This window comes from Gopherus flavomarginatus, chromosome 5, assembly GCF_025201925.1.
Source record: "Gopherus flavomarginatus isolate rGopFla2 chromosome 5, rGopFla2.mat.asm, whole genome shotgun sequence".
In the NCBI taxonomy this organism is placed as follows: domain Eukaryota; kingdom Metazoa; phylum Chordata; order Testudines; family Testudinidae; genus Gopherus; species Gopherus flavomarginatus.
Genome location: NC_066621.1, coordinates 12,804,949 through 13,828,176, shown reverse-complemented (window position 1 = coordinate 13,828,176; position 1,023,228 = coordinate 12,804,949). Strand labels below are relative to the sequence as shown.

Here is a 1,023,228-nt window from a genome sequence, read left to right as displayed (position 1 = left end):
ATACAGATAGCCCCTAACCCAAAGACTGACAAAGGGAGGATAGTCTTACAGATGGGGAACTGAGGACCAGAAAGATGAAGTGACTTGACCAAGCTCACAGAGGGAGTCAGTGGAAAATCTGGGAAATGAACCTAAATCTGTGGAGTCCCAGTCCAGTGCCTAAACCATAAAGCCATCTTTGCTCTCATTCCTAAGTAGCGTCATTCCTAATAGCAGAGCTGTCAGAGGCAGCACTTTCCCAAGGGAAGATCTGCTTTGCTGTGTAGTGTTCTTACCAGTGCCTTCATCAGGGAAGAGTCGTAATAGCCAACCTGTGTATATGTGGCCTTCCACCACACTGATCCCGACTTCTTGTGGTCATTAAGGATCAAATGTCACTTGTTGCAGGAGTTAAGAGTTGCCTGGCCCAAATCTAATTTAGATAATCAAATATGCCTAACAAGTTCCCCCTGCAGTTGTTGGATAATTGGCTGCTACACCCTTGCCATCTTGCAGCAGGGGCTGCGTAGAGTGGGTACATAATCTTTCTTGCTGTGGTGTGTTCAGGGTGAAAGGAGCTATATAGAGATTACAGGACAGAACACTCTGCAGCCTCACAGGTGTTGGGAGGATGAATACATTGAAGATGGTAAAGTGCTCAGATATTACAGAGAGGGGGACTATTTAGTATGCTGCAGAACAGTAATTAAACATTCCTTAGGTTCCTAAAATCCTGGGCAATGTTGGCCTTCCCCCTATGTAGTAAAAATATCACCCTACTGCCTTATTCTGCTTCAGGGTCAGCCCCTGTTGGCTAAGGCAGGAGTTGTAGTTTCATCGTTATACAAGAAATGTTCACTGGTGCATACACAAGGTCTAATTTCCAGCACCCCAAGTAGCTCCAGCTTGAGTTACAGGGTCTTGGGTCAGAGCAGAGATGCCAATATGGCCACCTTTGTGGAATGCAAGCTGTTGTAACCAAAGCTAGGAGATGCTGCTTACTGAGTGGCATGAGGGCCTGGGTGTACCTCATAGACTTTAGGGTCAGAAGGGACCAATGTGATCTAGTCTGACCTCCTGCACAAAGCAGGCCACAGAACCCTACCCATCCACTTCTATAACAAACCCCTAACCTATGTCCAAGTTATTGAAGTCTTCAAATTGTGCTTTGAAGACCTCAAGCTGCAGAGAATCCACCAGCAAGTGAGCCCCCCTATAGACTGAGCCAAATTGAGTTGTTGCCATAGGTGGAGACAACTTCACTAGAAGTCAATGGAAGTTAGTCGTTTAAAACACGATCCTTTCAGTTCAGTTATAGCAGACCGCTTTGTGCTTTAAAAACATCATGTACTAAATTTTGATACTGTGGAGGCACAAAACTGTCTCAGGATGACTCAGCCCTTTGAGATGGACACTCACCTGCATGGAATTCAGTCTTTCCCATGTGGTCCTGTCTCCTGTGCATGAATAGCAGAGTGTGTATACCCTAGTGTTCCTGGCCAGAATTTCCCCTCTCATTTATTTAGCTTCTGTGTATCAACACTGATCTTTATATAGTGCCTAATGTTTGGTACTTGAAAAAATATTATTGGCATTCTAATTGACTCAGACTTCTGGAGTTTTAACCTTAGGAGAATCATCATTGCCCACTCACCCTTATAAACAAGATATGTGCATTAAAAATGTATTTCTAAATTGGCAAGGAGTGCAGCTGCTCTGAATGGACTTGTCTGGCTTTCTCTTTTCCTCTAGTCCCATGCTTGTCATCTGCCTCTCCCCTGTCCAATTCCCACTACCCTAACCTCCCACCCCCCACAAAAAAAATCCACCATGAGTGATCCAACAGAACCATTGTCACAGGAAGCTGAAGTACTTTGGCACTATAAACTGTCCTGGCAAGACAGTCTTGGTGCAAAACAGTGTAGGAGACTGTGGGTGGGAATTTCAAAAGCATGTGAGGGAGTTAGGTGCCCTGTTCCCACTGAAATTCCAGGGGATTTGGGTGTATTGCTGCCTCTTTGTCTGTTAAAATCTCCCCCCCCCCCACCTCCCCAAAGGGAGGGCTAAACAGCATAATTTCAAGGTGGGACAGATTGGAAGGTGGGTTTGGGATGGGGGCCAACTCAATGAATTTATGTACATCACACTAAGCAACTTCCAATCTACCTGTGCCTGGTTGTGTTGGCCAGGGGAGTGGGCTCTTCCCTGCTGATGATTTACGTTTATATAGATCCTTTCACTGAAGGCTCTCTCAGCCCTTGGGCCAAGACTTTCTAAAGAGGGTGCATAATATTAAGCTTCTAAATCCTAATGTAGGAACCTAAACATGTAGCCTGATTTTTTTTCAAAAGGGCTGCAGTTCCTGTTGATGTTGATAGGAACTGCAGGATCTTCAGTCCTTTAGAAAATGAGGCCACACGCCTAGGCACCTAAATTGGGCTTTTGGGGCCTCACTTCAGATACCCAGTGCTGAGTGTGTTGCCCATGAAGAGTGTTAATTAAGCCTCACAGCACATTCAGCTTGAAGCAGAGGGAGTGGAGGGGGGCGGGGCTTAGACCAGTACAGCTAACCTGGATGTGTGACCAGATTCAGCTGCCCTGGTCAACTCTGTTCCTGGCAGGTGTCTGTCTGTATCTACACTGATTGTAATTTCCTTAATCTGGACAGAACCTTTCTCAACCTCACATAGCTAATCAGCAGTAGACATATTGTCTAGATATTGCAACTTTCAATCATTTGCTTTAACCACTAGTCTGCACAGCCTTACCCTTACCATCTCCAGCAAAGGTGTTGCTTTCTTAGAACCTATGCTATGTTTGCTCAGTAACTTCTTGAGCATCTTTCTGCCTTTGATCCTAAGAATCTCTCTCTTTTTCCCCCCTGCAGTTCTCTTCCAGAAGCTCTCTCTAACAGAATACCCCTTGTATCTCCGGCTGCTGGCTGGCCCTGACACAGATGTCCTCAGTTTTGTGCTGAAGGAAAATGAAACAGGGGAAGTTGAGGTATGTCTGGGAGTCTTTCCCTTGGCTCTCACACCAATGTTAATAGCTTTACAAAAACACATGGCCTTGTTAAACAAACCTGTGAGACTTACCTGCAGGAAAAACACAACTTGATTGATCGATTGATTTTTGGCCAGGGGACATGAGGAAGCAAGTTTACTTTTCTTGTGTTATGGTTTGAACATCCAAACACTGAATTAGACACCAACCTTCCACTTAAGGAATCCTTTGAGATGCTTTAATATTTATTCTTAAATTTAGCCTGTATTTTTCAGAACCTTTTAGCTAATCAGTTTAATGCAGAAAACTGTTTTTAAAAACCTGATCTGTTTAAAAAAAAAAAATGCCCTGGCCTGTTTGATGTTTAGACCATAATTCATTTGTTTTTGTTTCTTTATAGAACTATGCAATGCAGTTCTACAGTTAATCCTCAGAGTAGATTAGCTAAATGGAGCTATAGCTAATCCACTGATTTTAAAACAGAGGCCAATGCTATGCTGTATAATAAATCCAGAGCCTCCTACAGCTTCATATGCCACACAGTATGGCAATGTAGAACTTCAGACAGTGTTTAGCTAAACCTCAGGACTAGCACCTGTGCTGAAGATGAATCTGTCAGCTGCTAAGGAGTATAGGGCATTGACACATAGTCAAGGAGTTCAGATTCTAACCACTAGAGAGCACTCCTGCCCAAAGGAGAGATCAAAAAAGCAGGATTAAGTGTATTTAAATTCCAAAATTATGGCCCAGATGTCAGTATTTCTCAGGGATACCGCCTGACATGCATTACTTGCAATATCGCTGAGTAGAAGCTAGCCTCTCATAACTTTAACAGGTTTCCGTCCCAGCATATCTAAATCTTTTGTTGACTTCTCAATAAATTTAAAGTAATCCAAGTAGAACTATCCCTGCTGGTTACAACATGGCTTGCTGGGGCTTTCAGACCCCCACCCTTTGTGACAGAAAGCACAGGTGATTGCATTAGCTTCTGCATGCCACAGCTCGGTTACTTGTCTGTTTTTTCAGTCCCTTAGGAAACTTTTGTGGACCAAATATTGCGGTGGAAAATTTTAAGTCCACCCAGGCTCAAGTCAGGTTTTGCTTTGGGTTCATAGTCCCAGATGGCTCAAACTTAGGCTTGTGTGTTGGATCATAGATTGTGGACTCCATCTCAGAGCATTAAGCTGGGACATGTGCATATCTGAACAGCTAAGTGGGAAATTGTTCCCCTATCCTATGAAAAATTGTGTTTTTGAAAACTTTCCTATCCTGACTTGGCCCAAAAAGTCTACCTTAAATTTTCTAACCAAACCCACTCCCCAACCTCCCTGCTTTAGGTCAATGGACACATTTCAATTTTTTATGAAACAAAGCATCTTGTACAGTACTTATTTCTGAACAGTCATTGCAAACTGGAATTTTTCATTTTGTCTAAACTGCCCCTTTGCCACAGTTTTTTGGTTTTGATGAATCAGCGTTTATTTAAAATGTTTGGTTTGAAAAATTCCCGACCCACTCTCTCAGGGGAAAGATACTTTGTGTCTAGTTGCAAGGCTAGTTAACTAGATCTTTCTGTATATATAAATCTAACTAACTGACCTTGCTAGGCAGCATGCGTCTTTTCTTCTGATTTTCAAGATGAGCACTCAGCTGCACAATACACCAGCACGCTGTGTACGTTACAGGCAAGCAGAGGTGGTATTCTGTCTGCTCATCTCACCTCTGTTTTTGCTTTCTTTGCAGTGGGATGCATTCTCTATCCCAGAGCTACAAAATTTCTTAATGATACTGGACAGAGAAGAAAAAGACAAAATTCAGCAAGTACAAAAGAAGTACAGCAAGTTTAAACAAAGACTGGAGGAGACTTTGAAAGAAGCAGGAGGAAAACCTGGATAACCAAACACAAAGCATGTATAGTATCAGACTAAACGAGATGATATTTTTTAAAAGAAGAGACGTCTCAGGACACCTCAGATTTGTCTGACCCTTTCTCCCTCTTCCTCTGTCTGAGGAATGATGCACCCCACAAAGAGACAAGTGTTGCATTTCTTTTCCCTCAGACATTATCGCTGGATCACAGCCAGTCAGTAAGAATGGAAACCCTCGATTTAAATCTGCAGGTCTTCGATAAACCAAATAGAGCTGCTGCGTAGCTTTCAGTTGTTGCATTGAGTCACCAAGCAGGGAAACTTCATGGCAACAGCTGAATGTTAAATAGGAATATCTACTGGGTAATTGTGTTGGGCAGGACAGAACTGCATTTTTTTCACCCTCTCCTGCCAGCTTGCCTATTGGCTTTGTTTTAAGATGCTGCAGCTGCCTTGTGTGTGGTTGTTGTGTTGTGTCGTTCCGTCATTTCATAAGTTAGGTGGCATCACAGGAAGCAGCAGATAAAGCAACGGGACTTGGTTGCACCAGATCATGTGCATGTTGCAGCTGTCGATGATGCCAAAACAGATTGTTGCACAATTTAAAGATATCTACTGAAACATAAATCAGATGCCAAGGAGGCTCCAAGTCCACCGTAGTCTTTCCAGTAGGTTTTACTGGTATTTTAGATAACCTTCATTCTAGAGAATTTTTTTTAAAAAAGGTAAAGTAGGATAAGAGTGAAATTTGGATTGTTTGGTCAGCCAGTCTGCACCTGGGAGCAAATGTTCCCTACTGCTGAGTGTGGCTATTCTGTGTATTGCCCGTTTCCCACTCAGGGACCAATGTTTTACAGATTTACTCTTTTTACATGCAAGATGGTTGAGGTGGGAACAGGGATGATGGTTCAGTTCAGAACCCTTCAAAACTGGAGCACAATCTCCAGCCAGGAAGAAGAACAGCAACTGCCTAGCCTCCTGCAGCTTGTCTCCCATTACCCTCTCACCTCCTGTCCTTGCACCCTCACCCAAGCACCCACAGAGCCTCCCCATCCTCCCACTGTCTTCCTTCTGCATGTAGACAAGAGGCTGCTAGGTTCCCTGTATGACTACCACCCTGCCATGTGTGGTGCTTAGAGCTGGAAGAATGCAACAACAATGTCCTTACTCACCATTCTTTCTCAGAGCAACAGCTTAGCCTTTTACAGATAGATATTGTTGCAGTTGGAGACAACCCAGTTATTGCTATTAATCCAGTCCTAGCTCTTGGTTACACACACCTCCATGTGGCTGGTGTAGGGGTTCCTCATGTTAAGGACTCCAACTTAAAAATCATACTTCTGTCTGGAAAGCTTTAAGGTGTTATTTTTAACAGGTTATTTTTCCAGTGTTTCCTCTTAATGCATTGGATTAAGCACTTTGTGTGTAGTCGGTTTCACTCTTTCCCTTATCTGCATGGATCCTTCGCACCGCAGCAAAGGGATGTGTGGAAAGGAATGGTGATGGTAAAGCCATGAAAAGGGGTAGGTGCAGCTGGAACACCTGAAATGACTTAACTGACTACCTGAGTTGAAAGCATCCCTTGAAACTTGTTATATGGTGAAATGATTCCACTTCAGCGGTCCGGGTCCACTTGATGCAAAGTGATGACAGAAGGCAATTTTAAGAGTCTCAGATTTACCTCAGTGCCTTTTTTTAAGTGTAAAATCTTTACTGTAAAGCTAATGAGGATCATTGGTTGGGAAGGGCTTTTCTGAAAGGCCTCAGTCACTTTTTCCCTCTGCCTGTTCTCTGAAGTACTGTAGGGATGAAGCTGATTTTGTGTGGGGAGGAGGAAGGAATTGTCAGTTCCCTCCAACCCAAGGTGACTATATGCTTGTTTTTGGTTTTTTCCAGTTTTATATCTAAGCATGTTTAAAATGGGAGAAAGTGACTGCAACGCTTAGCAAGCCCACCACCGTCTAGAGACGCCACTTTGTGTCACAGCTGGTAGCTTACATTTTAACTAGTAGCATAGACAGACTTGATAGTAGGGCTGCAGGGCAGGGAAAGGTACCTTGCTGTACTGTATTCCTTTCCCAGGTGACCTTTAATAACCATGAAGTAGCAGCGCAGGCTTTGAGGGTGTTTGCCCACTTGTAAGATGAGGAGAATACTTCCTGACTTCACAAGTACACGGTGAGGTCAGTAAGTAGCACTTAGTCAATATTTGTACATAGTGCTTCAGACCTTGAAAGCACTGAGCAGAAAGAAGCACACTGTACAATGTCATTGCTTCTGAAAAGCAAGATCCAGATTGTTTGTTTTTAAATTTCATCTCATCTTGCTAGCTATAAGTTTTGAGTGTTTTTACTGATTTCCCCCCCCCCCCCCATGACCATCCCACACTCTGGACCCCTAGCATGTCTTTAACGTTTTGTAGAAGGCATGGCTTCTTATGCAATTATGGTGAATGCTGCTGAAAACCTCCTGCAAAGAGGGAGGGCTATTTTTGTTGGTGTGGGGCATTTAAAAAAGAAAAACCTTGAAACTCTGATGCAAAGCACAGTTAAGTGCCCTGTGCCAAAGGCACAAGCTTTAGACATTAGCAGAGGCCCCCTTCCCTTCTGATGCGCAAAATACTGCTGGTAGTGCCTTTGGTTAGTATTGTGTTGCCTAGTGTATGTGTGAAATTTGTCAACAGTACAACATGTAAAAACTATGTATAGAATGGAATAGTAAAGCTTCTGTGGCACAGTGAAATGCATTTTTGCAATGCTGTAATTTATTTTTACTACTCCCTCTTAATTCTGTGGTATTTTTAAAAGTCACTCAGCTTTTATGAAAGTTCTGAAACTTGGTTCAGATGCAAACAGTGCAAGAGAGATAATAAAACAGTCAATGATAAAGAAGAATTGTGTCTGTTCCATTTAAAGTTGTCTGGTGCCCTCATGTGGTGTTCAGTGTTTAAAGGTGATTGAGTGTAAGGTCATGAGTGTTTATAAAACACAAAGCTTTTCCCTTATTGAAGTTAGGCAGCAGTTTATGAAAGACTGTATGAAGCTCATTGCAAGAGCAGAGCCTTAAAATAAACAGTTCCCTTTTGTATTTACAGCAGATTCTGCAATTAGTTGCAGGAGTGGGGTCCAATGTGGTTTATGACACTGTCAAAGCTCAATAAAGGGGGCAGGAAAACCTAGTTTATTTTTCACAGCTAGTGTGTGGTATTAATAATCCCTGGAAAGATTAATTTCAAAGGGATCCTGACAACTGAAAATTTGTTTTTAAACTACAAGAGGTATAAATTCTAGGCCATGATGTGCTGGAATAGGCTTTGTTTAGTTGTTAGAATGCTTTCATTAACCAAAAAGAAGCATATGTAATCATGCAAATTCAGCATGTTCAAGATGACATTTGAGAGTTTTATTTTAAAAAATTTGAACAGCTGAAGCAATTACATTCTTTGGATGAAATCTTGGTCACGTGAAAGTCAACAGCAAAATTCCTATCGACTGAAATGAGGCCAGGCTTTCACCCTTCAGCCAGAGGCAGAACTGGTTATAAATAATGAGATTTGAATACTTCTTACACTAGACATATTTATTTCTTCCGGTTAAGCTTTGGAGCCTTCTCCAGCCCTTGAATATATTTCCGTTGTAGCTGGTATTCCTCTGCAATATAACCAAGAGTCCAACTTAAGTACATCCCAGAGCTAGGTTTTATTAATCAAAACATTTACCTTTTATAACTGACACCATCCATGTCAGCTCAAACTTACCGAGCAGCAGCTTGGCAAGATGGTTGATTTGGTTGCCTTGGATCTGGACCTGGACTCTGTCCTTTGCCCCAGGTAATGTGTTAATAGTGGCGCTGGCCTGTACTCTTTGCTGGAGAGTGTTGGCAACTAATTGCGGGTCTAGGCCATACAGTTCAAGATTCTTAATAATGGTCACCTGTGGATTTTAGCCATTGTCACAAGATTTTCATTTCATGAAAATTACCACCACCTACATAGCAGCAGTCATGACCCTGTCCTGCTTTTCTGATTAGAACTGGGCATTAAGGGTTTCCCCATTAGTGTCATGTTGTAGGCTCATGTACAAAATCTCGGATTGATTCAGTACAATCTGTTCTAATTTATAACCGCTCTCCACACACACGAAAAGCATAGCTGCAGGCAAAATATCAAAAGAATTTCCCTCAAACACAATGTGATGTGCTTGAAATTCCAGGGTCTTTAGAAAACATGCTTGATGATTTCTGTGCCAGGGCTAGGTTAACATTTTTAATGCACTCTAATCCTTAGAGTTCTAACCTGCAGGATTGAGTGACAGCCGGTTCTTGTTAGCACAGAACTACACCAGAGTCCTGGGCCAAGTTGTAGCAGTTTCCCAGCTGACCAGGCTACTATGACACCCCCCCCCCCCACACACACACTTCTCCTCCACAAAGGGCAAGACTGGCTATGCAGAAGCCCCAAACTCCAGCAAGGTCTGTCCTAGAAGTGCTGAACAGCTCCAGCATGGACTAAGAGGGGTTAATTGTCCACACCTCTTCCCTGGCTTTACCTTTTTATTCGATGATCTCTGTGCTACGGTTATGTCAATGGGATCAAGGTTTCCTTTCCTCACAATGGGTTCATGTCCAAAAAATGTCACCTGGTGGTAAGGCTGCAGTTGTTCCAGACACCTGAGAAAGGTAATGGCTTGAGTTTAGTTTGTCAGATACAGCAGGATGGACAAGATCTTTTTATTAAATCTGGGATCCCACAGATATGTAGACCATAGGATTAATTTCAAAGGGATCCTGACAACTGAAAATTTGGAGTGAAAATAGGAGTGATCATGGGTCTCAAAGTTCTGAGCACATGTTTAAGGCCATTTTAATGTAAGGATGTGTTGGAGGACAAATGTCGTGTGTGTGTGTGTGTACATAGATTGCATGTACAGAACTAGGTTCTGGTAGACTTGCCTTGTGAATGCTTATCAGAAAAGTTATCCATTTTTAAATATTACATTTTTAGGTTACTAGTTATTTGCAAGGTGGCAAAAAGAAAGAAAGAATGGAATTTACACTCTTAGCAATATCTGCTAAACTCATTACAAATTAAGGTTTATTTGTAGATATTTTTATGTTGACAATAAGGAAGCCACTGCCTGCTTCAGGGCTTAGAGTTAGACAAGACTACTACATGATGCAAAGCCATAAGTGCTAACTCTGAATCTTTGCAAATGTTAAAGCAGAGCCATGAAACAGGAATCACCTGCTCAGGAGATCATCCCATTTGAGCTTCAAGATCTCCTCTTGCTCCCATTTATCCAACAGGCAGTCACACAAGATTGGATTCACCTTTACAAAGCTGTAATAAAACAAGCTGATTAGATGCAAGCCTGCCCCATCTCTTCCCAGTGATGTGAAAATACAGCCTATGTTCTCTGCCAAGCATGCCCCCATTTGTCATCATTTCCATGACCTGCTTGTGAGTAATGGTGGATTTAGTTCAGCTCCCTGACAGGTGGTGACTAATTAACTTAAAAGCTCCACTGGCCTCCACACAAGTCCAGTGCATTTGTGCTGTAGTTTGGTTACACTGACCAAATTACATGTAAATTTTTTTGAATATTCCTTGCTACTCAAACAGATTTTCAATAAATTAACCTTTTGCACTGCACTCAGCTTGACTAGTGAAAATAAATGCACAAATAAGATTCACTTCTACTCACTTCTTGTTTGTTTCATCAACCAACTCATTCGTCTTTACATAGCTGATGATGATATTTCTCACATCGCTGCTGGAGAGGATGCTCCCTTTCCTATAGAAGGAGGAAATCATTACTATGTTGCATTAAGAAATCAGATGTTCATATTAACATTTGGTATTTCTAGAGTAGCTTGCATTCTGAGTATCGCAGGCTGCCACCATGGGCTATTTAAATTACAGCATGCTGCTCCAGCCCTGAATCAGGGCCACAACCGTATCTTAAGTCACCTCCATCCCCACCTTGGGCTGCAAGTTGTGCAGCATAGAATCTCACCCCAGAAGGCAGTTGTTTAACAGTACATGACAATTCTTCTCCTAAACTGCTGTGTAGTCAGGTAGAACACACTGTATCCTCTTGAAAATTCAAAGGGAGCTGAAATAAGTAGACTGTAAATACCTGATCTGGAATTTGGCCAGCTCACCTGAGTTATCACACCTATACTAGTCAACAGTGCTAAGGGATTCTCTGGTGACTAGGCATCAGGGCCTCAATTGTTCTTCTCATCCCAGCTATGTCACCAGCAATAGCCAAGTGCTCCTAGCAGCATGCTCTGACATTGTTTCAATACTGAGCAATGGAAGGTGCTGACAACTTAACTGTCACCATTCCCTTTAGCACCTGGCATAGGTCTTCCCTCTACATCTATCTGAATGCTGGCTTAGCAGGACAATTATGGTTTTATCCTATCTTCCTAGCACTTACTTGTGTCCCGACTCTTGGAAAAGTGGAGCCATTTTGGCTGAGACACCATAGAGTGGTATGATTTCAGGAGCATGGTACAGCTGCTCTCCGTCTCCACATTTACTCTCTGGGGCAGTTGACACAGCAGAGAACACTTCGGGGACAACAAATGACCTAATGCTGAAATGCAATAGGGAAAAACAACAGGGAGCTCAGTTTCACAATTGTTTCCTGGGTGAGAAAGTATTGGTGACTGTTTAGCTCTTACATTAACCTCCAGCTTCCCAGCAGTGTAATAGTCCTCACACAACTGACGCTCTGGTCTACACACTACAACTGGCTACAGGTGCAGGCCTGGCTGATGCACCTGACCCTAGCATCCTCTGTAGGGTGCCCGATTTTAAGAACTAGCAGCAAGGGGCAGGATTTTAAATCAGGAGGTAAAAAAATGGTTTGGATTGCACAAGTATCCTGACTTGCCTTGCTAATACCCAGCACAGCTCCTCAGCCCATGCTTGGGTCCTAGACTCCAGAACAGTTTCCCAGTTACTTGAAACAGACAGTTTTAAAGAGAGAGCCAAAGTGGCTTCAGGTACTAACCTTCCCCTTAATTCCAATGCCAGTTTTATGATGTTTACAACTGTATTTTCCTTATTCCTTTTTCAAATTTCTCCCCCTTTTTCTGTATGAAAAATACACACACACACACGTGAAAGTGACTGTACATGAATTGCTACCAAATACCCAAAGCGTACTAAAGAGGTAGAAACTTTTTCCTCTAATCTCTTGCTGTAAAAGGTTGGGGGGGGGCAATCATAGCAACATCTGTCCATGTGATTAAGAATATCCATATTGACAAGAATACCATCATAGCTGAAGTGCTGCAATCCCTACTAGGTAACAGTAAAACCTCAGACACACAAGTGTGGCACTTTAAAGTAGATGGAGTTCAGACAGACAACTGGGAAATGACCACTTTTGAAAGAGGAGGACACAACAAGAGAGACCAGGAAACATCAGGGGCAAGTGCTGAATAAATATGCCAAGTCTCAGCTAATCAGAGCTCTGTTCTTGCTTCCCAGCATCTGAGACTGCAGCCCTGGATCCTGTGCTTGGAGGTAAAGAGATTTGGTGAGTTGCAGGTTTGGTCTGTCAGCAGGTCACATGTCTGGGGTTTCAGACTCCTGAACAGAGCAGGTGAGACACCCTGTTTGTTAGCATCTGTGGGAGGAGCATAAGGCTTGAACCCCTAGGTCTTCAATCAGACCCAATGTTTCAAGTCTGAGTAATGCAAAGGGGTGGACATAAGCAATGACAATTAGTATTTAAATCAGTTGCCAGGTGAACTCCAGAGCAGCAACAGTGAGGGAGAGGGGGTCCTCCTCCTTTAGGGATGGTGCTACACTACAAGGAAACAACTGTGGTGACTGCCTTGGATGCGCTATGTTTTCCTTTCTGCCACACACACACACACACACACACACACACACACACGAGATTTCTGATGCATGAAGTACAAGCCAGTGAACATGCTGGAGAAGAGACATGGCCTGGAAGTGCAACTTTCAACACTGCATCGCATTCAATAAAACATTTTAGACAACCTGCATGCAGGGTGTGCAAGTCTGATGTCCACAACTTAATGAGGATGTTGAAAAACTGGAGAAGGTGCAGAAAAGAGCCATAAAAATTATTCAAGAGCTGCAGAAAATACCTGACAGTGAGAGACTGAGCTCAGTCTGTTTAGCTAATCCAAAAGACTAAGAGGGGACTTGATGAGCATATCTGCTTTCATGGGGAGAAAATACCAGGTACTAAAAGACTTTTTAGTCTTGGTGGAGAAAGGCAGAACAAAAGTCAATGGCTGCCAGCTGAAGCCAGACAAATTGAAACTGGAAATAAGGCACAAGTGTTTACCAGGGCATTGTGATTAGCCACTGGAACAAACTACAAAGGGAAGTAGTGGATTCTCCATCTCTTGAGGTCCTCAAATTAAGACTGGATGAATGCCCTTCTGGAAAATAGGCTTTAGCCAGACAAGTTATGAAATTTAATAGCTTGTATTATGCAGGGGGTCAGAAAGAAAGCGTTAATGGTCCCTTCTGGCCTTAAACTATCAAAAATCTATAGTAATAGCACTTGGTGTGGCTCTTTCATCTAAATGTGTCACTTTACAATCCAATCTCACCCTCATGAAGCAGATGTTAGATGAGGCTCTGTGCCTCAGTTCCCCCATTTGTAAATTGGGGATGATGTTACTTATCTCCTGTGTAAAGTGCTTCATAGGAGCTTGGATAGACCAGTTCACCTACCTCTTGGGTGGACTATTTTACACTGTACAAGACCCCTACATAACAGTTTAGTGCAAGTAAAGAATATAAGGGCCATTTAAATGGGGAATTGAGGTAGACAGACTAACTACCTGAGGTGAAATTTGGTTGCCATCCCTAACTCATATGAAAAAAGCAGCGAGATCACAACATTTTACATCGTTAACAACTTCAGTGCCATTTATAACAACTTACTCGGCGTGTTTCCAGTCTATATGCACTATACTCTCCACCCCTTTGTTCAGCTCCTTCACTTGTACAATCTTCTGCTGCTGCATGTACTGCAGGAACTTGGAGAGCTGAAGGGGAAACATCAGGCACATTGAAACTTTTGTTCCTGCTGCCAGTGAGCCCAAGCCATCCAGTCTCTGCTTTGGGAGCTGCACAATCATCTCAGTAAGTGAGTCACAAAACCGACTTACCATAAATGTAAGTCCTCAACTCCATAAATGAAACAACCCCATGGAAGTATTTTGCATGCTCAGTGCAGTCTAGCATTGAGAGCAAGACACCAAGGGTTCCATTACTGGCTCTGCAACTGATTTGTTGTGTGACCTTCTTAGGGCCACCTGCTCTCCCAGCTGACATTTTAATTCCTTGCTCTAGTCTATGAGAGATCAGCTGCTAAGATCATGTTAGCACTGAAGAGGAAAATAGGATCAGCTTGCAGTTAAGGCACTGAAAAGGGACTCAAGGTGATCTGGGTTCAAATTCCCACCTCTGTGACAGACAGTGTGTGACCGTGGGCCAATCACTGCTTTTCTTTGTGGCTCAGTTTCCTGTCTGTAAAACAGGAATAATCAGACTTTCTAAGGGCTTGTCTACACTTGAAATGCTATAGCAGGACAGCTGCAGCATTTCAGTGTAAACACTGCCTACACCAACTGGCGGGGTTGTCGCACAGGTAATCCCACTCCCCGAGAGGCAGTAGCTACATCTAAGAATAATTCTTCCATCAACCTAGTGCTATCTATGCTGGGAATTAGGTCAGTTTAACTACACCACTCAAGTGTGGATTTTTCATACTTCTGAGCAACATAGTCAAGCTGACTTAATTTTCTAGTGTAGACCAAGCCTAAATTCCTTGGGGACGATCTCCTAATCTGTGTATGGACAGTACCTAGCAAAATGGATCCCCAGTTTTGATTGGTGTTCCCCCTAACACAAAATAGTATAGACAGAGCTAGCAATATTTGATTGACCCATACAAATGATTTCAGGACAAGTTAGTCTACCAAGGTGATACTGAACAAGTGATGAGAGAAAATAATACAATCCATGTCTTTGGGAAGGGCTTCTTTACAAGGGGGCCTAAGAACTTTACCAGGTTTTTTTTTTAAATATATAAACGTAAATATCAAGAAATCTCACCTTCTTGTAGCTTGATTTCTTTATGTCTAATTGTTGTCCTTCTGGGCTACAAACAGATTAAACAATTAAACCTTTAAGATACAACAAATAGCGGGAACCAAGGAAAAATATTTGATGTTTGGCAAGATTAACAATAAATGCAGTTTTCAAGAGGCTCTGTGCTAAAAGCTTCTTAGTGGTGTTAATATAAATTGCACATGGGAAAGTAGATTTAAATGTTGTATTTGAGATAATGGAGTCTGTTTTGTAATCGGCAGAGGCAATGCTGACATTCCAATGTGTTAGGTGTAACACCATCAAGGGCATGTCTGTAATATACAGTCGTTTCCTAACTTTTTTCTGCCAAGGATCCGTTGGCATCTGACTAACCTTCCCAAACCCCTTTCAGGTGTTAGGCATAAGTTTCATGATCTTATTTTTTTCTATTAGGTTAGTTTATTATTTATTTTAAAAATAGTCTCACAAAGGAACCAGAAGTAAACAGTTTGCAGTTATTACATCCCCCTTATTTTCACATAAACTACGATTTGTGGTGTAGTCCTGAATGGGCACTACCAGAACGCCCCCACTGGCATGATCTCTCACACATGGTGTGTGCAAGATCATGATGCACAGACGATGCTATGTTGAGAACAAAATAGCATCCTCCATGGAGAAGTGTTGGAATGCTGTTCTGACCCCACTGCAGTACTCCTCAAAGGACATACTCACCCCCCATAACCCATGGCAGAACCCCAGCGGGCCAGGAACCCTACTTTGGGAACCACTGGTAGTGTTTTTAAACTTGCACTAATTGCCAATGGCTATTTGAAGAGGGAAATTGAGGGAGACAATCCTGGAATAAACACTTGCAGAGTCCAGGGTAGGATGTATAAACTTGTTAGCCAACTTGAGTTGATTGGCAATCAAATGACTTGAACTCTAGGGTAAACATTCACCATAAACACCTGAATTACATGAAAGGCAGCAGCTTCATCGTAAATATCTCACTGTCCCACAGCAATTTCATTTAAACCCACGGATGGTCGTCTTACCACATACCAGCATGAGAACATATGGTTGCGCAGGAAGGTGCTGGTCAGTAGAGGGAGCTCTGACTTCTTCACTTTACATTTTAAGGCATGAAAAAAACATTGATGCAGTAACTCATCCATTCGCTCTGTAGAAACACAAACATTTCTCACGGGCCTCTGTGCAGAAAGGGAAATCGTGCTCACAAGAATGATTTCTCATTCATCTAGACCTTTATATTTGTATTGATTCCTCTGAGTTTGCATCTTACAATGTTAAATCATTTTGATTTACACCAGGGGCGGCTCTAGGTATTTTGCCACCCCAAGCACAGCAGGCAGGCTGCTTTTGGCGGCTTGCCTGCGGGAGGTCCCCAGTCCCGCGGGACCAGTGGACCCTCCGCAGGCATGCCGCTGAAGGCAACCTGCCTGCCGCCCTCGCAACGACCAGCAGAGCCCCCCCCTCCGTGACTTGCCGCCCCAGGCACGTGCTTGGAGCCACCCCTGATTTACACACTACGTTCACCACATCTAAACAGCAAGACTGGGAGCCAGGATCTTGTGCATTCTAATCCTAGTGCTGATACCAACTCTCCGCTGTGGGCTTGGGATAGTCATTTAACCTCCCTTGTGCCCAAGGTTTCCCCATCTCTAAAATAAGGATAATAGTGTTCACCTCCTACTCTCCCCCTCTCCAGGGTTTTATCTAGATTAAAGTAGGAAGATCAAAGGTCTAAGAGTTATTATGAAGTGGAACTGAGTCTAATGATATAAATTTGTTTTAAATACAATTTCCTTTAAGATATCATAGGCCGAATTCTGACTTTCACCCTGCTTATTGCCTAGCTCTACTGCAGCCTATTAAACAGGGAGCCACTTCTCATACTTCACTCAGGTGAGTTGTTTTCCCTCTGTGAACTTGGGCACACAGAGCCTGCAATCCTTCGAAAAGCACTTTCCCAAAGTGGTTTGTTTGCAGTGCACTGTCGGTGTGGCATTTACATAGATCATTTCTACAGAGTGCTGCTTCTAGTTTAAGATTCCAAAAATGGCACTCCCGACTGACAAGGAATTAATGTTTTGAGCCCAGAAAGGGACACTTATTGTAAGTCGTGCTCCAGAAAAGCCTCACACCAGGCAACTTTTGCTCAGGGGAAGCAGCTTTTACAAATATGGACCTTTTGGCTGAAATTCTCAGTTTAAAAAGTGTCCAGTCCCAGAGAAGTTTTTCCTTCCTAATGGGATACTGGAATCGCTTACATCTGAAACCAGCTTGGCTGCAAAATTATTAGCAGCTCCCCCTGTAGGCCCATCTTGGGCTCACCTTATCTACTCAAGAGGTAAGTGTCTCTTTCTTTAAGCACTGGAATGGGTTATCCAGGGAGGTGGTAGAATCTCCATCCTTAGAGGTTTTTAAGGTCAGGCTTGACAAAGCCCTGACTGGGATGATTTAGTTGGGGATTGGTCCTGCTTTGAGCGGAGGGCTGGACTAGATGACCTCCTGAGGTCCCTTCCAACCCTGATAATTCTATATTCTTTTTATCACCCACTTTGGCAACATTTGTGAAGCTTGTCATGCCAAAAAACCTCACTGAATTGATTATCATCATCTACACCATGTCATGAAATACAATATTTGAACACTAAGTTTTCTGCAGTATGCCAGAGGGTGCTTTCTAAAGCACACCATCACCCAGGGTATCCTTTGAGCATGGAACCTTCAGCACTGCTCCCACAACAATTACATTTTGCTTAATTCATATATCTCTCAAAGCACTTTAACAAAGATAAGTATAATTATCCCCATTATACAGATGGGGAAATGGAGGTGTAAGGAGAAGTGAATTGCCCACAGTCACGTGTTAGGTGAGTGGCAGAGCCAGGAACAGAATCCACATCTCTCTCAATTCAATGCTCTAATCACTTAAACGCAACTCATAACACAAGCGGAACCAAAAGAGGGAAGTTTTGGTACTACACTGAAAGACTGTCACGTTGTCAGCTCCAGCAGCTTCAGGCAAACCAGTTCCCTAGAGCCCAGACCACACAGCTTGCTGAGAACCTTCACCTCACTGAAGCCAAGGAGAATTCAGCCCACCGAGACACATGCTCAGCAGCTAAGGCATGAGGCTGCTGCTGAATTGCTGCCTGTCCATCAACTAACAGGCAAATCCCTGGGACAGCCAAGAGACTGAACATAAGAACAGCCACACTGGGTCAGACCAGAGGTCCATCTAGCCCAGTGTCCATCTTCTGATAGTGGCTTCAGAGGGAATGAGCAGAACAGGTAATAATCAAGCGATCTATCCCATCACCCATTCCCAGCTTCTGGAAAACAGGCCAGGGATACCATCCCAACTAATAGCCATTAATGGACCTATTCTCCATGAATTTATCTAATTCTTTTTTGAACCTGGTTATAGTCTTGGCCTTCACAACATCCTCTGGCAAAGAGTTTCATGGCTGACTGGGCGTTGTGTGAAAAAAAAAAAACAACACTTCCTTTTGTTTGCTTTAAACCTGCTGCCTATTAATTTCATTTGGTGACCGCTAGTTCTTGCATTATGAGAGTAAATAACACTTCCTTATTTACTTTCTCCACACCGGTCATGATTTTATAGACCTCTATCATCTCCTCCCTTAATCATTTCTTTTCCAAGCTGAAAAGTCTCAGTCTTATTAATCTCTCCTCATACAGAAGCTGTTCCATACCTCTAATCATTTTTGTTACCCTTTTCTGAACCTTTTCCAGTTCTAATGTATCTTTTTGGAGATGGAGTGACCACATCTGCACGCAATATTCATGGAATACTCAGTGAGGAAAGGGAGGTGTTTATAGGTCAGCATGATACCCAAGGAGCCACATTATGCGCACAATGATTTCTGTATGAGGGCCCTGGCTCACAGCAGTCACTACAGGACTTTTCAAAGGATTGCAGGCTCCGTGTCCCTCCACAGTTCAAGAACTGGGCAGCCACTCTCAGTACAAGCTGACGTATACGTAAGGCTTGCTACAGCTATTCAAGCAACAGGAACACATGGGAATCTAATACAGAAGTGACAGCTACATAAGATCACAGACACACAACTTGGTTTCATGTTCATGCTGTAGTACCTTGTGGAGTTCTGCCATCTTCCATTTCCGGCTGAAACTCGGCGATATCTTCAGCCATTTCTACAGCTCCAGTCTCACTGGGTTCCTCCTCCTCCTCCATCAGCCTTGCACAACCATCTCCCTCCTGCAGGCTCAAATTGCCAATGTTCATTTGTAGCGATGGGGCAATGCAGAGATCGCTGTCAGGCTCCAGTCCCTTCTCGTCTTTGTCATCGTCATCAGTGCTTTCCAACTCCGCAGGCTCTGCTACCAAGGGAGCTATTACGGGTGGGTAAGACTTGTCTCCAAATCCCCTTTAAAAATAACAAAAAGCGTAACGCCGCTTTATTGATGGTTCTTTACTCTCTTGATACAGGAGGGTTCCCAATATAGCTGTGAAGCATCCTGTGCTGAAAAGCCTGGCCAGTCCCAGCTAACTGTTACAAAATCATGGAGGTAGAAAAATACAGATCCATCAAGTGATGAAGAACCCACCCCATGCCTAGGTAAGTAAGTTGTTCCCCTGGTTAATTACCCTTGCTGCGAGAAGTCTGTACCTTATTTCTAGTCTGAATTTGGCTTCTAGCCATTGGGACTCATTCATTTAGCAGACAAAGGCATAGAGTCCTCTGGTTTCAGAAATCTCCTCCCCAGATAGGTACTTCTAGGCTCATCAAGCCACTTCTTATCCTTCTTTTCCATAAGCTAAGTAGGCTGAATTTCTGAAGGTGGGTTTTTCAGCTGATGGTGTTTTTGGTGTTTTGCAGCTACTAGCCAGCCCAAAAGCAGGCCAGTCAGGATCCCAGGTCCACTGAGAGGCAACTTGTCACTGCCAAGCCTACAGCAGTCATGCTTTTGCTGTCCCCAAATACTCGTTTTGATTTTTAAAACCCCTTGTGGTGAAACTGGTGCACATGATAAGCACCAGACTGTTAGTCCAGGAGGCTCAAATCCTTTGTTTATCCACACAACAGGAATAACACAATCAGCAGCAGTGCAAACTTCTCTCACACCATGCCTTAACTCTAATCGGTGGCTTTGGCCTACCAGAGCTGAGAGGGCAGTGGAGTCTCCATGGCTCATTCAGGTCTGGGCCTCCCACCTGTAACTCGGAACAAGGAGGACGGCTAGTGCCAGGTGGGATGGCAGTTTTGTGACATGCGTACTTGAATGTCAGGGACTGGACTGAGACACACCCATGTCCAGTTCATTTCATGTAGGCCGAACAGCCATCCAATGGCATTACATTTTGACCCCAGCTGACCTCAGACCATGGAGCTCTGAAAACAAGCTAGTGGGACACAGACAGGCTCTTGCAGGGTTCTAACCAGGTAACACACCCAAAGTACCTCTCTGTGGATACCAGTAAGAGTGAAAGTTATAGTAATCTCCTTCTGCAGAACACACATTTTATAAGAGAACAGGCGGGGGTGGTGGTTACTTAAAGTCCCAGCAGAGACTGTTGTCTAGGGAAAATGGGAATCAAGATTTGGCTATACTTTTTCTTTAAAAGAAAATCAGTGCACAGTTAATGCAGAGCAAAAAAGTACTAAATTAAGGCAGAGTAACAATGGGCCAAATTGTTCATGATGCAGCTCCATTAAGCTCAAAGTAGTTTCATTAGAGATTAACTTCCAATATCCTGCGTTTATGTGCACATGCACATAAAAGGACATCAGGGCAAACCCCTACTCCTGCTAGAAGTAGATGTTAAAATTCCCACAGAGCATGGAGTAGACCAAACATATATTGTTAAAGGGTCATCCAAAATCTACCCCTAAACAGTATCCAACTATGTATCTACTCTGCCTCTGCTGGGAGCTAAACCTTTGGTCTCTTATACTAACTTAAATGGAACAAAGGGGCCCAAAGAGTCAAAGATGTTAACATGACCCAGTCACTAACATTAAGCCCTGTTAAATGAGGTTCAGGATTTGGTATATGGAAACCTCAGATTGGTTAGTACCACGACAAACACACCATTAAGAATTCTTTTACTCAAGATAGAGAAAATAAAGGAAAACTAGTTAAAGTATTTGAAATGTTAAGTACTAAATAAGGCTTTCATTTTAACAACATCCCTTGTTCCCTTTCCCTGGACAGAGCTTTTAAGGGGGGGTAGAGGGGGAAATCCCCTCTGTTTGATGGTCTTTTAAATGGATTCAAGATGGTAGCAACTGTCCCTCTGGGGAAATGAGAAGTTAGTTGAGATGGGTTGTTGCTGCTAGGGTGACCAGATGTCCTGATTTTATAGCGACAGTCCCAATTTTTGGATCTTTTTCTTATATAGACTCCTGTTACACCCCACTCCCTGTCCCAGTTTTTCACATTTGCTGTCTGGTCACCCTAGTTGCTACTAGTAAAGCCAACTCTTCTTCCTACAAGACAAAACAACACAAACACACAAAAGGGCAGAGAAAACAACAGCACAGATAGAAAATGCAGCTTCTGTCTCTGGTGTTGACTCTCACTTGCAACCTCGCTACTGGAAAAACACAGGTCCATCACCTGGTCTTAGCAGCTACTCCAAATCCTGGCAAACCTGTACCAGTATTGGGCTATTTAAGGCATTGCTTTTAGCTGTCTCTTTTTGGTCATAAGCTTACAGCAATGTTGCAAAATATGCAGCCTTGGCTGGCTAAGCCAGACTCTTATTAGATAGAAGGAAAAAAGTGGGATAGAAAAGAGAAGGAATACAGTAGGGAAGGAAAAGGACACATTTTGCAACCCAAGTGGTATTCAGGAATTAGCTGGAGCCAGTGGAAGTGGCAGTGGTCACCTGGCTCCCTCTGAGCCAGTCTGGTTAGAACATCTCTCAGGATTAGAAATCAGATGGTCTGAGGTCCCAGGAGATGGTGAAGCTTGCTCCAGTAGCCAATTTATTCTATGCCACATCTATCTCTTTAAAGACCCAAAAAAGGAGTGGGGGGTCGAATAGCCCATCTCCTCATTATGACATTCATGAATTATGCTTAGTTTCTGACACCCCAATTTTGGCTCATTGATTTTTTTGATTTTAGCTTTTCTTGTTTACCAGGCATGATCTTAACACTGTCCTGATTTACAGCAGTAGTCCTTTTGTCTGGACTAATTCAGCCTGCCTGCCTTGCTTTTGTACCTTTTCCTGACAACATGTGTGGTTAGAGGTTATTGTGGCATTCCATGAACTCTCTCACCTCTCACAGCTGAGCTCACAGTTAGGGTAAATTTGTAGGGCCTATTACAACAACAGGTTCCAGGTAGTACTCACTCACCTCATTTTCTAAGACACACTGTACTCTTGTCTGCACACTCACCATAAGTGGTCTGTATAAGCATGCAGCACGGTGAAGCCCTTCCCCTTCATTCCGGCAGCCAGCATCTCTGCAGTGGACATGGTAGCGACTCCTACTGCTACCGGGGCTCTGAGAACACAGTATCAGAACGGGAAATAGCTAAATTTTCATGCTACCTGGAACATATGACTCCTAAGCTACCGCAGCACATTAGCTTTCTTTTGCAATGTCCTTGCTAAGGGAGGCTAATTACTATTCTCTGACAGTTTTACACTGAATCTATTCTTTACACAATGCAATTTCAAGGCATCAGGATACCTTCTATTTTCACCCACTCCTCTCTACTATGCAAGGTCTTCTCCCAATACCGCCCGACATGAATTGTCTCTGGACAGCCACCCTTTCTTAACATAATTTTCTTTCTGCTAGAACAGGGGTTGGCAACCTTTCAGAAGTGGTGTGCCGAGTGTTCATTTATTCACTCCAATTTAAGGTTTTGCGTGCCGGTAATACATTAAGGTTTTTAGAAGGTCCTTCTCTCTAAGTCTATAATATATTACTAAACTATTGCTGTATGTAAAACATTCAAAAAAATTATTTGCTTAGGAAGCATCATTTAAAAATTAAATTAAAATGCAGAGCCCCCCGGACCCAGGCAGCGTGAGTGCCACTGAAAATCAGCTTGTGTGCCAACTTTGGCACGCATGCCATAGGTTGCCTACCTCTGTGCTAGAAGCTGGGATGGGACTACAGGGGATGTATCACTCAAAAGTTGCCCTGATCTATTCATTCCCTCTGAAGCATCTGGTACGAGACACTGTCAGAAGCAGAGTGGATAAAAATCAGATTGTTTTGATAAAATGCTTTTTGAGGAAAAAAACCTATCTAAAGATACTTTTCATTAAGATACATTATAGCTCAAAGATATCTCATCACGGAATAGGGATTATAAATTCTAATTCTATAGCATGAGACAATATATTCATGTAATGTTTAAGAAAAGTTTTGTAAATGAGTTCCAATAGTTCATGGATTAGGGACCCAGTTTTATGGGATTCCAGGGGCTTCTGTATAGATTATTTAGGTTAATCCTACCTACCCAATGGGTCTCAGTGCTCAGTCTAGAAGATACCATCCGAGATGGTTAGTTTTGCGGTTCTCAAACTGTGGATTTGTGTCTCCAGGGATAACACGCTTGTTAACAGCAAAAATGTTTTTTGTTTTTTTAAAAAAGTTTGTTGTTGTTTTTAATTTCATTTAACTATTTTAGTTTAAAAACAATTTTAACAAAAATAAACCTGATTTTCAAAAAACTTGACTGTTTAAATTCAAACATTAATATGCTTGTTTTGTTAAAATATTATGTTTGCTATTGAAGAAAAAAAATCCAGAATACATAACGTTGTTGTTTTAGTTAAATAAAACAATGTAAAATGTCTATCTGGTGATGTTCTCCTCCTAATACAGCATGGCAAGAAAATCCTCCAAATATTAATGATTAGTCTATTGAACTGGAGACAGTTCACCTCCCAATGACTTCATAAATATCAGCTACAATTACCTTTGGTAAATGAAATAACCGAACAATCGTTCATTTTCTTATATAGCTGTAAAACGAATCTGAAAAGTTTTCAAAATAAATCACTTTCAAAATGTATAGCGTGTACCTTCTAAAAAGGAAAACTACATCTCTGAGTTCTGAAGAATATGTATTAAGACTATAACCACCACCAAGAATTCACTTTTATGTAGAAATCCATGATTAAATCGAGTCTTCCTGACTAGTGATTTAAATCATGATTTAAATCAAATCCACCCTGGTCAGAAGACAGGATACCAGGTTAAATAGACCATTGGTCTGACTCAGAATGGCCATTCGTAGGTACTGCATGAGCCAGCTATCTACCTGCCTTTCTCCTTAGGAGGAGACTAATTTACAGGGTTGCGAAGAGCACTCAAAACAATATTTGGAAAAAAGCTTTGAATTTACAGGGTTTAAGCACTCTTTTAAATTTGTAAAAGTGTTCTGCTTTCACAAAACAAAAACCAACCAACCCACCCCAACAACACTGGTAAATTCTGTGGTCCCTGCCCCCCATACTTCAGAGGAGAAATTAGCCCATTTCCAAGAGAAAAACTGAACAGAATTTCATTTTTATTAAAAATGCTCCTATTTCAAAACACAACTCTTAACATTGAAGAAAAATCTTATATTTATTTGAACATTGTGCATTTTATGATTCAAAACCATTCAATTTGCAAAATTCTTCACCAAAAGCGAAATCTGGAGGACACTAATGATTATGCCACAGCAAAATTGCGAATATTTTTTGCAGAATTTCCCAAAAATCAGAGTCTGCCTTCCTATTTTGTTTCTCCTAATCCCTCTCAAAATCCTCACATAAAAATGCTACTTTTCTTCCCTCACTGTAAGAGAAACTATAGATAAATTGTACCTGTTTCCCACCAGGGTGATGGCACAGAGAGTGCCCTGCTGTACCTGAGGAAGACCACAAGATGGCACCATAACTCCTGGCAGCATTAGATCTAAGATAAAACAGTAAAGAGCTATTAGCATCTGCTCTGCTTTAAAGAAGGGTTGCAAGCCAGTGACCACCCAGCCACCTCTTCTGCCCTCAGCCCTTTTGTTATTCAGCAGAAATACAACCCTGGTAACAGCTAAGCACATGCCAGGTAAAACACAATCTCCTGTGTGCCTGCTATCAAGTTAAGAACACTTTCCAGTTTCCTTCCAGAATTGGGTGGGATAACCGGCCTGATTCAGGGGGGTACTGAGCCACCCTCATGTCCCAAAGGGCACGAGACACAGCTGAGTGTCTGCTCAGCAACTGATAATGTCAAGGTCAAAGGGACCATTAGGAGGAAGAGGTGAACTCTATGTAAAGGACCAATTGAGTAACTTGGCAGTAAGTTTGTTTGCTACCACAAGGGAACCTAGTCCTGTCCCACCTCCTCCCCCCCAGAGGAGCCTGGTTTCTAGCAGAAGACAATGGCTTCCTTCCAGCCATTTTTCTGGTCTCAGACTCAGAATGACATTTTCTAGGCTGACTCGTAACATTTCAGTGCAGTGTGGAAATCAAGTATTTTCCTTAAAATACAGTCCTAACATATCTGTGGTATTTATTTGCACTAAAGCAGGTTGATTTTTCATTTTGCTATAAATAGCATCACTTCCCTTTTGTGACACATAGGAAAACAGGATTTTCAGAGAACTATAAGGTAAATGATTTGCCCAGGTTCTCGAAGCACATCAGTGGATGAGCATGGAATTAAAACCCAGGAGTCCTGACGCTCAGACCTTCCTTTTCTATCTCACTAGACCAAACTCCTCAAGAGTCCAGGAGGCTCCTGCCCTAAAACCCTTAGAATGCACCAAACAATTCAGCAAAGCAATGGCAGAGGCTGTTAGAAAATCTGCCATGTGCCACTTAGCTTTAAGGCTCAGAACCAAGGCAAATTTTCACTGAGGTGCTTTAAAAATTGACTGTCAGGATCAATTTAAACCTAAACTAAACAAGCAATCCAGAAGCCAGTAGCATAAAACAAGAACTGCTAATGAATGAGCTGCAGCCACCACTTAGGTTACTTACACTTGAAAATACTTCACCCTTCTATACACAATCTAAAGAGTATGGATGGGGAAGGAGCACCTACAAAACCATCTTACCATCCTATTAAAATAGAAACAACACACAGATCCAGAAGAGGCCCATAGGCCCAAATCTAGAAGAGATATTTAAGTTCTAAACTTCTGTTGAAATCAATGGAAGTCAAGAGCCTAAATACCTTTGTGGATCTGGATCACAGGCTCTTATATAAAACAATCCTGCTGACAAAGGCAAAGCTACTTTGAATCATGCGCACCGTACAAAGTATTTTCCATATGGAAGAAGATTCCCTTCCCCTAATACCTCTGAGCTGGCCCCTCATCATGGATTCAAAGGTAAAGCCCTCCACCAAAAGCTTCTAATTCTGCACACCGACACTGCAAATGCTGCAAGAAAACAGGGCTCCAACACTCTGCCAGGAGCTCATCCAGTACATTACTGTTAAAAGGCTTCATTCAGCCTGGTTGTTAAATTAAATTACAAAGGAGGGAAGCTTTGGGCAGCTAAACTGAGCCCATATATTTAAAATAAGGGTATAGGAAAAGGAGTGTTACCAACTAACCTTTTTCTCTTTCAGCCTCCTAGTAGGTTCTAGCTTCTTCTACAAGCCAGTGCAAGCCCCTTAATGTACTGCCCTCAGAGTGCAGAGGTGATTACCTAATTAGCTCCAGCTGGGCAAGCCCTCCTAACCTGACAGTGCCTGCACTGAGGGCAGCCGTGATCTTTCCTCTGCACAGGGACACAGTGTTAACCCTCTCCTTGCCAAATACAGCATTGTAACATCCCCCTCATAGGTTACACGGGTTGCGTGCCTAAGGGTATGTCTACATCTACAATTTTGCAGCGCTGGTTGTTAGAGCTGTATTAGTACAGCTGTACAGGGCCAGCGCTGCAGAGTGGCCACACTTACAGCAACCAGCGCTGCAAGTGGTGTTAGACGTGGCCACACTGCAGCGCTGTTGGGCAGCTTGCAGGGGTGTTCGGGGAACGCGAGAGCAAACCGCGGGGAAGGAGACCTGCTTGCAGGGGGGTTCGGGGAACGCGAGAGCCAACCGCGGGGAAGCAGGTCTCCTTCCCCGCGGTTTGCTCTCGCGTTCCCCGAACCCCCCTGCAAACCGCGGGGAAGGAGACCTGCTTGCGGGGGGGTTCGGGGAACACGAGAGCAAACTGCGGGGAAGGAGACCTGCTTGCAGGGGGGTTCGGGGAACGCGAGAGCAAACCGCGGGGAAGGAGACCTGCTTGATTACCAGAGAGGCTTCCTCAGGTATGCTGGGATACCTGCTTATTCCACGGAGGTCAAGAAAAAACGCTGGTGAGTGTCTACACCTGATGACCAGCGCTGGATCACCAGCGCTGGATCCTCTACACCAGAGGTTCGACCGGGTGTAGGGCCAGCGCTGCAAACAGGGAGTTACAGCGCTGGTAATGCCCTGCAGATGTGTACACCTCCTAAGTTGCAGCGCTGTAACTCCCTCACCAGCGCTGCAACTTTGTGGTGTAGACAAGGCCTCAGATATTGATCACGGATGGAAGCAAGGAGCAGAGCTCGACAGCTGAGTGGTCTGATCTGAGTAGACCAGTGGTCCCCAACCTTTTTGTGGCCAGCAGCACATTCATGTTTTCAGAAGAGTGTGGCAGGCGCCAACAATTTTTCAAGGCTTATTTTGTATTTGTACAGTAAATAATACAAAAAAATCATATTTAATATTACACAATATATGAATCCAGAGAGAAGCCACAAGGACAGAGAACACTGGAGCCCACAGCCCCAGAGTTCTCTTTCTCCGGCAGGCGGGAGGCCGCAGCTTCTCTCTCTGGCTGGGCAGTAGGTGGATGCACATAAATGCCCCGGCGGGCACCATGGCGCCCACGGGCACCGCATTGGGGACCACTGGAGTAGACACTTCGGAGTACTGCAGGCCCCTCACTCCCCAGCATCATGAATTTTTACACACACACACACACACACACACACACACACACACACACAGAAGCAAACACTTTTTCCCTCTCATTTGTGCTACAACAGCTTTCATCCAATCTAACACTGCAATATGCATCCAACTCTGGCTCCCACACTGGGATTGATTTGTGAAGTTCCTGGGCAAGGGAAGGAGCCGCACAAAGGTCTCAGCACCGCAGGATGAAGCAAGTAACATGTCAGAACAGATCTAGCAAATGATAAAGGCAAAAAACACCTGGCTGGATGCTTAGAGCCAAATGAAGAGATAACACAGAGTGGCCCTGCCTTGGCTTTACCATGACAGTTGGCTCCCTGCTCCCAAACTCCAGGCTGCTGCAAAGTCTCACCCCCTTTCCAGAGGCTTCTGCATCATTGTCTCTCTGCCCCTCCCCTCTGCTATGATGGCTACTGTCTCCAGGGTCACCCTCTCATCTTGGGCTCTGGCTCAGAGGTCAGTTGAGGCCACCTGGTTGCCAAGGGACACCAGAGACCTGAACCCCACTTTAATCAGCCTCCCTCTCCTACCAACAGGACCTTCTCCATGCAAACTAGGTCACTGCGAGTCAGAGGCTAGGCCCACTCCTCAGCTGTTTATCTCTGTGCCAGGCCACAGGACCAAGGGCTGCTTTCCACACAGGCCCCTCGGCTAGAAAGCAGCAGGCGGCCAAAGCACAGGGCCTCAGGTGCCACTGCAGCCCTGCCTCCACTTGAGGCAGGCTATGTGGCGGGAGAAAGGCATCCCCCTTCTAGACGCACATCCCCACACACGCTGAGAAGAAAGCGTTCAGATTCTGATCGGGTTTAGCTTTGAGGTCAAGCCAGGAGTAAGGTTTGAGGTCACACAGCTCTCATGAGCAGTTATGAGATTTCAGCTCAGAACGACAGGACTCATGATTCCGAATGGCATCTACAGCGGATTCTGGAAAACCAGACACCCTTCCTGTTCTGGAGCTGACCCACAGCCAAATCACAGGGCTGAGTTCAGAGCCAAGGGTTTGAACATAGCCCCCCATGTGACATGCACAATCCAAAATGTAGGAGGTGGGGGATCAGCTCTGAGACTGCAGCCGGGGCCCATCTCTAACACATGCACACACAGTGGCATCTGCTTATACTGAATTTGGATAGAGATGCCCCTAAAGCAAAGCAAAATGAAAGCAGCTAAATTGAGTTGCCCTGTGAAAGTTAATCACAACAAATGCTACAGAATGAGGAAACAAGTACTTCTAGAGTCCCAGTTAATGGCTGTTAAATCAATACCTTTCTAACCAATGCATGAGGAGCAACAACAGGCAAAATTCCAACTCTAGCACCATCAAATGGGAAGGGTCAATGCATTTGAACAGATTGACCTATATATATTTAGTTCACATACTGTACTTGTGGCTAATCGGTTTTCCTTTTTAAGGAGACAAAAAAAACACCACACTTTCAGTGCATCCTTGTGAACAGTGAGTTTCTGCCTTTTTTTTTTTTAAATCTTAAAATCTTGTCCTGCACTAGAAAAATTAGCTTAAAAAGGTACAGATCCAGAAGAATTAATTTCCGAAGGCAACTGACGCATGTATCACAAAGTAATGAGTTTTGATTCGCTTACCTGCTCCTCCTGCTAGTCTCTGTAGCACAGGGGGCCATGTTGAGAATGCCGGAAGAAGATCTGGATAGGACCACAGAGTATAAACTGTCCAAAAGAAAACCGATTTTAAAAACTTGGCATTACAGATGTCTCTAGCTGTTGCTTCTCCCCATCTTCAAGCCCCTGTAATAAAATTACAGCAGCACACCCTTGACTGTAACTAGCCAGATTCTTCTCTCACATGGTTAACAAATCAGGCTGCACAGCCCAGCAGCATCAAAATAACAAGCCAGTAGCTACTCACAACGAACAAACTAAAATGCCAATGTTTCAGTTTCAAGCTTCCAGTGGATTTTAATAAAGGATAGATAGATGATCTATGGCTATCTTGACACTGCCTTCTTTAAATCAATGATGCTTTGACCTGAATTGTTGTAACAACATGGGAGAGTCACTGAGTGGGACGAGAAAAATGATGGAACAGCATATTGTATCAGGGCAATTCAGTCTTTCATGCACAGAATTCCACATAAAGAAGGTTGAACTTCACACTCATGGCAGTTGTGCCTTACAGTAAGTGGGCCAGAAAGGAAGGATGGTCCGGCAGTAGCTTAGGATCTGGGAGACCTGGGTTTAAGTCCCCGTTCCACCCCAGACTTCCTGTGTGATCCTGGGCAAGTCACCTCTCTGTGCCTCAGTTTCCTATCTGTACAATAGGGGATAATACTGCCCTACATCACAAGGGTATTATAAGGATAAATACATTAAAGCATGTGAGGTGCTCAGATACTACAGTAATGGCGTGTACAAGTACTTTGAATAGATGGGAATGCACAGAACTTGTAGGAGAGTTTTATGTCTGAGAGGCAGGAGGGGTTGGGAAAGATACTCTATTTCATGACTCATACCTGTTGGATAGAAGGTTTTCTCCATTTCAAAAAGGACTGGGTTCCTGTTGTTGGCATAGACCGTGACAGCATCCCCTTTGTGAGCATACAATTTGACTACGTTGAGTTCCTCTCTGTTTGGAACAAGTTCTGACAGCTGTTCACTGCTGAGGGCAGGAAAAGCTGCTGCAACATCAGTCCGCAGTTTCCTCCTGTAAAGACAAATCTGTGCTGAGCAAATGTAAGGTGGGTTTTTTTGTTTCTTTTAATTTTGTAAAAAGACAGGGTACAGGCAGAGATTAGTCATGTCTAAGGAGACATGGGCTCAGGTGGGATCCTAGCTATACAGTGGTTCTCAACCGGGGTATACAGAGGTCTTCCAGGGGGTACATCAACTCATCTAGGTATTTGCCTAGTTTTACAACAGGCTACATAAAAAGCACTAGCAAAGTCCCTACAAACTAAAATTGCATAAAGACAAAATGAGAACATAAGCAATTTTTCAGTAACTTTGCTGTGATACATTTGTTTGTTCATGTCTGGTTTTGTAAGCAAGTAGTTTCTAAGTGAGGTGAAACCTGGGGGTACTCAAGACAAATCAGACTCCTGAAAGGGGTACAGTAGTCTGGAAAGGTTGAGAATGACTGTATTCGAGGCATTTAGCTAACCGTTCATTTCTTATGTCTCACTCATGGCACTGGGCGGCAGCAGCAAGGTGGCAGACACGCAGCAGCACTGCTCTAGTGACTGCAGGATCCACTCCCTCTGCTCACCCCTCAGTTCCATTCACATTTTGCCTCGTGCTCATTCACGTCACACTCCATCTGCTTTGAAGAAGGGCTTCAGCTTGCAACAGTCACGAACAACATACAATTCTACATCAGCAAAGCTGTCAGTGAAAATGCATCTATCTGAAGATGGAGGGCCTGATTCACTGTTGTCATGAACCTTTGTGGGGTCATTCAAACCAGCACAAAGTGGGTGTAAAACGTGAGAAAATCAGACTGGTAGAATTCTACATTCACTTTGCATGGGTGTAGTAACAACACAAATGTACACAACAATAGTGAACTGGGACCCCAAGCCTTCCTTCAGGTAAAGGCCATTGGTTAACTTAGGGTATGTCTACATCTACAATTTTGCAGCGCTGGTTGTTACAGCTGTATTAGTACAGCTGTATAGGGCCAGCGGTGCAGAGTGGTCACACTTACAGCAACCAGCGCTGCAAGTGGTGTTAGATGTGGCCACACTGCAGCGCTGTTGGGCGGCTTCAAGGGGGGTTAGGGGAACGCGAGAGCAAACCGCGGGGAAGCAGGTCTCCTTCCCCGCGGTTTGTTCTCGCGTTCCCCGAACCCCCGTGCAAGCAGGTCTCCTTCCCAGCGGTTTGCTCCGGTGTTTTTTGAACCCCCGTGCAAGCAGATCTCCTTCCCCGCAGTGTGCTGTCGCGTTCCCCGAACCCCCGTGCAAGCAGGTCTCCTTCCCAGCGGTTTGCTCCGGTGTTTTTTGAACCCCCGTGCAAGCAGATCTCCTTCCCTGCGGTGTGCTGTCGCGTTCCCCGAACCCCCCTGCAAACCGCGGGGAAGGAGATCTGCTTGCACGGGGGTTAGGGGAACGGGAGAGCAAACCGCGGGGAAGGAGACCTGCTTCCCCGCGGTTTGTTCTCGCGTTCCCCGAACCCCCGTGCAAGCAGGTCTCCTTCCCAGCGGTTTGCTCCGGTGTTTTTTGAACCCCCCTGCAAGCAGATCTCCTTCCCCGCAGTGTGCTGTCGCGTTCCCCGAACCCCCCTGCAAACCGCAGGGAAGGAGATCTGCTTGCACGGGGGTTAGGGGAACGCGAGAGCAAACCGCGGGGAAGGAGACCTGCTTCCCCGTGGTTTGCTCTCGCGTTCCCTGAACCCCCCTGCAAACCGCGGGGAAGGAGACCTGCTTGATTACCAGAGAGGCTTCCTCTGGTATGCCAGGATACCTGTTTATTCCACGGAGGTTAAGAAAAACGCTGGTGAGTGTTTACACCTGATGACCAGCGCTGGATCACCAGCGCTGGATCCTCTACACCCGAGTTTCAACGGGTGTACGGCCAGCGCTGCAAACAGGGAGTTGCAGCGCTGGTGATGCCCTGCAGATGTGTACACCTCCTAAGTTGCAGCGCTATAACTCCCTCACCAGCGCTGCAACTTTGTGGTGTAGACAAGGCCTTAGACTTAGTCTTCACTGCTAAAAAGGTATGTGTTTACTGTGAGATAGCTAACTAATGCAGCTACCCCTCTGAAACCTGTCTTGAGTCTGTATCAGTAAAGACAACTAGGAGTCCTTACCACACGCAGGGTCAGTGCTAACAAGGCCAATTCTATTAGGGTGGATGTGGCCCATTTCCAACAATTGACAAGTATCAACAGAGTGAAAATTCTTTTTTGTAGTGACCCAGCCCCTCTCAGTCTTTATTCAGGCCTAATTTGATGGTGTCAAGCTTGCAAATTAATTCCAGTTCTGCAGTTTCTCATTTAAGTCTGTTTTTGAAGTTTTTTTTGTTGAAGAATGGCCACTTAAGTTTGTTATTGAATGTCCAGGGAGACTGAAGTGCTCTCCTTCTGGTTTTTGAATGTTACAATTCTTGATGTCATATTTTTATCCATTTATTCTTTTGCATAGCAGCTGTCCAGTTTGGCCAATGTACATGGCAGAGGAGCATTTCTGGCACATGAAGGCATATATCAGATTGGTAGATGTGCATGTAACTGAGCCCCTGATGGTATGGTTGATGGCGTTAGACTCTATGATGGTGTCTAAGGCAACTCCCATCTTTTCATGTGCTGTATATTTATATCTGCCTACTATATTTTCCACTCCATGCATCTGATGAAATGGGTTTTAGCCCACAAAAGCTTATGCCCAAATAAATTTGTTAGTCTCTAAGGTGCTACAAGGACTCCTCGTTGTTTTAACTCAAGACAGTTACCTCAATATAAAATCCTAACAGCGACAAGGCCTGGGTGGTTTTAAACTACAGAGTAGCTACTCTGTCATCCCCATGCCTCCCACTGGATAAGTTATTGATGTAAAAACATTTTTTAAATTTTACTTTAACTGAAGATGCCTTCACAGTAAACACTAGTACTGACTGAACTTTGTGAATGCTAGCTTTGTGCTGCTAGGCCCTTCGTGGACTTGGTTTGTATTATTACAAATATTTAAAGTATGCAGTCCCAGGATAGTACGGGGATGAGGTAATATCTTTAATTGGACCAACTTCTGTAAAGCTCTGTGTAAACTCGAAAGCTTGTCTCTTACCAACAGAAGTTGGTCCAATAAAAGATCTTACCTTACTCACCTTGTGTTTCAAATATTTTTAGTGTTACTATGTTCCCTGCGGCATCATACTAAATATTACAAACAGACTTCCAAAGGCTAGCAGAAATACGGTAAGAGAAGTTTTCCTGTTAAAAGAAAGAAAGCCTTCAAAATTTGCCTTGCAACATGACTCAGAAACTGCCACATTATTTAAAGCCCATCTGTTTCACAGCTACTGTGTAAACCTGTCCTTGGGTGCAGTCCATCTGGCAATGCTTGTATACCAATGCTACAGAAAAAGAATCCACCTCACTTATTTGCAAGGAGATACATTGCAAACTCTCAGGAATGGCATTTAAGAAATAATCATAAAAAAGCCTCCCCCTCTTGTGATGCAGGATATTGCTGTCTCCTCTTCAGCAAGATGTAAAATCTGACTCATGCCTCTCAGAAATAGCTCCTGTTTACGCTTGTAACTGCACCTGACTTGAGGAGGCAGATCATGCTAGCCACCCTAAAAATCTCACCGTGGGCCTGGAGTGAAATTAACATAACTCACTCACCTATCAGACCCTTTGATGGCAGTGTTGGATTTCACCCTGAAGGCCTTGGAAAACATGATCCACTCCAAAGGGGGGCTGGGGGGGGGCTTCACGCCCTTCGTCTCTGCTCCCAAAACCCCGGCAGGCCGAGAGGCGCTGAGCCAGCCGTGCAGGAGGATGCTAGAAAGGCAAAAGCATGAGTTAAGCCCCAGGATTGCAGCGCTCCTGCTTCACTGCATGGAAGCAGCCATGTTACAGTCCTGCAGCGAAAAGAGCCCGTGTGGCAACACGCAGCTGCTTTCTTCTGCTTCCTCTGCAATGGCCAAGCTGTCTAATGCCTGCTGGGCGAGGGAGGCTGATCCTGCCAACGCTTACACACGCGTGAGTAACTTTGCCTACAGGAGTAGTGCTACTGGAGTCCATGGGACCGCTGCCGTGAGTAAATTATTCGTGAGTACAAAGATCATTGCAGCCCGGTTAAGTTTGCAGATACCAAACCATTTGGAAGACGCATCACAGAAAGCCAGGCTACTGCTGGAGTGGCAGGACGAAATCAGCTTCCCCGCGTTCGTTAAACAAATAGTTTCCAGCCCTCGTGGAAAGGGGCTAGGGGGAGGAGCTGCGACATGTGAACGCGTGTCTGAGTCTGGAGACAGCTGGTAACAATATGAGCCTGACGAGGTATCAAGTGCCCCATCCTGGAACACACCCTCAGGAGTTGTGGCTTGTGTTTTAGGGCCCTGATTGCGTTAATGCAGCCCTTCGAGCTAGGCAGCCCTGCCAAAATCTCACTTATTTGGAGGGACAGTGCCTCATTTTAGATTCTTACTTTACAAAGTGTACCAAAGACTTCTTAACCTTTGTTAAAAATAAACCTTACAAAACCACTTAATAATTCTCACCCAGTTTGCATTTTACTTAGCGCAGATAGAGATTTTTTGTACTTGCCTCTTGCAAAGGGTGCGGTCACATAGCTTTCTGTCTCTCACTTTTGATTAATTGCCTGATCTCCTGCCAGAGGTCTCCAAATGCCTTCCCCTGCAATGCTACATGTCCCATCCTGTATACAATAATATTTCATGTATGTGTGTATGCATGTTTTTGATAAAGAGTGTTATTTCCCCCTTTCTTTATAGTGAATATTATTCACAGGTTCTCATGTCCGGAGCTGCACTGATTGTCTTGCAAACACTGCAGAGGGATGTTTAAATCAAACCAAAAATATTTTCATTTAAATCTATATAAACATTTCTAATAGAACAGACAGAGCAAGTACAGCATGAACGTGTGGGAAGCATGTCCTGATGCTGTCATGGCTGTCCCCTTACTCTAATAAACAGAGGACTTCAGAGCAGTCAATTCAGCCCCTGTAAGAAGCACTAAGGCCTCAATCCTGCAATAGGATGCATGCAAGTGGACCTGTGTCAATGAGGATTGACATCAATGAGACGCTGTGCTGGCTTATCTGAATGGATCCAATTGCAGGACCAGGGCCTAAATTAATTTTTAATATCCCTTTTTAAAGCTGTTTTCAACATACGTCTGTGTTCTGAAATCTGGCTAGAAAACAAGAAAAGCAGAGCCCCGGGCATACCAAGCAAGAAGATGCAGCATTTTCAAGACAGAAACTATTTGAGGGAAACCAGAAAATTAGTCACACATTTTGCTCTATGCAAGGTATAATGGGAAATGTCTGATGCATGTTGGAAAGAAATGTGTGAGCAATTTTCTGGTTTTCTTCAAATAATTCCCACTTTGAAATGGGTGCTTTTGTGTTTGGGTGATACTATATTTTGTGCAGGCTGACTGTTTTTCAGATCCTTTACTGTCTTTTAGGAGAAATGTGCAACTTTAAAAAAAAATCTGTGTTTTCAATTCAGACTTCTGTATATCGTTCAGACATAATAAACTTACAGAGGATTCCGAAATTGTGACAGTATACAGACCTGATCCTGCAAACACTTATCCACCTGCTTCACTTTACTCATTGTGAGATGTCCCATTGAAGGGACATCACAGAAACTAGTGGGCTTGAGTGTTGGGCGGACTGAAAACAGACAAAGTTGTTGCACAGTACGGGCTCACAGACGTGACTAGGGGTTGAGGGGGAACTAAGAACAGCCATTCTTGATGCATAGCACAGGAACACAGCATTGAACCTGGGGCCTTTCTTGGAGCATGTGCCAAATATGCCACAGTCACACCACGCTGAGACCAGGGGAATTGAGAATAAGCAGGTTCAGTGCATGCCATTGTTGAGATGCAGGATGAGAACACCCACTGCAATGAATAGGATGGTTCACACCCCTCAGAGCTATTCTTTCAAGCTATTTTAATCTTCATGGGATTTTCTGATTCCACACCTCTGCAAGTCTCCTATGCTACAGAGGAGCATTCAGAGCCCCTTCATCCTACACTGAGGTAGGGTAGGAACTCTGGGGTCCCTTCCCCCTTTCTGCCTCCTTCTAGCAGATACACTCCTCACAGACCCACCCAGGGCCGGTGCAAGGATGTTTCGTGTCCTAGGTGAAACTTCTACCTTGCGCCCTCCCCAGTCCCCGAGCCTCAGCCTGAGCGCCCCCCCCCCGTGGTAGCTCACCCCCTTCGCCCTGAGGCCCCCCCCGTGGCAGCTCCCCACCCCCCACCTTCCGCCCTGAGGCACCCCAGCCCACCCCAGCTCACCTCTGCTCTGCCTCCTCCCCAAGCACGCCATCGCTGCTTCACTTCTCGCGCCTCCCAGCCTGGGAGGTGGGAGAAGTGAAACAGCCATGGTGTGCTTAGGGAAGAGACAGAGCAAGGGTGAGCTGGGGCGGGGAGTTCCCTTGCATGCCGCCCCCTCCCCCTTGCTTGCTGCAGGCGGCCCTCCCCGTGCTCCTCTGCCCCAGCTTCCTCCGCCTAAATGCCGACAGAGATCCGGCCACCGTGGTCACTGCCGAAGAAAATGCCGCCCCCCAAATCCTAGTGCCCTAGGCAATCGCCTAGGTCGCTTAAATGGTTGCACCGGCCCTGGACCCACCTAGAGAACAAGGAAATGCACAGTTAAAGTAACCTAGACCATACACATCACACAACCTTTACTTTGTTGCTGGGGAGATGGCCTTAGTCACAGGGAATATAACAATACTTTATCCATCCTAACAAAAACTGATAATTTCATAGTGTCCACAGTGCTCCATGTCAGCATTCCTGTTATACACTTCTATGTACTCTGTGGCACCATTGATACAAGATGCTGGTAGGGCACTGGCAGACCTCACAGTGGTATATCAAGGCCATTTTCCTGAGGCACTTCTGAGAGCAAGAATCAGAGGGTTTAAAAGATGTAAAATTTCCTCTAATTTAGGATGAAAAAGGGCAGTGTTGGGCTAACTGCTGAACTCCATCCACTTTAGGGAAGGGAAGGCACTGAGATCTCCCTGAGGTACTCTTTATTGTGATGATTAAAGGGGAAGAGTGTTAAGGCAGTGGTGGGAACGGTATGGGAAGCATTATCTTAACTAAAAGCAGCGAAGAATCCTGTGGCACCTTATAGACTAACAGATGTATCGGAGCATGAGCTTTCATGGGTGAATACCCACTTCATCGGATGCATGTAGTGGAAATTTCCAGAGGCAGATATAAATATGCAAGCAAGAATCAGGTTAGAGATAACGAGGTTAGTTCAATCAGGGAGGATGAGGCCCTCTTCTAGCAGTTGAGGTGTGAACACAAGGGAGGAGAAATTGCTTTTGTTGTTGGCTAGCCATTCACAATCTTTGTTTAATCCTGAGCTGATGGTGTCAAATTTGCAGATGAACTGAAGCTCAGCAGTTTCTTTTTAAAGTCTGGTCCTGAAGTTTTTTTGCTGCAGGATGGCTAACTTTTAATCTGCTATTGTGTGTCCAGTGAGATTGAAGTGTTCTCCTACAGGTTTTTGTATATTGCCATTCCTAATATCTAATTTGTGTCCATTTATCCTTTTACGTAGGGACTGTCCAGTTTGGCCGATGTACATAGCAGAGGGGCATTGCTGGCATATGATGGCGTATATTACATTGGTGGATGTACAGGTGAATGAATGGTGATGGTGTGGCTAATCTGGTTAGGTTCTGTGATGGTGTCACTGGTGTAGATATGTGGGCAGAGTTGGCATCGAGGTTTGTTGCATTGATTGGTTCCTGAGTTAGAGTTACTATGATGCGGTGTGTAGTTACTGGTGAGAATATGCTTCAGGTTGGCGGGCTGTCTGTGGGCGAGGACTGGCCTGCCACCCAAGGCCTGTGAAAGTGAGGGATCATTGTCCAGGATGGGTTGTAGATCACTGATGATGCGTTGGAGAAGTTTTAGCTGGGGACTGTATGTGATGGCCAATGGAGTTCTGTGGGTTTCTTTCTTGGGTTTGTCTTGCAGTAGGAGGCTTCTGGGTACGTCTGGCTCTGTTGATCTGTTTCCTTATTTCCTCGTGCGGGTATCGTAATTTTGAGAATGCTTGGTGAAGATTTTGTAGGTGTTGATCTCTGTCTGAGGGGTTGGAGCAGATGCGGTTGTACCTCAGTGCTTGGCTGTAGGCAATGGATCGTGTGGTGTGTCCAGGATGGAAGCTTGGAGGCATGAAGGTAAGCATAGCAGTTGGTGGGCTTCTGGTATAGGGTGGTGTTAACATGACCGTCACTTATTTGCACCGTGGTGTCTAGGAAGTGGACCACCCATGTAGATTGGTCTAGGCTGAGATTGATGGTGGGGTGGAGCTGTTGAAATCGTGGTGGAATTTTTCCAAAGTCTCCTTCCCATGGGTCCAGATGATGAAGATGTCATCAATATAGCGTAGGTAGAGAACGGGCATGAGTGGACGAGAGCTGAGGAAGCATTGTTCCAGGTCAGCCATAAAAATGTTGGCATATTGTGGGGCCATGCGGGTGCCCATAGCGGTGCCACTGGTCTGGAGGTATGTATTGTCATCATTATCTTAACTGTGCATTTCCTTGTTTTCTAATGTTTGTGGGGTTTGTGTGTATGTGCTGATCCTCAGGCATGTGCATTTCAGGTGGCCACTTCTACATTCTGGGAGGGTATGATGAGGCATTGCCAGGCAACCTACCCTCCCTTTAATTGTGTTTTGTTAGTCAGTAAAGGATTCCAGATGGCTTCACACACAGGAACAGTCAGTAGAAAAAGAACAAAAGCCCTTGTACACTTTAAAAGGTTTTAAATAATGATTTATAGAAGTAAATCACAGTTTAGTGTGAATAGAGTCTCCAGTTTCTCTCACATGCATGACATGTGCCTCTGGGAATATGGGCAGGGTTGTGATGCCTGCTGCCAACACTAGATGGCTCTCAGGTTTTCCTTTCAGAAGGGTAGCTGTGTTAGTCTGTATCAGCAAAACAAGGAGGAGTCCTTGTGGCACCTTAGAGACTAACAAATTTATTTGGGCATAAGCTTTTGTGGGCTAAAACCCACTTCCGTGAAAGCTTATGCCCAAATAAATGTGTTAGTCTCTAAGGTGCCACAAGGACTCCTCTGGGTTTTCCTTTGCAACACTATTCATATCTCCCCTCATCAGCAAACCAAGAGTTAGGGACACAGGATGCTCATTAACATCTCCTTTGTTCAATCATGCATTAGAGGACCGTTAACACTTTACATAGAGTAGACATATTCCCTACCCTAAAAAGTTTCTCTCTCTCTCTCAGGTACTTATCTGACCACCATTATTGTAGTAGCTGAGTGCTTTACAATCTTGAATGCATTTATCCTTATAGCACTCCTGTGAGGTAGGAAAGTGCTAGCTATTAGACTCATTTTACTGATGGGAGTTGGACATCTTCACTGACACAAGAGTCTTTTTTGGTTTGGTTTTGTTTTTGTACAAGATCCCTAATACATACTAGTTATCTCACTGTAAAATCCTAAATGGAGACAAGGTTCTGGTAGTTTTTGTAACAAGGTAGCCCTAGCCAGCAGTATAGTGCTGACTTCTCCTAGTTCACCTCACAGTAAAACCACAGTGCCTTGTCTCTGCTCTATTTTTCCCTTGGAGTAGCTAACCTGCATTAATTATCCCACAGTAACAACATGCCTTTTTGGCTAGTGAAGACAGCCGCAGAGAGGCTAAGGCCGAGTCCACGCTACAAACTTCTGTTGGTCAGGGTGTGTTGAAGTGTGATCCTTGACCAAAATAGCTGTGTTGGCAAAAACCCCAGGCAAAATTGTGCTTTTGCTGGTATAGCTTATTTCATTGGTGAGGAGTGTGTGCTAGAATAAACTCCACTGGCAAAAGTGCAGTTTTGGCTGTATGATCTGTGTCCACAGTAGGAGCAGTAATGTACTGGTATAGCTATTCCAGAAAAACCCTTCTAGTGTAGACTTATCCAAGGTCACACAGGGAGTCTATGGTGGAGCTAGAAATTGAACCAGGTCTCTGTCTAGCACCCTAACTGCTCCTATAGTCTTCCTGTTATCTCAGTAGACATCACAGGAGACAAAGGAGGAAATGAACAGGGCTTTGCAGTTAAAAGGGGCTATATGTAAAGGAAGTGTATGTATGTATGTATGTATGTATATATATGGAAGGGGAAAAAGCCAAACCTCATTACACTCCAGAGGCCTAGGGGAGGGCCTCTCCCAGCAACAAACGTGTTTGCTTAGCTGCAGTTATGTCAATGGAATGGAAAACTTTCCATTTCCAATCCCCAGTAGCTTTTAACTGGGTGTGGGTGGCTGGGTGGGGAGAGTTAAGGTTTGTTTGCACCAAGTGAGTCCCAGGCAGCAGCAGCACTGGGACTTGCACACCAGAGTGGGGCGCGGGGGGCACAGGTCCCCCCAGTTTGGGGTACACCTAGATCCCGCCGTGTGCTGGGCTGGGAGCTCTGCGGGAGGAGCAGAGACATTGCTCCCCAGGAGAGTCTCAGAGAAGGGAGCGCACAGGGCAAGGCCAGGCAGGGAGCTTCCCCCGCCCCAATCCCAACCCCGTTCTCCTTCCTCCGCCTCCCCGTTCAGCCTGGGTTATTTTCCCTGCTCTTTCCCTCTCTCTCCTCTCCCCCCCTCAGCGCGCAGACGCGGCCGCTGCCGGGCCGGCCCGGGCGGGGAGGACGTTGCCCTAGCAACCGCCCGGGGTCCCGCCGCTGCTGCGGCCTGGGCCCGAGCGAAGGAGCCGCCCCAGCCGGGGGAGCGGTGTGCGGGGCCGGGAGGGGGATGGGGCCCGCTTCCCCCCCGCCGTGATGCTGCTGAGCAGGAAGCCGGAAGGACCCCTCACCGCAGGTAACGCGGGGACCCGCATCCCGGCCGGGGAAAGGGGGTGGGGGTCCCGGGGCCGCCGCAGCGCAGCCCCGGCTTGGTCCCACGTGCTGGTGCCTGGCATGAGACACAGTCCCCCCCCCCGCCTCCAAGTGCCCGGGGGAGCCGGTGGTCGATGCACTTGGGCTGCGGGGGGGTCGGCCTGGGTCCCCCCCCAGCGGTGCACCCCTCGGGGGAGTGATGCACTTGGGCTGCGGGGGGGTCGGCCTGGGTCCCCCCCCAGCGGTGCACCCCTCGGGGGAGTGATGCACTTGGGCTGCGGGGGGGTCGGCCTGGGTCCCCCCCAGCGGTGCACCCCTCGGGGGAGTGATGCACTTGGGCTGCGGGGGGGTCGGCCTGGGTCCCCCCCCAGCGGTGCACCCCTCGGGGGAGTGATGCACTTGGGCTGCGGGGGGGTCGGCCTGGGTCCCCCCCCAGCGGTGCACCCCTCGGGGGAGTGATGCACTTGGGCTGCGGGGGGGTCGGCCTGGGTCCCCCCCAGCGGTGCACCCCTCGGGGGAGTGATGCACTTGGGCTGCGGGGGGGTCGGCCTGGGCCCCCCCAGTGCACCCCTGAGGGGGGTGATGCACTTGGGCGGGGGAGCTGCCTGCCGGGGGGGACCCGAGGGACGTTGGCAGCATAGGGTGGGGAACCCCTGGAGCTGGGGGAGTAAATAGAGGGATCACAACACCACGGGGCGAGGGGGTTTGATCCCGGGGGTGGGGGCAGCTGGGAGGGTCCGGAATGCAGGGGAAGGCAGGCTTCCCATCCACTCAGACAGATGGAAACCCCCTGGGGGTGGGGGATGAGTGATTAGAGGGATAAAAATAAGGAGGAAAAGTGGTTGGTTCTAAGGGGGGGGGGTAGGACAGCTGGGAGTATAATCAAGGGCAGGGGAGTACTGGGGTGAGATCCCATAGGCGCGGGAATAACTTGGGGGAAACTAAAGTGTGGTGGGAAGTGAAATTGAATGACAGGAGACATAGACTGTCTTGGGAAACATCTCCTAAGGGTGCGAGTTACTCGTTGTCCCAGGAAACCAGTGGAAGCCTAATCATCACATGAGACTTTTGAAACTAGAGTGGACAAAGCACTGGAGAACAGATTGTAACAAACAAGCCAGTTCTGGACAAGGCGTGAAATATGCAAACAATAGAAAACTTCCTTCTGTGGTGATTTCAAATGATGCTGGAGTTTCTTTCAGTGCCTCCTTTTTTCTTTCTTTTTTTTTGGTAACGGTAGCTGTTATGTCTTTGTACATTTCGCTCTGCTAAACCAAAAGGGGAGGATGAATACAGCAAAAACAGCAATTGGTTGTTAAAACAACACATTTTATCTGTGTAGCATCCATCTAAAATATCCTAGGAGTTTTTATGGGAAAACAAATGTGGATTAAATGACTCAAACCAGGCCAGATTTCATCAGGACTTGGGCAGACTCTGCACAAGGAAAGGAACATTCCTGGCATTTTTCCTTTGGCAACTTATTTTGTATGTTTGACTGTGTTTTCAGTTAATGCTTGAAGTGTAGTATTCATTTGTTATTCTTTAAAGTAACCACAGAGTAGAATCAAAAAAGAATCCTGTGGCACCTTATAGACTAACAGACGTTTTGGAGCATGAGCTTTCATGGGTGAATACTCACTTCCTCAGATGCATGTGACATGACATGCATCCGACGAAGTGGGTATTCACTCACGAAAGCTCATGCTCCAAAAGGTCTGTTAGTCTATAAGGTGCCACAGGATTCTTTGCTGCTTTTACAGATCCAGACTAACACGGCTATCCCTCTGATACTTGACACAGAGTAGAGTAGTTTTTCAGAATCCAAGTTTAAAGGAAGCTAGAGAGTTTCCAGAGGTTAAAACAAGAAACACAATTTTCCCACTCTTCTACTTTATACAGTGTCTGCATTTTATAATTCTGTAAATGTGTTCTAGCATTCAGTTCTGTGACTTATACAATGTATTATAAATTTACTATTGAGTGCCTTTCACATATATCAGTATACTGTACAAAACATTCCTAATAATATACAAGTTTACAAAGAAGCTGGTGATACATTGCTGTAAAAAAAATATAGTTCATTCTTCATACACAGCAGTGAATAAGCATATTCTCTGGTGGCAGATGAAATTAGCTGATCACATTCTGCCTTGAATTTATAACTGGGAATTTTTAAATATAATTTTCAACTTCCCAGTTGTGATTGCTTGTTTGGAAGAAGTGATGGAGTGCTGCATTTTGTCAGCAGAACTAAAATGAAAAACCAAGTAGTTAAACTTTTAGAGCATTGTGTTGGTAAAAGAAGGACAGTATTTATAGCAATGAGAGAGGATGTCATATTATTTTGATATAAATATAGTTAGTACTTTTTGTCTAACTCACACTGACATTTTGAGTGCAGATGGTGATCAAAACTCTCGAATTTTAATGTTAATTGCTTAAACCAATTTTATTTTAAGCACAGTCACAGAACTTTGTCTATTACTGTAGAAATCATTTAAAACATTTTTTATTTTGCCAGCCATTGTTAGTAGCAATGAATTTACTGACTTTCGTTCCTTCACATATTTACAGAGAACCTACTTTTTTTACAGGATAGTCTTATCCAGTATTTAAATGCCTGCTCATTTTCCATTGCCACTCTAAATACGGATAATTCGGGATTATCCTTCCTTTTCCTTAAAATAGAATATTGGTTAAAGGTTCTTAAGGATGTTTTTGCACTGCAAAAAAATGACAGATGAGTTTAATTTAAAAGAAGCTCCTAGTTTAAAAAAAAAAAAAAGAACCAGAAAACTAAGGTTTGCACAGTGCTTTCTAAATGCTTAGGATCATTAAAAAAATAAAACTGTTGAGTAGCTCATTAATATTAAGCTATGATGCTCTTGCTGTATCTTATCCAATAAATTAGTGAAAACGGAATGTCTTAGCAAAAACTTTGAAGAATGATTACAAATGAGGTAGTTTTTAGGTGCTGAGACAAATGTCTTTTCCTGTATTAGTGCACATAGTTGTGACTAACTAGCTTCTATATTTGACATCTTTAGCCAGGTTTGGAGATGGATTGTATGATTCCTACATGAGAATAGATCAAATTAGGTACCCAGATCCTACAAATGAAGAACACAGCTCTCCTGGACTTCCTTCACTTGGGAGATCAAATGTGAGTAATTTTCTGGCTTCTTGCACTGGTGATCTGGTTGGTAATGAAATCGTGATATCAACTAAGTAGTCACACAGTAAATTAATAAAGCTAGATATTATAACCTTGTCACAGCTTGTTAACACACTTGCTTTTACTAACTAGCAATGAAAAAGGTAACACGGTATGGTGTTCTGCATGAACTGGCTAAGTAACTCTGAATAAGCTAATTTATAATCCATTGCCCATGCTTTGATCAAGAAAAGTTAGTTTACAACCTGTTTGGGACCCCATGCCATAGCACATCACATACTGATATATATGGTAGTTTATTAATCCACAGCTGTATTCTGCTTTAACTAGTGCACACTTATATTTATTGTCTCACATGAAAGTACTGGAAATAACAGGGGCATAACAGTAGAACAACAACAAGAAGTTCTGTTTTTACAAATGTGTGATTTGTAGATACACCCAACATAATACAAAAAAAAATATTTTTTTTGTGAGGGCACTAGCATTATCTGGCACTTTAATTGATTGCAAAATAGCACTTCACAGACTTCTGATGTTCAATTTGTATTTTTGTAGAAGTTGTACATTTGTTAAACAAGTTTTAAATCATGTGATCCTTTCTTTAATTGTCTCACCTGAACTGTAGCAGTCATATTCAGCTGTGTAGCAGTCATACTGTAAAATGGTCTGGAAATATATTTAGGGTCCAGTTGAATTCTGTCTGAAATCTTGTGCTCCTTGAAAATTTGTGGCTAAAAGCCAGATTGAAGAAATGGGATAGATGAAGGGACAAATTTAAAAATGAACATATTGAGAAGTCAATACAGTTGAGATCACTTATGCCAGCAGTTAATTTGACTGTTTTCTTCCTCAAACACTGAGGTGCCTATGTGTGAGAGAGAGAGATGTGTGAGCATATTGATGCAAAAGAGCTGTAGTGCTGTCTTTAAATAATTCTTTAAATGATTAATGATTGTGCAGTTTTTTTGAGATATAAAGTGCTGTATCTAACTTACAACATATCCAGACATTTTCACAACTGTATTAAAATCAACTCTGGAACTAACAAGACACGTGCCAAAAATAGCCCCTTGATCACTTTGCTTGTGTGTCACATCTCTTCTTTTCTCCTTCATCTGTGTTTTGTCTGTTTAGACTGTCAGTTCTTTGGGACAGGGACTTTGTTTTCTTACTTGTTTGTAAAATGCCAAGCATTGTCTTTGTGCCAAACAAAACAAATACTTAGTAGTGTCCTGATGAGCAGGAATTAGGAATGCATGTGGAAATGAACATTTTAAGCAGTTTTTAATGGGAAAATATTTAGATTGAAGAGATACTTCATTTCCTTTCTTCATCATTTTCTGTTTTGACATATAAAATTGCATTCGTATTGAAAACTCCAGGTACCCTCAACTGTCTCTCCTCTCTGTAAACACACTACAGTAAACTAAACATTTCTGCTTTCAGAGAGAGAGAGTTTTTAATTAGTTTGTAAAAGTAACAGTTTGAGACACTTGGAAGGGCAAAACATATAGCAAACTGGCTAGCCATTTCCTTTTTATTCATAATAAAGTTTTTCTGAGTATGTGAAAACCTTTAAGAAATCTTCAATGGAGTATCATTTGTGTTGTTTATCGAGTTTCTTGGCTGCTGACAGCTAATTTATGGCAAAAGTAAACTGTGCAGTTGCTGGCTTATAAAATGAAGCCATTGGAAGAAGGCTGATGTGTTGATTTCAGACCAATTCACCAATTTGCCAAGGTCATTTTGAATGCTAATCCCATCCTCCAAACTGCTTGCAACCCCTTCCAGCTTGGTGGCGTTCATCCACTTTATAGTAATTTCATCTACCATATTTTCCCCATTTGCTTGTGAGAATGTTGTATGGGACTGTGTCAAAAGCCCTATTAAAGACAAGATTTATCTACTGCTTCCCGTGCATCCACTATGCCCATTATCCTGTTAGAGAAGGAAATTAGTTTGGCTTGGCATGTTTTGTTCCTGACAAATCCATATTGGCTATTACTTATCATCTTATTCTCCAGGTTTGAACAAATTGCTTGTTTAATCCAGGGCTTTGGAGCAGAGCCCAGAGCTGCAGTGCGGAGCAGCTGCAGAGCAGTGGAGCTGCAGGTTTTTACCTGGAGCTGGAGCGGAGCCGGAGCAACGCTCCAAAGCCCTGGTTTAATCATTTGTTCCAGTATCTTTCTGAGTATCAAAGTTAGGCTGACTGGTGTATAATTCTCCATATGTTTGCCCTTCTCCGGCACACTAGGACCTCACCTGTCCTCCATGAGTTCTTGAATATAATCATTAATGGTTTAGAGATTGCTTCAGCTAGTTCCTGAAGTACTCTGTGGTGAATTTTATCAGGTTTTGTTGACATAAATACATCTCTTTTTTATCTTTCTGAAGCCTTAGAGCTTTATTCACCCACCTGGGTACAGAGGGATACAATTTGCTCCCTCTGTACCTATTTCCAGAGGAACCCTGCAAATTGAGGCTGCCATGGAGATGCATTGAATCAGCCCAGATATCTGACGGGCCTTTAACAGCCATTATTCTGCAGTTATAACTTTTGATCAAATACTACAATTTTTTAATACACTAAGTTGAAGCTAGTAGCATGTAACAGAAGTGTGTGTGGTGCTCTAAGGCCCTGTTTGTATTCTAGGATGTCTCGTGAACAGCTCTGGATTACAGGACAACAAAGCAAAGTTGATTCTTTATATTCTAGGGCATCTTGATGAGTTTGTCTAGTGTAGGAATATAAGATACCTGCAGGGCAGTGTATCAATGTGAGATTTAAATGTAAGTTAAAGGGTTCATTAGCCTATTTTAAATGGTGAAACTCTGCCTTAACACCTTCATTCCTGAATTCTTCTCCAGGTATGAATTTTGGGAAGGGGGCAGGGCATGAAAGAGAACAAAAAAATGCATAGAAACTGGCAAAGTAGTTTGTGAGTGGACTTCAGCTGCATGCAGGCAAGCACAGGAAGGAATCCCGAGTAATGCAGGGATGTGAGCAGCAATGGGTCAGGCTCTGTGAAATGCTTTGATTTTTGAGCTGTTCCCAACATGCCACTAAAGAGTTAACCACCAATCTTGCTGCTTTTTAAAAATGTTTTTTGAATTTAGAGAAAGTTCAGTGTTTTGCTTTTCAGCCCAATCTCCTTTTACATCCTGGTGGGAGGAGTGTCAAATGGAGGTCGTGCCGAAAACAAAATACTGAACTTTTTCTAAGCAGTTTTGTGTGTATGTAAAATATATAATATCATATACTCAAATTGACTTCACCTTTAAAACTCAAGTCAAGTTCAGTGGGCTTAAAGACCTTTCCAATAAAGTGTTTCAAACACCTGAAATAAATATTCTGCAATGGACCATTAAATAGCTGAGTGAAAGCTCTGAAAGCCTTCTGTTAAAAGGATATGGTCAGAAGTGCTCCTTCAATGGCTTTTCTTCCCTTGCTGTTATGGGTAATTCATCTGTTCCTGCTGCTTATTTCTCACCTGAAGTTCTAATTCTCTTGCGTAATCATTTCTCTAGGACCATTTATTTAGGATTAATGATGTAGAAAAGGGAGAGGCATCAAAACTTTCAAATGGCACACAATTATTTGTAAAGTCTAAAGAAGACTGAGGAACTTTGCAGGAACCTCATAAAGTTAGATACATAGGCATTACCTGATAGAGGATGAAATTTAGTGAAGTTCACTATAGCACGTACTGTCCTGGCCCTTTAAAATCCTTCCTGCCTGCATGGTGAGTTAATTTAAATAACACAGAGTTCTTGTACAAAGAATATCCTTTCTTATAGTACAGGTAGACTTTTCTAGGACTGGGGCTATGTGCTTAATCAAATTCTGATTGCAGTCAAAGTAAAAAAGACATGGTCACACATAAGATTTCTGCTATGGAAGTAGGAGAGCAGTTTTTCAGACATCTTAACAAAAACAAAACAAAACGCCAAAACAAAACTGAACCTTTTTCCAAGTCTGGATTCTCTGTTCATTTGCAAATTTACAATTTTGATCTATTTGCCCTTCATTCTATTTGCCTTTCATTCAGGATCTTGTAGTATCTCTCACTCTTATCTCAGCAGTTCAGCTACAGGCTGAAAGAATAAAGTGTTTATTGTATGTTTTCAGTGAGTTCCTGGAAAGGTGGGTCTCTTACAACATATTGTCCACATTTCTGGGCAGACATAGCACTGAATAAAAGGGAGATTCCAAAGGCCTAATCATGACTGATCTGAGACAGGCTCCTAGAGGAAGTCTGCATTTTCCAGGCTCCTGTCATGAAGTGCATGCTAACATTTCAATGCAGAGCCAGCAAACTGACTCTTACCCAGGATGGAGGACAGGGGATATTTGCGAAGTTGTTTTTGGCATACGTAATAATTGCTCCTATTTACTGACTGTGTTGAGATGGTGGATTGTATGTAACTAAAAAGTAATTGGATGTTATTGCTCTGGAGTTACAGGTTTATTTATATTTTTGCTTGATTGCTAAGCAGCTATTTTAGTTTCAGGGACTGGGCTTGGCACATGTCTCACATCTTTATTGAGATTAAAGGCCAGAATGGATAACAGATGTTGCTGCACTAGTCCTGACTTTCTTCAGCATTGCATAGGATAGTATCTCATGCGATCTTGCAGTGTAGAATGCTGGGGAAATGAAAGGAGGAATAATCGTGAATGAATGCATTGCCTTTAAAGGAAGGGACAGAATTTCAGGGAGCGCAGCATTGGCTAATTTTAATGCTGTAAAAATGACAAGTCTTAAATATATTCCACAATATTTTCCTACTAGTTGTAATGTTCTGTCTGCAACAAATTAACATCATGATAGATGAAAATATTTATGCCCAAATTAGCTTAGAGCAGTGAGTGGAGAACTCTTGTGTTTTAGAACACTGGAAGGGGAGGAAAAAGGAAAGAAACTTGATGGAAGCTGATATTCTTGGTAATACACACTGTATCCAGTTGTGCGGTCCAGCACAGTAATGGGACCCTCTTTAAAGTCCATTGGAGTTGTGGGTGCATATTTGAGCATAAACACAGCCTATTTTATCTTATTTTGTCATCTTCCTCTTGATTGCTGTTGTCCCTTTTTTCCCCAACCTTTTACCCCATTCATCGTGGATTCTTCAAACCCTATCCCTCATACTGTATATCCCTTGTCTCCCCTATGCTCACTTGTCTATGTAATATTCTCACCCCTCTGCACACATTCATGCTAGGTTGCATATTTCAGACAGGTGCAAGCTGCATCTGCCATTGGGTCATGTTTGCCGCACCCACCTCCAAGACTAAACATAGCAATACTGGGCTGCGCAACCTGCCCTTCGGCTGACTAGATTCATGCTAGTGGGGATAGGCATTTGTGCAAGTCTGCTTAAAGTTTGCCTTTTCTGAACTGGAAGATAGAGTATATTTATACATACTCCATTTTCAAAAAGTTCGTTGCATTTGGTGTGCAATCGTGTATGGCAGTGCATATAACTCAGATTAGAATAAATAACAATATAAATTATGCAGTACATTTAAAATACATCTGCATTGTGAAAATAAATGTAAACATAATGCTGATGTCAAAGCACTTTTTTTAATGTGGTATTTTAATCTTATTCTATCCATTTAAAAAAAAATTAAGATTGGCTTTTTTCGTCTCTATAGGTTACTAGCAACAAACTCACTATGAAAGATCATCCTCTGACTGGAAGTCAGGTCAAAGTTGAGCAACTGTTTGAGGACTCTGGCAATAAGAGGAGCAGTACTCTTCAGTCTGCAGGAATCAGTAGTTCCGAAAGGTCTCTTCCTTCCCTGTCAAAAGATAAAAGTATAGACAGCTTAAGCACAGCCAAATCTTGTGGAAGTTCATCAAAAGTGCGCAAAGCTATCTCTCAGGCTCCAGAGCAAGCAGTGAAGCAATATAAACATCAGTTATCTGCTTACGAGCAGCAAGAAATATGTAACTTTTCTGAAATTTACTTTGTGGGTCCAAATGCAAAAAAAAGGCAAGGAGTAGTTGGTGGCCCCAACAATGGAGGATATGATGATGACCAAGGTGGATACATTCATGTGCCTCATGACCATCTGGCTTACCGATATGAAGTACTTAAAATAATTGGAAAGGGCAGTTTTGGACAAGTAGCTAAAGTTTATGATCATAAACTCCACCAGCATTTGGCCTTAAAGATGGTTCGCAATGAGAAGAGGTTTCACCGTCAAGCAGCAGAAGAAATTCGGATTTTGGAGCATCTCAAGAAACAGGATAAAACTGGCAGCATGAATGTTATTCACATGCTAGAAAGTTTCACCTTTCGGAACCACATATGTATGACCTTTGAGCTCCTGAGCATGAACCTGTATGAGCTGATCAAAAGAAATAAATTTCAAGGGTTCAGTGTACAACTGGTACGCAAGTTTGCCCACTCTATATTACAATGTTTGGAGGCTCTTTATAAAAACAAAATCATACATTGTGACCTGAAGCCAGAAAATATACTTCTAAAACAGCAAGGGCGGAGTGGCATCAAGGTTATTGATTTTGGGTCCAGCTGCTTTGAGCACCAAAGAGTCTACACGTATATTCAGTCTCGATTCTACAGGGCCCCAGAGGTCATTCTTGGAAGTCGGTATGGGATGCCCATAGACATGTGGAGTTTTGGTTGTATTCTGGTGGAACTGTTGACTGGATATCCTCTTTTTCCTGGAGAAGATGAGGGAGACCAACTGGCTTGTATGATGGAGCTTCTTGGAATGCCACCTCAGAAGCTTTTGGATCAATCCAAGCGAGCCAAAAACTTCTTCAACTCCAAGGGTCATCCTCGCTACTGCACTGCAACTACCCATACAGATGGGAAAGTGATCCTCAATGGCAGTCGATCACGCAGGGGTAAAATGCGTGGTGCGCCAGGCAACAAAGACTGGGTGACAGCGTTGAAAGGCTGTGATGACCCCTCATTTATAGAATTCTTAAAAGATTGTCTTAACTGGGATCCTTCTGCGCGCATGACTCCAAGTCAAGCTTTAAGACACCCATGGATTTGTAAGCGAATGCTCAAACCACCCAGTACTGATAAAAGCGTGGGTAAACGGATATCTAACTACACAAGCTCCTTCCCAGGGATAGGTTCTAAGTTGCCTCCAGTCGTTGGAGTGGCAAACAAACTGAGGGCGAATTTAACATCTGAATCAAATGGCAGTATACCGCTATGCACTGTGCTACCAAAACTGGCCAGTTAATAGAAAATGATGTATTCCCAGAATACATACCTTGTATTTTAATTATCTACTAGAAATGTGCCAGGTGATGAAATGCAGAGGTTTTTAATGGATTTACTTTTCATTAAACACTAAATCTTGTATAAAAAAAATGAATCAAAATATAAACATTTCAAGGGCTAATTGTTTTATCAAGTTGTTTCAGTTGCAGTGTGGTGCATGTTACATCACTTGATAGGTCAACACATCTGTTCTGGTCAGTGAAATTACCTGCTTTAACAGTTGAGTTTAATAGCACTGTTTAAAAAAGAATCAAACCAGTTCTTATCAGGACAGTTTTAGATAGCAAATGCTTTGTCACAAGACAGCAAGAAAAAAGCATTTAAAATTGTATTCTGTTGGACAGAATGAGCTCTGCTTTCAATCCCCAGGTGAACTTCTTTAAATTTGGATGAAATTTTACAGATTTACTGTCAAGAGCACAGGTGTTTTATTCAAAAAAGTGAGACTGTTGCTTGCCAATTGCAAATTTAGATTTGAATGATTTGGCTTCCCTGCAGAATGCCTTCCCCTTACACATTTTGGAGGGCTCCTGGCATATAGGGATCCAAGTTGCTGCATTCCTAAATTTCTTAGGCTGAGATTTTCAAAGGACCATACAAGTAGTTAGGGACACATCAGTTGTACGTAGACCTGCTATGATCAACTTCTGTACTGGGAAATGCACTCACTACCCCCACTGAAGTCAATGGGAGTTGCAGAGTGCACAAGAGCAGAACTGGACCATAACATGAAGTATGATTTGTTCAGGGCTATTGAAAACATTGTTTTGACTTAAATTTAATGTACACTTTTGCTAACAATTCTTTCCCCGTCCCTCCCAAAATGAAGATGCCCAGCCAAAATAAAGTACCCTTGTCATTAGAGATGTTTACAGTACTGGCCTTTTAAAATCTTTTTTTCTGTCCTGCAGAGTGAATTCCACTGAATAACATTGAAATCCTTTTAAAAATAGTCACTCCTTTTTGCTAGATAAGTAGAATTTTTAAGGGTCAAGACTGTAACCAGAGGTTATGTGTGAGACTAGAGACTAGTCACTGAAAGAGTGGCCTGAAGTCTTTTTAAACACAAATTGTCAGATTTGGTAAAGAGTAATAAATTTAATATTGAAATGAAAGTTTGTATGGGGGGAGAGTTGCTTTGTTTCTAGCAGTGGCCTAGCAGGTGGCTAAAAGAATGAGATGCCTCAGATGCTGTTTTGAATGCTTCAGATATATTCTCTCTCTCTCTCTCTCTCCTCCTGGCAAGAACGTGAAACGTTGTTATGACCAATAGAGACAGCAGCACAACTTGTCAAGATTGTTACTCCTCAGAGCCCCATAGTCCGGAGGGATTCAGTTACAAAAACATGTGATCCCTTGCCAAGTGTCTGAACAGAGTTTTAAATACAATTTTAAAGCTTTTACAAGCAGAGCATTTTAAATTTAACAAGTTTCTCTAGAGCAGGTTTTATGTTAAAACAGGGAAACGCTTGGTTACATAATCAAAGGAATTACTGGTGTGATTTGCAAGATATATTTACCAAACAGCTAAATCCCAGACTCTTTCTGAGATGATGGAAATGCATTTTTTGCTCTGTTGCATTTAGTTATATTTATCCGTAAAATGTTTGATAAAAGGCCCAGTCCTGCAAGTTTGTCAGTATATCTCAGGGTCAGGACCAAAATTAGGCGAAATGGGGCTTTGGATCAGGCTCAATGGTGGTGGCAAATGCCCTCAAACTGTTTGGTAAATACCATTGTAAACATTCAAGAAGACAGAGCACAAATTGGATATATATCTATTCTAATCTCTATATTCCAAGCTCCCCCCCACCCCAGGAAGTTGGCTATATTAAGGGTTCTACAGTACATGGCCTTTTACATTTTGTTGTAACTTTTCCTCAAGAAACTTAATAATCACATTAACTGAAAGTAATGCAGCTAAGCATTTATCCATACATTGGTTAATATGTCTCAAATACCACTACATGTGGTCCTTATATGGTCATGTTGCACTTTATAGCAATCTTCCTCAAATGGCTGGCTAAAGTAATTTTTTAGTTGAATGGAAAGTCAAGCAAGCACACTTTAATAAGTGCTATAAGATGCCTATGGTTTTAGCTGAATTGAGTACATATGGAGCATCTTCAGAAGCAAGAGTAATTATTTGCGCAATGCAAATGAAATCTTTGGAGAAACAACCACAGGAGCCATGGAAGAATATTCAAGACAAATGAAAAAGAGACTATTACGTTTATGAGGACAAATTATCATTATTACTATTTATATTTTGAAAGCACCTACAAACGCCCTTTAAGGATTAGGGCACCATATACACAATAGAAAACAAGTGTCTGCTCCAGAGAGCGATGAACATGGTCCTGGATGCCAGAGGTTTTTGATCTATTAAAATACTGCATGAAACAAGATTATTTTAGTGTCACTTCTCCTAATAACCAAGAATACCGTAGCTACCAGTTTAGATGGCCTCTAATGTTACACTTCTTGTATAGATACAGTGCTGTCATTTGAAATGTGTGTTATAAAGCAGGAAATATAACAAATGGCAGAAAAAACGCCACTGCTTTTACCAGAAACGTGTTCACCTTGACCCCAGTTATGCCAGGTACCTAATCACATGCCTAACTTTCAGCACGTGAGTAGTCCCATTTAACTAGGACTACTCACATGTTTAAAATCAGGAACATGCTTAGGTACCTTGTTGGATAAGGGTCTTTGTCTGTATAGACATAGCAGATAAGGAAAAATAGATCACCTAGTATGTTAAGTGTGTTTAAAATGGAAAAAAGTAGCTTTTGGTTGGTACTGGTCCATTGTCCTCTGTTGTTTTCTCTATTTTGCAAATCAGCAAGATCCCAGTGAGTCTCCCAGGCATTAGTGAGGTTCTACTGTAATTTAAATCATGTTCACCTCTGACTCTAACACAAAACAAATGTAATTTATTGAGGTTTATAGTAAAACCATAACATCAAATTTCTAAGAATTTTTAATGGATTAGTCCAAACTTCATTTTTAAAACTTCCTTATAATGTTCATTATGTTTTACAACACGTAATGTAGTCTCTGTATTGTAAATAACACGGGCTGTTTATTGTGTGGTTTTTAAATATTCTTTTAAGAAGTGTGGATTGTAGCAATGTAGTTTAGCAATATTTTTAATTTAAATTACTGAATAATAAGACATAAGCATCACATGTGACATACAACTGTTTACTTTTACACTGCGGCAAACTTAATATGACTATCCAAGATGCAAGGATAAACATGGTTCTATTTTAAAAGTCAAGTGGGCAGTGGAGTATTAATCTTCCATTACAGATTAGGATAAAACACATACATTTAAACACAACCTCCATTTAGTACTCAAGGTTATGTTATGTTCCTTAATAGGTTTGTTCTTACTAATACTGATTATTGAAAAAGTGTTATTTTCACATTTATATTGATCATTCCATACAGTTGTCATTTTCACATGCTGCAGTTACTATTAGAATTTTTGTTTTTTCTTCTTACCTAGTTTGAGAGAGACTTCTAGTCTAGTGACAATTTAAGAATCTAAACTAATTGGAAGGCATTTTTAAAGGGGGTTTGCATTCTGAGAGAATTTTTGTGAAACTGTGGGTCTGTTAGTCAAAATCTGGTATAGTTCACTTTGACTGTGATCCCTTTGGACTTGGAGCAGGTAAAAAAAAAAATCTAGTATCTTTTTAATGGTAAACTGACACTACTGGTGCTTCGTTACAGTGATCCACTGAAAACTACCTCTGAATAAATCCTGGGCCCTTTAAAAAGACACGCACTGCAAACCACAACCATCCACCCCCCCCCCCCCCCCCGTTAGTAATGGCTATTTTGGTTGTGAAACACATACATGATGACCTCAGCAGTGTCTTACTAATCCCAGCCATAAAGCAAAAGGCTGATTCTGCACCCAAAGCTCTGTGTCGAAAGAGAGAGATGCCAATTCCCTGCCTGACAAAGTCTTTAATGCGATAGTGGAAGTGAAGAGCCAAAATAATATGGAAATATTTGCAGTACATTAATGCACTATGTAACAAGATTAAAGACAGAGGCTGTGTACCCAAAACTTTTTTTTAATAGACAGACCTGTGGGTCTGATTTTCCCCACTTGCCCTGGCTGAGCTGCTGTGCACCTACAGCTCTCAAACTTCCATACAAATTTTGGGCGCTCTGCAATTGTGAAAATTGGGCTCTGAGTTCTGATACACAAGGTGTACCCCTGCTCTTTTCCATGATATTATCATGCTGCTCTTTTTAATAAGGAGGCAGAGAGATTAAACTTATGTATACGTGTGTGTGTGTGTATATACGTGTGTGTGTGTATATATATCAATCATACTTCCCTTAGAAGAATCCTTATCTAGTCTGGTATAAAACTCTTCTGATGTCCTATTAAATATAGCTTCTAATTACAACTCCCACCATAATATGCAAAACACTTGGCTCCTCAGAACAGTCTTGTGTAGGAGAACATTGTTCTATCTGCATTTAAATGGGGTGCATTTACTTTACACCAAATAACACCCTTATAAATTAGCCACCTAGTTGCAGTCTGTGTTGCTGAAAGAACAAGCCATGTTCCCTGTTCATAGAACTGTGCCTTATTATTTTACAAGCCTACATTTGTCTCAGTGAAATCAAATTACTAATCAGGGTTTCTTTTACATTGCAGCTGTTCATACTAAATGTCTATGTCTAAAGCATTTACAGGTTAGCCTTTTTATTATTGTAAATTGTTCGGAGGTGTAATATGGTGGCGAATGTAGAAAACAGTAAGGTGCATGTGAACTTAACATTTTTTTCTTTGTGAAGGAACACTTTTGAAATAAGCCAGTTTTAAACTTTGTATGTAAATGTAATGAACAAATATTTCCTAAAATTGTACTTCAGTTCATTTTTTAAAATAAATACATAATTTTCTTTAGCAACAGTCTCTGCAAATTCTTAAAATAAATACCTGACTTTTTTTTTTAAATGCATTAATTCTTTCTGGATGGTATCACCTAACTTGCATTGGCCACTATTACCCTCTGTGGTACTTAACTAGAGTGCAATTAAAAAATGTCAGCATTTACAGGAGACATTTCCAATGTGGTAAAATGTGTCGTGTTTTGTGTGCAGAGGGAGGGAATGAAAAGATTAAGTGAGAAGGGAAGCAAGCTATGATTATACTAAAAACCAAACCAACCAACAACAGCCACAAATAAAAATAGCAAGCTGTCATGTAATTGTGAGGGAAAGGAACTAAAATATCAACTACTTGAATCTGAACCTAAAAATCGTTTTTCCAACTGGAAATTTTCACTTTCACTGTATACTTAATCTCCTCTCCTTGAACCAGGGGAAAACTTGCTGTGGACATCTATGATTTCAATATGCTCATGCTAAACATGAATGACCTGACAAATGTTCTTCTCATTAGCAGTGCTGCATTTGAACATCTCAGTTTTGCCATAGCATTCTTGAGTCATCACTTTCTTTTATTTAATCCATTGGAGGTTTTTAGGGTGACCAGTCAGCAAATGTGAAAAATCAGAACAAGGGGTGAGAGGTAATAGGAGCCTATATAAGAAAAAAGACCCAAAAATTGGGACTGTCCCTATAAAATCGGGACATCTGGTCACCCTAGAGGTTTTTGTTGTGGAGGCAGAATCCCTTTAATCCCTAGGCTGGAAGGAAAAATCCAGCAATAGCTACTTAGGAAAGATTTGCTTTTAATAGAAACCTACATTTGTGTACAGTGGGCTACCCGTGAGATACTAGAATAGTTTGAAGCTGAAGTCACACTGCCATAAAAACTACATAGCTACAGCATACAGGATTAAATCCTGCATGTTTCATAAAGAAGCACTTAATTTTCATGAAATCAGTCACTGCCCATTGTTGACCAATTTAACCAACTGAACTAAAGCAGAAAAGTATATTAGTTCTCTAATGATTGATTTAAGGATAGCCTTCAATTAGGAGACTTTTACAACAGGGGAGGGAGTGGATTTTCCTTCACTATATAACTCCATTGAACAACAATTCTGTTTTATTAAAATAAAACGGTTTACAATCCTAGGCCTATTGTAAAATAAATACACATTGAAACTTGAGTATATTTTAGATTTTCTTTTCATAACTAAATAGTTCCTGCTCCACTTGCCTGCCAAGACCATTTATTTTGGTAGGACTTCCACTGTTAACAATGTTTTTCAATGAGTCTATTACATGAGTTTGTAGTATTCTCATACATAGTGTCCTTAAGATATTTTGCATCGCTCTATCGTATTGTGTGTTGACACATATTATTAGACAAATTCTGAAACTGAGCACAATTACAATGTGCAGTACTATGCACTAGTTTAATGCTGCGGTTTAAGGAAGCAAGGAATTAAATACTAAAACTACATTTAAACAGCAGTAGGGGCTTCACTTAAACAGACCTATTAAGGAATGTCGACGTAAGATCTGGATCTGTCTTTGTTAAATTAATTAATTTAGTAGTTACTTGCCAATATAGAGAAGAAATTCACAATCTAGTCTGTAATTTGTAATGTGAGATATGTGCTTCTACTGTGGAAAAACTAGCATTAACTAATTAATCTTAGATTATTAAAGTGAAAAATTACACATTTAAGAAGACAGTCATAGATCACTTGGGCAGGCAGAAGATGGAAAGATTTATTTTTCCATTTAGCAATATTTCTTTGGGTTCCATGGGCTCAGCTTTTCACTCCTTGCATGATAAGAAGGCATTGCTGTTACACATAGTGGGACCATTTAGCACAAAGTGATTTAAAAATGCAACTGCAGTCAATTTGGCAAGTGAGTTATTGCTTAGCACAGCTCTGTCTCGAGTCCCTAGTGTTTAGTCTTTCTTTTTTTAAGCATATAGGTTGAGATTTTTAAAGCAGCCTAGCTGATTTATCTAGATGGACCAAGATTTTCAATGTAACTAGTAAATTTGCATCCTCAATTTTTTGTGGTGTCCAGCTTGACACATTTTTAAAGGAGCTGAATTTTCAGAGTGGATGCTCAGCACTCTCTGAAGGTCAGGCCCCTTTGGGGTGTCTCAAAATAGGCACCCAAAATCCCTTGCCACTTCTTGTGTTGATATTTCTGGCAGATATGTCCAAACCTCAACCAAAAGATTAAGCTGCACTGGTGCTAGTGATATTGGGAGTGCTAGTGTACTGGTGCCACTGGCATTTTAAGGACTGTGCCAGTTAGAGCTGCTCTAAATCAGGTTCAATGACACAGTGCTTAAAAGGCCAAGGGCCACGAGCTCCCAACATTGCTAATGCTGGTAGAGTTGTGTCGGTGTTAGCAATGGTAGGAAATGGTTGCAGACTTTTCCTAGTGGAGACAAGGCTTGTGCATCTCCAGTTACAAGGGGCCTGTGGTGTTTGAAGTGCCCAAACAAAGGTGGACAATACCCCATGTTCCCATTGTCACCGGTGGGCTGCCAGGCAATACCTTCTGCACAGCTCTACCCAGAACTTCGAGTTAGAACATGCTGTAGAAGTGAAAATGGTTCTGGTGTTGCTGCATAGTTCCTACTGTCTAGGTACAGGTCAGCAGTCTCTTATAACAGTGGGTGCTCTTGATTCCTGCACATAGACAGTTCCTACTGGGAGGGAGAGCAGAGTATTTGAGTCAAGATTCTCTGTGGATCTAAAAGGAGAATTTTGCCCATAAGGTGTTTGGCTTTAGGCATCAGCAAATAAATTAGTTCTAGCCATAGTTATAAAAGGTTTAGGTGACTCATGCAAACTTCTTGCTCACAGAAAATGAATGGGTGTTAAGCACTATTTTTACCTTCTGTCATATTAATAAATACAGCTTTATAAACACTTCTGATGAATCCATGAGAAAAGATACCCAAGAATGCTTTTTTTTCTCGGTTGATCGTGCTGTTGTAGTAGCATGAATACATGTTCTTTGGCTTGGCTGAACTTAATATACGCCAAACATTTTCCACCCATACCATCACTGTCTCATGCCAGTGTTTATACCGAGGTAATAAACGTGCATAATTTCTCTACTTGCTATACATAGTTGCGGTCAGTAGCAGACATCCGTGATGCAAGGAATCCATGCAGTCTGAGCTTATAAGGAGTGAGATGCAAGCAAAGGGAGGATTGTGAAACTGAAGTAGGAGTCTTTCACCGATCATGCAAAACTGCAGGAAGGAGTCACTGGTACTTTGACAAAACAAGTTTTCCTCTTTTCCCCTCAAATGAAGCTTCAGATGAATTTTCCCTCGTGCACATTAGCTTGCTTAGTCTGCAAGGACAATGCTTTTCTTGATCAGCAGCCTCTGCATGAGATGCTTGCCAATATAACCCTGCCAATTCCTGGCTGCCGAGAACAGCTCTTAAAGATGACAAAGTGTCAGCCCCTTCCTCTAGCCTGGGAGTGAAACCATGTAAGGAGTTGCATTCCTCCTGCTAGCTCTGAAAACCGTATGTTCTTTGGCTTTGAAAGTGGAGGTTGCAGAGAAGCACATTTTTGTTTTGCTTTTTTTGGGGGGGGAGAGAGGGAAGCAAAGACATGACTCTACTACAGAGGATAAGGAGAATAAAAGCATATCTAAGAGTGAGAAGGAATCAGGGCCAGCGCTACCATTTAGGTGACCTAGGCAATAGCCTAGGGCACCAGAATTTTTGGGGGGCGCTATTTTGCGGGGGAGGGGCGGCACGCGGGTCCGGTGGACCTACCGCAGTTATGCTAGCGGACGGTCCATTGCTGGAAAGGCTTCGGTGGAGCTGCTGCAGTCATGTCGGCGGACGGTGCACTGTCTAAAGGCCCCGGCGGACCTACCGCAGTCATACCTGCGGCAGGTCCACCGGAGCCTTGAGACCAGCGGACTGCCAACCAGCATCACTGCGGCAGCTCCACTGGAACCTTTCCAGGAGCGGACCGTCCGCCGGCACGACTGCGGTACGTCCACCGGACCCGCGGGGGGCGGCGAAATGGCCGTCCGCCTAGGGCATCAGAAACCCTGGCGCCGCTCCTGGAAGGAATTAAAGAAATAATGCATAATGTGTGAGATCTTTTCAAAAATGGGTTAAATCCTGATCTGACGAATGACATCTGCAATTACGCCACCCCTGTTACCAGTCCTCATTCTTCAGTGATAAGCTAACCAGTGGCAGGGGTCAGGAGGAACTCCTCTTCCCCATGGTATGTTATCACACAGCTAGATTTGGTACCCGGGGTTAGACATGTTGCATTTTCTTCTGATGTATCCAGCTGTTAGTGACAGGATATTGGAGCTGTTTAACTTATAATTGATTATTTGTGTTACTGTATCATCTAGGAGACCAAGTCAGGGATCAGGGCCTAGTTGAATTAGGCACTCTGTGGACAATGAGCAAAGAGGACAGTCCTTGTTGCCTTAGAGAGGTCACAGCCTATGAGGCAGGTAGTTTGCAATAGGAGGAGGATGCAGAGAGTTGGGCTAGGTTGGAAGGATGAGGTAACAAACATAGGAGTTACAACTTGCCACTGATGTAGCCAATGCCAGATGGGTGAGGTAGCTGTGTGTTCCAGCTGATGATCCCTAGGGTACTAGTTAGATACAGGATGGGGAAAAAAATGTGCATCTTGAAGAAATATAAAAATAAGATACTGTTACTGATGTGATTCATTGTGGGTGACTGTTCTCATTTGTCTAGTACGGCTCTGGACACATTGTGGACTAACTTAAAATGGTAATATGCTCTAAGCCGTTAAATAAGTATCCATCTTCCACCCAGCAACTCTGCTACAATGTTTGATTACAGTAGCATTAATACTAAAAGCTGTCAGCACCTTTGCAGGATGTTGATGATGGATGACATAAATGAAATTATATTTGAGCTCTGGGTAACTGACATACTGGCTGTAATGTCATCAAACAGGAAAGGTCATGTAAGTAATTTACCACCAGTGGTTTGCTGCACTCGACCTGTCAGTAAATGGACAATCAAAAAGCACAAAATAAATATGTGCAAGCAGAGATGGCTTTCGCCCTCCACCCCACAAATGTAGCTTGTATATTACTCATGAAATCACCTTCGTTACTGTTGTGCTATGCAGGGTTTAATTCATTTTAATGTTGTGCAACTTGCCCGCTCTTATTTGAAATGGGGTAGAAATGGAATGGAGACAGTGTCTGTCTTGAGAGTCAGGGGCTATATTCGAGTACACGTTCTGCAGGTGCGCTCATGAATAGTAAAGATCCCTTCTCTCTCTCTCTCTGCACCTCAGCACTTGTGTACAGCCTGTGCTTCTCTGGGTTCCTTCCTTCACAATCTTATTAATGGTGGTGAGAGCGCCTTTGCCCCTGCAGCTCATGTCATTTCAAACAGCCTCCCTGCATCTCTTGAGCCTTCTTCAAATCTCACTTGAAAACTTTGCCTATACAGCTTGATTTCTTTCCGTATCTTATTCTATAATTGCATTGTGAACTAATGCAGTACATTATATATGTTCTAGTAGAATATTAGCTTGGGCAGCTGTTAGACTTACGAAGCCTAACGAGTATTACATAATTCTGTAAGAATACTCCTAATTTTCTGTTTGGTAGATTCCACACTTTATTCTCAAATGTGTAATATGATCTGTGATGCACTGGTCTGAAAGGTAGCCGATTAAAGGAAGCATAATGCAGTCGTTAGGGCACTAGCCTGGTACTCTGGAGACCTGGGTTAATTCCCGCTCCACCACAGATTCACGTATGACCTTGGGCAAGGCATTTTGGACCCAATTTTTAAAGATATTTAGGTGCCTAGAGATGCAGATAGAAAATGGGGTTTTCCAAAGCACCTTAATTTCAATGGGAGTTCCACAACGAGGCACTTTCTCCTTCTAAGCACCTATCTGCATCTTTAGCTCTTCAAAACCAGAATCAGGGTGGTTCAGATGCAGGTTCCAAAGCACCTGAGCCATCAACATTCAAATGAGGGCAAGAGAAGATGGGCTTGGATAAACGCTTCTTTTTTGTGTTGTTATTTCTAGTGGAAACATACCGTGTAACATTGGCTTGACAAAGATGTCCTATAATTTGGAAAGCAGCAAAAGGAGTTTGATTGGACAGTGTGCACAACAATCACAGTTCGGACTCATTTCTGCACTGAGAGCATTCAGCACCTTGGCTTCAATGAAAGCTGAAGGTGCTCGGGAATTGGCAAAACTGGATCCTTGATCTCTTGAATTCTAGGTTTCTGTTGAGAACAGCCCTATTGATGGTAGGCTCAATGGAGAAGCAGGAGGGTCTATATTCAGCAAGGACCTGATTTTTCAGAAATGCAGCATCACCACAATTTCAGCTGAAGTCATCGGGAGCTAGGGGTGCAAACTAGGAGGTGTGTCTTGGGAAGGAGATAGGGAAAGAGCTCTAAATAAGCTAATGTGACTGTGATGTAGAAAAACATTGATCTGTGCTGTGTATGCTCACCCAGTGCTAATTTTAAGCCGCCATCAGATTTGAAATACTGTATATGGCTGCCAATGGGATTTTTTTAAGCATGCAGGTTTCTGCTACACAGATGCTGGCAATGGCAGCTGAAGTTTCCCATGCAGTCCCGCCACTGACCTCTTCCAGGGCCTAGAAGCAGTAGTGGCACAGCTTGCTCCTGACTGAATCTGTGACTGCTGTGCAGGCTGATAACATTGCTTAGCATGGCTTACTGTCCGCCAGTGAATTAGCTGAGCTTCAAATGCAGCCTGCCTTAGGCATCAAGCATGGACCAAAGGTGGCCGGAATCTCACCAGAGCAGCAGATCTCGTGAGATTGGAGGGGATGTTGGAAGATTTTGGTGCCTTAGAATCTACAGTAGAACCTGAGCCATGATTCAACCTAACCCTCCTCCTAAACCCAACCTAAACCTGACTGGCTCCCAACAAAGCGTGGAACAAAGCCGAGGGTTTCTGCCTGCAGCATCACCTACTTGCCTGTTCCAGAAGTGCCCAGCCTTAGGATCCAGCGCAGGGGGCTTTCACTCCCTGTGTGCTCCAGAGCACAACTCTAGGAGCTCCTTGTGCTGAGGCCTGGGCGGTGTCTAGGTAGCAGGGGCGTAGTGTGAGTCAGGACTGGCCAGGGGCCAGGACATAGCTATCTGGATCCACCAGCTCTTGCCTGGCGTGGGTGGGTCAGAGAAGTCTGAAGCGCTGATCATCTATGCTGCAGCCCTGAAGCTGTGATAGTGGCTGCTGAGTGGTTGAGGGTACTAAGCTCAGCTGTTCACCATAGACGGAGGGATGCAGTTTGCCATAACATTTCAGCACCATCCTGAAAACTCTCCTGATGCTCAGCAGTGTCTGCTATAAATAGACATACCTGGAACGCCACATCAATTTGAGTGGTGCTGGCAATAGCAGCCCCACTGGGGCAGTAGAGACAGCTAGAGCACCAATCCATTAGCGTGCGACCAATCAACTCCTGCTGCATGGCCTGCCCTGACTCGATACACCAACAAGAACTGGGTCTGTTCCAGGCCTTGTTGATTTCCACTTATGAGACTTTAAATCATCTCAGGATGGGCACTACACCCTGACCTTTTAAGAGTTGTGTTTGCAAGGCAGTGTTGCTGAGCAACTGAGGCTGGGGCTGGGGGGAAGGGAGAGGGAGGGACCTTAAACTTGTAGCTATTCTTGTCCTAATTTCCTTAAAGGCTGGGAAAGTGCCCCATTCTGGCTCCGTTGTTCCTCAGAAGGGTGGTTTTCTGTTCTCTTAGGGCTTGCCTACATGGAAGAGTTTTCCAGTTATGCTGGTATCAAAATACCAGTGTGGTTAAATTGCTGTCGTGCAGACACTTCCTACAGCAACAGAAGGGGTTTTTCTGTCTCTGTAGCAAATTCTTCTCTGAGAGGCTAGATCAGTGGAAGAATTTGTCCACCAACCTAATGGCATCCACACCGGGGCTTAGGTCAGCTTAACTATGCCACATGGGGCATGACATTTTTCCCAGACCTGAGCAATGTCATTAAGCTGACCTAAGTCTGAAGTCCGGAATGAGGGGCTTTCTGCAGCTTAACTTCAACTACTTCCAAAAGCCTATGAACTAAACTAGAAGAAGGCACTGTGAAAAGAGAGTCCGCAGGGGGATTTATAGCCAGGTAACTCTAGTGATTTAAATTCACACTCTGCCTTTTACTGGTGTAACTTTCCGGGGTAGACTAGATTCTGAAACTTTTACTGAGGCTGAGTACTAGTATGTTGCTCCCACACAGACCCTTTCATTTCAGTCTGATGACTTGAAAAGTAAGGGTCTACTCAGTGTGAATAAGGGTATCTCAGTCTAGCCCTTCCTTAGGGTTTCATTTGTTGTTTTAGGTGAGGACTCCTTATAGACATAGGGACAGGCCGTCAGCTATGGCTCTGCATAAGAGATCATCTGCATGGCCCAGATTTTGGGATCGGTGGCTGAGCTTGCCAGTTCTTTGGCGTCAGGAAAGTCTTTCTGTTTGCCTTATAAAACACCCAGCACACACTTTGGGTTATCTAAAAGTAACAGTATTGTCAGTACAGAAAAAAACTGCCACAGATTAGGAGAGCTCTGAAGTCAGAAAGGTTATAAAATGACAGAATCATAGAACAGTCTGGCTGAAAGGTCATGAAATCCAGCCCCCTCTGCTGAGGCAGGACCAAGTAAACCTCCTAGACGATCCCTGACAGGTGTTTGTCCAACTTTAAACACTCCTTAAAACCTCCAATGATGGGGATTCTACAACCTTCCTTGGAAGCTTATTCTAGAGCTTGCGGTATGATTGCTACAGAGAGCAAAGGGCATTTTAATTTATTATGTCTTTTAATCTGAGCTGCAGTCTGAGTGTGACTTTCAAAGGAGTTAGGTGCCCAACTCACCTTATATTTCAATGGGATTAGGGTTCCCACCTCCCTCAGTCTCTTCTGAAACTCTCACCCATAATTATTTTTTCTTACATTCCTATCTGCTGGCACCATTTGGCCTGTTCTGGGCATGGCTGCAGCCCTGGTATGTTTCCAATGATTGTTAATTCCCTGCCAGTGGTGAGTAGGGGGATGGGGAAACCTCTAGCTATTTGTGGGGAGGGGGTCAGGGAGAGGAGTGCATAGCACAGCATTCATTTTCCAGCCAGCTGGTGCTGATTCAGGACATTTTCGGCTGTGACAATTGAATGGAGAAAAGCCACTGAGGGATCAGTTACATGTGACTGCTATAGTCACAGCGTATGCAGTTGAGTTCTAGCTCCCTTGTCTTTCTATTTTGCACTGTGAGAGACACAGATGGGTTGTTTGGAGAAGTAACAAGATAGCAAGAAAAGGTGGGGGGAACCAACCCCCCTCAAATTCCTCCCTCTGGATTCCCCTCTTTTCCCTATGGCAATGTGATCATATGGTCTATTGCAACAATTTCCATCCCTCTCTTTAGCCACTGTAGAGGATAGCAGGGGTGAAGCATGAGCCTCTGACACAGCCCAGTGTGATGGGATTTGCGAGAACGACATGGGCCTTTATAAATATCTTTGGGTGATTCATATTTCCTATTACATTGAAACCACAGGATCATGCATCATTTGGACTGTTTGTTAGTTAAACCGTGTCTAATTACACACAGTCAATAAGTCAGCCCCTGTGAGTCCTGACCTTATTTTTTCCCCCAGTGGGTTGATGAAGAATCCAGCATTTTCTGAAAGATGGGTCACTTAATTCCCAAAGAGTCATGACAAATTCAGGGGATGGGGATATCTGTTAAAGAGTGAGTGGTTGCAGGCAGGGACTGAAATCGAGTTCAGGGTCTTCTCCTGGTGCTTTATGCGGGCTCCTTGCCAGGTGGAAAATACTAATCTTTTGGTATGGATAAGAAAGGAGGCGGTGTGGGCCAATCAAAAGAGCTGGAATGGGAGTCAGATGACCTGAGTTCTGTTTCTAGCTCTGCCACTGATCTGCGGTGTGACCTGGGCAAGTCATTCTCTGTGCTTCAGTTCCCAATCTGCTAAACGGGGACAGAGATCCTTACCTTCCTTTGTAAAGTGCTTTGAGATCTCCAGTTGAAAAGCCACTTGTAAGTAGTATCACTATTGTATGTCTTCATATGAACTCAGTTCTGATCCCTTTGCTGTCCCATTTACTCACCTCTCATCCTGCTAGCACAGGGCAGGCTCTTTCACTCTGGACTCACTTTTCTCTGTGATCTTAAAAAATAGCCCCACTTTGCCTTATTTTGACTATGATGAATGCACATGGCATGTTTATTGTTCAAACAATTTTTCAGTATCAAGAACATACTATCAGGAGCACATCTAGCGGTTTTGCCCCAAAGTGGTCAAGCAAAAACCAAACCAACCAACCAATTTCCTTCCCCCCTCCCCCAGCTGGGGAATCAGTGGAGCAGATCCAAAAAAAGAGCCCAGTGGCACAGTGCACATGGCAGGGGCCCTGCGTGCCCAACGCTTGAACTGGCCCTGTGTATTTTATGGGAGTGTGAGTTAGTCTCAGAGCAAGTATTTGAACTCTCTAGTGGTCAGACTGCAAAACTAGCCACTAGGATCACTACTGTTCTAATCCTGGCTTGGCCACTGTGTGACCCTGGCAAGTCACTTAACCTTGCTGACTCCATTTTCCTATCTGTAAAGTGAGAATAAAATCTGCAAGCTATTTGGCGCAGGTACTGTCAGTTATAACATGTCTGTACAGCGCCTAGCACAATGGAGCCCAATTTGGCTGAGGCCTTTAGGTACTACCACACCAGCTGTATCTGTTTTAGGTACTTTTATGGCCTTTGTTACCATAGTCTGAGTGCCGTACATCTTTGACTGTATTTAAATGTTTAATAATAAAACTACTTCTGGCATATATGGGGCAGAACTTGTGAAGGGCTAGGTTGTGTGGCTAACGCTGTTTGCAAAGCCACTCAGATGAGAGTAAAGCATGTGTGAAAGTAGAATGAATTATATTGTGAAAATAGAAAGGATTAAAGAAATGCTGTCTGTACCTTTAAGCAAAATTGTTGGAATGCTGCAATCCAGGTGTCAGGAATACAGACATTAACATAGAACAATTGCACCATTTAAGGGCAATTTTTTTTTTTTTTTTTTTACTTCTTGCTCAACACATTTATTCCTCCTATGTAGTACAGTGGATTATATACAGTTGTAGGATTGTACAATGCTTATGCGGTCCAATTAACTTCCCTATGATGGTAGCTTGCTTCATTTACAGCAGAGATGACAAGTCATGGAATGCATACTCAATGAAGAGCCATTTAATGATGGCCAGAAGCAGAAGATTTGTCTGCCACTGCTTTTTTACGACCAAAGGAAAGTTTGTAATAGGCATAGGAGGTTAAGGCCAACCCAACCCATATTTCCTGGTAAACCGTAGTGTAGTAAATCCTCATGTTGCGCCACGTCTTAGTAAAATATTGTAACATCTTGGAGCCAGTGACACACGGGCCGTTGGCGAAGGTCACGGAATGGAAGTATTAGCCTTAGATCGATAAGAGTTAGTAAGGAAGTAGGATATGCATGCTGTGTCCCAGGTGAATTTTACTGTTTTGCTTTCTTTGTTCCTTTGTCTAATTCCCGCTCTTTTATCTGTATAAATAAGATCGTTTGTGTCTTGCATGGTGCTCATGTTATCTGGGTGTTATTAGCAGAGCGCTGTGCTAATAAAACAGAGTGGTCTGACAAACTGTGAGCCCTGAGTCTAACTTTGACACATGTTTAGGTTCCAGGACACAGCCTGTGAAATTGACATTGCAACCAAAAATCTCTGGAAATGTAAACAAAGCCCTTCAAAAACAAAATAGATTATTTAAAAAAAAAAAAAGAAGATGACACACCTCACTTAGCCTGCTGTTGCTATTTCTCCTGGTTGCTATGTAAACAGTTTTATTTCTGGCTCGCACTGCATACCAGGCCATAGCCTGGTGGGATGTAATCCCACATTATTGGTTAAGCACACCAGGGCGGATGCGTTGGTTTCAGAGCAAAGCTCCTCCAGCGTTTCCCCGGAACAGCTGTTCTGCTTGGCCCATGGCAGTTGCAGACAGGCATTTTCGTCACCTCACTAGCCCAAGTGTTTTTCCACTGTAACTGAGAATAGATAACATTCCATCAGCTGTGCTGCCCCACCTCCTGGGGAGTGGACACCTGCTGAGGAACGCAGATAAGACAGGCCAGGGAAAAGACTGGGTGTGAGTCAGTAAAGCTGTGTAGGGGAGGTGCCCAACCTTTTGGGTGGGAAATGAACTACATCTGCTGCCTTCTCTTTCCCATTTGGGTCCATTAAGCTGGAATCAGGAAAGGAACCTAGTTTGGTCCAATGAATTAGTGACACCCATGGAGGACTTTGAAAGCAAGCTGGTATCCTCTGCCAGCATCAACAAGGTGACAAAGTTACTGTAGTGTCAAGAGACTTGGGTTCCCTTCCCAGCTCTGCCTGATGTATGACCTTAGGCAAATCATTTCCCTTGGTAGTGTTCCGTAGTCACTCATTAAATGTGACCACATACCTCTCACTGTTAGATTATTTGTATTGTGCCAGTGCCTCAGAGACAACGCCAGGAACCAGGACCCCACTGGCACCGTACAAACACAGAACAAAAAGATCAGGGGTGGCCATCTTGAGCCTGAGAAGGAGCCAGAATTTATCAATGTACATTTCCAAAGAGCTGCAGTAATATGTCAGCAGCAATCAGCTCCGCAGCCCGCTTCCCGTGCCTCCCACCCACCGGCAGCCCTGCTGATCAGCACCTCCCCCTCCCTCCCCACACCTCCCGATCAGTTGTTTTGTGGCATGCAGGAGGCTCTGGGTGGGGCAGGGGGAGGAGCAAGGGCACTGCAGGCTCAGGGGGGCAGGGAGGGGTGGAGTGGAGTGTGAACACCCCCTGGCACTTTGGAAAGTTGATGCCTGTAGCTCCAGCCCCAGAGTTGGTGCTTGTACTAGGAGCTGCATATTAACGTCTGAAGAGCCGCAGGTGGCTCCGGAGCCCCAGGCTGGGCACCCCTGAGAAAGATGATCCCTGACTAAGGAATTTACAGTCTGTTTTACAGAATTGATTGTCTCTTTTCCCACTCTTTATATTGTCTGTTTAGACTGCGAACTCTTAGGGGCAGGGATTGTTTCTTAGCATGTGTGTTGTACAACGCGCCACACAATGCGGCTTCGGTCACAAATAATGGAGGCTGCTAACAGTGCAAGTGATCCTGTTGTACACGCGAACCAGGCAGTGTGCATGCAAAACTGCTCTCTTTGTGATGTGCAATTACCCCAGTTGTATGCACAAAGGCAGGATTTGCACCCATATTGTCATGGTGCCGTGACCATGTTTGAGGATGTGGCCTTGAATGTGTAGCGGGTGGCTAAGCATGTGACAAGTCAAGGGAATGAGCTTCCACGCGCAAAGAGGCAGGGCAGTTGTTTCTGCTCACAGTTTGATGTTAGGGGCCACCAGATATGGTTGTGTCTGACCAGCTCTGGACCCATGTGGAGGGTCCAGCATAAGGCCAACACCCCAATTTAAGTCTCACTTAAATCCTATTTTGAGGGATTAAGTGGGACTTAAGTGGTGAATTTCATCCAGGGTGCAAATTCTTGTCACCTATTGCTATCTCCTCTGCAAATAAAAACACTAGCTGCTAGTGGGGAGATGGCAACACCTGTCACTTGGATTAGGAAACAGCTGGAAGGATGTATTCTCAGACCCAGATAAAACATCAGCCCATAGAGCAGGTTAGTTTATGACGTAGGGCTACCTATGCAAAGTAGCAATCCTGACTGGCGAATGCAAATAAAGCCTCCTGTCCCTGATGCTGCCTTTCCCAAATTCCAGTAAGAAGGGGAACTGTTGGGTAGCGTTATGTGTGGTTTTATGATGTCATCTGTAGTTACGCTATAACCTGCCAATTCATTTCCATTCATGACCTGTTTGAACCCTAGTGTCTGTATAGATGAATGAGTAGTGGCTCTAAAAGGCCAAGCACCAGGCCTCACCTTTCCGCTGAATCCATACTGAACCAATGTCACAGGATGGTGTTAGGGGATGCAGTGCTCTGCTGGATGTGAAGGGACATCTCTCTTGTACTCTGAAAAGCTTTTTACACAGGCAAGAGCCCAGGGTTGTGCTGATGGCATCCACGTATAATGTGCTACAGATAAAGGAGTGAACAAACCAAACCAAACTCCATTAGAAATGGGCTGGGGAGGAGGAAATCAATGTCTGACAAATGGAACCAAATCAAATCAATAGAGATGGGCTTTTTATTTTCAGGCTTCTGAGGCATTGGAGATGGGACTGAACCAATACTTTGGCTCCTCACTTTGCGGACATTCGGATCTGGGTTCAAACTTTGAGACTGGCTCATTCATCTGTGACAGGCTGAACTGAACACCCCAAAATTCAAATCTGGACATGAACATCACAGCTGAGGCCCATCTCTGATACATATCAAGTTATAAGTAGGTGAGTTTCATGCTTCAGGGCATAGGGGTCAGGAAGGAATTGCCTGCTGTGCTCCCTTAGTGTACATTAGGGAGCTATGGAAAGCAGAGCATAAACTGAAGCAGCCTTGAGTCTGCTCTAACTGATGTTGGGGACTGCACAGGCTAAGAATATGTGGAACACAAAGGTGGTTTAAAGGTACCCGCTCTAGCCATCTTTATTTCTGCACAAAACACAAGACCAGAGTAAGGAAGACTTGGGATCAAAGTCTTAATTACAAGCAGTTGAAAACATTCTCTTATTTATGTAGCTCCCAACTGGCCTTGCCAAAAGATTTAAAAAGACAGGTCCCTGCCCCAAGAAGCTCCTATTCTGATTACAACAACTGAGGGATTGAAACATTTGAGGAACAATAAATAACAATACGTGGAGAAGAAAAGCCCTTGGGAGAGTGTCCCGTTAATGGGTGGCTGGGCTAATCAGAGGATGATTGCAGATTTCACATGGTTGTTTGTTCCCCGGCCTGACCTACAAACAATGGAAAAAACCTCCTCCAGCCCAACTGTGTCCTGGAGGGCATGTCAATAAAGGCAATAAATGCCGCTGTGTGAGCTGCAACTGCATATGTCTCACTGGATTAGGGCCAGCCTCAGGAGCCGTTTATGCTAATAGAGCTAATCTCTGTAATCTTGTCACACAAATACCTCCTCACTGCTGGCAGAGGGGCAGGGATTTGGGATTATATGCAGATGACATCATATGTGCTCCTCCACCTTTGTGCAATGGGAAAGGGGCAAATGTAAGGGATGGTGGTGATACCCTATGGATTTAGCTCTGGGAAAGGGTTATGTATCATAGTGCGAGCTGAGGAAGAGATTGCCAAGATGATAGGGGAGCTATGGCCAGCAGTGGTTCAAGTTTCAACTGTGCTGACCTGCCCCCACCCTGACCTGAAGGAATTAGCTCGAGGGAGTGAGGGGCAGTTCATGGTCTAGTCAACAATTGTCCTCTTTGCTCAAAGCGCCCGCGGATACCAATTATAGTGCCAGTTGTGATGGACTGTAACAGGCTGGCAGTGTTTGCCTGGAAACCCTATCCTGTTAGCAGAAGTTAATCCTGCTGAAAAAGGGTTAAGCAGGTTCTGCTGACTAACTGAGGCAAGTGGATAGTTATGCACCTGGATATAAAGGCAGTGGAAGTGGCTCTATGGGATCTAGGGTGTGGGCTGACCAGTCTTGAAGAAGGACCCAAGCCTGAGGAGAAGATTTGGACTGAACTTTTCTGATGTTAGTTCTTTGTTAACAAAGCCAGATGCCAGAGGAGGGGGATGGGTTTGGACTCAACACAGTGTGTGGACTTTCTTTCAAAGCACCTGTTCATCTGGAGGTTTTTCTCCCTTGGACAATTGTCTGCTGGGAACAGAATTGCGACACCAACTCATTTCACATAGGGAATGCCAAACAGCAGAACGCACCATAGTAATGTAACTGCACACCGCACCATAGTAACTCTAGTTCAGGAACCAATCCATGCAACAAACCTCGATGCCAACACTGCCCACATATCTACACCAGCGACACCATCACAGGACCTAACCAGATCAGCCACACCATCACCGGTTCATTCACCTGCACGTCCACCAATGTAATATATGCCATCATATGCCAGCAACGCCCCTCTGCTATGTACATTGGCCAAACTGGACAGTGTCTACAGAAAAGGATAAATGGACACAAATCAGACATTAGGAATGGCAATATACAAAAACCTGTAGGACAGCACTTCAACCTCCCTGGCCACACTATATCAGATCTTAAGGTGGCCATCCTGCAGCAAAAAAACTTCAGGACCAGACTTCAAAGAGAAACTGCTGAGCTTCAGTTCATCTGCAAATTTGACACCATCAGCTCAGGATTAAACAAAGACTGTGAATGGCTTGCCAACTACAGAACCAGTTTCTCCTCCCTTGGTTTTCACACCTCAACTGCTAGAACAGGGCCTCATCCTCCCTGATTGAACTACCTCATTATCTCTAGCTTGCCTGCATATATATACCTGCCTCTGGAAATTTCCACTACATGCATCTGACGAAGTGGGTATTCACCCACGAAAGCTCATGCTCCAAAATGTCTGTTAGTCTATAAGGTGCCACAGGATTCTTTGCTGTCCAAACAGCAGGTGGTTGCAGCTTTTGGTTATGCTTGAGCTGAGAAGGATAGAATCAGTCAGCCTTGAGTGGAAAGGTTCTGTCCTGCTACCAATCCCCTCAGACCCCCAGGACTATAATAGTCACAATTACCTGGCCAGATTCACCCCGGGTCAAACTCTACTAGGTGGGAATCACATCAGGGATGAATTTAGGCTGCTGCTAGGAGGTGCAGGTGAAATGTTTGAAAGCAAAAACTATATTCCTTTGATATTTATGGAAGAAGACTCTGCTGCCAGCCCAGAGTAAAGGCCATTCATTTCCCCCCACAGCTGTGTTCTTTGGTGCAGATTCCTCCTTTAATTCCTGGATCTCTTAGCACCATTAAAACAGGCACTTGGCAAGCCCAGAAATGCACTAGCATCAGCTCAGGAGATCTTTGGCTGTGACCCAATGGACAGGTTCCAGCTTTCTGAAAAATGACCTGTTGCTGAGCCATCAGTGCAAACCAGCGAAATGATGCTTGGCGTCATTTAAAACTCAGACTCAATGCACCTGATATTTCTAAGGTAAGAAACAAGCAAAAAAACCCTCTCCCAAAAACCCCCTCTCTGGCATTCTTTAGCCATCAGAACAAAGCAAAAATGAGCACAAGCTCAATATTTAAAAAATCCTTTACAGGTCACCTGAAAGCCGTCTCTCTTCTGAGTCTCCCAGGCTGTTTCCAATCATTCCCACTGAGTGCCCCAGGCCTCCTTTTGCATCAGGATAAAGGCCTCCAACCTGTTCCACCCACATCTATCTTTGCTTTAGGTTGCAGGTCCCAACCCAGTACACAGAGTCTCTTTGTTTCAGGGTGCTAAGAACCAGAGTCCCCGCAGTCTTCAGGATTCTAGGCCTCAAGCACCCATACGGCAGCTCTTTGCTTCAGGTTTCCTTGCTGGCCACAGTCCTCTTTCTCTCTTCTTGCTTCAGATTCGGGCCTCCCCTTCCCACATCCTTTCTCCTGCCCAGCACACTCATCGCTATCTGTCTCTTCCCCTTCACGCACCCTGTTTTTCCAGATACCTTGGTGAGCAGCATAGTATAAAAACCCAGCTAGATTATGACATGGTCCCGCACCCTCTGACTGATGGGCACAGAGGCAGAGGGAGGTTGGAGCTGAGGCTGGGCTAGGGGATTGTCATGCCAACTCCTCCTCACCTCAGAAGTTTCACTTCTGGTTGGGCTATTTCATTTCCATGCTGTTTGAGGGGGTTTGGCTTAAATTCCCCCAAGAGCCTCTCCATCATCAGCCATATGCCCTCTTCCTGAGCATAAATTGACAGCTCATGAGCCTGGCCTTGGGCATAAAACATGCTTTAAGGATTAGCTGGAACACTAATTAGAGTAGGCGTGCCATGATCAGTAAACATAGCACAAGGGGAAAGCAGATGGTGGTGATCGTACAGTCGTCATGGAGAAAGGACTGAAGGATGCTTCACAAGACCCTCTGAGTACAATCCTTTCAGACAACCCCTCATTTTAGTGCCAGACTGTGTCTCAGCAGATGAGTGTAACTCCTACTCCCCAACACACATACACACATACACACACACTCTAGGCCTGTGGTTTGGGTTTTGGGCACATCCCTGTTAGAAAATTCCCCTTAAAGAACCTTTTAACTTACTTTTAGTTGAGGCTTCAGTAAAACACATTGCTCTAGATGTAAAAATCTCATGCCCCAAACTTAGGCACAAGCAATTTTTTTTGTGGCTGAGCTCTATAAATCCCTGAACAGGGGGGTTTATAATGGAACTGCTGACACTAAGCTGAGCAGTAGCACATGAAGAGATCCCTGTTAATACCAGCAATCTGATCACAAATAGAACGCACTTCTGTCATCATTTGGCTTAGTCAATAGGTTGCTTCATTGACTGCTCATTTGATGGCTCAGTTTAGTCTGTTACATTGGAAATATGGAAACCGACATGAGAAAATCTTCGGTGCCTTTTTCCCCCCTCCAACTTTCTTTCTTGGCTTGCTAACAAAGAAGGATTTTCAGAGAGATGATGAGCATGTGAAGAACCCTTAGCTCCGCTCCCTCTGCGTATTTACAGATGGCCAGCTGCCCAAAGGCATTCTCCTGTCTGTGTAGCCTGAACAGTAGATGCTCTGCACTATAAAGCTTCCCACCTCTTTATTATATCCTTTCCCATAAGCGTAGTCAGTTTTAGTGGGTGTGCTGGGCTTGGCTCCCCACTGCCTTAAGTTGCACCTGGTATGGTAATTTACTCCTATGCCAAATGGGCATAAGAACACTGCCAAACCGGTTTGGTGCAGTGTTGTTGTAGCTGTGCCGGTCCCAGGGTATTAGACAGACAAGTTGGGTGAGGTAATATCTTTTATTGGACCAACTTCTCTTGGTGAGAGAGAGACAAGCTTTCAAGCTCACACAGAGCTGAAGCTAAACTGGGTTGGTAGCATTTTCAACTCCCTTTGCACACAGAAGTCTATCAAGTGGAATGCTGTGGAGAATCTCCCTGAAAGCATGGAGAGTGGGGTTCTCCGATCACAAACTGTCTTAGAGAATCATAGAATCATAGACTTTAAGGTCAGACGGGACCATTATGATCATCTAGTCTGACTTCCTGCACATTGCAGGCCACAGAATCTCACCCACCCACTCCTGTATCAAACCCCTAACCTATGTCTGAGTTACTGAAGTCCTCAAATCGTGGTTTAAAGACTTGAGGGTGCAGAGAATCCTCCAGCAAGTGACCTGTGCCCAGGGCCGGCTCAGGGTTTTTGCTGCCCCAAGCAGCAAAAAAAAAAAAAGCCGAGATTGCGATCAGCTCTACCGCCACCGCTTCAGTCTTCGGCGGCAATTTAGCAGCTGGTACTTCCCTCCAACAGGGAGTGAGGGACCTGCTGCCGAAGAGTAGGATGTGCCACCCCTCTCTGTTGGCCGCCCCAAGCACCTGCTTGCTGGCCTGGTGTCTGGAGCTGGCCCTGCCTGTGCCCCACACTGCAGAGAAAGGTGAAAACCTCCCAAGGCCTCTGCCAACCTGCCCTGGAGGAAAATTCCTTCCCGAACCCAAATATGGCCATCAGCTAAACCCTGAGCATGTGGGCAAGACTCACCAGCCAGACACCCAGGAAAGAATTCTCTGTAGTAACTCGGATCCCACCCCATCTAACATCTCATCACAGGCCACGGGGCATATTTACCGCTAATAGTCAAAGATCAATTAATTGCCAAAATTAGGCTATTCCATCATACCATCCCGTCCATAAACTTATCAAGCTCAGTCTTGAAGCTAGATATGTCTTTTGCCCCCACTACTCCCCTTGGAAGGCTGTTCCAGAACTTCACTCCTCTGATGATTAGAAACCTTTGTCTAATTTCAAGTCTAAACTTCCTGATGGCCAGTTTATATTCAATTGTTCTTGTGTCCACATTGGTACTGAGCTTAAATAATTCCTCTCTCTCCCAGGTATTTATCCCTCTGATATATTTATAGAGAGCACTCATATCTCCCCTCAGCTTTCTTTTGGTTAGGCTAAACAAGCCAAGCTCTTTGAGTCTCCTTTCATAAGATAGGTTTTCCATTCCTCGGATCATCCTAGTAGCCCTTCTCTGAACCTGTTCCAGTCTGAATTAATTCTTCTTAAACATGGGAGACCAGAACTACACACAGTATTCCAGAGGAGGTTTCACCAGTTCCTTGTATAAGGGTACTAACACCTCCTTATCTCTACTGGAAATACCTCGCCTGATGCATCCCAAGACCGCATTAGCTTTTTTCACGGCCACATCGCATTGGTGGCTCATAGTCATCCTGTGATCAACCAATACTCCAAGGTCCTTCTCCTCCTTTGTTACTTCCAACTGATGCCTCCCCAGCTTATAACAAAAATTCTTGTTATTAATCCCTAAATGCATGACCTTGCACTTTTCACTATTAAATTTAATCCTATTACTATTATTCCAGTTTACAAGGTCATCCAGATCGTCCTGTATGATATCTCGGTCCTCCTCTGTATTGGCAATACCTCCCAGCTTTGTGTTATCTGCAAGTTTTATTAGAACATTCCCACTTTTTTTGTCTTGCGTGAGTGCGAAGGAGAATAGCAGCATATTTGCAGTAGATTGGGAAACCGGAAGGGTCAGGAGATTAGGGATAGGACATAATCTTTCACACTCCTAGTTCTCCAGTTCCAGGGCAGCTCAGGTTGGTAGGAACCATTTTCATATGAAGACTGTTCATTGGCCACAGGAAATGAGCTAGGGGTGGGGAGGGAGCTTCAGCCTAGAGTTTGGTGAATGGGTGCCCATATTGCAAGAATTCAACAGTGCAGGTGGAACTAACTTCTCCTCCCTTGTTGGCAGCCTCAGCAGAGAAGCCAAGGATTCTTCATAGAGAATGACCCCCACCCCTCCTGCCATTAGAGAAAGTCACTCCAGTTCAGGTTGAGTCATGGTCGTGGGGACCAGGTGCGGACACCTGAATTGTATTTGTACTTGTGCTGTGGCTCAGAAGAGGACTTCAGATGCGAGGGTTGCCAGGGTGGCACCTTTCACTGGTACTACGCTCACTTAATTAGAGACATTGATGGGTTAGGCAGGAAGGAACATTTACAGTAAATAAGTTATGTTGGGATTTTTGGTCATGCCCTATCAGTCCTCAGTTGGATCTGACAGCTTCAGAAATCTGTGGGGAGCAAGGATGGCTCAGTGTTTAGTGCATTTTTACACACCTAAATACCTTTAAAAATCTGGCCCTTCCTCTCTCTGCATCTCAGTTCTCCATCTGCTATGGTTCCCTGTGTTCTGCAGGAGGCCAGGCTAGAGAATCATAATGAGCATCTTCTGAATGGAAAAATCTATGAATTTTACCTGTTCCAACAGTCTTCCCTGGTGACACTGATCTGTATCTATTTGAGTTGTGTCCAAGTTATTTAACACTCAGGGAAGGTACTTTGGACCCACTATCACTGGCCTTGAGCCGCTGCCAAGTTGCATACACAGATAACTGATAAGGGAGTGCAGGTTATCAAGGCAGCGAGGCTTAGGAACTGAAAGCTCTTTAAGGACTCAGACTAGCACGTGTTCATTTGAAGTCCTGTATTAGGATGGTAATTGTTTGCCCTGATAATAAACAATATCCTCAGTAGCATCAACGTAAGAGATGTCAAAACATACTGGTGGGAGCTGGTCTCTTTTAACTGTTAAATAAACTGATTCTTTCTTTGCAGAAAATTCAGCTCATAAATTAATAGGAGCACTGGAGTCGGGGTGGAAAGTAGCCAAACGAGCAAATGCTTCCAAAATCGAAGAGGTCAGTTTTCTACATTTTACAAGCAGCATGAAGGTCTCTGCTCCTTGGTTGTGTTGAACCAGTGCAATCACTTAAAAAATGCTATTGCCAGCGAAAGGGAAGGATGCTGTGAGGCCGGGCTTGCCCTATGTAGCTGGGAGGTGTCACAATGTTTTCCTAAGCGAAGAAGACCAACAGAAACCAGTGTGCCTGGAGAAAGGATGGTCTTGTGGTTAAGGCCTGAGACTTGAAGGTAGGGGAAATCTGTGTTCTATTTGCAGCTCTGCCACTGACTCCCTGTGTGACCTTAATCAAATAACGTCACTGCTCCGTGCCTCGGTTTCCCTGTCTAAAATGATGATAGCAACAACAGTAGAGGATTGTGTGATGCTTAATTTGTCATATTTAAAAACATCTGAGATTATGCCTGGAGAGTGCTGTAGAGGGGTCAGGTGTTATGGGGATGGGCACAGTAGAAAGAAGACAGACAAAAGGACAATGGTCAGATGAGAGAGGCTGAATCTCTGACTGGAAAAAAACTAATTTGATTCCTTGCAGGATAAATCTCCATCTTTCCTGATGGCAGGACAAACACATGAATCTGAGTTCCTGCCAGGAGCTAATTTATATAGACCCTGTCAAGACTGACATATAAATTCAATTCTTTACAGGGATGGGATGCAGGTTGACACACTTTAGGGCTCATTAGAGGTTCCCTCTAACCCAAATGGTCCTAAACTTCTATGGCTACCTCAATTAACCTCCACGGGGTAGTTTTCCAGCCATGTCTGCTCTTCCGTGGATTCAACGTGTTCAGAATGACTGAAACAAGATAAGGTTTAGAAATAAAACATACCTAGAGCAGTCCTGACAGTTTATCAGTAGATCCAAGCTGCTGCTCAGCAGGTGCATGGCATGCTTTTAGTCTTCCTTTTTGGTGTGATTTGGATTTTGGCATGCCAGATAGACCCCCCACCCACAAAAAGTAATGCAACCGAAGAAAGATTGTGACTAATGTTCCTCCTGCGTACATATACATTTTTTCTGGACAGCACCTAAGGAAGCAGAGGTCACGTGGATTATACTGGGGTAGACAAACCCCCACACCAAATAGAACAGAGTTAAAGAGCCCTGGGCCTAGTTAGTCGCCCTCTGCTACACCTGTGCTGAGCATTGGGCTTCAGAGAAGGAAAGCCCAGCAGGGGAGGGTAGTTGTGAAGGAGAGCAGATAGGCTGACCTGGGTGGAGCTGGGAGCCTGGTTTGGACCAGGGATTATAGTAGGACTGTTGGAGACCATGGCTGGAGGGTGGGCCTGGCCTGGATAGTTAATTAGATGGATTGCTAAGTGGAAAGACTGTCTGTTGTAGCTGGACTCACCTGCAAGAAGAGGGCTGAAGGCTCAACCCAGGTGGACTGAGGATTCTCTTGTTGGGTTGGTACGTTTATTAGATTTGGACTAAGTGACTCTGTTCCCCTGGAAGGAGTTGGAATGTATTAAAGTTGTTTGGCCGATCGGCCCAGTCACCATAGTGGCTGAAGCAGGCTGAAGATCATTGCAGGGAAACTGAGGCAGAGCTGCTGCATCACCGTGTTCAGGCCTGAGAGTGTGTGCTGGGATGGCAGCTCCATGCCAGCAATGAATCCGGACACATGTCCATATCACTCGCTGGTACTGGGAGCAGCAGTGCACCCGTTAATAATACTGGGCCCTGGCTCTCTTGTATTTAGTTTTGACTGTGGTAAAGCTCTCCCTGGAGTCAGTGGCAGTTTTGCTTGAGTAAGAAATAAACAAACACTTGAGGATTTGCCCCATGGTCCCTCCTCAGTGGGAATGTTCTGCCTGAGGCCTGGGCTGCACTTAAAACTTAGGCTGATGTAGCTCCAGGCTCTGGAGTGTGAAAAATTCACATCCCTATGCTGCTGTAACCCCAGGAGGATGATGGGTGAATGCGTTTGTCATCCTAGCTGCCATTGCTTAGGGAGCTGGTGTTCTTCTGGGGCCACACTATGGGGTGATGCCAGCCTAGGTACGGTTCCATAGCTATGTTGCCACGGTCCCCGTAGCATACACATGACCTGAATAAGGACTTTAAGAGACTTCCCATTATTAGCAGCATAGTGTGAGTCACCGTCAGTGTAATGTGACCAGCTGGACCAGTTCAAACGCCTTCCCTGTATCCTCTGCACTGCACATTCAGGAGATAAGGGCAGCAAGGGCAACAGCCTCTCCAAGAGGGGATGGAAAGAAGAATTCAGGATGCTGTCACAGTCTCATACCCATTAATCAAATGGATTTAATCCTGAACAATATTCCGTGACATGACATTCACTTATGGGCTCTGCCAGCCAGTTGGAGTATGCTCAGCCTGATGGATCCTGCAAACTATTTTACTCTGACATGTGAGCAATTCTGGACTCTGCCATCTTGCTAATTTACTGGTGAAAAGCCAAACTCTGTTGCTGTTAAAACTGTTCCTGACACAAAACTGAATGCCAGGCATATATTTCTCTTGATCATCCTGTCATGGTAGGATGGTGTTTAAAAAAACAAAAGAGGAGCCTCCTAATAAGTCGGGTTTCCAGCAAGATGCATACAGTACAATAATGCCAGCAAGAAATGTTTTCTGATTCCACAATAGTTGAGTCGGAGGATCTGTTATTATTGTATAGTGCCCGAAAATGTAGTCTGCAGGGTCCAGAAACCATAGAAAGATATTATAACAGGGAATCATGTTTTAGAATCTTCCTAGGGATGCAGGAAGCTCCTGATTCATTCTGATTTCAGGTACTAGGACACTGTATACATACGGGGTGACTTCTGCTCACTCACTCTAGTGTCAGACCATGTGGATCCTGTTTGCTCCAATCCAGGAGCATGAAATGGTGTGAATATCGCTCTATCAGGCAGAGGGAACTGGGGGCAGAGATACAGGAGGTCCTGCAGGGAAATATTCCTTGAAGTAGCCATGCTGAAGAGAAAGCATAGGCTAAAATAATGTCTAAGGCAGTGGCTCTCAACCAGTATTCTGGGGCCCCCTGGGGGGGCCTCAAGCAGGTTTCGGGGGGGTCTGCCAAGCAGGGCCAACATTAGACTCGCTGAGGCTCAGGGGAGAAAGCCGAAGCCCCGCTGCCTGGGGCCCTGAGCCCTGTCACCCAGGGTGGAAGCTGAAACCTGAGCATTGTAGCTTTGCAGGAGAACTTGTGGCTTGGGGCCATGGGCAATTGCCCTGCTTGGTAACCCCTAATGCTGGCCCTGGCATTTATACGCAGAAAAACAGTTGTTGTGGCACAGGTGGGCCATGAAGTTTTTACAGCATGTTATATGTGGGTGTGCCCAAGGGGGGGTGAAGGTCAGAATATAGAAAGGTTGAGATCCCCTGGTCTAAGGTTATAGACTACTTCCAGCAATTAGTAAGCTCCTATTTTGGTACTAGCAGCCAAATAAGATCGTCACAATACTTAACTACTACAGTGGTAGGTGCCAATATATAAGAGTGGGATTTTTCAAAGGATCTTAAGGGAATTAGGCACCCATGTTCCACTGAAATTCAGTGGGATTTGAGTAGCTGAGGGCCAGATTTTTAAAGGTATTTAGTTGCCTAAAGAAGCAGATAAATGTGCCTATCTGGATCTTTAAACTCCTCATACCTATAAAAATCTGGCCCTAAATCCCTTAGACCCTTCTGAAAATCTTAGTCTTAATAAGTTCAGCCCTCCTCATCTGATGCACTGCTGGCAGGACAGGAGCTGAAAGCAAATGTGCTGAGGCTGTTTACTACTGTACTTGCCTTTCTGCAATTCTTGAGATCAAACATAAGCCCCTTTTGTAGAGCACAAACACAATAAAAAAATTATGGTGGAAAAACCCACACAAAAAGGATAAATGGATTTAGGGTTAAGTTGGATGTTATTACGTAATACAGTCAAACCCCGCCATAACGTGAAATCGCATATAACGCAATTGCAGGTTGGCTCCCCTTTAAGGTATGTATAATACAATATGATACAGTACCAATAGTCCCCAACACCATGGCATGGGAGAGAAGCTGCAGCCCCGCAGCTGCTGGGGACAGAGAATTCCGAGGCTGCTGGTGCCAGTGCTCTCTGTCCCCAGCTGGCGGGGAGCCGCGGCTCCTCTTGAAGTGGGAAGGAAGCCTCGGCCCCGCACCTGCCGGGGACAGAGAGCACTGGCGCCAGCAGCCCCGGAGTTCTCTGTCCCCGGCAGGTGGGGAGCCGTGGCTCTTCTTGAAGCTGGAGGGAAGCCGCGTCCCTGCGCCTGCCAGGGACAGAGAGCACCGGTGCCCGCAGCCCCGGAGTTCTCTGTCCCCGGCAGGCGGGGAGCCGCGGCTCCTCTCCCCTGCTGGGCACTAGGCACCAGGGGCACTAGGCGATGCACCTCAATGCACCGCTTTGGGGACCACCTGACTGATTTGAAACCCCGCTATACCGTGACCTTGCATTTAGCGCGATGGGATCTTTTGCACCTCAAAGGTCGCGTTATAGCGGGGTTTCACTGTATTTATACCATGGTAGTGCTGACAGGCCTCGAACTGGCTGAGGCCTTATTTTGCAAGGTGCTGTACAAATATATAGTAAAAAAAACCCAAAGACCTTGAATATGCTTTTTTTATAATAGGAAAAATTTCCTTTGTAAAAAAGATCTCCCTGCTAAGCTGTGGTCTCACGATTCATTTCTTGGTCTGAGGGTGTTTCTATACATCTGTCAGTCTCAATTACTTTCCAGGTAATATGTCCAGGTTATAATAGTATCAGAAGGGTAGCTGTGTTAGCCTGGATCTGTCAATGCATGCGTCCGACGAAGTGGGTATTCACCCACAAAAGCTCAGGCTCCAACATATCTGTTAGTCTATAAGGTGCCACAGGACTCTTTGTTGCTTTTTACAGGTTATAATAGTTCCTTTCATCCCCAAATTCTTTCCAAATGGACATACAAACTATACATGGAGATAATTTCATGCAGCTCTAAAATGCCACCACTTCTGGGGAGGAACACAGCAGCTGTTTAACAGCATGCAGCAACACTCCACAAAAGTTGAGAGTAGGCCATGAAGAGGAATTGCTGTCTGCAATTAAAACAACTTGGGGAATTTAGTTTGGCAGCAAGTAATTAGAATGAAGCTGGCGGGTTTGGTACTGGTTCACCAGTACCGCTTTTTGCAGTGCCTTAAGCGTTCTTTGGCAGCCTCATAGTCAAGGAACAAACCATCTTGACTCTGCTTTGCCTGTGAGATCTGACAAGATGGAAGTGCAGGGCGGCACAGCAGCATCGAGGATGAATACGTTTCTCTCATTTACACAGATAACTCCATGACCCTCTCCAGATTTTACTGAAAAAGAATAACCACAGAGAGTACATTTACCAGCAAGCTTTCCCAGCACTACCTCCTGTGCTTATTGCAGCATTCCAATCCCCTCATTACTCTAAGAAGGACTTTAATAGATTTAATGGGATTTTACAATATTTCTTCAACTCAGTTTGCTCTGTCCTGAAAGCATTTAGGGTTATTTAAATATAGTATCATTTTTTTAAGTGAGAAAGTTTGTCACCCGCTTCATACATGCACAGACGTACCCAAGGATAGGAGCTGAATACATGCAGCCTTAATAATCATCACCCTGAGCCACAAGGGCCTTCCCCCCCTATAACTCTGCTATAATCAGATAATAATCTAGTTTACGGCTTGCCCAGCAAAGTGCTTTAGCAAATCAGCCAGTTGTGTTACGAGGCTATAAAGGCTGAGCTTGCCGCCAGCCATTTCTTTTCCCTGCTGGGGAGTCAAGAGAGGGAGGCGGGAAACGATAGCTTGCTCTCACTGAAATCCACATCCTTATAAATTATTCTAATGGGCATGGAGTGGAAGTCACACTATTCAATTGGTTCCTGTGTTCCTAGGTGTGGCTGGGGTTTTTACTCATCATTGGGGATAAATTGCATTTAGCACAGAACAGACAGCATGGAGTGGGTGTGTGTGGGGGGGGTGGAGGTTGAGATGGGAGTCCAAAAAGCCAAGGGGAAGACACATCAGATAATTAAATTATCGCCCATACAGCCATTTCTCAGGATAAGTATTGACTCTCTATCTCTGGGATCCTAGAAGTTAAGTATCTATATATCTGTCCTCCAGTATGTCAGTCTATCCATGGTATTTCTATATATCTCTATAATAGAATCCTAGTAGTTACCTATCTATCTCCTGGCAGGCTGCTCTGCTTTTGATTTTTCTAATCACAGAAGCCTTGAACCTAGAGATGGGAAAGACCTGTCATATCAGCCAACCCATCCTTCGAGAGCAAATACAGAATTGTCCCTCCCAGGAATAACGCATTAGATGCCACTGATGGATGGAGGTTTGGGGGTTATTTTTACTAGCTAAGGCTGAAATAGCTAGATATTCTGGGGATGAATATGCTGAAAGAAACATTCCTGTAGTAGACTCAGGATGATGGGTCGGATGATCTAACAGCTTTTTTCTATCTCTAACTTCTAGGATTCTCTGATTAGAAATGCCATCGATAGCTAGATTTCAGAGTATCTAGGCATTTCAGCATTTGATAGTAACTGCTTCCACCCTTCTAATACTTCAAAAAGAGCAAATAAAGGGCCACAGAGAGCTTCAAACTCCTTAGGGTGGGGAAGGAGAACACAGCTAAGCAACAGACAGATCCTGATTGTTTTATTTGAGACCTGGAAATAGCTCCCCAAACTTCAGGATTGCCCCATTCTCCAACACATCCGCAGGATTAGGATTACCACAGGGAGCAAACGGCTCTTGACAGAGCTCTGGATGGCTCGAGGGCTTGGCATTAGGAGCCTTTCACCTCCACAGCACTGCTTCCAATCAGGCCCACGTGCTCCCTTCTGAAAGCAGGTTGGTGTGGCCTCTGAGGTAAATCATTCATCGGTTCTAAGGCCAGAAGGGACCACTGGGATCATCTAGTCTGCCCTTCTGTGTAGAGAGCACAGCCATGGAACTTGCCCCAAAATAATGCACTAACTAGAGCATACCTTTCTGACTCCCCCCCTGCCCCCCCACTCGATTTAAAAATTGTCAGAATTTTTAATCCTCCACAGCCCTGGGCCTTGAGCAATTATAATGTTGGGCCAGTTCCCAGTGAATTGGGGACATTTGGGAGGGGAAACTGACACGCAAAGAGATGCTCAGGCCTTATTTATAGCAGCAGGTACAGATTTTACACCAGCTGCTCAACCTGGGAAGCCTGTGCTGTGGCCAGGTATCCAGTGCCATGGAAAACACCCTCACAGCAGGTCCCCTAAGCAAAGAGGCCAAGGCATGTTTGAGGTGGGGAGCCTGAACTCTCCCATCAGCCTGCAGGACTTTTCCCTTTGGAAGTGTGTTAAGGCATAGTGGTGAGAAAGGTTGCCCCTTGTGATCATTTGAATTACAATAGTACCTAGAGGTCCCAACCCCGATCCAGTATCCCAGTGTGCTACACACTGTGCAGACACGTAGTAAGACAAGTCTGGGAGGAAAACTGTGTCCATTCTACAGAGGGGAACAGAGGTGATGAGAGATTAAGGCCAAGCTCCTCAATGGTATAGAAGCACCAAACTCCCTGTGAAATCAATGAGAGATAAGTGCCTAAATACCTCTGAGAATCTGCTCCCAAGTGCATAGGTGCTGACTCTGTGAGTGCTCTGGGGCTGGAGCACCCATGGGGAAAAAATGGTGGGTGCTGGGCACCCATCAGCAGCCCCCCTATCAGCATGTCCCCTTCCCTGAAGCACCTCCTCCCTGTTAGTGGGCCCTGCCCATCAGCACCTTCTCCTCCTTCCCCATGCCGCCTACACACCAAAATCAGCTGTTTTGTGGCATGCGGGAGGCTCTGGGAGAAGGGGGAAAGGAGCGAGGATGCGGGTGGTGCCTTGGGGGGAAGAGGTGGAGTGGGAGCTGGGCCTGGGGCAGAACCAGGGGTTGAGCACCCCCTGGCCCTTTGGAAATTCAGCGCTTGTGCCCAAGTGACTTGCCAAGACCTAGGAAAGGAACCTCTCCAAACCTGCTGCATAATATTGTATCTGCTCTGTGGATCAGCAAAAGGTGAATGTCCCCAGGGCTACAGGTATGGACAGATCTAGGCAAAGGGATAAATTAGTTTAGCATCTAGGTGTGAAGAAAGATCTCCTGTGTGATGCTTGTGACGCACTGTCAAAATGGTTGGGATTGCTTTGTCTACCAGGTGTGAAACTAGAATCCATGAGGAAATTGAAGGCAGCTTCTGAATAATGCAATGATTCCTTAAGCGATTATTAACCTGTTGGTGAAGTCGCCTGGAACCAAATGATCCCACAAGACCATAGGACAGTCTCAGAGCTGAAGTGATATCACCCTCTAGTGGTTAGAGTAAGAGAACAGCAGTCTATTGGGATTCAGGAAGAAACTGAAAACCCTGGTCCCTGATTCCTGTTTGAGTTTTTTTTCTGTAAAGCAGAAACTCAGCCCAGGTTTGCCAAGAGGCTCCCTGAGATTCACCAGTCGTTTGAACTGAGCTGGGGCAATTTTGTGGCAAGAAAAGAGGAAACTCTGAGATTTCTGCTCCGTTTGAATGGGAGGCTTTTGGCTTGTTCGCCCCCTGAATCCTAAAGCAAAGGGCGTGTGAACCCAGCGAGAGTCACAGTTCCCATGGAGCCCTGTCACCAACCCCACCATGTGCTACAGGCACAGTTACTGGGGGACTTTGGGGAGGAAAGAGCAGAGGAAAGATTTCTTCAGGCTCTGCCCCTTATGATGTAGGGATTTGCCCATTGAAATGAGGAGAGGGGCAGACAGCCTAGGAAGCCTGGGGGCTTTATTTCTGTTGGGATCTTATATTGTGACCACATACAGGCTACTACAGTAGCCTATGTAGCCCCTGCATGACCGGACTGTATCTGGGTGACTGTGGGGGGCATTTTCTTCCTATTCAGGGGAATAACTTCATCAAGGGCTAAGGCAGGGAAATACAAGGCATAACTTCCCCCCCCCCTCCCACCGTAGCACAGTCAGCAGACAAGCAGAGGAGCAGTTTCCTAGCACCAGCTGGCCTTTTCCCCGCAAATGCATTGGCCAGTCAATCTTCTCCATGTTTCTGTCCCTGTGGTTCAGGCTGGGTGGTCAGCCACAGGGAACAAGTTCCCTTTAAGAATGAGGCATGTTAAGAGCACTCGCTAGGGTATAGACCCCTCCCTGCCCCTCCAGTCTTTCCAGCAGACACTGGAGGATGGAGGCTGGACCTATAGCAGCTGAGGAAAACTGACTTTGCTCTTTGTGGATTGTTTTTTGTATAATGGTTTGTTAATGAACCAATGAACTGCTTTCAAACTGCAAATGTTAGGTTGGTGCATTTTAACCAGGGACCAAAGGAATATGTATTGTAGTCAGGTTACCAGCAGTCCAACCCTCTGAACTAAATTCTGTTCTTAGATAACCAGCAGCAGAATTTTCCCTTCTATGGCTCTATCACTCTTCCCCCCTTCTCCACTGCCACTAGTTGGCAGCATCTCAACTACCACAGGTTTCATGAGAGTGTAACTCAGTTGTTTAGAATATTGTGAGCTCCCAACACCTTCTGCAGGGTTGTATTCTCTAGTCCAGGGGTCGGCAACCTTTCAGAAGTGCTGTGCGGAGTCATCATTTATTCACTCTAATTTAAGGTGTCGCGTGCCAAAGTAATACATTTTAACATTTTTAGAAGGTCTCTTTCTATAAGTTTATAATATATAACTAAACTATTGTTGCATGTAAAGTAAATAAGGTGTTTAAAATATTTAAGAAGCTTAATTTAAAATTAAATTAAAATGCAGAGCTCCCCGGACCAGTGGCCCAGGACTGAGTATGAGTGTCAAGGAAAATCAACTCACGGGCCGCCTTCCGCACACGTGCCATAGGTTGCCTACCCCTACTGTAGTCTGAGGATAGGAAGCAATATGGGACCCACACCGGCCAGCCCATAAACACTACTTTTTTTCCTGTCTGGCTTCTGAAATTGTAGCACTTTTCATGAAAGTTATCCTGGAATGGTCTATGCAGGCCAATCTGCAGCCTACTGTAAGCGTCTTACTGTGGTGAGCATGGCACATGGCTAGATAGACACACATACAGAATTACGCTCCATATAGACATAGACACATGCATCTCCCAGTATGCATCCTTACTCCCACTTCACAGCCATGCAAACAATTCTCCCCTCCTCCCCATGCCCCCCAGTCACAACTTTGCTGCATCCCATTAGCATCTTGGTCTTTACTGAGAACTGCAGTTAGTCGTGTCCAGTACAAAGGGGAGAAAAAAGAACCCACAAAGAGGAGCTAAAGCAGCTGAGGTGCAGTTTTATTGTCCAAATGAAAATTGTACACTTGGGATGGTTTCCTATTTTTAGGGCTATTTCCCTGCTGTTTGTTCCTGGAGCTGTGACATGCAGTTTGTTTCAGACGCCTGTGGCACATAACTGTGCTGCACACGGCAGACTGTTCCGGGAGCTTGGCCTTTCTAGTTGCACAGCATGACAACCATCCAACAAGGTTTCCTGTGGTCTGCTCACGCTATTTCATGGAGGGCAGAGGCTTGTGATGGAAAGCAGAGGGACTTGTCTGTCATGTGTGCTGCATGGAACACAAATGCACAGTCTGAAAAGTTCACTGCTAGATTCTTTGTGGAGCTAAATCAATGGTATCACTGGGAGAAGGGAGCAAAGGCCACAATCTTTTTATAGAACATATGAATAACGTTTAGATGGATGAGATCTGGATCAGATCACATGATGCCTGTTTTCTACATCTGATTGGAGGCACCAAGGAACAGAACCCTCTGAAACTTTTAGCTGGAAAGTGGGTGAGTTCTGTATTTCTATTAGCACTAGTTATCTGCTTCCTCTCCTTCCTTGCCCTTTCCATCCCTGGAGACAACTGGGCTGTTTCTTGCTAAAGGTCAGTGTGATGCCTGAACTGACTCAAGAAGGAAGAAAAGGAAATTGCTTCTGGTTCATTGTGAAACCAGAATGGGAAGTAAAATGACCTGCCCCTTTTGTCATCAGAGAATCAGATTAATCCAGAAGTTCTTGAAATGCTCATTCTTCCTTGAATTACACAGGGGTTGGGGAGGATTGTGGAGGGTGAAGAAGGTTTGTCAGGTAGCATTACTCTCATGTGATATGGCCAGAGTAGTTGAGTGCTTCATCCAGGACACTGGCTGGCCACAGGTTGAGCCGGGTTGTTCAAGGCCCTTAATAAAATGGAGAGATCCCTTTCCAAGATCACTGTGGATTAGTTATTTCTCCTGATGAGCTGTAATTCCTGAATCCCAGTCCAGTGTTAATAGGGTCACCAGCAACATAGAGTCATGGGAAATGCTGTAGTAATTCTTTTGGGTTAGGATGTCAATGTAATGGGGAAAGGAGAGTCATAGATATAAAGGAGTCTTGTATGTGAGAACAGGAGGTAACTGTCTCACTCTGCTTGGTACTGCTGAGTTCTCAGCTGGAGTACTGTGTCCAACTCTGGGTGCCACACTAAGAAAGGTGGACAAAGTGGAGAAAATCCAAAAGGAACAGCAACAAAAATGATCAAAGGTTTAGAAAACCTGGCCTATGAGAAAAGGTTAAAAAAACTGGGCATGGTTAGTCTTGAGAAACAAAGACTGAGGGGAGACCTGACAACAGTCTTCCACTATGTTAAGGGCTGTTATAAAGAGGAGAGCGAGAAATCATTTTCCATGTTCACTGAAGATAGGACAAGAAGTAATGGGCTTAATATGCAGCAAGGAGATTTAGGCTAGATATTAGGAAATTCTTTTTAACCTAAAGGATAGTTAAGCTCTGGAGGTGTGGAAACCTTGTCACTGGAGTTTTAAAGACCAGGTTAGACAAACACCTGTCAGGGATGGTCTAGGTTTACTTGGTCCTGGTCCTGCCATGGCCTTGGGGGGTGGATTAAGATGAGCTCTGTCCTAGATTTTTAGGATTCTGTGTTGCGGGTAGAGAGACGTTTTACCTTGAGGCACAGGTGATGTCTACATCTAAAATTTTGCAGCGCTGGTTGTTACAGCTGTATTAGTACAGCTGTATAGGGCCAGCGCTGCAGAGTGGCCACACTTACAGCAACCAGCGCTGCAAGTGGTGTTAGATGTGGCCACACTGCAGCGCTGTTGGGCGGCTTCAAGGGAGGTTCCGGGAACGCGAGAGCAAACCGCGGCGAAGCTGGTCTCCTTTCCCGGTTTGCTCTCTCGTTCCCCGAACCCCCGAGCAAGCAGGTCTCCTTCCCTGTGGTTTGCAGGGTGGTTCCGGGAAACGCGAGAGCAAACCGCGGCGAAGCTGGTCTCCTTTGCCGGTTTGCTCTCGCGTTCCCAGAACCACCCAGCAAACCTCAGGGAAGGAGACCTGCTTGCTCGGGGTTCGGGGAACGCGAGAGCAAACCGCGGCGAAGCTGGTCTCCTTTCCCGGTTTGCTCTCGCGTTCCCGGAACCACCCAGCAAACCTCAGGGAAGGAGACCTGCTTGCTCGGGGTTCGGGGAACGCGAGAGCAAACCGCGGCGAAGCTGGTCTCCTTTCCCGGTTTGCTCTCGCGTTCCCGGAACCACCCAGCAAACCTCAGGGAAGGAGACCTGCTTGCTCGGGGTTCGGGGAACGCGAGAGCAAACCGCGGCGAAGCTGGTCTCCTTTCCCGGTTTGCTCTCGCGTTCCCGGAACCACCCAGCAAACCTCAGGGAAGGAGACCTGCTTGCTCGGGGTTCGGGGAACGCGAGAGCAAACCGGGGAAGGAGACCAGCTTGATTACCAGAGGCTTCCTCAGGTATGCTGGGATACCTGCTTATTCCACGGAGGTCAAGAAAAGCGCTGGTAAGTGTCTATATTTGATTACCAGCGCTGGATCACCAGCGCTGGATCCTCTACACCCGAGACAAAACGGGAGTACGGCCAGCGCTGCAAACAGGGAGTTGCATCGCTGGTGGTGCCCTGCAGATGTGTACACCTCCTAAGTTGCAGCGCTGTAACTCCCTCACCAGCGCTGCAACTTTCTGATGTAGACAAGCCCACAGTGATGCTGATGAAGTCCTTCCTGACTCTCTCATGCTGATTGGCACCATTGCTTGCTTTTTGGTGCCACCTGGTGGATAGTTAGTTAACCACTGAAGCCAGAACCGATGTAATGAGATGAAATGTGAATCTGGGGCAACAGCCAGTTGGGATAATTAAATATCCCACGGCACATATTAGTAGAGATATTAACCTGATTCCAACTAAGCTTACTATATCACCCTTGGTTATGGCATTCTTCACTTCTAACCTAAACCACAGTGTAGTGTTGCTTTGTGCTGTTAAACAGCAGCTGTGCTCCATCCAGAGGTGGCTACATTTCAGCAGAGGATGAAGAGTGATCTGTGTATAGTTTGTTTGTAAAGTGCTTTGGGATCCTTTAGGTTCTGTATAATGCAAGATGAAGCATAGCATGACATGTTCTTTATCAGAGGACTAAGTCCTGATCATGCACGGGAATAGACTTAATGGGTCCAATCTCCCTTTAACCACTCTGATATCATTGTCTTTAGATTTTTATACCTAGTGAGTGACATGACTGATTCTTGTGTTTCCCTGGCAGAAAATCTTTCCCAGCTTGTAATCATTGGTGCATAAACTCAGAAGCAAAATTATCTCTTCCTTAAAAGATGCTAGTGCCCCCCCCCATTTGGGGGGGGGGGCGCTAGCAATGGATTCACAAAGGAAAGAGACCATGTGTTTCAGTTCTAAATCTCCATCCACACTGAGATTGCTTGGCAGAGATATAATGAAGACCTTCACCTTCCCTTTATTATGTAGAAATATTTCTGTTAGACCATCCATTTTGTGATGCTGAGAGGCTTTTGCAAGAATCCCCATGGGGAGGGGGAGCAGCCTTTGTCAGACAGTCAAATACTGTGGGTGAATTTTAAAGAAGAGTCTATGATTGTGTCATGCGGTGGATGGATCCCTCATGGGGATTGGCATGTTGGGGATTAATACAACCTCTGGTTCATGCAGCCGGCCATCTCTAGGCTTGCCTGTGGCCCCGTCAGGAAACTCCTGCAGCCTGTAGGCTTATTAAAGTCAGCAGGCACCTGGATCCTGGATGCATTTCCCCTTCCTCAGAAGCATCAGCACAGCCACTGATGGAGGCAAGGTGCTGGATTCAACGGCTCAGTAGCAGAAAGGATAGTCATGTGGTTAAGGCACAGCATTGGGACATAGGAGATGTGGATTCAGTTACTGGCTCTGCAATAGATTCCTTGGGTGACCCTGGGCAAGTCATTTAATCTCCAAGTATCCCCATCCTCCATCTGTAAACTGAGGGAGAAAATATCTCCCATCTCACCCCCTTTGTCTGAATTAAAATAATAAATTATTTAGGCTGGGCCGGCTCCAGCTCTTTTGCCACCTCAAGCAGCGAAGCCAAAAAAAAGAGCGATCGGCAGTACTTCGGTGGCAGCTCTACTGCGCTGCTTCATTCTTCGGCGGCAATTCGGTGGCGGGTCCTTCCCTCCGAGAGGGAGTGAGGGACCCGCCCCCGAATTGCCACCAAAGACCCGGATGTGCCACCCCTTTCCATTGACCTCCCCAGGCACCTGCTTCCTTTGCTGGTGCCTGGAGCCAGCCCTGTGTTTAGGGCAGGAGTGTGCTCTTTCTGTGTGTAAGTACAGCACCCAGCACAACAGGGCCCTGTGCTCAGGCAGAGCCTAGAAATATTAATCAAGGGTCTATCCATTCTGGCAAACACTGCATTCCCGATCTGTATCTTGAATAGTGCTGGATCTTTGGGACAGGCTATTGATTGGAATAAAAGGTAAGCATAGCTGGGGATTGAGGGAGCAGAGGAAGGGAAATGAGTCAATCAGTTTTCTTTGCCCCCAGATACTTTTACTAAGAGAAACTTTGGCTTCGTAGATAACTCCCACAGCATCTAATGAAAGTAGTCTGACTGAAGGGAGGCAAACAGCAGGAAAAACCCAGTGAACTGTCTTTAAAGTGTCTTGAATCTCTAAATTGCATTGCTATAAAGTCAGTTAACATTTAAACGCCTCCCAAAAAACAAAACAAGGCAAAACAATAAAAAAACTTGATAGGGTGAAGGAAGCAGAAAAAAGAATTCTTAATGGAAACGAAGGTTCTGTAAGACAGTTACCAGCTTGGAATTAATCAGGTTTCCCAGGATGAAAATTCACTTAAGTGGTGATATTCTCTTGCTGCTCTGTAGGTTTCAGGCAAACCCCAGATCTCCAAAGCAGAAGACATTGATTCTCTGACAAAGATCTTATTTATAATGCTGCCCAGTGACTGGTGTAGATTTAATCCCTCAGACAGCCCATGGAAGCTGCTGCAATGGAGTGACAGCTGCTTAGTCTGTCATTACTGACATGATGCATTTTGATGAGGTTAGGCCTGTCGTTTGCTTCAGCCAATCATAGATCAGCTTTTCTAGCAAAAGTCAGGCTTTTGTAAAAGCATAATACATCTTTACAAATCAGTGGATTTATTTTATTGGTGTGGTTTTAAAACCTGGAAGGAGTGTATTGTTCATGGAAGGTGCTGAGTTGACAGTAATGGGAAATTAAGTTCTTTGTTTACAGGACAGGTATTGCATAGGCAATGCAAGCTTCTCTTGTTATGAGATAGTGTATGTAGCTGTGTAAGCTTCAGTTTGGTTTCCTGTCTCCTTTAACTTTCTAGATGTCTGTTTTCTGCTGGAAGCAGATGCCATTTTGGGTTCAGTTCAGTTGCAGCATGTTGCAAAGGCGACAGGCACACTGTGCTCTCTCTCATGGAGACTTTACTTCTGTTCTTTCTCATGCTGTTGTTTCCCTCAGTTTAAAATAGAATAAAAGTCACTCAGATTGGAAATATGTGCTCCTTATGTCTGGTTAAATATAGCACCTGGGTTGGAGATATAAGTGCAAAGTTAGGTCTCCATGACCCCATCTGTCCCTGAGAGCTGCCAACTTGGGTGAAACCAGTGACTGGTTTTTGTGATACAGATACATGTCCACATGGAAATGGACCCTCGCGAGGCACTTCTTACAGGCCAGCAAACTGCTATAACTTTTGTGCACTATTGACCAGGATGATAACTGAACAAACCTATGCTCTATAACTAAGGATGAGTGTTTTATTGTTTCATGTTTCAGTGAATAATAGTGATCCTGTGAGATGAGTGGCTGACAGTGGTTCCATCTGCTGGAATCGGATGCAAATCCCATTTACTGATACACCCTTGTTTAGGGATGACAAGTCACTGAGGTTCAAGCTTCCTGTAAAAACAATTTAGCAACATGCATTTTTTTCATGAAGTCTGTGAGCAACTCCGACAGTGTTTAAAAAAATCATTAAACACAGAGGACCAGATCAAGCAAAGCATTGAGTAGTCATGTGTATCTAAACATGGGAGTAATTACAGTGGGTAAAACTCTCAAAAGTGCCAAGTGACTTTGGTTCCTAATGTCCATTTTCATAAGTGAGCTGGGCCTCGATCTTCAGAAGGTATTTATGCTCCTAATTTCCACTGATTTCATAAGCACTTCACTGTCAAGAATTAGGACTGGCCGCTCCACCTGCCCAGTCTCCAGGAAGCCCATGAATGCAGCTGAGTGCCAGCAGGACTGCCTGGTTGACCACTCGGCCTGATTGGCTGAGGAAGTCAGCAAGCCCGCTCTTAAGCCCAGCGTCTGATTTCTGGTAGCTTAATGCATGCCCCTGCAGCTGTGATCTCTCCTGTTTGCCTTGCTCTGTCCCTCAGCCTGCCTTGTTCCCAGCTTTGCTCCAGCCCTGCTTCCCTACTGGCTTCCCGGCTCTGACTGCTGGCTTTGATTCCTGCCTCCAGGTCCACCCCCTTGTTTCTGGTACCAGCTTCCTGAATCCAGTGCTGACTCCTGCTCCACCCACTAGGCATGACTGCCTATGTTGCAGTTTGTGACGCTAAGATCCATTAACTTTCAGTGATGTTTAGGCCCTTAGATGTTGAAAATTTTACCTGACTTCAAAGGGACATAAATATGTGCTTAATTTTAAGCACATGCCTACACACTGTGCTGGATAAAGGCCTTAATAAGGAACATGGCAGCCTATAATGTAGGCAAGAAATGGATGTAAGACAACACTATGATTATCACCTTATTTGAACTTCTGTGCATGTCCAGCTGGTTTTGAACTTTTCTGAGAGGCGTGCTTTGTCACAGCTCTGCTCTTGCTTTCCTAATGCTAATCCTGCCTGTGGGCACAGCTCTTCTTTGAAACCATTAATCTTTTCTGATGCTTCGAGTAATAGAGGGGCCTTGGGCGTAACCTAGCACAGCAGGGATGGGAGATATTAATAATGGCTGATGGTGCATTGAACTAAAATGGAGTCTACAATTCATTTTGGGAAAAGAAAAATGTAATATTAAACAGTGAAATGGAATGTCTGTCTGTTTTGTATAGCCCATCGTAATTTAGGGTGAAATTCTCTGCTGTGCAGAGCCCAGCCCAAAGCCTAAGATCTCAAAACAGGGCTCAAATGGGAGTTAAGTGGTCCGTATAGGCCCTGGGCTGGCTCTCTGCTTTGGGTGACATTCCCTGTCTATGCCAGCCACTTTGGATACTGCAACCATGGGTTCCAGTACCAAAATCCCTGAGCCTTTTCTCTGATTCTCATCCAAAGTATTGCCAGCTTTTATGATTTTACAGCAGATCTTCCAATATTTGGTGTTTTTTTTTTAAAACCCCAGCTGCTGGAAGCAGGTATGTCATGGTATCTTTCCCCAGTCTGAACCTTAGAGTCCAAAAGTTGGGGTACCAGCATGAATTCCTCTAAGCTCAATTACCAGCTTAGAAACTGTAGCACTGCCACCAATCAGGAATTCCAGTGCCTGATACACTCTGGTCCCCCCAAAACCTTCCTGGGGACCCCCAAGACCCAGACCCCCTGGATCTTAACACAAGGAAAGTAAACTCTTTCCTTCACCAGTGCCTTTCCTAGGCTTCCCTCCCTGGGTTACCCTGGAAGAATGTTCCTCCCCCCACCCCCTTCTCCCTCACCCAGAGGCAATACAGATTCAAGCTCCGTGAACCTAAAACAAAGGGATTTCACCCCTCTCCCCTTCCTTCCCTTTCTTCCCTGTTAAGTATAAACTCAACTCCCTTGAGCCTCAACAAGGGGAAAAAATCAGACAGGTCTTAAAAGCAAAACTTTTAATAAAAAGAAAGAACAAAGGGAAAAGTTATTTCTGTAATTTAGATGGCAAAAGTTACAGGGTCTGTCAGCTTACAGAAATTGGAGAAAAAGCCTCCTCCAGCAGAAATACAATTTAAAATACTTCCAGCCAAATACACATTAAAACTCTACCAGCCAGATACACATTTGCAAATAAAGAAAACCAATTAAAAAGACTATAACCACCTGTTCCTTACTAGATACTCACTATTCTGAATATATAAGAGACTGTAGCAGGGAGATTGGCAAGAAACCTGGTTGCACGTCTAGCCCCTTCCAGGACCCAGAGAGAACAAAGCCAAACCCAAAAACCACAAAGGCTTCCCTCCACTGAGATTTGAAAGTATCTTGTTTCCTGATTGGTCCTCTGGTCAGGTGTTGGGTTCCCTGTTTGTTAACCCTTTACAGGTAAAAGAGACATTAACCCTTAACTATCTGTTTATGACAGGGTAATTATGGGAGATTCTCAGCCTTTGTGTAAAAACAAAAATCTCAGTTACTAGCCCTTGTGGTTGCAAATGCGACACCTCCAGGCTCAAACACCAGAAGGGAAATTACCCCACCGAAAGAAAAAAATAAAAAGAAAAAAATATTACTTTTTAAAGCATGATTTTTAATCCAATTTCATGACTTTGGAGGGGGCCTGACTTATGATTCTTGAATGGCTGGGGCTGGCTACACAACATCCATGTTTCTGTACCCATATTAAGTGCCCTTTGCCATGGTCTGGTTCTTAACCTGGGGCTGATATTCACATATTACTGTTATCTTGGAAGGGAAATTTTAAAAAAAATCAGCAAAAAATGTTCTTTTCTCCCATTTAAACCATCCTCTGCAGTGTTTGCGACAAAGACACAGCAGTCTTGAACCCCAAATGTGCTGCTGAGCAGTCTGGTTTCATTGAGGAAGGAGGGCCACCTCCAGAAAATTAAGGGCAGGAGCTTAGCGAGGGAAAGTGGGCCCAGCACCTCTGAATGCCAGTATAAATGGTGGAAAGTAAGTCAGATTTTAAAAATTCTTGGTTCTCACAGTCTCAGGCAGGATGGATGGTCCAGGGGTTGAGGCACTAGCCTGGGACTTAGGAGACCTGGCTTCAGTTCCCTGCTCTGCTACAGACTCCCTGTGTGAACTGGGGCAAGTGCTTTCGGCTACATCTATGCTGCAGCCGGCGGGAGAGGGGTGATTTGCAGCACATGTAGACGTACATGGGCTACCTTTAATCTAGCTGGCTCACTAAAAATAGCACTGAGGATGTGGCAGCACAGGCTGCACAAGTGAGTACGTACCAGGGGGTAAAGTGAGCTTCTGCGGACCACAGTGCTGCATTCTCACTGCTCTTCTTAGGTACATCTACATGAGCTGCAAATCACACTGCCAGCTGCAATGTAAATGTAGGCTTAGTTTCTCTGTGCTGCATGCCTCAGTTACTGATCTGTACTATGGGGATAATAACACTGTCCTGCCTCACAGAGGTGTTGTGAGGATGAAGGCATTAGATTGTGAGGTGCTCAGAGACTATGGCAATGAGGGTCACATAAGGACCATAGATAGTGTTGTGGTTAAGGCACTGGACTGGGACATCTGTATCTATTCTTTGCTCTACCTCTTACTGCATGTGACTTTAGGTAAGTCACCACAATGCCTTCTGTACATGAATGCTTCCCTATGTCACAGTTAGGTACGTTCAGGAATGTTGGTGAGAGCATCAGGCACCACAGTGATGAGTGCCAGAGTAAATCCTATGCATGAATTAATAGATAAATAGAATTAGGTATTATTAGTGATTTAGGTATTTCTTAGATGGAGCTTGACAGTGACTCTTCTATAGCCACCACATATCGAATGCTGCTAATGTACAATCCATTTCACATCCATAAAGGAAAGATCTCTGCTTTCCTTGCCCTTAGCCTCGACTAAAGAGCTCCTCATTGGGCCTTGCCAGATGCCAGGCTGCTGAATGATAAATTGGCTCACAGCAAGGATTCCGTATCTGTTTAGCCCAGTTCTGAGGTGTGTTAGTTTCTTTATTGAATTCTGGACTGAACGTGGAAGCGCAGGTTAATTTGCTATCAGTGGGATGTCCTTTGAAGAACAGTTTTCTTTGCCTTTTGCCCTTTCCCTGACACTCAGTCTGCCTGCTCCATTTTTCATGTCTCTGCTCTTCATGGGAATTGATTATAGATAAACGCTCATCAAAAACCAGGGCGTTTTGGCAAACGCAATTATTTACCCATTGACGTTTTAATTTGTAACGCCGTGGATGCCTCCAGGATCCAGGGAAGAAGCTCCAAATGGTGTGAAGCCTGTTAACTGGCTCCCCGTGGCGAGGATTTGGAAGCCTGCAGTGCACTGAACTCTCACCATGTGTTTTGCTTTTATTGGATAAATAGCAAAATATCCCGATTTCACTATTTCTTGTTTCCCGCTTTATATGTGAAGTAGAAAAACAATGAAAGACCATTCAGGGAGGCAAGATGGCTAATGATGTGCTAGGCAATATGATAGTACAAATAATAAACAATAAGGCCCTCACTGCTGTAGTATCTGACTGCCTCAGAACACCCTCGTGAGGTAGAGAAATACTGTCCCTATTTGACAGCTGGGGAACTGAGACCCAGGGCAGATTAAGTGACTTGTCCACAGGAAAATCTGTGGATGAACTGATAGCTGAACCCTTATTTCCTCAAGTCCAGATTAGTGCTCTGCCCACTAGACCATTCTTCCTACCTAAATGAGATGCAAAGCCTTTCCCCTAAGCACTGTTAGTTTAAGTTTGGACCGGGACCCAAAAAAAGACCTCTAAAGGAGCAACATTTGGTGAGGCTCCCTGCCATCACACCACCACCATGGAATAAGCTGCAGGGCCCTCTCCCAAATCTGGGGGATCCCCAGCGATTGGCAGAAGCTCTCGTCATCTACACAGAAGTCCTGTGCCTCTGTGCTGACTCTCATTAGCAATCATGGGTGCTTGTTTTGGTCTGGTCTCTACAGAAAAGTCTCTCTAGTCTCTTCATGCAGAACCTTTACTCCTGCAGTTGTTCCATCCTGCCAGCTTCCTGTGTGGAATAACAGAGCATCTTCAGCGCTCATGGCTGTTCTTTCCATGTCTGTTGGCAAGCACTCAGCCACAAACTGAAGAACATTGTTTGTGATGGCTGAGCAGAGCTGACAACTACCAATGGCCTCTCCAGTTTCTCCTGTAATAGCATGTGTACAAATATGTGGTATTCTTTCCTCACCTGCTCCAGCCTATTCTAAAAAATGGCCTTTCCAAAATGCAAAAGGCTTGGGGGAAATGGCATAAGAGCTTTTAATATTTGCTTTATGCATTCTTTGTTTCGGCATAAGGGAAGCATCCTTGCACGATGGGCTTTTTCAATATCAAATTTCACTTATTTTTAATCAACACATGCTTATTTTCAGAGGGTCTCCAAAACTCATCCTGATTCAGCCAGCTCTCTGGATTTTGATCGTTCGCTGTGGGGACACTTGAATGAAAGGTTCATGGCACTCATGCATTTTGGGATGAAATTCATCCCTATGGTGGGGCCCAGAGCAAAGTATATGCACCTCTTAAGTCCCTTTTAAGTCCCGTTTTGAGATCAGAAGTGATGCATAGTAGTCAGACAGGCTTTCTGAACGAGGGTCAGTTTTACCCTCTCCTTGTTGTCTATTTAATGGTGAACATCTCTGTATTTGGACGAGGCAGTGTGGGCATATGAGGAAGAGTTCTTATTCTAAGTTCGCTTTTGTGTATTGTTTTAGTACCATACCAAGGAATCCCAGTCATAGCACAGGACCCCACTGTGCTCAGTGCTGTAGCAGACACAGACCAAAAAGTCGGTGCCCGCCCCATACCTTAGCTCTCCCTCCTCCTCTGTCTCCCCTGAGAAACTTTCTCTCCAGTCTTCTTGCTAAAGATTTCCCAAGCTTTCATAGGTGCCCAAATCCCAGCAACTGAGTGATGACCTTGTAACCATCCCCACGGAGCTCAGCACGGGGCCAAGGGGTCTGACCGCATGAAGCTCATTGCAGGATCAGGACCATGGTACAATTCAGATATGGAATGGTTTGATCAGAAGAAGGTCAGTCAGTCTCCAGGAAGCACAGATCTCATTGAAAATGCTTTATTCCTTAGAATGGGCGGGGGGGATCCCAAGGAATCCTGGTGATGTTGGAAAAGGCAGAGAGCCAGAGGAAAGCTGGCAGGTCTGTGTGGGCCTGGGGGAAGGCCCTGAGGGGATCCTCTCCCCAATCTCCTCGCCTGTGGGTGGCAGGATGAGGGTAAACACGCACCCTAACCTCGTCCGACTTTCTCCGTTCCCCTCCATTCTTAAGTTCCTTCTCAAAGTTTAACTTCTCCCCCGCCCACCTTCTCTTCTCCCTTCCTTCCTTCTACCCTCCCTCCTCTGATTCCCTGCCCCTGGGCCCGCCCCTTCAGGGGGAGGCAGCCAATCAAGGCGAGGCTGTGACATCAGTGCCGTGAAACTGACCCGGGGAGGGACCGAGGTTGATACATTGTAGCGATTCCTTTTCCTGTCTTCGCGTTCCAAAGAGCGAACGAGCCAGGCACGGGGACTAGCCTGGGGAGGGGGTGGGGGGTTGAGCGGGGGGCAGCAGCGTCGCCCCTTCGGAGACCTGGGGGGTGAGCAGCAGCAGCCCTCAGGGCTCCGAGCCTTCCCCAGGAGAAGGGGCGATTGTTTCCTCCCCCCGCCTTTCCAAGCTGTGGGGGATTTAGTTCCCCTCCGCCTGTTGAGATCAAACTTCCCACTGTGGGGGGAGGAGGGGACTCGGCGCAAAGGGAAGGAGCCGCTGTGGCTGCCCCGGCTTTGCTACAATGCTGTCCAACTCTCCGAACCCGAATCCCCAGGTGCTGTTCCCCACCCCCCCTCCTCCGCCCCCACCGCCACCCCATCAGCAGCCGCCGCCCCAGCAGCACCCTCCCGTCCAGCAACAGTTCCCCCAGTTCAACGTGAAATCAGGCCTCCAGATCAAGAAAAATGCCATCACGGATGATTACAAGGTCACCACGCAAGTGCTGGGGCTGGGCATCAACGGGAAAGTTTTGGAAATCTTTAACAAGAAGACTGGAGAGAAATTTGCTCTGAAGGTAAGTGTGCAGGGGGAAGGGAGAGGGGTCTGCGAGGGGTTGGTGTGCCCACGCCCATCTTTCCTCTTCTGATTACACATTCCTTATTTCCTTCCCCAAGTTTGGCTCAAACTGTTTTTGTAGGAGTGACAGAGAAGTTATTGTGCTGTTAGAGTAGAGGGGAAGGTACCTGCAGTTATTGGGGAGGTGGGGGTTGAGCCGTGGTTGCCCCGTGTAAAATTACCGGCTGAATTATTTACAGGCTACCTAAAACTGACGGACAGAAAAGAGGGTGCTTTAACTTTGGCCTAGGCAGAGATCGCTGAGTCCAGTTGTGAACCTTTTCCCCCTGCCGCGGTGTGGGCACAAATTCCCCACTTACTCATTGCGATGGGCTAGTTGGGGAAGTTCTGCCTCTGCTGTTTTTTTCCGGAGGGTGGGTGGGTGCGGTGGGTGGAGGGGGTTGTTGGATGATCTAATCTCTCTGCCTTTTAAAAAATGAAACACAGCATTTAATTCCCCTCCCTCCCCCTTGCAAAACAGGACTTCCCAGCGGGAGAGGAGACCCCCTCCCGCGAGTCTCCTAGGCCTGTTCACGTTGGCTGCATTTGATAGGGCCCTTTCTCTCTTTCCCCTCAAATCTGTGTCTGTGTGTTAGTCGTGGTTTCCTTGGATCCACTGATCAAAACAGTTTGTGTTTGCAGAGGGTGGAGAGAGAGCTGTGCTCAGATTTCTTTCCAGATCCATTATTTTGGTAAAAGGGCGGTAGGAAGGGGAGAAGAAAGAGAAAGGAGCTCCGGTAACTTCGCATCGCATCTGCCCCTAAGGCCTGCAGGGAAGAGTATATCTTGTAAGAGAAATAAATTCTATTGTGGTTTTGAGAACACACACACCACCTTCTTTTGTGGTAGTGTCTTTGATTGCACCAGTTTAGGTTCCTTTTCTGTCTCCTTGCCCCCCAAAATCTTTGCTCCAAATCTGGAATTATTAAAACAGTTATTTCCCTGATGTTCTGGTTACTGATTTTTCCTGGTAGAGGTCTGACTTGACGGATATGACTTATAAAGAGAGAACTTGAAATTTACCAGCAACAGTTAGTGCTTGACAAAGCAGGGAATGTTTCTGGTGCTTTGTTACATGTAAATACAACAAGCAGAATCTGTTTTAAAGACATGTGGTCTCCTGGACTGGGGAGGAACCGGTAATTCAGTGCTTTAAAGTGGTGCTGTAGAGAGAAGAAAATCACATTATGGAGTGTAATAATAAAAATAAAGAATTTTTAAAAAATCAAATGGACTTTTAAACAAATATGCGATTTATTTGTTTATTTTTATTGCACTCAGCTGGGACAATGAAACAGGGATAGTCAGTTTCACTTTCTGGCTTCACTGCACTCCATTGTTACTGCTTTGTGTTTCCATCACTTTAGAGGAATATCTAGTTTCCCCTTACGCTACTCTCATTAAGAAAGACAAAATTAGGCTGTGTGGCATTTTAATTTAAAACAAAGCAAAATGACATCGGAAAGGGATGCCTTAGTGGCCCAAGCATCACTTTTGAAATCCATTGAAACCTCCAGACTTGTCGATTTGATCCAGTAAGTTTACTCTCTGTGTTTTCTGGATAAGCCCTTTAAAATTCAAGGTCCTCTGTGTGGGCACTAAAGATCTCACTGCACTTTGTGTAAGCATAGACGTTTATCTGGTTTTCCCTGTTTAATTACCCTCCTTACTCCCCAGTTGTTGTGCAGTGTACTGTACACCAAGCTGCTACTGTTCTCCACCCCAGATATGGCTATGTTTGTGGTGCTGGATCTGTATGCAGTAGTCCATAATATGCCTTTGTTTGAAAGGTTTTCCACTAAATAAGATATTGTACTAAAATATACATTTTGCATCTAAATAACATGACAGTTTCCTTGTTTTCAAATTATTATTTTTTTTGGAGTGGGGGAGAGTATTTCTCTGTTAGAGGGATCCTGTGATAGGTAATGCTAAGTACTAGGAAAGATGAGTACAATTTTTCTCCTCCCACGAAGCTGAACATTCCATATCTTAGGCACAATTTGCTCCCACTCATTAGCTGTTCAGAAACACTGTACGTTATCCTGTTAATTGTGAAGATTAAACCCCCCTCCCCAAACCTTCTGTTTTGACTGCATTTTTTTTTGCTAACACATCTGCTTAAAGCCAACAAGTCACTAATCCTAAAATAATAAAGGAGTAGATTTTTGACAAAAAATTCTTCTGTCAGTTATGAACCCCCTTCAGAAGTGAGGTGCCAGCAGGGGGATAAGTTATTACGACAAATACATTTTCTTGGGGAAAAGAAGTTCTTCAAGTTAATCAACTGAATGGCAGATATTTCACTTTTTTGTCTGGAAATATGGAAGTTTCTCGTTAGTTGCAGTGTTATGTTTGAGGAAGACACAGACACAGTAATTTTTCCTTTATGTTGTAAATGAGTGGGATCAGCCTCTGTTTTGACAGACATGCTTTTTTCCTCCATTAAATTTAAAGTTGACTCAATGACTTAAGTAGCAGTTGCTAATTCTTTCCTGTGTGAAATAACAAAAGAAGAAGAACTACAGGGTAGGGCATACGGAAAGGGACAGCTTGTGTCAGCAGTCTTCCCATATCAAAATATTGGCTAAGATAATAGCATAGCCTCTGTGCATCTTGTCAGTACTGGAGTGTGATACAATAGACATGTTCAGGATCTAGGTTTGATTTACTATTTACGTGGATGTACTTAAAGTGCCTTTTACAACACAGGATTTTTATATATTAAGAATGGAACATAAATCACGGCCTCTCACTTTTTGCACAGATCTTGTCCCCTGCTCAGTTTCACTAGTTCTTTACCATATAATGAGGGACATATTAAGATGGACAGCTGCGAATGTGTGTGGTCAAATCTCCCTGCTTATGAGCTATGTAATAGTGCGTAAGGGGAAGTGCAGAATTAATTCACAGAGTCTGATATGTTCAATTCATCTCTGAATTTTTCCTTTGGGAAGTTTTAAAATTTTTGTTTTCCATTCCCCATGTTCTTATGGCGAGGAAAAAGTTTAGCTGAGCCATTGAACGTGTCAGTGACAGTTCAAAGGGCAGCACAGCTGCTGCTGTAAACAACTCCTTCCATCCCTGTAGAAAGTGCTGTGCTGTTAGCTCAGGGTCTTAGCAGACCAAACGACACTCTGTCGATCTCGCACTGACAACTGTGTGTGACATGCTCTTTGTTTGTCCAATGAGTTTTGGATACTTCCTGTCAAGATATAGGCCTAAAAGGTAAATCTCATTAACAGGATGTTTTGCTCAAAGGTAGTGTGTATAGATCTAAATGCTACTTTCTATTAGTTGGGGATGGATCTGTTTATAAACCTGTAGAGTGTTGTTCAGAAGTTCTGAATGATTCAGAATTATCCGACATACAAACACCATTTGTTGGGGAGCAGTCAACACTGCTTTTGTAAAGGGAAATCATGCCTCACCAATCTATTAGAATTCTTTGAGGAGGATCAACAAGCATGTGTACAGTGGTGATCCAGCCGATAAAGTGTACTTGGACTTTCAGAAAGCCTTTGACAAGGTCCCTCCCCAAAGATTCTTAAGCTAAGTAAGCTGTCATAGGATAAGAGGGTAGGTCCTCTCATGGGTCAGTAGCTGGTTAAGATAGGAAACAAAGGGTAGGAATAAATGGTCAGTTTTCACAGTGGCTAGTTAAATATCGGGGTCTCCCCAAGGATCTGTACTGGGACCTGTGCAGTTCAACATGTTCATAAATGATTGGGAAAAAGGAGTGAACAGTGAGGTGGTGAAGTTTGCAGACAATACAAAATTGCTCCAGATGGTTAAGTCCAAAGTTGTCTGGGAAGAGTTACAAGGGGATCTCACAAAACGGAGTGACTGGGCAACAAAATGGTAGATGAAATTCAATGTTAATAAGTACAAAATAATGCACATTGAAAGACATAATCCCAGCTATACATACAAAATGATTGGGTCTAAATTAGCTGTTACTACTTAACAAAGAGATCTTGGAGTCATTGTGGATCGTTCTCTGAAAACATCCGCTCATTCATTGTGCAGTGTCCATCAAAAAAGCCAACGGTCTGTTAAGAACCATTAGGAAAGGAATAGAGAATAAGAAAGAAAAGATCAGAATGCCACTATATAAATCCGTGGTACACCCGCACCTTGAATACTGTGTGTCATTCTGGTCACCTCATCTCAAAAATGTTATATTAAAATTGGAAAAAGTACAAAGAAGGACAACTGAAATTATTAGGGATATGGAAGAGCTTCTGTATGAGGCAGGATTAAAAAGACTGGAACTATGCATCTTAGAAAAGAGAAAACTAAGGGGGGAAATGATAGAGGTGTACAAAATCACAAATAGTGTGGAGAAAGTGAATTGTTATTTACCCCTTTACATAACACAAGAACCAGGTATTGCCCAATAAAATTAATAGGTAGCAGGAGTAAAACAAACATAACAAAGTACTTGTTCACACAACACATAGTCAACTTATGGAACTTAGTTAAGTTAATGGAAGATAGATCCATCAGTGGCTATTAGGCCACGTCCAGACTAGGGTATTAAAATCGATTTTAGATACGCAACTTCAGCTACGTGAATAACGTAGCTGAAGTCGAATTTCTAAAATTGAGGTACTCACCCGTCCAGACGGTGCGGCATCGATGTCCGCGGCTCTCCATGTCGATTCCGGAACTCCGTTCGGGTTAATGGAGTTCCTGAATCGATGTGAGCGCGCTCGGGGATCGATACATCGCGTCCAGACTAGACGCAATATATCGATCCCCGAGCAATCGATTTTAACCCGCCGATGCCGCGGGTTAGTCTGGACGTGGGCCCAGCCAGGATAGTCAGAGATGTAACCCTATGCTCTGGGTGTCCCTAGACCTCTGACTGTCAGAAGCTGGAAGTGGATGACAGGGGATAGATCACTCAATAATTACTCTGTTCTGTTCAATCCCTCTGAAGCATCTGGTGCTGGCCACTGTTGAAAACAGGATACTGGGCTAGATGGACTAGTGGTCTGATCTTACGTTCTTATGACTCATTATCTGCATCAGAGTAAGAGGAATAACAATAACTTGGATACAAAGAACTGATTGCATCAGGTGTTGCTGTTTCTGGTGACATTAAAAAGAATGCAAGAGGCCCATAGCCAGAAGCCAAAGGTGAAATTGCTTTGTGCTGTGTTAGGTTTTAAGGCGAGCATTTCTGTTCTAAACTTTTCCGTTTATATCTCATGTCCAAAAGGTCATATGTATTAATGCAATCTTACAGTGATGGGAAACAACTCATTAATATTAAAGACTTCTGGTTCTGCGTGCTCAGGAATGTTGTCCCTCAGGAATGTTATAAAATCTCTCTATTCCAAGGTCTTAGATAATTTATGTTAGGATTTCAGTTAGAGATCCATTGCTATAATATGACCATTCATAGTTCAGTGGGAGATATATAAACTCCAGTAACAGAGAAAATGTAATTTGGGCTAATTTCTTCATTTCTCATCTAGTACATGAGGGCTTAGCAGAGGCATTTGATTGCTTAATAAAATATGTTTTTAGCACACGTTTGTAAGTTACTGGACTATAGTCTCGTTTGCCTACACTGTCTAGTTAAAAACAATAGATACTGTTTGACTTCTGACTTATCAGTATTTATTGTCTAATTGATTAGTGTTTCACTGATCGCTGCAGCAGAAAAAACATCTCAAGTGGAATCCATAAATTGACCAGTATTAAATAGGCACAGCATTGTTTAAAATGGTGAATTAGCTTTGATTATTAATAGGATTTTAGGTTTGGATGCTTTCTCCTTTAGGGGCTCAGTCCCATAAGGTGCTGGGTGATCTCAGCCCAGTGGGAAGTGGCAGAGCTCAGCAACTCATGGAAAGCTCTTGTCAGCAAGCAGCATGAGGTCCGTTGTGGATTGTTCAGTGATTTGCTCATCAACATCTGGCAGTCTGAGAGCGAAGCGCAATGCAGCTGTGGTCAGCAGTAGGAAACATGAGGTGGTCTGTATAGGGGTATATATTTTCCCAGCTTGGTGTGATTTCTTATTAGAAGAAAATTAGATTTGGAATTTCTGAAAAACATATTGTATGTAGGTCATTGCTGACTTTACTTGGCTTTGTTGCAGTTGGGCTGTTGGTGTTATGTGAAGCAGATTGCAGAGGTAGGATAGCGGGCAAGACCTTATTCTGTGTTCCATACTGTAAATTCCACTCCTGGATGTACTTTTAAGCCTACTCTTCAGATGAGATCTGGATCAATGGCTAGCTGCCTTAATGCAGCTTTTTACAAATAAATTGCAGGTAATCTGGGTTGCAGGCTCAGTTAATGCTGGATGGACATCAGTGAATAGCTTTCCTTGTGAATCTCTGGCCTGGTCTACACTACGCTTTTAAACTGAATTTAGCAGCGTTAAACCGATTTAACCCTGCACCCGTCCACACAACGAGGCCCTTAATATCGTTATAAAGGGGTCTTTAAACTGGTTTCTGTACTCCTCCCCGACGAGAGGAATAGCGCTGAAATCGGTATTGCCATGTCGGATTAGGGTTAGTGTGGCCGCAGATCGACGGTATTGGCCTCCGGGTGGTATCCCACAGTGCACCATTGTGACCACTCTGGAAAGCAATCTGAACTCGGCTGCACTGGCCAGGTAGACAGGAAAAGCCCCGCAAACTTTTGAATTTCATTTCCTGTTTGCCCAGCGTGGAGCTCTGATCAGCACGGGTGGCGATGCAGTTCCAAATCCAAAAAGAGCTCCAGCATGGACCGTACGGGAGATACTGGATCTGATCGCTGTATGGGGAGACAAATTTGTTCTATCAGAGCTCTGTTACAGAAGACGAAATGCTAAAGCATTTGAAAAAATCTCCAGGCTATGACAGACAGAGGCCACAGCACAGTGCTGTGTGACAAGTGTAACGAAAAGCCAAAGAATCAAATGGACGCTCATAGAGGGAGGGAGGGGGTACCGAGAACTCCAGCTATCCCACAGTCCCTGCAGTCTCCGAAAAGTATTTGCATTCTTGGCTGAGCTCCCAGTGCCTGTAGGGTCAAACACATTGTCCGGGGTGGTTCAGGGTATATCTCGTCAATTTATCCCCCCTGTCCCCTCGTGAAAGAAAAGGGAAAAAATAGTTTCTTGACTTTTTTCAATGTCACCCTATGTCTACTGCATGCTACTGGTAGATGCGGTGCTGCGGCACTGAACAGCAGCATCCTCTCCCCTCCCTTCCCCGGTGGCAGATGATACAGTGCAGAAGGACTGGTAGCCATCCTCATCATCATCCCTTGAGTGCTCCTGGCTGGCCTCGGATGAGGTCGGCCGGGAGCACCTGTGCAAAAATAGTAATGACTTCCGGTCATTCCTGGCAGATGCTACAAAACGGCTGGTAACCGTCTTCATCATAGCAACTGGGGGCTGAGCTCCATTAGCCCCCCTCGCTTTCATGTCTAAAGAAAAGATTCTGTACTGCCTGGACTATCAAAGCAGCGGGATGCTGCCTCCCCCTCATTTTATCTCACTAAGAAGTCAGTGTTTCCTATTCCTGCATTCTTTATTACTTCATCACACAAATGGGGGGACACTGCAATGGTAGCCCAGGAGGGTGGGGGGAGGAGGGAAGCCATGGGTGCAGTTGTTGCAGGGGCACCCCCTAGAATGGCATGCAGTCATCATTTTTGCGGGATCTGACACGGAGTGGCTGTGCTCTCTGGTATACTGGTTCTCTAGTACACTTGCCCTATATTCTAAGCAGGACTGACTCTGTTTTTAGATACAACATAAAGGAGGGAATGACCCAGGGAGCCATTCCCGCTTCTGTCTTTGCGCCCCCGGCTGACCTCAGCGAAGGCCAGCCAGGAGCACCCATGACAGCAGCAGACGGTACAGAACGACTGATAACCATCATCTCATCGCCAATTTACAATGGCGTGGCAGACGGTACAGAACGACTGATAACCATCTCTGTTATCTTGCAAAGGCAAATGAATGCTGCTGTGTAGCGCTACAGTACCGCCTCTGTCAGCGGCATCCAGTACACATATGGTGACAGTGACAAAAGGCTAAACGGGCTCCATGGTTGTCATGCTATGGCGTCTGCCAGGGCAATCCAGGGAAAAAGGGCGAGAAATGATTGTCTGCCCTTGCTTTCATGGAAGAAAGAATGAGTGACGACATTTACCCAGAATCACCCACGACAGTGTTTTTGCATCATCATGCATTGGGATCTCAACCCAGAATTCCAATGGACGGAGGAGACTGCAGGAACTATGGGATAGCTACGGGATAGCTACCCACAGTTTAATGCTCCAGAAATCGACGCTAGCCTTGGTACATGGACGCACGTCTCCGAATAAATGTGCTTTGTGTGGCCGCGTGCACTCAACTTTATACAATCCGTTTTACAAAACCAGTTTATGTAAAATCAGAATAATCCCGTAGTGTAGACATACCCTCTTTCTCTGCCGTGTGTTTCAGTTGGGGCTCTAGGATGCAGAGCAAGATTCTGCTAATGAAACCTAATCTCTAACTTCAACTCTAAGGTAGTTGTCAGCAGGCTGTTGCCATGAAGATTGTGCACAGAACAGCATCTTTGGAAATGTCATGCTTTCAAAGGTAACTCACTAGCATCTGTGGTGCTTTGGAAGTTTCTCCATGGGACTCGTTTCCATGAATGCCTATAGCCACCGAAAACTGGCTGAAGTGGATCATTTCTTCATTAGTAAATTTATGCCAGTAAATGCATCGCCTGTAGTGCTGTTTGATTCCATCAGGTTACATGTGTGGAATGGCTTCTCTGGGAATAAAAAGGGCAAGGTCCAAATCCATGAATGGGATTGCACTTGGGAGATGCCCATCACCATAGTGTCTGGGTATGCTTTACAAAGGCAACCTGGGCTGGGGGGAGGGCAGAAAACTAGGTGATGGAAGACTGGTTTCTAGTCCAGGTTCTGCCACAGACTGTATCATGTTAGGGAAATGACGTCCTCTGTGCTGCTGTTCTCCTTATGTGCTGTGGGGATCATGAAACCCGCCACCCTCTGTCAAGTGTTTGAAGATCTATAGATTTGTCAGTCTTCAGCTCTTGAACTCTTTCTTCTTCTATAGAAAACATGACCAGAAATTTGCAGGATTCTTGGCCTCGTCACGGCTCTTGGGACCCCTGTACAGCCTTCCGCTCCCTAAAGGAACAGCTGTTTATTGCTTAACGTTACCAAATGAATGGAAAAAGCTGCACATTTCCTCTTGTTTCCACTACAGTTCAGCTGAAATGTCCATTAAATTCTTCCCAATCCAAATGCACAAGGGTTTTGATCCTAGTTTCTCATTTCACCTTTCAGGATCCTTAGCAGCTTCTACTGGCCTTCTAGAGCTGCCCTTTATGAGCCGTTCCTCAAAGTGATCATGGATCCAACTCGATTTTTCTTTATCTGCAGTGCAGAGAGGGTTCTATGGATGTTTTCTTTCCCCTTAATCAGGTAGGGAATCTGTCAGTGCTCCCTATGCTGTCATACAATAAACATTATGGAACATGATCCAGTAATTCCCTCGAAGCTATAATTAGCTTCCAGCAGGACTCAGTTCTGTGCAGAATGTTAACAGAAGGGTCTTCTCTAGTAAGGAGCTGCTGGGCCTTGCTTTTGATTGGGAGAACTCTGGAAAATGCTCTGCTGTTCCCTCACTTCATGTTATGCTCATTGAACTTTGTTTTGTAAAGGTTTTATTTTGAAAGCCCTCTCCATCTTTAAAACATAGATAATATACCAGCCCCCCCAGATCTTCTCTTGGTTATTTGCTCTAAGTAGCATGAAGCTGAAAAGTAGAATCCTGGCCTCTTCCGCTGCCTGCAAGACACTGCAAATAATCACATTGTTTCCACGGATGGTCCTGTGAAAGTTCTCCTCCAAGAGTGGGATTTTTCAAAGTTACTGAAAGGAGTAAGGCACATGGTTCCTATCTGAATTTCAGTTGGGATGGGCACCTTACTCCTTTGAAACTTCCAGCCCCCAACTATTAAACCCCTAAGTCTTAGAATATATGAATGTCTGGGGCTAGAGCTCATGGGTGAAGATATCTCCCTTCTGATGGCTTGCTGCAGGGTGGTCTTTTCAGAGCACTTCTGATACTGTGGCCTTGATGGGAATTTTTTTTTTTTTTTGGCCTCACTGTGTAGTTTGGAAAACCAAAAATATCCTCATGTAACTTTCTTTTTTTTAAACGGTGACAAACCCAATGATTAGGTTTTTTTTCCAGGGCAATGGTTTATTACCTCACTGCCTGAAGTTTTCTGCTGATTTGGGTTCTGAGTTCATATCAGTAATGGAGGAGTTGTCATATCCCTTCTAAATTATTATAAATGGCAGCCACTCATCTCCTTGTTTTGAAAATCTCTGAGTTAAACTGACAAGAGCCAGGCCACGAGGGGTTGACTGTTTCTTGGTGCTCAGGAATTGGGATGCTAAAGAAACAGAGGAAACTCAACCTCTTAATTATAATACTTGGTGCTTTTCTAGTGCTTTGTGATGGTAGATTTCAAAGCATTTTACAAAGGACGATCAGTGTGTCTACCTGCCTTTCGCAGATGAAGGAAATTGATGTCCAGAGAGGTGAAATGTCTTTCCCAAGGCTATGCAGGAGTTTGGTAGCAGACTCAGGTTCTGTTCCCATCTCTCCTAGGCCAGTACCCTGTCCACTGGGCTATGTTTGGGAGATCTAAATAGAGTGACTGGGTAGCAAATATGAAAAATCGGGGCAGGATGTGGGGGGTAATAGGTGCCTATATAAGCAAAAGCACCAAATATCGGGACTGTCGCTATAAAATAGGAACATCTGGTCACCCTACGTCTAAACCTAGACTTCACAAAACAGTAGAAAATGCACCATTAAGGAACGCTCCTGCACTGTCTGGGAGAGATGGGCCTTGATAATCTAAGGCCATGTCTACATCTAAAATTTTGCAGTGCTGGTTGTTAAAGCTGTATTAGTACAGCTGTATAGGGCCAGCGCTGCAGAGTGGCCACACTTACAGCAACCAGCGCTGCAAGTGGTGTTAGATGTGGCCACACTGCAGCGCTGTTGGGCGGCTTCAAGGGAGGTTCGGGGAACGCGAGAGCAAACCGCGGCGAAGCTGGTCTCCTTTCCCGGTTTGCTCTCTCGTTCCCCGAACCCCCGAACAAGCAGGTCTCCTTCCCTGCGGTTTGCTGGGTGGTTCGGGGAACGCGAGAGCAAACCCGGGAAAGGAGACCAGCTTCGCCGGGTTTGCTCTCGCGTTCCCCAAACAAGCAGGTCTCCTTCCCTGCGGTTTGCAGGGTGGTTCCGGGAAACGCGAGAGCAAACCGCGGCGAAGCTGGTCTCCTTTGCCGGTTTGCTCTCGCGTTCCCGGAACCACCCAGCAAACCTCAGGGAAGGAGACCTGCTTGCTTGGGGTTCGGGGAACGCGAGAGCAAACCGCGGCGAAGCTGGTCTCCTTTGCCGGTTTGCTCTCGCGTTCCCGGAACCACCCAGCAAACCTCAGGGAAGGAGACCTGCTTGCTCGGGGTTCGGGGAACGCGAGAGCAAACCGCGGCGAAGCTGGTCTCCTTTCCCGGTTTGCTCTCGCGTTCCCGGAACCACCGAGCAAACCTCAGGGAAGGAGACCTGCTTGCTCGGGGTTCGGGGAACGCGAGAGCAAACCGCGGCGAAGCTGGTCTCCTTTCCCGGTTTGCTCTCGCGTTCCCGGAACCACCCAGCAAACCGCAGGGAAGGAGACCTGCTTGCTCAGGGGTTCGGGGAACGCGAGAGCAAACCGCGGCGAAGCTGGTCTCCTTTCCCGGTTTGCTCTCGCGTTCCCGGAACCACCCAGCAAACCTCAGGGAAGGAGACCTGCTTGCTCGGGGTTCGGGGAACGCGAGAGCAAACCGCGGCGAAGCTGGTCTCCTTTCCCGGTTTGCTCTCGCATTCCCGGAACCACCCAGCAAACCGCAAGGAAGGAGACCTGCTTGCTCGGGGTTCGGGGAACGCGAGAGCAAACCGGGGAAGGAGACCAGCTTGATTACCAGAGGCTTCCTCAGGTATGCTGGGATACCTGCTTATTCCACGGAGGTCAAGAAAAGCGCTGGTAAGTGTCTATATTTGATTACCAGCGCTGGATCACCAGCGCTGGATCCTCTACACCCGAGACAAAACGGGAGTACGGCCAGCGCTGGAAACAGGGAGTTGCAGCGCTGGTGGTGCCCTGCAGATGTGTACACCTCCTAAGTTGCAGCGCTGTAACTCCCTCACCAGCGCTGCAACTTTCTGATGTAGACAAGCCCTAATAGACCTTTCCTCTAACTTGTGCAGTACTGAAGGGTCATAGAGCATGTTGTGTTATTACAGATTTTTGTTGCTTCATGTTTACTTTTGTCTGAATTTTCTGGCTTTCTCATCTTCCCTTTTCAAAACTTCCATTAATTTGCAATTCTGATATGGAAGAGAAGATGTGTAATAGCCTACTGATCTCAGGCGATGGCTACACTGGCACTTTACAGCGCTGCAACTTTCGCGCTCAGAGGTGTGAAACAAACACAACCCTGAGCGCTGCAAGATACAGTGCTGTAAAGCCTCAGTGTAAACAGTGCCGCAGCTCTGGGACCGCGGCTCCCAGCGCTGCAAGCTACACCCATAGAGGATGTGGAGTATGTGCAGCGCTGGGAGAGCTCTTTTCCATTGCTGGCGCTGTGACCACACTCGAAACTTCAAAGCGCTGCTGCGGCAGTGTTTTGAAGTGCAAGTGTAGCCATACCCTCAGCCAGTTGTTCTGAATGGGCAGAGTTGGCCCCTCCTCCTTGAAGGGAGCAAATAGCTCAAACTTGACATAGGCTAGGGCACTGTGGACTTGTTTTCACTCTTTCCTCCCTGTTCTTTAGTGGTAAGTGCTAGATTCTGGACTGACTACCCTGAAATCTTCTAGGTCGCTGCAGAATGTGTATGATGCAGTGCAGTGCAAGGATCCCCTAGCCGTGTGCCTGCCTTTGCAAAGGGCCACTCCTGGGAGCTAGGAGGTAGTTCTTTGTGCTCACTCCTTCTTTGGTCTCTTCCTCTGAGTCTGGCAAGAGTGTTAAATCGTGACGGTGATTTTGTGATGTGTATACGTAAGCCTACATGCGGCTTTTGAATGGTGATGACTTCATTTCGACTGGTATGTGCTGGATTTAAACTCTTGTCCAGAATCCCATCGTGTTGGGCTTAATTACAGCTGTTTTTTGTATTCTTCCAACCCTTGCCACTTGGGAAACATCGTGTCATAAACTTATGCAAAGAGGTTGGGAGGCAAAACTTTCTTCTGTGTAAGCTTTGCCAGAGAGGTGTGAACCAGGTGTGCATTTTGCTGGGCTTTCATTAAGCTCATAGTTAATGCCACGGCTGGTGTCTTAACACACCTGAAGCCCAGCCGGACCCTGTTGAGGTGACATGGATGGGCCTCAGCACTGGATCTGGCAACTCATTCTCTTACAGAACTGTGAGTCTCTTGCATTTGTCTCAAAATACAGCTCAGGTCAACAGCTCCAGTAGGGAATGTGGCTGAATGATTCAAATCCAGATCCCCAGCAAGAATAACTATTGTGCACTAACGCAGATTAAACAGCAGGGTCTTCAAACGGCCAGAAGGATGGTCACTTATGCTTCAATACACAACAAAATAGCGAGAGTTCTATGATTATTTTCAAAAGTGCTCAGTGCCCAGCAGCTCGTCTCTTTCGATTACTTGGCCAAGGTCACTGGGAGCCTGTGCAAGAGGTGGATATTGAACCCAGTTCTCTTGGGCCCTAGTCGGTTCCTTTGCCAACAAAACCATTCTAATGTCAGGGGACTGACCAAGGTAAAAAAGGCACGTCCAAGCCCTCAGACAGAGCTTATCCTGGGCAAGTTGGCGAAAGCCCTTCAGAAGGCAGAGCGTAGGGAAGGAGCTTGGCATGCAAAACCACCCAATCTCTCCAGATAAATCCGTTGACATATTGTGTATGCCAGGCCACTACTCTGCCTTCAGCAAGGCTTCTGCCAACACACCTGGTCAGGCAAAAGCTCCGCTTATACTAGAGCGTTGGTTGGTTCTGTGTTGTATTGCGCTGTATTTGTACTGCTCGTGCCTTTCTTGGTTGGGCAAACTTTACCTATTGTAAAATGCGGTGTGTGCTTAAAACACTATATAAGCAATAGTTTAAAGATTTATAGAAGCAGGGCCTCTAAATGCATTGAGGGGTGATGGAGAAGAACCCATGAAAATATTAAAGGAATGTGCAGACAGGAAGCTTGCGGAAGCTAGTGTAGAGAAAGTAGATAAGGAAGTGTTGTTTACTACTTCTCATAGCACAAGAAGTAGGGGTCACCAAATGAAATTAATAGGCAGCAGGTTTAAAACAAACAAAAGGAAGTATTTCTTCACACAGCGCACAGTCAACCTGTGGAACTCCTTGCCGGAGGATGTTGTGAAGGCCAAGACCATAACAGGGTTCAAAAAAGAACTAGATAAATTCATGGAGGATAGGTCCATCAATGGCTATTAGCTAGGATGGGCAGGAATGGTGTCCCGAGCCTCTGTTTGCCAGAAGCTGGGAATGGGCCACAGGGGAGGATCATTTGATTATTACCTGTCCTGTTCATTCCCTCTGGGGCACCGGGCATTGGCCACTGTTGGAAGACAGGATACTGGGCTAAATGGACCTTTGGTCTGACCCAGTAGGGCCATTCTTATGAACTAAGTTAGTGGCTTTGCTACTTTTCAAAAACCGCCAGACCTGCCCTCTGGAATGGAACATAAGCCAGTCCCTGGTGGGAGGGGTAAGAGTGAAGTGGCAGAAGGCATCCATAGGTATACGTGGTTCAAAGTAACCCTTCTGGTGGCACTGCAACAGTGCGAGTATGCATGGCAGTGAGTGAGCTGGTGCTGGAGGTTGGGGAGCTGGAATTCAGGTGGCTGGACTGCTTGCTGTCTGGCACCCCGTGGGGGTTAAAGGGTCAGTGCACTAAGTGTCTCAGGGGTCTAGAAATAGAATGCAACAAAAACTTACCAGCCTGTTTATACGCCTTCCCACCACGGAAACATCCAGACTGCAGCTTTGCTGGTTTATTTATTTAATTTATTTTCAGGCATCAGTGGCTAGCTGCTGCTATGGCCTTGAACTGTATTGTATGAGGGACGTTGATGGGACTGGGACCGGCCAGGAACAGCAGACCTGTGCCTTGTTCGGAAGGAAAGGAGGGTGTTTTGCTAAACCCAATGAGCAAAGCAGATGGGGGCGGGGGCAAGGAGAGGAGAACCCTGCAATAATAGCTAGAGCTTGGGGGCTGCTTTTTTAAGTCCCTATCTGCATTGGGATTTCCCCAGTTACAGCCAGTGGTGCAAATCTCTAGTGTAGACAGACGTGACTGCCACAAGCCAGGGTTAGCACTGCTGCTGCTTAGCCTCTTCTTGACATTTCAGTGAGGTGCCAGTGTGAGGGGCTTGCACTGGTGGCTGATATTCACCCAGTGTTGTTTAGGCCTGAGGCCGCACTCCATGAGGGTCTGTTCCCCCACCCCCCAACCCAAATAGGAAATGCAGATCCTGGCTAGATGCAGTTTCCATGCTGAGTTGCTCTTGGGTGCTATGTTTGCATTAGACCCTGCGGGCTTTCTCTGATCTAGACTCACTCTCTGTGTTAAGGGGATGGTGGGAGAATGAAGTGGGAAGACCTCCCCCCTCTGTCTCTCTCTCTCTCTCTCTCTGAGAAGTGTTTCCCCTGTTGCCAGTGGAATCAGCTGTGAGTCTTTTCTGAGCTGTTGTCTGGCTCTCTCCCTCTTTTAATGCCGGCTTCTCTCCAAGCAGAGCCGGCCCTGTCAGGGGCTTCAGGTTGCGGCATTCAAACTGCATGACATCACCTCCCAGCTTCCAAGAATACTGCGCTGCCTCCCGTTTTGCCTTGCCATAGTTGTCTGCAGAGCAGGAGAGTGCCTTACTGCCGTGTCCATGAGCATCCTTGGCTTGGAGAGGGTAGTGGGCATAGTGTGGTAGCAGTGTCCCCCCCCACCGCCGAATCCCCCCCCCCCCAAGGCAAGAAGTCCTCACCTGATGTGGGATGGGGAGAAAGTGCGACTGCTGACGGGTTGTGTGTCACTTTGTCTTTCTCTCCCGCTTGTGTGGGATGGATTTAGGTAGCAGAATGTGAGGCCGGGCTTCCCAGGGAATGGGGGGAAGTCTCTTCCAGGGCCAGAATGAGCTTGCAGGCTTTTTTCTCTTTGGGGTGATGTGGATCCACTTGGCTCAGCGCTGATAAGGTGGCCCAGCTGCCAGGCTCACCATAGAATTTTTAACATAGCTCAAGGGCTGATCCCTAGAGTGCAAATCTTCTGCTCTCCCCTTGCCCCTAAATTATCTGCTAGCCTAGGGTCTCTTGGAAAGTCTTGTCCCATCTCTCTGGGGTTGTGAATTCTTGTCATCAGACCGTGCATGTGTCTGAGTCAGGTGGTGTTTATAGGATGAGTGAAGCATGCTTGGAATGTGGCTCAGCTGGTGAAGTTCCTTCTAGGGTGAGAGTCCTATCTGCTTCAAGCAGCAGGCCTGGGGAGGTGAGGAGGAGGATGGGCTGCTGAACTGAAAGGCTTGAGGGGTGGTTTCTGGAAGGGAGCAGGAAATCTGGAAGCACCAAAGATGATAAATTATTCCAGATCGGATCACTTGATGTCAGTGAGGTCTGGGCATGTTCCATATGCTCTGAAAATGCTTGGTACTGCTGGTACTGGCTGCAGCCAGCCGTAGTTCAGGAATGCAGTACTGTATGGAGCTCCCTTCCCCTCCCGTCTGCTCTTCTTCTCAGACACGCCCTGCCAGCCATGCTGACTAGCTTTGTGAGGTAACGTTTGTAAAGGTGCCTAAGTGACTTAGGACCCACATTTCCAATGGGACTTAGACCCCTTAAGTGATTTCAAAAGACTATGGATAAAATTGTTTTCTAAACTGGGGGTTCTTGTTCAAACTCCCCAAGTCCTTTTTGCTGGACCTAACTGTGTGGGGACAGAGGTAAATACTGCTATTCAACTGGATTTAACACAGAGAGCTGGCATCCCTGGGAGGATCATAAATCCTGGTGTCTTTGACAGTGATATATCTCTTGCTACAATAGCCCAAGATATCTGAGGCTGGTGAATGTCAAGGGCTGTGCCTAAGAGCTTGTCTACATGGCAACATATTGGGTGTGAATTATAGAGCACTTTATGCTACTGCGCTTTGACTGCCCGGTGTAGACCCTGCTGGCAAGCACTAAGAGGTACCTAGTGCATGTTAGCATAGTTCTGTTTGAAACAAGACTACATCAACCATTGGTGCCGGAATAGGGGGGCCAAGGGAACAGGTGAACAGGCCTGGCCCATCCACTTTTCTCCATGCCCCCCACCCCTGCCAGGCTGGCAGCTGGAGCCCAGCTGGGGAGCCCGGGCAGCAAGGGGCACCACTCCAAGCCCTTCCACCTGCCTGGGGTGGGGGCGAGAGCAGTTCCTGGCCTGTGTTCCCGGCCCTGGCCTCCCTGCCCAGGGCAAGTGGAGGGTCCACAGCTCCTCACAGCTGCCTGACTGCACAACTCTCATCGTGGCCGCCCATGCCAGCAGGACCTGGTTCAACACTGGCTCAGTCCGCATCACCTGGTGAATCCACGTTAGAGCTGGAGCTGTGTTCGAGGCTCAGCTGAAGCTGTGCTTAAACATCATTCTTCACCATGACTGCAGCTTCAGTATGGATGGGGCCAAAAGAATTTCATGTCCTGAGATGCTCCAGCGGTTCCTTTTATGCACAGCTACCCGTAATGAACTCGTTTTCGCTGCTGACATGGGCGACAGATCCGCTCCTGACATGCATGGTGAGAAATTCCTTAGCTTTTCTGTACCCTGAGTCCTAGGTTGGCTTCCTTAATAAGGGCTCTGGCTTGGAGCTTTAACTTACCTAAGGAGTGGCGAGGGAACAGCTTAGGTGGATTAGAGTGGGGTGTGTGCAAAGGGAATCCAAACACATGGAGCATTAGGAGTCTGAAGCTTCTGTTCTCTTATACCTGGTGGCTGAGTCACTCCAAAGGTTTCAACCTTTTGGGGTTAAGGGTTTTAGTAACCAGCAGGGTGGATTTGATTTAAATCACTGGTCAGGAAGACTCGATTTAATCATGGATTTCTACATAAAAGTGCATTCTTGTTGGTTGTTAAAACCTTAATACATATTCTTCACAACTCAGAGATGTAGGTTTCATTTTTAGAAGGTACACACTATACATTTTTAAAGTGATTTATTTTGAAAACTTTTCAGATTAGTTTTACAGCTATATCAGCAAATGAACGATTGTTTGGTTATTTCATTTACCAAAGGTAATTGAAGCAGATATTTATGAAGCCATTGGGAGGTGAACTATCTCTAATTCAACAGGTTAATCATTAATATTTGGAGGATTTTCTTAGCATGCTGTATTAGGAGGAGAACATCACCAGATAGACATTTAAATTGTTTTATTTAAATAAAACAACAATGTTATGTATTCTGGATTTTTTTTCAACAGCAAACATATAATATTTTAACAAAACAAGCATATGAATGTTTGAATTTAGTTAAACATTCAAGTGTTTTAAAATCAGGTTTGTTTTTGTTAAAATTGTTTTTAACTAAAATAGTTAAATGAAATATTTTTAAAAAAATAATTAAATCAACTGTGTCAGCCAGGTCAACATGAGAAACTTAATATTGGCTTCTGCAGCTAACACAGTCGTTTTCACCTTCATTTTCCTGTTTGTTCATAATCTGGAAAAGAAAAACAAGCTTTCCTGCTTTCTCAGGTCCCAAACCATTTCTCAATTTGGAATGAATTAGTCCAAAGAAAGAAAATATTTTCTCTATACTGGCAGAAGAAGCTGCTGCTGTTAAAAGTGAGATTATCACTTCGACAGCCTCTGAATCCAAGTGTTTAAGTGACTTACACCAGTTCACCGGTGTGACTTTCTTTAAAACATTATCCGCAAACATGTATTTCTTGAATGGATCTTATTTCCAAACTGGGTCTCTTTTATGGCCTGCTGCCATTATAGGTTTTCCCTTTTAGTGAGAGAATGGTATGGTGGATCTCAAATCAGTGAAGGCTACACTCAGAAAGACCTCAAGACTTCTGGAAGGTACTGCTCAGACAGTTTCACTTTTGTTTCTACTGCCTATCCCTCCCTTCTCGCATTTATCTCCAGACTTCTTCTCCTTGTCCAGATCTATTCCGCCCCCAACAATCTTCTATTCATTGAACGTTCTGAAACTCTGCACTGTTAGAGAGAGGTACGGGATTGACTCTGTGTACACATATTTGCAAGGGGACAGTAGGGTTGAGGTCTGTTGTGTCTCACCTCTATATAGTATTTATTTAAAAACATTTTTGATATTAACAAGCATATTATCTCTGGAGACACAAATCCACAGTTTGAGAACTGCAAAACTAAGCATCTCTGATGGTATCTTCTAGTCCGAGCACTGAGTCCTATTGGGTAGATGGAAAGATTAACCTAAATAATCTATACAGAAGCCCATGGAACCCCATAAAATTGGATCCCTAATCCCATTGGAACTCATTTACAATATAACATTACATGAATATATTGTTTCATACTATAGAATTAGAATGTAGAATCCCTATTCCATGATGAGATGATGTCTTTGAACTATAATGTATCTTAATCAAACCTATCTTTAGATTGCTTTTTTCTTCGAAAAGCATTTTATCTAAAAAATCTGATTTAAATAAAAAAAATCCAATTTATTTTATTAAAAAAAAATAATAGATTTTTATTCACCCTGGTAACCAGCAGGCTGAGGAATTGCATTAACCCCTGCAGTTCCTTAGTGGCCTCAGGCAGGGACTAAAGACCCACAAGCTGTTAAATCCCGCTGACCTGAGATGGTCTGAAACATACCAGGGCTGAAGCTTGCATGAGGTGCCATGAAACATGAAAATGCCACAGCTGGCAGACTGACTGTCTTGCGTGTGTGGGGTAGCGAGAGTTGCTGCCTGGCTGTTTGTGGTGGGAGAGGGTGATGGGGGAGTGCTGATTTGTGGTGCGGCTTGTGTGTGTGCAGACAGGGATGTGCAATAACTGCACAAGAGCTGTCTGACCTTTATTAGGTTGGGAGCTGTTTGGGGGCAGGCACAGCATCTTCTTCTATTTCTACAGCACCAAGCATGCTGTTGGCACTTAAATCAGTGAGAGTCAGCGTGCAGGTTTCTTGTAGCTGCCTGGGCCCGTTATGTATAATGGGATCTTTTAAGCCTCTGGTGCAGGGGGACGCAGGTGACTCTTGCTCCAAACTGAAATTCCAGATTGGAATGTGCCTGGCCTTTGTGGAAGTTTTTGAGCCAGACTTGTAAATCTGACATCCTTGCCCTGCTTTGTGAGCAAGGCACTGGTTTGAGCATTGGCCTGCTAAACCCAGGGGTGTGAGTTCAATCCTTAAGGGGGCCATTTAGGGATCTGGGGCAAAAATCTGTCTGGGGATTGGGCCTGCTTTGAGCAGGGGGTTGGACTAGATGACCTCCTGAGTTCCCTTCCAACCCTGACATTCTGTGATATTCTATTTCGTGGCTGGGCTTTAGACTTCACCCCCAGACTCTTATGCTGCTCCTCTATCTACCCCTGTAGCTAACACCGTTGTCTCACTCTTGCATGTTCAGCGTATTCCATGGTGTCTCCTTTCCATGCTGCTGCAGACGTAAACGGGGTGTGGGATCATGATAACACGTGCCTTTCCTTGCTGACTCTGCATAGCCCACCAAGTCTGTGCTCTGAGCCTGGTCCAAGTCTGTCCTAATGGAGCAGCAATTGGCCCACAGAAGTCCTTAGCTGCAGGGGTGTTTTGGAGGTTGGGAGAGGTGGTAGGAGCTACTGGCAATGCAGGAGGAGTAGCTGGGGCTAGTGGGATAAATCTGTGTATGGGCTGGAGGATTCTGATCTGTAAGAGGTGTTGTTGAAATGGAAGCCCTGAAGTTGGGGTGGCTTTGTTCCCTATGTTAGAGAAAAAGCTGCATCTTTCTCTGCTCAGGCCTGCTTATATCTGTGCTTCCTTCTTTCCTTTCTCCACGCTCAAGTTCCTATTGAATTGCTGTTTTCTTTCGTGTTTGGTGACCATTGCCCTTCCTGAGGACTTGTACTACCTACTAGAAGCGATCTGAAGAACCCCAAAGCCGTGCATCTGGTGAGGAGGTTGAGGCATTGTGCTGTCTCTTATCTATAGCTCTCTGGCAAGCGACAGTCTCCTGGGGTGTCTGGTGGAGAAGGGTGGGTGGTTAGATCTGGGCAGTCTTAAAAATGAAGCAACAAGCCTCCCAACTCCCACTGCTTTGCAGTGTCCTTCGGTCATGGAGTGACACATCCAGCCATCGTGGTCTCCTGAAAAGCCCCCATAGACTTCCTGCCAAAATGTGTGTGTTCAGGGAAATCCAGTCTGAACTCAAGCTGGGAGCTGCTGTGGAAGTTTGGCAAGGCATCCCGGCAGCCTGGAATTCCTACAGCTGCAGATCATTGTTTCTCAGAATCCAAGAGACTGATGGGGGGGCACCTGTCACAAACTGTGCTGCTCAGAAATGGCTACAGAGCCCCAGGCATGTGGGCCTCATCTTTGCTGCAAAAAAATCCATGTGACCTGAATCGGATTTTAGAAATACTGCTTCAGCGAACACTTTTTTTTGGTAGTAATATGTCTGTCGCATCCTTCATCTGAACAACAAAAACTTCACAGCAATATTAACAAATGAAATTTTTATTCCCCCTTTGCAGGAAGATAAGGATTGCTGCTATTTGCAGAGGGAGAAATTGAGACACAGAAAGATTGAGTGAGTTGTCCAAGTTCGCCCAGCAGGTCAGTGTCAGAGCTCGGAATAGAAGTCTAAACTCATACGCCCATGCCTCAGTGATAAGCCCTTTCAGTAGTAGCATAGCTGGACCAAATGGAGCTTCCTGAGTAACGGTGCCTATTATCCTACTTCTGCCAATAATCCTGGTTACATGCATTAGTGTGACTCCCCCACTTTGCCTCGTTCCATTTCACATATAAACAGCAGGCTGCTAGGAAATACTGACTGGTGTTGCAGAAGTCACTTGGTCTTTGCTGCTTTAGACTGGCCTCCACCAGACCTTTCTTTCTCCTAGCATGAGGATTTGCCAGTAATTTGTAAGGTGGGATGTTTCCTAGAAGTCATCAGAACTGCACTGCCAGCTTTTCAGATGAGTAATTCTTTTGCTGAAGACTCTGTTGTGTGGGTTTGTGGCGGAGCCTGCCAATGTTAACATTTGTATAATTATTCAGACATCATCATCCTAGAGAAATAGTGACTTTGCGGCTTTCAGCAGATGTGTATATACTGCAGTTCATGGCTCACATTTTTGGTTGGGTAGCTTGAGGGCTGCTCGCTGTGCATCTGAGTGGTGCAGTAACCCCTTGGGCAGCCACCCAGTCAGACTTTCTAGGGGAAGCCTGGATGTAAAGTTATAACTGTCTGCCTCCCTGTTTCCTTCCCTCTGTCCAACCTAGTTTCCAGCGTCATCTGCTCTGATGAACTCATGGACTGGTCATTGCAAGGACAGAGATGCTTCTGGAATCCCTTTGTCTTTCCTCAGTGTTGAAGAATGACGGGAGAGTTTTCTGAAAGGGGGACACACATTTCATGGCCAGTGTCACAGTCCTGATCAGGTGCTTTTGAGCTTGAGAATGAAACAGGACCATGCCATAGTGCTGTGCAACAGATCCCATGGCTTCCTAGACTGTTGGAGGGTCAGGGTGGTGAAAGCTAGATTTGCTGTCCTGTCACTAAGACCTTTTAAGTTTTCAAAGAGTAAATTTAATAACCAATAGAACACTTGCCAGTGTTAGACCAATTGTCCAGTACATACACAGGCTTTACCTGTCTCTCCTTGCTATTTGTTGTCACTGCATCAGTAAAATACAGGAATATACCCAAGGAGTAAAAGCACTGCCTATGAAAGGCAGGAAAGCAAACCTTGCCACAAATCCATGGTTATGTATAGCTTCATAGCTCTCAAGCAACATCTTGCCTGTTGCATGTCATAGCTACACAGAACCCCATGGTGACAGTGAGCATAGGAAGCTCCCTGTTCCAAAGTACAGGTCTTTGGGGAGAATCTCCATTAGCGGCACAAGGCCTGGGACACATCGCTGAGCTGCTCTGATTCCCTCCAGTGGGGAGCAGTACTATCTGGAGAACACAAAAGATATGACACTCTTCTGAGATTTATTTTAAAGGAGGCTGGGTTGGTGCTTCCCGTGGATGAAGCTTGTCTGCTAAGTTATATGTACAAATTCAGGCAGGATCCTGATAGGAGCTAAGTTAGTGAGGGTGGGATTCCCAGTTACCGACTGTATGGGCTGCAGCCATCCCAGACATGTGCCTCTCTTGCCAGCACGCTACTATCTTGATATCATCCCCCAGTGAGTTATTCTTCTCCTCTTCCTTCTCCCCCTTCTTCTTGGTCTGCCCTGAGCCCCTTTGTCCCTTCTAATGCATGGCAGCAAGAGGAGAGACGTGATAATGGCAACACATGAGCTTGGTTCCATTGCGCAAGAGTCCGCTTTGCAAAAACCAATGCAGTTGGCACTGAAGGGTCCCTTGCTGACCGCAGCTGACTATGACTATAGAATCAAGCTCTTGCTTCTATTGCGGTTCCCTCCTGTGCAAAGGGGAGAGGGTAGTTTAAGACGTACCATGTTGCTGCCCTGTGACCAAGGGACTTCAGACTCGAGGACTGCCGGCTTATTACCTTTCAAGCCAGCGAAGAAAACAACCCTTCTACTAAGGGCTTTTGGGAGGGTTCCTGGAAGTTTCTCTATGGAAGATGATGGATGCTTCTCTTGTCGTTCTAGTACGTTTGCGTGCGCATGCAGTGCTTTTTGCTGGCTTTCGTGTTTGTCGATTTTACCTTGAGGAGCCGAAGGGCAGAAGAGACTCTGACCTTGTAAAATCCAGCAAGTGAGACTTTGAAAGGTTTCTTGGCTGTTTTCTATGCAGCTGCAAACAATCCTCCTTTCCTGACAAATAATGCCCTTACAGAGTGTTTCATTTCTGATGGTCGACAAATTCGGCTAGGTCACATTAGGATCTTATGTTCAGCAGGTCAGATGCTTGTAGCTCTTTCTACAGACCAAATAGCTAGGGTGAAAAATCAGGATGGGGGTGGGGGTAATTGGTACCTATATAAGGCAAAGCCCCACATATCGGAACTGTCCCTATAAAATTGGGACAGCTGAACACCCTGTTTCTAATACACCCTCTTCTGTATTTGTATCTACCCAGGACTTGATTGAAATGACCAGACTGGTTTCCCTGGTAAGAGAGGTCAGTCAGATGGGTTCCCAGATTTCTACAGTAAAAGATGTGTTATTGGCTGTGAATTGGGTTCATCATCATCAGTGATCCCTCAGGTTGAGGATGATCTTTCACAGGTTTTATTTTCATGGGTCTTTTGGTGACTGAGGAGTCCGATTTAAGCCACAGACTCATTGACAGTTGTTGCAGCTGGTGTTGGAAGACAGGGTTGGGCCATGATTGCTGCGTGACAGTTGTCTTTCTTTTCTGGTGTTTTTCTGCGACCAAGGCAAGGCAATTTTCTTCAAAAATGAATGTTCCTTCTCTTACAAGTCTTTGCGAGTTATCTCTATCCTGGGCTGCTTTCTCCCAGTGTGTGTTGTCAATGCCATATCTCTTGATGTTTATCTTGAGGGGTCTTTAAAGCGTTTCTTTTGGCCTCCCCTTTTCCTTTCTCCTTTGGTGAGTTGGGCATACGGCAGTTGTCTTGGTGGGCGTACATCAGGCATGTGCACACAGTGCCCGCTCCTCCTCAGCTGGTGCTGGATAACCAGGGCCTCAGCACTGAAGATATTAATCTCTATGAGGACACTGACATCAGTGGGACGATCCTCCCACGTTATGTTGAGGCTTTTCCAAAGAAAATGCTGGTACTGGTGTTCCAGGTTTTTCGGGTGTTTTCCATCGGTCACACAAGGCTCACAGCCAGAGAGGCTTTATAAGCGAAAAATGGGTTCTTAGCTGCTTTTATTTGGCATTCAAGCACAGTGATTATCTTCTGCATAAATCCAGCATCTGGAGATGTATTTAAGTGCCTTCTGACTTGGAACACTCACTAGGGTTGTTGACTAAACTATAAAGCTCAGTTCAGGACTGTCCACCAGGGACACAGCAAAATCCTCAAATCATTAGAGAGAGGGAGGGAGAGAGAGATATTGATTGTATAATTCCAGTTCTTTGGCTTTCTTATGGCTTGTCTACACTTGAAAGTTTAATTTGGATGAAGGTAGGGTTTGCATTTAAAGTGCAGTAGCTATTCATGAATATTTCCATGTGCGGACACTCCTAATCCAGAACAAGAGTTCATTAACAGAAACAAGACGTTATTGTTCTGCAATAAGTGTCCACACATGGAATTAATCAGGAAGAGTTCTCTGTAGACAAGCCCAAAGTCTCCCTATTTTGGTGGTGGGAGGAGAGATGCTCTGAGCAGAGGACTAGGAGCAAGGAACTCCTGAATCCTGCTTCTGACACAGACGTCCTCTGTGGCCTTGGGAGAGTCACTTAAAATTCCCTCTGCCTCAGTTTGCCAATGGGGAGAAAAGTGGGAGTAATACTGACCTACCTAGCTACTTGCTGGGGGTGTGTGAGAGTTGTGACTAATAAAGCATTCAAAAAAAGTTTGAAGACTGAGAGCCTGATTGTTTCTTTCTCTCTTATAGACACCTATGTGTAAATCTGGGGTGACTATTTAACTCCATGGAGCTGTTATGATGTGAAGGCAGCATAAGGGAGAGGAGAATCGGGCCCTGGAAGTGTGATAGCTGTGCTAGGTGCTTTTATAAACTAGCCTCTTCTTACTACAGGGAGCTGGCTTTGCATTTGGATAAACCTTTAGACTTCTGGAACTGGGGAGTAGGGAGAGAGGCACAGAGGATGGATTGTCTGAAAGTTGACTGGTCCCACTGTTCCTTGAGCCCTAAGCTCTTTTCATAATGCTGCTTGTATAAGTGGGCTTGAAGAAGCTTAAACTCTTGCAAAGCAAGATCTGGGATTCCTTCTGGCCTGCTTGGTGTGCACTTTCACCTTGCTCAGCCGGTGCCCTGGGGCTGGGTGAAATCCTCCCTTGCTGTCTCTGTCCCCCTGGGAAACTCTAGCAGTTAACCTCTGTTGAACAAAATTAATTGGGAGCTATGAGGAGGTCTGTCAAATGAATTTTATTTTGAAGACTGGCTATTGAAATGTCTGAGGTGAACAGTCCCCAGTGGCTGGAGGGGAGGTGGATTCCAGTCAGGTGGGCTGGGGTGGCAGAGGTAGGGAGGGGTGTGTGTATGTGTGTGTGTGTCTGTCTGTGTGTGTGTTTAAAATCAGAGCCATTGTGCACCCCAAACCCTAGTTATTAAACTTATCTAGTAACCAAGTGGGGAGCCATGTGCTGTGAACTGATTAACAGTGGGCTGCTGGGCATGCTACTTAAAAGGATTAGCAAACCTTTCCTGATGCCTGTGTTTTAATTACAAAAAATGGGGTCTGAGTGTTGACTAGCTCTAACTGTGCTGTTGAGTCCTGGCTGTAGGGCTATTTGTGGCGTGTGGGGAGCTCAGAGTACCTCAATGAAAGCAGGTCTTAAAGTAAGGGGCTAGTGTTTGTGGAGGGGGTGAAAAGCCCCTGTGTTCTGCAGGGAAGGCAGGTGCTTTGTCTCTTTGTTTGCAAAGCACGTGGCAGGCTTCTTGGGTGATATATTTTGAGGCAATATGGTGTATTGGATAGGACACCGGTCTGAGACTCTGGAGATATGGATTCTGTCCCTAGCTATGTCACTGACTGCTGTGTGACCTTGGGCAGGCTGCTTTGCCTCAGTTTCCCCAGGTGTACAGTGCAGATAACAGCCTCAAAGGGGTGTTGAGGCTTAACTGATTAGTGTTAGCATGTTGCTTTAAGGCTCTGGGTGGCACCGGAGTGCGCCATATTAACACCTATCTGAATGCCAGAGTCTGGTTTTAGCAACTGGGTCTGCTGAGTCTTATAGTGAAGTGTAAGCTGAGTGAGAAGAGGTCCTTGATTCCCCTTTTAAATAGGAGCATGGCTATTTTTTCTTGTCTGCAGGACGGGAGGGGAGAGACACCTGCCTGCTCTGTGAATCGGGGCATCTGTAGAAGAACATTGTCACCCTGGAAATGGAGGGAATAGCTGGCATCCAGTGCGTTCCGTGGAAATACGATGCAGATCAATTACAGAGTTTGACTGAGAATAAAATAGGGCTGTCCCAGTTTGCCAGGCTGGTCTCACCTGGGCTGTGTGCACATGTGCATACGGGGTTGGAAGTGTTGATATCATGTTATAGAAGGATCTAGTCTCCCTCTCCTGACCTCGGCCTAGCAACAGACAGGGGGTCTCAAAGCCCTCGTTCAATTTCCAAAGTCATTTTCAGGGATGAGAGAGATCTGTGGGGCTGGAAAATCTTCCAACTATGAGGATTTACAGCCTTTGCAAGTGTTTTTTATTGCGTCCCTTCAGAATCTAAGATTTCATGTAAAATGTGTCTAGCCATTTCAGTTCAATGGAATACACTACCTTAGATTTTGGACTTGAGTCTGGAGCTGGCAGGACTGAAATGTTGGCACAAAGAGGCCTGGTCTTTTGGTTGCTGTTTAACTCTTAACCGTAATAACGACGGCAGACGCACTAACTGTATTAATCACTCTGATGCTGATTTGTACCAAACACTTGAGACTGACAACACTGCTGCAAACTAGGGCATTATTAGAAGCAGTCGGTGAAAAATGATCTTGCCCAAGATAGTATAGCTAGTGGAGTGGGGGCAGCTGGGGATAGAACCCAGGAATCCTGACTCCCAGTTGACTGTTCCACAGCACCTGCCCTGATATGCTGTTCGTAGACAATGGATGCATCTAAGTAATAGACAGCGGTGATGAGGGGTGTGTGCATGGTGATCTGTGTTGATGAGCATCCCCTTAGTCAGGCAGCAGACCCCAGAAATTTATAAGTAATGTTAATCCTCTCCTTTTGTGCAGTGCCCTGCCCCCTCCCCCCCATTAGCGTCTGTTCTAATTGTACTGTATGTGTCTGCTGCAGATCTGCTTCTTTCACAGCCATTTGATCAGGAGCCAGGTGATGGGCACAAAGCGTAAGGTTAGTCTCTCTCACCCAGAGAATTAGGAGCTGTGTTTCTGAAAGGGGCCCCGCAGCAGGGAAAGCCGCGTCAGAGTGAAATGTCTTCGGGGAAACAAAATAGTACTTTGATTTTGCCGCCCCTCCCCCCATTTTTCCCTTGTCAGAGGTAAAGAGAACAAAGCAGAGTAGAACTGGTGATTTTTATCTGTGGAAGTACATTTGTTTGTGTAGCTGGGGGAGGGGAGATATGGGTCAGCCCTGTTTGTCTGAGAGGCCGTGGAGACAAAAGGATGTTATGAAATCTTCATGTTACTCTTATTCCCCCTCCCCAAAACCAAAACCCTCTTTCAGTAAAGCCAGAGGAGCCCCAGGAGCTGTTTATATAGTGCAGCACTCTGAAAAGCACTCAGGTCCCTGCTCTGAGGTTCTGACAATTTCAGGAGCTTTTTACAGTGGTTATCTCTTTCTGGCTTTCTTCGGGGAACAATCCTGCACTGACAAAGGGTGCCTAGATTAGACACTGCAATGATGGATGCTGTAGAAGATGCTGTGATAGATGGGATGTAATAGGTCTCCTTCCATCTTTAATGTCTAGGATTCTTTAATGTCCAACACTCGCTTCCAGGTATCTGTGTAAACAGTATCTAGGAAAGACTTCCCACCTCGTCATCTGCTTCTGCCCAGCTCTCGGTGAAGCCGTAACCCTGGAATGTGCCATTAGAGTGAAAGGATCATCTTGTGACTCAAGCCCAGGGTAAGATGTCAGATCCGGGTCCTATCCCCAGCTCGGCCACTGACTTGCACTGCATCCTTGGGCAAGTCATTCTCCTTTCTGGGCCTCCATTTTCCCATGTGAAAAATTGGGGCAGATGATAGTTCTGTGTTGCACCAGGGTAGAGGGGAGCTCACAATCCCAAGCAGCTCACAGTCTAAATGAATGCAGGTCGGGTAGATGTGATCGCACAGGGTCCTGTCTCATAGTGGTATGTAAATTATTTTTAACTAGAATGCCAACCTAGCTGCTTTGCAGATTGCTGTGAAGGCGAGGGCTCTGCCCTGAAGAGCTTGCAATCTCCTGTCATCTGCTTGGTAGATGAAGTCCACTTTGTGGAATAAGTGTGTGTTTGCTGTTTGCTCTTTGAAGGAGGGATGTGAATGAGTGTGCGGGGGGGGGGGGAGTAGAAGGGGCATTTTTGGCCATCAGTCCATTAGCCCAGACATCAAAATTAATTTCTCTATGGGAAGCAGTCCTGATATCTCCAAGATTATGATGAAATCCAGAGGAGCATGGGTCTTATCATTCTGGGTCACACTGGGGGTCCATTTGGTCCAGTATCCAGGCACTGACAGTGGCCAGTACCAACTGCCTCCAAGGAAAGTGCAGGAAACTCTGCAGTTGTCAGTTATGGGGATCTTCAGTCTCTCAGGCAAAACTATTACCAGATCCAGTGTCTGGAGGCTGAAGATAGACCAATTCAGACTAGAAATCGGGTGCACATTTTTATCAGTGAGGGTAATTAACCATAGGAGCAACTTACCTAGGAACTTGGTGGATTCTCCATCACTGACAGCTTTTAAATCAAGATTAACTGTTTTTCTAAAATCTGTGCTCTTGTTCAAGCACAGTTATTGGACTTGAAACAGGTAATTTAATTTAATTTTTTGGCCTGTGTTTTGCAGCAGGTCTGACCAGGTGATTGCAAAGGTCTTTTCTGGCCTTAAAATCTGTGAAACTCCCCTCAGGAAAAGCTTCTTTCTCCCTCCCCTTCTCCCAGCTAGAGGTTAATTCATGCCCTGAAGCAGTAGGAGAAGAGAGGAGTATCTGACACTTTTATAGCACCTCTCAAGTCCGCCTGTCTCTGGACACCCACATTATGCTGATTGCTGAAGAAATGCAGAGTGCCTGAGTCTAATGGTTCTGGTCAAGTAATATCTAACATGTAGCCTGTCACTTATTTAGTAGATTAATCTGGGGTTCTCTGCACGCAGGCACAAAGTCCAGTGTGTTTCCCTGGACATTTTCAAGGAGGTGTTTACTGGGCCTGTGGAGATGGTAAAATCCTTGTAAACATATCTGAGGAAAGGATGAAATGACAGTAAGAACTCCCCATCTGCTGTACTTCAATGGATGTCAAGGCCGTGTAAATAAAACCCCCTCTCTCAAGCTTGCAATGATGGAATAAAAATCTGCAATGGCTTAAGAGCCACAGGCTGCCAGAGCTGCTGCTTTGCTGTTTATCTCTATTCCTTGGGGGTTTGAAGGTTCCTTTCATGGAAGTGTTAGCAGCATGCATGGGGAAAGGAGGGCTGGGCAGGTGTGTCTGTTCTGTATGTTCTTATTCTAACCTCATCACCAAAGTATCTGAGCACCTTTTAATAGTGCATTGAGCAACGCAGATAACATCTGTCATGTGTGGTTCATTCTCTCCGAGGGGGAGAATTGTGTGTCTATTGTGGTTGGGTTTTTTGTTTTTTTTTAATGGCTGTGCTGTTCTGTGTTTATCATAGAGAAGGCAGGTTAAAGAAGTGTGCTGGGTCCTTGGCGCAGGGGTGGGAAGATTTGTGATGTCCTGGGTTCGTGAGGGAGTTCATTCCAACAGTCTTAGACCAGCCCTCGAGAAAGCTCCATCTCTGGCACAAGTGAGCTTTATCCTTATGGTTCTAAGTTTTGTTGTAGCTGAAGAACAGAGTCATAAACCACAGCTCTCATCCCGGAGCTTTAGGGTCTCTGAGATATGCTGGGTGCAGGCCACTGAGCGCCTTAAAGATAGGGACTGCGACCTTGAGCCTCTATTGTATGGCAAGCCAGTGTGGCGAGCCGGGACTTGTTTTGATGCGCTCACAGTAGCCCACGTTGCTGGAGAGATGTGTTGCAGCATTGTGTGTGCTGAGGGGGAATTTTCTTAGTCTCTGAATTCATTACTCTAGATTCCCTTTCGCCTTAGATAGGATTGGATGCAACTCCTATAGTTTTCTTGTTGAGGGAAACATAAGTACTTCATCTTGGAGCTGCTCCAGAGCCCACTGAAGTCAGTGGGAGTTGTGGAAAGGCTCACACTCTCTTCACTGGGCTTTGGATCAGGTCCATGGAGCAGACAGGAGAGCTTGGGGGATTGGCAGTGGACTGCAGAGTCTTCCACCCAAGAGCCACTGCGGTAAAATCAAATCCAGCCGAGGTTGGTAGTAACCACTGGTCATGACTATCTGCTGGCTGTTTGGCCTGTGTGAAATGAGTTTGCTGGGCCTCAGCCCTGTTCCTAAAGGGCAAGTTATTCACATTTGCAGCCAATTGTCCCACTAGATGGCAGCTCTATTGGAGAGGCCAAATGTTTATTAGATCATGGAGGCTGTGCCTACCTCTCCTGCCCTTAGAGGCAGTTACGGGGGGCACAGGTGGAGTGGGAGAGCTTGCATAGCCACTGTCAGTGCTTCCCCTCTTCGCTGGATAGAGGATTTCGGACTCCAAGGCCGTCAGAGCCTTTTGCCAGTGGTAAATTCACATGTAAATAAAGAAAAGCGATTTTAAAAGAACCATGGTTTCAATTAGAAGCTGCTACTTGGCTTGTGCTTCTGAAACTGCTACCGCCCAAATGAATTATTGATACAGTCTTGGGAAGTGATAAATTGTACCACAAAGGTGTAATGTTGAAATCCCGCCCCCTGCCTTTTCTTTAGCCTTTTGCAAATTGAAAGGTCGAGATACAGGCTGGGATTTTCAAAGAAGCCTGAAGGAGGTCAGTGGGAATTAGGCACTCAACTCCTATAGGCATATGTGAAAACCTGACCCTTAATCCCTGCCCTCTGGTTATAAACCCACCCAAGGTTTGTGCCACGGTGCTGCTTTCACTGAGGGCCAGCTGCACCGCTGGGACTCACTGCAGATTCACCCTATGGCATTCAAAATCATGTAGGGCTATTGGGAGCGAGGCTCCACCTATTGCAGGTGGGGAGTTCAGTCTAACCCTTCCCCCCGCCACATGCTTTATCCTCATTTGCCCTGAACCCTGCAGACGTGGTGCAAGTGTTTGCATTTGACTCTGGCATATCCGGGTACCAAAATGACAAACTTATTGTTAAATGGCTTATGACCATCGCAGCAAACCAGGTGGCCTATCTGGTCACGTCATGGAGACTAAAGCTGCCCAATCTTATCTGATAGGCGAAGGAAATCCTAGAAGCATCTCGCAAAGAAAAACAGGAAATGACACCTGCTTGTTACGCATGTAGCTGGCTCGCAGGTGCCTGAGATGGACTCTTTAAGCAAGGGTTCATTTTAAGCTTATGTATGTATTTTGCGGTAATGTGCAAAGTACGGAGGTCACTGCTGAGTTAATGGTTTACACTGGTGTTTACCCTTAAATTAAATGTCTCTGCCAATATCAACTCATTTCCTATAGTACAAACACATACACATGCTCATTCACAAATCCAGCAGTCCTGATAGGAAATGTAATTAACTACAGAGGCTTAGGGGAATGGGATTTGGAAGGAAGAACTGAAATGAGCCTCAAAGGGACTTGGTTCTGTCATGGATCCAGACTGAGAGAATTGTGTATGAAACAGACTGCTGGCCTCAGCCAACTGTGTGTATTTGGGTTGAAAATATTCACCCCTCCCTTCTCTGGTGATATTGAATTAATTTTCCTTTTACTCTGTGCTGCTGTCGAAAGGGGCCAGAGTGATAGTGCTGGCAATTGAAGCTCAGTCTTTATTCGGATATTGCATAGACCTTATGACTATCCCTGGCTTGGCAAATAGGGGCAGGAGAGCAGTTTGAATCAATGTCCTGTCCATGTGTTGGTGCCTCTGGGTAGTTGTGGTGTTTTTTTTTTTTTTGTGATGTGGGGATCTGTTTGCTAGGAAGTGGATTGAGACCCCGCTGCCAACACAGAGCTACTGTCAGGTAGCATTGATTTTGTACCCTGTCGTCCTGGGCCAGATCTGAGCCAGTGCCCTGGAGGTGAAAGGCTCTGTGTCTGATTACTAACACCTTAGGCCAGCCAGTCCCTTTCAAACTTAAACCTGCCACTTCTGATTCCTGTTTGTTTTCAACAGGAAATTACATCACATATGCCAGAAGGGAGGGATGGGCTCGAGCGGTGCATTTTAGCTGTAGAAACATCTTGTTCATGTCCTCCTGTCTGTTTGGCTTGCATCTCTCTCCCTGAGCCCTGGCTAGCTAGTTCCACTAGGTAACCTGCTAGCTCCATAACGCCTCAGGATCTGCATGGCCAAAACACACTGCCTAAGTGGGAACTGATTTATCCATCGGCCATTCTCTCTCCTGTCCCCATGGAAGAGCCTCCTTGTATCAGATACAGCATCCCTGGAGCATGTCACGTGGCCAGCTGCATGCATCCACTTGTTAAATGCCTGTGCCATGACTCAGTGAAAAGTGTTCGGGGTGTTTTTCTTTCCCAACAGCACAGTGATCCACTTATCCCATCACCTGCATAAAAGAAGCCCTTTTGGATGCCTCATCCAGAGTCACATCTCCCCATATCTCCCTTCTCTCCAAGGTCCAAATTGACGCAAGCAGAACATCAGTTTCAGGAATGAAAAATGACATGAGATTAACAAGACACTGTTTCTAGAGTCCCCATTTCCATCCTCCTGTGTTTGATGTAATTTCACAGTAACAGTTGGGTGGAACTATGGGGGAATGGCCGTGCTTGTGTGGGATGGGCCTAAATCTCAAAGAGATGGCCCTCCTAAAGAAGGAATGCTTGGAAGGTATTAGCCTTTAAGCCTGAGCTGCAAAGATCACACTTGGATTGGAACGATCCCAAAGTTGGACGGTGGATTGGGTGCAAGGAGCCAGGGCAGCAACTACAGAGGGTCCTGTCTTCCATTTCAAATGCGCCGTCCTTCTAATCTGCTGCTCTTTCCCCTGGGGAAATTAGCAAGGATACTGAGTGAGGAAACCTTGCAGCCTTGGAATGGTAACAGCTCTGTGCCAAGGTTAAATTTCATCTTAGGGTTTTAGTAAGGCGTCTCTTTTCTTAACCCTGTCGTGTTCAGTGGTGGGATTTGTCAGTGTGTCCAGTTGGCACTGGACAGTTAATGAATGTCTCTATAGCCCATATAATCCTACATAAAAGGGATTGTGAGGGCTTTGCTAACCATGTGCTGACGCTGTATTTTCTGTGCACCCAGTTGAAACCTCGAGACCCCTTGGAAAGGAAGAGCTGCAAATGGCTTAAGCATGCAGAGTGATGGGAGGTGAAATGCAGTAGACAGCCTGGTGAAAAGGGAACAGAGCTTCATGCACAGAGGAGAATTCTCTTTTCTCTGCTTGCATGGCTGAGTCCTCTTGCAGGAAGAGACCAGCTCCAAACCAACCATATGGAGGCAATTTTGTAGGTTCTTTCCCCCTGGGGGGAGCGGGGACTGACTATGGTTCTTGCAAAAGTTTCTGTCTGAGGAAGGAAATAGAAAGGGGGCTGTGGAAGCAGAGCCAGAGGACACCCATTCCTGATGGTTACAGCTGATGGAGAAAGCTCTCGTCGCTCCTGTTGCTGCACAGCACACAGAGGACCTGGACGCTCCTTTCAGCATCCGTTGGCTCGAGATTTCGTTGCTCAGGTAGTGAGGTTTGGTAGCCCTCCCCCACCTCCCGCATATCCCCAGCAATGTGTCAGCTGTTCTTGTTCTCCTTATTGCTCTATAAATAATTAGCTGACACAACCGGTTGCTTATAGCCCTTCAATCTCCCTCAGAGTCGCCTCGCCCATCCCCCTCTCTTGGGGGGTTAATTAGCTCTGATCTGTGTTCTCGTTTGGTTTTCCTCTGGCCGCTGTGTCCTCCCCGGTTTGGACAGTTTCTCTGAAGAAATTTGTCTCACATCCTCCTGTTTTCATGCCACTTCTGAAACTCCTCTTTCCCATGCGCAGGAACAGCCCACGGCCAGCATTTAGGGCTTGGCCCCAGCGCAGCTATTCCATGTATGGACGAGGGTAAAATGGGGGAGATTATCAGTTTGACCTCGTGTTAGTGGGACCTCCATCAGTGCAAACCCAGCCTTGCCCTTGTCTCCACATAGGGCTCAGCATCACTGCAGCGACACTGATTGCTGACTATCCATAGGGAAAGCTTTACCTTCCCAGCGCTGACCAGCCTCCCCTTGCCACTGCGATCCGTGAGTAGCTGTCACGCTGCAAGCATTTGTCATCCCAGTTGCGCAATGCGATGGGTCAAAGCCCCCTGCCGTGAGCCATTTGGGATCGACAGACTCTGAATGGCTCTGCATATAGGCCTAGGAACATACCTGAATGTTGTCAGCTCTTACTCTCCCAATAATAATCCTATGTAACTCTAGCTATTAATTGTGCTTCTTGTCCATAAATCTCATAGATTCTAGGGCTGGAAAGGACCTTGAGAGGTCATTGAATCCAGTCTCCTGCCCTCATGGCAGGACCAAATACTGTCTCGACCATCCCTGATAGACATTTATCTAACCTACTCTTAAATATCTCCAGAGATGGAGATTCCACAACCTCCCTAGGCAGTTTATTCCAGTGTTTAACCACCCTGACCGTTAGGAACTTTTTCCTAATGTCCATCCTAAACCTCAAAGCACTTTAAATTGGAGGGAAAGTATCCTTATTCCTGTCTTACGGGGGGGAGGCGGGAGAGGGGGAAATTGAGGCACAGAGAGGTGCAGCAGCGTAACCAAAGTCATCCAGCAGGCCCATAGCAGAGCTGAGAATAGAGCCCCGGCCCAATGCCTTACCCTCTGGAATTGCTAGCGGTATGTGAAATGATATTCCAGTAGAGGCCAGTTGGGAACTACTATCTGCCCTTTCTCATAATTCAAAGTCAATAAGTCACTTGAGTGGAGAAGAGGACTCTTCCCTTGCCCCCCAAAAAATCCTGTCTCTCCATCAAATTTAAAAATGATGGAAAGAAATACCTTTTCTTTCATGTAATATAATCAGTGGACCTCCATGCCACATGGTATAATTGAGACAAATAAATTTGGTAAGACAAACAGACTAGGCCTTTTTGAATAGAGTAGTGAATGCAGAATAGCATAGAAGAGAATACAGAACATGGACCACTGTTCCTTAGCATCCTCTTCTTTCTAGCCTGGACCACATAGCAAGGTCAGTTCTACAAGTCCTTACCTTTGCTAGTATTAGTATTGCATTATGGTTAGGGTGACCAGATGTCCCTATTTTATAGAGACAGTCCCGATATTTGGGGCTTTTTCTTCTACAGGTGCATATTACCCCCCACTCCCGTCCCGATTTTTCACACTTGCTGTCTGGTCACCCTAATTATGATGGCGGGCTGGGATAAGGCCTTCCCTTGAAGCAACCACCTGGTATTATTGACTGTTGGAGCCAGATGCTAGTTTGTTCTAATCTCCTGGTGACGCTGTGTTCTCTGAAATCAGCAGCTATTTGTGCACTCTGAAGAGGGGACTCTCCCATGTATAATAAAGAGTAAAGAACTTGACAGATGCAGTGGGAGGTTTCCTTCCTGTAACTGGGGAAAATCCAGGAGTAGTCACTGAGTTTGTTTGACTCTGCAAAAATTGCTTTGTCTTCTGTATGATCAGGACACTTTCACTCGCCTGCTTCACTGCCAGTTTGTAATAGGCAACAGACCAGAGTGGCTTGTTTGCAGTAGAACTAGCTTTATGAAAATCTTGAAATAAGTATATATATGGAGTCTCATTCCTCCTAGCTCAAATGCTACTTAAGAGTGACCGTTTGTATTGTGGTAGTGCCTGGTCATCTTCCAGGACCCCATTGTGCAAGGCACTGTACAGGTGTAGAACAAAGAGATGGTCCTTGCCGCTAAAGAGTTTATAATGTAGTCCTGCAGCCATTTCCAGCGAGTGGTGACAGTGGCTGCTGTGGTTAGCTGGCTAGTTCAAATGGAGAAGATCTGTAACCCTAACCCAGTTTAAAAGTATTTGTCTATAGTAATCTCTCTGTCTCGGCCCAGTATGAACAGGGTGGCATATGGAGTTGAATCTGCTGCTACATTGAACTCTGTCTCTTCAGCCTTTTTTTGAGGTGGGTGAGAGGGGGACAGCAGGAGGATTTTCTAGGGTGGCATGATTTCCAGTTAATCCATTCTCACTGTTTAATACCTCAAAGCATAGAACGGTGACCCCACTATCCAGGAACCACTCCTGTGGAACGTTGATTATGTCAGGTGAAGTGTTAAGGGTGACAGTGTCCGTTTGTCTGTCTTGATCCATGCCATGTTCATCATGTTGCTGGAGCATAGCATGATGAATCTTCTAAAACAACAGAAGTGCTTATCGACTCAGAAGAATGCCCTGACTTGAACACCCAAAGGCTGTGTATTTCCCTGCCTTTCTTTGTCCTCTTAACTCAGGGAGTGTCCGAACAGCAACACCTTTGGCTGTGTTTCAAATGGTATCCTCAGCGGATGTCTGTAGGGAGTCCTTTGTTCTGCTTGGCCAGCAGGATGGTGGCTGTGATGTGAGAGTTGAATGGCAGGGGAAGAGCTTTGTTGTTTGGTCATTGCTTACATTTCTAGAGCACCTCTTATCCCAGAGAGTCCTGAAGCGTTTTCATGGATAGTGCGTATAGAGATGTAGCTCCCACGTGGGTGGAAATGGAATAAGTGTTCTGCTGCAGCAAAGTCTACCCTGGAGGGATTTTTTAGGAGTTGGAGAGGAAGAGGAGTAACTTGCCCAGCTGGAACTGCATGCAGATGGTAGGTTGGCAGGCAGTAATTTCTGGAGTTGGTGGTGTGTGTGAACCTGGGCTTAATTCAAACTGGATTCTTTAAAAGTCACATGTAGTTGATTGGATTGGTTGCAAGTCCTGTTGAATCATTCTGTTCTTGGTCCATGCTGCATTTATTGTGTCATCATTCGGCCTGTGTTCCATCCTAGACTTCAGAAAACCACTCTACAGCAATATACCTCAAACCCACTGCTCGCTTAGGGTTGGATTCTGCCACTCTTCTTATCCTGATTAGTACTATACCTCCCACTGAAATGGGAGGGCCTGTTTGTGAATGAAGCAAGGGACTACTCCATGTAAGAAAGCGTGGCAGAGTCTGGGCTTTCTAATGAGGATATCTGTACCAGTGTGGGAGAGCAGCACTTACTCAAGGAGAAATGCATGGGGCATGCCCTGCATTACACCAGTGCAGGGTATCTGTGCTTGGAGTTTGCACTGCTGTAGCCCTAATGTGACTAGATCAGCCTAGCTACACTTGCACTAATATCTCCAGTATATGGGTTTTTAACCTTCCCTGCACTCTCCCCCTCCCCGCTTCTTTTTTCTTCCTCCCAAGCCATATTCTCTCAAAGTTCTGCAACCCAACCCACCACCTCTTGGGAAGAACAGGAATGGGTCAGCCTCCAAAACCATGGTTGGTAGACTTTTAAGCAGTCAGAATGAGATGATCCCGAACCACATCCCTGAGCCTTGAATAGTCCAGAATTTTTTGTTTAAACGCTTGCAGCTCAGGCCAATCTCCTTCAAAACGACAATCCCTCCTCCTGCAGCCTCCCACAACCCTGCAGTTTGTTTGTCACTGTGAAACAGTGAGTCAGTTGAGACTATTAGTGCTGCCTCCATGTTGCCCTTTACCTGATTTGATCTATTCATTCAGTTTCACAATCCCACCCCCCCAATACTACTTCTCCCTCTCGCTTGCTGCCCCCTCTGATTACGTTTTTTGCATGTTGTTGCTCACACGTTGTGACCTCGCTGGCTTGTGTGCATTTCTTCTGTGTCTCAGGAAAGTACTCTTGATTACCTGGTCAGAAACATGCTGTGCATTTTATTTTTAGCAAGGTAGGGAAAATGAAATGTGCCAGGAATATCGGATGCACTTGGGAGACAGGGCTGGTTTCCCCCTTCTGCCAATGACGTGAGTTCCCTAAGCAAAGGCAGGTTGGGTGGAAGTGATCCCTTGTTGACAGAAACAGTTTCAATGCTCAGGCCCAGGTTTGGCTGTGCAGAGAGGGGGAATGAGGGCCTCTGGCAGGTGGCTCTGCTTTAAGCTCAGGCTTTCTCTCTTGCTGTCTGCCTTTGTGCTTCTGGAGAGGGCTTTTGTTCCTATCTGAAAGGACCAAATAGCTGCTACATCTGTCATTCTAGGAGAGCGGCCGTTTGGGTGTGTTTGAATAAATACTGGGCAGATGCCCTTCTTGGCCAAGGACTGGCTCAGGGATCGCAGAGACAGGCTGTGTCCCATGTGTATCTAAGGGAAGGGCCTGCTTGCATTTTACAGCCTGGCAGCTGCTGGCTGCACGCAGCAGTGTGAAGAGGAGAGCATCCCTGATAGATGTACTGGAGAGAAGATGCTCCTCTCCTGCCTTCACCCAGTGTAAATGCACTGCAGTAAGCTCTTACACTGCCAATCATTTGCAAGATTTAAGAGCTGTTGGGAGGCAGCGTTCATAAGACTGGGTCGCTTGCAATTGCCTTTACTTTCTTATTATGGCAGCACTTAGTGGCCTTGGCTGAAATCCAAGCTCCATTGGGGCAGTCCCTACTCCAGATAGCTTACAGTCTAAACAAACCGGATGGGTGGGGGAACCAGAGGCACGGCGAGGGGAAGTGGCTCACTGGAGGTCAGCTAGACGGTTGATAGCAAAACTAGGAAGAGAACACCAGGGTGGTACCCTATCCATTAGACCGTGCTGCCTCTTAGGCAGGTGCAGCAAGTGGGGTGGGGAGTGCACTTGCTTTCCAGTCAGTGGCAGGTGATACTGACCATGCAGGGATGCCAGGACCCTATGACGTGCTGTGGGGATCCCTTACTAGCACTGTAGGTGTAAGTGGCATTTGAGAGGCCATGTGAAAGGGGGCAAAATTGTCTTGTGGGTGGAACATGGGGTTGGACATTAGGAAGTCTGGGTTCTGCAATGAACTCACCCTGGTTCGCTCATGCTAAGTTTGTGGTAGAGTTCTATCACCTCCGTCGCCCTGTCTCCATCAGTAGAATGGGGATATTTACTTACTGGCTTTACTCACAAGAGCAGTAGATCTGGATAGACTTTAAATCCAATATCTTCCTTTGGAGACTAGTATTGGCCTTATGTGCAGCTAACTCCTTAATGGCCTGTTGAGCACCTCTGTCCATTTGAAGGCTCAAGGCAGGAAACTTTTAATTCCTAGTTTTATTCAAATGTTGCTTTGAATGTATGTCCAGGGTGCTGGAAAGGGCAGAGACTGAATTTCTTATACAGGGCTGAAGAGTCTTCACCAACTATGGGCACAGCCAACTTCTTAAAACAGTTTGTCCTTGGCCCTAAGCTGTCTCCAGCTTTTGCAGGGTACCAGAAGATTGTGCAACCATTGTGACTCAGGGCCGCTTCCTGTTTAAGTGATCATTTAGCTTCCAGGACGCGGACTTCCTTATGAAAGCTTTCTCATGCAACAGCTGCTTTTCTCTCTGTCCACTCTGGGTTTCCGTTCTCCACTGCCTCATTGTGAAATTGTCTACCAGCTCTGCACTGTGCTGACAGGTGGAAAGATTCTTAACTATATGACATTGTGGTCAGTGTCTGGAGCTTTCTGTGGCAGAATTGCTATAAAAATGTAGAACCGCAAACCCCGTTTGCCATATGCAATCAGAGGGACTAGATTTTTTTTTAAAAATAATGGAATAGTGATCTTCAGGATTCCTAGCTCTCTGACAGTGGAATATACAAGATGCTTTGGAGAAAGGTGCAAGAAACTCCACCTTGGACAATGGTGAGATAATTTCCCTGCACGGGAAATGAGTTCTACAGGTTAAGTCTAGAGTGGGTATAAAATACCAACTTGTTATTTCTCAGTTTCACGGAAGGTCTCCTTATTCTTCTGTTTATATGGGAAGGTGAATAGAAGCATCCACATGAGCTCTATCCTGTTAATTATTTTGTATAATTCTGTCACGTCCCCTCCGATTCATCTCCTCACTAAGGGTATGGCTACATTTGGAATTTCAAAGTGCTGCCCCGGCAGCGCTGTGGGAGCGCTGCCGTGGCAGCGCTTTGAAATGTGAGTGTAGTCAGAGCGGCAGCGCTGGGAGAGAGCTCTCCCAGTGCTGCATGTAAACCACATCCCTTACGGGTGTAACGTGCAGCGCTGGGAGCCGCGCTCCCAGCGCTGCTGCCCTGATTACATTGACGCTTTAAAGCGCTGTATCTTGCAGCGCTCAGGGGGGTGTTTTTTCACACCCCAGTTGCAGCGCTGTAAAGTGTGAGTGTAGCCAAGGCCTAAGTTATAAACAATCCCGTTCTTTTCAATCTCTTCTCTTATGGAGATACCACTATGCCTCTAGTCACTTTGAACTACTCTTTCTGTTTCTACTCCATTGAGTGAAAGAGACCAAAGCTGAACAATGTTCCATATCAGGATGTACCTCTGATGTAAATATTATTTATATTACAGTAGGGTAGGGGAGGGTTGTTTTGCCACACACTGTATATTCCTTATGCCAATAGACAAGATAGAGAGAAGGTGGGCAGGAAAACAGAGGATCCAAGAGGTGAAATGACAGCGGGTCAGTGGCAGAGCTGGGAATAGAAACAAGGTGACCTTGTGCCCAGTCAAAAGCATCGAACTGGCATGCCTTTGTGATAGAACGGTATTAACAGTGTTCTTAATCCTGTTCCTCGTGCAAGCTAGCATTTTAGGGCTGGGTTTTTTTGATTGCTGCTGCACATTGAGATGGTTTTCATTAGTCTGTCTATCCACAGTGGCACCCAGGCCTTTCTCTTGAGTGACTACAGTTAATTTAGAACCCAAGAATGTGGCTGAGTGATTCAAATTATTCCTTCCAATGTGTGACAGTTGGCATTTGTCAACACAATGTCATGTGCTGTCGTGCTGCCCAGGGTTTAAGGTAGGCTGTGAATTAGTTGTTCCTGAATAACCTGTGTGTGGACGCTCTTATTCCAGAATAAGAGTGCCTTGTTCCTGCTGCAGTAATTCAGGAGACTAACTCCATGTGTAGATAAACCTTTAGATGCTGCTGAAGATCCTCACAGTCTTGTAACCTAAATAAATTCTTATCATTGGCAAAGTTTGGCCACTTCACCGTTTACCCAGTGATACAAAACAAATGAATACAGTGTGTGACCTTTTCTTTAAAGCAACACCAGAGTGATGAAATTGCTGACTAACTGACTTGGATCTTGCCTCATTCACAATCTGTGAAAACTCAGACAAAGGAATTATCAGTCTTCTTGTCTCAAAACTAAACATGCCCAGTTTTTTTTTAACATTTCCTCATAGGTCACATTTTCTAAGCCTTTTATCATTTTTGTAGCTCTCCCCTGGACTCTCTTCAGTTTGTCCACATCAAAATTCGGGTGTCAAAACCTGGAAACTGTTCTCCAGCTGAGACCTCACCAGTGCTGAGTAGAGCTGCACAATTACCTCCCATGTCTGACATGCATCACATTGTTGAGTCATATTTTGGCTTGGCAGAATTGGATTTATATTTTGTAATTTCAGTGGTTAATATCAATGTTTATTTTTAAAGCCTCTTTAAAATTTTAATTTTTTTAAATTTTCAATTTCGGGAAATTATGAGGGGTCACACTATGGGAGGAGTCAGACAGTTATTATTTAGTGACAGTAGAGGCTGCGATTCAAAAAGTCAAAGCTTTATAACTGTTAGAACACAAATTGTCAACCTCACACATCAAAATACACAAAGTAAATATCGTTAAATGAGACTCTAAATACTCAAGCAGCATTTTTCTTACCTCACCTATCTATAGATTTCAGTGATTACTGATGGAAATATTTTTTGCCACTTTGTGTGTGTACAGTGATATTGACATTTAATGACACTTAACAATACAAATCCTTTCCAGCCCACTCAAATTCAGTTTGTGATCCACTGTAACTCCCAGATCTTTTTCAGCAGTACTACTGCTGAGCCAGTTATTCTGGGCACTGTTGTAGCCGTGTTGGTTCCAGGATATGAGAGAGACAAGGCAGGTAAGAAAATATATAATAAAATATAATATGAATATTCCAGTTATTCACCATTTGGTTGTTATTGTTTGCACTTGTCTTTATTGATTTTCATCTTGTTCATTTCAGACCAATTCTCCAATTTGTCAAGGATATTTTGAATTCTAATCCTGCCCTCCAAAGTGCTGGCAACCACTCCCAACATGGTGTGGGAGTGTCCATATTTTATAAGCGTACTCTCCACTCCACTTTCCAAATCGTTAATGAAAATATTGAATTGTACCAGACCCAGGACTGGCCCTTGTAGAACCCTGCTAGATACATGCTCCCAGTTTGACAGCGAACACTTGATAACTACTCTTTGAGTAGAGTCTTTCACCCAGTACTATGTTTGCCTTTTTCCGGTCCTCTGGGACCTCATCCGTCCTCTGACTTCTCAACAATAATTGCTAAGGTTCAGAGATGCATCAGCTAGTTGTTTAAGTAACACGAATACATCTAACTTATCTAAATATATTTAAACCTGTTTTTTTCCTACTATGGCTTGTGTTCCTTTTTCCCTTGTTAATATTAATTGTGTTGAGTGTCTGGACATCATTAGCTTGAGGTGAAGACTAAAGCAAAATAGGCATTAAACACCTCAGTCTTTTTAATTAGTGTCTGTTATTAGCTCTCCTTGCCTAAGTGGAGGACCTACACTTTCCTTTTGTTTTTCTCTTGCTCCTAATTATTTAAAGAGTCTCTTCTTACTGCCTTTTGTGTTCCTTACTATGTGTAATTCATTTTGTTCCTTAGCCTTTCTAATTTTCTCCCACCTGCTTGCGATAGCCTTTTGTATTCATTCTTTGCAATTTGTCCATGTTTCCACTTTTTGTAGGAATCCTTTTTAATTTTCAGGCCATTAAAGAACTCCTGATGGAGCCATATTGACCTCTTACTATTCTTCCTAGCTGTCCTTCGTATCGGGATAGTTTGCTGTTGTGACTTTAATATTATCTTCTTGAGAAACTCTCAGCTCTCCTGAACTACTTTATCTCTCAGATTTTTCTTCCTCTGGGGCCTTACCTACCAGTTCTCCGAGGCTGTTACTTTGCTTTCCATTTTCCGTAGTTTCCTGCTCTCACGCCTTCCTTTCCACAGAATCACGAAGTCTATGATTTTTGTGATTTGTTTTCAGCGAATTGCCTTCCACCTCAGGATTCACAACCAGTTTCTCCCTGTGGCTCAGAATCGAGTCTAAAATGGCTGTCACCATGGTTACTTTCTAAACTTTCGGAAACAAAAAGTTGATTCCAATACAGTCCAATACTTATCTTGAGATTTGCCATATTACTTTTCCAACAGATGTCTGGGTAGTGCAAGTCCCCCATTATTACCAATGCACGTGTTTTGGATATTTCTGTTATTTGTTCTAGAAATGTCTTGGCCACTTCCTTCCCCTCATTTGTTGGTCTATAGTAGACTCCTACCATGACCTCTCCACTGATTTCCCCCCCCCCCCATTTATTTTCACCCACAGACTTTAAATTGGTTTGCCGCTCATTACCCTTGGACCTCAGAACAAATGGATATATTCTTGATATATAATGCAACACCTCTCTCTTTTTCCTTCCTGTCTTTCGTGAATAAGCCATATCCCTCTATACCAATATTCCAATATCCCCAAGTGTCTGCTACACCAGTTAAGTCATAATTTAGCTTATGTACTAATACTTCCAGTTCTTCCTGGAATACGGTGTGATAGTTGTTTCCAAAGCTGCATACTTAGCCATCAAGCATATGCTTAGGTTTAAATGCATGAGTAGGTCCTTTGACTTTAGTGACTGCATATGCTTCAGTGTTTGCTGGATCAGGTCAGAGTGCTGAGTGCTTGCTCTCTTCATTTCGAACATAGCAGAGCCTAGATCTTAAACCCGGTATTCCAATTGTGGATGTTCTGGAACCATTTGGAGGTGCCCCCTCTACCCTACTGTGCAGTGTAACACTCTGTATATGCATTTCAAAATCCCATGAGCCTGTATTTTTGTGTGTATGTCCATCAATTGCTTTCTGTGTATTTCCCTCCCATGGAATACCTTCACTTCAGAATATTCCCCCTCAGATGTATTCGCTTGGTTTCCCTTTCTCGCCTTCATTTCCTGCCTGTATTTGTAACCTCTCTTGGGCTCCCTTCATGTATTTTTTTCACCATCCTCCCTGACATTTGCATCTCCTCAGTGAATTTCATTAGTGTCCAGTTGACTCTCTCTTCCGGATCATTAATAAAGATGTCCCACATGACCTGTTCTCACATCCATCCCTTTGACTCCCTGCTAGACTCGTTTCTCCCCATCCCTTTCCCTGCGAATCTATGTGCTGCAGTTCGTTGTTGATCACCATCAGCCAGTTTGGAACTCTGCGTAGCAGCACTCAGAGTATGTCCAAGTAATTTGAATACGCTTCTTGATTATCATGATGGAAAATCTTTGATTTCCCCTCTAGGCTGATTCCTCAGCTGAAGAGCAAACATGGGAGTCTTCACACTAGTCTTTACTAATGTTTAAAGTATGTTGAGTTAATTGGCAATTGATTAACTTGAGGTAAAGTCTAGCAAAGGCAAACCTCTGTGGCCCTGTCTTCACTACAAAAAAAGGTGTGTTTCTTTCCTCATTTTAGCAATTTATGAGGTAAAATCCAAGCGAATACAGGCAGTTTGCAGTTCTCAAATGTTAGCAGGTCTAGGTAAACCTTAGTGTCCCTCCCGCCTGTACCTGGATTTGCTAACAGGTGTGAGAACAGACTGCCTTGCCTTTCACTAGGATTTCACTTCATGTTAATTAGCATGAGGTAAGAGCACACCATTTTCCCCTAGTGTGGTCACATTCTGAGGGAAGCTTTTTCTTTCTCCCACCCTGCTCACCAGGCAGAAGGGAGGGTGCCAGTCTCTCTGGCTCCCATTCACAGGGCTGTCATGAGAGACTCATCTTTTTCCAGCAGAAGCTATATTTAGCGTGTGTGCTGCTCCCCTGGGACAGTAAGTGGATCATTTGTGGCAAACATATTGGGTCATCTGAGCTGTAGAGACAACAGAGCATCTGAGATTCAGCAGGAAGCCAGACTGTTAGGCAGGCGACTGGAGCAAGGTAGCAAATCAGAGGCGTGTTTTGCCCCCAGATTGGACAAGAAATGCCTGCCTCTCAGTTGCCAGTGCTGTGAATGGAAGGTGTAAACCCTCCAGAAATCTGGGGATGTCTTAGTGCCCAGAATGTGATTGGCACCTCCCCCCCACCAAATACCAACACCTTTCACTACATCAGCCTTCACAGCCCTCTGCCCCTCAAACCCAATTTGTCCCATGGCCTCAGTTGCAACCTCTATTTGCAGCGGGTCTTAACTTCACACCCAGTCTGCCTCTCGCCTAGCAACATGTTCACAGCGAAATTGTGACTGTCGGTGGCATTTCACTTGTAAACTCTCCAGTCAGAGTCTCTTCGTTCCTGCCTGTGTGCGTGTGTGCGTATAGCAGACCATAGGACAGATTTCCCTTCTGCTTGACTGATCGGCTTCTCTGTACAAATCACGTGTGCCATTCTTGGTGGGAGTGGGAGAGAGAATTCTGGAGCGTTAAAGTTTGTGGAATTGGTGGAAACTTCCTGGGTGAGTCCTGGAGTGATTCATGGCAAATCACAGCCTGAGGAGGAGGTGAGGCTGAGTCAGTGCAGTGGTGTCTGAATACATGCACTTAATTTCCTAATACTGTTGTGTGTTATCCCAGCTGCCTGTCTTCTCTAGTATCCTTCCCGTCTGCCTAGATTTCAATGCAAAGAGAATGGCAAAGGCTTCAGCCTGTGCCTGAAATGCACGGTGGAGGTCTGGTGAGAAGGGGACAGGTGGGATTCGTATTGTTCTTGTAGGGATGCTGGCTTTAAGAACACTGCTCAGAATCTGGCTGTCGGGCAAGTGCCGAGCTAATGCAGGCCACCCCTTCTGGGTGCCATGTTCATAGCTGGAAGTTGGGGAGGGGGCTGATACTTTTCTGTCACAACCATATGAGCAGACCCAGACAGCGTTGCTGTTCTGTGAAGTACAGGAGGGAATGTGACTCTGTCGTTGGCAATAAGTGATGCGGGAGGCACACAGCCAGACTTGCAGGAGAAAAGATCTCCACTGAGCATGCTGAGAGGCCAGGGCTGCATGTGGAGAGGCCTGTATTTTATCTAGTAGCAGCCTGGCCCAGCTTGTGTGCTGAGCTCCGGATGTAACACCAGACAGGATCCCTCCTGGAATCTTACCCTCTAGCTCCAGTCCCACTCATCATACTAAACATGGCCAATTGGAAGGAACTGGAGCCACGGGCAAGGTGTGATGTGTGGGCTTCTCCACTGCCTCTGCAAGAGAGCCAGGGTGAGCCTCTGATTAGACTTTGCAAAGGTGCAGTGAACCAGCAGCTCCTTTTGGAATCACGGGTGCTGCGAGCACTCGGCCCCTTTGGAAACCAGGCTCTGAAGCTCCCATTGCCAAGCGGCCCACTAAATAAATGCAGTTAGGAAGGCTGAGCTATTCAGTGTGTGGTCTCGAAGCTCAGACAATGGCGCTTATTTAAGTGTCCAGCATCTAGCCTGAGGATTTCAGTGAAGCTAGCAAGTATGTTTAGCCTGGTGTGTAACTAATTTCTTTCATGCTGCCTAATGGCTCCTGAGGGATCTAAACTGAGCCAATAGACACAGTGCCAGCAAAAGCCATCTGCTTCACACTGTGGATATGTGTGTGTATGTGTGTGAGAGACAATGACATGATACAGCAGGTAAACCGTTGCTTTACTATACCACCTAATGTTGACAAAGGATGCATTTCCCCATCCCCACCTTTCATTCTTTCCACACATTTTCTAGAGGAGTGGTTAAGGCACTGGACTGAGACTCAGGAGTTGGGGGCTCAGTTCCCAGCTCCGCTACTGATTTCTTGCTTGACCATGGACAAGTTTCTTAAATTCTTTCTGTCTCAAGTTCCTCATCTGTAAAGTGGGGATAATGATAGAGAGGTTGTGAGGATAAATTCATTCATGCCTGGGAGGTACTCAAATGCTGCAGAACTGGGGTCATATACCTAGATAGAAACCAGGAACCTAATTTGATTTTGGTTAAGTGGTGCAGGAATCTGGAGTATATTAGAGATGAACATGGTGAGAAAATTCCTGTAAGTAGGGTGAATTTCAAGGCACTCATCTTTCATTGGGATGATATCTTTCACTGTTCTTTTATCCCACAGACTGCTCGTTTTAAAGAGCACATTTCTTGTCATCCTTCGCTGCTTCTTTTTTCTCCATTGCTGTCCAATATTTCATTCCCCACCCATGTATCTGGCACAATCTTAGCATAATCAAAATAGCTGCATTTTTTTTCTCCTTTGAATGCTGCTGGGATGGGATGCATCTGGTGAGATGGGCTTGAATAATTTTGCGGCCTCTTCCCTCCTCATTGTGTCTAATTAGGAGCCTATTACAGGAAGTCCCTAGTGGAGCTGGAGCAAAATTAGCACAGGGATTTCCCCATTTGCATCCTTTGAGGCTGCTACTTGGCCAAGAAGGTTTATTTGTGCTAGCAGTTATCTGAGGCCAAACTCATGGGAGGGTCTTGCAAATCTCCTAAAATAGAACCATTTTTTGAGGAGGACTGGCTTCCTGGCTTGCTTCTCTTTAAACTAGCTGTGGCCACACTGGTTGACCTACCAGGAAGTCCTTCAAGCTCTCACTCCCCATCTCTCTTCCCACCCCAGATTTGAAGGTGCCTTCAGAGATGATGCTGGATAGCAAACAAAATGAATATTCTTGATGCGAGGAGGGCATGAGTGTCTCTTACGTAGTGTCTTCTGTGCAATGGGTATAAGTTACTGAAACTGTGCCTTTTACTTGAAGAGACCTTTGCAGTTTTCAAGTGTATTTCTGCAAACACCTGTTTATGTCCAGCTGACTCTATTTTCTTTCCTACTTTTGTTTTTAAACTTCCAAAATATTTTGTGTATACATAGAAGTATCTTCACTTTTCTAATCAGCCTCCTCCTCCTTCCCCTCGTTGACTGCTTCAGTGGGGCTACAATCCAGACTATTACAAGGGAGTCTGCTTTCCAGGTGTGACTAAACTGCTGTGTGGAACACTAGCCTTGCATGTCTCTGATGGTATGTGGCAAAGTGACCAGCAAGATATTTGTATGTCTTTTATACCGTAGATGCTTTAGTGTATGGTAGAAAAGGAGAAACAGAGTAAAAAATGAGAATGTTGTCTAACTGGATCTTGTATATGTATGGAGGCTATAGGTTGTAAGGAGTCTCACAAGACACAGCATGGAAGTCCACACATTTAGTTGAAGGCCTTGATTTAAATTTTGGTTGATCCCAAAGTATGACCTGACCATCAGCTTTTATTTTTAAAATGGAGCTTCAGAGGTCAATTGATCATCAGAAGGAGAGTGCTGTGATGTTCCTTTTGAGACAAAGCTGCCAAGAACTGAATGTTGCAAACAGGAACACTAAAAGACAGGTTTACCCCTTTTGACTCCAGTGAGGTTCAATGGGACATGGGGCATTTGGGAGAAGGATGGATCAGGAAAAATGAATACTATGCTAAAAATAAATAAAAATAAAATAACGGTTCTTCCTAAATAGGGACATTCCATACTTATACTGAGGGTATGGCTACATTTGGAATTTCAAAGCGCTGCCGTGGCAGCGCTTTGAAGTGTGAGTGTAGTCAGAGCGACAGCGCTGGGAGAGAGCTCTCCCAGCGCTGCATGTAAACCACATCCCTTACGGGTGTAGCGTGCAGCGCTGGGAGCCGTGCTCCCAGCGCTGCTGCCCTGATTACACTGACGCTTTACAGCGCTGTATCTTGCAGCGCTCAGGGGGGTGTTTTTTCACACCCCAGTTGCAGCGCTGTAAAGTGTGAGTGTAGCCAAGCCCTGAAATAAATCACACCCCTCCTGAAGGAGAAAACACCAGCTGTCCAACACCTCCACTAGCAAACCAGTATGACTTAGGAACTTATTTGTGTATGGCACCAGACTTCCTCCTCAAGGCTTCCAGCCAATGGCTTTCTCTAAAACATGATGTTCATGGAGAAACTGGAGACCTTCTGTCTTTTCTCAGACCATTGTGGCTGCAGAATGATTGTGTTTCAGCCTCTGCTCTGCAGCACTGCCCTTGTCCTCTGTCAAGGGGACGCTTTCATAACTCCAGGATCCAATTACTGCACGTCATGCCTGCCTTTCTGATATGGCTTCAAGGTTGTTCAACAGTAACTTCTTATATCAGAGTTTAGGAAAACTGGTGGTCCGGCTTTGTGCAGCCTGCTCTAAGCGGATGGGAGCAAATGCCTGTTCCAAATCCTATTGCTAGCTTCAGAGGAATGTATGATTGACTTTCATTGTCCAGGTCCGACATTGTAAATGCCTGGCATGGAAGGTGCAGTACTGGTATCTACAGTCCCTTCCTATAAAGAGGATCATGGCTCCTGACCCTGGAATTCACCTATCTTGATAGCAAATGAACATCAAATGCCCCTCTGGATATCTGGACAGTCACCTGCCTTTTTGCCTGTACAGAAGAAACTCCTACAGCTGATAAAGCTCTTGAGTCTCTCGCTGCCAAATTTCCCCATCTGTGAACAAGAAGAATACTTACCCCCCGCCCCCCTTTGAACCTCTAATGAAAGGTCCTGGGTAAGAGCCTATGCAGCTCTGAACCTTGCTCCTCAAGCATTCACTCACTAAGTCTCCTTGTGGAGTAGGCAGCATCCCCATTTTACAGATGAATAAACCAAGGGTTGGAGAGGTGAAGTGACTTATTAAAAGCTATGGTGGGTTTAGAAATCTGGAGCTTGGCACCAAGCCGTGCTACAACCCAGTGGATCGTATGACCTTGTCTCCAGTTATACTGCGGTAGAGAGGTGATGTGGGTGTCTGTGTCTTCATGTTAGAGGCCCCACTCTCTGACTAATTGCCAGAGGATATGAGTAAATTAAAGCTCTAGCCAGGGATGCTCTAGCAGTAGCCGGCTGATGTTTTTAGCTCTGGAGGTCACTAGTTCAGTCCCTCATGTGTCTGCCAAGGTGTCAGCCATCACATTGGCGTTGTGAAGAAAACTTGGATGGGGTGGGGGAGAGAGAGTTTGGGAAGGAAGAGAGGGAAATTGTCTGTTAGTGGTTGGTTGTTTTTTTCATTTTGCCCAGGGTGGGGAGGGTTTAGTTGTCTTCCTGAGACTTATTGTACCTTTCATCTTATCTGATGCCCTTTGATATAGTCTGGCAAGAGTCTCTTGTCAAGTGATTCTAAAAACCTATTGGGGTTTGCTTTGTCATTGCTGCTTCCTGCTTTTGGGGGTTTTGCTCCGCAGGCAGCTCTGTGGGCGGTCGGTTTTCCCCAATAGGTTTGGGAGCTGCAACCAGTCAGGCCTGTCAGCCCATCAATGAGCTTTTACTGCTGTTTTCCACTATAGAGACACTGTGTGTGTGTGTGTGTGTGTGTGTGTGTGTGTGTGTGTGTGTGTGTGTGTGTGTGTGTGTGTGTGTGTGTGTGTGTGTGTGTGTGTGTGTGCGCGCATTGGTGTGTGCAAGAATTTGAATTCCCCAGCTTTTGGAGGAGCACATTCTGTGTCCTCGCCACAGTCCCTGGGCTAGAGGATTTCGCTCTCCCAACCGGGGCCCTGAGGCCAGAGGAGTTCTATGCTCCTGCTGATTATTGGGGAGTCCTGTGCACCTCCTTGCCCTCCTCGAGCATGCCCATGTGTGTGTATCTGATTGTCTGAAGTTGTGTGACTGTGATTGTCTGAAGTTGTGTGACTGTCTTGTTCTCTGATGATTTATAGATTTCTCTGGGGCTATTTGTCAGTGCAGCACTCTGTTTATGGGCTCTTTTCAAACTGGATGTGCCTCTGTTGTAAGCAATAACCATAAAAAATACTTCCTGCACCTAGTTATTGGATCAGTCTTCTGTACCTAGGAGGTCATTTTTGGAACAACTTGTTCTGCGTATTCCAACTACCTTCCTCATTGACTGTTTCCCACTGTTGAATCTCATGCTGATTGGAGCAAAGCAGAAGTGAGTAAAAGCCATTCATACTTGAAAGGCCATTAAACTGAGCTTAGGGAAGGGAATCGGGAGATGGTGGGAGCACTGTAGTAAGGAGGAGAGTGCAGTTTAATTCCTTCCTTCAAACAAAGGTTTGAAATGCAAGAGACGGGAGGTGGTTCTGTGCTGCTGTGGGCATGGGGAGTAAAGACCCACAATATACTTCATGCTGATGCTTGGTGCATGCCATCAATACCAATTCCATGTGCTGTGCTGATTGTCTCTAGCCTATCAGCCTTGGGGAGTCAGCAAATGAGAATGTGTTTCCCATGTGTCTTTAGCCTTGCAGATGTTCAGGTCAGGGCAGGCTGGAGTCCTTGCTAATTTAAATACCATAGGGATATTCTTTTGCTAGCAAGAAATGAAAATGATCGAGATCCCTTTGGATTCCTCTGTTATCACTTCCCACTTGACATATCAGTAGTGTGATCTCAGCAAAGGCCTAGTTTAGAAGGGGAACCAGAGATAACAGAGGTGGAAGAAGCTGAAGTGAAAATAGCTGCTCGCTGTAGGGTTTTTACTGCAAATTGTCAGTCTTCATATTGGTTATCTTCCTCTTTGCTATTCCTCTACCCCTCTTTCCCCAGACTCTGAGTTAGGAAAGTTACTTCTCACACTAGCCGTTCTCTTAAAAAGTTGTATTTAGAAGGCTTGTATCTTGGTAGCAAACCCTCCTGCAACCTAAAGCATTCTAACCCATGATGTGAGCATTTGCTGTGTGAGGCGGTCGGTGTGTGCTGCTGAAACATAGGAGTGGGCAATGATCAGTTAACCCTTTCTGTACCCTGACCCAACACAAAGGTTCTCCCCCCCCCCAATGAGCATGCTCAAGGTAAAACAGGAAGTACAAATCTTGCCCCAGCTGTAGGCTACCCAAGGCATTGGAACTAAATTAGGGACGTGGGGGAGTTCTTCCTTAATCGATACACTTGAACACACTAGACACAGTGTCCAAGTGATCGGAGCAAGCTGTGGACTACAGCAAAATATTTTTGATTTGCACTGATAAAGCAGCATAAACAGTGACTAGGAGCAATGGATAAGGCTCTGGGCCAGAACTTGGGAGACCTGGGTTCATGTCATAGCTCTGCTGATCTGTAGGGTGACCTATGGGAAGCTATTTTATCTAGTGGTATTTTAATAAAATGCGTTGATATAAGTATGTATATATAAAAGCTATGTACCTGCTAGGCGGTGATGGTTTTATTAATTGCACTGAGCCTTGCATCCAAGGATTTCAAAATACTTAAGGTTGTGAATGATTGTAATCTTCTGAGAGTAGGGTGTTATGATCCCTGTTTGTTAATGTGAGGGGGAACCGAGCCACACAGCAATTAGTGGAATTCCTCCTGCCATGTATTGAGCTGGAGATGGAACCTGGTGTGACATGTCATTCTGTATTCTTTATGAAAATATGGACTGGAGAAAAGCTTAGTTTTCCCGTGAACTTGTGGGTCAGCCTGTGAAGAACGGTTACAAGGGCCCCACAGAGTCAGGTGGTCTTGTCACCCGATACTAAAACATTACCTGGGACTCCTTGTAATTTTCTGCTGTAAGGGAAGTGGGGTCAAACTAGGAAACGAAGGACTCTGGCCTTATGCAAATCGTATTTAAGAGTAGGGAGTGAGGTAATCCAGGCCATCACTTCTCCCCTGCTACCCCACCCAAGATGACTGCTGGAAACAACTAAGACTGAACTGGGGGAAAGAACTGAACCCAGGCTGGAAAGGCATCTGATCTGTGAAGAAGATATTAGAACCACATTTAGGGTGAGAAGAACTTGCATGTAACCAGTTTCTTTAGTGTATTAAGCTTAGTTTGCGTGCTGTGTTTTATTTCCTTAGTAACCTGCCTTGTTCTGTCTGCTACCTCCTTAACTACTTAAAATACACCTGTTATAGTTAATACATTTATTTCTGGTTTATAATATAACCCAGTTTGTGATTTCTAATGGGGTGGGGGAGGGAGGGCGAGAAATTGTGCATACACTCTTCTCCATTGAGGGAAGAGGCGAATATACTATAGCTTTGGGCCTGTATTCCAAGGAAGGTGGACGTGCTGGAGCTAGTCCCGTAAACTGAGTCTTCCCAGAGCTGGGTGTGTGTTAGAGAAGGTTTTAAGAGCCTGGCTCAGCAAGACAGGTAAAAGGGGGCCCATGCTGGCAGAACAGGTAGACTCAGTGGTATCTCAGCACATCAAGTGACTCCCCAAGGAGTCCAACCCATCACACCCAGATCTCCTGACTCCCAGCCCTGCCTCTTACGGAAAAATCATCCTGTAGAATTTAACATTTCTAAAGGCTTCTCTGCAGTGTCATTGTAACCATGTTGCTCCCAGGATATTAGAGAGACAAGGTGAGTGAGGGGATATCTTTTATTGAAGCAACTTTTGTTGGTGAAAGAGACAAGCTTTTGAGCTACCCAGAGCTCTTCTTCAGACCTGTGAGCTCAAAAGCTTGTCTCTTTCACCTGCAGAAGTTGGTCCAATTAAAAAATATTCTGTCATCCGCCTTGTGTTCTAAAGGGTTGTTGAAACATCCTATGGAAATTAATCATTGGATCTGCACTATAAAATTTTATAAGATAGCTAAAAATAGAAGGGATTTAAATCTCGATCAAATCCTATAGGTTTGTAACATAATCTCCATAGAAACCCAGTGGCTTCATCCACTTAAATGCCACAGGACTTCATAATAAGATGTGCGTAACTACAAGACTACCCTTCCTTTCTGCACTCAGGTTGCACTCCTACCCGCCAATGCAGAACAAAGACAGAAATGCTTTTATGTCTTCATCCCTGGGTGTTACACTTGCTCTGTCTTTTCCCCTTCATCCAGGCTGTAAAAAACACATCACTGGTAAAAGAAGAAGGGGCAATGGCATAGGGTGCCTCTCTCCTCTTCTCCCATCCCCCTGTCCTCACGATCTATTATTCATTTATCTTTGCATTCTAGTAGAATCTGAAGCCCCGGCTGAGATCAGGCCCTGTTGTGCTAGGGGCTGTGTCCACGCCTGGTGAGATAGTCCCTTCCCTGAAGATCTTACACTATAAATAGACAAGATGGTCACAGATGGTGGCAGGGGCAAATGGGGACACAGACAGGGGAAGCGAATTGCCCATGGTCACACAGTAGGCCACCTCTGGGAGCAGAACGCAGATCTCCTGACTCCTAGTCCAGTGCCCTCCCTACTGGACCAGGGATACTCAGACTGAGGTTCAGGAGCTGCAAGTGGGTTTGTAATGTGTCTCTTGTGGCTCTTTGCAGCACCTGATGTTAAGACAATGTGTGAGTTAATAATTAACCAATCAGGATGTTTTTACTAGGTTATTAACCCATTGTAGAATACTTGAGCAGTCATTTTTGTTGCAAGATATCTATCTATCTGTCTGTCTGTCTTTAAACCCAGGGTTGTGAGTTCAGTCCTTGAGGGGGACACTTAAGGATTTGGGGCAAAATCAGTACTTGGTCCTGCTAGTGAAGGCAGGGGTCTGGACTCGAGGACCTTTCAGGGTCCCTTCCAGTTCTATGAGATAGGTATATCTCCATATAGTATTATATTAAACCATGAGTTCACATTACTGTGGCTCTTTTGGATAATGTCGATCGCTAATTTGGCACGTGGACCCCTGAGGTCTGAGTGTCACTGCACGAGACCCTTCCCTAGTTTCATCAGAATTGTTACTGGTGGGTGGGAGTGTCCTCAGATGGCAGCCTGGAGACTAATGGAAGCTCTCTGCCTGGATTTGCTATTTGTCACCTGACATGCACATTCAGAATGTACTGGGGGTAAATGGCCAGTGGAAGAGGCATGAGAAGTGACACTAAGAATAGGAATGATAACAGCACTGAAACTCATTAGCAAGTTTCCTGCCTTTTCTGAGTCGAGTTATATCCAGAGGCCTCTGGGATAAGGAGGGAATGAGCACCCTGCTGGCACCTTACCCCCACACTCCTGAAGCGTTGAAAGGCTGAGCTGATTCGGAAGGACGATGCGAATGCCAGCTTTGTTAGACTCGTGCTGGAAACTGGGGTGGAGAGGGGAGATCTAATGCTGCGTGCTCTGCTGGAATGAATACAAGTGGGGGTACTGTCTGGGGACTCGTAGTTCTGATGGCGATGGCTCTTAGTGTTGGAGCACGGGGAAGGAGGATGAAGAGGAGACGCTGCCTCCCGAGAGAGGGTGTATGCGGGATGCAAAGGGGGGGGGGCATTATCCTTGTCATTGGCCAAAATTTCCCTCTTTTCCATACTGTTATGTTGCATGCTGCCACGCCTCCACCCCACCCATTACAAAGATGGATGTATTTCGGCAGTGCTGTGCTCACCTCTGGAGCTGTCAAACACATGGGCTGTCTGACGTATTCATGTGACCCACATGAATATTTAGAATCTAAGTTTTCCTTTTTTAAAGTAACCTCATGGTTGCAGAGAGAGGCCTCCAAATGTAACCAATTCAGGGTGGTCTACCTGAGTCTGCACATGGCCCGAAACAAAGACTCTGAGAGGTGTTAACTCTACTGCTTTCTTAGCCTCTTTGACTCCGAAGCCAAAGGACACTTGAAAAGTCAGCATGAACTATTTGGAGGAATGAGTGGGAGTGAAACCTGTGAGTGGGGGGAATTGAGAATTACTATAGGGAAGGAAATGCAGGGAGAGGAGGAAGGGAAACAGAAAGGAGGATGGTGGAGGAAGGAGAACCAAAGGGCAGAAATTATGATGGTCCTGAAGGCGAGGGTATTTTTGCACTGAGTGAAGCTGAATGCAGCAATATGGTACTGAACAAGTGATGATACTCACCAAGTTCATTTACTAAACAAAGAAGTTCCCCTGGAGCTCTGTGCAGACCTTCTACTGGCACCAGCTGAGAATCACTGTGGGTTGGGAGGAGTATGGAGACTGAAGCTTTAATCCCGGACCATAATTAACAATGAATTTGAGCACTCTCCCAGAATGGGTTTTTATCCCCGGTCTATGCAGCAGGTCAAAGGTGCCTGTAGCCCTTTGCAATGCAGTTGTGGTTCGTGTGTATATGTAATATAAGTATCCCTTCTTGATCTCTCTCTCCTGTTTTTCTTCCACCTCCATTTCCAGCTGCTCCGTCTGACCTTCCCTGGACTGCCAAATACTCCTACTCTGCAGGTGTTTCCACTTGGGAATTAGGGACATCTCTAAATGTTGAGATCTTTCAGCCTCAAGGCCAGATGCCATGGAGTGATTTTTGCCTGGCTTCTGCACGGCCTTCTTGTCAATGTCCTGAACCTCAGAACCAGAGCTGTTCGCTTTTCTTTCAGGGCTCCTGCAGTCTGCCTGGCATATTCCCCAGTAATAAAAGCCTGCCTATGAAAGAAACGTGATTAAATCTGGCCTTTGTTAAACATCTCACTGCTGTGACCTTCATTCTGCTATCAGAAAAACCTCCTGAAATGGAACAGATTACCTTTATCAAGAGTTAATCACTCTCCTCTCCCATCCCAAAATGGACTGTTCCCCATTCCCCAGGGAAACAGGAAATCTGTGGTGGTGGTAGTGGGGTCTGAGTATTTATTTAGTTGAATTGCAGATAGGGCGTTTTGAAAGACGGAGCAGCTGTTTACTTGCCCATGTGGGTGTCTGGATATTACAAAGGCAAATGTTACTGTGGTCTTGCTGTACCTGTGCAGGTTATAGGGGCCACGGCTCTGATTTCATTAGTAATACACTGAACTGCTTTAGAAGGATTCTGAGTTACCTCTTAAAAAGTAGGTAGATCTATTTATACCCTCCCCTGTTTGTTATAGTCAGAATAACATGAAATTATTTCCTGCCGTCTAACTTCTTTAGCAGGCGATTGCAGATGATTCTTCTTTTCCTGCCGCTCCTCTGCTCTGCCAGGCTTTTTGGAAACAGCTGTAAATAATAGAGCTTTTAAAAATAAGTCACAGCTTCTGTATTGTGTTGTGATTTTTCCCAGATTATCTTTTGATGCACTAGCATCTCTCACAGTGGCAGTGCTGCTGCAGACAGCACACTGTTTAATTGTGGGTCCTGCAAATAGTGGTTTCTTAAAATATCAGAAGAGACAGGTTTTTATTGAAATAAACTATTGGAAGAGTTCAAAGGGAGATTCCCTTGCTATTCCCCCTCTCTTGTGTGTTGTATGTACTTTTGTCTTTCTCCTGGGCCGCTGCTCATACTTGCCAGGAGCTTCCCATAAACACCCGCAAAACTACTTCATTGTCCTTCAAATCTCCCCTTAAATCTCTCCTTTGCTGTGATGCCTGCAAGAAAAAACACAAGCTTGACTATGGTTAGGCTACTGAGACCACCGCCTGCCATGCTGACCAATGTTGTCTCATTGCTTCTTTGTCCAGTGACACTATGTGCTGTCTGAGGTGAGAAGCAAAGCGGGTCTGCTTAGGCAAAATGTCTTTTGCTGGGAACAACACAGTAAAGGCAGGAAACCGTTCATCCTAGGAATACCCGGTCAGAAGGCAAAGAGATGTTTGTCTCCACCCAAGTGGTGACGGGCAGGGGGGCCAGAATCCTGATTGGTGGTGCCCTTGCTGTACCATAGAGGGGAATACAAGTGCTGTACCCTGGGATCCTTTTTGCAAACGTAGGGTTGTTAAAAACGCTATGTCTTGACAAAATTCCAAGTTTCATTTTGCCTCCTTCAATTCCCCTTGTGTTTCCAGTGTCATACAATGTTGTGCTTCACTTGTGTCCCCGCCTCCTGTGCTGCATTGATATGAAGCGGCTGCCACGTTCTGCCCCAGAGGCAACTGCATTGGATGAAATGAATTTGTATGTGCCCCTGTGAAATATATTGTGAGATACTGTTGGCCACCTGTGTGTGTGTGTGTGAGAGAGAGAGAGAGAGAGAGAGAGTTTATTTAGATGTGTGAGAAACCATAGGCTCAGGGTGCACTTGACAAAACTTCACCAAAAAAATCCCAAGTACGTACAACACAATTTAACACCTCCCTGCCTAGGGTGACCAGAGAGCAAATGTGAAAAATTGGGACAGGGGGTAGGGGGTAATAGGAGCCTATATAAGAAAAAGACCCAAAAATTGGTACTCTCTCTATAAAATTGGGACTGTCCCTCTAAAATCAGGACATCTGGTCACCCTATCCCCGCTCCGTCAGTGAGCCAGGCAACTTAAAAACTCAAATCCTCTTTAGCGTCTCTCCAGCTGTAATACCCCCGTTGCACGTACACAGGCCCACCGTTTTCATATGCTTGGGCCCCGGGAAGAGGGAAGGGTAAGATCAGCTCTGCACTGTAAGCCATTAATAGCAACCTCCGGCAACTCCATCTTCAAAGGTCACAGGCTGGGATGGGTGGGTGGTGGGGACCGATCTATTTCAGACACTGAAAGGAGCCTCTGCAGTGACTTCCTCTTGTCTCTCATGACTCTATTATTTCCTTGCTGTTTACAGTGTTGGTGCTTCCTGTTCTTTTATCGGCCTCAGCAGCACCCCGAGCGAGTGCGCACAATGGGGGAGGGGTGGAAGCGATAACGTTTTTTTGGGGGTGGGCTATTCCCCCCCCCCATTAAATTCTGTGTATTTTAAAACGTCATGGCTGCCGCCTCAGAGGAAGGAGAGCAAAGAAAACAGCATCTGCCCTCCTGTCACATGGGGCTTGTTCGATGCCAGTTGGGTTTTGTTGCAGCATCGGCGCGCTCGTGGGAAACTGACAGTGGTGACGTGAGAACTGGAGGTTCCCAGGCTAGCCCGATATCCCCAGGGTACCAGGTCACCCACAGGGGAAATCTCATGCTCTTTCCAGGCCAGTCCTGCTGGGCTGTGTGAGAGATTTTCTTCTCAATAAAGGGGGTTGGTAGAGAGTGTGCGTGTGAGAGAGGAAATGGACAAATATCAGAGCTGTGTGTATCCTGTCATCGGGGTGGGCTCACTACCCCCACTGATGAGAATTGATCAGGGGCGACCTGTACCCTTCCCAGAGCTTTGCTTTGAGTTTCCAGTTTGGCTGGTGCCAAAAAACTCCTGTCAGAACAGCTGTTTTGCCTAGTGTCTCTCACCCTCTACTGGTTAGAATCAGAGCAGCTGAAGTGAACTCTGGCATGGGCCTCTTACTGCTAACAGAGACTTTCCTTTAACTCAAGAAGGAGGATCAGAATTCTGAACATGCTTGCTGCCGTGATGTCTTCAGTGACCATGGATTTGGTTATGATATCTATATGGATTGTCAGCAAGTGCACTTTTCTTTTTTGATGGTGTGGGAGAACAGGGTGAGGAGCGGGATGAGCAGATATTTTCCCCCAATCCCTACCACAAATACCCAAATTTAATGTCAGAAAGCAGCACACACTGGAGTGCATTTCTGTTCTTTAAAGTGAGATCTACTTAGCACAGGCTGGAGGTGCGTTGGGGGGCATTCCTGTGTTCTGATTCCTAGAGATATAGTATTGAGGCAGTGAACTTTATGGGTGCCAGTTGCTGCTGAAATCCCTCAGCATGCGTGATGGTTTTATACACTCATGAATGAATTAGAGGCAGCCTGGCATATAGAAAGAGCAGCTTTGAACTTTGTTTCAATTTCATTTATTTATTTGGACTAATGCCCTAAAAGGATAAGGTGAGCTTATTGCAAAAATGGGTTATCCTTTCTGTAGTTCACTGGGCTTCTGTACTAAGGGGCTTGTGAATGGTGCGTGTGGTAGAATTGGCCCTGTGGTACAATATGATTTTATTTCTAGGCTAGAAACAGTTCCAGATAGTACCCAGGCTGTTGAAATCCAAAGTGGGACAGAGATGGTCTCTGGCTTGGTCTGCACTTAAAAACTTACACTGGCATGTACAGATCAGTCAGGGGGTGTAAAACCCACACCCCTTAGAATCATACAAGTGTAGGACTGGAAAGGACCTCAAGAGGTCCTCTAGCCCAGTCCCCTGCATTCAAGGTAGGACTAAGTATTATCTATTCTAGGCCATCCCTGACAGGTGTCTGTCTAATCGGAAAAATTGCTACGCTTGTGAAACCCACTGTGTAGACACAGCTATGCTGACAGTAGGCTCCGTGGTATAGACATAACCTTGATGATTTTGTTTGTGCTTGTACAGTACAACAGGGCCCTGAACCACGATGGGGACTCTTAGGCGCTACTGCGATACAAATGATAAATTCAATCCTGTTTCTATGATATGTAGCTGGGAATAACATCTGGACTTCCATACATTGTGCTCTAGAGAGGGCTGCTGTTAAAAGCCCAGGCGGGGAAAGCAAAGATCCCCCCAACTTCCTAGTTTAGCTATTTAGGTCAAGTATCTCAGTGGTGTTACCTCCATGTTCACCATTTCTCATTGCCACATTCTGGCTGAATTGGCCTTGGATACTGAGGTATGAGTGACCAAGTTATAAGTAATCAGGCTAATGGGATTAGGGGCCAGGTAGCCAAAGAGCGGCTCTTGGCTCCTCTCTCCCTGCAGTGAGGTACAGGTTTTTATTGCAGGTTGGGAATGCAAACTTACCAGGCCAGATCTATACTAGGAGCTCTGTGCTGGAGACTGGTACATTACCCTGGCAAAGTGCTCCTAGCGAGGACTCCATTTATACTGACAAAATGGTGCTTTCAGCAGGATAGTTTGTTCCACGTATCCCCTCCCCTCTCGCCTTACCCACCCCGTGAAATAAACGGTAGAGGCAAAGAGTTTGGCTTGTATAACTGCATTTACAGTAGGGGTTTTTGCTGGCACAGCTCTGTCAGTCAGGAATCACACCTTTGCCCACCCTGTCTGACATAGCTATGCCAGCAAACATTTGTAGAGAGGACCCAATCATCTATCAGGGCACGCACAAACACATGCAAATATGGGACGTGTGTGTGTGTGTGAGAGAGAGAGAGAGGTTTAAAAACAAAACCAAAGCATATTCATTTACATGCCCAAGAGTTGCTGCCTTCTCTCTCTGTACAGTAGAGAAGCAATAACTAACTACCTCTTGAGGAAATGTTGTTCAGCAGCTAGTGGAGAATCTTATTCCTGCTCTAGAACTCGGTAAGATGATTTGAAAACTCATAACAAGGATCTCACTCTCGATAGGGCTTCAGGATTCCTATCCTGTTACATTCATGAGGATTTGTCTGTAAGAGGTGGCATTTGTCTGCTCCCTGACTGGGCCTGGGAAATCCGCAGTGATTCTTTTGTTTTCTTAGCTGCTCCCTGGCCTCTAAGCCAGGAATGCACCATGCAGTTCTGTCTAATAGCCAGCCTAGGCTAGTGGCTTTTCCTTTTGTTTCCTCCCCTTCTCCCTTCCCCCTCGGGGAATCTCTTTGAGCCTGGAATGCAGGTTTGACAGTCTGTGGAATGTGCCTAGCCTCAGCTGGGGCCCCTAGCTCTGTGCTGAGTGTGTGTATACACGGTGGCTGGCCGTATCTGGATAGGCTGTGGCTTGGTGCTGCATTCTTTCCAGGAGATGTCATGCTGTTTGCTGCCAGTTGTAGCTTGGGTTTCCTTGAAGCTTTTCTGGCCGGCTTCTGTGCAGAGCCTTTAACTGAAAACTTTTGGCTTGTAACTAGAGCAGTAGGAGGCAGTGACACCTCGTAGTTAGAGCAGGGGTTGGGAGCTGAAACTCCCTGGTTCTATCTCCCACTCCACCACTGACTCACCGTGTCAGCCTTTGAGTAAGTGGCTTAATCGTTGTATTACAGTAAGGTGACCAGATAGCAAGTGTGAAAAATGGAGAGATTTCTTTTTTCGGGGTGATGATGGAATCGTGTGTATATAAGACAAAGCCCCCAATATTGGGATGGTACCAATAATATCAAGACATCTAGTCATCCTAAATGACAGTAACACCTACTGCGCTGTTGTCTTGGATGCTGTACAAATACATAGCAAGGAGCTTGCAATCCAAACAGACAGGACAGACTGAGAGTGGGAGGGGAAACTGCGGAACAGAGAGAGGGTCAGTGGCAGAACTGGGAATAGATTCCCATCTTCAAGTCCAATGCACTGTCCATTAGACCACACTGCCTTATGTGCTGTTGGTATCACCCTCTGTAAAGTGGGGGAAGCTGCTGCTTCTTGTCTGTGTGTGGAGGGGTGATATTTGGCTTTTACCTGGCAAAGGTCTTTTGATTCTTTGGATGAAAGTAGTCACGGGAGTGCATCGTTTCTATTCAAAAAGTGTTGTGAAAAAAATAATTAAGCCCAGGGTGCCATTTTTGCCTTGAGGGTGGCAGGAGTTGGTTATTCTGTTCGTGGTGTGAGTCAGCTGCTCATGACCCAGTCTGTAGGTGAACTTAGCACCAGAAGACCTTTCGGCGGTTCTGACAGGCTTGCTTGAGGAAACCTGGATGAGATTAGAACATCGTTTTTGACCGTGCGTGAGCCGAAGAGTTAGAGACGGTGCAGCTTGGTGAGGCTGGCTCGAGCCTAGGAAACTGATTGGATGCAGGCCCTCTCCCACTGTACCGTATTGGCTGAGAGAGGCAGTGGAGGAGGTGGTTTTATTACTCCTGTTGTAAAATGAAGCCAAAATTGCTTTTTTTTTTCCCCCCGGTAAAAGAAAAGTCCCAGAATATGTCCCTAACCTTGTTCTAATCCCTTCAGGGAGTCTCTTCCCTTAAGGATGTAATACAGTCTGGCTTGCTGTGACACACCTAAGCATACACCAGTACACCATTGATGTTCTAGCTTATGCCTTTCCAAACCACTGTTTGCCTGAAGCTTGTGCTTTTATTCTCAATCTGAGGCTATGTGCTGCCGAAGGACATAAAATTAGATGGGCAATGTGTAAATCTGAACGGAGCTGAGCTAGGCACTTGAGTGTCCACACATGGTGAGTTTCCTAGGAAAGGGTAGGTAGATACCTCTCCACCTGGGTTGCCCAGCTCTGGTGCTAAGCTTTGCCATTAAACTGAACCGCAGACCCCAAGAGCCTGGATGCAGAATCAGCGAGACAAATATCCAGTCTACTTAACAGCATGCATGCAACAATGAGCCTTGAGATACTTGTTGGAGGGAGGATATGTGGCTTTGTGTAAGACACATTTGTTGTCTTGTATTTAGGAGTCTGCTGCATATATTTAAGGCTGTTTGTCTATGCCGACAAACATGGTAATTAATAGACTCTGGCAGACTAGCAAATCTTTCCAGCACCTGAGAGCTGTGAGCAGCCTTTGTGGAAGTTAGGGGACTCCTTAAAGAGCTGTTGACTCCTGCTGGAAAAGCTGAGAAACGTACTATTTAGAGAGAATCTTGCTTATTTATTTTGTCTTCCCAATGCATGGGATAGGGTTTATAAATAATCTCGGGGGGATGTGTAGCTAATGGGCTTTCTGTGTGGTGCTGAGGTGTGAGCTCATGCTGTGTGTGTTCCCCAACCAACATTAATTCTGTATGGTTGAGGTGTCCATAGCACCCAGCTGGGATATTCTTGGGCTCTTAATTGTGGATATTTAATGTTCCACATCCAGCATAGCAATTTTTAAAGGGATCCACAGCAGCTAAATGGACCCTCTCAAACATCCCATCTGTAATGCTAATATTTCCAATAGAAAATGTCTTCAGAAAATTTAAAATTAAATCCTTCCCTCCCCTTCCAAATTTTTTGTTCTTTCTGCCATTCTTTGGCAGCATTTGAACCATAAAGCCCAGGCATTTATCACTTCCACTAGATGATTGTACATGTCATTGCATCTCTCAAAGGGACTTGCCCCAGGTTTCATGGCAACTGAGTCAAGAAGAACCCAGGTTTCCTGACTCCCAATCCAGTGGACCTTGCTATCTCCCACTTAGCTGTGAGAATGTAGCAGGCTGTTACAGTTAATGGGCAGAACTGCTCAAAGCAGGTATGGTCGTATGCCCTGCTCTGCTAATAATCTGAGGTGATGCTAATTACACAGATAAAGAAACTTGTTTTTTAAAAGCATGTTTAACCTGCCTGTGTCCCTCTAAGCTGGGAGATATCAGCAGTAGCACTGAACACACAGGCCCAGGTCCTCAGAGGTCCCATGGGAATTGTAAATTTTAATTTTTAACTAGAACAAACTCCTTGGAAAATGTTGATATGTAAACTTTCATTGGTGTATGTGTGTGTCTGTTTTTTTTTTTTTTAGCCAGTCATAGAGCTGTACATTTTTTCAGAGATCAAAATATTTCATTGCCGTATTTTTGAAACTTTGAAAAATCAATAAAAATAATTTAAATTCACACTAGCATTTTTTGCTGTTTATAACCATCTCTGTTTATTATGTAGAGGCTTGATACTTCTGCCACTGAACTGATGGGGCATTTTGCCTTTGACTTCAGTGGATGCCGGCACAGTTCCCTATGTACCAGAAGCATAGTTCCCCTCCACCACTCTAGGTCCAGCATCATAAATGCTCGAAGAGAAACATTTAGCCAATGTCCTTCAGTAGCCAGTGCTCCAATAACAGTAATTGGATAAGGAAGTTAGTTAATGTGCTCCAGAGAACTATTTTATTAAGAGCAATTATTGGGTAAATTGATGTAATTAAGGAAACCAGACTCGTGCAACTCAGCAAGATCCTAAATGGACCAATCCATGATGACTTTTCAAGTCATTGAGTAGTAATACTGTCCTCTGACCCTCCTCCTATACCCTCCTTCAGTTGTTTAATGGTGTAGTTGATGGATTCAGTATCTATCAATTAGCCTTTACTGTTTATTTTTCTGTAACATTGCTCTAATTTGGATCCAATGGACTGAATAATCACAGCAGAAAAACCTGTTTCATGAGGTCAGAAGTGTGAACCATCCCCCATGTATCACTAACCCACTGTGCGATCTTGGGAAAATCACTTTTCTTATCCATCCCTCAGTTTCCCCAGTTGTAAGATTGGGATGATGATGATGGCATACCTCAAAGGAACGTGATGAGGCTTGAGGGCAGGTCTACACTACAGCGGGGATTGATCCACTGGTGGTTGATTTAGCAGATCTAGTAAAGACCTGCCAAATTGACTGCAGATTGACCTCCAGTTGACCCCTGTACTCCACCCCTGACGAGAAGAGTAAGGTACCCTCACGGTGTAGATTCAATGGTTATTCACGTAGCTGGAGTTGTCGCGTAGGTTGATTTACTCTGGCAGTGTAGACATAACCTTAGCTTGCTCTGGTTTGTATGGCTCTTTGAGCTCCTCAGGGGAAAGGCGCTGCATAAGTGCACAGCGTGACTTAAAAAAAAAAGTCACTAGGATTTTGCAGATGTTTATAATGTGGATTGATTTCTTTGACCAATACAAAGCTCAAGCCGCTGGGAGTGATGTGATGAACAGCTCCTCTACATGTGCTTGTGTGTACTTCAGATCCACAGAATGGCAAGAATTTTTATGCTGCCACTTTTTGCCACTAGATGGCACCGTCTGCCAGAGAATGCAAACAGCTGCTCTCTGCTGGACTCCATTTATGCGACGGGTGCTGCACGGAGGGGATAGGCTCCAAAGGACCATCAGTCCTACGTATGGACAGACCGTAAACCCTGTTAATATGGCAGGTGCTGATGTTATGTGAGTGGTTTTTTAAAGTCTGCTGCTAGCAGGGGCAGAGCTTTTTGCTACCTGAGCAGACAGGCTGGGAATGCTGTGGAGGTAGCTTCCTCTGCCTCCAAAAGGGGAGAGGTGTTGCATACTATGCTCAAGCAAACCTCCTCCTCCCCATTCTTGCATGTATGGGGTCGTTGAAGGGAGCATTGAGCATCCCTCTGCCAAAGCGTGGGTGGTAGACTCTGATGTGGGATCCCAGAGGAGGACCCTTGTGAATTAGCTATTCACATTTTTTTTGCCAGGGAAGCGCTCTCCAAAATGTCACCCCCACCCCCCGTGTGTGAGTTGACTTGTCCTGACCTTTCATCAGGGATGCTCAGTACCAAGGTCCCATTGCACCCATCCTGTGATGCAGCCCAGTGGTGGGCTGAGATGTGGTACTTCTGACCCTGACTTCACAGCTAAGTGCTGGGAGAGAAAGCAGAACGTACCAGGGTAACGTTGTCATCTGCCTTTGTTGAGTGGGAACGGTTGCAGTGTCTATTCCCAGTAAAAATTAAATAACCCCTAAGGCAGAGTCTGGCTTTCCCTGGAGAGTGTCAATTATTATATCCTTGTTGATCTAAAGATGTAGTAAGTGCAGGCCTCCTGCTGCTAGTGTAAACGTCTTTGGTCTTTACTTGCAAGTTCAATTAATTTAAGGGCAGCTATTTCCCAAGTTACGCTCAAGCAGGAATTAATGACACAACTGTACACCTCTAATAGCTGTTGCTTTGTTTTGCGTTGGCTAAGAACTAGATGGCTAGAATTGCTCATATTCTTCACTAGATGGCGCTCCAGGCATTGTATAGGGCTAGACTTAACTCACAGGTTGTTTTCTCATACCAAATAATAATGGACGAGACTGCATCAGTCTCTGTTACTTTGTCCTTCATGCCCCTAGTTGTATCTTTCCCTGATCTATCTGCAGAGGTCTAATAGAGAGCACATGAAAGCTTTATAAGCAGAATGTCATGGTGTTATGGCAACATCTCAGATCTTTTGAATCCAGGACCTTTTGTTCAAGTGTCTTGGACAAAATTGTGATTTTGGAAATTTTGCTGCATGGAGGAGAAAAGACTGAATTTTCCTTCTTTCTTTTAGATGCTGCAGGACTGCCCCAAAGCCCGCAGGGAAGTCGAACTCCACTGGAGGGCATCTCAGTGTGCCCACATTGTAAAGATCATTGATGTCTATGAAAACCTGTACCAGGGGAGGAAATGCCTGCTTATAGTCATGGAGTGGTAAGTGTTGTGTGAGAGGAGAAACAAGTCAAATCCCCCCTCCCACTTGACCACATCACTTCTCTCAGGGGAGGCCATCACTCTAGAGAGCTGTGCAACCTGTGGAAAATGCATGGGAAATCTTAGGATATTGGGGATCATCTAGAAAGAACTGGTGCCCAGGCTCCCAGTATCTCATACCATGTGTGTTCTGAGCATGTGAATGATTGGCTGCCAACATTTCCAAGTATCGGTAGCTGAAGGCTGGGCCATGTGCCTTTTGGAAAGGCTATGTCCCACGGATTCACAGGGTTTACCTCTGACCCTGCCATCACATTAATTCAAACATTTTGAAAGGAGCATGGCGTATTGGTCAGAGAACGTGGCTGAGGGCCAGGAACTCCTGGGCTCTGACACCCCGGGTGGTTCTATGCAAGTCATTTTATCTCTCTGTGCCTCAGTTTCTTCATCTATCATATGGATTTTTTTTATCCATGTTCACATCATGGCGTGAAAATATTGCTTAATGTTTGTAGAATGCTTTATGATCTTTGAACTGAAACAGAATTTGCAATAGAAATGCGCAGGGTTTTTTATTATAGCCCTTGAGAATTGTTTTATATGAGGTGGGAAGGTTTGATTTATAACCTCAATGTATAGAGGGAGTTCTTGTAATGACTGAGGGCGTTGGTAGGGGGGAAATGGCTTTCTATGATCAGGAAAAAACAAAGCCACTGAGAGATGTAGTAGTTTGGCATTCAGGAGCCAGATTTCCCAAGTGCTCGGCACCCAGAACTGGGGCTGGAGTGTGAGCTGTTGGTTGCTGAGTCATTTGGAAAATCTGGAGCTAGGTAAGCAGGCGTATGACCCGTGGATCCTTATTCTTGTTGTAACAGAACCCATCATATTCTCACATGCAAAGAGTTCTTCATAAACCAGACCAGCTTTTGCCATGCAAAAGGTGTTGGTAGCTTTTGAAGTGCCAGCCATGCTGTCATGTGTGGGGCTGGGCTGGTTGTTGGGCAGCAGTGGCTGTCAGACCAGGGGCACACCACCGGCAAGGAGCAGGGAAGAGAGTGACAGGCTGGTGTCACAGCAATGTCTGAGCGAGTCTGGTGCTCTCAGAAGTTTGATACGGGGAAGGAGGAATGAAGGGGAAAGTATTGAAACCACATGCCAACCGCAGCTGTGATTTTTAATGCAGCTTCTTTGCCAAAACGTCTCCGCTGGCACAGGCTCAACAAGTTGTCAGGGGGTGGGGAGGGGGAGACAGAGGAGCAGTTCAGGGTTTGCAAAGGTTAGGCTGCTGATCTGTTGCACAAGAGCCTTCTGAATTCTCTGTGTGGGAAGATGCTTCCAATAGTCTTGTTGAGATCCCAGGCGTCCGCTGCCAGAGAAGGTTTGAGCAGCTCATCTGTGTACGTGGGGAGACAGTGACGCCTGAATGAACAATAGGAAGCAGGTCACTGCTGTCAAATGTGCGTGTGAAACCGGTTGAAGCACTGCTTTAATAGCCACCTGCTATTTTAAAGCTAGCCTGAGCGTGATGGACTGGAATAGGCTTACATACTGCCAGGATGGGCCCTGTATAAGATGGAAAGTAACCAAAGAGGAAACAGACATGGTTGCAGCGTCCCCATACATCCCTGTGACTCAGGTATGTTTGTGTCTCCATTCAGATCCAGGGCGTTTGTAACTCAGTACTTGGCTGTGAAGCTGTTAGCATGGACAGAAATTCTCTGTCCTTTTCTGTACTCTTTATCGCATAGATCGGCTCTGTGTTCGTTATTTGTATTGGGGATAGTGCTGAGAAGCCTGTTTGAGATTTGGGACCCATTGTGCTAGTTGCTGTGTGGACACGTTCCAAGAGACAGTCCCTACCCCAAATCGCTAGACGAGATAAAGAGAGGAAATCTCTTTTCCTGTAGATGGGGAGCGTGGGCACAGAGAGGCTAAGTGACTTGCTCAAGGTCACTCAAGGAGTCTGGTAGAGCTGGGAACTGAGTCCTCAGCCAGTGCTATAGCCTCAAGACCTCTGTATCCATCTGGCTGTCGGAGGAATACGGAAGTTAGCTTTGTAGTCAAATATTTTAGCTGCATCGTTCACTCTGCATAACTTGAGCTAGTGGCTTCAAAAGCCAGAACTCTTCAGGGAGACCAAAGCCACCGGGCTGAGGCCTGAGGTCTGTGAAATCAGTGGGAGCTGCCGGGGGCAGAGCCTCTTTGAGCACCAGGGTGCTGCTGTGTTTTGTCCCATTCGCCCTTGTGCTCAGTCAGTCTGCTGACTGCCGGCCACCCAGCTTGTCAGGTGACTGACTGGCACAGGAGCTTGTGCGGTGGTGTGACCTGAGCACACAGGCTGGGTGAACTCTGAGTTCAATGCCTCCTTACTTGTGTGGTTGAATGTAGCTCCGGTGACTTTTGCTGAAAAGTAGGCTAGCTAGGCTGGAAACTTTTGGTGTTTCTAGCACAATCTGCTCTCTTTATTGTAAAGGTGCCTCCGTATGGTTGCTCTCATGTGGCCAGGAAATCCACAGGTGCTGTCCCCCTGCCTGCCTGCAGCGGAGGGAGTCCTCTGCTGTGCAGTCTCTCTCTGCTGCTTTCTGGAGAGGGGAGAATGGCCTGAAAATGGAGGGGTTGCAAAAGGGGCAAAGTTGGAGGCGGGGTGTGGGAGGAAGGGAGGTTAATCTCCCTGAACTTGGAAACAGCCAGAAATGTTGCAAGATCTCTCACTCCCTGCAATGTGTATTGGGGCTTCTTGCCAAAGCTTGGTGCAGGACTCCTGGCCCTGTTTTTGGCTTGGAATGATCAATTAGGATCTTGAAGGCCCACTGGAGAGGCCTGATGGGTGGGGGAGGTAGCGGCTACACCTTTAACTCCACTTGTTTCTGTATTTCAGCTTGGATGGTGGGGAGCTCTTCAGTCGAATTCAAGATAGGGGAGACCAGGCCTTCACGGAACGGGGTATGGAGGGGATCGAGGGCTTTTTTTAACCCCTTGGCTGTTTTATGTTGGTTGAGTGAAAATGTCTTGCCTTAGAGCTGGTTGGAACTTCTGCACGCGCACACACTCACACACACACACACACACTCACTCACTCTCTCTGTCTGGGCTGGTCCACACTAGGGGGGGGAAATCGATCTTAGATACGGAACTTCAGCTACGTGAATAACGTAGCTGAAGTCGAATATCTAAGATCGGATTACTCACCTGTCCACACCGCGCGGGATCGATGTTCGCGGCTCTCCGTGTCGATTCCGGACCTCCGTTGGGGTCGATGGAGTTCCGGAATCGATATAAGCGCACTCGGGGATCGATATATCGCGTCTAGATTAGACGCGATATATCGATCCCCGAGCAATTGATTTTAACCCGCCGATACGGCGGGTAGTCTGGACGTGGCCTCTCTCTCTCTCTCACACTCTCAAATGTGGGTAATTTTAAGAGAACCTGATTCTTTTCCCCAGAAAAATGTTGAAAAGGAAAAAAATTTCCATTGTCACTGAAATTTTTCCTTGGGAAGGGAGGCAAGATTGTTTTCCAGCCAGGTCTAATCCTGCCTGAATCTCAGATTTGTGTGCACCGGCACTCTCCAGCCACCTTGCAGCTAAGTATGAGAGCTGAGCTTCTGACTATCCAATTCTCTTCCTCTCCCCATTGTCCCAAAGTGGCAGGCAGTGGTCTCTGTTAGCCGTACTGAGCTCAGCCTACTGAACAGTCTAGGGTCAAAGCCAGTGGCTGGTGCGCCCCCAAATCCCTCTTATTGTAAGTGATTGTAGCAGATTTGCTCTCTTCGCGGGCAGGTCCCATGTGAAGAACCCTGCTCGGAAAGGGAGACTTCAGACACAACAGCTTCTTTGCTTTCTGACTCTGTGGGTTTCTCTGTGGCGCTCTCCAGCTCTTGCCTTCAGAGGTGCACATGTATCACCTTGGGGGGTGGCTTTACTTTAAATTGCTGAGTTTTAAACACTCTTACATTTTCTTTAACTCCTCTAGAGGCTTCAGAAATAATGAAGAGCATTGGAGAAGCCATCCAGTACTTGCACTCGATTAACATAGCACACCGGGATGTTAAGGTACTGAGCGCCTAGCGGATGCTAGAGAGTATTTTCAAGGTCTTTGCCCCTAGCGGACGGCCCTCTGCTTGAACGACCCCCATGTCTTGGCCCACATAACATTGTACAATCCAGAGGAGTGCTGCAGCCACTCCCTAGCTTGCGTTTAAGAGGCCCACTGAGGTTAACCGGCCTCAAGTAACTTGTTCTTTTTGAAAGGCAGGAGAGTTTCAGGATGGGGTGGAAGAGCAGTGCGGCTCATGGCTCCTGTTGGCGCCTTTCAAACAAAATCTGACAGCTGTACTCTTGTCCTCCTGCCTCCATCAGTATGGGGACGTGACCCTTCAGATCAGGAGCTGGACCCTTCCAAGGTTGGGGTGTTTGGACCGTAGGTTTTCGGTCTGGGCACTATCTCTCTGTACATGTCTATGGGAGTGGCCTCCGTGAAAGCAGAGGTCAGCTGGGGAAAGTGCTAGCCCAGTTCAGCTCCGGCTGGCCTTTGGGTTTCATTGCAGGCTACCTACAGAGATCAGTCAGAGCCCATAATGGAGACAGTGAGATGGTGGTGGGTTTGGTTGAGGGGGAAGTGGATAACTTGCTGAAATTGAAGTCTCCTCAACTCTGGGGTGTGGACCTGGCCCTTATCATTTCCCCTGCCCTGTAGGGTGAAGTCCATTGAAACAATGAGTCCTTGTAAAAATGGCATTTCCTTTCTGTAAAAGCAGCAGAATTCTTAAAGGGCGAGGTCTGTATTGTTCTAGATTTCACTTTTAAGCAGACAAGACTTCCTTGTTCATATGATCTTAGTATTTTCATATAGCATCTGTCGTCTCAAAGAACTTTGTGTACTGGGGTGTGGTGCCGTTCAGAAACAAAAACCCTCCATCCACTTCTGAAACGCAGCCACCCCACAGCAGCTGTTCTGCAGTCGCACGACACTGCTGCCCAGGGGAGGAAGCAGAGAGGAGTCCCACATCCAAATGAAACCACAGGGAATTTTGCAGAAGCAGAATACAGTTACTTTGATTGGCATTTCCTCAGGGTATTGGGGCTAAACACCCCCAATTGGCAACAGATTTACAAGTTGCAAAGGTGCACGCAGTTCCCTGAGAAATGTAGCTTCCTGGTTGAGGAGATTATGGTGTGGGAGGGGGCGGAGAGAGAGCTGTCAAGAGAAGCACAAAAACTGAAGATCTAAAATTGTGTCGGGAAAATCAGTGCAAGTTGCCTGAATAGTACCAAGCCCCTGAGGCAAGGGATGGGTTCAAGAAGGGCTTTGTGAGACTTTCCCTTCCCTGTTGATTATACAACTCCACACTGCCAGTGTCCGCACCCCTCCTGTTAGCTCTTTGCTGTCAATTAGTGTGGGAAACAGTGCTCTCTGCAGAATATCCCAGGTGTCACTCGCTGGCTTGTAACAAATCTCAGAAGTTGTAGATCCTTACCTGAATGTGTTGGAGTTTATAGAACTGACCTGGAAGTCCCACTAACTGTGCCATATCTTCAAACTTCTGCTTCTGGACCTAGCTAGGACCTGGAAAGCTCAGGGATGCGAGTGCGGAGAGAAGGGGTGATTCTGGGATCTCTGATACGTGACCCACTTCATTTGTTACAAATCAGGTCTTGCCCTAGGGGGGGAAAAATCAGGCAGCAAAGTGCTGAGAGGTGAGCTGCAATGGGGTGGATGGAATCCTCTCTGGCTCACTTCTAACCACATGACTCCCACTGGTAGGTTCATGGTCAAACCTTCAGTGACTCTGACATGCTAGCACTGTTCTAATGCTGCCCCTGGCTGTGCGGGAAGTAGGAGCTCGGAAGACTTGGCCAGCACTTAGTTTGCTTTTTATTCATTGTGTTTTCACAGCCAGAAAACCTCTTGTACACCTCGAAAAGGCCGAACACTGTATTGAAACTCACCGATTTCGGCTTTGCTAAAGAAACCACCACACACAACTCCTTGGCCACGCCGTGCTACACACCTTACTACGTGGGTAAGTCACTGGTGAAGCTGAGATGCCTCGCTCCCTTCCAGGGAATGGGGGTTACAGGCATCCAGACTCTCCCGGTATTGCTGCTGTTTTGTGCTGGGAAGGCCAGTAGCTGTGGATTCAGAGACTGTAAGGCCAGAAGGGGACCACAGTGATCATCTAGTCTGGCTGCCAGTGTATAATACAAGCCAGAGAACCGAAGGGAGTAGTTCCTGCATCAGGCCCATAATTTCAGTTTGAACTATAGCTGTAGCGGGGTGTAGGGTTGGGCCTGAGAAGCAGAACTCTGATCCAGACAGAGTTCTTTGGGGTGTTCAGCTCTGAAGTTCTGGTATGGGCTGCAGAGCTGGAAAGGCTGTGTGTTCCCAGCCCTACTGCCGTGTTAAAATCCAAACTCCTCTGCTGGGCAACCCATGGGCCTGGTTTCGTAGTGGACATGCCCTGGAGATTTGTTCAGCTGTGGTCCCTGCGGTCCCTGCTCAGGAGCTGATGGTGACAATTGCAGCCAGGTATATTGCAAATGCCATCTCAGGTCCTGTGCCAGGCAGGGCCGGCGCTATCATTTAGGCAGCCTAGGCAATCGCCTAGGGCGCCAGGATTATTCGGGGGGTGGCATTTTGCCGGGGGGGCGGCAGGCCACTCTGGTTGACCTGCCGCAGGCATGCCTGCGGAGGATCCGCTGGTCCACAGCTCTGGTGGAGCTGCTGCAGTCATGCCTGCGGACGGTTGGCTGCTCGTGCTGCTCCGGTGGACTGCCCGCAGGCATGCCTGCGGCAGCTCCACCGGAGCCACAGACCAACGGACCCTCCGCAGGAATGACTGCGGCAGCTCCACTGGAGCCGCGGGATCAGTGCGGGGGGGCGGCGAAATGGCCGTGCGCCTAGGGCGCGAGAAACCCTAGCGCCAGTCCTGGTGCCAGGTGTGATAAGCAGGGCAGGGGCATGTGTATCTCCTCTTTCTGCAATGCACCTAGCACACATCAGGGCATTGTATAAGCAATTCACAGTGTGGGCATGTGAGACTCTCCTTGGCACTTGCCCCACATAGCTCTGTGAACTCCCCTCTGGTCTGATGTGTAGCACCCCTTGCTAGTCTACTCCTGGCTCCCCTGGCACAATGTAGCAAGAGGACCTATATAATTAGGTTCTTTCCAAGAGTAGGGCTTCTCTGGAGCACCTCATCAACTGTGCTAAGCTGCATCTACTGTCAAATGGCTCAGGATTGGAGTGATCGGTCCATCAAATCCATGGTCTCAGCCTGCGTTAGCGCTCCTCCCTCCAGAGGCATCACTTCTGTGTTTAACCCCGTAGCCTCCTTGCACAACGTCTCTGACTGCCTTGTAAGTTTTTCTTTCTTTCTTTCTTTCTTTCCCCAGCCCCGGAGGTGCTGGGCCCGGAGAAGTACGATAAGTCCTGTGACATGTGGTCGCTGGGCGTCATCATGTACATTTTGTAAGTAAGCTGTTTCCCCTATACTATCCTGATGAGCATTGCTCATGCATAACCCAGAGGAGCTACAGCTTCCACCCTCTCAATATCTGTCCCCAAGCAGGCTTGCAGGGCGCTCCCTGGGTGAAACATGCAATGTCCTTTCCCTGAGTCTGGCCAAGCAGCATGCCCGGAAGGCTGCACTAGGTGCATGCATGAACATCTGACTTCCTTCTCCTTCTCCACTGCAGAAAGACACCAGTCTGGGATGGTTCCCTGTGGACCCCGCTTTGCCGTTCAGTGTGTGCTGACTGACCCAGACCTACCAGGGACAAATGACTCTCTAGAGCAGTGAAATGATCATGAATATTAGAAATGGGGGCAAACCTATTGTGTCATGTAGGGCACATCTACACTGGAATAAAAGACCTGCAGCACGGCCATGGCTGTCCGGGGACAGCTGGCTTGGGCTGCGGGGCTATCAATTTCTGTGTAGATGTTTGGACTCAGGGTGGAGCCGGGCCCTGGGACCCCTCGCCTCTCTTGGGGTCCCAGAGCTCTGACTTCAGCCCAAGCCCAAACGTCTGCACAGCAATTTTAGAGCCCCATAACCTGAGTCCCGCAAGCCTGAGTCAGCTGAGCTGTGCCAGCCGTGGGTGTTTTAACTGCTGTGTAGACGTACCTTTAGGGCCAGACTTTTAAAGGTATTTGGGCACCTAAAAACAGAGAGGAGCCTAATGGGATTTTCAAACGCACCTGGGCTCCTAATTCCTGTTCAGATCACTGGGAATTAGGTGCCTAGGTGCTTTTGACAATCCCACTAGGTGCCTAGCTGCACCTAAAGACCTTTAAAAATCTGGCCCCTAGTCTCTCTAGTCCAAGCCAGTGCAGGATTGTTCCCTGTCCTACAGTGTCTTTCTAGTGCTCAGCTGGGCCTATTTGCAAAGCAATGGGATTCCCACGCGCCCCTTGCAGAAGTATTCCTGAGACTAACAGATCTCCCTGCTGGTGAGTTTTTCTTGTTTTAGGCCTAAAATTTCCTCTTTCTTAGATTGACCTTGTCAAGGTATGATTCCCCCACTTTGAACCTTAGCATCCAAAAGACGGGGTACCTGCATGAACCCCTCTAAGCTTAATTATTAGCTTAGAAATGATAGAGCTGCCACCACCCAAAAATATAGTGTTTTGGGACACTTCCTGTCCCTCAAACCCTTCGGGGACCCCCAGACCCAAACCCCTTGGATCTCAAAACAAAGGGAAATAAACCATTCCCCTCCTTTCTTCCTCTCAGATTCTCCTCTCCCTGGGTTACACTGGGAGATCACTGTGATTCAAACTCCTTGAATCTTAAAACAGAGAGGAAATTCACCTTTCCCCCCCACCGCCCCCAGACTCTCCCTGAGAGAGAGTGAGTGATCCTAACACAGAGAGAAATCAGGCTTTTCCTCCCCCTCTTCTCTCCTTTCTTCCACCAATTCCCTGGTGAGACCAGACCCCGTCCCCTGGGGTCTCACACAAGAATAAAAAAACAATCAGGTTCTTAAAAAGAAAAAGCTTTTAATTAAAGAAAGGAAAAAAAAGTAAAAATTATCTCTGTAAAATTACGATGGAAAATGTTACAGGGTCTTTCAGCTTATAGACACTAGAGAGAAGCCTCCCCCCCAGCACAAATACAAGTTGCAGCAAACAGAGATACAATCCTTCCAGCAAAATCACATTTGCAAATAAAGAAAACAAACATAAATCTAATCCACTTTCTACCTGTTACTATATGAATAGAAGAGACTTTCTCAGAAGATGGGAGAGTCTGTATACATGTCTGGTCCCTCCCAGACCCCAGAAAGAACAAAGAAAAACCCAACAAGCGCAAACAAAGGCTTCCCTCCACCGTGATTTTAAAGTATCTTGTCTCCTGATTGGTTCTCTGGTCAGGTATTCCAGGTTTACTGAGCTAGTTAACCCTTTACAGGTAAAAGAGACATTAACCCTTAACCATCTGTTTATGACAGACCTGATTACCCTCATAGAGGTAGGGATAACCCACTTCAGCTATCCAAGGATGCTGTCGGGCAAGCTGGCCGGACCTGACCTCAGCTTATAATACAAGCAAGGAAACTTGTTCTAGTAAGTTTCTAATGCAGTCTAAAGATTTCCCCTCTGCAGATCACTTTATTACTTTCTCTCTCTTTGGCTTAGGCTGTGTGGGTATCCCCCTTTCTATTCCAACCATGGTCTGGCCATTTCTCCAGGCATGAAAAAACGGATCCGAATGGGCCAATATGAATTTCCCAACCCTGAGTGGTCAGAAGTGTCTGAAGAAGGTAAAAGCTGTGGCAGAGTGTCTGCTCCATGAACTTGTGTGTCCCTGCTACCCGAACATATTGCAGAAGCTGTGCGTGCACCACCTGTGGTGAAATCCCAAGGGACTGGGTGTTCCGATATTGGCAATGTGGTTTCCCTTTCCTGGGGCGTGTCAGGCTTGTAGCTATAATGCCCAATGGGAAAGCTTAGCCTGTGTGTGCCTGCGATCTCCAGGTGTAGAACAAGGCCTTGCCTAACGTGGGGATTTGCCCTGTTGCAGACAGTAGTATAGCTGTACGGGTGCAGGCCCCTAGTGTAGACAGGTGAAGCTGTGACTTACGCTGGTGCCATATATCCCATTTGAATAGTGGCTTTGCCTGTCTATACTAGGGCTTAGCACCTGTCACAGTTCAGGGCTGCTGCATTAATGTTCCCCCTCTATGTTCGTCCCAGGGCACCCCCTCTCCGGTTCCTGGCTCCCCTTGCCTTCACCTCTCTTGAGGGGACCCGTGTCTCTCTCCCTCCTGACTAGGGCATTTCCAGGCTGTATGACTCCCTGCTTTCATTGTGTTATTTCCAGCAGAGACAGGTTGCCCAAGCATAGCTGCCTGCCGTCTCTCCAGAGACGGTTAACAGTGTGGCTGCCCACAGCTGGAGATACCACACAGCTCTTTTTATGCAAGTCTTTTTTTATTCTTAAGGTAAAAATGTTCCAGAGAAAACATGTTAAAAACAGTCCCTCTCCACACACACTTACTATTGAGCTTAGCGGCATTCACCCCAATCCAAACAGGGGCTCTGGCAGGAACAATCCTTCAGCACCCCAACCAAGTGGTTTCTTTGTGGCTTCAAGTTCATCACAGCTTAGAACAAGCACACAGTCTGATGGGCCCTCAGTGGGCCCAGTCCTTCCTACTCTTCGCTAAGGATTGGGGCCCTCTGTGGACCAGGGGCTGTCTGTTTGCTGGATCAGGAGGAAGGCCCTGAGCCTGGTTAAAATGAAGCTATTCATCCAAAAATCCTTTCTTTGTCTCTTGGTCCCTTGAGAATCCAGTCAGGACTAGTATAGCTGCACCTCTCCAGGGGGGTAGTTTCAAGGGGCTGATAAGGAGAAGTGCACCTATACTAGTCCCAGCTGGAGCATCCCTCTCCTCTTAGAGAAGGTACATACAATTCTACAATAACACTCGCATGATTCCCTGTTTAATAACAGTGGACTCCAAAGGTCCCTTATTTAATAAGGTTTGTCCAGGATGTTACAAGACACTATCAGTCTGTCACAGCACCTGTGGCTTCAACTGGGGCAAATCCCTAGTGTAGACCAGGCCAAAGAGACCAGCGGAGGTTCTGGTGGTTGCTAGGGCATTGTGTACCCTTGGGGAGAATATATATTCTAAGTTCTGCTTTTAATTAAAACCTCCCTCCCCCCCTCCAGTTAAACAGTTGATCCGGAACCTGCTGAAGACGGATCCGACCCAGCGCATGACGATAACAGAGTTCATGAACCACTCCTGGATCATGGTAAGTGCATGGCTTTCTAGAGGCGAGACACGGAGCCCTGGAAATGGGGCAGCTGCTGGAACTGAGAAATGGGATGTCAGGGACTTTTATTGGAGGCTCATCCTTTGTTTCTCTTACCCTCCCCTCTAAAGCAATCAATGCAGGTGCCCCAGACGCCGCTGCACACCAGTCGAGTCTTGAAAGAAGAGAAAGACTTGTGGGAGGACGTCAAGGTAAAAACTCTGAATCGCTTCTGCCCCTGACGCACCTCTGTTCCAGGAGGCACAGCTGGTACAGCCTGCTCTCCAAGTGCCTCAGCTCAGTGGACATAAACATCATGCTTGGCGAGGCTATGGGGAGCCAGGTCACTGCCCCCTGCCAGCTGTACCCTGCGCCCACCTGGAGTAGCTTGCAGGATCAGGGCCTTGATTTGCCCTTTTACTAAATTTAGTGCTACTAAAAAAAGCTTCCTTACACAGAACCTGCATATGAGAGAGTATTGGGAGGGACGAGATGCTTTTCACAGCCCATTTCTATTTGAGTCCTGGAAATAGGAAATTAGTGAAATTAAGAGGCTGGAATAATTTTGTATCCACATGCTAAAAAAAGAAAAAGTGTAAACTCGTGATTAGTGGCCGTGCAAAGCCTTTTCTCCACTCTTTCCCACCAGCAGCCTTGGTGTGGTTTTGGCCGTGGCTGTGCTAGTAATGACTGTGTTGTTACTGTAGCACGTTTTTTGGCTGGGTTTCCAACCCGACCTGCAGGCATGAATGGATGATTGTCTTTGTGGCCTCTTCAATCCTCTGCACATCTGCTGAGGCTAATAATAAAGGTGTTTCTGTCTGTGATATGAGCATGAAGAACTGCATGGAGGCGACCAGCTAATTTCACTTGCTGTGGACCACTAGACCGTTGGTGGATAGTAACAGGGATGAGGCTGGGAACGGCCGGCACTGTGTTGTGCTGGAAAGGGCTACTTGTCCACTACCAACCGAGCCACAGACCACCAAGTTGGAATGCTTAGTGGTGTGTGAAATCATTTGGTCCAAGGAACAAGACCTAGATTATAGGGTGAACAAGGGCCAATGGCTGGATGTTAGGAGCTAGACAAATTAAAGCAGGAAACAAACCACAGATTTGTAACAGTGATGGTAATGAACCACTGGAACAACTTCCCAAGAGACGTGGTGGATTCTCCATCGCTAGACTTAACATCGAACTTGGGATGCCTTTCTAAAATGATGTGTGTGTTCAATGACACGTGAATAGAACCATTGGGTGAAAGTCTCTAACCTGTGCTATGCGGGAAGTCAAATGACCACAGTGGTCTTGTCTGGCCTTAGGATTTATGAATGTCTTGTGTAGGGGTATACGTGTGTATGGGCATGGTCACTGGACATGGGCCTAAGCACAGGGGTTCTAGCATCAATGTCAGATGCCCCCATCGCTAACCAGGCCCTGTATTTTACTTGGTGTTTCTAGGAGGAGATGACAAGTGCCTTGGCCACCATGAGAGTAGATTATGAACAAATTAAGATAAAGAAAATCGAAGACTCCTCCAACCCTTTGCTCATGAAGAGACGAAAGAAAGCGAACCCCTCTGAGCCGACAGCACTCCCCCACTGAGGGCCCCCTCCGAGCCCTGCCTGGCCGTCGAGAAAGCAATAGTATATATATATTTTTTAAGAAAAGGACAAAGACGGACTTCATCAAAATGTGGAATTCCGACATTTATAACAGATGTGTTGTTTTTTAGCTACCCACCCTTGTTTCTGGCCTTTTTGGCGCAGGTGAGGAGATGGCCCCTGTGAGATACACACATCTTTATTTTTGGCCTGAGAGTTGAACAGCTCTGGTAATTTGTTGTTTTTTTGGTTAATATTTTTTTCATTCTTCCTTACAAAGACATGGAAATTCCTGTGGCAACCTTTTTAGGGTATATAATATATAAATATTTTTTAAAACTACTGTAATGCTGAAACCCAGACAGTATGTTTCCCGTGCAAAGCGCTGGCTAGAGATGAAGGCTTCTGACTTTTTTGCCTAGTGCTGATGGATTAGCCCCTCAGGTGAGCCTCTGGTAAACACAGGCTGAAGCAAAGAGGTTCGGGGATAGGAACATTCTATGTGGCTTCTAGTCCCTTCCACGCTCCTTTTCTTAATTTATCTTCAGGGGCTGGTGGTTTGAGGGGGTCTTGGGAGAGCCTGTGGATCTGGAGCACCTTTTCAGGCCTGGAAATTTTCTTTTTAAAGGCATCCTGGTACAAATCCCCACTAAACGGGAAGCCTTGGCTCTAACGGTGCATGCACAGGGTTATTTTCAATTACCATTGTGTGTGTCTGGGCTGTGTGTGTGTACACGTCCGGGGGGCCTGTAGTTTGTAAGTGAGTCCATGCACGCACTGGGGTGTTCTTTCTGGATGAATATATGGGGTCTGTAACATGCCTGGAGTTCAGTTCTGATCTCAGGGGACTTTTTGAGGAAGGGATGACGATGCCTCTAACAAATTCACTACAGCCACCCCAGCCTTCGTGGGATTAGACCAGAAGCACCTAAAGCAGATGCCCCATTGTCCAGTTTTCATTACTGTCCCATGCTGTGAGCGCCGAACCCTTTGCAGGCTCCTGCCTTGTCTTTCTCTGGGCTCCCGTGCCTTTGGCTCGCTGTGCTGAGCATGGCAGTCCAGAACTACCACTTAGCATCAAGTTGCACCTCTGCTTTCACCTCCGCTGCAGGTTTAGAATACAGGGACAAGCCCCCCTGCAAGTCACCCTCTCCTCAGGGGGCCCCAGCACTTACCATTGAGTCTGTGAGAGGCTGAGCCCTTTCATTCACCCCAACTAACCTATTCCTGCCCCACTCTGATGTGGGAAACACACTTACCCTGCATCAGGGAAGCAGGAGTCAAATGGGGCACTTCCTCCCCACTCCTTTCTGAGCCATCGGGCTGGTGACTGCTGTGGATTTCAGTTCCTGCCGTGCTGCAGCATTTGCTTAAGCTCTTCGGCTGTTACTTACCCCAGTGGCAAGAAGTCACTATGGGAAGAAGCCGGTCAAGGTCCCACCAAGAAAACCAGCTGACTCAGGCATGGATGGGAGAAATTGGGAATGTATCTAAAAGATCAGTCGAGCTTCAGTCTTGTTCAAAGCTTCAGCTGGGGCTTGAGCACTGAGCTCTTCCCTTCCTTCTCCTCTCCCCGGCACCCCGGGCTCACGGTGAGCTCCCCTCTTGAATCCCATCCCTATATGCCCAAATGCTACCAAAGGGGAAGGCAGTCCCTGACTTCATCTGCGCCCCCACCACCTCTCCACTGCTGGTGGTGTTTGCAACCAGTCTCTACTCCTAGCAGCAGAATGGCTTCCCTGAACTTTTTAGTCTGATTCCACCCGCCACACACCTTTTGTCACGTTGTTTCACTGCGTTTTAATGTGTTCAAACAAAAAACATTTTTTATGGAAATGTTTAGTTTTTAGGTGACATTTTAGGCACTGTATGGAATTTGAATTTGTTTTAAAGACAAGTTTTTAAAAATTTTTTTTTTTTTTTGGTCTGTTGGCTTATACTAATCCTTCTGGTCTGCTTTTCCCTCTTTCGGATTAAAGACACTTCATGCGTCACGCAGTCTTCCTCCTCCTTGCATGTGTGGTAGAGTGGAAAGCGGCTTGTTACTCCAGATTGGCTTCTGGTGATCTTCACAGTGCAGTACTGAGGGCTTCATTTTTTTCCCAGAGGGGCTTCACCCTGGGTCTGAGCCAAAGCCGAGTAAAGTCCAGGGAAAAACGCACTGACTCTGGCTCCAACTCTCCAGGCACAGGACCTGTGCACCACTTATTTTGACAGCTTGAGTGGGATTGGAGTGTGCATAGACCTTGCTCTAGCTGTTTGCACAAGGGTGGATTTTACTCCATTGATTTCAGTTGGAGCTGTGCGAGTGCTTGGTTTTCCTGCAAATCAATCCCTGATGTGGCCGTTGCCACTGCTCTGTGCAGGTGGATCTCCGGGACCCCATGTGGAGCTCAGAGCAGGTTTCAGGCCAAAGTGTCTTCATTTACCCTGGCTAAACAAATACTAGTTCAAAATTTTTAATTTTTTTTCCTGCATCATAGTGCGCCCCTGTACTCTGATTCCCTCCTCCCCCCCCCCCCCCCCCCGCCCCACCTTGCAGTGGGGATAGATTTTGCTCAGAGGTGAGGACAGTCCTCACGGCTGTGGTCAAAGCAGTAGAATTACAGGGGTGGGTTAGCTCAGGATCATTCCCCTTCCTTGTCATTGTGCATGGCACATTGCGCTGCCAAAACCCTTTGGGTTGAGGGCTGGGTGACTCAGGGCCCAGTGCAAAGTTCTGATCTGATTATTGTGAAATGGTGGGCGTGGGGAGGGGAAAGTTGTATGCACTCACATTCTTACCAAGTGTTTGCAAGTGGCTTCTCCGTTCAGTGGGACAGGGGCTGGACCCGGAATTGTCGGCTTGATGGGACATGGCATCGGCAGTAGTACACAGAAGAGCCAGCAGAGGGGGGAGGTCATCCAACGTTGGCTCAGCTCCCGTAATGGTTTGATTTTCAGCCACATCTGAAGCTGGGATATAGAAAGGGGAAGGAGGACTAACCGTGCACTGGAAGAGGGTCTCAGATGCTCACAGGCAGCTGCAGATCCTGAGCAAAAAAAGCTCCTTTTCTTTTTGGGATTCATTTGCCAGCTCTCTTTGTATTGATTCTTGGAGACGGGACAGCAAAGGCAATTAGCAGTGCAGCTGGTGCTGGTCTTTCCTTCTGCTGGGAGAGGGCTGAGGGGGTCGGAACAAAGCGACCGGCTCTGCTGCCAGGTGAACGTGGCCCCTTGTGCTGTGCAGCTCTTTGGAAACTCTCAAACCTTGGGAGACTGCTACAGCTCAGCTGCTTGGCTCGAAGCTCTCTCTGCTGCTGCAGTGAGGCAAGCACCACCATGCACACAACCCTGGGGCTGCCTCTGCAGCAGCTCTCTCTGCCTTTTTCTTTGGCGGTTGCTGAGTCTTCCTGCTGTGGCCAATGACATGAAGAGGAGAAAGTCCCAGGGTCCCCCTACGCCCTCCTGGGCTTCAGCCAATAAAAGTGTTGTGAGGCTAAACATATGAACGATGGTGAGGCACTCAGAGGCTATGGTAATGGGAGGTACACAAGTACGTAAGAGAGATGTGGGGTGACCTACTTGTGGCATGGTTATTTCTCTCCCAACTGTTGCTTTTTAATCTGAACCTCCTCACTTGAGTTCTTTGCTTCCGTCAGTAAATTCTGAGGAAACTGATGGGACAAAGGTCAGCCTGGCAGTGCTGGGTTTTTATAAGAAGGTACCAAGCAGAAGTTCAGGGCAGGGAGCAGCAGTGGCTGTGGGGTAGGGCAGAGAGCCTTTTGGCACAATGCAGTGGACTATCAGAGGTGCGTGGGTATGAGCTCTGTGGAAGGCTATGGGCGAGAACAGCCCCCCCAACTCCCTCTGACTTTCAGCTTCCCACTGGCTGAAGCATGTTTGGTCGGGCAGGGGGGGTGTTGGTTTTCATTTTTGTAAGGTTTTCCTCATAATGGCCCCCAGCCAGCCCAGTGCAGGACACTGGAGCCTATTTAGGGAGAGCTCCCTACACTGTACGAATCAGACATGGCACTAAACCCAGCCTCCAGATCCGAACACCTTTTGAGAAGGGCCCAGAACATGATCTGGGCTATTCTATGCACCTCTGCCACTGCATCTCGCACCTGACCCAGAGCATGTCCTGCTAATCCAGCCCCGACCACCCCTACAGCTTTTCCATTGCACCTTGATTCTGACATGCAATGCCCCTACAGCTCAGTTAATCCATCTAAATCCTGGACCTGCAACACCCCTTGGCATCCTATGGGTCCTTGCACAGCTGTGATTTAGGCAGCTCTAGTTTGACCAGAGTAACAGAATGCTGTCATCAAGGGACACCTAATGCACCTTAATTCAAGCCTACACATCCTTGCTCTTTTGTTGTTGGGCCCCAGTACAGCTAGCTGCACCAGTACACCTCAGTGCTGACCTGCTATGCTCATGTTAGTTTTCCTCATCCCATAGCTTCTGGAGGTGTTGCCGTCAGTACCTGCCTAATGTGAGTTTTTAGTCTCCACCTCAAATCTTGTAGCTGTGGGTGAGCACTTGCCAGTGAGGGTTCATGAAAGGGCTGCCCATGAGCTTTGCCAAACCACAGAGAGCAGACACGGTGGGAGGAAGCCACGCAAAGGGATTCACGTGATTTGTATGATTTCACTTTTGGAGGCTGGTGACTTTTTTCTTTTCCGTTCCAGCCAGCAGGGATTGACGTATGTTCTGATATCACCTGTTAAATAACTGATGGAATCTGTTTCCTCTAAATCTGATTAGGTCTTTCTATTACACCCATCCGCTACGGTAACGAAACACTTTCCCAACTAAATTAGATCAGCAGCACAAGGTATCTAGTGAACTCCATGGAGTCTCCTGCCATCCCTGGTTATATGGAGCTGTGCTTGGCATATCTAAATATAAATGTTATGGTGGGAAATCTTTCGCAGCCCTGAGAGATGGTGAAGCTCTGGGTTAGTCTGACCTACTCTGAGGTCAGTTCAACTCAGTTTGACCAGCTGGGAATGGTTCCAGTTCTCAAGCTTCCTACTGGGCTTTGTGCTCTGCTTTGACCCAGAAGAGGGCAGGTGTCTTGGTGATTGATGGACTGGGATGCAGCTGGGGCTTGACCCATCAAAGGCTTTGAAGATCAGTTCTCCAAGGCCTTGGACTAGTGATGGATGCCCATCATGGGACTGGAGCACATATGCTGCTGGTGGTCCATCAAGCCGTGCACTGCTTCCACCTTCAGTCTCAGATGCAGCGAGTTGCAATATCTTAGGTTGGAGGTGGTGAGTGCATGAGTCACTGTGCTCAGGTCCTCAACAAGGAGGGAGAGGAGAAGGTTCCTAGCCAGCTGGAGGTAGAAAAACATTTTTGGCTGGGCTTGGTCTTCAGTTGAAAAGGATTCTAAGGGTTCCTGTGACTTGGAGTAAATGGAGTGAGGTTGAGTGGGGGGTTCCCTCTGCACCTTCAATGGAAGTGGGAGGGCTATGGTTCTTCACAGCATTTTTCTCCCTTCTGAGCAATGTCGCTTCATTCTCACACCTAGGTCCAGATGGAGACAGAGGTTTCCCAATCTTGGAATCTACCTGACTTGAGGGACTCGCTGATGTCACTGTTAAGTGCTGCTGATGGCACATACCTGGCCCTCTTAGCCTGTCAATGACCGATCTCGCAATGCTTTGTAGAAACTCGTTAACTGAATACCAGGACACCGCTTTGAAGATGAGCAACGATATTCCTGCTGTGTAAAGAATACGTTGCACATAACACCTTTCCTCTGAGTATCTCCAAATATTAACAAACAAAGCCTCACAACCCGTCTGTGCCATTGTTAAATGTTCCCCAATTTGCATATGAGAAAACAGGGACACAGAGACGGAAAATGGCTTGGCCAATGCTGCTGCGTGAGAACAGAGTCCTGGTCCAAGATTTCCATATGTGGCAGGTGATTTACAGGAGGCCTCAAGTTTTGGGAGTCCAACTTAAAACACCAGAAAGGGGCCAGATTTTCAGAGTGGGAGTTCAGCCATTTCTGGAAGTCAGTCCTCTTTAACATGTCTCAAGTGAAGCTCCCCAAACTACTGATGCCTTCTGAAAACCCCAACAGTCCTGACTGGTCATCTCCTGCTCTAACCATTAGACACACCTCCTCCCTTAGCACTCCTGCCCCATCTTACTCCCATTGACTTCTGAGCCCCTTAAGGACCTGCTCTGTCAATCTCTGGGCATGATGTTTCATGTTAGCATTTCATAGCTTTCTGCTGTGCAAATGATTTCATTAGGCCAAGCAGTGGATGCTGACAGGTGGGGGAGTTGAGGGAATATTAGATATAGCTCACAATGTGCATCTCCTTCTCCCATTCCCAGGCTTATGGTTTCTGCAACCAGATGCTGCATAGATAGCCTTGGGGTGTTTTACCCATGTGCTCATAGTGTGTGATGACAACTCATATTAAAACTGTCAGAAAACATTGTGGTTTAGAGCTGCACTCCCGGAAAGCAAGAAGCTAGCAAAACATTTAAAATTTGCATAATCTCTGTGTGTCAAGTGAGAGGCCATGAGCTTGAACCCCGAGATCTGATGGGGGTGAAAAGCTGAACTCTCTTCTTGGGAGTCAGGCAGCCAGAGAAACCTTGTGTTTGCTGTTGCAAGTGCTCAAACTAATTCTTGAGTCCACTGATCTCCAGCGAAGTGCTTAGCTGCTTTGGTGAGCTATGGAATGTAGAGTGTGCAACCTACCTACTGGGAGCATACACCAGGGCGTGATCGTTACAAAGTAGAGACTGGTGGTCTTCACCTATTTTTTTATGCACATTTTCCATGTGCAAAACCAGGTTATTTGTTGTGCTCGCAGGACTGAATAAATGTCCGTATCTAGTTATGAGCATGTACAATATGCCAACCTGTGCATGCTCAGGTTTCGTGTGTGTGAGAGAGAGGGTGCACTTGTTATTAAAAGATCAGGCCCCAGATAGTGTCAGATTCTGTGGTGGTTTGAGCTTAGAGTCTTGTATCTTCTGCATGTGTTTCACATCCCAGCAGCAAAAGGGGCTAATGAGAGAATTTAGTCAGCCGCTTCTGGCTATATGTCTTACTTTTTCCAGTTTAATGCTTTCCTTGCAGGACTTTCTTTTAGTTACAAGGAAGTTATTTTAGACTGGAGAGAGCAGCGCTAAGCTAGGGCTGTAGAATGGCACGAGGATTTGGCATCCCCCCAAGTCTGAGACCTGGTTTATGCCCATCTGCGATCTTTCTACTTACAATGGTGATGAGTGCTTTATGTATCTGAATCTTAATCAATTTTTTTTCTTACATCTTCCCTTTGACCTAGGGCATTAGTATCACGAGTGGGAAATTGAGGCACAAAGAGATCAAGTGACTTGTCCAAGGAGTTTGTGACAAAACCAGGATCTGAATCCGGGTGTCCTGTGTCCCCGTCCAGTGCTTTAACCACAGGTTTCTTTCGGGTTCTAGGAGGTGGCAGGACATGTTAGATGTCACTTTGTACTATGTGTTACAACGTGAAGGAAATAAAGGCACGATATTAACTTGTGCGGGTTCCTGGAAAGGAGTTGCCAGTACCGCTGTGCTGAACAGAAAGGGAGGGGACCAAAGGGAAGTGCACCAGCAATGTACCCCCTCCAAGCACTCCTCCCAGGAGAGGTGTGAGGAGGAGTCACTTCCTCCAGTTGTTGGCTTCCAAAAGGGCGAGGCCATAGTCAAACCCTAACAGTAAATCATGTCCTTTTTGCATGATGATCTGGTGCTGTGGTTGCTGTACTGAAGCGGAAATGTGGGACTGTACCAACGCACAACACAGAGAGAGGTGTGAAGTGTAGGCAGGTATTTCCAGGGTCTCGGCCCACGGCTGCCGTTAGCATGAAGCGCTCGCGCAAATTGCATTTTGGAAAATTATTTCATATAAACAAATACCAAATGAGCAATAAAAAACCCCACCCTGGGCGGGGGCGGGGTGTAGTCTGAGGTTCATATTTCCTACTGAAAGCCTTCAATTTTTTTAAATCACAGTGCTCATTCGCACAAATCTCAACTCCAGCATGAAGATTTCTGGCCTGGAAATATTTTCCAGTATGTTGGGGGAGGAATGGGCGAGGGGCAAAGAAAAGAAGGGACATAACCGGGGCCTGATTGGCCACGTGAGTCTTGCAGCAAGTGGGGTGGAACTTGGTGCCCGCTGATGGACTGCTCTGAATGCAGGAATAGTCTGGGAGAATCTTGAAGCCGCTTGACAGCAGGGCCACTGGAAGGGGGCCTGATTTAATTCTGCCTGTCCCTACTGCGTCTCCCAGCAATGTCCTGTCGTCCCCACCAGGAAAGGCTCTAGCAGGCTGTATTCGTCTCTTCCTCCTTGCACTTCCAGCCAGGCTCTGTCTGGTCTTATAGCTCCTTCCCCCATCTTTCCACTCCAATGATACATACCCTACTGGGTCTTCACCACTGTCCTCTTCACCCACAGTTTCCCCTCCACCCTACGACTTGGGCTTCTCCTCTCTTCGGCTATGTCTACACTACAGACCTGAACTGCAGTACCTGTGCTGCTGTAAGGTCTCCCGTGTAGCTGCTCTCCTGCCAGCATAATTAAACCACTCACAACAAGCACGTTAGCTATGTTGGCAGGAGAGCCTCTCCCTCCGACACAGTGCTGTCCACACCAGCACTTTTGTCAGTGAAACTTAGGTCAGTCAGGGGGGTGATTTGTTTTTTTTTCACACCCCTGACTGACAAAAGTTTTACCAACAAAAGCGGTGGTGTACACAAAGCCTTAGACATCACTGCAGGAAGGCCGTGCCTTCCTCACACCGGAAAGGCCTCTCTTTTCCTTCTTGCACCTCTCTCTCTCTCACACATATATGTATTGGGGGGGAGGCCCAGAAAAAGAGCACAGATCTGTTTTCTGTAAAGATGCGGCTATTAAAAGGAATTGCTGTGTCAATGTGTGGGTGTTGGTAAAACGGATTCTTACTCATGCAAGACACTGTTGCACTCTCCTCCTGGTTTGAAAGAAGAAAAAATCCCTAGCAAACAAAACCTTTGTAAATAAATAGAATAGGAAAAGAAAAGGCCAGTCTAGGTCTTCAGGGATACCCGTGTCCACATCTTCTGTGGGTGGAAAGGCATGGTATCCCCTCACCCCCTCACTAGTGCACTGGTTTATATGGGGTGAGTGGGTTGGTTTGCGGGAGAGATGAGGCAAAACCTACATAACTGCTTTAGTGAAAATCTGCAGCGGGGATGTGAGGGAAAAGGAGGTCTTGTGGTTAAGTCATTAAACTGGGCATCATAAGGTCTGGCTTTGATTCCCAGTTCCACATGCTACATGTGACCTTGCATGAGTCACTTAATTTGTCCATGTCTCAATGCCTCGTCTGTGAAATGGGGATAATGACTGTCTGTTTAGCATGTTAGTTCTTTGGGGCAGAGACTGACTTTTACTATGTGTTTGTACCATACCTACCACAGTGGGCTCTGTAGGTAATATTATAATACGAACAATAGTAATTGGAGAGTGTTTCAGAGAGGGATGGACAAATGTTTTAGAATGTGGATGCGCTTCTAAACTTTCTCCCATAGATCTCCAAACCAATCCCTTTGAGAATTTGCCCTTTGTTTTCTAGTGTACTGCACTACTATAAATGAGATGGGTTTACACAATATCAGAATGTGGCAGCAGCTGGAGATGGGATCTCCTGGCAAAGACCATCTGTTTCTGTGAATTGAAGTAAACTCCACTGACTACTGTGTTTGGGAGAAGCTCAAATACTTTTGCCAGGTCTAGTTATATGAATTGTTAGGCAACCAGATGGTCGGAAGGCTCCTTAGGCCGTGTCTACACTACACAGTTTTGTCGACATAAGGCAGCTAACGTTGACCTAACTATGGAGGTGTACACACTGCAATGCTCCTCCTGCTGATTTAACTCGCTCGCGATGCTGACATCATAAAACCACCTCAACGAGAGGCGTAGAGCTTAGGACACCGTAGTCAGAGCAACGCAGTGTCAGTGTAAACACAGCATTGTTTACGTTGCCCTAAGTGGCCTATAGGAGGCATCTCACAAATGCCCACAGTGACCGCTCTGGTCATCATTTTGAACTCTGCTGCTCTGCAGCCAGCTACACAGGTGAATTCCCCCGCTCCCCCTCCCCCACCTGTTAAAGCTCTAGGAAGTTTTAAACTTGCTCTCCCTGTTTTCCTCAGTGTGTAGAGCTCACATAGCAACTGCCCAGCTGAACAGGCTGGATCAAGGCGGCAAACGCGCTCCTGCCTGGAGTACACAGGAGGTGGCGACTCTCCTGGGTCTGTGGGGAGAGCAGGCTGTGCAAGCCCAGTTCCGCTCCAGCCTCAAGAACTTGCTTGGGGCCTGGAGGAGAAGGGCTACAATAGGGACATGCAGCTGTGCCGTGTAAAAATCAAATAGCTGTAGCAGGCGGCAAAGGAAGGAAATAGCTGCTTCAGGCGCGGAGCTGCAAACATGCCACTTCTACAAGGAGGGAGCTGGCTCGGGTCAGGGGGGTGGTGAATAGCCCTCCTCCCCCACCATTCAGCTCCTCTTATAGTCTTGTGTTCATAACACACAGCACAGTGCTGAAGAGCAGTGCAGGATCCAGGCTTTCTGACACAATGGTTGGCTGGCAGGTTACTAGGGTAGTTGAAAAGCGTCTGGAAACCTAATATCAGAAGATAGCCGTGTTAGTCTGTATCCACAAAAAACAACAAAGAGTCTGATGGCACCTTAAAGACTAACAGATTTATTTGGGCATAAGCTTTCATGTGTAAAACACTTCATCTGAAGAAGTGAGGTTTTTTACCCACAAAAGCCTATGCCCAAATAAATCTGTTAGTCTTTAAGGTGCCACCGGACTCCTTGTTGTTTTTGTGGAAACCTAGTAGGATGCCCATGGAATGATGAGATTGAGGAACTGGTGTCATGTGACATGGAACCTACCCCCCATGAGGCATTGCAAACTCTGCCCAAAGCACCCTGCGGGCAGCTGCACAGTGGGATAGCTATCCACTGTGCACTGCTTTCTGTGTTGACGCAAGAACTGCTATGGTGGATGCACTCCACTGACACAAGGAGCATAATGTGGACGTGCCACAGCAGTTTAATTACAGTAGTGGCAGTACGTCAATGTAACTTAATTCAGCTTAACTTTGCAATGTAGAGAGCCTAAGCCTGCAAGCAGGGGATATGACTGGAACTACATCAAGTGCGATGAATGCTCACAGTGCTGCTTTAACTGATTAATAGCAATACAGCAAGTTCTAATGATACACCTGTTCCGATATGACCTTGTTTGCTCTAACCTCTGATTGGCCTTACAAGAAGCCATTCTTTTTTGGTTTCAACTGGAAGTTCACAGTCTGAGACAAAGATAAGTGGCGGTAAGATAAGAACATGACAACCTCAGTTGCTAAATTGTTTTTGCAAATGCCTCAAGCATAACTGGAAACCAGGAGTGATTGTACAGATAATTCTGATGAAATGTTTTATCCTACAACTATGACTGGAACAAGATTATCACAGGATAATCTGTGCTTTCACACCCAGATGATTAGCACTGCGGTCTCCAGTACGTTGGCCTCTCTGCAGAGTGGGTGAAAAGTGCTGCTTGTGGGAATGCTGGCTAGTGATATAAAGGATGATTGTAGCATAGCTCTGTAGGCAGGGCACAGCACGTGCACATCCCCCACACGGTAATGTTCACTTTCCTAGCCCCAGTGACTTGGCCAATTTCAATACAATTCTGAAGAATTCAGGGCTTGGCCCAGGAATTAATTAGCCACTGCAAACAAAGCTATTCTCATCCTGACCCCTAGGTAGTGAGACCATCCTCATCTCAGACTCTCTTCGTGCTTAAAAAGGGCATCCTCTATTGCTCCAATCTGAAAGGCTCAACCAAAAACAAAGCAAGACAGGTTCTCGCTACAAAGACACTGACAGTGAACAATGCTGTATGCACTGGTGTTTGTAGCTGTGTTGGTCCAAGGAGAGAGAGAGAAGGTGCTGAGGTAATATCTTTTATTGGACCAACTTCTGTTGGGGAGAGAGAAGCTTTTGAGCTACACAGTGCTCTTCTTCAGGTCTGGGAAAGGTACCCAGCGTACAAGATCAGACAGATAGTTTAGCATAAATAGTTATAATGTATTCGAAGAACCATTCAATCCCATTAATACCCTTTAGTTTTAGGGTGAAAATGGGGGCTAAGGGGTTACAGATTGTTTTAATAAGCCATAAATCCAGTATCTTTATTAAGAATATGATTTTTGGTGTCTAGCAAAGTCACTAATTTACGCTCCCATGCTCGTCTTTTGTAAGCGTTGTGCCGGTTTCCTTTGAGGATGAGGACTGATGGGTCAGACCTGGCGTGATCGCTTTGTGGAAAGTGTTCACCCACAGGTGATAGGGTGTTCTTGTGTTTTATCATTTTCCTGTCTGACTTCATTTGAGAGCGTAGCGATTGTCCGGTTGTAATATAAGGAAGGTATTTGCAGAGTAATGCGATGTAGGTAACTACAGTTAAATGCAGGAATAAGTCTTCCATGCATTGCCAAGTGCCATATGATGAAGACATGGAATACTTGCATATAATTCTAAACCCTGCCTCTCCTGCTGGGAATATTTATGCAAACTGGATGTGACTTTTTCTTTCAACTGTCAACCCCCTACCCAGCAAATATAGCCTCAGTGATGATGCTGTTTGACTGTTGGTTGTTGTAATGTCCATTGGAAGATTCCACTCTGGGTCCAGAACGGAGAGTTTGGACACTGCTCCAGAATGCTCCTTCCCAAGTTTTGCACAAGACTCAGAGCACACAGAGACCAAACCCTCTGAGTTTTTTCTTTAGTTCTAAGGAGAGTTCCAGGTCAGGTGATACTCAATAATGTTACTTGTTTCTAACCTTAATAGTGAACCTTGGTGCTTTGAGTAAAGACTTTCAATGATCCTAGGACCCAGTTACTCAAATAGAGCATCCACGGAAGCAAAAAAGACATAAGTAACTCAGTTGTGTGATACTTTTGGTTATCCCTGAACACTCTCTTGATTTCAGTGTCTATGGCATGCTGTATATGTGAATTGAGAGTGTCTCTTATTGCAGTGAAATGGTCAGCAGTAACTGATTGTAACGTAAGGAGGGTATGTGCAGTGCAGTAGGCTCCAGGTAACCACTGTTAAAGGCAGGAAAACATTTTCCACACATTGTCACAGGCCACATTTAATTACAAACTTGCATTTGGAACCAGATAATTGTGGGTGCTGTTTTGCATTTGCAAATGATGGTTTGAAGATGTCTATCTACCAGTTTCTTTCCTCATAGTTGGTGCATTGTTTAGACAACTGCATGCCATCATTTGGGCCCACAGTGACTTGCAGGCATGGAAATGAAACAGTAGAATGGGAGCCCCTTAAAAACCAGTCCCACCAAATGTAACCAGTGTGTGTTCTGTAAAGGGGCTTGGGGTTGTGTGTGCCTATGCCATGATATGTCTACACGGCAATTCTCAAGTAAACCCCCTGGGACTGTACCTGTGACCTGCTGACTCTAGAGGAATGTATGAAAGATTCACTGCAACATTTAAATTTTTTAATAGTTTGCAGGAAATAAAAAAGCTTCTCCTGTCACCTCACCCATTTATTTTTAGCAGCAAATTTCCTGCGCAGCAAAAATATCTATTTCTCGCTACCAGGTTTACAGTCATAGGTTTGGCCCCAACCCAGGTTGATATCTAGTTTGTTACCATCTGATCCCAGGTTCATAAGATGAATTGGGGGAAACTCTCTGTCTCCTAGTCTTTCACTGCTGGCAGGAATTGCCACTCTTGTTGGCAGAGAAGCCAAGGACCATGAACGGTCCATGGATTTTATTTCCCCACTCATCCTAGGAGCTGAGCACTTAAGTGGAGTTTTAGGGAACACTGGTTGAACAGTGTTGTTACAAGGCTGCTCAACTCTCCCACCACCTCCATTAGAACAGTAGTAAGGCCAGCTGTGGTAAGGAACAATTGCAAACGAGTCCCTGATGGATGTAGATGTAGGGGAGAGTGGTGATGATAGTCAAGGATGTTCACCTACTGGCAACCCTGAGAAGTCGTCAAAGGTGATTTCAGAAAATCTAGCAGGACGGTTATGTTGAAGGCAATCAACCAGAGAAGCAAGGGATTCAAAATAAAACCACACCAAATGGGAGAGTTATCAGGTTGCCTAGTAATTTCAAAGACCATATAGTTAACTGAAATTATTCAGTTTCTATTAGAGGAAGAGTGATGTTATGAGACTGCTCTATGTCTGTATATATGTAAATATTTAATAAAGTACCCGTAGGTGGTGCTCAAAACTATGTAGTATATTGCCATGGTTCTATAGGACCAATACAACTTCCTGAAATTGTGCAATCCAAATAGCTTCCTTTGTGCAGCTATTTACACCAGCTCTTAACAAGTGCGAGGAAGCTTGCTTTGCTCTTGTCAGTGCTACATCTGTCCTGTGCCTAAACAGAGGTCTACAGTCTCTAAAGTGATCAACTCAGCATCTTTTGCCAGCACTAAATTACTCTCCACAATAGAAGTTGTGGTAACTGCTTTCTAGACCAGCTGAAATTTTCTTTAATCAATCTCATTTATTTCTAGATTAAATATAGCTCCTCTGAAAGGAAGAAGTGGTGAAGGATGACTCTGATGAGGCAGCACAGGGTATTTCTTGAAGTCCTCAATGCTATTTGTGGATGAAATCTTATAATCTAGGCTTCTTAATGCTGATTCATCCAGACCGAGCAGAACTTAGGTTTCCAAACCAGAGTTTAAAAGATAGAGAAAAGGGAGGAAAAACCCCATCATGTAGTGTTTCCCCTGGTGCACTCCAATCATATGACTGTGCACTTCTATCCAGCAGGGTTGCCAACTCTGACGGAAGCTATTCCAGGAGGTTTTTTTCCCCAGGGCTGCCCACAAGGGACCCCACAAGAATATAGTATTCTATAGTATTGCAACTTTTTTTTATGGAAGGGGCCCCTGAAATTGCTTTGCCCCAGGCCCTCTAAATCCTCTGGGCAGCCCTGTTTCCTCCTCCCCCAACATGACATAATGCAATTTTCTTAAAATATCCTATTAAAATCTCCCAGTTTGCTAGCAGTAGTCACTGGGAGATCAACGCTAATTCTGGGAGAATCGACCAAACCTGGAGCGGTGGCGACCCTACTATCCAGACAGTCTGAACTGGACCACATCGGGTATTCTCATGGGATTCACCAAGCCTCTAGCTGGGAATCAAATGGGGTCCTACAGATATTCTTATGCATCCTCCCACGTTGATTTCGATTATGTCCTGTTCCCATCTCAGAGCAGCAGCTGTGTCGCAGCCCCTCCGAGGAATTAAACCAGGGCATATGCTAGTGAGTTTGTAGTAAAAAAATCATTTACAACTTTAATGGGACCTAATTCACATTTTGCCCCTGTAAAACCATAGAGGCCAAGGTGTTCACTTCACTGAAAACTGGGTAACCCCAAATGCACCTGCCTAGAATAGATCTTACAATATACCCACTGGAAAACCTATTTCAAAAGTTCTCAGCATCTGTCTCAGGCAAGGAAGACTAAACCTTTCCTCACTGCTTTGAAGAGCAAATCAAAGTACTCCTGAGCATCATTGGCAAGAGAAACTGTGAACGGGCTGGAGTGTCCCAGATGTATCAGCAGCAGGGGTTGGCTGGTGACGGCATCGTAAAAGATTCAGGATATGGAAATCAGAGAGAAAGGAGAATGAGCTTTGATATTACTGCAAGAAAATAAACCTGGTAGCTGGATCTTGGAAATAGCAAACTGTTGAAAGCAAAGAAATACTCTCTTACTGCCGTGAGCGATAAAAGGGTGGGGTTAGACCTCTGAAGGGGAAAAAAGCAGCTCATAGGAGGCGAAGATGGAAAAAACTTATTTGGGTCATCTAATTCATGCCCTTAGCCAATACAGATTTGGTCTCGACAACCTGAGTTAGGTTCTCAGCTGGCATAAATCAGTGTAGCTCCAAAGAAGTCAATGGAGGTGCACTGATTAGATGACCTGCTGAAGACAAGGCAATATGTAATAATATTGTTTGATTAATTAACATATGTAATATGAACAACAAATGTCTCTGGGCTCCTGGATCTCTCCTAGACAGACCTTGACAATCTGCTCCCCATACTTTCCAATCAACACCTTTTGAAAAATGCCGGTTGCCCAGCTTTGATGTCAGGATTTATGTCCTTGGAAAGTCTTGTGCTACGTCTGGATAAAGCTATTTGTAAGAAAAGGAAAAGCAAACAGCTCTTGTTTCTGTGGGATAACAACCTCACAGTGCTACCCTAGGTCCCTTTCGCTGAGGTAACCTTTCCCCAGTCATTGTGAAACCTCCCTTGGCCAGAGGAGAGACACAACATGCTTCTGCTTTCTATTAAGAAGAGTGGAGGACCAAAGCCTCAGGGCTTGATTCCAAGGTCCTGGGAGGGGGCAGGGCTTGCTGCACTGGAAAAGAGCTTCACTGAAATCAGATACCTTCCTGAGAAGCTGCCACTTGCCTCCCAAACGTCTCAGCAGCCCTGTATGGCCTCGCTTCCACAGGCAGCAGGTGCAGCTAGCTGGAGTTGCTTGGCCTTGCAAGATCCACAAACTGTTTGCAATTCATCTTCAGTTCTCATTCTCAACCAGTTCTTAGAGGATCAGTGTGGCTTAGTGGAGTGGAGTGCTTCTCACTATTGTCGTGCCAGGGCCCCTCCACAAGCCCCTTCCCAGTGTGCAAAAATCCCTGTCCCATTTATTATGGGAAGATCAGATGCTGACATCCTCCTGATACCTGTGTCTGACTCAGAGGTTGGGAACACCTGATCTAATGGATACAGCATGGGGCCGCTGCTTCCACTGACTGAACTCACAAAGTAGCAGCTGAGGTTCAGTGTTTGTAAAGTGCTACAAAAGGACCATGCAAGGCTGTTGTTAAACGGTGTCATCAGTAACCCTGAAATGGAATATAAGTGACGTCACAGTATCTGGACAACAATCAGGGTTTTTTCCAGCATACGGCATTTTTTAATCACAGAGACTCCTGATGTGCTTTGTGACACATGGGGTGGGGAGGACAGCAGGAGCTCGCATACCACGGTGATGGGTGTGAGAAAGAACCTGGCTAGATTAGAAAAGAACCAGTGCATAGAACACCGCACAGCATTGGGGGAGAAATGGGAAATTTTTCCGTATGGCACCAGCTCAAATCTGTGTTTGTATCACATGCCTTTGGATATTAAAGTCTGTAAAAAGCTGATTGGATCTAGATTTTTAGACTGTGGTTCTCAAGAGAGTCTAGAGCAAGTTAGGAACCCACCTCTCTTGACTTTCCTATGGGAGTTATGTGCATAATTCCCTTAGGAGCTTTTTGAAATCCCACCCTTAAGATCCCAGCACAAAACCATGTCTGCTGTAAACTGCACTATTCTCTGTTTTGCTATGAGAGGGAAGAAAGGCTAAGTCAATGCTGCTGGAATAAACTTGTTGGGGAGAGGGACTGTCTCTTTGTTCTGTGTTTGTACAGCACCCCATACAGTGGGAGTCCTGATCTATGACTGGACTTCTAGGAGCTATAGTAATACAGATGGTTGGTTGTTTGACCTTCACCCTAGAGTACCATCTATTAGGGCCCAGACAATATTATCACGTCCTTTGAAATGGAGACTGATTATAACCGGTAGTGCAAACACCTCTAGTAATTCTGAGACAGGTAGAGAATTCTGTGATTGGCTGCCCACTCATACCCCACATGCGTCAGAACCCACCTTGTGGCTAAGTACTGCACCTGTGTTACTGTCTCGCTATGAGAGAGCGATGACTACTGCTCCGACACTTTATGGGTAGAGAGGGAGCAAAAATGAAAAAGTGTAGGAACCAGTTTTCATTTGTCAAAATATTGAAAATGAGGCCTGGGGCAGAGGGTGTGGATTGTCTCTAGCCCATAGGAACTGCCAGATGTAAACAGACCAAAGGACTGTCAGAGCTGGTGTCCTGTTTCCTGTGCTGCTGGAACAGAACAGTGGCCATTGTGTCTGGTATCCTGCTTCCTGCAATGCCAGGACAGACTGCCCGGGGACTCTCAGCACCTCTGGGTGTTGGGTATAGGGGTCTCACATCGGGCACCCAGAGCCTCAAATGTATTTAGACTCCCAACTTCCATTGATAATCCAGCCAGGTTCTTTCATTCAGCCATGGACTTCAGTTGATTTCAATGGACATTCAGAGGCTACATACACTTCTGAGGATCTGGGCCTCAGAAATGGAGACTCTTAGAAGTAGCAAACACTTCTGCAAATGTGGTTGTGAGAGTTTAACCGTGGCAACATGAGCACTCTTAGCTTTAGTAATCCTGTTGTTTCCTCACCAACCGATCTTAGTCAGGCTCATCACACTGAGACATAGCTAGAGTAGGAAAGTGGTTGTCTATGAAGCTGTGGCATGGCCTGGGGCCGCCTCCTTCTGTCTCTGTTACCATAATGAATGCACCAAACCCACACCAGGACTGTCTGCTCCATTTTCATTTTTACACTTGACCTCCTTTACCACAAACCCCAGCCTTTTAGAATAGTCGTATCAAAATCTAGGGCATGGAGAGATGTTAACTTGGAGCCAGGGGCACAGACAATTTAAGAGGCAATAATGACCTCAAATGAAACCACTTTGAAATAAATAAGATTTTTTTTAAAATGTGCAATATTAAAACGCTTCATTAGATTTTTAAGAAATGAATACCCCCCCAGCCCCAGCTCTTTGATCCTGCTAGAGACATGGTACCTGATCCTCAGTTGTGTTAGGTCCCCTTTATGCCACTCTGTCAAAGTGAAGGTGATAGAAACGACCCCCAGCAAACACTTGTTGCATATGGGACTCCTCTGCTGGCATGAAGTTGCCAGATCAGCCCTAAACAGGCCAGTTTCCCATTCCCCCAGCATTGAACAGGTGTGTGGGTGGCAGGGAGGAAGAATAGCTGGAGTACTCTGCACTATGGCTATTCTCTGTCCCTGGGGGCCATAGGAAGCAAAGCATAAATTATAGCAGCCATGAGGCTGCTCTATCTTACATTGAGGGCTAGGCAGGCCCCTGCCTAATGCCAGATTTAGAAGAGCACTGCTTAAATTCATTTTTACCCTCCTTCCCTATCCTGTGCCAAGTACAGTCCATTGAGAGTTGGGGCCATTTTTTTATGGGGCCCTGGGATGTTTGTTTGTTAAGGTTTTAGAAGAAAACGAATAATTAATGTAATAATAAAAGCACTGTTTGTTTTAACACTGTAACCTTAAATGAAAGGCACAAATTCCTGATAAATTTGCTGTTTAAGCTGAAAGCAGCAGCTTCCCCTTTTTCTCAGAAGAAGGAAGAAGATGGCGTTTTGAGTCTGATTGTTGAAAAGCCTAGAGATGTCCCCATCCTTCATTTGTGCTGCATTGCCCTCTGCTGCAGCCAGGTTGGTGAGTAACCCCCACCGCCTGTCCCCACTCGTCCATCCTGGCTGCCTTTCCCACATTTGTCAATGGGGCGATGACTAAGATGTTTAATGGCTTCCTTCTCAGAGAGGACAAGTTGTTCAGTACAGGGACATATATTGCTTTCAAGCAAACTTCTGCATGTGCACGCACACAAAAAAAGCAGAAGGCACTGCTCCTACAATCACTGGAATGGTCAGCTGTGACCCCTCTTAACCCATTCCTCATTTGGGGTGAAGCACGCTTCCACGCAGAGGGACAGCACCACATCTAGGTGCTACGTAAGTCCTCAGATGTTCCATCTGCTCTTATTTAAAAAGCAGCTTTGAAACATAGGTTGTTGAATTAGTGCAAATGCCTTGTGCGGCCCCTCTTATTTTAGAGCCTGTGTCCTATTTTCCTACCAAGCTTCAGGTGCTTCTTCAAAGGAAGGACATCTGTGATGTGTCAGTCTCATGCAGGCCCAGTGCACTGGGGTGAATTTCACCGCATCTGAGCAATATGTTGAGAGGGGTGACTGAGTAGGTGACACATTTATCTTTGCAGCAACACCTTGTGAGTGTTTGACTAACAGAGGGCACTTTTCAGCCTGCCCTTGACTTCTACTATGGCCTTCTCTCTAGCATTCCCTTCCAAACAGCTCACACACTCCAGTGATTAATCCGCTGCATGTCAGACACTCGCTTCACCATGGAAGTCCCAGCCTGGTGTGACCACACAATTGTGCAAGTCTGTACTTTGTTGTTGTTGCTTTAGGAGGATTGTCCCCAGATTCTTCCACGTGGTCAGCCCAGTGCTTGCTCCATCACATTCATCTGTAGGAAGTGTGCAGCTTAAACCACAGACCGAGTGTGATATGTGAAATGAGTGTCAGTTGGATGTGCAAGAAAAGAGTGATAACCATCAGTCGTGCCTCAGCATTAATGTCCATTGGGAGGCAGAGCTTGGCACATGGACTTGTGAGTCACACAATTGTCTGAGTCAGAAAGGACTGTTCCTTGGGTTTTCTGTCTGCATTATGGCAGGGTGGATTTTACTACTTAGTTTGTCATTCAGGGGTATGTATTCTAGCCACGTGAGTGAACCTATGCCTTGCTTGGCAGATTGTCCAGGGCCACAGTGTTTTCAGTAGGGACCGATGAACTTGTTGGTGCTCAGTGGCTTCCCAACTGCATGAACTGTGTACTTTTGTTCTAGTTTTGCAAACCTATGTTCAATCCCTTTTTTCCCTAATATTGAAACCCAGTCCCTGCTCCCCGCCCCCCCAAGTGATTCAACTGGGCCCAACTCTGCAATCTTTAGTCCTTGCAGTACTTTAATAGGAGTTTTGTCTGGGTGATAACTGCAGGGTCGGGCTCAGGGTGTACGGAACAGAGGACAGAAGGGGGTTAAGCACTTCAAGTGTGTTTCAGGCCCTTTAGCTGAGCTGCAGTGGCCAAAATGCAGTGAATGAATTGGAGCTAGCTGGCTGTGTAATGGGGGGTAAGTGTCAGGAAGTTGAGCGTGCGCAGGGTTAGCTGTCAGGAAGAAGATACCCAGCAAAGAAACCATATTCTATGTGGGGAAAAAATAAAAAACCACCATTTCTTATTTGTGTAACCCTTGCGAGGTATTACTGTAACAAGGGAAGGCAGGTGAAGATTGTCAGGAACTTAGACTTGCCTGCAGTGATGCAGCACAATAGATGCAATGATTATGACTTTTATTATATCTGTTGCACCAGCACCTATAGGTCCCATCAGGGGTCAGATTGTTGCGCTATGCACTATGCAGAACTAAAAAAAAGACAGGCCCTGCCCCAACGAGAGGTCAGTTTATATATCTAATGAGACAACCACCAGCGATGGATAAAATGATACATGAGGAGCAGGTAAGCTGTGAAAGAAGCCCGCTTAGCTTAATAAGTGGCAATGACAGCACATCCCTTGCCTAACCATTGTACAGGAAGAATGAGCAGTGCATCAGTAAAAGCTGGAGCGGGTGTCACTGCTCACTCAAGCAATACCTGCCCCCTGCCTGAGTCCTGCATCCCCGCTGCATGGGGCTCTCTGCTCCCCCCTCCGGCACACTCCTCTGCTCCCCAATTTTTTGACAAAAGTGGGCATTTCTCTCATGTGCTCCTGCCAACTTAATCAGTTGGCAAGAGCACATGGGACAAATACTTACTTTTGCCAAAACGGTCAGGATGGCAGAGACAGGGCTTAAGAAAGGGACTATCCCAGTCAAAATGGGATGTATGGTCACCCTACTCCTAAATTCACAGTGAGAGTCTTTGACAGAGCCAGGAACTGTGAACCCAGGTCTCCTCCATCCAAGCCTAATGCCTTAACCCCAAGGTCACCCTTTTTGTCTGTGAGGTCATTCCATAGGCTGTCGTTGCAAACTTAACCTAGATAGCATGCTCGCAGCCTGCACTGTAGTTGCAGTTGCATGCCATGCTGGGGAGACGATTTGTTTTCATCTCTAGTGTTCTCGGTGCGTGTGAGCAGGTATATTGTAGGTCAGAGGGCTCAGTCACACTCGGAGCCCGGAAGCGCTGTGGGAACCACGGAACTGTAATCCACATCCAACACGTGAAGCCGCTCTCTGATTGAGACACAGATTAGGCGAGATGAAGGCGAGCCAAAAGGAAGGTTAGAAGACGCTTGTGCTGTGATTCTGGTTTGATGTAGGTGTCGTGAGTCATGGGGATGACTTCTAATGGTGCTCTAAGTGTGTCAGCTTTGCAGCCTGCTCTGTGAGCTGTGCAGCCATGTGAAGAGGGACTGCTGGGGACCTTGCTGTCCCCTCCCATCCTGAATTAGGCTGCCCTAAGGGATAGCCAGAATGGGCACATAGTACCCACCTCCCACCACCCTGCCCAAGCAAAAGCTTCTTTCAGTAGCACCTCCTCTGCCTAGAAAACAGGACAAGGGCTTTTTCTTGTTTTTCAGTAATACCAGTCTGGAAATCTTCTGGAGATAATGTATATGCATATGTATGTGTTTATGCTTACCAAGTGTATGTGTTTAATATATTCCAATCATCCCTGCACCCTGGATCTAAACCCCCCTGCAACTTGGGAACAAGGTTTGCATGCAGATTTAGCTCTCAGCTTCTCCATTTTGTGGCCAAGGCTCATCTCTCATCATCCACCCAGCCAACCGGCTTCCTCGTCCGGGAATCCCACAAGGTAAATGTCTCGGAGTACTTCCACTTCTGGCCCCGGCTCAAACTCAGAGGTGTGTATGTCTGTTTCTCTCTCACAGCTCACCTTACTCTGTTCCCAATCAACAATAATCCGTCTGCTAGCACTGCGAGCAGCCATCCTTCCCAAACAAGGCTCATGGCAATGTCTCCATTTCTTTCTGCAATGAGTTACTCCTGTGGCACCAGGTAACTGGAAATCTTTTTTTATCTGTACAGCAAGAGGCATCCGGTCTGCTTCCTTCCTTTGGTTAATTTAACCATAATGACTGAGTCTTACTGAAAAACTGACCACAGACTAGCAGACAAAAGCGGCGTTCTCTTTGCAGAGGACAGTGAATCCAAGTCAGGTTGCAAAAGTCTTAATGTGCCAATAGGCAAGAGTGGCAAGGAGAACTGAAATCACATTTGGGAGAAGTCAGAATGTATTAGAGACCGAGAGGATTATTTTATGGCTCTGGCTCCAAGTGCAGGCTTTCAGACTCCCTTCAGCTCTAATATACCTCAATACTAATCTCCAGCACCCCACAGTGTCCTAGGAATGTGGTCCCCACCATGGTAGCTCAGTCAGTGCCTCTCAGACTTCAATATCCTTGTAAGATCCCTCGCTATTCAATTACTGAAGCATGCCATACACCCAACTATTCCGTCACTGCTCCTGAAAACTGGTTTGCAAAACCTCTTGGTTTGCCTTAGCACAAGCTGCCCACACTGCCACTTTGTGTAGCGGTTTTGCAGTGCAAAACAATGCCAGCTAGGGATTAAGATGAACACCTGCTGTGCTTGGTGTCAGGGGCTACCTTGTTTGGGATATGAATCCAGATTCCCAGTGGTGAAAAGCTTGTGCACTAACCTACTGCACTCTCTGGTCCCTGAAGAGGGACAAGTTATATAACGGGAATGATGTGTCCAAGAAAGGAAGCACGGTAGCAATATCTGTCAGGAACAAAGCTAAAGGAGTATGAAATAAGGGAGTTGCTTGAAATACAGGAGCTGCAGTCGTACCAGGTGCACTTGTGCTGTACAGGCCATTCCTGTATCTTCACAGTATAAAAATGAGTATCTGACAAAGATGCATTATGCCAAAAATGCAGCTTTGATTCAAAATCTACTTGGCCAAATTCTGTGCAACCACATTGACCTGTAACACTATTGATGCATGGATAGAACACAGCTGATGTTATCTCATTGCCTACAAATATTTGCATGTTGTTTTTTTAAAAAATATGTTCAGAACCAGAGTGCACCTAAAAACAAGACGCCTCATGCCAGTGAAAGTGACTGGAAATTGAGAAGCAGCAAAGAGTTCTGTGGCACCTTATAGACTAACAGACATATTGGAGCATGAGCTTTCGTGAGTGAATACCCACTTCGTCGGATGCATGGAAATTGAGAGTGAAACTGATAAGCTTGTTGACTGAAATCCATAAATAGCTGGGCTTAAATGATGGAATGCAAAATGGACATGTATTGTTCTAATCAGGGTTTATTAGTAACGGGTAAAGAACGCTGACATCTGTATGTGTACATGTATTCTTTATAGCTAGGTTTTGAGAGGCTGTGATGATGGGTGTAGCTTTGTAAAGGAGATAAACAATAAGGGTTGTTAATACTGTTTGTATTGTGCTAGTGCCTAGAGGCTGCAGCTGCGATCAGGACTGCGTTGTGCTGGGTGTTGTACAGACATACTAAGAGACAGCCCCTGCCGCAAAGAGCTTCCAGTCTATTTAGACAAGCAACAAAGGAAGTCCCTGTTTTACAGATGAGGAATAGAGGCACAGTAGATTAGGTCCCAATTGTAGTCACTGGAATTTAATCACACGTCTATAATTCAATGCCTGTTTGAGTGCGGGCCTGAATAGGGATGGTTTAAGCATATGCTTAAAGGGTTTCTTGAATCAGGGCCTAATTGACCTGGCCAAGGTCACACAAGGATCTGTATTTGACCAGTATCAGAGGGGCAGCCATGTTAGTCTGGATCTGTAAAAAGCGACAGAGTCCTGTGGCACCTTATAGACTAACAGACATATTGGAGCATGAGCTTTCGTGGGTGAATACCCACTTCATCAGATGCATGTATGTATTTGACTATGTTCTTTAATCACCATGTTAATTCAGATGTGAGCCCTGTGTGAGCAATGGCTACTAAAAAGGCTCTGCAAAGGGATTCATCCCTTTATGTCCATACTGAGTCCCTCTGATTCAGAGTGCCCTAGCAGATCCCTGTGCATAAGGGGTGACTATCTATGATCATGTTTCCTAATGTGAGCCGCTCAAGGAAGACATAAATTTATTTTGGTATTGTAAATAACAGCCATTCCTCTAGGTGGTGAGCAATATTTCACCTTCATAACCGTGTTAATAAATCGAAAGAATAGAATAGATCAGATTGCTGTTAGAAAACATAAACAGTTTATTTTTACATTCACATAAAAACAGATGAAAATTCTGCAGTCATGCACATGAACACATTAACAGAGCACTTAGCAATAGCACTGCCCTCTAAACAGCAACATGTCTTGCAGAACTGAAATTGCAGCTGGCGAGATGGAACTTTTGAGTCTGGTTGCTGTAGCTGTAACCCATTTGCCCAGTTCACAGCCCTGTGATGTCACTCAAACCAAAGGGAGTTTTGCTGGACTAAGGAGTGCAGAGCTGGCTTGACAGGAGTTTAATGCAAAAAGGGGCAGACTTTTGCGGACGCCTGATTGAATTTTACACCTGTTTACACCAAAGCCTACCCTTACTGTGATTTAGGCACCATCTCTAAGTGAATTTTTGCCCTTTGAGTTGCAGAACCGCGTTGTTGCAGTTGGACTGGTTACTTCTGTTGCACAACCAGCTTCACTGTGATGCATTCCCAGGACGGGGACACAATCCCTGCCCTTGTGGCATTAGCTCTGAAAATACAAGCTAAGTATATATCTGCTTATCTCATTTTGTAATGGTAACTTACAAAGCACAGTAACACGAATGACAAACTGACAGTGTTTCATTACAGTGGAGCCTCCCAGTGCTTCTAAATATTAGAACCCAGCTCCCAAACATCACTGCACTTCACTCTCTGTTATTCTCTGCATATTAAGCCGATGAGCCCATGAAACAAGGGGGAATCAAATGCTGATATACAGAGAATACTGACTCTCTAGGTATATAGAACAGCATTGCTTGTAACATTTCTAGTGTAGCATTTGCCTGTTGCAGCTCCTGGTTCATAATGTAAGAAGTAAAGCAAAACAAACCATTGCCAGCCCTATGTGCAGCTTCATGCATTTGAATGCAAATTACCAAATCCACCTTAAAATGGTGGGTAATAATTTAAATTATCCCCCGCAGCCCTAACCAGTCAGTGAATTAATCCCAGTCATAGACTGAAGGTTAAGGCACTATAGTCTGACTTTCAAAGGTGCGGAGCCCCGCAGCTCCCTTTGGCTTCAAAGACCACTGAGGATGTGCCCAGCAGCTCTGAAAGTCAGGTGATTAAATGGCTTGTAGCAGTTAAAAGTTAAGTTCTATTAGAACCAAAGCATTTCATTCCAAATACTATTTTTTCTTATGATAGTGAGCTAAGATTTAAACTGAAGTCAGGTTGATCAGAGTCTGTTGTTTGTTACATCATCCACTGGTATTTCCTAGAGAATTTAAGGTGTTGAATGTAAACCCTGCACCGCCAAATTTCATTTCATGTAAAAGCTGACCAAAAAGCCTTTTCGGGAAAGAAAATGCCCTCTGTTTTAGCTATGATTAATTGGCTATTTTAAGGCTCGAGAGCTCTGATTCTAGAGAATAGGTTAGTTCCCTTTCTGAATTACAGACCAGAGACAATGCCTACAGAAGTTTAGCTCAGGGAGTAAGGCCCTAATTCAGCAAAGCCCCTAAGCAAGTGCTTTGCTGGATTTGGGACCTAGAACTCTTGTTTAGACAGATCCTGACTTCAGTGGGATTACACCAGGGATGAGTCTGACTCATTATTTCCTCCCTCAAGAGTATTTCCTGAAATATAAGTTTTCGTATTTCCAAGCTAAGTGTAAAAATATCACAATCATACAATATACAAATATCAAACAATAAATAATAGTTTAAAAATGACATTGCTTCTTCCTATTTAAAAAAATAAGACATCTGTAAATGTAAACATTGAGGTACTGGAGGTAATAAATACTTAATATGATAGGCACAATATGTTTTTTTAAAGTACAGTATTAATACTGTTCAGCCACAATCCTTGGCCCAAACCATAAGATAATTCTCATGTGTTTGGAGAGTCTGTTACTTTTATAAAATGGCAGTTTCCTTGTTGTGAAAGATGCAGAACTTTTTGAGGTTTCACTTTCCCATCTTCATCATCAAGTATTCTTCAATGTAGTTAATGAAGATGTCAAATTCTCCCATTGCCTTATAGATTCCTTTCTCTTGTAACTAGGGGGAGGGGAGGAGCAGAGAAAATAAATTACTTAATATCAATTAATCATACCTATTAGTAATTAAGTGTATAATAAATAACAAGATAACTTGAGTTAAAGCATGCTAAGCCTAGATGCACAATTCATAGAGTGCATGGAAATGTTACTCAGATTCTCATTAAACCACAAATGTTGAATCACAGCTAACTAACAGGTGATGGGAGAATTGATATGTAGTTTGCAAGCAGTTCATTAAGTGTATTCTGAATTTGAATTGCTTTGTTTGGAGACATAGCTCTTATGATATATTTCTGTTCTCTGATTGGCTGAATGTAACATTTAGGATCAGTTTCCAATGGGAATGCTTGTGATTAGGAAGTCAAAATTGGCTTCCCACAACGATCCCACTTGACTTGCTTAAAATACTTTCATTTGACAGAATATTCAAGGATAAGAAACAGAAATAATGCAAACACACTCAAAGTAAATGGTGGTTTTGAAAAAAACCCTCAAACCTCTGCAGATTTTTTTAATGCAACATTTGCCCAGCTGCAACAGGACTCGTAATACCAGCTTTTGGACAATGTGAACTGATAGACTCATGACTAACTCATTTGTGGTTGTATAATATATCATATAGATGTTTGTTTAGATCATTGTAAACACTATAATTCCGTCTACAATTTAAACTGCTTTCCTGCAGTTGCTCTGGCTAATGCAGTTACTGTATCTATCTGACCCAGCCCCATTGCATAGTCAGGTACTTACACTAAAGATTATGGAGCACTCAGTATTTATTTTCACAAAATAATGGTGGGGTAGGCATCTGCTCTTATCCCCATTGTTCAGATAGGGAATCAAAGCCCAGAGAATGCCCCAGGTCTTATAGGAGTCTGTGGTAGAGCAGGAACAGGAACAAGTGTCTCCAAAATCCCAGGCTGGGCTATCTTTCCCCTCTAACAGTTAACTGTTCTAGAGTCGACCTGTCCTTTGCTTTGGTTAGTGTTAGCCAAACCTGAGAAGGTTGAGAGTCCGGGTTCAGTTTGGCTCACCAGCCATCACTTTTGATACTTCTCCAACCCTCATCCAAAAAGTCTAACTCTCTGGAACGTGAAAGTGTGTGTGTGTGGTATGAAGCTCGAATGGACCATTGTTATGGTGTTGCAGCATTTCTGGTCCCAATCCAGGCCAGAAAAAGAAAAGCAAATGAACCTTGTAAAAAAAAATCTGGTTTCAGTAGTGGGCCAGGTTTCAGGGGCTACATTATTTATTTATTTATACTTATTTTAGGAGAACCTGCATTTGAATTCCCTCCACCCTCATGCTTTTTTTTTGGCCACTTTCTCATGTTTTCAGTATTGTCAATCCCAGAGTTTTCTTATAAGGGCCTGATGCGGCTCCAACTGGAATCATTGGCCAAACTCCATTGACTTGAATGGGATGATGGATTGCTCCCGAAAGACATGGTTAGCAATTGTACAGAAGAGTTACCTTATCGTAGGTTTCCTTGATCTGCTTTAAGGTTTGGTTCCTCTTCTCACAAGTGAAGAATCTGTGCTGTGGAGGAAAGCAACCAGGGATTTTTAACAAAGCAGCCTTCCTTTACGGTACAGCTCTGGGTGGGTGAGAGAGAGGCTGCCCCAGCCCAGCTGGTGCACAAAGGGGTCTTTCTAGAAATATGGTATGTGCTTGGGAAACTATTATTGAGTCTTTCATTCCTGCCACGGCAGCTCCTCAGCTCCCCAGACCCACTCTCCCACAAGGCTGTGCTCTCCCCTCATCCATTTCCCTTGATTCCTTGAGAATTCCTCTCATCTCCCCCATGTCAGCCACGGGTGCCTTTCAAAATGAAGCCTTTGTGATAGATATAAATGAAATCCATTAATAGATATTCATTCTCAAGGGGACTAGCCCAGTGGCCCCCTTGCTAGGATGTTGTATCCTTTCCCTCTCCCTTCAGCCCTCATTTGTCTTTTAGATTGTGAGCTCTCTGGAGCAGGAACTGTGGTGACTTTGTACCATGCCCTATCCAGAGGTGGCTGGATCCATTCTGGGACCTCCAGATGCTACCCCTATGCAGATACCAATAGCCATTATGTTCGAGGAGTTCTATAACCAGCTCAGCAAACAGCCTGTGTGATGCCCTCTCAGGGAGGGTTCACCCTCCCCTTTGCTGAATTGCTTGCTCGCTGACTGAATCATTTCACTGCCAGATGACAGTGTCAGGGCACCACAGCCAGGCAGTTCCAGGAGCTGAGGCTACATTCAGCTTTAGTTCTGCCGTCCCAGCCTGTGAGAGCAGCTCCTTTCAGGTAAGGGCTTCAGACAAACCCTTTTAAATTCATCTTTGATCAGTGTTTATTACAGGGCTGCAGGCTGGCCTTTAAAAAATAAATAATTATTTCTAAAACTTTACAGCTGAATCTTGATTATAGAAATCATAGATTCCTAGATAGCAAGGGCCTGAAGGGATTGCTTGGGTCACTCAGTCTGACATTCCTCAGCTGCAGTCTCTGTGTGTGTCCATCTATTCTGGTCTATATACGGTGAAACCTTCCCCATGATGAGCAAAATTCTGCCTCCCTTTTACGTCATGACCAGGATGTCAGTCCCAAGAGTCCAGCTGTATTTTTAATGTGCCTGTCACTGTGGTATCTACGCTGACAACAATGGCTAAGCTCTTATCAACCTCAGTGGTACAGGATCAGTCTGAAGGTGGCTTGGCAAAACTTTTGTAGGCCTTCTCCCCTATAACACCATACTTAGCTTCTTATTAAGTTACGGCACCAATGGATTCACAGACCCCTCTCTTCACTATTGATCTGTACTGCAGCCCCTGAGCTTTTGTGGCAAAGAACTTTTAAGAAGCTCTCCATCAGGAAGCTGCAGAGGTTTCATGATGCAGCTTTGCTTGGGATACCAGCTTGTGTTCAGCTCCCTGGGAACTTGACAAGTGACCTGCAAAATGTGACCAATACTCACACAGCGCTTCAGTGTCTGCTGCAGGTCCATCAGCATATGGCCAATATTGACCATGCTCCGCTTGGTGTGTTGGCTGCTGTTGATCGCCTTCGGTAAGACTTCATCCAGGTAAAATCGGATCATGTCTGACACGGACTGGCAGCCCAAATAACCCTGGAGGAAGAGGAGTGAGTTGCGTTAATGATTTGCCACCACAAGTGGAGGAAATGGCATAAACAGCTGTCAGAATCAGTCACTCAGTTGTCATCACTGACCAGAGGTTTGGTTCTATGGGTTATAAAATGCACCTTACAGAGTGCTTTCCACAGTGCTGTACTGCCATCCTGTGAGGCTGGTAAATAAGCATTATTATCGCTGCTTTAAAGATGGAAAAACTGAGGTGTAGAGAGGTGAAGCTATTTGCCCAAGCCCACAGACAGCGTCATCATCCTGGAAATCTGGAGTTCAGACTCCCAGTCCTGTGCTCTGATCACTAGACCCAGCCCCCCGGCATGAAAACAAGCAAAGCAATCTCAAAGGGACTGACTATCTTAGACAGATGTTATACAGGCAAAGATACAATGAAACCAGTTTTCATAGGTAGGATATTCTTATCATACTACCAGTTTTAATAGTACTTCCAGCTGCCTCTGTTAGAATGGCATTACCTTAGAATTAGAGTCAGTGCACAGCAAAGTTCTCACCTTAAAATCTTCCAGTAAATCCTCCTTTAGCAATAAGATGTCAAGTTCATCATCTTTGGCTTGCTGTAAAAGTATGCAATGGAAATGTCAGTTTTACCAAGGTAGGCAGCCTACAATATCTTCATTTCCACATTGTATAAGTACTTCAGTTCATCAAACTGTCTGGTTTACCTGAGTGTGTGTGTTGTCATTTTAAGGCAAACACTGGAAATAAAAGCATCTGAACATACAGAAGTTGTATGTGTTTGTGTGTATGTATGTATACACACACACACATCACACAGTAATAACATTCAGGTGTCAAGTATCAGAGGGGTCGCCGTGTTAGTTTGGATCTGTAAAAGCAGCAAAGAATCCTGTGGCACCTTATAGACTAACAGATGGTTGGGACAGGTGCTGGTACTGTCCCAGATGCCTGTGCAATTAATTTGAAGTTAAAAGGACAGGAAAAATGAAATCACATATGTGGGTGATTTATTCAACATATGTTTAATTTCTTTAGACTGCCTTTCAAACCCTGCTTACTTTCTTTTGACTTCAGATAGTGTGCACATAACAGCACCCAAAATGACTGTGATATATAACAGTCCTATTAAGGAACTACTTGGTCCTGTTACCAGCACTTCACTCAGAGACTTGTAGCAAACTTTGATTTAAAGTCTTAAATCCTATATACCTATCAACTGTCATGTTAATTTGGCTGATAATACAAACACAATGCCATTATTTGGTGATTTAACCTAGAGGGATGACATCTCAATTTTTTATATCATTAGTACCTAATGCCATTGATATTATATTCCAGTTTAGATGCATTTAAGGCAATATTGGTAATAATACAATACAAATCCTACACATCCCTTTTTGCATGATTACTTTGCTCAGCTGTCAGCAAGATCATTCCAATACATCCCTCATCACAAAGGTTTAATGCCACTCTGGCAATCTATCCACAGACAGCATTCCCATGCAGGAAAGAGAAATGGGCATTAAATTCTCTAGACGCAGAATAACCTCTTTCTGGCTTTGGTTGTAGCTTAATGTTTGTTCTTTAACACAACTTGAAAGCTATAGTGAAATATTTCCATCTCATCCATCATTAACGTCAATGGATTTTCACCCACTTACACCAGAGTTGAATTTATCCTTGCCAGTAAAGGAATAATTTTAAATGAAAGGTCAAAAAAATTAAAATGCCTTAAAATTCATTGTGAAAGCTGTAACTGTGACTGGATAACAAAAAATCTTTTGCACATTTTCTCTCCCCTTAGCAAGTGATGAAACTAAACTATTTATTTCACCCGCAGCAATGAACACAAAACAGTGTGCCTGCATCTAAATCTATTCTGCCCAAAGGAGCCTGTCTCCTGTGTGCGGGTATGCTAAATCACTGAAAGTGCAAAAGCAGTAGACAGAAGACAGCAGGCTTTGACAGGTGTCATACTCACAAAATAATCTTTAATTTCATCAAATGCAATCCGCAGGTCTTTGAGCCGAAGGGGCAGGAGATTGACGAGTTTTGTACAGCTTTCTTCAGAGAGCTGGCAGCTGGCCTGTTTGATGCTGGCAGTCAGGGCTAGGAAAATGAGTGCTGTGAGAAGTTTCATTTCTCAGCTGAGTTTCTTTCTTGTGGTCCAGTTATTAGTTCAATTTCACAAGAGGCAAAAAGCCAGATCTGAATGCCTTTACCTTGATGGAGCTCCTGATTTTATACTCTCCAGACATGCTCTCAATTTCCTTTCCCATTTCCTGGGGACTAATATTGGGGTTTTAAGTCATTCATTAAAACCAAAGGTCACAAGAGTTTCCCGTAAGAGGCTTCCTGTGCTCTGGCCCCCCCTCCCCTTTCCACACCCCATCAAATCGTTTGTGTTAGACACTGCATTTTTTTTTTTACATAGCTTGCTTCTTGTAAATTTGAATGTGGCTAAAGAATTTGAACATGAAAAGGTGTGGTATGGAGGACACTTTTGCATTCTCATTGTATTTTCTATTTTTACATAAAAGACCTGTGGTGGGGAGAGGGAAGTGTTTCCATTTTTAAATCTCTGTAATGCATTTACATAATTTAGACTTTTTCTAGGTCACCACAGAGCAAATGTCATTTTAATGGCATTTGAGCCTTTTGAACAGGGAAATATTCATCCCTTATCACCAAGAAGTATGAATTCCCATTTCCGGGTCTTTTCAATGTGAAAATAAACCTTTTACCAATAAACAAATAAAAGTTCTTATGAGGAAATAAATAAAATCTTACCTAGGGTTTATGGAAATCAGTACAGAGCAATTAAAGAAATCCCTTCAGACTTTTCCCATAGGAAAAAGTATGTTAGCACTCATGGTCTGGGTAAATCCCAACATTTGTAGTAATTGCAACCTGCTAAAACTCCCCGTTCAGCATTCAAATACGCTATCCAGTTTGTTTCAACTGAACAGCATATTCTTTATAGACGTTCTTCACTTTGCACCATCTTTTGTGTAGCATTACTGTGCACTGTTAAATAGCTGCCATATTCTTACAGGTTATCGCGTGGCAGGGATGTCTGGAATAACGCTTGTCTTTATTACACACATGCAGACAATACACAACAATATTCTTCTCTTGGATTCAACTAGGCTCTTGATGTGTGCTCAGATACCACAGTGATGTGCACTTTATAAATATGTATAATTTTAGTAGTATTAACATCATGGGAGTTTAGGGTCTGATCCCAGGTCCACTGAAGTCAGTGGAAGTCTTCCTATTGTCTTCAAATCAATAGGCATTGGCTCTGATTCCTAATCTTCAGATCAATTCCAAAATTCTATGTAAGTGCAGCATTTTTAAGGGAGAACTGCAATGTGAGTCACTGAAGAGAATTTGATCAAACTTTAAGAGCTTCTGGGTGAAAGGACCTTTTAAATACCAACTATTCCGATCAATCTTTTTAAAATTTGCAGTTTTCCCTTCTTTGCTCATTTAAAATAAGGATGTTCCTCGTACCTTTAGGCTATTTCATTTTCAGCTACCTCATTTTTAGTTTCTTTATTGCTTTTCGTACAAAGAGTGAAGCCACTGAACCTGTATAAATTTGGCACCTTCCAGACTTTTAAGCAAAAACTGTAGGAGGTCTGTGTGATGGATTGGATCACAGAAACCCCCTTGGGACTGCCACCTGATGTGCTGAGACTACCCCGAGCCCATTTTCCCTGGCAGCTTGGGACTTCAGGACCCTGCCTGGTTGTGCCAGACATGTTAGCCTGCTACAAACACAGACCCAGGTTTGAACTACATGTCCCCAAAGCTGCAGGCTTAACTGAAAAAGAAGTGTTTCTGTCTTCAACATCCAGATACTCTGTTTCCAATGAGGTCCAAACCCCAAATAAATCCGTTTTACCCTGTATAAAGCTTATGCAGGGTAAACTCATAAATTGTTTGCTCTCTATAACACTGATAGAGAGAGATGCACAGTTGTTTGCCCCCTCCCCCCACGTATTAATACATACTCTGGGCCAATTAATAAGTAAAAAGTGATTTTATTAAATACAAAAAGTAGGGCAGTGGTTCCAAGTAACAACAGACCACAAAGTGAACTACTAAGCAAAATAAAATAAAACACACAAGTCTAAACCTAGTACAGTAAGAAAGTAATTACAGATGAAATCTCACCCTCAGAGAAGTTCCAGTAAGCTTCTTTTACAGACTAGCTTCCTTTGAGTCTGGGTCCAGCAATCTCTCTCATTCCTGTGGTTACTGTCCTTTGTTCCAGTTTCTTTCAGGTATCCTTTGGGGTTGAAGAGGCTACCTCTTGAACCAGCCAAAGACAAAATGGAGGGGTTTCCAGGGGCTTAAATAAATTTCCTCTTGTGGGTGGAAACCCCTTCTCCTCTCCAGCTCCAAGGTAGTGTTTTGGAGTCACATGGACAAGTCACATGTCCATGCATGAGTCAGTTCCTTACAGGCCAGGCCATGTTCCCAGGAAAGCTCAGATGTGGATTGGGGTCTCAAAGTTTATCGTTAGCTTAAGTTTTTCTTGACTGGGTACTTATTGAGAATAGCCTTTTCTCGGGAAGCTGACCAACTGCTTCACAGAGGCTACTTAAAATTAAACAAGTACATAGTCAATATTAATAACTTGCATTACAAAAATGATCCATGCAAACAAATAGGATGAATACATGCAGAATAACATAACCTTTGCAAACATATGTTACATGGCATATCTAGCATAAAACCTATTCCAGTTATGTCATATTTACACTCATAAGCATATTTCCCTAAAGCATTATAGGATGCAATGTCACACTATATGCAAGTTATTTGAGATGTGGGTCTGGACCAGAAGCCCAGTTATGACTACCCTTCAACTTTGGAGTTGAGTAAGTCAACCTCTAACTGAGAAAGCTGAGGAAGAAACTTACCCTAACAGCAGGCTATTTCAGAATTATCATCTTCTAGTTTTCTTTTCACCTTCCTCTGAAGTATCTGATTCTGGCCAGTGTCTGAGGTAGGATATCGGATTAGATGGACCATGGGTTTGATCCAGTATGGCAATATTTATGTTCCTATTTTTATAGTGTTGGCTAATCACTAATAGACCATTACACTAGCTGCATTATATCTGTAATATACAGACAGAGGTAGTCAAGTAAATGTGTGATTAGACTGCAGGAAAAACCATGTAGTAGGTCATGCAGGATCTATTGTAGATGCCACCAGACAAATGCCTGCTTTTTTCTACCAGTTAACTTTATTTCTTTGAAGTTTAAAGAGAACTCCTCCTTCACCTTTAAAACAACTGCTCAGTGCTGTTTTAAATTTATCACTCAAAGCATACAGGACTTATGCAAATACGTTCATCTCAGAAGCTTTTAGGAAACTAGTTTAATGAGACAAGAACAAATGAGGGGAACAAACTGGCAAGGACCTATCAGTTTTTGGTCTGTTTTTTTGAGGGATATGTAAATAATGTCTGCAAAGTTCAAGGGAACAGAAGAACAAGTAAAGAGCTGCTCTCTGCTGTGAATGGTTCTGCAGTGGAAGAAGTTGACACGACAGGAACACCTGGCTGCTACAGGAGTTCTTACACCTTCCTCTGAAACATCTGGTGCTGGCCGCTGTCAGAGATGGGATACTGAGCTGGGTGAACCATGGGTCTGACCCAATCTGGCAATTCAAATGCTCTTTCAATCAACATTAAAAAAGAAAGAGAGAAAAGTTGCACAATTAAGAAACATAGGGCCAAACAAATCCCTGCTATAATTCTAGGAAGTCAATGAGATATATTAAGCCTATAGAGTCTCATTTTTCAGGCACTTTTATAGGACATCCAGATTCTGCATTTGGATCATCCTCAGTTTGGTAAGTAATTGTCCAGTTTGTGCACTTATATTTTGATCTAAGAGACCAAACATAGGGTTTGGATATCAGATGGAAGACCATCCTAATGCAATACTACATCCGATTTCTGTACTCTAAGATATGGCTTGACATTCCAGAGAAAATACATTTGAATAAATTCACATGATCAGAATAAATGGAGACTCCGTTGGTTTTATAAAAATGATTTTATTTGGGGGTTAGAATTTTGGCTCATGAGATTTTGTTTTGTTTTAATTCAATAAAGCGTTAGAGCTGTAAAGGACATTTTATGGTAGTCTTGCATTTACTTTTGCTAAGGTGCAACTATTGGACTTCTGGCTAGTTGCCAGTGTGGCTATTCGAGGGTCACAAATTTTGAGCATCCCAGCCACTGGAGATGTGTCTCTCATTTCCACCGATATAACAACAGCAGCACTTACCACTTATGGCACTTTTCACCTGAGTCTCTCAAAGAGCTTTACAAAGGAAGACAAAGTATCATTATTGCCATTTCAAATGGGGAAACCAAGGCACAGATCAAGGCAGTGTCTTGCCTAAGGTCACCCAGACAGTCAGTGGCAGAGCCGAGAATAGAATCAATCCATTGTAGGTAAAGTGCCCAGATTATCTAAATCAGTAGTTCTCAAACTTCTGTACTGGTGACCCCTTTCACATAGGAAGCCTCTGAGTGAGACCCAACCCTCTTATAAATTAAAAACACTTTTTAATATATTTAACATTATTATAAATGCTGGAGGCAAAGCAGGGTTTGGGGTGGAGGCTGACAGTTCGCGACCCCCCATGTAAAAACCTTGCGACCCCCTGAGCAGTCCTGACCCCCAGTTTGAGAACCCCTGATCTAAATCATCATTGTTGTGGTTGCTTCCAAAGGTCGCAGTCACAGGATTCATCTCCCGTTGCACTGTAGGCCATACAGACACAGAGATGAATATGTCTCCTTCCATTGGAAAGCTTCCAATATAAGGCTACAATCCAGCACAGAGAAGAAGTCAAGTTGACTTCAGTGGGGCTCCTGCAGCTACAGAGGACTGCCCACACGGCGTTCATGGCAGGGATAAATATAACCCATTGCTGATTTCATTGCAAACACTCACATACCTACGTGCAAAACAGCTCAGAGACCAGAATTGCCAACACCACTGGGCTCCAGACTAACAGCACTGCAACTGTGTTGCTGCCAACAGGTGGCGCCTTTGGTATTAGAGATTGTGGGGTTGTCTTATTCTAACCTGACCAGCTTCATAGATGGTCTGTAAGGAACAGCATTTGTTTATTATAATTGAGCTGGCGCCCAAGTGTTTTCTCATTAGGCAGCTGCATCTGTGGGACCAACTGGGCATATGCGTCATGGAAGCCTGTGCTTAGCACTAAGGTTTGGGGTTAAAATGCATCAATGAGCTGTGGGTATTTGCATTTCTGGCTTGCTTTAGTCCTGCTTGGCTTCCTGGAAATGGACACCCTTGCAATAACCTTACACCGGTGACTCTGTGCTGGCTGCATGAACTGGAGCGTAATGGTATCACATCGTGAAAATTATCACAGTGGCAGTCAGAAAAATAACCATTTCGGTGCTGAAGATATTTCCTCTGACACTTCTTTCCGTTTCCGCTTTCCTACCAGGACGTCTCTCTTTTTGTTATTGTTTTCTTTTTTTTTGCTGAGTCATTGCAAGAAAGACTCAAAATAGTTGTTAGAACATCTTGTATTCAGGAAAGAGAAAGTAGAAATAACCTTAAAATGTTTTTTGTTTTTTAAGGGCAAGTGTTGTTTTGAAGCAATTTGCTATTTTCAACCTATGGTCCACAGACCCCTGGGGGACTGCAGACTATACCTAAAATTTCCAAAGGGATCTGCACCTCCATTGGAAATTTTTTAGGGGTCCGCAAATGAAAAAAGTTGGAAACCACTGTGCTACTCTGAGCCCTGACTCATCACATGACCTTGGGTAAGTTACTTCGCCTCTCTGTTCTACAGTTCTCTTTGAAGCTCAATTAGTTTGTGCTGGAAAACCCCTTGGAGAGCCTTGAAGCAAAAATGCTAGTGAGGCCCAAATAATTATTAATGAGAAGTATTTTATATTAAGATTAGTATCTTTGCAATTCAGGGAGCTACACATGAAGGAAGCAGATTGATTATTGGCCCCAGGGCATGACTGACTAGGAACAAAGGAATGAAACAGAGAATAGGAAGACTGCAATGGGGCAATTTTCCCTCTGATGGAGAAGATACCTATCTATGCCTGCGGATTTTTTTGAATGGGTGACACACTTTCAAAAGACAAGAGCAGGGACATTTCTAATGAATCATTGCCCTGGACATTGGACATGATCTGAATCATCTCTTATATCAGTCATTTTAGAATCCATTTCTCTTCCCATCCTCTGACGTAGCCAGAGACAGACGGAATGAGGAAGCTGATGAGGACAGAGAAAAGACCAGTATCTAAGATCTTGCCTACAGGAGAGAGCTTTTTGAACTGATTCATTAAACCATGCAGCCCCCCAAGTGGATACTCATATTTGAGTTTAAGAGTAGCTTACTTTGGGATAGTTTAAACATGTTCCCAATCAACTGAAGCTAAACCACACAGGAGTGTGTAGGAATTAGCACCAGTTTATTGAATCAATTTAAATTTACACCTTAAGTTTAAACAGTGCAACTTTCTGATGTAGACAATGTCTCAGGGCTGGTTTATATGTAAAACTTACACTGAAATGAATGGCTGCTTTGGTGCAAGTCTAGGTTTGGGCACTCTTGCAGAATAAGTGTCCACACAGAGACTTGCACCAAAATGACAAAAGGTGTGAATTAAAACTGATTTAGTTATTTCAGTGCAAGCCCTAACTATATGCATCCTCTGTCAAATGAAGGCGTCTCTGCCCCAGAGTGTCTCCTGTATCCAGGTCTCGTTTAGCCTCAGATCATGAGCCCCAGAGGAAGTAGTTGGCCTATTTATTTTTCTTTAGTAGTTTCTTTATGCAGCATTAGCTAGAGATGGGACCTTGAGCAAGTCTGAATCCCAATTCTGCACCATTTAAGCCAACAGAGAGATTTACCTTTGACTTCAATGGAAACAGGATTAAAACTCTTAATGGGCATGTAAAGGACAGAACTCAGCTGATGTAAATTGTTACTGTTCCATTGAAATCAGTGGAGCTATGTTCAATTACACCAGTTGAAGATCTACCCCCAGTTATGGTTGACTTCTAGTTGCTCCAGATTTACACTGTTGTCAGAGGCATAGAGAGCGCCCTCCCTACCCTCCGACCGGAGGGGGCCCCGCAAGGAAGGGGGCCCCTAAAAGTGGCAAAAAAATGTAAGGTATAACTAGGTAAGTGACATTTATTGACACTATTGCACAATCCATGTCGGTTTTACTGACAAAACCGTGAAGTCATTATGATACATCATAATGCTATTGGCTACATCAGTTGTCTGTCGGTCAGTTTCGAATTTTAGTTGGACCCATTCAAAGAATGTGTATTTGCGTTCACAATGGCTGTCGGCGGATAAATGTTATTAATTTAGTTGTTTAGTTTTTTATCGTTTCTGCATTGTAATGGGCCCCAGACATATGTTCGGAGGGGGCCACGTTCTTTGTTGCTACGGCCCTGACTGTTGTAACAAAGAGCAGCATTTGGCCTCTTCCTGTACAAAGACTGTAGGACGAGTCTGTGCTTTGTCCATTCCATAAAGGAAACTAGCACCTCTGTGTGAAATGCTGCTTTGTGTTTACCTGTGTTTCCGTTTTGCAGAGACTTGCATCTGAGATCTTGAGTGTGCAGTTTCACTCTGACTCACTTTTGCCTAGTGCTATGGAAACACATTCACTGTGCACTACTATATGGTGGTTGAATGAATGAATGAATGAATGTCCAGGGATGTGGGTGTATCTCTAAATGTTTAGGAAATAGATTTTACGTTTGCCAACAAGACATTTTCAGGAAGGAAAGAATGTTACTGAAAAGTCATTCATGCACTTCTGCTCCATTTCCCACAATCTTCTAAGAACTTTCCTGTGCATGGGAGATAGGCTACAACTCAGCGATATTGCTCCCTGCAAGATGCATTGCAGTGTGCATTGCAAGATACTGCAGTTAGGGGAATAGTAAACCCCTGCAGTACATCATGTAGGGTCCTGCACACCTGAGGAATGCAGCATGGGGAATAAATGCGGTGGCCTTGCAGTATACAACAGGAGAAATTGCATCCATGTTCAGTACTATCTTGCACCCCTGATATGCAGAGGGGAATAATAGTATTCCCCTACACTAGGCTGTCTGGCAGATATTCCACCTCTGCTGAGCCCAGCATGGATAATATTGCACAATGAATGCCTAAAACACTGATCATATTGCACACCAGCCAGGGTAATATACAGTAATACTGTAAATATACGGATGTTGCAGTATCTTTATTCCATGCTATCATTCCTGAAATGCAATAGCATTGTGTATTTATACAAAGCATTTGCTACAAAGATTTCTAATTGCTTTACAAAGGTGGGTAAGTATCCTTCCATTTTTTATTGATGGGAAAGCTGAGCCAGGTTCAGGTTAAGTGTTTTTGTGCAGGATCACACTGTGAGCCAGGGGCAGAGTAGGGAAATGAATGCAAGTGTCCTGATTCCTGGTACCCTGCTCTAACTACTAAGAAGTGCCATCTCCAAATAAAAATTGCTCCTGTTATTTTGGTGGTTTGAAGCATTCCTGAGCAGAGCCAGGCCAGTTGGAAATTTACTTGGTGCTTCAGAGAGAAACAGCTGACCTTTGCTGGGCTTTGAAAAGTGGCATACTGGTTGCACGCTTGTCACCACTTTGATGTCAAGACTACATGTAAAGCCACAATTCAAGTAACTGCTACAGGTTTTAGAGTAAACGATACTAAAAAAGAAACCAGAGGATTAAAGGAAACGTCTGATGATACAGAGACAAAGTGAAGGTCTCCATCAAGTCTGAACAGAGGGGATATTAGTCTTAGTGATTGCATCACATTGCTGACTCTTCCTCTATCTCTGATCCACTATAACCCTCAGATCTAGCGTGACCAGACGTTCCGATAAAACTGGGACCATCCCTATATTTGTGCGGTTGTCCTGCGTCCCGCAATTTGTGCCGATATTTTGCTCCGCTGGCAACACTGTTTGTTTGTTTGTTTTCCCCCCCTCCACCAGCAGCACTCTGCTTTTTTTTTGTTTTTTTGCTCTGTCGGCAAACCTCTCCACCTCGCCATGTGTCCCGATATTTTCTTCATCTCGTCTGGTCACCCTACTCAGATCCTTTTCAGCAGTACTACTATTTAGGCAGTTATTCCCATTTTGTAGTTGTGCATTTGATTTTTTCCTTCCTAAGTGCAGGACTTTGCACTTGTTTTTATTGATTTTCGTCTTGTTGATTTCAAATCAAAATTTTTCAGTGTCATTTTTAATTCGAATCCTGTCCTCCAAAGAGCTTGCACCCCTCCCGACTTGGTGTCATCTGCACATTCTATAAGCATACTCTCCACTCCATTATCCAAGTCATTAATGAAAATATTGATTAGTACAAGACCCAGAACTGACCCCTTTGGGACTCCACTGCATACATCCTCCCAGTTTGACAATGAACCGTTGATAATTACAATTTACACAGAGTCTTTCAACCAGTTCTGCACCCACCTTAAAGTAATTTAATCTAGACCACATTTCCCTAGTTTGCTTATCAGAAAGTCATGTAGAAATGTGTCAAAAGCCTTACTAAAATCAAGCTATATCCTGTCCACCACTTCTCCCCATCGACTAGGTGAGTAACCTCACCAAAGAAAGAAATTAGGTTAGTTTGGTGTGATTCTTGACAAGTCTGTTGGCTATTCCTTATAACTCTACTATTCTCTAAGTGCTTACAAATTGATCCTTTAATAATTTGCTCCAGTATCCAGATACCAAAGTTAAGCTGATTGTCCTATAATTTCCTGGTTCTTCTCTGTTGCCCCTTTAAAGGTAGTTACTATGTCTGCCCTTTTCTAGTTCTCTGGGCCCTCACTGATCCTCCAGAAATTCTCAAAAATAATTGTTTCTTAGTTATCCTAGGGTGAATTTCATCAGGCTCTGCTGACTTGAATACATCTGACTTATCTAAATATTTTTTTAACCTCGTCTTTCCCTATTTTTGGCTTCTGTTCCTTCTCTCTCATTGATATTATTGGTGTTAAGTGTCTGGTCACTCTTAACTTTTTTAGTAAAGACAGAGGGCAGGTCTACACTACCTGCTGAATTGACGGGTAATGGTTGATCTATCAGGGGTCGATTTAGCGCATCTAGTCTAGACACAATAAATTGATCCCTGAATGCTCTCCTGTCGACTCTGGAGAGGCGCAAGAGCAGTCGATGGGGGAGCAGCAGCAGTTGACTCAGCCCTGTGAAGACACCGCGGTAAGTCAACCTAAACACATCGCCTTCAGCTACGCTATTCTTGTATTCTTGTAGCTGAAGTTGCAATTTCCTCTACCCCGCCTACCCCTAGTGTAGACCAGGGCTAAGCAAAATAGGCATGAAACATCTCAGTCTTTTTGTTGACATCAGTTATTCACTCTCCTTCTCTGCTAAGTGGGGCCTACACTTTCCTTCAGTTTTCGCTTGCTCCTAATGTATTTAAAGAACCTCTCTTTTTGACTTTTATGTCCCTGGCTAGTGTTTCTCATTTTGTGCGGTAGCTCTCCGTTTGTACTTCTCCTTAGCAAATTTGTCCATGTTTCCACTTTTTGTAGGTTTCTTTCTTGATTTTCAGGTCACTAAAGAGCTTTCTGATGGAGCCCTGTTGTCCTCTTACTGTTCTTCCTGTCTTTCCTTCACATCAGGATAGTTTGCAGTTGTGCCTTGAATATTGTTGTCATGAGACACTGCCAGCTCTCCTGAGCTAATTTAGCCTTCAGATTTTTGTCCTATGGGACCTTACCTACCAGTTCTCTGAGTTTGTTAAAATCTGCTTTTTCAAGTCCATTGTCCTTTTTCTGTTGCTCTTACTCTTTCCTTTCCTTCGATTAGTGAAATCTACAATTTCATGTACGCTGTCACCCAGCTGCCTTCTACCTTCAGATTTGCAGACAATTCCTCCCTGTTGCTCGGAATCAGATCTAAAATGGCAGCCTCCCTGTTTTTTTCTCTCGGCTTTCTGAAACAAAGAGTCGGCCTCAGTACATTCCAAGGACTTAGGGCCATTTTATTTTTTGCCATATTACTTTTCCAGTGGATGTCTGGGTAGTTAAAGTCGGCTGTTAGTTCCAGGCCTTGTGTTTTGAATATTTCTATTCATTCTACAAATGTTTTGTCCACCTCCTCTTCCTGATTTGGTGATCTATAGTAGACCCCTGCCATAGCATCACTCCTATTTTCCCCCCTTTTATCTTTACCTAGAGACTTTTTCAACTGGTTTCTCTCTCACCTTCTTCTGGACCTCAGAACAAGTGTATATATTCCCAATGTAGAATGCAATACCTCCTCTGTTTTTTTCCCTGCCTGTCCTTCCTGAACAAGCTCCACTCTTAGGTCTCACTACACATTTCATTGTGCAATGCAAGCAAGTGGTACTCCGACCCAGCTCATAATGAAGTGTACATATACTGTGGCCCTGTAGGAATTTCTGAAGCCCCTGGGCACTTAACTCCCACTGATTTCTAGTTTGCATTGATTTAAATAGGAATTAAGTGCCTGGTGATTTGGAAATCCCATTAGGTGCCTATTTGCGTCTTTAGGTATCTAAATACATTCCAAAATATGGCCCACAGGCACTTAAGAACCTGCCATTGACTTCAGAATTAGGCACCTAAGTCACTTAAGCACTTTTGAAAATTTTACCTCTGAAATTAATTGGAGTTGGGCACTGATTCCTTTAAGAACCTTTGAAAATCCCACCCCAATATATTTTTGAAGCACAGATATTGCTGATCTGTGTTGATTCTATTATTCCTCTAATAATCCATACAATATGGAGGGAACAGGTAATTACCAGGTAATCTCATTGTGCACACACCAGGGAAACTTGTCACGGCATGTCATTTCTAGTGTACTAATTAGTCATCAGACTCTGCAGCATGTTGTATGCGTACTGTTGTTAAACCCCTAGATTTCCAGATTATCAAATCAAGGTATTGCTTCCTTTTCTTTCCCCAAATCCCCCGTTTCACATCTCTGTGTATGTGTGAAATCCCATCCTTGAATTGTGACACTCATGGGGAAACTCACACGGACGCACAATCCTTGTTGTTCATCTGATGTGAATGACATTAATTAAGCAATCTTGCTTGCCCTATCTGCAGCTGTGTTCTGATGACTAACAGTTCCTGGTGGGGCCAAGATAAAGGGGATCTGTTTCTTTCTGTGTTATTCTTAGCAAGCATGACATGGGATTTTTCACTCTGAACACCTGCTTTTTTAGAAGGCTTGCTTTGAATTTAGCATCATGACCAATCTCCTTAACAGGTAGATCCTATGCAACTCTTTAGAAATTTAGCTGATGTTTCTGATTGTTCCTTATGTCACACATTCTTGTTCAGACATAGGTTCATGGATTTTAGGGCCAGGAGGAGCCATTATGATCCTCTTGTATGACCTGCTGCATAACCCAGACCTAACAGAGTACCTCATCCAATAATTTCTGCACCAAGCCCATAACTTCTGTTTGAGTCATAGAATCTCTTTTAGAAAGACAGCCAACAATTTAAAGACTTCAAGCATCCACCACATCCCTAGGTGAGTTATACCAGATGTAAATTACCTTCACTGCGAAAAGTTTAACCCTGATTTCCAGTGTGAATTTGCTTAGCTTCTTCCAAACACTGGATATTGGTGTGCCTTTTTCTGCTAGAGTCTACTATCAGAAATTCCCCATCTAGGTATGAGTAAACTGTGATCAAATCACCTCGTAACCTTTTCTTGGGTAAATGAAATAGATAGAGCTTCTTAAGTCTTTCATTATAACGCAAGTTTTCCACACCTCAAATCATTATTGTGGCTCTTTTCCGAGACCCTTCCAGTTTTTCAACATCCTTTTTTGAAGTGTAGACATCAGATTCACACTATTCCAGCAGTGGTCTCTCAAATGCCATATATAGAGGTAACACTGTGTCCTTTTTCAGACTTAATATACTTTTTCAAAGACAGCACCGTTAGGCCAATGCTGTGTGCATTTTGAAAACCATGTCATTTATATGCTTTGTGTGGCTTTGTGTAAGGGCAGGGTTGAATTTTGCATTTCAACAGGAAAAGGGATCAATCTGAGAAATTTGTGAGCTGTTTGTAAGCAATTTATGAACAGTGAAAAAAAGGCAAAAAAGGTTGAATAAATGATCCATCATGAATTACATAATCAGCGTTACTAATGTATTATGTCTTGTATGGCTATGTCGGGAATTGTAGGAACTTTGGACACTCCTTATAAGAGGGGTCCTTTCATAATTCCTATTTGATGAGCCTCCTTAGTCACACATGTATACTAGTTATATTTGGGGATATGGTAGATTCTCCATCACTTGAAGTATTTAAATCAAGCCTGGATATTCTTCTAAAACCTCTTTTAAGAGGTTATGGGCTTGATGTAGGAACTATTTGGTGAAATTCTGGTGTGTTATGTAGGAGTTCAGACTAAATGATCATAATGGTATCTTATTGCCTTAGAATCTATGAATCTATAGTACTAACCATCTGAATATCAAAATATGCTTCACAGGTGCTAATTAAGCCTGGCCATGACACCCCTGAGATGCAGGTAAGTATTATTCCCATTTGGGGCCAGACTCTGTCACAGATGAAAATTGCTGTGCATATAAGCACAAGGTAAAAAGTGGGGAGCACAGAGGACCTAATCTGACAATAATTTGAGCACTGTTTTCTCATCCCCATCTAGAGGCTGGATTACATGGAGGATAACAACCTACTACTGCTATCCATTACTAGCTGAATATGTAAAGGACTTTACTGTGGATCTCAAGGTCCAAGCCCTGCTGACAACCCATGTGAGGCTCACTATAGTTCCACATGGTAGAATTTAATTTGCTTTTTAAAAACCCTAGGAAATCACACACAAAAATGGATACAGAAAATTGTTAAGGCTGCAAAGTCAAGTACTCAAAGTTAGGGAAAGTCAGAATTAAGTTGCCTGCACAAACTTAATTCAGCCCCCTTGTGCATATGCATTATGATAAACCTTTAATTACATGATCACAAGCTATTTTTTCCACAGGATCCCTGCCTCATTCAGAGTTCTGGGCCAATACTTGCAGAAATGTCTCTTAATTTTGAGTGCCTTGCTTTTCAGGTGCCCAATTTGACATCCTTGGGTCTCAGTTTCAGGGTGTCTACTCTGCTGCTAGGAGTGAGGCTGCCAGCCTGGGTAGACTGTTTTGCACTAAAAAGGCTTAAGCTTGGAGTTTTAAAAATAGCAGGACATTGCTCAGGCTCTCAAGCTGGGAGTCAGGTGAGCTTGAAAGCCCAAGCTGCAAATGTCCACATTGCTATTTTTAGTATACTAGCCTGAGTCCCATTAGCGAGTCTGTCTACTTGGGCTGGGAGGCTCGCTCCTAGTTGCAGTGTAGACACAGCTTCAGAGCTGCTGAGCTTAGTGGGAACTGCAGGTGCTCAGAACTTCTGAAAATCAGGGACTTTAGATAAAGTTGGGCACCCCATAGCAGAGGCACCCAAAGTTGGCAGAAATTTGATCCTCACATGTCTTGATTATAGTGGTACAGCAAGCCAGTGGCAGAGATAACAACACAATGCAGAAGTTCTGACTTTGAGTTCCCTGATCTATCAGATAGGCCACGCAAAGGGTCGGATTTTCAAATGCTCAACACTTGCAAATGGAGCCAGATTTTCCAAAGAGCTCAACTCCCATTTAAACATCTATATCTGGGCTAGACTTTCAGATGTGCTCAGCTCCAGATGTGGGTGTTGAGTTTTTGGGCATCTGGCCCTAAACGGCAGAGCTGATTCTAGGTTTAAAATTAAGCTGGCATAATCAAGGTCAGCTGCAGCTCAAGCAGGTTCATAGAAATAGCTCTGCTAATTGACAAAGGCTTTGCCATTGCCACCTGTGGAAATGCTAAGCTCTTGTTTGATTTGTTCTTGTTTCATTCTTTCAGACCTTTGACGATCACCACTAGTGGGATTATGAAGAGGTTCCTTCTGCGCACACACAAAGTGGCTCACCCTATTGTGTGCTTGAGAAATCTTGGACTTCCTTTTTCATTTTATAACATGACCGTGAGCATGGGCAGCAGTAAGTGACACAGAGGGCACCACAGATGGGGAAGGGTCATCACAGGACTTTACAGGGTAACCCAGGAGGTTAAATATCAGTAATAGTTTTGTAAGAAGGGGTTTTCCCCACTTTTAAAATGATTTATGTGTGTGTTATAATAGTTGCCTCCAAGGGACTCTCCCTCTGCTATTCCCTAGTGAAGAATTCTGTAAAAACTAAACCACCCTGCTGGGTTCAAGTGTTACTCACCCAGATAGAAGAAAATGGATCAGCATGCAAGTGTCTATTCAAATCTGACATTTGAATGTGTCTGTAACACTCCAAACACGGACTATCTGAAAAGCAAAAAGAACATGTTTGTGATATGGATTCCTGGAATAACGGGTTCCTGAAACTCTGCATTTAAAAAAAAAGTGCTTTTATGTATATATTATATATGGCTGACAAAGAGCTGCCATGTTTGCAGCTTAGAACACTTGGGTCAGAAAAGCGTCATGGGCAGCAACTGGCTATTAGTGCTTTAGCACAAAACTGTATTTTCATTTTCCTTGATTTGTGGGGTGGGCAGAAATGGATTTGACCCTTCCTGTACAAATGGAAACTTTCAATAATAAATTACACTTTAAACAAATCTTATACAAAGACATAAATGGTCTTAATCTCTGTGCCTCCATTTTCACAGGTTTGTAAATTTACCCATGTTGGTAAGGCACATGGGGATCGTCAGATTAAAAACATGTATTATTACTGCACTATACCTTAATTAGAGAAGATGTGCTTAAAATTCAGACTTAGTCATTTAAATACTAAATAGAAGGGAGAGGAAAATGAACCTCAGCATGAAGACTAGAGGGTTTAGCAGTTGATCTTGATGACTGAGAATCATATTACACCCTTACTGAAGCAAAATGGCCCTTAGGAGGTATTATCAGCTCCGTCTCTCATTTCAGATACAAAATAAATGTTCAGTGCACTTAATTGTCTGGTCTGCAGCCTGATAGCTTGCTATGTGTGGGGGATGTGTTGCCTAATGCATCAAAGAGTTAAATGTTCTGGTATGGCAGTTCTAGATTTTCAGGTGTAACTTGGTAGCAGGTGTATATAAATAAAGAAGAAGAGAAGGTTTGGGTTTTCCCTGATGCATGGATAGAGTAGACTATGAGGTCTGTTGGAAAGCTAAGCTGCATTTTCTACCCCTGTAGCTTTTGTTGCAGAACAAGTAAATATGTTGCATTGGAAATCCTTCTGCGTGTATAGAATGCCTCATAGATAGAAACTTATTTCCATTCCTTCTTGTAAACTGTTGAGAATTGCCTGCTTTCAACTTAAATTGAATAGTCTCGTTAGCACTGACACCCGACTTGGTAAGGCAATTCCCATCTTTACATATGCTGGGTATTTATACCTCCCTACTGTATGTTCCACTCCATGCATCTGATGAAATGGGATTTAGCCCATGAAAGCTTATGCCCAAATAAATTTGTTAGTCTCTACAGTGCCACAAGGACTCATTGTTTTTTCAAGGAAAGTTGGGATGAATTTGCTGAGCATGTATTTCCTTTTTCCCCAATGGAATTGTGGCTTTGATGTCTCCCTCTCTTTAGGCAATACATTAACAGAGTAACCATGATCCCCACTCTGGCTTGATCTCTGCTATTTTTGTCTTGATTGTACCAATGAAAAAGCAGAGGGCTAGGAGGTGAATCCTGAGGGAGGCGGAGCTTGGATGCAGTGTGAGCTCAATTTTGCTTTCACTGAAGGCAATGGGGATTCTGCTATTGATTTCAGTGGCAGCAGGATCAGGCCCTGTGTTCCTTTATCAGTGTTTTGATGCTGTTTTTGACTTTTGTATGTGGGAAGTGGCAGATGAATATGAAGTCTGGAAAATCCCTCTCACTGAGTTAGGTATAATAATGTGAAAAAAAGAATATTGAAAACCCCCTCACCAAGCTTCCTCTTCCAGGTTTTAAGTCCCTTGAATTGGATCTGCAGTTTACTGCTTCTCTCCCCAGAAAAAGCAGTTCTGACAGGCAGTCCTTTCTGCCCAAAGTGTAACTTTCTCTCTGAATTTTTAGTGCCAAATGTGATAATTCACAATTATTTAATTCTTTCCATTTTTATTTATGTCTAAAACACTTGGGGAAAGGGAATCTTTCCACAATCCTAGCTTGCAGAGTGCAGCAAGGACACCAACCCCAGAACCAGTCTGGGGAAGTTCTGCTCTGAATCCAGCCTAGGTCTCAGCTCTGACACAAACCTTCCAATTTGCTCCCATAGCTCAGATGTGGGAGAGCTGTCAGGTATATGATAAGAATACACATATATGTATCACCAGTCATCTTAAGATAGTTGGCAAAACACCTGGGCCTCTCACTTCATGCATCTCAGAAATGCATCCACTTCTGGGGGTGGGAAGGGGAAGCACACAACACCCTGAAGGGATTCTAGGCAATATAAATCTACTCAAACTGGAATTTAGCCATCCTAGCTTGGACAAATGTCCCATGGGCTCTTTAATGAGCATGAGTGATCAGGGACTTAATTTTACATTTTGTTCAAAAGTTACCTTCATCAGCAGGGTGCCAGCTATCTGCATGAGGGGTATTGGCTTAGGGCAGACTCAGAGGGAAAAGCGCTAGAGAAAGAATCACTAGCACCATTTTCTGCATGACCTGCTCCAGCAGGTGGGAGCAGAAGCAGCCAAAGCAGGGAGTTCTGAATGTTCAGACAACTTTCTACAGTTTTGACTGGGCTTTCTCTGCCCGGTGCTGATTGGCTATTTGCTCCAACCTTCTCCCTCACAGTCTCTTCACCTCAGTTTCACTCCACACTTGCCCTCATAGCATTGAAGGCCAGAAGGAACCACATGCTAATACTATCATCATAAATATGATTGATGATGAGAATGATAAATTTCCCAACCAAATAGCTCACCCAATCCAATTGCGCGAGGCTGACAAAGGATGTCCAACATGATCTTTCATGCCTTGAAGTAGCTTGGTAGAGGGGATATACTGATCTGGAAAAATTAACCCAGCCTGGCAAAAACGTCATAAAATTTACCATCCCTGGCACTAAATCGTAACCTGGTGGTTGATGAAGAGGAAAAGAAGTCATGATATTGTCCTTCTCCAGGAAAAGAAGTGATTATCTCCAAGTGGATGGGCAAGTAGATTCTTGCCAGGCTTTTTTCAAATGCAGGGCTATATTTCAGAGATGAGATGAACCAAAACCCTGAATCCAAATATCTTTGTGCTTTGGGGGAGTTCAAATCAGGATATGAGCTCAGGCCCTTCTCTTTAGTATTTCCTTTTTTCATTAGACTATTTCTCTTTCCCACTCGGATTCCCCTCCCACATAGTTGCTCGGTAACTGTTCGCTAGGTTTGCTCCATATTTTATCCTTGTCTACCGTTTTTGCAAGTCACTTAGTTTTCTATTGCAGTGGTTCTACCTTTCCAGTTAGCCTGAGGTAAATCCTGCAATCACTGAGACAGGGACTCTCCCTTTCATCACAAGCTGATCCTGCTTACATGGAGGGGACTCCTGGCAACTATGGTGTCCCTTGTAGATGCATCTTTTTGGAAAAGTCCTATAGAATTTAGTAGAAAATGATTCTATAGTAGAAATCTTCCTGTAGATTTTCTTGAACCACAATATAGAATTTAAAGGAGAATTCTGCCCCTGCTACAGTCTGGAGAAGAGAAGACTGAGGGGGGACATAATAGTTTTCAAATACATAAAAGATTGTTACAAGGAGGAGAGAGAAAAAATGCTCTCTTTAACATCTGAGGATAGGACAAGAAGCAATGGGCTTAAATTGCAGCAAGGGCAGTTTAGGTTGAACATTAGGAAAAACTTCCTACCTGTCAAGATGGTTAAGCACGGGAATAAATTGCCTAAGGAGGTTGTGGAATCTCCATCACTGGAGATCTTTAAGAGCAGGTTAGACAATCACCTCTCAGGGATGGTGTAGATCAGGGGTCGGCAAACTTTCAGAAGTGGTGTGCCGAGTCTTCATTTATTCACTCTAATTTAAGGTTTCGTGTGCCAGTAATACATTTTAACATTTTTAGAAGGTCTCTTTCTATGTCTATAATATATAACTAAACTATTGTTGTATGTAAAGTAAATAAGATTTTCAAAATGTTTAAGAAGCTTCATTTAAAATTAAATTAAAATGCAGAGCTCCCCAGACTGGTGGCCAGGACCTGGGCAGTGTGAGTGCCACTGAAAATCGGCTTGTGTGCTGCCTTTGGCACACATGCCATAGGTTGCCTATCCCTGGTGTAGATAATACTTACTCATGCCATGAGTGCAGAGGACTGGACTAGAAGACCTCTCGAGGTCCCTTCCAGTCCTATGATTCTATGAATTTTATAGAATGGTTCAGGAAAGAGCTCGTTCTCTATCACATACTAGATACTAATATTTTCAATACATTCCAAGTCAATGGGAATCTTGTCACTTCAGTGTGGCCAGGATTTCACCTTACAGGGTTTTAGCTTGCTTTCTATGGAACCATATGGTTTCATCCCTGTTGAATTCTATAGGACTTTTCCACAGGGAACAGTGTAGGCTGCCTCCAGGTAAGCAAGTCATAACTTGAAATGTTGGCAGGCAAAGGAGTTAATTCCCTAGGGGGAGGAATGTAGCCTTCCAAGTCTGGGATAGAACTGGCTAGACTTTCCAAGGCCTTTCCAAGGCCAAGGCTTTCCAAGTGTAACAGGTGAGAACAGATAAGGCTAATTATCTTCACCTGGCAATTGCCTGCCAGGTATTGAGTTATATAAGAGGAGCAATTGGGAAAGCAGAAGAAGGCATCTTCAAATTATTCTCTGTATGACTCCATTTGACTCTGGGGCGGTTCAGGATTGGGCCCCGAGTTGGCTGCTATCGCAGCATCATTTTCCACAGGAACTGCATCTATCAGATAATACAGGAAGCAGGAAAGCTAAGACTTGCTTGCAAAAAAACAAAACAAAACCCTGTTGCATTCCCTTTCTCACTCCTGTACTGCTCCCAGGTTCCTTGAAGTGAATGAACCATACTCCTCACCCCCATCTTTGAAACCACTTCCGTTTTAATTCTTATCCATCCAGCACCATTGATATTTGTTTTCATCCCCGTCTAGTGAAACTGATCCAAGCAGTTATTCAGATGTGTTCAGGACAATTTCTGTCCTACAAAACTGAAACTTATATTTGAGAGCTGAGTTACATTCTGATTTTGCAGGCAACTTGTTGAATCAGTAGGTTTTGGTTTTGGTGAAAGCTAAATCTATTAGGGCTGTGGCTCGCTATTGGATGATTCATTCACTTCTGAGATATTTCAGAAATTAAGCCAAGACAGCACTGAACAGGCAGTTTCCCCTCTATTAGGCGCCATTTATTGTACGCATCATCAGCATATTTTTTTTTTCAAACCTCTTAAGCAAACGAAAGCTGCATTGTGGAGAGACGGTTGTATTGCTGGTTTTAGTCCTTTACTGGTAGGAGCAGGCTTTGAAGACCCACAGAGATGACTAATGGGGCCCTGAGTGTGTGCTCTTATTCGCCATGGTTAGCCAAGGCCCAGTCATTTTAACACATAACGAGGCTTTCTGCAGCCTCAGACAATATCAGCAGCGTGTGACTGTTGGGATTCCCATCGACTGTGCTAGTCTTCATTTTTGCATTTGGGGATTTAATTTATTTATTTGCTTGTTGTGCACTGTGAGCTAAGGGCTTGAGGACAGTGATTGTTGGGGGACATGTTTAAGAAGGGTCTTATGTGTGGTCTTCCCATGCAGATTTCAATTCCCCTGGGCACGTTTTCTCTTTCAGCCTCTCCTGAGCTCAGACAGCTACTAACTGTGCTGGTCTATGCAGTAATAATGGTATGTTTGGGGCTTGATTCTCTGTTCCTCTGTGCCTTGTGCAATCCCTTGGGACAGTGCAAAGTGAGTGCATCAAGTCAGAATCCTAGGGTTTTACACCTGCTTTGCACTCGTGCCCTGGAGTTATTGATAATATGTATTCATTTTTTAGAATCTCACCATTTTTAAGCCAACCTCAAGATTTTGGGGGGATAACTCATGAGTTTTGAATGTCTGCGGCTGGTAATACTTCATAGTTAAACTGTGGAACTCATTGCCACAAGATATCACAGAGGAAAAGAGTCTAGCAGAATTTGAAAAAGGATTGGACATTTATATGGCCAAGGCATCATGGGAGCTATTCTCTGAGACCAAAGCACAGATACTTTTGAAACAAAAGATAGGAAGCCTCAGGGTCTATCAATGCTGGGATCCAGGGGATGGATCACATAAGAGATGTCAGCTAATCCAAGCAATCCCAGCAATGATCTGTGCTAGGCAATGCACCCAGCAGCACATATGTCCCCCAGAAATTCTGCCCTGACTCCTCTTTTTTGGGCAACTGGGTCAATATACTGCACATGTGAGCAGAAATCACTGAGTCTGAGCCCAGAGTCATGAAACAGAGTCGAAAGGGAATTTTACCAGACTCCTGGGATGAGGCCTATCATGGTGTCATAACTAGTCCCAGGTACAGCATGATGTGATAGCCTAATTTTGAGAATTAATTGATCTTTGACTATTAGCGGTAAATCTGCCCAATGGCCTGTGATGGGACACTATAGAGGGTGAGATCTGAGTTACTACAGAGAATTCTCTCCTGGGTGTCTGGCTGGTGAGTCTTGCCCACATGCTCAGGGTTTAGCTGATTGCCTTATTTGGGGTCGGGAAGGAATTTTCCTCTAGGGCAGATTGGCAGAGGCCGTGGGGGTCTTTAGCCTTCTTCTGCAGTGTGGGGCACTGGTCACTTGCTGGAGGATTCTCTGCACCTTGAAGTCTTTAAACCACAAGTTGAGGACTTCAATAACTCAGACATAGGTCAGGGATTTGTTACAGGAGTGGGTGGGTGAGATTCTGTGGCCTGCATTGTGCAGGAGGTCAGACTAAGGTCAGAAGGGACCATTATGATCGTCTAAAGTCTATAGGTCTACGAGGTATATCCTGAAATAATATTGCTATCCAAGTCATTGTCCTTTTCTTCCCCACCTCTTGAGTCCAAATGATGTGGATTACTTATGTGGTCAGTTCTTCCAGGGGCAGGGACCATCTTTTTGTTCTGTGTTGATATAACACTTAGCACAGCAGGATCCTGGTCTGGGACTGGGGCTCCTAGGCACTACCACAATATGATTTAATAATAATAATAATAATAATAATTAATAAAAAATAAGTCATGATGATTCTATTAATTAAGATGACTGAGGTTGTAGTTCACTGTTGGTGTAAATGGGTACAATTCCATTGAAGCCAATGAGTTTTTCACCTGGAGCTAAAAAATGACATACCTGTTTTTGCCTACTGGGATTTCAAAATGGAAACCACATCAGTGCTTGCAATAGGCTGAACGTTGTTGCAATGTAGAGTATGTCTAGGGAGACTTTAAAGGGCCTGGAGTCTCTGGCTATCAGTTAGATGGTAAATGCAAACTAATTGCAAAGAAAGGCAAAACTTCTCAAAATGCAATTTTCTCCATTTTATTACAGGCTCAGAAATGAGTCTATTCTGCTGAAAAAACATCCAGCTCATGCAAATGTTTTTGGCTTGGAAAATGGTTCCCTTTTAGCAGTGAAAACAAACTGAGTGAAAATGGGCCAATTTGAATGAAATGCAATGTTAAACCTTGCAGATTCTAATTTGACTGACGGGTTGAGGAGTGGTTAGTGCAATGAGTGGATAATTCCACTGGCACTCAGAAATGCATTCGGAGGGAATACCCGCTGTACTGTTTGTCCAATACATAGGACTCTATTTCAGCTAGTGCCTTGAGATTCAACTGACTGGTAGTGTAAAAATATTTAAGATTGTGTCAGATAATCTTGATGAGCTTTCTGCAATTTGCAGCTGCACCCCCAGTGTCTTTACTGAAGCCTGGACTCACTGTAAACCTAATATTCTTTTTCAATATACATCTGTTGCTAAGGATACTTGCTCCTCTACCTGCCATCACGGGAGAACTGTGCTTGCTGTGAATTCTACCCGAATGCACTGTAGTGATTGAGGACTGTTTGAATGGAGTGCCATCGATGTTTATTTATTGCCGATTGTCCTAAGACAAAAACAGTGGCAGAGAATGCAACCGATCACTTTAAAAGACAGGACCTTCAAGGTTATTGCCTGTCTGAAGCATTAGATATTACATGTAATTCACTGTATTTCATAAAGGCACAGCTAATTTTCATGCTCGGTGTGAATGCGGGCCCATCGCCAACCTCTTTGAAAATCCTTGATCCTATTTATTATATATACAGAATAAGATAATTAGTTATAATCATTTTAAATGACTCACTGCAATACAGAATCAGATAATTAGTTATAATCATTTTTAAATGACTCACTGCTTAATTTTTTTTCAATAATACCCCTGTTTGTTGTGGGCAGAGTCGGACAAATGATGTAAAATAAACATTCTGCCAGAATTTGATCAAATGCTGAAATGAATTCCCTTCACATTCTAAACCTCAAATACTTGCAACAAGCTGCTTGCAGATGAACCACAGGCCCAGAGTTATTTGCAAATTGTTGAACAAATAATTGAGAAATAGAGAATAAATTTGAAGATATCACAGTCTGGCTGTGGGTAATATGTGAGTAGTAAAAGTGACAGCATTCTTGGAATAAGTTATTCCCTTTGAATCCTGGCTCTGTCACTGACCTGCTGAAAATAAGTTAACAAATAAATAATTATAATGAATTATACATCTAGCTTTAGTTGTGAGACAGGGACAAAGTTCTGGATTCAGAATTCATGCCTTGGCTAGTAAGCAAATGTAAATCATCCAAGGAAGGATATATGGTATGTAGGTGGCTTTTGTGGGCTTCAAAGAACCTTAAAATTAATCTATGCAAAATGAGCTTCTCACTCATTGACTGCAACATTCTTTCCTAGAAAGGGCTCCCAGGAAAGTTTTTATCCTTTCTACTAAATAGTTGGATCTCTTGCTTAACCAAGATCTGGTACTTTCTGGGACTTATGATACCCTGAGGAACATAAACTTTTTTGAAAATGGTCTGGTTTTCATTTTTCATTCATCACAGCTGCCGTTTGCCTTTAGAAGCCCAAATACCAAAATGTCAGATCCTCACATCAAAAGAATTCCTAAACCTTATGAAAACTGAAACATACTTGTGATTAAACTAGTGTCTAAGATCTTGCCAGTGGAGTAGAGAGACTCTACAGAGCATGTGCATTTGCCGAGTAGTGCAAACCTCAGGGCATCTGAGGTCATTGGGGTTTTTTGCATTTTTTATCAGAAAGCTTTTGGCCATATTCAATTACGAAGCAGTTATTTGTTCACATTTTCTTCCTCATTTTTGCTAAAATGACAAGTTTAATTAAAATGATCAAAAATGACAACAAAATCCATAGCCTATGAAATTACGTGAAAATGATTGCCAAACTGGGAAATTCACCCCAGTCGGGTGAACGTTAAACCCTTTGGAAAATTCACGGAATGTTGCAGTTCTTGTGTGAAAATTTCACAAGACCAAATAATACATTTATGCCTCCAGCTCTTTAAATTAGCAGAAGTTCATTGAACTCCCTCATCTTGGGCCCCAATCCAGCAAAGCACTTAAGCACGTGTTTAACTTGAAGTACCCGGGAAGTCCCATTGACTTCAGTTGGACTATTTGCCTGTTAAAAGTTCAGTGTATGCTTAGGTGCTTTGCTGGATCAGGGCCCTGACAAAGAGAGGGGTCCTTATTCCAGTCCACATGATGTATATTTCAGATGAAATTCCTGAATATGTCCTTTTACAACCTGACGTGATGTAACGTTAAATTGTAAAGACATTCAACATGCATTTCTCTTTGGGGAAGATGCCCACTGTGGTCATCAGAATAATGAGCTCAAGTTTTAACATCACTGTGGAAGCCATTACTTCATCTTCAATTTTATTTTTTCTTCCTGTGTTTATCCACAGAACAGGTACAGCACAAGTAGTGGCAATGGAAGCTTCCCCAAAGGGGAAATCTTCAAGGGGTTGGAATATTTAAACTTGCTGCATAGCGGAAATCTTGACCCAAACGGGAACTTTGCTATTAAGATCAGTGGGTCAGGATTTCACTGCATGTCTCTATTATCTTCTGTGAGGAAGTCAACTGAGTCATCAATTGCGATGGTGATTTTTGTGATGTGGATATCTGGCCGCTTAAGACCTGGACTGAGAGCCACCAAAATTATTTCCTATAGGCCACCGACGGGAACACCTTTTGGGTACCTTGGTGGAAATGGTGACCAGAGACCTTGCACTGAAAGTGCAGTATTCACCCACCAAAGCTCATGCTCCAAAACGTCTGTTAGTCTATAAGGTCTTTGCTCCTTTTACAGATCAAGACTAATACAGCTACCCCTCTGATACTTGCACTGAAAGCCTCTGAATCCCATTACCTATTCTGCAGGCCATCCATTTTCCTCGTTAAGGTAGAATTTGAACGCACACATTCTGCAATGCCTGCTGAGCTGTAATTAGCAGCTGTAGAATAATGTGCCTTAAACACATGTATAACTTTTCCAACAGTGTTTTATTTTGTGCCAAGCTGAGGGGATGGTGCCCTGGACAGATTTGCAGCACTGCTGAACCAGATCACAGCTATTTCAGACTCCTTTTGCCTCTGTTGCTTGTATATGTTGGAAACTAATTATTAGTAATTAGCAGAGATGGATGACCTGTTGTGGATACAAGAAGTAGAGAAGTGATTAAGCCACTGGACTAGAACTCAGGAAATCTGAGTTCAATTTTGAGCTCATTCCAGACTCCACCTCTTTGTGCCTCAGTTTCCAAACTGGAAAATGGGATAATAATGCTTCTTGTCTCCCACTTTTGCTCCATCTTGTTTGTTTATGCCAAAAGCTCTTGGGGGACAGAACTATGGGTTTGTATAGTCCTGTGCACAGTGACATCCTTATCTTGGTTGGGATGTAAGAAATAAAAGAAGCGAACTAAGATTTTGTTCAATATTCAGCTAGAACGTGAAATATTGTTTGATTTTCAAAAGAGTTCTTTTATAAACTTTGCATAAGTCTGAAATAAGCATCTGAATTTTGGCTATAACTAAAGGGCTAATTATCTTTGAGTCTATTGCACAGCAGGGGTGGAGTTCTGGCCCCAGTGAAGACAATGGCAAAGCTCCCAGTAACTTCAGTGAGGCCAGGATTTCATCCCAGCTGACTGTTTTCCTTCTATCAGTCATAAGTATTTATATGCCCCCCATCTCCCTAGTACTCAAGCATGGCACAATCTTTAATGTAATTACCCACACCACACACTTGTGAGGTCGACATTGTTATCCGCATTATACAGATGGGGAATTGAGGCACAGAGACAAAGCACCAGATTTCTAAAGGTATTTAGGCATCTAATGCCCCTGGGTTTACCCAAGGTCTCACACTACATCTGTAGTGGAGCCAGGAATTGAACCCTACTCGCCCAAATCCCAGTGTAGCATTCTCATTTCCGGAGCACCCTTCAGTCTATAGCAGGAGTAGGCAACATGCGGCACGTGTGCCGATTTTCAGTGGCACTCACACTTCCTGGGTCCTGGCCACCGGTCCAGGGGGCTCTGCATTTTAATTTGATTTTAAATGAAGCTTCTTAAACATTTAAAAAACCTTATTTATTTTACATACAACAATAGTTTAGTTATATATTATAGACTTATAGGAAGAGATCTTCTAAAAATGTTAAGATGTATTACCGGCACGCAAAACCTTAAATTAGAGTGAATAAATGAAGACTCGCACACCACTTCTGAAAGGTTGCCGACCCCTGGTCTATAGCATTCTTGTAAATAAGGTCCTAGCTTTCAGGGAACATGTGCTTTTCCATGCTGGGTAGAAAGGCAGTGGGAGAGCTTTTGAGAAAGGACTCCTCCAGCTTTGTAAGCTGGTTCATCTGCTGTTTTTATCTCTTGCTCTTTAGAATATCCGTTCCTGTGCTGAATAAGAGTTGTATTTTGTTAAGGTTAGCCATGAGTGAGCTTTGTGAATCTCCAGAATGCAATGGGTCATGTTTGATTTTCAGAATTAATAAAGCGGTTATGGTCAGAAACGTGACTGCAAAGACGGCACTGTTTGTATCATACCTATCAGCCTATATCAACTCCCAGCATGTCTTCTGAGTCATATCTGCTCAGTTTAGTGAGAAAAACAATTTTCTCCTGTGTCAGCAGCCTTGCAGAGCTGTGGGTATGTGAGCTATATCTTACCTTGAGCTTTAAGATTGGCAACTGTATTCTGACTACAGAATCTTGGGTGCTGTTAATAACGTGCTGTGCCAAGTAAAAGAGAACAGAATGCAGCCAGATTTTTCTGAAGGCCGGAGCGAGCAGAAGAACCAGCAGCCCAAAAATGTTATTCCATCTTGTACATAGAGCAATTTCAGCGTGGAAGTTTATTGATGGAGTAAATGTAAAGTGATTTGATTCTGATCTCATGGACACTAGTATAAATTCATTGCCTTCAGTAGAGTTACTCCTGATTTGTACTGATATAAAGAGAGATCAGAACTGGATCTGATTTTCTTTTATGATTAATTTCTTGACCATTAAACCTCCATTTTTAGGCCGTCATATCTAACAGTTTCAGGCTAAAGTAGTAATTCTGGGAAAGAATGATTAATAGTTAACATAAGGAAGCACCTGTTATAATTATGAGTCTATATAGTTTGATAATTTCTGTGGCAGATTTAAGGAAACAAGTAAGCACTAAAGAATCATGTCATTAATTCTACTTTTAAACCCCGGTGTGTAAGAGCCTGATGGGAGCAGTTCCCATAAGCCCACAGAACTAAAATCTCTTGGCAAATCCAAGAGATTTGTTGCTTGTTACCTGGGAGTCATTGATAATGTTATTAAATATGTGTGGTCGTGAAAAACAAAAAGAAGAAAAACTGGATTAGGGTTATTCCAATACATTTGCATCGTGAAACAGGTAAATTAGATCTAGACTTCCAAACCCCAATGCCTAAAATTAGGCTCCTAAATCCAGGCACCTAAATAACTGAACTGTTTTTTGAAAATGCTGAGTACCCAGCAGTTCCCACTGTCTTCAGTGGAGTTACTTCTGACTTACACTGGAAGATCTGAAATATACCCTATATCTTTTCCCCAGGAGCAGTGTAAATAGATGAAAATTCTGGTTATCTGGTTTAATAGAACATGGTATGTTCTTGAGGCTTGATATCTTTTTCTGCCAGTTTTCCTTAACAGTGTATCTGCACTGGTTCTCATGGATCTTTGCCAGAAGTATTTTGCAAACAATTCCTTAAGATTATTCAATTTGGGTTTTGCTTGTGTCTCACTAAAATTAATGAAAGTATATATATAATAAATGTCTTCTTATCCAGAGATCCCAGTGCAAACCATTACCCAATTTTACATAGGTCTCAGGGAAGGGACACACCTCAATCTTTTCTATAAAGTTGGGGAAACATGAAATAATCTGAAAACCAGAAGTGTTTAGTAAAATGTTTTCATTTCTGTATTTTGGAGTGAAACTGCCATGTAATGCAATTGATATGAGGTGCCAATCAATCAAATATCCCATGAAAGAGTGTACTAATGCAGCTGATGTGTAAAATTTTCAAAAGTATTGAAGTGATTTAAGAGTCAAAGCACTATTTTCAAAAGTGACTTAGGAGCCTGAGTATAACTGAAAGTCTATGGGAGGCTCCCAAATCATGTAGGTGTTTTGCAAAATTTTATCTGAAATCTAAGATTTGCATGAGCTCAGCTATTCCCAGGGAGGTTTTTTGATAAAACAGAGTTTGATTAACTTGGAGTGCGTAGTATGGGGGTTGTAATGACTATACCCCCACTAATGCAAAAGACTCCACATGCATGGATTCCTTATGCAGAGTCTGATTGACATTAATGCCGGATTGGGATCTATGTTAATCTTTATTATTGAATTTCCCTGAACATAGCTGTCTTTCTGTCTTGCTTTCCCACTGTGCTCCTGCGCTCCCCAAGAGAGGGTCGCTTGGTTCTTCATCCTCGACTCATTCAGTCATTCATTATGCATGAATGTAGCCTTTTCTATAATGACTGCAATTATTTCTGTCGACATACCTGTGATGCTGCTTTTGCCATTTTCACAGTGACGTGAATTGAGCAGCCTGTTTTGCTTTGGAGTGCTGATGACACTTAACGATAAACATTTTAGTCACTGCACTAATCGGAGATGACTGTGGAGATGATATCAATAGGTAAGGGAGGTGGGCTGCAGTAACAGGAGGAGTCTTTAAAGGTTGTTTTCCAGAGGGTGACAGCACTTCCCAGTATCATGTAGGGAAGGATATGCTAGCAAGGTGAATGCATTATTTGTGTCATTGGAAAAGAAAGAAACACTGGACGCTTCAAAGGAAACTACACTAAGGAGAGTTTGTGACTGACGCAGCATTAGAAGGGAAACTAAGAGCCCACATTTCAGTGATGACACTCTAGTTTTGCGTGTGCATGTGTAGGCAGCTGAGAGTGCGGTGCAGAATGGGGGAGGAATGAACTCAGGTGCTCTATCATATTCGTGGTTTTATTTTAATCTTTCATTTCAGGTTTCGATGCTTTGCATAGTGCTGTCATGTTGCTGGGCAGCAGGGATGCACTGTAGACCTGCGGACTGAATATGAGGCTCAGATAGGGTGACTAGATGTCCCAATTTTATAGAGACAGTCCTGATATTTGGAGCTTTTTCTTATATACAGGCCTATTACCCCCCACACCCCTCCTGATTTTTTCACATTTGCTGTCTGGTCACCCTAGGCTCAGAGCCAGGGACTCTGGGAGTTGTCTCATGCTCTGGGCACTGTAGAGTAGGATCCCCTGACTTCTAATTCTGTCTGTCACCTATTCTGTGTGCGATTTTGGGCAAGCCACCAAAACCATCTTAGTTATTTAAACTAATACATGGCATGTCTCTTAATTTTAAATGCACTACGTGGATTCTCCCATCCTCCAATCCATGGGGGACTAAGTAAGTGCTAGAGAGATGACGTTAGTCACTGTGGAAGGAAGCTCCTGGCATGGGAGGAGGATTACTCCCCTCCCGCCCCCCACACGCATGCACGCACTGGGCTTGGGAACTAGCCCCTAGGATTTGTCTAGCTTAGGGAATTTGCAGTGGTGTAAGAGCAAACCCCTTTTGGAATTGATGCAGCACATCTGTATTGGAAGCATGCAAATTTCCCTGTGCATGACATGGTCTTAGACAAAACAGAGCCCTAAATTATCAAGCCATGGTTGCTAGTTTATTGCCCTCTACTGCTACCTAGTGGGATTGGATTCAGAAACTATTTTTTGAACAATTTTATTTTAATTCATATGTATCCAGAAAAACTTTGTTCTGTGAAGGACCTCCCCCCCCATTCTAATGAAAGCCCTTAATATTGTAGGCCCTGGTGGAGTCTCACACAGATGGGTATTTATGTTTTGACACCATCTAGCAGTGAGGGATCGTGCCACAGTATTTGCAGTCACCTTTGCAGTCCCCAGGATGCCGAATGAACACTCTCCCTTGACATCTATTTGCAGATCAAATTATTGTTTTTCTCATTAAGATCTTCTCTATTTTTGGTGTGACTCCTGTGAGAACTGTAGAATATTCACTCCCATCTTTTAAGGAGAAATGATTTTTCAGCCAGCCTAGTACATCCTGAAGTCACGATGGGCTCCGGGCTCAATAAACTGCAATCCTGAAATTGCCCATCACATGGCTGAGACACAAATTTTATTATAAAGACTTAATAGAGGAGTTTCCCCAATTAGTTCTGACTAGCCTAATCAGCAGTCATGGGGGAGAGAGAATTTCAACATGATACTGAATGTTGCTGAGGAACATAACTTTTCTTGCTGATTTGCTCCGTTTAGTATACATGAGTGCTTTTATCATTAGCCTCAGTGTGTCAGTTCCCATTTCACCATTCAATGCTCTATATGTATTGTCATTCTAGCATGTTCCAGGAATGCATATTATCTGGGTTGTTTTTTCCCCCTTCCTTCCCAGCCTGTGTAAGAAATGGCTTCATAAGTTTTATTGAGGGTATTTTTTTTATGTTTTTGTGTGTGTGATCAGGAAGTCTTTGTTTTGTGTCTGTATGAGCTTTGAAATCCGGGCCCACTCCAATGCTCTTTGCAATTAATGAGTGCTTTTCCATTTATTTCAGTGGGCATGGGGTCAGACTCTTAGGCCATGTCTACACTACAGAGTTAAGTTAATTTTATGTAAGTTGACATCGAGCCTCCGATTTAAGCAAGTCGATCTTGCATGTCCCCACTATGCTTATTGTGTCGGCGGAGTGGATCCTCGCTAGCAGGGCTTGCACTGATGCATGGAGCGCTGCACTGTGGGTAGCTATGCCACAGTACATGTGTCTGAGTGGAATTTTGGGTTGGGCTTGCAATGCCTTATGGGTCCAAAACATTTGCATGGGTGGTTATGGGAAGATGGCATTAGCCAGCCATGATGCACTTACTTCCCTCCCTGAAAACAATGGCAAACAAACCAAGCCTTTTTCACACCTTTTTTTCATAAGCCTGGGTTACCTGCGCCGATGCCATAGCATGGTAAGCATGGACCCCGCTCAGCGTACACTGGTGTGAACATTACAAACGCCTCGCGCCTTATCCTGTGGTATTCATACAGCCGATACAGGAGTCGCCATGCAGAACAATGTGATGCCACGCAAGCAGCCCTGCTGGAAGACATAGACCAGAGCAATTCGCAGTTGCTGGTGACAGTCACACATCACCTTGACACAGTTGAGTGCTGCTTCTGGGCCCGGGAAACAAGCACTAACTGATGGGACCTCATCATTATGCAGCTATGAGATGATGAGCAGTGGCTGCAGAACTTTCAAATGCATAAGGCCACTTTCCAGGAACTGTGTGAAGAGCTTTCCTCAGCCCTAAAGCTCAGCAATACTAAAACGAGAACTGCTCTGACAGTGGAGAAGCGAGTGGCGATAGCTCTGTGGAAGCTTGCAATGCCAGACTGCTACTGGTCAGGGGGGAATCAATCTGAGTCGGTAAAATTGCCATGGGATCTGCTGTGAGTTTGCAGGGCAATCAACAGACTTCTGCTAAGATGGGCAGTGACTCTGAGCAACATGCAGGACATAATGAATGGTTTTGCCATAATGGGGTTCCCTAACTGCGGTGGGGCTATAGACAGAATGCATATACCTATCATGGCACCAGACCGCCTTGCCAAAGAGTACATAAACTGAAAGAGATACTTTTCAAGAGTGTTGCAAAAGCTGGTGGATCACAGGACTCGTTTCACTGACATCAGTGTGGGATGTTCGGGAAAGGTGCATGAAGTGTGCATCTTTAGGAACTCTGATTTGTTTAGAAATCTGCAAGCGGGGACTTTCTTTCCAGACTACAAACTAACTATTAGTGATGTTGAAATGCCAATTGTGGTTCTGGGAGACCCAGCCTACCCCTTCCTCCCATGCTCATGAAGCCGTACACAGGCAGCCTGGACAACAGTAAGGACAGGTTCAACCATAGGCTGAGCAAGTGCAGAATGGTTATAGAATGTGCCTTTGGACATTTAAAAGGTCACTAGTGTTGTTTGCTTACTACGATAGACCTCAGTGAAAGCAAAATCCCCATTGTTATTGCTGTAAGGAGCTGTATGCTCCATAATACCTGTGAAACAAAGGGAGAAAAGTTTCTAGTGGTGTGGGGAAAGTGATCACGAACAGTCAGCATGGATTCACCAAGGGCAAGTCAAACCTGACTAACCTAATTGCCTTCTATGAAGAGATAACTGGCTCTGTGGATGAGGGGGAAGCAGTGGACATGTTATTCCTTGACTCTAGCAAAGCTTTTGACATGGTCTCCCACAGTATTCTTGCCAGCAAGTTAAAGTAGTATGGGCTGGATGAATGGACTATAAGGTGGATAGAAAGCTGGCTAGATCATCGAGCTCAATGGGTAGTGATCATTGGCTCCATGTCTAGCTGTCAGCCAGTATCAAGCGGAGTGACCCAGGGGTCAGTCCTGGGGCCAGTTTTGTTCAATATCTTCATTAATGATCTGGAGAATGGTGTGGATTGCACCCTCAGCAAGTTGGCAGATGACAGTAAACTGGGAGAAGTGGTAAATATGCTGGAGGTAGGGATAGGATACGGAGGGATCTAGGCAAATTAGAGGACTGGGCCAAACGAAATCTGCTGAGGTTCAACAAGGACATGTGCAGAGTCCTGCACTTAGGACAGAAGAATTCAGTGCACTGCTACAGACTAAGGACTGAGTGGCTAGGCAGCAGTTCTGCAGAAAAGGACCTAGGAGTTACAATGGATGAGAAGCTGGATATGAGCCAACAGTGTGCCCTTGTTGCCAAGAAGGCTAACGGCATTTTGGGCTGTATAAGTAGGAGCATTGCCAGCAGATCGAAGAACGTGATCATTACCCTCTATTCGGCATTGGTGAGGCCTCATCTGGAGTACTGTGTTCAGTTTTGGGCCCCACACTACAAGAAGGATGTGGAAAAATTGAAAAGAGTCCAGCAGAGGGCAACCAAAATGATTAGGGGGCTGGAGCACATGACTTCTGAGGAGAAGCTGAGGGAACTGGGATTATCTAGTCTGCAGAAGAGAAGAATGAGGAGGGATTTGATAGCTGCTTTCAACTACCTGAAAGGAGGTTCCAAAGAGGATGGATCTAAACTGTTCTCAGTGGTAGCAGATGACAGAACAAGGAGTAATGGTCTCAAGTTGCAGTGGGGAAGGTTTAGGTTGGATATTAGGAAAACCTTTTTCACTAGGAAGGTGGTGAAGCACTGGAATGGGTTACCTAGGGAGGTGGTGGAATCTCTTTCCTTAGAGGTTTTTACGGTCAGGCTTGACAAAGCCTGGCTCGAATGATTTAGTTGGGGATTGGTCCTGCTTTGAGCAGGGAGTTGGACAAGATGACCTCCCGAGGTCCCTTCCAACCCAGATACGCTATGAATACAAAGCAGAAGGGTAGCGCTGACAGTGCATGTATTGTTTCTGGTGCAAGGTTAATTCTTTTTATAAAAAACCCCAAAACACCCCCCACTGCATTTCTCTGCAAGCCACAATGTAATCACAACCGCAGGCTGCTGCAAGAGTTGGTTTGCTGCTCTAGCCATGGTGGGTAAGGCCACGAGGCATGGGTGAGAGGTCTTGTGGTGCTGCTTTTGTGAAGACATCCTTGACATCACTGGTTGGAACTTGAGAAAAGACCCCTTTCCTCTGCAATCTAGATGGGTGCTTGAGGACAGGCATCATGGTAAAGCCCCCTAAATAGTTTGATTTTTACAAAAGCAGCATGGGATTGGTGGAGGGATGAGAGAGACAAACAGGAAGCCATCCGTCCCCCTGGTTTAAAAAAAAAAAGCTGTTTGTAATGCTTTGTGATCCCTTCCAACCACAACCACGGCATGTTTGGGAAATCGTGGTTGTGTGTCCCAGATTTCACCAGACAGGGGCGGATTACTTGTTGAATTGTTTGCAGTTTAAGGGCTAGCATTGAAAACTTCCCCCGTTTCCCCTAGGTGGCCATATGCAATATCATTCTCCTGAGGGTAACAGAGGTGGAAAGGGAGCAGATGCTGCAAATGTCTGGGTACAAACCTGGTCTTTATGCTGCAATGCTGTGTGCTGCAATGATGCCAGATGAGTTAATACCGGGGTGGGAAAGTGTCCTACCGTGGTGGATAAAATAAAGCACCCTTCCCAGAAACCTTCTGCAAAGGATTGCAGAGTATCTTCATGAAAGCTTCCTAGAGATCTCCATGGAGGATTCTCAGGCCATACCCGTGCACATAAACAGTCTTTTTCAGAGAGCACCTTCTGCATAGCTGGAGTGGCCACCGATACCCACTACACCTACCTTTTTGTTCAGATTAAACATTAAAAATAATAGCATGTAACCTCTACAGTTTGACTGGAAATGCGTACTCACCAGAGGTGCCTTCCCTGGTAACACACTGCACCAGCAATTGGTCCCGTGAGGGAATGGGCTCCCGAGTAAAAAACAGTTCTTGGCTGTTGAGGAGAATGGATCCTCCGCTTGTCTGCCTCGCATTCTCCTCCTCCTCCCCCTTCTCCTCCTCTTTCTCATCAACAATGTCCTCCTTGTTGTTGCTTGAGGTCACTCGGTGCTCCTGGGAGGTATCCACGGAGCATTTTGGGGTAGTGGTGGGGTCACTGCTGAGAGTTGCATGCAGGTCTTCATAAAAGCGGCATATCTGTGGGGCAGAACTAGAACGACTGTTTTCTTCCCTTGTCTTCTGGTATGCTTGCTGAAGAGCCTTTATTTTCATGCGGCATGAATGTGTGTCCCTGATATAGCCCTTCTCCCCTGTGGCCTGCATGATTTTGGCATAGATGTCAGCATTTCTTCTGCTGGATCGGAGCTTTGCCTGCACAAACTCCCCACATAGCAATAAGATCCAGCACCTCCTGTGTACTCCATGCTGGAATGCATTTGTGGCCTTGAGTCTCCATGATCAGCTGTGCTGGTGAGCTCTCCATGCTGATCAAACAGGAAATGAAAATTCAAAAGTTCCTGGGGCTTTAACAGGGGAGCGGCTGTTTCCTGTGTACCTGGCTTACGTGCAGGGAAGTTGAAAGTACTCTCCGGAGCGGTAACAGCGGAGCACTGTGGGACACCACCTGGAGGCCAATGCATTCGAGCTACAAACACAGTGTCTACATTATCCCCATGTCGACCTGTGGAAGTCAAGTCAAGCACAATGCCTCTCATGAAGGTGGAGTACAGAAGTCGACGGTACAGGCCACTTAGGTCAGCGGAAGGGACTCTGCAGTGTAGATACATTATTAAATTGACCTAATGTGGCTTATGTTGACCTAACTTTGTAGTACTAGGCCTTAGTTCTGAAAATAATGAACATTCCTATCTCTTGCCGAAGAGACTTCCATAGTCAAGGTCCAACACCTGAGAAAGTTCTGTCTCCTGCACTCACCAGCCCTCCCAGCTTGAGTGTTTCTTGTTCCAACAGAATATAGCTGCCATGGGAGGTCATAGCTGTGGAGGAAAGGACATATTTCAGGTAACTAGGGCTTTGAATATCAGGAATGCACCCTAGAAATGGACTCTGCACTCACTGGGGATTGAGGAACCAATGCTGAGAGTAGAGAATGGGAGTTGGAGGGCTGCATTCATAGCAATCTGTGTTGCTGAGCAGATGAGTAGTCTTTTTCTTCAACATTTTTGACAAAAAATGGCTTTCTAAATTATATTTAAAAAAACATTTTTTTCATCAATCTACAACTATTTTTGTTTTGAAATTTTTTGTTTATTTGCAATTACATTTTTGATTTTTAGTCCCCTTTTCCCTCCCCTCCATTTTCCCACCCAAACAAAAGCTTGAACAATTGTAATTTGTTTCAAATTAAATTGAAATTATTTTTTGTTTAATTTAATTTTGATGAAAAATTGAAAATGTCCAGGAAAAACTTCATTCTAAATTTTTCACAGAAAATACTCAGCATCTTGCTGCTGCATTTTCTGCCAACTGAACATTTTTCAGGCAGGCAAGCCTGACTTCTCAATCTGAGGAGTTGCAATAACCATTCCCCCGAATGTCACCAATGCATAGATCACCAAGGCAAGGTGTATCTCTGATACGTTACAGAGCAATTAACCAGCCAGCTGCAGATGAAAGTGGATGATTCTTGCTGCCATGGCTATTGGGGCATTCACTGAGGAGTTTATCAAATGCAGAATAGCAGAGCTGAGTGAAAAATGAAAACCTATTCCTCACAAAAAAGTTGACATTTTGATTTTTTTTCCATTACAAAGTGTTTGAAATGGACCCGTTTTCCAGTTTTTTGACATTGTTTTGAAAATGTTTATATATTCTATATAATGTAATTGAAAATTTTGTACAAAAATTTCATTGGCCCCAAACCTGGTCTTTGGTAAAGGAAAAATCTTCATAACCATTTTTAGAATACTTTCAAGAACGTTTTGTATTAAAATGCTGGAAGAAAGCCGTGACTTTTTTTGCCAAGCTTGAAACTCTGAAAATATTTTTGATACATTTTTTGTTTTTGATTGAAAAAAAAGTTGCATTTGAAAAATTGCTGCCATCTCTACTATGGTGAGACCTCATGGGATAAGCCTGACTCACTTGTCTTTGCTGGTATGTTTCTTACATTTGTATCTGATTTACCCACTCCTAATGAAATATTAGCAATCTTTTTGTATGTCTGTCTGTATTTAAGGTACTTATATGGCCCCCATCACCTCATCATAGTATCTTGTAATGTATTGATGCTGATAACATGTCTGTGAGATAAGATATCTTACAAATGAGGAACTAAGGCAGAGAGAGACTAAGTGACTTGTCCAAGGTCACAAAGGAAGTCTATAGTGGAGCAGGGAATTGGATCAAGATCTCTGGTGTCTCAGGTTAGTGCTCTAATCACTGGACTCTCCTTCCTCTGCCTGCCTGGCCAGTGTTTAGTAGACGCACTAATGCTTTTCTTTTATTAGCACTTAGCCTAATTGCTTTTTGATTAGTCAATTCAGCTTTAACATTTCCCTTCTTCTCATCCTCAATTTACTTAATTATTGAGTAACACTTTCCCTCTTTAGTTCCTTACTGGGATTTGGGAGTGGTTGGGAGAGCTGCGGGGGGCGGGAGAGGAAACTGATTTGGTCAAGTGCACGTAGCAAGTGCCCGTTCCCTTCCTCCAAGAGGAACATATGTTTCCATTGCATTTGCCAGGCAGCAGCCGGGAACCCAGGGAGGAGTGCACTGTGCAACAATGCTGCAGGCTACAGGGAATCTTTCAGCACCTCAGTAAGGGGAAACCACAACCTGCTTCAGATTTATTTCCACTTCTTGTTGTACTAACGGTTTTTCCTTATCATGCAGAATAACAGGGATGGTGAGAGGCACTGATTATATGGATCGGTGGGAATCTCAGCTGTAACTCCTATTCCGCGTTTCCATCTAGATGGTCTTGAGCAGCACTTGGTAGAAGAGTAAGCTAGGCTTGTGCCAGGCACTTGGTGGAAGACTTGGGTGCCTGACATGACAATGGGTGTAAGTCAGCCTAGTACGTTCATCCTGAGAATTTACCAGCCCGGGCACAAAATCTACTTATATAATCCAACCATCTTGATGAACATACTGAAGAGCTTTAACTTGCTCATCAAAAAAAAATTACTCACCCAGGTCCTGTGCCACACTGAAGGTCAGGCTAGACGATCACAACGGCCCCTTCTGGCCTTGGAATCTATGAATCTATAAGCTGAGCCCCAACCCAAGCTGCAATACCAAATAGCAGTCGATACAGCTATGTGTAGAGCTCTAGCCTAAGTCTGTCGACCCGGGCTGGGAGGTTCGCTCTCGCAGGCTGCAAGATGGTATGTAGACCTACCTTTAGAGGAGGCTGGGCATGCCTATGGATAGTGAAAGAGAATTGTCCATTTCCAGTGGTCCTCGTCATAACAATCATCATTCTCGATCATGGATTCCTTGCTTGATTCAGCTCCATGTCACTTGCTCCCTTCCCAAATCCCGAGCTGTCACTACTGAGATCTTTATTGTCTTCCACGTAAGGCAGAAGGAAACGGTCTCAAGTTAGGCAGGTCCCAAACCATTAATGGCTTTATAGGAGGAACCAAATCCTTAATCACCCCTGGAAATTAGTAGTCAGTGGATTAGATATTGTCCTGCCTTGTACAGTATGTTGTTTCCACTTTAATTGCATGACATCTCCCAAGTGAAAAGTCTTCTGAGATGTTTAAAGCTCTGAGTCCTGTAGATTACAGTATAGGGATGAATCGTGAACTGACCCTTAGGGGAACAGCCTGGGTGAGCTAACTGAGCTAACTGCTTCTAACTCCTTTGATTGTGTGAATTTCTGCTTCTTCACAGACATTTGTTCTGTACTGAGTGCCCAGCAAACCCTATGTGAGTCACTGTGTTTCCACATCATGGAATGTTCAATCAGAACCAAATGGATATTTCCAGGTCTGTAACTGTCCTGTGCTTCCTGCATCATGTCTCTCTACTGCTGCATCATGGACCTAAGTCAAATATTCAAATGGCTTACAATAAAGTGATGAATAATTAGATTTCCATAGCTGTTAATAAATTGCCTGATGTAAGGCCACACTCAGAACTGCTTACTCAGTCAAAACTCTTGCTAAATTTAAGGATTGAGTCAAACCTGAGTAAGGAGCTCAAGATTTGGTTCCCAATGAATACAGTGAAACCTGTATTTAGGCTCAATTCCCACAGGACAGCACTCTCTAAAATACAAATAGGGCCCTACTAATTCACGGCCGTGAATAACATGTCACAGACCATGAAATCTGATCTCTCCTGTGAAATCTGGTCTTTTTTGTACTTTTATCCTATACTATACAGATTTCACAGGGGAGACCAGTGTTTCTCAAAATGGGAGTCCTGGTTTGTGGTGGAGGGTTGCAGGGTTATTCTAGGGGGGGTCAGGTTATTGCCACTCATACTTCTGCACTGCTGTCTTCAGAGCTGAGTGGTGAGAGAGCGGTGGCTGCTGGCCAGGAGCCCAGCTCTGAAGGCAGCAGCACAGAAGTAAGGGTGGCATTACCATACCATGCCACCCTTGCTTCTGCACTGCAGCTGGCAGGGTGCTGCCTTCAGAGCTGGGCTCCTGGCCAGCAGCCACTGTTCTCTGCCCTCCCAGCTCTGATGGCACCGCCGCCTCCAGCAGCAATACACAGGTAAGGGTGACAATACCGAGACTCCCTGTTACAATAACCTTGAGGCCAACCCACAGCTCCCTTTGGGGTCAGGACCCCTACAATTACAACATCATAAAATTTCAGATTTAAATAACTAAAATTGTGAAATTTACGATTTTTAAAATCCTATAACCATGAAATTGACCAAAACGGACTGTGAATTTGGTAGGTCTCTAAATATAAAGATCATTCTGTCCTGAAGACAGTACTATTTGCCACTAGGTGGTTGTTTAAGACAGATGTCACCATATTAATCTCTCCTTTTGGCAAAAATTGCATTGACGCTGCTGGGTTGGGAGCTTTTCTAAGAAGTGGGTGGATTTTCTCTTGGCTGATGTGACCAGAACTCTAACTCTGATTCCAGTGAAAAGATGACCCAGGAATAATTATACGTCTGTGGGTAACTTTTTGGTTTGTTCAGAGCGTGCATCCAAAGGGCTGGCTTGCCTGAAAATCGGACCACTTATTCCGGTGCCTAAATGGGATCTGAGTTCTTCTGAAAATTTTGGCCTCACTCTGGATCTGGAAATTTCCCCTCACTGTGTGAGAACAAAATGCAAATGGATCCTAGCGGTGTGTCTATGCTGGAGCTGTCATTTCCAGCTTGAGTAGACATACCTGTGTTGGCTCTGAGTGAGCTAGTTTACTAAAAATAGCAAGGTAGCAGTCCCTAGTGCAATCCAATCCGAGACCCTACGTACATACCTTAGGGACAGCTAGTCCCTCCCATCACCCAGGCAGCTGCAGCCACACTGCTATTTTTAGCACACTAGCTTGATCAGAACTAGTGCAGCTATGTGTACCCAGGCTGGAAATGACACCTTCATCTTCAATGTAGACATCCCCTGAGTGAGGCAAGAAAGTCGCTGTCAGGCATCCCATTGTCTGTCCATTTGGACTGCAAATCTGAGGGCAAGGGCTTCCTTATAGCAGTGAGTGAAGGCCCCTCTGTGCATCATATGACTACCAGAACCTACACAGAAAAACGAACAGTTGCTGGGAGCAGCCTGGCCAGCTCTCATGATTTCCTTATGAGTCACGCAATTTCAGCTGGAGCCAATCTCACCATGACACCAGAAGCTCCAGCCTTCAGCAGTTCCAGCTCTGCTTCATATCTCTGCTGTGAAGCTCCATCCCCCACACAAACTCCTTGTCCCCTAAAGGAGTCCAGGGACAGCCTTTTTCCAGAAAGCCCCTGGCAGCACTATTCCTCCAAGATAGGAGGAAGCCACAGGAAGAGGAAAGGGATGGGTACTGTCAGCCCCCGGACGCCATCAGGTTCCTTATGATCTGCAAGTTAATCGACGTAACACCTATGCAAAGCCCTGCCTCTCCCCTGCAAGGGACAAAGGAAACTCCAATACTTTCCACTCCCATGTACAGGAATAACACCCGTGGGAGAGAAACTTGGCCCCTTTTATTAACCAATTAAGTCATAAAATTAGGAAGGGAAATCAAGTAATGGGAAAAGTGGGAAGAATTCCAAAAGTTGGTCCAGAGGTGTTTCCTCCCTACTCCTGCATAAAAATGATCAGCACTCTCCAGGTGAGATAGCACATCAAGAAGCAAGCAAATACGTATTACAGAATAAGGTAAGACACCAATATATTTGTTTGTCTATGCAGTCAATCCATTTGTTGTACCTGTCTACAATTCATATATTTATATTCACATGCTCTGCATAGGTATATATGTATATCCATGTATATATACATACATGCATATGCCTACATATCTGAGATCGTGTAATAAATAAGCTAATTTTCAGTGGTATCAAAACAACTAGTCAAGGTATCAAAATTATTTTTGTGGTAGCCCATACTTTCAGTTGCTCCTAATTTTTTGAGGGAAAAAACTTTTCTTTTGGATGCAAATATCTACGCTTGGTCTCAGCACGACTATCAGTCTGGGGAAATTTTCTGGCAATTGCCTCCAATCCAACTGCTTTTAAGTTCAAAACAGTTTGAAATATGTAATTAGGGCTACATGAATTTTTCCATGACAAATTTTATTTGAGAAGACACTTTTTTTTCATTTAAAATAAATTATGGATTTTTTTCAATGGTTGGACTGAACAAATCAAAAGGAAAGTTTTTGTTTTGATAAATTTCAAATCAGAATTTGTTTTATCTGAGTTTTGGTTTTCCTTCTTTCCCTTATGGAGGGGAAAAGAGAGAAATGGGGGGAAAACCAAAGAAAAGGGAGGAAGCCCAAACAAACAAAACAAAAACAAAAACCCAAGAACTGCAACAAAACAAAAATTTTAAATTTTGAAATAAATGAAATGAACATTTCAATTTACTTTCATTTAATCAAAGTATTTTAAAAAATTATAGGAATTTTTTTTCACCGAAATGGTCATTGCCTTTGAAAAGCCATTTCTCACAGAAAAGAAATTGTTAATTAAAAACTTTTAACCAGCTCTTAATATAACAGTGTGTATATATGTATGTATATAAAGCATGTGTGTGTGTATGTATGTGTGTATATATATATTGTGTGTGTGTATATATATAGCATTTATAAATATTCACGTCTATACTATATGTAATATACTATATATATTACGCATATATATGCACTCATGTTGTATGATTAATATGTAACATGAATCTATCTAATATACACTTGTATTTCCTTTCCTGTCCACCGAATACATTTTTTTCATAGAGATACTGAAAAAAATGTGAAAACTGGAAGTGTTCACGTGAATATGCCTTCATGAGGACTAGTGTCTTGGCTAACTGTTTTTAGGGGAGTAGATTTTAAAATTAAAAAAACACTCCTAGGCAAGCTCCTGTTCAGGTATTATGCTGAAGGGGGATCAGGGATGCAATCCTGTCCCATAGATGCCAATGGGAGTTTTGCTGTTAACTTGGGGGGTGAGAAGGACAGGAGTTCACCCTAGTACAAAACCCTGAGTCGCAGAGTGTATTTTTTAAATTGTGTAGATGAAGGATAATGAAGAAATATTTTCTCCTCATTGATCAGCTATCCCAGCCAGCCAAAGTTTCTTATTCTGCAGCAATATGAAGATCTCCTGCCTTTCCCTCTACCTCCTTCCTACAATGTGCTGGTTGTATTTGACACCAACAACTGGGAACAAAATCTTCCAATTTGGACCTTGCATGATTTCAATGAATATTAATGAAATTAGAGCCAGCTTCACAGCAATCAAAGCAACCATTGTAAGTATTGCCCCGTGCGCTGTAGCTGTAGAAAGGCCTGGGCAGTTATGGTTTGACCAACCAATATCTCTTTTAAATCGGTTATCTGAGGACCGGGTGGCTCAGAAGATTGCAATATGGAGCTTTAGTAGTGACTCGGGGACAGATTCTTCCTTGCTCCACACTTTGTGCAGTCATTTTCATCACCACGGGAGTGCAAAGTGGGTGTATAATGCTACCTTTCAGCTGTGTTAGCACTTTACACTGGTATAAATGCCAACACGAAGTGCGGGGTAATGGAGAATCAGGCCCCCAAAGTTGCCACCATCTGATGTCTCTTAAGTGACCCATTTGTGAAATGAGTTTTGGTGGTTCTCAGTTCAGTTCCTTGTGAGTTTAAAAAAACAAAAGCAGCCACACTCCACAGACAACAAAACAGTTCATTGGGCAGTCTCAGTAAAGTGGCCAAGGACAGAATGAGTCTTGGAGGCTGAACTTTTTCTCTCCCGCACTGATCCCTCCAAGTCAGAGATGAGATGTGTGGATGAGCATGCTGAACCTGAGTGTCAAGCAGATTTCACTCTCATGAGATCATCAATCACCAACATGTAATTGACTTTCAGTTTTTAAGAAGAAAAGCTCTGTTTATATGCTGTATGAATTAGCTGTCTGAACATCCTGGTAGCTAATATGCATTAACATCACTATATTTTTCTCTTTCTGTTTAGCAAGCCAAAGACGCCGTCCGAACCATAAGCATTTTGTCATACCCATACTCTCTGCACAATTTCACTGTAGGTACCATTATTGCCTTTGCTGAATGTATCCTTTACAGCTGATTTTAAGTGGGCCATTTCTCAAGGCTGACTGTAAGATTCCACAAAGGTGTGCATTAGTGCTGATTGAAAAGTTCCAAGGGAACATCATTCCACCAGAAAATAGTGTTTTGTCAACTCAGACATTTTCCATGGGAATGTGTTGATTTCAACAACATTTGGTATAGAAAAAGAAAAATTAAAACAAAGTGACCTTTTCGGAACAGAACATTTTGATTTTTGTTTGTTTGTTTCAGAACACATTTTTATTTCAAAATTTATATTATTTTATGCGATAAAATATTTTAAAATAGAAAAGCTGAAATTGAAATGAAACATTTTGATTTTATCAAAGTGAAACATTTTGATTGACCTGAAACAGTTTTTTAAATTTTGTTTCACAAGAAATTTAGAAATTGAACATTTTTGTTTTGATTCAGAATGAAAACAAATTTCAAAATAGCAGACTTTACCCTGAAGCAGAAATTCTGGTTCCCGTGCAGCTGCAGTATGAATACATGTACAGTACATAGCTACGTGGACTAATATGGGCTGGTTACATGAATTAAGAGAGTTGACTCCCTGCTTCTGTAGCCAGTTCTTTTGAAAACAAGATTTCATGTTGATAGTATTGGATAATGAACAGGGGACAAAACCATTTTGCTCAGTATATTACTGTAGTTGTATCTCTTTGGGTGTGATTCTCTTCAGCTCTCACAAGTGAAAGAGCCTCAGGCTAGATCAGCCTTTGGGATGGGAGGCTACTCAGAGGTGCTGCAGGAAGGTGTTGGTGCTGATAATTTATAAGTAGCCTCAGATGTATTAGAAGGTGTTGTACAGCTGGAGGTATCATCTTTTGGAAGAGACGCGTAGCCAAGTTCTTGGCTGCTTGTTGATATTAAAATCCTATAGAACTTTTCCTAAGAGGTACGGATGATAACCCTGGCAACTTGATCATATTCCAACTTGAGTAATAACCTTCTTCACACCAACATTTCCCTACCAATTTAAGTTGTTTTCCTCACATGTATTCTTCACTTGCTAGGAGATTTGAAAGTTTGTGTGTTTCCCAAGCTCCAGGCACATTGCAGCAATGAAGGGATGTATTTTCAAAAGGGCTGAGCACCCAACAGCTCTCGCTATTCACTACTGAAAGTCAGGCAACTTGTTTAGGTGCCTTAATGGGTCCTTGTCACAGGGTGGCTATGCCCCCTCCACACCCTCTCCCATGAATGAAGTCAGTCCAGTTCCCTTGTGCCAGGACAAGTGATCCCATTGGCCAATTAGGAGGGCAAGGCAGCACCTGGGGACTATAAAAGACTAGGGCAAATCAGAGACAGGGAGACCCAATAAGTAAGAGAGACCTGTTGAATCAGAGCTGCCTCAGTGGGAGTCAGGGGGCAGGTGAGGTCTGCCACAGACACTGTATGCTTAAGAGCTGGGAGAAAGCTGAAGGCAGGAGACAGCAAGAGGCGTTTGCAGGTTGGTGTCCCCAAGCCAGAGAGGCAGGACTGGAGGAGGCTGAAGGCAGGAGGAACAACAGAGGGAGTTACCTGCTGGCTCTGAGCCAGAACCGAGGAAAGAAGGCAGGGGAGCAGTGGAGGATCTTACCTGCTGATGTCTCCAGGATCATAGAGCTGGACGCAGAAGAGCCATGAGAGGGCTGGGGGAGTGAGGGATGCTCCCCTGGTAAAGACAATCTCCAGCAGAGAGGCTGTGAGGGCTCCCACTGGGAAGAGTAGAAGTTACACTCCAATAGGAAGGGTTGGGGTGGCTGTCCTGGTACAAGGACAGAGGAGGATGGCTGAAGAGACTGGGCATGGTCAAAGGTGCTGGTGTGTGATGTGGGGCATCATGAGACAAGATGTCGGGTGATCTTAATGACTGTTTGCACTGGGGTGAGAAATGAACTACATGTGTTTGGGTCTTTTGTTTGGATGGTGTTCCCAATGTCTGATTATAAACCAGCCCTGAGGAGGGTACATTTGTGTCAAGAGAGCTTGCGTAGAGTTACTGAAGACTCTGAAGGGGAAACTGAGGCAGGCGTGACTATCATGCTGTGGCCTGCTGCAGGAGAGTCACTCCAGGCAGGGGCTGCCCTAGGACAGTCCTCTTGGGAGCTGAGTGCTTTTGAAAATCTATCCTAAATCCATTGTAAACATTGTAGCAAAATGTATCAAACAGAATTTAAAAAAAAATTATCCATTCAACTGCCATGTTTAGCACCAAAGATGGCTGCATTTTAGTGATGGGTGAAGTGGTCACTGATTATAGGTTCTTTTATAGCACTTTCTAAAGCACTTAAAAAGAAAAGATACTATTTCTCTTAAGCCTGCAGATAGATGTTGTGTCATCCATCACCTGTTAAGATTCTACGTGGACAAGGTCTTCAAACACTGTGAGACTGAGGATTCTCATGTCAACCGGAAAATCAGCAGCATAGCCAATTCCTTCCTCAGCATCAAGAAGAAATTCAGACAATGTGTATGTCAGGTTTCAATAAATTCTGGTTATCTCTAAAATGTATGTTAAATCCATTAACATGAGGGATATGAACAAACTTGGTATAGATTAAATAAACCAGCCGGAATGTTTCCCGAGGTTACAAAAAGTTTGCTTAAAAGAGAGAGTTCATACCATTAGGGGCTTCAGCAATGAACAGAAGCATCAAAACACCATGAAAAGAATTGTTCACGTGTACTCATCACTGTGAATCTTTGAGATTTACCCTTGCACCACATAGCTCCTATTTGAATCTGCAAAATAGTATTCAATTGGGATCTTGAGCAAACCCTCGCTACGGGGCAAATTTCATCCTCGGATGAGGCAGTCTGATTTAAGGGAATGCCATATTTTGCACAGTTTAGCAAGAGCTAGCCTATAAAAGAGTCTCCATATTAATCAGAAAGCCACAGCTTATTAAAAGAGAAAAGCCTAATGAATTTGCTTTTATTTTTCTAGAATGAACAAAATGTGTGTGAATGTGGAGAGGAAGCAATAGAGAAATATAAACAAATTCTCACCAATTATGGACAGGTAAATTGATGAGACTTTATCCGCTAATGCAAAGACTCAGGTTCCTTTTCGCTCATTTCAAATTGCCGTCATTATTTACCAAATATTTCTTTCAATCTACTTCCAGCTGAACACTGCTTCTGCAGCAATGAAATCCCTTGGGGAGCTGGATATCCTGCTAGACTGGATGGAGAAGGCTCATTAGAGAACAGAATGCAATAACCAACATGCTATTTTTAAAGGTCCTTTAAAGTTGTTCAGCTGCCATGGTGATGAGTGGGGAATAAGGTCTAAATCCAACTTTCTTTGAGGGTCTTCCTGTTGATTTGAATTGGTAATTTAAATGTTTAGACATCATCTTGCATAAAGAACGAGTTATTTCAAGCTCACATGTGGTTTTTCAAATCACAGTACTTATATTCCTGATAAGCCTTGAAAGACTTTCTCTGCTATTAAGGGTAGTTTTTTTAATTATTCTTTTTAGTTGTGGTTAGATGAGTCTCTTGTAGCAATGCAATGAAATTATTGTTTAGATTGTGCGCTCTTTGGGACAGGGACTGTATCTTCATCTGTGTTTGGAAAGCAAACAGCACATTTTGGGAGCTACTTCAATCTAGATATTAGTCAAGAAGGATGCTTACAACCCTAGGGCTCCACTTACAAGACCCCTTCAGGTAGTGAACTCCCACTGAAGCTAGCAGGAGTACAGCCTGGGGAAGGCTTGCAGGATTGGTCCCTATAACAGGTAATGCTTATCACCATGGCACCTCTTCCTGGTTGTTCTGGGAATTAGCTCTGTCCAGCAGCAGAGCACTCCCCTGGTGGTGTCTCACTTTCCATCAAGACTGTTTGTGGGGACCTGTGTCACCCCCAGACCATGGCGTTCTCTTCAGGGCACAACCCTTCCGAGGCAACCAGCAGTCCTTTGCTCAGCCTTTCACCATAGTAGCGAACTGCAGCCCCTAGTTCAGCCCCTCATTCAGGGGCAAACTGCAGTCCAGGCTGGAGCTCTGCTTGCTCCCCCGGCCCTGCCTAGCACTGCTCTGTCCCAGGTACTTCTCTCTACAGACAACCAGGCCTTCTCCCTCAAGCTCCAGGGAGAGGCTGCCCTGCAGCCCTTCTTATAGGACCCAGCCTGGTCCTGATTGGCTACTTCTAAGCCTTTTTCTGATTGGCTGGGTTCTGCATAGCCTCTCCAAGGGCTGTTATTAACCCTTTCCCAGCCAGTGAGGGGCAGCTGCCCCATCACAGTCCCCTAATTTTTCTTTTTAAACCACAAAAGAATTACTATTATCTCTTGAAATAATGCTTAGTGTCATTGTGTCTCTACATGTGAAACCATTTTCTATGTAAGATAATTTATTCTCAAACAGAAAAAGAACTGTGTTCTTCCCATATGTATTATGTTATCTGCAAGACACTCAATAAATATATATTGTACTGATCAATTGCACTCATCTTAAATAAACATTATTCAAAATTATGCTAATTCTGCCTGGTCTGTGTTTGTGAAACTTCCCAACAATTACGTATCTGATTCTTGTTTGTGACTTATTTGATATGTTTTCTTTGATGATACACATTCAGTATTGCCAGCCCCACATATTCAGAATTCCTGAGTCAGTCTGTGATGGGGTGTCCACCTCACACAAGACTGGAAGAGGGTTAGTTGGCCAAGTAGAGCCAGGGAGCAGGGAATTGATTGACAGCAGGCTCAGCTGGGCAGGAACAGAGGCGGCCTATAAAGCCAGGACGCTAGCAACAGACAGGGGCAACAGTCACTCCCTGGGAGAAGGGTTTGGAGCTGGTACTCCCAGAGAAATTGGGGGAACTAGGAATGGTAGGAAGCAGTCCAGGGAAGGAGAAAAGAGGGCTCGGAGTGTAAAGCCCAGAACTGCTGGGTTAAGGGTCCCTGGACTGGAACCTGGAGCAGAGGGGAGGCCTTGTTTTCTCTACCAGCCACTGAAGGAGTGGCACCTGTGGCCAGGGCCGGTTCCAGGGTTTTTGCTGCCCCAAGTGGCGGGGGTGGGGGAGAAAGCCACATTCACGATCAACGGCACTTCTGCGGCAGCTCCATCGCCGCTGCTTCATTCTTCAGCGGCAATTCGGCAGCAGGTCCATCCCTCCGAGAGGGAATGAGGGACCCGCCGCTGAATTGCTGCTGAAGAGCCAGACGTGGCTCCCCTCTCCGTTGACCGCCCCAAGCACCTGCTTGCTGCACTGGTGCCTGGAGCCGACCCTACCTGGGGCAGTGAATGGGAAGAATGCCTAGGACAGCTCAAGGAAAGACTTTGATATACCCCAGAAGGGGGGAACACTGAGTGAGCTGGCTGGAGGGCTGAGTCATGAAGCAGATGCTGTGGTTCCTGGAGTGAGAGAGGGGCTGCGAACCAGAGAGCGCGATAGAGTGATGGTGTGCAACTGTGGGAATGGGCTTTGACCTGATGAGCTAAGCCAGAGTCACTAGGAGGAGGTGCCATCCTAGCGGTGAGTGGAGTACTCTGTCACACAGTCCCAATGAGATTGCTTTTAAAGCCATGACACTCTGAAAAATAATGAACGCAGGATTCATATTTGCCTTCTCGGTTTTATGCCTTTAGGTGTCACGTTTTTCAAACTTTTGACTCCAGTCATAAGGGCTAGAAACTTTATTTACATGAAAATGGAGAGTCTTGCATAATTATGACTTTAGGAGCTGGAATTAAAAAATCAGCTGCAAGTATCATAAGACTTACTATGAAGTCACAAGAGTTAGCAATGGTGCATATTATAAGGTCCTATGCATTGCATATGGCTTGTTTCTCTGTCAGCTGCATCTGCGAAGGGAACAATACATAAGAGGTAAAATTCAGCTTGTGCAGCTTTGCTGCTCTTGAGTCCCATAGAAGAGCTCAGAGTAGAATTTAGGTGAGACTTAAGTGGTACACAGATGTTTGTTGTGGTTACATGGGGGATTTGTCCGGGGAAAAATTTCACACACTGCAATTTACAGTATATGCATTCAGTATGTTTTCACATGGATTATTCATTGACTTGCAATGGGGGAATTTGTTCCTGAGGGATGCATACCTGGAGGATGGCATTGTCCATTGCAGCCTTATACAATGGCCATGAAATGTTACCTGCCCTGAGAGAAAAAACAGCTCGTAATCCTTTACTGTGATGCTGATCACAATGGAAAAAATGAATATTTCACTCATCCTTACTAGTCCCTAGTCAGGGAGTGGGTGCAATGGTCTGACAGGTAGGGCTATAAAGGTGACTAAAATAACTACCTAGTGATGTCTGTCCTGTGCAGGAGGTATTTATTACACATTTGTAAATGAGCCAGATTCATTCCAACCACACAAAGCCTGAGTATCTGGGGTCTGTGCAGGTAGAGTGCAGAGAGGTCGTGGAGATGGATCTCACCTTGTCCCAGCCTAGGTCCAGTGTACCAGGCTGCCATGCAGTTCCCTTCAGCTGTTATTCCTGCTAGGGGCTGGAATAGTGGCCAGAGCCCATTGGTGCCAGTTGCGTATGATACTGGTGTCGCTGATAGAAGGGAAGAAATAAGCGATTCCAAAGAAGTTAAGGATGTTTAGGTGCACATCACAGGTGCTGCAATCTGGAAACCAAAAGGAGATTTTGATGCATTTGTCTGGAATGTTTAGCTTCGGCTTGCTGCTGTTGATTTGTAGTCTAAGGTTGCCACTGTATCTCAATGTGTTTTTTTTTCCTTCTAAGGGGAACGAGGAAGCAAGTCACTTTAGTCTCCAATGGACAGGACTGCGAAGATGGGCACTCTCAGGAAATGTTTTGCCGGGCATTTCTTAAAGTGCTTGATATCCTTATGCAAAATATATAAACCTTTCCAAGATACTGAATGTAAGCCAAGTGAGGAAATGGATGGTAGACAGCAAAGCAGAAATCCCATGGGGATTCCACCTTTAATTTCATTTCCTTTTTCTCACCTGTATATAAATGGGAAGCAACCTCAGCGTTGGAGAGATGATATATGACAAGACAAGACAGAACACATCTTAAAACAAGGTAACAGATTTTTTTCCTTTATATCCTTTTACAGTACTAGCTCTGTGTAGTTCATGTACATAATTATCCATAAACACATCAGTTAAGTATAAACACGCATTAGACTGATGCACTAGGTCAAATTAAGCCTTGGTGTAACTTCAGTAGAATTAAAACAGATGGATTTGTTCCACTGAATATAGGACTAGACACTGTCTGTCTCTCTATGATACTTATATGGCCCTCTTCACCATAGTATCTAAAAACTTCACAATTTCTGTTATATACTTATGGTCACAATGCCTCTGTGGGGTAGGCTAATGCTGTTGTTCCCATTTTGCAGATGGTGAACAGAGAGACTGAGGGCTTATCTACATCAAGGACTACCCTATGAATGTTTATTGGCATAGCCATCTTGTTCAGGGGTGAGAATAAGCCATGCTCCCAGCCAGCATAGCTATGCTGCAAACTCCCTGGTGTAGGTGCAACTATGCTGACAAACAAATGCTTCCATCAGCATAGTCAACGTCATTTGGGGAAGTGCCATTACTGTGTCAGCAGAAGAACTCCTGCAGGGATAAGCTGCGTCTAGCTGTATTGGCAAAGCCTGTATAGTATAGACCAGTGGTTCTCAATCAGGCTTACATGTACCCCTGGGGATATGCAGAGGTCTTCAAGGGGTACATCAACTCATCTAGATATTTACCTAGTTTTACAACAGGCTCCATAAAAAGCACTACCCAAGTCAATACAAATTAACATTTCATACAGTGACTGGTTTATTCTGCTCTCTGTGTACTATACACTGAAATGTAAGTATAATATTTATATTTCAATTGATTAATTTTATAATTACATGGTAAAAATGAGAAAGTCAGCAATTTTCAGCAGTAGTGTGCTGACACACTTCTGTATTTTTATGTCTGATTTTTTAAGCAAGTAGATTTTAAGCGAAGTGAAACTTGGGGGTACGTAAGACAAATCAGATTCCTGAAAGGGGTACAGTAGTCTGGAAAGGTTGAAAACCACAGGTGTAGCATAGCCCTTAACTAATGGGCTCTGTAATATGGACTCAGCCTTATTTCGGCATCTTGCACCCCCTCCATTCCTTATCTAATCCTTCTCCCCAAGTACCTGCAGAACAAGGCCACCTCACCATTTATTTTTAAAAGTCTTAATGCTTTGTGTAAAATGTCAATAAAATGACTCAGCCGCATGAGAGGCAATGGAATCCTATGAAGAGGGTCCCAGACCAAAAGAGGACAGAAGTGGTGGTAGGCTTTATTCTGGTGTACTCCAGGGGGATGAATTTCAACTTCATTCCACCAACTCATCCACTTGCCTATCTCCATCACACCATTAATCATGGGGCAGTGCCTAACTCACCAAGTTTCTGTTCCTCCCAGGGAGGAGGATGAACTGTGACAATGTCATACAAGGAAATAAAACTTTAAGGTGACAAATTCCCTAATCGCTTTCCGGGGGTTTATGATGTCTCAAAAAAAAGTGGATGCATTCATAGCTTTAAGTGTTTAGCTGTGCCTCATATTCCATTCGGGACCTGCTTCCATTGAAATAGATAGCATGTACAGATGCTTAGAGAATTTGGTTCAATGAGGTTGAATTTCCTTGTGTGACACTGTTATGGGATTCTGAGGTGTTCACTCTCCTTCCTGAGGAGTAACAGAATCTTGGTGCCTCAGCATGGGGGGGATGAACAAGACACCTCTTTAGGTCCCTTCCAGCCCTTTATTTCTATGCAGTCTCCTAATTTCAGATCCCGGTGTGCATATTGAAATACAAGCAAGAAACAGTCAATAAACCAAACATTTCTATCACTCCTTGAAATAATTGGCATGGTTCCTGCATCTGTTTCTCTCTGGCTTTCCTTCCATTCATCCGTCTATTTAAGTTCAGGGTTACAAATGTAGAAGTGACGTCTAAAGGGACATGTCAGTGGCACGTTGGTAAATGGATGAATTGAAGTGAGTCTATGTGAATGTAGAGAATGTCTTAGCAGGTGTAACATTATGTTGGAAGGAAAGGAGGGACGAAGATGGGTTAGCCTACAGTAACTTAATCTCCCTCTAGACACAGGACTCCACTCTGAATTTGAACCCCAGTGTTTACAGCATTAGTTTTCTATGTTGCAAAATAATGATTTGACTATGTAACCCAATGAGCAATGTTTTATTTCCTACTGAACAGTTGTCACAGCTAGAAGAGAGTTTCTGTAACCTGCAGAGAAATGAAAAGTTCTTGCCTCTTCCGTGTCATCTTTGCAACACTTCTGCTGTGTCTGAAACTCAGTGCCAGCCTCAAAAGACTCCACTCGGGCCACTGTGTGATCTCTGTTAATATCCATGAAATAAGGCACAGCTTTGCAGCCATTAAAGAAATGACTGTGAGTATGGACTGTTTGGAAATGCATCTGCAGTGGTAGCTCAGAATCATGCTGAGCAGCGCTATTGAAAGATCACTTGTAAAAGCAAACCTTCCCACAATGACATGTCTATCTGATTATTTTTATTTCTTTCCCCCTCCTGTTCAGCAATCTAAAGATGAACGTACTGGCATCAGAATCTTACACAAATCATATTCTTTGCAAGACACTGAGGTACGTACAACCTCTGTCTACTGGCCAGGTGAATTTGGAGATGGGGAAGATGGAATTTGAGGGATAACAGCCTTTGAAAGAGGGTCTGGCTTGGATTCTTCTCCACACCCTGTTACTTAGTCTTGATTTGTACCTTCTTTGATGCTCAAACCTCCCTATCTCTCCGCACCTCTCCCTTCCCCCCCAAATCGGTCTAGAATTCATTGAGGATCCAGCCCTAGTGACCATAAAGGAGTCAGGTGCATGGATACTATGGTGAAGGGCAGCAGTTTAAAACCCTAAGATACAATACAGAGCACCTGTTGTACATTTTGCTGTACTGTGCTCATTTGCAGTGTAGTGACCTTATTTAGTCCTACTAAAGTCAAAGGACTACTTATGTGAGTAAGAACTACTTGTATGAGTGAGGGTCTAGGACAGGGATTGGCAACCTTTCAGTAGTGGTGTGCCGAGTTTTCATTCATTCACTCTAATTTAAGGTTTCGCGTGCCAGTAATACATTTTAACGTTCTCAGAAGGTCTCTTTCTATAAGTCTATAATATATAACTAAATTATTGTTGTATGTAAAGTAAATAAGGTTTTTTAAAATGTTTAAGAAGCTTCATTTAAAAATAAATAAAATGCAGAGCCCCCCAGACCAGTGGCCAGGACCCAGGCAGTGTGAGTACCACTGAAAATCAGCTCTTGTGCCGCCTTTGGCACCCATGCCATAGGTTGCCTACCCCTGGTCTAGGACTAGATATGTGGATTCTTTGGGGCAGGAAGTTAAGTGGGGCACAGTTTGCTGAGGGCTAAATTTATACATGTGTAGAGGGTTAGCATAAGACCAATGCAACATTTAAGTCCTTGTGTAGCATTCCATCCGTATACTTGGGTGTCATGTAGACAGATGGCTATGTAATACATGACTCCTTGGTTTTAACAAGGATTTTTGCCCTATGTAATGAGATGATTTTCTTTTTAGCCAGTGGACAGGTGTTGTTTCCTTCGTCGCTTGCTAAGATTTTATCTGGCTACCGTTTTCAATCACTGCAAGGCATCCGGTCCCCTCGTCAGCCGGAAGGTCAGCAGCATAGCCAACGCCTTTCTCAGCATCAAGAAGGAGCTGAGGCTCTGTGTAAGTCAGAGGGACTGGGCCAAATTCTGCTCACAGCCATGCCAGTGCAAACTTGGTGTAAAGCCGCTGAAGTGAATAGAATCACTCTGGATTTACAGTGAGGTAGAAAATCTGGCCAATAATATATAGAACAAGTTCTAATTATGGGCCAGATTCCACCCCCGTTACTTGCCCTGAGTAGCTCCTTACTCTAGGAGGAATCCCACGGGATTACTTGAGAAGTATGGTACTACTCAGTGTGAGTAAGGGTAGCAGAACTTGGCTCTACAATGAGGTATTGTTCATGCCTGTGTATCTGTCATTAATTACCTTCCCTTTATCCCTGTCCAGAATGAAGTCAGCATGTACCACTGTGGAGAGGATGTGAAGCATAAATGTGGACAAATCCTGAGCCAGTATGAAAAGGTGAATCACTCTTTGCTTTCTGATATAGCTAATGCATGTGCAGAGAGCTTCTCGTGCTGGAAGCAGGAGTCTGGCTTTATTATATGACAGCTGAAATGCTGCTGACTTGGGATGCTATCTTTCCTCTCTGGATTACCTCTGATGGGAAGTGCCCTGTGAGACTCTTGGGCGTGGTCTACACTAGGGGGGGTGTCGATGTAAGATAGGCAACTTCAGCTATGGGAATACCGTAGCTGAAATCAAAGTATCTTATTCCGACTTACCTCCCGTCCTCACCACGCTGGATCGACGTCCGCGGCTCCCTGTGTTGACTCCGCTACTGCCGCTTGCTCCGGTGGAGTTCCGGAGTCGACAGGAGCGTGTTTGGGGATTGATATATCGCTACTAGATGAGACGCGATATATAGATCCCCCAAAAATCAATCGCTACCCGCTGATACGGTGGGTAGTCTGGACGTACCCTTGCTCTGCAGCTGCCCATGCTGTAACTATTCTGTGTTATGTAAAAAGGCCATTAGTCCTCGGAGATGTCAATGTGTTGAGTTCCTCTAGGTAGCACTCACAGACTCTTCAGAGCAGTGCGTGTTGTTTGGGGTTATCTGCTCAGTGTCCCTTCCTGGATCCCTTGTTCTGATCCTATGACCTTCACTCTCAGCCTTATTTTTTCATTGTTGATTCCCCAGGCTTGGTTGATTTCTGGGTTATGTGGCCTCACCCTCACTGGGTAGGGAAGACCTTTGTTGCTTTGGAGGAGCTCTGCCTCCCAAAGCCAGTCATCAAATAGGCTGACACCTTTCACCAGCACTAAAATTAACTTTAAAATAAAAAAAGAAAAGAAGATGAAACAAGCAGCTGAGGTTCAGTGTGAGGATGGGGAGGGGAGGGAGGGCGTGGGTGAGCGCACGCACGCGCATGAGATCACTTGTGAGAGTTATTTTCATCGTTTGTCAGAGTGGCAACTGAATATTTATTGCTATCTTGGTTGCAGACAGTGATTCTGGGGCCTTGTTGGGAAATCAAATGGCCCTTTAAAAATGAGCCTCTGTTGTTATAACTGCACTAGCTGTTAAGCAAGCAATTCTCTCTGTTCCCTTTCAGATGGACGTAGCCTCTGCAAGTCTGATGGCTCTTGGGGAGCTAGATATCCTATTGGACTGGATGGACAAGGCTGATTAGATGGAAATCTAGAACTGCCATCCTGCAGGGCTCCATCTTGCCACCTTAGGAAAACTCCCATTGAATACAGCATGAGTAAGACATAGGATTGGGTCCTAAATCAGGCTCTCTATAGAGTTCTTTTATGGCCTGAATTCCTGCTTCCGTTGAAATCAATGGGAGAGTAACTGTGAACCTCAGTAGGAATGGGATCAGGCCTTTCAACAGCAGAGCTGAGGGTGCCCAGCACCTCACAGGGAGAAGGCACTCAGCACTCTGCATGATCACACCCAGAACCTCTGTGGCGCCAGTCCAACAAATGCAGCTGTGTAACTTGAAGCATGTGAATAGTCCTCTGTGCTTCTGCTTAAGTGTTCAGCAGGATGAAGGCCTGTGGGCCCAGTTCAGCCCAGGTGTAACTCTCAGGTCTAATTAAGCTATGCGACCCAGTTCTTGTTTTACCTCGTTTTTATCATGCCATGCAATTGGCTTTTATAATTTCTTATGACAGAGAAATATTTTCTGCAGTGCAGACTTTTTTCAGTTTTTATTATTTATTAATTTATTTATTTGTATTAATTTTATTTATTGGTCCTCCAGCTTAGTGTTGTTCTGGGCTAAATTTATATACAATGTACCTTTAACTTACTGGTAAAGCCAGCAAGCATGGTGTGCTCCCCATTTGTGTTATATTTGTGGGGCATCGAACAAGCGCGTATTGTACGAACCCCTCTCACTTTTCCTAAATAAAAAGTACTGGAATGACAATATTGTGCTTAGCCTGCATGCGAAAATGTCCCTTAGTCAAACCCCAAACAATACAGCTGATTAATAACAGCTTGTGATTATACAGAACCATCCATTCAAAGAGGTCAAAGCACTTTACAAACACAAATGAATTAAGCATCCCAAGAGCCCTGTTTAGGCAAGGTAAGATTATCCCCTATTTACAGGCGAGGAAGTAGAGGCAGAGGAGTGAATTGACTGTTTAAAGTCAAAGAAGAAGGTTCTGGCAGTGCTGGAAAAAGAACCAGGTGTCCTAACTTTCATCCATTGTTTTAAACATAAGTTCATCCACTAGTGTCCCCCAAATGTCTCCACTCATGTCTTCATCTAACCAATCAAAAAGTGGCCGCCTAAAGAAGTAGCACTGACATCTCTCATCTGGGTAGGCATTCATACCACTTTCATCACTATGGTATCCGAGTTCCTTCCTTCTATAATGCATTAATAAATGAGTCAAGATGAACCCAGTTTCATTTATTTAGGGCATCCATGAGAGCATGCTTCCTATGCAGCCCATAGGCATTTTGTGGTTTCAAGCCTGTGGTAAGTGTGTGTAACAGATTAGCACAGGCATTTTGCCAGAGCACTCTTGTAATTTGTGTTCCTGGTATCACTGAATGTTTAGGATGCTGAAATTCCCCCTGCTGAACTTGTCCTAGGCTGGAAAGTTCAGTTCAGGGGTGGGAGCAGCATCCAGGGTTTGGGTTTGGCCCATTTAGTTCTGCAAAGGAAAAGCTTCTCTTCAAAAACCGTCTAGAGTAAGACATGCCTCCCATACCAAAAGGCTAGGCTGCTTTTCCTGGGACAAGAAGAGAATGATCTTTCCTTGCCTCTCAGTTTTCAGAGACTGCTCGGATGGCACAGTGACTAGGATGGTTCCAGCAGCTAAACAGACGGTCATCCATCAGATCCACTTCAGCATTGCACATAACCTCATGAGATAGAGACTTGCATTTTGCAGTATCTCCTTTTCTCTGGGTAACTGGCCAGTATACTCCAATGGTCACCAAGCCCTAGAGGAGGGAATTTGAGGGAAAGGACACCATATTTTTATCAGCATAAGAGGACAGTCATAGACATTTGTATAACTGAGTGATTTTATTTGTTTCTGTTCAGTGTGGCCAACTCCTGTGATTTTATTGTGATTCTCATGAGTTTATAGAGATTATCACTTTTTTTAGTGTTTTTCTTAAAACCCCGGCTGCTGGAATCATGCTATTGCATGAGATTCTCAGCTTTAATTTAAAAAAAAAAAAGTTTCTTGCCTGAGTGGATGAAAAAAACCTGGAAAAATAAAGCAAGTGCAACCTCACAGCTGAAAAGTCGGAAGACAAGTAAAAAACCTAATATTTATTTTTAAAAAAACCCTCATTTTTAAACTCACATGATTTGGGGGACTGGACTCAACTGGGATTTTTGAACATTTGGGGTTGGCAACACTGTTAAGAGACCCTACACAACCACCCACAGGAGCACTTAGACAGGACTTTACCAATTAATACTCCCAGACACTGAAGCCTTTGGAAAGGGCTCAGTGCCCCGCACTGGCCTCAGGGACTGCAGTCAGCACCATTAATAACATTGTCAGTTCCTAGCATTAAAGTGTTGAGGTTCATCTGAGCCTCTTTTTCACGCCCTGCCCCTCTCTTCCCACAATGCCTCACTCTTCATAGGCTGATAAAGTATCTTCCAAACCAGAGGACAACCCTGGTCATCAAAGTCTTCCCCACCTCCGCTGCTCCATTGGTTGGCCTGCTGCTGGCAAAGGAAATTTCTAGTGAGGCCATAGAGGTGATTTTCAGTGGCTCTTCCCTGCAGGAGCAGTGAGGAGAACAAGAAACCACTTGGGGAAGACTCTGTTTTACAGAGTTGTGTAATTCTATCCAGGACATATGGAAATAAGCTTCCCATATCATTAAACAGAAGTTGCCTAATGCTTGTGATTTCATCACTGTCAGCCCAATCCCAAGAGAATCCAGCAAAGACCTCATCCATCCTGTGTGCATCTAGGCTGCACTGCCTCTCCACGTACGTGTTGGGTCCTTATAGCAGGTGCAGTTAGATTTTTAACTGGAGCCAACTGAATCGTTTGCTGCAAAGAAGGCTCTTTTTTTTTCTGTTTTCAAACTGACTCCGATTTCTGAGGATGCCTTTGCTACTCACAAGTGTTCGTGTGAACGCGCTTCACGCTACCTGGGCTTTACTCTGATTCGTTTTAAAAAGGAAAAGCTTAAAGCCGAAACATTCCCAAACTCAGACCAAGTCCTTCTGGAAGTTCAGAAAGAAGGAGCAGGAATTGTCTCTTTGTTCTGAGTTTGTACAACATGCCCAGAGCTCCTGCAATATAAACAGCGCAAGCTGTTAAGATGGATAGATAGATGATTATAACTATTAAAATCCTATTTGAAATGTTCTTATATATAAATCAGAAATGAAACACAACATGCAAGATATTTTTAATCATTTTAAGGAAGCCTGTGGTCATAATTTGCCTTGAAAACTCCTCATTCTCTTTTAGATTAAAAGTTCCTGTAATTATTGTGGCTAAGTCAGCATTTCTATCCACCATATCCCAACCCCATTCCCCACTGTGGTATATAGACTCTATACAACCCTGCTGTTCCCACATGGGGTCCAGTCCAACAGCCCTTACTCACACAAAACAATTCTTACTTGTGTAAGTAGCCCCATTGACTTGTGTTGACTTCATTGGGACTATGTAGTTGACTAAAAACTATCCATATGAATAAGGGTTGCAGGATGGACCATTATTCTCTACTAGACATTGCTGGCATTGTGGTCATCTCTGAAGTTAAGGATACGTCTACACTACAGGATAAATTCGAATTAGCTTAAACTGATTTTATAAAACAGATATCATAAAGTCGATTGTGCGCGTCCACACTAGGCACATTAATTCGGTGGTGTGCGTCCGTGGTCTGAGGCTAGTGTCGATTTCTGGAGCGGTGCACTGTGGGTAGCTACTGTAAAATAATGAGGCCAATAACATCTATTTGCATCCACACTAACCCTAAATCGATATAGTAATATTGATTTTAGCGTTACTCCTCTCTTTTTGTAGGAGTACAGAAATCGATTTAAAGAGCCCTTTAAATCGATATAAAGAGCAGTGTAGTGTGGACGGGTGCAGCGTTAAATCAATTTAATGTTGTTAAAATCGGTTTAACAGCGTAGTGTGGACCAGGCCTAAGAGTCAAAAGTTAAAGAAATGATATAAAAATACTTTAAAAAAATCATACAACGTTGCCACCTAATGGCAATCCTGATGTTGCAATAATTCAAATTGAAAAGGTTAGTTGAGGGCAGATTTTGCGCTCAGAAGGGAACATGGGTTCAAACGTTGCTTCCTTTCCCACCATTGTAACTCCATGGATTTTCAGCTTATTGCTGGTGTAATTGAAAACAGGATCTGGCCTGTACACCCTGATCTACAGAGCTTCAGGCTAGATTTGCAAAGATATTTAGGCATTTAAAGATACAGATAAGCATCTATTGGGATTTTCAAAAGCTCCTAACTTGGTTAAATAATATATCTATCTATCTATATATAGAGAGGTATACCTATCTCATAGAACTGGAAGGGACCCCGAAAGGTCATCAAGTCCAGCCCCATGCCTTCACTAGCAGGACCAAGCACTGATTTTGCCCCAGAACCCTAAGTGGCCCCCCTCAAGGACTGAACTCACAGCCCTGGGTTTAGCAGGCCAATGCTCAAACCACTAACACTGTGGCTTTCTCATGGGACATAAAACAGCAGATATAATTTTTGCTGCTCTTCAAATACACTACAATGGTACACTACAAAAAGAGGCCTTATTGAAAACAATTGGAGTTCGGTACCTAAGCTGCTTAGGTGCTTTTGAAAATCCCAGTAGATGCCTCTCTGCATCTTTAGGTGCCCAAGTACCTTTGAAAATCTGGCCCTTACCGTACATCCCATTGGCTTTATCTTGCAGTAATTATGCATTTCTTTTAACTACAGATTTTGTTTGCAATGTGTTGCAGGCCAGAAGGTTTACTTCTGATTCTTTCCCTATTATCACAGAGCATAAAAGTGAACAGAAAAGTGTGTCATGGACCAGAGGATATTAGGTGAGAGCAGGTATGAGATTGTGGATTTGTACAACTAGGGCAGATTTGCGAAACATTGGTTGAGGAGAGTGATGGAAGAAGTTTGCATGGCCACTGCCAATGCTGGTACCACCTGGAGATAAGCAAAAGACTTCACTCTCAGGAGCTAGTCGCCTAGCATTATTTGTCAGCACTAAATTAACACAAAAATTCATTTAATATCTAGCTAGCTAGCTAGATTTCTTCATATGTAAACATTAAATCTGAATTTCTGGTCTCCTAAACTACCCTTTTTCTTCTTCAAATAGTTTCCCATGCCAAACTGGACCCTGCCTGTAGTTATCTCCTCTTATGCTGTGTGTAATCTGTCTTGTCACAATCAGGTCTATGTATTTTTTCCTTCCACTTGTCTCACTGTCAGCGTGCTGTACAATAATATCTCAATCCAGAATGGGAGTGTTCACTCCCATGTGCTTTGAGATCACTTCCCAGAGTCGGTGTTCAGCATTGCGGTGCCTGAGGGCAGCTTAGACGATTATATTCGTGACATGTTTCCTGTTTTCAAGTCAGAGCAACAAAACATGAATGGGGTGGTGACGTAATCACTTCATCTTCAGGTAAAGCTGCTTGTCACAGAATAAATCCAAATCAGATTCTTGATTCCTGAGAACAGTTCCAATGAAAGCAATGGGACTGCTTCTGTATTGGCCTGATCCAATGGAAAGTGAAAGTCTTTCCATTGACTTCAGTGGGCTTTGGATCAGCTAAGCAAGGGCTACAGGATTGGGCCTCACATATTGGCGGGCCACACATTCAAAGTCAGGACTAAATTCCTCTCAGGGTCCAAAACACTTAGTTCCAATGTTTTTGCATTAATATCATTCACCAGATTAAATTGATTTAATCCATAGGGAAGAAGGATGGTCTTGGGGCAAGTATCAGGAGGTAGCCGTGTTAGTCTGTATCCACAAAAATGACAAGGAGTCCGGTGGCACCTTAAAGACTAACAGATTTATTTGGGCATAAACTTTCATGGGTAAAAAAATGCACTTCTTTATACCCATGAAAGCTTATGCCCAAATAAATCTGTTAGTCTTTAAGGTGCCACCGGACTCTTTGTTGGTCTTGGGGCAGACACACAAATCTGGGAGTCAGCAGATCTGGCTTCAATTCTAGGTCTCAGGCTTCCTTGGGACATGTCACCTCCTCCCTCTGTGCCCCAGTTTCTCCCTCTGTGAAATGGGGATTGTATTGCTCCCCAACCATGGATGGGGGAGGGGTTGTGAGGCTTGACCCACTAATGTTGGTAATAGGCCTTGAGAAGTGCAGGTGGGGTTAGAGCTGGTTGGAATATGGTGCTTCAGTGAAGCTGAATCATTTTGTGGAGATGTATTGGTTTCCACAAAAGTTTTGTTGAGAAGGTTTTTAGGTCTAGGTGGAGTGGAGGAGAGGAAGAGTCTCTCTAAGGGTACGTCTACACTTGGAGCTGGGGGTGTGATTCTCAGCTGGAGGAGATGTACTCACACTAGCTCTCATCAAGCTAACAAGTTAAAAATTGTGTATAACCATAGCTGTGCGAACAATGGGAGAATGTGCCCATCTGAGATGCTAGGCATGTGCTTGGGGTAGCTAACCTGTCCAGCCGTTTGTGCTGTCATGGCTACACTCTATTTTTAGCATGCTAACTTGATCACAGCTAGTGCAGGTATATGTCCTTGAGCTGGGAATAATATCCCCAGCTAAAGTGTAGACATACCCTAAAACTGGGCAGTTAGGGTAGTGGCTGGGATGTGGGAGAAACAGGTTCAAATCCCTGTTCTGCGTGGCTCGGAGTGATCTGAGAGGAAAAGCTCTGGTCTGATTCAGGCAGAGCAGGGACCTGGCTCTGCTACAGCCCACGTTGGTACTCTAACCCCATCAGTTTACAGATCACATGTCCTTGTGTTTTCATTCCAATGCAGAACAAAAACAAAGGCCTAGGCTACACTAGCAGAGGGGTTCAAACTAAGATGCGCAACTTCAGCTACACAAATAGCGTAGCTGAAGTCAAAGTATCTTAGTTCTACTTACCTGGCCGTCCTCACGGTGGCGAGTCGACTGGCACGGCTCCCCCATTGAAGCCACTTACTCTTCCTGCCGAGGTGGAGTACAGACATCGATTCACGGATTGATTTATAGTGTCCAGATGAGATGATAAATCAATCCCCGATACATTGAACACTACCCGCTAATCTGGCAGGTAGTATAGAAGTATCCTAAATTAGAAACTTGCCACAAAATAGAACTGTTGTTCCCTGGGCAGCTCTAAGAGTTTTAGAAGCTCTAGGTAGAGACTGAAATGTAAAACTATTGTTTAAAAGATTGTATAGTGTCATATGCCTTTTTATCATCTGTAATGAGATCACACTAAATATATTTGGACACATGCACAATCAGTGAGTGAGTCCAAGTTTTTGATGGAGGGATTTGAAGACAGGATTCCTGGGCTCTGCTGACGAGTTCCTGTGATAATTCGTGGAAATGACTTGCACATTTTCATGTGCATCAGTTTCACCCATCTGAAAAAAAATACTTCCCTGGGAGGCTGGGAAAAGTAATAAACTCCCATTCATAAAGTACATGTGTTAGGTGTTAAAGCAGTGTCAAACAGAGCTGAGTGAATAACTGATTGTTTGATTTGGGAGGGAGAACCCAAATATGTGTTATTTTCATTTCATTTTGAACCTAAGCTGAATTTTTTTTCTTGCTGAAACAAAAAACCAAGGAATTTTCATTAGGGCTGAACGGAACGCATTCAGTGTGGTTTCAAAATGACATTTCAAAATGAAACTGTTTGGAAGTGAAATGTCAAAACAGTTCATTTAGAAAATATAAAAACAAAATGTTTTGGCTTTTTCAAAAAGAAACCTTTTTTATTTGGCTGAAATTATTCACCAAATTTGACCCATATTTGTGAATAGTTTCTATTGCCCCAAATTTGCGTATTTGGGGACTTTACCATTCAACCAAAAAACTTCTCTCGGTTCTCTAGAGAACTGCACTATCTGATACTACAATTCCCCTTTGCTTGCAGTGTAATTGCATGAATTTTATTTGCCTGCAGGTTCTTTGGTGTTCTGTTCCCATTGTACATCAAATGCTAGGCAATAGTTAAGCAAGGTGAGTAATTTAATGGAGACTTACAAGGAAGTTCTGCTAGTGATTCAGAAGCTGTCACTTTCTCTTTTGAGTCCATGCTTAGCCAATGACCAAACTTAGGGCTAGGTAATGGGTCATGCTTCTGATGAGATGGCAAACTGAGATCTCAGTCATTTAATGTGGATTGTTGCATCGGCTGCAAGGCCGGCTCCAGGCATGAGCAAATGAAGCAGGTGCTTGGGGCGGCCAATGGAAAGGGGCGGCACGTCCGAGTCTTTGGTGGCAATTCAGAAGCAGGTCTCTCAGTCTCCCTCTGTGGGAAGGACCCGCCGCTGAATTGCCACCGAAGAATGAAGCGGTGGCGGTAGAGCTACCCGCCAAAGTGCTGCTGATCATGGTTTTATCTTTTTTTTTTTTTCCGCTTTGCCACTTGGGGCAGCAAAAAAGCTGAAGCCGGCCCTGATCGGCTGAGCTGTGTGTTGGAGACTCAGGACTGGACTAGCAGAGCATTATTTGCTTTGAGTGACCAGATGTCTTGATTGTATAGGGACAGTCCCAATATTTGGAGCTTTTTCTTATTTAGGCTCCTATTACCCCTCACCCCCTGTCCTGATTTTTTCACACTTCCTGTCTGGTCACTCTAATGCTGCTTGTCAGAGATGAGGTGTATTGGCAGCGTTCACTCTCTTTTTTGCAGAGTGACACAAGACAGGAATGTGGGCAAGAACAGGGCAGAGAGGAAGATGCTTCCAGGTGGGCTGAGGATGGAGCCGACTCTTTTTTTTCCCTTCTTAAGAAATCCCCAACCTTAAGCACTTCCCTCCAGCTTCCTTGCTTGCCACTCCCCGGGGGACACTTTCCATGTACACACCTTTTTCCGTTGCACCAGAGCCATTTGCTCATTTCCAGCAACTCTGTGCAGGCTTGGGCCTGTCACCCCACTCATTCCTTTCTGTATCTAAGTACACAGTCCATTAGAACCTTTTACAACAAGTGAAAACATAGTGATACGAGAGAAACTGGTCCAAGCAGCAGTCTTCCCTTGTGGAGAAGTATAGGGAATATAGATTTTATATATAATTTTTCTATTGAAAAGATTAAGTATTGTCACTTTTTTTTGCTATGTTCAGGAACAGCAGTATTTAACAGAAATTGAAGAGGTTGGCTTTATGGCAGATCTATAGGATTTTATAGGGTGAAAACAACAGAGTTCTATAGAAATTAGAGCTAATCTAATGTTAATTCTATAGGGATGAAACCAGCAGCATTTTACAGAAATGACTCTAAACTCCTATAGATTTCAATAGAAAATGCTAACCATTCTGTAGGTTTTGGGGAATGTTATAGAAGGGATTTAAGTTTTTGTTAAATTCTATAGGATTTTTCCATAAGGTATGGGACAAATTCATCCCTGTATAATTCTTTTAATCTGTTGGATAAGATAAATAGATTGAGCTCCCTGAGTCTTTCACTGTCAGCATGTTTACAAATCCTTTATTTATTCTTATGGCTCTTCCCTGAACTCTCTCCAATTTTTCAACATCCTTCTTGACGTGTGGACACCAGAACTTAGAGTGACCAGATATCCTGATTTTATAGGGACAGTCCGATTTTGAGGTCTTTTTCTTATATAGGCTCCTATTACCCCCCATCCCTGTACCAATTTTTCACATTTGCTGTCTGGTCACCCTACCAGAACTGGACACAGTATTCCAGTAGAAGTTGCACTAGTGCCAAATAAAGAGGTAATATAATCTCCCTCTTCCTACTTGAGAGTCCCCCGTTCATATTACTGAGGATCGCATTAGCCCTTTTGGCCACAGGATCGCACGGGAGCTCATGTTCAGCAGATTATCCACCAATACTCCAAAAGTCTTTTTTAGAACCACTGCTACCCAGGATAGAGTCCCTCATCCTATAAGTATGGCCTATATTCTTTATTCCTGGATGTTACTAGACCTTACAAATGGCTTTACTGATAAGCTTAGGGGACAGCTAACGCAACTGTGATGTAAAGCTGCCCTGAGGCCACAAGGGAAGGGCTGGTACAGGGAAAACACACAATTAACATTCAAATTATTTTCAAAGAAGAGAGTTTAATCACTACAGTCCTATTCAGTATGGGCCAGACTCCTCTCTGGTGTGAAGCCAGTGGAGTAAACTCAGGAATTAATTTGGCTCTATGACTTCCACTCTCAAGGAAGGCTCTACATCTGGGTCTTAATGCTGAAATCCCAGAACCCTGACTTTAGAAAAAAATATCTTCCATTGTTGTATGCAGTGTTGTTGTAGCTATGTCAGTCCCAGGATATTAGAGAGACAAGGTGGGTGAGGTAACATTTTTTACTGGACCATCTTCTGTTTTCTTACCAAACTCAAGTTGGTCCAGTAAAAGATATTACCTCACCCCGCCCCCCCCCCGACTTTTGGAAGAAAACAGCAGACAAATCATCCGTGGCTTAATTTCTTTCTTTCTTTCTTTCTTTCTTTCTTTCTTTCTTTCTTATTATTTTAATATCTCAATGTGCATGTGCTTATAAGTGTTTGTGTCGATATCTATACACATATTGTATATATACGCATACACATATAGACACGGAATTAAAAGTCACACAGTCTCCATAACATTTTATAATATACTTAGCGAGGGTACCAGTTACGTAAAATGCTTAACAGATTATTTTAAAAAATAATTTCAGAGAATAAGTTCAGATGTACCTATTCTCTTTGGTTTACCCCATCATAGTCTGCCAGATGTATACATTATAAAGACAGAGTGAATCCAGTGGGATATGGGAATATGAATGTCAGTCTATCCTACTGTTCAAACACCTCTGCCCCTTGTTTGACTTCTCCACCAAACTTTTACCAGCAGATCAGCGTCCACAACTTCCCACTTGTCCTAGAAACATAAATTGAAAAACTTGCATCCCAGAGAAACGTATGTCCCAGCTTTGTTGAAACTATTTCATCAGAACTATTTCCTAACTTGCGTTATCTACAGACCATTCTGTCTATCTACCCCACCATCTCATTGACAAGATAATAGTGTAAACACAGTTATTTTTAAACCCAAGCATTGATAAATTGCTTCTTCATAGCTCCCTACTCTTTTTTGATGTAAGGCCAGGGCAGGAGCTATGAGAATCACTTGTATTTTTAATGGTTTTTGGTGTCTCAGAACTTCAGCACCACCTGGGATCAAGAAAAGAGATTAGAATGTGGGTCTACCCTAAATTAGACTGTGGAACTGCACAAAAGCAGGGCTAATCAATTATTGTTTGTCAAGGTCCAAGTTTCTTGGTCAAGGTATTGTCAAGGTCCAGACTCCAGAGAATATAATACAAAAACAATAACAATAATGATAATAATAATAAGTAAATAAAAAGATGTTGCGGTCTGTTCAAAGGCATCTGGTGGTCTGGATTTGACTGTCTGGTGGACAGACTACTGATTGACTACAGGTCAGATTTTTAGAAACACTCAACACCCAAAGTACTGAAGTTGAGCTCTTTCGAAAATCTGGCTGCAAGCGCCACAGGGAAAACTACTGGGTGCTAAGCACATCTGAAAATCTTGCCCTAATATGTAAATAAATATTCCTGAGTAGTATCCCATAATGATAACGGAGTGGAAATGAGTTTCTCTAGGTGTCTAGCTGACTGAGTTACTGGCGGAATGTTTATTTCATTGCTACTGAAATTTCATTATGTAGTATAATTAAGGAGGTGTTCAGGTGCCTAGAGCCTTGGAGAGGCAATTTTTGTTAATCATTTTACATCTAAATAAATAAATGAAGGAGGCTGGGTGCTGGTGGCTGCCCAGCTGCTAATGGAGCTGATTTGTTCCTCCTTGACTAAGTCGCCGGTGCAGCATACTGGGAATCACTCAGAACCTGTAGGAAACTGTTGGAATATATGAAACCTTACAAAAATGTCAGGCTAGCCTGGGGAGCTCTTAAGGGAGGCTTTAGTTAATGAGTCTCATGTAGCGGCTGGGCTCAAGACAAGAACTGGGTGAAAATTTTTGACCACAACTTTTTTCTGTGAAAATTGCAGTTTTAGTCTCACTGAAACAAATTTTGTGAATTTGTGTCAATTTTTGCCAAATTGATCATTTTTGAGGGGAAAATAGGGAAAAATCAAATGTTTCCAATATTTTGATTTGAAACAACTTATTGTTTCAAAATTTAATTGCTTAAGAACATAAGAATGGCTTTACTGGGTACATCTAGCCCAGTGTCCAGTCTTCCGACAGTGTCCATTGCCAAGTTCCCCAGAGGGAATGAACAGAACAGGTAATCATCAAGTGATCCATTCCCTGTCACTCATTCCCAGCTTCTGGCTAACAGAGGCTAAGGACACCATTCCTGCCCATCCTGGCTAATAGCCATTGATAGATAGACCTATCCTCGATGAATTTATCTAGTTCTTTTTTGAACCCTGTTATGGTCTTGGTCTTAACAACATTCTCTGGCAAGAAGTTTCACAGGTTGACTGTACACTGTGTGAAAAAATACTTCCTTTTGTTTGTTTTAAACCTGCTGCCTATTAATTTCATTTGGTGACCTTTAGTTTTTGTGTTATGAGAACTAGTAAACCATACTTCCTTATCTACTTTCTCTACACCAGTCATGATTTTATAGACCTCAATCATAGCTTCCTTTAGCCATCTCTTTTCCAAGCTGAAAAGTCCCAGTCTTATTAATCTCTCCTCATACGGAAGCTGTTCCATACCCCTAATCATTTTTGTTGCCCTTTTCTGAACCTTTTCCAATTCCAATATATCGTTTTTGAGATGGGGTGACCACATCTGCACACAGTATTCAAGATGTGGGCATGCCATAGATTTATATAGAGGCAACATGATATTTTCTGTCCTATTATCTATCCCTTTCTTAATTATTCCCAGCATTCTTTTCTATTTTTTGACTGCCGCTGCACATTGAATGGATGTTTTCACCCACGAAAGCTTATGCTCCAATACGTCTGTTAGATCCAGACTAATGTGGCTACCCCTCTGATACTATCCACAATGACTCCAAGATCTCTTTCTTGAGTGGTAACAGCTAATTTAGACCCCTTCATTTTATATGTATAGTTGGAAATGTTGAAATGTTAAAAACCATTTAAAAATGTTAAAAACTGCTCAAAATTGAAATGAAATATTTTGGTTTGGGTCAAATTAGAAAATAATTTTTGTACATTTTGATTTACTGAAAATGTTGGAAAAATTATTTTTGATTTCACCCAAAACAATTTTTTTTTTTTAGTGTTCAGGATTGCCAGTGAACCAAAAAATCCATTTTTTGTGCAGCTTTACTAAAGCCTTTATGGCAATTTTGGTTATTCTTTTGACTTTTATTGAGGTTCCTTTCTGTGTACTGCACAAGGACTAGTAGGTTATATTACTTTTTTCCCTAGTTTGGGCCCTGGATCAACATTTTCTTCAATATGACTAAAGTACATGCGTGTTTCTCTAATAGGGATGGACTTAAGCATGTTCTTAAGTATGTTTCTGAATCAAGGTCTTGGTCTGCAGACATTTTTAAAAATGAAACAAACCAACTCACCTTCTTGGCCTCTGTGTCATTTAGATAGAGATAATCATCTTATACTTAATCCATTTACACATCTGTATAAATTATATACTATGCTCTTGGAACCTCTTTCTAAGGCAAGTATTTTGTCTTTATCTTTTTTTAACCCTCCTGCATACTCGGGAGTACAGGGCATCCACCAGTTTCCAGCATTTATTTTGGTCATTTGGTGGTCTGTTGAGACTTCTGAGACAAATGTTGACAGATTTGGCTTCTTTCTCTTTAGTTCTGCGTCATGTTTCACTAGGTCACCCTCTTTTCAAGCGGTGTCCATATTATCACTTGCTGTGAAAATGGTGTTGGTGGCATCTTTAAAGTGTGTCCTAAGTATGCCTATTGTTGTCTTCTTACCACTGTGGATGTTTTAGATTGGTTTGCTCACTTTGAATTTCTGATGTTGCAGGAAACTTTCCAATGAACTCTGAAGATCATTTCCAGTTATCTACTCCAGAATAAGTTAATCTTCTTGTCAATTACTGTTGTCCATTTTTATCTCCACCCTCTCTTTCAGCACCCACATAAAAAACTAACTTCTACTGTCAGCAATTCTGTTTATCTTTAATAAAAACTTAGTAAAACATCTGTTTAGTTACAGTCTTTTGTTAAAAGGAGCAATGGCGTGAAATTTAGGCACTGCATTATTGCAAAGGAAGTAGGTCCTGAACCCACCTCCTATTCAATTTCAAAATCATTATAAATCTGCAAGTGCATGAAATCACTTTCTAATTACTCATGACTAGGGTATTTTTTCGGGGGGTGCTTTTGTGAAACTGTTGAAATATGCAAATAAAGCCTAGACAGGAAGGTAGGAGAAGCCACCCCCACGCTAGTGTACCTAACAGCTGAAAGGGTTTGCAGGAAATTTCCTTTCATTTGTATAAAAAGGACCAGAAACCTGTAGTTAGAAGCAGAAATCCATAAACACCAAGCTACAGTCTCCAAGGAATTCAGGTAAGAAATGGAACTGAGTACTCTGCTTTATGCTAACATAAAAATAATGATGCTATATTTTTAATGAACTGTATATTAAAAACCAACATGGTCTAGTGGTTAGAGTATGAGATAAAGATTCAAGAAACCAGGGTTTTATTTCCAACTACTGTTGACTTCCAAGTGATGGTGGGAAAGTGCCTTTCATTTCTCTATGCCTCCATTTCCCCATTCGTGAAATGGTGATGTTACTGATGTATCGTTGTAAAGTGCTTTGAGATATCTGGATGAAAAGAGCTATATAATAGCGGAAGATTTCTTGTTGTTTATTTTAAACGGGTTTAGACATTGAACATGGATTGTCTACAGTCTAGGCTCTAGAGGAGTTAAATCATTTCACTTAAGCCTATGAAATCTTTCTATAGCAACAAAAACAATTTTAAACTATGCTTGAAAAACAGACAAAAAACCCGCCTTCCTGAACATGAAATCAAATTTTGTGACTGAGCGTATTTTTGCCCCAGCACAATCTAGATTCTACAGTTGACCATTTATACACAAGGAAGAATTAGAATGGCATCTAAATATTATTTCCCCATATAAAATCACATACAAAGAGCCTAGAAAGGTTATTTTAAAAAACCTTTAGAATAATTAGTAGGTCATTAATAATGACACTGATTACTTGGAGGGTTTACTATTCAGATGGACTATGCATGAGATCCCATTATTCTCTTATTTTTAATATGAAAGTAGGAAGGATGATCTTGTGGTCAAGTGAAAGGACTGGGAATCAGAACTTCAAGGGGTGACTTGATTACAGTCTGTAAATACCTACATGGGGACAAATATTTAATAACGGTCTCTTCAATCTGGCAGAGAAAAGTCTAACACGATTCAATAGTTGGAAGTTGAAGCTAGACAAACTCAGTCTGGAAATAAGATGTAAGTTTTTAACAGTGAGAATAATTAACCATTGGAACAATTTACCAGACTCAGAGTAGAGTCTTCATCAGTGATAATTTTAAAATCAAGATGGGATGTTTTTCTAAAAGCTCTGCTCTAGGAATTACTTTGGGGAAGTTGTATGGCCTGTGATATACAGGACGATAGACTAGCTGATCCTTTCTGGCCTTGAAATCTATGAAACTTCTGATTCTATTTCCCAGTTCTGCCACAAACAGCCTGTGCGGAAAGTCAGTAAACCTCTGTGCCTCTCTTTCCCCGCATGTAGAATTCTTACATACCTTTCAGAGATGTTTTAAGGGCACATTCATTTATGTTTATAAAGTGCTTTGACATCCTGGTATATAAAGTGCTCAGGAAGGGCTAAGTATTATTACAGAATAAACTCATGTCCCTCTGGACTATAGAAGCTTCAGAACCAAAGTAAAATGGAATGAAAATGGTGGTGTCAATCGTGAATTTAGCCCATTACTCTTAAAATTAAACAAACTCACTTTTGCTGGTAGCATTGTCACTTTTGTTCATGTTTTCCATAAACAACGTACCTGGCATTTAATAACATTTAAGAGTTTTATACTTGGTAAGCAAATTGAATGGCACAGTTGCTCCAGGGAACTGATAGAAGTCCCATCACTTAACTTAAGACTGTGATTCAACAAGGCACATAAGCACATATATTACTCCATCACTATTCAGCCAGGTGTTCAAGTATATTATATATTACTATGCTGACTTCTACTAGATTAGACTCTGTCCCACTGAGTCAATAGGCTGAAGAAACTGTCAAAATAAAGATGAGAAGATGAGGAAAGAAATTGAGAGAGAGGTGGGTGAGGCTACAACAACATTGCATACTTGAAAGAAATTGAGTCATTCATTTCTAATGACAATTGAAAATGGCAAAGTGGGATACATTTGGAAGGTATTACAGAAAGAAAGGATCAAGTGGAGAAAACATTGAATCATACTTGTATAAACAGCTAATTATGCTAACAAAAGACTTGGTTTCAGAGGTGCTAATCACCTGTAACTTCAGTTGAAGTCAATGGGAGCAGCAGGTGCTCAACATCTCTGAAAATCATGGTAACCATGAATGTGAATGTAACATTGCAACCTCCATTTCTTTTTAACAGGGGCAGTTTGGCCTGTCTGTTTTGTAGGATGATGATGACTATGAATCATTTTTGCTGCCTGGTTTTGCTTCCTTTTTTCTTTGGTGAGATTCTAACGGTAGAAGGAGGAAAGCTCCATTTTGGTGACTGTGAACTGAGTGGTGTGTCTTTCCAGGAACTAAGGGACTACTTTGGTGCAATCAGAGGAGCCACTGTAAGTACCACCTGGAAATGCTTGTTGGCTTCAGGAAATCACAAGTGCATATTGAGAATTCTGAATTAAAGAAGACCAATCAGAGCATTGGCTAACATGACATCTAGAAGCAAGTTCAGAGGCAGAATAGCTGCAGACTCAGATGAAATGAACACCACATTGAATTATTTCTATAGAAAGTGAAAGGAATTTGGAGCCAATGTTCTGAGTTCTTTACCATTTATAGCAGTCATTAGGTTGGAACAAATGCCCATAGATACCCAGTTCAATAGCATTTGAAACCAATGTAAAAAAGAAACAGTAGTCCTGAGCAAAACTCTCAGGTGGCTGACTATAATTTTAAGCCCAAAATAATGGAAACTGATTTCCCCTTTTCATCCCTTCATTCAAATGATGTCTCTTCTTTTTGTAATTGCAGCAAACCCAAGACCGCATGACTGACGTTGTATTGCTGAAGAGAGTTGCTCTACAAGGAGTCCCGGTAAATGCTGTCATTTGTCAATAAATCCTGTTGCTCAGAACAGGGGCGGCTCTATGTATTTTTCCTCCCCAAGCATGGCAGTCAGGTGGCTTTTGGCAGCGCACCTGCAGGAGGTCCACTGGTAACTGGATTTGGTGGCAAGTCTGTGGGAGGTCCGCCGGTCCCGCGCCTTCGGCGTACCTGGCGCCAAATTGTTGCCGAAGCCGCAGGACTGGTGGACTTCCCACAGGCATGTTGCCAAAGGCAGCCTAACTTCTGCCCTCATGGCGACTGGCAGGCCGCCCCCTGTGGCTTGCCGCCGCAGACACATGCTTGGTGCAGTGTGCCTGGAGCTGCCCCTGGCTCAGAGTAGGGAAGCTCTCAAATAATTTTCTGCCCTCTCTTCTCCTGGTTTGAATTCATCTTCACACACACAAGCTTTTTTTCATTTCTAGTAGCACTTTTCATATCTTCCTCTTGTCCCTTCCCCAAAGGAGACCTTCAAGGTACCATTACCACTCTATTACTTTCACCACCAGCCTCCTCTCCTTGTCCCATGCCTCTTATTTTGCCCTCAAGACCAGAAATCTTGGAGTTATTTTTCATCCCAAACATCTCCCTTACACCGGTCATGTGTCTAAAAGACACTCCCCCCGCCACCTGCTTTCCCTCTTCCTGCAGAATGTCCTGCCCTGTGCCTGTGACTCTTCACAGCTGAATGTGGTTTTTTCTGCAACTCTGTGTACATCTAAAGCCCTTCTCTCCAAGACCCTGTGTCATTTGAAATTTAAAGATCTCACTCTAAGAGCTGCCTCTGCAGTTTAGCCTTCTGAGTGTTTCCCCTTAATGCATTCTATGAAGGATACAGTATAAAGAGCAGATATCCTCCTCTTCAAGCTGCTCCTGGATCCATTTCTTATTCTGCTCTTCTGCTTTGTACAGAACTTCCATTGGCCTCCATTGGAGTGTCCCATGCCAGACATGCACTACAGATCTGATACCACTGTTGTAACAATAGATCCAAAGCTGAGCTCAGAGAGAAGAATTTTGCCCAGCTTACGTTGCAATGATCTCGTGGACAAAAGCCTGCTGAGAGCTTGCTAGATGAAATACGAGAGTGAATACAATGGAAAATAATCTTGGGAAACAGGCATGGCACCCAGGGCTCAGTGTGGACAGAGAAACCACTTTATGGAGTTAAATTGCTTGAGCATTGTGCTGCATTGCCTATGATTTCAAGATTTACTTTGCAAATATATGTGTGTGTCTTTCATTTAAGTTAATGCATATAACAAGAGACTTTGCATGCACATGAATAAGAGATGCAGGATATTTTGACACTGCAATAAGCCTCATGTCCTCTCCTCTTGCCTTAGATTTCAGAGAGCTGCTGCTTACTCCGCCATTTGTTGAGGTTCTATGTCGAAAGTGTTTTCAAGCACCATGAAGCAACAAGCTCCCTACTTCGCAGAAGAACCAGTAGGCTGTCTAACTCTTTCCTCAGCATTAAGGGGAAACTGAAACACTGTGTAAGCATGGAGCCTATATCAGGTTTCTTTAATGCTATGAAGTAGAGGCCAATAACATTACAAAAAGATGGAGTCTTGGGTCCAATAGTTATAAGAACAGTGTGTGAAATATGTTTAAAAAATAAAACCTTGAATAAAATTAGCTAGCACAGCCTGTGCTGTCTGTTCAAATAACACCTACCTGCTGGGTGACTGAATGACTCCGGAATTAGAAACGAGACATAGGCCCAGATCCTCAAAGGTACTTAGGCACCTAAAGTCTCATTGATTTTAATAGGAGTTAAGTGCCTAAATACCTTTAAGGATCTGGGCCATAAAGCTTTTCACCTCTAGGCGACCTGTTGGTAAACACTGACCATGGGTTTGACAGCTTTTCTAAAACGAGTGGGTGGATCTCTGCCTAGCTCCTAGTGGACATTGCTGGGAAAAACAGCGTCATAACTGGTGCTAGTTCCCATTCTTTTGCAGTCTAAGCAAATTAGGAAAGGACTGACTGGGCAATGGAGATTGAGCAAGCTTTCTCTTCTGCAAGCCAGAGTCAGGGCAATATAGGGTAGCCTGTTTAGCTCCAGAGCGCGGACTTCAGTCTCCAGGGCTGCTGCTAAGCTGTTCCCAAAAATAGGCAATTAGCAAATTTGTTTGCTTTACCCAGTAGTTCTAACAATGTATTTACATTTTCTTTTACACAGCATGAGCAGAGGAGGTGTTCCTGTGGAGAAGAGTCAAACAGTAGATTTCAACTCATCAGAGAGGAATATGAAAAGGTAACTTGGGGGATTCTCCCATCATCCATTTCACAATTGATTTCTATCTCTGGGGGAGAAGACAGGGGAGAGGGAACAAACAGCACACCACCTCATTATTATTAATTTGTATTATAGTAGCACTGGAGGCTGCAACCCAGATCAGGGCCCCATTGTACTTGACATTACACAGACATACAGGGCAAGACAGTCCCTGCCCCAAAGAGCTTAGGCCCAGATTTTGAAAGGTATTCAAGTGGTGTTGTACTCGGTGTTGCAACATCTAACTGGTTTAGGAGCCTAAATCTCTTTTTTAAAAGGATCTAGCCACTTTAGGAGTCTAAATCCCATCAACTGTTGCCCAAGTCATTTTTGAAAATGGGAATTAGGCACTTACAACACTTAGGGTTTTTTTGAAAATTTTGCCCATTGTTTTTAAGAATAAGAATTTTGAAATAGTTGCCACATATTGGTGTCTAAGATACCAGTTTTCCCTCAGATTTTACTTAGAAATTAACTGTTGCAACAGTATGGTACCTATTGGCTAAATCATGAATTTTTACAGTGGCTACCACTTCAGTCTCCATCTTTCAATTTATAAGATTAAGAGAAAATCAGTTCAAAAAATTAAAATAAGCTCCTTTAGTATGGTCCTGTGAGATAACATTGATTACATAAGTAAAATGGGTATATGCAAAACCAAATCACTATGATCAACCTTTAATTTTATCTACAGCTTTTTGTGAAGGCACTAACAGCATGACTTGGTTTTATTTCTTTAGCTGGATAGAAACACTGCAGCAAACAAAGCACTGGGTGAGCTGGACGTTCTCTTCGCCTGGATGGAAAGGATTAAGAACTAAGAACATGGAGAAAATCAAGAACACAGCCTATTTTTTATTTCAATAACTTATTTATTTCAAAATTATTTACAAATCTTCATGTCGTTTTTGTTTTCTGTAATACAGTGTAAACTGATGTAGCTCCATGGAAGCCCAGGGAGGTCTGATAGGGTACACTAGGTAACAATGGCCCTGTGTATGTTAATTGTTTGTTACTGAAAGAGGCAGATGTCTGCATGGCTCAAGGAAAAATTCCTCAATATCCTGATCTTTAGAATCTCAAGGGATCTAGTGATATAGGCTGTGAGCTACTTTCATTTGGTAGAGCTGCACAGCTAAAGCAGATTGCCTGATCCTGGAATTGTGAGCACTCACTGATTCTCAGCCCCAGGCCATGGGAGTGGAGATGTCACATCAGGAACGCACTGATGTTGTTTCCATTTCACAGGGCCCAACAACATTATATCGCTACTTGTTTGGTACTTTCTACTAACGATGGGCCTGAACCAAATGCTGGATCTAAATCAGTTCAGGAGCATCTCCTTCAGCCATATTGTTGTACCAGTTACATTAAGAAGCCAGAATCTTCACCCACAGCTTCAATAGATAATTTATTTAAATTGTTCTTTGCCTCCACTTGGTCCCAATCAGGGCTAGAAATGGAAGCACCTGAATACTGTGAGAAATACTCTTCCAAAAGCATTTTCAGCCTATCTGGAAGGAGGAGGTACTAAAAAACTCACAGAAGCCCTTTTTCTTTCAATCCGAAGGTCATCCTCAAAACTGTATCCCTTACTCCCCTGAATGGTCCTGTTAACTTAAATGAGACTGCTTCTCTGAGTACAAGATCAAGCACCACACTTTCCAGCTCAAGTGGTCTTATTCTCCTTTCACTTACATCCATGTAGGTCAGGAGAAACCCCACAGTAGTAGATGGAGATGTGTAGCTATATATCTGGGGTGAAATCCTGGCTGTACTGAAGTGAAATGGGAGTTTTGCCATTGGCTTTGAAAGGGGCCAGGACTTCTCTTCTGGTGTCAGTGAGATGAGAATCAATCCCAAGAGGTTTAGATAAACTTAGATAAGTATTCACCCAAAGCGGAACCTTTTGAGGTTCCCACATTGCATTAAGCACAGGTATAAGTGACAAGAGCTTATCAGACACTAACCTGGAAAATGTCTTATGATGGAAATGTAGTTTTATTTCTAACACTCATTTGAGATCTCTAATGAAAGGTGCTTTGCAAGTTCCAAATGTTATTTATTCTAAATAAGCTCTATTTAAATAATCTGTTTTATTTAAGATGTATTTATAGTAAAATGTATTTAAGGTGTATCTGTTCTTATATAACTAATATGTCATAATCATATTGTACAAACCACTAGCAGTGAATAATGTCATTGAGAAACTGACATCAGGTGTAATGACAATATTTGTTCTTGCAATATTTTAAATGTCTAACTGTATTTAAGATGTATGGTCAAAATTCTTTACTTTTTTGCAGCTAATAAAAGTTTAATAGTTCATTTCAAAATAGATGTAGATCATTTCTTTCTTACAGATGTTAGGGGAAGGGCAGCATCTGAGAAGGGGTAGAGGGTCTGTATTGTCCTCCTGTCTGCAGAATAGACAGGACTTAGCCATGAGCAATATAAGGAGGATTCCTTATTGAAGCTACTGGACACAGATGGGCCTGTGGTTGTCTTTCACTCCCAGACAAACACAGCCCATTCTGTCCAGTGTACCCACATGGGGGTCATAGTAAGTCCTGGCCAGGAATCCAAAGTCATGGAAGGGAATGGTGATTAAAGAACAGGATCCAGAACCACACTGAAGGTCACTGTGAAGTAATCTGGGATGATACCTTCTGCCTGGACTGTAGCAGTATAAGCTCCCTCACCCCACCTCACTAGTAGGGGTATACACGGAGGGACTAGGCCTCTGATAGTAGTTAAGGGTCTGAATCTGATTTCACTTATACTGCTATAAATTAAAAGTGAGACACCCTGAGTAAGGTAATATCTTCTATTGGACCAATTTCTGCTGGTAGAAGGTACAAGCTACATCAAGTTCTTCTTTAGATCCAAGGAAGGAAGCGGAGTGTTGGAACTGAATCTCAATTGGGACAGATTGTTAAGCAGAAAGGGTAACACGTTGGAATTAAACGTAACTTCACTAATGTCTATGGATTTACATCAGTGTTAAATTGGGATCAGGCCCATAGTCTCAATAACAATAAGCACTCGCCTAAAAATTTCTCCAAAACATTTTTATTTATTTGAATGAAAAACGTGTATAAAGTATTTGGAAAGGGAAAAAAAAACAAACCCTCTGTTTTCCAGCCAGTTTCACAGCTGATCAGAAATTTAGCACAAAAAATGCATTTGATGAAATATGAGAAATTTTTGCAAAACAATTCTCCTTCTTTTTCTGGGCACTGGATTGCCAACTATATTCACCTAGTTCAAGCTGACAATGAAGATGAGCTTTAACGCTATATCAAAATGCCAATGAGCTCATAGGGAGAAATCCATTTGTGTGCAAAAAGCACAAAACCAGGACAACACTCCAGTCTCTTAACCTAATTTGAGGATTTAAGTGGTGTGTAGGTCCTGCACTGGCCCTCTGCATAACAGAAATCATTATCCATAGTCAATAAATATTGAGGGGAAAAGTTTACCTCTGCTTATAATCGTTTACCTGAACCTGTGTGTTTTGGCAACCATCTGTACAGACCAAGCTCTGCAGAACAAGCCCAAGAACTGCAGAGCAAACTAGAAAAAAATCACCTTTAAACAACCACAGCAAATCCACTGTACCTTTGTAAACTCAGCATTAGACCTTTGTGCAGAGAAAGCATGTAGACCAGCTTCTGCAGAGCAGTGTGGTCTCAGCATCAAAGTAATGCTTTGATATGTAGGGTTCAGGTGCTGATTGGTTACGGTTTTGCGTGTGCCTCAAGTCCTTCCTCAACTGTGACTGGTGACCAATGTGCAGTCACAGCAGCTCTTATAAGTCAACTCTGCAGTGATATGCATCACAAGGTACATGAGAACCTAGGAAAAAATCATAGACAGTAGGTGGTAATGAGACAAGTGTCTTCTTATAAAACATTAAATCTAGCAATGGGTCTAGGGTAATGCAGTGATATGAGGCAGGGAGAAATACTGTGACTACCTACACAGCTCCGTTATGACTAGATGGAGTGGAATAGATTCTCAGCCTTTTGCACTGCAGAGTCCTATAAACAGGAAAGGGTTATACTGGTAAAGTTACCTTATACTGAAATAACTGCCCACAAAAGGGGTTGCATGGACAGAAGGGAGAGTGAGGAGAGGTAGTGAGATTCAGCAGGGCAGGGGAGGAGATGATCCAGGATGGGCAGGAGAATCCTGGGGGTTCCTCCCTGGACTGATCCCAAGTGCCAAGGTACCTGCTCCAGCTCCTTTGGATCCCATGCCCTTCGTCCCAGCCCAGTCCCAGTCCCAGTCCCCACGACAGCTGCTCCAGCCCCCTCCAAATCCTACTCTCTGCTCCACAGCTTCTTCCCGGGCCCCAAAGCAGCTGCTCCAGCCCCTCTGGGTCCTGCTCTGATCTCTGTGCCCCACTCTGAGTGTGAGTTTACACAGGAATGGATCTCTGCCAGTTTCCGCTGCCCCTGAGCAGGGTTATGAGATAAAACTATTTTGGCAAAAAAAAAAATCACACCTCTGGTCAATGTAGTTATGTCATAAAAAGTATAAATGTAGCACAGGCCTTAGTACCACAGGCAGAGATGGCCACTGACACTATTTTAAAAGGCATTACTAGGGAGCACAACATCTTACTGCCGTGTGTGGCTTTGAAAAATCTTCCTCACACAATCCCACTGACATCCAGCGGAACCGGTGTACCTAAGTGACCTAGGTGCTTCTGAAAATCCTACCTTTAGGGTTGATGGAGCCTGAGCTTATTCTCTAGTTGTTGTTTTTTAAAGTGGTCTAAGAGAGCCAGAACAACTTTGTATTGTAGCGGGAACACAGTCTAATGAGTTCATCTGAAGCAACTCTTGGCTCTCAGTAAAGATTCCTGGCAGTAGTGTGCCTTGGTGGTTGGAAACACATAATCAGCAGCAGCAGGAGCATCATAACGTTTATACAGTAGAGCTCAAAGCACTTTACAAACGAGGTCACTCAGCCCTATTTTACAGCTGGGGCAACTGAGGTACTGATAGAGGAGGTGACTTGCCCAAGGTCACCCAGTAGACCAGTGACAGAGCTGGGAATAGAACAAAAGTATCCTGCATCCCAATCCAGTGCTCTAACCCACAGGCACGTTGCCTCCCTGCCAAGATGATGTAACTATTACAGGGTTTTGGAAACTTGGAAATATCCTCTGAATAGCCAAGCCTGCAAAGAAAAAAAAATGATGACACAAATTACAACTCCCCAAGAGAATTTTTCTGAAAAGCAGGTCTCTCACCTGGTTAATCGGTGCCTAAAAAGCCTTGTTGAACATCCAGTTATCTGGCACCTTCTTTCAATTATTGCCAACAAAAAAATGCTGAGTCTTGTACGTTATGCAAGGGCTGTGCATTTCCCAAATGAAAGCATTTCCTGCTGTGTCTGCTCATAGCATCACTACCTGAACATGTATCCAGCTTGACTGGGACAAAACAATAAAGGAGTAGGGTGTGTAATACAGAGCCTGCCCTGCTGAGTAGGGACTATTATACCCCTTCCTGTAAACTAACACTGAAAATATCCATGGTCACAAGCTTTATGTTGATCATTATCTAGCCATGCCACTATGTCTTTCGGCGCTAATGTAGCACGCCTATATTTGTGGATCAGTTATATTAATTGAGGTCATTATTTTATTATAATTTTCTAGCTTTGTTATTTAATAGTTAACCACACACGGATGCCTATTTCAGGCATTCCAAGGGGCTATATGAAGAGGATGCCATTTCAAAAGAGAAATTGAGTCTGAGTATTGGGAAAATGGCCTCACTGGGAGATCTAGTAGGCAGTGGAATAGCCTAAGAAAATGTAACATTCTTGTCATTGGGGATATTTAAACAAGACTAGAAAAAATCTTTAAAAATGTACCCTGTGCTAGCCAATATGCAGCCTGTGCCAGAACTAGGTAACCAAGCTATCCCTAATTTCCATGATACAGATCCGTGCCTCAGTTTGCCCACCGAGTTCCTTTGTAAAGTGCATTGAGATCTACAAAGGAAAAGCCCTATGTAAGGGTTAAGTATTATACTCATTCAGACATTGCTCTGACTAGCAGCCTGAAAAATGGCAGCGTTATAAAGGTTAAACCTGTCAGACAAAAATAAACAGTCAGTTAAGTCACATGTCTTGCAAGTTACTTCCTAGTGTTGCTGTTTATTGCGTAAACTGAACTCACCACTGGGAAGCCATATATCATGCCAAAATTATCTCTTTTTTTGTTATTATTGATGCCTGGTGAACTTTTCTCTAGAAGAGGATAATGGAACTAGTCATCCCCTAGAGAGGAAGGAGGTATAAGCATGAAACCTGGCTTCCTTCTGTTCTGTTATTGCCGAGAGATGAGATGTATTAGGTCTTAGATTTGTGGGGCTGGTTGCACAGAGATGACTGGGGAGGGGAAGGTGCAGTTGGAATTACTAATGGGTCGTTTGCAGTAATAAAGGAAAGAAAGAGCCCTTTGAGGGTTTTTGTCTCTCTGTTTCTCCCTCTCTTGAACCCTCTCCATGGGCCTGAAATACAGATTAACCCTAGCACATCAACAAGAGGGAACGTATGTGGTGGTTAGCGCTTGGAACAAAAGATCAGGAATTAGAGCCTGTCTCTCCAGCCCCTTCATGTTAGGTATAATGGAAAGCAGTTCTAAAAGCCTTGATACCCATAGACAGACATAGGCTTGCTCCAGGACAGGCAGCACTGCAAAACATAAGCCTGCCTTCTGAGGACGCTGTCATAAGCACTATTGTAGGGGACATGCAGAGGGCCGGAGGGGTATGTTGCAGTGGGAGATTTGGGGCAGTGCTGTAGCTCATAGGACAGCCTGAGGAGGTTGTAACCTAGACAGGCCTCTCCAGCCCTCAGAGCAGCCTGGGAAGGTACTAAACCTGCCAAAAGCTTCTTTAGCCCCACTCCCTTCCGGCTGGGAGTTCTGTGCTGTGCTTCCTAGCGACACAGCACCAAATGTCACCCCTAGATTCTATTCTGAATGCTGCCATGATCTCTGTGTGATCTTGGGCAAATCATTCCGCCTCTCTGTGCTCCAGTTTCTCCAACTGCACAAAGGGGCTAATAACACACACTGAGAGGGGAGCCTTATGTAACTGGCTTTTATAAAGCACTGTTTCCTGGATATATGAATGCAAAGTGTTATTGTTTATCCCTTTTATTAAGCAGACATGCCTTCAGAAGGATCCGCAGGAGTTAATAATTGTCTGCTGCAGGTGGATGTAATCTTAACATCAGTATTAAAAGGTGAGGTTAATAGGCATGGATTTAAGTTGCATGTACTGTTGGGTGAACCCCCCAAATATCTGCAGATTCTAGTTAGATAAGTGGCCAAACCCTTTGGGTCTGAAGTCAGGGCTAGAAATCTCACAAGAATCTCATGCTGTACTTCAGCTTTTCCAGTTGGAATCAGTGCAGAGGCAGGAGAAGACATGAAAATTAAAGGGAGAGGTGAGGGGGAATAAAATTAACCCAACTTTTTCAACTGATTGTTAATTTAGCATTGTTGGATCAAATTCACCTCTAGTGTAACATAAGTGGAGTTACATCAGGGATGGATTGGGCCCAAAGTATGAACAATGTAATATACATTTTAGCTAACGAGAGGCTGGACGTAGTCAATCGGATGAACTGTATTTTTAGCCCAGTGAATGGTTTGTTGACTCCCAGTTAATTGGATATCTGGGGCCAAATCCAGAGCCAGTATAAGTGGCTATAACATCATTGGAATCAATGGAGTTTCACTTGATTAAGCCAGGACTCTGTTCTCTGTGAATTTGCTGTCTGATTCACCATGCAAAGTCCCATAATGCACAGCAACTTCTGTAGCTCTAATCTCCATCTCCCTGGATGGGATGGAATGGAATAGCTGCTGCAGTGATAGCAGACTGCAGTGTCCTTCATTCCAACCTCTTTTATGTGTGGAAGGGATTGCCAGGTTCCTAACATCTCTGCAGCTTCTGAGCTGCGCGATGAAATGTCATTCTCATCTAGAGGAACAGTGTGGGTGATGCAATGCAGAAACTACTGCATACCTTGTTGGAAAAGCTTCAGACACAGGGATGGCTTTGATGAAAGGCCAAAACATCTGGATATCATCAGGGAGCTGGAACTGACAGCTCAGGTAATTGTGGATGATTTTATCAGCCTAATTATATATCAGAGAGAAATTCCTACTGAGAGGAGAGGGAGTGGCAGAGAGAGCAAGGCCTTAAAATAGACAGCTCACCTATTTATACATCTCCTGCAGTGTCCACTTTATTTCTTTCTTGTGGTGGGTGGATCGGTCAAGAGAAATGGCTTGGTGATCTAAGCTCAGCTATCTAATAACTGAATTTCCTAGCACCCCATGCTCATAGTCTTTGCTTGATAGCTCTCAGTTCAAGTATGAGGCTTAGTACTGAAGTCCTGCTGAACAAAGCAACCCTGTAGTAAGCAGCAACTTGCTATAATGGCTGAGTTGAGAGTCCAACCTGACTGCTAACACATTTCACTCTGTTTCCCTTTTCACCCCCTCCAGCAGCTCTTTCAGTCAACATGAACACCCATGGTTTTTAGTTTGGGCCATCACCAACAAGATTTCTCATCCAGCTTGCTGCCGCAGTAGGGTCACATCAGGAATGTTTTCAGTATTTGATGGTCTCAGGGTTGGCCTTATGGGTGAACGCTGTGGTTAGGGGAATGCCATGGTCAAGAAGCAAGGAGTGAGGCAGGCCTGGGGTGCAAAGTGGCAGAAGGGAGCTTGGAACAATGTGTGAGAGGAGGCAGTTGGGCCTGGGAGCAATGGGTAGGGGGTTAGGGGCACCAAAATACAAGTTTGACCAGGGTGCCGTTTTCCCTAGGGCCGGCCCTGGATGGTCTTTTGCTCACACATGTCTAGCCTGTGCACACAAGCCATAGCTGGTGCAGATCAAGTCTGCCCAGTTCCAGAGTAGTGTGCCATTTGGAACACATTAGCCCAGCTCTACAAAGACTTCACTGGCTTCCTGTGTGTTTCCAACTGCTATAAATGATCTATGAAGATGGTGTGCCTGCCTGCCTAACAGCCTGCCTCCCTGTGCATCATCCAGACAGGTGATATTAGCTGGGCTGCTTTTACTGTCAGCCCCCAGATCTGAAATTCTCAGTTGTGAGTCCTGGAATTTATTCCCTCTGCTGATCAAACAGAGCCTGAGTTTGCTGCCCTTCAGAGTCTGATGCAAGGCTTGACTGTTTGCATAGGGCTTTGCCTAAGGAAGTGATTAGATAATGTAAGAAGGAGCAGAAGACAGTCTGGGTCTGTGCTTGTTAGCATGTGTATTGCTAGTGAACAGTGTATACATGTGCCCCCTAAATTAATTTAAGATCAACATCCTGGGCTGCAGTAGCCTATTGGTTAATCCTCTGCCCTAACATGCAGGAGACCGGGCTTCATTTCCCAGGATTACCCCACAGAGGCTTTTTGGATTTGAGTCTGTTGCAGAGGCTGATCCACTATCTGAATTGTTTGTGCTCTGCGCGGTTACACGGCCTGAGTAAGCTGGGTATGGTATCTAGCCCTTTATAGCCTATCTCAGGGGGTCGCCACGACCCCCTCCTGACAACAAAAATCACTACATGATCCTAAGAGGGGGGACTGAAGCCTGAGCCTGACTGAGCCCTCTGATTCCCTGGAATTGAGCCCCGCGGGTAAGAGGGCCCTGTGCCTTAGGCTCACCCAGCGGCGGCTCACTCCGGTGGCATTTCAGTGGCAGTGGGGGGTTCCGCTCCGGGGTCTTTGGTGGCATTTTGGCGGTGGGGGTTCCTTCAGTGCCACGAAAGATGCGAGCGTACTCCCTGCCACCGAAGTTCCACCGAAGACCTGGACTGTGGAATCGGGCCCCGCAGGTCCTAAAGCTGGCCCTGGGTGGGGAGCCTGTAACCTGAGCCCCGCCACCCAGTGCTGAAGCTGTCATAAACAGATAAGTAAGAGTTAATAGAACAGAAGTACTTCATATCTCTTTTGCCTGTAAAGGGTTAACAAGATCAGTGAGCCTGGATGTCACCTGACCAGAGGACCAATCAGGGGACAGGATACTTTCAAAACTTGAGGGAGGGAAGTTTTTGTGTGTGCTGCTGGTGTTTGGTTGTTGTTCACTCTGGGGGCTCAGAGGGACCAGACGTGCAACCAGGTTTCTCTCCAATCTCTCTGATACAGGCTCTTATATGTCCAGAATAGTGAGTACTAGGTGATAAGGCGAGTTAGGCTTATGTTAGTTTTCTTTATTTGCAAATGTGTATTTGGCTGGAAGGAGTTCAAATGTGTATTTTGCTGAAAGGATTTTACTTTGTACTTGTATACTTCGGCTGGGAGGGTATTCCCAGTGTCTATAGCTGAAAGACCCTGTAACATATTCCATCTTAAATTTACAAAGATAATTGTTACTGTTTTTTCTTTCTTCAATTAAAAGCTTTTCTTGTTTAAGAACCTGATTGTTTTTTCATTCTGGTGAGACCCCAGGGGACTGGGTCTGGATCCACCAGGGAATTGGTGAGGAGAAAGGTTATTTTCTCTCTGTGTTAGGATTACTTTCTCTCTCAGGGAGAGTCTGGGAGGGGGAGAGAGAAGGAGGGGGAAGGTGAATTTTCCTCTCTGTTTTAAGATTCAAGGAGTTTGAATCACAGTGATCTTCCAGGGTAACCCAGGGAGGGGAAGCCTGGGAGAGGCAACAGTGAGGGGAAGGGTTTACTTTCCTTGTGTTAAGATCCAGAGGGACTGGGTCTCGGGGGTCCCCGGGCAAGGTTTTGGGGGGACCAGAGTGTACCAGGCACTGGAATTCCTGGTTGGTGGCAGCGCTACAAGTACTAAGCTGGTAATTGAGCTTAGAGGAATTCATGCTGGTACCCCATCTTTTGGACGCTAAGGTTCAGAGTGGGGAATTATACCATGACAGAAGCGCTTGGGCTTTGGCCCCGGACAGGGAGGCTCAGGCTTTGGCTTTGACTTTGGCTTCATCCCCGGGTCCCAGGAAGTCTAACTTCTGCCCTGGCTACCCCATTAAAACAGGATCCTGACCCACTTCGGGGTCCCGACCCACCGTTTGAGAACCGCTGGATCTGGATGTTCCTACAGTCTGTATAAACACATTGGTATCACTAGACTCGCCACTTTTGTTTTCCTTAGCACTGCACTGAAGCTTATTTGTCCAGCTGTGCAACTTTGTTTCAGCAATTTTTGTAAATCCTGCCTCCTCCAAACAAAAAGCAGGGAAGGAAAGGAGCAAGACAGGATTCACAAGGCTCGTGCTGAACCTGGGAGCAGAGTCGGCTTTTTGACCCACGGGGCCCGATTGGAAGGGGGCCCTACTCCAGGGGTCTTCAGCAGCATTTTGGCGGCTAGGTGATCCACTCCGGGTTTTCCGTGGCACCGAAGGACCCGCCGCTGCTGAAATGCCGCCAAAGACCCCCGGACGGACCCCCCACTGCCAAAATGCTGCCGAAGACCCCCGGAGCAGGGCCCCCTTAGGTGCTGGCGCGGGGACCTCTTCAGCGCGGGACCTGATTCCAGGGAATTGGGTGAATTGGCTTAAAGCCAGCCCTGCCTGGGAGCATCTTGCACTGCAGCCAAGTGCGTTACTAGCACAATGGAGGTGTGTGTTACGTAAAAGGGAATGGGATTGTCAGGGGTGCCTGATGGGCGTGTGGGCTGAGAGCTTTCAGGATATGGTTACGGAACTGTCCTCAGTCAGTGGTGCATGTAACATGATTAACATTAGACATGAGGCCAGTTCTGCTTTCAGCACGATAAGGGTAAAGCTGGGCTGTGTGGGAGATGGAACTTTCTTGGGGACTGGTCCAATACTGTGGAACAAACTCCTCTGGGAACTAAGGGCCATCACAAACCTCATCACTTTTCACTCCAAGTGCAAAGAGTGTTTCTTTGACCTCGCTTTCTCTAACATAAATGCACAGCAATGTGTATATTTAAAAACAAACAACAAACAAACCTAAAACCCTACCAAAACAAGACACTGTGCCGCATAGGCTTCCCCACCTCGGGGAGAGGATGACAGAACAAACAATAGGTGATATGTTGGTCAAGATGTTTAATGCACTACTGGGAGGCACTCAGATATGTTAGCCCAGTATGAGAACCTGCATAGAATAGAATAGTTGCACTGGTAAAAATCCAAAGTAACTCAAGGGACTTCAGTGGGTTTACACTAACATTAGACTATTGTAAATGAGAGTAGAATCTTGCCCTCTGACATTAGTGAGCATCTGCTGTTGATTGGGAAGACCATAGATGGAGAATTAGGGATTGAATCCTTGTGGGTGAACTTACTGTGCCGGTCAGCTCCCTGGAGCCTGTGGGGTAACACGCTGTAGATATTTTCCATTGGAACGTGCCCGTGGCCATGTTCGAGTGCACTCAACCTCAGATTTATTCCATAGGTTTCACTGGAAGCTGCTTCTCCAAAACATCCAAACATGTAGATTGTAATGCCCATAAACCAATGGCAGTCAGCAGGTCTACAGGCTCAGTACATTTAGCATTCATGATTTGTTATAGTCGCCCTGAAATAAACTAACGGCTGGATTTTGAGAGCGTATACACCTCCCACCTGTGGAAACGTGCCATGTTAGCACCTCTGTCAATCAGACTCTAAAGCAGTTATAATAATGGTGCTTCTATAGCAATTTACAGCCAAAGATTCTGCTCATCAGACTTTGCAAAATGGATGACAAGTTGCTTACACTGTCTTCACTGAAATGCAGCCCCTTCTGAGATGGAAGGCAGGTGTATAGCCACATAACACAACGGTTCAGGTGAGCAAATGAAGTAGGTTAAGTAAACGAAAAATTGTGAATTGAAACTATAGGCAGAAAGTAATTAGTCAAATTAAAATTTGGCCGGGACATGGCAAGTAACTCTCAGTCATCAGATATGGATGTTCACAACATAGGTTTTATGTTTCAGCTGAAATTGTTTTATTGCCTATCTAGCTGTTTGGTTTGTATGGTTTTTCCCCTGGAAATGAAGCCAGCTGACTGGTAATTTTTCCCTTCATGTGATAGGTACAAGTGTGGTGAGTATGGTACAAGAACCAAAATAGAATAGAATAAAATATCGGCACAAACATCAGCTATTTTCACGAGTATTTGTGAATTTGATCCATGTTACCGTTTTGCTTTTGCAGCTACCTGCAGTTTTCATAGTGAAAAACAAAAACATAATTTTCTGCAAGAGGCAAGGAATTATGTGAATTTATCCAAAGTAGAAATCAATCCTTTTCGAAGAGAACTTGTAATTCTCCTACTGTGGAAACTGTCTTGTCCTTTCTTTTTACCACAGAGTGGCAGGTACCACAGACTAGTATAAGAAGTATGTGACCTTTCTCTTACCTTTCTTCCCTCGTAGCTGTTTTCTAATAATTATCATAGACGGCACAAGCAGCAGCATTATCAGGAGAACTGGTATCAGGATTTGAAAGACATCATTCCCATAATTGCTTCTCAAGAGTCTGGAAAATATTGAGTCAAAGGGGGAAGTGGTTTTACTGCCAGTTCTGACATGCAGATCCACTCCTCAAACAGCGCGGTTGACCAGGTAATATTTGTAAGCTTGAGAGTAAATGAAATAATCTAGGGGAGAGTTCATGCTGGAAAATCACAGATGAGGGAAAGTGTGGAACTCACCGCTTTGTATGCCTGGGATGTGCATAGCTGATTGTCCTGGAATTCTTGGGAATCCCCTTTATTGTACTTCCAGACACTGCATTGGTAACAGTGCTGCCAATTATGTCTGCAGGTGTGATTATCATACTTTGGGGGAATTTGATGCCAGGCACAGTATATTTTTCCCATGCTCCATTAATCATCTGTGGTTGTGTGACTCCTGGAGGAAAGCATATTAAAATGAACTGTTGCTACATTTCCCATTCTTGAACATCTGTATCTTTTTCAATAAAGCAAGTTTCATAGTCAAAACTAGGGATGAATGCAAGGGGCAAATGCTGATCTCACACCTATATCAATCTGGAGACACTCCATTGACTTCAGTGGAGTTACGTGGATTTACACTATGGGTTCTCAAACTGGGGATTGGGATCCCTCAGGGGGTCATGAGGTGGTTATGTGGGGGGTCACGAGCTGTCACCTTCCACCCAAACCTCTCTGCCTCCAGCATTGATAATGTTGTTAAATATATAAAAAAGTGTTTTTAATTCATAAAGGAGGGTCGCACTCAGAGACTTGCTGTGTGACAGGGGTCACCAGTACAGAAGTTTGAGAATCACTGATTTACACCAATATGAGTGATACCCAAATTTGGCATGGGCTTTTTGTTTTTTAAACTGTAAAGCTCTTGAGCAATATTCTGCTCTCATTTCCTCATACTGTATTCGGTAGGTGGGCATAACTGAGGTTAGGATTTAGTCTTGTTTGTCCTTGAGGATCAAAGATGCTAATTGTAAGACGGGAGCCAGTCACTATCTTTGAAGGATATTACTGATGATCCATGATAAATAGACATTTACTGCAAAAAATCTAGATTCTAGAACACGGCGGACATGGTTCTGCTCTCATATAAGAGTAATTAATCATTCATCATTAATTAATAATATTATAAGCTGGAGACTGGCTGGGAGAGAATATATGGACAGACACAATGACCTTGACAAGTGTCTGCATTGGAGCCTCTGTGGCAAGTACAGATTTAAATGCCCTGTGCAGTATTATGACTACCAAATTGAAAACCCTCTAGAGAATGAAGAGGCTAAGACTTTATGGACTCAGGCCATTGGCACAGACAGAAAAGAGCAGGCAAACGGGTTGAACATAGATGTTGTAGAAAAGAAGACAAATAAGGCGATGATAATTGATATGATCATACCAGCAAAAAAAAAAAACATGCAAAAGAAACAAGAAGAGAAGATAGCGAGGTTTGAAGAACTTTCCCATGAAGTGGAATGATTATGGGAAACTAGAACAAAGAAGCTGTCATGGATTATTGGAGCAATTCCTAAGGGTATGAATGAGCAGCTCCGGAATACATTAGGCGTGCAATACATTCCGATCGGTGACCTCCAGAAGTCAGTGCTCTTAGGCACTGTGAGAATTTTAAGGCAAGTCATAGGAGAACCAGTGCATCTGAGCACCTAAAATACAGGAATTCTGCAGAAAGTTTAACAAAACTCCTGACTACTCAAGCCAACAGAGTCAGTTTGTGGTCAGGATAAATTTTAGACATCAGCTTTCCCCTTTTAAGCTTTAAGATCTTCTATGTTTTTGAACGCTGTTTGTTTAAAAAAAACAACCATCCCCATTGTTAATATGGAGGGATAATTAATAATAATAATAATTAACATACCTACCTCTCATTAAAAATGTACATTCTTTAGAGCTGAGAACATTTTAGAAAAGAAGTCATTATTATCCCCATTTTACAGCTGGGGAAGTTGAGGCACAGATGAAGTGACTTGTCCAAAGTCACCCAGCAAGCCTGTGGTGGAGCTGGGAAGAGAACCAGAGGGGCAGATCCACAGCTGGCATAAATTATTATGCACCAGCTGAAGACCTGCCTCAAGTTTCCAGAGCCCCAATCCAGTGCCCTATTCATTAGGCTGCACGGCCTCTCCTTTACACCCTTTGTCCACAAATATGACTCCATTGATTTTAATGCAGTCACTCCACACTCCAGTCTAACTGAGAGCCAAATCAAGACTCATACTGAATATTAACCATTACAGCACAACCAGGTCCATATTGTCCTAGTTCTGGCAATACAAGCCAACAGCCCCAGGGAAAGGAGTTGAGGAAACAAGCCTCAGTCCTAAAAGAACGAGAAGAAGGGATGTGTGTTACGCAGCTTTGTCTGGCCTTCGTGCCTGTGCACTCATTCAAGGGAAGATATAAAGCCCTATTAACAATGATCCAGGAACCTGGTATTCTGAATATATTAGCAGTGGCAACTGCCACGTGTTTCTAAATTTAGTCAGAGAGAGTAACAAAAAACTACAAACAACTTGTTGAGTCCTAAGAGGCTTAATCTTGATGGGAACATTCAAAAATAAATTCCTCAGTATTTAGGATTTGTTGATGATTTTCTTTTAGAGAGGAAAGAAAATCTCTCAGGGAAATCAGCAGACGGGCTCAGGAGATTTTAGTCTGCTACAGACTTCCTGTGTGAGCGTGGGCAAGTCACTTAGACTACCTTGGGGCTCAGATCCTCATCTGTCAAGTAGGGAGGATACATCCACCTCACAGGGAGGCTGTGAGGATAAAACCCATTAACAATCGTGAGGCGCTCTGATACTGCAATGATGAGGGGGAAGCAGATAAATTCCTAGATTAGATAGACAATTATACATTAGTGAATCCAGTGCTGGTAAAAGGTGCCCTGAAAGCTACCAAACAGGCACAGCCCAGGCAGCTGTGGCATATGATTCCCACATGCATCACCTCATTAGTGTGAACTTGAGAGACCTCCCCTACCCTAAGGGAGAAATGGGGACCAGTTAGTGCCAATTCCCTTCCCTCTCCTCCTCTGGGGCTATAGAGATGGATGCAGCAAACCTCACCTTGAGTGTCAGCACCTTTGTTGCCAGACTCTGCTGGTACCACAATAGGTCTGTCACGTCTCAGAGGTTCAGCAGACAACATGCCCGTTCTGGGTGGAACATTCCCTGCATGGAACAGAACCAGATGTGTTCCTAGAGCTCATGCTAAAAAGTCACAATCCAATTTTCATTACTAAAGCTAGACTGTAAGAGGCACTGCACAGAGTGATGATGCATCACCAATGACACTGTACAACCGGAATGATACTGTACAGAGTGATCACATAGCCTCAGTGGCACTGTGTCTGCAGTGAAACTGTACAGAGTGATATTGGATTAGCAGTGATGCTGTTCCGTCAGAGTGATACTGCAGCATTAGTGACATGGTACCCCTACATGATACTGCACTGTACAAAGTGACTATGGCGTAATCCCGTACCGTTAGAAACATTCAGCTCCACTTGGAGGGTCCTTCCACTGCCTCTGTCATTTAGATATCCTGTCCCACATGTGTACAGCCCAGTGTCATCCTCTTCCAGTCTTGTGATTGTAATTTGAAATATTCCTTCCTGAGGCTCCTCAGTGATGGAGATTCTATTCCTGTAATTCTCACTGATGTATGGCGAGGTGGAGATGATGGTGCTACAGATCCCTGTCTCGAGCTCCCTGCACCAGAATTTTCGACTGGAAATGCCCTTCACAGGACACTTTATGGTGATGGATCCTCCAGCCTCACCAGTCACTTGAATGCGTCGTCTTGCTGCACTTGAAACTGATGACACAGAGAAAGAAGTCACGGGACCTGAGTTGCATTTATTCTAAAGGGGCGTCACACCAAGGCGTTGTCTTCACTAGGCAAAAAGGTGGGTCCTGACCATGTGATAACTTACACAAGGTAAAATGTGAGTGAAGACTAGGCCTTAGGCCCCTTTATAGAATCATAGACGTGTAGGACTGGAAGGGACCTCAGTAGGTCAGTTAGTCTAGTCCCCTGCGCTCAAGGCAGGACTACAAAATAACCAGACCATTCCTGACAAGTGTTTGTCTGATGGCTGTTCTTAAAAAACTCCAATGACAGAGACTCTACAAGAGTGGTGGGCAACCTGCGGCGGGCTGCAAGACGGTTTGTTTACATTGACCATCCGCAGGCATGGTCGCCCACAGCTCTCAGTGGCCGCGGTTTGCAGAATTCACTTGATCAACATTATATGTCTCTGAATGGCTAGGGTCCTGATCCTTCCACTCAGTCACTGCAGCGTCTGAGTTCTGCTAGGGCACTTGTTTGAGTTCTCCTTGTATTTAAACATGAAGGTTCCCAACTCTGGAATTCAATCCCCCTCTAGTGTAACAGTGCCCAGGTCTGTCGACCTTCAGCATATAACGCAGTGTCCTTCAGTTTGATGTTTGCCTGAGGGAGGGTAGATCTGAATGGGCAGAGATTTTCTGGTTTGGTAATGCCCTTTTCTGTTGGCTTTTTGGGAGTAAAGACTGATTTTTCTGGAGCACAAAGTCCCAACAGGCTTCATGTAAGATCAGGCTCCATGTTTTTATTGCATGTTATTCATGTGTTCTGAGCTAAGTAAGGGAGGGCACAGTTTATAAATCAATCAATAGTTCAATAAAGTAAAGCATCTGGATATGGGCAGGGTTTCCTATCCATCTATCTGTGCAGTAATCCCTTGCAGTGATCTATTTTCCTGGGCCTCGCTTGGTAAAAATAGCGGGATAAATTCCATGCATTACTACAGTGAGGAAGCTAATGGCTTGCTAACCACAAAACAACATGCTGTATGATTATGCACAAAATCTAGCAATTTCTGATGCAGTATGGGAAAGAGTTGCTTCCAGATAGAAACTTTGATTGCAGTATGAGTTTTGCTTGAGTAAGTATGGCTGGCTGGACTTGACCCTATGGGTAAAATCCTGGCTTCTTTGACGTCGATGCCAAAACTCTCACTGACTTCAATGGATTCAGGATTTCACCCCTATATCTTTAACATACTGGATTCAATTTACAGACATGAGTTCACTTGAAAGCTTTTAGGTGCCCAGTATCCCAACTTAGCTAACATCAAGTTAACGTTGTGTGCCCAATTTACTAACTTAGGTTTGTAAATCACTCTGCATTAGAAACAAGGCTCACATGATAAACGTCTCTAAAATGAAAATGTTCTTTTGTTCTGCAGAATTAAAGCATCTCCTGCTATTCAATGTTCTTGGAAAGACATAGAAAAATTTCATGGTCCAGCATCAAACAATTCCTGACATTTCAGGTTTACCCACCTGCCAGACCCTTCATTTTTTCCCCTCAAGAAATGTACAAAGTTTTAAAAATCACATTGGATGTTCTTGGAGGGTAAAAACCCTCTGCAATTTATGATAAAAGCAAACAGGCCCAGTAAACTGTTTAACTGTAGATGCCCCAAGTCTAAAAACAAAGCTCAAACATCTTCTTTGTTCTTACCTGCTATTTCCATTTGGACTCCCCGATGTGCTTTTTTTAATCTATACAACTCTTACCTTGTAGCAAGAAAAGTAACATACTGATTAACTCCATCTTCTCCCTTTGTAAAACAGGAGTTAGAGCACACTCAGTGATGGCTGCTTGCTTCCTGTGGCATGTATTTCCAGTAACAGAAAGGAGGAAAGCAACAAAAAGAACTCGCTATGCTTGAGGTCCTCTATCAGATCCTTTCTCGCGCTACAAATGGTATGCAAACCATAGAGGAAGTTTTATTGGAGGCTTCAAAACATATTGGACCAAATTCATCCCAGGTGTAACCCTGTTGTGAGGTTGCACCTGGACTGAATGATTTTCTTTCTTTCTTTAGATTTCTGTCTTATGTGAGCCCCACATCAAAGGGCATCCGCCTTCACCATCCAAAGCTCTGGGTGCTTCAGACATACGGTTAAAAACACAGGAGATGCAAAGTAAAAACCAACCCAAAGCAGCAGCACTTGTTCCACTTAACGTATGTCATCTGATCATCAGTCCTGTGATCAATGCAGCATAAACCTTCCTTTACACTCTGGGCTTGTCTACACGGGGGAAAAGCCCAGAGTAGCTACTATGCACTAGCTAGTGTTCACTAGCTACTCTGTGCTAACTCTGTGTGGATGCTCTACCTGCCTGCTAACAGTGCTGCAAGTAATTTTTGTTTTTACCGCTGCCTTGGGCCAGGCCACGTTACCATGAGCTTGCCCCTGAACCCCAAGCCCTTGCTGAATGGGCTGACGGGGAAGCCGGTGATGGTGAAGCTGAAGTGGGGGATGGATACAAGGGCTACCTGGTGTCTGTCGACGGCTACATGAACATGCAGCTTGTAAACACAGAAGAATACATAGATGGTGCATTGTCAGGACACCTTGGTGAAGTTTTGATAAGATGTAACAACATCCTGTACATCAGAGGAGTAGAAGAAGAAGATGGAAAATTAGAGAATAAGTTTGTATATTTCTGGAAAATAAAGATCAGTTTTTCACAAAAAAAACCAAAACCCAAAAAAACCCAGTGCCCTCAGCACGCCCAAAGTTAAGCTAATGCACAGAAAGGCACTCTGAGTCAAAGGAAGCTGCAGCATGTGTACACATACCTGAGCTAGCTTTGATCTAGCTAGCTCCAGTAACACCCACAAAAGCACAGGTGGCAGCATGGGCTGCGAAAGCCCATCCAGGACTCTGGATATGTATTCGAGTGACTAGCCCAAGCTGCACCCTGTGCTGCCATGACTTCACTGCTATTGTTTTTGGAGCTAGCTAGATATCTACCTCTGCTGTGTAGACATGCCCATAGACTCAGGCCAATTATGCTTAGCATAACCAATATGGCATGAGGTTATTTCAACCCTAGGTGAACTACGGGAGTCCCAGAGTTCAGGCTGACCTTGGATGTTCCTGCTTTCATGTTCTGTGTGAGCAAGAGTGTGGGAAAGGGAGCACCAAGGGGAAGTGAGAGAGACAATCCGGTGGGAAAAAATAATGAGTAAAGCTGGGGAAGGAGCCTAGATACAGAGAGCAAACTCTCCCTTTCCCCTGGTCCTTCAGGCTGAGGTACATACGGCTTGTGGAGGGGGGCAGCCTCACTTTCCTGCTGTCCATCTTGGAACTCTTCCATGGTTCCTGGTCTCCAGGGCTGTCTTTCAGCCACACGTTATTAAAATAAAGACATGTAGCAGCACTGACCTCCAACCAGTGCTTTCACTGAAGGAATTAATAGGGTAGGGTGACCAGATGTCCCGATTTTATAGGGACAGGCCTGATATCTGGGGCTTTGTCTTATATAGGTGCCTATTACCCCCCCAACCCTGTCCCAATTTTTCACCCTTGTTATCTGATAACAGGCACACCCTTCCTTTGGCCAATATGTATTTATATCCCTTTTATAGGTTGTGAGAACCCAGTCAGTATTACTTTAAAAAAACCCAGCCTATTTTTGCTTATAGTGTGTGGTACAGTAATATAGGAAGCGTTCATGCATCTCCGAGCAGGTGGTGTGAGGCAGGGTCTGCCCCTTTTGCTAGCTTCAGTGTTATTGCTACCATCGTCCCCTCCTAGTAGCTGAACAAAGCTCTCATGCTTCCTCCCAGCTCTGATGACAAACCACAATGGCTTTCTTTGAAGTAGGCAGATGGCGAGGTCAGGAAATAACACTGCTTGCACTGCGGGTGTCGTCATGGAACCCTGTGGAACCGAGAACTTGTCAAAACATTTTCTTGAACATAAAGACTATGGGCCTGATTTTCTTCCTGTTTACACCAGTTTCACATCATGGCAATGCCACTGAATTCAGGGCAGTGACGTCCCCTTGTTTATACTGGTGTTGCTGAGAGGAGAGTCAGACCCAATAGACCTGAATCAAAGCCCATCAAAGTCACTGGAAAGACTCCCATTGACTCCAGTGGACTTTGGATCAGGACCCATGTTCTAAACATCTGAGTGGGTTTTAAAACTCTTCACTTCTCCTTTTTCTCCCAATCTCTTATGCCTCCTCTTCTTGAAACAGCCTCCCACTTTCCACGTATCAGGCACCCCCCTTCTGAAAACCCTCCACGAAACTTTCCAACATTTTCCCTTGTACCCTCTCACATGTGAACCACTGTCCCATATTTTGTATTTGTCTATGTTTGGTTGGAACCTTGTTATGGCAAAGGCCCTATCTAATGTCTTCAGCAAAGTGCAATGTGTTTATTCACCGCTCTGCGTAAGGAGAATGCTTAAGCAGTTGATTTGCTGAAACCACCTGCTTTTCACACTGACCAGTTTTGTCTCGTAGTTACTTTGTTCCGCTATCTGTCTCCACCTTCTTGTGTCTCCTCTTATACTCAGACCGTAAGCTCTTTGAGGGACCCATCACTGTGGTCCTTAGGAGTACTGTCATAGAAATAATAGTTAATGTATAAAACTTTTAATAGTTCACAAATAAGGCAGCAAGAGAACAGGTTGGTTATAGAAGTACAAGGATCTGGCACTAACCAAAGGACTCAGCCTTGTTTGTGTGTTGTGCTATTTTTTTATTAATTTCTCCCAGGGCTTTTCAAAGTCTCAGAAGCCTCACAGAAACCAGCAGCCAGGGCCCCAGATGCTGCAGTGAGCATGAAGTAATTCGAAGTGTCTCAAACACAAGGTCTTTTTGCTCTAAACTTGCTGCTGCCCCAGCTGCCCTTCACTGAGATGAGACAGGAGCTTGTGTCAATAGATTGCTGGCTGGTGAGGTGTGTTTTTCTGTACCAGATGCTGTAGCATGAGAAAGGTCAGTATCCCTACCAGATCTTTCGGTTCTGTGGATGAAGGATTCTACTGATAGAGGGTGTGAAGCTGTTTGTTCCCTCTGCTTTAGCCCACCTCCATATCTGAGACAGCCACTGGAGTTCAACTGACAGTGAGTGCTGGTGGCCTGTTACCCTGATGATCTCAGAAGGGAGACATGAAGGCCCAACCAGAGGGGATCCTGGCACCTAGAAGTCAGGATGGCAAGAGATAAGGGTTTAATCTGGGTCAGATTTTCTTCCTCAAACCAGCTCCTTTGCATTGTGTAAGGGGCATAAAGAAGCCAGAACTGGGCCAGATGAGAACCCCTTCGTGAAAAGTCAGGCACCTCCATTTCCTGTGCCAGTAATCACCCATCCCTGGCGTAGGGGAAGTGCTGGGGACAGAAAAGGATGGGCAGCTGAGCACGGTTATGTTCTGCCAATTCTCAGTTGGTGTACGGTTCCTTGAGGACCATAGCCAGCTGGTTTTGAGTTATGTTAGTGCAGCCCCTGGGAGGGACATAGGAGGGCTTGATCTGAGCATTCTTGGTACCTAGAAGACAGGCCAGCAAGATATAAGAGTTAGATGCCAATCTTCCTAATCCCCCTGTGCTGCTGTAATTTACACTGAGATCTTGACTGGCTCCCAGACAACCCGCATCCTTACTCCACTATAATGAGTAGATCCCAGCACAGGAGAGAATCTAGCCCTAACTGTATGTGTTACAATATGGTATAAATGTACCTGATATCTCCAGAGGTTTCTGGTTTTGAGTGACAAAAATTAGGAGATAATCTCAAGTGGCTTTTTTTATCCCTGGCCAGCTCCTTGCAAAAATGTGCCTCTCCCCATGGCATTCACTCCATGTGGTATCAGAAATTGAACAGAATTACTGATTTGCTAAAATACAATCAGATTCTTTATTGTCTGTGAAGAAAAAACAATTTCAGGCTACTTGTCTGCCTTACAGGTACTGCCTTATAGATTAAAAAGGTCACAGGAATCAAAAGAGACACTCACATTGTTCTAAAATATTTCCTGGTGCTTTAAAATCAAATGAGAGGTGAATCTTAAATGATCCTTAGGTAATGGCCATCCTTGGGGCTTGGTGAACTCTAAAAGGTGTGAGCTCAGCCTGCAGGAAAGCAAAGGCATTAGAGTTTTATTGATATTTCACCTCAAATATGCTTGAAATGAGATCCTTTGCCCTAAAAAAAGAAAAAAATCAAACTTCTGAGGGTTCAGCTTCCCCAAGGCAACTTATTTTTGGCCAGAAGATTCTTATTATATCACCACTCACAACCTCATTAAAAATCTTTTGAGGAACTGAAAGATCTAGATGCAGCAAAACGTTTGTTTGACAGTAAGAAATAGTGCAACTTGCAGATCTGTTGTTCACTGATTCAGAACACAGGAGCGTTTTCAATCATTATTGTTTTTTCCTTGTACCATCTTCAGAAGCAATTGTACTGGGACAGTCAAGGAACTTGCTAAGCCTCTCCCTGGGCTACTTTGTTGGCTTGAAGCAGGAATGTGCTGTAAGCAATATCCGCTTCCTCCTTGGAGTCCTGAATAAAAGGAGAGGAATCACATTATTCAGACTTCCCCAGAAGAACCAATGAGGCAGCAGACACTTAGGGTGACCAGATGTCCTGATTTTATAGGGACAGTCCCAATATTTGGGGCCTTTTCTTATCTAGATGTCTATTACCTCCCACTCCCATCCTGATTTTTCACACTTGCTGTCTGCTCACCCTACAGACACTGAAGGTGCTATGCAGAGCTAATGTGTACAGAGACTAGTGTATCCAATGCAAACAAGGTCCCCCACATTGCTACCACTGAGAGCATCCTTTTGTCATACTGTTGCCTACTCAAAAGGTTCAGGTCCTTTGGATCAACTTCAGAGAAGTGTCCCAAGTTTTGGAACCTGGAATTCTTTGCAAGGTGCCCTTCACTGCATCCTTGTTTTAGTTCTGTTGAAACTGGCATAAGATTTGCCTGTTCTAAAGGAAGTGTCATAAGCTGCTGTATTTCCCAAATTGTCTCATATCACAAAGACACTTTGCACTTCCCGAGTGACTTTCAGCTAAGGATCTCAAAGAAACTTACAAACCAGTTCATTCAAAGATACTAGAAGGGCATTCTTCGTGAGAACTTTGGAACTTGTTCCCTATTCTCACCTTCTTGGTCCAAAATAGCCCAAACGTGGCCTTCTGGCAATGCTGCAAAAGCCTATTTATGCTCTAACGATTTGAGGGGCAAGTTCCTAAAGGTATAAGTGGCTTTTCTGATGCTTTGATTTACTGGTTGGGTTCCTGGCACCATTAATTGTTAGGGCACCTAGAACTATTTGTTGTGGACTTTGTTTTAATAGTTGCTGACAGCTTAAGGAACACTAATACATAATGAAGCCTTATAGCACTCCTGCGGGATGTGAGAGTATCTTCATTTCATTTTACAGTTGGTTAAAGTGACTTGCCTGCAATTACACACACAGTCAAGAGTAGACTTTGAATAAAACACAGGAATCCAGGCTTTTAGTTCTCCTACTAAAACCACCATACAGCACTGCTTCCTGGCGTTAGAGAACTACTTGGTTTAACAGGGAAGAACTTGAAAGCAGCAGGATCACCGTGGCAGGCTCACAGCTTCTATTGATCCAGTAAATCTGGCAGTTTTAGATTTCTCAGTCTCCTCACCTAGACTCAGGCTTCCGGAACAATAACACCTGCTAATATTTCCAGCTGAACGGAAACCATAAATCAAAGCTAAGTGACTACTGTTAAGTTCTATGCTCTAATGATGTAGGTGCAGTAATGGGTTAGAAACTCCAGTGGAGAGGCTGCAGGTGTGATTCTTAATAGGCTGCTAATTGAGAAATAGTTGACCATAAATAGGGCATAGAGGGGGAAAGAGGAGCTTTTGCTGCTGAAGCTCTGCTGCCTGAAAGAAAGACTAGGCCGCATGCAGCACCTTGGGTTATATATTCTAGCTGTTCTTACCCTTTTCACCTTCCGTGGTTCTTCTGCACCTTCAGCATTGCCAGGGGTAGTTATAAATTCTGAAAAGCATAGGAGATGTTAGGGTACTGTGCATAGGAGATCATGCAGTGTAGGCCAAATCCCACTTATTCAGTAGTTCCTACATGCACTAAACTGTTGCTGATGTTCAGGGCACAACTTCTTCTCTGGGTTGATGTCAGGCTGAAGCACTGGCACTGTAAAGCTTTTGCAAATGCACCCACGACACCACCTTTCCCATGAACCAACTGTGCTGCATCTGCATTACGTGCTAAGCATCCCTGCGTATTGAGCCAGGGAAGCCTCTAGATTTCTAGGGGAGAACAAACATCTTTGATGTTTCTTTAAAAAGGTTTTATTTTCTGTTTCCAAAGATGACCAGTGACTCTATTGCCCACACACTGAGTTTGATGGTCTAGGTACTGGAGCTTATAGGCTTGTCATTCAAACAATAACCCCAACTACCCAAAAGATAAAAGAGATTTTAACTATTTCCTGTGACTTTAGTACTTGTGAAAGATGCTGAGATCAGAGACCAAGTCTCTATTGTTCCTATTTGTGCTTTTATATAAGAATGTCTATAGGGGGTCAGATCAATGGTCCATCTAGCCCAGTATCCTGTCTTCTGACAGTGGCTGGTGCCAGATGCTTCAGAGTGAACAAACAGAACAGAGTAATTTCAAGTGATGCACTCTGTTATCCAATCCCAACTTCCGGCTGTTGGAGGTTTAGGGACACCTGGAGCATGAGGTTGCATCCCTGACCATCTTGGCTAATAGCCATTGATGGCCCTATCCTCCATGAACTTATTTAATTATCTTTTGAACCTAATTATACTTTTGGCCTTCACCACATCCCATGTCAACAAGTTCGCCCAGTTGACTATGTATTGTGTGACTATGTTGGTCTTTTGGTTTGTTTTAACCCTGCTATTAATTTCTTTGGGTGACCCTTAATTCTAGTGTGTTATGTGAAGGGGTAAATAACACATCCTTATTCAAGCAGAACTGCCCATGATATTCAAGGTGCGGACGTACCAAGCATTTGTATAGTGGCATTATGATATTTTCTTTCTCACTATCTATTCCTTTTCTAATGGTTCCTAGCAGTCTGTTAGCTTTTTTTTGACTGCCACTCCAGTCAAAAAAAAGCAGATGTTTTCAGAGAACTATTCATGATGAATGCAAGATCTTTCTTGAGTATTAGCAGCTAATTTAGCTAGTTTTGTGTGTGTAGTTGAGATTATTTTTTCCAATATGCATTACTTTGCATTTAATATTGTAAGCACTTCTGGGAGAATCTGTTTTATATGTAATACATTTAGTCCATTGTAGAAACCATCCAGTTTGCAGTTGCTTGCTAGATACATTTTTTTAAAAGTTTTGCTTTTGCACAACAAAGTGAGAAAAGATCCCAGTATCTTTTCTGTAGCCAGCAGCCTCAATGCAGAATCCTCTTTATATGTACTATCCCCTAGGCCAGTCATTTATTTACCTCAAGATAAGTTATGGGTGGTTAATATGGAACTTACCATCCACTCCTCCTAGCTGGGTCTCCTGAGCATCATTTATGCCCATGTTGTCCTTTGCTCCATAATCTCTAGAATTCTCAAACTCTGACATGCTAATATTTGTTCTGTAGCTTCCAACCGAAACCAAATCTGTTAAAAGGGAGGCAGGGATCAGACATAGACACACAACATTATTTAATACAATGAGCTCCTTTGTTTTATACTTTCAAGGTAAATGTCTCACTAGTAGCCAGACCCTCTCCCTCCCCAGCCACGCACACATCTATTAGTACTGGATGACCTACAAAAGATTCTGGTGCTAGTAGCACTCAGATATTTATCTGAGTTTCTTTGGTATGGAAACCAGGCTAGATGTCTCAGGAGGACAAGCTTTCTTCAAGTTTCCTACTACTGCCTGATTTTCAGAGAGAGAAGGCAGTAGATCTGAGCACAGGGCTGGTGGAGCGGAAGCTCTAATGCCAGGAAAACACGCCTCCCGTTGCAGCCTCATTTTCCCTGTCTGTAAAATGGGATGGTAGGAGGGTCAATCAGCTAGATGTAAAGTGCTCTGAAGTACAATAATATTATTGAGTCCAGGCCACACATATTGTACTTTGCCAACAATGTTTTATATGGAGTTGCTTTGTTCTGGGGCAAAAGGCTGGGATGCTGTTCCCACCATTCATATACGAGGCTCATAGGCGCAGCCCAAATCAATACAGAGACTGTTGTACATGTCATATACCCTCTACCTCCAAATCTACAGTATTCTCTACGCCTCCTGGGAGGCCAATAAAGAAAGTTAGGACTCACCTGTGCGCTTCAGGAGCCTAAATTTAACAACCACAAAGACTGTAGCTAGGAGCAGACACACAACAGCAATGGGGAGCAGGACTGAGAGAATCACCTTAGAGCTGTCATGTTCCTGAGAGCTGGAAAGGGAGCAATTGAGCAATACACATGTGTGATCCTTGTGACTTTATATTGCTCTATACAGGACTGTATAACACAGATGAACCAGCATAGGCTAGAAGATCTATATAGAAAGCTTGTGCACAGTTATATACACAGAAATGCTTCACAATAGCAAAATCATGGATGGCTGAATTCAAAATTCAGAATCAAGTGAGATTTTTTAGAACAAAATCATCATTGCATTCACATAGTGATATTCATCTACAGATTTCAGAGCTATTAATAAACAATTAATAAAGCATCCTGACATCCCAATGAGGCAGATAAATATCTTTATCCCCATTTTGCAGATGGAATAGCTCAGACACCCATGGGTGAATTGGCTTCTCCTGATCCCAAAGGGAATGAGCATTCCAGGTTCCTGGACCCCAGTGTGCTGTTCTAGCTACTAGAACATGTTGCAACCTTTGTACCAACAGAAGTCTTAGAAGAATGAGTATTTGCCAAATGGCATTATGAGAAATGATGGACAAAAGTCAAAAAATTGGAGTTCAGAGTGGATAAACATTCAGAGTTTGGATGATTACCCAAAGCTGAGCCAAAATTCTGATATGGGCAAAATTTTGCTGGGAAACATGAATGGACAATTTCTGACAGTAATTAGTACCCATTGGAATTGAACATATCAGAATACATGAGAACTATAAAAAAAAGTTTGGTTGTAAAAATGGACAGGTTGGATGGGGCAGGTTAATTCTTATTCTTTTCCAAACCACTTTGGAACAAAGTCTTTGAGGGACTGACCTTGGTGAAGAGTTGTCATCTATGACCCCGTCTTTGTTTCGGGGAACAATACCATTTTCAGATCCTGTGTTGGACATAGAAACATCTTCAGATTTTGCATCGAGAGGGATTGCATCTTTAGTTTCAAACAGTAATAGATTGGAGTGGTGGGATATTTGCATCCAGCATCACCACAAAGAGAGAGAGAGAGAGAGAGAGAGAGAGAGAGACCAATATATTGTCAGCACTTGATTCATAAATAAGACTATTTTCAAAATGTACCCATTGATTTTCAACGAGACTTTGATTCCTAAGTGACTTTTTAAAACAGGAGTCACTTTTACCAAATGACCCCTTAGAAAATCTTGAGTGGTCTTCCTAGCCATGTATTAAAAATATTGTTTTTAATCCCTAGCTGTGTTACTAGTATGCTCCAGAATACGACTCAAATATTTGATATGCGTATCACCATTTATATTGCATGTTACTTTTTGCATTTCACTCAGCAAGGACACTGCTTCCCTTTGGTTTCTAGACAGTTGCTCTTCCTGGTTCTCATGCATGAGTTAACATAAGGATATTTGGTTTGGGTTTCCAACACCACATGGTTGTGTTTGTCCCCAACTTCCTCCAACCCTCTATCCCAAGAAAAAATCATCTTTATTTTAAATGTACTGAGATGGAGTTGAGCAATCGAGTTCCCCATCTATTAAATAGCACAATAGTCCTTATTTTCTTGTTCCCTGTGCTCTTCTCTATGTAAACTGTAAGTTTTGGGGGGCAAGGAGTCTCTCTTATGAGCTCAAAGGGACCCTGGTCTTGGCCAAGCCTTCTCAGTGCTGCTGTAATATAAATAATAATAACAATTAATAAATAATAGGGGCTGAAATATAAAAGTGGTACAGACGCAATTCTTTTTCCAGACTTGTTACAGTGACTGGAAAAAGGAAGAATTCTGTAACCAATGTGTGAATGAGAGTTACAGCGATAAACGTTGTGAATACCATGAGATCCTTAGTGAAACAGAAAGTGGGACCTGTCCTAGACAGAGGAGATTATGATGTTCTGAAATGCCACCACTTGGTTGTTGTTTAGAGATAGTGCCTCTCAGTGGAATGACACCATCATGGCTACAGGAAAAACCTTCCCTGTTTTGTCCTGCAATAAATGCTGAAGCTCACCTCCGTTTACTGTCAGGTACACTGCCATGGTTTCCCCATAGTGACCAGAATGGCTCACTCCACACCAATACCACCCTTGGTCTGTCTGTATTACTTGGTCGAAAGTTAGGTAGAGTGTCCTCTTCTCCTTGTCACAGTTGACAACCAGGCCGGTTTGGTTTTGCTCAGAGGAGATGAGACTTTGGCAGCCAGTGTTATGCCACTTGCACCAATATTTCTGGTAAGAATAATATTTGCATGGATAAGAGCAAGGTATAGTGACCCGTGTACCAATGACTGCATCAATCTCTTTTGCTCCTGTTAAACCAGGTTGCCCTGTTAGAAGGGAAACAAAACAGTGAGGCTGATTTTTATGACTTGAACAATTAATATGCAGAAGTACTGTTATCAACAAGGTGTTAACAGAAATATGTAATTACTATGTAACTACAAGGTACAGAGTACATCTATGAATGTAAATGCACCTTATATTGCTTTCATAACACTTAAATGTACTATATATGTGTATGGATACATATATCCCTATGTACTTCATTGTGTATATATGGCATTTAAATAGCATTTGTGTCAGAAAAGCCTGAAAAATAGTGAAAATGGTTGATGGGAAATTAGTGAAATCTTTGCACAAAAATTTCAAATGTTGTCCAAAAAAAGTTTTTGTTGAAATCTTGTACTTTTTGAAAAATTTCCACCAGCTCTAATTTGTACCTTGAAATGTCAAGCTTTACCAATCAAGATTATGAAGCTAAGAATTAGAAAATAGTTCTCCTCAGGGAAACAAGGCGCTGCTCTTTTATGCTGCTTTGGGAGGAACAACGATCAAATACCCGTATAGCTTGTGCTGGCAGAGACACTAATCACTACATGCGCTTTCATACCATCTATAATCTTCAGCTCCTTCGTAGATTTCCTTTCCGTTTCGCCATCCGTTATACACCAGTAATATCCTGCATCCCCTGCTGTCAGCTGGTTCATTATTACTGTGAATGTTCCGTTTTCTGGGTTATCATGCAGGACTATCCTTCCTTCATATGAATCTATCATAGTCGCAAGGTTGGTTATTAACTGATTGCACCCATTCTTCCTCCATTTGCACCAGTACTTGAGTGTGTAATTCCCTCGTGGATCATAGTGGCATTCGACAGATACCGAACCTCCTATGACACCATTTATTACGTGTGATCCCTGGGGGACAGATGTTTCTGGAGATACAAAATTGAACACTTGCTCTTAGGCTCCTCTCACACATTTCAGGCTGGGCTAACATGCATGCTGCATGTGCCTTGTTTGGTTGGGTCTGTTCCTTACAAAAAACATTTTAAAGTAAAGTTAATTGCAGGGATGAAATAGAACAGACTGACAGAATGGAACAATCACAGCCTGACCAGTGAGAGCTCAAGTTTCCCTCACACACTGCCTCCTGCCAGCCCACAGTGGAATAATGGGAGTCTTTCCCCTGACTTCCACGGATTTTGGATCTGGCCCTTGTGCCTCAATCCTGAACTGGAGGGACCCCCTCTAGAAGCCAGAAAGTAGTTCAGTCCTCCACAGACCTGTCATTCTGTCAAGAAAGCCAGCAAGGACACCAACGATAATGGGCATTTCCCTGTTGATTAAGATTTAGCATGAATGGCGCATGAGAAGTTTTGGTGTCCCCTTCTCTAGGAACCTGTGGAGAAACCTGGGGAACAATGGCTTGGCATCAGGCCAAACAATGTCTTCTCCAAACATCCAGGAATCCAAACACAAGTGGAGCAATCAGAGCCACACATAGCTCAAGAGGAGCAGCAGCCGCTAAAGGCAAGTTTACACAAGCTCTGCATTGGTTTAGCTGTGCCGCCTGTAGCGCGTCAAGTGAAGACAGAAGACGTGCTCTCCCATCGGCATAATTACTCCACCTTGGTGAGTGGCATAAACTATGTCGGCAGGAGAGTGTCTCCTGCAGACATACCTGATGTGAACAGTGCAAAACTAGTGTCACTCGGGGGTGTAGTAAGGTGGGGGGGACTTTCTCACACCTCTGAGTGTCAAAAGTTAGATCGACTTAAACGGTAATGTAGACCTGCCCTAAGACTGTTAGTGCATCCAACTGAGCATAAAAATACCTTTGACTTATTGCCTATAGCATCCACTCTTTGCACTTGTGCTTCGGAAACTAATCCAGAATGAAGCAATGAGGCTAATTCGCAGATTGTGCAAAGGGAGACCTATTCTAACACGCAGGAGTCTCCCAAAGAAAGTGGTGGCAGCCCCATCATGGGAGACGTTTAAAACTAGACTGGAGACTGGATTGTCGGGAGCTATCCTAGGATGGCTGAGGGGCTAAACTGTATGGTCTCTAACAGGCTCTAACCTTTTCTAAATCCTGTAGTTCTTTCTCTTCATATTGGATCAATATTTCTAAAAATTGCTTAGGCAGGCAGCCTAGTGGTCAGGAAAAAGTGTCTGGGTTTTTTTCTTCTATAGTCTGCATTTAAGATAAGCCAGTTAAATGGGTCAAATAGAAGTTTGCCCATCCCAAATTTGTAAAGAGAATTTGCCTTTTGCATGTGTCATCATGATCTTCTCTAAAGGCTGGTTTACAGAGAGGATTACAGCCTATTGCTGCTGCCTACCAGTGGAGTTACTCCTTCAACTCAAGTGATAGCTTTTCTGATGAAGGCTCAGGTTTAAACCCCTGCTGTCAACACACAGTGGAGATTACAACATAGAGTCTTTGGGAAAAGGACTTATGTCTTCTTATTTGTCTGTGATACATATAGGACACCGTTGGTAGCTAAATAGATGAAAACATAAAAGAATAACAAGTACTATTAATTTTATCTAGAGGGAATAAGACTTGTATCAGCAAGATTTTCAAGGGAAACTCAGACCCTTAGGAAATAAAATGTTAATCTCTTCAGACTTGGAATGGCTGAAATCTACACACCCTGCCCGTTGCTCACCTTGGTAGACATGAATATCCAGTTCCTTGGATTCTCCTTTCTCTCCGTAAATCCCAGCCCCACACAAATATACACCTGAATCTTCCTTCCTCAGCTGGGTCATATAGAGGCTGAATGACCCAGCAGGCTCCTGAAGGCTCAGCAAAACTCTCCCTTTGTAGTTTTCGTTAACATTCCCATAGGTGTCGATGACATTAGAGCAGCCTGTTTTCCCCATTCTGCACATGTACTTCCTCTCACTACCATATTCCGTGCCAAACACGCAGTTGATGGTCACAGAATGTCCCAGCTCAATGTAATAGAGTTCAGCTTCTTCGGGCACATTTGGACCTGTGTGAATGATAGTCCAAGTCAGTATCCAGAACTCAGACTGTATTGCAGTTTACAACACTCTTCTATACCATTCCCGATTGCACTGCAGTAATCCTACTCTTCTATACTTCTCTATACTACCTCAGACTGTACCCTTGCTAATCCAGTATAGTATACCTTACTGTACCCTATCTCTATACACATTCCCTTATTTTTCAACCCTGCATCATTTTGGACCAGGCCACCCCATATGCACTGCATTGCAGGATATCTTAATGCACCATTCTACTGTGCACCATATCATATGCTTCTACCCTATGTCATATGGCACTGTTTACTCTCCCATACTACAGTAGACCATACTGTAATGTCCTGTACTATGCTGCACCACATGATCACATATGGTGGTGTAAATTACAAACAACCTTTATTTTTGCTGTTAACACTTTCCACTCAGGAGAGTAGATAAATCAAGGAACGGTGGAGAATTTTGGCTGTCTTGAACAGAATTAGTGTACATCTCCTTTTTTATATGGTACCTTTACATTACAGTGATGGGGGTGCTAGAAATGCAGAGATCGTGGCTATTACTCAAGGTACCAATCACCTTGCTCTCTTGGATATTGTCGATGGATAGATTTCCCAAACACCATTATTACAACAGAAAAATAATAATGTAAGAAGCCTCCAGGCTGAGCTACCCTTTGAAACATCCAGCTTGACTTTGAAGGAAAGTCCTCTGTCATTGAGACCAATGCCACATTTATAAAAGCTGGTGTCCTTTTCCACTAGTTTCGAGATCTCAATGGTGAAGATGCCTTGCTCTGGGAAGTCTGTGATTGTTGCTCTGCCAGAGAAGTCTTGAGCAGTGTAGCCACTGGAAGAAATGACGGTCACACATCGCGATCTTGATTCCTTGCACCAGTACTTTCTGTCATGTCGGTTCACACTGGTGCGAGGGTAATAGCATTTCACAGTAACTGATCCTCCCAGCAAACCGGTCACCTGCCTTGGTCCGAATATGGGGTTTGAACTTGAAACTGGCAAGAGGAAACACGTTTCATGTTATTCACCACAAGTCAAGTCATTATTACACTAGCACCTTCAGGTCCCAGTGGAGATCAGGGCTTCACTGAGCTAGGCACATAGCCACAAACACAAAGTAAGAGACAATCCTTGTCTCAAAGAGTTTTCAGTCAAAATAGCCAGGACAGATAAAAGAAAAATTAAATGACTTGCCCAAGGTCACACAAGGAGTCTATGGCAGAGCCAAAAATTAATCTCCTGTGTTCCAGTCTAGTGCCTTAGCCACAAAGTCCTCTTTGTTTCTGAAAATGCTATGAAATTTCTGTAGCAATATAGAGTGGTAGTTACTTGTGATGGTTAAACTGGTTTGGATGAAGTAAGAACCAGTTCAAACTTTCATGCAAACTTGAAGTGAACCTCACTGTTTTAGCTCACTTGGCTTTTTAACATTCTTTTAATTTTCTTGCAACCTTGGTTTTCAGTCATAGGCAGAAATACTAAGTAGTTGTGAAAATAGTCACTGCTCTGATTATTCCATCCTGGCTCAAAGCAGCCTATATCTGAAATCTTGCAAAGCAGTGGGTCCCTGTCAGAGCTAGGCAACTCTTCCTTAATGATGGTTTCATCTGATAGTTTTGTTGAAACCCAAAACTCAGGTTTTGCCCATAGTTTCGCTGAGGTTCAAGAATCTTTGAGGAGTCAGGGGGGCCCTGAATTTGCAGAGATACCTGGGGCTGATTTTATCTTTTAAGAGAAACAATGCTAAACATGATGGGTATTATATTATTTTGGGCCAAACCATGGCAAATTTATTGGGCTGAGCTTTAAATTGAAATTTTAGGTCCATTTGAATCCCAAACTCAAAATGAAACTCAGGGTGTGGAATCCAAACAACAAAATGGTAGAAAGGTTTCTGTGAGCCCCATGGACAAAAATTGCAGTGCATCACACAGCTCTTGTTCCCAGGAGATTTCAGACCAAATACCACACCAAAGAGAGAAAGACCAAGGAACGGGAAAGCCAGGAAATCCTATATATCAGCTGACTTTCCTCTAATCTGAATGGTCTCAAGAGATCAGCCAGGGCTATAAAGAACATTTATCTATTTGGTCATAACTATGTCTTCACTGATATCTACTATATAAGATTAGCCTTACACTGACTGTGCTAAATGTCGGTAGGCCTCACACTCTTAACTTAGTCACTTTTTGGTTAGGTACTTACTTCTTGCAGACTCAGCTTGGAGGAAGGAGAGCAAGAAGATGAACACCAAGAAAGTCATGTTCCTTTCAAATGCCTGGTTCCCCAACCTCTCCTGAAATCTGTAAAGAACCACATTCAGAAGGTCACATTATTTACTTAGTTGGATATTAAAAAAATTTTAAAACCACCCATTGAACTGATCCATGATACAAACACTTTGAGTCGTGAGTTAAGCCACGTGCATGGAGTGTTACCAGAAATGTAGGCCTATAGCCATTTGTACTAAAGGAAAAACAGTATGATCAAGGGTTCACAGCAGGCAACTGGAACTCAGGGTACTTGTGTTCTTGACTCTACCGTTGACTCATTATGTGACTAGAAATAGGTCACCTAATATTCCTGGACCCTATTTTCCTTCTTAGTAAAATTGGGTGTCAGGTTGTGTGGGGTGCAATCCAGACCAGTGAGGGGTTGAGTCACTACCTGCCCTGTAATCATAGGTGCCTCAAATGCTATGCTACTGTAACTGCCTGCCTGTGATGTTCACAGTCAGCAGTAAGCATGCAGATATCACCCTGAGTGACTCTCTAGCAGCAGCTCTGATCCAGAAACTCTGAACCCAACAGTCTGCCAGCAACACAGCAATCACACTCCTGGTCTCTGTCAGCCTTGCTACTTGTAGAGTGACCCCAGCACACTCCCAGTCCTGAACTGTCCAAAATCATGTGCTCTGTAATGTCCAGTCCTCTCCTGGGCAGCTCAGAAAAAATGTTTATTTTTTCCCTCTAAAGTCACAGAAGAACATCATAGCTTATTAACTTCACTGGGGCAAAGACACCCTTCCATTTAAACACAGCATCGAGTTAGTTTATAGTATAAAAAAACCAACTGTATTAACAATAGGACATAGGTTAAGTGATGCCAAGTAAAAGGAATAAGGTTAGAAAGGGTTACCAACAAACACAAGTGAGAAAATACATATCTAAAAGACAAACTTAATCTATCGAGGTACATGCTTTGTTTAAAATGTTTTGTCTCACCAATCATTCTCCTTCCCAGCCAAGGCTTTTTTTCCCTCTATCAGGACCTTCTACAGAAGTACAAGAGGCTGGCTTCCCTTGTCTTCCTAGGTGAAGGATCTTTGCCTAAGTGGAATTCAGTTCCTGAAGACTTCAACCCTAACCCCCCCTGGTTGAAGGACCCATCCTTCTCAGTTTGCAAGAGCTCTGTTCCCTTTTGTCTGCATATCTCTGCTTATATCTCCCAAAATTTAATGACATGCTTCAAGAGGCAGGATGACTTCATTCTTCCCTTCTTATGGGCTTTCCATCTCTCTGTATGTAAACAGAAGTTCCATTGTCTTGATTCCACCAAGCGTACTTTACATAGGAAACAGGTAAATAGCTATTATGTTCCCTCCTGTCTAGGAGAGACCTGTTTTTCCCTTTGTTTAGACATAGACTGTAAAGCCTTATATCAATGAGTATTCATAATTCCTTATAAAGCAGGGGTCGGCAACCTTTCAGAAGTGCTGTGCCGAGTCTTCATTTATTCACTCTAATTTAAAGTTTCATGTGCCAGTAATACATTTTAATGTTTTTAGAAGGTATCTTTCTATAAGTCTATAATATATAACTAAACTATTGTTGTATGTAAAGTAAATAAGGCTTTTAAAATGTTAAAGAAGCTTAATTTAAAATTAAATTAAAATGCAGAGCCCCCCGGATTGGTGGCCAGGACCTGGGCAGTGTGAGTGCCACTGAAAATCAGCTCGCGTGCCGCCTTCGGCACCTGTGCCATAGTTGCCTACTCCTGTTATATAGTTTTAATACATACATTTTATGACAATATTAAACACCAGTGTGTCATTAGTTTTGATAAACGCCTACTTGATACGCTTTACTAATACAATAATATTGTACACAATCAGTTGATTCAGTTGCTTATCACTTGAGGTTCAGCCCCCCCAGTATAGCCCAGTGAACCTTCACAATGTGGTCTCTGGAAAGTCAAAACCCAGCCCAAGCTTCTCTCTCCTGCTGGGGGTGGGCATAGATGTTCTGCTGTCTCCTTGCCCGCTTGTTAGCTTTGTTTATTTGTGTGATGGGGTGTCCCCCACACACACGTGCCCTGAAGGGGTTAATGGAGGCCAGATAGGCCAATTAACCTATTAGGCTGAAGGCTGAGAGGAAAGTTCTAATTAGAGGATGCTCACCTGTGCGGGAATAGGAGGGGCTTCTATAAAGCCAGGGAGCTGAGAGCAGGCAGGGGACTGTAGGGAGGTGGTCTGCAGTCAGTCCCTTGGATTTGGGGGCTATAGAGACAAGTAGCCAATGGTGACTCCCTTGGAGAAGGGAATAGAGAGGCTGGTAAACCCTAGAGATGGGGGAGTGCTGGGGTAAGAAGCAGCCTAGTGAATAAGCAGCAAGGGGACTGAACTGACCTTGGTTGTGTGTGGTAGGGTCCCTGGGCTGGGACCCGGAGTAGAGGGTGGGCCTGGGTTCCCTTACTAATCACTGGGGAAATGGCACTGGAGGGGCAGTGAATGGAAGACTCCCTGGGTCACTGTGCGAGTGACACAGACTTTGAAGAACTAACTCCTTGAAGGGGCGAACACTGAATGACCTGGCTGGAGGGCCGAGACTGGAGAGCAAGAAAGGGGCTGCAGACCAGACTGAGAGAGGGAGTGATGGCATACAACTGAGGAAGTGGCACTGACCTGGTGTGCTATTCCCCAGAACAGCCAGGACGAGGTGCCAGACCTGCAGTGAGTGGAGTGCCCCATCACAAACTGATATGTAAAAATGGGCCTTCATTGTCTCTGCCTGAAAACAGGGCTGGTCAGAGACTCAAGTGGCCATTCCTTTGTCTAAGGTACACTGTGCTTATGCATTGCTAGCCACACACATTTTAAGAATACAATTTTAGCACATATTCATAACGTTTTGCACAAACCCTGTGTCTACATCAGGCAAGAATATTAATGCTCAGTGAGTTATTGGTTTTCCAATGAGACTTTGCCTGACACCTTTTTAGATATAGATTGTAACCATGGTTGAGTCAGGGTACACTGAATTGATCAGGCCAGCTGAAACATCTAGCTTGATACCATTAGGCCTCTAGCCATCTGGCATCTGGATGTTCTTACAGTCATGTGGGGATAATCATATTTACCTGCCTCCTGTGAGGTATTGCTATGCTAAATGATTTAATGTGTTAAATTCTTTATTATCTTTGCATGAAAGTCACTATAGTTTGTAGACCTGCTACAAGAAAGATTGCTTGCAAAGGTCTGACTTCCATCCATTAGAGGGCAGTGATATCATACAGAAAGTACTGTCTAGTGTATATTCCTATCTACAGTGCAATGGCATGCTAAAACAATCCAGGCTGGGCAGTGTTAGCACATGAATTTCTATGAGAAAAAATGTATTGTAGAGCTCTGCCCAGTTGAAGGTTCCCATGGATAATTTACTCTGGAGGACAAGGCTTGGACCACAGCATTCCACAATGTGATGTAAATTATTTTTGACTCTTGGTACAATATTTGTTTGGAGAATGGATTCATCTGGTGGTGGTTTCTGTTCTGGAGACACTCTCTGTACAGAGAATGAGTGAGACACCTGGATTCTGTAACCCCAAACAGCCTGTAAAAGCCAATACTTTTCTACAACAGTTCAGTATAAGGCATAGTCTTGTATTCAGGATGGCAGCCTGCACTATGGAATTACCTTGCTTCATGTTCCCTTCTGCCCCTCTAGTTCTTTGGTTATGAAAATCACCTCATACCTCCTGTGTGTGTGTGTGTGTGTAGACATTGTTATGCTAAACCATTGCTCAGAGCAAAGAATTAGGGCTTGTCGAACTAACAGAGGTACAGCTGTAGCACTTTGTGAAGAAGATGTTACCTACACCAATGGGAGAGCTTCTCCTATCAGCACAAGTATTCCGCCTCCCTGAGAGGCAGTAGCTATATCAACAGGAGAAGGCCTCCTGTCCACATAGCACTGACCACAGCAGGAGGTGAGTCAGGATAACTGCATTGCTCAGGAATGTCTATTTTCCACACTCCTCACCGATGGGCTTATACTGACAGTGGTTTGTAGGGTATACCAGGGCTCAGTCTTCTCCAAAGGAGAAATGGGCCAGGTCTAACCCCCTCCCCCAAGTTTTAAGTTTTAAAAATCCAAAGCAAAATCTGGACTCACACTTTTCAGATGGCTCCTAGCCTTATTATAGGCTGAACGCAAACCTAGATCCAAACACCTCTGAACTTTGAAGGGGCAGGGGGAGGTGAGAGTAAGGTAGCCAGATTGGGATCTGGATCCAAACTCTTCAACTTGGGCCCATTTTGGAACAAAGCCCCTTTTCAGGAGTTTGGTGCCTCAGTTTCTCCCTTTTGCTTTTTAACATTATTCATCCAGCAGGAAGAAAGATTGTTCACTTGGCATCACATTGGTTGCCAAAACCATGCCTTAAAAACCTTCTTCTCCCATAGGATTATATTAGATTTCTGACCATTGGTCATCTTCATTTTTCAATTACAGGTACAGATCTAAACAAAAAGTGTTTCCTCTTTTTCCCCACCCCTCCTTCCTCAACTTCTGATAAAAGCAGCAAAGAATCCTGTGGCATCTTATAGACTAACAGACGTTTTGGAGCATGAGCTTTGGTGGGTGAATACCCAATTCCTCAGATGCATGTAGTGGAAATTTCCAGGGGCAGGTATATATATGCTAGCAAGCAAGCTAGAGATAACGAGGTCAGTTCAATCAGGGAGGATGAGGCCCTGTTCTAGCAGTTGAGGTGTGAAAACCAAGAGAGGAGAAACTAGTTCCGTAGTTGGCAAGCCATTCACAGTCTTTGTTCAATCCTGAGCTGATGGTGTCAAATTTGCAGATGAACTGAAGCTCAGCAGTTTCTCTTTGAAGTCTGGTCCTGAAGTTTTTTTGCTGCAGGATGGCCACCTTAAGGTCTGCTATAGTGTGGCCAGGGAGGTTGAAGTGCTCTCCTACAGGTTTTTGTATATTGCCATTCCTAATGTCTGATTTGTGTCCATTTATCCTTTTCCATAGAGACTGTCCAGTTTGGCCGATGTACATAGCAGAGGGGCATTGCTGGCATACAATGGCGTATATTACATTGGTGGATGTGCAGGTGAATGAACCAGTGATGGTGTGGCTGATCTGGTTAGGTCCTGTGATGGTGTCGCTGGTGTAGATATGTGAGCAGAGTTGACATCGAAGTTTGTTGCATGGATTGGTTCCTGAGCTAGAGTTATTATGGTGCGGTGTGCAGTTACTGGTGAGAATATGTTTCCGGTTGGCAGGTTGTCTGTGGGCAAGGACTGGCCTGCCACCCAAGGCCTGTGAAAGTGTGGGATCATTGTCCAGGATGGGTTGTAGATCCTTGATGATGTGTTGGAGAGGTTTTAGCTGGGGGCTGTATGTGATGGCCAGTGGAGTCCTGTTGGTTTCTTTCTTGGGTTTGTCTTGCAGTAGGAGGCTTCTGGGTACACGTCTGGCTCTGTTGATCTGTTTCCTTATTTCCTCGTGCGGGTATTGTAGTTTTGAGAATGCTTGGTGGAGGTTTTGTAGGTGTTGGTTTCTGTCTGAGGGGTTAGAGCAGATGCGGTTGTACCTCAGTGCTTGGCTGTAGACAATGGATCGTGTGATGTGTCCGGGATGGAAGCTGGAGGCATGAAGATAGGCATAGCAGTCGGTAGGTTTTCGATATAGGGTGGTGTTAATGTGACCATCACTTATTTGCACCGTGGTGTCAAGAAAGTGGACCTCCCGTGTAGATTGGTCCAGGCTGAAGTTGATGGTGGAGTGGAAGCTGTTGAAATTGTGGTGGAATTTTTCCAGAGTCTCCTTCCCATGGGTCCAGATGATGAAGATGTCATCAATGTAGTGTAGGTAGAGAAGGGGCGTGAGTGGACGAGAGCTGAGGAAGCATTGTTCCAGGTCGGCCATAAAGATATTGGCATATTGTGGAGCCATGCGGGTGCCCATAGCAGTGCCACTGATCTGGAGATATATATTGTCATCAAATTTGAAATAGTTGTGTGTAAATATAAAGGCACAGAGCTCAGCAGCCAGTGGTGCTGTGGCATCATCAGGGATAGTGTTCCTGACAGCTTGTATTCCATCTGTGTGTGGGATGTTTGTGCAGAGAGCCTCTACATCCATGGTGGCTAGGATGGTGTTTTCTGGGAGGTGACCAATGCATTGTAGTTTCCTCAGGAAATCAGTGGTGTCATGGAGATAGCTGGGAGTGCTGGTGGCATAGGGTCTGAGTAGAGAGTCCATATATCCAGACAGTCCTTCAGTGAGAGTGCCAATGCCCGAGATGATGGGGTGTCCAGGATTTCCAATTTGTGGATCTTGGGTAGTAGATAGAATAACCCTGGTCGGGGCTCTAGGAGTATGTTGATTTCTTCTGGTGTTAGTGTAGGGAGTGTCCTGAGTAGATGTTGTAGTTTCTTATTGTGTTCCTCAGTGGGATCTGAGGGAAGTGGCCTGTAGAATTTGGTATTGGAGAGTTGTCTGGCGGCCTCCTTTTGGTAGTCAGACCTGTTCATGATGACAACGGCACCTCCTTTATCAGTCTCTTTCCACTACATGCATCTGAGGAAGTGGGTATTCACCCACGAAAACTCATGCTCCAAAACGTCTGTTAGTCTATAAGGTGCCACAGGATTCTTTGCTGCTTTTACAGATCCAGACTAACACGACTACCCCTCTGATACTTGACACCATGCAAGGCACTGCATTTAGCCGTATGGAGTGGAAATCCATCAACCTCATGAAGAAACTTGCACAAATACAGACAGATATCATCTTCCTTTCCAAATGCAAACGGATGGACATCATACCAAATGGACTAAAGGTAAAAAATCCACTGCTATCTACATACTACACAGACCACAGTGAGAGATTATGCCATACTCTATCAAAAAAACTGAGGAACCATCTGATCAGCATCCTAGACAGCAAACAGGAAAACATCAAAAAAGAGCTCTCCAACCTGGAGACTCTCATTAATAACCAAACTTCTATACAAACGGATTCACTAGAATAAGACAGGAGATCTACATTACTCACTTCACCTCTCTACAAAGGAAAAAGGACTGTAAGCTGTCTAAACTCCTACCTGCCACATGGGGCCACAACTGTGGTACCCCTAACCCACCAAGCAATATCGTCAATCTATCCAACTACACACTCAGCCCAGAAGAAAAGTCTGTCCTATCTCGGGGACTCTCTTTCTGCACTGCCACCCTCACCAACATGATACAGTTCTGTGGCGATCTGGAAGCCTACTTTCGCCGTCTCCGACTCAAAGAATGCTTCCAGGACAACACTGAACAGTGCACTGATACACAGGTGCCCTCCCACCAACAGCACAAGAAGAAGAACTCCACATGGACTCCTCCTGAGGGTCGAAATGACAGTCTGGACCTATACATTGAATGCTTCCGCCGGCGTGCACAGGCAGAAATCGTGGAACAACAACATCGCTTGCCTCACAACCTAAGTCGTGCAGAACGCAATGCCATCCACAGCCTCAGAAACCACCCTGACATTATCATCAAAGAGCCTGATAAAGGAGGTGCCGTTGTCATCATGAACAGGTCTGACTACCAAGAGGAGGCCACCAGACAACTCTCCAATACCAAATTCTACAGGCCACTTACCTCAGATCCCACTGAGGAATACACTAAGAAACTACAACTACTCAGGACACTCCCTACACTAACACCAGAAGAAATCAACATACTCCTAGAGCCTCGACCAGGGTTATTCTATCTACTACCCAAGATCCGCAAACCTGGAAATCCTGGACACCCCATCATCTCGGGCATTGGCACTCTCACTGAAGGACTGTCTGGATATATGGACTCTCTACTCAGACCCTATGCCACCAGCACTCCCAGCTATCTCCGTGACACCACTGATTTCCTGAGGAAACTACAATGCATTGGTCACCTCCCAGAAAACACCATCCTAGCCACCATGGATGTAGAGGCTCTCTGCACAAACATCCCACACACAGATGGAATACAAGCTGTCAGGAACACTATCCCTGATGATGCCACAGCACAACTGGCTGCTGAGCTCTGTGCCTTTATATTTACACACAACTATTTCAAATTTGATGACAATATATATCTCCAGATCAGTGGCACTGCTATGGGCACCCGCATGGCCCCACAATATGCCAATATCTTTATGGCCGACCTGGAACAACACTTCCTCAGCTCTCGTCCACTCACGCCCCTTCTCTACCTACGCTACATTGATGACATCTTCATCATCTGGACCCATGGGAAGGAGACTCTGGAAAAATTCCACCACGATTTCAACAGCTTCCACCCCACCATCAACCTCAGCCTGGACCAATCTACACGGGAGGTCCACTTTCTTGACACCACGGTGCAAATAAGTGATGGTCACATTAACACCACCCTATATCGAAAACCTACCGACCGCTATGCCTATCTTCATGCCTCCAGCTTCCATCCCGGACACATCACACGATCCATTGTCTACAGCCAAGCACTGAGGTACAACCGCATCTGCTCTAACCCCTCAGACAGAAACCAACACCTACAAAATCTCCACCAAGCATTCTCAAAACTACAATACCCGCACGAGGAAATAAGGAAACAGATCAACAGAGCCAGACGTGTACCCAGAAGCCTCCTACTGCAAGACAAACCCAAGAAAGAAACCAACAGGACTCCACTGGCCATCACATACAGCCCCCAGCTAAAACCTCTCCAACGCATCATCAAGGATCTACAACCCATCCTGGACAAAGATCCCACACTTTCACAGGCCTTGGGTGGCAGGCCAGTCCTTGCCCACAGACAACCTGCCAACCTGAAACATATTCTCACCAGTAACTGCACACCGCACCATAATAACTCTAGCTCAGGAACCAATCCATGCAACAAACCTCGATGCCAATTCTGCCCACATATCTACACCAGCAACACCATCACAGGACCTAACCAGATCAGCCACACCATCACTGGTTCATTCACCTGCACATCCACCAATGTAATATACGCCATCATATGCCAGCAATGCCCTTCTGCTATGTACATCGGCCAAACTGGACAGTCTCTACGGAAAAGGATAAATGGACACAAATCAGACATTAGGAATGGCAATATACAAAAAACCTGTAGGAGAGCACTTCAACCTCCCTGGCCACACTATAGCAGACCTTAAGGTGGCCATCCTGCAGCAAAAAAAACTTCAGGACCAGACTTCAAAGACAAACTGCTGAGCTTCAGTTCATCTGCAAATTTGACACCATCAGCTCAGGATTGAACAAAGACTGTGAATGGCTTGCCAACTACAGAACCAGTTTCTCCTCTCTTGGTTTTCACACCTCAACTGCTAGAACAGGGCCTCATCCTCCCTGATTGAACTGACCTCGTTATCTCTAGCTTGCTTGCTAGCATATATATACCTGCCCCTGGAAATTTCCACTACATGCATCTGAGGAAGTGGGTATTCACCCACCAAAGCTCATGCTCCAAAACATCTGTTAGTCTATAAGGTGCCACAGGATTCTTTGCTGGTTTTACAGATCCGGACTAACACGGCTACCCCTCTGATACTTAACTTCTGATAAGTCAATGGGAGATGCAGGTGCTCAGCATTTCTGAGAATTAGGTTTAAACTGCAGAGTACTTGTCATACCCCAACTATAATATTGTGTTCACTGCTACACAGCATCCAGCCAGGAGAAGACAGAGTAGGGCCCCAAAAATGAAACCAGATGTCAAGGATCAAAATTCCAAACCTTAGGACATTAAAATGCTCCTAATCAAACTGTGCACATCTTAATCACATGCATCTGATGAAGTGGGTATTCACCCAAGAAAGCTCATGCTCTAATACGTCTATTAGTCTATAAGGTGCCACAGGACTGTTTGCTGCTTTTACAGATCTAGACTAACACGGCTACTCCTCTGATATCTTAATCTGAGTCTGTCTATAATTCATATGCTTCTCAAACCTTCAGATGTCCCAAGCTTTTAATGGTTTTGAGTGATGGGCTGGAGGGAACTGGGGTTCTTAATATTTCAAACCTGCTTGCCTATCACTGAATTATTGAGTGCACTGGAGAGTGCGTGTGTGCATGCGTGTGTGTGTGTGCGTGCACGCAACGCATGATCAATGACCCATCAACTAATCCAGAGAGCAGTGGTGGTTCCTTGTTCAGTTACCAAGAATATGATGGATGCCAAGAAAAGTTTGTGCAAATAGGCAGACTGGTTTGTTTTCTGGGCACCAGGTTACAGGTTTTATTTTTATAAGGGGTATTTCCCAGCAAAGAGAGGGTTTTATTTCCTCCTTCAGATAAAAGGTGTTCTGTTGTGCTTTCTTTCTCTTGCCTTGATATCTAATTGCTCAATGGCTACTTGTCTGCAGCTAATAATTAACTCCTGGAGCATGAAAAATTCCCTTAACTAGCCACCCCAGAAGAAGTTGGCAAGATAAACATGACCCACTCAGATGCAGAAAACCAAATCAACACAAAAATAGGCCCTGCTTTTTGCAACAGTTGCTGTGTTTAATTGGAGCTGGCCTTTTTGCCTAAGGACGAGCTTGTCTCTGCCTTGCCAGCCTGGGAGAGGTGGGGAAAGGCCAGGACCCCACACCCTTACTCCTCCTCCTTTTACAAGAAGATTAAACAGCCCAAGGGAGAGGTAGTGGGAGAGGTGAAGAACCTCTGTGGAGTCAGCAGTTAGGCTGGCTTCATTGCAAATAGTCAATCATTCTGTGGCTCTTTTTGGTTGATATTTGTTGTTAGGTAATAAATGAACATCAACTGTGGTCTGTGAGCTCCTTGGAACACAGCTGTAGCTTTGTTCAAGGATAGCTAGAATGTAGGAACATGTTCTGGTTTGTGCATGTGTGTTAAATTGCATGTGTGTACATAAGACCATGCAAGCATCCATGCGTCCATATCAACACAAGTGCACGTCTGTGTGTTCATGTATGAGCACAACTGTATTCACATATGTAGGCAAACACATTTGTGATCACTGAAACCATCCAATGGGTTACTGGCAGTCAAATGCTGTCAGAGACTTAGTTCAATTCCTTCACTGCAAACATGGCATTTATGGAGAAAATTTCCCCCAAGTAACAAGCCCAAGCAAGTACAATCAGCTGTTGCGTAAATTGCTCTTTGTCTGGTACCTCCATGGCAAGAGTGAAGATAGGTGTAAGGATTAATCTCACTGGAAAGCCCCTTTTCTCCTGCTGCGTATTATGCACTGCGCCCAGGAAGAATGCCATTGCTCAGGCACAGACAAATGGCACAAACAAGCTTTGCTGCTATGTCTGAAAGACCCAGGCACTATCCAAATGCTGGAAGAGAATTTTATCAACCCTTTGTTGCTGACAGGGCTCTTGCTTCATGTTACTTCCGAAGACCATTTGCTGCTGGATTTGCAGGTACAGTGTGAGACTGAACATCTGGCCACCCGCAGAATGGAAATTAATATAGTACTGGTGTGAAGGAGAATGCAAGTAAGTACCATTAAAATTCATTAAACTTTACTGCTTGTGCAGACAAGAGGCCCTTGAAGGGGAGAGAACGTTGGAAGATGAGGCAATCAGTTACTGTTTACCGGGCAGTGTCAAAGGGACTTAAGAGGACTAAAAGCAAAGTGATATGCCATATTTATTGCATTCTGACCAGTGATGAAGAGGGTTTATAACATTCATGGTGCATGTTTGGTTTAGAACGATGAGTATGCTCTACATTTTCTGCCGCAGCACTTACATACATTTAACGGCTATTGAGAAGTGCACCAACTTGAACACTCGACTAATCCTAATGAACATGGTGATAGAGTATTGAGACTGGTTTCCGTCTAGTGAGGTGTGTTTGAGCCCAGTTTGTGCACTACAGCCTATTTGCATAGGTATCTCGTAAAAGTTTTTATCATAGGTTTTTAGGAGTACAAGAGGAATAAAATAGCCTTTCCTTGTTAGTACATATCAGGATGAAATCTTGGCCCCACTCAAATCAATAGTAAAAAGCCCATTGACTTCATTAGAGCCAGGATTTCAAGTCTCCAAAATAGTGTCATCTGCATCTCTGTTGTGAACATAGGAATTGCCAGACTGGATCAGACCCAGGCCCATCCAATCCAATATCCTGTCTCTGACAGTCACCAGCACCAGCTGCTTCAGAGGCAGGGGCAAGAAACCCTGCAGTAGACAGGGATGGGATCACCTGCCCACAGGGGAAGTTTTAGCTTAACCCCTCATTAGAGGTTGGCCTATATCCTGAAGCATGAGAGCTTATATCCTTTCCAAATGTTTCTGGTGAAAGATGACCTTGATTGTGTTGAGATTTGGAAATGGTTGTACATATAATTAACAACTCTACTTTGCACTCTGATCCAAAGGTCTCAAGGTACTCCGCAAACTTCAGTTATTTCTATTTACATTTTATGTGAGTTTAGTTGCAATAGACTGATGGTTGCCAGCGGTGCTGTGTAATTAAATGAGATATCCCTTTATTTTTCTCATTCTTACCCCAGCTCCTCCTTACAGATAACACCCCTGTCCAGACAGACCACTTCTCCAGAGGGATTCTTCCTTCTCAGATAAGGAAGAGTACCACTTGGCAGACCAGGGTGGCCCAAGGAATTGTGAATGGGATAGTCCCCTTCACCCATGGGTCATCAGGTCAAATACATCTTAGGTTGGGACTGGCCAAAAGTTTGTTGGCTCGTGTGCAATGAGCTGGGGGAGGGGCTCAGTCCATTATTGGTGGAGAAAAGCATGCAGCCCACCTGCCATACCTGCCCCCTTTTGTGGACTGTTTCAGTAAAGAGGCCCAGGATTGAATGGACCCTGGAGGCTGGACTGTGCTGTCACCCACTGATGGGCTCACTCTAGGCCAGGTGTGAGAAATGTCAGGGGGGTGGTATGTTGGGGGGAAGCTTGGACTGCCACTGCTTGTGCTGTATCTATGCATATGGACTGAGGATATCAGTCTCCAGGGCTGCCAATCCAAGAATCTTCCACCAGCATTAAAAATCACTTGTCAAAATGCACTTAAAAATAGAAATATTAAAATCACAGAGAGAATCTGCATGGAGGGAGTGAAAGAGGCTGGTAAGGAAGGGATGAAATGAAAAGATCTTGTATCCCCACTGTGGTGGGAGACAGCAGGGCTGCCACTGTGCAGGGAAATGTGATCAATATATGCACAATGCAGCAGGAGGAAGCTGTGGCATAGAAAGCATCAGCTCCGGGTCCACTCTCCTGCAGGTCTGTCTGCATTCTCTAGTGTTTTCTTCTGGTTTGCACTGCCTGGATGTGCAGCTGATTGAAGCTGCTTTCTTCTCTCTCTCTCTCTCTAAACAGAAAGCAAAATGTTTGAAGAAAAAACAAGCTGTGTCAGTTCCAGCTGATACTCTCTGCCTCTCAGCAAATAACTGGCATGGGAAAACACATATGGGTAGGCTTGTTTTATCTAGCAAGGCACAGGTGTGTGCTGGCCCTGTCTGTAAATTCCCCTCTATAAAATTCAAAGGTCAAAATCCTCAGCTGATCTAAATTGACAAAGCTTCATTGAAGTAAATCATCTACTCATTTACATCAGCTAAAGATGTGGCCCATAATTTTTGTTAAAGGATATAGCTGGTGTTTTGCTATTAAGGTGGAGGAGGGAATCTGATTGCGCTTTTAATGAATTAATTGCATTACAACCATGGCAGCACCTCAGAACTGTGCATGTCCAAGTCCAAAATTCCAAAGCTTTGGATTCTTGCTACAGGATGAGACAGACACCATTTCTGTGTGTGTGTGTGTGTGTGTGTGTGTGTGTGTGTGTGTGTGTGTGTGTGTGAGAGAGAGAGAGAGAGAGAGAGAGAAGCACCCAACACAATGAGGCTCTGATCCTGATTGAAGCTTCTGGACTTTATTGTAATATTAAGAACAAGAACCAGACCCTTGAGTCATCTAGTCCATCCAGCTCATCCTCCTGGCCAGTGCAGGATTGTTCCGGACAGTGTATTTTCTATTGCTTTGACCAATCTAGTTTTAAACACACCAAGCAATGACCTCTCCACTGCCTCCTTTGGAAATAGCTTCTAATATGCCTCTGTTCCACAAGGTAATAGATTTATTCTGATATTCATCCTCCATTATCCCTTTCTTAATGCTCTGGGAGGATTTCTAATTGTCACCATCCTGAGATCTCCAGAGGAAATCAAGCAAAAATCCAAACAAGAATGTTAACAGCTTCACTCCCATGGCCAGCCAATATAGACCTCACCAAGGACGCATAAACACTATCATAAGGAGAATGAGTCACTCTCTTGTTAAACAGACTAGACCATTGGCATGAGCCTTGGTTATAATGGCCTGTAATATACCTCTTTGCACTGTTTTGCTTGGATTAGACTGAAGTTTATTCTACTCTGCAAGAAGGCAAAAAGCCAATTAGATATTTGCATACAAAACTTTCTGATCTCTTCCTGGTTAAGGGCAAGAATTTGGACTCCAGTCCAGATAGTTTCTTAATAGTGAAAAATGCATTATCCATGTACGTGGAGGTACAAGAGCAGTTTTTGTGAAGAATTTTGCTACCTTTCACTGGGTTCTCATGGTGTACATTTGTACCTGCACACTGTGTGCTTCTACCTTCCAGTGATTGTTCACCTGGGAGAATCTGTCACTGAATTCCCCCTTAGGCAAAACAGAATTTACATTTGCATGAAACATATATTAATCATCTGGAAATCTTTGTTTCCGGTTATTGTCCATGTTCTGGTTGTTAATTATTATTTACATTGCATTAGTGCGTCCAAGCCCATTCATGGACCAGCTCCCCATTGTGCTAGGCACTCTACAAATATAGCATAAAAAGAAAATCCCTATGTAGGCCTGGGACCTAATCATGACCCCTCCCCCCATATTAAACCAGCCTTCTGTGAAACTCAGGGATTTCACCACTGCTGCTGACAAAGAATTAATCTATCTAGGCTCTTGTAGGGTGTCCATCCCTGTAGATGCTGATCACCTGTGAGAACAGCCTCTAGATATGTGTTTGCATTAAAACCACTCATTTTTATATTAGCCAAAAAAAGGCTAATTCCCTCATTAAAACATTAGTGGCCCATATAAGCCACTAAAATTATAGGTTCTATCAGCAGCGCTATTAGAAGCACTATCTTCAAGGCTTTTTTAGTACCAGTGGGACATAATATTTACTAGCAACTTGATGTGTGACTCAAGGTCTCCAAGTGTGAGATGTCACTTTTCAGACACCCTCCCCCCACCGAAGTTTGTATCTTTTGAATTGCAGGTGTGTTTAAAGCAACTGAAGATGGTCTACTGCCCACAGTCCAGCTGCATCATTCCTGGAATCTTTGTGGCAAGTGAGGTCTCCATGACCCCAAGAACGCTACAATTGCTTTAGGCCGATGTCCCCTATGTGGCAGATTGTTGGACACGAGAAATAAACGTGTCTGAAACTGGGAATGGGCGACAGGGGGTGGATCACTTGATGATTACCTGTTCTGTTCATTCCCTCTGGGGCACCTGGCATTGGCCACTGTCAGAAGACAGGACACTGGGCTGGATAGATCTTTGGTCTGACCCAGTGTGGCCATTCTTATGTTTTTATGTCACCTCTTCCAGACAATACAATAAATGGAGCCAGTGGAGAAAACTGGATGAAAGAAAAATGTGAAGGCAGCACTTGCAAAGCAGCAGTGCAGCTTTTAACTGGAAAGAAGAGCTGCATGGAAGGTAACCCTGCTCGCTAGATCTGATTAGAGATTTAGGAAGAGTGTGTTTCTGTGCTTAGAGCAAGGGATTGGATGTCAGGAGTCCTGTCTTTTCTCAGCTCTGTCACTGCCTTTGTGTGCAACTGTGGATATATCTGTCCCTCTCAGTTTCCTCATCTGTAACATGGGAACAGTAATGCATACTTGATGTAGGTAGTATAAGAATCTGAAAGGGCTCCTAAGAATAGACTGCCTTCACTCAGGGCATGTAGCAAGTCTGAATTCACTAATATTTTTAAGTGCTTTCAGATTCTCAGTTTAAAAATACTGTAGAAGTGGGAATATGAATCTTTCTTTGATTTTAACTTTGTAGTCCTTTCTAGCTTTGTATTTTTCTTCTTGCTCAAGTAAAACAGTAAGAAACCTTTTTAAAAAAGTTTCTCCCAGGGCCTGATCTCCTGATCTCAATTATACCATTATTACTCTGTTGACGCCATTGGAAAAGCTCAGGATTTGCACTGGTGCAACTGAGATCAAGATCTAGCCCCAGGATTTCATAAGGTTGCTCTTGCTGCAGAGGAAAGTGCCAGAGCTCCCTTACAAATTCCATTGACTCAGCTCTGTGAATGAATCCTAAGGGACTGGTATATGCTAGCAGTACAGATAGCCTGGGGCCAGCAGTCTAATCCATTAGTCATTAATTATTGCTCTTAACAATGGCTAATGTCAAGGGAACATGACTTGATCATTAAAGCATAAAAATCCAGTGTACAGTTTGTAATTTTACCAGATGCACTTTTTTAAAAAAAGAATGCTGCAGTCAAGCTGGTCACATTCACCAGGAACATGACCAGAATTAGTCACCTCCACGCAGAGGAAGGGTTTTCTTTATCGTCCATTTGGAAGGGACTTTTTGTATCTGCTCTAAAGCATTGAGGCGCATGAGTTGGAAGGAGACATTAATGGCTGCAGCAAAGCTTCCTAGCATTGAGTAGCTAATGATGATGGTGGCAACTTCCCTGAGTTTTGTATAATTATTAGTGGGAAAGTTCATCAAGTTTTGCTGAATTTGTTGAGCATTTTCTAAATCAGGCTGTTTCCCTTCCCTCACTTTTGCCTCAGGTGAAAATGGAAGTTGTGCTGTATTGCACCTTGAATAAGTATGAGGAAAAATGAATTTTTGGGTGCATCACAAAATATTAGCATCCCTTGGTCTTTCACTCTTTTTTTCCAAAGCAAGACCTGTACCAGACAAAGTCAGTCTAATGTTATTTTATAAATGTAATGGATAATGCTACTTCTAGACAGTCTTGAGTTTGTAGGCTCCTTCAATGTAACTTAAAATGGTTGAGATAACAGACACAATAGAATATGAATGTCCCGTTCTCCCCTCTCCCTCCCGCCCCACCACCTTTTAAACCAATGTGTACCACAAAGCAATGAGTAAGACACAGCAATGCAGTTACCTGGTACAAACACAGATAGTGACCTCTTTTGCTGAGCCATAGTCTATCTGCATCCTCAGAGGTTAGAACCTGTTCTATCATGAATAAGGCTAAGATTTTGTCATGGGTATTTTTAGGAAAAGTCACGGGCAATAAAGAAAAATTCACAGAAGCCCGTGACCTGTTCCTAACTTTTACTCAAAATATCCAACAGGGAGCCACAGAGGTCTCTGAAAATCACAGATGCCGTGACTTTCACGACCTCTGTGACAAAATCATAACCTTAATCATGAGTAGGGATATTGAGTGGCTATTCCCTACCCTTTTTTTGAAAGTTGCTCTTCGCTTTGCTCATGGAAAGTCACCAGAAGTGGTCAGATCTAGACTTTTCTTCTGTACAGAAGGATTTTGATTACTTAGCTGCCTTGTAGAGTCCTTTCTCTGCAAAAGAGAAAAGGAAGTAGGATAATTAAGGAAGGAAACCCAAGCCGAGGGTCTGACCCCACAAATCTTTACTAGCACAAGTAGATTTTACTTGGGTGGGTAGCCAAATTCAGTGGATACAACTGATCTGTTTGCGAGCAAACTAAAAAGAAGATTGTTTGTTTCCTTATCGCATTTCATTCTTGACCCAAATCAGCCTCCAAGAGAGGCTTTGACTTCACCACAAGTTTAATTTTATATTTAGCAAACAAAATTTTGCCCTTACAATGGATTTATAACAAATAACTGATTATCTAAGAATCACATTTGTCTGCCCTGCAGGAGAATAGGGGCTAAAAACCCAAAACTAAATGCTGAATGCCTTAGTCACACCTTAGCAGAGTTCACTTAGGTAAAATATTCATTGAAGTAAATGGGATTTTGCCTTAGTAACAACTGTAAGATTTAGTGGTTCCCTTGAATTTACTAAGAATTAGAGTATTCCAGCAGAGCCACTTCACAAAAGAGATAATGAGAAAACTGACTAAATAAGAAGGGACCTCAGGGTCAGGAGAATAAGTAATAAGAAGAGGGTAGGAGGGTAAGTTTGCTGATGGTGAGACAGTAAAGCTGTACGCAGAAACAAGACAATGAGAACCCGGTAAAGCAACAGCAGCATTTCATTCTGTCTCTTTTTACAATGTGACTAACATCTAGCACTTCTGTATTTGGTAGTGCCTATTCTTTGGAGGATCTCAACGGGTTTCTTATGCACACATGAAGAATATCTGCACCCCTCTGAAGGTAAATATTACAGCCATTTTACAGATAGGAAAACTGAAGCACAAAGTGGGTAGTAACTTTCTCATGGTCGCATTGGAAGCCACTGGTAGATCACCCAAGAAACTTGACTCCCGTTTCTGGATTATAATTACTAGACCACATCCCATGCAATGTTACATTCTTAGGTTGTGAGAATTCAGCCAATAGGCTGCATTGGCAATATTCAGATATTAATGTAGCAGATATTAGTGTATTAATGTAATGTATTAAAGTAAAACAGATATTAATGTAGCAGATATTTCAGTGGGACAACCACCATGTGCATTTAGAATGATGAACTTTTATTGGCTGGAAAAGGAAATGCAGCAAGTCCACAGGGATAGAACATTTCTAATGCATTTTATGGCACTCTGAGTGAGCAATTCATCACTGCCATCCTGAGCAATCACAGCCATCCTGAGCACCTTTGGAAATGAGGAAATACTTCGGGTTCTGAATATGTCCCTTTATGGTGTTGAATAAGTAGAAAATAATCATCATGACATTGTGATGTGCTAAACAGAAAGTGTTCCAGGATTTATGATAAAATTGACTATTTGCCTATTTTGGAGTTTTTTATAGCACCCAGGACCTTAGTATCTACACACTACATGCTAAAATACACATCTTAATATTTGGAATCATTGTAACATGTATAATCATCATAGCATGTTTTAGGTATTACACTCAGAAGATTTTCACAATAGAATATCAAGTGACTAACGTCAGACAACGACTGAAATTTACAGTATCAGCAGGGCAAGCTCTCAGATGACTTGCTCTCAGGTTTAATCTAAAATGTGTCGCACTGCAATATACCATTTTGCCATGCTTCAGATATTTGGGATTCTTACAGTTCACATATCTCTAGTTTTCTGTTTGTTGTATTTGAGCCACCTTCCTTGCAAAGGGAATAGAATGATAGTTGAATGCCATTAAAATGTCAAGCAAGAAGTTCTTTTAATCCAAAAATACTTGCTTTGTTGCTGCTGATTGCACAATACAAAGATTAACAAAAGTAGATATTGCATCAATGCCTATATTTTAGGATTAAATAAAGATAGACATTGTTTCTACATACTCTACAAGATAACGCAGACTAGTAATTTTATTAGCATATTTACTGGGCAAAGTCAAAATGTTATTGTGCAGAAAAAGCCCTTCTCTGTTGTGGTATAAATGGGATATGTGATGGTAGAGGGTGCAGTAAACTTTCTATTTTAATGGCTTAGGGGTAATAACATATTACCCATTCATTGACTGTTTCCACCACTTCCCATATCTCTGTCTATTGTGCAAACATGGTTGTTTTTTTACAGTCCACCAAGGGAATTAGCTACACAGCTCCCACTGTAATCAGCAAGAGCTGGGTAGCTAAACTCCCTAGTTGGCTTTAAAATCTTGGCCCTTATAAAAAATATACAACAACTTCCTACACTAATGATCCAAAATGCTTTAATAATCTGATAATGATCTGCAGTGGTTTAGATCATTACTGTAGAATACAGTAGCACTTTTTAAATAAAGAAGTATTTTGTACATTTCCCTGCAGACAAGAAACAATAAAAATCTTGGGGCCAATCCTGCTGCCCTGACTTCTATAAAACAAACCAAAAAACCCCATTGAAATCCACAGTGTGTCTGTCTGTCTGTCTAGGTTTATATTTGAATAAGGCTCTCTGAATTTATTCACACTGGAAATCATGCTTTAAATTATTCTGCTTCTCCATGCCCCACATGTAGCTTACAAGGGATTTCATGTTTTAGGGAGACAAACAATAAACATTACTCACACTCACTGTTGGTTCTGCAGACTATTTGGGTGACTTCTTTTCTCTTCTAGTCTGGTCACTTTAACTCTGCTTCCATCTCAGCAACCGAACCTCTGAGGATCCTGTGTGTGTGGGTATGTCCTGCCTCCCTCTGTGCACTCAACAGGACACTGAATTCTGTAAGAATTGAAAGTGATTTAAATACTCCTCTCAACTCTAGCCCTGAACTTCTACCTGTTGAGCCTTCTTAAAGGAATAGCCTCCAAAAATGCAGGCAGGTAGGCATATCCCATGTGACTGTTTGTTCGAGTCTCATTTTAGTTTTGCTGATGTGGTGTTTTGTTTATTTACATTGTCGTTTACTTTTTGATTAAATGGTGCAATAGTACTCTGGTGGCAATGCAGTTATTATTGGACTACGTGATTACTCCAGGTGTGGGAGAGTGCATGTTTGTGACCAGCCCTCTCTTAACACCCATGATTAGGAGAAAGAATCTTGGAGTGGTTTTTGATCCAGACTTAAAGAAATTCCTAGGCCTCTCCTCTTGCTGGCTGCTTGCTGGATAGGTTCCCAAAGCGTGGAGTTAACTGGGCCACCCACACAACATTGTCCAGCCACCTTCTTTCCCCCATAGATTTCCACAGTGCAGGTTTTTCTGGGCCAGCTGCAGGAAAATGGCTTGCCTTCTTTCATCTGCCACTATGGGGGCCCATGGAGCACATGCTGGTGGTCTGCAGAGAGCTGACTGATCACATGGTGTGTGTGGTTCCTCTTTCTCATTTCAAGCTGCTAAACTGGATTAAAAGAAGCTTAAAAATACATTAAGAACATAGCAGGTCAGACCAATGGTCCATCTAACTCAGTATCCTGTGTTCCAACAGTGGCCAATGCCTGGAGCTTCAGAGGGACTGAGCAGAACAGGTCATCATCAGATGATCCATCCCCTGTCGCCCATTCCTAGCTTCTGGCAATAAGGAGCTAGAGATACTCCAAGCATGGGGTTGCATCCCTGACCATCTTGGCTAATAGCCATTGATGGACCTACCTTTCCATCCCCCTTCCATATTCAAAACCTGAGCATCTGAACTTTCCAAGATCCCTTTCCATAGCCCTTAAACCCAGAGAGGTCCCCTGGGGGACGCTGCTGTTTACTTCTCTCCATTTTGAAAACTGGCCATTTATTACTGCCCCCTGTTTTCTGTCTTTTAACCCTTTACTGACCCATGAAAGGACCTTCCTTCCCCAAGCACCCCATGAGTGCTTACTTTTCTTGGTGAGGGACCTTGTCAAAGGCTTTCTGAAAGTCTAAGGGCACTATATCAAATGGATCACCCTTGGCCACATATTTATTGTTCCCCTCAGAGAGTTCTAACAGATTGATGGGACATTTCCCTTTACAAAAGCCATGTTGACTCTTTCCCAACAAATTGTGTGCATCTGTGTCTGAAAATTCTGTTCTTTACTATAGTTTCAACCAATTTGCCTGGTACAGAAATTAGCTTACCATCCTATAATTGCCAGAATCACCTTTGGAGCCTTTTTAAAAAGTACTTAAGTACTTTCCTAATGTTACAGTCACATGTAAGCAACCGCTGAAGTACCCAGGGGCCTGTTAATGGATTAGCCATGAGAAGGCAAGTGGATTCCTCAACATGAATGGGATAGGATGTGTCCAGGGATCCGACTTTCCATAGTGGCCCATGCTGTGAAAAAAGTCTGAGATTCCCTGATCTAAAGATCAGGTCCTAAAAGGCTCAATTGAAATCCTAGGTACAGAGATTCCCAAAGACTTCTATGGGAGTTGGATCAGATCAATGGTATGGTGCTCTTTTATTCCAATTTTGGGAAGCAGCCAGTCCCCTCCTCCTGGTGGGCCTTGGTATTTGCAATGTCACACATCTTCACAACATGGGCCCATCTGGAGATGGGGGAGGTGCAGTCCTGAATTGATGCGCTGCTAGCTGTTCAATCAAATACATTTCGCGCTCTACATCCAGAGAACTTGCACCCTCACACCTCAGCCCTCGTGTACTGCGTGGAAGCTCATAGAGCTGAGATCTTCATGACTCACCTTTGGTGTCATGGTGCTGCAATTCAGCAATGGTGGCACAACAGCATCAAAGAACAACAAGACGAGATGAAAATAGAGGGGAGAGAGACAGGGAAGAAGAGAAGGGGGGAATTAACCTGTGCCAGCAGGTTATTTTTTTCATGAAGACAAGTTACTTGCAGTTTGTATGAAGTGCATTTGATGGAGCTCATACTGCTTAGTCACATTTGGTCATTTCCAGCCCCACTGCTCAGTGCTGAGAAAATTAGGAGATTTAAATTTGCTAGGGATCAAGTTTTTCAGCTCTTCAGAAAACAATGTCTTTCAGTCTTTTCCAAGAAGACCCATGTAGATGGCCCTTCCAAATCAGCAAGGCTCTGCAGGGATACAAGGCTACCCACCCACATAGCCTTGATAGGGCCATGCCATGTAAGCAGGCAGAGATTGTCCTTACTTGCATTGTATACAGTGCTGAGCACCTTGTGAGCTCTTAACAACTGAAAAGAAATAAACAAAAACTCTGCTGCCATCTTAACTATGGAGTCTTTACTGCTCCTCTGTGAGAGGGAGGGATTAGGCAAAGATCTCTTGTTAAGTAAGGTGCTATCGGAAACCCAACCACATGACAAACTAAAATGATAAAGTATCCCTTTGTGAGGAAACAATCATTAATTTGTTCTCGGTATGGACTAATTGTTTTTAAACCATGATTTCATTTAAGCTGAAATGCAACCCTAAACTTTCACTATTCCTTCCCAGAGAGCTATGAGCAGAAAGTTGCCCAGATGTAGCAGAGGAATTGTCACCACACAATGGGAGTGCTGTTTAATTTTTAAACAACATCTAGGCAATCTTGTTTGGTTTCAGTCCTACCAAAATCTGGGTTCATTATTTCTCTGTGGCCATGAACTAGACTGCTGGATTTTTATAGGCTGTGGTCTACAGTGGCACTTTAGTTTCAGTTTTGCAGGCCAAGCTTTCCTGTGGTGTGAAGGCTAATGTACAAGAGGCATAAACAGCTGGCTTCTTATTTTTATCTACAAAGCATAAGGAAATTTCAGGTTTCCAAAGAGCTATCAACAAGAGGTACAAACTGTGCATAAAACCTCCTGAAAAGTGCCAAGCTTAAGAGTATTTGCCCATTGAGGGGACTGGACTAGATGACCTCTCGAGGTCCCTTCCAGTCCCATGATTCTGTGATTTATAGGTAGCTCAAAACAGACTCACCTTAGTAATGTAGCTTATACCCATGCTGCTCTACCAATGTGTCTCAGCTATGAGCTGGAGGGCACCATGTGTAGGGAAGAATTTCAAAACATCTTAATCTATTTATCATGTTCTTTGTGATAGTTAAAGGCCTATCCTTATTTCCACTAAAATACCTGATTTTTAGGTGGTTTTGTCTTTTATGTAAGAATTTGCTGGAGTTGCTATTAGAAAATTTGGGGCTCTTTAAGATAATAAAATAGCTCAGCCCGGCAGTTACAGGCTTGAGGCACGAATCACTGAATGGGATTCTTTGGCCTTTGTTATGCAGGAGGTCAGACGGGGCAGTCATCATGGTCCTTTCTGGTCCCCCAGAAATCAATGAATCTATTAATTCTCTGTGATTGTGAAATGATCTGGAAGTATTAAAGGAGGGCAAAAAACACATGAAGATTTTGCTCCCTGGGCTCTGACTGAACCCCTAACAAAGGCTGGCAGCTGTAAGTGCTGCAGACCGCTTTGGTGACAGTTGGGGAGCAGATGGATTTTGTTCTCCGCTTATAATTTGTTTTCGTAGTATCTCAGCTTCAAGCATGCTTGTCCTGGCAGCAGACATTAGAGTTCTCTGTTGGAGGCAAGAGTTTTGCAGGGGGCGTTAGGTCTCCCAACCCCAAAGAGGTAGGGAAAGGATGAAATTTCTTTTACTGTGGATTGGGTATCAACCCACCTTCCATGCAATAGGGTTGCATCTGCAAGGAACATTCAATCTCTTGTTAAGTAGTTCTACATGGCCTATGCAACAGCTTACACAGGATTAGCAGCTATCCAGACCCAGGGGGGTCTAAATGGGCCAGTTAAGCATAGAAAGGTAAAATGTTCAGGATTTGAGTATCAGAACAGGAACAGATTGGTGACCGTTCACAGCAGCCATCCCATCCCCATGTCACTATTGCCAGGATAGAGGTTGCCTTTAGGTTTATTCTGTTCTGTCTTTGGACAAAAATTGTTAATAATGTTGCAGCTACTTGGCCACAATTTACTTGTTTACATCTGCCCTCATTAGCACCTTCCATTAGCCAATCAATCTCTTTTTGTTTTGAATGTCTACATGCCGCTGCCTTGTGCTGTCTTTCCTTCTTGTCGTTGTTTGCCCTGAAGAATATAGTTTTTAAGAGCCTCTGTGATTGAATAGTTTGTAACTGGCACCAGGTTGGCATTTGAAGAGTGTGCAAAATGAATGCAATGCACACAGCGGGGGGTATTAAAGGGTTGTTGCTGGGAAACCAACCCAGAAACTGGCCTGGTGACTCTAAATGAGCTGGAATTACATGAGCATATTTACATGGCTTTAACTGACAAGGAAGCGTCCTCCTGCCAAGCTACAGGCTTCCAATGCATTCTGGTTTCTCAGACAACAAACCTTAGCTGTTACTTCTCAGTCCCAAGTATGGTGTATAACATAGCACCTGGTTCACCCGTTACAGCCAAGGACATTATTTAGGTCTGAGCTAAAATCAGGCTAAAATGGTTTGATAATGAGTAGCTCTGAGGTGGAGACAGATTAAAACCAGGGCCAGTTATCCAGATCCCCTGCACTTGAGTAGCTTGGATATAATGAATCTCAGGTCTTAACCGCCTTTGGTTTTAGTTTTGCAAAACAAAACCTGACGGGTGAGGATTTTCAAAAGCCAAAACCACTCCTCAGTTTTTGCCCATCTCCAAGATAAATAAACAGTGTTTCGGTCTGTCCTTCGTTCAGGCTAATGTGCCACATGGATGCTTCTGTGTTCCCCTTGCAGTCCCTACAGATAGCCTTCAGTCATTAATGTTTTGCCAGTAGTATACATATAAGAGACACGTTGCTCAATAAGAGTTACATAAATATCTTGGCTGTAAAATAGACATTTTATTCTCTGTTTAGCAAAGGGTCCAACAAAATGTGCAGTCTGTAGTTCTTCTGCACTTTATATAACATGCAGTTAAATGAAATGCATCCTGTTGCGGATGGAAATAAGCTAAAAGTTCAGCTGTGCGATCTGCAATTTATAATGACGTCTATCTTGTAAGTCAGCTACTGAGTTTGTGAACACTCTGATTTGGAAGATAGGGAATCCTGCCTTATTTCCCTTGAGACTTCAGCAACTGGTACTTCATTGTGTGTAGGTGGCAGATGTAAGTGGGAGAGCAACATTTTCCATTGGATCCCTGCAAAAAACAGAGGAAAAAATATTAGCTGCTATTGTCTCTGGCTAATTTTTTCAGAAAAGATTTTGGGTGCTTCTATCTGTGGGTGCCCAACCTGAGAAATCTTTTACAAAGCACTTGTACAAGAGCTGGGTATTATTATTATTATTTATTTTTTATTAATGGGGCCTGATTTTTCAGAAAGTGCTAAGCACCCACCCTATAAAAATCAGACCCTTTTAAGTTATTTTCAAAGCTGTTTAGGGAGTCTGGATACATAATTCCTGTTACTTTCAGTGGGAATTAGCCATTCAAATCCTTTGAAAATTGCTTTGGAAAATGTCAGTCATAATGTCGGAAACCAAAAATCAATGAGAACTTTTGAAATTCTTGGCCTCTGGTCATACTTTTTTTGACTCTCAAACTGTAAAATGTCATCATTGATTTTGCTACTGATTGCTTTCCCGCCTCCCCAAAGCCCTAGATTTGAAGCAAATAAATTCTCTGTCTTGGATATTAGAAACCTCAAACATTAGATTGAATAAAAATCCCTTGTAAAAACTATATCATTCTAAAATAAGGGCCCACAAACTATTGTAATTTGTACATATCTGTACAGGTTTATGTTACCATCTGCAGTATTTTCTAGATTTCCAACATTATGACTGACATTTTCCAAAGCAATTTTCAAAGGATTTGGATGGCTAGTTCCCACTGAAAGTAACAGGAATTATGTATCCAGACTCCCTAAACAGCTTTGAAAATCTCAGCACACATCAATAGAAGATGTGTTACCTACTTCTATTGAAGTCAGTGGAAGTTTTGCTATTGGCTTCATTAGGAGCACAAGCATGAACAGGCCTCTATGGTTTGCCTGAAGTTTCTGGTTGGGTCAATCCAATGACATTTTGCACTCTCTGGGCCAAATTCTCTGCTGGTATAAATGGTACAACTCTTTTGGTGTTTTACCCATTTACAGTAGTATGGAATTGGGCCCTCTATATTTTCACAAAATGTCATCAAAGCACTATAACTTTCTTCCTGTTTTAACCATTCCTCAATGGAGAAGAGTAAATTTTACTGATATCAAATGCCACAAAATAGGGATCTCTTAAGGTTTTTCAATTATCCCAGCTGCTTCTTACAGGAGTCCCTCACCCAAGACCACTAACAATCTTAGAGAACCCCGCTGTTTGTTACCTTGTTAGAAAAACTTAGAGATTTCATCTGGGCCACCCGGATCTTTCAACAGCCGTGAAGAATGTTCTGTGCACACGGAACAGAAGAGTTGCAATGATTGCAACATAATGAACAAAAAGAGTTACTGTGTAGCCCTGTGATAGGTCATGAGCAATCAAATATTTTTAATTGACTGCAAACAGGAAAAGAGGCAACTCGCTGGCTTTGAGTAAGCAATCCAACAATACATTTATAATCTTAACAAGCATCCTGATCCAAAGCCTTTTAAAGTCAATGGCTTAAAGCCATATAATTAGGCAAAGAAATGAGGGAGTCTTTTTTGTTCTATTCAGGATACAAAATTACATTCCTTGACCAGCACTCTACCTGCTGTATGAGGACGAATATAGGATATTCAATTAAGGTCTAATCTGGCAAACCCTCAGCATGGAACTCCCGTTACTCCTATTCTTCCAGGAGAATTTTACTCTTAGATATATTTCTTGTCTATAAACTGGGGAAAACACTCACAATATAGTATGGGACACTACATACATGGTGTTATAGAAAATCCTAAAATAGCTAGACAGATACTAAGGTCGGGGGAAAGAGTTCAGGTGACTTCATTTAGCTCCCACTGAAATTAATGGGATTTGAGTGCCTGTAGGGTCCTTAAAAAAAAAAACCGCAGCCTAACCAGTAAATGTGGGGATAAATTAAAATATATATCAATAATCAGAAGTGGAATCAGGCAAATATGATCAAGTAAAAAGTAGAATAAATTCCAAGATACTCAAAGTGGTAAAAAATGTCAAGCTTTTTATATTTCAATAAAAAATTTTGCAAGAAAAAGTTCATTTTTTTTCCAACTCGCTGTTCTAACTATGGAGTGGTCCACATTTAAAAAAAACCCTGAAATTTCAATGAAAAATTTCCTGAAAAGTTTTGTGGGTGTGTTTGTGGTCTTGTGTTTGTGTACGTGTGCGCATGAGTGTGTGTATGTGACAATGTTTCTACATTTTTTGACCAGCTCTCCGTGGCTCTCGCTGACCGTGCCTTTTGCACAGACTTTAGCTTTGTTTTTCACTGTCCTCTAACCAAGGAGATGCTATTTGAGCACAGAATCCAGAATATGTGTCTACCTTTGTCATGGCCTCGCTCAGGTTCACATTTCTTTGCTGGATCCATGTTTTCCTCCATCATTTGTTCTTCTAAGCACTTTACTGTTGCTTCAAGGTTTCTCACAGCACTTCTGTTCATCTCTAAAAAGAGATACAAAGATGCCTGTTGACTTCAGTAGATGTATGTTCAGAGCTATAGTTTCTTGTTGTTGTGTTCCTTGTGAATGAATAAGATATAGCTGCCAGACACTGCAGTAATTAAAGTTCTCTTTCAGTTTCTAAATTCATCTCTTATAAGACAATATATTCTTCGGTGAGATTTAACAGCATTTTCGTGTCCTGGTGAAGGATACCAACACAGAACATCTGGAGGTAATGATTATTCTAGTAAATCTTTGCACCATTTGGAAAGGAGCTGCTGTGCTGTGGGTTTGAATCAAAGAGCAAGTGGTGTGCCCCTTATCCTGCACCATTAAAGACAATGGGAGCTTTTGTCATTGACTCCTATAAGTGAAGGATCGAGCCCTTGATACTCCTAATTTTCCAGATGACAGTGGAACAATAAAGCTGTGATGTTTGTTCCCTGCATGAAGATCAGGCCAAATTTGCTTCCTGTTTGAATGATTTTTACTTTAGATTAAAAGGAAGAAAGAACAAAAGTGAAGTCTCCTTGGGAGAGTTCACTGTGTATGCGTCTGCTGTGACTGGCTGCATTGAGCTGAATACAAAATGCCTGTTTCTGCAGAGGGCAGTTTTGAGAGATTTAGAGGTGTTGAACACAGAAAACCAAGGCACATGGCTAAACACAACACAAAAACCATCAGCAGAGGGTTGCTGCTTTGACTTACCCTTCTTCTTGTGAAGCTTGACTTTAATAAATATAAGAATAATAATAGCAACAAGAAGCAGCATCACAATGATGGCTGGTATCACAATTGGAAGCAGTTGCAGTTTACTGGTTGATGAGCTGGAAAGATAAAGCACCAGGATTAAATGTGATTTAGTGACAGGGATTGTGTGCATTATGGAGCCTTAACATTGGCTGGGTTTGCATGTAGCATAGTTGCTTGCTGCAGGCTGAAACGTGAACCAAAAAAGTGGTAAATGCTCAACCCGAATCAAAGGAGAACAGTTAACAAGGCCAAGTGGCGAATAAGCCATTAGATCTGGAGTTTGATTCAGAGCAAGCCTATCTGTAGCTACTCGTGGCTGTGCCCCACTCAGTGGAATTTATAGTGCTGGCTGAATTACCCCCTGCAGAATGAAATCTCACTGCTCCCGTTTTGCAAGTTCCCAGGTTTGGTTACAGCTCTCTCTGTATAGGTTCTTACACCATTCCCATCACCATGGTGTCAGAGACCCTCTGACTACTGTCACTGTGAAAAATCTACACAGGTACTGTCAGACTGGAAATCTCAAGAGCGCCATATGCACAGAGTAAATTATGTTTGCCACTAAATAGAAATCTGGGATTTCAATCCATCAGAATGACATCTTGCCTATAGATTATAATGGACAACCCCCAATCACACAGGGGGTGTGGGAATGGCAAGAGTGTTCTTTTGGAAGATGGTGCTGCTTGTATTCAGCTCTAGGGGGAGCAGGAGCTGTGGTGAGAGGCTCTGTCCGTGTTACGTTTTATGGGATTTATTATACAATGTGGCCTTGCCTCAATCCTTTTGGTTACTGCGTACGTAATGCTACCATATATTTTCTCCCTGGCGAATCCTCAAAGCTCCTTACAAACAGGTAAACAAACTACAGAAGGGAAATCCGTTCACCCACCACTGAAATGTAACAGCTGCTCACAGCAACATTACATAAACAGTTTGGGACAGGAAGTGAAGAAAAATATTTACTCCCAGTTAAAATTATTGGGAGGCTATAAGGAAGCAGAAACTTAGCCTGGACACTGGGCTTAGTAACTGCAGAAAAGTGACATGGAATCACTGCTGACCACAGTGGCACCTCCTCCAAAACCAGTGCTTGCCAAAGCACAGCCTCCCCCAGCACCCCAGTGGGGAATTGATTGGCTACTGACTCAAAGGGAGGCGTGGCACCTACTGAATCACCCACATCACTTCCTGCAGCACTGAAGTTTCCCTGCAGATTTCCTCTCCCAGTACTAATCATAGGAACATACGAATGACCAGACTTGATCTGACCCTGTGGTCCATCCAATTCACTCTCCTGTCTATGGTCCTCTGCAGATGTTTCAGAGGAAGATGCAAGAACCTTGCAGTAGGAGGACATGGGATAATCTGCCTCCCATATTAGGTCTCCTCTTAATCCATCACAGAGATTGGCTTAGGCCCTCAAGTATGAGGTTTTATCTCTCTTTTAAAATTAGTTCACATTAATTATTTTATAATTATCTGTATAAATGTCCAATCCCTTTTTTATATCTTGCTAACTTATTTGGCCTTAACAACATCCTGTCTTGAGATGTGCCACAGTCTAATTACTTTTTCACACAATGTGTTTTTCCTTTTATCAATTTTGAATTTGCCACCTTTTAGTTTAATTGAAGGCCCCCTGGTTCCTGTGTTCTGAGACAAGGAGAATAGAAGCTCCCCATCTCTCTCCTCTGAACATTTGTTGTTTTTATAGACTTTTATCATATCCCTTATTAGCCATTTCTTTTCCAGTCCAGCCCGGCTTAGTTTCTTATCTCATCAGATCTCCTAGCACAAGGTGGAATTGCTGCAGGATCAAATATTTTTCTATTTTCTGCATATAAAGTATTTTAAATGAAGTGAATCCAAAGAATCTGAATAGACTTGGTGTAAGTTGACATTGTCAATGGTGATTGGGGTAAGAAACATGTTTGTTAACTTACCTTTCATAGATTGCATTGCTAAAGGTTACAAATCTGTCTTCAGGGGTTGTTTTTTCCAATATTCTCTCCATGACTCTGCTTGTGGGATATGTCTGATTTATGACATTTTCATGAGTGGGGATGCTATGGAGAGCAGATGTTGACAAAAATATTTTAAATGAAGTGAATCCAAAGAATCTGAATAGACTTGGGGTAAGTTGACATTGTCAATGGTGATTGGGGTAAGAAACATGTTTGTTAACTTACCTTTCATAAACTGCATTGCTAAAAGTTACAAATCTGTCTTCAGGGGTTGTTTTTTCCAATATTTCCTCCGTGACTCTGCTGGTGGGATATGTCTGACTTATGACATTTACATGACTGGGGATGCTGTGGAGAGCAGACGTTGGTGATACTGGGCTCACAGATGCAGATGGTATTGGAGCTAGTGAAGAGAATGATTCTAACAAAGAAAATAAATAATTTCAGGGCTTGAATATTTACCCTTTGTGAGTCTAACATTTTTTACCTGTGAAATGCACAGTGCATCCTTCCTGGTAACATTTTCCCACCCCTTTCATTTCACCTTGCAATCTGTTTCATGGACAAACATGCAGCACAAAAGGGACGACGTCTTTTTCACTGTGGCCTTTGGCTGTACAGAATATTATGTATAAGTATTAATGAAATCCATGATCACTTTTGGCAAGTCAGACACTTTTGCTAAAGGTCACTATCTATTATGTAGAAATGTAAAATGGATACAACATCGTTATTGCTGAAGTAGCGACCTCAGTTATTGGTTGTTTGGGATTTTTTTACTGCTGGGAAACGTCCCTATCTTTTTCTACATTAAGGGTCTAAAGACTGAAAAGTGTTTTTCTGACAAAACTTGCGTTATTTTTGCCTTTAACTGGGGGTGTGGAGGTGAAAAAAAACTAACTCACTGACCCAATAGGGGAATTATTAAAAAATTGAGGTTGAGAAATAAATTTGTGAGGTCATCTTGAAAGCAAGAGCTCTATCTATCTCTGTGTTTGTCTGGTACCTACCACAGTGGAACCCTGATCCTGACTGGGCACTACAGTAATATAAGAAGTAAATAATAACAACAATATTTAATATGATTTCTCTTTAGGGAGAGCTTTTCAAAGGCATAAAGTATAAATGAACATCCATCTTCCATTGAAAGCCTGAGGGAACTGGGCATCAAACTCCAGTCTGTGCATTTGAAAATCTCCCCCTTAGTCTTGACTTTACCAAACATTTCCATTTCTGTCCATTAATTGTCTGTTGTTAGGCTGCTATTCTTTGATCAACAACAGGATAAGAATTAAGCTGAGCAAAGCTTATTAATCAGTGTGATGACTTTTCTTATCACCTGTGGCTGGGAGGGACACATGGGCTATGATAGGTGAGAATAAAAGAGAGAGAAAGAAGGAGGTATTAATCCCAATGAGCAAATCCCCTCAAATCACATACCCTTTTGAACGTGTAACTTCATGGAGGATGTTTGCTCTGGGTCTCCATCTTTAGCCCCACACCAGTACCATCCTGCATCCTTTTCTTCCAGATGGCTCATCACTACTATGAAAGTCCCATTTTCCTGGTCATCACTGATTATCCGAATTCTTCCTTCAAATGCATCCTGTACAAATCCAATGGTATCCGACACAAGGGAGCATCCAGCTTCCTTCCAGCTGCACCAGTATTTCATCTCATAATTCCGTTGTGGATCATAGTGGCACTTGGCAAACACCAAGCCTCCCTCACATCCATTCAGGAGCCTGGGTTCCCTGGGAAGAGTTGACTCTACAGGTTAAGAATATACTGGGTTAGCCTTACAGACTCTTTAACTGATACTGCTCTGAATTCCCAACAAACACATGTCAGTTTTTGGGACCATGAATGCAAATACAGTACTGCTAGCAAATCTCTATCTACAGCACCTTCTAAAAATTAATTGATCTTTCTTTCAAGACTTACCTTCAGTCACTTGTAGATCTATGGTTCTTGCACTTCCAGAGTCACCAAGCATGGCCATCCCACACTTGTACAGTCCAGAGTCCTCTTTTTTTAGTCTGTTTATCAAGATTTTGAAAGTACCAGAGCTTTCTTCAGAGGTAATAGAGATCCTTCTCTCATACTTCGTGGCCACATAACCATCTGAGTCCGCTATGATAGAACAGCCAGTTTTTCCCAGTTTGCACCAGAATTTCTTTCCACCGCCTTTGACATTTTCAGGTTGGCATTGTATTGTTACTGACCCTCTGAGCTTCCCAAGCACAAGCTCTGGTGATTCAGATACATTAGAACCTGTTTGAAGAGAACATACCAAAACATCTTAATGCAACTCCTATTTCATGTGGAACCATTTCCCTCTTTCTTCATCTTAAATTTCTTAACAGCTGTTTCAGTAAAATCTGAGTGCTTTACAGAAAAAAAAAGTTCTAATCCTACAGGTAAATAACAAGGTCTTAGCAAGGGGATGGGAAGGTATGAATAAGAAGTCAAAGTTGGTGCAACAACCACTATCTTAGGTTGAAATGCTCATGAGTCAACACTTAGGACAGTGGTTCCAAAGGACTCTGTAAATGTGGCACCAGAATATTTCGAGTCTGGTGTTGCAGACTCAGAAGAGAGATTTGGATCTGTACCTTTTGCAATCAGCCTGTTGTGAAGATCCCCAGCTACTGTACTTTCCAAAACTGTTAGATTCATGCTGAAGAATAAGGCTTTGTTGCTGTTGCCTATGCCACATCTGTACGCCCCAGCATCATTCTGCTCCAACTGTGTTATTTGTATTGTGAACGTGCCATTCTTAGGGAAGTCAGTGATGGATGCTCTGTCTCTGTAGTCTTCAGAGATGAAAAAACTGGTAGAAATGATGGTGTTGCAAACTCTCCTGGCTCTTGATATTTTACACCAATATTTTCTGTCATGTCTGTTGGTTTTAGTCGGTCGATAGAAACATTTGATAGTGACTGATCCTCCAACCTCACCTGTCAAAAGCTTTGGTCCATATAAGGCACTTGAAACTGTTGTAAAAAAATGTAGAACATGCATTAGCCAATTAGAGGGCCAGAGACTCAGCTGGTGTAAGACAGCACGAAAGTCAGTGGAGTCTTACTGATTTTCACCAGGTGAAGATCTGGCCCAGAAAGTGTCATAGTTATTCTGGATAATGTATGTTACTGTAGATGAGATCCAGGTCTCTCAAATCTCCTGTTTATTAAAATTTGCTTTAGAGGATAAAAGATTGGATAAAACCCCTTGTTGGCATTGTGTATCAGCACATAGCCAAAAACTCTGAGCTCCTACTCAAATAATGCACAGTCTTTAGCCAGGTAAAACTATTAATGCCAACAAGAATTTTGCCTGAGTTAAAAGCTGAGTGATGCATGCAGTATTTTGGCCATGCAGATTATGGGCTATATTTAGTGATGAGCAAACCCCAAAATAATCATGAATAGTTAGTATTTACAAGGCCTGTTGTGTCCCTGCTTTGCAGCCTGTGTTGTCATCTACATCTATATAAAATGCTTCCAAATCTGAATTCTCCATTCATGGCAGTAATAACATTTTACACCTACTTTGCAAATGTATCTTTCCATTGGCTTGTGGGCTTTTGATCAGGTCTCAAATGGAGATACAGGGCTTGCTGCCCGGTTACCCCACATCTTGTGTAGTCATTTATACCAGTGTAACATGGGCGGGAAACACTGTCCTCATTTAAAATCTTTTCATACCCCTCTGCACTTACTTGGCACTGATATTAATGGCTGCACAAGGTGCAGGGCAGTGGAGAATCAGGCATTTAATCCTGAAAGCACTTTACAATTCACTAATTTTCACAACACCCCTGTTAGAGAGACAAGGTGGGTGAGGTAATATCTTGTATTGGACCAACTTCTTCTCCAGAGCTCTGTGTAGCTCAAAAGCTTGTCTCTCTCTCTCACCAACAGCAGTTGGTCCAGGAAAAGATATTACCTCACCCACCTTGTCTCCCTAATATCCTGGAACTGACACAGCTACAACAACACTACATACAACACCCCTGTTGGACAGGTAGGTGTGTCTTTTATCCATTGTGCAATGGGGACATATGACTCCAGTAGCCCTGCATAAGGCTTAATGTTCCCTCATTTTAAAGCCAGATTTACCTTTGTCCCCTGCAAGTCTGACATTCTCTCACTTTTATTATGGTGATTTGCAAAAGGAATGTAGTTCCCAGCTACTCACCTTGTAGCAAAGTTAATAAAACAATGAAGACAGCCATGTTTAATCTCCAAAAAGCGTTCACAAGGCAGACATCTGAATTTGACTCTGGTTGTTTAACTCAAAAGATGCCCTTTCAGATTCAGGTGGAAATCTGAAGCTCTGACTTTTTCCTTTTACCTGTCATCAACCATAAGGAAAAACAGATAAGTGTTACTGGGATTTTCTGGAGACTGTATGGAAGTGAGGCACCCAAACTGCACTGAAATTTCAATGGGAGCCAGACATCTAACTCCTTGACAGGGATCTGAAAATCCAAACCAGCATGAAATGTCACCGACCCAATGGGAGGATGTTTATTGAGGATAATACTGCTTTTGCACTTGCATCCAAGGATCTCGGAGCCTTTTTCGCATAGAGAAGCAACTTGCCCAAAGTCACACCATGAGCCAATTGCAGAGCTGGGACTAGAACTTAAGTGTCTTGCATGCCAGTCTCTGAGGTTCCATGGGTCTGCTAGCTCCTGGGCAGCTGAGGCTCCATGAGTCTGCTAGCTCGTGGACAGCTGTGTGTCCACACTGCCACCTGCAGTGAAATAGAGAACAACAGCCTATGAACCCTACAGTTTCAAGCACCACCAGCTATCCCACCCATGGCAGTCATGACTGGTGGAGCCTACTGTGTTCTTTGATTGGCCCAGGCACACTATTTTAGGTTTAGGGAAAACACCTGGAGACTGTCTGTGCAGCTAGCGGGCTTCCTGGCTTGCAGCTGCAACAGACCTTACTGCATGCTCCTGATCCCTTGCCTTGCTCCTGGCTCCTGATACCTAGCCTTGGTCCCCGGTCCCTTGCTCTGCACCTGACCCCTCACCGTCTTCCTGTTCCACTAACACAGCTTCGGCAGGCTCACATGGCTCTGACCCAGCTCATCAACCTCAACTCAGACCTGATTTTATGGCATGAAAGTGATATGTATTGCTGCATCTGGGCTTGAACCTCTAGACTGAATTTGGACCCCATTCTCAAGTCCTCTCCAACCCAGGCCCTAGCCTTGACCTGTCCCCTCGTAGCTGTAATCACTAGACCAGATTCTAAGTCTTATTGCATGCTCAATTCAGAAAATAAACAACTTTTATTATTTGTACAGTGATGGACGTGGACAATATGCAAACAACACCAACCAGGAACTAAACCCATGGCGGAGGATTTACAAAGTGAGGGTACGAGTTGGTACTGCCTTTCACAGTAGCACACATACTGAACAAAGCAGCATAGCGGTATAGAATCAGAGAGCTTTCAGTATTGTTCTGAAGACAAGAGATGAGGCCTGGTGAATATTGAAAGATAATAATACTTAGCTCTTATACAATGCTTTTCATCCAGAGAGTGACCAAAGTATCATTACCCCATTTTCCAGATGGGGATACTGAGGCACAAGGGGGCATTATCCAGCAGATCAGTGGTAGAGCCAGGACTAGCCCCGAGATTTCATGAGTCTCAGTCCAGTGGTGTAACCACTTGACCACCTTGGGATGGGAGGCTGTTTTAGGACAGGAAGAGAGAACAATGAGAGGCAAACAGGTTGAACTTGTATGTTCCTGGCATTGAGTGATGTTCAGTTTCTCAGGGAAGCACAAATCTGCCTAAATAAGGGCTCTAACTGGCCTTTCTGGGTTCGTGACCAGCCAAAGCTGTGGAGAAGAAATTAAAGATTATCAGCTCAGCAAACTCCAGCAGAAACAGCAGGTGGTGCTTTGGGATTCCCCAAAAGTTCCGTACCAAGGGGAGATTGTCTTTTATTTATGATCTGCAAAAAAATAACTCTCTTCCTCCCCTTCACTTCTTGTTGGAATTTTTTGGACAGCTTTGCTGCCACTTTTAGCTCTGAATCAAGGCAAGGTTCATGAATCCAACTCCCCACTTTGGGGCAGACAGCGTTTGGAGTTACTTCCCCATTTTAGTTAAAAATTCACTCTTCGATGTTTCATTCCGAACAGGCTTTGTTACAGTTCTTGGCTCAGGAGTTGCTCAATCAGTGCGGTTAAAAACACTGCTTCCTACAGACACACAATGAAGGTGAACATTTGTAGTTGTGAGGTTAGTTAGGTCACCTCAAAGCATTTCTGGAGGCAAGAAAAGGGAAATGAAAAGGTTGTTAAATCCATAGTTGAAACCAACCATGGGTTTGGGCTACTGCAAGAGTATTTAGCCACTTCTGTAAAGCAGTTGTCATGAAAAGTTCTAAAGGCTCATGGATCTTCTTATTGTTCATGGCAGGTATCTGCTTGTGTTCTAGGCATGTCTCTTTGAAACATGAATGGAATATCAGTGCCATAAAGGAACTCCACCACATGTTCCTGTACAGGACTGGAACACAGCAGTGAAGTGGCTAAGTATTATCGTGCCCCTTAACAAAGGGGGAAACTGAGACACAGAGAAGTAAAATGACTTGCCTAGAGCCTCTTGCAGAATGGAGAATAGAACCCAGGAATTCTGACTCCCAAGTCTATGCTCTAACCATTAGACTTTGCTGCCTCTTTGCCCTTGGAATTTCCTGCAACAACCAATGTTAGGGAGGGTGCAAGTTGTTAGAATGCAGGCAGATTAAAAATATTTATCAGTTAGCGTCACTTAGCTAAAAATTCAGGTATAATACAACAGCAAAATTAACCTCTCCTCTTGTGAGATCCTTAGGCAGGTTCAAAAAGAGAGCAGAACGGGACGTGATGGTGATGATGAAGGGGTATTACAGATAAAGATGGGACTCAGCCAAAACTCTGGGTCTGAACACCACTGAACTTGGAAACCCATATGAGATTTTTATGTCTTGTTCTTTTTTCTTATGATGGTGTGGACTCAGTCCTGCCCTCTGCTGTGCTCGGGCCCAATCCAACTTCCTCCCTATAATGGCAACAAGATATGGGAAGGGACATACTATAGGGAGTCTGACCCCCACACAAAAGCAGCAGAGCAGGGTCCTTGGTCTGTAGGAGAATGCAAAGGGCTGAGCCAGTCTGAGGCACCAGTTACCATAGTCTATGCCACATGGTCTACAGGGTAGGATGCATGTCCCCACCAAGCCAAGCAGTTGCTATACTACCACCAGCAATAAGAGCTGCTTGCCATGCATGTTACTCCTGCTCAGTCATGTGAACTTAGCTCTTGCTACACTGGAATAAACCAATGAACCATGTGCAATGGGGCTGGGGAAATGTGTTCTTCTCTTTTTTAGGCCACATGCTGAATTGGTTGTGACGACGCAGCTGGAACAGGGAGTAGGAATCATCCTCACTTAACCCCTTGTTCGCAGTTCATGGGACAGCAAATACAACTCCACTGGCCACCTACTTCTTCATTTCATTTCATCTCATCTCTCTCTGTTTCTCCCCTGGGCCAATGCTGCCTTCAGTACAAAGGTAAATAGCCCCGGGGAGCTTTCAGTACAAGAGGCAAAAATCAACCTCATTTTCCTCCAAACACAATTGCATGGCTGCCCCAGAGGCTGTCTGAGCTGCCGAGTTATTCAACGGCCTTAAGGTCCAACTTTGTAGTCGCCAGGGGGGGGAAGGGGCACCGATTTTAATAGAAATGAATCCTACTGGGTGAGTTTCTTTGGCCTGCGTTAAGCAGGAAGTCAAAGCAGATGATGATAATGGTGCCTTCTGATATTGAAATCTATGATACCAATCAGCATCAAAAGGCTGTTTTGTGAGTAAGCCAGAGCCATGTATAAAACACCATGGGCCAAATTGTGGTCCAACGGATGTCAGCTCACATTGACTTCAACAGGACCAGGCATTAGTCCTTGGTCCCTAACAATGGACATTGCAAAGCTGGTCTGGCAGCATCGCTGCAGGAGTCACTTGGTAGTTAGCACAAAGCGTATTGCAAATAGAGAGAGACCAAGGACACCCAATTCATATCCAGATTTCAAAGGCACCCAAAGTTCAGCGGCTTCAGGTGCAAGATTCTGGTTTGGGCCCAACTGCAACTGAAGATCTGTTGAGATTTGCTGCAAAATCTCATGAGAGTAGTCACTGGTATGTTGTTCGTGCTGACGAAGCTATTACATACTGGCATCGTCTGTTTGTTAAAGTTCAGATATGGTGCCTATTGCCATGGCAGCTGGGCACCTCACAACTGGCTTATAAATAAACAAGTTTAAACTAGTATGGCTCAGCAAAATGTGTGACTAAGAAAAAATCAACATCGTCGGAAACCCCTTGCTACAGGAGTAGCCGGCTAATTAATTAAAAGTGTTAATTTTATCCCATGCTATGATGATCACCAATTCTGGGGTCCAGAAAGGGGAAGGTCCTTTACCAAGAAAGTAAGAAAAAGGATGAGTTTACAGGTAGAGAGACACACCCTACTCGGTCTTCCTGAAAAATGTGTATCACGTTACCATCCGAAAGAAGCCATTTCTTCTTTTTATTGCACAGCACCAGGGACATTTAGTAACTCAGAATGATGCTTTGCACAAGAACTTCCAGTATCAGGGTAATTTTTAGCAAAATGGAGCAAACAGCATTAAAAATCACAACAGTGCCATTACTAGAGTTTAGAATGATCTATCTGTCTATATATTATACACATCACTGCAGTATCGTCATTAGTTTCATATCCAATTCATATTGTATAACTACAGTTAGTTAGTGATGGCTGGTCAGACCCAAAGGTGTGTAGGTGAAAGTGACATGTGGAGTGCCAATTTATAGTGGTAGCCAGAAATAGTGCATTGAATACAATAGACTGCACCTACCATTCTACCCTAAGGAAACGCTCTTCTGCACAGATTGGCAGTAGATTAACACTTTTCTCCAAGAGCAAAATGATTTTACCTACCTTAAGTTACAGTGAATCTTTACTGTAGACTTTCTTCTAAATCCATTCAAGATGGATTTAGACACCTGAGGGCTCTCCCACCTGGCAGCCTGGTTAGTATGTGTTCAGATCTTGATGTTTATTCCAATTTTTTTATAAATGTCCAAAACTTACACATGGACCTGTTAAACTTTTCTTCTTCTCACATCCAGGCCCCTGGAATAGTTTCCCTTCCAGGCTGCTATCACAGATTTGCCACCAAGAAGGTATCAGAACTGATTGAAGAACTTGACAGGAATGCGAGAAGTTCCATCAGCGCATGGAATATGGAACCCCAAACTTCTTCTTATGTATTTGGCTCCTTTGTTCACAAGTGTTAATGAGGTAATACATTTTTTTTTAAAAAAGAGAAGTTATGATCAGAAACAGCTAGGAAGAAGGAGAGGAATTCCCCTGCTTTCTGGGTGACTAACAGATGTTTTAACACGAAGCAGCCTGTTCTTCTCCATAGCATAGAGTCTAATATCCTTTTACATCTGATCATATATTACCAACCAAGACTCTAATGTGAATTCATTCATTAACTTCTTTTAATGGAACCTTTCAGCATCTTTTCTCTGCTCCCTCCCCCAAATCTGCAGTTCAAATGAAAGAGAACATATTAACTTCTTAAAGTGCACCATTATTATTGTTATTGTGGTAGCATTTAGGAGCCCTAGTCATGAACCAAGATTCCACTGTGCTAGGTGCTGTACAAGCACAGCACAAAAAGATGGTCCCTGCCCCAAAGAGCTCACAATCTAAGTAGAGTGACTGCTACATTAAGAGCACAGCATGAATATTGCCTCTTGATATCACAGATGCTGCATAACAAACACAAGTACCTGGAAACAATCCCTTTTACTGAGCAATATGAGCCTATTTTTAAGCATGTCTAGCATCGAAGTCCAGGTTTCCAATTTAAACCAAATGCAAATGCCCGCAGATCAAAACTGAAATTCCTGGTAAATTCATGTGATCTCCTGGCGAGTAATCTTTAAAGGAATTTTAATGCACACCCAGAAGAATATTGAGTGAAATCTTTAAATTGAAACCAATGAGTGCTTAGGGTTTAACATGTCAGTCTTATCCAACAAGAGGATATCCTCTTGACATTGTAATCCATGCAGTAGTATAAGTATTGACTATTAGATTCATGTGTAACCAGTGTTTGTACTGCTGGTAAAAACCATTCCCCCTCCCCCTGTGCTGCTAGTCCCTCCACAGAGCTGCCATCTGCTCACACGGAGTCAGCAACAGCATTGTCTAAATACCAAGGAGACAAAAATTATTTAGAGAGGTCCAGGGGAATCATAGGATGAAGTCCATGGGACTAACAGTTCCTTATCTGTAAAAATGGAGATACTAGACCTATCTCCCCAGGGTGTTGTGGGGATAAGAACATAAGAATGGCCCTACTGGGTCAGACCAAAGGTCCATCTAGCCCAGTATCCTGTCTGTGCCAGTGGCCAATGCAAGGTGCTTCAGAGGGAATGAACAGAACAGGTAACCATCAAGTGATCCATCCCCTGTCGCTCATTCCCAGCTTCTTGCAAACAGAGGCTAGGGACACCATTCCTGCCCATCCTGGCTAATAGCTATTGATGGACCTTTGATAAATACATTAAAGACTATGAAGTACTTTGAGAGCTAATGACGAAAAGCAAAATAGAAGAGCTAGGTGTTATTTTTTTATTATTGGATGAAATTAAGCAAAGTAAAATTCAGTCAAGATGTCACCACATTTTTTTCTAGCAGCGAGGTCTGTTAGACTGTAGAATAGTGTCCCAAAGCAAGTCCCAGTCTTTAAGTAATTTAAAATAAAATAATTGATCAAATGCTATAAGGAACAATCCTGCAATGTCAGAGGGATGAAAATGATGATGTAGCAAGTCTTTTCCTTCTCATTTCTGTGATTTTTAGTCAGCATTCCAAGGGTATCTCCAGGGAGAAGACAACCCACCTCCAGATTTGTTCAGATATAAATAATAATTTTAAAAGACCTCTATCCAAGGGTCTAGGTATCCTATCACATCATTAATAATACAATAAAATCCTAGCAGTATTAAAATAACCATTTAACTCAGCCAGCCAGCTACCAAAGAAACCCCCAGGAATGTTTGATGATGGACAGAGACTGATGGCGAATCATATCAGATAATCAACGTTCTTCAATCACTTCTATTTATTATGGGAAGTGCAAGCCGCACAATCTCAACAACATGAGACAATTGCCTGCAGCCATCCCATGGCAGGTGGCGAAGACTTGTTCATTCCAAGCTAGTCAGTTACAGACATGCTAATGAAATAAAATCATATTAGAGCATTGCAACATAGCCGAACTGAACCAATCGCCAGAAGACAGGGTTAAGAAATAAGAGAAGCAAAGAGTGTAATCCCAGAGTGCCATGGACTTCATTTGAAAATATCTTTTGCCTGGCTCAGTAACTGGGTTTGAATTATTCATGTAATTTTTATCATGGTGCATTTTATATGTTGCTTGTTTGGTGGTTTTAGTGTTGTTTTGTGAGATGGGTTCACATTGTAAAAAGGTACCATACAAAGAAAATGTATTTAGTTATTTTTAATTAAAAAATTAAAACCAAGGTAACTGTGACTGCTCTGCACTGACAAAGCTCAGACATTTATAATGCCAGGGTTAACATGGTTACTACTGCAATTTGGTTTGGACAGGTACGTTTTAATGTGTGGTTGCAGCTAGAGTAATGATAATACTCATTTCCTACTGGGAATTGGAGAGAGAATTACGATTGAGTCATTCATACGCACATAATTTCTGATTAGCTCTAAATAAATTGCCTTAATTAAGAAGGGAAAAGTAGTTAAGGGGTGTGTGTGTGTGCGCACAGGAGATTCTTTCCCTGGAGATTTTCATCTGTGATTTCTTCAAGGGAAAATGTGGTAATAGAAAAAATTAATCAGATTTATTGTTGAGACTGCTCCAGAGTAAAATGTGGCCCTGACACTTTGTATTTTCATGAGGTTTGTAGCAACAGTTACTTGAGAAATGGCCCAGAATTCATGAGACACATGGAAGAGTTAACATGATCTATCTATTAGAGGGGTTGTTCTATCTTTTTTTTTTTCCCCCAGTGGTAAAAGGGCTTTAAAGGTCCTGATCTTGCATTCCTCATTTTTGAGGCCCTTTTGAACCCTGAGAGATGAAGGCAAATCTTCATTAAGCAGATGTGCATTCTTTATCATGTTATGATTAGTTCTACTACAGCAATAATCTCTATTGCTCTATGCTGGATCTGCGCAGTGAATAGCTTTCAAAATTGATTAAACAGCTCAGCAACTATTCACCCTCAAACAATTTAGTGCTCTATAAATTGTGGAGCAATAAGAGACAAATGTACAGTCTAGGGTTGCCAAGTCCCCAGAAATTAAAGATTAACCTTTAATTAAGAATTATGTCTTGATTAAATCTCCAGGAATATGTCCATCCAAAATTGGTAACCCTAGTACAGTCCTTAGTATGTCATACACACAGAACAAACCATGGGAGTTTGACAGGGCTCTGTAGAACCCACCTAGTCCCTGTATCCATTTTGGGAGCTTCTTCCAACACACCTGTAGGGAACCCAACATGGCAGCTGGATGGGGAACATGCAGGTCTTTGAGTTCCCCAGGCCAACAGCTCTCTTTCTACAGTGATACTTTTCAGTTATAACACTCCACACATACCATTTCATTATGTGCCCGAGGTGCCTTCCACTAGTGTAAATAAGGAGTGTCCCACTAAGGTCACTGGAAGTTAAAGGAATTAAACCTGTGTATCTGAAAGGAGAATCAAGCACAGGCTATTCTCGTCCCAAATTAGTGCTGAGTTGACTACCCTAAAGGGTGAAGTTCCCTATCTCATTCTGCAGCTGTTGCTGTACAGGCAAGTAACCCAGAAGGGAGAGGAAAGCATCTGTGAGGGGAGGGGATTTGCTAAATGATTAATCAAACATTGAACCAAAGGGCCAAATCCTCGGGACATTGCCTCAGTTCTCCCTTGGTCCTGACTGGCAAAGTCCTGAATCTTTAATGGAAGCCTTGGCTGAGCACGTAAGCAGCTGAGCAGTTTGCCCCCACTGAAAGTAGAGATGCAAACAAGAGCTCAGTTCACTTCTTGCCACATTCTGGGCAGTGCAGGATGTGCCTTGAAATAGATATTTTTATTTTTGCTCAATCTGGTTTTAAATTGCTGTTGAGTTGTGGCTTCTATCACTTCCCTTAGGAATATCTTCCCCAGTCTAACAGATCTCTCAGAGTAAGATTCGCCCCATGCAGAAGAACATAAGCAACATTTAAGCCCTATTTTGAGGGTTTAAGTGGGGCCTGTGCTTTGTGCTAGCTCTTTGCATACTGGGGAATTTACTCAAATTCTAGGGATTATGTCCCAGTATGCAGCTTGAATTTTTTTTTCTTAGTTTCACTACATTACTCCTAGCTCTATCCTCTGGGATGATAAGCAGTTCCCTCTCACCTTGGGGTTTATACCTTCGTGTGGAAGCTCTTATCGTATATACAGGCCTAAATTTTAAAATGCGGTCACTGATTCTGAATGTGTCTGTTTCTGGGCCCACTTTAAAGGGGATTGCTTTTCCCCAGTGTGGAGCATCCACCCTCTGAAAATGAAGCTGCTTTAAGGTCTCAAGTTGGGCTACCAAAATTGGTAGTAACTTCCGAAATTTGGAATTCTTGGGTTCTGACTAATCACATGAGATATTGGTGAACTAACTGACAATCTGTGGATGGCTTTCCATGGGCTATCAATGCCCTGAAACAGACACAGAGAGCAGGTGGGAGCTGAATGTAAGATTGGCCATTTTGGTCAGATCAATGGTGCATCTTCCCCATGATCCTGTCTTCTGGCAGTGGCTGATGTCAGATGAACAGAACAGGGCAATTTATTACATGATCCATCCCCTGTCATCCAGTCCCAGCCGCTGGCAGTCAGATGTTTTGGGACACCCAGAGCAAGGGGTTCCTTTCCTGACCATCTTGGCTAATACCCATTGATGGCCCTATCCTCCATGAACTTATCTAATTGTTGTCTGAAATGAGTTATATTTCTGGCCTTCACAACATCCCCTGGCAATGAATTCCACAGGGTAACTCTGCATTGTGTGAAGAGATACTTCCTTTTGTTTGTTTTAAACTTGCTGCCTGTTAATTTAATTGGGTGACCCCTGGTTCTTGTGTTGTGTGAAGGTGTAAATAACACTTCCTCATTCACTTTCTCCACCCCATTCACGATTTGTGATGGGATGTTCACCCCACACCATCCCTGAAGAGGTTAAAATGGAACAGAAAGGGCTACTTGGTAGGATGGGCTGCACCTGGGTGAGGTGAAGGCTAGATCTACAGCCCTAATTGCACTTGAAGCCCAGCTGGGCAGGAGAAGGAAGGGCTTCTACAAAGCCAGGGAGAAAAGAGTAGTAAGGGGGTTCAGGGGGAGGGAGTCTGGGAAAATAAGGAATAGGAAGAAACCTAGAGAAAACAGCAGCAAGGGTGAGACTGTGTGGACCTTAGCTGCTGAGTACAGGGTCTCCAGGCTGGAACCCAGTGTAGAGAATGGGCCCGGGAAAGTGGCACAGACAGGGAAGTGAACTTTGAAGACTGCCTGAAGTGGTTTGTTTAAAGACACTTTGATACCCCCAAAGGAGCAAACTATAGTGAGCTGGTCAAAAGGCCATGCTATGAAGAGGAAGCGCTGCAGCTTGGGGTGTGTGCAAGAGGCTGCCAAGTGAGAGACTGGGACAAGGGGCTGAGAAACCACAAGAGGAGGCATCAAATCAGCACTGAGCTAATCCCCAGGAGGCGACACAACAGTGAGTGGCATGAATCCAGTGATGTGATTTTCTAGATCTCTCATCATATCCCCTCTTATCCATTTCTTTTCTAACCTGAACAGGCCCAGGCTTTTTACTCTCTCCTTATACCGTAGCTGTTCCATACCCCTAATCATTTTTGTTTCCCCCACCCTCCTATTTTTTTTTTTTTGAGATGGAGAGACTTGAACTTCGTGCAGTGTGGGCGTACTATGGATTTATAAAGTGGCCTTATAATATTTTCTGTCTTATTATCTATCCTATTCATAACGGCTCCGAACATTCTGTTAGCTTTTTTGATAGATGCTGCACAATGAGCTGATGTTTTCAATGAACCATCCACAATGACTCCCGGTCTCTTTCTTGAGTGATAACCGCTAATTTAGAGCCCATTACTTTGGGTATAGTTTAGATTATGTTTTCTAATGTGCATTACTGTGTACGTATCAACATTGAATTTCAGCTACCATTTTCTTGCCCAGTCACCCAGTTCTGTGAGATCCCTTTGTAACTGTTTGCAATCAGCTTTGGACTTAACTAGCTTGAGTAATTTTGTATCATCCGCAAACTTTGCCACCTCACTGTTTGCCCCTTTTGCTATAGCACAGGTCCCGGTGCAGATCCTTGGGGGACCCTGCTATTTACCTCTCTCCATTCTGAAAACTGATAATTTATTCCTACCCTTTGTTTCCCATCTTTTAACCAGTTACTGACCCATGAGATAACCTTCCCTCCTATACCGTGCCTACTTTGGTTAAGAGCCTTTGGTGATGGACCTTATCAAAGGCTTACTGAAAGTCCAAGCACAGTATATTCCCTGTTTCACCCTAGTCCACAGGTTGGTTGATCCCCTCAAAGAATTTTAATAGATCAGTGAGACATAATTTCTCTTTAGAAAAGCTACGTTGACTCTTCCCCAACATATTGTGGTTATCTACATCTAATAATTCTGTTCTTTACCATAGTTTTGATTAATTTGCCTGATACTGAAATTAGGCTTACTGGCCTGTAATTGCCAGGAATGCCTTTGGAGACTTTTTTAAAAAATCAGTGTTATATTATCTATATCCACTAGTCAGCTGCTACAGAGGCTGATTTAAGTGATGATAGGTTACATACTACAGTTCTGCAATTTCATATCTGAGTTCCTTCATAACTCTTGAGTGAATACCATCTGATCCTGGTGACTTTTAACTATTAAGTTTATCAGTTTGTTCCCAGACCACGTCTACTGGCACCTCAATCTGGAACAGTTCTTCAGATTTGTCACCTAAAAAAAATGGCTCAGGTGTGGGATTCTCTCTCGTATCCTCTGCAGTGAAGACTGATGCAAAGATTTTATTTATTCTGAGGATGACTTCTGCATTTTGCCATTGGGAGTCATAGTGCTGAGCCTGAAATATTTGATTAAACCTCCTAGTGAAACCCCACAGCAGAATGCAGAAGAGGAAGCTGGGGACAATATATGATTCCTTACTTTAATACGCACAAAGATTCCTTTTCACTTCAGTTTCATGATTTAGCATTTCTGGTGTTAATAACTTACAGATAATACTAGTTCTGGGTAGGGATGTAGGGGAATTTGGGCCTAAAATGAACAATGTGGCCTTGCAATCAGGGAGAGGGGTGGAGTATGATTGTCTTGTGCACCTAGCAATTCTTAACCCAAAGAATGGACTGACAGTCCTGAACCAGAGGCATCCTGGTGTGGGGGTGAAGTTGTTCCTATGCCCTGGCTATTCTGCAGTGGATCAAAATTGTCTTTTTGTTCTGTGTGTACAGCACTGACCACAATGGGATCCTGTTCTATGGCTGGGATTCCTGGGAGCTATGATAATACAAATATGAGGAATAATGATCATGATGGCCCTCAGATGCCATTGCAGCCAGGGTAGAGCACGCTTGAGGACTGCATCTTGCAGCCAAGTGTGGCCCTAGGGTAGTGGAGCCACAGTTTGCTCCTCATCTCTGTGCCTGCACTAATTGTGGTCTTTATCCACCCAAGTGGTGCAGCTGGGGGAGCTTACCTCATGTCTGTTAATGTGCATCAACATAGCCCCTAGGGGAGATAGGCTCCTGTGGTGAGAAGGGAGTAGGTGTCCAAAGGCCCAGTCAGTTGAAAGCTGGCGTTTGGTGTTGCTGAGAGATGTCAGGTTGTAACACCCATTGTTTTGTCCCATTTCCAGCCTTCCCATGGTACCCCTCATATGGCACTGAGCCACTGGTGAAATCTTCCTAATTTCCTTGTCCCACCCTGTTGTTTTCAGCCTGTCCTGCATAGCACATGTGAGTTTGCTCCCTCAACAGACTGTAACTTGTGACCAATTCATTATTCTCACCAGAGCCCCCAATGAGTCACACTAGGGGGGGATGGTGCAGTGAGCTGGGTGTTAGCCAGAGACATGGGTTCAATTCCTTGCTGTCACAGGCTGCCTGCATGATCTTGGACAAGTCACGCAGTGTTTCTGTGCTTCAGTCCCCCTGTGCAAGTGGCCATAATAAACAGCATTCTCCTACCTCACAGGGGTGCTGTGAGGAGGAATACGTTCACCATCATGAAGTGCAAGATATTACAGAAATAGGGGGCGTGGAAGTGTCACAGATAAGTGCCGAGTTACAATAAACAGCTTTCGGCCTCCGTGACACATCATAGAGACCTGCTGTCAAACTGGACTCCTTTGTTCTTTTTCCTTATTATTTACTCCTCTTGGGGAGTATTGGATATGCTCAAAGGTTGCTATTATAATTCTCTTACAGCCTCTGATAAAGCAAAGCCTAATTATGTCTTCGATACTGTTAATAGTTCACTTTCATTGTGATGCCAAACTAGCAGCCAGGCTTCCCATTCCAGTGCTTCTCCATTATTTAATGATTGGACTGAATTTAGAGCTGGAACGCTGCTGGGGTGACATCCTTTAGCCATCCATTGAACAGGTGCAGCATGGGCCAGGGGAAAGCAGGCTGCCTCCACGTGGGCATAAGCTTTTCATTGCAGCTGTGTGAAGCAAATAGGGAAATTTCTGTTCGAAAGATGCAATACCCCCTGCTTCTCCCATCCCCGCACTTAATGGCCTATTGTCCTCATTGCTGGTGTAACTACAGAGGAAATGCCCTCTGCAACATGGTGATAGGGCTGGTATTAGCTTTGTGAGTAATTGAGTGGGTTTGGGTGGTGGTTCTGCTCCTGTGTCTGAGCAGCTGGTGTTAGCGCAGGCAGAGAGTCCTGTTCACATAAGAACGGCTGTACCGGGTCAAAGCAAAGGTCTATCCAGCCCAGTATCCTGTCTATTGACAGTGGCCAATGCCAGGTGCCCCAGAGGGAATGAACCTAACAGGCAATGCTCAAGTGATCTCTCTCCTGCCATCCATCTCCGTCCTCTGAGAAACAGAGGCTAGGGACACGATTCCTTACCCACCCTGGCTAATAGCCATTAATGGACTTAACCTCCATGAATTTACCGAGTTCTCTTTTAAACCCTATTATAGCCCTAGTCTTCACAACCTCCTCAGGCAAGGAGTTCCAAGGGTTGACACTGCCAGTATCCAACTGCCTCTTCCTTTTATCCCCCGGTCACCCTCACTCTGTATGTTTACCTGGAAATGGCCTGCTAGCAACTCCATTTGCAGAACTGACCTCTTCACAGCTAGGGTTTCCAAGCCTCCCGAGTGGCTGACACCCCACAACTCAAGTTGGAGAATATTTAAACATTTAAAGCACCGGATTCTCTCTTCTGTGTGATTCTGCTCCTTGCTGGTCTCTATAGCATCAAGCATCAGTGTAGGTCTGTTGTCAGTCCCTGCTGGCAAGTAAGCCAAAGCCCTATGCATGTTCCACTGGGGATGTGCTCCCTAAGTTAGCCTAGGCCTGTCTGTGTTCCAAGCATGGGCTTTATTATATTCATATAGGACACCATTCTGGGGACCCTTGTGGCCTCAGCCAGCAGGTTACTTTATTTGTCCTGAGCCAAGAAATAGGGTCAAGGCACCATCAATTAGGATCAACAGATGCAAAACAGGACAGGGATCCTGGCTTAAAAAATATCATCCGTCTCATCAGCCTTTATGTCTTAGTTTTCAGGTTAGACAACACCATTTTGTTTAATCAAGTAGCAGTTTCTAAGCAAGAAGTGGTGAAAGCAGACTTGTGTCCTCTGCTGGCTACCTGCTCTTGCTGCGCTTTCCTCTCTAGCTGTAATTATTTTTAGTTGAAGGTTTAGCTGGAAACATCCAGTCAGAAGCCGAACAAGCAGTCTAGAGGACATTCCTAACTAAGATTTACTGCCTGATTCAAAGCTTAAACTATCTGTAACCAATGGCAAAAAATACATAGCAGTAACCCTGGGTCTGAATGAGACAGACCAAAACCAGGAACTTTGAAATTAAGGATCTGTCCTCATAACACAGAATGTGGTCAGTGTAGCCAGCAAATGCAGAAATAAAGGGAACAAAGGCAAATGTAGGCTGAATTGTACTGTGGGCAGAAAAAAATCATATCTATTGGAGTGCAGAATAATCTCCCAAATGAAATGACAAGACCCCAGAATGGCTGTTTGAAGGCCATTTGCCTTCCCTTCCTGTTTCCACAAGGAACCCCCAATACAGCAAGCCAAAGATGCAGCACGTATGTACAGGTCTGCAGGCGCATATAGTAGTCCATCAGTGCAAGCTAGTTCTGCACAGGTCTGTGGGGTTCCAAGTGGCTGGCTGAGCCATGCTCTGAAACATAGCGTTGTCCTTTGGACACTGTTTCAATTGTGGAACAACACTGCCTCCCTCTGGCCCAAGAAAGAGACACGTCTTCCCAGAGCTCTTCACTGCACCATATCTCCTGACCGGTGCCAGTAAACCATCCTCAGACCAAAGGGAATCTGTGCACACCTAAGGGAATGGGAGGATGGATGTTGTTATTATTGATAGTCACCGTTATTTGTCATGCAACAAATGGTGCCTGACATAGCAATCTGGTGCACCAAGAGCTGTGTGTGCCCCAGATCCTCTGCTCATACAAGCAGGGTGCTGCAGCTAAACCAGGGGTCTGCAACCTCTGGCACGTGGATCACCAGGGTAAGCCCCCTAGTGGGCCAGGCCAGTTTGTTTAACTGCTGCTTTGGCAGGTTTGGCGGACTGCGGCTCCCACTGGCCGCAGTTCGCAGCTCCAGGCCAATGGGGGCAGTGGGAAGTGCCGTGGGCCAAGGGATGTGCTGGCCGTGGCTTTCCGCCGCCCCCATTGGCCTGGAGCTGCGAACTGCGGCCAGTGGGAGCCGCAGTCCGCCAAACCTGCCAAAGCAGCAGTTAAACAAACTGGCCTGGCCCACCAGGGTGCTTACCCTGCAAGCCGCGTGCCAGAACTTGCTGACCGCTGAGCTAAACTTTCATGTGATTTTAGGTAACAGGTCCTGCAGTGACAGCTTGGGTACTGGAGTTCCCATGTTTATCTACAGAACAGGTATAACTTGGGTAAAGGCAGGCAAGCTTCCTCCCATGCCGTTACTCCAGTCTGACTCCCGGACACAATGGGGTGACAAGGAAATTTGGTCTCTCTGGTACTTTCAGCCCTTGATCTCTGGGCTGAGGCTGCCAGCCAGTGTGCCCAGAGCAATAGTAACTTCTGGGATGTGGGCCCCTGGCTACTGCGATGGACTGAGACTGACCAAACTCATGACACACAGGCCAGCAAAATAGACCTTGAGTGATGACAAATACTTGCCACTGTTAACCTGGGCTGGATGTGAAACAGCTGCACGGAGAAGAAAATAGTCTATAGAGCCCATTACTGCTCTCCTGAGCCATCTACTCACCACAAGGCTAATCTTGAAGGAAGCAGACCTTAGCACTGGGAATTTCACAAGCAAACCTGGCCTGGTGAAATCTCCAACCTTGTTTTGCAATCTCAAGACACGTGAGCACAGTCTACATCAGAGCCACACCTGGGGCCAACACAGAGCTGGGGTGTAAACTGCTTTACCTAACAAGCGAAGGGGCAAAAGAGAGGAAAGTGGTAGGAAAACAATCATAGGAGAGTATCTTATAAAGTAGAGTCTTTCCCTGTTTTATCACACCCCTTCATGGCTGCTTTTCTTGCTATCCCCTTCCACCACCTGAGCGTACCTTACATCACCATTTGTGATATCTCTGTATTTGGCCTCTTGTGGGGTCCCTCCATCCCATGGAGGATTTGCCCATCACCTGGGTTTCTAAGCACCAAGTATCCATAAGCTGCAAAGATGCAGTTTTCCTTGCAAACTTTTTAGGCTAAGAAAAAGCGGAACTTAACCCAATCTTGCGGCAAATGCCCCCTCTGCATTTCATTACTAATGAGCTGGAAATGCAGCTGGAGGGAGCAGAAGAAAAGCACAGGGTTATTAATGCTGCCTCTTACCCCTAGGCATGTGCAATAAATATGCTTCTTGATGTATGTGACACACTCAGAGCACCCTCGGAGTAAAGACCTAGTGAACAGTAATAGATCCTAGGGTCAGAGTTTGACTCTGACAGGAGGGGCCTGTTAGGGCATTGAAGGAAATGAGCTGCTTTTAAGTAGCAAAGCTGCTATTCCCCCCTCCCCCCTGACTGAATTCTGACTGGGGCAGTGAGATCTCCTCTGCACCTCCTGGCACACTCCAAAGCTGGCAGAACAGAGCTGTGAAAAACTGCAGAGAGGCCGTGTTAATGCTCTGACCAACTTCAGAACAACGAGCGTCCTGGCCCTTGAAAATTCCTTCTGACTGCAAGGGGAATGTCTTTGACTAAGTGGGTTCGTTCCTGTGGTGCTGCATGTTAGACTGCAGTGCAAGCCTTTCGGGGCAGAGGCCATGTTCCTTTATGGACTGAGGAGGTCACACATTGCAGGAGCTCAGTGAATAATAAAAGATTGTAAAGCACTGCAGAGTTCTTCAGGATGAAAGGTCCTTTGGAAAAATAAGAAATAAATTTTAACAAAGGTACACTGGACTGGATTTGGTGTCCCTACCCCTTCCACACACGCACATTGGTGACCTCTGCAGCTGGAGCCAAGTTTTGACTCTTCTCCATCTTGAGCTGTTAATAAACAATTTTGGCCTATGTGGCCTGGAGAAAAGGAGGCTAAGATGCAGTTGTTTACAGTGAATAAGTACACCTGGAGCTCGATTTTTTTTTTCCCCCAAGGATATAGCTCCCATATTGGGGAGCAGATTTTTAAAGGACCAACTTCTTCTTCAGAGCTCTGTGTTTTGAAGTTTGAAAGCTTGCCTCTCTCACCAACAGAAGTTGGTCCAATAAAAGATATTACCTCATCCACCTTGTGTTTCTAATGTCCTGGGACTGACATGGCTACAACAACACTGCATTCTTCATGGCTCAGGTATTTGAGATTCAGTGCTTGTTTCTAGAATATAGTTTCATTGATTTGTATTTACATCTGAGGTTGATGTGCAAAATTCAGAGCCAGATTCCAAACCACTCCAATTCAGGAGAGTTCAGATCAGGGGCATTGGACTTTGCTCTGTCTCTGTGTCTCCTGCACATTGACAATAGAGTGCTTAGTTTGTGGAAGGCAAGAATGATAAAACATCCAAGATATTTCCTATCTGGAACACGCAAGAGATTGAACACCTGCCCTGCTAATGAAAGTTCTATCTATAAAACCTTTGAGTTTTACACTGCTACCCATTACTGTAATATCTGGGTGCCTTCTGTGTAAAATCAATAACAGTAGCAAAGTCCCTAGTGGACTTCATGGAGTGGTGCCAGGTACATCCACTATGTGCTGGCACTTTGAGGAAAGCTGGCAGGCACAGTGCCATCTGCCTTAGCAGGGATGCAATCAATAATTTGCTATAGTCATTTATTTGAATTGCCCTCACAAGATAGACACGACACTGCTTCTCTCAGTGCGTAAAGGTACTGGGTAAGGAAATCAAAATTAATAACATTTCCTGTGCACCAGACACAGAGAGCTGGGTTTCCACTGCAATGTGTGTTTTGAATCACATGATGGTGGAGCAGAGCTTTCTATCTCAAAGAATCGTAACATGCTACGATGGAACACTTCACTGCTGAAACACATCCACTTCCAGCAGCAGCGGCTCCAGGCACCAGCGCTCCAAGCATGTGCCTGGGGTAGCAAGCCGCAGGGGATGCCCTGCCAGTCCCTGCCAGGGCGGCAGTCAGGCTGCCTTCGGCTGCTTGCCTGCGGGAGGTCTGCCGGTCCAGCAGATTCAGCGGCAGGTACGCCAAATCCGCGGGATCGGCCACCCCTGGACCCCAGCAGCAATTCTTCACCATCCTCAGTAAGCAACAGTGTTTAGGAGAAGTGAAGAATAATGTATCTGTCTCAAACTGCACGGGGGAATTAAGAGTAGCAGAATGCTACTGAAAATTGGCCAGGACATAGCGGTGAATGCTCCTATTCCTGCAAATAGTGCAGTGGGAACTTCAGTGACAACATATGGTTTTACATCTCCACAGAAAGGTGGCACTAGCACCATGCTGAAGCACTGGTTAGGTACTGGCTCAGATGCTGTATCATTGTTTACACCTGTACAGTGCCAGCTCAGGGTGACTGCATTTTTATTTTGCACATGTGAATGATCCACACTGGGTGCAAGGAGATAGAGCATCAGGCCCACCAATTCCTGAGTTTCCTCTAGATACTTCCCATTCAGGTAGGGACCTAGTCCAGCTCTGATTTGCGTATGAGATCTGCTGAGAGCACAGTTTGAGGTGCTACGTCCACAGCCAAATATCCTGCCTTCCCAAGCTGGCTGCCTTGAAACTCAGCAGCACCTCTTACCCTCCTCCACCCCCTCTATAGTGAGCACATAGGAGGAGAAGTGCAACTTCATTGGAAAATGAGGGGGAAATCCAGACAGATGGTTCCCTCTGGGATAAGAAGAACAGCTTGTGCTACCCAAAGCCGTGTAATAGCAACAAAAGAAACATGACACAGTCACAGGGATAGGTCTGGATCTAAAGCCAAACTTCCCACAGGTTCAGAGTGTTGGGATCTAGATTCATTTCGCTGCAAAGTATGTACTGTGCAGACCTTTGCACATCCCCTGGTTGTACAATCCCCTCCAGAAGCAGAATCAAATGAAAGCAGTGTTTTGCAACAGGACTTTCTGCCTGTGGGAGAGGACCACAGGTGTTGACAGATTGCAGTTAAGGATTGCTGTCAAACTGGCTTGACTAGCAAAAGTCAGTCGGGCCTGATCATAAAAAGAACACAATGTCAATGCTTGGATATGGCCAGGTCCTTAGGGTGGAGTCAGATTGCTTTTGGAGTAGAAATTAGGATGATCAAATATTTAAAATACTTTAAAAACAACCAGCAGCAGTAGTACTGGGAGGAACATGAGACATACTCCCAGTGATGTTTGTAAAGCCACTCCAGTGCTAACAGGAATGTGGCACAAAGAGACTTGAGCGTATTTATTTGTAGCCAAGAGTTGTCCCTAAAATTAGTATTGGTTCAATGGGCTCTTTCCTTAGTCTTAAAAGTTAGAAATGGGGCCCAGGCAGAAAATTCAAATCAGGACCTGGTTTCCTGTGGGCATTCAGCACTGGGGCTTTGGTTCACCCCATCTCTAATAAAAAGAGAGCAGCTTTCTCTTGCCTTATTTTGATCATTCAGTAGCATATGCCTGTAAACCACAGACAGATTCTATAGTCAACCATACTAGTCACTATTCTGCACACCTGCCCACATGGCATAATATAGTACAACCAGGTATCTTGTGGCAGGGTTACATGTCGCTCTGAAAAATCTGGGACTGACTCCATTGCAGACAGAAAATTAGGCTAGTGGGATGGCAGTTCCTATGTTCTCAAGTACGGCAGGGCAGGCGTAATGTTACATCCTGAATCCTTTATTGTCTGCTCCATCATGCAGTGGGCTGGTGAAAACAGGCAGGTCAGATTCTGAATGGTTGGGGCAACAAAAGCATTACACAGACACAGCGTCACAGAATATTTTCCACCAGGGTTATTAATACAGTAATTGGTTGTGAGACTTCACAAACTGCCTTCAGCATCCTGCAGAGGATGGTGCAACATACATTTTAGAAACACTGATTTTTCCTGAAGATTGAAATTATTAATTAACAAGAGGAGGTCAGACTAGATGATCTAATGGTTTCTTCTGGCCTTAAACTCTTTTCATCTATGTAGCTATTTACAGTGAGAAAGAGCACGAGCGCCTACAGGTTAACCAAATCGGGGCCCTACTGCACCAACATATAGTAAATGACAGTCCCTGGCCCAAATAGTTCAATCTGCAAGATAAGTCGTAACAGGTAGATGAGACACTGGCATGCGACTGCTAGTAGCAAATATCTCCAAAGGCTGGTGATGGGACTCTTGATGAAGATGGCTGCGAATTACTATAGAAAATTATTTCCTGGGTGTCTGGCTGCTGGGTCTTGCCCACATGCTCAGGGTCTAGCTAGTCACCATATTTGGGGGCTGGAAGGAATTTTTCGCTAGTAGAGACCATGGGGATTTTTTTGCCTTCCTCTGCAGCATAGGGTCTGGGTCACTTGCAGGTTTAAGAGAGTGTCAGTGGTTGAATCTGTAATTTGAAGTATTTTAATTGTGATTTAAGGACTTCAGTAACTCACCCAGAGTATATGGGTCTATTACAGGAGTGGGTGGACAAGTTTCTGTGGCCTGATCATGATGGTCTCTTCTGGCCTTCTATGAGACAATCAAATAGGTTGGAGTGCTAGGTGGGGACGACAGGCTAACAACACTCATGGGAGGTGTGCAATGCCTAGAGAGTGAGGAAGTGTGATCACTACTTGGTTGCAGCTTGCTGTGTGCATCATAGAAGAGCAAAGTTATAGGTGAGTCACAATTTGCGCAAACAGGCCTTCCTCATTATGGAAATTACCTTCCTTCATATAATGAGCAGCTGATGAGAAGTAAATCTGTTCTTTTACCAGAAGTGAAACAACAAGGCATAATGTACAATATATGGGGCCTGTAATATCACCATGGGGCATTACACTGAATCTATACCCAACACTTGCTAACGATATGTAGTTGTCAGGGCCATGTTATCAACACATCCCACCTCCGATCTTCAGTGCTCTGCAGTTTTTTAAGCAATCTCCTATCAGTTTTGCAAATCAGTGAGAGTTAAAAATGAAATCCCAGCCAAAGAGGTGCTCTTGCAAAACAACCCAGATAAGTTATCATTCTGCAAAGTCTCCTGCATAACGCACCACAGCTACCCCTCCTGTCTCTATTGAGCTGCAAAGTTACAGGGCATTACAAGCCAAATGCAGCTGCATTTAGTTAACATACACTGACATATATGTGCGTTCTCTGCTTGCCAGAGTTAACTCACAATTTATGCCATAATCCAATTGGATGCCATAATCTAAAAGGGCTGGGCCAGGTCAGAACATGGATTCTGTTACCAGAAATGAGGGCAAAGGAATTCAGTTTGATATTAAGATTCCAGGCTGATAACCCATGGCTTGACTTGTAACCTTGAGTGCCTTTGATCAGGAACAGTCTGTCTTGAAACACACAATGTCCTTCATGGAGCTTGTCATTTACAGTCTAGCCTAACGACAGCTGCTTTTTCCAAGTGCCTCACTGCTAACAGAAAGGGAACTTCAAAGTGACTGTTTTTCTTTAGTACCTTTGAATCTCACTTAGAACAAAGAACAAGAAAAAAAAAGTGTTTGAGAGAAATGTCAAACATTTGCTGAGTTCCACAATGCACTCTCCTGCGCTGAGTTAGCATGTGGAACTCTCTACCATGAGACTTTATCAGGACCAGGAACATAGCTGGATTTAGAAGAGGTGTGGAGACTTGAATGGCTAGAACATCCATGTTTACAATACATTTTTGAAAAGAATGGAAGAAATCAGTCAGCCCCTGAAGAGGAGCATTTAGAAGAGAGATAGGAAAAACTTAGTTTATGAGACGGTCTTCCATACTTGCTCACTTTAGAGTTTGCTGCACCTTCCTCTGAAAAATGCCATAGGGTCCCTAATGACCATAAGTTGTCCCAAACCTTGGTTTATGTTGAATCTAAAACATGGCACCTCTGCCCTAGCACTCTGAAAAGGCATTGGCCCAGCACTGACCCAGACATTGTGAATCACCATCCTACACAGGGCCGGTGCTACCGTTTAGGCAGCCTAGGCAATCGCCTAGGGCGCCAGGATTATTCGGGGGGCGGCATTTTGCAGGGTGGCGGCAGGCGGCTCCGGTTGACCTGCCGCAGTCATTCCTGTGGAGGGTCCGTTGGTCCTCGGCTCCGGTGGAGCTGCCGCTGTCATGCCTGCGGGCGGGCGGAGGGCTGCTCGCTCGGCTCTGGTGGACCGCCCGCAGGCATGCCTGCAGCAGCTCCACCAGAGCCATGGACCAATGGACCCTCCTCAGGAATGACTGCAGCAGCTCCAGCGGAGCTGCGGGATCAGCGTGGGGGGCGGCGAAATGGCCGTGCACCTAGGGTGCGAGAAACCCTAGTGCCGATCCTGATCCTACACCACCTGGGTTTTCCTGGGTGCTCTCTCATTCAAGGGCTGACCCAGCAAAACCTACTTAATGTAAGGAAGCTGACAAGACAGTTGCAGGCTTAAACAGCAACAACATGGATATAATCATTAACCATTTGTATGGCACTACCACACAGATGTTCTGACTGAAATGGTGTTCCCCTGCTGCTAGACGCTGTACAAAGATGATAGCTTGTGCCTTAACCTCTCCTCTGACATTAAACTAGCATCATACTTTTGTCAATCACCCAAAGAATTGGTGGTGAATGTAACCCCAACACCTAGTTACACTTCGACAAATTGCTAGTGGGGCCATCTCACTTTGGGCAGCGAAGTCCTCTGTGTTACCAGCAAGGCCGAAAGGAAATGTAATCTCAGTGTCTCACAGGCACTATCTACTGCTCCATCAGGACTATACTGCCCTAGATGTGTAATTTTTTTATCCATGTGAGTTTACTAGGACTTATCACCCAACAAAATATACCACATTGGCCTCGTATTACCTTGCTCAGATCCAGCACAACTGGCTTATTAGAATCAAACATGAGACCCTGCTGCTTGCTAAGTGAGGAGTAAAGGTCTAATTTCATGTTGGTTCAGAACTGTGTTTATATGCTGGCCACTCAAAGAATCTCATGACTGGTACCTGTTTGCCATACTGGCCAAATACAAAGAAGTCCTAGAATATCCTGAGCTACAATCACAGTGGGAAATGATTATTAATCATCATAATACACTCTAGTTACACAGCGTCTTGCAGCAGAGGATCTCCAAGCTCTTTAAAGGCATTAAGTAAGACTCACAATTATCCCAGGAGGAAGGTATAATTATCCCTGTTTTACAGAGGGGTATGTTAAGGCACAAAGAGTAACTTGCCTAGGGGTGTATAATGAGCAGTACTGGGAAACCGATTCCAGGGGGTCCTGCAATTTAGGAGTGTAATTCAGCAAGGTGCTCAAAGCATGCAAAATGTCACACTGAAGTCACCTCCATTGAAGTAAATGAGACTACACAGGTGCTTAAAGTTCTACATGTGCTTCCTGAATCAGGACTTGGAATCCTAACTATTAGCAAACACTATCAATAGCATGATCTACTCCACAGCTGACATTCCCTCTCTTAAGGCAAGGGTATGGCCGTGTCTTTCTACTCGGGTACAGGGGCTGGCTTCCTTACCAGGGACTATGTCTTTTGCTGAACTCCAGGTCATTTGCAGGCTCAGTCCCTGGCCAGTGAGAGAGAAGAATTTAGTGAAATTAAAAAGTGGCCAAGGTTTGAAATAGATAATCAGTGCTCTAATTCACGTCAGAGGATGGTAGGCGTCTTTCCCTGCTGTGTGAACCTAATGACCCAGCAGGCACTTGGCTCTTAGTGTCTGGGTTGGGACGACATGGCAGATCTGAAAGTGAAGCTAGGGGAGCCTATCTATAATTTCTGCTCAGACCTGCAGTTTTCAGTTTCTGACATGCATGTATATAAAGGGGCAGAACCCCTGCTAGTATATTGTCATGGCTCCAGTGAGGTCAACGGAGCTGCAACAATTCACAACAGCTGATGAACTGCCCCAGGTTGTGATAAACTAACAGCATGTCTAAGCCAGAATATTTCAATACATACTGGAATATATGCCCCATTAAAAAGCCAGAGACATTTATCCCATGTCTCAGATTCAAAGCAAGCAGCTGTAGAGAATCCAGCTAAAACATCTTTCCCACAGGACCGATTTATTACATTGGCTAGTGTCGAGATTGAGAAATGTCTGTTTTCAAATGATTTCATTCATTTAAAAGGTTGACGTTTACTTTTCACCCTGTGGGTGGGCTGTTCTGCTCTTCAGCTTTGGGAATCAGAGATTCCCAGGCCAGACGGGACCAACAGAACATCTAGTCTGACTTCATGTATAGCACAGGGCAAAGAATTCCACTCAGTGATTTCTGCATCTATCCCATATCTTGGGGTTGAGCTACAGTATGTCCTCAGATAAAAGGTGCTATGTATCTGCAAAGTAGTAGAAGTTGTAACAGTTTCCCATTGAGATTGTGGCACATCTAGGTTGTCAAGTATCAGGGAGTAGCTATGTTAGTCTGAATCCACAAAAACAACAAGGAGTTTGGTGGCACTTTAAAGACTAACAGATTTATTTGGGCATAAGTTTCGTGGGTGTAAAACCTCACTTCTTCAGATGGCATTTCACCCTGGAGGATGCCAGCTATGCTGGGATTAAACCCAATGGATGCATCCAAAGAAGTGAGGTTTTTTACCCACGAAAGTTTATGCTGAAATAAATCTGTTAGTCTTTAAGGTGCCACCAGACTCCTTATTACAACTAGGTTGGTGATTTCAATGCATTTTTATTGATGCCAGCTGCTTTATGAGATTCCTTAAGTACTAAGAACACAAGAAAGGCCATACTGGGTCAGACCAAAGGTCCATCTAGTCAGTATCCTGTCTTCTAACAGCAGCCAATGCCAGGTGCCCAGAAGGAATGAACAGAACATGGAATCATCAAGTGATCCATCCCATCTCCCATTCCCAGCTTCTGGCAAACAGAGGCTAGGGACACCATCTCTGCCCATCCTGACTAATAGCCATTAATGCAATCTGGAACCAAGAGGGAATCAGGATTTAACTTCCTTATTAAACAATACAAAGGTATCATCTTTGATGTTATCCAATTTTAATAAACTACTTATCCTGGATTTGAGGTGGGTTGTTCAGTTGGGTGATAAATCTTGGTAAATTCACATAAGAAACAGAAACTACCTGTCTGAGGATATGTCTACACTACGGGATTATTCCGATTTTACATAAACCGGTTTTATAAAACAGATTGTATAAAGTCGAGGGCACGCGGCCACACTAAGCACATTAATTCAGTGGTGTGCGTCCATGGTCCGAGGCTAGCGTCGATTTCCGGAGCGTTGCACTGTGGGTAGCTATTCCATAGCTATCCCATAGTTCCAGCAGTCTCCCCCTCCCCTTAGAATTCTGGGTTGAGAGCCCAGTGGTTGATGGGGCAAAAATCATTGTCGTGGGTGGTTCTGGGTAAATGTCGTCAGTCATTCCTTTCTCTGGGAAAGCAACGGCAAACAATCATTTCGCGCCCTTTTCCCCTGGATTGCCCTGGCAGACGCCATAGCATGGCAACTGTGGAGCCCGTTCAGCTTTTTTTTTTTTTACAGTCACTGTATGTGTACTGGATGCCGCAGACAGAGGCGATACTCCAGCGCTACACAGCAGCATTCATTTGCTTTTGTATGATAGCAGAGATGGCTACCAGTTGTTCTGTACCGTGTACTGCTAGTGTAATTTGGCAATGAGATGACGGTTATCTGTCCTTCTGTGCTGTCTGCTGCTATCATGGGTGCCCCTGGCTGAGATCGGCCATGGGCGCAAAAGCAAAACTGGGAATGACTTCTCTAGTCAATCCCTTCTTTATGGTTTCTAACTATAGTCAGTCCTGCCTAGAATATGGGGCAAATGTACTAGAGAAGCAGTGTATCAGAGAGTACAGCTGCTCTGTGTCAGATCCTGCAAAAATGATGAGCTACATGCCATTCACGGGGGGGGTGCCCCTGCAACAACCTCACCCGTTGCTTCCCTTCTCCCCCAACCTTCCTGGGCTACCGTGGCAGTGTCCCCCCCATCTGTGTTATGAAGTAATAAAGAATGCAGGAATAAGAAACACGGAGTTTTTAGTGACATAAAATGAGGGGGAGGCAGCCTCCCGGTGCTATGATAGTCCAGGCAGGACATTAAGCAGTGTGGTGGAGAGGAGCTCAGCATCACACTGCTATGATAGTCCAGGCAGTACAGAATCTTTTCTTTTCATATGAAAGGGAGGGGGAAGATTGAAGCTCAGCCCCCAGTTCCTATGATGAAGACAGTCACCAGCCGTTCTGTACCATCTACTGGGAATGACCGGGAGTCATTCCTATTTTTACCCAGGCGCCCCTGGCTGACCTCACCTGAGGCAAGCCAGGAGCACTCACGGGCTGATGGTGTTGACAGATATCATTCATATTGTACCATCTGCCACTAGGGAGGGAAGAGAAGCAGATACTTCTCTTCACTGCTGCAGCATCGCGTCTACCAGCAGCATTCAGTAGACCTAGGGTGACATTGAAAGAAGTCAAGAAACGATTTCTTTCTCTTCTCTTTCACGTGGGGGGAGAGGGAGTAAATTGACTAGCTATTCCCTGAACCACGCTGGACAATGTGTTTGATCCTACAGGCAATGGGAGCTCAGACAAGAATGCAAATACTTTTCAGAGACTGCTGGGCACTGTGGGATAGCTGGAGTCCTCAGTACCCCCTCCCTCTCTCCATGAGAGTCCATTTGATTCTTTGGCTTTCCGTTATGCTTGTCAGGCAGCACTGTGTAGCCTGGAGATTTTTTTCAAATGCTTTGGCATTTCGTCTTTTCTAATGGAGCTCTGGTAGAACAGATTTGTTTCCCCATACAGTGATCAGATTCAGTATCTCCCGTACGGTCCATGCTGGAGCTTTTTTTGGATTTGGGACTGCATTGCCACCTGTGCTGATCAGAGCTCCACGCTGGGCAAACAGGAAATGAAAATCAAAATTTCGCGGGGCTTTTCCTGTTTACCTGGTCACTGCATCTGAGTTCAGACTGCTGTCCAGAGTGGTCACAGTGGTGCACTGTGGGATACCACCCGGAGGCCAATACTGTCGATTTGCAGCCACACTAACCCTAATCCGATATGGTAATACCGATTTTAGCGCTACTCCTCTCGTCGGAGAGGAGTACAGAAACTGATTTAAAGAGCCTTTTATATCGATATAAAGGGCCTCGTAGTGTGGACGGGTACAGCGTTAAATCGGTTTAACGCTGTTAAAATAGGTTTAAACGCATAATATAGACCAGACCTGAGCCAATATAGTCCTGATGGGACAGTACACAATCCCTGCAAGGCATTAAAATCAAAACAACCTTTATTCTAATTCGTAGGGAGAACCTTGCTGGCCTCCGTGAGATGTTCATACTTTGCCCAAGTATATTAAAGCTGTTGGGGTTACATTCACCATTTCTTTGGGTGATCCTTCATTACATTCTCCCTTCACGCGGTAACCTGGCCAAATTCCAACTCTGGCTCTGATCATAGTTTTGTCCTTAAGACACAAAACCAGGAATAAGGAGACATTCCTGATTTCTATTCCTGCCACTGCTATCCATTTCATGAGTGTACCTGAGCAAGTCAATTAACCTCTCTGTGACTCAGTTTCCCCATTGATAAAAAGGGGCTAATACTTACCTACCTCACAGAGGTGTTATGAAGCTACTTTCAGAATGTCTGGGAAGGGTTTTGAGATCTCTAAAGGTTCTGTAGAAATGTGAAGTATTGTTCTTATTAGTAGGAAACAGTATCCCTTTTTACTTTCTGTCCTAAGCTGTGGTGCAGTGTTGCTGCATTTCAACACAGAGGTGGTTGCATTTCAGTAATAATAGAGGTGATTCCTGTAGCTTCTAGAAACATTAGTTTGTAAAACACTTTTAGACAGGAATGTCATCTCATTATCTAATCTAATCTGTAATACATAGATAGATATAAAAATATCTCTATGATAGTGTGTAGTTTTTCATACCAGTGGCGCTTTATCCTTTATAACCCTGCAATTTATTTCCTCCTATGGCATCAAACAAGGTTTGAATTAATATTTGATCGGACTATTCTAGTTAAAAATAATTAATTTATGAACTTAGTTAATGAGACTGTCCCAGATAGGTAAATATATAGGTTAGAAGAGTGAAGGCAAATTCATTCTATATATCTAAGGATTATGAGTTGCATAAGGGATATAAAAAAAACTGTTTTGGCTCCCAGCAACTCATCCTGCCAGTGTTTATGGAACAGTTACATCAATAAATGTAAGTGAAAGAATGTCATGACGGATGCTAAATTTCCCAGCCCCTACAGTAAACATCATTGAAAGAATATCTGTTGCTTTGTGTGTAAACTGTCTTTTGACCAGCAGGTTTAAACTAGTCTGGGGCACAAACAGCAGCAAAAGAAGTTTCCACCCAGTTATGAACTCTTTGCACCATATACTTTGAAGTGCAAATGGTTATCTTAAATGAAAAGGAAGCAAGTTAACCGAGAGAGAGGAGAAGAAATTTCAAGATGGTGCAGACTGCGTTTGTCAGTCTGTATTAACACACAGTTATGCTCTGAAATGTGACTCTCTCGAGATGATATTGGGTGGCTCCATCTGTATTGACTCCCCATGTGTCCAGGCAAATTTCCTCACTTTACAAGTCCGAAGATGTTATCTGCTCCCTCCCCACCTGGGATCTGAAAAATCAAGATTGGTCCCGCCTGTCTCTTATGTTATCACCAGTCATAGAGATCCTGCAGGCAGAATTTAGCTGGCATCTTTGGTGATGGAAATATAAGGCAGAATAGAATCCAGCTCTCTATCCCAGAGCTGTGTCCACCTTGATGGGTTGATCACACAAGGGCACTTACCAGGATGGTTCTTTTCGTTTGCCTTTTAAATCCCAGTAAATAAGGGAAATCTGGCAGGTTTAATGTTTTATCATCAGCATGGTGTTCCCTTGGCTACCAGTGGGCTGGGAGAGATCTCATATCCAAAGGTTACACTATTGGGCTGATGCTTCAGTGGCGCCACACCCATTTACACAAGCTGTGGATTTGGCCCAATGGATGTAAACCAGAAAGGGCACCTAAAATTAGACACAGCCCGATAGTGCTTTGCTCCGCCCTCTGGTGACACACAGCAGCAGATTTGTGGGAGAGCGCTGATGGGCTCCAGCAGAAACATTGTCGATACCTCCCCCATGGAGTGAACACACTCGGCATTTCTCCCACATCCTTCCTCCCAGGGTGTCAAATCATTTACTAATATTAATTAGTTCCATCCTACACCAGGTAACCAATAACATATGCCCTTTACTGATGGCCATGCTAAGGTGCACAGAGGTGCTGTGGCTAGATGAAGATTACACAGTGCATGAGTGAAAGAGCAGAAGCTTTAGGTCAGGAATCCCAGGCCCCAGCTCTAACTTATTAAGGAAAAAAGAATTCTCACAGCTCTAAGAGGGGCTCAGAAGATACACACCTCAACTTCCCCTCTTTAATCACTCTGGGCCTAATTCACCACTGCCTTGCACCTTTTCTAGACATTTGCACCTGTGCAAAGAGGACGTAAAAAACCCTTCCACTCAGAAAGGTAGCATCTTACTGCAGCGGTGAAAATGATCGCACAAGGGGCAGGACAATGGAGATTCAGGCCTTGAGCGTTATGCTTCTCCCACTTTGTACTAAAAGAGGCTGACCTGAACTTTTTTCTGGTTAGTCCAGTTCTTATGCAGACTTCCTCCAGCACTGTAAAACAGTTGAATATTGTTTGGGGTTCTGTATAGGAGTGTGTACTCATCCATGACTCGTATGTCATGTATCTTAAAAAGAGTGTTGTTTTATTAGACATATTTTAAGACAGATATGTAGGCAGCTTTAACCTAAAGGCAATTTGATCTTGTTTATCTAAGCAAAAAGGTGGAGTCTGCCAGTATTGCTCAAAGAGCTTTTGTGTCAAACAAAACCTTTGCTTGGTTATCAGCATGATTTTGAAACAGAGGCACCATTCCAAAATGATCTTGGATAAAGGAAAGATCTTAGGTGGAAAATGTTCAGTCTAATCTAACTCCCGGGGGATATTATGGCATCATATCTGTCATGCAGTGTGGCGAAGTAGCAGTTAAGTTTCCAGAGAGAGATTGCACGTCCAAAGTTTACACTACTATGCTGACACTTGAGTGCAGAGATACCCATTTACAACAGATGTGGATCCGGCCCATGGGATGTAAACTGAAAGTGAACTGCATAAAGTAAAAGCATGACAGCTTAACACCAACATAAGGGGTGCCCCAGCTTCTCCTCCGCACTAACTCTAGCTGTCTGTGCTGTCAACAGTCTAAATTAGATCCCGATTCTTATCATGGGGGGGTGGCTGTGGGTGTTCTGTACATCCAGCCTGACAGCAGCTGCTACCTCTATCCTTCAAACAAAGTAGGGCAACTTGGAGGCCAGTTTATTTTATAGAGTCACTAGCAACCAAATTATTTATCTTCACAAGTCGTCCTATTCCAACTGTGCCAGTGCTTCCAGAGCTGGGGCATTGGAACAACAGTCACATATTCTTGCATGGTGCCACCTGGAGTTAAGCCCTCACATGTAATCTGTGTTGATAAGTGAATTCTTCTTTAGCAGGGAGGGTAGAGCTGAGCCACTCCGGTGATGTTACTTCAGCAGCCAGGAAGGGCTCCCCAGGACCAATCTGCCTCCTCTACTTCTAGTTTGATCCAGTGTGACTCCTCCAGAACAGAATACGTGGCTTCTGACCAGCATGACTGGGTGTGATCTGTTCCTAGGAGAGGCACGAGGAGGACGGGTGTGGGGTGGGACTGATGTGAATACAGGGTTTAGAAAAACAGACCACATCCTCCCTTGATCCCTGCTCACGATGAGCCCAGAGGCATGTCCCCAAGCCAAGATCACCAGGCAGTTTAGGAGGTTGCATTGTGGGTCTCTAATACAAATAACTTGTCACATGACCCACTTGTAGTAGGAAAATGGAATCCAAGAACTAAACTCAGCCTGTACTGGTGCAGGGACTGAGAAAGGGATGGGCCAGTTTAGTAGCTTAAAGCAGTCTTAATTTGTGCCCAGTTGCCCAAGTCCCCTACAGGCCTTGTAACCGCTGGAGAATAGCTGTCCCAGCCCTACCACTTAGAATCCATGCCTGCCTCCAATATGCATCTGACACAGAGGGCTACAGCAGGAGGCTCTGTGACTGCTTTGCAGCCCCTGTGGACCAGCATATCACAAGGCAACAGCAATGTGGACCCCTAGACTTGCTAGGCCTGGAATGGGCCCGTAGTAGGTCTGACTCCAGGATCAATATTCAGTAGCAGGATTTTCCCACTGGCAAAAGAGCTTTAGGAAAATTCACAGGCTCCTCCAGTGGGATCCAGTGTGTCTGTAAGATATTTCATACTGGGCAAACCAGAAGGGTTTCTAGCTAGGCACTGTTCAGTATAACTCACCTGCTTCATTTCCTCTCAATGGTGTGTGGGTTTGGATTAATGCTGACCAGCCCACAGCTAATTAAGATAATAGCTTACCTGCAAACAAACTACTGCTTATGAAAACAAAGTTTATCAAGCATCTTTCTCTGACATTGTTTGGATTCTTTCCAAGGGGTGGAACTTTTCATTTATTCATATTGTTTTGTTTGCTTTCTTTTTCTGCTCTATTTTGTGAAGGTTTTAAAGGGGTAGGGAGCTGGACCTGTTGATGAGGTTTGCAGGAAAAACACTTTTAAAAGAAAGATGGTCCCAATTCAAAATCCTAGCTCCTAACACCCCCCTCCAACACACACACACAATTTGGAGTGATTAGAAATCTTGCTCTGAATATTGTAGCCTGCACCCTTCTCTATGTTTTTAAAACACCATGGCCTAGCTGTTTACCAATATTTAAGCATGTTCCAACCAGCAGTGCTTGGTCTGTGACTTAAGACCCTAAGTATCATTTGAAGTAACATCATTTGCAAAACTGACAATGCCTACATACTTTTGAAAAATCTGGGCCTATTTGCATAATATTGACCTTAAAAGGAATGTTGATTGCTTAATTTCACTGCCAGGTTAGCTGTCTTATCTCTGGCCTGTGACTTTCGGTAAATATTGCAAGCAGTTGAAGTAGGTAGTGGTAGGGTGCATGACTTTTAGCTGTTAAATTTCCTGCTGGGAATAGGACACTTGATTTATTCACCTAACTGAACCTTAAAAATGCAAAAACTTGAGAACAAGACTTCCTGTGAGCAAATTGTAATGTGCAGAAAGATACTTGTTTGCTGCTGGGTGGTGTGTCCACAAAACACCACCTTTACTGATGAGGAATGTTGGTCATTTGGGGTCCACTTTTACTTTTGTCAGAAGAAAGGAGACATTTTAACTGACCCCCATGGCACCAATGCCAGGACTCCCACTGGACAAATTTTTGCAAAAGTGGTCATGGATTGTGAGTACCCAACTCTGCCTGATTTTTCAGAGGTGAAGCCAATAAGACATGGAGCAGCTCGCTCCCTTTGAAAATCAGGACCAATGTTTTAAAGGAGAAAATGTTCAAAAGGGGCCATACAATTTAATTCCTTTTCAACAATAGCAGCATGGGCAAAGCAAATGGTAAAATGAGATGAGATACTCTTGCTATCTGTATCTTTTTGGTTCTTCTAGTTCAATACTTATAATAAATTCATTAATTACACTTGCAGACTGAGGCATAAACTCATACAAGAAAGTATGATTGGCAGAGTAGAGGTTGGTGATGGAAGGCTAGCTACAAAAACAGAGCCTGGGTGGCAGAACAAACAGACTCAGATGAAGTTTTAGGAGGGCAGAGCTGTGGACAAAAAGGTTGCAGAGAAAAGCAGAGTTGTTTGAGGGAGCAGAGCACCATAGGAGCAAAAATGTCTGCAGCACTCACAGAACAAAGCATCTGTGGGTGGCTGAAAAGACACAGGAAATGATATGCACATTGAAGACAAGGAGGTGGTATCCGGTATAAAAGGTGCATGCAGGCCTCCTTCCAGCCATCATCATCTTTAACATTGCATTTCTGGCACTAGTAAGGTCACTCATCAGTTACTATGGGAGATGCAATTTTCCCTCAGATGAATGTGGCTGCCTAAGGCTATGGGAAGAGCTTCTCAAGCTTACAAGTGTTCACATTAGGGCAGCGGAAGATCCCAGGAAGCCTAAGGGGATCAGTGTGACAGGTACAGCTTATGACTTTCAGCTCTGAGAGGAAATGTGTATTAGCCTCAGGGGCTTGAAGAATAGTCTGACACCTGTTTACCATGCTCTCCCTGTACCACATTTCTTGAGGGAGGGGAGGATGGCAAGGGAAAGCCAGAAGTAGAGTACATTTATTAAATCCCCCTTTTACATCTGGGAGGTGGAGTCTCAAATTTCCATAACTTGAACGCCATGATAGAAGGATGCTTTTTATGTAATAAAGTTGAAACCTCCATTGATGGTATCAGCTTCACTGAGCCTGTAAATCTGAAGCAATTTTTTTATTGCTGCTACAATCATTTCTGTTTAGTTCTTTTACAGTGAGTTGCAATGTTCTGTACAAAAAGCCAGGCAACAGCAATTGGAAGAGGTTACAATAATAGAGGCAAGCCCGAGGAACATACAGGCACTAGCTAGATACTGTGAGATCAGAGAGAACCCTTCAGGGAAAGAGAACAAACTAACTCAAGGCTGACAAGGGGAGAAAAATCTTCCCCTGGTGACATCATTAAAATGTGGAATAGTTTTCCAAGGAATTGGTTGGCACTAATGACTTATAGAGTGGAAGAGAACTCCTGGGTTAAAGTCCAGCACCCTCCTATTGCAGGCAACCTCCTCAGACAGTCCAGGGTGGTCCTCCTAAATAAAAGTGTACAGAATCATGTTCAATCCTGAATTGGTAAGGGGAGCGGGCAGGGCCCACCAGCTTTTTAAAGGGTCTCATCTCTATGCCACAGTACCTGGATCTTACTATTCTAATAATGTGGGTGATGCATGACTGCCGTCATGGCTCAAAAGTTAAGAGTTAAAATGGTAATGCACTGTAACACCAGAGAATTTAGTTTAGTTGTGTAGAATAAGTGATGAGTAACTGAAGAAGAGCTGGGGGAGGGGGAAATCTGCAGCTGCCTTTTTGTTGAAGTTTCACCTCCACTTTCTAGGAGCAAGAAACTTAAAGGAGATGTGGCATAGCATCCCGCCACTGGCCAGCCACCTCACAGGAGAATGTGGGTTCTGACAGGTCCCCTACCTGTGCTCCTGTCAGTACCTCGAGTCATTTTGGAGTGGCAGACATTGCTCTCGGCTCAGCTGTGACATTGTAACACGTTTCCTCTCTCCAGCACAAAGGTCATCTGAGTGTAACACAAACACACGGTTCTGATCGTATAAAAGGTTCGAGCTGTAGAGTGGAGATCTGAAAGGCCTAAACTGTAATTGTCATGCTCACCAGCTCAGGCCTCAGGATTTTCTGTAGCGTTCATGTGATCACTCAGAAGCATGAGCAACTCCTCGAGCCTCAGGCAGCTACATTCACTGAAGGGAAAATATTGTCTTCCATAGTAACTGATATAAAACCATATGGGACATGGCTGGCAGGATGTTATGTGCCCAATGATTAATTAAAGAGTTGACTATGTTGCTCCTGGATACATGCATCATTGCAAGTTTTGCCAAGTCGGGGCAAGGCTTCATTGCTCAGGCTCATTGCTCATGAATAAATCCAATTAGCCTATACAATTTAAAAAGTCTGTATGTGATGAACTTGGAGAGGAGGCCAAGCCTATAGCAGAGAAAGATTTAGCCTTAGTGGTAGCTACCACTTCTCTAGAGTCTAATGTGCTAGAATAACTAACCGACCATATCAAGGTCAGTTCAGAAGTTGAATCAAGTTTTGCTCTGGTTACCATTCAATGAAACTCTGCTTACTTTAGTGGCTTTCACTTCGTATCACAGCAAGACCAGTAACTGCTGTCATATTATAGAAATGGAAATAAATATCACATTAAAATAGTGCAACTTTTCAGGTTTTGCCACTCAAGTGCAGAGGGAACAGTTTCCTTATTGGTTCACTGCTCCAGGTTGAGAAGATATTTAAGAATAAAACATGTTCTTCCCAGTCTCCCCAACACTTTATTGTTGAAACATACTGTCTTTTAAAGAGGAAATCCACAAATACACAGTCGTCATTTGGCCATTTATAATAGTTTATTACCAAAATAAAAAATCTCTAAGATAAAAGGTGCATAACATAAAACCTGATGACAAGGCATCAGTAGTTTGCTCATACAGCTGGATACAATAAACCAGATGTCAGATAAGAGTTCATGAAAGCAACCAACAAAACAACAACTACCACCAATTTCTACTCACTTGTATTTTTCCTCATATTTGGCAGCAGTTCTGAATCGGATACCTATACAAGTTCTATTGCCAGTCATCTTTCATGCAGAGCAGCATCAGGCACACTTACTCCTCACTTCTATCTAGGCTAAAATATCCAGGTCCTGATCACACTGGCAGTTGCATATGCATCGCTCCCCTTGGCTTCAAGAGGTACGTGCATGTGCCCAATGTGATGATCAGGTCCCAGAAAGCTTTGAATAAATGTTTTCTATTAATAAGACACACACACCTACCTGAGCCAAATCCTGCCATCCTGTCTTTCCCAAATTGGCTCCCCCTACCCTATTCAGCCACCACATGCCAGGAGTTTATGGTTTGCAAACAGTGAACATTTAGGGGAGCAAATGCAATAAACATTTAGGGGAATGTTCCCATCCATATACTTATTCCCATTACATATAAATAATTATATACACTATATACATGTGATGTCTATTTAGCATGACACTTTGAATAATTCTAATGGCTGTATTGATTCAGGTCAGCCCTCCTGAGGCCCTGGAGGGGTAGAAATCAAACTGTGAAGACGCTCATTTTTCATACTGCCAGTTCAGAGTGTGCAGAATTAATTTAAGTGTGCCTAGAACCCTGTTACAAAACTTTGCTGTATTCACCCACACGGTTTTTGTCCCATTTTGCTTAAGAGGAAGGACAGACGTTCCTGCATAGCATAAAAACATAAGTGAATTTGCACAAAGTGTTTGATTGTTTATTCCTTCAGTAGGCCAAGTTTTTTCAGAGCCTCCCGCCGGTTATCATCTGTAGCTCCTTTAGGGGTGATTTTTACACTGACACAAGTAGGCCGGGGAAACTTTAGCAACGGGTAAGATATGCAATTGTCACTTTTCCCCAGCTCCTCGTTATCAGTTTTGGATGCTTTGAGTTCGATAAAGTCTTCCCTTGTGCCGAGGGAAGCTGGGCGTGTTCGGTTATTCCTGATATCACTGGGAGCTGCCATCTTAAGGGCTGATGTTTTGCCAAGTGAGCTGCTGTCCATGTTCTGGTCCTTGCTGCTCAGACCTATGCCTGAACGCTCCAAGGAGTTGGATTTGATTGTCTTCCTCAAGCTAGGAGCAGTGCTCTCTGCTGGATGTAAATCTGAAACATGTTGTTGGTCAGGTTTCCCATTCACAGGAACATCCGTTCCATCATCACTGTTTAAGTTATCCCTACTACCAGCCCTAGGAATGAGGACAGGGTTTGGTTTGGGAGCAGTAGGTGGTCTGACAACATGGACTTTAGATTCCCTTCCTTTATCATGTAGGAGTCCCAACTTCTCCAACGCCTCCCACCTGGCCCTTTCCTGCTTTTCCACAGAAGAGTCACTGGTGTTGGATTTGTGCTTGGGTGAAGATGGAGAAGGCACTTTTCTATTGTGATTGGGGTCTATGAGTGGTGCTGGGCTGATTTTGCTAGGTTTCAGGATAATATTTGGTGGCAGTTTTCTTGGCTTTGGGGCTGTGGGAGGCCCTAGCTTGATGTTTGAATCCAGAGAAGCTTCTTTTGAGGGTGATTTCTCTTGGTTGTCTTGAAGATCAGGGGCTCTCTCTCTTCCCCTCTCACAACGTTTCTTTTCCTCTTTCAGTGGCAGCCTTGCATTCTCTGGAGCAGAATGCTGTGATGCAACTTCAGCTTCATTCCCCATTGCTTCCTCAGCTTTTCCCTTTGTCTCCAAATTATTAGGTAGTAGCTCATCTCCACTGCCATTGCCAGACCCCTTGCTTCTGGGATCCTGGAAGAGTTCAGGGGGGCAGATAATTACAGACTCCAAGTCTGATGGCTTTATCTGAGTACTCATGCTGGGCTGGTGATTTGACTTGTCCTCAACCCCCCTTTTCTTGGGCATCTTCCATGAAGACTTTCCTGGTTCTTGAGCTGTTCGACTTGGACCATTGGTGAAGTCAGCTGCTTTGCTGACAGAAATCTTGGTGGTTGTTTGTGCACTTCCTGCATTCACACTTCTTGGAAGACTGCGGTAGCCTGAGCTTGTAACCCCCACTGGAGCAGAACTTGAGAGAAGAGATCCATGTTTATCACCCTTTTGTTCTACTTCATGTTGCTGACCAAAACTTTCAGTGGGAGACCCACTGTCCAAATCTAGACCAAAAAAAAAAAGTGTTAAGTATGCGGCTATATGCAGAGCAGTGCATCAGGACCACCCACTAGTTACATACAGAGCTAACCTTTTTAAATGGGGCTGCCAATGGAACAGAGCCAAGATACCCAACTGAAGAGACTTACTGGGGCATGTTAGCAATAGGGAGGCTAATATATTTTCTTATTGCAAAGATAGTAAGTTTGCAGTTAGTGACACGCACATTGCCTGATGAGTCCTAGAGATTAACATTCAATATTTTCCAGTGTAATCAGCATATAGATATTTTGTCCTACAGTTTTGCAGACTAGCTGTTTACCTTTACCAGGACAACCAGCAGGCTCTTCTCCAAGGGTAACCTACACTAGGTGCATTGGAGAGAGATAAACCTTTAGTCACTTCTCCCTACCCTAGCACAGATTTTTCTAGTCAATTGTGCACTACCAGGTGTTTACTGTATGAGGGAAGCTGGGATAATGTTCTGTCCCTCCACTAAGATTTCCTGCATCACACGGCTTTCAGTCCTGGCCACAGTCCAGGCCCTGAGTTCTCTGGGGTTCAGAACACAAGTTTTAACCTTACTTTTTGGAACAACATCTCTCTTTGGCCATGTTCTGGGGAGCTTAGAACGTTCAGCATAATCGATCTCATCAGCAGAAACCCCACTGTCTGCTTCCGTATCCAGAGAATCAATAGTTTCTTCTAGGAACATCAAACATTCCTTTTCCTCCACAGATAAGTAGTCATAGCTGTTATTGCTCTTTAAAAAACAAAAACAAACCACAAATGGGGAAATTAGGCATAATGCTACTTACAATAGTATTTATAGTTTAAATGAAGCCAAGGACAGCTCTCTCCTGCTGGATCTAACTGTTGAATATCCAGAAACTGCCAGTCTGCCTAGTGACAACAACTCAGCCACTCACCACCAGAAGCACTACTTAAGGGCAACCCCATTTGGTAGTATAATCAAGCTGCCTCTGAGGATTTGGCATTCCCAATCAAGCAGTTAGAATCATGCCCCTGGCAGCAGCCACTAAGTTTCCTTTGAAGCTAATCCCATAACACATTTGGCTGGCTAGTTGTACTCTGGACAGGTCACATTTGTATGGATCAGCCATATTGAGTTTTGGAAACTTGGCTAAGCATCCAGAAATTCAGAGGTCTTAGGAGTATGATGGCTTCTCTCCATGCTCTGTAACCTCCCACACTCCCTCCCCCCCATTTTAAACAAGCCCTATAGGATCTGGCTCAGTTATCACTGGACTGTAAGCAACTCTTCTTCTGTGTCACATCAAGCCTTAGTGTCAAGGCCAACGTAAGATGCTATTTGACTCTGTAATGCATTGTTAGAGGCCTATAAAATTGAAGGCATGAAAGGGAAAAAACTGCATTAGGCATGACACACAAACCTCCACCTTGGAAAAAACTCCCTTATTTTAGAAAAAGGCATCAAGCTGGATCTGGTATCATACAGCAACTAATTTGCCCATCCCTATTAGTTATAAACAGGTCTATTTCTGGTGTGCAGTAGTATGGAGGGCCTGTTCAGTACAGAACTGCAGTGACTTCATTGGAATATGCTCCAAGTCCAAGAGGAGTAATTAGTCTCCCTAATCCTGGAATGTGTTTGATACAAACTAGCCCTAATGGATGGATGCAAATGCATGATTTTCACCATCTAATGGGCTAAATTAATCACTGGTTTCATTACTGACTTAGTTGGAATTAAATCAAAGTGGAGTGTGGTTTAATACATGTCTCCTTTAGATAAACTTGGCGTCAGTTTGTTATAGTCAGTCACACTTTGGTCCCTCTCAGGAGATCAAGCCTGCTAGACTCCTCCTACCCAATGAACAGGGTGTGCGGGCCCTGACACAACCCAGTCTAGATTCAAGGCTCTAGCAATTCAGAAGAGGCAAAATGATAGTCCCCACTAGCCAAGCCATTCTGTGCTACACAAAGCTCAGCACATTGGCTGTATCTGTGTGTTTGCCAATCTGCGCACCAGTTGGGAGCAGGTGATCAGCTTGTTTTGTAAACTTAAGTTTACCACTGATAGATCTCTCACTACACACTTCCATTGTACTACCATCTAGGAGCTTCATAACATATAGATCTTAAGCAATATCACCACAGTTCAACTGCCACGTGTTAAGATTGCTTTGGAGCCAGAGAAGGAGTTTGGCATTGCAATTCAGCTGTACTGATTCATGCCTGTAGCGATGAGTCTTTTATAGGACTGTGCTTCACTTCCTTTGCTTAGGCTAAGAGATCGCCTGTGTTTGTGCTGCACAATGGTTTGATTGCTGGATTATACAAGAGAGAGAGTCAATGAAAAAAACTGAGTAGTAAAGTGGCACCTTAGACTAAAATGTATTTGGGCATAAGCTTTCGTGTGTTTAAAAAAAAAAAAAACTTCAGATGCATGGAGTGAAAAAAAACTTTACTCTTTGGGGCAGGAACCATCCTTTTGTTCCATGTTTATACATTAACTAATACAATGGGGTCCTGATCCATGACAGGGGCTTCTTCATGTTACTGTAGTACAAATATGTATTTTAAAACTAGAGAGAGAGAGGGAGAGAGAGTGCACATGCGCGCACTTTCTGCCTACCTAGAATCCCTCCTTCAGAACTTATAGGCCACCCAGCTGCTAGCCATGGAGAATAAAGGTTACTTAATGTTTACTTACAAATTCAGAGTGGCTTGAGTTAGTGCTAAACATGCTGTCACAACTGCCAGAATCTTGACCAGCTGTCCCTAGCCACAAATCCTCTTTCGGCATATCACAAATCACTGTGGCAAGAACTTCCAGGAGCAGGTGTAGAGTAGTTCCAACTCAAGCTGCAGAAAGAGCATGACGTGTTAAGTGTTGTATTAGTTATGCCCGGAACTTGCTCACACCAATTCAGACACATCAGCTATATTAGCATTCAACTCTAAGGAAGTAATGAGGACTTCAGATCTGTCTGATTTGGCCATCATTCTGTTCTGAAAGACTGTTCACAAGTTAGTGACTTAAAAAAAAAAATAGAAGTCATCTGGAAGACTTGAAAGCTCAATAGATCTGTAATAAGGTAAATACCACCAATTCAAATCAAGCCCATTTTTGGTAGTGATCACAAGCTATCGCTATCCACTGACAGTCTAGGGGTCTCTGCAACATGAGTAAGGTAGTGATTAATGGGTAAGGGAAAAGAAAGCCAGAAAGCGAAAGTAATGCCATGGTTAGTTCTCAGCTCCGCTAGGCTCAGCCCACATGCTGGGATGGGATGAAGCAATTTCTGAAATTGTGCTGACCACTTTGTCCTTGTCTGCACTTGCTGTTTGAACATTTCAGTGCTGGTTCAACTGCATCCATTGGCAGAAGAGGGTAAAATTTGTAGCATAGACAAAGACTGAAAAAAAAAAAAAAACCCATAGCAAAGGTATTTTGGAGAGTTTAACAGGTGGGGCTAAATCTTACCAGCTTGCTAACTGAACTAGCTAGCACATTGCTTTGCCATGAGCTTCCTCTTTGCAAGGAGCTAGTTTTCTTCCACCCTACACCTCTAAATGATGCAAGTTTGTCAGCTGCCACAGGGAGAGGTGCATGTTTACCTAAGTCATGAGTTTGGGTGGATGTGTTCATAGCATAGCCTGTGTGAAGAAGAGCACCTCACAGAGGTTCCTTGTTCTCACTGTAATGCCAAGAGGAAAGGGTCTTGCTTCAGATAGCGCTAGATTGCCAAGGGTCTCTGTGAAACTGGATTAGGAGGTCCAGATAAGCTGTAGTGACTCATTTAATGGGACTGTGAGAGCTTTGATTTAAAAAAAACAAGTTGGAATTCAGAGACATATGAGATGTACTTTTTTTCTTGAATCAGTGAAATTCCAGTTACGTACAAAACATTGAACTCCTTTCATCCTAGGATTTAAAGCATTGTGCAGAATGGGAGTAAATTATCCCCATTTTCCCACAAAGGATCAGAGGCTAAGCAACTTGCCCAAGTCCCACAGCAAGGCAGTAGCAGAGCTGAGAATGGAACACTGGTTTCTCTCCCTACTCCAGCCACTAGACCATGCTGCCTTTTGACCACACTGTCACAAACTCCATAGTTAAATCTGTGACCAGCCCTGCATCATAAAGCTTATTGTCAGCCCCACCCTCTACACATTCTAAGAGTCATCCAGCCACTGATCAGTATCATTCTCTCCCATCATGGGCAACTGGTCTTGAGACTAAAATCAGATTTCTAATCCACATATGTTAGGACCATGAAAGTCAATGTGGTACAAATATTGCCTATTTTATGAATAATTGTATGACAAGCCCTCAAAGTCCAACATGCCAAAATGACCACTGCAGAGACATTGTTACAGGTAATAGAAATAGCTAGGAAATTGTCACTGATGGATGCAGAGCCCATATGCAATGGCTGCTTTTCTAGAGGTCACTTCTTCCCCTGATACTAGCAGATATTTGAATGTTTCTAGGCTAATATGTTTAAGATAGAGGCTAAACTCAAGTGTATTATTATCAGTAATTAGCTCCCAAGAGACTTCCAGCTCCTTACACCTGGTGGCAAGTTCAGACGAGTGGGTAGTTTTAAACATGTTGCTTTTAGACAAGTTTGTATGTACAGTATCCAGTGACAACCCTTTATGGAGGCAGAGAAAAAACTAAGCATTTCAGCAAAAGTGAAGATATGAAGTTTGAAATGGAGGTCAAATGTTGACTGAGAATGAGAGGGCCTTTCCTAGGCTTAACACTAGAATGCATTGCTAAGGGATTTAGGGGGTGTGATTAACTCAGGTTAACTAAGGCTAAAAGTTTAGCTTAAAAAAGGTGTAGTTATTTATAGTCATAAAATCTGAGACATGAAATATTAACATTCTGAAACACAGCTCAGTGATACTGCATATTTAAAAAAAAAAAAAAAAGAGTGATACATATTTTCCAGATGCGTGCTGCCTATTCTTCAGAGAGGAGAAGGGCAGGGCCATAAATACTTAATCCACTAAACACTGCCAGTATTACCCATCAGAAGGAAAGGTAAAGCAATTCTTTGTAGTGTTACCTGGTGTGGCCTTCAGCAATGTGGCAGCTGGCTTCTTTTAACAGCATCAGGAAGCCACATCTAGTAATACAGGATTAGTCAGACTGAGACTGCTGTATGCATGGAGGGATCATATCTCCTACGGTGTGTATTGGAATTTATTCTCTATCTTTATTCAGGAAATACTTAAAAATTCTCAATTTAATGTTCAATAAAGTATTATTTGAAATAAAATACTACCCTGTGGTCTAGGATAGCAGGTAGTTTTTACAGCCAGCTGTCCAACAGTTTGGCAGTAGGAGGACCAGGTTGAGTGCAAAGAACCCTAGGACATTATGGGATCTATGACTTAATAATGCTAACAATGCAAGAAGCCAGATGCTAACATTAGTTTGAATGAGACCCACAAGTTTGCTTCAATGGTACTCGTAACCTCTTCATTAGTTCCCCACTCATAAACATTTAGGAGTGAATTGGTGTTTGTGGGAAGTCGAAGTCTTACACCTACTTATGTGATGGCTGAAACCTGAAGTGGCTAGTTCAAGCTAGCTTCCTGTTCACAACTATTTGTCATCCACACAACAGAAACAATGGCCTGTGACCAGTTACATATCATAAACAACAAAATACAGGCTCAACAAATTTGAGCACAAGTGTTTAGGTTCTATATAAAGAGGTATAAGTCACTCTTTGTGAAGAGAACTAAATTCATCTAATTATTAGGAACAAAAAGTTCACCTGGATCTGTATCACAGCCTCAAATGTGGCATTTACAAAAATATACAACTAACCACCATGCAGAGTTGCATGATTACTATACACTGTCTCATTTGTTCTTTAGGGCAAAGCTGGGGAAGAAAAGCCTTCTGGACTACCAAGACACACACACACACACACACACACGCTTATGGGGTAGATCAAAGGTGTCAAAAATGGAAAGAACAAAAATTTGAGTTGACCTTCTAGGTTCTCTCCCCACCCACTCCTGATCTTACATCATGAACTTCAACCCACTATATCTGGTCAAAAACTGACAAGAAAAATTGAGTGAAGTTTTTCCCCCTTTGCAAGGTTCAAAATAGTTATTAAAAAAACTTTCCCATTTACCCACCACACCCCCGAAAAAAGCCAGCAAACTACATTTCAGTAACCATTTTGACTTTTAAAAACTGAGAAACTAAATTTCAACAATACCCAGCTTCTCTACTTTTTTGTTTGAGAAAAAAAAGCCATTTTTGCAATAATCAAGTTTAACCAAAAAACCCCAAACAAATAAATGCAGTTATCTGCATTGCTATGACTGCTCTTCAAAGCTTTGACAGCCATCAGCAATGGGCTAGGCAACACTTAATTCTGTATATCAAGGCAGCTTTTAATGCAGCTACTAACACAAGTATTAGTGACACAGCTATTTGAGCAACACATTCATGAAGCCTTTTTTGGCTAGGGCAGAACAAGTACACAAAACACACTTTACACACAGGTGCAAAGGGCACAATCTTGTTCAACAGACCACTTCCACAGGCACAAAAAAGTTCAACTAAAATTCTTGGCAGCTAAAGTTGCAACTCCTTTTAGTTCTACAACAACAGGATCAGAGGTATCAAGGTTCAAGCTGAAAGGAGATGGAAGCTACTGTCATACCAGTTCCTCTTGGTTACATAAGCAGATTTAATTGCTAAGTTTTTCTTGTTAACTTCTAACTAGCATGGGAAACTGTATTAAGAACATCACATGCTTCTAAATCAGAAGAAATTAAAGACTCCCTCTACCCCCCAAACTACTGATCATAAAACCATTTTAATTTTTAGGGTCTAGAAGCTAAAGACCCCGAGTAAAATCCTGATTTAGAGTCATTGGGATTTACATGCCACCCTTGTGAGTTTTATCTCCCACTCTCACTAGTCTTCTCCCTAGAAACCAGGCAAAATAAACTATTACTTGTCACTCATTAGAAGCTTTTAATTTCTGTCACCAAAGCTGGTTGCAGAGGAACCTTTCCTCAGCACTAATAAGGAAGCAGTGAGAAATCTAGAAAGCTTTACCTGAAATTTCATCCACAGCCCCTGCAGAGCAGGCAGATTGCAGCAGCAGATACTGAAATTGCAGGGAGGAAATCTGAGTAAGACTCAAAGGCTGTTTCCCAAACTCCTAGTCCACCACACTCCTCCCCAGCTGTCCCAGAAACTCTCCACTTTATGTTAAACAAATACAGCTCAGTTAGAGATTAACTCACCTTAACTAGAAGGGAGCGAAGGATCAAAAGTCTCTGCTTCTCTAAGCAAGGAACAGAAACCCCTCCTATCCTGTTCTGCTTATGACCTATCACTGACTTACCTGGACAGGTATGCCTCACCCACCCTGCTGTTGACTACCACCCAATCACAAATCCTCTTCCCAACTTCTCACTCCAGCTGTTCTCAAAAGTAACGAGGGAGGGAGGGGCTTGATGTGGGGGTGGGGTGGAACTCTTCTTGACCAATCAAAGCTCTTGGCCTCATACCATGATAGCCAATGAGATCAGAGGGTGGGGTACCCTTTGTGGTAGCCGGAGAGAGGGTGAGTGCAGCAAAAAGGGGTCTGATAGTTAGTTGAGGGAACGCCAAAGAGACAGGTGAACAAATGAAAGTTAAACTAATTTCTCAACTGTCACCAGAAGCTTCTTCGCTGCTCCTAAGTGGGGCCATTTTCTCTCCCTTTTCCTTTGTCAATGGCTTAGTGCAACTGAGGTGTGCAGACTGGCTGACTCAGGATGCTTTAGTCCTCTGTCCACAGAACAGGTACAGGTGGGGCAAGCTCCTCCTCTCTTGATGCTAACAAAATACCTCTTCCTTGGACCTAAGGAGGTCAGTTGCAGGGTGATGTAATCCTTTCAGAATGCTGATACTTTGCATGCCTAGAGCAACTTTCATCTGAGGGAAAGTGTTTTATGAACATTCCCTTATTATTCCTGGGAGAAAGGTACTAACATCACTCTTTTATACCTGGAGAAACTGAAGTCCTGACTCCTTGGCTTCTTGCCCCTTGTCTTTTGTCAATAGACCCATTGCTTTCCAACTTTTGCTGAGACTGAACAGGCATGTCAGTTGCTGTGGTGTTTCTTATTGTAAGATCACCTGTCCTCTCTCAGCTAGACTGAGACAACCAAGTCACTTCTTACAGGTCACTGAGCAGCTCTTTTATTTCTGCTGCCCCCCATCCCTCTAACTTCCTGCCTCTGTCTTAAACATTTTAAATAGGTCTCACAGGAGACACCTTAATCTGGTATCCTGTTCTTCTGCATATTTAGTGACGTTTGGAGGAGTCAAACTCATAGCCTTGACCAAAATGTGTGTGTACATAATAATTAGCTCTCTTATGAGGTGTCTAGTAGTGTGTGGCAGTGAATATATTAGTTCTCAGCAAGTTTATTCTCTTATGTGGTTAAGTAGCTTAGATTTTACAGCTCAGTGCAGAAGAGCTTTAATAGGATGATTTTTTTCCCCTCAGCTATAAAAATGTGCATTGCTAGTAAAGCAAGCTTGTGTCTGTGTATCACTAAAGAGAAGAACGAGGGAGGATTTGATAACTGCTTTCAGCTACCTGAAGGGGGAGGGACCCGCTGTTCCCAGTGGTAACAGATGACAGAACAAGGAGTAATGGTCTCATGTTGCAGTGGGGGAGGTTTAGATTGGATATTAGGGAAAACTTTTTCATTATGAGCGTGGTTAAGCACCGGAATGGGTTACCTAGGGAGGTGGTGGAATCTCCTTCCTTTAGAGGTTTTTAAGGTCAGTCTTGACAAAGCCCTGGCTGGGATGATTTAGTTGGGGATTGGTCCTGCTTTGAGCAGGGGATTGGACTAGATGACCTCCTGAGGTCCCTTCCAATCCGGATATTCTATGAAAGGCTTCCAAGACTGGACCACCCCTACAGATATCCCAATCATATGTATCTCCATTAACAGTCTTTGTAGCAAACCTAGCACCCACAGCAATGAGTTCATGCAATATGCATTCCTGCTTCCTGACTGTTTTGTGAACTTCGACACCAATCAAGCAGGGGAAACTTTTCCCTCAGCCATATAAGCAACTGATTGCTTTTAGACAATAGCACCTTTCTCTCAAGCTATTGTAACAGCTGCTTTCAGCTGCTGCTGGAGTCAAGCAACTCAGGCTGGTAATGCCAGTGAAATCAGTGACTTTAATTTGACCTTGTGTATTGACCCTGTCGTGTGCCTTCAACTCCTAGTGACTGCAGCAGGAACAGGATTAGAGTCTGCCAACTCTTGCTCATGTGAGTAGCCCTAACCTCAGTGGTGTCATTGCTGTGAGTAACAGCTACTCACGTGCATAAGGGCTTGCAGATTCAAGTCTAAGTGCAAGCCATTTATTAACAAAACTCCCGAGTGTAACTTGCAACTGTTAGATCAAGGGAGACCTTGGCCCAGTGAGAATTCACAGGCAGAGCGCATGCAGGATTGAGGCCCAGTGTTAGCCCTGGCATAGTGCATACTGAGAGTTAATGTTTTATTTTTGTGGGAGACGAAATAAGAGTAAGTGTGAGTGCACACACTTTCCATCATGATTCTGCCATTTGCATTAGCACTTGCCACAGACTGCAAAAAGGGGGAAAAAAAACTATTTACAAATGCCATTAAAGCACTCTCGCAGCACTCACAGATGGTGATGAGCATGGAAATATTTTTTCTAACAAGGAAGGTTTGAATGTTGAGCCATAGGTCCTGTGCAAAGCTCAATCCTCCTGGCTCCATCCCCCCATGATACTTTCTCTACTTCCGAGGGTTTCACTCCCTCTCCTGCCTGAACACCTTCCACTTCTCATTCAAAGCCACTCGTCATCTGAAGTGAAAAGACATTTCCTTTGGTAGCATCTTCACCTCCACGAACACGCATGTCACCTCTGCAGTCTGTCTCCATTAGGCAGATAGAGTCCAGATATTATTTTCAGACTGAGCCATCCCTTGAATCACTCAGCTGACTCTGCTGTGCAGTAGGAGCTGTTAAAAGAATGAGTTGTCCTTTTCTGTTTCCCTGACTTTAAGATCTAAGGCTACTATTAAAGTTACACCCCTTCTGGTTGGTGAGCAGTGCAGGGCTTTTTTCTGCTGCTCACATCTGCTCCATGAGGTTTCCCACATCCAGCCACCAAAAAAATCCCAGAATAACACCAGCAGCAAACTCCCATCACTCAAATCCACTAGCTGACAGGCTCACTCAGGGGTACAAGCTTCAGTTATCAAAGAAAGGAGCTGCTCCTATTGCAACATGTATTCCCTTAGCACTGCCTTGAATAGTTAGGTGGAACTGTTGTTTAGCCATACAAAGCCATGTAGAAAAAACTAAGGCAAAGAGGCAGCTGGACCAAAGAGGCACAGAGATTCGCTTCTCAGCATTTCCAGGTCATCCTCCAATCAAATGGCAGAGGGTATGGGGGTCCTAGAACAAGGAAGGGGCGGTCTCCTAAAGCCATGGATCCGAAGAGAAGGGGGACACACACGAACGATACAGCTTGCTGCCACATGCCTGAGACCCCAGGGACAGTTGCAGAGAGTTACCTGCAGGAATTAATGCCATTTCAGCATTAAAACCAGGTGAGCGATCCATGCGGTTATCCCTGGGAAGAGAATCAGGCTGGATGTCAGAGTTGCTGGTCCTCAGTTTTACCCCTAAAACACCACTAGCCTGTATAATTGAGTGGATTTGACATTTATGTTCCTTCCCTGATATATAATTGGCATTTTATGCATCCATGCTCTATAAAGATGATCCATAGAGGAAAGAGTTGTATGGTTGGTTGTATTTAAGAAACCTAAGACTTCACCGATCTACCTACCAATTGCTCAGTTCATAAATATAGTCTTGAAAATTAATATAAATTTAAAAGTATGGGTTGGGATTTTGAAAAATACTCAGCATTGACCTAACACTGCTCCTATTGAAATAAATAAGACTCCATTGCCTTCACTGGGAGCAGAATTAAGCCAACACTGAGTGCTTTTGAAAATGTTTATACATTTTACCATTTCTCTCTTGTCCTAAAACTAAGGGCAATATGTCTCTGTTCAAAATGTCCCAAGCCGTTTATTTTATTTTGCTGTAAAAAAGAATCTTGCTTCATCTGGAGCAGAAGATTGTAGCAGAGTTGATATTTTTCTTACAATTACTACCATGTAACATTTAATGTTAGTGCATAAACAAATTCAGGAGGACACATGCTTGGTGGTATGCAGCACAGCTGTAAATATACATTATGCCCACTCAGGATTCATAGTCTGCAACAGTGTTGTTCCATACACAGGCACTTAAAGGTCACGCTATTCCATATATACCATTACAGCCAAAGGACACTAATTGTGGTCCAATCCTGTAATCCTTGGGTCATGAAACTTCTACTGATATATACAAGTGTTCCATCTGCAATAGCATACTTGTTTTAAAGTCATTTAAAAAAAATCCCTTTACTCTAGGTCTAATATCAGATAGCAAATTATATTTAAAAATTTATTTGCATTTCACTAATGAATGAATTAGATTTATGTCCCTCTTGTTTATATCATTTTCTAGTTAGGAAAATAGGGATTGCCACGCTGGACAAGTGCTCATTTAGTGCAGTTTGCTGTTTCCAAGAGAGGCCAGAACCAAATGCTTTAGAGGAAGATGCAAAAAACTCTGTAGTGATGGTTATGGAATAAGCTGTCCCTGGGTACAGTTTCTTCCTAATCCCGTTAATTAGAACGTGGTTTATGGAAATTCTCTTAAATTTTGGAAAACTTTTTTTCAAATAATTTTACCTTTCAGTAGTTTGGCAGTTTCCTTGTGAGCAAAATAGTATTTGGAAAAAGAAACTGCTTACAATTCTTCTGTCTTTTACTTGATATTTTTCTTCCCATTACTGTGGGTTTGGTAATAAAATAGACTGCACAACAGCTTTCCACAAGCCACACATTCTCTTTGCTTAATAATTAACAACAAGGTTCCTTTTGGAGGAGAGGCACAAACATTGACCGTACTAAATCTATAAATATGTTTGATATTACCTTTGAATAAAAACATGACCTATTTTAACACTTGATATGCACTCCCACAATATAGTCAAAAATATGTGGCTCAACAAGTTAAAGGACATTCCGTTTAGGTGGTTTGCTCTATGACAAGCTTCTGGCTGGTTCTTGCCTATTTTTCCTCTCTATGCAGGCAAGTTAAGTAATCAGAAAAGTGTATTTACTCAAGTGTATTTACACAAGACACGAGCAGTCATTCTTCCGCTTTACTCTGAGCTGGTTAGGCCTCAACTGGAGTATTGCGTCTAGTTCTGGGCACCGCATTTCAAGAAAGATGTGGAGAAATTGGAGAGGGTCCAAAGAAGAGCAACAAGAATGATTAAAGGTCTTGAGAACATGACCTATGAAGGAAGGCTGAAACAATTGGGTTTGTTTAGTTTGGAAAAGAGAAGACTGAGAGGGGACATGATAGCAGTTTTCAGGTAGCTAAAAGGGTGTCATCAGGAGGAGGGAGAAAACTTGTTCACCTTAGCCTCCAATGATAGAACAAGAAGCAATGGGCTTAAACTGCAGCAAGGGAGATTTAGGTTGGACATTAGGAAAAAGTTCCTAACTGCCAGGGTAGTTAAACACTGGAATAGATTGCCTAGGGAAGCTGTGGAATCTCCATCTCTGGAGATATTTAAGAGTAGGTTAGATAAATGTCTATTAGGGATGGTCTAGACAGTATTTGGTCCTGCCATGAGGGCAGGGGACTGGACTCGATGACCTCTCGAGGTCCCTTCCAGTCCTAGAGTCTATTGCAAGTGCAAATAGAATTTTGTTTTGTAGATATTCCAAGCCATGTGTTATGCTATCAGCACCTCTACTGATTTAGCAGGACTCAGAATAGTTCTAACTACTTGAAAATAGAACCCCTCGCAGCCGGATACCCTCTGCGTGAATTAAACATGTCGTAGCATTTATTAATTTAAGTCCTGATCTGCAAGGGGCATAGCACTCTTATCTCCCATTAAAGTATCAAAGGCACAGCACCTCTAAGGAGTCAGCTTATAAAAAGTCCCTGTTTGACTGCACAGAAACTAAAGACCCTATCCATGATATAATGCATCAGTGAGAACCTGCGTTGTTTTTCATGTCCTTCCAACAATATAGGGCAGGAGTAATCTAAACTGTGCGTGATTTTATATATACAGTAGGAAGCACACACAATGATATAGGCAAACACTCCATTCCCAACACAAAAGGACTTTGGACGTGTTAACAAGTTCAATGTACCTCACCCTATTGATAAATACAAATAATTCAGTATAGACACTGAGGGTGTGTTGCGGGGGGCGCGGAAAGGACTAAAATGCGCTTGTGGATAAGATATCTTACCAGGCTGGGCTGGTCACCTGTATGTAGTGCTATTTCCACTTGGCTGTGTAGGACTGTCAGGCACTTTTCTCCTGTCAGCTGTGTACAGTTCAGCACCAAACCAATTAATTAGGCAAAATGCTAATTTACATAGCATGTCACGTTTTCAAAATACGTTATAATATTGAACCTTAACACAGCTGTGAGATAAGTTTCCCCATTTTACAGAAGGAATAAAAGAAGGCAGAGATCTTAAATGATTTGCTCAATGTCAGAAGTAGTGAGTATTAGAGATACAGTTACAACTCAAGAGTTGACTTCCAACACAGTTACAGTATAATCTCTCCCCCTCTTATTTTCCCATAGTACAAAGGACACTGCAGCCATTGTCAGGCTGGGAAGATGTGTTTATTAATTGCTTGGTTGCCAGTCATTCATTACAAATAGCTTCATGGTGCTTGGAATCAGAGTAGCAAAGCAGTGATTTGCCCCACCTCTCCACTGTAGTTTTACTTCACTTGGTCCAAGCCAGAACAGGAAGGTAATAGTGAAAACTGGAGGCCCAATCTCATTTAAAACCGAAAGTATGAAAGATTGCTTACATTTTAGGCGTTACTACAATTTTCAAAACCAGTTATGTCCTGTTACAGGGCAATGCAGCTTTTATTAATATATTGTACAAAAATCAAAGGATATTTCTGAAAACAAACATTTAAGTCACGGAATGACAATTATACTGGAAGTAGCAACTAGCTCCCAATGTTTTGTGGGGCAGCTAACTGCCTAGGATGTTTGTTCAAAAGAGAGACTTAATTTTGGTGGGCAATACAATCCTTGCTGCAAAAACATAGTAATGCATGAGGAAATGTTTTCACCATCACTAGTATTTCACTCCCCCACAGACATCCCATTTTGTCTATGTACTTTGTTTCCAGGACCATGTAGGCAGTCAACTAGAGAAATATAGTAACAGACTCTTGACTAGATTATGGGTTTTAGTGCAAATATCACTTTCAACAAAAGAAAGACTGCACTCAACTGATTTCTGCTCCCAGGAAAATAGGGCTGCTTACAAACCCCCTGGCAACGAGAAATTCCCCCACAGGGTTTACCAAAGCCAGCTGAAATGAGTTAAAACTGCAACTGGCTTGTCTTCACAAGCTTTGTAATATGTGGCTACTTAACATGGGTTAAACATACCTTTTCTCCTACTGAAGACAAGGCCATATAACAACATACGTAGTTTTGGAAGCTCATTAGTGTTAAACCACCTGTGCACCAAGGGGAGAATAGGTGCCCTAATACACACCTCTACAACATGAATTTGGATATAATGCGGTAAAGCAGCGCTCCGAGGGGGTGGGGGTGGGGGCAGGCTGCGCACTCCGGCAGATCAAAGCAAGTTCGATATAACACATTTTCACCTATAAAGTAAGATTTTTTTGGTTCCTGAGGACAGCGTTATATTAGGGTAGAGGTGTAGTTGCAGTTCAAAATTTAATACCTTCTAGTACTTGTTTAGCCTTACAAAATGGCCATGAAAACTAATCCAATTAAGCCCAGTATCTACTCATTCAGATCCTGACTTGGGGGGTGGGGGGGCGGGTTACTTGTCAAACTACAGTACTCAGTTGGGGTAAACCATCTTGCAAACGTATTACTTCAGATAGACTGAGTACAAAGACTATTCATCATTCATATGTATAAAATTCCCAAATTGACTGGGAAGATGTGTTAACACCCCCCTCTGGTGTTAAGAAATGAGAAATACATCAAGTGCATGAGATTTCTAAAGGATCAGCATACTTGGTCAAACAGACCTCAAGTTGAACAGACTACCGTATAGCCCAGAGGTTGGCAACCTTTCAGAAGTGGTGCACCAAGTCTTCATTTATTCACTCTAATTTAAGGTTTCGCGTGCCAGTAATACAATTTAATATTTTTAGAAGGTCTCTTTCTCTAAGTCTATAATATATAACTAAACTATACTATAGTATAGTTATATAACTTAACTATAGTTGTAAGTAAAGTAAATAAGGTTTTTAAAACGTTTAGGAAGCTTCATTTAAAATTAAATTAAAATGCAGAGCCCCCTGGACTGGTGGCCAGGACCCTGGCAGTGTGAGTGCCACTGAAAATCAGCTTGCGCGCTGCCTTCAGCATACGTGCCATAGGTTGCCTACCCCGGTATAACCATTACATGGGTTTTTGTACACCAAGCAACCAGTGAAAATCTTATGCAGAAGACAAATGGTTTAACCGACACATTGTTCACTCCCCCCCCCCCATAAGCAAAGTTAATATACAGCATCACTTAATCGTACAGATTTAAAAGTAAAATGATGCACTGTTCAAAATGGCAAATTCAAAAGGCTTCAGAAGACATACAAGTTGCCTTCTGTATAGTCCTCACAGCAATGCCCCTGAATGAGAATGCTGGAAAATATGATTGGACAAAATATGCCACAAGTAATGACAGGATTCTGATGTGAACTTGTGTGCATAGAAGATAGACTCAAGTTACTAACACTATATTTTGAGACCCCAGAAGCCTCCTTTTCTGTCTTCTGCCATCTTGCACAGGTTTCCTCTCCAACTTCTGACAACCATGTCCTTCTACCTTAACTACATCCTATGCTCCTTTCAGTTCAATATCCTCCTTCTACAGTATTGTGAATTTATTTGCTAAAGGTTACATTGTCTAACTGGGCTGGTAAGATGTATTCTATTTTTTTAATTTAAACTACTGTATATTACTCTTGCAATCAAGAGTGGGAATCAATTATACAACTTTGTCCTTTGTGTACTACTGAAGCTCCAGTGTTGTGCTTCATGCTCATGTACAGTATGCTTCAGACTACTTTGTCTGCAGCATTTACCACTGCACAATATAGCAACTGTAGGTGAAATCACACCTCCATTAAAGTCAAAGACAAAGCTTGCATTGCCTTTGCTGAAGGTATGACCTTACCCCAATGGTTTTTGCACTGTAGCATCAGTTTTTCAGCCTTCTGGAGGAGTCTTCTGTTGTGCATGTCTTTTTTGATTCTTATTGTCCAAAACAACCTCCTTTTGAAGTATCAAAGCTAATAGTTTAACTGGACTGAGACTGAATGCAGTGATTTTGCACAAAGTGCTTTTTGAACTGAAGTGCTTAAAAGAAAACAAACCACCCACCTCTGTTAACTGTGTGCTGACAACTAAGCTACATTGCTCCTTAGTGAATTAGATGCATTTTCAATTTACATTACAAAAAACACAATGCAGTATTTCAAGTTTCAAAAGTTGATCTAATTACACTTCCAACCCCCTGGTTGAGACCATATTAAATGCACTGCCCTTTAGAAGTGATTTTCTTTTTTGTACACTGCAAAGACTATTTTACATTGTGGAATGTCTTATACACTTTAATGGACCTTACAAGAACGCTGTAGTGTTTTGACTCACTTTGTCTCAGAAAACTCTACTTGTCCATGAATTACACAGAATAGCTATATTACAAGTGCTTATTTGCCTTTGAAACTAACTACAAGGGCCAGGTTTTTGTTAGTGGCTTGTGAAGACTAACTGATGCTCCAGTCACTTATTCAGGTATTTCCACCTAAACCCCAAGACTTAAGCCACAAATGAACACTACACCAAAAATATGCATGCATTTTTATTGGTGCAATAATGAGTTTTGCAATATAGGGCACATGTTTAAAGAAATAACCTGTGCTCATAAAACAGGATGTTATGTCACTGGAATACATGGGTATGTTTTTAGTATCAAGATTTTTAGAAATTGTTCACTGTCAGTTATTTTACTGCAACACCACACTTACATCAGGCTAGGTCCCTGCAAAACACTGCTAAACATGTAAACTTTGATAAGCTTTTAAAGTGCTGTGAAAATCATGAGATGTGCATTTCTTCATGCAATATAAAATGTTTGTGAAAGGCCACATGATTAGAGTTTGTTAAGCTTCTTTCCTCCCTTCTTCAGGAAAAGGAATTGAGTGCTGGTGAAAAGGGCCAGACTGGCAATCTGGAAGTTGCAGTCCTATAATTAATCAGAGAACTAGTCCTGCACAGGCCAGCTTCAAAAGGATAGTAGTGTGCTTCAACCTTTACCAAGGAATCTACCTCTAGGGGTAGGAAGTTCAGTCTCCATGGCCCATTCAATCTCTAGTCTCAGCATGGAAATTAGTGCTAATAATATTCAGAGGGAGTTTTAAGGACATCAGTCCATATGATTTTTTTGGGTCATTATTTACAGATATCATCATCAAATCCAGTTACCTGAGCTTAAGGTTCATGCTGTCTTGAACAACTAATTTTAGAAACTGTCCACAATTAGTATTTTGGAGCTACAAGTAGTAATGCTTCAGTGCAAGTCAATTAACAGAGGTGTTGAAAAAAAAAAAAAGTCACAGGTTGATTCCCCTGAGATAAGGAAATCGCTCATGATATTTCCATGTCTGTACTGTAAAGAAAGGGTACACACATGCTAGTAGTAATCAGACAATGAAGCTAGCACAAATTTATAAGATCTTGCCATAAGGAGAAAACATGTGAAGTTGCTGTTTCAAATATATTTTACAATTTAGATTTTCTGCCTGGAGGAAGGTAACTGATCACTCTCCATCTTTTAATTAAATTCTGTAAATTACTCTACTCTGTTAAAATTCAACATCTTAATTTTTCAAAGTTAACTGTTACACTAAAAGAATCTGAATAAGTATTACAGCAGTTCAGTTGTGATTTCAGATCCAAATCCATCTGATTTTCTAGGTAACTAAACGCACATTCAAGCAATGAGAATGACACTTGCATTAAATACAATCTAGCAGATTCAATTAAATAAAGCAGACTTTTTTTTAGTATTAAAACAGGGCAAACAAACACTTGTGACCATGCTATCCACTTTAGAGATCCATTGCAGATAAAGTGTGGACTCTGTTACAACGTATGCAAAGATTTATCAAGTCTTATATTGCAGATTCCAGAGCACAAAACTAAAGGATTTTGCAGTACAGAAGTTATGTTCCCAAAAGCCAAGAATAAGTTTGCTAACTTGGCACACAGTAATTGCACTTTGCACTTATGTAGCACCTTTCATCCAAGCACTTTACAAACATCAATCCATTAGCCTCACAATACCTCTGTGAGGTAGATATTATACCCATTTTATAGCTGAATATACAAACTGAAGTGTAGCAATTTGTCCAGGGTGTCTCACCCATTCACTGACAAAGTTGGGAATACAATGTAGGAGTCTGACAGTCCCTTGGTCTAGTCAGTAACCCAAATTCCATCTCAAGTGTTTATAATACAGTATCTTTCATGTTCCTAGCTTTAAGCATCTGCTTCTAGTCGAGCATGAAAAACAGTTTAAAACAAGTCTAAAAGGTAAGTGGACTTAACACTAGCAGCTAACTTGATTTTTGTAACAAACTCACGAGTGCAATGTAACTTAATACTGAGTAAAAGAATTCTGGTCCATTATACTGTTGGTGATTATACTGTTTTTATACTACTTTGCTGGATTAAGGCCTAAACAAGACAAGCTATACACATGTAACTACAAGCACATTCCTAGTTCCATGGAGGGTCCACAGAACTATCCCTATACTTATAATATGCATGAGGGCTCCAATTAAGGAAATTGCTTAAGCAGGTGCTTAAGGGGGCTTTCCAGAATTAGGGCTTTAGTTAGGCTAGCCTTAGTAAATTGGCTGTCTTTGACTAACTAGAAGTTTCCATTCCTGAAGCCAACACATTACTACTTTATTATGAAGATGTATATCTTTGTTCCCCATTTGCACAAGCATTCAGAAGGCATTTCAGACCTAAAACATGGCTAAAAGAGTTTAAATGCCTTAACACACATGTTAAGGCATTCTAAGAAATAATTTCAGTAATATGCACATCTATAGCATCTTTAATTTAGATGATCTCAAAGCACTCTACATTAAGCCTCACACTCCACCATAAAGATAAGATTTCTTTATTGTACCAGTTTTGACATCCCTGCTTTTGTCATTTCAGAAGTAGAGAATTTTACCTAGCTTATTTTGTTGTGAAAAACTGCTCCATTCCTTATTGGAATAGAGGTCTTGCTACTTAATCACTGGGGAGAAATCAAGCAAGTTAAAGAGCATCTGGCAGCATGCAAACAAAGGAACTTCAAGTTTTTCCTTTTTGGATAAATGCTCTGACTTTCTGAAAAAACAAGCCTTTGACCTGTAAAAGAGCAAGAACCAAAGATTAAAAAAAGTGCTAACACTACCTGGAGCCTGGTACAACTTATTAACACTTTTAGTGGCCACAATATCAGCCACACTTAATCAAAACTATATTTTAATGTTTAACCAATACAATCTGTAATTTGAATCTCAACTACTGTAATTCCTTCTTGCTGGAATTGAGATCATATTGTTACCAAGAATCCAAGTATTTCAAGAAACATGCCAACATCCTGATGCAGTGTAAACAGAGGGGTTGACACAATTTTCAAGCAACTAAACTACATTTCAAGTAGTATCTATGGAAAAATTATTAAATTTATTGGGTACTTAACTCTACTCAATTTAAAAAGGCTCTCAGTACAGCCACTATCAGACTGTACATTCTACTATTGTTCATTGTGACCTAATAGAGGGCAACTTTGGTGTTACCATTTCTATATGAAGTATGCACTATAGGCATCTCTGCTGCAAAAACTGCTTGAATGTATAAGAGTTACTGTGTAACTCTTCGTACAAAATGCTGATAGGCACATGAATATGCCAAACTAAGACCAGTTTACAAGTACTGAAAGATTATAACTAAACCCAATAATTCAGAGTTTAGATTTCAACTGTGATTCTAAGTCTATGTAACTTTAGATACAGTATTGTATGTATGTCCAGCCATGTCACACAGCAGCTTCTCCATCAGAAAATAAGGTTCTTCAGGAGTCAGGACTTTTAGCTGCTAACATACAACAAACAGCTGCCAGTTACTTTAAAATCGGCATGCACGAAGTTACCTATTCAAAAGTAGTTGGGAAGAGTGTGTCACTACTGCATACCTATCTGTAAACCTGCACACTAACCGTAACAAACCTGTGCATCTCAATCATTAAGTTAAGAGGGTTTTTCAAGCTTTGAAGGGAGTTTTTTATGCTTACATATAGCTTATCTGAAAACCCAGAATCTTATTCTGGAGCAGTGAGGTAGTAGATGTAACCATCCTCATGTAGATGTCACACTTCTCCAAAGTTCGCATGCCCAGTCTCCTTGGCATGTTCTCTGGCTTCCACTTGTCCAGTTAACCCCTTCTGGCACACCATGCATCTTAGTGTAAAGCGATTTACATCAGTAAACTGCCTCTTTCGTCTGGCTTCATCTGCCAATTCCAATGCTTGTGCAAGAACAATGTCATCATTTGTTGAGAAAATAGTCAGGGGAGGGATGTCTGAGTCAGGGATTTTACGTTCAAGTGGATCATAATGAATCCCATCATAAATCAGAAGGACCCGCCTAGCATAGCCAGCATCTTCCCCAAAACGGTCAATTCTGACTGTCTGTGTATCCACTACACAGATTTCACACTGATAAAACTTAGACAGAATGGATATTTCAATGGCTCCTCCCCATGTATCTTCTCTTCTGATCCACTCACAATACTCTTCATTGGTTTTCCCTAGTACTGCCTCACAATAGGACTCTGGATCACTTGCCACTATCTGGGCTATAAGACTGCGCATCTCTGGAGCACATGCTGGATCATAAATGCCTCCCTCTACCACATAGAATATGCTTGTGAAGAGACAGGAGTTATCTGCTGGAACAACCCTCCTTGCAAGTACAGGCAGTGCTTCCCTGACCAAAGTAGGGACACTCCTTTTTGCAACCACAGGTGACTCAGTCTTGGGTTTGGTTGTGTCCTCTTCAACAATTAGAGTATCACCTGTCAAAAATAAAGAATCAAGAATGGTGAGGATTAGGTAGATGAAATGCAGAGTTGTTTCACCAAAGTGCTTATAAACAGAAAGGGAAAAACTACAAAAACAGAGAAGCAAATCATTTAAAGCCTCCAGTATATCATGCCTTCTGACACTCAGATCAGCACAACAGAAAGCATTACCAATTAAATAAATTACATAAGAAGCCACAGCATGATACAGCAGATGATTGTAGCTTTGGGCTCTCACTGTATATTGCTAGTTCAGATAAAGACACAGGGTTTGTACTGAAGTCTCCAAATTAGCACAGTAGTTAATGTTTTCAAGTTTACTGTCCAAATCTGGAACAGCAGTGATATGCAGTTCTTTTTGTTTTAGTCTCTCGAAAACCCACTTTAGAGACAGTGAAATAGTTTCTGTAAATGTAAACATCTTCTGATAAACAGGTTGGACAGTCACTGACAGCACTATTTTGCAATCAATTTTTTATTAAAGGGTGGTACCCCCAATGTCCCAACCAAGTTTCAGGTCAGGTAATTATAATCTGCTGAAATGCAGTTTCGATTAGGTATGGCATTCTTTTGCTCTTCCCGTCTTGAGCTGAGGAACAACGCTGTACGCAGCAGAATATTAATGTTGTGCCTTTTACGCCAGAGAGGACTAAAGCTTTTGCTACATGTTCTTTACACTGTGTTGAAGCAGGCCCATAAGGCTTTAATATTTGCAGAGAGAATGAAATAAGCTCCAGAAAGGAAATTCATACTAATCCATAACAATTTCAGTGAGCCATGTGCATGATCAGAGGAATTTATAGGGGCACCCTGAACATATTCTTAACCCAGTAGCCTCTACAACATTCATTCTAGAATTAGTGACAAAAAATGCATATTTCTATGCACGATCCTCTTGCCTCCACTCATTTTGTCCTGTGTCTGTTCTCTCTGCATCTCGAGCACTCCAGGGCAAGTACTAACTTCTTAGACCAGCCTTGCCCAGTGGGGCACCCAGCCACCTCCCTGCACTTTGGATCTCACTGGGGTCAGCGGGATTCCCCTCCCCCCACTGGGTTCAGCCTTTAGACTACACCCCCTGCCCCGCCGCCCTAGGGTGAGGGGAAGAGACGCTGCCCCGCAGCCTGGGCCCCCAGCAAGCGCTGCCCAGGGGAGCTGCCCTGCCCATGATGGAGGCAGCCCAGAGCTCCCCAAGCTCAGGCCTGTCACCTGGGCAAGGGCAGCCCCCCGGGCCCGCCCGCCAGGGAAGGGGGGCGGTGTCCCCACGCTCCTCACCTGAGTGGATGCCGAGTTCCCCCAGCCGCCGCTCCCCGTCGCTCAGGTCCAGGCTCCGCGGGGGGAAGCCGAGCAGGAGGCGCTGGGCCGGGGCCGGCACCCCAGTGAGAGCGGCCAGGGCGGCCTGCAGCTCCCGGAGGCGGGAATGCGCCGTGAGGCCGGGCAGCGGGTGAGAACCGCTCCGGGCCTTGCAGCGCAGCCGCAGCATCCTCCTCCTCCGGGCCGGGGCTCCCAAATCTGCTCCCCCAGCAAAATGGCAGGGGCGACTGCCCCGCCAACTCTCGCGATGCTTCCGCCGTGCCTCACTATTGGCTCGCTGGGCCCACGCCGCAACCCGCATCTCTTCCCGCGTGCCCGCGGCGCAGCCAATCCGCGGCTTGGGGCGGAACGCTCGAGTTGCCCTTGGTGCCGTCACACGCACACGGGGAATCTCACAGCAGAGGGGGGACACGTTACCGCGTTCCACCTCCCCGCGGTCCAGGTGGAATAGGAGTTGGTGGGGGCGGAGCTCTATTATAACCTCATTTGCATAATTTCATCTTATTTGCATAGTCGAACTGCCTGTTCTTTTACTCCTTCGCAGTTCAGTGGAAAATAATTGAGCGTTCTGAGCTCATTTACATGCCATTTATCTATGGACGTATTTGCATCTCAGTTGCACCCTTTGCCAATGGGCGCGTTTACGCCCCGTTTGCATGTCTAGGCCTATTCTAATTGTTCCCGTTCATTTGCCCAGTTTGGTCCCGCTCCTCTGGTTCTACGGGTCTCCTGCCTGCACGGCTGCGTCTTCGTCACGTGGGCGCCATATTAGCATACTATTTGCATCTCGTTCCCGTCCCGCCAGTCTCAGCTGGTGCCACCCGGGCAGCGGGCAGCGGGTGAGCGGGTTCCGCGCCGGCTGATTTGCTGCTGCAGTGCGGGGTCGGCAGAGTGGGCCGGTTCAGCCAAGTCCTGGCTGCTGCGAGAGGCTCCTGGGTGGTGTCTGCTCGCAGCGCTTGACAGGTGCAGCAGCCGCCCGGCTGCCCACCCCTTCCCGGTACGTCTCAGCGCGGAACCCGGTCCCGGGCTCGTGCTGAAGGCTTGGGGGTTCTGCGCCTCAGTTCCCCAGCGGTGTGTCGGGTGGGCGGAGGCGCTCTGCAGGTCGGCACCCGATGGATGGCAGAAATCTTGGAGCGAGGCTTGGGAGTGCCTGGCTGAGAGACCTGCCCAGTCCCCTGCTCAGAGGATGCTGTCAAACCAGCTGGGATTCTTTCCCAGCCTTGGCATCTCGGGGACTGCCCCCCTAAAACAGTGCCTAGCAGCTGCATAATGACTTTGGGAGGTTGGGGAAGGCTGTTCCTTTATATTTTTAGTGACGTACAGGGAAGGGGCAAAAGTAGGTACTCTCCCCCTTAATCCTTCTGTTTCTTGGCTGAGATGTTTCATTAATGTCCCAGGTGAGGGAGGTATTTTTTTCCTCCTCTGCTTCATTTTTCTGTGCTTTGCCTTATCTTGTGCCAGCTACATTTGTTACCACCTACGTATGTTGCGACCTGCTGTTGACCTTGTACTGTGGCTCTGAGACTGTTCTGTGATTTCCTTTCCCTCCCACCCAGAACAGCACAGATAAGTTGCTATGCATCTTATTTTATTCTGCCTACTGGATTTCACAAGGATTTGTTTCATGGTTCTTCTTTTCTTTTCCAAGAGCCTAAAGGTCCAACACTGACCAGGTGTGCGATTAGCAATGTCGGGACATACAGCATTAGTCTCAGAGCAGAACAACAACAGCAACCAGGAAAACAAAACTTCAAATATGCGAGTCTCAGAAAAAAAGTGCTGTAAGTATTTGTGACAGTCTTGGGAAAATAGATGTTGTGTCTTGTAATGAATTTCTCTTTGATTGACTACTTCTTTTTATAAACAGGTAAGTCAGTTGTACTTTATTCTTTCTAGCTCAGTGCAGTAGTACACAAATACAATTTAATCCTTAGTACAATTCTATAGACTTCAGTGGCATTACACCAGGAATGAATTTACGCCTATCTAGAATCCTGAAATGAGCTCCACATGAGTGCAGGATCAGGATCTTTTTAATAAAATCATCCTAGCATGTACAACTTTTGTTCTTAAGTCTTTAACATAAACATCTTGAATTATTTTACTTTTTCTGACTCGATAGCTGAATTATGTCCCCCATGCAATCCTTAGTACAACAGTGGTAGTGCTGGTTTCCCCCATGTCACCTCCCCAAAGTGCTTCAGCTCTGATCTGGAGGGTTGTTCCTTTTGTACGTCTCAATCACTTCTTGACCTCTCTGTTGAGGCTGCCAACAAGGGGAACAATTGTGATGTGTTTTTATGATGTCCGCTTGGAACTGAGATCGCCAGAAATAATTTCATGTAGGCTCCTAAAGTAGTACTCGAGTTTATAGCTGTTTAGAATTCTTGTTTGTATCACTTCTAATTATATTTGTTACATGTTTTGCTCTTCTGGACAAATGTTTACCTTTCAAGTTAATAATGTTTTGCAATTTAGCTGTTTAAAAAGGAACTCTATTTTAATGTAGATTAGAGTTTTAATGTAATCTCTGTTCCTGAAAGCCACCCACATGTACTAGGCAATAAGTAGCACAACTGTACTGAACAATGGTTTAAAATAGCCCATCATGAAATGTTGTTTCATATTTCTGTCTAATGTGCTTCATCAGGCAATGATCTGGGCATGTTACATCTGTGAAAGAATCATAGAATCATAGAAGATTAGGGTTGGAAGAGACCTCAGGTGGTCATCTAGTCCAGTCTCCTGCTCAAAGCAGGACCAACACCAACTAAATCATCCCAGCCAGGGCTTTGTCAAGCCAGGCCTTAAAAACCCCTAAGGATGGAGATTCCACCACCTCCTTAGGTAACCCATTCCAGTGCTTCACCACCCTCCTAGTGAAATAGTGTTTCCTAATATCCAACCTAGACCTCCCTCACAGCAACTTGAGACCATTGCTTCTTGTTCTGTCACCTGCCACCACTGAGAACAGCCGAACTCCATCTTCTTTGGAACCCCACTTCAGGTAGTTGAAGGCTGCTATCAAATCCCCTGTCACTCTTCTCTTCTGCAGCCTAAATAACCCTAGTTCCCTCAGCCTCTCCTCATAAGTCATGTGTCCCAGCCCCTAATAATTTTTATTGCCCTCCGCTGGACTCTCCAGTTTGTCCACATCCCTTCTGTGGTGGGGGACCAAAACTGGATGCAATACTCCAGGTGTGGCCTCACTAGTGCCAAATAGAGGGGAATAATCACTTCCCTTGATCTGCTGGCAATGCTCCTACTAATACAGCCCAATATGCCGTTGTCCTTCTTGGCAACAAGGGCACACTGCTGATTCATATCCAGCTTCTCGTCCACTGTAATCCCCAGGTCCTTTTCTGCAGAACTGCTGCTTATCCAGTCTGTCCCCAGCCTGTAACGGTGAATGGGTTTCTTCCTTCCTAAATGCAGGACTCTGCACTTGTCCTTGTTGAACCTTGCCAGATTTCTTGTGGCCCAGTCCTCCAATTTGTCTAGGTCACTCTGCACCCTATCCCTACCCATTTTCCCGATATGTTGAGCGGATGCCAAACCTAATGTCTACCAATCTCTATTGAAGTCTTTTAACCTAGCTCTTACAATCTTCTGTTGACATAGGCCAGGAACAGATTTCAGCAAAGAATCCCAAAGGTATTTGCTCAGTAGGAAGGATGCACACACACAATACTATGATTAGGGCTGCATGATCGCCGGAGGTCTGTTTTGATTTTTACTGCTTTCCAAGTATCTCTCCCCCATTGAATAGCTTTATTAGGGATTACTTTTTCTCCATATGTACTAGTTTCCCTTATGTAGATTACACTCATTTTGTTATTTCCTGTTTATATATCTAACCATTCTGGATCTCATAACACAGTGTGTTTACAGATTTTTCAAAACCTCTCAATCTAGGTCACTCTGGGAATTAAAAATTAACATCTTGTTTGCCTCTTCCTCCAGATTTTTTATAAAACTATTTAAAGCGACATCATCAGTTTAAAAGTTATGCTTGGGTTTAACAATGTTTTACCTACAATTGTTGCAAATAATCCTTAAAATGACTATGACTGGAAGAGACTGTGGGGAAAAATATTTATTTTTTTCCCATTTGTTTACTTTGTGCATTTGATAGCACTTGGTACAGATGGCTTCTCCAAAGTCAGTTTACCTATTGTTTGTGTGGGGTTTTGTGCACTGCAACATGTGAGAGAACAGTTCTAATAATAGACAAGTATGGCTATAAAACTATAAAAAAAATTGGCATGGTGGTTTGGGGGTACGTGTAGTGCACAGATATACCTTTAACAAAATCTTTGCAACTGATTAGATTTACAGCTGACAAAGCCCTGTCAGTATTCCAGTTAGATTTGCATTTTATCTTGTGTGGCGAAACCATCTCAACTGGCCATATAAACATTTTGTCCATTCCATGTTCCATTCAGTTTATATTCACTTGCTTTGATCAGTTTAATTATGGCAACACATACTCCCATAGCCCTGTCTATAATCAGTGTCTTTCATATACAGTAGTTTTATAAAACTCAGTTTTACTTAATTAGTGGATTAGTTAATCTGTTGCTTTTGGGAAATTATGTAACTTTTTTTTTTTTTTAAAGAAACAAGAAATTTTATGCAAAACCAATAATGGTAAAAAAAAAATCCTACTTCTCAGCAACAGGCTAAACATTACTAATTTAGTTTCTCAGATCATTTATTGAGTATGTTAAGGAAGGAAATTAGATTCCTGTCTGCTGTCAGTAGAGAAATATGATCTCTTTCATTAAAGAATTTTTTCCTATGTCCTTGACAGTTACTGCTTAATAGTTAAATATATTTAACTCTGGCTGACGTATTTTGGCTGACACATTAGTCACACGTTATTATCCCTGTTCCCGGTGGCTGATCAGTCGTTAACCTGCTTCATTAGCTAACCCCCGAGAGAGACATGCTGTTGTCCAGAGATTGCTATTAATGTTTAATTGGATGGAAGAGCATGATAATGAATCACCATTGTGTTTCGTACAGTAAGTAACCTTTTGTGTGGCTGGTAGATGGGCAGAGGCAGTGAATTATGCCAGAGATGAATTTGGCTTCTGACTTGGTTTTTATTCTAAACTGTTTTAATTAGTTTAATGATTTTGCCTCCTCTTTGCAGCATGGGCTTCCTATATGACCAACTCCCCTACTTTGATTGTAATGATTGGCCTTCCTGCCCGGGGCAAGACTTATATGTCCAAGAAATTAACACGCTATCTCAACTGGATTGGTGTGCCTACGAAAGGTCTGTACGGATTTTTGTACATGGTAGCTTAAAGTGATGGATGGGTCATGGAGCTGGCAATGAGACATTTGTTTTAATCCAGCCCAGGTTTATACTCACTGAAAGTTGTCATAACTTGGTAGCTACTTTATGGGGTGCTAGCTTCAGTGTTGTCCCCGGTGAACAAGCGTCTACAGCATAAAACCTTATTGGCAGTGCCAGCAAAGAGCCCTAAGATTCAGTTATCCATAGCAACTGAATTCCACTTGAACCCTTAGAGGTGGTTTCTACAGGCAGGTTGGCAAGGGTCAGTATGTCAGGGAAGCTTAACTAGTGTTACTCAAGCCGTATGTATTGTGTGCTTAGAGAGGGAGCATCATCCCTGCGCAGAGGGCCAGCACAAAATCTGTGCATTACTTAAGTCCTCAAAGGAGGTCTTAAGTGCTTCATAGACCATTGTGCTGGCCCTCTGCACAGGGGTGAATTTCAGTCAGACAGAGGCCTTTGGTTTCCAGGGCTGCCAAATTTGGTGTCTTTTCAGCTTGGAAAAAAGGAGACTAAGGAGGGATATGATAGATGTTTATAAAATCATGAGTCATGTGGAGAAAGTGAATAAAGAAAAGTTATTTACTTGTTCCCATAATATAAGAATTAGGGGCCACCAAATGAAATTAATGGGCAGCAGGTTTAAAACAAATAAAAGGAAGTTCTTCTTCACACAGCGCACAGTCAACCTGTGGAGCTCCTTTTCTGACGAGGTTGTGAAGGCTAGGACTATAACAGTGTCTAAAAGAGAGCTAGATAAATTCATGGAGGTTAAGTCCATTAATGTCTGTTACCTAGGATGGGTAAGGAATGGTTTCCCTAGCCTCTGTTTGTCAGAGGGTGGAGATGGATGGCAGGAGAGAGATCACTTGATCATTATCTGTTAGGTTCACTCCCTGGGCACCTGACATTGGCCACTGTCGGTAGACAGGATACTGGGCTAGATGGACCTTTGGTCTGACCCAGTACAACCATTCTTATGTTCTTATGTTTTCTGAGAACTAAATTCTTCTTTAGCAAAGTGCATGAGATATTATAAAGCCCCTTCTGCTTGATTTGGGCCTCTTCTCCTTTCAGTGAGTGCATATAATCCTGCTTAATGGGCATAGGGATAACTAGGAGGATAGTTATAAAAATGTGGATTAACTTGAGGAGATCTGGGAAAAGGTACACACGGAAAATCAGGGATTCTGAAATTCTATGGTGCAGTTTGTGTTTCAGATTTCAGTCATAAGGAATTCTCGTGATGTTTGCAAAAGTTAATTTGAAGTAAAATTGCTGGAAGATTTTAGTTGGAGAGATAGCTCATAAATTACTGTAATCAAGATAAGGATGTGATTCTCCCCTTGGTTCACAGCCAGGTAACACATATTTGTGAAATGCTGCAAATCACACGTCTTTGTTTTTTGTGAAGTGTTTAATCTAGGAGTATATCGTCGTGAAGCAGTGCAGTCGTACAAGTCCTATGATTTTTTCAGGCATGATAACAAAGAAGCTATGAAGATTCGGAAGTAAGTCTGTGTCAGAGGGTGCAACCCAACTTGAATGGTAGAGGAAAAAGTTCATGTCATTCTAAAGTCTGTGCAGCTGGGTTTAGACTATGCCTCTGATTGTAGGAAGTGACATTTAATATCAATAGACAAATATGGGGTTAAATTCTGCCACCATTCTTTAGGTTGAGGAGGACTTTATTGCATCAGACCTCCCATTGATTTCAACAGAGACTACTCACAGAGTAAGGTGTTAAACTGTGTGTGTAAAGATGGCAGATTTGGGCCTGCAGTGCATGTTTTGTGGAGTGGATTAATAATTTGTTCTACCTGAGGAAATTCCAGATTATTTTACAAATTTTAAAAACTGCATTGGGGGCAGAATTGAATTTTGTGTAGACTAGTGCTCTTCAAAAATATATATTTTTTTCATTAAATCCTCATATTCCCACCTCCATTCTCCTGGTTGCTGGCACTTTGAGAAGGAGGAAAAAAAGGTAGTTGATCCTTGCCCAGTTGATGATACTGCTGTCACTATACAGGTTTTGGGGTACTAGAAACTCCAAGAACATCTTTAAATGAATACCTGGAATTATATAGGGAGAAAGTAAACTAACTCTACCCGGTAATTTAATTTTGCAGACAGTGCAGGGAGAGATTTCCAAGCATGTGAACTTGCTTGTGGCTCTTACAAAAGAGAGAGATGTTGTTAAACTCTCTAGTAATTTGGACTTTTGTATGCTTGACTATACCATTTTATAGCCCCTACAATCTCTGTGTATTTCTCTATACCTTCCAATAGGGTAAAATATTTAGGGCTTCATCCTCCCACGAGTATTTGTGGCAAAACCCCCATTGATTATAATAGCAGCAGGATTATGTTTTTTCTGTAGCTATTGAGATCTAAGTTTAGTGGCTGATAATTTTTCTGAATTCTGCATTGCTCTGGAATTTGCTTCTAAACTCAGGTTACCTCTAGGTCAGTCTAAAAGTCATGCCGTTCCAGGGTTCTGCTTTGTTTTTGCACTTCTCCACCAGAATAAACAGTTGCCAGCTTCAGACTCCAGATCACTTTTCTTATAGACATTTGCACACAGCAGGACACCAGCACTGTAGTATGAATTCAAGGTGACAAGCAGGCTTGTTCCATAAAACTCACATATCAGGGCTGGGGGACACACATATCTGCGTGCTTTGAAGAGTATCCTGTGCACGCCATTAAAACAGCTGCCGTAGAAGCTGGGTCTTCAGGGTGGGCATGAGGCCTCCTGTTCATGAGTAGGTAACAAAATTCAGATCCTCTTTAGCAAGTTGGCAGAGATATAACTATCCCTCCAAGAAAGTGCCCTTTGGTCCTTGTTCAGGCATGTTTACAAGCTGCTGTGCTCTCTCACCCCCTTGACTGGAGCATAGATATGTTCTCTTAAGGAAAGTTTATCCTTACAGATGATTGCCAAGGGTGAAATCCTTGCTCTGATGGAGTCCATGGCAAAACTCCCATTGACTTTCATGGGGTGGAGGGAAGAATTACCCCCCAGGCATACAGTAGTGGCTGTTTAATGACGAGACGTCTTGGGGAGAGATGTCAAATGATACTAAAACAATAAATCTAATAAAGGGGCTAAACCTGCTCCTATTGAAGTCAGAGGGAATCTGGACATTTACTTCCAGGGATGCAGAATGGGGCCCAAGGGTCAAAACTCAGATGATAAGAGAGGTATGTAAAGCAAATAAAAAGCAGATGGATTAAAAAGTCCTTATTGTCCCATTTAGTGACCAGTTAGGAGACCTAGATTCAGCTTCGGCTCCCAGAATCTATCTTCCCTGGTGGGCAGTGCATCTGTCCCCAAAGACTATGACTCCACAGAGACCCATTTGTTCCTTTAAGGAGAGATGGCAACAGACTCCTGAGCTGGAAAGACAGAGTGCTCAGAACAGAGGCATGGAGGTGCAAAAGGGATTTAAACATAGTTGGCTCTGTAACTTATCCCACTGTAAGCTTTGGAGTTGTGATTCATGAGGCTTGGAATCTGAACACTTTGCACTGTCTGCAATGCTACCAATTTCTCTCCTTACAGACAGTGTGCCTTGGTGGCTCTGGAAGATGTGAAAGCTTATGTCACAGAGGATGGCGGGCAGATAGCTGTAAGATAACACTTCATTATACTGAGTTTAAATCAAGAGAGTATTAAATCAAAGCCTGAGATATTCATCCAAACTCTTCTGGCAGCTTTAAAAAACATAGCTAATGTTGTTGGGATTTTTTTTTTTCTGTTAGGTGTTCGATGCAACCAACACGACTCGAGAGAGGAGGGACTTGATCTTAAATTTTGCTAAGGAGAATGCTTATAAGGTGACTTTCATTGATCTGGAATAAGGACTGTAGGAGTGAATGCCTCCTTTGGGTGTGTCCCATTGCCATTAGCGTCAGTGCATTGGATGGCAGATTTGGGCCCTTATCTTTGTACAGTACCGTTGTAGTTTCAGGGTTTGTGTCATCATGTCCACCTCTCCAAAGCTGGTTTGAAATGCCGTTCTGGTGTTGTTTTTTATCCACTTGCTCCGGTGTCAGTGAATATTTAAGGTGCATGGTAGGGGAGAATCAGCACCCTTCCATGCATATGTCTGATTTGGGAAGTACCTTGTTTTAGTGAATTGGCTGTTGGGATATCCCCAAAAAAATATTCTGCCCTCAGCAGCCCTTATCTCTCTGGAGCCCAGAGATCACGAGGATGAGTGTGGCACACATTCCTAAATAGACAGATAATAGGAACCCACTGTGAGGGGCAAGGTTAGTTTCTCACAAAGCATATCTAGCTAAATCTATCCCTGGGGTAACTCTGCTGACTTCATTTGTTGCTATACTGGGAATTAATATGGCCTATTTACATTATTCTAGAGGCTCTTAATTCTACTAAACATGCTTCATTGTCTCCTCTCTAGGTGTTTTTTGTGGAGTCTGTCTGTGATGATCCAGAAGTCATTGCTGCCAATATCCTGGTGGGTGCTGAATGTTCATAGGTGCGGTCTGTAGCAGCCTTCTCTAGAAGACTTGATGTTTGTCAGGGAAGGTCACAGACTATGATAGTGGCTCACAGTAACAGCTGAGATTCATTATTATTAGAGAGCCCTACAGTAAAGTTAAACCTAATCCACAGAACTCAGGGGATTCTGGATTTAAAGGCTTTTACTCTCTCTCATTCTGTTGTACCTGCCTGTGGGCAGGTGATTCTGTGAAGTCGTACTGAGGCCATGGCTACACTGGCACTTTACAGCGCTGCAACTTTCGCCCTCAGGGGTGTGAAAAAAACACTCCCTGAGCGCTGCAAGATACAGCGCTGTAAAGCCTCAGTGTAATCAGTGCCACAGCGCTGAGAGCGCGGCTCCCAGCGCTGCAAGCTACACCTGTAGAGGATGTGGTGTAAGTGCAGCGCTGGGAGAGCTCTCTCCCAGCGCTGGCGCTGCGACCATACACAAAACTTCAAAGCGCTGCCGCGGCAGCACTTTGAAGTGCAAGTGTAGCCATACCCTGAGTGTTCTACACTGAGGTGTCTGTTTAGACCTGGTGTTAATCTCTGTTACACCCATGTAAATTCAGAATAACCCAGTCGGAGTAAGATGAGTCACTCTGGATTTATGCTGTCCTAAGAGAGATCAGAGTCTGGCTCAAAGACTGAATTCTAACTTTCATTCTGATTTTCCTTTCTGCAATCACGAATGGCATCCTTGGTTAAACTCATCCAATATTCTCTTACCCTGCTTTAGTGCAGCTTATGCCAGGATCAGAAAAACTGGGCTTTGTTATCTCACCAGGCGGAAAGAGATTGATGTAAATTCAGAATAACCCAATCGGAGTAAGATGAGTCACTCTGGATTTATGCTGTCCTAAGAGAGATCAGAGTCTGGCTCAAAGACTGAATTCTAACTTTCATTCTGATTTTCCTTTCTGCAATCACGAATGGCATCCTTGGTTAAACTCATCCAATATTCTCTTACCCTGCTTTAGTGCAGCTTATGCCAGGATCAGAAAAACTGGGCTTTGTTATCTCACCAGGCAGAAAGAGATTGAAACTGAACTGCTTCTAATAAGTCTAACTCTGCAGTTCTTATTCTGGTGCAGTGCTATCCCTGTGTAAACTGCCTGGGGTGGGGTGCCCTTTGCAATACTGTATGCAGTTCTGATAGCCTTGTTCTGATGTTTCAATTCTGAAATAAGTGGTTAATATTTGCAGATGCGTGGCAACCAAGACAGATGGGTTATTTATATGGGAACTTGGAAACCAAAGTAAAACCATGAAGCATTTTATCTCAGAGCTTGATTTTATTTTCATGGGAAGATCTTCAGTAAGTGGTTTGTGTGGAGAGGCAAAAGTCAAGCCATCTGTCTCTGTCCCCTGACCAAATGCCACCCTGTGACATTTGGAAGTGTTCTTTGTGTCCTCTCCAGGAGCAGGTTCGTCACAGGGCAGATGGGAAGGGGAAAAGTAAACAGTGTTTGCTTGTTTGTTTGTTTGAAAATTGAAGAATAATGTCACTTATTCTGATTTATAGAAAGTTTGCTTAACTTTTCTAAAATCTCTCTCTCTTGTTCAGGAAGTGAAGGTCTCCAGCCCTGACTACCCAGAGAGAAATCGAGAGTGTGTGATGGATGATTTCCTGAAGAGGATAGAGTGCTATAAAGTCACATATCAGCCCCTTGATCCAGATAATTATGACCAGTAAGAGGCAAGATTAGGAGCATGTTGCATACTGGATATGCTGTGGATTCAGACACATGGGCTGCTTTCTTTTGCCAGTTTTGTTCCCTAACCTCACATGCTGCAGTCCCTATACTGGTGAAACTCTCATTGACTTTGCAATATGGGAGATTTGCTTGTGTGAAGTGTGCAGGATTATGTCCAACATGATTTGCAAGGATTTCTCTCTAGTGTATAAAATGGGAATGTTTAAATAGAAAATTACATTACAATGTAATAGACGTATTGGAGCATGAGCTTTCGTGGGCGAATACCCACTTCGTCGGATGCATCTGACAAAGTGGGTATTCACCCACGAAAGCTCATGCTTCAATACGTCTGTTAGTCTTTAAGGTGCCACAGAACTCTTTGCTGCTTTTACAGATCCAGACTAACACGGCTACCCCTCTGATATATTGTAGTAGTCTGTCTTTTATCTCTAAGCGTTTTCTAAGGCACCTCAATGCCAAGCGGTAGTAGCAGTATTAGTATTACAAGAATACACACATATTTTGCTTTAAAGATGCTGACGAGTGTCCTTGTTTTGTGTTGACCCTAGAGATCTTTCCTTCATTAAAGTGATCAATGTGGGACAGCGGTTCCTGGTAAACCGTGTCCGGGATTACATCCAGAGTAAAATCGTCTATTACCTAATGAACATTCATGTCCAGCCGCGCACCATCTACCTTTGCCGGCATGGCGAGAGTGAGTTTAATCTTGTTGGCAAGATTGGTGGGGATTCTGGCCTGTCGCCACGTGGGAAGCAGGTATGTTCTTGACAATGTCAGGATTGACATCCTTTTAAAGTGTGTCAGTATAATAGGGACCTGGATTTAGGTCAGATTGTCTGCTGGTGTAAATGGGCTCAGTTCCATGGACTTCAACAGAGTTTTGCTCATTTATGCCAGACGAGAAATTGGCCTGCATCTGACTGTCAGGGGTGTGTGATTTCTCTTTGGCCTGGAGTTGAAGTCCCCACATGCATCTTCAGTCGTCTCTCTCCCTGCCCCCATGAAGCAATGCTCCTGGCCAATGAGGGGTGTTCATCCTGCAAAGGATTCATTCTTTACTGCACAAACAAGAATGGGCATACGTTTTTATGGTTTTGCCAAGCTGCCAGTTAGACTGTAAAGCTGACATGTAATAGACTAGATTTGCCAATATGAGAAATGTTACTGCCAACATTGGGATGCAGTTTAATCCGGATAACTCCTCTTTAATGAATCCAGGGAATGCTAGTTTACTAATTTTAATACTAGGTTCTTTGCCGGTCTACTTTTATCTTAGACAGTATTTCTGAGATCAGGACATTTTGTTATTCTTAACCAATCAGCAGTTTATTAATTCACCTAGAACCTCATTCGTATATAAACAACAATTGATTGATCAAGTCAGGGGTGGCTCTAGCTTTTTTGCCACCCCAAGCACAGCAGTCAGGCAGCCTTCAGTGGCTTGCCTGCGAGAGGTCCGCCAGTCCCACGGCTTGCCGCCGAATTCATGGGACTGGCAGACTTCCTGCAGGAGCGCCACCGAAGGCTGCCTGACTGCGGCCCTCGCAGGGTTCAAGTGCAGATACGACAAATCTTCTAGGCTTATGCTGAATGCAAAATACACATGCAGTCTTCTGTGTGAGTAACACAGACCCAGCAACTAGTTGTTGGGATCCAGCAACTATTCCGAGGAACAAAACAAATCACCCTAAATCTTATTACATTTACTGATTGTCACCAGTTTTAAGTTCTTTAGTATCTCTAATGCATTTATCACCCTTCAGGTAATTCTCTCAAGTAATAAGACTGCCCCTGCCTTATGGTACTCTCTCTTATGAATTTGGTCCTTGCTATTTCTTGTGTTTGGTTTGATAGGATCTAGTTTGAAACATCAAAAGCAATTGCTTACATTTCTTTTTTTGAAGTTCTGAGGGCAATGTGCTTGGATTTACAAAGGAGAAACACATATATAGCATTACTTAGTTAAAAGCCACAGTTTGGTTACTTAGCAGTGTGACAGGCTGTCCACCCCTCACAATGTCTGAACAGGTAAAATAGGCCAATTAACCTTATAGGCTACACCTGGAGGAGAGCCAGGGACTGATGAGGCCTAATGGCTGATGAAACCTCATTGGAGGAGAAGCTGGGTAGGGAATCTAAAGAAAGGAAATTTGTATTTGTAGGGGAGAGCCTGCAGTCACTTGTTGGAAGCAGAGAAGTAGGGAGGAGGAAACGGGGGGCGAGAGGGAACTGGACAGTAAGCCTTGGGATGCTAGCCCTGGGAAAAGAGTCAACCCCAAAGGAGTTGTCAAGAAAGAGAGTCCCCCAGCCCAGAACCCTCACCCCCTCCCACATTCCAATTCCCTGCTTCAACCTGCAGCCCCCTCCTGCGCTCTGAATTGCTCATTTCTGGCTCCACCTTGGAGCCTGCATCCCCCAGTTAGAGCCCTCACCCCCTCCCACACCCCTAACCTCCTGTCCCAGCTCAGTGAAAAAGAGTGAGGATGGGTCAGAGCCAGGGCCGGCTCTAGCCATTTCCCCACCCCAAGCACGGCGGCGCGCCGTGGGGGGCACTCTACCGCTTGCTGGTCCCGCGGCTCCGGTGGACCTCCCGCAGGCGTTTCTGCGGGCGGTCAGCCGGTCCCGCGGCTCCGGTGGACCTGCCGCGGGCGTTTCTGCAGGCGGCCAGCCGGTCCCGCGGCTCCGGTGGACCTGCCGCGGGCGTTTCTGCAGGCGGTCCACTGGAGCCGCCTGCTGCCCTCCCGGCAACTGGCAGAGTGCCCCCCGCGGCGTGCCGCCTCAAGCACGCACTTGGCGCGCTGGGGCCTGGAGCTGGCCCTGGTCAGAGCGAGCCACTGAGGGAAAGGGAATATAGTGAGTGGAGGCGGGGCCTCAGGGAAGGGCAAGACTAGGGTGTTCGGTTTTGTGCGACTAGAAAGTTGGCAACCCAAGATGCACGGTGGATGAGGGTGAGCTGAGGGTTTGCACCTGTGGCTGGGGTCCAGGGCCAGAGCTCAAAGCCCCACGACTGGAGTCTGCTACCCACCACTCCAGGGCTGAGGCCTGAAATTTGAGACTCACTGCTCCCAGGAAGATGGGAAACTCACTGGCTGCCTGCTCCTCTGGTGTTTGTGGATCCTCAGGGGGGCAAGGCCCATGCCCTGCTGGTTCCCTCCCCTGGCACCCCCCCAGTCACTGCCCAGGAGGCTGTGGCTGTAAGAAAAGCCTCTGGTGGCCACATTTGAGAAACGCTGCAGTTTTTATTGACCGCTTGAACGAGAGCTGAAAGCCATTCGGCTCCATTGTTTCCATTGATATCCAGTAGATGGTGCTGGCGTATAACAAATTTCTTCAATTCCTAGAAGACTTCAAGGTTTCATTCATTTCAAATACTTTTTTATCTGTTTTTTTTTTCTGCATTATCTATACTGCGAATTGGCATCTCTGCTCAGTTTCAAAGTTATGCCTTCGTTAGCTGCTTATATCTTTCAGTGAGACAAGGTGGGTGAAGTAATATCTCTTATTGGACCAACTTCAGTTGATGAGAGAGACAAGCTTTGAGCTTACTCAGAGCTCTTCTTCAGGTCCTGGCCTGTAGCTCACAGGCTTGTCTCTCTCACCAACAGAAGTTGTTCCAATAAAAAATATTCCCTCACTCACCTTGTCTCTCTAATATCCTTGGACCAGCAACACTGCATTTATCTTTCAGTGTTGTTTTTCCTTTTAGTGTCCTACAGTTCATACCACTTAATGCAGCAATTCTTTAGAAAGGAAGCAAACAAAATCTCTTTACAGCTCATGTAAATTTAGTGGACTTAGTCCATACATTCTTTGATTATATCGAATACCTTTTATTTCACGTCTTTCAGGGCTTGTAGTGGAACAAGAAACATTATTTTGAAAAGACAGACAGGGTAATCAGATCTAGAGAGATGGTACCTTTAATTCATAAAGCAGATAAATGTGCAGTTTCTAATTTGGGATAAAAATTGTTGGTTTGTATTTCTTGGGGTATCAGGAAGCTTGACCTATATATGTTATTCATATTTCTATAGGTCACCTAGCAAACATTCTTAACTGATATAACTCTTTCTCCAAACAGCTCTGGTTCTTTATAGGAAGCAGCAGAGTACTCTGCACAGGAAAACAAGAAATTCTTGTCTGTCATCTGGTAGGGGATCTCTTTAGCTAGACCAAGAGAGATGGAAGTCTCGTCCACAAGTAAATTATGGGAGTCTTTGGTTTGATAATCTAACAATAGCTGGAAGACTCCTTAACAAGCATTGGAGCTTTCCTTTCCTGAGGAAAGTGTATTTCAGCTCTAGGTTAACTGATGCTTTCCAGACAAGATGTCCTATACATTTGGATGTGCAGATTGATTCCCATTGTCTTTAGTCCTGAGAGGAAGCTAAAGCTGGGAGCCCGCATGCAGTGATTACTTGTAATCCTAGTTGCTGTGTTTAGCTTCCGGATTAAAAGGGGCCTGAGAGGGAGCTATGGTAACTTATTGCTAACATGTATTCAAGGCATGTTTGACATTTATACAGTTCACAACTGTGAACATATTAACTCTAGACCCAGAGTGGCAGAAATTGGCTCTGGATGGCATCAGTTAATGCCAGTCTGATGAGAAGTTTATTTAGCATGTTCTTTCATAATGAAGAGTGAATTCGCAATGGTTACTTTTCTCATCTCCCAACTTGCTTCAATTTCTCCAGTTCGCGCAAGCCCTTAAAAAATTCATTGCTGAGCAGGAGATTGTGGATTTGAAGGTTTGGACGAGCCAGCTGAAGAGGACCATCCAGACAGCTGAGTTCTTAGGGGTCCCCTACGAGCAGTGGAAGATTCTGAATGAGCTCGATGCTGTGAGTACAGTGGGGAAATGATCCAAAGCTATACACTGAACTTCTGGGGGCTTGTAAATAAGAACAGTGAACATGAAATAAAGTCTTTCCCCTCCCATCTAAACATTTTCTGAGCATTAATTACGCTTCACAACACTATGTGCTTATATTGCACCCCTCACCTCTGAGCTATGGGACTGGTTGGTGTAAAATTGAAAATGCCGATGGATTTTTACCTGTCTAAGTATCCCAATGCTCTTTACAGCACATACCATTAAAAACTCAATATTCAAGGTCCCATGTACTTTGCAACAACCAGCTACAGCACAACGGGCATATGCTGGACTTTCAGTGGTTCCCACTGTAATTCTTTCATGTAAATACGCTGTAAAGATAATAACATGGAAATAAATATTTGTTTTCATTATTTGCAGATTTAAAAACCAACAAACCAAAACCACAGCCATAGAACATAAAGGTTTGGGTTTAAAATTCAAACTAGAAAACACATTGCAGTTATTGGGGGGCGGGGGAGACTTTTGCTCCTTTTCAGAGGTTGTTTCTGTTGTATTCATAGATTCCAAAGCCAGAAGGGACCATTGTGATCACCTGGTCTGATATCTCACGTAATACAGGCCAAAAAAACCTCTCTCAAGAAACTAGTTTCCACAGTGCAAAGGTTGAGTCTCCTGTACATCCAACTGATCTTGCCTGCCAGCATCTGTGTAATGAGGATGTTAATGCTTGCCTACCTCTCAGGAGGGGTGGGAGGCTTTAGGAATTAATGTTTGCAAGCCCACTCCATGGTTCTCAGGTGTAAAGTGCTGTGTTAGAATTATTCCTGTCTGTTACGAAATGTAAAACACTCACCACGTAGGCATGTAATCTTCTGTGTTCAGTCCTTTCCCCCCCAGTGCTTAAATCTATTGAAATGAATTCCCTCGTAACAAACTCCTCTTCCACCAGGGAGTGTGTGAAGAGATGACATATGAAGAGATTGAAACTCAGTACCCAGATGAGTTTGCTCTGAGGGATCAAGAGAAATATCTTTATCGTTATCCTGGAGGAGAGGTGAGTAGGTTTAAAATAATAACGTAGCTGAGTATGTGTAGGTAGGAAAGAAGGGAATAATTAAAACGAAGTTAGATTTATGTGGGAAATGGCAATAGACCTAATGGTAGTATCCCAAATTTAGCTGTAATACAGTGGGTTACTGATCAGTGACTATTTCCTTTATGGTGCCATGCAAGTGATACATTTTACAGATATGATCAAGTGGTATGAGGGTTATTGTATTAGTTCCTTGGGGTTGTGGGCAGACATTAGGGTCCTTCTGCGTGGAGTTCATTGCAGGGAGTGAGCCATAGACATGATTATTTAATTTAGTTTATTACTTAGTTTTATTTACATCTATTGAAAATGTTGCTCAAAATCTGACTATCTCCACAAATTTAGGGGCCAGTTACCAATCCAAAAATATATCTTGCTTCCCCCCACCAGTGCTATCAGTTCTTCTATATCTTCCATATTTTAAGATTTGTAACCTGTGTTTTGATTCATGTGAAGCAATTTTAAGCCCTGCTCTTGGTTCTGGCATCTCCCCATGCTTGTGAAACCCCTAAACATCCTTATGCTGTTGAATCTTTCCCTTGATTTCTAGTCGTACCAAGACTTGGTCCAGCGTTTGGAGGCTGTGATTATGGAGCTGGAGCGTCAGGGCAGTGTTCTGGTTATTGCTCACCAGGCTGTTATGCGGTGCCTGTTGGCCTACTTCCTTGACAAGAGCGCAGGTGTGAAAGCAAATTCACTGTGTTAGGTTGGAGTTTGCCAGTTACATAACAGAGCTTCTAGAAGGGAGACTTGCATTATTCATTTAATTTAAAAAAAAACAGAACTTTTTGGAAAAAAAAATTTGGTAATATAGTACTTTACAATTCTCAAGCCTCTTTTAGCCCAGAGTATCTGTAAGTGCTTCACCAACAGTTCTCCTTACAGTGCCACTGAAATGCAGCCACTTCAGGTGTGTGAGTTTAGGAAGGTTAGTCTGGATTGGCCCCGTTATTGGGACTTGAGAGATGTGGGTTTCAGTTCCTGTCTCTGCCACAGATACTTCTATGACATTGGGCAAGTCACTTAATCAATTTCATGCTTCAGTTTCCCATCTGGAAATGGGGGGTGATACCACTTTACCTGATGGGTGCGAGGAGGATAAAATCCATTAATGATTGTGAAGTGCTCAGATACAGCTGTGATGAGGGTCATGTAAGTACTTAGAGAGAAAGCATCACCCAGCCAATTTCTGGACAGCAGTGGGGCTAAATGGCACAGAGAAGGGAAATTATGTCCAAGGACACGGAAGTGAACTCTTAAACTCCTGAAGTGTTTGCCACGATCTTTAAGATCCACCAGACAGATACCCTTAGAGACCTGTGGCTGCAAGAAGCTATGTCTACACTGCAATTAGACACCCACGACTGGACCGTGCCAGCTGACTCTGGCTCGCGGGGCTATGGCTAAGAGACTCTTTAACTGCAGTGTAGACGTTGCAGCCCAAGCCCAAACGTCCACACCGCGGTGAAACATCCCCTTAGCCCGAGCCCTGTGAGCCCACGTCAGCTGGCACAGTGTAGACATTGGAGTATAGACATACCCTAATTGGGTGGGTCTCTGAGGAATTTTGCTATAAGCCTCCATTTTCAGGGATGTCTGTATCTGCTATTGAAAGCTACTTCCACTGGGTGGAAGGTTAGGAACAAAACAAAAAAAAATCCCTATCTAAGTACAAAACCTGTCTATTGGGACTGTTGCTGGCCATGTGGGAGGGACCTTGGGAGGAATCCTGGCCCACTGAAATCAGTGGTAAAACTCCCATTGATTTCAGTGGAGCTGGGATTTAAGCCCTTAGGTTCAGCTCCTGGTCTCTTGGTCCCAAAGCTGGCAGGCAGGAACTGATGCTTGCGAAGGCAGTGTGATCAGAACTTGTGGTGGGAGGAACTCTGCTGGCAGACTGAGTAGCAGCAGTAATGTGCCCTTAGATGGAATTACTGGACCTGTGACTTGGTGGCTCAAGGAGGGGAAGAGTTGAAGCAGGAGGGAAGTGCACAAAGTTGATTCTAGGGTATCCCTCAGGACTGCAGCAGTAGACTCCAGGAGAGATAAGGGGATGTAAAATAAATTATGAGGCGATTACCTTCTACATCAGCTTTTCAGAAAACAAAGGCTCTGATCCTTCAAAGACTTACACACACATTTTAACTTTAAACAAGTGAGCCATCCTCTTGAACCCCATGTGCTTAAAGCTAAGCGTGTGTGTAAGTCCTTGCAAGATCCAGGCCAAACTGAGGAACCACAAAATTCCTGCATAGCTCCAAACTGTGCCCAGTACATGCTGTGTTTAACTTCTCCTTGTCTGGTTTCAGACGAGTTGCCATATCTGAAGTGCCCCCTTCACACCATATTCAAGCTCACACCAGTTGCTTACGGTAAATATTTCCCTTTTTCTCACTTAGCTGAATGTTTGTGAATTTGCTGGGCAATTTGATATCAAAATATACATGCAAAATTATGTCCTGTTAAACATTTAAGTGCTATATTTATTATAAAAATTAAAAGAAAATAACACAGCGGCAAAATGAGAGAGAACGTTTTATATATATATAATATATATATATATAAAATATAAAAAATGAGTAACAACCAGTTTCTTCTAAAGGAGACCCATTATCTCTGGATTATATTTATTGACCAGTCCAGACTTTAACTCGTACCTGGGAATGAACTGAACTTGAACTAGTTTTTATGTCAATAAATGTAATCCATACAGCATGTATCTTTGTGTGAAGGCTGCTCTTGTTTACTAGCTCCACTTCTGCAGCAAAATCTACAGAGAAAGTAATTACAATGTTGTATATCACACACACACGTAGAATCAGTGATTAATATTAAATTTAAAGTACTGTATATATACAAGTTCTTTACAAAAAAAGAAACTGAATTATTTATTGTCTCTGCAAACATCTGAGTCCAGTTGCCAGTAATTTAACTGAGAATAATTGATTTTAAAAGAAAATCTAGTTCCTCTTTTGAAGTTTCTCTTTTCATTTGGTGAAGGGTGTAAAGTGGAAACAATTACCTTGAATGTTGAAGCAGTGAATACCCATCGAGACAAGCCTTCTGGGAGTACTGTAAGTCTTTACTGAAAATCCCTGCCCTTGATTCGGAATTGGCAAATTACACAACTAGAGCCTGCATCAAAGATAATATTGCAAATCTGAACAGTCACTATGGAGTGCCTGCTAGAAATTTTCCATTCATTTCAGCCGTCACAAAAACTGCTTTTGAAGTATTGCCCCTATAAGGATAATTAACTTCTTTGAGCACAACTATTGCAGGTTTAAATTTTTCAGATCTTTAGTTTGTTGTTTCCAAACATGAATGGTAGAGAGTTTATTTTAAAAATTATTTCAATAACCCTGTTAGGACAACTGAATGCAAAGTTTATCAATACAGCCTTTTTAAGCTTTAGGGTGATCATCCCGATGTGTAATGATGCATTTCCCCATTGTTATTGCTATGATCTGTCATTTTAAGGTGCTCATTCTATAATTCTTTAACGTGAGCTCTCGCTCATATTTCTAAAGTTATAAATAGCATTGGACAAAAATCATAAATAAACTTCTTGGTTGGCTTTAACTCTGGTTCACAAGATCTAAAAAGTGGTGGAAAGGTCAAGGTCAGTGCTGTAACTGGTCTCCCTGGAAAGCTAAACCTTCAAGGCACCATCAGTGCATTTGTTCTGTTGCTGTTGATCCAGATATATGTAGTTATCTGAGGCAACTAGAAAGGTCTTTTGTACCCTGGTCTCTTCATACTGATACTCTTAAATTTAGTAAAGACACATCTACGTATTCTACGCAGATAAGGACATTCTGACACGGAAATTTAGGCACACATAGTGGGGAATGACTCTCTAGGACTACAAGGTGAATATGAACACCGACCTTGGCCATCAGTATGTTAGGGAACAGAAGATTGTGTCAACGTGAGAGCCAAATTCAGCCCTGGTGTGGGCGATTGCACCTCTGCTGAAATGCAGATGTTGGAACAGCAGTTAATGTGTAATGGACTCTGCTGCTATCCCCAACTCTTCCCTAGGCTTCAGAGCCCAAGCTCTAGCCTCAGCCATAGCTCCAAAGTGCTGTCTATACAGCTATTTTTAGAGTGCTAGCATGAGCCCCGCTATCCCAGTCTGTCGACCTAGGCTGGGAAGCTCCCTTCCACAGGTTATGTAAGCACGCCGCAAGGCCCACATTCAGCATCCTACCCTTGTCCAGCAAAGCACTTAAACATGCGCTTAAATTATCTGCTGAATTGAGGCCTTATGGCCAAGTTTTCAGAGGTTGCATCAGTTATTGAGTGTCCACCTTTACACGCTGACACAGGGCCTGGTAGTTCAGAGGTGCTGATCATTTACAACTGCTAGGGTCCAGGTGTTCGCCATCTTTTAACAATCAGGCTCTGCGTGTTCACGTTGAGCACTCAAAAACGGCAGCACTTATTGTTAAAGGCCATCTGCCAAACCCTGCTGTGTTAGACTGGTGTATATTGCAAGAGATTCCATTACATTTAGACACGCTTTTGAGAACTTGGACCTTTATCTCTCTGTGCTTTGCAAAGTGTATGTAAAGTGCTGTGAAGATGATTGTCATTAATACCTATTTCTAATCGTGCTGAATTTTTTGTGGCATCTAAATTGTCTTATTATTGAACTACAGGATGACAAGAGAATAATAGATTGACAAATTTGGAATTTGTAGACGGGCAGAAAGTTTTGAAGGTGTCTTGCAAAGGCAACACCTGCATTGAAATGGCCACTCTGAGGAGATTCAGCAAAATTTCAGCGGCTAGTTCAATTTTGGTATTTTATAATTTGTACTCAAATTGCACTAGCACTGCCACCTTGTTCCTATGTGATACTAAGCACTGCCTCCATGAAAACAGTAGGAGCTGTTACTATTTGATTCTTTGCTTTCCTGGCAAGATGCAGCAGGTCTGAAAATAAATCCAAGTGCTTGGGGAAATTTTACTATCAATAATTTTTTTATCTGCATCCTGTTTAAAAAAACCTTGAACCCACAGAGATAAGGGAAATAAAGCTGTTACAGTGCAGTGACAAGTGCATTTTAACAGCAGCTTCTGGACAAAAGCAGTATCTCAGCTGTTCTGTGTGCAATGGGTCTAAGGTAAAGGGAATGGTTAGAAATGGATAACTTTGAAGAAGGTGACAGGTGAAATTTGATAGTTGGGGGGCCTGATTCTGTAGCCACCCAGAAGTTTAAATTTACCCCTATGCAGAGCGCTAGCACAAGACCTATGCACCTTGTGAACTCTCAGAATAGGACTTCAGTGGTGCATACAGTTTGTGGTGGTCCTCTGCACAGAGGAATTTTTCCATTGACTTCCATGGGCTTTGCATTAGGCCTCAATTGGTTTGAATAGGAGGTCTGCCTGCAGAGCAGAAGCAGGATTAGGCTTCTGGTTATGGCAAGTGGAAAGTGTGTCTGGCATCAGGAATATCTTGGCATGAACTTTGATTTCAGGGTACGTCTACGTTACAGGATTATTCCGATTTTACATAAACCGGTTTTGTAAAACAGATTGTGTAAAGTCGAGTGCACGCGGCTACACAAAGCACAATAATTCGGCGGTGTGCGTCCATGTACCGAGGCTAATGTCGATTTCTGGAGCGTTGCACTGTGGGTAGCTATTCCATAGCTATCCCATAGTTCCCGCGGTCTCCCCCGCCCCTTGGAATTCTGGGTTGAGATCCCAATGCATGATGGTGCAAAAACAGTGTTGCGGGTGATTCTGGGTAAACGTCGTCACTCATTCCTTCCTCCGTGAAAGCAACGGCAGACAATCATTTCGCACCCTTTTTGCCTGGATTGCCCTGGCAGACACCATAGCATGGCAACCATTGAGCCCGTTTTGCCTTTTGTCACTGTCACCGTATGTGTACTGGATGCTGCTGACAGAGGCGGTACTGCAGTGCTACACAGCGGCATTCATTTGCCGTTGCAAGTTAGCAGAGACAGTTACCATCCCTATTGTAACGTCTGCCATGCCATTGTAAATTGGCGATGAGATGACAGTTATCAGTCATTCTGTACTGTCTGCTGCTGTCGTGGGTGCTCCTGGTTGGCCTTTGCTGAGGTCAGCCGGGGGCGCAAAGACAAAAATGGGAATGACTCCCTGGGTCATTCCCTCCTTTATGTTTTATCTAAAAATACAGTCAGTCCTACCTAGAATATGGGCAAGAGTACTAGAGAACCAGTGTACCAGAAAACCAAGAGCACAGCTGCTCTGTGTCAGATCCCGCAGAAATGATGAGCTGCATGCCATTCTAGGGGGTGCCCCTGCAACAACCCCAGCCGTTGCTTCCCTCCTCCCCCAACCCTCCTGGGCTACCGTTGCAGTGTCCCCCCATTTGTGTGGTGAAGTAATAAAGAATGCAGGAATAAGAAACACTGACTTTTTAGTAAGATTAATTGAGGAGGAGGCAGCCTCCAGCTTCTATGATAGTCAGGCAGGACATTAAACGGTGGCGAGGGAGAGGAGCCCAGCCTCCTGCTGCTATGATAGTCCAGGCAGTACAGAATCTTTTCTTTAGATATGAAGGGGTTGAGGGAGGGGGGGCTGATGGAGCTTAGCCACCAGTTGCTATGATGAAGGCGGTTACCAGCCGTTCTGTACCATCTGCCAGGAATGACCGGGAGTCATTCCTATTTTTACACAGGCGCCCCCAGCCGACCTCACCAAGGCCAGACAGGAGCACTCACAGGATGATGAGGACGGCTATCAGTCATTTTGTACTGTACCATCTGCCATCGGGGAGGGGAGGGGAGAGGATGCTGCTGTTCAGTGCTGCAGCACTGTGTCTACCAGCAGCATGCAGTAGACATAGGGTGACATGGAAAAAAGTCAAGAAACGATTTTTTTTCCTTTTCTTTCACGGAGGGTAAATTGACGAGATATACCCTGAACCACCCTGGACAATGTGTTTGACCCTACAGGCACTGGGAGCTCAGCCAAGAATGCAAATACTTTTCGGAGACTGCGGGGACTGTGGGATAGCTGAAGTCCTCAGTATCCCCTCCCTCCCTCCATGAGCGTCCATTTGATTTTTTGGCTTTCCGTTACTCTTGTCACACAGCACTGTGTTGAATCCCTGCTATGGCCTCTGTCTGTCATAGCCTGGAGATTTTTTCAAATGCTTTGTCATTTCATCTTCTGTAATGGAGCTCTGATAGAACAGATTTATCTCCCCATACAGCGATCAGATCCAGTATCTCCCGTACAGTTCATGCTGGAGCTCTTTTTGGATTTGGGACTGCATCGCCACCTGTGCTGATCAGAGCTCCACGCTGGGCAAACAGGAAATGAAATTCAAAAGTTCACGGGGCTTTTCCTGTCTACCTGGCCAGTGCAGCTGAGTTCAGATTGCTTTCCAGAGCAGTCACAATGATGCACTGTGGGATACCACCCGGAGGCCAATACCGTCGATTTGCGGCCACACTAACTCTAATCCGATATGGCAATACCGATTTCAGTGCTACTCCTCTCGTCAGGGAGGAGTACAGAAACCGGTTTAAAGAGCCCTTTATCTCGATATAAAGGGCCTCGTTGTGTGGACGAGTGCAGGGTTAAGTCAATTTAACGCTACTAAATTCGGTTTAAACGCGTAGTGTAGACCAGGCCTCAGATTGTGGTTCTGCTATTCATTTCTTGTAATATGCTCCATTTTCAATCAGAACAACCTTCCAAAGAGCCAAACCCCTGTAAGGATGAGAAGAAACAGCTTTACGCCTCTGGCCAGTTCGGACACAATAAAGCGCACACGAAATTACAGTGTTGGGAGCAGGCCTCTCAACCCAGTGGGATCTCCGCTATTCCCAGAGACTCGAGATGGGGCTGATAAGCAGAAGCTACAAGTCAGTGTTCAAGTGGTAACTTCTCTATCTTATCCCTCTCTCCCTGGTCAAACACAGAACTAATGGCCAAACAATTACTCCTGTTTTCCAATGGTCCTGAGCAATGCACAAATGAAATGTCTTGAAGTTTAGATGCCTTATCATCATCCCTGCTTTAACATAGCTTCAGATTACAAATTCCTTAAGAGTCAGCAAATTGCGGTGCAACTGCAATCGTGTAAGCATAAAATGCCCTGCTCCCTGCAGAGTGAATGTCATTGACTAACAATGAGTTCCTGGTTTGTGTGTTTTAAAATACGATTCCCCTTTCCAGACAGACAAGTTGATTTTTAAGGGACTCTCTGCTTGCCCGAATGTCATAAGGTATATGCAACAAAGTGATCCTCTGCTACCAGTGAAACTGATCAGCAGCTTTGCACGCATGATTTTGTTGTGGGGAGAAGTCATTCTGCCTCTTTGTAAATTGAAATGGATTAGTCTGTTTTTGTTGTTCCAAGCTGGATGCTTAGTTTTTTGCACTTCGCACTGCATAAATACTGAATTGTAAGTAACACTTTTAAAGCTGAGGTCCTGATTCACCAGTGTATCTCTGCTTTCACACTGGTGTTGCTTCGCTGATTTCCACAAATAAAAAAGAATAGGTAACGTGACAATTTGGGCCCCCGTTCAGTTCTAATAATTCTACTGTGGTAATAGTAAAACACAGGTCTAAATTTTCAAAAGTGGCAGATTTGGGATACCCAATTTTAAGACACTATAAAGGAGCCTGATTTTCAGAGGGCACTTGATGAAAACAGAGACACCCAAAATATCTAGTCACTTTTGAAAATCTGAGCTACAGAGAGTATGTTTCAAAACCTGAAAACGTCCCTTTAAACTTAGTATTTAAAAACCATTTCTCCCTGTACTGACATTAACGTTGCAGCTTATCAATATGGAATACACTGAACTGGGCAGAGCCATTTAAATGAGTGTTCAGCCAAGAAACTGAATGACTGGCTGGACTTCACTGGTGCTTTAGGATGCAGTTTCCCTGGCTTGTATGAGGTAGTTGTTTCTTATACAAGCCTGCAATGGTCCTGCCTTCACATGAGATTCTGGGGGTTGTTTCAATTTTTCCTTGTTTTCTGCTCTGCTTTTATATTATTATTTTTTAGTCTATTTTAAAATGCAATATGAGCTATCTTGTGCTGTTTCTTTTTTCTTTGCAGCTTCAAATGGGAAGTGCTTGCTTGTGAGTATCACTGAGCATAGCTTGTATGCATTCTCTCTGGGCTTGTTTAGTAAGTAGCAATTCTTTTAATTATAATTGCATGGCAATCATTGTGGAGAGAGCGGGGGAACAGTGAATGCTTGGGGCAGAAGGAAATCATTTGTCACATAATAATCCAGCAAATCAAAGAAGGGCCATCGTTGGTGGAGAATCTATTTATCATAGGTGAAATTCATCATCTGCAGAGGCAGGTGCGAGGGTTGAAATGGAATATAATGGTGCATAGACTTCATGCTGGCCATTTGCAGAGGGGTGAATTTCACCCCAGATCAGCAAGATTACTGGGATAGATGAATGGTGTATCAGGCCCCAAATATGTTCTGGGTGTAATTCTGTAGAAATCATTCTGTGGAATTATACCAGGCAAGATTTTGGCCCTAGGTGTCTGTTTACAGCACAGGATGCTAGTAGCTGTAGTTTTGTTGTTGATCCATGCTAGGAATTCCTTACGGAGATGAATAAAGGGTGAGTTATGCACAGAGGTGGATGGCATGATGCAACCCTAGTCTGCAGGACTTCAGAACCATTTACATGAAGACTTCAATAAATTGAAGGAGGGAAAGTTCTGCCAGAGTCTAGTAGCCTGAGCCAGGAACTTCTTGAGCTTTAATTCCTGCTGGGACACCAACTCTCTGAGGGCTTGGGCACGTGTCTTACCTTGTCTGCCTTAGTTCCCCCTATGTGATAGGCAAGTATTATCTCACAGGGTTTTTGTGATGGTTATTTAATTATAGCCTAGTCCCAAATGCTGCTGAAAACCCTCAACATCCATTGACTTCAAGTGGGGGTTGAATTAATTTCCCACCTTACAGGAGCAACTTGGTCCCTCACAGGATTGTGAACTTTGTAAAGTGCTTAGACAGTGAAGAGTGCTGTGTTAGTGTTAAGTATAATTATTAATCTTCACTAACTATCAGATCCCATAATCCTACTGGAGGGGTGAATTGGATGGGGCTGAAGGATACTGTAGCATCTCTTTCTTACATCCAGTGAGAGAGGACATAAATAGTCTATTATCCCTTCTCTCCAGGGAGTCAGCAAACAACATCACCTGTGAGTCCTTGGTTTCTATCTCAGCCACCAAGTGAGGCTGTCGAGTGAGAGGAATTTAGTGTCACACTGTACAGAATGGCCAGGAAATTACCCGTGCTTCCCTTTGTGCCTGTGTTGCTCAGATCCAACCTTGCTGACCACGAGTCCCTTTCTTGTCCCTGCTTTAAATGCCTGAGTGAATGTCACTGCAAATGTTAATACAAATATCTCTTGATGTACTTGCTGTTTCAGTTTACGCCTTGCCTGTGAAATTGACTTCTATAACTTTGACGTTGCATTTTATTTACCTTATTTGTGAAACGGATTGTGCAATGTGAGATTTGTTTTTATTTAATTTAGTTGTGGTTCTTAGTAGGTGTCTCTTTGGGTTTTGTACATGTGTGTTTAATGTTATCACAGCATTTTTGCTTTCTCCTCTGGGGAGTGATATCATTTTCTCCTATGCATTTGTCGTAACTCCATTTAAATGCCCAGTTGCAACCATTTGGCATGAAATCTCTTTCTTTCTCCAGTGATTTTTGACTGTGCCTGGAACGCAGTTCTATACTCAACAATGTTACTGTTGCTATATTGAATAAGTGACTTTGCTTTAAAGGAATATTCTCAAAGAAGCTGAAAAATGTTTGCATTAGAACAAGGCTTTCAAAAACTGTCTCTCCTTGGTGACCACCTTGGCAGCCAGAGGAATGTTTTAGAATTGGGTTCTGGGAGTCTAAAGTTATGGGTTCCATTCCATGGGTTCCATATTGACTAATTTTATGGCATTGACCAAGTCACTTAATCTCCCTGTACCTTGGTTTCCCATCTGGGGATAGTACCCATGTTTCTAAAGCGCTTTGAGATCATCTGATGAAAGGTGCTATGTAAGTGCCAAATATCATTGTCGTGGACTTGAGGGGAGCTCATTTTAACTATTGATTTTAAATTAGAAAACTGATCTTGAAACAGCTTTTTAAAAACTGTGGTTTCCAAGACTTTCTAATGGGGATCGTCTCAATCTGGTGTTGCATGTCAAACTGTTAAGATGACCGTGATGGTCAGTTATTCTTTTTTTAACTTTGTTAAAACACGTCAGGTTTTTTTTTTTCATTTCATGGATCCAGTGGCCAGGAACTACCCCATGCAGAGGGAAGCGCAGACTACACTCTTCCAGACTATTCCTCTTGGGTGTTCAGTCATTACATGGACCTAATGCATTCCCTCCCACACACCCAAGACAGAATTTAACCCTATAGAAATTTGTTTGCAATTCATCAGAGTTGCAAAGACTTCTTGATACTGACAACATTATGCTCTGAGGAACAGATATTCTGTGGCCATCTCCATTTTATAGGCAATGCACTTGTCTTTCAGTTTCACTGGTAGAAAAAAAAATGGGAGGGAGAAATGCATTTTTTCCCTGTGACACTGAAGTTAGATGCCTTATCCTATTTGACAGCTTCATTTTCGAGCTATATTGAAACTGCTTTTTTTAATTGTCATTTGCTGAGCTGCCTTAACTTACAGTTTCCACTTATGAATCGTATGCCAATTCTCTCTTTATGTAGAACTGTGTTCTGCAGATGGAAAGGAAAATGATTGCTGGTTCAATTATTTTCCAGACATCTAACACACATAGTAAGAATGGAAAATTAGGGTTTCATAAAAGAGACTCCATTCATATTTCATTCTCAAAGATAGTACCAAAAAAAGGAATGCTACAGCCAGACATGGGTCTTGCTGTTTTCAGATGTCACTTAAACACCTCTTTCAAGTGGGGAGGGCTGTACTTTGTGTTGAATCAAGACAAGCACAATTTCCGATCAGAATTGAACAACTTCCATTGAATGTCTACAGTCATTGTGAACATGCATCTACAGGCACAATCAGAACTTGTAGTTACCACACAGTGATCTATCCAGGAGCTGCTTGTAACTCATCTGCTAACGAAAGGATTTTAAATTTAATTGCACTTTGTAACGAGAGTGAATCTCTGCAGCACTTTTACTGTGATTACGTAGCCTCCCTGTTCGTAACCAGCATTTTATAGGCATACATTCCTTAGGATAAATGACTATGTTATGGATTTCAGGATAACGTGCCTTGTTTTGTCATTTATTCTCTCTATCTTAACATAGATTTTAAATAACAGGTACAGAAAAGTTTTATTTAAATGATAAAGTGATGTTATGACTGTTTTACTCAAGCTGCAATAACGCACGAAATGTCAATGGATGTTGCTAGATACTGAGTGAATGTTTTGGGTATTATCAGCAAAGGTGTTATGCAGAAATGGCACCTTCTCAGTTCGCTCTGTGTGTGTCTCTGTCTCTGTGTCTCATCTGGGGACTTTACTGACACAAACATATACGCATGGGAGAGCAAGATGGATTTTATTCTCCTCCCCCCTAACCTTCGCTGTGGGGCTGATCCTGTTCCCAGTAAAGTAGGTGAGAGTTTTGCCTTGACACGTCCACAGGAGCAAGCCCCAGTAGAATGGTCAGGCTAAGGTCCAGTTGCAGAGTCTGTTTTGCTGGGAATGAAGTGAGACAGCAGGGTGCCAGCTAGGTCTCCAGGTGGGAGCTTGTGTCACTGGCAACTAGGTAAATTGTCATTTTCACTTGTAAATTGAGCAAATAAGATTTCTGATCAACAAGAGTGAAATTCACCACTGGACTGAGGAACAAGGCCTGCGTGCTGCTTATGCCTGGCCTCTGTGCCGGTACTTTGCACAGAAATTAATTGTACCCTGAAGAAATAAACCTGCAGCCCTCCCCCGCCCCCAAATGCCATTTTAACAATGTTATTTTCTAGCCATAATTGCACTTTAAGCTTGAGTCTCTATATGAAGAAGCTGGTGGAGGGGGTGTGTGTGCAAACAAACTGATGGAACTTAGTCCAGCACTTTGTGGAATTTAGTCTACAACATCCTTTCCCCCCCCCCCAATGGTTTTGTTTTGCATTAAAACTTGGTGTGAATGTGTTGCTATAGACATGTTCGTTATAGAATACTAGCATCTTATGCTGGCATTGGTTTGTTATAAAAAGTTGCTTGTGTTTTCTGTTTGTGATTGCTTGGGGTGGGAGAAGTTTTATTTTTAATCAAATATGACTTGTTTGTAAATCACACATGGAAAAATGTCATGTCTGATTTTCTGAATGTTTTTAAAAGAGTAAATGTGTTTTGGTGATTTTTGTCATTGAGTCAATGACTTAGTTCGTGTCTCTTTACTGCTAAGCACTGATGACTATACCATAAATAAAACGGCACAGACTGATTTACAAGATTGGGCCACAATCTTCAGAAGTGCCCCTTACGTCTGAAGGGAAGTGCTCAGCAATTTCTGCAATTCAGGCCCCTTTAAGGTGACTCATGTTGGGCACCTAAATACATTAGTCACTTTTGAAAATCTTGGCCTTTGTATTTTAGTTTATATAACTGCGTGTCTGTAAAGTTACCTGCTAGTCTTGCTCACATGAATGCATTCTCTTTATAAAATGCATCAGAACGTCATTAGTACATTTCCTGTATGGAAGGAGCATAGTTGTAAAACCAGCAAAGTGTTTCACGTGGTTGATTTTTTTTTTTTTGCAAATATGGGCCTGCAAAATAGATATTGTAATGTTGTTTCTGAATATTTGTGTTGTAAACTTTCTTGTGGATCAGATAAATAAAATGAAGTAACTTTGAACCTCTGGACTGCTTCAGTATTGCTTTTCTTCTCATTGTGTGCTCCAGTAAACTTTTCTACACTTCATGTGTGAAACGCCAATGTTCTGATTTATACCCACTTTGCACAGTGATAAAGAATTATGCGAAGTGTGAGTTAGTGGAGACTTGAGCTGTATATGCCCAAAGTTCACTTCCATCATTTCCCAAGTAAAACTGTGTCCTTTAACTGTAACACTTGAAGGCACCAACTCTATATTTGTGATATCATAGCCTAGAAGAGAATTACATGTCGTAAGTTTAGAGGAAGAACACTATGGGACATGTGCAGAGATGTTATGATTTGAAACTGAGATGTATCTGAAGGAGAGAATTAATGAGCACAAGATTGTGTATGGAAGATATTTGTTCCTAGAAGAGAAAATGGGTTACCTCTGTTGTTGTCATGGGTCATATGCTGCCAGCAAAACTCCCCTCTGAAATCAGTAGGAATGGTCTTAAAAACTACTGGGATGTTATGGCTCTATATTTCATACTATTAAAGTATCATACTTTATACTTAGCAATAGGTAGTCTCAGCTCCATTGTCCAGAGTGATTTCAATGGCTTATCTCCTTTCAGCTTTGCACAGTTATAATTTGCGCCTTTTTGATTTCTCATTTCTAGAGGTAGAGGTAGAGGTCTTGGTTTCATCATGAACTTGGCTGAAAACTTAATGGACACTTGAAAGGACAAATCTCCTTGTGGAACTAGAATGCATCAACAATCCATGTTGGCTGGAGCTGTCACTGCAGACATGGAAGTAGAATGAGCCAATTAACAACACACTATGGCCCAGTAACTTGTTTTCAGCTCTCTTTAAAAATGATAAAAATGGTTCCTTGCTGCGAATGCTAGAACGATTCACAGCTGGGGCAGAAGAAGCCTCACCTTGGGAACTTATCAAGCCTCTTTTAAAGTAACTGTGTGTGCGCGTGTGATGCCTAACATAATCTTACACCTTCTGAATTAAAACAAACACTCCCATTTAGTATTTGACATGGGCTTGACCTTACAGGCTTCTCTCGCTGAAGGGCAGTTTTGCCCTTGACTTCTGTGGGAGCAGGCTCCCCTGTTTTTATTTATGAAAGATATCTAATGAATTAGAGACAAGTAACAAAAATGAGGAAGAGAAAGCATGTTGGAGGAAGAGACTTGTGGGCTGTCGCACATTTGCATCCGTGGTCACTTCCTGTCTAAATACATGCGCTTTCATCCAAATCTACCATTTGCTTACTTGCTTTCCTAGGGTTAAAATAACACTGCAAAGTGAAGGCAAACAGCAATGTATTGTAATTTGACTATGCACAATATGCTGTAATCACTTTGCACAACATTGTGAAGTTAATTATTTTTCTATTATGGGTGAGCTTGTGGTTACATCATTAGATAACTGGTATTTTTTCCCCTGCCAGAATGTATGAATGTTGCTGCTAATATATTGACATTGTAACTTTTTAATCAATACCAGTGATCGGTTCCACAATAGAAATGTGTTTTGGGAAGTTGGGTCTGGTACCCTTACTGTGCCAGTAGTCCCCCTGCTTGCAGGGTAAGGTGCTAACAAGCATGTGTAGAATGTGTCAGAGCGCGGTCCCCTGTGTTTTAGTTAAGTCCGATATCTTTGTCCATCAATGTTTGACCTTAAATTCAGCTTGCAAAAGGGATATGTATAATTTGATAAATATATCAGTACTGGCAACGTTGTACTGAGCTTTCTTCTGCAATGAAAATTCTTATACTTGGCATGTAGATATAGGTGAGTAACAGAATGGGTGATAAAATGTGCTTTTAGATGTAGGAACACTTCTTGGCACAGCTAAACTTACAAATGCATTCTTGCCTCAAGCCATTCCTGATGTATGTATTTGGCTGGTGCCAGAGTTATGCAGATCAAGTTCAGAGTTTTGTCATTATTAACTGAGAGGTGAACCCAACGATATAATTTTTCATGTTGTCTCTTTCACCTCATTCCTAAGTGCTACTCATGTGAGTGAGTGCTCCAACATGAGGACGGGTTGTGCAATCTTAGCTCTACTTAAAGAGTAAGCACAATGGGGTGCACAAACCCCACACTGAGCAACAAGGGCTTGTTTTGGGCTCAGCCAGCTGTCATAAACAAATAGCTAAGGGTTAATGTCTCTTTCACCTGGAAAGGGATAACAAACAACACCTGACCAGAGGACCAATCAGGAAACAAGACTTTTCAAATCTGGGTGGAGGGAAGTTTTGGGTGTGAGTCCTTTGTTCTTGGTCTGTTCTCTTTCTGGGCTCTGAGAGTGACCACAGGAATCTCCAGGCTTTCTAATCTTCTGTTTCCAAGTTGTAAGTACAAGCATAGTAAAACAATAGGTTTATATTGTTTTTTTTGTATTTACATGTGTATAGTTGCTGAAATGTTTTAAATTGTATTCTTTTTGGATAAGACTGTTTATTCATTTTTTCTTTTAAGCAATTGACCCTGTATATTGTCACCTTGATACAGAGACCAATTTTATGTCTTTTTCTTTCTTTTTATATAAAGCTTTCTTTTTAAGACCTGTTTGAGTGTTTTTCACTGGTTAAGGCTATGAAACGAAGGGAGGGGGAAAATCTCTTTGTGTTACATTTACTAAGCCTGACTTTGCATACCCTCTGGGTGAGGGGGGAGAGAGATTAGATCTCTCGGTACTTGTGTTTCAAGGACGTGAAGCAGGGAATCTCCCAGAGTACCCAGGGCGGGGAAATCTGGGAGGAGGTAAAGAGGGTGAAATCCCTTTGTTTAGATTCATGGAGCTTGAATCTGTATATCTCTCCAGGAACCCAGGGAGGGAACACCTGGAGGGGAGGAGGGGGAAGGGAAATGGTTTATTCCCCTTTGTTGTGAGACTCAAGGAATCTGAGTCTTAGGGTCCCCCAGGGAAGGTTTTGGGGAGACCAGAGTGAGCCAGATGCTGGAATCTTCTGGCTGGTGGCAGCGATATCAGATCCAAGCTGGTAATTAAGTTTGGAGGTTTCATGCTAGCTTCTCATGTTCTGAACTCTAAGGTTCAGATCTGAGTAGGAAAGTTATGACACCAGCCTTGCCCCGCCACACCTGCAGCAAATGTTCCATCTGCTGGAGGAATTAATAGGCAACGAATTAGCTCATTTGGCGAGTAGCACTGAAGGTGAGCAGACCTGCATCCCATAGCTCCAGCAGAGCAGAACAGAGGGAAACCTAAAGGCTCTGACCCAGCTGACTAAAGAGGCCCTCCTTGAGGGAAGGGAGGACCCTCCACAGAGACAAACAAAGAGGGAAGTGTCCGGTGGTCCTGGACAGTGGCAGCTCCATCTTGTTTCTGTTGATTTGGATTTCCTCACTAGGCTGACTGGACTGAGCTGGCCCCAGAGGGGGAGACGAGAGGAAGAGGACCAGGGAGGACAGCCGCAAGTAGCTTTGGTTGCCAGGTTACTGGTAGTCCAAAGGGCTCTGGGTTGGAGTCTGGTGGAGTGGGAGGGCCCGGGCTCCCCTCCCCACAGCCCCCTTGGCAGTCTGGGGTTGTGGCCATGACCACTAGCCAACACTTCCCAACCAAACCCAGAGTGGGGACCACTGCACACTGGTTACACCATTTTCAGTCTGAGGTGACTCCATTGTCAGTTGAGCCAGTTGAGTTACTCCACACCGATGTAACAAAGCTGAATCTAGCCTTGGTACGTTCCTAAGGAACAAATTTATTAGTGGTGAAAGTTACATTTTGCAGTGTAAGCCTGTCAGAAAACAAGCAGCAAAGCAGTTACACCATTTTCATGCCAGTGCCTGCGAAATAGGTGTAAGCTACATTTGCACCAGTTTGATATTCTGTCAGGAGTCAGCTTAGCCAGGGACTAAGTGGTTCATTGACTTCCCTGGTATTATCCCAGAGGCTAGACTTTTTCCATCTAATTTTCACTAGCTTTTATGTCCAGTAGCTGTTAATACACAACAAGGCACTGCATCCTGCACTATGAAATAAGCACCGTCTGTCCCTCAGGACATTGCGTTAAGATGCAATTGCTGTCTTCTTTTACATTTGGTGAGCTGCAATTTTTTTTCATGTCTTTCTTTTAATGATAGTTTTCAAAAAAGAAAAATATTTGTTTTCACTTGTGTGAAATCTTTTCAATCTTAGCTATGAGGTGTCAGGGGTAATTAGAATGTTGAAAAAGGCTTATGGAGATAAAAACAAATTAAATCAGGCTAGGCAACTTACATTTGTGTGTGCTTGATGTGGTCTTGGATACTTGCAACAAATACATAAATGGGAGGGAGGGGTTGCACCAAGCTGTGCATCAGAGGTTCCTGTCCTGAATGAAGTCACAGGCATAGTTATTTGGCTTTGAAAGGGTGCTGTGAGGCCCAATTCTGCTGTCCTTGTGCAATCAGAATTTTCATAGAATCATAGGATATCAGGGTTGGAAGAGACCTCAAGAGGTCATCTAGTCCAACCCCCTGCCCAAAGCAGGACCAATGTCCAGACAGATTTTTTCCCCCAGTTCCCTAAATGGCCCCCTCAAGGACTGAACTCACAACTCTGGGTTTAGCAGGCCAATGCTCAAAACACTGAGCTATCCCTCCCAATTGTGTCTGTATCAGAAGTGCAGGATCAGGCAAACAGCATATATGTTGCACTGATGTCCTTTTTCCATATCTTATGAGAAGTTTGTTCCAAGAATACTTGAAATTTTGGCACTTTATTGCTTTTTATTTTTATGTTCAGGTTGAAGAGTACAGTATTTGCAAACCTTCCTGGATATATTTTCTGTGTGCTGGTTGCAATTACACATAGACATTCACAAATGTTTGTTTATGATAAAGGGTCTCTACAACAAATCTTGATTCCTCTGTGATTTTTCCCTCCAGTATTTGCTGTAATGGGCAAAGCCTCCATTGACAGTTTGGGGTTCATATTGTATGCAGGCTTCATAACACTATAATAATGTCTGGGAATATATAAAGTCTGTGGAAACCATTAAGAGAGTAGCAGTTAAAATGTATAAAGGAGACAAGGCTGGGCTAATCAAAGTGAATCAATTATTGGTTAGGTTTGAGAATGACATTAAGTAGTTATTGCATCCACATCTTATACCCTCGCTGCAATAATTCCCCCCAAATGATAATTGTCTTAAAATCATAATTTAAAAAAAATTAACAGTCGGATCTTTTTACTTGCATTCTGGTGTTCGAGCATTTAGGGTTCAGATTTTCAAGCTTTTCTCTACAACTATAAGGATTATAAACTGTTTTTTAGGAAAGCCTAGAATCTCATATAATCACATGATTCCAGGAGAGGGGACTTTAAGAAAAACCACCAGTATCACAAGTCTTGTGATAAAATCATGAGAGTTGACAACACCGAGAATCCCAAGATTTGAACATCTGCAGCTGGCAGCCAGGAGCTCTCAGTGGAGGGTTCTTTGACTCAGAAATTGACTTTCCCCATTAGTTTGACAACCCAAGTCTATTTAATATTCACACACAAGCCAAGGCTCAGATTTCTTCCCAGTATTTGAGTGAGGGTGCTGGTGGGCTGCTAGATAGTTGGCTTAGAGGGAAAGTCAGAGGGGGTTTTCTAATAATGGTTTTGAAAAATATTTGTTTCTTTCAAATGTAAAATCTGACCTTGAGTATTTATATCAAGGTGTATTTTACATTTTAAAAAATAAAAATAAATAAACTTTCATGTGAGCTGTTCTGGCAGTGGGATAGACTGGGAAGACCTGCATGGGCGTGTTTGTGGATGTCATGCTGTGTTTGGTTTGGAAGGGTTATGAAAGTTAAGCAGCATTGCACAGGCAAACTTATTTGGTAGAAGGAGTGACTTGGCATTATAACCCCAAGGAGTATCGCTACTTCCCTGCGTAGTGGGAACACAGATCCTAGGTGTTCTTTACCTCCTCCCTCATGGTGTCAGTTACACAATAACTCTTCAGTGGCAGGGGATCTTTAGAGAACTCTGTTAAGTCCCCTGAAGATGTCTGGTAGCTGCCCAGCTGCAGCGACTTACTTGTGAAATTCCTGGAGAAATGCAAGGGGGCAGCCCTGCACTGGTCTTGAAGCTGTAGGCTGCAGTAAACAGTCCATCATAACATCCAAGAAAAGGTACTCCAAACTGCAGACCAATATGTAAAGAGTCAGGGAAAAACACTAGTTCCCTGGCTGGGAAGCTGTTGAGCTCTAAGAAATGGGACAACGAGGAGTCCGGTGGCATCTTAAAGACTAACAGATTTATTTGGGCATAAGCTTTTGTGGGTAAAAAACACCACCTCTTCAGATGCATGCCCTTCCTGCCAACCCCCCATCCCCTGCACCAGCCACTGTATAAATGCCTGATGCAGAGCTGTGGGTTAAGGAAACTGCACTATGCTTTGTGCCTGCCAAAGTAGGGACATGTTTTTGTCTAGGTGTTTTTGGAACCTACCTTATTCCCTGCTACTGGGCCCTGCAGTAAGTGCATGGAGGCTATTGTTTGTTGGACAGACTCCCAAGAGGTACATGCGGCACAACATAATTCTTCAGCGGTTTATATTCTGTGCTGTCTGAAAATTGAGGGGAACGCCTGTGGTTTGTGCTTGACATGAACCTGGTTCCTGGAGTGGACTAGTGATTAAATATTGACTGAGGTCAATGCCTCTATTGTCCAAAGCAGAGTCTCAGCTTGCCCAAACTTGCTCAGCAAAATAAGCCAATATGCAAAAGGGCATCTACAAAGTGAAAACTAATACAGACTCTCTGCTTATTTTATTTTGTTTTTAACCTGGGCTCAGGTAAAAAATAAATCAATTCCACTTAAAATTATCTCCCTCCTGATTTCTTTAAACCTTTGCTGCTGAGCTCTTTTGCTCCTAGTTTGCTTTGTTTCTGTGCGTAAATATTTCCTTCATCATGAGCCACGATTTCTAAGAACATTTTCTCAGTGGATAGCAGGGGATATGGGAGAAGGATACCTTACCCTGTGTTTTATACCCCATTTCCATGAATTAAACTCTGCTTCTTTCACTGGTTCTTGCTCCTGGTTTTGTCTCCTGTTTCTAGATCTTACAGGATCTTTTCCCTCTGCTGTGTGATACGCTGGGAATCCAGCCTTTGGGACAAGAAGGGAATTAAAAGATGACGATATGGCTAATGTTGTTCAATCTGGTCACCTGGCTTCCTATTCTGTTTGGTAAGTCCATTAAATCTACTTGCTGAGTAATACCAGAAATGTGGAAGAAAACTGTAACGCAGAAGATGGGACTGACAGTGAGGAGCTTTGTAAAGAAGCCTTCAGGGAGCTCAAACTTAGTATTTTTTTTTGGCATTTCAAACCCTATTACAAGTTTTGTTTTTTGCCTTGTTTGCTAAATGTGCCTGCACAATGGATATGATGAACAAAGGGGTGAGAAAAAAACAAGAGCCCCAGTCTGAACCATCCCAATCTCCAAATCAAACAGGACCTAGATCTTATTTTGAGGTCTACAAAAAAATTGATTGTGTAAATGTGGCTCAGGGATTTTGTAATGGGATAGGGAGCTTTTCCTTTATAGGTGGCTGGTTGAAATCCAGATCTGGTTCCAGAGTAGTTACCATGTGATAGATGGTCAGAGTCAAATGGTTGCCTCTGGCTAGTTCTCAGTGGACAGGTGACCATACCATAGTAACCACCATAATTAGTTGTGGCTGGCCTTGGTACAGGAAGTAGCTAAGCAAAGAGGCCAGTGAGATCCTATCTTGCCTATAGGAGTAGGTCTTTTTAGGTTAAGATGCAGCACCTAAGGAGTAAGGGTTTGGTAGGCACAGGCAGCAGCACTGCAGGCTTTTTCTGTTCTTTGGATGAAGAGGAGTTCAGTCCCCAGCCCACCACCCTGCAAGAGCACTTAGCTGACTATAAAGGAACGGCTCCCACAGTGGCAGGCTTAAAAAAAAAAAGGGTGCAACTCACTATAACCAGAGCTAAGCTCATCATTTTGATATACACAAGAACCCTCAAATGGCTAGTTGCCCCGAGCTCGGAGATCTGTGCTCCATCTGCTCTAGTATACGAGTTGAGAAATCCAGTTAAGTAGACGAGCGATATCTCTAATCACTCTGCAGTGTAACTGGGTTACACATAGTGGTGCAGGGGCTAGTGTTAAATATGGATGCTATAGTGAGCAGCCATTCTAACTTCAGCAATAAGTCCTTGGCAGCCTGTCCTTTGGCATGGCTGCTTCTGCAAAGCCTTGAGTTATTCCCACTTGCAAAAGAAACCTGATCGGCACTGCAGAATTATTTTTCTACAGCACAGATCCTATGCTAATATTGCACATTAAAGGGGCATGTTCCTTCTTGCAGGGTGGTATTTTTTTTTTTTTTTTTTTTTTTTTTTTTTTTTGCCAACAATCTCTTCTGTCTCTGCACAGGGGAAAACTGATTGTTTTCCAGTTGTGCTGGGTTTTTGTTTTCTTTTTAAGCTGAAAGCTGTGGAGATAGTCCTAAGGTTGACAACAGCACTGTGTCTAGTTGGGGAGCTGATGAGGGAAAACAAGTCACATACACTTGTGCCAATGGTAACCGACTTTTTGGAGGAAAAAAATCTTTATTGTATGCCTTCCCAGAAGTGGCATACACCTGCACCCGTCTGTAAAGGTAACTCACCATCTCTCCCTCCCTCTTTGTTTTTTTGAGAGTCACATCCAGGTATGTTTAGCCTTTTGAAGGGCTAGGCCTGATCCTGTGACACTTATTACCCAAGCAGTATCATTAGGCAAGAGTTTAAAAAGTGACCAGTGTTTTTAGTGTTTAGTGTTCTCTACCTACGCTACATTGATGACATCTTCATCATCTGGACCCATGGGAAGGAGACTCTGGAAAAATTCCACCACGATTTCAACAGCTTCCACCCCACCATCAACCTCAGCCTGGACCAATCTACACGGGAGCTCCACTTCCTAGACACCACGGTGCAAATAAATGATGGTCACATTAACACCACCCTATACCGAAAACCTACCGACTGCTATGCCTAGCTTCATGCCTCAGCTTTCATCCCGGGCACATCACACGATCCATTATCTACAGGCATGCACTGAGGTACAACCACATCTGCTCTAACCCCTCAGACAGAGACCAACACATACAAAATCTCCACCAAGCATTCTCAGAACTACAATACCCGCACGAGGAAATAAGGAAACAGATCAACAGAGCCAGACGTGTACCCAGAAGCCTCCTACTGCAAGACAAACCTAGGAAAGAAACCAACAGGACTCCACTGGCCATCACATACAGTCCCCAGCTAAAACCCCTCCAACGCGTCATCAGGGATCTACAACCCATCCTGGACAATGATCCCACACTTTCACAGGCCTTGGGTGGCAGGCCAGTCCTCGCCCACAGAGAACCTGCCAACCTGAAACATATTCTCACCAGTAACTGCACACCGCAGCATAGTAACTCTAGCTCAGGAACCAATCCATGCAACAAACCTAGATGCCAACTCTGCCCACATATCTACACCAGCGACACCATCACAGGACCTAACCAGATCAGCCACACCATCACCGGTTCATTCACCTGCACGTCCACCAATGTAATATACGCCATCATATGCCAGCAATGCCCCTCTGCTATGTACATCGGCCAAACTGGACAGTCTCTACGGAAAAGGATAAATGGACACAAATCAGATATTGGGAATGGCAATATACAAAAATCTGTAGGAGAACACTTCAACCTCCCTGTCCACACTATTGCAGACCTTAAGGTGGCCATCCTGCAGCAAAAAAAACTTCAGGACCAGACTTCAAAGAGAAATTGCTGAGCTTCAGTTCATCTGCAAATTTGACACCATCAGCTCAGGATTAAACAAAGACTGTGAATGGCTTGCCAACTACGGAACTAGTTTCTCCTCCCTTGGTTTTTGCACCTCAACTGCTAGAACAGGGCCTCATCCTCCCTGACTGAACTAACCTTGTTATCTCTAGCTTGCTTGCATATATATACCTGCCCCTGGAAATTTCCACTACATGCATCTGACGAAGTGGGTATTCACCCACGAAAGCTCATGCTCCAAAACGTCTGTTAGTCTATAAGGTACCACAGGATTCTTTGCTGCTTTTACAGTGTTTTTAGTGATCCAACTGGAGATGTCTTGGAGAAATCTAATTTTTTTTGAATAAAAGCCAAACCAAACCAGGCCCCTTTTAAAGTTTCACAAGCTGGGCACTGAGTCACTTTGGGACACCTTGGGTGTAGGCCATTATTCAGTTGTATAACCCTGGCACAGTCCTCTTTCTTCAGGGTCTCTTGACAGGAGGTGACCAAAGCTGCATGAGTCACAATCCAGACACCCAATTCACCACAGCACCTGAGTTGTACCTGGAACACTATATACACTTGGGCCTCCTTTGTATCTGTGTCTGTAGGTTGGATGGGAGAAAGAATAGTTTTGTGGAAGATAAAGGGTAGATTTTAAGTCACAGGATTTGAAATCTTCTATTCCCAGTTCTGCTGTAGACTCACTGGGTGCCCTTGGGCAAGTCACTTCATTTCTCTGCACTTCAGTTCCCCCATTCTGTGAAAGGGTCAGCTTAATATTTGCCATAGGGATGTTGCAAGACTTAATTCATGTTTGTAAAACATTGTTTAATTTCTGTCAACACTGTACCTGGTCCTTCCAGCTGAGTTCCAGAGCTTCGGAACCAGACAAAAAAATAAAGAAAGTGAAGCATTAGTAATGGGGAAAATAACACTATTTCTACAGCTGTGGTAAAAGGCAACAAACAATGTCTGTGCTGCTGGAGTTATCAACTGCTTAGTAAGCATATAAGAGAGTGGAGGAGATAAGCAGCAAATTCTGCTGCTGCTGCATCTCCCTCGCCCCAGGTGGGGAAAAAAACAACAGACAAAGTTTTTAACTTTGGTTTGAAAATTCCACATTATTGGCATCACCTAAGGCCCTGAATCAACTGTATGATGCAGTACAAATAGGTTTGTTTCCATTCAAGTATCTAAATCAAGGTAGCTACACCAATGGAAACTTCCCCTGGAGATGTGCTGCACTGGTATAAGATGAAACTTGCACCAGTATGACCATCCCTGGTAAATTGCACTTGTACAAGCCCTATTTTTCCTGATGCATTGTATGAATATTAGGACTTTTCCTCCAGCATAATTGCATTGATGTAGTCCATTGTTGTGTTTGTGTACCGTAAGGGTCAGTGGTTCACAGTAGTTCAATTCCTCACATAGGCTGCAACTTGTAATGTGATGGCCCATATGGGACTATGAGCTACTGTGAACCTTTGATGCTCTGGAGGCGCTTCCCTGGCCAAGGAGAGTATGTACCTACACCAATACAATGTGGTTCTTTGTTCACGCCCCACCCCCATTGGTAGATGTCATGTAGAGGCTCATGGGTCTGCTATACTCTCTGGATTAATGGATCTGGTCCTTCAGCTTTGGCAACAGAGGCTCATGCTCTTAGAGTCAGAGGTCATGGGTTAAAACCCTGCTAGGGGCTTTTTGGCACTTCCATAACATTTAAAAACACAATCAAGTCTGAGTTCTCTCTAGTTTAGTGATGCGCCTTCTGTTGCGTGTCTCTTAGAAAAGTCAAAGCCTGTGTGCTGCTTTCTGTGAGGACATGCGTAAGATGGCAGAGTCCCTGTCATGTGGGACGAACTGGACTGAAACCAAATCTATGATGGAAATGGAGAAACTCTGCTTGGAAAAGCTAAAGTTCCAACTGGAGGGAAGGCAAGGTAACCAACTTATGTATGCAAAAGAGACCTAAATAAATGACTTGCCCCACTTGTTGGTTTGGTTTGTCTCCTTTTTAAGTTTTCATGCAAATTTGGTGCCAGTGAAAGGCACTAGATAAGACAGGACCAGCATGAGCAGCTGCAGAGCAAACTTCTTCAACATGGCCCCAAGGTGCTTCAACCCTTCTTTGCAAGGACCATCTCTAGGTGCAGCAGGGTTGTACTGTCTCTGTGGCCTGTTTTGTCCCTAACATCTTGGCTGATACTGACAAACAAGAGGAAAAGGGGAGTCAGTATCAGTTTGAATTTTGTTTGTATAGTGGTGATCCCGGTCCGCAGGGAACTAGAAAGGCACCCACAACTCAGTTCAGCGAGGCTACCCCAACAGCTATCCTCTGCTAATAACTCTTCATCATGAGTGACATAGTTCCAGTGTGGAACCAGGTGACCTAGTGGTCAGTCTAAGCCCTGCATTGTAAGTGCTGATGGTAGTTGGGTGTTCTGACCCTTTTCCTGAATAGCAGTGAAAGGAACAAGCAGATACCACCATAAAATTATAGGTCCCTTTCAATCCTACACTTCTCAATGGGTCATCTAGTCCAGTCCCCTGCACTCAAGGCAGGACTAAGAAATAACTAGACCATTGCACATGCATATTTTAACAAGTTCTCTGGACCCGCAGAAGCACAACCATGAAGGTGAATCCTTGGCCCCTGTGGTATACCATTGCACTGTGGATGGGTTAATGTCTGCTGGTTAACCTAGCATTGGCTGAATAAACTGTTTCCTTGCTGGAGACAGGATCCAGGGCTATTAGTTATTCAGTTTTGACAATTCTTATGTTGTCTTAAGATGCCAGGATTGAACGGGTAAGAAAATGAACTGCCCATTTAAAAACTCAGCCATGCCCAAAATGAAACTAGTCTGAGGAGGAAGAAACAGGCACAGAAGCACCAAATGCTGGGATGTTACTCAGTCAAAACACCCACGGATGTCAGTGAGCGTTTGCCCAAGTACAGATCAACTAAGAACCAAGTCAGGACTCCGTGATTTGACCTAGAATCAGAGAATCATAGAAATCTTGGGGCTAGAAGACACTTTAGGAGACCACTTAGTCCATCCCACCGTGCTGCGGCAGGATTATGTATACCCGAATCATCCCTGGCAGGGGTGTGCCTAATATATTCTTAAAAACCTCCTATGACAGGGATTCCCCAACCTCACTTAGTAATCTGTTCCAATAATTGCTTTTCCTAATATCTAACCTAATTTTTCTGTTGCTGTAAACTAAGTTGATTTCTTCTTGTCCTATCCTGAGTTGACAATTGATCATCCTCTTATAGCAACCTTTTATATATTTGAAGACTGGTCTCATGTCGTTCCCCCCGCCACCACCAAGCCATCTCTTCTCTACTCTAAGCATGTCCCGTTCTTTCAACTTCCCCTCATAGATGCATGTTTTCTAAACCTCTCATTTTTGTTGCTCTCCCTCTTTCCAACTTGTTCACTTCTTTCTTGGAGCGTGGTGCCCAAAACAGGATCCAGTGCCGAGTAGAGTGGAACAATTCCCTCCTCTATCTTACATAGCAAACTCCTGTTAATACACCACAAAAAGTTGTTTGCCTTTTTTTGCAACAGCATCACACAGTTGATTCAGGAGACAAAATACAGCATTTGACATTGTAGGCAGCATGGCTGGTATTTTCAGAAAGGCCAAAGGGAGGGAGGTGCTCAGCTCCCACTGAAATTCAGTGAGATTTGGGGGCCCATTTCCCCTGCATGCCTTTGAAAATTCCAGCCTGTATTGTTCTTGAATGAGTTCAGAGACACTTGGAAAAACTATCAAAAAACCTCTATCATAAAATACCGTCAGGGTCAGGAGGCATCTACTCATATGATATACACAAACTGTTGTGGGTTTTCCACTGAAACGGTCCCTTTTGTAAATGCAAAATAGATAGCCCTTTGTAGTACAGCAGTTATATCCTAGCTGGTGTGTCCATCAGTCTGTTTGCTCTTGGAACAATGAACTATTCAACCAAATTCCAGAGAACTCTTTATTCATGTCATTTTCAGTAAAGAGTTGGCAGACTAGCGCAGTAAGTAAACAATTTCGACATCTGCCTGCGGTGAAATGAATTATCTAACATTTGATTGCAGGTTGAATAATTTACTTCCTTGTCATTTTAGAGGAGGAGTTAATCATTTATAGATAAGCTGGTGGACCACCCTTCTCCCTGTTGCCCCAGATCGAAACCTTGTCTCAATTTCACCACATCGCAGCACTTCTGTATGTGTAAGCATATTGTGCTAGCTTCTTGTTTAGCATGGTGATCCCTGGGTGCAGGACAGGCTAGACTGGAAAAGTCAGAGATACCATTTCATCCTTCAGTAACCAAATAGACCTGAGCGCACTCTGCCTCCTGCTGACAAACCTACCGGTAAGTTGACTGTGATTGCAGCCAGCTACTTAAGGCAACATTGCTCTGAGAGAAGCCCAGGGGAAATGGGCTGGGGGAAGCAGGAAATCCAGAACCATTTATTAAACCTCAATATAATCGATTCTAGCAAGTATGCCCATGTGCACAGATATTAGTAAACAAAGCCAGCCCTAGCAGAAGAGGGGTAGCTAGCAAAGCAGAACAACAGAAAGAAGTATTAGGTTTAAGGAACCAGGGGAGAGGGAGACAGAGAAAGTGACTTTAGGTGATTTTAAAAAAGAAGTACTGTAGTGGTTGCAAGCTAATAACTTGAACAAGAGTCTCTTGCAGTTGTCTGTATGGGGCACATCTTGTAGTCATGGGGTAAGATTTTTTTCAAAGGCTCCCAAGGGCTAAAGCTAATTTTCAAAAGTGACTTGGGCACTTAGGGTATGATCCTGAATCATTAAAATCAAGTGGAGTTTTGCTGTTGACTTCCAGGGTAGCTGGTTCAAGCCCATAAATGCCTAAGGCACTTTTGAAAACGGGACTCAGGCACTTCTGAAATTTTCACCCCAATCACTACTGACTTGTACAAAACTCCAATTGACTCTACATATTTTTCACACACCTGTACTTACATATGGGTATAATACATTGCGCAGCAGTTGTGCTCACTCCAGTGGGAGCTTCACCTGCCCATGAATGGAAGGTTTGTTCCATAGAGATTTACAAATAGAACAATTGTTTTCTTTCTGTCAGAGTATTCTAATGGACGTAGAGGACTATATAAATTCTCTGGAAAGTGCAGATCAACTTTTGTCCCTGTAGGCATTAATTTGGCTACCTGACTGGAAAGTGCCAATGTCCTGGCAATAACAAAGGTTTTAAAGAGAGCCTGACAAACTGGTAAGCAGTTGGCATGTATTTTGGGGACAAGTTTGTGCTTTGGGCAGTGAATTTGTTACCTTTTATCATGCGGAAAGCTCAGTTGTTATCTGAGGAGTCAAATGGCTTTATGCAAAGAACAAAAAGGGTCTGAAGAGATACAATAAAACTTCCGAACAGACACAGCAAGTCACATTCTTATCAAACAATTTGCAATCGTTCTTAACTCTGAATCCTTATTTCAGGTATGTTTTACCTAATTTTGTTACTGCAGTTATCAGCTATGTGTTGTACAATGGTTATATGTAGCTAGCGAATTTAATTGTTTAATAGGGGAGTAGAAATTAACATAAGTCTTTCCATTAATCACCAATAAGAGACCAATGACATTTAGCTAGCGTTCATGCTCTCGCTCATCTAGTTTGAGTGCTTCATTAGCCCCATCCGGGGGTGAGAGACTGTGGTGTCGCAGTTTCAGAGTTAACTGCCTCTTAAGGTTTCAGGCTCCCTGCCATCACCTCTCTCCTGTGGAGACCTGCATCTCTTTCCCTCCAAGCGAGGAGTTCAGGCTTGCTGTCCCTCTGCACCTTGCTCAGATTGCCTGTAATTAACCTTTTCCCAGGGGCTACTACAGTCTATACCAGCTACCAACCAACCTTCACAAAGCCAAATGCATTTATTCTTAGGGTAAAAGCACTACAGAGTAAACATACAAAAATAAAAGTTCCAATACATATGCTGAAAGGATCCAGAGGTCCATCAATCTTATGAGCCCTTTCATAAGGGTTGAGGTTCCCCCTTGGACAGAGGGTCCTGTCCATTTGGTGACAAAAGGAGGCCACATGAGTCACTTTAAACTCAGCATTTTTATACCAGAATCACTTTGTCTGTGGAAAATCCAGTTTGACCTAGGATATATGAAGCTCTCCAGGGAGGTGTCCTCATCCTGAGTGAGTCACCTGCATCACCTCCCCCCCTCCCCACACATTTTTGGTTCCTGGAGGAGCTATAGTAACTTTCCCCCATACCAAAGTGGCAAACAATCCGTGGCCCAGAGTGATACATAACCCATACATAAAATGAACACTATCTGATCCCCAAAGATCATTCATGCAGTTGCAATATCTGTCACAATACAAATGGCTTTGACGGTTTGTTCTTTATCTATTCATGACTGTTTCAATGGTTACTGATAGGGAAACTGAGGCACAGAGTAGTGATGTTACTTGCTTGAGGTTGTAACATTTGGCCAGCAGCACAGCCAGGAATAGAACCCAAATCTCTTGAGTCCTAGGCTACGGCTAGCTCCTTTAAGCCACCCTGTCCTCCATTATTAGAAGTATTAGGACTTCAGCCATGTTAATCACATAATTTACAAGGTTAATGTGGGGCGTGTTGAACCCTGAAGTGTGCCAAGACTCAGGCATTTCTATTTACCGTGCTATAAATGTGCCCTGGGAAAGTGAGATGTGAGGCAGGTTTCAGTAGATTGAAAAATTAAATAACTTCCTGTTCATTTGGGATTTTAGTTTTCATTTAAAGAAAAAATATGACTTCAAAAAAAGGCAAAGAAATGTGTCTGATTAAAGCCTGTAGGAGTTATGTGAAACTTGCAGTCATAAGAATGGCTATACTGGGTCAGAGCAAAGGTCTATCCAGCCCAGTATCCTTTCTTCCGACAGTGGCCAATGCCAGGTGCCCCAGAGGGAGTGGATCTAACAGGTGATGATCAAGTGATCTCTCTCCTGCCATCCATCCCCACCCTCTGACAAGCAGTTGCTAGGGACACCATTCCTTACCCATCCTGGCTAATAGCCATTAATGCACTTAACCTCCATGAATTTATCTAGTTCTCTTTTAAACCCTATTATAGTCCTAGACTTCACAACCTCCTTGGGCAAGGAGTTCCACAGGTTGACTGTGCACTGTGTGAAGAAGAACTTCCTTTTATTTCTTTTAAACATGCTGCCCATTAATTTCATTTGGTGGCCCCTAGTTCTTGTATTATGGGAACAAGTAAATAACTTTCCGTATTCACTTTCTACACATCACTCATGATTTTATATACCTCTATCATATCCCCCCTTAGTTTCCTCTTTTCCAAGCTGAAAAGTCCTAGCCTCTTTAATCTCTCCTCATACTGGGCCTGTTCCAAACCCCTAATCATTTTAGTTGCCCTTCTCTGAACATTTTCGAGCGCCAGAATACCTTTTTTGAGATGAGGCGACCACATCTGTACACATTATTCAATGTTGGCGTACCATGGATCTATATAAAGGCAGTAATATATTCTCCTTCTTATTCTCTATCCTTTTTTAAAATGATTCCTAATATCCTGTTTGCTTTTTTAACTGCCACTGCACGCTGTGTGGACGTCTTCAGAGAACTATCCACGATGACGCCAAGATCTCTCTCCTGATTAGTTGTAGCTATATTAGCCCCCATTGTGTTGTATGTATAGCTGGGGTTATTTTTTCCAATGTGCATTACTTTACATTTATCCACATTAAATTTCATTTGCCATTTTGTTGCTCGATTACTTAGTTTTGTGAGATCTTTCTGAAGTTCTTCACAGTCTGCTTTGGTCTTAACTATCTCGAGCAGTTTAGTATCATCTGCAAACTTTGCCACCTCACTGTTTACCCCTTTCTCCAGATCATTTAAAACCCTTGTTATTGCAGGTATGTTTGACTTTACCTCTCAACTTTCCCCAACTTGCTTCTGTTTTTAATAGCCTATGGTACACCCTCAGCATGTGTAACTCAAGGTGGCTCCACCGGCTTCGATGGAATGACCCCAACCTACACCTGCTGAGGATGTGGCTCACTGACCTCTGTTGTAAAATGCTTTGAGAGCTACTGATGAACAGCGCTATACAGGAGCTAGGTATTATATGATGTTTATCATTACTTCTATGACCGAGCTCCTAGGAGCCACAGTCATGGACCAGGACCCTAGGGGCTAGCCGTTGTACAAACACAGGACAAAGAGATGGTCCCTGCCCCAAGGAGCTTACAATGTATGTTCATTCTAAATGTAAATGAAACACTTTACTCCCCCCATCTCCATATTTTTACAGATCTTTAGCCTGGAAAGAGATGTGCTAACTTCCTTGTTAGGTCTGCAAGAAGAGCACGTGACATAAAGGAAGATGGTATCTCTAACCTCTGGAAAACAGCGTTCTTACATAGCCACCATTCCACTGTTACTTGCTGCTGCCTTCATTGTTGCTGTACACAGTGAGTAAACATGAGTATCCGGCAAATCCAGCTGGGTAAAATAAGAACCAGCCTGAACATCCAGTGAAATCTCAGTGTGAGGAACCTCTTTTTGGAGGTTCATATAACTTTGTTGTTTCCCTCTGATAGTTTTTCTTGCTGCCTCTGCGCTTCTGGACAGTCTAAAATTCCACTAGACAATTATCAGCAGTCTTGCAAGAGACGAGAATCTGTCTTCCCAATACCCTTAGGGCTTGATGTTTTTTCCACTCCTGACACCTTGTGCATTCATTTACATAAGTGCAAAGTGGGTGTAAAGTGCTTCCAAATGAGAATTGTAGTGCAATACATCCACTTTGCACTGATGTAAATGAGTGCACAAGGTGTAAGGCAACAGTTAACTGGAGACCCTCCTCAAGCTCTTGAGACGTAAGAGGCTAGGATAAATGTGCATATTTTGGGGTGATGAACAATCTGTGCTTAACATCAGGCTGGTGGCTTGACGTTCAGGATTTCTCAGGTTGCATCCAAGATCGCAGGACTCTTGAGGCCTCCCTCACCATGGGTGCTTATAACTGGGGGGATGACTGATGGCAAGAGTAGGCCACAAAGTTTTCCTCATCTTTTAAGGATATAAGCAGGACGACGATAATTTCTTCTTGAGTTGATTCTAGCACTCCCCCCACCCCACACACACACCTTTTGGCCATTCCTTTCCTCTTTGTCCATCAGCTTGTGCCAATAGCATAACATGCACCAGGTCTGCGTCATCTCCAATAACTTACCCTTTCCCAGCTGGTTTCAAAGTGTAGAATAAACTGGGTACAAGGATACTAGCTTTGTTTCTACCTTAGCAGCTCCAGTCCAGCTGCTTATCCATCTTCTAAGACCTAGCCTGCAGTGTTTCGTGTCACAGCTGGAGATGCAACAACCATCACAGTGATGATGAGGAAGGACATATTATGTTCTGTCCAGACAAGCTGCAGAGAAAATAATTTTTGCATCATTATCCTCCCCTTACAGATGGGAAGATTGTTTTCCTGACTTTAAGGAGAACTTAGATTTGTTTGATGCCAAAAAATGTTTTAAGACAAATCTTTGGGAGAACCAGGTGGAGTAGCAGGGGTCAGTTAGGAGGGAGAGCTCAGGTATTTTGTTTACAACCCTTCTGGTATTCCAAGAAAGGACACTTCACTAAATGAGGTCTGGATTATAGCACATTTTCCTAGTTACATATTTTTGACCCCTCTGTTTTGTAACTAGGTGATTGTGATGAGCCACCACGTTTTCATTTTGCTGAGCTAAAGGAAGAGTATAGAAATCGGAGTAAGTTTGCTGTTAATAGCAAAGTGGAGTACAGCTGTCGCTCAGGTTATTCCAAGGTACAGAAGTCCATTCTTCGTTGCACGTCATATTCTCAATGGTCAGACGCCACAGAGTTTTGCAGGGGTGAGTATTTTGTTTTTTTACTTTTCTTTTTTTAAACTAATTTATTTTCATCAACCCTTTTTGATTAAAGAGCATAATGAGAGGGACTGCATGCCTGGAGGGAACGGTTAAGTTCACTGATATGATATGAAGGCTTTCACCACCAAATGACCAGTTCATATGTGAAACCTGCTGCTCCTTGATCTTGGGCAACTCCAAAGATGTCTACAAAGGTTTCCTTCTGCTCTGAAGCTTTAAAACACACGCTAAAAATGGATTTTGAACCTTAAATAGTAGGCTACTCCAGGCTGGAAGACATTCTAACTGTCACAGGTGAAATATTCACATGCACAAAAACATGGTATCATAAACAGATAGTTAAGGGTTAATGTCTCTCTTACCTGTAAAGGGTCAACAAACAGGGACCCAAAACACCTGACCAGAGGACCAATCAAAAGACAAGATACTTTCAAATCTCATGGGAGGGAAGCCTTTTTTTGTGGGTTTTGGGTTTGGCTTTTTTTTCTCTGGGTCCTGGATGGGACTAGAGGTGCAACCAGGTTTCTGCCAATCTCCCTGCTACAATCTCTTATCTATTCAGAATTGTAAGTGAGAAAAGGCGGTCATAGTCTTTTAATTTGTTTTTTTTTCATTTACATATGTGTATTTGCTGGAAGTAGCTTAAATTGTGTTTCTGCTGGAGAAAGTTTCTTTCTATTGTTTATAAGTTGAAAGACCCTGTAACTTTTTACCATCTAAAGTGCAGAGATAAACCTTTTACTTTTTCTTTCTTTTTTATTAAAAGTTTTGCTTTTAAGACCTGTTTAATTTTTTTCTCCTAGTTAAGGTTCAAGGGAATTGGTGGGGAGAAGGGAAGGATAAATTTTCTCTTTGTGTTATATTCACGCAGCTTGTATTGCCTCTGGGTGAGGGGGAAGGTAACACTCCTCTCGGTGTGGTGATTCAAAAAGTTGAATCAGGAGATCTCCTAGTGTTCCCAGGGTGGGAAGGAGCTGGGAGGGAGGGGGGAGGGAATGGCTTATTTCCCTTTGTTGTGAGACTCAAGGAATCTGGGTCTTGGGGTCCCCTGGGAAGGTTTTGGGGGGACCAGAGGGTATCAGGCCCTAAAAATTCCTGATTGGTGGCAGCCTATCAGATCTAAGCTGGTAAGACATGAATTCCCCTAAGCTTAATTACCAGCTTAGATCTGATAGGCTGCCACCAATCAGGAATTTTTAGGGCCTGATACCCTCTGGTCCCCCCAAAACCTTCCCAGGTAAGAGAGACATTAACCCTTAACTATCTGTTTATGACACATGGTAATGGAACAGAGTTTGATTTAAACAAGGACATACACAAATTCCAAGTTAAGACTGGTTCTGTATCCTGAGCTGGCAAAAAGTGAGTAGAGTTTTGATAGAGACAGAATCTTTGGTTCTTTTGACTCAGTAAAATGTAACCATAAGACATGCAAATAAAGACTAATTCCAGTCTTATTTCTTTCTAGCAAAATCATGCCGTCACCCTGGAGAGCCAGAAAATGGCAGACTTGTTATTCTATCAGATCTCACGTTTGGTGCAACAGTAAAGTTCATCTGTGAAGAGGGGTGAGTAATGGGGAGCTTGTGCTGATAGATTTATAGGTTATTAATTTCCAAAGGGACCATTATGATTATCTAGTCCAGGGGTCGGCAACCTTTCAGAAGTGGTGTGTCGAATCTTCATTTATTCACTCTAATTTAAGGTTTTGTGTGCCAGTAATACATTTTAATGTTTTTTAGAAGGTCTCTATCTCTCTACAAGTCTATATATTATATAACTAAACTAGTGTTGTATTGTAAAATAAACAAGGTTTTCAAAATATTTAAGAAGCTTCATTTAAAATTAAATTAAAATGTTGATCTTACGCCACCAGCCCGCTCAGCCCGCTGCTGGTCTGAGGTTCTGTTCATCTAGGCCGGCAGTGGGCTGAGTGGGGCCTGTGGCCAGGACCCAGCTGGGAAGGGTCTGGCAGCCAGAACCCCAGACTGGCAGCGGTTTGTGCTGGGCCAGCAGCCAGGACCGCAGACCGACAGTGGGCTGAGTGGCTCAGCCCACTGCCGCTCAGAGGTTCCATCCGCTGGCTCCTGCCAGCTGGCATCCCGGCTGCCAGATCCGCTCAGCCCGCTGCCAGTCTGGGGTCCTGGCCCTCCCCACATACAATGGGTACCTACCTTCTCCCTGGTTCTGGCCCATTCTCTTCCTCTCTCTGCACTGACCTGAGGGTGGGAGTGGACTGAGCACAGGGCTGGGGATGGAGGGTCTGGCCAGGAGCTAGAATGAGGGAGGGGGCTCAGGGTTGGGGCAGGAGGTTTGAGTGTAGAGGCACTTACCTGGTCAGCTCCCATTTGGTGTGAGGGTGCAGGTGGGAATGTGAGTGGGGGTGCAGGAGCTCCTGTTTGGTCCTCAGGGTGGGGGTGGGGATCTGCAGGGTCCATCGGATGAGGGGGCTGGGGATGTGTGGGGTGCAAGAGTCAGGGGACATGTGAGGGGAGTGCAGATGTCAGGGTAAGGGGGCTGGTATGTGTGGGGGTGCCAGAGTCAGGGCTGGGGTCATGGGGGGGCGGGTGAAGGAGTCAGAGGGCTGTGTGGTACAGGGCTCAGGGCAGAGGCCTGGGGTGTGTGTGGGGGTGCAGGGCTCAGGGCAAAGGGCTGGGTGTATGTGTGTGTGTGTGGGGTGGGTTAGGGCTCAGGTCAGAGGGCTGAGTCACTGCACCCCCTCAGAAGCCCCAATCCCCCCACTCATTGTCCTGACTACCCCCTCCTGGGACCCCACCTCCTATCTAAGCCTCCCTTCCCCTTGTCCCCTGACTGCCCCCCAGGACCCTACCTGTCCCGACTGCTTCAACCCTTATCCACACCCCCGCTCCCAGACAGAACCCCCTGGACTCCCATGCCTATCTAATCGCTCCCTGCCCCCTGACAGGACCCCCAGAACTCTGGACCCATACAACCCCCCCTGCTCCCTGCCTGCCCCAACCCCTCTGCACACCCCTACCTCCTGACAGCCCCCACCAGAATGCCAACTTATCCGACCCCCTCTACAGCTCCTTGTCCCATGACCACCTCCTCCAGAGACCCTCCCCACCCTAACTGCCCCCCAGGACTCTCCTTGCTCCCTGTACCCTGACCTCTATCCACCCCTCACCCCCTAACAGACCCCAGGACTCCCATGCACCCCCGCTGCTCCCTAACTGCCTCCTCCAGAGATCCCCCGCCCCTAATCACCCCCCCATCCAACCCACCCTGCTCCCTGTCCCCTGACTGCCCCCGCCCCTTAACCAACCCCCCCCCCCCCGGCCTCGGACCCCTTACCATGAGGCTCCCCGCTCATCTGGAGTTTTGTGCTGCTATGCACGCATGCAGCCCCACGCCGTGGCGTTGCTCCGGATGAGCGGAGAGTGGTTTTCCCTCCCCAGGGAGCCAAATGTTGCCCTGCGGGAGCGCGCACCCCTGGCCCCCAGAGTGCTGCGTGCGTCGCAGCAGGGCTCCAGGGGAAGGCGGGGGAAGGGTTGGCGGCTTGCTGCGCTGGGCCTGGCGCTCTGGCCAGGCAGCTCGGACCCTGCAGCTTGCTGCATCATCAGGATTTTTAATGGCACACTGGAGTCCCAGAAGGCTCTAGTGTGCCATTAAAAATCGGCTCGGGTGCCATCTTTGGCACGTGTGCCATTGATTGCCAACCCCTGATCTAGTCTGACCTCCTGTATAAGAGAGCCCAGAACATTTCACCTACTGATGATCAAACCTATATTTGTATTTGATCTAGAACATATTTTTAGACAGAATTCCAATCTTGATTTGGAGATTTCACCAGGTTCCTAGGTATGTTGCTCGAATAGTAAATTACCTCCATTGTTAAATTCAGGCTTCATACAAGGCACAAACTGTTATCTCGTTTCAGCTTCCAGCCGTTGGATCTTTTTATACTTTTTTCTGCTAAATTAAAGAGGCCTCTATTTTCAAATCTTCTAGCTGTCCTTACAGGTACTTACAGGCTGTCCATGATCAAGTTACCTCTTAACCTTCTCTTTGAAAAGCTTAAATAGATTGAGTTTCTTCCACCCTAGTGAGGCAGATTTTCCCAGCCTCAAATCATTCTTGTTGCCTTTTTCTGCACTCTTCCCAATTGAATATCTCTTTTTGAAGTGCAGACACCAGAATTGGATTCAGTATTTTTGGGGTAGCTGCATGGCTGCTGTATATAAAGGTAATACCACCTCCCGACTCATACTGAATTGTCCCCTGCTTGCGTATCCATGTATTGCATTAACCCTCTTAGACACAGCATCTCACTAGGAGCTCATGTTCACTTGTTTATCCACCATGACCCCCAAGTCCTTTTTCAGAATGACTGCTTTTCAGGATAGTCTTCCCATTCTGTGTGACTGGCATTTTTTCCCCCTAGACCTATACTTTTGTATTTAGTTATATTAAAATGCATGGTGTTCAGATGAGCCCAGTTTACCAAGCAATCCAGATAACTCTGTAAAACTAAACTGGACGTATCATAATTTACCATTGCACCAATCTGTCATCTGCAGACTTCAATAGCAATGGTTTGATACCTTCTTCCAGATATTGAATGCAAATATTGAATAGCACTGGGCCAAGAACAGATTCCTGGAAGATCCCAGTAGAAATGACCAGTTTAAGGATACTCCCACTCCCACACTCTCTCTTTTTTTGAGATACATCAGTTAAACCAGTTTTAATCTATTTGATTATTTTGCATAGTGCTAGTTTTTTAGTTAGAACAGCATGCAATATTAAATCTAGTGCCTTACCAAAGTCTAAATATATTATTATATCAATGAGTTATCGTCATCAACCAAACTTCTAATCTAATGAAAAAAACCAATATCAAGTTTGTTCCATAAAATTTATTTTCCATGAAACCATGAAAGCTGACATCCTTTCGTTCTTTACTGATCGCATCCCATATCAGCCATTCCATGACCGCCTGCGATCAATGTCAGCCTGACCAGTGAGGGACTCTGGGATGGGGCATACAAACCCCAGGAAAAAGCTAATGACCTGATGTAGGCTCAGTCAGCCCCACCCTGCTACACCTGCTGTAGGCATCAGGTTTGGTGGGAGGAGTTAAAAGTAGAATGCACAGCTCAGCTGGGGGCAGACTGGGAAGGAGAGCAGACCTCCAGCTCTTACTCTGAGAGAGGCCTGGATAAGGCCAGGAATGGCTTGACAGACAGCTGCCTTCCAGGACTTCCCTGAAGGAATGTCGGCGTGACACAGGACTCTGTTTGATTTGTCACCAGTGACCTACATGCTGGTGCTGAGGAAGTCTGCTGCAGCTGGTGGTCTGCCAGAAGGGGGTGACAAATAAATAAAATACCTTCTGTTTCCTTACACCTGACTAGGGACCTGGCAATAGTTTGTCCTGGGCCCAGACGCAACCCAGTCACAGATTCCCATGATCCTACCTCCTCTTGCAAAGGCCACGATGAATCATGGGAGATGTATCCTCACTTGGGAGACCAACCTATATAGGATAATGGGGCGTCCAAGCTACAGCTCGAACGTGGCACCATGGCAGTATTTTGAGATTAAAATATTTCAGTTTGGGGGCATTCTGTTTTTCCATGAAATGTGGAAAATTTCCGCAGAAAGCAGATGCTTTAAAAAAACAAACCATTTAATTGAAAATCCAATTTACTATTGAAAAATAGTTTTGATGAAAAGTTGTTGACCAACCCTACTAATGATGATGTAAGAGAATCAAAGCCTTATTGATGATGAACTAGACAAAACATCCAATCTCAGTTTGTATCATATAAATTCCATTCCCCCCTGTTTTATTCAGGTACAGACTAATTGGACATGCAGAAATAAAATGTGTGCTTGAAGGATCACAGGTTACATGGGACAGAGATATTCCATACTGTCAAGGTGAGTAGAGACTCTTAATAGCTCTATGGGGAAAGTGTAATCAGGGTTAGACAATGAAAAGCGTACTTTCTCCTGCTGGATGGATTCTGAAATACAACTCTTTTTTATCATTTCACTGCATACTAAATTCTTGAACACTTCAGTTTTGTTTTCCTCTTGCACCATGTTGTAGAAAACCTTGTTAGCGTCTGAATCTGTCTGTTTGTGGGGTAGAAGCAGGGCCAGCTCCAGGCACCAGCTTAGTAAGCAGGTGCTTGGTATGGCCACTCCCGAGAGGGGTGGCATGTTCAGGTATTCAGCGGCAAATCGGTGGAGGATCCCTCACTCCCGCTCAGAGCAAAGGACCTCCTGCTGAATTGCCGCAGATCGCGATCGTGGGGTTTTTTTTGTTGTTGTTTTGGCTGCTTGGGATGGCAAAACTCTTGGAGCTGGCCCTGGGTAGAAGCACAAAAGACTCAGATTCTTGGTTGACAGAGCTTGGACCAGATCCCCAGCTGGTGTAAATTGAATCAGACCCTTGCTCTTCAGATATAGTATTAACATGCTTATAGCACAATCTCTAAGCACTTTACAGATATCTTCATATTTAGGGATCACTTTGTCTGTCACTCATACGCAGCTGGCCCTAGGATGGAAAGTGACAGGTGCGTTTCACAGTAAAGAGCAGTAACTGTTTAGGACAGGGAGTGAAGCATTCTGGACTCCGCTGAAATTGCAGGCAGAGTTTAAGGATGCAGAATTAATTACCAAAATAGTTAACTCCTCCCTTTGGAGGAAGTGCCAGAGAATCCTTAATATGCATGAACGGGCAAGACCTCGATTTGATTTCTCTTCCCTTCTTCGGCTTTCATGATGCTTCAGTCTGTGCATCCACATCCCGGCGGCATAACTACTTTAGGAAACGTTCCCCGTTTTCTAGTCTTAAAAATCTTGTCTCCTACAGGGCCAGAGCCCCAGCTGGTGTAAATGGGCATAACCAAGGCTGGTGCTTCCATTTAGGCGACCTAGGCGGTCGCCTAGGGCACCAGGATTTGGGAGGGCGGCAATTCGGCGGTGGGGGGGTCCTTCTGCGCTCTGGGTCGTCGGCAGCAATTCTGCGGCGGGTCCTTCACTCACTCCGGGACCCGCCACTGAAGTGCCCTGAAGATCGGGAGTGCAGAAGGATCCTCCCCGCCGCAGAATTGCCGCCAATGACTGGGAGCGTGGAAGGACCCCCGCCTACGGCGCCAAAAACCCTGGTGCCGCTCCTGGGCATAACTCCATTGTTCTCAACAGGCTCGGTCCTCTGCTGGTGAATCAGTGCTCCTCCCTTGATGTCAATGGCGCTACATTGATTTTAAACAATCTAAGGTTTTGGTCCATTGTGTTTCAGCCTCTTCTTCTCTCATAAGACTTTGGATATGACATACATTAAATTCTCTCTTGCTTCCTTTCTTTCCTTTTTCCCTCTCTTCAGTGATACCTTGCCTGCCTCCTCCAAAAATAGAGCACGGGACACATACTGGGACAACGATGGAGGAATTCAACTATGGGACATCTGTCACTTACCAGTGTGACACTGTAGAAAGGGGACAGGTTCCTTTCTCACTTATTGGAGAACCCTCCATTCACTGTACATCCACGGATAATGTAAATGGAGACTGGAGCGGGCCTGCCCCAGAATGTAAAGGTAACGGAATCCATTTACTGTAAAACAAGTGGTAGTGTGCGCGTACACATTAACCATGTAAGTTGTAACAGTGCCACTGCTTAATAGATTGTCCCCAGGACTCCTAATCTTATTCCCACCCCTCAGCACATGTTCTTAGTAACACCCATGGGAGAATAGAGCCCAGTCTGAGATTTGCAGAGACACTAAGGGGTGCAGGGGATTGCACTTATTGTGTCCAGATTGGCCTCAGTTCCCACACACCCTGCCAAGAATTGCTGCCTGCTTCCTTGGTCTGCCCACACTCTGTGTTCCAGCCCCTCCCTCAGGCAAGGAGCCAGGAAGCTCAAAGAGGCAGTTGGTGTCAGTATAGGAGGAGGAAGTGACATGGAATCCTGGAAAAGCTCCATGTGGGGAGACAGGCTGGCAACATGAGACTGACTACTCACATGGAGGAGAGAGCCGGACAAGGTCTTCTGCTTCTCATAGGAGAAGCTGGGCCAAGACAGGGGATGGAGCAGGGCTTGGAGCTGGGTGGGAAAGGAGAGGAGAAGAAGGGAGTTTATTCAACAACTGTTTTCACTTAAAGTCCTCAGAAGAAGAATACTGGAGCTGGTCGAAATTTTTTCAACAAAGTTTTTATGTCAAAAAAGTCCTTTTTTGAAGAAAAAAAAAAAGCAAATTGTTTTGTGAAAAACTGTCAACTTTACTGAAAATGTTTTATTTTTCATGTTACTGTTTTTCATATCCCCCCCAACTCATATAAAATGTTATTGAAGTGGCCATGAAACTTACTGAAAAACCCATTTTGTCAGTGTTTTTTTTTTTTTTAATTGAGCATATGTTTGATAAGACATATGTGGGAAACGCATCTAATTTTTTGCTCACTCTAGAAACTATTCCTGTTGAGGTTTCTGCAGGTAAGCCAGGAGCATATCTGCCTATCTTCTTCACAGGAGACCAGATCTGAGTGTCTGTCAGCTATAAGCACAGCTGGAACTCTGATTGGAGAAATGACTTTATAATGTTCACAGATGATAAGCAACAAGATGGGGCAGTTCCAACAGCTCCTGCTGCCCAATGAGTCATCTCTTGTCAAAGACTGTAATTATGTGTCTGCATGCTGTCTCCCACCTTCCTTCCAACCTCCCAACCCCAAGTCCCCACAATTGCCTGTGACAGAACTGCCATTGCAGGTGGTCACTAATTCAGCAGGCGTAGTTTGATGCTTTACTTGAGTTAAGAAAAGGCTAGATAAAGACTAAAACTTGCCTACCATGTTCTATCAAAACCTATGCCCCAAGGAATTTGAGAACATGGCATCAGACCCACTGATACTTTTTCTGCTTTTCCTTAACACGATGTTTCAAATAAATAAATAGGTGGTTTCTGGGGTGCATTGGCGGGGCGGGCAGGGGCAGGAGCGTTCAGACATGTCATTATCATCTCTGCAGGGCCCTGTATATGTGCTTTCAAATCTGTTCATATCCTCCTGGTAAATAGATCTGATTCCACTGAAGTGTCTTCACTTTATTTCCCAATTTTTGATTTAACAGTAAACCTCCCAAGCTGACACTGTTTTTCTTATACAGTTGTTCGCTGTTACCCGCCAAAAGTTGCCTATGGAAAACAGATGACTGGATATAGTCCTGTATACACCTACAGAGCCTCCGTTCTGTTTGAGTGTGAACACCGCTACACCCTCAAAGGCAGTAACATACTTCATTGCAATGAAAATGGTGAATGGGATCCTCAGTCACCAGTTTGTGAGCTAAGTAAGTGTCATATGGTGACAACCACTTCCTTCAGACTGACCCTGCAGCCCTTGGTCACCCAAGATTCGGAGACAGCCAGTTTGATGTCCCCTTTGTTTTAAGAGAGGAAATAGTGACTGCTGTGCAAACTTGCATGCCACTGTGCTGAAAAAAGCTCCATGATATTTTGGTTAAATGACTTGTATGCTGAAAACAGGGATTCCAGTTTTATTTTATTGCAGGCAGTGTTGCCGAGTGGATAGAGCACTAAAGTGGGACTCAGGAGGCCTGGGCTTTATCCCTGCTGAGTGACCTTGGGCAAGTCATTTCCTCATTCTGTGGCCCAGTTTCCCCTGTAAAATGAGAATAATGATACTGTGGTTCTTTGTAAAGTGCTTTGAGATCTACTGAAGAAGAGTTATGTATTTATTGTGTAAGTTCTTATACTGCACTCGTCACCATAATATCTCAGTGCCATCCAGTATTGCACTAAATAATGTAACTATGCACCTATTTTTTGTTTTGTTTTGTTTTTCCTCTCATCCTCTCCTTGGGAGAGAAGCATGTGCAGTGGAGTTTCTTATGTTGTGATAGGGTTTTAGGTTTTGGGGTTGTGTTTCTTTTAATATACATGTCTTTCATGTCACATTCTTGTAGAGAAGAATTATTTCTCAATAAGATTTCCTGGATATGTATGTCCTTAAACTTTTATTTTTACTCTTAGGTAGCTGTGATGATCCACCTTACATTAGTAATACTTTTCGAGATCATTCTAACAGCAACTTGTTTCCGGCTGGGACTGTAGTGAAATATAACTGTGTGGGAGGTTATGAGTTAATCCCTGGAATATCCTCTGCAAGTGTTACCTGTCAAAAAGATTTTACATGGTCTGAACAGCAAGAATTTTGTCAAAGTAAGCATATTAGTCTTTGGTTTAGCTTTCTTTGTTTTAATTAAGCTACAAAATTAACACAGATTTAAGAAGCTCCACTCTACAGCCGATATGTGGTTCAAAGTGTGTGTGTGAGAGAGAGTGGGAGTGTGTATCTTCCGGGAATTCTTACTTTAACAGTAGGAAGCAGGGTCATAGTTAATAGTTTACACGTTCATAAACAAATCTGTTGCTCCCACCCATGATCTCCATACTACCTTAGGCAGATTATAACCATGGTGGATTCTACACAAAATTTATTGTAACATAGCAATTGGTGTTGTTTAGATCCCTGCTGAAAATCAAAATTTCCTGCCAACTTCAATTCAAATAGTTACCCAGAAGAAAACTGGAAAGGGTACTCCTCAATCCACGAGGCACACCCACTAACACTCATGGCAAGAAGAAATCATTTGCTGGGTCTGTCGATGATATAAAACTTCCACTGAAAACCAGCCTCTTCAAAAATGTGAAGGAAAAGCTTACTTTCTATAGCTAGCAAAATGTTCAGCTGCTCCTTGTAAATGAATCTGTAGAAATGTTTTTGCTCTGATTTAACGCTGTTGGTGGTGGTGTTTCACAGGAATTAGTTGTCCATCTCCAGACATTCGCAATGGAACAGCGAGACCTAGAAAAGAACTCTATGTGTATGAGGACAAGATTCACATTGAATGTGATCGCGGTTACGCCCTCAAAGACAACTATGGATTGATGAAGTGTGAACGTAATGGTGCATGGCATCCTCCGTTACCAATTTGCGAACCAGGCATGTATGAATGATAAAGAACTTTGACATGGCGACCTGCTATCCCTGACCTACTCCCAAACAATGTAATTGCTGCATAATTATATATTTATATTATGGTAGCACACGGAGGCCCCAGGGGTGAAAGAGGGCCTCTCCCTTCGCTCCCACCCCCACCTCCTCCCTTCTTGCTTTCCCTCTTCTGCCTCTATCACCCTGAACCTCTGTCTTCCACTTCAGTCCTCTCTTGAAAGGTCCTGAGGATCCCGTGTCCTTCTTAGAACACTGACCCTGGATTCCTGGCCAAATTCCAGCTCTGCCATTGCCCTCTGCCTTCTTCTGTTTCTCCTGTGGTTTCAAATGGATGTGGTGTTTTTCTTCACTTAGGCCCTCATTCCACAAAGTCCACGAGCACATGCTTAACTCTAAGCACAGACGTAGTGTTGCTTTCAGTGGAGCCACTTCCATGCTTAACATTAAGCATATGTTTAAGTGCTTTGCTGAATTGGGACCTCGGAGAAGTAGCCGCATTTATCTGGTGGATGAAGTAGCTCTTGGTATAACAGGTTGAACACTGTGATGGAAATGCAGGGTCATTACAATGACTGACAGGCAAGCCAAATGCTACTGGCACAGAGACATTTCACAAACATTCTTTCTGCTCCCTTTCTCTACTGTTCTTCCGTCATGAGGTGAGGACACACAAAGGGAGTCAATGTATGTTGTTAGCTGCACAGAAGGAACAAAGTTAGTGAATGGCACTGCATGAGCTCACTAGAGGGGTGATGGTGGTGTTGTAAGACTTTGGTTCATTCCAGTTCCCCCAGTTCATTCCAGGGTACTCATGGGGGGAGGGATAGTTCAGTGGTTTGAGCATAGGCCTGCTAAACCCAGGGTTGTGAGTTCAGCCCTTGAGGGGGCTACTTAGGGATCTGGGGCAAAATCAGTACTTGGTCCTGCTAGTGAAGGCAGGGGGCTGGACTCGATGACCCTTGGGGTCCCTTCCAGTTCCAGGAGATAGGTGTATCTCCTTTTATTTATAGTGGGGTGTCAGCAGATTTGTGGTAAAAGAGGAGAAAAGGAACTGGTGAAAGTTGGGGTCTGCAGTGGGCAGGCTGAGTTTCTTCTGAAGAAATCTGCAGAGAGAGTAGATGTATGAGTGACCATGACAGACCCCAGTTGTGTTAAGTACACACAGCACTCTGTAAACACGCAGAAAACAAGATCCCTGTACTGGTAGCTGGACTGGCTTTGTGATCCCCTGACTCCATCCCATTTCAAAAAGTGGTTGGAGGATACCACTACACCTCTACCACGACATAACGTGACCCGATATAACACAAATTCGGATATAACGTGGTAAAGCAGCGCTCCAGGGGGGCGGGGCTGTGCACTCCCATGGATCAAAGCAAGTTTGATATAACGCAGTTTCACCTATAACGCAGTAAGATTTTTTGGTTCCCGAGGACAGCGTTATATCGAGGTAGTATTTTCCTTCCACGCAAAGAAGGCATGACCGCACACTGCTATTAGCCAGCTCCAATTTCACACACGCACTTTTTTTTGGTGTCCATCTGATCCATTACTCTTCTTTGAATGACTTTAGTTTTTAATCTGATTGACTGAATCTCACATTATAGGTTCATTTCTATTTTAAGGGGCTGTTGTTACAGTTTGCAAACCAGTTTGTATGAATAGTGAAGAACTCTGATACAGTGACCTCCCATCCCTGATTTTGAAAGGAACATCTAATACTCACAGAGTGTAATTGCTGCATACTTCTATATTTATATTATGGTAGCACACAGAGGACTCAGTCAGGATCCAAGGTCCCATTGTGCTGGGTGTGAAATCTTGGGAGAAGTATTTCTTCTGCTCTATTCCATGCTGATCAGGTCTAAACTGGAGTATTCTGTCCAGTTCTGGGCACCACATTTCAGGAAAGACTAATTGGAGAAAGTCCAGAGAAGATCAACAAAAATGATTAAAGGTCTAGAAAACATGACTTACGGGAAGATTGAAATTATTGGGTTTGTTTAGTCTGGAGAAGAGAAGACTGAGGGGGTACATAACAGTTTTCAAGTACATAAAAGATTGTTACAAGGAGGAAGGAGAAAAAATGTTCTTATTAACCTTTGAGGACAGGACAAGAAGCAATGGGCTTAAATTGCAGCAAGGGCGGTTTAGGTTGGACATGACATTAGGAAAAACTTCCTAACTCTTAGGGTGGTTAAGCACCAGAATAAATTGACTAGAGAGGGTGTGAAATCTCTACTGGAGATTTTTAAGAGCAGTTTGGACAAACACCTCCGAGGGGTTGTCTAGATAATACTTAGTCCTGCCTTGAGTGCAGGGGACTGGACTAGACGATCTCTCAAGGTCCCTTCCAGTCCTACAATTCTATGAGTCTATGTGGGGCACATTCTACCCTACCTAAATGACTGATGTCCTGGCACTTTGATATCTGTGATGGGCAATTTTATCTTCTGTGTCTATCGGCATGCACAAGTAGTGCCAAAAGGTACACATAATAAGCAAGTATTGCCAGTGGGCTTTTACTCCCTAATGAAAGTAGCAAAATTAAGAACATGGTCTGCAGATTGACTTCTAGTTTTATTTCTTCTGCTAGGCACCTCTACAGAACTTCTCTCAGATGTTGTTGATAGAATTAGGCAAATTCATCCCAGCTCCAGTGCTGAGCTCATCTGGTGAATTTCCTGCTGTTTGCTTCTTCACTTTGATCATCATGGAATGAAGTATTCCCCTGCTACAGGATTTAGTTTGATTGTAGAATGGAATCATATGAAGATTCAACTCCTTCTTCAATCTGTACACTTGCATTAGCTACTTTTTAATCAAATTTTCCAGATTACTGGAGTGTCTTCCACAATTCTACCTCCATAGCTTTGGAGGCAGAAATGAATCCACAAGGACAAAGCATATCCCAGTGCAGGGTTGGATGGAACCTTCTCCCAACTGTGCCTGTACCTTGTAGATATGTAATTCACTTTCCAGTTGCTGTGGTACCATATAGACTAATGATAGATTCATAGACTCTAGGACTAGAAGGGACCTCGAGAGATCCTCGAGTCCAGTCCTGAGGGCCATGGACTGGACTCGAGGACCTCTCGAGGTCCCTTCGAGTCCTAGAGTCCATGAATCTATGAAAACAGACTCCCACCTATCTGCAATTTTCTCATTTACTGTGGGACTAAGATTGGGTAATACGTCTCTATCTCCCAGTTCTATAGAAGACATGATTACTTTGGCACACCATCACCACTTGTTTGCCAAATGATTTTTCTCTGTTTTCTTATTAGCTAAATTATATGCACAGCAAAGTCTGCATCTCACGTCCTTCACATGCTGCTGATAGGTTACCACAGCTTGCCTTTGCTGTTGGATTTCAAAGTACAAATCAGTTGAGAGCAAAGGATGCCTGCCAAACATAGAAAATATGGGGTCTCTCCCATTGCATTATTCTTAGCACAATTACATACCAATCCTTTAACTAGCGACTATAGCTGAGGAAGGTCCTTTTGTCTTTCCTGCACATTAGTGTTTACCCCATCAAGAGTATCTGCCTGTCAGCAATTAATTTATTAAACTGTATCGGGAGAATTTTCAGTCTCCCATAAAGTCTCCCAGTACTTTATAACTACAGGTCTGTCGCATCTTACGCGCGTTTAACATGCGTGATTTCAGCTTTGCGCAGTTGGGAGAAGGAAAAAAACAAACAAAAAAACGAGCGATTCCACCAGCGTAAGATGTGAATCTGCTGTTCCCACTAAAGTATTTTGCGGGAAGGGACTTGACAGCAACAGCATGTCTTTAGGCCTGTGATAAGGTTCTCCCCTATAATAACCCTGGAGCGTTAGCAAGGAAAAAAGAGTTTAAATAATGTGTCTGCCCTGGAGTGAGTGTGAGATGGGAGAAGCGAATCTGCTGTTCCCACTACAGTACTCAGTCCCCCTGTGCCTCTCATACTGTGTGCATCTCGCCACGCTGAGTGAGACTCTACTGTGCCTGTACTGTTAAAAGAGACAATACGTATTTTTCATACTGTATAACATGGCCCCTAAACGCAAGGCACCTATTTCATCTGGTGCTCAACCAAAGAAACAGTGATATGTTCCAGCGCTAGAGGAAAAACTGGTTGTGTTGGACTTATTGAGAGACAGTAGGTCCATCGCCAACATGGCGCAAATACGACCGCAACAAATCTAGCATCCATGCCATCAAGATTCGAGAGACAGAAGTTCGTCAAGCCGTGGTATCAAGTGCTCCAGTAGCTGCTAAGGTGACATACCAAGTGTATGATAAGATGTTAGTGAAGACTGAAAAGGCATTAAACTTATGGCTGGAAGACATGAACCGTAAATGTGTGCCTATCAATGGCAACATGTTGCGAGAAAAGGCTCTTAGCATCTATGCACTATTCAAATCTCCTGCCGAAGAGGTACAGCCTTCTGATAAGAAGGAATTCAAAGCCAGCCAAGGTTGGCTTAACAGTTTTAGGAACTGGTTCAACCTCAAAAACGTGCAGACTACTGGGGAAGCTGCATCTGCCAATGAGGACGCAGCAAAAGCCTACCCCGAACAATTAAAGAAAATCATAGAGGAAAGGGGCTATCTTCCAAAACAAGTTTTTAATGCTGACGAGACTGGGCTCTTCTGGAAAAAAAATGCCCACCCATACTTACATTTCGAAATCAGAAAGCCAAGCCCCTGGCTTCAAAGCAGCTAAAGACTGTGTGACTGTGTTGCTTTGTGGCAATGCGGCTGGGCATTTAATAAAGCCAGGCTTGCTCTACAGGGCTGCAAATCCCCGTGCCCTAAAAGGCAAGAACAAAAATCTCCTGCCTGTGTTCTGGCAATCAAATAAAAAGGTTTGAGTGACGGCAGCATTATTTCTGGTTTGGTTCCACAAGTGTTTCATTCTGGAGGTCAAGCAGTACCTTGAAGAAAAAGGACTTGACTTTAAAGTGTTGCTGATCATAGACAATGCTCCTGGCCACCCTGTGACACTCTGGTTTGCGCATAACGACGCTGAAATCGTCCTTCTCCCCCCCAATACCACCTCCATCCTCCAACCTCTTGACCAAGGTGTCATTAGCTGTTTCAAGGCCACGTACACGAGGCTTACATTCTCATGGATCCTTACAGCTATGGATACTGATCCCAATCTTAATGTAATAGAGTTGGAAATCCTTCAACATTGCTGATTGCATCACTTATATTAAACAGGCAATAGATTCAGTCGAGCCTGAAACAGTCAATGCATGTTGGCGAAACCTAAGGGAAGACTGTGTGAGTGATTTTAAGGGTTTCCCGACCATTGATAAAGAAGTGCAACTCATTGTTCAGGTGGCCAGGCAAGTGGGTGGTGATGGCTTTGTTGACATCCTCGAGGAAGAAATTGAGGAATTAATTGAGGGCCATAGAGAAACATTGACTAACGAAGAGTTAGAGGAACTGATAAAATCGTCTACAGAAGATGAAGATGACGACAATGAACAGGAAGAGCCAACAAGTGGGAATCTTCATACATTTGCTGAAGTGTTCCAGGCAGCGAAACATGTGAATGATTTAATTTCTGAATACGATCCCTCTAAGGAATGAAGCCTCAAAATCATACGTAGTGTTACGGATGATTTGAGACCATACCAAGAAATGTTTGAGGAGCTCAAAAGACAACAGTGACAGTTGCCAATCACCATGTTTTTAAAGAAAAAACAACCAGCAGCAGCAGAGCCTGCACAATCAACTTCTCGAGCTGAACCAGAGCCATGCAGTTCCTCTGCGACTCGCTCTCCATCATCCAAGCCTGGCCAATCGTCTCCTGGATCGACATCAAGCCCTGGTGACTCAATAATAGTTTTGTCAGAGGAAGAGGAAGACTAATAATTGGAGTGTGTACAGTACAAGACTAGCAAGAATATCCAGGATGACTGGTGACTGTTCAAGTTTACAGTACTGCACTGTACTGTTTTCATTTTTTATTCTTTCATTCTTCTGTCTCTGTTAAGTTATTAAAAATACTGTAAAATAATATTTTGCATATGTAGTTTATTATATACTGTACTGTACATTGCTGTATACAATACATAGTACTGTACAGGGTTGTATACACAAAATTGTACTTTATGGGTGATTTAAGGGATTTTCAAGGGTCATTTTGACTATACGCGGTTTTCGCTTTACGCGCTGACTGCGGAACATAACCCCAGCGTAAGATGCGACAGACCTATGTTCTTCATTAGCCAGCATTTTAAAAAATGCTGTTTATTGGAGTTAGTGCCTGGACTATATGTCCGTACTAATAAATGCCTTTTGCAGTTAAGATTTCTTGAAGCTAAATATGCTCTATACCTTTAAGGACTAGCCCTGTCTTAAAAAGGCTTCTGCAGAAAAATTGCCCTGGATTAAGGACAGGGCCATCTCCAGGCACCAGCTCAGCAAGCAGGTGCTTGATGTGGCCAAGGGGAAGGGGTGACAAGTCAGGCTCTTTGGCAGCAATTTGGTGGTGGGTCCCTCGGTCCCTCTCGGAGGGAAGGACCTGCCACCAAATTGCCGCCGAAGAAGAAAACGGAGTGATGGAGCTGCTGCTGAACACGATCACGGCTTTTTTTTTTCCCACCGCTTGAGGTGGTAAAAACCCTGGAGCCAGCCCTGATTAAGGGAGCTATGATGGGAGATGGTCTCCACAGTGCCCTGTGCCTCCAGTGGTCCAGAGATCAGACAACATTGTCCCAAGCGTCGATGATGCTGGGTGAAGCAGAAGGTGGCTGGAATGCCCAGAGGATACAATGATTCTGTCTCTCCCTTAGCAGCTAGCTTCACTGTGACCATTATAAAGATCCCGTCACAGATTAAAGTTGCCATCCCCCAACTCAACCATTGAGTGGGAGCAGTGGCACAAATGCTTCTGGCACTCACATCAGTGTTGGGTCAATTCTCAAAACACTGAGCCACATGAAAAGAGAATTTTAAGCATCCATGAATTTTCAAAAATCCAGAGGAGGGATTAGAGAGACCGGGCGATAAGGTAATATCTGTTATTGGAGTTATTAGTTACTCGAGCATTTTCAGAGCTTTAAGCCTATTTCAACAGGCAGCACTGGGACTGCTTTTCACGTCACTCTGGCTACCGTTGGAAAAGTTTGACGATCCCAGAACAGTGTCAGACTAAAAGTAACCACTATGGAAAATTACATAGCCTGCTAGAACCAGCTCTGTCCCCTTCTTTCACCCTAAGCAGTCCTCCTCCTCACCAGTTCGAGAGGGATGGACATATGGGGAAAGTATGGCTCGTTATACTGGGAGGGTGGTGTGGTGGGAAAGTTCAGTAGCTAGTGAGGATTGGTGAGGAACTCGGGGGACTCCAGAAGAGTTTCATAACTTGGAGGAGGCTTGGCATGCTTGTTCAGAGGGTTCTAGCAGAACTCAGTGGCTACAGAAGGGGTTCAGATTTGAAATTTGGTGATGCAGATGTAGCAGGCCAGTTTAATGACTCAGGGAGTCATGCAGAAGGACTCTACTGTTGAAGTCTTTGGGGTCCCTACAGGTCAAAGAGACATTTTAAGAGTGTTCTGCATGTTTCTGTTTTTATCTTTGCTCTCCCAATGTCTTGGGTATGATGCTAATTCACAGCCAGAAACTAACAGAAAGCGCTGGCAGATTGTCAGCGGTATTAGAGACTGGTGCCTCTCCAAGCACCTTTTTTTGGAAATGTATTATCAGGAAACCGCACTGTACTTATGCTGCCTAGCTTCTTTAAGGAGATTTCCTGTTCCGTATCAATGCTGTATTTTTCCCTTTTATTCTAGCTTGTGAGCCACCTGAACGCATCTCTAATGGACGGGACGACCGCGGCTGGAGAAATGTTTTCCTTGTGGGCTCAAGTGTGAGCTACTCCTGTAACCATGGTTGGTCACTTGTTGGAGTATCCTCCATTCGATGTACAGCTGGTGATGGGGGAACTCCGCGCTGGGATGCCCCTGTCCCTGAGTGCAAAGGTGATTCATTTCTTCATCACACTAGAATGACTGAGATTAGAAAAGGGTGGAGGGCACATTGCAGTGACCTGGGGGCTATTAAATATGTTAGCCCTTAAGTATTGATAGTATCACTGGCCAACTCACTGCAGACTCAGTGGCTATAGAAGGGGTTCAGATCCAGAATTTGGTGATGCAGATGTAGCAGGACCATTTAATGACTCAGGGAGCCATGCAGGGGACCCGACTGTTGAAACTGATGGAAGCTGCAGGCCTTCAGGACTTCTCAGTGTCTGGCTGCAATTCTCAGTAATTCAGTGCAGTTATTCAGTGTCATGAGCATGTGAACAGCAATCCCTGGGGTCTCTACAGGTCTCAGAACCATTTTAAGAGTATTTTACATGTCGCTGTTTTTATCTTTGCTCTCCCAAAGCCGTGGGTGTGATGCAAATTCACAGCCAGAAACTAACAGAAAGTGCTGGCAGATTGTCAGCAGTATTAGAGACTGGTGCCTCTCCAAGCACCTTTTTTGGAAATGTATTATCAAGAAACCGCACTGTACTTATGTTGCCTCCCTTCTTTAAGGATATTTCCCGTTCCGTATCAATGCTGTATTTTCCCCTTTTATTACAGCTTGTGAGCCACCTGAACGCATCTCTAATGGATGGGACGACCGCGGCTGGAGAAATGTTTTCCTTGTTGGCTCAAGTGTGAGCTACTCCTGTAACCGTGGTTGGTCACTTGTTGGAGTATCCTCCATTCGATGTACAGCTGGTGATGGGGGAACTCCGCGCTGGGATGCCCCTGCCCCTGAGTGCAAAGGTGATTCATTTCTTCATCGCACTAGAATGACTGAGATTAGAAAAGGGTGGAGGGCACATTGCAGTGACCTGGGGGCTATTAAATATGTTAGCCCTTAAGTATTGATAATATCACTGGCCAACTCACTGCAGACTCAGTGGCTATAGAAGGGGTTCAGATCCAGAATTTGGTGGTGTATATGTAGCAGGGCCAGTTTAATGACTCAGGGAGCCATGCAGGGGATCCGACTGTTGAAGTTGATGGAAGCTGCAGGCCTTCAGGGCTTCTCAGAGTCTAGCTGCAATTCTCAGTAATTCAGTGCAGTTATTCAGTGTCATGAGCATGTGAACAGCAATCCCTGGGGTCTCTACAGGTCTCAGAACCATTTAAAGAGTATTTTACATGTCGCTGTTTTTATCTTTGCTCTCCCAAAGCCATGGATATGATGCAAATTCACAGCCAGAAACTAACAGAAAGTGCTGGCAGATTGTCAGCAGTATTAGAGACTGGTGCCTCTCCAAGCACCTTTTTTGGAAATGTAGTATCAAGAAACCGCACTGTACTTATGCTGCCTCCCTTCTTTAAGGATATTTCCCGTTCCGTATCAATGCTGTATTTTCCCCTTTTATTACAGCTTGTGAGCCACCTGAACGCATCTCTAATGGATGGGACGACCGCGGCTGGAGAAATGTTTTCCTTGTGGGCTCAAGTGTGAGCTACTCCTGTAACCGTGGTTGGTCACTTGTTGGAGTATCCTCCATTCGATGTACAGCTGGTGATGGGGGAACTCCGCGCTGGGATGCCCCTGCCCCTGAGTGCAAAGGTGATTAATTTCTTCATCGCACTAGAATGACTGAGATTAGAAAAGGGTGGAGGGCACATTGCAATGACCTGGGGACTAGTTAACATCTTAGACCTTTAAATACTGAAAATATGTACAGTCATGGGTCAACTCACTGCAGATTCCTCCTTTGCAGCAGACCAAACACTCCCAGCTGAGATGCCCCCTGCCAGCATCCTCTCTGCCCTGGCACTCGTACACATGATCTGCCCTGACCTCTGCCCTAACTTATCCTTGATCCTCCCATTCCAAGCTTACTGAATTCCTCCCTCAGACACACCCCTCACTTGACCCATGTCTTGGTTTGTGGTTCCCAATCCACCTGTTCTGATGGTGGCACTGTTAACATGTGTGTGGTGTCAGTATGTTTGCGGTGACAATTTGAGTCCAAGTTGGAAAGACCCCAGTGACTTGATTTAGCAGCAGGAAGCTGGGGTGAAGGCTGCTAGCAGCATGTTAATGCACTGGCCACTTCATTGCCCCATCTGAAGTATTCCCATAATCCCTGTAATCCCATAATCACTGTGACTCGAGTGCAGGGAGAAATTATTTGCCATATCTGCCTGTGGAAATAGAACTTTCTTGGAATGCAAGGTTGAGAAAATCTGCTGCTTTTCTATAGCCATGGCCATGGGTTCCCCAAGTGTTGGGATTGCAGAGAAAATGGATCAGCAGCCATATAAATGTTGTGGCTTTGAATGTGTTAGACTTAACACTAAAATTTTAGATGTTTGTCATTTCTCCTCATGAGTTTGCTGTCACGGACCTATGGTTTGAAATGGAATAATAACAACTCTGTCAGTGAACAAGTCTCCCCGACGGAAACTGTCTCTACTGTGACTTTGGAAGACAATTTACGTAACTCACAAAAAAACCCTCTTAGTGTGGAGTAAGAGTGTCCATGGGATGAGTTAGTGTGGAGTTAGCTATTGCACTTTCAATTCACAGCCTTGCTATTTCACCCTAATTTTCCCATGAATTTCCCATGCAGACACACCCTTTGTCTGAACAAAAACATTTTAAACCCTTTGTTTATTGGTATTTCTCAGAGATTCCTCGTTGTCCAAACCCAGTGATTGAAAATGGAAAACAGATCTCTATACGTGAAACTGAATATACAGTTGGAAACCAAGTTGAGTTCCAGTGTGAATCTGGCTACATCCTCAAAGGCAGCAAGTCGATCGAATGCCAGACAAATGGGAAGTGGGATCCCCCAGTGCCATCTTGTATTAAGGGTAAATATGAACACAACTAAAGCATCCTGCTGAGAAAAAAATAGACTCCTGTAAAACCTAGAAACGGCATCAGAGAAGATGCAAGCCCATCAGATCTGTTTCTAGGTGGGGTCTGTTAGAAAGATCCCCATGGGGCATTGATTCACAAAGGCCTTTTCCCTCCCTGCCTTCTATCAAATGACCTTGCCCATATCTGAGGGAGATGGATCTGTTGCTTATAGACTAATCCCCAGGGCTTTTTCTAAACAAGGTTTAAATATGTCAATCAATAGAGCTTCACATGCAAGAGTCTCTTAGATCTCACTCTCAAGAAGCTTCTTCCTAGCATTCAGCCTAAAATTTCCTTTTCTTAATCTTCCCCCTATTAGTCCCAGCTCAGCCTCCTTGTAACATCCTCACAATTCTCCCCCTTCTTCACAGGCACAGGTGGGCAGCGGCGGTGGGAGAGCGATTACACTGCGAGGGAGACATTGTGGGATGGTTCAATAGTGGGACTGATGCACTTGTTGTGGGACTCGGGAAGGGTGGGTAGGTTGCAGGAAGGTTGGGCTGTTTGCCTCGGTGATTCTGGAAGGACTAAGCACCAGAGGAGGGTGGTTTGGCTAATTTACTGACATGGGGTTTGATCCATCAGCAGCTTCCCTTAAAGAGAATTTACCTACTACACTTTAAAGAGCAAGTGCTGGATTCTTCTGTAACTTCTCCGGCTTCCCTGAAGCCACTGCTCTCACTTACTCCACTGAGAACCAGGGCAATCAGGCCTTACATTTGTCTGTCTAAGGTGTTGGTACTGTGCCAGTCACTGTGGTATCTTTGGCATCCTGTAGGATGAAAGTCACTGTAGAAGTGTAAGACGCTGTTGAGGACCAAGTTCTGCTCTTGGTTCCACTAGTATAAATTCAAGGTAACTCCACTGACTTCCATGTACTTTTCCCTCACTGCAGAGGAGGCTAATTCTGTAATAGACCAAAGAGGCTATTTTTAAAAAGGCCACAAATGTGCCTGGGAGTGAACTGCACGTTCACAGTTGTCCCAAGACTGCCAATAAGACTCCCTTAAATGAACCAACAGAGGGCCTGTGCTCTGCTGCTCCACATGTGGACTTTCAGCTGCCGATGACTCCAGGAAATGCCCATGATACACAGTACTGGGTGGGATTTGACTCGCGCCCTTTTCTTGTTGAACTCATGATGTTTGTTTCTCCGGAGAGAGAAATGCACTGTGGGTTTGGTGTTACAAGCAGTTTATTTCTCTACAAAACCAAAACAGCTGCAATGAAGTGAACTAAGCTCATGATTTACAAGGCAATAAGCCCCATTCACCATGCGTCTCCCCTTGGCACTGAACTGTCTTCTCTTCTGCCTTTTCCTTTCAGTTGGGTGTCCAAAGCCAGATGTGCAAAATGGAGGAATGGTCGTTGCGTTAGATGAAAAAGAGTGGTACGACATGAATGAAAACATTACTTTCAAATGCTTTCCTGGGTACCAATTTTCAGACCTTTGGTATCAGTCTGCAACAGACAGTTTGGCTATTACATGTTCAACTGATGGCACCTGGACGGTGTTACCCAAGTGTGTAAGCATCACAGTCCATTTGGGTTTCTTGATGCAACCTGTCCAATTTCTAGTGTAAAACATAACACTGTCTGAATGTATCTTTGCTGCTTTAAAATAATCAGGTCTGTTTGGCAAGGGAGATAGATCTGCCATTGACACAACTTCAGTGGAAAAAACAAGTTGACCTGAAAGCAAACAAATCTCATCACTCCCCCACCCCATCTCTTTCTTGTGTTTTAAGGGAGGAGGTTTTCCTCCTTTGCAGTGGCTGCTCCATGCCCAAAATAATATAAAATAGGTAAAATGTGGTGGTTAAAAATCACAACAGGAAGAAAATTTTATGCTCTATTATGAAGTATAGAGAGATGTTTTCGAAGCAGTCAGTGGTGTGATACATGATGTATTTTCTGTTGGTCTGGGGCACAGTATAAAGCAAATACCATGACTGACTGCTTTAGAAAGCAACTGCCAGTGTGTTCAGCATTGTACAAGTGTAAATGGAGGCCTGGTTCCTGTCCCAGGAGTTTACAGTCCAGTGCCTGATGCTGGAAGTTGCTCAGAACTTCCTCAACTTTGCTTAGCAGTATCAGAGCCTCTAGAAGTCAACAATTGAGTGTGCTCAGCATTTATCAGGATCAGACCCTAAGTCAGGCACAGACAGCATGCGACAGACACATGTAATATGTGTATGTGCAGAAACTGTAAATGACCAAAGCCTTCCCAAGATGGCTGCCAAAGCTGAGCGCCCTGTCTCTCTGCCTCTCAGCCATTGTCACCCACGCCTGCTATCCCCAGGGCCAAAGAGGGAGAGAGCCCAGTTGCTCTGTTTCCCTGGCCCCTGGAGTCAGGAGGAGTCTGAGTGGCCAGGCTCTCTAGCTGCTGGAGTTTGGATGGACTCTGTGTGGCTAGGGTCTCTGCCTGCTGGCTGGTGTGATCAGCCATGAAGCCAAAAAAATTCTATTTTGGGATCTCTTAAAGTAGAATTTTTCTTAAAATCCCTTCCCATGAAAAAATTTCAGGGTTGTTTTTGTCTTTGCCCTGGTTCAGGATGAAACTGATTTTAAAAATACAACATATTTCACATGAATTTTTCATTTTCTGGCCAGCTCTATTTGAGAATGTCCAACACCTTTTGGGATCATATAATATATCAGACATAGACTGGATGAGACAGACACATGTAACACACTGGATAATGGTTCAGATAATAAAGGACTAAGCATGCTTGTGAGGATAGGTCCTTATCTTCTTCAACGTAATCACATTCCCTCTGTTTCTGATTTACAGGAGAAACAAATCAATTCTCCTCTGTGTAACATGGTTCGCGAAAGTGTAAAGTTTCTCCACTGCGGTCTATCTCTGGCAGAACTGAGAACCCATCTGGAAGCACAGAAACTGTATCTGGAGATTCAGAAACTTAAGCGAGGCCTACAAAAATACAAGGAATAGCTGAAATCTGTGACCCATTACTGTGACAAACTGTCTCCTTTGGATTCAGTTTGTATAATTACTTTGTACATATGATGATTGTTACTATTTGCAGAGAACTTGCTAGTACGTCTAGTGATCCAGGAAGAGATTAGCCAGTACCTCAGGAATCAGATATTTTTCATGCTGTGTGCCAGTGATTAAGTTTGGGTTTTTTTGTTTTTTCCTTTCAGTCTCTCAAATGTAAGTCCCTACTTGATAAACTAGGGATTTGATCCTCTTATATGTTTGTGGGGGCTATAGTAAAAGGATTGAATTCAGACTCCTTTCGGTTCGGAAAGGGAAAGCAAGTTGGCAGAAACTAGATTAAAATGTACGGAAGTAAATCCTCAGTTGATGCAAGCTTCAGACCCTATGCAGAATACGCCAACAGCCTTGAGCTTTCAGAAATCATCCAACTGTTGCATATATTTAACCTTAATGCATTATAACCCAAACATATTTAAAGTAGCGAATGACTATTTAACTGCCTGATTTCCATGAACCTTAAGGGCATCTCTGTTCAGAAATCCCTCTGCCCCACTGAAGATGTAAAGGTTAAAAAAGCCAATTTCTGCCCTATCCTCTTATTTAAAAAGTCGGCAGTTTTTTCCTTCCCAAACTGAGCAAATCTATTTTTGGTTGACAGTGCTGATCTCATCTGTAGCATTTCTATATCCTCTCACACACTCCCACGAATCAATGGTGAAAATTTAACTGTAGACAGCAACTCACTAAGCATTTCTCCATTGCCCAGTGAATGATAGGGGTGTCCTCTAACCTACGCCTTTGTGATCAAGCAATTATTTCTGCCCTGCAGGGCTACAATAAAGTGCAATGTAAAAACTGCCAATTGTCTTTGTTTTTATAATTTTCTTCCTTTGGCTGTACAACAGGAAGATGGCCAGCATGTTTAAAGGCTCCTTTTCCTGCTGAGGAGTGAAGCACCAATATCTCCCCCAGGCCAGTGAGCCCTCACATCAGGGACTCGAAGGGGCATGGGACGGCCCCTCCTCTCACACCGAGAGATGGTTAGAGTTGAAACTTATTTGGCCAGGTAGCTTAAGAGAAAGCTTGTCCTGCTGCTGCCAGGGTGGTACCTGTTCTGTGGAATTACAGGGGAAGGTCAGTCTCCAGTGTGGTTCAGTTTGCATCTGTAAGCCAGGGGGAGCTTGAGTCAGATAATTCCCCAGTGTAATGACATTAGTGGAGGTGGATGGAGTAACAATAGGGATGAATATGACCCACAGGATGAGTAGAAAGGATTCTTTGGTAACTGGACTGCCTCTTGTGTTTCAGCAATCATCCCTGTTTCGGGGGTGCTGATCAGCACACAGTGGTGTAGTGCTGCTGAATCAGAATAACTTTGTGATTGTCCCCAGACCAGAAAAATAACAGTGCTGCGTTTCCCTTCCACTGAGACACCTTAGCTGTACAGTGCTGCAATGGCAGGTGCTTCTCTCTGCAAACTTTACACCAACCAGCAGCTCCCTCTGTAAAGGAAGAACAATCATGTGCAGCCTGCAGGGGATGCTAGGCATTAATACTCCTCTGTCTCGTTCTTCTTATGCCAACCGGCCTTTGGAAGGAGGCAGGGGGAGGAAATGCTGTCACCCCCAGGTGTTTCCTATGCTGAGGGGGTGACCACAGCCTGCCTCTGTTACGGTACTAACTGCAGCTGTATCCGGCTCTACCACTTGCACTGTGCCATGAGAACAACACTACAGAGGGGGCTGGGCAGCATGTGCACCCTCTGCCCATCCCCTTCCTGGGCCCCTGCTGCAGCAGAGCATGGACTCCCACTTCCCCTTGCCTCATGTACCTAGGGTGGCCATGCCTGGGGTCTGTGTTGCACAGTGTGCAGGGTGAGGAGCAACTGCAGCCCTGCCTGGACTGCGCTGTCACCACCATTTTCTGGGAACTCACCTGGCACCATGATGTCACTTCCCTCTGGCTGGACCCTGCGGCTCCTGGGGACCCTGGTACTCATGCTGCAGCCTGGGGAAGCTCTCAGTGAGTAGGAGAATGAACCTCTCCCTTAAATCCCATCCCCACCTTCTCCCCTCTCCTGGCTTTCCCCTACGCTCGCACCTCTTGACTCTCCCTTTGCTTTTCTCTGGCAAGCTCCTGGGCGCTTGTGGTCGCTGCAGATCCCATGCCGTTCTTACCGCTGGTTTCCTAGCCAAATTCCAGCTCTGCCTTGCTACGTTTCTCCTGCAGTTCCAAATGGAGATGGTGCTTTTCTTTCCTTAAGACCCTGTTCCACAAAGCTCTTGAGCACGTGCTTAACTTTAAGCACACAGGTGATGTTGACTTCCATGGGGCGACTCCCATGTTTCAAGCTGAATGCGCACTGTAAATGCTTGGATGCGACAGGTTGAAAAGAACTGTTTGGCCTGAATGGTTAGCCAGTATGCAGGGTCTTGCAGGCTGTTTCTGTTAGGAGGAGAAATTGATGATGAAGCTCGGTATTTCTCTGATGCAATCCTGTTTATTTAAAGAGAAAGTAGACAAAAGTCCTGATTCCCCGAAACAGTAGGAATCACACCAGAGACAGGTTTCTTGCTCACCGTTCCAAGCCTCATTCCTGCCAGCACACTACTGAAAAGCTCCTGCTCTCTGTTTTCTCTCAGACCACATTACCAGTGCATTTCTTGCCATCTCCTTGGTTTTCCTGCTCCTTCTTTGTCTGCTTCTGGCTGCCTGGGCAGGTTCTCTCTGCCTGTTCCCTGAGTGCCTCTGTTCACGGACATACATGCACAGAGCCTTCATACAAAACTGGCCAGCCTTGCGTGCAGCCTGTGTTTGGGCAGTGACTCCTGCATAGCAGTGGCAAACTGCATAGACACTTTTCAAAGACACCATAATGGCCCAACTTAAATGTGTACCACAAATTAAAAAACACAGTAAAAGAACTAAAAAAGAGCCACTGTGGCTTAACAACCATGTAAAAAAAGCAGCGAGAGATAAAAAAGCATCTTTTAAAAAGTGGAAGTCAAATCCTAGCGAGGTAAATACAAAGGAGCATATACACTGCCCAATTAAGTGTAAAAATATAATAAGAAAAGCCAAAGAGGAGTTTAAAGAATGGCGAGCCAAAAACTCAAAAGATAGTACCAAAATGTTTTTTAAGTACATCAGAAGCGGGAAGCCTGTTAAACAACCAGTGGGGCCCCTTGATGATCAAGACACAAAAGGAGCGCTTAAAGACAATAAAGTCATTGCCAAGAAACGAAATGAATTCTTTGCTTCAGTTTTCATGGCTGAGGATGTTAGGGAGATTCCCAAACCTGAGCCATCCTTTGTAGGTGACAAACCTGAGGAATTGTCACAGATTGAAGTGTCACTAGAGGAGGTTTTGGAATTAATCAATAAATTTTACAGTAACAGGTCACTGGGACCAGATGGCAATCATCCAGGAGTTCTGAAACAACTCAAATGTGAAATTGTGGAACTATTAATTATGGTTTGCAACCTGTCCTTTAAATCAGCTTCTGTACCCAATGACTGGAAAATAGCTAATGTACTGCCAATATTTAAAAAGGGCTCTAGAGGTGATCCCGGCAATTACAGACGGATAAGTCTAACGTCAGTACCGGACAAATTAGTTGAAACAATAGTAAAGAATAAAATTGTCAGACATATAGAAGAACATAAATTGTTGGGCAAAAGTCAACAAGGCTTCTGTAAAGGGAAATCATGTCTTACTGATCTATTAAAGTTCTTTGAAGGGGTCAACAAACACGTGGACAAAGAGGATCCAGTGGACATAATGTACTTAAATTTCCAGAAAGCCTTTGACAAGATTCCTCACCAAAGGCTCTTACGTAAATTAAGTTGTTATGGGATAAGAGGAAAGATCCTTTCATGGATTGAGAACTGGTTAAAAGACAGGGAACAAAGGGTAAGAATAAATGGTAAATTTTCAAAATGGAGAGGGGTAACTAATGGTGCTCCCCAAAGGTCAGTGCTAGGACCAATCCTATTTAATTTATTCATAAATAATCTGGAGAAAGGGGTAAACAGTGAGGTGGCAAAGTTTGCAGATGATACTAAACTGCTCAAGATAGTTAAGACCAAAGCAGACTGTGAAGAACTTCAAAAAGATCTCGCAAAACTAAGTGATTGGGCAATAAAATGGCAAATGAAATGTAATGTGGATAAACGTAAAGTAATACACATTGGAAAAAATAATCCCATCTATACCTACAACACAATGGGGGCTAATTTAGCTACAACTAATCAGGACATTGATCTTGGAATCATCATGCATAATTCTCTGAAGAGGTCCATGCAGTGTGAGGTGGCGGTCAAAAAAGCAAACAGGATGTTAGGAATCATTCAAAAAGGGATAGAGTATAAGACAGAGAATATCTTATTGCCCTTATACAAATACATGCTAGACCCACATCTTGAATACTGTGTACAGATGTGGTCTCCTCATCTCAAAAAAGATATACTGGCATTAGAAAAAGTTCAGAAAAGGGCAACTAATATGACTGGGGGATTGGAACAGGTCCCATATGAGGAGAGATTAAAGAGGCTAGGACTTTTCAGCTTGGAAAAGAGGAGACTAAGAGGGGATATGAATAGGGATTCTAACGTCTAATAGTGATCAGCATTTCCCTGGTGCCTGATCAGTGTGATTGTGACCGGAATAGGACCACTGCTAATGTAATTGCCACTGAGCATAACTGACTTGGTGAGACAATCTCCATGTGGGATCTGCAGTGTGCAGTCTGCCCAGCCTGACTGAGGCTAAGTATACAAGCTGGCTCAGGAACAGGAGTGCTTCTGGTTTGCCTGTGGGGATGTGCACTGAACTGACACCTAGTGCAGTTGTGCAACCAATGTCATGTTTTATTTTTAGAAAAAGAGGAAATTGTCACAGCAGCCTGATTCTCACTGAGCTGAGACAGCCCCATGATGCTGCTGTTAAATGACTTTACCACTGAAAACAGGGATTCTGGTTTAAACCATTCTATAGTTTGAAATTAATTAGAGATTTGGACACTTGGTTATGTCTGTAGGCTGAGCTCATTGCACACACCACTGGGCTTCTTTCGTTCCTCCATTCTCCACCATGAGATCCCTGTGAGCCACCCTCCCACCCCACTCTGTTTCCCACAGGCCGGACTCAAAGCCCTGAAGGGCCGCAGTTTGCCCTCCCCTGTTTTAAATGGTACTGGGAGAACAGGCAGTGTTGAGATGGCAGGTATTATGCTAGAAGGTATTAATGGCTGAGATCAACCTGTTCTTTGATCTATTGACAATTACCAGATGCAAAAGCTCTGTTTGTTCCCCATCCATCTTCCAATTGTCCACATTCCACCAAAACCAATAGGCTTCTGCCTACTGATGCCTAGAAAGCTCCCGGAAATTGTGCAATTGATTGGATGTGGTGTTCAGAAGTTAGCATGTTACCAACATGCAGAAGAGCTCTGTGCAAGCCCTAAGCTTGTGACTTTCACCAATAAAATATTCCCTCACCCACCTGGTCTCTTTCTAATATCCTGGGACCATGACGACTACAACAATGCTGCATGTTACAGACAAACAGAAACACCGTCTGGTTTAGGTCAGGGCTTTGCATTTCCCTTTCTAATTCCAAATGCAGGCTAGAATCATATAGTGACGGCCACCCACATTCCCATTTGTTTTTCTTGTATTTTCCATGCAGTTTCCTTGCAATGACTGAGCTAAATTCTGGGCAATGGGATTGTATGGATCTGAGCTAGGGAGAGTAGAATATGGACCTCTAATTTTCCATAGCTATGTCTCTCACATCACATTCTTGTAGAGGAGATTTCATCTCAATAGGTTTTCCTAGCCAAGTATGTCCTTATATTCTTCATGTTTTATCCTTAGGTTTGTCAAAGTTAGAATCAGGACTCACAATTTGTCAGACCACTCAGTTTTATTAGCGCAGCGCTCTGCCAATAACACCCAGATAATGTGAGTGGCCATGCAAGACCCAAACTGTCTTATTTATACAGATAAAAGAGCAGGAATTAGACAAAGGGACAAAGAAAGCAAAACAGTAAAATTCACCTGGGGCACAGCATGCATATCCTACTTCCTTACTAACTCTTATCGATCTAAGGCTAATACTTCACCAATAGCCCTTAAACGGTACAATTGTTCTATGTTAATGTCTGTATTCCTGACACCTGGATTGCAGCATTCCAACAGTTTTGCTTAAAGGTACAGACAAGATTTCTTTAATCCTTTCTATTTTCACAATGTAATTCATTCTACTTTCACAGGTTATTGTGTTGATCCACCTAACATTCCCAATGCTGTTCGGAAGACTGATGTTGGCACATTGATTCCAGCCGGGATGGTGATTAAATATAGCTGCCGCCCAGGTTATCAGCTGATTGCTGGAATTAGGCAAGGGCATGTTACTTGTCTTCAAAATTCGACCTGGTCTTCAGCTCTGAACTTTTGTCAAAGTAAGTATTTGGCCAAATTATCTTTGTTTTAATTGAGCAAATTTAACACCAATGGGGAGATTGTGTTTATAGCCAGCTTGTGTATGGTTCAAAGTGTAGAGATGGGGGTGAGAGAGAAGGAAGGATAGTCAGGGTCTTCTCTTCCTGTTAACACTGGGGATTGCGGTTAGCAATTTGAAGAGCGATCCTCACTCCCAGTCTGGCCCCTTTATGCCAAGGAAAAGGTCCAAAGTGACAGAACAGGTCTTTAAATGCCCCGGATCCATCCAGAAGAGGACTCCATCCAAAGCCAACAGTAGGGCTGTCTTCCCAGGATCCTCTTTCAAGGCTTGGGGCAAGTGGTGTGCCAGTGGGAGGGATGTGTTGCGGCATTTCACAGCACACAGCACTGTAGAGATTCTGGATAAAGCTGAAGCCAAACCCATAGGCAGCTTGACACAGGTCCCCAGGGCTGTCTGCATGAAGCAGTTCAGTACTGGGAAGGTAAAACGGTAGCTTAAAGTTTGCATCTACCCCTGAGCTATGAATTCCATGTTATACTTCTTAAAATCTGCCACCTTTCTATGCTTAGAGACAGATCTGTTGCCCCCATCCACCATCTCCACCTGCACCTAAAGTAGATAGATCACAGCATTTCATCTGCCTTCTTATACGTAGTATGGTCATAACACAGCAGGTGCTAATCACTGAGGGTTCGTCTACACTACGGGATTATTCCGATTTTACATAAACCGGTTTTATAAAACAGATTGTATAAAGTCGAGTGCACGCGGCCACACTAAGCACATTAATTCGGCGGTGTGCGTCCATAGTCCAAGGCTAGCTTCGATTTCCAGAGCGTTGCACTGTGGGTAGCTATTCCATAGCTATCCCATAGTTCCAGCAGTCTCCCCCACCCCTTAGAATTCTGGGTTGAGAGCCCAGTGGCTGATGGGGCAAAAATCATTGTCACAGGTAGTTCTGGGTAAATGTCATCAGTCATTCCTTTCTCCAGGAAAGCAACGGCAGACAATCATTTCGCGCCCTTTTCCCCTGGATTGCCCTGGCAGACGCCATAGCACGGCAACTGTGGAGCCCGTTCAGCTTTTTATTTTTACAGTCACCGTGTGTGTACTGGATGCCGTGGACAGAGGCAATACTCCAGCGCTACACAGCAGCATTCATTTGGTTTTGCATGATAGCAGAGATGGTTACCAGTTGTTCTGTACCATCTGCTGCTAGTGTAATTTGGCAATGAGATGATGGTTATCTGTCCTTCTGTGCTGTCTGCTGCTATCATGGGAGGCCCTGGCTGAGATTGGCCGGGGGTGCAAAAGCAAAACTGGGAATGACTCTCCGAGTCAATCCCTCCTTTATGGTTTCAAAAAATAGAGCCAGTCCTGCCTAGAATATGGGGCAAATATACTAGAGAAGCAGTGTATTAGAGAATACAGCTGCTCTGTGTCAGATCCTGCAGAAATAATGAGCTACATGCCATTCACGAGGGGGTACCCTTGCAACAACCCCACCGTTGCTTCCCTCTTCCCCCAACCTTCCTGGGCTACTGTGGCAGTGTCCCCCCCCCATTTGTGTCATGAAGTAATAAAGAATGCAGGAATAAGAAACACTGAGTTTTTAGTGACATAAAATGAAGGGGAAGACAGCCTTCTGGTGCTATGATAGTCCAGGCAGGACATTAAGCAGTGTTGGGGAGAGGAGCTGTGATGCAGTAGGGACTGTCTGTGTGGGGAGTGGGAGAGCAGGGGAGGACTTTAGGAGATGGACGATGCCAGAGCCTGTAACCTGAGCTAGGTAAGGGAGGGGAAAGGTCAACACCTTTGCCCGGGAAGGGGAAAAGGAAGGGAGTGGCAGGAGGGAAGCAGTTTGAGTTTGGGCTTGGGGCTGTGTGGGCGGAATTCAGGGTATCCTAGCTAGGATCCAAGCACCCTGAAAGCCCAGAAGGACTCGGTGGAGGGGTCCTGACTGTGCCTGCAAGCTCTGCTGTAACCTGTGTTCCTGTTGTCCAATAAACCTTCTGTTTTACTGGCTGGCCGAGAGTCACTGTGGGTCCCAGGAAGAGGGGTGCAGGGCCGGACTCCCCCACACTCCGTGACAACTGGTGGCAGCGGCGGGAGATACTGCACCCCGTGGACGGCGCTTCCTGCAGTAAGTGACTGGGGAGCAGTAAAACAAAGGGGTGGTTAACCCCTGGGAGTGTGTGCCCAGTGAGAAGGACTTTGCAGTAACAGGGTCCCCCGGGGGATTGCAGCGAGCGGTCCCAGGGGCGGAGGAGTCTGAAGCTCGACCCTGGCAGAGAGGTGGTGACCTCAAGAAGGGCTGGTGCACTAGGGGTCCCCCTGGAAACCGTGGGGAGCGGCGAGCACCCCGGCCTGTGAGTGGCCAGCAGGAAGATGTATGCCAAGCGGCGCAAGTGTGACCTGCTAGAGCTGTGCAAGCAGAGGGGGCTGCACCCAGGGAGACGCACCAAGGACCAGCTGATTGCCCAGCTGGAGCAGGGAGACCGCATGAATGAACGGAGCCCTGTCTCTGAGGGAAGCAGCCGGGTAGATGCAGCGCAGGCACCAGTGTCTGTCCCCGCTGGGAGTGGTCAGCCGGCGGACGAGGGCTTCCCGAGACCCCCCCTTCCTAGGCGTAGAGGAAGGGCAGGGAGGAGCCCAGTGTATACCGAGGGCACCGTGACACCCCCGGCCAGCAGGGGATCCGCCCGGCGAAGCCCACCCCCCAGCAGGGGATCCTCCCGGCAACGCTCGGCATCCGTGGAGCGGATGCGGCTGCAATATGAAAGGGAGCTGAGACGGGAGGAGCTCGAGTTAAAGAGGCGAGAGCTGGAGGAGAAGGCGAAACAGCGTGAACATGAGGAGAACCAGCGCCAGCGTGAGTGGGAGGAGAAGGAGAAACAGCGTAAACATGAGGAGAACCAGCGCCAGCGTGAGTGGGAGGAGAAGGAGAAACAGCGTAAACATGAGCTGGACCTGGCCCGGCTGAGGAGAAGTGAGGCCCCGGCTGCAGTGAGTGAGGGGGGACCCAAGCCTACAAAGAGCTTTGATAAGCACTTGCTGCCCCGGCGTAAGGAGGGGGAGGACATAGATACCTTCCTGACGGCCTTTGAGAATGCCTGCGAGCTGCACAGGGTTGACCCTGCAGACAGGATCGCAGTTCTCACCCCCTTACTGGACTCCACAGCCGTGGAGGTGTACAGCCGACTGAAAGGGGCGGAGGCAGGGGACTACGAACTGTTCAAACAGGCCCTGCTCCGCGAGTTTGGGCTGACTCCTGAGATGTACCGGAAAAAGTTCCGGAGCCAGCGTAAAACCCGTGAGGTCACATACCTACAACTGGTCAACCGGGCGCAGGGGTATGCCCGCAAGTGGACAGCTGGGGCCCAAACTAAAGAGGACCTGCTTGACCTATTCATACTGGAGCACCTGTACGAGCAGTGCCCGTCCGACTTGAGGCTGTGGTTGATGGACCAGAAGCCGGAGAACCCGCAGCATGCAGGCCAGCTGGCCGACCAATTTGTGGACAGTCGGGCAGGGGATGGCAGGGAGGAGTCTCGAAGGAGCAGGCCTGCCTCAACGCAGAGAGAGAGTCAACATGGGACCTCCCAAAGGGGGCCTATGGAGAACCCCCCCAAAAGGGGAACATCCAGCGGCAGGTCCCTCCGACCCACTCAAGGGGACCCACGAGATATGGGCTGCTATCGCTGTGGCCAACGAGGTCACATACGGGCCCAGTGCCCCAAGCTCAGGGACAGACCAAGCAGACCCAACCCGCAGAGGGTGGACTGGGTAAAAACCCAATCGGAGGAGGGGCTACATTCCCAGGAAAGGGGGGTTGGCAACATACCACCTATGGATGCTCCCGGTTCCGGGTTTCTGGTTTACCGGGTGGGCGCGGGGCTGCCCCTCCGGAAAGAGTGCATTGTTTCCCTGGAAGTGGATGGGAGGAAGGTCACTGGGTACTGGGACACGGGCGCAGAGGTGACGCTGGCCCGGCCCGAGGTGGTGGCCTCAGATCGGATGGTGCCCGACACCTACCTGACCCTGATGGGCGTGGGCGGGACCCCATTCAAGGTACCCGTGGCAAGGGTACACCTGAAATGGGGGGCCAAGGAGGGCCCCAAAGATGTGGGGGTACACCAATATTTGCCCACTGACGTGTTAATGGGAGGGGACCTTGAGGACTGGCCTAGTAACACCCAGAGTGCCCTGGTCGTGACTCGTAGTCAGAGTCGGCAAAGGGCACTGCACCCCGAAAACGGGGAAGGTACTCGACCTGAGGTGCAGGACCCTAACTCAGGGAGCGGGGAACGCCCAGGGGCACGGTGCAGAGAGGCTGCGGCCTCAGACCCAGCCAGCAAGAGAGAGCCGGTCCCCATTCCTGTCCCAGCTGCTGAGTTCCAGGCCGAGTTGCAGAAAGATCCCTCCTTGCGGAAGCACAGGGACCGGGCTGACCTTAGTGCGGTACAGACCATGAGGAGAGGTTGCAAGGAGAGGTTCCTGTGGAAGAAGGGGTTCCTGTACCGAGAATGGGCTCCCCCAGGGGAAGTAGAGTCATGGGGGATCAGGAGGCAGCTGGTGGTTCCCCAGAAGTTCCGTCACAAGCTGTTGTACCTGGCCCATGACATCCCTCTCGCAGGGCACCAGGGAATCCGGCGCACCAGGCAGAGGCTGCTACAGAACTTTTACTGGCCTGGGGTCTTTACCCATGTCCGACAGTACTGCCAATCCTGTGACCCCTGCCAGAGGGTGGGGAAGGCCCGGGACAAGGGGAAAGCGGCTTTGAGGCCTTTACCCATCATAGAAGAACCTTTCCAGAAGGTGGCCCTGGACATAGTGGGACCTCTCAGCAAGATGACCCGGTCAGGGAAGAAATACATCCTGGTGGTGGTGGATTTTGCCACTCACTACCCCGAGGCGGTGGCCTTGTCCTCTATCGAAGCAGACACAGTGGCAGATGCGCTGCTGACAATTTTCAGCCGGGTGGGGTTCCCCAAGGAGGTCTTAACGGACCAGGGGTCCAACTTCATGTCGGCCCTGCTCCGGTCCTTATGGCAGAAATGTGGGGTCCAGCACAACTGGGCCTCAGCGTATCACCCCCAGTCCAACGGGCTGGTAGAAAGGTTCAACGGGACGCTGAAGATGATGCTAAAAACATTTATGAACCAGCATCCGCAAGATTGGGACAAGTACTTACCTCACCTGCTGTTTGCGTACAGGGAGGTACCCCAGGAATCTACCGGGTTTTCACCTTTCGAACTGTTGTATGGAAGGCGGGTGAGGGGGCCCCTAGACCTGATGAGGGACGAATGGGAGGGGAAGGCCTCTCCCGAGGGAGAGTCAGTGGTGGAGTATGTCCTGACCTTCCGGGAAAGACTGGCCGAGCTCATGGGCCTGGCCAGGGAGAATCTGGCCCGAGCCCAGAGGAGGCAGAAGGTCTGGTATGACCGCACAGCACGAGCCCGTGCCTTCGCCACCGGGGATCAGGTGATGGTTCTTATCCCCGTGAGGAGAAACAAACTCCAGGCCGCCTGGGAAGGGCCCTTCAAGGTTATCAAGCAACTGAATGAGGTAAACTATGTGGTGGAGCTGTCAAACCGGGCACATCACCGTCGGGTGTACCATGTGAACATGATGAAACCATACTATGACAGGGGGAATGTGGTGTTGGCCGTGTGTGGACATTGGGAGGGGCAGGGAGATGACCCCTTAGTGGATCTATTCCCTGGGACAAAAGCTGGTTCCCCCCTGGAGGCGATTCCCCTCTCTGAGCAACTGACCCCGGGCCAGCACGCTGAGATCAGAGGGGTGCTGCATCTGTACCGACAGCTGTTTTCCAACCAGCCTGGACGCACTAATTTGACTGTCCACCGGGTGGAGACCGGGTCACACCCCCCTATAAGATGCTCCCCTTTTCGGGTCACTGGTAAAACTGCCCAGGATCTTGAAAGAGAGGTCAGGGACATGCTGGCTTTGGGGGTGATCCAGCCGTCTTCCAGCCCTTGGGCCTCGCCAGTAGTGCTGGTTCCCAAGAAGGATGGGTCAATCCGGTTCTGTGTGGACTATCGAAAGCTCAATGCCATCACCGTATCTGATGCCTACCCTATGCCCAGGCCTGACGAGCTCCTAGACAAGCTGGGAGGTGCTCGGTACCTCACCACTATGGATCTTACCAAAGGCTACTGGCAAGTGCCGCTGGACGCAGATGCCAGGCTGAAATCGGCCTTTATCACCCCTCTGGGGCTCTATGAGTTTTTGACCCTGCCCTTCGGCCTCAAGGGAGCGCCGGCCACCTTCCAGCGCCTGGTGGATCAGCTACTGAGGGGGATGGAGAGTTTTGCCGTGGCGTATATTGATGACATCTGCGTCTTCAGCCAGACCTGGGAGGACCACGTGTCCCAGGTTAAACAAGTCCTGGACCGACTCCGAAAGGCTGGGTTAACAGTAAAGGCTGAGAAGTGCAAGGTGGGGATGGCTGAAGTATCTTACCTGGGCCATCGGGTGGGGAGCGGCTGCCTGAAGCCAGAACCAGCCAAGGTGGGGGTGATCAGAGACTGGCCTGCTCCCCAAACCAAAAAGCAGGTCCAGGCCTTTATTGGGATGGCGGGGTACTATCGAAGGTTCGTGCCCCACTTCAGTGCCATAGCCGGCCCCATCACTGAACTGTGCAAAAAGGGGAAGCCAGACAAGGTGATCTGGACTGAGCAGTGCCAGGAGGCTTTCCGGGCGCTGAAGGAGGCTCTGGTTAGCGACCCAGTTCTGGCAAACCCAGATTTTGACAAACCCTTTATGGTGTTCACCGATGCCTCAGACACGGGACTGGGGGCGGTGTTAATGCAGGAGGATGAAAAGGGGGAGAGACACCCCATCGTGTACCTGAGTAAGAAGCTGCTACCCCGGGAACAAAGCTACGCGGCCATCGAGAAGGAATGCCTGGCCATGGTGTGGGCCCTTAAGAAGCTAGAGCCATATCTCTTTGGGCGACACTTCACCGTGTACACCGACCACTCTCCCCTGACCTGGCTGCACCAGATGAAAGGAGCCAACGCCAAGCTCCTGAGGTGGAGCCTGCTCCTGCAGGACTATGACATGGACGTGGTCCATGTGAAGGGAAGTGCCAACCTGACAGCGGATGCGTTGTCCCGGAGAGGGGACCCTGAACTTCCCCAGGTCACTGGGCAGAGTGACCCCGCTCAGTTCAGTCTCGAAGGGGGGAGAGATGTGATGCAGTAGGGACTGTCTGTGTGGGGAGTGGGAGAGCAGGGGAGGACTTTAGGAGATGGACGATGCCAGAGCCTGTAACCTGAGCTAGGTAAGGGAGGGGAAAGGTCAACACCTTTGCCCGGGAAGGGGAAAAGGAAGGGAGTGGCAGGAGGGAAGCAGTTTGAGTTTGGGCTTGGGGCTGTGTGGGCGGAATTCAGGGTATCCTAGCTAGGATCCAAGCACCCTGAAAGCCCAGAAGGACTCGGTGGAGGGGTCCTGACTGTGCCTGCAAGCTCTGCTGTAACCTGTGTTCCTGTTGTCCAATAAACCTTCTGTTTTACTGGCTGGCCGAGAGTCACTGTGGGTCCCAGGAAGAGGGGTGCAGGGCCGGACTCCCCCACACTCCGTGACAGGAGCCCAGCATCCCACTGCTGTGATAGTCTAGGCAGTACAGAATCTTTTCTTTTCACATGAAAGGAAGGGGGCTGATTGAAGCTCAGCCCCCAGTTCCTATGATGAAGACGGTTACTAGCTGTTCTGTGCCATCTACTGGGAATGACTGGGAGTCATTCCTATTTTCACCCAGGCGCCCCCAGCCAGCCTCACCTGAAGCCAGCCAGGAGCTCTCACGGGTTCATAAGAAGGACGGTTACCAGTCCTACTACACCATCTGCTACCAGGGGGGGAAGAGGAGCAGATACTGCTCTTCACTGCTGCAGTATCGCGTCTACCAGCAGCATTCAGTAGACATAGGGTGACATTGAAAGAGGTCAAGAAACTATTTCTTTCCCTTTTCTTTCACGTGGGGGGAGAGGGAGTAAATTGACGAGCTATTCCCTGAACCACACCAGACAATGTGTTTGACCCTACAGGCATTGGGAGCTCAGCCAAGAATGCAAATACTTTTCGGAGACTGCTGTGGACTGTGGGATAGCTGGAGTCCTCAGTATCCCCTCTCTCCCTCCATGAGCGTCCCTTTGAGTCTCTGGCTTCCCGTTACGCTTGTCACGCAGCACTGTGTAGCCTGTAGATTTTTTTTTCAAATGCTTTGGCATTTCGTTTTCTGTAACGGAGCTCTGATAGAACAGATTTGTCTCCTCATACAGCGGTCAGATCCAGTATCTCCCATACGGTCCATGCTGGAGCTCTTTTTGGATTTGGGACTGCATTGCCACCCGTGCTGATCAGAGCTCCATGCTGGGCAAACAGGAAATGAAAATCAAAATTTCGCGGGACTTTTCCTGTTTACCTGGCCACTGCATCCGAGCTGAGATTGCTGTCCAGAGTGGTCACAGTGGTGCACTGTGGGATACCGCCCGGAGGCCAATACCATCAATTTGCGGCCACACTAACCCTAATCCAATATGGTAATACCGATTTTAGCGCTACTCCTCTCGTCGGGGAGGAGTACAGGAACTGATTTAAAGAGCCCTTTATATCGATATAAAGGGCCTCGTAGTGTGGACAGGTACAGCGTTAAATCGGTTTAATGCTGCTAAAATCGGTTTAAACGCGTAGTGTAGACCAGGCCTGAGTCTATCTGTGGTGAAGGCCAAAAATACTCTGCCAGCTGTAGTCAGAACAACTGCCCATAAGAACAATGAAAATGAAGGCCCTTGACCCACATGCTGTTTCTGCCCAGGAGAGAAAACTTTCTCTAAAACCAAGCCTCTTCAGCAATGTCAAGGAAATGCCAATTTTCCATAGTTTCCAAAGCTTTCGGGTTCATCTGGTAAAATGAATCTGCGGCCACACAATTGTCTTTGCTGTGATTTAATGCTGTTGCTGTTCTTGTTGTTTCTCAGAAGTTCGTTGTCCAGCTCCAGATGTTAACAACGGAACACAGACACCGATGCCTAGACCTGGAGAGGAGACCTATGCACTTGGGGACAACGTTACAATTGAATGTGATTTGGGGTATGGTATCAAAGGCAATAACAACGGAAATGTTCAGATTCACTGTAAACATGATGGCACATGGGATCCTGCCGTACCAGTTTGCGAACCAGGTCAGTGTAAATGGCGGAGAACTGTGATTCTTCCAACTCTGGCCTGGTGGCTCCTGTCCCTGGTGGGCAATCATCAGCCCGGCTCTAACTGCTAGGCCAGCCTGAGTATGCCCCAGTTCCCTACAGGCTGGGACCCTGAGATTCAGTGCATCTCATAGCAGCCTTTGTTACTGGGGGTAGTATGGAGCTCCTGGTACAGATTAAAGATCCTATCCCCCTATGCTCCTCTTAAGGGAGGATAGTGGTGCAAATGCAAACTGCAGCTCTGTGTCTGAGTAGTGGAGGGGATCAGGTCTCAAAATGCTCAGCACCTGAAAAGAGTTTTAGGCATCCAATTATTTTCCAAAGGCCTTGTGAGGATTTTAGTCACTCAAAGGCATTTTCCAAGCTGTGGGTGTATGTACATAAGCAGCCCTGGGATTAGTTTACCATCATGCTATCAAATGTGTATTAATTCCATGGGTCACCTCCAATGACTAAAACCATCCACTAAGAACAGCTACATTACTGCTCAGACCTAGTGCTACCCCCTTGTGTCACCTTAACTAACCTCCCCCTTCGCTAGTTTGGAAGAGATGGGCAGCTGGGGATAAGGATGTCTCTGTGTATCTACAGGGAAGGTTCAGTTGCGGGGGTGGGCTGAGGTGTTTGTTGGGGGACTCAGAGGGTTTAGTAGCTTGGAGGAAGATTGGGAAGTTGGGAGAACTTTTGAGCTGCTGGAGGAGGTTCAGATCTGGATTTGGAGCAGTAGAAGTATAACAGGGCCAATTTACTGAGTCAAGGCAAGTCAATGGAAGCTGCAAGCATTCAGCATCTCTCTGGATCATCATCATCATCCATGTTTCAGTGCTGTTCACGGAGCATGTGAATGACTGTCTCAGCAGCTGAATGGTCACATAAAAACTTAACCATCTTTTCATCATTTTTGTGTGTGCTGTCCTGATGCCACACACAGCAAGAGATGAACACCAAGATAGCAGGTTGTTGGCCATACCTGGGGTGTTCTTTCAGGTGTTCTGGAAAGACTGCTTTTTGCTGTAATGGCATCAGGAAATGCTGGAAATCTGTCATCTCCTTTTCTTTTTAGAGATTTTTATCTACTGTATAAATAATGTATATTTCTCTCTTCAATTCTAGTTTGTTCCCAACCCCCGAACATCTCCCATGGCCAGCACAATGACTGGGGCAAGAGAGTTTTTGTTGTTGGCTCATCGGTAACTTACAAATGTGACAGAGGCTTCTCACTTGTTGAAAAAGCCTCCATTCAGTGTGTCGCTGGTGATGAGGTCTCTCCAACCTGGAGCGAGCCTACCCCTCAGTGTGAAGGTAACTCATTCTGTATTACACTAAAAGGACTCGTATTGGGAAAGAGTAGAAAAGATTTTTGAATGACTTGGTGTTATGTGTCCCCATAACCCATGCACCCACTGCCATCCCATTGCTGACCACTCCTTTCCAGTGCCTTAAATGTTCCCAACAACCTACTCCCTAAGATGTGTGCTGCCAGTTTCCTCTCTCACCCAGCGGCCATATATTTGATCTGCTGTTTGACTCACATCCAAGCTAATGCTAGTCCTCCTTTCACACTGATTTCTCAACCACCTGTGCCTGACCCCTATTCTAGCAACTGGTTCCCAGTACAACTGTCCTGGTAGCATCCCCTTAAATCTATAATCCTCCCAATCTGCAATAGCAGTACGTTTGCAGGAATAGTCTGAATCCAAAATGTTGAACTGACTCTGGTGGCTTGATTTAGCAGCAGGAAGCTGCAGGGAAAAGTGGGCAGCATGGAAGATGTTCATGTATTGAATACTACATTATTCCATCTCCAGTATTCCCATATTCCCCACCAGGAGACCTGCTAATAGTCAAATTTCATCACAAATCCAGTGCAATAAGAAATGATCTGTTGCGATTGCCTGTGGAAATAAGAACTTTCCTTAAACACAAAGGTCAAGAGCAAGATTAAGAAAATCTGATGTTCTTTTGTGGCCATCCATTTTCACAATGTTCAAATTGCTTGGAAGATAGATGCAGCAGTCCTCTACGTGTCTTGGCTTTCATTGTTCCCTGTCTTAGACTGAGCACCAACATCTTTGCTGTTTTTCCCTCAGTGGTTGAAAATGGAAGGATGACTACAAAAATATTTCTATTTACATATCGTGTCACTCTTGATATTTTTTTTTGTAACAAAAGCTACCTAGTCAACGGCAGCAAAGAAAGCCAGTGCCTAGGTGACAGTAGATGAAATTTTCCTGTATCAACTTGTGAGTGGGATGTATATAATGATGGGCTATGCTCTGACCACTTCTCTGACACACGCACTCAGATCCTGAATAATTACAATGTATAGAGAGGTGATGCGGTGCCAGCACATGCCTGGGCAATGGAGAACTCAGAGTTCTGATCCTGGTTCTGCCATTGCCTTCCTCTCAGGCTTTGGGCAAGTCTCTTTGCTTCTCTGCCTCAGTTTTTCTGTTTGTTAAATAGTTTCCTTTTTTATTTGCCTTGCAAAGGTGTGGGGAGGATTAATCGGCACTTTAAAAAGACACGCACTAAGTAATTAAAGGATCTGGAAACTCTTGTTTGATATTTTACAGAGACTCAGTGTCCAGTCCCACGTATTCAACATGGAAGCCTGAAATCTCCACTTCCACATAACTACACGTACAGAACCAGTGTAACGTTTCAGTGTGATCCTGGTTACATCCTCAGGGGCTCTGATAGGATTCAATGCCAAGCTGATGGCAAGTGGTATCCGCAGCTACCCGTTTGTGACCTAGGTAAGTGTGTGACAGAGTAGGGTGATGCTTTGTGGGGTGTCTATATTGGGGCAACTTTCTATAGTCTATAAAACTCATGATGTTGCATGTTGTATCATTGAGTGAATGTGATTGTCTGTCTGCCTTTTCCCTCAAGGCTTCCTTTCTTCCATTTTATGTCTATCTAGGCTGCAGCCTTTTTCTGTTGAAGTTCCTTTCTCACTTTTTTTGGGGAATCAAATGAGCACCAGAGAGTTCAGATCTCAGGGGAAAGCAATTGGTGAGAAAAGACAGAGGCTAATTGCCTGGGTTTAATACTGAAAGACCAGGTGCAGTTTGCTGCGGAGAGCAGAGTCTGAGGCCAGTCAACACCAGATAAAAACAGCTCTGAGTTTGGGAGATAATTCGAATGCTAGGGTAGTTAATCTTCATCTGCAGCACTAAACTGGGAAGACTGCAGAGTAGAAAAGCTGGATTTTGATTTCTGGGTTTTTATTCATGGACTGTTTTGATGCCTGTTATTTCCCAGCTCAAGGGAGGACAAAGAAAACACCTTTTATGCAAGAGAGCAAGAAAGTGCCTGTGACTTTCATTTTACAAAACCTAGACATGCCACCTGAGGTATCCCTGTGACAGCATAGAAGATGGAGATTCCTTATTTTCATGTGTTTACCTCTAGAAGGGTATGATGGGAATTCACTCACCGATGTTTATAAAGCTCCTCAGAAAGGTCCTCAGAGTTTTAGGCATCCAATTATTTTCAAAGGGCCTTTTGAGGATTTTAGTCACTCAAAGGCATTTTCCAAGCTGTGGGTATATGTATATGAGCACCCCTGGGACTAGTTTATCATCATGCTATGAAAATGTGTATTAATTCCATGGGTCACCTCCAATGACTAAAATCATCCACTAATAAAAACTATATTATCCTGTAGATGTGCAGACTCACTCCTGCAGTGCCTCCTGCTGGTGACTTCTGGGAATTAGCTCAGTTCCAGCTCTGGAGCGCCCTCTGCAGGCCAGTGATCCGCCTGTCCTCTGGTCCCCGTGTCCCTCCCTGGACCCAGTGCCCTTTTACATGGGGTTCTGCCCCCTGGCAGTAACCCCTTTCTTTCAGGGTCTCTCCTCCCTGGGAAACCCCCATCTTCTATCCTCACCTTGCTTCAGTAGATGGCTACTGACAGTCATTGTCTAGCCCCACACCCTGGGGCAGACTGCAGTATCAGCCTACTCATCACTGGCAAGGAGGGTTTGGACCTGCTGCCTTGGCCTACCCCTGGGCTGCTCCCTGTAAGCCCCAGTATCTTTTAGCCCAATGCTAGGCTGCAGCCAGAGGGCTTTCCAGGCTGGAGCTCCCGAGCTCCTCTGCCTTTCCGCAGCCCTGCTTCACTCAGGTACCTTGTGTCTAACTCCCTGCAGCCAGGCCCTTCTCCTTCTACAGGCAGAGAGAGACTTATTTCTCCTGGCTTCCTTGGCCTTCTGATAAGGCCCTGTTGCTCAGTTTGGGGCGTGGCCCCAGCAGCAGCCACTTCCCCTAATCAGCCAGGGTTTTACCTTGCCCATCCCAGCCCTCTTGTGGGCTGTTTTAAGCCCTTCAGGACAGGAGCAGGGGACCATCCTGCTACATACCCCTCAGACCTAGTGCTATCCCCTTGTTTCACCCTAACTAACCTCCCTCTTTGCTAGTTTGGAAGAGATGATCAGCTGGGGATAAGGATGTCTCTGTGTATCTACAGGGAAGGTTCAGTTGTGGGGGTGGGCTGAGGTGTTTGTTGGGGAACTCAGAGGGTTTGGTAGCTTGGAGGAAGATTGGGAAGCTGGGAGAACTTTTGAGCAGCTGGAGGAGGTTCAGATCTGGATTTGGAGGAGTGGAAGTATAACAGGGCCAATTTACTGAGTCAAGGCCTGACCTTCTAGTCAATGGAAGCTGCAAGCATTCAGCATCTCTCTGGATCATCATCATCATCCCTGTTTCAGTGCTGTTCACGGAGCATGTGAATGACTGTCACAGCAGCCGAATGGCCGCATAAACACTTAACCATCTTTTCATCATTTTTGTGTGTGCTGTCCTGATGCCATGCACAGCAAGAGATGAACACCAAGATAGCAGGTTGTTGGCCATACCTGGGGTGTTCTTTCAGGTATTCTGGAAAGACTGCTTTTTGCTGTAATGGCATCAGGAAATGCTGGAAATCTGTCACCTCCTTTTCTTTTTAGAGATTTTTATCTACTGTATAAATAATGTATATTTTTCTCTCTTCAATTCTAGTTTGTGCCCAACCCCCGAACATCTCCCACGGCCAGTACAATGACTGGGGCAAGAGAGTTTTTGTTGTTGGCTCATCGGTAACTTACAAATGTGACAGAGGCTTCTCACTTATTGGAAAAGCCTCCATTCAGTGTGTCGCTGGTGATGAGGTCACTCCAACCTGGAGCGAGCCTACCCCTCGTTGCGAAGGTAACTCATTCTGCATTATACTAAAATGACTCATATTGGGAAAAAGTAGAAAAGATTTTTGAATGATTTGGTGTTATGTGTCCCCATAACCCATGCACCCTCCGCCATCCCATTGCTGACCACTCCTTTCCAGTGCCTTAAATGTTCCCAACAACCTACTCCCTGAGATGCACACTGTAGGTTTCCTCTGTCACCCAGCACCCATATACACCTCTACCCTGCTATAACGTGACTCGATATAACACGAATTTGGGTATAATGTGTAAAGCAGTGCTCGTGGGCGGGGGGCTGCATGCACCGGCGGATCAAAGTAAGTTCAATATAATGAGGTTTCACGTATAAAGCGGTAAGATTTTTTGGCTCCCATGACAGCGTTATATCAGGATAGAGGTGTATGTGATCTGGTGTTTGACCCACATCCAAGCTAATACTTGTCCTCCTTTCACACTGATTTCTCCACCACCTGTGCCTGACCCTTATTCTGGCTACTGGTTCCCAGTACAGGTGTCCTGACTGCATCCTCTTAAGCCTATAATCCTCCCAATCTGCAATAGCAGTACGTTTGCAGGAATAGTCTGAATCCAAAATGTTGAACTGACTCTGGTGGCTTGATTTAGCAGCAGGAAGCTGCAGGGAAAAGTGGGCAGCATGGAAGATGTTCATGTATTGAATACTACATTATCCCATCTCCAGTATTCCCATATTCCCCACCAGGAGACCTGCTAATAGTCAAATTTCATCACAAATCCAGTGCAATAAGAAATGATCTGTTGCGACTGCCTGTGGAAATAAGAACTTTTCTTAAACACAAAGGTCAAGAGCAAGATTAAGAAGAGATGACGTTCTCTTGTGGCCATGCGTTTTCACAAAGTTCAGATAGTTTGGAAGATAGATGCAGCAGTCTTCTATGTGTCTTGGCTTTCATTGTTCCCTGTCTTAGACTGAGCACCGACATCTTTGCTGATTTCCCTCAGTGGTTGAAAATGGAAGGATGACTACAAAAATATTTCTATTTACATATCGTGTCACTCTTGAGTTTTCTTGTAACAAAAGCTACCTAGTCAATGGCAGCAAAGAAAGCCAGTGTGTAGGTGACAGTAGATGAAATTTGCCTGTATCAATTTGTGAGTGGAATATATATAATGATGGGCTATGCTCTGACCACTTCTCTGACACACACACTCAGATTCTGAATAATTACAACACATGGAGAGATAATGTGGTGCCAGCACATGCCTGGGCAATGGAGAACTCAGAGTTCTGATCCTGGTTCTGCCATTGTCTTCCTCAAAGGCTCTGGGCAAGTCTCTTTGCTTCTTTGCCTCCGTTTCGCTGTTTGTAAAATAGTTTCCTTCCTTATTTGCCTTGCAGAAGCGTGGGGAGGATTAATAGGCACTTTAAAAAGATGTGCACTAAGTAATAAAAGAATCTGGAAAGCATTGTTTGGTGTTTTGCAGAGACTCAGTGTCCAGTCCCACATATTCCACATGGAAGCCTGAAATCTCCACTTCCACATAGCTACACGTACAGAACCAGTGTAACGTTTCAGTGTGATCCTGGTTACATCCTCAGGGGCTCTGATAGGATTCAATGCCAAGCTGATGGCAAGTGGTATCCACAGCTACCCGTTTGTGACCTAGGTAAGTGTGTGACAGAGTAGGGTGATGCTTTGTGGGGTGTCTATATTGGGGCAACTTTCTATAGTCTATAAAACTCATGAAGTTGCATGTTGTATCATTGAGTGAATGTGATTGTCTGTTTGTCTTTTCCCTCAAGGCTTCCTTTCTTCCATTTTATGTCTATCTAGGCTGCAGCCTTTTTCTGTTGAAGTTCCTTTCTCACTTTCAATTGAGCGCCAGAGAGATCAGACCTCTGGGAAAAGCAATTGATGAGAAAAGACAGCGGGTAATTGCCCGGGTTTAATACTGAAAGACCAGGTGCAGCTTGCTGTGGAAAGTAGAGTCCGAGGCCAGTCAACACCAGATAAAAACAGCTCTGAGTTTGGGAGGTAATTCAAATGCTGGGGCAGTTAATCTTCATCTGCAGCACTAAACTGGGAAGACTGCAGAGTGGAAAAGCTGGATTTTGACTTCGGGGATTTTTATTCATGGAATGTTTTGGTGCCTGTCCTTTCCCAGCTTAGAGGAAGATAAAGAAAACACCTTTCATGCAAGAGAGCAAGAAAGTGCCTGTGACTTTCATTTTACATAAGCTAAACACACCATCTGTGGTGTCCCTGTGATAGCATAGAAGATGGAGATTCCTTATTTTCCAATGTCTACCTCTAGAAGGGTATGATGAGAATTCACTCACCGATGTTTATAAAGCTCCTCAGAAAAGCTGCTATACAAATGGAAATTTGCTATAAGATCCTAACTCTTTATTCCATCTTTTCATAAGGGAAAACTTACTGTTTTCAAGCAAGGTGATGTGTTTAACAGTGTAACGGTTCTCCTTTTAATTCCATGCAGTGGCTAGCATCACACCACTTCACTACAGATTACTGCTATTCATGCTTCTCATTGCTTACTATTACTATCCCCTGTGAAGCAGATAGTCATTGCAGTTTGTGTCCCCTCCTCTCATAACTTTGCATTGTCACGTACCGCAACCCACAATTCTGCCCTACTTGTTTTTGCGATTACTGAACCATGTTCTGCACTCAGTGCAGTGGTGAGCAGAGTGTAGGCCACTCATTTCCATAGCTGGGTCTCACATGCCACATTCTTAGAAGGACGCTTCACTCTCCATAGGTTTCAGGGTTAAATGACTTTTACAGGTCCCTGTCTTGTTTTGGATTGTTAGGGAGATGTTCCTACCCGCCAGTGCTTGCATACGCTGACAGAAGCGATCAGAGAGAGTTTCTAGTTGGTACTGTAGTGACCTACTCCTGCAGACCAGGTTACACACGCATCCCTGGAGTATCTTCTCATGTCACTTGTTTTACAAATTTTACCTGGTCTAAAGTCTCAGAACTATGTCAGAGTAAGTAACTCAATTTTTGCCTGAATTTTCTTTGCTTTAGTTGATATACAGATTGAAGAGCAATTAATACCTTCTTGTGGCGGGGAGGGAGGGAACACTTTGGCACCTGGCTGGCCCCGAGGTGCTGAGCACTTGCAGATCTGACTACAGCTGGAGTTGTGGGTGCTCAGCACCTCTGAAAATCAGGACACATTGAGCAATTGGCTGTGTGAATGTGTCTGTACTGTAGACATGGTGATACCAGTGTGATGTGATGAACTGCATTTACTGTACAACTTTTCACCTGCTCAGCTGTTCTCTGCCCACTAGCCCTAATCAGATAGGAGAACTTTGAACACCCTAATTTTATAAGCAGCCCCAAACATCACACTCACACACGTATATTACATACATAATATTAAATACTGTGGCAAATGTGACTTTTTTCTTCTATCTTATTCTGAAAAAAACATCTAAAACTCTGTTGGTGTTGCTCAGAGACTCATTGTCCAAAGCCAGTGGTTGAAAATGGAAAACAGATCTCTCCAGTGGAAACTGAATATACGTATGCCAACCGTGTTGTGTTTCAATGTGATCCTGACTACATCCTCAGAGGCAGTGAGGGGATTGTGTGCCGGAGCGATGGGATGTGGCACCCTCCAGTACCATTTTGTGATAAAAGTGAGTATAAACGGGAAGAGAGCCTACCGTTCAGAAGAAATGTGCTGCCACTGATCGTAGTAACAACAACGGGAAGGCTGCCTCCTTACCTCTCAACTTCTAGGGGGATTATTAGAAGGATCCTGAGAGGTTATTAATAAATACCAAATAAATGACCTCGTCCAATTCTGGGGGAGGGGGAATCAACATCTAAGTATTCCCTACAGTCTAAACTCCAATCCTGCTTCTGGCTGAAGGTTAAATGTGACAGCTGAAGGAACTCCCACCCCTTTGCATAGATTATTGAAGAGTCTTAGATCTCTCTTTCTGTAAGTTTTTTCATAATGACTTTGCTTAATTTGTGCCAGGGCTGAGCCCTGGCCCCTCTGGGCTTGGCAGTTCAGAGCCCTGGCCCCTCTGGGCTTGGCAGTTCAGAGCCCCAGCCCCTCTTGTCTTGCTGCATCAGTTATGAAAGTTAAAAAAAAATTTGTTTGAGCCCCGGCACCTCTTTAATTACAAATTAAGCACTGCCTAATGTTCAGCCTAAATTTTCCTTTTCTTAATTTCCTCCTATTAGTCCTGGCTCAGCCCCCTTGTAACATCCTCTACAATCACTCCCCTTCTTCATTCAGTGTGGATGGGCGGCAGGAGTGAGATAGTTCTTACACTGAGGGAGATGTTGTGGGCAGTGAGACTGAGACACTTGTTGGGGGAAGCAGGGAGGGTTGGTAGGTTGCAGGAGGATTGGGATGTTTGTCTAGGAGATTCTGGAAGGATTAAGCACTATGGAGGGGGGTCTGACTAATATACTGATCTTTCAGCTGACCATCAACAGCCCCCGTTAAAGAGAATTTACCTATGGTCTAAATACCAAATGCTGGATTCCCCTGTAACTTCATGGGCTGCCCTAGTTGTTGCCTGAGTCAGTGAGAGGAGCATCAGGTCTTACATTGTTTCTATCCATGTGTAGCCTGTGGCCGACCTCCAACTCTCATGAATGGGCTGCACAATGGTGGGATGAAGGAATATTTCCCCTATGACTCACAAGTGACCTATAGTTGCGGACAAGGTTTATCACTGATTGGAGAGTCCTCCATTTATTGCACATCTGATGGGGTAAATATGATGTGGAGCGGGCCTGCCCCGCAGTGCAAAGGTAAGTCGTTCTCCATGACTCTAAATTACAAAGGGTAGAGGGTACTTTCAGGAGACCCAGGTATAACATCCCAACCCTTTTTGTAAGTGGGGCTGAAAATGAGCAGAGCTGTCTGCCACTCCTAATCCCTCCCACAATCATCTTTGAAGTCCAGGATTACCGCTGACGTGGGTGGTGAAAAGCTGGGGTGCGGGGGTGGGGGGTGGCTACGGCACTCAGGCTGCATTGACCCAAGGTATCCTCATCCGTTTGGCTCCCTGGGTGGAAACTAAAGCTTTGGGTGGAGCATTATCCCTCCTGGTCTGGTGGCAAATCTCACCCTGGAGTGCAGATGGCTCCACTGCTGTGCTAGCTGTAAACTGCCAGAGCCGAATAGATCCCACAGCTGTTAAAATAACCAGGTAAATCTTCCAATTTCCATGTGAAGGAGCCCAGCAGGGACAGCTGTTCTTGCAACCCACATGGAATAATGAGTGCAGTAGGAGCAGCAGGATTCCCCTGCGTGCAGGAGATGCTTAACACGTACAGCCTGGCAGGTGCATCAGGGGATTTGCGAATGGGCTCTGAGCTACTAGCCCCAGGCAGAGCTAGAAAGCAGCTAAGGAGGTTTATGGTGCCCCACCTAAACTGTTGGCCTGGAACCACCACTGAACCTCCTCCGCCACAGACCGCTGTTGTCAAACGTATAAAAATTACCCCCTACTGATTTTGTCACTCGCCAGTGTCACCAGCCAATGGACCTTTGTCCCAGCTGATGCATGAGTCTCACTCCCAGTGACTTTTCCCCCCTACCCAATGACCCATCTCCTGGATCTAGTTCCCAACCCAGTTGTCCTGGAATCATCCCTTTAGGTATGGGTCCCTCTGGATGCAACATCAGGGAGTGTTTGAGGGAACAGCCTGATTCCAAAAAATGGAATAACCCTGGTGCCTTGATTTGGCGATAGGAGGCTGGGAAAAAAGAGAACTGCATTGAAAGCATTCATCCACATACCGAACCTGCCATATAAAGTTATCCCCTCCCAATAGTCTCAATATCATTGTGAATTGTCTGCTAAAAGGTCAAGAATCTGATATTCTTATGTAGCTTTTGTTTCGTTTTGTTTTTTTTACCCTCCATTTCTAGCATGCTTCGAAACAGATCAGTTGCTATTTAAGTGTATTGGCCTTGATTTGTTCCCTGTCTCAGATGTAGAACTAACCATTTAGTTATTTTCCTTCAGTGGTTCGCTGTCCGAGGCCAGAGGTTGAAAATGGAAAAATGATGAGTACAAGACAAGCGTTCACATACAATGTCACTGTTCGGTTCTCTTGCAAGGAAGGCTACCTGCTCCATGGCAGTAGAGTGAGTCAGTGTCAGGATGACAACACCTGGAATCCTCCTGTGCCAAGTTGTCAGCCAGGTAAGTGTAAATGATAAACTGAGGTATGGCAATTAGTCTGGCACGTGTACACTGAGCCCTAGTAACAGCATCATAGGGGGAGAGGTAGTCTGAGCGCAGCACTGAAAACCAAGGCCCTTAAGTTCTTACCCTCTTCCTGCCCCAGGCCAGTCTCCCTGGGTGACTTGAGCAAGGGATTTCTCCTCTCTGCCTCCATTTCCCATCTGTAAAAATGGAGATCATGGATCCAAGCTACCTTGAAGAGGTGTTATGAGGACTAGTTAGGAAAGTACTTGAAAGAACGATGCTAATTATGACTAATCACACATTGCTGAAACTCTCCTGGCTGTATCGTGGAAGGGAACCCAAAAAATCAAATATTTATCAATGGAATATATATTTAATAGGATAAGGACCAAGCAACCCCGGTGTTTAGGTCCAAGAAGCTTTCTTCAGGAGTGGATCAGCTTTAATGATGGATTTTTCCAGTTTAGAAAAGGTGCTTATCAAGGACCCCAGGCTGCTTGTACCAAAATCTGAAAAAGTGATGCCTTGTACTCCTCAACTGAGTCAATGCCAATGAACAGCAATGACATCTGAGCCTGCAAAAAAAAAAAGCAACCAACAGCCTCTGACTGCCCCTTAATCAATTTGATATTGACTAGCCCTTCCTTGGCCGGAGTGGCTGAGTGTGCGAATCCTCAGATATGACAAGTCTGGCTCCATAGAGTCACAGACTTGAAGCTCACCAAGGCAGACTCAGCCTTTCTTCCTTTGGAGGTAGACACATTCAGTTCTGTAGAGATTGCTGTGTGAGGGTTGGAGGTGAGATAAAGGAGTGGTGGGGGCTGATTTCCAGATGAAACTTTAAGGACTCAGGGACTGAGTCTCATTTAAACTAAGCCCCTCTCTGTTACCAGAGGCCTTAGTTTGCATGAAAATCAGGTTCTTCATTCAGGTCTGCATTCTGTAGACAGTTCTCAAATAGCCCTTCATGCTTACTGCCCCCAGAGGTGGTTGTTTCACTGGGGAAGGGGTTCCTTTCTGTTATCTAAGGGGTCTGTACAGAGCCAGTCACTGGGGTCTCTAATCAAAGCCTTTGGCATCCTGCAGGATGAGTGTCACTACAGAAGCTTAAGATGCTGTTAAGGACCAAGTTCTGCCCTTGGCTCCACTTGTGTAAATCCAAGGCAACTCCACTGACTTGCAATTGTCCCTCACTGCAACGGGGGTGGGGGGCTAATTCTGCAGTACACCAAAGAGGCTATTTAGAAGAAGACCACAAGTGTGCAAGGGAGTGAACTTCACATTCACAATTGTCCCAAGGCTGCCAGTAAAACTTCCTTAAATGAACCAACAAAGCACCTGTGCTCTGCTGTCCCAAGTGTGGCGTTTCAGCTGCCGATGACTCCATGAAATGGCCATGATACACAGTACTGGGCGGGATTTCATTCAAGCCCTTTTCTTGTTGAACTCATGATGTTTGGTTTTTTCCAGTGAGTCACTGTGGGTGTGATGTTAAAAGTAGTTTATTCCTCTGATTAAACCAGAACAGCTGGAGTGAAGTAAACCAAGGGCACGGGGCCTTAAGTAGAGCTGCCGCTTTCCATTACAGGCAATAAGCAGCACTCACAGTGCATCTCCTCTCACTGAACTGCCTTCTCGTCTGCTTTTTCCTTTCAGTTCAGTGTTCAAAGCCAGATGTGCAGAATGGAAGAATGGTCAATGCATTAGATGAGAAAATGTGGTACAATGTAAATGAAAGCATTACTTTCAAATGCTCTCCTGGGTACCATTTTTCAGACCATTGGTACCTGCCTACAACAGACAGCTTGAGCATTACTTGCTCCGCCAGCGGCAACTGGACAGCATTACCCAAATGTGTAAGTATGACACTCCAGAGGGTTTTGTTGAAGTAATAACAAAACAATGTTTTGCATTTCTAAAGTCTTAGTCCTCATTCTTTTAATGACTCAATGGGACCAAGTAGGGAGATGTGCCATTGATACAATAGAAGGGGAAAATGAATTGATCTGAAAGCAAAAGAATGTCCTTCCTCCATCCCATCCTTTCTTGTGCTTTGAAGTAGGAGATTTTCTCTCTTTGTAGCACCTATTCCATGCCAAAAAAAAGAAAAAATACGTAAAATGTGGTAGGTAAAAATCACACAGGATGGAAACTTGGACATATTATAAAATAGAATGGCTTCCAATGCAGTCTAGGGTATGAGACCTGGCATATCTTCTGCTGGGCTAGGGCACAGTATAAAGCAAATTTATGACTGTTTTAATGAGTAGTTGCCAGTGTGCTTAGCACTGTGAAACTGTAAATGGAGGCCTGGTTCTGGCTCAAGGAGTTGACAATCCAGGTGCCTGATTCTGCAAGTTGTTCAGAACTTTCTCAAAGTTGCTTAGAACTATCAGCCCCTATAGACGTCAATAAAATTGTAAGTGTGAAGGCCTTTTCAGTATCAGGTCTGTGTCAGACAGACTGTATGATACAGATATGTGTAACACGCTGACCGAGGGTTCAAACCCAAAAAGGAGCAAGCATACTTCAAAGGTAAATTCTTCTCTTCTCCAGCATAATCCCATTCCCTCGTTCTCTGTTTCATAGAAAAAGCAAAGCAATACTGAAGAATGCACAGGAGCACGTGAAAGTAAAGAGTTTCTCCATTGTGATGTGCCTCTGACAGAACTGAGAACCCTGCTGGAACTGAAGAAACTGTATCTGGAGATTCAGAAACTGAAGCGGGAGATTAAAAAATTGTAATGACTAGCTGAAATCTGTGATCCTAATTGTGTTAGGAAAGGGCAAGCAAGTAGAGGAACTAGATTGAACGGTATGAACTGGAGGTTTATTTTCATACAAGCTTCAGACCCTATGCAGCTGGAAATTTACGGCAACAACCTTCAGCTTTGCTATAATTGCTGCTTACATTTAGCTTTTATGCATTATAACACATACATTCACAGTGGGTGTATGGCTCTTCTGCTGTCTGATTTACATTAATCTTAAGGACAGTGATATTCATAGCTGCCCGTGCACCACTGAAAAGCAATCTTCCCTGTCCTCTTGATTTAAACTCAGCTCAGCAGACTTTCTTCTCAATCTGACCAGATCTAGTTTTGATTGATACCAGTGTTATCACCTGAGGCATTTTTATATCTAATCACACTTAAGAGTAGATGGTAGAAATTTAACTGTAGAGAAACAACCTGCTAAGCCATTTTCCCATTGCCCAATAAATGGACCTGTACCTTTTGAGATCAAGTAATTATTCCTGCATTCCAGGGCTACAATAAAATGCAATTGTTACAACTGCTGATTGATTGTGTGGTTTTTTGGTTTGTTTGTTTTTTATATCTTTATCCCACTGGCTACAAGACCTAAAAATCCTCAATGTGTTTAAAGGCTCCTTTTCTTAGGAGTGAAAAACCGTCTTGATCTAGTGAACAGTCTCAGCAGGGACTGCAAGGACAGAGCAAGCAGTGAAGACTGGCTTTTCCTCTCATGTGGAGAAGCTCATGGTTGAAGCATACTGGGGAAGTAGCATAGGAGACAGCAGCTTGCTGTACCTGTTCTGTGGAATATCAGGAAACATCTGTCTACAGCACTGTTAGGCTGATATCTACTCCTGTTTATGGAGCTGGTGAGTAGAATCAGATCCCCAAAATAACAAAGATGAATTTAATAATAATTGGAGATATACCAATCTCCTAGAACTGGAAAGGACCTTGAAAGGTCATTGAGTCCAGCCTCCTGCTTTCACTAGTAGGACCAAGTACTGATTTTTGCCCCTAATGGCCCCCTCAAGGATTGAACTTACAACCCTGGGTTTAGCATGCCAATGCTTAAACCACTGAGATATTCCTCCCTCCCCCAAAGAAAAGATGAGTTTCACCCAGAGAATGAGTAGAAACATGGGCAGCTCTAGGGATTTTGTCGCCCCAAGCACGGCAGGCAGGCTGCCTCCAGCGGTTTGCCTGCGGAGGATCCACTGGTCCCGTGGCTTCAGTGGACTGCGGGAGGTCCACCGAAGCCGCAGGACCAGCAGACCCTCCATAGGCAAGCTGCCGAAGGCAGCCTGCCTGCCGCCCTCGCGGCGCCAGCAGAGCGCCCCCCGCCGCTTGCCGCCTCAAGCACGCACTTGGCATGCTGGGACCTGGAGCCGCGCCTGAGTAGAAAGGATCCTTTGGTAACTGCCAACGCTGTGTTGGCCAGAAAAGTAAGTGCTACATCCCCTTCCACTGAGAATCGGTGGCTGTATAAAGCCAGGAGGCGCCGATTGAAAGAAAGCTGCAGAGAAGTAACATATAGGTCCAGAAGTTCCCTCCACCTCAAAATTGTAGCTTTGTGAGCTACTGAGCTCTAAGGGGGCATCATACTCTCACAGGGTAGGGCAAATTGTATTTCCAGGAAGGTGTCAGATGGGGACAAGGGACAGAAAGCAGCTGAACTCTGCATTAGGAGCTCCTTAGAAGCTGGTGCTTGGCTGTGCTGAATCAGTACAACTCTGGCTGCCTAGCCTACTTTTGGGTGACACTAGCTGCCTGTTCCCCCCATACTCTGGAGAAGCCCTCTCTGCCCCAAACCAGTCTCTGCCACCATGAAGGGACTCGGGATTTAATTTGACTTAATCTATTGCATCTCTCTCTGTTACTCCTCTAACCTGAGCTTTTCTCTGTAGACAAGGACCAGTTGAGGCCATTCACTAGTGATCCATTTAGGTGGCATGAACCAAGTCAGCCTGGGCCTCTAATCACCATTTCTCAAGCTGAGTAATACATTATGGAATCCACACACCTTCTGGGTGTGGTGTTCTGTCCTATCTAGTGGTACCAAGACCAGTTAAAGAGAGATAAAATGCATGTGCTCTACAGCCTTATGTAACAGCCAGTTGGCCGTTAGCTCATACAGTAGGTAGCTCCTGCACTAAGCTCCAAAGGTCCCATGTTCAATTCTGTCTGCTGACATCTGGTGTCTGTTAGTGTTACAATTACACTGTGAGCAACTCCAGAGACTAATCTTCTAGACCTTTTAATTTAAAGAGTGAATGTGGTTATACAGAGGTATTCAATGTCTAGCCTATAACACAGCTGGGGTTGATTACTAGGGTTTATTCCTGTTAAAAATTGTGCTACTTGCACTCTTGGCAGTGAAAGATCAGTGAGAAAAGAGAGGGTTAAAAGTTATCTCTGATGAAAATAACATACTGTGTGTGCTTTGAAATTTAAAATGTGCATGCTTATGTAAATTGGTTTGAATATTTAGTAGTAGTAGTAACATCACTGACCAAATGCATGACCCTGAATGGCAGCCACCTGGATGTTTTAGAGAGCATCTTCCACTGAGCAATATGTGAAAAGAGAGCTTTTCTGTTCATCTGTCCTGGATATTTATACAACTCTCATCACTGTGGTATCTAGCCATTGGGTCATGGTTAGGAAGCAGCTTGGAACAGAACAGATGGAGAGGAATGCAAAGTGGGCGGTCTGTTCCTCGCTGTTGAAATGTGCACAGACAACTCTGGAGAGTGAAGTTCTTCATTTATCCTCAACACCAATACAGCACAGGTAGCAGCAGGGCCGGCTTTAGGCCTATTCCACCAATTCCCCCAAATTGGGCCCTGATCCTAAGAGAGCCCCGCGCCCAGTTGGAATCTCTTCCCTGGCTAGAGGTGCCTTTTTAATTTTTACTCACCTGGCAGCGCTCCGGGTCTTCAGCAGCACTTCGGCGGTGGGTCCTTCAGTGCTGCCTAAGACCTGGAGAGAGTAAAAGACCCGCCGCTGAAGACTCGGAGCACCACCTGGTGAGCACAAGCCCCACATGTTTTATTACATGTAGTTTTTTTTTTTCATAGTCATCCCTGCTGGGGCCCTGTCGAAACTGTTCGAATTGGACCCCGCACTTCCTAAAGCCAGCCCTGCTTGTGTGTCTGTGGCCACGTTGCAGAGTTCTCAGTTTATTTTGCCAATTTGCAATTTTGCCAAAGGAAACACAGTATCAAAACATGAATGTTTATTGCCCATCCTTGTCCCTTGCTACATTAGATAATCCAGTTTCTGAGCCTGTAACACACACATTATATAAAGCTTCTTTTCTCATATCTCTGCCAAATGTTTGCATGCTCCAATGGAAAAAAAAATCTGCAGTGAGGACAGATGTTCAAGTCTTCACAATGCTATTCACCATGCTGGGCTCTTTCGAAAATAAAGCCCAAGGGTGTGTGTGCTGGTATTTCAGTTCCTTTGCCGCTTGTGTTAACGGTGACTTTAAGGATAACCTCCTGTCTGTGTTTGCTGTGAGCAACTGGCTTCAGACTGAGCCAGCCCTGCCCCTTGTCTCCAGACCCCGCCTCCAACAAGTCCTGGCATTGTTCAGGCCCCGCCCCTTCTCTCCTGACCCCGCCTCCAACCAGTCTCAGCGCTATTCAGGCCCCGCCCCTTGTCTCCTGACCCCGCCTCCAACCAGTCCTGGCATTGTTCAGGCCCAGCCCCTTCTCTCCTGGCCCCGCCTCCAGCCAGTCTCAGCGCTGTTCAGGCCCCGCCCCGCCCCCTTCTTTCTCCCTTGTGCTCAGCACGGCACAGGCTGTGGGTCGGAGCTCTCTGTCTGTCCCCGCCATGTCCCCGGGGCTCCCCGGCCCCGCGCTGGCCCTGGGGCTTCTGGCTCTGCTGCTGCTGCTGCCCGGGACTCACAGTGAGCTGCGGGGGGGCTCGGCAAAGCGCCTCCATGCGCCGTGCAGGGCGGGGCTTCCCGGGGCCGGGGACTGCGGATAGTGCCGGTGGGGGGAGGCAGGGCAAGAGCGAGGGGCCGCCCGGGTCCAGGGCTGCGCTTCAGCCCGTGGGCTGGCCCCTCCTGTCACTGGGGGGGGGTCCCTTCCAGGCAAAGGGGAGTCCCTCTGCCTGCTCTGTGCGCTGGGTCCCCCCGAGCCCCTTCCCCGGTGCACTCAGCCCGGGGACTGCCGCCTGCCCCCGGGGTTCCCTCGTTCTCCGGGGTTCCTGCCATGGGGAAAATGCCTGGGAGGTTTGGCCGTGATTTATGTCTCCTGTGTTTCCCAGCTGTGTGGCTATTGCTGCCGGCCACTGTCTTCAATTCCCAATTTAAACCCCCGAGGTGGGTGGGTCTGGGAAATCGGAGTAATCTCCCTGGTGGGCTCACCTGGTCTGTCGCAGCTCTCTCTTCTCACATGCATCTGGTGGCTTCAGGATCCTTCTGGTGTGCAAAGCTACTAGAATAAATATGTTCTGTTAAAACAGGCTTTTGTTCTGTCCACAGGTGACTGTGGGCCCCTGCCAAAGCTGAATTATGCTATCCCCTCTGATATGGATTGGATAGAGGGCTTCCCTGTTAACACACAAGTTACATACAAGTGCCGTGATGGCTTTTTAAAAATCCCTGGAAAGTCAGACACTGTAGTGTGCCTTTCAAACTCGCAATGGTCAAACATCAACGAGTTTTGTGGTCGTAAGTATTTTATTTCTCTGGACTGAAGTTCCTTGGGCTGCCTTTCACTTATGAAAAGATAAGACCTTTCCTATGTAGTAGTATAGTCAGTATTAGCTCTGCCCTGTAATGATACCTAAAGGGAAGGGAAAACATTTATATTACGTTTAACGGCTTTCTTCTAGTCTGGGCCTACAAACATTGAAATGCACGAATCCTAGTTATATGCTTATTTCTTGGCATCACTACTGGGGTTGTTTGGGTGGCCTAACATGCTTTTGGGGAGATGGTAAGAGTACAGTGACCAGACAGCAAGTGTGAAAAATCGGGACGGGGGGTGGGAGGTAATAGTAGCCTATACAAGAAAAAGACCCCAAAATCAGGACTGTCCCTATAAAATCGGGACATCTGGTCACCCTAGGATAGAGTAACCTTAACTCTGAATTTCCTGGATTTATAATACAGTAAAAGCTTTGCTATCCAGCATGTTGGGGGTATGGGGGGTACCAGTTAATCAAATATTGCAGTTAATTAAGTATTATACTTACCAATGGAATACCAATTTTCAAAAATTAGAATACAATAAAAAGTTTTCCATTGGGGGCCCATTCAGCATAGGGTCTATTTAACAAAGGGCATCCAAATGTGATTGTTAGTAACCTCCTTAAAGTACTGCTAAGGGAGTAATTTGTTTTCCAAACATTGAGTTTTGGTCTGTTGTATAGAAACCGTTTGTTGTAACCTGTCTTCATAGCCAAACCTTTCAGATCTAATGCATGTCTCTACTGCTAGGTAGCTGTGATGTCCCAACAAGGTTAAAGTTTGCTGCCTTAAGTAAGGAAGATGAGATGAAGAATTACTATCCTGCTGGGATCACTGTGAGATATACTTGTCGCCCAGGGTATGAGAACATCACAGAAATGCTTCTTGTTAGTACTTGTCTTGACAACTTAACATGGTCAGAAGCCCCTGAGTTTTGTAGAAGTGAGTATCTTTTTTTGTTACTTTTCTGTCTCACTTGATCTGAAAACATCTTTCACAGTTAGGACTAGTAGGCAGCTGGTTCCCAGTTTGCTAGCTTAATTGATATTTAGTTTGAAGGGCTGTTTAGCCAGGTTTTTGCCTAGGATAAATTGCAATAGCTGTATTTCCATGGAATATTTAGTTGTTCTTAAAACTGATTGGTGAAGATCGAGTACCAGGGTATCACTGGCTATATGAATACATTATGTCTGCTTTGAATTTCATATGAAAGTAAATTTCTAATACAGTACATTTCGACTAGAATAACCCTGGTAAATGACTTGTTGTAGGGGGAAGGAGAAATTTCTGCCATTGAACTTCCCTGAGGATTATGGGAGGTTTCTTGTCTGTCTTCATTAAAATGGATGACATGAATGGAGTATTTTTTTCCACAATGCTTGGTAACCTGTGGAACTTACTGCCACTAAAGAGTAAATCAAAGAATTCTGTGGGATTAAACAAAAAGGGGGTTGTACACTTAACATGCATAAATAAGGATAAAAAGACATCAGGGGTATTATATTTTTGGAACATAAGTCAACCATTAACTGTGGGGGTTTTGATAAAACTGTCCTTCCCACTCTCCACCCCTGGCTCCAGTGGGCAATTTATTGCATAATTACCCCTTTTGGTCTGGACATCTGTGCAGGGTACAGCCTGCCAGAGGTTGAGCACCTTCAGTTGCTACTGGGGTACGACTGAGCCCTGTGTGGGTTTTACACGTGTGTCCGAAGCCGCTGTCAGAGAGACGGTACTGGACTAAAAGACCCTGTGATCTGGTTTGGTGTGACACTTACTATATAAAGTGATCTGAGTGGGCATGCAGCTATAGCCTTCCTAAGTATATTGTTGTTAGCTCTTCTGTTTCCCTCATGACAACACAAGTTAATGCTAAATACTAGCCTTGGTCTCTATTAGGGAAATCATGTGGTCATCCAGGAGAAGTATTCCATGGCAGAGCTGTTCATAAAACAGAATTTCTGTATGGTGCAAAAATAGACTTCCTCTGTGAAGATGGGTGAGTGTCAAGGTGCCTCTGGTAGTTATTTCACAGAACTTTGTTGTACAATTGCTGGCTAACTGCAAAATAAGGCATGGTCTAACTTCAAAACCATACTTGGAGGTAGTGGTATCAACTGCAGCTTTGGGGTGGGCTCTCATTTGGAAGTAGAGCTTTCAGATAGTTTAGTAGTATGGATTCTGACTCCACCCTCCCCATTTTGAAGATGAAGTAGAAATGGGAAGAAGTCCCAGCTGTGTGTAGAGGAGGGAGAATAGAGATTTGCTGTGGTGTCTTTACTTTTTGCACCCAGTATAGTTCAGTGAACACCAGATCCTGTCCAGATGTGTTATGTAGTGCCACAGTCTATAACAAGTATAAAATTAGGCCCAGTATGTCCCAGTTCACATGCAGCTGGGCTTGAACTTAAATCTTTCCCGGGGCGGCTCCAGGCCACAGCATGCCAAACGCGTACTTGGGGCGGCAAGCCACGGGGGGTGCTCTGCCAGTCGCTGCGAGGGCAGCAGGCAGGCTGCCTTCGGCGGCTTGCCTGCGGAGGGTCCGCTGGTCCTGCGGCTTCGGTGGAGCCTGCGGGAGGTCCACTGAAGCTGCGGGATCAGCGGACCCTCGGCAGGCAAGTCGCCGAAGGCTGCCTACCTGCCGTGCTTGGGGCGGCAAAATGCCTAGAGCCGCCCCTTATCTTTCCACATGGAACGCAAATGTTCTCAGGTGGAGTTGTCCAGTAAGTGGTGAGGTAGATTCTCAGTGGCCTGGCTTCTGATGGGAAGAACATTACCTGGTTGAAATATTTGTGGGATGCCCTAAATTTTGTCGCATGGACCCTGGATGTGATTCAGGCCTACGTGTAACTTCTATCACAAACTAAAATTGGCACAAATATTTTTAAGCTTTTATACACAGTAGAAAGTAGATCCAAATTATGGTATGTGTCTAGACAAATAGGTGAGCATAAAACGATTGGGTTTTTTCATTTTTTTTTTTTTTTTTTTTTTAAGGAAGTACTGCATAGAAGGTGTAGGGTGTTCAAGTTTCTGTTTTGAAAAAACTACCCCAGTAAAATTGGTCTGTCCAGGAGCGGCGCCAGGGTTTCTGGCACCCGAGGCAGAATTCGGGGGGCAGCATTCTGTGCACTCCCCACGGGGCACGCAGGAGCTTCTGGTTCCGCTCCCATCGCACTGCCGAAGAAGGACCCTCCGCCAAAATGCTGCAGGTGACAGTGGCAGTCATTTAGCTGCTCAACTGCCTGCCGCTGTTTTCCGCGGCACGTCGGCAGAAGGTCATTCTTTGGCGGCGCGACGGGAGCGGAGCCGCAAGATCCTGTGGGGAGTGCACAAAATGCCGCCCCCCGAATGCTGGCGCCCTGGGCGACTGCCTGGGGTTACCTAGTGGAATCACCAGCCCTGGTCTGTCAGTTGTCTTTGCAGCTACAAAGCACTTGTATGAACCACGCTTTCCATCAGTCTGTAACTTGGTTCAAATTTTGCATGCATGGTTTTAATCAGGGTTTAGAGAACTGGAAAAGATCTTTAGTTGTGAAACAAAAAACAATTCTGTACCAAAAACTGTTCTTTGTCTCTTTCCTATTAAAACCTTAACACTCCCTAACTCCAAACACACATGGTTAGGCCTGGTCTCAGCTTAATATAGATTGACATAGGTATGGCACTCAGGGTGTGAAAAATCCACCCCCCTGAGCACCATAGCTATGCTGACATAACCCCTGGTGTAAATGCAGCTAGATCCATAGAAGAATGTGTCAGTCAACCTAGGACTGTCCCTCTGGGATGCGGTGTTTCTACAGTGACAGAAAGGCAGTAGGCTGCATGTACGCTGTAGTGTTCTGCAGGTGTAGCTACGTTTGTATAGTCCCTGTAGTATAGATATTGCCTTTTCCCATAGTGCTAGAGGAAAGATGGTAGGGAAGGCTGTGTGGCCGCATACCCCATTCACTAATTTCTATGCAAGCATCTTTTAAAGGTCACACACTCTTGGAAATGGAATGCTGCTGACAGAGGAGGGGTAGCCAGGGCTGCACAGACGTTGGACGGCCTGGGGCAAAATCTGGAACTGAGGCTTCCCACCCTTCCAAAAATAAATTACTGCCGTGGTGGGGAATGAGGCAGGAGTGAGCCCACTGGAGTAGCTCCTGTCCTGTCAGGCTGGGACCAGCTCTGGGTATTGAGACCTGGCACATGAGGTTGCAGCACTGCTCAGGTTTGGCCCTGTTGCCTCTCTGTCATTGCACTGCATCCTGGTGTGCTGAGCTTGCAACATCCTGCAGTTTGGGGGCCCTCTTAAGGGGGGGGCCTGGGGAAAACTGCCTCTCTTGACTCCCCCTGTGGCAGCCTAGAGATGCTTAGGCTGAACCACTGACTTTCGGAGTGAAGTGTATGGTCAGAGTGGACAGTATTTATTTTTAATTCTTGACTACCCCGGATAAGAAGGCAGTTACCAAAGGTGTAGAATGCCAGGTTGTTCCATTTCAGAACGGTTCCACCGGATGGGACCACAACGGTAGCTGTCGGCTTGTAGCATGCAAGTCTAAATCCTTTCATGTGTGAAAGCACTCTGAACAGTCTGACAGTATCTAAAATTACTAGCCCTTTGGGGATTCATCACACTGAGTAACTGGGACTGGTTTAAGGACTCTTTCTGCCTTCTCTAGCAATGGAAGAAGTAAGGATCACTACAATGTGTGGGTTAGAGGGGAGAGAATCCCCCATTTTGCTGTGCAGAGGATTAATGACTGTTCCCAAGTGTCTGATTCAGTATAGACCTATTAAGCTTGCAGAGAGCATGTTGTATCCACCTATTTGCTTGCTTCAATTGCCTTTTACTACTCCATGTGCCTTGATCCTGCTGGTATTTTCACAGCAGGAATGATCTTATTCAATGTCTGTTGCCCCTTTTTGACCAAGTGGCTAGTCAAAGTTCAGGGCCCTGGTGATATTCCAGTTGGGAGTAGGAAATGATGGTGGAATCTGGTATTTTCTTTGATGTAGCCTTGCTTATTTGCAAGGAATGTAGAAAGTCCCGCTTCTCCAAATGCAGAAGAAACCAAAGGCAAAGGAGTAGATTTTTTTAGCTTACATGCCCAAGCTTCTTTTCATCCAGCACCCTTGACCCACAATCTCTAAGTTTCTTTCAAGGTCACACCATGCTTACAAGCTTCTGCTTGGCTTTGTTCAGGTTGTCTCAGTATCCCTGGTTCTATTCTGCCTTGTGACCCTTGACAGGAAAAGAAAAACAAAAACATCTTTCAGCAAAATCCCTTCCACCCACAGAGTGCACAACTCCTGAGTGGGTTCACGTTATCTCTGTTTTCAGGTGGGGCATTGTGATGGACTTCTCACAATTATTTTGGGAAGGTTTCAGAGTGTTAGTCCTGTTAATCTGTATCAGCAAAAAGAACGAGGAGTACTTGTGGCACCTTAGAAGCTTATGCCCAAATAAATTTGTTAGTCTCTAAGGTGCCACAAGTACCCCTCGTTCTTTTTATTAACGGAAGGGTACATTGACACCCATCAATCTCTCAATGAGGTTTTAACTCAACCCATAACAAGGCTTCACCCAGGTCATAAGTCGCCACCTGTAAGCTGAAAGAATCAATATTCCAAATTGCCAGACAGTTACACAAGCAATCAATGAACTAGGTAAGAAACTTGATACTCTTTTTTTGTTGTTTTTTCTTTTTTGTGTTTTGTTTAGGTACAAATTAATTGGGCGGCCTTTCATTCATTGTGTGCTTAAGGGAGATGAAGTTGAATGGAGTGAACTTCCAACTTGCCAAGGTAAAATATTCATCCAACCTTCCCTATACACCTAAGTCTGAGGTTTCTTTGGAGTCGAACTCAATCTAAAACCTCTCACAGTTTGCCTCTCTCCTGCTTTGGACACTTATGTGGAGGGTCTGTCAGCCATGCTGTTGCTATGAGAAATGTTTTCATTTTCCTATTGTGGAATACTTGAAGACCTTACCACTGTTTTCCCAAGGTCACAAAACCATCCTTTCCTATGAGTAATGTTTGGGACTGGATGTGCTCTGGTGAGAGAGTTTGCCAGGGTCCTATGTCATGGGGACCAGTGCCAGTTTGCATCATAACATTTAGAAGAGGGTGGAGTAAAGCTTGAAAGAAGGGAAGACTTCCAAATCGGAGGGAGGAAACTCTCTCAGATTTGGTTAACATACAGTACTAACTACATTTTCAAATGGCTAAATGTTTTTCTTCTTTTAGGGATCTTAGATAAACTTTTTGTTAAGTTAATGTTTGCACTCTTAACTGAAACTTTGTATTAATTTTAATGAGACCAGGTTGGTGAGATCATCTCTTTAGGACCAACTTCTGTTGGTGAAAGATAAGCTTTCAAGCCACATAGGGCTCTCAATATTCTCTCACCCATCTCGTCTCTCCCATATCCTGAGACTAACACAACTACAACAACACTCAAACATTCATAGTCATGACCTTCTGTTTTCCTACAGCGATTACTTGTTCTTCCCCTCCTTACATTTTCAATGGAATGTATGATGGCAGGGGTGTAGAAAATTTTGCTTATAACTCAACAGTAACTTACAGATGTGACCGTGGGTTCCAGCTTATTGGAGCTGCCTCCATTTATTGTACAACAAAAGATAAAACAAGTGGAATCTGGAGTGGACCTGCTCCTAAATGCAAAGGTGAGTAATGTGTGTTTAGTGTCTTCCTCTGCTACTTTTTTGCACCAGGTAAAACTATTATTGCTAGGCACAAAATAACTTAAGTTTAAGTTGCATGGCCAACTTTGTTAATGTATTTTTAAATGTTTCATCTTAATATGCACTGATATTTAGGAAACCATCACTGAGGGGCTGTTCATAAAAGAATGATGTAACACTTTTTTTTGAATTTTTTTTATCCCTCCTTTTGCTGTAGACACAACTGCACGTGTCCTATTAAAAGGAAATGAAACAAGTGGTACTTTCTCAGGTGAGTTGGAAGAAAATTGGTTTGTTTAAAGATGTAGTTTCCACAATTTCAGACTGTACACTACATTTTTAGTCATTATTTCCATGATCTAACTTGTATAATTTTTGAAAATGTTAGTGGTAACACTGCTGTGAAATTTTGGGAGAGAACTTGGTTATCTGACTTCTAAGCATGTCTTACAGTTGTATTTTCTGGTAGTTTACTAAATGTATGGCTTTGAACATAAGATGATGGGTAAAGAATACAGGAGGGGTTTAACTGGTGCTGTTGGGGGTCAGTAATATGCTGATAAATGGGTTCAGAATGATATAAGGTCTGGAAGTGCAAGGACAGAGGTTAGAACAGTTTTTAAGAGAAGGTATTTGCTTTGGGACAGATTCTTAGCTAGTATAAATGATTGTAGCTTCACTGAAGCCAGTAGAGCTGATACCCTACACATGCTGCAGAACTATATTGCTATCAATACACAGTAACATTCCCTCAATAGTTGAATAAGAATAAACAAGAGTGTGATTTGGTGGTAGCTGTTTAACTGCTAGAAAATTAATTTTTTTTGGTTAGAAATCCTATAATGTACTTTGATTAGATGTAATCTTCTTTGATATATTACAGAGCAGCAGCCGTGTTAGTCTGTATCCGCAAAAAGAACAGGAGTACTTGTGGCACCTTAGAGACTAACACATTTACTTGAGGATAAGCTTTCTGGGCTACAGCTCACTTCATCGGATGCATCCGATGCATTAACCTTGCATCCAATGAAGTGGGCTGTAGCCCATGAAAGCTTATGCTCAAATAAATTTGTATCTGTGATTGTTCCTATCAAAACTGAGCAGAGATTAAAAATACCAACTTTAGTCCATTTTATTCTATTTAGGTTCTTATAATACATCCAGTGACATGGTACCCGAGCAGCATCTGAAAAAGAAAATAAAAAGCAGACCGTATTATGTATCACAATTCCAAAACAAATATTTCACCATCACTTCCTCCCGTTCTTCCTCATTTCCCAGTGGTGACCTGAGGACGCGAGGTGAGTCTTGTGCCATATCTTGAAGGTCACTAAATCTGGGTTCTGGCAGACTAGAGGGAGGAAGTGAATTTTCATGCCTCGGCTTACAGCTAAAGCTTTCGGTTCTCACATGTTTTTCTTTATTGTTAGATAATTGGATTACTCCACCACTGTTCAGATTTGCTGTACCCCTGTACGTTAATCGGAACTATTGTTCTGTCAGAACAAATGAAAGATCTATTTGCCGCCAAAGTTACATGGGAATCTCTGGAGTATTACCCAGCACCACGTGCTTTCAAAACTTAAAATGGTCAGAAGTCCCAGGGTTCTGTGGAAGTGAGTCTTTTTCCTTTTCTGTTTCAATTGATCTCTACAAGACGTTCTTGTGCAGTTAATATAGTCTTCCATTTAGCAGCTGGGTCAGAGTTCAGTCCTGGCTGCACTGATCTTAACATCTTGAAATATCTTTCTGTTTTAAATGTTTTGTCTTCAATTCACTGGATGTCTCCTTATTCTATTATAAGAGGATAAAAAGGAGAGCCCAATTGACCCCTTATAATGATCCAAAAGCAAGAGAACTTTATACGATACACATCAAAAACCTGTTTTTCTCCATGGACAATGAGGCTATGGCCTAATATTAATCTCCTTCTATACTAGCGAGATCTTTGCTATCCAGGAGAACAAGAGCATGGCAGAACTGCTGCTATAACAGATTTCCAATTCGGTGCAAGAGTGGATTTCACCCATGAAGAAGGGAGAGTATCAGGCTGTGACGAATGACTGAGAGCTGCTGGCTGACTCTGGAAACTGAGCATCAAAGGGTAATCTCAAACTTACTCAAGGTTTGTGCTACAGAACCAAATACTCATAGGCAGAACTTTGAAACTGAACTTGACCAAGGATGGGCTGTGATTCCCGGCCTTCCACACTTCAAACAAGAACCCAGCTCTGTCCCAAGTTTTAGTGCAGGGTTTCTGGATTTTGGGTCTACTGAAGTTTAGGCTGCTAAAATCTTGGCTTCATGGGAGAATCTGTACTGCCTAGCTCTCGAGTTGAAAAAGATCATAGAGAATCTTATTTATAGAAGGAAACAAGAAAGATACTAAAAGGGATTCCAAAGCTTCTTGGGGCCAGTCCTGAGTTGATGTAAACAGTCATAGCTCCGCTGAGCTCAATAGAACAATGATGAAGGATTTTGCCTACTGCTGTAGCGTGAGTTGTTTCTTGCTATGTAATGTTCCCCGGTCATGCTAGTACTGATAGGCCGACAGTTACTTTTTATGGCCAGAAATGCAGTCCAAATTTCTGGACTATTGGACAAGTCATCAAGGAAGCAGATAAATATGATTTTTATTCTTCTTTATTCAGGTATAAGTTAATTGGACCATTTCTTCCCAAATGTGTCTGGAAGCACAAGTTGTGTGGAATAAGGTGCTTTCAGCTTGCCAATCTAATGGCTTTAAAACAAGCTGGTGCCCAGAGATGTTGGCTTTGGTATGGAGCTGAGGTTAGAAGTAGCATAGATTGTTTTTCAAGGAGCGAAAGACTAGTAACCCTTATGGGTAAAGTCCTTCCTTCCCCTAACTCCGACTACATGCTTGAAATCTAAGTTCCCTTGGAATGAAAAAAATCTTAAATCTCTTTTCCCAGTGAGCTCTCTGTAAACTTCCAAGAAAACCCAAACAAACACAAACTTTTGGACCCTTCTTGAGGAGGGAGGATCTGTAAAAATTCACAGCCTGGTGTCTGGTCTAGTACCAGTTGCGCTATTGGAAAAGTTCCAGCTTAGCTTTATGCTGCTGGAACACTTGAGGAGCTTAATGCTGTCCCCCGAGGATGCAGGTCAAGCAGCTGTATTGACCTGTGTCTCATGTAAGGGAGGTATGTGCTTGGAGGCAGTGTCTCAAGGTTTGTGCTGTCAGCCTGGAGACTGAGGCAATGAGCAGTGCTGGAGAAAGGTTGAGGCAAAACTTGAGAACTGTGTCCAATATCTGGCAGAGTTAATGCCTCAGATCTTTCTAAAATACAGTGGTAATTACACTAACAAATTGCTAAGTACCTTTCCCTCTTGGTATTTGGGACAAATAACAACAAGCCTTTTAAGTAATTTACTTTTTAACTGAAACTTTTTTGTTTAATATTAAATATAATAATTCCTCTCTTACTTTAGACTCCTGCTATCCTTAATGGAATAGATGGCAGAAATGTCAAAAGCTTTGCCTGTGCCTCTGCAGCAACATAGATGTGACTGTGCTTTGTCTTTCTTTGAAGAGGATCCATTTATTGTTCAATGAAAAAACCAATGTACTGCGGAGTTGGCCTGGCCTGAATGCAAAGGCGACTAGCATTTAGTATTTGCCTCTCATTCTACTGTCATGCACCAGGAAAAGTATTAATTACTAGGCAAGCACCTAAATGTGAGGAAATTGGTTCTTTTAGCTTAAACGTCTCAATAAATATCTTTTTAAAACTGACCTTGTTGGAAGCTTAAGCTTTATAGAACAGCTGATCCGCCATAAATAACTTCTTGGGAGCAATTCTGCCTCTCCTAGTGCCTGCGTTTTTTTGCCTTCCATACTTTAAAGTTCTAAGACACATCTCAGACCAGGGTATGACTACACTATATAAACTGCTACAGTGGCACGGCTGAAGGTCTGCAAGCGCGCCGCTTAGTGTAGACGCTACTTATGCCAACGTGAGAGGTTCTCCCATCCACGTAAGTAATCCAACTCTGCAGGAGGCAGTAGCTAGGTCAGCAGGGGAATTCTTCCGTCAGTTTACTACTATCCACACCAGGGGTTAGGTCAGCCCAGCTGCGTGTCTCAAGTGTGAGAAATCCGTGGCCCTGAAACATAGCTCTGCTGGTGTAAATTCCTAATGTGGGCCAGCTTCAGGACCATGCTTTCACCATATACTTGATATGTTTCTCCTTTGCAAAGCCTAGCTCAACGGTTATGCCAATCTGGAAATACCAACCCCCCAACTTCCTGGGGGGAAAACAGTAAAACCTTCTTTGATCTTGCTCCATGCACAGGAGGATGTTGCCGATTTTGGTCACACCAGTATTTTCCCCAAACATTCTGGGTTATCTTTATTCATTCTCCAAGAGCAATTTGTTTTCTCTCTCTACACATCTGAAAGCAAATTCCCAGAGTAAACAAAACAAGTTAGGAGTGGCTTGAGTAGATTTTCAGAGAGGGCCTATATTTTTAGCCCTGCTTAGAGAAGCTGCATCATATGTTAGGTCCTAGCCACAGAGCTCATGGGTTTGTAGACTTTAAAGGTCTAAACTCACTACCAGTTGTGTAGCATAGTGGGCAAACCATGCACTTCTAATGCATTCTTTGAGTGTCATCCAGATTATTTGATGTGTTGAGTTGTAATCCTGTTACTTAGATTTGTTAGTATGAAGACCATGGATGTGGTCCTGAATTATAAAACCCTGATTTGTCACATGGTCATCCTTTCCCTTGATAAAACTAAAAGGCATGTTTACTGCCTCCAGGAAATTTGTGTAAAGTAAATTTTGTAATGGATGGAAATCAAAGTTAAAGAAAAAATCACTGAGTTAATTTGGTGGTCCCCAAACTGTGTTGCCTGCATGACGCCATTTTCAGACTTGATTGCTCCAGTGATCCCAGACAGCATAGGGGATGCTATTTAGTAGAGTAAATGGAGTCCTCCGCACATGGGATTGTGACCCAACTGCTGATGGTATGACCTCAAGTGGGGTCATGACCCATAGTTAGTAAACTTCTGAGTTAAGATACACACCAAGCTCTTACAGATTATCTAGTGGACTGACTTCAGTTGAATTTGGACACATGCCTAACCTTTATGTTTTAAATGGATCTCTTCTGGCATACCTCTTATTTCTGGACCTTTCTTTCCTTTCCATCTTCCCACTAGTTCTTGGGTCAAAAAGCACCTAATGTCCTGTGGATTAATACACAAGGATAATCCTTTCTTAACATTTTAAATTGTAGTAGCTCCTGAAGGCAACAACCAAGTTGGGTCCTTTTATGCTAGGTGGTGTTAAATGACAGTCCATGCTGTGAGAAGGTATATCTGACCCATTATTCACTATGTACAACCTTTTGATTTGTGAATGACAATACTCCAATGTTATCTATTTAATGCTTATTTGCAGTGTGTGCTGCACCTCCACTTTGAAGTTGAAATGGGCTTAGTCGTCTTCTGGTAAACTGGACAGTACAGCTTACTAGAGGGGAGCCTAGACACGTATGAGAGAGCCCTTAAGATCCCTGAAGATTGCAGAAGAACTATGCAAACAGATATTCTGATGCTCCCATGAAATTTTTACAAAGGACTTATCTCATCAGAACACCTTTCTCTTCATGTTTGAAACATGAAAGAGCCCCGAAAAACCTGCCTGCCTTCAATGTTAGATAATCTGGGAGCAGCTCAGTTGCCTCATCCATGCTGTACACTTACTGCTGATTTCCAAATATAATATTTGGTATAAACTAAGATATTAATTGCTGCTTCCATATGTATGGCTTTTTCCTGGGATCTGTTAACTGATATTCATGAGTTTTCTATTTCAGGTGACTTTTAATTTCTTCTCTTTATATTGAGAATAGCCATTATCTTGGTGAGCAAATAAAAACATTTTTAAGCTTTCAGCTTAATATTTCACTTTCTCTATCTCAAACCAATATCGCCTTAATTGTAGAAAGCCACTGTAAGATACTTGAATTTCTCTGGTGCTGAAGTCATTATTTGCCTATAATGCCATGGAAAGATTTAGTAAGAGCAAAACAAATGAAGGATCCTCAGGGGTGGGTGGGTGGGTGTGTGTGTGTGTGTGTGTGTGCGCGTGTAAATCTAGCCAATGAGAGAGGGATGTGCAGAGATGTAGAGTAGTTTCAGTTGTTACATGGGTTCTGGAGTCCCACTTCCAAGGTCTGTGGTTTTACAGTCTGATTATCTGTGGAATTTCTTTGTCAGATATCTAAATGCATTTGGTTCTTGTGATAGGGGAGAACCCACAAAGATGGAGCATGAGAATGGAAGGGAATGTGGGGATAGGCGACCTTGGCTTTGAGTGCCCCTGGCATAAATTTGAATTATGACTAGAAATGCTTTGCTGATAAGGAACAATTTGCTGAAGCTAGGGGAATTGGTGGCCCACTAGTGGTTACTACGGTGACTAGTAGGAGTTAGCAACAAAACTTTAAAGGAATACACTTTGGAGCAGTTCAGAGGAGCTTTTATTGGAAGAGAGACTGACATCTTCTCCCCAGCAGCTGGATGGAAGGAGCCCCCCCCTCCTGCCCCTGATGCGCAGCTGTTGATCACTTGAAACCCTTTCTGACTTTGGGTAACTATGTTTGGGATGCTCTAAACCACGTTGGGGACCCCTGCTCTAAACCTATTGCTCTTGCACATATGTGTGTGTTTGAGATTCAGTAAAGAAGGAGCTTTGGGGGAAAGCACTCTTGTTTGTACCAGTCATTTATCAGAGGGAGGTGCTGTCCCCCCATTGATTCCTGACTCCACCTGGAGAAAGCAGGTTAAGTTACTACAGATTTGGGTTTGGAAAACCCTGGATAACAATGGGAGGATTTTTTAAAGTTATGGTTCCTTTTAATTTCCTTCAAGTTTTCTGTTTTACAGTTAACTTTGGGTGGACACGTAAGAGGCTGGGTAGCCTAAGCAAAGATGACTGTACAGGGAATTGAAGTATAAGAACTCTTCTGTTCTAACCAGAGGTTGCTAAGGAAGATAATTCTTTAGTTATGCCTGCACGACCTCCCCCGGCAGTGGCTATCCTTGAGCAGAATGAGACCTTCACTGGGTAGGGCAAGACGAATGCAAGTAGGAAACACATCCCAGTCAGTGACTGGCCCAGGCCACCACCGACAAGAAGAATGAGCCCGACTGCCTTCATGACAAAATGCAAGGCTCCACTGATTTTTGTTTTGCTATGTCACTCACACAATCTCACTCCAGCTCGACACACTATTCTGCCTGTGCTTAAAATAAGGAAAAGAATGGGGCAAGGGAAGTTCTAATTTCTCTAAATCCAAAAAGCCAAATTGCAAAATTGAAGGGGAGCGATGTAGACCATTCCTTTAAATTGTTTTGAGGGGTTCTCAGTTGCATCAGTTATGGGCTTGCTTTCAACAGGTGTAAAAAGACAAACTTTGATGTTTTATAGTTTAACAGTAAGAACAAATAAGTGCTCCGCTACATGATAAATAGAGGTCAATAATAGCTCACTAAGTCCACAACTATGCTTGATATGACCCTGACTTCTATTGTCAAGCTTGCTTTCCGTGTGAGAACATGAGCTCCTGAGGCAAATTCCAGCCCTAATTCTATGATGCTATACTACGTTAGTGAAGCTAGGCTGTGCCGCGGGAATGTCCAACACATTCTGTGGACAGAGCTTTAACCAGGGTCCAGAGGCCAGGTTTTATACGCAGGACTCCATACTTAACACAACAAAGCTCAGCGCTGAGCAATACAACTGGAGTCAGATGCGTGCACAGCTTTCCCCAGGGCCCTTGCCGTCGGGTGGAAGATAGAGAAAAGAGCCTTGTTCGGGGATAGGATGCCTCTTACTGTACATATCTGCTTTGGTGCTGCAGTAAGAGAAAGGAGAATGGGCCAGAGGGCAGCAGAGCCCAGAATTAAAATGGACCAAGTACCTGGGGGGAGATAATGTGCAGATCAGTGCAGCTGTGTTTTGAATGCACAATGGAGGAGCCGGAAAGGGCCAGCCCTAAGGCAGTGGGACTGGAATAGATGAACAGACAGGTACTGGAGAACACTGTCAGGCAAGGCAGGCCCCGGGAGTCTTTCTGAGAGGAGCTAATGAGAAGCAAGTTCTGTTGGTTGTTCTGATGGCTCACGTAGAGCTGAGACTGGGTGAATTATTCAAAGTGGACATTTCCCGCTGAGAGCAGGGTAGGCTGCTTATAATGGCCTTCCCTCTTATATTGTGAATGCAGGGCCAAATTCTCAGGTAGTGTAAATGGGCATAAACCTGACTTCATATAGCAGGGCCAGTTTTACCCCAACAGCGAATTTGAGACACAGTCTTTGCACTGTATTTTGATTCTATCTTCTCCTAAGCTCGGACTTCAGCATCTTCACATTACACAGGGACAGTCGCACCCCTCCCATCCCATTTTCACCTTACACCAAAAGCAACATGATTCATGCTTCGCTGGGCAGCTATCTTGCCTCTCTCCTTCTAAATTAAGCCGGTCCATTTCCCGTATCCAAGTACAGACACAAATGTTGTGTAAAGTATACATCTCTGCTAATACCTTTTGTGTCAGTTCTTTTGTGCTCCAGTGCTAAACCCTTTCCCACGAAGCATCAGCCCAGGAAGAAAAATCTGCTGTGCTCTTTGGTTTTGGCACTTCAGTTCTTCAGCTGCTTTTGTCTGTTCCTGGAAACATTAAAGATCAACCCCCGGAACAGTTTTCTTTGTAATTGACTAATTCAACCTTGCAGTGTCACTTTTAGTACAGTGAGATTCACGCTCTCAGCAGGTGCACTTGCTCTGATGGTGAAAGTAATCGCCATATTCACCCGTGTGATCCAGCTGTTGTGCTGGAAGGTATTAAGGCTGCCTTTAAGTATATGTATTTGTTGGAAAATGTACATGCAAAATGGCAAAATACTGTTTCCACTTGCAGCAGGAGAAAGTTTGTAGAATTTTGCTCCTGCTGTAATAAACGTCTAGCTTTGAATTTTTTGGGTTTTTTGTTTGTTGTTCGAGTCAATTGAGTGCTTGTCAAAGTGAGGGAAGAATAGTACAGAACCAGGACAGCTACACATATGTTCAATGCACACTCCCCTCACCCAGCTTTGTCAGCCTCTTTGCTCCTGAGCTGCAGTATTCCCCCACTTTGATTGGCAGGAGCTTCCCCATAGTGCTGCTGGTGACCCTTAATTCTATCTTGATTACACACTTTGCCTTAACAATGAATCCCTCCTTTCACTCCCCAGCTCAGGCAAAATAAAAAGTGACTCTTGCCTGTGATGCTCTCATAGGTTATTAGGGACCTCAGGAGATCATCTACTCCAACCCCCTGCTCAAAGCAGAACCAATCCCCAAATGGCCCCCTCAGAAATTGAACTCACATCCCTGAGTTTAGCAGGCCAATGCGCAACCCACTGAGCTATTCCTCCCCTCCAAAGTAGTTTTTCACTTCGGCCAGTCCAGCTGAATTTTGCAGTGGCTTGGTGAATTGCATAAATAGGGACTGGGATGAAACCCACTAATAGTCACTTTGTTCTAGACCCTGAATCCGGATCTCCAAAAGCATAAAGGGGAAAGGGTGTAATCCACTGGCCCTCTGAGTTTCTTGAGAGTCCTTAACACAAATGTTAATTAGCACCAACATGGTTTGGTCTTTAGTTTGTGGCTCTAGCCAACAGATCAACATGTGTAAGAAATGTTCCAGTGTGATTTCTATGAATTGGACATAGTCCTTGACGTGTAATAACTGCTTCTCCCTGGGATTGGAGATCAATGGGGGATTTGAGGTCTATTTCCTTACAAGCCTTTAGGCTGGCTTCAAAGACTCCAAAAGGGCTCCATAGTGTCACTAGCAGCTTCTCTGGGGAGTTTCTACTGTATGATTCCCTACTTGTTTTTGCAACACAGACCTGCTGCCATAATGATTAGCCCATTGAAAGGAAACCATTATAATTGCTGTTCATGTTTTGGCTTATGCATCCCCGGATCAACTTAGAATTGGGAAATCAAGTGAAATGCATCTAATTTTAATGAAGCAAATTTCATTTGCATGTATAAAAGATGTTCTCAGCTTGTTCATCACTGAGGAATCTTAGCCAGTTGGGTAAATGCAGTAAGTCAAATTTGGCTCTTATGCATTTGTATAAAAATACATTTTACTCATAGATGCCTTAGCATCTAATGTTACTTGTGTCATAAGTACCTTTCTGAATAGCGCTCAGATTTCATCTTAAAACTTGTTAATTATTGGGGAAATGTATGCACCAGTAATTTGATGGAAGCATTGCAAAAGTTAGCAACTAATATTACTCACCATTATTTGATTAATTCTCTTTAGTATCTGTGAAAATGCAAGCTGTGAATGCCTCAAACTTCATGAACTAGAGAGTGCTGGATCTAGGTTATTACTTGGATGGGGGATCTAGAAAAATCACTTGCTGCAAGAAATGATGCTAATGCTTCAGTAGGTGGTGCTCTTCTCTCTGGATGTAGCAATGAATCGAGCATGCTGTCGAATGGTGGGTGCTCTGTTTCAGATGAGAGGTAAAACCAAGATTTTGACTGCTAGTGGCCATTAAAAATCCTAAGACCACTCCTGCAAGAGTCAAAGCATTCACCCTGGTGTCCTCAGTTCCTGCCCTAAACTTATGTAAAGTTGCTGTGTGCTGTTAGACAGGAGTTACTTTGCTTCCCACAGGTGACTGCATTGGGGGAGGGGTATAAAAGACCCACAGCACAGCTGTGGCTGGCCCAGGTCAGTTGGTTTGGATGCGGGCTGTGAGGCTATGAAATTGCGTTGTAAACATTTGAGTTTGTACTGAAGCCTGGACTCAGAGGCCCTGGGATGTGGGGGAGAGTCAGGCTGACCTGGGCTCTGAGACTTGGTGGAACTGGTTCTGGCACAATCCTGCAGGGGGCTCAGTGCTCTCCACTCCCATTGAAGTCAATAGGAGTTGAGGACACTCAGCAGCTCCCATAAGGTGCCCTACACCTTGCAGGGTGGTGCCTGAAGTCCAGCGCTAAATGACACATCAGCAATATTGACAGACCTAATGTTAACTCCTAACTAACCATCTTTTAGCTGTTCTGACCAGATCCTAAAAAATCTCTCAGACCCTCTAAAACATGAGCTGTGCCATGATTAAAATCTCAGTTCCCCTGGTAGGTGGAGAACCACCCAACAAACCCCAAGAAGGAAGATGTATGTGCTGCAATACCTGGCTTGTGTATTGCTGCATGACAACTCATTGCTATGGCTCAGAAAAAGAGAATTCATTTTTCATAAATTCCTACCATTCATTTGTTTTAGTTTATGGGCAATATAGCTTCTCTGAAACCCCCACTATGACACATGCTACCTTAAAGTAGCACCCTATAACCCCCATATTCATCTTTTATATATGGTGGTGATATTTCATACAAGGCATGCCAGGTGAGAGATCATATGAAAGGTAGTGATCTGCTGAAGCCCATTGTTCTGTCAAGGTATATACATCATTGGTCTGTATGAAGTGATGAGATTCTGTTATGGTTTTGGTTTTTTAAAAACATATTGTGAGTTTGGGAGTCACCCACTGCTGTTTCTCCAGTGACAGTGAGGAAGGTGATCCACATCCAGGCAGGGGCTGGGTGACCACTGATCAGCAGTGGAGTTGTGATTTACAGTTCTGTAGGAGAGTTGCTCAGGCACTACACAATGCACTTTGCCCAACTCTGGGACTCAGCAAAGCCCACCAGGACACAGCTGGGCTAGTCTTTTCCATTTTCCAGGGTCATGGGCTGAGGGTATAAAGTGGGGGACAGTGACATCATGCAATTACCTCTCTCCTCCCTCACCTACACTGATGGTGTCAAGAACATTGGGAAGACAAAGACTTGAACTGAAGAGATTGGTCCCAGGCTGAGACCACTGTTTGCGTGTTTTGCACCTTGTGCTATGCTGTGAAATGCATTCATACAAATATATGGTACTTCACATTACCCACCCACTTACTTCATAGCTTAGGTTGTGCTGCTGTGATTTGGTTTCTGTCCAAGTAAATTGAATGCTCACTGCAGCTAATATCCTATGCTCAGTGCGTCACAGAATTATCAAGTGCTTCCTCATAGGGTTTGTTTGTTTTCCATTTAACAGGTAATTATTTCCTTAACTGATTTGCATACTTTACAGTGTATTTCACCATAGTGGTATGTCTGTTGCGGCTGCACTGTACTCGCTGTTTGGTGAAAGCCTGATCACAGAGTAATTGTGTTGCTGTATTTACAGTGAATGTGTAGTTACAGTTCACTTTCCATCACATTTTACAACTGGAGTTAAAGGGCCACTTAGTGAGTGGACAACCATGACATTGCTTAAACAATGGTGAAGGTTTCACTAAGACTTGATGTACACTTAAAAGCACAACAAGTATAACTATTTCCGGTAGGGGAGTGATTTTCACTTTAAAAAAAAAAAGTTATACTGGTAAAAAGCCCTTCTATGGATGTAGTTATAGTGGACAAAAGGTGACTTCTGCTGGTTTAACATATTGCCCTGCCCCTACAGGAATCACTAGAATCCTATAAGCATCTTTCTGATATGGCTGAGCCCACAGTAAGGGGGACCCAAAACATTCGCTCTACTGCTGTAGTTTAAGGGAGTAAAACGTTTCTACTGTAAACAGCTCCTGAGAATCTGATCCTGTGCTGTGCTGAACACCCTCACTGCTCAGGGACTGTCAAACTCAGTAACAGAACAAACAATAGGCACAAAGAATAGATGAAACTAAAATCAGCGATGTAGTGCTTAGAGTGACTGTATGTTTTCCACATGAAATTCTCTTTTGTGCACTTGGCTGCATTGTTTTATGGCCCTGCCTGTCTCCCGCACTAGAGTAACCTCTGCCTATCCCCCCTTCATGCAATCAGGACAGGAATGAGAGGAGAGAGCAGGGCGAGGGCACTATGCATTCCTTCAGGGTAAGATAAAAGCTGCTTTGCCACCTCACCTAGGTGAGGATGCAGTGACCCAGTGCTAGGAGAGGGAGGGTCCTTGTGTGAGGCAGGAACACGTTACTCATGAGCACAAACACATACTTTGAGCCTCAGCCACCCAGAAGTTCCGCAACTTCAGGAGAGCTGGGCAAGGCTGCAGTTGCCAAGCAGCGTCACACTGAAGGCACTGGCAGGGAAGGGGGAGATTTTCGGCTCCCTTTGCACCGTCTGGCTGCTGGATTCCTCTGAGGGCCAGTGCAGTCTGCTGTGTAATTACAGCGCTGCCCACGGGCACCTCACCAGAGGAGTGGAGAGAGGGGGCACCAGTGCAGCTCTCATGCTCCGTGAAGTGGCCCTGCTCTGTTGCTAGCTTGGCAGCCAGTTGGTCTCGGCTTGGAGGATTGGGCCTCTCATGGTGTTTGTCGCCACTGCTGTGAGGCCAGCCTGCTGCCACCCATTCTGGCTCCTAGGATTTGTCCTGCTGCTGCTGCTGCCTGGGGCTTGCGGTGAGTGTCTGGGACAGGGGCAGCTGTGCTAAGATCCCTGAGGGACCAAGAGACCCCAGCATGCGGGGCAGGGCTTCCTGCAGTCTGGGGGCTGTGGACAATCCCAGCCTGAGCCCCCCAGGGGCTGCCCTCACCAGGACTTTGCTGGACCACACAGGGATCCGCTCCTACGGGCTGGCTTTGGCCCTTGGGTTGTCTCCAGCTGTCACTGGGAACTTGTGGGGATCCCCGGGCTGTCAGGGGGAAGGGGGGGCACTTGTCTGGATCAGGGCAAAAACCTCAGTAACTGACTTGAATGGGGTGGGGCCCAGCAGACATGGTGGGGCGGGGCCCAGCAGACATGATGGCCTGGGCCCCAGATTTCTCTTGAGGGGCTCTGCACCCCTTCCTAGTTTAAACCCCTGGCTGTGGGAATCCAGCCAGTCTGTTCTCACAGGGTACTGGGGAACATCTCCCTCCCCCAGCTGGGGCTCATCAGGCCTGTGGCAGGTCCCTGGAGGGTTTAAGGCACAGTTGGAGGCAGTGGTGTGAAATTATTTAAAATAAATATCTCCTATTAAAATGATTTTGTCTTTCTTACAGGTCAGTGTGGGGCCCTGCCAAGCCTGAGTCATGCCATCCCTTCTGGTACTAATCACACAGAGGGCTTCCCTATCGGCACAGAAGTGACATACAAGTGCAGTGCTGGCTTTGTTAAAATCCCAGGAAAGTCAGACACTGTCGTTTGCCTTTCAAACTCACAGTGGTCAAACATAGAAGAGTTTTGTGGTCGTAAGTATTTTCTTTTCTTTGCTTAGGCTACCTCTTGTTTATGAAATGTCAAGTTATGTCCCATTGAATAGGTCTATTCAAAATTGCTTTAACAAATCCAGTGCCAAGTCCAAAGAAGAGAATCCAAGCTAGGCCTGGCTGACAGCTATGGATGGTCTGGACAAAGAAAAGCTGGAATCTTGGAGAAGTTGCAAGTGGGAGGGTATAGCGGGGTGACCACTCGCTCCAGCCTACAAGGGGTTGGAAAAGCCCTGCAGAGGGCAAGGTAAAACCCTGGTTGATTGGGGGAAGTGGTTGCAGCTGGGGCCACACCCCAAACTGAGCAACAGGGCCTTATGAGAAGGTCAGGAGCAAAGAGTCTTTCTCTGTCTGTAGAGGGAGAAGGGCCTCGCTGCAGGAAGCTAGATACAGGGTACCTGAGTGAAGCAGGGCTGGGGAAAGGCTGAGGAGCCAGGGAGCTCCAGCTTGGATAGCCCCAGGCTGTGGCCTGGCATTGGGCTAAAAGGTACTGGGGGTTGCAGAGGGCAGCCCAGGGGTAGGACAAGGCAGCAGGTCCAAACCCTCCTTGCCAGTGATGAGTAGGCTGATACTGCAGTCTGCCCCAGGGTGTGGGGGCTAGACAATGACTGGCAGTAGCCTTATCCTGAGGTGAGGTGGGGATAGTGGGTGGGGGTTCCCTTAGGGAAGACCTTAAGACTGAGAGGTTACTGGCAGGAAGCAGCACCCTAGATAAAAGGGCACTGGGTCCAGGAGGGACACGGGGGCCAGAGGACAGGCAGATCACAGGCCTGCAGAGGGCACTCTAGAGCTAAATTGAGCTAATTGCCAGAAGTCACCAGCAGGAGTTGCCGCAGGGGTGAGTCCACATCTCTACAGAGGGGACAAGATTTGGATACAACCTTGATGTGAGAGTTCATAGAAAGATCTGAGTCAAAAGTGATGACCACATTACAGCTGAGCAGCTGATGGGGTGATTTTTTTAATCAGTGGTGACTACAAGTGTAGAGAGGAGAAAAGTTTGGGAGGGAACAAGGACTTTTTCCTCCTTTCCCCATGCATCGTTTAAGCTGCTGGCAGGGCATCCAAAAGGGAGATTTGAGAGTCGTTGGTATAAATGACAGCATCCAAAACTGTGAGAGCAGATAAGATCACACAGAGAGAGAGGATTCTTTCCTCAGCCCACCCTCTTTTTCTTGTATACCCAATCAAAGTTTTGCTGAAGTGGTATGGGGAGGATCCACCAAAATGGACCTCACGGTATGAGATTGAAGAAATAGTAGGAAAACTGTGAGGTGATGGAATGAAAAAAACAATAGATGATTATGATGACAGCCAATAATAGGGATGGCTAATGTTGTCAACAAGAGGATGAGAATGGAATAGAAATTCTAGAACTGAGGCAGAAAGAAGATGCAGGGCACTTCAGTGAGAGATGCTTCAGTAGACTGGAGAGCATGGATTCAGACTGGCGGAGGTCTATGGGTTAGAGCTGGGAAAAGAAGACTGTGCAGCGGTTGTAAACAGAATAATCAGTTAGTTTGGAGATGAAGGGGAGAAGAGAAATCTCTCCTTGTCTGTCTTCATGCTGCATTCCACTCATACCTTCTTTCTCTTCTATTGTGTGCCATCCACTGTGCCTGGAACAGCCCCCAGTAACTTTGCCCAAGGTGCTTCCCTCTTTTCCTTAAATAAATTTAAGTCTCCTCTCCACACAGACACATTGTCTGACATGTCTCAGGCACAATTTTTACCGAAATGTCGAATCTGCCTAGCTGAGAGCCAATGACAGCCAGACAGGGATAAGAAAAGGTTGCCTTATCCTGCCGAAGAAAGGAGAGCCTTGTACCTTGGTACAAAAAACTCTACTTAATACAAAAATCAAGAATCTTTTATACACACTCACACACAGGCTTTGGTCGTGCTAGCATTTGATTGGTGGTTAACAAACCCTGCACTTCTGCAATCTGCTCAGCAAAAAACAGCTAAGAACCAGCTTCAACTGCCTCAAAACTGATAAGGGGAGATAGTTCAAAAGTTCAGGGTACTGTGTCCGTGAGGCTTCTGCTTCTCCCTACTGGCTGCTTGTAAACTATTAAGGGGGGCCAACAGTAGCTTTCACAGGCACAATGATCATACGCTGTTCTGTAACTGAACAGCTGACGCCACCAGCTTATAAACTTTTTGGCTGGGTACCTGTTACCTGTTTGGCTCCCTTCACTCATGTGCACTGAGTGTTGTGTGTGCTTTACATATACACAGAAAGCTAAAAGTACAGATTTTATTTTTACCTGCTTTTTAGAGCTAAATATTTCAGTCTTTGTTTTTGTTTGCTTTATTGCTAGGCAGCTGTCTTGCCCTGCCAAGGTTAAAGTCTGCTGTGTTAAGTGATGAGGATTTGAGGAAGAATTACTACCCTGTTGGGACCAGTGTGAGTTATATCTGTCGCCCAGGGTATGAGAGAACTGAACTGAGTCCTGTCATTACTTGTCTTGAAAATTTAACATGGGGGGAAGCCCCTGAGTTTTGTCTAGGTGAGTATCTTTTGTTACTTTTCTGTCTCCATTGATCTACTAGCCATCTTTGGGCAGTTAGGACTGTCTTATGTTAAGCAGCTGGTTCGCATTTCAGCCCTCGCTTCTGTGACTTGTAGTTTGAAATGTGTTTTTGTTTTTGTCAGTTGATTGTAAATTTAAATTGAACTTTAAATGGAAGTAAAAAGTGAAATGGGTACCACTGAGCACTAGACAGTTAGTACTTCCTATAGTTAAACTTTTCATTGTATTTGTGGTGTTTTCCATTCCTCGTTCTGTAATGGGAGTAGAATATCACAGATAATGCAGTTAAGTTAACACCGTGCTGTGGTAAATGTCCATTTTAAAATGGTAAACATTGAATCCCAGAAACCTATGTGTGAAGTAGACTAAGTAATACTATCTGTTTTTGTTAGATTTCACACATTGAAAAATTCTACCTCAGAAACAATTAATGCAGTGTACAATTCAACCAAACTGAATCATAGTATTAAAACTAAATCCAGTATTCAGTAACAATATGTAGGGCAATGCTGATCAGATACTAAAATACATAGTAACATAAAGGAAAATATGCTTCATTGTGAAGAATACCGTAAATTTTTTCAAATCTGCCTATGTCAAGACTGCATCTGTTAAATTCAGTACAAAAACCTACATTATTAATACAGGGTTAGAGGACCTAGCCAACTGAATAATTATCCTTAGCTCTGTCTCCTCATGTTTGAGTGTTGGATTATGGCTTATTGTTTGTCAAACGGAACATAATACTATGGGAATTTCTTGTGTAGCCTTCAACACAAATACTCTGGCCTACCCGATAAAGAGAATACTTCATGTACATAATAGGCCAGGGGTAGGCAACCTATGGCATGGGTGCTGAAGGTGGCACACAAGCTGATTTTCAGTGGCACTCACACTGCCCAGGTCCTGGTCACCGGTCCGGGGGCTCTGCATTTTAATTTAATTTTAAATAAAGCTTCTTAAATATTTTAAAAGCCTTATTTACTTTACATTCAACAATAGTTTAGGTATATATTATAGACTTGTAGAAAGAGACTTTCTAAAAATGTTAATGTATTACTGGCATGTGAAACCTTATATTAGAGTGAATAAATGAAGACTCGGCACACCACTTCTGAAAGGTTGCTGACCCCCGTAATAGGCCATATGTTTTTCTGTGTAAAAAAACTTTTTGGGCATCACAGCTGAGATGTTTACCAGTATAATCAGAAGCTTTCCTTGCATCTTTCTTTGTGGTTTCCTGAACATGTTATGTCTGTGTTGATCTGTATGTGGAGGTGCTGAATTTCTGATAGTGTGTTCTTTATGGTGGTAAGTTTCTTCTGCTGGAGGAGAGCATCACAAGTAATTTGTTGTCAGAGGCAGTGGGAATCTCCGCCACTGAAGTTGATAAGGTTATATGATTAGACATTTAATGTGAATAGAATATCCACAGTTAAATGAAATAGGATTGAAAAAAAAAGACATGATACTGAACTAGCCAGATCATTGGTCTGACATTGCCCTATTCTCTTCTAAATATGTTAGGAATTTTTCCAACATCATAACGTGCTAATATCAATCATGTTCTTTACTAGGAAAATCTTGTGGTGTTCCAAAAAGCCCAGAACATGGCAGACTTGTTGATGCAACAAATAACCGGTTTGGTGCAAAAGTAAACATACTTTGTGATGATGGGTGAGTGTTGGACAACCGATGCTGATTAATTTACAGACCCTATCTTGGTGTAGAATTTCTGGTGACTTCTGGAAAATTAAGACTAGAAAGCATGGGCTAACTTTCAAAACTTATTCTGACAGGTGAGCAAAGCCCACAGGTAAGTGGGGAACAAGACCTGGGAGATGGGTTGGAAACAGGAGGGAGCACGGACTATAATGGCAGTGAGGAAGGAGGGTCAGGGCAAACCTGGGAGGCAAGATCAAACCAGTGTCTTAGATGCCTATATACAAATGCAAGAAGTATAGGTAATAAGCAGGAAGAACTGGAAGTGCTAATAAATAAATACAACTATGACATTGTCGGCATTACTGAAACTTGGTGAGATAATACACACGACTGGAATGTTGGTGTGAATGGGTATAGTTTGCTCAGGAAGGATAGACAGGGGAAAAAGGGAGGAGGTGTTGCCTTATATATTAAAAATGTACACACTTGGACTGAGGTGGAGATGGACATAGGAGACAGAAGTGTTGAGAGTCTCTGGGTTAGGCTAAAAGGAGTAGAAAACACGGGTGATGTCGTGCTGGGAGTCTACTACAGGCCACCTAATCAGGTGGAAGAGGTGGATGAGGCTTTTTTCAAACAACTAAAAAAATTATCCAAAGCCCAAGATTTGGTGGTGATGGGGGACTTCAACTATCCAGATATATGTTGGGAAAATAACACTGCGAGGCACAGACTCTCCAATAAGTTCCTGGACTGCATTGCAGACAACTATATATTTCAGAAAGTTGAAAAAGCTACAAGAGGGGAAGCTGTTCTAGACTTGATTTTAACAAATAGGGAGGAACTTGTTGAGAATTTGAAAGTAGAAGGAAGCTTGGGTGAAAGTGATCATGAAATCATAGAGTTTGCAATTCTAAGGAAGGGTAGAAGGGAGTACAGCAGAATAGAGACAATGGATTTCAGGAAGGCAGGTTTTGGTAAGCTCAGAGAGCTGATAGGTAAGGTCCTATGGGAATCAAGACTGAGAGGAATAACAACTGAGGAGAGTTGGCAGTTTTTCAAAGGGACACTATTAAGGGCCCAAAAGCAAGCTATTCCGATGGTTAGGAAAGATAGAAAATGTGGCAAAAGACCACCTTGGCTTAACCACGAGATCTTGCGTGACCTACAAAATAAAAAGGTGTCATATAAAAAATGGAAACTAGGTCAGATTACAAAGGATGAATATAGGAAAATAACACAGGAATGCAGAGGCAAGATTAGAAAGGCAAAGGCACAAAATGAACTCAAACTAGCTATGGGAATAAAGGGAAACAAGAGGACTTTTTATCAATACATTAGAAGCAAGAGGAAGACCAAGGACAGGGTAGGCCCACTGCTCAGTGAGGAGGGGGAAACAGTAACGGGAGACTTGGAAATGGCAGAGATGCTTAATGACTTCTTTGTTTCGGTCTTCACTGAGAAGTCTGAAGGAATGTCTAATATAGTGAATGCTTATGGGAAGAGGGTAGATTTAGAAGATAAAATAAAAAAAGAGCAAGTAAAAAATCACTTAGAAAAGTTAGTTGCCTGCAAGTCACCAGGGCCTGATGAAATGCATCCTAGAATACTCAAGGAGTTAATAGAAGAGGTATCTGAGCCTCTAGCTATTATCTTTGGGAAATCATGGGAGACGGGGGATATTCCAGAAGACTGGAAGGGGGCAAATATAGTGCCCATCTATAAAAAGGGAAATAAAAACAACCTAGGAAACTACAGGCCAGTTAGTTTAACTTCTGTGCCAGGGAAGATAATGGAGCAGGTAATTAAAGAAATCATCTGCAAACACTTGGAAGGTGGTAAGGTGATAGGGAATAGCCAGCATGGATTTGTAAAGAACAAATCGTGTCAAACTAATCTGATAGCTTTCTTTGAAAGGATAACGAGCCTTGTGGATAAGGGAGAAGCAGTGGATGTGATATACCTAGACTTTAGTAAGGCATTTGATACGGTCTCGCATGATATTCTTATAGATAAACTAGGAAAGTACAATTTAGATGGGGCTACTATAAGGTGGTGCATAACTGGCTGGATAACCATACTCAAAGAGTAGTTGTTAATGGCTCCCAATCCTGCTGGAAAGGTATAACAAGTGGGGTTCCGCAGGTGTCTGTTTTGGGACCGGTTCTGTTCAATATCTTCCTCAACGATTTAGATGTTGGCATAGAAAGTAGGATTATTAAGTTTGCGGACGATGCCAAACTGGGAGGGATTGCAACTGCTTTGGAAAACAGGGTCAAAATTTAAAATAATGATCTGGACAAGTTGGAGAAATGGTCTGAGGTAAACAGGATGAAGTTCAATAAAGATAAATGCAAAGTGGTCCACTTAGGAAGGAACAATCAGTTTCACACATACAGAATGGGAAGAGACTGTCTAGGAAGGAGTATGGCGGAAAGAGATCTAGGGGTCATAGTAGACCACAAGCTTAATATGAGTCAACGGTGTGATACTGTTGCAAAAAAAGCAAAAGTGAATCTGGGATGCATTAACAGGTGTGTTGTAAACAAGACACGAGAAGTCATTCTTCCGCTTTACTCTGCGCTGGTCAGGCCTCAGCTGGAGTATTGTGTCCAGTTGTGGGCACCGCATTTCAAGAAAGATATGGAGAAATTGGAGAGGGTCCAGAGAAGAGCAACAAGAATGATTAAAGGTCTTGAGAACATGACCTATGAAGGAAGGCTGAAGGAATTGGGTTTGTTTAGTTTGGAAAAGAGAAGACTGAGAGGGGACATGATAGCAGTTTTCAGGTATCTAAAAGGGTGTCATCAGGAGGAGGGAGAAAACTTGTTCACCTTAGCCTCCAATGATAGAACAAGAAGCAATGGGCTTAAACTGCAGCAAGGGAGATTTAGGTTGGACATTAGGAAAAAGTTTCTAACTGTCAGGGTAGTTAAACACTGGAATAGATTGCCTAGGGAAGTTGTGGAATCTCCATCTCTGGAGATATTTAAGAGTAGGTTAGATAAATGTCTATTAGGGATTGTCTAGACAATATTTGGTCCTGCCATGAGGGCAAGGGACTGGACTCGATGACCTCTCGAGGTCCCTTCCAGTCCTAGAGTCTATGAATCTATGAACCAATGCTACAGTTGTGCAAGCCTGGCCTGGGGTACCTGCTTAAAAAGTAGAACCTTCAAACTAAGTTAGCCAAATGTAGTTTGTGATCCCTGCCTCCTCTTGAAAGATTAAGTTGAGAGAAAAAAGGAACAGTTATGGTGTGGAAAATATTGGGTAACTTGCTCAGTTAATGTTCTACGTATGGGGTTGTGGGAAGTAAGACATGACTGAACATGTCAGTGATTTAACAGCTGATGACTCTGTCAAGGCCCATTTGGTTGCTAGGAGCCATCATGGAATGTTGGTTCAATTTCCAGAAATTGAATGAGGCCCTTTGGAAGGGAGAATTGAGATGTGCTGGATAGAAGTAGGTTTTTTCTAGGACTTTGCAGGAGGTGGTAGGAGAGGATTCTGAAGATGCCAGAGACTAATTCTTGGGAGACGATAGGAGTCCAGGCTATTGAGAACGAGTAGTTGAGACTGTGTTCAAAGGACAAGGGACCCAAAGCTTTCTTCTCTAAAGTCTGAGATGTCATCTATATTAAAAAAAAATCCCCTGTGCTTGAGAGGGCACCTCTAGTTGAACAGTAAATGAGTTCATGGGTTTACTTGTAATTAATAAAGTAAAAGTTAGTTCCACTCCAGACTTGTTTAACAATGGTGATTGGTTATTCCTGCTGTGGCCTTCAAAAAGCGTCTACTATATTTATCAGCTCCTGGGAACTGGATCCTTGGAATATGGGAGCAGAGTGAGAAGTGACCCAGTCTAAAACTTCCATGTGCAAAGTTTAGTGGTAGCAGCAGTTATCCAAGCCCAGGGTGTAGGAAACCTGGCATTGTGACATAGAGTATCATGAGTTTTACTTCAGTTTGTTCAAGTAGTTATTTTAAGAAGCTACTGTGGTATATGGTGAGTAGTAGCATCGTTAGATTGTGGAAGAACTTTCTGGACTTGAAACAGTTGAACAGATTGTCTCTTACTGGCATGAAATACATGATACAAGCATGAGTATCATGGTAAAATTAGTATCAGAGGGGTAGCCGTGTTAGTCTGGATCTGTAAAAGCAGCAAAGAATCCTGTGGCACCTTATAGACTAACAGACGTTTTGGAGCATGAGCTTTTGTGGGTGAATATCCACTTCCTCAGATGCATGTAGTGGAAACCACAAACTTGGAAATCCTGGACGCCCCATCATCTCGGGCATTGGCACTCTCACTGAAGGACTGTCTGGATATATGGACTCTCTACTCAGACCCTATGCCACCAGCACTCCCAGCTATCTCCGTGACACCACTGATTTCCTTAGGAAACTACAATGCATTGGTCACCTCCCAGAAAACACCATCCTAGCCACCATGGATGTAGAGGCTCTCTACACAAACATCCCACACACAGATGGAATACAAGCTGTCAGGAACACTATCCCTGATGATGCCACAGCACAACTGGCTGCTGAGCTCTGTGCCTTTATACTTACACACAACTATTTCAAATTTGATGACAATATATATCTCCAGATCAGTGGCACTGCTATGGGCACCCGCATGGCCCCACAATATGCCAATATCTTTATGGCCAACCTGGAACAACGCTTCCTCAGCTCTCGTCCACTCACGCCCCTTCTCTACCTACGCTACATTGATGACATCTTCATCATCTGGACCCATGGGAAGGAGACTCTGGAAAAATTCCACCATGATTTCAACAGCTTCCACCCCACCATCAACCTCAGCCTGGACCAATCTACACTGGAGGTCCACTTTCTTGACACCATGGTGCAAATAAGTGATGGTCACATTAACACCACCCTATATCGAAAACCTACCGACCGCTATGCCTACCTTCATGCCTCCAGCTTCCATCCCGGACACATCACACGATCCATTGTCTACAGCCAAGCACTGAGGTACAACCGCATCTGCTCTAACCCCTCAGACAGAGACCAACGCCTACAAAATCTCCACCAAGCATTCTCAAAACTACAATACCCGCACGAGGAAATAAGGAAACAGATCAACAGAGCCAGACATGTACCCAGAAGCCTCCTACTGCAAGACAAACCCAAGAAAGAAACCAACAGGACTCCACTGGCCATCACATACAGCCCCCAGCTAAAACCCCTCCAACGCATCATCAAGGATCTACAACCCATCCTGGACAATGATCCCACACTTTCACAGGCCTTGGGTGGCAGGCCAGTCCTTGCCCACAGACAACCTGCCAACCTGAAACATATTCTCACCAGTAACTGCACACCGCACCATAATAACTCTAGCTCAGGAACCAATCCATGCAACAAACCTCGATGGCAATTCTGCCCACATATCTACACCAGCAACACCATCACAGGACCTAACCATATCAGCCACACCATCACTGGTTCATTCACCTGCACATCCACCAATGTAATATACGCCATCATATGCCAGCAATGCCCTTCTGCTATGTACATCGGCCAAACTGGACAGTCTCTACGGAAAAGGATAAATGGACACAAATCAGACATTAGGAATGGCAATATACAAAAACCTGTAGGAGAGCACTTCAACCTCCCTGGCCACACTATAGCAGACCTTAAGGTGGCCATCCTGCAGCAAAAAAAACTTCAGGACCAGACTTCAAAGACAAACTGCTGAGCTTCAGTTCATCTGCAAATTTGACACCATCAGCTCAGGATTGAACAAAGACTGTGAATGGCTTGCCAACTACAGAACCAGTTTCTCCTCTCTTGGTTTTCACACCTCAACTGCTAGAACAGGGCCTCATCCTCCCTGATTGAACTGACCTCGTTATCTCTAGCTTGCTTGCTAGCATATATATACACCTGCCCCTGGAAATTTCCACTACATGCATCTGAGGAAGTGGGTATTCACCCACGAAAGCTCATGCTCCAAAACGTCTGTTAGTCTATAAGGTGCCACAGGACTCTTTGCTGCTTTTATGGTAAAATTAATATGGTTTTGTTAGATTCTCTGTGATGGGATCAGAGTTATCTCTTCAAACCCCACAGATTGAGAGACAGAGAATGCCCTTCCCCGTAGGTTATCCATCAACCTTCCTTCCTGCTGATATAATGATGAAAATAGCTGTTTAATAGTGCCTTTATCAGCTATCAAAGAAGGTCAGTATCATTATACCTGTTTTACAGCTGAAGCTATTGAAGCACAGAGGGGAAATAACTTGCCCAAGGTCATGCACAGGCCAGAGGCAGAACCAAGAATGGAATCCAAATTCCCTGAGTCCCAGTCCAGTTCTTTAGCCTCTAGGCAATACTTCATCTGAATTTCACCCACAAGAACATCCAAACTATTGTTATGTTCATCATTTTCCTATACAGTAGCATACAGGGACTGCGCACTGTGGGAATTGTCTACCAGTGAAGGCTTTGGGTTTAAATGGTCTGATTAGGCTTTGAACCTTTTAAAATGCTCAGGTTGCATAAGAGTGGCAGCAGGGGGACAGCCCTTGGCCAGCTGTCTCCTTGCCCAGTCATTGCTGTCAGAAAAGGTTGTCTTTGGTGGTTACGTTTTAAGTTAGAAGAAAAGTAGTGGCCACTTGGCCATAAATAATGTTCGTGTCCATCCTTTTTGGTCCCTGCCTTCATACCAGACTGGCAAAAGAACCAAAAGAAACCAGCTTTAATAGGTAAACCCTCATCTGGTCCTCTAAATCTTCTTTCTAAAACTCTAACATAGAAGGCTGACCATTAGCCTGTAGTATTAAAAGGTAAAACGTAGTGAAAACCAAGTGACTTCATTGCCAATATTCAATACTTCCTGGCCAGGAATAAGCTAGATGTCTAGCTCAGCGGTGTTGGCGATGGAATGCTGTTGACTGTGGCAGAATACCAGATGGGGGGAGGGATAGTTTAGTGGTTTGAGCATTGGCCTGCTAAACCCAGGGTTGTGAGTTCAGTCCTTGAGGGCCCATTTAGGCATTTGGGGCAAAAATCTATCTGGGGATTGGTCCTGCTTTGAGCAGGGAGTTGGACTAGATGACCTCCTGAGGTCCCTTCCAACCCTAATATTTTATGATTCTATGTAAAATAGGGGGAGTGGTGGAATTTAGCAGTCTGAGCCAAGAACTCCCACCTCCATTTATATGGTGAAAAGGTATAGCATGCTAATGGCACACCTCTTCAACACTATACTACAGATTGGAACTAGGAGGTGAGACATTATCCTACTCACGAGTCCAAACCCCTTTGACCCATGTGAAAGCTTTTTGAGACAATGAACAGTCTAAAAACTGCTAGTTCATTTGACATGCTTCAAATCCAGGAACAGGTTTAAGGACTTCTTCACCTGCTGGAGATGCAAGAAATAAGAAGCACTAAAATGATACCGAGAGGGGAGACCTATTTGTTTCACTTGTTAAAGGTTTAGCAAAGATATCACCCAGAAATTCCAAGCATCTGGTTAGTATAGACTTTAAGGTGAAAAATTGCTCCTGTAAACTTGGTCTTTGCAATCTTATGCACCGATTTGCTTGTTCTAAATTGGCTTTAATAACTCTGGATTGCTACTCAGCATTGCTTGCTGGGTTACAGTGATCATGCTGGTTCTTCTAGAGCAGGAATCACCCTACTCAGTAGTTAATGCCTTCTTTTACTGGCAGAAAGAACCCATTTCCCAAATTTCTGGACTATTACAGGAGCAGTTAGAGAACTAAGAAACTTTTTTTCTTTTCTTTAGATACCGAGTAAAGGGGAGAACTTTCATCCAGTGTTTGCTTAAAGGAGATCAAGTTGAATGGAGTGAACCTCCAACTTGTGAATGTAAGACAATCACCATGGTTTTAAGAAGAGCTCATGATTGGATGATGATGCTTTCATTTTATTTAATTTGGATTATAAGAGAGTCTTGTAGAAATTGCTGGGAGTGCAAGACAGGCTGAAAATGTCTGAGGATCCATCATGGTGCTGATGCCTTTTGTAGAATTAACACTTCAAACAAACGCAACCCCATAGGTCCCCTCTTTCCCTTCAAATGGTTCTCCTGGCACCATCTTCTGTACAGAATTTAGCTGGTCTAATGTCACCACTGGAGTGGTGAGATTTGGTTAGTTGCTCATTCTTCATTAAGTAATCTCTTCATCCTTTGAAGTCTGTCATCCTACTTCTTTTTAATTTAGTGTAATTCCTCCTTGTTCTGTTCTCATCTTTTCCTGTCCAGAAAACCTGGACTCCACATTCATAATCTGAGGCTATTTGGTGCTGAAACTCAATATTAAAACCTCTTCCCAGTTTATTTGCTTTAACTGTTTTTGTCCTTTTGGACACTACCTGAGGTGGGTCTGTCAATCTAATTATTGCCATCTGGTCTAGAACCACGTGGAGCTAGAAGAAATGTCCTAATTTAAGATTTCTGCTTCTGGAACTTGTGGGAGCACAACATTGTCCTTCAAGGATGTCAGTCAAGGAGCCCCCGCTCCTTCTGTCTGTTAGAGGGGGGTGCGTGTTCTGTTAAGGCTGTCTCCTGGGGTTTGCTTCAGAGGGTCAAAATCTGCTAGAAGAAAGGAGTTGGTTTGGAGAAAAGCTTGAAAGCAGAAAGCCCCAGACTCTGGGGGAGATAATGCCTCACATTGTGTTGCAATACAGTGTAATTACATTTTCAAATAACTAAATGGTTTTTCTCTTTTAGGGGAGATCATGGACAAAGGTTTACTTAATATTTTCAATTCACCTCTAACTGAAATGTGCTTTAATATTCATGATGCCATTCTCTTTTCCTTCAGTGATTACTTGTTCTCCTCCTCCTAATATTACCAATGGGATGCACAATGGCAGCAACTTGGAAATCTTTGTCGATAACTCCTTGGTAACTTACAAATGTGACTATAATTTCTCACTTACTGGAGAGGCCTCCTTCAGTGTACAACTAAAGATAACATCAATGGAGTCTAGAATGGGTCTGCTCCTGAATGCAAACGTGACTGTCTGTTTTTGTCGTCATCTTGTTCTACTTTCTCCCACCAGATAAAACAATAATTTGATTGCTAGGCAAACCCATAAACAGGAGGAAATTCAATTAAACATTAATCATTTAAATATATAACTTGTGGGAAACCTAGTTACTGTTAGAAACTTAATCCTAAAGAATGCTGACAATTCACATAAACCCAAGGAGGAAGAGCTAAGATTGCATATGTAACCTTAATTTAATCATTTTCTAACTTCTGAGTGCTCACTTTACAACTTACATAAAACCCACAGTAGAAAAACGTTATTCAACTTCTGAGATTTTTATTAAAAAAAATCTACAGGTAAATGTAATACACTGTCCTCTGACTCCATGTGTCATCAAGGTTTGACTCTTGAACCTACAGCACTGCAGCATATCACATAAGCTAATGAACAAATTTTAATAGGTGGCAGCAGGAGTAAACTTTTAGCTGAATACCAACCACTAGAGGAGGATGCACAACACACTCAAACAATGGGTTTTATACGAATGAGTAGCCTTATTTTATGAGATCTTGGTTCTCTTCTTACCTTGTGTAACTTAGATTCAGGGAGGATGCCTTTTTCAGTGATAACTTGGGGTTTCAAGGGCACAGGATTATTAACATCAGTCAGTGGAAAAGAATTGAGTTAAACTCTCGTCTCTTGGTTCCCAACACAGTGCACCCTTTCCTAGGCCAAAAGGTATTTTGATGTGAGAGAGAATGAGGCATAGTGCTGAGTTGCCCACGGCAAGAACTTGCTGTTCTCACTGAGAATTCTCTGCATGTTCAGGGACTTTAGAAGGGACTAGCAAATTCTGATGAGTAAAACTGAAGGGAAATGACACAAACTGTCAAAATCTAACTCATGGTAACAGCAAGAGGCACCACGCTGATCCTTTCACATCCCTGCTGCAAACCATGGAAGTGTTAGAGCTCTTTAAAAAGGGTGGGGGGAGTGGAAGAGAGAGAGAGAGAACACTTTTGTAAAGGGAAGTGGAAGGCAGCTCAATGTAGGGGTTGCTATGGGCTTCCCCTAGAATGTATGAATGGGATCCCAACAGCAGTCTGCAGGGTAGCCCAACTGATGGTACATGGCCCCTCTCTGTGACAAGGTGTAACTGGGATAAGTGTGTCTTGTCGCTAAAGATGCAGATTTGCAAACCTTAGTTTGGCAAGCTCCTGACTGAGTGGCCAGCTGGTGATGGGAGACTGATGTAATGTTCATAACTGCTTTTTCCTCTTTTTTGCCTTAGTCATAATTACCCAGGACAAACCCACAACTGTCCCTCCCAAAGGAACAGAAGTAACTGGCACTTCCTCAGGTAAATTGGAAGAACTTGGATTTGCTAAAAGTCTAGGATTTTGGGTTCAAATTTCCACTTGAATAAAAATGAAATGTACAGTGTGAAAGTCATTTTAATTTCTATAATTCTGCTATTCACAGATGCAAATATGTTGATACTCACTTATACTTGCCTAAAAACTTGACAGAGAGCTTGTTGTTCATTTGCACATTCATCCCAGCACTGATTGTCTTTTTTCCGTGATAGCGTACTACCTTTCTTGGTTTGTGAGCATTGTATGTTTACTCAGATAGGCACGTCAGAAGAAGAGTTTAGCAACTGACAGCATAGGTAGTGATGCATATCTGCCACCAAATAAATGGGTCCAGAATGCTAAAAGCTCTCCACCTGCACTAATAAGAGAGGAAAGAACAGTCTAAAAAAGAAATTTACTTACCTCATTGAATGTACAGCTTAACCATAACCAAAACCATGTCCCGTCACTAGCTGTTGGTGGGTTTGGATGCTGGCGTCCTAAGTGAAATGAGTCATAAGAGTCCATGCAAAAATTGGTCCCTTGGTAGAGATGGGTTTCAGAGTAGCAGCCGCATTAGCCTGTATCCACAAAAAGAGCAGGAGTACTTGTGGCACCTTAGAGACTAACAAATTCATTTCAGCATAAACTTTTGTGGGCTACAGCTCACTTCTTCGGATGCATTGAAGTGAACATGCAGATAGGAGATATTTATACATACAGAGAGCATGAAAAGGTGGAAGTATGCATACCAACTGGAAGAGTTCAATCAATTGAGATGAGCTATAGTCAGCAGGAGAAGAAAAACCTTTGAAGTGATTGGACTCTTCCAGTTGGTATGCATACTTCCACCTTTTCATGTTCTCTGTATGTATAAATATCTCCTGTCTGCGTGTTCACTTCTGTGCATCCGAAGAAGTGAGCTGTAACCCACGAAAACTTATGCTGAAATAAATTTGTTAGTCTCTAAGGTGCAACAAGTACTCCTGTTTTTTTGGTAGAGATATTTCTTTAAAGGCTGAAAGAAATTGCACTGGAAACAGACTAAGGATATTTAAAGTAATCACTAATGGACACTGTTGCCTGTCAAGAGTGCAGATTTCACAATTTTTACCCCCAACAAAGTATAAACATGTATTTTTAGTGTGCTTGTTTTGGGTAGGTTCCGTGTGACTCAGGAATAGAGCATTTGTTCTCTGGTTTTAGTTCACTGTCAGAGAGAATAGAGAAGAGGTGCTGCTCAGCTTTGGGTTATTTGGATTAATTCTATGGCATGTCTTTGTTTTTAGTGTATTTACATGTCTGGCAAGAGTCATACCCATGAGTACAGAAGCAGATGTAAACCAACAGAACAAACTGCTAAAAATGATTTGTGTGTGTGTGGGGAAGAGGGGAGGGAACTTCTTAAATATTGACAGGTTTGCATCTGGGAAGCTTAAAGCAAAGCTGTATGACCCACGTTTCACTGCCAGGGGCAAACTGCAGTTGGGATTTCAAGCTCTTTGATGCTTTTAGTCTTCCATGACGTCTTTATGGCTGAATTTTAGGGCTTCTAATCCGTCCTCTTTCTCTCAATTATGCCATTCATAAACCAGTGTCCTTCTTTGGCATTGTTGACTCAGTCTTCTCCTGGATTTCCTACTTCATTGTTCCTGCACCATTTCTTTCAGTGGATCCTTCTCCCCTTTCCAATTTCCAAAGGATTCCCACAACACTCTGACCTTGGCCCATCCCTCTGATTCCTCTCAAAAGGAGAGTGACGTGGCCAATACAGTGGATCAGGAATATTATTGTCTGGGCTGATTGTTGGCAGCTCTAATGAGAGGGATGGGGGCAGGGACCTCCTTTTTGTTGTTTGGTTCTACAGCGCTTAGCACAGTGGGGCCCTGAGTCATGACTTGAGCCATCATGCGCTATTGTGACACAACTAATAACAATATTGGCTGCAGTAGGAGGTGGTGTGTGGAAAATCTTCTATCGCGCTATGGCACTCAAGCTCATATCATTTCAGTGGCACAAACTCTATTTCTTAGGTGTAGATTTTCCTGGGACAAAGACAGTCTCCAAATCCATATGGTTATCCCAAGGATGAGAATTCAGGAGTAGATAATTTACAGCTGAGAATTAGTGCTTGAAATGACGATACGGGTAATGCGCCTAATGCGTGTGGATCTTCTGCTTTCTACAGACTTGACGGCATATCCCACAGAGCAAAAAATAGATACAATGAAGTGGATAATACATTGGGAGGGGGTTGACTCTAGCAGTTATTCAGCCTGACAGTGCTTTCACTGGCATGCTTGGGGGCTTTTCTTCAAATGTCTTGGGGGAGAATATGAGCAGTTGTGGATTTGGTTCTTTCAAATTCAGTATGTTTTGGCAATGCAAATCTCACTCCAGTCTGCTTGTGGGAGTTGATGTCTTTACATGCCTGGAATCTCTGCCGGCTTTTTGGTATTCAAAATAGTCAGTTGTGTGGAGAGCACCTCAAGTATTAAAACTTTCTTTTCTCTACAGGTTCTGCGCTAAATACAGCTGGCAACTCTACTGCACTTGAAGGTGGAGGTGAGGTACTGAGGGGAGAGAAAAAACACTTGAGCTGTTAGACTGGGTAGCGCATGCGTGTGGTGAGCAGGGAAGCCTGGCTGTAGGGAGCTTCAGAACTGGAGCTGGCCACATATTTTCAATTGTTTTTCAAATCTATTACACTAAAGAACCCCTGAATGTTGCTGATCCACGTGACAGAATTATGTGCATGAGATTGGAATCATGGAATTTCTGCCAAAAGCAAACTAAAAAGTCCTTACTTCTAGTCAGTAATTTAGGGGGACCACAACTACAAATTCGTTTCTGACTCAACTGGATTTCTTTTTATGTGGGGGTGGTGTTTTTCTACCTCCTTTTTTCCCCAACAAACAGTTTCCTGCATGGTTTTTAAAATGTTCTTCATTGGACTTTATTTAAACCACAAAAACAACAACAAAACTTTATTGACCAAACTGCATATTTCTGCCAACACTATGAAACCTACAGTAATGATGAGCAATATGGGCATAAATGAATATGTACACTCCCTTTTTCATATTAAAATTATTAACATTAAAGGCTATAGATGTATTTTTTGAGGGTAAATAGGCTTCAAAATTTCCAGAAGCCATTGAAAGGCCACTTCAAAGCATCAATGAAGGTCAGAATGCTATTTTAATCTTTCGTATGTTTCCCTTAATATGTTAGTCTGAGCATTCCTTTAACAGGAGTCTGATTTCTAAATGCAAAACTCATTGACATCCGTGATTGTACTTCTATGCAGTCTGTGACAAGGAATTAATTACCCATTCAGTATCTTCCACAGCCAGTGGTTAGATGATAAATGATCTTATTCTAGTAAGAACAGCAAAAGTCTGTCCCTTGAAACCATTGATTTGGGTAATTAGAAATACAGATTACAGCACTCTTCATATCTGTGGTACCAGATATCATCATAGTTTAGTGTTATGTTACACTGGGGCAAAAATTGTGGTACCTGGTCTAGACAACCTGAGTATAATGATTCTGGCCTTTCTAGGCATTTTGGCAAACGTATGACTGGCCAGTGCAGTCTTGGTAAATGAGAGCCTAGAAGCATGTGCAAGAGTAACCGTTAACATCCAGTGGTTCATATTATAGAAAACCTTTAAACCCAGATTGGGTCCTCCATTTACACAGTGGGTTTCCTGTTGGTACTACAAGGTACAAATGTGTACAATCCCTTGAAAAGCTGCTTTGCTTCATTACGAGGTTCTCTAAGGGTGAGAACATGGTTTCCAAAAGCTAATGATTATCCATTTTAGAATGTGATGTTTACGTGACTATGTTAATTGTTCCTTAAGATGTGATATAATCTAGGGTACTAAGTGTGCTTCATACGCATGGATTGTGGATGAGTTCCTGTGGGTTACTGACATGAATTTGGTTTCATATTTTAGCTCACATTTTTTGTTTCTCTCTTTAGGGCTTGGCATACTCATTGACATAGGCATTGGCACCAGTATTGGCATCGGTAAGTAACTTAAAACTGAAAAAAATCATTCAGTGCATTAAAGCTATGACAGTTTTAAGATCTGGAGTCAAGGCTATCTTAATATTGCCCTTTCTCCATCTCATAATGTTTTCCCCCTACTTAATTACTAAATACCCTAAATCCCGGGGTTTTTAGTAATTCTTGAACTTGTCTGCCATTTCTTACGTGCTGTGGTGCCATGTAAAAGCACTGCCATTCTCTGGAGAGAAGCCTATATTCCTGCTCTTAGCTGTTTTCTCTTCACAATATTTGTCTGAGCTAGGCAGTCAGTTGTGATTCTATCTGAAATGTGCCTTGCACAATATTGGGGAACAAAAGGGGAGGGAAGAATCTCATTTCTTTAACCCCAGGGAAATCAAAATGTTATGTTTTTTATTTAACTTTGTTACTAAATTGCTCTTTTTTGTTTTTTTGTTTTGTTTTTAAAGTAGTTCTTGGTGCAGTTGCTGCAATTATACCATTGGCAGTTTTGAAGAAAAATAGGTAAGCAAGCCCAAGATATAAGTATTTCCTTTTTTTGAGATTTACTCTGTTTAGATGACTGAGACTTTTCTTGCATGTAGCTGATGTCAGAAAAAATACTGTGTATGGTACTCTGAAAATTGCAATAACATGCAGCACTAAAGGGATGGCATTTAGTCATTAAATGAATATGGTGTTTAGAATTACTTTTCTAAAATGTATCACGAGCAAAAATGTAGATGTTTTTATAAAGCAACTTAAAAGGACTGCTTTCTCCACTGACCCTGTTACTTCACCTAATGCTTGTTGGAAACTTCCAGGAAAATCTATTCTATATTAAAGAACACTAGTATTAAAAGGGCTGCTTGCATTTGTCCTGAATGTTTAATAGATAACTATGTTTGTCTATTGCATTTGCGGGAATATGCATTTTGTTGTTCTACAGAAATCAGTAATGTATTGTGAGAAAATCAGTCTGTTGAATAGTAAGTATTTAGAATAGAACTATGTCAAATGCTTTATACACTTACAGCTTAATTCATTTGCTAAACAAAATAATAACACTACTATGCAATATAATAGGGAAGTCTAACCTATGCTTCACATTGACTTGTGGGGGAATGGACTGGTTACCATGCAGATGTTTTTGCATCCTGTAATACCACTGTTGAGTTGTGCAAAAGTATACATGGATGTGGGGAGGGAAACAGGAGGAAAATTTGACTCCTGAGGTTGTCATATTACATCTGACGTATCATAGCTCATTGTCCCTTCTCTTAGAATTCCTAAGTAACAAAAGGTGTAGCTTATAATTGTCTTTTTCTTGAAATGTATCTGTACTATTACTTCAATAACCTCCTGTGGCAGTGAATTCACAAGTTCCCTACACGTTATGCATGTTTCTCACTACTTGGTATTTTCAGCAACTGTAGAAAAAAATTCCTGAAAACAGAAACCTTTAAAAAATCTTCATTTTTAAAACAGCACATTCCAAAAACAAGGTTGTGGAGTTGTACAACTCCTTCCCCCTCAGCAACACCTTATCCCTCATGTCTAAAGAGAAAAATGTACAGATGAGAAATTGTTTGCATATTATATTATGTCCCCCAAAATTTGTCATTGTTGGTTGCTTCCTCTCAGTATCAATAAAACAGCAATACTTGCTTTAATCCCAAACAAGGTGAAGTCCAAAACTTTCCCCCTAGGTATTAGCAGGTTTCTCACACACACCACACAATTCCAGTGAATATTTTAACTTTTTGAAAGTGTGGGACATACATTTTTGGTGTATTTTGAATGAAGTTTTACAAAGAAAAACAATGTTTTATAATATCTTGCTCTTACTCCTGTTAAAATTTCCAAGTAGTAAGACTTCCACCACTTCCCCGGTAGAGAATACCATGGCTTAATGCATGTTGCCATCAAAATAGCTTCCTAATAGCCTAAATTTAATCTTAGTTTATTTATAAGCTCTCCTTTTAAAAACTATTAATATTTTTCTGTCTTATTTCTGCAAACATATTTTATTCAATTAGCATTCTCTCCTTTTCTGCTGTTCACTTCTTACATTAGAAATCCAGATCCCTGAAGCTCCAATTTCCAAGAAAATAAGAACTATCATCGGGTGAAACAAAATCTAAACTGGGTCTTGAAAGGCATATTTTGTAATAGAAAAATATCTCCACCTAAAAATATGTAGATGGTGTCTTCTGATTCAGTTATTTGAGAGAACAGGGTAGAATTATACCATGTTAAATTCAAATTGAGAATATAATCTACAGGTACTTATTTCTTCTAACCTTTTCTTTCTTGACGTGAACTGAAATGTTGCATGTGACATCATTGTTGGGTTAACCACTAATATACTAGATTTCTTCTATATAATGTTTTTCTGCAAACACAACAGACTCGAACATTATGTGTTCTTTCAGTCTTTTAAATGAAGTTGATTGAAAAATATCTGTCTAACATGTAAATCTCATCTCTATTCCATTACTTCCATATGTCTATTTTAATATTGAAGGAACAAATCATATTGTGTTCTTTGAGTGAAAAATAAATGCATAACACAAAGATTATAAGCAATATAAGGTTTTATCCCGTATGGGGACATGTACTAGTTGTTCATCAAACTAGTCAAATTCCTCCCCTGAAGAACTTTGCTCTCTTTAGTATATATCACAAAGAGGTTCAGAATTTGATTTCATAAGGATTTTACTACTTTACAAGGTATTTGCAGTAGCCATTATTAACCAAGATTGATAGTCAATATGACTAGAAACTGAAACTAATATCCCTCTTTAAAAATGTAGTTTACATAAATTTATGTAGCTGTTGACTCCTGATACGGGGGGAACTTCCAAAGGAATTCCTCAGCTCAGCTTTATTTTATAGTGAGGAGTGGGGCATGGGGGACCCAGGAATAGTTTGGTTCTTTTATGTAAATAACTTTTTTTTTCTTTGTTTTGTCCTTGTAGTTACTAACTCTGCTTACTAATTAGCCCTAGCCCCTGTTATAACCATAATGCAAGTTTTCTCCTACTTTTTCTATCGTTAGGGAAATATTATGAAAGCTGCTTTAACATGAAATCGGTTGAAAATATATTTCTATTGTATGCTATTGTTACACATCAGGTAATTTTTTTTTCATTTAAAAAATTACCATCTACCGACTTTTTAATACAAAACTAATATTTGTTCCTGAAGGTACTATAAAGTACAACATCTGAAAAGTTTAAAGTGTCTTATAAACTAAAGTCTAAAGCTGTAGAAGACTAAAATATATAACTATTTTGATATTAACTGTTATGTTTTTGTTTTGTTTTTTCAGGATGAAGGTTGGTGCTAGTTAATGGCTTACAAATTAACAGACATAATATTGGAAGAAAAGAATGGAAAAGTTAGGAAATAAGCTTCATACATTTGCACTGAACTTTGGTAGTGAAAATAGACTCCTCTCAGGCACTTTCACTACAGCTTTTCTCCTCTGAACTGGACTTGTAATTGGAATCCACTGCATTTGAAAAAAACCAAAAGGGAAGTGGATCATCCCTTTTGTCTTTAAAATCTGGTTTCTGAAGCAAACAAAAGCAGTTGGCAGCATCAGAATTGCTTTCTGTTCTGTACACGCAGCTGGCTCTTTATTCTGCCTCTCCATAGTGCTAAATGTTTCACCTGTTAAAGAACGTGTTGGCCAGCTGAGTGTGGCATGGTTTGGATTGTGGGTTTTAGCTGCAGGTGGCAAAAGAGCCTGTTTAGATGCCTGCTTACAGGCTTCCATCATGATGTGCATAATATTAGTCTTTAAACCCAAATGTAAAGGTGCCAGACTCTAAATGGAATGTTGTGGATTCTTGATGTGACCTTTCTTCATACTTAGTCTTCAGCTACAGATGTTCGTTGAAGTGAGACTCTCGTCAGATAAATCCACCTTTCGTTCCCAGCTCTCTAACTTCAGTTTCTTTTTACAAATTTGATATACAGTGTCTCCCCTAAGAGAAAAGAGTGAGGTGTGTGAATTTACATGGAGTTCCAGAGATGTTCAAAATACTCATCGCTGAGTTTTTAATAAAATGTACTGAAAATAAGGCATCCTGTTTCTTTCCCTACAATCAACTAGCACTTTATAAGAAGTAAGCAATGAGATCAAAAGTGTATTCCATAGCAAGTTCTTCAGTGGTTTAGTGACTAAATTAATGTTTGTTTAATTTAATGTTTTAGTAATAAAATGTCTTTGGAGGTCTGAAAACAAGCTTTTTGAATTCAGGAAATGGCACTCTCTGCTGGTAAGATTGAGGTGATTGTAGTCCAATACATTATTATAGCTTATTTTATAATTTAAAACATGTTGTTTATATTCTTTTTTATAATCCCAGCTATGTTGAGTTTTGCATAAATCTTTCCACAGGTGGTGAAACTGTAACTGAAGGAATTTGTGGGATTTATAATGTCATCTTTTTTAATGTATTTTTCTTAAATAAAAGGAATACTGAATGAAGACTCTAGTACCCTCTTTTTTTCCATAGTTGTTACTATAAACTGATGATTTACAGGTGATGTTGAAATCTAACCCTCTGTCCTGATCCAGTCACTAGCTGCTAGCAGAACAGAAGAAAATGTGCCCTTTTCCTCTTGCAGATAATCACCTTTCTTTTCTAGGGTTGTCATAAACAGATAGTTAAGGGTTAATGTCTCTCTCACCTGTAAAGAGTTAAGAAGCTCAGTGAATCTGGCTGACACTTGACCAGAGGACCAATGAGGGGACAAGATACTTTCAAATCTTGGTGGAGGGAAGTCTTTGTTTGTGCTGTTTGTTTTGTTCATTGTTTGGTCTTGGGGCTAAGAGGGACCAGACATACACCCAGGTTTTCTCCAATCTTTCTGAATCAGTCTCTCATGTTTCAAAATAGTAAGTATAGCCAGGAAAGGCAGATTAGTCTTATGTTTGTTTTCTTAACTTGTAAATGTGTATTTTGCTGGAAGGATTTTTACCTCTGTTTGCTGTAACTTTGAATCTCAGGCTAGTGGGGGGGGGGGGAGTCCCTCTAGTCTACATGAATCTGAATACCCTGTAAGCATTTACCATCCTGATTTTACAAAGATAATTTTTACTTTTTTCTTTCTTTAATTAAAAGCTTTCTTTTTTAAGAACCTGATGGATTTTTTTCCCTTGTTTTAAGACCCAAGGGGATTGGGTCTGAACTCACCAGGGTTGGTGGGGGGAAAGGAGGGGGGGGGAGAAGGTTAATTCCTCTTTGTTTTAAGATCCAAGGAGTTTGGATCAATGTAGGGTACCCCAGGGAGGGGAAAGTCTGGCAGGGGGGAAGGAGGGGGAATGGTTTATTTCTCCTTGTTTTAAGACCCAAGGGATTTGGGTCTTGGGTTCACTAGGGAAGGTTTTGGGGGAACAGAAAGTGTGTCAAACACTATATTTTGGCTGGTGGCAGCGTTATCAGATCTAAGCTAAGAATTAAGCTTAGAAGGGTCCATACAGGTCCCCCCTTTTCAGACGCTAAAGTTCAAAGTGGGGAAAAAACCTCAACAAGGGTACAGGGATTTTTCCTGACAAATGTAAAAGGGATGTCATTTTGTTAAATAATTCTTTTTTGTCCGGCCCGGGGTCCTACAGGATCTCTGTCAGGAGGAGATCCCACTGCAGGCAATGCTCTGGCAACAACCTGTAGCCACAACTTCTCCCTGGACCCTGCCTCCTGTTACAGTGACTGTGAGGAGCAGCCGGAAGTGGTGCTGTGGTGCATTCCTTCTGACTAAAATCCCTGATGTTCATCATAGGGTCACAGTCTAACAGGGACAAGAGCCTCTTGCTGGGGATGCATCTCCTGCTCTGAAGCAAATGAGAGGGAAGGGAGGCAATATGCATGCTTCCCATCCCAGTTTGCTGAGTCCAGACTATTCCTTGCTCTTCTCCCCCCACATAATGGGGAAGATCAGGGACCCATCCATATACTAATTTTAAACTACACTTTGGTCTTATGCATTAGACCTCAGCTAGGGGTCCTGCTGATTTTTTTTTTTTTTTTTTTTTTTTTTTTTTGTAAAGAAGCAGCAAAAAGGTTAAGAATGTTGGACCTGTAAAAACAATCTCTTCTTATTTCTAGTTAGGGAAAACAAGCCTTGCAGTCTGTCCCAAGGGGCACAACTGAGGCTATTACGATCCAAGTGTGTCTCTCTAATCTGCTGGCTTTGGAATTAGGTTTCTCTGAAAGGCCAAGAAGGAATGGTTTTTTTTAAGGAGAGGGATGGGCAGTGACTAGGAGATTTTTAGAGTCACATTTCCCATCAAAGGTGTCTCTCCTTTGATGAGGTGTTTTGAAATGTGTAACTATTAAAGTATCTCCCTCATTCAGTCTCAGATGAGACCTTCAAATGCAGGTTCCACAGAGAAGGAAATGACAAAAGGAGGGGAACATAAGACTGAGGAATGATGCTTGTGTGGTACTTAAACTACAGGAAGAGTAGAGAGATGCAGGTGTTTCCAACTCTTCTTTTGGCTCTACTGCACATTGCGTTATTGATTTGTACTGCAGTAGCACCGAAGAGCTCCATTTGTGTACCAAGACTTGGTTGTGCAAAGTGCAGCACAAACACCGAACAACAACCAGTCTGTTGTAGCTACGTCAATAGCCACTGTCCAGTCAGTCTAGGTCAAAGGTTTTCAGCCTGTGGGTCCACAGATTGTCTAGGATTTCCAAAGGGGGCTGCATCTCCATTCCAAATTATTTAGGAGTCTGCAAATGGAAAAAGGTTTCACTGGTCTAGGTCACTGTATTGCTGTACTTTCTGTTAGTGTATTTGGTGTATGCTTGTTTCACTGCACTCCACTTCCCATTTTAAAGCTGGATTTGGTTCAAATGGCTCCTTAGGGACTGCACATCTGAGAAATAGCTGCTTGTTTTAAATGGTGGTAGATGTTTCTTGAAGGCTGGATCCTGCAAGTATGCTGAGCACCCTCTGCTACAAGGAGTGGACAGTACTTAGTACCTTGTGGGATGAGATTCTGCAAAAGTATTTTCCTGTTCAGCTGGGGTTATTGTGAAATTATACTGTTCTCGAATTCACCACCACCCTTCACTTAAGAAAGCTGCGAAGCAGGTAAGTGCATCTCACTGCTGAAAACTAAGACCTATGCATCAGGAATGTTGGCGTTCTGGACCAAGGGACTTTACTACGTACTGTTTTGTCTATGGATGTGTATGAGAAACACAGCAGAAAGGGAGAGACAGAGCAGAAAACAAGACAGCGTGTACAATCAGCATCAGCTGGTAACACAACACTTAGAAAAGCTTAGAAAATGGAGGTTTGGGGGGTACTCTGCTAGCTGAAATAAGTTTGGTTCTGCGAGAAAGGAAAAACGCACACAGTTTGCTTCCTCCTGGGTTAAAGGAAACAGGAATTTGTACGTTCTTGGTAAATAAACAAGATTGCACCAAAGGCACCAAACTTCCATCATCAATTTCTCCTCCCATTTGGAACAACCTATAGGACCCAAATTTTGGCTAACCGCTCAGGTCAAACGGGATAAAAATATTGACTCAAAACCAAGGTCACTAAAGCTTTACGGTAGAAAAGAGACACAGCAGTACTATAATACTAGAGATATTTAAGAAATAAACTAAGTATTCACGTAAACGCATTCCAGAAGGCTTGCACAGATACACCCCAACATAGATATATGGCATAAACCTATTCCTTGAAGATAGGAACACAGTGACCCCTCCAAAGATAAGGACAGGATGACAAGACAACAGCTAGAGATGTTTTGTTTGAACCAGCAGGTACAGGAGGTAGGGTCAGTAACACATTGGTCACACATCAGGAGTGCAATACGCAATTTATTTGTATCAGTGTAGAAAAGAGGAGTTATAGGAGCAGCATCTTTGTCCAGTCTAGGGGGCAGCATAAGGTCCCGCTGCTGATTGAGCCAATTCCATAGTGATAGACATACCTGTGTTAGTATCCCTATGGCGTCTGCCAGGCACTAGGACCGTGCCTTGTTGACAATAAACCTGGTTGAGTGCCTTTGCCTCTGAACCAGGTCTGTCATTTTTCTGGGCAGTTCTATCAAGGTCTGCTGAGTCAGGTACCTGCACAGCGCCAGGACAGCGTAGAGAGCACACATGCATGCCAGCTAACCAGAGGATGGTTGTGTAGATCATGCCCTGATTCTCTCTTCTCCCCTGCCCTCTTGCAGTTCCCAGTGCAGTGTCTGCTTCAATTATTATTCTGGCAGGCTCTCAGCATTTTTCCTGGAGATGCCTGTGAGAGAAGGGAAATGGTAATGTCTAACAGTTAATAACTCAGCCAGACGTGAATGGAATTTCAAAGCTGAACGGAAAAGGCGCCCCTTTGATCTTGGCATAGATGTCAGTGTTTCTTCTCCTGGATAAGAGCTCTGCCTGCACTTACTCTTCTCCCATGGCTAATTGGGCAAATTAGCTGCCTAGTCTGCATCTGGAGGAGACTGGGATTTAAGTAGATGAAGTGCAACTGGGCAGGAATAGCAGGGCCCATATAAACCAGGAAGCTAGCAACAGAAGGGGTTGGAAGAAGGGAAGTGTATGGGGGAACTAGATGCCAGTAGTTTATGGTTATGCTTTGGGAGAAGGCTGTGTGGCTTGGTAAGCCCAGAGAAAGGGGAGAGGCAGGTAAGGCCCAGACGGAAAGCAACAAGATATGGAGTAGGTCAAACTTTCTCCGCTAATGAGAGGGCCCCTAAGCCAGGCCCTGGTAGAGAGGGTGGGCCTAGGTCCCTCTACTAGTTACTGAGGAAGTGGTACCATCTGGGTAGTCAGTGGTAAGACTGCCTGAGACCGTCTCTCATGAGAGAGTTTGCAAACTCAGATGGGGAAACAAATGGTGACTGGGCCAGGAGGCAAAATCATGAAAAGGAGACTGGGGTTCCTGGAGTGGAAAAGTCCCTGGAGTGACTGCTGATGAAGGAGACACTGCTGTAGGAGGACACAATACCTGGCCACAGCTAATACCTAGCAGGGCTTAGAGGAGGCACCACTAGTGGTGAGGTTACTCCTTAAGATGCTGTCTCTCCTGGCACCCTTTTGCAGTCCCCTCACTAAACCCACCCGCCCAATGATTTTCCAACTAAATTATTACGTTACACCCTGCTGATTGCCTATAGTCACCCACACAGCAACTGGTTTAGTAACCACAAGAGTTTCCCTTTGGGTGCCTCTGGCTGTCAACCATTTGCAGTGATGCAGAAGCTGCTTCTTCAAAACAAGGTACGATTGTCAGAGCAAAGGATCCGTAACACTTTTCATCCCAGAAAGGCTAGTGTGACTCTGGGGGAAACGCATCAGTATTTCGAGTGCTTGCAAGATACTAGTCGTACCCCTTTCCCCTCCCCCCACCCCCAATGAGCTCAGGACTGGCATAATCTGTGGGTTGAATTCCCCAGAACGCAAGAACCAGGTGTGTTTGTTTTGTACATTCCTTGGTTACCACTTCCTTCCACTTAGCTGATCCACGAATGTTTTATAGGGATGTATAATTCAAGGATCCAGGTCTTGTCTATATTCACTATTTCAGTTGTGCTGCTCACTTAGGGAACTGAACACATCCCATTTCAAGTGGCTTTATTCCTGCTGCCCCCTTGGCTCTAACGCGGTTAGCAGGCAATGGCCCTGGGTCTGGAGAGAGAGAGGATTGAACTAGTCCCGACAGGTGTTTGTCTCTGGAAGGCGCCGCAGGGGGGAGCCCCCCCCGGGAGACATAGGGGGTCGCTGGCTGCACAGGCGGGGGAGGCTGTTGCGCTCGGCGGGGGTCACAGAGCGGAGGGAAACCCCCGGCCGGCTGGACACGTCACTTACACTCAGCCCGGTGCGCACACGCCCCGCAGTTGCTCCGAGCCCGGGGGCGGCCCGGCGCGGTTGCACTGCGGGGTTGTGCGAGCTCCGCGCTGGGGGCCCCGGGGGCTGGAGGCGGGTGAAAGGGGCTGAGGGACGTGACGCTCGAACAGCCGGCGCAGGTTAGATCCGCCGCCCACGAGCAGCTGCCCGCGCTCCGTGTAACGGGCCCACGGCTGCGCGTGGGCTCGGGCAGGGCCTCCCACGGTGCAGGCTGGGCGCTGAGCCCGGGGGCGGACCAGTGACCCGGCCAAGAGCAGCCCCACCCCACGGGTCAGGTACCTGCTGCCCGGACAGCACGTGGGTGCCAGGCAATGACACCACCCCCGCTCCTCCCCCTCACCCGCATGGCCCCGCCCCCTTAGCCCTGAGCCGGGGCGGCCCCGGGGCTGCCGCAGAAGCTCCGCAGCCTTTGCCCCGCGAGTGCCCCCAGCTGCTGCTGCCGCTGCCATGGTCTCGGCTCCGCGCTGCCCGCCCGCCGCCCAGGGGCTCCTGGCGCTGCTGCTGCTGCTGCCTCTGCCCGGGGTTCGCGGTGAGTGGGGCGGGGCTCGCCTCCCCCAGGGCTCGCCGGTTTTGGAGCCTTCCCTGTCCCGCTTCAGGCTGTTCCCGCTCCTAGAAACCGTGACTGGCTGCGGGAGCGGAACCAGCTCGTGGCCGGCTGGGATCGGTAGAGCGGGATGGTCAGTAACGCCCGGGCCGTGCAGCGTCTGCCTGGGGGCTTGGACGGCGGTGCGCGCTCCTGCCGGGGTGTCACTGTGACACTCTTGTATCAACCGCTCCAGCAAACCAGCTGCAAAGCGGCGATGGGAACAAACCATCCACGTTGCCCCCAAGGAAACGAGTTACAGGGATTGCCCAGTTCCTAGAGTTCTGTTTAACATCCTGTATCTCTTATAGCTGACTTGCTTCCCCCCTGCTTCTGTCTGTCTCTCTGGCTAGGCCGGTGTGGCTCTCCTCCGAGGCTCAGTTTTGCTGAGGTACACAGGGTAGTGAGGAGTAGTTATCCTGTTGGATTCCATCTGAGCTACTCCTGTCGCCCAGGATACACTTTGGACCCTCAAAAGTCTCCTGTAGTTACATGTGGCGCAGATTCAACATGGTCAATAGACCCTGAGTTTTGTGTAGGTGAGTATCAGAGGGGTAGCGGTGTTAGTCTGGATCTGTAAAAGCAGCAAAGAATCCTGTGGCACCTTGTAGACTAACAAACATTTTGGAGCATGACTTTTGGTGGGTGAATACCCACTTCGTCAGATGCTCACTCACTCACTCATGCCCGTCACCCCAATCGGGGTATGGGCCGCCAACAACAGATCTCCAGAGTCCTCTGTCCTGGGTCATTCGCTCTAGCTGGTTCCAGGAATAGCCCATTTTTTTGCTATCAGCCTGAAGGTCACGTCGCCAGGTGTTTCTTGGACGGCCTCTTTTCCGCTTGCCTTGAGGGTTCCACCACAGTGCCTGTCTGGTGATGTTAGTTGGCTGCCTGTGTAGTGTGCGTCCTATCCAACCCCACCTTCTCCTTCTGATTTCTTCCTCTGCTGGGAGTTGACAGGTCTTCTCCAAGAGGTGGATGTTACTGATGGTGTCTGGCCAGCGGATCTGGAGAATCCTTCTGAGGCAGCTATTTATGAAGGTCTGGATTTTCCTGATGGTTGTTTTGGTTGTCCTCCAGGTTTCAGCTCCATACAGTAGGACTGATTTCACATTGGAGTTGAACAGTCGAATTTTTATTGCCAGAGACAGCTCTCTAGAGCTCCAGATGTTCTTGAGCTGTAAGATGGCTGCTCTTGCCTTACCAATCCTTACTTTGATGTCTGCTTCTGTGCCACCCTGCTGGTCGATGATGCTCCCTAGGTAGGTAAAGGACTGCACTTCTTCCAGGGGGCTTCCATGCAGTGTGACTGGGTCATTGCTAGTGGAGTTAATCCTAAGGATCTTGGTCTTGTCCTTGTGAATGTTGAGGCCAACCTATGATGACGTGGCTGCCACTACGCTGATCTTCTCTTGCATCTGCTGTTCACTGTGCGAAAGGAGTGCAAGGTCCTCGGCAAATTCCAGGTCATCAAGCTGGGTCCACAAAGTCCACTGGATTCCGTTCCTACGCTCGTAGGTGGATGTCTTCATAATCCAATCGATGACGAGAAGAAAGAGAAGTGGTGACAACAAGCATCCTTGCCTGACTCCAGTTTGCACCTGGAAGCTGTTAGTAAGCTGCCCTCCATGAATCACTCTACAGTGTATACCGTCATATGAGTTCTTGATCAGGTTGACAACCTTTGCTAGGATGCCGTAGTGCCGAAGGAGCTTCCAAAGGGTCTCTCGATCCACGCTATCGAACGCTTTCTCATAGTCAACAAAATTGATGTACAATGAGGAGTTCCACTCTACAGACTGCTCGACTATGATGCGAAGCGTTGCTATCTGGTCCGTGCATGATCTGTTCTGCCGGAAACCTGCCTGTTCATCTCGTAGCTGTGGATCGATGGCATCCTTCATTCTCTCTAAGAGGACTTGGTTGAAGACCTTCCCTGGCACCGACAGGAGTGTGATTCCTCTATAATTGGCACAGTTGCTAAGGTCTCCTTTCTTGGGGATTTTAATGAGATATCCCTCTTTCCAATCTACCGGAATCCCTTCTTCTTCCCATATCTTCTCAAAGAGGGGATACAGCATTTCCACTGAAGCATCCAGGTCTGCTTTCAGGGCCTCTGCTGGGATGTCATCAGGTCCAGCTGCCTTCCTATTCATCATGGTGATGGCTTTTCTGATCTCGTCTTTGGTTGGTTTATTGCAATTAATTGGGAGGTCCTCGTTAGCTGAGTTGATATCTGGTGGATTTGATGGTGTTGGTCTGTTCAGGAGTTCCTCAAAGTGCTCCGCCCATCTGTTCATCTGTTGTTCTATTCCTGTTATAGACTTTCCCTGCTTGTCTTTAACGGGACGTTCTGGCTTGCTGAACTTTCCAGACAGTCGCTTAATAGTATCATACAGCTGTTTCATATTACCGCTGTATGCTGCCTGCTCAGCTTCTGCTGCCAGTTCATCCACATACTCTCTCTTGTCCTTCCTGATATGCCACTTCACTGCTCTGTGGGCTTCAGCATACTCTTTTTGAGCTTTGGCCTTTGCTGCTCTAGTCCTGCTGTTGTTGACTGCTGTCTTCTTCTTCTTTCTGTCTTCTATCTTGATCAAGGTCTTTGCTGTGATCCACTCTTTCTGCTGGTGTTTCTTAATTCCAAGCACATCCTGGCTTACTGACCTAAGTGTCTCTCTCACTTTCTGCCATCTGTTTAGTACACTGTCTTCCTCTTCCTCAGACCGATCCTGTAATACTGAAAACTTATTCTTCAGCCTCAGTCCAAAATCTTCCTTGGTCTTATGGTCCTTCAGAAGGCTGATGTTGTACTTTACTCTTCTGTCTGACGTGTCTATCCAGTTCTTTTTCAGCTTCAGCTTCAGTCTGGCCATCACTAAGTGATGGTCGGACGCCGTGTCTGCTTCTCTTCTAACTGTAACGTCCTGCAAGGATCTTCTAAACTTTTTGCTAATGCAGACATGATCGATCTGATTTTCTGTCGTGCCTGCTGGTGATACCCAGGTACTCTTGTGGATCCGCTTGTGAGGAAAGATGCTACCTTCTATGACCAGGTTGTTAAGTGCACACAAATCTCTCTCCATTCTCACTCATCTCTCCCAGAGTGTGGGTCCCCATAACTTGTTCATATCCTGTGTTGTCAGGTCCAATTTTGGCATTAAAGTCTCCCATAAGGATGATGATGTCTTTGTCTGGGAGAATCTCTAATATTTTCTGGAGTCTGTTGTAAAAATAATCTTTGTCCTCCTCTTCGCTGTCATTAATTGGAGCATAGCGCTGAACAACATTCATCTTAATCCTCTTCATTTTAGTTCTGAAGCATGCTGTGATGATCCTGGGACCATGTGCCTCCCAACCAATCAGTGCTCTCTGTGCCTGCTTGGACAACGTGAAGCCTACTCCCTGTGTGTGGGGTGCGTCGCTCTCTTCATGTCCTGAATACAGCAACAGCTCTCCTGTCAACAGTCGTCTCTGCCCCGCTTGCGTCCATCTTGTCTCGCTAATGCCTAATAGGGTCAGGTTGTTGCTCCTCATCTCTGCTGCAACCTGCGCCGTCTTTCCTGACTCGTACACGGTCCTCATGTTCCATGTGCCTATGGTAATCCTCCTGGTTGCAAGAAGGGTAATCGGCTTCCTCACGGCTTTTACCACCCAGCGTCATGCATCTTGGAATTGAAGACCCTTCTTTTTCCAGGTAAAAGTCTCTGTTGTCTCTATTGTTGGCGTTTCTATAGCAGGTTGATTGATTTTTTATGGGGTGGAGTTGCTAGCCCCACGCCCAACCCTCCTCCTTTATCCTGACTTGGGACAGGCAGAAGGCCCCAAAGGACCTCTCTGGTGGAGTTTCGTCAGATGCATGTAGTGAAAATTTCCAGGGGCAGGTATATATGCAAGCAAACTAAAGATAATGAGGTTAGTTCAATCAGGGAGGATGAGGCCCTGTTCTAGCAGTTGAGGTGTGAAAACCAAGGGAGGAGAAACTGGTTTTGTACTTGGCAAACCATTCACAGTCTTTGTTTAATCCTGAGCTGATGGTGTCAAATTTGCAGATGAACTGAAGCTCAGCAGTTTCTCTCTGAAGTCTGGTCCTGAAGTTTTTTGCTGCAGGATGGCCACCTTAAGGTCTACTATAGTGTGGCCAGGGAGGTTGAAGTGTTCTCCTACAGGTTTTTGTATATTGCCATTCCTAATATCTGATTTGTGACCATTTATCCTCTTCCGTACAGACTGTCCAGTTTGGCTGATGTACATAGCACAGGGCATTGCTGGCAGAGATCACATTGGTGGGCGTGCAGGTGAATGAACCGGTGGTGGTGTGGCTGATCTGGTTAGGTCTTGTGATGGCGTTGCTGGTGTAGATATGTGGGCAGAGTTGGCATCGAGGTTTGTTGCATGGATTGGTTCCTGAGCTACAGTTACTATGCTGTGGTGTGCAGTTACTGGTGAGAATATGTTTCAGGTTGGCAGGTTGTCTGTGGGCGAGGACTGGCCTGCCACCCAAGGCCTGTGAAAGTGAGGGATCATTGTCCAGGATGGGTTGTAGATCTCTGATGATGCGTTGGAGGGGTTTTAGCTGGGGACTGTATGTGATGGCCAGTGGAGTCCTGTTGGTTTCTTTCTTGGGTTTGTCTTGCAGTAGGAGGCTTCTGGGTACACGTCTGGCTCTGTTGATCTGTTTCCTTATTTCCTCATGCGGGTCTTGTAGTTTTGAGAGTGCTTGGTGGAGATTTTGTATGTGTTGGTCTCTGTCTGAGGGGTTAGAGCAGATGCGGTTGTACCTCAGTGCTTGGCTGTAGACAATGGATCATGTGATGTGCTCGGGATGAAAGCTGAGGCATGAAGGTAGGCATAGCGATTGGTAGGTTTTTGGTATAGGATGGTGTTAATGTGACCATCACTTATTTGCACCGTGGTGTCTAGGAAGTGGACCTCCCATGTAGATTGGTCCAGGCTGAGGTTGATGGTGGGGTGGAAGCTATTGAAATCGTGGTGGAATTTTTCCAGAGTCTCCTTCCCATGGGTCCAGATGATGAAGATGTCATCAATGTAGCATAGGTAGAGAAGGGGCATGAGTGGATGAGAGCTGAGGAAGCATTGTTCCAGGTTGGCCATAAAAATATTGGCATATTCTCAGGCCATGCGGGTGCCCATGGAGGTGCCACTGATCTGGAGATATATATTGTCATCAAATTTGAAATAGTTGTATGTGAGAATTTAGGCACAGAGCTCAGTAGCCAGTTGTGCTGTGGCATCATCAGGGATACTGTTTCTGACAGCTTGTATTCCATCTGTGTGTGGGATGTTTGTGTAGAGAGCCTCTACATCTATGGTGGCTAGGATGGTGTTTTCTGGAAGGTCACCAATGCATTGCAGTTTACTCAGGAAATCGGTGTCATGGAGGTAGCTGGGAGTGCTGCATAGGGTCTGAATACAGAGTCCACATATACAGACAGTCCTTCAGTGAGAGTGCCGATGCCCGAGATGATGGGGCGTCCAGGATTGCCGGGTTTGTGGATCTTGGGTAGTAGATAGAATAACCCTGGTCGGGGGTCTAAGGGTATATTGATTTGTTCTGGTGTTAGTGTAGGGAATGTCCTGAGTAGATGGTGCAGTTTCTTAGTGGGATCTGAGGGAAGTGGCCTGTAGAATTTGGTATTGGAGAGTTGTCTGGCGGCCTCCTTTTCGTTGTCAGACCTGTTCACGACGACGACAGCACCTCCTTTATCAGCCTCTTTGGACCAATCTACACGGGAGGTCCACTTCCTAGACACCATGGTGCAAATAAGTGATGGTCACATTAACACCACCCTATACCAAAAACCTACCAACCGCTATGCCTACCTTCATGCCTCAGCTTTCATCCCGAGCACATCACACGATCCATTGTCTACAGCCAAGCACTGAGGTACAACCGCATCTGCTCTAACCCCTCAGACAGAGACCAGCGCCTACAAAATCTCCACCAAGCATTCTCAAAACTACAATACCTGCACGAGGAAATAAGGAAACAGATCAACAGAGCCAGACGTGTACCCAGAAGCCTCCTACTGTAAGACAAACCCAAGAAAGAAACCAACAGGACTCCACTGGCCATCACATACAGTCCCCAGCTAAAACCCCTCCAACGCATCATCAGGGATCTACAACCCATCCTGGACAATGATCCCTCACTTTCACAGGCCTTGGGTGGCAGGCCAGTCCTCGCCCACAGAGAACCTGCCAACCTGAAACATATTCTCACCAGTAACTGCACACCGCAGCATAGTAACTCTAGCTCAGGAACCAATCCATGCAACAAACCTCGATGCCAACTCTGCCCACGTATCTATATCAGCGACACCATCACAAGAAGAAGAAGAGAGGGAAAAAAAACCAAAAAAACTTCAGGACCAGACTTCAAAGAGAAACTGCTGAGCTTCAATTCATCTGCAAATTTGACACCATCAGCTCAGGATTAAACAAAGACTGTGAATGGCTTGCCAGCTACAAAACCAGTTTCTCCTCCCTTGGTTTTTATACCTCAACTGCTAGAACAGGGCCTCATCCTCCCTGATTGAACTAACCTCATTATCTTTAGCTTGCTTGCATATGTACCTGCCCCTGGAAATTTCCACTACATGCATCTGACGAAGTGGGTATTCACCCAGGAAAGCTCATGCTCCAAAACATCTGTTAGTCTACGAGGTGCTACAGGATTCTTTGCTGCTTGTGTAGGTGAGTGTCTTTGTTGCTTTTGTGTCTAACTGATTTACAAGCCACCTTTTCCCCAAAACAAGGGAGTCCCAATCCTGTAACAGGTTCATTGTTAACCACTGGCTTCCATGAACACTTTCTAAATCCCCTTTAGTCAGTTCTTGCTTAGATTAATAGTTTGGAATTTTAACTAAACATGTAATTAAAAAACCCAACACTTATGTATCTTGGCAGGTCACTTTAAGAGCAGCTGACATACCAGCTTCCAGTCATTTCTGTTTTCTGAGTCAAATGCTCTCAGGCTTAAGAGGAGGGATAGATTTACCACCTTTCTTGGCAATTGTTATGCATCAGCATGTTATAGATCCTAGACTTGCATTATTCTGAAGTTGCTTTCTTGTCTAACAGAGTCCTCACTTTCCATATGATGCTCCTATGACTATTGTCCTTTATCCCTGCTTTAAATGGAGGTATAAAATAAAGGACATTTAAACCTTAACCTGCTTTAATTTCACCAATGATCTTGGTTCTTACCATGTCACATCTTGTCCAGTGTTTTATGCAAATACTCAAATGCAGCTCCAACTACAACTCACCGCAGTTAAATTCATCATGTTCATTGGATTCCCAGTTCCTGGCTTAGGGAACATCACAAATTCTGCAACCAAGTGAAAAACCTTGGTGTACTATCTCCTTGTGAAAAATTGAAGTCACTCTATTCCCTAATGCCTGTGTGAGGAGGAACTGTTTGTTTATTGGTTATCTTAGAAAACTGAGTATAGAATTCAGCCATAGTAAAATCACTTTACTAAAAGTAAACCCAGCATTGAATAACCATGTATGACAAAGTTGGTAAAATGCTAATTCATACTAAACCTCCCAGATTCCAGCACCACGCAGGTTTGGCCCAGCTGTCATGATGACAGCAGCCTGGGTAGGCAGAGGCAGATTAGGGGTTTGTGGGGCCCCTACATGTAGGGCCCTTTGGCAGGAGTGTTGGGTGGGTGCATAAAGTGGGTTGGGGTACAGGGACACCCACTTTCTGGGGGGCCCCCAATTGACCAAGCCCCTGGGCAAGGGTCCTGTTGGGTCACTGGCTAATGTGCTAAATCTGAGTGGCACTGCAACCCCATGAGTCAGGTCACAACTCCACTCTCACAAATTTGGACGTGGGTGGGGGGAGGCAAACTGTAGTGACATTACAATCCTGGAGGTTGCAACAACTGAAGCAACAGAGAGACTAGCTCAGCCAGCCCCTTTGGCACAGGAACTTCAGGCACCACCACTGTGGGGTGAGTGCCAGGCAGGACCCAACCCTCCTGGGATACAGGATCTGGCTGAAACCACCCCAGGGCCTCCATGCGCACACTATTTACTGGGTCACGACAGGCCATAAACATTTGCAAATGGGTCCTCAGCCCAGAAAATGTTAACTACTGGATTAGACCTTTGGCTTCATCTGCCATAGTATTTGGTGTATTAGGGGGTGCAAGTTAGCATATCCTTTTTCTTTTTCCCATTAAGGTAATAAGAGGGAATACTAATATTAGTCTTGTCTTCTGGGAAGACCATGTAAACCACTAGAACTAGAATATGGCAGAGTTGGTTTGGTGCAACAGCAGCCTTCTCCCGTAATGAAGGGTGAATGGCAAGTTGCTCCTTTTGACTAATTAACAGAACCTAGATTGGTGTAAAACTGCTGGTGAATTCTGGCAAAATGAGACTAGAAAGGCTGCTTAACTTCAAGAACGTAAGTGAGTGATGTGCTGTAAATCTGTGGCCATGGGCTTGGCCCTTGTTAAGAATTACACCTGCGATTTTCAAAGGAGTTGACGGATGCTAGCCACCCATTTATGGCTGCTCTTCAGAGGGAGATGGGCACTTAACTCGCTCAGGTGCTTTTGGAAATCCCAGCCTAAACCTTCAACAGGTCATCCCAGCAGCTGCTGGATCATGAGTCCTAAGGGAAAGCCCCACCTGAAGGGCAATGTGGCACTTGCTGATCAGTGCCATCTCTGCAATGTTACAGGGACTGTTATTGGTCAGTCCTAGCATTTTGAATTGGTGCTGGGATTGTGGGACAGAATATTGCTCATAAAAGGCAGCACCAGCTAGAAGCTGCCTTCTTCCTACTCTACCACAGCAAAATTTGCCTGTCCCTTTGTTATAGCTGTCGATAGTTATCAGGGCAGTGTCAGGTTCAGTTGTTGCTTTTGTCCATACGGGTTATGTGACAAGCCTTGGGGAATCATAAATGGGTTATGGCCTCATTCCACTGAGCAGGTGCTTTCTGGGTGTTGAGATAGCTGAATAGATTACATTGTATGGGGACCAAAAAACACAATCAACAAGTGCAGTGTTTTTTCCCCACTGTATCACAACACCTGCTGCCAGGTCAAGCCCTCTACAGGGCTGCCCAGGGAGGTGGGGCAAGTGGGGCAATTTGCCCTGGGTTCCACAGGGGTCCCCACGAGAATGGTTGAGGCTCCCTCCCTGGCGCCAGCCTGACCTGACCCCGCCTCCGCCCCTCTCCCGGAGCCTCAGTGCATCCAGGAGCTTCGCTCGACAGCGACAGCATGGCTCCAGTGTGGCCCCTGAGCTCCGCCCCGCTCAGAGCCATGTGGTAAGGGAGCAGGGCTGTGAGCTCCAGTGGGGCCTGAGTTCCCTCTGCTCAACCTGGAGCTCGCAGCCCTGCCCCCTTACCATGCGGCTCTGGGTGGGGAGGGGCTCAGGCCCCCTGCCGGAGCCATGCTGCCGCTGCCGAGGGAAGCTCCAGGTGAGGGGGAAGCCAGGGGTAAGGGGAAAGGAGTCCTGGGGATAGGGAGGGGGCAGAGGTTGGGGGGAAGGAACGGGGGGGTTGGATCTTGGGCATTCCAGGGGTCTGTCAGGACTCAACGGGGCGAGGGGATGGATAGGAGTCGGGGCTGTCAGAAGACAGGGAGCAGGGTGAGGTCCCAGGGTGGTGGTGGTGGGGAGTCTCTGAGGGACAGTGAGGGCACAAGGAGCAGGATGGGTCAGGCATTCTGAGGGGGGCAGCTGGGGTGGCAGGAAGTGGGTGGGGGTTGGATAGGGGCCAGGGCCAGGCTGTTTGGGAGGCACAGCCTTCCCTACTCTGAAGCTCATTCAGCAGTTTGAGGCTTGCAGAAGAGCCAAGCTGTTAGCTTTTCCATTAGGGCTACCATCCCTTTCACTTCTCAAATGCCAAATTATAGTCTATATTTAATTTCAGTGCCATAGGGAGATTCATGTCAGGGGAGAGTAGCTTCATTTTAAATTAGCAACTGGGGGAAAGATCACATGAGAAGAGTAATATCCTTCCCAACCCTACCAAGAGAGACCCCCGTCCCCTGCATTCCCTGAGGCTTCAAAGGGATTAATTCAGTGTTTCTCAAACTTTTATACTGGTGACTCCTTTCACATAGCAAACCTTTGAGTGTGACCCCTCCCTTATAAATTAAAAACATTTTTTATATATTTAACACTATTATAAATGCTGGAGGCAAAGCAGGTTTGAGGTGGAGACTGACAGCTCGCGACCCCCAGTAGCAATCTCATAACCACCAAGGGGTCCTGACTCCCAGTTTGAGAACCCTTGAGTTAATTTAATTTTAGCACCCTGTGTCCATTCACATGCATGTGCTATTTGAGCATTTCAGTTTTCACAACATAGGCTCATCCCAGATTTTGGAACAAGCTCAAATGCTCAGTTCGTGGAGTATGTACATAGTCTATACTAAAGGCAAACCCACAGTAACTGTCTCCAGTTTGTGAGGGGCCCCATGGAGCCAGTCTCTAGGAAACAGATAAATGCATGGAGGCTAAGTCCATTAATGGCTATTAGCCAGGATGGGTAAGGAATGGTGTCCCTAGCCTCTGTTTGTCAGAGGGTGCAGATGGATGGCAGGAGAGAGATCACTTGATCATTACCTGTTAAGTTTACTCCCTCTGGGGCACTTGGCCTTGGCCATTGTCAGTAGATAGAATACTGGGCTGGATGGACTTTTGGTTTGACCCAGTATGGCTGTTCGTATGTTCTAACCTAAATGAACCAAAGATATGGAGACAGATATGAGTCAAGGAAGCCAGCAGAGTATCAGAAACCTGGAAAAATATCTGACTGAATGTGCTCAGGCGTTTGGTCACAAGCTGAGGTGGTTCAAAAGTTTTTTGGATTTTTTTAAGCAGAATTTTTCTATTGTTTCTTTAAACAGTCAAACTGTCATAAACAGATAGTTAAGGGTTAATGTCTTTTACCTGTAAAGGGTTAAGAAGCTCAGTAAACCTGGCTGACACCTGACCAGAGAACCAATGGGGGGACAAGATACTTTTAAGTCTTGGTGGAGGGAAGTCTTTTGTTTGTGCTCTTTGTTTTGGGGGTTGTTCGCTCTTGGGACTAAGAGGGACCGGATGTCATTCCAGGCTCTCCAAATCTTTCTGAATCGGTCTCTCATGTTTCAAACTTGTAAGTAATAGCCAGGCAAGGCGTGTTAGTCTTATTTTTGTTTTCTCAACTTGTAAATGTTCCTTTTTTGCTGGGAGGATTTTACCTCTGTTTGCTGTAACTTTGACCCTAAGGCTAGAGGGGGTTCCTCTGGGCTATATGAATCTTATTACCCTGTAAAGTATTTTCCATCCTGATTTTACAGAGATGATTTTTACTTTGTCTTTCTTTAATTAAAAGCTTTCTTTTTAAGAACATGATTGATTTTTCCTTGTTTTAAGATCCAAGGGGATTGGATCTGGACTCACCAGGGATTGGTAGAGGGGAAAGGAGGGGGGATGGTTAATTTCTCCTTGTTTGAAGATCCAAGGGATTTGGATCTGTGTTCATTAGGGAATTGGTGAAGTCCCTCAAGGCAACCCAGGGAGGGGAAAGTTTTGGGGGGGACAGAGTGCTCCAGACACTGGAATTCTGGATGGTGGCAGTGTACCAGATCTAAGCTATAATTTAGCGTAGAAGTGTCCATGTAGGTACCCACATCTGTACCCTAAAGTTCAGAGTGCGGAAGGAACCTTGTCACAAACACAGCAAGCAGCAAATATTTGGCCACACACTTCTGAAACCCCAAATCATATTCAGGTTTTGGCAGACTAATTTCAGCTTTTCAATTAAAAAAAAAAAAAAAACCACAACACATTTTGAAGGAAAGCAGACATTGTCCATGATTTTTTTTCTGCTTTTTAAAACCCCTGGTTTTCAATCCAGTAAAAGTCTTGACGGAAAATATTTGTCCAACCCTTTTAATGAGCTTTAGTGCCTTTTAGCACTAGCTGATGCTGAGAACCAGTGATACCTTGTAAAGAAGTTTACTCAAAACTGGGTTTGTGCTGAGATGCAGAAAGCTTATTTTTCCAAGGGCCGCTCATGGGTGCGGAGCACGTGGGGCAATTTGCACTGGGCCTCGCAGGGGCCCCCATGAGAATATAGTATTGCAACTTTTTTATGGAAGGGGCCCCTGAAACTGCTTTGCCCCAGGCGCCCTGAATCCTCTGGGCGGCCCTGGCCCTCAAAAGTTAAGTCCTCTGGGAAGAGGAGTCAGATGTCTCTAGGTGGAAGCTGACCCCCAGTCTGAATGAGGAGAGATGGTGGGGGAGGGAACTCCCTGATGGTGGCTGGCTTGCCAAACCCCATGCAAGTTAAATGCCTTTTTTTCTGTGGATTGGTTGTCAGCTTGCCTTCTCGGTGAAGTAGGTTGATCCACAGTTGAAGGATTTGTGCAGGCTCATGAGTTCCCTGGGTTTAAGGGTACTTGTTAGGTCTTGGACAGTTAAGATGCTCTGGTTTGAATATGGAAGGGTGATGGTATCAGGTGGGTGATAGCTCAGGGCAGCGGACTTCTCCCTATTGCTTCTTTCAGAATGGGTTGTCTTTAAGTCTGACTTTTATTTTACAAAACATTGCTGGGGAGGGAAAGGTAAGGGGAGCTGCTTAAGCTGAGTCATTGACAACTGGGGTAGCACCTGGGCATTCAGAGAAGAGGTGTCTAGTACTGTTGCAGATAAAAACATAGTAATTCTAAGGTGTAGAATGGCGGCAGCTCGCATTTCAAACCCTCTCCTACATCTTTAGAAACATCAGATGAGGCACAGCCTCTTACCCAGCAAGACCAAACCCTTTTTCCACATGAAAGCTCCGTGAGCAGACCAGTCGTGTCTAAAATAACAACATGATTTCCTGGCCATTTATTAAGTTTTATAGTAGGGATGATTAGAGCCCTCTTCCACCTCTTAGATTTGCACTCCTTACTACTTGTATCTCCAATTTAGAAGAAGGATCACTTGTTCCCCTTTGTAGAGAATTAACAAACATTCCCAAGTATCTGACTAGTGTAGACAAGAAGTGAGGGCACTCTCTCTTGCTAATAGTTTATAGCTCTAGATTGCCTTTAATTACTTAGTGTTCCTTGGTCCTATAGTGTTAGACATATCATGTTTTAAAGCAGAGATGACCCTGGTCAATCATTTGTTTCCACGTACTGGCATAAAGAAACCATGTTCCATCTTTCTGAACTGTAACCTAGTTCTTTCCTTACTTCAGTAACAAACTTGAACCTTTTTTCTTTAGTTACAAAATAATTGGATGACTTCTGCTCAATGCGTGATTGCAGGAAATGGAATTGATTGGGATAAGGAGGTTCCACTTTGCCAAGGTGAACTAATTCTAATGATTTTAACAACAGTTCACATCTGGAGATGATGCAGCATAGCTGGTGCTTCAGAGGAGTCTCTGTTTATCTTTCAATCCAAATAAGAGTAAAATTTGAGGATGGATGTTTGGTTGGCTGGGGAGAGAATGAAATCATACTGTGGTTCACTGTGGTGTTTGGCTGACTCCTATTGAATCAATGCTTAAAAACAAAGTCCCTTCTAGATTGTTCACCTGGCACTGTTTAATATTCAGAATCCAATATAGCTCATGGTTCTTCTTCATTAATGTATCTGTGTAATCCTGCTGCTCGCTAAGTAAAAGGCACGATGATGAACATAAGAGTGGCTGTACTGGGTCAGACCAAAGGTCCATCTAGCCCAGTATCCTGTCTACCGACAGCGGCCAATGCTAGGTGCCCCAGAAGGAATGAACCTAACAGGTAATGATCAAGTGATCTGTCCTGCCATCCATCTCCACTCTGACAAACAGGCTAGGGACACCATTCCTTACCCATCCTGGCTAATAGCCACTAATGGACTTAACCTCCATTAATTTATCCAGTTCTCTCTTAAACGCTGTTATAGTCCTAGCCTTCAAATGATTTCAAGAAGTCTTGACCCTTCCCAAACCTGATGACCCACTTAATGGCAGCCTTGTTGTTCTAACAGATTTCATGTTTGGTGCAACAATAAACTTCATCTGTGAAGAGGGGTGAGTAATGGGCAGCTTGTGCTGATAAATTTATAGTTATTTAATTCCCAAAGGGACTACTATGACGATCTAGTCTGACCTCCTGTAAAACACAGCCCAGAACATTTCACCCACTGATGCCTGCATCAAGCCCATATTTGTATTTGAGTTAGAATATCTTTAGAAAATTCCAATCTCGATTTGGAGACTTCACCACATCCCTAGGTAGGTTGCTCAAATATTTAATTACCTCCACTGTTAATTTGTGCTTTGTGTGTAGTCTGAATTTATCTTATTTCAGCTTCCAGCTGTTGTGTCTTTTTATGCCTTTTTCTGCTAAATTAAAGAGGCCTGTTTGAAATCTTCTAACCCTACAGCTACTTACAGTCCATCCATGATCAAGTCACCTCTTAACTTTCTCTTTGAACAGCTAAATAGATTGAGCTTCCTCCAGATTTTATCAGCCTCAAATCATTCTTGTAGCCTTTTTCTGCAGTCTTCCCAATTTAATATCTTTTTGTTTGTTTGAAGTGTGAACAGCTGAATTGGATTCAGTATTTTTGTGGTGGTCTCATGGCTGCTGTATATAAAGGTAATACCGCATACATGGATACACCAGCAGGGGACAGTTCAGTATTGCATTAGTCCTCTTAGACACAGCATCTCACTAGGAGCTCATGTTCACTTGTTTATCCACCATGACCCCCAAGTTCTTTTTCAGAACGACTGCTTTCCAGGATAGTCTTCCCATTCTATGTAACTGGCATTCTTTTTCCCCTACACCTATACCTTTGTATTTAGCTGTATTAAAATGCATGGTGTTCAGATAAGCCTAGTTTATCAAGCAATCCAGATAAGTCCAGGTTAATTCTATAGTTATCGTAATTTACCATTGCACCAATCTGTTATCTGCCAAGAGCTACTGCCTGTTTCCTTGGTCTGCCCACACTCTGTGTTCCAACCCCTCCCTCAGGCAAGGAGCCAGAAAGTTAGAAGAGGCAGTTGTGGTCGGTATGGAAGGAGGAAGTGACATCAGGGGCGGCTCTATGTATTTTGCCACCCCGAGCACAGGAGTCAGGCAGCCGTTGGAGGCAGGCCTCTGGGAGGTCTGCTGGTATTGCGGATTCAGTGGCATGCCTGTGGGTGGTCTGCTGGTCCCACAGCTTCACCATACCCACCGCCGAATTGCTGCTGAAGCCAAGGGACCGGCAGAGCTCCCACAGGCATGCTGCCAAAGGCTGCCTGATTGCCACCCTCATGGCGACTGGCAAGAATACTGTGGGAGACTGTATCAAAAGCTTTGCTAAAGTCAAGGAATAACACATCCACTGCATTCTCCTCATCCACAGAGCCAGTTATCACCTGTACTTAGGTGTATGCATGCTCTCTCTCTTCCCCTCCCCTCCCCTCCCAACCCCACATCCCTGCAATTGCCTGTGACAGAACTGCCATTGCAGGTGGTCATTAATTCAGCAGGTGTAGTTTCATACTTTTTCTAGCCTTTTCTTAACTCAGGTAAAGATTAAAGCTTGCCTACTAGGTTCTATCAAAACCGATGCCCCAAGGAATTTGAGAACGTGGCATCAGACCCACTGAAACTTTTCTGCTTTTCCTTAACACAATGTTTCAAATAAATAAGTGGTATTTGGGGGGACAGGCAGAAGTGTTGTCACATGTTGTCATATCTCTGCAGGGCCCATGTGTATGTGCTTTCAAATCTGTTCATATTCTCCTGGTAAATAAATCTGATTCCACAGACGTATCTTCACTTCGTTTCCCAATGATACTGATGTTCTTTGTAAAGTGCTTTGAGATCTACTGAAGAAGGGCTATGTAGTGTTGGTTGTTTATGTATTGTATAAGTTTTTATACTGCTCTCGTCACCATAATATCTGAGTCTTCCAGTATTGCATTAAATAATGTGACTCTGCACCTGGCATATGTGGGTTTTCCCCTCTCATCCTCTCTTCAGGAGAGAAGCATGTGATTAGGTTTTGGGGTTTTTTAAATGTTTTTCATGTCATATTCTTGTAGAGAAGAACTATTTCTCAATAACATTTCCTGGTTGTGTATGTCCTTAAACTTTTATTTTTACTCTTAGGTAGCTGTGATGATCCACCTTACATTAGTAATACTTTTCGAGATCATTCTAACAGCAACTTGTTTCCGGTTGGGACTGTAGTGAAATATAACTGTGTGGGAGGTTATGAGTTAATCCCTGGAATATCCTCTGCAAGTGTTACCTGTCAAAAAGATTTTACATGGTCTGAACAGCAAGAATTTTGTCAAAGTAAGCATATTAGTCTTTGGTTTAGCTTTCTTTGTTTTAATTAAGCTACAAAATTAACACAGATTTAAGAAGCTCCACTCTACAGTCGATATGTGGTTCAAAGTGTGTGTGTGAGAGAGAGTGTGAGTGTGTATCTTCCGGGAATTCTTACTTTAACAGTAGGAAGCAGGGTCATAGTTAATAGTTTACACGTTCATGAACAAATCTGTTGCTCCCACCCATGATCTCCATACTACCTTAGGCAGATTATAACCATGGTGGATTCTACACACAATTTATTGTAACACAGCAATTGGTGTTGTTTAGAACCCTGCTGAAAATCAAAATTTCCTGCCAACTTCAATTCAAATAGTTACCCAGAAGAAAACTGGAAAAGGTACTCCTCAATCCACGAGGCACGCCCACTAACACTCAAGACTGGAAGAAATCATTTGCTGGGTCTGTCGATAATATCAAACTTCCACCGAAAACCAGTCTCTTCAAAAATGTGAAGGAAATGCTGACTTTCTATAACTAGCAAAATGTTCAGCTGCTCCTTGTAAATGAATCTGCAGAATTGTTTTTGCTCTGATTTAATGCTGTTGGTGGTGGTGTTTCACAGGAATTAGATGTCCATCTCCAGACATTCACAATGGAAGAGCGAGACCTAGAAAAGAACCCTACGTGTATGAGGACAAGATTCGCATTGAATGTGATCGCGGTTACGCCCTCAAAGACAATTATGGATTGATGAAGTGTGAACGTAATGGTGCATGGCATCCTCCGTTACCAATTTGCGAACAAGGTATGTATAAATGATGAAGAACTCTGACATGGTGACCAGCTGTCCCTGACCTACTCCCAAACAATGTAATAGCTGCATAATTATATATTTATATTATGGTAGCACACAGAGGCCCCAGGGGGGAAAGAGGACCTCTCCCTTCGCTCCTACCCTCACCTCCTCCCTTCTTGCTTTCCCTCTTTTGCTTCTATCACCCTGAATCTCTGTCTTCCACTTCAGTCCTCTCCTGAAAGGTCCTGAGGATCCCGTGTCCTTCTTAGAACACTGACCCTGGTTTCCTGGCCAAATTCCAGCTCTGCCATTGCCTTCTGCCTCCCTATGTTTCTCCTGCAGTTTGAAAAGGATGTGGTGTTTTTCTTCACTTAGGCCCTCATTCCACAAAGTCTGCGAGCACATGCTTAACTCTAAGCATGAGCGTAGTGTTGATTTCTGTGGAGCCACTTCCATACTTAACTTTAAGCACATGTTCAAGTGCTTTTCTGAATTTCTCTGGTGGATGAAGTAGCTCTGGGTGTAACAGGTTGAACAGTGTGATGGAAATGTAGGTCATTACAATGACTGACAGGCAGGCCAAATGCTACTGGCAGAGACATTTCACAAACATTCTTTCTGCCGTTCTTCCATCATGAGGCAAGGACACACCACAGGACTCAATGTATGTTGTTAGCGGCACAGATGGAACAAAGTTGGTGAATGGCATTGCATGAGCTTACTAGTCGGGTGATGGTGCTGTCAGACTTTGGTTCATTCCAGGGTATTTGCCCAGCAGGCTGTCAGCAGATCTCTTGTAAAAGAGAAGAGAAGGAACTAGTGAAGGTTGGGGTCTGCAGTGGGCAGGCTGAGTTTCCTCTGAAGAAGTCTGCAGGGAGAGTAGATGTATGAGTGACTATGACAGACCCCATTGTTTGAGTTTTGTGTTAAGTACACACAGCACTGCAAAAACAGACATAAAACAAGATCCCTGTACTTGTAGCTGGACTGGCTTTGTGACCCCCTGACTCCATCCATTTCAAAAAGTGGTTGGAGGATACCGCTATTTTCCTTCCACTCAAAGAAGGCATCATCCTACTCAGTTATTAGCCAGCTCCAATTTCACATACGCACTTTTTCTTGGTGTCCGTCCATTGCCCTTCTTTGAATGGTTTTAGCTCTTTAAGTGTCAGAGGGGTAGCCGTGTTAGTCTGAATCTGTAAAAGCAACCAAGAGTCCTGTAGCACCTTATAGACTAACAGAGGTATTGGAGCATGAGCTTTTGTGGGTGAATAATAAAAAGGAGTCATATAAAAAAAATGGAAACTAGGTCAGATTACAAAGGATGAATATAGGCAAATAACACAAGAATGCAGGGGCAAGATTAGAAAGGCAAAGGCACAACATGAGCTCAAACTAGCTATGGGAATAAAGGAAAACAAGAAGACTTTTTATCAATATATTAGAAGCAAGAGGAAGACCAATGACAGGGTAGGCCCACTGCTCAGTGAGGAGGGAGAAACAGTAACAGGAAACTTGGAAATGGCAGAGATGCTTAATGACTTCTTTGTTTCGGTCTTCACTGAGAAGTCTGAAAGAATGTCTAACATAGTGAATGCTTATGGGAAGGGGGTAGGTTTAGAAGATAAAATAAAAAAAGAGCAAGTTAAAAATCACTTAGAAAAGTTAGATGCCTGCAAGTCACCAGGGCCTGATGAAATGCATCCTAGAATACTCAAGGAGTTAATAGAGGAGGTATCTGAGCCTCTAGCTATTATCTTTGGAAAGTCATGGGAGACAGGAGAGATTCCAGAAGACTGGAAAAGGGCAAATATAGTGCCCATCAATAAAAAGGGAAATAAAAACAACCCAGGAAACTACAGACCAGTTAGTTTAACTTCTGTGCCAGGGAAGATAATGGAGCAAGTAATTAAAGAAATCATCTGCAAACACTTGGAAGGTGGTAAGGTGATAGGGAATAGACGGCATGGATTTGTAAAGAACAAATCATGTCTAACCAATCTGATAGCTTTCTTTGATAGGATAACGAGTCTTGTGGATAAGGGAGAAGCGGTGGATGTGGTATACCTAGACTTTAGTAAGGCATTTGATACGGTCTCGCATGATATCCTTATCGATAAACTAGGCAAATACAATTTAGATGGGGCTACTATAAGGTGAGTGCATAACTGGCTGGATAACTATACTCAGAGAGTAGTTATTAATGGCTCCCAATCCTACTGGAAAGGTATAACAAGTGGGATTCTGCAGGTGTCTGTTTTGGGACCGGCTCTGTTCAATATCTTCATTAATGACTTAGATTTTGGCATAGAAAGTACGCTTATTAAGTTTGCAGACAATACCAAACTAGGAGGGATTGCAACTGCTTTGGAGGACAGGGTCAAAATTCAAAATGATCTGGACAAATTGGAGAAATGGTCTGAGGTAAACCAGATGAAGTTCAATAAAGACAAATGCAAAGTGGTCCACTTAGGAAGAAACAATCAGTTTCACGCATACAGAATGAGAAGAGACTGTCTGTCTAGGAAGGAGTATGGCAGAAAGAGATCTAGGGGTCATAGAGGACCACAAGCTTAATATGAGTCGACGGTGTGATACTGTTGCAAAAAAAAGCAAACGTGATTCTGGGATGCATTAACAGGTGTGTTGTAAACAAGACTCGAGAAGTCATTCTTCCGCTCTACTCTGCGCTGTTTAGGCCTCAACTGGAGTATTTTGTCCAGTTGTGGGCACCGCATTTCAAGAAAGATGTGGAGAAATTGGAGAGGGTCCAGAGAAGAGCAACAAGAATGATTAAAGGTCTTGAGAACATGACCTATGAAGGAAGGCTGAAAGAATTGGGTTCATTTAGTTTGGAAAAGAGAAGACTGAGAGGGGACATGATAGCAGTTTTCAGGTATCTAAAAGAGTGTCATCAGGAGGAGGGAGAAAACTTGTTCACCTTAGCCTCTAATGATAGAACAAGAAGCAATGGGCTTAAACTGCAGCAAGGGAGATTTAGGTTGGACATTAGAAAAAGTTCCTAAATGTCAGGGTAGTTAAACACTGGAATAAATTGCCTCGGGAGGTTGTGGAATCTCCATCTCTGGAGATATTTAAGAGTAGGTTAGATAAATGTCTACCAGGGATGGTCTAGACAGTATTTGGTCCTGCCATGAGGGCAGGGGACTGGACTCGATGACCTCTCGAGGTCCCTTCCAGTCCTAGAGTCTGTGAATCTATGAATATCCACTTGGTCGGACATGCATCCGACGAATTGGGTATTCACCCACGAAAGCTCATGCTCCAATACGTCTGTTAGTCTATAAGGTGCCGCAGAACTCTTTGCTGATTTTAGATCTCTAAATTAATTGGACTGAATCTCGCATTATAGATTCATTTCTTTTAAGGGGCTGTAACACTTTGCAAACCAGTTTTGTACAAATGATGATGAAGAACCGATACAGTGACCTTCCAAAGTGTAATTGCTGCGTACTTGTACATTTATATTATGGTAGCACACAGCGGACTAAGTCAGGATCCAAGTTCCTATTGTTCTGGGTGTGAAACCTTGAGAGAAGTATTTCTTCCGCTCTACTCCATGCTGATTAGGTCTAAACTGGAGTGTTGTGTCCAGTTCTGGGTGCCACTTTTCAGGAAAGACTAATTGGAAAAAGTCTAGAGAAGATCAACAAAAATGAGTAAGTCTAGAAAACATGACTTATGCGGGAAGATTGAAATAATTGGGTTTGTTTTAGTCTAGAGAAGAGAAGACTGATAGGTGGACATAAGTTTTCAAGTACATAAAAGATTGTTACAAGGAGGAAGGAGAAAAATGTTCTCGTTAACCTCCCGGGGATAGGACAAGAAGCAATGAGCTTAAATTGCAGCAAGGGCGGTTTAGGTTGGATGTGACATTAGGAAAAACTTCCTAATTGTCCGAGTGGTTAAGCACTGGAATAAACTGCATAGGGAGGTTGTGGAATCTATTGGAGATTTTTAAGAGCAGGTTAGACAAACACCTGCCAGGGATTGTCTAGATAATACTTAGTCCTGCCATGAGTGCAGGGACTGGAATAGATGACCCCTCAAGGTCCCTTCCAGTCCTACAGTTCTATGATATGTCGGGTACATTCTCCCCAACCTAAATGACTGATGTCCTGGCAGTGTGATATCTATGATGGGCAATTTTATCTTCTGTGTCTATTGGCATGCTCAAGTAGTACCAAAAGGTACACATAATAAGTGAGTATTGCTTGTGGGCGTTTACTCTCTAATGACAGTAGCAAAATTAAGAATGTAGTCTACAGATTGGCTTCTAGTTTTACTTCTGCTAGGCACCTCTATAAAACTTCTCACTCTTGCTGTTGATAGAATTAGGCAAATTCACCCTAGCTCCAGTGGAGAGCTTTTCTGGCGAATTTCCTGGTGTTTGTCCTTTCACTCTGATCTTCATGGAATGAAGTATTCCCCTGCCACCAGATGTAGTTTGATTGTAGAATGGAAACATATAAAGATTCACCACCTCCTTCAATTTGTATGCTTGCATGAGCTATTTTTTAATCAAATTTTCCAGATTACTGGAGTGTCTTCCACAATTCTGCCTCCATCGCTTTTGAAGCAGAAATGAATCCACAAGGACAAAGCATGTCCCGGTGGAGGGTTGGATGGAACCTTCTCCCAACTCTTGTACATAATGTAATTCACTTTTCAGTTGCTGTGGTATCATATAGACTAATGACTCCCATCTATCTGCAATTTTCTCATTTACTGTGGGACTAAGATTGGGCAATACACCTCTATCTCCCAGTTCTACAGAAGACATGATTACTTTGGCATACCATCACCACTTGTTTGCCGACTGGTTTTTCTGTTTTTTTTAATTAGCTAAATTATATGCATAGCAAAGTTTGCATCTCAGGTCCTTCACATGCTGCTGATAGGTTACCGCAGCTTGCCTTTGCTGTTGGATTTCAAAGTACAAATCAGTTGATAGCAAAGGATGCCTGCCAAGCATAGAAAGTATGGGGTCTCTCCCCCTGCATCATTCTTAGCACAATTACATACCAATCCTTTAACTAGCAACTATAGCTGAGAAAGATCCTTTTGTCTTTTCCTGCAGGTTAGTGTTTACCCCACCTAGAGTATCTGCTTGTCAGCAGCAGATTTATTAAACTGTATTGGGAGAATTTTCAGTCTCCCATAAAGTCTCCCAGACTTTATATCTATTCTCCATTAGCCAGCATTTAAAGAAGGCTGTTTATTGGAGTTAGTGCCTGACTATATGTCCGTACACATAAATGCCTTTTGCAGTTCAGATTTCTTGACGATAAATATGCTCTATACCTTTAAGGACTAGCCCTGAGTTAAAAAGGCTTCTGCAGAAAGATTGCCCTGGATTAAAGGAGCTATGAGGGAAGAAGGCATTCACAATGCCCTGTTTCCGCAGTGGTCCAGAGACCAGACAATAATGCCCCAAGTGTAGATGATGCTGGCTGAAGCAGAAGATGGCTGGGATGCCCAGAGGATACAGTGATTCTGTGCCTCCTTTAGCAGCTAGCTTCACTGTGACCATTCTAAAGATCCCATTACAGATTAACGTTGCTATCCCACAATGCAACCATTGACTGGAATCAGTGGTACAAATGTTTCTGGCACCTGCGTCAGTGTTGGGGCTGTTCTCAAAACACTGAGCACTTGAAAAAAGAATTCTAAGCATCCATTTTTTCAAAGAGCCACCTGAGGGATTAGAGAGACCGGAGTCCAAGGTGATATCTGTTGCAGTTATTAGGCCTACAGCTCTGAAAATGCTCGAGTAACTATATTTCAACAGGTAGCACTGCGAGTACTTTACACGTCACTCTGGCTACCTTCAGAAATATGTGACAATCCCAGAACAGTGTTGGAAGACTAAAACTAACCACTCTGAAAAATTACATAGCCTGCTAGAACCAGCTGTATCCCCTTCTTTCACCCTAAACAGTAGTCATCCTCACCAGTTTGAAAGGGATGGACATATGGGGAAAGGATGGCTCGTTATACTGGGAGGCTGCTGTGATGGGAACGCTCATTAGCTGGTGGGGATGGGTGAGAAACTCGAGGGACTCCAGAAGAGTTTCCTAACTTGGAGGAGGCTTGGCATGTTCGTTCAGGGGGTTCTGGCAGGACTCAGTGGCTATGGAAGGGGATCAGATCTGGAATTTGGTGGTGCATATGTAACAGGGCCAGTTTAATGACTCAGGGAGCCATGCAGGGGGACCCTACTGTTGAAGTTGAGGAGAGCTGCAGGCCTTCAGTACTTCTCAGAGTCTAGCTGCACTTCTTAGTAATTCAGTGCTGGTTTTATCTTTGCTGTCCCAATGCAATGGGTATGATGCTAATTCACAGCCAGAAACTAACACAGTGCTGGCAGATTGACAGAGGTATTAGAGACTGGTGCCTCTCCAAGCACTTTTTTTGAAAATGTAGTGTCAGGAAACCCCAAGGTGTTTATGCTGCCTCCTTTCTTTTAGGAGATTTCCCGTTCTGTATCAATGCTGTATCTTCCCCTTTTATTACAGCTTGTGAGCCACCTGCACGCATCTCTAATGGACGGGACAACCGCGGCTGGAAAAATGTTTTCCTTGTTGGCTCAAGTGTGAGCTACTCCTGTAACCGTGGTTGGTCACTTGTTGGAGTATCCTCCATTCGATGTACAGCTGGTGATGGGGAAACTCCGCGCTGGGATGCCCCTGCCCCTGAGTGCAAAGGTGATTCATTTCTTCATCGCACTAGAATGACTGAGATTAGAAAAGGGTGGAGGACACATTGCAATGACCTGGGGGCTAGTTAACATCTTAGCCCTTAAATACTGAAAATATGTAGAGCCATGGGCCAACTCAGTGCAGACTCAGTGGCTATAGAAGGGGTTCAGATCCGGAATTTGGTGATGCAGATGTAGCAGGACCATTTAATGACTCAGGGAGCCATGCAGGAAGACCCTACTATTGAAGTTGATGGAAGCTGCAGGCCTTCAGGACTTCTCAGTGTCTGGCTGCAATTCTCAGTAATTCAGTGCAGTTATTCAGTGTCATGAGCATGTGAACAACAATCCCTGTGGTCTCTAAAGGTCTCAGAACCATTTTAAGAGTATTTTACATGTCGCTGTTTTTATCTTTGCTCTCCCAATGTCTTGGGTATGATGCAAATTCACAGCCAGAAACTAACAGAAAGCGCTGGCAGATTGTCAGAGGTATTCAAGGCTGGTGCCTCTCTAAAAACTTCTTTTTGGAAATGTAGTGCCAGGAAACTCTGACAGTAGTTATGCTGCCTGCCTTCCTTTAAGGAGATTTCCCATTCTGTATCAATGCTGTATTTTTCCCTTTTATTCTAGCTTGTGAGCCACCTACACGCATCTCTAATGGATGGGACGACCGTGACTGGAGAAATGTTTTCCTTATTGGATCAAGTGTGAGCTACTCCTGTAACCGTGGTTGGTCACTTGTTGGAGTATCCTCCATTCGATGTACAGCTGGTGATGGGGGAACTCCGCGCTGGGATGCACCTGTCCCTGAGTGCAAAGATGATTCATTTCTTCATCACACTAGAATGACTGAGATTAGAAAAGGGTGGAGGGCACATTGCAATGACTTGGGGGCTGTTTCAGATCTTAGTCTTTAAGTATTCAATATATGTGGAGTCATGGGCCAACTCACTGCAGATTCCTCCTTTGCAGCATACCAAAGACTTCCAGCTGGGATGCCCACTGCCAGCATCCTCTCTGCCCTGGCACTCGTACACATGATCTGCCCTGACCTATGCCTTAACTTATGCTTGATCTTCCCATTCCAAGGTTCCTGAATTCTTCCCTCAGACACACCCCTCACCTGACCCAGGTCTTGTTTTGTGGTTCCCAATCCAGCTGTGATAGTGGCACTTCTAATTAGAATCCCCTCTGTGTGTGGTGTCAGTATGTTTTGTGGGGACAATCTGAGTTCAAGTTGGAAAGACCCCTGTGGCTTGATTTAGCAACAGGAAGCTGGGGTGGAGACAGCTAGCAGCATGTTAATGCACTGGCCACTCCATTGCCCCACCTGTAGTATTCCCATAATCCCCAGGGACATCTGCCAGCAGTCCCAGTGTCACCGTGACTTGAGTGCAGGGAGAAATTATTAGCACATCTACCCCTGGAAATAGAACTTTCTTGGAATGCAAGGTTGAGAAAATCTGCTGCTGTTTTATAGGCATGGCCATGTATTCTCCACGTGTTGGGATTGCATAGAAAATGGATCAACAGACATAAATGTTGGGGCTTTGAACATCTTAGACTTAATGCTAAAATTTTCGACATTTGTCATTTCTCCTCATGAGTCTGCTGTCACGGGCCTATGGTTTTGAAATGGAATAATTATTCTCCCAGTGAACAAGTCTTCCCCCATGGGTAGTGTCTCTACTGTGACTTTGGAAGAAAATTTACTAACACACAAAGAAGCCCTCTTAGTGTGGAGTAAGTGTGTCCATGGGATGAGTTAGTGTGGAATTAGGTATTGCCCTTTCAATTCACAGCCCTGCTATTTCACCCTAATTTTCCCATGCAGACAAACCCTTTGTCTGAACAAAAACATTTTAAACCCTTTTGTTTATTGGTGTTTCTCAGAGATTCCTCGTTGTCCAAACCCAGTGATTCAAAATGGAAAACAGATCTCTATACGTGAAACTGATTATACAGTTGGAAACCATGTTGAGATTCAATGTGAATCTGGCTACATCCTCAAAGGCAGCAAGTCGATTGAATGCCAGGCAAATGGGACGTGGGATCCTCCACTGCCATCTTGTATTAAGGGTAGATATAAACACAACTAAAGCATCCTGCTGAGGAAAAAATAGATTCCTATAAAATCCTAGAAACCACATCTGAGAAGATGCAAACCCATCAGATCTGTTTCTAGGTGGGGTCTATTGGGAGGACCCCCCCCCCCACAGGGCATTGATTCACAAAGGCCTTTTCCCTCCCTGCCTTCATCCCCAGATATGGGTGAGGTCATTTGATAGATGGATCTGTTGCTTATAGACTAATCTCCAGGGCTTTTTCTAATCAAGGCTTAAATATGTCCATCAATAGAGCTTCACATGCAAGAGTCTCTTAGAGACTCTTCTTCCTAGCGTTCAGCCTAAAATTTCCTTTTCTTAATCTTCCCCCTATTAGTCCCAGCTCAGCCTCCTTGTAACATCCTCACAATTCTCCCCCTTCTTCACAGGTAGGGGTGGGCAGCGGCGGTGGGAGAGCGATTACACTGCGAGGGAGACGTTGTGGGATGGTTCAGCAGTGGGACTGAGGCACTTGTGGGACTCGGGAAGGGTGGGTAGGTTGCAGGAAGGTTGGGCTGTTTGCCTCGGTGATTCTGGAAGGACTAAGCACCAGAGGAGGGTGGTTTGGCTAATTTACTGATGTGGGGCTTGATCCATCAGCAGCTTCCCTAAAGTGTAGTAGGTAAATTCTCTTTAAAACAGGAAGTGCTGGATTCTTCTGTAACTTCTCTGGCTTCCCTGAAGCCACTCCTCTCTCTCTCTCTGTCTCTCTCTCACTCCACTGAGAACCAGGGCAATCAGGCCTTACATTTGTCTGTCTAAGGTGTTCGTACTGTGCCCGTCACTGTGGTATCTTTGGCATCCTGCAGGATGAAAGTTACTATAGAAGCACAAGACACTGTTGAGGACCAAGTTCTGCTCTTGGTTCCACTATATAAACCCAGAGTAAATCCACTGACTTCCATATACTTCTCCCTCACTACAGAGGAGGCTAATTCTGTAATAGACCAAAGACTATTTTTTAAAAGGCCACAAGTGTGCCTGGGAGTGAACTGCATGCTCACAGTTGTCCCAAGACTGCCAATAAGACTTCCTTAAATGAACCAACAAAGCACCTGTGCTCTGCTGCTCCACATGTGGACTTTCAGCTGCTGATGTTTCCAGGAAATGCCCATGATACACAGTACTGGGTGGGATTTCACTCACACCCTTTTCTTGTTGAACTCATGATGTTTGTTTCTCCAGAGAGAGAGAGATGCACTGTGGGTTTGGTGTTGACTCTATGCAATTATTCAGTGTTGTGAGCACGTGAACAATGATCCCTGGGACCCCTGCAGGTCAAAGAGCCATTTTAAGAGTGTTTTTGCATGTTGCTGTTTTACTTTCCCAATGCCATGAGTGTAATGCTGATTCACAGCCAGAAACTAACAAAGTACTGGCAGATTGTCAGAAGTATTAGACACTGGTGCCTCTCCAAGCACCCTTTTTTGGAAATGTAGTGTCAGGAAACCCCACAGTAGTTATGCTGCCTCCCTTCTTCTGGAGATTTCCCCTTCTGTATCAATGCTGTATTTTCCCCTTTTATTCTCACTTGTGAGCCACCTGCACTCATCTCTAATGGATGGGACGACGGCGGCTGGAGAAATGTTTTCCTTATTGGATCAAGTGTGACCTACGACTGTGACCGTGGTTGGTCACTTGTTGGAGTATCCTCCGTTCAATGTATAGCTGGTGATGAGGGAATTCCCTGCTGGGATGCACCTGTCCCTGAGTGCAAAAGTGATTCATTTCTTCATTGCATTAGAATGATTGAGATTAGGAAAGGGTGGAGGGCACATTGCAATGACCTTGGGGCTATTTAACATCTTAGCCCTTAAATATTGAAAATATGTAGAGTCATGGGCCAACTTATTAGAGATTACCCTTTTGCAGCAGACCAAACACTCCCTGCTGGGATGCCCACTGCCAGTGTCTTCTCTGCCCTGGTACTCGTACATATGATCTGCCCTGACCTATGCCATAACTTATGGTGGTATCTAAACAAAGCCTTTGGCATCCTGCAGGATGAAAAGTGTCAGAGGGGTAGCTGTGTTAATCTGTATCCACAAAAACGAGGAGTCTGGTTGCACATTAAAGACTAACAGATTTATTAGAGTATAAACTTTTGTGGGTAAAAATCCACTTAAGGTGGGTCTCTTGAAGTAGAATTTTTCTTGAAATCCCTTCTCATGAAAAATTTCAGGGGCATTTTCGTTTTGTTCAGAATGAAACTGTTTTTTAAAAAGCACAATATATTTCATATGAAATTTTCATCTTCTGGCCAGCTCTAATTGAGAATATGCAACACCTTTCAGGATCATATGTCAGATACAGACTGTCTGAGACAGCCATATAGATAATAGTTCAGATCAATAAGGAGCAAGCATGCTTGTGAGGATAGGACCTTGTCGTCTTCAGGGTAATCACATTCCCTCTGTTTCTGTTTTTCAGGAGAAGCAAATGGATTCTCAACATGGTTCATGAGAGTGTAAAGTTTCTCCGCTGGGGTGTGTGTCTGACAGAACTGAGAACCCTGCTGGAAGCACAGAAACTGTATCTGGAGATTGCGAAACATAAGCGGGACCTACAAAAATACAATGAATAGCTGAATTCTGTGACCCCTTACTGTGACAAACTGTCTCGTTTGGATGCAGTTTGTATAATTTGTACATATGATTGTTACTATTTGCAGAGAACTTGCTAATACATCTAGTGATCCAGGAAGAGATTAGCCAGTACCTCAGAAATCAGATATTTTTTCATGCTGTGTGCCAGTGATTAAAGTTTTTTGGGTTTTTTTGCTCTTTCCTTTCAATCTGACAAATATAAGTCCCTACTTGATAAACAAGAGAATGAAATCCCTAATACGTTTGGGGAGAGAGGGTGCTATAGTAACAGGAGCAAAGAATCCTGTGGCACCTTATAGACTAACAGACGTTTTGGAGCATGAGCTTTCGTGGGTGAATACCCACTTCCTCAGATACATGTAACAGTATAGTAACAGGGTTGAATTCAGATTCCTTTCAGTTCGGAAAGGGAAAACAAGCTAAGAGAAACTAGATTAAAATGTACAGAAGTAAATCTTCAGTTGACTCACTCAAGCTTCAGACCCTTTGCAGAATACACCAACAACCTTCAGCTTTCAGAAATCACCCAACTGTTGCATATGTTTAAGCTTAATGCATTATAACCCAAACATATTTAAAGTAGTGAATGGCTATTTAATTGCCTGATTTCCATGAACTTTAGGGGCGTCTCTGTTCATAAATCCCTGTGCCCCACTGAAAATGTAAAGCTTAAAGCCAATTTTCTGCCCTATCCTCTTAGTTAAAAAGTCAACAGTTTTTTTCCTTCCCAATCTGACCAAATCTTTTTTTGATTGACATCAGTGCTGATCTCATCTGTAGCATTTCTATAGCCTCACACACACACCCACGAACTGATGGTGAAAATTTAACTGTAGAGCAGCAACCCGTCAACCATTTCTCCATTGCCCAGTGAATGATAGGGGTGTCCTCTAACCTATGCCTTTGTGATCAAGTAATTATTTCTGCCCTGCAGGGCTACAATAAAGTGCAATGTAAAAACTGCTGATTTGTCTTTTGTTTTTATAATTTTCTCCCTTTTGGCTGTAATACGGGAATCTGCCCAGCATGTTTAAAGGCCCTTTTCCTGCTGAGGAGTGAAGCACCAATATCTCACACAGGCCAGTGAGCCTTCACACCAGGGACTCGAAGGGGCATGGGACAGCCCCTCCTCTCACACCTACAGATGGTTAGAGTTGAAACTTATTTGGCCAGGTAGCTTAGGAGGCAGCCTGTCCTACTGTTGCCAGGGTGGTATCTGTTCTGTGGAATTACAGGGGAAGGTCCATCTCTAGCATGGATCGGTTTGCCTCTGTAAGGCAGAGGGAGCTTTGAGTCAGATACATCCCCAGTGTAATGACATTAGCGGAGGTGGATGGAGTAACAGCAGGGATGAATTTCACCCACAGGATAAGTAGAAAGGATCCTTTGGTAACTGGGCTGCCTCTTGTGTTTCAGAAATCATCCCTGTTTCGGGGGTGGGGGGGAGGTGATCAGCACAGGGTGGCATAGTGCTGCTGTATCAGAATAACTTTGAGATTGTTACTTTTCTGCTCTGGGGACAATGCTGCATTTCCGTTCCCCCGAGAAATCTTAGCTGTACGGTGCTCAGTGTTACGGTACTAACTGCAGCTGTATCCGGCTCTACTCCTTGCTCTGTGTGCCATGAGCACAACACTACAGAGGGGGCTGGGCAGCATGTGCACACTCTGCCCATCCCCTTCCTGGCCCCCTGCAGGTGCAGCACACAGACTCTCACTTCCCCTGGCTTCATGTGCCTATGGGTGGCTATGCCTGGGATCCGTGTTGCACAGTGCACAGGGTGAGGAGCGGCTGCAGCCCTGCCTGGACTGCGCTATCACCACCTTTCTCTGGGAACTCACCTGGCACCATGATGTCACTTCCCTCTGGCTGGACCCTGCGGCTCCTGGGGACCCTGGTACTCATGCTGCCACCTGGGGGAGCTCTCAGTGAGTAGGAGGATCAGCCTCTTCCTTCAATCCCATCCCCACCTTCTCCCTTCTCCTGGCTTTCCCCTTTACCTGCATCCCTTGACTCTCCCTTTGCTTCCCTCTGGCAAACTCCTGGGTGCTTGTGGTTGCTGAAGATCCCATGCTGTTCTTGCTGCTCTGATCCTTGTTTCCTGGCCAAATTCTAGTTCTGCCTTGCTACATTTCTCCTGCAGTTCCAAATGGAGACAGTGCTTTTCTTTCCCTAAGGTTCCATTCCACAAAGCTCTTGAGCACATGCATAAGTTTTTAAGCACACAGGTAGTGTTGACTTCCATGGGGCGACTCCCATGTTTCAAATTAAGCTCACACTGTAAATGCTTGGACTTGACAGGTTGAAAAGAACTGTTTGGCCTGAGCCAAGTACTGTTTGGTTAGCCGTACGCAGGGTCTTGCAGGCTGTTTCTGTTAGGAGGAGGAATTGATGATGGAGCTTGGTATTTCTCTGATGCAATCCTGTTTATTTACAGAGAAAAGAGACAAGTCCTGATTCCCTGAAATAGTAGGAATCACACCGGAGACGCAGTTTTTTGCTCACAGGATTAATAGGCCAGCCACTAACAAATGTGAACTCTGTGGATGACAGGTCTGTGCCAGGTGGTGTTTGAAGAAGGGGTTCTAACTTCTAACAGTGACTAGCATTTCCCTGGTGCCTGATCAGTGTGATTGTGACCGGAATAGGACCACTGCTAATGTAATTGCTACTGGGCATAACTGACTTGGTGAGACAATCTCCATGTGGGATCTGCAGTGCGCACTCTGCCCAGCCTGACTGAGGCTAGGTATACAAGCTGGCTCAGGAACAGGAGTGCTTCTGGCTTTCCTGTGGGGATGTGCACTGAACTGACACCTATTGCAGTTGTGCAACCAGTTTCATGTTTTGTTTCTAAAAAGGAAATTGTCACGGCAGCCTGAAGCTCACTGAGCTGAGACAGTCCCACAATGCTGCTGTTTAAATGACTTGTCTGTTGGATTCCGGTTTAAACCATTCTTTAATTTGAAATTAACTAGAGGTTTGGACACCTGGTTATGTCTGTAGTCTGAGCTCGTTGCACACACCACTGGGCTTCTTTCGTTCCTCTGCCCTCCACCACAAGATCCCTGTGAGCCACCCTCCCACCCCACTCTGTTTCCCACGGGCCGGATTGAAAGTCCTGAAGGGCCGCAGTTTGCCCTCCCCTCTTTTAAATGGTACTGGTAGAACAGGCAGTGTTGAGATGGCAGGTATTATGTTAGAAGGTATTAATGGCTGAGATCAATCAGTTCTTTGATCTATTGACAATTACCAGATGCAAAAGCTCTGTTTGTTCCCCATCCATCTTCCAATTGTCCACATTTCACCAAACCAATAGGCTTCTGCCTACTGATGCTTGTAACACTCCCAGATAGTTTGGAATTGATTGGATGTGGTGTTCAGAAGTGATCATCTTACCAACGTGCAGAAGAGCTCTGTTCAAGCTCTAAGCTTGTGTCTCTCACCAATCAGAGATTCCCTCACCCATCGTGGTCCCAGGATATTAGAGAGACATGATGACAACATGGTTCTGCCATGAGGGCAGGGGACTGGACTCGATGACCTCTCGAGGTCCCTTCCAGTCCTAAAGTCTATGAAACTACAATACTGCATGTTACAGACAAACAGAAACACCATCTGGTTTAGGTTAGGGCTTTGCATTTCCCCTTCTAATTCCAAACGCAGGTAGAATCATATAGTGACTGCCACCCATATTCCCACTTGGTTTTGTTGTATGTTCCATGCAGTTTCCTTCCAATGACTGAGCTAAATTCTGGGCAATGGGATCGCATGGATCTGAGCGAGGGAGAGTAGAATATGGACCTCTGATTTTCCCAAGCTATGTGTCTCACATCACATTCTTGTAGAGGAGATTTCACCTCAGTAGGTTTTCCTGACTAAGTATGTCCCTATACTCTTCATATTTTACCCTGAGGTTATTGTGTTGATCCACCCTACATTCCCAATGCTGTTTGGAAGACTAATGTTGGCACATTGATTCCAGCCGGGATGGTGATTAAATATGGCTGCCGCCCAGGTTATAAGCTGATCCCTGAAAGAAGGCAAGGGCATGTTACTTGTCTTCAAAATTTGACCTGGTCTTCAGCTCCGAACTTTTGTCAGAGTAAGTGTTTGGCTAAATTATCTTTGTTTTAATTGAGCAAATTTAACACCAATGGGGAAATTGTGCTTATAGTCAGCTTGTGTATGGTTCAATATGTAAAGATGGGGGTGAGAGAGAAGGAAGGATAGTCAGGGTCTTCTCTCCCCGCTAATCCTGGGGATTATGGTTAGCAATTTGAGATGCAATCCTCATTCCCAAGTAAAAGGTCCAGAATGACAGAACAGGTCTTTAAATGCCCCAGATCCGTCCAGATGAGAACCCCACCCAAAGACAACAGTAGGACTGTCTTCCCAGGATCTTCTTGCAAGGCTTGGAGTAAGTGGTGTGCTAGTGGGAGGGGTGTGTTGGGGTGTTTCACAGCACACAGCACTGCAGAGATTCTGGGTAAAGCTGAAGGCAAACCCATAGGCAGCTGCGCACGGGTCCCCAGGGCTGTCTGCGTGGAGCAGTCCAGTACTGGGAAGGTAAAACGGTAGCTTAAAGTTTGTATATACTCCTGGGCTATGAATTCCATGCTGTGCCTCTTAAAATCTGCCACCTTTACATTTCTATGCTTATAGACAGATCTGTTGCCTCCATCCACCATCTCCTAAAGTAGATAGCGATCAATATAGATCACATCATACCACCTGCCTTCTTACACATAGCATGGTCATAACAAAGACTCACAGTAGCACCTGCTGTCTGTGATGAAGGCCAAAAATACTCTGCCAGCTGCAATCAGCACAGCTGCCATAAGAACAATGAAAATGAAGGCCCTTGACCCACATGCTGTTTCTGCCCAGGAGAAAAAACTCTCTAAAACCAAGTCTTTTCAGCAATGTCAAGGAAATGCCAATTTTCTATAGCTTGAAAACGTTTCAGCTCCACCGGTTAAAATGAATCTGCAGCCACACAATTGTCTTTGTTGTGATTTAACGCTGTTGCTATTGTTGGTGTTTCTCAGAAGTTGGTTGTCCAGCTCCAGATGTTAACAACGGGACACCGATGCCTAGACCTGGAGAGGAGACCTATGCATTTGAGGACAGAGTTACAATTGAATGTGATTTTGGGTATGCTATCAAAGGCAATAACAACGGAAATGCTCAAATTCATTGCAAACATGATGGCATATGGGATCCTGCCGTACCAGTTTGTGAACCAGGTCAGTATAAATGGTGGAGAACTGTGATTCTTCCAACTCTGGCCTGGTGGCTCCTGACCCTGGTGGGAAATCGTCAGCTCTGCTGTGACTGCTAGGCCAGCCTGAGTATGACCCAGTCCCCTACAGGCTGGGACCCTGAGATTCAGTGCATCTCATAGCAGCCTTTGTTACTGGGGGTTGTATGGAGTTCCTGGTACAGATTAAAGATGCTATCCCCCTGTGCTCCTCTTAAGGGAGGATAGTGGTGCAAAGGCAAACTGCAGCTCTGTGTCTGAGTAGTGGAGGGGATCAGGTCTCAAAATGCTCAGCACCTGAAAAGAGTTTTTTAGGCATCCAATTATTTTCCAAAGGCCTTGTGAGGATTTTAGTCACTCAAAGGCATTTTCCGAGCTGTGGGTGTATGTACATGAGCAGCCCTGGGATTAGTTTACCATCATGCTATCAAATGTGTATTAAGTCCATGGGTCATCTCCAATGACTAAAACCATCCACTAAGAACAACTGTATTACCGCTCAGACCTAGGGCTATCTCCTTGTATCACCCTAACTAACCTCCCCCTTCGCTAGTTTGGAAGAGATGGGCAGCTGGGGATAAGGATGTCTCTGTGTATCTACAGGGAAGGTTTAGTTGTAGGGGTGGGACTGAAGTGTTTGTTGGGGGACTCAGAGGGTTTAGTAGCTTGGAGGAAGATTGGGAAGCTGGGAGAGCTTTGAGCAGCTAGAGGAGGTTCAGATCTGGATTTGGAGAAGTGGAAGTGTTACAGGGCCAGTCTACTGAGTCAAGGTCTGACCTTCGAGTCAATGGAAGCTGCAGGCGTTCAACATCTCTCTGGATCATCATCATCATCCCTGTTTCAGTGCTGTTCACGGAGCATGTGAATGACTGTCTCAGCAGCTGAACGGCCACATCAACATTTAACCATTATTCATTATTTTTTATTCATTATTATTCATTATTTTTGTGCGTGCTGTCCTGATGCCACGCACAGCAAGAGATGAACACCGAGATAGCAGGTTGTTGGCCATACCTGGAGTGTTCTTTCAGGTATTATGGAAAGACTGCTTTTTGCTGTAATGGCATCGGGAAATGCTGGGAATTTGTCACCTCCTTTTCTTGTTAGAGATTTTTATCTATGGTATAAATGTATTTTTCTCTCTTCAGTTCTAGTTTGTGCCCAACCCCCTAACATCTCTCACGGCCAGTACAATGACTGGGGCAAGAGAGTTTTTGTTGTTGGCTCATCGGTAACTTACAAATGTGACAGAGGCTTCTCACTTGTTGGAAAAGCCTCCATTCAGTGTGTCGCTGGTGATGAGGTCACTCCAACCTGGAGCGAGCCTACCCCTCAGTGTGAAGGTAACTCATTCTGCATTACACTAAAAGGACTCATATTGGGAAAGAGTAGAAATGATTTGGTGCAATGTGTCCCCATAACCCATCTGTCCCATTGCTGACCGTTCCTTTCCAGTGCCTTAAATGTTCCCAGCAACCTACTCCCAGAGACGCACGCTGCCAGTTTCCTCTCTCACTCAGCACCCATATATGTGATCTTCTGTTTGACCCACATCCAAGCTAATGCTAGTTCACGTTTCACACGATTTCTCCACCACCTGTGTCTGTCCCTTGTTCTGGCTACTGGTTCCCAGTATAGCTGTCCTGACAGCATCCCCTTAAGCCTAAAATCCTCCCTGTCTGCAACAGCAATATGTTTGCAGGAACAGTCTGAATCCAAAAAGTTGAAATGACCCTGGTGGCTTGACTTAGCAGCAGGAAGCTGCAGGGACGAGTGGGCATGCAGACGAGCGGACTCATCCCTGCAGCGCCTCCTGCTGGTGTCTTTGGGGAATTAGCTCTGTTCCAGCTCCGGAGCACCCTCTGCCGGCCGGTGATCCATCTGTACTCTGGCCCCCGTGTCCCTCCCTGGACCCAGTGCCCTTTTACCTGGGGTGCTACCCCTTGGCAGTAACCCCTTTAGTCTTAGGGTCTCCCCTCCCCAGGGAACCTCCACCCACTATCCCCACCTTCCCTCAGTGTATGGCTACTGTCAGTCATTGTCTAGCCCCACACTCTGGGGCAGACTGCAGTATCAGCCTACTCATCACTAGCAAGGAAGGTTTAGACCTGCTGCCTTGGCCTACCCCTGGGCTGCCCTCTGCAACCCCCAGTACCTGTTAGCCCAATGCTAGGCCGCAGCCTGGGACTTTCCAGGCTGGAGCTCCCCAGCTCCTCTGCCTTTCCCCAGCCCTGCTTCACTCAGGTACCTCGTCTCCAGCTCCCTTCAGCCAGGCCCATCTCACTTTACAGCTAGAGAGAGATTGACTGGGCTTCTGGCTTCCCTGGCCTTCTCATAAGGCCCAGTTGCTCAGTTTGGGGTGTGGCCCCAGCTGCAGCCACTTCCCTCAATCAGTCCAGCCTAAAGACTGCTTTTTCCAGTCACAGCCCCTTCCCAGGGCTGTTTTCAACCCCTTCAGGGCAGGAGCAGGGGTCCACCCTGCTGCAGGGCAACATGGAAGGTGTTCATGTATTGCATGCTTCATTGTCCCATCTCCACTATTCCCATAATCCCCCCCCCTCCCCCTCAGGAGACCTGCCAATAGTCAAATTTCATCACAAATCCAGTGCAATAAGAAATGATCTGTTGCGACTGCCTGTGGAAATAAGAACTTTCCTTAAAAAACAAAGGTCAAGAGCAAGATTCAGAAAATGTGATGTTCTTTTGTGGCCATGTGTTTTCACAATGTTCAGATTGCTTGGAAGATAGATCCAGCAGTCTACGTGTCTTGGCTTTCATTGTTCCCTGTCTTAGACTGAGCACCAACATCTTTACTGTTTTCCCTCAGTGATTAAAAATGGAAGGATGACAACAAAAATATTTGTATTTACATATCGTGTCACTCTTGAGTTTTCTTGTAATAAAAACTACCTAGTCAATGGCAGCAAAGAAAGCCAAGGCCTAGGTGACAGTAGATGAAATTTTCCTGTATCAGCTTGTGAGTGGGATGTATATAATGATGGGCTATGCTCTGACCACTTCTCTGACACACACGCTCAGATTCTGAATAATTACAACATATAGAGAGGTGTTGTGGTGCCAGCACGTGGCTGGGCAATGAAGACCTCGGAGTTCTCATCCTGGTTCTGCCATTGTCTTCCTCTCAGGCTTTGGGCAAGTCTCTTTGCTGCTTTGCCTCAGTTTCTCTGTTTGTAAAATAGTTTCCTTCCTTATTTGCCTTGCAGAAGCGTGGGGAGAATTAATCGGCACTTTAAAAAGATGTGCACTAAGTAATAAAAGGATCTGGAAAGCCTTGTTTGGTGTTTTGCAGAGACTCGGTGTCCAGTCCCACGTATTCAACATGGAAGCCTGAAATCTCCACTTCCGCATAACTACACTTACAGAACCAGTGTAACCTTTCAGTGTGATCCTGGCTACATCCTCAGGGGCCCTGATAGGATTCAATGCCAAGCTGATGGCAAGTGGTATCCCCAGCTACCCATTTGTGACCTAGGTAAGTGTGTGACAGAGTAAGGTGATTCTTTGGGGGGTGTCTATATTGAGGCAAATTTCTATAGTGTATAAAACTCATTATGTTGCATGTGGTATGATTTGAATGAATGTAATATAAATGATGTTTAATATATTGCCTGTATTTTCCCCCCAGCTTCCTTTCTTCCATTTTATGTTTATCTAGGCTGCAGCCTTTTTCTGTTGAAGTTCCTTTCTCATTTTCTTTTGGGAATCAAATGAGCACCAGAGAGTTCAGACCTCCGGGGAAAGCAATTGGCGAGAAAAGACAGGGGGTAATTGCCTGGGTTTAATACTGAAAGACCAGGTGAGACTTGCTGCGGAGAGCAGAGTCTGAGGCCAGTCAACACCAGATACAAACAGCTCTGAGTTTGGGAGGTAATTTAAATGCTGGGGCAGTTAATCTTCATCTGCAGGCACTAAACTGGGAAGACTGCAGAGTGGAAAAGCTGGATTTTGACTTCGGGGTGTTTGTTCGTGGAATGTTTTGGTGCCTGTCCTTTCCCAGCTCAGGGGAGGACAAAGGAAACACCTTTCATGCAAGAGAGCAAGAAAGCACCTGTGACTTTCATTTTACAAAAGCTACACATGCCACCTGAGGTATCCCTGTGACAGTATAGAAGAGGACAGCAGTCCTCTAAATGTCTTGGCTTTCATTGTTCATTGTCTTTAGACTTAGCACAAACATCTTTGTTTTCCCTCAGTGGTTGAAAATGGAAGGATGACAACAAAAAATTTGTATTTTAAATATAGTGTCACTCTTGAGTTTTCTTCAAGCAAAAGCTACCTAGTCAAAGAAAGCTAGTGCATAGGTGGCAGTAGATTAATTTTTCCTTTATCATCTTGTGAGTGGGATCACAGAATATTAGGGTTGGAAGAGACCTCAGGAGGTCATCTAGTCCAACCCTCTGCTCAAAGCAGAACCAATCCCCACCTAAATCATCCCAGCCAGGCCTTAAAAATCTCTAAGGATGGAGATTCCACCACCTCCCTAGGTAACCCATTCCAGTGCTTCACCACCCTCCTTGTGAAATAGTGTTTCCTAATATCCAGCCTAGACCTCCCCACTGCAACTTGAGACCATTGCTGCTTGTTTTGTCATCTGCCACCACTGAGAACAGCCAAGTTCCATCCTCTTTGGAACCCCCATTCAGGTAGCTGAAGGCTGCTATCAAATCCCCCCTCTTCTCTTCTGCAGACTAAATAACCCAGTTCCTTCAGCCTCTCCTCGTAAGTCATGTGCTCCAGCCCTTAATCATTTTTGTTGCCCTCCACTGGACTCTCATTTAATGTTTAACCAGCAGCTATAGAAGTTACTAAATGGCCTTATTCTAGTAAGGACAGCTAAAGTCTGTCTCTTGAAACAATCTATTTTGGATAATTTGAAATACTGATTCCAATGCTTTTTAAATCTAAGAATATGTCTACAGTGCAATTCAAAATCCATGGCTGGCCTGTGCCAGCTGACTTGGGATCCCGGGGCTCGGGCTAAGGGATTGTTTAATCTAAGGTATTACAGCACAGACCTCTCTCAAGTTAAAGAACTAATTATAATAGGTGGCAGCAGGAGTAAATTGTTATATGGACCAACCACTAGAGGAAGATGCACAACACACTAAGACAATGGATTATATATGCACTAATAGCCTCATTGTACACAGCACATAGCCAAGTATTTAGATTTGGCAAATTCTTTCGCTTAGACTAAGTGGATGAGACTTGGGTCTGCCATATTAGAGATCTGGATTCTCTTCCTAGCTTGTGTAACAGTCATTCAGGGAGGATGGGTTGCTCTGTGTTAACTTGTTAATGATCCTGTGCCCTTTGAAACTCACCAGCCAGTAGAAATAATCAGAGTTGAACTCAACTTCTGGTTCCCAAAACAGTACACCTTCTCCTAGTCCAAAGGATATTTTGATGTGAAGGATGGAGATGCACAGTTCTCAGTTGCACATGGCAATGCCTCGCAGAGAATGCTCATTGAGAACAGCATGTTTGGGGGTTTTATAAGTCACTCTAGGAAGTTCTGATGAGTAAAACTGAAGGGAAATGACAGATTTTGGCAGTTTGTAACTCATGGTGGTAGCAAGAGGCACCACACTGAGTCTTTCACATCCCTGCTGCAAATCACAGAACTGTTAGAGCTCTTAAAAAAAAACAGGAAAAAGAAAAACCCAGAGAGAGAGAGAGAGAGAACTTTTGTAAAGGGAAGTGGAAGGCAGCTCAATGTAGGGGTTGCTATGGGCTTCCCCTAGAATATATGAATGGGATCCCAGCAGCAGTCTGCAGGGTAGCCCAACTGATAGTACATGGGTTCTTGCTGTGGTAACGTGTAAGTAGGTTAAGTATGTCTTGTCTCTAAAGATGCAGATTCCTAAACATTTAGTCTGGCAAGCTCCTGACTAAGTGGCCAGCTGGTGATGGGAGACTGATGTAATATTCATAACTGCTTTTTCCTCTTCTTTTTGCCTTAGTCATAATCACCCAGGACAAACCCACAATTGTCCCTCCCGAAGGAGCAGAAGTAGCTGGGACTTCCTCAGGTAAATTGGAAGAACTTTGATTTGCTAAAAGTCTAGAATTTTGGGTTCAAATTGCCACTTGAATAAAAATGAAATGTACAGTGTGAAAGTCATTTTAATTTCTGTAATTCTGCTATTCACAGGTACAAATATAATGATGCTCACTTAGTGCTTGCCTAAAAACTTGATAGAGAGCTTGTTGTTCATGTGCACACTCCATGCTCTCCTGGTTTTCCTACCTCTCTCATTGTTCCTGCACCATTTCTTTTGGTTATCAAAGCTTTTTGGTGGGTCCTTCTCCCCCTTCCACTTTCCAAAGGATTCCCACAGCGTGCTGACCTTGGCCCATCCCTCTGATTCCTCTCAAAAGGAGAGTGACGTGGCCAATACCGTGAATAAGGAATATTATTGTCTGGGCTGATTGATGGCAGCTCTAATGAGAAGGATAGGGGCAGGGACCTCCTTTTTATTGTGTGGTTCTACAGCATTTAGCACAGTGGGGCCATGAGTCATGATTTGAGCCCTCACGCACTATTGCGACACAACTCATAACAACACTATTGGCTGCAGTAGGAGGTGGCATGTGAAAATCTTCTATCGCTCTATGGCATCCAAGCACTGATCATTTCAGTGGCACAAACTGTTTCTTAGGTGTAGATTTTCCTGGGACAAAGACAGTTAGTCTCCAACCATATGGTTATCCCAAGGATGAGAATTGAGGAATAGATAATTTACAGCTGAGAGAATTAGCTCTTGGAATGACAATGTGGTAATGCACCTAATGCATGTGGATCTTCTGCTTTGTGCAGACTTGACGGTATACTCAACAGAGAAATATTTAAGAAAATCAAGTGGGTAAAACACTAGGAGGGGGTTGACTCTAGCAGTTATTCAGCTTGACAGTTCTTTCACTGGCATGCTTGGGGGCTTTTCTTCAAATGTCTTGGGGAGAGACATGAGCAGTTGTGGATTTGAGTCTTTACAATTCAATATGTGTTGTCCTGTGCTTGGCAAGATACATTTCACTCCAGTCTGTTTGTGCGTGTTGATGTCTTTACATGCCTGGAATCTCTGCCAGCTTTTTGGTATTTAAAATAGTCAGCTGTGTGGAGAGCACCTCAAGTATTTTATAAAACTTTCTTTTCTGTACAGCTTCTGCGCTGAATGCTGCTGGCAACTCTGCTGAGCCTGAAGGTGAAGGTGAGGTACTGAGGGGAGAGAGCAAATACTTGAGCTGTTAGACTGGGTAGCGGAGTGCGCGTGGTGATCAGGGCTGTAGGGAGCTTCAGAACTGGGCTGGCCAGATACTTTCAATTGTTTTTCAAGTCTGTTACATGAAGGAACCCTTGAATGTTGCTGATCCATGTGGCTGCATTATGTGCATGAGATTGGAATCACTGAATTCCTGCCAAAAGCAAACTAAAAAGCCTTTCCTTCTAGTCAGTACTTTAGGGGGACCACAACTACAAATTTGTTTTTAACTCAACTGGATTTCTTTTTATGTGCTGATGGTGTTTTTCTACCTCCTTTTCCCCCAACAAACAGTTTCCTGCCTGGGTTTTAAAAGGTTTTTCATTGGGCTTTATTTAAACCACAAAAACAACAGCAAAACTTTAATGACCAAACTGCATATTTCTGCCAACACTATGAAACCTACAGTAATGATGAGCAATATGGGCATAAATGAATATGTACACTCCCTTTTTCATATTAAAATTATTAACATTAAAGGCTATAGATGTATTTTTTGAGGGTAAATAGGCTTCAAAATTTCCAGGAGCCATTGAAAAGCCACTTCACAGTATCAATGAAGGTCAGGAGTGCTATTTTTAATCTTTCGTACGTTTCCTTTAAAATGTTAGTCTGAGCATTCCTTTAACAGGAGTCTGGATTTCTAAATGCAAAACTCATTGACATCAGTGATTGTACTTCTATGCAGTCTGTGTCAAGGAATTAATTACCCATTCAGTATCTTCCACAGCCAGTGGTTAGACGATAAATGATCTTATTCTAGTAAGAACAGCAAAAGTCTGTCCATTGAAACCATCTATTTGGGAATTAGAAACACAGATTACAGCACTCTTTATATCTGTGATACCAGATAACATAACACCAACCTATGATGATATGCTAGTACAAAAATTGTGGTACCTGGTTTTGACAACCTGAGTATAATGATCCTGGCCTTTTCTTATCATTTTGGCAAATGTACGACAGGCCAGTGCAGGCTTGATAAATGAGATCCTAGAAGCATATGCAAGAGGAACCCTTAACATCCAGCAGTTCATATTGTAGGAAACCTTTAAACCCAGATTGTGTCCTCCATTTACACAATGGTTTTCCTGTTAGTATTATAAGGTACAAATGTGTGCAATCTTTTGAAAAGCTGCTTTTCTTCATTACGAGGTTCTGTAGGGGTAAGATCATGGTTTCCAACAGCTAATGATTATCCATTTGAGAATGTGGTATTTACAAGACTGCCTTAATTGTTCATTAATATCTGATATAATCTAGGATACTAAGCGTAACTTCATATGCATGGATTGTGGATAAATTCCTGTAGGTTACTAATACGAATTTGGTTTCATAGTTTAGCTCACATTTTTTGTTTCTCTTTAGGGCATGTCATAGTCATTGCAATAGGCATTGGCACCGGTATTGGTATCGGTAAGTAATTTAAGACTGGAAAAATCAGTCAGTGCATTAGAGTTATGATGGTTTTAAGATCTGGAATCAAGGCTATTTTAATATTGCTCTTTTTCAATCTCATAATGTTTTCCCCCTACTTAATTACTAAAGAGCCTGGGATTTAGGGTTCTTGAACTTTGCTGCCATTTCTAATGTGCTGTGCTGCCATATAAAAGCACTGCCATTCTCTGGAGAGAAGCCTGTATTCATACTCCTAGCTGTTTTCTCTGTCTGTAGGCATATTCACAATATTTGCCTGAGCTAGGCAGTCTGCTGTGATTCTATCTGAAATGTGTCTGCACAATACTGGGGAACAAAAGGGGAGGGAAAAATCTCATTTTCCTCTTTATCCTCAGGGATATCAAGAAAAGGTTCACTTGTGTAGCTCTGTTTTGGGTGAGAATATTTCGTCACCACTTAGGACTGCATATATATGTCTAGTGCCTACCAAAAATGGAAACGGCAAAAGCTAGAAAGGGAAGTTGTAAAAAGATCTAAGAAATCGCTTTGTACATTAGATTTGATAGTGTCATATTGTACAAGAAATTAGAAGGCTGTTACTGAAGTTCTCGGCATCCAGAGTCAGTCAGCCTGCAGTGGTCTCCACAAAACAGATCTCGAGTGTTCGGTCATCATGCTCGCCTATTCAGAACACATTTCCCCCTTCTCTCCCAGAATTCCCACAGATGATGTAACTTAACCTTGGGGAGCAGACCATTCCCTATGTAGGCACCTATTCATCAAAGCACTTCAGCACATGCCGAAGTCCCATGGAGGTCAATAAGCGTTCGGTCATAGAGTAGCATTGTCAAGGAGAAGATCATAAGACCACTGTGCATTTGGAGCTGTTACAAGCAGAGTTCTAGCAGTTGCCTGATCAATGGAGACAGTGACCTCCCTCTGAGAATATGCCAACCCAAACCATTCTGTAACCTACATCCCCGTCACATGGCTCTAAAGATGCAGCTGACCCAGTGTGTACCAATTGGGGAAATTGTGCTCAAATCTCAATAGCAGAATTGAAACATGGTTTTAGTTGGCTCAGCGTGACCTCAAAGTAGACAGATTAATAGAAGTTTTCATTTTAAGGTTCAAGACTGAGAGAGAATCTGATGAATTTTGGTTGCTTCTTTTTCTAATTTTTATTGAGCAGTTTAAAATATATCTATTGGGGAAGAAATCAAGCAAGCAATACTAGATACTGAGCATAATACATTCTATGACTTTTGGGTGGAGAACTTAAACACCTTGCAGGGGACTGAAAGGAAGAAGTTGAATTTAAGCTTGAACATCTTGGATGTGAAATAGATTGAATACTGAGCATTACTCTGGATGAACTAGGAATCTAGACAAACCTTAAGCTGTGCACAGAAGCATTAAAGACTTGATAAATTAGGAGATCCAACATCAGAACCTTTTTCTCGATTAGAGTAGAGTTTTCTTGTGATGTTTGATCTGGTATATGAGAGGGGCTTATTTATCATAAGGAAAAAAAATTGTCCTATGATACAGATAATCTGTCAGTGATGATAAGAGCAAGTTCCAGAACTGTGGAGATTCAGAGTTGTCTTTTCACAAAATGTTACGTTTTATTTAACTTTGTTACTAAATTGCTCTTCTTTTTGTTTTTTTTTAAAGTAGTTCTTGGTGCAGTTCCTGCAATTATAGCATCGGCAATTTTGAAGAAAAATAGGTAAGACAGCGCAAGATACAAGTATTTCCCTTTTGAGATTTACTCTGCCTGTTTAGATGACTGAGACTTTTCTTGCATGTAGCTGATGTCAGAAAAAATACTGTGTATGGTACCCTGAAAATTGCAATAACATGCGGCACTGGAGGGATGGCATTTAGTCGTTAAATGAAGACGACAGTGTCTAGAATTACTTCTCTAAAATTTATCACAAGCTAAAATAGAGAAGTTTTATAAAGCAACTTAAATGAACTGCTTTCTGCACTGACCCTGTTATTTCACCTAATGCTTGTTGGATACTCCCAGGAAAATCTGTTTAGTATTAAAGAACACTAGTATTAAAAGGGCTGCTTGTGATTATCCTGAATGTTTGTTAATAGATAATTGTTTGTCTGTTGCATTTGCTGGAATAAGCATTTTGTGTTTATACAAAAATCATTAATGTATTGTGAGAAAATTCATCTATTCAATAGTGTTTAGAATAGAACTACATCAATTGCTTTATTCACTTACAGCTTAATTTCACTTGCTACCCAAAATAATAACACTACTTTGCAGTACAATAGGGAAGTTTAACCTATGCTTCGCATTGATTTGTGGGGGAATGGACTAGTTACCATGCAGATTTTTTTTTTTTTTTGCTTTGTGTCAGAAATGCATGATCTGCTTCAGGGCACCAAACTATTAATTAGCTTCTCCTGCAACCAGCTACCTGCAGCTTTCCATATGTCATGTTTCCAAAGCATGCAAAAAGCACCTACTATAATACCACTGAGTTGTGCAAAAGTATATAGATTGGGGGAGGGAAACAAGAGGAAAATTTGACTCCTGAGGTTGTCATATTACATCTGATGTATCATAGCTCATTGTCCCTTCTCTTAGAATTCCTAAGTAACAAATGGTGTAGCTTATAATTGTCTTTTTCTTGAAATGTATCTGTACTATTACTTCAATAACCTCCTGCAGCAGTGAATTCACAAGTTCCCTACACGTTATGCATGTTTCTCACTACTTGGTATATTCAGCAACTGTAGAAAAGAATTCCTGAGAACAGAAACCTTGAAAAAAATCTTTATTTTTAAAACAGCAGCACAGAATTCTGGAAAATCAGCCCACAAACACTTTACAAAAACAAGGTTGTGGAGTTGTACAACTCCTTCGCCCTCAGCAACACCTTATCCCTCTGTCTAAAGAGAAAAACTTACAGACGAGAAGTTGTTTTCATATTATACGATGTCCCCCCAAATTTGCCATTGTTGGTTGCTTCCTCTGAGTATCAATAAAACAGCAATACTTGATTTGATCCCAAACAAGGTGCAGTCCAAAGCTTTCCCTGTTGATATTAGCAAGTTTCTCACACACACCACACAATCCAAGTGAATACTTTAATTTCAGGAAAGTGTGGGACATACATTTTTGGTGTATTTTGGAGGAAGTTTTACAAAGAAAAACATTGTTTTATAATATCTTGCTCTTGCTCCTGTTAAAATTTCCAAATAGTAAGGGTTCTACCACTTCCCTGGTAGAGAATATCACAGTTTAATGCATGTTGCCATCAAAATAGCTTCCAAATAGCCTAAATTCAATCTTAGTTCCTTTTATAAATTCTAGTTTTATAAAAGCTCTCCTTTTAGAAACTATTAATTTTTTTCTGGCTTTAATTTCTGCAAACATATTTCATTCAATTAGCATTCTCTCCTTTCTTGCTGTTAAGTTCTTATATTAAAAAACTAGATACTTGAAGCTCCAATTTCCAAGAAAATAAGAACTACCAGCGGGTGAAACAAAATCTAAATTGGGGCTTGAAAGGCATATTTTGTAATAGAAAAATATCTTCCTCCACCTAAAAATATGTAGATGGCGTATTCTGATTCTATGTTGTTTGAGAGAACAGAGTAGAATTATACCATATTAAATTCAAATTGAGAATATAATCTATAGGTTCTTATTTCTTCTAACCTTTTCTTTCTTGACGTGAATTGAAATGTTGCATGTGACATCATTGTTGGGTTAACCACTAATATACTAGATTTATCCTATATAATGGTTTTTCTGCAAACACAACAGACTCGAACATTGTGTTCTTTCTAAATGAAGTTGATTTGAAAACTGATATCTAACATGTCATCTCTATTTTATTAATTCCATATGTCCATTTTAAGATTGAAGAAGCAAATCATATTGTGTTGTTTGGGTGAAAAATAAATGCATAAAACCATAAAGACTCTAAGCAAATTTAAGATTTTATCCCATATGGGGACATGTACTAGTAGTTCATCAAATGAATTATACCGATAGGTAAGCTAGTCAAATTCCTCCCCTGAAGAGCTTTGCTCTCTTTCGTATATATCTCAAAGAGGTTCAGAAGTTGATTTCATGAGGACTTTAGTACTTTACATGGTATTTGCACTGGCCATTGTTAAATAAGATTGATATTTAGTATGACTTGTCACTGAAACTAATATCCTTCTTTAAAAATGTATTTACATAAATCTATCTAAATGTCCACTCCTGATACAGTGAGGCACTTCCAAAGGAATTCCTCAGCTCAGCTTTATTTTACAGTGAGGAGAGGGGCATGGAGCGCCCAGGAATAGTTTGGCTCTTTTATGTAAATAACGCTTTTCATTATTTGTCCTTGCAGTTACTAACGCTGCTTACTAATTAGACCTAACCCCTGTTGTATCCATAATGCATGTGTTCTCCTACTTTTTCTATCATTAGGGAAATATTACGAATTCTGCTTTAAAATGAAATCAGTTGAAAATATATTTATATTGTGTGCTATTGTTACACATCAGATAACTTTTTAAATTAAAAAAGTTATCTAACATCTACTGACCTTTTAATACAAAAACTAATATTTGTTCCTGAAGGTACTGTAAAGTACAACATCTGAAAAGTATCAGAGGGGTAGCCGTGTTAGTATGGATCTGTAAAAGCAGCAAAGAGTCCTGTGGCACCTTATAGACTAACAGACATTTTGGAGCATGGATATGCATCTGACAAAGTGGGTATTCACCCACGAAAGCTCATGCTCCAAAACGTCTGTTAGTCTATAAGGTGCCACAGGACTCTTTGCTGCTTTAACATCTGAAAAGGTTTAAAGTATCATATAGACTGAAGTCTAAAGCTGTAGAAGACTAAAATATATAACTATTTTGATTTTAACTGTTATCTTTTTTTTTTTCAGGATCAAGGTCAATGCTAGCTAATGGCTTACAAATTAACAGATATAATATTGGAAGAAAAGAATGGAAAAGTTAGGAAATAAGCTTCATACATTTGCACTGAATTTCGGTAGTGAAAATAGACCCCTCTCAGGCACTTTCACTACAACTTTTCTCCTTTGAACTGGACTTGTAATTGGAATCCACTGCATTTGAAAAAAGCAAAAGGGAAGTGGATCATCCCTTTTGTCTTTAAAAACTGGTTTCTGAAGCAAGCAAAGGCAGTTGGCAGCATCAGAATTGCTTGCTGTTCTGTACACGCAGCTGGCTCTTTATTCTGCCTCTCCATAGTGCTAAATGTTTCACCTGTTAAAGAACATGTTGGCCATCTGAGTGTGGCATAGTTTGGATTGTGGGTTTTAGCTGCAGGTGGCAAGAGAGCCTGTTTAGATGCCTGCTTACAGGCTTCCATCATGATGTGCATAATATTAGTCTTTAAACCCAAATGTAAAGGTGCCAGACTCTAAATGGAATGTTGTGGATTCTTGATGTGACCTTTCTTCAGATTTAGTCTTCAGCTACAGATGTTTGTTGAAGTGAGTCTCTCTTCAGATAAATCCACCTTTTGTTCCCAGCTCTCTAACTTTGGTTTATTTTTACAAATTTGATATATAGTGTCTCCCCTAAGAGAAAAGAGTGAAGTGTGTGAATTTACATGGAGTTCCAGAGATGTTCAAAATACTCATTGCTGAGTTTTTAATAAAATGTACTGAAAATAAGGCAGCCTGAATCAACTAGCACTTTGTAAGAAGTAAGCAATGAGATCAAAAGTGTACTCCATAGCAAGTTCTTCAGTGGTTTGGTGACTAAATTTAATTTTATGTTTTAATCATCAAAAAATGTCTTTGGAGGTCTGAAAACAAGCTTTTTGAATTCAGGAAATGGCACTCTCTGCTGGTAAGATGGCAGTGAGTGCAATCCAATATATCATAATTTATTTTATCTTTTAAAACACGTTGTTTATATTCTTTTTTACAATCACAACTATGTTGAGTTTTGTTTAGCAATATGCATAAATCTTTCCACGGGTAGTGAAACTGTAACCGAAGGACTTTGTGGGATTTGTCATCTTTTTAATGTATTTTTCTTAAATAAAAGGAATACTGAATGAAGACTCTAGTGTCCTGTGTTTTTTCCATACTTATTACTATAAACTGATTATTTACAGATGATGAAATCTAGCCCTCTGTCCTGATCCAGTCACTAGCTGCTAGCAGAACAGAAGAAAGTTTGACCTTTTCCTCTTGCAAAGAAGCATCTCTTTTTTTCTAGGGTACAGGGATTTTTCCTGACAAATGTAACAGGGATGTCATTTTGTTGAATAATTCCTCTTTGTCTGAGGTCCCACAGGATCTCTGTCAGGAGGAGATCCCACTGCAGCTGAGCAAGAAATGCTCTGGCATCACCTGCAGCCACAACTTCCCCCTGGACCCTGCCTCCTGTTACAGTGACTGTTCATACTGTGAGGAGCAGCCGGAAGTGGTGCTGTGGTGCATTCCTTCTCACTAAAATCCCTGATGTTCATCACAGGGTCACAGGGACAAGAGTTTCTTGCTGGGGATGCATCTCCTGCTCTGGAGCAATATGGGAGGGAAGGGAGAGAATATGCATGCTTCCCATCCCAGTTCCCTGAGTCCAGAGTATTCCCTGCCTCCACCCCCGGGTGTTTCCAACTCTGCTTTTAGCTCTACCGCACATTGCATTATTGATTAGTACTGCAGTAGCACCAAAGAGCTCCATTTGTGTACCAGGACTCCATTGTGCGAGGTGCAGCACAAACACCGAACAACCACCAGTCTGTTGTAGCTACGTCAATACCCACTGTCCAGTGAGTCTAGGTCAAAGGTTTTCAGCCAGTGATCTGCAGACCCTGTGGGTCCACAGACTGTCTAGGATTTCTAAAGGAGGCTGCATCTCTATTCAAAATTATTTAGGGGTCTGCACATGGAAAAAAAGGTTTCACTGGTCTAGGTCATTGTGTTGCTGTATTTTCCGCTAGTGTATTTGGTGTATGCTTGTTTCACTGCACTTCACATCCCATTTTAAAGCTGGATTTGGTTCAAATGGCTCCTTATGGACTGCACACCTGAGAAGCAGCTGCTTGTTTTAAATGGTGGTAGATGTTTCTTGAAGGGCTGCATCCTGCAAGTGTGCTGAGCACCCTTCACAACAAGGAGTGGACAGTGCTTAGTACCTTGCGGGATGAGATTCTGCAGAAGTATTTTCTTGTTCAGCTGGGGTTATTGTGAAATTATATTGTTCTCGAATTCACCACCACCATTCACTTAAGACAGCTGTGAAGCAGGTAAGCGCATCTCACTGCTGAAAATGAAGAGCTACACATCAGGAATGTTGATGTTCTGGACCTAGGGACTTTACTACATACTGTTTTGTCTATGGATGTGTATGAGAAACACAGCAGAAAGGAAGAGACAGAAAGAGAGCAGAAAACAAGACAGCCTGTACAAGCAGCATCAGCTGGTAACACAACACTGAGGAAAAGCCTAGAAAATGGAGGTTTTGGGGGTACTCTGCTAGCTGAAATAGGTTTGGTTCTGCGAGAAAGGAAAGATGCGCACAGTTAGCTTCCTCCTAGGTTGAAGGAAACAGGACTTTGTAATTTCTTTGGTGCAATCTTGTTTATTTACAAAGGTACCAGACTTCCATCATCATTTTCTCCTCCCATTTGGAACAACCTACAGGACCCCAAATTTTGGCTAACTGCTCAGGTCAAACAAGATAATAATATTGACTCAAAACCAAGGTCACTAAAGCTTTACAATAGAAAAGAGACACAGCAGTACAGCTCCCCATCATTTTGTATTTGGACATGTTCACACCAGTCACTCTATTTCTTAAATACCTCTGGCATGTTTTCCTATAAACTTGTTCAAATTTTGTATGTCTATAACATGAATGGAGTATTTCCTGGGGCCTGAGCGAGTGTGGCTGTAGGCTGTTTACTCGCTAGATGTTTCCTTTATGGATCTAGTTTCAGTTTAGTTATTATCAAGGAAATCATGTGATATCTCAAAGGGGAGCCTTAACTTTTGTAATCAGAGTTCAGTGTTACTGAATGATGCCAGGTTACCAGCCCTGCAGATCAAAGTTCCCTGTCCCAAACTATGGGGGAGTTTGGTTCAATCTGCCTCCCCTTTGCTGCGAAGAGACTGAAGCAGAGTTCTACATCTCAAGTGAGTGTGCTAAGTGCTGGACTTTGAGGTAGTCTCAGGTGGGGCTACCTTAGTGTTGCCTGTTGAAGTTGTTCCACTTTAACTATTGATTGGGCCAAAGCATAAGTCAGGAGCTCACTGTAGCACAGTAGCAAGGTTAAGCACCCTGGGTTGTTAACGAGCTGGTTCAAGTCTTCTGTGGGCTGGATTAAAACAGTGAGCACCTCACTCCTTCCTCTTGAAGCTGTTCCTCTTTAACTAGTGATTGAGTCAAAGTGTCCAAAAGTCCAAAACAAGGAGTTCCCTCCAGCATAGGGGCTAGGGTAAGTACTTTGAACAGTGGAGACCCTGGTTCAGTTCTTCCATGGGGCAGCTTAGAATAGCCTATGTCCTTAACCTTTCCTGTTGAAACTAAGCCCCCCTGATTAACTATTGATTAGGCCCTAACAAGTATTAAGAGTAGGAAGTCCCCTCTACACCACAGTGCTTTGGGTGTTCACCTGGGATGTCAAACTTGTGAGTTTTATCCCCCTCTGTGCCTGCTGAGGTGAAGAGTTTTGGAAAAGTATTTGCCACTTCTGGGCACTCTTAATAAAATGCAAATCACTCTTTTGCCCCCTGCAGCCAGCTACCTGCCCAGGCAGTGGAAGATCCCAGTTCCAATCCCCCCTCTGAGAAGGGACTGGAACAGGGCTTTTCTCCCCTCAGAGGGAGAAAAGCAGAGGGGACTTAAACAGGAACCTGCCACCTCCCAGATGGGATTTCCCCAATCAAACCTCTTCTAAAGGTGCACAGGGAGGATTAGAACCAGGAAATCCAAGGAGATCTCATTTCTTAAACAAGCACCCAACTGCTGGACTATAGAGCAATCCTAACCCTTTGCCTGCCCCAATTCCTAGTGAAGTAAAGGAGAACACAGCTTCAACAGGCAAGCCAGAGCAGTTCCCTCTTCAAAGCCTGCTGCACTGACTAGCAGACAGGTGACATGAACAAGGACTGCTAACAGCCCAGGAAAGCACCCTAACCACTGCCCTATAGAGGGCTCCCCATGCTGAGTTCTTGCTTTGGCCCAATGAACAGAAAATTCAAGTGGCACAACATGAATGCCTCAGCATTGTCACTGTTCAGAGACCTTCCCATGAGGCCCAGAGAAAAACTGAACCCAGGTCTGTACTATTCTGGAATTACTCTTCCTATTGCACTAGATTCCAGAGTTGCATGTCATGGGTGCAGCAAAGGACTGGCACTGCGGCTGTGGGGGTGGTTCTCTGAGCTCTGCTGTTGTGCATGAGTAGCCTTATCTCTGCTATGTCCTAACCTTTAGCAGCTTGATTTAGCAACCAAAATCAATATGAGCAGAGCTCTCATTGTATGAAGTGTCCTAATGTGTTTTTCTTAAATGTAAGGCATTTTATAACTAACACCCACTCCCTCTGAACTCTCACCCCACTACATAGGCTGCTACCACTTAAGCTACAGAACTAACTACATTAACTCATAGCAGTGGAAGGTTATCATCGCCAAATAGGGCATGAGTCACTGGAGTTACCCTGGGATGGGGGGAGCATGGCTCAGCTCCCTCTCTGTCCACCATCATCTTCCCCACGGACAGCTGCTGCTTCTGCCCCCTGGCTCTGGGAGGTGTGGTAGTAAGAGAGAGCCTGGAGCCCAGGGCCTGGTACAAGGCGTGAATCAAACTCAGCAAAAGCCATACGCTAAGCAAAAGTCAGGCCCTGTTACAGGTTCCTTGTCCAGTACATGAACTTGGCAAAATTGGGCTGGCATTGCTAAAACACAGACACTCCTAAGTACTAGGCACTAGGTATTCATGTAACCACATTCCAGAAGGCTTGCACAGATACACCCCAACATAGATTTATAGCATAAACCTACTCCTTGAAGTTAGGGACAGACTGATCCCTCCAAAGATAAGGATGGGATGACAGGACAATAGCTAGAGATGTTTTGTTCGAACCAGCAGGTACGGGGTGTAGTGTCAGTAACACATTGGTCACACATCAGGAGTGCAACACGTAACTTAATTGTATCAATGTATAAAAGAGTTATAGGATCGGCATCTTTGTCCAGTCTACAGGGCAGCAGAAGATCCTGGACATACCTGTGTTAGTATCCCTGTGCCCTCTTCTGGGTGCTAGGACCGTGCCTCGTTGACAATAAAGCTGGTCTAGCACTTTTGCCTCTGAACCGAGTCTGTGGTTTTTCTGGGCAGTTCTATCAAGGTCTGCTGAGCCAGGTACCAGCGCAGAGCCAGGACAGCGTACAGAGCACACATGCACGCCAACTGACAAGAGGAGGATGGTAGTGTAGACCGTGCCCTGGTTCTCTCTTCTCTCCTGTCCTCTTGCAGTTCCCACTGCAGTGTCTGCTTCAATTATTACTTTGGCAGGCTGTCAGTATTTTTCCTGGAGATGCTCGTGAGAGAAGGGAAATGGTAACTTCTAACAGTTAATAACTCAGCCAAAGGTAAATGAAATTTCAAAGCTGAAAGGAAAAGGTGCTCCTATGATCTGAGGGCTTTCTTCTGGTCACACCTCAAAGGTCTGCTGTAAGCAATGGAGATGTTAGAATTTCCCAAAGACGTTCACAATAATTTTTATACATATTGGCACATGTTCGGCAACCTAAATATGAATCACTGCCAGCTCCCTCTGTGACTTAAAAATAAATAAAATAACCTGTTAAGGAGAAAATAAATCTGGTCACAGTTTGATAAATACTGGCCCACATCCTCTTAGAACATGTGGCCATTGCTGTGATCTGGCTACTCCGTTCCACTGAAAGCAGAAGTCTAGAACACTAGCTGCATTATCTATTTTATATTGTAAATAAAAATTTGGGCTTCACATCTGCAAGCTGTGCTGTGCGAGCAAAGTCCTGCACCCCTATGGAGTGCCAGTGAAATCAGTGGAGGTTTGTGAAAGTTCATGACCCTGGCAGAGTACAACAGTTTACAGGAACAGAACCTGAGATTGCAAACTCAGTCTATGGGACCATGCCTCTCTTAGGCCATGTCTACACTACAAAGTTAAGTTGAGTTTATATAAGTCGACATCAAGCCTACAATTTAAGCAAGTTGAGCTTGCATATCCCTACTATGCTCACTGTGTCGGCGGAGTGCATCCTCAAGAGCAGGGCTTGCACCAATGCACGGAGAGCTGGACTGTGTATGGAGTCAAGTGGAATTTTGGGTTGGGCTTGCAATGCCTGATGGGACCAAAACATTTGCATGGGTGGTCATGGGAACATGGCATTAGACTCCCATGATGCACTTCCCTCCCTCCCTGAAATCAACAGCAAACAAACCAAGCCTTTTTCGCACCTTTTTTTCATAAGCCTGGGTTACCTGCACAGATGCCATAGCACGGAAAGCATGGACCCTGCTCAGCTGTACACTGTTGTGAACATTGTACAAACACCTCACACCTTATCCTGCGGTATTCACACAGCAGATACAGGAGTCGCCACACTGAACAATGTGATGCCACACAAGCAGCCCTGCTAGAAAACACAGAATGGAGCAATTTGCAGTTGCTGGCAACAGTCACACATCACCTTGACACGGCTGAGTGCCTCTTCTGGGACCAGAGAACAAGCACTGACTCATGAGACCGCATTGTTATGCAGCTACAGGATGATGAGCAGTGGCTACAGAACTTTCGAATGTGTAGGGCCACTTTCCAGGAACTGTGTGAAGAGCTTTCCCCAGCCCCTGAAGCCCCAGACTGCTATCAGTCAGTGGGAAATCAATTCAGAGTGAGTAAATCTAACATGGAATCTGTTGTGATCCAATTTTGCAGAGCAATCAATAGACTTCTTCTAAAGTTAGTGACTCTGGGCAACATGCAGGATATAATGGATGGTTTTGCCACAATGGAGTTCCCTAACTGTGGTGGGGCTACAGATGGAATGCATATACCTATCTTGGCACCAGACCACCTTGCTAAAGAGTACATAAACTGAAAGGAGTACTTCTCAATGGTGTTGCAAGTGGTGGTGGATCACAGGGTCCGTTTCACAGACATCAGCGTGGGATGGTCAGGAAAGGTGCATGACGCATGCATCTTAGGGACTCTGGTCTATTCAGAAAGCTGCAAGCAGGGACTTTTTTTCCAGACTGCAAAATAACTGGTGATGGTGATGTCGAAATGCCAATTGTGATCCCAGAAGAGCCAGCCTACCCCTTGCTCCCATGCTCATGAAGCTGTGCACAGGCAGCCTGGATAGCAGTAAGGACCGATTCAGCTATAGGCTGAGCAAGTGCAAAATGGTGGTAGTGTGTGCTTTTGGATGTTTAAAAGGATGCTGACGTTGTTTGTTTACTAGGTTAGACCTCAATTAAAGCAATATCCCCATTGTTATTGCTGCATGCTATGTGTTCCATAATATCTGTGAAACAAAAGAAGAAAAGTTTCCGTCAGGGTAGGGGGTTGAGGCAGATTGCCTGGCAACCAATTCTGAGCAGCCAGACACCAGGGCAATAAGAAGAGTGCCTCAAAGAGCTCCATGTCAAGGTAATGCGTGACTGTTGCCAGCAACTGCGAATTGCTCCACTCTATGTCTTCCAGCAGGGTTGCTTGTGTGGCATTACATTGTTCTGCGCAGTGACTAAGGCCATGAGGCATGGGTAAGAGGTCTTGTGTTGCAGCTTTTGTGAAGACATCTTTGGGATCACTGGTTACAACTTCAGAAAAACCCCCTGTCCCCTAGCAACCTGGATGATGCTTGAGGACAGGCACCAGTGTAAAGCCCCCCCGCCCCAAATAGTTTGATTTTTACAAAAATGGCAACGGGTTGTGGGAGGGAAGGAGACAAACAGGAAGCCACCCCCTTTTTAAAACAATGCTAGTTGCAGTACACCAGGGGTGGGCAAACTTTTTGGCATGAAGGCCACATCAAGGTATGGAAATTGTATGGAGGGCCATGAATGCTCAAAAATATTGGGGGTAGCAGTGCGGGGGTGGGGGTGAGGTCTCCATCTGGGGATGTGGGCTCTGGGGTGGGGCCAGAAAGGACTAGTTGAGGGGGCTCCAGGCTGGGGCAGGGTAAGGGGGAGGGTAAGGGCTCCAGCTAGAGCTGGGCTCTGAGGTGGGGCTGGGAATGAGGAATTTGGGGCGCAAGAAGGTGCTCCAGGCTGGGACCGAGGGGTTTGGAGGGCAGGAGGGGGATCAGGGCTGGGGCAGGGGGTTGGCGCATGGGGGAAGTGAGGGCTCTGGCTGGGGGTTCGAGCTCTGGAGTGGGGCTGGGGATGATGGGTTTGGGGTGCAGGAGCTGCGGGGATGGGACTTGGGGCAGAGGGACAGCATGCAGAGTCCCCTGGCTGCCCCTACCCATAGGAGCTGGAGGGGGGATATGCCGGTTGCTTCCTGGGAGTTGCGCGTAGAGGGGCAAGCCCCAGACCCCGCTTCCCAGCTGGAGTGACAGACCAGGACAAGCCCCCAACCCCACCCCCTGGTGAGAGCTCCAGAGCCAGATTAAAAGGTCTGGCAGGCTGGATGCGGCCCACAGGCTGTAGTTTGCCCACCCCTGCAATAAATGATGATCCCTTGGGAATCATGGTTGTGTGTCCCAGATTTCACCAAACAGTGAAGGGCTAGCATTACTTGTTGAATTGTTTGCAGTTTAAGGGCTCGCATTGAAAACTTACCCTGTATCCCCTAGGTGGCAATATGCGATATCACTCTTCTGAGGGTAACAGAGGCGGAAAGGGAGCAGATGCTGCAAGCGTCTGAGTACAAACCTGGTCTTTATGCTGCAGTGCAGTGTGCTGCAATGATGCCAGATGAGTTAATACTGGAGTGGTGTGCGAAAGTGTTCTACCGTGGTGGATGAAACAAAGCAGCCCTTCCCAGAAACCTTCTGCAAAAGATTGCAGAGTACCTCCCTGAAAGCTTCCTAGAGATCTCCATGGAGGATTCCCAGGCCATACCCATGCACATAAACAGAGTTTTTCAGAGAGCGCCCTCTGCATAGCTGGAATGGCCACCAATACCCACTACACCTACCTTTTTGTTCAAATTAAATATTAAAAATTATAGCATGTAACCCCTATGGTTTGACTGGAAATGTGTACTCACCAGAGGTGCCTTCCCTGGCGTCACGCTGCACCGGCAATTGGTCCCATGAGGGAATAGGCTCCCAGGTTAAAAAAAGTTCTTGGCTGTTGGGGAGAATGGATCCTCTGCTTTCCTGCCTTGCATTCTCCTCCTCCTCCCCCTTCTCCTCCTCTTCCTCATCAACAATGTCCTCCTTGTTGTTGCTCGAGGTCGCCTGGGACTCCTGAGAGGTATCCACAGAGCATTTTGGGGTAGTGGTGGAGTCGCTGCCGAGAATCGCATGCAGCTCCCTTAAAAGCGGCATGTCTATGGGGCAGAACCAGAACGACTGTTCACCTTGTCTTCTGGTACGCCTGTCGAAGCTCCTTTATTTTCACGCGGCATTGCTGCATGTCCCTGATGTAGACCTTCTCCCCTATGGCCCGCGCAATTTTGGCATAGATGTCAGCGTTTCTTCTGCTGGATCAGAGCTCTGCCCGCACAGACTCTTCTCCCATAGGTGCCAACTGTGTGGGTGCTGCAGAGCTGAAGCACCCATGGAAAAAAATTAGTGGGTGCTTAGCACCCACCAGCAGCCAGCTCCCCTCTTCCCCCCAGCGCCTCCTGCACACCGGCGCCAGGCCCTGCTGATCAACTCTTCCTCTTCCCTCCCTCCCTCCCAGCACCTACTCTCTGTAGCAATCAGCTATTTTGTGGTGTGCAGGAGGCTCTGGGAGAAAGGTGGAGGAGCTGAGACAGGGCGCACTTGGGGAAGGTGGCGGAACTAAGTGAGAAGAGGCAGGATGGGGGCAGAGCAGGGGATTGAGCAACCCCCAGGCCCAAAGGAAGCAGACGCTTATGTCTTCTCTCCTCACAGCAATAAGATCCAGCACCTCCTGTGTACTTCATGCTGTAGTGCATTTACGGCCTTGAGTCTCCATGATCAGCTGTGCTGGTGCGCACTCCATACTGATCAAACAGAAAATGAAGTTCCCAGGGCTTTAACAGGGAAGTGGCTGTTTCCTGTGTACCTGGCTGACGTGCAGTGAATTGAAAGTGCTCTCCAGAGCAGTCACAGCAGAGCACTGTGGGACACCTCCTGGAGACCAATTCATTTGAATTACACAGCGCACTGTTTACACTATTCCCATGTCGACCAGTAGATTTTGAATCAAGCGCAATGCCTCTCACGAAAGCGGAGTACAGAAGTTGACGTTACAGGCCACTTAAGTTGGTGGAAGGGACTTAGCAGTGTAGACACATTATTAAATCAACCTAACGCGGCCTATGCCAACCTAACTTTGTAGTGTAGACCAGGCCTTAGTCATCTGTCAAGCACCTAGCCTCTTTGGTTGTTATAAAATACCATTGTCTTCACTCTTCATGACTACGTTTATATTCATTTTGCATAGAGTTAGGGAAAAATTAGTAAAGATTTTGGGGCAAATCGTGCAGTCTTTAAATAAGGACTGGATATGTACTGACTAAACAGCTATCAAAGTCAACCACTCTGGCTTAATTTAAGGATTGAGGAATGATTTCAGGTGTTGGCCTATTGTTTGGGATGAGGAACAGGTGTCTTGGCTAAGGGCCTGCTTTACCCTGGGAAGGATACCCAGAGTCTGGGGAAAACACACTGAGCAAAACACACTGGTATTCAACTTCTTTGTTAATTATCACCCATGCCCCTCTCTTCTCCCAGGGGCTCATTACTGGTGTTAACTGACTGTTGAATTCACCAGAAACAAAAGGGAAAGTAGTCATTTCAATCAACATTTTCAGCTGTGTTCATCCCCACACAAGGCCTGAAGGGGTGAATATGGCTAATTGGGCCAATTAACTGCCCAGTCTGCACCTGGAGGAGACTGGGATTTAAGTAGATCAAGCACATCTGGGCAGGAACAGGTAGGGCCCATATAAACTAGGAAGCTAGCAACAGAAGAGGTTGGAAGCAGGGAAGTGTATTGAGAACGAGATATCAGTAGTTTATGGTTATTCTTGGGGAGAAGGATGTGTGGCTCAGTGAGCCCAGAGAAGGGGGAGAGGCAGGTAAGGCCCAGAGGAGAAGCAACAAGGTGTATGGAGTAGGTCAAACCTTGGCTGCTGATGAGAGGACCCCTGAACCAGACCCTGGAATAGAGGGTGTGCCTAGGTACTTGCTACTGAGGCAGTGGTACCAGCTGGGCAGTGAGTGGTAAGCCTGTCTAAGATCATCTCTCATGAGAGTTTGCAAACCTACATGGGGGAAACAAATGGTAACTCAGCCAGGAGGCTGAGTCATGAAGAGGAGGCTGGGGTTCCTGGAGTGGAAAGGACCCAGAAGTGAGATGATGATGGAAGAGACACTGCTATGGGCTGGTGCAATACCTGGCCACAGCTAATACATGGAATGGCTTGGAGGAGGCACCACTAGAGGTGAGGTTACCCCTTGATAAGCTCTCACAGTCCCTCCTGGTACCCTTTTGTGGTCCCCTCAGTAAATGCAACAATCCATTGATTTTCCAACTAAATTATTATGTTACACCCTGCTGATTGCCAATGGTCACCAGCAGGGCAACCAGTTTAGCAACTGCAAGAGTTTCCCTTTGGGTGCTTGTAGATGCCAACCATTTGCAGTGATGCAGAAGCAGCTTCTTCAAAACAAGGTATGCTGGTCAGGGCAAAGGATTGGTAACACTTTTCACCCCAGAAAAGCTAATGTGATCCTGGGGGAAATGCATCAGTATTCAGACTGTCTGCTAGATACCAATCATGCTCCCTGCCCCTTCTCTCCCATGAGCACAGGGCTGGCATTATCTGAGGGTTGAATTCCCCAGAAAGCAAGAGCCAGGTGTGTTTTGTTTTTTACATTCCTTGGTAACCACTTCCTTCTACTTAGCTGATCCACGAATGTTTTATAGGGATGTATAACCCAAGGATCCAGGTCTTGTCTATATTCACTAGTTCAGTTGTGCTACTCAGGGAACTGAATACGCCCCATTTCAAGTGGCTTTAGTCCTACTCCCCCTTACGCTGCACCCTTGGCTCTAACGCGGTTAGCGGCCAATGGCCCTGGGGCGGGGGGAGAGAGCGAGGATTGAACTAGCCCCGACAGGTGTTTCTCTAGAGGGCGGAGCCCGGCGTGGGAGACGTAGGGGGTCGCTGGCTGCACAGGCGGGGGAGGCTGTTGCGCTCGGCGGGGGTCACAGAGCGGAGGGAAACCCCCGGCCGGCTGGACACGTCACTTACACTCAGCCCGGTGCGCACACGCCCCGCAGTTGCTCCGAGCCCGGGGGCGGCCCGGCGCGGTTGCACTGCGGGGTTGTGCGAGCTCCGCGCTGGGGGCCCCGGGGGCTGGAGGCGGGTGAAAGGGGCTGAGGGACGTGACGCTCGAACAGCCGGCGCTGGTTAGATCCGCCGCCCACGAGCAGCTGCCCGCGCTCCGTGTAACGGGCCCACGGCCGCGCGTGGGCTCGGGCAGGGCCTCCCACGGTGCAGGCTGGGCGCTGAGCCCGGGGGCGAACCAGTGACCCGGCCAAGGGCAGCCCCACCCCACGGGTCAGGTACCTGCTGCCCGGACAGCACGTGGGTGCCAGGCAATGACACCAGCCCCGCTCCGCCCCTTACCCGCATGGCCCCGCCCCCTTAGCCCTGAGCCGGGGCGGCCCCGGGGCTGCCGCAGAAGCTCCGCAGCCTTTGCCCCGCGAGTGGCCCCCAGCTGCTGCCGCTGCTGCTGCCATGGTCTCGGCTCCGCGCTGCCCGCCCGCCGCCCAGGGGCTCCTGGCGCCGCTGCTGCTGCTGCTGCTGCCTCTGCCCGGGGCTCGCGGTGAGTGGGGCGGGGCTCGCCTCCCCCAGGGCTCGCCGGTTTTGGAGCCTTCCCTGTCCCGCTTCAGGCTGTTCCCGCTCCTAGAAACCGTGACTGGCTGCGGGAGCGGAACCAGCTCGTGGCCGGCTGGGATCGGTAGAGCGGGATGGTCAGTAACGCCCGGGCCGTGCAGCGTCTGCCTGGGGGCTTGGACGGCGGTGCGCACTCCTGCCAGGGTGTCACTGTGACACTCTTGTATCAACCGCTCCAGCAAACCAGCTACAAAGCGGCGATGGGAACAAACCATCCACGTTGCCCCCAAGAAAACGAGTTACAGGGATTGCCCAGTTCCTAGAGTTCTGCTTAACATCCTATATCTCTTATAGCTAACTTGCTTCCCCCCTGCTTCTGTCTGTCTCTGGCTAGGCCTATGTGGTTCTCCTCCGAGCTTCAGTTTTGCTCAGTTATCCCATCCAGTGTGGAGCAGTAGCTTTTCTATTGGATTCCGTCTGAAATACTCTTGTCGCCTGGGATACACTTTGGGCCTTGGAAAGTCTCCTATAGCTACGTGTGGCGCAAATTCAGCATGGTCAATAGATCCTGAGTTTTGTGTAGGTGAGTGTCTTTGTTGCTTTTGATTTACAAGCCACCTTTTTCACCAAAACAATGGAGTCCCAATTCAGTAACTGGTTCGCTGTTAACCACTGGCTGCTGTAAACAATTTCTAAATCCTCTTTAGTCAGTTGTTGCTTAGATTAATAGTTGGCTTTTTTAATGACATGTTTAGTTCAAATTCCAAACACTTGTGTCTTGGCAGGTCACTTTAAGAGCAGCTGACCTACCAACTTTCAGTCATTTGTTTTGAGTCAAATGCTCTCAGGCTTAAGAGGAGGGATAGATTTACCACCTTGACCCTTTTTATGCATCAGAATGTTATAGACACTAGACAGCAACTTCAGAATAATGCATTTCTTGTCTACCAGAGACCCCACTGTCCATGTAACTATTGGGAGGTATTCAGTGCCCACCAGTGGAGTTACTGGAATTTGGTACTTTATGCTAGTACTTTATCTCTACTTTAAATGGAGGTATAAATAAATGACATTTAAATCTTAATCTGCTTTAATTTCCTTAAGGATCTTGGTTCTTGCCATGTCACAGCTTGTCCAGTGTTCTATGCAAATACTCAAATATAGCTACAGCTTGGAGCAGTTAAATTCATCATGTTCATAGTATTTCCCATTCCTGGTTTAGGGAACATCACAGATTTTGCAACCAAGTAAAAAACCTTGGTGTGTACTCTTTTTGAAAAATTGAAGTCACTCTATTCCCTAATGCTTATGTGAGGAGGAACTATTTTTATTTATTATTGGATATTGTCTTAGAAAACTAATGAATATAGAATTCAGCAGTAGTAAAATCACTTTACTCAAAGTAAACCCAGTATTGAATAACAATATATTACAAACTTGGTAAAATACAAATTCAGTGGTCAGCAATCTTTCAGGAGTGGTGTGCTGAGTCTTTTAGTCACTCAACTTAAGGTTTCACATGCCAGTAATACATTAACATTTTTAGAAGGTTTAACTCTTTCTATAAGTCTAATATGTAACTAAACTATTGTTTGTATGTACAGTAAATAAGATTTTTAAAATGTTTAAGAAGGTTCATTTAAAATTAAAATGCAGAGCCTCCTGGACTGGTGGCCAAGACCCGGGCAGTGTGAGTGCCACTGAAAATCACCTTGTGTGCTGCCTTTGGCACGTGAGCCATAGGTTGCTTATCCCTGTATTAATTCATAATAAAACTCCTGGATTCCAGCACTGCTCAGGTTTGGCAGAGCCATCATGATAGCAGCCTGTGTAGGCAGAGGCAGATTAGGGGTTTGTAGGGCCCTGGGCCAGAGCAAGTGGGGGGCCTCTTCCTGCCCTTTCAAACTGCAGTCCCCTGTCTTCCTCCCCAGGTGCTCTAGCTGGGGAATGGGATCAGGGTGCGGAAGCTTGTCCTATCCACCTGGCACTCCTGCAAGACCCTGTGCCCCAACCCTGCTCCCTCTCAGGAGCGCTGGACAGGTACATGGAGTGGGTTGGGGTACAGGGGCACCCATTTTTCTGGTGGGCCCCCCATTGGTCAGGCCCCTGGGCAAGAGCCCCATTGGGTCAGTGACTAATGTGATGCTGTGAGTTGGCCAAATCTGAGTGGTACTGCAACTCCATAAGCCAGGTCACAGCTCCACTCAGACAGTCAAGGGGCAGGGGCCACACTGTCATGATGTTACAGTCCTAGAGGTTGCAATGACTGAAACAGAGACCAGACCAGGCAGCCCCTTGACACAGGAACTGCCACTGTGGGGTGAGTGCCAGGTAGGGCCCAACCCTCCTGGGATGCAAGACCTGAGTGAAACCACCCCAAGGCCTCCATGCCCAGACTCTTTACTGGGTCATGACTGCCCATAAATATTTACAAATGGGTCCTCAGCTCCAAAAAGGTTAACCAGTGGATTAGACCATTGGCTTGATCTGCCATAGTATTTGCTTTGTTAGGGGGAGCAAGTTAGCATATCCCTTTTCTTTTTCCCATTAAGGTAATATGAGCTAACACTAATATTAGTCTTGTTTTTTTTCTAGGAAAACCATGTAAAGCACTAGAACTAGAAAATGGCAGAGTTGATTTGACCGATCGCCGGTTTGGTGCAACAGCAAACTTCTCCTGCAGTGAAGGGTGAGTGGCAAGTTGCTGCTTTTGACTAGCAAACTTAGACTGATGTAAAACTGCTGGTGAAGTCTGGCAAAATGAGACTAGAAAGCCTGCTTAACTTCGAGAACATAAGTGAGTGTTGTGCTATAAATCTCTATTCATGGGCTGGGCCCTTGTTTAGAATTATGCCTGTGACTTTCAAAGGAGTTAAATGGGTGGCTATCATCCTTCATGGTTACTCTTCAGAGGGAGATGGGTGCATATCTCACTCAAGTGCTTATGGAAATCGCAGCCTAAACCTTCAATAGGTCATCCCAGCAGCTGCTGGATCATGAGTCCTAAGGGAAAGCCCCATTTGAAGGGTAATGTGGCACTCACTGATTGGTGCCAATCTCTGCCATGTTACAGAGGACTGACCAATAACAGCCCAGCGTCTTGAATCAGTGCTGGTATTGTGAGGCCCATAAAAGGCAGCACCAGCTAGAAGCAGCCTTCTTCCTCCTCTACCACAGCAAATATTTGCCTGTCCCTTTGTTATAGCTGTTGATAGTTATCAGGGCAGTGTCAGGGTCAGTTGTTGCTTTTGCCCATATGGGTTATGTGACAAGCCTTGGGGAATCATAAATGGGTTGTGGCCTCATTTCACGGAGCAGATGCTTTCTGGGTGTTGAGATAGCTGAATAGATTGCATTGTATGGGGACCAAAAAACACAACCAACAAGTGCAGGTGTTTTTTCACTGTATCACAGCCCCTGCTGCCAGGTCTAGCCCTCTAAAGTTAAGTCCTCTGGAAGAGGAGTCAGATGGCTCTGGGTGGAAGCTGACCCCTAGTCTAAGTGAGGAGAGATGGGGGGAAGGTAACTCCCTGATGGTGGCTGGCTTGCCAAACCCCATGCAAGTTAAATGCCTTTTTCTGTGGATTGGTTGTCAGCCTGGCTTTTGGGTGAAATAGGTTGATCCAGGGTGAAGGATTTGTGGAGGCTGGGTTTCCTTGCAGTAGCCTACATGGACTGAAGGCCATGGATTTTGTGCAGTTCCCTGGGTACTAGTACTGGTTAAGTCTTGGACAGATAAGATGCTCAGGTTTTGAATATGGAAGGGGGATGGGGTCAGGTGGGTGACAGCTCAGGGCAACTGACTTCTCTCCATTGCTTCTGTCAGGATGGGTTGTCTTTTATTTAACAAAAAACCTTGCTGGGGAGGGAAAGGTAAGGGGAGCTGCTTAAGCTGAGTCATTGACCCATTTTATCTGCAACAGTACTAGACACCTGGGCATTCTGAGAAGAGGTGTCACGTACTGTTGCAGATGAAAACCTAATTCTAAGGTGTAGAATGGCAGCAGCTCGCATTTCAAATGCTCTCCTACATCTTAGAAACATCAGATGAGGCACAGCTTCCTACCCAGCAAGTCCAAACCCTATTTCCATGTGACAACACAATGAGCAGACCAGTTGTCTAAAATAACATGATTTCCTGGGCATTTATTAAGTTCTATAGCAGGGATGATTAGAGCCCTCTTCCACCTGTTAGAGATATTTGCACTCCTTACTACTTGTATCTCCAATTTAGAAGGATCACTTGTTCCCCTTTGCAGAGAATTAACAAGCATTCACAAGCATCTGACTAGTGTAGACAAGAAGTGAGGGCACTCTCTTGCTAATAGTCTATAGCTCTAGATTCCCTTTAATTACTTGGTGTTCCTTGGTCCCATGGCATTAGACATATCATATCATGTTTTATAGCAGAAATGACTCTGATCAATCATTTGTCTTCACCTACTGGCATAAAGTAACCATGTTCCATCTTTCTGAACTATAACCTAGTTCTTTGCTTACTTCAGTAACAAACCTGAATCTTTTTTTTCTTTCTTTAGCTACAAATTGGTTGGACCAATTTCCACCCAGTGTGTGCTCATGAGAAATGGAGTTGATTGGGATAAGGAGGTTCCACTTTGCCAAGGTGAACTAATTTAATGGTTTTAGGAACAGCTCACATCTGGAGATGATGCAGCATAGCTGGTGCTGCAGAAGAATCTCTGTTCTTACATCTTTTAATCCAAATAAGAGTAAAACTTGAGGATGCATGTTTAGTTGGGGAGAGAATGAAATTATACTGTGGTTTGCCATTGGTATTTGGATGACTCCTATAGAATCAATGCTTTAAAAACAAAGTCCCTTGTACATTGTTCACCTGACACTGTTTAATATTGATGATCCAACAGGACTCATGGCACTTCTTTCCTATTGTATGCGGTGTAATCCTGCTGCTCACTAAGTAAAAGGCATGATGATGACTTCAAGAAGTTTTGACCCTTCCCAAATCTGACTGTCCACTTAAAACCTGAGGCTCTTTTGGAGTGAATCACAATTAATTTGCCTCTCCTTAATTTGATCTTTGACCAAGCCCAGAAAGCATCCATCAATCATACTGCTGATGGTCCAGTCTAGAAACAGCTGCTGCAACAAGAAATGTCCTTAGTTTTTCTGCTGGGAACAACACTACCTCCAGAGATGCTGGGCAAAAAGTTCTGGCTCACTGAGGTTAATATTGGGGAGGGGCATACTCTGGTAAGGTCATCTTCCAGAGTTGGTGTTTTATGGAGCATTCTCATTGAACAACGGATGTACTGGGTTGTACAAGCCTAGAAGTAGAAAAACCTTCAGAATCTGAAAGGGGTATTGTTTCAAATGTTAAAATACGTTAAGTACACTTCCAAATGGCTAAATAGCTCTCTGGGGGTCAGGGGGGAGGATCTGAGGCAACTTTCTTACTGAAAACTCTCTTCGGTTCACCTTCAATGTGAATGTCAACATGAAAATTAAAATTCTTTGCTTCAGCAATATCTTGTCGTCCACCTCCTGATATCACCCATGGATCCCATAATGCTCTGATTGGAGACGAGTTTTCCTTTGGCTCAGCAGTAACTTACAAATGTGACCAGGGCTTCTCTCTTATTGGAGAGGCCTCGATTCATTGTACAACAAAAGATAATCTCAATGGAGAGTGGAGTGGGCCTGCCCCTGAATGCGAAGGTTAGTAGCATCTGTTTTCATCTTCCTCTTATTCTACTATAGTCTTCCAGGAAAAACTATATTTTGATGACTAAGCAAACCCATAAACCAGAGGGAGGTCCATATTTATTTCCCATAAATACCTATCTTGAAAACTAGTTACTGTTGGAAACCCAATCTCTGAAGAAGGAAACTCATTTCTCTAATTTCTGGAAACCATTTTGCCTCTTGTTTATCTTGTGGTCATCTTGTCTCCCTTCACTGTTCCAAGACTGCAGTTAATTCTCATGTCAGAAACAGTTCTCTTTATGTAGAGAAACTCTTAAACTATGGTTTTGCTTTTAGGCCAGTACCCTACTATTCGAGTGCTAAAGAGGGAAGGGGAAGACATACAAGCAGGATTCTTTGGCAATCCTCTTTTTCAGAACTCTCTGAGAGGGCTCCTTGGCAATGAAGGCTCATGTCCTTTTTTTGGTTGGGGGGGGGGAGGAAAAATAAAGGTCATTGTACAATCCTCATGTTGGTGACTGCAGTGCAGTGTTCAGACACACACATTGCATTTATCTAACAACGTGTTTATATACTTGGTATCCAAGCAGCTCCACCATCTTGGGCTTATTCTTTATGGGTTTCCCCATCTGAACAGGGATTGTGAGGTTTTTAGAGGCATGGCTTGGTGAGTAGCTGACTTCACTACAGAATATAAAGCTCCCAAAAGCAGGAATGTGAATGTAAGCTAACTTTAATGGTGTTGAGAACAGTCCATGACTGGAGATGCTGCAGTGTAACTGGTGTTAAATGTTCTTCACAAGTGCAATCTGTGTAGACAATCAGTTGGAGTGCATGAGCCCCATGTATGCAAGGCAGGGTGTTTTGAATAGCCATGTTCACTAGGGTAGTGTCCATTCCTTGGATGCCATCTCACCTTGAAGGTATAAAAGGCAGAGCACCTCAGCTATTGTCTATTGGGTGAAAACCTGTTCTTTGTTCCTTCTGACTTGAGTATCTCCAGGCTGCACCATACCCTCCTTTCACCATAAATTTCCTAGCACGGACAAGTTGCCCAAGGACACATGCTTGCTTTCTCTTCAGAGGGTTTTTAACAGGTATAACTGCTACAGTTATACATCCCACACAGTTCTTCCTATGCAGGTCAACTTTATTTTTAAGTTAAAAAGCATTACAGGGAGAACAACATGCATGCTAATAAGCTTCCCATATTTAACCCGACCACATCTCTGGATTCTGGCAGGCATAGTCCATCTGCCACCCAAGGAGAGTTCCTTCTGGTTATTCATCACAGCTTTAGCTCAGAACAAGCACCAGAAAGGCTTTAAAGGATCAGAAGGATTGGGGCCCTCCATGGACAAGGGGTCCTATCCATTTGCTGGATCAGGAAGAAAATCCTGAGGCTGTTTAAAAAAACAAAAAACCCCAAGCTAATTATCCAAAAATGCTTTGTCAGTCCCTGGAGACTCCAGTTTGAACTTGTATATGCACCTTTCTGGGGGCTGGCTTCAAAGGCTGATAAGGGAAGAAGTACACTAGCATCCCCTACCCTCTAGGGAAGGTACCTACAATGCTACTACACATTCACAATTGCATTTTAATACAATGGACCCCAAAGGTATTAACCCTAATTCAGTACAATGAAACTTTATTCAATTAAATTAATCTTAATACTATACGGTTTGTTCAGGATATTGTCAGCCTGTCATCCATCTCCAGGTTTCTGGTTTTTCCAACTCAGCTCTCCTGGTATCATCCCTTTAGGTATGTGGTGCACTCTGGATGTGACATCAGAGTTTGTGAAACAGCCTGACTCCAAAAAGTGAGAATAACCTGCCAGTAGTCCCAACGTCACTGAAAATCCAGTGTGGGAAGAACTATTTGCTGCAAATGCCCCTGGAGACTAAAGCTTAACCTCTTCCTAGAATTTTTTTTAAAGGAAATAATCTGATGTTCCTATGTAGCCTGGTTTTCAGTGTGAGTTGCCTGGGAAATAGTGCACTTACGGCAGCTGACTTAGCTTTGGTTGTTCCTTATCTCAGATTTAACATGAACCTCTGTCTGCTTGGATTCTGGCCCTGCCCTAGAAGAGGCTGCATTTCAGTGGGGAAGAGGCAAATATGTGTAGTATCTAGAAAAGCCCTCTGGGATCCTTCAAGATGAAAGTCACTATAAGAGTGTAAGACACGGTTAAGGAGCAAGTCCTGCTCTTCATTCCACCAGTGAGAAGCCCAGGTGACTCCACTGACTTCTGTGAACTTGTCCCTTGCTGCAAAGGAGACTGACTGCAATAAAGGGAAGAGGTTTTTACCACAAGTGTGCACAGGAACAAATGGTTAACTATTCCAAAAAACAGCTGGTGACACCTCCATGAAATGCCAGTCAAGTAAAATACTAGATGGGATTTCTGTATTTAACTCAAATGCTTTTCTTTAGGTCTTAGTTTTGTAGAATGGTGGAACTGGAATCTAATGCCTCATTGAAGGTGTTGATTGGATCTCTTGATCATCACTCTGAGCTGAATCCTGAAAGGTGCTGAACACCTGCTATTCCAATTCTCTTCAGTGTTGGCTCCACTCTCAATCATGGACCCTCTTTCTCTATTGAGAGAGAGATTGACAGGGTAGCTGGTTTTACAGGCTGTTTAGAAACCAGAACTACAATGAAATACACTCAAGATCCTTTACCCACAGTTTATCTGCTCTCTTCCATTTGGAGCAATAACCAGCATTCACAGTGCATGTGCTCCTCTCAATGAACTGCCTCTCTTCTGCATTTTCTTTTCAGTTGGGTGTCTGAAGCCAGAGGTGCAAAATGGAAACCTGTTCAATGCAGTGGATGAAAAAATGTGGTACAGTGTGAATGAAACCATTTCTTTCAAATGCTCTCCTGGGTACCAGTTTTCAAGCCATTCCCACCTGCCTGCAACAGACGGATTTAGTATTACTTGTTTAGTGGACGGCAGCTGGACGGCATTACCTAAGTGTGTAAGTATCACTGTCAAGTTGGGTTTCTTGCTGCACCTTCCCCAGTTTCTAATGTAAAGATAGTAGTAACCATGCTTTGATTTAATGAAGCAGACTTAACTTCATGAAGTCTTTGTGATCGGGTAGGCAAATGTGCCATTGATATACCATATGGTGAAACATGTTTATCTGAAAACAAAACAAAACCATCCCTCACTACATCTTCTATTTTAAAAAAGCTTGCTTCTTTTGATAGCAGCTGCTCCATGGAAAATTAAATTCAGTGCGTAAAAATCACAATAGGAGGAAAACTTCACTATTACAAATAGTCGAGTTTTCTAGGTAATTCAAGTGCATTAATTAGCAAGATATTACAGTGTGCTCAGCTCTATGTAGAAGGAAGGCTGGTTCCTCCACAATGTGTTTATAATCTGTGCAAGAACCTTATGTTTCTCAAAACCTCATTACTGTGGCTTAGTAGTGTCAGTTTCTGTAGAATTGAATAGGATGTGAGGATCCACAGCATCCTGAGGCAGATATATATTGACGGGGCTGGGACTCACCACCACAGGCACCTCCTGCTGGCAAGTCTGAGAATTAGCTCAGTCTATGCAGAGCACCCTTGCTGGCGGTGTCCCATCTGTCCTCTCGCCCCACTGGCATCTCGGCCCACATGCTCCCCGCTCAGTGCCCCCAAGTCTGCACTCACCCCCTTTGGGATGGGGGGGTTTACAGCAGTCTTTGCACCGGCTTCAGGGGCCAACCACAACCCCCAAGTCTAGCCCCTTACATCAGAGGCAGGTGGCAGCCTAACATGGCTACTGCTCCATGGCCCGGTCCAGCACAAAGGGGAAGGGGGGGACCCAGGCCGGTCTACTGCTCTGGGTCCCAACCGAGGGACCCTCTAATGGCAGCCTCCCTGCCCTCCTCTCCCCTTGTCCCTCAGTCTTCCCTAGGTCACTTCCCCTCTGACCCCATTGCACCCACTAAGCTGTTCTATTCAGGGCCAGCAGTCTGACAGGTTTCAGGCTGGAGCCCTTTTCTGCTCCTGCAAGCCTACCCAGCACTGTGCTGTCTGTGGAGCTACTCCTTAGCCCAGGAGCCTGACCCTCTTCCTCTGAAGGTCTGGAATAGACTGTTCCCTTTCTGTGCAGCCTTTATATAGGGTGTAGCCTAGCCCTGATTGGCTTGTTCTAATCTTGGCCCTGACTGGCTTCCAATAGGCCCTTTCCTGATTGGCTGCCTGTCTGTGCAGCCACACTGGCCTGTCCTGGCCCCCACTCTATGGGGGTGGGGCAACTGCCCTACCATGTTGTAGACTCAAAGGAGCAAGCATACTTAAGAGGGTAAGTCCTTCTTTTTGACTGCATAAGCAGGCACGGCGCCAGGGTTTTTGGTGCCCTAGGCGCAGGGCCAGCTTGCTGCGGGACCAGCGGACCATCCGCAGGCACGCCTGCGGGAGGTCCACCAGAGCAGTCTGCCGCCCTCCCAAATCCTGGCGGTCGCCTAAATGGAAGCGCCGGCCCTGAGCATAAGCATGTTCCCTTTTTGTTTTACAGAAAAAGCAAAGCACTTCTGATGTGTGTGAGATGGTTCCTGAGAACAAAGAGCTCAAAGAGTGTGGTGTGCCTCTGGAGAATCTGAGACTTCTGCTGGAAGTGCAGAAACTGTATCTGGAGATTGAGAAACTGAAGCAGGAGCTAAAGTCACAATGAATAGCTGAGACCTGTAATCCATATTGTGATAAACTGTCTCCCCTTTGGATGCAGTTCATTTCATTACACTACACACAGGATGATTTTTACTGATTTCATAGAACTTGATGATACAGCTAATAACTCAGAATAGGTAATAAATCAGGGATCAGATTTCCTTACTGGGTGCAGTTTTTTAGGATTTTTTGTTTTCCCCTTGAATTTCACAAATTTGAGTTTCCACTTGATGAACTAGGGATTTCAGGTCCTTGTACAGGTTTTAGGGGTTGAGTTTTGGTTTTACTTGGGTAGGTTAATTAAATAGCATGGAAGCAAATTATCAGTTGATACGAGCTTCAGATGCTATGCAAAAGGAAACTGAAGAGTATCTTCAGCTTTGTGGCATCCCACAATTGCTGCTTATGTTTAATGCACCAAAATATACAAAGTGGTGAATGGGTATTTAACTGCTCAATTTCCACACACCTTAAGAGCAGTGATGTTAATAAATTCCTGCACCTCTTTAAAAATCCACACACACATTAGGAGTAGATGATAGCAGTCTCAAGTGTAGAGAAGCAACCATCTGAGCCATTGCCCAATAAATAATAGGGGTGTTCTCTAACTTACACCTTGTGATCATGTAATTGTTCCTGCCCTGCAGGGCAGGAATAAAATGCAATTGTAATAATGGCTGATTCTTTGTTTTTATAACTGTCCCTTTGGCTGTAAGGCAGGGAGATGCCCAGCATGTTTAAAGGATCATTTTACTGAGAATGAAGAGCTAATTCCTCCTCCTCATCCTTCAGCCCAATGATTAGTCTGAGTGAGCCCCTGGAGACACCCTTCCCCTCACACCTAGAATGCTCAGGGTTGAATTGAATTGGCAAGGTAGTGGAGGGGAAACTTGTACTGCGGAATAAGGGGGGCATGCCAGTTTTTAGCATTTTTATTACCACTGTTGATTTTACCACTGGTGGACCCAGAGGGATCACAGATTCAGCTACATTCCTGGGGAACAGCAGGGATTGATTTGGCCAATAAGATAAGTAGGAAAGATGGTTGGTAAATGCTTCTGTTTCAGAAATCATTACTGCAGTGGAGGCTTTGATCAGGAAGGGTTAACATAGCACTGCTCTGAGAATGTCACTTGTGATTGTCCCTGTGCCAGAAATTTAACAGTGTCGCAATCTCTTCCAGTGAGAAACCTTAACTGTATAAAGCCAGATGCAGCTAATGGGAAAAACAGAAGCAGAGAAATAACATGCAGCCTCAGCCTTTGCAGGTGTGGGAAGCTTCTGTCTCTTTGGACCTGTGGTCACTACTGAACTCACAGAGCATGGTAGGGGGTGACTCTATTAGGAGAGCTAGTGGTGTCAGGGAGCTGGAATCAATTTAAATCCACCATGGGGATCCTTAGGAGCTTGGGCCAGAAGTTACAGTGACTCAGCACATCCAAGCTGTGTCTTTGGCTCTTAGCTGTGCTTTTGGGGGGTCCTGGCTGCCTTTTACCTGTACTCTGCTTCATCACATTGCAACATGCCCACAAACCCAGGCAGTCTCTCTAATTGCAGAGACTGAGTTGAATTTGACCCACAGCCTCTTGCTTCTCATCACAGCTGCTTTCCTGTGCTATCCTGGAGGAAGGTAGGCAATGTGATCTTCTCTATGTGCTCATCTACCACTGGAGATCACTTTTGGTTTTGTGTCTAATTAGCACCTGAAATGAGTTTGGAAAGTTATACTGTGTATGCTATGAAAGTACGTTCATCTTACAGACTCATCCTGGAAGCCTGTATAAATGCAGTCTGGTGGAGATAAGACTGTTCTGATCTGGTGCGCTAACAAGTTTTGGTTATTGGTGCACATATATACATAGAGCTTGGTGTGAGTATGTGTAAGGTGGATAGCAGAGGGCCTGTTTCTGCAGTCTGGCCTTATCTCTGTTACCTGTGAAATAGTTCCAATGTCTGAGTATAGAAAAACTCTGGAAGGAGCAAAATGACTTGCTAAAAGTCAGATTCCTGGGGAAAAGAGCCCTTTAGGGTATTGCCAACTGCACTATAGTGTAGTGAACTAAGTTTAATTCTCAAAGATCTAAGGAGAACTTCAGCAGCATTTTCTATAGTTCAAACAATAGCACATTTCATGGCGATTCCACCCTTTTGTTGCACTCATCTTCCTCCTGTGTCATCACTGACTAACCAAAGAGCCTTTTCTTGGCCGGATATGAAACTGAGGATGTTGCTGCTCAGTCACCATATTCATGTCAGTTACCCGTTCTTTGTGTACTTTTATTGCCCAACCTTAGGTTTCACATCTAAGGGCTCAGTTATTGCCTCCAGGGCCACCTAATGATGTAGTGCCTGAGTGAGGGTGGCTGGAATCATGGGATGGTGTCCAAATCATTTCTCTGCTTCTGTCATGGCATAAGTCCCCAATCTGAACCTTAGAGTCCAAAAGATGGGGTACCAGTATGAATTCCTCTAAGCTTAATTACCAGCTTAGATCCTGTAGTTCTGCCACCAACTAGGACTTGGAGTGCCCGGTACACTCTAGTCCCCCCAACAAAACCTTCCCTGGGGACCCTAAGACCCAGATCCCCTGGATCTTAACATAAGGAAAGTAAACTCTTTCCCCCCACCATTGCCTCTCCCAAGCTTTCCCTCCCTGGGTTACCCTGGAAGATCACTGTGATTCAAACTCCTTGAATCTAAAAACAGAGAGGAATGCATCTTTTCCCCCTCCTCAAGAGGTAATACAGATTCAAGCTCCGCGAATCTAAAACAAAGGGATTCCACCTTTTTCCCCCCTCCCTTCTCTCTCTCTATCTCCTATCAATTTCCTGGTGAGTACAGACTCAATTCCCTTGAGCCTCAACAAGGGGAAAAAATCAATCAGGTCTTAAAAAGAAAACTTTTATTAAAAGAGAATAAAAGTTGTCTCTGTAATTTAGATGGTAAACGTTACAGGGTCTTTCAGCTTAGAGACACTAGAGAGGAGCCTTCCCCCCAGCACAAATACACATTAAAATCATTTCAGCAAAATACACATTTGCAAATAAAGAAAACAATCAAAAAGACTAAACCACCTTCTACTGTTACTTTTTATTTGAATAGGAAAATTAGAGAGCCTGTAGGTATGTCTGGTTACCCTCTCAGAAGCCAGAGAGAACACAGACAAAGAAAGAACACACAAACAAAGACTTCCCTCCACCGAGATTTGAAAGTATCTTGTCTCCTGATTGGCCCTTTGGTCAGGTGTTCCAGGTTCACTGTTTGTAACCCTTTACAGGTAAAAGAGACATTAACCCATAACTATCTGTTTATGACAGCTTCTCAGCCAAACAGTTCATGGATCTGGCAGCTCTGATGCATCCCACCAAGGACTTCCAGTACAGTGTCTTGGGGGCATTTCCAGGAGCATGGACATGTGGTTGGACCTGTGCTGCACTATGCTTATTCCCAGCTTCTTGGTCACAAACACAGCCCTGCACAAGATAGGGTAGCCAGAACGCTGCTCTAACCTGCGCTGAGGCTGAGCCAGTTGCAGCCGGACTCAAAACAGGGGAGGCACAAAAGCAGTGTCCGGCATGGGGATGAATTAGCCCCCATTGTCCTTGTCTTTACAAGGCCAGCCCCAGGTATGCTCCCTTCTGGGCAAGAACTAGTAGCTTCTGCTAAATCTGTGCTTCCCTCACCCGGAAAAGATTCCCTGTGAGCTTCCCAACCTCTTCCACTTAATGATTACAACTGGTGAAATGTTCCAACTGAGTTTTGCTCACTTAGCCCATCTCCTTCCTATGCTGTGAACAGAGTATTGAACTGCAGTTTTTAGCCCATCCCCCTCCAGAGCTCACAGTTGTGTCCGCATATGCAGTCTGTAGTGAGGGTCTCAGCTTTTCTTCCAGTTCCCTTTTGCCAAAGGAAACACTGTGTAAAAGGGAAGATATTTGTCCATCACTGTCCCCTACTAAATTAAATTGTTCCCTTTCTGAGCATACAGAAACCTTTTGTAAGGCTTTCATTGTCCAGGTCTCTGCCAGAGGTCTGCATGCTGCAGAGCTAAAAGCTTTATCAAGAAGAGCTAGTCTGAAAATTCATCACCACCCTGGGGCAAGCCAGACTTTAAAAATCTCAGTCCCTGTTATTGATTTTTCAGAAGAACTTGGCTCCTGTTTAGGCACCAAAGTAAGGGTCAGGGACTCATTCTGAGACAAGCTACAATAAAGCACATGCTGTTGGCTGCTGTGATCAAAGTGGGCTTTACCCACTTATGGCAGGATAGGCTGCCTGTTGTTGGCTGTGTGTTTTCTTTCAGTGTGTTTTCCCAGCTCTGTGCAGCGAGGGGACACAGCAGACCTCAATCGACTTGCCCAATAAAACCACAGCCCCATTTCAGTGGCAAAGGCACCTAGCTAGTTTTATTGTTGTCAAAGCAACAATCTAGCTCCCCAGATCAATGTATACATTTATGGTAGCATATTTATGCCCGTAACAATAGACCAGCTCAGTGAATGGCGGGACTTTAATAGGTAGCAGATTTAAAACAAAAGGAAGTATTTTTTCACACAATGCACAGTCAACCTGTGGAACTCATTGTCAAAGAAACTAGATAAGTTCATTGAGAATAGGTCTATCAATGACTATTAGCCAGGATGGGCAGGGATGGTGTTCCTAGCCTCTGTTTGCCAGAAGCTGGGAATGGGAGACAGGGTATGGATCACTTGATGATGACTTGTTCTGTTCATTCCCTCTGGGGCACCTGGCATTGGTCATTGTTAGAAGACAGGATACTGGGCTAGACGGACCTTTGGTCTGATCCTGTTTGGCCATTCTTATGTTATTATGACTTTCTGTTCCTTCCTCGGCCAGACAAAGATACTCCCTCTGCGACCTTTCTTTATACACTGATAGAAACGTTGAGTATTGCCCCTCTGACCTGGTTAGTTACCACCCTTTACCTTGTATGTGCTGGTTCAGTCAAACACCTCTTTCCATCAGTGTCATCCTTACCTTATCTCTAGGAGGAGTCAACATGTTCCTTTTATCTTTGGGGAGTGTGTTTGTAGCATACTTGATATGGAGTGTTTTGTTTCTGTGAGTGTCCTGTGCCTAGCACTTCTTAGGAATGCGTATGGTTTTGCAATACCAGCCCTGTTCTTTCAGGTTCTGTGAACTTGCAAGCAGGCATATGCTATAACAGGGCCAGGTCACTTTTGTTAACTTTGCTTTCCATCAGCAGGACCTGACTACTGCTTTAGCTCAGGGCTCTGATACCAGGCCTCATGTTTCAGGCTCTCTCTTCCTACTACACCTCTGATGGCCTGTCTTCCTATGCTGTGAATACAGGGCCAGATTCTCAGCTGGTGTGAACAGGCACAGCTCTAACTTCACTAGGGTGAGGCCAATTTATATCAGCCGTGAATTTAGGCAACACTCTTTGCACTGTAGTTTCCGTCTCCTCCCAAATTCAGACTTTGACGTCTTCACATTACCTAGGAACCCTCCCATTTTTCATCTTGCGTAAAAATAACAATTCTTTTGGCATTTCTCTGGACAAGTCGCACCCATCCCCATCTAAATGAAGCCATTCTATTTCCTGTTTCAGTACAGACACAAACATTGTGTAACGTATGCATCTCTGCCAAATACCTGCATGCTCCAAAGCTAAAACCTTTTATCAGAAGCAATCAGCAAAGGGACAAAATCCACGGTGCTGTTTGGTTTTGGTATGTCAGTTCTTTTGTTGCTTTTGTGTTTTGCTGGAGATGAGAGACCAAGTCTCCATCTGTGTTCCTCATAACAGACAAATTCAGCTTCAAAGTGGTGCATTTAGAACTATGGGGCTCACTTTGTCAGCAGGTGCACTTGCTCTGATGGAGAAGACGATCTGCATATTTACCAGTGTGGCGATGCTATCGTGCTGGAAGGTATTGGCGGCGTTCAAGTGGGTCTTTGTCTATAAATCAAACACAGATCTGGTTAAAATATGTGTGTGGTAAAAGCTTTTTTTCAGGCTAAATGGAAAGAACAATTAAATGTTCCTTTTGTGTAGTGAGGTAACTGGAAAAACAGAAACTACTGCTCCAGGCAATGGGCCAGATCAAATAAAAATATAACCTCAGGAAATTAAGAAGGGTTTCCCTTGGGAATGGTTGCAAATGCAGGGGAAGGGGACTGTGTTTAGTAAACTGTATGTGTTAAAGGCAGAAAGGGGTCTGAGAAGGAGCTGAGACACTGAGCATCCTGGGCAGAGAACATCCTGGAGAGGCAGACTTGGAAATAATGAGAAACCTCCTTCTGTTTGTACTGTGTTCAGGGAAAAAGCACTTGGTGTACGGTCTTTGTAAACAGGACTTCACCAAAGAATATATCCAATTCCTATCAGTTTCTTCTCCTCAAGGTAAACCACCTTGCAAGGCTAGTGGCTCTGGCTAAGGAATAAAACTCTATTCTCATACTCAATTAGTTGCCCACAAGCGACATTAGGCTTAGCAACTCTGAGTATTTCAAGCAACCCAATTTGTATCTCTAATTTATGAGTACTAAATAATTCAAGTCTTCAGTATCTTTTTACCAAGAGTTGGAAAATGTGCTTCAACTGGCACAAAACGTGGCAAAATGCTGTTTCTGCTCAGAGCAGGGGAGGGTTGATAGAATTTCACTCCTGATGCGTAAGCAACCAACTGTCTTTTACTTTTTGTTGGCTAGTCAATTTTGTGCTGGTTAAAGGGAGGGAAGAATCACACTGACCAGAGGCAAGTACAGGCAGGCACAGTGCAATCTTCCCCCACAGAGCATTGTCAGCACCTTCATTCCCCTGCTGTTCCTGGCAGAAGCTCCTGCAGGGCTGTGTCAGCACTCCTTAGTTCTATCTAGAACACGCCCTTCTATTTAACAGTAAATCCCTCCTTCCACTCCTTGTTTTATCCAAAGAATGAGATTTTTACCAGCACTACTCTCTCCTATTTAATCCAGGGCCTCTTTTCTGGAGAAATTACCAGCCATGCTGATTTTTGCAGTGTTCTGATGGATTGCATAAATGTGGACTGGGATGAAACACACAAGATTTTCGGGGGGGTAGGGATGGGTGGGTTGGCTTTAGAACCAAGATTTCCACAAAAAATGTAAGGAAAATGCTCCAGTCCCCGAGTTCCTTGAGTACCTAACATACATATTAATTGTGCAAGTGAGGTGGTTTGATCTGTAGTTTGTGGTTATAGCCAACAGATGAACATGCACAAGGTGTTGATCTAGTGTGATCCATGTGTGTTAAATGGATGTAGTCCTTGGTGTATAATAGCCTCTCCCTGAGGATGGAACTCAGTGTGGGGAGGTGGGGGAAAACAGCTGTTACCTCAGAAGCCTTTCAGGCTGGCTTCAAAGATTCCAAAAGGGCTCTACAGTATCACTAGCAGCTTCTCCAGGGAGTTTCCACTGTCCCTCTCCCTGCTTGTTTTAGCAACACAGACCTGTTGCCATAACTCGTCCAACAGTTCTATTTGCTGTTCCTGGTTTGGCTTATACCTCCCAGGATCAACTTAGAATTGGGAAATCACTTGAAATGCATCTAATTTTAATGAAGAAAATTTCGTTTGCATGTATAAAAGACATTCTCAGCTTGTTTGTCACTGTTGCTGGCTAACTTGCCAAGTCAGATGTGGCTCTCCTGCATTTGTATAAAAATACATTTTGCTCACAGATTCCTCTGTACCCTTCTGAATAGCACTCAGATTTCATCTTAGAGATTGTTGATTATTGGGAAAATGTCTGCACCAATAATTACTTGATGGACACATGCAACAGTTAGCAATCGATATTAGTCACAATTATTTTATTGCATTCTCGGATACTAAAGAGCTTGCCAGATCTCACTAACTACATAATGTTGGATCTGGGTTCTTACTTGGATGGAGGACCTGGAAATGCAAGAAATAATGCTAGTGCTCTTCCCTCTGGATGTGGCCCATGAATCCTTGCATGATGCTGGCTGGTGCTATGTTTCAGATGAGAGGTAAAGCCAAGATCTTCACTGCTAGTGGCCATTACAAATCCTAAGGCCCTTTGTGCAAAACTAAAAGCATTAAATCAGGTGTCTTCAGTCCCTGCCCTAAACTACTTATGTGAAGTTGCTGCGTGCTATTTAACAGGAATCACTTTGCTTCCCAGAGATGGCTGCTCTGGACTGGGGGTTCAGGGCAAAATTATTCTTACATGTGTAGTTTGTGTAATCACTTTGGATCCAGTTGGATGAAAGACTCTGTATGATGGTAAAGTTAAGTCACTCAGGAACAATTCACAGGCTTGGACCTTGATATAAATTTCAGCAGATGAATCAAAATGCAATTTGTTAGTCTGGAACACCAGCTGTCACCTCCAAGCTATGTAGAGCTAACCCTTAGCTCTCCCTTTCAAAGTGTGATCCTTCCAACCAAGGTTGCTCTGGCAACCAGTTTTTTTTTTTTAATGCCTCGCACTTGTTCTTTCTCTACACACAAGCCTCAGAGATCAAGTATTAGCTTAGTCAATGCTTGCATTACACTTTTTATTATCCCTGTTTTCTACAGAATGTGGGTAGGTTTAAATGAAGATAGTTACCTTAGGAACTCTCTCTATAAGCAACCTCCTTTCATCAGCCGTGACTTTCTGTGTAGGAGCCCAAGGACAGCTCCTTCCTTCTGTGCCAATTATTACTCTCTGCCTGGCTAAGCTAGTGAGTCTGTTTCATTAACCTGCTGGGGAGGCCTTGATCACAGTACTAGCTCCTGCCAAATGCCTATCTCTGAACTGCTCTGCAGAAGTCATAGGTATTTTTGCTATTGACCTCAAGGAGTACAAGGTCAGACTTATTTCTCTGGTAAACAAAGCATGTAAGGTGCCAAATTGAGCTGTATTTTTAACAAGTTGAGTAGGCTGCTATGTGTTCTGCCATGGTTATCAAGGGGAGTCGCATTTAGCCCCTGTGACTCTGTCATAAACAGATAGCTAAGGGTTAATGTCTCTTTCACCTGGAAAAAAAAGTAACCTGACCAGAGGACCAATCAGGAAACAGGACTTTTTTCAACTCTGGGTGGAGGGAAGTTTGTGTCTGAGTTCTTTGTCTTCTGCCTGAATCTCTCTCAGCTAGAGAAGGATTTTTCTATTTCCTGTTTTCTAATCTTCTGTTTCCAAGTTGTGAGCACAAAGTTGGTTTTTTGTTTTGTATTTACATGTCTATAGTTGCTGGAGTGCTTTAAATTGTATTCTTTTTGAATAAGGCTGTTTATTCATATTTCTTTTAAGCAATTGACCCCGTATTTGTCACCTTAATACAGAGAGACCATTTGTATGTATTTTTCTTTCTTTTTTATATAAAGCTTTCTTTTAAGACCTGTTGGAGTTTTTCTTTAGTGAGGAACTCCAGGGAATTGGGTCTGCAGCTCACCAGGGAATTGGTGGGAGGAAGAAGTCAGGGGAAAACCTGTGTGTGTTAGATGTACTAGCCTGACTTTGCATTCACTCTGGGTGAGGGGGGAAGAGAGATTGACTCTTGGTAATTCTGTTCTCCAGGCTGGGAACGGGGAGGGTGGAATCCCTCTGTTTAGATTCACGGAGGTTGCTTCTGTGTATCTCTCCAGGAACACCTGGAGGGGGGGGGAAGGGAAAAGGTTTATTTCCCTTTGTTGTGAGACTCAAGGGATTTGGGTCTTGGGGTCCCCAGGGAAGGTTTTTGGGGGGACCAGAGTGCCCCAAAACACTCTTAATTTTTTGGGTGGTGGCAGCAGTACCAGGTCCAAGCTGGTAACTAAGCTTGGAGGTTTTCATGCTAACCCCCATATTTTGGACGCTAAGGTCCAAATCTGGGATTAGGTTATTGACAGACCCATGCTGCAAATGGCCCGTCATTTGTAGCTTTGATTAAATTCCCTTTGAGTTAAACTAGGTGGCTACACAGTTATTTGCTGCTTATTTTTCCATCAAAGGAACTTTCTTTTACAGTGATGAATCTTTCTCTAGTCCAAGGGCTGAACGTCGTACGAAGAATGGTTGTTTAACGAGACTGATCACTTTTAATTGTGCCACCTTTGAGCTATTAGATTCTAACTATGGTTGTACCAAAGTGTTTGAAATTATCTGGGAAGTCTGACACTTAAAGCAAATAAACAAATGTGCTGTCAAACATCATTGTTTATCAATGCTTATCACTCTGTGTAATATCTAAGGGGCACTGTCATGCACATTGAAGTATTTTTATTTTTAAAAAATTGATACTTTGGGCATATCTAACTACAAACAGAAGAGGCTAATGAAAAGCTAAGTGCTTCTGAAAAGGACAAGTTAGAAGCTGGACATGAAGTAAGGCTTAATTCGGAGTAGAAATAAGATGTAAATATTTAACTGAGGGTAAATAGCCAGTGGACCAATCTACTTATGGATGGGGCAGATTTTCCATCACCTCACATTTTGTAAAAATCAAGACTGGACATCTTTTTAAAGAGATGCTATAGCTCAAATAGAAGTTATGTACTTGATGCAAAAGTCTTGGATGAGGTTCTATAGCCTTTAGAGTGGTGGTAGACATGCTAGCGTGTATCAACAAAAACAGGAGGAGTCCTTGTGGCACCTTAGAGGCTAACAAATTTATTTGGGCATAAGCTTTCATGGGCTAAACCCACTTCATCAGATGCATGGAGTGAAAAATACAATAAGCTCTGTGTGTGTGTGTGTGTGTGTGTGTGTGTGTGTGTGTGTGTGTGTGTGTGTGTGTGTGTGTGTGTGTGTGTGTGTATACACAGCAAGGGGGGGAAGGGTGTCAGTGCTAACGCGGCCAATGCAATCAACCCTTTTCTCAATAGTTGACAAGAAGAGGTGAATATCAAGAAAGGGAAAATTACGTTTTGTAGTGACTCATCCACTTCCAGTATTTATTCAGTGAGGGGCAAACACCCAACCCACTCTTCTCTCCCTGTCCATCTTCCTCTTTGTACCTGAGAAGACCAAAAGATACAGCTGCTGAACATGAGGGAGGTGTCCTGACAGGAAAAGTTCAGTCTGTAATGCTGATACGATGGGGTAAGGACTTCAATTTTGATTCACATATAGTTTAAGTTCAGCACCAAGAAGCTTTTTATCTTTATTTTTCATGTAACCATTTCTAACTTTCATGCATCATTACTGGTACTTCCTTAAAATCTATCTGCAGTTTAAATAAACCTGTTTTTATTCTTTAATTGAAACTAATCCAGTCTGATTACGTTAAATTGTCTAGGTAACTCAGTATTTCCCAGAAGCACTGGCATATCCCTCTCTGGCTTCTATGCGGAAGCACAGACAGGTGGCTCTACACACTGCTCCATCTGCAGGCACTGCCCCTACAGCTCCCACTGGAGCCCTGAAGGGGGTCAGTGAAGCATGTAGGAGCCATTGCACGGCATCTGGGGGAGCACCAGAGCGGGGCAATCTCCAGCCCCTGTTCCTCAGCGGGACTCAGGGGCCAGCTTAAAACAGCTCATGGGCCATAGTTTGCCAACCCCTGCCTTAAAGGGACAACAGAGATATCCCTGGACAGCCTGGAACATTTGGGGGGAGAGGAAGGAGAGGGAGTGGGAGTGTCTTGGGTTTACCCTGAAGAAGTAACCAAGGCTGATAAAAGCCAGCATGTAACCCAAGTGTGGCTGGCAGGCAGGCCATCTTTGGGATTTATGGGACCCAGCACAGTATTATTAAACTGGTGCCCCTATGCCTGATGGCAGCCTGGGCTTGCAGCGCGGGAGGGTGGTGGGACAGACGAGGCAGCAAAGGATACAGAACCACCCGGCCTGCTTCACCGTGGCAGAAAGTCTCAGTTCCCTGCAGAGACCCCCATACCCTCCCCCTCATGCAGAATGTGCGGTGTGGACAGCCCCCGCCCAAGGAGACTGCAGGGTGTGTGGGAGACAAACTGCTCTTACCTGCTGTTATGGGCAGTGGGTGAAGCAGCTACTTGGGGAGGTTAGCGCCCCAGCCCAACTGTGGCCCTGCCCATACTCCTCCCCTGTTTTGTCCCTGGCCCTGCCCCCCTGCCCACTCTCTCTCCACTGTCTCCCTTCTCTTTTCCTTCTCGCTCCCTGATCACCCCCTCCAGCCAAATTCCTGAACCCAAATGAAGCAACTGACATTTGAAAAAAACACTCTTCTATGATTTCTTTCCCATTGCATACCAGAAGGTGAAGACTGAACATGCAGAAGGTACCTAATTAAAAGCACTAGCTTTATTTAAAAACAACGGTTGTTTTGTCTTTTGAAAGAAACAGCTCGGGCCAGTGCAGGAAGCCCACTCTGGGAAAGGCTGTTGCACTCAGGGATACAGACTGGAAGGGAAACCTCTGGAGGGCTTTAAATGTTTCAATTTTATACCCTAATGAACAAAAGCAAACGGGATAGTTCTGGTGGGTGATTCCATGAGCAGCTGCCCCTCCTGTAATGTGCCCACAGCTGCACCCATAAAGACACGTGCAGTGGGGCGAGCCATCTCCCTCTGTGTATGTGCCTGGGCAGGTCCTACTGGGACACAGGCTCGATGCTGGTCCCTGGGGCGAGGCAATAACTCGGGGCCCAGAGCAGCCTCTTCTCCCCTCCCCCCACCCCAGCACTGGCTCCCTGGACAGAGCCTAGGGGCAAAGCAGTGACACAAGCCCTGCCCCTTTTGAATGTGTCCTGCCCCCACTTTTCAGGAACCGCCCCATCCTTTCCTGGCCACGCTCCTCCTTCCTGCTCCCTTCCCTCACTGTCCCCGAGCTCTGGCTGCATGGGGCCGGTGGGCGGAGACCTGCTGCTGCCCCACACTGGCTGCGCAGGGTGCGGAGCGGGGGGCAGCAAGCCCCGCCCACGCGGCACCGCCCCATTGGCTGCCAGGTGCAGGGGCTCGACCCGGCCAGTCGGGCCCTGGGAAGCGAGCAGCCGCGGGGCAGCCCGGGCCGGGTGACAGTGTGAGCAGGCGGGCAGTGGGCTGGGCCCCATAGCCTGTCGGAGTGGGTGTTTCCGCTGCCACAGACCCACTGTGTTTCCACTGCAGGAGACAGAACAGGGCAATTATTGAGTGACCCATCCCCTGTCAGCCAGTGCCAGAGTCTGGCAGTCAGAGGTTTAAGGACACCCAGAGTATGTGGTTGCACCCCGACCATCATGGCTAATAGCTATTGTTGGACCTGCCCTCCATGAATTTAACTAATTGTCTTTTGAGATCAGTTATACTTTTGGCCTTGACAACAACCTGTTCACTGATATTAGAAGGGAAGGGAGGAAGGGGTTTGGGGCAATAGTTGAAGGGGTAGGTGGGATCAGAGGGGAACTTTTGAGATTGGGGGAGACCAGAGCTTGTTCGCATTTGATACTAGTCAGATGACAACGTGTCAGGGGATCTCCTATTGTCAATGGCACTCCAAGCATGTTGACTGGGCCAAAGATTATCCATTTCTGAAACAGTACTATAATCCTCACTCTTGTGCGCAGGAATAGATTGTTTACGGTTCAAAGAGTTAATTGATGGTGTGGCTACCAGGGCAGTACACCTAATGTATATGGCCATCTTGCACTGTGCAAGCAGCAAAGAATCCTGTGGCACCTCAGGTTGATGGATTTCCACTCCATACGGCTAAATGCAGTGCCTTGCATGGTGTCAAGTATCAGAGGGGTAGCCGTGTTAGTCTGGATCTGTAAAAGCAGCAAAGTGCCACAGGATTCTTTGCTGCTTTTACAGATCCAGACTAACACGGCTACCCCTCTGATACTTGCACTGTGCAGTCTCAGAAATATTAAGGAAAATGAAATGAGTAAAATTAGTTACATTTTTTCTTGTTTGTCTTAGCGATGTTGTTCAGTAGTACTTTCACGTGTGTTAGGAGGCAGAGATTGGAAATATTTTTAAGAGTGAAGGAGGAAATCTGGGACTGGGCCTCTTTTCTTTTAGCCTGTTTTGTCAGATACTAACACTATAAAAGTCACTCTAGTCATCTTGTGGCATCTGATGTCTGTCTGTGAGTGGCCTAGCTCTTTATATGATTTTCAGAACAGTCAGATGAGTGAACTGATGATCTTTCCTTTTGCAAAATTCCTTTTTATACAGTGTCTGTGCTGAAACAATCCCAGGCACCCCTGAAGAAAACAAAACAAATAAAACCGGTAATTGTAAGGGGGAGAAATATCTCTTCTAGCTTTGAGCACAGGATTCATGGTGGTGAAAAGAAGCTTTTGTTTAAGGGATGAAGCTCTCAGGCTCGAGTTGGCCACTACCTGGCCCACTTGTAGTGTGGGTGGGAGCGGGAGAGCTGCTTAGGCTGGAGCTCATCATGCAGTGGGGACTCAGCTACTCTGTGCTGCTAATCCAATCGCTCTCCGCACCTCCACCATTCTTTTGCAGTGGGGTTGCTCTCACTAGGCTAATTCCTGTTTAGATAATTTGACCTAGCACAGCAGTGAAGACGCCTTCAGTTTCAACCCCTGGCTGTGGGAAGCTTGTCTGTTCTCATAGGCTACTGGAAATCCTGAGGAACCCCCACAACGGGGCTCACCTGGTCTATGGCAGGTCCCTGTAGCATCTAAGGCATGTCAGGATCCTTTTCAATGAAGGCAGCTTTGCGAAATTATTTAAAATAAATCTCTCTCCTGTTAAATGAGAGAATGATCTTATGTTTTTCTGAAAGGTCAGTCTGGGACCCTGCCAAGGCTCAGGCATGCAGTCCCAGTGATACTAGTCACACAGAGGGCTTCCCTATCGGCACAGAAGTGATATATAGGTGCCATGACAGCTTTGTTAAAATCCCTGGAAAACTCAGAGTGGTCAACCATTGGAGAGCTTTCTGGTTGTAAGTATTTTATTTTCTCTGAAACAAATTTGCTGGGGCCATTTTGTGCTGATGGAAATGTCAGACTTTCCTCCACTGAATAGGTCTACTCAAAATTAGCTTTAATAACTAGTTTCAAGTTCCTTGCAGATCACTGACAATATACAATTAAGCTGCTTATTCAAGAATCTCATTGCAAAGCAGTCTGGGAACATCCATCAGTGAGATGACTTGTGCTGGATTCAGGAATGTGCGGATTAGATCGACAGGAATGGGAAGTAATTTTATATTTGAGTTTTGACTGCACAGAAATAGTTGGGGATGCCTCCATCCTCAGGATGCTCAGACAGTTTTGCTGCATCACCTGGCAAATATGAAAAAAAGCTGTTTCAGAAATGATTTACCTGCACAGTGCCACTTATATTACAATATTGCATACAGGTCCCAGCCAATGGAAGCTGAGGGGTGGTTCCTGCGGGCGAGAGCCACGCAGAGCTGCTTATGTACCTCCGACTAGATGTTGGACCTGCTGCTGGCTGCTTCCTGGGTGCAGCATGGTTCGCCATGCCTGGACAGGCAGAAAACCTGCCTTTGCACCCCCACTGCACCACTGACAGGGAGCTGCCTGAGGTAATCCTGCACCCCAATCCCCTGCCCCACACAGAAAAAGTTTGAAAACCATTGCCCTAAAGAACTCTAAATCCAGATTAACAACAAGATGCAACAAATGGATGAAACAAATTGGTGAAGGTGGCAGGGAGGGAAGGCAGCATCTTTTCATGTAGATTAGCTGTGCATGCAGTGTGGCTTGCCTCGTTTCAAGCTTGTATAAAATAGTAGGGTTCTGTAGGCACTACAGCAGAAATAGGGTTTTTTTTAAGGTTAAGGTAGTGGCTGTGATTTTTTTCAGGGAGCCCATCTGACAGGTAAGGAAGAAAGCCTGAAGGTTCTCTAGGAGATGTGGATCAAGAGGCGATGAAGGTGGGGTATGTTGGTAGAGCTCAGCTGCTAGCTGACATCATGAGATGAGACATCTGGTAGGTGAGGCAGGGCTGTGATGAGATGTGCTTTGAAAGAGAGGCTATGAAGCTTCTTTTCTGATGTGGGTAAAGAAGGGAGTCCCGGTGGAGAGATGCACAGAATAGGGGTTGACATAACCTGAAAAAAAGCCAAGTCCATAGAGAAAACTAGAAGGGCCTGAATGAGAGTTTTGGCAGTCTGCACTGAGAAAAGCTGCATCTGGGAGAACTTCAGAAGGGAAAATGGCAAGATTTGGATGTAGCCAGGACATGAGGGTCCGTAGAAAGGACTGAGTCAAAAATAAGACCCAGATTACAGGCCTGAACAGCTGAGAGGAGGATGGTTTTATTCAATCAGTGGTGACTGAGGACGTAGAGAAGGAAAGATTTGCAAGAGAACACAAGCTCTGTTTTTTCCATGTGCAGTTTAAGCTACAGGCAGGGAATCCAGATGGGAGTTTTGTGAGTTGTCAATATAACAATTGCATCTAAAGCTGTGAGAGCAGATAGGATCCCAAAGACGGGTGCACAAGGAAAAGAGGGTGGGCTGAAGAGAGAATCCCTGGCAGATTCTTGCTGATGGGGAGGTGGGGGGTTGTTGGAAGATCCACCAAACTAGACCTGAAAGTACAAGATGGAAGAGTCAAGAGAAAAACTGTGAGAGGCTGGAGCAACAAAAGCCAGTAGATGCTGGGATTGAAAGAAGTGGAAATGCTTGATGGTGTCCAAGGCGCCAAGCGATCAAGGAGAATGGGGTGGGGTAGAAGCCCTGGGAATTGTGTGAAAAAGTGGAGAGGATGGACGCAGACTGGAGAGGGTCACAAAGTTAGAGTTGAAGAAGAGAAAAATGCCATCGTGTAAACAGAATGTTCAGTTAGAATTGGAGATGAGAAGCAGGGGAAAATCTGTCTTTCTCTTTCTGCATGCCTTAATCTACCAATGCCTTTTGACAAAGCTACTTATATTGAGTCTGTATCTGTTGTATTCAGTGCAAAACTCTACATTAATACAGGGTGAGAGGAAGGAGCCAACTGAGTGATCACTCTTAACTGCAGCTCCTTGCATGTATGTATTATATTCTGTTTGAGAAACATAGGCTATATCGTAACACAGATGTGAATTTCTTGTGCAGTCTTAAACTCCAGTAGTCTGGCATGCCTGATTAGGAAAATACTTGATGTATATAATAGACCATATATTTTTATGTGCAAAATTCCTTCTCCACATCAAGGACAGAGATATTTTTCCAATATATTCATTAGTACTCTTTGTAGCTTTCTCTGTGGCTCCCTGAATGCAGCATGTCTCTTCTGCTTTGCATGTGGACATGGTGAATGTCTGATAGTGTGGTCTTTATGGTAATAAGTGCCTGATGCCAGAGGAAGCATCACAAATAACTCCCTGTACCAGGTAGCGGGAGTCTCTGCCATTGAAGTTGACAAAGTAATAGAATTAAACACTTAATTTGGACAATAAGAATATCCACAGTTAAGTAGGAAAAAACGCAGAGAGGAGAGTGAACTAACTGGACTGCTAGTCTGTCATAGTCCAGGGGAAGCCAAACTTACTGACCCTTCAAGCCACATACAACAATCTTCAGAAGTTCAAGAGCCGGAGCAGGAGGCACCTACTGGGGCTCGTGGCTTCAGCCCCGCTCCTTCTGAAGCCCTGAGACCCGCCTCCCTGCTGGGTAGAAGCCCCTAGCCCACCACCCTGCTCCAAGGCAGAGGTCCCAAGCTCCCCCGCCCCCCAAGTCTGGTCGGAGGGCTCCGTGAGCTGCACTTTCACTGTAAAAGAGACACATGCGGTTCGTGATCCACAGTTTGGCCATCCCAGCCATAGTCTCTTCTAAGTCGGTTAGAGTTTGTTTCATCAACATAACGCACTAACACTGATCTTGTTCTGTGCTAGGGAAATCGTGTGGTGTTCCAAAAGGACCAGAGCATGGCAGAGCTGTTGTTATAACCAATGACCTGTATAGTGCAAAAGTAAACATCATTTGTGATGGGCAACCGGTGCTGATTAATTCACAGAGCTTAATTTGGTGAACAGTGGAAAATTAATAAAAGAAATTCCAATCTAATTTAAAAACACAATCTGAGCAGGTGCTACAAATCTGTTGTCCTGGCTTCAGGGCCCTATTGAAAAAGTATAACCTTCAAGCTGAATTTGGCCAGGTGTGGCTCATGATCCCTCAGTCCTCCAGCTGAAAGATTAACTTGGGAGGAAGCAGGTGCAGCTACAGAATCATGGGGTGTGATTCAGTTTATTCAAGCTGCTGTTGGAAAAAACTACCATAATATGTGATTGGATTCTAGTTCCATTGGACTGTGCAGGTACTTTCTGGACATCAGAGTAACTGAACAGGGAAGCACATGGCATGAGCATGGATGTCTTCATTTTAATTCATATCATTTTGTTTTTCACTGTATCACCCATTTCAGTGGTATGTGCAGGGTTAAATTTTCTGTTCTGGGACCAGGATGACTGGGAAAGGCTGGTTATGGAATAAATTGCCTAGGGAAGTTGTGGAATCAATGTCATCAGAGATTTTTTAGAGCAGGTTAGACAAATGCCTGTCAGGGATGGTCTAGATAATACTTAGTCCTGCCTGAGTGAAGGGGCCTGGACTGGAAAACCTCTCGAGATTCTTTCCAGTCGTATGATTCTCTGTCTTCAAACCCCATAAGGATTGGGAGACACAGAGAATGCCTTTTCCTGTAGCTGAACCATCAGCCTGCCTCTCAGGTGCTGTAATAACAGCTAGCTGTTATCAGATATCAAATCACTTTACAAAGGAGGGCAGTATTGTTTACTCCATTTTACAGAAGGGGAAGTGACTTCCCAAGGTCACCCACAGGCCAGAGGCAGAAATGAGAATGGAATCCAGGTTGCTTGAGTCCCGGTCCAGTGGTTTTTCCTCTAGGCAATACTGCATCTGAGTTGCACCCACAAGAATGTCCAAGCTCTAGTTATTCTGATACTTCACATTTTTGTGTGCAGACATGTAGAGGAGCTGCACACCTCAGAATTGTGTCCACCAACGAAACCTTTGGGTTTAAATGGGCTGATTAGGTTTGGACATTGAGATGTTCAGCTTTTGAAAGCGTGGCAGCAGCGGGACAGCCCTTGCACAGCTGTCTTCTCTCCCTGTTGCTGCTGTCAGCACAAGTGGCCTTTGGGTGTAATGTTTTAAGTTGGAAGAAAAGCAGTAGGCACCTGGCCACAAATGATGTTCATGTCTATCCTTGTTGGTCCCTGCAGTTTCAGGAGACTGGTGAAAGAACCTGCAGAAACCAGCTTTACTAGGTGCACCTCTCATCTGTTTCTCTAAACCTCCTTGCCAAATAAATAAGGCCACGACCTTTAGCCTGTAGTGTTAAAGGAAGTAGTGAAGCATAAGTGACTGCAATGCCAGTATGCAGTACTTCCTGTGCAAGAATTAGCTAGAGGTCTAGCTAAGTGGGTCTTGGGTGTGGACTGTTGCCAACTCTTTGGTGGAAGAGCAGAGTTAAAATAGGAAGAGGAATGATGGCACTAAGCAGGCTGAGCTATTGATTTCCAGAGTGACAGAGATACCCATTTTAGTACTTTGCTCTCCTTTTATCTGGGACAGTAATCCAAGGTGTTGAATGCCAACAGCACACATTCCAAGCACTGTTCTCCAGATTGGAACGAGGGAGGTGTGATGCAGCCTCCTGCTCTGCTAATCCAAATCCCTTTCACATGTGAAAACTCCGAGAAGATGAGCAGTCTGAAAAATTACTAATTTCCTTAGTGTTTTTCAAATTCTGGAATGTATTTAGGGATTTCTTCCACCTTTTGGAGATGTAACAAATAAGAAGCATTCAAGAATGTGGAGAAGAGAGACTTACTTGTTTCTCTTTGCTAAGGTTTAACAAAGATATTGCCCAGAAATTCCCAAGCATCTAGCTAGTGTAGACTTTAAGGGGAAGGATTCACCTGCTAACATGGTCTCTGCAATCTTATACCCACCTATTTGCTTGTTCTGCATTGGCTTTAACTGCTCAGCATTCCTTGGTCCTAGGGGTCATGTTGGTACTTCGAGCAGGAATGACCCTAGAGCATCACTTACTGGCAGAAAGAACCCATTTTCCAAAGTTCTGGACTATCACAGGAGTAATTACAGAGTTAGGTAAGATTTTTTTTTCCTTTTCTTTACTTCAGATTACGTGGACGGACTTTCATCCAATGTTTGCTGAATGGAGATCAAGTTGAATGGAGTCAACTTCCAAACTGTCAAGCTCAGGCTATTTTTATGGTTTTAAAAAGAACTCATGATTGGAGCTGTTGCAGAGTAACTGTTACAGACCTTTCATGTGTGTTTTATATTCATTCAATTTTGATTATGTCAATCATATAGATATTTTTGGATTATATATGCACAAATAGCCTCATTGCACACACCCTGTAGCCAAGTATCTTTCAGTTAGACTAAGTGGATGAGACTTGGGTCTGCCATAGTAGAGATCTGGGATCTCTTCCTAGCTTGTGTAACTTTCTTTCAGGGAAGGTGGGTTGCTCAGTGCTAACTTCGGTTTTGACGGGCACAGGATTGTTATCATCAGTCAGTACAAATAACGAGAATTGAACTCATCATCTCCTCATTCCGAACAAGGTGCAACTTCTCGTAGGCGAGGAGTGGGCAAACCTTTTGGTCCAATTGCCACATCTGGATATGGAAATTGTATGACTGGCCATGAATGCTCATGAAATTGGGGTTTGGTGAGCAGGAGGCAGTGAGGGCTCTGGCTGGGGGTGCAGGCTCAGGGTTGGGGGTGCAGGAGGGTTAGGTGCTAACTGTTTGGGACTGAGGCTTTTGGAGGGCAGGAGGGGGATCAATGCTGGGGCGGACAGTCGGGGTGCGGGAGGGCATCAGTGGTGCAGGCTCCAGGCAGTGCTTACTTCAAGCAGCTCCCAGAAACAGCAGCATGTCATTCGTCTGGCTCCTATGTGGAGGTGCAGCCAGACAGCCCTAGGCACTGCCTCGTCTGCAGGCACCATCCCTGTAGCTCCCACTAGCTGTGGTTCCCAGCCAATGGGAGCTGCAGAGGTGGCACTTGGGGTGGGCGCAGCATGCGGAGCCCCTTGTCTGTCCCTACGCTTAGGAGCCAGAGGAGGCACATGCCACTGCTTTTCGGGAGCTCGAGAGCCAGATTAAAATGTCTGGAGGTCTGGATGTGGCGCCCGGGCTGTAGTTTTCCCACCCTGTCAATCCCTCAAGTCAAAATATCCTTTGGGCTAGGAGATGCATAGTTCTGAGCTGCACATGGAAACACCTTGCAAAGAATGTTCAGTGAGAACAGGATGTTCAGGGGTTTAGAAGTCACTCTAGGAAGTTTTGATGAGTAAAACTGAAGGGAAATGACAGATTTTGGCAGTTTGTAACTCATGGTGGTAGCAAGAGGCTCCACATTGAGCCTTTCACATCCCTGCTGCAAACCATGGAAGTGTTAGAGCTCTTAAAAAAAAAAAGGAGAGAGAGAGAGAACTTTTGTAAAGGGAAGTGGTAGGCAGCTCAGTGTAGGGGTTGCTATGGGCTTCCCCTAGAATATATGAATGGGATCCCAGCAGCAGTCTGCAGGGTAGCCCAACTGATAGTACCTGCGCTCTTGCTGTGACAATGTGTAAGTGGGATAAGTGTGTCTTCTCTCTAAAGATGCAGATTCCTAAACATTAGTTTGGCAACCTCCTGACTCTGAGTGGCCAGCTGGTGATGGGAGACTGATGTAATGTTCATAACTGCTTTTTCCTCTTCTTTTTGCCTTAGTCATAATTACCCAGGACAAACCCACAACTGTCCTTCCCAAAGGAACAGAAGTAGCTGGGACTTCCTCAGGTAAATTGGAAGAATTTTGATTTGCTAAAAATCTAGAATTTTGGGTTCAAATTGCCACTTGAATAAAAATGAAATGTACAGTGTGAAAGTCATTTTAATTTCTATAATTCTGCTATTCACAGGTACAAATATAATGATGCTCACTTAGCGCTTGCCTAAAGACTTGCTAGAGAGCTTGTTGTTCATGTCACACTCCATGCTCTCCTGGTTTTCCTACCTCTCTCATTGTTCCTGCACCATTTCTTTTGGTTATCAAAGCCTTTTGGTGGGTCCTTCTCCCCCTTCCACTTTCCAAAGGATTCCCACAGCGCGCTGACCTTGGCCCATCCCTCTGATTCCTCTCAAAAGGAGAGTGACGTGGCCAATACCGTGAATAAGGAATATTATTGTCTGGGCTGATTGATGGCAGCTCTAATGAGAGGGATGGGGGCAGGGACCTCCTTTTTGTTGTGTGGTTCTACAGCGCTTAGCACAGTGGGGCCCTGAGTCATGACTTGAGCCCTCACGCGCTATTGCGACACAACTAATAATAACACTATTGGCTGCAGTAGGGGGTGGCGTGTGAAAATCTGTCGCTCTATGGTATCCAAGCACAGATCACTTCTGTGGCACAAACTCTAATTCTTAGGTGTAGATTTTACTGGACCAAATATTCCTATGGTTATCCAAGGATGAGAATTCAGGAGTAGATAATTTACAGCTGAAAAAATGAGCTCTTGGAATGGCGATCGGAATAATGCACCTAGTGCATGTGGATCTTCTGCTTTGTGCAGACTTGAGGGAAAATTAGATAGAATGAAGTGGGAAAACACGAGGAAGGAGTTAACTCTAGCAGTTATTCATCCTCACCTATAGTGCCTTGAAGATAAGGACAGAAACCTTGAATGTGATCCAGTATTCTATAGGAAAGCAGTACTGGGGTGGTGGCACTGAAGAGCCAGTGGGGGCTAGCACCTTTGCAGTGGAAATATTGTGGGGGCTGATCTATGTTGTCCCCCTCACAGACAATACTTCCTCAGTGCCTGGGGAGAGTGTGAAATGAGGCAGCCAGGGTTTGCTCTTCCTTTGTCCCAGACCCCTGGGCACTGGGCAGAGGACGTACCTGGAGGCAGGGAATGGAACTGGGCTGGGTGAAGCCACATCATTGCGAATGGGGCCGGCATTTCCTCTCCAGCACAGGAGACTGGGAGCTGGACGAGCGGTTGCTCAGGGTGCCCAGAGTAGGGAATCAGGACCAGGGACACTGCCCTGACCATTTCCTTAGCCTGCCATGCCAAAGTGAGTGCCTGCCCTGCTGCCCAGGCTCTCTCTGGGAATGTCTACACAGGAATAAAAAACTTAGTGACTGGCCTGGGTCAGCTGACTGGGGCTCGCAGGGCTCAGGTTCCAGAGTTGAAAAATTGCTGTGTAGATGTTTGGACTCGGACTGGGGCCCGAGCTCTGATGCCCTGCGAAGGGGGAAGGTCCTTGGTCCCTCCAAGCCTGAGTCAGCTGACATGGGCCCGCCATGGCCATGCCAGAAGCCCTTTGCCCTGTGTAGACAAACCCTCTGAGCCTTGGACTCCTTGGTGCACCCCCCTGCCCACACCTCAGCCCCCTCAGCTTTTCAAGTCAAACTTCTGCTACTTTTGAGCCAACGTAGAGAACAGAGGACAGGTTTGATATGGTCCCAAAAGCCTTCCATAGTCCCCTATTAAGAATGAAGGAGAAAATCATATGTTGTTCTTTGGGTGAAAAATAAATATATAATACCAGAAAGATTATAAGCAAATACAAGATTTCATCTATAAGGAGGCAGCACTGCATGTGCTAGTTCCCCAAATGGATCATATGGCACTCTGAGTGTGTAGTTACAGTTCATGGTGCTTTAAAACAGGCATGTGAACTAAAGTAATTGCTTAATTGCATTTAGTATATATCATGAAGTGCTTAATTGTGTTTAATATATATCATAAAGAAGCTCACATGGACTTCATAAGGACTATGCAGTATTTTACATAGCATTCACATGGTCCACTATTAAATAAGAATATTTAGTGTGTCTAGACATTGAAGAAACTAATATCCCACTATAAAATGTTGTTTATGTAAATCTACCATGGTGCCATTCCTGGTGCAGAGCGGAACTTCTAGGGGAATGTTCCACCTCAGCTTTGTTTCATAGTGGGGAGAAGAGCAGATTCATGGATACCCTACTTCTCCTTTAGTTAGCTTGTGTAATTATCAACACTCATCAGTCACTTTTTTGTTGTTTGTCCCTTGCAATTACTACCTCTTCTAAAAAACATCCATCCTGGGTCAGACCAATGGTCTATCTAACCAGGTGAATCAAAGGAAATGAACAGAACAGGGTAGTTATCGAGTGATCCATCATCCCCTATCAGCCAGTCCCAGCTTCTGACAATCAGAGAGTAGAGACATTCAGAGCATGGGCTTGTATTCCTAACCATCTTGGCTATCCTCCATGAACTTATCTTGACTATCATTTTTTTTTTCCTTGCAATCCACTAGCACTTTCTTATAAGAAGTAAGCAAGATCAAAAGTGTCCTCCTGAGAAGTTCTCCAGTGATTTAGTGCCTACATCCTTTTTATATGTTAGTTGTCAAAAACTGTCTTTGTAGATCTTAATAATAAGCTTTTTATGTTCAGGAAATGTCTCACGCTGCTGCTAAGCGGGGGTGTTTATAATCAAACACTTTATCATCTGTCTTATAAGATTTAAAGATTTAAAAAGTTATTTACACCTTTTTTATGACTGCAAGCTGCACTGAGTTTTATTTAGCAATAAGAAGAAATCTTTTCCACTAATGAAGAAACTATAATTGAAGATATCTGTGTTATTTACAATGTCTTATTTGGAATAGGCCTTTTTCTTAAATAAAAGGGATACTGAATAAAGACTCCAGCATCCTGATATTTTTTCCATATCTGTTAATAGAAACTGTCTCATTAACTATTTAAAAGTGATATTGAGACCTAGCCCTGTGCTCTCATCTAATCACTAGCTGCTTATAGAACAGAAAGTTCTCTCCTTTCCTCTTGCAGACAAGTATCTTTACTAGTGTGGAGGTATTTTTGTAACATGTGTCAGAAGCTGACTCAGTTCTGTTTAGCCAGGCTCCCACGAGAAGGAGATCCCCACTGCTCAGAGCTGAGATCAGTGCTATGGCGTTAACTATGGCTGCAGTTCTTCCCCCACCCTCACTTCCCGTTAGGGTGTGAAAGGGCACGGTGAGATGCCACAGAGCTACTTCTGCAGAAGATCCTGGCATTCATAACACAGGCTTTGTCAGACAGAGGCAGCTTTCCCCCTAGAGCAGGGGAGACATCAGTGAAGGAATATACATGCTCCCCACCCTGGTTTCCTCCACATCCCCACCTATTCCCCTGGCTCGCACACAACATCCCTGCTCCTGACAGGGCTCCCCACGTAATGGGGCAGATCAGGGGCCCATCTGTGTATTTGTTTTCAACTAAATTTTGGTCCTGTGAACTAGACTGCAGCTAGGGGGAGTGCAGTGAACTAAGATGAATTTATCTCCTGCTTCCAGGTGTTTCTTTGCTATGCAGTGGCAAAAACAAATGTTAAGAAGGTTGGAACTCTGAAAACACTCCAAAACTTCTTCTAGATAGGGAAAAAGAGTCTTGCAGTCTTCCTCAGTGGTCAATAAACTAAGGCCATTATGGTCCAAGTATCTCTCTTATACAGTGGTTTTGGGAATATGTATTTTATGTGAAAGGCCATAGATACAAATTTAAGGAGAGAGATAGGCAGAGATCGTAAAAAAGGTTTTGAGTCATTTCCCTTGAGTAGTGTGCTACTCCTTTGGGGCATTTAAATAGTTATAAAATACCCCCACTTTCTGTCACAGATGAAACGTTCATATACAGGTTCCACAGTAAAAGCTAGCAAAAGGAAGGGGGTGAAGAAAGGTCATGTGCTTAAAGCACAGGACTGACAGTCAGAAGCTATGTGGGTCCTGTTTTCAGCTGTTTTTGTCTCTCCCACAGTCTCTTTGTACTGCCTCGGGTAAGTCACATGGGCCAGAATGCACAAAAGGAGTTAGGTGCCCAACGCCCTATTGTATGTGTCTAAGTTCTGGTTTCAGCATCTGTGATGCCCAAACCATTCTGCCTAACCCTCAGAAGGAGGAGAAGGTGGTGGTGCCAGTGCCTCTCTTATCACTTTTACCTCAGTGTTCCACTCTGGGTACATACTTCAACAGTCATAGAGACTGAGAGACTCTGTAGTCAGGTGGAGCAGATGGTCAAGTGGGCAGTGGGAGACACTAGCTACAGTCACTTTCATTATTGTTTCCCTGGAGTGCAGCAGCTTCAAGTGGATAGACCGAGGGAGCCCCCATCAGTCTATCTCCAAGTCAGTGCTTACAGCACTCTGCTGAGAGAGGAAGGAGACCTGTGTTCAAATCCTTTCTCCCACTGTGCCTGATGGAGGAATTGAACCTGGGTCTCCCCACATCCCAGGAGCTCACTAGGGGGCTAAATGTTGTTAGGTAGGTACAGCTAATGCCACCTCCAGCCATTTTATACAGAGTGAGGTAGGTACCTAACTCATTCTGGCAAGAAACTGAAGTTGCCTGACTTCAGAGGAGGAGTCCCCAGAGCTACCTGCCCATCTCTGTGAGGGGTGGGGCTGAGGAGCCATTTCTGCTCAATATCGCCCATTGGACAGCTTAGGTTGCTCCCTACTTTGCGTGCTGGCTTTGGTGGATCACAGGCTAAGGTGCCTGTCGCCCTCTGTTCCTTTGATAGACCCTCAGGTGCCTAACTCGGGCTTTGTGGATCACAGTGATTTTCAAGGGGCCTAAACGTTTCCAGGTGCCCAGCATCGCAATGCCTAACTCCTTTTGTGCAGCCAGGTCTCACCCTTCCTGGGTCTCCAGTTCCTCATCTCTCGAATGGGGATAAACCTTTCACTCTCTCAGGCGCCTGGGAGGATAAATCCACGTCTTCAGGTGGAACAGGCATGATATCAGTGCCTGTATGGATGGTGTAAGCTGCAGTGAGGGGATAACTGCAGCGTCAGCCCTGCAGGGTGTAGTGCACCTCCCCCCGATACCCCTGAAACACAAAGGGAAACGGAGAATTATGCTCATGTTAGTGAATGAACTCGCAGCCCCCCGGCTCATGCAGCACCTGCTGCCGGACAGAGCGCGAGCGCCCAGCGGGGATACAGGCCCCGCCCCCCACTACTGGCCCCGCCCCCATTGGCTCACCTGGGGGCAGACGCCAGGGTCGGTTGCTGAGTCAGAGCCCGCGGCAGCGACAGGTCCTCGCTGCCCCCGCCCGGCCCCTGGGGCGGGTCCTGCCCCTCTGCGAGCCTCGAGCCCCCTGAAGCGCTTCTGCCTTGGAGGCTGAACTCTGCCCCGCTGGTGAGAGTGTTAATGCCCAGGGCCGGGAGCTGGAGGCAGACAGGGGCGGGGGGACACTTGGAACAGCAGAGAAATAACCTGCAGCCTCAGCCTTTGTGGGTGGGTGAAGCTTCTGTCTCCTCGGACCCGTGATCACTACTGAGCTCAGAGGCGTAGCGAGAGCCCTCCGTACCCTCCAACCGGAGGGGGCCCCGCAAGGAAGGGGGCCCCTAAAAGTGGCAAAAAAAATGTAAGGTATAACTAGGTAAGTGACATTTATTGATGCTATTGCACAATCCATGTCGGTTTTACTGACAAAACCGTGAAGTCATTATGATACATCATAATGCTATTGGCTACATCAGTTGTCTGTCGGTCAGTTTCGAATTTTAGTTGGAGCCATTCAAAGAATGTGTATTTGCGTTCATAATGGCAGTCGGCGGATAAATTATATTAATTTAGTTGTTTGTTTCCAATGCAGAAGCGTGCTTTGTGATGTCTAAGAGAACGTATAAGAGCAGAGCTAGTAAACGAAAGGCAGCAAAAGATGCCGAGAAGGAACTTGAGAAAATTCCAAAGTTGTCAACGTATTTTGCGCTGCAATCCAACGTACAGGTACAGGCACATGAAACGGACAGCACTAGCAGCGACGAATCGTATCCAGAAGTATCCAGAAGTGCTTCAAGTGAGGTCGAAGGTGAAGCCAGTTGTTCTACCAAACAAACTGTGACAGATATTCCAGCTGCTGCCGGGAAAGAAGTATCTGAATCTGAACCACTGACTGATGATCCAGGAGATTGGCCATCCATAATATCGGACAGGCAAGTGTGTGATATTGTTGCACGTGGCCCACCGCAGCAGAATGAAAGTTACGAATTTCCATTTAACGAGGAAAGATGGAGGTTCACAAGTACTCATTTCTATCGAACCATGGCAAATGGCGAGAAAATAAGACGTTCATGGTTAATGTACTCAGTTCAGAAAGATGCCATTTTTTGTTTTTGTTGTAAATTATTTGGCACTGGTGACATACCGCTAGGTCGTGGAACATCTGCTTGGAAAGCACTGTCAAAAAGACTTCAGCAGCATGAAACAGGCAAAGGTCATCAAGACTGTATGGTGAAATGGTTTGACCTTCGGTCAGGCATAGTAAACCGTACATCTATTGACCAACTCGAATTGCAGGCTTTTCTGAAAGAAAGAGATTTCTGGAGAAATGTTGTCAAACGCATGGTTGATGTCATTATTTTCTTGTCCGAAAGAAACTTGGCATTTCAAGGAAGTAATGAAAAGCTCGGCAATCCTTCGAATGGCAACTTTTTGGGAATGTTTGAATTGCTTGCAAAGTATGATACTGTCCTCAGCGAACTTTTACAGAGGATTAAGAAGGCAGAGACACATGTTCAGTACCTCAGTCCACAGATCCAAAACGAGCTGATTCAACTTGTTGCCAGTAACATTCAAGAGGCCAACATAGCGCAGCTTAGAAAAGCAAAATATTATTCAGTTATTTTGGACTGTACTCCCGACGTGTCACATGAAGAACAGATGTCTGTGGTGTTACGCTTTGTTGAATGCAACGATGAAGACGTGTCAATATTTGTGAAGCGTTTGTTGGTTTTCTTAATGTTCATGATACAACTGGCGAGGGCTTATTGGAAGCGTTTCTTGAAAAGGCAAACAACTTAGGAATAGACATTGCCGACATGAGAGGCCAAGCTTATGATAACGGCGCAAATATGAGAGGAAAGAATAAAGGAGTTCAAGCCCGCATGCTAGAAATAAATGACCGTGCCTTGTATGTACCATGTGGAGCTCACACTTGGAATCTTGTGATCTCAGACGTGGCAAAGTCATCGAAATATGCCTTTGACTTTTTCGGTCTGATTAACAGAATATACTTTATCTTTTCTTCTTCACTTTCACGTTGGGATATACTTCAAGAACATATGCCAATATCTGTTAAAGGGTTATCGGACACTCGTTGGGAGTCGAGAATTGATGCTGTGAAGCCATTGCGTTATCACCTTGAAGAATTGTGCAACGCTTTGTCATCTTTGCGAGAATATGCGCTCGAAAAGATGGCAATACAGCAACAGAAGCCGGTGCACTTTTAGACCATGTTACTACGTGGCCTTTTGTTCTGACTGTGTACACGTGGTACGATATACTATTTCACGTCAATAAAACCAGCAAATTAATTCAGTCACCAATGTGTTAATTGACGTACTGCAGGCAGAAGTCGGTGCTACAATGAAGTTTTTGGAAGACTATCGAAATACAGGATATAACTCTGTGGTCACAAATGCACGTGAAATAGCAGAGCATATGGGTATTGAGCAGGTGTTTCCAGAAACCAGGGTGCGACGTAAGAAGAGAATGTTTGATTACGAATGTGCTGATGATTTGAGTAGTCTTTCTGCCGAAGAAAAATTCAAATCGCAGTTCTTTCTTGTTCTCACTGATCAGGCCATATCTTCTGTTTCGTTGCGATTTTACCAACTCGTGGAGTGGTATAAGTTGTTTGGATTTCTGTACAACGCTAACAGCCTGAAGCAGTGTCACAGAGAAAATGAACTGGAGAATCACAGCAAAAATTTTGAAAGAAAAATGGGAGACATTGATGCCAACGAAATCATAATGGAATTGAATCGTTTTATTTATGTCATCGAGAAAGAGAGAGGACTTGTCACGGCAAACAATTTTTTAACGTACATATACAAGAACAGCCTTCAGGAGATATATCTGAATCTTTGCATTTGCATCAGAATTCTTCTGACCACACCAGTTACTGTCACTGCTGGTGCTGAAAGGAGCTTCAGCAGAATGAAACTGATCAAGAATATCCTGCACTCAACCATGACAGATGACAGGCTTTCTGCGCTTGCAGTTATCTCAATCAAAAACAAGATTGCCAGATCTCTGGTCTATGATGCATTGATTAACCAATTTGCGGAGAACAAGGCTTGAAAGAAGCGCTTTGCGTAAATACGGAATACATGTACACTGTAGGCCTATGTATACATAATATGAACCCTGTATATTGTATCAAATAAATACCGCATTCCAGTTTCTGCATTGTAAGGGGCCCCGGACATATGTTCGGAGGGGGCCACGTTCTTTGTTGCTACGGCCCTGACTGAGCTCACAGAGCGGGGCAGTTGCCGTTGGGAGAGCTAGTGGTGTCAGGGAACAGGGAGCAATTTAAATCCGCCCCGGGGATCCTTAGGAGCTCAGCCCAGAAGTTACTGATTCAGCACATTCCGCATCTCTGGCTGCTAGCTGTGCTTTGGGAGGTTCTGGCTGCTTGTCTCACCTGTACTCTGCAGCATCACATTGCAACGTGCCAGCACACCCAGGCAGTCTCTCCAATTGCAGAGACTGAGTTGAATTTTACCCACAACCTCTGACTTGTCATCACAGCTCCTTTCCTGGATGAAGGTAGGCAATGTGATCTTCTCTATGTGCCCATCTACCACTAGAGGGCACTCTTTAGCAGTCATTTTGTGCACTACCTACCTCACTCTTCTGGGTCCAATCCTGTCACCCTTACTCATATTGAGTAACACTTCATAAACATCCTCATGTGCTAATTTTTCTGTGCCTCTGAAGTGTAAGAAATAGATGTTCTTAAATAGAGGGATACAATCTCTAACCCATTTCAGTTTGCTGTTCCTGTTACCTTTCCAGACTGATCATTCGCTGCCCTCTGTGATATCAATGGACTATACCGAACGTGTTTGACATTGATGTATGCTTGTGTGAACTGGGTTGAATATTGGCAGTATAAACATCACTAATTAACCAAACTCAAGTTCCAGAATGGCAGCAAGGTGGATTTAAAAAAAAAAATAAAAATCTATCAACTGTTTGCTCAGTGTTGTACATGATGTAAATCGAGAGTCTGTCCCAGCCCCAAAGAGCTTTCACATCTGTCAGGTATTTATTCGGCATTCATCACGGTGGCATCTAACCATTGGGTCGAGGTTCAGAAGCAGCTTGGAGCAGAGCAGATGAGGAGGGAAGTGAACTAGGTGACCCGTTCATTGCTATTGAAATGTTACATGGCCAGGCCTGGAGAGGGAAGTTCATTATTCTCGGCATAAGTACAGTAGAGGTAGCAGCACTGTAAGCTTCCCCACGCGGCCCCTGGCAACATGGCAGGATTTAGGATGTCTAGGGATTACCTTCAATGAGATGGGAGCTCCATGTCCGTAGCCCAATCAGCCCCTGGTTACTGCTGGAACTACCAGTTGTGGGTTTTGTTTGTGTTTTGCAAATTGAAACTTCCCCTAAACTATACAAGAGTTACTGGAATTAATGTTGCCATTTTAACATCTGCAGACTAGTTTTATCATGAAGCTCTAGCTAGTCCCTACTATATATTTCAAGTAACAATAAGCCATTAGATATGCATAGATAAGCTATTTCCCATTTGTAATATGGTGCTCATCATGTTTCAATGCTGATAACAAATGAGTCCTTACTTCCTGCTGTGCCTGTTCTGAGAATCTGAGTTTGAAAACATTGCATCACTTTCTGCACCAGACACATGACATCTAGCAGAGAAGCTGAAGTTTTCAACTGTCAATAACTTGGTCTGTTTGAGCTCATATAGGCAGGGACAGTTTCCTGTTTGTTTGTGTATGTCAGTGGGTTGTGGTCTGCAAAGCATCTGTTACCATGGAAGAAAGTTTAATTTCAGGCAATGTGGTTTGTTGTAGTCCAATCCAGAAAATGACAGGTTTGAATGGGAGGATGGGGGGAAAGGGAGGGACTCTCAGGAACCTTGCTTGAGGGAAGGCTATTGTCTTAAATATTGTGAAACATGAAGGGGAGGCAGAGATTCAAACACTCCCAAGGATTAATTTGTGCAAATGGCAATCTTGTACTCTAGCTATGCAAAACTAGTTATGCACATACCTCGTTGTGTGGAGATGACTTAGAGCCACCCTTAGCACTGATGCAAACAAGACAAAGTTGTGATGGGAACAGTGTGGAAGGTACTCTGACTCCTTAATCCCCCGATGTAGAAGCCCTAAGGAAGAGCACTATGGTCACAGGAACAAAACTGAGCCCTTCCTGGGAAGGGGGAGACTAAAGGCAGCTATCAAAACTATTGAAGTGATTCAGGGCCACTGATAACTCTCACCAACTAAATGTTCTGATTGATAGTGGAAGGTTTGAAATTGGTGTCAGTCTGTGCCTACTGTAGAGGCCTCTGGGTTTTCCTTCTCATTGAGCGAGTAATAACATGGATGTTTTGGGTTGGTTTGTGTTTTTTTTTTTTTTTTTTAAGTGATTCATATGCTATAGGTGAGCCTGTGGCTTGTACCAACATATGCTGAGCAATGCAAATTTGGAGTGGGGGCTCCCCATCCCCAACACCTTAAAAATCTGAGTGTCTCACATCAAGTAGGAGTTTTGCCACTGATGTTAATGGGAGCAGGATTGAAATGATTAGTTACTAAGTTCCACAACTCCCATCACCATCTATGCAAAATGCAGCTGCTCATCACCTCTCAGCATCTGTCCCTTCATGGGCATTTATTTGTCACTATCTAATTAATGGCTTTATTATTCCTTGGCTTTTCTTTTCCAAAGGCCCAATCCTGAAGTCATAGGTATTTTTGCTATTAACTCCAATGAGCACATCATCAGACTTATTTCTCTGGTAAGCAAAGCACGTAAGGTGCCAAACTGAGCTGTATTTTTAACAAGTCGAGTAGGCTGCTATGTGTTCTCCCATGGTTGTCAAGGGGAGTTGCATTTAGCCCCTGTGGCCCATGCTGCAAATGACTCATCATTTGTGTCTTTGATTAAATTCCCTCAGAGTTAAACTAGATAGCTACGTAGTTATTTGCTTCCTTTTTTTCCATCGAAGAGAGAATTTGCTTTTACAGTGATGAATCTCTCGCTAGGGCTGAATGTGGTACAAAGAATGGTTGTTTAATGAGACTGATCGCTTTTAAATGTGCCACCTTTGATCTATTAGGTTGTAACCAGGGTTGTGCCAAAGTGTTCAAAATTATCTGGGCAGTCTGACACTTAAAACAAATAAACAAATGTGCTGCCAAACACCATTGTTTACCAACGCTTATTCCTCTGTGTATCGTCTAAGGGGCACTGTTATGCACATCAGACTAACGAGAAGCTAATGGCTTCTGAGAAGGACCAGTGAGAAGCTGGACATGGAATAAGGCTAAATTCAGAGTAGAAATACAGTGTAAATATTTAACTGGTCTTGGATGAGGTTCTGTGGCCCATGTTAGAGGTGACACACAATGGTCCTTTTTTACTTTAAAACTTAAACTCTTTCCCAGAAAGAGACAAAGTCAAGGAGATGGATAGAAACTGATTTACTCAAAGCCTTTATTGAAGTTTTCCCTTGAGTTAAAGCACTGTTCCTTTTATTGAGGTATTTAAATAATTAGTTAATTTGAAACCTGTATCTCCTAGGAGACGGACATACAGATTCTCCAAAGAGAAGGATGACACAAGATAGACTCCTGGAGTGCCATGAGGAGAACAATGGCTTTGTGATTCAGGTAGTGGATTGAGAGTCAGGAGATGAGTGTTTCTTTCCATTCTGCTGTCAATTCTCCAACAGACTCGCCATGTGGACTTGAGTAAGTTTGAATCTTTTTCTTGCCTCAGGTTCCTAGTTTCTAACCTGGATATAAGACTAAAGTACCTTCCTTCCTGGGAGGTGCAGGGATAAGTCTATTAATGTTCATGTTGCATTCCAATGGGCACTGGCAATGAACCCAACTCCACTGCGGGTTATAAACTGCTTTCCTGGGAACAGTCAATTTTACTGGTAGTATTTATTGCAGGGCCAGCAAGGGAAAGTTCACCTGAGGCTCATGTATGAACACAGAAATAACCCTCTCTGGGTTGGATTTGATCTCAACTGACACTGATCTGACAAAGGTCTGTAGAGGCACATTTCTGCCATGCAGTTAACTCACAACAACCAAACCAGATGTATAAACCATGTAGCCTGGTAGCTCAAATGCTTCCCTAGAGCTCCCTGCCCTAGTTTTGGTCAGCACAGCCACCTACTCGCTCTCTCTTCCCTCTTTGAAGCCTGATGTATCCATTGCTGCATTCCACTCTAGAGGTGTCGACATGTCATTAGAATTCTCCATGTTCTATATGGTAATGGTGTGTTTAATAAATTTCTAAAGCGTGTTAAAGTCCCTCATGAAGAAAGGTGGTACATGTGACAAAAGTTTGTCTTTCTGCTATGATAAAGAGACTGTTTCACTCTAAATTATTTTAACTGGCTAGATGAGTTTCATGAAATCTTCATAGCACTTTCCTTTCAAATTAAATCCTGTAATAGCATTTAACTCTACATGCTATTAGTTGATTGATTCCTTGAAGCCTTTACAATAGCAGAGGAATTCTTCTGTTTGCCTAGAAATTGCTACACTGAAATTATAGCTAAAATTATATTGTGGATGCATTTATTCTTCATTTTTTTGTCAATTGTACCTGGAAGCCTTGCAGAAATACACACAGAAAAATATAGAATTTTCAGATTACCCAAACAATTATTTTTGAATATCTCATGGTGCTGCAATTTTGTTTCCCTCTATCATATACTTTTTAATGCTCATTGCAGCTAATTCTCCCACGCTTAGTAGGTCAAACAATTGGCCAGTGCTTGATCACAGGGTTTTTCTTTCAACAAGTATTTTGCTTCCTCAACTGATGTGTTTTGGCTTATGTTTTGCAATATAGTTAGCAATAGTGGTAACAGTCTGTAGTCACTACACTGCACTCAGCATCTAGTGAAAATCTGACCTACAGATTGTGACGGGTTTGGTCATAGAGACCCCCTTGGGACTGTCACCTGATATCTTGAAACTACCTTTGAGCCCACCTTCCCTGCCAACTAGGGTCTCCAGAAACCTGTCTTGTTGAGCCAGACATGCAAGCTTGCTGCAACAGAGACCCAGGGTCTGAACCACACCCCCAAAGCTGCAAACTTAACTGAAAACAGCTCAGCAAGTACTCCTGTGTCCAGCACCCAGCTCCCAATGGGATCCAAACCCCAAATAAATCCCTTTTACTCTGTATAAAGCTTATACAGCGTAAACTCATAAATTGTCTGCCCTCTATAACACTGCTACAGAGAGATGAACACCTGTTTTGTTCCCCCATGTATTAATCACTTACTCTGGGTTAATTAATAAACAAAAGTGATTTTATTAAGTATTAAAAAGTAGGATTTAAGTGGTTTCAAGTAATAACAGATAGAACCAAGTAAGTTACCAAGCAAAATAAAAGGAAACACACAAGTCTAAGCCTAATCCATTATGCAACTGAATACAGGTGAATCTCACCCGCAGAGATGTTCCAATAAACTTCTTTCACAGACTAGACTCCTTCCTAGTCTGGGCCCAATCCTTTCCCCAGTGCAGACCTTGTTAGTTCCAGCAGGCATCTTAGGTGAAAAGCAGGGGATTTCACATGACTGGGAGCCCCCTTTGTTTTGTTTCACCCCCTTTCTATAGCTTTGGCACAAGGCAGGAATCTTTAGGCTCTCTGACCCTTCCCATCCCTCCTTCAAAATGGAAAAGCACCAGGTTTAAGATGGATTTCATGACCAGGTAACATGATCACATGTCACTGTAAGACCTTATTCTCCATTCTTTCAGGGCTGATCTGCATGTGCCCAGGAAGGTTTATACGTAAATAGAGCTATTCACAACCAACTGTCTCAGTTAATGGGAGCCATCAAGATTCCAAGCCACCATTAATAGCCCACACTTTGCATAGTTACAGTCAGACATCAGAGTAATATTTCATATTTCTAGCTTCAGATGCAAAAATGATACATTCATACAAATAGGATGAACATACTTCTTAGATTATAAGATTTGTAATGATACCTTACAAAAGACCTTTTGCATACAGCATATTCCAGTTACATTATATTTTACAACTAGTGTGCCAGACCCAAATCAGTGGGGTACAGGAGTCTGGCAGAGGACAAATATACTGGTCACTGAATGAGTAGTTTTCTGTTCCCTGAGTGACCAGAGCAGGGGCTGTACTAGAGTAGAGTAATCAGGAACTTGCTAGAACCAATTAAGGCAGACAGGCTGATTAGAACACCTGCAGCCAATCAAGGTACCTGGGTTTAAAAAGCAGCTCAGTCCAGTCAGGCCAGAGGAGAGGAAGTGTGTGTGAGGAGCTGGGAGCAAGAGGCACAAGGAGCTGAGAGGAAGAGGGTGTGCTACTGGAGGACTAAGGAGTACAAGCATTATCAGACACCAGGAGGAAGGTCCTGTGGTGAGGATAAAGAAGGTGTTTGGAGGAGGCCATGGGGAAGTAGCCCAGGGAGTTGTAGCTGTCATGCAGCTGTTACAGGAGGCACTATAGTCAGCTGCAAGCCACAGGGCCCTGGGCTGGAACCTGGAGTAGAGGGCGGGCCCAGGTTCCCCCAAACCTCCCAACTCCTGATCAGATATAGGAGGAGTTGACCCAGACTGTGAGGAAGATCTCTGAGGTGAGCAAATCTGCCAATAAGCGCAGGACCCACCAAGGTAGAGGAGGAACTTTGTCACACTAGATTTAGTTGAGATATACAGCTAGTGATACCATAACCAAGAAAGAGGTGTTTAAATAATGGTTCATTTCTATAGCTGGCCCTAGGTGTTTTGTTTTCTGGTCCCCTGCAAACGGATGAGCAAAAAGCAAAGTCAGAGCAAAGAGCAAAATTAAAGCCTTGATTAATGAGTGGGCATAACCCGGATATTGATTTGCATGTGCTGGAAATTGGCACCCAGTTCAACTGGCCTCATGATCCGTCCCTAAGTGTACATTGCACTACAGCTTGATTCGAAGTTTGACTGGTATATCTATTTCCATTAGATGTGTAATGTTTTAGCAGAATAGTTACACTGCTAAAAGCTCTAACGTGGATGCAGTTAGAGTGGTGTAAATTATTTCCTTGCCCATAAGAGATTTGCTCTACTGCTATAAGCACCTTTGTACTGATATAACTGAGTCCCGTAGTGTGGCCTATCTATGCTGATATAGTTAAATTGGCACAACTTTCTAATATAGACCATCCCTGAGAGTCTGATCCTGAATAACCTCAACACCTATGGAATTTTCAAGTTCCCCAATAAAACTAGTTAGAAATATAAAGAAAGTATCAAAATGACTGATTAGTGAATATTTTACACATGGAATACTCTTTCATAAACTTGTCTGTGTTATTTTAAGGCCCAGGACAGGAATGTGTGAGAGGGGAGGCAGCAGACTGTGTACATACCTTTGTGGAAAGCTAAAAGCTACTTTGGCACCTCAACATACGTTTTCTCTTGGATGATGTAGAACAGTGATTCTCAACCAGGGGTATGGGTACGCCTGGGGGTATGCAGAGGACTTCCAGGGGGTACATCAACTCATCTAGATAGTCGCCTAATTTTACAACAGGCTACATAAAAAGCACTAGCGAAGTCAGTACAAACTTAAATTTCATATGGACAATTACTTGTTTATATTGCTCTGTATATTTTACACTGATGTATAAATAAAATATTTATATTTTAATTGATTTATTTTACAATTATATGGCAAAAATGAGGAAGTCAGCAATTTTTCAGTAAGTGTGCTGTGATACTTTTTTATTTTTATGTCTGATTTTTGTAAGCCAATAGTTAAGTGAGGTGAAACTTGGGGATATGTATGACAAAATCAGACTCCTGAAAGGGGTACAGTTGTCTGGAATGGTTGAGAGCCACTAATGTAGAAGGTGAGTGTTCAGAGGCAGAACAGAAATGCCTTGTCATGACCACTAACAGTTCAAACCTTCACTGACAGGAAGTGCTGCAACTGAAAGATAGGAGCAAGGCTGTATGCTGCTGCTCACAAGAGGCGTGGCACACAAGGCACTGACCAGGATATCAGGGCTTTAAGCCCCTTTTCTACCTCTCCGATTCTGGGCTCCTCAGGCTCTGAGGGCCTGTGAGGCCTCCTGTGCACATTCGAGCACTACGTGCCCACACAGGTCCCATCTGTTCCTGGAATAGTCACAACCCCACATAACCCTCAGCAGCTTTCCCACTGCCGCTGCCAATGGGTTCCCCTGCAGCCAAGAATTTCAAAGCATGAAGTGCTCTGGCCACTTCTTTTCATGCCTTTGGCAGTACCGTACACCAGGGGCTGCATGAGAGGCAGTTTTTGGGATGCATATGCCAGCATATGCTTTCCTTGCACTGCAGGAATTCCTCTGGGGACCATACCGCTCCCTTTGCAGTCCCTATATGCTGCAGAAGTGGCACAAAGCAGCCTGAAATCTGGTCTAATAGTCTAGCCTTACCCATTATATGCCAAGAGACAGATTCTGATTATGTTTACACTGGCTTAAAGCCGGTGATAACTCCAGTGAAATCTACGGAATAACCCCATTGTTACACTCCTGAAGATGAGACCACTATCTGACCCTAAGCAAGGAGGGTGAGGTCTATAATTAATAGCAGAATTCAGGGACTCCAAAGCTTTTGTTCATCAGGTCATTATGCTAGTTGGCATCTGATCATGCTCCTAGGCGTGGTAGACTGGAGATCAGGCATGTAGTTCAGAAAGGAGTTCTGTTTGTGTTGCACTTGCTTTCATTTTTGTCCCCTTAACATCTGCCTGGCCTGATCTGTTTTACTCAGCTTATCTCTGGGGGAGCATCTGGGCTGGACAAAGGTGTTTCCAAGCAGGCTAAAACATAGACTTTTTCATCGGAACAGATCCAGTGCTGCTATCCAAAGGCACAGTTGCCAGTTACTTATTTGTCTTGGTGGAGCTCAGTAGTTCTGTGTGTTTACTTGGCCATTTGGAAGGAAATGGAAAGGAATGTGATAAAGAGGAACATAGGAAGGCTGCTTTAGAGCACAGAGATGCAAAGGGGAGGTGGTTGTGTCCTAAGGGAAAAGAGCCAAGGAGGAATCAAATGCTATAATCCTTCCTAGTATGAGGCAAGACCCCACACTTCCCAATGGCATTTAGTACCTGGCCACCTTCTCATATTCTGTAGTAGGGCTGATGAGCTTGACCCACTAGCCTGCAGGAGCTTTAGGGCACCTTGGTGTTTTGGAATCCCATGGGATGAGAAGGTGTAGAGCAATATCCATTGTTACAAAAGGAGGTTGGTTTTAGTACCTGTCTAGTAAAAAGTCATCCTGTTAACTATTCAGCAGATGGCATAATACTATCTCAAATAACTGTTTGTTATTTTTGAGTTTGCCCTTGTAAAATATTTTGATGTTTTTTGCTTAGGGATTCATATAAGAACATTTTTGTTGCTCTGGTGCATGAACATGCTTTGGTATATTGGTGCCTTCCTTGAAGCCATATCATTTCATCCCCAGGATATCAAACTTGGGAAAAATTAATAATCAAAACTGACAGTATTAAGTTCATTGCCTAAACTAATAATATCAATGTGTGTACATATATGTATTGAAATACAAGATGTATAAAAACTAAACATATGGTAAAAGAGTATACCAGGTAAAGTATAACCCTCTGCTACCAAATGTAATCATGTCACATGTAGCAACCTGAAAAAAAATCATCCTTTCATCAATAACTCCAGGGTGGGAGGTGTCTACACTGATATCAAAGATATTACAAAAACCATATGTCATATATCAAATTTCTGCATACAGTGTACACATATAGCATAATTATGGGTTGCAAAAGCTCCACATTTAATCAAAAATATGTAATTGCAATATCATAGTATTAAAGTTGGTTTTAAATACAAAACAGGAAGAGCCACTTGCTCTAATCCTTATTGAAAAATGCCACTGCTTTCTAGGGAGGGCAGGTCAAATATGGGGTCTGTAACACTACACCCTAATTAAAACCCTTGTTTAACTAAAATGGAATTATGGTACCTCCTTAACTGGGTCCAATCCAGATGAAGATGTATTTGGTCACTTGGCAGCTTCACTCAGTAGGTCACCTGAAAAATAATGTCTACTGCTATCACAGCAACGTACCTCCTCTGGTAGTATTCCTCCCAGCGTAAAAAGTTTAATTGATGGTCTGGTGGTGTAACAAGGGAATCACTACATCAGAGTAATGTTTGAGGTGAACGCACCACGGTGAGGCCAGAAGGAAAGTACCAATGAAATCCCTCATCATCTTCATCATTGGTAACCCGCCTGGTTAACCAAGTATATAGAGGGTAACATTTATTGAAAGTGGCGAGTATCGCAATGACCAAATATTAAAAAAAAAAAAAAAAAAAAATTATGGTCAATTAAAGTGTCCGGTCACATTAATTTTGTTACACCCCTACAGGCATTTTTACCCACATCTTAATTGTGCAGGTGGTGTTTCCATCAGTCATCTAGTGTATTTAAGACACAGGCTTTAAACATACAGTAAGGCCTTGATTTATGTGATAGGGTGATTGCCAATGAACCCTATCAAGAGGGTGAGGGGAACTGTAGCCTAGTGAGCCAGCTTACCTATATTATATTCATGGCTTTGTTATCTTGCTTTATTATATTTAGTAGTAATGCAAAGAACCTACAGGCTTTTATCCTGTAAGATTTGGCTTTAGTAGATAGTGTGAGGCTTGAGGCCTATATAGTTTGGTATAGATAAATTTATATGCCCAATGGCTTGTGATGGGATGTTAGATGTGAGGGGATTTGAGTTACTGCAGATAATTCTTTCCTGGGTGTCTGGCTAGTGAGTCTTGCCCACATGCTCAGGGTTTAGCTGATCGCCATATTTGGGGTTGGGAAGGAATTTTTTCCTCCAGGGCAGATTGGCAGAAGCCCTAGGGCGGTTTTGCCTTCTTCTGCAGCGTGGGGCTCGGGTCACTGTCTGGAAGATTCTCTGCACCTTGAAGTCTTTAAACCATGATTTGAGGACTTCAATGGCTCAGACTCAAGTTTCATACAGGAGTGGGTGGGTGAGATTCTGTGGCCTGCATCATGCAGAAGGTCAGATTAGATGATCGCGATGGTCCCTTCTGACCTTAGTCTATGATTCTATTAAGTAACTCATAAGTTATAGGGAATTAAAAGTGGCATGCCAGAGAGGGAATTTTGTCCAAAATACTAACCTCAGCCACCCATAAAACATAGCTGACACTGGCACAGAACATCGCTGACACCAGCATCCAGAAGGTTCCAAACAGAACCTCCGACCACAAAGCTGTTATGGCAGCAAATTAACATGTATGCTAACAGGGTAACACCATACGTATACTAACCTATAAAAAAGGGACACCTTAAGGGGAGTAAATACAAATAAGAACTTCTATTAAGTAGGCATTGGCCATGGCAGCTTCAGCGTAACCTACTATAAAAGTAACATCCCAGGGGAAGCAAATAGGTTGGAGAGATGTAGGCCTTGGGAGGGGCCAAAATAACGGCCACCGGGGAAGATGAGGACGATGACGGTAATAAGAAAGAAAATGGTTAAGTATAAAAGATAAGGGTGTAAGTATGGATGTTCAAATGTTCTTTCTGTATTATCTCTATCTGCCTTATTAAGTTTAAGTGTGCGTATAATCTTTGCTAAATTATTTAATCATCCATTTATATATCGAAAAAGCTCCTATAGTGTGAGTGTTGCACCAGTGCACATCAGGGTTCCCAAATTATGTGATGATTTTACAATAATCTTATTGGGCCTAATCTTGGAACAAAAACCTGTTTATCCTTAAGTTACAATGATATATACCTAACTTTGGGTCAGGCTACAGCTGGCACCCCAGATGGGACTCTGAGGGGCACACAGGGGGTAACCAGCCTACCTGGGATAGGTAACTCACCTTTGAAAATTCTAAACCAGAATCTAAATGAAAATTCCAGGCAACCTCTCAGTCAGACATTGGTGTCTGTCAGAAACACGCACTGTAACTCAGCAGGGAACTTCTTTTCCCACTCAGCTCTTCTTCTTCTTCTTCTCTGGTTCTTTACCTTTAGTCTATTAGATCCGCTTTTCTTAGTAAGGAAGGGAAAGCAGTAACACAGACAAACATCAAAGAAAGGTGCACTGAACTCGAGTTTTTAATCATCATTACCTTGCATTACTACTAAATATAATAAAGCGGGATAACAAAGCAATAAATGTAAAACAGGTAAGCTGGCCTACTGGGCTACAGCTGGATGTGCACAAAAGACCTGTGCACTCCCACAATCTCACCTCCCAGGCTGGGACTGTGTCACCCCCTGCAACGACAATGCAAACTGGATGTTGGTCTTCAGTCCAGTAATATTAGGAAGCTGCAGGGCCTGTGCTTACTCTTCCTAAAAGTATAGGTATGTAATAGAGCTTGCTTATTTTAGGTAAGTTCCCTGTGACTCTGGATTGGAGTCTTTGTTCTCTGACTATACTTCATGAGAAGAGGGACTAGAGAAAAGGTGGTGCTCTCTGGTTATTTTGATTAATTCTATGGCATCTTTGTTTTTAGTGTACTTGCGTGTAATCTCTTGTCATAGGATCAGATGTAAAAGCAATTGCTAATAATGATCCAGTTTAAAAAAAAAAAAAGCCCCACCTTTAATATCTTTAACTGTGGGTTTGCATTCATGAAGCTTAAAGCACAGCTGTATGACACGCCATGTGCAAACTGCAGTCTGCAAGGATTTCAAGCGCTGTTTTGGTTTCAACAGCCTCTTTGTGGCCAAATTTTAGGGCTTCTAATCTGTCTTCCTCCACATCTCATTTGCTTTTGACGCTCTAAGACATGCTGTTCTTAAAACAGTTTCTTCCCTTGGTGTTCACTCATGCTTTTCCTACCTTTCTCTTTGTACCTTCACTATCTTTTTTTGTAGGGGGAGTGGGTCCTTCTTTCGCTTTCACTTTCCTCGGGATTCCCACAGCACTCTGACTTTGGCCCACTTCTCTTTTCTCTCTGCGTCTCTTAGCAAAATGATCTCATTTGTTGATATGGTTGGTGTTGGCTACCATCTTTATCCTGATGACTCTCAGATCTATTTCGCCAGTTGTGACCTGTCTCCCTCCTCCAAATTCTGCATTTCAGCTCTTCTTTCTGACACTTCCTCGTGGATATTAGTTTTTCATGTAGTTTTAATAGTTTAAACTTAACGTGGCCAAAGGAGAGCCCTGGATGCCATGTAGTGCTAATAATTCCGTGTACTTGCCATTATCAGCTAACTAGTTCTTATTTGCTTTTGACACTCTAAAACATGCTCCTCTTCTTAAAACATGGCCTCCCTTGGGGTTCACTCATGATTTTCCTACCTTTCTTTTTGTGCCTTCACTATTTTTTTTTGAGGGGGGGGGGAGTGAGTCCTTCTCTCACCTTCACTGTCCTCAGGATTCCCACAGCACTCTGACTTTGGGACTTATAGAAAGACTTATAGAAAAAGACCTTCTGAAAACATCAAATTGTCTGACTGGCATGCAAAACCTTAAACTAGAGTGAATAAATGAAGACTTGGCACAGCACTTCTGAAAGGTTGCCTGTCCCTGAGCTAGCTAGTTCCCTGTAGGCATCATGGCAGAAATAGATCATGAAGAGGGAGAAATTGGGGAATGGCCTTGCAGATGAGCTCATTGAGGGTCTTTGGGGAAAGGCACAGACTGCTTTTGAGAGGGCAGAGAGCAATGCAAAACCAGGTCAGAGAAGTAGGAAGGGGCTGAGTTAGGCAGGCCTCTGTAGCTGGTTGGTAGAAGCTTGAACTTGATGCTGTGGAGCTGATGGCAGGTGACATAGTCCGTACGTGGGCAAGGAACACTATCTTAGTGGCTGCTTTTTTAATAAACTAGAGAGGGGTAAGGTAGGTGTCAGGCGGGCCTAAGAGGAGAGTTTTGCCATAGTTGAGATGGGAAGTGAGGACTTGGATGAGAGATTTGGATGCAGGGGTAGAAAGAAAAGGAATGAATGATGCTGAGGAATAAACTCTTAATTTTCTTTAGTCCAACTTTAATGTTTAATAGGAACATGTGAAAGTATTTCTCTCTGTACAGAACCAACTGTAAACACAGCAGAAGAAACCAGTAAAAATGATATGGGTTAAAAAAAACAAACCTGTTTTGTCCTTGTGAGCTTTGTGACCACATTACAGAGCTGCTGTGTCTGTCACGTGCAGGCAGCAGTCAGAGAGGATTTTCAGTGGGTTTGTCTTTTTGTGTAATATGCTCCTCCCACATGGAAGCTGTTAACTTCTTGAAGCTCTCATTATCCCTGTACTCTCTACCTGCTTAATTTAGGTGATCAGCTTCAGTGTTCATCTTGCCTCATGTGGCCCTTGAGCTGACGAAGCTGGCCTGCTCCTGACCCTTCGTGAACTTCCTCCTTTCTGTTGTGTTGCACTCAAATGTGAGACAAAAGGACAGTTTTGGAATGCGGGAATCTTTGGAACCAAACCCTGTCATACAGCTCTTTACGAAGCTGTCCACCCTTGCATCTCTAATGAGAACTAACGGCGGCAGGGACTAGCTTTTTGTTGTGTAGTTCTGCGCTGCTTAGCACAGTGGGGTGCAGGAGAGGGTGTGGGCTCTGAGAGGGAGTTTGGGTGAGGGAGAGGGTGAGAGTTCAGGCTCTGGGAGGGAGTTTGGGTGCAGGATGCAGGCTCTGGGCTGGGGCAGGGGGTGGGGTGCAGGAGGTCGTGAGGGGGGCGGCACTTACCTTAGACAGCTCCCAAAAGCCACTGACACATCATTCTGGCAGAGGCTTCTAGGTGTGGGGGGGGCCAGGGAGTTTTGCATGCTGCCCCTGCCTGCAGGCATTGCCCCCACAGCTCCCATCGGCCGCACTTCCTGGTCAATGAGAGATGCAGAGTCAGCACTTGGGGCAGTGGCAATGAGCAGAGACCCCTGTCTCTCTCCCTCTTCTTCCCCCCTCCTTGATCCACCAGGGGCTGCAGGGATGGTGCCAGCTGCTTCCAGGAGCAGCACAGAGCGAGGGCAGGCAGGAAACCTTCCTTAGCCCCGCTGAGCTGCTGGACTGCTAGCACCCCAAATCTCCTGGTTTGGCTGCAGTAGCCTCTGGGAAGTAGGGCCTGATTCCAGGAGACTCCCAGTGAAACCAGAAGGGTTGGCAGCCCTACAAAAGAGAAATATTAGCGACTATAAGTGGGAAAAACATTAAGAAGGGATTCTCTCTACTAACTAGGGGTGTTGCCGCACCCCCTTGCTTGAAGTAGTTTCCATTGTATGCAGAGTTTTTTACAGTTTGGTTCAATAGCTCACCGCACCACCATTAGAAACATTATTCCAGCACCTCAGCTCCGAACAGTTCAGGTTGACAGTTCTTTCACTGATGGGCTCCAGGACTTCCTCACTGGCCTCTAGCTCCTGCCTCCCGTGGTGCCCTCAGAGTGGGAGATAATCTATAGGGGCCCATGTGCTACCTAAGCGGGCTGTTGGGGCTCCTGACCCAGCATTCATCACAGCCCTGTTGCAGCTCCCAGGCATTCCTAGTGCAGTGTCTTGCTGCTGTAGTGGCAGAGTGTAGGACTTAGGATATTTGTGTTGGGTTTGGGCAGGCTGCCAACATTTTTCGGAACTGTGAATGAGAAGGGAAATGGTGGTTTTATTTTATTTATTTATTTAGAAGTTGATATCTCAGCCAACCCTGAATGGAATTGCCTGGGAGGGGGCACAAAAAAAAAGGCACATCTCTAACCTGAGCGCTTTCTGACTACTGAATTTCAAAGGGCTGCTGCAAACAATGGTGATGTTTGAGAAAATCTAACTTCACAAGACTCTTTTGTAATAGAAAGACTTCGCCACCCTGATACAGAGGTCACTACCAACTCCTTGTGAGTTAGAAATAAAGGGAACAGGCTGTGAAACCGTAAAGACACCATTTCCCCTCATCTCATAACTATTAGGTTACACCCTTCTTACTAAATGTGCTTAGCATTTGCGGTCAGTTAAAGTAATGACCCCACCCTGAGTTTTACAGAAAGCACAAGTCCAGAATAAGATGCAATTTTTAGTTAAAACGTAAAACAGATCTGAGCTCTACTCCTGCAAGCTGTACTGTGTGAACAGACCTCGCAGTTGTGTGGAGCCCTCCTGAAATCAACAAAAGTTCTGCAAAGGCTCAAGGGTCTGGCAGCACAGGGCCAAGACCTCTTTAGACAAGCACCTAGTGCATGTTTGGCCTGGTCTACACTACGTGTTTATACCGAATTTAGCAGCATTAAACCGATTTAACGCTGCATCAGTCCACACAACGAGGCCCTTTATATCGGTATAAAGGGCTCTTTAAACCGGTTTCTGTACTCCTCCCCGACGAGAGGAGTAGCGCTCAAATTGGTATTGTCTTGTCGGATTAGGGTTGGTGTGGCCGCAAATTGATGGTATTGGCCTCCAGGCGGTATCCCACAGTGCACCATTGTGACTGCTCTGGGAAGCAATCTGAACTCGGATGCACTGGCGAACTTTTGAATGTCATTTCCTGTTTGCCCAGCGTGGAGCTCTGATCAGCATGGGTGACGATGCAGTCCCAAGTCCAAAAAGAGCTCCAGCATGGACCGTACAGGAGATACTGGATCTGATCGCTGTAAGGGGAGACAAATCTGTTCTATCAGAGCTCCATTAGAGAAGACGAAATAACAAAGCATTTTTAAAAAATCTCCAGGCTATGATAGACAGAGGCCACAGCAGGAACTCAGCACAGTGCTGCGTGACAAGCATAACGGAAAGCCAAAGAATCAAATGGATGCTCATGGAGGGAGGGAGGGGGGACTGAGGACTCCAGCTATCCCACAGTCCCTGCAGTCTCCGAAAAGCATTTGCATTCTTTGCTGAGCTCCCAATGCCTGTAGGGTCAAAAACATTGTCCCAGATGGTTCAGGGTATATCTCGTCAAGTTACACATGCACACACACCCCCATGAAAGAAAAGGGAAAAAAATTATTTCTTGTCATTTTTCAATGTCACCATATGTCTACTGCATGCTGCTGGTAGACGTGGTGCTGTGGCGCTGAACAGCAGCATCCCCTCCCCTTCCTTTCCTGATGGCAGACGGTACAAAATGGTGGAAAACCTTCATTATCCCGTGAGTGCTCCTGGCTGGCCTCGGTGAGGTCGGTCGGTAGCGCCTGGGTAAAAATGGGAATGACTCCCTGTCATTCCTGGCAGACGGTGCAAAATGCTGGGTAACCGTCCTCATCATAGCAGCTGAAGCCTGAGCTCCATCAGCCCCCACCCCCCGCCTTTCGTGTCTAAAGAAAAGATTCTGTACTCCCTGGACTATCATAGCAGCAGGAGGCTGCCTCCCCCTCATTTTATCTCTTAAAAAGTCAGTGTTTCTTATTCCTGCATTCTTTATTACTTCATCGCACAAATGGAGGGACACTGCCACGGTAGCCCAGGAGGGATGTGGGAGGAGGGAAGCAACGGGTGGGGTTGTTGCAGGGGCAACCCCTAGAATGGCATGCAGCTCATCATTTCTGCGGGATCTCTGGGGCTCTGACCTGGAGTGGCTGTGCTCTCTGGCTCTCTAGTAGACTTGCCCCATATTCTAGGCAGGACTGACTCTATTTTTAGACAAAATATAAAGAAGGGAATGACCCAGGGAGTCATTCCCATTTTTGTCCATGTGCCCCCGGCTGACCCCAGCGAGGCCAGCCAGGAACACCCATGACAGCAGCAGACGGTACAAAATGATTGATAACCGTCATCTCATCGCCAATTTACAATGGGAGGCGGTGCAATAGGGATGGTAACCATCTCTGCTACCTTGCAAAGGCAAATGAATGCTGCTGTGTAGCACTGCAGTACCGCCTCTGTCAGCAGCATCCAGTACACATATGGTGACAGTGACAAAAGGCAAAACAGGCTCCATGATTGCCATGCTATGGCATCTGCCAGGGCAATCCAGGGAAAAAGGGCGCAAAATGATTGTCTGCCGCTGCTTTCACGGAGGAAGGATTGAGTGACGACGTTTACCCATAATCATCCACGACACTGTTTTTGCGCCATCATGCATTGGGATCTCAACCCAGAATTCCAATGGGCGGGGGAAACTGCAGGAACTATGGGATAGCTACAGGATAGCTACCCACAGTGCAACGCTTCAGAAATCGACGCTAGCCTCGGTACATGGACGCACACCACCGAATTAATGTGCTTAGTGTGGCCGTGTGCACTCGACTTTATACAATCTGTTTTCCAAAACCAGTTTATGTAAAAGAGGAATAATTCCATAGTGCAGACATACCCTTTGTGTGGTATAAAACTTCCTGTTCTTTGCCATGCTTGCTTCAGAAGCTAGTTTTTCAGTGTACAGCATCAAAACTACAATCCATACAATCAACAAGCACTTCCTTATAAGAAGTACAGTAAGATCAAAAGTGTACTGCTCCAGAGCAAATTCTCCACTGGTATAGAGACTATGTATGTATGATTATAGTGATATTATTTTCATATTTTGGTGGTTAAAAACTCTTTGTAGATCTTAAAACACGCTTTTTAAATTCAGGAAATGATTATCTGTGCTACTGACAAGATGCTTGTTATAAAGGTGCATTTTTCTTGTAAGATTTAAAACATGTTTGTTTCTCTTTTTTTGGGCAACCACAAACTTAATTGAGTTTTGTTTAGCAATATTCTTTCCGCAGGTGAAGAAACTATAGTTGAAGAAATCTGTGGGATTTACAATGTCTTATTTGGGATGTCCTTTTTTAAAAAAAATAAAAGGAATACTGAATAAAGATCCTGACTCTGTTTTCATAATTGTTACTAGAAATTGTCTGGTTAACTATTTAAAAGTGAAGTTGAAATCTAGCTCTCTGCCCTGATGCAATAAGTTTGCCTCTTTGCTGTTGCAGGTAAGCAGCTTTACTAGGGTGCACGGATTTCCTAACCAGTCTGAAAGGATGTAATCTGGATGAGTATTCCTGTTTGGTCCATGTCCCACAAGATACTGGAAGAAGAACCCAGTGAAAATGAGCTCAGACCCATACTGTCTTCAGCTGCCACTCTCCTCCTTTCCTTACCACATGTTACATTATGAACAGAAATTTTAAGAAGGTTGGCACTGTGAAAACAATGCCATTTTTTCTAAATAGGGAAAATACAGGCACTCTATTGTGGACAAGAGGTCAGTAAACAGGCAATTATGATACATATTTCCAAAGCTACCAGATATTTAAAAGATATTTTTAACTGAAAGGCCATAATGGAAAATGTAAGAAGGGATAGGCAATGAGTGCATAGAGGTTTTGAATCACAGTTCCTTGTGATTAAGATATTACTCCTTTTGAGGTAGTTAAACTTGTTTTAAACTTGACAACTTGCCATTGCAGATAAGACCTTCACATCCAGGACCCGCAGAGGATGAAATGAGTGGATGTGAGGGAGGAAGGTGGTTACATGGTTAAAGCATCAGCATAAGAGTCAGAAGTGGTGGGTTCGTTTTTTCAGCTCTGCTTTTGGTCTACCACAGATTCATTGCATTCTTTATTTGTATTAGTAGAGGGCCAAGGAGCCTTAGTCATGGAGCAGGACCTCAGTGTCCTAAGTGCTGTCTAAATACAGCTTCCAGTCTGGTGTTCTGCATGAGCAACCTTAAGACATGCTGGATTTAACTCCTTGGTGCTTGACTTTGCAACCTAAATCAATTTTTACTGAATACAATTTCCTAATATTTTTTAAACAGCTAACTAATTCTCTTATGTACAACTGCAAGCCTCTCCCCTGCACACACTGCCACAGACAGCTACCACTTCATCTACAGAACTCATTCTATTAGCTCATCAGCCACTGGGTTCCTGTGCTGATTTGGGTGGACTTCAGCCACCATCATTTCCCTCGTGGAATGGGGCTGCACCTGTCTGGGTGGATTCCCCCAGCTTGAGGGATGTTCTAGGGGAGGAGGAGGAGGTGGTCATGTACAGACTTAAAGAGTGATTGAATGGAGCTCAGGCTGCTTCTTTTCTTCTCTGCCCTGTGGCAGCTCCCAGTCATTCCCAATGCATGGGCTGAGTCTTAGAATAGTCCTGTTCAATTGTTGTGGCAGGTTAAATGTTTTCCTGGTCATGTTTCACTGACCTTTTTAGCAGTTGATAAATCAGCCAAAGTCCCATGATTCCTCGGATCACATCCCATCTTTCAGCTGTTTGAGTCAGCGCATAGACTCAAACAGCATGAAGGAGGCATAGCTGGGCACTGGGGGCCAAGCGCTTCTTAATGCATAGAGGTTAATGCACATGTGTGACCGAATGTACCTTGTATTCATCCCCTACATGCTATTGTAATAATCTTTGCACAAAGGATGCCTTGTAAGGTATAATTTGAAAACTCCCAATTCACTGGTCAATATCACGGTAAAATGTGTATGGCATTATATTTAAAGTTATGAATTCCCCCCTGCATGACATTGGTGGGGCATGTTCAAACTCCACAATTAGGCAAAACTGGTCAAGCATGTTTTAAAAAGATGTGGGTTTACCTCAAATTTACATGTAAATAGAGTCTTCGGACAGTGAATAGGGGAAGGCAGAGGACAAAAGAGGTCTGTATTTCAGCAAACAGGGGGTGAGGAAAAAACAGCATGGGACTTTTTACCAGGAGATTTTGCTGCCTGACTCTCACATGGAAGGAATTTGTACTAGAAAATGCTCTGAAGGACTTGCATTTCCAAGAGGGAAATGAAATATAAAAGTGAGGGGCAAACACCCCAAGCAACTCCTCTCTCCCTGTCCATCTCCCTCTTTGTACGTGAGAAGACGAGGAGAAACAGCTGCTAGACTTGAGGGAGGTGTCCTGACTGGAAAAGTTCAGTCTGTAATGCTGATAGAATCTGGTAATGACTTCACTTTTGAATCAAGTATAGTTCCAGTTAAGCACTAGGAAGCTTTTTATCTTTATTTTTCATGTAACCATTTCTAACTTTCATGCGTCATTACTGCTATTTCCTTAAAATCAGATTTATTTTAAGTACAAAAATAGTTCTTATTCTTTTATTGAAATTAAGTTAAATTGTATGGGTAACTCAATTTGAGGTGACAAATTGATTGTGTATTGTTCCCTTAAAGGAGGGGTGGGCAAACATTTTGGCCCAGAGGCCACATCGGGGAATAGAAATTGTATGGCAGGCCATGAATGCTCACAAAATTGGGGTTGGGGTGTGAGAAGGGGGGCAGGTTCTGGTTAGTGTGTGGGCTCTGGGATAGGAATGGAGATGAGAGGTATGGGGTGAAGGAGGGTGCTCTGGGCTGGGATCGACAGGTTTGGAGAGCAGGAAGGGGATGAAAACTGGGACAGGGGCTTGGGATGCAGGGAGAGGATCAGGGGTGAAGGCTCCGAGCAGCCCAGAAGCAGTGGCATGTCCCTTTTCTGACTCCTACATGGAAGCATAGCCAGATGGATCTGCACACTGCCCCATCCACAGGCACCGCCCCTACAGCTCCCATTGGAGCCCTGGAGTGGGTCATTGGAGCACATAGGAGCCAGAGCGGGGCCATGCTTGCTGTGGCCCTGTCATGATATAATTCCCTACTCTGAACCTTAGCGTCCAAAAAATGGGGTACCAGCATGAATTCCTCTAAGCTCAATTACCAGTGCCACCAACCAGGAATTCCAGTGCCTGGTACACTCTAGTCCCCCCAAAACCTTGCCCAGGGACCCCCAAGACCCAGTCCCTCTGGATCTCAACACAAGGAAAGTAAACCCTTTCCCTCACCGTTGCCTCTCCCAGGCTTCCCCTCCCTCGGTTACCCTGGAAGATCACTGTGATTCAAACTCCTTGAATCTTAAAACAGAGAGGAAAATCCACCTTCCCCCCTCCTTCTCTCTCCCGCTCCCAGACTCTCCCTGAGACAGAAAGCAATCCTAACACAGAGAGAATATTAACCTTTCTCTCCCCCTTCCCTCCTTTCTCCCCACCAATTCCCTGGTGGATCCAGACCCAGTCCCCTGGGCTCTCACACTAGAATAAGAAAACAATCAGGTTCTTAAACAAGAAAAGATTTTAATTAAAGAAAGAAAAAACAGTAAAAATTATCTTTGTAAATTTAAAATGGAATATGTACAGGGTCTTTCAGCTATAGACACTGGGAATACCCTCCCAGCCTAAGTATACAAGTACAAATTAAAATCCTTTCAGCAAACTACACATTTGAACTCCTTCCAGCCAAATACACATTTGCAAATAAAGAAAACAAACATAAGCCTAACTCGCCTTATCACCTAGTACTTACTATTTTGAATCTATAAGAACCTGTATCAGGGAGATTGGAGAGAAACCTGGTTGCACGACTAGTCACTCTCAGAACCCAGAGAGAACAACCAAATTCTAACAGCACACACAAAAACTTCCCTCCCTCAAGATTTGAAAGTATCCTGTCCCCTGATTGGTTCTCTGGTCAAGTGACAGCCAGGCTCACTGAACTTGTTAACCCTTTACAGGCAAAAGAGATATGAAGTACTTCTGTTCTATTAACTCTTATCTGTTTATGACAGGCCCCCTGACCCAGCACCCCAGCTGGAGCTCAGGGGTTGGCTTAAAATGGCTCCTGGAGGTAATTTGCCCACCCCTGCCTTAAAGGGATAACAGAATTCTCTCTCTGTATGGCCTGGAACATTTGTGGGGGGGGGGGGGAAAGGAGAGAAATCTGGGAATGGGAGTGTCTTGGGTTTACCCTGAAGAAGTAACCAAGGCTGATAAAAGCCAGAGTGTAACCCAATGTGGCTGGCAGGTTGTGACTTGCATGAAGGAAGGCTGTTTGGGGATGGCCCAGGTGGGAGCTACTTCCACAAGCCATTGTAAGGCATCTTAGGTTGCAGGACAGGGGTGACAGAGCCCTCACCTCGCCATGTCACAACATGTATTGGGAATCACACACAGGGGTGGCTCAGAAGCCAGTCACTGCACTGTGGGGCAAGTGCCATAAAGAAGGGTAACGGTGAGAAGGTAATTGTATATAAAGCTTTCCTGGAGCAGCTTTGCTTCCCTGAGCACCCTCTCTGCGCACGGCAAACCAGGTCTGACTGGTGAGATAGAATGGTGGGTGGTGACAGACATTTGAGGAAGAATTTCAGGATGATAAAGGCCACTTTCCTAGAGATATGGGTGGCGTTCAGCACAGAACAGTGTACAGAAAGAGGGCCTTAGATTGTAAACTTTGTGGGACAAAGACCATGCCTCCTAGCTACGAAGAACTACATGTTTTCAATGCTATACAACATTTTCATCAATTGTAGTGACTCACCGTTTATATTGATTTTACAGAGAATCATTTAAAAAAAAAACTAATAAAAACTTTAGCTAAGTCCTGCAGTCCTTACTGAGTACTTACTTGGTTCCTCTTTAAACACCCCTTTCAGTCAGTGACTCTTGCCAGAATGTCACAACGTGTCCTACAGTTTTGGATCAGAAACTGAATAGAGCAGTGTGGAATGGGCCAGCTCTCTGCATTATGGGGCTGTTTCCTTTCTCTCCCCCCCACCCCCCAACACTGAGACTGTGTGGGAAATACATCAATATTCAGCTTAAATACCAGCCATGTCTGATGGTTGAATTTCCTCAAAGAAAGAGGAAGTTGTTTAGAAATTATTTAAAAATAACACAGTCCCTGTCTAAGCGCCCTGTCTGAGCCTCTTTTAGCCTAACATAACAACAGTGACATACAGCTTGTTCACAAAAGGAAAAAAGTGAACAGAGTTAGTTAGTACAAACAGTGGGTTTTATATGTTTTGAAAGAAACTGTTCCTGGCAGCAGTGCCGGGGATGGCCGTTGCACCCAGAGATACAGACTGGAAGGAAAACCAGTGGAGGGCTTTAAATGTTTTAATGTTACACCTTAATGAACATAAGGAAACGAGGGGTAGATCTGGTGGGTGGTTCCATCAGCAGCTGCCCCTCTGTGTAATGTGCCCACGCAGGGCCAGCGCTTCCATTTAGGCGACCTAGGGCAGCAGGATTTGGGGAGGCGGAATTTTGCCGCTCTCGGTGGCAATTCGGCAGCGGGGGTTCCTTCTGCGCTCCCGGTCTTCGGCAGCAATTCTGCAGCGGGCCTTCACTGGCTCCGAAGACCGGGAGCACAGAAGGACCCCTGCCTAGGGTGCCAAAAACCCTGGCGCCGCTCCTGTGCCCACGGCTGCACCCACAAAGACACACGTGCAGCGGGGTGAGCCGGCCCCCTCCATGTATGTGCCTGGGCAGGTCCCCCGGCCTCCTGGGACACAGGCTCGATGCTGATCCCGGGGGCGAACCAATAACTCAAGGCACAGAACAGCCTCTTCTTACCCCACCCCACCCCAGGCTTTCCGGACAACGCCTGGGTGCAAAGCAGGGGCACAAGCACCGCCCCTTTTGAACGCACCCAGCCCCCACCTCTCAGGCTCCGCCCCATCCTCTCCTGGCCACGCCCCTGCTCCCGCGCCCTTCCCTCGCTGTCCGGGAGCTCCGGCCCCGACGGTGCGGGCAGAGCCGGAGCGAGCGGTCGCGCCCCAGAGGCTCCGCTGCCGTCCCCGCCATGGTCTCGGCTCCGCGCTGCCCGCTGCGGGGGCTCCTGGCGCTGCTGCTGCTGCTGCTGCTGCTGCCGCCGCCCCTGCCCGGGGCTCGCGGTGAGTCGCGGCGGCCCCAGCAGCGGGCGCTGCCCGGGGCTGTGCTGGGCCGGCGAGCGGGGACCTGCTGCTGCCCCGCGCGGGGTGCGGAGCTGGGGGCCGGCGATCCCCGCCTCGGCTCCGCCCCACTGGCTGCCGGGCGCAGGGGCTCGGCCCACTGGCCCCTGGGGAGCGAGCGGCGGCGGGGCAGCCCGGGCCGAGTGACAGGTGTGAGCGGGCGGGCAGCGGGCTCGGCCCTACGGCCCGTCGGGCGGGTGTTTCCACTGCCCCAGACCCGCCGGGCGATGTCTGGTCTTGGCCCCGCTTCTGCCCGGGAGAGACAAGCCCGGAGCTACCCAGAGCCCGTCCGCGGCCTGGGAACCAACTCACCGTCTGCATTGTGGCTGGGTGGGGCCGGGTCTGGCTGGGACACCAGATAACTGTGCCTTGAGCCCTTTGCTCACCCGGCCTCTGGCTTTACTGCGGCTGTGCTGGGTCCTCTGTTGGGGATACGGCCTCTCAGCCCGGTTTTAGTGTAATTAACCCTTTAACCGTCTCGCTGTGAAGTGGGGAGAATAAGTTGTTGGCTCCAGAGATGATGCCCCAGCACCTGGATGTGTTGTAAGGAATCAGGGCAGAGCTGGTAGCTGAAGTCTTGTGAGCTGATGAGATGGTCCCAAGAGAGGATAGGAACAGTAGGGGGGTGCAGGCTAATGGAAGCCCAGATCAGACAGGATTAAGAAAAAGAATTTGATCAGTGGGCTCAGACACAAGGAGGAGGAAGATGAGACTTGCATAGGAAGGAGCAGTTATAGAACTGGAGAGGATCAAGGATGCTGTTAGAAGGCAGAAACACAGGGCAGTGAACATAAGAATGGCCACAGTGGGTTTGATCAATGGTCCATCTACCTCAGTAGTCGGTGCCAGATGCTTCACAGGGAATGAACAGAACAAGGTGATTATAGAGTGATCCATCCCCTGTCGTCCAGTGCCAGAGTCTGGTAGTCAGAGGTTAAAGGACACCCAGAGCATGTGGTTGCGCCCCTGACCATCATGGTTAATAGCCGTTGATGGACCTGCCCTCCATGAATTTAACTAATTCTCTTTTCAACTCCGTTATACTTTTGGCCTTCACAACATCATGTTCAATGATGTTAGAAGGGAAGGGAGGCAGGGATTTGGGGCAATAGTTGAAGGGATAGGTGGGATCAGAGGAGGACTTTTGAGATTGGGAGAGACCAGAGCTTGTTCACATTTGATTCTAGTGAGCTGGCAATGTGTCAGGAGATCTTCTACTGTGAATGGCACTCCAGGCGTGTTTACTGGGCCAAAGATTATCCATCTCTGAAACTATATTATAATCCTCACGGTTGTGCGCAGGACTAGATTGTTTACGGTTCAAAGACTTAATTGATGGTGTGGCTACAAGGGCGGGACACCTAATGCATGTGGATATCTTGCACTGTGCAGTCTCAGAAATATTAAGGAAAATAAAATGAGTAAAATTAGTTGCATTTTTTCTTGTTTGTCTTAGTGATGTTGTTCAGTGTACTTTCACTTGTGTGCGAGGAGGCAGAGCTTTGACATATTTTTAGGAGAGTGAAGGAGGAAATCTGGGACTGGGCCTCTTTTCTTTTAGCCTGTTTTGTGAGATACTAACACTGTAAAAGTCACTCTAGCCATCTTGTGGCATCTGATGTCTTTCTGTGAGTGGCCTGGCTGTTTATATGATTTTCAGAACAGTCAGATGAGTAAACTGACGATTTTTATACAGTGTCTATGCCGAAAGCAATCCTGAAAAAACCCCAAATAAAACTGGTGATTGTAAGGGGGAGAAATATCCATTCTAGCACTGAGCACAGGATTCCTGGTGGTAAAAGCTTTAGTTTCAGGGACGAATCTCTCCAGCTTGACCTGGCCCCATAGCTGGCTCACTTGGAGTGTGGGTGGGAGCTGGAGGGTTGCTAAGGCTGGAGCTTGTCATGCAGTGGGGACTCAGCTGCTCTGTGCTGCTAATCCAATCACACTCTGCATCTCAACCTTTCTTTTGCAGCGAGGTTGCTCTCGCTAGGCTAATTCCTGTTTAGATAACTTGACCTAGCACAGCAATGAAGATGCCTTTAGCTTCAACCCCTGGCTGTGAGAGGTTGTCTGTTCTCACAGGCTATTGGAAAACCTGAGGAACCCCCACAAAGGGGCTCACCTGCCTGTGGCAGGTCCCTGTAGCATCTAAGGCCTGGTCTACACTACGCATTTATACCGATTTAAGCAATGTTAAACCGATTTAAAGCTGCACCCATCCACACAATGAGGCCCTTTATATCGATATAAAGGGCTCTTTAAACTGGTTTCTGTACTCCTCCCCAACGAAAGACATAGCGCTGAAATCGATATTACCATATCGGGTTAGGGTTAGTGTGGCTGCAGATCGACAGTTTTGGCCTCCGGGCGGTATCCCACAGTGTGCCATTGTGACTGCTCTGGACAGCAATCTGAACTCAGATGCACTGACCAGGTAAACAGGAAAAGCCCCGCAAACTTTTGAATTTCATTTCCTGTTTGCCCAGCGTAGAGCTCTGATCACCACGGCTGGTGATGCAGTCCCAAGTCCAAAGAGAGTTCCAGCATGGACCGTATGGGAGATACTGGATCTGATCGCTGTATGGGGAGGCAAATCTCATAGACTCATAGACTCATAGACTCTAGGACTGGAAGGGACCTCGAGAGGTCATCGAGTCCAGTCCCCTGCCATCATGGCAGGACCAAATACTGTCTAGACCATCCCTGATAGACATTTATCTAACCTACTCTGTTCTATCAGAGCTCCGTTCCAGAAGACGAAATGCCAAAGCATTTGAAAAAATCTCCAGACAGAGGCCACAGCAGGGACTTGGCATAGTGCTGTGTGACAAGCGTAACGGAAAGCCAAAGAATCAAATGGACGCTCATGGAGGGAGGGGGGACTGAGGACTCCAGCTATCCCACAGTCCCCGAAAATCATTTGCATTCTTGGCTGAGCTCCAAATGCCTGTAGGGTTAAACACATTGTCTGGGGTGGTTCAGAGTATAGCTCGTCAATTTACCCTCTCCCCCCCATGAAAGAAAAGGGAAAAAAATCGTTTATTGACTTTTTTATATGTCACCCTATGTCTACTGCGTGCTGCTGGTAGACACGGTGCTGGGGCAATGAACAGCAGCACCCTCTCCCCTCCCCTCCCCTCCCTGGTGGCAGACGCTACAATATGACTGCTATCCATCGTCATCATCAGCACGTGAGTGCTCCTGGCTGGCCTCAGGTGAGGTCGGCCGGGGACGCCTGGGTAAAAATAGGAAAGACTCCCGGTAATTACCAATAAATGGTACAGAACGGCTGGTAACTGTCTTCATCATAGCAACTGGGGGCTGAGCTCCATCAGCCTCCTCCTTTCATGTGTAAAGAAAAGATTCTGTACTGCCTGGACTACCATAGCAGCGGGATGCTGGGCTCCTCTCCCCCGCACTGCTTAATGTCCTGCCTGGACTATCATAGCAGCTGGAGGCTGCCTCCCCCTCATTTTATCTCACTAACAAGTCAGTGTTTCTTATTCCTGCATTCTTTATTACTTCATCACACAAATGGGGAGGACACTGCAACGGTAGCCCAGGAGGATTGGGGGAGGAGGGAAGCAACGGGTAGGGTTGTTGCAGGGGCACCCCCTAGAATGGCATGTAGCTCATCATTTCTGCAGGATCTGACACGGAGCAGCTGTGCTCTCTGGTACACTGGTTCTCTAGCACACTTGCCCCATATTCTAGGCAGGACTGACTCTTTTTAGATAAACCATAAAGCGGGGAATGACCTGGGGGGTCATTCCCATTTTTATCTTTGCGCCCCTGGCTGACCTCAGCCAGGAGCACCCATGACAGCAGCAGACGGTACAGAACGACTGATAACCATCCTCTCATTGCCAATTTACAATGGCATGACAGATGGTACAGAACAACTGATAACCATCTCTGCTATCTTGCAATGGCAAATGAATGCTGCTGTGTAGCGCTGCAGTACCACCTCTGTCCACGGCATCCAGTACACATACGGTGACAGTGACAAAAGGCAAAATGGGCTCCATGGTTGCCATGCTATGGCGTCTGCAGGGCAATCCAAGGAAAAAGGGCTCAAAATGATTGGCTGCTGTTGCTTTCACGGAGGAAGAAATGAGTGACGACATTTACCCAGAATCACCTGCGACACTATTTTTGCACCATCATGCATTGAGATCTCAACCCAGAATTCCAATGGGCGGAGGAGACTGCGGGAACTATGGGATAGCTACGGGATAGCTACCCACAGTGCAACGCTTCAGAAATCGACGCTAGCCTCTGTACATGGACACACACCACCGAATTAATGTGCTTAGTGTGGCCGCATGCACTCGACTTTATACAATCTGTTTTCCAAAACCAGTTTATGTAAAATCGGAATAATCTCGTAGTGTAGATGTACCCTAAGGCATGTCAGGATCCTTTTCAACAAAGGCAACTGTGTGAAATTATTTAAAATAAGTCTCTCTCCTGTTAAAATTAGAGTATGTTCTTCTGTTTTTCTGATAGGTCTGTGTGGGGCCCCGCCAAGGCTCAGTCGTGCTATCCCCCGTGATACTAATCGCACAGAGGGCTTCCCTATTGGCACAGAAGTGACCTACAGGTGCCTTAATGACTTTGTTAAAATCCCTGGAAGGTCAGACACTGTCGTTTGCCTTTCAAACTCAGAGTGGTCAACCTTTGGAGAATTTTGTGGTGGTAAGTATTTTCTTTTCTCTGGAACAAATTTGCTCGGGCCATCCTTCACTGATGCAAATGTCAGACTTTTCCCCACTTCGGCCACGTCCAGACTAGGTATTAAAATCGATTTTAGATACGCAACTTCAGCTACGGGAATAACGTAGCTGAAGTCGAATTTCTAAAATCGAGGTACTCACCCGTCTGGACGGTGCGGCATCGATGTCCGCGGCTCTCCGTGTCGATTCCGGAACTCCGTTCGGATTGATGGAGTTCCGGAATCGATGTAAGCGCGCTCGGGGATCGATACATCGCGTCCAGACTAGACGCGATATATCGATCCCCGAGCAATCGATTTTAACCCGCCGATGCCGCGGGTTAGTCTGGACATGCGCTTTGAATAGGCCTACTCAAAATTAGCTTTAATAACTGATTTCAAGTTCCTTTCTGGATCAGTGACAATATACAATCAACCTGCTTATTCAAGAATCTTGTTGCAAAGCAATCTGTGAACATCAGTCAGTGAGACAACTTGTGCTTGATTCAGGAATGTGCAGGTTAAAGCGACAGGAATGGGAAGTAATTTTCTATTTGAGTTTTGATTGCCCAGAAATAAGTGGGGATGCCTCCATCCTTGGGATGCTCAGACAGTTTTGCTGCATCATCTGGCAAATATGAAATAAAACTGTTTCAGAAATGATTTACCTGCACAGTACCACTTATATTACAAAGTTGCATAAGTGTCCTGGCCAATGGGAGCTGGGGACACGGTGCCTGTGGGAGAGAGTCATGCGGAGCTGCTTGTGTACCTCCGCCTAGGAGCTGGACCTGCTTCTGGCTGCTTCCAAGGCTCAGAATGGTTTGCGGTGCTAGGACAGTCAGGAAGCCTGCCTTAGCATCCCTACTGCACTGCTGACAGGGAGCCGCCTGAGGTAAGCTCATACCCCAATCCCTGGCCAGGCATGAGCGGCTGAGAGGAGGATGATTTTGTTCAATCAGTGGTTACTGAGGTCGTGAAGAGGGAAAGATTTGCGAGGGAACCACAAGCTCTGTATTTGCTATGTGGAGTTTAAGCTACTGGCAGGGAATCAAAACGGGAGTTTTGTGAGTTGTCAATATAACAATTGCATCCAAAGCTGTGAGAGCAGATAGGATCCCAAAGACAGGATGCACAAGGAAAAGAGGGTGGGCCAAGGAGAGAATCCTGGCAGATTCTCACTGGTGGGGTGGGAGTGGGGGGAGTTGAGGGATCCACCAAACTAGACCTGAAAGTAGGAGATGGAAAAGTCAGGAGAAAAACCATGAGAGGCTGGAGGGACAATAGCCAGTAAATGATGGGATTGAAAGAAGTAGAAATGGTTGCTGCTGTCCAAGCAGGGGCGGCTCCAGGCACCAGCACCCAAAGACCTACAGAGGAGAGTCGCGCAGAGCCGATTGCATCCCTCATGGCTCCAGGCACCAGTCCCTGTGAGGGTGGAAGAGTCAGGCAGCCTTCAGCGGCATGCCTGTGGGAGGTCCGACGGTCCCACGGCTTCAGCAGTAATTCGGCGGCAGGTACGCCGAAGCCACGGGACCAGTGGACCTCCTGCAGGCATGCCGCCAAAGGCTGCCTGACCACCGTGCTTGGGGTGGCAAAATACATAGAGCCATCCCTGTGTCCAAGGCACTAAGCAGTCAAGGAGAATGGGGTGGGGTAGAGGCCCTGGGAATTGTGTGAGACTTCAATAAAGTGGAGAGGATGGACACAGACTGGAAAGGATCACAAGGTTAGAGTTGAAGAAGACAACAATGCCGTGGTGTAAACAGAATGTTCAGTTAGAATTGGAGATGAGGAGCAGGGGGGAAATCTGTCTCTCCCTTTCTACATGCTTCAATCTGCTAATGCCTTTCTCTCTCTTAGCTCCTTCCTTTTCTTTTTTACTCTTTAGTTCATATCACCCACTGCTTGGAGCAGCACCCAGTTAACTTTGTCCAAGTTGTTTGCCTTTGTTCCTTAAAAGTAATTTAAAAAAAATCTCCCTTCCTCTACATATTTTGTAAAGCGTCCTGCTCTAATGCTCATATGCTGTTCTGTGGCTGTACTGTAACAGCTGCTGCAGCCTCTAAATCATAAACTTTTGTGGCAGGGTACCTGTTACCTGTTTGGTACCTTTCACTTATGTTACAGAGTTGTGCACACTTAAGTTATTTTTTAATATCTATGTGTATGTGTATTTATATATAAATAGAAAGTTTAAAGTACAATTTTTACGTCTATCTTTATAGCTAAATCTTTCAGACCCTGTATCTTTTTTGCTAGCTAGCTGTGGTGCTCCACCAAGGATCAGATCTGCTGTCTTAAGTGAGGAAGATGAGAAGAAGAATTACTTTCCTAATGGGACCACTGTGAGTTATGTCTGTCGCCCAGGATATGAGAGCACCAAACTGAAACCTGTCATTACTTGTCTTGAGAATTTAACATGGTCAGAAGCCCCTGAGTTCTGTAGAGGTAGGTGTCTTTTTTTGTCACTTTTCTCTCTCCATTGAGCAAGTGGCCCTCTGTGAGCAGATAGGAGTGTTTTGTGTTAAGCAGCTGGTTCACATTTCAGCACTAGCTTGTCAATTTTAGTTTGAAAAACCCTTTTGTCAGATTTTGATGTTAAATTTCAATTAAGCTTTAAATGGAGAAAGGAAAGTGAGTGCTATTGAACGTTAGATAGGGCCTGCAGTAGTTAAACTTTTCATTGTGTTCATTGTGCTTCCCAGCAGCAATAGGAAATCACAAATAAGGCAGTAAAGTTAATATCATACTGTGATAAATATCCATTTAAAGATGGCAAGCACAGTATCCCTGGAAACTGTGTGAAGGCGAATGATAGTATTATTTCTGTTGTTAAAATTCACACATTTAAAAATTCTAGCCTCCAAGATCACTCATTCAGCATACAGTTCAACCAAACTGAATCACCATATTAAAAATAAATGCAATATTTAATAACTACATGTATGGCAAAGTTATTCGAACACCACAAAATACATAACAAAATTTAAATGATGAATGACCTGCATTGTGAAGAATAGCATAAGTTTTGGCAAGACTTCCTATACTGAGTCTATATCTATTGTATTCCATGCAAAACTCTACATTAATACAGGATGAGAGGAAGGAGCCAACTGAGTGATCACCTTTAACCGCAGCTCCTTGCATGTATGTGTTATATTCTGTTTGACAAGCATAGGCTATATCTTAATACTGATGTGAATTTCTTGTGCAGTCTTAGGGTATGTCTACACTACGAAATTAGGTCGATTTTATAGAAGTCGATTTTTAGAAATCGATTTTATACAGTCGATTGCATATGTCCGCACTAAGCTCATTGAGTTGGCGGAGTGCGTCCTCACTACCGTGGCTAGCATTAACTTACAGAGTGGTGCACTGTGGGTAGCTATCCCAAAGTTCCCACAATCTCCACTGCCCATTGGAATTCTGGGTTAAGCTCCCAATGCCTGATGGGACAAAAACATTGTTGCAGGTGGTTTTGGGTACATGTCGTCAGTCTCCCCTCCCTCCGTGAAAGCAATGGCAGACAATTGTTTCATGCCTTTTTTCTGCACAGATGCCATACCACAGCAAGCGTGCAGCCCACTCAGCTCAGCTCACTGACACCGCTGCTGTTGTGTCCTGGGTGCTGCTGGCAGCAGACAGTGCAGTAGGTCTGCAAACCATCATCATACACCGCTTCTGCTGCCGCTCTGCTGTTATTGCCTCGATAGCGAATTTCTCCATGTTTTCTGTCATGGGCTCTCGGGTACATGTGTTCTTCCTTGAGAAATGTGCGCAGTGCTAACCATCGTCCTCCGCTGCTTCCACGCAGCTCTGCTTTCCTGCTCTCCTGCAGACGCCATACCATGGCAAGCATGGAGCCCACTAAGCTCACCGCTGCTGTTGTGAGCATTGTAAACACCTCACTCGTTATCCTGCAGTATGTGCAGAACCTGCAAAAGCAGGCGAGGAGGCGATGACAGCACGATCGCATAGCGTTGAGGACATGGACACAGACTTCTTTCAAGGCGTGGGCCCTGGCAATTTTGACATCATGGTGGTAATGGGCCAAGTTCGTGCCATTGAACACCGATTCTGGGCCCAGTAAACAAGCACAGACTGGTGGGACCACATAGTGATACGGATCTGGGACGATTCCCAGTGGCTGCGAAACTTTCGCATGCGTAAGGCACTTTCATGGAACTTCGTGACTTGCTTTCCCCTGCCCTGAAGTGTAAGAATACCAAGATGAGAGCAGCCCTCATAGTTGAGAAGCAAGTGGCGATAGCCCTCTGGAAGCTTGCAACTCCAGACGGCTACCGGTCAGTCAGTAATCAGTTTGGAGTGGGGAAATCTACTATGTGGGCTGCTGTGATCCAAGTAGCCGACGCAATCACTGAGTTGCTGCTATCAAGGGTAGTGACTTTGGGAAATGTGCAGGTCATAGTGGATGGCTTTGCTGCAATGGGGTTCCCTAACTGTGGTGGGGCGATTGATGGAACCCATATCCCTATCTTGGGACCGGACCACCTTGGCAGCCAGTACGTAAACCGCAAGGGGCACTTTTCAATGGTGCTGCAAAGACTAGTGGATCACAAGGGACGTTTCACCGACATCAACATGGGATGGCCGGGAAAGGTGCATGATGCTCACATCTTGAGGAACTCTGGTCTGTTGGAAGAGCTGCAGGAAGAAACTTACTTCCCAGACCAGAAAATTACTGTTAGGGGTGTTGAAATGCCTACAGTTATCCTTGGGGACCCAGCCTACCCCTTAATGGCATGGCTCATGAAGCCATACACAGGCAGCCTGGACAGAAGTAAGGAGCTGTTCAACAATAGGCTGAGCAAGTGCAGAATCGTGATAGAATGTGCTTTTGGATGTTTAAAAGCTCGCTAGCTCAGATTACTGACTAGGTTAGACCTCAGCAAAACCAATATTCCCATTGTTATTGCTGCTTGCTGTGTGCTCCACAATACCTGTGAAAGTAAGGGGGAGACATTTATGGTGGGATGGGAGGTTGAGGCAAACCGTCTGGTGGCTGATTACACGCAGCCAGTCACCGGGGTGATTAGAAGAGCACAGCTGGGCACCCTGCGCATCAGAGAAGCTTTGAAAACCAGTTTCATGACTGGCCAGGCTATGGTGTGACAGTTCTCTGTTTCTCCTTGATGAAAACCCACCCCCTTGATTGACTTAACTTCCCTGTAAGCTAACCGACCTCCCCCCTTCGATCACCGCTTTCAGAGGCAATAAAGTCATTATTGTTCCAAAATCATGCATTCTTCATTAATTCATCACACAGATGCGGGGAAAACTTACAAGGTAGCCCAGGAAGGACAAGGCCACACTACAGTTCAAAACTTATTGAATGCCAACCTTCTGTTGCTTGGGTAATCCTCTGGGGAGGAGTGGTTGGGTGCCCGTAGCCTCCTCCTCACATTCTTGGGAAGCTGGGTGAGGAGGATATGGAACTTGAGGAGACGGGCAGATGGTTATACAGGGATTGCAGCAGCAGCCTGTGCTCCTGCTGCCTTTCCTGCAGCTCCACCAGATTCCTGAGCATGTCAGTTTGCTCCCCCATCTTGCCTCCTCTCAGTGTGCTCCTCCCTCCTCTCATCGTGTTCATTTAATGCTTTTCTGGACTCTGCCATTGTTTGCCTCCACGCAGTCTGCTGAGCTCTTTCAGTGCGGGAGCACTGCTTGAGCTCTGAGAACATCTTGTTGCGAATGCGGTTTTTTTTGCCTTCTAATCTGTGCTAGCCTCTGGGATGGAGATGGTAGGGGGAGCGTAGAAACATTTGCAGCTGCAGGAGGAGAAAAAGGGAGAATAGTAATTAAAAAGATACCTTTTAGAGAACAAAGGGAAGACTATTTCGCACTGAATCAAGCGATTCATATTACATAGCACATGTGCTTTTGGTACAAGGACGCATTTTGCCTCTTATATTGAGTGCCTGCCGGTTTCGTGTGAGACGTCACACACACTTGGCTGGGCAACAGAATTCGGCTTGCAGGCAGCCATGGTAAGGCAAAGGGTTTCGGCTTCTTCCACCTTCATAACATGTGGGAACGGTTTCAAACAGCAGCGCTCTCCTTTCCCATACCAAGCAAAGCCTGTTGGGTTGGCCATTTAAAAGGATGGGCTGTGGTTTTAGGGTGTATGTCCTGAACAGTCCAACTCCACCCCCTGCCCCAATTCTCTGGGATGATTGCTTCACATCCTCTTCCCCCCCCCCCCCCCCCCCGCAAACCTCATGGCTAGTATCGGAAGATCCTGGTCAGCCAAATGCGAACAGCTGAGCATGAACTGGCCTCCCCCCACCACATGGCTAACAATGGGGATGATTTATTTTCAGCCAAAGGCAAACAGCCAAAGCCCAGGCCCATTCACTGCAAGGGTTTGTTCTGCAATGATTCCAGATTACTTGCTACTGGCTTGGCGTGGTAAATTAATCATTAAACATGTTTGCTTTTAAACTCTGTATTATATTTACAAAGGTACACTCATCAGATGTTCCTTTTCTGACTTCATGGTCCAGGAGCCCGCACTGGGAGGATTGGGAGGGTATTAACTCCAGAGAGATGAACAGTTCCTGGCTGCCAGGGAGGAGGGATTCTCTGCTTGCCTGCTGTGCGCTATCCTCAACCACCTCCTTCTCATCTTCAAACTCCTCATCCCTGTTGCCTGAGACTCCCCCCTTGCAGGTGTCCACGGACAGTTGTGGGGTAGTGGTAGGGGCCACCCCTAGAATTGCATGCAGGTCATCATAGAACCGGCATGTATGGGGCTCTGACCCGGAGTGACCGTTTGTATCCTTTGTTTTTTGGTCGGCTGGCCTGGGCTCCTTAACTTTCATGGGGCAGTGCTGTGTGTCCCTGTTGTAGCCTCTGTCCATTATGCCCTTGGAGATTTTGGCAGATATATTGGCATTTTGTCTTTTGAAATGGAGTTCTGCCTGCACAGATTCTTCTTCCCATACAGCGATCCAATCTAGTACCTCCAGTCCGGTCTATGCTAGAGCTCTTTTACGATTCTGGGACTCCATGGTCACCTGTGCTGATCAGCTCACCATGCAGGCCAAACAAGAAATGAAATTCAAAAGTTCCCGGGACTTTTCCTGTCTACCTGGTCAGTGCATCTGAATTGAGAGTGCTGTCGAGAGCGGTCACAATGGAGCAATCTGCAATAGCTCCTGGAGGCCTATACCATCGAATTGCGTCCACACTCCCCCAGATTTGACCCAGCAAGGTCAATTTTAGTGCTAAACCCCTCGCCGGGGAGGAGTACAGAAATCGATTTCAAGAGCCCTTTAAGTCGACAAAACAGGCTTGGTCGTGTGGATGGATGCAGGGTTAAATCGACCTAACGCTGCTAAATTCAACCTAAACTCATAGTGTGGACCAGGGCTTGGACTGAGGTAGTCTGGCTTGCAGGATTAGGAAAATACTTGATGTATATAACAGGCCATGTATTTTTATGTGCAAAAATCCTTGTCCACATCAAGGATGTTTTCCCAATATAATCATTAGTGCTATTTATAGCTTTCTCTGTGGCTCCCTGAATGCAGCATGTCTCTTCTGTTTGCATGTGGACATGGTGAATGTCTGGTAGTGTGTTCTTTATGGTAATAAGTGCCTGGCAGCAGAGAAAGCATCACAAATAACTCTGTGTACCAGGTCGGAGGAGTCTCTGCCACTGAAGCTGACACAGTGATAGAATCAATCACTTAATATGGAAAATAAGAATATCCACAATTAAGTAGGAAAAAAATGCAGAGAGGAGAGTGAACTAATTGGACTGCTGGTCTGCCATTGTCATAGTCCAGGGGAGGCCAAACTTACTGACCCTTCAAGCCACATACAACAATCTTCAGAAGTTCAAGAGCCGGAGCAGGAGGCACCTGCTGGGGCTCGGGGCTTCAGCCCCGCTCCTTCTGAAGCCCTGAGACCCCCCTCCATGCTGGGCAGAAGCCCCTAGCCCACCACCCTGCTCCAAGACAGAGGTCCCAAGCTTCCCCCCGACCAAATCTGGTAGGAGGGCTCTGTGAGCTGCACTTTCACTGTAAAAGAGCCACATGAGACTCACAAGGCAGAGTTTGGCCACCCTGGCCATAATCTCTTATAAGTCTGTTAGAGTTTGTTGCATCAACATAACACACTAACACTGATCTTGTTCTGTGCTAGGGAAATCGTGTGGTGTTCCAAAAGGACCAGAGCATGGCAGAGCTCTTGTTATAACCAATGACTTGTATGGTGCAAAAGCAAACATCGTTTGTGATGACGGGTGAGTGTTGGGCAACCAGTATTGATTAATTCGCAGTGCTTAGTTTGGTGTACAGTGGAAAATTAATAATAGAAATTCCAATATAATTTAAAAGATTAACTTGGGAGGAAGCAGGTGCAGCTATGGTATCATGGGTGCACTTCAATTTCATCAAGCTGCTGTAGCAAAAACTACCATAATATGCGACTGGGTTCTAGTTTCATTGGATTGTGCAGGTACTTTCTGGACATCAGAGTAATTGAACAGGGAAGCACATAGCATGAGCATGAATGCCTTTGTTTTAATTAATATACCATTTTGTTTTTCACTATATCACCCATTTAGGTGGTCTGTGCAGGCAACAAGGATTAGATTCCCTGTGCCGGGATCAGGATGATTGTGAGGGGCTGGTTATGGAATAAATTGCCTAGGGAGTTGTGGAGATTTTTAAGAGCAGGTTAGGCAAACACTTGTCAGGGATGGTTGAGATAATACTTAGCCCTGCCTGAGTGCAGGGCACTGGACTAGAAAACCTCTCAAGGTTCCTTCCAATCCTATGATTCTCTGTCTTCAAACCCCACAGAGATTGGGAGACAAGGAGAGTACCTTTTCCTGTAGCTGAGCCATCAGGGATAGATAATAAGACAGAAAATATCATATTGCCTCTATATAAGTCCATGTCATGCCTGCACCTTGAATACTGCGTGCAGATGTGGTCACCCCATCTCTAAAAAGATATATTGGAATTGGAAAAGGTTCAGAAAAGGGTAACAAAATGATTAGGGGTATAGAGTGGCTTCCATATGAGGAGAGATTAATAAGACTGGGACTTTTCAGCTTGGAAAAGAGGCAGCTAAGGTATAGAGAAAGTAAATACGGAAGTGTCATTTACTCCTTCTCATAGTACAAGAACAAGAGGCCACCGAATGAAATTAATAAGTAGCAGGTTTAAAACAAACACAAGAAAATATTTTTTCACGCAACACGCTGTCAGCCTCTGGAACTCCTTGCCAGAGGGTGTTGTGAGGGCCAATACTATAACGAGGTTCAAAAGGGAGCTAGATAGATTCATGGAAGATAAGTCCATTAATGGCTATTAGCCAGGATGGGCAGGAATGGTGTCCCGAGCCTCTTTTTGCCAGAAGCTGGGATTGGGTGACAGGGCATGGATCACTTGATGATAACCTGTCTGTTCATTTCCTTTGGAGCACCTGACATTGGTCACTGTCATAGGACAGGATGCTGGGCTCAAAGGACCTTTGGTCTGACCCAGTATGGCCGTTCTTATGTTCTTCTCAGGTGATGTAATAACGACTCACAGTTATCAGATATCAAATCACTTTACAAAGGAGGGCAGTATTCTTTACCCCATTTTACAGATGGGGAAACTGAAGCACAGAGGGGAAGTGACTTCCCAAGGTCACTCACAGGCCAGAGGCAGAAATGAGAATGAAATCCAAGTTTCCTGAGTCCCACTCCAGTGGTTTTTCCTCTAGGCAATACTGCATCCAAGTTGCATCCACAAGAATGTCCAATCTATTGTTTCAGAGAGGTAGCTGTGTTAGTCTGTATCAAAAAACAACAACGAGTCCCTATAGCACCTTAGAGACTTAACACATTTGGGCATAAGCTTTCATGGGCTAAAACCCACTTCATCATCATCATTATCCTACAAAAGCTTGTGCCCAAATAAATGTGTTAGTCTCGAAGGTGCCACAAGGAGTCCTAGTGTTTAAGCTATTGTTGTGATACTTAACATTTTCCTATGCAGAATGTACAGGAGCTGCACAACTTGGAACTGTGTCCGCCAGCAAAAGCTTGGGGATTAAAGGGGCTGATTAGGGTTGGACATTGAGATGTTCAGGTTTTGAAAGAGTGGCAGCAGCGGGACAGCCCTTGGACAGCTGTCTTCTCTCCCTGTTGCTGCTGTCAGCACAAGTGGCCTTTGGGTGTAATGTTTTAAGTTGGAAGAAAAGCAGTAGCCACCTGGCTACAAATGATGTTCATGTCTTTCCTTATTGGTCCCTGCCGTTTCAGGAGACTGGTGAAAGAACCTGCAGAGACCAGCTTTACTAGGTGCACCTCTCATCTGTTTCTCTAAACCTCCTTGCCAAATAAATAAGGCCACGATGTTTGGCCTGTAGTGTTAAAGGAAGTAGTGAAGGCGAAGTGACTGCTTTGCCAGTATGCAGTACTTTGTGTGCAAGAATTAGCTAGAGGTCTGGCTAAGTGGGTCTTGGGTGTGGACTGTTGCCAACTCTTTGGTAGAAGAGCAGAGTTAAAACAGGAAGAGGAATGATGGCACTAAGCAGGTGGAGCTATTGATTTCCAGAGTGACAGAGATATCCCTTTTAGTACTTTGCTCCTCATTTCTCTGGGACAGTAATCCAAGGTGTTGAATGCCAACAGCACACATCCTGAGCACTGTTCTCCAGATTGGAACGAGGGAGGTGTGACGCAGCCTCCATTCTGCAAATCCAAACCTCTTTCACATGCGAACATTGAGAAGATTAACAGTCTGAAAAATTACTAATTTCCTTAGTGTATTTCAAATTCTGGAACGTATTTAGGGACTTCTTCCACCTTTTCAAGATGTAAGAAATAAGAAGCATTAAAAAATGTGGAGAAGAGAGACTTACTTGTTTCCCTTTCCTAAGGTTTAACAAAGGTATTGCCCAGAAATTCCCAAGCATCTAGGTATTATAGACTTGAAGGGGAAAGATTTCACCTGTTAATATGGTCTCTGCAGTCTTATACCCACCTATTTGCTTGTTCTACGTTGGCTTTAATGACTCAGCATTCCTTGGTCCTGGGGGTCATGTTAGTACTTAGAGCAGGAATGACCCTACAGGGTCACTTACTGGCAGAAAGAACCCCTTTTCCAAAGTTCTGGACTATTCCAGGAGCAACTGGAGAGTTAGGTAAGAAATTTTTTCTCTTTTTTTTTTAGGTTCAGATTACATGGACGGACTTTCATCCAATGTTTGCTGAATGGAGATCAAGTTGAATGGAGTCAACTTCCAGCTTGTCAAGGTCAGGCTATTTTTATGGCTTTAAGTAGAATTTATGATTGGAGCTGTTGCAGAGGAACTGTTACAGACCTTTCATGTGTATTTTTTATATTCACTCAATTTAGATTGTCAATCATATAGATATTTTTGAATTATATATGCACAAATAGCCTTATTGTACACACTGCGAAGCCAAGTATTTAGATTTGGCAAATTCTTTCAGTTAAGCTAAGTGGATGAGACTTGAGTCTGCTGTATTAGAGATCTGGGTTCTCTTCCTAGCTTGTGTAACTTTCATTCAGGGAGGATGGGTTGCTCAGTGATAACTTGGGTTTTGAAGGGCACAGGATTGTTAACACCAGTCAGTAGAAATAATGAGAGTTGAACTCATCATCTCCTGGTTCCTAACACGGTGCACCTTCTCCTTGACCAAAGGATATTTTGATTTGAGGGATAGAAATGCATAGTTCTGAGCTACACATGGCAATTCCTTGCAGAGAATGCTGAGTGAGAACAGCATGTTCAGGGGTTTTAGAAGTCACTCTCAAAAGTATTGATGAGTAAAACTAAAGGGAAATGACAGATTTTGGCAGTTTGTAACTCACGGTGGCAGCAAGAGACACCACGCTGAGCCTTTCGCATCCCTGCTGCAAGCCACGGAACTGTTAGAGCTCTTTAAAAAAAAAAAAGAGAGAGAGAAATTTTATAAAGGGGAGTGGTAGGCAGCTTAATGTAGGGGTTGCTATGGGCTTCCCCTAGAATATATGAATGGGATCCCAGCAGTAGGCTGCAGGTAGTCCAACTGATAGTACCTGGGCTCTCGCCGTGACAACATGTAAGTGGGATAAGTGTGTCTTCTCTCTAAAGATGCAGATTCCTAAACATTAGTTTGGCTCTGAGTGGCCAGCTGGTGATGGGAGACTGATGTAATGTTCATAACTGCTTTTTCCTCTTCTTTTTGCCTTAGTCATAATTACCCAGGACAAACCCACAACTGTCCCTTCCAGAGGAACAGAAGTAGCTGGGACTTCCTCTGGTAAATTGGAAGAACTTTGATTTGCTAAAAGTCTAGAATTTTGGGTTCAAATTTCCACTTGAATAAAAATGAAATGTACAGTGTGAAAGTCATTTTAATTTCTTTAATTTTGCTATTCACAGATGCAAATATGATGATGCTCACTTAGCACTTGCCTAAAAACTTGATAGAGAGCTTGTTGTTCATGTGCACACTCCATGCTCTCCTGGTTTTCCTACCCCTCTCATTGTTCCTGCACCATTTCTTTTGCTTATCAAAGCCTTTTGGTGGGTCCTTGTCCCCCTTCCACTTTCCAGAGGATTCCCACGGAGCTCTGACCTTGGCCCATTCCTCTCATTCCTCTCAAAAGGAGAGTGACACCATGGGCTTTATGTAAGTTCTGGGCTTTTTATAAAGAAAAAAGAAGTCTATGTGAAACTAATGTCCCGTCCCCCACCTCTGTGTGTCATAGACGTTTGACACTTGGGCCTAAGGTACTACAGCATAGACGTCTATCAAGTTAAATAAGTAATTATAATAGGTGGCAGAAGGAGTAAATTGTTATATGGATCAACCACTAGAGGAGGCTGCACAACACAGTAAGACAATGGATTATATATGATTGAATAACCTCATTGTACACACCGCATAGCCAAGTATTTAGATTTGGCAAATTCTTTCGGTTAGGCTAAGTGGATGAGACTTGGGTCTGCCATATTAGAGATCTGGGTTCTCTTCCTAGCTTGTGTAACTTTCATTCAGGAAGGATGGGTTGTTCAGTGATAACTTGGGTTTTGAAGGACACGGGTGTTAACATCAGTCAGTAGAAATGATGAGAGTTGAACTCATCATCTCCTGGTTCCCAACATGGTTCTCGTTCTCCTAGGCCAAAAAATATTTTCATGTGAGGGCTGGAGATGCACACTTCTGAGTTGCACATGGCAACACCTTGCGGAGAATGCTGAGTGAGAACAGCACGTCAGGGGTTTGAGAAATCTGGTTTGGAAGTTTTGATGAGTAAAACTGAAGGGAAATGACAGATTTTGACAGTTTGTAACTCATGGTTCCAACAAGAGACACCACACTGAGCCTTTTACATCCCTTCTGCAAAACACGGAACTGTTAGAGCTCTTAAAGAAAAAAAAGACAGAGAGAGAGAGAGAGAAATTTGGAAAGGGAAGTGGTTGGAAGCTCAATGTAGGGGTTGCTATGGGCTTTCTCTCGAATATATGAGTGGGATCCCAGCTGCAGTGTTGCCCAACTGACAGTACATGGGCTCTCACTGTGACAACATGTAAGTGGGATAAGTGTGTCTTCTCTCTAAAGATGCAGATTCCTAAACATTAGTTTGGCAGACTCCTGACTCTGAGTGGCCAGCTGGTGATGGGAGACTGATGTAATGTTCATAACTGCTTTTTCCTCTTCTTTTTTCCTTAGTCATAATTACCCAGGACAAACCCACAACTGTCCTTCCCAAAGGAGCAGAAGTAACTGGCACTTCCTCAGGTAAATTGGAAGAACTTTGATTTGCTAAAAGTCTAGAATTTTGGGTTCAAATTGCCACTTGAATAAAAATGAAAAGTACAGTGTGAAAGTCATTTTAATTTCTATAATTCTGCTATTCACAGATGCAAATATAATGATGCTTACTTAGCGCTTGCCTAAAAACTTGATAGAGAGCTTGTTGTTCTTCTTCGAGTGATTGCTCACATCCATTCCAGTTAGGTGTGCGCGCCGCGCGTGCACGTTCGTCGGAAACTTTTTACCCTAGCAACTCCAGTGGGCCGGCAGGTCGCCCCCTGGAGTGGCGCCGCCATGGCGCCCAATATATATCCCTGCCGGCCCACCCGCTCCTCAGTTCCTTCTTACCGCCGTGTCGGTCGTTGGAACTGTGGAGCGCGGCATAGCTGTCCTCCACGTCCCTAGCTCTCCTTGTTATCTCGATTATCTCTCGTACTATTGTAGTTGTTAATTAGATTGTTAAGTGTAGATAGTAGTAGTTAGGTTAAGTAGCTTGTAAATAGTTCTTCGCCGGGGGCTTAGCCCTTCCCGGCACCCGGCACCGGGCTCATGCCTGGTTCGCCGGGCTTCAAGCAGTGTGCGGCCTGCAAGAAGCCTATGCCCACCAGCGACCCCCACGACGCGTGCCTGAAGTGCCTGGGGGAATCGCACAGATCGGACAAGTGCCGCATCTGCAAGGCTTTTAAGCCAAGAACAAAGAAGGAGAGGGATCAAAGACTCCGAACTCTCCTTATGGAGGCGGCACTTGACCCGGCGGCTTCGCAGGCCGTGATCTCGGCGCCGGCACCGGATCGCACCGGCACCGAAAAGACTCCCCGGCACCGACCTTCTCCGGCACCGGGGACAGAGCCGAGGCCGTTGAAGTCTGCTACTCCGGCCAGGCAGATCCGACTGGAGCGCCCGGCCTCGACATCGGCCGCGGCGCCGCCGGCACCGTCGACTCTGGGCCCGGCGGGTCCGTCGAGTCCGGTGCCGCCAAGCTCCCCCATGAGATCTGGGGTTGAGATACTGGTCCCATCCACACTGGAGACCTTCGCCTCGGCTCGGGACCTCATAGCCCTGACTGAGTCCACTCAGCTGCCACCCCCGGTACCTCCGGTGCGGGTCGTGTCCAGAGGCAAGCCTATGATGTCGGCACCGTCTCGGGACTCACGCTCACGATCGAGGTCCCGACGCCACGGTCGCTCCAGATCCCGTCGCCGCTCGCAGTCCCGGCACCGCTCCCCTCGGCGGTACCGGTCGCACTCGCGGCACCGGTCGGCATCAAGACGGTCGCGGTCGGACTCCAGCCGCCGATACCGGCACCGCGACTCCAGGAGCCAGTCCCGTCGTTACTCGTCGCACCGGTCGACCTCCCGGCACCGAGCTGGTGGCGGGTCCCGGTCCCGGTCGACCTCCCGGCACCGAGCTGGTGGCAGGTCCCGGTCCCGGTCGACCTCCCGGCACCGAGCTGGTGGCAGGTCCCGGTCCCGGTCGACCTCCCGGCACCGAGCTGGTGGTAGGTCCCGGTCCCGATCCCGGCACCGTTTTGACTCCCAGCACCGGTCCCCGGCACCGAGACGTTCGTCCGTGCCGACCCGCGCAGACCCTTACCATCCAGGGTCAGCCCCGCCGTGGCCTTCTAGACAGCCGTCCGTCTCTTCCCAAACGGACAGCGGGTATGCGCTGGGCACTGACCGGCAGGCGGCGCTGTTTAGCGATCCGCCACAACAAGACCAAGGCCCGCAACAATGGGGGTTCTGGACACCCTGGGCATACCATCAGGCCCAGGGACCCCAACAGCCCCCTGCTAGGCCTGCGACGGCGGAGCGCAGGGCACCGGAAGCCTCATTGTCTCGCCCCCCTCCCTCCCCGGATGGGGAGGAAGGGTCCAAGCAACAAGACTCCGCTTTGGCTCCTGAGGCAGAGGCGAGGGCCGAGGGAGACCCGCCATTAGACACTCTCTTGCCGGGGGTCTCCTCATCCTCCTCCCCGGATGAAGCGGTGGCTGGTACCTCCTCCAACAGCCCCCCCCCCGCTGGATCTCAGGGCGCACCAAGACCTCCTCAGGCGAGTAGCGCAAAATCTGAGTCTGCAAGCCGAGGAGGTCTCGGAAATAGAGGATCCAATCGTCACCATCCTCTCAGCAGATGCTCCCACCAGGGTCGCCCTACCCTTCATAAGAACCATCCAGGCCAACGCCAACACCATCTGGCAGTCTCCGGCCTCCATCCCCCCTACTGCGAAGGGCGTCGAGAGGAAGTACATGGCCCCTTCTAGAGGCTATGAGTACCTCCATGTGCACCCGACACCGTGTTCCCTGGTGGTTCAGTCGGTGAACGACAAAGAGCGTCATGGGCAGGAGGCTCCAGCCCCCAAATCCAGAGAGGCCAGGCGAATGGACCTCCTCGGCCGTAAGGTATACTCGGCTGGGGCGCTGCAGCTCAGGGTTTCCAACCAGCAAGCCCTGCTGAGCAGATACGCCTTCAACTCCTGGGTGGCAGCAGACAAATTCAAGGAGCTGCTGCCACAAGACGCCCGCCAGGAATTTGCAGCCATCTTGGATGAAGGCAAGAAGGTTGCACGCACGTCCTTGCAAGCCTCTTTGGATGCTGCAGACTCGGCTGCCCGTACCCTCGCATCGGGAGTAACGATGCGTCGCATTTCCTGGCTGCAGGTTTCTGGCCTTCCGCCGGAGCTCCAGCATACCATACAGGACCTCCCTTTCGAAGGCCAGGGCCTGTTCTCTGAAAAGACAGACCCCAGACTCAAGAGTCTGAAAGATAATCGGGTCATCATGCGGTCCCTCGGGATGCACACACCGGGAACGCAACGCAGACCCTTCCGGCCACAGCAACAACAGCAGCGCAGGCCGTATTCCCAGTTCCGCCAGCGGCAGGACCTTAACAGGCGCCGCGGCAGGAATGGAAGGCGCAGGCACTCGGGGAACCAAGGGGGGCAGAACCAAGGCTCCTCTAAGCCCCCGCCTGGACCTAAGCCTTCATTTTGAAGGTGCGCCCGAGGGCGCAGTAACAGTTTCCCCCATGGATCCTTCCCCTCCGTTTTCCAACCGCCTTTCGTTTTTCCTCCCGGCGTGGTCCCAAATAACATCGGACCGCTGGGTCTTACGCACGGTGCAGACGGGATACCGCCTGCAGTTTGTTTCATTTCCTCCTTCCCGCCCCCCTTCCTCGTCCCTCTTCAGGGACCCCTCTCACGAGCAATTCCTGAGACAGGAGGTACAGACGCTCCTCAGCAAAGGAGCTATAGAGGCGGTTCCGGAAAGCGAGAAAGGCAAGGGGTTTTATTCCCGCTACTTTTTGATCCCCAAGGCCAAGGGAGGCCTCAGGCCTATCCTCAACCTGCGAGAGCTCAACAAATACCTGGTGAAGTTGAAGTTCCGCATGGTATCCCTGGGGACCATTATCCCATCCCTGGATCCGGGAGACTGGTACGCCGCCCTCGACATGCAGGACGCGTATTTTCACATTGCCATTTGGCCGCACCACAGACGTTTCCTTCGCTTCGTGGTGGGCCCCCTTCATTACCAATTTGCAGTCCTCCCATTTGGCCTATCCACGGCCCCGAGGGTGTTTACAAAATGCATGGCAGTTGTTGTGGCGCATCTTCGGCGCAATCGTGTCCACGTGTTTCCTTATCTGGACGATTGGTTGATTCGGGGCACGTCGGAACAACAAGTCTGCAGCCATGTCCGCGTGATCACCGGCATGTTCGCCACTTTGGGCCTCTTGATAAACACGGACAAGTCCACCCTGATTCCCACACAGAGGGTGGAATTCATTGGGGCCGTCCTGGACGCCACTGTGGCCAGGGCCTTACTGCCATTGCAGAGGTTCCAGGCCTTGTCGGCGATCGTTCATCGACTGCGGACAGCCCCCTTGACATCAGTGCGGACATGCCTAACCCTGTTAGGCCACATGGCGGCTTGCACCTTTGTGACCGGTTACGCTCAGCTCCGCATGAGGCCCCTCCAGTTGTGGCTCATCGATCATTACAGGCCAAGACAGCCGCTAGACATGCTAATCACAATCCCCCAGAGGGTGTTAGATTCTCTCGGCTGGTGGCTAGACCAGTCCGTAGTGTGTGCGGGGCTCCCTTTCCACCCACCTCAGCCCTCGGTGTCCCTGACAACGGATGCCTCAGATCTAGGCTGGGGGGCCCACCTAGGGACCCTGAGAACGCAGGGCCTGTGGTCCCAGGAGGAGGTGGGGTTACACATCAACATGTGGGAGTTGAGAGCGGTCCGCCTTGCTTGTCAAACGTTCTGTCATCAGCTTCAGGGTCGCTGTGTCGCGGTGTTCACCGACAACACGACGACCATGTATTATATCAACAAGCAAGGCGGCACCAGATCCTCCCCCCTGTGCCACGAGGCGATGCGACTCTGGGACTTTTGTATAGCCCACTCCATTCACCTCACGGCTTCCTTCCTCCCCGGAGTGCGGAACACGCTGGCGGATCGATTGAGCAGATCCTTCCTGTCGCACGAGTGGTCCCTTCGCCCGGACGTCGCCCTCTCTATCTTCCGGAGGTGGGGTCATCCCCGGGTGGACCTCTTCGCGTCCAGGGGGAACAGGAAGTGCCAAGTGTTCTGCTCCTTTCAGGGCAGGGAGCCCGGGTCGATAGCGGATGCCTTCCTTATTCAGTGGTCGACCCACCTGTACTATGCGTTTTCCCCGTTCCCTCTGGTCCACAGGGTCCTTCTGAAGGTGCGCAGGGACAGGGCTCACGTGATCATGGTAGCCCCGGCATGGCCCAGACAGCACTGGTACCCCATGCTGCTGGACCTGACCATAGCCGACCCAGTTCCCCTGCCCCTTCACCCGGACCTGATTACCCAGGAGCACGGGACCCTCTGTCACCCGGACCTGCAGTCGCTGCACCTAGCGGCGTGGCTCCTGCGTGGCTGACTGGTTCCGAGCTGCGCTGCTCCACGCCGGTGAGGGAGGTGCTTTTGGGCAGCAGGAAGCCTTCCACGAGAGCGACATATTTGGCCAAGTGGAAGCGTTTCTCCTGTTGGTGCGTGGAGAGGAATCTCCGCCCTATGGAAGTTTCAGTAGCCGACATCTTAGACTACGTTTGGTCCCTCAAACTGCAAGGTCTGGCTATATCGTCGTTGCGAGTTCACCTTGCAGCTATCTCCACCTTTCACCCGGGTGCGGATGGTCGCTCTGTTTTTTCTCACCCAACGGTGTCTAGATTCCTTAAGGGGCTGGAACGTTTATACCCTAACGTCCGTCCCCCTGCTCCAACCTGGGATCTTAATCTGGTGTTGTCCCGACTCATGGGACCTCCCTTTGAACCGTTAGCCACTTGCTCCCTGCTTTACCTCTCTTGGAAGACTGCCTTTCTAGTAGCTATCACCTCAGCTAGACGGGTGTCGGAACTCCGGGCTCTTGTGGTCGACCCCCCATATACAGTCTTCCACAAAGATAAGGTGCAGCTGAGACCACACCCTGCCTCTCTTCCCAAGGTAGTCTCGTCCTTCCACATCAGCCAAGAGATATTCCTTCCGGTTTTTTTCCCGAAACCTCACTCCTCAGGCAGGGAGCAGCAGCTCCACTCGCTTGATGTCCGTAGGGCTCTCGCGTTCTACGTGGAGAGGACTAAGCCCTTCCGCAAATCCCCCCAGCTTTTCGTGGCTGTAGCGGACCGCATGAAGGGGCTTCCCATTTCCTCGCAGAGGTTATCCTCTTGGGTAACGTCCTGTATCAGGACCTGCTATGACTTGGCCCACGTCCCTACGGGCCGTGTGACTGCGCATTCTACCAGGGCGCAGGCGTCGTCGCTGGCTTTCCTCGCCCGTGTGCCCATCCAGGAAATCTGTCGGGCAGCGACCTGGTCATCGGTCCACACCTTTGCTTCCCACTACGCCCTGGTCCAGCAGTCAAGAGAGGATGCGGCCTTCGGATCTGCAGTGCTCCATGCCGCTACTTCTCACTCCGACCCCACCGCCTAGGTGAATCCCAAGCCATACCTAACTGGAATGGATGTGAGCAATCACTCGAAGAAGAAAAGACGGTTACTCACCTTTGTAACTGTTGTTCTTCGAGATGTGTTGCTCACATCCATTCCACACCCGCCCTCCTTCCCCACTGTCGGAGTAGCCGGCAAGAAGGAACTGAGGAGCGGGTGGGCCGGCAGGGATATATATTGGGCGCCATGGCGGCGCCACTCCAGGGGGCGACCTGCCGGCCCACTGGAGTTGCTAGGGTAAAAAGTTTCAGACGAACGTGCACGCGCGGCGCGCGCACCTAACTGGAATGGATGTGAGCAACACATCTCGAAGAACAACAGTTACAAAGGTGAGTAACCGTCTTTTCCTACATCATTTATAATAGTGTTTCATTCATATATATATATAAAAGAGGAGATGCACTCAGAGGCTTGCTGTGTGAAAGGGGGTCACCAATACAAAAGTTTGGGAACCACTGATTTAGCCCCTTTTGTGGGATCAGCAGCAAACACAGCACTTTGGAAGGCGCCACAGCGCGGAGATCAGAGCCTGATTCCTCCATGACAAACACTGAGATGCTGGGGAAAATGCGTCAGTGCTGCTTCAGTCACCACCACCCGGGGGGGTTCCCTTTCTTGGTGGTGTAACCTGGGCGTTAAATTCGCTAGGAGCAACGGGAGAAGTAGCTTGTTTATATTAAAAAAAATCTTAGCTACCCGCTTCCTTGTATTGGCCAACCGCAGTCTCCAGGTGCGGCATCAATGTCTGTGCGGGATTAAATAGCGTGTGCCGTCTGCCAAAGCGAGCAAATACGTAGTTAAACAAACAGCATTTGGTCCGGGCTGCCGGATTCCTCCGCTATGAAAACAAAGCGGCCCGGGTGGGGTTCTTGGTGTCCAGCGCTTATCCCCGTGGCTCCTCGGCCATAGCGCCGGGCCGCCAGGGGACAGAGCCGGGGTCTGCCCGTGAGAGGCGACGCGGCGGGGCAGCCCGGGGAGCGGCGGGTGCTGCTGGCAGCGGCGGGCGCAGCGGCTGGAGCCGGGGACCTGGCAGGCGCCAATCGCTGGGCTGAACCCGCAGCCCCGCCCCCCCGGCTCAGGCCGCGATAAGGCCCCGCCCCGCAGCCTGCAGACCCCGCCCCCTTCCAGTATTAGCCCCGCCCCCAGGTCCCGGGTCAGACGCTGCGGGTATATAGCTGATGCTGTATCATCCTGGGTTCGCTTCTCCACCGCCGCCGCCTTAGCCCCGTGATTTCTCCCACCGGCCCCGCCATGGTCCCGTCTCCGCGCTGCCCGCCCGGCGCCCGCGGGCTCCTGGCGCTGCTGCTGCTGCTGCCGCCCCTGCCCGGGGCTCGCGGTGAGTGGGGGCCTGGCGGCGGGTGGGCTCTGCCCGGACACAGAATCCTGTCAGTCCCCCTCCCCCCCCCATCTCTGCCGGGCAGGGAGCGGAGCCGCAGCGGTTCCCCCGGGCCCTCCCCGTCCTATTGCTCAAGTGGGGCCGCCACTGCAGCATCCCTGGCGCTGGGCTCTGCCCACGCGGGGCCTGGCCCCGCCCCTATCCAGCCCTCAACCCGGGATGCGCCGGACTCGCCCGCGGTGGGTAGGAGCGGGCGAGCAGGGCCCGAGCCGCTCCGCAGCGACACGTCCCCCCGCCGCTTCCGAGAGCCTTGTGCTGGGCGTTTGTGTTTGTTCTTCTCGGCTGAATTTCGCTCTGCTGCCTGGGGCAGTGAACGATTCCTGTCCTGCTGGGTCCCCACTGAAGTACTCCAGTCGCCCAGGATACATTTTGGGCTCTGGAAAGTCTCCTTTTTGTTACATGTCGTCTTGCAAACTCAGCATGGTCAGAAAACCATGAGTTTTGTTGATTTTTCCATTTCAATTGATGTGCAAGCCATCTTGACACAGTTAAGAATCTCTCTTCTATTGGCAACTCCCATCTTTTCATATGTTGTGTATTTATACCTCTCTGCTGTATCTTCTACTCCATGCATCTGATGAAGTGGGTTTTAGCCCATGAAGGCTTATGCCCAAATAAGGTTATTAGTCTCTGAGGTGCCCTAAGGAGTCCTAGTTGTTTTAGCTGATAGAAACTAACACGGCTACTCCTCTAAAACCTGTTACAATAAGTAGAAAACTTTACTGTGCAAGTGTCTGCCTTTCTTTGAAAAGTTGTAGTTGCTCTATCCCTGATAATGAAATACACTTAATTCACTGTACTAAAAGTAAACCCAGTACTAAATAATGTTACAGACTTGGTCAAAATACTAATTCATAATGAAACTTAGAGAATACTTCTCTTGGTTTCATTGCTAAGAGTATAATAAAATTTTTGCATGCTTCCTCATCTGCATGGAATGTAGCATATATAGTCTTTAGAAGTCCCTAGTAAATGCAGTACTACAGTAACTAGTAAGGCTATATACAGTTGGATGCTGATGAACTGTAACTCTACCTTCTTGTGCATATGTTTTAAACTATGATTTAATTTTCAGTTTTGCATACTGATAGGCCTTTCCTGAATAGTCTTAGACCAGGGGTAGGTAACTTTTATGGCATGCATGCCAAATGTGGCTCTTGAGCTGATTTTCAGTGGCACTCTCACTGTCCAGGTCCTGGCCCAGTCTGGGGGGCTCTGCATTTTAATTTAATTGAAGCTTCTTAAACATTTTTAAAATCTTATTTACTTTACATAGAACAATAGTTTAGTTATATATTATAGACATAGAGGCCTTCTTAAAAACATTAAAATGTATTACTGGCATTTGAAACCTTCAATTAGAGTGAATAAATGAAGACTTGGCACACCACTTCTGAAAGGTTGCCAACCCTTACCTTAGACTCACTTACTCTGACCTGCTCTTTTTAGAAAATACTTTATATATAGGCCCTGATTCAGCAAAGCACTTAGTGTGTTCTTAAGTCTGAGTGACTTCAGCAGGGCTTGTTTTGCTGAATTGATCAGGCCTTTGTAAATAGGTCACAATTTTTATGTGCTTTGTCTGTTTTGAGAGGTTTTTTTCCCAGTACAGTCATAAAAAGTTACACTGTATCCATGTAAAGATAAAGTTATCTGTATGGAGTTCAATATAGATAATTGTGAATCTTTTATACAGTTCATTCTTTGTGGAAATAAGTCTACTGTGGGAGAAAGCATTGCAAGTAACTCTTGTAGGGGCAAAGAAAAGCTCTTCCACAGAGCTTGACTGAGGAACATGCAGTTTTAGGTGACTAAATTCAGGATTCACGTATCAAGAAAATTAATAACAAATATTTACAGAATGCATAACGAGCCTGTGGAACATACTGCCACAAAATGGAAGCAAAGAACATGGTAAGATTCAAAAAAAAGATGAATTAAGAACCTGGTCCGACAAACACAAATGTTTAATATTGCTCATGTGAATAGTCCGCTGCTTCATAGTGTTTAATGTTAGAAGGGATTGTTACATCACAGGTTATTTACATTTCACCAAGTTAACCCTTTACTGAGACAAAAAACTTGTATTTGACTAAAGTATATCTTCTAGAAGGACATTCAGTCTTGATTTGTAGACTTGCAGAGACTGAGAATCTGCCGTTTCCTCCTCTGGTAATTTGTTCCGATGGTTAGTCACCCTCACTATTAAATGCTTTTTTGCCTTATTTCCATTTTGAATTTGTCTGGCTTCACTTTCCAGCTCTTGGTTCTTGATCTGCTTTTCTCTGCTAGATTAGTGAGCCCTCTAGTACCTGGTATCTTCTCCTCAACAAGGTCATCAGATGCTGTAATCACGTTGCCTCAATCTCTCTTGACAAGCTAAAACAGACTGAGCTCTTTAAGTCTCTCACTGGACGGCATTTTCTCAGGCCCATGAATATTTTTTTATGGCTCTCTTTTGAAAATGTGGACACCACAACTGGGTACGGTATTCCAGTATGAGTTTCAACAGTGCTGTATACAGCATTGCTATTACCTCCCTACTCCTGCTTCCCTGTTAATTCATCAAGGAGCGCATTAGCCCTTTGCCATAGGATCTCACTGGGAGCTCATGTTCAGTTGGTTGTCTCCTGTGACCTCAATTCTTTTCAGATTTGCTGCTTCCCAGGATATAGTTTCCCCATTCTCTAGCAATGGCCTGCATTTCTTGTGCTTATATGTATAATTTTGCATTATACGGTACTGGAATGCGTTTTGTTTGAACGGCCCCACAGGACTGTCCTGTCATCATTTATCACTCCCTCAATCTGTGTGTCATCTGTGAATTTTATCACAAGTGATTTTGTATACTTCCAGACAACGGATTAAAATGTTGACTAGCATCAGGTTTAGTACCGATCCCTGCAGAATCCTACTAGAAACATGCTTGTTTGATGATGATTCCCATTGGTGATTGCTTTTTGAGACATCAGTTGTATCCAGTGGTGGTGTAGCCATTGTCAGTCCCAGAATATTAGAGAGGCAAAGTGGGTGAGATAATATCGTTTATTGGACCAGCTTCTGTTGGTGAGAGAGGCAAGCTTTTGAGCTTACGCACCACTCTTCTTGGTCTGGGAAATGTATTCCAAACCTAAAGAAGAGCACTGTGTAAGGTTGAAAGTCTCACCAACAGAAGTTGGTTCAATAAAAGATATTACCACACACTCTTAGCCAATTCTTAGTCCATTTAACTTGTGCACTATTGATACTGAAGTGTTAATTTTTTAATTAAAATGTTGTGTGGTACTAAGTCAAAGTATATTATCAGTTACATTTATCAAACAAATTTGTAACTTCAAAGAACAAGGTCAGGTTTATCAAACAAACCTGACTGTGTCCATTAAACCATATTGATTGATATGAATTATATTTCTGTTCTTAATTCTTTATGAATTGGGAAAATTTTGCCCTGCATTGCGCAAGAGGTCAGAATAGATTTGACCTTGGAATTGACGAATACCTTTAAATGATTATGCCTGTGAGTGAGATCATGTTAACTAGTGTATAGTTTACCTAGGTACTTCTGCTTGCTCTTTTTGAATACTGGCTCAAGATCAGGGCTCTTCCATTCTTCTTGAATTTCCTGGTATTCTAAGATTTATTAGGAGTTAATCAGTGGGCTAGAGATCTGTTGGCCAACTGTTTAGGATGCTTGGATGCAAGTTATCCCAAGAGTTTGATTTAACAATGTTTATCCCTAGCAGATGTAGTTTAACTTCCAACTTAATTATTAATAGACATGAAAGTACTTCATCGTACTCTTGTGATGAGACTACATTGTCATTCTTCTTTCCAAAAGGGAAATGTTGATTCAACACTGCTGCCTTTCCTGCATCATAATTGTTTTACCATCTCCATTTAGAAACAGGTTTGTACCATTACTAGGTGTATGTATTATCCAGATTAATGAGAATATGTCACCCCTTCCCTCTAATCTGGAGTGCCCTTTACAATGGTTTGCTGCAGTAGCCTCCAGTCTGGACTGCTCACAAACAGCCTCCAGTGTGCAAGTCATTCCCAACTATGTCTCAGCCAGCCATACCTTGGCTCTCACCAGCCTTGGTTATACTGCAGGTTGACCCCAACAAACTCCTAGTATTCATTGCATTTTTTTCCCCTCCAAAAGAGTGTCTTGTAAGGTCCAGGAGAGGGCTGGGCAATACAATGCATATAAAGTTTGTATTTCTACAATAGAAGTAATATGCTCACATCTTGTTACTCAAATAGTGTTTCACAGACACTTCAATTTAAACACACTGGATTAGATCAAACTAATTTATTAATTACAAAGAGATTTTAAGTGAATGCAAGTAATGAGGCTTAAGTCCAAAATGGGCACCAGTTGGGTTTTATCTTGACTTCTCTTGTAACCAAGTTAATGAACTATGTTAAGTTCAAAATAAAGGTTTTCTTACCACATGCTCTCAGCAGTCTTAGTGACCAAACTCAAGTGAGGAACCCATCTTCAGCTTAGTGGCTGCTTCCTTTGTCTCATCTAGTTTGGTGATTTGATGGACAGAGTGAGAGGGAGGAGAGGTTCCTGAGGGTACGTCTACACTATGGGATAATTCCGACTTTACATAAACCGGTTTTATAAAAAAGATTGTATAATGTCGAGTGCATGCAGCCACACTAAGCGCATTAATTCAGCAGTGTGCGTCCATGGTCCGAGGCTAGCGTCGAGTTCCAGAGCGTTGCATTGTGTGTAGTTATTCCGTAGCTATCCCATAGTTCCCGTAGTCTCCCCCGCCCCTTAGAATTCTGGGTTGAGAGCGCAGTGGCTGATGGGGCAAAAATCATTGTCGCAGATGGTTCTGGGTAAATGTCGTCAGTCATTCCTTCCTCCGGGAAAGCAATGGCAGACAATCATTTTGCACCCTTTTTCCCTGGATTGCCCTGGCAGATGCCATAGCACGGCAACCATGGAGCCCGTTCAGCTTTTTTTTTTTTTTTTTACAGTCACCGTGTGTGTACTGGATGCCGCAGACAGAGGCGATACTCCAGCGCTACACAGCAACATTCGTTTGCTTTTGCATGATAGCAGAGATGGTTACCAGTCGTTCTGTACTGTCTGCTGCCAGTGTAATTTGGCAATGAGATGACGGTTATCTGTCCTTCTGTGCTGTCTGCTGCTATCATGGGTGCCCCTGGCTGAGATCGGCTGGGGGCACAAAAGCAAAACTGGGAATGACTCCCCGAGTCAATCCCTCCTTTATGGTTTCTAAAAATAGAATCAGTCCTGCCTAGAATATGGGGCAAATGTACTAGAGAAGCAGTGTACCAGAGAGCACAGCTGCTCTGTGTCAGATCCTGCAGAAATGATGAGCTACATGCCATTCACGGGGGGTGCCCCTGCAACAACCCCACCTGTTGCTCCCCTCCTCCCCCAACTTTCCTGGGCTACCGTGGCTGTGTCTTCCCCCCCATTTGTGTCATGAAGTAATAAAGAATGCAGGAATAAGAAACAGAGTTTTTAGTGACATAAAATGAGGGGGAGGCAGCCTCCCCGTGCTATGACAGTCCAGGCAGGACATTAAGCCATGCTGGGGGGGAGAAGCCCAGCATGCCGCTGCTGTGATAGTCCAGGCAGTACAGAATCTTTTCTTTACACAGGAAAGGGAGAGGGCCAATGGAGCTCAGCCCCCAGTGACTATGATGAAGACAGTTACCAGCCGTTCTGTACCATCTGCTGGGAATGACCAAGAATCATTCCTATTTTCACCCAGGTGCCCCTGGCCAGCCTCACCTGAAGCCAGCCAGGAGCACTCATGGGTTGATAAGGATGACGGTTACCAGTCTTACTGCACCATCTGCCACCAGGGAGGGGAGAGGAGTGGATACTGCTTTTCACTGCTGCAGCATCGTGTCTACCAGCAGCATTCAATAGACATAGGGTGACATTGAAAGAAGTCAAACGATTTCTTTCCGTTTTCTTTCACGTGTGAGGGGGGGAGTAAATTGACGAGCTATTCCCTGAACCACGCTGGACAATGTGTTTGAACCTACAGGCATTGGGAGCTCAGCCAAGAATGCAAATACTTTCGGAGACTGCTGTGGACTGTGGGATAGCTGGAGTCCTTAGTACCCTGTCCCTCCCTCCATGAGCGTCCATTTGAGTCTCTGGCTTCCCGTTACGCTTGTCACGCAGCACTGTGTAGCCTGTAGATTTTTTTTTTCAAATGCTTTGGCATTTCGTCTTCTGTAACGGAGCTCTGATAGAACAGATTTGTTTCCTCATACAGCGATCAGATCCAGTATCTCCCATATGGTCCATGCTGGAGCTCTTTTTGGATTTGCGACTGCATTGCCACCCGTGCTGATCAGAGCCCCACGCTGGGCAAACAGGAAACGAAAATCAAAATTTCGCGGGGCTTTTCCTGTTTACCTGGCCACTGCATCCAAGCTGAGATTGCTGTCCAGAGCGGTCACAGTGGTGCACTGTGGGTTACCGCCCGGAGGCAAATACCATCGATTTGCGGCCACACTACCCCTAATCCGATATGGTAATACCGATTTTAGCACTACTCCTCTCGGGGAGGAGTACAGAAACCGATTTAAAGAGCCCTTTATATCGATATAAAGGGCCTCGTAGTGTGGACGGGTACAGCGTTAAATCGGTTTAACGCTGCTAAAATAGGTTTAAACGCGTAGTGTAGACCAGGCCTCGGAGTGTTTATCCCTCATTTTCTGTCTTACCCCCTGGAAAACCATTCCCAGCTGACAAAAAATCTATAGGGAAAGATCTTCCCTGCTACTTTTCTTCAGTTTTTTTCTTCCTGCTTGATGACTGCTTAAATGCAAATTAAGCAGAGCACACATTCCTTTGAGACAGAGCTGTTTGCCAACTTGTACTGCCAACTTGTTTGAAAAATGAGTTATCATACAAGGAAATTTTATAACTTCACATACACTGTTGTCATACATTTTATCAGAACAATATTGACCAGTAAACTATAAACTTTCAGATACCTCACAAGGCATACTTGGTACAGAGATTATTACAGCAGTCTCTAGGGTATGGATACGGGTACATTCTCTTACCGTAGGATTTCTTTTGTTCCTAATGAACGTCAAAACCACCTTCTTATTGTCTGTAACCATGCCAGTTGTGACTCCTTCACTGATGTCTTTAGCTCCCCATATCAATTTTTACCTTTCATAATTTATGCCATTTTTTTCCCTGTATTATTTGCTTTTTATTTGTAATTGCTGCCAGTTAAAGTCAATGGATCTAACCACATGAATATGGTTCTGCATGTGAGTTTTCGGGATCTGGGCGTTAACATGTACAATATGAATATTTGCACTTATACTAAATCTGCAAGGGGATCTTAACTCTCTTGATTCAGGATATAAGGCAACCACTGTCCATGTGGGATTAGGAAGCATCATCCCACTTCCACTTCTCATGGGCATATTACAAAATTATCCATAATGTGAGTTGTAAGATTTCGTCTGTAGCCTTTGGTGCTGCCCGCTGTCATCTGGGACAGATACTGGACTCCGAGACCATTGGCTTTGATATCGCATAGTATTTGCTATGTTAGCATGCCAGTTAGCATATCTGCTTTTTCCCATTAAGGTTATAAGAGGTAACGCTAATATTAGTCTTCTTCTCTTCTAGGAAAACAATGTAAACCACTGGAACTAGAAAATGGCAGAGTTCATTTAACTGATATCCGGTTTGGTGCAACAGCAACCTTCTCCTGTAATGAAGGGTGAGTGGAAGTTGCTTCTTTTGACTAATTAACAGAACCTAGACTGGTATAAAAGTGCTGCTAAAGTCTGGGAAAATGAAAGTGGAAAGCCTGCTTAACTTCAAGAACACAAGTGCTGTGCTATAAATCTGTAGATGTTCATAAAACCTGCGATTTTTTTCAAAGGAGTTGAAGGAAGATAACAACCCAGCTACAGTTGTCATTCAGTGGGAGATGAGCACCAAACTCACTCAGATGCTTTTGAAGATCCCAGCCTAGCGCCCTCAGGGGATCATCCAGCAGGGGTTGGGTCATGAGACTTGAGTCCCACCTCGGGTCATGTGGCACTTACTGACCCGTGTCGTCATTCCCTTTTTACAAGGGTTTCTGTTTGGGTGCTGGGAGCTAATGGCAGAATATTGTCCATAAAATGCCGCACCAGGTAGGAGCAGACCTCTTCCTGCTCCCCAATAGCAAATATTTGTTTGTCCCTTCTTTGTAGATGTCAGTATTACCCAGGATAGCCTAGAGTGCAGTTGTTGCTTTTGTCCATATGGGTTAATGTGCCAAGCCTTGGGGAATCAAAAAACTTGTGGCTTCATTGCATTGAGCAAGTGTATTTTGGATTTTTGAGGTCTCAAAGTTTTTAAGGCCAGAAGGAACCACCAGATCCTCCAGTCTGACCTCTCGTATATCACAGGCCACCATCGCTCCCCAGGGACCCACATACTAAACTCAACCAAAATCAGTCTAAAATACTACAGCCCACAGGAGCTTACACCATTATGTGCCATGGGCAGAGAATAGGAGGCCTTAGATGTACAAATTCTTTGTGTCTCTGTCATGGCAGGGAGATGTTGAAGTGAGATATGAGATAATCCTGGCAAGTGACGTGCACTTACATGCTACAGAGGAAGGCCAAAAAAACCCCAATGACACTGCCACTGACCTGGGGGAAGTTACTTAACAACCCCACATACTAGAGCCTAAGCATGTGAGCAAGAACCAGCAAGCCAAGCACTGAAGTGAGAGTCCTTGATGCCACCTCAGATTCCTGGTCTTCCTCATCCACTGTCCCATCGTCAGCCATGGCCATCTCTGGCTCAGAATACATTGTGTCAGGGAGTCCCTTCCTGACTGGTGCAGGGGACTGGCTGAAATCCTGAAACATGAGCCTTTAGGAACATAACACATACACAAACAAAACCCAGGGTTGCTGAGCCCTGCCATCATATAATTGCACTCATAAACTTGCCTGGCTCTCTCTCAAACTACATTAGTTGCCCCAATGACTGCTGTTGGGTGACTGTTCCTCACAGGAAGATGGCAGACAGAAACCATGCGTGTATATATATACTGATACAGATATGTAGCGTAGACCTGGCCTTAGTGTTCCTTGGTCCTATGGTGTTAAATGTGTACCTTTTCCAATGTTTTGTCTCCACCTACTGGCAGAAAGAAACCATGTTCCATATTTCTGGACTGTAACCTGGTTCTTTGCTTACATGAGTAACAAACTTTAACATTTTTTTCTTTAGGTACAGATTAATTGGAACGACTTCTGCCCAATGTGTGACTGTAGGAAATGAAGTTGATTGGGATAAGGAGGTTCCACTTTGCCAAGGTAAACTAATTTAATGGTTTTAAGAACAGTTCATGTCTGGAGATGATGCAGCATAGCTGGTGCTTGAGAAGAGACTCTCTTTTTACTTTGGCATTTAATCCAAAGGACAAGTTTTGTTGCAGGGAGGAATTAAATTATACTGTGGGTCACCATGGTGTTTGGATGACTCCTACAGAATTATTTTTTTTAGAAGTTCCTTTTAGATTGTTCACCTGGCACTGTTTAATATGCATAATCCAACAGGCCTCATGGTTCCTCTTTGCTGTTGTATCTGTGTAATCCTGCTGATCGTGTAGGCCCTGTCTCCACTTGCAAGTTACAGAGCATTAAATTAGTCCCTGGCACCCTAATGCCTGAGGTATTCACACCGGCAAGGCATTTAGAGCGCCTGGACTCTGCAGCTGGAGCACCCCTGGTAATCCACCTCCACGAGAAGCGTAGAGCTTGCCGCATCCTGGCTGAAACACCAAGGTGTCAGTGTGGAGGACATGTTGCATTACTGTGCTGTGCTTGGCCTCCAGAAACATCCCATAATCCCTTGTTTTGAACTCGGCAGCAGGCAAGCGCATATCCCCTTTCAAAGCTCCATTTTTGACAGTCGGCATGCGTATCTGCTCCGGGACACACAGCAAAACATTACTGTAGAATGCTCCTGCTGCAGAGGCAGGTGTGTGCATGTGAAAGAGGCAGGGGGTGGGGGCTGATATCGGGGTTCCCCCTTCCCCCTGCTGCTGTTGTCTGAATTTAAAGACAGAATGCTGACACACTCTGTTTTCCAAAACACAGTCTCTCCCTCCACATACACACAACATACTCTGTCACACTCCCCACACACGCACACTTGAAAAATACGCTGCAGCCACTTGCACACTGGGATAGCTACCACAATTCACAGCTCTCTGTGGCATTGCAGGAGCTGCTAATGTGGCCACGCCTCTGCACTTGCAGCTGACAGTGTGCACACACAGCAGCGCTTTCCCTGCTGCTGTCTCTGAGGGCGGTTTAACTCCTGGCACTCTACATCTGCAAGGGTAGCCAAGCCCTAAGTAAAAGGCATAATAACAACTTTAAGAAGTTTTGATCCTTCCCCAGTCTGACTGTCCATTAAAATCTGGGGCTCTTTTGGAGTGAATCACAATTTGCCTCTAACTTACTTTGATCTCTTGGATGCTTTCTGGGCTTGATCTGTCAATCATTCTGCTGATATCCAGTCTAGAATCAGCTGCTCCTGCAAGAAATGTCCTAGCTTAGTTTTCTGTTGGCGGAACAACGCTACCTCTAGAGATGGTGGGGAAGAGGTTCTGGCTCCCTGAGGCTAATGTTGAGAAGGGGCATGCTCTGTTAATATCTTCCTGAGCTGGTGTTTTATGGCGCACCCTCCTTGAGCAATGGACGTACTGGGTTGGGTCAAGCCTAAAAGCAGAAAAACCTTCAGAATCTGAAAGGGGTCTCACTTCAAATGTTAAAATGCAATGTTAAGTCCCTTTCCAAATGGCTGAATAGCTTTCTGGGGGGATCTGAGACAACTTTCTTAGTGAAAACACTCTCTTCAGTTCACCTTCAATGGAAACTTTAATTTTCATGTTGACATTCTTTGCTTCAGCAATACCTTGTCCTCCACCTCCTGGTATCATCCGTGGATCCCATACTGGTCAGAGTGAACAAGAGTTTTCCTATGGCTCAGCGGTAACTTACAAATGTGAGAAGGGAGTCTCTCTTATTGGAGCGGCCTCCATTTATTGTACAACGAAAGATAATGTCAATGGACAGTGGAGTGGGCCTGCCCCTGAATGCAAAGGTTAGTAGCATCTGTTTTTATCTTCTCTTTATTCTACTATCTCCTCCCAGGAAAAACTATATTTTGATTGCTAAGTAAGCCCATAAACCTGAGGAAATTTAGTTAGTGCTTAGTCCCACTCAATACATAATCATGAAAACTAGTTTCTGTTGGAAAAGTAAAGAATGACGGACACTTCATAAATCATTCCTGGAAACCATTTTGCCTCTAATCAAGCCTGTATTTTTTGTCTCTCTTCAGTGTTCCAAGACTACAGTTAATTCTCATGTAACAAACAGTTGATTTTTTTAGGTGGAGATAAATTCTTCAACTAAGGTTTTGCTTTTATGCCAGTACCCTACTACTCAGTGCTGAAGAGGACGGGGAGAGGGGCTTACAACCAGGATTGTTTGTTTGGGAACCATATTTTTCAGAACTCTCTCGGAGGGCTCCCTGGCAGTGAAGGCTCAGGCTTCTATGAGTTCATATCACAGCCATAGAGTTCTTAGGAGGGGGAAATAAAGGTCATTGTACAATCCTCATTTGGGCAATGGCAGTGCTCACGCACACAATTGCATTTAGTTAACAATGCGTTTATGTACTTGGTATTCAAGCAGCTGCAACAACTTGTTTTTATTCTTGCTGAGTTACCCAGCCTAGCAGCTTTCATGGAGGCTTTTTCAGAGGCATTAGACAGGTTAGTCACCTCGCTACTCAATATTAACTCCCCCAAAAGCAGGGAAGTTCAGTTCCAGCATGTCATTGTATGTACGTTTCTTCTAGCTTGACCCAAATTCCTGATGGCTTCATAAAATGATGATGATGAACTCATGCAGTTTACTGGGGAGAGCTGATACCCATGCAGTTAGGTGCTGTGCTGTATATGGACTAACATATTTTTAAAGGGAAAGATCCAAAGTTGTATAACTGTGTTTTAAAATATCTTACCTGTTTGTAGTCAAGTATCAGGGCTTTTTCTTTCCTCTACCCCTCTCCTCTTCTCTTCCTGCCCCCACACTCCCCTTCCCAAAAAAAGATGCTTCCTCTGCAATACAATCTTATGCTGGTACTTTTAATTTTCAGTGGTCAGGTGTCCAGAGCCTGAAGTCAAAGATGGAAAAAAGCAATCTGGGTTTGGACTTGACTATTCGTATGGAAATGTCGTCATATTTGAATGTGATTCTGGCTACACTCTGACTGGTAGCAGTTCAGTTAAATGTGAAGCTAACGAATCATGGGTTCCATCTTTGCCCACCTGTGTCGGTAAGTATAAGCAGTTGTGTTGAACGTTTTATGTGCTAATATTTAGGAAGCTTATTGCTTTAGAGTAGCCATGTTAGAATGATGTAAAGTTTGTGTCTGTGTCCCCTTTTTGTCATAGGCATACACACACACAAAAAATTAATGCTAATGTTAAAAAAAAATTATTATACATAGTTTGGGGAAAGTGTCTCTATATAGAATCATAGAACTGGAAGGGACCTCGAGAGGTCGTCTCGTCTAGTCCTCTGCATTCATGGCAGGATTAAGTTTTATCTAGACCATCTATGACAGGTGTTTGTCCAACCTGCTCTTAAAAATCCCCCATGATGGAGATTTCACAACCTCCCTAGGCAATTTATTCCTGTGCTTAACCACTCTGATAGGAAGTTTTTTCCTAATGTCCAACCTAAACTGCCCTTGCTGCAATTTAAGCCCATTGCTTCTTGCCCTATCCTCAGAGGTTAAGAACAACAATTTTTCTCCCTCCTCCTTGTAACAACCTTTTAATGTACTTGAAAACTGTTATGTTCCCTCTGTCTTCTCGTCTCCAGACTAAACACACCCCATTTTATCAATCTTCCCACATAGGTCACGTTTTTTTCTAGAGCTTCAGTCATTTTTGTCTCTCTTCTCTGGACTTTCTCCAGTTTGTCCACACATTTCCTGAAATGTGGTGCCCAGAACTGAACACAATACTCCAGTTGAGGCCTAATCAGCACAGTTTAGAGCAGAATTATTTCTCGTGTCTAGCTTACTATACTCCTAATACCTCATCTGGGTATAGTGCTTAGATTATCCACAAATATAAAGTCAGTTTTTAAAAATCATATGATACATCGAGCACAAAGTCAGCAATAACCCAAATTTAGGTGAATAGATTTAATACAGTTTAGATATTAGAATCCGTATACTCAAGTACATAACTCATGAAAAGTTGCACAGAGATTTGGTTGTGAAAAGCAAAACTTATCAATGAGTGGTGATTGTCCCTCAGTAATTGAGAATTAAGTTGGTTGGTCATTCAGAAAATACAGTCCATGAGGAAAGGATATGTTACTTTCCTGACTGCACTTCTCATGAGCACTCCAGCTCATCTCTTCTGGTATTGCCAATGTCTAGTGTTGCATTCTATGTATCTCCTGGTATTGCCAATGTCTAGTGTTGCATTCTATGTATATGTCCTTCAACCACCTGATGGCACCTGACACTGAGTTGCCACATCAGCTGAATGCGTTGACCGATTCTGCATTCTCTTAGCACTCACTCATTACTAGGGTCCCAGATGCCTGTGGCTCCAACGATCAGTGCATGTGTCTGGACCTGTTAACCCTTAGCGCTGAAGGTTTCAGCCAGAGAGGTGTATTTCCGTACCTTTCGGACTCAAGCATTGTGGAAGGCCTGGGTCCTGTTCTTGAAGGGCGCTTCTTCTTCCAGTCCTCGTTGGTAATGACAATGTCCGGTCGCAGTTGGCTGTTCGCTCCGGGGATGGCAGAGCTCACAGCAACCTTCCCCAGGGGTGCTGGGATGGCCCTGGCCAGGCGATCTTGGATGGCATTGTCACAGCTGCTAAACTCTTGAATGGGTCTTACTGCTACACAGGATGTGGGGTAGCATCTCATTGGCGTAGCCACACTTCCTGCATCGCTTATCCCAATTCCCGTGCTGGACAGTCCTGTTCAGAAGGATGCAGTTGAGCTGGGCCCTGTGGATGAACCTCCAGTTGGCAAATCAGGGGAAGCTGCCCCCAGGGAGGAAGTGGTTGCTGGGGTCCCACTTGCACGTCATCTCGAATGTCTTGCACTGGTCTGGGTTCTGTTTCAGGTTTTTCCACGTATTGGCAGCAGATGGCATCCTTCAGGGTCCTCTCCAGTATGGTTCTAGCTCTCAGAGTGATGATAGTGTGATCTGTATTTGTCACCTGTGGCACCAGGACTCCCAACTCCTGGCGTTCCTCACACCACGTCCAGTGGCAGCTGATATGCTTCTCCAGTCATCGCGTAGCATGGTGGGCATGAGTCCAGAGCGAACCCAAAGTCAAGAGGAAGAGATGGAACCTGCAAGAGACTCTGCCGAGGCAGCCAGAGGGAAAAAGAGCCAGGAGTGACAGTCTTGTAAATGCCCAGGTTAAACAGTCTTGAGAGGATCCAACAGGAAGAGGAGGATGGAGTGAAGTACAGGCCTGAGACTGGTCTGGAAAGGAGCAATGAAAGAGCTTGGTTAGAGAAGTTGGGATGGAATGAAGGGGACAAACCAGGTTGGAGGGGGTGAAGGATGGTGTTGGAGTGAAGAAACATGAGGCAGGGGTTTGTTGGGAGAATGTACAAATGAAGGGAGGTTTGGAGAGAGAGAGGTGGGATTAGAGGATGGCTTCTGAGAATGTGGGGACCATGTACCAAGCGAGGGAATAGACACAGGCTCCAATTGGGTGTGGCACTCCAGGCATGGTGACTTGGCCAAAGAGAATCAATCTTGAAAACTTTACTGTGATATTTATTTTGTGTAGGAGTAGATGGCTTATGGTTCAAAGGCTTAGTTGTTGGCATGGCTGTAAGAGTAATAAACCTAATGCACGAGGACACTTGTCACTGTGCACACTCAACAGAAATATTAAGGAAAATGAAATGGGTAAAATAGCTTGTCTGTGTTTCGTAGTTCAGTAGTGTGTTAGGGGAAGTAGTGCTTGATCCTTCAATGGGAAAGAAAAGAGCAATCTTGGGACTGCTTTTTAGTTTGCAACAAAACATGCTAACATTGTAAAATCACTCTAGCTGTCTTGTTGCCTTGAGGTCTTTCCATGCATGGCGTGGCATTGTCCAGCACAGGTTCAGATAAGTGGGTTGCTCCTGTATCCTCTTGTAAGTCTCCTTTTTATGCAGAACCTACTCTGTACAGAACCCCAAATGGCCCTAAAGAGCCCAGGTAAACCTGATGACTATAAAGGGAGCAAAATAACCACTATGCTCAGTTACCTAGAATCCTCATGGTGGATAGCAGAGGCTTTGGTTTACACATTGAACTGGAGCATTCAATTATTGCACTTCACTTCATAACACACCTCTATCTTGATATAACGCTGTCCTCAGGAGCCAAAAAATCTTACTGCGTTATAGGTGAAAACACGTTATATTGAACTTGCTTTGATCCACTGGCGTGCACAGCCCCACCCCTCCAGAGCACTGCGTTAAGACGTTATGTCTGGATTCATGTTATATCGGGCCGTGTTATATCGGGGCAGAGGTGTATGCAGTGCTTCATAAAGTACGGTAGTCGTCACCCGAATGCTTCATATGCTCAGATGTGAATTATAAGCCTGAGGCTGGAATTAAATTTCTGTGCCCCTGTAGTAGTCTTGTCTCCCACCCAGAACTATCTCTTCCTTCATTACTTTTTTCCCCCCACTGCTCTGTGTGTGGTAATACCCACCTGCTGATGCCCACTCACTCAATATATCTATATAAAATGCCAGGTGTATGAAACTGTCAATCTGAATTCTGCACAATAATGGCACAAGCAAGTACAGACTTAACTGATAGTCAGGTGTCAAACTGCACTCCGATGAGATGTCTACTCAGTTCACTTTTTGTTCTGTAAGTAAGTAATGGTTAGGCTTGAGTTGACTGATCCTCTGGTAATCGCAGCAGGAGCATCAAAATAAAAATACCACTTTTCTCTTGTTTCTGCTTCTCTACTCCCAAGTAAGTACAGGTTGGCAGATAACTTGATGTCACTAATCCTGTGGTTACATGTTTTATGGTAGCTGATCTAGACACTCCACCTCTAGTGACTTTTGCTGTAGGTAAAAATATGGCTAGCCAGTGCAGAATTTGTGTGCAGTGTTTTGTTGTAGCCATGTTGGTCCCAGTATATTAGAGAGACAAGCTGGGCGAGATCTTTTATTGGACCAACTTCTGTTGGTGAGAGAGACAAGCTTTCAAGGTTCCCCAGGGGTGTTCTTCAGGTAGGTGCAGAATTTGGCAGATGAGATCCAGCAGTATCTGGAGGGGAGGGCGCTTTGGTCTGAGAAGTATGCATAAGAATTCTGCAAATGAGAGCATTCATTCAAAATAGGGAAAATCCTCTATAAAGATTTTTCTCTATCAATTCTCAGGACTGTCATACCTCTGTTACAATGTACAGGTAATAGAATACCTGGAAAAGCTGCCATTCTTCTTTCAATATTGGATTATCTGGGGATCAGATCATGGTTTCCAATATGTTTATCAATTCTGTAATTTGCATGATATTAATTTGAATCTATTTGTGTGGCTTAAGGTACTAAATGTTGCACCAATATGAATCAATGGATTCCTATAGTTAGCTTACATTCATAAACGTCATACTTCAGCTCACCTTACATTTTTTTCTTTCTAGAGAAGAACACTGGTACTATAATTGCTATTGGTAAGTAACTTACATTTTAAAAATAATTCAATGCACAGACTTTACATAGTAAGATGCAGTAATAGCGTAAGATATTTAATGTTCCACCTTCTTAATCTCATACCATTTTTCCCCCTCTGCTTCACTATGTGAGGAATTTGCTCCAGGCAGCTAGTTTTTCTCTTGTCGTATTATGTTCTGTCCAGCAGTGCCATATAAAAGCTTATGAGGCAGATGCTTGACTTAAAGAATCAAAGATATAGGGCTGGAAGAGACTTCGAGAGGTCATTAAGTCCAGCCCCTGTGCTGTGGCAGGACCAAGTACACCTAGACCTTCCCTGACAGATATTTGTCCAATCTGTTCTTAAAATAGTCCCATGATGGGGATTCCACAGCCTCTTTTGGAAGCTTAATCAGTGCCTAACTTCTGTTACAGTTTCTCCTAATATGTAATCTAGATCATCCTTGGTGCAGGTTAAGCCCATTACTTTTTGTCCTGCCTTCCAGTGGACGTTGGGAACCAATTGATCATTGTTCTCTTTACTCAAAGATGTACTGGGATTTGGTGGTTCCCAGTGAGTCTGATGCTGAGTAGAAATCATGGGACTTCGCTCCAATGCGATTCCATTCAATTCAATAAAGCTTTATTCAACATGTGCACAGAGAGCCCCTGTTACAAAGAATCAGGCAAAGTCCCTCCAGCAAGGAGCCCCTCCCCTTGCTACTTTATAGCACATGGTGCTTATATAAGAAGTTTATATAACAACTTACATAACATGAATCTCTAACCAACTGGAGTTAAACAAACCCATGGGTTTGTTTATCACATGCTCATAGTGCTCCAGTCCACATGCCGAGCTCACACCCCTCCCCATGGCCTTCTCCTGAATGTTCCTAGGCCGGTGAGCCGCAGCATGTTTCCCTATGCATAAGCACCCTGTAAACCACATTTTATCTAAAATAAACACAACCATACCCTTCAGATGTTAATGGCTGTTATACTCTGACCTGCTCCTCCCTCAGTTTTCTCAAGATTCACTCTACCAAAATGGCTCCTGCTGTCTCACTAATTCTTCAGAGTAGGTCACCACCTTTTCTTTCCTATAGTCGTTGGTTGCTGCCTACACTAATATATCCTGACGTTTTACCTGATTTTTATTTAGTTTAGTAGCCTGCATCTTTTCTTACATACCTGGATGCCAGGAAAAAGCAAAGGCATGGCTCTCCAAAACTGCACTCATGTGCAGCTCTGAAGCAATGATACTAGCTAACTATACATAGAGGCTTTTCTAGAATCACATCTCAACTTTTTACCAGCAGCAAAGTGTAGAAGCTTCTAAGTGATTTAAATGGACTATTTTCTCTAACTCTACCATGCTTCGTGTAATGCTACTTTGCTATTCCAGGAAAATGTATTCTGCTTTAAGAAAAATGCTAAGTGTGCTGCTGAATACCATATTTGTTGTATTTACTTTTTCTGGAAGACATCTTGTGTTGTGCAGAGATTGGTATTGGATGCTGAAAGTTCAGGATAGAACAATTTTTTTATTTTTGTTTTGTTTTATATCTTTACAACCAAATGTGTTGCTAAGCTGAGTAACCTGACCTTACATATAGCAAAACTAGCACATGCTTAATTGCCTGAACCATTTTCCCCCTCTCCCCCCCCCAAAACCCAGCCCTGCAGCTGTGGAAACTCAAGCCCCAATCCTGTCAGCACTTCCACACTCTCATCTTACAGGGGTTCTGTGACAACTGTTTAGCCAAGTGATTCAGAAACAGAATTAATATGTTTGTCTTCAGAGCAGGGTTTGAAGAGTGTGCAGTAAATAAGGCTGGGGTCACAGCTGAACAACAAGGAGAAAACATAAGAGTGGCCATACTGGGTCACACCAGTGGTCCATCTAGTCTAATATTCTGTCTTTCGACAGTGGCCACTGAGGGTTGATTCAGAGGTAATGAACAGAACAGGGCAATTATCAAGAGATTGATCCCCTGTTGCCCAGTCTCAGCTGCTGGCAGGTGTGCTGACACTCAGAGCATGGGGTTGCATCCCTAAGCATCTTGGCTAATGACCATTGATGGAACTATCGTCCATGGACATAACTAATTCTTTTGTGATCTCAGTCAGACTTTTTTGACCTGTCAACAAGTTCCACAGGTTGACTCTGTGTTCATGCTAAACCTGCTGCCTGTTAATTTCGTTGGGTGACTCCTGATTCTTGTGTTATGGGAGGGGAGGTAAATAACACTTTGTTCATACCATTAGATTTTTGGAGACTTCTATCATATCCCCTGTTAGTCATCTATTTTCTAAGCATATTTCTAAACAAAATATAAGCTGCTCCTTAAGTGAGCAATATCTGTCGTATGCACTGAGTGAGGCAAGGGTCCTGTTGGGAGAAAACAGCAGGTGATCATATAACTAAAGACTGATCACCATGCTTATGGACAAGGGGGCTCTACTCAGGTTGTACAGGCACCCTTAATTATTGCCTTTTGTAACTGAGTGCTTGACTTTGCAGACCTGATGTTCCTTTAACAAAGGATGTTTAATGTAGCACTTGTGTATAATACTATGAATAGTTGCCCTTAAATATCCATCTAACCCTCAGCCCTTCTCCTCAGCAGCCTGATGGGTGGAAACATGGCAGAGGTTCACTGCATATAGTCACTCTTGCACAACTTAGCAAATTCAGCAATTAGACTAAATTTTCAGAATATTACTTTAAAATCAATACAGATATAAAAATGAATAAATGAGCCAAAATTCTGCACAGGCAGCCCAAAAGCACTGTACAAAAAGGTTCTACACCACTACCTCATTTCCCTCTGTTCCCGGCAATAATATAGGGAATCAACATCCTTTGCTCATGCTTCTTTTCATACTGTATACTTTAATCTTATTTCTAAAATAATATAAATCAATTTCTGTCCTGTCAGCATACCAGATTACTGACTTTTCAGCAGTACTCTATGTGGTATTCTTGGAGTGTACAGCTGAATACGATTCTTGTATAATGTGAGTAGTCAGTGGAAGAAACTAATGTCCTAAAACAATGTTATGTTACAGATGATCCCCCTCGCCTATCCAGTGCTCTCTAAACAGTTGAGCGTCACTAGAAGGGAGCACAGATAGTCCAGTTCTCCTGTATTTAGGATATATAATAGCTAACTTATCACTGTTTGCCAACTTTGATTACATGATTTTTCTGCCTCTTTTCGGTTTTGGACATGGCCTCGGAGAAGAAATAGCATGAACGCTGCTTTAATTGGAAATTAGTTTATAATTGTGTTAATGTAACTCTAAAATCAACAAAACACATCTTTCAGACAGAACATAAAATGAAAAAACTCATCATAAACATCTGGAGTGAAGTCAAATATTATTCATTTTTATTTGGTTATAACTGTCTTTATTTTGGTTTTGCAGGGAAGATGCCTATCATTCTGGCAGTGCTGATTACTAACTTATTCATCAGACAGTGAAGATGAAATTGGAAGAAAATGGAGGGAAACCTCCTATGATTGCAATAAACTTCTCTTGTGATCCCAGATTCCTACAGCTGTATTCAGCATTGTGGATTTTACTGTTGCAAGCGAGAGCCTGTTGAGATTTCTCTTTGGAGGTTTCTATCTTGAAGTACTTATTATCCCTTTTAAAATACAGATTTAATGATGCCAAAGATACTCATAGAACTGCTGTAGGCTTTTGTTAATTCACATTTATCCTCAGTTTTATTTTTTAAATCAAATCTCCAGAATAATCAGTGTTCCTTTGCTCTCGTGTCCAGGAAACTCCAAAAACAACAGAAACCCCAAACTATTCTCACCCCAAGTCTTGTGTTCAGGATGTCCTCAGTGTAGCATCCCAGAGTGAAGTGCATGGATGTGTGTAAGACTCAAGTGTTCAGAGTCCATGCTATCAAATTGTTTAAGTTTGTATTGAGAGCCAAAATAAATGACCTGTTTCCTTATGAGCCATTTCTGATAAGTAATGGGTAAAATGGTTATACTTGTGAGCAAATTCTTCAGTGATTCTGTGCCTAAACAAAATATCTTTATTTTAACATTTCAGTAGCTGAAAACAAGTTTGGTAGCATTTACAGCAAGCTTATTACATTCATGAAATAATTCTCTGCTGTGAAAAGGTGTTTATAACCAAATGATGTGTTGTCAGTAGGACTGAAAACATAAATTATTTGTATAGACTTTTACTTGATAACCTGCATATTTATCAAATGGAAAAAATTGGAATTTCGGTTGTACTTAAATCTTTTTTTCTCTGAATAAAAGGAATATGGTACAAAGACTATAGCATCCTGACTCTCAATAGCAATGTAAAAATGTGGTTGAAATCTACCCCTCTACTGTGATCTGGTCACTGCTTTCCAGAGCAGATGAAACTAGTAGTTCTTTTTGGACCCCTTCCCCCCACCGCAAAAAATTCATGATTTCCTAGGGTATGGATTTTTCTAGCAAGGGATAGCGCTTTGTCAGCCTTGTAACAATGCACTCCCAGGAAACTACAAGATACAATCCAAACTGAATGCGAGCGTGACAGTGTAAACCACACACCACCTGGGTGTGGTGGTCTGTCCCATCTAGTGGCACCAAGACGATTTAGAGACATAAAATGCATCTGCTCTACAGCCTTCACTAGCAGCCAGTAGGTTCAATGCTGCCTCTGTTACAGTAGGATTAGGATCTATGGCCTGGTCTACACTACGGGATTATACCAAATTTAGCAGTGTTAAACGGAATTAACCCTGCACTCGTCCACACAATGAAGCCCTTTATATTGATATAAAGGGCTCTTAATATCAATATCTGTACTCCTCCCTGACAAGGGGAGTAGTGCTCAAATGGGTATTGCCATTTCGGAATAGGGTTAGTGTGGCCGCAATTTGATGGTATTGGCTTCCGGGAGCTATCCCACAGTGCACGATTGTGACCGCTCTGGACAGCAATCTGGAGTCGGATGCACTGGCCAGGTAGACAGGAAAAGCCCTGCGAACTTTTGAACTTCGTTTCCTGTTTGCCCAGCATGGAGCACTGATCAGCATGGACTGTACGGGAGATACTGGATCTGATTGCTTTATGGGGAGACAAATCTGTTCTATCAGAACTCTGTTCCAGAAGATGAAACACCAAAGCATTTGAAAAAATCTCCAGACAGAGGCCACAGCAGGGACTCAACACAGTGCTGCGTGACAAGCCTAACGGAAAGCCAAAGAATCAAATGGAAACTCAGGGAGGGGAGACTGAGGACTCCAGCTATCCCACAGTCTCCAAAAAACATTTGCATTCTTGGCTGAGCTCCCAATGCCTGAAGGGTCAAAAACTGTGTCCCGTATAGTTCAGCGTATATCTTGTCTATTTACCGCCCCCTCCGCCCCCCATGAAAGAAAAGAGGGAAAAAAATCATTTCTCGCCTTTTTCAATGTCAGCATATGTCTACTGCATGTTGCTGGTAGACACGGTGTTGCTGTGCTGAACAGCAGCATCCCCTCCCCTTCCTTTCCTGATGGCAGACGGTACAAAGTGATGGAAAACCGTACTCAGCATCCTGTGAGTGCTCCTGGCTGGCCTTGGTGAGGTTGGCCGGGGGCACCTGGGCAACAATGGGAATGACTCCTAGTCATTCCCAGCAGACAGTGCAAAAGGATTATAAACCATCCTCATCATAGCAACTGGGGGCTGAGCTCCTCCCCCTCCCCCTTTCATGTCTAATGAAGATTCTGTACTGCCTGGACTATCATAGCAGTGGGAGGCTACCTCCCCCTCATTTTATCTCACTAAAAAGTCAGTGTTTCTTACTACTTCATCACACAGATAGGGGGACACTGCCACAGTAGCCCAGGAGGGGTGTGGGAGGAGGGAAGCAATGGTGGGGTTGCGGGGCCACCCCCTAGAATGGCATGCAGCATGGAATCTCTGGGGCTCTGACCCGGAGAGGCTGTGCTTTCTGGTTCTCTAGTACACTTGCCCCATATTCTAGGCAGAACTGACTCTCTCTGTTTAGACAAAACATAAAAACAGGAATGACCTGGGGAGTCATTCCCATTTTTGTCCATGTCCCCTGGCTGAACTCAGCGAGGCCGTCCAGGAGCACTCATGACAGCAGCAGATGGTATAAAAGGATTGATAATGGTCATTGCCAATTTCCAATTGCAGATGATGATATAGGGCTGGTAACTGTCTCTGCTACCTTGCAAAGGCAAATGAATGCTGCTGTGTAGCGTTACAGTACCGTGCCGGTCAGCAGCATCCAGTAAACATACAGTGACAATGACAAATGGCCAAACATGCTCCATGGTTGCTATGGCGTCTGCCAGGGCAATCCAGGGGAAAAGGGCGGGAAACGATTGTTTGCCATTGCTTTCATAGAGGACGGATTGAGTGACGACATTTACCTAAAATCACCTGCGACACTGTTTTGGCCCCATCATGCATTTGGATCTCAACCCATAATTCCAATGGGCGGGGGAGACTGCCGGAACTATGGGATAGCTACCCACTGTGCAATACTCTGGAAATCGATCCTAGCCTCAGTACATAGACGCACACCGCCGAATTAATGTGCTTAGTGTGGCCACGTGCACTCAACTTTATACAATCTGTTTTACAAAACCGACTTCTGTAAAATTGGAAAAATCCTGTAGTGTAGACATACCCTATGTGATAGAAACAGATTTCTGATACTCATTAGAAACTGCAAAGATGTTTAATCTAATGAAGCTTTGCCTTTGCTCAGATTACCTGAAGGATGTGTCTGGATTTAGATGTTTTAATTTCCCATTGTGGCTAAGCTCACAGCTACACTGGGGATGTGTCCTGATTTTCAGTTAGCAGTTCAAATCCCCAGCACAGCATCGGGTTTGCCCAATTAAGCCTTGTTTTGCACTAGTGCGGTTAATGTTTTAAGCATGGGTAGGTGTAAACTGCACTAGTGCAAACTGCAGTTTATAGCAGTTTTCCTGTCTACGGCTGAGCGCCTGATGGAGCTATGTTGGTGTCAGATCACTAGTGGCTGAAAGCAGGACAAAGGTTGCAATTGATGCAGCGGTGTCAATTTTAGTGGGTCTGGTAAAGACACTAAGTTGATGGGAGAGGACTTTTCTGTTGATGGGCTTGGCTACACTGGAGAGTTGCAGCACGGGTGATGGGGTTACAGCGCTGCAACTCACTGTGTCCACACTAGCAAAGCACAGTTGCAACTCACTCTGTGTCCACACTTGTACACCTGGTCTGCTTGGGGTGTAGCTATTGCAGCGCTGGTGATGCAGCACTGCTCATCAAGTGTGGCCACCAAAAGCGCTGTTATTGGCCTCCAGGGTATTAGGAGGTATACCAGCATACCTTTTCAGCCACTCTGCTCATCGTTTCGCACTCCACTGCCCTGGGCTCAGGTGACCCGCCCTTTAAATGCCCTGGGAATTTTAAAAATTCCCTTCCTGTTTGCTCAGCCAGGTGTGGAGTGCAATCAATCAATCAGTGACCATGCCTTCACGCCCCAAATGAGCCCCAGCATGGAACACTTCCGAGCTGCAGGACCTCATCAGTGTTTGGGGTGAGGAAGCTGTGCAGTCACAGCTGCGCTCCAGCCGTAGAAATTATGATACCTATGGGCAGATATCAAAGTCCATGCTGCAAAGGGGCCATGAACGGGACGCGTTGCAGTGCAGGGTTAAAGTAAAGGAGCTGCGGAGTGCCTATTGCAAAGCCCGTGAGGGGAAACTGCTGCTCAGGAGCTGCCCCTATGACCTGCTGTTTTTACGAGGAGCTGGATGCGATACTTGGGTGTGACCCCACTGCCAATCCGAGGACCACAATGGAGAGTTCAGAGCAGGAAGAGGAGGGGGAGGGTGTAGAGGAAACTTGAGAGTGAGGCTACTGTGATGGAGGGAGACACCCCAGAGTCCCAGGACACATGCAGCCAGGAGCTCTTCTCAAGCCAGGAGGAAGCTAGCCAGTTGCAGCAGCTGGAAGTTGCTGGTGAAGAAGAAGCAGAGGAGCGTGCTCGGGGTAAGCAGATTTGATGTTTTGGGAGAGGAGGGTTTGGGTTATGGCTGCCTGCATGCATGCCTAAACGTGGAATAGCCCATTGATTTGCTCTATCACGTCTCTGTAATCGGCCTCAGTAATCTCTTGAAAAGTTGCAGCCAGAGCGTGGGCAATGTGCTTTCGCAAGTTTATAGGGAGAGCCACCGTGGTCCTTGTCCCGGTCAGGCTAACTCGTCCGATCCACTGTGCAGCGAGGGGTGGGGGGACCATGGCTGCATACAGGCAAGCTGTATAGGGACCAGGGCGGAATCCACATTGCTGTAGAAGACCCTCCCGCTCTTCCCAGGTAACCTGCAGCAGCGATATATCTGGCAGGATAAAATCCTGTGGAAAATGTAGGGATAGTGTTCAGTGCAGGTCCCCCCCAGCTGCTCTCTGCTTTCCCCAATGCACAGAAACCCCAGTGAGCCCTGACTCAAGCAGCTCCCCTTCCCAGGTGAGTCGTGGCAGAAACATTGATTCATTAATCACTCATTCCCCATTACTCACCATGTCTTTGCTGCTGTGGCCTTTCTGTGCTATGTTTGCTATGTGTAAATGATGCTACAAATAGTCTACAAACTCTTTCACTGTGATTATAAACAATGCAGCCTCTGTATTAAATGTTTCTATTTCTGTTTTTTTAAAGTGTCCTTGAATTCTCCGGCCCTATCACAGCCTGCTGAAAGACTACAGAACTTGAGGAGGAAACCAAGGAAAAGCAAAGAAGATTTGGTGAAAGCAGTTATGAATCAGTGTGCCAGAGAGAATAAGAGGCTGCAGGACTGGAGAGAGAAAATGCATCAGTGGAGGGAAACACAAAGCAGGAGAAAGGAATTGGCTACCAAGAAAAGCACAAAGCAGCTGATAAGCCTCCTGGCGCTCCAAACAGACTGTATGCAGTCACTCGTAGCCATGCAGGCAGATCACTACCGTGCTAACCCCCTCCGCCAAAAGCTCTCTCCCTTGTGCCCCAGTGTTTGCTCAAAACCCCCTTCTCCAGCATCCAGGTTCTTACCACCGCCAGCTGCCCCCAACACCTGTACGTTCACTTACCAGCCCTGAGAATTATGACCCTTACCCTATGCACTCAACCCCTATCACCATGCAGCATATTAATCCTGAAGTGCAGCAGGCATTGCACAGCAATCCAGGCAGGACATACTCAAACCTCTGAATGTACAGTTCAGCACCCTACCCCACTGCCCTTTTATGTACTGGATTTTGAATAAATGATTTCTTGGCTTTTAAAACAGTTTTTTTTATTATTGCAGAAAGTGAAACATACTGTACCCCAAGGGAAAAACAGGCACTGCAAATCATTGTAACCACTGCACTTCACTCCCGTGCAAGGCACCAAACATTACTGTTGGCTTTCAACCTCAAATTGCTCCCTTAAGGCATCCCTAATCCTTGTAGCCCTGTGCTGGGCCTCTCTAGCAGCCCTGCTCTCTGGCTGTGCAAATTCAGCCTCCAGGTGTTGAACCTCGGAAGTCCATTCCTCACTGAATGTTTCACCCTTCCCTTCACAAATATTATGGAGGGTACAGCACGCGGATATAACTGCAGGGATGCTGCTTTTCCCCAAGTCTAGCTTCCCGTAAAGACATCTCCAGCGCCCTTTTAAACAGCCAAAAGCACACTCCACAGTCATTCTGCACCGGCTCAGCCTGTAGTTGAACCGGTCCTTGCTCCTGTCAAGCTTCCCTGTATACGGTTTCATGAGCCATGGCATTAACAGGTAAGTGGGGTCTCCAAGGATCACAATGGGCATTTCGATGTCCCCTACTGTGATCTTGCGGTCTGGGAAAAAAGTCCCGGCCTGCGGCTTCCTGAACAGGGCACTGTTCTGAAAGATGCGTGCATCATGCACCTTTCCAGGCCATCCTGTGTAAATGTCAGTGGAATGCCCACGGTGATCCACAAGCGCTTGGAGAACCACAGAGAAATACCCCTTGCTATTAATGTACTCGGATGCCAGGTGGGGTAGTGCCAGAATAGGAATATGCATCCCATCTATCGCCCCTCCACAGTTAGGGAAACCCATTTGTGCAAAGCCATCCACAATGTCCTGCACGTTCCCCAGAGTCACGGTTCTTCTTAGCAGGATGCGATTAATGGCCCTGCAAACTTGCATCAACACTATTCCAATGGTCGACTTTCCCACTCCAAACTGGTTCGTGACCGATAGATAACTGTCTAGAGTTGCCATCTTCCAGATTGCAATAGCCACCCGCTTCTCCACTGGCAGGGCAGCTCTCAATCTCGTGTCCTTGCGCCACAGGGTTGGGGCGAGCTCAGCACACAGTCCCATGAAAGTGGCTTTTCTCATCCGAAAGTTCTGCCGCCACTGCTCATCATCCCAGACTTGCAGGACGATGTGATCCCACCACTCAGTGCTTGTTTCCCAAGCCCAAAGGCGGTGTTCCACGCTGCTGAGCATGTCCATTACTACCACAAACAATTTATTGTCGCGCGTCAGGCGAATCGATATCGTCAGACTCCTCACTGTCACTTTGGAGCTGAAGGAATAGCTCAACTGCCAAATGTGATGTGCTGGCGACATTCATCAGCAAAGTGCTCGGCAGCTCGGGCTCCATTTCTAACAAATTGCGCTGCAGACTCACAATGGCGCCAAACTGCTGGGATGTGTAGTGATGTACCAGAGGGTGTTGGGACAGGAAGCAGAATGACCCGCACCCTTCCGTCCCCTTCCCACAGCCCACAGTGCCAAAATGGGACGAGGTGCTCTGTGGGATAGCTGCCCACAGTGCGCCACTCCCAACAGCGCTGCAAATGTGGCCACACTGCAGCGCTGGTAGCTGTTAGTGTGGCCACACTGCAGCGCTTTCCCTACGCAGCTGTACGAAGACAGCTGTAACTCCCAGAGCTGTACAAATGTAAGTGTAGCCATACCCAATATCTACTCCGTCTTCCTGAGAGGCAGAAGCTGTGTTGACAGAAGAGTGTTTCCATCGATGCAGTGATTCTACCCACAACTTTCCACACAATGAGGTTATGAAATGGAAATTGTTGAAAAACCATTTTAAGGTGGAGTTGAGGCCTCTCAACTGCAGGAAAATAGTAAACTTTTTTCATACAATATGTAGAAATGCACCAAATTTGGTAAAGGTTAGTGAGAGACTGGAATGGTGAAGTAAAATAGTACTAGTTCAGCCTGGCAGTGATGTGTGCTTAGACTAAAGTTTCTGCAGGCAGTAGGTGCTGTATGTGGCTCATTATCTCCCATCTTGCTCGTCACCCAGAGCTGCAGCTGTGTGCCCATGTGTGTGAGATCATTTTAAAAACACACAAATGTAATTTTTTCACAATTGGTAAAGCTTTCACTTTTACTGTAACAATGTTGCTGTCTTTCCATGACTCTGCATCTATCGGTTGGTTCTCGACATTGCTATCCTCCAACAGTCCCTCAGTTGACATGGCCTCATATAAAGACTCTTCTTCCATTCCTACCTATAAAAAAACAACTATTTAACCGCAAATATTTATAAAACATTTGTAATTTTTCATCAATTTGTTATAAAAAGGGCCTTACCTCCACCTTCGAGTCGACTTCTTCCAAAGCGGCAACACATTTTTCACATGCACTCCTTTTCCTCTTTTACAACTAGCCGTGACCATAAAGTCTTCCTGTTGGATTCAATTTCAGGATAAAATGCAGGGTTCAGCAGCTGGTCTGCCTCTTTAGCAAAATAAGTGTAAATGAGTCTTCTCTTCTGAACACGAACTGGTACACCCATGGGCAATTCCAGCTTCTTGGCATCTGTAGGCATCTTGTAAAAGGACATGGCTGTTGTGTCTAGGCTACCAGTTTTAAAAATGCCATTTGCAAAAATATGTGGTTTTATACACACGGTCAAATGCTCAGTGGCTAGAGAATTTTCAAATAGTACACCTCGCGATAGTCCTTTCCTGAAAGGCTCGTTTTAGAATCTTGCTATGAAAGGATTGGTTCAAATAGTGCATTCTGTGACATAGCTTTAAAACACTGAAAGATGGGGCTAGCTCCCAAGGTTCGCCACCCAGAACAGCTATCATTTCACTACCGACAGTCGCTGGAGTAGGATGTTTCGCTCTTCATGTGTTCAGTAACACAGCCTCTTATTGCTTTGTTTTTTGTATTTTCTTAAACCTTTTTTCTTTGCCTTGTGCTTATTTTTCCCTCTTTCTATTATTTAAAAGTCATTGCTCCATACTAAACCTAACCAAACAATCTTTCTTCTCTTTAATAACCTCTTTTCTTTTTTCCTCTAAACCTGACCTAAGCTTTCTTACTCTATTCTTTCAACCTTTTTCTCTAAACAATCAACCAAATGTATCAAAGCACAAGCATGCAACATTCCCACATTCATATGTAAAAAATACTGTAATAAAAAAATTCAAAATGGCTGATGGTGCCAAACCTTGACACCAAAGGAATCAGAACCGCAGGGTAGGACATAAGCCCTAAATGGGGTGTGGAAACCTGCCAAAAATACAAGATGATGAATACTATCGAGCCGTATACTATTATATAACACAGATGGGAATTACTTGCATAGCCTTTGGCACTTGTACTCTCTCCTTCAGGAGACTTAAGCATGTGACTAATTGCAAGAAGTGATTGGGCCGTTAGCATGTGCAGTAATGTTCTGCAGAGTCAGCTCCTTAATAAACAGAAGGCAACTTTTGTGCCTTCCCTGAATCAAGAGAGAAGTTCTAACTTTGCATGGATACAGTCATTCTGTTTTGAACTCCATGTAGCAATGGTGAATTTCTGATAGTGTTCATCACTAATGAAAGCTTATTTCTACAAAGGAAGAAAGCATCACAAATAATTTTCAGAATATTCTTGTTGTAGGGGGCAAGGAGAATATCTGTCATTGAGCTTAAATGAGGAAAAGGCAATTTTTATTTGCCTAAACTCAGGATTCAGTAAAAGCAGCAAAGAATCCTGTGGCACCTTATAGACTAACAGACGTTTTGGAGCATGAGCTTTCATGGGTGAATACCCACTTCCTCAGATGCAACAGGATTCAGTGGGACTGATAACAGGAAATTGCTTGACAAAATGCATAATTAATCCATGGAACTCATTGCCATGAGACTTTGAAGTAAGGAGCTTGGTAGAATTCAAAGAAGGTTGAGAGACTCAAACTTTTGACATGCAAACACTTAAAACTGTTTTTAATGTCACTTATAAACTATCCCATATAAATCAATGGATCTACCCAGGTGAATATAGTTATGCATGTGATTGTTTCAAGATCTGGGTCTTAATTTGGCAATACAAATAAATGCATTTAGGATAATTTCGTTGGCTTATAGTTTTACTCCTCTTTAGGATATGAGGGGAACTATTAACTGTGGGATTAGGAGAAATCTTCCCCCTGGCCACCTGTGGGCATAATTATCCATAATGTAGGTTTTACAAGTTTATCTGCAACTTCTGTGGCTGGCCGTTGTCAGAAAGGAGATAAGACTAGACCAGGATTTCTCAGCCTGTGGGTTGGGACATAAAATAGAGTTGCCAGAAGCCTTGTTTCCAAGGGTCACATGGCAGCTCCTGTGGCTCACCGCCCTGCTCTGCATGCTACAACCACCAGGATTCCAGTGCCACTCAGGTTTGGCCCAGCCGTCATGATAGCAGCCTGGGTAGGCAGAGGCAACTTAGGGGTTTGAGGAGCCATGGGCCAGAGCAACTAGGGGTGGGGTCCCTTCCCACTCCTTCTACCCTGCAGTCTCCCCATCTACCTCCTCGGGCACTCTAGCCAGAGAGCGGGGTCGGGGCATGGAGACTTGCCCTGCCCACCCGGCACTCCTGCAAGCCCCTGCACCCGCTCCCAGCAGGAGCGCTGGGTGGGTGCATGTAGTGGGTTGGGGTACAGGGACACCCATTTTCTGGGAGGCCCCCCAATGGGCCAGGATCCCCAGGCAAGGGCCCTGTTGGGTCAGTGGCTAAAGTGCCATTATGGATAGGCCAAATCTGAGTGGCACTGCAACCCCAGGAGCCAGGTCAAAACTCCATTCAGACAAATTTGATCCAGTCGAGAGGTGGGGGCCAAACCGTAGTGACATTACAATCCTGGATGTTGCAACAACTGAAGCAGAGACACCAGCTCATCAAACCCCTTGGCACAGAAACTGTGGGGTGAGTGCCAGGCAGGGCCCAACCCTCCTGAGATATAGGACCTGACTAAAACCATCCCAGGGCCTCCATGCATACACTATTTATGAGTCATGACAGGCCATACCGATTTACAAATGGGTTCTTAACCCAGAAAAGGTTAACCACTGGATTAGACCATTGGCTTGATCTGCCATAGTATTTGCTATGTTAGGGGGAGCAAGTTACCATATCTCTTTTTCTTTTTCCCATTAAGGTCACATGAGATGACACTAATATTAGTCTTGTTTTCTTCTAGGAAGACCATGTAAACCCCTAGAACTAGAAAATGGCAGAGCTGATTTAATCAATCTCTGATTTGGTGCAACAGCAAACTCCTCCTGTAATGAAGAGTGAGGGGCAAGTTGCTTCTTTTAACTAATTAACAGAACCTAGACTGCTGTAAAAGTACTGGTGAAGTCTGGCAAAATGAGACTAGAAAGGCTGCTTAACTTCAAGAACATAAGTGAGTCATGTGCTATACGTCTGTGGCTATAGGCTGGGCCCTTGTTAAGAATTACACCTATGACTTTCAAAGGAGTTGAAGGATGCTAGCTACCTATTTATGACTGTCCTTTGGTGGGAGATGGGCACCTAACTCACTCAGATGCTTTTGGAAATTCCAGCCCAAACCTTCAGCGAGTCATCCCAGCAGCTGCTGGATCATGAGTCATAAGGGAAAGCCCCACCTGAAGGGTAATGTGACACTTGCTGATCAGTACCATCTATGCTGTGTTACACGGATGGTTATTGGTCAGTCCTAGCATCTTGAATTGGTGCTGGGATTGTGGGACAGAATATTGCCCATAAAAGGTAGCACCAGCTAGAAGGAGCCTTCTTCCTACTCATCAATAGTTATCAGGGCAGTGTCAGGTTCAGTTGTTGCTTTTGTCCATATGGGTTATATGACAAGCCTTGGGGAATCATAAATGGGTTGCAGCCTCATTTCACTGAGCAGGTGCTTTCTGGGTGTTGAGATAACTGAATAGATTGCATTGTATGAGGACTAAAAAACACAACCAACAAGTGCAGGTGTTTTTTCTCTATATCAAAACTTTAGAGGGTTTGGCCTGGCAGCAGGGGTTAAGTCCTTTGGGAAGAGGAGTCAGATGGCTCTGGGTGGAAGCTGACCCCCAGTCTGAGTGAGGAGAGATGGTGGGGGAGCTAACTCCCTGATGGTGGCTGGCTCGCCAAACCCCATGCAAGTTAAATGCCTTTTTCTGTGGACTAGTTGTCAGCCTGCCTTCTGGGTGAAGTAGGATGATCCACAGTTGAAGGATTTGTGGAGGTAGGGTTTCTTTGCAGTAGCCTACATGGACTGAAGGCCTTGAATTTATGCAGGCCCATGAGTTCCCTGGGTTTAAGGGTACTGGTAGGTCTTGGACAGTTAAGATGCTCTGATTTGAATATGGAAGGGTGATGGGGTCAGGTGGGTGATAACTTAGGGCAGCTGACTTCTCCCCATCACTTCTGTCAGGATGAGTTGTCTTTAGCTCTGATTTTTATTTTACAAAACATTGCTGGAGTGGAAAGGTAAGGGGAACTCCTTAAGCTGAGTCATTGACAACTGGGGTAACACCTGGGCATTCCAAGAAGAGGTGTCTAGTACTGTTGCAGATAAAAACATAGTAATTCTAAGGTGTAGAATGGTGGCAGCTCTCATTTCACTCTCCTACATCTTAGAAACATCAGATGAGGCACAGCCTCCTACCCAGCAAGGCCAAACCCTTTTTCCACATGAAAGCACCGTGAGCAGACCAGTCGTGTCTAAAATAACATGATTTCCTGGGCATTTATTAAGTTCTATAGCAGGGATGATTAGAGCCCTCTTCCCCCTGTTAGAGATATTTGCACTCCTTACTACTTGTATCTCCAGTTTAGAAGAAGGATCACTTGTTCCTCTTTGCAGAGAATTAACAAGCACTCCCTAGTGTAGACGAGACGTGAGGGCACTCTCTTGCTAACAGTATATAGCTCTAGATTGCCTTTAATTACTTGGTGTTCCTTGGTCCCATGGTGTTAGACATATCATGTTTTATAGCAGAAATGACCCTGATCAATCATTTGTCTCCATCTACTGGCATAAAGAAACTGTGTTCCATCTTTCTGATCTAGTTCTTTGCTTACTTCAGTAACAAACCTGAACCTTTTTTCTTTCTTTAGTTACAGATTAATTGGACCGATTTCCATCCAATGTGTGCTTGTGAGAGATGGAATTGATTGGGATAAGGAGGTTCCACTTTGCCAAGGTAAACTATTTTAAGGATTTTAAGAACAGTTCACATCTGGAGATGATGCAGCATAGTTGGTGCTACAGAGGAGTCTGTTCTTACATCTTTTAATCTAAATAAGAGTTAAAACTTGAGGATGTATGTTTGGTTAGGGAGAGAATGAAATCATACTGTGGTTCACCATGGTGTTTGGATGACTCCTACAGAATCAATGCTTACAAACAAAGTCTCCTCTAGATTGTTCACCTGCCACTGTTTAATATTCATAATCCAACAGGCCTCATGGCACCTCTTCACTATTGTATCTGTGCAATCCTGCTGTTCGCTAAGTGAAAGGCATGATAATGACTTCAAGAAGTTTTGACCCTTCCCAAATCTGACCATTCACTTAAAATCTGAGGCTCTTTTGAAATGAATCCCAATTAATTTGTCTCTACCTTAATTTGATTTATTGGATGCTTTCTGGGCTTGGTCTGTCAATCATGCTGCTGATGTCCAGTTTCTAGAATCAGCTGCTGCTACAAGCAATGTCCTAGCTTAGTTTTTTGCTAGTGGAACAACCTGACCTCTAGAGATGCTGGGGAGGAGATTCTGGCTCCCTGAGGCTAATGTTGGGAGCGGGCATGCTCTGGTAAGGTCATCTTCCAGAGCTTATGTTTTATGGAGCATCCTCCTTGAGCAATGGACGTACTGGACTGGGTCAAGCCTAAAAGCAGAAAAACCTTCAGAACCTGACAGAGGTCTTGCTTCAAATGTTAAAATGCAACATTAAGTACCCTTCCATATGGCTAAATAACTTTCTGGGGGGATCTGAGACAACTTTCTTAGTGAAACTCTCTTCAGTTCACCTTCAACTTAACCTTTAATTTTCATGTTGACATTCTTTGCTTCAGCAATACCTTGTCTTCCACCTCCTGATATCACCCATGGATCCCATACTGTTCAGAGTGAACAAGAGTTTTCCTTTAGCTCAGCAGTAACTTACAGATGTGACCAGGGCTTCTCCCTTATTGGAAAGGCCTCCATTCATTGTACAATGAAAGATAATGTCAATGGAGAGTGGAGTGGACCTGCCCCTGAATGCAGAGGTTAGTAGCATCTGTTTAACAACTAGGATTGAGGCTTTCAGAGGCATGGTTTGGTGGGTTGCTAACTTCACTGCGTAATATAAAGATCTCAAAAGCAGGAATGTGAATGTAAGCTCACTTTAATTGTTTTAAGAGCAGTCCATGACTGGAGATGCTGCAGTGTAACTGGTGTTAAATGTTCTTTGCGTGATTATCTACACAGATTGCACTTGTGGAGTGCATGAGCCCCATGTGTGCAAGACAGGATCTTTTGAATAGCAGTGTCCACTGGTACTCCTATTCTTTTCACTAGGCAGTGTCTGTTTCCTGGATACCCTAGCTCCATGTAGGTGAAGGTATAAAGGTCAGAGCCCCTCAGCTGATGCTTATTGGATGAAGACCCATGTCTCTGTCCCTTCTGACTGGAGTATCTCCAGGCAGCACAGTACCCTCGTTTCACCATGGATTTCCCATCACAGACAGGTTGCCGAGGGACACCTGCTTGCTTTCTCTTCAGAAGATTTTTAATATAGGTATAATTAGGTATAATTGCTACAGTTATACGTACCACACATTTCTTCCTATGCAGGTCTACCTTATTTTTAAGTTTAAAAAGCATTACAGAGAGAACAACATGCATGCTAAAACTTTCCAATATTTAACCCCACCACATCTCTGGATTCTGGCAGGCATAGTCCTTCACCTGCCACCCAAGGGGGATTCTTTCTGGTTATTAATTCATCACAGCTCTAGCTCAGAAGAAGCACCTGATCCTTCCAAGCCTTTCCAAAGGATTGGGGTCCTCCATGACAAGGAGTCCTATCCATTTACTGGATCAGGAAGAAAACCCTGAGGCTGTTAAAAAAACCAAGCTAATTATCCAAAAACACTTTCTTTGTTGGTCCCTGGAGACTCCAGTTTGAACTGGTATATGCACCTCTCTGGGGACTGGCTTCAAAGGCTAATAAGGGAGGAAGTACACTAGCGTCCTCCTCCCTCTAGAGAAGGTACATGCAATGCCACTACACATTCACAACTGCGTTTTAATACAATGGACCCCAAAGGTATTAACCCTGATTCAATAAGATGAAACTTCATTGAATTAAATTAATCTTAATTCCATATGGTTGTTCAGGATATTGTCAGCCTGTCATCCATCTCCAGGTTTCTGGTTTCCCAACTCAGCTCTCCTGGTATCATCCCTTTAGATATGTGGCGCCGTCTGGATGTGACATCAGGGAGTTTGTGGAACAGCCTGACTCCAAAAAGTGGCAATAACCTGCCAGTAGTCCCATTGTAACTGAAAATCCAGTGCAGGAAGAAACTATTTGCTACAAATGCCCCTGGAGACTATTTCCTTTAAAAAAAATTCTAGGAAGAGGTTAAGCTTTAGTCTGGTGTTCCTGTGTGGCACAGTTTTCAGTGTGAGTTGCCTGAGAAATAGGTCAGCTGCCATAAGTGCACTAGCTTTGGTTGTTCCTTGTCTCAGACTTAACATGAACCTCTGTCTGCTTGGATACTGTCCCTTGCCCTAGAAGAGGCTGCATTTCAGTGGGAAAGGGGCTCTGTAAAGTGCAAATCCGTGTAGTATCTAGAAAAGCCCTCTGGGATCCTTCAAGATGAAAGTCGCTATAGGAGTGTAAGACGCTGTTAAGGAGCAAGTTCTGCTCTTCATTCCACCAGTGACAAGCCCAGGTGACTTCCATTGCACTTGTCCCTTGCTGCAGAGGAGCCCGACTGCAATAAAAGGAAGAGGTTTTTACCACCAGTGTGCACAGAACAAACTGCATGTTAACGATCCCAAGAAAGCACCTGTGCTCTGCTGCCCCAGCTGGTAACACCTCCATGAAATGCCAGTCGTGTAAAACACTGGATGGGATTTCTATGTTTAACTCAAATGTTGGGACTGGAATCTAATGCCTCATTGAAGGTGTTGATTGGATCATTTGACAGTCACTCTGAGCTGAATCCTGAAAGGTGCTGAACACCTGCTATTCCAATTCACTTCAGTGTTGGCTCCACACTCAATCATGGACCCTCTTTCTCTATTGAGAGAGAGATTCACAGGGTAGCTGGTTTTATGGGTTGTTTATAAACCAAAACAACTGCAGAGAAATAAACTGTGGGTAAAGGGTCTTGGGTGTATCTGTTCTCCTCCATTTCGAGCAATAACCAGCATTCACAGTGCATCTGCTCCTCTCAATGAACTGCCTTCTCTTCTGCATTTTCTTTTCAGTTGGGTGTGTGAAGCCAGAGGTGCAAAATGGAAGCATGGTCAATGCATTGGATGAAAAAATGTCGTACACTGTTAATGAAACCATTTCTTTCAAATGCTCTCCTGGGTACCAGTTTTCAAGCCATTCCCTCCTGCCTGCAACAGACAGATTTAGTATTACTTGTTTATCGGACGGCAGCTGGACGGCATTACCAAAGTGCAAGTATCATTGTCAAGTTGGGTTGCTTGATGCACCCTGCCCAATTTCTAATATAAAGAATAATAGTAACCGTGCTTTGATTTAATGAAGCATAGACTTAACTTCATGAGGTCTTTCTGATTGGGTTGGGACATGTGCCATTGATATACCATATGGTGAAAAAACATATTTATCTGAAAACAAAACAAATCATCTCTCACTAAACCCATCTCCTATTTTTAAAAAAGCTTTCTTCCTTTAATAGCAGCTGCTCCATGCAAAAAAGTAAAATTTGGTGGGTAAAAACCACAACTGGAGGAAAACTTCCCTATTACAAACAGTCAGGTTTTCTAGGCAATTCAAGTATGTGTTACTAATTAGTGAGATATTGCAGTGTGTTTAGCTCTATATAAAAAGAAGGCTGATTCCTGCCCAATGTGTTTATAATCTATGTGCCAGAACCTTATGTTGCTCAAAATGTCATCACTGTTGCTTAGCAGTGTCAGTTTCTGTAGAATTGAATAGAATGTGAAGGTGTGCAGCATGTTCAGGCCCTGAGGCAGATACATGTAACACACTGGATGATGGTTCAGACTCAAAAAGGAGCAAGCATGCTTGAGAGGACGAGTCCTTCTCTTCTGCAGCATAAGCATTTTCCCTCTTTGATTTACAGAAAAAGCGAAGCACTTCTGTTGTGTGTGAGATGGTTCCTTAGAGCTAAGAGTTAACAGAGTGTGGTGTGCCTCTGGAGAAACTGAAAACTCTGCTGGAAGTGAGAAAACTGTATATCTGGAGATTGAGACACTGAAGCAGGAGCTAAAGTCACAAAGAATAGCTGAGACCTGTAAGCCATATTGTGACAAACTGTCTCCCCTTTGGATGCAGTTCATATAATTACACTACACAAAGGATGATTCTTACTGATTTCATAGAACTTGCTAATATAGCTAATAGGCAGTAAATCCTTCTTGGGCACTGTTTTTTAGGATTTTTTGTTCTTTCCCCTTGAATTTCACAAATTTAATTTTCCACTTGATGATAAAGTAGGGATTTCAGGTCCTCAGGTTTTAGGGGTTATAGTGAAGGATTGAACTGAGATTTGGTTTTACTTAGGGTAAGTTAACCAAGTAGCATGGAAGCAAACTATCAGTTGATACGAGTTTCAGATCCTATGCAAAAGGAAACTGAAAAGTAACTTCAACTTTGCAGACATCCCACAATTGCTGCTTACATTTAACTTCAGTGCACCAATATACACATTCAAAGTGGTGAATGGGTATTTAACTGCCCGATTTCCACACACCTTAAGAACAGTGATCTTAATAAATTCCTGCACCACTCTAAAAATGTGCAGAGGCTAAAAAAAGCCTATTCTCTGCCTTGTCTGCTCAATTACAAAGTCAGCAGGATGCTTCCTTTTAGGAACACTCAGCCTTGCCAAACTAAACAGAGCTATTTTTGAAATCTGTTATCACCCGTGGCACTTTTATAGCTATACTCAGCCACACACACATTAGGAGTAGATGATACAATCTCAAATGTAGAGAAGCAATGGTCTGAGCCATTGCCCCAATAAATGATAGGGCTGTTTCTAACCTATACCTTTGTGATCAAGTGACTATTCCTGCCCTGCAGGGCTACAGTAAAATTGTAATAACTGCCACTTGTCTGTTTTTATAAGTTGGTCCCTTTGGCTGTAAGGCAGGGAGATGCCCAGAGGGTTTAAAGGATCGTTTCACTGAGAGTGAAGAACTAATTCCTCCTTTTCCTACAGCCCAATGATTAGTCTGAGAGAGCCCATGGAGACTGACCCTTCCCCTCACACCTAGGGTGCTCAGGGTTGAATTGAACTGGCAAGGTAGTGGAAGGGAAGCTTGTCCTGTGGAATAAGGGGGGCCTGCCAATTTCTAATTTTTTTTTTTTTTACCACTGTTGATGGACCTAGAGGAGTCACGGATTCAGCTACATTCCTGGGGGAACAGCAGGGATTAATTTGGCCAACAGGATAAGTAGGAAAGATGGTTGGTAAATGCTTCTGTTGCAGAAATCATTGCTGCAGTGGAGGCTTTGATCAGGAATGGTTAGCATAGTGCTGCTCTGAAAATAACAAGAGTACTTGTGGCACCTTAGAGACTAACAAATTCCCCAGGCTTATTGTTAGGGGGCTTATTCCTTCACCCTCCCACTTCCCTGGGCCTTCTCGCATGAACAGAGAGGAACAATACCCGAAGTCCAAAGGCGCAAACAATTCGATGTTTATTGGGGTGAACTTCCAGCAAGCATGATTCCAGTTTCCTTCCTTAGTGTCTCCCTTCCCAGCTCTGACACCACAGAGTCTTGCCTGCGTCCCTGTTCCTGTTCCCATCCCCTGTTCCCCATTTCCCCCTTTAGTAAAACATGATCCCAATTCCTCCAGTCCCAGTCCCAGTTCCCATTCCCCCCTCCACTTCCCGATTGACTGCAGACTATATAGCAAAACCTGAGTTTTGCTTAGCTATTCTTTAACCAATCATTTTACTGAAATTTAACTAACCAATCCTAACATATTGTAGCATGGTTATTTAACCAATTATATTCCACCACCTTAATTGGTTTACACCCAACAAAATTAATTATACAGCAGACAGAAACAATTACCGAACCAGAGACCATGCAAATAAACATACAAAAGTGAGGATTTCACAACTCCATCTATACAGACATAAGCGTTTTCCAGCTGTGTCTATTGATAAGTGAGTTCTTGCCAGACAGGATGCGATCAAACTAAGTTTCCTTTTACGTCTTCTAGGCTCTTCTCTTTCTCTGGTGGTGATAGGAATATCAGGACAGGATTATATTCCTAATAGCCCAATAGCACCTTATTTCAATGTGACTAGTTTGGAATGTGAGGGTGGGACCATACACTTCCCAGCATATGGCTGCCTAACTACATCTTAGCTGAAGGCCTTAGCCTGTCACAGTAAGAGAAGGCCATTACACAGACAGTGATTTTGATTCTTTCTTTTATACCTCTATAACTAGCTAAGTGATAAGAATACACCTAAATTGTTAAAGGATAGGCCTTTGCAGACAGGCCTGAATATCTATATCCTAACACTTATCTCCTCCCCCCACCCCAGTTCCTTACATCTCCTTGACAATTGCTGGAAAAGGGCCATTTTCATTACCACTACAAACAGTTCTTTTTCTCTCCTGCTGATAATAGCTCACCTTAACTGATCACTCTCTTTAGTGTGTGTATGGTAACACCCACCATTGTTTCATGTTCTCTGTGCGTGTATATATATATCTTCCTACTGTATTTTCCACTACATGCATCTGATGAAGTGGGCTGTAGCCCACGAGAGCTTATGCTCAAATAAATTTGTTAGTCTCTAAGATGCCACAAGTACTCCTGTTCTTTTTGCGGATACAGACTAACACAGCTGCTACTCTGAAATCTGAGAATAACATCACTTATGATTGTCCCTATGCCAGAAATGTAACGGTGCTGTAGTCTCCTCCAGTGAGAAACCTTAGCTGTATAAAGCCAGGAGCACCTAATGGAAAAAGAACAGCAGCAGAGAAATAACATGCAGACTCAGCCTTTATAGGTGGGGGAAGCTTCTATTTCCTTGAACCTGGGAGGACTACTGAGCTCACAAAGCGGGACGGAGGGTGACTTGCTGTTGGGAGAGCTGGTGGTGTCAAGAAGCAGGAATTTAAATCCACCCCGGGGATCCTTAGGAGCTCAGCCCAGAAGTTAGTGATTCAGCACATCCAAGCTGTATCTCTGGCTGTTAGCTGTGCTTAGGGAGTTCTGGCTGCTTGTCTCACCTGTACTCTGCAGCATCACATTGCAACATGCGCACACACCAAGGCAGTCTCTGTAATTGCAGAGACTGAGTTGAATTTGACCCACAGCCTCTTACTTCTCATCACAGCTGCTTTCCTGTGCTATCCTGGATGAAAGTAGGCAATGTGATCTTCTCTGTGTGCCCATCTACCACTAGAGGCCGCTCTGAGAATCATTTTGTGCACTACCCACCCCATTCTTCCGGATCCAATCCCGTCCCCCTTACTCTTATTGAATAATACTTCACTCCACAAGCAGCCCCATGTGCTAATTTTTCTATGCCTCTGAAGTGTAAGAAGTAAATGTGGTTAAATAGAGGGATACAATCTCTAGCCCATTTCACTTTGCTGTTCCTGTTTAAAATGGTTTGTCACTGTTACCTGTCCTGACTGATCGTTCACTGCCATGTGTGATATCAATGGAATATTCTAAATGTGTTTGACATTGATAGGTTTCAGAGGAGTAGCCATGTTAGTCTGTATCAGTAAAAACAATGGAGAGTCCTTGTTGCACATTAGAGACTAACAAATTTATTTGGGCATAAGCTTTAGTAGGCTAAAACACACTTCATCAGACACATAGAGTGGAAAATACAGGAAGCAGCTATAAATATACAGCAATGAAAAGATGGGAGTTGCCTTACCAAGTGGGAGGTGATGATGCACTGGAGAGGTTTTAGTTGGGGGCTGTAGGTGATGGCTAGCGGCATTCTGTTACCATCTTTGTTGGGCCTGCCCTGTAGTAAGTGACTTCTGGATACCGTTCTGGCTCTGCCAATCTATTTCTTCACTTCTCCAGGTGGGTATTGTAGTTTTAAGAAAGCTTGATAGAGATCCTGTAGGTATCTGAAGGCTTGGCTGTAGACAATGGATTGTGTGATGTGGTCTGGATAAAAACTGGAGGCATATAGGTAAGTATAGCGGTCAGCAGGTTTCCAGTATAGGGTGGTGTTTATTTGGCCATCGCTTATTTGTACTGTAGCGTCCAGAAAGTGGATCTCTTGTGTGGACTGGTCCAGGCTGAGGTTAATGATGGGGTGGAAATTGTTGAAGTCCTGGTGGAATTCTTCCAGGGCCTCCTTCCCATGGCCTCCTTCCCAGATGAAGAAGATGTCATCAGTGTAGTGCAAGTAGGGATGCGAGGGGACGAGAGCTGAGGAAGTGTTGTTCTAAGTCAGCCGTAAAAATGTTGGCATACTATGGGGCCATGCGGGTACCAACAGCAGTGCCGCTGACTTGAAGGTACAAATCGTCCCCAAATCTGAAATAGTTGTGGGTGAGGACAAAGTCACAAAGTTCAGCCACCAGATTTGCTGTGATAGTATTGGGAATGCTGTTCCTGTTGGCTTGTAATCCATCTTTGTGTGGAATGTTGGTGTAGAGGGCTTCTACATCCATAGTGGCTATGATGGTGTTTTCTGGAAGATCATCAATTGATTGTAGTTTCCTCAGAATTTAATGGTGTCTTGAAGACAGCTGGGAGTGCTGGTAGCACAGGGCCTGAGGAGAAAGTCCACATAGCCAAACAATCCTGCTGTTAGGGTGCCAATGCCTGAGATGATGGGGTGTCCAGGATTCCCAGGTTTATGGATTTTGGGTAGCAGATAGAATACCCCTGGTTGGGGCTCAAGGGGTGTGTCTGTGTAGATTTTTTCCTGTGCTGCTTCAGGAAGTTTCTTGAGCAAAAGGTGTAGTTTCTTTTAGTACCCCTCAGTGGAATCAGAGGGTGAAAGCCTGTAGAATATGGTGTCAGAGAGCTGCCTAGCAGCCTCTCATTCATACTCCGACCTATTCATGATGACAGCACTGTCTTTGTCAGCCTTTTTTATTATAATGTCAGAGTTGTTTCTGAGGCTGTGGATGGTGTTGTGTTCTGCACAGCTGAGGTTATGGGGCAAGTGAAGTGATGTTGCTTTTCCACAATTTCAGCTCATGCACGTCGACGAAAGCACTCCATGTAGAAGTCCAGTCTATTGTTTCAACTGTCAGGAGTCCATGCAGAATCCTTCATCTTGTAGAGTTGGTAGGAAGGTTTCTGTGGGTTAGTGTGCTGTTCAGTGGTAGGGTGACCAGACTCATAGACTCATAGACTTTAGGGTCAGAAGGGACCAATATGGTCATCTAGTCTGACCTCCTGCACAAAGCAGGCCACAGAACCCTACCCATCCACTTCTATAACAACCCCCTAACCTATGTCCCAGTTATTGAAGTCTTCAAATTGTGGTTTGAAGACCTCAAGCTGCAGAGAATCCACCAGCAAGTGACCCATGCCCCACGCTGCAGAGGAAGGCGAAAAACCTCCAGGGCCTCTGCCAATCTGCCCTGGAGGAAAATTCCTTCCCAACCCCAAATATGGCGATCAGCTAAACCCTGAGCATGTGGGCAAGACTCACCAGCCAGCACTCAGGAAAGAATTCTCTGCAGTAACTCAAATCCCATCCCATCTAACATCCCATTACAGACCACTGGGCATACTTATCTGCTGATAATCAAAGATCAATTGCCAAAATTTAGCTATCCCATCATACCATCCCTTCCATAAACTTATAAAACTTAGTCTTAAAGCCAGATATGTCTTTTGCCCCACCTACTCCCCTTGGAAGGCTGTTCCAGAACTTCACTCCTCTAATGGTTAGAAACCTTCATCTAATTTCAAGTCTAAACTTCCTAGTGTCCAGTTTATACCCATTTGTTCTTGTATCTACATTGGTAGTAAGCTTAAATAATTCCTCTCTCTCCCTAATATTAATCCCTCTGATATATTTATAAAGAGCAAGCATGTCCCCCCTCAGCCTTCTTTTCGCTAGGCTAAACAAGCCAAGCTCTTTGAGTCTCCTTTCATAAGGCAGGGTTTCCATTCCTCGGATCATCCTAGTAGCCCATCTCTGAAACTGTTCCAGTTTGAATTCATCCTTCTTAAACATGGGAGACCAGAACTGCACACAGTATTCCAGATGAGGTCTCACCAGTGCCTTATATAACTGTACTAACACCTCCTTATCTTTGCTGGAAATACCTCGCCTGATGCATCCTAAAACTGCATTAGCTCTTTTAACGGCCGTATCACATTGGTGGCTCATAGTCATCCTGTGATCAACCAATACTCCAAGGTCCTTCTCCTCCTCTGTTGCTTCCAACTGATATGTCTCTAATGTATATCTAAAATTCTTATTATTAATCCCTAAGAGCATGATCTTGCACTTTTCAATATTAAATTTCATCCTATTACTATTACTCCAGTTTACAAGGTCATCCAGATCTTCCTGTATGATATCCTGGTCCTTCTCTGTGTTAGCAATACCCCCCAGCTTTGTGTCATCTGCAAACTTTATTAGCACATTTCCGCTTTTTGTGCCAAGGTCAGTAATAAAAAGATTAAATGAGATTGGTCCCAAAACTGATCCTTGAGGAACTCCACTAGTAACCTCCTTCCAGCCTGACAGTTCACCCTTCAGTATGACCCACTGGAGTCTCCCCTTTAACCAGTTCCTTATCCACCTTTCAATTTTCATATTGATCCCCATCTTTTCCAATTTAACTAATAATTCTCCATGTGAAACCATATCAAATGCCTTACTGAAATCGAGGTAAATTAGGTCTACTGCATTTCCTTTGTCTAAATAATCTGTCACCTTCTCAAAGAAGGAGATCAGGTTGGTTTGGCACGATCTACCTTTAGTAAAACCATGTTGTAATTTGTCCCAATTACCATTGACCTCAATGTCCTTAACTACTTTCTCCTTCAAAATTTTTTCCAAGACCTTACATACTACAGATGTCAAACTAACAGGCCTATAGTTACTCGGATCACATTTTTTCCCTTTCTTAAAGATAGGAACTATGTTAATTCTCCAGTCGTACGGTACAAACCCTGAGTTTACCGATTCATTAAATATTCTTGCTAATGGGCTTGCAATTTCATTTGCCAGTTCCTTTAATATTCTTGGATGAAGATTGTCTGGGCCCTCCGATTTTGTCCCATTAAGCTGTTCAAGTTTGGCTTCTACCTCAGATGTGGTAATATCCACCTCCATATCCTCATTCCCATTTGTCATCCTTCCATTATCCCTAATCTCCTCATTAGCCTTATTAAAGACCGAGGCAAAGCACTTATTTAGATATTGGGCCATGCCTAGGTTATCCTTAACCTCCATTCCATCCTCAGTGTTTAGCGGTCCCACTTCTTCTTTCTTTGTTTTCTTCTTATTTATATGGCTATAGAACCTTTTACTATTGGTTTTAATTCCCTTTGCAAGGTCCAACTCTACATGGCTTTTAGCCTTTCTCACTTTATCCGTACGTGTTCTGACCTCACTAAGGTAGCTTTCCTTGCTAATCCCACCCTTCTTTCACTCCTTGTAGGCTTTCTGCTTTTTCTTAATCACCTCTCTGAGATGCTTGCTCATCCAGCTTGGTCTACAACTCCTGCCTATGGTTTTTTTCCCCTTTCTTGGGATGCAGGCTTCTGATAGTTTCTGCAGCTGCTACTTTAAGTAATTCCAGGCCTCCTCCGCATTTAGATCCACAAGTTCTTCAGTCCAATCCACTTCCCTAACTAATTTCCTTAATTCTTTAAAGTTAGCCCTTGAGAAGTCAAAAACCCTAGTCCCAGATCTATTTTTGTTTATCCTTCCATCTAGTTTGAACTGAATTAGCTCATGATCACTCGAACCAAAGTTGTCCCCTACAACCATTTCTTCTATGAGGTCCTCACTACTCACCAAAACCAAATCTAAAATGGCATACTCTCTTGTTGGTTCTTCAACTACTTGGTGAAGAAATCCATCTGCTATCACATCCAGAAAAATCTGAGCCCTATTATTCTTGCTAGCACTTGTCCTCCAGTCTATATCTGGGAAGTTAAAGTCTCCCATGATCACACATTTCCCATTAGTGTTTACTTCATTAAAAACATTAAAGAGGTCTCTATCCATATCCAAATCAGATCCCGGCGGTCTGTAGCACACCCCAAGCACTATCTCAGGGGAGGCTCTAGTAGCTTTCTTTCCTAGTGTGATTTTTGCCCAGACAGACTCTGTCTTGTCCATTCCTTCACTTCTTATTTCTTTACAGTTAACCTCCTCATTGATGTACAATGCTACTCCACCACCTTTGCCTTTATTTCTGTCTTTCCTAAACAGCACATAGCCTTCAATACCTGTACTCCAGTCATGACTACTATTCCACCATGTTTCTGTTATCCCTATAATATCCGGTTTCACTTCCTGCACCAGTAGCTCTAGTTCCTCCATTTTGTTACCTAGGCTCCTCGCATTAGTGTACAGACATCTTAATTTTTTCTGTTTGGCTTCACTGACATTCTTTACCCTGTTAGGCACAGACATTCTACCACCAGCATCACCTGTTAGTCTGGTATCTACACTACCCTTCCTCCTTATGTCAATTCTTCTGTCCATGGCTGCGTCCCCTCTTACTTTGTTTACTTCCCTCTCAAGGTTAAATTCCGGCGTGGAGATCTTCTGGACATCTCCCAACCATCTCCCCCAAATTCCTAGTTTAAAGCTCTCTTAATCAGTTGAGCAAGCCTCCATCCTAGAAGTCTATTTCCCTCCTTACTCAGGTGAAGTCGATCCCGAGAGAACAGTCTTCTGTCCATAAATGCTTCCCAGTGGCCGTACATCCCAAAGCCCTCCTTATAGCACCACTGCCTGAGCCATCTGTTGATCGCCATAATCTTGTCACACCTTTGTTGCCCTTCTCTAGGAACTGGCAGAATCCCACTGAAGATCACCTGAGCCTCGATTTCCTTAAACATCTTCCCTAGTCTGGCATAGTCTCCCTTGATACATTCCAGCGAGAATCTAGCCATATCGTTCGTTCCCACATGAAGGACAATCAATGGATTCTTTCCCGCTCCCGCTAGGATCCTTTTCAGCCTCAGGTCCACATCCTGTATCTTAGCACCCGGCAGACAGCACACCCTTCTGTTCTCCTGATCAGCTCTAGTTACAGGCCTGTCTATTCATCTCAGTAAGGAGTCTCCAATCACGTAGACCTGCCTTTTCCTGGTGACAGTGTGATTCTCCGGTCTATCCCCTGCTCCCACTGGCTGCAAGTCCTCTCGATTCCTATTCACCCTTGCAATCCTCCTGGGGCTTATATTTGGTGTTGCCTCCATTGACTCCTCCCCTCCTCCTGTAGGACTAACAGCTCTTCTCTTTTTCCTTGCCCTCTCTCCTTCAGCGACCTCCTGCTGTGCCCCTTCTTCATTTTCCAACTCTGCAAACCTGTTCCTGAGTTCTATTTCTCCTTCACTGGCCCGTCTTTTCCTCTGCCTGGTTCTCTTAGTCACATGCTTCCACTGTCCACTTTCCTTCCCAGATTTTAGGGGACTTGTCCCACGTCCCTACCTTACATTGGTCGGGACGCACTTTGTCCTGATATTGGGGGGACCATGGCAAGCTGGCGCCACTCACCTCTCCTCCTGAGGGGCCTTGGGGCAGTGCAGCGGGGCACAGGCAAACAGAGATGGCGAAGAGGTCTCCACTCCGCTGCATCTTGCAGTGGGGAGAGGGCTTGTAGATGCCGGCAGTGGCGACAGGGGGCAGAGAGCCCCCCCCGCCCCTGCCCTCACCGCTCCCCTCAACCTGACCCGACCCGCTCGACCCTAGGAGCCAGAGGGACCTGCCTGCTGGATGCTTCCTGGGAGCTGCTCCAGGTAAGCACTGCTGGGACTCACCTGGCCCCCTCTGGCAGGTCCCTCTGGGGGGGCTCCTGGCCAAGCAGGTGTGAAACCTAGTGGCCAAAGGGGAGGCCATTGATTGTCCTTCATGTGGGAATGAACGATATGGCTAGATTCTCGCTGGAATGTATCAAGGGAGACTATGCCAGACTAGGGAAGATGTTTAAGGAAATCGAGGCTCAGGTGATCTTCAGTGGGATTCTGCCAGTTCCTAGAGAAGGGCAACAAAGGTGTGACAAAGAGTTTGGGGCAAAGCTGCAGAGAAGGGAGCGGGGCAGGGCGGGCTCGGGAAGGGGAGACCAGCACCAAACCACTTGCCTTTGTCCCTGCCTGCAACAGATTTGGGTTTATCTTTATATTAAGGGGCGAGTCACACTCCAACTCAGTCTGCAGTGAGCACAACTCCTGAGTAAGAACATGAAACATTTTATATCATCACTTCTTGGAGTAGTACTATGCTATGAAGTTTTACTGTGACCTTATGAAAATGTCTATTTGAATCTGTCTCTTGAACTGAAATATCGCACTACTGTGTATGCTACTTTTCTGAGCTTGAAATAAAACCACGATAAATTTGCCCTTTTACAGGAAAACTAGAATGATTAGTTCCAACACCTTGGATAGCTATATAAATATTTATTAGACAAGAATATATCAAAATTACTTTTCTTCAGAAATAACTACCATTCTTTCCTTGGCTTTACAGCTCTGATATTAATGACACCTAAAAAGATTGAATAAAACTTTTCTTCCTGATTGGTTTTGAAGAATTTTGAATGCAAAATGTTGGTCACTTTGTGGCTAGGAGGTTTCAGGAATCCTCTCAACTACCCCATGGCCAAAAAAGTCACCCAAGTAGTAGTATGTTGATTCAGTCTCTGGATTCCAGCAATATTTTTGTTTCACCTCAGAAATAAATTACAAAAATACATCAGATTTTTACAGTAAACATTTTGTAAAAGATTTCACATAGATTTTTTTTAAATATTTATAAAAAGTTAAGTGGCATAAAATTCATCAAATTGTATTTGAGTAAGTATTTTTAAGATCATCTAACCGTCTTAGTGCATGTATTGGAACAGTAATAATGGTTTGCATCACTATATGTCCAGACAGTTACATCACACTCATCACTATATCTTTAAACATGTATAGCATTTTTCTTCAAAGAATCTCAAAACATTTTACAAGGTTTATATCCTCACAGTACTCCTGAGAAGTAGCTAAGCATTATTAGATCCAGTATCCCAAGCGCACAGGGGCTAGTTAGAGGCTCTGTATTACTGCTATATTACAAAGAATAAATCATAATTATACAGATGGGGAAAGGTAAAGTAATTTCTCCAAGACCACATAATAAATCAGTGGCAGAACCAGAAATGGATTTGAGGAGCCCTGATTCAAATTTCCCTTTTCTAAGCACAACAGCCACTATTGGAGGTGAGGGTTTGCCTTATGCTTTCCCTTAGAGCTTGTGAAAACAAAACAAATCATTTCTCAAGTTTGAAACCGAATGCAGGAATCAGAATATGAAGATCCTAGTATTAAAATTTACATTAGAAATAGTCAAATCTCACTGGTTTAAATTGTCCTAATAGCACAGGAGATGAAATTTTATCATAAGTCTTGTGATATTTGGTATTGTACTTAAGTTCTGATTTGTTATGGGTCCTCCTTGGACTACAGGACAATCTTAATTTGCATTTTTTTTAAAAGTAAGTTTCCAGCCTTTTTGTTTGTTGGATGAAAAACAAGAAACAAACAAACAAAACCTTTAAGATCTAATCCCTAAAGGCTACAAAACCAGAAGGCAAATAAAAATATTTTTTTCTGTTCTGACACAGGTCAGCAGAGAATCTGAACTAGCAACAGAAAATGAGGCTTTCAGTAGGACAATAATTCTTTACTCTTGCTAGGAACCCATAAGTGGATTTTGGGGAATAATGTTATTCAGTCAGTTGGTCTTTCCTCGCGTACTGCACGCACTGGTGATATCTAACTAATAATAATTAAGAGCCAAGTTTATTTCATACAAATTGTGTCCAGCGCCATAGATTCGCTGGTCAGAGTAAACACGCGCTGTATAATATTAAAGTATCCTTCCTAAGGAAATAACAGGAGGAGAGAGAAACCAAAAACATCTGTGTATCACAATAGGGAACTGAGCAGTTTCTTTGTTATTGACTGTACCAAGATGTGACTGTTCAGGGAGCATGGGAGAGGAATGTATCTGAATAATTAAAACTAAAAGTGTAGCTTTGTTGTAAATAGGTGTGGATGACTACAGATGCACTGCACTTCAGGCTCAAGAAAATGCTGATAGATCTGAGCCTTAAATGGTTTACCCAAGGTCTGTGATGGAGCAGGGAAGCTGGGTCTCTCAAGTCCTATGCTAGCACCTTAACCACTGCACCCTCGACTCTCTTTTATGTTTCATCCTAATCTGTGACTCTCCATACTTTCATTGTCTGTCATTAATGTAATATTCTTCTAAATAAGATTGTAGTAGCGCAGTGCAGTGAAGTAACTGCCACCTCTCTTTTTAACAACACACTCTCTGCTAATGACAGGTTTCAGAGTAGCAGCCATGTTAGTCTGTATCCGCAAAAAGAACAGGAGTACTTGTGGCATCTTAGAGACTAACAAATTTATTTCAGTTAGTCTCTAAGGTGCCACATATACTCCTGTTCTCTCTGCTAATGATTTCTACAGGCGCCATGTCACTCTTCTCATCGAATGAAATGTTGCTCAGATTGATGAAAGGGCAACAGATATGTAATCTATTAATTTACAATACTTGGCTATGAAGGGCTAGTTTGTGCCTTTATAACTCAGTTCTGAGTAGATACATAGAGCTGAAACACCCCTATGGGAGCTCAGCAAGGGATTTCACCATGGAGAGACACAATCCATCTGTGAACTGGCAGATAAGCCTGCTAGCCCTAGTCCTGTGCTTAGCCTGCTCTAGTCCTTCTTCTTCTCTTCCTTTGAGGAGATTTATCTTCCTGGGCTGTGCACAGAGAGATCAGTCCCTGTGGTCCCTCAAATGCAGTGACTATGGCTGGCCATTTGGCAGGGCTTCATTGGGGAAAGGTTTTCTGCCTCCACCAGCATCCCCCCACAAGGGCAAGTTGCAATCTGATCTTAAGCAAAGCTGTTAATTGGACAAACTTGTGTTCAGTGACTGGTAATAATTGAAGGCCTGATCCTGCAAATGCACATGTGAGTAACTTTACTCCTGTGAGTAGTCCCACTGAAAGTCAGTGGACCCACTTACAGTACTAAGCACTCTGCCTCTAGGCTTTAGTCACTATAATGTCCTAAGTGGGTCATAAGCCTGAGCCTTCCAGACAGTCACTCTAGGCTTTAGTGGTGAAAGGACTAGCTATTCTGTCTAGTTTTAGAACTAGAGGTCACCAAATGAAATGAATAGGCAGCAGGTTTAAAACAAACAAAAGGAAGGATTTCTTCACACAATCAATCTGTGGAACTCTTTGCCATGGGATGCTGTGAAGGTGAAGACTAAAGAAAGGAAAGAATGATACCAGCAGAATAAGGACAGTGCACTTCAAAAAAAGCAGATTTCAACAAACTCAGAATGTGTAGGGAAGAAAATGGGGTAGGAGGAAACCTTAAGAGAAGTAGGAGTTCAGAAAAGCTGAGGGTTTCTCAAGGAGACAGTATTAAAGGCACAATGGTAAAATATCCTGTTGTGCACAATGCACAATCAACCTGTGGAACTCCTTGCCAGAGGATGTTGTGAAGGCCAAGACTATAACAGGGTTCAAAAAAGAACTAGCTAAGTTCATGGAGGACAGGTCCATCAATGACTATTAGCCAGGATGGGCAGAGGTGATGTCTCTAGACTCTGTTTGCCAGAAACTGGGAATGGGCAACAGGGGATGGATCACTTGATGTTTACCTGTTCTGTTCATTCCGTCTGAAGCACCTGGCATTGGCCACTGTTGGAAGACAGGATACTGGGCTAGATGGACCTTTGGTCTGACCCAGTATGGTCATTCTTATGTTCTTTTCTCTGGCATAGCCCTGGTCTACATTTAAAATGTAGTTCGACTTAGATCTCTTAGAGGTGTGAATTTTTCACACCACATAGCACTGTAATTAAGTCAACCTAGACCCTAGTGTAGACACAACTAGGTCGACAGAAGAATTCTTCCAGTAACCTAGCTGCCCCCACACTGGGAGGTGGTTTACTAGAGTGCTGGAAAGCCCCCTTCCATTGATGTAGAAAGTGTCTACACTATGGTGCTGCAGCAGCAGAGCTGCAGCTATGTAGCTGTAGCACCACTCCCAGCAATGCTTACTTGAGGTGGCTCCCAGGAAGCGGCTGGCAGGACCCTGAGGTAAGTGTCAGAGGCTGCATCCCCTCCCCAGCAGAATGTGTGCAGACCAGTCAACCTTGCTCATGGCAGAGCCAAGGAAAGGAGGCACCTGCCTCTGCACATGTTGATTCTACACAGGGCAGGCTGGGGCTGAGCACTGCTAGACTGCTGCCCAGTTCACTTACCCACATTAGCAAGCAGGGATTGCGCTTGGCAGCGCACATCTGCTTAATGTACAATCAGGGCCGGCGCTTCCATTTAGGTGACCTAGGCGGTCGCCTAGGGTGCCAGGATTTGGGAGGGTGGTATTTTGCGGCCCTCGGCGGCAATTCGACGGCGGGGGGTCCTTCCGCGCTCTATGTGCTCGGCGGCAATTTGGTGGCTGGGGGTCCTTCCGCGCTCCGGGTCTTCAGTGGCAATTCTGCTATGGGTCCTTCACTCGCTCCAGGACCCGCCACTGAAGTGCCCTGAAGACCGGGAGCGCGGAAGGACCCCTGCCTAGGGCACCAAAAACCCTGGCTCCGCTCCTGTGTACAATTGGGACACCATTGTCCCGATATTCAGGTAAAATTTTGCATTTGGTAGTGAAATAGAAAATTAGTTGATTGGTAATGTCCCATTAAAACTGACTGTGATCGGATATCTACTGGCATTTTTGTTTTTTCAGGTTGTTTTCCAGTGTACTGCAAATTTACGGTAGTTTACAGTTCTGAACCACAGTGCATACCGTAGAACAAACTACAGTGGGCACGTAATAACATGTAAGAAGCACAGAGACTATACAGTTCTTTTCAATGGCTAGCTATCTAGCCAACGGTCTTCAGCCAAAACCCCCACCTGAAATGGCAACGGCAAGGGAGGAGCCAACTACCAAAAAAACAAAAAAGACAGTGCGGATACAGGACAGAATGGGAAGCCACTTACACCTGGATTCGGAAATCCTATGAGTGTGATTCAAAAGCCTTTTGTAAAGCATGCAGGAAGGAATTTACCATTTGCCATGGTGGTGAGTCTGATGTTAAGCATCATGCTGAATCAAAAAATCATGGACAAAACACCCAGACTCACAAGAGCAATACCCTGGTCTCACATTTTTTCAGCAAGCCAAATGAATCCTTCAATAACAAGGTTATCGCTACTGAGCTAACTCAAGTTTACTACACAGTAGTCCATCAACACTTCTATCGCTCATGTGATTGTGAACTTAAACTTGCACCTACCTTGTATCCAGATTCAATGATTGTAAAGCAAGTCAGCTGTGGCCAGACTAAAGCGGAGGCATTGATCAAAAATGTGCTGTCACCGTTCTCAACAAAATTTTTAAAAGACCTCAGCAAGCCAAATGGTCCCTATTTCTCTGTTGCCACAGATGCATCTAACAAGGGCAATGTGAAAACTTTCCCCTTATCATTGAGATACTGGACACCTGAACATGGGGTCCAGGATAAACTGTTAGACTTCTATGAGCAAAGCGAAGAGACCACAGAGGCAATAAGCAATGCATTACTTGAAAAATTTGAGACACACAAACTAGACCTAAACAAAGTGTCTTCCTACTGTGCTGATAATGCAAATGTGAATTATGAAAAGCGACAATCAGTGTACTAGAATTTAAAAAAACAAAATGAAAATATCTTGTCAGCAAACTGCCCTGCCCATGTTGTGCACAACACCGTGAAACATGGCAGCAATACCCTACAAGTTGACATTGAGACTCTGGTAATTAAGATGTTCAATCATTTCAGCAGTTCTGCTAAGAGAATAGCAGCATTGAAAGATATGTTTGACTTTGTGCATATGAAGCATGCCACTTTACAAGCTGGTTGAGTCTTTTCCCAGCTGTAAACAGGCTTGTAAATATGTGGCAGGCTGTTAAGTGCTACTTTGTTTCTCTGGGCAGTGGGAAGTGTCCAAAATTTCTATGGATGCTGTTCTCGGACAGGGAAAATGGTGAACAAGGTGAGGGGCCAAGCAAAGTTGAGGTTCATCTGTTTTTCCTCCAGAATGTCCTGAAAAATCTTCAATGATACTGTGCTCTGTTTGGAAAATGAGAGTATGATAGCAGGTGAACTGTATGCCATAATGAATACTCTGAGAATTAAACTTCAGCAATGGAAAAACAACATATTCTTTGGCGCCAGAGTTGAAAGTGCATTAACTGAGATGCTGCATGTCTCCAGAAAGACTTCATGAAATTTTACAATGTGTTGATCCTATATTTGGAGAAATGGTTTGATTTTTCAACAGCTGGCTACTTGTTCAATACCCAGTGCTTGAACATCAAAGTTAATTGGGCATTCAAATTCAAGGATCTGTCTGCAGCCATGACAGCTGTAAACCTTCAGAAAACAGTGGATCTTAATCAACTCTATGATGTATACTGTATCATCAAAGACATTAACTCCAAGTTGGAGCCTGGAAACTATTCAGTTGGGGAACTCTGGTCTCAAGTGCTGAGAAACAAGGACAGTAGCACTGAATTCCTGAACATGGCAAAGCTGGTGTCATACGTGCTCAGTATACCCATAAGCAAAGCATACTCAGAACATATATTTTCAGTCATGAAAAGTGCATGGACTGATGTCCGGAATCAAAGCAGCATAGACTTGGTGCAGAGTGAACTTTGTCAAAATGAATTTCCGGATGAGTTGCAAGGACTTCTACAGCTTTGTGATTGCCCAGAAGCAAGTTATGGCTATGGCAAAGTCAGCCAAAAAGTACTAGACTTCTGGCATATCTGAGAGATATGCAAATTGGGAAGTTGATTTATTGACTGAATAAAAAACCCTGCCCTTTACCCCTGTTGTTTGTTTAGTGTACAAATAAATCTGTATGTTTAAATATGTATTATGACTAAGTCTATAATTTAGACTCACTGATTCCAGACCTCTGTGATGTAGTTTGCTTCAGCTGTCAGTGGCTGAAGCTGGGGCTGAAGGCAGGACTGGGGGCCTCCCCTCTGTGACTGCAGCTGGAGCCAGAGCTAGAACTGGGACCCTTCACTCCCTGCCCTGCAACTGGATCTGACTTTGCAACCAGAATCCTGCGCCCCTGTCCTGCAGCTTCAGCCGGGGGCTGGAGCCAGAGCCTTGTGCCCCTGGCCCTGTGGTTCTACTGGGGGCTGGAGCTGGGGCTATGAGTCTTTGCCCTGTGGCTTGTGGTGCAGGCTGCAGCAGGGGCCGTACAACCCCTCTTGCAGCTTCCTAGAGCCCTCTCATGGTTCTGTGCACCTGTGTCTGTTGTCATCATCGTCTCTCCTCCACTCGCCCAATGTGTCCTGATATTTCACTCTTGCGATCTGGTCACCCTATTCAGTAGTGTGGTGGAAATATTCCTTGAGTCAGAGATGGCGAAAGTAGGATTCCAGGTCACCACAGAACTGTATCATGTTCTTGGAAGTGGTGAGGCAGAAGGAGAGGCCTCAAGATAGGACCGATTCTTCTGCCGGGCTAAGAGTATAGCTGGATAGATTAACAATACTGTTGGGTGAGTTAAGGGTACCTCTGTTGTGGCCCCTTGTGGCATGTAGGCGCTTAGATAGTGTCCTTTTTCCTCTGTAGAGAAGCAAAGTGTGTGTTGTAAATGGCTTGTCTAGTTTTTGTAAAGTCCAGCCACGAGGAAGTTCGTGTGGAAGGTTGTTTTTTTATGAGAGTCTCCAGTTTTGAGAGCTCATTCTTGACCTTCTCCTGTTTGCTGCACAGGATGTCAATCAGGTGGTTCCGCAGTTTCTTTGAGAGTGTGTGGCACAATCTCTGACTTCAGTCTGCTATAGCTCTACAGAAAGTAATTTTCCCTCTGTTGATATTCACCCCTTCTTGTCAACTGTTGGGAATGGGCCACATCCCCCTAATTGCATTGGCCTTGTTAGCACTGAATCCCACACTTGGTAAGGCAACTCTCATCTTTTCTTTTACATGCCTAGTGATTTTCCACTCCATGCGTCTGATGAAGTGGGTTATAGCCCACAAAAGTTTATGTCCAAATAAATGTGTTTGTCTTTAAGGTGCCGCAAGGACTCCTCGTTGTTTGACGTTGATGTATGCTTGTGTGAACTGGGCTGAATACTGGTAGTATAAACATCACTAATTAATCAAACTCAGGGTCCAGAATGGCAGCAAGGTGGATTTTTTGTCAACTATTTGCTCAGTGTTGTACATGATGAAAATCAAGAGTCTGTCCCAGCCCCAAAGAGCTTTCATATCTGTCAGGTATTTATTCATCATTCATCATGGTGGCATCTAACTACTGGGTCAAGGTTCAGAAGCAGGCTGGAGCCAAACAGATGGGGAGGGAAGTGAAGTAGGTGACTTGTTCATTACTATTGAAATGTTACATGGCCTGGCCTGGAGAGGGAAGTTCGTTATTCTCAACACAAGTACAGTAGAGGTAGCATCACCATAAGCTTCCCCACTCTGCCCCTGGCAACATGTCCTAAATCCTGCCCTGTAGGGATGACCTTCAGTGAGATGGGAGCTCCATGTCCATGGCCCATTCAGTCCCTGGTTACTGCTGGGACTACCAGCTGTGGGTTTTGTTTTTGTTTTGCAAATTGAAACTTCCCCTTGAACCACACAAGAGTTACTGGCATTAATGTTGCCATTTTAACATCTGCAGGTTAGTTTTATTATGAAGCTCTAGCTAGTCCTTGCTATATTTCAAGTGAAAATAAGCCATTAGGAATGCTTAGATAAGCTGTTTCCCATTGATAACAAATGAGTTCATACTTCCTGCTGTGCCTGTTCCGAGAAACTGAGTTTGAAAATATGTCATCACTATCTGAACCAGACACACCTTGCAGAGAAGCTGACGTTTTCAACCATGAATAAATGTTTGTCATGCATCTGAAGAAGTTGGGTTTTTACCTAGGAAAGCTTATTCTCAAATAAATCATAGTCTTTAAGGTGCCACCTGACTCCTCATTGTTTTTGGTCTGTTTGAGATCATATAGGCAGGGACAGTTTCCTGTTTGTGTATGTCAGTCGGTCTGGGAGAATTAAAAAGAAATCAGTGGGTTGTGGTCTGCAAAGCATTTGTTACCATGGAAGAATGCTTTATTTCAGGCAGCGTGTGTGGTTTGTCATAGTCCAGTCTGGAAAATGACAGTTTTGAATGGGAAAAAAATCTCAGGAAAACAACTAATTTCCGGGTACTTTGCTTGAGGGCTGGCTATTGTCTTAAGTATTGTGAAACATAAAAGGGAGGCAGAGATTCAAACACTCCCTGGGATTCATTTGTGCAAATCGTAACCTAATACTCTAACTACGCAAAACTAGTTATGTACATAGCTCATTGTGTGGAGATGACTTAGAGCCACACCTAGCACTGACACAAACAAGAGAAGGTTTGTCACTAGGATGATTCATGTGAGTAAAGGCAGCAGGATTGGGACGCAGTTCTTGGTTTTGTGTCTAATTAGCACCTGAAATGAGTTTGGAAGGTTATACTGTGTATGCTATGAGAGTGCATTCATCATCTTACAAACTCGCCCTGGAAGCCTGTATAATCGCAGTCTGGTGGAGATAAGACTGTACTGATCCGTTGGGCTAACAGAAGTTTTGGTTATTGGTGCACATACATACATAGAGCTTGGTGTGACTATGTGTAAGGCAGGTAGCAGAGGGCCTGTCTCTGTACTCTGGCCTTATCCCTTTGTTACCTGTGAAATAGTTCCAATATCTGAGCGTCTTTACCAGAAGTGGAGAAATCTAGCGGTTGTGGGAAGAACCGCCCCAGGAATTACTTTTTCAATTCAGGGACCCCTTTATTTTGACTTTTTACAGCAGTCCCTCAAACAAGTCATGACACGTTTCGGTTGTGACTGTACTTGACACAGTTTTCTATTTATAACAACAGGATACTAGAGAATTTGCTAAAACAAGCCTGTACTCACTGCAGGGGATGAATGGGATATGACAACCTACTAGGCCTCTTCAGTTGCTCATATGAATCTGGTCCCTTCAGTAATAGGGGAGTATGGCTCTTGGCTTCTGTGAGTGTACGGTCCTTCGAGCTTGCCATGGAGCTTTTCTAGAACTGCTCTCCCCATATTCAAGAAAAACTCTTTGAAGGAGCAAAATGACTTGCTAAAAATCAGTTCCCTGGGGACAACAGAGCCCTTTTAGTGTCTTGCTCACTGCAATACATTGTAGTGAACTAAGTTTAATTCTCCTTAAAGATCTAATGAGAAATTCAGCAACATTTTCTATTGTTCAACCAATAGCACATTTCATTGCGATTCCATCCTTTGTTGCACTCATCTTCCTCCTGTGTCATCACTGATTAACCCAAGAGTCTTTTATTGCCCTGATATAACACTTTGAGGATGTTGGTGCTCAGTCACCCTATTCATGTCAGTTACTTGTTCTTTGTTTCAATCTGCACTTATGGCCCAACCTCAGATGTGAAACCTAAGGGCTCAGTTATTACCCCTACAGCCAGAGCCAAATAGTAGTGTAGTGCCTGTGTGTGGATGGCTGGATTCATGGGGCAGGACTAAGGTGACCAGACAGCAAGTGTGAAAAATCAGGATGATGGGGGGAAGTAATAGGAGCCTATATAAGAAAAAGACCCCAAAATCAGGACTGTCCCTATAAATTTGGGACATCTGGTCACCCTAAGTGGGACCAAATTCATCTCTCTGCTTCTCAGCCAAACAGTCCATGGATCTGATCACTCTGATGCATCCCTGCAGGGATTTCCTGTACAGTGTCTCTTGGGGGCATTTCCAGGGGCAGGAACATGTGGTTGGACCTGTGCTGCACTATGCTTCTTCCCATCTTCTTGGTCATAAACACAGCCCTGCACAAGGTAGGATAGCCAGCGTACAGACCTCTGGCAGAGACATGGAAAATGAAAGCCTTACACACTATTTCCGTCACAATCGTGTCTTGTTTGCGTCAGCGCTAAGGGTGGCTCTTTGAGTCATCTCCACGCAATGAGCTATGTACATAACTAGGTTTGCATAGAGTACAAGGTTATGATTTGCAAATGAATCCTATGGAGTGTTTGAATCTCTGCCTCCCCTTCATGTTTCACAATACTTAAAACAGTAGCAGGGCCGGCTCCAGGTTTTCTGCTGCCCCAAGCGACCAAAAAAAAAAATAATCCATGGCAGCGCGATTGCACCACTCCACCCTTTGTCGGCAGGTCCTTCATTCCAACAGAGACTGAGGGACCCGCCGCCAAATTGCCACCAAAGACCCGGACGTGCCGCCCCAGTAGTGGCTGAAGTGCAACTCCTTGATATTGGCCCTCCCAAGCACCTACTTCTTTAGCATAGCTCTTTCCATACCACAATTGTCAAGACTGAATCCCGGCTCCAGTACCTTGAGTGCAGGAAGTCGGGGCCCGCAAGGTTTTTAAAAACTAATACTTGCCAGTCCAGGCTTGTATTAAACTTCCAAGGTTATAGCTTTTCTCTGACCTTGGCTTGGTAAACGCTGCCAGCACCCAAATGCAAAAAAACCCACAACCTTTTGGACCTCCCGAGCTGACAATTGTGTCCGCAGATGCAGTCTGCAGTGACCTCAGCTTTTCTTCCAGTTTGCACTTTTGCCAAAGGAAACACCGTGTAGGAGGGCGGATATTTATCCATTGCTGTTCCCTGCTAAATTCCATTTCTGAGCATACAGAAACCTTATGTAAGGCTTTCATTGTCCAGGTCTCTGCCAAAGGTCTGCGTGCTGCAGAGCTAAAAGTTATATCAAGAAGAGCTACTCTGAAAATTCATCATCACCTGGGGGCCAGCCAGACTTTAAAATCTCAGCCCCTGCAATTGATTTTTCAAAAGAATTTGGCTCCTGTTTAAGCACCAAAGTAAGGGTCAGTTTTTCAAAAGAGCTCAGCATCCCATACACACCACTCCACATGCTGCGCTCTTTTGGAAAATACAGCCTGAAGATTTTTGGTTTTGATATTTCAGTTCCTTTGCTGATGAGGGTGGGGAGAAGTATCCTATGTGGTGCATTGGTACCTATCCCAATGCTACACCAAATGCCTTGTGTCCGACCAAAAATCTAAGTAGCCTCACCCAGTGTCCGGTAGCGATGGCTTATCTGAGGCCCTGCTTCCATTCTGTGTATGTGAACTTATTTGGGTCAGGTGCAGTGGATCCTGCCTGAGCTTGTCTTGATGGATCCCTTGTGAACCTAGACTGGGGTGGGTCCATGAGCATTGCCTGTACCGCAGGCTGGTGCAGGAGTAATGCCAATGGGAGAGAGCCAGGGGCAGGAGAGGCCAGAATTAAAACTGGCCAAGTACCCAGGGGAAGAAAACGTGCAGATCAGTGCTGCTTTGTTTTAAATGCACAATGGAGGAGCAGGAAAGAGCCAGCTCATGGTGCAACTCTAGCATGGCCAAGTCCTGCGGCAGTGGGGTTGGGGGAGTTGAACAGAATGTAAGACAGCGTTGATGACAGGTGCTGGGGGAGAAAGCCTGCCATGCAAGAAGAACACAGCCAAGCAAGGGAGGGCAGGGACTCTTTCTGAGAGGAGCTACCATAAAGCACATGCTGTTGGCTGCTGTGATCAAAGTGGGCTTTACCCACTTATGGCAGGGTAGGCTGCCTGTTGTTGGCTGTGTGTTTCTTTCAGTGTGTTGTCCCAGCTCTGTGCAGCTAGGGGACACAGCAGACCTCGATCAAATTCCCCAATAAAACCACAGCCTCATTTCAGTAGCAAAGGCATCTAGCCAGGTTTATTGTTGACAAAGCATGGTCCTAGCTCCCCAGATCAATGTCTACAGTTACGCTAGCATATTTATGCCTATAACAATAGACCGGCTCAGTGAATGGCAGGACTTCAATAGGCAGGAGATTTAAAACAGACAAAGGGAAGTATTTTTTCACACAATGCACAGTCAACCTAGAACATCAGAGTTGCAAGGGACCTCAGGAGGTCATCTAGTCCAACCCTCTGCTCAAAGCAGGACCAATCCCCACACAGATTTTTGCCCCAGATCCCTAAATGGCCCCCTCTAGGATTGAGCTCACAAACCTGGGTTTAGCAGGCCAATGCTCAAACCACTGAGCTATCTCCTGTGGAACACCTTGCCAGGAGATGTTGATTCAAAATAACTAGATAAGTTCATGGAGAATAGGTCTATCAATGGCTATTAGACAGGATGGATAGGGATGGTGTCCCTAGCCTGTTTGCCAGAAGCTGGGAATGGGAGACAGGGTATAGATCACTTGATGATGACCTGTTCTGTTCATTCCTTCTGGGGCACCTGGCATTGGCCATTGTTGGAAGACAGGATAGTGGCCTGGATGGATCTTTGGTCTGACTCCTTATGGCCATTCTTATGACTTTCCATTTCCTCCTTGGCCAGACAAAGACACTCCCTCTGAGACCCTTCTTTGTACACCGCTAGAAACACGTTAAGTATTGCTCCTCTGACATGGTTAGTTACCACCCTTTACCTTGTATGTGCTGGTTCAATCAAACACCTCTTTCCATCAGTGTCATCCTGACCTTATCTCCTTATCTGTCTAGGAGGGGTCAGTATGTTCCTTTTATCTTTGGGGAGTGCATTTGTAGCATACTTGATATGAGGTGTTCTGGTACCACTCTTCTGGAATGTGTTTCTGTGAGTGTCCTGTCACTTCTTAGGAATGTGTGTGATTTTGCAATATCAGCCCAGTTCTTTGAGGTTCTGTGAACTTGCAAGCAGGCATGTATTATAACAGGGCCAGATCACTTCTTTTAATTTTGCTTTATATCAGCAAGGCCTGACTACTGCTTTAGCGCAGGGCTCTGATACCAGGCATCATGTTTTAGGCTCTCCCTTCCTACTACACCTATGATGGCCTGTCTTGCTATACTGTGAATACAGGGCCAAATTCTCAGCTGGTGTAAATAGGCACAGCTCTAACTTCACTAGGGAGAGGCCAATTTATATCGGCCATGAATTTTGCCAACTACGTGGGTTCTGTCTCCTCCCAAATTCAAACTTCAGCATCTTCACATTACGTAGGAAACTTCTTTGCACTTCCCCTCCCATTTTTCCCATTTCATCTTGCGTAAAAATCACAATTCTTTTGGCATTTCTCTGGGCAAGTCTCACCCATTCCCATCTAAATGAAGCCATTCCATTTCCCACTGCAGTACAGACACAAACATTGTATAACGTATGCATCTCTGCCAAATACCTGCATGCTCCAAAGCTAAAACCTTTTATCAGGAAGCAGTCAGCAAAGGAACAAATCCACAGTGCTGTTTGATTTTGGTATCTCAGTTCTTTTGTTGCTTTTGTGTTTTATTGGAGGTGAGAGAGACTGTGGGTATGTCTTCACTACCGACATTAAAGTGCTGCCGGGCAGATCAGGAAGCTTCTTTAGGCTGAAAGCCCTGCAAAGAAAGGTGTCACTCTCTGGCCATGGCCGCTTTAAGAAAGCTACTCATTGCTGACAATGACCATAGTTTCTGAAATGGTACCAAAACCACAATTTGCCTCAGTAATATTTACAGTTAACCATGCTCAACATTGGTTCAGCTGCATCTACTGCTGACACCTATTGTCAGCAGTTAGATACACCAGGCTTCAAAGAGGGAAGAGAGAGTGAGCAGGTGGCTGTGCTGACCAAAACCAGGGCAGGGAGCTCTAGGGAAGCATTTGAGCTACCAGGCTACATGGTTTACACATCTGGTTTGGTTGTTTTGAGTTAACTGCATGGCAGAAATGTGTCTCTACAGACCTTTGTCAGATCAGTGTCAGCTGAGATCAAACCCAACCTAGAGAGGGTGATTTCTGTGTTCATACATGAGTCTCAGGTGCACTTTCCCCTCCTGGCCCTGCAACAAATACTACCAGTAAAATTGACTGTTCCCAGGAAAGCAGTTTATAACTCACAGTGGGGTTGGGTTCATTGCCGGTGCCCATTGAAACGCAACACAAACATTAACAGACTTATCCCTGCACCTCCCAGGAAGGAAGGTACTTTGGTCTTATATCCGGGTTAGAGACTAGGAACCTGAGGCACAGAAAGAGTCAGACTTACTCAAATCCACATGAAGAGTCTGTTGGAGAACTGACAGCAGAGTGGAAAGAAACACTCATTTCCTGACTCCCAGTCCTCTGCCTGAATCACAAAGCCATTGTTCTCCCCATGGCGCTCCAGGGGTTTATCTTATGTCAACCATCTCTTTGGGGAATCCGTATATCCGTCTCCTAGGAGGTAGTTTGAAACATGTAACTAATTACACTGCTCTACAGCCAAAATGCTTTTGAAATAAATGTAGTCCAACTTTACTAATTCTGGGTCACTGAGAATGAAAATGATGCTTAAAATTGTTGATTGGCTCTAGTTTTCAAGATATGCTATTGGGTCAGTATATATGACCCTTAACTTGGGAATGGCGGAGGATAAGTGAGTTATAAAGGGAAGGGATCTCAATTTAAACCAGAAATGACTAAAATACATCTTTGACTGGATCTATGAATAAATCTATGACTGGGTTTGGACAGTACTTACTTTTTAGGCAAAACAATGAATGATGCAATCTGAAGCTGGTATTGCGTCATACATGATATGAATTGCATCATGTTATTCCTAGAAGTCATGGATGATGCAATCATAACGAAGCTTACATCACTCTGCTGAACAAATTGCCCTATATCAGCTCTAGAAATCATATAGTGTCATGCTCTCTTATTTGTCAGTGTTTGATTTTGCAAAGGGACACATTTCTGTTTAGCCAAAGTGAGCAGAGATGCCTCATACTTGTGTGAACAGTGCAGAAAACTTCTCCTATGTTTGTGGTGAACTGACTTTTGCATCACAAAAGCGCAGTACAACCACTATGGTTAAGAAAGCCTATCACCTTTCTTTTGGCTGCAAAATTGGAGATCAGGACAAGAGGTGGGCCCCACACATATGCTGCAACACTTGTGCAACAAATCTTCGCCAGTGGTTGAACAGGAAAAGGAAATCTATGCCTTTTGTAGTGCCAATGATTTGGAGAAAGCCAACAGATCATACCAGCAATTGTTACTTCTGCATGGTGCCTCCAGTTGGGAAAGTTGTGTCAAAGAAGAAAAAGTGGACTGTGCATTATCCAAACATTCCATCAGCCATACGCCCAGTACCCCACGGAGAAGGACTGCCGGTTCCTGATGCACCAGAATCATTCTCACTTGAGTCAGATGAGGAAGAGGAAGAGGATGAAACTTCTGGTCCTGAACCATCAATGTCACAGGACCCACATTTTCTCCCATCCTCCTCCTCTGAACCACACCTCATAACACAAGGTGAACTGAATGACCTTGTCAGGGATTTGGAACTACCCAAGAGTAAGGCAGAGCTATTGGGCTCCAGACTACAGCAGTGGAATCTCCTGGCAGGTGATGTTAGGGTTTCCATGTTCCGTGAACGTCAAAAGGATCTTGTCCCATTCTTCTTCATGGAAGGTGATCTTGTAGCCTGCAACAACATCGATGGTGTGATGGCAGCCCTCAACATTGTTCACGATCCAGATGAGTGGAGACTGTTCATTGATTCATCGAAGACAAGTCTTAAAGCTGTTTTGCTGCATAATGGCAATGTTTTGCCATCAATTCCAGTTGGTCATGCAGTCCATATGAAGGAAACCTATGACAACATGAAACAACTTTTGAGGTGCATAAACTATGACCAACATCAGTGGCAGCTTTGTGGCGATTTGAAGGTTGTTGCTCTCTTGCTTGGTCTGCAGACTGGATACACAAAGTACTGCTGTTTTCTCTGCGAATGGGATAGTCGTGCAAGAGATTCCCACTACATCAAGAAAGATTGGCCACTCCGACAGTCATTGGAGCCTGGGAGGAAAAGTGTTCAGCATCCACCACTTGTTGAATCAAGGAAGATTTTGTTACCACCCTTACACATCAAGCTGGGTCTGATGAAGAACTTTGTCAAGGCCACTGACAAAACACAAGCAGCTTTCAAGTACCTCCGTGGAAAATTTCCAAGGTTAAGTGAAGCTAAGATAAAGGAAGGTGTCTTTGTTGGTCCTCAGATTCGTGAACTTCTTCGAGATGATGCATTTGACCATGCACTGCGTGGCAAGGAAAAGACGGCATGGAAAGCCTACCAGTTAGTGGCAATAAATTTTCTCAGAAACAACAAGGCACACAACTACAGGTTGTTGGTGGAAAACCTACTCAAGGCATACAAAAGCCTTGGTTGCAACATGTCACTAAAGATACATTTTTTGCACTCTCATCTAGATTTTTTTCCACTGAACTGCGGAGCAGTGAGCGACGAGCACGGCGAGCGATTTCACCAGGACATTGCAACAATGGAGAAATGCTATCAGGGCAAATGGAGCCCATCAATGCTTGCAGACTATTGCTGGACATTTAATGAATACAAGAGACAAGCCAAGAAGCGCCAAGTAGATACTGAATAGGACTAAACTATGTACATAATAGTTTTTTGCCTTTTGTTTCATAATAAATTTTATTTATATAACCCTTTTGCTGATTTTTAAAGTGTTACATAAACAGGACAGGTGAAATATTATCATGTAAAGCAATCATAAACACATGAAAAGACCTAGGTTTACAATTTATGATTAAAACTCTACTATCTACACAATATACATAGACATAAAATGTAAAAACTTAAATATCTTAGAAACAGTAGCCAATCAGTTGTTTTAATTGTCATATTTGAATTCAGCACATCAAAATACATAATAAATAGCACATTTTATCTCTGAAGCAGACAACTTCTCAAAAACTGTAGACCAGTGTTATTTAAATATCTCATAAACAGTGCTTTAACTCAAGGGAAAACATTACTCCAGAGAAGAGGCGCTGGATTAAATAGGAGAGAGTACTGCTGGTAAGAATCCCATTCTTTGCCTAAAACAGGGAGTGGAAGGAGGGATTAACTGTTAAATAGAAGAGCGTCTTCTAAAATAGCACTAAAGAGCACTGGCATAGCCCCTCTGGAGCTCCTGCCAGGAACAGCAGGGGATTGAAGGTGCTGACAAACCTGTTGGGGGTGTGTGAGATTGCTTTGTGCCTGCCTGTACTTGCCTCTAATCAGTGCTGTTCTCCCTCCCTTTAACCAGCACTACATTGACTAGCCAACAAAAAGTAAAAGCCAGTTGTTGCTTAAGCATCAGGAGCAAATTCTATCTAGCCTCTCCCGCTCTGAGCAGAAACAGCATTTTGCCATGTTTTGTGCCAGTTGAAGCACATTTACATTTACAGATACTGAAGACTTGAGTTATTTAGTACTCATAAATTAGAGATGCTATTCGGGTTGCCTGAAATACTCAGAGTTACTAAGCCTGACGCCGCTTGTGAGCAACTCACTGTAACTCTGTAAATACAGTTTTACTCCTTGGCCTGAGCTACTAGTCTTGCAAGTTGGTTTACCTTGAGGAGGAGAAACTGATAGGAGTTGGATATATTCTTTGGTCAAGTCCTGTTTACAAAGAATGTACACCAAGTGCTCTTTCCCTGAACACATTACAAACAGAAGAATGTTTCTCATTATTTCCAAGTCTGCCTCTCCACGTTGTCCTCTGCCCAGGATGCCCGGTGTCTCAGCTCCTTCTCACAGACTTTTCTGCTTCTAACACATACAGTTTACTAAACACAGTCCCCTTCCCCTGCATTTGCAACCATTTCCAGAGGAAACCCTTCTTAATTTCCTGAGGTTACATTTTTTTTCATTTGATCTGGCCTTGCAATGTGGCCCATTGCCTTGGGTGGCAGTTTCTGTTGTTTCCAGCTACCTCACTACATAAAAGGAGCATTTAATTGTCCTATCATTTAGCCTGGGAAAAAAAGCTTTTACCACACACACGTTTTAACCAGATCTGTGTTTGATTTATAGACCAAGACCCACTTGAGGACTGCCAACACCTTCCAACAGGACAGCATCGCCACACTGGTAAATATGCAGATCGTCTCCTCCATCAGAGCAAGTGCACCTGCTAACAAAGTGAGCCCCATAGTTCTAAAAGCACCACTTGGAAGCTGAATTTGTCAGTTATGAGGAACACAGGTGGAGACTTGGGCCTTGTCTACACTGCCACTTTACAGCACTGGAACTTTCTTGCTCAGGGGGGTGAATAAACACCCCCCTGAACGATGCAAATGTCAGCGCTGTAAAGTGGCAGTGTAGACAGTGCTGGTAGCTACTCCCCTTGTGGGGGGGCTTGTGGGTTTGTTGGTTGGTTCATTGATTCTTTTGTGGTTTTTTGTTTCTGTTTTTTATGGTGCTGGGAGTGGAGGACACTAAGCAGCTCCCATAAGGTGCCCAGCATCTTGCAGAACTGTGCCCTACATCCCCCGCTAAGACATGTCATCAAGATTGATGGACTTAAAGGGTTGTTGGTTAGGAGTTAACATTTCAGACGTTCTGACCAGGTCCTGAAAAATCTCTGAAACAAAATCCCAGCTCCCACACTGGCTGGAGTACTCAAAAGCAGCGTAGGAAAGCAGGTGTGCATGCTGTTACATGTGTGTCTCTGAGTGAGATACTGCATGATTCCTTGGGCTGGCTCAGAAAGCAAAAATTACTTTTTTTCATACATTCTTTCCTTCTTCTCCATTCAAATGTGACTTAAAGTTGCTGTACTGCCCTTAAATATCCCACCAGCCATTTAAAAGCTACCTCTCTATGCCTCCATTTCTCCATCTGTAAAATGGGGATAATGATTCCTACCTCCTTTTTAAAGTGCTTAGCAATCTACTGATGTAACATGCTATATAAAGCTGGATATTGTGGAATTTGGAATATGTGAAGAGGATATTTGATTAGTTACAAAAGGGCTGTTAATCTAGTCAGTTTTCTACAGTTTAAGTATCTCTACACTTTGTAATCATTTATCTCAGTAGTAGAGAAAATAACATTTCAGGCATGTGTAACTTTGGAGTGGCATGAACTGTTCGTGTTTTCTGAGCGGTTGGGAGTAAGCTTGCAATGAGAAGCTTATAGCCTATATCGTTCTAACCCCTACAGTCCCCTATAAGTGCAGTTTTGAAAGATCCAAACATGCTCCTTGTTTCTCTTTTAGAATTTGGATCCTGCAGTCACACCCAGTGCTGTTGGAACAATTTTTTATAGTAGGGGTGCTGAAAGCCATTGAACAAAACTGCAAACCCTGTGTATGATGGAAACAACATCAAGCCAGGGGGTGCTGCCGCACGCCTAGTTCCAGCGCTCCTGGTCCCACCATATCTATTGGCTGTGGTCTCATCAGATCCCATATGCTAAGCAGGGTCAGGCCAGTGTAAATATGTGGACTGGAGACACGGGAAAAAACACTAAAGCTGCAGGAAATGTATGCTTTAAAATCAGTATATGGCTTCTTTCCCTTAACATCTGTATGGATGCAATGTCCCAATATAGCTGCAGATCTGACTACCTGAATTCCCCTGTAGTTTTGGTTAAATACAATATTCTTGTTGTCCTATCCTATATTGCTATGTATGGTAATTCACAACAGCTGCTGCCTTCCACTCTAGAGGTCTCAACATATGGTTAGAATCCTAAATGTTATATATGGTAACGGTGTGTATATTTAATAACATTTCTAAAGCATGTTAAGATCCCTCATGAAGAAAGGTGCTACATGTGACAAGTGTGTGTCTTTCTGCTATGAAAAAGAGAATGTTTCACTCTGAATTATTTTTACTGGCTAGATGCCTTTCATGAAATCTTCATACCACTTTCCTTTCAAATTAAATCTTGTAATAGGATTTAATGCTACATGCTGTTAGTTGATTGATTCCTTGAAGCCTTTACAATAGCACAGGGATTCTTCTGTTTGCCTAGAAATTACTACACAAAAATTATAGCTAAAATTTTATTGCAGATGCATTTATTCTCCATTTCATTTTGAATTGTACCTGGAAGCCTTGCAGAAATACACACACACACATATATAGAATTTTCAGATTACCCAAGCAATTTTTTTTTTAATATCTTATGGTGCTGCAATTTTGTTTCCCTCTATCATATAATTTTTAATGCTCATTTCAGCTAATTCTCCCATGCTGCTTAGGTCAAATAATTGGCCAGTGCTTAATCACAGGGTTTTTCTTTCAACAAGTATTTTGCCTCCTCAACTGATGTGTTTTGGCTTATGTTTTGCAATATAGTTAGTAATAGTGGTAACAGTCTGTAGTAGCTACACTGCACTCAGTGTCTGGTGAAAACCTGACCTATAGGTATTGCTGCATTTACCGTGTGTATATGCTAGTTAGAGCACCTCACATCAAATTTTACAACTAGATTTAGTTGAGATGTCCACCTAGTGATACCACAACCAAGAAAGAAATGTTTAAATAGTGGTTCATTCCTATAGCTGGCCCTAGGTGTTCGTTTTCTGGTCCCCTGCAAATGGATGAGCAAAAAACAAAGTCAGAGCAAAGAGCAAAATTAAAGCCTCTATTTGGTGCACTCACATAACCTCAAAGTTTATTTGCATCTGCTGGAAATTGGCACCCAGAGCAACTGGTCTCCTCATCCATCCCTAGGTGTATGTTGCACTACAGCTTGGTCCAAAGATTGTTAATAGTTAAGTTAAGGGTTAATGTCTCTTTTACCTGTAAAGGGTGAAGAAGCTCAGTAAACCTGGCTGACACCTGACCAGAGGACCAATGGGGGGACAAGATACTTTCAAATCTTGGTGGAGGGGATTCTTTGTTTGTGCTCTTTGTTTAGGAGGCTGTTCGCTTTTGGGACTAAGAGGGACTAGATGTCAATCCAGGCTCTCCGAATCTTTCTGAATCAGTCTCTCCTGTTCCAGACTTGTAAGTAACAGCCAGGCAAGGCATGTTAGTCTTATTTTTGTTTTCTCAACTTGTAAATGTTCCTTTTTGCTGAGAGGATTTTACCTCTGTTTGCTGTAACTTTGAACCTAAGGCTAGAGGGGGTTCCTCTGGGCTATATAAATCTGATTACCCTGTAAAGTATTTTCCATCCTGATTTTACAGAGATGATTTTTACTTTTCTTTCTTTAATTAAAAGCTTTCTTTTTAAGAACTTGATTGATTTTTCCTTGTTTTAAGATCCAAGGGGATTGGATCCGGACTCACTAGGAATTGGTGAGGGAAAGGAGCAGGGGATGGTTAAATTCTCCTTGTGTTAAGATCCAAGGGGTTGGATCGGTGTTCACTAGGAATTTGGTGAAAAAGCCTCTCAAGGCTGCCCAGGGAGGAGAAGGTTTTGGGGGGACAGGAACTGTTCCAGACACTGAAATTTCTGGATGGTGGCAGTGTTACCAGATCTAAGGTAGTAATTAAGCTTAGAAGTGTCTATGCAGGTCCCCACATCTGTACCCTAAAGTTCAGAGGGGGGGAGGAACCTAGACACTATTAGATGTGTGATGTTTTAGCAGAATAGTTACACTGCTAAAAGCTCTAATATGGATGCCGTTAGAGTGGTATAAATTATTCCCTTGCCCATACGAGATTTGCTATACTGCTATAAGCACCTTTGTACTGATATAACTGAGTCCCGTAGCACAGACTCAATCTATGCTGATATAATTGAATTGGCACAACTTTCTAATATAGACAATCCCTGAGAGTCTGACCCTGAACATCCTCAATGCCTATTGAATTCCAAGTTCCCCAATAAATCTAACCATAAATATAAAGAAAAATTATCAACTACCCGGTGCTCAGAATGACTGGTGAATGTTTTCCTCCTGGAATTCTCTTTCATGAACTTGGCTGTGTTATTTCAAGGCCCAGGACAGGAATGCGTGAGAGGGGCAGGAGTGGACTGTGTACATACCTTTGTGGAAAACTAAAAGCTACTTTGACACCTCAATGTATGTTTTCTCTTGGATAATGTAGAACAGTGGTTCTGAACCAGGGGTATGGGAACCCCTCGGAGTATGCAGAGGTATGCAGGGGGGTACATCAACTCATCTAGATAGTTGCCTAATTTTACAACAGGCTACATAAAAAGTACTAGCAAAGTTGGTACAAACTAAAATTTCATACAGAAAATGACTTGTTCATATTGCTCTGTATACTATACACTGATATGTAAATAAAATACTTATATTGATTTATTTTACAATTATATGGTAAATATGAGAAAGTCAGCAATTTTTCAGTAAGAGTGTGCTGTGACATACTTGTATTTATGTCTGATTTTGTAAGCCAGTAGTTAAGTGAGGTGAAACTCATGAGTATGTAAAACAAAATCAGACTTCTGAAAGGGGTACAGTACAAGGGTAAGTTTGAGAGCTTATGAATGGAGTGACAGAAAGCAGCCTTGAATCTGGCCTAATATGTCCGGCCTTACCCATTATATGCCAAGAGACAGATTCTGATTATGTGTACACTGGTGTAAAGCCGGTGATAACTCCAGTGAAATCTATGGAATAACCCCATTGTTATACTCCTGAAGATGAGATCACCATTTGACCCTAAGCAAGGAGGGTGAGGTCTATAATTAATAGCAGAATTCAGGGTCTCCACAGCTTTTGTTCATCAGGTCATTATGCTAGTTGGCATCTGATCATGCTCCTAGGTGTGGTAGACTGGAGATCAGGCATGCAGTTCAAAAAGGGGTTCTGTTTGTGTTGCACTTGCTTTCATTTTTGTCCCCTTAATGTCTGCCTGGCCTGATCTGTTTTGCTCCGCTTATCTGGCAGACCATCTGGGCTGGACAAAGGAGTTTCCAAGCAGGATAAAACATGTTGTCATAGACTCTTTCATCGGCACAGACCCAGTGCTGCTATCCAAAGGGCCAGTTATGTATTTGTCTTGGTGGAGCTCAGTAGAACTGTGCTCACTTGGCTGTTTGAAAGGAAATGGAAAAGGGAGGTGATAAAGAGGAACATAGGAAGGCTGCTTTAGAGCACAGAGATGCAAAGGGGAGGTGGTTGTGTCCTAAGGGAACAGAGCCAAGGAGGAATCAAATGCTTTAATCCTTCCCAGTATGAGGCAAAAACCCCACACTTCCCAGTGGCGTTGAGTATCTGGCCCCCTTCTCATATTCTGTACTAGGGCTGATGAACTTGACCTACTAGCCTGCAGGAGCTTTAGGGCTCCTTGGTGTTTTGGGATCTCACAGGATGAGAAGGTGCAGAGGAATATACGTTGTTACAAAATGAGGTTGGTTTTAGATCTGTTCAGAGCTCTCACAGGTTGAGCCCTGCTGGGTGTGCACAAAAGACCTGTACATACTCACAATCTCACCTCCCAGGCTGGGACTGTATCACTCCCTGCAACGACAATGCAAACTGGATGTTGGTCTCTTTATGGCCAAATGTTAGGGCCTCTAATCTCTCTCCCTCCACACCTCATTTGCTTTTGACACTCTAAGACATGTAGTTCTTAAAAGAGTGTCCTCCGTTGGTGGTCACTCATGATTTTCCTACATTTCTCTTTGTGTCTTCACTATTTTTTTTGTGGGGTGAGTGGGTCCTTCTCTCACTTCCACTTTCCATGGTAGTCCCACAGCACTCTGACTTTGGCCCATTTCTCTTTTTTCTCTGCACCTCTTAGCTAAATGATCTCATCTGTTGACATGGTTGGTGTTGGCTACCATCTTCATCCTGATGACTCTCAGATCTACTTTGCCAGTTGTGACCTTTCTCCCTCCACCAAATCCTGCATTTCAGCTATTCTTTCTGACACTTCCTGATGGATATTTTGCTAATAGTTTAAACTTAACCTGGCCAAAGGGGGGCCCTGGATGCCATGTAATGCCAATAATTCTTTGAACTTTTCATTTTCAGCTAGCTATTTCCCTGTAGGCATCATGGCAGAAGTAGATCATCAAGAGGGGGAAATTGGAGAATGGTCTTGCAGATGAGCTCTTTGAGGGTCTTTGGGGAAAGGCACAGATGGGTTTTGAGAGGGCAGAGAGCAATACAAAACCAGATCAGAGAAGTAGGAAGGGGCTGAGTTAGGCAGGCCTCTGCAGTTGGTTGGTAGAAGCTTGAACTTGATGCTGTGGAGCTGATGGCAGGTGACATAGTCTGTATGTGGGCAAGGAACACTATCTTAGTGGCTGCTTTTTGAATAAACCAGAAAGGGACAAGGTAGGTATCTGGCAGGCCCGAGAGGAGAGTGTTGCCATAGTTGAGATGGGAAGTGAGGACTTGGATGAGAGATTTGGATGTAGGGGTAGAAAGAAAAGGAATGAGTGATGCTGAGGAATAAACTCTTAATTTTTTTTAGTCCAACTTTAATGTTTAATAGAAGCATGTGAAAGTATTTCTCTCTGTACAGAACCAACTGTAAACAGCAGAAGAAACCAGTGAAGACTGTTTTCAGTGGTATCAGATGATAGAAAAAGGAGTAATGGTCTCAAGTTGCAGTGGGGAAGGTTTAGATTGGATATTAGGAAAACTTTTTTCACAAGGAGGGTGGTGAAGCTCTGGAATGGGTTACCTAGGGAGGTGGTGGAATCTCCTTCCTTAGAGGTTTTTAAGGTCAGGCTTGACAGAGCCCTGACTGGGATGATTGAGTTGGGGTTGGTCCTCCTTTGAGCAGGGGGTTGGGCTAGATGACCTCCTGAGGTCCCTTCCAACCCTGATATTCTGTGATTCTATGAAAAGTGATATGGGTTAAAAAACGCTGTTTTGTCCTTGGGAGCTTTGTGACCACATTACAGAGCTGCTGTGTCTGTCACGTGTAGGCAGCAGTCGGAGAGGATTTTCAGTGGGTTTGTCTTTCTGTGTAATGTGTTTCTTCCTCATGGAAGCTGTTAACTTCTTGGCGCTCTCATTATCCCTGTACTCTCTGCCTGCTTAATTTAGGTGATCAGCATAAGTGTTCATCTTGCCTCATATGGCCCTTGAGCTGACGAAGCTGGCCTGCACCTGACCCTTCGTGAACTTCCTCCTTTCTGTTGCGTTGCACTCGAATGTGAGACTAAGGGACAGTTTTTGAATGCTGGAATCTTTGGAACCACATCCTCTCATACAGCTCTTTACGAAGCTGTCCACTCATAGACTCATAGGTCAGAAGGGACCAATATGATCATCTAGTCTGACCTCCTGCACAAGGCAGGCCACAGAACCCCACCCATCCAATTTTATAACAACCCCTAACCCAGGACTGAGTTATTGAAATCCTCAAAATTGGTTTGAAGACCTCAAGCTGCAGAGAATCCACCAGCAAGCGACCCATGCCCCACGCTGCAGGGGAAGGCGAAAAACCTCCAGGGCCCCTGCCAATCTGCCACTCTTGCATCTCTGTTGAGAACTAATGGCAGCAGGGCCCAGCTTTTTATTGTGCAGTTCTATGCTGCTTAGCACAGTGGGGCCTTGATCCTCCCAGGGGGCCCCTATGCACTAGCACAGTACAAATAATAAATTGTAAAAATAGCATTGACTGAAAACATTAATGCTGACCTATTCAAGCATTGATCATCTAAGTGAGACAAAACTTATATTTCTTGTGTCTTAATGGGCCAGAGAGAGTCTCCAAATCCATACAATTATCTCAAGGATGTGAATTTGGGAGTAAATAGCTTACCAGAGTTTAAAGAATTAGCTCTTGGAACAATTACAAGGGTAATGCAGCTAATGCATGTGGATTTTCTGCATTGCGCAGACGTGACAGCAGGCCCAACAGAGTAGGGTTGCCAACTGTCTAATAGCGCAAATGGAAACACCCTTCTCCTGCCCCTTCCCCGAGGCCCCTCCCCCTGCTCACTCCAGCCCTCTCCCTCCATTGCTCACTTGCTCTCCTCCACCTGCGCTCATTTTCACTGGGCTGGGGTAGGGGGTTGAGGTGCGGGAGGGGCTGCAGGCTCTGGCCTCGAGGGGATGGGGTCAAGGGGTTCAGAGTGTAGGAGGTTGCTCTGGGCTGAGCCTGGGGCTTGGGGTGCAGGACAGGGTCAGCAGGGCAGCATTTACCTTGGGCAGCCCCGGAACGCGACCAGCACATCCCTATGGCAGTGTCTCCTAGGTGTGAGGAGGCCAGGGAGCTCTGCACGCTGTCACTTCCTGCAGGCACTGCCCCCGCAGCTTCCACTGGCCACAGTTCTTGGTCAATGAGAGCTGTGGAGTCGGCACTTGGGGCGGGGGCAGCATGCGGAGATCCCTGTCCTCCCACCCCCAGGGGCTGCAGGTACAGTGCCAACCGCTTCCAGGAGCAGCACCGAGCGAGGGGAAGTAGGAAGCCTTCCTTAGCCCTGTGGAGCTGCCGGACTGCGAGTGCCCCAAATCTCCCGGTTTGGCTGCAATAGCCTCCGGGAAATAGGGCCTGATTCCAGGAGACTCCCAGTGAAACCAGGAGGATTGGTAACCCTACAACAGAGAGAAATATTAGAGACAATGAACTGGGAAAAACATTAAGAAGGGATTCTCTCTACTAACTGGAGGTGCTGCTGCACCCCCTAGCTTGAAATCATTTCCATTGTATGCAGAGTTTTTTACAGTTTGGTTCAATGGCTCACAGCACCCCCATTAGAAACATTGTTCCAGCACCTATGCTACGAAAGGGATTCAGGTTGACAGTTCTTTCACTGATGGTGTCAAGGTTCTTTCCCCATTCTGAACTTTAGGGTATAGATGTGGGGACCTGCATGGACACTTCTAAGCTTAATTACCAGCTTAGATCTGGTATCGCTGCCACTATCCAGATCCTCCGTCTGGAACACCTCCTTTCCTCCCAAAACCTTCCCCTCCCAGGGTAACCTTGAGAGATTTTTTCACCAAGTTCCTGGTGAACACCGATCCAACCCCTTGGATCTTAACACAAAGAGAATTTAACCATCCCCCCTCCTTTCCCCCACCAATTCCTGGTGAGTCCAGTTCCAATCCCCTTGGATCTAAAAACAAGGAAAAATCAATCAGGTATTAAGAAAAAGGCTTTTAATTAAAGAAAAGAAAGGTAAAAGAAAACCCTCTGGGAGAGATTAGCATACCAGCTACTCTCACAGACAACAGATTCAAAACAGAGAGGAGGTTCCCCTGGGCACAAATTTAGTTACACAAAAAATACCCAAATACCCAATTTTGATAATTCCCTTAATGGTACCAAGACGAGTTACAAAGAAAATAAACATAAACCTATTTATCCCTTTCTAAAACTTACTACTCTGATAAGAGGCTGGTTCCTTGATCTTTTTCACTCCGGCTGAAACTGAGACTCTCAACAAAGGAAAACGTCCCTCCTTCCTTTTGAAACATCTTGTTCCTCCATTGGTTCCTCTGGTCAAGTGTTAGCTAGGCTTGGTGAACTTCTTAATCCTTTACAGGTAAAAGAGGCATTAATCTTTAACCATCTGTTTATGACAGATGGGCTCCAGGGCTTCCTTGCTGGCCTCTAGCTCCTGCTTCCCGTGGTGCCCCTAGAGTGGGAGATGATCTATAGGGGCCCATGTGCTAGCTAAGGGTCTGTTGAGGCTCCTGACCCAGTGTTCTCCACAGCCCTTTTGCAGCTCCCAGGCATTCCTAGTGCAGCTTCTTGCTGCTGTAGTGGCAGAGTGTAGGACTTAGGATATTTGTGTTGGTTTTTGGCCGGCTGCCAACATTTTTTGGAACTGTCAGTGAGAAGGGAAATGGTGATTTATTTCTTTATTTTTAAGTTGATATCTCAGCCAGCCATGATTGGAATTGCCTGGGAGGAGAAACAAAAAAAGGCACGTCTCTAACCTGAGCGCCTTCTGCCTGCCAAATTTCCAAAGGTCTGCTGCAAACAATGGCGATGTTTGAGAAAATCTAAGTTCATAAGACTCTTTTGTAATAGAAAGACACCACCATCCTCATACAGGGGTCACTACCCACTCCCTCTGTGAGTTAGAAATAAAGGGAACAGGCTGTCAAACCATAAACAGACACCATTTCTCCTTATTTCATAACTGTCAGGTTACATCCTGTCTAACTATATGTGCTTAGTTTTTGCAGTCAGATCACAGTAATGACCCCACCCTGAGTTCCACAGAAGGCACAAGTCTGGAATAAAATGCTATTTTTAGTTAAATATAGGGTGACCTTTTGTCCCATTTTTAAAGGGACAGTCCCATTTTTGGGGATTTTTTCTTATATAGGCGCCTATTACCCCTCCACCTCCTGCTCCATTTTTTCACAGTTGCTATCTGGTAACCCTAGTTAAAACATAAAACATATCTGAGCTTTACTTCTGCAAGCTGTACTGTGTAAACAGACCATGCAGTTGTGTAGAGTCCTCCTGAAATCAACAAAGGTTCTGCAAAGGCTCAAAGGTCTGGCAGCACAGGGCCAATGCCTCTTTAGATAAGCACCTAATGCGCGTTTGTGTGGTATAAAATGTCCTGTTCTTTGCTATGCTTACTTCAGAAGCTAGTTTTTCAGTGTGCAGCATCATGACGACAATCCGTACAATCAACAAGCACTTCCTTGTAAAAAGTATACTTCTCCAGAACAAATTCTACAGGGATATATAGTGATTATAGTGATATTATTTTCATATTTTAGTGGTTAAAAACTCTTTGTAGATCTTAAAATAAGCTTTTAAATTCAGGAAATGATTCTGTGTTACTGATGGGGGGTGTTTATAATAAAGATGTATTTTTCTTGTAAGATTTAAAACGTGTTTGTATCTCTTTTGGGGGCAACCACAAATTGTGTTGAGTTTTGTTTAGCACTATGAACAAACCTTTCCACAGGTGAAGAAACTATAGTTGAAGAAATCTGTGGGATTTACAAAGTCTTATTTGGGATGTCCTTTTTAAAAAATAAAATAAAAGGAATGCTGAACATAGATCCTGACTCTGATTTCATACTTGTTACTAGAAATTGTCTGGCTAACTATTTAAAAGTGAAGTTGAAATCTAGCTCTCTGCCCTGATCCAATCACTAGCTGCTCACAGAACAGAAGGAAGTTTGCCTCTTTGCTGTTGCAGGTAAGCAACTTTACTAGGGTGCACGGATTTCCTAACCAGTCTGAAAGGATGTAATCTGGATGAGTATTCCTGTTTGGTCCATGTCCCACAGGATGTCACAAGAAGAACCCAGTGAAGATGAGCTCAGATCCCTACTCTGGCTTCAGCTGCTGCTCTCCTCCTCTCCCTACCACCTGTTATGAACATTATGAACAGGAAAAGCAAGCAGCACCTGGAGATGGTACTGTGGAACATTCCTTCTGACTCTTTCATAACGAGTACCACTCTCACGTCGACATAGCACTGTCTACACCAGCGGTGGGCAAACTTTTTGGCCCGAGTGCCTCATCTGGGTATGGAAATTGTATGGCAAGCCATGAATGCTCATGAAATTGGGGGTTGGGGTGTGGGAGGGCTCCAGCTGGGGGGGTGGGCTCTGGGGTGGGGCTAGGGATGAGAGGTTGGGGGTTCAGGAGAGTGCTCTGGGCTGGGACCGAGGGGTTTGGAGGGCAGGAGGGGGATCAGTGCTGGGGCAGGGTTTTGGGGCATGGGAGGGAGTCAAGGTAGCAGGCTCCGGGTGACACTTACCTCTAGCAGCTCCCAGAAACAGTGGCATGTCCTCTCTCTGGCTCCTATGTGAAGGCACATCCAGGCGGTTCTGCACGCTGCTCTGTCTGCTGGTGCTGCCCCTGCAGCTCCCTTTGGCCATGGTTCCTTGCCAGTGGGAGCTGCAGGATGCAGCACTTGTTGTGGGGGCAGCATGTAGAGCCCCCTGGCTGCCCCTACTTGTAGGAGCCAGAGGAGGGATGTGCTGTTGCTTCTGGGAGCCATGCACCCCAACCCCACTCCCCAGCTGAAGCACTGGAGCAGGGCAAGACCCAGACCCCACTTCCCAGCAGGAGCTCAAGGGCTGGATTAAAACATCTGGAGGGCTGGATGTGGCCCTCAGCTGTAGTTTGCCCACTTCTGGTCTATGCGAAAGGTTAGGTTGCTATGACTGTGTTGCTCAGGGATGTGGATTTTCACACTGCAGAGTGATGCAGTTTTAGCCATGTACATTTTGTATTGTAGACCTGAGCTTAAAGAAGCAAGAAGCCCCTGCTGGGACTGCACCTTCTCCTCTGGATCAATATGCGGGCAGAGGTGAGAGAATCTACATGTTCCCCCATCCCAGTCCCCCATCCTAGCTCCCCTAGTGCCCCCCTCATATAATGTGTATTCAATTTAAAAACCTTACTGTTCTTGTGCACTACACCTCAGCTAAGGGGTGGAAGGGCGGTGTTCAGTAAACTGAGTTTAATTTCCCTCTTGCTTTGGTTTTCGCTAGGAAGCTGTGAAAAGGAATGTTAAGAAGGTTGGCACTGTGAAAACAATGCTATTTTTTCTAAATAGGGAAAATACAAGCACTCTTTTGTGGACAAGAGGTCAGTAAACAGGCTATTATGATACATATTTCCAAAGCTACCAGATATTTAAAAGATATTTTTAACTGAAAGGCCATAATGGAAAATGTAAGAAGGGATAGGCAGTGAGTGCATAGAGGTTTTGAATCACAGTTCCTTGTGATTAAGATATTACTCCTTTGAGGTAGTTAAACTTGTTTTAAACTTGACAACTTGCCATTGCAGATAAGACCTTCACATCCAGGACCCGCAGAGGATGAAATGAGTGGATGTGAGGGAGGAAGGTGGTTACATGGTTAAAGCACCAGCATAAGAGTCAGAAGTTGTGGGTTCTGTTTTCAGCTCTGCTTTTGGGTCTACCACAGATTCGTTGCATTCTTTATTTGTATTAGTAGAGAGCCCCTGAGCCTTAGTCATGGAGCAGGACCTCAGTGTCCTAGGTGCTGTTTAAATGCAGCTTCCAATCTGGTGTTATGCATGAGCAACCTTAAGAGATGCTGAATTTAACTCCTTGGTGCTTGACTTTACAACTTAAATCAATTTTTACTGAATACAATTTCCTAGTATTTTTTAAACAGCTCATTAATTCTGTTATGTACAACTGGAAACCCCTCCCCTGCACACACTACCACAGACAGCTACCACTTCATCTTCAGAACTCTATTAGCTCATCGGCCACTGGGTTTGTATGCTGATTTGGCTGGAGCTCAGCCCAACTCTGCCTCTTGCCACCATCACCTCCCCCATGGAATGGGGCTGTACCTGCCTGGGTTAGTTCCCCCAGCTTGAGTGATGTACTGGGAGAGGAGGGGGTGGTGGTCATGTACTGACTTTGAGAGTGTGATTGAATGAAGCTCAGCCTGCTTCTTTCCTTCCCTGCCCTGTGACAGCTCCCAGTCATTCCCAATGCATGGGCTGAGTCTCATAATAGCCCTGTTCCATTATTGTGGCAGGTTAAATGTTTTCCTGGGCATGTTTCACTGACATTTTCAGTAGTTGATAACTCAGCCAAACCTGAATGGAATTTTATGAGGCCAAGAAAAGGCACATCTCTAACCCAAGGGCTTTCTTCTTGACCAATTTCCAAGGTCTACAGCAAACAATAGCCATGTGGAAATGTCTCAGGAGAGGTCACACACATGTTTTATAAATAATGGGTGGTGCTAGGCAACCTCAATGAGAGTCACTTCCTGCTCGTCCAATGACTTAGAAATAAAATAGCTTGTGAAGGAGAAAATGTCACCAGTCCACATCCTCAATTCCACATAGTCATCATTAGCGGTGAGGTCATTGCAGTGATGTGACCACATAATTCCACAAACAGATGAGTTCTAGAGTACTAGCTTCATTTCTTTTATATTTTAACTAAAAACGTAGGCCCCACTTCTGCATGTGAGCAGAGCCCTGCATCAGTATGAAGCCCCATTTAAATCTGCTGCTGGTCTGCAAAGACGCAAGACTTTGCTGGCATAGAACAGATTAGAGGAAGGGGGTCTTAGGGCATGCCCACATAGTGGGAATTTTGTGGATTAAATTGGGTATGTTGTTGTGGAATAACTATTTTGAAATAAGTGCATCCTCACAGATTTTTTTTTTTAGCTACTTCCCTCTGAATTCGTGCATACGAATCACACTAACTAGTAGAAATAAGTGCTCTGCATTCTGGGAAGGCATCCTATGGAGCTTTGGTCCACTGCTAGGCTCTACGCATTTTGGGATTCTTCTCATGGCATGTTGAGGGATGCTCTCCAGAAACCGCTGGCATTCTGAGTCTTGAGTTAACAGTGGCAAAGTCCCATGATTCCTCTGCTCACATCCCATCATTCAGCTGTTTGGTGAGTCAGCGCATGGAGTCAAAGAGCATGAAGGAGGCATAGCTGGGCACTGGGGACCAGGTAATTATTAATGCGTAGAGGCTAATGCACATGTGTGACCAGAAGCACCTTGTATTCACCCCCTACATGCTATTGTAATAATCTTTGCACAAAGGATGCCTTGTAAGGTATCATTTGAAAACTCATAATTCACTGATTAATATCACAGTAAGATGTGTGTGGCATTATATGTAAAGTTAAGAATTTTGTTGCCTGGCTATCTCACGGAAGGAATTTGTACTCAAAAACGCTCTCAAGGACTTGCATTTCCAAGGGGGAAATGAAATGTAAAAGTGAAGGGCAAACATCCAGAGCCACTACTCTCTCCCTGTCCATCTCCCTTTTTATACCTGAGAAGACCAGAAGAAACAGCTGCTGGACTTGAGGGAGGTGTTCTGACCTGAAAAGTTCAGTCTGTAATGCTGACAGAATGGGGTAAGGACTTCACTTTTGAATCAAGTATAGTTTAAGTTTAGCACCAGAAAGCTTTTTAATCTTTATTTTTCATGTAACCATTTCTAACTTTCATGTATCATTACTTGTACTTCCTTAAAATCTATTTCCTTGAAGTTTAAATAAACCTGTTTTTATTATTTAATTGAAACGAATCCAGTCTAATTAAGTTACATTGTCTGGGTACCTCAATTTGAGATAGCAAGTTGTTGTGTATTGTTTCCTTAAAGGGACAATAAAACTATCTCTGGACTGTCCAGATCATTTTGTGGGGTGGGGGGCATGCTCTGTACCTTGGGAGAACATCCAGTACCCCCCTGTCAAATGATTGTGTGGTATCCAATGCAAAGTTTGTCATGTTGGATGTCTTCGGAAGGCTCAGGATGTACCGAGCATTGTTGTTATAGTGATGTAATAGCTATGTTATGGGTTATAATTCTATCTATATAGTTATGAGGCTGAAAATGTATCCTAATGGCTTAAAGCAAGCCCAGACAAAGACTCTCAAGAGCAGAGAGGGAGTTCACACCTCATCAGGCCAGGTCTGGGATAAACCCAGCCCAGCCTCACAGGAACAAAAGACGCTGGCATAGGCAGAAACAAAAGAATTAGTTAGATTCCCGAGGGAGTCACCCCCCCCCTTCCTTTGGTCAGTTTGGAACTGTGATGAGGTAATGCTCACCTGACTCTGAAGGGGTGGGGGAAGTCAAGAGGGAAGAAAGAACATGATAAAAGGGGGAGACATTTACCATGCTCTCTTTCTATCTTCCACCTACACCTGCAGACACCATACAAAATGACGGAAGCACAGATCAAAGGGGAGAGCTTGGCTGAAGAGCAACCAGACAGCCTGTTGTGAGAAGCATCTAAGTTTGTAAGGGGATTGAAAGATCAGCTTAGAATGCATCCTGCTTTTATTTCATTGGACCAAATCTGACTTGTTATGCTTTGACTTATAATAATTTAAAATCTATCTTTATAGTTAATAAATGTCTGTTTATTCTACCTGAAGCAGTGTGTTTGGTATGAAGTGTGTCAGAGACTCCTCTTGGGATAACAAAAGGGGGGGGAAAGTGAACAGAGTTAGATTAGTACAAACAGTAGGTTTTATATCTTTAGAAAGAAACAGCTCGGGCCAGTGCAGCTCCTGGCAGCAGCCCCGGGGGAAGGCTGTTGCACAGAGATACAGACTGGAAGGAAAACCCCTGGAGGGCTTTAAATGTTTCAATTTTACATTCTAATGAACAAAAGCAAAGGAGGGGTAGATCTGGTGGGTGGTTCCATGAGCAGCTGCCCCTCCCTGTAATGTGCCCACGGCTGCACCCACAAAGACACACGTGCAGTGGGGGTGAGCCAGCCCCTTCCATGTATGTGCCTGGGCAGGACCCCTGGCCTCCTGGGACACAGGCTCGATGCTGATCCCTGGGGCGAACCAATAACTCAGGGACCAGCGCAGCATCTTCTCCCCACCCCAGCACTGGCTCCTCTGACAGCTCCGGGCTGCAAAGCAGAGGCACAAGCCCCGCCCCTTTTGAACGTCCTTCGCCCCCAGTTCTAAGGCCCCGCCCAATCCTCTCATGGTCACGCCCCTGCTCCCGCCCCCATCTCCAGCTGTCCCCGAGCTCCGGCCCCGACGGCGCTGGAGCGAGTGGTGGCGCTCCAGAGGCTCCGCTGCCGTCCCCGCCATGGTCTCGGCTCCGCGCTGCCGGCCTGGCGCCCGGGAGCTCCTGGCGCTGCTGCTGCTGCTGCCCCTGCCCGGGGCTCGCGGTGAGTCGCGGCGGCCCCAGCAGCGGGCGCTGCCCCGGTCTGTGCTGGGCCGGCGAGCGGGGACCTGCTGCTGCCCCGCACTGGCGGAGCGGGGGGTGGAGCGGGGGGCGGCGAGCCCCGCCCGAGCGGCACCGCCCCACTGGCTGCCGGGCGCAGGGGCTCCGGGCCCTGGGGAGCGAGCGGCCGCGGGGCAGCCCGGGCCGAGTGACAGGTGTGAGCGGGCGGGCAGCGGGCTCGGCCCCACGGCCCGTCGGGGCGGGTGTTAAGGGATGAATCTCTCAGGCTCGAGTTGGCCACTACCTGGCTCACTTGGAGTGTGGGTGGGAGCTGGAGGGTTGCTTAGGCTGGAGCTTGTCATGCAGTGGGGACTCAGCTGCTCTGTGCTGCTAATCCAGTCGCTCTCTGCATCTCCACCTTTCTTTTGCAGCGTGGTTGCTCTCCCTAGGCTAATTCCTGTTTAGATAACTTGACCTAGCACAGCAGTGAAGATGCCTTTAGTTTCAACCCCTGGCTGTGGGAAGCTTGTCTGTTCTCATAGGCTACTGGAAAACCCGAGAAACCCCTCACAATGGGGCTCACCTGCCTGTGGCAGGTCCCTGTGGCATCTAAGGCATGTCAGGATCCTTTTCAACTAAGGCGGCTGTGTGAAATTATTTAAAATAAATCTCTCTCCTGTTAAATGAGTGTGTTCTTATGTTTTTCTGGTAGGTCAGTGTGGGGCCCCACCAACACTCAGTCGTGCTGTATCCCGTGATACTAATGGCAGAGAGAGCTTCCCTATCAGAACGGAAGTGACATACAAATGCCATGATGGCTTTGTTAAAATCCCTGGAAAGTCAGACACTGTCGTTTGCCTTTCAACCTCAGAGTGGTCAACCATTGGAGAGTTTTGTAATGGTAAGTATTTTATTTTCTCTGGAACAAATTTGCTGGGGCCACCCTTCACTGATGAAAATGTCAGACTTTCCCCCACTGAATAGGTCTACTCAAAATTAGTTGTAATAACTAGTTTCAATTTCCTTGCTGGATCAGTGACAATATACAATTAACCTGCTTATTCAAGAATCTTGTTACAAAGCAATCTGTGAACATCCGTCAGTGAGACAACTTGTGCTTGATTCAGGAATGTGCAGTTTAGATGGACAGGAATGGGAAGTAATTTTCTATTTGAGTTTTGACTGCCCAGAAATAGATGGGGATGCTTTCATCCTCAGGATGCTCATACAATTTTGCTACATCACCAGGCAAATGTGAAATAAGGCTGTTTTGAAAATGATTTACCTGCATAGTACCACTTATATTACAAAATTGTATAAATGTCCTGGCCAATGGGAGCTGGGGGCGCAGTGCCTGTGAGAGAGAGTCGCACGGAGCCAATTGCGCGCCTCTGCCTAGGAGCTGGACCTGCTGCTGGCTGCTTCCGTGGCGCAACACGATCCGCAGTGCCAGGAGAGGCAGGAAGCCTGCCTTAGCACCCCTGCTGCACCGCTGACAGGGAGCCACCTCAGGTAAGCCCGCGCCCCAATCCCCTGCCAGGCATGAGCAGCTGAGAGGAAGAGGATTTTGTTCAATCAGTGGCGACTGAAGATGTGGAGAAGGAAAGATTTGCGAGGAAACCACAAGCTCTGTGTTTGCCATGTGCAGTTTAAGCTACTGGCAGGGAATCCAAACAGGAGTTTTCTGAGTTGTCAATATAACGATTGCGTCCAGAGCTGTGAGAGCAGATAGGATCGCAAAGATGGGTGCACAAGGAAAAGAGGGTGGGCCAAGGAGAGAATCCTCGGAGATTCTCACTGCTCGGGCCAGGGTGTGAGGGAGTTGGAGGATCCACCAAACTAGACCTGAAAGTATGAGATGGAAGAGTCAGGAGAAAAACCGTGAGAGGCTGGAGTGGCAATAGCCAGTAGATGATCGGATTAAAAGAAGCAGAAATGCTTGATGGTGTCCAAGGCACTAAGAGGTCCAGGAGAATGGGGTGGGGTAGAGGCCCTGGGAATTGTGTGAGACTTCAATAAAGTGGAGAGGATGGACACAGACTGGAAAGGGTCACAAGGTTAGAGTTGAAGATGACAACTGTGCAGTGGTTGTAAACAGAATGTTCAGTTAGAATTGGAGATGAGGAGCAGGGGGGAAATCTGTCTTTCTCTTTCTATAAGCCTCAATCTACTAATGCCTTTCTCTCTCTCTCAGCTCCTTCCTTTTCCTTTTTTTTACTCAGTTCATATCACTCACTGCTTGGAGCAGCTCCCAGTTAGCTTTGTCCAAGCTCTTTGCTTTTCCTCCTTAAAAATAATTTGAAAAAAATCTCCCTTCCCCTACATATTTTGCAAAGTGTCCTGCTCTAATGCTCTTATGCTGTTTTGTGCCTGTACTGTAATAGCTGCTGCTGCCTCTAAATCATAAACTTTTGGGGCAGGGTACATGTTAGGTACCCTTCACTTATGTTACAGAGCTGTGTGCACTTAGTGTTTCTTTGTTTTTTAAAAGTGTGTGTGTGTGAATATATAAATAGAAAGGCATAAAATTGTACTTTTAACTTACTTAATAGCTAAATCTTTCAGACCCTGTGTCTTTTTCTTTTCTTGCTAGCTAGCTGTGGTGCCGCACCAAGGTTAAAATCTGCTGCCTTAAGGAAGGAAGATGAGGCGAAGAATTACTGTCCTCCTGGGAGCACTATGAATTATGTCTGTCGTCCAGGATATGAGAGCACCGAACTGAGACCTGTCATTACTTGTCTTGAGAATTTAACATGGTCAGAAGCCCCTGAGTTCTGTAGAGGTGAGTGTCTCTTTTTGTCACTTTTCTCTCTCCATTGAGCAAGTGGCCCTCTGTGAACAGATGAGTGTTTTCTGTTAAGCAGCTGGTTCTCATTTCAGCAGCGGCTTGTCAATGTTAGTTTAAAAAACCTTTTTTTCAGGTTTTGACATAAATTTTCAATTACGCTTTAAATGGGGAGAGAGAAAGCAAAATGAGTACTATTGAACGTTAGACAGCACTTGCAGTAGTTAAGCTTTTCGTTGTGTTGGTTGTTCATCCCAGCAGCAATAGGAAATCATAAATAATGCAATACGGTTAATATTGTACTGTGGTAAATATCTATTTAAAAATGGTGAGCACAGTATCCCTGGAAGCTATATGTGAAGAAGAATAATAGTAATATTTTTGTTGTTAAAATTCACACATTTCAAAATTCTAGCCTCAGAGACCACTCATTCAGCATACAGTTCAACCAAACTGAATCACTGTATTAAAAAAATGAAATATTGAATAACTATATTATGGCAAAGTTGTTCAAATATCAAAATACATAACAAAACTTAATTGACGAATGGCCTGCGTTGTGAAGAATTCTATAAGTCTTGGCAAAGCTACTTATATTTAGTCTATATTGATATCTGTTGTATTACATGCAAAAACCTATGTTAATACAGGGTGAGAGGAAGGAGCCAACTGAGTGATCACCCTTAACAGCAGTTCCTTTTATGTATGTGTTATATTCTGTTTGACAAACACAGACTATATCTTAAAACTGATGTGAATTTCTTGTGCAGTCTTAGACTTAAGTAGTCTGATATGCCTGCTTAGGAAAATACTTGATGTATATAATAGGCTGTATATTTTTATGTGAAAAAAATCCTTGTCCACATCAAGGACGGAGATGTTTTCCCAATATACTTATTAGTGGTATTTGCTTTGGCACCCTGAATGCAGCATGTCTCTTCTGTTTGGCATGTGGACATGGTGAATTTCTGATAGTGTGTTCTTTATGGTAATAAGTGTCTGGCATCAGAGAAAACATCACAAGTAACTCCCTGTACCAGGTAGGAGGAATCTCTGCCATTGAAGTTGACAAACTGATAGAATTAAACACTTAATGTGGACAGTAAGAATATCCACAGTTAGGTAGGAGAGTGAACTAACTGGACTGCTGGTCTGCCACTGCCAGAGTCCAGGGTGGCCAAACTTACTGACCCTTTGAGCCGCATACAACAATCTTCAGAATGTCAAGAGTTGAAGCAGGAGGCACCTGCTGGGGCTCAGGGCTTCAGCCCTGCTCCTGCTGAAACCCTGAGACCCGCCTCCATGATGGGCATAAGCTCCCAGCCCACCACCCTGCTCCAAGGTAGAGGTCCCAAGAGTCTGGTAGGAGGGCTCCATGAACTGCACTTCAACTGTAAAAGAGCCACAGTTTTGCCACCCCGGCCATAGTCTCTTATAAGTCTGTTAGAGTTTGTTGCATAACACGCTAACATTGATCTTGTTCTGTGCTAGGGAAATCTTGTGGTGTTCCAAAAGGACCAGAGCATGGCAGAGCTGTTGTTTTAACAAATGACCAGTATGGTGCAAGAGCAGACATCATTTGTGATGAAGGGTGAGTGTTGGGCAATTGGCGCTGATTCATTCACAGAGCTTAGTTTGATGTAAAACTACTGGTGAACAGTGGAAAATTAATAATAGAAATTCCAATCTAATTTAAAAACCTAATCTGAGCAGGTGCTGCAGATCTGCTGTCCTGGCTTCAGGGCCCTATTGAAAAAGTATAACCTTCAAGCTGAATTTGGCCAGGTGTAGATCATGATCCCTCAGTCCTCCAGCTGAAAGATTAAGTTGGGAGGAAGCAGGTGCAGCTACGGTGTCATGGGGTGTGATTCAGTTTGTTCAAGCTGCTCTTGGGGGAAAAAACTACCATAATATGTGATTGGGTTGTAGTTTCATTGGATTATGCAGGTACTTTCTGGACATCAGAGTAATTGAACAGGGAAGCACATGGCATGAGCATGGATGTCTTCGTTTTAATTCATGTATCATTTTGTTTTTCACTGCATCACCCATTTCAGTGGTATGTACAGGGTTAGATTCCCTGTGTTAGGATCATAATGATTGGGAGGGGCTGGTTATGGAATAAATTGTCTAGGGAAGTTGTGAAATCTCTGTCATCAGAGATTTTTAAAATATCAAATCACTTTACAAAGGGCAGCAGTATTGTTTACCCCATTTTACAGGTAGGGAATCTGAAGCGCACAGGGGAAGTGACTTCCCACAGGCCAGAGGCAGAAATGAGAATGGAATCCAAGTTTCCTGAGTTCCAGTCTAGTGGTTTTTTCCTCTCGCCAATACTGCACCTGAGTTGCACCCACAAGAATGTCCAAGCTATTGTTGTGATTCTTCACATTTTCTTCTGCAGAAGTGTACAGGAGTTCCACACCTTGGAATCGTGTCTGCCAATGAAAGCTTTGGGTTTAAATGGGCTGATGATGCTTGGACATTGAGATGTTCGGGTTTTGAAAGAGTGGCAGCAGCAAGACAGACCTGGGGCAGATGTCTTCTCTCCCTGTTGTTGCTGTCAGCACAAGTGGCCTTTGGGTGTAATGTTTTAAGTTGGAAGAAAAGCAGTAGCCACCTGGTCACAAATGATGTTCATGTCTATCCTTTTGATCCCTGCTGTTTCAGCAGACTGTTGAAAGAACCTGAAGAAACCAACCTTACTAGGTGCACCTCTCATCTGATTCTCTAAATAAGGCCACAACCTTTAGCCTGTGGTGTTAAAGGAAGTAGTGAAGGCTAAGTGACTGCATTGCCAGTATGCAGTACTTCCTCTGTAAGAGTTAGCTAGCGGTCTAGCTAAGTGTGTCTTGGATGTGGACTGTTGCCAACTCTTTGGTAGAAGAGCAGAGTTAAAATAGGAAGAGGGATGATGGAACTCAGAAGGCTGAGCTACTGACTTCCAGAATGACAGAGATACCCCTTTTAGTACTTTGCTCCCCACAAGGGAGGTGTGACGCAACCTCCTACTCTGAAAATCCAAACATCTTTGACATGCGAACACTTTGAGAAGATTAACAGTCTGGAAAATTACCAATTTCCTTAGTGTTTTTCAAATTCTGGATCTTATTTAGGGACTTCTTCCACCTTCTGGAGATGTAAGAAATAAGAAGCATTAAAAAATGTAGAAATGAGGGACTTACTTGTTTCCCTTTGCTAAGGTTTAACAAAGATTTTGCCCAGAAATTCCCAAGCATCTAGCTAGTGTAGACTTTAAGGGGAAGGATTCACCTGCTAACATGGTCTCTGCAATCTTATACCCACCCATTTGCTTGTTCTACATTGATTTTAACTACTCAACATTCTTTGGTCCTAGGGGTCATGTTCGTACTTTAAATTAGGAATGACCGTACTGGGTCACTTACTGGCAGAAAGATCCCCTTTTCCAAAATTCTAGACTATTACAGTAATAATTAGAGAGTTAGGTAAGAAATTTTTTCTGTTTTCTTTAGGTTCAGATTACATGGGCGGACTTTCATCCAATGTCTGTTGAAGGGAGATCAAGTTGAATGGCGTCAGCTTCCAACTTGTGAAGGTCAGGTTATTTTTACGATTTTAAGAAGAATTTATGATTGGAGCTGTTGCAGAGTAACTGTTACAGAGCTTTCATGTGTATTTTATATTCACTTAATTTAGATTACATTGATAATATAGATATTTTTGAGAGCAGGAAGACATGATGAAAGTGTAGGAGGATCTGTTGTGTTGCTGGTGCCTTCTGTAGAAGCCACACTTTAAACAAACAAAAAAACCCCACAACCCTCTCTGTCCCTACAGAGCATTCCCCTTGGGCTTGGTGTCTGGTGTATAGACACAATTGAACCCTGAACACGGGGATGGTGGGGTTTGATTAGTTTCTCATTCCTCGCCAAATAATCTCTGCTGCTTTTGAACCTTTTCATCCAACTTTTTTTTATTCTGTGTAATTCCTCCCTGTTAACTATTCTCCTCCCTTCCCCTCAAAACCAGCCAACTGACCAACCAGCCCTGGACTCCATACTCAAAATCTGAGGCTATTTTGGAGTGAAATCCAGTATTAAAACTTCTTTCCAATTTATTTGCTTTTACTTTTTTGTCCTTGTGGACACTGCCTGGGGTGGATCTGTCAACCGGATCTGTCAACCGGATCTGTCAATCTGGTCTAGAACCAGCTGCATGTAGAAGAAAAGTTCTAATTGAAGCGTCTAGTTGCTGGAAAGTTGTAGAAGCACAACTATTGTCTTTCAAGGATGTAAATCAAAGAGTCCTAGCTCCTTATATATAATGTGGGGGAAGGATGTGGACTGATAAGGCTGTTATCTGGGATTTGTTTCATGGAGCCAAAATCTTCCAGATGAATGGATGTTGGAAGTGGAGAAAAGTTTGTAAATCTAAGGAAGGTAATGCCTCACGTTTTGTTAAGGACAGTACTAATTACACTCTCAAATAGTTGAATATTTTCCCCCTTTTTGGGAGGAATTGTAAAGGTTTACTTAATCTTTACAGTTCACCTCTAACTGAAATGTGCATTCATATTCCTGATGCCATTCTCTTTTCCTTCAGCGATTACTTGTTCTCCTCCTCCTAATATTGCCAAAGGGATGCATAATGGCAGCAACGTGGAAATCTTTGTCTATAACTCATTGGTAACTTACAAATGTGACCATAATTACTCACTCACTGGAGAGGCATCCATTCACTGTACAGCTAAAGATAACATCAGTGGAGTCTGGAATGGGTCTGCCCCTGAATGCAAAGGTGACTGACTGTTTTTATCTTCCTCTTGTTCTACTTTCTTCCACCAGAAAAAACATATTTTGATTGCTAGGCAAACCCATAAACATGAGGAAATTGAGTTAGGCATTAATCATCTAAAGTTACAACTTGAGGGAACACTGGTTGCTGTTGGAAATGTAATCCTTAAAAAGTGGTTGTCGCTTCATGTACACACAAGGAGGAAAAATTTAGATCTCATGGGTAACCTTAATTCTGTGATTTCCTAACTTCTGAATGCTTTCCAATTTTAATAACTTGTTTCTGCTGTGGGTTTTATGTAACTTCTGGGCTTTTTTAAAATGAAGCTATTTATGCATATATAATCCATTGTACACATCACGTAGCCAAGTGTTTAAATTCAGCAAATTATTTCAGTTAGGCTAAGTGGATGAGACTTGGGGCTGCCATATTAGAGATCTGGGTTCTCTTCCTAGCTTGTGTAGCTTTCATTCAGGGAGGATGGGTTGCTCAGTGATAACTTCAGTTTTGAAGGGCACAGGGTTGTTAACACCAGTCAGTAGAAATAATGAGTTGAACTCATCATCTCCTGGTTCCCAACATGGTGCACCTTCTCCTAGGCCAAAGGATATTTTGATGTGAGGGATAGAGATACATAGTTCTGAGTTGCGCATGGCAACACCTTGCAGAGAATGCTCAGAGAGAACAGCATGTTCAGGGGTTTTAGAAGTCCCTCTAGGAAGTTTTGATGAGTAAAACTGAAGGGAAATGACAGATTTTGGCAGTTTGTAACTCACGGTGGTAGGAAGAGGCACCACGTTGAGCCTTTCACATCTCTGCTGCAAACCATGGAACTGTTAGAGCTCTTTCCTTTTTAAAAAAAAAAAAAAAAAAAAGGTGGTGGGGGGGAGAAGGGAACTCTTTTGTAAAGGGAAGTGGTAGGCAGCTCAATGTAGGAGTTGCTATGAGCGTCCTGTAGAATATAGGAATGGGATCCCAGCAGCAATCTGCAAGGTAGCCTAACTGATAGTACATGGGCTCTCCAAAGTGTAAGTGGGTTAAGTATGTCCTGTCTCTAAAGATGCAGATTCCTAAACATTAGTTTAGCAACCTCCTGGCTCTGAGTGGCTCTCAGTGACTCTTGCTAGAATGTCAGAACATGTATCCTCCTATGTTGGACCAGAAACTAAATACAGCAGTGTGGAATGGACCAGGTCTCTGCATTATGGGACTGTTTCCTCTTCCTTCCCCGCACCCCTCTCAACACTGAGACTGTGCGGGAAATGCATCAATATTCAGATTAAATACCAGCCATGTCTGATGGTTGAATTTCCCTCAAAGAAAGAGGCAGTCATTTAAAAATAAAAATTTCTAAATAACACAGCCCCTGTCTAAGCCCCCATCTGAGACTCTTTTGGCCTAATGTAATAACATCGACATAAAGCTTGTTCACCAAAGGGGAAAAAAAATGAACAGAGTTAGGTTAGTACAAACAATGGATTTTATATCTTTTGAAATAAACAGCTCTGGTCACTATAGAAAGCCCGCTCCTGGCAACAGGGCCTGGGAATGCTGTTGCACTCAGGGATGCAGACTGAAAGGGAAACCGAGGGAGGGCTTTAAATGTTTCCATTTTACACCCTAATGAACAAAAGCAAATGAGGGGTAGTTCTGGTGAGTGGTTCCATGTAATGTGCCCCATGACTGCACCCACAAAGATACGCATGCAGTAGGGCAATCCGGCCCCCTCTGTGTGTGTGCCTGGGCAGGTCCCCCCCTGCCTCCTGGGACACAGGCTTGATGCTGATCCCTGGGGCGAACTAATAACCAGGGCCCAGTGCAGCCTCTTCTCTCCTTCCCTGACCCCACCACTTCCTTCCCGGACAGCGCCTGGGTGCAAAGCAGTGACACAACCCCCGCCCCTTTTGAACACACACCCCACCCCCACTTCTCATGCCCCACCCAAACTGTCCTGGTCACGCCCCTGCTTCCTGCCCCCTTTCCTTGCTGTCACCCGAGCTGTAGCCTGGACAGCACTGGCAGAGCCGGAGCAAGTGGTCACGCCCTTGAGACTCTGCTGCTGGCCCCGCTGTGGTCTTGGCTCCATGCTGCCAGCCTGGCACTTGGGGGGCTCCTGACGCTGCTGCTCCTGCTCGGGGTAAGTGGGTCGGAGAGGAGGGTGGCCCCTGCCTGGGAACAGAATCCCCTCGGTCCCTGCCTTCCCCCACATCAGTGCCAGGCTGGGTGGGGACCGGAGCTGCAGCAACTCCCCTGGGCTCTCCCCATTACACGGGGCCCTGGCTCCTGCCCCCATGCAGCCCCTCAGCCTGGGCTGCATCCAGCTTGGCCAGTTGGGGGCAGGAGGGTACGAGGGGGTCCAAACCCCATGGCAGCGACAGGTACCTGCTTCCACACCGGCCCCTAGCACCGTACCTCTGTGAGTCTTGGACCCCTGGGAGCGCTTCTGCCTGGGGGGAGGGATAGCTCAGTGGTTTGCGCATTGGCCTGCTAAACCCAGGAGCTCAATCCTTGAGGGGGCCACTTAGGGATCTGGGGCAAAATCAGTACTTGGTCCTGCTAGTGAAGGCAGGGAGCTGGACTCAATGACTTTCCAAGGTCCCTTCCAGTCCTAGGAGATAGGATATCTCCACTAATTTTAAAAAAATTGATTTAAACTCTGTCCCATTGGTGGGAGTGTTAATGGTTAGGGCCTGGTGTTGGGGGTGTCTCCTGTCCATGGTTGGAGGCAGGCTGAGGGGAAAGAAAAAGCCACTTTGAACAGCAGGTAAAGGTGCAGCTGCTGTAGCTGACCAATTTCAGTAACACGAAGTTTGGCATATACAATTCCTAAGATTATAAAACAAGCAAGTTCCCCCATTATAGCCTTTGGTTTGTGACTGTACAGAAATGGATTTAAAACTTCATTAAAACTAATGTTAAAATGATCCAGTACACAAGGTAAGAAAAGAGCATCTGTACATCTGGATATAATGCTTAAATTATCCGAAGTACAAAATTTGGTTTGAAAGTCATAAGGTACATATAGTACATAATCTACAGTATCCCAAATTAAGATTAATAAATTCAGTGATACGGTTAAGGTATTAGTATCCAATTCTTTGGGTACATCGCTCATAAAAGCTTATACTAAGAGTAGCTTGTGGAAAAGCAAATATAGCAAACGAGTGAAGATTGTCCATCAGTAATTGAGAATTTAGGATCGGTTGCCCCTTAGAAAATACAGTACAGAACATCAGGAAGTATTTCAGTTACTTTCCTGACTTTGCTTCTCATTGGCACTTGTCCTCATTCCTCTCATACAGTTTCCGTGCATCGCATGAGTGAACTAGCTTCAAGGCTCTAATGAAAACAAGTACATCCAAATTGTCCCCAATAAAATCATTTGCGGCTTCTCAAAAACGAGTATTCTGTTACGAAAGACTACTGAGTATCTTTCATACTGTAGTTAACTTTTTCCCTTCCTTCTCTGTCTCTCTTGCTATGCATTTGTGATTCTCCTCCAAGATTGAGTTTTGCTGAGCTGCCTGGGGTAGTGAACAATTCCTATCCTGTTGGGACCGAACTGAAATACTCCTGTCGCCCAGGATATATTTTGGTCCCTGGAAGGTCTCCTGTAGTTACATGTCTTGCAAATTCAACATGGTCAGTAGACTCTGAGTTTTGTGTTGGTGAGTGTCTTTGTTGCTTTTCCATTTCAATTGATGTGCAAGCCATCTTGACACAGTTATGAACCTTATTTATTTTACATACAACAATAGTTTAGTTATATATTAAAGACTTATAGAAAGAGACCTTCTAAAAACGTTAAAATGTATTACTGTCACTCGAAACCGTAAATTAGAGTGAAGACTCGGCATACCACTTCTGAAAGGTTGCTGACCCCGGTCTAGAATATTGGGTTCAAATTGCCACTTGAATAAAAATGAAATGTACGGTGTAAAAATAATTTTAACTTCTATAATTCTGCTATTCAGAGATGCAAAAATAATGATGCGGTGCCCGGGTTTTTTTTGTTTTGTCAGGGTGGTGCTTGGTGGGGGTTGTTTTTGTTTCAGTGGGGCGGCGCTTTTTTTTTTTTTTTCTTTGGTTGGTTGGGTCAGCAAAAAAGTTAGAGCCGGGCCTGATCTCTCCAGCTCGAGTTGGCCCCCTAGCTGGCCCACTAGGAGTGTGGGTGGGAGCTAGAGAGTTGCTTAGACTGGAAGTAGTCATGCAATGGGGACTCAGCTACTCTGTGCTGCTTATCCAGTCGCTCTCTGCACCTCCACCATACTTTTGCACTGTGGTTGCTCTTGCTCTGCTAATTCCTGTTTAGATAACTTGACCTAGCACAACAGTGAAGACGCCTTAAGTTTAAACCTCTGGCTGTGGGAAGCTTGTCTGTTCTCATAGGCTACTGGAAAACCTGAGGAACCCCCTACAACAGGGCTCACCTGGTCTGTGGCAGGTCCCTGTAGCATCTAAGGCATGTCAGGATCCTTTTCAACAAAGGCAGCTGTGTGAAATTAGTTAAAACACATCTCTCTCCTGTTAAATGAGAGTGTGTTCTTATGTTTTTCTGATAGGTCAGTGTGGGCTCAACCAAAGGCTCCATCGTGTCGTCCGTGATACTAATCTCATAGGAGGCTTCACTACCAACAGAGAAGTGATATGTAAGTGCCGTGATGGCTTTGTTAAAATCCCTGTAAAGTCAGACATTGCTGTTTGCCTTGCAAACTTAGAGTAGTCAACCAATGCAGAGTTTTGTAGTCGTAAGTATTCTATTTTCTCTGGAATAAATTTGCTCAGGCCATGACTTGTGCTTGATTCAGGAATGTGTGGTTTAGATCGACAGGAATAGGAAGTAATTTTATATTTGAGTTTTGACTGCACAGAAATCCTCGGGATGCTCTTACAGTTTTGCTGCATCACCTGGAAAATATGAAATAGTTGTTTCAGAAATGATTTACCAGCATAGTACTACTTATATTCCAATATTGCATAAAGGTCCCAATTGGGTATCATGGGCCCCTTGTGCTAGGCTCTGTACAAACATAATAAAGAGACAGTTTGTCCCCCAAAGCAATGGTTTTCAAACTGCGGGTTGCAACCCAGTACTGAGTCATGGAATGATTATATATGCACAAATAGCCTCGTTGTACACAATGTGTAGCCAAGCGTTTAGATTTGGCAAATTCTTTCAGTTAGGCTAAGTGGGTTAGGCTGTTTGGTGGGTCCTTATCCACCTTCCACTTTCCTAAGAATTCCCACCGGGCTCTGACCATGGACCATTTCTTTGATTCCTCTCAAAAGGAGAGTGAAGTGGCCAATACCATGGGTAAGGAATATTATTGTCTGGGCTGATTGATGGCATCTCTAATGAGAGGGATGGGGGCAGGGACCTCCTTTTTGTTGTGTAGTTCTACAGCATTTAGCACAGTGGGGCCCTGAGTCATGACTTGAGCCTTCACGCACTATTGCAACACAACTAATAACACTATTGGCTGCAGTAGGGGGTGGTGTGTGAAAATCTATCACTCTATGGCATCCAAGCACAGATCATTTCAGTGGTGCAAACGATCTTTCTTAGGTGTAGATTTTCCTGTAACAAAGACAGTTAGCCTCCAAATCCATATGGTTATCCCAAGGATGGGAATTCAGGAGTAAATAATTTCCAGCCAAGAGAATTAGCTCTTGGAATGACGATGGGGTAATGCACCTGATGCGTGTGGATCTTCTGCTTTCTACAGACTTGACGGTATACCCAACAGAAAGAAATATTAGAGAAAATAAAGTGGGTAAAACCCTGGGAGGGGCTTGACTCTAGCAGTTATTCAGTCTGACTGCTTTCACTGGCATGCTTGGGGGCTTTTCTTCAAATATCTTGGGGAGAGAATATGAGCAGTTGTGGATTTGATTCTTTAAAATTCAATGTTTTGTCCTGTGCTTGGCAAGATAAACTTCACTTCAGTCTGTTTGTTTGTGCGTGTTGATGTCTTTACATGCCAGGAATCTCTGCTGGCTTTTTGCTATTTAAAATAGTCAATTGTGTAGAGAGCACCTCAGGTATTTTATAAAACTTTATTTTCTGTACAGGTTCTGCGCTGAACACTGCTGGCAACTCTGCTGATCCTGAAGGTGGAGGTGACGTACTGAGGGGAGAGAGAAAACACTTGAGCTCTTAGACTGGGTAGCGCAATGTGTGTGGTGAGCAGGGAAGCCTGGCTGTAGGGAGCTTCAGAACTGGAGCTGGCCACATACTTTCAAATGTTTTTCAAGTCTATTACACTAAGGAACCCCTGAATGTTGCTGATCATGTGCATGAGATTGGAATTATATTGAATTTCTGCCAAAAATAAATAAATTAAATTAAGTTTCCTTTCTAGTCAGTAACTTAGGGAGACCACAACAATAAATTTGTTTCTAAATCAGCTAGATTTCTTTCTCTGTGTGTGTGTGTTTGGTTTTTTTTCCCTAACTTTTTTTTTCTCCCATTAGCCAGTTTCCTGCCTGGTTTTTAAAATGTTTTTCATTGAGCTTTATTTATACAACAACAAAAAAGAACCCAAACTGTGTGTTCTGCCAACACTGAAGCCCTCAATAAATCTGAGTCCTACACCTACACTTATGATGAACAATATGAAATCATCTATTTGGATAATTGTAAATACTGATTCCAATGCTTTTCACATCTAAGAATATGTCTGCAGTGCAATTCAAAATCTGTGGCTGGCCCGTGCCAGCTGACTTGGGCTCCTGGGGCTCGGGCTATGAGATTGTTTGTTTAATTGTGGTATATTTGTGCTCAGGCTTGATCTGGGGTTGTAGGACCCTGCGAAGTGGGAGGGTTGCAGGCCCGAGCCCAAATATCTGCATCAGCATTAAACAGCCCCTTAGCCCAAGCAAGCAGGCATGGGCCAGCTGCCGGTGTTTAATTGTAATGTAGACATACCCTATCACTGACTGATGACAACATGCAGGATATTCTGATACCCCATCTAGACAGCCCATGTGTAATGATTCTTTGCTTACTCAGTGTTTTGGCAAACACATGGCTGGCCAGTGCAGGCTTGGAAAATGAGAGCCTAGAAGCATGTGTAAGAGAATAGTTAACACCCCTTGGGTTGTATTGTAGAAAGTCTTTAAACTGAGATTGGTTCATCCATTTTTAAAATGGTTTTCCTGCCAGTATTACAAGATACGTATGTATGCAATCTCTTGAAAATATGCTTTTCTTCTTTGTGAGGTTCTCGAGGGATCAGATCATGATTTCCATAGCTAGTGATTATTCATTTTATAATGTGGTGTTTTATGTGACTCCATTAATTTTTCATTCATATCTGGTATAATCTAGGGTACTAAGTGTGGCTTCATATGCATAGATTGTGGATGAGTTCCTGTAGGTTATTGACATGAATATGGTTTCATATTTAGCTCATATTTTGGTTCTCTTTAGGGCCTGGCTTTGATACACGCATTGGCATTCCCGCCATCGCCATTGCCTTCGCCATTAGTAAGTAACTTAATACTGAAAAAATAATTAGATGCACTAGAGCTATGACTGTGTTTTGAGGTCCACAGTCCAGGCTATTTTACTATTGCGCTTCCTCTGTCTCATCCCTGCCCCCCACTTAACTCCTAAAGGTCATTGGATTTAGGATTCTTGAATTTCTCTGCCACTAACTAACTTTTTGCCCTCTGATGCCATGAAAAATATATGCCCATAGTTGAGATTGTACTGCCATTCCCTGGAGAGAAGCCTTTATTAATGCTCTTACTTATTTTCTCTGTCTGTAGTCTTGTAATTTTATTCATAATATTTTCCTGAACTAGGAAACCTTCTGTGATTCTGTCTTAATTTTCAGAGTAGCAACCATGTTAGTCTGTATCAGCAAAAAGAACAGGAGTACTTGTGGCACCTTAGAGACTAACAAATTTATTTAAGCATAAGCTTTTGTGGGCTAAAACCCACTTCATCGGATGCATGCAGCGGAAAATACAGTAGGAAGATATAGATAGGTACAGAACATGAAAAAATGGGTGTTGCCATATCAACTATAACAAGTGTAATTATTTAAGGTGGGCTATTGTCATCAGGCAGAAAAAAAAAACTTTTGTAGTGATAATCAGGATGGCCCATTTCCAACAATTGACAAGAAGTTGTGAGTAACAGTAGGGGGAATAGTTCTACTTTGTGTAATGACCCATCCACTCCCAGTCTTTATTCAAGCCTAATTTAATGGTGTCTAGTTTGCAAATTAATTCCAATTCAGCAGTTTCTCGTTGGAGTCTGTTTCTGAAGTTTTTTTTTTGTTGTAGTATTGCCACTTGACCACTATACTTACCTGCATGCCTCCAGCTTTCGTCCAGACCACACCACACCACATGATCCACTGTCTACAGCAAGCTCTAAGATACAACTGCATTTGCTACAACCCCTCAGACAGAGACAAACACTTATCTCTATCAAGCGTTCTTACAACTACAATACCCGCTTGCTGAAGTGAAGAAACAGATTGACAGAGCCAGAAGAGTACCCAGAAGGATGATCCCTCACTCTCACAGATCTTGGGAGACAGGCCTGTCCTCACTTACAGACAGCCCCGCAACCTGAAGCAAATACCCACCAGCAACTACACACCACACAACAAAAACACTAATCCAGGAACCTATCCTTGCAACAAAGCCTGTTGCCAACTCTGTCCATATCTATTCAAGTGACATCATCATAGGACCTAATCACATGAGACTTGTTCACCGGCACATCTACCAATGTGATATATGCCATCATGTGCCAGCAATGCTCCTCTGCCATATACATTGGCCAAACTGGACAGTCTCTACGCGAAAGAATAAACGGACACAAATCAGACGTCAAGAATTATAACATTCAAAAACCAGTCGGAGAATACTTCAATCTCCCCGGTCACTCCATTACAGACCTAAAAGTGGCAATACTACAACAAACAAACTTCAAAAACAGACTCCAGCGAGAAATTGCTGAATTAGAATTAATTTTAGCCCACAAAAGCTTATGCTTAAATAACTTTGTTAGTCTCTAAGGTGCCTCAAGTACCCAAGTACTTCTTTTTGTCTTAATTTTGTGTGCACAATATTGGGGAACACAAGGGCAGCGAAGAATCTCATTCATCCCTGCTCCCTCAAGAAAAGTTTCACGTCTGTAGTTCTGTCTTGGGTGAGAATATACAGCCCTAAGTGTGGAGGAAGTATTTGTCTGGTGCTCACCAACAATGGAAAGGATAGAAGCCAGGAAGGGAAATTGTCAGAAGATCCAAGCAAGCCCTTCCTAGGTTGGATTTGACAGTCTAGCATCATGGGAATAAGAAAGTTGTTACTTATATAAATGAAGTTCCTACCATTCAGTCAGTCAGTCTGCAGTGCGAAGGGCTCCACTTACCAGAGCCTGGGTGTTTAGTCATCATGCTAGCAAATTCTGAACACATGTGCAACCCTTTCCCAGAGAATACTCACAAAGGCTGTAGTAGCTTAACCTTTGTGAACAGTTTTTTCACTGTATAGGCCCCCATTCATCAAAGCACTTAAGCGTATGTATAAATCTCACTGAAGTCAATCAGAATTAAGTATGTGCTTTAAGTTTATGTTTAAGTGACTTGTTAAATTGGAGCCATAGAGCAGCTTTGTCAAGTAGTGGGTAGGTTCCCTGTGTGCTTGGAGCACAGCCATGCTAGAGGTGGCTGTTAACAAGCAGGTTTCTAGCAGTTTTCTTGATCCATGTGGACTGAGAATATGCAAACCCAAACTACTGTGCAGTCTGTATTCCTGTCAAATGGTTCTAAGATGCAACAGTCCCTGTCTGTTAATCAGGGAAAACTGTGCTGAATTTAAATGTAGTTTTAACTGGCCCAATCTAATTAGAGGTTTTGATTTGCAAGTTCAAGATTGAGAGAATCCAACACATGCGGATGAATTCATTTTCTAATTTTTATGTATTCTTTTAAAATATTTAGTCAGTCAAGGAAGAAATTAAATAAGCCAGACTAAACCTTGGACATGAGAATACATCCTATGATTGGTTGAGAAAATTCCTTAAACAGCTTGGAGGCGCTTGAAGGGAAACAGATGATATAAAGCTTGAACATCTTGAATGTTAAGTAGATTGAGTACTGAACATTATTCTGAATGAGTTAGAAATCTAAACATTCAGCAGTGTATAGACACATTAAAGATATGATAAACTGGGAGATCCAACATCAGAACCATTTTCTGGATAAGAAAGGGCTTCTCATGATATTTGATCTGGGATACAAGAGGGGCTTTTCCATACTACTTATCTGTGAAGTTTGCTAGCTGTGTTTACCAAAATGTTAAATAAAATGTAACTTCATTGCCTTATTCCTGGGGGTTTTTTTCTTCTAGGTGTTATCATCATCGTTTATATTCGAAAATACCAAAAGAAAAAATGGTAAGCTAGCTGAAGATTTTTTTTTAATTCTTTACTAATTTTCAACTTATCCTCATGGCATTTCATTGCTGCATGAACAGGTATTTCCTTCTGAGATTTACTCTACCTTCTCAGCAGGGTTTGTCTTTTCTTGCATGTACCTGGATGTCAAGAAAAGTTACATATGTGGTGCTCTGAAAATGCAGCTTTGAAGGAATGATGTTTAGTTGGTCTGGAATAAAAAAAAACACAACACAGCCGTGACTGGTCCACGTCAGCTGATATGGGCTCACAGGGCTAGGGCTGCAGGACTGAAAATTGATGTGTAGAAATTCAGGCTTAGACTGGGCCCAAGCTCTGGGATCCTGCCCTCTCTGAGTCCCAGAGCTGTCTTTCAGTGTGATTTTACAGTTTGAAGCTAGAATGAGAGTCAGCATCATGTAAGGGTTAGCTCTCCATGGACTGCCTGCAAAATGCTCCATGGACCATAGTTTGAAAATTGTTGGACTAGCTGATGCTGTGGTCCAGTACATGACCATTGTGCTTCATCAATGAATAAGTCCTAAATGCACAAGAAGGAAAAGATGATATAGATAAGACTGCAGGTCACGCAAACAAGACAGAGCCATGGATGTGTGTTGGGTTGTTCCAGGTACCATGAAAATACAAATATCGATTGGATTTAGAAATTCTTTGTTGCTGTTGTTTGGTCCAAAACTACTTCTCCAAATTTTTGCTTCCTTTAACCCTTCCCTGTCTGTTCCTTAAGTTACACCGCACTGGGACACAACCCCGTAGCCGCGCTCTAGTTTATTTCAGCAGGAATTCTGCATGTGGAGTGGCTATGGCTAAGGCTCAAAGTGTGCACCTTCAAAAATGTTTCTCCTAAGAGGCATCTCGGTTTTCAAACCTGCAAAACATCAATATGGCAAATTAAAAACCCAAAGCGGGATTTGTGTAGAAGTGCTCATGAAGTTGTGTTCTCATAGTACAGGCTTTCTTTGTATCACTGCCAGATAATTTTGTGTAAAGGCTTTTTAAATAGTCCCTTTACTTTATAACCTATTCACTTGAATAATATTCCCCTGGGGTTCATTTGTACTGAGATGCCTTTGATTTGCACCTAATATCTAGTCTATTTTTAATCTAATTTTTATTTTAATTAAAGATTAATTTTGTTATTGACATGTTGGATTGTGTGAAGTCTGCCTTTTACTGATTAACTTGATTCTAGTGAGTGTTTTCAAGGAGGCTTATTTAATAGTGTGGATTACTGGACTTTATCCCACTGAAGTTTATGCTCATGCAATCCTATTCAGTTTTGTCATGATCATCAAGCAGGTCGCTTGTTTAAGATCAGCTTTATATTCAGAAGCCCAATTTGCAATGTTGTTTGAATAAAATATCCAGTGTTGGCAGTTCATCAGTGAAGATACTCACTCACTCACTCACTCACTCACTCACTCAGCAGAAATGCGCTTTTGTGTAGCAGAAGTAATCCAATGTCGTTGACTCTCATGCGTCATATTGTCATGTGCAATTTCTTCCATGCTATGAAATCTAATGGGTGCTAATCTAATGGGTGCACTGTGAACAACATTGAAAGAGAACCAACTTAAATGTGGTTACTGCAGTCTTGTTTGTATATTGCTGGCAAAATATAGGTAGCAAAATATATGCTCACCAGACAAAGAAAATTAAATACTAGTTTGTTCTTGCTTTTTTTGAGCTGTTGAGTCTGCAAGATAAATTATACTTATACAAAAGTGACTCTGTGTGGGAATAGCATTCTGATCAAGAGACCTCATTCCCATGGCAAAAATACTGCTTGTTTTGTGAAATTTACTTGTACAACACTTGGTGAAGGATAGTGATAAAGGGTACAGATATACACCTAAAAATTAAATGCCTGATGCTGAATATTTTTCTGTATTGTTAAAACATAATCCTTGTGAGAATTTTTTACGTTCTTGAAAAGTACAAGGGACATAAAATAAATCATATTAACAAAATCTTATTTCGAGAACATTTTACAGAAGGAAACAATGTTTTAAGTATCTTGTCCTTGCTAGCTGTAAAATTCCAAAACTGTAATGCTTCTACCACTGCGCTTGGTAGAGAATTCCACTGGTTAATACATCTTACAATCAACATATTTTCCTAATATTCAGCCTCCAATTTTTTCTTTATACAGTTCTAGTTTTATAAAAAGGCTTCATCTTTAAAAAAAAAACTACTTTAAATTCAAATTGTTTGTACGTGAACATATTTAATCAGTAAATGTTGTCTCCTTTCTTGCTATTCAGTTCTTACAGTGTAAATCCGGATTCCTCAAAGCATCAAATTACCATGGAACACGATTTCCATATGAATGAATCAAAACGTAATTTGATCTTCAAAGGTATATATTTTTATAGAAAAATATTTTCCTGTACCCAAAAGTATGCAGGTGATGTGGTGGTTTTCTGATTAAATGTCATCAGAGAGTAGGGTAGAAGTTTACAATATTAAATACAAATTGAGAATATAAATTACTTCTATGGGTTATTTCTTCTTTGTTTTTCTTCCACGTCATGAACAAAAACATTTCATTGGAGAGAGAAGGTGGGTGAGCTCTGTGTGGCTGGAAAGCTTGTCTCTCTCACCAACAGAAGTTGATCCGATAAAAGATATTACATCCCCCACCTTGTCTCTCTAATATCCTAGGACTAAGAGAGCTACAAATACACTGCATGCAAAAATATTTCATGCAATATTATTTGATTATCTACTAAAACTCTGCATGTCTGTTTTTCTGCAACTGCAACAAACTTGAACACTTTGTGTGCTTTGTCTGTTAAATGCAGTATGTTGAAAACAGGTATTTGTCTAATATAAATATTATTTCCATTTCATTACTTCTGTTATGATATAGGTTCTTATACCATTCTTATCAACATCATATCTGAGCACCTTCCGCTAGCGCATTAAGCATCATGACTAACATCTGTCACGTGGTGGTTATTCTCTGATCCTCTCCCCGAGGGGAGAAATGAGTCCAGTCTTTTTTTGGTAGTGTTCCGCTGGAGGGCAGGGAGCGTAGGTGGTGGCTTTTTAACGTGCATTCTGTTATGTATCTGTTAGAGAGGGCAGGTCAAAGAAATGCGTCTTTCACGTGGAGTGGAAGGTGATAAGGTTTGTGTCGTTTCTGGGGGAATTCATTGCACAGTCTCAGCCCGGCTCCAGAGAAAGTTACGTCTCCCATGCAGAGGAGCTTGATGTTTATTGTAGAGAGGAGCGTAGTTGTCAAACATGATTTTTGTCCTGGGGCCTTAGGCAGTGCTGTAGATATCCTGGGCTCAGGCCATGGAGTGCCTTGATGATAAGGACGGAAACCTTGACTGTGATCCAGTATTCTATAGGAAAACAATACTGTGGTGGCAGAACTGGAGGGCCAGTGGGGGCTAGCGCCTCTGTAGTGGAAATAATATGGAGGCTGATCTATATTCTCCCCCACCCCCAAACAATATTTCCTAAGTGCCTGTAGGGAGAGTGAAATAAGGCAGCCCAGGCTTTGCTCTTCCTGTGTCCCAGCCCCCTGAGCACTGGGCAGAGGACATACCTGGAGGCAGGGAATGGAACTGGGCTGGGTGAAGCCACATCATTGTGAGGGGGGCAGGCATTTCCCCTCCGGAGCAGGAGACTGGGTTGCTCAGGGTGCCCAGGGTAGGGAATCAGGACCAAGGACACTGCCCTGACCATTTCCTTAGCCTGCCATGGCAAGGTGAGTGCCTGCTCTGCTGCCCAGGCTCTCTCTGGGATGTCTACACAGGAATAAAAAACATAGTGACTGGTCTGGGTCAGCTGACTGGGGCTCGCATGGCTCGGGCTCTGGAGCTGAAAAATTGCTGTGTAGATGTTTGGGCTCAGGCTGGGGCCCTGTGAAGGGGGAATGTTCTAGAGCTCGGATTGCAGTCTGAGCACCCCCCAAGCATGAGTCAGCTGACCAAGCCCTGTATCCGAGTGTAGATGTACCCGCTGGGCCATGGACTCCTTGATGCACACACCCCCAACCCAAACCACAGCCCTCCACCTTTTCAAGTCAAGCTTCTGCTGCTTTTGAGCCAGTGTGGAGAGCAGAGGACAGGTGTGATGTGCTCCCAGTAGCCTTCCATAGTCCCCTATTAAGAATGAAGGAGAAAATCATATGATGTTCTTTGGGTGAAAAATAAATATATAAAACCAGAAAGATTATAAGCAAATACAAGATTTCATCTATAAGGAGGCAGCATTGCATGTGCTAGTTCCCCAAATAGATTATATGGCACTCTGAGTGTGTAGTTATAGTACATGGTGCTTTAAAAGAGGTATGTGAACTAAAGTAATTGCTTAATTGAGTTTAGTATATATCATAAAGAAGCTCACGTGGATTTCATAAGGACTATGCAGTATTTTACGTAGCACTCCCATGGTCCATTGTTAAATAAGAATATTCAATGTGACTAGACACTGAAGAAACTAATATCCCGCTATAAAATGTTGTTTAAGTAAATCTATGTAGGTGCCATTCCTGGTGCAGAGCGGACCTTCTAGAGGAATGTTCCAGCTCAGCTTTGTTTTATAGTGGGAGGGAAGAAGAGCAGATTCATGGATAGCCTAGTTCTCCGTTAGTTAGCTTGCGTAACTATCAACATTTGTCATCAGTCACTTTTTTGTTGTTTGTGCCTTGCAGTTACTACCTCTGCTAACAAATTAACCCTAGCCCTGTGACATCCAGAATGCATGTTTTCTCCTGCTTTTTGTAAGGTTTTGCCACTAAGAAAAAAATGCCATAACCTCTGCTTTAACTTGAAATGAGTTTAAAATATTTCTGTTCTATCCAGTTAAACATAATACAAGAACTAGTATTTGTTCCTGACAATACTGAAAAGTCCAACTAATGAAAAGTTTAGTCTAAATGCATACTTTGAAGTCTAAAGAAAGATGTGTGTAAAACTGAAGTATATAACTAATTTGATTAATTGTTTATCTTCCTTTTTCAGTATAAGTGATCGATGCTGGCTGATGGCTATGGTTTACACATTAACAGACATTGGAAGAAAATCATGGAAAAGTTAAGAGATAAATGTCATACATTTGTACTGAAATTTCTGTAGTAAAAATAGAGCCCTCTCAGGTAACTATTGTTATTTTTGCTACAACTTCTTTCCTCTGTTGAGCTGCATTTGAGTAAAGCAGAAAGACCGGAGGTGGATCATTGCTCTTGCCCTTGAAAATGGCTTCTGAAGCAAGCAAGGCAGTTGGCAGCATCAAAATTACTTGCTCTTCTGAACATGCACCTGGTTCCTTATTAGGTCTCTCCATAGCACTAAATGTTTCCCCTTAAAGAACATAGTCACCATCAGAGCGTGGCATGGTTTGGATTGTGAGTTGTGGCTGTAACTGCAGACAGCAAGAGAGAGCCTCTTCAGATCCCTACTTACAAGCTTCCATCATGGAGTGTGTATTACTCTTTAAAGACAAATTTAAAGATGCCAGACACTAGGTGGAATGTTGTAGATTCTTCATAAAAACATCCATCCTGGGTCAGACCAACGGTCCATCTAGCCAGGTGCTTCAAAGGGAATGAGGAGAACAGGGCAGTTATTGAGTGACCCATCATCCTCCGTCAGTCAGTCCCAGCTTTTGGCAATCAGAGTAGGGAGACTCAGAGCATGGGGTTGTATCCCTGGCCATCCTCCATGTACTTCTCATTCTTCTTTTTTTTTTTTTTTAACCCAGTTATAGTTTTAGCTTTCATGTGACCTTTCTTCAAATTTACTCTCCATTTACAGATTTTTTTAAAGTGATTCTACAGAAAAAAGCCAACTTTTGTTACCAGCTCCACAATGTGTATTCTTACCTCAAGCTTGATATCTAGTGTGTGTCCCCTAAGAGAAAATTAAAAGTAACGTGAATTTACATATGGTTCCAAAGATGCTCAGTATACTCCCTACTGATTTACTAAAAACTCTCTCAATGTGAGAATAAGAAATAACATTTGTTTCCTTGCAATCCTCTAACATTTTCTTATAAGAAGTAAGCTGTATGATCAAAAGTGTGCTCCTGAGTTCTCCAGTGGTTTAGTGCCTACATTCTTTTTATATGTTAGTTGTCAAAAACTGTCTTTGTAGATCTTAAAATAAGCTTTTTTTTATATTCAGGAAATGTGTCTCACTGCTGCTGAGAGGGGGTGTTTATAATCACTTTGTCATCTATCTTATAAGATTTAAAGATTTTAAATGTCATTTACATCCTTTTTTGTGACCGCGAGCTGCTTTGAGTTTTATTTAGCAGTAAGAAGAAATCTTTTCCATAAATGAAGCAACTATAATTGAAGATACCTGTGTTGTTTACAATGTCTTATTTGGAATAGGCTTTTTTCTTAAATAAAAGGGATACTGAATCAAGACTCTAGCATCCTGATATTTTTTCCACACCTGTTTAATAGAAACTGTCTCATTAACTATTTAAAAATCTATTTAAAAGTCACCGGGACCAGATGGCATTCATCCAAGAGTTCTGAAAGAACTCAAATGTGAAGTTGTGAAACCTATTAACTATGGTTTGTAACCTGTCCTTTAAATTGGCTTCTGTACCCAACGACTGGAAGATATCTAATGTAACGCCAATATTTAAAAAGGGCTCTAGAGGTGATCCCGGCAATTACAGACTGGTAAGTCTAACGTCAGTACCGGGCAAATTGGTTGAAACAATAGTAAAGAATAAAATTATTAGACACACAGAAGAACATAAATTGTTGGGCAGAAGTCAACATGGTTTCTGTAAAAGGAAATTGTGTCTTACTAATCTATTAAGAGTTCTTTGAAGGGGTCAACAAACGTGGACAAGGGGGATCCAGTGGACATAGTGTACTTAAATTTCCAGAAAGCCTTTGACAAGATCCCTCACCAAAGGCTCTTACATAAATTAACTTGTCATGGGATAAAAGTGAAGGTCATTTCATGCATTTGAGAACTGGTTAAAAAACAGAGAACAAAGGGGAGGAATAAATGGTAAATTTTCAGAATGGAGAGGGATAACTAGTGGTGTTCCCCAAGGGTCAGTCCTAGGACCAATCCTATTCAACTTACTCATAAATGATCTGGAGAAAGGGGTAAAAAGTGAGGTGGCAAAGTTTGCAGATGATACTAAACTGCTCAAGATAGTTAACAGCAAAGCAAACTGTGAAGAACTTCAGAAAGATCTCACAAAACTAAGTGATTGGGCAACAAAATGGCAAATGAAATTTAATGTGGATAAATGTAAAGTAATGCACATTGGAAAAAATAACCCCAACTATACATGCCATATGATGGGGGCAAATTCAGCTACAACGAATCAGGAAAAAGATCTTGGAGTCATTGTGGATAGTTCTCTGAAGACATCCACACAGTGTGTAGAGGCAGTCAAAAAAGCAAACAGGATGTTAGGAATCATTAAAAAGGGGATAGAGAATAAGACCGAGAATATATTATTGCCCTTATATAAATCGATGGTATGCCCACATCTTGAATATGCGTACAGATGTGGTCTCATCTCAAAAAAGAAATACTGGCACTAGAAAAGGTTCAGAGAAGGGCAACTAAAATGATTAGGAGTTTGGAAAGGGTCCCATATAAGGCGAGATTAAAGAGGCTTGGACTTTTTAGATTGGAAAAGAGGAGACTAAAGGGGGATATGATAGAGGTATATAAAATCATGAGTGATGTGGAGAAAGTAGATAAAGAAAAGTTATTTACTTATTCCCATAATACAAGAACTAGGAGCCACCAAATGAAATTAATGGGCAGCAGGTTTAAAACAAATAAAAGGAAGTTCTCCACACACCATACAGTCAACTTGTGGAACTCCTTGCCTGAGGAGGTTGTGAAGGCTGGGACTATAACAGCGTTTAAAAGAGAACGATAAATTCATGGAAGTTAAGTCCATTAATGGCTATTAGCCAGGATGGGTAAGGAATGGTGTCCCTAGCCTCTGTTTGTCAGAGAGTAGAAATGGATGGCAGGAGAGAGATCACTTGATCGTTATCTGTTAGGTTCACTCCCTCTGGGCACCTGGCATTGGCCACTGTTGGTAGACAGAATACTGGGCTAGATGGACCTTTGGTCTGACCCAGTACTGTTCTTATGTTATGATGCTGAGATCTAGCCCTGTGCTCTCATCTAATTGTGAGGAGGGATAGCTCAGGGGTTTGAGCATTAGTCTACTAATCCCAGGGTTATGAGCTCAATCCTTGAGCAAGCCATTGAGGGATCTGGGGCAAAAAAAATAGTTGGGGATTGGTCCTGCTTTGAGCAGGGGGTGGGACTAGATGACCTTCTGAGGTCCCTTCCAACTCTGATATTCTATGAATCACTAGCTGTTTACAAAACAGAAAAGTTCTCTCCTTTCCTCTTGCAGATAAGTATCTTTACTAGTGTGGAGGGATTTTCATAACATGTCAGAAGTTGACTCAGTTCTGCTTAGCCAGACTCCTGTGGGATCGCTGTCAGAGGAAAGAGATCCCCACTGCTCAGAGCTGAGATCAGTGCTATGGCATCAACTGCAGCTGCAGTCCTTTCCCCATCCTCACTTCCCATTAGGGTGTGAATGGGCAAGGCGAGATGCCACAGAGCTACTTCTGCAGAAGATCCTGGCATTCATAACATAGCCCTCGTCCAGACTAACCCGCGGCATCGGCGGGTTAAAATCGATTGCTCGGGGATCGATATATCGCGTCTAGTCTGGACGCGGTGTATCGATCCCCGAGCGCGCTTACATCGATTCCGGAACTCCATCAATCCGAACGGAGTTCCGGAATCGACGCGGAGAGCCGCGGACATCGATGCCGCGCCGTCCAGACTGGTGAGTACCTCGATTTTAGAAATTCGACTTCAGCTACGTTATTCTCGTAGCTGAAGTTGCGTATCTAAAATCGATTTTAATTCCTAGTCTGGACGTGGCCATAGGCTTTGTCAGACAGAGGCAGCTCTTCCCCTAGAGCAGAGGAGACATCAGTGCAGGAATATACATGCCCCCCCCCCGGTTCCCTCCACATCACCACCTATTCTCCTGGCCCTCACACAATATCCCTGATCTCAACAGGGCTCCCCACATAATGGGGCAGACCTGGGGCCCATCCGTGTGTTTGTTTTAAACAACTAAATTTTGCAGCTAGGGGGAGTTCAGTGAACTAAGATGAATTTCTCTCCTGCTTCCAGGTGTTCCTTTGCTGTGCAGTGGCAAAAACAAATGTTAAGAAAGTTGGAACTCTGAAAACAGTCCCAAAACTTCTTCTAGATAGGGAAAAAGAGCCTTGCAGTCTGCCCCAGTGGTCAGTAAACTAAGGCCATTATGGTCCAAGTATCTCCCTCTTGTATGGTGGCTTTGGAAATATGTATTGTTATGTGAAAGGCCAAAGATACAAATTTAAGGAGAGGGATAGGCAGAGATTGTAAAAAAGGTGTTGAGTCATTTCCCTTGAGTAAGTTGCTGCTCCTTTGGGGTATTTAAGTACAGTAACTCCTCATTTAAAGTTGTCCCAGTTTACATTGTTTCGTTATTTGGTTGCTGATTTATTAGAGAACATACTTCTTTTAAGTCATGCAATGTTCCATTATAAAGTTGTTTGGCTCGCCCTATTCTGCCCGCCCGGCCCTCCTGCTGGGAAGCAGGGTCTGGGTGCAGGGGCTTGCCCCATTGCTTCAGCCTCCGTGCCTCAATCCCGCTCCCCGGCAGGAGGGCTGGGCAGGCAGACTGGGGCAAGCCCCCTGCACGCCGACCCCGCTATGCCACTGCCTCAACCAAGCTTCATAATCATTGGTGAGCACAGTATTAAATTTTGTTTAAAATGATTTAAAACTTATAGTGTATATTTATATAATGTCTTATCTGGCGAAAAAAATTCCCTGGAACTTAACCCCTCCCCATTTATGTATGTGTCTAAGTCCTGGTTTCAGCATCTCTGTGATGCCTGAAACAGTCTGCCTAACCCTCAGGAGGAGGAGAAGGTGGTGGTGCCAGTGCCCCCCTGATAACTTTTAGCTCAGTTTTCCAGTCTGGGTACATACTTAAATAGTCACAGAGCCAGAGAGACTCTGTAGTCGGGTGGAGCAGACAGTCAGCAAGAGACACTAGCTCCACTCACTTTCATTGTTGTTTCCACAGAGTGCAGCAGCTTCAAGTGGATAGACCAAGGGAGCCCCCATCAGAATATCTCATAGCCAGTGGTTACAGCACTCTGCTGAGAGCCGTAGGAGACCTGTGTTCAAATCCTTTCTCCTATTGTGCCTGATGGGGGAATTGAATCTGGGTCTCCCCACATCCCAGGAGCTCACTATGGGACCAAATGTTATCAGGTGGGTACAGCTAATGCCACCTCCAGCCATTTTATACAGAGTGAGGCAGGCACCTAACTCATTCTGGTAAGAAACTGAAGTTGCCTGACTCCAGAGGAGGAGTCCCCAGAGCTAGCTGCTTATCTCTGTGAGGGGTGGGGCTGAGGGGCAATTTCTCCTCAACATCTCCCATTGGCCAGTTTAGGTGGCTCCCTGCTTTGCGCGCTGGCTTTGGTGGATCACAGGCTAAGGCGCCTATCACCCTCTATTCCTTTGATAGAACGTTAGGTGCCTAACTCAGACTTTGTGACTCACAGTGATTTTCAAGGGGCCTAAATGTTTCCAGCTGCTCAGCATCGCAATGCCTAACTCCTTTTGTGCAGCCAGGTCCTACACTTTCTGGGTCTCCAGTTCCTCAACTCTAACATGGAGATAAACCTTTCTCTCTCTCAGGGAGCCTGTGAGGATAAATCCATGTCTGCAGCTGGAATATGCATTATACTAGTGCCTGTGTTGATTTTTGTAAACCGCAGTGATGGAATAGCTGCAGGGTCAGACCTGCAGATGCATAGAATACCTCCTTTCAGACATACGTGCAAATGAAAATCGTTAATTATGCTAATGTTAGTGAATATACCATATTTCATTGTCTCTAATTGTTCACAGCAAAAGTGGAATCCCATCAGAGAATAGATGAAATGATGGATGAATGTGAATTTCTTTAAATGTAAATGTCTGTTTCATAAGGTGTTCCTGGTCACTTAGTTAAAAACAGGCTTTCATGGGGGAAATAGTGTATTTCATCTGCCTAATCTGTGACTTGGCCACCTGGTACTACACATAGTCAGCCCCGTTAATAGGAAATGATATGAAAGTAACAGGGTGTGTAGCAGAGGGAAGATCAAGGACCTCAACAACATGCCTGCCCCCACTGCAGATTAGAAATAGAGCATACCTTGGCACATTTATCTGCATTCCAGTGAACACAGTCACCTGTTGGTTCTTTTTTTTAAATGTATAGCCCTTACTGCATCTTGAAGGACATTTACAGCATGCAAGCAAAGTCCTCACTGCAACTAATTTTCCTATTATCTGAAAATCACATGATTTATCAGTGCGTTGATAAAGGGCTCAGTTACCTTTGAACCAGTTACTATTTCCTGGATTATACAGTGTACTTATTTAATCTTTATGGTAAGTCTGTAATAGCTACACCAATACCCACTGGCCAGTGAAAATCTAACCTTTGGGTCATTGTACTGCACCACTTTCTGTTAGGCCTGGTCTACGCTACGGGTTTATACCGAATTTAGCAGCGTTAAACCGATTTAACCCTGCACCCGTCCACACAACGAAGCCCTTTATATCGATATAAAGGGCTCTTAAAACCGATTTCTGTACTCCTCCCCGACGAGGGGAGTAGCGCTCAGATCGGTATTGCCATGTCAGATTAGGGTTAGTGTGGCCGCAATTTGATGGTATTGGCCTCCGGGAGCTATCTCACAGTGCACCATTTTGACCGCTCTGGACAGCAATCTGGAGTCGGATGCACTGGCCAGGTAGATAGGAAAATCCCCAAGAACTTTTGAATTTCATTTCCTGTTTGCCCAGCGTGGAGAGATCATCAGCACAGGTGACCACTCAGAGCTCATCAGGTAACACACAGTGCAGTCTCTTGAAAATGGAAAAAGAGCTCCAGCATGAACTGCACTTGAGGTACTGGATCTGATTGCTGTATGGGGAGAGGATTCAGTGCTAACAGAACTCGGTTCCAAAAGATGAAATGAAAAAACATTTTAAAAAATTTCCAAGGCCATGATGCAGAGAGGCCACACCAGGGACTCAGTACAGTGCCGTGTGAAAGTTAAGGAGCTCAGACAAGCCTACCAGAAAACCAAGGAGGCAAACGGAAAGTCCGGGGCAGGGCCGAAAACATGCCGCTTCTATGTTGAGCTGCATGCAATTCTAGGGGGGTCCGCCACCGCTACCCCACCCCTGTCTGTGGATTCTGAGGTGGGGGTGGTATTCGCAGCCATGGCTGAGGATTCTGCGGATGGGGAAGATGAGGAGGAAGAGGAGGACGAGCTTGTAGAGAGCACACAGCACTCTGTTCTCCCGAACAGCCAGGAGCTTTTTCTCACCCTGACGGAATTACCCTCCCAGCCCTCCCAAGCAACTATCCCAGACAATGAAGCCATGGAAGGGACATCTGGTGAGTGTACCTTGTAAATATAAAACATGGTTTAAAAGCAAGCGTTTTTTTAATGATTGATTTGCCCTGAGGACTTGGGATGCATTCGCGGCCAGTACAGTTACTGGAAAAGTCTGTTAACGTGTCTGGGGACGGAGCGGAAATCCTCCAGGGACATCTCCATGATGCTGTCCTGGAGGTACTCCAAAAGCTTTTGCAGAAGGTTTCTGGGCAGCGCTGCTTTATTCCGTCCTCCATGGTAGGACACTTGACCACGCCATGCATATAGCAAGTAATCTGGTAACATTGCATAACAAAGCCTAGCTGCGTATGGTCCTGGTGATTGCTGGCATTCAAGCAACATCCGTTCTTTATCTCGCTGTGTTATCCTCAGGAGAGTGATATCGTTCATAGTAACCTGGTTGAAATTCAGGAATTTAAGTAAGGGGACAGAGATGGCCATTCCTACTGGGCTCTTTGCCTCTGGCTTAAAAGAAATCCTTCCCTGCAGGTAGCCAAGCGGGGGAAGGGGGGGGCAATTGGCGCTGAGCTTTTTCGGTTTGGCTAGCAGGGATCTTCCCTGCTACCAGCCACGCGGTTGGGGCGGGGGCAAAGGGAGGTGTTTAGCAGTGATCTTCCATGATACCAGCCACGGGATGGTTTCTGCTGCTGCTCGTTAACAGGAAAGAAGCAGCACTCAATGGGCTTTGCTTGCTATTTGGGAAAGGAGGGTGCTGGATAGATGAAGGCTGCAGAAGACAAAAGACAATGGCTTACCATGGCCGCATGCAAGTCGAATTCTTCTGCCTGGACCTGCGTCTGTGATCTGTAACACCAAAGCCGCAGGCACTCAATATTAAGATGCAAAATGCGACCTTGTAGTGAAAACACATGTGCTATGTACAGGGCCGGCCTTAGGATTTATGGTGCCCTAGGCGAGATTATTAAACTGGTGCCCCTGTGCCTGATCTGCTCTTAGCAACACAAACATAAGCTTACAGTATTGGAAAACTTGCCACATTCACATTATTAAAACCAGTTTAACTTAATTAAGCACACTGTAATGCTGATGGACTAGCACTAAAGAAGCAGCACTATAGAAAAAATTCTGATGACAGAATGATGCAATTTTTTTTTTAATTTATCAAAATTTTATTGGAAATTTATATGAAGAGGTATTGAAACAAAGATTTGTTTTTAATTAAAAGCAATCTTTCTTGCTTTTTTGGCTGCAAAATCAGTAATAATGTCATCGTATGACAAAGACAAAGTCGTGTCTTGTTCGATTGCAAGAATAGCAAGACCAGTTAAGCGTTCCTGACTCATTGTAGAGCGGAGATAGTTTTTAATGAGCTTTAGTTTTGAGAAACTCCGTTCTCCTGATGCTACTGTTAAAGGAATTGTCAGTAGAATACGAGTGGCAATGTACACATTAGGATATATGTCAACACATTTGCGGGTATGAATAAACTGTACAATGTCCATCACCGATTTTGCACGTGGCAACATTGATAACAGTGTACTCAATTCTTCGTACAGTTCAAGTCCATTTAAATCAAAACTATCACCGTGCTTCAGGAGGCTCTCTAGGTTCTTGCACTTTGTCATTAGTTGCTCTTGTTTTCCTATTTCGTTGAATTTAGTTATGTCATACAAAAATCCAAACTCTTCATGGTGTACTTGCAAGGTATTAAACCTTTCATCAACAGCAGATACTGCTTTATCCATCACAACATTAAAAAATTCAACCTCAAATTTCTTTTCTGGATCGTCTCTGGGCATGATCTGCTGTACAGATTCTTCACAAAGAAGTGTCCCTGGCCTTTTTAACTCATATTAACTATGTATTTACTTTATGAAAGTTGGAGAAAACATTGTGAAAACGTAAAACATTGGCTGCCCAACTTCTGGGTTGGCAAAAGTTATACTGACTCACAGGGAAAAAAAAAAAAGCAGGAGAATCTTAGTACAACATATGGTCACTCTATACCAGGGGTCGGGTCGGCAACCTTTCAGAAGTGGTGTGCCAAGTTCACTGTAATTTAAGGTTTCTCGTGCCAGTAATACATTTTAATGTTTGTAGAAGGTTTCTCTCTATGTCTATATTATATAAATAAACTATTGTTATTATCTGAGGTCTTGGCCACCGGTCCTGCTCAGGCCACTGCCAGCTGAGTAAATGAAACCCCAAACCGGCAGCGGGCTGGTGGCTGGAACCCTAGACAAGGATCCCAGGCCCTGCTCAGCCCGCTGCTGGTCTGGGGTTCTGACCATCAACTCCTGCCAGCCAGGATCCTGGCCGCCAATCCCCCCTCAGCCCGCTACCAGCCTGGGATTCTGCTCACCCAGGCTGGCAGGAGGCAGAGTGGGGCTGGCGGCTGAGCTCCTGACTGGCAAGGGGCCGGCAGCCGGAACCCTGGAGTAGCAGTAGGCTGAGTGCTGCTGGCACCCCAGACTGGCAGCAGACTGAGCCACTCAACCCCCCATCGGCCCTGCTCAGCCCGCCACCAGCCCACTCAGCCCGCTGCCGGCTGAGTGAATGGAACCCCAGGCTGACAGCAGGTTGAGTGGTTCAGCTGGCCTGCTCAGCCCACTGCCAGCCTGGGGTTCCTTGGAGGTCCCCAGGCCAGCAGCAGGTGCTGAGTGGGGCCGATGGCTGGTATCCCAGCTGGCAATAGGGCAGCAGCCGGAACCTCAGAGCAGTGATGGGCTGAGCCGCTCAGCCTGCTGCTGCATACCATCAAAAATCAGCTCACCTGCCACCTTTGACATGTGTGCCGTAGGTTGCCGACCCCTGCTTTATACACTAGTAAGGAGATGAGCATATTACAGTTGTTGGAGGGCTCTTATCAGAAGTAACAGGCTATAGGAAAGTCAGTCAACATTTTTTGTTTCTCTGATGAAAACTGGTCCACTCCCTGCCTCAAACCAAACCTGTCACTAATAATTGTCAACAACTTAATTTTCTGTTTTTGGCTAAGATATTGATTTTTTTTTTTAATAATATTGAAATTGGATTCAGGATTGTTAGCAAGAATTTTTGGCAAACAAAGTTGTTAAATGACAATCTAAATGGCAACACAGTACTGCTTTCATGCTTGGCTCACCCCCCAGCCCGCTGGTTCAACAGCTGCAGCAGAGGAGGAGATAGGTGGAAAACTGCAGGACCCCAAAATCCACCTCTTGGGGTGCAGAGCGGCAACAGCAGCAGCAAACCCTCAGGTCCAATCACACGCCAATGGGCACCACCACCAGCCTTATGGACCATGGTGAAGTTAGCACAGCATCTGATCTCAGGGACAGGGCACCCATGGAGCCACAGCAGCTCATCCTGCCCTATGCAGCTCCCCCCGGATGAGATGGATCGCTGGCAGCTGCCAGCCCGGGGGAGAGGCGCTCCCCAGCTAGGGTGGCCAGATCCAGATGTCCTGATTTTATAGGGCCAGTCCCGATATTTGGGGCTTTGTCTTATATAGGCACCAATTACCCCCACCTAGAGTGACCAGACAGAAAGTGTGTAAAATCAGGACAGGGATGGGGGGGGTGGGGGGGTAAAAGGAGCCTATATAAGAAAAAGACCCCAAAATTGGGACACTCCCTATAAAATAGGGATGTCTGCTCACCCTACTCCAATCCCGATTTTTCACACATCTGGCTAACCCCAGCCAAGCCCTGTGTGACATTCCAATTCTGGCTGCCTGCCCAGGAAGTGAGTTACTTTCACTTTCATTCCTCAGCAAGCAGCCAGCCTCGCCTCCCCCCACCTACCCCCAGCACCTCACCCAACCCAGTCCTGACGGAGGGGAGGGAGGAGAGAGAGAGGGGTGCTTCTGGGGAGGAGGGAGAAAGGAGGGGGTGCTCCGTGGGGCCGTGGGGAGAAGAACTGATGTTATGGGAGACAACAAAGGATACTGGTTCCAGAGCCACAGAGCCTGCCTCACCTGACCTCAGCTGGGGGGAAAGAGTCACACTCACAGGTGAGCTCCTTTCCCAACCCCCACCCTCTCCCCTTCCCAGAGACCCCAGCAGCCAATCCCGTCCCTCAGACTGTGCTGCATTCGGCTCTCTCTAGGACCCAGCAGCCCTGCTTCTACACTGTTTGGGCTGCCTGCAGAGTGGTGCCCCCAGGCAGTGTGAGGCCCTACGCCATTGCCTATTCTGCCTATGCCTAAGGACGGCCCTGGCTATGTAAGGTGAATAGTATTGTTCACTGTGAAAGAGTATGACCATTGTTCTGTAAAACGTATCTTTTTTAATACTTCTCTCCCTCTCTCCCCTCTCATGCAGCTGCAAATTTTTCAAGCCTCCCTACTCCGTCCCGAAGGCTATCTCAGATAAGGCGGTGGAAAAAAAAGACGCGAGAAGAAATGTTTTCGGAAATCATGGAAGTGACCTGCAATGAAAGAGCTCATCTGAATGAGTGGAAGGACGTGGTAGCAAAGTACAGGAAAGATGCCAGTGACCATGAGGACAGGAGAGATGCTCGAGATGAGAGGTGACGGCAGGAAGATCAGTGGTGGCGGGATGCAACTCTGGGGCTGCTGCGTGATCAAACTGACATGCTCCGGCATATGGTGGAGCTTCAGGAACGGCAGCAGGATCACAGAGTGCCGCTGCAGCCCCTGTATAACCCCCCTCCCCCCTCACCATGTTCCTTAGCCTCCTCACCCGCCAGACGAGTAAGAACTCATGGGGGTAGGCTTCATGCACCCGCCCACTCCACCCCAGTGGACAGCCCAACCAAAAGGCTCTCATTATTGTGAAATTTTTTTAGTGGCCTTTTCCTTCCCTACTATCCTCCTCCCAAACCACACCCGGGATACCTTCTCAGTTCTCTCCCTCTTTTTATAATTAAGTAATAAAGAATACATGATTTTAAAATGAGTGACTTTATTTCCTTAGAAAGCAAGCTGTGATCAAAGGGGGTGGGGTGAGTGGCTTACAGGGAATGAGTCAATCAAGGGGGGGTGGGTTTCATCAAGGAGAAACAAACACAACAGTCACATTGTACCCTGGCCAGTGATGAAACTGGTTTACAAAGCTTCTCTAATGCGCGCCGCTTCCTGGTGTGCTCTTCTAATCGCCCTGGTGTCTGGCTGTGCGTAATCAGCGGCCAGGTGATTTGACTCAGCCTTCCACCCCGCCATAAAGGTCTCTCCCTTACTGTCACAGAGATTGTGGAGCACACAGCAAACAGCAATAACAATGGGGACATTGGTTTGGCTGAGGTCTGAGTGAGTCAGTAATGTGTGCCAGCGCGCCTTTAAACAGCCAAATGCAAATTCTACCACCATTCTGCACTTGCTCAGCCTGTAGTTGAAAAGCTCCTGACTACTGTCCAGGCTGCCTGTGTATGGCTTCATGAGCCATGGCATCAAGGGGTAGGCTGGGTACCCCAGGATAACTACAGGCATTTCAATATCCCCAACTGTTGTTTTCTGGTTTGGGAAGTAATTCCCTTGCTGCAGCCGTTTGAACAGAGTAGTGTTCCTGAAGACACGAGCGTCATGAACCCTTCCCGGCAATCCCACGTGGATGTTGGTGAAACGTCCCTTGTGATCCACCACTGCTTGCAGCACCATGGAAAAGTATCCCTTGTGGTTTATGTAATGGGTGCCTCGGTGCTCCAGTGCCAAAATAGGGATATGAGTTCCATCTATCATCCCACCACAGTTAGGGAATCTCATTGCAGCAAAGTCATCCACTATGACCTGCACATTTCTCAGAGTCACAACCTTTCGTAGCAGCAGCTTAGTGATTGTTTTAACTACTTGCATCACAGCCGCCCCCACAGTAGATTTTCCCACTCCAAATTGATTCCCAACTGACCGGTAGCTGTCTGGCGTTGCAAGCTTCCAGAGGGCTATTGCCACTCACTTCTCCACTGTGAGGGCTTCTCTCATCTTGGTATTCTGGTGCTTCAGGGCAGGGGAAAGCAAGTCACAAAGTTCCATGAAAGTGCCCTTATGCATACGAAAGTTTTGCAGCCACTGGGAATCGTCCCACACCCACAACACTATGCGGTCCCACCTGTCTGTGCTTGTTTCCCGGGCCCAAAGTCAGCGTTCAATGGCTAGAACCTGCCCCATTACCAGCAGGTACAATCTGTTTTACAAAACTGGTTTATGTAAAATTGGAATAATCCTGTAGTGTAGACGTACCCTCTGATTTAAGGTTTCGTGCCTGTAATAAATTTTACATTTTTAGAAGGTCTCTTTCTATATGTCTATAATATATAACTAAACTATTGTTGTATGTAAAGTAAATAAAGTTTTAAAAATGTTTAAGAAGCTTTATTTAAAATTAAAATGCAGAGCCCCCCCCAGACTGGTGGCCAGGACCCGGGCAGTGTGAATGCCACTGAAAATCAGCTCGCGTGCCATGGGTTGCTACTCTGTTTAAACGGCTGCAGCAAGGGAATTACTTCCCAGACCAGAAAATAACAGTTGGGGATGTCAAAATGCCTGTAGTTATCCTGGTGTACCCAACCTACCCCTTGATGCCATAGCTCATGAAGCCATACACAGGCAGCCTGGACAGTAGTCAGGAGCTGTTCACCTACAGGCTGAGCAAGTGCAGAATGGTGGTAGAATGTGCATTTGGCCGTTTAAAGGTGCGCTCACGCTTATTACTGACTCGCTCAGACCTCAGCCAAACCAATGTCCCCATTGTTATTGCTGTTTTCTGTGTGCTCCACAATCTCTGTGACAGTAAGGGGGAGACCTTTGTGGCGGGGTGGGAGGCTGAGTCAAATCACCTGGCCGCTGATTACGCACAGCCAGACACCAGGGCTATTAGAAGAGAACACCAAGAAGTGGTGCGCATCAGAGAAGCTTTGAAAACGAGTTTCATCACGGGCCAGGGTATGGTGTGACTGTTGTGTTTGTTCCCCCTTGATGAAACCCCGCCCCTTGATTGACTCATTCCCTGTAAGCAACCCACCCTCCCTCTTCGACTACAGCTTGCTTAAGGAAATAAAAAGTCACTATCGTTTAAAAATCATGTATTCTTTATTAAAAAGTCATTATAAAAAGAGGGAGAGAACTGAGAAGGTATCCCGGGTGTGGTTTGGGAGGAGGATAAGAGGGAAGGAAAAGGCCATTAAAAATATTTCAAAGTAATGACAGCCTTTTGGCTGTCCACTGGGGTGGAGTGGGCGGGTGCACGAAGCCTTCCCCCACACGTTCTTACACGTCTGGGTGAGGAAGATATGGAACATGGTGAGTGGTGAGGGTGGTTACACAGGGGCTGCAGCGTCACTCTGTGACCCTGCTGCTGTTCCTGAAGCTCCATCAGATGTCAGAGGATGTCAGTTTGATCACGCAGCAGCCCAAGCGTTGCATCCCGCCACCGCTGATCTTCCTGCCATCACCTCTCATCACGTTCGTCCCTCCTGTCCTCATGGTCACTGGCAACTTTCCTGTAATTTGATACCATGTCCTTCCAGTCATTCAGATGAGCTCTTTCGTTGCGGGTTACTTCCATGATTTCTGAGAACATTTCGTCTCACGTCTTTTTTTTCCTCCGCCTTATCTGAGATAGCCTTCTGGATGGAGTAGGGAGGCTTGAAAAATTTGCAGCTGCATGAGGGAGGGAAAAATGGGAGAGAAGTATTTAAAAAGATACATTTTACAGAACAATGGTTATACTCTTTCACAGTGAACAACACTATTCACCTTACATAGCACATGTGATTTCACTACAAGGTCGCATTTTGCATCTTAATATTGAGTGCCTGCGGCTCTGGTATTAGAGATCTCACAGATGCAGGTCCAGGCAGCAGAATTCAGCTTGCATGCGGCCATGGTAAGCCATTGTCTTTCAGCTTCTGCAGCCTTCATATACACAGTGCCCTCCTTTCCCAAATACCAAGCAAAGCCCATTCAGTGCTGCTTCTTTCCTGTTAACAGGCAGCAGCAGCAACCACCCCCCGCTCCAATTCTGTGGGATGATCGCTTTACCCCTCCCCCCACCGTGTGGCTGGTATCATGGAAGATCACTGCTAATCACCCGCTTTCCCCCACCACCTCGTGGCTGGTAGCGGGGAAGATCCCTGCTAGCCAAACGCAAAAAAGCTCAGCGCCATTACCCCTCCCTCCCTCCGCTTGGCTACCTGCAAAGAAGGATTTCTTTTAAGCCACAAGCAAACAACCCAGTAGGAATGGCCATCTCTGTCCCCTTAATTAAATTCCTGAATTTCAACCAGGTTACCATGAATGATATCACTCTCTTGAGGATAACACAGCGAGATGAAGAATGGATGTTGCTTGAATGCCAGCAATCACTGGGACCATACACAGCCAGACTTTGTCATGCAATGATACCAGATTACTTGCCACATGCATGGCGTGGTCAAGTGTCCTACCATGGAGGACGGAATAAGGCTGCCTTGCCCAGCAACCTTCTGCAAAGGCTTTTGGAGTACCTCCAGGAGACCTTCATGGAGATGTCCCTGGAGGATTTCCGCTCCATCCCCAGACATGTTAACAAACTTTTCCAATAACTGTACTGGCCGCGAATGCATCCCAAGTCCTCAGGGCAAATCAATCATTAAAAAAACGCTTGCTTTTAAACCATGTTTTATATTTACAAAGGTACACTCACCAGAGGTCGCTTCCATGACTTCATTGTCTGGACTAGTGGTTTGGGAGGGCTGGGAGGATAATTCCGTCTGGGTGAGAAAAAGCTCCTGGCTGTTGGGGAGAACGGAGTGCTGTGTGCTCTCTACAAGCTCGTCCTCCTCCTCATCTTCCCCGGCCGCAGAATCCTCAGCCATGGCTGAGATTACCATCCCCACCTCGGGTTGGAATCCACAGACAGGGGTGGGGTGGTGGTGGCTAGAATTGCATGCAGCTCAGCGTAGAAGCGGCATGTTTTCAGCCCTGCCCTGGACCTTCAGTTTGCGTCTTTGGTTTTCTGGTGTGGCCTTTCTCCATCATAGCCTTGGAAATTTTTTCAAATGTTTTTTCATTTCGTCTTTTGGAATGTAGTTCTGTTAGCACAGAATCCTCTCCCCATATAGCGATCAGATCCAGTACCTCCCGTGCGGTCCATGCTGGAGCTCTTTTTTGATTCTCAGGAAACTGCATTGTTACCTGTGCTGGTGAGCTCTCCACGCTGGACAAAGAAGAAATGCAATTCAAAAGTTCGCGGGGCTTTTCCTGTCTACCTGGCCAGTGCATCCGAGTTCAGATTGCTTTCCAGAGTGGTCAAGCACTGTGGGATACCGCCCAGAGGCCAATACCGTCGATTTGTGGCCACACTAATCCTAATCCGATATGGTAATACCGATTTAAGCACTACTCCTCTCGTCGGGGAGGAGTACAGAAACTGGTTTAAAGAGCCCTTTATATCGATATAAAGGGCCTCATTGTGTGGACGGGTGCAGCATTAAATCGGTTTAATGCTGCTAAAATCGGTATAAATGCGTAGTGTAGACCAGGCCAGAGTGAATAAATAAAGTCTCCGCACACCACTTCTGAAAGGTTGCTGACCCCTGCTCTACTGCATGAGCTAAAAGCCAGATGACTCTTAGCTAAATCTGTAGAACAGACGCACTAATCCAGGGGTCTCACACACACAGCCTACAGGCCACCCCCATGCCCCAGCCTACCTCCAGGCCAAAGGTGGGCAAACTACACCAGCAGGATTGCCCCCTCAAGCCCTGCGCCGCTGAGTGAAGCAGCTGACATCACGTCCCTGCAGCCGACCAGGGTGGGGAGAGAGAAACAGAGGGCTCGTGTGTTGCCCTGGCTTCTAGGCACCGTCTGCCCGCAGCTCTCATTGGCTGGGAAGGGGAACCGCGGCGGAAATACCTGGAAGCGCAGCAAGCAGCACCGGGAGCCCTGCATCCCCACTCCCCCAGGGACATGGTTCCAGCTACTTCCTGGAGCGCAGCCAGGCTGGGGACTGATTTTAGCACACCGCCGCCACCCCGGAGCCCAAAGTCCTCTTGCACTCCGCCCCCCAACTCCCTGCCCTGAGCCCCCTGCTGCACTCCACACCCCATCCCCATGCCCTGAGCCTCCTGCTGCATCCCACACCCCTTCTGCATCCCAATCCCCAGCCCTGAGCCCCCTACCTGAACCCCACCCCCCTGCACCCAAACTCCCTGCCCTGAGCCCCCGCCACACCCCTCATGCCCCCTCTGATTTAGCCCCTTTTGTGGGATCAGCAGCAAACACAGCACTGTGGAATGCGCCACAGCGCGGAGATCAGAGCCTGATTCCTCCATGACAAACACTGAGATGCTGGGGAAAATGCGTCAGTGCTGCTTCAGTCACCACCACCCGGGGGGGTTCCCTTTCTTGGTGGTGTAACCTGGGCGTTAAATTCGCTAGAAACAGAGGGGGAAGTAGCTTGTTTATATTAAAAAAAATCTTAGCTACCTGCTTCCTTGTATTGGCCAACCGCAGTCTCCAGGTGCGGCATCAATGTCTGTGCGGGATTAAATAGCGTGTGCCCGGCCTGCCAAAGCGAGCAAATACGTAGTTAAACAAACAGCATTTGGTCCGGGCTGCCGGATTCCTCCGCTATGAAAACAAAGCGGCCCGGGTGGGGTTCTTGGTGTCCAGCGCTTATCCCCGTGGCTCCTCGGCCCTAGCGCCAGGCCAGGGGAAGTGGCGCCGGGCCGCCAGGGGACAGAGCCGGGATGTGCGTGCCCGTGAGGCGATGGGCGGGGCAGCCCGGGGAGCGGCGGGGAATGCGGGGGCAGCGGCAGGAGCCCGGGCACTAGCCCCGCAGCGCCCTGGAGGACAAGCGCTCCGCGCTCGCGCCCCCGGCTCAGGCAGCACCGCACAGCGAACGCCCAGCTGCGACACAGGCCCCGCCCCCCGCTCTGGCCCCGCCCCCCGCGGGCTCACCTGTCGGCAGACGGCGGGGCCGGTTGTTGAGTCAGAGCCGCGGGTTGAGTCTCCGAGGTGACATCGTTCTGGGTCCGTTCCGCCGCCGCTTTCACTCCGCTACTCTTCCGCCCGGCCCCGCCATGGTCTCGGCTCCGCGCTGCCCGCCCGGCGCCCGCGGGCTCCTGGCGCTGCTGCTGCTGCTGCCCCTGCCCGGGGCTCGCGGTGAGTGCGGGGCGTGTCCGGGAGGGGTCCCCCCGGGCACAGGGTCACCTCGGTCCCCGTCCCCCCCCGCATCGGTACCGGGCTGGGCAGGGACCTGAGCCGCCGCGGCTCCCCTGGGCCCTCCCCGTCACGCGAGGCCGGGCCCCCGCCCCCATCCAGCCCCTCAGCCCGGGCTGCGTCGGACTCGGCCCGCGGGGCAGGAAGGGGCGGGGACCCGGGGGGGGCGGAGCCGCGCGGCAGCGACAGGTCCCCGCTGCCCCAGCCCGGGCCCTGGCCCCGCCGCTCTGCGAGCCTCGAGCCCCCGGGAGCGCTTCTGCCTGGGAGTACATCGGAAGTATTTCAGTTACTTGTCCTCATGCCGGTCATGCAGTGTCCATGCACCGCATGAGGAAATATGCAAGTCAGCTGTCTCGGAGAGAGCTTTCCACCAGCTCTTTTCACTTTTGGCCAACCCCATACATGTTTCATGTAATCTTCATGATGTAAATCACTAGTCTGTAAGACTCAATTTAATCATGAATTTCTATATAAAAGTGAATTCTTATTGGTTGTCATAACCTTAATACATATTCTTCACAACTTCAGAGATGTAGGTTTCATTTTTAGAAGATACATCCTATCTGTTTTTAAAGTGATTAGTTTTACAGCTATATCAGAAAATGAATTATTGTTTGGTTATTTCATTTGCCAAAAGTAATTGAAGCAGATGTTTATGAAGGCATTGGGAGGTGAACTATCTCCATTCAACAGATTAATCATTTAATATTTGGAGGATTTTCTTGCCATGCTATATTAGGGGAGAACATCACCAGACAGACATTTAAATTGTTTTTATTTAACTAAAACAACATTATGTATTCTGGATTTTTTTTTCTTCAACAGAAAACATATATAATATTTTAACAAAACAAGTGTGTGAACTTTTGAATTTAAACATTCAGGTTTTTTAAAATCAGGTTTGTTTTTGTTAAAATTGTTTTTAACTAAAATAGTTAAATGAAATATTAAAAAAAAATCAACTATGTCAGCCAGATCAACATGAAATTAAAATATTGGCTTCTGTAGCTAACTCAGTCATCTTCACCCTCATTTTCATGTTTGTTCATAATCTGGAAGAGGAAAAACAAGCTTTCCTGCTTTCTCATGTCCCAAACAATTTGTGAATTTGAAATGAATTAGTCCAAAGGAAGAAAATATTATTTCTACACCAGAAGTAGTAGTAATCTCACTTTTAATAGCAGTAGCTTCAACCGTCTCTGAATCCAAGTGCTTAAGTGACTTTCACCAGTTCATTGGTGTGACTTTCTTTAAAACATCATCAGCAAACAACATATTTATTGAATGATTCACCCTTAGCTCTGAAGTTTATTATAGTTGACATTATGGAGGGATGACTGATGGATGTCTGTCATAGCCAACTCCTCTTCTTCAGTAGTTAAGGTTTGACTCTGGTACTGAGTATTGAGAATCTTTGCAAGAAAATGAGCTGGTGATAGTGCTTGTCCCATTTGTTTTTTAAATGCTTGTAATTTAACTCTGTCATTGCTTTTTTCTCTTTTTTAAGATATCACTCAGTTCCTTCCAGATTTCAACAGTGTCAGCAATAAAACCGCTATTTCCTTGCATTTTGTTCAAGACTACAGAAATAGGCTTTAGGATACTTAGCATGTGTTCAATGTTTCTCTTAAGGCCAATGTTGAAAACTTTAGCTGTGACAGTACCATCTACTTTTTCACTATTTTCTTCACAGACTACCACCAGAACAGGCTAGTTCTTGATATAGTGCTCAAAACAGTTCATTGCTGAGTTGTTTCGCATGTCTTGTGGGAGAGTTAGCTTGGTTCCTCCCACTTTTTTCAGAGCAGTTGCTGCAAAGTGGTTGTTACGGAAGTGTTTTGCAATTTCAACAACATTAGCCTTTATTTCTGGAACAATTAAGTCTTTGGCTAGGAGGTGCATCAAATGAGCACTGCAACCGTATGTTAGCTTGGAACTCTTCTACATGTCTTCTTATCTTGGATGCATTTGCAACATTGTCTATGACCAAGCTGCATACTAGACATTTGCTTTTTTTATTTTTTTCCACAGTTTTTGTTATAGCTTTTATTGCTACCACTTGTAAGTATTCTGCTGTGTGTGCTTTCCCTGATGTATTAGTTGTTCCTGTAAGGAAGACATTTCCTTCTTCTATTGTCACACAGGCGCATACAACAGGATCGCTGTGGACATTGCTCCACCCATCAAGACTCCGGTTAACAATTTTCACCTCTAGACCTTTTGCACACTGCTCAATTTCTCTTTCATATGCTTTGTCGAGCAATTTGCCTGCGACATCTGCTCTGTTGGATGGACAGTATCCTGGTCTTAATGACTAAACCATGTAAATGAAGTGTGGGTTCTCAATCACACAGAAAGGAGAGTTTGTTGCATAAACAAACAGGGCAATTGTTTTCATCAATCACCTCTTTTTGTAATCTGCTGGTTCTTATCACAAACTTACCTATGGTTGTTTCTGGGTGATGGAGATATTTTTGCTACAGATGATATACTGAAACTATAGAAAATGATGGTGATCTCAAAGGTGGATAGTCTTCAGAATCCTGTATGTTGAGGATGGATTCTCCTAAACAAAATAAGTCAATGCAGTTATTGAATTATTATTACCATGCTGCTTGCTTAGTATTTCTCATTGTATTCACTGACACTCAGTACTACTTAAAGGTGAAATTTTATCACAACTGCATCTAAAATGATAGTACGCTAGAGTAACAACTATATTTTTTGCTCAAACATGAGAATTCAAGAATAGTCCAGAAGGAAGACAGGCAGTCTTTAAGAAAGAAGTATGAAATGGGAAAAAAAAAAAAGTTTACCAGCCTGAAGATCCTGCGTTCAGATATGTTCCTTTCATCATCTTCAACGCAGCTTCCTCCTGAGGAGGAACGCTTCTCATGATGTTTCATTTGGGCAACCAGGCCTTGCATTTCTTTGTTGCACTGTTTGCATTTTGCATGCATACCTGTCTTACCCACAAGTAGAGGAATTTCATTAAAATATTCCCGAACTGGATCTCTTTTATGGCCTGCTGCCATTATAGGTTTTTCCCTTCTAGTGAGAGAATGGTATAGTAGATCTCAAATCAAGAAAGGCTATGCTCAGAAAGACTCAAGACTTCTGGAATATGCTGCTCAAACAGTTTCACTTTTTTGTTTCTACTATCTGTCCCTCCCTTCTCACATTTATCTCCAGACATCAACTTGTCCAGATCTATTCTGCCCCCAACAATCTTCTATTAATTGAACTTTTTGAAACTTTGCACTTGTAGAGAGAGGTAAGGGATTGACTGTGTGTGTACACAAATTTGCAGAGGGACAATAGAGTTGAGGTCTTATTTCTCACCTCTCTATATTTATTTTTTGTTTTTAAAACATTTTTGCTGTTATCTCTGGAGACGCAAATCCACAGTTGAAGAACTGCAAAACTAACCATCTCCTATGGTATCTTCTAGACTGAGCGCTGAGTCCCATTGGGTCCTAGATAGAAAGAGTAACTGAAATAATTTATACAGAACCCCCTGGAGCCCCATAGGATTGGGTGCCTAAGCTATGAACTATTGTAACTCTTTTACAAAACTTTTCTTAAACATTACATGAATATATTGTCTCATACTATAGAATTTATAATCCCTATTCCATGATGAGACATTATCACTCAGATATATCTTAATTACAACTGTCTTTAACAAGGTTTTTTCCTCAAAAAGCATTTTATCCAAAAAAGCCAATTTAAATTAAAAATATCTTTTTTCTTAAAGCATAGATTTTTATCCACCCTGTGTACTCTGCTCCCTTGGTCTCCTTTGCCCTGTACGTTACCTTCTTTCATGTTACCCTGTATGGTTGCAACAGTCTCTGAGCCTCTGCTGCATTAGATCATAAAACCTGTGAGGTGGCAGAATGTCTCGTTTTACACAGCGTACTTATTTTACTTTACCATACATGTTCTGGGTGAGGAATACGTGGTAAATGTAGAATTTTAATGTACTGCAGTTCTGTATCAAGCCCGTTCAGTAAAGTAGCTTCAAGGCTCTAATGAAAACAGGTACATCCAAATAGTCCCCAATAAAATTATTTGCGGCTTCTCAAAAATGAATCTTTCTTAACTTTTTCCCTTCCTTGTCTGTCTCTATTGCTAGGCACTTGTGATTCTCCTCCACGTTTGAGTTTTGCTGAGCTGCCTGGGGCAGTGAACAATTCCTATCCTGTTGACACCAAACTGAAATACTCCTGTCGCCCAGGATACATTTTGGGCTCTGGAAAGTCTCCTTTTGTTACATGTCTTGCAAATTCAACATGGTCAGCAGACCCCAAGTTTTGTGTAGGTGAGTATCTTTGTTACTTTTCCATTTCAATTGCTGTGCAAGCCATCTTGACATAGGTAGGAGTCTCTCTTTTATTGGGTAAGTGGTTCAGAGTTCAACACTGGTATCCATAAACACTTTCTAAATACATTTTGGACAGTTCTTTATTATATTAGTAGTTGACTATTTATTTAAAAAACATAGCAGAACATGCCCCTATCTGTGTAAGCTACTTTAAAAGCAGCTAAAATACAAAATTCCAGTAACTTCAGCCTTCTGTGCTGAATACTCTCAAATAGGATTCAGAGGAATAGATTTACCACATTTCTTCCTGGTTTTTAGACCATGTGTTAAATATCTGCCTTTCTAGAATATCAACATCTTGTTATATAATAGTAGATCCGAACTTAAGAATAGTGCAGTTCTTCTCTACCAGAAACCCCATTGTCCCTGTGACTGGAAGGCATTCACTGCACAGCAGTGAAGTTACTGGAATTTGATACTCTACCTACGCTGGTCAGCTTTAAATGGAGGTATAAAATAAAAGCTTTAACCCTCTTTAATTTAACTGCACCAAGTTGTAGCTGTCCAGTGGCAGCTACTTTCATAAAGATGTGACATAGTAAGAACCAGGATTATTAGGGAAACTAATCATGTTCCTAGTATTTCCTGTTCATAGTATAGAGAGCATCACAAATAGTGCAATAAAGTGAAACACTTAGGGGTAAGTGGCTGTTTTTTGTGGGTTTTTTTGTATTTTGAAAAATTGTAGTTGCTCTATCCCTGATAACAAATTGTAGAATTCAGCCATACTGAACTCACTGTACTAAAAGTAAATCCAGTATTGAATAATGTGTTACAAACTTGGTCAAAATACTAATTTGTAACAAAACTTAGAGAATACTTCTCTTGGCTTCATTGCTAAGAGTACAATAAGATTTTTGCAAGTTTCCTCATCTCAAGACTGCGTATGCTATATTCCATGCAGAAGTCCCTAGAAAATGCAGAATTACAGTAACTAGTAAAGAGAGAGACAGTTGGATGCTGATGAACCTTAGCTCTGCCTCCTTGTACATATGTTTTTAAGTTTAAGATTTAATTTGTTGTATTGAAAACTGATAGGGCTTTCTTGACTAGCCTTAGACTCACCTACTCTGGCCTGCTTGCTTGAGACAATACTTTTATACATAGGGCCTGATTTAGCAAAGCCCTTAGTGCGTTCTTGAGTCCGGTGACTTTAGTGGAACTTGTTTTGCTGAATCGATTAGGCCTTAATTAATAGGTCACAATTTTTACATGCCTTGTCTGCACTGAGACTTTTCCCAGCACTTTTGATGACTGTACTAACTTTGTTGTTGCATGGATACAGTATATCTATATTGAACTCCATATAGATATGGTGGGAGGTTTTTTGTTTGGAACAGTTCATTCTTCGTGGGAATAAGTCTACTGTGATAGACAGCATCACAAATAACTCTTGTAGGGGCAAAGAAAAGCTCTTCCTCAGTCAAGCTTAGTGGAACATGCAGTTTTTAGCTGTCTAAAATCAGGATTCACATTTCAAGAAAACTAAGAAGATATATTTACAAAACGCATAACAAGCCTGTAGAAAGTACTGCCACAAAATGGAGGCAAGGAACATGGTAGGATTCAAAAAAGGATGAGACACTTAGAACCTGGTCTGGCAAACACAAATGTGCTTTATATTTCTCATGTCAATAGTCCACTGCATCATATTCTTTAATGCTAGAAGGGAATCTTACATCACAGGCTACTTACATTTCACCAAGTGATTCCTTTACTGAGCCCAAAAACTTGTATTTGACTAAAGCATATCTTCTAGAAGGATATCCAGTCTTGATTTGTAGACTCTGAGACAGAATCTTCCGTTTCCTCCTTTGGTAATTTGTTCCCATGGTTAGTCACCATTAAACCCTTTTGCCTTATTTCCATTTTGAATTTGTCTGGCTTCACTTTCCAGTTCCTGGTTCTTATTCTGCTTTTCTCTGCTAAATTAAAGAGCCCTTTAGTACCTGGTATCTTCTCCTTGTGAAGGTCCTTAGCAACTGTAGTCAAGTCGCCTCACAATCTCTCTTGACAAGCTAAACAGACTGAGCTCTTTAAGTCTCTCACTGTATGGCATTTTCGCAGGCCCATTAATACGTTTTTGTGGTTCTTCTCTGCACCATCTCCAATTTTTCAACATCATTTTGAAAATGTGGACACCACAACTGTGTACAGTATTCCCGTATGGGTCTTAGCAATGTATACAGCATTGCTATCACCTCCCTATTCCTGCTTCCCTGTTAATACATCAAGGATCGCATTAGTCCATTTTGCCATAGGATCCCACTGGGAGCTAGTGTTCAGTTTGTTGTCTACTGTGACCTCAATCCCTTTCAGACTTGCTGCTTCCCAGGATATAGTTTTCCCCGTTCTCTAGGAACAGCCTGCATTTCTTGTGCCTAGATGTATAATTTTTGTATTGTGTGATACTAGAATGCATTTTGTTTGAACAGACCCAGGGGATCCAGATTGCTTTGTAGGACTGCCCTGTCCTCATTTATCACTCCCTCAGTCTTTGTGTCATATGCAAATTTTTAAGTTCAAAATAAAGGTTTTCTTACCACATGCTCTCAGCAGTCTTACTGACAAGACTTCTTAGGTGAGGACCCCTTCAGCTTAGGCCACGTCCAGACTAGGGTATTAAAATCGATTTTAGATACGCAACTTCAGCTACGTGAATAACGTAGCTGAAGTTGAATTTCTAAAATCGAGGTACTCACCCGTCTAGACGGCGCGGCATCGATGTCCGCGGCTCTCTGTGTCGATTCCGGAACTCCGTTCGGGTTGATGGAGTTCCGGAATCGATGTAAGCGCGCTCGGGGATCGATACATCGCGTCCAGACTAGACGCGATATATCGATCCCCGAGCAATCGATTTTCACCCGCCGATGCCGCGGGTTAGTCTGGACGTGGGCTTAGTGGCAGCTTCCTTTGTCTCTCCTAGTGCAGATTTCAGAGTAGCAACCATGTTAGTCTGTATCCGCAAAAAGAACAGGAGTACTTGTGGCACCTTAGAGACTAACACATTTACTTGAGGATAAGCTTTCTGGGCTGCAGCCCACTTCTTCGGATGCATAGAATGGAGAACACAGACAGAAGATATTTATACAAACAGAGAACATGAGAAGGTGGAAGTAGCCATGCCAACTGTAAGAGGCCAATCAATTGAGATGAGCTATCAGCAGGAGGAAAAAAAACCCTTTGAAGTGATAATCGAGATGACCCATAGAAGGTGTGAGGAGAACTTAACATGGGGAAATAGATTCAATTAGCGTAATGACCCAACCACTCCCAGTCTCTGTTTAAACCTAAGTTCATTGTATCTAATTTGCATATTAATTCAAGTTCAGCTGTCTCTTTTTGGAGTCTGTTTTTGAAGTTTTATTTTTTTTGTTGCAAAATTGCCACCTTCAAGTCTGTCTCTGAGTGGTTAGAGAGGTTGAAGTGTTCTCCCACTGGTTTTTGAATGTTATGATTCCTGATGTCAGATTTGTGTCCATTTATTTTTGTGTAGAAACTGTCCGGTTTGGCCAATGTACATGGCAGAGGGGCATTGCTGGCACATGATGGCATATATCACATTAGTAGATGTGCAGGTGAATGAGCCCCTGATGGCGTGGCTGATGTGGCTAGGTCCTGTGATGGTGTCACTTGAATAGATATGTGGATAGAGCTGGCATCGGGCTTTGTTGCAAAGATAGGTTCCTGGGTTAGTGTTTATGTTGTATGGTGTGCGGTTTCTAGTGAGTATTTGTTTCAGGTTGGGAGGCTGTCTGTAAGCGAGGACTGGCCTGTCTCCCAAGATTTGTGAGAGTGAGGCTTCATCTTTCAGGATGGGTTGTAGATGTTTGATGATGCGCTGGAGAGGTTTTAGTTGGGGGCTGAATGTGACAGCTAGTGGTGGTCTGTTGTTTTCTTCGTTGGGTCTGTTCTGTAGTAGGTGGCTTCTGAGTGACAGAGCCAGAGGAATAATCTGTTTTTTCACTTCAGCAGGTGGGTATTGTAGTTTTTAGAATGCTTGATAGAGATAAACACCTACATGATCTCCGTCTGAGGGATTAGAGCAAATGCGGTTGTATCTTGCACTCCTAGTGCAGTGATTTGGTGGCTGGAGTGAGAGGGAGGAGGGGTGCCTGGGAGTTTGTCCCTCCTTTTTTATAGTGTCAGTCCTGCCCCCTTGGAAAACATTCCCAGCTCACAAAAAGTCTATAGGGAAAGATCTTCCCTGCTGCCTTTCCTTACTTTTTTAGAGTGTTGAGTTTTCTGTTGTTTTACTTCCTGCTTGATGACTGCTTTACTGCTTAAATGCAAATTAAGCAGCACACACATTCCTTTGAGACAGAGCTGTTTGCCAGTTTGTGCTATGGTATGCCAGATGAGTTAACGTTGTAAAGGGAAATCTTATAACTTCACATACAGTGTTGCCATGCATATTATCAGTACAACAATGACCGTAAACTCTAAATTTTCAGATGATGCCTCACAAGGCATACTTACTACAAAGATTATTACAGCAGTGTCTAGGATGTGGACACAGGTACATACTCTTACAGTAGGATTTCTATTGTTCCAAAGGAACTTCAAAACCTTCTCTTTATTGTCTGTAATCATGCCAGTTGTGACTCTTTCACTGGTGTCTTTAGCTCCCCATATCAATTTTTACATTTAATAATTTATGCCATCTGTCCTTTTTCCGATGTATTATGTTGCTTTTTATTTGTAATTGCTGCCAGTTGAGGTCAGTGGGTCTACCCACTGAATATGGTTATGTATATGAGTTTTTGGGATCTGGGCTTTAACATGTATAATGTTATACTTATACTAAATCTGCAAGGGGATCTTAACTCTCTTGATTCAGGATATATAAGGCAACCACTGTCTGTGTGGGGTTAGGAAGCATCATCCCACTTCCACTTCTCCTGATGTCCCATGGGCATAATATAAAATTATCCATAATGTGGGTTTTAAGATGTCCTCTGTAGCCTTTGGTGTGACCGCTGTCGTACAGGACAGGTACTGGACTCAAAGACCATTGGCTTTGATCTCCCATGGTTTTTGCTCTGTTAGGGGGTGCAACTTAGCATATCCCCTTTTTCCCATTAAGGTAATATGAGGTAATGCTAATATTAGCCTTGTTCTCTTCTAGGAAGACCATGTAAACCACTGGAACTAGAAAATGGCAGAGTTCATTTAACTGATATCCGGTTTGGTGCAACAGCAACCTTCTCCTGTAATGAAGGGTGAGTGGCAAGTTGTTTCTTTTGACTAATTAACAGAACCTAAACTGGTGTAAAAATGTTGCTAAAGTCTGGCAAAATAAGAGTAGGAAGCCTGCGTAACTTCACGAACAGAAGTGAGTGTTGTGCTATAAATCTGTAGCTATGGACTGGGCCCTTGTTAAGAAATACGCCTGCGATTTTCAAAGGAGCCGAAGGAAGAGAGTCATGCAGTGGGAGATGGGCACCTAACTCGCTCAGGTCATTTTGAAGATCCCAGCCTCGAGCCCTCAGGGGATCATCCAGCAGGGTTTGGATCATGGATCATGAGACTGAGTCCCACCTCAGGGGTCATGTGGCACTTACTGACCCGTGCCATCTCCCCTCTTTTTACAGGGGTTTCTGTCTGAGTGCTGGGAGCTAGTGGCAGAATATTGCCCATAAAATGCTGCAGCAGGTAGAAGTGACCTCTTCCTGCTCTAGAATAGCAAATATTTGGGTCTGTCCCTCCCTCATAGATATCAGTATTATCCAGGATAGCCTCAAGCGCAGTTGTTGCTTTTGTCCATATGGGTTATGTTGCCAAGTCTTGGGGAATCAAAAAGAACTTGTGGCTTCATTGCACTGAGCAGGTGTATGTGTGTGTTGGGGTTTTTTGTTGTGGGGTTTTTTTTTTCTTGCTTGTTTGGTTGAGGTCTCAAAGGTTAAGGCCAGAAGGAACCACCAGATCCTCCAGTCTGACCTCTTGTATGTCAGAGGCCACCAATGCTTCCCAGGGACCCACATACTAAACTCAACCAAAATTAGTCTACAGTGCTACAGCCTACAGGAGCTTAGACCATTATGTGCCATGGGCAGAGACTAGGTGGGCCTGAGGTGCACGAATTCCTCGGCCCCTGTCATGGCAGGAAAATGTGAGAGATAGTGAGATAATCCTGGCAAGTGACCTGTAGTCACATGCTACAGAGGAAGGCAAGAAAACCCCCAATGTCACTGCCAATCTGGCGAGGGAGGAAATTTCTCAATGACCCCATATACTAGAGCTGGAGCATGTGAGCAAGAACCAGCAAGTGGCCAAGCACTGAGGTGAGAATCCTTGATGCCACCTCAGAATCATGGCCTACTCCATCCAATGTCCCATCTTCAGCCATGGCCATCCCTGATGGTTCAAAGGAAGGAGATAAAAGAAACCAACTCAGAATGCATTGGGTGGGGAATCCCATCCTGACTGCTGCAGGGAACTGGCTGAAATCCTGAAGCATGAGCCTGTAGGAACATAATACACACACTGGAAACAAACCCCAGGGTTGCTGAGCCTTGCCATCACAAGCAACCCCATCATATAATTGTACTCATAAACTTGGCTGGCTGGCTCTCTCTCTCAAACTAAATTAGTTGCCCTCACAACTACTACTGGGTGACTGTTCCTCCCAGGAAGATGGCAGAAAGAAACCCTGTGTGTATATATACAGATATAGATGTGTAGTGTAGACCTGTCCTTAGTGTTCACTGGTCCTGTGCTGTTAGATGTATCTGTTTTTCAATGGCTGGGTCTCTACCTACTACATAAACCATGTTCCATCTTTCTGGACTGTTAACTAGCTCTTTGCTTACATGAGTAACAAAATCAGGTTGACCAGATGAGGGGAAAAAAAATATCGGGACACATTTGGGGGGAGTACCCACCAGCAGAGCAAAAAAAAAAAAAAAAAGCTGAATCCTGCTCCAGCTGAGCAAAAAACCAACCCAGTGCTACTGGCGGATATTGGGACAAAGATCGTTCAGGACTCGGGACAGACACCGAAGTATCAGGACCTTCCCGATTTTTATCAGGACGTCCGGTCACCCTAAAGAAACTTGAAACTTTTTTTCTTTGTTTAGGTCCAGACTAATTGGAACAACTTCTGCCAAATGTGTGGTTGCAGGAACTGGAGTTGATTGGGATAAGGAGCTTCCACTTTGCCAAGGTAAACTAATCTAATGATTTTAAGAAGGGTTCGTGTCTGGAGATGATGCAGCATAGCTAGTGCTTTAGAAGAGTCTTTGTTCTTACTTTGGCATTTAATCCAAAGGACAGTTTTGAGAGGGGCGGAATGAAATCGTATTGTGGTTCGCTATGGTGTTCGGATGACTCCTACAGAATAAAAAAAAAAATAATAATTATTTTTAAGTCCCTTCTAGATTGTTCACCTGGCACTGTTTAATATACACAATACAACAGGCCTTATGGCTCCTCCTCACTATTGTATCTGTGTAGTCCTGCTGTTCACTAAGTAAAAGGCATGGTAATGACTTCAAGAAGTTCTGAGCCTTCCCAAATCTGGCTAGTCTAGAATCGGCTGCTTCTACAAGAAATGTCCTAGCTTAGTTTTCTGCTGGTAGAACAACACTGCATCTAGAGATGCTGGGCAAGAGGTTCTGGTTCCATGAAGCTAATGTTGGGGTTGGGCATGCTCTGGTAACAAAAGGAACAAAAGATACTTTTGGTGAGTTGGAAGAACTGTGTTTTTGGTTCTTTAAAGCTTCCAGACTTTTAAAGTCATCTTCTAGACCTGGTATTTTATGGAGCATCCTCCTTGAGCAATGGACGTACTGGATTGGGTCAAGCCTAAAAGCAGAAAAACCTTCAGAACCTGATAGAGGTCTTGCTTCAAATGTTAAAATGCAACATTAAGTACCCTTCCATATGGCTAAATAACTTTCTGGAGGGATCTGAGACAACTTTCTTAGTGAAACGCTCTTCAGTTCACCTTCAACGTAACCTTTAATTTTCATGTTGACATTCTTTGCTTCAGCAATACCTTGTCTTCCACCTCCTGATATCACCCATGGATCCCATACTGGTCAGGTTGAACAAGAGTTTTCCTTTGGCTCAGCAGTAATTTACAAATGTGACCAGGGCTTCTCCCTTATTGGAAATGCCTCCATTCATTGTACAACGAAAGATAATAATGGAGAGTGGAGTGGGCCTGCCCCTGAATGCAAAGGTTAGTAGCGTCTGTTTTTATCCCCATCTTAGTATACTTTCTCTTCCAGGAAAAACTATTTTGATTGCAAAGTAAACCCATAAACCTGAGGAAATTTAGTTAGTGCTTAAGCAGCAAAGAATCCTGTGGCACCTTATAGACTAACAGACCTTTTGGAGCATGAGCTTTCCCCCACGAAAGCTCATGTTCCAAAACGTCTGTTAGTCTACAAGGTGCCACAGGATTCTTTGCTGCTTTTACAGATCCAGACTAACACGGCTACCCCTCTGATAGTTAGTGCTTAGTCCCTCTAAATAAGTATCATGGAAACTAGTTACTGTTGGAAAAGTGAAGAATGACGGACGCTTCATAAATCATTCCTGGAAACCATTTTTCCTGTATTTTTTGTCTCCCTTCAGTGTTCCAAGATTGCAGTTAATTCTCATGTCAAACAGTTGATTTTTGGGTGGAGATAAACTCTTCAACTAAAGTTTTGCTTTTATGCCAGTACCCTGCTAGTCAGTGCTAAAGGAGAGGGGGAGAGAGACAGAGGCTTACAAGCAGGATTGTTTGGAAACCGTATTTTTCAGAACTCTCTGGGAGGGCTCCTTGGCAGTGAAGGCTCATGATTCTGAGAGTTCATATCACAGCCATAAAGCTCTTAGGAGAGGGAAATAAAGGTCGTTGTACAATCCTCATTTGGGTGACGGCAGTGCTCACGCACACTATTGCATTTAGCTAACCATATGTTTATGTGCTTGGTATTCAAGCAGCTGCAACAACTTTGGTTTTATTCTTGATGACTTACGCAGCCTAACAGCTGGGATGGCGGCTTTTTCAGAGGCATTAGGCAGGTTGGTCACCTCGCTACTTAATATTCACTCCCCTAAAAGCAGGGAAGTTCAGTTCTAGAATGTCATTGTATGTAGATCTCTTATAGCTTGACCCAAATTCCTGATGGCTTCATAAAAATGATTATTTTTCCCTCGTGCAGTTTATTGGGGGGGGGTCTGACTGCCATACAGCTGGGTGCTGTATGTAGACTAACATCTTTTTAAAGGGAAAGATCCAAATTTTGTATAACTTAATTTTTCTTGACTACAGCAGATATAAAAAATTACTGTATCAGGGCTTTTTCTTCGTTCCTCTACTACCTGCTTCCGGTGCTAAATGTTCTTATGCTGGTACTTTTAATTTTCAGTGGTCAGGTGTCCAGAGCCTGAAGTCAAAAATGGAAAAAAGCAATCTGGGTTTGGACTTGACTATTCATATGGAAATGTCGTAATATTTGAATGTGATTCTGGCTACACTCTGACTGGTAGCAGTTCAGTTAAATGTGAAGCTAACAATTCATGGGTTCCATCTTTGCCCACCTGTCTACGTAAGTATAAGCAGTTGTCCAGATACTTTGCTATTCCCAGGCTAGATCCAAAGATATGAGGTGGTCACATGTGATCCACAGCAGTTGTTGCTATTTCAGCGATATGCGATATGTTCATAACCTGCTGGATGGGAAGTTCTGGCTGGTCTTGGTGTGTTAAGTTAAAGTGCATTGGCTGTATCTCAGTGGATAGCTGAAGGTTCAGTGTTTGTTAATACAGAGAGGCAGGGGCGGGGGACATGGCAAGGGATGCACAGGCAGCCCCTGCCAGGGCACAGAGTCTCTTCAGTCCTCGCCCCCTTCCCCCCTCAATTAGTACCAGGCTGGGTGGGGACCAGAGCTGCAGTGGGTTCCCCAGGCCCTCCCTATCCTCTTGTTCAAGTGGGGCCACTACTTCATCCTCCCTGGGGCCAGGCTCTGCCCTCACAGGGGCCTGGCCCCACCCGGCCCTAGGCCCCCACCGCCATCCAGCTCTTCAGCCCTCGTTGTGTCGGACTTGGCCAGAGGGGCCTGAGACATGCGGGGGGCAGAAGGGGGTGAGCAGGGAGAGGCATGGCTGTGCTGCGTGGCAGTGACAGATACCCAGTGTCCCATCCCAGTACCTGGGGCTGTCTGGCTGACTGTGGCACCACACCTCTGCTAGTCTTGAGACCCTGAGAGCTCTTCTGCCTGGGAGAAGAGTTATTGGCACAGCTTCTGCCTTGGAGGCTAAACTCTATTCCGTATAGTGAGATAAAAGTTTTAATACCCAGTGCCTGCTGCTGTGGGATGGGATATGTCTCTCCTGTCCATAGGTGGAAGCAGGCTTGGGGGAAAGAAAAGCCACTTAAAACAGCAGGTAAAGGTGCAGCTGCTGTAGCTGACCAGTTCTGGTAAAACAAGGTTTGGGATATAAGACTCCTAAGGATTATAAAATGAGCAAGTTCTCCTGTTGCAGCCTTGGGTCTGTAACTGTACAGAAATAGATTTAAAAAATTTTATTAAGCTAACATTAAAATAATCTAATACACCAGTAATTGGGTCTGTACATCTGGGTATAACACTTAAATTATCCAAAGGTACAAAATTTGGTTTGAAAGTCATAAGGTACATATAGCATATAATCTGCAGTATCCCAAATTAAGGTTGATAAATTCAGTGATACGGTTAAGGTATTAGCATCCAGTTATTTGGCTACATCGCTCATAGAAGGTTATACTAAGAGAAGCTTGTGGAAAGCAAATATAGAAATGAGTGAAGATTGTCCCTCAGTAATTGAGAATTTAGGATCAGTTGCTCCTTAGAAAATACAATACAGCACACTGGGAAATATTTCAGTTACTTTCCCGACTTTGCTTCTCATTGGCACTTGTCCTCATGCCTGTCATACAGCTTCCATGCACTGCATGAGAAATATGAAAATCAGCCGTTTCAGAGAGAGGTTTTCACGTGTTTCTAAACCCATACGTGTTTCATGTACTCTTCTATAGATTGCTCCCTTGGTCTCCTTTGTCCTGTGTGTCGTTTTCCTTCATGTCGCTCTGCATGGTTTCAACCCTCTCTCTGAGCCCGTGCTGTGTTGGACCATAAGCCTTGTGGGTGGAGCCATGTCTTGTTTTGCACAATGTACTTACTTTACTTTACCATACATACATCACTCTGAGCATATATGGTGTGACAGACCCAAACAGTGGGGTACAGGAGTCTATTAGAGGGCAAATATACTGGTCACTGGATGAGTAGTTTTCTGTTCCCTGAGTGACCAGAGCAGGGGCTGCACTAGAGTAATCAGGAACCTGCTAGAACCAATTAAGGCAGAGAGGCTGATTAGAACACCTGCAGCCAATCAAGGCAGGCTAACCAGGGCACCTGGGTTTAAAAAGGAGCTCACTCCAGTCAGGTGCCGGGGTGGGGGAGGGAGCCAAAAGAGAGGAGGTGTATGTGAGAAGCTGGGAGCAAGAGGCACAAAGAGCTGAGAGTGAGAGGGTGTACTGCTGGAGGACTAAGGAGTACAAGCAGGATCAGACACCAGGAGGAAGGTCCTGTGGTGAGGTTAAAGAAGGTGTTTGGAGGAGGCCATGGGGAAGTATCTCAGGGAGTTGTAGCTGTCATGCAGCTGTTACAGGAGGCACTATAGTCAGCTGCAATCCACAGGGCCCTGGGCTGGACCCCGGAGTAGAGGGTGGGCCTGGGTTCCCCCCAAACCTCCCAATTCCTGATCAGACACAGGAGGAGTTGACCCAGACTGGGGAAGATCTCTGAGGTGAGCATATCTGCCAATAAGCACAGGACCCAGCAAGGTAGAGGAGGAACTTTGTCACAATGGTAAATGTAAAATTTTAATGTACTGCAGTTCTGTATCAAACCCATTCAGTAAAGTAGCTTCAAGGCTCAAATGAAAACAAGTACATCCAAATTGTCCCCAATAAAATCATTTGTGACATCTCAAAAACAAGTAGTCTGTTACAACAGACTACTGAATATCTTTCATGGTTAACTTTTTTCCCTTCCTTGTCTGTCTCTCTCTTGCTAGGCACTTGTAATTCTCCTCCACAGTTGAGTTTTGCTGAGCCGCCTGGGGCAGTGAACGATCCCTATCTTGTTGGGACCAAACTGAAATACTCCTGTCGCCCAGGATACATTTTGGGCTCTGGAAAGTCTCCTTTTGTTACATGTCTTGCAAATTCAACATGGTCTGTAGACCCCGAGTTTTGTGTAGGTGAGTATCTTTTTTGCTTTTCCGTTTCAATTGATGTGCAAGCCATCTTGACACAGTTAGGAATCTCTCTTCTATTGGGTAAGTGGTTCACAGTTCAACACTGGTCTTCATAAACACTTTCTAAATACCTTTTGGACAGTTCTTTGTTATTAGTAGTTGACTTTTAAAAAAAAAATAGCAGAACACCTTCCCTATCTTTGTAGGCTACTTTAAGAGCAGCTAAAATACAAAATTTCAGTAACTTCAGCCTTCTGTGCTGAATACTCTCCTCTTAATCCTATTGAGGACTAAGTTTACCACATTTCTTCCTGGTTTTTAGGCTGTGTGCTGAATACTTGCCTTTCTAGAACATCAATATCTTGTTACGTAATAGTAGATCTGCACTATTCTTAAGTTTAGATCTTCTCTACCAGAAACCCCACTGTCCACACAATGTTCCTGTGACTGGGAGGCATTCAGTGAACAGCAGTCAAGTTACTGGAATTTGATACTCTACCTATGCTGGTCAGCCTTAAATGGAGGTATAAAATAAAGGACATCTAAGCTTTAACCCTCTTTAGTTTCCCTAATGATCTTGGTTCTTACCATGTCACATCTTTTAACTTTATTGAAGTGGATGCCACAGAACACTGGACAACTACAGCTTGGTGCGGTTAAATTAATCGTGTTCATAGTATTTCCTGTTAGTATAGGGAGCATCACAAATAGTGCAATAAAGTGAAACACTTTGGTGTGGTAAGTGTCTGTCGTTGTCTTTTTTTTTTTTTTTTTAAATGTGTAGTTGCTCTACCCCTGATAACAAATTGTAGAATTTAGCCATACTGAATTCACTGTACTAAAAGTAAACCCAGTATTGAATAATGTGTTACAAACTTGGTCAAAGTACTAATTCATAACAACTTAGAGAATACTTCTTCTCTTGGCTTCATTGCTAAGAGTACAATAAGATTTTTGCAAGTTTCCTCATCTTAAGACTACATATGCTATATTCCATGCAGAAGTCCCTAGTGTAAACAGAACTACAGTAACTAGTAAGGATATATACAGTTGGCTACTGATGAACCTTAAGTCTGCCTTCTTGTGACTATGATTTAATTTGTCATATTGAATACTGATGGGACTTTCTTGAATAGCCTTAGATGCACCTACTCTCATCTGCTGGCTTGAGAAAATACTTAATTTATAGGCCCTGATTCAGCAAAGTACTTAATGCGTTCTTAAGTCCCAGTGACTTCAGCGGGACTTGTTTTGCTGAATTGATCAGGCCTTAGTAAATAGGTCACAATTTTTACATGCCTTGTCTGCACTGAATTTTTTTTCCCCCAGTACAGTCATAAAGCTAGCACTTTTTATCTTTGCATGGATACAGTATATCTATATTGAACTCCATAGAGATACGGTGAATTTTTTATACAGTTCATTCTTCACAAAGTCCTGTGGCACCTTTAAGACTAACAGATGTATTGGAGCATAAGCTTTCGTGTGTTTGACAAAGTGAGTGTTCACGAACGAAAGCTTGTGCTTCAATACATCCATTAGTCTTAAAGCTGCCACAGGACACTCTGTTGCCTTTTACAGATCCAGACTAACACGACTACCCCTCTGATACTAGTTCATTCCTCATGGGAATAAGTCTACTGCGGGAGAAAGCATCACAAATAACTCTCTTGTAGGAGTAAAGAAAAGCTCTACCACTGAGCTTGACTGAGGAATGTGCAGTTCTTACTATCTCAAATCAGGATTCATGTACAAAGAAAATTAATAACAAATATTTACGAAATGCATAACAAGCCTGTAGAACATCTTTGCCTCCATTTTGTGGCAGTAACATGGTAGGAGTCAAAAAAGGATGAGACGCTTAGAATCTGGTCTGGCAAACACAAATGTGCTTTATATTGCTTGTGTAAATAGTCCGCTGCATCATAGACTTAATGCTAGAAGGGATTGTTACATCACAGGCTACTTACATTTCACCAAGTTAACCTTTACTGAGCCCAAAAACTTGCATTTGACTAAAGCATATCTTCTAGAGAGACATCCAGTCTTGATTTGTAGACTTGCAGAGACTGAGAATCTGCCGTTTCCTCCTTTGGTAATTTGTTCCCATGGTTAGTCACCCTCTCTAAACACTTCTTTGCCTTTTATTTCCATTTTGAATTTGTCTGGCTTCACTTTCTGGTTTCTGGTTCTTGTTCTACTTTTCTCTGCTAGGTTAAAGAGCCCTTCAGTACCTGTTATCTTCTCCTTGTGAAGGACCTTAGCGACTGTAATCAAGTCGCCTCACAATCTCTCTTGACAAACTAAAGAAACTGTGCTCTTTAAGTCTCTCACTGTGTGGCATTTTCTCAGGCCCATGAATATGTTTTTGTGGCTCTTGTCTGCACCATCTCCAATTTTTCAACATCATTTTGAAAGTGTGGACACCACAACTGGGTTCAGTATTCCCGTATGGGTCTTAGCAATGTATACAGCATTGCTATCACCTCCCTATTCCTGTTCCTCTGTTAATACATCAAGGATCGCATTAGCCCTTTTTGCCCTAGGATCCCGCTGAGAGCTCATATTCAGTTCATTATCTGCTGTGACCTCAATCCCGTTCAGACTTGCTGCTTCCCAGGACTTGCTGATTCCCATTGATGACTGCTCTTTGAGATGTCAGTTAGCCAGTGGTTGTCTGAAGTGGTGGTGTAGCCATGTCAGTCCCACGATATTAGCGAGACAAGTGGATGAGATAATATTTATTGAACCAACTTCTGTTGGTGAGAGAGACAAGCTTTCGAGCTTATACTTCACTCTTCTTGGTCTGGGAAATGTATTCCAAACCTGAAGAAGAGCACTGTGTGAGATTGGAAGTTTCTCACGAACAGAAATTGGTTCAGTAAAAGATATTACCTCACCCTCTTAGCCAATACTTAGTCCATTTAACTTGTGCCCTGTTGATACTGAAGTTTTTAATTTTTTAATTAGAATGTTGTGTGGTACTAAGTCAAACATTTTACAAAAGTCTAGGTATATTATATCACTTACATTTATCAAACAAATTTGTAACTTCGAAGAATAAGGTTGGGTTTATCAAACAAACCTAATTGTCCATAAAACCATATTGATTGATATGAATTATATTTCTGTTCTTAACTCTTTATGAATTGGGCAATTTTTGCCCTGCATTGCACAAGAGGTCAGAATCAATTTGCCCTTGGAATTGATGAATCCCACAATACCTTTAAATTATTATGCCTGTGAGTGAGACCATATTAACTAGTGTTACCTGGGTCATTCTGCTTGCCCTTTTCGAATACTGGCACAAGATCAGCGGTCTTCCATTCTTCTTGAATTTCCTGTTGTTCTAAGATTTATTAGAAGTTAATTAGTGGGCTAGAGATCTCCTTGGCCAATGTTTTAGGATGCTTGTTATCCCAAGAGTGCAAGTTATCCCAAGAGTTTGATTTAACAATGTCTATCCCTAGCAATGTCTATCCCTACACAGTTTAACTTGCTCCTTAATTATTAATAGACATGAAAGTACTTCATCATACTCTTATGATGAGACTGTTGTCATTCTTCTTTCCAAATACAAAAGGGAAATATTTCCTGAACACTGCTGCCTTTTCTGCATCATAATTGTTTTACCATCTCTGCTTAGTAACAGGTGTGTACCATTAGAAGGCACAGTATACTCAATGTATCATCCAAATTAATGAGACTCTGTCACCCCTGCCCTGAAATCTGGGTGCCTGTTACAATGCTTTACTGCTGTAGCCTCCAGTTTGGATGGCTCATAAACAGCCTCCAATGTGCAAATCCGTCTCAGCCAGCCATACCTTGGCTCTCAGCAGCCTTGGTTATACTGCAGGGTGACCCCAACAAACTCCTAGTATTCGTTTTGTTTTTTCCCCTCCAGAAATATACATCTTGTATTGCCCAGCCCTCTCCTGGACAATACAAATTCATATCAAGTCTGTATTTCTTCGATAGAAATAATATGCTCACATCTTGCTACCCAAATAGTTTCACAGACACTTCAATTTAAACACACTGGATTATATCAAACCAGTTTATTAATTAAAAAGAGATTTTAAATGAATGCAAGTAATGAGGCATAAGTCCAGAATGGTTACAGGAGATGTCAAAATAAAACACAACTGGTGTCCAAGTTAACAAACTATGGTACATTCAAAATAAAGGTTTTCTTTCCACATACTCTCGGCAGTCTTACTGACCCAACTTCAGGTGAGGACCCCTTCTTCAGCTTAGTGGCTGCTTCCTTTGTCTCTTCTAGTGCAGTGATTCGATGGATGGAGTGAGAGGGAGATGGGGTACCTTAGAGTGTTTGTCCTTTTTTTTTTTTTTTTTTTTTTTTTTTTTAAGTATAAAGTGTCAATCCTGCCCCTTGGAAAACATTCCCAGCTGCCAAAAAGATCTACCGTGCTGCTGTTCCTCACCTTTTTGGAGGTTTTTTGTTTTTTGTTTTATTCCAACTTGATGACTGCTTAAATGCAAATTAAACAGCACGCATTCCTTTGAGACAGAGCTGTTTTGCTAGCTTGTGCTGTGGTTTTCAACATGAGTTAACATTATACAGGGAGATCTTATAACTTCACATATGTTTGTCATACATTTTATCAGGACAATATTGACTAGTAAACTATACATTTTCAGATATCTCACAAGGCATGTTTTGTACAAAGATTATTACAGCAGTGTGAACAGGGGTACATTGTCTTACAGTAGGATTTCTTTTGTTCCTTAGGAACTTTAAAACCTTCTCCTTATTCTCTGTAACCATGCCAGTTGTGACTCTTCCACAGATGTCTTTAGCTTCCCCCATATCAATTTTTACATTTCATAACTTATGCCATCTATCCTTTTTTTTTCCCATGTATTATGTTGCTTTTTATTTGTAATTGCTGCCAGTTGAGGTCAATGGGTTTACCCATGTGAATATGGTTCTGCATATGAGTTTTCAGGATCTGGGCCTTAACATGTACAATATCAATATTTGCACTTGTACTAAATCTGCAAGGGGATCTTAATTCTCTTGAATCGGGATATGAGGCAACCGCTGTCCATGTGGGATTAGGAAGCATCAACCCACTTCCACTTCTCACTTCCCCTGGGCATGTTACAAAATTATCCATAATGTGGGTTTTAAGATGTCCTCTGTAGCCTTCAGTGCTGACTCCTGTTGTAAAGGACAGAGAATGGATCTAAGATCATTGGCTTTGATCTGCCATTGTATTTGCTCTGTTATGGGGTGCAAGTTAGCATATCCCCTTTTTCCCATTAAGGTAATATGAGATAATGCTAATATTAGCCTTGTTCTCTTCTAGGAAGACCATGTAAACCACTGGAACTAGAAAATGGCAGGGTTGATTTAACTGATCTCCGGTTTGGTGCAACAGCAACCTTCTCCTGTAATGAAGGGTGAGTGGCAAGTTGCTTCTTTTGACTAATTAACAGAACCTAAACTGGTGTAAAAGTGCTGCAAAAGTCTGGCAAAATGAGAGTAGGAAGCCTGCGTAACTTCACGAACAGAAGTGAGTGTTGTACTATAAATCTGTAGCCATGGACTGGGCCCTTGTTAAGAATTACACCTGTGATTTTCAAAGGAGTTGAAGGAAGAGAGCCACCCTGCTATGGTTGTCATGCAGTGGGAGATGGGCACCTAACTTACTCAGGTGCTTTTGAAGATCCCAGCCTAGAGCCCTCAGGAGATCATCCAGCAGGGGTCGGGTTATGAGACTGAGAGTCCCACCTCAGGGGTCACGTGGCACTTACTGAGGCGTGCCATCCTTCCCTTGTTACAGGGGTTTGTGTCTGAGTCCTGGGAGCTAGTGGCAGAATATTGCCGTAAAATGCCACACCAAGTAGAAGCAGACCTCTTCCTGCTCTACCATAGCAAACATGTCTGTCCCTCCCTTATAGCTGTCAATATTACCCAGTATAGCCTCAAGTGCGGTTATTCATATGAGTTATGTTGCCAAGCCTTGGGGAATCAAAAATAGCTTGTGGCTTCATTACACTGAGCAGCTGTGTGTTGGATTTTTGAGGTCTCAGTTTTTAAGTCCAGAAGGGAGCACCAGATCCTCCAGTCTGACCTCTTGTATATCACAGGCCACCAACACTTCCCAGGGGCCCACATACTAAACTCAACCAAAATTAGTCTAAAATACTACAGTCCACAGGAGTGTAGACCATGGGCAGAGACTAGGAGGTGCACGAATTCTTCGGGCCTTTTCATGGCAGGGAAGTGTTGAAATGAGATAATCCTGGCAAGTGACCTGCACTTACATGCTACAGAGGAAGGCAAGAAACCCCCCAATGTCACTGCCAATCTAATGTGGGGGAAATTTTCTTAACGACCCCACATACTAGAGCCGGAGCATGTGAGCAAGAACCAGCAAGCCAAGCACTGAGGTGAGAATCCTTGATGCCACCTCAGACTCCTGGCCTGCTCCATCCAATGTCCCATCTTCAGCCATGGCCATCCCTGATGGTTCAAAGGAAGGAGATAAAAGAAACCAACTCAGAATGCATTGGGTGGGCAGTCCCTTCCTGACTGCTGCAGGGGACTGGCTGAAATCCTGAATCGTGAGCCTTTAGGAACATAACATGTACACTGGAAACAAACTCCAGGGTTGCTGAATTGTGCAGGCCTATGAGGTCTCTGGGTTTAATGACACTGGTTAGATCTTGGACAGTTAAGGTGCTTGAATTTTGAATATGGAACAGGGAGATGGCAAGTGGGTGACTGCTCAGGGCAGCTGTCTTGTCTTCCATTGCTGCTGTCATCAGGTTGTCTTAGTTTGTAAAACAGAATTACACCCAATCACCTGCTACCATCTGTTCTCTCACTCACTGTTCCCTGCCTTCACAAGAGATTGACGTGAAAGAACTTACAGAAATCAATTTAATGGAATGGTTCATGTGTTCTGTATTGAACACCAAGTGTAAGCTTTGCCAGTATGTTCGCAACTTTGTGTGCTGGGTTTAGCTGGACGTTCAGCTAAATGGACTTGGAAATGCAGTGCTTCCGGCTGCCCAGCAGGGGCAGCATTGGTTAAAGTAGGAGAAAAAGCAATGAGAGCTGCTTCAGCTGAGCCAGCCTGACACAACAGGGCAGAGAAGTTTTTAGTTCTTATGCAGAGAAAAGCAGAGTAATTCTAAGGCGCAAAATGCCAGCAGCTCAAACGCTTCCTCCTACGTGTCAGAAACGTAGTATGAGACATGGTCTCCTACTCAGCAAGTCCAAACTCTCTTTCCATGTCAAAACACTGAGCAGTGATTTGTAAAATAACTAGCTTTCTGCGTATTTGAAAAGTTCTGAAGCAGAGGTGATAGGGCCTTCTTTCACCTATTGACGATAGAAGTACAAAAATTTCTGATTTAGAAGAGGGGTAATTTTGTTCCCCTTTGCTGAGGATTAACAAATATTCCTAAGCATCTGATAAGCATAGCCCAGAAGCGAGGACTCCTCTCCTGCTAACTCTCTTGGGAGTTGTATCCTCTGGTAATTAGCTCTTTATTGCCTTTAACTATACAGGGCTTGGTCTTCACGTACAGAGCCGCAGCTGTGCCGCTGTACTGTTGTGTGTATATATAAAGCTGCTCCTATATTTATGGGAGAGTCTCTCCTATCAGCATAATTAATCCAATTCTCCAAGAGGCAGTAGTTACGTTGGTGGGAGTTCTCCTGTCAACATAGACAGCGCTATGTACAGGAGAGGGTGGGGGTTAGGCCAGCATAACTGTCACTCAAGGGTATGGATTTTTCACGCCCACTGAGCAAAGTAGTTGTACCGATATAGATGTGTAGTGTAAATCTGGCCTCAGTGTTCACTGGTCCTATGGTGTTAGATGTATCCGTTTTTCAATGGTTTGTCTCCACCTACTGCAGAAAGAAACCATGTTCCATCTTTCTGGACTGTTAACTAGTTCTTTACTTACATGAGTAACAAACTTGAACCTTTTTTTCTTTTAGGTACAGATTAATTGGAACGACTTCTACCCAATGTATGGTTGCGGGAAATGGAGTTGATTGGGATAAGGAGCTTCCACTTTGCCAAGGTAAACTAATCTAATGGTTTTAAGAAGGGTTCGTGTCTGGAGATGATGCAGCATAGCTAGTGCTTTAGAAGAGTCTTTGTTCTTACTTTGGCATTTAATCCAAAGGACAGTTTTGAGAGGGGCCGAATGAAATCGTATTGTGGTTCACCATGGTGTTCGGATGACTCCTTACAGAATCAAAAAAATAAATAAATTATTTTTAAGTCTCTTTTAGATTATTAAACAGTGCCAGGTGAACATACACAATACAACAGGCCTTATGGCTCCTCCTCACTATTGTATCTGTGTAGTCCTGCTGTTCACTAAGTAAAAGGCATGATAATGACTTCAAGAAGTTTTGAGCCTTCCCAAATCTGGCTAGTCTAGAATCGGCTGCTGCTACCAGAAATGTCCTAGCTTAGTTTTCTGCTGGTAGAACAACACTACATCTAGAGATGCTGGGCAAGAGGTTCTGGTTCCATGAGGCTAATGTTGGGGATGGGCATGCTCTGGTAACGAACAAAAGATACTTCTGGTGAGTTGGAAGAACTGTTTTTTTGGTTCTTTAAAGCTTCCAGACTTTTTTAAAGTCATCTTCCAGATCTGGTGTTTTATGGAGCATCCTCCTTGAGCAGTGGACATACTGGATTGGGTCAAGCCTAAAAGCAGAAAAACCTTCAGAACCTGATAGAGGTCTTGCTTCAAATGTTAAAATGCAACATTAAGTACCCTTCCATATGGCTAAATAACTTTCTGGAGGGATCTGAGACAACTTTCTTAGTGAAACGCTCTTCAGTTCACCTTCAACATAACCTTTAATTTTCATGTTGACATTCTTTGCTTCAGCAATACCTTGTCTTCCACCTCCTGATATCACCCATGGATCCCATACTGGTCAGGGTGAACAAGAGTTTTCCTTTGGCTCAGCAGTAATTTACAAATGTGACCAGAGCTTCTCCCTTATTGGAAATGCCTCCATTCATTGTACAACGAAAGATAATAATGGAGAGTGGAGTGGGCCTGCCCCTGAATGCAAAGGTTAGTAGCGTCTGTTTTTATCCCCATCTTAGTCTACTATCTCTGCCAGGAAAAACTGTATTTTGATTGCAAAGTAAACCCATAAACCTGAGCAAGTTTAGTTAGTGCTTAGTCCCCCTAATACGTATCATGGAAACTAGTTACTGTTGGAAAAGTGAAGAATGACGGACACTTCATAAATCATTCCTGGAAACAGTTTTGCCTCTAATACATCTTGTATTTTTTGTCTCCCTTCAGTGTTCCAAGATTGCAGTTAATTCTCATGTCACAAACAGTTGACATTAGATGGAGATAAACTCTTAAACTAAGGTTTTGCTTTTATGCCAGTACCCTACTAGTCAGTGCTAAAAGGGATGGGGGGGGAGAGAGTGGGGGGGGGGCTTACAAGCAGGAGTGTTTGGAAACCATTGTGACGGGTTAGATTGCAGAACAACCCCCCCCCCCCCCCTTGAGAGCTGTACCTGATGTGCCAAGACTACCTCTACCCCTGCTTTTCCTGCCAGCTCAGGACCCCAGCACCCTGTCTTGCTGAGCCAGATGCTCCCGTCTGCTCCAGCAAAGACCCAGGGTCTGAATTACTCGCCCCAGAGCTGCAGGTTTAAAGAAGTGTTCCTGTCTTTTAACACTTAGATGCCCAACTCCCAGTGGGGTTTAAACCTAAATAAATCCGTTTTACCCTGATTAAACTTATACAGGGTAAACTCATAAAGTGTTCGCCTTCTAACACTGATAGAGAGAAATGCACAGTTGTTTGCTCCCCCAGGTATTAATACATACTCTGAGTTAAAATAACTTTTTACTTATTAATTATTAAATACAAAAAGTAGGATTTAAGTGGTTCCAAGTAGTAACAGACAGAACAAAGTCACCAAGCAAAATAAAATAAAATGCACAAATCTATGTCTAATCAAACTGAATACAGATCAGCTCACCTTCAGAGAAGCTTCAGTAAGGTTTTTTTTTTTGTTTTGTTTTGTTTTGTTTTGTTTTGTTTTTTCCTCAGACTGGACACCTTCCAGGTCTGGGCACAATTCTTTCCCCTGGTGCAGCTCTTGTTCCAGCTTAGGTGGTAGCTAGGGGATTCTTCATGATGGCTCCTCCCCTCTTGTTCTGTTCCACCCCTGTATATATCTTTTGCATAAGGCCGGAATCCTTTGTCCCTCTGTGGGTTCCCATGCCCTCTTTCTCAATAGAAAGACACCAAGTTAAAGATGGAGTCCAGTTCAGGTGACATGATCACATGTCACTGCAAGACTTCATTACCCACTTGCCAATGTGCACACATACAGGAGACTTACAGGTAAAACAGCCATTTGCAGTCAGTTGTCCTGGTTAATGGGAGTCATCAAGATTCCAAACCACCATTAATGGCCCACACTTTGCATAATTACAATAGGTCTTCAGAGTTATTTCATATTTCTAGTTTCAGATACAAGGGTGGTACATTTATACAAAAAGGATGATCACACTCAGTAGATTATAAGCTTTGTAATGATACCTTACAAGAGACCTTTTTGCATGAAGCATATTCCAGTCGCATTATATTCACTCACTAGCATATTTTTATAAAATCATATAGACTGCAACATCACAACCGTATTTTTCAGAACTCTCTGGGAGAGCTCCTTGGCAGTGAAGGCTCATGCTTCTGAGAGTTCATATCACAGCCATAAAAATTCTTAGGAGGGGGAAATAAAGGTCACTGTACAATCCTCATTTGGGTTTCGGCAGTGCTCACGCACACTATTACATTTAGCTAACCATGTGTTAATGTGCTTGGTATTCAAGCAGCTGCAACAACTTTGGTTTTATTCTTGATGACTTACCCAGCCTAACAGCTGGGGTGGAGGCTTTTTCAGAGGCATTAGGCAGGTGGGTCACCTTGCTATTTAATATTCACTCCCCCAAAAGCGGGGAAGTTCAGTTCCAGAAAGTCATTGTATGTACATCTCTTATAGCTTAAGCCAAATTCCTCATGGCTTAACTCATGCAGTATACTGGAGGGGGGGACATGATAGCCGTACAGTTGGGTGCTGTATGTAGACTAATATCTTTTTAAAGGGAAAGATAGAAAGTTGTGCAACTTTTATTTTAAAATACATTTTGATATCTGCTGTAGTCAAGTATCAGCTTTTTCTTTTCCTTACCCTTTTCCCCTCCTCCCACCACTAAATGCTTCCTGTGCAAAATGTTCTTATGCTGGTACTTGTAATTTTCAGTGGTCAAGTGTCCAGAACCAGAAGTCGAAAATGGAAAAAAGCAGTCTGGGTTTGGGCCTAACTATTCATATGGAAACATCGTAATATTTGAATGTGATTCTGGCTACACTTTGAATAGTAGCAGTTCAATTAAATGTGAAGCTAACAATTCATGGGTTCCATCTTTGCCTACCTGTGTCCGTAAGTATAAGCAGTTGCGTTTTTGAATCTTTTTATTTGCTAAAGTTTAGGGAGCTTATTGCTTTTGAGTAGCCATGTTACAATGATGTAAAGTTGGAGTAAGTGTCCACTTTTTGTCATACACTACTACAACAACAACGTCCTCTCTAGGAGGAACAACAGATACTTCTGGTGAGTTTGAAGAACTTTTGGCTATTTAAAGGTTCCAGACTTTTTTAGCATGTAGTTTCTACAAGACTGAAAAGGGAAGTGTGAAATTCACAAAGTACATTTAATCTCTAAGTTCTGGAATTTTGTCATTCACAATCGCTACTATAAGCAGTGTTTTCCCTCAAGTTTTAGAGCACGACCCATTTATTCTTCTACCCTTCCTTTCATCCTCTTCTCAAAAGCACTTGAAACAGCTTACTAGCTGTACTGAGCTGGGAGCATATGTAACTTTCCTCATGAGGGCCCATAAGGTGAAGTATTCAGGAGAGGTTTAGCAGCTCCCACCTGAGGTTAGTGATACATTCAAACAACAAGGAAATGGTACCCATTGAAGCAGTGCGTGTGCCCTGACTGCCTCATTCCCCTACCAAGCTGCCCTAGCTCCCATCAGCTATTTCTCACTGCCTATGTTGAGTCAGTCTCCAGTGAGCTCTGCACACAGGATTTTTCCTCTGCTGAATTTGTAGCACTTGTTGACCTGTTAGGATTATTTTCTTAAACATTTTCTTGGTTTCTCATCCAGGCAGTTGCTCAGAACTGGGATGTTAGCATGCAGAAGTCACCCAGTTTTATGCACTGTTGCATTGGCAGGGTAGCAATACCCATTTGTTATCCATCTTCCCGGTACTTGAAGTGTCTAGGAGGGGGTCATATCAGAGGAAAGTGCCAGATATGTAGGGTTTTCAAAAAGAGGACTCAAAAATATAGAGGTGAGGTTGCTGGACTTCCTTGTGAGTCCTTTGAGACCTGCCATGGCTCAAAGTTCCTGGTACTGTTATGAGACCTATAGCCCAGAGAGTTGGTGACTCCAGTACCAACCACTGTACTGTTGAGATGAATACATCTACTATTTTGGGCTGGGAATTGCCTCCAATTTGCTCAAAGAGGTTCAATCAGCATTGTTGGTATTGAAGACATTAGAAGCATATGCTGCAGATTAAGATTCCCTGTTCTTCCAGACTGCTGTGCAGGTTGCTGCATCAGTCCTGTCCACAATGCTTGCATGGGCACTGGCCTCAATACTATCTCTGGTACAACTGGCCCTGGTAATATTTGCCTAGATCTGATCGATGAAGAGACTACCATTACTCTGCTAGCTTCCAGTTCCCCCGTAGGTACTGGGACATGGGCACTGGTCTCGCTCTGTCTCCAGTGACTGCTTCTGTTACTGTACCACCATGGCTAACTGATTATTCCTTCTCACCCTCTCAATCCCAGATTGTTTCATGGCTTGCCTTCAGTGTTGGGGAGGCCTTGAGTCTCTCCCACTCCTTCAAGGACCTATTCTTGATCTTTTCACAGGCATGGCTATAGAAGCAGGCGAAGAAAGAACCTGTCTTAGATCTGTGGAAGCTGAACAATTTTATAAAGAAAATGAAGTTTCACACTGTGTCCTGGCTTCCAGCATGCTTCCCCTAGATCCTGGCTAGTATCTCTTGCTTTTAACTTACAAGATGTCTGTTCCATTTAGCTAGCCACACTGGTCACAGCAGATTCCTCACATTTATTGTAGGAGGCAAACACTACCAGTTTTTCACAGGCCTCCCTTTTGGCCTGTCTTCAGCCCCAGGATCTTTACAAAATGCATAGCAGTTGCATGCGTGCATCGGCTTGTCTCAGGAGAATTGATGTCCAGATATTTTTGTATTTGGACAACTGGTTGATTTGAGGCTATTTCAGACAACCTAAGACAGATCCAGTTGCTATTTGACATCTTGGGCCTCTTGATGACCAAGAGTGAATCTGTCCTTTCTCTGGTGCAAAGAATAGGTTTCTTGGAGGAGATTCTAAATTGGCAAGAACCTATCTACTTCAGACCAGATTTCAAGGAATTTTAGATCTCCACGCATGCGTGCGCGCCCGCGCTCTCACTCTTTCTCCCTGCTCATCCTCACACCGCTCTAAGACTTTGCCTACAATTGCTGGAACGTATGGTGGATTCAAGAGTTCTCCTTACATATAAATGTACTGGAACTTGAGGCAATCTTCAGAGCTTGTCAGTGTCCTACTTATATCAAAGGCAAGATGGTTTAAGTCCTATTGGAGAACACCATGGCAGGCTTTTACCTAAACGAACAAGGGTATGCCGGGTTCACCCAGCAATTCCAGAAAGAAGTCAGTCTTTGGAATTTGTGTGTCCAGAATGCAGTAGCATTCAACACGTCCCATCTTCTTGGGCTACAGAACTCCCTGGCAGATCTCCTTACCAGATCAATCAGGATTGATCGCAGATGGTCTCTGAAAACTAAGAGAGATCAATATTCCCATCTTAGGTCCACCGTGGGAGTTCCCCATGCGCTGCAGAACAGGAAGTGCAATCAATTCCGTTCTAGATTGAGTTACGGTCTGGGATCTCTCACAGATGCATTTCTGCTCCTAGGGAACATCCAATATGCTGTATTTACTTCTCCAGCCTCTTGCATCTGAACTCTCTCAACCAGAAGTTTCTATTGAACAATAGGAAACCATCCACCAGATCCACTTACTGTATGGAATTGAGTCATTTTCCTGTCTGGGTTTGACAAGGAAACATCTCTCCATCTGCTACTAGAATTTTGGATGTTTTAGGATTCTTATTCCAGTGGTTTGGATTTGAATCTGGTATTAGTATAGATGTCTCTGCCCTTTGAGCCTTTAGCTTGCTGCTTATTTATAAAACTTTTGAGCTAAGCTGGCCACATTAGTGGTCATGTCATCAGCTAGGAGGTTTGGGGAGCTTCAGGCCCTTGTCACTCTCTCTAAATCATCTTTTTAAATCATGCTGTTTTTCTCTGGGACCTTACCACTTTTGTCAGAAACTGGGGGCATCTCATTTCTACCTCCATCAGACTATTTATTTGCTCATGTCATTTCCCAAGCTTCACCATCACAAAGATGCAGAAGCTCCAAACGGTTGACTTGCCTTTTATTTGGATAAGACTCCATATCTTTTTCTTAAGCAGAAAGGATGAAGGGGCAGGCAGTTTTAGCCCCAACCATTCCTAACTGGATTATGACCTGCATATTCATGTGTTAGGATGCTGCTAAATCCATACCACCTTCAAAGGTTTCAGTGCATTATATAAGAATGCAAGCAGTCTCAGTAGCCCTTTTTGAAGAATGTCCCTGTGTTGGACACATGCAGAGCTGCTCCTTGTTTCTCGGTTCATACTTTCTTCAAGCATTATGCCATCTCAACAGCTTCTACTGATGATGCAGGCTTTGGGAAGGTGTTTCCTACAATCCCTCTCTAAATTGACTCTGAACCCCTCCTCCATTGTATATTGACTGGCATCCCTACAGAAAATTCTCTGGCTCAAGTGCCTGAGGCATGTGCACATTTAATATGAAATAAACGTGTGCAACACATCTTGAACAGTTACAGCCAGTTGAGTAACCATTTCCCCACTTATATGTTCTGTCTGCATGAACTCTCAAACTACTTGCTGTTTGGGATGCTTACTTGCTTAGTCAGAATAAGCAATGAAAACAATGTGAAGGAACATCCAAAAATGGACTGTTTAGTAGAGTTTGTGAAAGGCTAGTTGAAACTGCATTGGAAACTAAGATGACATTCGATGGCTATAAAGAGAGGGTTCTTTGTAGCCATGATAGAAGGGTGATCACCTTCTATGATGAGATAACTGGCTATGTGGATATGGAGGTAGTAGTGGACATGTGTCTTGACTTTAGCAAAGCTTTTGATAGTCTCCCACAGTATTCTTGCCAGCAAATTAAATAAGTATGGTTTGGATGAATGGATTATAAGGTGGATAGAAAGCTGACTAGATCATCAGGTTCAATGGGTAGTGATCAACAGCTTGATCTCTAGCTGGCAGATGGTATTAAGAGGAGTGCCCCACGGGTTGGTCCTGGGGCCAGTTTTGTTCGACATCTTCATTAATGATCTGGAGGATAGCATGGATTGCATCCTCAGCAAGTTTGCAGATGACACTAAACTGGGAGGAGTGGTAGATGGGTAAGGATAAGATACAAAAAGACCTAGACAAATTAGAGGATTGGACCAAAAGAAATCTGAGGCTCAACAAAGTCGAGTGCAGAGTCCTGCACTTAGGAAGGAAGAATCCCATGCACTGCTACAGGCTGGGGACCGACTGGCTAAGCAGCAGTTCTGCAGAAAAGGACCTGGGGTTCCAGTGGACGAAAAGCTGGATATGAATCAGCAGTTTACCCTTGTTGCCAAGAAGGCTAATGGCATATTGGGCTTGTCATGGTATAAACCCCCACTCTGAACCTTAGTGTCCAAAAGATGGTGTACCAGCATGAATTCCTCTAAGCTCAATTACCAGCTTAGTACTTGTAGTGCTGCCACCAACCAGGAATTCCAGTGCCTGGTACACTCTGGTCCCTCCAAAACCTTGCCCGGGGACCCCCAAGACCCAGACCCTCTGGATCTTAACACAAGGAAAGTAAATCCTTTCCCTCACCGTTGCCTCTCCCAGGCTTCCCCTCCCTGGGTTACTCTGGAAGATGAATGTGATTCAGCTCCTTGAATCTCAAAACAGAGGAAAATTCACCTTCCTGCCGCCTCCTCTCTCCCCCTCCCAGACTCTCCCTAAGAAAGAAAGTAATCCTAACACAGAGAGAAAATTAACCTTTCTCTCCCCCTTCCCTCCTTTCTCCCCACCAATTCCCTGGTGGATCCAGACCCAGTCCCCTGGGGTCTCACACCAGAATAAAAAACAATCAGGTTCTTAAACAAGAAAAGCTTTTTAATTAAAGAGAGAAAAAACAGTAAAAATTATCTTTGTAAATTTAAGATGGAATATGTTACAGGGTCTTTCAGCTATAGACACTGGGAATACCCTCCCAGCCTAAGTATACAAGTACAAATTAAAATCCTTCCAGCCAAATACACATTTGCAAATAATGAAAACAAACATAAGCCTAACTCGCCTTATCTACCTAGTACTCACTATTCTGGACATATAAGAGACTGTATCAAAGAGATTGGAGAGAAACCTGGTTGCATATCTGGTCCCTCTGAGCCTCCAGAGTGAACAACCACCAAAAACTAACAGAGCGCACACACACAAACTTCCCTCCCTCAAGATTTGAAAGTGTCCTGTCTCCTGATTGGTCCTCTGATCAGGTGACAGCCAGGCTCACTGATCTTGTTAACCCTTTACAGGCAAGAGAGATATGAAGCACTTCTGTTCTATTAACTCTTACTTATCTGTTTATGACAGGGCTGCATTAGTAGGAGTATTGCCAGCAGCTTGAGGGAAGTGATTATTCCCCTCTATTGGGGACTGGTGAGGACACATCTGGAGTATTGTCCCATTTTGGGCCCTCCATTTCAGAAAGGATGTGGACAAATTAGAGTCTAGCGGAGGGCAACAAAAATGATTAGGGCTGGGGCATGATAAAGAAAACTAACCCCCGGCCCAAAAGCCGGGTCGTAATCAGGGTCGTAATCACATCAAGACCTTAGGCCTCAATCATACTAACATGTAGCAAAGTAAAAACATTGATTTTCCACTAACTCTCCTGAGGCTCACTCTCTGATTTTACTACTATTATAACACTATTTTATCATTAAATGCTGCTAACACTACAATCACCACCAAATGCTGCTAAACAATAAAATGCTGCTATAAGGGGTTAAAACTGACATAAACTCCCTTAAATAACCCATCCATCACGCCGGAATAGACTAACAGCTGCTAGGTCATTATAGTTTATTAAGTAGCTCATGCAAGCATAAAAGAGAACCCCTAATAATTTGGCCAAAAGAACAAACATGTATTTTTGGACCCAAGTTCCTCAAAATTTGCTTGAGAAAACAGCTGCTCAAACCACAAGAGAAGGATAACCGGGGTGCCAAGGTCTTGGCAATAGAAGGAGCTTCCTAAAAGGAAGTACAAAAGAACAGCTTAGCAATTTTTAGCTCTTTTTGCAATAATTGTTTTGAGAACATGTCATGTATCACCCAAATAAGGTAATGACAGATGTACAAGCTCATGTGATAATTTGCGGTTTTAGGCTTTATAAACACAGGTATCTCTGCTGTAAGGTAGAGCGACTTCCCCTTGCTAGGGGACTTTGTCGTCTCTCCCTGCATATATGCTTGTAATCTCTGATTAATAATAAAGGAGCCTCAGGCTGTCTGATCAACTCAACTCGTTGGTGGTCCTTTCCACGACAGGCACATGACTTATGAGGAGAGGCTGAGGGAACTGGGGTTATTTAATCTGCAGAAGAGAATAGTGAGGGGGGATTTGATAGCAGCCTTCAACTATCTGAAGGAGGGATCCAAAGAGGATGGAGCTTGGCTGTTCTCAGTGGAGGCAGATGACAGAACAAGGAGCAATTGTCTCAAATTGCAGTGGAGGAGGTCTAGGTTGGATATTAGGAAACGCTATTTTACTAGGAGGGTGGTGAAGCACTGGAATGGGTTACCTAGGGAGGTGGTAGAATCTCCATCCTTAGATGTTTTTAAGGCCTGGCTTGACAAAGCCCTGGCTGGGATTATTTAATTGGTGTTGATCCTGCTTTGAGAAGGGAGTTGGACTAGATGACCTCCTGACATATCTTGCAACCCTAATCTTCTATGATTGCCTTTTACAGATGTGAATATGTGCAGGACTAATGGTTTTATGCCTAACCAAGAATAAATGTGCATTTTAGCTTGACCAGAGGTGGCCAACCTGTGGCTCATGGGGCCACACGGGGCTCTTCAAAAGTTAATATGCAGTTCCCAGGGCTGGCTCTAGTGATTTTCGCTGCCCCAAGCATGGAGGGTCCGCTGGTCCCGCGGCTCCGGTGCGGGAGGTCCACCGGAGCCGCCTGCTGCCCTCCCGGCAACCGGTAGAGCACCCCCCATGGCATGCCACCCCAAGCACGTGCTTGGCGCGCTGGGGCCTGGAGCCGGCCCTGGCAGCTGCTTGTATAGACACTGACTCTGGGGCTGGAGCTACAGGCGCCAACTTTCCAATGTTCTGGGGGCTGCTCACTGCTCATCCCCTGGCTGTGTCATAGGCCCTGCCCCCACTCCACCCCTTCCCGCCTCCTCCCCTGAGCCTGCCCTACCCTCACTTCTCCTCCCTCCACAGCCTCCTGCACATCACAAAACAGCTGATCGGAAGGTGCAAGGAGGGAGGGGGAGGCTCTGGGAGCGGAGGGGGAGTGCTGTTGAGGGGGTGGGGAGGGGCTCTTTGGAAATGTACATTGGTAAATTCTGGCTCTTTCTCAGGCTCAGGTTGGCCACCCCGAGCTTGATTTTATATAGGGTAGCTGTAATGCTACAAGAAGCAGCTGTGGAACAGAGCCATTGTTCACTTATGTTTTGGCTTAACTCATTTTGTGCTGCTAACTGGGTTCTCTTAACTAAGTATACTACAAACAATTTTGAAATCCCACATAATCTTTGTTAGTCTAATTGCACAGTTGAAAGAATGAGTTATTGACTCCAAGGATGATGCACACCTAGCATCTGAAAATATTTGTACATATTTTTCTTTGTACAGAATCAACGGTAAAATCCACAGAAAAAACCACTGGAATTGCCCCGGATAAAAACAGACCCTTAAAATCTTTCTAAACTTTGGTCCATGGGAAAGTGTTAATGCAATCATTCTTATCTCTATCTTTAGTCTGGGTAACTTAAGAGCTGTGGGTTTGATTTTGAGTTTTATACTTGATTGGCTTTTTTTGTTATCTGAATGCAAAGTTGATAGAACGAATGAGTTATTGATTCCAAGGATGATGCACACCTAGCACCTGAACATATTTGTACGTATTTTTCTTTGTGCAGGATCAACTGCAAAACCCACAGAAGAAACCACTAAAAATACCCTAGGTTAAAACAGACTCTTAAAATCTCTCAACTTTATGTTGGAAAGTGTTAATTCTCTAGTTTTGTCACATTTTGAGGTAACTGCATCTTTGACCCTTCCCGCCCTTATGGTCTGCTCAAGGAACGTCCTCTTAGGCCTCTAGCTATAAGTTCTCTGTGGCAGCAGCCTGCATCCGTTCTCTCTCCAGCTTGGGAGACTTTAGGCTACAGCTCCCCCCTGTCTGTTTGTTTGTTTTTTTTTGTTTGTTTGTTCCTCATTCACGGTATCTGCAGATGCAATTCTAGGCCCATAAAGCATTTCAAGGCCTCCTGTGTGTCATAGAGGAGGCCATCATCCATTTTGCCTTTGAATCCATATTTGGGGCACTGTGTTATGATGTGTTCAGTGGTTTGGATGTTCTAACCATAGTCGCATGAAAGGGAGTCTCTGATTTTTCCATTTTTGCATCAAGTACCTGCGTCGTGGATAGTTTGTTCAGGTGCAGTTGAGTATGGTCCAGAGTCTGCATAGCAGATTGAAACCACAAGAGCAGCTTGTTGGGTCAGTGTTTAATGTGCTTGTCTGGAACGGTGAATGAGGTCCAGATACTTTGCCATTCCTTGGCCAGATCCAAAGGTATGAGGTGGTCGCATGTGGTCCACAGCAGTTGTTGCTCTTTCAGGCATGCAGGATGTTGCCCATAACCTGCTGGATGGAAAGTTCTGGGTGGTCTTTTTGTGTTAAGTTCACATGCAATTGCTGTATCTCAGTGGATAGCTGGAGGTTCGGTGTTTGCTAATACAGAGGGCCATTGCAGAAGGGTTGATTTATAAAGTTCCTATGGTGATTCACATGGTCTGGTTCAGCTGCCTATCCGCAAGTTAGGTGTGGCAGCTTTTTGTCCACATTGGTGCACAGCACTCTGCAACTGAATACACAAGGACTAATTTGTAGATTCCCCAGCTTGTTCCTGCTATTTTCTTTGGACAATGTTGAAGTGAGTCTTTGCTTTAGAGGCTACTTTCTTGATATGGTTATGGACGGTGAGCGTGCAGTCAAGAATGATACTGAGATGTTGTTGACTTTGGGTTGTAACTCAGTTTTACCACAAACCTCGATAGTGGTTTTATGCGATTGTGCTAAGGGGAAAAGTAGACTACCGATTGGCTTCTCAACTACTTTTGGAAGTACTCCTCCATGATCTTAAAGTAAGATACGTAAAAGTCACTTCACATTGTTCACAGCTATGGGCCTGAGTTGCAAGTATCAAATCAACAGCATATGTGAACTTCTATGCCATCATTTCAAGCACATCATTCCCCTGCAATCTACTGGGTATCACACGCGGGTCAGAAAAATGTCTAGCACCCATGCTACAAGGATAATGATTGGATTTTGGTAAGCTACTATCAGCTCTTTCAAAGCAGAGTACATTTATTTAAGGACAAAATCATTTGGAGAAAATGTATCAAAAAGGTCTATCTGCATATTAAACATACCAGAATTCACCTATCAACCCTTTGTGGACCTTGGCAGACTTAAGTTCTTCCATCCCTTCAGCAGGGTTGGGTCCTCCCTTTGGACAAATATGTCCATTTGTTGAATCAAAATGAAGGTCTCTACCAGTTCAAGATGTCCCCTGACAACCCCAGTTCTTGCCTCTTTTTTTTCAGGCCTCTCTGAAAGCAGGTAAAGCCAGCCACCTCCCCTTTCTCCACAGGAAAGGTTTAAGAGGCAGAGCTGTCTACATAACCAGATTTGGGATTTTACATTACATGACCCCCTAGTTAATCCAGTTTCCACAGGAAATCCTTCTAGTGAGCCAGGAACACAAATACATGTATTGATACATAATGTTATGAATAGTCTGTGGGCTCATATCATCTGGCCCATATCAATATATAATGGTCTTTGATGGTTTGCATGCTGTCAGACGCTGACTGTAACTTTCAAACAACATTCATGTTAAATACCGTAGTCTCAAGATAAGTCTGCATTCCTCGTATGTCACCGTTATTGGTATATTTTTAATTTTGGCTAATTTAGACATCCCAGGAGATCTCGGGTTGAGATGTGAGATTGGATGGGTGGAGATAAGTAAGGAGTAGACTGGTAAATTTGCAAGAAATCGACCTAGAAATGCTAGTTGAAATCATTTGAGCAGATGAAATCGCCCAAAGAGGGACCAAGAACAGTGTCAGGAGGAGGAACCTGCAAGAGACTCTGCTGAGGCAGCCAGGGGTGACAGTCTTGTGGGATGGCAGTCTTGTAAATGCCCAGGTTAAACAGTCTTGAGAGGATCAACTGGGTCCAACAGGAAGAGGAGGATGGAGTGAAGTACAGGCCTGAGACTGGTCTGAGAAGGAGCAGTTAAAAAACTTGGTTAGAGGAGTTAGGATGGAATGAAGGGGACCAACCAGGCTGGAGGGGGTGAAGGATGGTGTTGGAGTGAAGAAACACAAGGCAAGGGTGTGTGGGGAGAACTTAAACGAAGGGAGGTAGGGGAACAGTTTAGAGAGAGAGGTGGGATGAGAGGATGGCTTTTGAGAATGGGGGAGACCATGTACCAAGTGAGGGAATAGACACTTATAGGCACCTAGGGGATGTGGCACTCCAGGCATATTGACTTGGCCAAAGATAATCAATCTCGAAAAATGTACTATGATATTTATTTTGTGTAGGAGTAGGTGGCTTCTGGGTCAAGGAGTTAGTTGTTGGCAGGGCTGTACAAGTAATATACCTAATGCATGTGGATACTTTTTTTTTTTTCCACTGTGCAAACTCCAACAGAAATCTTAAGGAAAATGAAATGGGTAAAATGGCTTGGCTTGTCTGTGTTCTGTAGTTCAGTAGTGTGCTAGGAGGTAGTGCTTGATCCTTCGATGGAAGAGAAAAGAAGCAGTCTTGGGACTGGGTCTTTTTAGCATGTTTTGTTGTAAACGAACATTGTAAAATCACTCTAGCTGTCTTGTTGCCTTTGAGGTCTTTCCATGCATGGCATGGCTTTGTTCAGCACATTCAGATAAGTGGGTTGCTTCTGTATCCTCTTGTAAGTCTCCTTTTTATGCAGAACCTACTCTGAACACAACCCCAAATGGCCCTAAAGAAAGCCCAAGTAAACCTGATGACTATAAAGGGAGTGAAATAACCACTCAGCTCAGATACCTAGAATTCTCATGGTGGATAATGGAGTCTTTGATTTACACACTGAATGGGAGCATTCTGCACACTTACATCAATTTGCACTTCATAATATGTAACAAAGTACAGTTGTGGTCTCCTGAATGCCCCATATGCCCAGGTGTGGATTATAAACCTGAGACTGGAATTAAATTTATATACCTCTATAGTAGTCTTGTCTCCCACCCAGAACACTCTCTCCCTTCGTTCCCTTCCCCCTCCCCCCTCTGGTCTCTGTATGGTAATATCCACCTGCTGATGCCCACTCACTCAATATATCTATATAAAATGCCAGCAGTATGAAACTATCAGTCTGAATTCTGCACAATAATGGCACAAGCAACTACAGGCTTAACTGGTAGTCAGGTGTCAAACTGCACTTCAGTAAGATGTCTGCTCAGTTCACTTTTTGTTCTGTAAGTAATGGTTAGGCTTGAGTTGACTGATCCTCTGGTAATGACAGCAGGAGTATCAAAACAAAACATCACTTGTTTCTGCTGCTTTACTCCCCAAATAAGTACAGGTTGACAGATAACCTGATGTCACTAATGCTGTGGTTACATGCTGAGGCATGTTTTGTGGTAGCTAATCCAAACATTCCACCTCGAGTGACTTTTGCTGTAAGTAAAAAATATGGCTGACCAGTGCAGAATTTGTGTGCAGTGTTCTGTTGTAGCGATATTGGTCCCCGGACATTAGAGAGACAAGCTGGGTGAGGTAATATCTTTTATTGGACCAACTTCTGTTAGTGAGAGAGACAAGCTTTCAATCAGTGCAGAATTTGGCAGATGAGATCCAGCAGTGTCTGAAGGAGAAGGCCCTCTGGTCTCGAAGGATGCGCAACAGTTCTGCAAATGAGAGCATTCATTCATAGGGCAAATCCTCTATAGAGATTTCCTCTTATCATTTCTCAGGACTGTCATCATGTGTCTATAATAAGGTACAAGTAATAGAATACCCAGAAAAGCTGCCTTTCTTCTTTCAATATTGGATTATCCAGGGTTCAGATCATGGTTTCCAATATGTCTTATAAATTCTGTAATTTTGCATGATGGTATTAATTTGAGTCTGTTTTAACTTAGGGTATGGCTTCAGGTATTAAATGTTGATCCAATATGAATCAATGGATTCTTATAGTTTAGCTGGCATTCATATAACTTCACACTTCAGCTCACCTTGCATTTTTTCTTTCTAGGGTCGAACACTGGTACCATGATTGCTATTGGTAAGTAACTTTAAAAAATTAATTCAATGCACAGACTTTATGTAGTAAGATGCAGTAATAGCGTAAGTTTATTTAATGTTCCGCTATCTTCATCTCATACAATTTTTTTTCCTTTCTGCTTCACTATGTGAGAAATCTGCTCTGGGCAGCTAATTTTTCTGTTACTGTATTATGTTCTGTCCAGTAGTGCCATGTAAAAGCTCATGAGGCTTGACTTAAAGAATCAAAGAAATATAGGGCTGAAAGGGACTTGGAGAGGTCATTAAGTCCAGCCCCTGTGCTGAGGCGCAGGACCAAGTAAACCTAGATCATCCCGAACAAGGGTTTGTCCAATCTGTTCTTAAAATCCCCTGTGATGGGGATTCCACAGCCTCTTTTGGAAGCTTATTCAGTGCTTAACTGCCATTAATTACAAATTTTTCCTAATATCTAACCTAAATCACCCTTGCTGCAGCTTAAGCCCATTACTACTTGTCCTGCCTTCCGGTGGATGTTGGGAACAATTGATCACTGTCCTCTTTATTCAAAGATGTTAATGGCTGTTATACTCTGACCTGACCCCTCAGATTTTTCTCCAGATTCATTCTACCATAAATCAACTTCTGGTAAAAATCCATTTATTTAGACTATCTGTATAAACTTGTGATTTATTAATATTTACCTAAACAGAGTCGCCTGCTGTGATTTCATCTTAACAGTTATATTCAGGATTATAGGATATAGAAGTGAGAATTAAGGACCTTACCCCTAGAAGTTTCACTTCTGTAGGTCTGTTTTGGATAAGGGTACTACTGCAGACTGCATGTGTATGTCTGGTGTCCGCCAGAAATGGGAATGGAAAAGACAATGGAGAGGAAACTCGACTTTGGGAGTTGACCGTGTAGGATAATGTTTCACTGTTCTGCCTTTCTAGTTCCAGAGCTCGAACTTTCTCTCCATTTTGAAGGGAGGTTTTAGTCCTGTAACTTTTTTCCTAGTTGGATATTTTGTTAATGTCGCTGTTCAATTTTCTCTCAAAAGAATAACATTTTGGCTCAAATCTTTATATGGGTTCTTCAGTAGGGAAACCATCATTGAAGCACCTCTGGGAAACTCACATTTGAATAATCTTGGCGTTGATAACATTGGTGCAAGTGGATTCCAGAATTTTTTGCCGGATTTCACCATAAATGTTTAAAGTTATCACCAGGTTACTATTTCCTTTTTTCCATTAAGGAGCCATCATTGGTTTATTGGTGGCTGGTGGAATTGTTGCCATTGTGACATACAAAGCTTGCTTTGGGAAGAAAGGGTGAGCCAAAACAAGATCCTGATGTCTCACTAATTCTTCAGAGTAGTTTACCATTTCTTTCCTGTAGTCCTTCAATTGCAGCATGAGCCAATATATTCTGAGATTTTACCTGATTTTTGTTTAGTTTAGCAGCCTGCGTCTTTTCTTACATACCTGGATGCCAGGAGAAAGCAAAGGCATGGCTCTATAAAACTGCACTCATGTGCAGCTCTGAAGTAATGACACTTCCCAACTATACACAGAGGCTTTTCTAGAATTGCATCTCAATTTTTTTTATCAGCAGCAAAGTGCAGAAGCTTTTAAGTGATTTAAATGGACTGTTTTCTCTGCTACTTTGTCATTCCAGGAAAATTTATTCTGCATTAAGAAAAACAACGCTAAGTGTGCTGCTGAATACCATATTTGTTGTATTATGCTTTTGCTGGAAAATATCTTGTGTTGTGCAGAAATCTGTATTGAATGCTGAAAGTTTAGGATAGAACGATTTGATTTTTTGTTTTTTATCTTTACCGCCGAATGTGTGTGTGCTAAGCTGAGAAACCCCACCTTACATAAAGCAAAACTAATGCATGCTTAATTGTCTGAACCATCTCTTCCTCCCCCCGCCCCCCCCCAAAAAAAACCCAGCCCCGCAGCAATGGAAACTCAAGCCCCAATCCTGTCAGCACTTCCACATGTGCTTAATTTTTATGCCCATGAAGATATCTCCTCATCTTACAGGAGTTCTGTGACAACTGTGTAGCCAAGTGATTCAGGAAACAGAATTAATATGTCTGTCTTCAGAGCAGGATTTGAAGAGTGTGGAGTAAATAAGGCCTGGGGCCACAGCTGAACAACAAGGAGAAAACATAAGAATGGCCATACTGGGTCACACCAATGGTCCATCTAGTCTAATATTCTGTCTTTTGACTGTAGCCACTGTGGGTTGATTCAGAGGTAATGAACAGAACAGGGCAGTTATCAAGAGATTGATCCCCTGTTGCCCAGTCTCAGCTGCTGGCAGGTGTGCTGACACTCAGAGCATGGGGTTGCATCCCTAAGCATCTTGGCTAATAGCCACTGATGGAACTATCCTCCATGGACATAACTACTGTAATTCTTTTTGTGATCCCAGGTAGACTTTTGGCCTGTCAACAAGTTCCATAGGTTGACTCTGTTGTGTGAGGTACTTCTTTGTTGGTGCTAAACCTGATGCCTATTAAATTCATTGGGTGACCCCTGATTCTTGTGTTATGTAAGAGGGAGTAAATAACTTAGTTCATACCATTTATGATTTTTTGAGACCTCCATCATATCCCCTGTTAGTCTTCTCTTTTCTACGCATCTTTCTAAACAAAAAATATAAGCTGCTCCTTAAGCGAGTAATATCTGTCGTATGCACTGAGTGAGGCAAGGGACCTGCGGGGGAGAAAACAGCAGGTGATCATGTAACTCAGGGGTCGGCAACCTTTTTGAAGTAGTGTGCCAAGACTTAATGTATTCACTCTAATTTAAGGTTTCGCGTTCCAGTCATACATTTTTAACATTTTTGGAAGGTCTCTTTCTATAAGTCTATAATATATAACTAAACTATTGTATGTAAAGTAAATAAGGTTTTTAAAATGTTTAAGAAGCTTATTTAAAACTAAATTAAAATGCAGAGACCCCCACCGGACTAGTGGCCAGGACCCGGGCAGCGTGAGTGCCACTGAAAATCAGCTCGCGTGCCACCTTTGGCATCCGTGCCATAGGTTGCCTACCCCTGATATAATTAAAGACTGATCACAGTGTATATGGACAAGGGGGCTCAATTCAGGTTGTACAGGCAACCTTAATTCTTGTCTTTTGTAACTGAGTGCTTGACTTTGCAATCTTATTAATGTGTTTTTAACATAGGATGTTTAATGTAGCACTTGTGTGTAATACTATAGAGAGTTGCCCTTAAATATTTATCTAGCCCTCAGACCATCTCCTCAGCAGCCAGAGGGGGGAAATGTGGCAGAGGTTCACTATATATAGTCTCTTGCACAACTTAGTACGTACAGCTATTAGATTAAATTTTCAGAATATTACTTTAAAATCAGTACAGAGAGAAAATTCTGGACAGGCAGCCCAAAAGCACTGTACAGAAAGGTTCTATGCTACTACCTCATATCCTTCTGTCCCCAGCACTAATGTAGGGAATCAATGTGCTTTGCTCACACTCTTTTAATAATCTTATTTATATTATCTTAGAAATCAATTTCTGCCCTGTCAACATACCAGTCTTTTAAGTGGGACACTAGAGCTTTATCAGCTTCTACAAATCAATCCCTTTATATAACCAAGGACAATTAAAGCTCCATTTTTAAACTGTAGATTCATGTAAAAAGGAAAACTCAGGGCACATTCAGCTTGGCCAGTGGGAGGAAAGGGGATGTGAATGAGTGGTAGTTTGAAACTTAGTGTATGTCTACATTGGAGCTGGAGGGGTAACTTTGAGCTGAGGTGTAGACATACCTGCATTAGCTCTGATTGAGCTGGCATGCTAAAAGCACAAGTGTAGCTGCAGTGGCGCTGTACGTGGAAGGCTGTCTTGCCACTTGTGCCATCACAGCTACACTACTGTTTTTAGCATGCTAGCCCTGAGTTATGTCTACTCAAGTAGGAAACTACATCTCCATATCCTTAGTATGTCTGTCCCAATCCCTCAACCCAAAGTGGCATTTCTATTTTGATTTTCTTCTCCCATTGACAAAATAGGAATACTTGAGTTATCCTCAAACTAGGTGTGCGACCCAGAGCTTTTTCCCATGGACCCCAAGAGAATTCAGGCCCAGAATGTCTTCAGAAATGTCTGTAACATTTTCAAGCTTGTAAAATGTGAATATGGCTCACTAGAAACATAATCCTATTGATCGGCTGTTCAAGTTCTGCTCGCTACAGCGTTCGCAGTGAAGATTTTGAATTAACACTGTGTAAAAGCTTTTTAAAACTGCCTTAAAATTTTACTATTTGAAAAACTGCTATTTAAATAAAGTTCCCTTGGGCTCAGTTGATTCTGAAGTGCCTTTTGATTTGCACCCAAGATCTAGTTTCAATCTAAATTTCTTTGTGTTTAGCCCTGACCTTGCTATAGACATCTTAGATGCTGTGGAGCCTGCTTTTTACTGTATAACCATTCTTATTACCTGTGTAGGCAGAGATCCAAATCTTCCCATTCACATAATAAACATTCTTAGCTTACAGGACATTTCAACAAAGCACCTGCCTAATACATTTTGTAGGGTAAATGAGAATTCTGGTGCTGAGGCTTATTTTATCTTTCTTCTGAGCAAAGGCCAATGATCATAAGCCTTTAACAACACAGTGGTGTCCCATCTCATGTCTAAAGTAATGAGATAAACTAATGAGATGTGCAGCATCCTACCACTATTAATTTAGAGTTGTCTTCAGCTACACAGGTAACTGACTTTAGAGATCCTTTCTGCTTTGTATAACTTTTAGCTTTCCTTTTATTTTCAATATCCTTTTAATGCTTTTTTAGAGGAGGCACATTGACCAGTTGTGCTCAAGCACAATATAATTCAAGTCATGAGCTATTAGATACTATCCCTCTGAATCAACACTTTTATGCTTGTATTGCACTTTTGTCATGATCGTCAAGCCTGGTGCTTGTTGAAGGTAATATTGTATTCAGAAGCCCAATTAGTAATACCTTTTGAATAATATTTAGTGTTGGAAGTTCCCAAGAAAAGATGCTCACATTTGAAATGGGCTTTTACTGCCAGAATAAAACAAATCCAATATTAAGATGACTTGCAAGTAGCATGTTGCTATGTAATCTTTCTCTGACTATGAAAATTACTGACTTGCTAGTATTTGACTGAGGACAATTTTGAAGAGAACTATCCTAAATGAGGTAACTCGTCCTCCTGTACATTTTAACCAGAGCTGTCTGTTAAATTAGGAAAAGACACACACATTAGAGAAGAAAATAGTACATTGCTTTCTTGCATTCCACTGCGATTTTTGCAATGCCAAGACTAGCCCACATACAAAAATGACTTTGTGAGGAAACAGGATTCTGACCAACAGTTCCTGATTCAGGACATGGCACAATGTGGCTTGTTTTACCTACCTTTTGTCAAAACACACACTTTTTTTTGTAAATGAGGAACAATGATTAAATACAAACTGAAATCTAAAACTCAGATGTTTAATGTTGTGTATTGTTTTTGTGTTAACTTAATCCCAGAGACAGTTTGCTGTCTGAAAAAGTAAAGCCATAGGTTTTTCCAATGGTTTAACTTCAGTTTTTAGGAAACACTTTTAAGCTTTAAACTTGACTTTAATTAAATCGCATATTGACCAATCACTTGTCAAACTATTAATAGCTCTTTTTTGAATGTTTTCTAGAAGACCAATATGCTTAAATAAATTTGAGACTTCACTCAGTAAAGGGGTACTAGCATGTACGCTAACTATAAATTAGTCCGAAATACCCAATTATGTGAACCTGAAGCTTGACACACCTGTTTGCTTCAGTTCCCTGGGGATGTTTGTTTGGCAGAAATATGAATATAAATATTGATGATAAGCTTGAGTTAAAACTGTCTCCTTTAAAAGGGGCACAGCTGGGTAGATTGCATATAGATCTTTCCTTGTATGGGATTTCTTACACAACTGTGTTTTTAATAGAAAATTGTACATAAAATTTTAGAAAAAGTTTGGATATAAACATTCTCTTAATTTGCAACACTGCAATGCTTCATTGTGCTAGTGCTTGGAAAGTAAATTTTCCCCATGTGCATTGAAAGAAATGCAAAAGTAAATAGCATTAACTAGTTTTTTAAAAAAACATTCACTTTTTAATCATCTAATGATGTGGAAATAACAACATGTAAAGATTTTTTTTTAAGCCAGTTAAACACAGGACTATAGAAATCTAGAAGTGAGAGAGACACAGAGGACCTGTTGAATCATCCTGTCCCAGCAAAGGCAGGATTGTTCTCTGCAGCACTTCCCTACCATTTTAGTCCATGCTAGTTTTAAAAGTTCCAGGTAATAGGGCTTCCACTACTTCCCCTCTTCCCCTCCCCCCGCCAAAAAATAATAGTAATAATAATAATCCATTGCCATCAAAATTTTTCCTAAGATTCAGCATCAGCTTTCTTTGGAGTTCTAATGATATAAAAAGCCTCCTTTAAAGAAGCAAAAGCAACTTTGAGTTTTACTCTTGAATTCTGGAGTCCATATTTTATTGAATTAGTTTCTCTCCTTTCCTGCTGTTCAGCCCATATGATGCAAATCAGCACTTCAGTGATCTACAGGAATGTGGGGGGGGAAAAAAAACTAACTTGGGTCTTGAAAGGTATTTTTATAGAAAATATTTACATCAATGTGACAAGATGGTGAAGGTCTGATGAACCATTATCTGCAGGAACATAATGCAACATATCAAATTGAGACTATAAATTACTTTTTTAGGTTACCTTTCTTCTGTGGCCTAAACAGATAGTTTGAATGTGACACTTCTGTGAATATTCACTAAATTCTCTATTTCTATGTAACCATTTTGTCAACTACAGCAGTTATGAATGCATTGTGTGCCTTATGTCCTTGTGATGTAACTTATCATTAACAGCTCTGTCTTAACATATAAATGTTGTTTCAGTATATTACTGTTTTGATAATACAAGAACAAATATTTTCTCCAGAAGAATATTAATAATACAAAGCCCATGTTGGATTTTCATTTCTGGTGTAAGAGTGCAATTATATCCTTAAATCTGAGACTTCATTCAGTAGAGGAGTAGCAGCATGCGAACTTTATATTACAACTTTTAACTGATATAATTGTATATGTGGAGCTTTCCAGCAGGTAGAAGATGCTAAACAAATCTCTGCTGAAGAGCTCAGGTGGTGTTGGTGTGTTTCATAATGGGTTCACTGTGAAACCCTGGGCCCTGACAGTGCTACAAAAGTACTGTTAACTCTTCAGCAGTACTCTGTGGTATTCTTGGTGTACAGTTGAATAAGATTCTTCTATAACATGATTAGTCAGTGGAAGAAACTAATATGTCCTGAAACAGTGTTATGTTATAGATGACCCCATTGCCTTTCCAGTGCTCTAAACAGTTGAGTGTTAGGGGGAGGGAGCATAGATAGTCCAGTTCTCATGTATTTAGGATATGTAATAGCTAACTTTGTAATTTGCCAACTTTGATTACAGATTAATTCTACTCCATTAATTTTTTTCTGTTTTGGACGAGACCTCTGAGAAGAAACACCATGAACTGTGCTTTAATTGGAAATTAGTTTATAATTATTTTAGAGTTACATTAACACAAACAAAACACATCTTTCAAACAGAACATAAAATGAAAAAACTCATTATCCTAAACCTCTGGAGTGAAGTCAAGATATTATGCATTTTTACTTTGGTTATAACTTTCTTTATTTTGCTTTTGCAGGAAAGATGCCTGTCATTCTGGCAGTGCTGATTACTAATTTGTTCATCAGACAATGAACATGATATTGGAAGAAAATGGAAAAATTGAGGGGAAACCTCATATGATTGCACTAAACTTCTCGCATGATCCCAGATTCCTCTCACTACAGTTGTATTCAGCGTTGTGGATTTTGCTGTTGCAAGCAAGAACCTGTTGAGATTTCTGTTTGGAGGTTTCTATCTTGAAGTACTTATCCCTTTTAAAATACAGATTCATGATGCCAAAGATACTCATTGAACTGCTGTAGGCTTTTGTTAATTCAAATCTATCCTCTGTTAAATCAGATTTCCAGAATAATGAGTGTTCCTTTGCTCTCATGTCCAGGAAACTCCAAAAACAATAACAAAAAACAACCCCAACTGTTCTTACCCCAAGTCTTGTGTTCAGTGTGGCATCCCAGAGTGAAGTGTATGGATGTGTGTAAGACTCAAGTGTTCAGTGTCCACACTATCAAATTTGTTAAGCTTGTACCGAGAGCCAAAATAACTTACCTGTTTCCTTATGAGCACTTTCTGATAAGCAAGCAGTAAAATGGTTATACTTGTGAGCAAATTCTTCTGTAATCCATTCCTAAATGAAATGTCTTTATATTTCAGTACTTGAAAATAAGTTTGGTAGCATTTAAAGCAAACTTATTACATTCAGGAAATTCTCTGCTGTGAGAAGGTGTTCATCCCCAAATACTGTTTTGTCATAACTGAAAACATAATTTATTTGTATTTATACAAGTTGTACAGAATTTTACTTGGCAATCTGCATATTTATCATATGAAAACTGGAATTTCTCTGTTGTACTTAAGTCATTTCTCTGAATAAAAGGAATATGTTACAAAGACTATATCATCCTGACTTTTTTTTTTCCCCCCTATGCATTAAAATAGAAACTGTCTCAATAGCGATGTAAAACTGTGATTTGAAATCTACCCCTCTACTGTGATCTGGTCACTGCTTTCCAGAGCAGATGAACCTAGTACTACTTTTTTACACCCCCCATCCTCCCCTCTCTCCCCCCAAAAAAAATCCATGATTTCCTAGGGCATGGATCTTTCTAGCAAGGGGTAGCACTTTATCAGCCTTGTAACAATGCACTGTTAAGAAACTGCAAGATGTATGTCTTCTGTGGGATCACTTGTGCAGTAAGCTATTATCCAAACTGAATGCAAGTGTGATCCTGTAACCCACACACCACCTGGGTGTGGTGGTCTGTCCCATCTAGTGTCACCGAGACGTTTTAGAGACATAAAATGAGTCTGCTCTACTAAAGACATAAAATGAGTCTGCTAAAGCCAGTTGGTTCAATCCTGCCTGTTACAATAGGATTAGGATCTATGTGATAGAAACAGATTTCTGATACTCATTAGAAACTGCAAAGAAATTTAATCTAATGATGCTTTGCCTTTGCTCAGATTACCTGAAGGATGTGTCTGGATTTAGATGTTTTAATTTCCCACTGTTGCTAAGGTCATAGCTACACTGGGGATGTGTCCTGATTTTCAGTTAGCAGTTCAAATCCCCAGCATAGCATCAGGTTTGCTCTATTAAGCCTTGCTTTGCACTAGTGCAGCTTATGTTTTCAAGCATGGATAGGTGTAAACTGCACTAATGCGAACTGCAGTTTATGGCAGTTTTCCTGTCTACACTACAGCTGAGCATGATGAAGCTGTACTGGTGTCAGACCACTAGTGGCTGAAAGCAAGACAAAGGCTCAGGCCATGTCTACACTACTGGCTAAATCGTCACGGCTGCAATTGATGCAGCGGTGTCAATTTTAGTTGGTCTGGTGAAGAGGCTAAGTCTATGGGAGAGTTCTCTCCTGTTAATGTCTACTCCATCTCCCTGAGAGGCAGAACCTGTGTTGACAGGAGATTGTTTCCCATTGATGCAGCATGGTGTAGACACGGCTGTAAGTCAACCCAAGTTACGTTGACTTCAGTTAAGTAGCTTGCGTAACTCAGATTTACAGCATTAGTGTAGACAACCCCTCAGTGTACACAAGGCCATCAATGGTGGTAGCATTGGGAAGCTTAGTGTAGATGGGCCAGTGGATGCTATGGGCATTTCCAACACAATTAATGGTATTTTTCAAAAAAGCCTAAGTGAGTTAAGGAGGAAAATTCCAATTGAAATATGGTGGGAGCTGACTTGAGATGAAAGGGAGTTGATGTGAGTCACATTAGCTGCCTGTCTCTGTTCTGTAGCATAGTGATTGCGCTCACAGCTTTCCATACAATGAGGTTATAAAATGGAAATGGTTAAAAAACCACTTTTAAGGTGGAGTTGAGGCCTCTCAACTGCAGGAAAATAGTAAACAATGTGTAGAATGCACCAAATTTGGTAAAAGTTAGTGAGGGGCAGGGATTGTGAAATAAAACAGATTTTAAAATTTTATTAAAGCTAATGTTTAAAAAAATTATATAATACTTAGGTTGGGAAAAGTGTCTGTACACCTGGGTGTGGTGTTTAGATTATCCACAAACAGTTTTTTAAAGTCATGATACATAGAGTACATAATCAGCAATAACCCACATTAGGTGAATAGATTAAACAATACAGTTTAGATATTGGAATCCAAATACTCAGGTACATAACTCATCAAAAGTTGTACAGAGATTTGGTCGTGGAAAGCAAAGTATATCAATGAAGGGTATTACTAGTTCAGCCTGGCAGTGATTTGTGCTTAGACTAAAGTTTCTGTGGGCAGTAGGGGTGTGTGTGTGTGTGTGTGTGTGTGTGTGTGTGTGTGTGTGTGTGTGTGTGTGTGTGTGTGTGTGTGTGTGAGAGTTGTTTTTTAACATGAATCTGCAGGAGAAGATTAAGGTCTAGCTAACCCAGTGCATGCAGTTTTAAATATGGGATAGAAACTTCAACCTTGTGCATGTTCCTTGATTAACAGAATGGGTTTTAGATACCTGCCTCTTGGGCTGACCTTCAGGAACGAGAGATGCATGAAAGGAAATGCAACTGAAGCCCTGGATAGACAGCATGCTCCTCTTCAGCTGGTTTCACAGCACCAGTACTAGTGCAGGATTTATGAGCACCACCTATAAGTGCTACATCCTTGGAGTTGCTCATGAACTGCACAATTCTAACTGACTTGTTCATAGATGAGGAAAATCCTCCTAGCTACACATTTACCTTAGTTTTGTTCTTGTGCCTTTTTTCTGCTATTTTCATTGTCTCACTTCCTGCCCTGTGCCCTTTACAGCCCTTTGGGACATGGGGGTTACTTATGACCATGCTAAGAGGGTGTTCTGGGAAGGATGAACAGGCCCTTAGTAAATTCACAGGTAACCACCCTCTTTGTTCTGTTGAACAAGGCAATCACAGTAAATGCCTGTGACGTTGCAACAGCTGAGCAACTTCTCTTTTTGCAGCAATAATAGAGAATTCGCTCTGAAAAAATTCCCTTCTTAAAACACAGTCTCCATCCAAGAAAGGGCCCATACAGTAGTTTAATGACACCCGCTAGCAAGGCTGTTCCCTTGAATTTCCAAGCTTTTTCAAATGTCAACTGGCAAATGTAAATGCCATCAGCAGTGGCAGAATTGCCAAGTCTTTAGAAAACCCAACTCAGGCCTCCAAAAACAGGCTGCTTTTAAAAAGCCTGAGATGATGCTTTTAAAAGTACACTTCTGGGGTCTGGGTGTTTTGCCTCTTGGTCACTCAAGTAAGTAACTAGGAGTATTTTATTAATGGAAGTGTATAGTCTCATAATGTTTTGTTTGCAGGCGTCTGGGGGATATGAAAATAAACACCCACTCATGTGAGACGTCTGATAAAGCAGCAATTTAACAGACGGTTGGACTTTAGGGCTAGATTTTTAAAAAGAAAAAAGGTGAAATCCCCGCTCCGCAGCAGTAAATGACAGAGCTCCCCTACCCCTTGATTTCAACCGGGCCTGGATTTCAGCCTGTGCTTCCTCCCACGTTTTATGGCCCAGACCCCCGCCCCATCTGCACATGGTAAAATCACCCCCTTGGTGAGAGCTGGGAACGCACCTGCAGCGCCGGGCGCAAAACTCGCACCAAGGAGTGACCCGCACACGTGGGCTCAGCGGAACAGCGATTCTCGCGGAGCCCCCCCACCCCACGTCCCGCCAGCTGCCCGTTTCCGAGGGGCTGGGGGCAGCGCTAGTTCCTCTCACGCCGCCCGCGGAAAGCCCCCGCCTGGCACGGCCGCCTCGCCCTGGTCCCTCCCCCGGGGCGGAGGCGGCTGCCTGGATATCTCCGCCGGCCCGGGGCTGGGGGGCCACTCGCTGCTACTCAGCGGGGCAGGAGGATGCGACGCGCCTTGCTCCTCCTCCGCCTACTGGGCGGCTTCGCTGCGCTTCTGGCTGCTGCCGCCCAGGATGCAGGTGAGGGGCCCATGCTGGAGCCCTGCGCATCCCTCTGGTCTTCTCCGTTCCCTTCTCCCCGCTCCGCCCCAGGCCCATTTCCCCCCCTCCCCGCTTCGCTCTCTGTGGGTTTTCTTCCCTCTCTGCCCCCTGGCAGGTGCATGCAGGTGAGTGGAGCCAGCCCTGGGTGGTTTATCACTCGGGGAAAGTGCTTTCGGCAACCCCCCAACACCACCACAAAAAAGCTGGGATTCGGTGCCTCTGAAGGTTGGTGCCCAGCGCGCCGACTCCAACAGGGCCGTGTTAGGTTCTAAAAGGACACACCGGGGTTAAAGGCCATGTATTGACAGCAGCTCTCCCCTTGCCTTATCCACGCCCTCGTGGGGTCTTAAAGTGGAAAGAATGGTCACAAAACCATCTCTTGTGTCTCTCTCCCTCTATGCTGCTGGGTTACATATGGCCCTTCGCTCCCCTTGGGACAGTGAAACTAGGCTGGCCAGATTCACTGTCACATGGGCAAGGCCCTTTTTCTTTCTGTGCTTTCCTTTTGCTCATCTGGGAAACAGGTCTAAGTACTCCGCCTCTGGAATGTAGCCATAGGCTTAAGGAAGTGTTTTGAGATTCTAAGGTAAAAGGTGCTGCTCAGCTGCTTGTTTGTTCTTTTAGGTCAGCAGACCGAATTCTGAATTACCTTCCTCAAGCATAACTCCCCACTCACAACCACCAGAGACTTATTTAACCCGGGACTATGGAATTTCACCCAGTTGTGATTGGCTGACTAGCTAAAGAAAGTCATTGTTGCAATGACATTTATCATGAGGATGTGGGAAGTGAGCTTTGATGCACTGTATTTTTGAAATAGAAGTAGTACTTTATACATAGATAAATATAGTAGGTTGTTCAGCACTGTCAAACCACTACCGTTCATTTGCAGAAGTGAAAGATATGTGAAGAATTAAAATATGACATAGATGTACCCTATTTCCTTTGTTCACTGCATTAAACTATAGGGTTACTTAGCTAATGAATGAAATTTTATTTGGGAAGAATGCCTTTGTTTTATCCAGATAATGGTTGCTCCACTTCTTGAAGGAGAATGTCTGCTAAGACTCTTCATAGAGATAGGGGAGGCCAGATTAATATTTCTTTTTTTATGGAAACTCTTTAGTGTAACCACTTCAATCCTGATCCTGCAACTAGTTAATAATCCTACAGGATTGTGACAACATAAAGCGCTAAGTGCCCAGTATTATTAAAATTGGCTAGGACACTGCAGCAGTGACTCTTGTTTCAGGGTAAGGCTTTTATGTCCATGTTAAACTGTGAGTCTTCATGCCATAACTTTTTATTTTGTTGGTGTCCCATCAGTTCTGAAACCCAACAGTGATTTATAATTTTGCAGATGTCATTGTGGTATTTCAGTGGCCTTCAGGCTGTTAAAATCTGACTGATAAAGGAGTTTGATATCTGCCTTGAATTCGGAAAGCTCAGAAATTTCATTTTTGTAGTGGCAAGCCTTTTAGTTTCCCTTACTTTTCTTTCCAATAATTGTTCTAAATAAGAGAAATGATCATTTTTTCTTGTAGTCTGCAGGTAAGCTATTAATAATTTTAGGGAAGTGGAGAACTTTCAGGGTTGGTGTAAGAATAGCAAAGCAAGCAGTAGAACTCGAACGCCATTTCCTATAACCGAACCTCTCCAAAAAAGCCCACTCTAAACAGTGTTTCCTATAACTTTGGAAAGGAGACACACAGGAGGTTCTATTATGTCTTCTAGCTGTCTTTGTATCTGCTGATCCATCTAACATGGGAAGTGGTCAGGTACTACAGACATGAATATAAAGCCCTAAGAAAGAAAGAAAAATTATAATGGAATCTAATTTCAAAGGGAAAAGTTAGTAGAATAAAAGAATTAAAGAAAATTTAATAGGACTGGTGTGAGTAGTTTGATTAGATGTTAATTAATAAAAAGTATCAAAGTTCGTATATAGAGAGGAACAGGCACAGACTGGGGCATTTTAACTCTTGTTTAGTAAAGACTTTTTTGTTACTTTTATATAATCATGATTTTTTTTAAAGTTGGAAATCAGTATATCTGAAGTATCAGTACCTTGTTTTCTGAGTTTGCAGGGTGAGAGGTTTTTCTGTGGGAATATATCCAATCATCCATCTCAAGGAATGGAAAGATTTGCAGAACATCAGGCTAACAGGTGCTCCATGTACACAATCAAAACTGTCGGTGGGAAATAGTCACCAACCCAGCTAACAGAGACTGGAGAACTCAGGCTGAATATTCATTTATTTATAGAAATGCTTTAGTGTAGACATTTACATCCCGCTCCTGCAATTACCTGTCACTATGCTCAGGGGTCTGCTTGTTTGGGACAGTTGTAGAATTGGGGGCTAAGGTGTAAATATTAAACATGAGATGTTTTGTTCTAGCTTACCAGCCTGATTCAGAGGAAGGAGGGAGTGAGGTCTAGTGGAGAAAGCACTAGACTGGGACTCAAGGGATCTGGTTACAATGGGGAATTAATTCATATATTTTAAGGCCAGAAGGGATCAGTTATAATTATTTAGTCTCTAGCTGATAGTATCATTGAACAAGGGCATAATTTATGACACTGAGCTAACCAGATTGAAATGGGTGTGTGTGCGTGTGTGTTAATCACTAGTTTAATTATCTGGAAGAATGTTATGAGCTAGATCCTCAGTTCTTTTTTTGGCCATGTCTATACTAGCGAGCTTACAGCAGCACAGCTGTACTCGTGCAGCTGCGCCGCTGTAAAATTGCTCATATGGCTTCTGTATGCCGACGGGAGAGAGCATTCTCTTTGACAGAATAAAATCACCTCATTGACCAGTGGTAGGTATGTTGGTGGAAGAAGCATATAGCGCTGTGCACACTACCACTTATGCCAGTGAAATGTATGTCACTCGGGGTGTTTTGCCGGCATACGTGGTAGTGTAGACATGGCCTTTGTAAAACTGTTGTTTTATCTGCCTGCACCTGCTACGTTTGCAATTTATGTACCAGCACAGTAGATGTGGCTTTTCTTTCTCATGTGTGTTTCCTTTCTTGCTAGTTGGCTGTGGAGTTCCAATAAGATTAAATTTTGCTGAGCTGAGGAATGAGTATAAAAATCAGAATTACTTTTCCGTTGGGAAGACTGCAAAATACATATGTCGGCCTGGATATGGAAGTGACCCACAGCTACAACCCGCTATTACATGTCTTGAAAATGGAAGGTGGTCAGAAGCACTCGAGTTCTGTAAAAGTGAATATTTTGGTTCTGTTGTTAGAAAAAGGTCTTAAAGGCACAAGGTTGTATCCACGCTGCAAAAATGTAACATATCTTTAAATAGTTAATAGTGACTAGTAAAGCTCTCTAGCTATGTCTGTTCTGGGCTCTTCTAAATGACATCTTTTGGGGGAGTGTTACATATGGATAGATCTTGGGGATAATTGTTGCGTTGAAAGAGAGAAGCTTATTCCTTCCCTTGTTCTCTACCAGAGAAATCGTGTGGTCATCCAGGAGAGCCGGAGAATGGCAGAGTTATTATAACAGATATCCAATTTGGGTCAACGGTCCACTACGCGTGTGAAGAAGGGTGAGTTTCAAACTGCCTGAGCTGACTACTTGTGCTTAGCTTGCAGCTGTGGAACACAAGTGAATATCCTCTTATTCCCCCAACTCCTGAAAGCAGTTTACTCTTTCATACTGAAGCAGCACTCCATCTCCTTGACTCAATCAGTATCATTTTTTTATGCAGGGAAAGATGGATTGGCATAAGCTTCCCTTTTTTCTTCATTCATCCTCTGCCATTTATTGTACAAACTTTAGTTGCAATTTGGCCAGCTGAATGCTCTGCCTGCAGGTGCTCGGTGAGCACAGAGGTCTCCTGTGGAGAGTAGGATCCAAGTGACCAGGGCAAACCCTGGAATCTCTCTTGGATTTTACCCCTGCTTTGACATGGGAACAGTTCTTCTGAATAATTTGAAATGGCTCCCTTTCCTCAGGGCCATGCAGAGCAGGGGCTCCATGGCTAACTTTCAATCTATCTCCAAGGACAAACCCAGCTTGGAGAGCCATCTGAGTTACAGATTTGAGGATATGGTGTCAGAAGGGCTGTTGCCTGCCCCCTCCTTTGAAAGATTAAGACTGTGCTTCAGCGGCCTGAAAAGCAGAGGTCTGCAGGACTGGTTGGAACATTTGTAGGGAGTGTCACGTCTCTGTTGAAAAAGGAAGAATCTCTTCTCCCATAAAGTCCCATGTCACAGAAACCGGCCATAGCAGCTGCTGGTGCTGAACTGTAGACCCAGCTCTGCATTGTTTTATTCAGCAATATCTGTGCATATGGACCTGTGTGATGCGGTGGCTTATAGCACCTGGATGGGTTACGACTAGCATGATTGATTATCTCAACCTAGCCAGACCCCAGCTGGTTCTGCCTGGCCCACAAAAACCTATCCACTCTAACGCAAAAATTATAAAACCAAAATGGAGCAGGCATAATAATAATCCCCCAACAGCCTGCCCCGAAGTGTAGATGTTACTAGTTTGCATGTGGTTTGTGATTCTGTGGCAGGGAATGTCCCTGCTGCTGTGGTGAGGAGGACTTGAGGGCACAGGAAGAACATTTGGATCCTCTGGCTCAAAGAATGCCAGCTTATTGGGCCTACATAGGATTCTGTTCCATGGTTTAATTCTACAGGGGACTGGGGAGTTGAGCTGGCAAAGAGCCTTTTCTCCTATGATCATCACTCAGTAGTTGGTATTGGTTCCCATCTGCTGTTGCTCGGGAGAAGAACTTCCCAAATAACTGAGCTTCACAGGAGAACTCCTACACCAAAGGACTAGGTAACAACTGATAATCCCCTCTGCTTAACTCCAGGCACCGGTTGATTGGACAGCCTTATAGACAATGTGAGATTTATGAGACGCGTGTTGCATGGAGTGGTGAAGTTCCCATTTGCGAGCGTAAGTAAATTACAAATATCGGTCCAGGTGCTAATGTGAGCACTTGTGTCTCTTATCTGCTTGCCTCTTAAATGTTAATAAACGGGTAGGGAAGCTTTATGATCCCCACTTTCGTGAGGGAGGACTGAGAAACAGAAATTAAGTGAAGTACCCCTGGTGATATAGGGAATTGGTCAATAACAGAGCCAAAATTTTAATCCAGATCTCCAGGTACCTTAACCACAAGAGCATCTTGGGTTGATAGGTGTGTGTGAAGGGGTTTTTATCCCCGGAAGACGTTTCTTGTTTCGTAAGAACTTAGTCTTTCTTTGACAAGTGAGTAAATGAAAAAGGTACTGACCTTAGTATGGCAGCAATGTTCATGTGTCTAATGAAGTGAGTATTCACTCACGAAAGCTTGTGCTCCAATACATCTATTAGTCTATAAGGTGCCGCAGGATTCTTTGTTGCTTTTTACAGATCCAGACTAACACGGCTACCCCGATGATACTTGCTACCAGGATGGTTATTGGCCATTCTGCATTTTTAAATAAAGTAACAGGTGTGCCCGATAGGGATTTGTATTAATCCAAAATTAGACAAGAAGCTCATTACCTGCACTTCAAGGCATGCATGTGCCCTGGTAGTGTGGACACCAGTTTATTGTGCAGCAGGAAAATAGTGTGTTTTTCTGTGTTTAATTGGGATGGAACACCTTGATTTTAAAACAGTACACAGTGAAGTCCCTTCCTCAATAGAGTGTTATATAAAACTCCTCCTGAAAGCGTGGAGATGCCACACTTCCTGTATACTAGGCCAGTGGCTCTCAACCTTTCCAGACTACTGTACCCCTTTCAGCAATCTAATTTGTCTTGTGTACCCCTAAATTACACCTCACTTCAAATCTGCTTGCTTACTAAATGAGCCATAAAAATTAATAGCACACTACTACTGAAAAATTGCTTACTTTCTAATTTTTACCACATATAATTATAAAATAAATCAATGGGAATATAATGATTGTACAAATGTTTCAGTGTATAGTACATAAAGCAGCATAAACAAGTCACTGTATGCATTTTTCATTTGTACTGACTTTGCTACTGCTTTTTATGTAGCTTGTTGTAAAACTAGGCAAATATCTCGATGAGTTGATTTATCATAGAATCGTAGGACTGGAAGGGACCTTGAGAGGTCATCTAGTGCTGTCCCGTGCACTCATGGCAGGACCAATTATTATCTAGACCATTCCTGACAGGTGTTTGTGTAACCTGCTTTTAAAAAATCCCCAATGACAGAGATTCCATAACCTCCTTAGGCAATTTATTCCAGTGCTTAACCACCCTGACAGTTAGGAAGTTTTACCTAATGTCCAACCTAAACCTCCCTTGCTGCAATTTAAGCCCATTGCTTCTTCTCCTATCCTAAGAGGTTAAAAAGAACAATTTTTCTCCCTCCTCCTTGTAACAACCTTTTATATACTTGAAAACTGTTGTCATATCCTCTCTGTCTTCTCTTTTCCAGACTAAACGCACCCAGTTTTTTCAATCTTCCCTCATAGGTCATGTTTTCTAGACCTTTAATCATTTTTGTTGCTCTTCTCTGGACTCTCTCCAGTTTGTCCACCCCCTTCCTGAAATGTGGTGCACAGAACTGGACACAATACTCGAGTTGATAACTGATCAGCACGGAGTAGAGTGGAAGAATTACTTCTTGTGTCTTGCTTACAACACTCCTGCTACTATATCCCAGAATGATGTTCGCTTTTTTTGCAACAGCGTTACACTGTTGATTCATATTTAGCTTGTGGTCCACTATCACCCCAGATCCCATTTTGCAGTACTCCTTCCTAGGCAGACATTGCCCATTTTGTATGCGTGCAACTGATTGTTCCTTCCTAAGTGGAGTACTTTGCATTTGTCCTTATTTCATCCTGTTTACTTCAGGCCATTTCTGCAGTTTGTCTAGAACATTTTGAATTTCAATCCTATCCTCCAAAGCACTTCCAACCCCTCCCAGCTTGGTATCGTCCGCAACCGCAATAAGTGTACTCTCTATGTCATTATCTAAACCATTGATGAAGAGATTGAACAGAACCGGACACGGAACTGATCTCTGCAGGACCCCACTTGTTATGTCCTTCCAGCATGTCTGTGAACCACTGACAACTACTTTCTGGGAACAGTTTTTCACCACTTTTGCACCCACCTAATGGTAGCTCCATCTAGGTTGCATTTCCCTAGTTTCTTTATGAGAAGGTCATGTGAGAGAGTATCAAAAGCTTTACATAAAGTCAGGATATACCACGTCTACCGCTTCCACCCCATCCACAATGCTTCTTATCCTGTCAAAAAAAGTTATCAGGTTGGTCTGACACGATTTGTTCTTGACAGATCCATGATGGCTGTTACTTATCACCTTATTATCTTCTAGATGTTTGCAAATTGATTGCTTAATTATTTGCTCCATTATCTTCCCGGGTACAGAAAGTTAAGATGACTGGTCTGTAATTCCCTGGGTTGTCCTTATTTCCCTTTTTATAGATGAGCACTATATTTGCCCCTTTCCAGTCTTCTGGAATCTCTCCTGTCTTCCACGACTTTTCAAAGATAATTGCTAATGGTTCAGATATCTCCTGAGTCAGCTCCTTGAGAATTCTAGGATGCATTTCATCAGGCTCTGGTGACTTGAAGACGTCTAATTTATCTAAGTAGTTTTTAACTTCTTCTTTCCCTATTTTAGCCTCTTCTGATCCTACGTCATTTTCATTGGTATTCACAATGTTAGATGTTCAATCACCACCAACCTTCTTGGTGAAAATGGAAACAAAGTCGTCATTAAGCACCTCTGTCATTTCCACATTTTCCGTTATTGTTTTTCCCCCTTCGTTGAGTAATGGTCCTATCTTGTCCTTGGTCTTCCTCTTACTGCTAATGTATTTATGAAATGTTTTCTTGTTACTCTTTACATCTCTAGCTAGTTTGATCTCATTTTGTGCCTTGGCCTTACTAATTTTCTCTCTACATACTTGTGTTATTTATTTATCTTCGTCCTTTGTAATTTGAGCTATTTTCCACTTTTTGTAGGACTCTTTTTTTTATTTTTTATTTCTAGATCATTGAAGATCTCCTGGGCAAGCCAGAGTGGTCTCTTGCCATACTTCCTATCTTTCCTATGCACTGGGATAGTTTGCTCTTGTGGCCTTAATAATGTCTCTCTGAAAAACTGTTAACTGTCTTCAGTTGTTTTTGCCCTTAGACTTGCTTCCCCTGGGATCTTACCTACCAGCTCCCTGAGTTTGCTACAGTCTGCCTTCTTGAAATCCATTATCTTTATCTGTCTTTATCCCAGGAAAATTTCTGTGTACCCCTGGTTGAGAACCACTGTACTAGCAAATGTCTCTGAGAAACAAAGGTTGTCATTTGCTGGGACAGAGAAGTGAAAGTAGCCCATGAAAGGGCAGTCTCAAACTACAGGTAGAGAACAGTAGTGAGATAAGTTCCCTTACTTCTGTGAATAGCTTCTGTTGTTAATCAACCATGAATCTGAAAACCAGTCTACTCATCAGTAAGACAGTAAAATGTTGTTAAAGGTAATCTTAAAAAAATTATATAATACATAGGTTGGGAAAAGAGTGTCTGTACATCTGGGTATAGTACTTAGATTATCCACAAATATAAAGTTAGTTTTTAAAAGTCATATGACACATGATCAGCAATAACCCAAATTTAGGTGAATTGATTTAACAATAGAGTTTAGATACTCAAATCCGAATACTGGGATACATCACTCATGAAAGTTGCACAGAGATTTGGTTGTGGAAAGCAAACTATATCAATGAGTGGAGCTTGTCCCTCTGTAATTGAGAATTCGGTTGGTTGTCCATTTAGAAAATACAATGCATGAGGAAAGTATTTCCGTTACTTTCCTGACTGTGCTTCTCATCGGCACTCCAGCTCATCCCTCCTGCTATTGCCAATGCCCAGTGACATGTTCTGTGTAGATGTCCCTTGACCGACCATGCGTTACTGCATCAGCCGAGAGTAGTAATGACTGATTCTGCATTATCTCAGCACTCTCTCGTTACTGGGGTCCCATGTGCCTAAAGCTCTGATGATCAGTGCATGTGTCTGGCCAATTAGCTCGTGTCTTAGTAAATCACTTTGGTGAGTTATGTAACTTCAGTGCCCAATCAACTCAGACATCCCTGGGCCACCTCTTGTTGGGCTAGATCATTCTAGTGGTTTCATAGCTAGTGCACCTCGTTTTCTTTAGCAGATCAAGTAACTGGAGCTGCTTCCTTTCCAGTATGAATTCTAAATATCTTGTGTCTCTCCAGGTATTCCGTGTCTTCCGCCTCCTGACATCCCCAATGGAAGACACACTGGGGTGATAATGGATGTCTTCTCTTATGGATCAGTTGTAACCTACAAATGTGACAGTGGTTACCCGCTCACTGGAGAGGCCTCTATTCACTGTACAACCAAGGACGGGCTAAATGGAGAGTGGAGTGCGCGTCCCCCTCGTTGTGGAGGTGAGTTTTGAATGAGCGTAGGCCTCCCAGCCCTGCTCTTTTACGTATAGAAAGTCCAGGTTCAGAGAAACCCACAAATGTGAGACTCCAGTTAAATCCCTGCACTTAGTGTGCCTTCCCGTGGCAACATCGCCACAAGATTTCCGTGATTCATGTTAGACAGGGAGTGAATAGCTCCAGAGCAGGGCTGAAGATTTGAGGTGGAAACTGGTACCTTTGGATGCACCCGTAGAGCAGCTCTGTTAGCAGAGCAGCTAGACTCACAGCTTAATAGGAATGCTGTTAAATGTCTTTAACCCTAGCGGCAAAGGGTGACACTGGGGAATGTTAGTCGAGGAGGTGGTGGGTGTAAGTTTCTAGATTGCATGCCCAGGCCACTGTCCTAGGTGCTCTGCACCCCAAGCAGATGGCTCTAAGAAACCCTAATCCAATGACATAGGTGACCATGTATGGCACTGGGATATTTGTGTTAATTTGTGCAGGAAGGAACTGAGGGATGAGAGGCTGTGTGTGCCTGTGCTGAATATGTGTGCTGGTTGTGTTGTGCGGGTGGTTGTTCCGATTTGTGTCTGTAGGTGACGAGGGAGTGGTGTGTGCTGCAGGGAGAGGCTATTTTGTGTGTGGTGATTGCGGTGTGTGGGTGGTTTGGAAGAACTGCAGCAGTTGGGCCAAAGAATCCACTCTCTATGCAGTCCCCTCACACCACTGACCCATTCCAACAGCAAGGGTTAACTTATTTCTGACATCACAGTGGTCTGGCGCTGTTGTCATAGCTAGACACACAGCTTACTGTATTTTCAAGTGGGAATAATATAGGCTAGTGCAACAAGTTACAGGGTAAAGTCTAAACATGGCTTGAGAGCTGAGTAGGGTGGAGAGATTTTTTTTCTTCCTCTCTGGCCCTGTTTCACCTAAAGCATTTCTTTTTCAGAGGTTAGATGCCCAGCCCCGCAGATCCAGAATGGAAGAAGAGTATCTGATGACAGACATGTCTATTCGTATAAAGACAATGTTACCTTTGTGTGTGATCCTGGCTACACCATGAAGGGTCACAGTCTGAGTGAGTGCCAAACTGATGACACGTGGGATCCACCTTTGCCGGTCTGTGAGCTAGGCAAGTGTCAAAACTCTGATTTGTTCTTATTATGCATCTAGAAACAGGTTTCCCTTCTGTCTGACCTGTGAGCACCTCCAACACTGACCCAGTCTGGATCTGTCCTGCCTGATGCTCACCTCAAATCAGGAGACTTTACAGACTGGTTTGATGGGAGAAGTGGATGGTCCCAATTGTTAGGAACAGACCCAGAACTTTGTCCCTTCTGTTTGCTGCAATCCTTGTTCTTCCCCACAATGCATTTAGCGGTTATAATTCCTCAAACTGCACCAGCTGTGAGAAGTGACCTAAGTTCGCAAGAGCTGTGGGTCTGCTGAGGGGAATTTCTGTAACTTAAAGGTGAAAGCAGAGCACTTTTATCTTCCTCTGCTCAGGATCCTCATGTCTGTCCCATCTTGAAATGGGAACTGGAAGTGATTTAGAAGATGATTTTCAATTACTTCTTGGTCCACCGCAGCATTTGCAGGTACTTCTGCTTCCTCTGCTGAATTTCACAATTAACCTGAAATTTCTATCAATTTTGAGCAATCCTTCCAGTAACTTCACACATTTTTCACTCTTCCTTTGGATGTGGAATACGACCCTCTCGTTCCTACATACTGAATGATCATGAACTAACTTTTATTTTTCCCCCAAAACTGGTCTTGCAGTCAACCTCTTTTCTATAATGGGGTGGGGATGAGATTGTTACAAACAAGGCTGGCTCTAACTTTTTTGCCATCCCAAGCGAAAAAGAAGAGTGGCGCCCTGCCGTATCCCGCCCTCCCCCGAGCACCACGCCGCCCGAAGTCCCACCCCTGAGCACCGCACAAGCCCTCGCCCCCCCAGCGAAGTGCCGCCTGAAGCCTCCGCCCCACCTCCGAGCCCCACGCCAAGCCCCCGTCCCCCCAGCACCGCACTGCTCGAAGCCCCGCCCCCTGAGCGCCACGCCACAAAACCCCCCGAGAGCCGTGCCGCACCAAGCCCCGCCCTCTCCAAGCGCCACGCTGCCCAAATCCCCGCCCCCGAGCACCAGGCCACACCAAGCCCCCCCTCTGAGCTCTGCACCGCACCAGGCCCCTGCTCCCCCAGTGCCGCCCTGCCCGAAGCCCCGCCCCCAAACACCGTGCCGCCGAAACAAACAAAAAAACCCCTCCAGTGCTGCCCCCAATGAACCCCCCCCAAAAAAAGAGCGCCGCCCCACCCCAAAGTGCTGCCCCAAATACGTGCTTGGTTGGCTGGTGCCTGGAGCCAGCCCTGGTTACAAATGAGTAAAAGATTCAGAAAAGCAGTAGGCTGTTAGGACTTGCAATGTAACATACTAAATAGCTACCCTAAATTGTCAAGTGATTTTTGGTTGCCCAAAATATGAATCTTAAAGGGGCCTGCTTTTAATTCTGACTGATGAGTGTTTGTAAATTACCGTTATGATCCTGACTACTCCCTTTTTGGGGAGGCATCATTTTCTTGTTCAGCATCTGGAGCTTGGAGCAACCCCCACCCTCAATGTGAAGATGTGTTTCTGTTCTGTTTCCTGCTTCCCTTTGCCTTGCTCGGTGCGTCAGACATGTAAAAGGATTTAAATTGAGACCACAAGAACTTTGAGACAAGCCACCAATTCAGCAAATTCCACAGCTGGAGACTAAACTTCCAGTGAGAGAGACAGGCCAAAAGTCACCTCTGGCAAGAGGAGCTTCTTTAACTTCAGTGGAATTGCATCTACTTGTACCAGTGGTGAATGGTTCCGCACGTGCAACTGGGTAATGGTCATGCTGAAAGAATTGACGCAGGTGTCAAGAGGATGTCAGAGTGTAGAAATACTTATGAAATTGAAGCCAAAGAATTGTTAAAGGAAATGGCTCAGTGGGTAAACTGCCCATTCCATCCTGCACGTGTGTTAGAGTCTAAAGGGTTTGTTATGCTTTCCCTTTCAGTGACATGCGTAAGCCCAGAAGTGGAGAATGGCAGAACAAATGTGGTACAGCCTGCCTACAGACCCAGAGACATCGTTGTGTTTGAATGCGACCCTGGTTACACCTTGAGCGGTAGCCCCGAGACTCGGTGCCAAGATGATGGTAGATGGGATCCTCCTGTCCCTGTCTGTGAAAGAAGTAAGTTTGATTAAGGTTTTGGTGGTGGATTATCTTTGATCCCATTGTGATGAGCAAGATCTGGGAGGGCTGAGCGTCGAGGCCAAAAGGATTTTGGGATTAGTTTGAGATCTGAAAAAGAGAATTCAAATATCTGTGTAGCTATCACAGTGTTTCCTATGCTCCTTTCCATAGTTTCTGGGTTTATCCACTCTCCAAGAAAATCCCTGAAGAACTGAATCCTGGCCAGGTTTGCCCACCTAACCCCCCTCCTATACAACCAATGAATCATCCCAAAGTGGTGGGATTCCCAAAGTAAACCCAAAATATACAGTGGAAATAGCCCTTAAAGCCTTACTAAGATGACTGGGAACTTGTCTGTGGGTGTCAAGAAGTATGATTGTGTCATCATGCTTTACAGGTATTTGGGGGCTGTGAATGAGGTGGAGGGAATGGAGGTAGGTCACTTTACGCCAGGTGTGCTTTAGCCTCACTGCTCTTGTGTTGGGCACGATTCAATATGCACATGAGGATCTTTTCCCTTCTATAGATTAGCCAGCATGAGCTCTGGTTCAGTTAAAATTCTCTTTCCTCCCTGCAGTGCCTCAGTGTCCCTCTCCTCCAGCCATCGCCAACGGGAAGCCTAGCATCCAGGCCTCGGCTGTGTTCAACACTGGAACGTCTGTAAATTACAGCTGTGAGCCCGGCTATTCCCTTACTGGGCAGGCATCTATTTATTGTACGGCATCCGGAATGTGGAGCCCTCCCCCTCCTCGGTGTGAAGGTGCGTTCATGTTCTGTTACCTAGAATTAAGAGGAAGAAGCTTCTACCACAGGATTTTACATGAAAGACAAGGTCACCAGTGCAACAGAATTAATAGCAGAGAATTAAGCTCCATTTAGACACATGGTGAAAAAATGACTTTTGAAAATAAAGGTACCGTATGCACACTCTGCACCTCTGTGCGCACATGCACAGATATACATCCATTAGGGAAATATTGGGGAAAAAAGCATCTGTCTGAAACCCTAAGCACACTTGACATGAATCACAAAAACTGGAAACTATTATCCATGCTCCCCTCACACACACACACACACACACAGACGCACAAACCTCTGACCCCAATCCCTACCCTTGCTGCACGCTTAGTCAACAGAAAAGATTTGCAGTGAGTGCCTCAAAGGCCAACAGGCCTGTACTGTTTCAGAACAAGTGCAAGGAGTAGATTCCAAAATGAGGCCCCTCACAAGGAGCTCTCCCACCAGCCGTGCTCTCTGTCACTGAGAGGGATCCATGTGGGGCCTTTGCTCACCACAAGAGGAGCAATACAGAACCTGGGGGATGTGGTTTTAAGCAATATACTGTTTGCACTTGAGACGTTAAAAGCAGCTCCATAAACTGTCCCCAGAAAGTGGTATGAAGCTAGTTCAGAGCACAGGTACCAAAGGTACGCTGATCAGCACTGTTTGCTGGACAGACTGACACCATCTGCACCTTTTCAATTTCAGAGGTTCTCTGTATTGCCCCAGAAATCCAGAATGGAAGAAAGGTAGCTGGACATGGACCTGTCTATCGACACAGGGACACTGTTAGGTTTGAATGTGATCCTGGCTACACCCTGATTGGCAGCCGTCAGATTCAGTGCCAGGATGATAGAACCTGGGATCCTCCTGTTCCAGTCTGCATACAGGGTAAGTGTGAATCAAGGTTGACTGCTGGGTAACTGAGATGATCAACATCTGGTAGGGTTGTGCCTGGAGGATAAGAAATCAACTTCCTTTGAATCCTGGGGTCACTTTTCAGCTGTAAATGGAAAACATACAAATATCTGCCCACCCCGATCTCTTGACTGTGCTTGTCACTGTGATAGCTGATTCCCTGCATCCTTCCCTGCCCTCCTGACAGACAGAGATCTGGCAATGCTGTGTCTCACTGAACTTCCTAAAGGTGTGAATGGAAACACAAATCAACAAAACTCATCCCTCTCTCAACAAATTCTATTTTGGATTCTTAAGGGAGATTTGTAGGAAGAGAAAAGTAGCAGATTGGGAAAATCTGAGTTTGTGGGTGAAGGGTGAATCTAGGCAGGTGATATTTAATCTCTTTTTTTGTATGTGTTGCATCACTGGTGCAATGGAAGGTTTGATATAACTCGTGCATCCTGGGCTTTCCCCCATTCTGCCGACCAGCCTATTTTAAGCTCTTCTTGAACAGGATTCAGATTTTCACTGACATATTCTTCTTCCCCTCTCCCCCGTTAGCGTTGCCGTGTCCCCCACCTCCGGTCATTGTCAAAGGGAAGCACAATGCCAAGCCACTGGCAGCTTTCCCCAGTGGAACATATGTGAACTACAGCTGTGAACCCGACTACGCCCTCCGTGGAGAGGCTTCGATCTATTGTACCATAGACTCATAGACTCATAGGTCAGAAGGGACCAATCTGATCATCTAGTCTGACCTCCTGCACAAGGCAGGCCACAGAACCCCACCCATCCAATTTTATACAACCCTTATCCCAGGACCGAGTTATTGAAATCCTCAAAAATGGTTTGAAGACCTCAAGCTGCTGAGACACCACCAGCAAGCGACCCGTGCCCCACGCCGCAGGGGAAGGAGAAAAACCTCCAGGGCACCTGACAATCCGCCCTGGAGGAAAATTCCTTCCCGACCCCAAATATGGCGATCAGCTAAACCCTGAGCATGTGGGCAAGAGTCACCAGCCAGCACCCAAGAAGGAGTTCTCCGCAGCAACTCAGTACCCATCGCATGCAACATCTCCCCGCAGACCATTGAGCAGACCTGTCTGGTGGTAATTCAAGATCAATTGCCCAAATTAACGATCCTATCATAACATCCCCTCCATATACTTATCAAGCTTTATCTTAAAGCCAGGGAAGTCTTTTGCCCCTACTACTTCCCTCGGAAGGCTATTCCAGAACTTCACTCCCCTAATGGTCAGAAAGCTTCGTCTAATTTCAAGTCTAAACTTCCTAATATCCAGTTTATACCCATTCGTCCTCGTGGCTACATTAGTACTAAACTTAAATAATTCCTCTCCCTCCCTAACGTTAACCCCCTTGATATATTTATATAGGGCGAGCATATCCCCCCTCAGCCTTCTTTTGGCCAGGCTAAACAAGCCAAGCTCTTTGAGTCTCCTTTCATAAGGCAGTTTTTCCATTCCTCGGATCATCCTCGTAGCCTGTCTCTGAACCTGTTCCAGTTTGAATTCATCCTTCTTGAACATGGGACACCAGAACTGCACACAGTATTCCAGATGGGGTCTCACCAACGCCGTATACAACGGTACTAACACATCCTTATCCTTGCAGGAAATACCCCGCCTGATGCATCCCAAAATCGCATTTGCTTTTTTAACAGCCGTATCACATTGGCGACTCATAGTCATCCTGCTATCAACCAGTACCCCAAGGTCCTTCTCTTCCTCCGTCGCTTCCAGCTGATGCGCCCCCAACGTATATCCAAAATTCTTATTATTAATTCCTAAATGCATGACCTTGCACTTTTCACTATTGTATTTCATCCTATTTCTATTACTCCAGTTTACAAGGTGGTTCAGATCTTCCTGAATAGTATCCCTGTCCTTCTCCGTGTTAGCAATACCCCCCAGCTTCGTGTCATCCGCGAACTTTATTAGCACATTCCCGAGAGTTCTTCCCAGGACTATGCCTTTCATCTCCCAGAAGTTGTGAGCAGTGTGTTGAGTCAAGTTGATACTTCAATCAGAGATGATCTCACTAGTTCTGAAGAGACTTCAGTCCCAGAGTGGGTCCAGCAAGAACTGTCCCGTGCAGATGGCTGGAATCCTGCAGTAGTTGAAGGGTGGTACTCTCTATCGAACATCTGTGGAGCAAGTTCAGATTTAATGGAGTCATTCAGGCTGCTGCAGGCTGTTTCTGCTACTGAGAAGGAAGAGGCCTCCCAGCCTGAAATGGAGCTGACACACTGTCTGTCTGAGTTCTACCACATCTGGAACGTGGAGCCACCCTTCTCCTCTATGTGAAGGTGAATGGATTTTTGGTTGGCTTCTTCCCTTTGGCTGTAAGTGTGTCCGTCACCCGACAGGATTTAAAATGAGAGAAAGAATGTTCAGACACACCAGCTACTATAACAAAATTCACAGCTGGGAATACATTCCCCCAGGGAGACACATGGGGCTATAATCTGCTTGCACAAGAAGCTCAGTTGACTTCAGTGCAACTTGCGCACTGTTGCCGATGGAAGAGTGGAACAGTTCTCTCTGAGCACTGCCGAACAAGATTACAGTAGAAAGGATTTATAAAAGTATCAGCAGGAAGATGGAATAGTGTAAAAATACTAATGAAAATGAAGTCAAAGGCTCTGCAAAAGAAATGACTCTAGACAAACTCGCTCGCAGACTCTTAGGGCATGTCCACACATAGATGTTTCAGTGGTTTAACTAATGGTGTGAACCCAGAAACTTGCTGTTATTACAAAGGCAAATATATGCTTATGAGACAATTGAATTTGAAAATGTAAATGAAGGAAGCGGCACTGAATGTGTTTCTCAGAACAATCTGAAAACTCACATGGTGGTACTCTGGGTGTGTACAAATTGCTAGATACAATGTGAAGACAGCGCTCATGATTGAGGCAGTGTGAGGAGTGGTTATTTTATATTCCCACGTCTGCCATCAGTGTGGTGTGCTCGTCCTATAGCCTCAGCTGCTAAATTACGGTAAGAGATAACTTAAGTATCTTGAATCAATGGGCTGTTGTATCAAAGTTTGTGAAGGGCTTGGGTCCTTTGATAGATGATGCTATATGTGGATATTAATTCTGTTGGGCATTGCTGAACCTATAGAGTCATATGCTTTAATGCCAGAAGCAGCTATTGTGATTCTTCAGTCTTTTGCTGACATACAACTGAAAACTGGCACATTTTAGCATCCTGGGAGTATGGCAGCCCAAGGATGGATATTAGGACCAAAGATAAACAGGGCAGGTGCATATGGTGTTTTAGTTGATTAGGAAATAGAGGTTATTCTGTCAGCACTGAGTTTGGCCCTGTGTGTATTTTTAGGTTCAGTCTTCAGCTGTGGATTTTCTTGTATTAGCATCTCTGTCTGAAGGTTTTCTTTCCCTCAGCTTTAATCCTAGTGTAACACCTGGAAGAATATTTGTAAAGCAGATCCGCGGTTGTTTCTTTGTAACACTGTTGTCTTATCACCCTGTACCTGACGTGGTACATACCAGCATAGTAGTTATGGTTCTTTTTTCTCATGTGTATTTCATTTCTTCCTAGAGGGCTGTGGTGTCCCAACGAGGTTAAGCTTTGCTGAGCTGAAGAGCGAGTATAAAAATCAGTCTTCCTTTCCTGTTGGGAAGACTATAAACTATACTTGCCGGCCTGGATACAGTAGACACCCGCGGATACAATCCACTCTTACATGCCTTGAAAATCGAACGTGGTCAGAAGCATTTGCGTTCTGTAAAAGTAAATATCTTCATGGATTTTGTTTCTGTTGTTCAATAAAGGTCTTAGAGGCACTAGGTTGTGTCCATTCTGCAAAATGTAACATGTCCTTAAATACACCTCTACCTCGATATAATGCTGTCCTTGGGAGCCAAAAAATCTTACCGCTTTATAGGTGAAAGTGCATTATATCAAACTTGCTTTGATCTGCCAGAGTGCACAGCCCCACGTTATATCCAAATTTGTGTTATATCAGGTCATGTAAATGCCTTCTTTGTGGAGTGTGTTAAATAGGGACAGATCCCTGGGATAATTGTTGCATGAAAGAGAGAAGCCTAATCCTAGTCTTCTTCTCTACCAGAGAAATCATGCGGTCATCCAGGGGAGCCAGAGAATGGCAGAGTTATTGTAACAGATGTCCTCTTTGGGTCAACCGTCAACTTCACGTGTGAAGAAGGGTAAGTTTCAGATTGGCTGAGCTGGCTACTTCTGCCTAGCATGGAGCTATGCAACCTAAATGGATATCCTCATATTCCCCCAACTCCTGAAAGCAGTTTACTCTTCCATACTAAACCACTCCATCTTCTTGGCTCAATCAATATCATTTTTATATGCAGGGAAAGATGGATTGGCATGTTTCCCTGTTTTCTTCATTCATGCTCTTCCGTTTATTGTACAAACTTTAGTTAGAATTTGGCCAGCTGAATGCTCTGCCTGCAGGTGCTAGGTGAGCACAGATGTCTCCTGTGGAGAGTAGGATCCAAGTGACGAGGGAAAACCTTGGAATCTCTTGGATTTTACCCCTGCTTTGACGGGAGAACAGTTCTTCTTCTGAATATTTGGAAAAGGCTGTTTTCCTTTACAGAGTTGGGTGGAAGGGTTTTCACTGACTAACTGCCCACCTGCTAGACTGATGAGGTGTCTGCAAGGGAAATCCTGCTGGGGAAGGTGCCTGAGTGAGAGCGCTGGGGATACGGTGGCAGAAGAGGGCGTCACTTGCCCTCTCTATTTGAAGACTAGGACTGTGCTTCAGGGGTCTGAGAAACAAAGGTCTGCAGCTGTACTGCTGGCTTGTGTCCTTGTAGAGTGTGTCATATGTGGGGGCGAAAGGGAATCTCAGGCTATTCAGACCCCAGCTGAGTCTGCCTGGCCCACACCCACAGAAATATATCTCATCTATCATGAGAAAATCAAACCCCCTCTTGGCAACCTGCCTGAAAGTGCCAGGGGAAACTGCTGTAATGCTGTTACTAGTTTGCCTGTGGCTTGTGGTTCAGAATGATCCAGCTGATGTGGTGAGGAGGACTTGAGGACACAAGAAGGAGATTTGGATCCCCTGGCTCAAAGAATAGCAGCTCATTGGTCCTACGTAGTCTTCTGTACCAGAGATTAATTCTACAAGGGGCTGGGGAGTTCAGCTCTGGCAAGGAGCGTTTCTCCTGTGATGGTCACTCAAAAGTCTGTGGTGTTGATCCCCACCTGCTGTGGCTGGGGAGAATTGCTTCCCAGAAGAACTGAGCTTCACAGTAAAGCTCAAACACCAAAGAAATAGGTAACGACTGATAACCCCCTCTGCCTAACTCCAGGCACCGGTTGATTGGACAGCCTTACAGACGATGTGAGATTTCTGGCACGCGCGTTGCATGGAGTGGTGATATTCCCATTTGTGAGCGTAAGTAGGTCACAGCTGTCTGTTGACGGGCTTAGGTGCCCCCCCCTCCTCTGAATATCTCACAAATGTGAATAAACAGATATGGAAGAATTATGATCCCTGCTCTGGAAAGTCTCACTTGAGGAACAGAGTGGTTACCTGATATATCATTTAGGGAGTCAGTCTGTAAGAGAGCCAAAACTGAAACCCAGGTATCCTGAGTCCAATGCCAGTATCTTAAGAATGAGACCATATTGAAGGGGGGTTATACCTAAGAGAGAAATGTGTTTAAGTTCCTGGCAATCAGATTTTGGTCTGAGTAACTGCCAAAGGCATTCAACTTGATAAAATACCCCCACCAAGGTAGTCATTGGCCCTTCTGGATTTCCAAGTAGCGTAACAGGTTTACCTGATATCCACTTATATTAATCCAAAACCAGAGATGGAGTTCATTACCTGTGCTTTAAGGCATTCACATGCCCTGGCGTGTTCACCACCTTTATGGTGCAACAGGAAAATCATGTGTTTTTCAACACCTGATAGGTATGCAAGGGTTCATCTTAAAACAGTCCATATGAAGGAAGGTGTAGACCATTCAGATGTTATCCTAGTAAGTCACTTTTGTGGTTTGCAGACCATCAGTGCTCAAGAGAATTGGGTATAATTACCCATGGTGCATTAACTGTCGGCCTTGCTCATTCTAGTGGTTTCATAGCTAAGGCTCCCAAATTTCTTTATCAGATCAAATAACTGGAGCTGCTTCTCTACTAGTATTGATTCTAAAATACACTCTCCTGTGTCTCTCCAGGTATTCCGTGTCTTCCGCCTCCAGACATCCCCAATGGAAGACGCACATTAATGAAAAACTTCTTTTATGGGTCAGCTGTAACCTACAAATGTAACAGTGGTTACCCACTCATTGGTGAAGCCTCTATTCACTGCACAACTGAGGACGGGCTAAACGGAGTGTGGAGTGCGCGTCCCCCTCGTTGTGGAGGTAGGGTTTGTGTAGGTGAAAAGCCCCTCCCTGCTCTGCTGTTCCATGTATAGAAAGTCCAAGTTCAGACAAACCCACAAAAGTGAGACTCCAGTTAAATTCCAGTGTAAAGGTCTTTAACAGCCTTAATAGAAGTTGTGACCCTACATGGGCTCCTTTATGGGTGCATCGTGGCACCAGTTTCCATCTCAAATCTTTAGCTCCACTCCAGAGCTATTCAGTCTCCACGTTCCAGATGTGGTACAATAGATCGAAGCCTCTCCACGGAGGGCGTAGTCAGGTTCACAGCTGTAGTTCACATACGTTCCACTGGGGAAAGCTGCCAGCGGCTTGGCATTGTGCTTCCCTTTGACAATGACCGGAGGTGGGGGACACGGCACTGGGGGAGACTGCCCATGGCAACATCTCCACGAGATTTTCTAGAATTCATGTCAGAGACTGAATAGCTCTGGAGCGGAGCTAAAGGTTTGAGATGGAAACTGGTGCCACGATGCACCCATAAAGGAGCCCATGTAGGGTCACAACTTCTATTAAGGCTGTTAAAGACCTTTAATCCTAGCCACAGGGGAATAAAAGTGGGGGATGTTATGGTAGCCCTCTATTTCCCATTAGCATGGGGATTTCTGTTCTTGGCATTTGAAGGGACAACTGAATGCACATCAGAAAAATCTTCCTTAAAAAGAAAAAGGCTTAATCCTGCGAGATCTCTGTCTGTGGAACTTGCATAGTGTTTAGTAGTAGTTCCATCAGCGTGGATGCAAAGTCTACCCCCCTGTGAGTGAAGGACACAGGCTTGCTAGTGCAGTGGATAATGGGGTAGGGTGAAGCTGTGTTAGTCCCAAACACTTGACCTCTTATTACGAATGCACTTGGGATAAATATAAGCCAGATTTGTAGAATTTTATATTTGAAGGAGTTTGGTGGACAGGCTGAAAGATGCTGGCACTTCTAATGGTAATGAAGAGAGGGTACATTGGTGGGAGCACCAGGTTCCTAAAGCATCTCGGACTTGACTGTGCAGATTGCTGAGCTCCCTCAATGCCAGCGGGTGTGAAGGCCCTTGGTTCCTTGTAGGACTGAGCTCCTTGACTTTACCCTGGGGGTAAGCCCATGTCTTGGAGATTTGTGCCCTGGTCACACCTTGAGGAGAGAACACTTGCAGAGTTGCTATGAAGGAACCTACGCTATTACCAGTGTATCTCCATCTCCTTCTCTCAGGGTGGCCCTCCACATTTCCCACAACGGTCTGTATTTTCAAGTAGGAATAATATAGGCTAGTGCCTGAGATTGAAGCCGAAGCCCGAGCCTCTCTGCCTGGGACCGAAGTCAAAGTCTGAATCCCACTGCCCAAGAGTTTCAGCCCTGGGTGGCTGGGCTCAGATCACAGGCCCCCTACCAGGGGCTGAAGCTCTTGGGCTATGGCTCCCCTGCCTGGGGCACTGGGGTTCATGCTTTGCCTTTGGTTCCCCTGTCTGGGACGGCGGGGGTTGGGCAGGCTCAGACTTTGTTCCCCTTCCCGGGTCATGTAGTAATTTTTGTTGTCAGAAGGGGGTCCTGGTGTAAGGAAGTTTAAGAACCCCTGGGCTAGTGCAACAAGTTATGGAAGTGTAAAAAAGGCTTGAGAGCTGCGCAGGCTGCAGGAATTTTTTTCTTCTTCTCTGGCCCTGTGTTTCAGCTAAAGCATTTCTTTTTCAGAGGTTAGATGTCCAGCCCCACAGATCCAGAATGGAAGAAGAGTATTTGGTGACAGACATGTCTATTCATATAAAGACAGTGTTACCTTTGAGTGCGATCCCGGCTACACCATGAAGGGTCACGGGCTGAGTGAGTGCCAAACTGATGACACGTGGGATCCACCTTTGCCGGTCTGTGAGCCAGGCAAGTGTCAAAACTCTGATTTGTTCATATTATTGATCTAGAAACAAGTTTCCCTTCTGTCTGATCTGTGAGCATCTCCAACACTAACCCAGTCTGGAACTGTCCTACCTGATGCTTACCTCAAATCAAGAGACTTGACAGACTGGTTTGAGGGGAGAGGTGGACAATCCCAATAGACAGTAAGAGACCTAGAGAATAAGAAACGAACCAGGTTGGGGGCAGTGCTGGCAGGGCTCTGAGAGCAGTGGGGATGCCAGATGAGTAACTTTATCCTTTTTGTTTGCTGCAATCCTTGTGCTTTCCCACAATGCATTGGGGGGTCAGGATTCCTCAAACTGCACCAGCTGCAAGAAGTGACCCAGAGGGGCAAGAGCCATGGGTCTGCCTGAGGACGAATTTCTTTAACCCTACTTAAAGGTGAAAGCAGGGCACTTTTATCTTCCTCTGCTCAGGATCCTTGTGTCTGTCCCATCTTGAAATGGGAACTGGAAGTGGTTATATTCAATAACTTCTTGGTCCACCGCAGCTTTTGCAGGAACTTCTGCTTCCTCAGCTGAATTTCACAATTTGTATCAATTATGAGCAGTCCTTCCAGTAACTGCACATGCTTTTCACTCTTCCTTTGGAGGTGGAATATGACCTTCTAGTTCCTGCATGCTGAATACTCATGGAACCATTTTTTCTTTTTCCCCCTCACACTGGTCTGTCTGTCAAGCTCTTTTCTATAATGGGATGGGGACGAGATTGTTACATATGAGTTAAAGATTCATAAAAAGCTATAGGTAGTAAGTACTTGCAATGTAACACACTAAATAGCGAGCCTATATTGTCCAGTGATTTTTGGTTGTCCAACCTGAGATGCTTTAAAGGAGCCTGATTTTTTTTCTTGAGTGATGACTGTCTATAAACTCTCATTGTGATCCTGGCTCCTGCCTTTTGGGGAGGCATCACTTCATTCTACAGTTTCTGGAGCTTGGAACTGCCTCCTCCCTCAATGTGAAGGTGCGTTTTTGTTCTGTTTGCTGCTTCCCTTTGCCTCGCTTGGTGTGTCGGACACTGTCATAAACAGATAGCTAAGGGTTAATGTTCTTTTACCTGTAAAGGGTTAACACAGGGAACCTGAAACACCTGACCAGAGGACCAATCAGGAAACAAGACTTTTTCAAATCTGGGTGGAGGGAAGTTTTGGGTGTGAGTTCTTTGTTCTTTGTCTTGGGTCTGACCCTCTCGGCTCTGAGAGTGATTTTTCTATCTCCTGGCTTTCTAATCTTCTGTTTCCAAGTTGTAAGTACAAGGATAGTAAGACAATAGGTTTATATTGTTTTCTTTTGTATTTACGTGTGTGTAGTTGCTGGAGTGTTTTGAATTGTATTCTTTTTGGATAAGGCTGTTTATTCATTTTTTCCCTTTAAGCAATTGACCCTGTATATTGTCACCTTGATACAGAGACTATATATTAGGTCCTTTTTCTCTCTTTTTTTATATAAAGCTTTCTTTTTAAGACCTGTTGGAGTTTTTCTTTAGTGGGGACTCCAGGGAACTGAGTCTGCAGCTCACCAGGGAATTGGTGGGAGGAAGAAGTCAGGGGGAAAATCTCTTTTTGTTAGATTTACTAAGCCTGACTTTGCATACCCTCTGGGTGAAGGGGGAGAGAGGTTAGCTCTCTCGGTGCTTGTGTTTCAAGGACTTGAAACAGGGAAGGTGGAATCCCTCTGTTTAGATTCACGGAGCTTGCTTCTGTATATCTCTCCAGGAACCCAGGGACGGAACACCTGGAGGGGAGGAGGGGGAAGGGAAATGGTTTATTCCCCTTTGTTGTGAGACTCAAGGAATCTGAGTCTTGGGGTCCCCCAGGGAAGGTTTTGGGGAGACCACAGTGAGCTAGGCACTGTATAATTCTTAGCTGGTGGCAGTGATACCAGATCCAAGCTGGTAACTAAGCTTGGAGGTTTTCATGCTAACACCCATATTTTGGACGCTAAGGTCCAGATCTGGGAAGAAATGTTATGACAGACACGCACGAGGATTTACATTGAGATCATGAGAACTTTGAAACAAGCCACCAATTCAGTAAATTCCGAGACTGAGGACTAAACTTCCAGTGAGACACGCAGGCCAAAGTCACTGCTGGCAAGAGGAGCTCCTTTAACTTCAGTGGCTTTGCATCCACTTGTACCAGTGGTGAATGGTTCTGCGAGAGCAGCTGGGTCATGTTCATGGTGAAAGAATTGATAGAAGTGTCAAGAGGACGTCATAGTGTAGAAATAGTTATGAAATTGAAGTTCAGTAAAAGACTTATGAAAGGAAATGGCTCAGTCCATTCCATCCCACATGTGCATTAGAGTCTAAAGGGTTTGTTATGCTTTCCCGCTCAGCCACGTGCGTAAGCCCAGAAGTGGAGAATGGCAGAACAAATGGGGTACAGCCTGCCTACAGACCCAGAGACATCGTTGTGTTTGAATGTGACCCTGGTTACACCTTGAGCGGCAGCCCCGAGACTCAGTGCCAAGATGATGGTAGATGGGATCCTCCTGTCCCTGTCTGTGAAAGAAGTAAGTGTGACTAAGGCTTTGATGATGGGTTATCTTTGATCCCATTGTGATGAGTAAGATCTGGCAGGGCTGAATATGGAGGCCAAAAGGACTGTGGGATTAGTTTGAGATCTGAAAAAGAAAATGGAACTATCTCTGTAGCTATCCCAGTGTTTCCATTGCTCCACTCCATAGCATCTGGGCTTTTCCACTCTCCAAAAAGATCCCTGAAGAACTGAGTCCTGGTCAGCCTTGCCCACTTAACCCCCCTCCCAAGTTAAGGGAACTTATGGATGGCCCCTACCAACTAATAAATATCCCAAAGTGGCAGAATTTCCAATGTAAACACAAAATACACAGTGGAAATAGTCCTTGGACCCTTACTAAGATGGCTGGGAAAATATCTGGGGTATACAAGAAGCATGACTGAGTCACCGTGCTTTATAGGTATTTGGGGGGATGTGAATGGTTGAAGGTCAGTAACTTTACCGCTGATGTGCATTTGCCTCACTGCTGTTGCGTTGGGCACGACTCAATACAAGCATGTGAATCTTTTCCCTTCTGGAGATCAGCGTGCATGAGCTCTGCTTCAGTTAAGACTCTCTTCCCTCCCTGCAGTGCTGCAGTGTCCGTCTCCTCCAGCCATCTCCAATGGGAAGCCCAGTGGCCGGGACTTGGCAGTGTTCACCAGTGGAATGTCTGTAAATTACAGCTGTGAGCCCGGTTATTCCCTTACTGGGCAGGCATCTATTTATTGTACGGCATCCGGAACGTGGAGCCCTCCCCTTCCTCGGTGTGAAGGTGCATTTATGTTCTGTTACCTAGAACTAAGAGGAAGAAGCTCCTACCACAGGATTTAACTCAAAAGACAAGGTCACCTGTGCAACAAATTTAATAGCAGAGAATAAAATCTCCATTTAAATAGAGACAGAGTGAAATAAATGCTTTTGAAAATAAATGTGCTGTATGCAAACTCTGCACTCCTAAGCGTACACACACCACGTTAGCCTGAAACCCTGAACACCCTTAACATAAATTAGAAACACTATCAACTAATCTCATACTCCCCTCACACTCACAGACAGGCACGCTATCCTCACCCTTGCTACATGCTGAGTGAAGAGGAAAGTGTGTCCCCCCAAAGGCCGACAGGCCAGTACTGTTTAAGACCAAGGCGCCAACCTGAGGGCCCCTCACAAGGAGCTCTCCCACCAGCTCTGCTCGCTCGCTCGCTCTCTCTCTCTCACTGCGAGGGAACCACCTGGGCCCTCTATTCACCATGAGAGGAGCAGTATGGTACCTGTGGGATGTGGTATTAGGCAAGCAAGCACTAAAGTATTTGCATGTTAGAGGTTAAAAGAAACATGATCAACTCTCCCCAGAAACTGGTAGGGAGCCAGTGCAGAGCACAGGTGCCAAGCCCCCACTGAACAGCACCCTTGCCGGCGCATTGTGACTCTTTCTGCACCTTTTCAATTTCAGAGGTTCTCTGCATCGCCCCAGAAATCCAGAATGGAAGAAAAGTTGCTGGACGTGGACCTGTCTATAAACCCAGGGACACGGTTAGGTTTGAATGTGATCCTGGCTACACCCTGAATGGCAGTCGTCAGATTCAGTGCCAGGATGAAGGAACCTGGGATCCTCCTGTTCCAGTCTGCATACAGGGTAAGAGTGAATCTAGGCTGATTGCTGGGTAACTGAGATGATCAATATCTGGTAAGGATGATCCTGGAGGCTAAAAAATAAATGTCCCTTGAATCCTGGAGTCACTTTTCAGTTGTGAATGGGGAACATACAAATATCCACCCACCCCTGATCTCTTGACTGTACTCGTCAGTGTGATAGCTGATCCTCTGCATCTTGCCCTGCCCTCCTGACAGACAGAGATCTGGCAATGGTCTGTCTCACTGAGTGTCCTAAAGGTGTGAATGGAAACACAAATCAGCAGAACTCTCCCCCGACTACTCCCTTTTTTGGGAGGCATCACTTCATTGTACAGCATCTGGAGCTTAGAGCAACCCCCACACTCAATGTGAAGGTGCGTTTCTGTTCTGTTTGCTGCTTCCCTTTGCCTCGCTCAGTGTATCAGACACATACAGGGATTTACACTGAGATCAGGAGAACTTTGAGACAAGCCACCAATTCAGTAAATTCTGAGACTGAGGACTAAACTTCCAGTGAGACATGCAGGCCAAAGCCACTGCTGGCAAGAGGAGCTCCTTTAACTTCAGTAGCTTTGCATCCACTTGTACCAGTGGTGAATGGTTCTGCACATGCAGCTGGGTAATGTTCATGGTGAAAGAACTGACACAGGTGACAAGAGGATGTCAGAGTGTAGAAATAGTTATGAAATTGAAATACAGTAAAAGACTTATGAAAGGAAATGGCTCAGTCCATTCCATCCCACACGTGCGTTAGAGTCTAAAGGGTTTGTTATATTTTCCCTTTCAGTGACATGCTTAAGCCCAGAAGTGGGGAATGGAAGAACAAATGGGGTACAGCCTGCCTACAGGCCCAGAGACATTGTTGTGTTCAAATGCAACCCTGGTTACACCTTGAGCGGCAGCCCCGAGACTCAGTGCCAAGATGATGGTGGATGGGATCCTCCTGTCCCTGTCTGTGAAAGAAGTAAGTGTGACTAAGGCTATGTCTACTCTACGAAATTAGGTCAAATTTATAGAAGTCAGTTTTTTAAAAATCAATTTTATACAGTCGATTGTGTGTGTCCCCACTTAAGACTATTAACTCGGCGGAGTGCATCCACAGTACCGAGGCTAATGTTGACTTTCGGAGCATGGCACTGCGAGTAGCTATTCCATAGTTCCCTCAGTCTCTACCGGCCATTGGAATTCTGGGTTGAGTTCCCAATGCCTGATGGGGCAAAAACTTTGTCGCGGGTGTTTCTGGGTGCATGTCGTCAGCCCCCCATCCCCTCCATGAAAGCAACAGCAGACAATCGTTTTGTGCCTTTTTTCCAGTGACCTGTCCACCGGACCCACTCAGCCCGCTGCCTGCCTGGATGATTGGAACCCTGGCAGGCAGTGGGCTGAGTGGGTCGGTGGACAGAGCCCCAGACCAGCAGCAGGCTGAGCAGCTCAGCCTGCTGTCAGTCTGGGGCTCTGTCTGCTGGCTCCTGACAGCTGGGGTCCTGCTCAGCTGGCAGACCTTGGTGAGGTCAATCAGGGGTGCCTGAACAGATATGGCTCTCTTCCTCTTAGAGCACTGAATGGGAGTGACTCCAGGTCATTCTCTTCTTTAAGTTTGTCTCGTGGAGATTCAGCCCTGGTCCCTGCCTGGAATATCATGTGGGTTGGAAGCTTCTCCCTCAGGCTGCTCTCCCAGCCGGCATTACCGCGCGGTCGTACCTACCCCAGCCTGCCCCTTGCTCCCATGGCTCATGAAGCCTGGACTGTACTAAGGAGCAGTTCAACTTGTGGAATGACAAATCCAGAACGAAAGATTGCACTCTATGGGCCACGTTAAGATTATTTTGGGGTCCTAGATAGCATTTAGTCACTATAAAAGGCTTCATGAAAATTGCCCCCCGCCCCTAACAAAAATGTTAATTTATCAGAGCAGCTGAAAGGGTAAGGAACCCAGGACTATAACTGAGAGAGAGCTTCCATATTATTTGACTCATAACTGATATAATTCAAAGTAAAATTTCACAGCGGGGTCTGTTCTAAGTCTAAAAATGCAAGATGGGAGTCAGAAAAAGGAGCAGTGACCTGTTTCCGCCTGGTTTCAAACCGGTGATGCTTCGTGTGTTAGGTGAATGTGATCACCACTGCACTTCGGGGCTACTCTTTTTTTGCCACAGACTTTGCTGAATGCACAGGAATGTTTTCTCTAGCTACAGAAGCTACAGTGTCTATATCTATGGCCTTCCTGCTCACAAAGTGGTCATGCCTCTGCCCAAGGACGACACAGCGACCTGGCTCAGGCAGGATTGCTACCGAAACGTGATACTTTTGCCATTAAGCAAACACAGCAATTCTTTCCTGGCCTCTGCCACTGAATGCCTCCATGCATTATGCTGTGCTCTATCAGTGCGGGAGGACTGCATGAGCTCAGAAAACATGTCATCGCGAGTGCATTCTTTTCACCTTCTAATCTGCGATAACCTCAGGGATGGAGATGATAGGGGGAACGTAGAAACATTCTGGGGGACTGCATGGTCATCTGTGCTGCTGAGTGCTGCTGAGTTCGCCACGCTGGCCAAACAGAAAATGAAATTCAAAAGTTCCCGGGGCTTTTCCTGTGTACCTGGCTAGTGCATCTGAGTTCAAAGTGCTGTCCAGAGTGGTCACAATGGAGCACTCTGGGATAGCTCCTGGAGGCCAATGACGTCAAATTGCATCCAGACTACCCCAAATTCGACCCAGCGATGTCGATTTCAGTGCTAATCCCTTGGTCAGGGAAGGAGTACAGAAATCGATTTTTAAGAGCCCTTTATGTTGAAAAAAACGGCTTCGTCATGTGGATGTAACGCTCCTAAATTTGACCTAAAGTCGCAGTGTAGACAAGGGCTAAGGCTTTGATGGTGAGTTATCTTTGATCCCATTGTGTTGAGTATGGGAGGCCATACTGGTAGGGCTGAGTATGGAGGCCAAAAGAACTGTGGGATTAGTCTGAGATCTGAAAAGGGAAATGCAACTATCTCTGTAGCTATCCCAGTGTTTCCCTTGCTCCTCTCCATAGTATCTGGGCTTTTCCACTCTCCAAATGATCCATGCAGAACTGAATCCTGGTCAGCTTTGCCCACTTAACTCCCCTCCCAAGTTAAGGGAACTTATGGATGGCCCCTACCAACTAATAAATAGTCCCAAAGTGGCAGAATTTCCAATGTAAACATAAAATACACAGTGGAAATAGCCCTTGGACCTTACTAAGGCATCTGGGAAAATGGCTGGAGGTTACAAGAAGCATGACTGAGTCATCGTGCTTTATAGCTATTTGGGAGGATGTGAATGGTTGAAGGTCAGTAACTTTACCCCTGATGTGCATTTGCCTCACTGCTGTTGCATTGGGCACGACTCAACACAAGCATATAGATCTTTTCCCTTCTGGAGATCAGCCTGTATGAGCTCTGCTTCAGTTGAGACTCTCTTCCCTCCCTGCAGTGCTGCAGTGTCCATCTCCTCCAGCCGTCGCCAACGGGAAGCCCAGCAGCCAGGACTTGGCAGTGTTCACCAGTGGAATGTCTGTAAATTACAGCTGTGAGCCAGGCTACTCCCTTACTGGGCAGGCATCTATTTATTGTACGGCATCCGGAACGTGGAGCCCTCCCCTTCCTCGGTGTGAAGGTGCGTTTATGTTCTGTTACCTAGAACTAAGAGGAAGAAGTTCCTACCACAGGATTTAACTTAAAAGCAAAGGTCACCGGTGCAACAAAATTTAATAGCAGAGAATAAAATCTCCATTTAAATAGAGACAGAGTGAAATAAATGCTTTTGAAAATAAATGTGCTGTATGCAGACTCTGCACTCCTAAGCGTACACACACCACGTTAGACTGAAACCCTGGACACCCTTAACATAAATTAGAAACACTATCAACTAATCTCATACTCCCCTCACACTCACAGACAGGCACGCTATCCTCACCCTTGCTACATGCTGAGTGAAGAGGAAAGTGTGTCCCCCCAGAGGCCAACAGGCCAGTACTGTTTAAGACCAAGGCGTCAACCTGAGGGCCTCTCACAAGGAGCTCTCCCACCAGCTCTGCGCTCTCTCTCTCTCTCTCTCTCTCTCACTGCGAGGGAACCACCTGGGCCCTCTATTCACCATGAGAGGAGCAGTATGGTACCTGTGGGATGTGGTATTAGGCAAGCAAGCACTAAAGTATTTGCATGTTAGAGGTTAAAAGAAACATGATCAACTCTCCCCAGAAACTGGTAGGGAGCCAGTGCAGAGCACAGGTGCCAAGCCCCTACTGAACAGCACCCTTGCCGGTGCATTGTGACTCCTTCTACACCTTTTCAATTTCAGAGGTTCTCTGCATCGCCCCAGAAATCCAGAATGGAAGAAAAGTTGCTGGACATGGACCTGTCTATAGACCCATGGACATGTTAAGGTTTGAATGTGATCCTGGCTACACCCTGAATGGCAGCCATCAGATTCGGTGCCAAGATGAAGGAACCTGGGATCCTCCTGTTCCAGTCTGCATACAGGGTAAGTGTGAATCTAGGTTGACTGCTGGGTAACTGAGGTGATCAATATCTGGGAGGGTTGTGCCTGGAGGCTAAAAAATAAACATCCTTTGAATCCTGGGGACACTTTTCAGCTGTGAATGGGGAAATATCCACCCACCCTCTAATCTCTTGTCTATGCTTATCACTGTGATAGCTGATCCCCTGCATCCACAGGTGAAAGTAAGCCGGTACAGGCCGGGACAGAGGACCGATAATAAAAGGAGACTGGCTGAGGGAGAGAGAAGCCTTCCTCCTCCATAAGATTAGTTTAAACTCAGCTGTTCCCTGAGTGGTTCAGCCCTCACGGTTAGGAGTGGTTTCTGGTATCCTTGTTAATTTCACTCACAGTAGCTGAGGGGAGTGGGGAGAGTGGGTTTGACCATGGCAGGGGAAGTCCTTGTATGCCCCCGGGGATGAGGGGATCTTGTCTCCATTACTAATATAGACAACAAATACAAGCATTTAGCTGCACAGCTTAAATCCAGAGCTAATAAAAGCAGGTGGAAGGGGGAAAACTCACTGTCTCATTGGTTTCTCGTCTCCTCCCTCCCCTTCCTCCAGCCAGGCTGCAGACAAGGCTTTGCATTCCTCCCGTCCTCTCCCCCAGACCCCCGCAAGGATTCTCCTCTAGGCTCTAGCTTGCAGTAGGGACACTGGCTGAGATGCCTGCTGCTGCTGCCTGCATAAGAACAGTTTAAACTCAGCTGTTCCCTGCGCAGTTCAGCCCCCAGGGTTAGACGTTGTTTCTGGCATCTTCGTTAATTTCACTCCCAATTGTTGTTGGGGAGTGGGGGTGGAGGGAGAGGAGGGTGTGTGTGACCATGGCAGGGGCAGTTCTTTTCTGCCCCCGGGATGAGGGGATCTCCTATATACAAAAAACACAATCAAAATCAGGAACCATTTCCAAGTTCAAATCTATCTCATTCCCTCCCCAGCAGAGGATCTTGGTTGTGATGTCCAAACTGCTTGCAGATCCTCTTTGAAATGTTACTGAACTGCGCAGGGAACAGCTGAGTTTAAACTGTTGTTGTGCAGGAGGCAGGCTTCTCCCTCCCTCAGCCAGTCTCCCTGCTCCCTGCTGCAAGCTAGAGGGAAGCCCCTGCAGCTGCTGCTGCTCAGTGCCAGGCAGGGAGAAAGCATGGAGCCTAGTGTCTGCAGTCTGGCTGGAGGAGGAGGGAAGACACGGAGAAAAATGTGACAGTGAGTTTTCACATTTTCAGGCTTATTCCAATAGTTAAGTTAAGTTTTATTACAGGCAGTACTGGTAGTAGTAATAGTAGCTTTATTTTCTCTATCTATGTCATGCAATGGGCGGGATCCATGAAGTACGTAGGAGAGGTGGGTTGCTTGCGATTGGACCATATGGGTAAGAAACGTAAATTACTTTCACCCCTGCCCAAACCCCAGGGCTCCCAGCCGCCTCTGCATCCGGTAGCTCCGGGGTGATTTAAAGGGCCCGGCTCCTAGCTTCAGCCGAATCCCTGAGCCCTTTAAATCCTGATTTAAAAGCCCCAGGATTTAAAGGCCCCACCTCTTCTGATAGAGGACACGCCTCTTCCGGTTGAGGCCACTCCCCCTCTGCAGGACTCTGGAGTACTGGCAAATCCTTTAAGTTACTTTCACCCCTGCCTGCATCCTGCCCTGCCCTCCTGACAGACAGAGATCTGGCAATGGTCTGTCTCACTGGTCGTCCTAAAGTTGTGAATGGAAACACAAAGCAGCAGAACTCTCCCTCTGACTGCTCTCTTTTTGGGGAGGCATCACTTCATTGTACAGGGTCTGGATCTTAGCGCAACCCCTACACTCAATGTGAAGGTGTATTTCTGTTCTGTTTGCTGCTTCCCTTTGCCTCACTTGGTATGTCAGACACACATGAGAATTTAAATTGAGACCACAAGAACTATGAGACACACCACCATTTCAGCAAATTCCACAGCTGGTGACTAAACGTCCAGTGAGACACACGTATACAGGGAGACTTTGGCAAACCAGTAAAGTGCCTAAAACCACTATGGATTATTGTTAAAGGCGGCCTAGTCAGCAAGCTGTAAATAGGTCATTCAGCAATCTCAGCTTGACCAAGGCAGAAGGGGAGCTGGTTTTGTGTGCCTCAGAAAGGGCAGCTTGACCCCGCGTCCTTCCTCATAAGAATTGTATTGAAGTTGCTGATACATTTTAGAAGAGCAGGATGTGCCCAAGGAATGTGTGTTGGGGTCTCAAGGCTGCAGACTCTGGAAAAACCCACACCTGGTTAATCAATAATCAGAAGGAATTCCTGCTTGATCATTGAAATGCTTACTTAACAAGGCTTCTTTAAGGGACATGTCATTCTATTACTAATATATAAATAAGGGGAAAAAGCTTGAGATAGTGGGACTCATTGGGGGACTCTTCGGGACTGGTCTCTCCCTCTGGATGCATCTCATGTTCCCCACCGGCACACAGGCTGCCGCTGTGTCACTCAAAAGCCACACTCAGTTTTGGTAATTATCAAAGGTTGCGAGTGTTTCACTAATCTTGTTGTGGACGTGTGCAAGTGCTTGAGACTAGTAAAGTTTAGCGTTAAGTGAAAGCACTCTTGTGTTGTCCTGTTTGTGCCAGCCATCTATCAGTTGGACGGCCGTGTCTCCCTTGATTTATTTCCTGACACCTCCTCACACAGAGTAAAAGTTACCAAGAGCTATGGGTTGAAAGAACCCCGGGTAACACAGGGGCCAAAGTCACTGCTGGCAAGAGGAGCTCCTTTAACTTCAGTGGCTTTGCATCTACTTGTACCAGTGGTGAATGGTTCTGCGCGTCCAGCTGGATACTGTTCATAGTGAAAGAATTGACACAGGTGACAAGAGGACGTCAGAGTGTAGAAATAGTTATGAAACTGAAGTACAGTAAAAGTCTTATGAAAGGATATGGCTCAGTCCATTCCATCCCACATGTGCGTTAGAGTCTAAAGGGTTTGATAAGCTTAAGCTTAATCTTTCCCCTTCAGCCATGTGCATAAGCCCAGAAGTGGAGAATGGCAGAACAAATGGGGTACAGCCTGCCTACAGACCCAGAGACATCGCTGTGTTTGAATGCAACCCTGGTTACACCTTGAGCGGCAGCCCCGAGACTCAGTGCCAAGATGATGGTAGATGGGATCCTCCTGTCCCTGTCTGTGAAAGAAGTAAGTGTGACTAAGGCTTTGAAGATGGGTTATCTTTGATCCCATTGTGATGAGTAAGATCTGGCACGGCTGAGTATGGAGGCCAAAAGGACTGTGGGATTAGTTTGAGATCAGAAAAGGGAAATACAAATATGTGTGTAGCTATCCCAGTGTTTCCCTTGGTCCACTCCATAGTATCCGGGCTTTTCCACTCTCCAAAAAGATTCCTGCAGAACTGAGTCCTGGTCAGCTTTGCCAACTTAACCCCCCTCCCAAGTTAAGGGAACTTATGGATGGCCCCTATCAACCAAGAAATAGTCCGAAAGTGGCAGCATTTCCAAACACAAAATATACAGTGCACATAGCCCTTGGCCCCTTACTAGGGTGGCTGGGAAAATGTCTGGGGTTTGCAAGAAGCATGACTGTGGCCTGGTCTACGCTATGCGTTTATACCGAATTTAGCAGCATTAAACTGATTTAACCCTGCACCCATCCACACTACGAGACCCTTTATATTGCTGTAAAGGGCTCTTTAAACCGGTTTCTGTACTCCTCCCCGACGAGAGGAGTAGCGTTGAAATTGGTATTGCCATGTCGGATTAGGGTTAGTGTGGCCGCAAATCGACGGTATTGGCCTCCGGGTGGTATCCCACAGTGCACCATTGTGACCACTCTGGAAAACAATCTGAACTCGCATGCACTGGCCAGGTAGACAGGAAAAGCCCCGTGAACTTTTGAATTTCATTTCCTGTTGCCCAGCATGGAGCTCTGATCACCACGGGTGGCCATGCAGTCCCAAATCCAAAAAGAGCTCCAGCATGGACCGTATGGGAGATACTGGATCTGATCGCTGTATGGGGAGAGAAATCTGTTCTATCAGACCTCCGTTACAGAAGACCAAATGACAAAGCATTTGAAAAAATCTCCAGGCTATGATAGACAGAGGCCACAGCAGGGACTCAGCACAGTGCTGTGTGACAAGCATAATGGAAAGCCAAAGAATCAAATGGATGCTTATGGAGAGAGGGAGGGGGGACTGAGAACTCCAGCTGTCCCACAGTCCACACAGTCTCCGAAAAGCATTTGCATTCTTGGCTGAGCTCCCAATGCCTATAGGGTCAAAAACATTGTCCCAGGTGGTTCAGAGTATATCTCGTCAATTTCCCACCCCTCCCTCCCCCCGTGAAAGAAAAGGGGAAAAAAATCGTTTCTTACCATTTTTCAATGTCACCGTATCTCTACTGCATGCTGCTGGTAGATGCAGTGCTGCGGTGCTGAACAGCAGCATCCCCTCCCCTTCCTTTCCTGATGGCAGACGGTACAAAATGGTGGAAAACCGTCATCATCCCGTGAATGCTCCTGGCTGGCCTCGGTGAGGTCAGGCGGGAGCGCCTGGGTAAAAATGACTCCCTGTCATTCCTGGCAGACGGTGCAAAACGCTGGGTAACCGTCCTCATCTTAGCAGCTGGAGCCCGAGCTCCATCAGCCTCCCCCGCCCCTTTCGTGTCTAAAGAAAAGATTCTGTACCACCTGGACTATCATAGCAGCTGGAGGCTGCCTCCCCTTCATTTTATCTCGCTAAAAAGTCAGTGTTTCTTATTCCTGCATTCTTTATTACTTCATCACACAAATGGGGGGACACTGCCATGGTAGCCCAGGAGGGTGGGGGGAGGGAAGCAACGGGTGGGGTTGTTGCAGGGGCACCCCCTAGAATGGCATGCAGCTCATCATTTCTGCGGGATCTCTGGGGCTCTGACCCGGAGCGGCTGTGCTCTCTGGCTCTCTAGTAGACTTGCCCCATATTCTAGGCAGGACTGACTCTATTTTTAGACAAAACATAAAGAAGGGCATGACCCGGGGAGTCATTCCCATTTTTGTCAATGCGCCCCCGGCCGACCTCAGCGAGGCCAGCCAGGAGCACCCATGACAGCAGCAGATGGTACAAAATGATTGATAACCGTCATCGCCAACTTCAAATTGCAAACGGTACAAAATGATTGATAATCGTCATCTCATCACCAACTTACAATGGCAGGCAGTGCAATAGGGATGGTAACCATCTCTGCTACCTTGCAAAGGCAAATGAATGCTGCTGTGTAGCACTGCAGTACCGCCTCTGTCAGCAGCATCCAGTACACATACAGTGACAAAAGGCAAAAGAGGCTCCATGGTTGTCATGCTATGGCATCTGCCAGGGCAGTCCAGGGAAACAGGGCGCGAAATGATTGTCTGCCGTTGCTTTCACGGAGGAAGGATTGAGTGACGACATTTACCTAGAATCACCCGTGACACTGTTTTTGCATTGGGATCTCAACCCAGAATTCCAATGGGCAGGGGAGACTGCGGGAACTATGGGATAGCTACGGGATAGCTACCCACAGTGCAACGCTCCGGAAATCGATGCTAACCTCAGTACATGGATGCACACCACCGAATTAATGTGCTTAATCTGGCCACGTGCACTCGACTTTATACAATCTCCTTTACAAAACCGGTGTATGTAAAATCAGAATAATCCCATAGTGTAGACATACCCTGTGTCATTGTGCTTTATAGGTATTTGGTGTGATGTGACTGGATAGAGGTCAGTAACTTTACCCCTGATGTGCATTTGCCTCACTGCTGTTGCGTTGGGGCACGACTCAACACAAGAATGTGGATCTTTTCCCTTCTGGAGATCAGCCTGTATGAGCTCTGCTTCAGTTAAGACTCTCTTCCCTCCCTGCAGTGCTGCAGTGTCCCTCTCCTCCAGCCATCGCCAACGGGAAGCCCAGCGGCCAGGACTTGGCAGTGTTCACCAGTGGAATGTCTGTAAATTACAGCTGTGAGCCCGGCTACTTCCTTACTGGACAGGCATCTATTTACTGTATGGCATCTGGAACGTGGAGCCCTCCCACTCCTCGGTGTGAAGGTGTGTTTATGTTCTGTTACCTAGAACTAAGAGGATGAAGCTCCTGCCATAGGATTTAACTCAAAAGACAAGGTCACCTGTGCAACAAATTTAATAGCATGGAATTAATGCTCCATTTAATTAGACATTGGGTGAAATAAATACTTTTGAAAATAAAGGTGCTGTATGCAAACTCTGCACTCCTAAGCATACACATCCCGTTAATAAAATATTAAAAAGCTGTGCCCGTCTGAAACCCTGGGCACCCTTGTCATAAATTAGAAACACTGGCAAATAATCTCCATGCTCCCCTTACACTCACAGACAGGCACGCTATCCCCACCCTTGCTACACACTAAGTGAAGAGGAAAGTGTGTCCCCCGAAGGCAAACAGGCCAGTACTGTTGAAGACCAAGGTGCCAAACTGAGAGCCCCTCACAATGGGCTCTCCTGCCAGCCCTGCTCTCCTATCACTGAGAGAGAACCACCTGGGCCCTCTATTCACCACAAGAGGAGCAGTATGGTACCTGTGGGATGTGGTTTTAGGCAGGCTAGCACTAAAGTGTTTGCAGTTTAGGGGTTAAAAGCAGCACCATCAACTCTCCCCAGCCAGTCCAGAGCACAGGTGCCAAGCGCTCACTGAACAGCCCCACTTGCCAGGCAGACTGACGCCTTCTGCGCCTTTTCAATTTCAGAGGTTCTCTGCATCGCCCCAGAAATCCAGAATGGAAGAAAAGTAGCTGGACGTGGACCTGTCTATCGACCCAGGGACACGATTAGGTTTGAATGTGATCCTGGCTACACCCTGAATGGCAGTCGTCAGATTCAGTGCCGAGATGAAGGAACCTGGGATCCTCCTGTTCCAGTCTGCATGCAGGGTAAGTGTGAATCTAGGCTGATTGCTGGGTAACTGAGATGATCAACATCTGGTAGAGATGTGCTGGGAGGCTAAAAATTAAATTTCCTTTGAATCCTGAGGTCACTTTTTAGCTGTGAATGGGGAACATACAAATATCCACCCACCCCCGATCTCTTGACTGTTCTCGTCAGTGTGATAGCTGATCCCCTGTATCCTGCCCTGCCCTCCTGACAGACAGAGATCTGGCAATGGTCTGTCTCACTGAGCATCCTAAAGGTGTGAATAGAAACACAAAACAGCAGATCTCGTTCCTTCTCAACAAATTCTGTTTGGGATTCTTAAGGCAGTCAAGGGAGATTTGTAGGAACAGAAAAGTAGCAGATTGGGAAAATCTGAGTTTGTGGGTGAAGGGTGAATCTAGGCTGGTGATATTTATCTTTTTTGGATGTGTTGCATCACTGGTGCAATGGAGGGTGTGACATAACTCATGCATTCTGGGCTTTCCCCCATCCTGCAGACCAGCGTATTTTAAGCTCTTCTTGAACAGGATTCAGATTTTCACTGAAATATTCTTCTTTCCCTCTCCCCCGTTAGCGTTGCCGTGTCCCCCACCTCCATTCATTATCAAAGGGAAGCACAATGCCAAGCCATTGGCAGCTTTCCCCAGTGGTACATATGTGAACTACAGCTGTGAACCTGGCTACGCCCTCCGTGGAGAGGCTTCCATCTATTGTACTACATCTGGAACTTGGAGCCACCCTTCTCCTCTTTGTGAAGGTGAATGGATTTTCAGTTGGCTTCTTCCCTTTGGCTGTAGGTGTGTCAGTCACCCAACTGGATTTAAAATGAGAGAAAGAATGCTCAGACACACCAGCTAATGTAACACAATTCACAGCTGGGAATAGATTCTCCCCGGGGGGGAGACAGAGCTATAATCACTGCTTGCACAAGAAGCTCAGTTCACTTCAGTGGAACTTGAGCACTGATGCCAGTGGAGAGCACAGCTCCCTGAGCTCTGCCGCACAAGATTACAGTTGAAAGGATTTATAAAAGTGTCAGCAGGAAGATGGAATAGTGTAAAAATACTAATGAAGATGAAGTTAAAGGCTCTGCAAAAGAAATAACTCTATAGACAAACTCCCTCGCAGACTCTTAGGGCATGTCCACACAGAATTGCAGTGGTTTAACTAATGGTGTGAACCCAGAAACCCGCTGGTCTTACAAAAGCAAATATATCCTTTTGGGACATTTGAATTTGAAAATGTAAATGAAGAAAGTGGCAGAGAGTGTATTCATCCGAACACTCTGAAAGCTCACAGGGTGCAACTCTGGGTGTGTACCAACTGCTAGATAGAATGAGAAGACAGCTCTCATGGTGGAGGCAGCATGATGAGTGGTAATTTATGTTCCCACGTCTGCCATCGTTGTGGTGTGCTCATCCTATAACCTCAGCTGCTAAATTACAGTAAGAGATAACTTAAGTATCTTGAGTCAATGGGCTGTTGTATCAAAGTTTGTGAAGGGCTTGGGTCCCTTGATAGATGATGCTATATGTGGATATTAATTCTGCTGGGCATTGCTGAACCTATAGAGTCATATGCTTTAAGGCCAGAAGCAACTATTGTGATTCTTCAGTCTTTCACTGACAGTACTACTGAAAACTGGCACATTTTAGCATCCTGGGAGTATGGCAGCCCAAGGATCGGTATTAGAACCAGAGGTAAAAAGGGGAGGTGCGTAAGTTTTAGTTGATTAGGAAATAGAGGTTCTTGTGCCACCGGTGAGTTTTGCTCAGTGTGTATGTTATTTGAGATTTAGTCTCCAGCTATGGATTTTTGTTGTAGTAGCGTCTTTGTCTGAAGGTTCTCTTTCCCTCAACTTTAATCCTAGTGTAACACCCAGAAGAATCTATATAAAGTGGATCTGCAGTTGTTTCTTTGTAACACTGTTGTTTTATCTGCCTGCGCCAGACGTGGTACATACCAGTTCAGTAGATATGTTTTTTTTCTCATGTATGTTTTCTTTCTTGCTAGATGGCTGTGGTGTCCCAATGAGGTTAAGCTTTGCTGAGCTGAAGAGCGAGTATAAAAATCAGTCTTCGTTTCCTGTTGGGAAGACTATAAACTATACTTGCCGGCCTGGATACAGCAGACAGCCGCAGATACCACCCACTATTACATGCTTTCAAAATCGAAAGTGGTCAGAAGCGCTCAAGTTCTGTAAAAGTGAATATCTTCATGGATTTTGTTTCCATTGTTCGATAAAGGTCTTAATAGCAATAACATTTTGCAGCATGGATACAATTAATGTGCCTTTAAATAGTTAATAGTAACTAGTCAAGTTCTCTAGCTGTGGCTATTCTGGGCCTTCTAAATGCCTTCTTTGTGGAGTGTGTTAAATAGGGACAGATCCCTCGGATAATTGTTGCATTGAAAGAGAGAAGCCTAATCTTTGCCTTGTTCTCTACCAGAGAAATCGTGTGGTCATCCAGGAGAGCCAGAGAACGGTAGAGTTATTATAACAGATATTCTCTTTGGGTCAACCGTCAACTTCACGTGTGAAGAAGGGTAAGTTTCATACTGCCTGAGCTGACTACTTGTGTTTAGCTTGCAGCTGTGGAACACAAATGGATATCCTCATATTCCCCCAACTCCTGAAAGCACTTTACTCTTCCATACTGCCTGAAGGTGCTGACTGAGCACAGATGACTCCTCTGAGTAGGATCCAAGTGACCGGGGCAAACCTTGGAATCTCTTGGATTTTACCCCTGCTTTGACAGGGGAACAGTTCTTCTTCTGAATAATTGGAAAAGGCAGTTTTCTGGTATGGAGTTCTGTGGAAGGGTTTTCACTGACTAACTGCCCACCTGCCAGACTGAGGAGGTGTCTCCAAGGGGAACCTGCTGGGGAAGGTGTCCGAGTGAGAGTGCTGGGGATAAGGTGGCAGAAGAGGCCGTCCCTTGCCCTCTCCATTTGAAGACTAGGACTGTGCTTTGGGGTCTGAGAAACAAAGGTCTGCAGCTGTAGTGCTGGCTTGTGGCCTTGTAGAGCGTGTCGTATGTGGGGGCGAAAGGGAAGAGCCTGTAACTGCAGAAAGTCCCATTGCACAGCCGCTGCCTGTAACAACAGCTGGCTGCTGAACTCCAGAGCCAGCTCAGCTGAGATTTGCTGTACAGTGTCTTTCTATTTGGACCTCTCTGCTGGGGTGGAGTGTTACTCTTGCATGGGTTACAACAGTCATGATTGACTTAGTTTATGAATCTCAAGCTATCCAGACCCCAGCTGGGTCTCCCTGGCCCACTGCCTCAAAAACTTATCTCATCCATCATGAGAAAAACAAAACCCCTCTCAATCAGGCATAATAATACCCCTCCTGCAGCAACTTGCCAGAAAGTGCTGCGAGAAAATGCTGTTACTAGTTTGCCTGTGGCTTGTGATTCCATAGTGGGGAATGATTATGCTGCTGTGATGAGGAGGACTTGAGGGCACAGGAAGGACATTTGGATCCCCTGGTTCAAAGAGTGCCAGTTCATTTGGTCTACATAGAATTCTGTTCCATGGTTTAATTCTACAGGGGGCTGGGGAGTTCTGAGTTGGCAAGGAGCCTTTTCTCCTATGATCATCACTCAGTAGTTGGTGTCTGCTGTTGCTCGGGAGAAGAGCTTCCCAAATAACTGAGCTTCACAGGAGAACTCCTAACCAAAGGACTAGGTAATAACTGATAACCCCCTCTGCCTAATTCCAGGCACCGGTTGATTGGACAGCCTTACAGACGATGTGAGATTTCTGGCATGCGTGTTGCATGGAGTGGTGAAGTTCCCCTTTGTGAGAGTAAGTAAATTATAAATGTCCGTCCAGGTGCTTACCTAAGTAGGTCACAGCTGTCTGTCCATGTTGTTACATGTGCCCATTTGCTTGCCTCACAAATGTTAATTAAGAGGGAGGAAAGAATTATGATCTCCACTTTAGAGAGGGAAAAATGAGGCAAAGAGAGATTAGTTATCCAGCGTGATATACTGATTTGGTCAGTGGCACAGCCAAAAATTTAAACCAGATCTCCAAGTCCCGAGCCAGTACATTAGCCACAAGAGCCTCTCAGGATTATAGGCATATGTGAGGGGGGATTGTACAGAGGACACTCTTTGAGGAGAGAACACTTGTAAAGTTGCTATGAAGGGACCTACACTGTGACCAGTGTATCTCCATCTCCTTGTCCCAGGATAGCCCTCCAAATTTCCCACAACAATCTGTAGTTTCAAGTAGGAGTAATATTGGCTAGTGCAACAAGTGACATGGAAAATGTTGAAAGCCTAAAAAAGGCTTGAGAGCTGCGTAGGGTGCAGAGATTTTTTTCTTTCTCTCTGGCCCTGTTTCACCTAAAGTGTTTCTTTTTCAGAGGTTAGATGCCCAGCCCCGCAGATCCAGAATGGAAGAAGAGTATCAGATGACAGACATGTCTATTCGTATAAAGACAATGTTACCTTTGTGTGTGATCCTGGCTACACCATGAAGGGTCACAGTCTGAGTGAGTGCCAAACTGATGACACGTGGGATCCACCTTTGCCGGTCTGTGAGCCAGGCAAGTGTCAAAACTCTGATTTGTTTGTATTATGCATCTAAAAACAGGTTTCCCTTCTGTCTGATCTATGAGCACCTCCAACACTAATCCAGTCTGGATCTGTCCTGCCTGATGCTCACCTCAAATCAAGAGACTTTACAGACTGGTTTGATGGGAGAAATGGATGGTCCCAATTGTTAGGAACACACCTAGAGAATAAGAAATGAACCAGGTTGGGGGCAGGGCTCTGAGAGCAGTGGGGATGCCAGATGAGTAATTTTGTCCCTTCTGTTTTATTGCAATCCTTGTGCTTCCCCACAATACATTTGGGGGTTATGATTCCTCAAACTGCACCAGCTGTGAGAAGTGACCCAAGTTGGCAAGAGCCATGGGTCTGCTGAGGGGAATTTCTGTAACTTAAAGGTGAAAGCAGAGCACTTTTATCTTCCTCTGCTCAGGATCCTCATGTCTGTCCCATCTTGAAATGGGAACTGGAAGTGATTTACAAGATGATATTCAATAATTTCTTGGTCCACCACAGCTTTTGCAGGTACTTCTGCTTCCGCAGCTGAATTTCACTATTTTTATCAATTATGAGCAGGCTTTCCAGTAACTACACTCACTTTTTACTCTTCCTTTGGAGGTGGATGATGACCCTCTAGTTCCTGCATTCTGAATAATCATGGAACCTTTTTTTGTTTTCCTCCCTGACAGTGGTCTTGCAGTCAAGTTCATTTTTATAATGGGGTGAGGACGAGATTGTTACAAATGAGTAAAAGATTCAGAAAAGCAATAGGCCATTTGCTCTTGCAATGTAACACACTAAATAGTGAGCATAAATTGTCCAGTGATTTTTTTGGTTGTCCAACTTGAGATGCTTAAAGGAGGCTGATATTTTTTTCTGGGTGGTGGGTGTCTGTAAATTACTGTTCTGATCCTGACTACTCCCTTTTTGGGGAGGCATAATTTCATTGTTCAGCATCTGGAGTTTGGAGCAACCCCCACCCTCAATGTGAAGGTGCGTTTCTGTTCTGTTTGCTGCTTCCCTTGTCCTCGCTCAGTGCGTGAGACACGCAAAAGAATTTAAATAGAACTTTGAGACAAGCCACCAATTCAGCAAATTCGACAGCTAGGGGCTCAACTTCCAGTGAGACACATGGGCCAAAGTCACTGCTGACAAGAGGAGCTCCTTTAACTTCAGTGGCTTTGCATCCACTTGTACCAGTGGTGAATGATTCTGGGAGTGCAGCTGGGTCATGTTCATGCTGAAAGAACTGATACAGGTGACAAGAGGACGTCATAGTGTAGAAATAGTTACGAAATTGAAGTACAGTAAAAGACTTATGAAAGGAAATGGCTCAGTCCATTCCATCCCACATGTGCGTTAGAGTCTAAAGGGTTTGTTATGCTTTCCCTTTCAGCCACGTGCTTAGGCCCAGAAGTGGAGAATGGCAGAACAAATGGGGTACAGCCTGCCTACAGTCCCAGAGACCTCGTTGTGTTCGAATGTGACCCTGGTTACACCTTGAGCGGCAGCCCCGAGACTCAGTGCCAAGATGATGGTAGATGGGATCCTCCTGTCCCTGTCTGTGAAAGAAGTAAGTGTGACTGAGGCTTTGATGATGGGTTATCTTTGATCCCATTGTGATTGTGATGGGTTCGATCACAGAAAATCTCTTGGGACCTGCCACCTGATGTGCCAAGACTACTTATGCCCCTGCTTTCCTGCCCTGTTAGCTTAGGATGTCAGTGCACTGCCTGGTTTGAGTCAGACTTGCTAGCCTGCTGCAAACCCAGAGCCAGGTCTGAACCATGTCCGCTAGCAGCTGTAGGCTTGACTGAAAGCAGCTTACAGAAGTGTTCTTATCTTTAACACTCAGATGCCCAACTCCCAGTGGGTTCTAAACCCAAATAAATCCGTTTTACCCTGTATAAAGCTTATGCAGGGTAAACTCATAAATTGTTCGCCCTCTATAACACTGATAGAGATGCACAGCTGTTCCCCCGCCCCAGGTATTAATACATACTCTGGGTTAGTTAATAAGTAAAAAGTAATTTTATTAAATACAGAAAGTAAGATTTAAGTGGTTCCAAGTAGTAACAGACAGAACAAAGTGAATTACTCAGTAAAATAAAATAAAACACTCAAGTCTATGCCTAAGAAAACTGAATACAGATAAGATCTCACCAGTTCCAGTAAGTTTCCTTTTACAAATTAGTCTTGTGATAGTCTGGGTCCAGCAATCACTCACACCCCCCTGTGGTGACTATCCTTTGTTCCAGTTTCTTTCAGAGGTGGAGAGGCTCTCCCTCTTTAGCTGGCTGAAGACAAAATGGAGGGGGTCTCCCATGGGCTTAAACAGACTTTCTCTTGTGGGTGAAGACCCCCTCCTCCCTCCTAGGCAAAGTCCAGCTCCAAGATGGAGTTCTGGAGTCACCTGGGCAAGTCACAAGTCTGTGCATGACTCACAGTGTTTACAGGCAGAAGCCATTGACCACATGATATCTTGAATGTCTACAGGAAGACTTCTTATGTGGATTGGAGCATTCCAAGATGCATTGTTCCTTAAGTGCTTCTTGACTGGGCACTTAACTTTGCAAATTCCTTTCTCCAGGAACTGACCAAGTGCTCTACTAAGGTTATTTAGAAATCATGCCAGTACGCGGCCAATATTCATAACTTTGAATACAAAAAGGATACATGCATACTAATAGGATTAATAGATTCAGTAGATCATAACCTTCACATAGATATGTTACATGGCATATGTAGCACAGAACATATTCTAGTATGTCATATATATTAATAAGCATATTTCCATAAAGCCTTATGGGGGTGCCATCACAGTGAAGAGTAGGATCTGGCAGGGCTGAGCTGGAGGCCAAAAGGACACTGGGATTAGTTTTGAGATCTGAAAGGGAAATGAAAATATCTGTGTAGCTATCCCAGTGTTTCCCATGCTCCTCTCCATAGTATCTCGGTTTTTCCACGGTCCAAAAAGATCCCTGAAGAACTGAGTACTGGCCAGATTTGCCAACTTAACTCTCCTCTCAAGATAAGGGACTGTAGAGAAGGCTCCAACCAAGCAACTAATAAATTATCCGAAAGTGGCAGCATTTCCATTGCAAACACAAAATATACAGTGGAAGTAGCTGTTGGAGCCATATTAAGATGGTTGGGAACATGTCTGTGGGTGTCAAGAAACATGACTGACTCATCACGCTATATAGGTATTTGGGGGGAATATGAATGAGGTGGAGGGATTGGAGGTATCTTATAGATAAACTAGGAAAGTACAATTTAGATGGGGCTACTATAAGGTGGGTGCATAACTGGCTGGATAACCGTACTCAGAGAGTAGTTATTAATGGCTCCCAATCCTGCTGGAAAGGTATAACAAGTGGGGTTCCGCAGGGGTCTGTTTTGGGACCGGCTCTGTTCAATATCTTCATCAACGATTTAGATGTTGGCATAGAAAGTACGCTTATTAAGTTTGTGGACGATACCAAACTGGGAGGGATTGCAACTGCTTTGGAGGACAGGGTCAAAATTCAAAACAATCTGGACAAATTGGAGAAATGGTCTGAGGTAAACCGGATGAAGTTCAATAAAGATAAATGCAAAGTGCTCCACTTAGGAAGGAACAATCAGTTTCACACATACAGAATGGGAGGAGACTGTCTAGGAAGGAGTATGGCAGAAAGAGATCTAGGGGTCATAGTGGACCACAAGCTCAATATGAGTCAACAGTGTGATACTGTTGCAAAAAAAGCAAATGTGATTCTGGGATGCATTAACAGGTGTGTTGTAAACAAGACACGAGAAGTCATTCTTCCGCTCTACTCTGCACTGGTTAGGCCTCAACTGGAGTATTGTGTCCAGTTCTGGGCACCGCATTTCAAGAAAGATGTGGAGAAACTGGAGAGGGTCCAGAGAAGAGCAACGAGAATGATTAAAGGTGTTGAGAACATGACCTATGAAGGAAGGCTGAAGGAATTGGGTTTGTTTAGTGTGGAAAAGAGAAGACTGAGAGGGGACATGATAGCAGTTTTCAGGTATCTAAAAGGGTGTCATCAGGAGGAGGGAGAAAACTTGTTCACCTTAGCCTCCAATGATAGAACAAGAAGCAATGGGCTTAAACTGCAGCAAGGGAGATTTAGGTTGGACATTAGGAAAAAGTTCCTAACTGTCAGGGTAGTTAAACACTGGAATAGATTGCCTAGGGAAGTTGTGGAATCTCCATCTCTGGAGATATTTAAGAGTAGCTTAGATAAATGTCTATTAGGGATGGTCTAGACAGTATTTGGTCCTGCCATGAGGGCAGGGGACTGGACTCGATGACCTCTCGAGGTCCCTTCCAGTCCTAGAGTCTATGAATCTATGAGGTAGGTAGCTTTACCCCTGGTGTGCATTAGCCTCACTGCTGTTGTGTTCGGCACAACTCAAAACAAGCATGTGGATCTTTTCCCTGCTATAAATTAGCCTGCATGAGCTCTGGTTCAGTTAAGACTCTCTTCCCTCCCTGCAGTGCTGCAGTGTCCCTCTCCTCCAGCCATCGCCAATGGGAAGCCCAGCGACCAGGACTTGGCAGTGTTCAGCAGCGGAATGTCTGTAAATTACAGCTGTGAGCCCGGTTATTCCCTTACTGGGCAGGCATCTATTTATTGTACGGCATCCGGAACGTGGAGCCCTCCCCTTCCTCGGTGTGAACGTGCGTTTATGTTCTGTTACCTAGAACTAAGAGGAAGAAGCTCCTACCACAGGATTTAACATGAAAGACAAGGTCACCTGTGCAACACAATTAATAGCAGGGAATTAAAGCTCCATTTAATTAGACACATGGTGAAATAAATGCTTTTGAAAATAAAGGCACTGTATCCACACTCCATTCCTACATGCGTGTGCACAGTTAAACACCCACAAGGAAAATATTTTAAAAAGTGTCTATCTGAAACCCTGGGCACACTTGTCATGAATTACAAAAACTAGAAACGAATATCCACACTCCCCTCACATCACAGAGAGAGATCTCTGCCTCCAGTCTCTTCCCTTGCTACATGCTGAGCGAACAGGAAAGATTTGCAGTGTGTGTCCTAAAGGCAAACAGGCCTGTACTGTTTAACACCAAGTGCAAGGAGTAGGCACCAAATTGAAGGTCCCTCACAGGGAGCTCTCCCACCAGCCCTGCTCTCTGTCACTGAGAGGGATCCATGTAGGGCCTCTGTTCACCACGAGAAGAACAGTACGGTACCCCTGGGATGTGGTATTAGGCAGGCTAGCACTAAAGCGTTTGCATGTTAGAGGTTAAAAGCAACACGATCAACTCTCCCCAGAAACTGGTAGGCAGCCAGTGCAGAGCACAGGTACCAAGTGCCCACTGAATAGCACTGCTTGCCAGACAGACTGACACCATCTGCACCTTTTCAATTTCAGAAGTTCTCTGCATTGCCCCAGAAATCCAGAATGGAAGAAAAGTAGCTGGACGTGGACCTGTCTATAGACCCAGGGATACTGTTAGGTTTGAATGTGATCCTGGCTACACCCTGATTGGCAGCCATCAGATTCAGTGCCGAGATGACAGAACCTGGGATCTTCCTGTTCCAGTCTGCATACAGGGTAAGTGTGAATCAGGGTTGACTGCAGGGTGACTGAGATGATCAACATCTGGTAGGGTTATACCTGGAGGCTAAAAAATAAACTTCCATTGAATCCTGGGATCACTTTTCAGCTGTGAATGGGGAAAATACAAATATCCACCTACCCCCTTATCTCTTGACTGTGCTTGTCACTGTGATAGTTGATCCCCTGCATCCTGCTCTGCCCTCCTGACGAAGATCTGGCAATGGTCTGTCTCACTGAGCGTCCTAAAGGTGTGAATGGAAACACAAATCAACAAAACTCATCCCCCTCTCAACAAATTCTATTTTGGATATTTAAAGGACTCAAGGGAAATTTGTAGGAATAGAAAAGTAGCAGATTGGGAAAATCTGAGTTTCAGGGTGAAGGGTGAATCTAGGTAGGTGATATTTAATCTTTTTTGTATGTGTTGCATCACTGGTGCAATGGAGGGGTTTGATATAACTCGTGCATCCTGGGCTTTCCCGCATTCTGCTCCTATTTTAAGCTCTGCTTGAACAGGATTCAGATTTTCACTGAAATATTCTTCTTCTCCTCTCCCCCATTAGTGTTGCCGTGTCCCCCACCTCCATTCATTGTCAAAGGGAAGCACAATGCCAAGCCATTGGCAGCTTTCCCCAGTGGAACATATGTGAACTACAGCTGTGAACCTGGCTACGCCCTCCGTGGAGAGGCTTCGATCTATTGTACCACATCTGGAACGTGGAGCCTCCCTTCTCCTCTATGTGAAGGTGAATGGATTTTCGGTTGGCTTCTTCCCTTTGGTTGTAGGTGTGTCAGTCACCCAACTGGATTTAAAATGAGAGAGAGAATGTTCAGACACACCAGCTAATGTAACAAAATTCACAGCTGGGAACAGATCCCGCAGGGAGACACACAGGGCTATAATCACTGCTTGCACAAGAAGCTCAGTTGACTTCAGTGGAACTTGTGCTCTGATGCCAGTGGAGAGCACGGCTCTCTGAGCACTGCCGGATGAGGTTGCTGTTGAAAGGATTTATAAAAGTGTCAGCAGGAAGACGGAATAGTGTAGAAATACTAACGAAAATGAAGTTAAAGGTATTTGGGGGGATGTAAATGCTATGTAAGGGAAGGTAGGTAGTAAACTTTACCGCAATGTGTGTTTGCCTCACTGCTGTAAGGCACAACTGAAAATGAATCTGTGGATCTCATATTCTATCTGCGATCTACTATTACCCCTGAATTCTTTTCAGCATTACTACCACTTAGCCAGTTACTCCACATTTTGTAGTTGTGTATTTGATGTTTCCTTTTGCAGTGAAGTACTTGGCAATTGTCTTTCTTGAATCTCATCTTGTTGATTTCAGACCAATTCTCAAGTTTGTCAAGGTCATTTTAAATTCTAATCCTGTCCTCCAAAATGCTTTCACCCCTCCCAAGTTGGTGTCATCTGCACATTTTATACGCATACTCTCCATTCTATTATCCCACTCATTAATGAAAATATTGATTAGTGCCAGACCCAGCACACTGAGCCCTGCAGGATGCCACTAGATACGCCCTCCCAGTTTGACAGCAAACCATTGATAACTACTCTTTGAGTATGGTCTTTCAACTAGTTTTGCACCCACCTTATAGTAAATTAATCTAGACCACGTTTCCATGATTTGTTATTGAAAATGTCATATAGCAGTGGTTCTCAACCAGGGGTCCCGGGCCCCTGAAGGGGCCTCAAACAGGTTTCAGGAAGTTCACCAAGCAGGACCAGTGTTAGACTCACTAGAGCCCAGGGCAGAAAGCTGAAGCCCTGCTGCTTGGGGCCCTGAGCCCCACCACTGGGAGCTGAAGTTAAAGCCTGAACAACTTAGCTTTGTTCAGGCGTCTTTGTGACATGGGGCCCTGGGCAGTGTCCTGCTTTCTACTTAACGCCAGCCCTGGCTTTTATATGCAGAAAACCAATTGTTGTGGCACAGGTGGACCACGGAGTTTTTATAGCATGTTTTGGGGGGGGCCTCAAAAAGAAAAAGATAGGACTATGTGAAAAGCCTTACTAAAATCAAGATATATCACGTTTACTTCTTCCCACCTATCTACTAGGCCAGTAACCCTGTTAAAGAAGGAAAGTAGGTTGGTTGGTATGATTTGTTCTTGGTAATTATATATTGTTTAATATTTCAGTATCTTTTCCAGATATCGAAGTTAGGCTGATTGGTATATAATTCCCAGGGTCCTTTTTGTTCCCCCTTTTAAAGACAGGTACTGTGTTTGCCCTTCTTCCAGACCTCTAGGACTTCGCCCATCCTTCATGACTTCTTGACTATAGTTACTAATATTTCTGAGAGTGCTTCTGCTAGTTCCTTCATTACTCTAGTATTAATTTCATCAAGTCCCGCTGACTTGAATGCATGAAACTTATCCAAATGTTCTTTCTCCTATTCTTCCCCTGTTTTGGCTTGTCTTCCTTCCTTCCTCCTTGTTAATATTCAGTATCTGGGTCACCATTAACCTTTCAATGAAGACTGAAGCAAAATACGCCTTAAATACCTGAACCTTCTTGATGTCATCAGTTAGTTCTCTTTCCCCAGTATCTAGATGACCTACAATTTCCGTTGTCTTTCTCCTTGCTCCTAATGTGTTTAAAGAACCTCTTCTTAGTCCCTTTTATGTCCCTTGCTGTGTGTAATCCATTTTGTTCCTTAGCCTTTCTGATTTAGTCCTGTCATGCTTGCGCTGTTCTACAAAACATTAAGGACAGAAATGACTTAATAGGTTTTTCCCTGCAAACCAGCTAAAAATAAAATGGCAGTTGCCTGCCTTGAGGAGCTTGACATCTTTCTTCTGCTTCAACACAGTACTGAGCTAGTGCATAAAAACTAAAGACTGAAACAGACTATGAATTGAAATCCTGGTAAAATTCCCACTGACTTCAGTGGGCCAGGATTTTGCCCTGTATGTCTACATTCCTCCAGCGACAAGGCAGCAAATTACACCTTGGTACAGTAATAGGATTACATGTTGGTTCTTGTCACTTTTATAAGTGAATATAACTACACCCAGAGCCGTCCCTTGGGTACGGCGAATCAGGGTGACTGGTCCTGGCACGGTACTTTATTGGGCCCCGCAGGCTGGTGCGATTGGCCCAGCACAGTTAGTCCCACCCCTCTAGGGATTGCCCTGACTACACCTTAAAAAAAAAACTGCAATTTCATCTTCTGCAACTTACATTCCTCCTCTTCTTGAAACATTGTTTTTGCTGCCCTTTATTTCAGAGATCAGATGTGCATTCCCAGAAGTTCAAGGTGGCAAGAAGGCAGTAGTGGGAACTACATATCGATTTGGAACTTATGTTACTCTGGAATGTGACAACGGTTATGTGTTGGAAGGCAGCAGTCTGATACAGTGCCAACATGACTTTACCTGGGATCCCCCTGTGCCAGTCTGTAGTCCCAGTATGTATAGAATAAATGGGAAAAATTCATGCTCGTGAGTTAAGTCTTTGCTGTGATGAGACTGTAGCAAGCTTAACAGTAGATGGTGAATATTTCATTTTTATTCCCTGTGTTAGGTTTCCATCTAGTGGTCAAATGAAAATAGAGGTTGAAATGAGATTTGCCCTTTCTAGAATCTGCAACACAAATCCCTGTCTTTTCTGAGGCCTGCTTTACACAGAGATTTCCAACACTAGACACGTCTTATTTAAAACCTGATTTAGTTAAACCGGTGCAAGTTTGTGTGCAGACAAGGTAAAATGTTTCTTTGGCTGCATAGACAGTATCTATCTAGGATAGAAAAGAGATTGTATGTTAGGTTTTCAAATGTTTATTTGAACAAACTTACACTGGTACCCAAAATGAACTCAGTGCATATATGTCTCCTGAATATATCTGCATCAGTTGTTTCATGACATGTACAATGAAAAGACTAATACCTGGTCTCCCCACATAGTTGCAAGGGCTTAACTAAAGGTGCTATTTTTTTTGAAAGCAGATTTAATCATACTTGTTTAACTTTGTGTGTGGGCACTCAAAGCAATTCCTACTTGGCTTATATCAGTTGAGCCTGCACCTCTAAATTATGAATGCAAGCTAAACTAATATAAGAATTTTCAAACAGATAAGTGTGCCCACGCAGAGGCTTGCACCCGGTTAACTAAATTGATATAAAGTCTTATTTAACTTAAACCACTGTGAATTTTGTGTGTAGACGGGACCTAAATATGGAAAGGTAAAAAGCAAATTCTCTCAACTTGAGGCCTGTCTAAAATATAATATGATGTCCTAATATGGTTTTGAGTGTTTTGACTATGTAGAGACCACCAATCAGTGTTACAGCCATGGCTTTTGTCTTGCTGTGCTGATTGGCTCTTTAAGGGAGCTTTTCACAATAGTTATGTTATTCTGTGTAAAACTCACTGTGTTTAGGTTGCAGTTTTCAAAATATGCCTTATTCTCTACTTCACGTTTTCTCCCTATCAGTAAAAGGCAGTTCTCTAAGCAACAGCTTTGTCCTGTCAGCTTAATTCAGTGGGTGTGTGACGTGCTCCCAAGGCCCTCACAGTTGATATGTGGTTAATTTAGCAGGTGAACTGAAAGAGCTTCTTTCTTGCTCAGCCACTCAATACAGTGCTGAGCTTTCTCCTGTGCTGGAAGAGGCAATTGGGTTACAGTGGTTTACCTCCCTTTAAAAGTTGCAAGGGCCTTTCTATATAGCTGGCAATATGGGGAGGACTTTTCATAAATGTTGCTTTCTAGTTCTCACCAATAAAATCTGTAACATGCCTGAAATACAGAAAATGTTTGGATAAATATTTTTGAAGAAATCATATGGCTGTGATTCCTCTTTCATATTATAGTAGTTCAATTTTTTTTCTCCCTTCTCCCTCCCATTCTAGGTTCCTATAACTTCATCTCAGTAGTGCTTGGTAAGTAGTTTACTACAAAGACTTGGGGTTAGAGTCACAGATGTGGTAGATAGAAATAGCTCCACTGACTTCAGTGGATGTACCCTAGTTGAACATCTGGTCCATTGTTTCTGAACCTTCTTTATGGAGTCAGTTTCCCAGCTTTCAAATCTTTGCTCCTCCACAAGACTACATGTGAACCAGGAAAAGTACAGTACCTCCATAATCAGACTCTTTTAAAAAACCTCACTTCCTGGTGGAGTTCCCTAAAGCTTGAGATTACATTGTCTTGAACGCAGCAACTATTTTATGTCCAAAAACCATATGCACCAAAGCCACTTGGCCTAAGATTTTTGTCAGCTTTGTTAGCATTCTTCAATTTTACTCTAGGGCTTCCTCTAGAGCACCTGGCTCAGGTCTGGTCTACGCTAAAATACTAGTTCAGTTTCACTGTCAGCAAGGGGTGTGAAAAATCCACACCTGAATGGAGTTGGTAAGCCGACCTACATCCCTGCATAGATAGTGCAAGATCAATGGAAGAATTCTGCTATTGACCTGGCCACCACCTTTTGGGGAGGTAAATTACTTACGCAAATGGGATAGGTAGCGTCTACACTAATGTGCTACAGCAGCACAGTAGTTTGGGTTTTTCATATACTGGAACATAGTTGATCTCATTTCAAGCAGTCTAAAGAGCTCTAGGTTTTAGACCAGGGGTAGGCAACCTATGGCACGTGTGCCGAAGGCGACATGTGAGCTGATTTTCAGTGGTACTCACACTGCCCGGGTCCTGACCACTTGTCCGGGGAGCTCTGCATTTTAATTTAATTTTAAATTAATCTTCTTAAACATTTTAAAAACCTTATTTACTTTTATATACAACAATAGTTTAGTTATATATTATAGATTTATAGAAAGAGACCTTCTAAAAACATTAAAATGTATTACTGGCACACGAAACCTTAAATTAGAGTGAATAAATGAAGACTCGGCACACCACTTCTGAAAGGTTGCCGACCCCTGTTTTAGACAATGGGATGTGAATGGTGACCCATTTGTGCATGGTGTAAATCTTTTGTTTGTGCCACTATGAATCCACATATTATATTTAAACACTAATAGATAGTCTTATTCACAGTGAACTTGTTGAATGCAGTAATGTTATGTTTTTGCCTAAATATCTAAACCTGAGAAGGGTACAATATGAAATGTTAATTTTGTAAACACAGACAATAACTCAGGAGTCAGAAACCCTTATAGATTCATAGATTCTAGGACTGGAAGGGACCTCAAGAGGTCATCGAGTCCAGTCCCCTGCCCTCATGGCAGGACCAAATATTATCTAGACCATCCCAGATAGACATTTATCTAACCTACTCTTAAATACCTCCGGAGATGGAGATTCCACAACCTCCCTAGGCAGTTTGTTCCAGTGTTAAACCACCCTGACAGTTAGGAACTTTTTCCTAATGTCCAACCTAAACCTCCCTTGCTGCAGTTTAAGCCCATTGCTTCTTGTTCTATCCTTAGAGGCTAATGTGAACAGGTTTTCTCCCTCCTCCTTATGACACCCTTTTAGATACCTGAAAACTGCTATCATGTCCCCTGTCAATCTTCTCTTTTCCAAACTAAACAAACCCAGTTCTTTCAGCCTTCCTTCATAGGTCATGTTCTCAAACCTTTAATCATTCTTCTTGCTCTTCTCTGGACCATCTCCAAATCTTTCTTGAAATGCGGGACCCAGAACTGGACACAATCCTCCAGTTGAGGCCTAACCAGCACAGAGTAGACTTCTCGTGCCTTGCTCACAACACACCTGTTAATGCATCCCAGAATCTTGTTTGTTTTTTTTGCAACAGCATCACACTGTTGTCTCATATTTAGCTTGTGGTCCACTATAACTCCTAGATCCCTTTTTGCCGTATTCCTTCCTAGATAGTCTCTTCCCATTCTGTATGTGTGAAATTGAGGTACAGATAGAGGAATGTCGTCACCTGTTAACTTTGTTTGGGATTTTGTGAGTTAATTAAAAATCTGCAAAGGCCAATAATAGTATTTCTGTGTTTCATAAGCCCATTTGTCAGACTAATTCAGTTCTCTCCTTGTTGTCTCAGCGATCGCAGGTGGTGTGCTGCTGCTTCTCCTGGTTACCAGAATTATGTGGAAGATTATGTCTAAGCAGAATGCAGGGTGAGGGATTTTTCTAAATTTCCATTCATTTCAATATGTGTATGAACTGTTCTTTGGTTCCACTGTTTAATGCTGGCCAAACATTTCATTAAAAGAATCATGATCTCCATATACAACAATGGGACAAAAGAAATAGGTAATCACTAGCGTAATTTTGTGAGTCTGCGGGTGGTGATAGTTTAGTGTTTTTCACATACCAATCTTTATATGTAACATTTTAAAACTTCTCTCCCTCCTAGTCTCTTTGCTCTGGAAGAAGCATTATTATAATGTATTTTTACAAAAATAAACCCAAAACATTATTTTCTGTCACCAGGATATTGGCATGATACAAAGAAATATGGCTCATGATGAATTTTTCCCCTTTACATCCAAAAGGATTTTTTTGGGTGCGGGGTGGGGGGCACATCTCTGTAATATACTAACATTTGAAAAGAGAAAAAGGATGCAAAGGGTTTTTTTTTTCCATTTTCCCCTGCTGCTTTTTTACCTTTTGAAATATCAGCAATGTAACATGGTTCTCTCAGGTTTTGTTGGAAGACTTTCTGGGACTAGGAATGGAAGTAGTTTTGAGAATGTGTATTGTGAGCCCTCAAACTTTAATTGCAGGGGCAGAAGGTGTTTAAAAATTACATAAAAAAACCCAAAAACCCTTTCTCTCCCTTCTCCAAACTGTCAGACAATAGACTTAAATAGTGTAAATGAAGTGTCTGAAACAGTCTGGTCCAAAATCCTTTCCACTCTCTCACTTGCTTTATGTTCAGTTTCTTGTGATGTCCTGCGGTAGCCTTATTATTTCTCTAGTTGCCAATAACTGAATTTCTAGTAATAAAACCATTGAGGCTGTTCGGCCGTGTAACAAAACAGCATTAAAGTGGAACAAGCCCTATTTTTTCCTATTTTGCATATCACCTTTCAATGAAGATTTCCCTCCCTACCCCTACCAGCCCTCTTATATCAGAAGGCTTTAATATCAGAACCCTCCTCATCTTTTGTCTTGGTAAATTAATTAATCTTGGTGTCCTCTGATGTTATCAGTGAGACCTCAAATATCTTCAGATCAACTTTCCAAACTTCAACAGCCATAAAAATCTGGAATTAATTTTGAGGCTAAATATAAATTTACTTTGTCTCTCCTTTTAAAAGAAACTAAATTAGAGTTTTCCTTTGAAAATGTAATTTATTTTTCCTCTCCTCTGTTCAGCTATTACTATACACATGAAAACAAGTACCAGATACCTTTGGCCCACGTAACTGAACAAAAAATTTCATTTGCACCATAGCAGGTATGGGCTTATTTTAAATCACCTTCTTCAATATAAAAATGTCAAAATTGTGGTGAATGATGTCAGCTCTAACTTACTCTAATGCAGTGATACTCAGACTGAGGCTTGAGAGTTGTAAAGGGCTCTTTACTGTGTCTTCTGTAGTTCTTTGCAGCATATATTAAAAGTTATCAACCAGTCTGGATGCTTTTAGTATGTTAGCCAGTTAGCAACTTGCACTGAGTTATTAACTTACTTGCTGTGAGAATAATATCAATTTTATACTACTGTGGCTCCTTCGGGTAATGATGATTGTTAATTTGGCTCCTGAACCGTAGAGATTACTGCTCTAATGCAAAGAATGTTGAATGGAAAATGACTACTTTTCTCCCAATCTTCTTGCTCCTCTGGTGATTGAATAAAAATAGTGGCTGTTGTAATGACAAACACTTCTGGTTTGCCTGAGCTTTTGTTTGTAGCAAATGAGATCACATTTGCAATGTCATACCTCTTTTTTGGAAGCTAGAACAGAATCAGTTCTGAAGCATTACTTGCATATAATTATGTTTCCATCTAGTACAAAGGAAGATGGAAATCATGGGTCAAATGTTACCTAGCTTTGAAACCATGTTTTGTTTGTAAAGTTGTAGGGGAATTTATTCTCTATACAACTTATTCTAACCACACTAGAAGAAGGCTCAAACAGTTCTTTGGGTCTGTCTGTTTAAATGTGTGTTGTGATGGCTGCTCTGCTTACAGTTTAATCTGCATTTAGTCCTGTAGCTGTCACTGTCCATAATGCAAACTGACTTTTGCTGGTGTTGCTTCTCTTTAGAATGCTGACACTTAATATAATGGCTCCAACAGCTATCTGCTTTTATACTTCATTCATACCTACCACCTCATGGTTGTGCATTAAACAGCATGAAATACAGTCTGACATGAACAAATTTACAATGTGCTATTTATTTTGACTTGTTGTAAATTGGATTTTTTTAAAAAGTAGGCTGATCTGAGAATCTTTCCCCGGGAAATGTAAGATTTTCAAAAAGATTACTTTTTGTCCAAGTGAAAATAATAAAATTGCAATAAAATGTTTCTAAACATTGGTAGGAGCATAGAAGAACCTAGTTTTATTTTAACATTGGTGTATCCTTTTCTGCAGGCAGGAAACTGCTTCTCATCATGGTCGAGTATTTTGCCTGGAGAACACGGAAGCATTTCCTTCACCGTCTTTGTGGGTAATTTACCTTGTTGCAACGAAGTTCCCTAGGGGAAAATGCAAAGTCATAACATATTGTGACGTTATTACTGCAGCTGCTTCCATTAGATGCTTATAGCAGTTTCGTTCATTAAGATCAACTTTACACAGCACCAGACTGTAGCTTTTAGGCCTCCTTCATACCCTCCTGCTCTTTGTCCATGTAAATGTCTTGCATGCAGACTTCTGAAATGAACAAGAGACGCTGCAGCATCAAGGATGCTTACTCCTCAGATTATGCTCTGGCCTTCTTTCCCTTTCATGGAAATTCGTGTTTCTGAGCAGTTGACTAAGCAATCTGTCACCTGGAGGAGGAGAAGACACAAGGGCCGCTGAGCCTGCCTTGATCAGAAACTGCAAGCACAAGACCCTGAACTTCCTCCTGAGTATGCTTCATTGACTGCCACAGCGGTTGTCTTGAAAAGTTTGGGAAGCTTGTGTGTGTGAGAAAGGAACCTTTAATTTTGAGGGGTTCATGGATTTTATAAGAGTGCTTCCTGACTGCCAACCCTGTATCTTTTTAGTTTTACTTGCTCTTCAAAGACACAGCACTTAATGTCCTTCACCTTTATAGTAGAGATACAATCAACTTTTACAACCCGTTGTAATTTTTAACCCCTCTGAAAATAAGACTAGGATGAAATTTTGTCTTCAATATTTAATTTTTTCTTCTTGGATCACTTACTTTAAAATGACTTAATAGGCATGAAACTACAGATTAAATGTTTTAATACTGATTTTAAATCAAAAGCTTTCTTTAAAATGTTTGGAATTTATAATACTGCTGTAAGAGGGAAAATATTTGTTTAGAAAGGAGATTTGTGAATTTACAGCAACACATTTTTAAAAACAATTTTGATAATCTTGTGATTCAAGATACTGATGATGCCTCCATCTTTGGAGACCTTGCCATATTTTTGAGCAGAGGTTCCTACACTGAATTTCTAATCTGAACTACAGTTAAAAGAACCTGCACACAAAGAAGCAAATGCCTCCTTTAAACCAGGTAAAGGGACTGATCTTGCAGTAAAATAATCCCTCAATTATACATTGATTGAAGGCATTTGTGAATGCCAGTTGCAGTACAAAGATATGACTCATTTTGTCCTTGATCCAGGGATTAAGAACGGGCAGATTCACAAACCACATGTCAACTCCAGGCCTCTTGTGCTACCAGGAGACTTGTAACAATGATAGTGGGGTTGTGTGATAGTGGTAAGTAGCCTAATAGCTTTTCTACATGGGAAAATTGACTGTGTTGTGGAAAATTGACCACATGGTTGGTTTTGTATCAGACAGCCTGAGGCACCTTTATTGCTATAACAAGACTACTAGATTACAAGTATGCATACAGGCAGAGACAGTGTAATCCCACGCAAGAGGTAGGCTGCTCTGCCCTTTACAATTTTCACCAAGCTTATAAAGGTTAAAACCGCAAAACGTCACATATAAGCATGCCCATGTTATGGTTAATATTGTTAACACTGCAGATTAAGATTAATATTTTACCGTAACTGGCATAAAATATTGCAAATCAGCAAGCTATTTCAACATGTTTCATGTGTTCTGGCAGTGATTGCGCTGGTCATTCTGTGACCCCTCCTTACAGTTACCTAAATAAGCAATATTTGCCATACTATACTTGCCTAAAGCTGAGCTGGCCCCCAAGAGACCTCCTGTCCTCCTCCTAGTTCCTCTTTTGTCAGTGTGTCGTACGCCATTTCTTCATATCTAGTTTCTTCACAACCCAGTTTCTGTATGCCCCAGTGCTCAGTATGCTGATAAACAATTTTAGCAGAAGTTTGTAATTCTTGCTTTTATTTAGCTTAGTTTTGTGCTAAAGGCTTTGGGCCTGAAAGGTCGAGGGGGTATAGGTTATTCTTATTCTGAAACTCTGAATTAACAAGGGAGGGGGGGCTATTTTCCCTATCAACTGATATAACTAAAGCAGAGTAGCTGTTCTGGAACACTTGTACTCCAGTATAATTCCCTCATGTGGACACACTATTCTGGAATAAAAGTGACTTTATTCTAGAATAATTGTTCACTTTCAAAGTAATTATTTTGAAATAAGAGGATTCTTCCACAATGAGTGTCCATAAGGGAATTATACCAAAAGTTGGCATAGCTGTAGCAGAATAATCAGTTTCCTCACACAGGCAATCCCTAAGTGACATATTTTTAAAGATTCAAAAACGAAACCCAGAAGCTGCCAGATGAAACCAGAAACAGTAGATTTAAGTCTAAGTGCTGGTCCCAGTGGAGTTACTAGCAAAACTCCCATTGATTTCACTGGGCTCAAGCTTTGGCCTTCAATATGCAACCTTTTATTTCTATGCTTAATGCAGGGTCTCCAAAGAATGTGCATTGTTTTATATAAGCAACAATTAAGAACTCTAAAGTGCATCATACATTTTACAAGCATCTGGATATACTTCAGACCTTACTGTTCCTGTGGTGTTTACACAGTGCTCTAGGTTTTTGTGAGGCTTTTGGCAAGTGAAATAGGTCTCTACACTGAAAAGCTCACAGACTAAGACATGCTGCATAGAGATGTCATCAGGCAATGGGTGAGAGTCTCTAGACAAAAGAGCCTTTTACTCTTTAAGTCTTCGGCTATTAAATATGGAGCCCATAGTCAATAAGGCAAAGATTTTCTTCAACATCTTGAAAGAGTATTAAGCTCAAGTATGGGTCAGCATTGGTGAAAAGTATCATTGTAAATGCAGTGTAGTTTGAAAAGATCCAACAAATGTGCAGTGACTTACATTTAGGTTAAATTGTGGAGAAAATGGATGAAGTGACAGGCTTGTTCTGGACAGACAGACAGACAAGTACATTAGTCTGTTCACCTTTCCCCCCCTCCCACTTTTTTTTTTAAATCTGGCTTCACACCTTCCAGCTGTTCACTGGTATGGTAAGTCAGCTAAGCATCTCTCAAGCATTCTACTATGTACTTCAATATGAATTAGTTTTTAAGAACGAACTATAAAGCCTCATTACTTGTTTCCTGAATGAGGGTGACACTCCATCTTTCAGCCCATTTTCAATAACTAATACAGTTAAGACTATAAAAACTGCTTAGAACAAGCCAGAGAGACTTTTAGTTTTACTTATCAGAATGCTTGTCAACTATAACAGTAGTTTCAGTATAGTAGCTCTACTGCAACCAAACTCACAAATTAAGTGTTGTGGTTAGAGTTGGGACAAGAGAAGGGGTGGTTAAGGGTAGGGAAAGGAAGAGAAACAGATGAAAAAGTCTCTCACTGGGCTTATGTTCAGTGCTTAGAGCAGTGATACTCAAGACATCAGTGGTTGAGGAGGCAAATTAGCAATTACCATTATCCAAAAGAGCCCTCGTAATGTGAATTCATGGTTTCATTTACTAGAGCGCTATTTATTCATATTAAAACGGTATGACACAAAACAATTTACTTTTTAAATAGTTTCACCACAAGATGACTGACCACTTATAAAAATGTTATCAATTATTAACACAGTGAGCAGCCTGATTGATTATGCTGCAAAGAGCTGCACTTGACACAGTAAGAGCCAGTTGTAACTCAAAAGCCTGAAGCAGAGGATCACTGGCCTACAGCCATGGGACTCTGCTCTCCAGCGCGGTCTAGATGCTCATACAAATCTAGTGTAACATTTAGTAGCAAGCTTTTAAGCGGCATCACTTATTGGAGCAAATGTTGCTCTCTCTGCTTTTGGACTGGGACTAAACAACGGTTTTCCTTGGATGACCTGGCTCTAGCCATCACCCGAGCACTGAGAGGGGCCTTGTCTCACCCACAGCCAATGATTAAACCCCCTACAAGCGCTGTGACGATAAAGGGGCGGGGGGAGAATTAACTCCCCCTTTATTCTAACGCTGATGTGCCTGTGCCATTGAGCAGCAACACAAAGTAGATGAGAGATGCGCCTGCGAGCAGCGCTTTCCTAGCACGCAGCACGGCAGAGAAACAAAGCTCGGGTATGAAACTGCAGCGGTTGCCAGCACCAAAAAGCAGCTCTCGGGCCCGAACCCATCGGGAGCGTTTTTGCTTCTCCCTCGCCGCAGCCGGAGGCTGAACGCTGCGCTCCCCGCTTGGTCGCCGCAGAGCGGAGCTGGGGGCACAGCGTGGCCTTTGCTGGCCGCGCTTCGCCGCAGGCTCCCCCGGAGCAAGCGGCCGTACCCTGTCTCGCGCTAAAGCTGCACGCGCAGCCGCGACGTCCCCTGTTCCTTTAGCTGCGGCTGTAGCGGCAAAGCGCGAGCGCGTGCCCCCTGCCCCCTACGTCCTAGTGCGCGCGCCCAGCGCCCTACACAAGCGTCATCCAATCGGCAGCGGCGACGGTTGGGTCCCGCACATGCGCAGTGTGAGGCGGGGTGTGGTCCTCGAATGTGGTGGTGCTCGCCGCCATGGAGCTGCTTCGGCCGAGCTGGGCTCCGCGTCTCTCGGCGCTGCTGGTGCTCGCGCTGCTTCCCCGGGGAGCGCTGGGTGAGTGTCGGGGGCGAAGGGTGCTTCTCCCCTCCCCCGCTTTCCGGGCCCTCAGCCCCGCCCCCCGGGCTTCCCTTTCCCTGCGCTGGGCTGGCCGGGGAGAGGAGCAGGGACAGAGGGGGGAGCAGGGGCTGGGGGGGCTCCAGCTGTTCCCAGGTGCAGGAGGGGAGCGAATCCGGCGGGGGGAGCCGGGGGCTGTTCCCGGTGGATTGGGGTCCGTTACCCTGTCTGCCGTTGACAGATCACGTGATTCTACAGGCCTCTGCCAGCCAGGCTTACAGAGGGGGCTTAGTATCAGAGGGGTAGCCCTGTTAGTCTGGAGCTGTAAATGGCAACAAAGAGCCCTGGGGCACCTTATAGACTTACAGAAGAATTGGAGCATGAGGTTTCGTGGGTAAATACCCACTTCCTCAGGTGAATGTAGTGGAAGTTTCCAGAGGCAGGTATAAATGTGCAGGCAAGAAATCAATCTAGAGCAGGCCTGCACAACTCGTAAAGGGCCATATTACTCCAAAGAAAACAGCTGAGGGCTGAACCCCGGCTCCCCCAACCCTCCCCCGCCCCAGCACCACCGGCCACGTGGAAACAAACCCTCCTTCCCCAGCGCTGCCCCACTGAAACAGTGGTATTGAACCTTGGTAATATGTTATAGTGGGCTCCTAAAGTAGTCTAAATTAAGGTAAAAGAAACATGTATTTTTGCTAGAAGTAGAATAAGATCTTCCCCCAACTTTGTAATCAGTTGTGCTGTTGAATGAATGAGATGTGAATGAGGAAGGCATGGAAGGCAGGTACCTCCAGGCATCTGCAACCCTTGGAGAGAGGATGGGAGCCAGACCAGATCAGCAGAACAGGTCCGCCACTGACTCTTCGCTCATCTCCTCAGCCCCCAACGCCCCCGACCCCGGCTCGTCTACTCATCCCCTGCCACTGCCCACCCACTTGCCTCCTCAGCCCTCCAAACCCCACCACCCGGCTCACCTATTCAGCCCTCACCACTGCTCGCCCGCTCGCCTCCTCAGCCACCCGCCCACCTGGCTCACCTCTTCATCCCCTGCCAGTGCCTGCCTGCCTCTTCAGCCCCCCTCCTTCACCTGCCGCACAGTGAGCCCACCTACTCACCCCCAGCGGGCCACATAATGAGCCCATGCGTGCCCCATGTTGTGCAGGCCTGGTCTAGAGATAATGAGGTTAGTCTTGTATTAGGCAAGGTCGTCCCCAGGGTGACTGTTGATGCTGGAAATGGTGCAATTCCTCTGCATCTCTTCACGTTTAAACGTTATTGGGCATCCCTTCTAAAAAAAATCATAAAATCACCAAAACGGCTGTAACGCATAGAAACATTTTTGACCAAGTTTGCAGGCAATATATATGTTATGCATTTTTCTGTACTGTTTTGACTCTGGTTAAAACAAAAATTTGTAGTCACAAGACAATATGAGCTTAAATGAAATATTAATTGGGCCCAAGCAAGAAGGAGAAGCTTTCTCTAGTCTATTGGGTAGCCTCTTCACATGACACAGGGGTTCAGTTTTTTCTGCCTGCTGAGGAGGAAGAGAAGGGGTTTAGCTTGGCATCTCTCACTGTAGGCTCTTCTTTTAATTAGCTAAGACTTGGGGGTACAAAAATGCAGATCACTCTTTTGCCCCCCCATGGGTCAGGCTGTGGGAGACCCCTGTTCAAACCCCTCCTTTATGAAGGGATTTGAACAGGGGTGTCCCACCTCCCAAGGACCTCTTTTCCTCCTCCACCTCCATCCACACCACCCCCTGACCCTGCACCCAAGGGAACCTGAGAGATGGGGGATCATTGTTTAGACCTCCTCTGTTTCCAGAAAGACAAGGGCCTCCTGAGAAAGGAGGGGATTTAAACGGGCCTCTTACCCCTCACGTGGGAGATGATCCATCCTTGTGCAATCCTCTTCTTAACAGGCCGAGGGAGGATTTGAACTGGGTTCTCCCACTTTCTATGTAAGTAGCCGACCCACTGGGCTATAGGGAGATTCTAATTTTTTTTTTGTTGGTCCAATTACTATTTAATTGAAGTGGAACAGCTTCAAGAGGCAAGAGTGAAGAAGCTCCCTATTAAACCCCTTGTCCTCATCTGGTAGAGGACAGACTTGAACTAGCAACTCTGAGTTTCCCAGGGGAGTAGCCTAACGGCTGAAGTGTAGAGGGCTTCTTGTCTTTAGTTTGGCCCAATTACTATTTAATTTACGTGGAGCAGCTGCAAGAGGAAAGACCTAAGGAGTTCCCAGTTCAGTCCCCTTCTCAGGAGGGGGAAGGAACTGAACCAGCAACTCTAAGTGTCCCATGGGAGTAGCCTAACCACTGTCTCATAGAATTTTCTTCTTTTATTTTTGTCCCAATTAATACTTAATTAAGTAGAACAGCTTCAAGAAAGCTTGATGGATCTTATCTGCATAACTTCATAAACTAGACAGACTTTTCAGGAGTGAGTCTCTTCTACAAATAATATGTATTTCAATGTATTATGTGATACAAAAACTCATACTGTCATGGGACTTTTGTTTTAACTGATACAGGAAATTGTATATTTCTTTGCTAAAATTTTATCACCTGGAGGAAAAGTGCTGCTAAGTGTGCCTTAATTTTCTGTGAACAAACAACAACAACAAAATCCTAAACTTCCTCCTGAGGCTGCTTTATTGACTAATCGCCACAGCTATCTTCTTGAAAACGTTTGGGGGTGTGCGCATTTGCCTGCGCCTGTGAAAAGAATTGTTGGATTACAAAAGGGCTTCATGACTGCCATGCCTGTATCTTTTTAGTATTACAGTAAAAGCTGTGTTATCTGGCATGTTGGAGGAATGGGGGGTACAAGTAAATGAAAAATGCCAGTTAACTAAGAGAGAGGGAGTTAGGGTACAGGAGGGGACTCAGGGAAGTGGGTTGGGGCACGAGTGGTGGATCTGGGGGGCGCTCACCTCTGGTGGCTCCCCGCAAGCAGCAACTTGTCCCACCTGCTCCTAGTGGAGGCCAATGGAAGCTGTGGAGCTGGCGAGATGGGGAAAACTTGTACCAATTATAGTGGGGTTGATACTGGTAAGTAGTCTATAAGGGTTTTTCTACATGCAGAAATGGATTGGCATAACTAAGCAGAACAGTTATTCTCATGTAACTATGCCAGCGTAACTCCCCCATGTGGACACTGTCTTTTGCAACAAAAGTGACTTTATTCTGGAATAACTGTTTGCTTCCAAAGTACACCTCTACCTCAATATAACACTATCCCTGGGAGCCAAAAAATCTTACCGCGTTATAGGTGAAACCACGTTATATCAAATTTGCTTTGATCCACCGGAGTGCGCAGCCCTGCCTCCCCCAAGCTCTGCTTTACCGCGTTATATCCAAATTTGTGTTATATCGGGTTGCATTATATCAGGGTAGAGGTGTAATTAATTTGAAAGAAGGCTACTCCTTGTAGAATTATACCAGAATAGTTCTTCTGCTACAGCTATGCTAGTCAACTTCCTCATACAGACAAGCCCTAAGTGACATCATCTTTTTTTATGAATCAAAAGTGGAACCTAAATCTACTGTTTTTGGTTTCAACTGACAGTTTTTAAGTCTAAATTCTGGTCCCAGTGGAGTTATTGGCAAAACTCCCAGTGAATTCACTGGGCTCAAGCTTTGGCCTTCAGTATGCAGCCTTTCCTTTCTCTGCTTAATTCAGGCTACTGCAGGGTCTCCATTGAATGTGCACTATTTATGTAAGAAACAAGGACTCTAGATGCTTGAAAAAAGTATGAGGCACTTTAGATTCACTTCACACTTTATTGTTCCTGTGGTGTTTACACTGTGCCCTAGGTTTGTGTGGTGTGTTTGGCAAGTAAAACAGATCTCAACTCTGAAGAGGTGCTGACTAAGACATGCTGCAGAGAAATTTCATCGGGCAATGGATGACAGTCTCTAGACAAACAAGCCTTTTTCTGTTTATGCCTTCGGCTATTAATTTTTGCCTTATTGACTATAGGCTTCATATTTTTCTTCAACATCTTGTGACAGTATTAAGCTGGAGTGTGAGTCAGCATTGGTGAAAAGTATCATTGTAAATGCAGAGTAGTTTGAAAGATCAGACAACTGTGCAGGGACTTACATTTCGGTTAAATATTGGAGAAAATGGCCAATGTGACAGGCCTGTTCTGTACAAATAGACAACAAGTGTATTAATCTGTTCACCTTTCTCAATAGGAGTCTGCTCTCCAGTGGGGTCTAGGTGCTCATACAAATCAAGTGTAACATTTAGTAGCAAGCTTTTAAGTAAGTGACATCACTCATTGGAGCAAATGTTTCTCTCTCTGTTTTTGGTCTAGGACTAAACTCCCGTTTGTTCTTTCTTAAAGCCTGTTTATCCTACCAGGAAGCTAGAGGAGAACAACGGTTTTCCTAGGACAAACAGCTGACGTGTCTCTAGCCATCACTCTAGCACGGGGAGGGGTCTTAATCATTGGCTGTGGGTGGGTTAAAACCCCACAAGCGCTGTGACGATAAAGGGGCGGGGGGAGAATTAACTCCCCCTTTATTCTAACGCTGATGTGCCTGTGCCATTGAGCAGCAACACAAAGTAGATGAGAGATGCGCCTGCGAGCAGCGCTTTCCTAGCACGCAGCACGGCAGAGAAACAAAGCTCGGGTATGAAACTGCAGCGGTTGCCAGCACCAAAAAGCAGCTCTCGGGCCCGAATCCATCGGGAGCGTTTTTGCTTCTCCCTCCCCGCAGCCGGAGGCTGAATGCTGCGCTCCCCGCTTGGTCACTGCAGAGCGGAGCTGGGGACAAACCAGGAGCTGGCGGCGCAGCGAGGCTTTTGCTGGCCGCCTCCCGAGGGCGGGGACCGGGGCCGCGCTGGGCGAGCTTCGCCGCAGGCTCCCCCGGGGGAGCGGCCTGGCCACACCCGAGCGCTTCCCCGGCTGGGCGGCTGCAGCCTGCGTCGCGCTCTTAATCAGCGCGCGCGGCCGCTGCCTCTCCCGCCCCTTTAGCTACGGCCGCGAGAGCGCGCTCCCGCTGCCGCTCACGGCATGCGCGCATTGCTCCCGACAAACGCGTCATCCAATAGGCAGCGGCGACGGTTGGGTTCCGCACATGCGCAGTGTGAGGCGGGGCGGGTCATCGAATGTAGTGCTGCTTCGGTCGAGCTGGGCTCCGCGACTCGGCGCTGCTGGTGCTCGCGCTGCTTCCCCGGGGAGCGCTGGGTGAGTGTCGGGGGCGAAGGGCGCTTTCCCCCCCCCGCTTTCCGGGCCCTCAGCCCCGCCCCCCGGGATTCCCTTTCCCTGCGCTGGGCTGGCCGGGGAGAGGAGCAGGGCCAGAGGGGGGAGCAGGGGCTGGGGGGCTCCAGGTGCAGGAGGGGAGCGAATCCGGCGGGGGGAGCCGAGGGCTGTTCCCGGCGGATTGGGATCTGGTGCCTTGTCTGCCATTGACAGATCACGTGATTCTTACAGAGGGGGCTTAGTAATGAGTTAGGGTCACCCAGCAGCTAGACCCAATTCATGGCTATCGCATTAGGCATGTGTCTGGCGGTGGTCCCCAGGGTGGTTGGAGATGCTGGAAGTGTTGCAGTTCTTTTGCATCGCCTCATGTTTAAACGTTATTGGGTATCTCATCTGAACAGAGTCACCAGAAGGGCTGTAACACATTGAAGTAAGTTTTGAGCGTAGCCAAGCCTTATGTTTCTAAGCGCTGCCGTGGGAGCGCTTTGAAGTATGTGTGTGATGGCAGCACCAGTGCGGCAGTGTTTACACTGGAGCTTTACAGTGCTGTATCTTGCAGTGCTCTGGGGGGGTGTTTTTTTCACACCCCTGAGTGAGAAAGTTGCAGTGCTGTAAAGCACCAGTGTAGCCAAGGCCATAGGGTATGGCTACACTCGAAGCTTGCTTTGAAGTGTGAGGGTATGGCTACACTTACAGCTGTACAGTGCTGGGAGTTACAGCTGTCTTCCTACAGCTGTGTAGGGAAAGCGCTGCAGTGTGGCCACACTGACAGCTACCAGCACTGCAGTGTGGCCACATTTGCAGCTCTGTTGGGAGCGGTGCATTATGGGCAGCTATCCCAGCGTTCAAGTGGCTGCAACGTGCTTTTCAAAAGAGGGGGGTGGGGTGGAATGTGACAGGGAGTGTGGGGGAGACAGAATGGATTTTTGGAGCTGACACTGTGTCAGCTCCCTGCCTTGCAAGTTCTAAGGACTGGAAGATACACAGCACCAACCTTCAATCATTTTAAAAGTTTTGACCCCTTCCCCCACCCCTCTCTTATTCACTAAATGCAAATATCTGGTCTGAAGGCTAAGCAGCTGCTCCAAAATGGACTCCCCCCCTCGCGGTGTTACTTCTCTCCTCAAGCAAACTGTGAACATTCCAAAGGAATCCCCCTGCCTGCCTTGCTTGAGCAAACAAGCTCTTTCCCCGCCCCCTCCCCCTCCCCCCCGGATTTCACAACAAAACAGCAGAGTGGCTGAACAGGCATTCTGGGATACCTCCGAATACCTTGGAGGCCAATTACAGCGCTTTTGGTGGCCATGCTTTCGGAGCACCGCTGCAATCCTTATACCCCAGGCAGAGCAGGAGTACAGCCAGCGCTGCAGCCAGGGAGATGCAGCGCTGTATGTGCCTTGCAAGTGTGGACAGTGAGTAAGTTGCAGCGCTGTAAACCCACCACCAGCGCTGCAACTCTCCAGTGTAGCCAAGCCCTGAGTGTAGTCACAGAGCCAGCGCTGGGAGAGAGCTCTCCCAGTGCTGCATGTACTCCACATCCTCATGGGGTTTAGCTTGCAGCACTGGGAAGCGCTCCCAGCGCTGGGGCACTGTTTACACTGGTGCTTTACAGTGCTGTATCTTGAAGTGCTCAGGGGTGTGTTTTTTTCACACCCCTGAGCAAGAAAATTGCAGTGCTGTAAAGCAGCAGTGTAGCCAAGGCCATAGTTTAATTTTGACCAAATTTGTAGGCGATATATATGTTTTGCTTTAACCAAAGTCAAAACAGTACAGACAAATGCATAAGTCTGTAGTCACAGGACAGTATGAGCTTAAAGGAAATATTAATTGGGCACAGGCAAGAAGGAGAAGCTCTATCTAGTATAGTGGGTAGACTTTTCATGTGACATGGGGGTTCAATTTCTCCTGCCTGCTGAGGAGAAGAAGGGGTTTAGCTTGGCATCTCCCAGTATAGGCTCCTCTTTTAATTAGCTATGACTTGGGGGTACAAAAATGCAGATTACTATTTGCCCACTGTGGGAGACCCTGTTCAAACTCCTCCTTTGTGAAGGGATATGAACAGGGGTGTCCCATCTTCCAGGTACCTCTTTCCCCCACACATGCATGGGAACATGAAAGGTGAGGGATTATTGTTTAGACCTCCTCTTTTTCCAGAAAGACAAGGGCCTCCTGAGAAAGGAGAGGATTTTAACAGGGATCTCTCACCTTCAGCCCTTTCACCTGGGAGGTGATCCAGCCTTGTTCAAGTTTCTTCTTAACAGGCCAAGGGAGGATTTTGAACTGAGATTTCCCACTTTCTATGTAAGTAGCCTACCCACTGGGCTACAGAGTGATCCTAATTTTCTTGCTGGTCCAATTACTATTTAATTACAGTGGAACAGCTTCAAGAGGTAAGCGTGCAGAAGCTCCCATTTAAACCCCTTGTCCTCATCTGGTAGAGGACAGACTTGAACTAGCAACTCTGAGTTTCCCAGGGGTGTAGCCTAACTGCTGTAGCATAGAGGGCTGCTTGTCTTTGCTTTGGCCCAAACACAATGTAATTCATGTGGAACAGCTGCCAGAGGAAAGACCTAAGAAGCTTGTAGTTTAATCCCCATCTCCTCATTGGGGAGACAGTGGTATTGAACCAGCTACACCAAGTTTCCCCTCCGGGAGTGTGTAGTATAGATGGTTCCATGTAAATTAAACAGTAATTGGACAAGAAGCCATTTCAAGATGCAAGACTCAGAGTTCCCCATTTAAACCCCTTCCCCTTATTCAGCAGTGAAAGGAATTGAACCCATGATGCTAAGGATCTCAGGGTAGTAACCTTACCACTGTACCATAGAGGGTTTCTTGCCTTTGTTTTGGCCCAATTAATGTTTGGTTTAAAGTGGAACAGCTTCCCAGAGGCAAGACCTCAGGAGCTCCCAGTTGAAACCATGATTCATCATCATCTAGCAGAGGGAGAAATTGAACTAGAAACTCCAAGTTTCCCCATTGGGGGTAGCTTAACAAGTGTAACATAAATGGCTGCTTGTTTTTGTTTTGGCCCAATTACTATTTAAAGTGGAATAGCTTCAAGAGGAAAGATTCAGGAAGCTTCTGATTCAAAGCTGATCACCTCAAGGGGAGATTTGAACCTGCATTATGAAGGCTCCCAGGGTATCAACTCAGCCACAGTGATATAGAGTGCTTAGGGTTTTTGGCTCAATTAAGCTGGTATAGCTTCAAGAGGTAAGACTGAAGGAGCTCCCATTCAAACACCACCTCCTCATTCCATAGCAGGAGGAATTGAATCCACAAATCCACGTCTCACTGAACCCTTCAACTACAAAGGACTCTAATTAAATAATAATTGGGCCAAAGCAAAACAGACAAGTCCTCTACAATAGAGTGGGTGGGCTATTCCCCTGGACTGCTGGAGCTGTGCATTCAATTCTTCCCTCTATCTGATGAGATGCAGGCTCTTGCCTTGGGAAGCTGTTCCACTTTTCTTTGCCTGACCCAATTAACTTAAACTAGCAACTCCTTCCTTCTCTCTTGAAGCTGTTCAACTTTAGTTAATTAATTTTTATCTGCTGCATGGGGAAACTGAACCAGCATTAGCTAAGAGGCCTCAGAAGGAGAAGTCTAACCACTGTACTATAGAGGCTCCTTGGGAAGTTATCAGGCCAATTTATAGTTAAAGTAAAACAGCTTCAAGAGGAAAAACTGAGGGAGCGCCCACTTCAAATCTCTTCTCCTCATCAAGTAAAGGGAAGAATTGAAGCAGGCAGGGTCTTTCATGCACCACATGTTTAGCCTCACCATTATACCATGGAGAGCTTGTCACTTGGACTTTGTCCCCCTTAATATTTCATTCACGTGGAACAGCTTCAAGAGGAAAGACTGAGGAAACTCCCACCTCAGATCCCTTCTGCTCATCAAGTAAAGGGAGGAATTGAAGCCACACAGTCAACATTCCACAGGAATAGTATAACCGCTATACTGCGGAGGGCTTCTCATGTGCTTTGGCCCAATTAATATTTTCTTCAAGTGGAACTGCCTAAAGAGGCAAGCTCACAGGAGCTCCCAGTTCAAATTCCTTCTCAGCTGGTAGAGGGAGGAGCCTCTCCAAGAGCCTGCGAGAGTCACGTAACCACTCTACCTCTGAGTGCTACTTGGGCTCACCTTGGCCCAATTAATATTGAATTAAAGTGGAACAACTTCAAGGGGAAAGCCTGAGGGAGCTTCCATTCATGTCATGTCATCTAGAGGGAGAAATGGGAGCTGGGGGTCTCCAACACACCAAATGTGTCCTCTAACTCCCACACTATAGAGGGCTTAATTAACATAGCCCAGCTTCAACTAGAAAAGAACACCTCACAGCGGACTAGCGCTTAATTCAGTTATTGGGCCATATGCATTATATGCTAGCAGATCCATATTCATCTCTCTTCTTTTAAGATAGGCAGGGAATTAAACCATCTGGCATGGTACAGGCCGTGGCCCTGACCACTAAGCTAACAGCAAAATGAAAGATTGCTGTGATCTTCTCCCCTCAGCTGTTTTGTGTGGTGCTGGGCAGGTACCTAGCAATCTCACAAGACATGGTTTAGGCACCTAAGTCAGCTGCCTTCAGGCAAGGATTTCTTGACTGTGGCTTTCAAACAGAGAGCAATGCACCTCACTCCATGAAAGGCAGCACTTAGCATTTCCCTGATCGTTCCCCTCATGTCATCATTTCCTGTTGGCTAGCTTAGGCAGCTCCTAGCCTAGTGTGCTGGCTTTTGTGCATTCCCTGCTTAGGTACCTAGGCTCCCCACTTCAATGAATGGAGCGGGCTAAGTGCCTACGTTAAGCTTCCGGGCATCCATTGTCATTCTAGTGATTTTTCTTGGCATCTAAAAATTAGCTATGGCAATAATCAGTGTTGCCATCCCTAAGGCCCTTTGTAGATCTGGCAGAGGGAGTTATGCCTGCTCTGAGGCCACCTCACACAGCAGTTATGTGCCTCACTTTCCTCTTGCTGCCTGATTAGGACCCTAATACAGTCTATAGTCTTTTGTTTTGGGTGCTCACATGGGATGTGGATAATTGTGGTTCTCGCCCTCTTCTTCTTGATTAGAAGGAATCTGACCACCACTCTTCTACTACTAAAGCAAATGTCCTAAGTGGTGGACTATGCGGTATGCTGGTATGGGGTACTCTTCATTTTTGGTGAAGCTGGTTTCTTTTAATTAACTGTTCATTGGGCCAATATGACTATGAGATGTCCTCTGTAGTATGATGGGTAGGCTACTCCCAATGCTGTTAGAGATCCCCTTCTAGTTTGTAGTTAAGCTCCACACTAGGAATATTGGAGATTTTCCAGTGTGAGTCCATTCAAAAATGATAAAAGAAAAAATAAAACCCTTTATAGGTGAACACATTTCACAAAGTGATCATTGTTTGTCTGACCTATCGGTCCTCGTCCTCAGAAGTAACGTGCACAACACGTTGAACAGACTAGCCTAGGAGCTTAGTTCATAACTCTGCTAGATAGCCTGAACAGCGACACTGGATTTATGGCTTATTACAAGGCTTCTCAAACTGGGAGTCGGGGCCCTGAGGGGGTCACGAGGTTATTACCTGAGAGGTTGCGAGCAGCCAGCCTCCATCCTAAACACTGCTTTGCCCCCAGCGTTTATATATTTAACACCATTATAAAAATTTTTTTTTTAATTTATGGGAGGGGGGTCGCACTCAGAGGCTTGCTGTGTGAAAGGGGTCACCAGTACAAAAGTTTGAGAACCGTTGGCTTATTACAACAAGCTGTAACCCACTGACTCCCTCATTTTGTCCTGTGTTGACAGGCCACTCTGTTTTGCATAAGGAGTTAGCACGTACTCTAAGGGGCCATGGAATATAGTCTGTTTCATCTTGGATTTAGCTGTGATGCTTGGCCTACCTTTCCCAGATCTGAATAAGAGTTCTGCATGGCTGGGAAGCTTGTCTCTGCCGCAGTTTACAATACAAACTTATGTCAATATAACTACATCATTGGGGGCATAGGAAACACACACCCCATAACAACCCAGTTATACCAGCAGAACTCCCAGTGTAGACAGCCCAGTGTCAATGGGAGGAATTCTCCTGTCGACTCAGCTAACTCTTCTTGGGGAGGCGGAGCACTTATAGCTACGAAAGCAGCTCTCCCATCGGCATAGGTAGCATCCTCACTTAAGACTCGTCTCCACTTACAGCAATACAGTCACAGAGCTGTAGTGCTATCTCACCGACAGAAGTCGGTCCATTTCAAGATATTACCTCACCCACCTTGTCTCTCTAACTGCCTGCTGTCATTTATACGCCTGCTTCCATTACCTTCAGCATGAGCACTTTTGAGGGCATAGAGCAGAAACACTCAGGCATGGTCTCACATCAAAGATGTTCCAACCATCTAGTAGGCAGCTACATCTCTGCTGGTTGAGGGCTTTATAAATTACAGGCAGTATTTTGAAACCATAGCCTGACCTAAGTAGCATGTGCTCAGTAACACTAGCAAGAGTTAAATGTAGGTAATGTGGCATCTTTATCCAGAGATACTTGGTTCTTACCACTGTACAATAATGTGCACTATGAATTGTTTGCTAAAACAAAACAAATAAAGAAATGCCACCTTCAATGGCCTCCTTCAGGCAGCACCTAAAAAGTGTATTTTATCAGTCACATATATGGAATCGTACAAGTTCAGTATCTTCCCGTGGCCCCTGTCAGCAATGGATGGGTAGTAGATGGCACGGGACACCTTCTTGCTAAAGCGAGGGTGCTGTCAACTGCTCCAAAAGTCACCCTCCCCCTTGTCCTGTGAGAGTATGTGTGCAGGAAGGAGCTGTGAATGCCGCGGGTATGCTCTTATGCATGCCAGTGTGATAGGGACAAGTGTAGCCATGGAATAGTGAACACATTGGACACAGATTCTGAGGCAGAGTAAAAATGTTTCAACTATCTGCAACTTATTGTGAGCATTTTTCTGAGTAAATATAGCTCAAACTAGTTGTATGTTAGCCATTCGGTAGCTCAGAGTTACAGGTAGGAGTTAATTAAGAATACAGGGCTATACTTTTTTATGAATATACTGTGTGAGTAACAAACTTTGTACAGCCCTGCTACTTAGAGTCATCACTTTTACATTAGTAATGTACATGTATTGCCCTGTGAAATTACAGGTGTACCATGTGTGCTTTAGACTTATGGCTCCATCTGAGCAAATGAGCTCTACTCCTTAATTATACAGCATAGCTGGCTCCATCTGAGCAAATGAGCTCTACTCCTTAATTATACAACATAGCTATCTGAGCTTTTGTCTGCACAACTTCATAAAATAGACAAAACTTCTCTGAAATGAGTCCATTCTGCAAATGATAAATATTTTGATGTATTGTATGGTACAAAGGAGGTCAAACTGTCATGTCGTCATTGTAGACTTTGCCTTTTCTTAAAACCAAAGTAGTACAGGAAAATGCATAAAATACACCACCCCGGGCTAAATAAAACACCAACATTCCAAAACAATGCACTATGTAGTCAAAATAGTTTCTAAATATGATTGAAAGTACTATCTGCCCATTTTGGTCAAAATTAAACTACGATTCTGTAAGTTATAGCCTTTCTGGGATTTTATTATTTTTGCTGATTGGATGCCCAATAATATTTAAACATTACGAGTTATAGAAAAACTGCACCACTTCCAGTCTCTATAGCCACGGTGGTGATGACCACCCGATACAGATTGACCCATTACCTTAAAAAAAAAGTCAATCCTATCATGTCTTTCATCTTTACATCTAAGGCATTAGAAAGTTGCAGGAACGGTCTGGGAAGTTCTGTTTTTGACATTTCAATTGAATGCATCTCATTAGTTTTAAGTGTTTTGTAAAACATCACATGCTTAATGTAATTTTCAGATTTATTTCTTCTCTCCTTTAAAAAGTGCCTCATATCTGCTGGTGATTCGTGGCTTCTTTGTAAAAGAATCAGATATTTTTCCCGCTGTAGTCTGTTTTTTCTGTCTGCGTATCTGTGCTGTTCTTCAGTCAGGCCCAGGCTCTAGCATTCTGGACAACTGTTGGTAGGTTCCACTGTGTGGGAAAGGAAAACAAAAGTACCTTTTCAGTAAATGAGAAAACACCTTTAAGATTTCTGAAGACTTCTGTGGTTTATTTTTAAATGGAATCTAGATATTTAAACTGACAAAAAGTGAAACAGGCCTTCAGCTGACATTAGCCATATACAAAAGTAGGCAGACTATACTTAACTAGTGACACCACACTGATAAGTGAAGAGCAACTATTATTTTTTAGAAGTTGATTTTATAGAATAATTTGTTTTAAAATGTGTAATGTAAAATTACCTTCTTATGTGGTGAAGACTCTTCAATACTTAAATCAACTAAAATGAAATGGTCTCTAATTAAACAATTATAGTAGCAGGATGTGAACGCACATCTCCTCCACCCTATTCACTTCGGAATCTAAGACTATTCCAATTTTAGCATTGGGTGGAGATTGGAAAGTCCTGCACCCATGTAATCACTAAGGATCCTACATCATTCTTAAACTTGAGCAGAAAGCCAGGATTAAATGCTTTAAGTACACGAGTGCCAAATTGACTTCAGTGGGGCCACTCCCATGCTTAAAGTTAAGCACATGCTTAAGTGCTTTGCTGAACTGGGGCCTTGGTGAAATAGCTGCATTTCATCTGCCAGAGAAATGCAGCTAACAGGTATACAGTAAAGTATAATAGAAATGCAGGATTACTATCATGATTCACAGGCAGGCAAACACTACCAGCATAGAGGCCCTTCACAAACATTCTTTTTGGTCTCTCCCTTACAGGTCTTCTATCTATCTTAAAAAGAGAGGGCACATAAGGGGATTGAATCTGTTGTTAGCTTCACAGAAGAAACACAGTTGGTGAATGCTACTGCATGAGCTTACTTATGGTTTTTCATAAGACTTTGGTACATTCCAGATCCCATTATGGAGAACAGCTAGGTGGTTATTCTAGCAGGGTGTCAGCAGCTCTTTAGCAAAAATTAGGAGAAAAGGAACTGGGGAAGGTTGAGGTCTGCAGTGGGCAGGCTGAGTTTCCTTTGATGAGATCTGCAGGGAGAATGGATGTAGGAGTGACCATGACAGATCTTATTTTGTACGCAGAAGTCAGAGAAACACAGAAAACAAGATTAATAGGCAGCAGATTTAGTAATAGTCCAGCAGTGTTAGAACAAAGAAAACCAAGTACTTCTCACAGGGCACAGTCCACCTGAAGAACTTGTTGCCATGGGATGTGGTGAAGGCCAAAAGCATAAGTGGGTTAAAAAATGAATTGGCTAATAGCCATTGATAGACCTATCATCCATGAACTTATCTAAGATGGTCAGTGATACAACCCCATACACTGTATCCCCCTAAACCCCCAACTGCCAGAAGCTGGGACTGGATAACAGGATGGATTATTCAGTAATTGCCCTGTTCTGGTCATTTCTGCTGAAGCATCTGGCACTGACCACTGTCAGACACAGGATACTGGGCTAGGTGGACAATTTGGTCTGACCTAGTATGGCTTGTTTGTATAGCTAGATTGCTTCCTTGCGTTTTGAAAAAGGATGGGGTCTGGAGTAAGTGTGGGGTAGCGGTATTATCCTTCCACCCAATGAAAGCAGTACCCCACATTTCTGTTACCCAGTTCCAGTTTCACACACACACTTTTCCATGAGATGGTAATGTTGTAGTGCATAGGAGCTCCGACGGTACTCTGTGGCCTCCGTTGTTCTAGGCGCTGTGCAAACACATAACAAAAATATGGTCCCTGCCCCAAGGATTTTACAGTCTAAGACAAGAGTTAAAGATGGACAAAGACAGACCAGCGGAGGAGTACAGGGGAATAGATGATATTGGTCAGTATGATGGGCTGTGATCTCAGCCCACCAGCAGCCTAATTATTACCACTTTTTTGGTAGGCAGCATGGCACAGGAGAGATTTGAAGGCAGATAATATGTGCGCATGTTACCTGGGAGCTCCTCCCAACTATGAAGAGCAGTATGGCAAAGGGCACGAAGAAAGGGCGTATTTGAAAATTTAACAGGCGGGCCTTAGAGGCTGGCATCATAGCCTAATTGGAGGTGGGAGTTGACTTTTGAGACTGAATGAGAGATGATAGAGTTGGGATAGGTCATGAAGGGCCCTTGAAAGTGAAGACAAGTAGCTTATGTTCATTACAATGGAGAAGACTGAGCCAGTGGAAGGATGTAACGATCAGAGCATGAGCTAAAGAAATGATCTTTGCAATAGCCTTCTGAATGGTTTTGAGTGGGGCAAGATAGCATTTGTCAAGGCCGGAAAAGGATGTTACAGTAATCATGACATGAGGTGATGAGAGCTTAGACCAGAGTTTTAGCTGTGTGGATGGATGGATGGAAAATCTAAAAGATGTTGTGCAGAAAGGATCTGCAAGACTAAGGCTTTGTCTACACTACCACTTTTGTCGGTGAAACTTTTTGTCCGTCAGGGGTGTGGAAAAAAAAAAATTCTCCCGTGAGGGATATAAGTTTCACCAGCAAAAGTGCTGCTGTCGACAGGAGAAGCTCTGCTGCTGACATAGGTAATGCTGTTGTGGGTAGTTTAAATTGAAGAGCAGCTACACAGTTGTACCACTGTAAGGTCCGTAGTGTAGACATAGCCTTAGACATATCCTGGATGTGAAGACTTAAAAAACAAAGACCTCTCTCCAAGTTCTCCTTTGAATGTTTTAAATCTGACTCAATGAAAATCACTTGAATTCATGTATGTTAATGCAATATTAGGATAAGCTTTTTTTAAAAAGCTTTTCTATAATTAAAACTGAAAAGTATTACACTACATCATTTACTGTTTACCCTTTACTGTTTACGCTGGTAGCAGAAGTTTATTTGGAATCTGAACTTTCAGCATATTAGGTTTCACCATTATTGACAAATGTAACCTACTAGATACTAGAAACCAAGAAATGGCTTTTTTCCAGTTGGAGTTCATATAATTAGGAACATAAGCGCATTAATCTTGAATCATTAGGCAGTTGTGATACCAGTACCTTGCCATCTTTTATCAATTCCAAACCAGCAAATGATAGTCTTCCAGATTTCCTTCCTGTTAATACCATCTGAAAATACAGGAGCAATAAAAATTAATGTTAAAATATCTGGAAGTGAAGACACTTACCTCTTTTGAAACTGCAAAACTCTGATATCTGCCCACCCAATGGTAAGCTGTTTCAAACTTCTAACAAACAAAAAAAACATAGTTTTTCTTAAGATAAGAGAGTCTTAGGAAGAAGAACTTCCGAAAACAAAGAGCCAATTTTCTCTTTGTATTCCATATTTCTTTTCGGTTTTAATCGTGATATTTAGTGAGAAGTTCGTCTATCTTTTTGGGTAACTTACATTTTTTAAGTAAGGAATAAGAAAGTTAAGCGTCTCAGGATACATCTATGCTATAAGCACTACAGTGACACAGCTGCAGCTATGCTGCTGTATTGTAGACACTTGCTAAAGTGACCAAAGGGGATTTTTCATCACTGTAGTAAATCCACCCCCTCAAGAGGAAGTAGCTAGATCAACAAAAGATGTCTAGTAGTAGCTACATCGGGGTGGGCAAAATGTTGGCCCGAGGGCCGTATCTGGGTATGGAAATTATATGGCGGGCCATGAATGCTCACGAAATTGGGAGTGGTGGGTGCAGACTCCATCTGGGGGTGCGGGCTCTGGGATGGGGCTGGGGATGAAGGGTTGGGGATGCAAGAGGGTGCTCCGGGCTGGGACCAAGAGGTTCAGAAGATGGGAGGGAGATCAGGGCTGGGGCAGGAGGTTGGGACACAGGAGGGGATCAGAGGCGCAGGCTCTGGGCAGTGCTTACCTCAAGCAGCTCCCAGAAGCAGCAGCATGTCCCCCGTCCAGCTGCTTCGCAGAGGTGCGGCCAGGTGGCTCTGTGCATTGCCATGTCCACAGGCATCCCCCCTGCAGCTTCCATTGGCTATGGCTCCCAGCCAGTGGGAGTTCTGGGGGCAGGGGCAGCGTGCAGAGTCCCCTGGCTGCCCCTACGCTTAGGAACCAGAAGGGGGACATGCCACTGCTTCCGGGAGTCATGCAGAGCCACAGCACACACGGAGTGGGGCAAGTTCCAGAACCTGCTCGGAGCCTGAGGGCCAGATTAAAATATCTGAAGGGCCAGAGGCGGGCCCCAGGCTGTAGTTTGCCCACCCCTGGTCTACATTATAGGTTAGGTCAGCTTAACTCTCTCTCACAGCAGTAGCTCAATCGATGGGAGAGGTCTCGCCGATTGCCTTGGAGCAGGGTCTCTCAAACATTTTTACTGGTGACCCCTTTCACATAGCAAGCCTCTGAGTGTGACCCACCTTATAAATTGAAAACACTTTTTTTTTTTTAATATATTGAACACCATTATAAATGCTGGAGGGAAAGTGGGGTTTGGGGTGGAGGCTGACAGCTCGCGGCCCCACATGTAATAACCTCACAAACCCCTGAGGGGTTCCGACCCCCAGTTTGAGAACCCCTGCCTTAGAGCAGCGACACTAGCAGCACAACTGCATTGCTACAGCTGGGCCATTGTAAGCTCTCTAGCGTAGCCATAGCTTACGTTTCCCACTATCCTATTGCAAGCGCATGACAGTACAGAGACCGTTATGAATACTGTGATTCCTTGATTTGTCTGTGACTTCTCTGTATTTGACTTCCTGCAGGAAGGCTCTAGGTGAGTGGGTTGCTAACCATCAGGAGGGGAGGCCCCATGAGATGTTGAAAGGAAGCCTGCCTGTCACAAGGTATACCACTCACCTCTGGGCTGGTGCCTCCTCCTGATACTCTGGGGATTAGCTCAAGGACAACCCCTGCCCTACAGTTCACACACTGTCACTCCATCTGCCTGTAGCTCCTCCTGCAGCCTCAGGAACCATAGTGTCCTTCATGGCTCAACCCTCCAGCCTGGTCACTGACTGTGCTCCCCACTTCCAGGGATGGTTTAGCCATCAGTAATCATAGGCAGTTCTCTCGCTCACTGCCTCAGTACCATTCACCCAGTGGCTTGTAGGGGAATCTGGGCTCGCCCTCTATTCTGGGTTCTAGCCCAGGGATCCTCAGCTCAGCAGTCTGGGCCTTCTCTCTCTGGTGTGTCTCCTCTATCGCTGGGCTACTTCCTATTTTCGGTTCCCTTTTCCTTCCTAGGCCTATCAGTTCCCAAAAGTCTTTTCCCAGGAAGTGACTGCAGTCTCCACTCACTCCTCCCTTTCTCCTGAGAATATCTGTCTTTCAGTTCTGGGCTTTATAGGGCCCACCTATTCCTGCTCAGCTGAGCCTCTTTAATGAGCTGCCAATATTTTTCTCCTGCAAAAACAGATTGTGGAATCTGTGTGAACAGTCACTCAAAGAACAATTTGTACACGTGCACCCCATGGGTTGAAAATCCAGTTCTTTTTGGCTCACAGTGTCCATTTAGCTGCACCTGTGCCCTTTTCCACCACTTCCCTCCCCAGAGGGTACAAAGGGTGGAGTGGGCCCAGCCACCTCTCACTTTCTTCTTACTTCCCATGGCTGCAAGACAGAACTCCACACACTGGCTTTTCTCTCTGCTACCTCCAAGAAAGTGAACAGAAGATATCAGTGTGATATTCCTGAGGATACAGTCTGGACAGATGGTCAACTGTGTCCCCTCAATTCTCCAGTCTGAGATGCCTTGTACACTGTTTTGCTGCGAGAACAACCACTCGTGGCCAGATCACACATAGCCTCAAGCATGCAAAATCACGCCCAGCTGAATTACACGAATGCTCTGGCCAGCTATTCCTGAATTACTTACAGGGCACCACCAGCAACTTCCCAGTCCCAAATCTTGCCCCTGAAATGTTTTCTTGTACTGCCAAGCTCTCTACTGAACAATGCAAGCTCACAAAGTTCATCATTTCATCCAGTGGAAAATGATGTGCACAAATCTTGTTCTCTCTAGTGGAGATTACCAAATACTTCAATCCAAACACACTGATTTTGATATCTGCAGGTAATAAACTTGTTTTATTGTTTTAAGCATGCTTAAGTTTGTGAAATTAGGTATTAGTTTGCAAGTAATGAAGCATAAAAATCAGAATTGGTTACAAAAAAAGAAGTAAAAAGTAAAATGCAATCGCTTAAAAGCAAAAAGGTTTGCCTCCCTGCCAGCTTATAGCCATTTGGCTAGATTGCTTCAGCTAGGACCTCCCCCTGGTTCAGTGGGCTTCCTTTAGGTTTCAAACATTATTGATGTCATTAGTGGAGAGAGGTGATATGGGAGCTTCTGTTTTTCAGTCTTGTATCCTTCTCCCTTCTTTGAGGCCTATCTACAGCTGGGGTTCAGGCAACAGTCTGTTTACCTACTGGCAATGGAACAACTGAGGGCTTTCCATGTAAAATTCTAGCTCAGGGGTCAGCAACCTTTCAGAAGTGGTGTGCTGAGTCTTCATTTAATCACTCTAATTTAAGGTTTTGCGTGCCAGTAATACATTTAAATGTTTTTAGAAGGCCTCTTTCTGTAAGTCTATAATATATAACTAACTAACTAAACTATTATTTACTTTACTTTACATTGTAAATGAAGCTTCTCAAACATTTTAAAAACCTTGTGGTATGTAGAGCCCCCCTGGACTGGTGGCCAGGACCCAGGCAGTGTGAGTGCCACTGAAAATCAGGTTGTGTGCTGCCTTTGACACACATGCCATAGGTTGCCTACTCTTGTTCTAGCTCATGCTCTTCTTCCTGCCAGAGAATGGCCACATGGTAGTAGTCCATTTGATTAGGTTTGGGCCTGTTTTTCTAACTTTTGGAACATGTCACAGCAACGTTATACAGTAGAATCTTCTAACGTTACATACGATGTTGCCACACATTTTGCCAGGGCAATAAGGTCCAGCAGATTGAGTTTTCACATGATGCCTTGTGATGGGGTCTATCTACACCGCACTGGGCCCCCAGGGGTCAACTGTGCATTGCTGGCTGAGGAAGCCACACCCCTCCATCCCTGCTGAGCATGCTCAGCCTGGAGACAGGGTATAAAGGAAAGCAGCCCAACTGAGCTGAGCTGGACTGCTGAGGAGAAAAGATGTATATTGTGAGCTTCCTCCATGGACCTGTGGCAGCCCCAGGTTAAAGAGGCTAGGCATGCTGAACCCCAGAGGGACACTGGGCAGCCAGTGATTATCTGGGAGGGGACTGAGTTGCTGTAGACCTTGCCAGCAGATGACCCCAGAGCACCCATGGACTGCTGTACTAGGAGACCAGGTAGGAAGTCGCCCAGGGGAAATAGACACTAGTCTGGTCATAGGACTGAAAAATTTCACTGTTTTGGGCAGATTCCTGCTGACCCAGTGGCACAACACTCTGCCACTGTTAGGGCCCTGGGCTGGGTCCCAGTGGAGTAGGATGGGCCTGTGTCCCCCTGCTGCTAGCCCCCACTGGGGTGGCAATTCCCCCAGCTTAGACCTAGAGGGTTGCTGTCGTCCCCACTCACCAGAGTCGGAATGCTAGACAATTGAGACTGTGTGTGTGTTTGCTGCTTTTCCCTGACTGAGGGCCTGAGATGGTGGTGCAATCTACCGTGACCGGTAGGTCATGCTGCCCTGGTAGCAGGCCCTAGGGGACTCTGACTGCTAGGTCTCATAGTCTTGTTTTGTGTTAAGCTGTCAGACTCTAGCAGTTGAGGTGTAAGGTCTGCTGACTATATATGACCAGACACCCCTTGATGGGATTTATCTACCTAGGATATTCCTCAAAAGGCATCCTTTGTACAAAATTAATCGTCATTTTGTAAGAAGAATGGATGTGGTGTGCAGACTGTCAATCAGGTCCCGTCCAAGAAGCTTACATATTTTTGAGCTACCTATACCTGGCTCTGTGGTTGTACGAGATGTACAGTACAGGACAAAACGATATGGTCCTCTGAAGTCCACCCTCAAGAGAGACTCCTTGCCTCCTCTCTGAAAAGCGTGACTTGTTTGGCTGAAAGGCCGGTTCTTCACAAGCCTACAAATGAGGGTAGTAACTTGAAGTTACTAAGCATTACTGGGGCTGGGGCGTGGAGGGGGGTTAAACTGGGATTAACTGCCTGTTTTTAGTTCTTCCTTGTGTTCCTTGGATAGCTTATCCACAAAAACACTTATCCAGTCTGCAGAGATGTTCTGGCAGTTTTATACTCTGCCATGTGTCTGACACGGCAGTGCGAGTGTTGGCCATTGGAATCTCTGAGAAATTGCCATGATTGCAACCCTCAAGGATTCCAAGAGGCAAAAATTGAAGACCGTCCGATTGAGGGCAACACCATATTCTGAAGGATTGATTGCAGGGCTGCTCCGAGCCCTAAGGAGTGCAGTGTCCCAACCCTTAAGAGAACGACAAAAACTGCCATAGTTCAGGCAGTGCTCCCTGATTCTCTGCTTTTTCTTCAGAGGCTCGGAGCTTTCACCAGAGGCAACCTCTGCAATTTCCTCAGCTGCTCCGCAGTCTGGGGCTTTGAACAGACAGCCCCCATTCCCCACTAATGTGGAGTCCTAGTCTTCTGGGATTCTGTATCTTCCAACCATCTCTCAGTTCATTTGGTCTGCACGATCTTTATGCCCTGGGTGTGGTCAGTGATTGATCAAGGATCCAGGTATGGCCCCAACAGATACTGCTAGCCAAAAGGATTCCAATCTCTCTAAGGCGTGATGTTCCTGTGCACCAAGAGTGGAATCTGTGTCCAACACATCTTGAACCATAAATACTGTAGATAAAGTAGCTATTCCTTTACTGCAGAGTAAGCATCATAATTAAGCATCATTTAATGGAAAGTTGCGGTCTGATGTGCAGCCTTATGCTTCTGTCGATTTCTTGTTTGCATAAGTAGACTAGTCAAAATGCTACAGATGTAGACAAATGCCCTCGAAAGTGGAGTTGTCACACTGTGATCGTGTGAAGGAGCAGATCAAGAAAAAGGGGAGAGAATAAAATAAAAAAAAAATTAGAAATCATCCCATTACTTAACGAGATCCTTGTTGATTAGACTTGAATCAAATTGCTGCTTGTGGTTGGACATGCAGTTAAGGGGCCAGTATCTCTGAAAATTGCATGCCACGGTGGCAGATAACACTTGCTTTCAGATTTTGAGTTCTGTTGATCTTGACATTGCTTAACTAGTCATGCTTGTTCTGTGGATTTTAGATATTTACTTAAAAAGAACGTCTTAACACAGTATTGTATGTTCGTTTTTCTTACCTTGTGCCTCACAGGTTGGTAGTGCCAGCTACTCTTTGTACTCCTTGTTTTAAGATTTCAAGCTGGGGTTTCAAAAGGGCCTAAGTAAATGCTATGCCCAGAACCCATTGAAACTTTGCTAGGCTCTTTTGAAAATCCCAGCCTCTGTCAGTTAAGGCTCAGTCAAAATACAAATATAAACTCAGAGTGTATGGGTTTTTTCCAAAGTTACAATGTTTATTTTTTTATATAGGTAATTGTGGTGCCCCACCAAGGCTAAGCTTTGCCGAGCTGCGGGATGAGTTTAAGACCCAGACAAACTTTACAGTTGGGACCACAGTGAGATACAGCTGCCGCTCAGGATACCAAAAAGTCTCTGGAGAGTCACCCATTCTTATTTGTGGAAATGAATCCGTGTGGTCAGAACCCAAAGAGTTTTGTCGAGGTAAGGTTTTTCTCCTCTCTGCCACCCCTCCACACTCTGGGGTCAGAAAACACTTAACAGCTTAAAAGTTCTTCTGGACTGGAATAAAGATTTTGTAACATTTGATTATATGGAGCTTGAAAGGGACACTGTTTTTCAAACAGAATTGTTTGTTTTTAGGGGGAGCATAAAGCTCCCCTAAAGACTCAGATGTAAAACTGTAACACACAAGATGAAATTCTGGTTTACTTGAAGTCAGTGGCAACACTTCCATTCAGTAGGGCCAGGATTGCACATGGATATTACTGAAGACATTGCATGTAGTTATTGATAAAAGCATGCCAAGCCCATGACTTGGTGATATCAGTTAATCAGTATCACTATCACAGAAATGCCAAATTGTTTTCCTTTCTCAAGGAAAGCACAGCTGTTCACACAGCACTCCCAGCCTACAGAGAAAGAAAACGTTGGGTATAATTCTTTAGCTCTAACATCCTTCTGGAAAGTATAAGTGCATCTTTCAGGATAGAGCTCTTTAAGTCAGCCACAATTTTTGGCATCTGGTTGTATTATCTTCTGTGTAATTCACTTGATTTGGGTTCCTAGTAATTTGAAAGTCATATGGTTTATTTGCAGGACTCAGTCTGTAGCCTGGCAATGTGATATCCCTATTGTTTATAAGCTATTATTTCACTAAAAGGGCACTGGTCTTCTCCATTCCACTCAAACGCCACAATATGTAAATTTATCACATTTGAGGGCCTTTTTCTTGTCTTCATAGGCTTTTTTAATTAACGTAACACTTAGATTTTTCTTTCTATGTTCTGCAGTAAATGACCCACATTTTCCTATGTGACTAATGTAAAGCTAATTCCTATTTTATTCTCTTTTTAGGGAAATCATGTGGACATCCAGGAGACCTAGGTAATGGCATGGTTCATATCACAGATCTCCTCTTTGGTTCAAGCGTTACATTTTCTTGTGACAAAGGGTAAGGATGTCAAAGTGAGGTTTTTTTTTCCGGTACTTTTCTCCTTCCTCCGTAGACATTTGTACTGACTAGATAGCAAATTATGACAAATCTTCAGGAGGATATTCTGGAGTAAGAAGTTTCAGAAATAAATAGCTGAAACTTTTTAGCTGTTCTGCAATTTCAATGTAAAGAAGGTTGGGTTAGTATTTCCATTGTGTGGACCTACTTTCTTTCTTCCTTTTTTTTTTTTTTTTTTTTTTTAGTATCTTGTATTCAAATATGAAAAGACTTGCTTTCAAATCTTGGAGTGACTTTTTTTAAATAGGCCCCCCCAAAAACTTTTTTTAATACCCCCCCTTTATAAAAATTTCTCAGATTATCTATAACAAAATATAAACATCAAAAATAATTGTATAATATGTACAAACATCTATAAAGTTAATACAAATTACAAAATTCTGCCTCGTCTCTTTCTAGATGTTTGGGATATAGGGTCATGCATCAAACAGAATGCACTGAGCTCGTAAACTTGAGTGTTCTGAATTTGGTAGCCATTATTTTTCTCCTCCTACAGTATCTTTGGCATTGCTGTGGTAATTTTCAAAGAATCAGCAATGGTGATTGGGGTATCTATAATATGTAAATCTCAGATGTTGATCCTTCTGTTAGCTGGAGTCACTTTTCTCACTTGCTATTTTGTAGCTTTGATCAGAATACTTATCATTCTCATTGTAAGACAAGAGTTACTTATTTTGCTGTCACCTAAAATTCAGTGTGTCATTGCCCTCTGCTGGCAGAACAGAAGTATATTCCAAATATTTGAGCTGACGGTTTAGAAGTTAAGTAAATTAAGAAATCTTGCCTTTTAAAAAAAATGTTCTTGTTTAGGTTCAGATTAGTTGGACACAAAACTAGTCAGTGTGTGATTGATGGAACCGGGGTTACATGGAATCATGAAATTCCATTTTGTGAAGGTAAGTGGATTTTATACATTCTGTTCTGGTTATGCCAGTTCATGCAACTAGCTTTGGTAAATTGTGCTTTAAGATGAATTCACCAGTAAAGAAAAGTTTTTTGTTAAAATATTCAGTCTTGTGTTTATTTCACCATTTTAAAAGCTAATGGAGGTTCCAGTCTGAGGAATACTATGTTGAAAATGCCCAAAGATTACTGATAGCTAGCTCATATGGGTCAAAATCACTCACTTATTGAAAATCAGGAGTAAACTGTACCTGTTGAATAACTGGTAACACAACTGTCAACTTGTGATTGATGCGTGGCCATAAATTCCATCTAGGCTATTAAATTCATTTTGTCTAAATTACATTGAAGAAAATGGTTTTAAAACTGATTTGTTTCTGACTGATTTTAGGTGAACAGGATATGTTTTCATGTATAATCCTGATACTCAATAATCCTATGTTACTTCCTTTGTATCACAGTAGGCTTTTTTTCCCCATGACTTATTTGTAGAAAATGTGATGAATTAAACTTTTGTTTTGCTGTGTTCTTCAGATTTATTGCATGTGGGAGCTAAAGCCATGCTTGCTTTTTTCAGACTCTTACGACAAAATTTCCATTAAATGCCATATACACTTATGGCACTGGAGGAATAAAATGTATGCAAAAAGAATTTCAATAACAACAGCAAATAGATTTTAATGGAAGGCTAGTCATTCTGGACTAAGTTTTTTAGAGTTTTGCATACATTAAGGGCTTGTTCTTTTAATAGTTATTTTTGAATCCTTATAAGGAAAAGGTTTCCAATATAACTTCACCATATACAGAGGTTAATCAAGCACAGAGGCTAACTGCATTTCTTGCAAAAGTTGTATTACACCGTTTCCTTGTAATGTCCATAACTTTTACGGTTTTACTTCAGATGTCTAGTTTCCTATGTAATAGAAAAGCTTGTTATCAAAATACACTCAGGCTTTCCAATATCTAAATATCAGGAAGATGTTAAAATAATATTAACTTTCCTTCAGAAGGCACTGAGAAAACAAGTCAGTGATTTCTAGTGCAAATGCATCTACTTTTTTCAGGTTTTCAGAGACGTCTTTTTTCTCTGTTCATCTACCACCTAAGCATCTCCTTCCCCATTATGCTGCTAACATAAAATTGTATGTATTTACATCTCCATTTTCTCCTTTACTGACCTTTTTGGTGGTAGTTTTGCACTTGTTATACCACAAACCCCCATTATCAAATAGTTTAAAAAAAAAAAATTGATTTCACTCAATCCACTAAAGTGTAGTACACTCATCAAATGGGTCGGATCGCAAGCTTACATGCATTGGATCTTTTGGAAATCCCCTTGCCTTGAATAATATTGCTGTAAAAATCAGTAGGGTTCTGTAATGTTTTGCAGTAGCCTGAATGACCATTGCCCTGTTGCCTGTAGACATTGTACCTTGTTGCTTGTCAGGTTTTCTCCCTTCCATTAAATGCTTCTTTCTTTACTTTTAATATTTTCCAGAAATTCCATGTCTTCCACCTAAAGAAATAGACAATGGGAAGTACTTTGGTGACCCTAATAATCACTACACCTATGGATCAACAGTCACTTACAGCTGTAACGCTGTACCAAGAGGCACAGACTCTTTCTCACTTATTGGAGAGGCATCTATTCATTGTACATCTGATGAAGAGCAAAATGGAGTTTGGAGTGGAGAGCCCCCTGAGTGCAAAGGTCAATATTTTTTGTAGGTTCTGTAAAAATCATACCAAAAGGATACTCAGGTTTAAGAATAACTATCTCATCTGGATTAAATAGGGCGCCCCACATATCTTGTTTGTGTGTTGTCCTTAACTTTGAATTCCTTTGCTTCTGTGGTATTGTTTCAAATCCTGAACCTTCACATATCACATTTCTTAGTTGTTCAGAGGGGTATCCCTGCCTAGTTTCTTGCTGTTTAGTAATGTTTTCAGATATGTGGCATCAGTAGATATGTAGTTTCCTTTAAAAATCCCCAATGCTAGATAGTCGTCTGTCTTCCACTGAGTTTTTAGTCTGGGGGAAAAAAAAAATCAACAATATAGAACTGCATGGGATAGGAGGACAAATACAGTTTTTGCAGCTAAAACCTTGTAGTGTATCCTTTCAGAACTTTAAAAGGAGTGGTAAAGATCTCTCAGCTCAGTTTTCATCTCCCATTTGCATGATATAGATCAGTGGTCTCCAAACTTTTTTGATCGCGTACCCCATCAGTACAAAATTTTTGAGCACGCACCCCCTGGCCAAACTGTCAAAGCAGCAAAAAAAAAAAAGAAAAAAAAAAAAAGCTTCTCAGACTCCTGGCCGAACTGCTGGAGAGGGGGAGGGTGGAGAAAAAGCCGCTCGGACTCCCGGCCAAACTGCTGATGGGGGGGACAGGACGGCACTGCTCTGAGGGTGCTCCTCCTGCTGTGCACCCTGAAAGATCCTCTTGCGCACCCCCGCGGTGTGCACACCCCACTTTGGAGACCACTGATATAGATTATGACACAAAAAAGATTGTCATAGGGCAGGGTTCCCTCATCCTGGATTCCTTGCTGCAAACAGTCCTCAAGCGCTCCTTTGGCAAGCTCAACATCATGTGCTTGTATGTATACTGTGCAACAACAATAGAAGCTCCCCACAGCACAAGGCTCTTACCTTCTCCCTAGGGACAGGTTGAGAGATCTTATCTCCTTGTGATCCTGGACTACCTCTCTTCCTGTCCTCAGCTGGTGAGCTAAACCACCCTATTAACTGATCAATCACCCAGTCCTTAACCAATTATCTCTCCAGTTTGCCCCATGTGGGGTCACTTTCCAGGTCCCCAAACTGGTGAGTCAGCAGTAGTCTACTCCCATTCTAACACAGATGTTATCTTTGTATTTCACTTGACTTTAAACAATGGTATGACATCAGCACTTGACAGATATGTAGGCACGTTGCTTAATGCTTGAATGGAAGGCAGTCTGCTATTAAGATTAGCATGGTATTCTAACTTATGTAGAATAGAATCTTAATGAGCCCAACTGGCCAATCCCAAACTGATTTCCAAGCTCTGTCACTAATACAAACATTGTCCAAATCTCCCTTTTCTTTGTAGTAGCGTTGGATGAGGTAGCTTTGTGTTGCTGTCCAGTTGAGCAAATCTCATCCTCTCCAAGGGATAATGAACTAGTATAAAGACAGAAGGGACAAGTGAAATTATCATTGGCCTACTTAGAGTGTCACAAATAGCAAGGTTAAGGAAGAAATTCCTGTAGGTTCACTACAACCATGCTGTTTCTTGGACTTATTAAATCACATAACCCTATAGCTAATTGCACTCATATTTTACATCTGTATGCCTCTGTTCAGTTACTTAGTTGAAGGCTCATTTTGATATATGTAAAACATGATTTTTTTTCCTTGTCTAGCTGCTAGGCGGCTGTTGTGGAAATAAACGTTAAACTTAGGTCAGGGGGAGGAGAAGGGGATGCAGAATTACAGCCACCATTTATTAAAAAAATGTAAAGAGGTGCTAGTCACATGTTTTAGGGTTTAATTTCATCTCTAGAAGATGAGTTTTTCACATTCTTATCCATTTTCAGTGGTCAAGTGCAGCAATGTAGAAGTTGAAAATGGGAGAAAACAAAGTGGATTTGGTCCTTCCTATACATATAAAGACGCCATTACATTTGGATGTGATGCTGACTACTTCTTGGTTGGCAGTAATGTGATTATATGCCAAGCGAATGGTTCATGGACTCCTGCAAAACCAACTTGTGAGAAAAGTAAGTGCAAATGGGATTTGATGAGAGGTCAACTTCCCTTACACGTTGCGCACACAGCATTATAAAAATCACACTTGTTCTTCCAAGACTTGGTTGGACTATAAGGTTGTTTACAGTGAAGAAAGGAAGTGCAAATTTTAGACCTAACATGGGCTTTCTCCAGAGCTCCTAAGGGAGTTCACCTCTACTAGCTGGTTTGTTTGTAGGCATTCTGACACTTCAGTAGTACAAATAGTTGCATCTATTGAGAAATACCAACACTCAGTTGTATTTGTCAACTATTGGCAGCTGAGCACATGATGTGTAATTCTCTGGAGTAGTTTCCTGTAGATATTGAAGAGGAACAGGGTTAGCATGGATCCCTGTGGAATCTCACAGGTGAGGGCCCTCCAGTAGGAGGAGCAATTAGCCATCAGCAATTGAGTTTCAACCGCTTGACTACTGAGTCATCTGCTCCTGCTGTGTCACGTAGATGGGTTAGCTGGTTGCTTATGGTCCACTGTGTCAGAGGCAGCATAGCGGTAATGTAATATGAGCAAATCTTGCCTATGTCCACGATCACAAGAAGTTTGTCATCTTGTGCCCTTAGAACAGTCTCTGTGCTATGTCCTGGTCCAAGCCCTATTAATGAGGCCTCCTGGTCACATGCTTTTGGAACTTCCAGAACACATTTCTTCTACTTTGATTTGTAAAAATGTATTTATTTTTTACTACAGTACCTCCAAGTGTATGTGGCACTCCACCGTTCTCAAATGGAAAAATATTTCCATCAAAACCTCAATATGTCACTGGAGATGGTATTACCTTGACATGTGAGGCGAATTATGTCTTGTTTGATGGTGCAAAATCAAAGACTGTTCACTGCAAAGGCAACAATGTGTGGGATCCTCCTGTACAAACTTGTCAACGTAAGTCTAGATAAGACTGTCGTGGCCTTTCCACAGCTGCTTCACAGGCATGTGCGTTAACACAGATGCTGCTTCTGCAGATTCTAGGCGTTTGGAAACATTGCCATTAAACTCAAGTTTAAGATAAATAGCTTTTAATTGTCAGCCGTTAGGGTTTCCGCGTTGAGGGGGGAGTTTAAGGTTTTGATTTTATGTTTCAATGTGTGCAGTGGTTACTATGTAAGTTATTTTGCCCAGGAATGGGATGCTGAAGAGGTTTTCAGGGTCCAGTTATGGTTTCTTGAGGATCGAGAAGGTACTGTTTCTTGCAAGGGGCTTGGTAGTTATGGAAATATGCTTCTCTCCGAGAAGTACTAAGTAGTAGCCATAGTTCCCTACTGGCCGTTACTAGCCAGGAAGACCATGGACCCATTTCGCAGCTTGTGGTTTAAATATTTTTCAGGGTTTCTTGAGCTATGGCGTACGTGATGGAGTCTGATGGCGTGTATTGCACCCTCAGCAAGTTTGCAGTGACACTAAACTGGAAGGAGTGGTAGATATGCTGGAGGGTAGGAATAGGATACAGAGTGACCTAGGAAAATTAGAAGATTGCACTTGAACCTCAGATTTCTTCTGGCACAGAGTCTTGCACTTAGGACGGAAGAGTCCTGTGCACTGCTCCAGGCTAGGGATGGAGTGGCTAGGCAGGAGTTCTATACAAAAGGACTTGGGGATTACAGTGAACGAGAAACTGGATATGAGTCAACGGTGTGCCCTTGTTGCCAAGCAGGCTGACTGTATTTTGGGCTGTACAAGTAGCACTGTCAGCAGATCAAGAGACATGATCATTCCCCTCTATTTGGCATTGGTGAGGCCTCCTCTGGAGTACTGTGTCCAGTTTTGGGCCCCACACTACAAGAAGGATGTAGAAAAATTTGAGAGTCCAGCAGAGGGCAACAAATGATTTAGGGGGCTGGAGCACATGACTTTGAGGAGAGGCTGAGGGAACTGGGATTGTTTAGTCTGCAGAAGAGAAGAATGAAGGGGGGATTTGATAGCTGCTTTCAACTACCTCAAAGGGGATTCCAAAGAGGATGGATCTAGACTGGTCTCAGTGGTACCAAATGACAGAACAAGGAGTAATGGTCTCAAGTTGCAGTGGGGGAGGTTTTGGCTGGACAGTAGGGAAAAACTTTTTCACTAGGAGGGTGGAGAAGCACTGGAATGGGTTACCTAGGGAGGTGGTGGAATCTCCTTCCTTAGGGGTTTTTAAGGTCAGACTTGACAAAGCCCTGGCTGAGATGATTTATATATGATTTATATATAGGGATTGGTCCTGCTTTGAGCATGGTGTTGGACTAGACCTCCTGAGGTCCCTCCCAACCCTGATATTCTATGGTTCCTCCTGTTGGGTTGTGGAGTGGATAATATGATCTGGTCAAATGGGATTTGTCTTTCCCAGTAAAGCTTGACTGTGAGATTATATACATATACACACAATATATATATATATATATAATCAATGAAGTAAGCTGAGAGCTCTTGGTAATGGTCAGTGCTTGGGTCTGATGCCTGGGCTGATTAACCCGATGGCTATTAGAAATAATCACAGCTAGCAGAGCTAAGACTCGCTGATGACAGAGTAGAATGCTCTTTGCTGCCTTCACTGCAATGACAGTTATGGAAGAACCAATGCTGCTGGTAGGTGGCTTCAAAATATTTTTTATTCACTTGTGTGCTCTATCTGCCATAGTTAATCTGTGGACCATCTTGGTGGTGGAGGAATTGAGCAGCTTGGGGCCAAGGCATTTGTGACAGTGGACGTTAGATGCACTAACTCACTGGCAGCTTGGCCTTGCACGAGTGACTTATGCAAGTTTAAAACCTGGAAAGTTCAGGAGTCTTTAGGGGCATACTAGCTGTGGTTTTTCACTGCCCTGGTGAGAAGCAGGAAGGCTCTGATCTTTCCTGGTCTGACCACCTCCTCATCCAGGCAGAGTAGCATGTTGGTGGTGTCTCCAGTAGCCACTGCTAGGCTCAAGATATGCAGCCAGACATCGTTAGAGCCTATGTGGGCCCAGAGACTGCCCTGAAGAATCCCACGTAGGGCAAGAGAACACACAGTTGTATAGCATTTGCATTGTCTGAGATCATTAGGACAAGAAATCTTCAGCCCTTGTCCACCACATCGAGTTCAAACTTAGCTTTCAAGGCTGTACAGAGTTCTCCCTTGCTTATCTGTCCTCTCATTTCGTCACTCCATGCACTTCATCAGTGATGATCGCCTTGGTGCCCTGTGTGACTGCCTTTCTAGCAACTATCTGTATATTGTACCTATAAACCATCTTCCTTGAGCTGGTCTGGCAAGACCTCCTTAAGCAAGGAGGTTACTTACCTGAGTTTCTGGTAAGCATATTAGAAGGGCCTCCTAAAGAGAGATTTGCATATGTCTTTTAGAACATCAGCTCTTTGGGCCATTGTCTTTGCCTTTACAACAGAAGGGGAGAGATTAGTAGTTATTCCCTGCCACTGCCCTTGTCAAAGGACAGTACATTGAGCTGTCTTGTGAATGATAGTTACCCAGCTTCTGGGTTGTATGTCCATGGCCAGACAAGATAAGAGATTTATTAAATTAATAAGTCACTACTACAAATATTTACTTAAAATAAGAGTCCAGGGCATGTCACCCCTTTATTTTTACTACAGTAATTCCAAGCGTATGCAGTGCCCCAGCATTCCCAAATGGAAAAATACTTCCATCAAAACCTCAATATGTCACTGGAGATGGGATTACCTTGACCTGTGAGGAAAATTATGTCTTGCTCCATGGTGAAAAATCAATGACTGTTCACTGTGAAGGAAACAATGTGTGGGACCCTCCTGTACAAACTTGCCTACGTAAGTCTAGAGAAAGCTGTCACGTTCCTGCTTCAGAGGCACATGCATTAACACAGATGTAGCTTTTGCAAAGTCTAGGCATGAGGAAAGTTTTTTACCTCTTACAAGGTAAATGCAGTTTCTGTACTGGAGGTGGAGTTAACATTTGTTTTACCTTTTAAACGGACTGAGTGACAAGTATCTAAGAGGTTCTGAAACCATGTGCTTTCATGTCCTCTTAGATCTGTGGCAAAGGGCTTTTGTTCACAGGCGCACTGCAGATATGTAATGTCTGTTGTCTACATCAAGATGCTTCACAGATGATAAAGCAAGTGTGGAATGGGGGGGGGGGTATACAGATTTTTTTAAATTGTGTATTTAAACAGTTAACAAAGCCAAACAAAAAACTTGAATTGTGCCTGTGCTATGTCCCACCCTTTAAAAGAGTTTATATTTTAGTCATTTTACATAAAGTATGTGGGATTTAATTTTCATTTAATAGATGCCCTTTATGTAGCTTTAAGGTACCAACAATTAAGTGAATGGAATATTTAGTAAGTGGAACTTTCACACTAGTTCTGGCTCTTTTTCCTTTGTCTGATTTTTTTTTTTTTTTTTTTTTTTTTTTCCAGAAAGCCCCAATGCCAAGAGCACCAAGAATGCACTCCCCAAAAGGGGAGTGCATGCTGTAATCTTCATATTGGAGGGGAATAAACTTTTAAAGCTGTTTGTCATGTCACTTAATAGTTTGAGAAATTTTCTGTCCTAGTACTTTAATAAAGCTCCTTGTCTGTTGATGGAGATTAGCTCCACACTGTATGAAGGGCTGGCTATTTTAACTCTTCCAGTGCTTCTCATTACCCATCTGTTTTGTTTGTTAGGATAAGCATTGTATAAATGCCTATAAACATAGTAAATCACTGGAAATAAACAGGTCATGAGACTGTAAGATTCCTGTCTATGCATCGGTTTACTGAAGGAGTGGAAAACAGCCACATTACAAAGTACTCAAACATGAAAAATGTTGAGTAAGTTATGGAACAGGTCCTCTGAAATGTGCTTAGTTCTTACCATATTGGAGCTTTCTGCTACTTTTAAGACGTGTTTGCTGTCTTTATTTTAAAATGCGTGTGACTGCAAATATTTTTAAAATGGACAGCCTAATCTCTCTTGCACATGGGTTTTGTATTACTTCGTTTTAACAAGTGTTTTTTCACGTTTTTATCGTCAGATGTTTGTCCAGACCTGGTCATCCCTCATGGAACAGTGAAGTCTGGAGCAAAACTTCTCTATGTTGTTGGAGATCATGTTACAATTGAATGTTCTACGTTCCACGCAATGCATGGTGAACCTAATATTCAGTGCACTGATGAATTTCAGTGGAAGCCTGCAATTCCAGAATGTAAACTACGTAAGTATAAATGTAACATTCTAAAAAATGGTCCCAAAAATATATTCCATATTGTGTGACACCCAAATGCTATCTGGGATTCAGGAAGTTGTCACTTGGAGACACGTTTTTCCATTGAAGAGATGTTGTTAATGCACCTTGTTTAAGGAGTTTTGGGGTTAGACACAGCTATTCCCTTTGTATTCTTGAGATTTTATTATATATTACCCTTCTATTCGATTTTTTTATCTAGACACAGTACCTGGAAGACTATTCAGTTTGTCTTATTTTTAATTGCTGCTTGTCCTAATGTAACACTTTTGCTAGATTTTCTTGGAGACAATCCAGTAGAGATTATACAAGTCTACAGTCAGGTGTACACGTATTAATTACCATGCATGCTCTTAAATTGAATTCACTTTTTTGTTTACTCTAGGTGTGTACATCATTATCATCATTATTATTATCGGTAAGTACCTTAGTAACACCAAATGAGAGACAGAAGTAAAATACTGATTCTAGACATGTACAATGATTTGAAATAGTGAAGTTTGTTTTATTTCATAACTGCAAGAACCTACAGTGATTTGGGTGTTTACAGCATTACAAAGGAGTATGCATGTAATTCAATGACAGGGAAAGTTCCTGAAAAAACTGATTAGGTGTATTAGCATCAACTGCTATAAATCATAGTTTTAATGTAAAGTGGAGTTTTTCTTTTGTCATCTATAATAATCGGTGGGCTAAGTTCTGCAAAGAATTTGAAGCACACTTTTAGCTTTGTATTGGAACCTGTGGGGTTTTGTTGGAACTATAATTAGGCAGTAACAGGTCCACAATCAAGCAGCTGTGCCTCCCTATCTTACAAAAGATTTTTCTCTCCTCTCACTCCTTCTTTAGCACTTTGTTTTCAATTTTGTTTTACACAGTCCACAAAAATGTAAAAGAAAGATCCTCTCTTGGACTTTCTCTCCCATTCTTACCTCAATTCTGCAACACTCTGGCCACCATAGAGCATGGTTATTTTAACAAGCAGCATTAGGCATAGTCACAAGGTTTACTTAATCCCCAGATGCAGCCACAAGGGGTTGTGCCAGTGGTTAACTCTGCTGAGGCTGACATCCCCTTCCATCACTTGCTTATGCCACAGTCCCTCTTAGTCTCTAGGACTCGGTGCTTCCTCTCCATTGTTTGGCTCTCCAGACAGATGACTGTTACCCTGAAAGGGGAAAGCAGTACAAAGTCACCAGATCAGGTGTCGTTCCAGGCAGTCTTATGACTCAAGATTTGTGCCACTCTTGCAGTGGTTGGTAAAGAAACCCAGGCCCTCCCACTACTACAGCGTCTAGCTCAGGGACCCTACAATCAGGGGCCAAGGTCTGCACCATCTCAACTCTTGCTGCCATTTCCATGGGCCGCATCCTACACTGCCCTCTGCTGGCTTTCTTTCCACCCTTCTGGGTAAATCCTTCAGGGTCAGGAGCCTAGGTCTTGGGCTCCTACTGCCCCAAGTTTCCACCTTCTATCTTCACTAAACTCAGACAATGATTGCAAATGTTGATGTTACAGCGCTTTTTGCTCACCCTTCCTGGTGTTACAGAAGCCACACCTACCCCTGCTCAGATGGACACCATCTTCAGTTAGTGCTTGTCAGTCAAGTCCCATGCAGCCTACCAGGTTAATTAGTCCCTTCTGAGCCACCTTAACCCCTTCATGGGTGGTTGTCTATGATTAAGAAGTAATGTGAACACCTTAAGAATTACAGTGAACTGCCTGTAATGCAATGGATGTGGCTGCTTTACCATTTTGGGTCTCCGTTTTTCCTCTCCCCTGAGGTGATCAGTTCACTAGCTCAGTGTGCCTTTGAGCACTAAGTGAGTATTTAATACTTCTGATTAAAGATTCAGAGGTAGGGGGGAGATTGTACTATGGTTGAACACCTCACGTTGCCAAAAAAGCATTATGAACGTCACTTCTGCACCAGTGAAGCTTGTTCCTTGTGGGTGTGTTCTTGGGCTAACAGTGACTCGTCACCCAACAACATTTATTTTTCCCTTTCAAGTAATTGTAATCGGAGCGATTCTGGCTGTTTGGATCTATAAGAAATTTTTTTCACAGAAAGGGTAAGTCTACACCTGTTTTTGTCAGCTTCCTTATACCTTTTTTTTTGTTTTGCATGAGCAAGTACTGTAGCTTCTTGAGCTTTCATTAGCTTTTGTATTCAGTAAAACATTGACAATTTATAACCGTAGATGAAAAGCTAGAATTTTTAGAGTTGAAGCTATTCTCACTTGGCTCTGATCATTACCCACATGTGCATTTAATTCACAGCTTTTAAGGACTGCTTATTATATTTTCCCATATAGTCAAGGTTAAGCTCATAATGGCACTACATAAACCCATGGTACACCCACACCTTGAAGGATGCATGCAGTTCTGGTCACCATCTCAAAAAAGATATTAAACTTGTAAAACTTACATACCCTCATCATCCTTTGTTGCCTTCTCTATAAGTAACAGCTTCTGTATGAGGAGAGATTAAAAAGACAGACTGGTCAGCTTGGAAAAGACCCAACTCAGGGTGAGGGAATATAATTTCGAAAATCATGACTGGTGAGGAGAAAGTGTTTACCGCGTCACATAACACAAGAACTAGGAGTCCTCTGAAATTAGTAAGGGAGTACTGCACACAACCTGTGGAACTTGTTGCCAGGGGATGTCATGAAGGCCAAAAGTATATATAACTGGGTTCAAGAAAGAAAAGTTTATGGAGGAGATTGCATCAATGGCTATTAGCCACAATGGTCAGGGACACAACCCCATGCTCTGGGTGTTCCTAAACTTTCCAGTCCCAGCCTCTGGCACTTAACAACAGGGTTAGATCACTCTAAATTGCCCTGTTCTGTTCATTCCCCCTGAAGCATTTGGCACTGGCCACTGTCAGACAAGATACTGGGCTAGATGGACTGCTAGTCTGACTAAATCCGGCCATTCTGAGGTAGGCTTAGTTCTGACAAAGGATCCTAGGAATACTGTACAATATTTTCTTGTGGAAGGAATATGCCTATGCCCTGCTCAGAAGTACACCAGTTCCCCCCCGTCCCCCAGTAATTTTGATGGTAGCACAAGTGTGTGCTACCATCTGTTTTTGTTACTTTGCTGCCTCCAGGGCAGCTGACTTCATTAGGGAAGAATCTGAAAGACATAGACAAACAAATCAAAATATTTTAATAGACAAGCAGTGTCTGTTTCTCAAAAGTATCTTTTACCTGTTAAAAAACATTTTCATCTCATCAAGAAGCCATTTCAGTAAATTAAATCCCCCTACAACACAAGGCAAAGCTCAAACAGCATGCACTTATGAATTGTATTTATTGGGTAGTTTCAAAATTTATAATACAAAATAGTAAGTAGTATAGAAAAAACAAGATGCATAGTATTTAAAAGTATTGTATAAAATAAATACTTGTATGTAATGTTCACTTTTTGACATTTCATTTGTATAGATTTCTAGCAAACCTGTATAGTGACTGAAGTAATTTTTTTAATTAAAAAAGAAAATAGTGAACATTAGAACCTGACCTTGCTCTGAGAGCAGTGGCCCCTGCATCCATGTAGTTCTCAGGCACGGACTGGAGCCTAACTTCTTAATTCATGAGTTGCCCCTTGTAATAAGCATTTATTTTTATTGAAGTCTACTTTCTAGGACAAGTTATTAAAACAGTAAAAAGCAAATTAAATACCTTGCATATGTTAGAATCTGGGGGGGGGGTGGGGTTGGGGACACAACATACTTTGCTAAAATGAGGCTTAAGCCCTGTACTTTATAGCCCTTTGAATTGCTCTATGCTAGATATTTTTCAAAGCACTTAATACAGTTGACTTCAGAATTTACTTTTATTTGCCTGATTACAGTTGAGGCATGTGTTTTAAGTGCTTTGCTAGATCCAGGACATTAATGGGAAAAAACAACCCACACATGGTGCACTAAATATGCTCTCCATGAACCTCTGACTCTTATTTTTTTTTTTTTTCTTTAATGCAAGACCCAGGTTAACACTCAGAATGAGCTTTTATGCCCCCACTTGTCTTCTGTGAAAGGGGAGTGGGGAGGGGAACCTTATGCCCCCACTTGTCTTCTGTGAAAGGGGAGTGGGGAGGGGAATTTTAAAACTGAGACCTTCAACAGACTGTTTTGGCTACAATATGTGATATAGACAAGAAGTTTAGAAACCGAATACAGAGTTTGGTGCCTGCGGTGATTTCCAAATTAACTTCTAAAGGATCCCATAAAAACATCTCATCAGCTATTTCCCTCCACTCCCTTGAGCTTCACTCTCCATTCATAGAGACTATTAATCAATTAGACTTCTTCCCTCCCCTGCTTTTCAGCACATACGAAACGGATGAAAATGGCAAAGAAGCATGCATTTTAAATGTTAAAGTACCAGATGAAAATGAAGCATCTGCATTAAAGAATTAATTGAAACATGAAAAGGTATTGTTTAAATTTCCTTTCCACTTGAAAATGTCTAAATTAGATGGCTTATTCATATTTCCTTTGGAAATGTGGTATGTAAGTGCTATGTATTAGGTGAAGACCACAACCTATTTTCATAGGTCTTCCTGTATGGTATGTATGTTTGAATTAGTCCAAAAACCAAACCAAAAAACCCATTCTCATGTGTTATGTCCTTTGATAAAAGAGAAATAAGGACCACTGTACATCACCAGGTTTGAAGTGACCATATCAGATGCAGTTTGGTTTTAAGTGTGTTTTTTATAGGCATGCATGAAATATTTCAGATTTTCATTTTAAAGTATTAGTGGCTTTAGTTTTTCAGTAACATTGATTTAATAAAATACTCCTTAGTTATTATGAGGAAGTAATCGTAGCAAGGTAAGTCTGGATGAGACTGCAAGAGGTCATCTAGTCCAGCCTAGTTTTGTCCAGTCTGTTCTCAGAAGCCTCTAATGATGGGGATTCTACAACTTCCTTTGGAAGACTCTATTCTCGTGCTTAACTATCCTTATAGTAAAGTTTTTCCTAATAGCCAATCTAAATCTTCCTTGGACAAGCAGTAATGGGCTTAATCTGTACCATCTTCATTGGACATGAAGAACAATTGATCACTGTCCTGTTCGAAACATAAGCTACTAGAAATGGAAAGTTTTAACACGTTTTGTTTGACTTGGTAAGGAAACAGTTTCTATGCTTGTTGCTCTTAAATGCAACATTTTTAATTTAATTTACTATGCAAAAGGAAAATTTCAAAGCTGTACTAAGCCACTGTTCAGTTTTAAACTTCATAACTGAAATGTTTAGAAAGAATCTGAACAAAGTGTTATGAGTTGAACAACCTCCATTTCCAAGTTGTTCACAACTGAGGTTCTACTGTACTTGATACAACACCTGGTGATCCTGTATAATTGGCAACAATTATGGTTATTCTGACACCGGAGTTGAGTCAAAATGTTTGTCATCACTGAGCACAGTGAAAAGCAGCAGGTTGGTCCCTTGTTCTGTTATGATTGTTTCAAAATCAGTTATTTCAAAGTTCTGGCAGTGTTTTTAATAATCTCTAAATTTTACATGCAGAGAGAACACAACCATCCTTTTGAAACCAGGGTTTTCCTTTATCCCAGTCTGAAATCCTACAGTATAGTATGACTTCCAAGAAAGAGGTAGTAATGGATTGGAGGCCAAACGTCTCAATCCTGGCTGCTTCCAAAAGGTTTATTGGAAGGACATTCAGTTTAACTGTTTTCTGTATTGTAACTTCAATAAATTTTAGGTAAGGTTAATTTTTTTTATGTAGTTTCAAGTTGAACAGTCTGGGCTACAAATTACAGTCTAGAATGGTGTTTCTCATTAAAAGTAGTCAAAGACTGTCCTACAATGGTACATGGGCTGTAAGGGATGTAGATTAGCTTGTGCCTCTCTCCTTGTGGAAAGAAGGTACTCTGATTACCTATTTCTAGATTTCACAACAAACGTAGTTGTCATTTCTGTATCTCCTGGGCAGGACACGGTGATCTGAAGCAACAGCAATAAGGTGTTTACAGTAGTAACGTCTGAATCCCAGTTTGCAGTTGCCAGGAACTGCTCACTGGAGTCAAGGAACCTAGAGCAATAACACTTCTTGGTCCTTATTCTAATCTTATCTCCCTCCCTCCCCAAGACATACAAAAGTAGATGAAAGGGATTCAATGTTTGGTCTGAAAGTCTCAGGTATTTAGCTTAATTCAATAATCCTTTAATTAATTTTTATATATTCTGACACAATCAGTTGTGGGTACACACTATGGTTAGCATCCCAACATCCGAGGATTTAAACCCCAATGTCATTGGACCACAAAAATGAAAGCATTTTGCTCAAAACTGTGTTTTTAGGGCAGCTTTTGGTTCTTAATTTATGCCACTGGTTCACATGCCTCCACCAGTCCTCAATATGCTTATGGAAGTGACTTCCCAGGAGCATGGGATTCCTAGCTAATAAATTCTTAGTGTTTTGCAGTTACCAACATTATTTTGGGGGCTGAAGAGATTATTTTAGAATTGTCAGACTGTTAATCTATATAACAAACAAATGCATTTCCGGAGAGCAGAAATGCAGGTTGTTAGGAGCCTATTTACATTTTAATACTTGTCATTAATTACTGTGACTTTTTTTATCAAGGTGCTAAGAGTGTACCAGCATGTCTCTGAAGTAATAGAAAAAACTGGTGATATTTTCCAAGTCAGCTTGTCATTACAAGGAAAAATATATGCTAAATTAATGAGATTTAGAATTGATTTTTCATAACTAGTAATTAATCTTGTTTTTGCAGGAAACATGTCTCCACTTCACCTACTGCTCAATACACCTTGTGTAAAACCTGATTGGCGGGGAAGGGGCAGTGGTGAAAGAAGTCTCACAGATGGAGAAAGGACTGCATTTGCACTATTTCTAATGGAATATTTAGCCCCTACTTTCACCAGAATTGAAGATGCTTTTGTCTTAATTTTCTTCTCCTTTTGTGATTGACTGTTATAAGCATCTGCTGCATCTTTACCAAGGCACAAAGCCAGAATGTGTACCAGTGCTGTCCCTCTGACACAGGCAAGTGAGCTAAAAGTAACTTATAAAAAGCTTCGTGCCCACAGCCGTGTCTCAGCAGCCTGGAATGCTAAACCTGTGCCTTCAGGCCACCTGCTGCCTTTCGCTTGCTTCCAGAAGAGACCATGCAATGACATAAATCATATGAAGAACCTACCAAGCACTCTATCGCATTAGAGGTACGGAGGTAATTTAAACAACCTGGCCAGTATTTTAAGCACCAAATCTTTCAACAGGCTTCCTAACTTACTTTTCATAAGTTAAGCTTTGCACACTGTTCCCTTTAGTTTTCGTATTTCTTTCTTGCAAATAGAAACTTCTCTTGTTGGCTGCTGCTTTTGGATACACTGTGCATCTAAATCAGGTTTCTGTAACCTTCCTGTTAAGGCAACAGTGGGGAGCCTGGGTAGTAATTCTGTCCCAGTTCAGACTGCAAATGACCACCTTGAATGGGGAATCAAGAGAATGACTCCATCAGAAACATCTGTTACCTCTCAGATTAGCTAGCTAATGAAGGTTTCCTACTGGAAGTGATGGAAGATACTTGGACAATTAAAAAGTGCTGGCAAATAAAAATTGTAAGTATTTATATTGCAAAGTGTATTTCCTTGTTGAAGGACCAGCCAACACTTGTCAGCTGAAACAGCTCAAAAATTTGCATTAGAGATCTTGGATAGGGAGTTTCTTACAGGAGTTGGGTTCTTGGTGCATATCTGAAACCATATACTTAAATCTGTGTTTTGCCTCCAGAGAATTGGCTCTGAATTAGCTGCTGAGTTCAATCCAAGCTTTGACTTGACCATTTCATAATATTATACATTGCTATGAGAAACAGATCATGTAATGTGTGGCTAAGCTAATAAACTTTTTCTCTTACCACAGACCATGTAGGCAGTTCAGTTAAAGTGCACTTCCTTCTGTGGGAAAATGAACCTTAACAGTTCTGGTACTGTACAAATATATACATCCATATCACACAGAACAATGACTATCTGAAATAAAAACACTTAAGTGTGCTATGGGATCATATTTATTCAACCACAGTAATAAACTGTGGGGCGTGCTTAACAAGGAAGGGCTAGATTCACAAAAACTTTGATTTCTAGGCACCACAAAGTCTAGGTGGGCTGTGCAATGAATGGGACTCCCAGAAAACAGCATGTTTGTTTTAAGATGCTCCTTGTACAAGGTAGCACAAACCCCATGGCTTTGTACCACCTACTGGCTAAGCTCACGCCTCTCTGAGACTAGGTACTTCACAGAAGGGAGGTGCCAAACTTTTTGCAAGAAGTGGGGCAGGAGCTTCCATTTACTCATCATGTAACAGCCTCTACATTGGTCCAGCAAGGAGGAGTAAGCGAGTATATGAGAGAGGAGACTTGAACCACAGGTCATTGGGCTAAACATTAGAAGGAAAATCTGTGCCCTCTGGTCATTTTGTGTAAGCAAGCTCATTTATAGAGGCCTGATCCAGCAGGCAAGGTTTGAGCATGCTTACCTGACAGGTAGATGGTCCTTTAACTCATCTGTGGGGCCCTTTTCCCTGGTTTATGCACTGTTCTGGGCCTTTGGCTTTAGTCGCCTAAAGTGGCAGTTACATGCCTACATCCTTTTGTGAATCTAACCCTAAAGGTCTACAAGCTACTCTGATAAGCAAAAAGACTAGAACAGCTAGGACCCTGGTCCTGCAAACTAGTCCCACTATGTAAGGCTGTTTTCTTGTACACATTGTGAATACTTGGGGTGGAATTGCTTTCTAAGTACAAGGTTATTAGAAATGCCTATATCAATCATTGGATTGTTTTATAGTGCCTTTCAGTGTTTGTTAGTGGGGCTGGGGGGAGCATTTAAAATGCAAGGCAATTGGAAGATGATGTATAGTACTAAATGATAACTAAAATGCTACAGCATGATTTTAAAGAGAAATCCTTCTTGTGTTCGTAAACTGAAAAGTCTAGTATCAACTTGTATTCTAACTAATAAAGTGATTTTTTTAAGTGAAGTTTGTCACTCAAATTTGCCTTTGATTTTTAAGCAGTATGTCATGTAAAAACTTCAGAAATAGAAAAAATTGAGTGAAATTACAAAATTAGCCTCACTTATTAAGGACAACCCAAAAGTATTTTTTCCCCTGCAAAATGATAAGTTACTTTAGACTTACTTGCACAGCTCTACTCCATATATATTTTATACTACACTCACTTTGCAGCCCAGTATCTCCATCCAGCAGGCATATTACTTCATGCAGTTTTAATCTAAACACAAAAAGCTGATAGAAACAGGACTGGGGATATGAAAAGAAAAGAAATAATGCTTTACATGTGTGCACCTCCGCCAGAGGCCAATACCAGCTTGATTTTCTTTAAAACATTCTACAAACCAGTAAAACTAAATCAAACAGTTTAGATTTTTTTTAATAGACGTCTGCACCTCCTTGTCCACTGAATAAGTCTTCAAGAAGGTAGATCAGATTCTTCCTAAACTACTGAACCAAAACACAGGACCCTTCACTGAAGCTCTTCCTACCAGTTCAACACGATACAACCACAAATATTACAATACACATACTTACTTTTGCTGACAGCATTCTGGAACCCCCACGATGTGACTATAGGTGCTTGTGGAGAGGGGAAAAACTATCATCATCTTGCTCTGTGAGTTTCCATTAGTGTTGCTTTTCCCCCTACATCATAACCGATTTCAAATGGTGCTAGACAAAAACTGAAACTCTGAACACCAAGAGAGATCGGTCAGCCTGTGTAAGAGACATTTTCCCAGCTCAAAGAAGGGGGGTCATCTAGGTCACAGCCACAGGTCCATTTGAGAAAAAGCAGACCCTCGGTAGAGCTGACTGGACATGCCACAAAAGCCTCTGAAAAACAGTCAGTCTGAAGAAACTAGTCTACCCTAGAACTCAGAATCTTCAGTGGTCTGTATTAAATATGGAAGGGTTATGGCTTTTCTCAACAGTAACATATTTCCAATAGCTCCTGTTACAAGTAAAGTAGTAATCCCTGATTTTTCGTTTTTTAAAGAAAATAGCTTGATATTCAGTACATGAGCTTCCACCACCTACTGGGAAGAGAAAGCACCTCTGAAATTCTGAACCTGAGTACCTGTAGCTCGCACTGACTGACTTACTTTAGAGCCTGCTGTTCAGTAATGAATATGGGAAGCTGAAGTTACCCAGTCACTTATCCATTAGTGCCAAAATAAATCATGGCACTTAAGTTCTTACAGTATCCATAGCCAAAACACTTATCTAGATACAGTACTAACTGGGCTTCAGTATTTACACAACCTGCTAAATAATATTTAAGTTACCTTTGTGGATCCTCAACTCCTATTGAAATCAGTATCTCTGGGGCGCCCACCCATTATGCTCATCCGTAATTGGGTAAAAATACATTCTGAGGAAGTTCTTCCTTGCAACAACCCTAAATGTGACTGTTACAAATCCAACAGATAAGGGATGCTTCAAAACTTGCCACTCAGGCTATTTACCAGGCTAAAACTAACCTGAAGCGTTGATCCATTTGATGACGTTAGCAGGCTGCTTCCGGGATCTTCTTTTCCCATGCTGCAATTCTTGCTCCTAGAACACTGATTTCAAATGGTGCTAGATACAAAGATGGGAAAATCTAAGCCACCATGTGAAACCAGCTTCCAGAAGAAGACATCTCTGCATGGCCCAAATCTAAGAAAAACAAACAACCTTCTTCAAAGTCTCTTGAAATTACATCAGTAGATCAGCCACAGCTGTGGGAGCAAACCATGGCAAGTGCTGACAAACCATCATATAGAATGTCCTGACCATTTATTTATATATATAAAAAGAACAACTAAAATGCTGTTATTTATATATATAAATGAACATTATCAATGGTAGGACACCTGTTTGCTATAATTCCACTTTGAAACAATGTTAAGCAAGAGGATGTTAAGTGGGACGTTACTGTATTTGTTTTAAGGAAATCAATCTTACATCCGTGCTTCATTACAGAACATGCTCTGTTTATAAAGCTGCACAATGCTTTGTGATTGGGGGCTGCCAGCTGTGAACAAAGCAGGCTGACACTATCAGTTCTCCTACATGCACCGCCTGGCAGACCCTATGCCTGGGGCAGAGGGCAGGCACTGGTCCAATCAGCTGGTTTGCCATGTTCAGCAGGCAGAGGGAGCCTGCATGCCAAGTCCTTGCTCCTCCCTCCTGAACATGGCAAACCAGTTGATTACTCTGCAGGATGGGTCCTTGCTCCTCCCTCCTGCGACAAAGTGGGTGGGGGAGAGGAGAGGCAGGTTAGGAGCTGCGTTCCTTGTCAGAATCATCATTGCTCAGGATTTGCAAGCCAGTCCTATGTGATTGGGGGAGTTGGTCATCTAATGACTTGACTGACTTGCTATAAAGAAATTTCCCTTTTTCTTTTCCCTCTTGGTAAAGGAAAACAACAGTCTCTAGAAAGTTCAGCAAGAGGCACAGACTGACAATCCACACTCTGACTCCACCACCTCAACCAACCGTCATGATGATTTTGCCAGACAAAAGGCATATAATTTTTGAACAAAGTTTTTTCCTGTAACCTAACTCCCCACCCCACATCGTTTTACATTAAGCAAAATGATGTTAACTACAACGTTAATTCTTATGAGGAAATTGTATTCACTTATGTTCCTGAAAAATGCAACGTTATGTGAGGAGTTACCGTACTTGAATAGCATAGCAAACTAATTGTTACAGGATTCTTGTTCCATTTTAATCATACATTTAAATATCCACACTTCTTTTAGTCTAAATTATTTACTATATATTTTCAGGTTTGTTTGTTTTAGATACCACCAAACTTGGAGGGGTTTGAATGCCTCGGCTCAGTTGCCTTTTCCCTTAGTTCAGGCTGAGGCTTCGTCTACACCTAATGCTTAGGCCAGCCTAGGTACATCACTCAAGGATGTGAAAAATCCACAGCCAAGAGACACAGTTAAGCCAACCAAAGCCTCACTATAGACAACAAAGGGGGTGCATATACTAGAAGATAAAATCCTTCAGTCTCTGTAGCAATGTTTACACTGCAGAAGGCCAACTGCCATGGGCCGGGTTCACAGAGAGTCTCGTATCCAGATATGTGTACAGCCACACCATCCTCCTTTCATAGTGAAAATAGGCCTATATTTTTGAGTTTTTGACTTGTGATCACACCTGTCACTGGATTGTTTTGAAACCAATGTACTTATAAATATAGACATGCTTCAAGCATGTGTAGCTTTTGTAAAGACAGAGCCATAGGTTTTTACCAGTTCTGCATGTGAGATTTGCCACAAAGGCAAATCTGTTTTTAAAGAAGAAAGCCTAGGTACAGGAAGTACATCTGATCTTGCTGGGTAGAGGTCTGCAGTTCCAAGGACTGACTTACTTTCTGGGGGCAGAAAACAGCTTTGTGTTCTTCAAAGAAGATTAACAGGGTTTCATGCAAACAGTGCTCAGTACCAGAAAAATGATTAGTAAGAGGATACTTTGTGCTCTTCTCGTCCTTAATGGAAGACACCACCTTAACTAAAGAACACTGAATCAAAGAATAATTGTTTAAGGGCTATGTTTGTTTTTTTTCCTAAAATGGTCACTACCATCTCAACTTGTAGGTTCGTCAATAGGAGAGCATTAAAGACTCTTCAGTTTCCAGAGCAAGCAGGGGCTCACTAATAGATAGGAGCCCAGCCACACTGGGCTAATGATCGTTACATGCTGTTTTGCTCTTTTCTATCTTTGTAGCTGTTTATTATAAATCCTTTTAGTTTGAAGCGTCTTCAGTTTAAACATGTTTAGAGTTTGATTGTTCAGATCCATCCACACTGACCTGTGTTCTACCACAGGCAACCGCTGATCCAGTCATGTGCCTGATGAATCACCTTATGGCTGACACGTCCAAGGCAAGAGTGACACAGCTTGTTACAAATTTCAGATCCATGCATTATCTGTGTTAGAGTCCAAGATTACAGCACACTTCCTTCTTTCTCACTTTGCTTTCATGCTCTGGGTCAAAGCTGCTTCATGATGAGCTACACCCACTGCCAGATAGTCCCTCCAGATGTGATTGGATTCTGCTCACTCCTCCCAGCTTTTTACATTGAACGACTTCATATAATTTTTGCACATATTTTGGGAGGCATCATCATAAAAGGCAACCACTTTCTAGAGCCATCTCAAAACTCACTTTAAAAAATATTCTGGTGGATACAGTCTCCTCCCATTCTTCTGTCATGACCGAGCCATCGCAACCTCCTCTTCTTGATAGTGGTTTCTAAGTGTGTCCATCCTGCACACTCCTGCACCTGTGTTTGGTATTTTGTCTTCCCACTTGCCTACACAAGATCCTGGAAGTTATCTTATGTGGAAGCTATTCAGCCTCCTGCTGTGCCTACCACCTGTAGCCCACATTTCTGACCGCACACAACTGCGGTGAAGATGTGAATCTACGAGAGCACTTAACAGTTTTCTGTTATTCCGTGGACGTTTCTCTAACCGCCCAAAATTCGTAGCTGCTTTTCCAATCCTATTAGCTCAATCTGAGGGTCAAGAGTCCTGCCAATCATAGCAAAAGCTGTCGACGATGCCAAGAGATTTACCCTCCAGAGTGATGTCAGGCACTGGTTCTTCCACCCTTTGGTATATGATCAGTCTTCTTGAAACTAATTGGTAGATTTTCTGTATCATGCAAGAGCTTTGGCTTTTCAGCTTAAAGAGATTTTTCAGGGAAGATTCGCTGTGGGCATCCACGGCTGTGTCACCCACAAAGGGGAAATCTCTCAGAACCAGCTCTTTGTCCTTGGCTTTTGCTCTAAACCATGAGATATTGAACAAGCCTCCCTCTAGTCTAGTTCGCAAATAAATGCCATCATTGCTGTCCTTAAATGCATGAAGGAGGAATGATATAGAGCCCCTGGGCTCTTTAACAATGGGGTGAAACAGGTGGGTCTTGTAGTAGATGTTTATGAAAACATAGATTCAAATGCCTTTAACATTAACTACAGTTGACCTCGTACCTTGATGGAATGAATGATATTCTATAATTTGGGGGAGGACAATCCAGCTTCTTCAGCACAATAAAAACCATTACTAAACACATTTCTAAGATGGTTTGACTACTTCCACACTCGCTAACCAAGCAAGATTCAAGTTTTTTACACTGGCTTATTTTAAACATTATTCAAACACTTACTTAGCTTTTCAGCTTGAGTACTTCTCCTAGGGCCATCCCAAAATAACATTTCCCGGAAGTAAGTAACTGAATAAGGAGATTTTTGAAATAGCTGCCATTCACCTCTATTGGTAGATTATGTAGGATAATCACTCAGTTTCATTTGCTAAAAGCTGAAGTAATGAAGAGCCATACATAACTGGGACTGATTACTAAAATTATTTTGTATAATTCCATTCTTCTCCCAGTGATTTTCCAGCTGGAATTCCACCAGCCCCTTTTCAGCCATTAAAAACATCTCCTTAGTTGAGGGTTAGTTTCAGGATTTTGCATTTCAGTGGTCTAAGATTAAATGAACTGACAATCTACATTGCAATAAAAAATACCACCCCCTCAAGATTCAGCAGATCACTTTTAAACACAAACCACTCACTTGGGCTTGGGAGAGAAAAGATGAACCGTTTCGTTGCCGAGTAGAACAAGCCCAAGCTAGCCTAAATGCCTGCCTCTATTAAAGACACACCTGTGCCCATTTAACACAAAAAAAAAAACCCAGAGAGAGTGGGAGATAGAGCCTTCATTACAGCTGCCCTAGAGTGTGAAGCACACACCTGAAAGAAATAAGAATTTCATGCTTGTCCTCTATAGATCCTGCTGTATGTCTTCACTCCTCTTTGCCAAAGCAATTCCCTAAAGAACCTGAGAAACGGGAGGAATAGATGAGAGTTGAAACAGGAGCAGGATCAAGAAAGTGGTCTGCCAATGGAGTTCATGCTAGACTTGGTGCAGTATTATTTAGTTGCGACAGGAAGGTTTACAACATGTGATTGATTTAGAAATCCTGATAGAAAAGATTCTTTGCACCCCAGGTACAATTTGAAAAGCTTGAACAGAAATGAAAATTATATTTTTCATGTAATACCCATGGAAACTAACTCTTTGATTCATCTTTTCTTAACCCCTAGATTTTTAAACAACATACTTCTGATAGTCCAGGGAGACAGTTGGTGTATTCTCTCCTGGTTGTACCTGATACCAGCAATGTCAGTCTACAAGTTAACAATGGAACACTTTTCTGCAGGGCAGAATGACGTCCCTAAGTGTAGAGTAATTTATGTAACAGATCAATGGAACGTTTCATGAAGTTACAGGACCAAGACTGAAAAAAAGGCTGTTTAAAACAACCCCGACCACAGCTTCCCTCGGTGCCTTCTGTTTTTTCATGAAAATCTCCACTAAACTAAACAGCCGGCAACAGCCAGGAGAAAACAGAGAACTTCAGATCAGCTAGGCGTAGGAATTTAATGCAGAAAAAGTGAATGATATTGTGAAATGTTCAAAAACACTTTACGAGATTCCCAAAAAGCCACAATCCCACAATTGAGGAATAAG

General features: G+C 44.2%; 16 protein-coding genes, 4 long non-coding RNA genes and 1 pseudogene across 56 annotated transcripts; 12 read left to right on the top strand and 9 right to left on the bottom strand.

Moving 5' to 3' along the window:
* Positions 1–8,230: 8,230 nt before the first annotated feature.
* On the bottom strand, positions 8,231–34,513 carry EIF2D (eukaryotic translation initiation factor 2D). The gene is made up of 15 exons (XM_050954035.1): positions 34,258–34,513; positions 30,429–30,619; positions 29,542–29,625; positions 24,809–24,899; positions 22,374–22,481; positions 19,099–19,391; positions 16,015–16,132; positions 14,974–15,019; positions 13,798–13,901; positions 11,294–11,452; positions 10,553–10,642; positions 10,093–10,188; positions 9,398–9,518; positions 8,608–8,782; positions 8,231–8,500 (listed from the first exon to the last, which is right to left on the bottom strand). The coding sequence occupies exons 1-15, from the start codon at positions 34,311–34,313 to the stop codon at positions 8,430–8,432; spliced, it is 1,803 nt and encodes a 600-aa protein (XP_050809992.1). The 5' UTR covers positions 34,314–34,513; the 3' UTR covers positions 8,231–8,429.
* Positions 34,514–34,600: 87 nt separating this feature from the next.
* On the top strand, positions 34,601–56,890 carry DYRK3 (dual specificity tyrosine phosphorylation regulated kinase 3). Of its 2 annotated transcripts, none has more exons than XM_050954038.1 (3): positions 34,601–34,617; positions 44,543–44,658; positions 50,333–56,890. In XM_050954038.1, exons 2-3 carry the CDS (start codon positions 44,575–44,577, stop codon positions 51,902–51,904), a joined length of 1,656 nt encoding a protein of 551 aa, XP_050809995.1. In that variant the 5' UTR covers positions 34,601–34,617; positions 44,543–44,574; the 3' UTR covers positions 51,905–56,890. The 2 variants fall into 2 exon arrangements, with proteins under 2 accessions (XP_050809995.1, XP_050809993.1); XM_050954036.1 differs by lacking the exon at positions 34,601–34,617 and adding an exon at positions 41,315–41,475.
* LOC127051591 (uncharacterized) lies at positions 49,201–64,009 on the bottom strand. Its single transcript, XR_007774541.1, has 3 exons — positions 63,888–64,009; positions 50,353–50,479; positions 49,201–49,321 (listed from the first exon to the last, which is right to left on the bottom strand). It is a non-coding gene; the product is annotated as an uncharacterized LOC127051591 (long non-coding RNA).
* Positions 64,010–101,636: 37,627 nt separating this feature from the next.
* On the top strand, positions 101,637–184,976 carry MAPKAPK2 (MAPK activated protein kinase 2). The gene is made up of 10 exons (XM_050954053.1): positions 101,637–102,146; positions 169,968–170,107; positions 172,986–173,050; positions 174,083–174,162; positions 176,006–176,132; positions 177,505–177,580; positions 179,753–179,877; positions 181,293–181,378; positions 181,510–181,590; positions 182,840–184,976. Exons 1-10 carry the CDS (start codon positions 101,874–101,876, stop codon positions 182,981–182,983), a joined length of 1,197 nt encoding a protein of 398 aa, XP_050810010.1. The 5' UTR covers positions 101,637–101,873; the 3' UTR covers positions 182,984–184,976.
* On the top strand, positions 131,384–465,383 carry PFKFB2 (6-phosphofructo-2-kinase/fructose-2,6-biphosphatase 2). 17 transcript variants are annotated; one of them, XR_007774529.1, is made up of 19 exons: positions 337,542–337,726; positions 341,936–342,046; positions 366,302–366,473; positions 423,896–424,028; positions 427,406–427,531; positions 428,970–429,066; positions 431,124–431,190; positions 431,324–431,398; positions 431,989–432,045; positions 433,639–433,763; positions 434,341–434,548; positions 438,490–438,636; positions 439,582–439,686; positions 440,276–440,405; positions 442,035–442,097; positions 442,726–442,799; positions 447,426–447,605; positions 460,656–460,785; positions 465,190–465,383. XR_007774529.1 is itself a non-coding variant. In XM_050954045.1 (18 exons), exons 4-18 carry the CDS (start codon positions 423,935–423,937, stop codon positions 460,725–460,727), a joined length of 1,620 nt encoding a protein of 539 aa, XP_050810002.1. In that variant the 5' UTR covers positions 337,542–337,801; positions 341,936–342,046; positions 366,302–366,473; positions 423,896–423,934; the 3' UTR covers positions 460,728–461,953. The 17 variants fall into 17 exon arrangements, 6 of the variants coding, with proteins under 6 accessions (XP_050810002.1, XP_050810004.1, XP_050810006.1 ...); XR_007774527.1 differs by having other exon boundaries at positions 337,542–337,801; XR_007774531.1 differs by lacking the exon at positions 341,936–342,046.
* IL10 (interleukin 10) lies at positions 209,985–215,341 on the bottom strand. Its single transcript, XM_050954067.1, has 5 exons — positions 215,183–215,341; positions 213,735–213,797; positions 213,052–213,204; positions 211,561–211,626; positions 209,985–210,085 (listed from the first exon to the last, which is right to left on the bottom strand). Exons 1-5 carry the CDS (start codon positions 215,339–215,341, stop codon positions 209,993–209,995), a joined length of 534 nt encoding a protein of 177 aa, XP_050810024.1. The 3' UTR covers positions 209,985–209,992.
* On the top strand, positions 258,266–262,339 carry LOC127051416 (interleukin-20-like). The gene is made up of 5 exons (XM_050953678.1): positions 258,266–258,325; positions 259,033–259,098; positions 261,451–261,603; positions 262,081–262,155; positions 262,262–262,339. Exons 1-5 carry the CDS (start codon positions 258,266–258,268, stop codon positions 262,337–262,339), a joined length of 432 nt encoding a protein of 143 aa, XP_050809635.1.
* On the bottom strand, positions 294,105–310,283 carry FCMR (Fc mu receptor). 5 transcript variants are annotated; one of them, XR_007774538.1, is made up of 8 exons: positions 310,115–310,277; positions 308,034–308,366; positions 307,616–307,720; positions 304,734–304,932; positions 304,440–304,558; positions 303,379–303,504; positions 295,034–296,240; positions 294,105–294,908 (listed from the first exon to the last, which is right to left on the bottom strand). XR_007774538.1 is itself a non-coding variant. In XM_050954058.1 (7 exons), exons 1-7 carry the CDS (start codon positions 310,149–310,151, stop codon positions 296,152–296,154), a joined length of 1,005 nt encoding a protein of 334 aa, XP_050810015.1. In that variant the 5' UTR covers positions 310,152–310,283; the 3' UTR covers positions 294,105–296,151. The 5 variants fall into 5 exon arrangements, 4 of the variants coding, with proteins under 4 accessions (XP_050810015.1, XP_050810014.1, XP_050810016.1 ...); XM_050954058.1 differs by having other exon boundaries at positions 294,105–296,240; positions 303,379–303,501; positions 310,115–310,283; XM_050954057.1 differs by having other exon boundaries at positions 294,105–296,240.
* Positions 310,603–314,163, top strand: LOC127051590 (small nuclear ribonucleoprotein F-like; annotated as a pseudogene).
* On the bottom strand, positions 314,249–346,658 carry PIGR (polymeric immunoglobulin receptor). Of its 3 annotated transcripts, none has more exons than XM_050954033.1 (11): positions 346,514–346,658; positions 326,262–326,359; positions 324,713–325,051; positions 323,700–324,029; positions 321,633–321,956; positions 320,755–321,069; positions 319,595–319,709; positions 318,689–318,807; positions 317,897–318,025; positions 316,348–316,406; positions 314,249–314,910 (listed from the first exon to the last, which is right to left on the bottom strand). In XM_050954033.1, exons 2-11 carry the CDS (start codon positions 326,317–326,319, stop codon positions 314,833–314,835), a joined length of 1,866 nt encoding a protein of 621 aa, XP_050809990.1. In that variant the 5' UTR covers positions 326,320–326,359; positions 346,514–346,658; the 3' UTR covers positions 314,249–314,832. The 3 variants fall into 3 exon arrangements, with proteins under 3 accessions (XP_050809990.1, XP_050809991.1, XP_050809989.1); XM_050954034.1 differs by having other exon boundaries at positions 324,713–325,044; positions 326,258–326,359; positions 346,508–346,657; XM_050954032.1 differs by having other exon boundaries at positions 346,508–346,657.
* On the bottom strand, positions 353,132–361,324 carry LOC127051415 (polymeric immunoglobulin receptor-like). The gene is made up of 9 exons (XM_050953677.1): positions 361,288–361,324; positions 359,703–360,083; positions 359,032–359,361; positions 358,528–358,857; positions 357,313–357,508; positions 357,067–357,189; positions 355,076–355,194; positions 354,249–354,368; positions 353,132–353,193 (listed from the first exon to the last, which is right to left on the bottom strand). Exons 1-9 carry the CDS (start codon positions 361,322–361,324, stop codon positions 353,132–353,134), a joined length of 1,698 nt encoding a protein of 565 aa, XP_050809634.1.
* On the bottom strand, positions 397,274–422,548 carry LOC127051580 (ubiquitin thioesterase OTU1). 8 transcript variants are annotated; one of them, XM_050954042.1, is made up of 5 exons: positions 406,867–407,080; positions 404,652–404,711; positions 402,284–402,435; positions 400,171–400,348; positions 397,274–399,590 (listed from the first exon to the last, which is right to left on the bottom strand). In XM_050954042.1, exons 3-5 carry the CDS (start codon positions 402,374–402,376, stop codon positions 398,203–398,205), a joined length of 1,659 nt encoding a protein of 552 aa, XP_050809999.1. In that variant the 5' UTR covers positions 402,377–402,435; positions 404,652–404,711; positions 406,867–407,080; the 3' UTR covers positions 397,274–398,202. The 8 variants fall into 8 exon arrangements, 6 of the variants coding, with proteins under 6 accessions (XP_050809999.1, XP_050809998.1, XP_050810000.1 ...); XM_050954041.1 differs by lacking the exon at positions 406,867–407,080 and adding an exon at positions 406,676–406,856; XM_050954043.1 differs by lacking the exons at positions 404,652–404,711; positions 406,867–407,080 and adding an exon at positions 420,146–420,233.
* A 2,192-nt stretch (positions 465,384–467,575) lies between the features above and the next one.
* LOC127051575 (complement receptor type 1-like) lies at positions 467,576–499,067 on the top strand. Of its 4 annotated transcripts, none has more exons than XM_050954029.1 (14): positions 467,576–467,784; positions 471,731–471,890; positions 473,133–473,318; positions 474,805–474,904; positions 479,158–479,243; positions 480,700–480,912; positions 482,484–482,666; positions 483,370–483,558; positions 484,160–484,342; positions 492,952–493,140; positions 493,754–493,942; positions 495,010–495,195; positions 496,571–496,766; positions 498,039–498,171. In XM_050954029.1, exons 2-14 carry the CDS (start codon positions 471,803–471,805, stop codon positions 498,085–498,087), a joined length of 2,037 nt encoding a protein of 678 aa, XP_050809986.1. In that variant the 5' UTR covers positions 467,576–467,784; positions 471,731–471,802; the 3' UTR covers positions 498,088–498,171. The 4 variants fall into 4 exon arrangements, with proteins under 4 accessions (XP_050809986.1, XP_050809984.1, XP_050809988.1 ...); XM_050954027.1 differs by having other exon boundaries at positions 467,577–467,784; positions 496,571–496,770; positions 498,039–499,067; XM_050954031.1 differs by lacking the exon at positions 492,952–493,140 and having other exon boundaries at positions 467,578–467,784; positions 496,571–496,770; positions 498,039–499,067.
* Positions 499,068–499,948: 881 nt separating this feature from the next.
* LOC127051414 (complement receptor type 2-like) lies at positions 499,949–653,811 on the top strand. Its single transcript, XM_050953675.1, has 31 exons — positions 499,949–500,231; positions 504,485–504,673; positions 513,681–513,884; positions 515,022–515,210; positions 516,485–516,667; positions 518,916–519,104; positions 520,562–520,744; positions 521,910–522,089; positions 522,567–522,749; positions 523,699–523,884; positions 525,108–525,287; positions 526,950–527,149; positions 527,883–528,035; positions 532,526–532,733; positions 533,505–533,696; positions 534,654–534,753; positions 538,465–538,547; positions 539,240–539,434; positions 539,670–539,723; positions 540,598–540,753; positions 540,883–541,068; positions 598,943–599,131; positions 599,733–599,915; positions 606,446–606,634; positions 608,521–608,706; positions 643,096–643,272; positions 645,879–645,972; positions 647,822–647,907; positions 648,786–648,980; positions 651,756–651,955; positions 653,494–653,811. The coding sequence occupies exons 1-31, from the start codon at positions 500,153–500,155 to the stop codon at positions 653,647–653,649; spliced, it is 5,127 nt and encodes a 1,708-aa protein (XP_050809632.1). The 5' UTR covers positions 499,949–500,152; the 3' UTR covers positions 653,650–653,811.
* LOC127051586 (complement decay-accelerating factor-like) lies at positions 552,559–572,851 on the top strand. The gene is made up of 8 exons (XM_050954064.1): positions 552,559–552,957; positions 553,540–553,728; positions 556,071–556,259; positions 557,861–557,960; positions 568,249–568,317; positions 570,830–570,877; positions 572,304–572,351; positions 572,801–572,851. Exons 1-6 carry the CDS (start codon positions 552,864–552,866, stop codon positions 570,867–570,869), a joined length of 681 nt encoding a protein of 226 aa, XP_050810021.1. The 5' UTR covers positions 552,559–552,863; the 3' UTR covers positions 570,870–570,877; positions 572,304–572,351; positions 572,801–572,851.
* Positions 653,812–668,532: 14,721 nt separating the features above from the next.
* Positions 668,533–708,792, bottom strand: LOC127051595 (uncharacterized). The gene is made up of 3 exons (XR_007774548.1): positions 708,587–708,792; positions 698,322–698,738; positions 668,533–668,795 (listed from the first exon to the last, which is right to left on the bottom strand). It is a non-coding gene; the product is annotated as an uncharacterized LOC127051595 (long non-coding RNA).
* A 31,236-nt stretch (positions 708,793–740,028) lies between these two features.
* Positions 740,029–754,696, top strand: LOC127051585 (complement receptor type 2-like). Of its 2 annotated transcripts, XM_050954062.1 has the most exons (7): positions 740,029–740,703; positions 741,825–741,918; positions 743,436–743,521; positions 745,125–745,319; positions 746,382–746,561; positions 750,933–750,962; positions 754,375–754,696. In XM_050954062.1, the coding sequence occupies exons 1-7, from the start codon at positions 740,466–740,468 to the stop codon at positions 754,428–754,430; spliced, it is 879 nt and encodes a 292-aa protein (XP_050810019.1). In that variant the 5' UTR covers positions 740,029–740,465; the 3' UTR covers positions 754,431–754,696. The 2 variants fall into 2 exon arrangements, with proteins under 2 accessions (XP_050810019.1, XP_050810020.1); XM_050954063.1 differs by lacking the exon at positions 746,382–746,561.
* A 62,207-nt stretch (positions 754,697–816,903) lies between these two features.
* On the top strand, positions 816,904–1,014,634 carry CR1 (complement C3b/C4b receptor 1 (Knops blood group)). The gene is made up of 67 exons (XM_050953674.1): positions 816,904–817,025; positions 817,734–817,922; positions 819,615–819,803; positions 821,298–821,397; positions 823,301–823,383; positions 824,391–824,585; positions 829,145–829,301; positions 834,957–835,002; positions 858,296–858,575; positions 862,771–862,956; positions 868,148–868,241; positions 870,099–870,184; positions 871,013–871,204; positions 872,385–872,564; positions 875,077–875,262; positions 880,593–880,686; positions 883,244–883,329; positions 884,155–884,346; positions 920,535–920,729; positions 921,661–921,843; positions 923,757–923,933; positions 924,514–924,696; positions 925,425–925,607; positions 926,178–926,321; positions 927,904–927,942; positions 929,204–929,395; positions 929,736–929,832; positions 930,961–931,046; positions 931,834–932,022; positions 933,718–933,900; positions 936,276–936,452; positions 937,050–937,232; positions 937,914–938,096; positions 938,883–939,059; positions 941,555–941,737; positions 942,422–942,604; positions 945,611–945,787; positions 948,495–948,677; positions 949,352–949,534; positions 950,110–950,292; positions 951,549–951,740; positions 951,986–952,082; positions 953,260–953,345; positions 953,911–954,093; positions 955,494–955,670; positions 958,602–958,784; positions 959,507–959,689; positions 960,259–960,441; positions 962,941–963,120; positions 964,563–964,592; positions 966,686–966,761; positions 967,966–968,043; positions 968,604–968,634; positions 969,192–969,267; positions 973,655–973,771; positions 996,500–996,691; positions 997,565–997,661; positions 998,532–998,617; positions 1,000,123–1,000,335; positions 1,002,210–1,002,392; positions 1,003,109–1,003,300; positions 1,005,986–1,006,177; positions 1,007,388–1,007,567; positions 1,007,983–1,008,015; positions 1,009,609–1,009,669; positions 1,011,939–1,012,044; positions 1,014,378–1,014,634. The coding sequence occupies exons 1-66, from the start codon at positions 816,944–816,946 to the stop codon at positions 1,012,027–1,012,029; spliced, it is 9,672 nt and encodes a 3,223-aa protein (XP_050809631.1). The 5' UTR covers positions 816,904–816,943; the 3' UTR covers positions 1,012,030–1,012,044; positions 1,014,378–1,014,634.
* On the bottom strand, positions 837,225–858,203 carry LOC127051592 (uncharacterized). The gene is made up of 3 exons (XR_007774542.1): positions 857,898–858,203; positions 839,054–839,141; positions 837,225–838,376 (listed from the first exon to the last, which is right to left on the bottom strand). It is a non-coding gene; the product is annotated as an uncharacterized LOC127051592 (long non-coding RNA).
* LOC127051587 (uncharacterized) lies at positions 844,037–852,390 on the top strand. Of its 3 annotated transcripts, none has more exons than XM_050954066.1 (3): positions 844,037–845,339; positions 847,442–847,530; positions 851,797–852,390. In XM_050954066.1, the coding sequence occupies exons 1-3, from the start codon at positions 845,275–845,277 to the stop codon at positions 852,006–852,008; spliced, it is 366 nt and encodes a 121-aa protein (XP_050810023.1). In that variant the 5' UTR covers positions 844,037–845,274; the 3' UTR covers positions 852,009–852,390. The 3 variants fall into 3 exon arrangements, 2 of the variants coding, with proteins under 2 accessions (XP_050810023.1, XP_050810022.1); XM_050954065.1 differs by having other exon boundaries at positions 846,340–847,530; XR_007774539.1 differs by lacking the exons at positions 844,037–845,339; positions 847,442–847,530 and adding an exon at positions 850,519–851,486.
* On the top strand, positions 886,863–906,924 carry LOC127051596 (uncharacterized). Its single transcript, XR_007774549.1, has 3 exons — positions 886,863–886,916; positions 899,109–899,138; positions 906,864–906,924. It is a non-coding gene; the product is annotated as an uncharacterized LOC127051596 (long non-coding RNA).
* Positions 1,014,635–1,023,228: the final 8,594 nt, after the last annotated feature.

Excerpts from the sequence above, each read along its gene's own strand:
- EIF2D (XM_050954035.1), bottom strand. The coding sequence starts at position 34,313 with ATGTTTTCCAAGGCCTTCAGGGTGAAATCCAACACTGCCATCAAAGGG. Across the intron at positions 30,620-34,257 it reads GCCATCAAAGGGTCTGATAG|GAGGAAACTGCGGACTGATG; the intron begins GTGAGTGAGTTA and ends TTGTCTTTACAG. Across the intron at positions 11,453-13,797 it reads ATAGACTGGAAACACGCCGA|CATTAGGTCATTTGTTGTCC; the intron begins GTAAGTTGTTAT and ends ATTGCATTTCAG.
- DYRK3 (XM_050954036.1), top strand. The coding sequence starts at position 41,436 with ATGCTGCTGAGCAGGAAGCCGGAAGGACCCCTCACCGCAG. Across the intron at positions 41,476-44,542 it reads GGAAGGACCCCTCACCGCAG|CCAGGTTTGGAGATGGATTG; the intron begins GTAACGCGGGGA and ends TGACATCTTTAG. Across the intron at positions 44,659-50,332 it reads CTTCACTTGGGAGATCAAAT|GTTACTAGCAACAAACTCAC; the intron begins GTGAGTAATTTT and ends TCGTCTCTATAG.
- MAPKAPK2 (XM_050954053.1), top strand. The coding sequence starts at position 101,874 with ATGCTGTCCAACTCTCCGAACCCGAATCCCCAGGTGCTGTTCCCCACC. Across the intron at positions 170,108-172,985 it reads CTGCTTATAGTCATGGAGTG|CTTGGATGGTGGGGAGCTCT; the intron begins GTAAGTGTTGTG and ends TCTGTATTTCAG. Across the intron at positions 173,051-174,082 it reads CCAGGCCTTCACGGAACGGG|AGGCTTCAGAAATAATGAAG; the intron begins GTATGGAGGGGA and ends TAACTCCTCTAG.
- IL10 (XM_050954067.1), bottom strand. The coding sequence starts at position 215,341 with ATGAAACTTCTCACAGCACTCATTTTCCTAGCCCTGACTGCCAGCATC. Across the intron at positions 213,205-213,734 it reads ATTTACTGGAAGATTTTAAG|GGTTATTTGGGCTGCCAGTC; the intron begins GTGAGAACTTTG and ends CTCTTCCTCCAG. Across the intron at positions 211,627-213,051 it reads AGCAGACACTGAAGCGCTGT|CACAGATTCTTCACTTGTGA; the intron begins GTGAGTATTGGT and ends TTTCCTCCACAG.
- LOC127051416 (XM_050953678.1), top strand. The coding sequence starts at position 258,266 with ATGATTTCAATGAATATTAATGAAATTAGAGCCAGCTTCACAGCAATC. Across the intron at positions 258,326-259,032 it reads CAGCAATCAAAGCAACCATT|CAAGCCAAAGACGCCGTCCG; the intron begins GTAAGTATTGCC and ends CTTTCTGTTTAG. Across the intron at positions 262,156-262,261 it reads TTCTCACCAATTATGGACAG|CTGAACACTGCTTCTGCAGC; the intron begins GTAAATTGATGA and ends ATCTACTTCCAG.
- FCMR (XM_050954057.1), bottom strand. The coding sequence starts at position 310,151 with ATGGAGTTAATCAGTATGTTACTTTTCTTGCTACAAG. Across the intron at positions 304,933-307,615 it reads CAAAGGTGCTGACACTCAAG|GAGTCACACAACCACAGATG; the intron begins GTGAGGTTTGCT and ends GCTTTCCTCCAG. Across the intron at positions 303,505-304,439 it reads ACAGCTACGAGGGAAGAAAG|CAGCTTCCAGTGAAACCTAT; the intron begins GTAAGAGAAAGG and ends GTTTTGGAGAAG.
- PIGR (XM_050954033.1), bottom strand. The coding sequence starts at position 326,319 with ATGACTTTCTTGGTGTTCATCTTCTTGCTCTCCTTCCTCCAAGCTGAG. Across the intron at positions 324,030-324,712 it reads CAAGCTGGATGTTTCAAAGG|GTCCAAATGTGCCCGAAGAA; the intron begins GTAGCTCAGCCT and ends TCATTCACACAG. Across the intron at positions 319,710-320,754 it reads GTACCTGACAGTAAACGGAG|ATGCAATCCCTCTCGATGCA; the intron begins GTGAGCTTCAGC and ends TTGAAACTAAAG.
- LOC127051415 (XM_050953677.1), bottom strand. The coding sequence starts at position 361,324 with ATGGCTGTCTTCATTGTTTTATTAACTTTGCTACAAG. Across the intron at positions 357,190-357,312 it reads AGCAATGCAGTTTATGAAAG|CATCCCCACTCATGAAAATG; the intron begins GTAAGTTAACAA and ends TGCTCTCCATAG. Across the intron at positions 355,195-357,066 it reads AGCAATGCAATCTATGAAAG|CTCATCAACCAGTAAACTGC; the intron begins GTAAGTTAACAA and ends TTATCTTTCCAG.
- LOC127051580 (XM_050954043.1), bottom strand. The coding sequence starts at position 402,376 with ATGCCGAAAGAGGATTTGTGGCTAGGGACAGCTGGTCAAGATTCTGGC. Across the intron at positions 400,349-402,283 it reads ACTCAAGCCACTCTGAATTT|AGCAATAACAGCTATGACTA; the intron begins GTAAGTAAACAT and ends TGTTTTTTAAAG. Across the intron at positions 399,591-400,170 it reads GAGAGATGTTGTTCCAAAAA|ATTTGGACAGTGGGTCTCCC; the intron begins GTAAGGTTAAAA and ends TTTTTGGTCTAG.
- PFKFB2 (XM_050954051.1), top strand. The coding sequence starts at position 423,935 with ATGTCGGGACATACAGCATTAGTCTCAGAGCAGAACAACAACAGCAAC. Across the intron at positions 427,532-428,969 it reads GATTGGTGTGCCTACGAAAG|TGTTTAATCTAGGAGTATAT; the intron begins GTCTGTACGGAT and ends TTTTTTGTGAAG. Across the intron at positions 448,840-454,246 it reads CAAATGGGAAGTGCTTGCTT|AGGTAGAGGTAGAGGTCTTG; the intron begins GTGAGTATCACT and ends TCTCATTTCTAG.
- LOC127051575 (XM_050954027.1), top strand. The coding sequence starts at position 471,803 with ATGGTATCTCTAACCTCTGGAAAACAGCGTTCTTACATAGCCACCATT. Across the intron at positions 471,891-473,132 it reads CTTCATTGTTGCTGTACACA|GTGATTGTGATGAGCCACCA; the intron begins GTGAGTAAACAT and ends TTTTGTAACTAG. Across the intron at positions 484,343-492,951 it reads GTTACCAATTTGCGAACCAG|CTTGTGAGCCACCTGAACGC; the intron begins GCATGTATGAAT and ends CTTTTATTACAG.
- LOC127051414 (XM_050953675.1), top strand. The coding sequence starts at position 500,153 with ATGATGTCACTTCCCTCTGGCTGGACCCTGCGGCTCCTGGGGACCCTG. Across the intron at positions 599,916-606,445 it reads GTTACCAATTTGCGAACAAG|CTTGTGAGCCACCTGCACGC; the intron begins GTATGTATAAAT and ends CTTTTATTACAG. Across the intron at positions 647,908-648,785 it reads GGAGGTTCCACTTTGCCAAG|CAATATCTTGTCGTCCACCT; the intron begins GTGAACTAATTT and ends TCTTTGCTTCAG.
- LOC127051586 (XM_050954064.1), top strand. The coding sequence starts at position 552,864 with ATGGTGTTTGTCGCCACTGCTGTGAGGCCAGCCTGCTGCCACCCATTC. Across the intron at positions 556,260-557,860 it reads AGCCCCTGAGTTTTGTCTAG|GAAAATCTTGTGGTGTTCCA; the intron begins GTGAGTATCTTT and ends GTTCTTTACTAG. Across the intron at positions 557,961-568,248 it reads AACATACTTTGTGATGATGG|TCATAATTACCCAGGACAAA; the intron begins GTGAGTGTTGGA and ends TTTTTGCCTTAG.
- LOC127051585 (XM_050954062.1), top strand. The coding sequence starts at position 740,466 with ATGGTCCATGCTGGAGCTCTTTTTGGATTTGCGACTGCATTGCCACCC. Across the intron at positions 745,320-746,381 it reads GCCTGCCCCTGAATGCAAAG|TGGTCAGGTGTCCAGAGCCT; the intron begins GTTAGTAGCATC and ends TTTAATTTTCAG. Across the intron at positions 750,963-754,374 it reads TGGTACTATAATTGCTATTG|GGAAGATGCCTATCATTCTG; the intron begins GTAAGTAACTTA and ends TTGGTTTTGCAG.
- CR1 (XM_050953674.1), top strand. The coding sequence starts at position 816,944 with ATGGTCTCGGCTCCGCGCTGCCGGCCTGGCGCCCGGGAGCTCCTGGCG. Across the intron at positions 884,347-920,534 it reads GCCTGCCCCTGAATGCAAAG|GTATTCCGTGTCTTCCGCCT; the intron begins GTTAGTAGCGTC and ends GTGTCTCTCCAG. Across the intron at positions 958,785-959,506 it reads TCCCCTTCCTCGGTGTGAAC|AAGTTCTCTGCATTGCCCCA; the intron begins GTGCGTTTATGT and ends TTTCAATTTCAG.
- LOC127051587 (XM_050954065.1), top strand. The coding sequence starts at position 847,134 with ATGATGCAGAGAGGCCACACCAGGGACTCAGTACAGTGCCGTGTGAAA. Across the intron at positions 847,531-851,796 it reads AGCCATGGAAGGGACATCTG|CTGCAAATTTTTCAAGCCTC; the intron begins GTGAGTGTACCT and ends CCTCTCATGCAG.